The sequence below is a fragment of the Ambystoma mexicanum genome, chromosome 3q (genome assembly GCF_040938575.1).
Source record: "Ambystoma mexicanum isolate Mex_15411 chromosome 3q, UKY_AmexF1_1, whole genome shotgun sequence".
NCBI classification, from domain to species: Eukaryota; Metazoa; Chordata; class Amphibia; order Caudata; family Ambystomatidae; genus Ambystoma; species Ambystoma mexicanum.
In genome coordinates, this window is record NC_090926.1 from 296,802,468 (window position 1) to 297,955,900 (window position 1,153,433).

At 47.9% G+C, this 1,153,433-nt stretch overlaps 2 protein-coding genes and 1 non-coding gene across 4 annotated transcripts; 1 reads left to right on the top strand and 2 right to left on the bottom strand.

Moving 5' to 3' along the window:
- The first annotated feature begins 161,750 nt into the window (after positions 1-161,750).
- Positions 161,751-692,516, top strand: TROAP (trophinin associated protein). 2 transcript variants are annotated; one of them, XM_069653825.1, is made up of 19 exons: positions 161,751-161,875; positions 168,880-169,144; positions 217,510-217,768; positions 267,428-267,594; positions 267,837-267,927; positions 301,451-301,617; positions 308,268-308,358; positions 325,057-325,154; positions 366,155-366,306; positions 403,976-404,058; positions 404,232-404,410; positions 404,537-404,630; positions 405,038-405,162; positions 472,851-473,006; positions 474,224-474,319; positions 487,030-487,143; positions 584,037-584,871; positions 644,265-644,473; positions 692,210-692,516. In XM_069653825.1, the coding sequence occupies exons 2-19, from the start codon at positions 168,944-168,946 to the stop codon at positions 692,240-692,242; spliced, it is 3,150 nt and encodes a 1,049-aa protein (XP_069509926.1). In that variant the 5' UTR covers positions 161,751-161,875; positions 168,880-168,943; the 3' UTR covers positions 692,243-692,516. The 2 variants fall into 2 exon arrangements, with proteins under 2 accessions (XP_069509926.1, XP_069509927.1); XM_069653826.1 differs by having other exon boundaries at positions 584,037-584,745; positions 692,210-692,376.
- LOC138448159 (U1 spliceosomal RNA) lies at positions 513,212-513,373 on the bottom strand. The gene has a single exon (XR_011260012.1). It is a non-coding gene; the product is annotated as a U1 spliceosomal RNA (small nuclear RNA).
- Positions 692,517-806,734: 114,218 nt separating the features above from the next.
- Positions 806,735-891,553, bottom strand: LOC138582486 (peripherin-like). The gene is made up of 9 exons (XM_069653827.1): positions 890,789-891,553; positions 856,179-856,239; positions 855,186-855,281; positions 844,612-844,776; positions 840,927-841,052; positions 830,633-830,853; positions 829,824-829,873; positions 824,406-824,482; positions 806,735-808,499 (listed from the first exon to the last, which is right to left on the bottom strand). Exons 1-9 carry the CDS (start codon positions 891,310-891,312, stop codon positions 808,452-808,454), a joined length of 1,368 nt encoding a protein of 455 aa, XP_069509928.1. The 5' UTR covers positions 891,313-891,553; the 3' UTR covers positions 806,735-808,451.
- Between the last annotated feature and the right edge of the window lie 261,880 nt (positions 891,554-1,153,433).

Sequence of the window (1,153,433 nt, forward strand, 5' to 3'; positions counted from 1 at the left end):
GCTCGAGGTGAATTCTCTAACTCATAGTTGGGCGGTATGGTAATGCAGTGGTAACGGTATTACTGCCACATTTTTACAACTCCCAACTCCAAATGGTCTCCAAAGTTTTTGTGCAGTCATGTAAGGGTTACTCTGTATGTGGGTGTGTTGGTGCTTTTGTGAGCATCCACCTGACAGTGGCATTGTTTGTATATGGGGCGGTATCTCATGCATGGGTTTGCAGGTCAGTAACTGTGTGAACTCAGTTTGGGACCAGTGCTATACATGCCATCTATCCATATTAAAAGTATTCTTTTTTTTCACTTTTCATTTTACTTTCAGCCTCCTATTAAAAAAAACGGTTACAATGGGTTTTTAGAAGTAAACCTGTGGGAGTGCTCTGAGAGGCCCACCTAGTTACATTGTATTTGACACTTAGGACCTTGTTACAAGTGTGCCGGTCCGGAAAAAATGCTGGGGAAATAAATGCTGGTAATTCCAGCTCTGGCATTTTTTCCGGACCGGCACACTTCAAGTTTGCCGGCGGGGGGCCACGAATCTCCCGGCAGGCCTGACCTGCATGTAGATCTGGCCCCTACCGGCAAATCATTGCCAGAATTACCAGTACTACCAGTGCCGGTAACTTCAGCAATCCCATCCCAGGGAGTCCTGTAGGACTCCATGGGAATGGTAAGTTACCGTCACTCAGCGGCCTGTAATATCCCGTTAATACCGGGAGGCGGAGACGGTAAGGCAGGTTTGCCGGTTTCCCACCAGGATTACCAGCAGGATACCAGCAAACCTATAATGAGGGACTTAGTCTAACAAAACTCTTGCAAGTAAAGGTACAATGATCAGTAAAACAGACTGCAGGAGGTATGGGCAGTGGTTCACCTCACACAAACCAATCAAATATTGGAGTCCACGCACAAGTAGATATATAGACCAGTTTAATAGGACTTTAAAACACTAAGCATATACCCCAACACACACACATATACACATATATGTACACAGTTGGTAGTCTCAAATTGTGACTGCCTACACTTTACACGTAAGCACAGCAAATCAGTTCAAAGCCAATCAATTGGTAAAAGTTGTAGAATTACAGCAACTTTGAAAATAATAGCTAAGTAGGAATTTTAGGGGTACTCGCTCAATGCCACCACACTATGGACTACGGAGTGGACTTTAAGCCCATACAATCCAACCCACAAAGTTATTGGGGAGTTGGACTAAGGTAAGTGGTAGCCGAGGAACAGAACACTGAAGAAAGATGATCATGAAAACATGACCCTGATCCAGTCCAGGGTTGGTATTTGCTTTTACTTCACTATTACTGTGGTCCACTTTATTGAACTGAAGTCATCAAGACTACAACTCCCATATTGCAATTTGTGGAGAAATTTAAGGTGCAGGACAAAGGCATGGTTACTCTGGCTTTACAATGTGTCCCCCAGGAACCTTATTTCACTTTTGAAAGTTACACTAAAGCCGACTGTGCTTCTATACTGCTGGACCGGCCGAAGCTGAAGACCGGGGATTTCAGAAATACATCTGGGCAGCAGGACCCCGGCACATGCAGCAGTGTACATGATACTTAGCACTTAAAACAAGCTCCGTTTCCAAATCAAGACAGAACTCCAGGCCTGCCATGAGTTGGCTGTTCAGTGGGGAGATATCCTGCTGTATAGTGGTTGAATCTGGAATTCTCCTTCAAGGCTGAAAAGCAACAAGAAGATTTGCTCGTACTACCTGTAATCAGTTCCCATGTTATATGTACCAAAACTCTAAAAGGTTTCTTAACAGAGTGCGCTCTAAGTTTTATTATTCACATTCATAGATGTTTGAAGAACTCTTCAGCTGTGAAAACATTGGGTGTTTAGTGGCCCGTGACGATTTGCAAAACGACTTTCTTTTATCACAGTTACATTGAAACCACGCATATGTCAATCATACAGTCATCACATATATGGCAAGTCCCATTCACAGGGCTGTCAGAAGATGTGGTGAGGACCAGAGTAAAACATTTGGTGAGGCCCCTTTACAATTTTTTGCACTCAGCCAGCGGCAGCACCTCTGCAAACAGGAGACTCGAGAAATCTCCCTTTGAGTTTGTGTGCAGGATCCCAAATATGGTTTATTACTACAACTGCAAATCAACTACAGCAAAGTTATATTGCTCTACTGAAGAAAGGTTTATGCCAGACTAAATTTTGTATCATATGCATTAATATATATAGGATGGCATGAGCTCTCCACTTCGCCACCTCCAACTGTCTGAGGGTCAGTCACTTTTCCAAGCAAAGAGTTGAGGGCAGATCTCTTTCTTCAGCTGGGGCCTCCCTCTGAAAACAGCCTCTCTGAAACTTGAGCAGAACCATCTCCGGTTCCGGAAGCAACTCAAGACCTGTCTCTTTACTTCTGCCTTCTATCTTCCTACCTCTTGTTGATCACCTGCCTGATCCATGCACTGGTCACCTCGTCAAGCTCTGAATTCGGGCCCAGGTCCCTGCCTGTCTTGTTGCAATCCTGCACTGCCTCTTGGCTCCCCTGTACTTGTGGTCTGTATCTGTAACCCTACAGTCCCTCCCTTGCACTTATTCTCCACCCTTTGGCTGCACTGATGAGTACCCACACTTGCCACCCGTTGGCTGCACTCTTGTTTCTCCTTTGTTCCTGCACTTCTGCATCCTACCCCACCCTTGGCACTTCTCCCCTCCCCCTTCCCTGCTCTTGCGCGATTTGAATGACACAAGGCCAAGATCTGTGTTTTGTCCTACTCTTTTGTTTCCCCCTCCTTGCCTTGTCGTGCCTAGAAACACTTTTGTACAGGCACGTTATAAATGCCATATCATATCATTAAGGAGCATACTGGCCCTGTGTGTGCATTAAAACACACCTCATACACAGTGACAAATGATGTACAGTGGAGGCTGGTACATTTCTGAACTTAAGAGGCTTAAAGGTGTGTGCCAATTAGGCAGGATAAACAGAGCACAGTAAGGGAGCCCAAACCAAACCATACAGTTTGCAATTGGTTTTGTATGGAAGCACATGGAAAATCTCAATAGTTGCAAATCTCAAAAACGTGCGCAGGAACTTTTTTCAATGCATTTCAGGCCACCTTTCCACGCAAGATATGCTAGTATAAAAATATATTCATGCTGGTTGTTCTCATGTATGTCCAAGCAGGCTGCATCAATATATGCCATTGTCACCATGTACAGACTCACAGCCACTAAAAATGCCATGCCACAGAAAGCATATCCAGGCTCACTGTGTACCATAAGTGTAATTACTGGCTAGATTGGCCTATATTCAATGTAAGCCAATTTAGCCAAGTAGTATGTTTGCTTTAACCCTGGTGCATAGTCCGGTGCATCAAGGGTAAAGCAAAAAGAGCATTGGCAATTGGGCATTCGTGTAGGCATGGGAAAGGCACTTCTGTATTGGTATTAGCTGGCCATTGATAGTGCCAGTGCAAAATGGTTTGAGTACCTGAGCAGCTAATAGCAGTGCCTGGCAAATGCCTAATATTTATACACAAGCCAAAACTGTTGACTTTGCCAATGCTTGTTTTTAACAGGACTTCAGCGAAAGACACGCAGGGTGTTTTTAAATCTAGTGGCCAAAGGCAGACCTGATTAAGACATTTTTATTACACCAGTTCCGTGTTTACAACTCCAATGAAGTCATGAACTCTCAGAAGACTCCTTTGAGGAAACACTTGCAGGCACATTGAGAGCAAAGTTTGATGCCAAGGCGTGTTTAAAGCTAGCTCAAAGAGTCCCAGTGAGGAGGTGTTTTGGGTGGCGACGGCAGGAACTGGGTGAGAATTGCCATAGGGATTAGCATGGCCATGAGAAGTCAATGGGTGGGCAAATAACTAAACAACATCTACATGTTCCTCCTCATATTGCATTTATTCCTATCTGTACTCCATGCTATTATTGGGACGGATCTTCCCAAACTCAGGATCGGCATTCAGTTGGATCGGCATTCAGTTGGAAAGCGAAGGATCGCTTTATGTTGTACTGTGTGGAGCCCTTCAGCCTGTTCTAATCGGCACTGCGAGCCGCTGCTCTTGCCAATATTTTCGCCGCATACCTGCTTCCTGGAGGAGGCGGAGCTGCGTGTGGCACGTGACGGCACACGTGACTGCCTTCTGCTTCTAAAGCAGCTGCGAGCCGCCCGAGCGGCACATTCAGTTGGAAAGCGAAGGATCGCTTTATGTTGTACTGTGTGGAGCCCTTCAGCCTGTTCTAATCGGCACTGCGAGCCGCTGCTCTTGCCGATATTTTCGCCGCATAACCGCTTCCTGGAGGAGGCAGAGCTGCGTGTGGCACGTGACGGCACATGTGACTGCCTTCTGCTTCTAAAGCAGCTGCGAGCCGCGCGAGCGGCGCATTCAGTTGGAAAGCGAATGATCGCTTTATGTTGTACTGTGTGGAGCCCTTCAGCCTGTTCTAATCGGCACTGCGAGCCGCTGCTCTTGCCGATATTTTCGCCGCATACCCGCTTCCTGGAGGAGGCAGAGCTGCGTGTGGCACGTGACGGCACACGTGACTGCCTTCTGCTTCTAAATCAGCTGCGAGCCGCCCGAGCGGCGCATTCAGTTGGAAAGCGAAGGATCGCTTTATGTTGTACTGTGTGGAGCCCTTCAGCCTGTTCTAATCGGCACTGCGAGCCGCTGCTCTTGCCGATATTTTCGCCGCATACCCGCTTCCTGGAGGAGGCGGAGCTGCGTGTGGCACGTGACGGCACACGTGACTGCCTTCTGCTTCTAAAGCAGCTGCGAGCCACCCTTGCGGCGATAAGCCCTGTGGCGTCAAGCCCATTGCCTGTTATGCGGCTGTTTTGTGGATGGCTTGAAAAGTGAATCACCCATTTAAGGTACTGTACGTAACCAGTGTTATCATTCAGTCCACACCTTGGAGCCAAAACCTGTGATGAACTCAGGAACATTATTTTAGATATCAAAGCTAATAACAGCTAAGGTTGTTATTTTATAACTCTAAAGTTTACATAGTGTTGTTCTCAAGAAAGAAAGTGTATTTTATACCTTATGTTTACCTTACGAACAGGCATGCCATCCGAGATAACTAGAGACTCTATGACTACTACATCATCTATAATGCCTAATACACTGGATTTAGCGTTGCTTCCTCAAACCCCCATTAATCAAAATTTAGCCACTTCACATGAAAGGACCAAAAGTCGAATTCGTACATCAAAATAAAATATCATTTTGACACCTATTAATAAAAATTCAAATGATATACGCAATTTTTATGCAGCTAAACCACAAGTTTTAATGAGTTCTAATTTGACAGCGCTTACTCCCCCAGTATTGATTAGAGCAGAAACGGTTTTATCTAATGGTGATATGAATTATGTGATTCCTAAATCAATTCCCAACCCAGACAATGAGGTTTCTGTCCCCCCTTTGAGCTCTTCCGTATCTGATCTAACTCTACTAACTATACCCCATTCACCGATTAGAATTATTAAACCTATGCGAACTTGCACTACTGTTTTAGAAGAGACAACCTTAGACCCAAATGTGATGACAAATGAATGTCAAATTTCATTATTGGAGAATGTTACATTAGCTTCAATAATCATTGAGGACGTGGGACATACCTCTAATAATAAGCCTCCTTCTGCTCTTTCACAAAATTCTTCCGAATGTAGAGAGCTTGAAAGTTCAAGAGTTTTGATCACGACTGATTATGCACAGGCTTGTTCCATGAATTCAACAAGACAAGATGAGGAGATCTCTTTTTTGCAACCTACCCCTCGTCGTTGCCAAACTTCCGATAAGAAACGACAACCAACTGACTCCTTACTGAACCCTGTTTTATTGGAAGTTACTTTGGTAGCTATTAATACAACTATGGCTACTCTATTTAAGCTTTTTAATTCTTTGGATCAGAAGCTAGCTATCCAAACTGATAAATTAAATCAAATAAGTGATTGGATGAAAGACACTTCTCTTAAATGTTCCAAGGAGTTATCTTTGGTAAATTTGGAACAAAGGATTGGAAAGCTTGAATCCAATTGGTCATCTTATCAAGGCTTAAATGTACACTCAGGACTTTCTATTCTTCAGCGTATATCACACTTAGAGAGGCTGATGCAAGATCCCCTAATAACTACGCCATCTTTACCAATGTTTCCTAATATAATTCGAACTATTGAATGTGATGACGATGAAGACATAGCTAAACCTAATGAATCTTGGATTAGTATTGATTCCCCTGTGAGAACTGAGGGTCAACCAATACCGAGCCAGACATGTCGAGACTTTATCCTAAAACCACAGAAGCTGGGAGGTTCTTTGTTAAATAAGAAAAAAATTAAACAGTTGTCATCTAAGCTTATACAAAGAAATAAAAAAGCCCTTTCAGAGTTAAAAAAACATCGCAGATACCTCTTTTTCCAGATGTTACTACGTCTCTTCCTCATAAATCTGCTGCCCTGCCAGCGTTAAGCAATGAGATATCTAATAATGACTATGTCAATATACCCGATAATACGCGGGTTGATGGAGCTGTACAAGATATTCCTCCTCCCTCTCATATTGCTCCCGCTCACAGGATCCTAGCAGAAGTTCCTAAATCATTCCCCAACTATGATCCATTGAATGAGCTGGTCTCTCTTTTAACATCTAAATCTGATAACATACCGACAACACAGGCCTGCTCGAATGTACATACGAAACTAGTAATCCAAAATGAGGTTGATTCGACAGGTGCTACAAAAGTATCTCTTCCTAGCGCTCCGATAGAAAAAGTAGAAGATCGTTTACCTGCTCTGAGAAATGCAGTCGATTCCTATCTACTTAATAGAAGATCTGGAGCGCTATCTGATACTTTACATACCTTTGAACAGCCCCCTCATACACATAATGTTAATAAAAACCCACAAAATGACGTTAATGTTCTCAAAAAACCGATCTGATAATTGTATGAAAATCATGCCTCCTCCCTCTAATATGTAGCACCTTCGAAATCAATCTAAAGATAGAAATAGGTGTAACATGAATATACACAATGGTAGTAATAAACGTTATGTAAACGACGATAGTGCTGCCTTTTTAAAGAAACTTAACCAGTATCACACTCTGATCTTAAAATGCCGGGATGGTTCTTTTCCAAAATATGATTTATGTCGTGCAAGTGTCTTCAATATATTTGGAGACATAGAGGGCCTAGAAGCCATTTCCTCATCAGATGTGGATCAAGTGGAGTTTCTTTGTGATAAAAACCTTTCCATCGTTAGGCTATGGATAAAATCTGGTATTGTTCGCAATACACTATGGAATGCCAGAATGGAATTGTTTAATCTGGGTTTTTTGTTAGCCCAAGACCCAGCACGCCAGCAATTTAAAGAGACTGATGGAAATAAGTCTATTGGTGGTATAAATTCTGAACCTTCGTGTAACTGCAATTATTGTACTAATTACTCGTCATCTGATCCCAATGTAGGACCCAATGTCTACTCGTAACCACGAATAACCGTTTCCATCAATACTTTTTCACTTGCTAGTTGGAATACTAGAGGGTACTCTCATTTGCAGTGGAATTTAGATAATAATTTGAATAGTTATGATATTGTAGCCCTACAAGAAACATGGTTACTAAATCTCCCCATTTGGGACGATCATGAGATTAGTTTACTACCAGTAGCACATGGTGGTAAAGGTAGACCTACAGCCGGGTTGTTAGTAGCAGTGAAAGTGAGCAGGGGATTGAAAATCATCCCCTGGCAAACACCAAATAAATTCATTCAATTGGTTAAGATTCTTTTCAACTCACAGACATATGCACTTATTAATCTATATAGAAACCCGGTAGGCATCACTGATGATAGCTTTTATGATGCCCTCTCCTGTATGTTTGAGCTTATCTCAAATGAAACTAACACTGTTGGAATATTGCTAATTGTGCGATTTGAACTTCTCCTGTTTCTATTCTAATAAGAGGAATTGGAGTCGAGAAGGTGCAAGATGGAATTCCTTTATGGAAGATCATGGATTAAGGTTGATAAATGGTGCAATCACAGGTGATATTCCACCTATGAATACCTGGGAAAGAGGCTCCTCTAAATCTACCATCGATTACATCTTTGTTTCGAACTCCATATTTACAAACATTAGCAAATTTGAGATAATCAAACAAACATCTAGTGATCATCACCTTCTATCTTTACATTGGTTGGTAGATAGTGGTGACCACACGAAAATTGCAATGTACTATAAACATACTCTATCTGTTAAAAATTGGCAGAAATCGATTCAAATGGTCTACCAACAAACTACTGGCTTTGAATGATGCAATTCTAGAAAATCAAATCTTACCCAGGCCCAATTCTTATATAGAAATTCTTAGCACTTTCGCAAATCCTCTTCCTGTTCATAGTAAACCAGGTAAAAGACATGTTCATAGATTTGATCTGGCGCTGTATGAACGAAAGAAAGCCTATAGAAGAGAGATTAGAATTGCTCAGAAATTACCATTAATTGATCAAAATAAGGCTGTTAAAAATGCTTCTTCGAAATATCGCAACTGGGTACGAGCAAGGAGAGCAACCTTGTATCAAAAAGATAGTGAATGTTTTTTATCAGCTTGCCGGGGTAAAAATTCAGGCCTTATATGGGAACTCCTGAATAGATGTAACATCTCAGCCCAACCACATGTGCAGCTTAATGGCGTACCTGAATCGATGTGGGTTACACATTTTTCATCCTTGTATAGTGATCCTATGATGAACCATTATATTTACAATAGTATCGTTGTAAACAGTTGGTCTTTACATTTTACAAAAATGACCATTCAAACTTTCATTAAAGCTTCTTCGTCATCTAGAGCGGCAGGCTTAGATGGACTGACCAACGTAATGCTCAAACAAAATATAACAGAGTGGTCATTAATTTTGAATAATATGTTTCTGCAGATACTACAAACTAAAAATATTCCGCAATCATGGCGTTCTTTTGTAATCATTCCAGTCTATAAAAAAGGTGATCGGACTAACCCGAAAAATTATCGTCCAATAACGTTACTAGACGTACCGGGAACATTTTTTTGTAGACTGGTGTTAAGAGATTTTATTGATTGGACAAAGAAAGTAAATCAGCGTGACCCAGCACAGACTGGATTTGTAGCAGGGCTGGGCACGAGCATTAATTTAATAACTTTAAATGCTATAAAACAACAAGCAATATATAAAAAGCAAGCCAGATATTTTGCATTTGTAGATCTTCATTCCGCATTTGATTCGGTCTCAAGACCAAAACTTATAGATAAGTTAGTCAAAGCGAATTGCCCATCCACTCTTACTGACATTATTTTTGCCCTCCATTCACAAACCAGGGTTTATGTAAGGCTAAACTCTGAGGGGCTTCTATCAACCCCTATTCTAACATTTAGAGGGCTGAAACAGGGATGCATTTTGGCGGCTGCCTTATTTAACTTTTTTATTAATGATGTACAGGATATTTTTCACAAAGTAATCGCTGACGCTCCTAAATTGAACAATGTAAAAATCTGTGCATTGTGGTATGCAGATGATCTTGTGTTGGTATCAAAAACCCCAAGTGGTTTACACAATCTCTTGTTAGCTTTATGCTCCTATTTCAAAGAAAATGAACTTGTAGTAAACACGAGTAAAACACAAATAGTTACATATGTTCCTAAAGGCGCACGTAAACATCTAATGAACTGGCAGATTGATGGAATATCCTTAAGCGGTACCAAATTATGTTTATTTGGGCCTGATTTTTGAGGGCTCTCCAACGTTAGACTCACATCTGAATAAAATTAAGCAGAAGCTAATCACAGCAATTTGTCAGACACGAGTAATCATTTCTAAATATGGTAAATTTTCCATCAAAGCTGCCATTACTTATTGGGATCAGAATGTTGTAGCAACCATTCTTTATGGTATGGAAACACTAATTGTCCCTTTAGGGTTTTTGAATTTATTAGAAGCCAAGTTTTGGCGTACAATCTTAAATCTACCTCAATGTATTCCAGGAGTGTTAATAAGATATGAATTGGGATTAATTTCTCTAAGTGCACTATATGCTTATGTGCCCTATTTCGTAAATGTTTACTATCTACATATGGTGACTCTACATTATCCACTATTTCAAGTTACCTAATTAATTCTCTCACTAAAACTGCTTATTGCTCATCCAGAGCTGGCAAAGAAGAAGGTGTATATGATGGACTGGATCGACACCAGAACTTTGTGTCTAACTTATAAAGACTTTGATCCTACAATCTTTGGTCCAAAACGCTATAAAAACATTGCGTCCTATTTGCTTTTAGCACCATCTGCTGCTTTAAGATCTGCGATTCTTCGCTTAAGGTTTAACATCTGGCCTACCGGTGAGGTCAAAGCAAGAAGGAAACAAATTGCTTCTGACCATAACTGGTGCCGGTTCTGTAAAAATGTTATGATTGTGGAATCCCTGCACTTAGTACACTAAGAAAATTGCACTTTGTTAACCATTTTGCATACTTTGCACAACTCGACCCAAAAAATAGATGGGTCGCCTTGGCTGCTACTGATTGTATGAGTATAAGAATTGCAACAATCAATTTTTTACAGGCCTTGAACCTAGAATGATGATGATTGTATAATATAAATTGATATAGTTTTTGGCTGTTTTATTTGGATTTTTATGTTTAAGAATTTTCTAAATGTATAAATTGAAAAAGTTGATATAATTTCAACTATATTCAATAAAAAAAAAAAATAAATAAATAAAAAAAAAACTCAGGATCTGGCAAATAATTACTCACCAGTTTGGAAATACAGCTCCACAATCTGGGAAATCTGTGCAATATATGTTTATTTTGGAATGCTCTCGTGTGTTCGTGCTTTAAACTATATTGGGCAGGGATATGAACCGTGGTCGCTAGGTTCCAAAGTGAGACACTTCTCCACAAGACCACTTGAGGGTCTGAGCGGGAGCCCTGTGAAATCCCTTGTCAATGTTGCACTGTACTGGAAATATTGATGTGCATTTTTTAGGTTTAAAAGCAGTGCAGATTTTTGGAACTTTGTGTCATGAACCACCAGACGCGTCCCTTCTGGACTTCATGGTTACTTGACCCATAGGGGACTGAACTCAGCAGTACTCCCAACATGGCCACTGAACGTGAAATGCTGTTTGCCAGTCTCCGCATTGTACGCTCTGCGTTTTACAAACTAGACACGCCCCGCGGCCCTGCGCGTCTCAACGCTACCGCTTGCAGTAGTCAGACGTGTGCTGCCGTAGTCCGTACAGCGATTTCCACTGATTCCTGGTTCCCGATCCCCTAATTTTCCTCCTCCTTCATGCTCCCCTTTTTTGTCCTCACCGTGCATTCCTGGATTTCCTTCACACTCGCCCTCTGAGTGCGCTCCTCGCCATTTCCTGGACTTTTATCCCGGACATCTGAACGCTCCCTGGAGACGGGACACGAACCGCACGCTGGAAACCGAGGACCCACACACAGGGTTATACAAGACCCGAACAGTGCGAAAGAAGACTTCATCGAAGAACTTGAACAAACAACACAGACAGGTGAGAAGGCAGGAAACCTGTGACAGATTGAGACGCCAACAAACTGATACAGTTACGGACATGGAGGCTGCAGTTCAAGACCTCATGCGCGGCATGCAGGTGTTAACAACAGAAGTTCAGAATCTTAAGGCCGAGAATGCTGCATTGAAACAACTAGCTTTAAGCCCTACTACTTCTTCACCCCCAGGGCAAAGGTGGGCTTTATAATTTCACATCTTTCCAGGAATGCATTAACTTGGGCAACGCCCTTAGTTAATTTGGGTGATGCCCTCCTGGACTATGATGGTTTCGTACGGGCGCTAAAGACCATGTTTGACCGCCCAGAACAGGTTTACAGTGCCCAAGAATGCTTATTGGACTTCCAACAAGGATCCCAGGATATGCTTACCTATGTAACACGCTTTAAGCAACTGGCCAAGGAAACAGACTGGTCCTCTGAGGCCTGTTTTACCCTCTTTCGAAAGAGGGCTGAATGAAGAGATAAAAGACGAGCTAGCCAGGGTAGCTCGCCCAGGTTCCTTCCAGACTCTCATGGACCTCGCTTTACAAATAGACTTTCGTATCCAGGAAAGGAAGGTGGAAAAGAGGAAGACTAAAATGCCCTACCAAAAGACCTTTACAGAACCTTCCTCTAGACCTGAGCCCGCTCCTCCCCCAAACACAGACCCAGAACCCATGCAACTAGGAGCCTTCCGTGGACCCATAACTCTGCAAGAAAAGATGCGACGGATTCACACCGGGCTATGCATGTACTGTGCCTCTGATAAACATCTTGTGAGAGAATGTCCTTTAGCCCCTCTGCGGTGTTCGGGAAACGCCAGCTCCCGATCCTAGATGGAGCACAGCTTTGGGAGAGAGATGTTTGCTCCACATCTATTCCATCTTTGAACTCTCCTGGACAAAACAATCTTGTGATTCTGCAGGCCTTTCTATCGCCTTCCAAGAAAGAAGTTTATCCTATTCTGGCATTAGTGGATTGTGGGGCCATGGGGATATTCATAGATCATGATTGGGTCACTACCCACCACATTCCATATGAAACACGAGACATCGTGCAACCTGTAGAGGCTAATGATGGAAGACCTCTTTCTTCAGGACCCATAACCCTGCAAACCAAAGAGATCCTGCTTTCTATAAACCACCATCAAGAGAGGATCAAATTTGACATCATAAGATCTGCCCATTATCCAATGGTACTGGGTATGCCCTGGTTACAGAAGCACAACCCCTACATCAACTGGGCGGCAGGATCCTTGTTTCTTGGTTCAGAACACTGTATGTCCCACTGTCTATCCCTGGATTCCTCGTCAAGATCCTCTGAAAATACGCGAACAGACCAGCAAGGTCCATTCACAGTCTCAAATATCATCCAGGTTCCCAGGGCCTATCAGGATTACACTGATGTGTTCTCGACTGCCATAGTTCAGGCCCTACCCCCTCACAGACCTGAAGACTGCGCTATTGATACTGAACCCTCAGCAGTGATCCCCTTTGGAAGGATGTTCATTCTATCAGAACCAGAGAAATGACCCCTCCGAGAATACTTGGATACCAACCTGGAAAATGGCACTATACGACCATCCAAATCCCCGGCGGGAGCTTCGTTGTTTTTTGTTCCCAAGAAAGATACCAAGGAGCTTAGGCCTTGCCTTGATTATCGTGGTCTTAATCAATGCACCCTCAAGGACCGCTACCCATTGCCCTTGATCTCGGATATCCTGGAAGCGGTGAGAGGAGTTGTAGTGTTCAGGAAATTAGATCTCAGAGGTGCCTACCATCTGATCCGTATAAAGGAAGGTGACGAATGGAAAACAGCCTTTAGAACACCCTTTGGTCATTTTGAATACTTGGTTATGCCCTTCGGACTCGCCAATGCTCCAACGTTTTATGGACCGGGTGTTCTCCGATATGCTGTTCCTCTTCGTCATAGTTTACCTGGACGATATACTGATATACTCCAAGGACCATCTGAAGCATGAAGAACATGTTAAAGCAGTCTTACAGTGTCTACGTGAACATAAGCTCCTGGCTAAACCTGAGAAATGCCTTTTCCATGTGTCTACTGTTCACTATCTCGAATTTGTCCTTAGCCCAGAAGGAATTGGAATGCACCGCTCGAAAGTAGACTCCATTCTATCCTGGCTTGTTCCAACTACTGTGAAACAGATTCAATCCCTCCTGGGCCTTGCCAACTTCTACCGAAAATGCATACCTTCTTTTTCGGAGATAGTACAACCGATCATTACATTGTTGAAGAAGGATACTCCCTTTCACTGGACAGCAGTCCAAGATGAGGCGTTTCAACGATTGAAGTCGGAGTTTACACAAGCCCCCATCTTGGCTCACCCTGACATTGATCGACCCTTCCTAGTGGAAACGGATGCCTCTAACTACGCCATAGGGGCAGTCCTAAAACAGGAATTTGATGACAAATTAGAACACCCCATCGCCTATCTTTCATGCACCCTGACTCCTAGCAAAACCCACTATTCTGTTCTGGAAAAGGAACTATTAGCCATCCATCAAGCCTTCACAGATTGGCATCATCTACTCCTGGGAGCAAAACATCCTGTTCACGTCCGCAAAGACCATTGGAATCTTCAAGTCCTGCAATACCTGGAATGTAGGAACAGTCGTCAAGCCCATTGGGCCTTCTTCTTTGCCCAGTACCAGTTTCAAATCCATCATGTTCCTGGAACACACAATATAATTGCTGACGCCTTATCCCGACGTCCCGACTACGAAATCTTGAAGACCGATCCTTCCCAAAGATGTTTCCCCACACAATATTTGTTGCCCAAGCAATCGGTCTCCTGGAAGACATTCGGATTCAAACCCAGTCCTCTGGGATCTGGAAGGAGTTTACTGGGAGGAATCGATGGAATCTCAAAACAAAGGACGGATATTTGTTCAAGGATAATGGTCTGGTCATCCCCACGCAGAGAATGCGACAAAGGATCACAAGCCTATGTCATGACACCCTTCATTCAGAACACTGTGGCATCACCAACACTCTCTGTTTAATACAAAGATAGTTTTTGTGGCCAAAAATGAAAGATGAAGTCCAGCATTACATCCAAACCTGTGCAGTCTGCACTCAAAATAAGCATGATAACAAGAAACCGGCGGGTCTCCTGCTCCAACCAGCGCTGCCGACAAGACCTTGGAAATTCATTGCTACGGACTTTATTGTGGAACTACCACCTTCCAGGGGATACACAACTATCATGGTTACCATTGATTTATTCACTCACATGGCTCATTTCACACCCTTAGATAAACTACCATCCTCCTCTGAACTCACTGGAATCTTCCTGGAACACATATCCCGACTTCATGGACTACCCTCCAAGATCATATCTGACAGAGGACCGCAGTGCATATATCACTTCTGGAAACACTTATGTCGTGTACTAGGAATCCAACGTGCCCTCTCCTCAGGTTATCATCTAAAGACCAATGGAGCTACTGAACGCGTGAACCAAACCCTGGAGCAATATCTTCGCTGTTTTGCCACCAAGGTCCAGGACGTTTGGTCACTTCTAATACCTGTGGCTGAATTTGCATTCAATAATTGGGACCACTAGGCTGTCAAAACCAGCCCCTTTTTCTGTAGCCAAGGATTCCACCCTTCGGTTCTACCATCCATACTCCCACATCCTACCCCACTTCCTACAGTTGACTCCTGGATTGAAACCCTCATCAACGTACACAAAGAAGCCAAAGAACACCTCGAAAAGGCCTGAACAAACACCAAGCATTATGCGGATTCCAAAAGAAGACCAGGGCCTTCATAGGCAGTGGGTGATAAGGTCTGGCTATCCTCGACACTTACGACCAAATAAGTTGGCTCCCCGGTACTATGGCCCTTTTCCATGAAGGAAATCGTTAACCCAGTGGCCTTCCGACTCAAACTACCAGAATCCTGGAAGAGGATTCACCCAGTTTTTCACACTTCTCTGTTGAAACTATGCGTCCAGTCCTCCCGGACTGCTCCAAGATCTACCCCTGTGGTTGTCAATGATCAATTAGAATACGAAGTGTCCAGAATATGTGACTCCAGGTACAGACGTGGTCAGCTACAGTATCTGGTCGAGTGGAAAGGGTACCCTCCCAGTGAACGCACCTGGGAACCAGTCTCAAACATAAATGCCCGCAGACTACTCCGAAGGTACCACCTTATACACCCTGGTAAACCCGGAGTAACTGGGTTTCGGAGGAGGCATGTTGTCATGAACCACCGGACGCGTCCCTTCTGGACTTCGTGGTCCCTGACCCATAGGGGACTGAGCTCAGCAGTACTCCCAACATGGCCGCTGAACATGAAACGCTGTTTGACAGTCTCTGCGTTTTATGCTCTGCGTTGTACAAAGCAGTCACGCCCCCGCGACCCTTGGCGTGTCAACGCTACCGCTTGCAGTAGTCAGACGCTGCTGCCGTAGTTCGTACAACGATTTCCACTGATTCCTGGTTCCCGGTCCCCTAATTTTCCTCCTCCTTCATCCTCCCCTTTTTTGTTCTCACCTTGCATTCCTGGATTTCCTTCGCACTCGCCCTCCGAGTGCGCTCTTTGCCATTTCCTGGACTTTTATCCCGGACATCTGAATGCTCCCTGGAGACGGGACACTAACCATACGCTGGAAACCGACGACCCACGCACAGGGTTATACAAGACCCGAACGGTGCGAAAGAAGACTTCATCGAAGAACTCGAACAAACAACACAGACAGGTGAGAAGGGGGGAAACCTGAGACAATTTGCTGACGATAAATCCTCTGAGTGCAAGAGGCAAATGTTTATGGGGTGACTTAAATACCTGCCCCACACCCTCCTAATCATCCAGTCGCTGGACCCGGCCTCTTTCACTGCGGTAGGAGGGATGCCCCAGAAAAAAAGTCTATTTCCACCACTGTCTGTTGGCTAAAGCAATAGCTTTGGCTTATTGGTGGCACACCTAATAAGCCAAACAAAAAGAATGCCATGCAGTGGCGCAACACCATTGAGCAGATCTGGCTCTAGCCCCTTCCTGAAATGTTGGGCTTTGTTGACTCGACCTGGCACCCTGGGCGGCACCAGCCCCTGGCCACTCTGAGGCAGAAGGCCTCTTTCGATGTGTCGCCAGCCAGTAGCACTTGTTAAGGAAACGCATCAGCATCAAACATGCAGAGCACAAAAACCTATCCATGCAATATCAACAGACTCACCTTGATAGAGCCAAAGTCTTAACTTCTGGTCTCAGCTTTTAGATGGCCCACCTCTCCAGAGATCAGCATAGCACTATGAAAGTAAACAGCCTCTGAATTGGGGTGAAAGGTACGACTAGTGGCCAAAGGGAAGCTGAAATAGCTTTTCAGCTTGCTAGCTTGGCTCAGGGAATTCAGAGGGAAATGGGAGCGGGGATGGCTAAAGATGTGTCAGGGCTGGTGGGGTCCCATTTCTTTTTGATGTTTGGGGCACCCCTTAGTTATTGGAACAATGGTCCAAGGCACCTGTTGAGTGCTTAAATCAATAATGAAGTCAAAATAATGCAGCAAGGATGTTCAAAGCTGCAGATTATCAGTAGGTTTCTGTGTCATAAGACTGCCAACATCGGGGCAGCTACTTGGGGGCCCATTTCAACTGTAAAAGGTGAAGGGCCCAGATGCCGTCCCTCAGGGGGGAGACCGAAAGTACAATGGGTTTATTGGCCCCACTCACTATCCACTTTCAAAACTGTCATCCAGCCCCTGCCGGGTTGACCAACAGAGCAATGGTGAGACACAAACGTTAAATGGTGCCTTGGCTTCACTGTTAACAAAGGCCCTGCAATTACTAACATAAACATTTTACTGTTAGCACCTGCATTCATATGCATACATTTTTAGGTAATTGAAATCGTGATGTGGGGTTAGCACTTGCATGCTAGGGGGGTGATTAGAAGGGAAGTGGTGACATAAGACATCTCATTCTCACAACAGTCCTTAAGTGTGACGTTTCAGAAATGAAGGCGAGAAGTAGCTACTTGTAACATTGAAGCTTCACCAGAATAGTCTCATTCAAATGTGAAAAGATGGCCCCACACAAGGAAGTTTGCCCCTCCCTCAGAGCCTGTGATGTTAGCGCCTTTCCCAACATTTGAAGTGTTAGTACCCGGCCCCACCCCCCCTGACATTTTAGCCTAGGTGCACATCTGATGCCATGAACCCACCTCTTAATGAAGTGGCCCTCAGGGCAGCTAAATTTAGGGGTGGGGCTGAATACACATTCACATGAAAAACACTTTCACCATGCATTCATCCACCAGTTACACAACTCCATACATAAAACTAAACACGGCATTGACACAAACACCAACACGCACTCATCCATTGAAATATACATACTCATTTAATTTAAATACACATATATACACATTTAATTTAAAATAAAAAACACTTACCTTACCTCCATGCACCCTTTAAAAGCATCCATGCAGCCGACGCGTAGACATGCTGCTTGATAGGAGAGAAATCCTCTCCTATCAGTCAGCGTGTTCGCGCTGAGCAACGTGAACACACTAACTGACAGGAGAAGAGTCCTCTCTTGTCATTCAGCATGTCTACGTTGTCAGCTGAATAACAGGAGGCAGCAGAGCTCACTTCTGAGCCCTGCTGTCTCCCATTAATTTGCTGTTTGTTGCGGAGCCAAACGGCTGCGCAACAAATAGCAAAATCATTGCAGGGCCAGAGAGCAGGCAGCACAGTCCCCCGTGTGAATTAAGTACACGGGAGACTGTGCTGCTTTCTCCTTAGGAGAGGGGGCCGCGAGGACCCTCGGAAGCACAAGGCTCGGGGCAGTTTGTGCCCCCCCCCCCCCCCCCCCCGTGACGGCCCTGCTCATTAATCCTCTCTGTTAGAGACGGTGACAAATCAACCTCCAGGGCACCAGTGATCCAGGAATGAATATCAGGGCCACACCACTAGTGCACCAGAAGGGACCCAAACAGATTGGAAACAGAAGCAGATTATAAACCTCCTTGTCCAATTTTGGTAATGTGGACGGAACGGCAGGTTTATCTCCGAAAGGTCGTGGATTGTTGGTTAGCTGCAACGCAGTGAAAATAAAATTGCCCAATGATAAAAGGGTTGTATACAAATATCTATTTTATTATTATCACAACAGACAGTTCTAGCACACTGTGAAATACAACCCACGCCCTAAAGGAATGCAGGGGACAAACAGTTTCAAAGAAGGAAAAGGGATGCACTCTGGATGGTATCCACAGAAAAGATCATTAAAAAATGCATGCACAAAAATGCCAAATGTCGATCAAGGGGACCGGGGGTTCTAGGGGAGTCCCCCGCACCCATTGATCAACATTATGGGTATTCAGGGGTGGCGGGGTGTCCCCTGCTTCCATACAAAGGAAAGCAGGGTACAAAGGGTTTAAAAAAGTGGGGAAAAAGGACCCTGCGGTGGAAGTTCTGCCTCTCAATGGGGAGGAGGAACTCACATAGCAGACAGGAGTACAGGTAAGTCAGGTGCCGGAGGTAAGTATGGATGTTTTAAGGGTTAGAGAGGTGGAAGGAGCGGGTCTGGCGAGTGGTGGTAATGTGCGTGATTATTTTCTTGACAAACATTTCAAATTCGTCATTTTTGGATTCTAAATTTTTCGTAATTGAAGTAATCAAGTATATCAACTCTGGATATTGACAGGAGGGTAGTCAGTATAGTAAATAATCGCAGTAGTTCAAGGATACTTGGTTTTAACACAAAGGAAGGAATGGGTCAGAAAATGTGACAGAGTTCAAGACGGGAGACAGCTGCAGGTATCAGGCGGCAGGCAGTTAGACGAGCGAAGCTGGACAGATGGCTGCATGCTGGCCTACACGGTGGCTCAGGGTCAGGAATCATTGTCTCAGTTCTGGTCTGTGGTTCTGAAGCACTGGTTGAGGCTTCTCAGACAGCTATAGCGACCATGATGAAACAACAGTCAGCGGAGCAGTCAGTTGCCACTCGAGGAGCTCGACTGTCTCGAAAATATCCTATAAGATGGACGTCGGTCGATGCTTGTCAATGCACTCTTCCCTAGCTTCCTCACTGGGCTTGTGTCGTCTTTTAAGGCAGACGGGCCAAAGCTGAAGAGAGCGTTGCAGTCGCTTTTAGATCCTGACCCTGGGGGTTGAAAAGCGAGGGAGGAGCACCTGGGTGGAGTGTCTTTGGGGACAAGGCGTGGAATGCCCCTGGGAGAAACATGGTATCCCCTTTTCCTAATGATGACCAACCCAACTTTTCCCCCGCCTTCATGGGTTATTGTGAATACACTCCCCTGATTTCCTCATATATAATTACTAACAGTACTGAGATGGAGAAGGGGCAACCAGGAGTAATGTGGACTAGATGCTTTTTTCACTCTGGTACTGGGACAAGGAAGAGGCATGCTGAGAGGTTGTAGAGGTCAGGCATGTCCCCTTAAGGTGGGTCAGGCAGGGCTGATTGCACATTCGCAACTGCAGCCTGCTAAAGGGCCGCAGGTGTATAAAAGAAAGCCGACCCAAATTATCTCAGAAGGAGAGGCTTTGGCGGTGATGATGAAGCAGCAGCAGCAGAGAGGCCATGAAAAGCAGCAGGGAGCTGTATGTGTGCAACATGCCAACGGTTCATGGGAGTGAGGCCCTGCAGCTGGGGCACAATGGAACCAGACAAACACTAAAAGGGGAACTGTGCAGGAAGGCTGCACTTTTTTCTGGTGTTCAAAGTGCTTGTTCCCTTGGGATGAGAAGCTGATCCAGGAGCGCCTAAGGGGCAGGAGGTGGAGCACTGCGGCGGAGAACAGAAGGAAGGCAGAGAGACCTGCTCTGTGGGAACTTCCAAAGAAGCAATCAGTGAGTTTCTATGAGAGAGGAAACCCGGTATGCAAGTGTTTGAACTTGCGCAGAGGATTACTTTGTACCAGAATGGTCACGTGTATGATATAACGTGTTTTCGAAGGTCTCTGATCATAATCCTCATTAACCTTTGAACAATTTAGAATACTTTGTAACAGAGTTGTCGCGTGTACATGAAAGCACGTTTTCGAAAGTCTCTGAGTGCTGGGCACGTTATAAAGGCAGTCTACGAAGATATATAACAACAAAATGAACGTAATGAAACCTTTAACAATTATTGAATTCTGAACTGAATGAAAATCTTAACATACATATCTTCATACTTATTGAATACCGAACTGAAAGAAAACTCAATAAATAAAGTGAACTGTTACGTATGAAGAATACAAATGAATGTAGCTTTAAAATTCCATGTGTCAAGCGCAAAAATGAAATGCAACTTTAAATACAAGAAAAATGTATGTATGCTGAATCCACAAGTCCACAGACTTTGAACCAAAGAAACCAATGCACATTGAACTTTAAAGTGAATACAATTTTAACAATACAGGTGAACCCAATATATGTGGAATTCCAAGGTGAATGGAACCTTTGGAAATGTACTTTAGCCAGTGAACCAAAGAAAAGTTTATTAAACAACATAGCGGCAGAAATTGTAAATAATAAAATATACTTTGAAATCTAAATGAACTGCAACTTTCAGTCAAGAAATGTTTGTACACAGAACCACCATATACAGAAGGTGCAAGTGTGGCGCAGAACTTTAAGAAAACTGAAAAATATCATAACATTGAAAGTGAATCTTGGGGAAGGGAATCCTGAGGTTTAACCTGCTTATTGACTTGAGGACTAAGTCTCAAGATATTTTGTGTATGGAACTGTGTTTTTGAACTTGGGGAAGGGAACCACGAGTATTGGTGAACTCAAGATCATCCTGAATTTAAGGCAATCCTGACACTTTTAGTGGACCCGTTTTATCCTTGGGGAAGGGAGCTAAAAAAAAAAGCTGTGAGCCGGACAGAGCTCCGAACTTTGTGTTGAACACTATTGTGTTGGGTGCTGACATCCCTAGACATTGCATGCATTAGTTGTGAGGGCAAGTATAGGTTTTGGACACAGACAGATTCCTAGGTTGAACTCTTTCACTTTCCTTAGTTTTGTTTTGAGAGGGCAATCCCACCATAGTATAAGGCAAGATAGGCCTTTTTCCATTTTGACTTTTAAGTTAATAAAGTTCTAGTGTTAATTCAGAATCCGTTGTCTGTGTCATACTCCAAGATGCCATCTAAGCAAAGAGGACAAAATCCCAACTCCAGTTGGAACTGGGAAATCGTAATCATAAAGAAAGAGGTTGTTCCCACCGGGAATTATTTGGAGAAGCTATTACTTAAATGGCTTCATGTGATTATTTACTTTAGTTACCATTGATTTACTTTGCAATAACCCTATCAACATATAAAATGAAACTGAATTTGCAATTAATTAACACAGTTAGATGAGTCAAACCTGTCAAAATAATTAGATAAACGATCAAATCATTACAAAAAAGTGAAAAATGAAAATTATTTGACTACATTACACATTTATTCAACATAGTATATGAAAGAACTCCATATAATTCTGGTATGCACAAAGAGGACAATATTCACGAGATCTTAGCATTCACAAAATAAAAGCAAACTAGAGAAAAGCATAAACAAATCTTCAAAAGAAAAATACACATAAATCCAAAATTACACAATAAACAACAAATTAGTTCGTAGGATAAGAAGGCCCTGTAATAAATAACAGAGATCCTACTCCTAATCTGAAAAAACTATGATCACCAAAGTCTTGCTAACAAGGGATCAGGGTCTGCGCTGGATACACTGAAAGTTGCGCTAACAATAATGTACTATGACTCCATCTTGTAATTCATGTAGAGATAGACACATTACAAGTGTTTCGGTGGACTTATTATTCTTGCCACCTTCTTTAGGACGAAGCAAATTGATGACCCTATATTGAAAAAGTTGTAAGACAAAAGAGACAATAGAAACCAAATATAGTACAGATTTCTGAAAAGATGTATAGAGTTACCAAAGAAGTTACCAAAAGTTGTGGAATGGACCTCCACCTAACAGACACCGACCAGTGCAGATAGAAAGTGGATGTCGAGAGGAAGGTTCCAACAAACCAGGGGACTGAGATGCTAGTGTGCTAATGGTCCATGGAAACTGGAAAAAAGGGGACCAAATTAAAAACCCTATGAGGCCAAAAGTCGCATACCTCAGCGATATATAGAGCAAGGGACTAAGAACTTTACCCTAAGACAAATGGCAGTTGCCAACATGACTGAAGGCTTGTTGAACAGGAAGTCAGTATCAGCTAGTATGGCACCCAAAAGAGAAAATAATATTTATTTTAAAAGGACAAACAGCTATGTAAAACTGGAGCAACCTGAATAAACTCTTGCAGTACCTTTTGCGGCTTGAATAAACGTCTACGGTCCTCAAAAGCCGCGTTGTTCCTGCAACGTGAAGCAAAGTACATAAATTAGAATGGAGCTGTCAGGCGGCTGTCAGCTACAACTACACGTGGAGAACAACACACGCATGTTCAAAATGCTTAACTCACCTGAACAAGTGATTAATTAAACCGGCTTGGGCATTCAATGGTACAACTGCCAAAAAACGCTCATGCGAAGTGGCAACACAGAAATACTTAGGACGGAGGGACAGAAACCATGAGTGTGGCGTGTCAGGTGATCACGAAGACGCTTACTCTCTATGTAAACAAAGCCATAGCTGGCCGTCATAATGGAAAATAATCCAATGCTGTGGCTGTATATGAACTAATGAACAAATAGAAACAAAAGTGGAGCAAAATATCACCATTCGAAGATGTTACAACTTAGTCGATGTAGGTTACTCCACGATGCCTTCACAAAAGTTAAAATCTTTTTTTCAGATACCAAATAATCCTGCTCACTAGAAGAGAGCTTGTGAAGGGTAAGATTTGAGATATCCTTCCCCATCCCATTGTTCTTGTTTTCATACAGCTCCTACAGCTCTGTCAGATGCATATGACACCAAAATTAATCATTCCCTGGCATCGGAAAGGCGCTTCAATGAATAATCGTTTTAGTTGCTGAAAAGCGACTCCATTTTTACTAGACCATTGACACTGTGCATCTTCTTTGAGGAGATTGTCGGCAACATATTCCAAGAGTAGTAAACTAGGACATTTCTGTAGCTGTTAGCTAGTACTAAGAGGCACTGATTATCTTTTACTGTTTTATGAACAGCTGAGCTATCCCAGCACTGCCAGCATCTTCCGGGGATCCATAGTGATGTCTATTCCTCCCAAAAAATAACAGAGGAATGCTACAGTGTCTGCTCCCAATGCATATTTTTTCTGGTTTAACCAGTAGATGATTTTGTTGTAGTTGGCGTAGGACTTCCTAGATGGAACATGTGCTGCTGACAGTTTTTGGAGTAGATTAAGATGTCATCAAAATATGCAATTATGAATTTCTGTAGAATATTGGCCAAGATGTGGTCCATGAATCTCTGGAACACAGCAGGTGCATTAGACAATCTAAATGGCACAACCCAATATGTGTAGTGGTCGAGTCTATCTTCCACTCATCCTCTGCCCCACTACGAATAGGGTGATAGACACCCTATTCGTCCAGCATTGCAAATATCCGGGCTCCATGAATTGCTTCAATGATGTCAGCAATTAGTAGTCGCAGGTACCTATTTTTCTCGGTCACCTTGTTGAGTCCTCTACAGGCAATACAGGGTTTGAGCTGTATTGTGCCTTTCTTGGAGACAAAAAACAATGGCCCCTCACCAGGGGCCTTAGATTCTACAATTAGACAATTTTTAAGGATAGTATCCAAATTCCTCTTTAGCTTCTTCTTCCCAGGTTTCGATAATATGAACATTCTCCTAAAGGGCGCAGTGGAATTTTGCAACAACTCAATTGCTCAGTCTTCTTCCCAATGGGATGGTAGTATTCGTTCTGCCGACTCTTCAAAGACATCAAGATGTGCTTGATATTTAACTGGCACCAGCTCAACATTAGATACAAATGGTATTCAGAAAGACAATATATGTATAGCTTGTTCTCCAGACTTCTTCAGGGTCTTGTCCCCCAATGAAGTTCTGAATTCAATAGTCTGATCCCAAGAACAGGGTAGGCACATGTTCCCCAAATGATATATAGTTTGTATAACCATAGCCATGGAGGACCTTAAATCCCCTGAGAACAAGCAGTCTTGATTACTTCTATGTAGTCCTCATGACCAGCGATTTCCATAAGCTGCAGTCCTATTTGTTCTGCAATGGGACCCGAGTTCAGGAGTCTCCCATCTATTCCCTCAGCTGGTTGCACTTAAAGCTTGGTGGATCGACAGATAGAATAATCCGAGGCCCATTCGTCATCCATAAACAATCCAGCGGCCCCGGAATCAATAAGGGCCCATGTCTCCAGTACTTTTTCTTCATTCAAAGTAAAACTGACTGGAATAAAGGTCAATGGGTGTTCAGGACGACGACTGAGACTCTATGGCAGGACCGGGGATGCACCCCCGTTCCCTAGGTCTCGTAAGGAGTGGACGCCCAAATTTACCGACTTTGTACAGAGAAGCTAAACACTTTTAGAAAAATGACAGTTGATCATATTGTGTTCTGCACAAACATACAATGTTGCCATCCCCAATAATCCATGTGGGAAACACCAAGATGCCCATAGATTAGGGGAGCGATTTGATGTGACTAGAGAGATGGGGCGGATGGCAGAGCAATCCAAAATGGGACACACACCTTATTTATTTTATTTATTTATTTCATTTATGTAGCGCCCTGACCCGGAGGTATCACAGCTCGTGTACAGAGTAAGTGAGGAAAAACATAGCGAGACAGTGTACATATTACATATACATGTTATACATATTTGTTGAACAACCCGGTTTTTAAGAGTTTTTTTGAAGACGAGATATGATACTTCATTTATGATGTGCCCGGGGAGGGTGTGCCACAGGGTGGGCATGGTGACACAGAAGCTGGTACCCCCTGCTCGCTTGAGGTTGAATCTGGGCGTAAGCAGACCGAGGCTGGAGGAAGAATGGAGAGGTAAGAGGGGGCGTTCTGGTGCAGACATTGGTGAGCTTATGTAAGCTTGGTCCCACCCACAGAGTCCAAACTGAGAGCAGGTGAGAACATGGCAAATAGTCAATGTCCAGAACCTATTCGTTTAGGTTCCCAGGTGCCAAACCTTCCAAGGTAGCCAGCCAATATGCAGGAGAGTACAAAAACCATGAGTTTCAACTAGGCATTGCCCCATTCCAGGCGGTAAATTCAGGAGATCCTCTTGTGGGAGTGAAGGTAGGAGACACCCTTCAAGTATGAGGCAATGCAGAAGAGGCGGCTGGACTGTGATGTGCTTAGGAACAGGAACTGGAGCTGAAGCTGAAAGCCAGGCACTGCGAAAAAAGGTGCCAGGAGCATGAGTGGGAGCTGGCACCCAAGTACCACCCAAGGCTTGTGCTAATCAAGGCATTAAAAGAAATAAGGCCCATTAGTAACAGGAAATGAGACACAGAGCAGCAGAGAAACTGGGATAGACAGGCTGGCTGTTGCCGGACCCTGTGTGCATGCTATTAGTGCATTGCATTGCACAATATTTTTGCAAAAAATGGGTTGAGAGATTCCATCTGATTCAGATTCACCAATATGAGGATATTGTAAAAAAAATGGCTTTAAAATGAAGAGGCGTGTTCCAATTGTGACTGCATTGGTGTGATCCGGAATTATGCAGAAAGATGCCGACGTTTTGATAGGATTACCGTGAAATTATCGAAAATAAAATCCCTACTGAAAAAAGACCGATTTTTTTAGGTCGAATTATGTTTGTTAATATTGCAGGGAGAGACCCCCGCAATCCCTACCACCACTTCCTCCATTTTAACCTATACTCTTACCCCACCCCCATCCAATTACTTTTCACTAAAAATGTACAAAGCTCCCTAACAAATTCGACCAAAATAAATCGGTCATTTTGCAGTAGGTATTTTCGAATTCAATCATTTCTGCAGATACACTGTAAAAATAGTTCTTGGCTGGAATGCTAACCCAACATCTCTTCGTTTATTACGTTACTTTGTTCTCTCTCTCACTCTCTCTCTCTTTCCTTCAAACCTTTTCTCACCTCATTCATTCCCTCCATCTCTCTGTCTCTAAGCCTTGCTTCCTTGCATTTACCATCCTCCATGCAATCTTTCCCCCCTCTTTCCCTTTTAAATCAGTGCTTCTAGTATTTACATATTGATCTCAGGGCTCCCTAAGCAAATCTTACACAGGTAGACTGTTAGCAACAGTACTCATGACACCATGGGGGCAAGCTGGCTGGTCTTTGCATGATTCCTTAGAGTGGCATTATGGACAAATTGAATGTGAGTGTATCATTATTTGGAAATGCTGGCTTATATTGAGATAGCCACAAGCCAGCACAGCCATGTTTTCTACAGTGACATTTCTGGCCTTATGCACAAAGAAATCAGGGGTTTGTTTTTATGTGAGAATACTTGATTGGCGAAACCAGTCTGGACATGGCGTCTTACAACGGAAATACTGGCAATAAGTGGCAAAGCTAGCATGAACATATCTTCCTATCCTGGAGGAATATTGCCATGTATTGTGGGGAGACGCATCATGAGAATGAATTCCAATATGATGATGAGTTCTGTTAGTGACCTGGCAACTAGTGAATTTGTTTGTGTGTGACCTACTGTACAACAAGATTGTACAGTGCAGCCTTTTACCTAATTTTTCAGAAAAAGTGTGCTGTACAAGGCAAAGTCTAACCCAATATTTAAAACATGCCTTAGGGGTGGTTTATTGTAATATGAAATCAGAACGCTGATGAACTTGGCCCAGATGCCCCACATCCGTCTACCTGGATACGCCTGAGCCAAACGAGGCATCTTACCCTCTACAACTGATCTCCCATGAAATGATGGATGGACTTCAACTTTTTGAAAATAACCCAGCATAAAACAGAAATGTTGGTGATAAATGAAAATCCCAGTGCCTGGACATAACTCTACTGGCAGAACTCTTTCGGTCCCTTTACTGAGGCTAAACCTGAACTAAAGAACTTAGACTGCTTCTTTATGTTAAAGAAAATAAAGCACATTCTCACTTTCCTTTCATTCTCACATCAAGTCCTAGTAATAAACTCCCTTATTCTCTCACGTTTGGAGTTTGGTAACAGCTGTGACTTGGGACTTCAGAAATATTTAATAACATGCCTACAGAGAGTGCAGAGCACTTCTGAGAGAACCATTTAGACAGTTTAAAAACATGATCATGTTACCCCAGCACTACGCTCTTTGCATAGGCTCCCTGTAAGGAGGCAGATAATATTTAAAAGCATGTGCCTTGTATACAAAACTCTCCAATATCCTAATGCAACATTATTGGCTACAAAATGTACTCTTTACTTCTCCACCCACTTCTACAAATATAGTGCATGCAGTTTTAGGAGGGTGCTCTGCCACTTTCAAGGAAATGACAGTTTTGCCTTGCTTGTCACCGCAGCGGGCCCAACCTATCCACAATGATGGAGTGTGCCACAAGCTGCTCAAGTGCACCTGGCAAGTGCAGTGTAGGAGGGTCAACAGCTTCACAACTTTCCAGCTCCCTGCCACTGTGTGTATATATTACACGACCCGCGGTAGCTGCCGTGTAGTTATGGTTAAGTTGCTAAACCCATAGGAAGACCACTTTTTCAGCGGATTATAACTTTGCTCCCTCTGGAGGAATTGTCACCAAACTTAGCAAAGAAAGTATATGGCCGGCTCTGAATTTTTTCGCCAAGTTGGGTGAGGTCTCCTGCGAGGGGGCCAAAGTTATAGGGGGGTCCCCAATATTTTTTTTTTGCATTAGACTGAATGGCTGGATGGATTTTCTCCAAATATGCGGCAGGAGCGGGGGGTTCGGTCAGAAAGTGTGCTTTTGTGTGTTTGGTGGAAATCCGGCCAGTCATTTTTCTGCAAATTACTGAAATGTACGTCCCAAAAAATTAGTAATATCTGGGTCTGCTCAGCGGACCCATTTCCTTGTTCGCTCCGCGGACCGAAGTGTCATTAGCCTGCGGTAAGCCGTGATGTCCACGAACAGTGGACGCGGCCAGTGGTTGGCTGGAGGGAAGCATGCTGTGCGTCAAAGGTTTTGGGAAATGTCACCATGGTGTATCGGAGGATAGTGTTGCAGTGTGTGTGGCAAGGCTGTAAACCATTGTGTGCATGGCTGGGTCTCTTGTACGTAGCAGTGTGCATACTAAAATTAGTCATATCTGTCTCTGCTCAGGCGTCCCATTTCCCTGTTCGCAGCGCGGTCAAACCTATGATTGAACTGCAGTGTGCAGTGACGGGATGTGTGAAAAGTGTTCTATGACGGCAGTTTGTTGTACCGAAGGACAATGCGACGGCAAAAGGATCTGAAAAACATAGTGTACGGCATCTGGTGGTGGGAAGAAGGGATGGAAAGGGTGAGGGAGTGAGAAGAGCTTCACGTGATATATATCATTATACAAGAAGACGGAGGTCTGCCAGTGCTATCCATGCATGCTCCGCCAATGCGCAGATACCTCAACAGGCAACTATCTTGTGTGGTCATTTCAGGCAGCCTGCATTATGGCATGCGAGCTACAGCAGCAATGTCTTTCTGTCATGAGTGGTGGCAGGCACATTTGCAGAAGGGGAGTGCACTCCACGACATATGAGGATTTAAACATAGCGTGTACTATGGTGTGCTGTGTGACGTACGTCTGTAGGCCCTTGGATGCATGGCTGCAGCCCTAGCACAGATAATTATGTGCAGTAGTTGAAAAGGTATGTCCACTGGTTGAAAGTAGATGCCACATTGTTGCTTATTGTGTACGATTTGGCTGCAGTGCACACAATGGTAGTTGAAAATGTGTGGTGATTGGTAGAACAACCTACAGTTGTCTGTGTATGGGTGGAGAGGGTGCAGTGATCAGTCGTGCAGTGTGTCCAATGGGTGTATTAATGGAATAGTGTACATATGGAAGAGGTCCCAGTGCAAATGTTTGTTCTATGTGCTTGCGTAGTGTCCATTGCGCAGATTAGTAAGTGTTGCAGTGCAGTACGCACCATTGGTTCTATGCACGTACTAGAGTCGTGGGAGCAGGCTCAATGTTGTGAAGATTGTCTTGTTTGGTTGGCATGCTTATAATGCTTTGTGATTGGAACTGGGTAACGGTACCAAACAAAGCGAGATGTTTCTGCATTACGGTAAGTGGAACATGTGTTTGTGTGTCCCCGCTTTATGGTTTGGCGGTTGGGTGGAAGTGCTGGTGCGTATGTTGCCTTTGTGATTCATGGCACATGCGCACGTGGTCTCCTGCATGCTCTGTTATGTTGTGTTGAGTGTGGACTAGGCCTAGACTGTTGGGTGCATGGCCGAAGGCCATAGGCCGTAGGCCATGCACCCAACAGCCTAGGCCTTCATTATAGTCTCTGCAATATAATGCTGTGATACAGTTTTTAATGTGCATGCATTTGGATTTGGCGAGTAGCACACAATGGTTGCAGAGAACTTTGTGCACTTGGTAGAACAGCAGAAGTGAGCTCCTATGCGTTCATTACCATATGGTCCACATAAGTGCCCCTGTTGCACAATAGGGAGCCACATGTCACCATGTGCATTTGCTATGGTTTGACCCTCATAACACCCTTGTTTGAGGAAGTGCTTTACAACATTGCGTCATGAAAGGAAGTGCTTAGCATCAGAAAGTTGCAATATGGACAATGTACACAGCCACTCATATACCGCTCAGCACAGGCAACGCAACATCATTGAGCCTTGTATGCAAAGATGTGGCCAGGGTGAAAGTTGGCAGGCGCACTTGCAGATGGGGCCTGCATTACACATGACATGAGAAGTAAAACGTGGGTTGTACTAGGTGTACTGTGTGTGGTGAGGCCCGAGCGGCCAGTGATGGTAGAGCAATGGCAGAAGGGGAGTACAATGCAGAGTGTGGCCTACGTCGGCCATGCACCCAACAGCCTAGGCATTCATCACAGCCTCCACAATACAATGCAGCAATGTAGTTGTTACTGTGCATGCATTTGGAATTCGTGAGTAGCACACAATGGTTGCGGAGGACATTGTGCACTTGGTGGAACAGCAGAAGTGCGCTGCTATGTGTACATTACCATATGGTGTACATCATTGCCCCTGTTGTACAATAGGGAGCCACATGTCACCATGTGCGTTTGCGATGTGTAGGCCCTTATAAGACCCTTGCTTGAGGAAGTGTTTTACTACGTTGCCCCATGAAAGGAAGTCATCAGCATTAGAAAGTTGCAATATGGACAAAGTACACAGCCACTCAGATACCGTTCTGCACAGGCAACGCAATGTAATTGAGCCATGTATGTAAAGATGGGGCCAGGGTGAAAGTTGGCAGGCGCATTTGCAGATGGGGCCTGCATTACATATGACATGACAAGTAAAACATAGGTTGTACTAGGTGTGGGCTGAGGCCCAGCGGTCAGTGATGGTAGAGCAATGGCAGAAGGGGAGTACAATGGAGAACATATGAAACTTACAATGTACACTGCAGTATGCTGTGTTGCGTGTGCTGAAATGTTGCTTTTATGGTTGTGGGGATTGGTTGGAATTCTTACACTGTGTAGTATATGTCTGGACCTGATAGAGCGACAACTTCTCCAGTGTGTCCTGTGGGGGAAGTGGTGAAGTAGAGGCTACTTAGAAGTGGCTAGGGGTGACCTGCATGTACCTGGCTACTTGTTCACCTGCATTACTCTGTTATGTTGAGCTGGGTGTGGCCAAGGGCTACATTGTTGGGTGCATGGCAAAAGCCCGTAGTTCGAAGGCCAGTGATCGAAGAGGCTAGGCCTGCCGCATAGCACGCCACCATAACGCATACATGCACTTGTAAGTATGCATGTCTCCGATGGTGGTGACGTTGAAAAAATAGTTGTGCAGGACCTTGTCGACGTGGTTGACCAGCACAAGTGACCTAATTATGCCACCACCTTGCACATTAGGGAGCCAAATGGCGCTATTTGCGGTTGCCATGAGTTGCCCTTTGCACCACCCATCATAAGTTACATTTCTGGATTGTGGTATGTGGGAAATGTTCCCTTTCATGAGGCTATTATGTTGCGCTGGATGTAGGTAAGGCCTACAGTATTGGGTACATGGCCAAGGGTCGTAGGCCGTTGTTTATGCACCCAACAGCCTATCTTTAAACGACAGCCAGCACACCATACAGCAGCCATGTAGAGTTGCCTCTGTTTCTTTCCGAGGATGGTGACCTTTGAATAATGGTGCAGAGAGCATTTTACACTTTGTGGAACAACCAAAGTGAGGTGCTATGCGTTCACAAGCACATGGTGTAGGTAATTGCACGTGTTGCACATTAGGGTGTAATTTTCCCACAGCTAGAGGTCGGGAGGTATTTTATAAACAGAAGCATGTGTGCCTTTATGTGCAGCGCTGGGATGTTCAGCACTGACTATGACAGCATTAAGGAGCAGGATTTGCAGTTGGAATTTGTTTGACCTGCATTGGCAATGCTGTTTTGTTTGCCACTCTACAAGCAGCATTGAATTCACTCCTATGGAACTGTAAGAGAAGCGTTGATGTTTACTCCGTACAAATTTGAGGAGGAGAAGGGAACAGAAACACATCGTAAGACATAAAAAACAAAAATTGTAAGGAAGCATGTACATACCAAAAATAGGACAAAATAAACCCCCCAAAAAACTTTGCATTTCTGAGACAGTACTACAGACCCAACTCCTAATCCTGTTTTGCATTTACCCCCCCAAACCACCTCCCAACTCTACCCCCCTCCCTCCCTAACATGAAAACTCAGAGGTTTACGCTGTACTTTCACATTTCTACATGCCACATCCAGCAGTTTTCTGGATGGGAGCCATGGAAAAGAAACTGGAGTGAAAGACACTGTTCATAAGGTTGGTGGATCATGTGTGTACTCAAACAGAATGCCAGCAGGTCTATTTCCACAAAGAAGTGCAGAAGGCTATGCTGGAAGTGAGCAAAGTAAGGAGCGGGCACCCTGGTTGTATGCATCAACTGTATGTATTTCATTGCAGTTAGTAACATGCAAGGTATGCTGCGTGTGCCCATTATTTTTTGAAAAGTGTGCAGTAAGTAGGGTATAGCGGAAAATAAAAAACAACTTTGGAGTGTACATGGTAAGTGGCAGGCATCCTACTGTTGTGCATGCATTGTGTGCATGATATCATATGATGTGCGCTTGTATGCTACAGCATTCGCAATGCCCCTACACACATGTCTAGCAAAGCACAACAAGGCAAAGGGGGGCAAACAGAGGGGAGACAGAGACAAAGAACCTAGTAGGACATGTGTGACTTAGATCACCCAAGTGCGTGGGGGGAGGGAAGGGAAGTTACAGTACATGGGAAGAAGAAGAAATGACAATAAGTAAAAATACGGGCCAATTGTGCCAAGTGCACAGATAAGTGCAGGGTTTGCAAGAAATCCAGTGTAGCGGTTCGCCTGGCAGGGGGAGGTGACATGGGTCCACCATCACAGAGTCGTCAGGTAAATAGTGCAGATTAAGTGTACGTCATGCAGTTAGCCGGGGAGATGAGCAGATACAGCAGACGCGAAGAGAAAGACTTTGAGATGCTTCCAGAACCGGCAATGTTTCCCCTCAAGTGTCAGGGAGGCGGGGAGCCTTTTGCAGAGGGAGGTTGCAGGCAATAAAGCACATCTACCAACAACTGTTTTTTTGCAGAAGCGCGTGACCCTGAGGGAGTTGGAGACAGATGAGGGAAGAGCATGTACATGCAGATATATAGGGAGTTACATTTGAGGGTATTGTGGTCCCAGGCGCCAGAAGGCCTTCTGTATAATGCAGAGTCTTCTCACTTTATTCCTCGCAGCCACTGGGAGCTATTGGGAACATTTCAGTGCAGGAGAGATACCATCCCAAGCCGCGCAATCCTCTTGTGGATGCGTTGCAGAGGGCGGAGAGTAGAAGGGGGCAGATTTGAGAAGAGCGTGCTGTAACAGTGCAGCCTACAATGCTGATATTGATGCAATTTGTTTACCATTTATGTAGGCGGTGGGTTGGTGGGGAAAACATTTTGTAGCATTGTCGGAAGGAAAGCAGGGAGTACCTGTGTCGATATTACACTGTATAATATGGGGCAAAGAGAATGTTGCAAGCACATATCACTAACGTGCCACTTCATGGTAGGGGATGGGGAAAAAAACAGTATACATTTAAAGAACGTAATGGCCGCTCAGTGGCAGATACTGTGCGCAGAGGCACTTATAACACAGTAATACGCATAGTGCAGAAAAAGTTTTGGTACCTTACATTTGTGGTAGTGGGTGCGGAAAAGGATGAATGTGGATGCACAAATGTTTCAATGTATGACCGAAATTTGTAGTGGACATGCTGGCAAGTGACAGTACACTAGCAGGCTGATTTTCTAATGGGACCTATGAAGTGTTGTACAGCACAGACAGTGTTAGATGGTAACTTCTTGGATGGCATTGGTGGAATCGTGTGTGCCCATTTACTTGTACCCAATGAGGTGGTGCTGAACAAAAGGTAGTGGAAAGGGAAGAAGGACTACTCCTGCTTTACTGGGGTGTGGCCCTCGCGGTACTTTGGGCACTGCACGTGCCAAAATCTGTGCTTTTTACATTGTTGTCCAATGTCCATGGGACTTTCAGGATTATCCAATCAGGTACTGTGGGTGTGGTTTACAGGAAGGGACGTTCAAACTGCTGTACATTATATTTTGCATAGTGAGGCTGGCTGACATGCTGAAACCCATTGTGGTGCCTATAGGTGATGCCTTCCTACTCGATCTGCACAAGAATGTCCTCGAAAGAAACTTTGATGGCAATTTCAGGTTTGAAGGAGTAGTTGCATTGTGGAATGGTGTGTATGAGCGCAGTTTCACCAACATGGATGCACTTTGCAAAGACCTGGCCACTTTCGATAGAGTCGATGTTAGCGTTATCCACTATGGCGGTATGCATATGGGTTACATGTCTTGTTTAGGCTTGTTCCGTCGACTAAAGAGGTTGCTAAAGCTAGTGAAGAGGCTTTTTCCCACTGCAAAGGTGCTGTTCTCATCGATAACACCACAAAGAGTGTGGGTTACTGCTCATGGATGTTGTTCCGAGCCAGGCGCAGGAAGGTGTCTCATCAACAGAAGCATGAATACTTTTCTGTCCGCTGCTGGGTTGTTCTTCTGCAACAGTCACCTCATTAGTTGTGGAAATGCATATTTTTTCCAACCAGATGGCATTTCTTTGTCGCCCATTGGTAATGCTGTTTTGTTTGCCCGTCTACAAGATGCAGTGAAGAGTTTACTGTAACAATGTCCGCACAAGAAACATAAAAATAAAAAAAAAAATGAAAAAAGGAGTTCCTCTAGAAGCATCTACAAAAAAATACAAAAAAAAACCTGTTTATGAGCCGCCCCTGATAACAAACTTCCCCTACCCTGGTTGCACGTTGTGCCCCTATGCTCGCACGCAGCACGAAAGCCACATGCAGGGATTTTTAGGATGGTGGAGATAGATGGAAATGGGACTATGGAGCCACAGGGATTGCGCAATAACATTTCTTGGCGGGGTGTGTACGCAGAGGAGTGTTGCACAGAACTGATACTGTTACATGGAGAGCTGTTCAATGTCATTGGTGGAAGCGTGTGGAACTTTTTAACAGTATGCAATGATGCCGTGCTGCAAAGAAGAAACTGGAAACGGAACAAGGAATGTTTCTGCTTCATTGGGACACGGCCCTCGCCGTCCTTGGGGAAACGCAGGTGTGCTTACTCCCCTTTGCCGCTAGCTACCCATGCAATTGGGACAATGGGGAATATCGCAGCTGCGGTTGCATGTGGCACAGCAAGGTCAGTTCATAATTTTGTCCATTACTGTGCGTACTCAGCTATTAGTTGCAGACGCACTGTAGCACATCAGATTTGGTGCAGTATTACTTACAGGGCAAACCTATGTTGCCTGCTACTTTGTTCAGCAAAGTTGCAAACTGATTTTTCAGCACCTTTGGGGTGTACCCTTTTGTAGGGTTACTGTGGACAACCTTCACCCGGAAAGCAGGCCTACATTGTTCCAACCCATTCATACATGTGCAACGGCACATTGTGGTGTGTATATAAGCATGTACTTTCTGAAAAACAGTCCATAGTTTGCTCAACCCTGCACTTTCCTGCTGTTCGAGGGTCTGGCTCCTGTCCTGAAATAAGGGCTCACGCCCAGAGTGGGTGCGGTTGCATGGTGACGTCGCAACTGTTCTCCTTTGGGGCGGCTGTCCGCTGCATGCGTTTTGGGTGCAATACATTGTGCGCACGTGCATGGGTGTCCTTTGCACACCGTTGCCTTTTCTCTACTAGTTAAAACTGTGCCACACGTGCACCAACAATTTAGGGAGACGCTGTGTATTTATAAGGTACAGCAGGTGGGATGTTTATTTGCATAGCTACTTGTAGGACATGGGGGGACGCCCCAACCTAATTAACGTTCCTTTGCATATGCTGCACAGTGGCGATGTCCGCAGGACACAGAGGAACAGACACACATGCGTGTACTTGCACTATGCATAAACGTCCAGGCATATATGCATTGATTGGTGGTGGACAACATGCGGACGTGCGGAGCATGCTGGTAGCATACGGATACCTCCATTGTAATTGCGGATAGGCCGGACAGTTGCAGTGTACGTAGGACACCTACCTTTTTCTTACTTGTGGTCATTGCAACAAGGACTGTGTGCCGCTGAGTCATAACCCCATTTTCGGTACAAAAAGAATCACCACTGAAACAGTCTACAACATTCTCATTATTATTGTTTCCTTGTACACATGCATACAGCCCATATGGAAAAGAAGCGGTAGCGGGAGTACTTATTGTGGGGAAATGGGGATTTGCACAATTTGGCTGTGAGGGGAGGAAAAGATTGATGTATTACCATAACATCTCCCATGAAACGGTTTTTGAGGGAATGGGGGGCTCCAACATGGAGAAGGAGTACACATGCAGGAGTGCCCGTGTTGTGTTATTTTGTCCAAATGATATTCTGGTATGCAACCTTTAAAGCGGCACAATTGTTCACCAATTTCTCCACTTTGACTTCCACGCTGTCCATTTCCCTATGCACAGAATTTCTTTTGTTTCCTATTCCCACATGCTGTTGTGGAAGGGTTGCCGCTTGTACTGCCTTGCTTTCCTTTCCAATATGTTGGTCTACCAAAACGAAAATGTGTTTGATGTACATTCAGCAATATATATTACATGTTTTACGGTTCACAGCACTGTGCGTACCAATGGGGTTACTATAGAAAGTAATTTTGTCATGATGGACATTTTCTTCCTGCCACTGAAAGGCGCCTGCCGTTGATGCATTACACCAAGACACGTTATGCTTCCGTACAATTGCATACTGCAGCACCGGTGCAATTATTTTACAAAGTTTAGGGTCCTTACTACATTGTACTGACGTTCAGGTCTTTGCATTTTCCAGTAGTTACTCTGGCAGTTGGTTCTTTCTTACCCTTAAAGTAGCAGTGCGGTAAGATTGGTGAAGGCAGAAATCCCTTTTGTTATTGATGCATTCCATTATGGTGTACTCCCTATGCCTTTGTCCTGTTTGCTTCATAAGTGCACAATTTGCAAATCTACTCTATTTTCCCTGCCAATTCTTTCATATGGTGGTGTTTGTATATGTTCCTTGTGTTTGGTGATTGGTACCACTATGTAAGAGAGCACCTGCCTTACTCAGCCGTTTGGATGCCACATGATCTCTGCAAAGAGATGTATAGTCTGTGACTGCTCTCGGCATTAATATGGTGCCAGCAGTTGCACTATATTGCACAGTTCTTTTTTACACAGTAAGGGTATCCTGCTAAAAACCAATAAAATTCACTGACAAAAAACGTTGTTAAAGGGACGTTATGGTTAAGTTGCACAAGTAAAAACCTATAAAATTCAATGGAAAAACGTTGTTACAGGGACGTTATGGTTACAGGTAAAACCGAAAAACCTCAGAAATTCGCCAGTTATGTTAAGCTAAGCATCCATAAATCTCGCCACCACTGTCCACTGCTAAGACTAACACCTACAACATCAAAGATGACATCACAAATGTCATTGATGTTCATACATTGGGCCATTGTGGTGGGACGCTGGATAGGGAGAAGCCTAAGTGAAGGGTGGTCCCATGATAGAATTACCCAGTGGCTGTAATATCTGGGACTCGGCCAACATTCAGGTTGGGGAAGAAGGAATGTGTTCTTTAGGAGGCCTTGCAGAGCACGGGAGGGCTGAAGGGTGGAAAGCTATCCGCTATCTATCCTCTAGCAGTCTTCCTGCTTGGGGCCATTGTTGTATGGACTTGCACTGATCTTTGAACCCATGAGAGATGCAACTGATTGACACATACAGACACTTTTGGGACAACAACCATGTACTAATGGCCTTCCATTCCCACACCTCGTTTCTCAAAATTGCCCACCTATCCTAGCTCATTTCAGCCCACAAGCTCACATACATTCTAGCTCAGCTGCCTCACCAACATTCATCACCCTAGCTCAGTCTATCTTACCAAAGTCAATGGAACTTACCTCCACCCTCCCTCGCTTACCTCAATTTACCAACACCCACTCACCGTAGATCACTTCACCTTATCCTAGCCCACCCCAGTGACACTGCGGCTCACTCCACTCTCCCAAGCACACAGCAGCATATTAGTAACCGTCCCACACTATCTCACTGCAGCTTATACCCATCCACCCTCAACATAGCTTAAAGCACCCACAGACCATAGTTCACCTCAATTTACCACAGACACCCACCCCATCCGATCTTGCTTGTCTTACACAAGCTTATCTCACCAGCCCTAGCTCACCCCATATTACCAAGATGCACCCACCCTACTTCATTCCACGTACTCACACTAGCTACTCCAGACCTAACCTCAGCTTCACCCCCCTTACCGTAGCTTATCACCTCTGCTTATCCAACCCACAACCCAAGCTCGCAGTTCACTCTTCCAGCCACCCTAGCACACATCTGCTTAGTCCCATCAACACACCCTAACACACCCAGGTTTAACAATACCCACCCTCCCTATCTCATGCCTGCTTACAAGCTCACTCATCTTAGTACACTCCAGATTACCCCAACCACCCACCCTAGCTCACCAGATCTTACCATTGTCAACTCGGGTACATGCCAGCTTACCTCCACTAAAACATCCCTGCTCACCAGCACTTGTCCCTATCTACCGTAGCTGACCGCCACCTTACCCCCATCAAATGTAACTCACTTACAGCGCCCCGTATTTCAACGTCGCTTTGCACACCCATCCTACCTCACCAGATATCATTCCTGCCTTAGCTCTCTGTAGCTCACCCCAACCGTAGATCACTCTTGCTCACCCTGCATTTCCCAGTTGCAGTTAATTTCCACAAATTCCTAATAATATGGCCAGGTACTCACACATTTGGCAAGTATTGCCATCATTTTTATACATTATTTGTTAACGTCTACTGTTGAAATTACATACCTAATGATTAATCATATTAGCCCAGTTCTGACTAATTTCATCCTCTTTCTTATAGTGCTTTAAGGTTGAATTACAGGCAGGGTAATTATGATCAATCTCTCCGATTACATACAAGAGGAACTGGGCCAAGGAAATCTCCCGCACCAACAAATGGAAGATCCAGCCATAGGACAAAGCTTTACTGCGTTTATTCCAAATTCAACAACAGGAATTGAGATATGAACAATGCAGCATTCTCCACACTCGCTCATCAATCTTGAGTCTGTCATCCTGTTTTGATAATGTATGATGTCACAAAATAACGTTACACTCTAAAAACCTAACATGGATCAGGATTGATTAGTAAGGTGAACTATATACACATTGGGGGTCATTACGAGTGTGGCTGTAAGGGGTTAACAGCGCCGGTAAAGGTGCTGGAGCCATCAACCCCTTACCGCCTAATTACGAGTTCTGCTTGCGGGACCCGCTAAGGCCGCCTGGTAAAACCAGGCGTCCTTAGCGGGTCCCGCGAGCAGTCCAGGGTGCTAACAACGGGCCCGTTATTAATGGGCCCGTTGTTAGCACCCTCCCCATTCCCATTGAGCACTATGGGGGCTTGAATGGGAATGGGGATGTACCGGGTCCGGGTTCCTTGAATGGGAAATTACCGGGCCCTCCAAGGTCGGAAAGGCCCGGTAATTCCTCACTCAAGGTACCCGTTAATGGGGTAGCCATGCTGCTAACAGCAGCATGGCTACCTCTTAACTCGTAATGACCCCCTTTATATAGGGGGTTAGTGCGACAATGGGATAAAACGGTTTATAGTGATAATTCCGAATTACATTATGCCGAAAGCCATAATGTTGAAAACAAAAAGTAGAATTTCTTTTTTTAGAATGTCTATTTTTGTTTTTTTTTTGTTCGAAACCCCCCTTTTTTGTACATTTTTTTGTTTTACCCCTTTTTTTTTACTTGCGGAACCCAAAAAAAACATGTAAATAAAAAAATAAAACATTCAAAACCAAAAAAATTCTGAAATTTTTTTTCTCAACATTATGGGCCTCATTACATGGAATGCGGGAAGGGTTTACCGGTACCGGTAAGGGCACCGGTACCGGTAAACCCTTACCGCCTTACTACGAGGTCCCTTTGCGGGACCCGACCTCACGGAACAGGCATGCAAAGGGACCTTGGTGCTAATTACGGTACCGCAATTTGCGGTACCGTAATTAGCTCCTTCCCCATTCCCATTGAGCCCTATGGGGGCAAAAATGGGAATGGGGAAGTGCCTTGGTGAATGGGGAATTACCGCCCCCACTCACCTTGGAGTAGGGCGGTAATTCCGCCATCCACCAAGGCAGACACAGTAAAATACCGGCGGCAACCATGGCGCTAATAGCGCCATGGATACCGCATACCGTGTAATGAGGCCCTATGACTTTCGACATAATGTTTTCGACTTTTTCACTGCACACCGGATAAAACATATCTGGTGCCTCCTCTTGCTACCACCTCTAAATGCTGCAAATACAAACATTACAGGTTAGTATGCAGTGATTGGACAGTGCAACAAAGTGTGAGCTTAACGTGGGAGGTGGATAGGGTTTGGGCAAAGCGGGTCTTCTCAGCCTTGGAGCGTTGGAAAGTTACCAGGCCCACTGCAACTATTCCAGGTGGTGGGAACAGTGCTGCATGTTCTCAACAAGTTAGCATCTCAGATTTCCTAGGCCTTGAGACAGAACATTCGGCTTTGAACTTGGTACTGCCTTTGTATCATCCTGCCTTCAGTTGGATGGGAATGGCCACCTTATTCCGGCTCGAATGAATAGGCTCTATCTTGCCGGCTCAGATCACGTGTGTAGGGAGCACAAGATGGATATCTCCCGCTTGCAATTATGAGGATTTTCAGCTTGCATTCCCTGCAGGTGTCCTATCTCTTCTGTTAATTTGAAACTTTCCTTCTCTCTGTGTCCTTGGCAAGGCTGTGCAGAGAGGCTCCACTGGAAGCCCAGTCTGCGTGTTTCAGCAGGATCAGCCTGTCAACTTTTCTTTGTATTCTCGAGTCCTTTCTGCTCCTTCCATTCACTCCAATGTACTTGTGGCTTCCATCTTGATTTACATGGCCGCCCATGTTAGTTGCATTTGAGTATAAACAAGCAGTGCATATGTATTCTTGAGCAGCTTGCAGGTTTCCTCATTTTGACAGATATTCATCCAGCGTCAGCTGCTCCAATTATTATTTGACAGGGGGTGTATGCCAATCGACATACTCTCTCAACTCCCTCATATTCGGCTGTGCCACTCATCGACAACAGACGTGACATTGATTCCCATACTAAAGGCATGCACCATGCCCCATTGCCTCAGTTCCTCACTTTTTTCCACTGGGCTAAGCCTGGCAGAGGGCTGAAAGTCACACCAAGAAACTCTGGAGAACCGATCTACCAAAGCAAGCATTGGATTCCTGGGAAATGTCTAGGCTGCAATGTTTGGCAAATGTGTACAAAGAAGACCACGTTGCTGCACGACAAATGTCTCTAGCTGGCACTCCCCTCTGGAGGGATGAGGAGACAGTGACCCTTCTCGTAGAGTGGGCCCTAAGCCCTGGCGGCACCTCCTTACCTGAGTACTTGTAGCACTCCAAGATGAACAAAACTATCCAACGAGAGATAGTCTGTTTGGTAGCAGCTCGCCCTCACCTGGATTGCGAGAATGCAATGAACAGTTGGTCATCCTCCCTGAAAGAGCCTGTTCTGGCAAGGTATAAAATGAGTGCCCTCTTGGGATCAAAACTGTGGAGCCTCTCCTCATCCTTAGATGGATGGGGTGAGGGTAAAACGCTGGGCAATCTATACCCTGGCTCAAGTGAAATTCTGACACCTCCTTCAGTAAAAACCTAGGATGACCTTTGGGGATACCTTCTCCTTGAAAAACTTCAGGAAGGAGGCCTTATAAGAGAGCTTCTGCAATTCACTGATCCATCTGACAGATGTCATCACCACCCAAAAAGCGGTCTTTAAAGTAAGCAGTTTGATGGAAGAAGAATGCAAAGGCTTAAACAAAGCAACCATTAGAAAAGTGAAAACCATGTATAAATCCCAATCAGAGACCACAAAAGGCAAAGGAGGAAAAGATTTAACCAGGCCCTTCAGGAACTGGTCCCCACTGGCGCTATAAAAAATGAACCTTGTTCTGGCATCCTTTTAAACAAGGAAAGGGCCGCCAGGTACCCTTTTCCCCGTGCCCACTTGTAGGCCCTATTTGGTTAAGACCAACAAAATCTCCATCACTGAGGAGGTGGGACACGACATCAGGTCCACTGCCTTTGCATTGCACCAGGTCACAAACCTTCTCCATCTGCACATGTGCAGTGTGAAAAACGAGAGGGTGTCTCACCCGCTAGTGCCCGGGGATCTCTCTCTCAGGTGGCCAGGGCACGGCCATCACCTTTGGATCCAGACCCTGGGGTGGCCAGTGCGGGAGGATTACCTGGTACCTGGGTGAGGTGTCTTCAGGGTGTGAGAGTGAGATTGCCGATGGCGAGACGTGGTATTCACCCTTATTTTGTTTATCAAACCCATCCTATGTTTTAGGATGCGCCAAGATCCCAACCCCCCACCCCATTTTTACACAAACACTGGGCCGAAGAAGAGGATGACTGAGAATAACAACACTGACTTGCATACATCGTACTAGCCATGTCCCGCTAATAGGGTCACGCAAAGTCAGGCACTTAATCCTAAGTGCATACACCCGACACCAATTAGCTCTCCTCACATGAATAAAAGGCAGAAACCAAAGACACACTCTGAGCAAATGAGAACACGAGAACGAGCAGAACTTGGACCAGGGCGATGGCACACCTACTGGAGCAGAGCAACAGACCAAGGGACGAGAGCAGCAGGCCAAAATACCCAAGGCATCCCTATTGGAGGTCTTTGCCTCCGATAGGGCGCGAAAGACATGTGTAGAATGCCAGATCCCACAAGTGAAGGTTGAATTGTGTTTCAAGGACGCCAACGACTCTCCCGGGTGAATGGCAGAGTTGGGGAGGTGAGGTCAAGCCTGTGGTACTAACCTTGACTCGAAAATCATAAAACTCCAAACAAGAAAGAAACGCATACAGCCGGTGAGTTGGCAAGCGACCTCAGAGACTGGTGTGTGTTAAAGTGAATGAAGTAGCAACATCATATCACAAGAGAAGGCTGCACGTGTGTGGAGGAGACGCAAAGAAAGGCAGACCTGTGAAGGAACTTTAATGTAAAGAACATCTGGGAAATCAGCGATACTAAGTAACAGGTCCAGTGAAAGGAAGTAACCTACTCAAAAGTCTCAGTGGAAGGTACTTAGTTTAAAGCGAGAAAGAGAATGAACAGTAAAAGGAAGAAGATTGATTCCTAGAGAAGGGAAGAGTGAAAGTAACACAGTGAACTTTGAGTCGAAGTGGTCCTGCAGTGGTCTGACAAATATGCCACGCACATTCAAAGTCTTCAACATCCGAAAGGGGTCCGAGCCTGACAGAGGGAGACCCGGAGTTAAATAAGCATGCGGAAGGGTGCCCCCTCTTGCAACTTGTGTTGACTTTATCATAGGAGATCTGAGCCCGACAGAGGCAGATCTAAAAGAACTGTGTAGTGAAAGGTCTGAGCCCAGCAGAGGGGGATCTTTTGGGAACATTTTGGATACGACATTGTCATTGTCTTGAGCGTGGAAGGCCAGGCAGGCCTCGATCTATGGCTTTTTTAACTATATATATTGTATTGAAAACCAAGCCAGAGTATGTCATCCTGCCTACAAGGATTGCCTTACTCCGCACGGTCTAACGCAGGGAGGAGAGCTGGTTCAACCACATTATCATTTGAACACTGATTTTTCCTTTTGACACATTTTTCCTTTTCACACTTTTTGTACAAGAAATATGGCAGGCATTAGGTTTTTGTTAGCAAAGGCCATTTTGATTTGACAGACTCCACTAGGACTGCGTTATTTATTATTTGGTGGACGAGACTACTAGCATCTTAGTTATAGGGCAGAATAGGAGTTTTTCAATCCCAACCATTTAAATAAATGTTTTACAAATTGTACCCATTGTGTCAGTCTCTGCTTGTGATACCATACCTTCCCTACAGCAGGGACCTAGTGGATGGTCTACGTGCAGCCATCAACACCTCTAGCAGCTCCTAATCGAGATCCCAGTCCCTGTACCTCGGCTTATCAAGAGCATGCGGGTTGAAAGGGACCAGGTTTGGATGAAACACATTGCCTCCGAACTGCGACAAGAGGTCCGGTCTCCGAGGAAGCCGGAGAGGTGGGCATACAGCGAGTTCCAGAAGATTCGGTTAACACATCCTCATTGCCCAGTCTGTGGCAATCAGGATCTCTCTCTATGCACCCACTTTCGTTCTCTTCTCTCCTCTCCCTCTATCTACTCTCAATCCCCCATCTAAACCTCTGTGTCCTAACCTTATCACACACTCTCTGCCTATCTCTCTCAATAACCTTCCGTCAGCTTCACTCCACCCTTACCACTATTCCACTACCGCCTTGCACTCTCTCCCCCCTCTCCTACCATACACTCTGTCACTTAAACTGACTCTCATCCCCTCTACCAATCCCCTTATACTTCTCTCCCTCTCTCTCAATTTCTCTATCTTACCTTTGGCCCCCCACCCCCACACTCCACTCCACTGGCACCACCCCCTCACACACACACACACAACACCTTACCTGCTCTCTTTGGGAACAGTGCCACAGACTCCTGAGCACTCCACTGTCTACTCCCCACCTCACCTCTTGGTCCACCGCCACTCCATCTGACCTCACCTAAAAACCTGGAAATCTCCTCTGTGCTGACTGACCCCCCTCCAACACTCCTCACATCTCCCATTAGTCTCCCTTATCACATACTCCTCTTGAGCAATCTCTGGCTAAGCTCTCCCTCTGGGGTTATCATTTGTGTGTGGCATCCATGACCTCAGACTGCTCATTTTCCTGTGCTGGTGAGTTTTGTCTCCCCCTGGGTTTTGGGGAGAATTCCTGTGCCTTTCCTTTCTCCTGAAGTCCTTTCTCACTCTCACTTTGCTTTCTGTTGCTCCACTATTCCCCTGGTGTCCATCTGGGGTAGGTTGGTCAGGCGTTTGGTATTTCATCCCTTTTTTGCATGAAGAATCCCAGTCCTGTTCTCGATTCTATTCCCCTGGTCCAAGTGCAGGTTTTCTAGGTTGCACAAAGGTGCACTCTTCGAGTTGCAGTTCTGAAATAGACAAAAGAAAACTCTGTCCAAAGAGAGGCTGACAGGCATTATGGAACGGACAGTGGTACCAGCAGTCATATACAATGCACACTCCAGGAGGGAAGGAACTGGGACCCCCTAACTCCCTCAACCCGCCTCTGGGATACGAATAACCCAAGCATATACCTTGGTAGGTCGCCTAACTCAAGTCAAGAGGGGTCCCTGCTCCTCACCAACAGGGTCAAGCCCCTGACCCTGTCACACACACTACTGTAAAGACCTTGATAGTGTTACACAGCAAAACAACATTGTTATAAACACTGCAAATGATTTTAGAAATTCATCTATACATGTTGGAATGAAAACATAACTCACTGCACTTGTGTAAAGGATTGTGTTGCCCTAAGCTCATCCTGGGAGCACAGAACTGTGAAAAGCCTAAGGATGTTTTCCTACCTCCTACCGTAGGATCCTCTTTTCAGGTGACATGGGGAGGATCATTGCTTATAGGTCCATATCCTGGGGGTGGACTAGCGAGGAAGAATCACCTGGATAGAGGATCTTCAGGGATTGGGGAGGGAATACAAAAGGGCAAGACATGGTATATCCCACCTTTTCTAATCCCGATCTATCCTAACCCCCTCTATGTCATAAGATTTTGTCACTCATGTCCTGTACTACCCAATGACTTTCCATCAGACACTCAAAGGAGAGGATTTGACTGGTCATACATTTACCATCATGAACATCACTCCAACATTGAGGTGCGGAAGAGAAAACTAAAATATAATGCAACATCATAAATAGCCCTCAAGAACTGAGACATGCTCTCCCCCTTTTCTGATATTGACCTACCCAACCCACGTCAGCCTTCATGGGATATATTAAGGCACACCGTCTTCGTTTCCCAAAATACCACTCAAGTACTGTGACGAAGAAGAGGGAGTCAGGAGGAATGCATAGTTCCTATGTGAAATACCACTATGGTACTGGGACTAAGAAGATGCAAACAGAGGTACAACAGAATACTCAATGGACATGTCCCACTAACAAGTCCAGGCAAGGTCAGGAAACTGAAACTAAGTATAGCCACCTGCAACCCATTAACCAGTCACAGATGTATAAAATTAAGGGAGAAAGCAGCAACAGCAGTAGCAGTCCTGGGAGCGACAGAAGCAGATATGGTTGTGACGCCAGCAGAGAAGCTGAAAGGAGGCAAGACTTTAAGAGGAGGCGGTGTATCCTGTGCTGCAGCCTGGAAAGCACCCACATGCTGTGGACTAGGAAGACTGTTGGACCTGGCAGGTGTGGCTTATGAACTGGAGCTCATTGGGACAGAGGCAAGGCAGAGGAAGGAGGCCAGTGGAGGGGCCATTCTTCAACCCACCAAGAGGAGTGCTCACCCTCTGGGGCACTGTGATAGTGCTGGAGTGCCTTAGGGGTAGAGGAAGAACCCCTAGAGGCAGTTCACAAAGTTTGTGGCAAGGGCAATAGAAAGGAAAGTCTTCAAAGGGGAGCCAGTGAGTGTGAGAAGCTGAAAAACCCTGTGTGACTTTGAATCTCAGTGCTAGAGGAACTTCTATCCTATCCAGTTTTAAAGAATACATTGTATCAGAGTGGTTGCGTTCCTTCAAAGAAGAGAAGGCACGTTTTTCAAAAGTCTCCATGTGAAATGTACTTTTTATCTTTTTTTATTTTTATATCACACAGGCCTCTGTGTCACCGCTGCTCACTTTCTGCTCTGGGGGATGTTTTAAGGCTTTAAAGTAAACAGCCTCTGTGTTAAGAACGAAGACCTTTAGAAAAGGGGAGCTGTGTGAAGCCATGAAGTGTGAGCAAAAGGTGAGCTATGCGAATAGATGAGGTGTGAGCAAAATCTCAAATGAAAACTATAAATAGGTAAGCATCTGTGTGGCCCCAGAAGGGAGAGTGATCCCACTATAAAGAAATATATACTGGGATGATTTCCAGGCAGGGGAGTGTCCCAGTAGAACCACAGAAACCCAGTAAAGAAAATATGAAGAAACAATGATTTATAAAGAAAGTGAATGTTGAAAGAGAATCGTATGTTGGCTAATGTACTTTAACAAGAGGGCACAGCTAAAGCCCAGGGCACCTGGTTGCATGACCTGCAGTGGGTGGACCCTGCGGTCTGATGACTGCGCCGCGATCCAGGGGACCCCATTAAAGAAGTGAACTGCCTCACAAACTAAAGTGAAATAAGCAAAGAGGAGATATTGAGAATGGGGAAGTGTTATGCTTGATTTATGCTTGATTCAAAATGGCGCGGGCGTGCAATGCATTCTGGGATCGCTCAGCGCCATGTTGGATATTTACTTCATGCCGCAGTGAAAGGCTGCACACATTTTGCTGAAGTGTTAGATTCACAGTGCTGAGACAAACATGCTTTTCCAAACCTGGTATGCAGTCAAGGCCATTTCTGCTGGGAAAGCTAACGTTGTTATGGCGGTTGCCAGTCAATTCGTCGAAAAAAATTGGTCGACCAGACAAATGGTCGAAGCAAATTGGTCGAAAACCATTTCATCGAAAAAATTTTTTTCTATTTTAACCCTTTATTTATTTATTTTTTTGGGGGGGTCCCCCCAACCCCCCTTTTTTGCCTTAAAAAAACTTTTTTTGCCTAAACGAACACCCAAAAAAATATATATAATTTAAAAAAAAAATTCGACGAAATGGTTTTCGACGAAATTGCGTCGACCAAATGTCATTCAACCAATTTGAGGTCGACGAATTGACTGGACACCTGTTATGGCTTGCTACTGTTCTCCGTGAAGCGTGTTTTTAGAGCAGGGAGGCCCTGCGTTCCTTGGGGGGAGCTCTCGATTGACACAGCTGGCAACCGACGGCTGTTCCTCAACTGCGCAAGTGCAATTTCCAGAATGTTCGAGAATTAACTCCGGTGAGATGAGATCAGGTGTCAGGTTAGACTTCAGCCAGAGAAGGACGCTTACGTCTAGCCTTCCTGTGAGCTGTGGTACTCTCGGCATGGCTGTTCCCGGGGTCTTCCAGCCGCTTCTGGACGAGATGAGGAATTCTGTTACGCTCACGGTGATGTATTTCCTTTTGACTTCTTTACTTCTTCTGTGATCTATGACCTTACTATTTTTATGAGTTATGTCTATGTACTTGTAAGCTTTGAATAAATAGCAGTAAAGAGCTGATTTATCTTCTAAGAGTGTGTGGTTGTGAGTTATTGTGTCTGTCTGTTTTTTGGTTCAAAGTACTTGCTCTATAATTGCATTGATGCTTCATGGTTGTTTCGTGCACTTTTTGGGGGAGAGCAGTAAATTTTTGGCGTCACAAACAGGATGTACGTGATGAGTTGTTCCGTGCATCCAAGAGTCTGTTGAAACATAGATAGGATTTGGTTGTCGTGTAAGGGAAGTTTATTTGAAAAGTGAAGTTTTTTGTCTCTTTGGTAACTGTTTCAGTGCCTGTGGGAGTTATTGCAGTGTGGAGAAGAACATATATAGGTTCAACAAGGTTTTGCTTTGCTTGCGATAATGATTAGTTTGTTCAAGTAGAAGAACGTTACCGCTGGCGGTGACTGTTCTGATGTTGTTATTCCAGGTTGGACGAAGAGTCCGTATTATAAGTTGGCTCAAGCGTGGGCATGTGGTGCCGGTTTAAGTGAAACTTGGGATCAAGGATTGAGAGATGCCGATCCGACTGATGTAATTGCATGCTTGCAAGAAGTTCCAGTAGAACGTGGTAAAGAATGTGCAGCATTAGGTAGGCGAGGTTGGGTTCTTTTGCATGCTTATAGGAAAATACATCAGATGAAAGTGGACATGAAAAATGAGGTTGTGCGATTAGAGAGAGAGCTAGCTGCAGAACTGCAGACTGCGTTAATGCAGCAGATTCAAATTAAATTGTTTAAAGATAAGGCCGACACATATCAGGCAGTGGCCGAGAGGGCAGCAGTCAGAGTAGCTCGATATAAGTATAGGAAAAGACGGGGAGGGGTCAACAAAAGGAAGGTGGCAACTGTAATCGCTACCGCTGGCGTAGAGTGGGATCCGGACAAGTGGGATGGTGATATTTTTGATTCGACCAGTCTAGAAAGTAGTTCCGCAGAGGAGTCTGTCCCCAAACCAGAGGTGAAACAGAAAAAAGTGGCGGCGAAGCCTGTTAGAAGGCGGCGAGACGGACCACACCCGCAGAATCCTGGTGGTGGTATGGTGGATTTAAGCACTTTTGAAGATTACACACAACAGGAGGTTGGGGAAATTATTACCCGTTTGAGGCAAAAATCAGGGGAACCTTTATTGACATGGATGGTGAGATTACTAGATGGGGGTGCTGCAGGGTTGTTGGTAGATTCTACTGATTCACCGCGTTTTTTACCCCTGTCAATTGACACCAATGTACAAGAGGTCTTAAGAGCAGGATCGCCCCCTGACGCAAATGGTCAAGATACGCAGGTGTCTTTGTTGCACCTGATAGCCCAAGCATGTAACCGTAAATACCCTATTACCATTGATTGGCCCAGTGAAGAAACAAAGTGGTATACGTTGAGAGAAGCAATTCAAAAAGTCGTAGAGCATGCGATGAAAGAGGCGATTCACATAGATGCTCCTGATCACATGGGAGCCGTACCGCTCTCAGTTTCAACGCGAAACATGGTGATTAGAAATGCGCCACTCGCATACAAAAGTGTCATTATGACTTTGCTCGTAGGCATGACGGGCAAGGCTACGGATGAGGTAGCAGATGCCGTTCGGCAACTCGCAGATTTGGGAGAGTGGGATAGGAACGATAACAAGCCACGGGAGAGAGAGGGGCGTAGTGAGAGAAGAACTGAAGGCAGACGGCAAGATAGTAGAGACTCCCGAGGGTCCCGAAAATACATGTTTTTGGCTTTGTTAAAAGATGGTGTGCCACACGAAGAAATTGATGGCATTGAAACCAGAGTAATGTATGAATTATACAAAAAACGAGGACTTGCAGCCAAAGAGCACTACAAGCAAGTTAAGAAACAAGTAGTCACCATGCCACAGGGGGACGCCTCACCTTCTGCTCCCCCTGCAGAAGAACAAGATGAAGGGTCTATGGGGACACCTTCCCCGCACCAGCCAACATATGCTGATTTGAGAATGGTGGTGAGGGCGATGCTAGAGGCGGAGACGAGTCACACTCATTCGAAGTTTGACTAGGGCTCCGGCCAAGCTCCGGCAGCATCTGCCCACATAAAAGTGGATAGGTGGCCTCATGTTGATGTTAAAGTTTTTGGGGGGCCAGGAAATACACAAGGGGTGCGAGCATTGATAGACACTGGGGCGGAGGCCTCTTTGATTCATAGTAATCTGACACGATTTGAAGGCAAACAGTTTACAATCACAGGTTTAGGGGGAAAGGAGACCCCCGCAGTGCAAACGCGAGTGGAGATGAAAATAGGCAATTTAAAGAGGCAGAAATAACAAGTGTTGATTGTCCCGATACCTGAATATATAATTGGCTTTGACATTTTGGAAGGGCTAACCTTGGGACTTGGCGGTAAAACGCACCAGTTTGGGGTGAGTGCATTGATCTGTACACCCATTACTGTAAGTAAATTGAAGATGCCTGCAGTGCAAGTGCCAGTGGCGACTAAGCGGGTAGCTATGAAACAATACCGCATTCCTGGGGGGCACAAGGAAATTTCAGACACCATCAAAGAGTATGTAGAGGCGGGTGTATTACGCCCTATTACCACATCCTGGAACAATCCGCTCTAGCCCATTAAAAAGGGGGATGGGTCATGGAGGATGACGGTGGATTAGAGGGAGTTGAATAAACACACTCCCCCTTTAGTGCCCGCAGTCCCAGATCCTATTACTTTGATTGAAAATGTCCAAAAGTTTGAGGGGACTTGGTATGCAGTGATCGATTTAGCTAATGCATTTTTCTCTGTGCCAATTGCTGACGAGTGTCAAGAACAGTTTGCATTTTCGTGGCGTGGACGTCAGTACACTTTCACGAGACTACCCATGGGGTACATGCACAGTCTGACTATTTGACACCGGCTGGTGGCAGAGCACTTAGACAAGATACTGTGTAAACCTGACATACAAATCTCTCATTACATTGATGATATTTTGATACAGGGCAAGGATGAGCACAGTGTGCAAAGTCAGCTAGATGTCATTATACAAGGATTGAAAAAGGAAGGGTGGGAGATTAATCCGAGTAAAATTCAAGGTCCAGCTGAAACAGTGATATTCTTAAGGATTCAGTGGCATCATGGGCATCGAGAAATGGTGCCAAAAGCACGACAGAAAATACTTGAATTCACCATTCCAACGAGCAAAAAGCAAGCTCAGCAGTTTATAGGACTGTTTGGGTTTTGGAGACGGCACATTCCGCATTTAGGGCAGATATTGTCCCCCCTCTACAAGGTGACACGAAAGAAATATGAGTTTCAGTGGGGGGGAAGATCAGCAGAAAGCTTTTCAGATGGCGAAAGACACAGTGCAGCAGGTGCTTGATTTATGGCCCTTGAAGGAAGGTGAAGTGGAATTAAATGTGTCTGTGCAAGACAATTATGCTAACTGGAGTGTGTGGCAGAAACAAGACAGGAAACGTGTGCCATTAGGGTTTTGGAGTCGTAAGTTTCCCGACGCTGGTAACTCATATACTCAGTTTGAGAAGCAATTGCTGGCATGTTATTGGGCTCTTGTTGATACCGAGCAGATGACGTTGGGTCATGATGTATTCATGAGACCTGAAATACCAATCATGCAGTGGGTACTGAGCTCTCCTAAAACACATCGTATAGGACATGCTCAAGAAGCCAGCATAATTAAGTGGAAATGGTATATTCAAGACAGAGCCAAATCAGGAAAGGGTGGAGTGGCAAAATTACATGAGCAAATAGCCAACATACCGCCCTCAGATTACATACCACCGGAGGTGCCTGAAAAACGTGAGTCTCCCGTGAAATGGGGTGTACCTTACAGTGATTTGACCGTGAAGCAAACAGAGCATGCTTGGTTCACGTATGGTTCAGCTCGATACGTGGGAACTGAACGGTACTGGAAAGCAGTGTCGTACAATCCCAAAACAAAAAAGATGTTGACAACGACAGGGAAAGGAAAGAGCAGTCAGTTCGCCGAACTTTACGCAGTTTACCAAGCATTGAAACAAGAGACCCCTGGTCAATGTCATGTGTACACAGATTCATGGTTAGTGGCAAATGGATTGGCAGTGTGGTTGCCAACTTGGCAAAAGAATGGATGGAAGATTCATTCAAAAGAGTTGTGGGGAAAGGAACTGTGGCAAGATATTGCAGAAATGTTGTTACAAAGTGAAGTCACTGTATATCATGTGGACGTGCATTGTGCCACAGATTCATTAGAACATTGGTTTAATCTGTTGCAGACGAACACACCAAGATTGCGACAATGGATGCAGAGGCTCGGGAAGAGGATATGGAGGGTTTGGCCAAATGGGCCCATCAGAAAAGTGGGCACCTTGGAGAAAATGCTACTATCAGGTGGGCACAAGCTCGAGGCATCAGCCTCCTTTAGAAATAGTGAAAACAATAATTTTGCAGTGTCCCGTGTGCCAACACCAATTGCATAGACCTATACCTCAGATTGTTAGAGGCACATTGAGAAGAGGAAAATTACCAGGTCAAATTTGGCAGATTGATTATATCGGTCCTATGCCAAACAGCAGAGGTTGTCAATATGCATGCACTATTGTGGATACATACTTGGGATATTTGATGGTTTTGCCGTGCAAACGTGCAAACCAATTGAACACCATCATGTTGTTAGATCAGATCATATTACATTATGGAGTGCCTTTGCAGATTCAAAGTGACAATGGGTCACATTTCAAAGGCAAATTAGTCCAAGAATGTTGTCAGGAAAAGAGCATTGAGTGGGTCTACCACGTTCCCTACCATTCAGCTGCGGCAGGGCTAATTGAACGAATGAATGGGTTACTGAAAGAACATTTGCGCAAATCTGGAGACGGCAGTTTGGCAGGTCGGCGTGATCGTGTGTTTGATGTGGTGCAAGTGTTAAACAATAGGCCTGTGAATGAACATGAAACTCCTTTGATGCGATTAATGACTCCTAATTTACAGGTTCAACCCAATTCAGTCAGAGAAACATTGTTATACTGGAAAATTACCCCAGGTTCTTTAGCTCCCTATCGAGCAACTCCAGAGTCAGCAGGGATAGACTTGCATTCCAATGAAGAAATCAGATTAGATCCAAGAGGAATAGTTGTCATTGAAACAGGAATTGGAGAACAGATTCCGCCAGAGCATATGGGATGGATTGCCCCTAGATCTAGCCTAGCATTGAAGGTAGTTCAAGTGTTGGGAGGGGTAATTAATGCTGATTACCAAGGAGAGATCAAAGTCATCCTAATGAATAGTGGATATCAATTGTTATCAATCCACAAGGGTGATCGAGTGGCCCAATTGATAGTCATTCCCATTAAATTGTCCATGATTAAGAAAGGGGATCGCGCTTTTGGCTCTTCAGACAGTATGGTACCGGGTGCAAAGGTGTGGGTGGAAAAGCCAAGTGGCCCACCAGTGCCCGCAGATGTCATTGCATCAGGCAAAGATCAAGTGGTTTTAGTTATGGAGCCTGGTAGAAAGAAATGGCAATATGTACCCGCAGACAAATGTTACCCGAGAGAGTGATGTGCAACACTGATATCTCTTTTCTGGGTTTGCTTTGTAGATCCTGGGTCTGGTTGGTGTGACTGTGGCACTAAATGGACTCCATTTGGGCGAATTAAATGATCTACTGTTACCAGCGATAAATGTCACATCTGTTCCAGTGATCAAGGGGATAATGATAGTGATGAATAATGTTGTCCCCAAGCAGCCCTATGCCAGTGCCGAAAAGCCCGCCAGACCGAAGACAGGGATCCGTGAAATGCGACAAACACATAAGGAGCAAGTGAAAACAACCTTGATGCCAGCCGTGCCGGAATCATTTGTAGGAAGGAGGAAACACTCTCCTATGATTACACAAGAAGAGAATATGTGGATATATCTGGCACATCAAGTACTGAATATATCACACTTTTGTCTTACACATGTGCCCAATGCTGAAGCTTTATTGACTACATGTTTAGTAGTGGTGCCGATGCCTGTTCCGGTTTTAAAGCATATCTTCGGCATCACACATAATGATTCTTTAGTTCAAGACTCAGACATTAGACAATCTTTTTCAGCTTATGAATATTGTCGGTTCTGCCAAGAGACTGACAAGAAATGGAGACATTTGACACGGGTGATTACATACAATATAACCCAAGGTGATGTGTGCTACATTATGACGTGCAAAGCACAAGAAGTTGGTAAATGCAGACAAATAGAGTTGACTAATCGGTATAATCACACTATGTTCGAAAGGAGACTATGTTCGCGAATGTCACGCAAATGTACCAGTGTAAATAACACTATGTCTTGCAATCATACAGTGATAACTGCTAGTCATTTGAATCATGTGAAGCTTCCAACAGGATGGCTCTTTTCATGTGGTAACATTACATATACTTATATTCCAGCTAACATTTCTGGACGTCCATGTGCTTTGACTCGATTAGGACTAATGATGTTTCCTTTACACTCAGCAATAACTAGAGGTAAAAGGTCAACTTTTGAATCTGTAGGGCTATCTCCTGACTGTGATTCACATGTACATTTGCTATCAGAAGCTGAGGTTCTAGCATTAACCCTTTCATTAGTGGGTGTTTGAGGTTTAGCTGCTGGAGCTTGCAAATCTTTGATGAAATTAGCATGTTTAGTAGTTAAAAGTCTTAATCATACTTCGCAGGCTTTAGAAGAATTACTCCTTGATAGTCAAGTTATTAGAAAAGCAACTTTACAGAACAGAGCTGCTGTTGATTACCTATTGCTGAAACATAATTTAGGATGTAATACCTTTGAAGGTATGTGTTGTTTCAATTTAAGTGACCACTCACGATCTATTGAAAGTCATATTCGAGGTTTGAGGGATCTCATTTCTCAAGTGTCTCAAGATCGTAACAGAAATTGGTGGGATTGGTTATTTCCATGGATACCTGATATTGGGGGTACACTATGTTATATTTTTGCTTGCATTTTTATTATACTGTCTATTATAATTGCTTGTTGTTGTTGCATTCAATGTATTCCCAATTTAGTTTTAACATTTGGTAGGTTTCAGAGACCGGTTCCTGTGCCACCTAGCTACGGAAGATAAATATCCAAAGGGTGGAATTGTTATCCTTGATTTATGCTTGATTCAAAATGGCGCAGGCGCGCAATGCATTCTGGGAGCGCTCAGAGCCATGTTGGATATTTACTTCATACCGCAGTGAAAGGCTGCACACATTTTGCTGAAGTGTTAGATTCACAGTGCTGAGACAAATATGCTTTTCCAAACCTGGTATGCAGTCAAGGCCATTTCTGCTGGGAAAGCTAACGTTGTTATGGCTTGCTACTGTTCTCCGTGAAGCGTTTGACCCAGCTTGAAACCGACGGCTGTTCCTCAACTGCGCAAGTGCAATTTCCAGAATGTTCGTGAATTAACTCCCCTTTGTGGAGTGTGTATATATGCGGAAGCCCGGAGGGGGTCAGGTGAGACTTCAGCCAGAGAAGGACGCTGAAGTCTGGCCTTCCTGTGAGCTGTGGTACTCTCGGCCTGGCTGTTCCCGGGGTCTTCCAGTGCTTCTGGACGAGATGAGGAATTCTGTTACGCTCACGGTAATGTATTTCCTTTTGACTTCTTTACTTCTTCTGTGATCTATGACCTTACTATTTTTATGAGTTATTTCTATGTACTTGTAAGCTTTGAATAAATAGCCGTAAAGAGCTGATTTATCTTCTAAGAGTGCGTGGTTGTGAGTTATTGTGTCTGTCTGTTTTTTGGTTCAAAGTACTTGCTCTATAATTGCATTGATGATTTATGGTTGTTTCGTGCACTTTTCGGGGGAGAGCAGTACAGGAAGGGAACCCCAAAGGAAACCTGTTGAACTGTCATGGTTTTGCAAGTGGAACTTTTATGTTAAACAAGTTGAACTTTTGTGTTAAAGAAAGTGGAACTTAACCAGTTGAACATTGGTATTTTGAAAGCGAACTCTGTGGAATTGAAAGGGTCTAAGCTTGGGCAAGGGAAGCCTAGGAGACCCATTGAAGAGTGTAAACCAAAGGGCTTTTGGGTTTGGGGAGAGGGAACCCGGAGAAGCCAAACAAGGTACTGTGAACTTTTGACAAGTGAATCCAGTACAGTGAACTTTAGAGAAGAGAATCCTGAGAAGCCTTTGGAACCTTCTGATCCCAAGTGGCTTGAACTTGGGGGGAGGAGGTTATAGAAGAATTCCATTGCCAAACTATTTTTACTTTGAACACTATTGAGTTTACCAAGTCCCATACACATTGTTATTCTATAGAGGTGAGGGTGTACAGGGGAGTCCTCTTCCCATCCCATCAAGCATTCTGGTATCTATGAACAAATCTCTGAGACTGAGGCAGGAGAAAATCAGGCACACAGAAGTTTTTCTCAGCAGTCTTTATTGAATCTAGTTATAAGACACACTCTGGAAAGCACTCAGCACATTTCGCCTCCAACCAGCTTATATGGGCTTATTTGAATGACGCAGCATCCTCATGCAAATGACTACTTTGGTCAGAGTATACTCTGATAGGTCCTCTTAATCAGAGAAAAAAACATATTTCAACAAGATTGGGCGGCTTATCAGGTGTACACCAAACCCACATTAGCATAGCTGGCACCCACACTTTTCTTCTAAACTAATAAGCTTATTTTAGACCTGGCTCGACACATGTATGACATTTCTCAACTTCTGGCAAAACCAACTACATCAGATCACTGTCATATTTTGATCTACTTTTCGAGGTATGGCAAAGTTAGTTAATGTCTTATACCGTGGAAAAATGAATAAACTATATTATATGATGCCAAGTACTGCAGCTGGCCTGTCAAATGGGCCTGCATGAAGCACACTATGCCTTCTCATCAAGAACAACATAGATAAATATATCCACGTTTCCCTTGCTTTATCTAAACTTCATCATTAATCTTGTCTGCTTTTCCTGCAAAGTTCCATTTTTGGCTAACAAACCCAATTATCTCACTGTGAGATGCTGCCAAAGACTCTCTAATGTATCAGCCTGTATTGCTTTGTCTGCACGAGTCAGGTTTTTCCACACCTGCCTCAGAACTAGACCCCATTTTGTACCTGGGTCATCCATTTTGAAATATATCTCTGTCTGACACTGCGCCTCATTACGAGATAGGCGCTAAAAAGCAGCCATTAATGGCATGCTGTTAATAACATGTCCGCCTTGGCTGGAACCCGCAAACAGCGGGTGATTAAGAGTGCACGCGCACCCCTGCATGCCGGTAACGGGCGTACTGGCATGCCGGTAACGACCCTCAAACCCCCAGATAGCGGCATCAACAAATGCACACATAACGGCTCCGGCCTTGGCAACCCCCAAATAGCGGTACCGGTATTAACATAGTGCTATGAACGGGCCCGTTATTACCGGACCCGGGAGTAGCGTCATCGCCCCAGAACGGGAAATACTTAGGCGCCCATCTTCAAAAACACAATCCATTGCCATCCTCCACATACAGGACCTTCACCACCAGAACTCCTAGCACACCACGGGCAAAATGTCGAAGTCTACGCAGAAAGGCACTGCCCGCCTGCGTAAACCACAATTCAAGGATGAGGAGCTGAACATGTTAGCTGACACCCTAGTGGCGAAATCTGATGTGGTGTTCTGCAGCGACCTCAGGCGTCCAGCCCAGCTGAAGAAGAAGGCCATCTGAAAGGAAGTAGCCCGGAAAGTAAGTGCAGTCGGCACCACCGCACGCACAGTGCACGATTGCAAAAAACGATGGGATGACCTCAGGCTGAGAGTACAGAACATCTTGTCGGCCAATCGGAGCCAGGGGCTGGCAACAGGTGGAGGACCTCACTCACCAGTGAAATTGGCCAGATGGGAGGAGTCGTGCAGCTCAGTCATAGATGTGGAGTCAATTAAAGGAGTAGGTGGAGCTGCGTTTGGCGTGCCAACATCGGCAGATGAAGGTGAGTGTCCCTACAAACACACGACAACTAATCATCACCATTGACCTCCAAATGTGACAGCAACGCCAGCCAATTCATGGCCCATCATGCACACCTACACATATTCATATACACATGCTGGGCCCACCACTATCACATCCCAATGCATGCTGCATGCTGCGCCCATACGCAAATACACACCCGACACACAGATGGCATGCACGTGTCACACAGCACGTCACTCCCAACACACATCAAGGCCCAACAGCAGCCACCATGGTGTACATGTGAACACATGCACGATTCCAAACAGCACCCCCCAACCTTGCATGTACACAGTCCGCTGCAAAGCCAGGCATGCAACTGATCACATGGCGCAATCTGCACAAAGACTAACGCATGCATGATGCAAGCACCACCATCACTGATGCCCTGCCACTCTTTGTCCTCCACAGGTACGAATGCAGACAGCGAAGAAGCACAGGGAAGTGCACAATGCACAACACCAGCCAAAAGGGCAAGGAGGCAAGGTGATGGCACCGGACCATCTACTTCAAGTGGACCAAGGATGGGCCAAGCGGCACGCGGGACAACAACCAGTGCCCTACCAGCCACACTGCAACCCACACAGGACGAGCAGACACCTGCCCCTGCACCCCTGGACACACAATCGACACAGGCCGAGGACACATCTTCCATGGACGATGGCACACAGTCTGCTGCTGCAAGCACAATTGGGGAGATGGATGCATCGGCACAGCATAGTGTCGACGAGGAAGCTGACCCTGACGGCAATGCAGGACTCGTCCACTCAGAGCCTGTAGGTCGAACACCAAGCCCACAGGTCACCCCACAGGACACACCTCGCCGGGATTCATCCGAACAGGGCAGCCATGGGGAGTGGTCTCCGACATTGCACAGCCCCATATTGCATTCAGTACCACCACATAACCCACCAACCACCACCCACACTGCCATACGGGACCTTGAGGGATGTCTGTCCAGGATGGAGGGCCGGCAGGAGGAGATGCAAGGCTATGTCAAGCAGTACCTTGCTGAAGAGGAGACAACACGCTGTGTCATCCATGACAGCACTACGGCCGTAATCCAGGACATCAACTCAAGTGCACAGCAAGTGCGCAATGGCTTCAATGCCTTGGGACAGATCCTCACTAGGATTGCTGACAGCATGGAGCAGCGGCAAACTCTGGCTTTGGGGTCACAACCATCTGGCTCCTCCACATCGACCACGCCAGCCAGTTCCAGGCAGACCAGCCCCTTGCGCAGATCCATGCGAAGTGCACAGTGCTCAGATATCCAACCCCCACCTCCGAAGGGGGCTCCACAGTAGCAGGGCCACCCTGCAGATTCTCTTTAGGAATACATGCAGACACATGTTGTGCCATTGTTGACTTTGGGTGTTAGGGGGAGGGTGGAGGGTGGTGGTGGGTGTAGTACTGGGGGTGTTGGGGGCGTGGATTGTTAAATCATGTACAAAAAATCACTCTAATACACCTGTTGTGTACAAAACATCACATGAGTGGACATTGCTTATTTGTTGTTTGTCATTTTATTGCTTCATAGTGAACTGTGCCCATATACCCACACACCCAGTGCCCACAGTTCCCCATACATGGCACCCTCTACATCCAAGTACACCAGAATGATTGGTCTATGACCAATTGCCACACTGCGCGACCCTCAAGTGTATCGCGTCCTGGCCTATGTCCACCATCTACTCCTTCCTCTCCTTCTACTTCACCAGGTGGTGGCAGCTCCATGTCAGGTGGCAGGGGTACGTTTCGCCGGATGCACATGTTATGCAGCATTGCACATACAATGATGATCGTGCCCACCTTCTCAGGCTCGTGTATGAGTGCCCCTCCCGACCTGCTAAGGCAGCAAAAACGTGCCTTCAAAAGGCCAAATGTCTGCTCAATGACCACACGCGTGCATGTATGTGCATATTGTAGTCCTCCTCGTGCCTGTTCTGCGGATTCCTGACAGGGGTGAGTAGCCACGCCTTTAGAGGATATCCAGTATCACCTACATGGGGAGCAGAAGGAGGCATGTGTAAGGATAATGCTCAGTTACCATGTGTGCTCAGCCTGTACATCTTTCAAGTTCATATGCACAATCCCGTCAATGGCAGTCACATCCACATGACTATCAGCCCTGTACAGTGCATGCCAATCCATGGTGTGAGCCTTGGGTGACATACATGACCTAGGGTCCTAGGCATTTAAACCACCAGGCCCCCCGATGCATTTTGGCTAGGTCCATTATGTACGCACATGTGAGGGCTGTGTGGCTCGGGATAACTCAAGATACTTTCATCCCTCTCCTCCCATGGCCCATGGGGCATTCCCCTTGCATATGCATGTAGCCCCCCATCCCTCTCCTCCCATGGCTCGGGGGCATTCCCCTTGCATATGCATGTAGCCCCACCATCCCTCTCCTCCCATGGCCCAGGGGGCATTCCCCTTGCATATGCATGTAGCCCCCCCATCCCTCTCCTCCCATGGCCCAGGGGGCAGACTCACCCAACAGCCAGCCACTTCGTACAACGTCTCCTTCCATGTAGCAGGGTAGTGAGGAGTTCCGCAGCACCATGGCATCATGCATGGATCCTGGGTATCTGGCACAGTAATGTGTTATTATCTGGCTGGCATCACACACCATCTGCACATTGATGGAGTCGTATAGCTTCCGATTGTGGTACACCACCTCCACGGGATGTGGGACTACCAACTCTATGTGGGTGCAGTCGAGGGCACCAATTACATTGGGCATGCCTGCCAGTGCATGGAATGCTATTTTAGTGGCATTTGCCTCCTGTGGTGTCCGTGGTAGGGATATGTAGGCACGTGTGTGCTTCAGTAGTGCATCCAGCACTTGGTTTAACACAACAAAGAAGCATGGTTGCGACATTTGGCCCACTGTGTGTTGGTAAGTGCCTGTGGCCAGGAAGTGGAGCACAGATGACACCTTCAGCAGAGGGGGGATGGCTGTGTGGATGTTGATCAGGCTGACCAAGTCTTCCTGTATTAATTCCACTATGTTGGTGATGGTGTCCCTGTCCAGCCGGTACAGGGTGTGGATCTGTGCTGGGGTTAAGTCAAACGGATTGGCCCTTATACGTGGAATTGATGGAACAACTACCTGCACTGGTGGGATTTTGCTGGGCCAGTCTCAGCCTCCTTCCCCTCCTGCGTCTCCTCTGTGTTGCCTGTTGTACTGCCTGCTCAAGGAGTAGCAGTGCAGGCATGTCCTCCAGCCCCAGTATGGCAAGTGCAAGTGGTAGCATTTTGGTTTGGAAAGGGGTGTGGTGTGTGAGTGTGCTCCTTTTGTGCTGGCCCTGACTCCATTGCCTCCACCTGTGCTGATTGTGTGCACCAGTGGCACTTGGTTACACAGCAGTTTGCAGTTAACGGGTGGTCCGCGATGCCGGTATTGCCGGCATCATGGTGGCCCTTCTTACTGGCATCTCGATGCCAGTATGTACATGTCCGTGCGACTCGTGGTGTCCTCTTCATTACGGGATGCCGGTATTACGGGCACGTCAACTGCACGCACGTCCGCATGCAGGTACAGTGGTGCACGGCCACAGCGGGTCCTTGTCGATGCCGGTGGGACCAGCGTCTAGGGTCGTAATACTTCGGACCGGTATTGGAGGCCGATATTGCCTTACCGGCTCCGTTATTGCCGGACCGCCAACCTCGTAATGAGGCCCACTGTATTAATGAATCAGGGAGCTATTATTTAATTATTTAAGCATCACTCACGTTGTATCCCTCATTCATGATATGTCATGATATATCCTTATACACTTATGATATGTTTGTGATATGTAAAGCACCCTTTACTTCTTGGGTCATTCTAACCCAAATATGTGCAGCGCCATGTGTACTTTTTTTTACCTTAAATAAAGGCACTATAATCCTGATTTCTGCAATAATAGAACCATTGATCTGCCTTTCATGTTATCTGTACTCAGTTGAGGGAGTAGGGGTTGGCACCCCTATACAAGGGCAAGCATAGCTTTTGAAAAACAGTATTTTGTTTTGGACTGACAAACTTAAACTTCTATTTGTTTACTTTTCGATAGGGAACATTTCCACCTTGGAGCTAGGGCAAGATAGGCATTACACCATCCTGACCAGTAAAATTAAGGTTTTCGAACTGTGTCATCTCTTGATGCCATACCGGTCTCACAGAACATACAGTTCTTCATCCTGGTTCTAGAGGTACTCAGTCAACCCTGCATTTCATAAAATCTAGGCAACCTGCACACATTTACAGTGATTGTGCTACTACCATTATTTATCTTAGCTAGATGTTTAGGGGGCAGAGAGAAAGGAGACTCATCGGGTTGGGCTAAAGTTCATTTGAAATGTATAAGTATGGGACTTCACAGTTCGGCTTCCTTTGACCTGGTGCTTAAAACCAGTAGCTGGTATTTTATTGTTAGCAGAAATCTACCAATCCACCTAATAATTAGTCACAAAAAATTAGAAAAATCAAAGATGCTTGTCCACGGATTGCAGACAAACCATAAGCCAAATGACATTGAACATAACCAAAGCTGACCACGTATGACAATGAACACTTGTCCTTGCATGGACGTAATCAGAAACAGAACAAGGAGGACCATGTATACACATGGACAACTCTTTTATCTATTTTACCATTGACAAATAAAGAACAGAAATTGGGTCGACTGTGTTGGATCAAAATAAGCCATGTGGAAAGCTTTTTCCTTGGAGACATCCTATTACTAGGTTTCTGCCTGTGCCAGTTGCCTCAAAGGTCCACCCTAAGGCAGATGCGCACCTCAAGACAGACTCTTTGAGGGAGATTCTGACTTTGCCTGCAACTTTTCGTGGGTCAGCAGAAATGCACTAGCAGTTGAAAGTATAGCTAAAAATTCAAACGTATCCTTTTCAAATTCCATTTTTTTTCAACTTGGAGTCAGACCTTACTCTTGCAGAACCTATTGCAGGTAGCAGTGGTGTTCAATGATTGAGTGTGCAGAAATAAGGTTTTTAATACTGACATAGGCCCTCATTACGACCCTGGCGGAAAGTGACTGACCTGACCGCCATAGCGTAAATAGCGTTTCCGCCATTGCACGACGGAGCAAAGTGCGGCTAATTCCGACCCATCGGGCACGAGCACTATGCCATGGCGGAAGTGCAAAGTCCGCGATGGCGGAAATGTCCCCAAAACGCCCCTCACCGCCGTCGTACGGCGCCCTAGGTGCAATTCCGCCACCCATCTTAGCGGTCACCGTAATGAGCGGCAATCGGAAAGTACGGTGACCGTAAATATACGGAAACGGAAGTAAAAACATGGTCCCGGAACGGGAAACAGCAAGCCGTACACCTATAAAATCAGAATTCCCACACAACCATAAAAAATACTACCCTGAGACACATCCCAACCCGTCATCCACCCTAGTGAAAGCAATAAAAATGGGAAAAGTAGCGAAAAAAGCGTGCGACCGCAAGCGGCAGGTCCACTTCTCCCGTGAGGAACTCACCGTGCTCACAGAGACCCTCCAGGAGAATGCTGCCGTCGTCTTCTCGACGCAAATGACCAGGACGGCACTTGCGAACAAGAAGGCCATATGGGCCCTGGTGGCACAGCGGGTAAGTGCGGTGGGGACCGCACCCCGCAACCCACAGCAATGCAGAAAGCGATGGGACGACCTGCGGATACGCGTACGGAGCATACTATCCGCCAACCGTAACATTGCCACAGCTACCGGGGGAGGATCGGAATCACCCATCAAGTTGACCCCGTGGGAAGAAATCTGTGCCTCCACCATTGGAATGGAGAGTATAGAGGGAGTCGGAGGGATGGAGAAAGGAGTGCAGACATCCGAAGAATCAGGTAGGTGGCCCAAATAAAACAATGCTAAATCCACAATGTCCAATCATGTGAAGTACCATGTGTCCACATAGTGCAACAGTAACACATGTCCAGGAGAACGTCCACATACATTGGCCTGATAGCGCACTTTAAAACTCACATTAAATACATAAATAATTAAAAATCCTAAAAACACCCTCTACACGTGCAGCAGGCACACCCTAACTGCAGGCTGCAAAACAACTGCATCCTCAATCCACACAAAAATGAAACCACCTCCAAGGCCCCGACCCAAATCACCCTCAGGTACCACCCCAATGCATGTGATAGATTGCCATTCCAATTTCAACAGACCCATTAATAACGCTCGCCCTCCTTTACTCCACCACAGGGTCCGATTCAAACGACGAGCTCCAGGACACCCCTACCAGCACACCTGCAAAGAGGGCCAAGACCAACGGCCAAAGACCCTCCACCTCAGCTGCACGCATCAAGACACGGCAGCAGCACAAATCAAGTGGCAGCACACAGGAGGGAACTTCAACAGGCACCCCAGCAGCCAGCATGCCCACAACAGCACCACCACAGGTCCCCCCAATGGATGCCACAGAAGGCACTGCTTCTGGTGGCAGCAGCACCATAGGTGACACTGCATTAATGGCAGCATGCTCCGACACAGAAAACGGGGATGTCGAAGTAAGATCCATCCATGACCTGTCTCAATCCCCCTGTTTGTTTCATCCCGTACACCATGAGGATACCACGCAGGGGCACCCACAAGACGACGACTGGCCATCCCCCACAAGCCCTGTGGCAAGGCAACATGAGGTGACCAGCCCCTCTGTGACACCACCGCAAATGGCCATGGCACAGCAGAGGCAACAGTCCCTCGACCAGGTGATCGTGCAACAGCAGCAACTGGCCACGCTCCTCAAGGACCATGCTGATGAATGTGGGGGTACTAAGGCAGCCATAGAAACATCAACTGAGACACTTAGGGCAGAAATGGAGAGAAGCACCGAGAGCCTGAGAGTACAAATGGAGAGAAGCACCGAGAGCCTGAGAGTACAAATGGAGAGAAGCACCGCGAGCCTGAGGGGGGAACTGCATGCGACGTCCAAAGACGTATGTGCTGAACTTGCCGCTGTGCGCCGTGTGCTCACTGAGCTCTCACAAACCCTTAGGGACATGCATGGACGTGAGCAGGCAGAGACATCATCCGTTGCAAGTTCCGTCCAGGGCAGCCCCCAACGTAGATCTGGGAGGAACCTGCGCTCCACAGGCAGGGGTGCCCCTGATACCCGGAGAGGGGGCTTGCAATAGCGTCTGCCCACTGACAATGAGCATCTTCGGACACTGGTGTTCGGGGGGGAGGTAGGAGGGTGGAGGGGGTGTGTTGGGCTCACTTGGGTGGCGGGTCGATGGGGTGTGTAACATAATTTCACATATGCTATAAACAATGCACGATCATCCAATGAGATGTGTGGACATTGATCTTTGTGTACGAGGCCTTTATAGGCGTACAGTCCATATTGTGCATGTTCCAGACACACACAGTGCCACAAGTCCCGTGTCCATGTATCAGCCACCAGGCGTGAGTGCTAGAAGCATGAATCAATGAGAATCTGACGAATGTCACGGCCCTCCTGTGCCTCGCAGACTCCTTGAGGTGCTGCCACATCCCCACCCTCATCATGACCATCTTCAGGTGCTTGCAGTTCTGCGTCAGGGGGCATGGGCACATTTCTACGTACGCACATGTTGTGTAGCATGACACATGCCATGACCATCTTTGAAACCTTCTCATGGCGGTACAGGAGTGCCCCGCCAGACCTGCTGAGGCAGCGGAAACGAGTCTTCAGTAGGCCAAATGCCTGTTCTATGACTACACGGGTACGTGAGTGGGCATGGTTGTAGTCCTCCTCATGCTGGTTCTGTGGGTTCCGGAGTGGTGTAAGGAGCCATCTCTTCAGTGGATACCCGGCATCACCTGTATGTGGACAATAAAGGATGTTTGTGGAATGACATTGCTACGTACGCACCACCCCCTTCCTGCCAGGTCATTGCCGCATCACATACCCCACATTATCATGCATGAAATGAGACTCACCGAGTAGCCAGGATCTGTTCTCTGCGTGTCGCTCCATTTAGCGTGGTATTGTAGAGTTCCTCAAGACCATAGAATCATGGGTTGATCCAGGAAATCGTGCACAACAATGGGTAATGATCCTGTTGGAGTCACACACCATTTGTACATTAAGAGAATGAAATTGTTTTCGGTTGCGGTACTGGGCCTCCATGGCATGTGGGACGACCAATTCCACATGGGTGCAGTCGATGGCACCAATGCAACCCGGTATGCCGCCAAGTGCATGGAATCCCACTTTTGTGTTCGTAATTTCCTGCTCCGAGCGTGGTAGAGAGATGTAGTCGTCTGCGTGCTTCAGGAGGGCATCGAGCACTTGCAATAGTGTCCGTGAGAACACTGGCTGTGAAATGCCATGCAACTGTCCGACTGTGTGCTGGTAGGTGCCTGTGGCCAGGAAGTGGAGTACAGACACCACCTTCAGTAGGGGTGGGATGGCGGTTGGGCTATCTATCATGCTGACAAGGTCAGCCTGTGTCATGTCCACAATGGCGGTTATGGTGTCCCGGTCCAAACGGTAGAGGGTGTGGATCTGCTCATCCGTGAGGTTGAACGGATGTGCTCGGAGGCGTGGGATTGCGGGCTGCCTGCGTGGTGGTAGTGGCTGTGCTGGTGGGCCTTGCTGGCCCTGCCTTGCCCTCCTCCTCCTCCTGCGTCTCCTCTGTGCGGCCGGTTGTTGTAGTAGTTGGTGTTCGTCTTCTTCTTGAAGTTGGAGTACTTGCAGTGCTATCAGGTCCCCCAGGGCCAACATTGCTAGTCCTGCCGGTAGCATTTTGGAGTGGGTGTGGTTGTGGGAGGGGGTTGGGTGTGCAATTTATGTGTTTTCAGGCTGTATAGCCTCCACCTGTGGTGATTCATTCCACCTGTGCAAGCTGCAATCCCCTTTGGGCGAGCACGTCCCGCACACAACGCTGCAATTTGACGCATGGCATCTTGCTATTACAATCATGTATTTAATCCCGATGGCAGTGAGATATTGGTTCATATGTTCATTCTGCTATGGTCCCATTGTTTCACATACTATCTTTGCAGTCGCGAACAAACTTGTGAAGGGTCAGTGGAATGTAGTACTCGATTAACGGTGGACCCTCATGCAGCACTGTACCGCGGTTCACCGACGGGCGGGGCGTCCCATTTGTGAGTGAAGCCAGTTTGCATTTTCACACATTGCCGCACTACATGGATGGATTTGTGATTTCAAGCGGTCACAGGTGCCTTTTCGACGTGATGTTGCAAATGAGGAATTCGAAGGACGGCGCTTTCGGTCTGCAGCTAGCGGCGAGGAGACGCCCACAGGTCTGACTGCAAATATAACGTTCTATTGTTTAATGTCCTTGGGACAGGGGCCATGGCGAGAATGCAATGATTGATATGAATAGTATGGGATGCGCAATAGCGTAGTGGACGATAAGGCAGGACGTTCCCAAATAGATGTTACTTCACAACACTGGAATTCCGGCCTGAAGCACAGTGGATTTTGCAGACTGCATTACGCACAGACTCAATGGAAATTTCACATGTTATGTGAGTAAATAATCAGGCGTTTTCATACCGGGATGAGGGAATGATGTATGGATGCATGGACAGATGATTTGATGGAGAGTTTGCCATGTACAGGGCTTTTTGGAATCTATCCACCTCCCCTGCGCTATGTGATGCAGAGCTGCCATAGTGGGACCATCGTCTATCTGCCCTTGTTGAACCCTCCCTGTCTCGACGCGCCTTCAAACACTTGTGTCTATGCACGTTACTAATCCCATCGAATGGATTCTGTTTTGACAGACGCATGCACACAAACACTCGTTTGTAATAGTGTTTTCTCCTCGATTTTTATAGTTATGATTCGCAAGTGATTTTTGGGTATGAATAATCCTTTGGAGTGGGCTAGCATGCATATGGCTGTAGATTTAGTGTGATCATTGAAGTAAGTAATACAAATCAAGTTCTGATGGCCATACTATTCTTTTTCATTTCATTGGGGTGACAGGTATCTCCTCCCCTTTTGCCGCTGCCATCTGTATGCCACTCCTGCAGATGGCTTTTACTCCCGACACCTGCTGCTTCGAGTTAATCAGTGGAGCACCATTACGATCTTATGGGACGATCGCCAATGGGCCACATGCCCTTACGCAGTACTAGTGGCTAGGAGCAACATTTCGACCTTTCAGCTGGACTAGTGCCTACCTAATGGGACGGCCCTGCGGTTCTAGGCGCTTCCATGTTGCCTTTTTGAACGTGAATGTAGCCCCTGTGTACCATGAAAGAACAGGGCGTCACACAAGAAGAAGCTGGTCATTTATTGCGGATGCAGCCCACAATAATGAAATATATTTTGGAGTTCATGACCTAATGGCTGTATGGGCTTGGTGCATTAAATTTCTATTCTGATATTAACCGTGTAGCGTTCTTCTTTGCAAGTAATGTAGCATATTCCTATTTGTGGTGCGATGTATTGTGAGAAGATCTGCATTGGGTTCCGGCTTCTGAGTATAGTTGCGTGGTACTGTACTGGCCGCGTTTGCCTACGAAGCCCAGTGTGGTCAGGGATAGGGGCTACCATTATGACTGTTTTGATGATGTCATGCTCAGGGGCGGGGGATTAGCTTTTGTGTAACAGATGCCGGTCAGCCAGGTGGATTGGTGGAATGATGTGATTATCAGAATATGGCTGGTCACAGGTGCCTGTGTTTGCGTGCGTTTCTTGGAGGGAGACTGAGGTCATGTCCATTGGAATAGCTTCTGTATTCGTGCCATCTGTGCCCTGCAGCTCCCATTGGCCCCTCTTGAGATGAGCCTGGCTGCTCAGTCACTCTGCCAACTTGTGTGGTACATGCTTATGCTGATGGTTGGTTTGTTTACTGGCAGGAGTACAGGGCTGGTGCAGTCTCCCTCAGGATACTGCTTTGAATGTTGCCTTACACTGGTGTCAGTCGATGGGGGGGCCTGTTTTTGTTTGTCTCATTTTTCTGCTCATGTTGCTGTACTTGAACCTTCACATGCCTGTGCTGCATCAGTGCGGCAATGGTGCCATGGCAAATATGGATGGCCACTCACAAGGCACTTGGAGCCCCTAGATTCATTTGTTCGTTGGCATGCATGGGTGACTTGTACATTTCACTGGTTGCATTGTGTGACTTCATTGCACCTACAAGGAGTTGTGCAATGTGGCCAGGGAGTGGTGTACAGGCACTCAGTAGGGCCGTTTACGGTTGATTCGCGATGCCGTACTTCTCACCATGGCGGAATGGTACTTTCCGCCATGCTTGATGGCGTTAGGTACATGTCCGCTAGGGTCAGAATTCGCGTACCGTTGCGCCATGGTGGTAATTACGGTTTGGCATGGCGCGCGTGCGCGTACTTGGTGCAGTTAGCGTTGGCGTTCACTACGGTGTCGCTAATGGCATCGTACTTTACGGTGACGGGTCATAATCGCACCGAGCGCTATTCGATGGCGGTATTGCATTTCCGCCATCGTTTTTCGATTTCCGCGAGGGTCGTAATGAGGGCCATAGAGTATCCTGCAGCTACCTTCTAGGACACATCTTATTGTCTCTTGAAAAACCTCAGCCTCTAATGAGATCCTGAAGCTCAGTCTTTTATGCTGAAGAAGTCCCAGATGATAATAAATGGTTGTTTTGTACCGAGAGTAGAGATGCAGCAGAATCTGGTGATAACCAGAATAGGTGTTGACCTCCCTGTAGACCGGATAGATATCATCAATACACCATGTTAATAGGGATGCATATATCCACAAACATGCAGACCTCATCAGGTTGTTTTTTTCACTTTTAAGCTACAACATGCTACACCTACTGAGCAGGCTTTTAAAATTGCTAAACGATGTCAGCTTCCGTAGATCTTTTTCAAATTTAGTTTTGAGGTGAAATGGTTTTCTTTTGTGTTTGAAGTGCACTGGTTGCACAGTTTCAACCATATGTAGCTGGGCTTCTTGGCCTTTGTAACAACCGATACCCTGAAACGGCACCTTGTGTTCACGCAGAATCCTTTCCAGATAGTTCTCATACACCACATACCCAAAATGAACTCAGCCAAGTCATAACTGATCAGTATCATTATACTGGCTGTTGTAACATTGAACATGCAGATAATACATATTTTGTTATGGTGTACTTTAGTTCAGATCATCAACGCAGTGAGTGTTCCTTGTTGTTAGATGTGTTGTCTGTGCATTTGGGTAAATTGTCCCTCCCGCCTTAGCCCCCATTGGTTGTGCTTACCGCACCACGTGACCGGAACTGCAGGGGCTATTTGGGTGTGGTTTTCAGTGGATTCTGGGCCCAATTGCACTCCATTTCGGCAGCGCTTCGACCTGCATGGAGCCTAAGCCACCTGCTCTCTATGGAAAGGATTTCAAACGGGGTGAGTTTTCCGTGTTGCTGGATGCATTATCTGTCCATTTGGGTTAATTGTCCCGCCCTCCCTGGCCCCCATTGGTCAAGCTTACCGCACCAAGTGACCAGAACAGCTCTCTTAAGTGGCTTCACAGGGCAACCCCCACTCAGGCAGACCCTTCAGCTAAGGACCCCAAGGCAAAGGGCAGCTCCCAAAGAAGGAGCTCCAATCTGTATTTGCCCGCGTTTGACTTGGAACCCTGCTGCCGTCAACGAGCAGCGACTGAAAAGGTAAGTGTGGTCTGGGTGTGGAATACAGCAATTACTGTATTCCAGTAAAGCCCACCCACTCTTATTACCTTACATAACTTAGAACACCCATGTTAGCCAGATAGTAATTAGTTCTCATTCACTGCTGTGACTCAGGTCTAGTTGCTAGCCCATGTACTGTTGATTCTCAATCTTGGCATTTTCTCTCATCGCTCAGGTATACCAAGTGTAGGTGTTTCTCCATTTACAGTGGAATCTGAAATGTAGACGTTTTCTCTCACTGCTCAAGTATCCCAAGTGTAGGTGTTGCTCCATGTGCAGTTGAATCTCAAATGTGGGCATTTTCAGCCACTACTCAGGTATCCCAAATGTAGGTGTTTCTCCATGTACTGTTCATTCTCAAGTTTAGGCGTTTCTCCCACTGCTCAATTTTCACGCATTTAGGTGTTTATCCATTTACTGTTGAATCTCAAGTTTAGGCATTTCTCCCACTGCTCAGGAATCCCAAATGTAGGTGCTACTCTGGGTACAGTTGTTTCTCAGATTTGGTCATTCTCTCCCACTTCTCAGGTATCACAGGTGTAGGTGCTTCTACAGGTATTTATTTATTTGGATTTGTATCGTGCAACTTGCAGCCCGGAGGCATCGAGGCGCTGTTACAAGAATATGTAAGAGGTTTGTCATACAGGTTTGTCATACAGATAAAATCACTATCTTGTCTATCCCAACTCCTCCCATACCATCGCCTTGTGTGATGGAATTGGTGGTGGGAGTCTTCCTAACGGTCTTCAGCCAGACCACCTTTTCAGCCTCTATGTTCTTTCAGCTTGCCATGTGGCATCGAGGCGCTGTTACAAGAATATGTAAGAGGTTTGTCATACAGGTTTGTCATACAGATAAAATCACTATCATGCGCCGAAGGCTTCTTAGTTAGTTACACATTACATGAGATACATTACATGAAGTACAGAATGATCAACGTGCCGGGCAAAGGCAGAGTAACAGTATGGTAGTGGTACCTCAGAAGCGTGGTACTAGGTTTTATCTTTCAGTTGAAGAACTTAGTTTTGATGGCTTTGCGGAAAACTTGGTGGGATTTGATCTGTCTTAGGTGAGTGGGGAGTGCGTTCCAGTGAGTGGCGGCCAATGTAGGAAAGCTGGAGCCGCCTGCATGGGCTTTACGGATTCTCGGCGTGAGGATCGTGTTTGAGTAACCTTCTCTAAGAGGCCTCGTGGCAGTATGCCTCGTGATTCTATGGGAAAGGTATGGGGGTGCAAGCTCATGGAGGCATTTGTGGGTGATGGCAAGGGTTTTAAAGACAATTCTTTCCTTGACCGGGAGCCAGTGAACCTGTCTTCTCACTTCAGAGATGTGGTCTCTTCTGGATGTTCCTGTGGCTGCCCTGAGTGCGTTATTTTGCACCAGTTGAAGTTTGTTGAGGTTTTTTTGAGACGTTCCAATGAGGAGAGCTTTGCAATAATCAAGTCGTGAGCCGATTATAGCCCTAGCAATGGTGAGGCAGCTCTGACGTGATAGGAAGGGTCTGGCTGCGTTGAGCACTTTAGTGTAGTACGCAGATGATGAGGCAATGGCGTTGACATGTCTATCCATAGTCAGGTCGGCGTCTAGGTAGACTCCTAGGGTCTAACATAGTTGGAGACTTTGACAGGAATGTTATCAATGGAAAATGATGAGTACTGCTTATCGAGGTTGCCCAGTGTGGTGGGTGACCCTATGAGCTGGATTCTCAAAATGTAGGCATTTCTCCCACTGCTCAAGTATCCCAAATGTAGGTGTTTCACCATTTACTGTTGAATCTCTGAGAAGGTAAGTTTAATACACCACTTCACTGGCTGCAGGTATGGCTATCCACACAAATTAGTATACAAGGACTACGACAAAATGTAGTTGTGCTGTTAACATAAACTATGCATACTTACACTATGCATCAACACCTCTGACAGCAGAATGCAGCACAGTCCTACAATAAATTTGGGCCCGCTGAACACAGAATGAGCCTCTAGCACTGAGGCCAGCCCTACTACTCTCAGCACCCATCGACATGCCTGGCCGCATGGGCTGCTTCTCTACCGGAGCCTTGCCAGCCCTGCTAAGCCTTTTTTTGGCCAAATGCACACACGCATCCTAATCGTGCTCTATGACCCCCAACACTCTAGACTTCAGTGCACCTAGGGCGTTCCCACAAACAGCACATTGAGACTATAATTATGGTATAGGGTAGTGATGTCTGTGTGTTTCATGATATTCACAGATGCTCCAGTGTCTATGATGGCTGGGATGCTCATGTTGACTATTTGTATCTGATATTTTGGTTGATGACATCAAACTGCTGTGTGCTTGCCCATAGACGATAGTATGTCTATAACATGCCCATCATCTCAGTCACATGACTCTTCCCCATCCAGGGAAGCAGCTGAGTGCATGTGCCTCATTTTCTGAGGTTTGGGTCATGACAACATCTGGGGGTGATCACGTTCAGTGTTGGATATGCAAGCTTTAATCTAGTAATTAAAACAGCCACTCTTGGTGCACTCAACCCCTCTGGCAGAGCACTGGCCTCTGTGTGGTAAGGCCCCTTCACAAGAACCATATGTCTGTGCATGTCCTTGTGAGTTTGCAGGTGTCTCAACATAGTATTCAGCAAATGGGCATTTTAACTTCTCTAGGAGCGTTTTCTTAACACATTGCTCTTTGGGACCTCCTGTGGATTGGGGCCATACTATGGAGGGGTGTGTACAACTCACAAATCCAAATCTTCAACCAGCACTTGTCACAACTCTTCTCCCCCTTCTTATGTACTGCACTTCTCCTAACTGCACTTGCACGTCCGAATGCCACAAAAACTAGTAGGGCAATGACTGTATTTTACTGTTTTGTTATTTTTCTTTTGTCTCCTGTTCACTTCCCATTTAGCCTTGTGGCGCTTTGAAACACTATTCAGTTGTATAAGCACCTAACAAATACTCGTTAAAATAAAAATAAAATAAAGAGGGAACGGTGCCCGTAGGATTCACCTCTAGAATCAGTGATCAATCGAACTCAGATACCCCATTAATCCTAGCAGAGTCTGGAGCCCATGTTAGATGTCTTCTGCAAAAGGCACTGCCCACTGCATGCCTTTAGCAGATGTTTTGGGGCATTCAAGGGAGTCACCTGGTGCTCTGTCCTTACAGGATTAGCTTCTTTGCTCTGGTATAGCACTTTTCTGCTCAAGCTTAGTGTGAGGTCTATACATGGTTTGGTGGATTCTCCAAGTTAAGAAGTCCTGAGAAGAAAGAAGAATACACAGCTTAGACTTCCCTCCTAGTAAGAAGACCTGAAAAGGAAGAATGCTCATGTTAGACTTCGTTCTGATTATCATTGGGAGCTTGCATACTTTAAAGAATCTGGATATTTGCATGAACAGTGACCTTACCTGAAGGGGCTTTGACTTCGACATTAGAAGGACTTTTTTGGATCTTGGAACTGTGACAGGGTCAATGGTATGACCCTGTCAAGGGGGCTCAGGGACCTGTCATAGACTGTGAAAGGCTCCCTACCAGGACAATGCCAGAGCCTGACCTGCCCTAGAGATGATGTGAGGAAGCTGAGAGAGGCCTCCATCCCTGGTTCCTCAGAATGTGAAGAGTTGTATATGTGCAGTGGTAACATTTCCCCTGTCCTGATGCCTACCTGCCTTTGTCCTGGCTAGGTCTCCCTTTCTAATTTTTCAGATGGTTCCAGAGAGGCAGCACCTACCAAACAAACAAGGGCTACGAGCCCCACAATGTGCCTAGGTCCAACAGCCAATACCCAGCCTAGACAAGAAGGAAATAAGTGGTTGCTCTAATGAAGATAGACTATCCTCCCCCAGTCAGGAGCTGAGTGGGAGACCCAACACTTGCCACAGAGTACCCAGGCATACTACATGGGAACCGTGGAGCAGCAGCGTAGGAGCTGGAACCAGCAGGGACCTGCACAGCATTGGAAGAGACAGGGAACACTCCCTGAGCCCTTTGTGGACAGTGAATTACCAGATGCAGGAGAAGACCAGAGAACACAGCATGCCAGAGACCACATGGCAAGCTGAAAGAACATAGGGGCTGAAAAGGTGGTCTGGCTGAAGACCGTTAGGAAGACTCCCACCACCAATTCCAGCACACAAGGCGATGGTATGGGAGGAGTTGGGATAGACAAGATAATGATTTTCCCTGGGAAACATCTGACCAGAGTAACCGATGGAGGCTCAAAGAAGATTATATACAGGAAGGTGAGGGCTATAGAAACCCATGAGTCAGTTGGCAGTGAGAGGTGTTCGGGTGAGGTTGGAGGAGGTGAAGGAGGACCAAGAGACCAGAGAGAAGTGTGCAATACATGGAGGAGGACTTGGAGGAGAGCAATGCCTCATTTGGAGCGATGGTAAGGTGTTGGGATTGTGAGAGTGATACAAATTGTGTTGTATGTGGGGAGGTAAGTGGGAGAGAGACATAGGAAGGCTCCAAGAGTGATAAAGAGATAGGATTGCAGCCTGTAGGCCTCCCAATATTATGGCCAATATCGACAGTCAGGGTAGTCTGGCTATAGTGACAAAATCTTGCATCAAGCCTGTTAGGGAGAATTCTCAGTTCTGTGCTTATACCCCTCAACCTTAGAGACGCCCGGCTCTTTCGCTGGACTTTAGGGCTTTTTATTTTTATCCTGTAGAGAGTGAGCCCTTTTTCTCACTCTCTCCTGTATTTTGATCTGATTTGGACTCTGTGTTTCTGTTGTTTATTGGAGTCTGACAAACTACATAGGCATCTACTTTTTGTGTGGTGACACTCAGCACCTTCAGTGCAGTGTCACAGAGAAATCCTTTAGATTTCTCTTAAGGTTTAAATACCTTTTCTTGAGTGAACTACAGTTCCAAGGAATAGTAAATTGAAATGTACTTTACTTACTTTTTTCCTATGTAGGTCCAGCACACCCCATCTTATGTGGAGTAATGGGGGGTTACTTAGTGGCCCCTGTTCCTACATACTCATGAAACATTTTGTATGTTACCCTCACTACTTTAAATGCCAGGTGGCAGTGGTTTACTTTTCCTACCACTGTGCGTTTTTACGGCAGGCTGAATCCCCAGCTGCAGTATAGCACCCATGGGTGACCATTGTCCATTGTGTCCAAATTGCCCATTGTGTCAAAATTGCCCTGGTCTTCTTTTTTCTTAATTTCTTGTTTGTGAGGTGTTAAAATGGATTTCTGAACTCTGACTTGGTGGGGAAAGGCTCAGAAGGCCAGCTTAGTTTCTTGGAACAGAGTAATCTTCTGGACAAGCCAGACCAATCAATGTAGCATTGGCGGCGGTCAAGACTAGGTCTCAGGAAGGGTGAGGGTGATCGAAAGCCCACAATGAGCACACACAGCAAGGACACTACAAATTACTCTGTCAGGTGTATTTCAAAAATACATATACATTTATTAAAGGCCTTTTAAATCAAACACAAGCAAAGATCAGTAGCAATACTTAAACCCACACAACACTACTATAAAACATATACAGTTACAATTGGCCTAAAGGAATGGCACACAGTAAGGGTCCATAACCTGTAAGGGAAAGGGGCATACAGTGCGAATGTAATTTAGGCAGTCCTTCACTTATCAAATCCTAACTAAGAGGCAGTCCAGTCCCTAAGAAGAGTGGAGCATAGCACTCAAAAGTACTTTCAGTGTAGACACGCGCTATCGTGCGGTAGAGCGAAAAAACAGGGTCTCTTGCAGGGGCTGGAGCGACTCAGGACGATGGATGAGGCAGTGAAGAATAAGTTTACACTATTCGAGGAGAGTCTTCCCAAGAGGGCAGAACAGGTTACTTGGGTTGGGAATAGAACGGTAGCACAGGCTACCTCGATAAAGGCGAGTGGCCCTCAGGGGACACTCATGCGTAAAAATTGATAGATTAGCCAGGGGCCACAGGTAAGGGTTGCAAGTACTCACCGCCCCAAGGTGCAACCTGGACCAAACTTTGGCAGTCGAGTCCACTTCAGTTGCGGGTTCAAATGCTGCAATTGTGCGGCTCTGCGACTTTCAGCGGCTGAGTTCCAGGGATGATTCTGTGGCGAGACAGTGGCGATTTCTCCTCTCCTGGTGAAGGGATGAACTCGATTTCACTGCTGCACGTCTCAGGGAAAAGGGGGGCACAGCAGGAGTGCACCCTCGAAGTTCATCAGCACGGCTGGGCGACACGGTGACTGTGTGCACTCGGGTTCAGTTGTACTCTCCTAATTCCAGGCCTAGGTGTACGAAACTCGGGAGGAGGGTGCCTTGGACCCAGTGCTCACGATGTCCAAAGTATCAAGTGTGAACTCGAGACGGCAGCGGTTCCAGAGCAAAGATCCTGCGCAAGTTGGTCAGTTCATTGGTTGGCCCAGGAACACTTCAGAGAAGGCTTGCTTGCAGGTTAAGGTGGAAGTGCTGTGAATAGTTGGTCCCACTATTCAAATGGGTCAAAGGACCCTTGCAGACCTAAGTTCGATCAGAGGCAAAGGGGTCCTGTGGAACAACAGCAGGCTCAGGGTGCCAAACCTTCCAGCGGGTCACCATCGGTTCCTCGACTGGGCTTCTTGGTTTCAAGATGCTTGGATCCTATCCTAGGTTCAGTGAGAAATCAAGAGATCGACCTGGCATGGGTGTTTGGAGCCTTCTCTTATCCAGAATCTCCTTCGCACCAAAACGAAGTGGACCCAATGGGAGATCTGCTTGCATACAGGCACACCAGACATAGACCAATCACGGATCACAGTGGTCCCAGTCATTCCCAGCACACAAAACTCTCTGGCACCCAGGATGTGTATTGGAACTACACAGTCCAGCCCACGTCCTGGAGGCACACATACAAGGCATGCAGAAGCCCACGAAAGCTTGGCGTTTTGTGGGATAATGCATGACCAAATAAGGACTGCCTCGGGTCTGCTCGACCTGGGGAAGGCAAAGGGACAAGATGGCCAAAGGACAGAACAAAGGACCTTGTGGAATGGCCATTTTGTGGCCAAGCCACTGTTCAGGGCCAAATGCAGTAAATGCGAAATGGACCACAAGAAATGTTTAAAAATATATGTAAAATAACAGCTGCCACCACCTCTGTACAAGGCACATTTGTACTTCTACCAAAAAATCCTTTGAGGGTGTCTAGGGCCTTTGGAAACAAAAGGAAGACCCCAGAGCACTGTATTGTAAGGTACTTTGTGAACTGGTAACATGGTGAAAAGAAATTGCAACAAAGGAAAGCACTAAGGGAAACAAAATCGCCCAGTACTGACTGTCTTTAAGGGCATGTCAGTTTCTCTATAACAAAGTGTGCGAAAGCACAGTGGAGTGCAGCAGAAGGCTGTGCTCCACTGGCAAAAGTCAGGTTATGCTTGTCAGACAACAGCAAAAATGTGGGGGGTTCCCAACTGGAGGGAAAATGACACATAATTGGGAATCTTTCCTAACATGAGGTCTTTTGTGGGTTTTACTCTGCGAGCCAAACCAGGTGTGACCCTTTTGTTTGTTTTGCCTTTGGGGGGTTCAGTACTGAAACTCGCCTCTGGCTCCAGTGTGTCTGGTAGGGCAGGAAGCGAGGGAGGTGCCCGAAACTCCCTGTCCATAGTCTCCTTGGTAACCTGAATGCACCCAGTCCTGATTAGCTGGCTGGCTGTCCTTGTAGGACAGCCACCCTGATGTGTGAGTGACAGCTAGGCTGTGCATGAATGGGAGAAACCTGCATAAAAGGCGAGGCTGCTTGGACTGAAGACAGAGTCAACCACTGGAAGAAACATCCGACAAAGGAATCGTGAAGAGAAGCTTGCTGCATCTGCCTGGACCATTTAACTGCCTGGTGAAGCCCTGATGAAAATCCTTTTCCAAATCGACTAGAGAAGCTCCGGAAAGGACACCTTCTTCCCTTGGGTTGGTGGGGCCAACTAACCCAAGACAAACTTTGCTGGAAGACCTTCCCCAACTGGCTATACTTCTTTGCTGCTGCTGGAATCGAGTGCCAGAGGTTGAGAAATCCGTAGTCGAGTGCAACGTCCTTAAACTGGACCGAAGCTCCAGGAAGATCCTGACGACCCTCCTGAAGCAGGACGCCCCAAGCTCGAGTCACCTTACCAGAGTGCTGGACTCAAGGAGTGAAGGAAGCCCATCAAGTGTACAAGATCCGCAGTGGTGCTATTTGCCGGTAGCTGAATCCGCGAAGTGCTGCTGAACTGAAAAGAGCCCTTAGCTGCTGCTGACCTTCGAACTGCAGTGCAGGAGTCCTCCAGACGTCCTCCCTCTTGTCCCCATGAATGAGGCCCAGAAACACAGGCTCTGCAACAGTGCAACCAGGACAGAAGCCAGCTGGATCCTCTTCTTCTAACCTAAGGTACTGTTCTGACTAAGGGGTACTTACCTCTTTGTCTGTAGCGTGCTTGTCTCTGTTGAAATTTGCAGTAGCTGCCTTTCTAGAGTTATTCTAGCTCTAACTTGTCACAAGTGTAACAGTTTGTGGCCCAATAGTGAGTTACTACAACAAACTCTCTAACTATGTGCACGACTTTTGTGCTATCTAAGAAGTGCCTCAGCTCCATGGACATTGTTTAAATTGACTTTGGCTGTGCTGGCTCCCTGCAGACTCTTGCAAAAACCAATGGATCACCTAACTGTCCCTCATAGGTGATCCATTGGTTTTTAACTAATATTGCTGGGAACGGTTCTATCTAGACTTCATTGGGGAATTTAAAAGTGCTCACATGCTCTGAGAACCTATTAACCATTTACCTTCCTATAACCTTTCTTGTTTTACCATCCTCAAAATTTACCAAGTACAAAAAGTGATATATTAATGCCAATACTGTCCTAGTTAGTGAAGTCAGGTCAGGGTGTAGGAAGTGTGTATGAAGCATCTCTAAAGAGTATATACTTGCTTGACTTGATTCTGAGAAAGTATTTTGAAGTGTGTTTGTATTGTTGCACATTGCCCTTTTAAAGAATGCTTATTAAAAACTGACTCTTACATAAATAAATAATTATTTTACTAGAAAACCTTGTGTGCAAGTGTTATTTGGATACTTGTATTTGTGGCTTTCGATGCTACAGCTCTACAGCTCACATTTACCCCTCTTGGTCTGGCTGCTCAGTCACTCTACCAACTTGTGTAGTACAGGCCTATACCAATAGGTGGGTTACCTAATACCAAGTGGATAAGGGTTGTGAAGTCTCCCACAGGGTTACTACATCAAATCTTTCCTAACAGTGGGGGCAGCGGTGGGATTTGTGTAGAGTGGTTACATTGATTATTTGCTGTACTTGTGCCCAACTAAACCAGCCACAAGGCTAATCTCCATCAAAAAGTGTAGCAATTGTAACATGCCAAATATGGATAACTTCAAAGAAGAAGCCCTGATTGTTCTGGCAGTAGATCAACTGAAAGATATGTGCAAAATCAGGGTCTGACTGTGAAGGGAAAGACCAGTGAATTAATTGCAAGGTTGTTGAATCACTAAAGTTTGGATAGTAGGCCTGTAACACCTACTATCCGAAGTAATGTGGAAAATGATGAGGATGGCAGTTTAGAGTCTACCTCTAATCTGCAAGAAGAGTCAGAAGAGGTAGAAGAGTCTCAGGAAGAGAGCCCCTCTGTGCCACAGCCTGCCCTTTTGCCTCAGTCTATTTCCATTGAGACCCCACAAGGTCCAGCCTTAAGCCCAGAATATGTTTCTCTTAAAAATATGAGATTAGAGTTGGAATTCAAAAAGTTGAATGCTCAAGCTGAAGCCAAACATCAAGACATCAAACTCAGGGAGTTGGAAATGCAACACGAAATGGATATGAAAAGTTTGTCCCTGGATTCTGCTTCTCTTTCCATGGTACTCTAGGTCTGCTACTGCCAAGAAGCCTTGCCTGCCCAAAGAAGCAGTGAGTATGTATGAAGCAAAACTTGGTGTAATGGATGAGTACATTTGAGTACACCTATGGTCTTCAAGGAATCAGTGGGAATGATTTAATCCCTTGGCTCATGTCTAGGCTCCCCCTAAATGGCTGTGATGCTGTAATGGAGTTGGATGCCATTGAGAGAAAGGATTATGAATCTGTGAAGCTGGCATTAATAGCCAGCTTTGGGAAAACTTTCCCAGTACCTTAAGAGGTTTAGGACCCTCGAAAGGACTGATGGTACCCCTTGGGCTACAATTTATGTTATGTTATGTTATGTTATGTTAAGCTTTTGTAAAGCGCGACATTCACCAGCAAGGGCATTAATGTGCCACAAAATGCAGGAAGAAGAAAGGAAAAACATAGATGAATTAATACACTGGAATAAGTACAGTCTTCAGCTGGCATCGAAAGGCAAGATGGTCCTGAACCTGACGCAAAGAGAGGGGAAGGTGATTCCACAACTTAGCAGCACAGATCGAGGACAAGCCGCCACCAAAACAAGCACGTCGGATGTGGGGGACAGAAATACAGCAGGCAGCATAGGAGCAAAGAGAACGAGTGGGGGTGTAGTGTGGAAATTTGGCTTGAAGATCGAGAGGACCCTTCACATAGTACACACGGTGAACAATGCACAAAGACTTAAAACCCACCCTGGCAGCAATGGGTAACAAGTGCAGAGTATTCAGGGCAGCAGAGGCCGAGGAGAGCCACAGGGCCTTCAGAGCCAAACAAGCCGCAGAGTTCTGTAGAACCTGGAGACGATGGAATAGATATTTAGGTTGAGCCAGATACAAGGAATTGCAGTAATCCAAAGAGCCAGAAATAAGAGAAGACACAGCCATAGAATGAAGGGAGACCGGAAGAAAAAGACGAACTTTACGAAGAAAACAGAGTTTGAAATGAACAGCCTGGCAGACTGAACTCACCTGGGGAAGAAGTGAAAGGGTGGAAGAGAGTTTGACCCCCAGATTGTTCACGCCGCTCGAGGGAGTTGGTAAAGGACCCAGTTCAGGAGGCCAGAAAACTGCAGACCAGAGGGAGGCATCCGGCCGGAGACCAACCAGAAGCACCTTGGTCTTGTCCCCATTGAGACAGCGCCAGTTGCAGACCATCCAAGAGTGGATTGCCTACAGGTAGAACCGGCAGCGAGAAGCAGTATCAGCTGCGGCAAGATCCAGCCACATCAGGATCTGGGTATCATCTGCGTAGGAATAATAGCAGAAGCCAAAAGACTGAATAAGCAGAATAAGTGGGTGGATATAGACATTAAAGAGAAGAGTGGAAAGCCTTGAAGGACTCCGAAAAGAAGAGGGAGCACATAGGAGGTGAAAGGGGACAGAAACAGGGACTGAGAGCGATCCGTAAGAAAAGAGACAAAGCACTGCAAAACAGAACCAGTGATGCCTAATAGAGAAAGTCTCTGAACAAGTATGGCATGGTCAATGGTGTCCAACACCGCTGAGAGTTCCAGGAGGAGGAGAAGACAACCCCCCTAGGGGCCCCATTGGTCAGCAATCTCAGCGAGATGGTCCACCACCGACACTAGAACAGATTCAGTACCCAGGCTTGGCCAGAAGCCAGAATGAAAGGTGTCAAGGGCACCCGAATTTTCCAAAGAGGAGGAGAGCAGGGGCATAATAAGAGATTCGAGCAGTTTCATATGATAGGATAGAAGCGAGATAGGCTGAAAATTAGCTTGAAGGGCAGGATCAAGGCTGGGCTTTTTAAGAAGAGGAATAACCAGTGCATGCTTGAGAGAAGTAGGAACAACACCAGGACATAAAGAGAGATTAACCGAGGAGGAAACAGGTCCGGCACTGTGGAATAATTTCCTTAATGATTGTAAGTGGGATTGGGTCCGCCGGAGGGGCAAATTTAAGACATAGGGGGTCATTCCGAGTTTGGAGGCAGCCATGGTGCTAATTGCACCATGGCTGCCTCCAAACTCGTGTCCGGGTCCGGGTAGTCAGAATGGGGACTTACCGGGTCATTCCAACCTTGGAGGACCTGGTAAGTCCCCATTCTGAAAACCATTCCCCATTCCCATTCGAGCGCCCATAGGGCTCAATGGGAATGGGGAAGGAGCTAATAACGGGCCCGCAAATAGCGGGCCCATTATTAGCTCCCTGTTCCCTTAGCGGCTCTGACAGCAGAATGCAGCACAGTCCTACAATAAATTTGGGCACGCTGAACACAGAATGAGCCTCTAGCACTGAGGCCAGCCCTACTACTCTCAGCACCCATCAACATGCCTGACCGCATGGGCTGCTTCTCTACCGGAGCCTTGCCAGCCCTGCTAAGCCTTTTTTTGGCCAAATGCACACACGCATCCTAATCGTGCTCTATGACCCCCAACACTCTAGACTTCAGTGCACCTAGGGCGTTCCCACAAACAGCACATTGAGACTATAATTATGGTATAGGGTAGTGATGTCTGTGTGTTTCATGATATTCACAGATGCTCCAGTGTCTATGATGGCTGGGATGCTCATGTTGACTATTTGTATCTGATATTTTGGTTGATGACATCAAACTGCTGTGTGCTTGCCCATAGACGATAGTATGTCTATAACATGCCCATCATCTCAGTCACATGACTCTTCCCCATCCAGGGAAGCAGCTGAGTGCATGTGCCTCATTTTCTGAGGTTTGGGTCATGACAACATCTGAGGGTGATCACGTTCAGTGTTGGATATGCAAGCTTTAATCTAGTAATTAAAACAGCCACTCTTGGTGCACTCAACCCCTCTGGCAGAGCACTGGCCTCTGTGTGGTAAGGCCCCTTCACAAGAACCATATGTCTGTGCATGTCCTTGTGAGTTTGCAGGTGTCTTAACATAGTATTCAGCAAATGGGCATTTTAACTTCTCTAGGAGTGTTTTCTTAACACATTGCTCTTTGGGACCTCCTGCGGATTGGGGCCATCCTATGGAGGGTGTGTACAACTCACAAATCCAAATCTTCAACCAGCACTTGTCACAACTCTGCTCCCCCTTCCTCCCTATGTCCTGCACTTCTCCTAACTGCACTTGCACGTCCGAACGCCACAAAAACTAGTAGGGCAATGACTGTATTTTACTGTTTTGTTATTTTTCTTTTGTCTCCTGTTCCCTTCCCATTTAGCCTTGTGGCGCTTTGAAACACTATTCAGTTGTATAAGCACCTAACAAATACTCGTTAAAATAAAAATAAAATAAAGAGGGAACGGTGCCCGTAGGATTCACCTCTAGAATCAGTCATCAATCGAACTCAGATACCCCATTAATCCTAGCAGAGTCTGGAGCCCATGTTAGATGTCTTCTGCAAAAGGCACTGCCCACTGCATGCCTTTAGCAGATGTTTTGGGGCATTCAAGGGAGTCACCTGGTGCTCTGTCCTTACAGGATTAGCTTCCTTGCTCTGGTATAGCACTTTTCTGCTCAAGCTTAGTGTGAGGTCTATACATGGTTTGGTGGATTCTCCAAGTTAAGAAGTCCTGAGGAGAAAGAAGAATACACAGGTTAGACTTCCCTCCTAGTAAGAAGACCTGAAAAGGAAGAAGGCTCATGTTAGACTTCGTTCTGATTATCATTGGGAGCTTGCATACTTTAAAGAATCTGGATATTTGCATGAACAGTGACCTTACCTGAAGGGGCTTTGACTTCGACATTAGAAGGACTTTTTTGGATCTTGGAACTGTGACAGGGTCAATGGTATGACCCTGTCAAGGGGGCTCAGGGACCTGTCATAGACTGTGAAAGGCTCCCTACCAGGACAATGCCAGAGCCTGACCTGCCCTAGAGATGATGTGAGGAATCTGAGTGAGGCCTCCATCCCTGGTTCCTCAGAATGTGAAGAGTTGTATATGTGCAGTGGTAACATTTCCCCTGTCCTGATGCCTATCTGCCTTTGTCCTGGCTTTGTCTCCCTTTCTAATTTTTCAGATGGTTCCAGGGAGGCAGCACCTACCAAACAAACAAGGGCTACGAGCCCCACAATGTGCCTAGGTCCAACAGCCAATACCCAGCCTAGACAAGAAGGAAATAAGTGGTTGCTCTAATGAAGATAGACTATCCTCCCCCAGTCAGGAGCTGAGTGGGAGACCCAACACTTGCCACAGAGTACCCAGGCATACTACATGGGAACCGTGGAGCAGCAGCGTAGGAGCTGGAACCAGCAGGGACCTGCACAGCATTGGAAGAGACAGGGAACACTCCCTGAACCCTTTGTGGACAGTGAATTACCAGATGCAGGAGAAGACCAGAGAACACAGCATGCCAGAGACCACATGGCAAGCTGAAAGAACATAGAGGCTGAAAAGGTGGTCTGGCTGAAGACTGTTAGGAAGACTCCCACCACCAATTCCAGCACACAAGGCGATGGTATGGGAGGAGTTGGGATAGACAAGATAATGATTTTCCCTGGGAAACATCTGACCAGAGTAACCGATGGAGGCTCAAAGAAGATTATATACAGGAAGGTGAGGGCTATAGAAACCCATGAGTCAGTTGGCAGTGAGAGGTGTTCGGGTGAGGTTGGAGGAGGTGAAGGAGGACCAAGAGACCAGAGAGAAGTGTGCAATACATGGAGGAGGACTTGGAGGAGAGCAATGCCTCATTTGGAGCGATGGTAAGGTGTTGGGATTGTGAGAGTGATACAAATTGTGTTGTATGTGGGGAGGTAAGTGGGAGAGAGACATAGGAAGGCTCCAAGAGTGATAAAGAGATAGGATTGCAGCCTGTAGGCCTCCCAATATTATGGCCAATATCGACAGTCAGGGTAGTCTGGCTATAGTGACAAAATCTTGCATCAAGCCTGTTAGGGAGAATTCTCAGTTCTGTGCTTATACCCCTCAACCTTAGAGACGCCCGGCTCTTTCGCTGGACTTTAGGGCTTTTTATTTTTATCCTGTAGAGAGTGAGCCCTTTTTCTCACTCTCTCCTGTATTTTGATCTGATTTGGACTCTGTGTTTCTGTTGTTTATTGGAGTCTGACAAACTACATAGGCATCTACTTTTTGTGTGGTGACACTCAGCACCTTCAGTGCAGTGTCACAGAGAAATCCTTTAGATTTCTCTTAAGGTTTAAATACCTTTTCTTGAGTGAACTACAGTTCCAAGGAATAGTAAATTGAAATGTACTTTACTTACTTTTTTCCTATGTAGGTCCAGCACACCCCATCTTATGTGGAGTAATGGGGGGTTACTTAGTGGCCCCTGTTCCTACATACTCATGAAACATTTTGTATGTTACCCTCACTACTTTAAATGCCAGGTGGCAGTGGTTTACTTTTCCTACCACTCTGCGTTTTTACGGCAGGCTGAATCCCCAGCTGCAGTATAGCACCCATGGGTGACCATTGTCCATTGTGTCCAAATTGCCCATTGTGTCAAAATTGCCCTGGTCTTCTTTTTTCTTAATTTCTTGTTTGTGAGGTGTTAAAATGGATTTCTGAACTCTGACTTGGTGGGGAGAGGCTCAGAAGGCCAGCTTAGTTTCTTGGAACAGAGTAATCTTCTGGACAAGCCAGACCAATCAGTGTAGCATTGGCGGCGGTCAAGACTAGGTCTCAGGAAGGGTGAGGGTGATCGAAAGCACACAATGAGCACACACAGCAAGGACACTACAAATTACTCTGTCAGGTGTATTTCAAAAATACATATACATTTATTAAAGGCCTTTTAAATCAAACACAAGCAAAGATCAGTAGCAATACTTAAACCCACACAACACTACTATAAAACATATACAGTTACAATTGGCCTAAAGGAATGGCACACAGTAAGGGTCCATAACCTGTAAGGGAAAGGGGCATACAGTGCGAATGTAATTTAGGCAGTCCTTCACTTATCAAATCCTAACTAAGAGGCAGTCCAGTCCCTAAGAAGAGTGGAGCATAGCACTCAAAAGTACTTTCAGTGTAGACACGCGCTATCGTGCGGTAGAGCGAAAAAACAGGGTCTCTTGCAGGGGCTGGAGCGACTCAGGACGATGGATGAGGCAGTGAAGAATAAGTTTACACTATTCGAGGAGAGTCTTCCCAAGAGGGCAGAACAGGTTACTTGGGTTGGGAATAGAACGGTAGCACAGGCTACCTCGATAAAGGCGAGTGGCCCTCAGGGGACACTCATGCGTAAAAATTGATAGATTAGCCAGGGGCCACCGGTAAGGGTTGCAAGTACTCACCGACCCAAGGTGCAACCTGGACCAAACTTTGGCAGTCGAGTCCACTTCAGTTGCGGGTTCAAATGCTGCAATTGTGCGGCTCTGCGACTTTCAGCGGCTGAGTTCCAGGGATGATTCTGTGGCAAGACAGTGGCGATTTCTCCTCTCCTGGTGAAGGGATGAACTCGATTTCACTGCTGCACGTCTCAGGGAAAAGGGGGGCACAGCAGGAGTGCACCCTCGAAGTTCATCACCACGGCTGGGCGACACAGTGACTGCTTGCACTCGGGTTCAGTTGTACTCTCCTAATTCCAGGCCTAGGTGTACGAAACTCGGGAGGAGGGTGCCTTGGACCCAGTGCTCACGATGTCCAAAGTATCAAGTGTGAACTCGAGACGGCAGCGGTTCCAGAGCAAAGATCCTGCGCAAGTTGGTCAGTTCATTGGTTGGCCCAGGAACACTTCAGAGAAGGCTTGCTTGCAGGTTAAGGTGGAAGTGCTGTGAATAGTTGGTCCCACTATTCAAATGGGTCAAAGGACCCTTGCAGACCTAAGTTCGATCAGAGGCAAAGGGGTCCTGTGGAACAACAGCAGGCTCAGGGTGCCAAACCTTCCAGCGGGTCACCATCGGTTCCTCGACTGGGCTTCTTGGTTTCAAGATGCTTGGATCCTATCCTAGGTTCAGTGAGAAATCAAGAGATCGACCTGGCATGGGTGTTTGGAGCCTTCTCTTATCCAGAATCTCCTTCGCACCAAAACGAAGTGGACCCAATGGGAGATCTGCTTGCATACAGGCACACCAGACATAGACCAATCACGGATCACAGTGGTCCCAGTCATTCCCAGCACACAAAACTCTCTGGCACCCAGGATGTGTATTGTAACTACACAGTCCAGCCCACGTCCTGGAGGCACACATACAAGGCATGCAGAAGCCCACGAAAGCTTGGCGTTTTGTGGGATAATGCATGACCAAATAAGGACTGCCTCGGGTCTGCTCGACCTGGGGAAGGCAAAGGGACAAGATGGCCAAAGGACAGAACAAAGGACCTTGTGGAATGGCCATTTTGTGGCCAAGCCACTGTTCAGGGCCAAATGCAGTAAATGCGAAATGGACCACAAGAAATGTTTAAAAATATATGTAAAATAACAGCTGCCACCACCTCTGTACAAGGCACATTTGTACTTCTACCAAAAAATCCTTTCAGGGTGTCTAGGGCCTTTGGAAACAAAAGGAAGACCCCAGAGCACTGTATTGTAAGGTACTTTGTGAACTGGTAACATGGTGAAAAGAAATTGCAACAAAGGAAAGCACTAAGGGAAACAAAGTCTCCCAGTACTGACTGTCTTTAAGGGCACGTCAGTTTCTCTATAACAAAGTTTGCGAAAGCCCAGTGGAGTGCAGCAGAAGGCTGTGCTCCACTGGCAAAAGTCAGGCTATGCTTGTCAGACAACAGCAAAAATATGGGGGGTTCCCAACTGGAGGGAAAATGACACATAATTGGGAATCTTTCCTAACATGAGGTCTTTTGTGGGTTTTACTCTGCGTGCCAAACCAGGTGTGACCCTTTTGTTTGTTTTGCCTTTGTGGGGTTCAGTGCTGAAACTCGCCTCTGGCTCCAGTGTGTCTGGTAGGGCAGGAAGCGAGGGAGGTGCCCGAAACTCCCTGTCCATAGTCTCCTTGGTAACCTGAATGCACCCAGTCCTGATTAGCTGGCTGGCTGTCCTTGTAGGACAGCCACCCTGATGTGTGAGTGACAGCTAGGCTGTGCATGTATGGGAGAAACCTGCATAAAAGGCGAGGCTGCTTGGTCTGAAGACAGAGTCAACCACTGGACGAAACATCCGACAAAGGAATCGTGAAGAGAAGCTTGCTGCATCTGCCTGGACCATTTAACTGCCTGGTGAAGCCCTGATGAAAATCCTTTTCCAAATCGACTAGAGAAGCTCCGGAAAGGACACCTTCTTCCCTTGGGTTGGTGGGGCCAACTAACCCAAGACAAACTTTGCTGGAAGACCTTCCCCAACTGGCTATACTTCTTTGCTGCTGCTGGAATCGAGTGCCAGAGGTTGAGAAATCCGTAGTCGAGTGCAACGTCCTTAAACTGGACCGAAGCTCCAGGAAGATCCTGAGGACACTCCTGAAGCAGGATGCCCCAAGCTCAAGTCACCTTACCAGAGTGCTGGACTCAAGGAGTGAAGGAAGCCCATCAAGTGTACAAGATCCGCAGTGGTGCTATTTGCCGGTAGCTGAATCCGCGAAGTGCTGCTGAACTGAAAAGAGCCCTTAGCTGCTGCTGACCTTCGAACTGCAGTGCAGGAGTCCTCCAGACGTCCTCCCTCTTGTCCCCATGAATGAGGCCCAGAAACACAGGCTCTGCAACAGTGCAACCAGGACAGAAGCCAGCTGGATCCTCTTCTTCTAACCTAAGGTACTGTTCTGACTAAGGGGTACTTACCTCTTTGTCTGTAGCGTGCTTGTCTCTGTTGAAATTTGCAGTAGCTGCCTTTCTAGAGTTATTCTAGCTCTAACTTTTCACAAGTGTAACAGTTTGTGGCCCAATAGTGAGTTACTACAACAAACTCTCTAACTATGTGCACGACTTTTGTGCTATCTAAGAAGTGCCTCAGCTCCATGGACATTGTTTAAATTGACTTTGGCTGTGCTGGCTCCCTGCAGACTCTTCTAACCCATTGACTTTGATTCTAACTGTCCCTCATAGGTGATCCATTGGTTTTTAACTAATATTGCTGGGAACGGTTTTATCTAGACTTCATTGGGGAATTTAAAAGTGCTCACATGCTCTGAGAACCTATTAACCATTTACCTTCCTATAACCTTTCTTGTTTTACCATCCTCAAAATTTACCAAGTACAAAAAGTGATATATTAATGCCAATACTGTCCTAGTTAGTGAAGTTAGGTCAGGGTGTAGGAAGTGTGTATGAAGCATCTCTAAAGAGTATATACTTGCTTGACTTGATTCTGAGAAAGTATTTTGAAGTGTGTTTGTATTGTTGCACATTGCCCTTTTAAAGAATGCTTATTAAAAACTGACTGTTAAATAAATAAATAATTATTTTACTAGAAAACCTTGAGTGTAAGTGTTATTTGGATACTTGTATTTGTGGCTTTCGATGCTACAGCTCTACAGCTCACATTTACCCCTCTTGGTCTGGCTGCTCAGTCACTCTACCAACTTGTGTAGTACAGGCCTATACCAATAGGTGGGTTACCTAATACCAAGAGGATAAGGGTTGTGAAGTCTCCCACAGGGTTACTACATCAAATCTTTCCTAACAGTGGGGGCAGCGGTGGGATTTGTGTAGAGTGGTTACATTGATTATTTGCTGTACTTGTGCCCAACTAAACCAGCCACAAGGCTAATCTCCATCAAAAAGTGTAGCAATTGTAACATGCCAAATATGGATAACTTCAAAGAAGAAGCCCTGATTGTTCTGGCAGTAGATCAACTGAAAGATATGTGCAAAATCAGGGTCTGACTGTGAAGGGAAAGACCAGTGAATTAATTGCAAGGTTGTTGAATCACTAAAGTTTGGATAGTAGGCCTGTGACACCTACTATCCGAAGTAATGTGGAAAATGATGAGGATGGCAGTTTAGAGTCTACCACTAATCTGCAAGAAGAGTCAGAAGAGGTAGAAGAGTCTCAGGAAGAGAGCCCCTCTGTGCCACAGCCTGCCCTTTTGCCTCAGTCTATTTCCATTGAGACCCCACAAGGTCCAGCCTTAAGCCCAGAATATGTTTCTCTTAAAAATATGAGATTAGAGTTGGAATTCAAAAAGTTGAATGCTCAAGCTGAAGCCAAACATCAAGACATCAAACTCAGGGAGTTGGAAATGCAACACGAAATGGATATGAAAAGTTTGTCCCTGGATTCTGCTTCTCTTTCCATGGTACTCTAGGTCTGCTACTGCCAAGAAGCCTTGCCTGCCCAAAGAAGCAGTGAGTATGTATGAATCAAAACTTGGTGTAATGGATGAGTACATTTGAGTACACCTATGGTCTTCAAGGAATCAGTGGGAATGATTTAATCCCTTGGCTCATGTCTAGGCTCCCCCTAAATGGCTGTGATGCTGTAATGGAGTTGGATGCCATTGAGAGAAAGGATTATGAATCTGTGAAGCTGGCATTAATAGCCAGCTTTGGGAAAACTTTCCCAGTACCTCAAGAGGTTTAGGACCCTCGAAAGGACTGATGGTACCCCTTGGGCTACAATTTATGTTATGTTATGTTATGTTATGTTAAGCTTTTGTAAAGCGCGACATTCACCAGCAAGGGCATTAATGTGCCACAAAATGCAGGAAGAAGAAAGGAAAAACGTAGATGAATTAATACACTGGAATAAGTAGAGTCTTCAGCTGGCATCGAAAGGCAAGATGGTCCTGAACCTGACGCAAAGAGAGGGGAAGGTGATTCCACAACTTAGCAGCACAGATCGAGGACAAGCCGCCACCAAAACAAGCACGTCGGATGTGGGGGACAGAAATACAGCAGGCAGTATAGGAGCAAAGAGAACGAGTGGGGGTGTAGTGTGGAAATTTGGCTTGAAGATCGAGAGGACCCTTCACATAGTACACACGGTGAACAATGCACAAAGACTTAAAACCCACCCTGGCAGGAATGGGTAACCAGTGCAGAGTATTCAGGGCAGCAGAGGCCGAGGAGAGCCACAGGGCCTTCAGAGCCAAACAAGCCGCAGAGTTCTGTAGAACCTGGAGACGATGGAATAGATATTTAGGTTGAGCCAGATACAAGGAATTGCAGTAATCCAAAGAGCCAGAAATAAGAGAAGACGCAGCCATAGAATGAAGGGAGACCGGAAGAAAAAGACGAACTTTACGAAGAAAACAGAGTTTGAAATGAACAGCCTGGCAGACTGAACTCACCTGGGGAAGAAGTGAAAGGGTGGAAGAGAGTTTGACCCCCAGATTGTTCACGCCGCTCGAGGGAGTTGGTAAAGGACCCAGTTCAGGAGGCCAGAAAACTGCAGACCAGAGGGAGGCATCCGGCCGGAGACCAACCAGAAGCACCTTGGTCTTGTCCCCATTGAGGCAGCGCCAGTTGCAGACCATCCAAGAGTGGATTGCCTACAGGTAGGACCGGCAGCGAGAAGCAGTATCAGCTGCGGCAAGATCCAGCCGCGTCAGGATCTGGGTATCATCTGCGTAGGAATAATAACAGAAGCCAAAAGACTGAATAAGCAGAATAAGTGGGTGGATATAGACATTAAAGAGAAGAGTGGAAAGCCTTGAAGGACTCCGAAAAGAAGAGGGAGCACATAGGAGGTGAAAGGGGACAGAAACAGGGACTGAGAGCGATCCGTAAGAAAAGAGAGAAACCACTGCAAAACAGAACCAGTGATGCCTAATAGAGAAAGTCTCTGAACAAGTATGGCATGGTCAATGGTGTCCAACACCGCTGAGAGTTCCAGGAGGAGGAGAAGACAACCCCCCTAGGGGCCCCATTGGTCAGCAATCTCAGCGAGATGGTCCACCACCGACACTAGAACAGATTCAGTACCCAGGCTTGGCCAGAAGCCAGATTGAAAGGTGTCAAGGGCACCCGAATTTTCCAAAAAGGAGGAGAGCAGGGGCATAATAAGAGATTCGAGCAGTTTCATATGATAGGATAGAAGCGAGATAGGCTGAAAATTAGCTTGAAGGGCAGGATCAAGGCTGGGCTTTTTAAGAAGAGGAATAACCAGTGCATGCTTGGGAGAAGTAGGAACAACACCAGGACATAAAGAGAGATTAACCGAGGAGGAAACAGGTCCGGCACTGTGGAATAATTTCCTTAATGATTGTAAGTGGGATTGGGTTCGCCGGAGGGGCAAATTTAAGACATAGGGGGTCATTCCGAGTTTGGAGGCAGCCATGGTGCTAATTGCACCATGGCTGCCTCCAAACTCGTGTCCGGGTCCGGGTAGTCAGAATGGGGACTTACCGGGTCATTCCAACCTTGGAGGACCTGGTAAATCCCCATTCTGAAAACCATTCCCCATTCCCATTCGAGCGCCCATAGGGCTCAATGGGAATGGGGAAGGAGCTAATAACGGGCCTGCAAATAGCGGGCCCGTTATTAGCTCCCTGTTCCCTTAGCGGCTCTGACAGCAGAATGCAGCACAGTCCTACAATAAATTTGGGCACGCTGAACACAGAATGAGCCTCTAGCACTGAGGCCAGCCCTACTACTCTCAGCACCCATCGACATGCCTGACCGCATGGGCTGCTTCTCTACCGGAGCCTTGCCAGCCCTGCTAAGCCTTTTTTGGCCAAATGCACACACGCATCCTAATCGTGCTCTATGACCCCCAACACTCTAGACTTCAGTGCACCTAGGGCGTTCCCACAAACAGCACATTGAGACTATAATTATGGTATAGGGTAGTGATGTCTGTGTGTTTCATGATATTCACAGATGCTCCAGTGTCTATGATGGCTGGGATGCTCATGTTGACTATTTGTATCTGATATTTTGGTTGATGACATCAAACTGCTGTGTGCTTGCCCATAGACGATAGTATGTCTATAACATGCCCATCATCTCAGTCACATGACTCTTCCCCATCCAGGGAAGCAGCTGAGTGCATGTGCCTCATTTTCTGAGGTTTGGGTCATGACAACATCTGGGGGTGATCACGTTCAGTGTTGGATATGCAAGCTTTAATCTAGTAATTAAAACAGCCACTCTTGGTGCACTCAACCCCTCTGGCAGAGCACTGGCCTCTGTGTGGTAAGGCCCCTTCACAAGAACCATATGTCTGTGCATGTCCTTGTGAGTTTGCAGGTGTCTCAACATAGTATTCAGCAAATGGGCATTTTAACTTCTCTAGGAGCGTTTTCTTAACACATTGCTCTTTGGGACCTCCTGCGGATTGGGGCCATCCTATGGAGGGGTGTGTGCAACTCACAAATCCAAATCTTCAACCAGCACTTGTCACAACTCTGCTCCCCCTTCCTCCCTATGTCCTGCACTTCTCCTAACTGCACTTGCACGTCCGAACGCCACAAAAACTAGTAGGTCAATGACTGTATTTTACTGTTTTGTTATTTTTCTTTTGTCTCCTGTTCACTTCCCATTTAGCCTTGTGGCGCTTTGAAACACTATTCAGTTGTATAAGCACCTAACAAATACTCGTTAAAATAAAAATAAAATAAAGAGGGAACGGTGCCCGTAGGATTCACCTCTAGAATCAGTGATCAATCGAACTCAGATACCCCATTAATCCTAGCAGAGTCTGGAGCCCATGTTAGATGTCTTCTGCAAAAGGCACTGCCCACTGCATGCCTTTAGCAGATGTTTTGGGGCATTCAAGGGAGTCACCTGGTGCTCTGTCCTTACAGGATTAGCTTCCTTGCTCTGGTATAGCACTTTTCTGCTCAAGCTTAGTGTGAGGTCTATACATGGTTTGTGGATTCTCCAAGTTAAGAAGTCCTGAGGAGAAAGAAGAATACACAGGTTAGACTTCCCTCCTAGTAAGAAGACCTGAAAAGGAAGAAGGCTCATGTTAGACTTCGTTCTGATTATCATTGGGAGCTTGCATACTTTAAAGAATCTGGATATTTGCATGAACAGTGACCTTACCTGAAGGGGCTTTGACTTCGACATTAGAAGGACTTTTTTGGATCTTGGAACTGTGACAGGGTCAATGGTATGACCCTGTCAAGGGGGCTCAGGGACCTGTCATAGACTGTGAAAGGCTCCCTACCAGGACAATGCCAGAGCCTGACCTGCCCTAGAGATGATGTGAGGAATCTGAGAGAGGCCTCCATCCCTGGTTCCTCAGAATGTGAAGAGTTGCATATGTGTAGTGGTAACATTTCCCCTGTCCTGATGCCTACCTGCCTTTGTCCTGGCTAGGTCTCCCTTTCTAATTTTTCAGATGGTTCCAGGGAGGCAGCACCTACCAAACAAACAAGGGCTACGAGCCCCACAATGTGCCTAGGTCCAACAGCCAATACCCAGCCTAGACAAGAAGGAAATAAGTGGTTGCTCTAATGAAGATAGACTATCCTCCCCCAGTCAGGAGCTGAGTGGGAGACCCAACACTTGCCACAGAGTACCCAGGCATACTACATGGGAACCGTGGAGCAGCAGCGTAGGAGCTGGAACCAGCAGGGACCTGCACAGCATTGGAAGAGACAGGGAACACTCCCTGAACCCTTTGTGGACAGTGAATTACCAGATGCAGGAGAAGACCAGAGAACACAGCATGCCAGAGACCACATGGCAAGCTGAAAGAACATAGAGGCTGAAAAGGTGGTCTGGCTGAAGACCGTTAGGAAGACTCCCACCACCAATTCCAGCACACAAGGCGATGGTATGGGAGGAGTTGGGATAGACAAGATAGTGATTTTCCCTGGGAAACATCTGACCAGAGTAACCGATGGAGGCTCAAAGAAGATTATATACAGGAAGGTGAGGGCTATAGAAACACATGAGTCAGTTGGCAGTGAGAGGTGTTCGGGTGAGGTTGGAGGAGGTGAAGGAGGACCAAGAGACCAGAGAGAAGTGTGCAATACATGGAGGAGGACTTGGAGGAGAGCAATGCCTCGTTTGGAGCGATGGTAAGGTGTTGGGATTGTTAGAGTGATACAAATTGTGTTGTATGTGGGGAGGTAAGTGGGAGAGAGACATAGGAAGGCTCCAAGAGTGATAAAGAGATAGGATTGCAGCCTGTAGGCCTCCCAATATTATGGCCAATATCGACAGTTAGGGTAGTCTGGCTATATTGACAAAATCTTGCATCAAGCCTGTTAGGGAGAATTCTCAGTTCTGTGCTTATACCCTTCAACCTTAGAGACGCCCGGCTCTTTCGCTGGACTTTAGGGCTTTTTATTTTTATCCTGTAGAGAGTGAGCCCTTTTTCTCACTCTCTCCTGTATTTTGATCTGATTTGGACTCTGTGTTTCTGTTGTTTATTGGTGTCTGACAAACTACATAGGCATCTACTTTTTGTGTGGTGACACTCAGCACCTTCAGTGCAGTGTCACAGAGAAATCCTTTAGATTTCTCTTAAGGTTTAAATACCTTTTCTTGAGTGAACTACAGTTCCAAGGAATAGTAAATTGAAATGTACTTTACTTACTTTTTTCCTATGTAGGTCCAGCATACCCCATCTTATGTGGAGTAATGGGGGGTTACTTAGTGGCCCCTGTTCCTACATACTCATGAAACATTTTGTATGTTACCCTCACTACTTTAAATGCCAGGTGGCAGTGGTTTACTTTTCCTACCACTGTGCGTTTTTACGGCAGGCTGAATCCCCAGCTGCAGTATAGCACCCATGGGTGACCATTGTCCATTGTGTCCAAATTGCCCATTGTGTCAAAATTGCCCTGGTCTTCTTTTTTCTTAATTTCTTGTTTGTGAGGTGTTAAAATGGATTTCTGAACTCTGACTTGGTGGGGAGAGGCTCAGAAGGCCAGCTTAGTTTCTTGGAACAGAGTAATCTTCTGGACAAGCCAGACCAATCAATGTAGCATTGGCGGCGGTCAAGACTAGGTCTCAGGAAGGGTGAGGGTGATCGAAAGCCCACAATGAGCACACACAGCAAGGACACTACAAATTACTCTGTCAGGTGTATTTCAAAAATACATATACATTTATTAAAGGCCTTTTAAATCAAACACAAGCAAAGATCAGTAGCAATACTTAAACCCACACAACACTACTATAAAACATATACAGTTACAATTGGCCTAAAGGAATGGCACACAGTAAGGGTCCATAACCTGTAAGGGAAAGGGGCATACAGTGCGAATATAATTTAGGCAGTCCTTCACTTATCAAATCCTAACTAAGAGGCAGTCCAGTCCCTAAGAAGAGTGGAGCATAGCACTCAAAAGTACTTTCAGTGTAGACACGCGCTATCGTGCGGTAGAGTGAAAAAACAGGGTCTCTTGCAGGGGCTGGAGCGACTCAGGACGATGGATGAGGCAGTGAAAAATAAGTTTACACTATTCGAGGAGAGTCTTCCCAAGAGGGCAGAACAGGTTACTTGGGTTGGGAATAGAACGGTAGCACAGGCTACCTCGATAAAGGCGAGTGGCCCTCAGGGGACACTCATGCGTAAAAATTGATAGATTAGCCAGGGGCCACCGGTAAGGGTTGCAAGTACTCACCGACCCAAGGTGCAACCTGGACCAAACTTTGGCAGTCGAGTCCACTTCGGTTGCGGGTTCAAATGCTGCAATTGTGTGGCTCTGCGACTTTCAGCGGCTGAGTTCCAGGGATGATTCTGTGGCGAGACAGTGGCGATTTCTCCTCTCCTGGTGAAGGGATGAACTCGATTTCACTGCTGCACGTCTCAGGGAAAAGGGGGGCACAGCAGGAGTGCACCCTCGAAGTTCATCACCACGGCTGGGCGACACAGTGACTGCGTGCACTCGGGTTCAGTTGTACTCTCCTAATTCCAGGCCTAGGTGTACGAAACTCGGGAGGAGGGTGCCTTGGACCCAGTGCTCACGATGTCCAAAGTATCAAGTGTGAACTCGAGACGGCAGCGGTTCCAGAGCAAAGATCCTGCGCAAGTTGGTCAGTTCATTGGTTGGCCCAGGAACACTTCAGAGAAGGCTTGCTTGCAGGTTAAGGTGGAAGTGCTGTGAATAGTTGGTCCCACTATTCAAATGGGTCAAAGGACCCTTGCAGACCTAAGTTCGATCAGATGCAAAGGGGTCCTGTGGAACAACAGCAGGCTCAGGGTGCCAAACCTTCCAGCGGGTCACCATCGGTTCCTCGACTGGGCTTCTTGGTTTCAAGATGCTTGGATCCTATCCTAGGTTCAGTGAGAAATCAAGAGATAGACCTGGCATGGGTGTTTGGAGCCTTCTCTTATCCAGAATCTCCTTCGCACCAAAACGAAGTGGACCCAATGGGAGATCTGCTTGCATACAGGCACACCAGACATAGACCAATCACGGATCACAGTGGTCCCAGTCATTCCCAGCACACAAAACTCTCTGGCACCCAGGATGTGTATTGGAACTACACAGTCCAGCCCACATCCTGGAGGCACACACACAAGGCATGCAGAAGCCCACGAAAGCTTGGCGTTTTGTGGGATAATGCATGACCAAATAAGTACTGCCTCGGGTCTGCTCGACCTGGGGAAGGCAAAGAGACAAGATGGCCAAAGGACAGAACAAAGGACCTTGTGGAATGGCCATTTTGTGGCCAAGCCACTGTTCAGGGCCAAATGCAGTAAATGCGAAATGGACCACAAGAAATGTTTAAAAATATATGTAAAATAACAGCTGCCACCACCTCTGTACAAGGCACATTTGTACTTCTACCAAAAAATCCTTTGAGGGTGTCTAGGGCCTTTGGAAACAAAAGGAAGACCCCAGAGCACTGTATTGTAAGGTACTTTGTGAACTGGTAACATGGTGAAAAGAAATTGCAACAAAGGAAAGCACTAAGGGAAACAAAGTCTCCCAGTACTGACTGTCTTTAAGGGCATGTCAGTTTCTCTATAACAAAGTGTGCGAAAGCCCAGTGGAGTGCAGCAGAAGGCTGTGCTCCACTGGCAAAAGTCAGGCTATGCTTGTCAGACAACAGCAAAAATGTGGGGGGTTCCCAACTGGAGGGAAAATGACACATAATTGGGAATCTTTCCTAACATGAGGTCTTTTGTGGGTTTTACTCTGCGCGCCAAACCAGGTGTGACCCTTTTGTTTGTTTTGCCTTTGGGGGGTTCAGTACTGAAACTCGCCTCTGGCTCCAGTGTGTCTGGTAGGGCAGGAAGCGAGGGAGGTGCCCGAAACTCCCTGTCCATAGTCTCCTTGGTAACCTGAATGCACCCAGTCCTGATTAGCTGGCTGGCTGTCCTTGTAGGACAGCCACCCTGATGTGTGAGTGACAGCTAGGCTGTGCATGAATGGGAGAAACCTGCATAAAAGGCGAGGCTGCTTGGACTGAAGACAGAGTCAACCACTGGACGAAACATCCGACAAAGGAATCGTGAAGAGAAGCTTGCTGCATCTGCCTGGACCATTTAACTACCTGGTGAAGCCCTGATGAAAATCCTTTTCCAAATCGACTAGAGAAGCTCCGGAAAGGACACCTTCTTCCCTTGGGTTGGTGGGGCCAACTAACCCAAGACAAACTTTGCTGGAAGACCTTCCCCAACTGGCTATACTTCTTTGCTGCTGCTGGAATCGAGTGCCAGAGGTTGAGAAATCCGTAGTCGAGTGCAACGTCCTTAAACTGGACCGAAGCTCCAGGAAGATCCTGAGGACACTCCTGAAGCAGGACGCCCCAAGCTCGAGTCACCTTACCAGAGTGCTGGACTCAAGGAGTGAAGGAAGCCCATCAAGTGTACAAGATCCGCAGTGGTGCTATTTGCCGGTAGCTGAATCCGCGAAGTGCTGCTGAACTGAAAAGAGCCCTTAGCTGCTGCTGACCTTCGAACTGCAGTGCAGGAGTCCTCCAGACGTCCTCCCTCTTGTCCCCATGAATGAGGCCCAGAAACACAGGCTCTGCAACAGTGCAACCAGGACAGAAGCCAGCTGGATCCTCTTCTTCTAACCTAAGGTACTGTTCTGACTAAGGGGTACTTACCTCTTTGTCTGTAGCGTGCTTGTCTCTGTTGAAATTTGCAGTAGCTGCCTTTCTAGAGTTATTCTAGCTCTAACTTTTCACAAGTGTAACAGTTTGTGGCCCAATACTGAGTTACTACAACAAACTCTCTAACTATGTGCACGACTTTTGTGCTATCTAAGAAGTGCCTCAGCTCCATGGACATTGTTTAAATTGACTTTGGCTGTGCTGGCTCCCTGCAGACTCTTGCAAAAACCAATGGATCACCTAACTGTCCCTCATAGGTGATCCATTGGTTTTTAACTAATATTGCTGGGAACGGTTCTATCTAGACTTCATTGGGGAATTTAAAAGTGCTCACATGCTCTGAGAACCTATTAACCATTTACCTTCCTATAACCTTTCTTGTTTTACCATCCTCAAAATTTACCAAGTACAAAAAGTGATATATTAATGCCAATACTGTCCTAGTTAGTGAAGTCAGGTCAGGGTGTAGGAAGTGTGTATGAAGCATCTCTAAAGAGTATATACTTGCTTGACTTGATTCTGAGAAAGTATTTTGAAGTGTGTTTGTATTGTTGCACATTGCCCTTTTAAAGAATGCTTATTAAAAACTGACTGTTAAATAAATAAATAATTATTTTACTAGAAAACCTTGAGTGTAAGTGTTATTTGGATACTTGTATTTGTGGCTTTCGATGCTACAGCTCTACAGCTCACATTTACCCCTCTTGGTCTGGCTGCTCAGTCACTCTACCAACTTGTGTAGTACAGGCCTATACCAATAGGTGGGTTACCTAATACCAAGAGGATAAGGGTTGTGAAGTCTCCCACAGGGTTACTACATCAAATCTTTCCTAACAGTGGGGGCAGCGGTGGGATTTGTGTAGAGTGGTTACATTGATTATTTGCTGTACTTGTGCCCAACTAAACCAGCCACAAGGCTAATCTCCATCAAAAAGTGTAGCAATTGTAACATGCCAAATATGGATAACTTCAAAGAAGAAGCCCTGATTGTTCTGGCAGTAGATCAACTGAAAGATATGTGCAAAATCAGGGTCTGACTGCGAAAGGGAAAGACCAGTGAATTAATTGCAAGGTTGTTGAATCACTAAAGTTTGGATAGTAGGCCTGTAACACCTACTATCCGAAGTAATGTGGAAAATGATGAGGATGGCAGTTTAGAGTCTACCTCTAATCTGCAAGAAGAGTCAGAAGAGGTAGAAGAGTCTCAGGAAGAGAGCCCCTCTGTGCCACAGCCTGCCCTTTTGCCTCAGTCTATTTCCATTGAGACCCCACAAGGTCCAGCCTTAAGCCCAGAATATGTTTCTCTTAAAAATATGAGATTAGAGTTGGAATTCAAAAAGTTGAATGCTCAAGCTGAAGCCAAACATCAAGACATCAAACTCAGGGAGTTGGAAATGCAACACGAAATGGATATGAAAAGTTTGTCCCTGGATTCTGCTTCTCTTTCCATGGTACTCTAGGTCTGCTACTGCCAAGAAGCCTTGCCTGCCCAAAGAAGCAGTGAGTATGTATGAATCAAAACTTGGTGTAATGGATGAGTACATTTGAGTACACCTATGGTCTTCAAGGAATCAGTGGGAATGATTTAATCCCTTGGCTCATGTCTAGGCTCCCCCTAAATGGCTGTGATGCTGTAATGGAGTTGGATGCCATTGAGAGAAAGGATTATGAATCTGTGAAGCTGGCATTAATAGCCAGCTTTGGGAAAACTTTCCCAGTACCTTAAGAGGTTTAGGACCCTCGAAAGGACTGATGGTACCCCTTGGGCTACAATTTATGTTATGTTATGTTATGTTATGTTATGGTAAGCTTTTGTAAAGCGCGACATTCACCAGCAAGGGCATTAATGTGCCACAAAATGCAGGAAGAAGAAAGGAAAAACATAGATGAATTAATACACTGGAATAAGTAGAGTCTTCAGCTGGCATCGAAAGGCAAGATGGTCCTGAACCTGACGCAAAGAGAGGGGAAGGTGATTCCACAACTTAGCAGCACAGATCGAGGACAAGCCGCCACCAAAACAAGCACGTCGGATGTGGGGGACAGAAATACACCAGGCAGTATAGGAGCAAAGAGAACGAGTGGGGGTGTAGTGTGGAAATTTGGCTTGAAGATCGAGAGGACCCTTCACATAGTACACACGGTGAACAATGCACAAAGACTTAAAACCCACCCTGGCAGGAATGGGTAACCAGTGCAGAGTATTCAGGGCAGCAGAGGCCGAGGAGAGCCACAGGGCCTTCAGAGCCAATCAAGCCGCAGAGTTCTGTAGAACCTGGAGACGATGGAATAGATATTTAGGTTGAGCCAGATACAAGGAATTGCAGTAATCCAAAGAGCCAGAAATAAGAGAAGACACAGCCATAGAATGAAGGGAGACCGGAAGAAAAAGACGAACTTTACGAAGAAAACAGAGTTTGAAATGAACAGCCTGGCAGACTGAACTCACCTGGGGAAGAAGTGAAAGGGTGGAAGAGAGTTTGACCCCCAGATTGTTCACGCCGCTCGAGGGAGTTGGTAAAGGACCCAGTTCAGGAGGCCAGAAAACTGCAGACCAGAGGGAGGCATCCGGCCGGAGACCAACCAGAAGCACCTTGGTCTTGTCCCCATTGAGACAGCGCCAGTTGCAGACCATCCAAGAGTGGATTGCCTACAGGTAGGACCGGCAGCGAGAAGCAGTATCAGCTGCGGCAAGATCCAGCCGCATCAGGATCTGGGTATCATCTGCGTAGGAATAATAGCAGAAGCCAAAAGACTGAATAAGCAGAATAAGTGGGTGGATATAGACATTAAAGAGAAGAGTGGAAAGCCTTGAAGGACTCCGAAAAGAAGAGGGAGCACATAGGAGGTGAAAGGGGACAGAAACAGGGACTGAGAGCGATCCCTAAGAAAAGAGACAAACCACTGCAAAACAGAACCAGTGATGCCTAATAGAGAAAGTCTCTGAACAAGTATGGCATGGTCAATGGTGTCCAACACCGCTGAGAGTTCCAGGAGGAGGAGAGGACAACCCCCCTAGGGGCCCCATTGGTCAGCAATCTCAGCGAGATGGTCCACCACCGACACTAGAACAGATTCAGTACCCAGGCTTGGCCAGAAGCCAGATTGAAAGGTGTCAAGGGCACCCGAATTTTCCAAAAAGGAGGAGAGCAGGGGCATAATAAGAGATTCGAGCAGTTTCATATGATAGGATAGAAGCGAGATAGGCTCAAAATTAGCTTGAAGGGCAGGATCAAGGCTGGGCTTTTTAAGAAGAGGAATAACCAGTGCATGCTTGAGAGAAGTAGGAACAACACCAGGACATAAAGAGAGATTAACCGAGGAGGAAACAGGTCCGGCACTGTGGAATAATTTCCTTAATGATTGTAAGTGGGATTGGGTCCGCCGGAGGGGCAAATTTAAGAAATAGGGGGTCATTCCGAGTTTGGAGGCAGCCATGGTGCTAATTGCACCATGGCTGCCTCCAAACTCGTGTCCGGGTCCGGGTAGTCAGAATGGGGACTTACCGGGTCATTCCAACCTTGGAGGACCTGGTAAATCCCCATTCTGAAAACCATTCCCCATTCCCATTCGAGCGCCCATAGGGCTCAATGGGAATGGGGAAGGAGCTAATAACGGGCCCGCAAATAGCGGGCCCGTTATTAGCTCCCTGTTCCCTTAGCGGCTCCCGCTAAGGTCGGCTGGTAAAAACAGCCGGCCTTAGTGGGACCCGCTAGGGGACCTCAGAATGCAGCGCTAGGGGGTTAACGGCACCGGCATCCTTACCGGTGCCGTTAACCCCATACCGCCGTACTCGGAATGACCCCCATAGTGTAGCTGCAATAACGTCTGCCTCCGAGAACACAGGGAACTGTGACCAGAGGGTAGGGGGGGAGTAACATGGACAGTGCAAGGGGACAAAAGAGCTGAGCACTGAGCAGCACAGACCCTCTGACGGATGAGAGAGATTTTATCCTGAAAGGAAGAAGACAGAGAACAGCACGGAGCCAAGGCGCTAGGCAAAAACAGAGTCCACAAAATGCAGGAAGAAGAAAGGAAAAACACAGATGAATTAATACACTGGAAAAAGAAGAGTCTTCAGCTGGCGTCGAAAGGCAAGATGGTCCTGAACCTGACGCAAAGAGAGGGGAAGGTGATTCCACAACTTAGCAGCACAGATCGAGAACGAGTGGCCAGTGAAACAAGCATGTCAGATAGCGGGGACAGAAATACAGCAGGCAATGGAAGAGCAAAGAGAACGAGAGGGGGTGAAGTGTGGAAATTTGGCTTGAAGATAGAGAGGACCCTTCACATAGTATGCACGGTAAACAATGCACAAAGACTTAAAATCGACCCTGGCAGCAATGGGTAACCAGTGCAGAGTATTCAGGGCATCAGAGGCCGAGGAGAGCCGCGGGGCACCCAGAGCCAAACGAGCCGCAGAGTTCTGTAGAACCTGTACACAATCCAATAGATATTTAGGTTCAACCAGATACAAGAAATTGCAGTAATCCAAAGAGCCAGAAATGAGAGAAGACACAACCACAGAATGCAGGGAGACCGGAAGAAAAGGAAGAACTTTACGAAGAACACAGAGTTTGAAATGAACAGTCTGGCAGACTGCACTCACCTGGGGAAGAAGTGAAAGGGTTTAAGACATAGTGTGGCTGCAATAACGTCTGCCTACGGGAACACAGTGAACTGCGACCTGAGATTAGTGGGGAGTAATATGGACAGTGCAAGGGGACAAAGGAGCCGAGCAAAGAGCAGCATGGATACTCTGACGGATAAGAGAGATTTTATCCTGAAAGAAAGAAGAAAGAGAACAGCACAGAGCCAATGAAGGCCAAATGGAATTGTCCAAAGAAAGAGTGGACAAGGCCTGCACCGTTTTAAACAGAGTTGTTGGGCATTGGCAGAGGCCTCGATGGCGGAGGTAACGTAAGCACACTTAGCCTCAAAGATGGCAAGCTCATAGCTGGCCCTAGCACCACAGAAAGCAGACAAGGCAGAGGAGGAGTAGTCAGTTCTCCATTTGCGTTCAGCCCTGCATTTGAGAGAAGGCAGATCAACAAGGGAGGCTGAGAACCAAGGTTGGGAAGGGCGACCACAGGATTTGGACGGGCGCAAAGGTGCAAGAAAGTCAGCAGTAGCAGTAAATGCAGAAGAGAGGGAGGAGAAATCCAAGGGAGCGGACGAGGGCAAAAGATCATTAATATTACAAATGATGGCAGGCCGGGAGACAGTATTCCAGCCACAGGCAGGGGGGCGAAGCAAAGGCGACCCGGGAGAGCATTAATAGAGAAGAGAATGACTTGATGATCGGACCAGGTAACAGGGAGGCCTGTATGCACAGTAGCCAGGACCGAAGAAGCAAAAATCAAATCAAGCATATTCCCAGAGCAGTGAGTGGGAGCCACAACGCACTGACCTAGATCAAAGTCAGCAAGTGCGGACACAAAACGCAAGCTAAGATGATCAGAGGGGTCATTAGCTTGAAAATTAAAATCACCAAGAATGATAAGAGATTTAAAATGAAGCCTTAAATCTGAGAAATTTCGAAAAAGCCTGGAATAAAAGCAGCATCACGAGGGGGAAGAGGGTAAACCAACAAAAAATGCAGAGTACAGGTGGGGGAAATAATCGCACGGAAGAAATATGCTTCCATACGCAGCTTGTGAGAAAAAGGTAAAATAGAACACTGAAAGGCAGTATTAAAAACATGGCGATCCCACCACTTTGGCGGCCGGCAGGACGATCAAATATAAGGACAGCATAATTGGCGGGTAGTGCCTGACTAATAACAGGGTCAGAGGAATCTTGGAACCAGGTTTCCGTGAAGAAAGCAGAATCAGGCAACGTGTCCTGAAACAGGTCAAAATAGTCAGAGGCATGAGCCACAAGGGAATGCGCATTTAGAAGAATTGCATGAAGACCCGGCGAGGCAGGTACGGGTGTAGGCCAAGGGCATGAGCGCCAATTGGCAGGAAGAACGGTATCAACAGGAGAGAGATGCGCTAGCTCTGCACGGGACTACCTGAGAGCTGTAAACATAGTTTGCGGCACCCAGAGCCTGGCTGAGGCACGGATGGGCGCAGATGGGCAGGATTTATGCAGGACTTCGGCGGAGATGAGGCGCTCACCCTGCGCGCAACCGCTGCACGCTTGCGAAATGGAGTCTTTAAAAATGTTCATGTTTTGGCAGGAGCCAATCAGTAGCAGGTCCCAGTGGAAAGCGAGGATAGACTTGCGGGGTGCTTGCAGGCAAGGAAACAAAGACAGGCGAGCAACAGGACGAGCCCCGATGTCGAAGGTGAGTCTAAGCCTAAGACTAAGACCGCAAAGCGGTTACAAGGAAACCAATAAAATAAAATAAAATGTTGAAAGAACAAAGGTAGTAATTAAAATAAACAGAACGTAGGCTGAATGCAAAAAATAATAATGAGAAAGGTAGCGCCCCAGTACTGCGCTTTCAGGATCAACCTGTAAAAGGAAAATATAAGTAAAGTAGCATTAAAATAAAACTCAGCAGAAGTCAAGAAAGCTGGTCTGCAGGAGGTGAAAGCAACCTCGGCACTGTCGAAGCCAGCGAGCTGTTCGGGAGCTCTGAGGGATAAGGAAGTCAGCCCCAGAATCAGCCAATCAGCAGCAAGTCACAGTGGAAAGCGAGGACAGATTTGTGGGGTGCTTGCAGGCAAGAAAACAAAGACAAAGAGCAACAGCACAAGCCCCGATGTCGCATGTGAGTCCAGGCAGCTTCAGACCACAAAGCGGTTACAAGGAAACCAAAAAAATAAAATAAAATGTTCAAAGAACAAAAGTAGTAATTTAAATAAACAGAACGTAGGCTGAATGCAAAAAATAATAATGAGAAAGGTAGCGCCGCAGTACTGCGCTTTCAGGATCAACCTGTAAAAGGAAAACAATAAAAGTAAAATAGCATTAAAATAAAACTCATTAAAATAAAACTCAGCAAAAGTCAGAAAGCTGGTGTGCAGGAAGTGAAAGCAACCGCAGCACTGTGAGTGGTTAAAGAACTTAGATGATTGGGTTAAGGTGAAGAGGGAAAATCTGAATGCCCCTTCCCTCCCGACGGGCCTCCCAACCCGGAAGAAGCACCCCCGACAGAATAACCACCGACCTATGAGGTTGCACCAATCCCCACCGCTCCCACCATAGGCACGCACCGCGAGCGGTACCCGGCCACCTGACCATACAACCCTGTGATGGTGCGGACTCTACCCAGAGCAAGCCAGAATGACCAAGACCGAGCTGGAGATAACTATATGGACTGAATTGACTGACATCTCCTCAAGCTATGCTGCATGTCGTTAGAGACACCATGACGACATAGCTGCATTAGACAGGAAGCACACGTGCATTCTGCACATTCGGCACACTCACACACCAATCCACACGAAGAACCCACACGTACAGTTCAGTGACATATACATACTGTCTGCATGTTTATTATTTTGCCACGTAGGCTCGCTACAACACTGCAGAAATGCAAGATCCCAGAAGAGCTTGTGTACATGCTTGCCGATGCTATACGCTATTTACCCTATAGAAGGACAGGAGCACCCCCGGGACCTGACCAACCACGACACACATTAACCTATGGACAATTACGCTGAGCGCATAGTCAGAGCTACGGTAGGCCTTAGGAAAATCCAGCGAGCCAGAATCGTCTCGCAGAACTCTCAAGCCGCAAGATGCTACGAAAGCAGAATAGCCCTGGCAGGGACTGCAGACGCCAAGGCCACAATGTTGCAAGTGACATTCCTCACTCACCGTGCTACCATGAGACTGGCCCAAGGAGAGAATATGCCAAGCCAAAATACAAATTAAATTGAAATAATTCGGCCTCACCGACGGTCTCCTCACACGTGACTTGGCCGAACTGACACGATGCCCCGGCCTGGAAACTGGGAAGGCGCGGCTGTCTCACGACGAGGACCGAGCTTGCAACAAATTGTAAAAATCCACCTACAGCATGTGCTGCGAATGGATCGCTCTCATGGCATTAGCAGAAGCACCCTATTACACACTGCCACATAGTCACACCTTGTTGATACACACTGTACGGCAGCAGGTGTCTTGCGGGCTGGGAACAATGGTAGTCCCAGGCTTGGAGTCCCGCAACCTGACCAATGAGGACACTGGGGGCTGGTGGCAGGAATCCCCAGCCAATCATCGGGCTCTCTAATGTAACACTTTTCAGATAACAATTTTTAGGCTCGATCCAAGTATACCACCTGACACAGGGGCCACCAATAACAACGTGCACTATATGTTCCTATACTGGACCTACAACTCAGGGAGCCAACCCGGAGTGGCATTAAGTTCGGGGAAGGATTTTGGTAAGTGACTGTGGAAATCAGGACAGTAGCCGATCTGGAGTTTTTTGTAAACCTTTATTACACACTGGTTAAATGTAATGTCTTAACCATGGTAGTTGGACTCCAGGTTGACCCCACAGTTACTTCACTGTGAGTAAAAGGCACCAGGAGTTCCTCTTCCCTTGAAGTGTCTCCTATTCTCACGCACCCGGATAGGCCCACCAGTTGCTCTCACTCTCCTTCTCCCTGCAAAAAGCAACCAAAATGCCATTAGGCCAGTCCCTTTTATACCCGGTGCTTGGAGGGAAAAAGGACCAATCAGGGACAACTTCCCTCCCCCCTTTCCGATTGGTGGGGACTCTAGGCACCCACCCTGTATGAATAGAGCTGCCCCCTCCCCTCCTCCTCCTTTACCTTGGCTGCCTGGTTCCGGCTCCCCCTCCCTGTTGTCAGCCACGCCCTCTCCCTAGGCTCTGCCCCCCCAACGTGGTGTCTCCCTTGAGGTATGCTTCCTGGAGGCCCGTCCTGCTCGAGGCCCCATGCTGCTGCTAGGGGTCTGCCCTGCTCGAGGTAAGGAGGGGGTTCTGATATGTCCCCCCTGTCTGGTTCCTGACCATGTGTCTGGCGCGCCTCCGACGCCGAGTGGTCGGCATGAGCCGGGCTCTCTAATTCCCGAGCCCCGCCGCCGCTCGCCGACCGGAGGCCACCGAGGTACGCCGTGTTCGCGGGTCGCCCAGCCGCAGCGCTAGTGGCCCGGGTCCTCGTGGGCACACGCGGCGCTGCGGCTGTGGGCACCCACGGCGCTGCGGCTGCAACGCCGGCACTGTCGCGGGACGCCGACAAGGCTCTCCCTTTAACAGGGACGCCTCCCCGGCGCCCGCCCTCAACGCCGCACACGCCCGCGGCACAGCGGGCTCCTCTGGCCGGGCGTCCCGCTCTCCGGCGTCCACCCTCACATCCTCACAGTGACGCTGATTGTGATGTCACGAGTGCACAAAAGTGGCCTGCTAGCCCAAAATCAGCGAGATGTGCCTGGACTGGGGTTTGCTCCATGCCTGTGATCCCTGCTTGTTTGCTATAATAAAACAGCAGTAATCTTTGCTCCTTGTGTGGACCTCGGCTTTTTTGAGACACTGGAAGGTGTTAGGGCCTTCCGAGAGCTGGAGGTCCGTGGACCATTGGTACGGCTCTGTCGACTCCAGAAGCGAGATTGTTTGTGACATCAGCTCGGCAAGATGCTGCCCTCTCTGCCATAGGACCTCGTAGGACTGCAGGACCCTCGGGAATTGTGAGAAGAACCGGACAGCGCAACCAGAGATTGGGCGTCGGGATCCGACTTAAAAAATAATCCCGCCCGCGGTTGGCGAGTGTCCAGACGCAGTCCAGAAGAGGCGAGACGAGCCAAGTGGGAGGGGAGCCAGTGGCCGAGCGGCGCAGGCAGACGTGCAACTAAAGTAAGTGTGGTCCCCACAACCAGCAACAAACTATTGTGGGGGATGTGCAAATAAGATGGTGGGTAATGTAACATTATCATAACGTTCGGTACCGAGGCAGTGTCTGGCACGTGTACCATTGTAGGGAACGGAGCAGAGATAGTCCCTTTTTTGTGCTAATGAATGTGTTGAAGGCAGGTCAGAGGGTTCCCAGGTGAAATCAGGATTGTCAAGCCGATAGGTCTGGACAGTGAACACATGTGCAGGGATGTGGTTTTCCTATGAGTCAAAGGTTGTAGCTCAGTGAATAGATGTGGTTTTCCTTTGAATCAAATGTTCTAGTTCGGTGAATAGAAGTCGGATTCCCGTAAAGAGTTAGCTGGAGCTATCTTAGAACGCGGTAGGTGATTGACTGGCTAAGTTCCCATGGTGAGGAATGTATCGTATGCCAGGCGACGCGGCGGGTACAGTTTAATCACGAGAAGAATTAATGACGTAAACTCTACTCCAAGGGAGGTGGGAAGACAGCTGTGGGTATTGTGGATTGTAGATGTGGGATTGAAATAGTGGGATTGTTGTGTGTAATAGGTGCACAAATTGTTTGATTGTGAAGTATTAGGTTGGTGACGTCACCTATATGCCATTGCATAGGACACAGTGTTAGTGACGAGTGCGGGGTGAGCAGCTTGGTGCTCAAAACATAGGACAGGTGGACAGGCGGCCGTGCGCGGAGAGCGCTGGCGCGTGATCGAAGGGCTGTGCCGGCTGGCGGCCGCCCCAGTGAAGGCGGGGCGGTATGAGAGTACGCCGCACAAGGTGTTAGGCCCTCTGCGGCCTCACACGGCGAAAGGGTGTGCCGAGCAGCGGCAGCCCTAGTGAAGGCAGAGCGGCACAAAAAAAAAAAAGGATAGAATAGTGAAATACAGCGTAGAATGTACTAAGACAACAGTACCATGGCCACCTAACTGTAGTTTCTCCAAGGATGTGCTGCAGTCACTACTCACATACGTACACAACAAGTACAAGAGGAAGAAGCTAGCTAACCGTATGGAAATATTTGAGCTGTGGCGCATGATTCAGTGGTACTACCCGGGGATGATGAGTGTACAGGAGGTTAAGGAAGGCGGAGGGGATTCCAGTGTTCCGCCTCCTGCACCTCATAGCATTGTCTCAGATGATGCAGAGGAGGTGGAGGAGGAGGAGCTGGGATTTTACCCGATTAGAGAACTCAGAGAGGCTACGGAGCCCCGAGAAGGGATCACTACAGGGGAGGCAGAAGGGGCAACTAAGGCCATAGAGGAATTGGAGCTGGGACAGGGATGCAGAGGAAAGTCAGTGCACGACATGAGGGTAGGTCAAATGCGGGAAGAAGAGGAAGCGAAGTTAGAAGCAAAAATAGCAGAATTGAAAGAAAAAAGGAACGTGTTAGTGAAATAACTAGAGCAAAAGCAACGGGAAAGGAAAGACAGTTGGAGCTAGAAAGGAAGGAGAAGGTGGAGCGTGAAAGCAGGGAACGTGAGGCATTAATGGAAAGGGAGCAGAGAGATGTAATGGAGAGAAAAACGACGGGAGGGAGAAGCCAGGTGAGTACGGAGACGTGGGGAGGTGGAATACAAGAAGAGGAAAGAGATGAAGCCGAACGAGAAATGGCATTTTGGAGGCAGAAGATATTTTTAGAAAACACACGTAAGTACGAGGAAGGAAGATTGAAAGAGCTAAGGCTAGCAAGGGCAGGGGGAGCACGAAATCAGGGAGATTAAGATGAGAGAGCGCTACAAAAAGTAAGCGAAGAAATAATGGAAGAACTGGATAGGACCAGGGGGGACGAGAATGAACGGGAAGAGCAACAGAGCCGACGGTATCGAAGGAGTAAACGGGAGTAGCATGAGAACGTCAGAGGTGCACCCAAAGGGGGCTGGAGCATCGAGTACGGAGGGGGAGGGAGAAGAGAACGCAACTAACTTTACAAACATTGATCTTGAAAGTGTTACAGTGTGTTACCAACAACCACGCAAACTAACATTCTCAGATGGATTCTGTAGTGAGGAAGAGGAAGACAGTAATGATGTAGAAAAGGAAGGGCTTAACAAACTCTACATTACACGAACAGGCACGGCAATGTTATGGGAATGCAGGACACAATATGAAAAGAGAAGAGGACAGCACACTGGCAAAATGACCGAGGACACGGCAGCAGCAGTAGCCCCTCATATTCCCTACACAAATAGGCTCCGAGAACTCCCCAGGCGCAGAAGTAACACACAATAGGGGACACACCTGTCAGTGTGGCAGGCATACAGGAACCCAGGACGCCACATGCGTGTCACACATTATAGTCATAACAGACATTGGGGCAGACATGGAAGATGAGAGAGAACCTATCCAGATACAACAGTTTAGACGGTCACCTGAAGAAAGGGCTGAATATTCGCAGATGCCACTATTAGAGAGAGGGGGGATGAGGCCACAACATGTACCCTGGAAACACACAGACAAGGAAAACATTAGGTACAGGTTACCATCTTTAAGTGGAGGAGCAGGAAAATGGATATACGAAATAGAAAAATTGACAGCGGGGCACAGACTGGCAGTGGGAGATGTCAAGGGGTTGCCAGTATCCATATTGGGTGATGCAGCATATGACATCTGGAGGAGGGTGGGGTTCCCTAGGGGGACCACACAAAACACAACACATGACGGATCTCCATTTTCAAATTGCAGGCATGCGGTATGGCAGGCACTAAGGACACAATACCCTGACACATCAGACAAAGGGGCAACTACGTCACACAAGATTCATGACGATGAGGATCCCGTTAGCTACATTCAAGAGATTCAAGAGCTTTGGTGCCTTGAGACTCGAGAGCCATGGGACAAAACAATAGCCATCTTTTATCACATCTTAATACAATGGTTACCAGAGCCGGTGCAAAGACAACTGAAGAAATTGGTGGGGATGGAAGCAAAGGCATGGTTAGAAATGCAACTCACAATAGTGCACCATTGTAGACTGTGGCAGGAGAAGATGAAACAAAAGGAGGAGGTTAGAAAAGCAGATGAAGCTAAAATAGTGCAAAAGAAATTATCAAAATACGCTCTAGAGGGGGCAGTAATCATCAGCCCGGCACCACAAACTCAGACAGCAATATCCCAACCCCAACCTCAGCTCCAGCAGCAACTACCACAATATAACACAACCCAGCAATACCAACCATCCATGGAGGGGATACATAGGTATGGGTGGATACCAAACACATTTTAGAGGAAGGGGAGGGTTTACTTGGGGGTGTAAAACCATATATGGCACAATAACCATATACTAATGACATGCCAATCGTGAGGTTCATTTCCCAAACAGGTCTGGTTTTATTCAAAGTATCTCGATCGGCCGATCGGGTCTCAACACCTCACGACGTGTCCTCACAAACACTGAGAGAGGAGAGAGGGCGAGCAGTCGATAAAGCAGTAATATATATACATAATACATCATCATTGAGCAGCATTATTCGGTCCACCCATATACATGACGTGCAAGCAAGGGTCAGTAATTGACATGCACGTAACTTCATTCAGTCTAAACATTCAGTATTTCTAGTCGAGGTTTGCAGAGACAGCTTACTGTTTTGGGGAACGCAGGGCACTGGCACGGGGAAGGATACCATGTTCTAGCAGGGAGACATTCCAGCAATGTTATCTGATTGCTGCGCTCATCTGCTAAGGGTCAGACAGTTCTGAAGCAAAGAAACACCATCCTCCATGAAGGAGCACCGTTAGTTGCATATAATTCTCATTTAACTGCCTTTTACAACAGCATTTGCAAGACAGGCTGGCACCTGGGCTTCTGATTAGCCGTGGCTCTTGTACAGCTTCAAGGCTTTACCGAATAATAAAACAATGCATTTCTGCAGGGTTTCACATTCCTGTCTAAGTTAGTATTCAGAGTTCAAGCTATGGCCTTGCACCGTGTGTGGGTCTGAAGCACAGAATATGTTTTGCAAAGCGTTACAGAAAAAGAAAATGGCGGACAATTACAAAATGGATTCCCACTGGCCACATTCAGGCTTCATGGTTCGCAGTGTTGGTTACATGATGCAATTTGCTTACGGCCAACATACATAACGTGTCATTCGGGCTGTGCGATTACATTTCAGTTTAACAAACCCTTCTTTTGGCATTAAGCCAATAGCATCATCCGTACATCGCATCCTCGTTGGACCAAGTGTCACTTTCCGAACTACCCAGGTCACCATCATTATCAGTATCATAAACATTCATTGCAATGAATTCTTTGGTTTTTTTCATCCTCTTGTTCATGATCAACATTTTGCATAGACTGTTTGGGTTTTTGCATTTTGGTACTTAATATTTGTATGCATTCATGCGTGATTATGGAGCAAATGGCTGGCAGACATTGTATGCAACAACAACAAAGTATGAGGATACTAAGTATTGCAATCAGAATGGAGACCACCTTCCATCCCCAGGATTATAACAGTTCCCAGAACCATGTACTCAAATTTAAATGCCAGCCACCCGTGGGAACATGGATTTCAGAACTCAGAACATGTAACTTTTTAATTGCTTCAAATATCGTACGGGAGGAGTCGCTTAGAACAACACAGCACACTGATCCCACCAATTTGCATACACCTCCACGATCAGCCAAAATAATGTCAAGGACCAGTCTATTCTGAAGTGCAACTCGTCTGATTGCTTTCTGTTCGAGTGTCATGTTATACAGTATACCAGTGGTTTCATTAATTGTTTTCTCCAATACTCTGGACAGTCTTCTAATGTTCCATGAGTTTATGGTCTGTCCCCAGAAAGGTATAAAGGATTTTTCTATGTCGCCAAAAATGTGTAAGGTAGCATCATTTCTTCGAGGTCGGGATCTGGATATTTTAGATATTTCAGAAGTAGTAGTAAGGAATAGACCAGGTAAAAGTATCCCTAGGAAACAGGTACCTTCCCAATCTCTAGGTAACCATGGATAGGCTTGATCCCCACATACAAAATAAACAGGACCTCCTATATATAGTGGTTTATCTTCATGTTCAAGTACAGCAGTATTCATGCATTTGGCAAATACCCATCGGATGAGAGCCTTGTTACCGCAGACAAAATGGGACAGATTGTGGGGTATGATTAATAGTGTAAGAAGGAGGCATGGCATCCTTGTTACCTACAGGAGCCATTTTAAAAGTGGTTAGCGACTGGTACGGTCTAGAGAGTCTTTCATTGGGGCTAGTCGAAGCAATGTTAATTCTACTCTTGTTTGTAAATACAGAACATCCTAATGGTGTTAGCACTAATCTCTCAAATTCATTTATATTGGTTCCATCAAAGTTTCCAGTGGTACTATCATTCCATCTTCCAAACAAGAGGGCTCTTACAGTGCTCAGGGGTAAAGGATGTATGTACCAACCCATTCCTCTTTCTCCATGCTGGGGTAAATGCCAGCATACCCAGCAGTTAGATCTATTCATTATGGCATAGGTCATATTCATAATCAATAGAAGAGTATTGTTATCGTAACCTTTTTGATGCTTAACATCTCGTGCAGGAAGAGCGTAAGAAAGCACATTTGCAGGGGTAGTAGTGGGAACAGCAACAGTGGGCAATAGAGTATTCATTGGATACATTTGTTCTAAGTACCAGGTCATTGGAATCAGAGTAAATGAAATGCAGATGAGTACGATGAACAGTAGGATTTTCTTAGACAAACAGGGTAATTCATAGAATCCAGCACACAAGTGGCGCACAGTGTGCGCGTGCGACAATCTGCGGCAGCCGCGTGCGCTAAAATCCATTTCCGCGCACAGCGTATTCATGGATTTTAACATGCAAAACCAGCCGTGGCGCAGAGTGGGGCAGCGACCCTGCAGCAGCGCCAGTTACGCCCCCAACCCCTCCCCGTGCGCCATGCACAGCGCACAAATCCCGTACATGGCGCGCAGGCCCCCAACCATGAAAACGCCTGTAAAACTCCCCGCGCATCACTCTGAATACATGTACACCCGGGCGCGGGGTGTTGCACACGCGATTGGCCCTGTGCGAGCGGGTTACGTGTATTACTGGGGTTCGTGGGAAGTGTCACACGCAATTGGCCTTGTGCAAGCGGGGTACGTGTATTACTGGGGTTCGTGGGAAGTTTCACACGCGATTGGCCCTGTGCGAGCGGGGTATGTGTATTACTGGGGTTCGTGGGAAGTTTCATATGCGATTGGCACTGTGCGAGTGGGGTACGTGTATCACTGGGGTTCGCGGGAAGTTTCACACGCGATTGGCCCTGTGCGAGCGTGGTACGTGTATAACTGGGGTTCGCGGGAAGTTTCACACGCGATTGGCCCTGTGCGAACAGGGTACGTGTATTACTGGGGTTCGCGGGAAGTGTCACACGTGATTGGCCCTGTGCGAGCAGGGTACGTGTATTACTCAGGTTCGCGGGAGGTTTCACACGTGATTGGCCCTGTGTGAGAGGGATACGTGTATCACTGGGGTTCACGGGAAGTTTCACACGCGATTGGCCCTGTGCGAGCGGGGTACGTGTATCACTGGGGTTCGCGGGAAGTGTCACACGCGATTGGCCTTGTGCGAGCGCGGTACGTGTATTACTGGGGTTCGCGGGAAGTGTCACACGCGATTGGCCCTGTGCGAGCAGGGTACGTGTATTACTCAGGTTCGCGGGAGATTTCACACGCGATTGGCCCTGTGTGAGTGGGATACGTGTATCACTGGGTTCACGGGAAGTTTCACACGCGATTCGCCCTGTGCGAGCGGGGTACGTGTATTTCGGGGGTGCGCGTGAAGTTTCTCACGCGATTTCGCTGTCAGAGCGGGGTACGTGTATCCAGTGGGGTACGCAGGAAGTCCCACACGTGAATTGGCAGTGTGGGTCCTCCCAGGTCTCCCCTGTACCGCCTCCACGGCCCCTGCAGGCAGCCCACACCACAGGGGACTACCCTGCACCCCTGGTCATGTCACGCAGGCAGCCCATCCACCATGGGCATGCGCCCCAGCCAAGCCACATGTCACGTTGCAATATGATCACCAACTCATGTCCCCCAGAACCCCCACCCCCCAGCAGTGAGGGGCACCTACCAGCAGGCCCCCACTCATGTCCCCCAGCACCCCCACCCCCCAGCAGTGAGGGGCACCTGCCATCAGGACCCCACTCATGTCCCCCTGCACACCCACCCCCCAGCAGTGAGGGGCACCTGCCAGCAGGCCCCCACTCATGTCCCCCTGGGCCCCCACCCCCCAGCAGTGAGGGGCACCTGCCAGCAGGCCCCCACTCATGTCCCCTGCACCCCCACCCCCTAGCAGTGAGGGGCACCTGCCAGCAGGCCCCCACTCATGTCCCCCTGTACAGCCACCCCCCAGGAGTGGGGGGCACCTGCCAGCAGGCCCCCACTCATGTCCCCCTGCACACCCACCCCCCAGCAGTGAGGGGCACCTGCCAGCAGGCCCCCACTCATGTCCCCCTGGGCCCCCACCCCCCAGCAGTGAGGGGCACCTGCCAGCAGGCCCCCACTCATGTCCCCTGCACCCCCACCCCCCAGCAGTAAGGGGCACCTACCAGCAGGCCCCCACTCATGTCCCCTTGCACAGCCACCCCCAGCAGTGGGGGGCACCTGCCAGCAGGCCCCCACTCATGTCCCCCTGCACCCTCACCCCCCCAGCAGTGAGGGGCACCTGCCAGCAGGCCCCCACTCATGTCCCACTCATGTCCCCCAGCACCCCCACCCCCCAGCAGTGAGGGGCACCTGCCAGCAGGCCCCCACTCATGTCCCCCTGCACCCTCACCCCCCAGCAGTTAGGCGCACCTGCCAGCAGGCCCCCACTCATGTCCCACTCATGTCCCCCAGCACCCCCACCCCCCAGCAGTGAGGGGAACCTGCCAGCAGGCCCCCACTCATGTCCCCATGCACACCCATCCCCCAGCAGTTAGGAGCACCTGCCAGCAGGCCCCCACTCATGTCCCACTCATGTCCCAGGGCACCTCACCCCCAGCAGTGAGGGGCACCTGCCAGCAGGCCTCCACTCATGTCCCCCTGCACCCCCACCCCCCAGCAGTTTGGTGCACCTGCCAGCAGGCCCCCACTCATGTCCCACTCATGTCCAACAGCACCCCCACCCCCCAGCAGTGAGGGGCACCTGCCAGCAGGCCCCCACTCATGTCCCCATGCACACCCATCCCCCAGCAGTGAGGGGCACCTGCCAGCAGGCCCCCACGCATGTCCCCCTTCACCCCCACCCCCCAGCAGTGAGGGGCACCTGCCAGCAGGCCCCCACTCATGTCCCCTTGTACCTCCACCCCCCAGCAGTGAGGGGCACCTGCCAGCAGGGCCCACTCATGTCCCCCTGCACCCCCACCCCCCAGCAGTGAGGAGCACCTGCCAGCAGGGCCCACTCATGTCCCCCAGCACCCCCACCCCCCAGCAGTGAGGGGCACCTGCCAGCAGGGCCCACTCATGTCCCCCAGCACCCCCACTGCCCCAGCAGTGAGGGGCACCTGCCAGCAGGGCCCCACTCATGTCCCCCAGCACCCCCACTCCCCAGCAGTGAGGGGCACCTGCCAGCAGGCCCCCACTCATGTCCCACTCATGTCCCCCAGCACCCCCACCCCCAGCAGTGAAGGGCACCTGCCAGCAGGCCCCCACTCATGTCCCCCAGCACCCCCACCCCCCAGCAGTGAGGGGCACCTGCCAGCAGGCCCCCACTCATGTCCCACTCATGTCCCCCAGCACCCCCACCCCCCAGCAGTGAGGGGCACCTGCCAGCAGGCCCCCACTCATGTCCCCCCCCCCATCATGTCAACATGACCCACAATCATGGCCCTCATGGCCACCAAAATCCCACGGCACGCCACCCCTGCCCAAATAACCAACCAAGCATAACATACACCCCACATTGAAATGCCCATTACATGAAACAACGCAAATGGCATGTATGTACATCAACACATGTCCGTCACACACACACAATGGGTGCCAGTGAATGTGAAAACCCACATCGTGACATGCATGAAACCAATGAGAGAATACCACACATTGAAGTACGGGAACAAATGTATTGAACAAAAAATGTGGTGAAAGAAAATCAAATACCAAACAATGGACATAAGGAAAACAATGCAGAATGTCACATAATGATAAAATAAGGAAATCAGAATCCAAAATATATGAAATCAAAAATGTCTCCAAAGTTTCCTTCCAACAAAGCAAATCCAAACAGAAATGAAAAAGTAAAATCCATTGCTCCATGAAAAAATCAAAAAAGAAAATGCCGACAGATCCACACTCCAACTATTTACAAGGATGAAATCCTGGGTCCATGAGCCCAACTGTCCAAATGAAACCTACAAAAATACACTAACTAATGAAGAACTATATACAAAAATGTGGGGTATTGTCCAAGCGCCCCAAAAAAAAATGAAAACCAAAATGAAACCTAACACTAACTAACTATTTACAATGGCAACGGGCTAGTCTGACGGCTCACTTTTGGATGTCCCGGGCCAGGGCATCATCGAACTCCCGCTCAGTGTCCTGGAGGCGGTCCTCTTCCATGGCCCCGAGGGATCGCAGGGACGATGACATGTTGGCCTCCAACTCCCTGCGAATTGCCTCAAGGCACTCGGCCCGCCTCAGTGCCCTCCGCATGGAGTTCTCCGCCCTGACCATTGTGAGCCGTGCCTCTTCCGCACGCTGCCGCTCCGCATCTATGGCATGGCCCAACCGCTGCCACACGGAAGACATTTGCAATCCTGGGTGCTCCTGCCCTCTGGCCGATGCCTGCCCCTCCGATGTTAAAGGCCCGAGCCATCATTGCTCCCACCATGTTGCTGCTGCTGTGCCTGTGCCTGCGCCCTGGCTCTTGCTGCCTGCACGTCCTCCTCCAGCTGGGGTGCAGTTGTCCTGGTGGCCACCCCTGCTGGACGTCCGACTCCCGACTTCAAAGAGGCATCCGAGATGACGTGCAGTGTCTTCACGAAAACACTGCAGATCACCTTGCATGCCCCGTTGATGCAAATCTATCCCAGCCAGGACAGGCTCAACACGGTCCCGGATAGCCACGTCCGCAGGGAGAGGAAGGCCAGACGTTGTGCTCCCATCCCCTCCCTGAAAACGGGTCTGGACGTAGGCATCCCTGCTGGTGCCGGATGATGCAGTCACAGGATTAGGGACAGGATTACACACAGGCACCTGCGCGGCGGCCTGTGCTGCCTCCTGTCCCTGCCTCTGCACTGCACAACTGGCACCAGTGGAATCCCTACCTCCAGACCCCGTGTGTGTCCCTTCCACAGCCTCCTCCTCCTCCAAACCCCCCACCAACCTGGATGACTCCATGCCATCTTCCTCCGTCGGACCCTGTGGGGTCTCAGCTGCCCCTTCTGCTGCCGAGGAGTCCATCTCCAACCTCCGCCTCTTGGACCTACCCTCGGCAGCTGCGGCCTGGGATGCAGCACCAGACTCTCACTCCTTGAAGAGATGACAAACTGGGAGGGGAGCCGGCCTTGCATCTCCGGCTGGTGGTGCGATCCCTGCCGCTTTGCTCCACAGCACCCTCTCCGCCCTCTTCATCAGTTGACGCTGCAGACAGGGAGAGATAGAACACAGGCATCAGGGCACTGTACAATGGACTGATACACACATGACATTTGTACATGAGTGGCATTGTCAAACTTCAGACATGGCCTCACACTCCCTAACACACATGTCATTTCTACTCACACACATGAGCAATTCCACAGCAATATTGCACCAGGCAGCACCATCCATACACATACAACAGCATCAGCATCCAAAGGTGAGCCTGACGTCACATGAAACGCGGGGAGTACACAACACATGCACACACACCAACACACTTAGATGCATATGTGCATGTCCACCAACTGTCAGAGTGATTAGATCGCCATCCATGTCACATCTGGCATTCAGCCTTCTACATGTCAGTGCCACATGCATCCATGTTGCATCACAGTTGCACACTTGTCAAATACACACACATGCACATGTACACAGTGCAATACATGCAGCTGGAACCAACATCCATGTGTGACACCACAACCATGCCAACGTACATATACAGTAATTCAAACATGTGTGCTCCCACATCTGCATTTGGCCTGCATGCTTATAAACATATATACCATCCATGTGTCTCACACATGAGAGGACTCGCATGTGTCAGCCTCACGGCCCTGTACATACACATCCATACATGGCCCTACAGAAACACATGTGCAACCTGCACACTACTGGCACACCACGACACGCACAACGTCCAACCAGTATGCATGTACAGTTACAGCTCGACTCCAGACGGGTCTGCCTCTCAAGGACCTGGACGTGGAGCGCTGGGCTTATGCGTTCCAGGACCCTCATTTGGTAGTCAGACAGGTGGCCCCTGCGCCCCTTGGCATCCGCTGCCTTCAAGAGGCACCGGGCCTTGTCGAGAGTCCTAGACCTGAAGTCCTCCCAGCGCTTCTTGACATGTTTGATGTCGCGGACTGCCACCCCCTCCTCGTTGATGGCAGTCACCATGTCCATCCAGATCCTGGTCCGTCCTTCATAGTCGGCGCGCAAACTTCCAAAGAGGGCCTCATACTGCCCCAGGACTTGCTCCACCAGGACACCAACTTCCCTGGCACTGAAGCTGGTGGCCCTCTGCCTCTCTGGCTGGGGGTTGCCAGTGGTGCCAGATGGTGTTGTGTCCGACATGGCAACCCCAGAGGCAGTTGTAGGTGGGCAACTGGGTCCTGGGGCTGGGCTGTGGAACGATGGTATCCCTGTCGGGAGTCTTCAGTTCCAGCAGGGGTGGTCACAGCAACTTCACCCCTGGCTGACGTGCAGGCAGCAAATAGCAGGGCACGTGGGCAACAGGCAGGCAGCAGCAGCAGATGGCAGGTGGGAGCGTGCTCGGGGCTCTTGGGGGCAGTAATTCGGCTTTCTGGGCAGGAGCGTGGTCTTCCGTGTGTTGTCGCGTGGCCAGCTAGATACGGAGTGATTTGGCACGTGAAAAAATTGCACATCAGCGTGTAATTCGAGGAAAGGGCCTTAGCCTGTAAGCACGTCTGTGACGTTACGCGCACGGGTGTTTCTCTCGTGACGGGTGCATAGTGAATCAGCACCTGAATACACCGCACATACATGAATTCATTGGACCAAAGGCCCTTTAGCACGTAAGCGCGTCTGTGATGTGACGTGCAAGGGCGTTTCCCTCAACACGGGTGCATGTTCATCATACACGTGCAAAAACTGCACGTCCGAGTGTCAGCTCGTGTAATTGGAGGAAAGGGCCTTAGCGCATACACGCGTAAGTGATGTGGTACATGTGGGCCGGTTTAAAAGGTACGTGTAGGACGCCATTTACTTGTACGTGCTTTTCGTGGAGAGCGAGTGGGTGAATTTTGTACTTCTTGTCGGTTCACACGCGATTACTTCACAGCGTTTCAAGTTCGTACTCCCTGTTACCTCTGACAGCGTCAGCGTTCAATTTTTTGGTTGGCCCTGTTTCCTCAAACAGCGTTCACTTCTTCTTTTGTCCTGTTTCCTCAGACAGCGTACAATTCTTCTTTTGGCGGGGTTGTTGCCAACGCACACACGCGCGTCTTTTTTACGTTCTTTTTCCAGGCATACAGTGAGTCGCGCACGTATTTACCAACTGTGCTTGCCCCATGTGTTGCGTACCCCTTCAGAGGTCATTTTAGGCTGTGTGTATTACGCGTACACTTATTTTTGTGTTTCTGGGTGCCACAGCGTAGTGCTGGTTAATTTTTCCACACACGTGGTCTACGAGGGGTTGCGTGCACGTTCATTTTTATTTTCGGGGTGCCTGTGCGTTACGTGACCCGTCATCTTCCCCCAGGGGTCACAGACAGCCTTGCTAGAGCACTAGGGTATGAATTCCATCTAGTACCCTACCCCTTTCACCCCAATTGCCCAGGACAATAGTTTGCTGCTACTCCCATACGCACAACAACATCAGTGCCATTGTTGCGAGGCGACCAAGTGGTAAGGGAGGCAAAGGTAGCCGACCTTCAAAAGGTGGGCGTGGTGGGCACGGTAGGGGACGTGGCCAGGATTTGCAGGGTGCCGCTAGACCCCCATGTGTGGAGGACCAATCAGGGATACCCATGCCACACCCCCCCATGGTTGTGGGAAACGTAGCTGACACCATCCCAGCTCAGCCCTTGTTGGACCAGCTCATTGTGGCACCTGAACCGGCACAGGAAGACTCCCAGGCAGACTTCCAGGTCAGCAAGTCTAAGCCACGTGTGGCGGTGCAAGTTGTTGTCACCAGGCCACGTGGATCTGGGGCAGCAATGTCATCTGCTGCCCCAAGTAGGCAGGGTGGGGAGGCTGCAGGGGCAGCTGCAGCTCTATCCACCACAGTTCTGAGTCTCCCAGCTGGGACAGTGTCGGTCCAGGTCTATCAGACCGACGTTGCCCCTGCCAACATCACCCTTCAGCCAATGCCTGCACCAAGACCTATGGTCATTGTGCCATCGCACACTCCTATTACACAGTCCACTGGCGCTTCTGCCCCTACTTACCAGAACGGCGTAAGCCACTCAGGATCCGCACCACCTTTGAAAAAGAAGAAGAAGGGTGCTCTGGCACTACAGGCTGAGACCTCAGACACGGCTACACACTCCGGCACGTCAAGAAAGCCTAGCTTTAATGACGCTGAACTTGATGCACTTGTGGCCTATGTGTCGGAACATAGCCGCAAAATGGTGGTGACAGCAGGGCGCAAGACCACGCCTGGTCAACGTAGGGCACACTGGCAGACCATCGCGGACCACATTAGTTCTCTTGGATTTGTGAGGCGCACAGCTGATGATTGCTACAAGCGGTGGAATGACCTGAAACGCAGAGCAAAGAACAAGCTGCAGTGGAGTAACGTTTCTGAAAATGTTGGGGTGGACATGCAATCTGAAGGAAAGGTGCCCCAGCCAAATGAATGGGGACAAAATGGTGTGCCATGAAAGTTGGCGGGGACAAACACCCCCGTTACCACCTAAAATTATGCTCATGACAAGCTGGCCTCAAATCATGCCTCTACTCTGGTGACTGGCGGTGGGTCTCCACCAGAGGACAACCAACTCACTGAACATGAGTCTATTGCTGGAACCTTTGTCACAGAGGAACAGATCCAAGGCGTGGGAGACCTACCTGATTACGCCGCATTGTCCGGTGAGTGCCCATGCATGTGGGTGTAATCCATGTGTATGTTGTTTGGGTGACGGGTTCTGATTGAGTGCCAGGTGAGGGTGTGTACTCCAGAGTGGTATGGGTCACCCATGTGCTTCCTCCAATACATTCACGTGCCTTGGATTTGGGTATGACAGTATCCCTTCTGCCCACAGTAGCCAATTAGCGCCACATTACTGCAGTTGCCCTTGACCTGTCATCTTGCAACAACATTGTTCAGATTTTTTCAGTGTTCATTCTGGCTGATTGTTTCAATTCTCCCATTTTTGCTATGCATTTTTCAGCCCTAATGCCACATATGTGACATGCTTGTGGCCTGTTTGAATGTGGAACATGATAGTTGTTTGCTGTCATGTTAAAGTGACCAACCATTGATGTGTACATCTGCCTACAATCATTGTATTATTGTACACTGGATGTGTTGCAGTGTGTGGCACATGCGTCTTTCGCCACACTATTAAGCAGTTTTCATCTCATCATGTCCATATCACATGGATGGGTGACAGTACCCATTCACTGACATATCGCTGTAGTTGTCTAATGTACCATGCCTATGCTACATGCCATCCTTGTGCTGGCATGTGTCATGTATGTGTATTAAACATACCACTCACAGGGTAATGTGTAATGCCAGTTCTACCCATCATGCAGCAAGTGTGTTGCTTTTCCATCTTGGTGTCCTCAGTGTCTGCTTTTTGCCTCCCCTTCCAACTCATTGACAGTGCATGCATGCCAGGGTTATAGTCATGTGGGACATGTGTAAATCATGTACAGGATCTCTGTCTTGTCAGACCTATGTGTGTGCTATGGTGCTCATGCCTGTTTGCATTTGTTGTATTTCATGTTTTTGCAGGTGATGACGCACTTGATGCTGGTGAGGTTGAGGAGATGGTCCAGACCCAGGAGGGATCTCAGCCACGAGCGGGCACCAGTAGAGGACGTGGTGTGGTGGTGGGTGAAAACTCTTTCTTACTGCAGACCATACTGTCCAGGGGTGCCTCTGGGTGCACCTCCCCAGACCTCTATTCAGGTGGAATATGTGCTGTCGCAGGTAAGTGCTTCTGGCAGGGATTCTGTTCTGTCCAACCCACCTGCACCAGGGGTAGAACCCTCTGTGGGGATGTCAGTGTTGGTAGGTCTGCCTTTGGTGGTTACGGATGCAGGGTCACACTCCACAACATCTGATCCTGTTCCTGGGCCAGCGGATCAGAGGGGGAATGCAGTCCTGCAGCCTCAGGCAGTGCCAGCGCAGCAAGGTGCAAATCGCCTTTCCCCAAACAGGTGTGGTGCCCGCCGACGCGGTGGCCATGCGCCACCAGGCAATACTGTATGGGAAAACTCCATGTACGGTATGGCAACCCAACAGGCAGCATCAGTTGAAATAATGGCTCAGGCAATGGAGAGGGTGGCCACTTCCATTATCCCCCCTGAAAGGCAGATGGAGCAACAACAGCAGGCAACAGATTCCATTTGCCAATCACACAGGGAAGACATGTTGGCGTCCAACAGGGACCGACGGGCGGCACTGGAGACTCTGCGCGAAGCCATATCAATAGAGTCACAGGGCCACAGGGAAGCCCTGAGGGTAGAACTCCATAACATCAGGGAGACTCTGCTTGAACTTGAGGCTTCCTGAAATTTTAGGGCAGAACAGCAGCTGGAGCAGCTCACATGTTCGCTCTCAGCTGTGCTGCAGGCAACCCGTGAGGAGATCCGTGCATCACGCAAGGCCATGCGTGCAGAAATGCAGGCAACCCGTGAGGTGCTGCATGGGGATCTCCGCACTATCATCCTCCAGAATCAGACCTTCCAGACCTGCATGCTTGCTGCCATGGAGGACCATACCAGGGTTTTGCGTGGGCTGCCTCCCATTGCACCACCACCTCCTGATGCAGCAGCAGAGGGTGAAGAGACCGACAGCAGTTCTCCCATAATGGCATAGCTGTGGAGGCCATGAGCCCCTGGAGGTATTTTTTTTTCCCCAACATCCACGCAGGTGGGTGTTGGTGTGCACCCTGTCCTCGAACCTCCTGGGTGGCCTCCCCCCACCCCCTGGCACCTACATGGCCATTTTTTTTTTTTTTTTTTTTACAGTGTGTTGCCTTGTATGGCTCCCGTGGGCATCCACTGTGTATTCCGGCTGGGCACATGCAGGCTTTTCCTGAGTTTGGGTTTGATGCTTGGGTTTGTGACACACACACCCCTCTTGCTTCCCGTTTCCATGGGCTTGCAAAGGGTGTGACCAAGTGACAGTGATTTACACAGTGACATTGGGCTCCCATGAGCTGTGTGGGCAGTCTGTAGTCAATACTGTGTGGACATCCCTAGTGGGTATTGTTGTTGTATTGAGCACTGCATGATGTATTGATATGTGCTTGTGCATTCATGTCTTCCTCAGAATTTGCAGGTACCTTCTTCATTTCTTCACAAGGCCGTCTCCTTTGCAGATGCAGTTCATGTTGTATGCCGTACACTGACACATTTGCGTGGCAGCACCACTCTACAGTTGGAAGGGGTTGATGTGCTGGCTTCTTCAGGTTGTAAGATTACCGCTACTTTGACTTTGTACTGTCATGTTTTTGCAATGTTGCATGCTGTGTTGCTGTATTGTGTTGGTGGTAAGTATTTGGTCATGTGTGCTGTTTGTTATTGATTACTGGGAGCATATTGTCTGTGGGCTGTTTCCATTTGGGAGAATGCACTTTGTGACACTTGTGTCAGGTCTTGTGCATTGCTTTGTTTGCTTTCACATTGCATGACATGCCATGGTGTGTTGGGTGGCGGAGATGGGGAGGGGTTGGGTGACATGGCGCTATTTTCATGTTGTATTTTGCTAGGGGGTAGTCATTCATGCAGCATGAATGTATGTCTTTTAATGACACAGCATTGGTTGTCTTTGGGTAGGTAGGGATGCACACAATGTAACACTTCCAGGTGACCAATCTCAGGCTGGTATGGTTGTGACAGTTGACTGTCCCTTATGTCATCTTCATTGATTGTCAGCTGGTATGTGCCAGGGCTGTGTGCACTCCACAGGAGTGTGATTTTAGGTGAAGTAATTAGCCACCAGCTGCGTACGGGCTGCCTCACCACGTGCCCTTTCCCCTCCCATGCGCAGCGGCCGTGCATGTGGTTGGGGGTTTGGGGGCACCACCATGTCCACCGGCAGGCCCCGGCATGTTGCAACATTGTGCAGGACACATGCTGCCACTATGATCCTGCACACTACTGGGGGAGCATATAGCAGCTGCCCACCAGAACGGTCAAGGGAGCGAAAGCGTGACTTGAGCACTCCGAAAGTGCGCTCCACTATGCCCCGGGTTGCAATATGGGCTGTGTTGTATCTTACCTCGGGTGGTGTGGTGGGGTTCCGAATTGGCGTCATCATGTGGGTGCTCAGAGGGTAGGCACTGTCCCCTGGGGAGGTGATGATGGGTATCATTAGTGGGGTTGTGACATTACTCATTATCTGACATGCATGCATGTGCAATGGCATTTATACTCACCAAGCAGCCATGTATCGCCATGCCGCCCAGCTTCTAGGTAACGGTTTAGGGTTGGCATTCTGTATATGAAACTGTCATGGGTGGACCCTGGATAGTTGGCATATACTGATGTGATGATTCCCTTGGCATCACATACTACCTGCACGTTGATGGAATGCCAGTGCTTGCGGTTTCTATAGATGTGCTCTGATTCCCTGGGAGGAAGTAGAGCCACATGGGTGCAATCAATGGCACCTAGCACTTTGGGGAAGTGTGCCACCCTGTAAAAATCCTGGACAACAGCCTGCCTTTCTGCAGGTGTTCTGGGTAGGTATATGTGCCTGCGGACTGAGGGGTGTGCAGTCATGATGGGCCAGACCTGGTGTAGGCAGCGTGACTGCGTGGCCTGTGACACCACCCCCACTATGGCACTTGTCCACTGAAATGACCCAGTAGCCAAGAAGTGCAGTACATTGAGCACCTTTTCCAAGGGGCTCAGTGCTTGGGAGCACAGGGTGGGTGATGTGAGGTCATCCTCCCACTCACTCAACAGGTCGAGTATTATGTGAGGTGGAAACCTGTACCTCCTATACACCTGGTCATCAGGCATCCCAAAAAGGCTGGTCTTGGGTGTAAAACTTCTGGCCCTGTAGCGTCTGAGCTTGTTTGTTGTTTGAGCGCACTTTTATGCTGCGCGGGTCCACGTATGCCTTCTTCCTGCTGGCGTACATGTTTCCGTATTAGCGCGTCTTTTTTGGCGCACGCATCAGCCCTGTTCGATTCCATGAATACGTGTTGTAGGCGCGCGTGTGGGCGTTCCGCACATTTGCCTCCTGTACTTCCCCCGTAATGACCACATTTTCAAGTGTTGTTCCCCATTCCACGTGTTACGCCCCGTGTTCCGCCTACTTTTGTTGTGTGTGCTGCGCTATGCGCGCTTTTGCTGTGCAAGTAGCGCATGCTGTTTGATGACGTGTGCACCCGCGTGTGCCACGCAGGATTTTAGCGCACATCCATGGATTTATACGCGCACAGACTTCCATGAATCGATGTGCACGGGTTTCGCTGCGATTTTCGCACTTGCGCTGCGATTCGCACGCTTTCGCACACTTGTGCGGAAATTTTCAGCGCACATTAATTCCATGAATCGGCCTGCAAGTCTTTCTCGGAGCCTGCTCGATGTCAGTACTTCTAGTAATGTTTTCATCCGCCTTATCAGTACAAGAGGCAATAGGAGCAAAGGCAGACATTCCTTAGGGAAAGTGATTTCAAAATGTTTCTCAGCGTCCGTAGAGAAAAGCCTTGCTGTTAAGCTTTTTGTTCAGTATCTCAGCAAAGTGCAACACACATATTAGTCAGTAGGAGTTCAGGATGCAAACAGGTTCAATTATGCCTGCTTAAAATGGCAGCAAGCTGGTGTTTTACTTCAGAGGCTTCAAAATGCAGGAGCAAGCTTCAGTATCAGATTTCCATAGTGGCGGTACCTTTGCCCCCGCTTGTTCACGCTAGGTTGCAAAGCCCTTCACTTTTTCAAAGATAGCACCAGGAAATCGCATGTCAGAGCTTCATACAGTACTGTTGTACAGCTCATACGCTCCTTTTCCCTAGGCCTCCGTTTCCAGCCCCAATCTGTGGGCCAGAAAAAAAGGCTGTTGCAATCACTTTCGAACTTGTGGACGTAGATTGTACCTCATAGCACCAGGTACAGCGTGATCGATGAAGAGTGTGCTGTCGTTGTTTATAGCAGATGCAGAAACAGTGCCAATTGGCGAGGCAGAAAATGGTGATGATGAAGCAGCAGGCGAACACGGTTGAGGTAACACTGATGTCTCAGATTTTCTGGCAGTCTCCCCAGGCCCTTCCTTGGGCTCAGGAAGTTGCTTCAGCTGAGTTCCGATGATGTCTTTACAATCAATTAAAGCTTGCTTACTCTTGAAGTCAGAATCATCGGTCTCTTTTTCATGTGGCAGAGGATGCAGGATTCTTTTTGTGTGCATTGCATGAATCCAATGTTTACGATCGCTCACTCGAACAGCAGTCTGCGTGGCCAGAAGAATCTGATACGGCCCCTTCCAACATGGTGCCAGCAAAGATTTTCTCTCAAAGTTCTTGATTAAAATCCAGTCACCCGGCTGCAGCCGGTGACCTGGACCCGTGTATTTGGCGGGAAAAGCCTCTTGCACCTGCTGATGAATCAAACGCAAGTTTAGAGTGAACTGTTTACAATAATCAATCAGTAAAGGATATTCAATACTTCTAAGATTTTTTGGATGGGGCACATTCCATACATTGGCGGGTCTCCCCATTAAGTTTCATATGGCGAGATACCTGTCCTTGATTGGACAATCGTGCGCATTGACAACAGGGCTATAGGTAAAGCATCGGGCCATTTCAAGTTACTCTGGGCACACATTTTTGCCAATTTATTTTTTTAAATTCCGTTTTGGCATTCCACAAGACCGGCACTCATAGGATGTCTGGCTGAATGGAATCGCTTATTAATTTGGAGACCGGTACAAATTTGGAGTATTACAGCAGCTATAAAATGCGGTCCATTATCGGAGTATATAACACGTGGAAAACCGAACCTTGGGAAATATTCTTTTAACATTGCTTTTGCTGTGGACATAGCTGAACAGTCTTTGAGGGAATAGGCCTCAACCCATTTACTGAATGCACAGACCACTACAAGTACATACTTATAGTTCTGGCATCGTTCCATTTCAATGAACTCAAAGTGAATGACTTTGAATGGCATTGAAGGAGGACCAAAGCTCCCTATTGGTGTCACTGTTCCTTTCCCAATGTTATGTTGTAAACAAGTCATGCAATTTTGAACCAATCTCTCAGCAGTTTTTGTAATATTGTCATTGTACCATACAGAATCAAGGTGCTGACAAATTTTCTTTGCACAAATGTGTGTTGGACCGTGGGCCACAGTAACCATTGCCATGACATATGCATTTGGCAAAATCCATATATGGTTTTCTTTGTCCACCAAACAACCCTCAAGATCTAATTCTGCTGGACCCTCGGACCATTGTTTTATTTCCTCAGGAGTAGCCGCTGCTTGTATTTCTTTTACAGTCCCAATTCCATCCTCTATCATACAGGACACTCTTTTTGTTGATTCGACATACATTTTTGTGTGTAAAACGGTGGCAGTTTGTTTCGCAATTCTGTCCGCAAATGCGTTTCCTTTACCTACGTTACATGTTACTTTCTTATGGGCGTTAGATTTTATTATCGCTAATCGCTTAGGAAGCACAAGTGCTGACCACAGTCTTACTATTAAAATACCATGTTGAATTTTGGTTCCATGAGATGTCAGAAACCCTCTTTCAGCCCATAATCAGACAAAGTTGTGGACCACCCCAAAGGCATACTGACTGTCAGTATATATGTTTACACTAAGGTTTTCAGAAATTTTGCATGCTCTGGTTAAGGCTATTATTTCCGCCGCTTGTGGTGAGTTATGCGGGATTCGTTTGCTTTCTACAATGGTTCTCAATGTGGTAAAGGTGTAAGCAGCAGTTGATGTGCCATTAGGTAATTTAAAACAGGAGCCTTCACAAAATAATTCTCCAATTGGCTCTTTCAGGGGTGTGTCTGTTAAATCAATTCTTCCTTTTGTTTCTTGCTCTGTTATAATTAAGCAGTCATGTAACAATCTCTCCTTGCTTTTCCCTTCACTTGGGAGAGGCAATAATTCAGCCGGATTCAAAGAGCAACATTTCTTAATTTGGATATGCGGTGCAAATAGGGTCAGTTTGTATCTTGTTAATCGAGCAGAAGTGAGATGCTGCGTCTGTGTTCTATTTATTAGAACGTCTGCTGAATGGGGTACCATCATGGTTAAAGAGTGACCTAAAACCATCCCCTCGGTTTGTTTTACTGACGTGGCAGCAGCAGCAACAGCTCGCAAGCAGTGTGGCAAAGCACATGCAACAGGATCCAACATGGAAGAAAAATAACCGCACTGTCGATTCTTCCCCCATGTTGCTGAGTCAAAAGAGCCAAAGCACATCCATCCTTCTCATTTACGAACAACATAAAACACTTTTCATAATTTGGCGTGCCCAAAACTGGAGCTGAGCATTGTGCAGCTATGAGCAGATCAAAAGCCTCTTGACATTTCATGTTCCATGGGAAAGGTAAGGTAACATCCTTCCTTTGTACAATCATCGCGAAATTCAGAATCCACTGTCTACATTATGAAGCCATGCCGATTAAAGCTCTGACTTCCTTTTGCGTATTTGGACTAGGCATACCAGAGATGCTTTCTATACGTTCTGGTGTCAATCTCCTTCCCTCCTTCGATAGGAGGTAGCCCAAATAGGCCACCTCCACTTGACAATACTGGAATTTCTTCAGCGATGCCTTGTGTCCATGTGCTGCTAAATCTGTCAATAACAAGACAGTTCCCTCATTGGAAATTTCTTCCGAGTCTGCTGCTATAAGCAGATCGTCAATGTACTGCAACAAAATGCAACCTGTCAGTAATGCAAGCCTTTCGAGCTGTTCTTTCACTGCTCTACTGTAAATACTTGGGCTTTCAGTATAACCTTGCGGAATTCGTGTGAATGTGAATGAGCGTCCTCCTAACGTGAACTCAAATAAGTATCTACTGTCTATATGTACCGGAATTCTAAAAAATGCATTCTTCAAGTCAATTACCCTAGAATGTGATGCAGAGGCTGGAATCATGGTCAGAATTGTGGTGACATCGAGGACTAGTGGGAATTGTGGAGCAACAATTTTGTTTATTGCACGTAAATCAATTATAAAACGGTATGGGATTTCCTCTGTGCCCCGCTTGACTTCCACGCTCCCACCCCGCATCCTCTTCCTGATTCCCCTCCCTCCCGCCCACCCCGCTCTGATTGGTCCGGAGGACTGTGTGTGCCTGGCCTAATGGCCTTGAAGCAGCGCCGCGCTCCACTTCAACAAAGGAAGCCGGTGAGTTTGTGTTGTATTTTACTGGTGCCTGCTGCCAACCCGGGCCATCCTGCGACACATTACCAGGCCCCAGGCCCCTCTGTGCCCCGCTTGCCTTCCCTGCTCCCACCCTGCACCCTCTTCCTGATTCCCCTCCCTCCTGCCCACCCCGCTCTGATTGGTCCGGAGGACCGTGTGTGCCTGGCCCAACGGCCTTGAAGCAGCGTCGCGCTCCACTTCAACAAAGAAATCCAGTGAGTTTGTGTTGTATTTTACTGGTGCCTGCTGCCCATCCGGGCCATCCTGCGACACCTTACCAGGCCCCAGGCCCCTCTGTGCCCTGCTTGCCTTCCCGGCTCCCACCCCGCACCCTCTTCCTGATTCCCCTCCCTCCCGCCCACTCCGCTCTGATAGGTCCAGACGACCTGCTACCCGAACCATTACTGGACCCCCCAGGGCAGCCCTCTGCCCGTGCAGCCCGGCGATGAAGGGCCCAAGACAAAGGGTGGCTCCAACACAGCGACTCCAGATCGTATCTGCAGGTATCCGCAGGAAAAGCAGGAAGCCTGTACCCACCAAAAAGTAAGTGTGGCAAGGGTGGGGACTGAAGCAATTACTTCACGCCAGACAACCCTAGCACTCAAACCTACAAGCCCTACTGTTGTAAATTCTTGCATCTAGACCTGCATGCCTAATAGTGTAACTGTGGCTTAGTCGAATTTAGAAAGTGTGCCTAATAGCCTAACTGTGGCTTAGTTGAATTTAGAAAGTGTGCCTAATTGCGTAACTGTGGCTTAGTTGAATTTAGAAAGTGTGCCTATTAGTGTAACTGTGGCTTAGGTGAATTTAGAAAGTGTGCCTAATAACCTCACTGTGCCAAAGTTGAATTTAGAAAGAGTGCCTATTAGCGTAACTGGTTTTAGTTGTATTTAGAAAGAGTGCCTAATAGCATAACTGGTTTAGTTGTATTTAGACAGTGTGCCTAATAACCTCACTGTGCCAAAGGTGAATTTAGAAAGAGTGCCTATTAGCATAACTGGTTTTAGTTGTATTTAGAAAGTGTGCCTAATAGTATCACTGGTTTAGTTGTATTTAGAAAGTGTGTCTAATAGCATAACTGTGGCTTAGTTGAATTTAGAAAGTGTGCCTAATAGCGTAACTGGTTTAGTTGTGTTTAGAAAGTGTGCCTAATAACCGCACTGTGCCAAAGTTGAATTAAGAAAGTGTGCCTAATAGCGTTACTGGTTTAGTTGTATTTAGAAAGTGTGCCTAATAGTGAAACTGTGGCTTAACTGAATTTAGAAAGTGTGCCTAATAGCGTAACTGTGGTTTTGTTGTATTTAGAAAGCGTGCCTAATAGCGTAACTGTGGCTTAGTTGAATTTAGAAAGTGTGCCTAATAACCTCACTGTGCCAAAGTTTAGAAAGTGTGCCTTATAGTGTAACCGTGACTTAGCTGAATTTAGAAAGTGTACCTAATAACCTCACTGTGCCAAAGTTTAGATAGTGTGCTTAATAGTGGAACTGTGGCTTAGCTGAATTTAGAAAGTGTGCCTGATAACCGCGCTGTGTCAAAGATGAATGTAGAAAATGTGCCTAATAGCGCAACTGGTTTAGTTGTATTTAGAAAGTGTGCCTAATAGCGAAAGTGTGGCTTAGCTGAATTTAGAAAGTGTGCCTAATAACCTCCCTGTGCCAAAGTTGAATTTAGAAAGTGTGCCTAATAGCGTAACTGGTTTAGTTGTATTTAGAAAGTGTGCCTAATAGCGTAACTGTGGCTTAGTTGAATTTAGAAAGTGTGCCTAATAGTGGAACTGTGGTTAAGCTGTATTTAGAAAGTGTGCCTAATAGCGTAACTGTGGCGTAGTTGAATTTAGAAAGTGTGCCTAATAGTGGAACTGTGGTTTAGCTGAATTTAGAAAGTGTGCCTAATAGCGTAACTGGTTTAGTTGTATTTAGAAAGTGTGCTTAATAGCGTAACTGTGGCTTAGTTGAATATAGAAAGTGTGCCTAATAACCTCACTGTGCCAAAGTTGAATTTAGAAAGTATGCCTAATAGCGTAACTGGTTTAGTTGTATTTAGAAAGCGTGCCTAATTGCGTAACCGTGGCTTAGCTGAATTTAGAAAGTGTGCCTAATAACCTCACTGTGCCAAAGTTTAGAAAGTGTGCCTAATAGAGTAACCATGGCTTAGCTGAATTTAGAAAGTGTGCCTAATAACCTCACTGTGCCAAAGTTGAATTTAGAAAGTGTGCCTAATAGCGTAACTGGTTTAGCTATATTTAGAAAGTGTGCCTAATAGCGTAACTGTGGCTCAGTTGAATTTAGAAAGTGTGCCTAATAGCGTAACTGTGGCTTAGTTGAATTTAGAAAGTGTGCCTAATAACCTCACTGTTCCAAAGTTGAATTTAGAAAGTGTGCCTAATAGCGTAACTGTGCCTTAGTTGAATTTAGAAAGTGTGCCTAATAGCGGAACTGTGGCTTAGCTGAATTTAGAAAGTATGCCTAATAGCGGAACAGTGGCTTAGCTGAATTTAGAAAGTGTGCCTAATAGCGTCACTGGTTTAGTTGTATTTAGAAAGTGTGCCCAATAGCGTAACTGTTAATTGAATTTAGAAAGTGTGCCTAATAACCTCATTGTGCCAAAGTTGAATTTAAAAAGTGTGCCTAAAATAACCTCACTGTGGTTTAGTTGAATTTAGAAAGTGTCCCTAACTGTGGTATAACTGAACTTAGGAAGTGTGAATAATATCGTCCTGTGGTATAGTTGAACTTACAAGGTGTGAATAACCTTACCCTGTGGTATAGTTAGGTGGTGTGAATAATGTCATCCTGTAGTATAGCTGAATATAGAAAATGTGAATAATCTCACCCAGTGGTATAGTTTAACTTAGAAGATGTGAATAATATCATCCTGTGTTACAGTAGAACTTAGAAAGTGTTCCTAACTGTGATATAACTGAATTTAGAAAGTGTGAATAATATGATCCTGTGGTATAGTTGAACTTAGGACTTTGAAAGTGTGAATAGTATCTAACAAAGCTGTACTTTGAGAGTGTGAATAATATCTTCCTGTGGTATAATTGTACTTAGAAGGTGTGAATAATATGATCCTGTGCTACAGCTGAATTAGAAAGTGTCCCTAACTGTGGTATAACTGAACTTAGAAAGTGTGAATAATATGATCCTATGGTATAGTTGAACTTGGAAACTGTGAATAATCTCACCCTATGGTTTAGTCGAACTTAGAAGGTGTGAATAATATCGTCCTGTGGTATAGTTGAACTTAGAAGGTGTGAATAATATTGTCCTGTGGTATAGTTGAACTTAGAAAGTGTGAATAATATCATCCTGTGGTATAGTTGAATTTAGAAAGTGTGAATGACATCATCAGTGTGAGTAGATCACGTGGATGAAGGGTTGAATGGATGGAATGGATGGAAGGACTAGTAGATTAAATGGATGAAACAGAAGAAACGGATGAACAGACGAAGTGGAATGAACGGACAGAGTAAATAAAACGGATACAATAGATGGTACAGATGGAGTGCTCGATCTCAAGCACCTTACTGATAACCACCATATCACACTACCACGCTTACTCTCTCCTATACACCACCACTCAACTAGAACACAGTGTAACTATGACACATTCGGTATAGCTGTTCTCATACTAACATGCGCCTCATACTCCTCATCATCCTAATTAAACACAGCAAGCTGAGCACACACCTCTAGCTTAAGTGTCTCCTCAGGCCTAATGCAGCCAGAAATCAGTCTGGGTGTCAAACCTCCAGAATGAACACATATACCTGACCTCCCAACCACCACACCTACCGCTAAGAAGCAGCTACCATGCAACTGCCACACCGGCCGCACACATATCCGGTGCACCCATGCACCTTATGACTCTCTCTCTCTACTGACTTGAACTACGGTTCCGGAGGCGTTCAACCTACCAGCGCTTTGAGATCATATTAATGATACATAAGGCGCTATATAAATGCCAAGTAACATAACATAAGATAACATTACCCCCTTTCTTGTAAACTGGAACAATCAGGCTATTGCAAGCACTTCCTGATATTTCTTCAATTACATTTCTATTAATGAAATCTGATACAATGCTCTTCAGGGCCTGCTCACCTTCGGTCAAAATTTTGTGTTGTGGAATGCGTGATAATGTAATTACTTCTTTCAAAACAACTTTTACTGGTTCTATTTTTAGACTACCTACATCGTTGTCATTTACTGCCCATATGCTAGTTGGTACTTTACTAAATTCAGTTGGCAATGGGAAAGACATGAATTACGACACAGGGGTTTGTTGTGGTGAAATCGTCAAGTACACACCATCAGGGGAACAATAAATTACTGCATTCAGTTTCTTCAACAGATTCAATCCCAACAAATTCTCGCCGCAGGTTGTCGTTAAAAGAAATGAACAAGATTCAGTGAATGGGCCTAATGTGATTGGCACTGGTTGTGAGACTGGATTAATTACTGGTGTACCTGAGAACCCCACTGAAACATTGCTATGCCCTGACAGTGGTATATCTGGAACCAGCTGATGATCAATTGAACATTTCTGTGCACCTGTGTCCACTAGAAAAGTATGCTCCCTATTGCCAACTTTAATTTCTACGTAGGGCCCTTTTCTGATTAACGGGATTAGGCACTGGTTCCAAACCCTGCTTCGGGCTGTCCTAGGGGAACAATACATCGTCAGATGTAAAGTCTCCAGAATAATATGCATTAGAGGGATTATCAAAGACATTCACACTATTTGCTGAATTCTGTTGCTGGTTCTGATTAACCTGGTTATCTTGAAATCGTGCATGAGATTGGCTTCGGTTAGGACCCCCTATTCCTGGGTGACCTCTAAACGGTCTTCTCAAAATGGTCCCATTCGATTGCCGTAAATGTGGACATTGTGCTCGCCAATGGCCTTCTTGTCTGCAATAGGCACATTGATTTATACCTATCTGACCCCATGTATGTTGGATGCTAATGCAAATGGAACTCTTGAAAGAGCATTCCCACCTCCTCTATTTCCTCTGGCTACCTGTTGTAGCAATACTATAGTTTTCAAGTCTCCCTTTTTCCTTACTTCCTTATCTTATTCTGAATACACTCGATTTTTGTAATATTGGGCTATGTGTAATACTTCAGATTATGACTTAGCTTGCCATGCACTTTCAGATGTCATTATTAATGTCTGAATTTCCGTTACCAATCCTCGCACAAATTTATCAACAAACAATCTCTTCCCAGGTTCAGTACTTAGATCCTGACCACTAAAGTCTGCAAATACTTCCCCAAATTGGTTAAAGAATTCAGTTGATCCTTCCAATTTGCCTTGTAAACAAGCAGTTAATTTATCCCAAACAATTCTCTTTTCAGGTACTAAAGTTGTCAATTTTGATACTATCTGCGAGGGCAGAGTTACGATCACTTGCAAAGGTTTCTGTCCAGCCTTTCTCTCACTATCAATTCTAATCAAGTTCTCCCATGTATCGCCTAGCATTGGTGCATCATTTATACTTCTAATTTGTTTCCATATATCAGCAGGAAGAATCACAGGGAATAATGAATCCATATAACTCAATGTAAAAACAGATGAATTTAATACAGATTCAATTTCCTTATAGAAACCAGCAGGATTCTTTCTCATATCAGGGACTGTCTGCTTTATAGCATTCACTTCTTGTCTAGAAAATGGGACATGTACAAACTGTGCAATATAATGGGCTTCTATCGTACGTGCTGGAGTCTGTCCTTCAGCAGGAATTTCAACCTTCGGAACTAATGTAGGAGGCACCTCTCTCATGTGTAACTGCAAAGTAGGGGGCTCATTTCTTCGCTCATTCAATAACTTATTTATCAATTTGTCTGATGTATGAAAATCCTGTGAAGGGTATATTTTCTGTATATCTAATTGGAAGGCCCTATCCATGCTTCGAATGGCTTCTGTCTGCTTCTGTTGATCATGCTCTAGCGCTTTCTCTGAATTTGACAAGTGCCTACGTGCGTGTTTCTTTCTACTTTTCAAGCGTTGATTTGCTTCTTTCCTCCAGTCCCTAACAGTGTCGAACGCTGCAGGTCTGGCCTTCTTTCGCAGCAATACTGATTCTAAATGTTCTATTTGCGCTAACTCGAAGCTCCCATTATTCGTCCACTGAAGGTCTGATACACGTCTGGTCTGCCTATGCCAAACCACATTAAATACAATGGCCTCAATACCGTACTTAACATACATTTCATACGCCGGTGATCCTTCGGGTGGCCCGACCCTTCCATTGGCGCGACCTGGCCAGTTTCCAAAGATTGTCTACCACAGTGGAAAAATCTCACTAAGTAGGAAGACAATTTCCCAGGCATGGTTAACTCTTACCTCGCTTACCTGGGTGTTAATACTTGCAAGTGCAACACTCAACCAATATCAGGACATTTAAGAATCGGATCAGGGTACGACTCACCTGATCAATCAATTCGCCTCTCATGACGCAATTCGCCCGTAAACAGGCACAACCAAGAATCGTCTCGACCAGTGTGAATCTGCTTTGATTCCAGGACCCTCGCCTTGATGCTCTCTGGGTGCTGCTCGTCGATCAGGGATTGGATTTGTACAGATCTGCGGAGGAGTCTCTAATCACTTCTGCAATGGCGCCCCGAACATCTTCCGGTCCCGACCCGACAGTTTCGTCCCCAACTAGTCCGTGACTTCAACGCACATGATGGAGCATCACATGGAGGGTCCCTATTCGGGCCCCATATTTGTAAGACCATATATGGAATAAAGGCACAATAACCATATACTAATGACAAGCCAATCGTGAGGTTCGTTTCCCAAACAAGTCTGGTTTTATTCAGAGTATCTCGATCGGCCGAAAGCGGTCTCAACATTTCATGACGTGAGCTCACAAACACCGTGAGAGGAGAGAGAGCGAGCAGTAGATAAAGCAGTAATATGTATACAAAATACATCATCATTGAACAGCATTATTCAGTCCACCCATATACATGGCATGCAAGCTAGGGTTCAGTAATTGACTGTTAGGCATGTAACTTCATTCAGTATAAAAATTCAGTATTTCTAGCCGAGGTTTGCAGAGACAGCTTACTGTTTTGGGGAACACAGGGCACTGGCACGGGGAAGGATATCATGTTCTAGCAGGGAGACATTCCAGCAATGTTATCTAGTTGCTGCGCTCATGTGCTAAGGGTCAGACAGTTCTGAAGCAGAGAAATACCATCCTCCCTCAATGAGCACCGTTAGTTGCATATAATTCTCATTTAACTGCCTTTTACAACAGCGTTTGCAAGACAGGTTGGCACCTGGGCTACTAATTAGCCGCGGCTCTTGTACAGCTTCAAGGCTTGACCGAATAATAAAACAATGTATTTCTGCAGGGTTTCACATTCCTGTCTATGTTAGTATTCACAGTTCAAGCTATGGCTTGGCACCGTGTGTGGGTCTGAAGCACAGAATATGTTTTGCAAAGCGTTACAGAAAAAGAAAATGGTGGACAATTACAAAATGGATTCCCACTGGCCACATTCAGGCTTCATGGTTCGCGGTGTTCGTTACATGCTGCAATTTGCTTACGGCCAACATACATAACGTGTCATTCGGGCTGTGCGATCACATTACAGTTTAACAGGGGTGGGGCTTCGGGCCACAAGCACACCATCCTGGAGGTGGGTTCCGGGGCTACCCACAGCAGGGATTGCAAGGCCAAGGGGAGGGGGAGGAGGATTCCCATGGCTGGCACGAGGACCACCCCAATGCTGTACGTGCGGGCAGTTAGGTCACTTTCTCGCACGTGCAGATCCCGAGCCATACAACAAGGGTGGGGTGAGCAAGGGCAACAAAACTACCAAGGAGGCCAGAACGGGTACTACCCACAGGCAGGGCAGCAGCAAATGATAAAACAGCAAAGCATACCCCAGCCACAGACGCTTCACCAAACTGTGCAAACGACATAACAACCACGACAAACACAACAACCACCACCACAACACATACAAACAGCACAGCAACTGACGCAATTACAGGACGAATTACCGCAACCAATGGACACAACGGCGGTGGCGCCAGTGACGAAAATGGGAGGGGTTACAATAATGGAACACAACCCTTACACTGGGAATGGCACTCCCTATACCCACAATAAGACTGCTCACAACCCACAATAGGACAGCCCACAGACTAACTTGCTGTGTCCCATCCTATCGGTAACACCTAACCCTGCAGAGGAACCTCACATAAAGGTGGCGATAGGTGACAAAATGTTTTCCTTTCTAGTCGACACAGGGGCCACTAGGTCATGCGTACGGGAGGGGAAATACTAATTGTCAGGTGATGCCATGAACACTCAAGAATTTTCTGGGGCTCGAGAAGTGGTTCCATTTACTGATAATATCTCCTTATCTATAGGAGATCACAACTTAGCACTACCCTTACTTTAATCCAAGCATGCGCCTGTAAACATCTTGGGACATGACATAATGAGTAGACTGAACATGACTATCTCCTTTTCAGACAAAGGTATAGCGTGTTCCACACCAGGCATACACATGCTCACAGCTAGGCAAATACTTTAGGCTTACTGTGGTAAAAGCGTACAGAGGGGGGGAGCCAGTATACGCCGATGTATTTCAGTACGGGACAGACATGGCAGTGGCATGGCCACCCGGGATCACAGGGAAAGTGTGGAGAAGGCCAGGTGAGTACCTCTTTAGTCAAGCGACGCCAACAGACGAGAAGGAAGGAACGTTTATATCAATAGACATAGAAGGAATAGTGGCAAGGGAGGATTGAATTTCAGTACACGCTCTAGATGACAAAGGAAAGGCATGGAGGGCAGTAATAGCACTATCAGAAGGGTGTTGATTGACTCAAATGTCAGATGAGGAACTTTTCTCACAAGAAAGAGGAGAGAGTGAGATGATGCTAGGGATGAGTGTGTACTTTTGGCTACAATTTACATACAGAGAAGTCGCCCAGAAAATGGCAATGGCATTGGAAGCACCCCTCCCTGCACCACCTCCCTTCTGCGAGGAAGACTTAGCAAAGGTACCCAGTTCACTCTGGACAACAAGTCCCTATGATGTAGGGTGCATCAAAAGCATAGGAGGAGTGAAAATAAAACTGAAAAAAGGGGCAATTCTGCCCAGAGTTAGACAATACAAACTGTTAAAAGAAGCAGATGAGGGCATTTGTGAGACATTAAGGGCCCTCATAGAAAGAGGCATCCGGGTCCCATCAGAATCCCCTTGCAACACTGCTGTGTACCCCATCCGCAAGGTAAATGGAGGTTCATGGCGTTTCATACAAGATTTGAGACCTCTCAACCACATTGTGGAAGCAGAATACAGAGTAGCGGCTAACCGGGCCACAATACTCTGCAGCATTCCAGCTGAGGTTACACGGTTCACCGTGATTGACCTCAAAAACACCTTTTTCTCGATACCACTGCACCAAGACTCACAAGATCTAACAAGCTTCATGTACTGCAACACAAAGTGGAAACACACCAGACTGCCCCAGGAGTACTGCGAATCACCATCCATTTTTAACAGGGTGATCCAGATGGACCTAGGCAATATTGAGACAGAGAGTATGATTTTACAATATGTGGATGATATCCTCATCTGCAGCACCACAGAAGCAGAGTGCTGGAAGGACTCAGTTAAAATGCTCACTGTATTAGCAGAGAAAGGATACAAACTAGACAAGGCAAAGCTACAATACGGCCAGGAGGAGGTACTGTACATAGGTGAACTAATATCTCAAAAGGGCAGGCACATAGCACCACAGAGGGCACAGGCAATACTCGACACACCCCGACCAAAAACAGTACGAGAACTACAACAGTTCCTCGGTCTATGCAATTATTGTAGAGCATGGGTTTTGACTACATCACATAATACACAGGTCCTCTGCTTACAGCCCTCAAGGAAGCACAAAGGGGATGAAAGAAGCTGTGCTGGACTCGGGAAATGACGTACGTGTTCAATGAGTTAAAGGAAGCAATATCAACAGCACCAGTCCTGGGTACCCCCGATTATAAAAAAATATTCTTTATATTCTCACACTCTAATGATGTGGTAATGAAGACAGTACTCACACAAAAGACAAGCCTGGGCCACAAACCAATTGCATACTACAGCGGGCAACTAGACCCAGTAATGACAGGGCACTTCCCTTGTGGAAAACACTTGGCTGCTGCAGGTTTCGCTGTAGAAAAAGCATCACCATCAATAACTATGAGATGTACCACAACACTTTATGTGGAGCATGCCCTCTTTGCGATTCTGCACAAGCCAAAAAGCACACTGACAACACAGAGAGCAACAGGATATGAAATTATACTGTCACGACCCGAGATAGTCAACCCAGCAAACTTCCTGTCAGAAGAATTTGAAGAAGAAGAATATGTCCATCATTGTACAAAAGCTATTGAACACTACACAGATACACGCAAAGTAGAGGAAGATGCGCTTGAGGGCGGAGAGGTGCTCTATATTGACGGGTCTTCAACAATTGATCAAGGTGATGGGGTGAGATGACAGAGGCGGCAGTGGTAAGATTACGAGAGGATTAGACAAGCCAGGCAGTAAAATGTGTTAAATTATCCCCCCTCCCCCAATATTTGGAGCAAGCAGCAGAACTAGTGGACTTGATATTAGCCCTCAGAGAGAGCGAAGGGAAAAGGGTCACTGTCTATTCGGATAGTGCCTACGTAACCTCAACAGTACATTCTGGCCGAGCAAGATGGTTCAGCAGGGGGGTCAGAAGAGCAGATGGCACACCAGTTCAACACGCTCGCCTACTAGGGGAACTAATAGAGGTTATAACATACCCGGCAGAACTAATGGAGAAGACCCAATATCAAAAGGGAATGAAGCAGCAGACTTTTGTGCAAAACATGCCTCCTATTTTGGGGAAGTGTGGGACCTCAAAGAAAAACCAAAAGAGAGGGGAGGGGCGAGACAGATGCTAATGAAGGAAGGTTATAACCACCTACCGGAAACTCAAGTAATGGAATTGCAGGCAGCAGCACCAATGACAGAAAAGGAACTCTGGGTAAAAAGGGGGTCCTCAATGTCCCCCACAGATGCCATGTGGAGGCTGAACAACACTGGGAAAGTAGTCATGCCCCTTGCACTATTGAAAATAGCAGTAACACAACTACACCATCCTACACATAGAGAAAAGGAGGTGATCGCGGCACGTATTGAAGAATCATGGTTCTGCCCTGAGTTAAACGCCCATGTATCCAACTTCATCAGCAATTGCCTGACCTGCCAGCAATTTACTGCCGGCCACACACTAAGGGAGATCAAAGGAATAATACCCCGGCCCAAGGTCCCTTCTTACACCTCTATATTGACTATGTTGATATGATCAACGTGTGTCAAGGCTACCGCTACATGATTGTGGTGGTCTGCCCATTCTCAAGGTGGATAGAAGCAGGGCTGTGCTCTCATGCTTACGCATTGAGTTCAGCAAAAGTTCTGACGAGAGAGCTATTCCCACGGTGGGGTGTCTGCGAGGGCCTGAGGTGTGACAACGCCCCTCACTTTGCAAATAAATTGTTCCAACACATCACCACATTGCTGGGGATAAAACACAAGTTCTCCTGTGCATATCATCCACAAGCAAATGGTATTTGCGAACGCCTCAATGGGCTTCTGAAAGAAAGCAGAGCTAAAACACAGCAAAGCACGAAGAAAAACTGGGTCAGATCACCACCTCACCCCCCATGAGGTGGTGACCGGACACCAAATGCAACTCCCGTTAGCTCCACCCACAAGGGCTCTCAGGGATTTTGAAGGGGCGGCTGAAATATTTGCCACAGAAATGCATGAATATATCAATTCACTTGTTTGTAGCGCCTCTTTTATCTCTCAACAGATTTGACAGGCACAGGGGAGGTCGGAGAACGACAGTCAAGAAACAGACGAGACTCAGGAACCCACAACAGATATGCCTATTAAAAAGGGGGAAAGGGTCCTTCTTAAGAATTATGTGAGGAAGTGGAACTCACCCCGTGTAATAAATTACTACAAACAGTGTAAAGCGGTAATACACCTCAACAAAACCGCTCATCTTGACAATACGGAAATCCAATGTGGAAGAGTCAAATGCAGCAGTGAAAGCTCCCCTGAAACAATCCTGGCCCCTCCGACCCGGAAAGAAGTGAAAACCGGGGGAGAGGATAGGATCGCCAGGGAAACCCTCTAATGGGAAGAAAACCCTGGTCGAGTCTGGAAGCTTGTCGATCGGGAAGTAGTAGTAGCAGGAGAATCCTTGAGAGGTGGTTTCAAGCGGAAGTTGCACAGGATATCCTTTCTGAGTAAACGAGAGGAATAGATAGTATCAGTGAAAGGTAAAAAGGGAAGACAGCCAAAAGAGAAGGCGGAAGGGAAAAGTTCTCACCCTTGGAGGGAAGGATTGGGACTGAAACTTCGAAGCTGGGCATCGGAAGAACTACGGAAGAGAGGCAGGAGGTCTGCAAGAACAGACAGGTAAGTGATTCTAATCGGGGATAGAAGAGAAGACTCAGGGAATAAGAAGCTTACCCAAATGGGGCTCAAAGCAGACGATAATGCCGTGGAGGAGGTGTTATAGACGGCTAAGTTGAGCAGGGTTCGCCGAATTGGACTGAAGACGAAGGTAGCAGAGATTGGAAAGGTTGAATGGAGATAATCTGGAGCGTCTGTAACAGAAGCGACGCGATGAAACCTTGGCTTGGAGTCTGGATATAGTATCACGTGAGTGGTCCGTAGTCTCTGGGAGGGACGTGAAGAGACTAGACCGTAGCTGTCGGCTGGAGAAATCCGACAGGCATCCATCTTGGAACTGCTCTTCCGCACGATACCGCACAAGCGGGCACGGGACCACAGAGTCCATCTGCCGCAATGTGTAACAGTATACCCCCTCCTCCTGGGGGGCACCCCGGGTTTACCTGGATGGAGTCGGAAAAAACGCTGCACCAATCGGGGAGCATGAACCCCAGAGGCCGGTTCCCAGGTCCTTTCAGCAGGAGAATAACCCTTCCAGTCAATCAGAAACTGCAATCTACCTCTCCGAACTCGAGAGTCACACACACCGGCCACCTCAAATTCAGGACCCTCATCAGTAAGGACAGGAGAAGGAGGAACCCTTCCCGTCCGAAGAAAATGATCCGGTACCACCAATTTAATTTGAGACAGATGAAATACAGGGTGTATCCGAGACCAAGAGGCTGGTAAAACCAGTTTTACCGCAGCTTCACCCACCATGGCTAACACTTTGAAGGGTCCAAAGTATCTCGGCGATAGTTTAGACGGAACAAGATGACGAGGAAGAAAACGGGAAGCCAACCATAATGAGTCACCAATGGTAAGTTTCGGGACAATGCGGCGATGAAGATCGGCGTTCCGCTTAGCACGGTCTTGAGCCTCCACAAGAGACTGCTTAGCCAGTCTCTGACCATCCTGAATGTCCGCAATAAATTCATCCACTCCTGGGCAACAGGAAGAGGGAGACGACACCATAGGAACAAAGGAGGGATGGAAGCCATAAGAACAATGAAAGGGGCTGGTCCGGAGGGCAGAGTGACGGGAATTATTGTAGGCAAATTCAGCAAAAGGGAGTAAACCTGCCCAATCATCCTGGGCCACTGAAACGAAGCAACGTAGATATCCTTCAAGTGTTTGATTCAAACGCTCCGTTTGCCCATTGGTCTGGGGATGATATCCTGACGGGAGGGCTTGTTTTATCCCTAAGACGTGACACGTCTTTTGCCAGAAAAGTGATGTATACTGAGGACCTCGGTCTGATATGATGGTGTCTGGGAGGCCATGACGGGAGAAGATTTCAGATAAAAAGATTTTAGCCATCAATGTTGCCCCCGGTAGCTTCTCCAACGGGGTGAAATGTGCCAATTTGGTGAAATAGTCAATTGTCACCATAATGGCTGTCTTGTTCTCCGAAGGAGGTAGATCAGAAACAAAATCTGTAGAAATGATTTGCCAAGGCCGATCTGGAATTGGCATCCTCGTTAATAACCCCAAAGGAGGAGTACGAGGAGTCTTTGCGTGCGCACAGATACTACAAGCCGCAACATAATCCTGGACATCAGATCGCATATTTGGCCACCGAAAGTGTCGTTGTACGAGTTCTAATGTTGATAGAAACCCTCTATGACCTGCAGCCTTAGAATCATGACACATTTGTAACACTTGGAGTTGTAAAGAGGGAATGGGAATCAACAGCTGAGTGCCGTGAAAAAAATAATCCTTATCTTTAGAGAGATGGTGGGTGGATGCAATGTCTTCACAGAACGATTTATTTTGATCAGTGGCTGTTCGTACTTCTTGGAGAAAGTTAGTTAAGACAGCAATAAAACGAGCGTTGGGAAACATCTTCTCGGAACAGAATGTCGATGTAGGAGAGTCCTTACGAGACAGAGCATCAGCCTTCTGATTATATCTTCCCGGCAAAAAGGTAAACTCAATTCGAAAGGGAAGAAAAAAATAAGCCCAGCGGGCCTGCCTGCGCCTGCTGTTGGTTGTGTAGGCATTCTGAAGGGCTCGTAGATTCTGATGATCAGTGCGAACCTTGATAGGATGGGTAGATCCCAGGAGTAGGTGTCTCCATTCTTTGAAAGATTGTTTGATAGCCAGAAGCTCTTTCTCAAGTACTGAATAATTTTGTTCTGCCGCATTGAAAGTTTTGGACAGATAAGCCACAGGTCTTTCTTCTCCCTGTTCTGATAATTGTAATAGTACGGCACCCAACGCAAATTGCGAAGCGTCTGTCTCCACAATGAATTGTTTAGTTTGATCAGGGTTTATAAGAACTGAAGCAGAAGTGAATATCTCCTTTAGCGTTTGGAAGGCGTTCTGAGCCGTATCGTTCCAGACGAACGGGACCCCTTTCTTAAGAAGCCTGGTGATGGGTAAAATGATTTCCGAAAAACCCGGAATGAATTTCCGGTAGAAATTGGCAAAGCCAAGAAATCGTTGAATGTCTTTTATGCTAGAGGGAATTGGCCAATCCAACACAGCTGACACCTTCTTTGGATCCATGGAGATGCCCTGAGAAGATATCACAAATCCGAGGTAATTGACTTGCTCCTGATGGAACTCACATTTGGTGGACTTACAGTACAGATGATTGTTTTGAAGACGTTCCAACACTGTGTTGACATGTCGGATATGTTCCTCTGGGTTCTTGGAATAAACCAAGATATCATCTAAATAGATGATGACGAAATGAAACAGAATGTCGGCAAAGAGATGGTCCATGAACCGCTGAAATATTGCCGGTGCGTTGACCAGGCCAAATGGCATGACGTGGTACTCATAGTGCCCAAAAGGGGTGCGAAAGGCAGTTTTCTATTCATCTCCTGCAGCTATTCGTATGAGATGGTAAGCACCTCGGAGATCCAGCTTAGTGTAAACAGTAGCCCCTCGAACCGCTTCAAGGATGTCTGTGATGAGGGGCATAGGATACTTGTCAGCAATGGTTATCTTATTTAATCCTCGATAATCAATGCAAGGGCGAAGTTCATCCGAGTCTTTCTTAGGGATAAAGAAGAGAGAAGCTCCGGCTGGCGACACTGATTCGGTTATTAGCCCATTGCGTAAGTTGGTTTGAAGATAATCTTTCAAAACAGTCTTCTCTCGTTGTGAAAGCACATACATACGGCTGAAAGGAATGGGCTGTTCGGGGTGTATATCTATATGACAATCATCCCTTCTATGAGGCGGTAAGGTAGGAAATTCAGGATTTGCAAATATAAATCGGAATTCCCAATGACATTTAGGGATCATTTCCAAGTGGTTAACAGAGGAAACAGCAGGATGATGGTTTTCAATAGTGGGGAGACGTATGCCTGCTGACTCCTGAGAAAGGCAATGGTGAGTACAATATTCTGATCCCAAGAATAGAGTACCTGCTGACCAGTTGATATATGGGTTATGGAGTCTTAACCAGGGCAGGCCCAAAATGATAGGAAAATGGGCAGTTCTGATCAGATCAAAAGCCAGCGTTTCTTTATGGCCGGCGATCATGCAAGAGATAGGATCGGTCTGTTCTTTTACCGGTCCTGAACTTAAGGGACTACCGTCCACACCCTGAATAGGAGTAACCATGTTCTTGTATACGAGTGTAATTCCGTGTTTCTTAGCCCATTCATAATCCAAAAAATTTCCAGCCGCTCCGCAGTCAATCAAGGCGGGAATACCAGGTAGAATGTGTTCTGAAAGTATCATGGACAAGGGAACTACTACCATGGTCTGATTGGTTGAGGCATTGTCTACTGTCAGACTCGACTTACAGGGGGAAACAGAATTCTGTAACTCTACCGTTCTTCCCCTCTCGGTAGAGCTCTGGAGTTTCCCGACTTCGGAGTAGTAAAGCGACGAGGAGGCACAAGATGACAATCTTTCAGTACATGAGAAGAGGACCCACAGTACATGCATAGTCCAAGATTCTTTCTTCTTTCCTTTTCGGTTGCAGATAACGGTCCTCTAACGGTCCCTATCTGCATAGGCTCTTCAGTATGGGGAAGAGTCCTATTTCCAACATAGGAATGATCAATTGAAGGTCGATATCCTTTGATCTTCTTTCTTTCATGAGACCATTCTTGCATTCGATAATATATCTGCATAGTTAGAGTGATCATGTCAGCCAAATTAGCCGGACGAGGTACCTTAGAAACCTCATCTTTAAGGTCTTCCGTTAAGCCTCTACGAAAAAGGGTAAGAAGTCCTTCATCTGGCCACCCTACTTCTGAAGACAATTGTTTGAATTGTGTTATGTATCCTAGCAAATCCTTACTTCCCTGTTTCAAATCAAGAAGTCTTTCTTGTGTGGAAACTGATATTTCCTTTCTGCCAAACATAGACTTAAGGCTATTGGAGAAGGCAGGGTAAGAATCTAGGATCCCATTATTAGAAGTGACTAGAGGCATGGCCCAAGCCAATGCAGGGCCAGAAAGATGGGAAATAACGAACCCCACTTTGTCCTTGTCAGTAGGAAAAAACCGAGATTTGAAAGTAAATTGGACCGTACAACTATCTAGAAATTCTTTGAGTTTATATGGATCTCCGTCGTACATTAGGGTATGTAAGGAAGAAGGGGGAGTGTCTGAAAATGCCCTAGTGACTTGCTGTCGCAGCTGAGCATTATCTTGTTTTAAAGATTGCATCTCTAAGGACATGGCTTGCATAGCTGCCATTAATTGTTGCATTTGCTGCTCCATAAGGATTTCGAATGTCAATATATTTTTTAGGGCGTCGCTTACTGTAATAAATTACTACAAACAGTGTAAAGCGGTAATACACCTCAACAAAACCGCTCACCTTGACAATACGGAAATCCAATGTGGAAGAGTCAAATGCAGCAGTGAAAGCTCCCCTGAAACAATCCTGGCCCCTCCGACCCGGAAAGAAGTGAAAACCGGGGGAGAGGATAGGATCGCCAGGGAAACCCTCTAATGGGAAGAAAACCCTGGTCGAGTCTGGAAGCTTGTCGATCGGGAAGTAGTAGTAGCAGGAGAATCCTTGAGAGGTGGTTTCAAGCGGAAGTTGCACAGGATATCCTTTCTGAGTAAACGAGAGGAATAGATAGTATCAGTGAAAGGTAAAAAGGGTAGACAGCCAAAAGAGAAGGCGGAAGGGAAAAGTTCTCACCCTTGGAGGGAAGGATTGGGACTGAAACTTCGGTGCTGGGCATCGGAAGAACTACGGAAGAGAGGCAGGAGGTCTGCAAGAACAGACAGGTAAGTGATTCTAATCGGGGATAGAAGAGAAGACTCAGGGAATAAGAAGCTTACCCAAATGGGGCTCAAAGCAGACGATAATGCCATGGAGGAGGTGTTATAGACGGCTAAGTTGAGCAGTGTTTGCCGAATTGGACTGAAGACGAAGGTAGCAGAGATTGGAAAGGTTGAATGGAGATAATCTGGAGCGTCTGTAACAGAAGCGACGCGATGAAACCTTGGCTTGGAGTCTGGATATAGTATCACGTGAGTGGTCCGTAGTCTCTCGGAGGGACGTGAAGAGACTAGACCGTAGCTGTCGGCTGGAGAAATCCGACAGGCATCCATCTTGGAACTGCTCTTCCGCACGATACCGCACAAGCGGGCACGGGACCACAGAGTCCATCTGCCGCAATGTGTAACACCCCGATTTACAGGTCCATACAGTAGAGGCGGTCATGGATAGGGCAGTTAAGCTTGAAAATAGAACAGTTTGGCACCACCTCCACGATGTCAAGCCCTACAAGGAATCGGCCTCGCCCCAATGCGCCATCGACAGGGCCAACGCTACAGCGATGACAGACACACAAGAAGGTAGTAATAGTCTAACAGCAACAACTTCAAGCGTAGATACCTCCCTAAACACGAGTGAGCGAGAGTGCATCAATCACCCAATGATCTGGTGCTGACAAGCACCTGATGACCCAATGGCTACATTGCATAACTAAATAAATAAAACTGAACATCGTTGTTAAGAGTTATAGAATTGTACAGGAAATGTTCACAGAACTGTTGAAGAATGCCATGATGTAGATATGGCCATACAGCATGCACAATCTCATTAAGAATACACTGTGTTAACACTGTCTCAGCATTTTTCTCTCTTTTTATCCGCACATGCACGGTTCTGCGTTTGATAAATTTGTATGAATAAATGTTAGAGATAGATTGGGAATTTGATTTAGATGTTACCCCCCATTGAACACCCTGAAGCATTGTCTCACAATATATTCATGCTCTACGAAGGCCCACACATTCCAGACCAAGACCACCACGTGTATATTATAACACGTTCATAGAATACATAGCCCAAGCATAGCCACAACTCCACCACGTCCTACCCACAATTAGAAACAGAGCCATACCTATCATTTGTGAAGAATTATTTGAATGGGCGTTGAACGATTATCTAGTGCACCAGGCTTGAAGTACTTACAAATACTAAAACAATAACGCTTCTTATCGCTATTTTTAGGCAGGCAACTTTATCACCTCATCAATGGCTGGACGGCCGTGTAAGTAATAAGTAATGGCTGTAATAATAAAAGTTGTTCTTACCATTGTATGGTTAAAACTGTCCACTGGATTGCTAGCTACTGCATTTTGGCAGTTGTACACAGCTTTCCATGCTCTGCAACTCCCACTACTAACATCTCCCCCACCCAAGCTGCAAGGAGTACTGTGTCAGGTGGCACAGGCAAAGCTGCGGAAAAGGTAAGGAGAGGTAAGCGCTGTGTTGGGACTAATGTTAATGGAGTTGACACCTACCTCACTGGCACTGCACACATAACAAACAACATGTGGTTTAAACACATGTCTAAAATTGGGAAGGACACAACAAGGGACAGCTGCAATATCTGCACGCTGATCCCATATGTCAATAGCGCCTCCAGGACCTTTGTAGGCACAGAGGTACCAGCGACAACAGCGCAGTGCCTCCTGTATCTCACACTATTCCAGACGTGAGGAAGGCCGAGGACCGAGCTTACAACAAATAAGCAATCCACTTATAGCATGCGCTGGGAATGGACCGTTCTCATGACATTAGCAGAAGCACCCTATTGTTACACACTGTCAAATAGTCACACCTTGTCGATACATACTGTACGTGAGCAGGTGTCTTGCGGGCTGGGAACAACGGTAGTTCCAGGCTTGGGGGCCCGCGGCCTGACCAATGAGGACACTGGAGGCTAGGGTCTGGCGGCAGGAATCCCCAGCCAATCATCGGGCTCTCTAATGTAACACTTTTCAGGTAACAATTTTTAGGGACGATCCAAGCATACCACCTGACACAGGGGCCACCACTCAGGGAGCCAATCCGGGGTGGCGTTAGGTTCGGGGAAGGATTTTGGTGAGTGACGCTGATTGTGATGTCACAAGTGCACAAAAGTGGCCTGCGAGCCAAAAATCGGCGAGATGTGCCTGGACTGGATTTTGCTCCATGCGTGTGATCCCTGCTTGTTTGATATAATAAAACAGCAGTAACCTTTGCTCCATGTGTGGTCCTTGGCTTCTTTGGGACACTGGAAGGAGTTAGGGCCTTCCGAGAGCTGGAGGTCCGTGGACCCTTCGTACGGCTCTGCCGACCCCAGAATTTGCCCTAACAAAGGGTTACAGAGTAAAAACCTTTTAGGGTATGAATGATCTGTTTTTGTTAGAATCTGTTTTTGATGCCTGCTCTCCTGAGCTGAGACAGCACTTGGCTGACTCAAAAGAGATTGATCCCAAAACAATAGCACATGCTGCTGACTTGTGGGTAGCTAACAGAGTCACTCACAAGGACTCTGGGGCAACTCACAAAAAGGAAGATGGGAAGCAGCACAAGAAAGAGGGAAAAGAGAATTCTAATTCCAATCATCCAAAAGAGTGCCACAAACATAGTAAGGGTAAATTCCATGGGAAGCCTGGTAAGTCTAGTGAAGCCTCAGGTGCTAAATCAGAGGGAGGTCAGCAGAAACCTCCATTCCAAAGAACATTTGGAAAATGTTTTGTATGTGGGTCTACTGATCATTTGAAGGAGGATCCCAGATGCAAAGGTAAACCTTCAGGGGTCCACACTGCCTCCTTAGCCTTAATCCCTGAGGGAGAAGTTCATATGGCAAGTTGTAACTTTCCATTACTGTCTTAAGAGCCCATTGGAGTCCAAGACAGTGTTTCGTTAGTGTTCATGGGTCTGTGGGAACAACAGAATGTGGATGTGTACAACTCCATACCTGATAACACCAAAGAATATTATAAGGACAGTGTACTTGTAAATGGTCAGGAGAGCCCTGCCATTAGAGACACTGGGGCAAGCATTACAGTGATTGATGAAAGTTTATGAGGATATGGCAAAGGCACCCAAAGGTTGCAATAAACTTGCAGGAAGACCTATCCAAATGATTCCTATTCTGCCAGCTCTCATCCAGTGCAATAATATGACTGTTAGAATACCTGCCAGTGTACAAAATGAGGTGCCTGGGAGTGTCCTGTTGGGGAATGATTTGAAAACTCTTGGAGTTGTATTTAGTACCCCCTGGCCTCCCAGTAAAAGGAAGCAGGAGCAAACGAGATTAGCCAGAGAGGCAACCTTTGGAGACTCTCAATGGGAGGTTGAGGAGATTCCTCTTACCCCCAGTCCACGTGAAGGCCACCCTTCTATTCCCCAAAAAAAAGAAAGAGACAAAGGGAGAATCCAAGGTCAGAGGGAAAAAGAAAGCTTTGACACAAAAACCTGTTGACAGGACAAGGACATCATCGAGAGAACAGTCCCAGGTCACCCCAGTGACCCATTCCCCAGATGAGGCTGAATGAGAGAATCAACCAAACTCAGAAGAATCAGCTACTGGTGAAACAGAGCTGGTAGAAAACCTTCCCTATTTTGGAGATCTGTATCCTAAAGACCATCCAGAACTGCAAACTTTACTTGCAGAAGGTGGACCCTCTAGGGCAGATTTTAGCAGAGGTCAAAGAGAGTGTCCCTCTCTAGAAGGTCTTCGCCATTAGACAACTTCCCAGCTGGAAGTGCAAGAGCCAGGGAAGCATAGGCTTTACTGGGAGGATAGCCTCCTCTACAGTGAGCCTACTCAGTCTACCCCAGGACACTTGTAGTGCACCAGGAGGTTAGACAAACGTTCTTACAGTTAGCCCATGAGATTGCGCGGGCTGGCCACTTGAGTTTCAAGAGGACCAAAGAGAAGCTAGCTCTGTATTTCTACTGGCCCAAGATGGGGGCTGATGTAGAAAAGTTCTGTAAGAGCTACCACACTTGTCAGACTTTTGGCAAGAGTGGGTCCAAAAATGTGGTGCCTTTTGTGCCCCTCCCAGTGGTGGGAGTCCCTTTTGAGAGAGTGGGGATTGACATTGTTGGTCCCCTAGACCCTCCAACTTCTTCAGGCAACCGATTTATATTGGTTGTGGTAGACCATGCTACCAGGTATCCTGAAGCAATACCTATGAGAACTGTTACTTCTCAGGCAGTGGCTAAGGCCCTCCTTGGTATCTTTACCTGGGTAGGTTTTCCGAAGGAGGTCATCTCAGACAGGGGGTCACATTTTGTGTCCCAGTACATGCAGACCATGTGGAAAAACTGTGGAATGACCTACAAGTTCTCAGCAGCCTACCATCCCCAAACCAATGGATTGGTGGAGAGGTTTAATAGAAATATGAAGAGCATGATAGGTGCTGAAGAGGAACCCCTTAGAAGAAAATGGGACTTCCTACTGTCATGCCTTATTTATTTATTTATTTATTTTTAAGCTTATATAGCGCGCCAAGCCCGAAATAATCAGGGCGCTTTCTTACAGGGTATGAATGTTACATTTGTTACACAGGCAGGTACAAGACAGACATAAAGTAATGTTACATTTGTTACACAGGCAGGTAAAAGACAAAGGGCCTCTTTACGAGTAGTGCGGTAAAAACAGGGTCATTACCGGCATGGAGTTACAAGCGGGTCCGTGCTCGTATGACGCCGCCAATAGCGGGTGATTACGAGTGCGCGAGCACGCACAAACCCCCATGCTGGTAATGGCCATACCGGCATGCCGCTAAAGGCCCTCCAACCCCCCGATAGCGCCATCACGGGACCCTCCGATACCGCCTCCGCCTAGGAGGAACCCTTTAATACCGACCGGGTAATAACAGCATGCTAATACCGGGCTCATAATACCAGATCCGGAAGTAACGTCATCGCGTCGGAACGGGAAATGCACCGGCGGCATCTTTAAAAACACAATCCATTGCAATCCTCCCAAACCACCAGTTATTTACAGGAGAGACCAGTGGCAATACTTTCACCATGTCGAAGGCAACCCGGAAGACCACCCTCTGCCTGCGGAAAAAGCGCTTTTCTGATGCAGAATTGAACATGCTTGCAGACACCCTTGCTGCACATGCTGATGTCATAAATGAGCAGAACCTGAAGCGTGAGGTGCAGCAGCGCAAGAAGGAGGTCTGGCAGGAGGTAGCCCGCAAGGTCTCCACTGTTGGAACCACCCCACGGACAGTGAAGGATTGTAAGAAGAGGTGGGATGACCTCCGCCTCAGGGTTCGTAATATCCTGTCAAGCAACAGGATGGAGGCCATGGCTACAGGCGGGGGTCCCCACTCTCCTGCCAAACTGACCACCTGGGAGGAGACTGCAAGCACGTTCACTCTGGAGTCTATCGAGGGATTTGGGGAGATGGAGACGGGTGTGGCATCAACTGCAGATGGAGGTGAGTGACCCTGCAGATCCCTGTAGGGGAAACCATGACGTAGCACAAGTGATGTGGAAGAGAGTCTAGGCAAGGCAATGCATGTCCCAACACACACATCAACATATTCTTGTCCAGATGGAGGGCCAAACCTTGCCACACTGAAATGCATGCTGAGTGCCAATCCCATTACCAACACACAGCCAACACACACGGACCGTACCCATGTAATACATCACACAAACCCAAATGCAACGGCATGCCACCTGCAATGCGGCAAATGCCAAAATGCCCCCTTCATAATACCCTGTGTGACACACCTGTAAGATATGAATGCATGATAAATTAAATACTCCACAGGACCCTATAATGCATCTAGCATGTAACACCATCACTGATGCCCTGCATCTCTTCTACCTCCCCAGGCATCAATGGAGAAGATGCCAGCCAGGATCACACCACAAGGGCATCCACGTCCCGGCGAATGACAACGGCCAGTGACAACACCACCTCTGGGGCCGCCTCGCAACCCACTCCTACACCCAGTGCGCCAGACACCGTGCACACTGAGCTGCCTACACTCACACCAGTGGAAGGCGAGGCCGTAGAACAACAGACCAACACCGATGATGCAGTGGAGGAGCTTGTGAATCAGGAAGGACTGACGCATGTGGAGTGTCCGCACTCCCCAAGCCCCGTGACCCCCCCACCCCACATTCAGCCCTCACCCACCTGCAGCAGTGCGGATCCCTGCCTGCACGATTCCGACCTGATCCCCTTCCCCAAGGACAGCACTGCTAGAGCAGGCCCCGTGGCACCACCCTCGACCACTGCTGCTCCCACCATCAGCCTTGAGGCACAACTGGCGAGGGAGGAGACCAGACAGGAGTCTATGTTGGACCTGCTTCGGCAATACATCGCCGATGGGGAGGACATGAGGCGTGGGATAGCCCAGGCCATAGTGGGGACCACAGCCACCATAGTCGCCAACAAAGCCGCCATAGCTGCCAACACAGCCGCCGTGAACAGCTCGGCATTGTTGATGAGAGACTGTCTGGGGGCCATCACGCAGGTCCTGACATACATCCTGCTCCACATGCAGCAGCCACAACCTGCACCAGGCGTGCAAATGACCACAGCTTCCTCCCCATCCACCACACCCGCTTCCTCTGTCCCCCCTTCCTCGGGACCTTCTAGCCCTGTGCGTCAAACACGGCGGAGTGCGAGGCACACTGAAATGCCATCCCTGGACAGCAAGAAGCCCCGCAAATAGTGTGGGAGAACTATGGGAGTGGGTCAAATGGTGTTGGCGGTGATTGGGAGTATTAGGGGTAGTACATTGTGGTGTTTTGGGAGTAAATTGGGGGTTTTTTGGAGTTCACTGCGGGTTGGGGTAGTTCACTGGGGGTTTGGGAGTTTACTGGAGGCTTGGGGATTTCACTGGGGTGTTTTGGGAGTTCACTGGAGGGTTGGGGGTGAGGGGGTTGAACTCACTTCAGTTGATATCAATACACCCATTGTGTGAAAAAATTCAATGGCTGGACATTCATCTTTTCGTGCGTATCAATTTAATGTATGACGGTGTACAGTGGCCAACTCCCCACATTCCCAGTGTGCATGTCCACATGGACACAGTGTACAATGTGTCACTGACACACATCTATCATAGTCCCTGTGTGTCAGAGTTATTTGTGAATCAGTGATTGGTGTACTGCACGGCCATCCTGTGCATCACGTACTGGCAGGGGTGCTGCTTCTCCTCCATCTTCATCCTCATCATCCTCACCCGGTGCATGCATGTCAATGTCAGGTGGTAGTGGTACTTTTCTCCAGACGCACATGTTGTGCAGCATGACACAGGCCATGGTTATCTTTGTCACCTTCACAGGTGCATAAAGGAGTGCTCCACCAGACCTGCTTAGGCAGTGGAACTGCACCTTCAACAGGCCAAAGGTCTGCTCGATCACAACACGGGTACGGGTATGTACTCGATTGTACTCCTCTTCATGGCTGTTCCACGGGTTCCGCACAGGGGTAAGTAGCCACGGCTTCAAGGGTTATCCCCCATCACCTGCAAGAGAATACAGATAGGTCTATGTGAGTCACTTTGAGCAGCCACCTTCAGGATACACAGTCATGGGCACAGCTATTTGCTGTGGACCTGCACATGTCCCTGTACGTATGCACCAATATTGTTTAGATGCATTCGATACTGCAATATGGTGAGGTAGTCTGGATGGCGTTGAATAGATGATACAGGGTGAAATAATGCATGCTGGAGTGGATGTACTGTGGTAGTACGACAATGTTTTGCCACACATTTTTGCTGTGTATACTACACTGTGCATGGTCACACTAGCCACATTGGCACAGTTGTGATCCTGTTTAGACATGCATTACTTGACATACACATGGGGGCCAGGTTGTGCGTCTTACATGTGATCATTGATATACGCAAATAGTCAGATGTGTGCCAATGATGTGTCATGTTGGGGTTGGGAGGTTCAGGTCAGGAGTCATCAGCTCTGCGTGCATTCTCCATTCAGTGTCCATTCCCACCCAGGTGGAGCATGCATCCCCCCATTCTCACCCAAGTGGAGTATGCATCCCCCCATTCCCACCCAGGTGGAAAATGCACCCCCCCCATTCCCACCCAGGTGGAGTATGCATCCCCCCATTCCCACACAGGTGGAGTATGCACCCCCCCCCCATTCCCACACAGGTGGAGTATGCATCCCAACACATCACTACCCCAATGCACTGCCATGGCCAAGTCAAGCAACTCACCAAGCAGCCAGGCACATGGTCTAGCATGTCGCTCCATGTGACAGGGTAGCGTGGAGTTACGCAGCACCATGGCATCATGTGTTAATCCGGGAAATCGGGCGCAGCAATGTGTGATGATCTTGCTGGAGTCACATACCATCTGCACATTGATGTAGCTTGCGATTGCGGTACACCGCCTCTACGGCATGCGGGACTACCAATTCTACATGAGTGCAGTCCAGGGCACCAACACAATTGGGCATGCCTACCAGTGCATGGAAGCCTACTTTGGTGTTGGCTATCTCCTGGGCAGTCCGTGGTAGGGATATGTGGGTGCTAGCGTGCTGCAGGAGGGCATCCAGCACTTGGGTCAGCATGCGTGAAAATAGTGGTTGTGAAATGCCATGGAGCTGCCCCACTGTGTCCTGGTAGGTGCCTGTGACCAGGAAGTGGAGCACAGACACCACCTTTAGTAGCGGGGGGATGGCAGTGCGTATTTCTATGAGGCTGGCAATGTCATTGCCTATCATGTCCACTATGGTGGTGATGGTGTCCCGGTCCAACGGTACAGGGTGTGGATCTGGGCAGGGGTTAGATTGTATAGCCTGGGTCTGATGCGAGGTATTGGTGGCTGCCTACGAGGTACTACTGGCTGCACTAGTGGTAATTGCTGGGCCTATTTCACCGTCCTTCTCCTCATGCATCTCCTCTGTGCTGCCTGTTGTTGCTGCTGCAGTTGTTGTAGTTGCTGTTGTTGCTGTAGTTGTAGCAGTATAGGCATGTCCTCCAGCACCATGATTGCAACAGCTAGTGGTATCATTTTGGTGTAGGAAGGGGTGTGGTGTGTGGGTGTACTCCTTTTATACTGGGCCAGGCTCAATTGAGTCCACCTGTGGTGATTGTGTGCACCTGTGGCAGTTGGCCTGATTGCTGATTGCTGTTTGCGGGTGGTCCGTGATGCTTGTATGGCCGCCATCGTGCAGGCCCTGATTATCGCCTTCGGGATGCCGGTATTTGCATGCCTGCGTGGGTTGTGATGTCCTCCTGTTACCGGCATGCCGGTATTCACTCCCCAGAGGGGCGCGTGTATGTGCCCATGCCGGTATGAGGGAGCACGGTACGGGTGGTGCCGGTATTGGCGGGTTGTCGGGTCGTAATGCCCCAGACCCGTTAACGATGCCGGTATTGCCATTCTACCTTCCTTTTTTCATTACCTCCGTTCTCGTAATGAGGCCCAAAGTAATCAAATGGCTGTACATATAGATAGCATAGGGAGGATATGGATGTTACAATTGTTACACGAGTGGGTAAAAGACAGACATAAAGTAATAAACGACAGTACATATAAATAACGTGAGTATGTTAAGATACCGCAAGTGCAGAAGCAAGGGCAGGTCAGATGGGAGAAATGTGTTGCTAGTGCTTTGTCTTCTCTTTCTTTATTTAGAGAAGTCCCTCAAGCAGGGGTTGGGTTCAGCCCCTTTGAACTTCTCTATGCTCATCCGGTTAGAGGCCCTTTGGCCCTGTTCAAGGAAGAGTTGCAGAGTGTTCCTTCCCTCAAGCCACTGGGAGTCACAGACTATGATATGATTTGATGATAGGTTATTTATAACACGCTTAATACCCAAAGGTTTCTAAGTGCGGACCCGGGGATTGAACCTCTGTGGATCTTTGTCGTCTTGCTTCCAACGCGAGCACATTGCCGCTGAGCTATCCTCCCAAGACCTTGTCTCTGCTAGGCATCTGGAAGAGGATGGCACTCATGATGACAGAAGCTTCTGATAACCCGAAAGCAGGTCAGGCTCTGGTCAAGCATTGGCATGACCAAAAGGCCAACATGGTGGAGCTTACTCCAGACCAGTTCGTTTTGGTTATGGTGCCTACAAGGCAGAGGGCCTTACAGGACACATGGATTGGACCCTTCAAGGTTGTGGGTAAACTTGGAGACGTCAATTATTTAGTGAACTTGGCCAATCCCACACTAACCATCTGAAGGCTTATGTTTCCAGACCAGAACTAGGAGCAGAGTGAACCTCTCCCTGATCTCTTCAGGGGACAACCCTCAGATGAGACAGTTGAAAGATTTAAAACTCTCTTCAGATTTGACTCTGCAACAACAGGAGGAGTGCAAGGCTCTATTAAATCAGTTTGCCTCCCTGTTCTCACTGACACCAGGCTTGGCCCATGGGGCCAGCATAATATTCTCACTGGTGACAGACTCCCTGTTAAAAGCAGGGGTTACATAATGTCAGACCATGTAAGATCCCACATAAAGGAAGAGGTCAAGAAGATTCTTGATATTGGGGTTATAGAGCCATCTACAAGTCCATGGGCTAGTCCAGTTGTACTAGTGCCAAAAGCAGGAACCCAGGAATTGAGGTTATGTGTGGACTATAGAGCTCTTAATGCAATCACCAAGACTGATGCCCATCCTTTACCCAAGACAGATGAGCTGTAAGAAGAAAAAAATGTAAAAAGAGAAGTAGGGGAACTATGCACCCCTGCCCAGAGTCCTTCTACTCCCGCACCAGCCGCTCCCCAACCCCGAGTGACCCCATACTCAACCCCCCACAACAATGAGACCTGAAGTTAAATAACCCATTAGTTGGTCACTGCATGCCACTTTAAGCAGCCTCCCCCTTCCAATCACCCGCCATTCCCACCTCTTAAGTCGACAGCAATCCATGATTAATTGCAGAAGGCACATGTCAGTGCCAAAAACTGAGATGTGTAACTGCTTGACAATGAGCGTTATGTCCCAGGCAGTCCAAAGGAACAACAGCAACCCAGCACCTGCAAGATAGCTCAGCATGGTGTGCCACTGTACTTGTACCTGCACCCAGGTTCAAATCCTCAGGTTGTCCATACAAAATAACAGCACATGCAAGATAGCCCAGCATGGTGTTCCACTGGACTGGAACCCGCACACAGGTTCAAATACTCAGTACAGAAGAAGTTACTAAATACGTTTCAAAAAGGTGTCCATTCACTGCCGTGCTGGAATGGAGACCAGGGTTAAATAAAGTAAGGGAACGATCACTGATTTCCCCCAAAATTAAGTTAACGTCATACCCTTTAGTTCCTGCCCACTTTGACCTCTGGTGCGGACTGCTGCGAGACTTGCACACGCCAGATGCCACATAAATCTCAGGGTTTATGATTTTTAAATGTAGGCAGGTCTGGTTCTCATCTTTACGTTATTGTGCATGCAATTCATTCATCTGTAAATGTGTTTTCCTAAGAAATTTCTCTTCAAAATTGAAATCCCTGTTGCTCCAATAGATACAACACTCTGATTTCGTGCGCATTGAAGACCATTGAGGTTGAGAGATATGGAATTTCCTATCTAATGCCGATCGGCGACTTCATCTCTAATATTTAAAGGGACGGCGTGAAATAAAGATTAAAATACATATTGTTATCCTATGTTTGTCTCCGTTAAAATACCTTCGCCAGCCTTTCCCATAAAGGAAAAGCGTGATCACATTAATGCTTGTACTGCAGCATGATGTGATGTTGTCAACGGTAACAGATAAACTACAACATTCTCTCGCTCCGAAATCTCGCGACAGCCACCACAGCATTTCCGGACAAAGATATTGGTCGCATATTGGCGCTTTGTGTGCCAATCAGAGCGTTGTGCCGTACTCTGCACATTGGTTGGACCGTTCCCTTCGCCATTGGCCTGTGATTCGTTTAGATAGTCTGATAGACCGTGACGTGCCTTCGAGCTGGCGGCCAATTGGAGATGTCTGCTATTTTACGAATTTAGCGAGAGACTAGGAAAAGTGAGGTGAAAGCCGAAGCCTTGCAGGGAGAAAGGCGAGAGCCTAGGCTGAGAGAATCAAAGCTATAAGGTAAGAAGAGAGCCGGCACGGGGGGCTTTCAGATACTCAGCAAGCCTTTTTTTTTCTTTTTAAATCAGCGGAACATTTACAATTACCAACGTTTTGAGTCTTCAAGAATCCAGGCTTCAGGTGTTTATGGACAAGCAATCCAATTGGTGTTTCTGCTAGACATTTGGTTTATCGATCTGGTACACAATATAACCTGGGCATTTGTCCAATAGCTATGCCGTTTGTATCCAACATTACTCATTTTGTCAGCCCCTTTCGTTTCCCCTCCAGTAAGGTGCTGCATGAGACATTTCCTTTGGTTTGGCATAACAAGGCCGCAGATTTATTTTTACATATACATAACCACTGCAAACAGGTATTAAAAATTAGTTCCAAAAGGTGTGGCGACTGCTCCTCGTCCTGCTTCCCCCTTTACCTCCATATTGATTGCAGGCACAACTCCCCCAAGGCCTTCGAGTCTGAGAAATCGCCTGCCCCTGCAGGTCTTTGCTGACTGGGGGAGCGCCGTTTGTTGGGGGGAAGTTGAGCCCCAATTGCTACCGCCAGACACCCCCGCCGTTTAGGCTCCCAGGAGGCGCTGTCTAGAACGGGCGAAGCCCCTTCCGGTTTAGCAATGGCTCATTCGGAGTCTTTGTCTTATCATAGGTTGCCACAACCCGCCTGTCCATCCTGCGACAACGACGTCCAGGCTCTGTCATAACTGTAGGGTGGGAGGGTGGGAAAACGAAGTCCTCCACTTTTGGCGGGCGCCGAGCTGCTGGAAGGGCTGCAAGTGCCCCTGCGCCGGGCGCCCGCCGCTTTTATGTCCCAAGCCCCGCCTCCTTCCTTTGTTGCCCTTCGCGGGCTTTCCTGGGCTCTTGGCGCCCTTTCCTCTGGCTCCTTTGCCGCCCTCACCCTTGCCCCTGGGGGGGGGAGGGGTAAGAGAGCGTCAAGGAGGAAGGCCCCTGCCCCGGTTATCGGGGTGCCTCCTCCACTTGCTGCGCTCTCTGTTCGTCACCTTCACTAAGCGTGGGGGTATCTTGACAAGAGGTACATACTGAGCTTAATTTGGGCAATCCTGAGCTCTGTCAACTGGTCTTTCGCCCTGCAGCCCATATGAAATAGATTGGCAAAAGATGAGCGGCTCTATCCAGCTCTGTCAACTTGACATGTTCACTCTGTGCATGCATCCATGGATCAAAATCGGATTGGTTGCGGCTGCTAATGAATCCTTCCGTGTTAACGAGACCATCGCCACACCTTCTCAAAGAAGTGACAGTCCAGGCAGGTCCTTTTTGAGAAACGGGTTCACTCTCGCCCAAACCAGCTGGCTAGTAAACAAATAGGGGGTAATGTGAATGCGACTGCATGCACCTGATCTTTAAGTACTCTGTCTGCTCTCTAATGCGTATGGATTGGCTGCACAGGTAGACCTACCCTAAATCACAGCGAGCTTGTGCTGGAGATGGCAGACGAGCTCTGATTGTGGCTTCAGTCCCCACAGCCCCTCTCCGACCATTACTGTTAAGATCTGATGCTTGCCAAATGAAGTAAAGCACAAGCGAGATGGCTGAACGGTTTTGGATATACCCCCAGGCGCAGCTCTGGGCAACTCTCCAGACCATGTGTGTGTTTTTTATTATTATTTTTTTTATTAATGTTTTTATTTGACTGTTATGTCATTACACAAAGTGTAACTATGCATATCAGGCTTGGCCACACCCTCTTTTGCACGAGACCACAAGCAACTCCGGACATGTTTCATCCTCCTTGGGTATTGTCAGACCCCACAGCAATGTTGGAGCCTCGAGCTGGTGATTCCTTCAAACCCATCCATCAGCTGTCTGTTTCACTTTGTACACACCCTCATAAACTAACTCAACATTTGTCCTCATCTTCGTGATATTGTCCAGTCATCTTACGGGAATGCCTCCACCATTTGTACATGTTATTGTTAAGTCCTGCTTAACATTATCTTTCTAGTTCTTCAAACAATTACACTTCCAGAATGATGGCTAATGAGCCTGATGCTTGTCTCCGGTAGATTTGTAGCCTCAAGCAGAAAGGACAGACCCTGGAGGTTAGGCTGGATTGCCGTTTTCAGGACGGGTAGGCCTGATTTGTATATGATCTTTCCTGCAGCGTTGCCCAGAACAATATTCTGATTAATTCAAAACCTTGCAGCCATCACCTTTCAGTTTTACTTTTCAACTGACCACATTAAATTGTAATGACTTGCCTAACATTACATTATGAAACCATGTTCGTTCCAAGACCAAGCTCCATGAACTGTTGTCTCAAAGCCCACTGCATATCTTGGCACCAGTTTGTGAAATGTACGCATAGACGCTTTTGGTATCAAGGTACAGGAAAGTGCCTGTCCAGGCGGACCTTTTTTGTAATGTAGTTTGTCATTTGTATATCGCCTTTATCCCGTTGGTATGGCCTCCAAAACGCTGTAGGTGACGCCCTCAGTGGACTGAAGTTCAAGGTATGGGAAATTCGTCGGAGAAGTTTTAGAATGCGTGTGTGCGTTTTGGCCAATATGAAATTGGGTGGGGATTGCCAAACCCTTGTTAGCTACCCATGTCGAGCAGGCTTGTGGATGGGTGCTGTGGGGTTTGGGGCCAGGGGATTGTGAGTGAAGCACAATCGTTATATGTCCAGCTAGACCAAACTTGTCTTGGCACTTGGCTGCATTCGGATGGCAGGGGTGTTGTGTGTTGTCTTAGGGTGGTGTATGGTAGCAAATGCGTGCAGGTGGGTCGCCGTGCCTGCAGCTAAAATCCATCAACATGGAGTGAGGTACTTACCCTTGAGCCCCAGCTGGTTCCTTGTTCTCGTCGATGTGGTGCAGAATTATGTCGTGGGGTATATTCGCTACCTTGCTCTGGAAAGATGCTGAGGAGGAACACTTCGGCCCCAGCCTAGTTGCCATGTGGGTTGACCTGAAGTGGGGCAAGGGTTTGTCAGGTTGCAGGTGGGAAAAGCCAGGTCTTGAGAGCCTTCTGGAAGGCAAGGTGATCTCTAAGCCAGGGGTGCACAACTGATTTTGACAGAGGGCCGAAAGTACCTTACATGAGGGCTATAGTGGGCCGAAAAGTAAATGTGGGCGGGGCGGTAGGCGGGGCGTGGCAGGAGGCTTTTTAAACCCCCAGTTTGTACTAAACACATGGAAAAAGAATGTTTTTGAGGGGTAACGATTTTTATTTGCATTTCAAACTTACATTTTGTACTACACACTTTCCATTGTTATAATTTATTTCTATTTAGTTATTGTATCTCGCCTGTTTAACTTATATATATATATATATATATATATATATATATATATATATATATATATATATATATATATATTGACCCTAGATACACTATGCCCCCTCACCCCCAACCAAACACTATGCCCCATGGCCCCCTCACCCCCAACCAAACACTATGCCCCATGGCCCCCTCATCACCAAACCCCCCAACTCAGCACACACACAAACATGCACCCATACAGACCTGAACCCCCCCCACCCCCCAACTCAGCACACACACAAACATGCACCCATGCAGACCCGAACCCCCCACCCCAGCACACAAGCATGCACCCATGCAGATCCGAACCCCCCACCCCAGCACACAAGCATGCACCCATACAGACCCGAACACCCCACCCCTCAACTCAGCACACACACAAACATGCACCCATACAGACCCGAACCCCCACCCCCCAACTCAGCACACAAAAAACATTCAAATCAAAACATTCATACACATCCGACACCCCCGCATCTCAACATACACACAAAATACATTCAAATACAACCATTCACACACCCCCCACATTTCAACATACACACACAATACATTCATACACATCCGACACACCCCCCCACCCCCGCATCTCAACATACACACAAAATACATTCAAATACAAACATTCATACACATCCGACACACCCCCCACCCCCGCATCTCAACATACACACAAAATACATTCAAACACAAACATTCATACACATCCGACACACCCCCCCACCCCCGCATCTCAACATACACACAAAATACATTCAAATACAAACATTCATACACATCCGACACACCCCCCACCCCCGCATCTCAACATACACACAAAATACATTCAAACACAAACATTCATACACATCCGACACACCCCCCACCCCCGCATCTCAACATACACACAAAATACATTCAAATACAAACATTCATACACATCCGACACCCCCCACCCCCGCATCTCAACATACACACAAAAAACATTAAAATCCAAACATTCATACACATCCGACACCCCCCCACCCCCGCATCTCAACATACACACAAAATACATTCAAACACAAACATTCATACACATCCGACACCCCCCCCACCCCCGCATCTCAACATACATTCAAATACAAACATTCATACACATCCGACACACCCCCCCACCCCCGCATCTCAACATACATTCAAATACAAATATTCATACACATCCGACACACCCCCCCACCCCCGCATCTCAACATACACACAAAATACATTCAAATACAAACATTCATACACACCCCCCCACCCCCGCATCTCAACATACATTCAAACACAAACATTCATACACATCCGACACACCCCCCCCCCCCCCGCAACATACACACACAAACATAAAGCAAAACAAACCCGACACACAAACACAAACAGACCACTTACCGGAGACGTGCTGGAAGGCAGGTAAGTGGCAGGTAAGCTGGAACGCTGGAATCGCACTACGACTGGCATGGTCCAAGGCTGAAATGCCTTCCGGCATCAAGCCTTATGGACCACGCCAGCCGTAGTGCTGGCCCTCCATTGGTGCAGCACACACGCATTACGTGGCTCGTAGGAGCGACGTGATGCGTGTGTGTGCTGAGCCAATGAGGGCCAGTGTTTTCACGGCCCGGAAGACAACAAAGACTTTCCTAATGGAGGGCGGCCGTGGGCCGCCCTCCATTAGGAAAGTCTTTGTGCCTCGCAGGCCGGTCAAAAGGGCATGGCGGGCCGCAACTGGCTCGCGGGCCGTATGTTGTGCACCCATGCTCTAAGCAGAGGATGCTAAGTGGAATAAAGTTTCAGTATGTGGGAGCTTGCTCGGAGAAGGAGGATCCCTCTTCTAGTGGGTTTGAAGGGAGGGATCACGAGGAGTGCAGAGACTGATCTCAGATTTCTATTGGGTTGGTAGCAGGTATGTTTGTGTTGACGGAATTCAGGTACCTGTCTTGTGGCGGGCACGGTAGGTGATGAACATGGCTTTGAAAGTGGCCTGTCGGCTGATGGGCAACCAGTGGAGCACCTGGAGGGCAGGTGTGATGCGCTCTCTGGGGTATGGGCAAGGAGGAGCCTAGCTGCAGAGTTTTGGGCTTGTTTGAGGTTTCAGAGTTGCTAAGCAGTGGCACCCAGGTAAAGGGAATTGGCGTAATCTAGGCGGGAGAGGATGCTGGTGTAGGAAAGCCCCTAGACGCTCACACCAGGAAAAAATAGAACCCACTGGGGAAAAGGGCTAAATGCACCTCTTGCCAGGAGAACAAGTTTTATTTCCACACAAAAATGAAAAGCACCAACAAAGAACTCTACTGCCGCGGAACATTCTGGCAAAATCTACTCAAACAGCACTTTAAGGTACATATCGTCAGCATCTCGTGCAGTAGAAACCTGTGCGACTAGTTGGTGAGACCCTATACATAGGTCACCTGCTCCATAGGGGATGCCAGGCCATTGGTCCCATCCCCGTTCATCCATCTTCTTCCACGTGCGTGATGCTGCATTTGTCATCAGTCACGAGGCGGCTAATTGGCAATTATGTTCTAAGTAAACAATACATTTCTATCTATGTAGCAGTGCACCTGGTACAAGCAGACAGGGGCCCCAGGGAAAAGCAGAGTCATACTACACTTCACCCGTTCCTAGACAGGCCAGCGCCTCTCCAAGGTCTTCCACCCTCGTTCTGGGTTATAATTATATCCCTCCCTGCACCTTGCAGCACAAATCGACCCCCAAGTGAAAGCAAGAAAGCCCTGCTTTCTGATCTTTTTTGATCGATCAAGGGTCTATTTATGTTCAGTGGTGTGGGGCTGGCTGGTATCTTGGAATTGGACTGCCCGGGGTTGGAGGCCCGTGCCATCCTTCTCGTGGTATTGTATCATACAAAGGGGATAAGCCTGCTTCCCGTGGCCTTGCAGGGCACGTTCTTCCCAGAGCAGGAAGGTTGGCAACTTTTAAGACCATGAAGGGTTTATGGATCTCTGTTGCTCAGGCCTTTCTCATCAGTGCCCAGGATACAACCTGTTCCTTTTCTCTGGCGTCTGTGCTGCGTTTGAGCCTTATGTTCCAATATGGCTGTTAATATCTAAGATGGCGTTTGTTCCTGCATGCGTACTACATCTACAAAGCATGCAATAATGTGATCACGTAGAAGTCTTTAAAAGCACCCCACTCGCCCCATGTCTCTTATATTATATCCTGCAGTCTTTGCCTTATTCTGGACTGCCTGGGGGTGAGAGAAGATCGTCTCTTCTTTCCAACATTAGCCACGATTGCTGTGAAGGTAGGAGAGGTAGGGGAAGGGGATGTATCTTACGGTAGGTGACATGGAGATGTGCTTGAAATCATAAAACATCAGTGGCGCAACATGAAGTACAGCTCCTCACTGAAAACGGCATTCTCCACCCTGTTGAATCTTCGTCTTAAAATGTGTTGTCGTCGCTGTGTCAAAAAGTGAGTTGAGCAATCCATGAGAAATTGAGAAATGCCCAAAGTCACTCAAGGGGTTGGCACTGCCGTAGTAATTCTTAAACCTGAACTTTACAAGTAGGCTTTGTATCTATTTATAATCAAGATGCAAAATGTCAATTCAAAATTAAGACTGTAAGCATGCATGTTTCAGATGAGGCCTATTGTTGGTTAATGTGCAATTCACAAACGTGTATTGGTGTCTAAACTTTCTTTTTCCGTTGAACTGTCCATTTTTCATATTACATTTTTAAAAAAAAAACCTTTTTCTTTAGGCCTAGCCGTGCACAGCCGTGTGTGGGAGCAGCGTGTTGCAACCCTGTGGCCTTCTTGGCAGACATGAAGATGCTGCATCAGAGACCAGCAGCTCAGTCGTTGGAGGAAGCCAACCATAGGCCCGCCTGCCTGGGCAAGGAGAACAACCCCAACCTTAACTGTGAGCCAGACTTCAGCAGGAGCAAAATTCCCGTTAAGACAAAAAGCAGGCCTGTGCCGGACTTCAAGAAGCTTCATAACTCCTGGGAAGCAAAGTTCCACCAGGTACCTGTTCAATTGGTTTTGTTGGGTTGGTGGCGGCATTGCTGCATCTCTGGTACTTCTTAAATGGTGCACTCTGCAAGTGACGCACCAAGAAGGTGGTGTTTTACAATTCCTGCTGCTGTCATAGGCTGGCTGTGATTTAACACAAGTGCAGTTTGGTACTGAGCACTTAATTGGTGTGAAATAAGTTTGTTCTCCAGCACTGGATGTTCCATGCAACTGCTGATATGTGATGGCTTGCTCTGACTTGTAAGTGTTTGTATGCTTTTGCTGGAGAACCATTGTTGCACGACACTAATTTGAGCATTGGCGCAAAACTGTTTCACTGCAAACCACATACAGGCGAGAAGGGCACAAGAAGACCATGCCCACACGTGCATGGGCCCGCTGAGATACCACAATAAAGGCAGCTGGTACCCCTAGGTGCTTAAAGACTTGAGAGTTGTCCAAGCCGCAGTGCAGAAGGATGGCTTTAGTGAAGACCTAGCTTAGGACAGGGAACAAGTTCACCTGCCATGCACAAATGATCATCAATAAACCATACCCGGAGCACCCACTGTATGAGGGGAGCATTTCTTATCTGCTAATTACACCAATCTATGTATAGAATTTATATAGTGCAAACCTAGCTCTGCAGCAAAAGAGGGCTGTACAAAGGGGACACATCTAGGGGGTTTAGATTAGGGTGAATGGGTTGCAGAGGAACTGGGATGGGTAGGAGTAGGAGCTGGGGAGGGTCAACTCTAGAGGTGACGCATTAGTGATTGGCAAGGTGTTCTTTTCTTTGAAGAATGCTGTCTAAGGTCAATTCTTTGTATCCAACGTGGCCATTTTTGAGGTTTCTGGTGGTGGCTGATCTCCAGAGATGCTAAATTTCTCATCCACGTAGAGTGGTGTTTTGGTTGTGGCTGCTTTATAGGTGATGCCGGTTTTCTTGGGCATGATGCATACTTGAAGGGGTGGCCAATGCAACTCATTGTGGATGGGTGTGCCTTGGTCGAATTTTCTTAGTTATGTGATGGGACAATCTGGACAGCCCTCCGAGGAGGGGCAAGTTGGCATTTGGGACTCGTGCAAGTAGGGTTTTACCACTGTTCAGGTTGAAGATAAGCAGGGCTTTGGCACTGTTCTGAATCTCGGTAGAGATAAAAGGCTTGACTTTCTGGAAGACTGCAAACTGGTGCCATGCTCTTTCGATCTTGGTTATGTGTCTTTTGAAAGAGGTCAGTCGATGGTAAAACCGAGAGATTTTGGTCTTCATGTTCATGGCCATGCTTGGTGGAGTTTCCTACAGGAATGCATTTAGTCTTTGTATGACTGAGCTTCAGCTAGGCGGTTGACATCCAGACTTGGATGAGGGACATGCCATGTATGTTGATGTGCCTGTTATGCTATTTTGCCTAATTCCAGCATGGAATCTACACTCTGGGGCCACTAATACTTTACAACATACCATTACACAATCCTATTATTTACTGTGCAATGAAAAAACCAAATCTGCGTCAGAATGCACAATATGAAAATGTGTTCTCATATAAGCAGAGCACCTGTAAGTGAAACCAGTCCTCTTCCTCATCTTCATTCTTGACAAGAGGTCCAATCGCCATCACCATTCACATTCAGGGCATGAGCCTCCCTCCGCAGGATGGGTACTCCCATTCCTTCAGGTATCCTGCTGTGTTTCATAATGGGCATGTGATTTTCTCTTCTCGTGCTGCAGAATGTATGGTTCACACCTTGCAATCTGCAGCAGGAGAAGAGAAACGGGGAGACGGGGAAGCCTGATAACACTTAATTGAGACTGGAAGTTGAGGATAACCTGATAGTGACGAGATGGCCCTCAAGGGGATAAGCTCATTGTTGATGTTGGCCTCTATCTGTGGCTGTGCCTGGAGATCATACCCACCCCGAAATTGCATGACCATCGCGTGTTTGAACTGTGTATACAAGAAACGATCGTATGGTGATAGTGAAAACCGTTGTTGGAGCAGTTCAAAGGATATTAAGCGTTTCTCAAAAATACATCGTACAGCAAACCAATGCGTTCGAGTGTCCATTTCCTAGCGAAGCTCAGCATAAGAATTTCGGGGAGATCTTTATTTCCGCTTAGGGTGGGCACTCAGTTATCACTCCTTGCCATCACAGAACCACAGCCGCTGCTTGGGACATTGTCACTTTTAAGAGTGGAGGATAATATTATTGTTGCACTCTCTCTCCGTTAACCCCTTTGAACTTGCAGTGAACAGGGAAAAGAGGGTGGAGAAACCCCTGAGGGGGGAGAGAAATGCAGGCTGAGCTGTGATTTCATTGAGCAGGGTAATTTAAATACCAAGCTGTGCTACGCAAGTGTGTTTAATTAGCGAATCTACAGAAATGCATGGCAATTTGCTATGCAACACTGGTTATTTTATGCCTAGGAGGGAAATGCAAGTTTGCTGTAATCTTGTGTTGATGCCTGCAGACCGCGTGTTCTGGGAGCTCTGCATGCATGTGAGTTTCAGGTGACTTGTGTTCAAAACATTGAGAAGTTTGTCTCTTGAAAGGAGACCTCATGTGCCCATAATACTAGGATGCACTGGTCAGGGTGTCATGAATAATTCTGTTCTTGTGATAAATATTATGTGCTCACTAATCAATGCAATCATTATTAGTGATCTTACGAAAAGAGCCACGTTTTTAGACTTTTGCGGAACTTCCGGAGTGAAGCTTTGGCTCTTAGAGAGCGCGGTAATGCATTTCACTGCTTAGCTGCCACTACTGGGAAGCTGGAACCACCTGCTCTTTGTTATCTGAAACCTGGTATCGAGGGGAGGTGAGCATGAGTGCACTGTGCCGGTCTAATGGATTGTGTTCTAGAGAATTTTCGCGTGAGATTTCTTTGCTGTGTTGGTGAGGCATTTGAGTTATGGATGGTGTTTTGAATAGAATGCACTCTCGCATTGGAAGCCAGTGTAGGTTTCTTCTGGCTGGAGAAATGTGTTCTTTCTTCGGAATGATAAAGGCTGCTCTTGGAGGATTGTTATGTATAATCTGAAGCTTTTTCGCAGGAACTACTATCGAAGCTCTTGCTATTTTGACACACCTCTGTGGAGAGGAAAGGTCTGCTGGCAGTAATCGGTTTCAAGATATGCTGCGGGGGCAAAGGCATTAAACCGGTATTGTTGAGGATAGTGAAGCGTCCAGGTACGCCCCCAGGGTTTTCACAAATTTGGCGACTGGAATGGTGTTGCCGTGAATGACAAAGGACTTGTATGCTTTTGTCTAGTTTATTTAGTTGTTGCTGAGATCAGACCAAGAGCAGCTCAGTCTTGTCTTCGTTCAAGCACAATGAGTGCATGGCTATCCAGGCCTGAATAATTTGGTAAATACTGCCCAGTGTGTTGGAGTCTGTGTTTATAGGAGCCTGAGATAGGAATGAGGATTTGGGTATCGTCGGCATAGTTCATGTTGGAGATACCCAATGCGCCTAGGAGGCCGAAGAGTGGCTTAGTGAATATATTGTATAAAGTAGGGGACACAACAAGTCTTGGGGTACTCCTCAGGTGATGGGCTGGGGGAGCCGAAGCGATGGAGAACACTCTCATTGATCTGTTTGATAGGATGGGATCTACGCTGTGGCTTTAGGGGAGAAGTGGCCTGCTGACGAAAGATGTTAGCAGAGGATTTTATGATCTACCAAATCAAAAGCAGCTGAGGAAAAGGGCAAGTTTGCCTTTGTCTTTAAATTCGTATGTTTGTATTTTTAGGTCTGTAAGAGGTGATTCCGTACCGTGGCCCGGGTGAAACACGGATTGGCACAGCCCAGAGGTTGTTGGATTCAAGATGCTTTTGGATTTGTAAATGTGCTGCTCTAGAGTAGGAACGGTACGGTCATTATTGGGCGGTAGTTGGTCAGTGTGTCAGGGCCTAAGGTAGGCTTCTTGAGGAGTGGAAATACCTAAGCATCTTTTAGATTCGAAGGCACTGTGCTAGAGGCAAATGAGACCTTGATGACGGAGGCAAAGAAGGGCACCAATTCTTGCTCAGTCTTTGATGACTGACTTGTGCTGGGCACATGTCACCTTGACATCTTGATGGTTTTAGGCCTCGGATGAGGTTGTATTTCCAGTTAGAGACTGGGGCAACATCAAACTGATGGACTTGCGATGTGGTTGGAGTAGGTTTTGTTTACTTTATTTCGGGTAGGATTTCTGAGGCGACAAGTTTATTTTTGTTCTCTAATATTTTTTGCTGGAGTGCAAAGATTTTGGTAGGGCATTTTGGATGTTGGAGCACCAAGCAAGATCTTTGCAGCTGTGGGCATGGAGATTCAAGTTCTCGCAGTATAGCAAAGAGCTCTTGGGTGTCAGAGTTGGCATTAGCGTTTATTTTGTTGTGGGTGGAGCTTTTGGCTAGGAGTATGGCTTGTTTGTAGGTTTTGGCACGCGTGATCAAGTTAGCTTTGTTCAGTAGTGAGGGGTACTTTTTCCGGAAACTCTTTGCTGCTTGCTTGGATGACCAGAGTGATTTGAGGTAAACCAGTGTTTAGGTGAGCCAAAGTTTTTTGTTTTTGCTTCATGAATGGGGCAAGTTCATCAATCGCAAGTAAAAGAATTTGGTTATAAAAATCAACAGTGATGATGGGGTCATTTGTTGGGGTTTGGAATGCTAGAAGAGGTTTCAGAAGCGCGAGTATATGGTCAGCTTTCAACCATTTCTCGTGAGGGTTGCTGGTGCCTTTGTTAGTGAGGTAGTGTTTGTTAGTAGGGATGATAAATGAGATGACGTTGTCTGACCAAGGACAAGGCTCATTGGAGAGGATGTCGATATTGCAGTTGTGGTCTGCCACCCAATCTAGGATGCGCGCCTTGTCGTCGGTAGGGCTTGATACGTGTTTGGTGAAGTCGAGAGCTTCAATAGAGTTTGCAAGCGTACGTTTTAAGTCGCCTAGGAGCACGTTTGTGAAGATTGAAGTGAAAAGTGCAAAAGTCGTCCCGTTGATTGGCATGCATGGAAGCGCTATAGAAAAACTGCAACTTTGTAAAGTTGCATTGCCAAATTCGCAAACCTGATAAAAAATGTTAAACATCCGATAGCCCATGTAGCACAATTGGGTGATAAGAGTTAACAAGGCGGTTTTGAACCAAGCATTCAATGTGTTCATGATGAGATCAAACGAATAACAATAATGCAGATTAGCGATTTTTGTTTTAAATAAACATAGTATGAAGTGAATATGCTTAAAATCTAAACTAAATCACGATAAGAGATTAGAGAGATTGTTTTAATCCGGTAGTCAAAAGCATATCCACCCCAAAAAGATAGCATTCATGATACATAAATTACAGAGCATATCTGATAAAAAAAAAAGCAGAAGAAAAAAGATGCTGGATTCCATGAAGCGCAGGCAGAGTGAAGTGCATCAGAACAGCAGCAGGATGATGTAATAGAAGATTATAGCAGCTCCAGTGGAAACTTTGGTGGTCACGTCTACAAATTTGGTATGTCACATGAAGCCCAATAAGAAACATTTTAGCTTGTAATTTATGGTACAACTGTGAAAGACATAGCATATGATTCTGATTTGCTATCCTTTAAAATTAGGTCATTTATAAGTGGCAGAGGCTTAAAAAATAAAGTAACCATTTAAACTGATAAAGAGTAGTGAACTTTGAAAAGCAAAGTACGAAAATATTCTGGTTCCTTAAGTTTGATTCAGAAGAGCTCAATTTAATTTTGAGTAGTATTATCTTAGGTGAGCTGTGAGGCAACTAGCGTAAATACTTAACCATTTGATTAGTCCTATTAATAAACTGACCAGGGAATCTGGACTGAGTGCAACACATTTTGTGAATGCAATACAGGTTGAGAAATATTTTTCATTTTAGAAGCAACTATGGTTGGGGTTTGTGGCAGCTAGCAAGAATGTTTTACACAGAAAATAGAACATTCATGACCATAATTAATTCTATAAGATACAATGGTGGCTTTTCGTTTGAGGGTTTGATAAACTTTATAAAACCAGCTTGATCCCTATCTTATGCCATGGCCTAGAGATCTTTACAATGAAAGAAACATTGTGGATTAAGAAACTGGCGGGTAGGCTTTGGAGGAGAGTGTTGTGCCTCCCTAAATGTGCCCCAGTTGAAGGTATTAATTGTGAATTGGGCCTGATCTTATTAAGCAAACAAAAAAAGATGCCGATGGTAATATTCTACTTATGAATGTATTCTTCTGACTCGAATGTTTTCCAATTTCAAACGCATGCTTCTGGAAATGTATTGTCTGAATGGAAAAAAAATGTGGCTACCTTTTTCGATTATACAGGCTTTGAAATTGATAAAGAAATTACTATCACTAATGGAGAAAACTTAAAAAAAAAAATTGCAGACATCTGGGATTGAGATACCAATGTTACCACATTGGGTAAGCACAGGATGTACCAGCTATAAGTTAAACAAAGCTTTCAGGTTGATGCTCCCAGTAAATATCATCATTTTAATAGCAATGTGAGAAGATTTATGATGTAAGTCAGGTTGGACCTTCTCCAGAATTGGGGCTTGGAAGAAAATACCATATGACGTGCGCCTATGTCGACATGATAGAAACCTCTACCTCTTTACATAGTGTAGTAAGTTGAAAGATGTACATGTTCAAGGATTTTCTAAGATGCAAAACTGATATTTTTTTTTCTGATCAAACATGAGTCTATTATTCTCTGGGGAATGCACTATTCTGAATTTTACGTTATTCCATAGGTAGCTAAAATGTAAATCTATACCTAATAATATTTGTATGGTAAGGATTTTGCTTTCTATTCAGGTTTCTATATGATGTCATGTATCATTCAATACTATTGATTTTGGCATGATTTTATGTATGCACTCTAAGCACTGTACACTTATTCACTTTTGATGGCCATTATAGGTTTGTGCCTCTGCTCTATTTATAATGCAGTTGATGGATTTGTAGATTTTAATATAATTTTGGATATAATGTAATTATGAAGAAAAGTTGTTTTACATTGTGTTTATTTAACCATAATAACACTTAACAATTAAAGCTTAGTGTTTTATTGAGATGATTACACATTGCAACACCATTGTTTTAGAAATCAATGCCAGTATTCAGAGGAATATGGAGCTATGGTGGAAAGAACAACAAAGCATTGATTATTGAATTTAAATGGAAAATATCTGAATTGTGTTTTAGTGAAACCTTCATGGTATAATTGACTTGGTTATTTGTTAAGCAAATACCTACAAATAAAAATGTGCTAGTTTCTGACCTGATTAAATTCATTCAAGCAGGTTGGTGTGGGGACAAGCACATTGTGAAGCATGCTTTGGGGAAAGGGCTGAATAGAATTGATCCCATACTGAATTACACTTTATTTTTTTTACACTTGGATTAGCAGAATTTTGTATTTTAACCCCTGAAGACTTCTCAAACCTGAGTTTTCAGAATAGCCAGATATGTGGACATCGGAATGAGAAGCCCTTGGTAATTAAGAATTCTTTGTAATCTTCCAACTGGAGGGAGTCTTTCTTCAGTTTAAGGGGTCAAAGATCACCATGGTTAAAATACATGTATGTGTGTATGTTGGTTGAGGAGGTGGTGTTTGCTGTTTGTTGAGGCTGTTATTCATGCCGTGCCTGAGTAGCTTTGTGTGCTTTGGAGCATGTAAAATTGAGTGGTTGCTGGGAAGGGTTAGTAGAAGCAGAGGTGATGCATAAAAGGGTGCATTTAGTTTCTTTGCCGGTATTTTGATAGAGCCATGGTGTTGCTCTGGTTTTGGAAGGATATATGATGTGATATTTGAGTGGGTCTCTGGTGTGGGGTAGGGCAGACACTGGTTGACACCACTTGTGGAGTCGTTAAAGTCTGTTGTGCATTAAGCAGCCTAGCGCGAGGGTCCCACTGTTTAAGTTGGTGTTGGTTTGGGTGCACGTATAGCATCTGCAGAGGTAGTGCGCAATGGGGGGTGGGTGGCTTTCCGATGAACAAATTGGTTAAAGGTGGGTAGCTTTCTTGATCCTTGCTGTCAGTTGCCCCAGGATGCTAGCTGGCTTCCTTCTAACTGGGTGGTATCTTGGTTAATTACACATTGAAAAGCCAGTTCTTCTGCATTTTCCGTAAACTGAAGGTGAATCTGCATTGTCCAGATCTCCTCTGGCAGGCTGTTCGGAGTTGGGCCACAATTTTGGAGAATGCAGTGTCTATTTGTTTCTCTGAAGTGTGTTGCCCCAAGCAGTACATGGACAATGGACTTTTAGCTCCTCCTTAAGGGCAATATTTGGATGGATGAACTCTGTCCTAACCCCTGACAATGTTCTGTTGTGGGCGATTCAGAGTGCTTTGTATTGGAATCAAAACGTTTTTCTTCTTTTTTATACCTTGCCAGTGAAGACATTAAGTGTTGAGTTGTCCTCTCGCTTAAGCAGTATTCTTGCTGCTGTGTTCTGCATTGGCTGAAGTGGTGTGTTTGTTTCTGTGTTGTGTTTTTGTTTATGTATTTATTATTTTTTTTTTTTTGGTGAGGTAATCTAGCATGCTGAGGTGTACACGGCATAGTAGATGTTTTTTTCTTTTTCATAAGACATTGCATTTGTTTTATAACAATAACGAACAAAGGATCGGTCACAGTAAATCTGAAGCAAAATAGACAAGTTTTAGATAGCCCCACTCCAGCGCTCCCATTATCCATTAGTAGAGGCTCTGCCCATCTCCCAATTCCACCCCCTCCATGAAACCCTCACTCAGACACTCTCCGCCTATCGTCCCTAACTCATATCCGCCTTTTTAGGCCATCCTCGTGCAGCATATATGCGCCGCTCCACAGGCGCACACATACATGTTTACATCCGCCACCCATTGTCTAACTCGGGGGCGTTCCAGGGCCCCCATTTCTGGGCAATGTTCCGTTTTATCAACCCAATCGTTGTGGGCAAAAACAGCTTTGTATTGGTTGTATGAGTTTTCTCCCCAAATTCCCAAGATTAGTAGGCTGGGATCCTGTGATATTTCTGTGCATAGTGTGCTGGCTAGTTTAGACGGCACTCGGCCCAAAAGTGACGGATCTGCAGGTAGCCCCAGAGGGTGTGGATGAAGGTCCCCAATGCGCCCCCCCCCCTCCCATCGAACAGCAAGACCCTTGAGGGTAATATACCCTCTGAAGGATTTTAAAATGCACCAAGCAGAGTCTAGACGATATTACTACTTCCCTGGGGAGAACATCCGGGCTTCCACCCAGTCCTTGAGTTCAATGGGTCCCACCTCTGCTTCCCATTTATCCTTAAGATTGGGGAGTTCTGGAGTCGCAAAGGCGGTTATGGCTTGGTGTAAGGTGGAGGTAACCTTTAGTGGTTATGTGTTCTAGCAGAACGTTCCTCTTGGAGGGGGAGTATTGTGGTATTCCAGGCTGGTTTGCAAGCTGTGTTCGTAGTGCGTGTTATATTTTCAAGTAGTGGCATTGCTCAGTGTCTGGTAGCCTAAACCCCTGTTGCAAATCAGCGAAGAGGAGGTGGTACCCCCACCCATCGTATCGCCAATGGTTTTGATACCTGCAGCCACCCACCCTGCCCACACCAGCAATTTTCCCCAGAGGGGTTGGACCAGGGTTAATTCCTGACCCATCCGATGTATTTGTGAGTTGCTCTCCAGACCTGGATTATGTGCTGTCCTGTAGATTCGGGGGGGTCAGGGGGGGAGGCCCGGTGCACCCGTCGGTATAGGTAACAGAGTGGGATCTCGCTAGCCACCCCCTCCGCTCGAATGTGACATTGACTCCCATGTAGTATGTCATTGATAAGTCATTTGACTTGCCCAGTAGTAACATTGGATATAGAACAATCCCACCCTCCCAGACTGATCGTTGCAGTGTGGTCAGGGCTGTTCGTGGCTGTGTGCCTCCCCACAAAAGTTCCTGAAGGGCTGAATCTATCCTCTTGAACTCTGGGTCAGGAATCGGCAAAGTGGCATTCTACATGATGTGTAGTAAACGTGGCAGCGCCAACATTTAAAACAGGACATCTCTCCCCAACAAAGATAACGGAAGGGATTTCCAGTGCTGTACTTCCCTGATGAAGTGATCAATAATTGGATGCAGATTGCGGGAGAGGTAAAGTGTGTGTGTGTGTGTGGTCCACGTCGACATGAAAACCTCCGCACCTCAACGCATCGATGGTCATCATTTTCTACTCGGCATGGGCAGTTTTGTGGGGACTGCCAGATCTGAATATTTTGTCATTATGGGGCAGGAGTGGGGCCCGGGTACCTTTTTAGTATACCAGTAAGTCTGCGTATAGTGAGACCCCATTTGGCCAGCGTGCCACGATCCAACGAAAAGATGCTGGAGATTCTACCATTCACTCTACCCTCTGCTATCAGCGATTCGTACCGAAGACTGACCCGGGTCATAAAACTGTGTCCCCAAAGCCCATTCTATACATGGTTTTCCATAGATTTGATTTATGTTTTACATTTATAGAAACGCACAAAGCCTGAGGGCAGTTAGGTGCTAGTTACATTGGGAGGGGTCAAATCGGGTAGTTGCAGTTATAATAAATTACATGCAGCACAGGCCTGCCAGGTCACATTTGGTAGGTTACAGGCATAATAAAATGCCTGCAGCACAAGGTCATTGGGTAGGTTACGGTTATACAATATTTCATGCAGTACAAGGCCGCCAGGTTACATCAGGTAGGTTTCTGGCATAATAAAATGCATGCAGTACAAGGCTTCAAGGTCACATCAAGTGGGTTGCAGCCCAGGCTACAAGGTCAAGCTTAGGGGTGTTGCAGACAAAATAAGGTTACAAGTACAGTACAGGCTGAGGGTCTACTAGTGTAATGCAAGCAATTTACATAAACCTGCCGCAACAGTGTAGAAATGTGTATGTATGTCCATATAGATGTTGCTGTGACATAGAACTTGCAAGGTAATGCAGTGCATGTGTCGGGGTGATCACCGGGCATGTGAGAGTTGTAACTATTATCATGGTAGTGCGGTATCGCGTGACTAAAAAATTAAGCATTTTACATGCATAGCTCGCGGAAGGTTGATCTTGATACCTGGTGATGTAAAGTTGAGATCAGTAGGTGGCTTTAGGGCTGATACTTGAGAACGGATATAAGTCCCCGTCGGCACCTCTGCAGTAAAGCCTGGCTGTCCAGGCAGCCATTCCCAGACAGGATGTGCAGGTGGCCTTAAACAGCCTTGCACAAAGGCCGGCTCTGCCATCCGGTGAAGTCGCATTCCAGGATTTTCAGCCTGCTGGAGCCAATCATGCGGGGCTCATTCTACAGCCTGGTTGTGTCCTCGACATGCCAGCCCAGCATCAGAAGTATAACCGGCGCCCATTTTCAAGTGGCTTGTGGGTTCTATGCATACTGTCCCACACCACTGAATCAAATGCTTTTTTGAAGTCTCTTGCTAACCGCGCCAATGGTTCAAGTATCACGGGTGCCCGCTCCAGTGCTAGTTGCAACCTCGGAATGTTCATGCAGGTTGCTTTTGTCCAGCATAAACCCGCACATGTCTGGGTGAATAAGAGTCGAGCTGACCGGCAGCAGACGGTTTGCTCACACTTTAGCAAGTATCTTTGCCTCCCTGTTAATCCACGAGATTGGCCTTTAAGACTCATAGAGCTCCAGGGTTTTGGATTGTTTGTGGAGGATTACTATGCTGGCTTTCTGAAGGAGGGATGCCATGCTCCTTGCAGTATTGAAACATGTTATATAGGGGCTAAACCACTGCCTCTTCGATCTTCTCGCAAGTCTCAAGCGGGAATCCATTGGGGCCCGGAGTTTTCACTGAATGAAGTTTGGTAATGGCATTGGTGATTTCATCCTGAGTGATGTCGGCTTCCAGGTGCAGGCGCTGGGACTCCGACAAGTGTGGTCGGCTCAAGTTATCCAATATGGGCCCCTCCCCATGGCGTGCATGGGCTCCGCTAGAGCTCTGCGCAAAAGTCGGCAACTGCCTCTGCTATATCTTCATCCGTCCTCACCATTTTCCGCTGGCCATTCCCTAACTTCCAAACCTGCCCATGCCCCTCCTCCGTCCTTTCGAGCCATGGCAACATTGTGCCTGCTTTTTCGCTGGATTAATAAATGCGACTACGCGTTTCCCAGTGGGCCTGCCTGGCATTATCCAGGGAGATGTTGCAGAGGATTTCCGTAAGAAGCGATTGATGTGCTTCAGAAAAACCTAGGATTAGATCTGCCTCCCGCCTTGTCGCCTCGTCTTCAGCCTCCTGCACCCGTTGGAGCTGGCCCTTCCTTTGGGGCGCAACCTGTGAGATAATTTCCCCTCGGATGACCGTTTTGTATCCCTCCCACAACATTACTCGGCTATCCACCAAGACCCCATTTATGTCGAAGTATTCAGTAGTCCTGGACTGAATATGCTCCACAAAGTCAGGGAATCTGGGCCTTGTCACGTTACTTTGGACCTCTATCACCAGTGGCGAGTGGTCTGAGACCCTGCATGCTAAGTAGTACGCGGCCGTCACTTTGCCATGGGGGAAAAACATAGTCTAGCCGGGAGAGGGAAGTGCGGACCCCTGAGTGAAACGTGGATATCTGTGAGTAACTCCGCAGAGAGTGGTGGGGTGTAAACCGGCAGGATGCCTAAAGTCCTAGCGCACATTTCACCAGTTAACTGGACTAATCTACCCCGAGGGTCTTGCTGCACCACAAGCGTTGTAAGGGGGAGATGCTTATAACACCCCTGACCCCCATAGAGAGGCCAGAGTCTAGTGTTTTGTAGTTCGATCTGCGGAAAAGAGTACATGTTCACCCAGCGATATGTGTTTCGGTGAGTAGAGCAATATCTATTAAGGAGATGTAACACTAATCTCCTCTTTATGCCAGAGCCAAGGCTGTTGACATTCCATGTGAGGACCTTAAGGGATCTCACCCCTGCCATATGAGCTTAAATAAGCAGCCGGCCCTGTACGTAAACAACCCCCGCTGACCCCTGTAAACATTTCCAGTCTCCTCTCTAGGACTCCAAAAGGAACAGACAAAACAAAAGGATTAGGAGGGGGGGGGGGGGTTGCTTTCTCTGTTATTTGGGCCACTTCGTCACTGAGCCTGGGGGATAACTATACCAACCGGATGTGATACAGAACTTAAATAAGTTGTGATGTCAATGTTCTCATCCCTTTTCTGGATGAGGTTGGGGGGTGGGGGGGGGGGGTCTCCCTCTTCCACTGGCTCGTCATCTTGGTTGTCCATTGGTTGAGGGGGGGGGGGCGACCGTGAAGGTCTTGTCCGCGGAGTATTAACTGGTCCTGTGCTCCGTGGGATCTTGCCCACCCTCTGGGTGGTGTTGAACTCATGTACAGGCCTCACAGGGATCAGTCAAGTGGTGGACGTCCCCGCCGTGATATATTTTGAGCTAGGCTGGAAACATTAGGCCGTATTTTACCCCCAGAGTTTGCAGCTGCCTCTTCAGTGGGTCGAAGCACTGTCTAGATCTTTGCACCTCTCGGGTATTCGGGGAAGAATGCAATTTTAGATCCATTGTAGGTGATCGGACCTATTGCACAGGCCATTTGAAGCAGCGCATCCCGATCCTTGTAGTTAAGAAGCTTTGCGATCATTGTGCGTGGTGTCACCCCGGAATGGGCCTTCTAGTGGGCATCATATCAGCCCTCTCAATCGTAAAGAATTTCTTAGGCGCCACAAGGTCAAACAGCCATTGTTCAAGAAGAGTCCATTCTAGGCCCCTCTGATTTAGCGGCCCCCTCTCTCGTTCACTTGACCCACTGCCCGAAGTCGTTGCCCCACTTTAGTCAGTTGGTGTTCCATATTCTTCAGAGTGTCTTCACTGTTTGATATATGCTGTTCAGCTTCTCCCATGCGAGAGCATACCTTAAGGAGATCGTGCCGCAGGACGGATACCTCCGAGCGGAGATATCAATATTCCCCGTCCATAGAGGACTTGGAACATGCAATGGCGGCCATCCCATCCTGCAGGAAGAACGTCTCATCCCCTGTTATATTTTCCTTCAGTATGCTCTGGATGTTGGGGGCACTGGCAGTGCTAGTTGCATACTGGTCCTTTATTTTTTTTACTTTGAGTAGAGGTCTTTTTAAATTTTGTCTTTAGCCCTGGTGCCATTTGTCGATGGAGAGGGGATTGATGAGCCACCCCAGTAACTCTAGGTGTCGGAGGGTCAAGAGCCCAGCGTATGTGTAGGCCACCAGCCCGCTAAGTGCACGCCGCTGGCCCCTGTGGTCTTGTTGCTGTTGTCCCGTCTACTGCTGGTCCAGGGGCTGATGTCTGATTAATCCGTTGGTAGATCCGCAGTCAGTTGGTTGCCCTGTCCGCGCGCCTCACTGCCTGTTTTCTATCGCACCACGAGGGGGCGATCCAGGAAGGGGGGGGGCGCCGCCGCCCGCTCCTGGCCGTGAGCCTCTTACGGTCACCATCTTTGTGCAGGCCCAGGCCACCACCACTGACCCACCCCAGCAGTAAGCTTCAGCCCGAGTGCAGGGCCCAGCAGGTTCTGAAGGGCCCCAGATGTTCAAGGGTATAGGGGGGCAGCACTGGGCTTTCTCTCTTCAGGCTGCCCACCAAGCCTGCCAACCTTCCCATCTGTTGAACAGCGAGAGCGACCCACCTCATCTGTCTGCCACCTTCTTCGCCCCAGCTGGTAGGATGCACCGTACCGCTGTGTTTTGCAGGTCTGCTCTCGGCTGCACCTCAGCCCGTAACCCTTACTAGATTCCTTGGTTCCAGGAGCTCTACTCGCGCCTTCTAGTCTAGTTGGTCATACAGGTGGGTTCCACCCCATTGTACCCAGCCCCTGGGTCCCGTTGATTTGCAGAGTAGTTTCAGCAGCAGGAGGCTTCTCTATGGAGTGGGCCTGTGGTCCCGCTGCTCCATGCTGCTCATTCGGGGGGTGGGGGGGGTGGCGGTGGGTGGCCACCCTCACCACCGTCTGTTCTGTCTGGCACTTCGTTCCAGGCCTAACCTTCCGGCCCGTCCTCTGATCTTCTTGTTGGGACCCGAACCAACCACCCCCTCCCTCACTCCGCCTGGCCCTCACAGTGGGTGCCGCCAGTCGGGCTGTGGATGCCCTGCCCACCAACTGTTCATGTGATTTTCGCCGCTGATAATTACTTTCAGAAAATCTATTTGGTTTATATATTTTTATTTTGAGGGGATGCCCCCCCTATCCAAACCCCTCACACCCTTTTTTAACCCCTTAACCTCCTATATAATTCGGTATCCCTACAAAATATCCCCACCAAAAATATTGCAGTACATATGGCCGTTTGTCTCGCCATAGGCGATATGTTCGGGGGGAATAATTTGTGCGAGCGGGGGTTGCGGGGGTGTCCCCCCCCCCCCCCCCGCAGGGTCCATGGGTCAATATCGCCACAAATATGGTGATATTTTTGTATCGCAATATTTTTGCAGGGATATTAACACATGGAACTTATAATTAGTAGTGGATTTAGTAATTGCTGTCGGAAAAACCACTGGATACCTTAGCCAACCACTTTTCCTCATGGCTCATGCAAGTAAAGTGCTGTAATGAATAAAATCAGTGCCTCCTTCTGTGAGGTTCTTGTGGTTTCCTGATCTGGGCTTGGACATACATTGAGTGTTGGTTAGAGTTCAGTGTATCCTATTCTTTGGTTCTATTTGGGTGTGGGTTGCCATTGTGTTTATCCCTTCTTCCATGTTTTCCTTATCTTCTGTGTAACTAAATTGGATTGGCTGGGGTTCTGTATGGCTGCCTCTTTTGGGTGGGTTCCTCATTGAATAGTAGGTTGTGTGAGTTGCAGTTGTCATTTTTCGCTTGGTACTTTTGGCAAAGCCTGTCAGTCTTTGCTGATGAGTGTGTTTTGGGGTGAACATTTCTGTTAATGCGCTGCAGTAGTTCTGACTGGTATTTGGGGAGGGCATCCATACTCCTGGAGAAAGTTGGGCCTCAGAAGTTCTCACTTGCTTTTATGGATTACAATCTGGTTTGTGTGTGGGCCTTTTGGCTTTCGTCGTCGCTGCTGCTTGCATTGTTTTCCTGATCCATTTCTCCTGCCCTACTTTGGCTGTTATCAGTATGTTGCAAGGTAATGCAATATGGACAGTTTTAGTTTTCGATTGCAATTTCTACCCCCGCCCCCTTCCTGCAGATGCATTTATTGGGTGTTGTGTGGTTAGGGGTATGCGTTTTGCTGAAGTTTTATCTCTGAAATTGTAGCCTGTCATTTGCTAAATATCGCCTCACCCTGCTGTCTTTTCATGGGCGGGCCATTTTGAAAGTAAGCTCAGTTGGCCATGTTCGATGTGCTGACGTGCTTTGATAGAAGATTTAGCATAGGATTGTTGCGTCCTGTGTCTGCGTCAACTCCATGTGTTCTCACTGGCAGAAGCGAAGGGATTTAATTTATTGTACTAACCAACAAGTTAGGTAATTTAGCTATGCAATTAATTTTTTGACCTCATGGCAAAACTGTTAGGTGGATTTATTGAGACCCCTAGCCCTTTTTTGCTGGACTTGTCTTTTGTCTGTTGATGGATGAGTGGGCACCCTTTTCCCCACTCCCCCATTCTTTTACTCTGAATATTGGAGTTATTTGTGTGTCTCTCCATACTTTATTTTTTGAGTCATGCCTCCCTCCAACTTTCTAGGCATCTGTAACTGACATTTGCAGCACACAGCGCTTTCTGTGCAGTGTTGCTGGGGAGTTCCTTTTAGGCTCCTTTTTATTGTACTATCCTTGTGAGAAAATGTGTTCCCATTGGTAGGAAGATACTTTTTATCCTTTATACATATTCTAGTGTGAGATCATCCCACACCAATTTATGTGGATTGCTGAGGTGTTAGACTGTATTCCCTTTCTCACTGATCCTGTACCATTTATGTTAGTGACAAGCCTACCTAAATGGCTGCTGGCAGTGGATGTGTTCTACCGACTTGTGTCAATTTTACTTGCAGGCTGTGTTCACAGCTGCGGTAATGCACAGAAGAGTCACCATTTAATCAAAATAGTGATAGTTTTCTTTTTTTGCCATTTTCCTGGTTGCTTGTTCTTCTGCCTTGCAGGGTGGCGGAGGTCCTCCTCCTACTTTTGTCTTTCGCGGGAATCCTTTGAAAAGCGCAGCAGTCTTCTATAATATGAAGCGTTCTTTTAATGTGGTGCGTAATGTATTTAGTGACCACTCCATGTCAATTGCTGGCTTTGAATGTAAGCTTTCAAACTGTAATACATTTTATTATAATTTCCAGATTAAGATAAATAAGTCCTCGAGGGAATCGTCTCAGATGGAGCAATAAGATCTCCTCCTTCAATATGTCTAATTTGAATGATTTTGAGAGGTCGTCTTTAGAATTAAAGAGGTTTACATATACCTCATTCCCTTAACTAGTATATTTAACCAAAATTCAAACGGGTCAAAGCCGGAGGCTCCAGATTCCCTGCTGTTGCAGCCAATCAATGGAACCTTCTCCCACCCTACGAGCAGAAAAGTCATTGTGGGCATTCCATAGAGCTCTAAAAACATTGCTCTTCGTCTGACCTCATCAGACGGTCATCACCTCAAGAACTATCAATCCTAATACACTGTACGTTTATTATGCTACTAACTTGTAAGTAACTGGGCAAGTTAATAGCGCCTGGATGCCCGTGGGCTTTGTGCGCTAAATAAATGCATATTGAGAGGATGTTGCCTAAGATTGGTATATGGATGATGTCTGGGGCCCCTGGTAAAATCCATTGTCATGAATTCGAGCCCATCGTACAATTCATGAAAAGGAAGCCCAGGAAAGCGATTAGGCAAATTAAAGCTTCTGGGTTAGGAGATTCCGCCTCTTTAAAGAACAAGATAAAAGCAGAGCTCTGAGGAACTGGTCCAAAATGTTTAGGGCAAAGCTGCTTCAAACGAATAGTGAGGCCATGATGTCATCTCTAAAAGAGCAAGCTTGCGCACTTTCTGGGGATTGATCAATGACTTGGAAAGAACTCTGTCTAATCTGGGACTCTCATTTTAGGGAACTTTACAAAGCTGCAATACACTCCCACCAGTCTACAACATGCGGCTGGGAAGGACGATCTCTGTCGCCTCAATGGACCAGTCCAAGGCATTTGATAGTTGATCACCATAAATTATGGCAAACACTTGCGAATGCCTGAAGGACTGGTACATATTTTAATTTGTTTATATAGAGGAGCCTCTGTTAAGTTGAGACTCAACAATGAAGGCCTAATGTCTCTGCTAATTCCCACATCTAATGGGTTAAAACCGGGATGCCCATTTGCCCCAACATTATTTAATATCTGTGTATCTGATGTTGTTTGTCAATTAACCTAAGATTCACTAGTTCCGCCTATAACTGGTAATATTCAGATCTGCTGGGCCACCTACGCGGATGATTTTGTATTAATGGATGCAACTCTGATCTGAACAGACTTTTAACTTGTTTGAATGAATATATGCAATGGAATATTTTGGTAATTAATCCTTCAACAGTTCTACTCAAATTTGAGTAGAACTCGCAAGATCTGTTCATTCGCTTGGTATGTTAATAAGACCAAGATTCCAACTAAAGACCATATGGTGTATTTGGGCTACCCTATTGTCGCTCACCCTAAGAAAGCCCTCTATAGGGTTTACCCCTGAAGAACAAAGCCTTATTACTAGCAACATAAATGGTTGAAGTGGACAAAGTATGGTTATTTTTCGCTTCTTCTGGCAAATGTATATTGCCAGTTGTTCCTCAACTCTCATATGTATTGGAATTCTTTCCTGAGTGGCTCCATGAGGAGTTCGATCTTTGAGGCCCTAATTTGCAGGGAAGTTTTGCATCATCTTCCACATTGTGGGATCTTCTCCGCATTAAGATACATATTAGGTCGGCAATCACTTGTTAGTTTGGTGCAGTGGAAACCACTGTTGCTTGACTCCCAACACCCCCCCCGTGTCCTCATATTACTTAATCTCTCTTTTGCCTTTGACACAGTCAACCATGCCATCCTGCTCAACCATCTACGATAACTTGGGTATCACCGCTCAGGCCCTGGCATGGCTGACTCATTTCCTCTCTGATTGACCCTCCGAGGTCCAACTTGGGTCCTTTATCTCTATCTGTGGTCCCCCCCCAGCAGTCTAACCTCTCTCCCTGGCTGTTCAACCAATACCTGGCACTGCATTGCCGCTCTCTGCCCCAACTTTCAGTGCTAAGCGGATGACACGCAACTTATTTTCAGGCTACCTTTGGCCACCTCTTCTCCGTTTCTCATCTCTGACTGTCTGCTATCCAGTAGTTTTTGCCGCTAACGATCTCTGCCTCAATGCCAGTAAGACTGAGATTCTCCTCATCCGCACACCCGCTCCCTCCTTTCCTGTCACTTTCTAGCCGGCCGCTCTTGGCCCTCTTCCTGCTCCGACTTGCAAGGCTAAAAACCTTGGGCATCTTCAACTCCACACTCTCCTTCTCTCCTCGCGTCTGACGTCTCTAAGAAGTCGCACTACCAGCTGCACCTCCTCAGAGGTATTCTCCCTTTCTTCTCCTTCCCCTCCCAGAAGCTCACTGTCTCCATAGCTCTGGTTCTCTCTAGGCTGGACTACTGCAACAGCCTCTTTCTAGGTTTGCCTGCTTCTACTCTCCGCCCTCTGCAACTCATCCAGGACATGACTGCAAGACTTGTCCTTGGCATCAAGCCCAGGGATGGTACCTCTCCAGGACTGATATATCTTCACTGGCTGCCAGTGGCTGCAAGTATTAAGTTCAAAACCCTCTGCATTGTCCACAAGGCCTTGTGGGGCCTCAATACCTCCAACTCTCTCTTCCTAAATATCTCCCTTCTCGAGCTCTTCGCTCATCCGCCTCCAACTCCCTCAGGGTCAGTTGCTTCTCCATGCAACGAGTTGGTGGTAGATTTCTTTCTTCTGCTGGGGCCTCCCTCTGGTACAGCCTCCATCCCTCCCTGAAACTTGAGGAGAATTGTCTCCGGTTCCAGAAGCACCTCAAAACCTTTCTCTTTGCTTCTGCTTTTTCTCCTCCTCTCCCCGGCTGATCTCCTGGCTGAAACTGAATCTGCACTGGTTACCTGGTCTCTCTTTCTCTCTTTCTCTCCCCCCCTTGGGGACTGTTTTCTGTATCCCTACAGTACCCCTAAACGCACTTGACACCTGAAATCTGCACTTCCCCATGCACCTGCTGGCCTTACCTTTTTACTTATTATTTATTCTATTATCCCATGTACTGCACTATTCCCCACCCCAATGCCCCCGCACTTTCCCCCCTTCCTATGCACTTGCGCGGTCTGAATGACACCTGGTCTAGTAGGATCGTTGTCTGTCTCCCCTCTGTCCCCCCACACTCCTTCCCTTGTCACGCCTTGAAACACTTGCGTATAGGCACGTTATAAATGCCATATGAAATCGGGGGAGTGCCATCGCTCTTGGATCCCAACCCTGAGGGCGGAAGAGTGAGGGAGGATCACCTGTGCATGTGGTCCTTGGAGACTGCGAGAGGAGCTCCCTTTGGCGAGACGCGGTAGCCCACTTTTTTCTGAGGCACCTCTACCCGATATCCCAGCAGTCTTTATGGGATATTGCCACCAAAATTGCCCCTCCCTCCCACCCCCCTAGAACTTTTCCTTACGGAAAGGACAAGTCCTTGAGGCTTTCATAAATTGTACCAACTCGACCTCCCTTCCGCCCAATGAGTCTCCTTTACCAGAATTCAATCACCCCTACACCTCTGGTAAAGCTATTAAGAGCCCAAACCCCGTCACAGTAGGAACCAACCTCTCTCGCAATCCCATTGTTTCTGTTGCCTAACGGAATACTCCTGGTCATTCTTTTTCATATCCATCTGGTGGTTATTTCCCGAACTCCTGATCTGCGTCTACAAAATACTACTGTTCCCATCATCCACACCCCCTCCCCCCCTCCCACCCCCACCCCCCCGCCCTGCCCCTTTTCTGACACGGACACCTTCTTACACTATGAAGGACAACAGACTAATGCAAAATCTGTTTACCTGACATGTCCCAACCCAACTTTGCCTGACCCTTGGGCAACTGACCAGATTCACACCCACAACTCGCTCCCCCCCCCCCCAAAGGACACAAACAATAGCCAGCGTGTATTGCAACAGATGTCAACGGTACACGGGGCCCTCCTCCGCTGATAACCAAGCCAGGGAGAGACTCTTGCCACTGTGGTGCTGGCCTTGACTCCATAGTCCACAAAAGCCAAGCTGGTCATCACAGCCCGTGAGTCGAGAGGAGATCTGATAAGAAACCGAACTGTGGTGAACAAAAGTAGCAAACTGTTAAATGAAGAAAAGTACAAAGAACTATTAATATGGGAGGGGAAAACCAGTGGAAGAGGAGTCCTGCACCACATGGGTGCTCACTTGAGAGACACTGGGCAATTAACCTATTGTTGAAACTACCGTTACCAGAAGGCCTTGGGAACGGGGCGACAACTGGGTCGATGTGGTCCTACAGGGGTCTAGCAAAATCCTCTGTACAGTCGATCTTTGACCAGCTGAAATTGTAAAGCTAAGGGAAGTGAATCCCACATGGTATGAAACTGCATGATTGATCAAAGTTGGCAACAGTGAACCCGACGGAGGGATGCCGATGGAAAGGGGCAAACTCTAAAGTCCTGATAAACATTGTGTTGACACAAGTGAACCCGGCAGAGGGAGGTCCACAGTGAACTGTTTAAAAAGACATTAAGATTTACGAAAGGTGGAAATATCTTTGTATTCAAGCCATAGTGAACCCGACGGAGGGAGGCAGTCATTCGAGAGGGGTCTCAGCCGGCAGAGGGGGATCCAGGGGTGAAGAATCACCTCAAGTGCAATCCGGAAATAACTTTTTGTTTGTTATTTTTAACCTATCGGGCCATTGCTCGCAAGAAAGTTTTAACCACCGAAGGTCCTGATATTGCTAAGAACTGTTTGTGGATCTGAGCCCAGAAGAGGGCGACCCAGGGGTGGAGAAGCATCACCATAAGTATGATCGGAAAGTAACTTTTGTTGATTTTGGAAGTTGCCAGGGCCTCGGAGGCAAGAGATTTTTTGATGGAAAAGAGACGTGGCCATCGAGGCTGCTGAGAACGGAACTGTCATCTCAAGCTGGGAAACTTGAGAGTAAAGGCCCCACTTTGTCCCATGCTCAAAACGTGGGGAAGGGAGACCCCGGCTACTGCATCCTGACATATTATTTGTGAACACGTCTTTCTTATGGATTATATCCCACACCCCTTTTAGTATTTAGTTGTAAGGTTTGTAAATTATTATTTATTTTTTAATAGTATGGCCCATTTTGATTTGACACACCACAAGGACTGCCTTATTTTTCATTTGATAAGTCGAAGCTGGCTCCCATCTTAGATTTAGGTTTAGATTGGGTGTTTTTCCAACCTGCATATTCAGTTTAATAAACACCCTTGAACTGTGATCACGTGTCTGTCTTTACTGTTGCCATCATGAGTTCCTTACAATAGTCAACTGCCCCTCCAGTCCCTTCTTTGAACAAGTCCTCCTGCCCAACGACCCACAGGCAGTAAAATGCTAGCACAACCACCAGTCATGCTGCCACTGAAACACATCTAAACTGTGCACTCATCAACGGCCGATCCATTCCTGCTCGCGCAGCAGAAATGCATGATTTAATCACTACCTACAACCTAGACTTATGTGCTGTGACTGAGACATGGCTTCAGGAAGCATCTGGCCCAGCTCTGGCAATGGCTCTCCCCTTAGGCTACACCATACTCTGCCAGGACCGCCCTCTCACTAAAGGAGGCGGAGTGGCGGTCATAGCCAAAGTCTCCATTGCCATCCGTAAAAATTGACCACTCTCTCAATCCTGCAACTACGATCTCATATACCTAAAAATCGCAACCTCCCACAATTGCACCATCACATTTCACATTGTATTTTGTCCACCCAGCCCTCTAGCCTACTTCCACTCTTCCATCACGCACCTCATCTCAGATAACCTTAAAACATCCTCTAAGGTAATCCATCGGGCGATAAAACTGGAGCTTCATGACCCTAAAAACACCCCAGCCAAAAACCTGGCAAAAGCATTAGAAACACTAGGCTTCTCACACATCACCAACCCCACCCATGACTGGTTAGCCCACCACAACTGTGCACTGGATGTCACAGCCAACCTCCCTCTCCCATGGACAGACCACCACCTCATCCTCTTCACATTCTCCACACTTAAGGTCCAAAAAGCCACCACCTTACCTATCCCTTTGGCTTCAAGAAGTGCACGCCTCCTCACCAGGGAAAGGTTGGCACCCTATCTCAGGCACCGTCCTCCAAAGATCCTGAGGCTTTGGCTTTCTCCCTCAACACCATATCTGAAGCCATTGATGCTATTGCACCCTTAATGGCCCGCAAAGCCAAATGCACTAAACACGCTAACAATTGGTTTACTCCTGAACTCTCAGCTCTACGCATTTAAAAACATGTAGCCCTATCTACATGGCAAACCAGCCAACTTGCCTTGGACCAACTTGAGTTTAACAAACTGTCTAATGAATATTTTAAAAAAGCTGTTGTCCTCGCCAAAGCGAACTCATTCAGCAACAGAATAAATAATGCCAAGTCCAACTGTAAAGAAATGTTCTCCATCTTTAGAGTTAGAAAATCCTGCCCCCCGCTCCCTCCTCAAACCATTCGAAAGAATGAAGCATGGTGTGCAGACATAAAAGAAGCTATGCTCCACAAGCTTGACACTCTGCAGAACAAAATCGGAGTAAATCAACTTAACCCACTCCTCTCCAATACATCACACGCTCTCCCAACCAGCAGACTACAGACACGACTCTCTTCTCGTTCAGAGACGTCAATGAGACAGAATCATGAAGAATATTAAACCATCCATGTGCAAAAGGGACATCGGCCCTGCATCCCTCTTCAAGGAAAGCGCAGACCTTCTCACACCGTTCATCACAGCATTCATCAACGCCTCGTTTGCATCAGGATCAGTTCCTCCTAGCCTAAAAATAGAACTCCCTCTACCCTTCCAAACCCAATAACTACAGACCCATAACCACCATACCTTTCTTACTCAAGATTCTGGACAAAGCAGCATACCTGCAAGTCCAAGAATTCTACATTCTAGGCCTCCGGCTTCCATCCAAGTCACGGCACTGAGACAGCCTTAGTGGACCTTAAAAATCAAGTTGACGATATCCGACTCCGGCAAACCTGCCCTCCTTCTTCTCTTAGATCTATCGGCAGCATTTGACGTTGTGGACCACAATTTACTTTGCCAACATCTCTCATCCTCAGCCTTCTTCTCCCCGAACGCAATCGCCCGGATTGCCTCCTTCCTTGAAGGAAGAGCCATGTGTGTCTTCTCAGACCTTGCAGCTGCAAATCCAAACGCCTTCCTCTTCGGAGTACTGCAAGGTTCCTGCCTATCGCCCACATTGTACAACATTTTTAATATCTCCCTTTTCAACCTACTTGACTCGCTCGGCATCATGTACACGAATTATGCTGACGATACTAAGTCCTCATTCTTCTCTCTGGCAACTATGAGAATGACTCCCAACACCCTCAACTCCATATATGCCACCATCCACACACGGATGGAGGAAAACTGGCTATGGCTGAACGGGGACAAGACTGAACCCCTACTGACTCGCGCATCATCCTTGATGCTAAATACCTCATTCACCATCCCAGTCAGTCAAAACAGTCTACTTAGACACCAACCTAACCACGTCCAGACAAGTAAGTGCAATTGCTACCTCTGCAGCCTACTACTCCAAACTCATCAATGCCACCAGACAGTTCTTATCCACCACCAACTGCCTATCAATTGCGCGAGCCATCATAGACTCGAGGCTAGACAACTGTAATGTACTCTATGCAGGAACCTCGGCAGAAAACCTAGACAAATTACAAACCATTCAGAATAACACTCTGCACAGCAGTGGGCATCGCCAAAAGGGAACATATTTCTGCAGCCAGACAACAAGCACATTGGCTGCCGTTCCACCAGCGCATCATGTTCAAGACACTTCCCATCACGCATAAATGCATCCACCACACTGCACCTCCTTACTTATCCCACAGAGAAGACCCATCGGAACACCATATGCCAACCTACTGCCGATCCCAAGAGTTAAATGTGCAAGCGGCGGTGGCGCAAGCTTCTTATTCATTGCCTCTAAACACTGACACTTATTCCATCGGAAGTGAACCTTCTCATCTCGCCTTCCGCAAGGCCATCAAAACCAGACTGTTTGTCTAAAATTTGTATTCTGTATTATCGTAGATCAAATGTAACCCTGCTGCCTCCTACACGTGTTCAACAATGTAACCAAGCCCGCATACAGTAATGAGACCCTCTCACGCTGTTCTAACCATGAAGGGCGATTGTAACCAGGTCACTCTCCTAAACATCTGTTAACAAGATGTGTGTTTTGCGGGCTAATGTAACCTAATCCGCCCATCTATGTATTGCAACTAAGACGTATTCTTGTAACATCGCCTCAATGTCCCTGTGTGCTCTGAGCACTTTATGAATGCAAATAAATAAAAATGTAATCCAATCTGAGAATGTGGTAGCATGGACAGAGGAGCCAGGCTCATCTTAGGAGGGAGATAGGGTTGTAGCTTGGTACAAAGAAATTGTAGCATACATCTGATCCAAAGAAGCACTATTGTAAAAAGAAAGGGTTTATTTAAATACAAGTAGACCAATGTAGTTCTTGGGTAAATAAGTACTATATAATCATATAAACACAATCATAAAAACCAACTCACTACCTATGGTATGCAAACTAAGGTATAACCTTATTTAGAGGCGCTTGAAGCAAGTCAAGGTGAGTCAAATCTAAATTTATACGTTCAGGATACTAATATACTATTCTTTGAGTAGAAGACCAGGTTGGATATACTTTTAGAATACAATCCTTATTTCAAGGGTAGTTGACCCTGTCGGTCATGCAGTGACACTGTTATGAAATCGCATAATAAACCAACCCTGTTACAAGAATACTCCTTGCAACATTACTTTTTGGAACTCTGTTCAAAGTTAGTAAAATAACTACTATACTTTCCAAGGCATACATTAGTTTTCACAAATTGATTAGCAGAGTTTGCGAATCAAATTATAATTTTTTTTTACTAGCAAACTGATCACTTTGATTAGCTATTTTGTACTAATATTGTTAATGTCACCAGAAGTTATTTGTACCTAAGACATGAAATGAGAAACAATACAGCAGTTTTGCGTACCACTGAAATAAGGCATTAGTGAGAGGAGTCAGGCCTTGCAAATACTTAAAAATTCAGCTAGGCTTGCAGGTCGGGTAACTTAGTTTATCTATTCAACCTAAGAGAAATGCACTTGACCTATAGCAACGGACAACAACACATTTAAAATGCATTTCTGTAAAATGGTGAATGTCACTACAAACCTGCTTTGTTTGGCACACTGCTGCCACCCAGAAGCCAGCCATGCACAGTGAAACTTTGACATTTACTAAAAATGATTGTAAATAAGTTTCAAACATCATCTCTTGCAAATGCTGCTCGTCCTTCATAAAATCTACCCAACTATGGGAGTGGGCGAAAAGACTTTGCGAGCCATAGATGAGTGGCTGTAAAATGTAAACGGTTGGCTGCATGAATGTACGAGAATAAACAGATCTATTGATCACTACTTTGTGTAAAATGTGTATTCATTATGTAAGAGTAAAGCGAGTAAGAGACTAAAGAGTCGCTGGCATAGCAGGCCGAGAACTCAGCAAACTAGGTGGAACATTGTAGTTTGTTGCCATCCCAATTTCACACTAGCTGGTATCAAGCAACATGGTGATAGAATGTCAAGGAGTATGGGTTCACTCATGGGTTGAGCATCAGTTTCAAGATGTATGCAACCTGCCGGTTACACAACTAGGTTTGCCATCAAAAGCATTTGATCGTATACATTTTCAAAAGTGTTTACCTGTCAATATGATGCATCTTCACCAAGAAAATGAACTAAAGTTGACACTCTGAAATTTAGATACGCTAACCTAAAGCATGGAGATGAAGCGTTTTACGATATCAATACTGTAATTATGCATTATGTAACAACTTACATTTTAGGGATAGTAAAGCATGACTGTCTTTATAAAAAAAAATAAGCCAGACAGGATATAGAAAGCTTTACTACAAGAATAATCCCGATTACTTCTGGTTTGCAATAAAGAAATACATTCTTGCCTAGCACTCCCACACATACCTTTGGTACTTAGATGATTACTGCTGCACTCTCTCTATGAGCACTTGTAGTGAATAGAGAAAAGAGTGTGAAGGCAGCAGAGGGCAAGATGATTGCAGGGCGAGCTGGGCTTTCATTGAAGAGGGCAACTTAAATAGCTAGCTTTGCGACACAAGTGTCCATTTGATTAGCAAACCTACAGAATTGCATAGCAAATTGCAATGCAACACTGACTGCTTATTTTATGCCTTGCTTTCTGGAGGGGCCTTAAGCTACTCAATGTATGAACACAACTTTTTTTTTTAGAATGCACTGAGGCATATCGGGGCGGGGGGGAAAGCAAAACTTTAAGAAAGATACAATGGAGTTCATTACGAGGTTGGAGGTAATGGAACAACAATGCCGATAAAGGATTACTGGCATTGCATACCGCTCCGGGCTATTCCGACCTAAGAACCCGGTATTGGAGGCACCACTAATAACGGTGCCGCTAATAGCGGCAAGGACGCAGGCCTTCAGGCCGGCAATACCGGGATGCTGCTAACGGGAGGACATCACAAGTCAGGCGGACATGCAAATACCGGCATCATGAAGGCGCTAATAGGGGATACCGGCATGCCGGCAATACTGTCATCGCGAAGCACCCGTAAACTGCTATGTGCAGTGTTCCCAACTGCCACAGGTGGAGGCAATGGAGTCTGGACCAGCACAAAAGGAGCACACCCACACACCACACCCCTTCCCACACCAGAATGATTCCACTAGTAGTAGCAATACTGGGGCTGGAGAACATGCTTGCATTGCTACACCAGCAACAAAACCCACAGAGGAGACGCAGGAGGAGGAGGGTGAGACAGGCCCAGCATGCCCCACGCAGGCAGCCCCCAATCCCTCGCATCAGAGCTAGTCCATTCAACCTAACCCCTGAGCAGATCCACACCCTGTACCGTCTGGACCGGGACACCATCACCACCATCGTGGACATGATACACAACGACATTGTCAGCCTCATTGAAATACGCACCGCCATCCCCACCTCTATTGAAGGTAGTGTCGGTGCTCCACTTCCTTGCCACAGGCACCTACCAGCAAACAGTGGGGCACATGCATGGCATATCACAACCCTTATTTTCTCGCATGTTAAACCAAGTACTGGATGCCCTCCTGAAGCACACAAGGGACTACATATCCCTACCAAGGACTCCCCAGGAGATTTTTTGATAGAAAATTTGGCTTCCATGCACTGGCAGGCATGCCAAATTGCATAGGTGCCCTCGACTGCACCCACATGGAGTTGGTGGTCCCGCATGCCATGGAGGCAGTGTACAGCAACCAATGCCACTCCATCATTGTGCAGATGGTATGTGACGCCAGCAAGATCACACATTGTTGTGCCCGATATCACGGATCAACTCATGACTCAATGGTCCTGCGGAACTCCACGCTACATGAAGCGACATGCAGGATGACGTGCCTGGCTGCTTGGTAAGTTGCATGACAGGCACATTGCAGTGAAATGGGGGGGGGGATAGATGCACACACCACCATGGTGTCATTGTTGATTTGAGAGCACGATGTGCACATCCCAAAGCGCTGTGCCCCAAAGCATCCCAAACTGAACATGACCACCAAATACCGTAGCAATGAAGTAAGCTGGACACCTATCAAAACATGCCAAACTTAAAACCATCCCACAACACGTGCACCACCCATCCTCGTACCTCACCCTCCGTAACGCAATCCAGCAACATTCTGTGAATAATCACTATATAGCTGTCTGCAGCAAATCACCACACAGGACAAGCATCCATGGGAGTGCACTGAACAAAACCACCAACGGAATCCACTGCCTGTCACAGGGCTGCCACCACCAAAGGAGTGCAGCATGTCACCATGGGAATAATCAGCGCTGAATGGCAAATAATGCAGTGAGTACTGCCAACGCTGCCAGTTAGTAAATCATACAGAACACTACACATCACATATTCAACACAAACGCAGCGGTATGCGTCCACAATGCATGAGCAACATAAAGACCGTGTACACCGTGTATCAACTTCAAGATGCACCCACACCATGAGTCCATGGCACAGAACACATTGAGGGCATGAGGAATAATAATTTGGCATTTTATATAGCGCTACGAACCCTCGGGTATCTGAGCGCCGCTTATTACCCACGGTGTGTGGTGCTCATTTATCGACCTCGGAAGGACGAAAGGCTGAGTTTGGCCCCGCTGGGATTCAAACCTGCGTCAGCAGGCTCTGCACGGATGTCAAAGCGACCGCTCTACTTGCTGTACCACTTGACCGGCTATGTGTGCATACAACCAGGGACATGTGCATGTGACCATCAATTCTCTACAGGCATGTGTGACAAGTACAGCTGTCCATCATGAATCGACTAACATCAATTTCCTCTCATGCAGGTGATAGTGGCTATCACTTGAAGCCGTGGCTGCTCACCCCTGTCCGAAATGCGCAGAACAGGCACGAGGAGGACTACAATCGTTCCCATACCCGTACCCGTGTGGTCATCGAGCAGACCTTTGGCCTGTTGAAGGCATGGTTTTGCTACCTTAACCGGTCAGGTGGGGCACTCCTCTACAGACATGAGAAGGTGACCAAGATCATCATGGCATGTGTCATGCTGCACAACATGTGTATCCGACGGAACGTGCCCCTGCCCCCTGAGATTGAGCTGCAACCACCTAGTGGTGATGAAGATGCGGGTGCACATCATTGCGGTGCCGATGCACAAGAGGGACGTGCTGTCAGTCAGTGATTGCACAATATTTCTAACACACATGGGTGCAGAGGGTGACATGAAGGTGGGACAGAGGGCACTGGGTGTGGGATTACATGTACACTATGCACTGTATATCAATAAATGACACATATGCTATACTGAATGTCCACTCTTTTTTTTTTTTTTTTTTTTTTTTTTTACACAACGGGTGTATAATGTCAAAAAGTGCTCAAGCCCTCCACCTCACACCCTCTCCTCTCTCTTCCCCCGCCTCCCCCCACACATGGTGTCCAAGCAAATGCTTCATGTGTATGTGTATGTGTCTGTTGCCTTCATCAGGCTGCCCTGTCTACATCCTCCCACTTCCTGCACCTGGTGGCGGCATGAACGGTGAAAGGTGCGCGCTGGTTTGGGTGGAGCTTGATAAAGAAGGGGTGGCTGCTTGCTCCAGTCTGGGGGCCGGACGCTCGGCCTCTATGCAATCCGGGCGAGGACCTGCCTCAGTGCGGACACCTCCTCACAGATCCTTGTGGTGCTTGCCTCAGGGAAGCAGTGTTGCGCCCCTCCTGCCTTGCCTGGGCACTGTCTGCGACAAACTGCCTCGCTAGGGCTGTGAGCTCCTCCTGGCGCAGCGCTGCCTGTCCCATCTGCTGCACCCCCGCCTGTACACAAGTGGAGGAGGAGGGTGCATGTGTCATCACCAAATACATGTAGGTCCTCTGTGGGGACTCATGCTCCCTTGTACGGACTCCCCTCCAGATCGCTCCGGTGTGGTGTTGTGGTAGAAATTGACAGGTGTGACCTGGGGGGATGGGGCAGGACTTGGTGTGGCAGGAAGATCCGAGGAGTCGTCCTCGACAGGCACACACCTGGCCCTGCACATCATCTGTCTGGGGTGCCGTAGCTGCCACATCCCCCAACAGAGCTGTTCTCTGCAGATTGTGCTCCATCGCCCACTGTCTCCTGTGCAGGTGTCGCAGGTGTTGTGGGGACTGTGGTAATGGGCCTTGGCGGCACCAGTGCCCTGGCATCCTGAGCTGTTTTTGTCTTCAGTGCCTGTCGTGGCTTGTCTGGGCCTTTCAAAGTGGAAGGCCTGTTGCCTTAATCCCTGGCCCTCTTCCGGGGTGTAGTCGCCTGTGCGGGTGAGTCCCAGGCCTCGCTGTCAGGATCTGACCCTGTGGGGGACCAAGAGAGGGACGGCATGAGTGATGGTTTGACAAGCATCATGCATACATTTGTATTATTGCTCTTCTACACATTAGAGGGGATTAGGCAGTGGCGTTTCGTTGCTTGCTGTATGGGTGGAGCATGCAGGCATCCGTCGGTATCACTCATGTTGGGGTGGGCGTATGCTCTGTGACATGCTTTTCTGTTGTGGCCAGCGTGCAGTGTGACTTATGCCATTTTCATATTTGTGTGGCATTGCCATGCTGCATGCATGTGTCTGTGGTGCGGACGGCATCTAGGCAGGGATGTGTCAATGTGTATGTATTGGGCCGTGCATTGTCTCTTTGGACAGACAAATTGGTGAACTATCATCATACTTAGCATTAGTGTTTTCTTGGGACACTCGCCACCTTCCGCCGATGAGGTGGCGCCACGCTCAATCTCGCCCACACCTTCTATGGCCTCTATGCCAATCGTGCTAGCGCAGATCTCCTCCCACCGGCTTAGCTTTATGGGTGAGCTAGGTCCTCCACCAGTAGCCATGGCCTGGCTCCGGTTTGCAGAAAGAATGTTCCTCACTCTCCGGTCATCCCAGTGCTTGCGGACATCCTTTGTGGTGCGGGGGGTGTTGCCTAAGGTGCTGACTTTCCGGGCAACAAGTAATTGCCCTATTGGTACATAACTATCCGCTACCTAATGGCTAGTTATACCCAGTTTCTCCAGCATGGGGTCTGGCATGGATTCACATGCTCATGAATATTCCCCGTCGTCAGGCTGGGAATCCTCGGTAAAGAAAAAACCAGTATCAGTTTCGTTTCTGATCTGTCTTTCGTAGCAATAACCAATCACTGATCTCTGCGTCATACTGACCACAGCCAATGACTGCCCTCTACCTAAGCCCCGCCTATGGCAGCCATCTTCAGATTTTTACCGCACGTTCATGTGTTGGGATCCTCGTGCTATTGCTCTCGAGCGTTAGTGCTATTTTTTTCACGTTTTTTTCTCAAAAACTTCGTTTTTTCGGTCAAAAGAGCCTCAAGCTCCACCGACTCTCTATCCGATCAACGGGGACCCGTGTCGGATTCGTCTGCGCCCCTCAAGGGTGAAGATTCGTCGAGCCACGCTTTTGGAGGACTCCAGAAGTTTCTCAGGCCCGGTCATGGCCCAGGAGAAGGGAAGCTCGACGCCCGGAAAGCTGTTCAGGGTCTGCCCTGGATGCCAGCTTCAGAACGTCTTCAAGGAGGACGAACACTCTCTTTGTCTCTACTGCCTACATGAGGACAAGACGCACGTGGAGAAGGACTGTGCGTTTTGCGGCAACATGTCGGAGCGGACCATGAAGGACCGCCATCAACGTCTCGCCAACTGGCTAGAAGGGAAAAGCCCGTCCGGCGAGAAGAAGAAGAAGAAGAAATCCGAGCTGTCTTCTAAGACCTTTGAGGACGCCCCGGCGACGGGGGTCCAACATAAGGCCAAGCACCGCGAGTCCGCTGGCACCGGGAGCGGTCGGGCTCTACGGGCGCCAGGCAGGGCGCACCCTCCCCGGCACCATCAACCAGGAGCCAACGCTCTGGGTCGGGTAAGAGGAAGGGCGAGCACAAGGCAAAGCTCCTGGAGAGGCCCCGGTCGAGCTCGAGCTCGAAGGCGGAGGGGGAGCGAGGCGGTGCCCCCCCCCCCCCCTCAAGGATAAGGCGGTGAGCGCACCTAAGGTGGTGAAGGCCTTAATCCATCCGGCCAAGCCATCTATCGAAACTGTCGCGGCGGCCCTGGCTCAGCCTGTGCAGGCTACATCAGTGGTGGCGACCTCGGGGCTCAGAGTCTCCCTACCACCACGGAGGGAGTCCTCTTTTGTGCCCATCGATAGGACCCCCGTGAAATCCCCCGAGGGGAAGAGAAAGGGGGGGCAGGGCGTCGTCGTAGATTCGGCCTCAACCTCGGAGGAGGAACTGGTCGAGGTCTTAAGCCACGGCCTCTGCGTGGAAGAAGACCGACCCGTCGGGATGGATCCCGACGCAGGTGACGATGACATCGCCGAGGGTACCGACGGGGCCCCTGTTCGCTCGTCGGATTCCCCTCTGCCAGCGCCGCGAGACAACTCGGCGGCCATTTTGTTGGCTATACAGTCCTTATGCTCAGAGATAAGGACGAGACTACCGTTGCCGACGGAGGAACCTCTCCCGTCTGGGGACCCAGAACCGGGACCTTCTGGTGTTACCCCTACTAAGAAAAGAAGGATCCACCCTCCACCTCCTTTTCAGCTGTTGCGCCCCGTCCACCCCTCCTCCCCGTCCACCCGAGGGGATGATACGGGGACTGACACGGCAGCGACGGGTACGGACGACGAGGTATACGACGAGGATGTACCGTCGTCGCCTCCCACCAGGGCTTCTCCGCCCGACGAGATTGGATCGTTCCACTCCATGATCACCAGGGCATCCGAGCTTTTCCAACTCTGCCCTGAGGAGAAGAAGAAGGAAGGTTTCCTTTATCAGCGGCGCGAGGCCAAGAGGAAGACGGTCCTCTCAGTGCCTCTATTGGACGACATTTGGGATGAGGGCCTCACCCTCCTCAAGAACCCTTCCACGACGCCAGCTAGAAGAGACCGGTACGAGAAGAAGTACCGGGTCCCAGACACGGCCCCCCTGTGCCTCCGGGCGCAGCCTACCCCGGACTCCGTCGTCTCCGCGGCGGCCAGGAAGAAAGCGGGGGGGGGGGGGGGAATGCGGCCTCCACATCGACTTCCCCACCGGACGGTGAGGGAAAGAAATTGGACGCTATGGGACGCAGAGTCATCTCGTCGGCAGCGACGGCGATTAAAGCGGCCAACGCCTTGGCTATCGTGGCCCGCTACGACAGGGAGCTTTGGTACAAACTGGCTCCCCTGCTGGACTTCCTGCCGGACGACAAGAGGACAGAGGCCCTGGAGATCCTGCAGGTGGCTTCTGACCACGCCATTACCGTTGCGACGGACATCGCCGACACTGGGTTCCGCCAGTTGGGCAACGGCGTTTGCCTTAGGCGGCGTGGATGGCTCAAGGCTACGGACTTCCGTCAAGACGTTCAGACCAGAGTCCTGGACATGCCCTTCGATGGGAACAACCTGTTTGGGAAAACAGTGGACGATTCCCTTCAGGCCATTAAAGCGGACACTGAGACGGCCCGGGCCCTGGGAGTTTTGCAACAACGACGGACGCCCTTTCGGAGCAGCGGAGGCAAGGGCGCCTCCAAAGGTTCCGGCGGCGGTTTCTCCACCTACCGTCAAGCGGCCCGCTCGTCGTCTCAGGAGGCCTACAGAGGACGAGGCAAGTCTGGCGGACCCCGCCGTCGTCGCCAAGGAGGTCAAGGCGGCAAAGCCTCGTCGAAGCAGGATTGAACCGGCCGTGGGGTCGGGCCCCCACCGAAGCACCCAGGTGGGAGGCCGGCTGGCGAGCTTCGTCAGCGTGTGGGAGTCCATCTCCACCGACCGTTGGGTGCTGGACGCCTTGGTCCGGGGCCACGCGCTCGAGTTCCAGAGACGGTGTCCGCGCGTCCCCCCCGTGGCCAGGAAAGAACTTCACGTCCCTCAACTTCTCCTGGAGGTAAAAGCAATGCTCAGGAAGGGCGCCATCAAACTCGTCCCAAAGAGGCTTCGGGGCTCCGGAGTTTACTCGAGATACTTCCTCGTGAAGAAGAAGACTGGGGGATGGCGCCCCATACTGGACCTGCGACGTCTGAACAAGTTCATCAAGGCGCAGAAGTTCCGGATGGTCACCCTCCAGCACGTCCTGGGGCAGCTGGAGGAAGGAGACTTCCTGTCGTCGTTGGGTTTGGAGGATGCCTACTTCCATATTCCCATCCTAAAGGGGCACCGAAAATTCCTCAGGTTTGTGGTCCAAGGGCGTCATTAACAGTTCAAAGCCCTCCCCTTCGGACTACGGTCGACACCCAGGGTATTCACCAAGTGCCTCGCACCGGTGGCGGCGCAGCTGCGCCGCGAGGGGGTCCACGTCTACCCCTACCTGGACGACTGGCTCATCCGAGCCAAGACGAAGGAGCTCGCCGTGGTTCACACGGCAAGGACCGTCCAACTTCTCACGGACCTGGGATTCTCCGTGAACTACGCCAAATCCCACCTGGTACCCGCGCAAGACGCTCTGTTTCTGGGAGCGAGGCTCAACACAGTGTCCCTTCTGGCCTCCCCGTCGGATGAGAGGACCAGGACCATCCTGGGCAAGGTGCAGCGGATGTTGGTGGCCGACGCGGCCAAGGTGAGGTCCATCAAGTCCCTCCTCGGAATGATGTCTTCCTGCATCTACCTCATTCCCATGTGCAGGCTCCGGATGCGCCCGTTGCAGGAGTTCCTGGACGCGCGCTGGATCCAAACGACGGGCAGCTTCGAGGAAAGGATCACACTCGACGAGAGTTTCCGACGAGCGATCCGGTGGTGGGGCACCCGCGCGCATCTGACGGCGGGCATGGACTTCCAGACCCCAGCCCACCAGGAGACAGTGACCACGGATGCCTCCCTGGAAGGGTGGGGAGCGCACACCGAAAATCTGCACGCAAGAGGCCTTTGGCTCCCGACGGAGAAATCCCTACATATCAACGTCCTGGAGCTCCGTGCAGTGTTTTGGGCCCTCAGGTCCTTCCTTCCGTCCCTCAAGGGCAAGGTGGTGAGGATCTTCACCGACAACACCACCACCATGTTTTACATCAGGAAACAGGGCAGAACCAGGTCCCCAGCACTGTCCAAGGAGGCGCAGGACCTGTGGCATTGGGCCGTCGCCCAAAGGATATTTCTGGTGCCGTTTCATCTGGCAGGGATAAAAAAAACACCATCGCCGACTCACTCAGCAGGGAGCTGCGCTCGTGCCACGAGTGGGAGCTACGGCAGGATCTAGTGGATCGCCTCTTCCGACGGTGGGGCACACCCCAGATCGACCTGTTCGCGACGGCGACGAACTCCAAGTGCCGGAGGTTCGCCAGCAGGTTTCCCCAGGCGAGGAGCATGGGCGATGCTTTCTCGTTCCCCTGGGAGGGCCTGTTCCTCTACGCGTTCCCTCCCTTGCCACTGCTAATCCGGCTCGTCAACCAGCTCAAGAGGTCACGGTGCAGGATGATCCTCGTCGCACCTGCGTGGCCGAGGCAGATATGGTTCCCGGACCTTCTGGACTTGTCAGCGTCCCCGCCAATCAAGCTGCCGGTGGACGCGGATCTACTCTCCAGAGAAGGAGGCGCCATCCTCCACCACGACCCGAAATCGCTGAACTTGCAGGCCTGGCTCCTGCAGCGCTAGAGTTTGGAGGATATGACATACCGGCCGACTGCAGAGAGGTTCTTGCAAAGGCCAGGGCGTCCTCGACTCTTAAATGCTACGGACACAAATGGAAGAGGTTCTCTGTCTGGTGCCACGCACAGAAGATTAACCCTCTACGGATTACGGCCCCCCAAGTACTGCCGTACCTGCTGACGCTGGCCAAAGCTGGACTGGCACACGCGTCCATCAAGATTCATCTTGCTGCGATCTCCCGATACACCAGAACCACGGGGCGGACGTCCTTGTGGTCTCATCGTCTGGTGAAAGAGTTCATGAAGGGACTGTTCAGATCGTTCCCGCCGGTGAAGGCTCGGCCCCGGCGTGGGAGCTCAACGTGGTGCTGACCAAGCTCATGGGACCTCCGTTCGAGCCTCTGCACTCAGCTCCGTTGAAATTTCTGTCGTGGAAAACAGCGTTTCTTGTGGCCATCACCTCTGCACGACGAGTGGGAGAGATCCAGGCCCTTTCCTGCAAGGCCCCGTACTTGACCTTTCACGACACGAGGGTAGTGCTCAGGACGCACCCCTCCTTCATGCCCAAGGTACCGTCGGACTTCCATCTCAACGAACCCTTGGTGTTGCCTGTGTTCTTCCCGTCGCCTTCGTCGCCGGCTGAGAGGACTCTGCACTCGCTGGATGTGGCTAGAGCGCTGAAGTTCTACGTGGACCGCACAAAGTGTTTTCGGAAGACGTCACAACTCTTTGTGAACTTTGGACCTGTCAATCAGGGGAAGGCTCTCTCGAAGGCTTCCATTTCCAGATGGCTCTCCGGCTGTATCACGTACTGTCACCGGTTGGCAAACCGACCGCTGCCTGGCCGTCCGAGAGCCCATTCCACCAGAGCGATCGCAGCTACCACGGCGTTCCTATCTGGTGTGCCCCTGCTGGACATATGCAGGGCTGCTACGTGGAGGTCGACGCACACCTTCACGAAATTCTACTGCGTCGACCGGGATTCCAGGGAGGAGTCCAGGGTCGGCCAAGTAGTGCTGCACAACCTGTTCGCCTGAGGTGAGCCTGGTGAGGAGGTAAGATGCTTAATGTTGAGTTTGATGTGATGCTTAATGTTGAGCCTTTGCCACCTCCCGTGGTTGTGCATGTGTGTACTGCTATGTATTCTTTATTCATGAGCATGTGAATCCATGCCAGACCCCATGCTGGAGAAGGAACAAGTTACTTACCTGTAACTGTTGCTCTCCAGCATGGGTCTGGCATGGATTCACATGCGAACCCTCCCGCCTACCCCTCTGCGGCTCTTCACTTGGTCATACTGCCACTTCACGTGCTTCCAAATCTGAAGATGGCTGCCAGAGGCGGGGTTTAGGTAGAGGGCAGTCATTGGCTGTGGTCAGTATGACGCAGAGATCAGTGATTGGTTATTACTGCGAAAGACAGATCAGAAACGAAACTGATACTGGTTTTTTCTTTACCGAGGATTCCCAGCCTGACGACGGGGAATATTCATGAGCATGTGAATCCATGCCAGACCCATGCTGGAGAACAGTTACAGGTAAGTAACTTGTTCCATACTTTTTAAGAAGTGTATAATACAGTTTCTGCGGTAAGTAGGACCTTTATGAAACTATTTTAGAATAACACCAATGCAATTCAGGGAAGTGCAACCCAGGGTTACAAGTTTAGAAGAGAGGAAGCAATCGAGTAAGGCCTATTCCCTTTACAGAGGAGCTATCAGCAACACAAAGACCAGTATTAACTCTGACTGTTTTAGATCTGTATAAAGCACACTTATTATTTTCAGAAGGGGTGAGTGCGGGAGGGGGAGAAACACAATTCAAAATTAGCAACTTGCATACTTTTTAGAGGGCACAATGCAACTCCAAGGCAAGTTATAATTTAAGGACACTTATCTTCTTTCACAGAGCTACAGGTACCACACTAATTCTTTCAGCAAGTAAATACTTTTACACTTTTCAAGACTGAAGCCTTTTCTTATCCAGTCCTTCCTGGTCTATTGCAGGAGTTCTCTCAGAGGCAGAAGAGGGACCCTAGTGGTATAGGCGGCTGCTGTAGGCAGGTTGAGATAAGTTTCTATTGCAGTAAAGTCAAACTTTCAGAGGATATCTTCTTTTAACAAGTATTCACTTTCAGAGTTGGTGTTCAGGGACTTCTGAGAAGGCTTCTATGTGTGTTGCATCATTAGGCCTGGGCAAATGGTATGGGTAAACTCCCAACCACACATCACCCACTCGGCCTCATAGGATGCACGCAGGACTTATCCACCCCAAACAGTACATTAGGAGAAAAGAAGAGCTTCAGAGTCGATGCTTTCAGGATGCAGCAGCACAGGACCTGATCCCTGCATTCTTGGTCTGGAGACGAAAGAACTGGGTACGGATGGGAACTTGCAGCAGCAGTTGTCCGAGGAGGCTTCCAGCAAAGGTTTCTTCATGAATTCTGGCGGCTCTGTGGCTTTGGCGCCTTTTTATAGCAGCCAGATGAAGAATGAATATCACTGGTCTGGTTCTGTTCTGGAGTTCCAGGAGGAGTCTGCCAAAATATCAGGTGGATTCGTACTTCGGAAGACCGTGCAGCACATTCTGGCTCGAGGTCCAAGGGTATTGGCTGTTTTCAGCCCATAAAGGGCACAGCATGTCGTGGGATGCGCCAAAATGCAGGTGATTTTGAGACTAGTGGATCCTAACAGCCTCTGGTAGGAGTCTTCACATTCGTGACCCCAGCCTCTGCAGTAGCTGGAAGTCACTACAGACTCCGTCTTCTTGGGTTTCAGCTCCAGTGGTCGACTTGTCGGCAGCTTCTAGGTTCGGAGTGTTTATCAAGAACTACAGCACAAATGTTGCAATCTCTCCCTGCAGCTTACAGAAAGTGGTGGTCTGGCTGTCCAATCGGGACAGCCAGCCCCCAACTGGGAGTTGGTTCCTTTCAGGCAAGGTGAAAGACAAATGGCTGCATAGATTCTTCCTCACTTCCTGCTTTCTCAGACACTGGAGCCTAGGCGTGCAATACAAAGGATTCCTGCTGAAGACAAAACATTGTTCCACTGAGGTTGTTCCTGCATAGAATGATAGGGGAAGACCTCAGAAACAACAAGGATACTTGAAAATGGCAAAAAAGAAGAGAGTGGCCCTTCTGTGGATTACCGAGGCTGCTTTAACACCCTGCGAGTAATGAGACTAAAAAGTCACTAAGGTAAAACCACTGCCACCAGCCATTCAAGTACACTTGCAATTGTAACAAAAATGCTACAGGTAAGTAAACAAGGGGATACATTGTATGCTCCCAGCACTACACAAGGTGGGGGTGTGCTGGCTCACTATGTAAATGGGATGAAAATCCTTCTTTACCCCCTTGGGAACAGTAGTTCACCCAAGTACATTCAAGAGAAATTAACAGGGAAACCTAAGCCCAAATGTTATAGGAAACTATCAAACACTAAGGAGAGACCTAAAAAGAATAAAAACAACTAGGTGATTGCAGGGTTGGAGGGCGGGGGGGGGGAGGGAGATCCCCCCCTTCACCTTGGGACAAGGGAAAATAAGTTCAAGCAAAATAGTTGTGGGGTTGACACAGGTCAGGGAGATTTATCACAAATATGAAAATCTTACCTGACAGTGTGTGTGTAGTTTGTTTATTTGTATGAAATGCAAATCTAATGTGAAACACTGCTCAAAGTTGCTACACTGCAATTTCAATAATTTTGAAGTAATTTAACTACACAAATATAGTGCAGAGTAAATGATCAATAACTACTTACATTCACCATGTATGGTATTATTTTATATCCCTTGGTTACAATTCTACAAAAAACCTGAACTGACTGTCAGCCAACACATTTTTCAACCTAGTTAGGCCTATTTCCCATATAGTGCTTGCGCTTTTGGTTCTACTGTTGGGAAAGATTTTCTTTTTGCAGCTTTCATTCCATTGGCCTCAATGGATCGCAACCAGCTATTTGCAATCGTTTGATTCCTGACTTGTCGTTTTGAAGTGAAGGAAAGCCTTTTTTTGTTTTGCTTTCATTGTTTGGGGCACTGCCTAGTCCCTAAAGGTTACCATCAGAGGGGGACTCTGTCTCCCTTTTTGAGATTCCTTGTTTTTAATCTGCACACAACCCCTGAAGTGAAATGCGGGTTGGGGTACTTTGTATTAATTTTCTTTTTCCTTTTAGTAACATTTTTGTTACTTTCGTAATGTGCCTGAGACTGGCTATTGTAGGTATACCATGAATGCAATGGCGTGTCTGTTCCCTAATAATAATAATGATGTGTTTACAGCATTTTTTTTTAAATGTGATTTCTATTTTATCATGCTGTGAATAACTAGGATGACAAGTAATCTACCTTGGAAAGATGAATGACTGAGTGTTCTGTTGGGATTTGAGATTGTGATTTGCAGGGTGACCATATTACTCCTACGTCCCTTCCCCTTTCCTCCATACTTATGGGACAACTCTCCGTCCTGTGGGACGGGACCGGAGGACTTTGTAAAAAGCACCCACATTTTTTTCAAAAATGTGTCCCTCCTCTCTTCCTGCGCAGGGCCCGGCACGCGGGCGTAACCCCGCCCACCTTGGCTTCGCATCGCCCATCAGTGCTTTTCTCCGCACGATCGGGCCGGACGCACTTGCATCCTCGGAAGATTTTCTTCCCTTTTTTCCCCTCTCTGGCTCTCGCTAGCGTTAGTTTACTGGTCTATCTATGTCTTTTAAACTAGATTTTTCCAGACTGTTCATCGTGTCACCGTCGCTTCGCGAGGGGCGGATCCCCATCCTCTTTGGAGTGTTTGGGTCCGGAACACCGTTGGGACTCCTGTTTTTACTGTGACTCCCTTTCGGTCCGGGCACTTCAACGTCGGTTGGAGCGGTGGGAGGAGGTGTTCGGAAAGACCCCTCCTTCGCATTTTCAGGCGTCCTATCGATGAGAAGAAAAAACGCCCGGTGAGTTCTTTACTTTTCAGAGCACCCCGGCCGGGGGATACCTTTCCGGGTTCCTCTCGAGCCGGGAGGGGCGTTGATCGCTCTGTTACCGGGGTTCGCCCTGGGGTGCCTGTCGGGCCTAATAATTCTACCAGAGTTTTCTCCGAGGGTTTCTGTAAGAGGCCTGTGCCCACCGGAGTACGCTCCGAGGCCCCTCCTGTGGGGGCTGTTTGTAGACCCAGTTCTACTGAGTTGTGGGGTACCGGAGCTTGCTCTGAGGCCGCTCTTTCGGCTTCCCTCAAAAACAAAACCGGGGTGCGCCCCGAGGTCTTGGCTGGGCTTGAAGTTACCGAACAGATGTTCGAGGCCCGTGCCGAAAAGGCTTCTACCAGGCCTAGGTTCGAGGTCCCTCGTACATAGGTTAAGGATACCAACAGTTATGAGGGGCCGGGCAAGGCCCTGTCGGTGACAGTGCACCGTTCCCGCTCTTGTGGTGACACCAGATCTGTTGAGGGGGCAAAGAAGAAAGTTTCTTCTTTTACCGGCAGTGCCGAGGCCCTTCCTTCGAAGGCTCAGTTGGTGGTTGGTATGTCGCAGAAACATTCCAGGCCTCATAGTACCGGCTCTGCCGAGGTTCCTTACGTTAAGGCTAAAATTAAGACCGCTGATCCATCGACGGGGACCCCTGCCTCACTTCCTCACGTCCAGATGAGGACAAAATGGCGTCTGTTCCTGCCACAACCACGGCGGCCATTTTAGGTACTACCCCTACAACTACGCCAACGGCCCCTGGTGTAGGGTTCGGTCCTTCGGGTGAACCTAAGGTCACTTGTGCGCATCCTTACCGGCCGGTTTATGATTGTAACGCCCGGATGCCTCTTCCGCACAATGTTTCGTTGCCCGCGGGGGTGACTCCCTTGATTTATGTGGATTCGTCGGTGGAGGGGCCGGTGTGGCACCCTTCTCCGTTAAGTCCCTGGATTTGTCCACCTCATGAGAGGCCTCCTCAGGTTCCGAAAAAATCTCCCGAGGACGCTTTTTTTCAGTAAATTTCAAACGCTTATGTGCACTGACCCAATGAGGGAATATTTCAAAGGGCTTTTCAAGGAGATATGTCCACCTGCGCCTCCGGCTCCACCCGTTCCGACAGTGGTTCCGCCGGTGCCACCATTGTCCCCAGTGGACAAGGCAGTGTCTGACACAGCTCAGCAGCATCCTGACCTGTCAGATGACCCTCAAGGCGATCAGGACAACGAGGACCTTCCCCGCTCTATCGGAGCTTTCCATGACCGGGTGCTGGACATGATGAGTTTCTTAGATGTTCTGGTGCCTGAGGCACCTGCTCCGCAGGAGGGTGTACTTTCTGGGGCATTCCCCTTGTCTCCTTTGGAGCGTACCGGCCTGTTCTTACAGAAGGACGTTCTGGCCGAGGTCTGTGGAGTTTGGGAAAAGCCACACTCGGGACATTTTGTCAATAAAAAGATTGATGCGGGGTACAGGCTGCATTCTTCGGAAGAAGTGGCCTTGTCGTCTTGTCTGCCTCCCTCCTCCACAGTGGTGGCTGCGGCTACATTGCAATCCAGGCCTGCATCCTCCTCCTCAGCGAAGGCTAATCAGGCCTTGGGAAAGGAGGACAAGCTCCTGGACTCTCTAGGGAGGAAAATCTTTGCCAATTCGGCCTTACAGCTCAGGCAGGCCAATGAAGAATTGATTTTGGCGGGAGCTAACATGCAGATGTGGAGAGCTCTATCGGAGTTTGAGGAGCACATTCCGGTCGAGAAGTTGGAGGATTTCAGAGGAGGCCTTTCCGATGCCAGGGTCTTGGCCCAGGATCTCCTGGAGGCTGCGGCTCATCACATAGACACCTCGGCTCGGGGTCTGATGCTTGGGGGTTGATGCCTCGCGGCAAGCGTGGCTGCATGGCACTAAGTTCTCAAAGGAGGTGCAAGACAAGGTTCTGGACCTTCCCTTTGATGGTAAGGAGCTTTTTCACTCTTCTACAGATGTAGAGCTCACCAAAACCAATGACCGCACTCAGACGGCTAAATCATTGTCTGTTCTGGTTAAAGCTCCTTTCAAGGCTCAAAGGCCGTTGTCGCAAGGTCGACCTTCCTCTGGTTTTAGGGGCTTCCTCGACCGCAAATCTCGCAGAGTGGATACTCCTGCGGGGAAAAACCGCCGTAGACCATAGCGTACGCGGTATTTCTCCCTCTCCTCAGCCTCCTCATCAGGTTCAGGTGGCACTGCCACCGATAAACCTGCCAAATGAGGGTTTTCCACGCTCGCACGAGACCCTGGTGGGAGGAAGCATTGTGTCTCATTGGGAGGCGTGGCAGGCCATCACAGAAGACAGATGGGTCTTGTCAGTCGCTCGAGCGGGCTTCCGCTTACCTTTACCCCCTCCCCCACCCCTTAACCCTCCTTTTCAGCTGTCGGGCACACCCTCCCTCAAGGCCGAGGTTCAGAAACTTCTGCACCTTAGAGCTGTGGAACCCGTTTCCCTTGGGGAGCGAGGGGAGGGCTTCTACTACCGGCTGTTTACGGTGCCCAAACCCAACCAGGCTGGCCTGCGCACCATCCTAGACCTTTCCCAGTTCAATCTTTTCCTACCCCAAGAGAAATTCAAGATGATCACGCCCGGCCAGATTCGCTCCTCTTTGCAGACGGGCGATTGGCTCAGCGTGGTGGATCTTCAGGATGCGTGCATGCATATCCTGATTTGGAATCCACACAGGAGATACCTCTGCTTCTCTTTGGGAGAGGAGCACTTCCAGTTTCGGGTGCTTCCTTTTGGCCTCAGTTCGGCGCCGCGTGTCTTCACGAAGATGTCAGTGATTGCGGCCTATCTTCGTCTCCAGGGTATCCCATGTGTATCCCTATTTGGACGACGGCTCCTACGCAGCCCTTGTCCGTTGGCAGCAGCGGGCAACCTCCAGTCTCTCCTTCAGCTCCTGTTCCATCTTGGGCTGTCGGTGAACTGGCGGAAATCCTCCATGACGGTCTCACAGGACCTGACTTTCCTGGGTTTTCGTTGGAACACGATAGTGTGTATCTGACCGGGGACAGAATGGCGGATCTGTTGGCCACGTGTCAGACATTTGCGCAGTCAGAGAGCATGTCGGCCTGGTGGTTCCAGAGGCTTGTGGGCCTCATGGCCTCGTGTGTACTGGCTCTTCCTCTTGCTCATCTCAAAATGAGACGGACCCAGATGGCTCTTCGGAGTTCCTGGCGTCAGGCTGTGGACCCGGATTCCAAGCAGATAATGATTCCATGAGAGTGGACCTGGACTAGTGGTCATCTCTCAGCAACCTGTCAGTGGGCGCGGGGTTCCAGGACCCAGCCCCCATGTTAACGATCACGACAGACTCCTCCCTTTTCGGGGGGGGTGCGACGTTAGATCTTCTTCAGGTCTCGGACCTCTGGTCTCCTTAGGACAAGCTGCTGCACATAAATCATTTGGAGCTTCTGGCGTTTTTCTTTTTTTCTGGCGCTCAAGGCGTTCAGACCTCTCATTGTCAACAAGGTGGTCCGCATAAGAACAGACAATGCAGTGTCAATGTATTACATAAGCAAGGAGGAACGAAGTCTCCCCTTCTCGTGGACCTGTCCATCCAGATTTGGGAGTGGGCCGTCCTTCATGGGGTCTGGCTGCTTGCAGTGCACATCCCAGGCTGGCTGAATGTCACTGCGGATGCCCTCAGCCGGCGGAGAGTGGTCAGCTACGAGTGGGAGTTGAAAGCAGGGATCCTCTTGTGGATTTTCTCGCGTTGGGGCATACCGGAGGTGGACCTCTTCGCCACGGCGGTAAACAAGAAGCTTCCTCAGTACGCCTCCAGAGGGGGGCTGGGAGCCTCCTCTCTGGGGGGACGCACTCGAGATTCCATGGCACAACATGAGAGCTTACGCCTTCCCGCCTCTTCCCCTAGTTCATCGAGCAATTTGGAAGTTGAAGAGCTCTGTCAACTGTTCTCTTCTACTGATAGCTCCATGGTGGCCGGCCAGGTTTTGGTTCTCAAACACCTGTCAATGTGTCCGCCGATCAGGTTACCAGTAACTCCCGATCTTCTTCACCAAGGGGAACAGCAGATGTGGCACCCATCCCCACAATCGCTCAACTTGTCGGCATGGTGCCTGAGTTCACGTCCCTAGAGCATTCCGGTTTGTCTGCGGATAACATGCGCATTATCCAGGCAGCCAGGAAACCCTCGACCAGATCCCAATACAAGAGTAAATGGCTCAGGTTCTGTCATTGGTGTTTGGAGAAAGAATTGGACCCGAGGCTGGCAACGATTGACGCGGTGCTGTCCTTCGTATCCTCCCTAGCAGAGTCAGGGGTTCATGTTCTGTCTTGCAGGACTTATCTCTCAGCGATTTCCGCTTACCTCTCTACAGACCGGTGTTCTTATTCTCTAACCCGGTGGTGATGAGACATTTTCTGGCTTGACACGCATCTACCCTCCTGTTCATAGTCTGCACCAGTCTTGGGACCAAAATGTAGTCCTGACGGCGCTGTGCCATAAACCTTTTGAGCCAATGGCTACAGTTGACCTCAAGTACGTGTCCTGGAAAGTGTCCTTTCTGGTAGCCGTTACGTCAGCGAGGAGAGTGAGTGAGCTCCAGGCATTGTCAGTGGAACATCCTTTCTTGGTCTTTCACAAGGACAAGGTAGTCCTTCGGACGAACCCAGCTTTCCTACCAAAGGTAGTGACTGAATTCCATCTGAATCAGTCGATTTCCCTTCCGGTCTTTTTTCTGAACCCTGCCTCGGAGGCGGAAAGGGTTCTACAATGCCTGGATGTCCGAAGAGCTCTTAAGTTCTACCTGGACAGGGCTTCCGAGCTTCGGAGCTCTTCCCAACTGTTTGTGACCTTCGGTAAACCTCAGGGAAGGCTGGCGTCTAAGGCATCCATTTCCAGATGGATTGGTGCCTGTATCACAGAATCTTTCACCGTCCAAAGGCTGAAACCTCCTAAAGGTATCCATGCACACCAGGTGCGAGGCAAGGCAGCTGCGGTTGCTTTTCAGAAGTATGTGCCTTGGGAGTCCATCGCTAAAGCGGCTACTTGGGCCTCCCCATCTGCTTTCTATAAGCATTACTGCCTCGATATAAGCTCTAGAGCTGACGCTCAGTTCGGCCAGGCTGTGCTGAAGAACCTTTTTCAGTAAGGGGTATTTCCATCCACCCATAGTTCCTGTAAGGAGTGCTTGGGAATCTCCCATAAGTAGTGAGGAAAGGGGACGGGACATGGGAGTATTACCAGGTTACTCACCGTAGTGACCACCTTACTCATAGTCCCCTTTCCTCCATACGCCTTCCCGCCGTCCCCTCTAATAAGGTTCCTCTGTTATTGCTAATGGGTCTTGACCCTGTGATAGAAAAGGACTGATGGGCGGAGCCAAGGTGGGCGGGGTTACGGCCGCGTGCCAGGCCCCACGCAGGAAAGAGAGGAGGGACAAATTTAGGAAAAAAAATGTTGATGCTTTTTACAAAGTGCTCCGGTCCGTCCCACAGGACGGAGAGATGTCCCATAAGTATGGAGGAAAGGGGACTATGGACTAGGAGTAAGGTGGTCACTACGGTGAGTAACCTGGTAAATCTCAAGCATCGTGCCACAAACTCACTGAGCTATCTGACTGCTTTATTTGCAGACACTGCAGTGTTCTTATGGAACGGCCATATGCATCGAAGTTTGTTGTTGTGTAAATCTTGCTGATATGTTTTTGTGTGAAGGCCACATGCATTGTTGTGTGTTTTTGGGGGGAGAAAGCATACATTGCAGTGTGTTGATTAAGGGGGGGGGAATAAGCTGTACACATTGAAATTTGTTGTAAAATGCTGCATATGTTTCAATGTCATTTAGTTGTAAAATAGCCAAATATATTGGATCATGTTGGTGTGGAAAGACTGCATATGCTGCACTTTGTGTTGTGGAAACGCTGCATGCAATGTGTTTTGGTTTCGGTTCAACGGTTGACTTTGTCAAAGGGCGTTATACCATTATGAAATTTGCAAATTTTGTTATTTCCGGATCTCTTGCTCTATCAACACTCTGTGCTGAGCATATGATAATGGTGCTCAGTGTAAAGAAGTCTATAAAACCTCTGATCTGTGTTTTTCAATTTGTGTGTGAAAAAGTGGCATTTTGTCATGTTTTGGTACATGTTTGTAAAAATAACTATTCAGCTCTGGCTGAATACTTAGGCCAACTATTCGGTATTCGGCCAAAAAGTTATACTTGATTTGTGAATTATCACCTCTGCCTTAGTGTATATAATGCATTTTCTTTTTAAATGTCTTTTTACATATAACTCATACGTGTTAGTGTTACCTTGGACTAAGGGTATGTATGCTAGATTTCTTTGTACCTCACTACAGCCCTCCTTCCGTAGAATGAGCCTGGCGTTCGCCATTCTACCAAACCTTGGTGTGTTTCAGGCATAAACTAACTGTTCACCTAAGCTGGGCTTTCCCAAGTTCTGTCACAGACAACAACTTGTGTTAAACTCCCTAACGGAGTAAAGTAGAATTTTACAGTTACTAATTATTTTCAAAGCACCATCAATTGAGCATAATTCTTTTGCCACCTCACTCCTGTCAACCTCCAGTTTCATCGAATGGCTAAGAAATGCATTGGAATCTAACAGTTTCTACTTGCATACTTCCTGTTATGGTGAGTCCTTGACACACAGACACCCTTTACTGACTTGTAATAGCATCATCCTTTGCTCTCTGCCTGCTTTTCCCACATTTCCCTGGATCTATGATCCACACTCCGGTTCCTGCTGCTGTTTTTCAGTAGGCTTTCTTTTCCTATGCCTGTACCAATTTTTAATATAGAATCTATTTTGCCATCTTGTGCACACTGCTAATTTGAGCCTCTTACACAGAATTGTGCAGTCTCTCACCTGGCACTATATAGCACCACGACTTGGAGAAAGTTGCCACTCCCAAAGTTTTTCCGTGTATTGTAACGGGAAGCGGTGTCCAGGCTGTTGGAGCTCAGACACTGTAAACTTCAGGTTAGGATGTGATGGTGTGCCATTTATTTTTTCTGCAGGGAAAAGCTGTAAGTAAGAAGGCCTGCACGCGACCCTGTCCCTTCAGTCTGACCGAGAAGGGAGGGCGCATCCAAATCTTGCCTGCAGAAGATCTAGTGAACAATTATTCATGGGATGGTTGTACAGAGGACTTAACAACTAAACCACCCCCTACAGCAAGGCACCAGGCGTCTGGTGCAGAACCACTTGAGGAAATGCACCCTGGCCAGAGACATGCAAGCAACATAAATTCAGTCAAGGAGCTTGCATCTGCGAATGGTAAGTGGGAGGTCTTGTAGGATGGTATGGACTCACGGAGCCCTGACTGTTTAGTGCTGGTGTCTGTATCACTCCTAGTTTCCTAATCTTCATCACAATGTGCTTCGAGTTGGTATTTGATTACTTCGAATGCACATATTAATGCATGAACCAGTTTTTGTGTAACTTGTGGGGTGGGGGTGGGAATCTTACAAACTGTGATTGCATGTTTACTTAAGTATATCTGCGCTTTACCCCGTACGTTCTCTGGGATATCTTTGTGGGAATGAGTATTTGGGAGTGTAGCTCTGCACACAGTGTTTCTGTACTTTCGTTTCATCCCTAGCACAAGCTTTTGTTGGATGGTTTAAATTGTAACAATGTGTCATTTAAAGCTAAAAGCCACAAATGCATGGTACCACCTAGTGGCCATCACTGGAATTTCACCTCCCCATCGGAGCAATGCGGCATCACAGCAGGTATGCAAATTAGCTGGTAAGCTTGCCTTTTGCCCCATAGGCAGAAATTGCCTTTGTCTTATAGAGCAGTGCTGTTTTATACATACTTTTTTACCAACCCAATACTGACTTTGCTCAAGGTTGCAGCAAACAACCATGGAAGTTTCACACACTTTGCGATGTCTGTGCCCTGGGGGGGGGGGGCGGCTTTGGATATCCTTGATATTTCGAGCATTAGGGCAGGTTTACCATTCACCATGAATATTATCGTGGAGTTGAGAAAAGCAAGATGGAAAAACCCTTCTACCTGTAACATGTAGTGCATTGCATGTGAAAATCGTTTTTTTTTCATTAAAAAGCAGTGGAGCTGAATGGAGATGTGCTTGTTTAAATCTCCTTGCTGTGCTTCTATGGATGTGGCACTCTGACCTGCCCGTAAGGTGGGATGTAAGAATATTTCAGTGGACAAATTCCATGGGCGTGCACCAACTCTGGTCTTTGCCCTATTTTGGGAAGTGGGGCAGTAAATGTATACATCTGTCGGAACATCAAATGTAATATTATTTTAATTTTGGAAGAGTAGCCTCCTGGTCATTTGTCTTGATTAAAAAATGAAGTATTTTCATCTAATACATGGTACACAAGTTAAACTACTCTGCTCCCTCTTCTGCAGGTCTGTAGCTGCTTCTTATTAATGTTGGAAGTATGTAGAGTGGCAGGTGGACGCATTTTCCGTAACTCCTGACTGCCGTCATACTGCAACAGCAGGAGAATGGCCCTGTGTGAGACCTAATTTAGTGTATGAGAGACGGTATGCACTCAGACAACCGTATGGATTGTACTCTTGCACTGAGTGGAAGGGTGCCATATGGAACGAGTCGGCATGCACCATTGGACATCATGGAGCGCTGAGTGAAATGGAGACGATGTACAAAACCATGCTGAAACAAATACTTGGTGACTATGTAACTGAATCAAGGAAGTAATACTGAAGACAAAGTAACTTGCTGACCAATAACTGTAAACACACACTAACGTAAGGTAGAAAAGATGCAAAGAAGCTTGCTATAGAGGAATATATAAAGTTGCAAGGGTGACCATAGTTGGAAAATGGACGATGGTTTGTGTACATATACAGTTCAACTACCTCAGAAGCCGATCAGGGTAGACGCTGGAAGAACAGCTTTGTGTACAAAACACAGGGAGTCAATGTTGGCTTGGGATCAAGGATGCTATTTTTAAGGAATAGCTGCAAAGCACAAAGAGGGGCAGACGGATAAGCCATGATGGGACATTCTTATCTTAAATTAAAGGAGAAAAACTTTTGCAAGAGCCAAGTATTAGACGATTAAAAGTGTATACAGGGAAGAGTGAGCAAGTCTCTAGATGCGAAGAGGAGCAATGACACCTAGTATAATTAAATCAAGTAGCAGTAAATCAGAGGCTGACAGGGACACATTCGTCGTCTCTTCACATGTGACTCAAAAGTCGAAACCAGGGCTATTCATTAAGCCTCGGATGAAGATGGTGATGTGCTTTTACTTGCCTGTTCTAGAACAGGCTACAAGTCAACTACAGACGGGAAACATTGGCTCATGCCCTGTCTGATGAGAGATGATGGACTAATTGGAAAAGTAGAAAAGTAGGGAGTGATCTGATGTAATCCAATCACCTGGGTTTCTGTTTCCATACTTGCTGCTAGCTGAGCCGAAAGGCCAAGGTTGGGTAGGAATGCCAATGAATCAGTAGGTCTATGGGGCAACCTGCTATACAATGTTGCATAGACCAATCCATATAATCAGTATTGTACGTATTTACAGATAGTTCGAGGGTGGTTTTACAGATCAGAGACAGCCAATGAAGTATTAACCCATATATATTCTATAAGTAGATATGGTCCCCTAACCAATCCCTCCCGCTAATAAGTTTTATGGTTTGCCATGTAGTTTGTATGTGTATGTGTGTGTGTGTGTGTTTGTGCATGCGCACATGCATATCAGTCTGTTTGCCAGTTGACCCGGATTTATTAAACTGATACAGTAGTACGTTGCCCTGTTCCTTGAGTTTGTCCGGTTATTTGGTCAGATCTTTATTGGTAATTCCATCTAGCACAGGAGAAGCTTCAAGATGCTAGCGCACATGGTGGTAGTTGTGCGGATGGTTGAGTTCTAGTCGACCTAGACTCAGATCCCTAGACTTTAGGCTGCTCCCGCCATTATCCAGAAGACCGCAGAGCTTCCTATGGAAAACGGCACGTAACCATACACGTGTAAAAAATACGGTTGGCAGGTCCCCCCCTTTGACGAAATACCTGTCTGATCCCCGCAGGGGCCTCGTGGATGGAAGGGAAACTGGTCCGTTGAGGAAGAGTCGATGCTGGGGGACTCGGGCTAAGCTACAGATATAAGTAGAACATTGAAAATTGCAAAAATAGGGGGAGGGATTGTGTTTTAAATGATGTATAAAAGTAACAGTATTCTTTGGGGATTATAAAGAGAAGTAGATGCCTTGATTTCCGGTTCCAAGGGGACTGCAGGATATGCACTAAAAAGACTCCAAATAGGGGTGTTAAGAATTCCTGAGGCAAAGCCAACAAGAAGAGTGCGTAACGAGATCCAAAATGGGGCAAAAATGAGATACATTTACAAAAGAGAGTAAAGGAAGGCGTATGCAGGGGAAATTTTGTTAGTGCACATGTGTGGGGTTATAATTGTTAGTATAAAGCTTTTGTTGTGTTTAAACTAGTAGATATAAAACTATAGTAAAATAAAAGGAAGATCTTTTGATTTAGAGATTGATAACCATCAGATGGATAAAAATCAACAAATGAAGACTCTTAAAATATCAATGATAGATCTAGATAAAAATTGATAGAAAGTGTAAACGAAGGAACAAAAAACATTGTTGTCTAGAGTTTTAAAAGTGGATACAATATTTTGATTTTCGGATAATCGAGCAGCAATTGATGGTGCTTGCGCAAATGGTTCAGTGTGGTATATTTGATAACATAAAGAGAAGACTAAAACATCGGGTAAGTACAAACAGTTGATTGACTTGTCATCATGGGGAGATACTCCTCTTCTACACTTATGCAGGATATTGCCAAGATACACAGCTAAGATGAGGAAATCTCATTCATAATGGGTCTAAGGCACGATTTAAAAGACTCTTCATGCCGTGGCCTCAAGAGGGTTTGTTGTCAAACTGTACTGCGACATATAACCACGTACTTGCATGCTACATATAAGGGAAAGAAGTTGCAGAAAAGGTTGGCTGTTTTAGAGCTATGGAAGATGTGCCAGAGTGAGAAAGGAGATCCAGTGGAGGAGGAGTGGATTATTATTCAGCATAAAGGGGAGGATAAAACGCCTTTTGTCTCCTCTTCCCCCCTCCTGAAAACATGAGCGTAGATATAGAGAATGGTTTGCATCCTTTAAAGGAATTGAAAGCAGCGTCTGGGTACGTTAATCTGCCATATGATCCACCTGCTTATAACCGTAAGGACAATGCGGAAGAGTGCTGAAGTAGAGAACGCAAATATATCTCGACATGCAGTGAAAGTAATCTGCGTGATGGGAGGAAGGACAGTTGAGATAAACAGATGGAGATGGAGGAAGAAGCAGAAGGAAATAAAGGCCAAAGCTAAGGGAATAACAATAGTACAGAATAAATGGATAGGACAGATTACTCCAGCTGGATGATGAGGGCATTTATGGGTTTTGAGAAAGAGAAGAGCGGAGAAAAGGAAGGAGAGCATCTGAAGAAGAAAAAGGAGAATGCAAGGGAAGAACAAAGAAGGTACAAGGAAAGAAAAGGAGAGCCTAGAAGAGACGAGAGGAGGTAGGGCAAAGAATGCAAGAACGTAGGTTGAAAAGATGAAGGGAAGATGAATTAAGGGAGAAGAGGGGAAGAAATTAACAAAAGTACAGGGACTAAAAGATGACAAGATAGATTATCTGTCATAGAAGCCTAATGCTGATCGAAGCAGAATGACTTGAGAAAGAGGCAATATCAACAACCCCGCAGGGAGCTGCAAGGGGTACCAAGAATACCATCATGGGCTGATGTGTGAGACACGGAAGGCGTAGAGAAAACACTTGAGGTGGGGGGGAGATTTATATAGGCAAATGAGGGATAAAGAAGGGTATAAAACCCAAGAGAACATAGGATCTCTATCAAGGGAATCTGGAGGTAGGTCAGATAAATCTTAACAGATGAGCATAGAACGCTGTCTTTAAGCATACTAGATTATGATGGGGAAAAGTATAACGATGAAGAGGGAAGAAAACGAAAGAGTGTGAAGGGAGAGTGGATGCAGATTTTAAAAGAATGGAGTAGAAAAAGGGGTAAAATTGACATATTTAGAAGACCCCTCCACCCCCCCCAAAGAAAGAATACCAGAATCGACGCCATACACTGAGGGACCGCAAGCACACTCGCGCGGTGCACGGGATGTATCCCTGCCTTATGCAAGCATAGTAAGTGCACTACCAGGACGGAGACAAACTGGCGAGTCTAGCCCTGTCTGGAAAACAAGAAGCCTAGGCAGGTATGATTTAATGCACAAAGATTTTCACTATGCCCATTATTGGAGAAAGTGGGGAGGATGACCACAATATATACCATGGAAACAATTGGATGAAGACAATTTATGAGCTAGAGAGAAAGACATCAGGCATGATGTTAGCCATAGGTGATTTAAAAGGCTTGCTAGCAGCTATCATAGGGGAGAGAGATGACGACATTTGGAAACCAGCAGGATGCGCAGGTGTGTCTGCACAAAACACGATACACGATGGAACGCCATTTAATAATTGCAGACGTATGGTGGGCGCTCAGTGCAATACCTCCAATACATCAGACATGGGTGCGATTATGGCTAGGAAAATGGGGGTGGATGAAGACCCTGTTACTTGTATTCAGGGAAATGGTGCTTTGAGACGTGTGAACAGTGGGATGAAACGGTAGCATTATTTCCCCACATGTTGTGCAAGGGATTGCCTGAGCCAGTGCAATGGCAATTGAAGAAACTGGTGGGAATGGAAGCAAAGCCATGGCCAGAAATACAATTGATGATTGTGCTTCACTGCCGATTTATATGCAGGATAAGAATAGGAAGAAAGCCGAGAATAGGAAGCAAAGTTAGTCCAGGAGAAGTTGTCAAAAATAGCCGTCGAGGGAGCGGTATTGACAAGTAATGTAGGTGGGGGTGATGCAGGAGTTCAATCAGTGCACCAAAATAACATAGGTTATCGCACAGATCAGAGTGGGTAACATTTTTGGCCAAGAGGAAATGGGCAGAGAGGACGACGACAAGGTGGATTTCAAAATCCTCTGAGAAAAGGAGGATTTAGTGGCAGACAACCGCAACAGTGTTGGAATTGTGGAAGAGTAGGACACAGCTAGAACATGTAGAAACAGAGGAGGTATGCAGCAAAATCGGCAAGCTCGAAGAGGGAGGAATTGGCTATGCTCCGCAATATAATACAGACCTACAGGAATATTTTGCCCAAGATCACAAGCAGGTTCAGACTAATGCGGTGAACTGCAGCAAACGGAATTACAAATGCAATCACCACAAGGGCAATTGCAGCAAGTACCCATGCAAGCAGAATGGGTACAAACACATCAAGCACATACACAGCAGGCTATGTTACCACTATGGAATAGGACTACAGGAGTTCATCAAGCACCTGCACCCAAATTGGGGCGTGTGACTTGTAGGAGGAAATCCTTTCACAGGTGCAGGGAGGAATTTATATCCACAATAGGGCAACCCCACAGAGTGACCTGATGTGTTCAGTACGATCGTTGACACCAAACCCCCAAGAGGAGCCAAGTGTCAAGGTGATGATAGGAGGCAAGACATTTTTATTTCTTGTAGACACCAGAGCGACTTGTTCCGGAGTGAAGGAGGGAGGAAGGGAGGACTTGGGAAGAGTGTATGGCCAGTCCAGTGCCTGCTCTGAGATACCAAGTGCGTCATGGAGCCCTCGTATGAGGATGGAGTGGTTGACTGTGTGAAATGCAGAGGAGGGATCAAGAAGGATGAGGACGGTAGGGGAGTTGGAATCTAGGGATGTGAGCAGTTCTTCACGGGTATTCAGAAGAGCAGTTTCCGTGCCTCTGGATGCTCGAGATCCAGATTGATGGTCGTGGAGACTGCCAACAAGTTCAGTGTGAGTTGAATTGGGACAGGGCCAATTGCTCCAGCAGTTTCATGAAGAAAGGCAGATTATCCACCTGGAGTTAGAAGCAGCAGTGGTTAGAGAGGAAAGGGTGGTTCTTCATGGGACAGATGAGGGAAGATGATGGAAAACAGTGATAGCCTTCGGTGAAGGATAGAGTTTGATAGAAAAGGAGGAGTTTATGGATGAGCACTTCGATGATTTTGTATTTTTCATAAGTCTCAATTCTCCAGCATGGGGTCTGGCATGGATTCACATGCTCATGAATATTCCCCGTCGTCAGGCTGGGAATCCTCGGTAAAGAAAAAACCAGTATCAGTTTCGTTTCTGATCTGTCTTTCGTAGTAATAACCAATCACTGGTCTCTGCGTCATACTGACCACAGCCAATGACTGCCCTCTACCTAAGCACCGCCTCTGGCAGCCATCTTCAGATTTTTACCGCACGTTCATGTGTTGGGATCCTCGTGCTATTGCTCTCGAGCGTTAGTGCTATTTTTTCGCGCTTTTTCACAAAAACTTCGATTCCTTCGGTCAAAAGAGCCTCAAGCTCCACCGATCCTACATCCGATCAACGGGGACCCGTGTCGGATTCATCTGTGCCCCTCAAGGGTGAAGATTTCGTCGAGCTACACTTCGGAGGACTCCAGAAGCTTCTCAGGCCCGGTCTCGGAGATGGCCCAGGAGAAGGGAAGCTCGACGCCCGGAAAGCTGTTCAGGGCCTGCCCTGGATGCCAGCTGCAGAACGTCTTCAAGGAGGACGAACACTCTTTCTGCCTTTACTGCCTTCATGGGGACAAGACGCACGTGGAGAAGGACTGTGCGTTTTGCGGCAACATGTCGGAACGGACCATGAAGGACCGCCATCAACGTCTCGCCAGCTGGCTGGAGGGTAAGAGCCCGTCTGGCGAGAAGAAGAAGAAATCTGAGCGGTCTTCTAAGACCTTTGAGGGCGCCCCGGCGACGGGGGCCCAACATAAGGCCAAGCACCGCGAGTCCGCTGGCACCGGGAGCGCCGAACGGTCGGGCTCTACGGGCGCCAGGCAGGGCGCACCCTCCCCGGCACCATCAACCACGAGCCAACGCTCTGGGTCGGGTAAGAGGAAGGCCGAGCACCCGGCGAAGCTCCTGGAGAGACCCCGGTCGAGCTCTAAGGCAGAGGAGGAGCGTGGCAGTGCCCCCTCCCTCAAGGATAAGGCGGTGAGCGCACCTAAGGTGGTGAAGGCCTTGATCCATTCAACCAAGCCCTCTATCGAAACGGTCGCGGCGGCCCTGGCCCAGCCTGTGGAGGCTGCACCAGTGGTGGCGGCCTCAGGGCCCAGAATCTCCCTGCCTCCTCGGAGGGAGTCTTCTTTCGTGCCCATCGATAGGACCCCCGTGAAACCCTCCGTGGGGAAGAAGGGGGGGCAGGGCGTCGTCGTAGATTCGGCCTCAACCTCAGAAGAGGAACTGATCGAGGTCTTAAGCCACGGCCTAGGCGTGGAACAAGACCAGCCCGTCGGAATGGGCCCCGACGCAGGTGACGACGTCGAGGATACCGACGGGGCCCCTGCTCGCCCGTCGGATTCCCCTCTGCCAGCGCCGCAAGACAACTCAGTGGCCATTTTGTTGGCTATACAGTCCTTATGCTCCGAGATAAGGACGAGACTACCGTTACCGACGGAGGAACCTCTCCCGTCGGGGGATCCAGAACCGGGACCTTCTGGTGTTCCCCCTACCAAGAAAAGAAGGATTCATCCACCGCCTCCTTTTCAACCGTCGCGCCCCGTCCAGCCCTCCTCCCCGTCCACCCGAGGGGATGATACGGGGACTGACACGGCAGCGACTGGTACGGACGACGAGGCATACGACGAGGATTTTCCGTCGTCGCCTCCCACCAGGGCTTCTCCGCCCGACGAGATTGGATCGTTCCACTCAATGATCGCCAGGGCATCCGAGCTTTTCCAACTCTGCCCTGAGGAGAAGAAAAAGGAAGGCTTCCTTTACCAACGGCGCGAGACCAAGAGGAAGACGGTCCTCGCAGTGCCTCTGTTGGACGACATTTGGGATGAGGGCCTTTCCCTCCTCAAGAACCCTTCCACGACGCCAGCGAAAAGAGACCGGTACGAGAAAAAGTACCGGGTCCCGGACTCGGCCCCCCTATGCCTCCGGGCGCAGCCTACCCCGGACTCCGTCGTCTCCGCGGCAGCCAGGAAGAAAGCGGGGGGGGGTGCGGCCTCCACGTCGACTTCCCCGCCGGACGGCGAGGGAAAGAAATTGGATGCCATGGGACGCAGAGTCATCTCGTCGGCGGCGACGACGATTAAAGCGGCCAACGCCTTGGCTATCGTGGCCCGCTACGACAGGGAACTCTGGTACAAGATAGCTCCCCTGCTGGATTTTCTGCCGGACGACAAGAGGGCGGAGGCCCTTGAGATCCTGCAGGAAGGTGAGGTGGCCTCGGACCACGCCATCACCGTGGCGACGGACATCGCCGACACTGGGTTCCGCCAGATGGGCAACGGCGTTTGCCTTCGACGTCGCGGATGGCTCAAGGCTACGGACTTTCGGCAGGACGTCCAGACCAGGGTCCTGGACATGCCCTTCGACGGGAACAACCTGTTTGGGAAGACAGTGGACGATTCCCTTCAGGCCATCAAGGCGGATACTGAGACGGCCCGGGCCCTTGGAGTACTGCAGCAACGGCGGACGCCCTTTCGGAGCGGCGGAGGCAAGGGCGCCTCCAAAGGTTCCGGCGGCGGTTTCGCTTCCTACCGTCAAGCGGCCCGCTCGTCGTCGCAAGAGGCCTACAGAGGACGAGGCAAGTCTGGCGGACCCCGCCGTCGTCGCCAAGGAGGCCAAGGCGGCAAGGCCGCGTCCAAGCAGGATTGAACCGGCCGTGGGGTCGGGCCCCCACCGAAGCACCCCGGTGGGAGGCCGGCTGGCGGGCTTCGTCAGCGTGTGGGAGTCCATCTCCACCGACCGTTGGGTGCTGGACGCCCTGGCCCGGGGCCACGCGCTCGAGTTTCAAAGAAGGTGCCCGCGCGTCCCCCCCGTGGCCAGGAAAGAACTTCACGTCCCTCAACTTCTCCTGGAGGTAAAGGCGATGCTCAGAAAGGGCGCCATCGAACTCGTCCCAAAGAGGCTTCGGGGCTCCGGAGTCTACTCGCGTTACTTCCTCGTGAAGAAGAAGACGGGAGGATGGCGCCCCATCCTGGACCTGCGACGCCTGAACAAGTTCATCAAGGCGCAGAAGTTCCGGATGGTCACCCTCCAGCACGTCCTGGGTCAGCTGGAGGAAGGAGACTTCCTATCGTCGTTGGATTTGGAGGATGCCTACTTCCACATTCCCATCCTAAAGGGGCACCGAAAATTCCTCAGATTCGTGGTCCAAGGGCGTCATTACCAGTTCAAAGCCCTTCCCTTCGGACTGCGGTCGGCACCCAGGGTTTTCACCAAGTGCCTCGCACCGGTGGCGGCGCAGCTGCGCCGCGAGGGGATTCACGTCTACCCCTACCTGGACGACTGGCTCATCCGCGCCAAGACGAGGGAGCTCGCCGTGGTCCACACGGCAAGGACCGTCCAACTCCTCACGGACCTGGGATTCTCCGTGAACTACGCCAAATCCCACCTGGTGCCCGCGCAAGTCGCACTGTTTCTGGGAGCGAGGCTCGACACAGTGTCCCTTCTGGCCTCCCCGTCGGAGGAGAGGACCAGGACCATCCTGGGCAAGGTGCAACGGATGTTGGTGGCCGACGCGGCCAAGGTGAGGTCCGTCAAGTCCCTCCTCGGGATGATGTCTTCCTGCATCTACCTCATTCCCATGTGCAGGCTCCGGATGCGCCCGTTGCAAGAGTTCCTGGATGCGCGCTGGATCCAGACGACGGGCAGCTTCGAGGAAAGGATCAAGCTCGACGAGAGTTTCCGACGAGCGATACGGTGGTGGGGCACCCGCGCGCATCTGACGGCGGGCATGGACTTCCAGACCCCAGCCCACCAGGTGACTGTGACCACGGATGCCTCCCTAGAAGGGTGGGGAGCGCACACCGAAAATCTGCACGCAAGGGGACTCTGGCTCCCGACGGAGAAGTCCCTGCATATCAACGTCCTGGAGCTCCGTGCAGTGTTTTGGGCCCTCAGGTCCTTCCTTCCGTCCCTCAAGGGCAAGGTGGTGAGGATCTTCACCGACAACACCACCACCATGTTTTACATCAGGAAACAGGGCGGAACCAGGTCCCCAGCGCTGTCCAAGGAGGCGCAGGACCTGTGGCATTGGGCCGTCGCCCAAGGGATTCTTCTGGTGCCGTTTCATCTGGCAGGGATAAAGAACACCATCGCCGACTCACTCAGCAGGGAGCTGCGCTCGTGCCACGAGTGGGAACTACGGCAGGATCTGGTGGATCGCCTCTTCCGACGGTGGGGCACACCCCAGATCGACCTGTTCGCGACGGCGACGAACACCAAGTGCCGGAGGTTCGCCAGCAGGTTTCCCCAGACGAGGAGCATGGGCGATGCTTTCTCGTTCCCCTGGGAGGGCCTGTTCCTCTACGCGTTCCCTCCCTTGCCTCTGCTAATCCGGCTCGTCAACCAGCTCAAGAGGTCACGGTGCAGGATGATCCTCGTCGCACCTGCGTGGCCGAGGCAGATATGGTTCCCGGACCTTCTGGACTTGTCGGCGTCCCCGCCAATCAAGCTGCCGGCGGACGCGGATTTACTCTCCAGGGAAGGAGGCGCCATCCTCCACCACGACCCGAAGTCGCTGAACTGGCAGGCCTGGCTCCTGCAGCGCTAGAGTTTGGAGGATACGACATACCGGCCGATTGCAGAGAGGTTCTTGCAAAGGCCAGGGCGTCCTCGACTCTTAAATGCTACGGACACAAATGGAAGAGGTTTTCTGTCTGGTGCCACGCACAGAAGATTAACCCTCTACGGATTACGGCTCCCCAAGTGCTGCCGTACCTGCTGACGCTGGCCAAAGCTGGTCTGGCACACGCGTCCATCAAGATTCATCTTGCTGCGATCTCCCGATACACCAGAACCACGGGCCGGACGTCCTTGTGGTCTCATCGTCTGGTGAAAGAGTTCATGAAGGGACTGTTCAGATCGTTCCCGCCGGTGAAGGCTCCGGCCCCGGCGTGGGAGCTCAACGTGGTGCTGACCAAACTCATGGGACCTCCGTTCGAGCCTCTGCACTCGGCCCCGTTGAAGTTTCTATCGTGGAAAACAGCCTTTCTCGTGGCCATCACCTCCGCACGACGAGTGGGAGAGATCCAGGCCCTTTCCTGCAAGGCCCCGTACTTGACTTTCCACGACACGAGGGTAGTGCTCAGGACGCACCCCTCCTTCATGCCCAAGGTACCGTCGGACTTTCATCTCAACGAACCCTTGGTGTTACCTGTGTTCTTCCCGTCGCCTTCGTCGCCGGCTGAGAGGACTTTGCACTCGCTGGATGTAGCTAGAGCGCTGAAGTTCTACGTGGACCGCACGAAAGGTTTTCGGAAGACGTCACAACTCTTTGTGAACTTTGGACCTGTCAATCAGGGGAAGGCTCTCTCGAAGGCTTCCATCTCCAGATGGCTCTCCGGCTGTATCATGTACTGTCACCGGTTGGCAAACCGACCGCTGCCTGGCCGTCCGAGAGCCCATTCCACCAGAGCGATCGCAGCTACCACGGCGTTCCTATCTGGTGTGCCCCTGCTGGACATATGCAGGGCTGCTACGTGGAGGTCGACGCACACCTTCACGAAATTCTTCTGCGTCGACCGGGATTCCAGGGAGGAGTCCAGGGTCGGCCAAGCAGTGCTGCGCAACCTGTTCGCCTGAGGTGAGCCTGGTGAGGAGGTAAGATGCTTAATGTTGAGTTGATGTGATGCTTAATGTTGAGCCTTTGCCACCTCCCGTGGTTGTGCATGTGTGTACTGCTATGTATTCTTTATTCATGAGCATGTGAATCCATGCCAGACCCCATGCTGGAGAAGGAACAAGTTACTTACCTGTAACTGTTGTTCTCCAGCATGGGTCTGGCATGGATTCACATGCGAACCCTCCCGCCTACCCCTCTGCGGCTCTTCACTTGGTCATACTGCCACTTCACGTGCTTCCAAATCTGAAGATGGCTGCCAGAGGCGGTGCTTAGGTAGAGGGCAGTCATTGGCTGTGGTCAGTATGACGCAGAGACCAGTGATTGGTTATTACTACGAAAGACAGATCAGAAACGAAACTGATACTGGTTTTTCCTTTACCGAGGATTCCCAGCCTGACGACGGGGAATATTCATGAGCATGTGAATCCATGCCAGACCCATGCTGGAGAACAACAGTTACAGGTAAGTAACTTGTTCCTTATTGGATAAAAGTGAGAATAGAGAAATACCGCAGAGAATGGCGTTTGTAAAAAACATTTCCAGGAAGGTTTAGAGAAAGTGCCAAAGATTTTATGGACCACAAGTCCATATGACGTGGGTCTATTAAAAGGAGTAGGGCAAGTTAAAATCTAGCTTAAACCAGGAGCACTTTTGTCACGGCCAAAGCGCAATACCCCATGTCCCAAAAGGCGGATGAAGGTATTTTCAAGACTATTTTTGCTTTAATGAAGCAAGAAATATTGGTACCATCCGATACTCCATTTAACACGGCTGTGTACCCAGTCACGAAATCGACTGGGTGGGGGTGTTCCAGGGGGTTTTTGGAGCGGGGGCGGGGGGAAGCAGGGTTAGTGATTTGTGGAGCGGAGTTTCCTTTAGTTCCAACCAAATCCTGCGACAATATTGTGTAAGATCCCATGTAGGGCCAAATATCTTACAGTCCTAGATTTAAAGAATGCATTCTTTTTAATTCCCCTCCACGAAGATTCGCAGGATTTGACTTTTTTTTGTATAGCACGATGCGCTTGAAACATTCTCTAGTACCCCATGGGTACTGTGAGTCCCCTTCATTCTTCTATAGTCCTTTTAGATGGACTTGTGCAATGTTCAGCTTGAAGTGCAATAGTTCAATATGTGGATGATATTTTGGTGTGCAGTGAGACAGAAGAACGATGTAGCGAAGATTCAATTAAAGTCCTCACTATCCTCTGAGAGAAAGGAAATTAAAGAGGATAAAGAGTAGTTGCAATACTGTCAGGAAGAGGTCTTGTATATCGGACAGTTGATTTCTCATGGAGTAAAGTGATGCCTGAAAGAGCAGAAGCAATTATGAGGACCTCAGGACCTATACCATGATTGAAATGCAACAATTTTTAGGCCTTAACTATTGCAGGGCCTGTGTATTCGATTACAGTACTTGTATGACCATTTTGAAAAGGGCTTAAAGAAGCACAGATGGGCAAGAGTAAAATAATTTAGACAGATGAATTGACTGTAGGATTTGAAGAATTAAAAAAGCTGATCAGTACAGCATACTTTTTGGGAATTCCAGATTATCATGAAGTTTATTTATTTTCTCATTCAAATGGAGAAGTCATGACGGCAGTCCTTACACAAAAGAAAACATTAGGACATGGACACAAACCATTTGACTGTTAGTGTGATTTTAGATCCAGTTATGAAAGGGCATTCTCCTTGTGAGCAGTCTTTAGCTGCTGCATATGCAATTGGAAAAAAAGATAAGAATGCAGTGTTCGGTAACATTATTTGTTGAGCAGCATTATTTGCGATTTTTAGAGGAACCCAAAAGTACATTGACCACACAGAGCATCAGGATATAAGGTAATATTTTTTTAAAAAAAAAGTTTATGTAGTTTGTAACAAACTTTTAAAAAGAAAAAACACTATTACACACTATATTTAACTAGTTCCTTTCATTATCACTTTTGTTTTTACTCCTTTTCTTTTCCAATTAATTTTTCTTTTCCATTTTTTTTCTTTTTCCTTTTCATTTGTTATTGTGCTCTTCCAAGTGAGTTGCATCGAGTCAGAGAATCTTCTTGTTTAATTGTTCAAGATAGAGCAATAGCGCTATTGTTAGGTGTTGATGTTTGCTACTATGTAGGATAATCCACCATTCTTCACGACTATAGGTTATTTTCTCAAGCTCGAGCCCCAGATAGTTTGTTCTTAACTCTCTCAGTCCAGTGCAATCAAGTACTAAGTGCTTCAATGTCTCAACAGGTTCTTTGCAGAATCTGCATTTTTAGATCGTCTGCTCCAACTTCCTGTCTTAGCCTTTTGAATCTCTGTTGTTGAGAACAAGTTCAATCTAAATTTCAGGAAGAGTTTTCTTAGAAGCTTGCATGGGAATCTTTCGAGATATTTGAGGTAATGATATTGAATCCTGCGATTAAAATTGTCAGATGTAAACTAGTGAACCTAGCAACGTTCCTAGCTGAACCAGTAGGAGAGGATGATTATGTACATGATTGCACAACATATACTGAGAATAATGAAATTCCCCAAGCTAGAGAAAATGCCATCAGGTGAGGGCGTTGTTTTTATTGATGGTTCTTCAAAAAATTATCAAACTGGCCAAAGGCATACTGGATCAGCAGTAGTAAAGCTGAACCGATGGGGTGAATTTGAAGTAGTGACACGTGCAAGATTTCCTTTGCATTGCTGAGCACAAGCTGCAGAATAAGTGGTGCTTATTGCCACACTTCAGAGATTTGAAGATGAGGAAGTGATGGTGTACTCTGACTCCGCCTCTGTGATGTCGACCGTACACGTAGGTCTGTCAGGCTGGAAAAAGAGGGGCTTCCTGCGCAGACAGCACTCCAGAGCAGCATGCGGCCCTATTGGATAAACGTTTAGTACTAGCACTCCTATTGACCAGCAGTCGTAAAATTCACAGCACATTCTAAAAGGACAGATATAATTTCTCACTGAAACAAAGCCGCAGATTTAGAAGTAAAAAAGAGGCAGCCTATTTGCCAACCATTTCTCATTTTGAAATAGAAAGTGTTAAACAAATTGACAGGACTGTGCATGTTGGTAAAGGAAGTCTTTAACATGCTGTCTATTATCCAGTTGATTGTGATACAAGGGCCAGCAACACAAGAAGATAGTAATTATGGGAGAAGCAGGGGGTGTTATTTATCCCCCACTGAGACAATTTAGAGACTGGATAGTACTGAAAAGACAGTTATGCATCTAGCATTATTGAAAGTAGTGCTGTAGCAGCTTCACTACCATGCACATGTGACTCGAGAGTCTAGCTGCTACAATAGCAGAATAGTGGTTTTTGCCAAAACTGTTGGAGCATGTGGCACAGTTTATTGTAATTTGCATTGCGTGCCAGAAATGTGCTGCATGACATGATTGTGAGCGGAGGAATTCCTAGACCCAATGGCCCATTTCAGCATCTACATATAGATTCTGTAGATATGCTGCAGACCTGCAACAGTTAGATATATGGTGGTCATAGTATCTCCTTTTTCTAGATGGATTAAGGGAGGTCCATGCACACACCCTGTTGCCATGTGTGCTGCCAAGTTCCTTGTGCGTGAAGTGTTACTAAGATGGGGGAGGGGGGTGTGAGTTTTTGCAGTCTGACCATGAACTGCATTTTGTAAATGAGTTGTTTGAGCAAATACTTCTTCCATCAGTCATTAAGCATACGTTTTCCTCTGCTTATCACCCACAGGCGAATGGTGTTTTAGAACGATTAAACAGATTGTTAAAGGAAAGGATTGCAAAAATCAAGATGACTCTTAAAAAAAAAAAAAGGATGGCTACTGAAAGCAAACCCCAATTTACAGGGGCGCCCCTTCTTAAAAATATTTTTGGGGTACCCCTTTATCGCCCTCAAATCAAAGAAAAAGCACCCCTCTAGGGAATTAAAAGCCATGAGTCTCTCTTGCAGGTGATAACAAGACTTTAATCTTTACAGATCATGTGGATTGGGGAAATGACAGAGGACTCTGCCATTTCAGACCAGCATTCTGTTGTCCTTCGCTGGCTCCCAGGTCCTGAAGACTGATGCTAGATGATGAAAGATGCTGTGTGTTCCCTTATGCTTTGGGAGCCTCTGAAGTTTTCATAGCAACAGAAGTGTTGGTGAAGACGGCACATTGTCTGACACAATTTGCACTTTGCCTAACCCGAGGACAGGTCAAGGCAGAATGGCATCCATCATTTGGGTGAATAAAGTGGCATCTCCGAGAGAAGACCACTATGTACAAGATATAAAGTCAAGGGAAGCCAGAAACAATGCATCAAATAATACAATACGAACAGCCTGGAATAAATGGAGCAGGAATCGAGATTGAAGAAAGATGCTATAAAGCAAGGATAAGAATGGGAAGGAAATAAAAGAATGCTAGGAAAGAGGTCCATTACAAATGAAAGGAACCGTGATTACTCCTGAAGGATGGGTTGTGTGCAATAGTGTTGGACAATGGGGAAGTAGTTGTGGCAAATGCAGAAAAGGAATGCAAAAACCAATGGCCTAAGATTGTTGACATGGGAGGACGATTAAAGATACTATCCCTGAAGAATGATTCACTGTGCCATGCTTTAGAAATAATGGCACAGCGAAAGTTAGAGAACCCAAAGTGTGGCAGAGTTTTCCATGTACCAGGCATGAAGGAAGGAACAGCAGTCCTGATGGACCATTAATGGGCCTGTGCATCAAGAGCATATATAAAGTTGCACCAAAATAGGGAAGAGTTTACTCATTGGTGCTAATAAGCATTGCAGCCATAGTAGTATCACAAAAGTGACCTGAAGATTAGACTTCCCAAAAATGGACACGCACCTGAGGAAGAAAAGATTGTTTTATTGAAGCAGACAGAGGAGAGATCTTTACGTCTCGGCAAAATCAATAGAAGCCTATTATGACATTCCAGATGAGCATAAGTTGCTCGGCCGAACAGCAGTGATATTTACAGCTATATTTCTGCCAGGAATTCAGAGATATGGGTCCCAAAGAAACGAAAATATGAAGAGATGATTAAGGAGAATGAAGATGGGGAATGTGGTTGAGGACTCGACCAGAGGGGGGGGAATGTAGAGTAGCAGGTGGATGCATTTTCCCCCAACTCTCGTCATCTTACTGAAACAGCAGGAGTAGAGCCCTATGTGACACGCCATGTGTTATGCCTATACCTCACGAGTGTATGAGAGATGATATGCACCCAAACAACCATATCGAATGTACCCTGGCACTGAAAGTTTGGAAGGATGCTGTATGGAAGGATGTCAGTGAAGAGAGGGTCCCTGGAATGGCCCTTGTCTCCCATGCTAGACTGAGAAAAAAGAGATGCCATGCACTGTTTGGGCAGCCTCCAGGAGGGCCAGTACATTCTACATATGCAAGCAGATATTCTCTTAGACAACCATCCAACACAATCCAGCTGATGTCTTTGCGGATACAGGTGCCACATAATTGGACTGTGTTAATTAATGATAACCATCCAGCCTTGCTGGTGTCATTAGTGGCATCATGACATGGTAACGTTAATCACAAAGCAAACTCGCATCCCTGCACAAAGTCTCACACTCTCGCTCTCACCACCACCCACGCCCCTTGCAAACACAGTTCTGTAGATGGCAGAGGACAGATATATGTACATACTGAAGCCTTTTTTTTCATTCATTAGCCAAATGCAGAAATGCAAGAAAGCCAGGGTCGCACAGGGTAAGCTTGCAACCGCTTATTGCGACTAACCGTATGGAACTTCAGGGACGTATAAGGAACCTGGAAGAGCCAAATACTACTAAGCCCTCAGGAGAACACCACGATATATACGGTTAGGGAAACCAGAGAATGACTAGTGTAGTTGCATCAAGCCACAGGCCTCAGAATAAGGGGTGAAGAGAAGCAGATTCTGCAGCACGAAGCAAAGGGCCAGTGCTCGCAGACAAGGACAAGGGCAACATTCCCGACTCCAAGGACAAGGAGCCACCTGCAAAATAACAGAATAAATCCCCACTAATTATGTACCAAAAAGCTCAGTATTGCGGTCCTCACCCACGTGACTCGCGGCCGAACAATAGCCATTTACCCGTGGTGGGAAGAGGAGCTGTTCCCAGCGAAGCAGATCAGAAATGATCTATGTGTTGCACAACAAACATTGCAATCCGCAGACTCTCTCGGGCAAAGGTGCTATACCAGTGGCAATAATTGGGACAGTCTTTCTCGTTACCTTGAGAAGGTACACTGAGTGCTGTGCACAGAGCAGGGTCCTAAGCCTGGGGGGACTCGCTCCAGCCAATCGGAGAAGCCAAATCACGTGGTGGTGTTTAATGGTCAAGGGCCAATGAGAGTTCTTCGAGCCTGCAACAATGATATAGTTTTTGGGGACGTCTTGGGTGAGACCACCTGACATGGAAGGACCAGTTAGGCCGCTCATTTAGGCGACCTCTATAGGCAACACCATCCGAGCCACCCAATAGAATGGGCACTTTGGTTTTTGGGGGAAGGTTAGCTGTTGTGACGACATTGTGTAATAAAAACCTGTGTCACAGGCTCAGGAGCTGTGATTGCTGGAGAATTCGTTTTTCCTGTATGATCACTGTCTGTTATGGAAAATAAAGGACAGTTCTAACTTGGATCATGGTTGATGGTACCCCCATGTTTAGGGCTTAACAAATGGGGCTAGCTTGAACAGCGGAAGGTGTTCTTGTGGTTGTCTTGCAGAGGCATTTTATCTACAAGACCATGCTGTAGGTACAGATTGAGCAAGTGAAATATTGGTATCCCCTGTTAAGAGGCAGGACGGCTGTGGTTATGTTGTTCCTATTTGTCATTGGAAAAGTGTTTTGGCAAAGTTTGGTTGAGTGGGCAAGTACCAGCAAGAGTTTTCCTTCGCTTATGCATTATAGAGGTGATATCGCCAGCCAGGTTTTTGTATAGCACGAGAAGGTGCAACAGAGTTGTCCGAGGCGGAAGGCGCATGCGTGAGATTCGTGGGTGTGCTTGAAAAGACAGAGGGCTGCAAAGGGGAGGTGCGCAGAGCACCCCAGGACATTGATTGAGATCTAGAAAGGCTTAAGCAAAGTGTATTTGCATCCAGATTCACAGGACTTAACTTTTGTATCTATATAGAAATAAGAAGTGGAAACACACTAGACTTCCTCGAGGGTCCTACGAGTCCCCTACCTTTATTAAATGGGGTCCTCCAAATGGACTCAGGCAATGTACAGTTAGAAAGTGTTGTTATGCAATATGTAGACATCTTGATTGGCAATAAAACACAAAAGCAGTGTAGGGGTTACTCCGTGCACATGTTCTTAACTAGCAGACCAGGGGTACAAGGTGGATAAGGCCAAATTACAATATTGCCAGAAGGAAGGATTATATATTGGGCAGCTGATATCACAAGCACGAATAGTGACACCAGAAAGTGCAAAGGCAATATGCAGGACTGCAAAACCTATAACCATAAGATGAATGCAGCAGTTCCTAGGATTCTGTAATTACTGCAGAGAGTATTTTACTACAGCACTTGGACTAGGCCCTTGTTAACCACACTGAAAGAAGAACAAACGGGGGAGGGAACCTTACAGTGGACATAAGTGACTGAGGCGTTTGAAGAGCTGAAGGTAGCAATGTGCACAGCTCCTGTGTTGGGGATCCCTGACTATCGAGACCAATTCCTCTTATTCTCGGACTCCAATGGAGTAGTGTTGACTGCAGTACCGACACAGAAAACAACCATGGAGTACAAACCATTAGCATACTACGCTTGTGAGCAGGTCCTGGCTACAGTCGCATTCACAGTGGACAATTCAGCAAATATTACCATGGGATGCAGCACCACCGTTTTTGTGGAGTACAATCTCTTTGCAATACAGGAAACGCCCAAAAGTACATTTGACAATGCAGAGAGCTACGGGTTATGAGGTATTCTTGTCAAACTCGGCTCTCAAGATAGTGAGATGCTGACTTGTCAACCCGGCGACATTCGTTGCTGAACCCATAGAGCATGACGACCATGTGCATGACTGCCCAGCGAACATAGAAAACCATGATGACATCCTGAAAATGCAGGAGAACGCACTTGAGGGGGGGAGACATACTTTTATATTGACGGGTTGTCGACAATTGACCAGAAGACAGGAGAAAGACATACTGGGACATTGTTTGTGAGGTTAAAAGAAGACTGTGCTTGTTTGTTACTGCAATAATAATAAAAAGAGTTTAAAAAAAAAAAGACTGGACGAGCGAGGTAGTAGTGAGCACGCGTTTACCATCACATTTTTCAGCACAGGCTGTGGAGCTAGTAGCTCTAATTGTGGCACTGGAACATAGCAAAGACAGTTTATTCAGATTCAGCTACGTGACATTCACAGTGCATTGTGGGCTTTGACGTTGGCTGAGGGAGGGCCTTCTGACGTTCTGATGGGTCACCGGTGCAGCATGCACACCTATGGGGCAGACTAATAGAGGTGCTCCAGCTCCCATTGTGCCCGGCAGTGGCCAAGTGCCTGGCCCACATGAGGGGGGAGGATCCTGTCTATGGGGGTAATGAGGCAGCTGATGCCGAAGGAAATCGCGCCGCTTATTTCGGGTATATTTTAGAAATTGACACTGTGTCCCCAGCGCGTACCCATATACGGAAAATGGTGTTGAAAGAAGGACATTACCAGTGTCGCAGATTAAGGAATTTCTGGGAGCAGCACCAAAAGAGAAGAAGAAATTGTGGGTGAAATATGGATGCTCAGTAACTCTGTCTGACCGCCAGGGAAGGTAGTGAAGTGTGCAATAATGACAAATTACTAACAGTTACACCAACCTACCCATATGCGGAAGGATGTACTTGTTGATCATATTGGAGAAGACTGATTATGTCCTAATTTGGCTGAACATGTGGCAGAGTTTGACTAATTGCATTGTGTGTGAACAATTCACAGCAGGTCACATGCTAAGGGTAGGGAGAGGAGCCATACCGCGCCCAATGGGTCCATTTCAACACCTTCATGTCAACTTTGTAGACCTCCTCCAAGTATGCCAGGGCTACCGCTACATGATGGTGGTTGTGTGCCCATTTTCCTGATGGATCGAAGCCAGTCCCTGTTCACATCTTGATGCTATTCGAGCAGTAAAATTCCTTGTTCAGGAAAATATTCCCACGACTGGGCATGTGCGAGGTCCTGCGGCCTGACAGTGGTCCTCGCTTTGCCAATGAGATGTTTCATTATATCACAACCTTGCTAGAGATACAAACGCATTTTCTTGTGCCCATCACCTGCAAGCAAACTGGGTGTGTGAGCGCTTCAACAGGCTGCTCAAAAAAGGCATTGCTAAAGTAAAGAAAACGTTAACAAAAGCTGGTTGCATTGTCTGCCTTTGGCCTTATTCAGATCGCGCAACAAACCTGGGTCCAACCACTATTTAACCCTGCATGTGGTGGTAAATGGGCAGCGCATGAGACTTCCACTGGCTCCTCCCACTAGGGCACTGTTAGATGTGGAAAAAATACCTGATGTATTGGGACAGGAAATGTATGAGTACACTGCTTCCTTGATGGCTAGTGCCCCTTTTATTTCTCGTCAACTGCAGGGACAACGGGAGAGGCCGAAAGCAAAAGAAGAAAACTTTTGAAGGTGCCACAACTTTATCCAGGAGACCGTGTCCTTTTGCTAAATTTTACCCGCAAGTGGTACAAACAACGGTTTTCGGGACTGCATTTTGTAGAAAAAATAACAGATTTAGCTGTAAAATTGAAGGATAGGAGGGGCTGGAATTATCTTGGCAACATCAAGCCAAGTCGAGCAGCAATCACTCCTTAGCACCAGCAGCAAAAGGGCCAATGTGCCACAAGCAGAAGAACCAAGAGACATCCAGGAACATCACAGCCCAGCAGAGGCCAACCTATGATTACTCGCGCCAAAGCAAGAGAGCTTTGGAAAAGACTTCCTACACATCCAGAGTGAGGGCACACTGTTATGTTTTTCTTTCCAAACACTGACCGCATTCCGCGTGCAAGTTGCAACTGTTATTACTGCATTGTCTGATGCTTCCCTGTGACCTTCCAAGGTCAATTTGGCCACTTTGTTAGGAGATACAACAGTACAAGAAGACTCATCCTAGTATATTTTTCCCTGTTTTCCTGGCCTATTTGTCCCAAACATACCCACAACTGAGTAGAGGAAACCCTTTGGTGCTTGCAGTACTTCATGATCCTAGAATATGCACTGTCTGGGAACAATTATTTTTCCTTGCAATGACCCGCCATCACGTTCGTGGAAATTGAATTCATAAAATAGTAACAAAATAATGCATTTCTGGCGCATTGCAGGCGGTCAAACCTTTTCAAAGCTGCACAAGATTCCGACGCGGAGTAAGTAATGGGTACCATTATTAAAAGTGTGTTAATTGTGTCTGGTCTTCTTTTCGGTCAGTATTTGCTCTAACCCCTACTAACACAACCCCAATTTCGGTAGGGACTACCATGCCAGGTGAGCACTGCCAGATCAGTAGGGAGCGGTAGACGCAGTGCCAATATAGATGGGGTTCATTGTTATCTCACTGATACTGCTCCAGTATCCAATAACATGTGGTATAAACACAATAAAGTAGGCAAACAAACCACTGGGGAGAGCTGCTATGTTTGCTCTCGAATACACTATGCCTTCAGTGCCTCCAGAACGTTTGTGGCAACTGAAATACCAGCAGCAACAGCACTGTGCCTTATGTGCACTACCTGAGGACGATTCCAAGGGAGAACGGCAACCTTGAGATGGATGTCCAAAACAGCATTCTCCTATGAAGATGGCTTCATAGAAACACTTGACATGATGGACAATTATTGGGTGGGGGGGGGACCGGCTATACAGTTCATAACTGACGGCCCACAAAAAGGAGAGAGACAAAAACGATAACACTGAAAGAATGACCATGTCCTAAGAAGGGACCTAAGGAAATCTGAGAACCAGGATACTGGGAACAACCACAGATGCTTGTGTACGGCCAAATATACACAGCTGAAGGATGGAAAGAAGATGTGTAGTGGGAAGCAAAGCACACACGCTCTAGTTCCAGTCAACATAGTACAGGAAGAAAATGACGGGTGCCTAAAAGAATGGGTTGCAAGTACGAAATTACTGACCTGGTTGGAAAATGAAGCTGGACTGATGCCCATAATACCACTGAAGAAAGCAGCATTGTTTCCAGAATGATGGAGGTTGGAGTAAACCAAGAATGCAAGCGGACGGGAAAGGCTTCAGGCATGAAAGTTGGGACAGTGGTATTGATGGATCATTATTAACTGGGAAGGTGTATGCTCACTGGTGCAAATCAACACGCCAGCACTAGTAGTTCCACAGAAAGACATTGAAATGGCCAATGCCAGAAGAAAGAGGTCGCTAGAATTGACTATTGTGAAAAGGCAGAACTACAGATCGTCGGCATCAGAAGCTTGTCTGGACGACATACCACCTGAACACCCGTTTTTCAGCAGCACAGAGCTGTTCTCTGCATCAGTAGTTCCAGCAGTGCAGACATACACAAACGCAAAATGGCTCCAGATTACGAGATGGGAGCTGATGCAGACAAAATGAACTGTCAACGGCTTCAATGCCATAAAAGAAGAGCTCCGAGCAGTAAGATTGATGGCCCTCCAGAACAGATATGTTCTGGACCTTCTCACAACGATGGAAGGAGGAGTTTGCACCAAGATCGGTATTCTTGCTGTACATTCGGACAAGCAAACGGAACACTGGCTGATTCAGTCACCAGATTATCAAAAAATCATGCCAAAATGGAGGAAGAAGCGAAGGATGTAAGAAAAGATGAAAGCTGCCCGTCATATATTTCTCATGGATGGAGCATGAACTAAAAGTACTACTAGCGGCCCTAATACTAGTACTACTGACACTGTGTGTGGTCAGGATATGCATAACTCCATGCAGAAAGACGACAGAGAAAACGGGGATGAAAATATTAGTAGATAATAATGGTAAGGAGGACAATGGTGGTAACTTGAAATACGATGGGGACGCAGATAAAGGACTATCCACTGTTCCCAGCTGAAATGATAATAGTCGAAGATCCCAATGACTAAACAAAATATTGGGCAAAATGGGTATGGTGCAACCCAGAAGGAGAGTGCTGTTATATGACATGGAGTTTAGATGTCCATGCAAACTACTATGGACATATTGGAGGAGTAACAAAGATCTGGCTCCAGAGAGCTACAGTGAATAGGTTTGGAGTTGTGGTCGACAGGTTGACCAGAGGGGGGACTGAAGAGAGGATCCCTGGAATAGCCCTCGCATGACAGCCCAAAAACTGAGAAACGAGAGATGCCAGTCACTGGTCGGCCAGCCCCCAGGAGGGCCAGTACATTCAATGTATGCAATCAGATATTTTTGTGGACAGCCGTTCAATCCCTATCCAGCTGATGACAGGTGCCACATCATTGGACTAGGTTGACAAATGATGACCGTCCAGCCTTGCTGACTTCATTACTGACACCACGACATAGTAACGTTAATCACGAAGCAAACTCTCATCCCTACATGAAGTTACAGACCCGAAGAACATACATACAAAGTTTTGTCGACGGATGCATACTGTCGGAAGCCTTTTCTTTGGAACTTCAGGGACGTATAAGGAACCTGGAAGAGCCAAATACTTCTAACCCCTAAGGAGAACACCATCCTATATACATGTAGGAAAACCATAGGACTAACGTAATTGCATAAAGCCACATGCCTCAGAATAAGGGGCGAAGAGAAGCAGATTCTGCAGCACGAAGCAAAGGGCCAGTGCTTGCAGCCAAGGACCAGGGCGGCGGCGGTCAAGTAGCCACCTAAATGACAGAATAAATCCCCACTAATTGTGGACCAAAAATCTCCCCTTTTCCAGTCCTTGCTCAAGAGACTTGGCCGAGCCGTACAATAGCCATTTACCTGTTGTGGGAAGAGGAGCTGTTCCCATCGAAGCAGACATGAACCGGGAGAATTCTTATTCTATGGCTAATTTCCCTTACCTAGTGAGTCACCCAGCAGCTTTGCTGGATTTCTGGAGTTTCTTTTTTCCACTTGGTAAGAGTGTGAGCTTTGTGTTTTGCCATGTGTATTTCATCTGTTTTTGTGGTTGTGGACTCTGGAGTACACCACTTCAGTAGTCCCATTCTTTTGTGTTACACAGCACCTTCAGTGCAGTGACACAGGGTTTGCTCTTAGACTTCCCACCGACTCAATTTCTGGGGCTGACTACTGTCCCCCAGAAAAGGGTAAAGTTGCCATTAACTCATTTAACCACAGATCCTGTACACCCCATCTTACATGGAGTATTGGAAAGGGTTAATTCCTAGCCCTTTTTATCTGTATCTCCTGGAGCTTGTTTTGCTCCCTTAACATTAAGACTTGGCTGGTGGCAGTGGTATCTACCCTAATTTTCCTACCGTAATTATATTACATTAAGTGGTATTGTTTTAGACTATGTTAGTAGCTTCGAACTTTAAACCCGCTAGCCCAAATACCTTTTATTTCGGCTCTGGTTTGGTTTAACTGCCATTGTATTGTTAACCCCCTTCTTGGGTCTTTCTTTGTGCGGTAAACCAGGTTTGCCTCCTTTGTTTGCCGACCTTTGGCGGGCTTCTGACCAGAAGCCCTCCTTTGGCATCTGGGTGTCTAGGTTGGCTGAATGTGAGGGAGGGGTGTAGTCGCCCCCTGCACAGGGTCTACTTGGAGACCCCAGTCACACTTTGTGTTGATTGACATAGGTGGTTGTCTGGGCTGGACAAACCTCCTGCTGAGTGATTGACAGCCAGGCTGTGTGAATGGGGGATTTTGGCATAAAAGGCAGGACTCTTGGGCTAGAAGTCAGTCGCCACTGGAACTGCAAGGGACTGAAGAGAAGCGGAGAAGAGGACAGCTGCTGCAACCCAGAGTCCCGGTGAAGCCCTGCTGCAGTCCTGAGCGATCTCCCCTTCAACGACAAGAGAAGATCCAGTCCAGAGTCTTCTTCCCTTGAGCCTGGTGGGATCAACTAGCTCGTCCTTTCTTCAGTCAGAGAATCCTCTCCTGGGTCGAAATCACTACTGTGCTGTAGTGGTCCCGGATGGCCATCAGAAGAGCCCTCTCCTGATTTAAAGGAGCGCACCTTTTATTCATCGTTCTTCTGCTGGCCTCATCCCCGGGTAGTGCAGATCGCTCCAGACGTCGTCCTTCTTATCCCCACGACTGAAGCCGCAGGAACCGTGAGTCTGCAGGAACTACCAGGAACAACTGCTGTAGCACCAGCTTTTCTCCAACGGAATAAGGTACTGTGCACCCTTGGTCATTCTCTCCGTTTGACCAGAGAAAAAAGGGGATTGGACCTACAGGACAGGGAATAGCCACTTAGTACATTTATTTTTTCAGAAATACCAATAAATGTTCATTTTTAGTTTCTAAAACCTTTTTTATTTGCATAATAAATTCTACTAAAACATTTCAATAATCCAATATTTATAAATTCCACTCATACTTGTTTCACTCCTACCATTCATACATTTTTTTTGCTTTTTTATAGTAAATTAATGACATATATAGATTTATTAGCCTCATAAATAAAAGACCTCTAACCCTGTTAGAACAATTCTACAAAAAGTCCTCCATCTATTGTTCTGATGGTTCCGTCTGTGTGTTCTCATCACACCGACATTCGTCTACACGTGTTTCAGTTGTCTATTTTCGGGACGTCAATATTCGTCGACCCTTCGTTCATACAACCTTCTTCAGGACAAGTGAAATGGGAAATTCCTTTATTCCTACACACATCAATTAGGGTGAGTAACACTGCCTAAAACGCAATATAAAAGAAATCAAAACACACTAAACTTATAAAACACCTTACATACATAATAATTTCCTATCGGCTATTCCCTCTTGTTTTTTAGCACTTTTAATGTAAAAGCATGATTCTAAAGAGTAATCATTAATACAATGTTAATGAATGATACATTTTCACACCCACCTCCATTGTAATATGGAATGAATCCTATTGGCATATGGATCTAGTGGCCACCTTCATCTGCCCACTCCCCAAGATGCAAACAAACTAGTTCTATTGTATTTCTTAGATTTTGCTCCAAGTAAGTACGATGTTCTAATTGATTCTCTATATATATATATATATATTTTTACGCCCTGTTACTTCAAGAGGGGTTCTTCTCAAATCAGACCATTCATTGGATCCTACGAAAGAAAAGCGGGGGAAAAAGGGAAAGAAGGGGGTTTCTTTTTGGTTTTTGTTTCCCTTTTGTGAGAAGGTCAATACTAAAAAGCATCTCTAAACGAGTCTGCAACTATAAGTGAATAAATACTATTTAAACTTACAAGTCGCCCCAGTTAGATACTGTATCCGAAGGATTTTCGTTCACAGAAAGCCACCATCACTAGCGACCAGGATGTAAATTCTGCAAATAAATATATAGAATAGAATAAAAATAATCCTCTAAGCTCCAATCATTTCACATCGGGCTTTGGATAAAAATAAATTGGTTAGGGCAACCTATATTCCATCAATTGCCTCTACTCAATATGGTTGTTGTAAAAGATTCCATCAACATTGTACAGAAGGCCACTGGTTAACCTTCATTTCCCTTCACTAACTCCCATGTACTTTCAGGATCACTTTCCACATAAGCGCACCAATACACTGATTTCATTTGCTACGCAGTCAGCTATCTACTTCTCACGCTTATCTTATTGTTTGTTTCTGGGGTCCTACAGTCGTCCGCCTTACACTCCGTCTCCCAGCGCTCTAACTCGGTTTGCGGCGCATGTTTATTTATAGTCGCTTTTTGATTGCGATAGAAAGAGGACTTGCCAATATCTATCTTTCGTGGACACAACGAAGGGACTACTCGACCCGTATGTGGGCATAGTATAGTGAATCCTATTCTACTTCTCGCTTGTGTGTATTTACTTGCATAACGATCGCGATAAAAAAGGGGGAGGGGGAAGAGGACTCAAAAAGATCTCAAAGATAAATCCTTCGTGTACAACATAAAGTGAGCTACTTATTTAATGAATGTCACAAAGGAATTTCTACTTTCCTTTCCACATCTTCTAGGTAGTATACCTCAGATCCTAACACCCAATAAGGGACCTACTACATGGTATCTAACGAGCCTATTCATCTTGTTTCTTCTACACAAGAATATTAGTTGTAAAGACTATATACGTATATTTTGACACATTGGAAAATTACTGAATTGAAAATGCAATTGAATGTACCCCTATTTACCTCAATAGTCCAGTTTGTTATTTCATACATTATGAATGGGGAATTGATGTTTTCTTTCAAATCTTGTTAATGTGTAACGAGGGCTCCCCGTTCCACTGAAAAGTTAAGGCCATTCTTAACTGTATCAAGACGATATATCCAACGTTGCTCCAATTTGTGGAGCATTGTCGATATATCGCCTCCTCTCTTCGGTGATTTTATAGTCTGTAGCACAAACCATTTTATGTCCATTCATAATGTATGAAATAACAAACTGGGCTATTGCGGTAAATAGGGGTACATTCAATTGCATTTTCAATTAATTTTCAAATGTGTCAAAATATACGTGTGTAGTCTTTACAACTAATATTCTTGTGTAGAAGAAACAAGATGAATAGGCTCGTTAGATACCATGTAGTAGGTCCCTTATTGGGTGTTAGGATCTGAGGTATACTACCTAGAAGATGTGGAAAGGAAAGTAGAAATTCCTTTGTGACATTCGTTAAATAAGTAGCTCACTTTATGTTGTACACTAAGGATTTATCTTTTTGAGTCCTCTCCCCCCCCCCCCCATTTTTTATCATGATCGTTATGTAAGTAAATACACAAACGCGAGAAGTAGAATAGGATTCACTATAATATGCCCACATAAGGGTTGAGTAGTCCCTTAATGTCCATGAAAGATAGATATTGGCAAGTCCTCTTTCTATCGCAATCAAAAAGCGACTATAAATAAACATGCGCCGCGAACCTAGTTAGAGCGCTGGGAGACGGAGTGTAAGGCGGACGACTGTAGGACCCCAGAAACAAACAATAAGGTAAGTGTGAGAAGTGGATAGCTGACTGCGTAGCGAACAAAATCAGTGTATTGGTGTGCTTATGTGGAAAGTGATCCTGAAAGTACATGGGAGTTAGTGAAGGGAAATGAAGGTTAACCCGTGGCCTTCTATACAATGTTGATGGAATCTTTTACAACAACCATACAAGCATATTGAGTAGAGGCAATTGATGGAATATATAGGTTGCCCTAACCAATTTATTTTTATCCAAAGCCCGATGTGAAATGATTGGAGCTTAGAGGATTATTTTTATTCTATTCTATATATTTGCAGAATTTACATCCTGGTCGCTAGTGATGGTGGCTTTCTGTGAACGAAAATCCTTCGGATACAGTATCTAACTGGGGCGACTTGTAAGTTTAAATAGTATTTATTCACTTATAGTTGCAGACTTGTTTAGAGATGCTTTTTAGTATTGACCTTCTCACAAAAGGGAAACCAAAAACAAACCCCTTTTTCCCGCTTTTCTTTCGTAGGATCCAATGAATGGTCTTATTTGAGAAGAACCCCTCTTGAAGTAACAGGGCGTAAAATTGTATATATAGAGAGAATCAATTAGATTTTGCTCAAAGTAAGTACGATGTTCTAAGAAATACAATAAAACTAGTTTGTTTGCATCTTGGGGAGTGGGCAGATGAAGGTGGCCACTAGATCCATATGCCAATAGAATTCATTCCATATTACAATGGAGGTGGGTGTGAAAATGTATCATTCACTAACATTGTATTAATGATTTACTCTTTTAGAATCATGCTTTCACATTAAAAGTGCTAAAAAACAAGAGGGAATAGCCGATAGGAAATTATTATGTATGTAACGTGTTTTATAAGTTTAGTGTGTTTTGATTTATTTTATATTGCGTTTTAGGCGGTGTTACTCACCCTAATTGATGTGTGTGGGAATAAAGGAATTTCCCATTTAACTTGTCCTGAATAAGGTTGTATGAACGAAGGGTCAACGAATATTGACGTCCCGAAAATAGACAACTGAAACACGTGTAGACGAATGTCGGTGTGATGAGAACACAGACGGAACCATCTGAACAATAGATGGAGGACTTTTTGTAGAATTGTTCAAACAGAGTTAGAGGTCTTTTATTTATGAGGCCAATAAATCTATATATGTCATTAATTTACTATAAAAAAGCAAAAAAATATTATGAATGGTAGGAGAGAAACAAGTATAAGTGGAATTTATAAATATTGGATTATTGAAATGTTTTAGTAGAATTTATTATGCAAATAAAGGTTTTAGAAACTAAGAATGAACATTTATTGGTATTTCTGAAAAAATAAATGTACTATGTGGCTATTCCCTATCCTGTAGGTCCAATCCCCTTTTTTCTCAGTATATGACGCCTGAAGGACCTGGGACTCTAATCAGGTACCCCTTTTTTTGATAATATCTACGTCTGACCAGCCGGAATCGGGGTCAACCTTTTTCCTCCACAAAGATTTGTCCTTTCTTCCCTCCTTCTTATAACTGTTCCTTCCAATTGACAATCTTACGAACTCTTGGCATCTCGAACTGTTCAACGTGTGATCCTCCACAACTGAGCATATGCTCCATTGACACTGGCACAGGCCTATTGACTTTAATCTGTATCTTTGAACAAATCCTTGAGTCTCCTTGCCTTGAAAAAGTATTTCCCTTGTTTGAAATTCTTAGTACAAAGTGTGTTTTAACTTCGTGAGCATTTCTATCCGCGGGTACACGTTAGTATCGCAACACCAGTCTGTCAAATCCTAATGTACTTACCTTGACTTTACTGGCACAAGTGGAATTGGTTGTGTTTAGTGTATTTTACGTGTGGTTTCGAATTTATAGAAGGGAAGTGTTTTATAACCGATGGTTTAAAAATAAATGTACTTATATTTTTTACCTGAAACCTTGAGTCAGTGTTTGCTTGAGTCACAGTAATTGTGGTCCTTTGTGTAATATCTGCTACTGCTCATATACTCTTGAGATAAGCCTGGCTGCTCCGCTACTGCTACCACTTTAACATAGTAGTACAGGCTTGTATCAAAGGTGAACTTGTATTATCACTTGTAGTCTTAATTGTGTGTAGTGGTCCCTAAGGGCACTGCACAGGATTCTGCCTAACACATGTGTTGCCCAAAAAACCTTGCAATCTGCAGAAACTTTCTCAGGCTAGGCGGCTATACCAGCTAGCTGGCTATACCAGTGGCAACAATCTTTCTCGTTACCTTCAGAAGGTACACTGAGCGCTGTGAACAGAGCAGGGTCCCAGACCTGGGGGACTCGCTCCAGCCAATCAGGTAGGCCAAGTCCTGGGGTGATGTGTAATGGGCAAGGGCCAATGGTTGTCCTACGACCCTGCAACAATTTAATAATATTTTTTTGGGAAGACTTGGGCAAGACCACCTGACCTGGAATGACCAGTTAGGCCACACAAATGGGTGACCTCTATAGGTAACACCACCCGAACCACTCAATAGAATTGGCTCTTACAGGCTCAGGAGCTGTGATTGCTGGAGAATTTATTTTTCCTGTATGATCCCTGTCTGTAATGGAAAAGAAAGGACAGTTCCAACTTGCCCTTGGCTGAGTCCTCTGTTATTACAAGGGGAGGGTTCGTTGGGCCTGGGAGAACTCTTCTGAACAGTGACTTTGTAGCACGAACCTCGGTCCTCTGGCATACCTTTACATCGGCACGCACCTTTGGGCATCATGGAGCGCTGAGTGAAATCTGACGAGGGAAGAGTGATGTCATGGAGAAGATCTACAAAGCCATGCTGAAACAATATGAAAATATTTAAGAGTGACGATGTAACTGAAGCAATGAGAGAAACATGTACGAAATTATATAGTATCATGAAAGCAAAAGCAGACAAAGTAACTTGCTGACCAATAAGTGTAAATAGGCAGTAACGCAAGATAGAAAAGATGCATAGAAGCTTGCCATGGAGGAATATCTTAATGTGGTAAGGACGGCCATAGTTGGAAAATGGATGCCTGCTTGTATAAATATTCAATTCAACTACCTCTGTAAGTCGTTCAGGGTTGCATAGTCGGGAGACTCTGGAAGAACAGATTTGTGTGTAAAACAAAGAGGAGTCCATGTTTGCTTCGGATCACGGATGCTATTTTTAAGGAATGACTGCAAAGTACGAAGGGAGACCTGGTTGGGACATGTTTCTCTTGGATTAAAGAAGAAAAACCTTTGTAAGAACCAAGTATTGGACAATTAAAAGTGTATAAAGTTTATACAACGTAGAGTGAGAAAGTCTCTAGAGGCCAAGAGGAGCAATGACACCCAGTATAATTAAATCAAATAGCAATAAATAAGCAGCTGAAATGGACACATTTATTGTCTCTGCCCATGTGACTCAGAAGTTGAAAACCACGGCTAGTCGTTAAGCCTCTGATGAAGATATGCTTTCACTCCCTTGAATGTCCTAGAACAGAGAACAGGCTACAAGGTAACTACAGATGGGGAAACTTTGGTGTATGGCCGGTCTGATGGACTAATTGGGAAAGTAGGGAGTTACCTGCCATGATCCAAGCACCTGGGTTTCTGTTTCCTTTTGTGCTACTAGCTGAGCCGAAAGTCCATGGTTGGGTAAGAATGCCAACCAATCAGTGGGTCTATGGGGCAACCTTCTATACAATGTTTCATAGACCAACCTGCTGTCATTTTGTTAGCTAAAATCAGTATTATATGTATTTCGAGGTAGTTTGAGGGTTGTCTTACAGATGAGACAGCCAATGAAGTATTAACCCAAATATATTCTATTAGATATGTTCCCCTAACCGATCCCTCCCGCTAATATGTTTTGCCACGTAGGATGACGTCCTAGATGACGCATGTTGCTGTATAAGACCCCTGTGTAATCAAGTTTGTGTGCGAGTGTGCAAGCATCTGTCTGATGTTTGCCAGTTGACCCTGCTTTATTAAACTGAGAATAAAGTAGTGCTCTGCCATATACCTTGAGTCTGGTTATTTGGTCAGATCTTTATTGCTATTTCCATCTAGCTCAAGAGACGCTTCAAGATGCTAGAGCACAGTAGCAAATGTTATTGACGTTACACTTTTCAGTATTTCAATATGTGTGTTCACTACCAGCTGCTTATGTGTAACGTGTTTGTGACACTTTGGGACCTCTGGCTTTTGGTGCCTGAATTTATGTAGTCCTGTGCAGAAACTTTTATTGGATCAGTCTGTAATTCATATTAATTGAGCTTTTATTGTGTACAACAATCCTATCCCCTTTCTGCCTGTATTCAGGCCCTTATGCATCACTCGCACGCTTCTTTATTTCGTTTATGGGTAGCATTGCAGGGACTGTTCCACTGGTTTTTCATCTTTTATTTTGATAGTGAAGCACAAGCCACCTTCAGCATAGTGCTGCGTGGATTCTTTGTCCCTTTTAGGTAACATTGCAGTTTCTTTTGTGATGTGTACTGAACAGGCTGGTGGCAGCGAACCGGGTTAGTTTTTCACTGTTCACTTAAAAATAAAAAAAATGTAAAGCTCTGATAACTGTCGGGGGAGGAGGGGGCTTAGGGTGGGGGAATGCAATCCACAATTCAGTCACGGTATGGCATATTACTGGGCAGAGTAAGGCATGGCAGGCTGTACCTGTTGCAGGTCTCTCCCAGAGGCAGGCTATGGCAGCCCCAGTCTGCAATCATTTGGGATAGTTGACCACAAGAACAAAACATTTGAGGCCGATAGTGCTCAGAGACCTGGCAGAAGATGCCTGCCTTCAAATCTACTGGTAAGACCAGAACTGGGTGCTTACCTCCCCTGGAATGATGGGACCAGCCAGTTTGAAACCCTTTTCTGCCTCCATCATTGTCTCAAGGTCTGAGTCATCGTTGTGTCTCCATTGGGACGGCTTCTGACTGGAATTAACTGCAGCTTTGCTCGTACCGCTTCTACTCTTGTTGGAAACTTGCTTGCATCCTCTGAATTGTGCTGGGACCTAGCCAACCTGCTGCTGCCGCCTCCTTATCAACATGAAGTGCCTGCTAGAACTCTGAATCTGACCGATTCTTCTGAGGGCCTGCTGACCCTCTTTTTGGGTTATATAAACCTCCACTTCCATCTCCTGCGGGGTTGGAGGGGTCCTTCTGTGTTGCCGGTCCTCTGGTCTCTGCCTGAGCAGTATCTAACCGGAACTGTAAACCTCGAGCCAGCACCCTGTGAGCCTCCCACAGCAAAGCCTACGGTGTGCCTCCTTGTCCCCACTGATTACCTATTCCATGGAGTCCGAGGGTCGAGAGATTTTATCTTTAAGCACCCCTACCCAAATGGCTGAAATTTGGCTTAAACCCCTTGGCTTAAAAGTTGCTGCCTTATTGGGACAAAGGTGGTGGCGCCTGGGCCAGGAGTCTGCCCTTTGGTCTTCTAGAGCCTGTGGGCTGGTAGTTTACCGCCTCCATAGCCAATGGACGCTTTTCTACAGTGACATTACATGAACATGTGTGATAACACCTGTTTGATAGACTGAACTGTAACTCGAGCAAGGGTTGTATTTCTAAAAGGTTGCTATTGCTGCTAGGGTAGTTCTATCCTACCAAATGCTTTTGGAACTGTTTTTTTCTTGCCCCTCACTTGCAAAGTTTTACAGTGTAAATTGCTTTACCCTCTGTCCATCCGATGCTGGGGGCCCGTGTTGCATGTGGAGATTTGGTCAGATTCAGTATTCCAGCCTTGGTTGCATCTTTGAGCCCGCCGTCTGTTCCCCCTTCTTACTGGAGTGTCCTTTCTTCTGACTGCTCTTTAGACGATGCTGGCGAAGATCATGTTGCAGAGGCCTTCTCTCAGAATTCCAAGTTGCAAGTTACGTGTTTGGTCCCAATACAGAGCTTGGGCATCTGTTTGGGGGAGCTTTAGCTTGACTGCACTACCAGGGAGCCTGCCGCATTTGGATGTGATTTCAGAGGCATCATCATACTGCTTCTTTTTTATAGCCACAGCAGGTCATGGCAGCCATATGTCTGAACAACAAGAGGCTTCTTTGGGCCAGCTAACTAGGTGAGACATGCAGAGCTACAGTTTTCCGTGAGATATCTTAGTGGGGGCAAGGTTGGAGTCCGTTACAGAGATGTGGCAAGCCTAGCTTCAGGGGTTTGTTAGGAAGACGAGAGGGTAGGAGTTTATTTTTTCTCGCTTCTTTCTCATCCCTTCGACCCAGAACACTCCTGCTCCAAAATAGGGAAAGACTTCAAGATTGGGCTTGTTGCCTAGAAAAGAGAACAAGTGTTTAAAAGTGTACTTACTTGTGAAAGACTTGGTTGGTAACTGTCACTCTGAGAGTGAGCAATTATAAAAGTTCTTGCTTACCTTGAATGTGTTCTGCCATTCTGAAAATTATATATGAGGCTATTTTACTCACCTGTGAATCGGTTGTGCCACTTCCCAGAAGTAATACAGTTGGCTTCACTTTAGTATTTATTTAAGGATTAATGTAAAGGTATTCCAACTTGGTCTTGCTTCCCCAGACCTGCTTTATAGCCTGTCTAGGATGTCTGCCTTGGGTTTTACTTAACTGAAATAGCTGTGTGCAATTCTTAATAAGTGTTTTGTGGGTTTTATTAAACTTGATCTGCCTTGTGCCATCCTAAAATAAGTTAGTTATTGCTTCCCTTGGTCTGTGTCCCACTGATGTCAAAAGCAACAGTAATTCTATATTACACCAGAAGGACTTACTGTGTGTTATCCTGAATATAATTATAGGTTTATACTGTTCCATGAATTTGTGTTCCACTATTCAGAAAGGTATCCTGGTAACATGGTTGGTTTAATAGGTGCATCCTTAACTGAGTCATTGCATAACTGACAGGGTCTACTACCTTTGACTTACCGTCTAAATCTAAAAGTAACTGATGATTTTACTCCCCATGAATAGGTGTGTGTTTGATAAGGTCTGACTTCCCTAGAAAGACTGTTAGTTTTTTTTTTTAACCGGGTCTATGCTTTGATCTGTGTACTTTAAAGCATTGTGTTTTTCTAATGTGTTTATGAATCTGGCAAAGAACTTACCCCAAGACTTAACTTGGCCTACTTGCATTTATAATAAACCTTTATTTTTTATAATACTTATGGTTGTGTTTCTGTTGAACACTTGGTACTATACTACACATTCTTTGTACCTTCTTACAGCCCTCTCTCCCTCCTAAGATTAGCCTTGCTGCTCTGTCTACGCCCACCAAATACTCTGGTGGTACAGCCTTATACTAAGAGTGGAGTTTTGTACTATCTCAGTTGTATGGTTTTACTAAGCCCTTAGGAGTTCAGAAAAACTGTCCTAACATGTTTGGCCAAATTGGGCACAAACTGTTCTTCCGATATCCGGGCTGCCAGACTCTCGTGTAATGTGTGCTGGGTAGTGAAGCTGGTCTAATGCTAATTTAAGTAACGCCAGGGGCATAACTGGTTTACTGGTGCTATTCCTCAGCCACATTGCTTTTGTGGGCGGTTGCCACAAATCCTGTTTTTCTGGTGGAGTGCTGTCAGGGACATGAGAAGGTTGGGGACAAGGTCTAGGCCAGGTACTAGGATACTTAGGCGGGCGAGAGTACAAACGGTGACTGGGTGTTTGGAAAAAGTTTAATGCTTTTTACTTTCCTTTATGATCTCCTTCAGAGATTTGCACATTTCTGTGCTCAAAATCGAGGTTTGGGCTTGAACCCAGGCCAAGATGGAGGGTTTACCCAGCAGTGATCCAATTTGGAATGTTGAGAACAGATTGGAAGTCCTGACTGTTTCCCAACTGCCTTTGGTTAAAGACCCTTGAAGAGTCAGGAGGTGTATTAAGGATTACTACACTGAGGCCTAATTTGACGAAGAAACTAGAAAACTGTGAAGCTGGAAAAAAAATTGTGGTGGAAGTGTACAAGCAGGATTTAACTGGTGGGAGCACAGCGTGTTTGAGAGCACAGCTCTTGTGTATTTGGACAATAGGTTTCAGTGCTACTAATTTAATTTTCAGCTCTCCAGCTTATGAAATTGGAAATAATAGTCTGTCGAAGTAAAACTGTTATTTAGAACTCTTAACTCACCGGCAAGTAAGGCTGTGTGTTCCCCTAGAGGAGCGCAAGAGCCTTAGGGGGAGGGGGGCTCCGTTTAGGGCTGGCAAGCAGTGACACAACCGAAATGATTGCAAGCTTATGGCATAGAAGTTACTTGTTTCGGTCAGCAATTGCATCTCCGATTCAGAGGCGCAAAGAACTCTTGTTGAACAGTACGTGTCTCTAGGGGGAGTGCTGAAGCACAAAGCTGCTTGGGGAGACGAGCGGCACTAAGCGCAGCATTACATTTCTCCTGTAACTTCACGTTAACCTCTGTGCAGCGTTCAGTTTGGCTATTTAGCTTTTTAAACCAATTACAAAAGTATACTCGTATGCATGAGGAAAGGTCTGACAAAGGAGAAATTCTTACGTCTGTAGCCGGCAACACTGAGGAAAGAACTCTGCTTTGGAGTGTTGCCGACCTCCTGAAACTGAGTTGTTTTTAGGTGCGCACCTTTTAGGTAAACTAGTAAAAGTGAATTAACTTTGACTATTTTCAGCAACTTGGGAGGAGATTCAGGAAGAGTTCTCATCTAGGCTCAAATATAAATGTCACGCAATTTAATTAAACTAAGACTGAACAGCAAGCAGCATTTTCCAAACTAAAGAGTTAATTTAATTCAGCTTAGAAGAGAACATGTAAAAGGCTCCTCCTAGACCAGGATTCGAAATTAAGATTGAATAAACGGGAGCTACAAGCAGCTCCTGGGTATCCAGCAGTAACTGGTGACTAGGTGCTACCACTGGGGAACGAGGAGCTAGTACATAGCATTACGCATAAAATGCAAACATCTAATTGTATCCATTATCTATGACCCCTTATGCTTCAAATGCCATATTGAAGTGTCCAAAAATGTATTATAGATTGTCCCAAATGCACAGAGTTAAACTCACACAGTTGTTGGTTCGGCATAAATTGGCCTGGGGAGCCAAAAGTAGCTCCTGGTAACTGTTGGGTTTTAGGCTAACCAGGCTCTTCTATGCGATAAGCATGAGCTAAATAGCTCCCAGCTCCCCTCAATTTCGAGCCCTGTACACTGAAGCAACTCAGATGAGGGAGGAGCAGGAAAATATGAGTTGAGCCTTTGGAAAATTCTAGTTCAAGAGGATAATTGTAAGCAAATTATTGCAAGTGGCTCAGCAAAGACACACCTGGAGTTTCCTTTTCTCTCTGGGAAGGTTGCAGAGAGATCACAGGTATAAGCCATGGAATTCAGATTGATGATGTGATTGTATGAAATGAAAAGCACTAATCCAAATTTAATTCCTGTGCAGGGTGCTTGGAAAGAAATAAGAAGAGCTCCTGTGTTTGTTTTCTCCACTTCCTCTCAGGCTGATGACTTGCAACACACCGTGAATATAGTCTGTGGGTGCAAAGCAGTCGGAGAGGAACTGTGGGGTTCAGCAGCTCCCACTGAAGACAAATGCGCTCCCAGACAAGTGCATCCCTGTAATTCAGAAATCTGTGCTAGGGACAAGGTATTAAAGCCTTCTTGCATTACCATGCTGCACGCTCGTGTGTTCTTATTAGGCCGATATTTCCGGAAAATGCGCATCTTTTTTTGGCCTCTGTCAGTGGCTTCTTTGCCACAGGAAATTAAATCCGTGCCCTTCATATGGGCGACACACTTCACCACAGCGATGGTAGTTGTGCGTCTACGAGCCTGTCTAATAATGACGCATGTTGCAGTGCTGTGCTTCTGCACGTCGGAATCTCCTCATTTTCCAACGTGACAGTCCTGCATGTACTGTTGACATCACATATGCAGAGTCTGAATACACTGCTACTTCCTTGTCTTCATATGTTTCAAGCACCAGAATAAGGGCCACTAGTTCTGCCACTTGCACTGCAAAATGTAAAGGCAATCTTGCACTTGCCACTGGCTCAAAGCTGCCATTCAGTTTCAATTTTACCACTGCAGTCCCAGTGTGTCTTTCACCTGTGCTGTGGTCCATCGAAGAACCGTTCATGAAGAGCATCTCCCCTCCCTCTGAGGCATTTCCTCTGATATATGGCAAATCCTTGTACTGTTAAATGTTTAGTGCAATCATGCACATTGTCTCCTTCCACTGCTGGTTCTGCTATGAATGGTGCTGGGTTCACTACTCTGCACCTAACAATTTTGATTGCTGGGTTTGAGAGCATCACCTCGTACCCCAATGCTCTCTGTTTAATGTGAGCGGTCAGAAATGTGAGGTGGACAACTTGGTAAAGGTTTGTCACCTCCTAGAGGTTAGATATGACTTCAAGTTTAACAGAAACAATAATTCTAATCAACATGAAACAGACACCAATATATCCTTGTATCTTTGGGTTGGATTCCATTCCCCCAACTTCAAAGTAGGATTTTCAACAAATGTTTCTACGAATAAAGTTTCTTTTAGATAGCCAAGTTCTATTCACAAAGTCCTTCTTATTCCATAACGTCATTCACCTGGCATTTAATCAACATGAAAGAAAAGTCTTTATCTTAAAGTTGTAATATTTGATTGTCCCTTCTTGATTTATAATGATTAGTCAGAATGGCTTTCGTCTTAGACACAGAACACCTTCACAATTCATCTGAGTTCACATTTGTATCCAAATGTTTTTTTACCACAGTTCATCTAACACCACAGTGGTTTTGCCACTTTCTTTCCTTTGTCGCCTTTAACCACAATGCAGTATTTTAATATCTTCATGGTCCACTTACCTGCCAGGACTACCAATAACAAACACTGTCCTGTCAGGACTCAAAACTCCTAATACTACTGTCAGTACTTTGTAGTAAAGTTTTCTTCAACACTCCAAAAGTCCTTAACTTTAAACAACATTAAGATTCACAGTTTCCTCCTGTAAGGACACAATTCACACTGGTGCGGTTTATTCCACTGATTAATTTGACACGGGCAATGCAGGGCAAGGATGGTTTCTTTCCTGCGAGTTAATTCTTAACTCCACATCAAGCAACTAATGTCTCTCTGCCACATTTGCCATTCCTTGGCTTAAGCAATGCTTGTTGGAGTAAGGATTAAATATTGCCTCTTCCTTACTCTGGGGAAAAAGTTAGTGTCCCTGTAATATTGTTTTCTGGTTACCTTGCCAATGGGGGCTCTTGGTCTTCCAAGTATTGCCCCCTCTTTACTTTGGCAATGGTTATTTCTTTCCTTTGCAGTTGTCCCCTCTTTACTTTGGGAATGCAAGTCTTTAAACACTTTCACCATTGCCCCTTCTTTGTCTAGGAAATGGAAATTGTAAAAGTGTCTTTTCTGGCTTTTCTTTTCAATTGAGTATATTGTCCAGGTAACTTTCTTACATTACTTCGGTATTCAAAATGGTATTCAGTGGGCAGCGTTCGACTACAGAGCATTCTGGGGTTTCCTATCTTTGGCAAACTCACTGGCTTTTCTACACACGTCCGCTCGAGTTGCTGCCGATGCCTCTTCTGTGCTCTTGTGAACGTCGGACTGCTTCGGTCGCATTCCCACAGCACTTGCTACTTGTGAACGGAGCCTCCTTCGCTGCTTCTGCTCTCCGGTGCACGCCGGCTACTGGGATCAGGTACCACAAAGCGCTTCGGTCACTCACGTGACGGTTTCCCCACTTATTGCTTCCCGCTGCGCTACCTTTGCAATTGTGTTTCTATGCACTGAAGACCCTCTCAGGACTGGACTCTGTAGTAACAATAGTGGCCGTTCTGGCATCTGTCTTCTGTCCTGTGCTTCTGTAACTGCAACTTCGAACTGACAACTTCTCCACCCTTCTGTTCTAATGACCTGCACCCGAGGAGGCTTTATATAGTCAAAGGTCCCGCTCCGGTATGGGTTATTCGAACCACTATACTGCGCTTTGCAGTTTTTAGCCTCTGAGCTCCTCTTCCTCGTCCCAGTACTTGAGGGAGGGGGGGGCGGGTATTGTGGGGACTTGAAGTTTGCAGTGCTTATATCACAAATACAGCCTTCAGCTTTACTTAATTCACATTGTATATGAAATACACCTTTAGGGAAGGATTTTAATTTGGTCAATGATTGGTTTTAATTCATGGAAGAATTACCTTTATCAGAAATCAAGATGTTAATACTCTGATTTCCATGTTGATCACTATAGTTTTAATTACCAACAATTTGGTTATTTTTGGTAAAAGAACTTACTTGAACAGCAAGCCATTAAATATTCTGGCATCATGGAAAGCTTATCTTCTGAAGAAGATACTTTCTGTTTCTCTACTAGCGGAACCTCTCAATCCCCTGAGGCCCTTCGCCTCCCAGGCGATCCTCCCGGTTAATGCCACCCCCAGGGTTAGGCTCGGGTAGCGGCTGCCTGCCCCTGGCCACCTGGTATGATACTTTAGGCAGGGATTCTGTGAGGATTCTGCCGGGTTCCTCAGTCCATGTGCTTTCGTGTTTCTTAAGAATGGCAAATTGGGCATGCTCCACATATAATGTGAGGGAGCAGCCCATCGTGTTACTGGCAGACTTCTCAATTGCAAAAACTGCTGCGACCAATGATTGGTCAAATGTTTAATGGCCTCTCTTAACTGCATCAAAGATCCTGCTGTAATAATAGTGGTGTGTGGCCCAAGGTAGTCTTTTGTGTGAGCACTGCTGTCATTACCACTCCATATCGAGTGCTAGTATAGGAAGAATTCTGCACTGTAATCGGGGATCTCTAGAATGGGGCCTGTGCATAATGCCTCTTTTAATTCATCGAAAGCTTTTCGACAGGTGATTTCACCTGTCCAGGCTATATTGATGTCCTCTTTCTGGGTTCCTTGAGTCCCTTTTTAAGAGGGGTCTATTTACTGTAGTCAAAGACCCACGCCCTGCAGTAATTGCTAAGGCCCAGAAATTGTTGCATTTCCCTCACTGGCTTTGGTTTAGCTGTTTTCATGATTGCTTCTGCTCTCTCAGGGGTCACTTTTTTGCCTTCTTGGGTTATTAGCTGCCCTATGTACAAGACCTCTTCCTGACAGTATTGTAATTTCTCCTTGTCTGCTTTGTACCCCTTATCTGCCAAGACTGTTAGCAGTTGTATTGAGTCTTTTCTGCAATGTTCCTCTGTATCACTGCACACTGGAATGTCATATACGTACTGAATTACTACTGTCAACATGTAACATTCCATTTGAAGGACACTATTGATGGGGACTCGCAGAACCCCTGGGGTAAACCAGTGTTTTTCCACTTCTGGATTCTATACGAAAACAAAGTTAAATCTTGTGACTTCGTCATTTGGGATTGAAAAGAATGCAATCTTTAAATTGAACACTGAAAAATATGTGGCTCTATGTGGGAGTTTGCACAATATCGTATCTGGATTTTGGAACAATGGGAATTTTGCTTCAACAATATTGTATATAGGGCGTAAATCCTTCATGAATCTACACCACTCAACTCCCACTGTTACAAAAATACATATATTTTTTTTTTTTTAATTTTCTTTCTCACTCTAATGGCACTAGTGTTTCCTGTTGCACTAACAAAGAGATTGTGTCATTAATGCCCTCCTCTGCTTCTTTTGATATTGGGTACTGCCTCACTCGTGGTAGAATTGCTCCTGGTTTCAGCTTTATGTTGACTGCACGCACTCCTTTCAGTAGGCCAACGTCATATGGACTGTTGGTCCACAGTATACTTGGAACATGTGCCGAGACTTCCCGAAATAAATGTATCAATGGCATTCTCCACGGTACTTCGCTGCTCTGTTTTCATCCAACAAGTAAGGCTATGTCATCTGAATCATCCTCTCTGGAATAGTTCATCTGTTAGAGGTCAGATAACCTGTGGCCTTCATTGAGAGCAATCACCGCCCGCCATGCGTTTCCCTCATCGGTCCCATGAAGAATCGCCCACTCTCCCCTCACTATGACTTCATCTATTTCTATGGGAATCGCTCGTTCTGCTGGTATTCGCAGTGTTTTACTCCTTATCCAGGTAGCCAGACTAGCAAAAAGTGTACTCAGTAATTAAACACTTCTGCGTCTAATGGTATGCCTCGCTTTACTTTCTGGCTGAAAAATGCTGATTTGACTCTTATGCATTCATGTAAGGAATCCCTGGAGTGGGGCACACTATTCCTTGGTCACTGAAAGAGATGGTCTTGTTGAGTTTACTCAGCATGTCCCGTAATGGCGTGGAACGGTCATATTCTCCTATAGTGATGGGTAAGTTGTCCATAAATGGCACAAAGCTTGTGGCCCCAGAGAAACCCTGTGCATTCATGGCAATGCCTGGCATTGGGTACTTACCCCCCCCCCTCCCTAACACAGGACCTGGTCGCCTCTTTATCTACAAGGAAGGAACATTTTCTGTCCCCATGTTCACTCCAACCCGTGGTTCCTCTTGTGGGCCGGTGTAATGGATTGGGTTGAACACATCAAGTCACTCTGTGGGCTCTCCTTTTGTGGGTATAAAGTAATTCCTGTCCCAGTCAAAGGGTTTTCTCCCACCGCGGTCAATTCCCTATTCTGGGTGTAGGTGTCTGTGTTCCATGTTGCCACGGTGTTCTGTTGCATCAGCGCTTGCGTTTGCATCTGTCTTTGTTGTGCCTGCATAGGAACTTGTTGAGTTTGCATTGGTGCTTTCAATGGTGCTTGTTGCGCTTGCTGTATTTGCGGCGCATATGTCTAATGCTGTGTGTGATCTTGGGCATAATAATCCGGTGGTTCTACACTGTATGGTGGAGGATATGTCGCCCCCTCTGCCCCCTTTTGGATATGGCCAGTTTTGTTGCATCCTCCCCTGCTTCTATGCTCGGGAGTTGTCCCATTTTCTCCCATGTCCAACACTGCTGAGGCGGTTCTACAGGTCTGGGCTGTCCTCGGTTTAATCCTCCTCTTGGCCAATAATTGTCTCCCCAGTTCCCTCCCCATTGGCTGTGCCTGCTGTGCGTTTGGTCTAACCAGGCCATCCCAACTTGTCAACATGGCTCCTTCCACTGAACACTTTGTTCGTTTTTTCTAAACTAAATTTCCCCAGCTTTTTTTTCCCCTTGCGTTTCTTCCTGGCATTCATTAATCTACAGTGATTAACTATATTTAATTGAATCTCTTGCCATGGTTTTGATTCTATTCCCACCAGCTTTTTCAGTCGCCTTTGCACTGCCTCGGGTATCCCCGGACATAATATGATTGACTGTCTCTATGTTCCGCCTTTTATCCGTATGAGGAGAGCTAATTGGTATCAGATGTATGCACTTAGAGACAAGCGCCTGACTGCCTGACCCAATTAGCAGGACATGTCCAATGCGATGCAAGAGTGGGCATTATTACTCTGTCGCCCTCTTCCTCGGCCCAGTGTTGGGGGGAGTAGGGTCACCGGAGAATCCTATGTAATGGGAGGGATCATGGGTACGGGAAAGGGAGGAATACCACTGGCTGCCTTACCTCCACTCCCCAAAGACCCCCCCAGATCTCTGATGGTGGAAGCGGGATATGGAGAGGCAATTTGTCTGGGCACTTCTGAGGGGTCTGTTGGTAGTGTGGATAGTTAATCTACTGGCCAGACAGCTAGGCGCTTGCTTGGCGAGCCATTTATGAGTTAGTGCGAGAGCTTTTAGAGAGACTCTTTGTGTTACTGAAAGCCAACGGAGGCTCTGTCTGTGGTCAGAGATGTGATGGTTCCTGGGGACATTTAGTACAGCTCTAATAGCATTGTTTTGGATGATCTGTAACTTATTCAGGTTGCATTGGTTAGTGCCAAGATAGAGGGCGTTGCAGTAGTCCATTTTAGACATTACCAGGGTCTTGGCTAATTTAGTACAATTGGCTGGTGATGGGAAAGGACGACGGGCTGTAATGAGCTTACACGTATACGCTGCGGCGCAGGATACTGCGTTAGTTTGGAGAGAGAGAGGGTGGAGTCAATATAAATGCCTAGAGTTTTAGTGTCCTTTGTAACTTTAATGATGTTACCATCAATGACGAAGAATTTAAACACGGGGTCAAGTTTGTTGAGTCTTTAATGTGTGCCTAGGATGAGAAGCTATGTCTTTTCGTCATTCAGACAGAGTTCATGTTGCGCCATCCAGGCTTGGATGAATTGGTAAATGGAATTAACGGCAAGTGTGTCAGCTATATGATCACCAGTAATGGGAATGAGTATCTGGGTGTCATCCGCATAATTGGTGTAGCTGACACCCAGATAATCCAGGATATCGAATAGTGGCTTTGTAAACACGTTTGTAAAGTGTGGGGGAAACGCACAATCCTTGTGGTACCCCACATGTGACTGGTGAGGGTTCGTCGCCTGCAGAAGGGGAGAAAACCCCTCATAAACCTGTTATCCTGGAATGAGCTGATCCAGGCTGTTACTTTGTCAGAGAAGTGGGCAGCTAGTTTGAGGTGTCGACAGAGGCTTTGGTGATTTACTAGGTCGAACGCTGCTGATAGTTCTACTAGGTGTAGAAGGGCAAGTTTACCCTTCTCTTTAATGTCTTCAATCTGTGTTTTAAGATTAATCGGGCGGTTTCAGTTCCGTGCCGCGGGCAGAACCCCGATTGTCTAAGTCCCAGGAGTTTGTTAGTTTGCAAGTATTCTTGGATCTGCAAATAAACGGCTCGATCAAGAATTTTTAGCAGGAACGGCACTGTAGTGATGGGCCTGTTATTGGTTGATATGTTTGCATCCAATTAAGGTTTTTCAAGAAGCGGGATGACCCAGGCGTCCTTCAGGTTGTCGGGGACAATCCCAGAGCTAAATGAGGAATTTATGAACGTGGTAATGAAGGTAGCTAGATTATGAAAGGTCTCCTTGATAATAGGCGCAGGACATAAGTCGCCCTGGCAATTAGAAGGTTTGAGATTGTTAATATTATTTTCTACTTCAGTGATAGAGAGGGGCGAAATGCTGAATGTTTTCTGGGAGTAGAGATTGGTATTAGTTCTGGCCTGATGGGTTTTATGTTGCGTGTCGATCTGCAGGGAGTTTTTATCATTAGTTTTAGTTTGGAGGGTAGCTATTTTACCACGGAGCGCCTTTTGAATATTGGCGCACCAGGTGCTATCTTTAGTACACGTGTCAGGTGGGGTGACGGGGGATTCCAATTCTTTTAGTATTTTGAGTAACTCTTTAGTGTTTGATTTAGCTTGTTCGATGCGTTTGTTGTAGGGTCTTTTTTTTCGCCTCAAGTATTGCCTCTTTGTAGTTCAGAGTGGCTAGAGCCAAGCTCGCTTTGTTCATTTCACTGGGATTACTTTTCCAACGCGCTTAGAGGTTCAGTTTTTCTTTGCCTAGGACTCTCAGCTGAGGTGTGAACCATGAGTTGAGGTGAGCCTGTGGTTTGGGTTTTCTCAATTTAATAGGTGCAATATGATTGAGAGCTTTCAGCATAGTCTACCAGGAGAGTTGGACCAGTACACGAAGCGTGTTCATTAAGAACTGGGAGGATTAGCGGGAGTAGTTTTTCACATGTTATGTCTCTTATTTCTTGTGGAAATTGCAGGTGCCATGTCAGGAGTGGTACGTAGATTTGTGGCAGGGATGCTGAAGTTGATTAAATGGTGGTCTGTCCAAGCACACGGTTGGTTGGATTCAACATTGATTTTGCAATTTAGACCAGATATCCAGTCAAGGATTCTGCCTTTAGAATGTGTTGGCTCATTGATATGTTGCCTACAACCTAGATTGGATAGCAGATTGTTGATATCGAGGGCTGAGGCATCATTAGGGTCTTGGAAACCCAGATTGAAATCGCCTAGCACTATGATTTGAGATTTTGTTTTAGTATGAACGTCAAGAATGTGAGAGAGGTCTTCGGCAAATGTGGATATAGAACCAGGGGGCCTATAGAGTAGGTGGAGTGTGATGGTCTGACTAGGGCCTAAAGCTAATTTGACTGTATTTCCGCTGACGTGATTTGTTGGGCAGGGGAGATGCAGAGATTAATTGAATTTTTATGTATGAAGGCAATGCTGCCTCATTTAGTCTGGCTAGTATTGCGATCACTTCTGATGATAGTATAACCTGTAGGGATAGCTAATGAAAGGAGCGGTCCAATGGGAGCGTGAAGCCAATTTTCTGTAATTGCATTGAAGGCAAGGTCATGTGTTAGGATCAGATCGGCTATATCAAGTGCGAGACCCGGCATTGATCAAAGCCCCCTTAAACAAGTTGAACAAGGTTTTAGGAGCGGGTAAGGTGCTTGTATCTAGATTGGTGTTTGTGGTTAGTGAAGGTGGAGAGGTGGCGTAGGCTGTTACAGCTGGTGGTGATGGGTTGGTGTGGCGGATAGTGTTTGTATGGTGGTGGGAGGCATGCGGGAATCTGGAGCCAAATCTGAGGTTCCTTAAGGCTACAGTACAAGGTTGGTTAGGTGTAGGTTTGCTGGCAAAGTGTTCAAGCCAGAGGGCTGGTGCGTTAAGGTATGGGTTGGTGGAGTGTGCAAAGGAGGCCATAGCTGAGATCTGGTGGTGCTGCATGTTGTTGAGCAAAGTAGCGCAAGGGTTATGTATATATAAAGTGGGAGGCGTGCTGACCCTTAATTGAGGAGCGTCTGGGGGGGCAATGGATGTGTGCGAATCCTGGTGTGATGGGGCTGCTGGTAAAGTGTTGCAATAAAATAAGGATGCCCCTGTCAATGCTACTAACTCGAGGAAAAGGCACGGTGCGAGGTGGTTGGCAGCAAAGGGTGTGCATTGACAGTGCAGAATGACTGTTCCAGCAAATGTGTCCAAAGGCTGGGGTAGGTCGAAGAACAGTGTGCAATGGTTTATGATAGTTGATAGTAAACAAGGGCCAGCAGAGTGTCAGAAAAATACAGTGTGGCGGGCATTGGGGAGAAGTACATGGTACAAGAGGCAAGTAAGCGGGCCACAGCCTTAGCAGTGGGTGTGGAGCATCAGAGGATGGGACGTTTTAAATAAGCAGTAGAATACTTTGTTTAAATAAACGGTAGAGAGCACTTTGGGAGCACGTAATGGGCAATTGGTCTAGGCATCCAGCAGTATGGCGCAGTGATCAGCTTGCAAACAATGCATAGTACGATACCGTATCGTAGATGGTGAGGGGAAGCGCAGTGCAGATAGTACAAGTCGTGAAGTTCTCACAAGCGCCAAGGATAAGACCAAATAAAATGGGGCAGGGCGGAGGTAGCGGAGCAAAAAGAGCTTGGTATAATGCTGTAGTAGGCTACGCTGTATCACAGATTGAGTCCCTGCTAATGGGGGAAGGCACAGAGGCCGACGTAATGATAGTCGCAAGTAGCGTGCCTAGTGCAGGCAATGGATATGGCAGATGGCTGTAGGCACGTTGGTGTAACGGTGGTGGTGCCGACAGTCAATGTCTCGGACGCAGAGCTGAGGTTAGTGGCGAGGTGCTCGCTTTGACCGTTTCGGGCAGAGTTTCTGGCAATCGGTAAGGAAGGCTGCGGACAGGAGTCGGCCTTTGTGTTCTGGGCCGGCTGATCGCCTGCCGGCGCTGGTTTGGCTCTCAAGAGGAGGGTGCCAGCCAATGGCAGAGCAGCCAGATGGGGTTAAACAAGGATGGTAGCAGCAAAGTGTAGGTCGGCCATCAATTGCTGTGCAAATACCTTGTGGTTAGCAATTGAGAAAACAAGGGGCTGGTGTAGGCATCCAGCCAATTTAACAATCATGCTCCGTTATTGGGGCTTCAGGATGCGATCCAAATTAAATGGAGCATAAAATGCACGTTATCGGCGCTGATGCAATGTAACACAGGCAATTCAACAGCAAGGTCGGAATAAGCCCACTGTACTTTGCTACCAGCCTCCCTCCCTCCCGAGTGAAGCCTGACTGCTATATACCAGCTATTATAAGAATTTCGATCTGTCCCAGTTTTGCCATAGTATAGATGGTTTCACATCCCTCACCAGAAGGAATAAAATGTCCCTAACAACTTATCTTTACTGTGTGGTGTTGTGTGAATAATTGTATGTTCGTACCCCACGTCTCTGCCCTTCTAAGCATGAAGCGAGAAAGCTCAGTGACCCTACCATTGTGAGATTCTGGACTTGCGTGTAAATCCTTTACAAACACACATGTTGGTCTTTGTGCCCTCACCAGAGACGCCTCCTAACAGATCTCATTCGGTTGTTGGCCCTTTTAAAAATAAATTCCTAACCATCTCCTTTTTGCTTTTCCTCAGGGCCTTCTGGGCGGGACTTTAAGGCTGATCCCAAATCCCTGGCCTCAATTGTGGCTAATGTTGGGCTATCTGATGTCTTGGACCCTGGCGGAAAGTGCAGCCTGCCACTAAGGGTACCTGTGCACGGAACCGGAGTGTCTGCGCTGCATGCGGGAACTCGTGTCCCGGTGAGTTATTTCTGTGTGGACCAGGCTGAATTTGGGAATGGACGCTGGAACATTACCAGGGCTCTTGCTTTCAGCTGTTGCTCGAATAATGCTTCTATCATCACTCATTATCACATGTTCTGATAATACAAAATACGTTCTACATACTCTCACCAGCTGGTGTCGTCTGACCGCTCGTGTCTTTAAGCTATGGCTTTCGTTTGAGATCCAGGTTTGTCACATGTACTTCAACTTTTTTTCAGGTTGGTAGAATGTCTGCTTATGCCGCCCCGACACAGCGCCATCATGCAGCTGCCGGTCCCATGCCACGACCCTCCATTCTCGCAGAGCAAGGTACTGTGCAAATTCCCCTCCATCCACCTATAATCGCCTGATGTTGGACACACATGGTCTATTTTAAAAATGTGTCTGCGGGGAGTGTCCGACAGGATCTTTCTCGATCTATATCGTCTCCTTCGGGATGGGGGAGCAAAACTTCTGCCTCCTGCTTGTGCTCTGTGTGGCTATTCTAGTGCCCTATCTGAAAGGATTCGTGCTTGCTGTCCCCTTTCAAAGAAAAGGCATATTTTAACTCTTCTACGTTTTCTTGGAACGCAAATTCTCTAGCATTTAATCTTTCATATATTGACATGCTTTCAGTATTACCTGTTGGACATTTGCCCTGCAGCCCTAGGGGCCATTCTTTGTTGCAGGTTGTATGAAGAGTCTTCTGGACATTGTCATGCTTCATTTGACGTTTTAAAATTTTGTTTCAGCAATCTTTAATAATAGCAGATGCACCCTGGCGTGGTTTGTTCTCAGGGGGGTAGGAGAAGCCACTTTCTTCTTGGGGTAACCCTGTAGATATTGATTCAATGAGAAGCTTCTCTGTTCCCCAATATATCTGAAGTTGTGGACCAAGGAAATAACATTTTTTTAATGTCCTGTTACACATGAGGTCCGAAGAACATTTTGCCTGAAGGACAAGCTTCTTCAGTGCATTTACAACCCCCATCACGTTGTGTAGCACTGTGAGATTTGTGGCATGTGTCATGTGACACCCTGAGGGATGGGCATAGGTGCCTAATTTGTTGCCTAATGAGGCATAACCAGGGTGGTTCAGCTTTCACTAGAAAGGGGCTACTTGATCGAACACATGGAAATAAGAGGGCAAGACCAGAGTAAAGAATCCTTCTCCCCCTTTTTTTTTTTTTTTGTTTTGTCCAGTGAAGGAGTATCCAGAGGATTTATCATACCTCTGCTGAGGGATGTAATGCCATCTTGCCTAAAGACCATGCAGGGTTTTCAACCAAAAGGCAGAGCAAATTCGCCAGGGAGGTAGCTCTAGCAGAGCAGTGAGACTTATCTCAAGGGAGTAGGTAGGCTGTTTATTACATTCAGTTAACCCCAGACAATACACCAGTGGTATAATACCAAAAATACACTTTATTATAAAACTGGACATACATTAAAAATCACTACAATGGGTTACACGTCACACTATGCAACAGTAAATGTATGACAGTGAAGGCCGATCCAGTCCTAAACTAAATGTTTGCCCACTAACTGACGGTAGACATAATAAATGTAGGGTTAAGGGGTGGATGAAAAAGGGAACCCTAATCAACAGCAATAATGTATTCAGAGTCCTAAGGGCAATCTCATTTTGGTGGCCAAAGACTTCTTCTGAAGCCCCCCTGCCCATTGTGTCCCATTTTACTTTATATAAGGTGTATGATAAGTGGTCACCCTTAGGCAAAGTACCGCGGGGGGGGGGGAGAGCTATCATGGAACCCATTTTTGCCCTAGGGTTATCACTGGTTTTAGGGAGTAGGTTGGTGGCAGCTATACTTGAGTTTTGGCTGCACCAGGGTTGCAAGCATTGGTAGCCCATGTATCTTTATTTTCCTGATTTTGATTTTGTGTTTGTGTTCTTTTGTTCGGATGACTATTCTGGCCATGTGGGCTCTTTATGAGCCAATCAGTGTAGCCTCCATATTGTTACTGGCTGGTTTAGGCCAGTATAGGCCCCTGTACTATCCCTCACCTTCCTGTGGGTTTGACTAGTCTGAGTAGCAGTCTTACCGACTGATAAGCATGGTTCATACTGGATAGATACAGTGGTTTGCGCCTATCCCAGTTTGTTTTTCACCTTGGAGGTCCAGTCGGGGCTCCTGCAGTCTCCTCACATCTGCTGCATCGAGCCCTCCATGCCAGAACCGTTTCTGGGCCATTTTACTGCCGCCACCTGCCAGAATCTTCTTATTGGCTGTGGGTTGCTGCATGTTGGCGTAGATTTCCTTTTTGAGTGAAATTCTCTCCACCAGCGAGTCCCCCAGCACCTTTTGCTGGACTCTTGGTTTTTATCTGATTCTCCTGAGTGGGAACCTTTTTCCACACTCAACCCATTCTTTTACTCTGTACTTGGGAACCCTTTTTACCTCTTTGTGGTACTTTCTAATGGAGTTATGATTTCCTCCATGTTTTCTGACATCTATGTTTTATTATTTTAGCACATAGCACTCTCTGTGCAGTATTGCTGCAAGCTCGTTGAGACTCCCTTTTTATTTTACCTTTGTTAACCTATGTTGCGGGGGGGAGGACCGGACACCCTTCTGTCCCTCCTGTATTTTATTTTGTGAGATTAGCACACCCACCTTATGTGGAGTGCTGAGGGAAAGCCTGGTCTGCCTTTTCTCACTGTTTCAGTAACTTTTATTTACATTTTACAAGTTCACAGGCTAGTGGCGGTGTTCCTTTTTACACAATATTTTGTGGGCTTCTACTGCAGGCTGTCTTCACAGCTGTGGTAGGGGATGCTGGGGTCACAATTTGCCGAATATGGTGACTGTCCTTTTTTAAGCCCTGTTCATGATGACTTGTTCTTAGTTGATCCTTCGCCTACCTGCCTGGGTGGGGGAGGTCTTGATGGATCTCTTGTCTTTGATGTTTTTCCCTTGGAAAGCCCGCCAAGGCTCTCAGTGCCTGAAAGGACAGGAAGTGGGAGAGGTGACCAACCTGGTCTTTATCCTGCAGTATGGCTGCCGGAACCAGTTTGAACTTGTAGGTTCCCTGTCCACTCCCCATAGTTGCATGAAAGTCTTGTCTGGTGATTGGTGGGCTCATCAATTTTTTCTTGCATAAAAGGCGAGGATCCTGGAGCTGAACGTCAAAGTCGACCATTGGACTGAAGATGCAAAAAAGAATTTGTAGAAGGACGTTGCAGCAACTTCCGAGTGACGCTGCAGACCTGACCCCGAATTCCGAGTGACAGAGCAGATCTCTTGAAGCCTACTTCCTCCCCTGGACTGGTGGACCTAACCTGCTCACCTGCATTTCTGTGCCATGCCACGAAGAGCTGCAACTCTCCCAGGCTGCACTCCCAATACCCTGGTACCTGTGACATTTTGCGGTGCAACGTCTTGTGAAGCATGGTTTCGGCTGAAACCTTGTGGGCATCCTCCGGGGCTTGCAGTGACTTTTGCCACTCCAAGACGTCCCCTCAGCTGAGTCGTGGACCGAGAACCAAAGAGAAAGCTACTGGAAGATAACTGTCGCTGACCCGAAGTCTGTGAAGGGCTGCAACGCACCAGTGCTGCGAAGATCTACTGCTGGGGGCGTCCCACTGCTTGATTGCATCCATCTGTTCCCTCAAGTATCTTCATCAGCCGCCCAGGCCAAGAAATCCAAACCGGGGGACCCTCCTGCTGCACCAAGTTCTTCACTGAAAAGGTACTGCCCCGAGCCTAGGTACTTACCTTGGTCTTGCTGCATTGTTTTTGGAGGGCTGCAGTTAAGCTGATATTTGTACCCACCTCCAGGGCACCCAGAGACCCGAATACTGTAAACCTTACCCGTGGGGAAAGAGCCTTTTAATCACTGGGTTGTTTCTTTTTTTTTGGCCAAAACTACTGACGTGTGTACCAACCTGTGGGTACTGGGGTAGTCGATTATTCAAGATACTCGACCTCTCCCCTCCTTCTTCTGGGGCCTGGGTCTATCGTCTGACTTTCTGGAACAGTTCTTTGCTGTCTCCTGTGGCCTTTCCTCTAGTTGCCCTTTGCAGAATCTGCACCTGTGCGGTCATGCTGACTTGCCTCTACTAAGAGTTGGCCCTTTAGCTTGGTCCCATTCATTCCAGTGGAACTGTACTTCCCAGGAACTCTCTAAAATGCACGATGAGGTACTTAACTGCCCATTGGACATTTATCCTGTATGCCCTAGAGGTTCAGTGAGCCTGGACCAAGTTTGTTTGGTACTTACCTTTTTGATTTTGAAAGTGTTCATATGAATTTCTTAAAGGGGACTCAAAGGGTTAACATTGTGACTATTTATATAACTCTTACTATTTTTTTCCCTTCAAATATATGCATCCCGTAACTGTTGCAAAAATGTTTTGCTAGTTCTCGACAGACTTTTGCTAGGGTTTGCTTTTGTCTATAATATGTGCCTGGGCATTAATACTTGAATCACTTGTGCTGTCTAGCCCCAATCCACAAACTCTGGTGCCTGAAAGTCTCTTGCTTTGTATCGGGAAAGATTTCTTTTTTGACAACTTTCCCCCTCATAGTTTCTATGGACCCCCAATCTTTTTGCTTTTCCCATTTTTTTTTAAAATTTTTTTTTTTTTGTAGTAACTTAACATTGGCCCACAGCATTGCAGTGCAATGGGGGTATTTTTGTATCACCCTAGCTTTTTACACTGAGTTTTTGGTTACTTTTATATGTGCCTAGGTGGCAGCAGATATATTTGTGCAATTTTGTGTTCTTTCTATGTGCACATGGCTACTAAACGCAGCTAGCTCCCTAAAATGGCAGTGCCACGAGATGTTTGCTTCTTCTCCAGCATGGGGTCTGGCATGGATTCACATGCTCATGAATATTCCCTGTCGTCAGGCTGGGAATCATCGGTAAAGAAAAAATCAGTTTCATTTCTGAACTGTCTTTCTAGTAGTAACCAATCACTGGTCTCTGGGTCATACTGCCCACAGCCAATGACTGCCCTCTCCCTAAACCCCTCCTCTGGCAGCCATCCTCAGATTTTCACCGCACGTTACAAGTATAAGGAGTCCTCGTGCTATAGCTCTCGAGCTTTTACTGCGTTTTGTGATTTTTCAAAGACTTTAATCTCATATTTTCATCAGTCGAGCCTAAAACTTCACCTTTACTACTTCCGTTCAACGGGGACCCGTTTTGGAATTTTCTACGCCCCTCAAGGGAGGAATTATCGTAGAGTTTTCACTTCTTGGAGGATTCCAGAAGATCTTTGAGGCCTACCCCGCGTGGACATGGCCCAGGACAAAGGAAACGCGACATCCAGATCCAAGCTGTTCAGGAACTGCCCTGCATGCAGACTACAGAATGTCTTCAAGGAGGAGGAGCATTCCCGATGTCTCTACTGCCTTCACGAAGACAAAACGCACGTGGAGAAGGACTGCATTTTGCAAGAAGATGTCGGAACGGACTATGAAGGATCGCGTATTCGCCTCACCAACTGGCTGGAAGGAAAGAGCCCGGTAGGTGCGAAGTAGTCTGAGCGGTCTTCTAAAGCCTTTTGATGGCGCTTCGGCGACGGGGGCCCAACAGAAGGCAAAGCACCGCGAGTCCACGGGCACCAGGTGTGCCGATCGGTCGGGCTCCTCGGCTGCCAGGCAGGGCACACTTTCACTGACGCCATCCACCACAAGCAAACGCTCTGGCTCGGGGAAGAGAAAATCAGAGAACCCGGGTAAGCTTCGGGAGAAGTCCCGGTCGATCCCGACGGAGACAGCCGAGGGGGAGCGAAGCGGTGACCCCCCCCACCCTAGGTGAAGGCCTCAGGCGCGCCTTAAATCGTTTAGGCCCTGATTCACCTGGCTAAGGCATCTATTGAGGGAGTCGTGGCCGCCTTAGTGAAGCCTGTGGAGGCTACCACAGTGGAGGCGACCTCGGGGGCCTAGAGTTTCCCTGCCACCGCGGAGGGAATCCTCTTTTCAGCCCATCGATAAGACCCCCCTGTGAAAACCCGGTGGGAAAAGAGGTGGGGGGGGGGCCCAGGCGCCATCACGGACACTGATACAGCCTCTGAAGAGGAGCTGGCTGGAGTCGCGAAGATCCTGAACAGAAAGTTCGAGGAGGTCCGGACCCACAGGAGGGATCCTAACGAGGTGGACTAAGAAAGCAACAGTGGCGCAGACGAGGGGCTCGTGGAGGAGGAGGATTGCACTCCCCAACCGTCACGCCCATCGCAGCCGACACCAGGGCCACAGGACAACTCGGGAACAATCTTGGTGGCGATCCAGGACTTGTGTACGGAGATGAGGACTAGGTTGCCCTTACCTCCAACGGACGATCCAGCAGAGCCTGGACCATCGGGAAGTCCTCCAAGCAAGCGGAGAACTAATTCCCCCCTCACCCCCTGCCTTTCCAGCCTTCACGGCCTTCATCTCCTTCCCCTGACCCGAGGGATGACATGGGAACAGAGACGGCCACGACTGGGACGGATGACGACGACGGGATGGCCTTCCATCACCACCTCCTCGGGCCTCCCTGCCCGACGAAATTGGCTCATTCCACGCCATGATCGCCAGGGCACCCAAGCTCTTCCAGCTTTGCACCGAAGAACAGAAGGAAGGTTTCCTCCATCAACGGCGTGAGGCCAAAAGGAAAACGGTCCTCTCGGTCCCATTGCTTTACGACATCTGGGACGAGGGGCTTTCGCTCCTGAAGAACCTGTCTAAGACTCCTCCCAAGAGAGACCGGTACGAGAAGAAGTACCGAGTCCCGTATTCCGCACCCATGTGCCTTAGGGCGCAGCCGACCCCAATTCGGTCATCTCGGCTGCAGCCAAGAAGAAAGTGGCAGGGGCGACAGCTTTGACCTCCCCGCCGGAACTGCCCAAGTCAACTCCAGGTAGGGTCCTGCGGCTCTTGTGATGAGAGAAAACGCACAGCAGCAGCAGCTTCTTCCCCTGGACCAGTTGGGAGCAACTTGTCCTGTGTCTTGCACCAGAAGCCTGCCATCAGTGGGTTATAGGTATTTAAATCACTGGAGAAATATATTTTTAATAAAATGGCAATTACTAAATTTCAGTGCTAAAATAACAAGCGTTTATAATCCTTTATCACCGACCTAATGTCGCTTGAGTTATCCCCAACATGCCCCTGTCGTGAGGATCCGTTTGAAGCCCTCATCCAAGTGCAACTCTTGATATGACTCCGACCCTCGCCACCCTTAAACGCAAGTGTAGGGTGGCTGAGGGAAGTGGAGGGCATCTGGCTCATCCTCTGACAAACTGGCTTGCTACAAAGGCAATACAGACTCTGTGCTGTCCAAGAAGAGCTTACATCCAAGCTTGTCTCTGCGGCCTCTAACAACATGGCCAAACTAGGAGCTGGCCGATCCTGCTGCAGCCTCCATCTATCATGTTCCCTCCCAGGCCCTTTGCACGCCACTGGCTTCTCACTTCACCACTAAAACTCAGGATATCCTGTTCTTTCTCTCCTCTTCTTCTCCCTCTTCCTTTCTCGGCCCCTCTCCGGCCACCTCTCCTCCTACTTTATCAGCTTTCCCTGTGTTCTCTCCTGACTGTTTCTAGACAAGTCAGATCTATGAAAGTCTCGCCCAAGCAGGCGCTCTCCTGGTCCTCCAGAGCCAGCAAGGACCACATCGACACCCTCACTCCAGCCTTGGCCGATTTCTGCAATCACTCTTTTGCCACTGAAACTTCCCCTCCCCCTGAAGCACTCCCGTGTGCACCCCCCCTCCTTAAGAAGCCTTCTGCCAATCTTCCTCCGGCAAACTACCACCCGATCTCTATCACCCTTTCCTGGGCAAACTCCTGGAAAAGCTGGCCATCTCACAGCTTACTCTCCATACTGGGGCGCAGCAGTAAGAAAATACAAAGCTTACAGCGTTACAACAATATACAGGTACCAGTATATTTACACTGAATCGCACAAGTAGAATAAATTACACATAGTGTTATAAGCAGTGGCACAAAGTTCAAATGGGAATATTGGGCGAGTAGGAGTATACTGCGCAAGATGCTAAAGCAGCCTAGAGGGTAGGAGACTAGGGGTCCGTAGAGATGAGATGTTTGATCGCTTTCTTTCTGAAATGTAGGTAGGGTTGGTCTGCTCTCAGGTGCTGTGGCAGTAGGTTCCAGAGTTTAGCAGCCTTCGCTGGGAAACTATTACCACCAATTGTGGTGATCCTGTATTTAGGTACTGCCAGGCAATTGGCATTGCCAGCTCTAGTAGGTCTGTGAGAGATTCTTCTATCAAGTTTATCTGTAAGGTAGCTGGGGGCAGCGTTATTTAAGGCTTTGTGGGTCAGTGATATTGTTTTTAGCTGTATTTTGTTATCGGTAGAAAGCCATTTATGTTGGCGTCTGATGGAGGAGATGAGTTCTTTTGTTTATGCCAAGTGCTGCTCTCGGGGCATTATTTTGTAATGTTTGCAGCCTGCGGATGGTGATTTTATTTGCACCACTGTATAAGGCATTACAGTAGTCGATTCTGGAGAGTATTAAGGCTCTGGCAAGGATCCTGCAGCTGTCGTTGGAGAGGAATGGCTTGCCAGCTCTTATCAGCTTGCAAATGTAGGCCGTGGTGGAAGCCAAGGTGTTTACCTGTTTGTCAAAGGACATGGTGGAATCAAGGTAGAAACCAAGGGTTTTTACTTCCTTGGAAACTTTGATGATATTCCCATCAATATTGAAGGAAAATTCCTGGCCTAGTTTTTAATGTTGGCCTGTGTGCCGATGATTATCAGCTCAGTCTTATCATTCAGGCAGAGGCCATGAGCTGCCATCCATGCCTGGATGATAAGATATGCCCTGTTCACCATCTCTGTGTCCTTACTATGATCCCCAGAAAACGGGAGGAGAATCTGTGTATCATCGGCATAGTTAGTGTAGGTGATACCCAGACGGTCCAGATCATCAAACAAGGGCTTGGTGAAGATGTTGTATAGAGTTGGCGAGCCTTGGCGAGACACAAGAGCCTTGGGGAACACCGCACAGGATAGGGGTAGGGTCTGCAGCTGCCGATGGAGAGAATACTCATGGTTATCTCGCTCAGGAATGACTCGATCCATCTGATAGCCTCAGAGGAGAAGTGAGCGCCAGAGTCCAGGTGTCTGCAGATCACCTTATGGTCCCCTAGATCAACGGCAGCTGAGGGATCAAGTAGGAGCAGGAGTGCTGTCTTCCCTTTGTGTCTCAGCTCGTCAATTTGGGATTTTAAATCAATTAAGACAGTTTCTGTCCCGTGTAGTAGACGGAAGCCAGATTGTCTATCTCCTAGGAGTTTATGCACTTCTAAGTGTTTTTGAATCTGGATATATGCAGCTTTATCCAGATTTTTAAGTAAGCATGTTACTGAGGTAATAGGACGGTAGTTGGTAGGGATGAGAGTATCTAATGTCTGTTTATTGAGGAGTGGGAGCAACCAAGAATGTTTTAGGTTTTGGGGTGGGGGGTGGAGGATGGTGCCTGAGGCAAAGGAGGCACTAATCAATTTGGAGATGAATGGAGATAAGTCTTTGCAGCATCTTTTATTAGTTGAGCTGGCCAGATGTCGCCTTTGCATTTGGAAGGTTGAAGTGGAAGGGTGATTTATTTATTTTTTTCTACTTCCAGGGTAGACATTTTAGTAAAATGAAATATAATGTTGTGTGCCGTAGGTGGATCACTGGGTGGAGGGATATTGGGCGAGTGCTGTAGCTTCAGCGTTTCTTTTTTTTGCTGTATTTTGTTTTGGAGCATGTTAATTTTATTTGCTAGTGCCTGTTGGATGTCTGCGCACCAGGACTTATCCTTAGTACAAATATCGTTTATGGCTATTGGAGACTCTAGTTCTTTTAGTATGGAAAAGAGTCCCTTCATGCTGGAGTTGGATTTGGCAATGCATTCGTCATAAGAATTTAAGTTTTGCCAAGCAGACTTCATTCTCATAATGCAAGGAGAGCGAGGTTAGTTTGGCTTTATTGTCAATGGAGGGGCCTAGTCTCCAATTGGTTTCACTTTTTCTTTTCAGGAGGCATAGGTCTCTGTGGCGTAAACCATTTATTTAAATGGGTTTTGGGTTTGCTTGATCTAAGTTTAAGAGGGGCACGTTTGTCCAATGTAGTGAGCATGATATTGTTGAATTCATGGACTAGAATAATGGGATCTAGATTTGCTGGCAGTGCATTTAGAGTAGGTAGGATAGCAGGGATTACTTTATCTACTGTGATGCTTTTTGTTTCTGGTAAAGCATGGTGGCGCTAGTAAAGGGCCATAGGAGTAGGTCTGGTGGGGGATAAGTTAAAGGACACCAGTGAGTGGTCTGTCCAGGGTAGCAGCATGATGGATGAGGTAGTAGCTGTGCAATTATAATCCGCTATCCAATCTAATGTTCTACCCTTCAAGTGGGTGGGTGGGTTTGTTATATAAGCCTAGTGCATTGATGGTGTTAGCTATATCTGTAGCGTTTTTGTCCATCGGGTCTGTAGCGTTTTTGTCCATCGGGTCATTAAAGGAAGTCCCCTAGTAGGAGTAGTTGGGAGGATGGTTTGAGGTTGTTGGTGAGGATATTATGTAGATCCTCGAAGGTAGCAAGAGATCCAGGAGGTCTGTATATTAGATGAATGGTGAGTGTTGTTTATCTGGAGTTTAGCAGATAAAATTTCACAAGATTGTGACAATTGGGTGGGGGCTAGTCTGAGGGAGAGGCACATTTTAGATATAATGGCGATACCACCTCCTCGTGCACCCTCTAGGTCTTGTCTAGATATTGTATAGCCACCTGGGATGGCTAACATAAGCGATGGTCCTGCCGCTTTATGTAGCCATGTCTCAGTGATAGCAAGGAAATCCAGATTACCTCCTGTGATTAGGTCCGCTATGTTGAGGGGGTGGGCGACGAGCGATCTCACATTGAGCAAGTGCTCCTTTAAGGAAGAGGGCCTCAGTTACAGCTTTGACCTGCATGTGCTTAGCTGTGTTAGTATCAGTTAGCTTGAATTTGTGATTGTTAGTTTGGAAGGCATTTATATTAGAAATAGAATGTGGCGATGGCGAGTTAGTGTGACTAGGTTTCATGATATGCTGAAAGTTTGTTTTCAGGTTGGTGGGTGGTAAAGATCTTCTCAGCGGTTCATATAGTTTGGCAAGTCTGGCACAGAGTCTATGGTTTCCATCAGACCTGACACATGGTAGAGGCATAGGTAACTGTCCCTAGGACACTATGGTGTTTAGATTGGAGGGTGGTGGCATTATTCATAGCTGTTTTGGTCAAGGTGGGAGTTCAGTAAGGCATGCTTGGCTTCTAGTACCAAAATGTAAGATGGCAGCCATTATGCAGAGCAAAGTTATTAGACTTAACAGCTTCACAATTAAACAGCAAGAGTAGGGCGATTGCCCGTAAGGCACCTAGGCCAGATCACAATTAACAATGAGAATAAGGCAATGAATGTGGGGCACCAGAGCCAGATCACAATTAGCAGTGAAAATAAGGCAACGAATGTGGGGCACCTGGGCCAGATCACCATTAGTAGCAAAAATAAGTCAATGAATGTAGCACAATCAGGCATAGGCGACCAGTGGGCACATTAAGGTAACGACATCTAGAATTGATATTGGCGCAAGATATGATATACAGTTATGTCAATGCAATACTGGGGGTGTAGGCAGAAAAGGCCAGGGTTGATGCAGTAGGCAGTTAGCATTAATAGTGTGGCTTTTTAGAACTGCAACACAGCTATGCAAAAATGTGTTGTAGGCTGAAAGGCCTGGCTAGTAGCTATATGCAACGCTAATAGTGCTCGCATGGACAATTAGTGTTAAGTTGCATAATGTACGGTCAAGGCAATACACTAACAGGGCCGTGGGCCAAAGGTTGATGCAGTAAGCAATTGGCATTGATAGCGTAGGTTAATAGAAATGCGCACACAGCTATGCATAATTATAGCGTGCAAACTGAGTAGCCCTGCTAGGGCGTTGTACAGAGCTAACAAATGGCGTAGGTAATTAGAGGCAGGATGCAGATCGTGGAAGTATAGGCACGGCAATGCAGCAAGGAGAGATGTCTAATTTGAAGCAATGTGCAGTTAATATTGAACACGTGTACAGTGGATCAGCAAAGTACATAAGCATAACGCTGTTAGGGAAGGTATAACGTGAAACTGGGTACAATATTCCATGAATAGTGAGAGTGTAGTGAGGGTTGACATCAATTGTAATTGTAAAATGAGTAGACGGTAGCATGGGATTTGGTTAATGGCTTGCAAGTGTTAGGATGCGAAAGCAAGGACGTTACAGAGCACTTTTGGAACAGTCAAGTAACGTGATGATCACAAGTAGGTGCTGGCCTGCAGAGTAGGCACGGGCAAGTTCGGTAGTGGCATACGTAATAATGGAACAGTGAGGATGAATACAGAGAATAACGTGAGTAGTGCAGTGCACGAGTTGCATAAATGAGACCAAGATCAGCAGTGTTTCAGAGTCAGGAAGCCGATGTGGGTGGGCGCGGATGAGTGAATTAGATCATGCCAATTGTAATGAATGAGCAAATGGTCATTGGTACCGAAAGGCGGAAGGCTTACCAGGCAATAGGTACCATGTCCGGTGTCGGGTATTGGCAAAGGCAGCACAATTCCGACAAGCAGCGTTCCTAGCCCTGGCCTCTGTCGACTCGGGACAGGAAGCTGCCTTGTTGGGTGAGCCTTTGTGGGTGGGCCGGCGCTCGCCTGCCGGCGAGGGATTGGCTCTGAGAGAGCTTACAGCCAATCACTGCGAAGTGTAGAATATCGGGACCAAGCTGCATTTGGAATGTGGCATGCGGCCATCTTTGACTGGCATGGCCTCGTGGTCAGTAATGGTGGTTCAGGGGTACACAATGGAGTTGACCCATGCAATATGCAAGCGAAATACAGATTCAAGGCGATCCAACACATAAGGGTGTATTATGTGGATGAATCTGCGATCATGACTCTAGCCTTTCTTCAGTACTCGTCCTCCTTGATCTATCCTCTGCTTTCGACATGGTCAACCACGGCATCCTGATCAATCGTCTCTGTGACAAACTGGGCATCACGTATCGGGCCCTTGCCTGTTTGACCTCCTTCATCTCCGATCGACCCTGCCCGTTCCAATTGGGGTCCTTTCTATCCACCACCTCTCTCTCATGGGGTGTTCCCTAGGGTTCTAACCTCTCACCGTGGCTCTTCAAACTTTACTTGGCACCTCTGGCCCACCTCATCTCTACCTTCTCTCCTAACTTTCCGTTTTATGAGGATGACACTCTTCTCTCCTTCAGCCTCCCCTCAGTCTCCTCTCCTCTCTCATTCCTGACTGTTTGTTTTTATTATTTATAATGCGCACATAACCCAAAGGGTAACAAGGCGCGAAAATATTAAGAGGGTTGTATAGCTTGGTTACATATAGCATATTAGATAACGTCCCATGGAGTTACAATAGGGACACAGTGACAGCATAAGTAGCAGATACCAATGACACTTTATCTAGGGCAGTTTACATAGTAGCAAAGAAAATAACAGGAGTACACTGAACATTAAGCCTACTGGAAATCGCACTGGCCAATTTAAATAATGGTAGGCTGACCAAGCATGGAGGGAACCAGGGAGTATTGGTTGTCCAGGTCCTTCATCGGATAATATTCGTCCTGAACTGAAGATAGGGGAGGTCTTTCCTTAGAGGTGGCGGTAGTGAGTTCCAGTGTATTGCTGCTTTGACAGGGAAGCTGCTCCCGCCTGTCCGTGTCCGTTTGAATCTTGGGACTAGTAGTAAATTGGCATTGGAACTCCTGGAGGGTCGGTGGGAGGCCTGTCTAGAGAATCTCGTTGTAAGATATTTAGGGGCCGAGTCGTGAAGGCATTTGTGTGTCAGGCAGACAGATTTAAGGAAGATCTTGTCTTTCGTGGAGACAGATGTGGGCTTTCTTGGGGATACTCAGTGCTGCTCTTAGGGCGTTATTTTGTAGGATTTGGATCTTATTTATGATGTATTTGTTACTGCCTACATAAATGGCATTACAGTAATCCAGCTTAGATAAGATCAATGCTCTAGCCAGGGTAATGCAGTTATTGGGAGTTAGGAATGGTTTGGCTGCTTGGATGAGTTTACAGGTATAGGCAGTGGCAGAGCCCATTGCGTTTACCTGTTTTTTTAATGATAATGAGGAGCCTAGGTAAAAACCCAGGGTTTTTACCTCCTTAGCTACAGTGATGATGTTGTGGTCAATTACAAATGATGAGTAGTTTTGTCCAAGTTTAATATTGGTGAAGTACCAAGAATGAGGAGTTCTGTTTTGTCATCATTCAGGCATAGTCCATGAGAGGCCATCCATGCTTGGATGATGAGGTACACTCTGTTTACAAAGGCCAAATCCTTATCATAATCCCCCGTCAACGGGATGAGGATCTGGGTATCATCAGCATAGTTCGTGTAGGTGATACCCAGACCATCGAGATCATCGAAAAGGGGCTTTGTAAAGATGTTGTACAAGGTAGGTGAAACGCAGGAGCCCTGAGGCACGCCGCAGGCAATGGGCGTAGGGTCAGCAGCCGCCAATGGTGAGAAGACACGCATTGTTCTGTTACTGAGGAAGGACTGAATCCAGCCTATTGCCTCTTGGGAGAAGTGTGCGGCCGACTTGAGGTGTTTGCACAGAATCTCATGGTCGACTAAATCGAAGGCTACTGAGAGGTCAAGGAGCAGCAGAAGTGCTGTTTTGCCCTGGTCTCAACTCGTCAAGTTGAATCTTAAGGTCAACCAATGCGGTTTCTGTTCCATGTTGGGGTCTGAAACCAGATTGTCGGATTCCTAAGAGATGGTTATGTTCTAGATATTGTTGGATTTGTAGATATGCCATTTTGTCGAGGATTTTAAGTATGAATGTTACTGTAGTAATAGGGTGGTAGTTCGTAGGCATAGAGGGGTCTAGGTTTTGTTTTTTAAGGAGTGGGAGGACCCAGGACTGTTTCAGATTTGTGCCTGAATCGAAGGATGCATTTATTAATTTAGTAATGAAGGGTGAGAGTTTGCGAGCTGCATCTTTTGAGTTGTGCTGGGCATAGATCCCCGTGGCAGTTCGAAGGTTTAAGGGTGAGGATGACTTTCTCAACCTCTTTGATAGATACTTTACGGAAATTGAAGTAAGTAGTGTCAAGTGGGGGGGTCGAGATAGGAGGCGTCACTGTCACATTATTATTATTATTAGGTTTAGTGATAGTGAGAAGGGTGTCCTTTTTATGGTGGATCTTAGTTTGCAAGGTGATGATTTTATTAGACGGGGCATTTTGAATGTTTGCATCAATTTTTGTCCTTGATGCAGGAGTCTGGGGTTTGGATAGGAGATTCTATCTCCTTCAAAATTGTAAAGAGCTCTTTGGTATTAGACTTGGCTTGCGTGATTCGGAGGTTGTATGAGGTTTGTTTGGCGGAAATTATTTCTTTTTTTGTAAAGGGCCGATTGCTTACCTAGGTTGCACTTATTGGTCTCCATATTTTCTCACATCGACCTTTCTCAAGTCTGAGTATTTTTAGTTGTGCAGAGCACCAGGTGTTCATGTGTTTGCGTGGTTTGCTTTTTCTAATCTTTAAGGGTGCTATAGCATCAAGGGATGATAGCATCACTTTGTTGTACACGTCTACCATGGTGAATGGGTCAGTGTGATCTGGGATAGAGTTGAGAGTAGGTATAATCAGAGGGATGATGTTTTCCGGAGTGATATTTCATTTGTTTCTAGTAGGGACTGCTGGGGCTACACTATCAGTGAGTAGCGAGGGTGGGGCCTCTAAGGAGAACGTAATCAAGTGGTGGTCAGACCAATGCTGGGGTAGTGTGGATAGTACCGAGATAGGGCAATTGTGCACACTTCACAAGAGTCTGTACTATGGGGTGGAGCAAGTTTCAGTGTGAGGTTCGTTTTATGTATAATGGCAAGACCTCTGCCTCGAGAGGTGGTACGATCTAGTCTGAGGAGGGTATAGTCATCTGGAATGGCTAACATAATTGCTGGGCCGGCTGCAGGGTGGAGCCATGATTCTGTAATGGCTAGGAAATCTGTTTTCATTTTGTAATGGGTCTGCAATCTCCGTTGCGTGGGCGACCATCGAGGGTGCATTTATGAGAGCCCCTTTTATCGTCGGCTGCACTGGTAGGGGCCATGGCAATAGGGGTCGTAACGGTCTCTCTAAAGAGCCTACTGTTGAGTTGAAGGTGATGTCGAGTAGTTTTACTAAGGCCAGGAATGGTGTTAGGCACTATTTTAGGTAGATAGTCATGCAGTCTTGGGAGTCTTGCACGTAGTTTAAGGTTCCTTTGTGTTAGAGTGCAAGGCCTGGTGGTCTGTTTGGCCGAGTTGTGTGCAGGTGACAATGGTGGGATATATTGGGGCATGGTAAGGTCTTGTAACGTGATTATATAAAGGAGGGCTCTTAGTAGTGTTGTATAGATTGGTGGTAGGTACATGGTGTATATGTGATGGACCTGAGGAGCACAGTTCTCATTTTCAGGACTGGGATGGGGAGCACAGCGTAGAGTAAACTAAGTGAAAGGAGCATAGGCTTCAATGTAGCAGATGGCGAGGTGAGGTGCAGTAGAGGCTAGTGGCTGATAAATCATAAGGCTAAGGTAATAACGGGTAGCATACTATGCCAACAATCTGTAGAACACATGTAGTAAGCTAAAGAACTTCAGTCTGGTAGAACACATTAGTTAAGATAGGGTAGATTGCAAAGCAGCAGAGGCTGGTAACTAAATGTTCACGTGGGCTAAATTATAGCAGGGTCACATACTATGGCATCATTATCTATAAACACATACATTGTGAGCTCACATACTTCAGTTTGGTTGATCACAATTGTTAAAATAGGGCAGACTGCAAGCAGCAGAGGCTGGTGGCTAGGCGTTTAACAAGTTAGGTGGTTTCAATAGGCTAGTTCGCATACAACAGGAGTCTGCAGATAGGTAGATTACTCCAATTAAAGGGTCGAGGTGCCCAGCGGCGAGTCTGATGGCAGGAAGTTCACGCAAGTTGTGACAACCGCATACAGTACCGCAATTCAGGAATGGTGTGCCTCCAACGATCTCTGCCTTAATGCCAGTAAGATTGAGATCCTTCTCAGTGCGACCCCTGTTCCTGCTATCCCTCTCTCTCTGGCCGCCCCCCTTGGGCCCTCTACCTACGCATTCCTGCGAGGCAATAAAACCTTGGCGTCTTCTTCGACTCCACCCTCTCCTTCTCTCCTCACATCACAGACATCTCTAAAAAGTCCCACTACCAGCTGCACCTCCTCGGAGGTATTCTTCCTTTTCTCACTTTCCCCCAGAAGCTAGCTGTCTCCAGAGCTCTGGTCCTCTCCAGGCTGGACTACTGCAACAGCCTCTTTCTAAATCTGTCTGCCTCTACTCTTCACCCTTTGCAACGAATCCAGAACAGGACTTTGAGATGTGTCCTTGGCCTCGGGCCCAGGGATCGTATCTCTCCAGCCCTGAAATCTCTCCACTGGCTCTCGGTGGATGCAAGGATCAAATTCAACACCCTCTGCATTGTCCACAAGGCTTTCTGGGACCAGTGACCACACTACATCCAACTCTCTTCCTAAGCATTTTCCTTCTCAAGCCCTCGGCTCGTCCACCTCCAACTTTGAGAGTTAGACGCTTCTCCAACCGGAGAGTCGGGGGGGGGTAGATCTCTCTCCTCGGCTTGCACCTCCCTCTGGAACAGCCTCCCTGCCTCTATCAAACTTAAGCAGGACCACCTAAGGTTCGGGAAGCAACTCAAGACCTTCCTTTTCGCTTCTGCTTTCTCTCTCCCCTGATGATCTACCTGTCTGCTGCGCTAAATGGTTACCTGGCCACCCTTTTAACCTTAATGGGCACCAGGTTCCTTCACGACTAGTAGTCCCTTGCACTGTCTCTGGGCTTAACACGCACTTAGGGACTGTATCTGCAACCTTACAGTCCCCTGCTTCCTCGCACTTACTTGAGCCAACCACCCAGGTGGTACTTACTTGAGCTCTGCCAATGGCACTGTCCATCCCCACCCCCAACCGCCTCGCACGATCTCAATGACACAAAGCCTAGTGAGATCGTTTTTGTCCTTCCTTTGCCTGCCCTTCCTTGTCGTGTGGCGCATAGAAACCCTTGTGTACTGGTGCGTTATAAATGACCGATCAATTTCTGCATTTCCTTTCCTTCTCGAATGGAATGCAAAGTATGGTTTCTTTTGTCCTGCATTGCCATCTAAGGGACATTTCTGGCATAACAAGACCGAGAAACAAGTGCTCTTTATGCTGGCTAAAGATTAATCGTGCCCCCCCCCCCCTCCGCCCCCACATTCAACCACTTACCTGCATACTAAAGTTATTGTCCCTTCTCAACCTTCCACACAACATTTATTCCCTAACGAAATCGAATAAAATTGGTATATTTTGGTATTTTGTTTTTTACGTCGGTATTAAATACACCGATAATATGACTGGATACCCCATCAGTGGCTGTCCGAAGTGTCCTGGGACCATTCTTCTGACTGCCCATCCACTGCTAAGGCCTCACTGCTGCTATCCCCACCCCGAGCCGGAGCTTGGGACTCCTTGGGTTGGAGCCAAGGTGCATATGTGCTACTGCTGCTCTCCACTGTGATTAGAGGCCTTCCTGGAGCCTGTTGCCTGCCTCCGCCCCAAGCCAGGCCTTCTGTGCCTGACTGGGGTTTCTTTGCTGCCCTTATTCGTTTGCTGAGTCCGCGTGGCCCATCCTGGTCCTGAATGGCTGTAGCTGTTGTCCTGAAGTGTCTGGATGATCCAGCTGAAAGTCTGTTGAAGCTGTCCCAGAGCCAGAGATTGGAACCGGTGCATAGCCAGACCAATTCAGACACCATCTTCAGCCCCTGCACCGTCAGCCCCCACCGACGGAACCAAAGAATGGGTGCCCGAAGTGCTCACCTAGAAAACTCGAATAATGGGTCTAACTTTGTTCGCCCTTTTCAGAGCGCCCTCCCACCCCCCCCCCCCCCCTATCCCATAGGGATTGTATAGGTACAAGTTTCACTCCCTGACACTACCCGTTCGGGATCTGGAAAGTGCTTGCAAATTGTCCGACCCCTTGCCCTTCCCCTTGGTCAGTGTGGCTTAATAGGCAGTGTATCCCTACATTATATTACCGGTTTCTAGAGGAGTTTCTTTTATGAGCTTTATTTTACTTACCTTCTGGCTTTGGCAACACTTGTGCAAGGAAACTTTGGCCTTCCAGCCTCCCTCACCAGGTACTTACTTGAACACTGACTCCTGAAACATGACTAGTTTACTTACCTGCTATGGAAGGACTTCATAAATGAGGTTCCTGCTTAATAGTTCGAAGTCAGGTTGTAATGTGTTTTTACTCTGTTCTCTTGCACCTTTACAATTGCTTTGTGCATTACAAGGAGGGTAAAGTGGTATCTAGACTAATTTTGGTATTCCTAACAGTCTATATGTAGATGGGAGAGTTTGGTAGTGTGTAGTATACTTACGTTTTACCTGCATCTGTTTGTAAGGCTGAATAACTAATATATGTTCAAACTAATGTGTGCTGCATCATTACTTTGCTGTCTGTATGTGGTGTTCACGGTACTTGCGTACCAGTCCCTGAAACCTGCCTTGCTGCTGTGACTACGTTCCATGTATAGTTTGGCTAGACAACGTGTTTCTAACCTTATTCATCAATTTGGTGGGCCTCAGAACCATCCCAAATGGCGCTTTCTGAAAATCCCCCTTAACAGTAACTTTCACGTCAATGGAACTCTTCCCCCTGCCCGCCATCTTTTTGCTATGACTTGTAAAGCTCATTTCGTTTGAGGTGCACCGGTCAGCACTAAATGCTCCTTGTGCAGGGGGACCGTGGCCCCACTTTAAGAGATTCCTTTTTGTTTTTATGCAGCACTCCTCACTTTAGAGTGGGGTGTTGCAGGGATACATTGTATCCCATTTCCTTATTTGAATACACTCCTTATCCTTTCATGACGTAGCCAAGGCTGGCTGTTGGCAGCAGATGTTTTTCAACTGCACTTTTAATTTTCCCGAATGCACTTTTCCATTTTACAGGATGATGCCCTGTGAGTACCATATACTCTCAAAGGCGTTGTCACGTGCTTTTCACCCGGTCCTTTGGCCATCTTGCCATTTTGGTGGACTTCCCGTCATCTTGGGTCAGGAAATTCCATAGAATGTAAGCTAATTCGCGACCAAAACTTTGTATATCCCTGGCAAAGCGGTGGTGAGAGCATTTGGTCGAATGTAGGACCTGAAATGTCTAGTTCCAGTGTAAGCTTCGGCCAGGGGTGTCTGTTTTGCCATGCTGGAGTCATTTTCACTGAAACGTCCTTCGTGAATACTTACCACTGGGTCCTGGGGGTAGGCGATTATTCAAGATACTCCCCTTAGGGGTCCCTCTGGTCCACAGACTAGGTTCTTTGGCGGGAAACCTCAACCGTGTTTCCTACTGATTAACATACTGATTAGCATTGGGGGTTCTCCTCTTCTAATGTAACTTCTTGGGGTGCTTCTGGTTCTTAAACCAAGCTCTGGATCTTCTTTAGGGTCTCCTCTGGTCCTCCTTGTGGTAAATGTGCTCCATACAAGCAGGTGGCCCATTGACTTTCTCCCATTTAACTTTTATGGCATTTCTATCTGCCCGGAAACTCACCTAAAGCGACATTGGGGGTACTTGCCTGACCCTGGAAATCTTTCCTTTAACCACAAAGGACTCGGGGAGCTCTAGGCCAAGAACTGGAATGTTAGTAATTATCATAGAATTGTTTGCTGCCCGCTTGCGATAGTTACTAAAATCTAAAAACACGAGCGTTGCAATGGAACAGACTGTTTATCCTGGGAGTGAATTTCATTCGTATTACTGAAATGTTTTTGGACGCATTGTGTTGGGAGTAGAAATTGCTTTCCACCCTCTAACCGAGGAGGTCTGCAACATGTTGCCTTCAAGATGTTTTGGACTACGACTCCAAAAATACCTTATAACTGACTTTGCTGGCTAGGGCTGATGCGAGTTGTAGTCAAAAACATCTGAAGAGCCAAAGGTTTCAGATTTCTGCGCTAGCCTGATGCATATCTTGTGTGGATTTGTATTTTAATACCATGGCCTAGTCCAGATGCATAAAGTTAATTTCGCCACATAGAGCACTGCTGAGGTTTCTGAATCAGTTTAGGACCCACACTTCTGTGCTTGGTCCGGTCGAGGAAAGTTTGGGGGTCACGTGCAGAGGGCACTTTAGCAATAAAGCCCTGAGACGGCGGGCCAATACCGCCCCAGGTAATGCCCCCGGGCCCATAGTTACACGCAAGGGCCTTAACGAGGCCCCGGGGGGCATCACCGCGGGCGGTATTGGTCCACCGTCAAGGGGCTTATTGCCATTAGTACCCCGGCCTGTTAGACCGGGGTAGAAAAAGGTCAAATAAAATGGCCGCTGGGAAAGGGAAAACGTAGTCTGGGAGCGAATGCGCTGGGAACAGAAGTGCTTCTGTTCCCAGCGCGTTCGCTCCAGAGAAAAGAAGAAATAAAGAAGGTAAGTGGGGTTGTGATGGCGGGGAGGGGATAGTTTGTAGGGGAGGAGGGTGGAGGAAAAAAAAACATACCGGAGTCCCCGCCGGGGGACAAAGGCAGCCTCCAGCCATGTGAAGGCCCGTGCAGGGATTGCCCTGTTTCGAGCCTCCTCATTGGCTATGGGGCCACCTTGCCCCCACCGGGAACAAACAAAGGCGCGTACGTGTGTGCAAGGGATTCCCGGCCTGGTAATTCCCTGGCGAGGGCCAATCCGAATGCTTGTTACATTCTGGTTGACCCTCACTGGATACTAATTTTCAATAAAGCATTTAATTTGTTGGCCGCGGTGCTTGAACCTCTCCACCTTCCAGCTGAACACCCAAACAGAGAAAAGATGTTTGTGGAGCTGGCGACTTAGAGACACCTCTGGGATGTGAAGATGGATTTCAACAAGAGTCGCTACGATAGGACAATCCTTTCAGCGATTAACAAAGGAGCAGGTCCTGCACTGCTTCTGTTGATGCAAGTAGACTGAAAATGCAGGACCAGACGTATTATTGTACTCGTTGAAGATCCTCCAAGTCCAAGGATTCACTCTGAACAGCGACTGCTGCAATGAGGTGGCACAGGAGAGAGCTGGTTAGTCCACTGGTTGGTCCAGGGACACTTCCGAAGGCTCAGAGGGCACCAGTAGGGGTCGAGAGTGGTTGATCCCACCAGTCATGGGGTCGACGCACCAGCAATAGTTTTCTGGAAATCGGGCAGAGAAACGGGCCTTCACCTGGACTTCACTGGTGTTGGCGCTGGTCAGCTGCAGGAGTTGAAGGCAAGCGTCCCCAAACAGCACAATCCTCCCCGCAATGAGAGACAATGAAGGACTCTCCCAAAATGGGAATAAGGCCAAGACAGAGCGCGGGTGAGCGTAAATGGGAGTTTATCAATCAGAATAGGGCATGCAAAGAACTCTGCAAACTCCGAGAGCGCTCTGTCTGACAATAGCAAAGACAGGCGTATATATTTACAGAAAACGTCATCAGAACCTACATACTATAGGGGGCACAAGTTCATTGGGATTGGGTGGCGACTACTAACTATAGGTGCTGCTGCGGCGTGGTTGGTCTTGGCTGGAAGACGTCACTGGTCAGCCTCGTGGGTTGGGCTGGGCCTGGCAGGTCGGCTTGAGTTCATCCGGGCGGTGTTGGTGTGCCAATGCGGCCTGTGGCAGAGACGAATGCCTTTCCTGACTTATTTGCCCTCGGCCATGCACACCGCAGTCATTCAGTCATTACAGTGTTATTCTCTTTAGTAAATCTTTCAATAGGTTATTTTACGGGTTAATGCAACACAGGAGGAATGCACCTTGTGAGGGGTCTGGTGGCCGTTTGTCAGAGCATGATTACCTGTGTCCTGTTGACCGGTATCATAGGTTGAGGGGCTAAGCTTCAGGGCCTGGGACGGGCGGTACAGGTCTTTCTGCTTTGTTAGAAGTTGTTATAGATGTTCCGCTGTGTGTTGTCAAAGTGTTGGGTGTCCTGATTGCACGGAGTCATAAGTCTTAAGATGATCTGTGGGGTTTACGGGGGGGGGCGCTGGAGGATCTGTGTATTCAAACAGAGGTTTACTGCCGTGTTGTAAATAACGCAGGTGGCAGGCCGTGGCCTTGGATGCTGTAGCGGGACCTACAAATCTTTGAAGCGGCTCCAGCCTAGTTGGGGGAGGTGGGGCAGCGCGGCACAGGCCTCAGCTCTCTTGTCTGGTAGACTTCGCAGGGTGGGAGGGAGAATGGCCTTGCACGTATTTACAAAGGTATTTTTCCCGTGTGTTGCCGACTTTTAGGTAAAGGACATTTAATAACATCTGAACACTCTTATAATATTCACTTAGATCACTCGAATACATAAATTTCAACTTCATTAAACGTTTCTTGGATACAGTCAATCTGAGCACCTTGTAACTGTATTGCATTCTATCAACTACAGCATTTAATTATTTATATATACATTTGCATTACGTGAGGTAGTGACCTGGTTGGTGGGACACAGAGAATGACGCCCGCCACCATGCGTGACGGGAATGACACATACGGATTGAGATGTCTACACAAGACTAGAGTGTTTGCACGTCTTTCTCATAAGCCTCATGTATAGTTGCATGCATCCTCCTCTGTAGTCTAGCAGCATTAGTTCAGTTATGGCGAAGGGCCGCGGTGTGTGGGTCCTTCATCGCTGGTGTCATATAAGCATGCGCTTCTACAATCATTACACAATTTTGCAGGTTAAGTAGTTTTTAACATTCATACTTGGGTTTTTTCTGCTTTTATCGGAAGGCCATGCTACAGTTCTCCCCATCACCCCGGCCTGGCTGACCGGGTCATGCTGGGAGCAGTAATGCATTGTGGAAGGCGAAATGTTACAGTGTTAGTATTTCGTGCAAGCTCATGTCCTTCTTGTTCGTGGGAACGCGCTCACAACGGATCTGCCAGGGTGCTGCGGAAACTCTCCGGGTGGGGGCCGCGCCACGGTGCGCTGAGCTCACACCATCTTTACCAGACAAAATGGTTTCTGGGCCTAGCTAGATTTTAATGCATGTGGGCAATCGATACGTGTTGGCAATCAATACGTGTGGGCAATGTCTCCAGCGGGTGAACCCTCCATCACCTGGGCCCGGGTGGCATGAGGGGACGCCCAATGAGCCATAGCCCTCACCTGGGGAGAAAACGCAGGCGAGGGGGTGTCTCCTGGACCAGTCCTCCCCTACAGAGTCAATGGGCTGCTTGTCTCATTGGCTCCAGCGATGATCTGAAGAATGGCTGCAGAAGTCCTCCTTTTATCCAAGATCTGGACTGAAAGCTCACCTAGGTCCACCGATGGTAAGGATCTGTACCATTTGAAACCGCCATTGGCTATCCAACGATTGATAGCCACTGGCCACCCCCATCTACCCAGCAAAAAGACTTTCAGGCACCAGGATGTGTACTGGGACCAGACTGTCCCAGCCCCTCACACAAACCACCTCTTTGCAGCTTTCACCAGGAAAGTGCTTCCCATGTATAGCACTTCTTGATGCGATAGGGCAGGAAGAAGGCTAAAGAACAATATGGCCAAATGACATTCAAAAACCTAAGGGGGGGGGTTGATGGGCAAATGTCATATGTTGTGTCGACAAATCTTCTTTGGTTTTATTTTGAGAAACCGTCTCTAGTAACTATCCCCAGATATTGTGCCTGTCCAATAGCAAATATATAACTTAGTCAGTTTGGGGTCATGTTTCTGCTCTCAGTTTGTCTTGGAGGATGAGTATATAGTTCAAATGATGCTCAACAAAGATTCAATTGTCTATTTACTGTTTGACTTTGCTCTCAAAATTCCAAGTAATATATTTGTCATATGTTACTCCTCATATTCCTTGGATTCCCTTCTCCCTTCTATCATCTCCTCCCCTTACTTTCTTCTATGCACTTACTCTATCAGAATTGTCCCTGGACCTAGTTTGATAGCAACCTTGTCTGTCTCCTCCCCCGGCCCCTTACTGGTTTTTTCCTCCTCACCCCCCCTCCAGCACTATCTGAAATGTCGTCAGGCCTAGTATGATAGTCGCTTGTTTTGTTCCTCCCCTACCTTTCTGCACCCCTCTCCCTCACCTCTTGTTTTTCTCCGGCTCTAACAGAAATGCCATCAGGCCTAGTACGGTAGTCGCATGTCTGTTTTGTCTGTTTCCATTTCCTTCCCACTCTCCCCCCCTTCCTTATCTATGTCTTAGCTCTTGCACTATCTGAAATGTCGTCAGGCCGAGTACGATAGTTAATTTCACATCCTTACTGTTCATGGCCTGTAAGAATGTCATTGTATTTTCCCTTGTTCCCTCCCTTGCCTTGAAGCGCTTTGAAACGCATTGTGTATAGGCGCTACATAAATACACAATCATATCATATCCTTGTGATACAATGTGTTCTGTGCATGTATGGTCATCTGACTTCTATTTTTTCTTTTTGAATCACTATTCAAGTCATTTTAGTATTCAAGATATCAATGTGTGGCCATTTGTTCCTTGTGCTTGTTTGCAGTTTTCACTATTGTGATCCTCCCTACTGTATTCCTCAACACGTGTTTCACCACAATCTTAAATATGGATCTTCGGGTGCATCTTTTAGTTTCAATGTTAAACCTATGCAAAAAGGATGGGTGTAATCGGGAACACTGATTTATGGTCATCCATGTAATGCATACATATCCAATAGGGCATCCTATTTCAAGAGCATTATAGTGTTACTCACCCTGGTTAGTTACATTGTGTGCTTCTATTCAAAATGTTGCCATTATCTGAAATGAACGATACATCTTTCCCCCTTTCGTCTTGTTAATCAAGGTTACTGCAATCGCAGATGCATTCTGTGTTTTTAAATGCCGATTCTTTTTTTTTTTGTACTGAACTTGTTCTTCTGTGCAGCGCTTTGGTGTAAGGCGCTATATAAAATCAAATTAAAATACAAATACATTGTATTACCCCTTAATGTCGCTATCTGGAATAAATGTAACTGGGTCAATGATTTATTTTGTTTTTTTAAAAGAATTTCCAATATGAATTTTTAGGAATCAAGAAAAAAAAATTAACCAAGATAACAGTAAAAAATTACATAAACAGATATAAATCACTTAAAACTACTCGATAGAAAAAAAACAAACATGTATAATCAAATATTCAATTACTTATACATCAAAATATAAACATTTGTATAAAAAGCACAAATCGTTATTTCATACTATAGTACTTGCTCAATCATTGCATTATTGGATGCTGTAGTTTAGCATAGTTTAGCAATGGGAAGTTTTTTTTTAATTTTTTTTATTTATTTTTTTTTTATTATATGTGGTCGCCTTACCTAGAATCGCCAGGAGTAGGGTGGTGGAGAGAGCCGTGTGGCATGGCCATCTTAGGGTGCTAGCAACCTTTTAGTAGCCATTTGCGGTAAACACAAAGGTGCACGAGTATCCGTATAATACCTGTTAGGAAAATATTCGCTGCCACCACCCCATCCTAGGCACATTGTAAATGTAACCAAAAAGCCACTACAGAAAGTTATAAGGATACAGTATCTGAACAGCACTTCACTATAGGGTGATGTGTGCAATTATAAAAATGCACGAAATGCACTGTTCTTGTTGTACCACGGATTGAGATCCACGATCGGGGACCAGGCATTCTGTCGCTGGCCCCCTACTCTGGAACTCTCTTCCTCTGGCCCTGAGGCTTATAGATGATGTGCTTTAAAAACATACCTTTTTTATTTTCCCTAACCTGCCAACTGCGTTACTGTGTTTTTTCCTTCCTCCTTTTTTGTCCCTTTGGGTTTTCCTTGCTACAGCGCCAAGATACCTTCGGGTGATATCTGCGCTATATCAAGTTCTGCTATCCTAACATAACTGAGAGACAGTATCCCAGTACTGATATTCTTAAGTGCTGATCAGTTTCCCATTAGAGCAAAAAGACAAGGGAAGTAAAAGACCTCAAAAAAGACAGGTCAGGAGGCCAAACGAAGCAAAACGTAAGATTGTCCCATGGAAGTCTATGGGAGGAAAGCAGCAAAAAGAAACTTTTACTGGTTTTGTAATACAATTTAAATTAATACTGTGTATTGTGTGCCAAGTCCTTTTGACCTGCTGGAGATCTATGTGTGTCTTAATTAATATATATATTTTTCAGTATGTCCGTCTGGTTGTATTTTCTAACAATAAGTGTGTAGACGAGTTGTGCCTTTGTCAGTTTGCTAACCCTACCTGAGAGTTGGCTTCCTTTTCTCATCAGATGTATTTTCCCCCCCACCCCCCAATCAAGGTCAGTGGTTTGTATACAATTGCTGTGGTGTTAGGCATTTTAGATCTGTGTATTGCGCTCTGTTCTAACGATATACAATGTTTCTCTGTGGTGCTACTGTTTCCCTCCTTGGTGTGTGATCTGCTCTTCTAGGCCCAGGTGCTGTGCAAATAAAATACATCCTGGATGTTGGTAGGCCTCCTAGCTGTGTTGGACATGTCTAACTGTGGCCGAGAAGTCCTACTTTAATGTAAGGAGCGTGGAAGGCTTGCAAGGAGTTGCACTTTTTTCTCCATTCGTTGTGAGCAAGCTTTGCAGCGGATGAAGACCTTTCTTTGCCATTACAGATGCGGTCGGCTACATGAAGACCGGAGCACCGTCAGACACAAGAACTTATCAACTCGACCGCGACTATGACGAGGCATACAGTAGGGAGAGTGTGGGGCACAGATTAATGTTACTCTTTCAGAGCTACAAGCCTCAAGATGTCTGTGTCCCTTCACACAATTTACTGTTTTCACAAGGTCCGCGTCGATACCAACGGGCCCAAAGGAAAATACTCAACTTAAATTCTGTTGCCGATGTAATTCCACATTTGCCTAGAGAAAAACAAAAGGTGTGTAGTCATTGCCTCCCGCTGGACCCTGCTGAGTATCGCTGCCAGGCGTGCATAAAACTAAAACCGAAGACTTTTCAGGAGCACTGAAGAAGAGCCTCTTCAAGGCCTGTTACAAATGCGCTCAGAAGAATGTCTTCATCGAAGACCACCACAAAGAGTGTATTTACTGCATGTGTACGGACCTGGACGTGGAGGGATGCCCCACCTGCTCATCTTTCTCCACTAAGACGAGGAAGGATTGCCATCGGGGGCTGTCATGGCTGATTGAAGGAAAGGCCTCTAACTCTGCGTCTGTGCGCTGTCATGCCTCTGCCAGGGCTAGCGGCCCAAGCAGCATACTCCCTCTGGCAAGAGGTCGACCTCTTTTGAGGACTCTTTCATGGGGAAGGTACCTAAAAAGGCAAAGTCGTTGCATGCACCGATGTCTGTCGTCTGGATCGGCGACGGGCACGAAGGGGAAACCCAGTCTTCGGTGGGCCAACGTTCTTCCACTCCATCACCGCAAACCCTGTCTATCGAGTATCGTTCATAGTCTGCAGCGTCCTCGTTGACCCCAAGACTTGTCTAAATCATTGACAAAGACTCCATCGATGATGACATCGATACCATCCTCTATGCTGGTGGTACTGTTTATTTTCACGTCTACAAGCTTGTCGACTGCAGGCACCATCTCTACGGTCACAATGGCTATCTCAAAGGTAGCATTGCCTCCAAGGTCTCTGTCAATACAGTCTGGGTCTGTTCCTTCCACACTACGTTCTCCAGGTGCGCCTGTGCTAGACACCTTCCCGAGAGGTTCCATCAGAGAGAGATGCACCACCAGATCTTTATGCCAAAGCCCACAAGGCCCCCTCGGCTGCCGGCCACATCCTCAGTGAGGCCTCAAAGATTCGTACCTGAATCCTCTGTCTCCACACCTTCCAGAAAGTTTTTGAAGACATTGGCCCACACCATATTGAGGGTGGTGTTGGCCTGCTTCCACAACCGGCTCCACAGCCTGCACAGCTGCTTCAACCTACAAGCCCTTGATCTCATGCACCAATCTTGATGCCTCCAGCTCAGAGATTCATTGCCAAGAGATGTTTCTTTGGACATTTTGTCAACTCTCAACACTCTGGTTTCAGAGATTCAGCAGCGACTACCGCCTGTAGCTCCTGGTCCTCCTGTTTTCGGGCCCAGCTCCTGTGGCTAGTCCACCAAGACCGTCTCGGCTCACCTGGTGACAAAACATCCAGTGGCTGCGATCCCAGAGCCGCCTCCTTTTCCACGGCCTTCTATTGTATAGGAGTTGGTCCTGACAGGAACAGACACCCAAAGCGGATACAGATGGGACCCAGGTTAAGGTTGAGTTTTATGACTACATCCCTGGAGACAGTGAGCTGCTAGATGTAGAGCTACCATCTAGGGACTCTTTCCCCTGGATGAAGTGGGATCTATCCAGGCGATGATTTCCCAGGTAGCCAAACTTTTCAACCTGGTTCTGGAGGAAAAGTACTGATTCCTTTTCCAGTGCAGTGAATCCTCTAGAAAGACTGGATGACCTCTGGGAAGTCGGCTGGTGTTGATGCAAAGCCCCTTTTCCACACCCACCCAAAAGAGGCTGGAGAAGAAATATAGGGTCCCAGATAATGGAAAATGTGTCTGAGGCCATCCAACGCCAGACTTGGTAGTCTCGGCTGCTGCTGCGAGGAAGAGGTAGTCTAATCCATCATCCTCTTGCTCAGTACTGCCTGACCTGGAGGCAAGTAAGCTGGATGCAGCTCGAAAGCACATTGTCACCACCACCACTGCAGCATCTACAGTCGAGGCTGCCAACGACATAGCCATCCTTGCATGATACGACAAAGAACTCTGGTACAAGTTGGGACCCATCATCGATTTCATGCCAGAGGACAAAAAAGCGGAGGCCATGGCTATCTTTTAAGAGGGGGGGGAGTGGCATCTGACCATGCAATCACGGCCGTCCTTGACATTGCCGACTCCAGTTTCTGGCAGGGCATCTGTGATTATTGCGACCCAGTTTACAGTGCCGGCCAAAAATGCTGACTTTTTTTCGACCTACCCCCCCCCCCCTTTTCACAGAATATATATGCGCAACCCCCCTCCTCCCTCCCCCGCAACATTAATTTACTTTACCCCATCCCCCACATACATATTCTGAGAAATCGGGTAAAAATAGTCAGCATTTCCGGGGCTCTTCTTCGTAATCTTCTCCTTGGAAGAGGATATGTGCTTCGGAGGGGCCAGGGACTTCTTTGCGACAGGTACCCCAGCAACCGGTAGACTCACTGTGGACAGAGATGGAGACCGGGAACGGGTCCTTCCCAAATTGGTTCCTGCCACTGCGGCAATTTTAGCGGGGTCAGCATAGTGGTGCTTAGCCTTATTATCCTCAAAGGACCTCTCCCTCTTCTCAGAGAGAGAGAGCTCATGGGACCGGGTGGTCCGGGACAAGACATGATTGTGCCGAGAGGCATAGTCCGAGGCCTTCCACTCATTCAGCCACGCCACCAACCTGCGATAATGGTCCTGCTTTGTCTTCGCTGGGAATCCGCAGCAGATCTCACATCTGTCCTTGTGGAGTCGGGGCAGACAGTACAGGCACTTGAGGTGGCGATCTTTGACATTCTTCAGGCCACACTTCTCGCAAACTTTAGGGCTTCTCTTGTCTGACCCGGACATGGTCGAAGCGCGAAGTAGGCCCAAACCTGGCCTTCCGGCAGGAGTGACGATCTGATGGAGCTTGATCTTCAACCGACAACCGGTCTCCGCTGCTGGTAGTCAATCGTGCCAGTTGACTATGGAAGGAAAACTATCAAAAGTTATCAAAAAAATTCACAATTCTCCTGGAGAAACTTAGGAGGACTCCCACCACCATGGGTGAAGCTTAGGGAGAAGACTGCCATTGGATGGGGGCAGTATGAACCAAAGGAAAGTGATTGGTTACAGAAGAGACGAGCGGTTTTCAGGTTAAAGGAAACTGCTTTTCTTTTTTACATAAGATTCCCAGCCTGACTGGGAATATTCATGAGCATGTGAATCCATGCCGGACCCATTTATTTATTGCATTTATTGACGGCACCCAAACCCGTAAGTATCACGGCGCTGATAAACTTGGAGAACAAAACCCGCATGATAAACAAACTTGACAATAAGTGATGCAGAGAGTCAAGAAGGGGTACCGCGATTAGTCGTATTTGTCCAACAGCCACCTTTTTAGCAGTTTTCTGAAGGTGAGGTAGGATGCCTGCTCTTGGATGTGAGGAGATGGGGCATTCCACAGGGTGGGGGCGATTACCATGAAGTAAGTGCCCCCTGCTTTTTTTTTTTTTTTTCTTGAGAATCCGGGAATGGTTAAAGTCAAGGTGGATGAGGAATGTAGGCAGGGGAGTTTTACTCTTTTAGAGATGGGTTGGGTGAGGAAGGAGGGTGCAGGATTGTGGCTGCATCTGTGTGCTAGGGAGAGAATCTTGAAATATGCATGCTTTGATAGGCAACCAGCGGCCGTCCTGTCTAGTATGGGAGATGTGGTCTGAGCGTTTGAGACCCCAGACAGACCGGAGGGCATTGTTTTGGATAAGCTGAAGTTTAACCAGATTTTTTGAGGAGGTCCCTGCAAGGATGGCGTTGCAGTAGTCCAGTTTACTGCCTATAATGACTCTGGCGAGGTTGAGGCAGTTGTCAGTGAAAAGGAATTTTCTGCTTAGGTTGATGAGAGGCGAGGGCCTTGACTTGTTTGTGCATACATAATTCTGCATAATTCACATGTATTGATACAGTGATAGGATTTCCATCAATGCAGAATGATGCGAAAGCGGGGTCTAGCCATTTAAGCCGGTACGGGGAGCCTCCTGTGAGGAGCTCGGTTTTGTCATTATTCAGACAGAGGGTGTTCCGCCATCCAACCCTTAGTGATGCTGTAGACTTGATTGTGGTATCAGTGGCATGGTTACCAGTTAAAGTTAGCAGGATTTCAGTGTTGTCTGTGAAGTTTGTATGGAGGATCCCAAGGTTGTCAAAGTGGCTGAACAGGCATTTAGTGTACAGGTTGTCCAAGGTAGGTGAAATGCAGGATCCCTTAGAGACACCGTAGAGCACAGGTAGAGGGTCGGCAGCTTCCGAACCTGCGAAGACCCTTGAGGATCTTCTCTCCCTTTGATCAAGCTGGTGGTGAGTTGTTGGCAGAGAATGTCGTCAACAAGATCCAAGGCTGCATAGAGGTTGAGGAGGAGGATGGCTAGTTCGCCAGCATCACTGATGCCATTGAGATGGATTTTAAGGTAGAGGGAGGGCAGCCTGTGCTGTGCCTGGGTCCGAAGCTGGATTGGCGGGAGCCCAGCAGGTTGTTTGATTCTAGGAAAGCTTGGAGTTGGACGTAAGCAGAGTGGTCTAAAATTTTGAGTAGGTAAGGCACAGTAGTGATGCGGCAGTAGTTGGTAGGCAGAGCGGGACCGAGGGAGTGTTTTTTGATTTTTTTGTTGTTGTTGTTGTTGAGGGGGGGTGACCCAGGCTTCCTTGATAATAGTTGGAACAGAGCTCGTTTGAAAGGAGGCATTAATGCATTTTCAGATACAGGGAGCCAGGTGCACAGCACACCTTTTGATGATGTTGGCGGGACGGAGGTCACCATTTCGGTTGCAGGTGTTGGATGATGATGATGATGATGATGAGGAGGGCATCCGAAGGGGGAACGAGGGAGAACTGGATTGGGGGAGAGGTAGGGGGTGGAGTTTCTTGTGGGATGGGAGATGGAGGTGTCTCTGGCAGTAAGCAAGGATGTCTTGAATAGTTTTGCTTCTTAATTTGGTAGTTTTGTCAGATAGTGCTGCTTGAACTGCAGTGCAACAGGCTTTGTCCTTGCCAAAATTGGTGATAGGAAGTGCTAGGGCTTAAAGTTCTTTGAAGATTTTAAATAGCTCCTTAGTGTTAGAGCTGGCCTCGCTAATTCTAGAGTCGTAGATCGATGTGGAGATGACGGCAACTTTGTATGCTTTGGCTGCAGTGAGAAAGGTTTCTTTATGGTCAATAGAGGGGCTTTTTCTCCAGAGGTGTTCTAGGACCCGTTTGTGTTTATGTAGGGAGATGGTTCTTCAGAGAACCAATTGTGGATGCAGGTTTATTTTTTATTGTAGTTTTGAGAGGTGCGTCGGAGTCAATTGTGTGGAGTATCAGTGCGTTGTAGGCAGGGAGGATGGAGTCTGGGTCATTGATGTCTGGTGAAGTGGCTAGGAAAGGGGAGATGGTAGGTTTGAGCAGCTCAGCAGTGAGTTTGCGTGTCTGCAGGTTGTGGGGATGCACATGGGGTTATTATAGGCATTGGGGTGCTCCAGGGGTAGGATGAAGAGGATCAGCGAGTGGTTGGTCCAGGGGACAGGGACAATGGCTGTGACCTGAGATGGGTAGGTGTGTGACCCAGTCCAGGGTGCGGCTTTTAATGAGAGTGGGAGAACTAATGGCTTATAGAGAGGTTGCGAGGTCAGTGGAGAACCCATGCTGGAGAACAGGAGTTTCAGGTAAGTTGCTTGTTCCTTGCTTCGGGTTTTGCATTATAGAATGCTGTGTTGAGGCTTACTCCCCCTGACAATATCTCTGCTCATTCTTTGAAGGTAATTTCTGCAGATTTTCAGAGTTATGGATGTCTTTGCTACAGCAGCCAACTAGGCCACTACTTGCCTTCAGATGAGTGGCTCGGCAAAGCCCCTTTTACTTATTCTGACAAAGGATAAAGTCTGTGTTCGTGCAACTATTTTAACCAATCTATTTTTCTTTAGATGGGTTGCCTAGCAGAATAATATAGCTGGCTTTTTTTAGCCCATGTCTGCATCATTGAGTGTAAGGTTTCCAGATTCTGTCTAATATCCTGCTTGGTATTGTGATCTTACTTGCGCCAGTTGCATTTAAATATCTACTTTTTGACTATTTTCAGGGCCTGCTGGGTGGGGTTTCAAGGCTGATCACAAGGCTCTGGCCACAATTGTCGATAACGTTGGACTGTCTGATGCTTTGGGATCTGGTGGAAAGTGCAGCCTGCATATGAGAGTACCTGTGCAAGAAAACAGAGCGTCTGCAATTCCTTCTGGAGCCCATGTCCCGGTAAGTAGTGCTTCGAGGGGATTGGGTCCTCTGATGTATTCCATATCTATGACAGTAATCACCACAGCTGTGCTGCTTCGGAAAATCTCTCTGCGTCCTGCATCGATGACGTTGATATGCCGTATTCGAGGAACTCCTCCGACGGCCGACGTCACTGGATGTTATAAGTAGGACGCACGACGTCCGTAGCCTCGGTTCCGTTTTTTCCACAAACGTGTTCGCTTCGGAGATCTCGGCGCCCCTCGACTCTTTAGAGTTTCTGTTCTTTCGGTTCTTCGAACCTGTTTGTTTGTGAAGTTTATCGGGATGTCTTCCTCTTCTTCCACCCTGCGTCCGTGCTTCAAGAAGTGTGGGGAATGCGGGTCCAAGATGTCGGTGACGGACTCGCACGACGCCTGCCTCTGGTGCCTCGGGAGGCCCACGACACGGATGATTGTGTCGACTGCCAGTCGATTACGTCCAAGGCCTTGCAGGAGCGTAAGAAGAAGCTGTCGGTCGGTAAGGTGTCCAGCCCCGGAAGTCGAGGTCCACTGGGCTTTCGACGGACGATTCGAGGAGTGACTCTCCGCATCGTTGTCGTAAATCTAGGGGGGGTCTTGGTCCCGGAGTGGATCCCGTCACTCCTCTGCCTCTTCGAGGCACTCACGGAAGTGCCGTCATCGGTCGCCTTCCCCGTCCTCGTCCGAGGACTCCGCCCGTCGGCGGGTTGCTTATCCCACCAAGCATGCGATTCCGGAGGAATGGGCTTCCTTCGGTAAGAAAATGTTGGCAATTCTTGAATCGCAGGGCACCGGTCCGTCTGTGCCTCCGAGTGGGGTCGGGCGTGACCGTACTAGAGACACCGCTCATACGCCTTCGGGCTCGGGTGGTCGGCACGATTCGCGGGAAAGGTCCCGCTTGGACAAGGGGAATCGTTCTAGTCATGCCTTTTCCAGGTCCCGGTCCTCGACGCGCTTGAGACCGTGTGCACCTTTGAAGTCTTCGCAGAAGACGTCGACACTTGTGGCCCGAGGTCGTTGAGGGACTCTCTCGAGGCTTCGCCTCCGAAGAAGTCGTCGACGCCATCGGCGCCCAGGCTGTCGAAGGACCCGCTCGGGGCTGAGCCCTTGAGGCCTGTGTCGAAGCAGTCAGCGCCGCGCTTGACGTCGACGCCGATTCCCTTGACGCCTTTCGAGGCTGTCTTGTCGGAGGTACCCCATGGCACGGTGGAACCCCCCTAGAAAGGCTCTGGCCAAGGCCAAACATGTCTTTGTCCCCCATTCTGTGCCCACTTTCCACCATCTGGATTATATTTCTGAGGTGGATGAGGGTTCTGAGGATGGGATGGTTCCTGATCTCGGTACATAGCCAGATTGAGGATCTGCGTCAGTCGCTGCACGACGCCAGTGGTCTGGACACCTCTCCGGAGGTGGAGTTCTGTAGGCCTGAGCCTGGCACCCATGCCGAGTCCTTGTAACGGTGCCTTATGTCGAGGGTCACCGAGTACTTGGGGTGGTCTGCTCCACCAGTGGATTTTCTGCAGGATGACCTGACGGATATCCTCGACCAATGTCCACCAACTGACCCGGTACTACTGTTCCATATGGCTCTACAAAGGAGGGTGGCGGTGGCTTGGACTGCTCCGGAGAGTCTCCTGGCAGTGGGCAAGTCTTTGCCGCGAAAATACCACCCAGCCAGTAGCGACCCCTGCTACTTGACCACGCACCCCACTCTGGAGAGTTTGGTGGTGCAGGCGGCTATTGCCCCAGCAAAGCAGGCGTCGTATCCTACCATCCCTCCCGATAAGGACGACAAGCGTTTTGATGGTTGGGTGAAGAAAGGGTTTTCTTCAGGGGGTATGGCTCTTCAGGCAGCCAACTCCGTATGTGCCTTGTCACGTTTCACGCACACTCTTTGGAACTGTTTCCTTAGCGGCTGAACATATTCCCAAAGGGGACGAACGGGATGGTTTTCTTGCTTTGATACAGGATTGCAAGGATGCCATGTGTGAGGCCGTTCAGTCGGGTCTGGACATGGCAGATTGCGTCCGCCGGTCCATGGCGGCGAGCACCGTAATACGCAGGTTTGCGTGGTTGCGGAAGTCAGGGTTTGCTCCTGATGTGCAAACCCGGCTCCTCAAAATGTCCTTTGATGGTGTACATCTTTTTGGCAGCAAGGCTGACGAGAGCCTTGAGAGGTTGCAGACCTCAAAATCTGCAGTGAAGTCGTTGAGCGCTGCAGTTCGCCAACCTCCGCTTTTTCGTCCTAGGGGACAGCAATGGAGGGGAGGTTCCTTTTCGTTTTTACTCATCCTTTAGTAAAACGAGAGGAGCTTCTAGTCAAAGGGGCCACCGTAGGAGTACCGGAGGTGGAAAACAAGGTACTCTATTTGCCAAGGCCACTCGGGCAGTTGCCTCTTTGCCCTCAGGCAACGCCGCAGCCGCTTCTGCTCAGTCATCAGGCCATGTCCCATGGTTCGCCGGTTGGGGGAAGGCTGGCACAGCATCTGGTAGAATGGCAGGCCATTACTTCAGATGTGTGGGTTCTGGAGATCCTAGCCCACGGCTACTGTCTTCCTTTCCGGCAGAGGCCTCACGACAATCCACCAGGGAACCTCTCTTTGAAGAGTCCGGATCTGCTCCTTGCGCAGGAAATTCAATCCCTGCTGGAGAAAGGTGCCATAGAACTGGTGCCTGTAGCAGAGAGGAACAACGGATGGTATTCCCCTTATGTTTTGATTTCAAATAAAGACTGGGGATTGAGACCCATCGTGGACTTGCGCAGTTTGAACAAGCTTCTTCGGAAGGACAAGTTCAAGATCGTTACTCTTTCTCAAGTCCTCCAGGCCCTTCAACTTCAGGACTGGTAGGTGTCTCTCGAACTCAAGGATGCTTATTTTCATGTGCCGATCTATCCAAAGCACAAGACGTACCTGAGGTTCGCGGTTGGCGACTCGCACTTTCAGTTTCGGGTCCCTGCCGTTCCGATTGACCTCTGCCCCGAGGGTCTTCACCAAGCTAATGGTAGTGGTGGCAGCGCATCTCAGGAAAGGGGGAATTCACGTCTACCCCTACCTGGACGATTGGTTGATCAGGGCGCGCTCTCCCGAGCAAGTCCTGGATCATCTGTCAGTCACCTGCCACTCCCTTCACAGGCTGGACTTCTCCCTCAATTTAAAGAAGTCACATTTGGCGCCATCACAGCAGCTCCAGTACATCGGAGCAGTGCTCGACACGTCCCTGGGGCAGTGTTTTCCTCCCCAGGTGAGGGCTCATCACATTCAGCAGATGGTGCACAAGTTTCAACATGCCCAGAGTCTCCCAGCGTTGGAGTTCTTGAGGTTGCTCAGCCTCATGGCATCCTGCATTCTTCTGGTGCCAGCGGCCAGGTTGTGCATGAGATCTTTGCAATGGGCTCTCAAACTTCAGTGGTCACAGTCCTCCGGCAGGATGTCGGACCCCGTTCAGGTGCCACCCTCGGTCGCCCGGGACCTTCTTTGGTGGGCCGTCGAAGGCAATCTGATGAAGGGGGCTCCATTTTGGCTACCCTGGGCAGAGGTGACGATTGTGACGGACGCATCCCTCGCGGGTTAGAGAGCTCATACCAACGCGTTGACAGTCAGCGGTCGTTCGTCTCTGTCGGAGTCCAGACTCCATATCAATCTGTTGGAGCTGAGGGCCGTCAGGCTTACCCTGAAGGCTTTTGTGCCGACTGTGCGAGGAAAGAATGTCCTGATCCTGACAGACAACGCAGTGTCCATGCACTACCTCAACAAAAAAGGGGGTTCGGGGGCAGGGCCACTTCCTCTGTGCAGGGAGGTGATGCAGCTCTGGTTCTGGGCAATCCAACACAAGATTTCGGTCTCGGCAGTTCATCTGACCGGAGACGAAAAATGAGACGGCGGACGCTCGGAGCTGGCAGAGCCTGATCTCTCACGAGTGGGAGTTTGCTCAGGAGATTCTCCTGGAGATCTTTGCCCTTTGGGGGACCCCTCATGTGGATCTCTTCGCGTCCAGTGTCAAACCGGAAGTGCGAAAGGTTCTGCTCACTGGAATTTCCTCCAAGTGGAGCCTTAGGAGACGCGTTTGTGGTGGAGTGGTCATTCCCACTGCTGTACGCGTTTCCTCCAGTCCCCGTCATCCTGCAAGTGCTGCGGAGGTTCGGTTCCCGGATGATCCTCATTGCTCCGGCATGGGCCAGGAGGACGTGGTACCCGGACCTTCTCTACTTGTCCATCTGCCCTCCACGTCGTCTTCCCTACCGAGATGATCTGCTCTCACGGGAGGGGATGTAAGGTTCTCCATCCAGACGTCAGATCCCTCAACCTTCACGCTTGGCTTCCGAAAGGTTGAGGTATAAGGATTGGGACCTCCCTGAAGACGTGATGGAGGTGTTGCGTTCAGCCAGACGGCCGGCAACAAAGTCCCTGTACCGTTGGCGGAAGTTCTGCAACTGGTGCAGGGTTAAGAATGTGGATCCTTTTTCATGTGACACTCCTGTGGTTCTGCCTTTTTTGATTTCTTTGGCCCACAAGGGCCTGCAAGTGGGTACCGTTAAAGGTTATCTGGCGGCGCTGTCTATATTGAAGCACTCGTCTGAGGAGTGTTCTCATTTTAAAATCCTTTTAATTTCTCAGTTTCTGAAAGTGCTCACTAATGTATTCCCTCCGTCACCGTTCCAGGTGCCCGGGTTGGGATCTGAACCTTGTTCTCAAGTTTCTAATAGGTGCTCCCTTTGAGCCTTTGCAGTCTTGTCCTTTGAGACTGTTAACCCTTAAAACTGTATTTTTAGTTGCGGTCACTTCCGCTCGCAGAGTGAATTACAGGCACTTTCAGTTAAGCTACCCTTCACTGTGTTTCATAAGGACAGGGTTGTCCTTGGAGTTCGTCCTTCCTTTCTTCCGAAGGTGGTGTCGGAATTTCATTTAGGCCAGAAGGTTGTTCTTCCGGCATTTTATCCTCCTCCGCATCCTGGTAAGGAAGAGGAGAGGCTCCATAGGCTGGATCCTAGGAGAGCTTTAAGCTTTTATATTTCACGCATGTCCCGGGTCAGAGTGGACGATCACCTCTTTATTGGTTACGCTGGAAGGCGTTTGGGACAAGCTGTTACTAAGCAGCCTGTGTCTCCATGGATTATTCTGGCAATTTCTTATTGTTACCGCTTGGCGGGTAAGGACCCTCCGGTAGGCTTTCGGGCCCATTCTACCAGGGGGATGGCTGCCTCTACTGCCCTGCAGAGGGGTGTTCCTATTGGTAACATCTGTGATGCAGCCACCTGGGCTTTGGTCCATACTTTGTACGTCACTACTCCCTCGATTCTATCCGTGGGCAGGATCTGGCCTTTGGCAAGGCGGTCCTTTACTCTGCAATTTGATTGGGCATTCTAAATTTCTATGTTCTAAATTCTTTTCCCACCTCCTTACTTTGGTACTGCTTTGGGAGTCTGTCATATATATGGAATACGTCGGAGGACCCAATCCCCTCGAAGAACAAGTTACTCTCTTACCTGGTAACGTTCTTTCGATGGGATGGTCCGACGTATTCCATATCGCTCCCTCCCTGCCTTCCCGCTACAGAATTTCTTATGCGATTGCAGCTTAGATTTCCGCAAGGCTTTCTGTGGTCAAACTGGCAGTAGTTTCGTGCTACACGTTCTGGGAAAAAACTACCACTGAGGCTATGGGCGTCGTGCGTCCTATTTATAACATCCGGTGGCGTCGGCCGTCGGAGGAGGTCCTCGAAGACGGCGTATCAACATCATCGACGCAGACGCCGAAAGATTTTCCGAAGCAGCACAGCTGTGGTGATTACTGTCATAGATTTGGAATATGTCGTCGGACCATCCCATCGAAAGAACGTTACCAGGTAAGAGTAACTTGTTCCTCTGCGTGGGACTGAACTAGGGGAGGGATGCTGATACATTACTGCACCCGTTGCTCACATTTTTCCATCTCATTACATTCTTCGCCACATGTCCTAATAATGCAAAATCCATTCCAGCCAGACATAGCAGTGGTGTAGTGTGACTGCTGTTGTTCTGTTTTTTAACACATCATACCATCAGTAGTTACCAAATGGATAGCATTATACAACAATTATCAAATACATAGACAAAACCTCCTACCCACATATAAAAACCATTTAAATCCATCACTGGAAAAAAAATAGTATCCAGTAAATTTGCATTTTCCCTGAGTGAATTAATACCCAAGAAATTCTGAAATACATACAATAGACAAGACAGTTTAACAAACCTCTTTAAAAAGCGCATTTGAAAACGTTATCGCTGCTGTCGCTAAAGCAGTCAAAGGTTCGCACAGTAAACAATGCCATATCCTTTCCCAAGCTGCTTCACCTTGTTGTAGCAGGAATTTCTCCAACAATCCCAACCAACTATAGAAAGATGCATGCATTTGCCAATTGGTGTAGAGGTTCAATTCCCACATTATAGAAATGGCATAATCTTTCCATCCTCGGGACTAGCAGTCTAGCTCCTAATTAATCTATTGCGGGATATGAGTTGAATTTTAGATGCAGCATTGCAATCCTACATTTCCTTGATGGATGTTTTGCATTCGAGCCAACATAGTATTAAAATATTTCACATTGTGCTTGTGCTATAGCTTATGTTTAAGGTTCAGCTTTTTCACACACATTTAACTTGCTTTTCAGGTTGGTCGGATGTCTGCTTATGCCGTCCCAACACAGCGCCAGCGCACGGCTGCTGGCCCCATGCCACGACCCTCCATTCTAGCAGAGCAAGGTACTGTACCGGTACATTTCCGCCATCTATAAACAGCGGGCTTACACACGTGGCTTATTTAAAACGTATGATCGCAATGACTTGTGTTTTACCTCCCTATCGGCAGTGCCTGACAGGATAGATTCATTTGCATCCACTCCTCTGGGGCTTTGAAGCTGTCTTTCCGCCTTCTCCTTAGTCCGTTCGTGTGTGCTGGTACGCTATACAAGTATGCCTGATGTCCGGCCTGCATGTCTGCTTTCTGACTCGTAGCGAGGTTATTCTCCAAGAGTTCTTGTGAAGACCATCCTGAAGAGAAAACAAGCATGCCTTTAACAATGGTAGCTTTGACTGTGCTGTTTGGTTCCCCTCTAATGAGAAGAAATGGTCTCTAATAAGGTACAGCAAGTCCCACACATCAAAGGAAAGTCTACATAGCATACTAACTGAAAAAATGTGCTCTATTTAAAGTACAGCATTTATAAATCTGTGTTCAGTGAAGTAGTTTACAATATAGGCAGAGTATGTATTAGACAGTAAGCGTTTATAGGAGAAGAAACCCCTTTAAGATGAGTAGTACACCATTTTACAGAGAAGTGAAGTGTGCAGGTTTTTTTTTTTCCAAAAATAGTTTGAGTGTGACAAAAATAACAGGAATAAGAACAAGTGGTACTTCCAATAATAATCAGGAAAATAACATACACAAATTTTACAAGAAAAGTTAATATCTAGCCTCTGTCAAAATATACATGGAGCACCGTATTCACAAAAAGAATAAGAGGGAGAGAAAGAAAAAAAGGGGATAGACAAAACAATGGGTGAGAGAGAAACAGATAATAGGACAGAAAGAGAAAAGGAAAAAGGGGGGAGAAATGTTAAAGGACTTGAGGATGTCAAACATATTCGTTAAAGGCATTCCAAATCACATACCTTCAAGTGTTAAGCAAGGAAATACTTTAAATCTGAGATTAGGACAGCATTTCTTATTGGGGGGGGTTCAGTTGTCCCATTTTATGGGATCCCTACATTTTTTTTTTTCTGTTGGTTTTCTTAGCTCTGACCTTTATTTTAGTTGCCATCGGAAGGGTTTCGACTTAAGTGCTCCTGCTATTACTACCCTTGGTGATGTGCAGTCCTATGGTAGCCCAAGTAGTCTCTAGGATAAGGTGCTTTTTAAGCACCCAATAGTGGCCTCGTGTGCTTTTATCAACCCTCAATGGCTAGTGTCAGCTGTCCTCTAGTTTTGGCTTCACCAGGGGTGTAACCTTTTTTTACCCGTTCTAGGTCAAATGACGTTTTCCTTTTTCGAATTGAAAAATAATCTATTTAGAAAGACAGCTTCCTGACCACATGCAGCAGTCTTTCTAAATTAAATTGTTATGCACCTACCGCACACGAGTGCGCGCAGGGGCTGACTGGCCCAGCAGGATGTTGGGTAACAATTGGTGCAGTGTCACTGTGTGAGACTACACTACTCAACACTTAGCTGCCTGGTATTAGGTAACCCACCTTTTGGTATAGGTCTGTACTACACGAGTTGGTAGTGTAACTAAGCAGCCAGTCCTATCTCTAGAGGGGTAAATGTGAGCTGTAGAGCTGTACAATTGACATTTGTAAATCCATGTAGCCAACTAACTTTGACTCAAGGTTTCAGTTATAAATGGTTATTTAAAACTGATTTTCAATAAAATAAATAAGCATTCTTTAAAAAGGCAATTTGTTGTAACAATTCAAATGCACTTTAAAATTAAGTGTGAGTCAAATGAAGCCATTGGATAATCTTTGGATATGCTTCATACACTACTCCTACGCCCCAGTGGTCGACTGCCTGTAGTCCCAAAACCCTCGCCTTTTAACGTTGCTTCCATTCATGCACAGCATAGGCGGTCACTCACACAGCAAATCAAGACTAGTTGCATTCCTAGAGACAAAGGACAGGGGAGTTTCGTGACCCCCACCCCCTCACATCCTGTCCTTCCAGACACATTGGGGCCAGCCAAAGGCAAGAAAAAGGGCTCAGACTGGCCTCAACGCAGTAGAACCCAATAAAGCACTGACAAAGAGAAAATGGTGAAACGAGAAGACGAAGGCCATTTTGACAAAATTGTTACCCATGTACTGCAGCCGAGGGCTCAGCCTGCGGTAGAAAAGCACAATGGTAGGAAAAAGTAAACCACTGCCACCAGCCATTTAAAGTAGTGAGGGTAACCTACAAATGTAAAATGAGAATGTAGGATAAGGGGATACTAAGGACCCCAACCCCCCCCCCCCCCCCCCCCGAACACTCCACATAAGATGGTGTGTGTTGGACCCACAAAGAGAAGGTAAGTTAAGTCAATTTAACTTTACCCTTCTTGGGAACTGTATCTAAAGGATTTCTCAGTGACACTGCATTGAAGGTGCTGTGTCACCATGTAAAAAGCAGAGGCCTATGGAATTTGTCAGACTCCAAAATCAGTGAAAACACAAAATCCAAATCGAGTAAGAAAAAGGTTATACTCACTCCGGGGTTAAAATTGAAAATCAGAGGTCCAGCAAAAGAGCTAGGGGTCTCTAAGGTTGAAGGAAATTAGCACAGAAATACAAATTATCCCTAACACAGAACCTAGAAGCGCAGTGTGTTGGTTTGTGTTTTGTGTCTCTGGCTGGGTTTCGGTTTGGGGGGGTGGGGGGGGGGGGGGGGGGGGAGTGTTGGGTGTGACTAATCGACTTCCGGTCCACCAGTGGTCCAGGGATGAATATCGGTTTCTATCAGCCCCACACCCCTAGTACACTAGAAGGGATCCAAACAGATTGGAAACACAGGTCAATTATAAACCTCATTTCTCCAGCATTGGATCTTTCATGGATTCGCATGCTGTGAATATTTCCCGTCAGGCTGGGAAACCTCAGTAACTTCAATATAGCTGTTTTCCTGTGGAAAACTCGGACACTGTGTCCTATCAAAGTCTTTATTGGTGCCTTTGGCTGCACCAATAGGACATCCAGTATAAATTGCCCGGCCTCTGCGGCTTCCCTTCAGATTTCAACCGTCTCCAAGCTGTTGGGATCACCTAATGTTCTTTTGTGTTTTTTGCTCTTTGTATTTGCAACACAGCTTTGCTGCTTCGTTGTTGTTGGGCCATCATGTTATCTGTCGGCCCGAAGAAGTCGTTGTTCCGGCCTTGCCAGGCGGGCAGCCTCAAGAGCGTTTACGAGGGGGACAGTCATGGGGACTGTTGGTATTGTGTGTACTGCAACCATTTGGTTGAGAACTGTGAGATTTGCCAGGGGTTCTCCCACAAGACTTCAAGGACTGTAACCAGAGGCTGATTTGCTGGTTGAATGAGGGGGGGGCTATCCGGGCTCGGAGGTTGGTTCGGCCCCCGTGGGTGTCTCTGGTGTAGAAGTCTCCTTTGCCTAAAAAACGCATATTGGGTCTGGCCTGGCTGCAGATTTTCGAAAAAGCGGGGAGTCTGCCCTGAAGAGGCTGGTAAAGTCAGGCTTGGGGTCTGAAGGCCTCGCTCCAGACACGACTGCACCAAGGGCTGAGAAGTCGAAGGCTTCACATGACGGCTAGAAGGACCCACGGATCCCTCGCGCAGGCCTTTGTCTTCAGACAAGGAGAAGTCGCGGTCACATTCATCCTCTTCGAAGAAGTCTTCTTCGAGGGACTGGCGTCATTCGCCGTCTAGCAAGGAGTTGACCAGACGCCATTCCAGTTGGGCATTAAATAGGCCATCTTCACCGATTAAACCCAGGCCACCGGAGGAGCCCTTGGGCCAGACTACGACGATGTAGTCATCGACTGTGCTCCCGTCGACTATTGCCGACGATTCCTTCCTTCGTCCGCCCTGTCCACGTCGCACCCGACTGGGGCCCAGCTGATGTCTACTGCATACACAACTGCCTCGACGACTGCGGTTTCGGTGGCCATTACACCGCTGAGTTCTGCATGTCTGCTGGGGACCGATGGAGGCCCGTGGCTTTCAGGGGATGGGGTGGGTGTCCGTGGCAGTCTGGACCTGACTTTGCTCTGTTGCTCCTGTTGGAGATTCTCCAGCAAGATCCCTCGACCTTGGACTTGGCCTTGAGTCCGGAGGAGGACTCTCACCTGTTCCTGGACCCCTCTGTGTTGGGGCCTGAGTCCTGTGGTTGCCTCCACGTCGTGTGGCCTGGGAGCTGTCCCGCCTCCGTATCCGTTGGTCAACCCTCACCCCCTGCTCTCCATGCAGGTGCTGAATTCGCTGCAGTCTCTCCTTTGGCAGTTGGATGCCCGGCTCCCGGTGCCTCAAGCCCCGGTGGTGCCCGTAGGACAGAATTTGCCAGCGGTTCCCAGGCCACAAAGGTCTCCCCCGCTTCGACTGCCTGTTCCATCGCCTAGGGGATGCACCCCTCCTCGGAGGGAACCGGAAGAAGGGAAGGTGGTGGAGTGTGAACACGATAGCATTCCGCAAGATATGGTTTCCTCATCGCCCAGGGGGGCCGATACCTGGGATACAGAGCCAGAGGTGGACCCTCCAAGCAGCCTGGCACAGCCCTCTCCGCTGGACGATGTGGGCGCTTTTCATGCCATGATGGCCAAGGCTTGCCAGTAGTTTGTCCTCGCCCGGGAGGAGGAACAAAAAGACTGTTTTCGTTAGATCATATGGGAAAAAGGTGGAAGGTGGTCTTCTCTATCCCCATCTTGGACCATGTCTGGCAGGAAGGCCTGCGCACAATGCGCCATCCTTTCACGGAGCCTGCAGTCAAGGGGCGCCTGGAGAAAAAGTATAAGAAGCTGGAGTCCATGCCGAAGTACCTTACTTCGGAGTCGGTGTCGACGACTTCCAGTCGGAAAGCGCGTAGCCAGCATAATTGCGTGACTTCACCGGACAATGAGGACCGTAAACTGGATGCTCTCGGCAAGAAGGTGTTGACGGTGGGGGTGACGACAGTGAAGGCGTCTAATGCATTGGCCCTCATGGCGCGCTACGACAGGGAATTGTGGCACAGGTTGGCACCGCTGCTGGGCCATCTCCCTGAGCAGCAGCGAAAGGAGGAAATGCTGCTGGTTCGTGAAGGCGAGGACGCCTCCAATCATTCCATTAATATTGCGGTGGACCTGGCTGAATCTGGCTTTAAGCAGATAAATGATGGAGTTGTCTTCCGGCGGCAGGCATGGCTGCGGTTTACCTATTTCCGACCTGAGGTACAGCATAAAGTGGTGGACATGCGAGGGGGAGCAGCTGTTTGGGGAGAAGATTGATGAGTCCCTCAAGAATATGAAGGAGTATTCAGATACAGCGAGGTCCCTGGCGATGCTTCAGGGGGAGGTGTTCGTTTCGTCCCTTTCGGGGGGCCTCAGGGAACGCCAGATTTGCGGGATCTTACAACAACGGCTACGGTAGCTCCAGCTATTCCTCCCAGGGATTTCGTCGATCATACCAGTCGGCTCAGCTAGCCAAGGACTTTCAAGGCCAGCGGAAGAGGGGTTTGTCATCCGCCGCTACGAGAGGCCGGCAGTCCAAGCCTCAACATTGACTGCCACAATGGCAGTCGGCTGGGTGGGTGAGTGGGGCAATATTTCGATGAGTGTGGTTTGATTACGATGGACCGATGGATGCTGGATGCAGTTAAGTACGCCCACACGTAGGAGTTCCGGTGTCCACGGCTCCCTATTCCGCCGGTGTCGCTGCCGCATCTCCCAATCCTGCGGCAGGTGGTTCACCTGATGCTACAGGAAGGGGCTATAGAAAAGGTCCTGGAGTTGGAAAAGGGTCAGGGGACCTACTCCTGTTTTTTCGTCATCAAAAAACCGAACAGAAAATGGCGCTCCATCCTGGACCTATGGCCAGTGAAAAAGTCTGTGAAACACCAAAAGTTCAGGATGCTAACGTTGCAGGACGTTAATTGGGCACTGCAGCCAGGGGAGTTTCTGGCGTTGTTGGATCTAGAAGGTGCTTATTTCCACATCCCGATGCACCCCAAACATCGCAGGTTCATGCGGCTTGTTGTTGGCAACAAGCATTTCCAGTTTTTGGTTCTCCCCTTGTGGCCTCAAGTCGGCCCCAAGGAGGTTCACGGAGTGCCTTGCTCCGGTGGCGGCTGCCCTCCGCAGGGAAGGACACCATGTTTACCCGTACCTGGACGACTGGTTGGTGAGGGGGGCAACGCTTCAGCTGGCGTCAGAATCTCTCCATGCGGTTATGCTCCTGTTACAGCGTCTGGGATTTGCAGTCAACTTCGCCAAATCTTGTCTGACGCCCTCCAGGGACTAGGTTAGAGGCTAATTTTCATTCACAGGTCAATATGGTTAAGCCTTTCGGTGGGAAGTATAGGAAAGCTGTTATCCATGGCAGGATCCTTTTGTGCTGGGCTCGTTGCTCATGGTTAGGGTTTACATGTTCCTTCTGGGCACCCTGGCATCCTGCATCCCACTCATCCCGACTTGCCGGCTTTTCATGAGGCCGGTGCAGGAGTTTCTCGCTTCAAGTGTTCGACATCGCGGATCATGCTACCTTGCTTGCCTGCCTGGGCCAGAATGGTGTTTCGGGTCGGGTACTGGCTTGGTTCGACTCCTTCCTGGAAGACCGATCCCAAACTCCTTCACTCTCTGCCTCCCTCCGCCCCTCCACTCCCCCAATCCCCTTCTCTCTAAATCCTCCATGTTTGCTGTGGTGTACCTTAGGGGACAAAGCAGAACCCTGTTCTTTTTGACATCTAAATATTTCTGCTGATCTGCCTCATCCACTCCTACATGATCAGGTGCTACTCTTGCGGACGACACCCAGTTACTGATCCACCTAGATCTGGATCAGGCTGAGGTGTCGGCACGCCTGCATAAGTGCCTGACTGCCGTGGGACAATGGATGGGGCAAAATTGGCTGAAACTGAATGGGGACAAAACTGAGGTGTTGGGTCCCCCACCAATCCCTCACTATGGAGCTCTTCTTTTTGGCCTTCTTCTTTGGGCCCACTCCCGGCTCCTTCCACAAAGGTAATAAAATCTTGGCGTTATGTCTGCCAATCTGTCCCTGGGCCTTCAAGTCTCCTTGGTATGCCAGCAGGGGCATTTCCAGCAGAAAATTCATATGAAAGTGCTCCACTTGATTCCTCCCCTGCTGCGTCCACCTGTAGTAGCAGCAATGTTTCTTAGCCGGTTGGACTACTATAATTCTTTGTACCTTGCACAGCCTAAAGGACTGATTGGCAGACTACAGCGCCTCCAAAATCTGGCAGCCAGGCTGGCAACAGGCACTCCTAATGGGTCCCACATATCCCATGTACTCCGTTCTCTCCATTGGCTTCTGGTTGCACAGCGAGTTCAATTCAAGGCGCTGTGCATTGTTCACCGGGCCCTGCATGGCCATGGGGCAGAGTACCTTTGTGTTAAATTTGAACGGTACTTTCCTAACTGCCCACTGTGTTCAGCTGTTCCACTCTTGGTGCCCCCCTTTTGCCGTGCGCGACTGGGCGGACGGGCTTTCTCTGTTGCAGCGACTCAACTGTGGAACAGTCTCCCACTGACTCTGAAGTCGCTGTCCAATCACTGAAGCCTTTCGGAAGGCTTTTAAGACCTATCTTTTTTAACTTTGTTTCCCCAAGCTTTTCTGTGCCCTAATGCTTGTAGCTCTTTCCTCTCCCACCGCCAAGATGCATCTGGTGAACGTGCGCTCTATAAATAACCCTAACATAACATAAGGTGGTCTCAGGTCCTGGATTCCTGGTCCGACAAGATCTGCATCTCCCGGGCACTAGCAGCTGCTCTGCAGTGGTGGACTCGCTCGGACAACCTGATGCAAGGTATGCCGCTGTTGGAGCCAGAGTATCTGTATACGATTGTGACAGATGCTTCCCAAGTGGGTTGGGGAGCTCACCTCAACAAGTTTCAGGCGCAAGGCCTATGGAAGAGGCGTTGTTGCACATCGTTTTGAGTTGAGGGTGGTGCACTGAGCACTGAAGTCTTTTCGGCCCCTCATTCAGGGCTTGGTGGTTCGAGTTCTGACGGACAACACCACAACTATGTATTATCTCCGCAAACGGGGGTGCACACATTTCCAGCCTCTGTCCAGGGAGGCTCAGGTGGTTTGGCACTGGGCCATAGCATACAAGATTCAGCTGGTGGCTTACTATTTGCCAGGGGTGCAAAACGAACCGGCAGATGGTCTCAGCATAGACGTGATTCAGATGCACGAATGGCGACTGCGGGAAGACCAGGTAGTAAGGATATTCCAGAAATGGGGGAATCCCTCGCCGGACCTATTAGCTAGCCTGGAGAACAGGCAGTGCGCTCTCTTCACCAGCAAGATGGCTCATCCTGACTTGAGAGAGTACACGTTTCCTCTGATCTGGAGAATGATCCAGATGGTGCGCAAGGTTCCGTTCAGAGTGATTCTGGTGGCCCCGTTCTGGCCCAGGAAGACCTGGTTCTCTGACCTTCTTCATCTGGCGTTGGAGCCAGATCTTCTCTCACAGAACGAAGGACTAGTGTGGCATCACGACCCACGCTCCTTCAGCCTGGCAGCATGGCTCCTGACCACGTCGAGTTTGGACACCTAAAGATTCCACAGGACTGTCGGCGCATCTTGGCGGCCGCAAGGGCGCCGGCTACCAATATGTCTTACAGCCAAAAGTGGAGGAGGTTCTGTGCCTGGTGCTCGCAGCAGCCTAACTTGCAGCCCTGGTTTCTCTACTTCTACCTTATCTCCTGCTGGCAAAGGAGCGGCTGGCGTTGTCTTCGATCAGGGTCCACTTAGCGGCCATCTCCAGGTTCACGAGGTAGCGCAACTCTACTCCTCTGTTTAGCAACAGATTGATTAAGCATTTTCTTAAGGGCCTTTTCAGGACGGTTCAACCCGAGGAAGAAGTTTACTCCAGTCTGGAGTCTCAACCTGGTACTTTCGGCCCTCATGAAACTGCTGTTTGAACCTATGTCCATGACAGCTGTGAAGTTTCTCACGTGGAAGGTTGCTTTTTTTGGTGGCCATTACATCGACCAGGCGGGTCCCCGAACTGCAGGCTCTGGTGATCGATCCACAGTATCTGCGATTCATGAGGGACGGTTCTCCTGTCTACTAATGCCAAAGATTCCGTTGTAGTTTCAGAAGAATGCTACGTTAGCCTTGTACAACTTTTTTCCAGAAGGCTTCCACTCGAGCGAGAAAGCGCTGCATTCCTTGGATGTCATGAGGGCTTTGAAGTTCTATTTGGACGGGATGCGGTCCTTCCGGACATCGAGACAACTGTTCGTGGCCTTTGGCCCGTCCAACATGGAGAAGGCGATTTCGAAGCAGGGCCTTTCCCGTTGGGTGTCTTCCACGATTTCCTTCTGTCGCAACAAGAGTGACAGGCCGTTGCTGTCGATGCCCAAGGCCCATTCCACGAGGTCCACAGCATTGTCGGCGGTGCTGTGGGCAGGCATTCCGCTCAATGACATTTGCCAGGCAGCAACATGGGCCGTGTTGCACACCTTCACCAGACACTGTCTGGGTCAGCAGCATGTAGCGGACGTGCAGGTCGGGTGTGCGGTTCTCCAACGCCTGTTCCAATAAGGTAAACCCTGCAGCTTCCGGGGTTGTTTTTTCTGATGCTTTTGTTCCTGCTCACTACAAATGCTTGGTTGTATATGGTGGTTTGTGATTGCCTAGGGCATTCATATTATTTTCCTGTTCTGCACCACCGAGTTCTATTACTGCTGTGTAGTCTATTCACAGCATGTGAATCCATGAAATATCCAATGCTTAAAGGTTAGGCTCGTACCATTTCATTGTTTCTGCTTGTAAATGCTTAGCTTTGCAACCTTGCATGTTTGGCTCTCATGGTCTTGTTTTCATCTCTGACTTTGACCTGTGTTTTAACCGCAGGGTAAACAATTGTGTAACTTCCATATACATTAGAATTTGAGCACGCCCCTATTTTTGGTTACTGTTCCATTTCTCACCCAAAATGTCCCCTGTTTGAAAAAATGTTGTGGAAAGGATCGTGGAAGCCTTCGGTCACCGCATCAGCCACCTACTATCTGTTGAAAGGAGGAGAGTAGAAGAATACCCCCTCCATTAAAAGGTTATATATGTGCTTCTGATACAAAATAACATAACAAGAGCTTGTTTGGTGCAAACAAGGCATTATTTCCTGCTTGATTCCGTGAGAAATATTAAATTGCGATTAGTTTGTCCCGCTGATATGTTTTGTTTGTCCTTGTGTGCCTCTGGATGGTTTGCAAAGCTACCGTGAGTTTTATAACTGCAAAACGGAATGAGCAAGGACTTTCACAAATCCTGCTTACATTTGAAAAGCATTGCTTGTGTGGGTGTGGAGTAGTGTGAGGTTTCCAAATGAAAAAGGGTAAATGCGTTTTTTGAGGTCAGTGTTTCATTTGGCGCAGTTTTGTGCACATAACTAATGGATCTAGTTTAAGGAAGAATGAATTTAGTGCAACATAGACAAATAACTTTCTTTAGGGGCGACATCTGTGTGTGCATCGATAATAATAGAAATAGGTTTTCTAATACTGCAAATGTGTTTCTATGGCAGCTACGGCAACTGAGTTTATCCTTTTGACATGTGGGTAGGGCATGTGGGCGGAGCTTTGTGCGATTGGGCGGAGTCGTGTGTGGCTATGGGCGGGGCATACATCGAAGGGTTTTTGATTTTCAAATGTAGGCAGGTATGGCATCTTCCTCTGTTCTCTGGGAGAGGTTTAGTGGAGGAATCTTGCTTCCCTCTAGGAAATCCTGGCCTTCCTTCACTGGTGGAAGCTGTAAGGCTGACTGTACCTTCAGCCAGGGTACAAAGGAGTCCTCCTGGCTCCTTTCGAAGTCGTTGGATGATCTGCTGAGGGGCTCAGCCCTCTTTTAAAGCCAAATGGGCCCCAGTGATTGGTGCAGGCTAAGCCTACCTCAATGAACCAATCCTGGGTCCCAACAACAATCTTCAATTATGTGTGAGGTCATAATCAGAATGCTGTGCTACAGGAAAGGCAAAGGGGTGAAAACATGTACTACTAAGTCCCACCTATCTTGTTTGTTGTGGAGCAAAGGGTCTCTGGTTAATTGAGCTATCTGTGGTCCCTGATCAAAGTTTAGGTCCCCCTTGGAGTTATGGTCAGAACAGACTTTGTCTCCATCAAATCACATACTTCTTCCCTCTGAAGGGGGGTGGAGGGGTTGGGGGGCCTGCAGGCGTTGGCTACTGTAGACAGTTGTCCTAGACATGACATTCACTGCCCTTCATATTAAGGGGCGGGAGCTGATTTGAAGTCGTCATTGATGCATATCAAATGAGTGTTGGGTTTCCTGTCCCCTTTGTCAGTCCTGGGACCAAGCCTCCTGCAGGCCTGCTTCAATTAACTAATCAGTATGTGCTGCCACCAGAAGGCAAACAAAGGATCGTGCGGAACCATGGCGACGTTGATATTAAATTAGCCTGGCCATGGCAGGAAGAAGGGGTTGCCCTCCTCCTCCTCCTCCTCCTGCTTTTATGTACTCCTAGCTGTCACAACATTCCAACTGAACATGACAGGAGGACTGCGCCTGTAGGCTGTGTCCACTCAGAGCATACGTGAATATGTGTTTGTTGTGCGGTGAGCATAGGAAAATGTGTGCAGATTAGCCCCACATTTTTCTGAGGTTGATCTCCCATCATTCAATTTCTTTAAAAAAATCAAAAAAGCCCAGGCGAGTGCACACCCGCTGTGCGGATGGACTTAATTCCTCTCAGTGGGGGCTAAGAGAATTGGGGGGGGGGTGGGCAGAGGAGTCGGGCAGCTTTAAAATGAGTTTTTTTTCACATAGAACCGTTTTACCTCATTAGTATCCCACTGTACAAGTATGTAGTCCATTTTTGGTTGCTCTACTGTCCCGTTTTCCAGGGCCCCTGAACATTTTGACCCCCCCCCCCCCACCAGCGGTTCTTATATATTCTGACTTATTTATGGGGTCAGAAGGATGTCTGCTGAAATCCTCTTGCCACTGCAACCCTTTTACAGTGTGTACTCAAATGCTAGCCCATAAGGTTCCTATTAAGGAGGTGCGTTTTGGCCCTAGGGTGTGTTTGACCCTACATTGCTTTTAGAAAGTAAGCTGATGGCTGCTGTAATGTTTAGTTTTGGCTTCACCAGGAATGAAGCCCGATTTTAAATCATTAGTAGCCCAATGCGCTTTATTGGTAGCCTTTAAGTTACTAGTATTGTTTTTGAGCCCTTCTTTCAGCTGTTTTTGTTTTTGTGCCTTTTCTTTGTTTGTGGAAACTGAGACAACCCTTAAATGGCTTCTGCAAAAAAAAACATTGGCTCCCTTTACGCTATTGTGATTTGGGCTTGTTTAGACTGGTTCCTGCCCCAGACAGCCCAATGCACATACTTTCCAGGTGTTCTGGATGTTTGATGGTTTTTAGGGACAGCCTGATTGGTTTACCGCTGCAACCTTTCTGCAAGTGCTCCTGTGTGTGATTGCTGTGGATCTATAGGACACCGTAATGCTGCCTGAATTCTACTGGCATTTTAGTAAATGTACTTAGCTGTTGCAGTTTAAGAACCAGTCCTGGCTCTGCGTCAGTTGTCTTTACCCTTGACTCTGGTTTTCGTTTTTGGCTCCTGTACCTCTTTCCTGGACTGTCCTCATCCTCCCCTTGGTCCATTACTCTGGATGGACTGCTGGGACTGCAGTTCTGGGACCACTTCTGGGCTGTTTTACAGCAATCATCACAAATTGCTGCCTTAGTCATGTGCCTTTGTGGTAGAAAGCTACCTTGCTACTTCTGTTGTTCATTTCGGCTGTCCTGGGTCCCCTACACTGCTCTCGTCAGGGGGAACATTTTTTGCTGGTTGGCTACTCTGTCTTGCCCCTGGAGCCTTCTGGATCCTCTGGGAGGTTTCCTACGTCTTCCTGTAGTCATATTCTTGGGTTGTCTCATCTTTAGTCTGCATTCTAATCCCCTGGTGACTGAATCCTGTAACTGGGCCTGAAAGCGGCCTGGCAGCTCAAGTTATCACCCAGAGTGAAGCGAAGGCCGATAATGAGGGATGAAGGCCATTAGCACCCTGGGTTGCCAAAGCTGTAACCCGGGGTGCTTGAAAATAGTGATTTCCTTCATAAAACAAGAATCTTGCAGCGTCCCGTTGTAGGAAGGAGAATCCTTTTCCAAGATGGCTGCCATGTAAAGGGAAGAGGGGCTCCATACAGAGCCCCTCTTCCAAAGGGAAATCCATGGCAGCCAGTGGGAGGCGAGGATGATGCGTTGGTGGCACAGCTGAAAAAAATGTAAGTATGGGGGAGAAAAAAAATGATTGGGGAGAGGTGAGGGAGAAATGGTGGCCGGGGGAGCCGTCCATCAGGCAGCTTGGAACGTAGGCTTGTATGGCGGTTCAAACATGCGTTCCTAGCCATCTGATTGGCTGGCTCCCCCCCACCTGGGTGCTAATGGTGAATAAAGAACCTGCCTAATCTTAACAGAAATCCCAAGCCCAATACAGTGTGGTAGGTGCTACATATTCAAAAAGGGAAGGAAAAAAACAAGCCATTAGGATCCAAAATACCAGACCGTATCCCCTAACCATCCAATAGTAACACAAGCATTGTATTACCTTCAGGGGAGAAGGAAGAGTTAATACATATGCACCCAAACTCATAGGGTCACCAAAATGTAAGATACAATACAGACCCATATGGTCATGTTGCACCAAGAAATAAACAAAAAGTATCCAATAATGAAACGCAGTAATTTAACATGTCGATAGGCAGGCAAGTTATACAAGGATTAAAAATGCACAATAAATCAGGAGTAGTATTTTAAAATTCAAGGCTTTATAGAAAACCCCAGTGAGGCAAGGGGGACCCAGGAAAAATAGCAATATCCAGGGGAGTACCTTTGAAAAATAACTTAGTTGGCAGAGCAGTGGTTACGGTGAAATCAGGGAAGCCTGGGGTTCTCCCGCACAGGTGCAGACAAGGCAGCATCATTCCACAGGGGATTTCATAGGAGGTCCTCTCAAAAGAGTGCCAGTGCCAGGTTTGGGGCCGAGCAGCCCAGAGGAAAGTACTAATGGTTTTAGTTATGAAAACACGTCTCAGAAGTGGGGGTAGGGGGGTGAGGTGGAGACAGCCAATCGGATGGCTAGGAACGCAGGGTTGAACAGTGTTAGGGAGAATTCTCATTTCTGTGCTAATTCCCTTCAACCTTAGACCCCCAGCTCTTTTGCTGGATTTAGGATTTATTAATTTTAACCCTGGAGTGAACAAGACCTTTTTCGCACTTGTGTTTTGACCTTACATGGATTTCGTTTTTACTGTTTTGGGAGTCTGACAAACTCCATAGGCATCTGATTTTTGTACGGTGATGCACAGCACCTTCAGTGCAGTGCCACTGAGAAATCCTTTAGGTTTCTCAAAAGGTTTAAATTACTTTTCTTGGGTGAACTACAGTTCCCAACAACTGTAAATTGACTTTACTCGCCTTTTCTCTTTGTAGGTCCAGCACTCCCCTTCTTATGTGGAGTGCTGGGGGTGAGGGGGTTACCTAGTAGACCCTTATCCTACATTCTAATGTAACATTTTTATGTTGGCCTCACTACTTTAAATGGCTGGTGGCAGTGGTTTCCTTTTTGCTATGATTGTGCTTTTCTACCGCAGGCTGAATCCTCAGCTGCAGTACAGCACCCATGGGTGACTATATTTTTTCAAAATGTCTCCTGTCTTCTTTTTTGCCATTTTCTGTTCGTGTTGTCTTTCTTGGGTTTTACTGGTGTGATCAACCAGTCTCGAGACTATCTGTGTTTTGAGCCGTCCCGGGAAGAGCTGCGACCGTCCTGGGCTGCAATTTACACAATACCATGGGACCTAGACCAATCTGCTGTGCATCATCTCCTGAAGCGCGGTTTTGGCTAGATCTTTCTGGGCATCCTGCTGGACCGCCAGTGACACTTTCCGCTCTGAGACTGCTCCCTTTCCAAGTCTGGGACCGTGAAACAGAAGTCTGCCGTATGACAACCGTCACTGAACCGAAACCTGTGTCTAGTCCCAATGAGCCAGTATTGTGAATTTAGTCTGCTGGGCATCCCATCGCAAAAAGCTGACTGTTACTGCCAAAAGTTGTTTTCAGTCTACAGGCCAAGAATCTGATCAGGAGCTGCTGTCACCTCACCTGGGGGATACACTGGTGACTTTGTTTTCTTTCTTTATGACAAGGTAATGTCCTGCTCCTAGGTACTTAACTGGATGCTTGCTGTGTTGGATCAGAATTTTTTGAGCTCTCTGAGACACATTGGCGTAGACAACCCAACTGTGTTCGCCCAGGCCGAAGGACACGAGTCCTGTGGTCTACAATACTTCAGGAGGTCTACCTGACATCCCTGAACCATCTTTTAACAAAACATTTAACTTGCAACGTTGAAGATTCCTGCTATTTTGACCACTTTGACAGAGTTTGCCTTTCTTTTTTCTTTCGCCAAGTCACTGGCCGCACTGACTTCGAGACTCTCATTCCCAGAAAGGGATGGTCTTTCTAAAGTATAGGTTAACTAACAGTACTTAATAGTATCTGTGTTGCTTACCTGAATATTGGTTAAATAATTGATTTGCTCCTCTGACTACTTATCTGTATTCATCTAAAGTCTACTATTGCCTTGAGAAATACTTAAATGTCTTATTGTATAAATATGGATACATTTACTTACCTGTGACTCTAATATTGTTTGTTTCCTTAGTATTTATAATAACTATTTAAAAAAAATAATTAAAAAAAAGAATCTGTGTAGAAGTGAGTTCTTTGTAATTAACTACACTTCTCCCTCCTAGGCTAACCCTGGCTACTCGGCCATTGCTACCAACATACTTGTGTAGTTCTGACCTATAAGAGTTGAAGCCCTGTGCCCCATGTGGGAGTCTTTTTTTTAGTCTTACCATAGGCAGACATTACTAAAACCGGCACTTTGTTCATTGTTGCCTGGAACTGAACGGTGACCTGTGGAAAACAAGGACTCTTCCCCCCCCCCCCCACCCCAATGCACCCTCATACCCAGGATCTTTTATTGAACTCCAAGATCCTTGCCCATACTTTGGGGGCCTTTGAACACACACTCCATTGTTTGTGCTTTTCTTCAGGGAGTTTGGGGCGGATGGGGGGTGCCAGGGCTTTGCTTGCCAAACCTCTTCCCTGGTTCCCAGACCCGTAACTGTCTGCAGTCAACCCAGGGGGTCCCCACTGCAGTCTTCCATCAATTGCCTCTCTTTCATAGATGTCTGGCCTGGATTTCCTGTGAATCAATCACTCAGTCAACAGCTAAGAGTTTTATTTTTGTGCAGCTCCCCCTTGAACTTGTAATAAATGACTAGTTATTACCCTACAACAGGTCGCTTCCGATTTGCACTGTCACATTGTTGCCTACGAAAAAAACCTAACTAATGTAAACACTAATCAGAATTACAGAATTATTACATACTTTGTTTGGATTATGTTTTTCACTTTACTGTTGATATTTTATCTTCTTTTGTTTACCTGCCTGTATTGTCGATATCTCTTATGCACAACTGTTTTTATAGTACGTGGTGTGCCTTTTCTTTGTGTGGGGTGGGATGAATAGCTGTGTAAGCTTTACCTTACCACCAGCTCAGTCACACTGCCATTGTCAGTAAAAACCTGGGGTCCCTTCCTAAGCTCTGACCTGAGGACTTTTAGAAAATCTACCTAAGTCAGTCACTCTGACAAGGATGACGATCAACACTTATTGCTCCTTCACTTTGCCCTTTTCTACTTTTCTTATAGGTGCTGGTAAAAGATCCCTACTGGGAGATGTACAGCGAAGCCATTTGCCCTCCTCGCTGCTGGAGTCAGAGATATCCCAGAAGGTCCAGTCCAATTTGGTAAGTGGGACCTTTTTGCCTTTTTGCACATGATCGTTTATAGCTGCTGCCCTCTTATAGTGTTGAGCAGTTGTACATAGGCACACCTTTGTATCAAGGCCTCTTTTTGCTGAAACAGCGTGGCTGGCTCGTCTCTACCCACCTGTTTCTGTGCATCTCTGATGTGGGAGAGGACAGGCATTGATTCCATGGAGACATCTAGTGATCAGTTCAGAGAATGGCACAGTCTGTAGTTCTGTATTAATTGGATACGCTGCTAGATCTGGAAGGTGATGCAGGCAGAGGTAAGGTGCAGAAGGCAATGTTCCATTTGCCATTGTGAATTTGGTTGAAGTTCTGCAGTTTGCCATTTGTGTACAATAAAGGTCTAGAATGCCTATATCATGGAATTGGATGTGTATAGAGAAAGGCTTTCTGCTGGTTGTCATACCACAACTAGTGGTCTATCGCTGAGAGACCTTAAAATATTGGCCAAGCCAGGTACCTAACTGGGGGACGGCTTAATCTAAAACCTTTCAAAGAGTTAACGGTTAAGACGGAATTTCCATTGTGCCACCCTTTATTGAGGGCATCACAACCACTGACCTTAACTGGGGGCCAACACACCTTGCAAGAAAGGAAACCCAAATCTCTTAAGGTGAATAACATGGACAGAGCGACAAGGTTAAACTCTGGTAGGGTTTTGCAGGTCGATACCAAGGTGCAAATGGTACACAAATCTCTAGAAAATACACTGCACAGATACTGAAATATATGCATTTTAAGTCTCTGGGCCAAATCAAAATATTAAACTAAGGTAATTTATGGATGAAAAATGTTTTATATGACATCCTATTTAGATTTATTTGGGTCAGATCTTAGGGTAAATTAATCTAGTGTGAAAGTAGGATGTTTTAGGTTTACATCTCACACTGTTGAACTGCAAGGCTGAGGGATGTGTGTGAGGCTACGTAATACATCCATATGTGGTTATAGGCAAAAAGTTGCTAGCCCTTCAATATTCTTTCCTAAGTAGAGTACATAGGAATATAATGGGAATCACAAGTGGTATGTGAAGGCAGAACGGCACACAGGTTTTGTGCTGTTAATATTCTGGATTAAATGAGGTTGAATATGGAGGTGATTTCCATATGTGTTCCTGTTAATATCATTATTGTGGCTTAGATAATCTATGCAACAATGCCATTAGAAGGGAAGTGCTATTTTGAATAAGCTTTTGATTGTCTTGTTAATATTTTATATAATTGTAAGCCTTTGCAAAGATGGAGGTGGTCCATGTTTGTGTTTCAGTTGGGCCTCTCCTAGAGTGGGTGTTTTTAATTGTAAAACTAGTGGTCTAATCTGAATATATGAATATTTTAAAATGGTTCTTGATTATGAAACGTGAACTACATTTGCTTAGATACGCATGATGCCTTGTTATATTTAGGTGCAGGCGTAAGAATGTAGGTAAGGGTATGGTTATGAGAATACTTGTGTATTGTAAGCACGTGTGGAGTTATATGCATAGATGTGTGTGTTTTGACATAGCTTCTGTTTTGTTTCTTGTTTTGTAAAACATAGACTTATTTACCTTTTCAAATCTGATCATTTTGTCTGGTTTTGACATTCATATTTGGCTATTGGGCATTTGTGGCTGTTTCACTGCTGTATGCGTAATGTTAGTTCTAGATTTAAAATGTACAGAGCAAATTCACAAGTCTGGTTTTGACTACTACTTTGTTGTATATCCTGGTGTTTATGCTCATTCCCACACTCCTTAATATTTTCTCCTTCTCATTAAATCTGTTTATTATTTAATTTTAAAATGATTATAACTTGTCTATTCTTGAATGTGTTTATACGGGAGGGGGGGGGGAGTAAAGCGGGACTAGAGGGAGGGTAGGGAGAGGGGGAGGAGTAAAGGGATGAAGACATGCTTAATGTTAAAGGGAAAGTGTCAATGGGTGTAGGTTATTTGACACTAATATCTAGTTATGTTTTGAAAAATGCCAGCAGGCCTAACATCTATAAGCTGAAATGTTAAGGGCGTTAATAACCAAATTAGGAAGGAAATATTATCACTGCTTAGCATACAAAAACCAGTTGTAGTATTCCTCCAGGAAACCCATTTGAAAGGGGATCAAGTAGGGTATATTTTAAATGGTTTGTATGTAAAAGAATTCTCGAGTTATTTTGAAAGCAATTCCCTTGGTGTGTCTATTCTTTTCAGGAAAGGCTTGAGATATAGAACTGAATGTGTGTGCGTTGATCCTGAGGGGAGACATGTTGTTTTAAATGTATAGGTTGAAAATAGATGCATCACAATTCTGAATATGTATGCACTTAATGTTGACCAAGCTGCTTTCTTTGAAATGCTAGAAAATTATTTTTGGGGGAGATTTTAATGCTGCAATTGATATGAAAATGGACAAGACTACTCGGGCTAATTCTTCTGCTGAGGCTAAAGCAAGAAAAGGCCTTATAAGATATATGGATAAATGGGATTTACATGACATCTGGCGGGATCTTTATGAGAAGCGTAGAAAATATACTTTTCATTCAATGGTTCACCTTTAGGTATTGACTTCTTCCTTGTTGGTAGAGGTGTGTGTGGATATATGTAATTCTGAGATCGGTGATGTAGTAATTTCAGACCATGCTCCTATTATGTTGGCGCTCAAGTGGTTCAAAATCTAGGAAACAATGGCGTTTGAATGTTCAACTACTCTCTGATCTAGAATTTGTCAAAGATAGAAACAGAGATATCACTGTTAAAGTAGGACAACTTGAATTCGGTTGGCTCTGTCTGTAATTTGGGATGTGTTAAGGCAACATTGCGTGGCAAAATTATTAGTTTTGCCTCATACAATAAGCACCAGCGGGAGAAGGTCTTGGTCAAGTTAGAGGACGAACATAAAGGCAAGTGAATTAGGCTACTGCGATCGCCCAAATAGAGAGAATATGTTGGCTTTGTCATAGGCAAAACAAGACTTGGATTGTGAACTCAATCATAGGGCAGAGATGCATCTATTTTATTCCAACAGACTTTTTGGGAACGGGGTGTGAAGTCGGGAGCCTTGTTGGTGAACCGTATACAACGAAGAGAGGATAATAGACCAATACTTTTCATTGTGGGTAAGGGAAGAATAATAAACGGGAAGCATGAGGAAATTTGAAGAATTTGGACAATATTTTTCCAACTTATACAAGGACCATGAAACTGCTTCCGAGTTGGAAATTAACAATTATCTTTGCTCTCTTGATATGCCCAGTCTAAATGAGCACGAAAGATTAGAGCTTGATGCACCAATATCAGTGGAGAAAATTTCATTTTCAATACATACATTGTCAAAAGACAAATGTCCTGGTCTTGATGTATTTCCGTTGTAATTTTATAAAACTTATATATTGCAAAATGGGGGAAGTAGGTCTTGCCAGAATCCCGAAAGAGGTCCTTCTGAGTCCGGTGCATATAGGTGGTTTTGGTTATCCAGACATAAGATATCACACAGCATTTACACTGCGTACTCTGCATCATTTTGTTGTTGGCTGACCTAATTATTAGTGCAGGCTGGATGAAAATGGAGAAGGACTATGTTTCGCCCATACCTCTAGTTGTTATTCTGTTTGCAGACCAAAGATTGCCGGTTGGTATGACTCCACCTTTTATAAAGCACGTTGTGAAGGAATGGCGCAGGAGTATTGAGATTCGAGATGAGAAATATCTTCTATGTGCAGACTACAATCTGTGGAAAAAGCCGGCTGTGAAGCAGGGTAACTGCGTGCTATCGTGGATTTCATGGCAAAAAGAAAATATTTGGAGAAATGGTCAAAATATGGTGACCGAGTTTTTGCTTTTTAAATACAAGCTGAAAGCAAATGAAATTGGTTGTTCTAATGTTATGAAAGACATCTTTGCTGTACCTTTCTCACCACTGAATGCTGCACTACACAATCTGCCTATAATTTTGCGCCTTTCAAGGAACATGCCTCTCTCTGCATCTACTTTATACAAATTAGTTTCTCCTCCGACATCACAATTAACAGCACAATGTGGTAGAAGAAACTAGGAATCGGATTTGAGTTACGTATTATCGGATTGTGAATGGAACCGTGTATGCATGGGTCTGATTACATATAAAGTGGACTTAGATCTAAGGTATGTGCAACAGAGAATTAATCATTACCTGTATTGGTCCCCCTGGAAGATGCATTCGTGTAAACTCTAATGAAGAGGTTTGTTGGAATTGTAAGAGAGGTGGGTACCACATTCCATATGTTGTGGTTGTGTAGAAAGATTCAATTATTCTGGGATGCTGTGTTTCACAGAATAGATTTGATTTTGGGTCAATCTCTCCCAAGAGACCCTCTTCTTGGTGTGTTGGGCCTATTCCCCTCAAGTATTGTGTTGTCTAACGGTAAATTGTCTTGGATATTTAGAGCCCTTTTTCTTTCTAAGAAACATTCTTACATTTTGGAAAAGCGACACATCCCCCTGTGTTGATGATGGGTTGCAAAGTTTACTGCTCTTGTCTGAGAGAAGGTATCCTTGAACGCTAAAGATCAACTATATAAATATGAGATGATCTGGGGAGGATTTAATAATCTATATGCTTAGTTATTTCTCATAATCTAGGTTTTTCTCCTTTTTCTCTTTTCTTCTTTCATCTCTTTTTGTTAGCATTTCTCATTCTTTTATTTTCTCCACCTTTTTATCTTTCCCTCACACCCTTTGGAGAATTTAACTGATATTATGTACTTTTAAGTGTTTTCTTAAATAATGTTACTATATTCATTTTATTCATGTTTATTTGAATAAATATAACTTGGAAGAAGAAAAAAATAAGTCTCACATGGAAATCGATCTGCCCTAACAAGTATTTATGGTATACATTGACAGTATTTAAAAGATACCATTATATAATCTAAAAAAACAGTTATGGTTTTAAAGTGCTCCCCTTACCCTACTGCCTATATGCAGGTCAACTGTCGAAGGCAGGCAACCAACATAAATTGACAGAGTGAGGAGAACAAGGGAACCACAAAAACCTAACGAGCGGGTAAAGCACCCTAAGGGCCTGCACAATTCAGTACAGTGTTGGTCAGGTGACTAACAGCCTCCTGAATTACGTGCAAGAGGAACTGGGCCCTGCAAATCCCCTGTGCCAAGAACAGAAGACCCGGCCATAAGACAAAGTTCAACTGTCTTTATTACAAATTCGAAATAACTGGGATTGCAGCGTGACCAATGACATTCTCAGGCCTCCCGATAAGGTGCATACTAGGCCTTTTTAAGCATGAAAATCTTGTAAAATACGACAGCTTTACTATTTTCCTGTGTACATTTACACTCAAGTTTAGAACAGCTGGCAGTGCAAAGGTCAGGTTACTTGACAGAAACCAGAAGGCTCTTTTGATTTTTTTTTTTTTATCTACTTTTTTTTTTTTTTATCTACATGGATGTAATTGCAAGCCATGGATAAAGACTCTGAAACAGAATGTATTTCTCGGAAGCCTTTCAAAAAAAAGAAACTGCATAGTGTGATAAAAGGAATGGTTTATTTCCCTTCAGCTTCGGCTTTGTTGCTGCTCATGGAGCTAACAGAAGCACTGTGCATATTTATTTTCCTAGCATTTTAGGATTGTAAAATTGTCTAAGATGGAAAACTAAGTTGCAATTGAGAATTGATATTTTGTAACAAATTATGCTTTGTTTCTAGTGAAAGCAAACCAGTATTGCACAATTGTTTGTTTTAGAGTTCCTGTGCAGATTATTTTTACACTTACATTTTAATGTACATTCTAATTATAAAAACAGTGTGTAAAATGATGACTATGCACAATCTAGTTTACCTCCATTCAACCTTGCAGTCAATGGGGTACGTTACTATAAATGGTCAGGGGCAGCAGAGTCTTGCTCAAGGGTGAGTGATTGTCATTACATCAATCACAGGTGTTCTAGCCTCTCCGGTCCTCAAGACTACAATTAAAACATCAAAGACCTGACTCTGCAGGAATTGCAAGTGCTGTTCAAAAACAAACCAAAGAGCTACATTTGTAATTGAAATAGAAACTCAGCAAAACCTGTCCCTGTGATAATCCTAGTGGGTGTTTTTACTTGCGCTCGATACATGGTTCGTCCAACTTATAGGCACTGTGATTTATTATACCTCAGTCGATACTCAGTTAACTGACCTCTGAAGGATGCTAGCCAATAGGATAGCTCAGCTGGTTGTGCACTCGTTGCTGCAAAATGTGCGGGATCTGTAGGTTGCAGGTTTGAATCCCGGCAAGGCCAACTCAGCTTTCATCTTTTCAAGGTCGATAAGAGTACCGACTTTGGTTTGTTGATAATTGTGATAAATATGTTCTATGTACAGCGCTTTGCCAAAAGCGCTATATAAATTACCATTTGACCATGAGATTAGGTATAGAATTTAGCATGGAGTCCTTGCCTTTCTGCCTCTCTGCACTGTTGTATCATAACATCAGCATACCATTAGGTAATAATAGCTCCGGGAAGTGAGGACTTTCATTAAACATCAAAAGACAATTTTGCTATCAATTTCCAAAACACACATTAAAATTCATGCTTACTTTACTATGTAATTGGCCAGGTTTATGTGTTTTCAACCTTTAAATATATACAGGACAGATCAAACGGCCAGACCTTACAGGAATAATGAAAGGTGTAGTCTGTCACAATGCAGAAAGCTGATAATGATTTCTATACAGTTTTTGCACATGTCGGCTGGATGTCGCATACATTTTACGCTCTTGCAAAGGAGAAAAGTCATTTGTTTTACTCTTTTTAAAATCATGTTTTCTCTCGAAGTTTATAAATGGGGAGCAAAATACTCCCACCTCAAAATCTTATCTGGGGCACTGGACATTCTTATGACTCCTTTCTAGGCAGATGTCGGCTGGCTTTGTTTACAAATGACGTTACAAAAATGTGGTTACATCCCACAAACCTAACCAGGCAAGTGATTGGTTAATGAGGCAAACTACATATAGATCATATAATGGTTTAGTACATTGATTGTACTAATAATCTCCTGACATTTGCCACCTCCTGGAAGAACTTGACCTCAATGTCCTCGGTCTTACCGAGACATGGTTCACAACTAGCTCTGTCACAAGCTTTGACACTCCCTGATGGCTACAATATCCTCTCTGCACCCAGATCCAACCAGTCCGTAGGGGGTGTAGCCCTGATCTTTCCTGAGTGGATTCCTGCCTCTATCATTCCCACGCAGACATTCTCCTCTTTTGAATGCCTTGTCTGCAGGTTTTCTATCTTTCCTAGCCACTCTTACCGTGGCCACTTTCTACTGGCCCCCTGGTCAGATCACCTAATTTCTCTGAGAGGGCGGACCTCTCCTCCTCCCTCCTGGCCTCTACCACTCCACTCCTCCTCCTTGGTGATCTCAATATCCATTTGGACTCTCCTTGTTCCTCCTCCGTACTCTTCTGTGATCTCTGTGATTCCCTCTCCATCCTCTCCTCTAGCCCGACTCACTCTGCAGGGCATACTTTTGATGTCTTGATCTCCTCTAACCTCCCCCTCTCCATCCCTCTTACCACTCCTCTCTCCTGGAGTGATCACTCGCCTCTCCTCCCATCTCTCCCTTTCTTCCCCCCAGGCCGACAACTTCAACATTGCCACCTACCTTCTCAGACATCCGGCCCACGAAACGTATGTCAGTTGAGGCTTTCGCCGCCACCTTCTCTGCCCCCCCCCCACACCACCCCATCGCCACTGGCTGATTCACATCCTGACGCAGCCCTGTCTATGCACTACTCTTCCATTTCTGATACTCTTGATGCTCTTGCCCCTGTCATGAGGATCTGTTTGAAGCCCAAGCCCAAGTGCAATTCTTGGTATGACTCTGACCTAGCTACACTTAAACGTGAGTGTAGGGTGGCTGAGAGGAAATGGAGGGCTTCTTGTTCATCCTCCGACAAACTGGCCTGTTGCCTGCTCCAAAGGCAATATGGACTCTGTCAACACCAAGAAGAGAGCCCACATGCAAGCCTGTGTCTCTGCGGCATCTAACAACTTGACCGAACTCTTCAAAATCTGCATGGAGCTGGCCAACCCTGCTGCAGTCTCTACCTCTCTGGTCGCCTCCAAGGCCCTTTGCACGGCCCTTGCTTCTCACTTCGTCGAAAACCCAGGACATCCTGTTCACTCTCTTGTCCCCTCTCCCTCTGTTCACTCCGGTCCTCCTACAGCCACCCCTCTTCCACGTTCTCGTCCTTTGCTCTTTTCTCCCCCGACGAGGTTGCTACACCAGTCCGATCTATGAAAGTCTTGTCAAAACAGGTTCCTCCCTGTTCTTCCAAAACCATCACGGACCACAGTGACACCCTTGCTCCTGCCTTGGCTGATTTCTGCAACCACTCCTTCCCCTCAGGAGCCTTCCCCTCCCCTCTGAAGCACTCTTGTGCACCCTCTTTGCAAAAAACCCACAGCTGACCCTTCTTGTCTTGCTAACTATCGCCCAATCTCCATCACTTCTTTTCTAGGCAAACTTCTGGAAAAGCTGTCCATATCTCAGTTTATCCTTCTCTGATTTTGTTGGTTGTCTCCATGATCATCAAGCTGGCTTTAGAGCATCCAGAAGCACGGAAACTACTCTCCTGAACATCCGCAAAGATCTGCTCTCCAACCTTGACTCTAACATCCCCTCTGTCCTCATCCCACTCAATCTCTCCTCTGCCTTTGACACGGGCAACCATACCATCCCGCTCAATCGTCTGTGACAACCTGGTTATCACTGATCATGTTCTGACCTGGTTGACATCTATCCTCTCTGATCGACCCTCCCAGGTCCAACTCGGTTCCTTTCATCTATCTCCCTTTCTACATGTGGTGTTCCTCAGGGGGTCTAACCTCTCACCCTGGCTTTTCAACCAATACCTGGCAACTCTCGCCCAGCGCATTGCCATTTTCTGTTCTAATTTTCAGTGCTATGCGGATGACACTCAACTTATTGTCATGCTTCCCTCGTCTCCTTCTCTCATTTTTGATTGCCTAGCTGCCATTCATGATTGGTGTGCCGCCAATGAACTCTTCTTGAATGCCAGCAAAATGAGATTCTCCTCATCGGCAGACCATTACCCACCTTTCCTGTAACTCTCTGCACACATCTGTCTCTAAAAAGTCAAACCTCCTACTGCACCTCCTCAGAGGTATTCTGCCTTTTCTCTCCTTCCCCCAGAAGCTCACTGTCTCCAGAGCCCTGGTTCTCTCTAGGTTGGACTATTGCAACAGCCTTTTTCTAATTCTACCTGCTTCTACTCTCCGCCCATTGCAACTAATCCAGAACAGGACTGCGAGACTTGTCCTTGGCCTCGAGCCCTGGGATCGTATTTCTCCAGCCCTGAAATCTCTCCTTTGGTTCCCTTTGGCTGCAAGTATTAATTTAAAGGCCCTTTGCATTGTCCACAAAGCTTTCAGGGGCTGGAGTCCAAAATACCTTCAGCTCTCCCTCCGTAAATACCTTCCCTCACAAGCTCTTCGTTCCTCCACCTCGAACTCCATCAGGGTCAGACGTTTTTCAAAGAAACTTGCTGGGGGTAGATCTGTCTTCGGCTGGGGCTGCCCTCTGGAACAGCCTTCCAGCCACCCTGAAACCTGAGGCGAACCAGCTCCGGAAGCACCTGAAGACCTTCCTCTTTTTTGCTTCTGCCTTCTCTCCTCCTCTCCCCTGCTGATCTGTTCCGTCTCGGCATTGTGCACCTGGTCACCCTCTGACTTAAGGGCTCAGGTACCTGCTCACCCTGCCTCCCACCTGTACTGTAGCCTGGCAACCCTTGCACTGGGGTCTGTATCTGTAACCCTACAGTCCCTCCGACCCCCTGTTTTCTGCACTTGTCTGGTACACCGTGTCTGTTGCCTTATACCTAGCACTTGCCACCTGCTGCTGCACTACCACTGTTTATTGCTCTTCTTATTTATTTATGCTAATTTATTTTGTATTCCCCTACTCCGCACTATTCTACCTCTCCCCCACATTCCTATGCACTTCTCCCCTTTTCCTCTCCCATGCACTTGCACATTCTCAATGTCACTGGGCCTAGTAAGATGGATGTTTTTTGTTCTCCCTTGCCGCTCTCTGAAACACTTGTGTACGAGCGTGATACAAATAAAATATCTATCAATTGGACATAATATATCTGGTGGCGCCTCCTGAGACTACCTCCAAAAGTATCAAGTGTAGTGTTACAAGTTAGTGAAAGGTGGTTGGCTCCTGAAACATAGTTTAAGCTCAACGAGGTAGGTGACTAGGGATTGAACAGACATGGTCTTCTTAGCCTGGGACAGACACCAGGTTGAGTGCAACAAATCAAGGTAATGGGAACAACTTCGAAGGTACTGCATGTTCCCATTAAGTTACTTTTTTTTTAATCTTAAAGGCCGTGAGACAGAACATTTGCCATTGAAACAGTGTTTTGTTTGTATCCCACTGCCTTCAGCTCTATGCTAATATCTCTATCTAGCCGAATGAATAGGCACTGTCTGGCAGGTGCAAGTCACGTGTGTAGGGGCCATGAAATGGAGCCATACTGTCTGTAGCTATGAGTATTTGAACTTGGGTTTCTTGCAGGTGCTCTGTCCCTCTGCTAATCTGGAAACGTCCCTTTTCTGTGTCCTTGGATTACTGTGCACAGCTATTGCACTGGAAGCGTATCCCGTCGGCCTCAACAGTATTGGCCCGTCAGCTCTCTGCATCTTAAACTCAAAGCTTCTCTTCATTCCAATGTAACTGTGCCTTCCATGTTGATGTGCATGGCAGTCCACTTTAAATGCATTAAGAGTCAGCAAGCTGTTTACATGTATTGTCGTGTGTCTTGCATTTTCATGCTCACCAGAAGAGTGTGTGTGCCTGCGTGCCAGTCCCCTAGCTATGCGAGTCATAAGCATATCCTTAGTTTCTAACTGCAATAAACTAAAATGTGTGCGTACCTTCATGCATGGATGCATATGTACATAATGACCTACAGATCCGTCATGAGGTTAGTCATGGCGTCATCTGCTTCTTGTAGATGTGGTCAGTCGACTTGCCTCATTGATTGCAGGCTAGCCTCTAACATCATCTGTGTATGGTCTGAATGGCTGTCTGAGTGAATGTCCCACACCTGTGATACATCAACAATGGAGAGGAGGGGGCTATGAGCAATATACATCTCTCGTTTCTCAGTCGACGTACTGAGAATGGGATGGGTGTAACGAAGGTGATGTTTAGGTCCCTCTTCAGTGTCCTGAAAATGCACCCCACCCCTGGTAGTTGTTGAATGCCCTAGAACTGGTGGTCAACACTTCATGGTAGGGAATGGGACAAAAAGGGAAGAAGAGATTTTAGCGAGCCAGAAAAGTTTCCCAAAAATACAAAAGGCCTACACCTACACTCTAATTTGTTTTTGACTCCCTAGGGATCACTATTAAAAGTAACACACATTCGCCCAATTTTTAGGAGATATATATATATATATATTGTTTTCCTCCCATAAACTTCTATGAAGCCCCATTCTTTTCTTTTGGCTTTGTTTTTCATCCTGTGTCTGCTTCATCTTCACCTCCCTTTGCTCATTTGTTATGGAGAAACTGGCTAGTCCTGGGGGGTGAGTGGGCACCGCTTTGTTTCTTTCCTTTTTAATCAATCAATAATTTGATTGTGTTATTTGGTCCTGTCGCCAGAAGCCCCTCCTCGTTTGCATAATGGGGTGGTATGAAATAATAAGTGTGTGACTGGGTTAGTTAATTCAGTCGACTGGAAGGACCCACGTGGTATTCCACTGTTAATTATTCCTTGTTTCTTGTTATGAGGTATGTATTCTTGTTTGTAAGAAAGTACTTCCAGACTTTGTGCTAGTTGAATTATAATTGTTTTTATTATTTGAGATTATTTTGCGGTAGGCCTGTTGCAATAATTGCCTTTTATCCAATGCATTTCAGTCATTTATTTGACCACCTTCAGGGACTGTTACAAAAAAAACAAATTAATAAAAGTAACTGCATAGTAAAGTAAGCTGAGACAAATATTCCAATAATTTGTTACTGTTTTGGAACAATTCTAATTTATCACATGAAGCACCATTGTTGATAGTACCTGTATATGTAATTTTCCTTATGTTATCTTGTTGGTGTTGCTCTCATATTCTGTGTTTTTGAAAGGTAAATACAAAGTGTTTTATCCACTCAGGGGGAACTACCCTTCTGAATCTGTATAAAAGTTGAACAAACATGCATTCTAATTTCATTCTGCAATGTTATCATATTTGCTGTGTTTCTCAATCTGCTGGTTGACATTTAATTGGGTTCCTACCTTCTTGCTAGATATATATATATATATATATATATATATATATATAATATATTTTTTCTTTTTTTTCTCCCTTGTTTGGCAACTCGTGCATCAAAAAAATATTCAGAACTCTAAGTTCTCGCATATTATGTAATTACATGCTTAAATATCAGAGGGATAGAGTTTCTTCTCCCTAAAAGGGGAGTCTTACCTATTTCTGGCCAATTTCAAGACAGCAGGGCACCTCGCAGACGCGCGTTGCTGGTTGCCCTGTCTGTTTATTTACTATTCAAAATGGTGCTGGCACGCAACGTGATGATGTCATCAGCGTGATGACGTTGTCACGCCCCGGGGGCCATTTTGAATTAGTTTTGTCAATATAACTGACTGTGTTATTTTCCATGATACAGATTCACTCAAGGATGTAACTAATTGCCAATTGTTACTGGTTTCACTTGTGACACTGATGCTTTTCTTATGTTGGAGCTAATTCTATCGGAGCAAACATTCATACATGAAATAATGATAAACTGAAAAATAAAAAAATATATAAATAAAAAAATCGATATTAAATTAATTGTGAAAACATGTGCTTTAGGTAACGTTTTAACCTCCTTTACCTTTTTGTCATTGGTCACATTTAATAGTCGAGCATATATTAGTAAATAGATTTTATACTTGCAATATAACATATATTAAATTCTTGTTATGTTGCAAATGAGTCAAAGATAAAAGATGGAAAAGCATACTATATTACATTGGGTTAGCTAAGTTCCTTTTTGGTAGCTAACATATCATTAGTGTCCGACTCCTTTATGCTTGTGGTGATATTTCTTCAATGCCCAGTTCTTCTTTCTTTGATCTTATTACAAAGTTCAAAAGAATTAAAGACAACATGAGTAGTTGCATTCTTCGTTGAGTCCTCCTGGGTACAACTAATTGAGTCTCTCAATCCAATAAGTTTCTTTTTGATTGAGAAGTCTTTTGATGTCTGCATTCGTTCCTTTCCTTGTTTCAATCACATCCAGTATTTGGAATCTCATTTGTGCTATCTGGTGTCTTGCTTCTTTAAAATGTCTAGACACCGCAGATTTAATATTTCCTGTCTGTATGTTTGACCGATGTTCGTTCCACCGCAGCTTGGCCTTTCTTGCAATTTGTCCTACGTAATATTTGCCACATGGGCATTTAACGCTGTATATTACGTTTGTTGTATCACATGTCGCATAATTCCTCCGGTGAATTTTCTGTCCCGAATTTGGGTGGATTATACGATCTCCTTTTTGGACTATGTTGCAGTTAGAGCAATTCAAACAAGGATATGTACCCTTTCTTTTAGGTTTCTTCTTCTGAGCTTGTGCATCAATCCGTGTTAACATGTCTTTAATATTCTTGCTCCTAGTGTATGCAAACATGGGTGGGGATGTGTACAGATTTCCCAAAATTCTATCTTGTGACAAATAGTGACAATGTTTTTCAACGATTTTCCTTATTTTGTTGCTTTCAGTGGAGTACTTCGTTACATATATTAAGGGTGTTTCTTTAACTGTCTTTTCTTTTTCAAGTATTGTCTTTCTGTCAATTGCCTCCACCTTGGCTATTGAGTTGTTGATCTCTTGCGTTTGATATCCTCTTTTTTGGAATCTCATGGCGCTCTCCTTCATTTGTTTGGTACATTCTATTTCATCTTGTACTATTTTCTTTCTTCGTAAGAATTTGCTGTAGGGAAGGCTTTGTAGAGTTTTTGGAGGATGAAAACTCAATTGGTGCAATAAATTGTTGCGGTCACTTGGTTTGCGGTAAAAAGTCGTGCTGAGATTGGAGTTTTTGTACATCACGGTAACATATAAGTAGTTGACCTCATGTTGACTGTGGGTTGTGCTGAATTGTATGCGTTCATCTTTTGTGTTGAGAAATTCCGCAAATTGTTTTAACTGGCCTTCTCATCCTTTCAAAATTCCAATAACATCATCAATATACCTGCCCCAGTATTGGAGGTTTTGTTTCCAAGTTGTGTGGTTAAGGATGTTTTCGATTTCAAACTTATACATAAAAGTATTGGCATAACTCGGAGCCATGGTTGCTCCCATTGAAGTACCGCTGGTCTGTAGATAGTACTGTTCTTTGTACCTGAATTATGACTTTTGAGAGATGAATTCCATTAAAATCATTAAGAATTCTTTGGATGCTCCTAATTCTCTGGCCTGTAGAAGAAGCCATTCTACTGATTCCTGTCCTTGATTGTGGGGTATTGAAGTGTACAGACTCCGTACATCAGCTGTGAAAAGTATAATCTTCTCTTCTGTTTTCAAAGTTGTTTAAATGTTGAGAAAATGGGTGGTATCTTTATGTAGGTCTTAGTGTATTGTATGATTGTATGGAGAAAGAAGTCAAGGTATGTTCCTAGTGGTTGAAGAATACCGTTTGTTGCGGACACAGTGGGTCTGCTCAGGGGTTTGATCATTGTTTCATGTATATTCGGAATGGTGTAAAAAAACAGGTTTTCTCTGTTATCCAGTCGTTCTCCTCTGCTATATTCAGTATGTGCTCTAGGTTTTTTTTTTGTATCTCGTTGGTAGGGTCTGTTTATTGGACTGTATACTGTTTTGTCCATTAATTGTTGTAAACATTCTCCAGCATGGGGTCTGGCATGGATTCACATGCTCATGAATATTCCCCGTCAGGCTGGGAATCCTCGGTAAAGAAAAAATCAGTATCAGTTTCGTTTCTGATCTGTCTTTCTTAGTAGTAACCAATGACTGATCTCTAGGTCATAGTGCCCCCAGCCAATGACTGCCCTCTCCCTAAGCCCCGCCTCCGGCAGCCATCCTCAGATTTTTACCACACGCTCAAGTGTGGGAGTCCTTGTGTTTAGCTCTCGAGTTTTTTCACTGCGTTTTCACGTTTTTTCAGCTTTTCTAATTTTTTCGGTTTAATTGAGCCTCAAGCTCCACCGTTTCTACTTCCGACAATGGGGACCCGTTTCGCAATTCTTCTACGCCCCTCAAGGGTGAAGTTTTCATCGAGTTTAGACTTCTTGGAGGATTCCGGAAGATCTGCGGCCTACCTCAACGGACATGGCCCAGGAGAAAGGGTGCTCGACGCCCGGATCCAAGCTGTTCAGGAACTGCCCTGGATGCGGATTATATAACGTTTTCAAGGAGGGCGAGCATTCGCAATGTCTCTACTGCCTCCATGGGGACAAGACTCACGTGGAGAAGGACTGTGCGTTCTGCAAGAACCTTTCGGAACGGACCAAACAAGATCGTTGTTCCCGCCTCGCCACCTGGCTGGAGAAGGGCACAGCAAGTGAGAAGGCAAAGAAGAAGTCTGAGCGGGCTTCTAAGTCCTTTGAGGGCGCCCCGGCGACAGGGGCCCAACAGAAGGCCAAGCACCGCGAGTCTACGGGCTACGGGAGCCCCGAAAGGTCGGGCTCTTTGGTTGCCAAGCAGGGTGCTTCTGCCCCGGCACGTTGGACCATGAGCCAGCGCTCTGGTTCGGGGAAGAGGAAGACCGAGAACCCGGGTAGGCCGCTGGAGCGGACCAGGTCTATCTCGAAGGGGGAGCGAGGCGTTGACCCTCCCCCCAAGGCGAAGGCCCGGGACGCACCTAAGGTGGTGAGGGCCTTGATCCACCCGGCTAAGGCCTCTACCGAAGTGGTCTCTGGGACCCTGGCGGAGCTGGCTGAGACTACGCCAATGGAAATGGCCTCTGGGCCCAGAGTATCCCTGCCGCCGTGGAGGGAATCCTCTTTCCAGCCCATCACGAAGACCCCCGTGAAGCCCTCGGCTGAAAAAGAGGGGGGGGGCGGTGGCTGTTACAGACTCGGAATCAGCCTCGGAGGAACTGGTGGAGGCCGAGAGGGGCTTCAAAGAAAGGTCCATAGGCCTCAACGAGAAGTTCATAAACCTCAACGAGAGGTTCGAGAAGGTTCGATCCCAGGGGACGGTCCCTGCTGATCGAAGATGGCGACGAGGACGACGAACAGGGCCCAGTGGAGCGGCCATCCCGTCCGTCGCAGCCATTGCCCGAGCCCCAGGATAGCTCGGCGGCCATATTGTTGGCAATCCAATCCTTATGTACCGAGATAAGGACGAGATTACCACGGACCGGGACGGAGGATCCAGAACCTCCGTACAAAAAGGAGGTTTCTGTACCAACGACGAAAGGCTAAGAGGAAGATGGTCCTCGCGGTGCCTTTACTCGGCGACATCTGGGACGAGGGGCTTGCTGTCCTCAAGAACCCCGTCACAACACCTGCCAAGAGGGACAGGTACGAGGAAGAAGTACAGAGTCCCCGATGCCGCCCCCTTGTGCCTCAGGGCCCAGCCCATGCCAGACTCTGTCGTCTCGGCAGCGGCTAAGAAGGCGGCAGCAGGCGCGGCGGCTTCAACTTCCACTTCCCCGGCGGACAGCAAGGGTAAGAAGTTGGACTCTATGGGATGACTAAGGCGGCCAATGCCTTAGCAATCGTGGCCCACTACGACGGGGAGCTCTGGTTCAAGATAGTTCCCCTGCTAGATTTCCTGCCTGATGACAAAAGGGCGGAGGCCCTAGAAATTCTGCAGGAGGGCGAGGTGGCGTCGGATCACGCCATTACGGTGGCAACGGACATTGCCGATACCGGATTTCGCCAACTGGGCAACAGAGTTTGCCTCCGACGACGAGGATGGCTCAAGGCGACAGACTTTCGCCAGGACGTCCAGGCCAGAGTGTTGGGCATGCCGTTCAACGGCAACAACCTCTTTGGTAAGGCGGTGGATGAGTCTCTACAGGCCATCAAAACCGACCCGGAGATGGCCCGGGCCCTTGGGGTGCTTCAGCAGCGACAGCCCTTTCGGAGCTCTGGAGGCAGACAGGGTGCCTCCAAAGGATCCAGCGGTGGCTCCTCCACCTACCGCCAGGCGGCCCGCTCCTCTTCCCAGGAGGCCTACAGAGGTTGCGGCAAGCAAGGGGGTTCCCGCCGTCGTCCAGGAGGCAAGGCCGCTTCCAAGCAAGACTGACCCGGCTGGGTGGTCTGGCCCCCACCGAAGCACCCAAGTAGGAGGCCAACTGACGAAGTTCGTCAGGGTGTGGGAGTCCATCTCCACCGTTCGTTGGGTGTTGGACACCCTGGCCAATGGGGACTCGCTGGAATTCCTAAAGAAGTGCCCTCGCATTCCTCCCGTGGTCAGGAACGAGAATCCCGTCCCTCAACTTCTGTTGAAGGTAAAGGCAATGCTCAAGAAAGGTGCCATCGCGCTCGTCCCCAGGAGGCTCCGGGGCTCCGAGTGTACTCAAGGTACTTCCTCGTCAGGAGGAAGACTGGCGGTTGGTGCCCCATCCTAGACCTGCATCGGTTAAACAAATACATCAAGGCGCAGAAATTCAGGATGGTCACCCTCCAGCACGTACTGGGACAGCTGGAGGAAGGCGACTTCCTATCGTTGCTGGACCTGGAGGATGCTTACTTCCACATCCCCATTCTAAAAAGGCACAGGAAGTTCCTCAGGTTCGTGGTTCAAGGACGCCACTACCAATTCAGAGCCCTACCGTTCGGATTAAAGTCGGCACCCAGAAGTGCCTGGCACCAGTGGCGGCGCGGCAGCACCTGCAGGGGATCCACGTCTACCCCTACCTGGACGACTGGCTAATCCGGGCAAGGTCAAGGGAACTCGCCGTCGATCATACGGAGAGGACCGTCCGGTTGCTCACAGAGCTGGGGTTCTCCATCAACTACCCCAAATCCCACCTGGTTCCGTCGCAAGTAGCACTGTTTTTGGGGGCGAAGCTCGATACAGTGGAGCAATTGGCCTCCCCTTCAGTGGAGAGGACCAAAACCATCCTGGGCAAGGTATGGCGACTGTTAGCCACGGACGTGGCCAGGATGAGGTCCATCAAGTCCCTTCTCGGGATGATGTCCTCATGCATCTACCTTGTACCCCTTTGCAGACTTCGGATGCGTCTGCTACAGGAGTTCCTCGACGCCCGCTGGTTTCAGGCGGGGGTTTGGTTCGAGGACAGGATCCCCCTCGACGAGGAGTTCTGTCGGGCGATCCTATGGTGGGGCACCAGGGCTCACCTCACGACAGGCACGGACTTTCAAACCCCGGCGTTTCAGGAGACGGTGACTACGGACGCCTCTGTGGAGGGTTGGGGGGGCCCACACTGGAGACCTCCACGCAAGAGGCCTTTGGCTCCCAGGGGAGAGTTCTCTTCACATCAACATCTTGGAACTCCGTGCAGTGTTCTGGGCGCTCAAGTCGTTCCTCCCGTCCCTCAAGGACAAGGTGGTGAGGATCTTCACCGACAACACCACCACGATGTTCTACATACAGAAGCAGGGAGGCACCAGATCCCCAGCCCTATCCAAGGAGGCCCAGGATCTGTGGCACTCGGCCGTCGCCCAGGGGATGTTTCTGGTTCCCTTCCACCTGGCAGAAATAAACTCACTCTGCAGGGAGCTGCGCTCGTGCCACGAGTGGGAACTGCGCCAGGATCAAGTGGATCGACTCTTCCAACAATGGGGCAAACCCCAGATCGACCTGTTCACGACGGTGGCAAACTCCCAAGTGCCAGAGGTTCGCCAGCAGGTTCCCACAGCCGAGGAGCATGGGCGATGCTTTCTCGTTCCCTTGGGACGGCCTGTTTCTATACGCGTTCCCTCCATTGCCGTTGCTGCTCCGCCTCATCAGCCAGCTCAAGACGTCCAGGTGCAGGATGATCCTCGTCGCACCGGCGTGGCTGAGGCGGGTCTGGTTCCCGGACTTTCTGGACTTGTCAACGTCCCCGCCGGCCAGGCTGCCGGCGGACACGGATCTTCTCTCCAGAGAAGGAGGCGCCATTCTACACCACGACCCACAGTCGCTGAACTTGCAGGCCTTGCTCCTGCAGCGCTAGAGTTTGGAGGGTACGATATCCAGGCTGATTGTAGAGAGGTTCTTGCAAAGGCCAGCGCGTCCTCGACTCTCAAGTGCTACGGTCATAAATGGAAGAGGTTCGCTGTCTGGTGCCGTGCACAGAAGATTAACCCTCTGCGGATTACGGCCCCTCAAGTGCTGCCGTACTTACTGTCGCTGGCCAAAGCTGGACTGGCCCACGCCTCCATAAAAATACATCTGGCTGCCATCTCCCGATATACCAGGACTACGGGACAGGCGTCCTTGTGGTCTCATCGCCTGGTAAAGGAATTTATGAAGGGACTATTATGTTCATTCCCGCCGGTGAAGGCTCCTGCCCCGGCGTGGGAACTTAATGTGGTGCTGACCAGGCTCATGGGAGCCCCATTCGAGCCTATGCATTCGGCACTCTTGAAGTTCCTGTCATGGAAGACAGCTTTCCTCGTGGCCATCACCTCTGCACGACGAGTGGGAGAGATTCAGGCCCTATCTTGCAATCCTCCATACTTGACTTTTCATGACACAAGGGTAGTGCTTAGGAAGCACCCATCCTTCGTGCCCAAGGTGCCGTCTGACTTCCACCTCAACGAGCCCTTGGTGTTACCAGTTTTCTTCCCGTCGCCTTTGACGCCGGCCGAGAGGACTTTGCACTCGCTGGATGTAGCTAGAGCGCTGAAGTTCTACGTGGACCGCACAAAGAGTTTTCTGAAGACTGGAAGGCTCTCTCGAAGACTTCCATTTCCAGATGGCTCTCCGGCTGCATCATGCATTGTCACCGGTTGGCAAACCGACCGTTGCCCGGCCGTCCGAGCCCATTCGGCCAGAGCGATCGCTTCTACCACTGCGTTCCTGTCTGGTGTGCCCCTGCTGGACATCTGCAGGGCTGCTACGTGGAGGTCGATGCACACCTTCACAAGATTCTACTGCGTCGATCGGGACTCCAGGGAGGAGTCTAAGGTCGGCCAAGCAGTGCTGCGCAACCTGTTCGCTTAAGGTGAGCCTGGTGAGTAGGTAAGAGATGCTTAATGTTGAGTTGTATTGCTTAATGTTGAGCCTGTTGCCACCTCCCGTGGTTGTGCATGTGTATACTGCTATGTATTCTTTTATTCATGAGCATGTGAATGCATGCCAGACCCCATGCTGGAGAAGGAACAAGTTACTTACCTGTAACTGTTGTTCTCCAGCATGGGTCTGGCATGGATTCACATGCGAACCCTCCCACCTACCCCTCTGCGGCTCTTCACTTGGTCATACTGCCACTTGGCGTGCTACCAAATCTGAGGATGGCTGCCGGTGGCGGGTCTTAGGGAGAGGGCAGTCATTGGCTGGGGGCAGTATGACCCAGAGATCAGTGATTGGTTACTACTAAGAAAGACAGATCAGAAAAGATGCTGATTTTTTTTCGTTACCGAGGATTCCCAGCCTGACGACGGGGAATATTCATGAGCATGTGAATCCATGCCAGACCCATGCTGGAGAACAACAGTTACAGGTAAGTAACCTGTTCCTTCTGCATTGTAGTCCTTCAGACTTTCCATACAGAGAAACTTTTCCCTTTTGAATTCTTGCTTTTTTTACATTGCACGCAACACCTTGCAGTGCAATGGGGATACCTTGTATCTCCCCTGATTTTTACACTGGGGATTTTGGTTGCTGTTGTATGTGCCTAGAGGCAAACTCGTGGCAACAGTTACTTTTTGAAGTTTTTGCTTTCATATTATTTGTTTTATTTAATTTTTTTGCACATTCGTGTTTACCGCGTATGGCTACTAAACATGACTAGTGCCCTAAAATGGCTGTGCATGAGATTTTCGCTCGTTGTTTTATCATATTATAGTTTATCCACCTTACTGCCTTCTCAAGATAGGAAATACCATATAAGGTAATGTACTTGCCTGCAAAATCTTTGCATGTCTTTGTCACAGGAAGTTGCCTCGGACTGTCTGGTCCAAGTAAGCCTGCTGCTGGAGCCAATGTGAAACCACTAGTTGTCCCGGATTGGACAACTACTGTCTGTTTGAATGGTGCAGATCCTTTCCATTGGTTGGCTTGGACTTTTTCAGCTCCAGTTTTGGACGGAAGTCCTCGGTCCGCACAGAACTTGCACAAGCCACATTTTTGGCAGTGATCTTGGAAGGACAGGTAGGACCCCTTCTGAAGGGGGTTCCTTTTGGCACTGACCGTGCACTCTTCTTTGCCCTTCTAGGTCTCAGTTGGCCACCTGTATTCCCTGAGTCTGCCCCGGCCATCCCTGCTCCACTCACTCTGATTGGAGGCCGCAGCTGGGTCAGCTAACACACACTAGATATCAGACCCTCGCAGGGCAGCCTGCTAAGGGCTCAAGCAAAGTGCACCTTGCTCCCTGTTTGCCTACTCAGCCCAGCTCGGCCAAATTTAGATTGCAGCAACTGCATCTACAATCAGGTAGGAGACCCAACATTGGTAATCCACTTCATTAAATCATGCTATTGATTTTGGCCACATTGAATTTTCTTCCTTCAGGGCTTCAGGGTTGGGTGCGCAATTATTTTATCTCTCTGTTGATTTGGGCAACGTTGAATTGGCTGTCCTTGTGTTCTGCCACAGTTCGTTTTTCCCTTCCACAAGGCTTGCTGTATTGGGTCTGTTTTCATATTTGAATTTTGCTGTCCTTGTGTTCTGTCACGTTGTGCTTTTCCTCCCAGGGGGGCTTGCAAGATTGGGCCTGCTGTCATATTGGAATCTTGCTATCCTTGGGCTCTGCCACATGGCGTCCCCCCCCTCCCACAGGGTTTGCTTGTATGTTTCTGTTCTCCTATTCGAGTTTTTCTGTCCTTAAACTCTGCCACATTGCTAGACACAGCCTTTTCGTTCTCATTTTGCTAGAGTCTGGCCCTGAAACACAACGAATGGGGGACTGGGGGGGGAGGGGTTATTTGGAGGGGGGACTTGGTGGTTGTCCAACCACTTAATCTCTGCTTAAATTGGGCCGGCTTAATACTTGATTCCACCACACGGCGGGTCATTGGAGTGCTGCCCTGAAAACTCCCACTGGGTGTGGGTCTCAAAATGAAATTGTCCTTGCTCTGCCATACAGGAAATCTCCCCTCCATTAGGACTGGCTCATCCCAGCCAAGTCGAAGAACGTCGCCGTTTATCACACAGAGGACCGTCTGGCTGCTGACGGATCTAGGGTTCTCGGTGAACTATGCAAAATCCTGCTTGACTCTATTGCAGAACACTCTGTTCCTGGGGTCCAGGCTCCTGCATAGCGGCTCCGTCGGAGGGGAGGATAGCAGCCATTTGAGGCAAGGTGCAACGGCTTTTAGCACTGAACAGTGCCACGGTAAGGGCCATCAAGTTGCTGCTTGGCAGGATGTCGTCATGTATCTACTTCGTCCGACTCTGCAGGCTGCGTATGGCGACTGCTCCAGGAATTCCTTTACTCCTGTTGGGTCCAGGTGTTCGGAAGCTTCAAGAATAGGATTGCGCTCGACTAGGAGTTCCGTCGAGCGATTTAAGCATTTTAAAGTGGTGGGGCGTGCGCTCCAACATTGCCAGAGGCACAGACTTCTGGAGCTCCCCAATTACCAGGAGACTGTCATGACGTTGCCGGATGCTTCCCTGGAAAGCTGGGGAGCACACACTGGACGTCTCCATGCTAGAGGCCTGTGGCTGCCAGGGTAGAAGGCGTTGCCCATCAACGGCCTGGAACTACTGGCAGTGTTATGTGCCCTCAAGTATTTTCAGCCGTCCCTTGAGGGCAAGGTCATGAGGGTCTTCACGGACAATACCACTACAATGTTTTCCATCCGGAAGCGGGGGGGCCAAAAGATCCCCAGCGCTCTGAGGCGCAGGAGTTGTGGCACTGTGCCGTTGCCCAGGGGATTTTCCTCCTTCCTTTTCTCCTGGTGTGAGTCAAAAACAGTCGCCGACTCCCTCCGCAGGGAGCTGCGCTCTTGCCAGAAATGGGAGCTTCGGCAGGATCAAGTGGACAACCTTTTCCTCAGGTGGGGCAGTCCCCAGATCGATCTGTTTGCGACGGCAATGAACACCAAGTACTGGAGGTTCGCCAGCAGGTTCGCCAGCAGGTTCCCCCAGCTGGGAAGCCTGGGGGACACATTCTCCTTCCTTTGGGAAGCCTGTTCCTGTACGCGTTCCCTCCATTGCCACTGCTACTACGAGTCATCAGTCAAGGTGCAGGATGATCCACGTCGCGCCTGCGTGGCTGAGGTAAATCTGTTACCCAGACCTTCTCAGCCTGTCGGTGTCCCCTTCAGTCAAGCTGTCAGTGGTCGTGGATCTTCTCGCCACGGAAGGAGGCGTAATTCTGCACCATGACCCAGGATCTCTGAACCTGAAGGCCTGGCTCCCACAGCTTTAGTTTGGTAGGTGCGAGTTGCCTGCGGACTGCAGGAAGGTCCTTTCCAGGGTGTCATCAACTCTGAAGTGTTATGTACACAAATGGAAGTGTTTTGAAACTTGGTGCCAGTCGCAGAAGATAAACCCTCTGAGGGTCACAGCCCCCCCCCCCCACACCCAAGTCCTTCTGTACTTGTCTGGGTTGGCGCATGCTTCAATCATGTCTTGGGAGGATAGCTTGGGGGCAACGTGCTCGCCTTGGAAACAAGACGGCACGAAGCAGCACAGGTTTGATCCCGGGTCCGCGCTTAGAAACCTCTGGGTATTAAGCGCGTTATAAATAGACTATCATATCATCTAGCGGCTATCTCCCGCTACACCAGGTCTCCGGGACGGTCTTCTCTTTGGTCGCACCATCTAGTGAAGGAGTTCATCAAAGGACTGTTCAGTTCGTTCCCGCTGGTGAAGGCGCGTGCCCCGGCGTGGGAACTCAATGTGGTACTGACTAGGCTCATGGGTTCCCCATTTGAGCCGATGCAGCAAGCTCCCCTTAAGTTCCTGTCTTGAAAGACAGCTTTCCTCGTGGCCAGGAGAGTAGGTGAGATCCAGGCGCTGTCGTGCAAGCAGCCTTACTTGACTTACCACCAGACGAGAGTAGTGCTGCCGACGCACCCCTCTTTCATGCCCAAGGTTCCGTCGGAATTTCATCTCGATGAGCCCTTGGTGTTACCTGTGTTTTTACCAACGTCTACGTCGCCCTGGCTGAAAGGACTTTGCACTCGCTGGATGTTGCTCGAGCACTGAAGTTTTATGTGGCCTGCACGAAGAGTTTCAAGAAGACTTCTCAGCTTATGTAAACTTTGGTCCTGTTGTCCATGGGAAGGCCTTTTCCAAGGCTTCCATCTCCAGGTGGCTCTCCTGCTGCATCACTCATTGTCACCTGTTAGCAAACAGACCGCTTCCTGGCCACTGCAACGGCGGCGTTCCTGTCTGATGTGCCTCGGCTGGACTTCGGCAGAGCTGCTACGTGGAGGTCTATGCACCCATTCATGAAATTCTCCTGTGTCAACAGTGATTCCAGGGAGGAGTCCAGAGTCGGCCAAGCACCTGGTCACTTGAAGGTGAGCCTAGTGAGTTTGTGTATGTATGTACTGCTGTGGATTCTTTATTCAGGAGTATGTGAATCCATGCCAGACCTCATGCTGTAGAAGGAACTAGTTACTTACCTGTAACTGTTGTTCTCCAGCATGGGACTGGCATGGATTCACAGGCGAACCCACCCTCCTGCCCCTCTGCGGCACTTCTTTGGCATACTGCTACTTTGTGCTACCAAATCTGAAGATAGCTGTCGGAGGAGGGGCTTGGTGACGGGGCAGTCATGGGCTTCGTGCAGTATGACCCAGATCTCATTGGTTTAGAGAAAGAGCGTTTATAAACGAAAGTGAAACTGTTTTTCATTTACCGAGGATTCCCAGTCTGACGACTTGGAATATTCATGAGCATCTGAATCCATGCTAGATCTATACTGGACAACAATTACAGCCAAGTAGCTTGTTCCTTCCTTCCTTCCCCAGAGTTCTCCAATCCCTCCTTGTAATAATTTGAGACCAAGCCACCACAGTGTTAAGGAACAGTGAAGTCTTCTCCACTCCACTCCAGTTCAGCCAGAAGTAGATCCTGAACCCATCTCGGCCCCAAAGAAACAACGGCATTCCCTCCCAAAGAAACAACAATCCAGAAACGAGCTGGAACTTCCCTTTTTACCTGGGCATCAGATGACTCTCAGCTGGTGAAGGCGCATACCCCAGACACGAAAACAGTACAATGACGCACCATCCTGCTGAGAGCCAGATGTGTTTGGGCCTGTGAAATTTGATGCTGCCCTTCGGATGAAAGAGTGCCCAACAATCCATACAGCCCTCATCCTTTCTAGGAAATGCAAAAAAGAAAAACTAACCTGAATAGGGCCAGACGTAAAGTCCATCCATTGGCACAGCAAGTGCATTCGCCCATTTTCATAATTCACCAATACAGGTATTCCAAAAAACATATAATACATCCACGATATTACTCAGCTGTCTCCATTGTGAACACTTGTATGTTCCAAATACTGCCGGAAGTTGCCCCAAATGTCTTGGACGACTCACAGGGGCCTGTAAGCTGACATATGTCTCTTTCATGCCGTTAGCCCATAGCATGTCATGAAGCCAGTTATCGTACGTGGGGGCCTCCTTCCATGTCCAGCGTATTAGGTTAACCCTTTTTGCCAATATGAGTCCAAGATTGACAAATGTACGCATCAGCGGATTCAGCTTTTTAACATACCCTAATAAACACATCAAGGGTTCCCATGATATAATCTGGCCTGCATTCTCGTCTAACACATATATTGCATCCCAATACACCGACGGTGCCTGACAAGACTACAGCATATGTAATATATCGGCGCGGAGACGAATGCAGAGTGTTTTGGTCACTGACCAGGAAGGTTGCTGCTTACCTGCTCTGGATCCTACTGAGACACTTTGCTCACTTTATCCTTTTGCCATTATCAAAGCACTCAAATACCCAGCAACCCGCGGAGCGGTCCGCGGATTTGCACGCAGAGTCTTTTGGTCTTTGGGCTCTGCGGGCTCTGCTGCCCCGCTTTCTGCCCAAGACGCTCCCAAAGAAACCTTTTTCATGTGGACGCTATCTAGAACTTGACTGCAGTGTTTCTTGGACCAAGAAGCCTTATTTACTTTAACCCCAGAGGTAAGCTTGCATTCCACCTCGCATGCTCTCTAGCTCGCAACATTACTACTCGTCCCCTGCTGCTCGATTCCCACGTCACCCCTGTTCTCCCTCCTCGCTTCCCCTCCCCCCTCCATTGGGATAGCTGCAGAGCCAGTGCGAGCTGCCTCCCCCCCCCCCCCCCCCTGCTTTCCACGAGTGCCGACACAAGCCTGAAAAGAAAGCGAAGCAACCTCTAGTTCAACCGGCAGCTATTATTACCACGGAAGCCCTCACAAACTGTCTAGAACATTAAGCGATCAAAGCTTCCACACGTCACTAACATTTTACCCACGACATCACCGTCTTTGCGCACCAGCGTCCCTGATCCCGACGTTTGTGCTACCACATACCGTCATACGGACACAAGTTTACACCAACGCACCAAACTGTGCCACAGGAGTCCCCCATAACCCCAGGAATCAACAGCCTCAAAATCACGAGCTCGGACCCACAGGGCAGGAGAAACTTCAAGATCCCAGGGATCGCAGGCGGATGAGACAACGAATGTGCTTCCCCTCGAATCCCGCCTGCTCAACTACAATCTGCACAGCTTCCCTGAAAGCGGACGGGAGACCGAAAGGGCTTGACCCTTGGATCCAGTCGGCATGATCACAAACCGAACCGTCTAGTGACAGGCTGACTGGAGACGGAAAAGGGCGGCACCTTGGATCCCGCCCTTTACATCCCAAATACTTGACGACGACGTAGGGGTCGTCTCTAACCAAAGGAAACCACAGCCACAAGACCAGGAGCCTGAGCCCAGAGAATAGGAGAAATCTGAAGATGGCATTGACTGCCCACCCTACCACAACTCGCCCATCCTGACTGCAGGCGCCCGGGTGACCGAAAAGGGTCTGTCCCTTGGAGCCCGCTCGCCCCATCAAAACACTGCAGTTTCGCCACAAGTGGACGGGAGGCCAAAAGGGCTCACCCCTTGGATCCCGCTCAACCCTGAAGCGTGACATCTGCTGCCAAACAAAGCAGAATCAGAAAATAGCATGCACCCAGCTTGACTGAAGATACTCTTGTCCTCAACCTACCAACATGTCTGCGAGTCACCAGAATAGACAATCCAATCCTGGTGGGCCCAAGACTAGACTTCGAGGAAAACTGGGCGCGCTTCCCACAACCTCTATCGAACATTCTACAGCTAACATTGGAACAGTCCCTGCTGAGGCCTAAGACAAAGCAAATTGCCCTAGAATCGTCCAAGCTGAAGACTGACCTTAACTTGAATAAACCACAACAGTGCACAAGTTCAATACAGCCGCCCGTCCCCCCCCCCTCGAGTCACAGCAAAAACCAACTTGATACGATTCAAGCAGCCTCTCCTGCTCACAGCCCGCTCCCCACCGACGTGAAAGGAACTCGCATCAACCAAGCGGACATCCAGAATCGCATTCCTTTGGATCCAACTTGGGACACCGGTTGTGCCACCCTCCACTGATCGACATTCAGATCAGGATATCCTCCCCCCTCGCCCCTCCCCTGCCCCACGCTTCAAGAGCCTAACCAACCGGAGCCCCAGCAGTTGACTAATGCAGCCCTAGAAAATGTAGCACAGCCCCAAGTCTGCACTTCCACTCCGGAGCATCGCTCAGAAAAACTAAACAAACCAACCATTCGATCACCGGAAGATCAAACAACCCATACCTTCAGAAAACCCACAAGAATCAACGACCTCCAAGAGCAACTGCCCTCATCCGTCAAACCCCCATTTTCTTTAACAAAAAAAGAAAAAGCAAGACTTGCAAAACTAGCTTGGTTACAAACCCACACAACCCAAAAAACTGTATACCAATCTACACCACAACAACCAACTGGAGAAGCAGCCAAAGACGCTTGACTTTCCATGGACATTACAGAAATAGAATCCATTATGACCAACGCAGAAAGAAGGAAAGTATTTGGTGCCTCTACTCATATGGACCAACCAAACTCCACCTCCACCCCCTTGCAAACCCAACCAACCCACACAAATCTTCAAAATCACATGTTCAAATAGAGCAACAGAAATCAAGTCATCCTCTACGACCACCACACAACTATTTTACCTATGAATCAGATGAATCCTTCCATACACCATCTCTCATCTGACAAGCACCAACCACCACCGGCTTTGCAGCCCCCATATGACAAACATCAGCCCAACACCGGAACACCACTGCCTTGATGACCATAACAATCCCAGGATACCTACCATCATGTAGGATCTACAAAATATGTTGATCTCAATAATCTCACAATCTATGATACCATTCCTAAAACTTCAAGAAAACATGAAAGAACATCCGCGACCAAGCGACCCTGCTTGCCATGATTCATTCAAAGCAAATTCGCACAGAAAATGTCATCAATACCATAGAAACTCGCCTGAACGCAGAAGCGGAACAATCCAACCTCTAGCAATTTCGAACAATCTTGTCTGCCAGAAGTGATCGGAACGAAAAATACCAACTAACATTTGAAGTAATGTCTCTGCTAAAATCTCACCACCAACACCAGGCGTCGACGCCCTCGCCTCGAACAACCCAACTCAGTCCCCCTGATCCCACATCTAGCCCAGGAAGGCGTAATTCCAGAATTACCCATCCCACACCGGTCCTTAAAAGAATCCATTGTCAATTTCTCTATCGTGCAGCCGACAACCACAAATCCATCAAACAAGATCTTCTCTCACGCGAAAAAAGCACCAGAAGTCAAAAGAGGAACAACAAAAAAAGTACAAAAACGGAAAGGATCAAGAGCTTTTTTACAAAACGTCAGGAACACAGAAGATCCCACACCACCAATGCAAAAAAGGCACCTGATGAGCAACCTAGAGAACCCCCCCCCCCCCCCACGGGCACTGCGACTGACCACAGCAAACAAGACGGTCACTGTCTTACCAGAAGATATTACACCCACCATTGAAGCCCTGCTCAACCTAACCATCCTCACAGAACAAACTTTATGTACATCTACATCGTGTCATCAAAAGAAATCAGTCTTATAATTGACGAATACTGTATTAGCATTCCATCTTCGCAGTCATACAGCTACGAAGAAATCTCAGATGATTCCATGCGAGGTGAAAACCCAACCTCAAACTGCTCCATAACATACGAGCAAATCTCAAACAATTTTTGATTATTCAACCGGCAGCCTCATTAACGCCAGCATTACCCTACCTTTGTTCATCAACCCCCTAACCCAAAGAGAAACCCATGCATTACGGATAGAAAACGCCTTCAGCAGATCAGTCCCAATAATCTTAAACAGGACCAATGTCCTACGCCTCTTTCACGTGATCCCGCAGCTATCCTCGCTTTACACCAGAGATATAAATCTTGTGATGTTCGAAGACTATCTTCAGCTGGACAGAATCTGCATAGAGCTCTGAGATGCAACCAATTTAGAACTCGTTCTATCAATGCAAAATTCACTTTCCAGACTTGGCTTCAACTGTTGGCGCACAAGAGAACACTATCCCTCACACACAAAACCATCCACTATCTAGACCTGAAGTACCATAAAAAGAAAACTTTCTGACACCGAATCGAAAAATCATCATCATCAACTCAGTACACCAATTCTTCGGCTCGCTTAAACCAATCTCCCAATCAGAGCCGTGCACAACCTCCAGAAAGTACCACCTGACATCAGCGACCAATCAGAAGAGACTATGGCGCCCAACTATCATACACAACAAGCTCTTCAATCACCAATTCATAACCACCAACCGAAACAGATATCTGGTCGCTCTGCTCATGGAACACAAGAGGCAACTCCCACCTATTTTCCCAGTCTTCACCAGAACTAGATACCTACCATATCATCTGTTTACAAGAAACATGTCTCAGTGCAAGTCCCTGCTTCGATGGATTTCTCACCTATCTAAACCTGGCAATTGTCAAAAACCAGGGAAGACCTGCCTCTGGACTCCTGACCCTGATCAAAAACAATCCATAATGGAGCGTAATAAACACAGAAAACATCAACGCTTGGACCCAAATCACGATACTAAAAACCAAAACAACTCTGACCACTGAGCAAGCCTAGATGCTACTTCCTGAAATCAGAAGATTAATTGCAATCTTCAACCTTTACTGGAATCCAGCAGCCATATCCAATGAAACATTAATCGACAGTTTTCCTATCGATCGACAAACTAATCGCTAAACATCAGGAAATCGAATTCATACTCTGTGGAGATCTAAACATCCACCTCTACACCACAGAAGGTACACTCATAAACCGTAACAAACTTTCCATCCAGGCCCGAAAGTGGATGAAAGAAATAACCATCCGCAACCTCATCTTAATTGATCATGCCACTGATGAGACAAAACAACCTATTCCTACCTGGTCTAGAGGAAACTCAGTGCCATAATCGACTTCATTTTTCTATCACCCCACCTACATACATCAATATCGAAAGTACAAACGCTGCTTTCTGACAAGTGACCACAGCCGATTAGCCATACACGGTTGTGGCCTGAACCCAACACCCCAGAAACAACCTAATCTCCTTCTTGAACTGACCAGCACAACAACTAGACGAAAAATACCACAGCAAGCAATGTCTGCCCTGCCGAACGCCTTTCAAAATTCAACCTTGAAAGGCCCGGATTAGCTCGACTACCAATGGATGCTGATCCCCTTCCAAACGAGCTGTCCACCTGTCCTGAAACAACACCTACACACACAAAACGAAGAAACAGCGGAAAAAAAAAAACACACGAAAAACGCTTTGCCAACTAAGAAAGACAAAAAAACCTAGAAAATGCTACAAAAGCAAAGCAAAGAAAATAAAACAAAACTATTCGAATTGGATAAAATCCCAACAATGAATACTTCAACAGCTCGACGCCGAAGACGACGTGAAAACATACAAATCTCACAACACAAGAGAGCTGTGGAACCTATTGGACAATAATTCCCAAAATCAACACAAACTTACTGCTAATGTAATGCAGGAAAGATGGATCCTCCACTTTTCTGAAGTTCGCTTTTCCGATCCACCCGCCTCCAACCCTGTGAAAATTAAAAAAATGGCAAGTAAAAGCAGACTATGAAGATATAATGCTGATGATTCAAAAGCTAAATGGCTCAAGGGCTCCTGGCCTCGACAGAACCTCTAATGCGATCATCAAGCAAGATCCCCCCCAACCTGGGCAATGATTATGTGTAACCGTCTTCACCTTAAATCAGATCCCAAACTCATGGCGGTCTGCCACAATAGTTGCCATACACAAACAGGGCCCCCGTGATGACCCAGAAAACTTCTGTCCCATCTTCGCTCTCTTGGATCCCCTTGGAAAACTATTCGCAACGATTCCATTAAAAAAAAGAAAAGCATCTAACCCTCATGCTTGATGGAACACCACTAGAAACAGTTACCACCTTCAAATACCTTGGAATTCCAATAAACCAGTCTAAGGCAGAGATGCAATGGCTCGAAAAAATCTAACAGAAATCCCAAACTTTGTCCAGGCAAGGCTGCGTACTCCATCACAAATATGGAACATTTTCTTTCAAGCCTTTCATCGCCTATTATAGACACAAATTCATACCTACCATTACCTATGGAACAGAGTGTCATGACCACTAGTCAAGGGGCCAGTCCTTCCTCATCCCCAGGGTCCCATTGGACCCAGTCCTAACGCCTCTGGTACCAGGCTCATTTTAAAATGTGCTCTGCACACTCTAGACCAAGGGCGTGTGCAGCTGGGCCGGGCGTGGCCATGGAACAGACCTGGAAGGCACGTGCTAGAGTCCCAAAGAAGGGCAAGGTGGAATTTGTAGGCAGAGCTAAAGGGAGGGGCCTGAACCAGCCTATATAAGGCCAGCCCATCCACGTGCCCTCGCTTCGCGTTCTTCTGCTTCCAAGCAGCGTAACGCTCTCCGCTGTGCTTACCTGCACAACACTGGATTTAAACAGCCTCATTCTGAAGATATTCCTAAGAATGCTTCTTACCTGCACTCTACCGCTACATCGCCGCAAGCGTCTTCACCCCAACTACTCCATCGCTGCGGACACTTCTTACCTGCTGTCAGCCACTACATTGCTGGGTGCGCGTCTTACCTGCTACCAGCCACCACATCGCTGAGTGTGCATCTTAACTGCAACTCGTCGCGGCCTGTGCCGGACTCTTCTTCTCACCGGCATCCCGTCACGGTCGGAGTCGTCCTCCTGCAACCGCGAATCATCATCATCATCATCGAGAATTCGGACGCCATTCTTCATAGTCTGCCTGCACCTAGGAGGAAATAAGAACACAACAGGTTAGAACTCATTATCGATCGCACGGCCGCATTATACAAGAGACTGGAGTCCCCTTATAAAGACCAACTTACCTGTCACTGTTAAAACTCCAGCCTCTAAGGTCTTCCGAACTCTCTTCGATCCAGATTTACTTCTGCGTACCTATGGAAATGGAATGAGACATTGCAAGGATTACTATTAGACGGAATACAGACAGTCTCTAATCGAACTATATCATAACAAAGACTTACCTTATATGTGGATTGGTCGCAACTGGTCTGGATCAACACTCCCACAGGCCAGTGAAGTAACTTGGTCCGTTCTACGCGCCCCTGCTAGGAAAAGCAGTACGGATAGTTCAATATCACAAAACTACAGAGGCAGCGCTCATCTCCCGAGCCGCAGGTCCAACCACTATCTGAAGGTGATTTCGAAGAGCCAAGTCAAGGGAGGGCTCCAACCATGCCCCAACGCCCCCGCGGAGACCATGTGAGTGGAACACTGAGGCAATAATCGATGCAACATCCGTAAACTGGACAAAGTTTGAGGCAATATTTTGGTGCGAAATCTTGCATCTTCCTCCATAGTACCCTATGCCAAGAATCAGACACGAGATGGCAACACAATCGCTGGATTCCATTGTACTCTGGAAGTGACGGGACATATTTCGCTAGATTCTAACTGATCACAAAACCCCAGCCATACAAATTCTGAGGCTCCACCCAAACACATTCAACAATGCTGTTCTACAAGATTGGAAACTCAAACTTCAACAAGAAATGGCTAACGAAGACATCTCTGAGGAACTTCTAACTCTCCGTCTACAACATGCTAAAATCAAAGTCATGCGCAACGATTGGCTAAAGACGATCCAGCAAAAAAAAAAAAAATTACCAACAGAACCTCCATTGTACTAGATATCCGATTTAATTCATGAACTACCTAAATACCTGACAATCTTCCCCGACACCAACATCAGAACAACGTTCATGAAAGTACGACTAAACACAATACCAACAAGATCCAATCTGGCCATCGCAAGATTCATACCATTTATTGAACAGCACTGCCTTTTTTGCAAAGACCAAGGCTCACCTGAAACCTTATATCATCCTGTGATGAAATGCATGCTACTCAAGTCAAAGAACGATTTGGCACTTTCTTCAACCTCTCATCACAACAAATGGAACCCAAAGAAAGATGGACTGCGTTATTGAACGGGCAAAATGACCAATACATCTATACAGTTGCCCAGTTCCTCCAAAACATTCTTGGACTTGGATAACCGACTCATTGAGAATCCCAAAACCTTTCCACTTTTCCAGTTCTGTCTTCTCATAAATGAAAAAGTTTATAAATAAACTACTCCCATTTTTAAAAAAAAGAAAAAAAAAAGATATATATCCGCTTCCAGAACATTGCATCTGGGACATCTCCCTTCTGAGGAGGGAAACATTTCCATGAGGCCAGCTGGGTGAAATGTGTTCTGTTCAGGATCTTGAAGTGAATAAGTCTATACCTAGAGTTCAATGTCGCCTGCCTCGCTAGCCTACATATTTTCAACCAGTGTCTCTGCAAGGGTGACAGAGATCCCTTTCCCATGTACCCCTTATATCCACAGTTTGCACGCTACAAGACACCTGTGCCAGTATATATATGATGCAGACCCAGGTTTTTCCATCCCAACTGACGACAGTAGGAAGCAGAGGCATGGTTGTGATGTAGGTTCTAGTGGAAACCCAGGCCACATTGAAGCCGTGGATGAGCGAATCCGGCAATACTGGAGCCTATGGGTCGGCGTATCACCTACATGTATCTTGATCAAGTCCCATGTGACGAAAATCCCCTCATAAAACAGGTTGCCCACATTTTGAATGAGAGCCTCCCGCCAGTGCATTACTAGTGATTTATCCCACGTTGGACTCAGGGACAGTATGCCCCAGATCGGTATAGCCCAAGCTACCTGCGTGGCTTTCACAGATCCATCGGGTGGATATGGCGATGTGCTTTCCCTATAATTACATTTATCAGTGATTTCGAGGAACCCCCCCGTCCCTCAATCCTCATATGGGACAATTTCGGGCCACTGTATACCCAGTATGTCGCATAGTACGCCTGCTCTGTTAAGTAATATAGTTTGAAATCGGGGTCTGACAGTCTCCTCCTCCCACCACCCCTCCCAAGCTCGTACACCAGTTTGAGACGTTGCCATTTTACTTGAATTTGTCCTTGCCGGACAAATGAGGAACATATCTGAGCTAGACTATTGAAGAACAATCTGCCAGGCCATATAGGGATATTGCAAAACCAGTAGAGAAGCTTAGGTAGAATAGTAATCTTTATTAATGCGACTCACCCCATGAACGAAATAGGAAGAGGTTTCCATTTTTCCAGCTTGCTGCCAATTTTAATCACTAGGGAGTTATAGTTGAGCAATTTTAGTAAGAGCTGGTGAGCACGCAATGTCAATTCCAAGGTATCTAATGCTCGATGGCGACCACTGCAGCCCATACATATTACATGGTTCCTGTGTTATGTCGGTTAACGGAAAGACCTCAGACTTGCTGTCGTTTAAACGCAAGCCAGAATAGTTCCTGAACTTGCGTGCCTCAGTTAATATTCTCTGCAGATGCTTCCCTGCGTCTCATATATACATCATTATATTGTCTGCATGTACCGTGATGAGTTCCACCTGTCCTGCAATGTGTATCCCGGTGCGCGCATAACAAGCACGCATAAGATCTGCCATTGGTTCTTTTATTAGGGCAAACCGGGGTGAGAATGGGCACCCCTGCCTGGTGCCGCCCTTCAGTGCTCCTACTGGCGAGAGCACACCATTCACATAGACTTTGTCATATGACTGTATATATAAAACTATTTAATAAAGTTTGGTCCAACCCATAATTATGCAGCGTCCTGAATAAAAAGGACCAGAACACTGTGCCAAACGCCTTCTGCATGTCCAACGCAACATCGACCCCATGACTGTCCTATGGTATCTGCGCAATTATATTATTTATTCACTGTATGTTAGACGCTGTTTATTTCCCCAACTGCTCCTCACGTACCATATATGGCATTAGTGGGTTCAGTCGTGATGCCAACATTTTTGCAAAAATCTTTGCATCAGTATTTATTAAAGATAACTGCCAATACGACCCACAATCATCGGAGACTTGCCAGGTTTAAGGAATAAAATAATTATTGCTTCAGGCATAGATTCGGGCAGTATCCCCACTTCTGAGGCTTCAGACCAGACCAAAAGCAATCGCGGAGACAGCTCATCCAAGAGCTCCTTATAAAATTCTGCCTGTACCCCGTCTGATCCTGGGAGATCTCAAATGGCTTTCTTGATTTCGGCCACTTTTATTGGCTCATCCAACATATCCCGTGTCTCAGCAGATAGTGTTGTGGGGATTTTTGCAAGATGTACATCTATCTCCGATGTTGTGACTGCACTTTTTAGAGTATACAATTCCTTATAAAAATCATAAAATACTGCATTTGCCTCTTCAGCCGTGTTGGTTAATACACCGTCTGGTTGAATTGTACATGAAACATTAGAGCTGCCCATGTGGGTACGAAATGTTTGCACCAGCAACTTCCCTGGTCTATCCAGTTCCCTATAGTGGTACGCGGCGGCAGGCCTATTGAAATAGAGCAACTCACTATTGGCTATGTCACGATATTTGTCTGTTTGCCTTAATGTAATTTCTAATTTGGGGCGATTGAGCCGTAACACATCTCTGTTGCAATTGCGCGAGTATATCCTCGCTCCTCTTCAACTCCCCTCTGATGTCCCGCAACACTCCAAATTCTATAGACCTAGCAATACCCCTGAAGTACACTTTGAACACTTGCCAAAGAATGGCATGTGTGCTCACTGACCCTTCATTAATGTCAAAATAACTGGCAATATGCTCCGCCATGTTTGCCTGGAAAACTGGGTCCTCTAAGGCTGTAGGTTTAAAATGCCATTGCAGTCTCAGTGCAGTATTCCCAGGAATGTCTAACGAGAGTAGCACCAGGGAATGATCCGACAATGTTCTAGGGAGAATCTGGCACTCAACTACCTAACTCTGCATTTTGTGAGACACCAGCCATAAATCGATACGCGGGTGCATGTCCTGCAACGACGAAATAGTAAGTGTATGCGCGCTGAGTAGTGTTGAGCGCTCGCCACACATCCCTAAGCCCTAAATCCTCAGCAAGCGGGAGCATAGTACGTGCTGCATTAGTTAATGACCTAGCTGCTGATGAGGTGCGATCTAAATGTGTGTCGAGTATGGTGTTGAAATCTCTGCCGCAGACAACTGATGCAGTGGGGTATTTGGCAAATTCTTGAAACCACTTGCTGTCGAAGTTTGAGTCATCAACATAAGGACCATATACATTGATCAGGAGAACCTCAAGATTTTCCAAAACAAACCGCCCACAGTCATCACCTACAGTTTTAAAAAGCACAAACGGCAAAGACCAGTACACCAAAACATAACCCTGCGTGCCCTGGTGGAGTAAGAATTGTATTATCTTGGGTCGTCCCACCCCGGGGCTACCCTACGTGCTTGATATTGTGACATGTGGGTTTCTTGAAGAAATAAAAGTTTAACCCCGAGCCTGTTAGCATATGAGACAACCATGCGCACCTTCATTGGGGACCCTAACCCCTGTACATTCCAGCTCGGCGGCTTCACATTACAGGAGTCGTTCCCGGCCATGGTCTCAAACATGTTACAGTAAACATCCTTGGGCAACCCGTTGTGACTAACACGTTTGGTACTGTATTTACCCTGTGAATTTTATAACTCTTATAACTCTTATAACTCAACATCCACCCTGATTTCCCCCCCACCCCCACCTACATAGTACCCCAATCTTTGACTATACATGTCCCAACCCTGCCCCTCTCACCCCTAACCTTCCCACCCTAACTAGCATATGCACTCACATTCTGGGGCGACCGTTAACGCTACAAGTGGAGATTCGACGCAAGCAGCAATATTTTCTCTGCAACTCATGAAAAACAAACTACCATCAGCACACCATTACCACATAATGGGTGAGTGATTCAACTGTGACGCAATATCAAGACGCTCATGGCCCTCGGCCCGCCGGGAGCAGGATATGATCTCCACGAACGATGCAGCCTCCTCAGGAAATGTAAAAAAGTACATCTTATTATTAAATTGCAGACGCAGTCGGGCAGGTTAAAGCATGGCATAAGGTATTTCACGCTCCCTGAGGAGCTTTTTAACACCAACAAATGAGCGCATTTCATGCTGCACCGTTAAGGTGTAGTCTGGGAAGATGCAGACCATGCCGGATCCCATCTTTAACTCTTCTTTCTCATGTGCAGCCTTCAGCACGAAGTCTGTCTCTGTAATTCATCAGCCGAGCAATTATAGGCCTGGGATACCCACCCGGTCTTGGCCTCGCCATTAATGCCCTATCTGCACATTCCACCGCGAACAGCAGGTACCACCAGGGATTGCCCAGCAGCTATCAACAATTCCTCCACTGCGGTCTCCATTGCACCATTCAGACCGTCATCGGGCACACTTATAATACGTATGTTATTCTGCCTCGACCTTGCCTCCAAATCCTTGCATCTAACCTTGACAGTGCCCATATCCTTAGCAAGAGACGTCCCGTTTCCCTGCGATGCTGTTATGGCATGCTCTGCAGTGCTGATCCATTTTTCTGCTCCTGTTAATCGTCTAGTTGGGGTGTGTGCGTATAGTAGTAACATTGACTGTTATTCCATCCAGTTTGTCGTTGAGGGAAGCAAACCCTTGCTGCATTAGAGCCATGATCCCCCCCCCCTCCCCTGAAGATCAGTGGGTGGGGAGGCGAGGGTCCCTCTGCAGGCGCCTCATCACTTGTATCCTCGCCCGCCATCACCACCAGCTTCAAGGTGGGTTTCGTAAACCTATCAATAGAACCACACTTCTTGTGGCCAGCCCCCTTAGTCATGCTGTATCACAGTGCAGCTATAGCCCCTTAATCAGTAATGTACAATGCTACTTGCCCCCAAACTGAGCACAGGGTGCAAGAGGGGGGTCCTCTCCACCACTTTCTTCCTACTAGTTAAACAGCTAAAGAGCGCCCATCAAGAGGATGGGGCAGTAGTGTATCATCAATTTTATCACCACATTATCTGCTCCACAAGCCCAAGGTGTGCGACGCACTGGCCACTTAGAAATTTGCAAGCTCAAGACTGTGGATGAGCCGTGTGTGGCAGTGGATAGACTCACATCCAACACCACGCAGCTCAGCGCACACAAGAAATGTCACTAAAGAGAGGGGACCAAAGTATAGGCTCTGCTAACCGGCAGCTCCACCACAACTCTCTCGTACCACAGCTAACCAGCTGCTCCGGAAACATTGTGCCGTGATCTGTGCAACTGTTCCCACTGCGGTCGGCCGGCACCCCCGCAGAATCGAAGCCGAATGCCCATATTGCAGATCAATCCGTGAACTTCAGTCCGCCACAGAAGCTGCTCCGAAGCCGCTCTCCGAAGTGTCATCCCTCACCGCGCCTCAGCCTTACGACAGAGAAAGCGGGGAAAGGCAAAAACAAAAGAGAGCACTCGTGCTGACCCAGCAGAGACTGGTCCAAGCACCGCTTCAGGTCTTCGGCATTCAGCCCTCGCTTCGGGACCGCAACCCGCCGTATTTCAGCCAGGCCGGCCACCAGTAGCACATATGCTTTGCCCCAGAGCCACCCGGAGTACGCCACTCAGAAGCTCAGCGCCAGTGACCGCTCCGCTCCCAATGACACGCGCCGAGCGGGCATAGGCTGAGTAGTGTGGGCTCCCTTTGCTCTTGTTACCTGACCCCTACCTATGGAATAACATTGTAGACCAGTTTTGTTGTGGAAAAATTATAGGCCGTAGGCTTTTTATTTTCTTACAGAAAATACACAAAAACATATATAACAATCTGCTTTTGGGCACATCGTGTCCAGCTTTGTGGATGCCCAAAACTTCTCCTCCCCAGGTCTTTGTTACCCTTAGGCATCCGTTCCTGGACACGTGCCGCCTACGACTTTCTTGTACCGAAGAAAGTACTCGGCGTTCCGGCTCCTGCCCGTTTCCTTCTTCTTTGGTTATCTTTGTAGGGTGGATTCCGTTCCTGGACATGTGCCGCGTGCCGCCTACGACTTTCTTGTACCGAAGAAAGTACTCGGCGTTCCGGCTCCTGCCCGTTTCTTTCTTCTTTCGTTATCTTTGTAGGGTGGGTTGGGTGGTAAACCGTTTTTCTTCCCCCTTTTCCAGGCCCTAGGAGCTTACCCGAATGAGGTGAGCTCCTTACCTGGTTTGTGCTCCTTCCTTCTTTCTGGGGACTACTTATACCCCCAGGGCCCTTTGTTCTTCCCTTGGGGGGGCCGGACTTGCCCCCCTGTTTCCCCTCACACCTTTCCTTGGCGTCTTTGTGCCATTTCCTGGCAACACTGGGGTGAGGGCGCCATCTGGCCGCCCCTCCCCTTAGCTTTCTCACCGCTTCTCCCCCACCCTGCGCCTAACCCCCCAGGCCCTTCATCGTGTCGTACTTCGTACGGCCCGGGGCCTGGGGCAATCGCCCTTCAGCAATGTTTCACAAATTTGCGGCCAGAGATGCAACACTTCCAGCCCTGTATCGTCCGGGAAATCCCCACCCAGGACGCAGCTGAAGCGCAATCCGCATTCTTGGGAAACGCGCAACAGCGCCCCCCAGTATTTCTTATTAAAATGTATGTTGTCTTTCTGTATCCTCTGGCTAGGTTTAGAATTGCTTCCAGCCCTCTCTAGAATCATTATAGACTGTGTTGTGCGTCCTTGCTCAGCCACTGGCCATGTAGTTCCGGCAGAGAGAGGGCCAGAGCAAGGCAAAGGATGGGAAACTGGAAGAGGAAGGCCGGAGTGATAGAGAGAAGTCGTCCTGTGACCAAGTGAGGAAAAAGAAATTGTAATGGAAAAAGGTTATTACCTTTTTCTTGGCTGCAGTCGTGTTCTTACCAAATGTGATGTCTGGGACAGAGCAGTGTGGGTGTTTGTATTTTCCTAAATATTTCCTAGAAGTCTATAAATACTGTGATATAGTTACCTTTTGGCATTGGAGACCTGTAGGAGCATTTTAACTGTTTTCTAATATTTGGTTACCTTTCTTTCGCTCCCTCTCGTGTCTAGATGTATTGTGCCTACCACCAGATACTGAACCTGCAATAACATAACAATAGTAGTGTGTGGCATTAAGTGTTTTTGTTTTTAAACACACTAGAGGGTTTTATACTTTATTGCTAAATTACTTCTCTGAAAGAGGTCTCTGTAACATCATACATGTGTATTTTTCAGTATTTCAGTGTGGTGTTTTCTATGGATGGGTGCTCTACTCCACTTTAATATTAGTTGTTGTACAGCCCTAATCGGATAAGCATGTGGAAAAATAACCTTAACATTAACTTCAAAATCATTTGTGTTACAGGTGAAACCACAGTGCCAAATGAACACCGTTTTGCAAGCCAGAGAGGATTGTTTAATTGGTGACCAGCCTAAAAAAGCAACGGATTCAGCCAAACTACCATCCCCTGCAAAGCCCGTAGGCATGCCAATTGGGGCATTGAGTGCTGCTGATGGGTGAGTCTGTGATGCTTGGTTTGATTGCCTCAAACACGATAGGTTTCCGGAAGCCCAGAAATGGCTGAGCTGGATTCATAATATTGGCCTCTTGCGGTCTAATATTCAAGGATATCTTGGATACCCTATTGTCGCCTGGGTTGAACTGCATTGCTAGGGAGAGGGAGCTGGTTATCGCTGTTTTCCGTCCCTGAATAAACGTTTGTACACCCATTCTTCTGCATGTGGGGAACATATCTGCCTGGCACAGTAAGCATGGCAGAGGCTGGCCCACCCCACTCCCCTGCTCGGAAGTACCTATTTTGTTGTTGCAACCTGGAAACCCATCATTGGTTACCATATGCTAAAGTCTGGCCGCTGAAGGAGAAACTTGTATCTCTTGGGGGTTATGTAACTACTTTGTGGGTTATGTGGGCGTGTTGGTTACCTGCTCCATGGTTACTAGAACGTTTAGGAAAGATGGGGTTCCAGAATGTTTGGGATAGAGAGCAGTTGGAAGGCAACCTGAAGCAGGGGCTTAAGGAATATTAATAAAGACACTTGAAGTTGACCCACCTGACTCCTGCGGACATATTGGCGACAAGATGTTCCTGCTAAAGCCCCTGCTGGTGAGATCGGGCATCCTGTAAGTGCAGAACCACCTTCTTAGTTGCCAGTTGTTAGGGAGAATTCTCATTTCTGTGCTAATTCCCTTTAACCTTCGAGACCCCCAGCTCTTTTTGGATGGTGACGCACAGTACCTTCAGTGCAGTGTCAAAGAGAAATCCTTTAGATTTCTCTTAAGATTTAAATACCTTTTTGTGCGTGAACTACAGTTCCCAACAATAGTAAAGTGAAATTGACTTTACTTACCTTTTTCCTATGTAGATCCAGCACACCCCATCTTATGTGGAGTGCTCGGGGTTACTTAGTAGCCCCTTTTCCTACTTACTCATGTAACATGTTTTATGTTCACCTCACCTCTTTAAATGGCTGGTGGCAGTGGTTTAATTTTCCTACCGTTTGCGTTTTTTTTTTTACCGCAGGCTGAACCCTCAGCTGCAGTATACCACCCATGGGTGATAATTGTGTCAAAATGGCCCGGTCTTGTTTTTTCGCCATTTCTTGTTTGTGAGGTCTTTCTTGGGTTTTACTCTGTGCGGCAAACCAGGTTTAACCCCTTTGTTCATACTGAAACCTGCCTCTGGCTCCAGTGTGTCTGGCAGGGCAGGAAGCGAGGGAGGTGCCTAAAACTCCCTGTCCTTCGTTTCCTTGATTACCTGAATGCACCCAGTGCTGATTGGCTGTCTTTGCAGGACAGCCATCCTGCTGTGAGTGACAGCTAGGCTGTGCACAAATGGGAGAATCCTGCATAAAAGGTGAGGCTTCTTGAACAGAAGACCGAGTCGATCACTGGGCAAAACATCAGACGAAGGAATCGTGAAGAGAAACTTGCTGCATCCTCCTGGACCGTTGAACTGCCTGGTGAAGCCATGCTGCTGTGTTGAAACTGCTTTTCCAAATCGACTACAGACACTCCAGAAAGGACAACTTTTTCTCTTGCGTTGGTGGGACCAACTAACCCCAACACTAACTTTGCTGGAGAACCTTCCCCTACTGGCTGTACTTCTTTGCTGTTGCTGGAACCGAGTACCAGGGGTCGAGTGCCTCGTCTTTAATCCAGACTGAAGCTCCAGGAAGATCCGGAGGACCCTTCCGAAGCAGGACGACTCGAGCTCGAGTCACCTCACCAGAGTGCTGGCCTCAAGGAGTGAAGGAAGCCCATCAAGTGTCCAAGATCCGCGGTGGTGCTATTTGTCGATGGCTGAAACTGCGAAGTGCAGCTTAAGTGAAAAGAGCCGTAGCTGTCACCGACATTCGCATTGCAGTGCAGGAGTCCTCCAGACGTCCTCCCTCTTGTCCCCATGACTGAGGCACAGGAACAAAAGATCTGCAACTCTACAACCAGGACAGAAGCAGGCTGGAGCCTCTTCTTCTAACCTAAGGTACTGTTCTGACTAAGGGGTACTTACCTCTTGGTCTGTAGCTCGCTTGTCTCAGTTGAGATATGCAGTAGCTGCCTTTCTAACTTTTCACAAGTGTAACAGCTTGTGGCCCAACAGTGAATTTCTACATCAAACTCTCTAACTTTGTGCAGGACTTGTTTTCTAAGAAGTGCCTCAGCTCCATAGACTCTGCTCAAATTGACTTTGGCTGTCCTGGCTGCCTGCAGACTCTTCTGACCTATTGACTTTGATTCTAACTGTCCCTCATAGGTGTTACATTGGTTTTTAACTAGTATTGCTGGGAAAAGTTTATCTAGACTTCATTGGGGGATTAAAAAGTGCTCGCATGCTTTGTGAACCTGTTAACCTTTTTTCCTTCCATTAACCTTCCCTTTTTACCAACTTCAGAATTTACCAAGTACAAAAAGTGATATATAAATGCCAGTACTGTCCTAGTTGGTGAAGTCACCTCAGGGTGTAGGAAGTGTGCATGAAGCATCTCTAAAGAGTATCGACTTGCTTGACCTGATCCTGAGAAAGTATTTTGAAGTGTATTTATATTGTTGCACATTACCCTTTTTAAAGAATGCTAATTTAAAACGGACTGTTAAATAAATAATTATTTTTCTAGATAACCTTGAGTCTAAGTGTTATTTGGATACTTGTATTCGTGGATTTTGATGCTACAGCTCTACAGCTCACATTTACCCCATTTGAGATGTCTGGCTGCTCAGTGACTCTTCCAAATTGTGTAGTACAGACCTATATCAATATCTGGGTTACTTAATACCAAGAGGACCGGGTTGGTGTAGTCTCCCCGAGAGTTACTACATCAGATTTTGCTTAACACCGGTGTTTGCTGCCACCCCTTATCCTGGTGTGGTTGTTTCCCCTCTACACAGTGCTACGCTCCTTCTGGTTAACTCGTTCCTACACCTCAGGTAAGGAGTTGGGTGCCAGTCAAGTCTTGCTGCTCGCCGAGCGAGCGAACGATTTGGCTGTAGTTGAGGGTGGCTTGTGATCTGGGCACAGAGTAGGCAAGCATACGGCCCAGGAGCGTTGCTCGGTGGGTGCTGGCAAGCCGCTCTTGGCACATGGGCCTCTAGTTACCTGCAAGGAGTCTGCAAGCATGCGTCAAACATCGAGATTGAGATTCAGCCCTTGTGGAGGTGCGCCATGGGTGTCTGGCAGCACAGCTGCATGCTGAGCGCTCTAAGCCTGAGAAAATGCAGATGCATTGTGCTCCGTGTGGAGCTACGTTAGAGGAAGGGAAATTCCTTTGTGCGAGAACGTGAGCCAAATGAAAAGTCGTTCATCTCTGTATACCGGCATCAGAGGAGAACGGTGCATTTTCTCGTTCCTGTGATTGTCCTGTGTTTGATGGAACAGTAGTCTGCAGAGCCACCTGCGGTTTACACGCCATCTGAAGGTGTGAAATGAGGAAGTGTTACTTGCCTCAAATAAGGGCTTCTGCTTTCTTTAAAGGATACCAGAATGTAGAATCTGCCTGGCCCCACGGTATTCATGGTACACTTGGGAACTCCCAAGATAAAATCAGGCACTTGGAAGACTGGTTTTCTGCATTATTTAAAGACCACATGTGGTGTCCATGTATGGATGGAACAGAAAGTGTCCTTACTCAGCCCTTTTCTCGGATATGTGGGGCTGAGGGGGGCAAAGAATGAGATGCCCTACTGGATCTTGACGACCGCGGTGTAAGTGAAGGGGCTACCAAGTAAGAGTATGCGCTGAAAGTTGGACAAGCCTTTCAATCCACAAGTTGCACTATTAGGGAACGTTAGAATTTTGCTATGAGGGAGCAGATACCTGGAGAGCCTGTGGAATGTGTGACTGCACTTGGGAGAACTAGTGGCCACATGCAACCTAGGGGGGTACGTTTGATCACATAAGGGATCAATTTATGGCAACGTGCAATCAAGAGAAAATAAGAGGAACTGTGTCTAAAGGATGATCCTTAATAGGGCAAAGTATTGGGAATAGCCAAGAGTTGAACACTCCCTAAATTTCTTAGTTAAGCTTGCTAGGGCGAAGGTGTCAGAGAAAGAGGGTGCATAAGAGGTAATGAAAGTTGAACTGGGTGCTTGAACAAAGTAAAAGTATGTGCGAAGAAAAGTGGAGACTGCAATTAATAGAATCATTTTCAGGGGATTGAAGGAAGTCTTCGAAAATGTGCTACAGGTGTGGGAGTGTGGTGCATCTGTCCGGTGCACTAAATTGCCCAGGGAGGAAAGTGATGTGCAAGAAATGCAACCGATGGGGACACTTGATGAACCATTGCTAAAACTTTAAAAAGGAGAAGAAAGGTGTTAATGTTGTGCACAATGGTGGGCAAACTGAAGATGACTCGGATAGTGATGTTGTTGCAGGGCCAGAAGTTTTGTCCCTTGGAGTAGTTGGGGAGGGATGTGGCAATGAGTCGGACTGCACAGGTGCATGTTAATGGGATACCCATTGTTAAGGAGGAGTGGAAACGCCGGTTAAGCAGACAGGCGGGGGGAATTCCCACACCCTAGAACAGTCCAAAAATGTGAGAGAGTTTTAGTAACGCTCAACATAAAACGTGGGCAGCAATTAACATCAAAAGTCTCCAAGCTCGCGCTTGTCTTAGGCTTGACAAAGGGTTATAGACAGAAAGCACGTCCTAACGGATGTCCCGTTATTCGTCTGCATCAGAAATGCTACAGTGTGAAGGGATGGTTGGGAGAATCAACTAAGTAAAGATTCCATAGGGCTTAGTTTTTCATTGGTTGCACTCGATGTGGAGGCTCTGCCTGAGACCACATACTAAATTGATAGAGGTGAATTCATGTCATCTCTTCTCAATTGGCGGGTGCAACATATAATGACGTTGTTGGTGGTGGTGGTTAGGGATTGGCTTTCTCAGCCTTGGCAATTTTTAAGGCTATCAGCACATGAGCAATACTAGTAGCCCTGTGGAGCGGCACCAAGGTGCTGCTTCTCACATTTGGATTACCATCTCCGATTCCCTAGGCCTCAAGCCAGAACTTGGCATATCTTTTATCTTTGTCTCAAGCACTTGATGGGACCAAAGGCCTCAGACTGCCTGTCCCTAGGTGATCTTGTCCAACTGCAGGTCACGTGTGTGGAGACCACATTTTGAATTATTCTCCTCTGCATTTGCTAGGATTTCAGCCCTTAGGTGTCCTACCTTCCTTGGCCTTGGGAGACTTGTTTGAGCTATTATCTCCCGAATACTAAGCCTTAGTGAATGGGAATCTGACCTTCCAGTATTTGTTTGTTGGCAAAGATGGCAAGCCGCTCCACATTGCCATGCTCAACACTCGCTCCACCGCCAAACACTCGTCTGACATCTGCAACCTCCCCAAACTCGTGGATCTCGATGTGCTTGCAATCAGAGACCTGGTTCAAGGATGGCTCTGTCACAAGCTTTTACACACTCCTCCCTGAAGGCTAGAAAATCCTCTCTGCACCCAGGCCAGAGATGACAGGTGGGGGAGTGGCGCTTACTTCCCAGAATGGATACCTGTGCCCATCGTCCCTCCTCGGGTCTACTCCTCAGAGTGCCTAGTTTGCAGACTCTCACTCTCTCCTTACTCTTCTCTCCTTATGGCCACCTTCTATCGACCAGCAGGACAGTCCACTCTCTTCCTCTCGGAATGGGCTGACGTGGCCTCCTCTCTACTTTCCTCCTCCTCTCAACTACTCCTGATGGGTGATCTTAACATCCACCTGGACTCTCCTGACTCCTCGGGTCCTTTCCGCAACCTTTGCGACTCTCTCCCCCTCTCTATCCTACCCTCTGGCTCCATGCACACCGCGGGCCACACTTTGGATGCTGTCATCTCTACTGAAATCCCCCTCTCTATCCGTCTCACTACCTCTCTTGGATTGACCACTCTCTTCTCTCAACACACCTGGAGCTCTCCTCTCCTCTTGCAACAGCACACCCGGCACGGCCACTCGGCTTGAAAGTTACCAGACCCATGAAAAAAGTGACCGTGGCTGCCTTTGCCTCCACCACTCTCCTCCGCCCATTCCTGCGGCTGACTCCCACCCTGACACAGCCCTCGCTAACTTCAATCTCTCTATCGCCAACACTCTTGATACTCTTGCCCCTGTCATGAGGGTCCGACTGAAGCCTTCCAAAAAGTGCAACTTTTGGTACAACTTCGATCTGGCTGCCCTTAAACGCAAATGCAGGGCAGCTGAGCGGAAATGGAATTCGTCGGGCAAACCAACTGAAACTGGCCTGCCGCCTCCTTCTAAGGCAATATCGACTCTGCATCCGCTCCAAAAAGAGTCTTTATTGAAGCCGGTATCTCCGCGGCATCAAACACAGCCAAACCTTTCAGTCTGTAAGGAACTGGCCAATCTTACAGCATCCTCTTCTGTCACACCCACCCAGGACCTTTGCTCATCCCTGGCTGCACACTTTATCACAAAAACCCAAGACATCCTTCCCTCCCTCTCAGCACAAACCAACACCGGAGCCTCCCTTGCTCTCCCTGATCCCCCTCCACTCCCCCTCTTCTCTCTCACCCGTCACACCCAATGAGGTCTCCAGACAAGTCCGGTCTATGAAGGCTTCATCCAAACAGGTGGACCCCTTCCCCTCCCAAACCATAAAGGACAATATTGACTTCCTCGCCCCAGCCTTGGCTGATCTCTGCAATCTCTCCTTTTCCACTGGCATTTGCCCAACTGCTCTTAAACACTCCTGCGTGCACCTTCTGCTCAAGAAACCCTCTGCCGACCACTCCATTCCGACAAACTACCGCCCTATCTCCATTACTCTTTCCCTGGGCAAAATCCTAGAGAAGTTGGCTATCTCTCAGCTGTCCCTCCACACTGAATCTATTGGTTGCTTCCACAACCATCAGTCTGGTTTTAGAGCATCCAGCGCACGAAATTGCTCTTCTGAACACCCGTGAAGACCTGCTCTCAAATCTCGACACTAACACTCCCTCTGTCCTCATTCTCCTCGACCTCTCCTCTGCCTTCAACACTTAACCACAACATCCTGATTGCATGTCTGTGACACCCTGGGAATCACAGGTCCGGCACGGACGTGGTTAACCTTTTTTCTCTCCGACCACCCATTTCAGGTGGAACTCTGAGACTTTCACTCGGCTAGCGTTCTTTAAACCTGTGGCGTTCCCCAGGGATCTAAGCTATCCCCCCTGGTTCTTCAAAGTCTAAATGGCTGCTTTGGCACATACGATTGCCACTTTGTACTCTAACTTGCAGTATTATGCGGATGACATGCAACTCTCCTTCAGGCTACCCTCAGCCACCTCCTTTACCTCGCTCATATCGGATTGTCTGCAATTCAGTCATGGTGTGCTGCAAACAACCGCTGCCTCAACGCCAGTAAGACTGAGATCACTCGCTTTGGAACTACTTCTCCCGCTTTCCCACTCTCATTGGCCGGCCTCCCTTAGCCCTGCGCCTGCACCTACCTGCAAGGCAAAAAACCTTGGGGTCGTCTTCGACTCCACTCTCCTTCTCTCACATTTCGGACATCTGTAAAAAGTCTATCAGCTACACCTTCTCTGAGGTACTCTGCCGTTTCTTACTTTCTCTCAACGGCTCACTCTCTACCTGTGAGACCTCATCACTTTTTGCTGGACTCCTGGATCTTTCTGTCAGTGCTCCTGAATGAGGGGAACCTTCTTCCCCTAATTCTTTTGCTCAGGCTATGGGAACCTTTGTTCATTATGTTTCTACTTTATTTTATGCAGTCATGCTTTCCTTCATATTTTGTATGGCATCTGTGATTCACTTCTGCAGCACACAGCACCTTTTGTGCAGGGTTTGCTGGGAGTCCTTTGGGCTTTCCCTTTTATTTTATTTTCCTTGTGAGAACTACTGTTCCCAAGGATAGGGCCATACTTTTTATCCTTGTTACCTTTTTTCTTTTGTGAGATCAGCGCACACACCACCTTTATGTGGAGTGTTTGAGTTGCATAGTATCCTTTCTCCCTGTTCCAGTAACATTTGTTAGTGACCAGCATACTTGAGTGGTTGGTGGCAGTGGACATGTTCTACCAACTTGTGTCATTTTTACCAGCATGCTGTTTTCACAGCTGCGGTAATGCATACAAGGGTCCCCAAAGACCCAAAATGGTGGCTGTATTCTGTATTTGCCATTTCTTGTATGCTTGTCTTTTCTTGGTCCTTCTGCCATCCTGGGTGGGGGGAGGTCCTGGTCTCTTTTTGTCTTTGAAGGGAATCCTTTGTGAAGCCTGCCACGTCACCAGTTTGTCTGTGAGGACAGGAAACCGGGTAGGAGTCCGAAACTTTGCCGGTCTTGGTCTTCTGGAATTCCTGCCTGGAACCAGTTCCAACTGGGAGGTTGTTTGTCCTGAAAGGACAGCCACCCCCCCAAACTTTGGATGTAGCAGGAGTATTGATTGGCTGGGTGCCTAGATAAAAGGCGAGGATACTGAGGCTGATGACAAGCCGACCACTGGAACACAAGAACCAAAGAAGGCTACGACCAGATGCCTGCAGCACCTTCCAGCGACTGGAGACGCCTGCTGAAGTGCTGCTGCTGTCCTGACCCGGTTTTCAATAAGGAAGCTCTGAAGAGGATGACTTCCTCCCTTGGACTGGTGGGCATAATCGGTCCTATGACGACCTTCAATTCAAGCCATCCCACAACAAGTTGCAACTTTCCTGAGCTGCAAACAGCCAATATTCTGGGACCTCGAGCTTGAGTGCAGTGCATAGTCTTGCCAAGAACAAATCCTTTCGAAACCTTGGAGTCCTTCCAGACCTCGAGAGGCAAGCCCACCCCCTCCAACGCCCTCCTTAAAGCTCAAAGTCCCCGCACTAGAATTTAGGACCGAGCAAGTGATGTGATTAGTTTGGACGAGAACCATTCTTCATTGGAGTCTGCAAAAAGTTGCCAAAACCACAGAGCTGCGTTGGAGCACAAAGAATCATTTACTGGGAGTCATTTTCTCTCGACTGCTGCTGCAACATCTCTCAAGTGTCCCTCCTTTCGTCACCACGACCAAGGAACAAGCGTCCGGGTCTACAGCTGTTGTATCGGGAAGGCATCCAGCTTCATTCTCTTCATCCTGCCTCAGGTACTATGGAACTTGTGGTTATACCTACTATTAAGTAAGATGTTCTTTTTAGTGATCTTTCTGGCCTGTCAACCATAGGACTTTTAGCTGGACTTTGTGATTATTTATTCCCTTATGAGTGGCCCCTCTCAACTAATAGTCTACTCTTTTTTTTATTTGTTTTAATTTTCTTTTTTTGTATGACCTTTTTGTCTCTTCATAGTGTGTGGTTGGAGTTATAGTTTCCTATACCTTTGAACTGACTGTAAAGTACTATGGCAGCATACCATTTTAAATGTTGTGGCTTCCTTTTAATTTCTCTTATTAATTCTTGAGTGAACTTCTGTTCCCAAGAAGTAACATGGGATTCCCATCCCCTTTAACTTTTAGTGAGCCAGCACACCCCACCTTAATGTGGAGTGCTGGGAGGGGGTGAGGGGGGCTTACCTGGTCTAACATTTTTGTTACAATGGCAGGTTTACTTGAATGACTGGTGGCAGTGAAATGACTTTTATGGCTGTCATTATTACTCGCAGGCTGGCAATTCGGCTGCAGTAATGCACAGGAGGGTCACCATTCTGCTAGAATGATGGGTTCCTTATTTTTCAATAAATTCTAGTTTGCTTGTTTCAGAAGTCCTCTTTCTGCCATTTTAGGCAGGAACGACCTTGGTTGAAGTTTTGTCTTCGTGGGGAAATCCAGTGTATTCCCTGATGAGGCTCCAGAGTGTCTGAGAAGGCAGGAAGCGAGGGAGGAGTCGAGAACGCAGCATCCCTTTTTGTCTTTTACCTTGCCTGAAAGGAACCAGTTCTCACTGGGGGGATGGCTGTCCTGGATGGACAGCCAGACTGCCCCTTTCTGTAAACTGCTGGAAGAGTTGTGCTGTATTTCCTGATAAAGATTCTGGAAGATGCTGATAAGTTGATCACTGGAGCTGAATCCGAAGATGAGAATTAACAAAAGACGTCTGAAGTGATATCCAGCGACCGAAGAGCCTGCTGTGTAACCAGAGCCTGATGCAACCCTTCCTTCCATCCGACCTCGGGGTCCCAAAAATGACTCATGCCCAGAGGCTGGTGAGACCCACTAGCCTCGGTAAGACCTGCAAAAAGAGCCTTCCCTGGAAGCCTTCCCTGGAGGTGCTGTGACCTTCCTGGGCTGCAAAACGCTAATACCAGGGCTTTGTGCCTGAGTTCAGTGCGTGGTCTTCTGAAGTCCGAATCGATTGAGTCCCTGAAGTCCCCTCATCAGAGTACAGGGCCGGCGATATTCGTCCTTCATCTGGTTCCTGGAAAAAGGTGCCAAATCCACAGCTGCGAGAAGCCAGGAAGAATCCTTTGCTGGAACCTCCTCCTTGCAACTGCTGAAAGTTCCCATCCAGTGTCCATTTCTTCAGTTTCCAGACCAAGAAACAAGGGACCAGGTCCTGTGTTGCTGCATCCTGAAGGCATCCACCCAGAAGCTCTTCTTTTCTTCTAAGGTACTGTGTTGGCTTGGGTAATGCTTACATTAAGCCTTGTGTGAATCATGTGAGGTTGAGTGGGGGATTTGTGTGGTTGGGAGTTTTCCCATTACATTCCCCTAGGCCTTATGCTGGAACACATATAGGGAGTCTTCTGTGAAGCCCCTGAACACTCTAAAGCTAATACTTGTTGAAGATCTCCACTGGAACGCTGACTTTCCTGCATCTGACCCGATCCTGACCTGCCTGTAGCTAGCTCCTAGACCACTAGGGTCCCTCTTCTGCCTCTGAGAAAACTCATGCTATAGACTAGGGGAGGACTATAAAAGATTAGGCTTCTGTCTTGAAAACTATAACAAGTGTAAAGTTAGTGTTGTAACTGTATCTCTGAAATAGAATAAGTTGCAAAATGTTAAAGTTATTACTTAATTAAATTACTGGTTGTTCCTTTAAAAAGTATATACGTTGCCTTACTTTGAATAGTGTTCCATTCTTCTTAAAATTAATTTTGTTGGTACTGTTTTATTCTTCTTAACCAAATGAGTGTAAAAGCTTACCAATATATTTTACCTATCTTGAATAACTGTGTTCTTCTTAAATTGTACTATTGGGTTTTGCGTTCCCTGATCTGCCTAGTGCATTTCTAAAACCGTCTTGTATTTAATACGTACCTATGAATTGTTGAATGCTCTACTTAGTTACTTACCTTGAAATACCTTTTTGTCTCTCAAAGTGTCTAACTGGGTTATGCTTTCCCTGAAGTGCTCTAGAGCACTTCTGTAATAGTCAGTTCTTACTTTCCTTAGACTTGTATAATACGCTTCTGAAAAGTATCATTGGTGAAACTGTCTATTCCTATGCTTAAAAATAGTGTAATAGTTTAAATACCAATAGGCTATACTGACCTTGAATAGCTGCTGCTCTTCTAAAACTGTAATACTGGGTTGTGCTTTCCCTGAACTGCTCTAGGGAACTTTTAAAACAGTTCACTGTATTCATACTTATCCTTGAGTAGCTTTTGGCCTCTAGGTAGTATACAGGTTCTCCAGCATGGGGTCTGGCATGGATTCACATGCTCATGAATATTCCCCGTCGTCAGGCTGGGAATCCTCGGTACAAGAAAAATCAGTTTCAGTTTTGTTAACTGTCTTTCTCCTATAAACCAATCACTGAGCTCTGGATCATACTGCCCCAAGCCAATGAATGCCCTCTGGCTGCCACCTTCAGATTTTTACCGCACGTTCAAGTGTTGGGAGTCCTCGTGCTTTGCTCTTCGAGCTTTTGCTGCGTATTTCACTTTTAGAGTTGAACTCTATTTTTCGGTCAATCATGCTCCATCGATCATCCTTCCAACTAACGGGACCAGTTTTTCGGATTTTTCAACGCCCTTTACGGGCTGTTTTTGTCGTTCCTTCTTGGAGGCTTCCAGCAGAAGATTCTTCAGGCCTACACCGCGTGGATCATGTCGGACGAGAAGGACAGCACTTCAGAGGATTCTGACAAGGCCCCTAAAGAGAAGGCCAAGCAGGACAAGGGATCCAGGCTTTCCATGAAGGCCCAAGTGCACCAGGCAAGATCGTCAGCCTCCCTCGAGGTGGTGGTGGTGTCTCTTTCGAAGACCGTAGGGGCAGACCTGCAGGGTGCCCTGACGACATCCAGGTTGTCTCTTCCTCCCAGGAGGAGGGGCTTCCAGCATACCTGTTGAGAAGAACGCGAAGAGGATGTTGGACATAAGCCCGAGACCGACCACTCTGGACCCGAAGAAAGGGGATAGGGGTTGGGGAGCAGCGTGGAAGGCCTGCAAGGAACTGACATTTCTTCAGCTGATGAGATTGTTTCCGTCCACACCGTCCAGGAGGGCGATAAAGGCGGCAAGGGCGATTACGACCGTTTCCTTCAAGGGAGGCGACAACGACTGGCCCCAGGGACGACTGTGTCCATGCCCCTGGTGTTCCTACACCCCAGATGCCGCCTAGAGACTTTTCGATGGACATCCTCCCTACCCTTCACACACTGCTGTTTGAGATACAGAGGAGGATGCCGGCTACCCCAGCACCTGCTCTTCCCGTGACGCCAGTGCCGGCCACCCCATTGACACCAGGGCAACCACCGGCCAAGAAGAGGAGACGCCCTACGCTTCCATACAACCCATCGCCCCCCCCCCCCTCTCCTCGGCCCCGCTCCCCACCGATGGATACGGACATGGCGACGACGGGTACGGGCAACGATGGCGGGATGGGGAACCTACCGTCGGTTCACCCCAGGGCCTCTCCGCCGGACGAGGTGTGCTCTTTCCATGCCATGATTGCCTGGGCGTCGGAGATGTTCCAGCTCACGCCTGAAGTAATGGAGGGCTTCTTGTACCAACACCGGGAGGCAAAGAGAATGGCCATCCTTTCGGTCCTGCTCCTGGACGATGTTTGAGATGATGGGCTAGCCCTGCTGAGTAATCCCGCTACAGCCCCAGCGAAGGACCAGTTGGAGAAAAAATACAGGGTGCCGGACTCTGCATCCAAGTGCTTGTGGTCTCAGCTGTCGCCGGACTCGGCGGCCGCCAGGAAGTAGTAGTCTGGCTTGGCATCCTCTTCCTCCTCCACCCCGCCAGACAATGAGGGAAAGAAGTTGGATTCTATGGGCAAGAGAGTGATCTACTCAGCGGCGACAACTGTCAAGGCTGCCAACGCCCTCGCGATCGAGGCCAGATACGACCGAGAGCTGTGGTTCAAGTTGGCTCCTCTACTGGACTTCCTCCCCAACGACAAGCGGGTTGAGGATCTGGAGATCCTTCAAGAAGGCGAGGTGGCATCGGACCGCGCCATCATGGTGGCCCTGGACATCGCGGACACGGGGTTCCGCCAGATGGGAAATGGCGTCTCAAGGCCACCAACTTTAGAGAGGAGGTCCAGACAAGGGTTTTGGACATGCCCTTTGACTGGGACAACCTGTTCGGGAAGACTGTGGATGAGTCCCTAGAGGCTATCAAGGCTGACGCGAAGACGGCACGGGCCCTAGGCACCCTGCAGCAACGTCTAGTCCTTTCGTTCCTCGGGAGGGAAGTCTTTCAGATCTTCGAAGGGTTTCGGCAGGAGCTCTTCCTCTTACCGCCAACACTACCACTCCCGCTCCTCGACACAGGAAGCCAACATGGGTCAATCCAAGGCCTTTGGGGGTGGACGTCGTCGTACGGGCCCGCAGGGCAGCCAGTCGACCTCCAAACAGGACTGAACCGGCCGGGACGTCGGGCTCCCATCCATGCACCCTGGTGGATGGCTGGCTGGTGAACTTCGTCGGCGTGTGGGAGACCATCTCCATCGACAGATGGTGCTGGATGCTCTCACCGACACACCCTAGAGTTTCATTGAAAGTGCCTGAGAATACCACCAGTGGCCCAACCGGGAAACAACATCCCTCAGTTGCTGCGGGAGGTGCGGGCAATGTTACAAAAAGGGGCGCTGGAGCTTGTTCATCGACGACTCTGGGGTTCCGGTGTATATTCAAGGTACTTCCTCGTAAGAAAGAAAGACCGGGGGCTGGAGGCCTATTCTCGACCTACAACGGCTCAAAAAATACAGAACATCCCAGAAGTTCAGGATGGTCACGCTACAGCACGTGCTCGGCCAGCTGGAGGAGGGGGACTTTGTCGTCGTTGGATCTGGAGTATGCGTACTTCCACGTCCCCCCCCCCTTCCCAAAGGACACTGCAAGTTTCTACGCTTTGGCGTTCAGGGTAAGAATTATCTGTCCAATGCTCTAACCTTCGGACTGAAGTCGGCGCCCAGAGTCTTCAAGAGCTTGGCGCAGTTGGCAGCCCATCTGCAACTGCAAGAGATTCACGTTTATCCCTATCTGGACGACTGGCTCATCCGGGCCAGGTCAAGGGACAGTGCCGTCGAAAACAAACGACGCACACCACCAGATGGTGGGGCGTATGCTCCCATCTCCCTGAAGGCACGAATTTCCAGAATTCACCCCCCCCCCCCACGTACTATGAGACGGTCACGACAGATGCGTCTCTGGAAGGTTAGGGGGCCCACACCAGACGTCTTCATGCCAGAGGCCTCTGGCTGCCGGAAGAGAAGGATCTGCACTAAATGTACTAATGTACTGGAACTACAGGCAGTACCACACAAGGGAAAGGTAGTGTGAGGGTTTTCACTGACAATACCACCACAATGTTTTACATCTGGAAGCAGGGGGGGGGCACCAGATGCCCCAGCGCTCTCAAGGGAGGCGAAGGAGTTGTCACTGGGCCGTCACCCAGAAGATGTTACTCATTCAGTTCCACCTAGCTCCATTCCACCTGGCAGGTATACAGAACACTGTTGCCGATTCCCTCAGCAGAGAACTCCACTCTTGCCACGAGTGGGCACTTGGGCAGGAACAAGTGGACAACTTGTTCAGCAGATGCGGCAATCCCCAGATGGATCTATTTGCGACGAACACCAAGTGCCAGAGGTTCGCCAGCAGGTTTCCCCAGCCAGGGAAGCCAGGGAGAATGGGGGATGCATTCTCATTCCCCTGGGATGGCCTTTTTCTTTGAATTCCCTCTGTTGCTTCTTTGAGTCCTAAATCAACTCGGATGGTACCGGTGCAGTACAGGATGATCCTCGTCGCACCAGCGTGGCCGAGGCTGATCTGGTACCCGGACCTTTGCAGCGTGTCATTGCACCCCCTTCCCCCCCCGCAGTCAAGGTCCCGTTGGACGCAGATTCTCACCAGGGATGAAGGCGCAATACTGCTCCATGAACCAGGATTGCTGAAGTTCTGGTTCCTGCAGCATTAGAGTTTGAAGGCTGCGATCTTCCAGCGGACTACAAGGAGGTGCTCGCCAGGTTGTTGTCTACTTTAAAATGCTACAGACACAAATGGAAGAGATTTGCAATCTGGTGAAGTTCGCAAAAGATCGACCCTCTGGGGGTCACGGCCCTCGGGAACTGCCATATTTGTTATCATTGGCTAAAGCAGGGCTGGCTCATGCTTCAATCAAGGTTCATCATAACCTGGGTATCACTGGTCAGGCTCTGGCTTGGCTGACCTCTTTCCTCTCAAATCGACCCTCCCCAGGTCCAACTGGGATCTTTCCTGTCTGACATCTTTTTCTCTACCTGTGGTGTCCCCCAGGGTTCTAACCTCTCTCCCTGGCTGTTCAACCAGTATCTGGCACTTCTCGCCCACCGCATCGCCTCTCTCTGCCCCAACTTTCAGTGCTATGCGGATGATACCCAGCCCATTTTCAGGCTACACTCAGCCTCCTCTTCTCCTTCCCTCAACTCTCACTGTCTTTCTGCTATCCAGGAATGGTGTGCCGCCACCGACCTCTGCCTTAATGCCAGTAAAACCGAGATTCTACTCATCGGCACACCCACTCCCTCCTTCCCTGCAGCTCTCTGGCCGGCCTCTCTTGGCCCTCTTCCTGCTCCTACCTGCAAGGCAAAAATCCTCGGGGTCATCTTCGACTCCACACGCTCCTTTTCTCCTCACATTTCTGACGTTTCTAAAAAGTCACACTACCAGCTGCACCTCCTCAGAGGTATCCTTCCTTTCCTCTCCTTCCCCCAGAAGCTCACTGTCTCAAGAGCCCTGGTTCTCTCGAAGCTGGACTACTGTAACAGCCTCTATCTAAATCTGCCTGCCTCTACTCTCCGCCCTCTGCAACTCATCCAGAACAGGACTGCGACACTTGTCCTTGGCCTCAAGCCCAGGGACCGTATCTCTCCAGGACTGAAATCGCTTCACTGGCTCCCTGTGGCTGCGAGGTTTAAGTTCAAAACCCTCTGCATTGTCCACAAGACCTTCTGGGGCCTGGGGCCAAATTACCTTCAACTCTCCCTTCCTAAATATCTTGCTTCTCGAGCACTTCGCTCTCCCGCCTCCAACTCCCTCAGGGTCAGCCGCTTCTCCAAGCAACGAGTTGGGGGGAGAACTCTCTCCGCAGCAGGGGCCTCCCTCTGGAACAGCCTTCCTGCCCCCCTGAAACTTGGAGAACCATCTCCGGTTCCGGAAGCACCTCAAAACCTTTCTCTTTGCTTCTGCTTTCTCTCTCCCTCTCCCCTGCTAAATCACTGAAACTGTACTGAATCAGCAACTGGGCCACTCGCCAATCTCGGTCCTTGGCCCAGCCACTCTCCCCTGCACTGCCTTCCTGGCAACCCCTGCACTGCGGGACTGTCTCTGTATCCCTACAGCCCCCCTTCCCAGCACTTGTCTGCACTTATCTTGCACTTGCCACCAGCTGGCCCTTATTATTTATCTTGTTAATTACTAACCCTGTACTGCACTTCCCCTCTCCCTTTCCCCCTTGCACTTTTCCCGTCCCCCTTACCCATGCACTTGCGCGATCTGAATGACACCTGGCCTAGTAGGATCGTTGTCTGTCTCCCCTTGTTCCCCCCCTCCCTGCCTCGTTGCGCCTTGAAACACTTGTGTAGAGGCGGGTTACAAATGCCTTATCATATATCATATCATCTGGCAGCTATTTCCTGCTACACCTAATCTCCGGGACGGTCCTCTTTGTGGTCGCACCGTCTGGTTAAGGAATTCATCAAGGGACTATTCGTTCGTTCCCGCCGGTGAAGGCTCCGGCCCCGGCATGGGAACTAAATGTGGTACTTTTTAGGTTCATGGGAGCTCTGTTTGAGCCGGTGCAGTTTGTTCCGCTGAAGTTCCTGTCGTGGAAGTCAGCTTTTCTTGTGGCCATTACCTCTGCACGACGAATGGGCGAGATCCAGGCCCTGTCCTGTAAGCCACCTTACTTCTCTTTCCACGAGACGAGGGTGGTGCTGCGGACACAACCCTCCTTCATGCCCAAGGTGCGGTCGTACTTTCATCTAAACAAGCCCTTGGTGTTACCTGTATTTTTTCTGACGCTTTTGTCGTCAGCTGAAATGATTCTGCACTTGCTGGATTGGGCTAGAGCGCTGAAGTTCTATGTGGACCGCACAAAGGTTTTCTGGAAAACTTCCCAGCTCTTTGTGAACTTTGGTCCTGTTAACCATGGGAAGGCCCTGTCCGAGGCTTCCATTTCCAGGTGGCTCTCCGGCTGCATCACACATTGTCGCATATATAGGGCTGAAGTTACTATAACTCAACTGGATTGGCCCCATAATGCCCCCATGGAGGCTTTGCTGTTCAGATGTGCGATTTCACCCACCAGTACTTGTCATTTTCTGCTTATAGATCGTCCACCGGGTTCTTCCCAAAGCAGCTTTCTTGAGCATTTTCCAGATCTAATAGCAAATCTTCAGGTCTGATATACCCATCTGGTAGTTCTGGGGGACTTTAACTTAAAATACAATCTGCCCAGACCCCCAGCTCTTGACCTGTTTGATAGTCTGGCTGACCTCCAACTCTATCAACCTATCAATAGTCCCACTCACAAACTGGGCAACATTTTGGATCTGATTTTCTTAACAAATAAAACTCCTAACTATGCAGTCAGTTGACCCCATTTTGTGGTCCTACCATTTCCCAGTCTCTTGTAGACTGGAAATATGGGCAAACCCACAGAAATCCCAGTAGATAAAATCTGGCAGCGTTCTTGGCGCACTGTTGACACCCAAAGCTTGGCTACCTCGATTCGAGCAAAGTGTTGTACTGAAACAGTGACGTCATTATCTCTTACGTTTCAGTAATTTTTAGAGCCTGCTAATACTGCTGCTCCCCTATGATAGATTCAACCTTGTAGGCTGCCATCAGAGCCTTGGTTTACAGATCTTGTGAAAGAGGACCGTCTTAAACTGCATCAGTCCGAACGCAAATGGCGCAGAACATATGACCCCGTCCTCAAAGTGTCGTGCCTATGGGAGTGTCTGACAGCCGTTGGAGATTGGATGAACTGCAATTGGAACTGCAATTGGCTCTACTTAAATGGAGATAAAAACTGAGGTGATGGTGTTGGGCTGTCCTCCTGACCCCACGCTCTGGGTGTCCTCCTTTTGGCCTTCAACCGTAGGCTCTCTTCCAATCCCAGTAAGGAAAGTGAAAAATCTGGGTGTTCTCTCAGCATCACTTTTTATGGACCAACGAGTCACAGCGGTGTGCCAGGCTGTTCATTTTCAGCTGAAAATTCGGAGGAAGGTATTACCCCCGATTCCTGCCCCGCTGTGTCCCCCTGTAGTAGCGGCCATGGTTATTTTGCGGCTAGATTGTTGCAACTCCCTGTACCTGGCTCAACCTAAGGCTCGATTCAACGGTTGCAACGTTTGCAGAATCTTGCCGCTCGGGTGGCTACTGGCACGCCTTTTGGAGAACAGATCTCCCTTGTGCTTCGAACTCTCCACTGGCTCCTTGTGGCCCACTGGGTTGAGTTTAAGGCACTATGTATAGTTTGTCGCGACCTTCACAATTAGAGTGCTGAATATCTATCTTCAAGCCAAATTCACCTACTATCCTACTCGCAGCCTTCCCTCTGCCACGGCTGAACAACTTGTAGTGCCAAGATACAAACGGTCTCGGGTTGGTGGCCGGGCTTTTTCCGTTGCCGCAGCAGCTTCATGGAATGACCTTCCGCTCTTCATCAGGAAAACATCAAAATATTTAGCTTTTCGAAGGTCGGCAAAAACGTACTTATTCTAGATCTGCCCCGAAGTTTTCAGCTTTCACTCTCTCTCAAAGCGCCAAGATACTCTTGGGTGATCGTGGGCTCCAGAAGAATATGTAACATAACATAACATTGTCACCGGTTGGCGAACCGACCATTGCCTGGCCGTCCGAGAGCCCTTTCTAGCGAGCGATCGCGGCAACGACTGCGTTCCTGTATGTGCCCCTGCAAGACATCTGCAGAGCTGCTACATGGAGGTCCATGCACACCTACTCTACTCTTCTACGAAATTCTACTGCGTCGACAGGGATTCCAGGGAGGAGTCCAGAGTCTGCCGAGCAGTGCTACGCAACCTGTTTGCTTGAGGTGAGTCTGTTCCAGGGGTAAGTGTAATTGCTTCTGTTGATCCTTGCCACCTCCTGTGGTTGTGTAATGTTGTACTGCTATGTATTCGTTATTCATGCACTTGTGAATCCATGCCAGACCCCATGCTGGAGAAGGTTTAAGTTACTTACCTGTGACTATTCTCCAACATGTCTGGCATGGATTCACATACGAACCCTCCCGTTGACCCCTCTGCTGCTCTTCTTGATCATACTGCCACTTTACGCTTTGGTAGAGGGCTTTCATTGGATGGGGTAGTATGACCCAGAGGACAGGGATTGGTTTAAAGGAGAAATGCAGTTTGTAAGTGAAAGGGAAACTGTTTTCCTTTTACTCAGGATTCCCAGCCTGATGACTGGGAATATTCGTGAGCATGTGATCGATGCCAGACCCATGCTGGAGAACAATAGTTACTGGTAAGTAACTTAAACCTTATTTATTGTTCGCTTGTTAGGCGCTTATACAGGAAGTAAATACTGTTTTAAGCACCAGTACATGCTGTTTCAAGCAGGTTGTAGGGGTGCAAGGTCCTCCACGTACCTCTACCTTGCCCTGCTTTTGGTGATTTCTGGCCATGTATGCCCCTCCCCATACAAGCTCCCCCTGAGCTTCCCCTATATTGGTGGGATTTGGAGAGGACCACTAATCATTCACACTTTCCTTTGTTAGTTCATCACTGGTACATTTTACTCACCTGTTGACGTTACCACTACTTGTTACTTCACTTTAAATACTCCTGACAAATGTTTTCTTCTTGAGAGTTTTAATGGCACTGGGCCTACACACCTTAGCAGGAAATGGCTTTTAAAGTGTTAAGGGCCTTTTTTAAAGGGCATGTTAAAACTGTTTACTTTCCTTTTGCATTACTTACCTTACTATTCAATTGCATTTGCATTACTTGCCTGTTTTTACTTGCTTTACTAAAGAGCTGTTCTTGTTTCAGAATGTAATCACTTCCAACTTTCTTCCCTAGGAGATCACCCATTGTGAATGTATATAGATTAGTTTTGGTAGAATCGCTTACCTGTTATTTGTATTGCTTTCTGTTAGGACTAGTTTTCTATACTCTGGCATGGTGGACAGATGTATGATGCCAACCTACTTTAGTGACTAGGACAACTCTGGGAGCTGTAGCCAAACCAGTTCAAGGTAGAAAGGCGAGTGGTCAAGGCTAAGTCTCAGGAAAGGTGAGCCTGGTAAGGGGCCCTCAATGAGTACACGCACTGAAAAGTCAAAAAACACACTTGAACAGTTATAACCTGCCTTATTTAATGCCCACATAACAGTATTAAATGCTAGTAGTCATTTTTCATACTATCACACAATACTAAATGTCACATATATACAATCACTGGAGTAGGGCAAATACATAACAAAACCCCTGCAAAGGAAGATATGTATTAATATGCAGCACTACAGGCCCACAGAGATAAAACACTAAAAGTGCATCCCTAATGTATGGGGCCTTGTGCCCAAAAGTTCACCACATTTCCACAAAGTTTTATGAGACTGTAAAAAATAGTGGAGGGCATCTGGGGTCCAATGAAGAGTTCCAAGCGGTAGAAGAGGACAAGTTGTTCTTGTGAATAAGTGTCCCCCACTTTCGGAATGCTTGTGCGAGCAAGCAATGGCAAAGCTAAACTGTTAGAAAATGTTTAAAAAGTTACCAAACTTTTAAAGGGGAGATATGGGGCTCAGCTAAGTACGGTTACAACTCACCCCCGACCCCTGTACTCCTATTCTTCTTAGGACTTGGCAGGTCTACAGCCGAGGGTCCAAGGTTGCTTTTCCTGCTGACGACTCTGGTTCTTGGTGCCCAGGGGTTGCAAGTTTGAGCACTTCTCCGGTCAGCACAAAGGCTTGTGCAAGGTCTTCAGGATGGAGATGCAGGGGCCCACTTAGCACAGGACTGAATATGTTTTGGATGACTTTCACTGATGTATGGCGACGCAACTGCCGCAGTCGGACTTTGCCTCTTATCTCGGGTCACCTTGATGCTGGAACCACAAAATTTGGCAGGTACTACAGTGGCTGTGGATCTCCATGTTCCGGGCCTCAACGCAGAACGGTGACGGCTGCAGCATGGTAGCCTAAACTCTGAGCTGGTCAGCCCCAGATTGGCTCAGGGACCCTTCCGAAGGCTCTCCTTAGGATATGGGTAGATGTCTGGAATGGATGGTACCTCCACTCAAAGGGTCCCTTCCTCACAGGACTTCTGGAGATCACCTACAAGACCGGGCTCTAACAGGAAAGCAGCAGCAGCAGTAGTTGTTTGACCAGACCTTCTTGAAATGGGCCCGCGGTCTCCTTACACGTCTTGTAGCTGGACAGGATACTTGACTCCTTCAGCTTCCAGGATCTCTCTGGAACAGGTCCAGGGGTCCTCTTATCCAAAAGGCAGGTAAGAGCCGAATCTCCCACTAGCCAATCAAAGATCTGACCCACACATCCCCCACACCCCCAGCAGCAGTCTAAGCAGGACCACTGGTGGCACAGCTCATGCATACCATTCAGACACAACAAAAGCAGTTTGTGGATTGAGACCAGACAGTCCCAACTCACTTCCTGGCAGCAAACATACGTGGCCCTGCAGTGGCCTGCAAAACGCTTTTGCTTTCCTTGGCACTGGAAGTCCATATAAGGATTTTCCTTTATTCGTCAGGAACCAGGGTTAGTGACAAGATGGCCATGGGACAAACTAAAAGCCTTGTGGTACGGCCATGTATGGACACTAACCACAGTAGGTAGCCAAAAGCCGTAAACGCAGTATGGCTTAATAAAAATACATAAACAAAATTGCAAAAAGTAACTGCTGCCAACAGCTTGTCCCTTTGACACACCAGTAACTAAAAATCCTCTTGAGTGTTAGTCTAGAGCAAAACAAAGTGTACCCCATTGTGCTGCGTTGTAAGATGCATTGTACAATAAGTTACCAAAAGTGGCAACAATGTAACCAGACTAAAACACATCCGTTTCCACATGACAAATTAGCAAAATTCATTGTAGTTTCAGGTCCGATTAAAGTATAAAAAGCAACATGTTTTGGGATCCATAAATATGGAAGGGAAGGTGCTATAAGTCTTTCCTAACAGTGTTTTTGAGGCCCAATTAAATTAGTTTATTTTTATATTTTCTGCCTCATTTGGATTTGAGTGCTGTGTATCTCTTTGCACCACTCCACTAGACGTGTAAGCCTTACTCAGTTACCAACTAGTTTGGCTGACCTGAAGTGTTCGCTATGGGGTAGCCTCTTGCAACCCTCTCTCTGGCTGGTTCTGAAAATCCATCTCAACAAGGGCTCATTAAGGAAAAATCGGGTAAACCATTTGGAGAAAATCAAAAATTCTTGTGACCTCATGCCAGAGAACTAGAATGGTACTTTTGTCTTGGATCTTTATTGTGGCTACAGTTTTAAAAGCAGCCAAGCCATATGTCGGTGTACTGCTCCCCAAAAAGGTTACCTCAAATGAGCTCATCAGTTTTTGGAAATGCTTTGGTCATATTTGTGTCTGGTGAGCATGTGCATCCCCACACCCTCTGTTTTTCCTGTTGCAGACATCCTTTCTAAAGGAACGTGGGAGGCTGTGTGATGTGATAATCTACAGAATTGTATTTAAATCATCTTTTTCTGATTGTTCTAGTCAATGTATTTTTATGCACAAGAATGTCTTTGGAGAATTTTTCTTAATGTTTTTATTTGCAGATGGTTTATACCAAACCTTTACAAAAAGAAATGTAACAGATTTAATTTAGGTTAAAAACAAGAATTATACATTTACATACCTTTCCTTAAAAACAGATATTGATCTTAAAACCAACATGAGAACAAGGACGTTATGATGCCTTGATGCCTTGAAAGCTCTCTTGACTGAAAGGACAGGGATGTTGGACGGGGTCATGAAAGAGAGATCTTCATTGTGTGAAATTCTCCGCTCTACCTCGTGTGGGGTTTCCACGTATTTCAGGAGCATGATAGTTGTGAGGTAATGCTCAAGAAATACACCACACTTATACAAGAGCTGGTAGAGGAAATCGCACCACTCTAAACCAAGCTAGCTAGGAAAATTAGCAATCATAAGAAATGGTATAATACGGAAATAGATACTATCAAAACTGAAAAAAGAGCCCTTGAGAGGAAGTGGCATATAGATAAGACTACTGAAAATAAAGAGAGTTGGAAGATATCTAACAAGAAGTATAAAGATAAGATCAGATTAGCCAAGGCCAACTTCTCCAATGTGGAAATTGAAGCAGCAGATAACAAGACCAGAAAACTTTTTGAAATACTTAAGAGCGTAGAGAAACCGCAGAACCTTACTCCGCCCTTATCACCATCTAAAGGAGGCTGTGACATCGTGCAAACTGCGTTCTCCGCCAAAATAGCTAAAGCTAGGCAAAACATAATTCCAGAAATAAACTAAAACAGGACTCCTGCACTAAGGATACCAATAATAATATGGGACAGGAGACCTTCAAATTCACCTCCATAACTGAAATGGAGTTATTGGAAGTGCTTGGTCTTATGAAGCCGACGTCCTGCGCGGAAAATGTATTGCCACCCAAAATTATTCTTCAAAATAAAGAGCAATTTGCTCCTATTTTGTTAAGAATTATTAACACCTCCTTTTAAGGAGGGCATAGTTCCCGAGGAAATGAAGGTTACCATTGCACCTCTAGTGAAGAACGTTGGATTGGATACTAAGGACCTAGGGAACCTTCGGCCGTTTACCAACTCCAACTTCATACTTAAAATCTTAGACAAAATAGCCACCCAGCAATTGCAGGATCATGTGGAAACCCACTCGTCCCTACACCACCAGCAGTCTGGTTTCAGAGCTTCACACAGCATAGCAACGGCCATGTTGGACCTCCAGAACCACATGCTATGCCTTATGGACAAAGGTAAGATTGGGATTCTAATGCTGTTGGATCTCAGTGCGGCATTTGACCCGGTCGATCACAAACTGTTGGTCAAAGCTTTGAGAGACAATGTGGGCTGCTCTGATATGGCACTGAAGTGGTTGGTTTGCTTTCTTAAAGATCGCCGAGCCAGAGTACATTGGAGAGACAATTTACAAATCATTCCAGGTTAGGGAGGCCATAATCTCAGTATCCAACCAGGTCAAAGCCCTAGGTATGATGATGAACTCTTCTGTTAACTCAGAAGCACGGACCAACCTCTTGCGAAAGAATACAGCCTATAACCTGCGGCTTATGAGGGCCATTAGACCCTTAATAAGTGAAAACAATATGTCCACCATCGCTAGGGCTGTTGTGTTATCCAGGCTTGACTATGGCAACACCCTCCTCATAGGTGTTCTCGCCAAAGACTTGCATACTTGTCAAGTCATTCAGAATGATATTGTAAGGCTAGTAAAACATCTAATGAGAAGAAACCATACTACTATGGCCAGAAGATTGCTCCACTGGCTTAGAGTTGAAGAGAGGATTAAGTTCAAATCTCTAAACTCTTGTGCACAAGTGCCTCTTCGGAAAAGCACCCAATTACCTGAAGAGGAGCCTGGTACCTTATACCCCGAAGAGACAGCTGCGCTCGGCTGGGAAAAACCTGCTAGTAGTCCAAAAATATAAACTCAAATCAGCCATGGGAAGATCCTTTGTAGTACAGGCTGCTCAGCTATGGAATTCTCTTCCTTTGGCTTTGAGAATACAGGAGAATGCATCTCTTCAAGTAATCCCAAAATAGCTAGCTCTTCAGCTCTCCTAGTAGGACCTGAGAGGTCCCCTATATAGTTCATCTGTATTGTTAATGCACCCTGATGCCTGCGGGCTACCGGCGCTATAGAAGTCTACTTTACATTTACTTTACATTTATGAGGTTCATGCCGATGGAAGGAACGGATGTAGAGGCTTGGGATAAACTTCGCCAGGCTTGGATGATTGACCTTGGTACGGATATCCCTATTAAGGAATGGGTCTATTTACTTCATGTAGGGGTGCAAGCAAAGATGGATTTACAGCTGCGATATATTAGACAAAGGGTCCTGTACAGATTATATTGGACACCGTCCAAGATGGCTAGGTTGGGGCTTTCGGATTCTGATTCTTGTTGAGGTTGTGGATGTGGCGGGGGTTCTGTGATGCATATGTTATGGATGTGCTCAAGAGTGTCTGATTTTTGGTCTGGTGTATTGGATAGGTTAGACCTTGTGGTGGAGGAGAAACTTCCATGCACTTTCCATTCGACAATAATATTATCCAACAGGGGAAGAGGGGACAGGGCTAGGGCTAGTGCAGATTGGATTAATAGGGTTTTGGTTTTAGCGATGGAGCAGATATTACGAGTTTGGAAGTCTAGAAAGAAACCAGATGTGGAGGAATGGCTATTGGATATACAAATCTTGTCGAACTATGAAAATGTTATGCTATTTGGACAAGGAAGGGGAGGGACATTATTCTCGGCTTTGGGGACCTTTTAATGATCTATACGGTTGAGAGTACAGGTTCTGGTGTTTGGTGGTCTGTCCCTTGGGTGGGGGGTGTTTTTATGGTGGTGGGGGGCTGTTAGTTGTGCGTTTTACCGTTTTGTCTTTTTTTGTTGTCATAAATATTTTATAAGTTTTGCAATTTGAACATAATGTGATATGGAGCTTGTTGTACTGATTTTGTTTGTTCAAAATGTTAAAATGATTTTTAAAAAACATGTTGACTGCAGTTTTCCCTGATGCAATGTGCAAAACATTGCATGTGCAAAACGATAAAGAGCAAGTGCTTGTGCCCACAACACAAGCACTTGCTACAGCAGTGCCATGTAATTAGAAACACGAGAACATGTGATTAAACATAATCAATCCTAGTAAATCACATTTGACCTCAGTTACTTGTTGATTACAGTTAAAAAGCAAGTGAGCGCAATAATCAAAGGTTTTTCCCCCCAAATACATCTCATCCAGAGAAAGTTTCTTGAATAGTTGGTAACACCAACATTGTCTTTACCAAGCAACTTAATTCTATCTGATTCAAAGAAAGAACATGTAATGGCAAGGAGATGTTCTATTTGATTTGCATCAGAGCAAAATTGACACATAATATTGGATCCCTCTGTCCCCATTGTGTCCCAGTGTTTCATCTGCTCTCTGGTGCGAAAATGGTTACATTTGAATCTCATATATAGATCACGTGCTTAATCACACGGAAAGCACTGAAAATATGCACTGTGATCTTTTCCTTATAGAACAAGTATATTCCTGATGCAAACTATATCAATAGTTCAAGACCAATCGAAACGAAGCTTCTTTTTAACAGATTCTGGTCGTGCAATCAATTCTTGTTCCTCAGCACCAATCCTTCACAGTAATGTTTGGATTCTTTCACGAAATTGAATATAGGATGGCGGAGAAGAATCCCTTACCATGTGACCAAGGTCTTCATATAACGAATGACTCGGAGGATTGATAATTTTAGAATAGTTGTTTAGTGATCTGATGTTTAGAAGATGGTGAACAAATACCGAATCCCATTGTTGGGCACAAATTGGGTAATGGTTTGGCAAGCCCCAAAGTCTCTTTCCAAAATGTCCCTGTATTTGATCGAGAAACTCGCTCATGTCTACATGTCCAGTCCATATAGTAAGATTTTAGAGTGTAAAATTTGATGGCTGGCATGAAAGAATTTGCAATATTATTTTGTATAGTACTTTCATTTGAGAAAGAAGTGGCCTGAGTTTATGCGTAAGCGAGTTTCTCCACATAGTTGCAGAGGATATGTCGCACAAATTGTATCCAAGGTAATGAAGTTTAAATACATGTTCAATTACATTACCTTCCATCGTCCACATCATGGTTCTCATTTTTTTTTTCCCTACCTGCAAAAACAATATTTGATTTTTCTGCATTGGGATGTAAATTAAATTTGTGGGCATATACCATAAAAATGTGACGTTTACTTTGAAGCGCAAATGGAGTTTTGTCAAAAAAGATTAAATCCTCGGCAAACACCATCCAATGAATGCATAGTTTGCCCAGTCTAACGGGGAAGGAAGTGTTCTTGCCATATGTCATCAAGATCGCCCAAATAGAGATTAAACCGGGTTGATGCCAAGTTACATCCCTGTTTGACTCCAATGCACCTTGAAACTTCTTCAGTTAATGCACCTTCCTGGTTAATCCGTACATGATAGCTAATGTTTTGATGTAACATCGAAGTTAACTGAATTAGAGTGGCAGAGGTACCATATGTTGCCATTTCTTGCCATAAGAGCTCAAATGGCGCAATCAAATGCTGAGGTCATATCGAGTGGTGCCATGTAAATGGGCCCACTTGCTGATTTCTTTTTTTTTAAACTGATTTCTGGGTACATTTAGCGAGTTTAAGTACGCTTCTAACAGTATTATTGATGCAATTCTCAGCTTGCTGAAGACCTGTCTCTCAAATATAAATTCCATCCATAATCAGACGATGTCTCCGAAGTATAGTGAGAAAATGATGACCTTTGTTGTTCCACTGAAGAGACAACCCAGACCGCTCAAATTCTACTAAAGAGACAATGGGCACGGTTTCGTGTGTCAAAGATCTGTATTTAACATTGAGTTTATTGATCAAATGATCACCTAAACACATATTAAGTGTTGTCACCTTTTCACATCTGTTTATTATGTGTCAAACATAAACCTAATCTATGAGATTTTTGATTCCCTCTTTGCCAAGTAAAAATGTCATCCTCTCCATCAAATTCCACCAAGTTTATATCCCATTCAGAGAGAAAAGTGTCCCAACTTTAACCTTTAACAGCAGAAGCTGAATAACATTTTAAAAGTGCTAGGGAGTTGGTTAGAGGTGGCCCCCCTTGCACAATTACAATTGAAGTCGCCAGCAATGACAACCATGTAATTGGGATTACAGTGGATGGCATCCTCAAGTGTATTAGCAAGTTTTTTAATAATCGCAGATTAAACTGTCTTCATAGGATTCCAAAAAAACGAATAATGAGAACGTGATGTTCCCCAGCATCCTGTAGGGTTAATCAACTGACTATTCGCTTTTTAAATTGTCAACTGCAATCGCAAACCCCCCAAAGGGTCTACCAAACGGGCCTATTTTAGATAAAGAGATGTAAGTTGTATAGCCTTTTAAATAGAAGTGTTGAAGCTTCATAGTTTCCTATATTAAAATAACCGTGGATTTGACTGCTTCGAGAGAGTTGAACCAAGTTCTTGAAGCCGCAGGAATTCCATGATCTAAACCTCAGTACTTCAATGCTACGGCTGGGAATTCCCCTTTGTGATTGATAAGACGGTCTCCATCAATGGTTCAACCCCTGACCAGTCCTGAACTGTCCAAGGATGACAGTTGGTTGAACTTATTTTTATTTGATGATGTTGAGGTGATATTATTTGACTGGTTTGCGTTTACTTCCACAATTTCTTCATCATGAGTCTCAAACGCATGAGCTTCATCCTTGGAGTTTAATAAAGTAAGCTGAAGCCCCAGTAGCAGAAGGTCTGTGCGTTGTTTCCAAATAAGTTTAGTAATGATGAGTGAATGGAGTTGACTTATCATACAATTATTGTACTTCAGAGACGGTCACCAGTCATTGCCATCAGAATTCAGTAGCCTCAAAGATGGAATTTGATTGAATGTTTTTAGAATAAAGGGTTGATTAATTCTTTCTGTTACGTTAATTTTAATGTCACTCTCCCACCCGAGAATATTCAAGATGGGAGAATTCGAAGAACTATGTTTTGGCACATCCGAGGGAACAGTTACTGGTTGACTTGATATATCTCTTATGGAATCTACTTTCTTTTTCAGTGACTTTTGTGTTAGTATTTAAATGAGGAATCCATTCGACTGCGATGTTTGTATTAGTGTTTCAATGTGAAATCGATTTCTCTTTGCTGTTTGATTTTGGATTAATGGAAACAGACATGCCTATGGAAACAGGAATACCACATGCTTTTTTCTATCCTGTGCGAGGGAAGAAATTGGACAACTTATTTTGTTTCATGCCATTACCCCCACTAAGAAGTCAAAGGGGTAAATACATTGAGTCTACTAGCTGCGTGCACAATTGTGCATTAGAATCAGTCTCTGCTGCGTTGCGTGAATTGCCAGTTGCAGCTTTCTTTTGTGTCCGTTTAGTGGTGAGATCAAGCTTGGACTCTTTAGTAGTCGCATCTGAGTTTTCTTGTAAATGATTCTTGGTTTCTTCATTTATCTGATTTAGATCTATGATCTCATCCAAGTTAAATAAGTTCTTAACAGAGGAATTGTGGCCTGTTATTTTACACATGGGCTGATTTTTAAGATATTTAGAGACAAATCGGTTTGATTGTTTCTATTTGCTCTTCTTTTCTTGGCGCTAAGCACTTTACCCTTAATTCTTCGAGAAAAGAAGGCCTCTGGTGTCCTAGAACTTTGGATGACTGGTGCGAGTGAAGATTTATTTGACAAATTACTGTCAGTTATTTTGTCCATTTGTTCCATCAAATCAGAGGAGGAGGACTATTGGGACCATTAGGATCATATCCTATAACCTTCATCAGTTTGTGATACCTGAATTCTGCACCTATGATCATTCCCCGCTAAATCCTGCAATGCTTTTATATTTGATTCAAGTTCAACAATTGTAGCCATATTAATATTTACGGTTTCCCAGATAACCTTGCTATTGAGTTGAAGAGCGTCATCAGAGATGTGATTGGAGCCCCTGATGTTCTCTCTCAGCGGTTTGGAGTATACTTGCGAGAAGTGAGAAACAGTTGTTTGGGAAGATTGAGTGGATATGTATCTATCATCAGTTTGACATGTTCTAGAGATGTAACGTACCTGGTGAGTCTCGGGTCTCATTTCAAGTGTTGCATTTAATCTGGTCTCTTCTGCAAAGATAAAGCCCTCTAGTTAATACCTTTTGGCAAGTATCTCTGACAAAGTTGCATTCATTTCCCAAACCTCATAGTGAGTTACATCATGACCCTTATCTAACCGATTTAAAATTCTTGTCGGAACTGGGATTGAATACATTTCGGGAGTATTTGGATCTTGTGATAAATTAATACTTGATGAAGGTGAATCTGGAGGAGAGACTCTTTGGACGTTGGATTGTATAGACTATTTTTTGGAGGGATATACACCCTCATCATTTATTATTTATTTATTAGCATTTTTAAAGCGTGCAGCAGCCCTTTCAATCAACTTCATGATTTCAAATATAAAATTCATGATGCAAGTTATTAAACTGTTGGATAGGAGAACTGGCTATAGGTAAATCTGAGACGTGATTGTTGACCAAGGCAATGAACGAGGGATCAACCGTGGCTGAAGACAAAATGTTTGTTATTGTAAAGACAGATTTCATCTATTTAGCGAAGTAGCAGAGCTCTCGGTGTAGGAGGGCCTAATGGAAGTCTAACTTGTCTGCCAAGCTCTGCCATAACAACTGGGGCCAACATAGAAACATCAGACACTACATCATTCCCAACATTATCAAGTGGATCATCCTCGGCCAATACAGTAGGTGTGCCAATTTCATTAGACTGGCTTTTTCTCTAATTCATCTAAGTCATTTACTTCATGTAGTGAGTAGGAAAGTGGATCAGTCTTGATAGAGGAAAGATAGTGAATCTGTGCTTGAACATCTATACGTATCTGCTCCTGAGAAGTTGATTGAGGAGCTATTATGACTGCGCGTTCATCAGAATTAGGGGGATTGATGGGTGATAGCAGAGCTTTCTTTGAGCAATGTCCTTGATCCCACATATTTTTTTGGATACGCTCAATAATTTGGGTAGTTTGTTTATATTTGCAGTTCTAGATGCTGCTGTCTCAGTGAGGCACCTACCACTTTTGAGACCAACAACCATCAATGTGAGCAGATCACACCCTCAGGGGCATAGACGTTATTAACACACGCACAAGTATTTTTTTTTCCAAATAAAAAGATGAGGTAGACAGGATTGTAGAGTCTGTCACTAAGGATGACGTGATTTACTAAATAAGTAGTTTTACTTGTACTCCAAATGTCTGTGCTGTGGGGAACAATAACTACCTTAACACAATGAATCCCCTTGTAAAGGTTAGCTAGAGTCTCAAGTTGCACTTCAGTGAGTAAGCATAGGAACCTTTTTGTCAACCACACTTTTGCCAGCATTCGGTAGCAGGTTTCAGAAGGTCAGTGCATGAGTACATAATGATGTCCTCTTACCACCCCTAAATTGACCAACCAATAGCGGATTGAGCGAAAATAATTGCTCAGATAAATTGACCCCTCAAATGTGTGCAGACTTCTTACTGCAATAGTTTGCTAATCTAATTGGCAGCAGAAACGTTTGTTCAGGTCAGCAGTCTAAGTATGTCGGAAACAAAGAAAAGATCATTGAATGTAATTCCAAGATCACAAACGAAGCACACACCGCTGAGGCGTTCCACGTTGGGTAAATGGGTAGCAGAGAATTAAGCTGACAAGCACTTGAGTCAGATGGTAAACGGAGCTGAAAGATATCATACAATCAGTGGATGATAATATAACATAGATCCTACAGGCTATGAACAAAACATTTTTGGATTGTTCACGCTCCTGTTTAACTTTAAAGAAAATCGAAAACAAAAAACCAATCCTAGCTGATTATTACCCAGCAACAAATGAACAAGGAAATCCTACAGGTTATAGCAGATTATGAACATAGCTTGGTAAATTCCCACTCTTGCCACACTCCTGTGTCTACTAAAAGACGAGGAAGATTGTGGATTCCACTGTAAATGATTGCTCACGTGGTAGCAAATCTACTTAAAGCCAGGGTGTGAGAACCAGGCTGGGGAAACCTTTAGCTACTACAGTCCTATGGGCTCTTCCCATACAAACAAGTCCACTAGTGAGAGCCAAGCTGCGGTAGGAGGATTTATGCTTCTATAATCTGTGCTACAGTAAATGCTAAATATACACCTGTTACGTTGTTAGCCTAAGAGGCATTCACATTCCATTGAGTGGGGAAAAAAGAGTTGAAAGATGACTTTATAGGAATAACAGCATTCCACACAACAGACAGAGCAGCAGTGCTCAAGTATAAACCAAGCAAATAGACATGTGTGATAGAAACACTGTGGATGCTACAGTCAAAATTGCGGTAGCATATTCTCCTGTGTAAATCGTGCTAGCAGATTACCATCAGCCCTCCTTACCCTACCGTAAAGGAAATATTCACAAGTCGACTGGACCCCCAACTAGCTCCCTCAGTGGAACCACTTTCCAAAACAACTTGAAAGATGGGAGAAAAGGTAAGGCACAGTGCACCATGCACAGGCAGCTGCATAGCAAACAGCCAAACAGCACACTTAGAAAGGGCACTATGAATGGATTGTGTCCTCCCATGTATTGCTTATCTTTGATATTTCCAATATCAGCTATGCTGCTTCGGAAAACATTTTTTCAGCAGGGGGCGCTGTGCGTCGATGCCTTCGTCTCGATGACAACGTCACTGAAGGTATAAGTAGTGTGCGCAGAGCCCGTTGGCTTCAGTTCCTTTTTTCCACGCTTCGGATTCGGTACGCTTTGTTCCTTCACAGGAATATCTCGATACTACTTTGATAAATTCTTAATTCTTCGAGAATACCTGAAGAATGACTTTGTCTTCGTCGTCCACTCCCAGATCGGGCTTCAAGAAATGCTGTGACTGTGGTTGTGACGGTTCATGACAGGATCTGCCTGTGGTGTCTGGGGTCGATTTATCCATCGTCTTAGTGTGAGGACTGCCTATTCATGATAGCCAAAGCCCTGAGTGAGCATAGAGTTAAGCTTGCAGCAGCTAGGACCCAAAAATCCCCTTAAACTCCGTCAAAAAAGCAAGAGACTTCGGAATAGTCGTGAACAGTTTCTCCTCACAAAAAGAATCCCCGGTCACAAAGTGGTTCACACCACTTGTCCTCTAGACACTGAACGAAACGGTGCCATAGATCGCCATCTTCCTCGTCTCCAGGTTCCTCACAAGAACGGGTTGTTTGCCCCACTAAGTCTAGTTCACCGGCCCAGTGGGAAGAGTTTAGATTACGAATGTTAAAGGTGTTCGAGAATGCAGCCTTGCCCCCCTCGACTACACCCAAAACCCATGCTCCGGTCGAAAAACCCCATAAGCACAAAAGCTGTGCGTCTTCGGACCCGGCAGGTAAGTCTCCTCGCGAGCGATCGAAAAATCTCTCGAGTCGAGAGAAAGTCCCCTCAAGGACTGAGCCATCGACGTCATTGACGCTGAAAGATTCGACACCATCAGGGTCGAAAGTTGCGCCATCGACACAGATATCTTTGGAGAAGCCATCTACACTTCGAGCGTCTACCTCCTCGACGCCACATATATGAAAACTGTCGAAGATGTCGACTGTCTCGACAATTTCGCCTCCCTTGTCCACAAATATGACAACTACATTGGAAAAGACATATACTCCTTTGCCCCGCTCTGATTATTTCAAGTCCTTCTCTATTTTTGAGGATGCAGAGGAATCTTCTGATGAATCCAGACCTTTTGGTTTGCAGTATGGAACACCATCAGTGCCTGAGACGTTAATTTCAGAGGATTCAAGAAGGAAAAACTTACAAGAATGCCTACATGAAGCTAGTGGATTAGATGGAACAACACCAGTCTTTGAGCAAGACGATTTAACTGTTATCTTGGACAGAGGACCACAAGAGGACCCAATTGAGCCTTTCCATCAAGCCTTACAAAGGCATGTGGCTACCAATTGGGCTGCACCAGAGGCTGTTCCAGCTGTCAACAAAAGGTTGACGGCAAAGTAGAGTTTCAAGCTCAAGTTGGTAACCCTTTCTCAGATGCTTCAGGCCCTCCAGCTTCAGGATTGGATGGGATCACTGGACCTCCAGGATGCTTACTTTCATGTGCTGATCCATCACAAGCACAGACAGTACCTGAGGTTCGCCATTGGCAGTTCTCATTATCAGTTTAGAATTCTGCCATTTGGGCTGACCTCCGCCTGGGGGTTTTCACCAAACTTATGGCATTTGTGGCAGCGATTCTCAGGAGAGGGGGGCGAATTCACGTTTACCCTTACGTAGACGATTGGCTGATCATGGCCAGTTCCCCAGAATGGGCCTTGGAACATCTCAGCTATACCTGCCACTCCGTTCATAGACTGGGCTTCTCCCTCAACTTAAAGTCCCACATGATGCCATCACAGAGACTCCAATTCATTGGGGCAGTCCTGGATGCATCCCTGGGGAAAAGCCTCCGTACCAGCGGTGAGGGCTTAAGACATTCTGCAGATGCTGACCAAATTCCAGAATGCCCAACGTCTACTAGCCTTCGATTTTCTGAGGTTGCTCGGCCTCATGGCATCCTGCATCTTCCTGGTGCCAGAGGCTCGCCTGAGAATGAGGTCACTCCAATGGGCTCTCAGAACTCAATTGTCACAATTCTCCGGAACGATGTCAGACCTCCTACAAATCTCAGGCAGAGTCTCACTGGATCTTCAGTGGTGGGCCTGTCGGGAGAACATCTTCAAAGGAGAACCATTTTGGCAACCATGGCTGGAGATAACAGTAGTGACAGACACCTCACTCACGGGGTGGGGAGCCCATACCAACGATCTGACAATCAGCGGTCGTTGGTCTCCATCAGAGTTCAAACTACATATCAACCTGTTAGAGCTGAGAGCAATCAGACCAGCGGTGAAGGCTTTTCTGCCATCTGCTCGGGGAAAGAATGTCCTGATAATGATCAACACAGTGGCCATGTACTACCTCAACAAGAGAGGTGGTGTAGGGTCACTACCACTGTGCAGAGAGGCAATGCAACTTTGGTTCTGGGCAATACAAGAAGGAATCTCTGTCGGCAGTTCATCTAGCCAGAGAGAATAACACACCAGAGGACGCTCCGACCAGGCAGAGGACAGTCTAGCTCAGGAAGTCCATCAAGAGATCTTCACGCTTTGGGGAACCTCTCAAGTGGATCTGTTCGCGACCGGTGCCAACCGGAAGTGCGCGCTGTACTGCTCAAGGGAATTTCCCCCAAGAGGAGCTCTACGAGACTAGTTCGTGGTGGACTGGGAATTTCTACTCCTATACGCATTTCCTCGAGTCCCGGTCATTCCTCAAATAATCAGGAGGTTGAGAAAGTTCAGGTAATCCATGATCCTAGTTGCCCTGGATTGGGCCAGGAGAATGTGGTGCCCACACCTTCTGGACATGTTAATCTGCCCTCTTATACGTCTTCCACAAAGAGGACCTTCTCTTGCAAGAGGATCAGGTTCTCCATCCGGATATCAGGACGCTCAGCCTTCTCTTGCTTTGAGACCTCTATTAGTACAATTTTTTTTTTTAAAGGGACTGATGAATGTTTTCCCTCCAATCCCTTTTCAAGTGCCACTTTGGGATCTTAACTTAGTGTTAAACTTTTTGATGGGCGCTCCTTTTGAGCAATTGCACTCCTGTCCTTTTGAGACTACTAACTCTAAAAACTTTATTTTTTTAGTAGCAATTGCATCTGCCCGAAAGGTGAGTGAGCTACAGGCTTTATCCTGCAAACCTCATTATGCTATCTTTTATAAAGACAGTGGTACTGAAAGTGAAGACCTCTTTTCTCCCTAAAATTGTCTGAGTTTCATCTCACTCCGAGGATAATGTTACCATCTTTTTATCCTCCGCCACATCCTGGGAAGGAAGAGGAAAGGCTTCACAGGCTTGATCCTAGACGTGCACTGAGCTTTTACAAAATCAGAAAGACAAGGTTAAGGGAGGATGACCAGTTATTTGTGGGCTACTCGGGTCACAAATTGGGTTTGACTATTACCAAACAAACTCTATAAAGATGGATTACATTGGCAATATTGGAATGCTACAAACTGGCGGGGAAAGATCCTCGAACACCTGAGAGCTCATTCGACCAGGGCCATGGCAACTTCTTCTGCTTTACAGAGAGGGGTTCTAATAAGAGATATATGTACAGCTGCCACATGGTCGTCTGTACGCACATTCACTAAACATTATAGTTTAGACTTTTCTTCGGGTCAGGAATCTGTATTTGTCTAATCAGTGTTGCATTCAGTGCATACACGCCCGTGAAATTTTAGGTCTCTAAATTCTACTCCCTCCTCAAAATTATTTTGACTGCTTAGGGAGTTTATCAAAGATAAGGAATACGTGGGAGGACACAATGCATTTGAGGAACAAGTTACTTACCCCTGGTAATGTTCTTTCAACTGGATGTTCCTCCCATGTATTCCTTATCGCCCCTCCCAACCTATCCCCGCAGTCGAGTTTTCCTTGCGGTTACAGTTTATGCTCTTAGGTGGAGTAACCGTCGGACACAAGAAAAATCCTGCAATCGTAAAAACGGAACTGAAGCCAACAGGCGCTGCGTGTGCTACGTATAGCTTCGGTGACGTAGACATTGAGACGGAGGCCTCCGAGGGATACAGAGTTGATAGGCATCGACGCCCAGCACCTCCTTTAAAAAATTTTTTTAAAAAAAGTCTGAAGCAGCAGAGCTGGATATTGGAAATATCAAAGATAAGGAATAGATGGCGGGAACATTGTCGAAAGAACGTTACCGGGGTAAGTAACATGTTCTTCTGAATGCGCCCGCGCGCCCCAGTTTAAGAATGTCCAGGTCCAGGGGAAGGGGCTTCAGAAAAAACAAGCTGCAAAATGAGGAAGTAATGCTATATTAAGGTGAAACAGCACTCGGATACCAGCAAATGTTAAGGAGCCGCTTGGAGTCCAATTACTGCCAAACAGACCTTGTCAAACAAGGCAGCAGTTAAATAGTCCAATGATGGAGCTTTCGATAGGTAAGGCAGCCAAACGGCACACTTGGAAAGCGCACTTCCGAATGTCTGTTCTGCCAATCTTAGAGTTTTACACCAAGCGTGAAATGTAATCGTTAAACACACTTGTAAGTTTATCTTTGAATGAGACCATTAGAGTGACCAGCCTGAACCTTTTGAGAATTTACTTGGAATTAAACTTAATGATGTGTTTCCCATGGGGGCGTTTGCTTAAAAAAATAATTAGCTTGTGCCTTTTGGTCTATGGTTAAATCACTTACAGATGGCTGTGTCCTGTAGATTGATTTCAAGTTCTCAAGGGAGCTTGAATTGTAACTGGATAAGTTACTGATGCTTCAGTTGCAATCTACTGGACCGCTGCATTTGTATGCTTCCTTTTGGTGTGAAAATCCAGGTTCTGTGTGGTACCAAGGTTAGATGCCCTGCTTTCTATTGCATTACCCTGCAGTAAAATATGTTCCTTTTTAACATGCAGGGCTCCTCCTGAGAAACCTGTTGCTGTTCTTGACCCCATCATGCCTGGACCAGACTGCAAGCCCTTTCGAGATGCGGACAAAGGTCAGACTTTTACATTTGGTAGTTATGTAAGAGGCCTAATGCAGGCTAGCTCGGAGTGTGGTCTGCTTTGGTTTGCGGTTGAACTCGTGGGCTAATGGTGTTTTAGGCATATGACACTGGTATTATGAAACTGTGATGGTCTTTCTTCCTATGGTGTCTTTTTTTTTTTCCAGACGCCAACAATGGTTCACCTGATTTTGTCACTGACCCTTTGGCTTTAGCCAGCATCCTCTCCAACACCGGGCTGATCACCACCACTTTTGGCAATGGTGGAAAGTTGAGCATGGCCAAGCGAGTGCCAGTGAGGGGAAAGGGTGTAGCTTCCATGTACGCAGTGGCGAACAGCGGCGTGGTGAGTGTCCTCATTAGTTGTATGACATGGGTCACAATAGGATGCTTTTTTCCTTTTTGTCCCGGATAATTATAGCTCGTTTCTTGCCTTTCAGTAGTAACCTTTAATTTTATTTTCTTCTTGTAGGTTGGCACAGGGTCAGTTTACGGTCCGCGTGCCAGCTTTGCCCCGAGGGTTGATTCTGGCCGCGCATCCTGTATTCCTAGCCTTGGAATTCTGGGTAATGGACTTCTCTTTAAATCACCCCTTTTGTCACACCATCAGAAATAAGTGATCTTAAAAGACATGCAAGATCTCTGCTTTTGCACATGGGATTCCGGGTAATGGTTGGCAGATAAGTGGATTTGGGAATTGTGGAGCTCTCCTCATAAACCAATTAGACGCTAATGTAGACTATGTGGCTACTTTTGAGAATTTTATAAAAGCAAACAGACTGACTTTAACACAAAGCCTGCCAGAGTCACATGCTCCTTGTTGTGGGTGGCAGTTGTTCAGCTATGGTTGGTTTGTGGCCCACTCGTGTTTTGATCAGTTCCCACTATAGCCCTCACTGTGAATGTTATAGTCCTCTGTTGTGATTTTATACAGTTTGAACAAGCTCTACATGCATCCTTTGTTCTTTCACAGATACTGAGATGGGCCGCACACCAAATCAGACCCCCCACCATGGTGCAGTTCTGCTCCCTGATGCTGTCGTTCCCTCTCCTTTTGGATCTGCCAGGAGGGTACCAGATAGGAACCCTTTAGCCTCGGTTTGTATTTCACATGAGATGTCAATATAAGCCTCCCATCATTTGAGCTCAGAACCTTCATCCAGCCGAGTTCAGAGTCTATCCCTTAATTTAATTTGGGTAAACCAATGGATGCAGTTCAGAAAAGGTTAGGGGGTTGGTGCTGAAGGATGTGAGTTTGCAGAGGACATGATGGTTTCAAAGACAGACATTTTTCTATTTTTATTTATTCAGAGCCCCAATCATCCAGAGGCTAGCGTATTACTACTATAAAAAGGTGGTAAGCCGTATTGGGATGGGCGATCTGTCCTGGATGATTGTCTGGATTTCACAATCCCAGGTAGACTAGGGATGTTGACCCCCTGGAAATGTTTGCTTGCTCATTTGTTTTAATGTCTTGCTGTCCAATAACTGATCATGTCTGCTTGTTTGAGGCATATAGCAGTTAGACTAGTGAAGTTTTGCTGCTCTCTGGAGATGTGTGCTGGCTCGCGTTTGCAGTGAAGAGCTTCCATGTATTCTGTAGGCGCACAAGGCTCATTCTTGGTGGCACCGTTATTATTTTCTCGACCCTAGGTTTACGGGTCCGGAAGACTTCAAACCCCTTTGGTTAAAGGACTTGCTTCTGCGTTGTTGGGTAAGAATTGGTGCGGTCACACTGTGTGAAACTACACAACACTTATCTGCTTGGTATTAGGTAACCCGCCTTTTGGTATAGATCTGTACTACACAAGTTGGTAGTGTGACTGAGCAGTCGGGTCTATATCAAGAGGGGTAAATGTGAGCTGTAGAGCTGTACAAATGAAATCCGCACATACAAGTAGCCAAGTAACATTTACACTCAAGGTTTCAGGTATAAATAGTTATTTAACGTCCGTTTTGAATAAGCATTCTTTAAAAAGGCAATTTGTTGTAACACTTCAAATACACTTTTCAGAGTCTAATAAAGCCAGTGGATAATCTTTGGATAGGCTTCATACACTACTCTTGCACCCTGAGGTGACTTCAATCACAAGAAAAGTTTTTGCATCTATATATCACACTGATATACTCTTGTAGACTTGAAGTTGCAGAAAGGAAAGGGTTAGGGAAGTAAAAAGGTTCGAACAATTTCTCAGCAATTGTGAGGACAGCTGAATTCTCCAATGAAGTCTAGATAAGCCTTTCCCAGCAGTACCAGTATACAGCAAGCTGCCACCTGTGAGGGACAAACAGTATAAACGTCAATGGATTTAGAAGAGTGCCTTTAGGAGCCAGGACAGCCAAAGTAATTTGGTCACAGCCTACAGATCTGATGTACTTGGACAAAAATCTTGCTCAAAGTTTAGAGAGTTCAGAAAAATCACTTGTAGGGTCACAAGCTGTTAAGCCTGTAAGAAGAGAGTTGAAATGAACTCCAAAAAGGTAAGCCAATGCAATTGCCCAGTGAGAAAAGCGTGGCTAAAGGCAATAAGGGAAGTTCCCAAGCCTAAAAAGTACCTCTGGTTAGAAGAAGAGTGGTTCAGCTGGATTCCGTCTTGCTACAGCGGTGCAGACCCTGGTTCTTGAGCCTCAGTCATGGGGACAAGAGGGAGGACGTCTGGAGGGTACTTCAGACGTCGTCGGCAGCTACAGGCTCTTTTAGATTCAGCAGCACTTTATGGTTTCAGCGCTTAGCAAACTGCACTGATTCGGATCTCCGACACTGGTCAGGCTTTCCTTACTACTTCGGTCCTGCACGCTGGTGAGGGGACTCTGGATCTGGAGGGTCCTTAGGAGGCTCCTGGAGCTTCTAGCCAGATTCGTTCCACAGCAGATGTTGCACTCTACTTCGAACACTTGACACCTGGCATTGGGCTCCCACAGCAACGGAGAAGCACAGCAAGTCTGGATGTTGGTTCAGTGGCGTTCGTCTGAGGGTTAGTCGGCCCCACTAACCCAAAGTCGTTCCGTCCGTAGCTCCTCTGTCAAGGTGAAAAAGTAGGTCAGCAGAGCCTCAGGGCTTCACCAGGCAATTCAAAGCTTCGTTCACGGTTTCTTTGTCGGTCGTTTCTCCCAGTGGATGACTTTGCCTGCAGTTCCAAAACCCTTGCCTTTTAAGCAGGTTTGTCCCATTCATGCACAGTCTAGACTGTCAACCGCACAGTCTAGGCTGTCCTGAAAGCACAGCCAGCCATTCGGAGCTAGTTTCATTCAGGCATTCCTAGAGACAATGGACAGGGGAGTTTCGGGACCCTCCCTCACATCCTGTCCTTCCAAACACACTGGAGCCAGGGGAGGGCTTCAGGTCTGAAGCCCGCCCAAGGCAAGACAAAGGGCTCAAACCTGTCTCAACGCACAGAGTAAACCCCAAGAAAGACCTCACAAACAGAAAATGGTGAAATAAAGAAGACCGGGGGCCATTTTGATAAAATAGTCACCAATGGGTGCTGTACTGCAGCTTCAGGGTTCAGCCTGCGATAGAAAAGCACAATGGTAGGGAAAAAGTAAACCACTGCCACTAGCCATTTAAAGTAGTGAGGGTAACATAAAATGTTACATGATAATGTAGGATAAGGGGCTACTAAATAACCCCCCTGCACTCCACATAGGATGGTGTGTGCTGGACCCACAAAGAGAAAAGTTAAGTGAAGTTAATTTCACTTTACTCTTCTTGGAAACTGTAGTTCACCAAGAAAAGGTATTTAAACCTTAGGAGAAATCTAAAGGATTTCTCAGTGACACTGCACTGTATGGTGCTGTGTGTCACCATACAAAAAGCAGATGTCTCTGGAGTTTGTCAGACCCCAAAAACAGTGAAAACACAAAATCCAAATCGGATAAAAACACATGAGTGAGAAAAAGGTGTCACTCACTCCAGGGTTAAAATTAAAAAGTCCTAAGCCCAGCAAAAGAGCTGGGGGTCTCTAAGGTGGGAGGATTTTAGCACAAAAATGAAAATTCTCCCAAACATACATTGCCTGACTCTCCAAGGGGTAAGCAAATCTGTGAATTCAAGGTTTTACTCCCAAGAGGGGGGCTGGGCGAAAAGTACGAGGGTAGCTGTTGGGGTAATTTCCCGGAGGTCGACGGGGCCGTCTGCGGACCTCTGGAGGTGGGGAGGCCCCAACTCCTCCCGTGTCCCAGATGGAATATGAGGCACTCGAGCAAAGAGTTACTGCTGTTTATTGCATAGAAAAAGACAGGTTCTTGGAGCTAGGTACCCAGGAACGTCTCATTGGAACTGGGCTTGCAGGCCCTTTTTCTATCCGGGTGACGCCATAATGTGCGTCACTTGGGAAAACTTACCCCCAAACCTAACGCTACCACGGGTTGATTCCCCGAGTGATAGGGTCAGTATAGATCAGATAGAAGGAAATATTATTGGTATAGAAGGGGTCAGGTGGTATGCTTGGATCGTCCCTAAGAATTGTTACATGAAAATAGTTACATGAAGAGAGTTAGTGATTGGTTGTGTTATGGTGTCGCCAGTGGTTAGCCCCTCGTGGTTTAATTGGTTCATCCGAGAGCCCCCAAGCCTGGGACCATCGTCGTTCCCAGCTCGCGATTTACCTGGTGCTGGCAACAATGTGCGACTGTGTCGGTGGCGGACAGGTCTTACTACTGGCTGTTGGTGCGCTCCTTTCCCATCGCCGCCGGTGTCCAACTTGTTACTTCGTTGTTGCAGCCTGGGTCCCAGACGTTAGACCCCAGAGCTTCTCTAGTCCTTGGAGCTTGGCATCGTATCAGGTCGGCCTGGTCACATGTTGAGAGACCGTGGCTGAGGCAGAATTACCGGGATTTGATTTGTATTTCTGCTCCGAGAACTCTTAAGCAGTGGCAGGTGTAACCTTGGCGCCAAGAGCGCGGTATGTTGATTGCAACTTCGCAGCCTTGGCTGTAGGGCTCCCGTCAGGGTTGTTCTGCATGATCAGCACCTTGTAGCTCTGTCTGAGCTGCTGCAGGCTTGGGGACTTTGGTTTGCAGCCTACCTTGTCCTAGCTATGGGTGGCGGCATACAGTCCATAAGGTGAGGGTCACGAGGTGCAAACTGGGTTCTTCTACATTAGTCCATCTAGAGGGTGTCATCTTCAGGGTTTTTGTAGCATGAAGCGTCTGCAAGCATGTACACGAGCTCTTCTGGCGTCTTGCGTTTCAGCGGTGCGGTAGTTGGCCTATGTGGAAAATAACGATGCATGTCTGTGTGTGCACAGTCCTCTAAGTCATAGCACTGAGTAATTTCTTTGTGTGGGTTGGTGTGTGTCTGATCCAGTTGCTTGGCAGCACGTGTGTTCTTGTCTGGCGTGGCTGTCGTCCTGTCATCTATAATGATGGAGGTATTGGTTGGTGACATTTAGTCGAGTTGGTCCATATGATCGGCCTCAGCTCCACCTGGTGTCCCACCACATACTTTGTGTGGGGTGTGGCTGGCTTGTGGAGGCGGGGCGTGGCCACGGTGGATCTTGACGTCTGTGGCAGCAGTCAGAGGGTCGAACCCGAATTAAAAAAAGAAAAAAAAACCCATGGGCCTGTCCTTTTTCTGCTTTTTGAGGACGGCACAAAATCGACTGAAAGACAGATTTTTTTTTTCTTCTATGTCTGACCTTCATAAAGCGGGAAAAGGACAGAACGGAATGGTTATGCTGTATGCTAGAAGTAGCCTTATAAGATGGAGTCTTTAGGGGTAGAGACTTTCAGAATGCACAAAGGGTTCATAAAAGTACTGTAGGGTTCGGTTTGCAGCCTCATCATGGCAGGGATTTAGAGCATGTCAAATTCAAATGTTGACTAGTGTGCTAAACCTAAAAAAGAAAGCCTGCTGATATGGTGAAAGGGGGCTGTCAAACTGAAGGCAGTTGGCCACAAGTTGTGGTTATGCCCAAGTGGCACCCAGTGATTTCCTATGGGCCCAATGTTATGTGCTACAAAGTTCACCTACAATGCTCATGTTATGGTAATGGGGAGCTGTCCATGCTGGTCTAGCCTAGGGTTGACCATGTCTGCTGGAAACCTGCTTATTCTTTTTAGCTAAGTCTGTCAACTCTCTTGTCCTAGCCTCTCGTAACCATTTGATTGTCTGGCTTTCCTTCACCTTCTTGATGTTCTTAGTCTCACCCCAGATGTTCCATGTTGCTGTACGTTTTGGATGTTGCCACCTTCTTCTCCTGGGGTCTCACCACCTCTTGCGACCTTGCTGTCGCCTCTTTTTGACTTCTACTCTGTTCTGGTATTATGCTCTTCTCCTGCCACCATTCATTTTTCCCCTCCCCTCCTCGCTTCTCACCACCTCCAGCCCATCTTTCTCTCCTTTGTTCTCCAGTTAATTTTCCTCTTCAGTCTCTGCTTCTTTCAACGCTCTCCAGTTTCTAGCCTTCTCCAAGCACAAGCTTCCTGCAACCCACACGGACTGTGTGCGTTTATACTGTGTTCCCTCCTCATGTTTGGTATTCCTATTAAGTGCTTGTACCTGTGACGGGTAATTGGCAGAAGGTTTGCATTAGCTGTTCTCTTTGAGGACACCTGGGGCTGTTTTGGGCACAAAGGTGTGGGCCATGGTTATAAAAGGCCTGTATGCCATTTTGGATAGTTCTCATCTGCCCTCCTGCTCCCCTCTGTCTCTAGAGCTGGACATTGTTGTTGTACATTGCTTTATTCAACACATTTGCCTTCAGCACATACAACAAATACACATCAATTTCCATTATAAAAAGATTAATAAGCATTAATACTAAGATAATAAAAGAAATTAAACATTAAAAAATATTGAGAAACATTAAAAATAAGTTCATTGCAATTTTCCCACAAAGCCATGCACGATAAAGAACTTAACAAAGTAAATATCATTAACAAATTGCACTTACATAGTTTCACAGCTTCAGTTACATTACTAACATGAGCCTTCTTGAACAATGGAATAAAGTACAGGTTTCTCAAGTCAAGGAGGCGGGGAGAGAACCACAAAAAGTGGTCCACTGTCTTGACATCTGTACCACACATGGGACAGATTTCAGAACAATCGGTTTTCCTTCTGTAAGAGAAGGATGAAACCTTTAGTACAGTGCATCTAAATTCCAAAAATAAGCAACCTGCATAGGTGGTGTAATTTATATCCAGATATCTCTCGAGGCCTTGCCCAGTTTTCACACAGAAGTAGGCCAGCCCAGACTTCAGACAAGCAGGAACCAATAAGTTGTTCTTGGATGTTAGCCAGCATTTTTATTTTGTTTTTTATTTAAACTTTCTGACATCTGCAGATTTCGCCACATATCTCCAAAACCCACCATATCTAATTGTTGCCTAACATGGGCCACCCAATGAAGGGAGCACCCTGCAGGATAATTGACTAGATCGATATAAGCTTCCCGATATTTCCCAAGCTCTGGAGCCACCCAGCGTCTGGCCCAGTACTGTACTAGTTTCCAGGCAGATGTGGCCACAATTTGTCCCAGGCCACACTATATTGACAAACCAGCTTTAGGGAAACCTCTTGGCAGTCTGGGCAGCATCTTTAGAAATGTAGTCTCAGCTACCCCCAAGCTCTCGCAGTGTGTGTGTGTGTGTGAGCCCAAATTCCAGCTCCATACAGGACAGCAGATGTGGTCTGGATCGTATAGATATTAATGGCAGGCAATCCAGCCCTTACTCTTACGTCCTGTCTCCTTTCCTCCATACTCTATGGATGTCCCTTCCAAGGGACGGGAGACAGAACCTTTTTCACCAGAAAAAAACACCTTCCCCTTTAAATTTGGAGGCGTGCTGTGGTGCGGACCAGGGAGCATGCGCTGCCCTGACTCCGACCTCCGGCGCCACACCTCAGTCCCCTTTTCCGCGTCGACGGGAACGGGCCGAATTCACCAACGCTCCTGGGTTTGGCTTCGGCCATGTAATTCCACGCGCGGATACATCGTCTGTCGTCTTTTTTTGTCTTTTTGTCATTCAGGTACTCGGTCCTCGGACATCACGCTCCTCCCCGACGCATGTCGACTTCTACAGGGTTCAACAAGTGTCCAGCCTGCAACAGGCTCTTCCCAATTTCAGATCCCCATGCGCTCTGCCTATGTTGCCTTGGCCCAGACCACGGTTGGCAAACTTGTTCAGCGTGTTGTTCGCTGTCCTCGAAAGCGCCGAAGAACAGACTAGCCAGGTGGAGGGAGCTCTTCCAGAAGTCGCTTCCAGAGGACCTCAAGAACTTCGTGAAACATCGAACCAAGCCCATGCTAGGGCTGATATTCTCCATCACACCCCGCAAGGGAGACTCCTTCCCAGGGACTCTCCCATGTGGGAGGGACCTGTCAGGTCCGTCTACCAGCATGTGCACCGAGGCTGCTGCACCTACCGGCCTCTGGGCCGAGGGATCCTCGGTTCCTCCCAGTGACAGTGTTGAGGGACCGGAAGGTTCTTTCACTGGGTCTTCACCCAAGGGGCTCTGCCCTTGTACCGGCACCATGGTCGAGGCGCTACGCCCTAATACTTGCAATGTGTCCGAGGGGGGTGCCTAAACGCTGCTCTGCCGACCCCCAGATCGAGGGTGCCACACCTACCGCGCCTAGGCCAGAGGAGCAAGGTTGGCCTCGTGATCCACACGCAAGTGTCTTGGACGAGGCCGGGTCCAGCGGGCTGAGCAACACGTCGCAGGCAAATAGCAGGCAGCTCGACAAAATGGCCGCCGCGCCAGACGGAGGCACCCGTCCAACGCCATTCCAGGAATTCAGCGAAGACAGAGTGTCAAGGCGGGACTGGCCTCAACCAGGTATGTGGCCTACAGCCTACCCCTCTTTTGCACAGGGCAGCTTTCCTTTGCATCCATATGGGCAGAGTACGCAGCGGCTCCAGCAGCTCCCCGCTACCCTGTCGGCACCCCCCTGTGATGACCTCGGCCAGTGAAGGTCTTCTTCGAGAGGTTCCTCTGCCTCATGAAGTCACCCCGGATGGGGGTTATCCTCAAAGACGCTGTCTGGGAAGTCTTTGCCGCAATTCTAGCGGCACCACAGACGCCTCCGTCGGCACCACAAACCCCAGCGCAGCCGCCTCCTCCGGCTCCCGTGCCGACTCCTCAGGCGGCTCATTACCAGCCTCCGCCACCTCCTCAGCCTCCGGCCGCGGTCCCTGTACCCCAGCCTTTGGCGCCAACAACTCCTCCTCCACAGGATTCCCCAGATCCACAGGATACGGATGAGGAGGAGGATCCGGGCGCGCCATCCTCAGCCAGGGCCTTCCACAAACGTCTTGCTGGGCTGGCTGTGTATCTGGGCTTACCCCAACCCGAGGTCGAGCAGCCAGCAGAGGGGCTTCTGGCGGAAGTCCTCACACAACACCCCTTTGCCAAATCGGGGATTCCCCTGCAGACGGATGTAGTCTCCCTGGCCAAGAAGGGCTGGCTCAAACCCCACTCGGCTCAGCCAGTCAATCGACGCCTGGACGCCAAGTACAGGCAGATGGAGGGGGATACACTCTTGCTCTCGGGCCGACCTCAGCCACACTCCTCGGTGATCGCTGCAGCATCACTATACTCCAAGCCTCGGTCGTCCTCGGCCGCCTCCTCTCCGGCACTGCTAGGCAAGGAAAGAAAGATCTTGGAGGCGTACAGCAAGCAACTCTATTCCAGCGCGTCCTTTCATCTTCATCAGGCCACCGCAGATGCCATGCTGGCTGCCGCCAACAAAAGATCATGGCGGGAAAATTGCAGACTTCCTTCCGAAACGCCCCACCCAGAGCCACTCATGGCGGGGCTAGCCGAGGCCAAGCTTGTGACTCATGATCTCATGGAATCCACTGTGGCCCATATTGACACCTCTGGCCATGCCATCTGTATGAGAAGGACAGCCTTGAGACACACAGACATGAGAAGGACAGCCTGGCTCCGGACAACAAAGTTCAACCCGGATGTCCAGGAATACAAATTACATCTACCGTTCGAGGGCGGGGGGGGGACCTTTTCCACTCCTCCATGGACGAAGAGCTGGACAAAAAGTAAAACAGCTCACATATGGCTAAGTCTTTATCCATCTTGACAAAGACCACGCCCAAATTGTTCACCTAATATCAGCAGTGCTCAGATAGGGGTCGTACGTACGGAGGGTTCCAAGGCTTCCAGGAGCCTAGATCCAGGCAGCTGGACCGCTTGCCGTCTCGGAGCCGGCGCAAGAAACAAAAAGGGGGGGAGTAAGTGCTTTTTCCAGTCCCCCTCTGCGACCGCCTCAGAGGGAAAGAAGGCATGACACGCCCCTTCGGGTCCACGTGTCTCCGGTGGGGGGCAGGCTTGCCCTCCATGCACATTTCTGGCGCCAGAATTTCACGGATCATTGGCTCCTATTCGTAGTATCCACGTGGTACCGCCTACCCATCCCAGCCTCGCCCCCTCCACTCCCACAGTTTGGGACAACAACTCTTTTGGCGGAGATCCGGTCGCTCGTAGAGGGCAAGGCAGTGGAGGAAGTCCCAGCCTCCCAGCGAGGCTTTGGCTTTTACTCCAGGATTTGCGCCATTCTGAAGAACCAGGCGGGCCTGAGAGTTGTGCTGGACCTTTCCACCCTCAACCTCTCCTTACTCCTGCAAAAATTCAAGATGGTTACGCCAGCTTTTATAGCGGAGACCTTGGACAAGGGAGACTGGATGTGCTCCCTGGACCTGAAGGACGCGTACCTACACGTCCCGATTTGGCAGCCCCATCGTTCTTTCCTTCGGTTCAGGATCATGGACTACCATTTTCAGTACAAGCTCCTTCCGTTTGGCCTCAACTCGGCCCCCAGGGTCTTCACCAGGCTCACGAATGCAGTGGCGGCCCTCAGAGTACAGGGCCTCCCCATCTACCTATACCTGGACGACTGGCTCGTCAGGGCTTCATCTCCGGAAGCGGCTCACCACTCTTCCCATGCCCTTATGAACACTCTGCATGATCTGGGCTTTTCGCTCAATCTCAAGAAGTCGCAGCCGCAACCCACGCAGACAAACATTTTTGGGCCTCATCTGGGACACATGCTTCCAGAAGATATTTCCTTCTGAGGGCAAAATCTTCGCTATCAAGAAGGCCACCACCCACTTCCTCAACAGAGAGGTGATCTCGGCATGGTGGTACCAACATTTCCTGGGTCTAATGGCAGCGATCCTATTAGCCGTCCCGCACACGAGACTAAGGATGAGGAGGATTCAGCTGCACTTTGCGGCCTCATGGACCAGGAGCATGGCTCTCAATCTGAGATGATCAACGTTCCTCCATCTCTCCAACCGGACCTAACTTGGTGGTCCCGAGACTGCAACCTACGGGTGGGCAAGCCCTTTCGAACACCCACTCCGCAGCCACCGTCGCCACAGATTCCTCTTGCAAGGGCTGGGGAGCCACCCTGGACAATCTCTCTGTCCATGGCACCTGGACTCGTCTGGAGCAGGAATACCACATCAATTGGCTGTACATCTGGCTGGTGCTCAAGGCATTCCTACCACTTCTCAGCGGCAAGGTTGTCCTCATCCAGAGGTGCAACTCGACCAGCATGTACTACGTCAACAAGCAGTGAGGCACCAGATCCCCTCCTCTGTGCAGACTGGCGATCAACATGAGGGAGTGGGCCCTGGAAAACGACATTTACCTCTCGGCAGTCCACCTCCCAGAGGAATCCAACCTGGAAGCGGAAAGGCTCAGCAGGCTGGGAGCAGGCAATTATGAGTGGCAGCTAATCAACCTAGTTATTCAGGAGATCTTCAACAGGTGGGATCACCCCCAGGTGGATCTCTTTGCCACCTGCACAACAAGGAGTGTCCCCAGTTCGCATCCTGGCAAGGTCAGGGCCCCGGCTCTCTGGGCGCCTCATTTCACCTCCACTGGACCGGCATGAAGGCCTACACCTTTCCACCCATGCCCCTGATTCACAGGGTAATTTGCAAAATCAAGGAGTCTCGCCAACTCATCATTCTAATGGCTCCATGGTGGCCGGCCAGGCAATGGTTTTCGGAGCTGCTCAGTCTCTCGGGAGTGCCCCCGATTCACCTCCCGACGGGCCCAGCACATCTTCTGGTGCTGCAGGGGGGGCAGTCATCCACCCTGCGCCAGGGAGACTAGTCCTCACTGCTTGGTACCTGAGCAGGTAACGCTGCGTCACCTCAGCCTCTCACAGGCCAATCTGGAGATCCTACAGGAGCAAGGCTACCAGGGCCCAGTACAAAAGCAAATGGACCAGATTCTGCCACTGGGCAGACTCCAAGGGTTCGCCCCCCTTCCCCGGCGTGCACCATGGATGATGTGCTCTCCTTCTCAGTGCACCTCGCCCACTCAGGTGTGCAGATGGACACCTGCCGCACATACCTCGCAGTCATTGGGCCACTCTGACGATGGGATTGGAGAAGATGCCTTCCTCCAACACCTGACTGAACTCGCAAGGCTCTACCCGCCCGTCAAGAGACTGCACCCTGTGTGGGACCTTAACGTAGTCTTGGGCGATCTGGCACACAAACCGTTCGAGCCTATGGCGTCGGTGGACATCAGGCTGGTCACCTTCAAGATGGCCTTAGTAGTCGGCCTCACGGTGCTGGTCGCCTCTGAACCAAATACTACTTTTCACAAGGACAAAGTACTCCTGCGGACATACCCGGCATTTCTGCCCAAGGTCCCGTCTGCTTTCCACTTGAACGAGGAAATGGTACTTCCTATGTTTTTTCCCAAGGACAAAGCAGAGTGCTGCACTGCCTGAATGTCCGGCGTGCCCTGAAATTCTACTTGGACAGGACCAAGGGCTTTCTGCAAATCGGATGCCCGGTTTGTCAATTTCGGAGGCTCAAAACCAGGCTTTCAGGCCTCTAAGGCTTCCATATCCCGCTGGATGGTCTTTGCCATCAAGGAAGCGTATGAGGGCCAGCACAAGCCGCTTCCAGCTAACATGCGTGCCCACGCAGTCGAGGCCAAGGCAACGGCCATCGCATTCCAGCGCCATGTCCCTTAGCAAGTCATAAGCAGGGCTGCCACTTGGGCCTCTCCCTCGGCTTTCTGCAAACATTACTGTTTGGATGCCGGCTCTAGATCTGATGCGGCTTTCGGACAGGCAGTTCTCAGGAGCCTATTTGCTTAAGGAGGGTCTCCTCTCCAGCCTGGGGCTACAATCAGTTGTAATCGCCCATACAGTATGGAGGAAAGGGGACGGGACGTAAGAGTGATTATAAATTACTACGGTAGTGACTAATGTACTCTTAGTCCATAGTCCCCTTTCCTCCATACGTCCCACCAACCTCCCCCCTAATAATACTGGTGTCATTAGGCAATGTTAAATCTATTGTCGACGCGTCCATGGGGACAGAGGTATGCCCCCCGGAGGGCAGAGTCAGGGCAGCCCATGCTCCATGGGCCACACCCCCCACGTGCCTCTAAATTTAAAGGGGAAGAAGGTTTTTTCTGGTGAAAAAGGTTCTGTCTCCCGTCTCTTGGAAGGGACACCCATACAGTATGGAGGAAGGGGGTCGAGTATGTTAGTCACTACAGTGAGGAACTTATAATTTCTCCATGTGCCACAAAACATTTCCTAAGACCTCCTGTGTTTCTCCACAGGATCAGCTGTGATTTTACTACCTGGGATGCCCATAATTCTGTCTCGGAACTGAACGTATAAATAGTCATAATGACTGACTTGTTTGAGGGTGGTTCCAATGACCTTCAGGGAACAAACGGACGACTTCTGAGCCTAAACGCCATTGTCTTAGTTTTGATCATATTGAGTAGGAGACCCAATTCAGCACATTTAGATAGATTTAAATAATCTAAGCAAAGGCTGATTCCTGCTGGAGTTATGGCTAATAGAAATGTGTCGTCAGCAAAAAATAACATTGGGAAGAAGTCCATGCCAAGCTTCAGAGGATTGTCTTCCCTCAGGGCAAGTCAAGAATGACTTTGTTGATATACAAACGGGACAGGAGCGTGCCAAGGACGTGCCTTGCTGCATGCCCCTGTTCACCCCAAACTGTTCTGTGGTTTCACCAATCGAACCCCACCTTACCACTGCACTATTTTTTTTTAATACTGAGCTCTTGGTACGCCATCATAAGCAGTCTGGAGATCCACGAAAACCGCATAAACCTGCATTTTCCTTAAAATCGTGTATTTCTGAATAATCGTTAAAGACTAAAACATTGGCCAACTGTACTCAACCGTTGCTGAAATCCTGGCTGGAAGTGGGAAGTAAGATTGGCATCCATTTCTGGAGCTGGGATACCAATAACTTGGGAAACATTTTTCCTGTGGCGTTAAGCAGAGAAATAGGTTTATAATTGGCAGGATTTTCTCTCCCAACTTTCTTGTATATTGGTCCGATTTCTGCGCCGCGCCACGACTCTGAGATTTTATTTTACTTAATCACAACCGGAAATAATCTCAGCCGTAGGAGCCCAGACTTCTGGTTCCTCCTGCATCAAGTCTGCAGGTACTCTATCAGGACATTGTGCTTTCCTACTCTTTGCATTCGCTATCACATTCTTGACTGCGACCATTGAAACAATAATAGGGAAACTACTATTAACCTGATTTCCCCCATATCTAGGGTACCCAGTCCCTTACTGTCGGGATCATCACAAATCACAGTCTCGTCATACGGCTAAAGTGTGAGTACCAACCATGTGGTGGAACGTGATGAAGGATTTGATTCTCTAAGCTCTTTTTGGCTCAAAACTATTGACCAAAAAGTCTTAGAATCTGTATTTGTCATTGCAAGTGTAAGCTCATCCCATTTGGTTTTATGAAATTGCTCTCTTTGCTCTATCTTTATAGGTGCACCTTTTGTATGTTGGCACCGCCTTATCAGCCTTGCCATTCCTTGCAAGATAATTCAATAGAGCTGGAAATTAGTTATGATTCCTGAACAGTTTGTTTCATACATTCCCTTTTGTGTGTGCCGGGGAATTATAAAATGGTATCCCTCACCGGCATTGTTTGTACCTGTTACAACTAACCCTAAAACACCTGACAAGAAAGGGAAGCCAAATCTCTTAAATTTGGGCAGCATGGGCCGAGCGACGCAGCGTAACTCCCAGTTGGGGGTGGGGGGGCGTGTTAGGTTTACCCAGAGATGCAATTAGTCCACACACACATCTAGAAAACCTACCACACATCTGTTAGGAAGAATTTTCATTTGTGTGAATTCCCTTCAACCTTGGAGACCCCCAGCCGTTTTGCTGGACTTTGGGCTTGTGACTTTCTTTACTCCTGAGTGAGTGGAGCCTTTATCTCACTCCCTCATGTATTTTTCCTGACTCTGACAAACTCCATAGGCATCTGCTTTTTGCATAGTGACGCACAGTACCTTAGCTGGAGTGCCACTAAGAATGTTTAATAACATTTTCTTGGGTGATCTACAGTTCTTAAAAATAGTGAGATCATCCCTGTCTTACTTACCGTTTTCTTCTTTGTGGGACCAGCACACACCACTCTATGTGGACTGCCGGGGGGTTTACTTAGTAATTTCCTATCCCGCTTCTCATGTAACATTTATTTGTCACTCTAACCTACTTTAAATGGCTGGTGGCAGTGGTTTAATTTTTACTACCAGTGTGCATTTTTACCACAGACTGAACCCTCGGCTGCAGTACAGCACCCATGGGTGACCATTTTGCCAAAATGTCCCAGGTCTACTTTTTTTGCCATTTACTGTTTTAGTTCTTTCTTGGCTTTTACTCTGTTAGTTGCAACAGGTTTGAGTCCTTTGTGTGTTTTGCCTTTAGCGGGCTTCTGCCCTGAAGCCCTCCCAGGCTCCAGTGTGTCTGGAAAGGCATGGAGGGTCCCGAAACTTCCCTGTCCTTTTGTCTCTAGGTATGCCTAAGTGAAACCAGTTCAGATTGGCCTGCTGGATGTCCTGAAAGGACAGCCACCCTGCTGTGATTGACAGCCTAGGCTGTGTATTAATGGGAACTTGCATAAAAGGCAAAGTTTTTGGGACTAGAAGCAAGAGTCGACAACTGGAGAGGAACATCAGAAGCAGAAGATGTGAAGCGACACCAGCAGCACCCTCCTGGACCTCGAAGTGCCTGGTGAAACCCTGCAGCTGTGCTGACCCAGTTTTCGAATAGACTGGCAAGACCCGAATGAGGCGACTTCCTCCCTTCGGCTGGTGAGACCACCTACCCTCAAGACAAGCTTCCATTTGGTGCGACCCCCGACTTGCTGTGCCTCACCAGAACTGCAGAAGCCCAATGCCAGGGGTCCTGTGACCATTGACGAGTGCATCGTCTTGCGAAGTTCGAATCCGTATTAATCTTTGTGGGCATCGAGAGAACCCTACAGAAGCAGAAAATTGATCCAGAGTCCCCGCATCCGAGTCCAGGACTGAGGGAGCAAGCCACTTCCAACTGCAGCTTTTCATTCTTCATTGGTCCTGAGAAAAAGGCGCCAAAAACACTCAAGTGCCGCTGAAACAAAAGAAATGCATTGCTGGGAAGTCCCTCTCCAGAGTACTGCCACAGGAGCATGCCAGACGTCCTCCCTTTTGTCACCATGACCAAGGTCCAAGAACAAGGGTCTGCCAAGCTGTACCAAGGCGGAATCCAGCTGGAACTTTTTTCTTCAAATCACAGGTACTGTGGGGTTTGGGGTATTCACCTTTTAGCCAGGAGTTGTGCTTCCTGCCTTGGGAAGTGCTTTTGTTACGAGTTAATCCCAACTCGCCTGCACTGGCCTAACGGCGTGTGCTCTCTACAAAGTAGCTCACTTGAGTTAGTGATTTTGTCTAAACTTACTAAGTTTGTCAAGACTTTATCTAAGAAGTGCATCAGATCTATTGACTTTGTCCATTGACTTTGGCTGTCCTGGCTCCCTAAATGCACCCTTCTGAACCTTATTGGCTTTGGCAGTACTTGTTCCCCTCCTAGGTTTAATTGTTAACACTATTATTGCTGGGATAAGCTACCTGCCTCCCTTTGGGAGAGGAGATTGTAATTGTTTTACAAACCGTTGAAAGTATGTTAGAAATCTTATTCTAACCTTTCCTTCCTTAACAGCTCAATAACTAAATTGGTAACCAAAATAAGTGCAATACTGACCTTTACTGAAGTCACTCTGTGTGCTGGAACATAAGAAAAGTCTTTAGCAACTTTTATTGTCTTTGAAAAACTGAATCCTAACTTTGAACGTTACTAGCACTTAACGCTTTTTAAAGAATGCTTATTTAAACCCTGTGTGTATTATAAATACGTATTTATAACTTTAAGTGTGTGAGTGTTACTTGGATACTTGTACTTACTGATTTCAATTGTACAGCTCTACGGCTCACGTTACCCCTCTTAAGATGAGCCTGGCTGCTCAGTCACACTACCAACTTGTGTAGTACAGGCCTATAGTAAAAGTTGGGTTACCTATGTCTTCTGTATTCCCACACCAGTTGGACTGCACTCATTCTTACCTAACGCTATCCTGAAAAGATATACTTAAAAAATGTCACACCTATAAAACGATCATTTCAAATAAATACTTCAGTCATATTACATAGCATTAAAAAGATATCAAGTGCGTTTAAAAACAGTAATGCCTAGACAAGGGGTGACCTAATCCCAATTCTCCAGCACAGGGTCTTACATGGATTCACATGCCATGAATATTCCCAGTCAGGCTTTGAATCCTTGGTTAAAATAAACTTGTTTCTAACTTCAAGCCAAAAACTGCATTTTCATTTGTGTAGCCTATTGCTGTCACTTTGGATCATACTGCCCCAACCAATGACTCATCCTCCTTAGCTCCACCCCTGGTGGCCATCTTCAGATTTTTACCACACGTTTTCGTGTTGGGAGTCTTCGAGTTTTGCTCCTTGGCTTTTGCAAGTATTTTGCCTATTTTTAATGTTTTTTTCTTCACATTTCTTCACTCCCTCACTGTTGTGACTTGTCGGCAGGAGGGATCCGTTGCCAGTCCCGATCCCACTTTCCGTCAGATGTCTGACGTGTGTAGCCACAAACCGAGTTTTGGGCCTAGTACATGTGCCATGTCAGAGGCCAAGAAAGAGTCTCTTCAAGGCCTGTCCCAGATGCGGTCAGAAGAATGTCTTCATCGAAGAACGCCATACGGACCATGATGTGGAGGGATGTCCCTTCTGCCGGTCTTTCTCCACTAGATCAGAAAGGATCGCCATCAGAGGCTGCTGTCGTGGCTGGACGAAGGTAAGGCCTCTGACTCCATGTCTGCGCCGTGAAGCCTCTACCAGGACTAGCAGGCCCAAGGAGCGTACTGTGAGAAACCTGAAGGTGTATCCCTAACTAGTGCCTGGGAGTCTGTCATCCAGGTGGCCAGGACACGGCCATCACTACTGGAGCGTGTTCCTGGGGGTGGACCAGTGAAGGAGGAGGATCACCTGGATGGGGGTCCTTGGGCGAGTGGAAGTGGGACAATGATGGGACAGATGCGGTATCCCCCTTCTTTCAACACCTTTTCGCCCTCCTACCATGTAGGATATTCCGAAACACTACCCCCCCCTTTTCCGACACTCACTTTCACGCACCACAGACCACGTACTAGCATCCGAGCCGTTTACCTAACATGTCCCAATACAAGTCAGGCATGGTCAGGCAATTGACCAGTATCGCACACTTGACGTCCCTTTCCCTTCCCCACAGTGATAAAAGTTTGAGCACGAGAGCACACTACAAGCAAGGCAGACTAAACGACGAGTCCGCTATCCAGGCACGGCAGTTCAAGAGGAGGACAAAGACGGCGCAAACCGAGAGGGTGACGAGGAAAGAAGCAATCTTGCCCTTTCTGACCAAGGCCCATGAAACCTCTGTGGAAGGAATTGTAAGACTGCGAACAATAGCCGTCTTACAATAGCCGTCTTACAATTGTAAGAGTGCAACAGATGTCGGTGGTACACTGAGCGCGTCTACGCTGATGAGCAGGACAGAGGGAGACGCTTTGACTCCAATACGAAGAAAGCCAAGCGGTTCATCACAGCCGGTGAGTGGAGTGGAGGGGAGGACCAATAAAGAAACCGAACTGTGTTGAACAAAAGTAGCAAATGGCTGATTGCACAAGAACTGTAAATGTAAAAGGGGAAAGCCAGCTGCAGATGAGCCAGGCACCATGTGGGTGCTCACTCGAGAAACTCTTGGCGATTTTCCAGATTGGTGAAACTACTATTACCAGAAGGCCATGGGAAAGGCGAACAAAGGGTCCAAGTGGTCGTACGGGGGTCTAGTAAAATCCTCTGTACAGTCGAAAGTGTCTCACCGAGAGATTATCGTGAAGAAGGGAAGAGAATGCCACATAATGAGAAAGTAGAAGGAATTGTGAGATTGGCAAGAATGCACCTGAAGGAGGGATCCTGATGGAAAGGGGCGAAGTCTGATGCCTCGAACAGTTTGTTTACTACAGGGAACCTGGGAGAGGATTGTCCATCTTGAACTGTTTAACATTAATATTTGTCAATGCCACAGAAGGAAAGTGTGTTGAGAGCCGTAGTGAACCCGACCGAAGGGAGGCTGTGAATCAAGAGGGGTGTGTGCCCGGAAGAGGGGTGCCGAGGGGCAAGCCAATATCACCCTAACTATCGTATGAAAGGAACTTTTTTTGGTTTGTTTTCCGACCCTCGAAGGCAAGAGACTTCAGTAAAGACTTGGCCATCGAGGCTCCTGATAAGCTAAGAACGGAACTGTCGTTTCGTTCTGGGGAAAGCTCGAGGTGTGCTGTGTTCTCCAGCATGGGGTCTGGCATGGATTCACATGCTCATGAATATTCCCCGTCGTCAGGCTGGGAATCCTCGGTAAAGAAAAAACCAGTATCAGTTTCGTTTCTGATCTGTCTTTCGTAGTAGTAACCAATCACTGATCTCTGCGTCATACTGACCACAGCCAATGACTGCCCCCTACCTAAACCCCGCCTCTGGCAGCCATCTTCAGATTTTTAACGCACGTTCAAGTGTTGGGATCCTCGTGCAATTGCTCTTGAGCGTTAGTGCTATTTTTTCACGTTTTTTTCTCAAAAACTTCGATTTTTCGGTCAAAAGAGCCTCAAGCTCCACCGTTTCTTCATCCGATCAACGGGGACCCATGTCGGATTCGTCTAAGCCCCTCAAGGGTGAAGATTTCGTCGAGCCACGCTTTTGGAGGACTCCAGAAATTTCTCAGGCCCATCTCAGACATGGCCCAGGAGAAGGGAAGCTCGACGCCCGGAAAGCTGTTCAGGGTCTGCCCTGGATGCCAGCTTCAGAATGTCTTTGAGGACGAACACTCCTTTTGTCTGTACTGCCTACATGAGGACAAGACGCACGTGGAGAAGGACTGTGCGTTTTGCGGCAATATGTCAGAGCGGACCATGAAGGACCGCCATCAACGTCTCGCCAACTGGCCGGAAGGGAAGAGCCCGTCAGGCGAGAAGAAGAAATCCGAGCGGTCTTCTAAGACCTTTGAGGACGCGACAGGGGTCCAACACAAGGCCAAGCACCGCGAGTCCGCTGGCACCGGGAGCGTCGAACGGTCGGGCTCTACGGGTTCCAGGCAGGGCGCATCCTCCCCGGCACCATCAACCACGAGCCAACGCTCTGGTTCGGGTAAGAGGAAGGCCGAGCACCCGGCGAAGCTCCTGGAGAGGCCCCGGTCGAGCTGGAAGGCCCCATCGGAGGGAGAGCGAGGCAGTGACCCTCCCCCCAAGGAGAAGGCGGTGAGCGCACCTAAGGTGGTGAAAGCCTTAATCCATCCGGCCAAGGCCTCTATCGAGACAGTCGCGGCGGCCCTGGCTCAGCCTGTGGAGGCTACACCAGTGGTGGCGACCTCGGGGGCTCAGTCTCCCTGCCACCGCGGAGGGAGTCCTCTTTTATGCCCATCGACAGGACCCCTGTGAAACCTCCGACGGAGAAGAAAAAGGGGGGGGCAGGAGGTCGTCGTGGATTCGGCTTCAACCTCTGAGGAAGAGCTGATTGAAGTCTTAAGCCACGGCGTTGGCGTGGAAGAAGACCAGCCCGTCGGGAGGGACCCCGACGTGGGAGACGACGATAACGTCGAGGGTGCCGACGGGGCCCTCTACCGCCCGTCGGAATCCCCTCAACCAGTGCCGCAAGACAACTAGGCGGCCATTTTGTTGGCTATACAGTCCTTATGCTCGGAGATAAGGACAAGACTGCCGTTACCACCAGCGGAGGAACCGCTCCCGACGGGGGACCCGGAGCCAGGCCCTTTTGGGAGCTCTCCCCCTAAGAGAAGAAGGATTCATCCTCCACCTCCTTTTCAGCCATCGCGCCCTGTTCAGCCCTCCTCCCCGTCCACGACTCGTGGGGATGATACAGGGACTGACACGGCCGCAACGGGTACGGACGACGAGGTTTACGACGAGGATCTGCCGTCGTCACCTCCCACCCGGGCTTCCCCGCCCGACGAGATTGGATCGTTTCACTCCATGATCGCCAGGGTATCCAAGCTTTTCCAGCTCTGCCCGGAAGAGAAGAAGGAAGGTTTCCTTATCAACGGCGCGAGGCCAAGAGGAAGACAGTCCTCTCCGTACCTCTACTGGACGATATTTGGGATGAGGGCCTCGCCCTCCTCAAGAACCCATCCACGACGCCGGCTAGAAAGGATCGGTACGAGAAGAAGTACTGGGTCCCGGACGCGGCCCCCTTGTGCCTTCGGGCATAGCCGACCCCGGACTCGGTCGTCTCCGCGGCGGCCAGGAAGAAAGCGGGGGGGGCGCGGCCTCTACGTCAACCTCCCCGCCGGACAGCGAGGGAAAGAAATTGGATACGATGGGACGCAGGGTCATCTCTTCTGCAGCAACGACGATTAAGGCGGCCAACGCCTTGGCTATCGTAGCCCGCTACGACAGGGAGTTGTGGTACAAACTGGCCCCCCTGCTGGACTTCCTACCGGACGACAAGAGGGCGGATGCCCTAGAGATCTTGCAGGAAGGAGAGGTGGCGTCGGACCACGCCATTACGATTGCGACGGACATCGCTGACACTGGATTTCGCCAGTTGGGCAACGGCGTGTGCCTTAGGCGGCGTGGATGGCTCAAGGCTACTGACTTCCGTCAGGATGTGCAGACCAGAGTCTTGGACATGCCGTTCGACGGAAACTGTTTGGGAAAACAGTGGACGATTCCCTTCAAGCCATCAAGGCAGACACGGAGATGGCCCGGGCTCTTGGGGTTCTCCAGCAACGGCGGCCGCCCTTTCGGAGCGGCGGAGGCAAACAGGGTGCCTCCAAAGGTTCCGGCGGCGGATTTTCCACCTACCGTCAAGCGGCCCGTTCGTCGTCGCAGGAAGCTTACAGGGGACGAGGCAAGTCAGGCGGACCCCGCCGTCGTCGCCAAGGAGGTCAAGGCGGCAAAGCCTTGTCGAAGCAGGACTGAACCGGCCGTGGGGTCGGGCCCCCACCGAAGCACCCCGGTGGGAGGCCGGCTGGCGAGCTTCGTCAGCGTGTGGGAGTCCATCTCCACCGACCGTTGGGTGCTGGACGCCCTAGCCCAGGGTCACGCGCTCGAGTTTCAAAAAAGGTGCCCGCGCGTCCCCCCTGTGGCCAGGAAAGAACTTCACGTCCCTCAACTTCTCTTGGAGGTAAAGGCGATGCTCAGGAAGGGCGCCATCGAGCTCGTCCCAAAGAGGCTTCGGGGCTCCGGAGTTTACTCAAGATACTTCCTCGTGAAGAAGAAGACGGGAGGATGGCATCCCATCCTGGACCTACGACGACTGAACAAATTCATCAAGGCACAGAAGTTCCGGATGGTCACCCTCCAACACGTCCTGGGTCAGCTGGAGGAAGGCGATTTCCTGTCGTCGTTGGATTTGGAGGATGCCTACTTCCATATTCCCATCCTAAAGGGACACCGAAAGTTTCTCAGGTTCGTGGTCCAAGGGCGTCACTATCAGTTCAGAGCCCTTCCCTTCGGACTGAGGTCGGCACCCAGGGTGTTCACCAAGTGCCTCGCACCGGTGGCGGCGCAGCTGCGCCGAGAGGGGATCCACGTCTACCCCTACCTGGACGACTGGCTCATCCGAGCGAAGACGAAGGAGCTCGCCGTGGAGCACACGGCAAGGACCGTCCAACTTCTCACAGACCTGGGATTCTCCATAAACTACGCCAAGTCCCACCTGGTGCCCGCGCAAGACGCACTGTTTCTGGGAGCGAAGCTCGACACAGTGTTGCTTCTGGCCTATCCGTCGGAGGAAAGGACGAGGGCCATTTTGGGCAAGGTGCAGCGGATGCTGCTTGCGGACGCGGCCAGAGTGAGGTCCATCAAGTCCCTCCTCGGAATGATGTCTTCTTGCATTTACCTCATCCCCCTGTGCAGGCTCCGGATGCGCCCGTTGCAGGAGTTCCTGGACGCGCGCTGGATCCAGACGACGGGCAGCTTCGAGGAGAGGATCACACTCGACGAGAGTTTCCAACGAGCAATCCGGTGGTGGGGCACCCGCGCGCGTCTGACGGCGGGCATGGACTTCCAGACCCCCGGCCACCAGGAGACAGTGACCACGGATGCCTCCCTGGAAGGGTGGGGAGCGCACACCGAAAATCTGCACGCGAGAGGCCTTTGGCTCCCAACAGAGAAGTCCCTCCATATCAACGTCCTGGAGCTCCGTGCAGTGTTTTGGGTCCTCAGGTCCTTCCTTCCGTCCCTCAAGGGCAAGGTGGTGAGGATCTTCACCGACAACACCACCACCATGTTCTACATCAGGAAACAGGGCGGAACCAGGTCCCCAGCCCTGTCCAGGGAGGCGCAGGATCTGTGGCATTGGGCCGTCGCCCAAGGGATGTTTCTGGTGCCGTTTCATCTGGCAGCGATAAAAAACACCATCGCCGACTCACTCAGCAGGGAGCTGCGCTCGTGCCAGGAGTGGGAACTACGACAGGATCCAGTGGACCGCCTCTTCCGAAGGTGGGGGCACACCCCAGATCGATCTGTTCGCGACGGCGACGAACTCCAAGTGCCGGAGGTTCGCCAGCAGGTTTCCCCAGCCGAGGAGCATGGGCGATGCTTTCTCGTTCCCCTGGGAGGGCCTGTTTCTACATGCGTTCCCTCCATTGCCATTGCTGATCTGGCTCATCAACCAGCTCAAGAGGTCACGGTGCAGGGTGATCCTCGTCGCACCTGCGTGGCCGAGGCAGATATGGTTCCCGGACCTTCTGGACTTGTCAGCGTCCCCGTCAATCAAGCTGCCAGTGGACGCGGATCTTCTCTCCAGGGAAGGAGGCGCCATCCTCCATCACGACCCGAAGTCGCTGAACTTGCAGGCCTGGCTCCTGCAGCGTTAGAGTTTGGAGGATACGACATACCGGCCGACTGCAGAGAGGTTCTTGCAAAGGCCAGGGCGTCCTCAACTCTTAAATGCTACGGACACAAATGGAAGAGGTTCTCTGTCTGGTGCCACGCACAGAAGATTGACCCTCTACGGATTACGGCTCCCCAAGTACTGCCGTACCTACTGACGCTGGCCAAGGCTGGACTGGCGCACGCGTCCATCAAGATTCATCTTGCTGCGATCTCCCGATACACCAGAACCACGGGGCGGACGTCTTTGTGGTCTCATCGTCTGGTGAAAGAGTTCATGAAGGGACCGTTCAGATCGTTCCCGCCGGTGAAGGCTCTGGCCCCGGCGTGGGAGCTCAACGTGGTGCTGACCAAGCTCATGGGACCTCCGTTCGAGCCTCTGCACTCGGCTCCGTTGAAGTTCTTGTCGTGGAAAACAGCGTTTCTTGTGGCCATCACCTCCGCACGACGGGTGGGAGAGATCCAGGCCCTTTCCTGCAAGGCCCCGTACTTGACTTTTCACGACACGAGGGTAATGCTCAGGACGCACCCCTCCTTCATGCCCAAGGTGCCGTCGGACTTCCACCTCAACGAACCCTTGGTGTTGCCTGTTTTCTTCCCGTCGCCTTCGTCGTCGGCTGAAAGGACTTTGCACTCGCTGGATGTGGCTAGAGCGCTGAAGTTCTACGTGGACCGCACAAAGTGTTTTCGGAAGACGTCACAACTCTTTGTGAACTTTGGACCTGTCAATCAGGGGAAGGCTCTCTCGAAGGCTTCCATTTCCAGATGGCTCTCCGGCTGTATCATGTACTGTCATTGGTTGCCAAACCGACCGCTGCCTGGCCGTCCGAGAGCCCATTCCACCAGAGCGATCGCAGCTACCACGGCGTTCCTATCTGGTGTGCCCTTGCTGGACATCTGCAGGGCTGCTACGTGGAGGTCGACTCACACCTTCACGAAATTCTACTGCGTCGATCGGGATACCAGGGAGGAGTCCAGGGTCGGCCAAGCAGTGCTGCGCAACCTGTTCGCCTATGGTGAGTCTGGTGAGGAGGTAAGATTTGCTTAATGTTGAGTTTGATGTAATGCTTAATGTTGAGCCTTTGCCACCTCCCGTGGTTGTGCATGTGTGTACTGCTATGTATTCTTTATTCATGAGCATGTGAATCCATGCCAGACCCCATGCTGGAGAAGGAACAAGTTACTTACCTGTAACTGTTGTTCTCCAGCATGGGTCTGGAATGGATTCACATGCGAACCCTCCCGCCTACCCCTCTGCGGCTCTTCACTTGGTCATACTTCCACTTCACGTGCTACCAAATCTGAAGATGGCTGCCAGAGGCGGGGTTTAGGTAGAGGGCAGTCATTGGCTGTGGTCAGTATGACGCAGAGATCAGTGATTGGTTACTACTACGAAAGATAGATCAGAAACGAAACTGATACTGGTTTTTTTCTTTACCGAGGATTCCCAGCCTGACGGGGAATATTCATGAGCATGTGAATCCATGCCAGACCCATGCTGGAGAACAACAGTTACAGGTAAGTAACTTGTTCCTTCAAGGGTCCCACCTTGTTCCGTGCTCAAAACATGGGGAAGGGAGACCCCACAAATAATATGTCAGGATTTGGTAGTCGAACACTTCTTTCTTATGAATCCTATCCCACACTCTTGTTCTTCGTTGTAAGGTTTGACAATCGTTCTTTTTAGTATAGGCCCTTTTTGATTTGACAAGATGCCATAATGACTGCCTTATTTTCATTTGATGGTCGAAGCTTGCACCCATCTTAGATTTAGGTTTAGATTAGGTGTTTATCTCACCCACTTTTGCGGTTTAATAAACACCCTTGAACTATGATCACTTGTCTGTTTTTACTGTTGCCACCATGAGTACCTTACAGTACTCCTCTGGCAAGAGGTTGAGGTCCATGGGGACGCTTCCAAGGGAAAGGTACCCATAAAGGTGGAGTAATTGCATGCTCAGACTTCCTCGTTGACGAGCAACGCGAGGTATGCTGTATGGATTGGTGACTGGCACAAAGAGAACCCAGTCTTTGTACAATCTCAAAAGTCCTTGTCGACTATCCCAAGACCGTTGTACAAACCATTGTCAACGAAGACTCTAGACGACACTGTCCGCCAGGCTGGTGGTACCGGTTTTTATCATGCTCTGGACTCATCCGGGACTGCAGGCTCCATCTCAACGGTCATCTCAAGGGTAGCCATACCTCCAAGGCCTCAGTCAGTCCCATCCTCAGTACCTTCTCCAGGTGCACCTGTGCTTGGCACCTTCCCGAGAGGTTCCAGCAGAAAGAGGGAGGCCCCATCAGCAGCCTGCCCCATCACCTCTGAGGCCTCCCGGGGTCATGTCTACAGCCTCTTTCTTTGCTCCTTCCTTTCAGAGGAGGAGGAAGATGTCTTTGAAGATAGCGACCCACACTCTATGGAGGGTGGTGTTGGCCAGCTTCCACAGCCAGCTCCGTGGCTTGCGCAACCACTTCAGCCTACTTGCCCTTGGCCTTGTGCACCAATCTTGACGCCTTAGGCTCCGAGATCCATTGCCAAGTGATGTTTCTTTGGACATTTTGTTGACGCTCTCCACACTCTGGTCCCGGATATTCAGCCGCCAATGATGCCTGTGGCTCCCGGTCCTCCTTTGGTTCTGGGCCCATCCCATGTGGCCAGTCCACAAAGACTGTCTTGGACCCACCTGTGCTCGCGATCCCGCAGCCACCGCCTGTTCAATGGCCCTCTATTGTAGAGGAGTTTGTCCTGACCAGAACGGACATTAATACGCCCGGATAAAGGTGGTACCCAGTATACAGATGAGTTTGAGGACAAAGTCCCTGCAGACTGTGAGCCACCAGATGTAGACCTACGATCTAGGGACTCTACCCTGGATGAAGAGGGGTCTTTTCAGGCAATTGCCCTAGCTTAAGCTAAGCTTTTCAACCTGACATTGCAGACTCCGGTTTCTGGCAGAAATGCAACGGGGTTTCCCTACGCCGTTAAGGTTGGCTGAGGGTCACAAATTTCAGGCAGGACGTCCAGGCCAAAGTGGTTGACATTCCTTTTCAGCAAGGCGGTGGACGAGTCTCTTTTCGCCATCAAGACAACTGAGACAGCACGCTCTCAGGGCACATCGCATCAGAGGAGGCCGACCTTTCACTCCCAGAAGGTGAATTCTTCTTGCACTTTCAAGGTGTTCAGCCCTTCCTACCATCAGCCATCTCGCTCTACTGCTCAGGAGGCATATAGAGGCTGTTCCCATGCCTATAGGGGAGCTACCCAGCCTAGCCTGGAAGCTGCCAGGATGCAGATGCCGAAGGAAGCCCGACCTGGCCCAGCCCCCGAACCCACACTTCAGCACCCGAGTGGCAGCACCCGAGTAGGACGACCGTGATCTCATTTTGTCGAAACGTGGTGCAACATCTCAAAGGAAAAATTGGTGCTCGATGTTATCGAGCAGGGACATTCCCTCGGGTTTTAAGACCAGTGCTTCTGCATTCCTCCCGTGATAAGACCAGAACAGCAAAGAGCTCAACTCGTCAAGGAAGCTCAGGCCATGCTGCTGAAGGGGGCGATGGAGCCTGTCCATGATTGGACCACTGCTGTTCTGCAGTAGTGGGGCAGATCATCTCATTGACTGGCTAGGTGCGCGCTCTCGCCGGACTTGTGGATATGAGGGGTCCTTAATGCAGACCCGCACATCGGCAAACGGTCTGAATTGACCTGTAGATGGAGCCACGTATCCTGAAGAGCCGAGCAGACCCATGGACTATCCGGAACGAACAGAAGCGGGTTAGCACCCTGTGCCCGCTGTTGCACAAGTAGAGCCCTACTTTGCGCTCTATCTCCGAAGACCTGTGAAGGTGCTTCCACCCTTGAAGAGGTGGGACCAATCCCTCTCAACCTCTCCTGGTTGCCCATGCAGAAGAGCCTGTTTGGAAGTGTCTCTGGGCCATCCAGTGGACTGTCCAGCTTGCGTTAGATCGCAAGAGTTTGGTGTGCCTGCGTCACTGTACAACAGTGATGGTCGCTGAAGGGCGGCTTTCCCGTTTTCCTTCTGGTGCCCTGAGACCAGCTACATTGGGGTTTTCTCATTTCTTCAGACGAGAGATCCAGCTCCTGGTGTAAACCGGACTCGCACATACATCACTTGTGACTTTTTACATGATCAAGCCCTTTTACACGCGCATCGAACATTGAGCACAAGGCTCCATACATTGTAGGGTTGGACTTATAGTTAGGTTATTCATCTCTGAAGTCTGCCAATGCTATAAAGTTTGCCTGCCTTTTTCACTTACAGGTTTTGGTGGGATTCTGCACTTTTCCGCATTGGCCAAAGTGACTATATATTTTACAAAGTGTGTTTGAGTGGTGATTTTACTGTGCTTTTCTTTATTAACTTGTATTTATTCTTGGGCCTAATATGTATATTCTCCAGCATGGGGTCTGGCATGGATTCACATGCTCATGAATATTCCCCATCGTCGGGCTGGGAATCCTCTGTAAAAGAAAAAGGTTTAATTTTCGCTTTAAAACTGTCTTATCTCCTCTAAATCAATCATTGTCCTTTGGGTCATACTGCCCCAGTTGAATGATAGCCCTCTGCCTAAGCTCCACCCCTGGTGGCCATCTTCAGATTTTTTTACTGCACTCTTCACTGTTGGGAGTTTCTTGGTGCTCTCCAAGCTTTTTTTCCTCCCCATTCCAAGCTTTTTTTCCTCCTCATTTGGATTTTTCGGTAAAAATGTGAACGTTTTGACAGTTATTTTTATTTATTGTTCTTCTGTCGGTGAAGCTCAAACTTCGTCGGAAAGCCCTGGTTTGGGCCTGCTTCATGCCTTTTCACCATGAACGAGGCGAAGAGATGCCTCTTCAAACTCTGTGCAAGATGTGAACTAAGGAACGTTTTTGTGGAGGATCGACTCGACAAATGTGTCTACTGCTTGCATCCGGACCAAGATGAGGAGGGATGTGCGGTCTGCTGTGGGTTTTCAAAAAAGACCAAGCAGGACCACTACAGCAGGCTGGCGTTGTGGTTAAAATAGAGTAAGGCCTCTGACTCTGCCTCATGATCATGCTTCCCCCGGGACTGGCCTGTCCCACGACCAAACTCTCTCAGATAAGAGGTAAAGGTCCTTTGAGCACACCACGGATCCCATTGGGTTTGCAGCAGTTGCGGGTCCCGGCTCGGGAAGGACCAGGTTGCCATCACCAACCACATCCATGGTGAGCCTACCGGCAATGGTCGCACACTCAAGAGTCCTTGCCTCCTTCTAAACTCTGCTTGCCATTGGCAGAGAAGGCGCCGAAGGAGAGATCCAAGGTGGGGCCCTTCCTTGCCTCCATGGACATTTCAACCAGCTAAGACAACGCCACCATCCACTGCGTCGTCAAAGGCAACATCGACGGCTGCTGTTGCCACCCCATCGACAACCCCATCGTCTGCCTTATCGATGACCAGTACTTTTTCAAAAGGAGAGCAAACCAGGAAGGTGGTGCCCAGTCACAGCAGCAGCTACTCGGCTGGTGTCCTTACCGGCACGGCGTTAAGTAACTGCCACGGCTTCAGCGAAGACTCACGGAAGGGGGACAGCAGCCACTTCCACCCAGAAGTCTCAGGAGAGGGGAGGTAGTTGGATGAGGTTGGCTCCTTCCATTCAATGATGTCCAGAGACTCTGAACTTTTTCAATTTGTGCCTGAGGAGATGGAAAAGAAAGGGTTATTTTATCAACGTTGCGAGTCAGGGCGGAGGACCATCATGCCTGTTTCTTTGTTGGATGATATCTGGGATGAAGGCCTAGCGCTGTTCAAGAATCGGAGCACCACCCCTCCCAAGCGGGATGGGCTCAAGAAGAAATAGACCCGGATTTGGCCCCCACTGACTGTGGTCTCAGCTGCAGCCAGATGACGCTCTGTGAACCAGTCGTCCTCGTCCATAGTAATGCCGGAGCAGGAGGGGAAGAAGCTGGACGTTATGGCTAAGTAGATTATCTATACGGCTGCCAGCACCATTAAGGCCGCTAATGCCCTGGCCATTTTGTCCCACTACGCCCAGGAGCTCTGGTATAAGCTGGGCCCCAATTCTGGACTTTCTGGACTTCCTAATGGACGACGAGAAGGCAGGGGCTCTTGAGGTGTTCCAGGAGGGGGGAAGTGGCCTCAGACTATGACATCACAGTGGCGGTGGACAGGATTCTGGCAGATGAGAAACGGTATCTCTTCGTCGGGGATGGCTGAAAGCCACCAACTTCAGGCCGGATGTTCAGTCTAAAGGTGTTGGACATTCCATTTGAAGGGGAGAACCTGTCTGGCAAGACTGTCAATGAGTCTCTTCAAATCATCAAGACTGACAGACGGCACGTTCGCTGGGTACCCTGCAGCAACGTCGGTAGTCGTCCTTTCGTTCCTCCAGGGGAAAACCTGGCTGGTCCTCTAAGGGTTACACCACCCCTTATAGTCGGCCTTCCCGCTCCCCGACGCAAGAGGCGTACAGAGGTTTCTTGCGGGCATACAGCAGCGGAGGACAGCGCAAGCTGCCTGCAGGGCAGCACCCTGGCACCAAAACAGGCCTGAACTGGCTGTGGACTTGGGCCCCCACTTGTGCACCACAGTGGGAGGCCAGCTGGAGAGATTCGTCAGTGCATGGAAGACCATCACCGCTGCTGGGTGCTGGACACTCTAGGACAGGGGCACACCTTCAGTTCCAACACAGGTGTCCTCGCATTCCCCCTGTACCTCGACAAGAACTGCACATGGCGCAGCTACTGCAGGAGGTCCACTCAATGTAAAAGAAAAAGGGGGGGCGACGGAACCAGTTTGCCAGCACCTCTGGGGTGTACTCCAGGTACTTTCTGGTTCGATAGAAGACAGGAGGGTGGAGGCCGATCCTGGACCTGCGACGCCTCAAGTACTTGATGTCCTTGAAGTTCAGCATGGTCACGTTGCTACAGAGTCTGGAGCCGCGAAAGACCGCTGAGCGCAGCAGCAACCCAGAAGCTTCACTCTCCAGAGGGGACTGCCCGAGACTTCCCAAAGTTGGGGAAAGGGTTGGACATGTTTTTGGGGGCGATGAGGGAGTTGAAGCATCCCGAAGAGCTAACGGGTATGTTACGTTTTTCTCAAGTCCAACTGGTGTTAGACTTCATAAAACTTATCTTTTAATATTAGGGACCCAACATTTAATATAGGCCTATACTACATAAGTCGGTAGAGTGGCTGAGCATCTAAGCTTATCTTAGGAGGGAGTAATGTGAGCTGAAGATCCGTACAAAGAAATCGGTACATCCATAGACCCAAGAAAACACTTACTCACTTAAGGTTATACTAAAATATATTTATTTGTATACACACAAGGCACACATGCAAATCTAAAATGCAGCAACTAACAATAACATTGAATTAGAAATTGAATCAATTTATAGAAGGAACATTGATGCCGGTGAGTAACTTTTCCTATGCTTTAGATATCCAGCACACAGAGTGACGTTAGTAAAGGTCAGTAACCACACTCCTATGTATCACCTTTGCAATATTGAGTTTGGAGTGAAAGTAAAGGTTAGACAGAACAGCTAGCAACTGTTGAATTAAAAAGTACACTTTCCCAGAGGGATGTAGGCATTCTGTTTCCTAACTAGAAGTGTTAACAATTAAAGTTTGTGGAGGAACCAGCATTGCCAAAGCCAGTAGGATCAAGAAGATGGACCTTTGGGGAAACAGCAAAGCCAAAGTTGAATGGACAGCACCAGTTCTGAACTGCAGAGGAACGTTAAGTAACCAGTCCGTTGTTATTGTTGAAAATTCAGGAGCTCAAGGGGAGCCTTCCTGATAGCACACAGGCTGTAAGGCCTGCACAGTGTAGTTGAGGTCAACTCCCAATTGAAGGAAACGGCACTGCTGATGCAAAGGAGCACCAACAATTGCCGAAGGTAAGTACAACCCAAGCCCCACAGTACTTTAAGAATGAAGATGAAAATGTAGCTGGTCCTCTTCTAGGTGCAACAATGCAGAACCCGCTTCCTGCTCCTTGATCATGGCGACGAAAGGGGGGACCTGTGACTGGCTTCTGCAGCAACACTCTGGAGAAGGGGTCGACAACAAAGGATTCCGCTCACTACAGCGACTTTGTGGTTTTGTTCCCTTTTTTTAATAGCACCAAGAAGAAACAAATATTGCTGGTTGGATTATCTCCGATTACTCGGTCCTGAGCTCTTGTGAGCGGAGTTTTGGTGAAGAATTTCTGCCTCTGGAGGTCCACACGGATGCCTGCAAAGTTTCTGCTGGATTTGATCTTCGGAAGACAATGCACTCAATAATGGTCCATGTACGCTGGGTATTGGTGTTCTGCAGCCCAGCAAAGTTGCAAGACGTCATTGGGATGGCTCAAAAAGGTCTTGAGGCTAGTTGGTCCCACCAGCCTAGGTGAGGAAGGTATCCTTGGTGGGCCTTCCCAGTCGAGATGGAAACGGGGTCAGCACAGCAGCAGGGCTTCACTGGTCCTTTAACGGTTCTTGAAGGTTCTGCTGGCGTGTCTACTTGTCTTATGCTTCAGATTCTTTGTTCCAGTGGTCTACTCTGCCTGTAGTCCGATAATACTCGCCTTTATATGCTGAAACCCATTTATTCACTCCTATAGAGCTGTCAATCACCTGGAGGTTGGCTGTCCTACAGGACAGCGAGCCATCCAGTTGGAACTGGCTTCAGTCAGGCACACCTACATACAAAAGGAAAGCAAGGTTTTGGGCTCCTCCTTCACTTTCTGCCTTCCCAGATGCACTGGAGCCTGGGCGGGCTTAAGGGCGGACACCCACCAAAGACAAAACTCACAAAGGCCTCAAAGCTACTGAAAACGATAGAAGACCCCAGAAGGAACTGACAAACTAAATTTGGGAAATAGAAGGTGGGGGGGGGGGGACATTTTGAGAAAATGGTGACCCGTGGGTGCCGTACTGCAGCTGAGAAATCAGTCTGCTAGTAACCTGCACACATGGTAGAACTGCCATCCGCCATTTAAGTTTAGTTAGTTTAACAAAAAGTGGGAGAAGGAATCGCAATAACCCCCCCAGCACCCCACATAAGGTGGTGTGCTGGACACACAAAAGTAAGATAACTTTTATCTTAAGACCCTTGGGAACTGTAGTTCTCACAAGAAAATGTAATTAAACATTAAAGAGAAGCACAAGGGACTCCTCAGTGACACTGAACAGAGGGTGCTGGGTTTTGCAAAGTAAAAAGTTGATACCTGTATTAAACATAAGGAATTCACCAGACTCCATAAAACAGTAAGAATAAAAATCCCAGTCGGAGAAAAAGAATGAATGAGTGAGTGGTAAAAAGTTACTCACTTAGGAGATTAAAATCAAGAAAAGTCCAGAGTCCAGCAAAAGTGCTGGGGGTCTCGAAGGTTAAAGGGAATTAGCACATAAACTGAAAATTCTTCCCAACGGATAAACAGAGAAATTCTACAATTTGATACAAACTTTGTAAACCACGCAAACACTTGCCGAACAGCAAAATGGATAGCAATGGAAGTATACAAGTTGTTACGAACTTTCAGAGTAAACCTATGTGGGATAGTACCTGGCAGGAGAGCAGTGGGTTGGAGCTCAGAGGAAGTCTGGGAGACCCTGAGAAGGTACAAAAGGAGGCAAAGTGAGGTAATCAAGTCTGGCAGGTCAGTGAATCTCCGTCCTGTGGTACGGGACTGGAGCACTTTGTAAAAAGCATCCACATTTTTCCCAAAATGTGTCCCTCTTTCTGTTACACCATTTAGGCGATGGTCATTGTTTTACAAGAAAAGGTTCTGTGGTTCAATACAACGCTCCACCTCACTGAAGTCAGACAATTCTGCCTGTACTAGTATTAGCGGTCTAGTCTTTCCACGTCCTCAACGAACGTCGGATGCAAGTCATGTGATCCCTTTAAAGCAGAAGCTGGGCTCTCTTCGTAGCATCGCTACTGTTTTCAGAGACGCTCCGTAAGTTCGCATCTAGGGAGAATCAGTTTCCTCTAACCTTCTTTCTCCTTTTTTTCTTTCCTTCTTATACTAACCACTCTATTTTGTACCGTAGAGCATCTTTTCAGTGCCATTTCCCCGCGATTTGCCTAAGTTCGCCCGTACTTCCGGGTCTGCCGAATCCAGCCTCCTGTCCTTCTTTCAGTCCGCGATCGGGCGAACTCTTGATACTCCTCCCGCCTAACACAGTGAGTGGTCTCTTCCCCTTTCTCTGTTCCTACCTTATTCCATTTCCTGCACTCACTTACCTCCCGTTACAGGATCCCCCGGATCAATTGGGAGCTTCCTTCCAGACGGGTTCCCTTTCCAGGAGTTTTCTTCGCTCCATGTAGAGTCTTTCCCGGTACTAGAATTCCCGTAAGACCTTCCTCCTTTCTTTCCATCTCGAACACTCCATCTCTTATCAATCACACACTCGCCTATCATTCTTCTTACCCTTTAGAGTCCCGGCTTCCCGCACTACTGAGAATTCACAACAGAAGACATCCATCCTCCCGAGAGGCACTCGTCTAGATCGTCCAGGGTTTTCTTCCCCAGAGGGTTTCCCTGGGGCTCGTGCTCCTTTCACTGTGGGCTGTTCCATTGTGGTGTGGGGGCAGGGTGCTCAGGGGGGGGGTCTTACTTCTGCCGTTGCTGCTTCAGGATCACCAACCCAACCAGGTTAGTGCATGAATTGCAATATTCAGTTGAGCCGGTCTTTGCTCATTACGTAATAGATAGCGACGCCCTTGGCGCCTGGTTGGTACGTGGGCATGGAGCAGCAAATGCAGCAGCTCATGGCCGCCATGCAATCCATGTCCTTGGAAATGGAGAACCTCAAACAAGATAATGCTCAATTAAGGCAACAAGTTGCCAGAGCCTTCTCTGAATCCCCTCCTATAACCCTTCCCACAGGGAAATACGATGGAGACCCACATAAGCTAAAGGAGTTTTTGGACAGTTGCACAGTCCAATTCACCTTTAGATCCCGATTTTTTCCTACCGATAAGGATAAGGTAGGCTTTATGATCTCTCATTTGACGGGTCCCGCCCTTGCATGGGCTACCCCGTTAGTTACTTCAGGTAATGCCATATTAGAGTCTTACCAGGCATTTACCAACAGTCTTAGATCGATGTTTAGTCGGCAAGAGATTGTCACCACACAGGAAAGACTCCTGGATCCCCGACAAGGCAATAAGGACCTAATAACTTACATTATTCAGTTCAAGCAATTGTCTTCGGAAACAGGTTGGCCTGATGATAGTTTACTGACTCTCTTCAGACGGGGACTTGCTGAGGATCTGAAGGATGAGGTGTCTAAAGTCCCACAACCAGGAAACTTGGCCGAGATGATAACCTTAACAATGCAAATAGACTATCGCCTTCAAGAGCGATCTCAAGAAAAGAGGGAAGGGATTTCGTTTGAACCCCAATCCTATAACTTCTCCCAGCAAACCCGTTTCCTCAGAAGAACCCATGCAGATCGGATCTGTAAGAGGACCTCTCCCGGCTTCTGAAAGAGAAAGGCGAAAGACTCTAGGTCTTTGCATGTATTGTGGTTCGGCGTCTCATATCTTATGAGAGTGTCCGATTGTTCCTCCCCGCAGAATCAAACCTGTACAATCGGGAAATGCCAAGACCCTACCGTAGGGGGAACCACGGTAGGAGTTCAACATCAGGGTTCCCCTGTAAGGATCGAATCTTCACTAGACCCGTTGAATAATGAGCATTCAATGGTAGTCCTATCGTTGACGATCATCCTACCAGACCAAACTTTAGCAGGGATTCCTGCGCTACTGGATTGCAGAGCTGCGGGGAACTTCTTGGATGATCAATGGGCAACCAAGAATGGGTTGGCTAGGGTTTCTAAGGCTTTTACTACCCCCATTCAAGGGGTAGATGGTAGCCCGTTGAGTTCCGGACCCATTAGGGAACAAACTACTTCCTTGACCTGCCTGATTGCCTCCCACAAGGAAGTGTTGGTCTTTGATATCATCCGAACCGCCCACTTTCCGATCATCCTAGGTTTACCTTGGTTACGCCTTCACAATCCGTATATTAATTGGAAGGCTGGTACTCTATTCTTAGGCTCAGAATATTGCGTCTCCCACTGTCTTTCACAACACTCCGTAGGCCTACATCTGCCATCCGAAGTAGCAAGTATTCCCAAAGTTCCCTACATAGGTCAGATAGAATTGATTTCTTCCTGTCACCAACAATACATTGGAGTTTTTGATACACCACAATTTCCTTCTCTTCCTCCACATCGACGAGACGATTGTCACATCGACCTCCTCCCGGATCAACCGGTACCATTTGGACGCATGTATGTTCTATCCCAAAGAGAGAAAGATGCCCTCAAAGAATATCTACGGGCCAATCTTCAGAATGGTTTAATTACGGAATCTAAATCCCCTGCTGGTGCATCGTTGTTCTTTATACCTAAGAAAGACACAGAAGAACTTAGACCATGCATAGATTAGAGGTCTCAACAAGATCACTATACCCGACAAGTACCCCATGCCTTTGATAAAGGACATTCTGGAAGCTGTTCGTGGAGCTACTCTTTACACGAAACTAGATCTTAGAGGGGCATACCACCTAATTCGAATCGCACCAAATGACGAATGGAAGACTGCCTTCCGTACCCCCTTCGGTCACTTCCAGTACCAAGTTTGGCCTTGTAAACGCGCCTGCTGTGTTCCAGCGGTTTATGGACCATCTGTTTTCAGATATTCTTCTACATTTTGTTATCTATCTAGATGACAGCCTGATTTTTTTCTACTAACAAGGAGCACATCCAGCATGTCGACACTGTTCTACACCATTTACAAGCCAATCAGCTATATTGCAAGGCGGAGAAGTGTGAATTCCATAAGACTCAGATCACTTACCTCAGATTCGTACTTTCTGCTAGGGGTATTTCCATGGATCCCAAAAAGGTTTCAGCTGTTTTAGATTGGCCTTCCCCATCAACAGTCAAAGAGGTTCAAAGGTTTCTGGGATTTGCGAACTTTTACCGTAAATTCATTCCTGGTTACTCTGAAACCATTTTGCCTATTACCCGTTTACTGAAGAAAGGAACAGCATTTTCTTGGGACCCATTAGCACAACAAGCCTTCGAAACACTAAAGAAATTGTTCACCACTGCTTCCATATTGATTCATCCAGCCCAGTCTCGACAATTCATTGTCGAGACCGACGCCTCCATCATGCTTTAGGAGCCATCCTTCTACAAAAGAACGACCATGGGGAAGAAAGGCCCGTAGCCTATTTGTCAAAGACTTTCACCCCTTCGGAACAACATTATTCTGTGCTAGAAAAGGAGCTCTTGGCCATTAAGAAGGCCTTTGAAGAATGGAGACATCTATTGTTAGGGTCACCTTGGACCGTAGTAGTTCGGACTGACCATCAAAACCGCAAAGTTTTACAACAAGCCCATACCACGAATAGCAGACAGGCGCGATGGGCACACTTCTTCTTACCATATAGGATTGAGTTCACGTTTTTGCCGGGGAACCAAAATCTGAGAGCTGATGCTTTATCCCGGAAAAGACCTGTAACAACCTGTTTTTGTGCAGAGAGAATGTTCCCTAAAGCAAGATGTATTGCTATTCTTACGGATTTTCTGCAAAGTCTTAAACAAGAAACCTCCAAGCAGAGTCTGTTATGTGAGAAGCTTGCGTCATCTCATCACCTAGTCAAGAACCAGGATCTTTACTTCCATGCAGATCAGGTCTTAGTTCCTTCTCGTTCTCTCCAAGAAGAAGTCCTTAGGATGTGTCATGATTCTAAGGCCGCCGGACATCGAGGCATTCAGACCACCCTGGATTTGATTAGACGGCATTTTTGGTGGCCTACGGTTCTATCTGATGTACGGGATTATGTCAATGCGTGTTCCACTTGCCTTCAGTCCAAGTCCTCACGAACCTCCCCATTTGGCCTCCTCGCTCGTATGCCTATTCCCGAAAAGCCTTGGCAGATTATATCCACAGACTTCATTGTGGATCTTCCACCCTCGTCACTTTGCACCACTATTATGGTTACCATAGACTATTTCACAAAGCTAGCACACTTCACTCCTCTAGCCAAAGTCCCAGGAGCCGCTCAGATGGCCAAGATTTTCATCGCAGAAGTGTTTTCTCGTCATGGTCTTCCTGAGACAATTGTGTCGGACAGAGGGCCCCAATACACTTCACAATTTTGGAAAAGCTTATGTAACATTTTGGGTGTCAAGAGAGCTCTGAGTTCTGGATACCATCCCCAAACCAACTCTCAGATTCTGTAGGTTTATCACTCACACTTTCCTTACCACTAGCCCACTCCTCACCTGATGATTCTGTGTGGGTCTTTACGGATTCTTCTGATGAGCTTTCCGGCTTTTCCCTCAAGACTGTCTTTGTCTTTGTCCTGACAATCTTATTCTTCTGTTTGACGAAATAGGAGCGAGCTCCCCCGGAGGCCACTTTGCCTATAAGCAATTAGCCCGGCAGCGGGGACTCCGGGGAGCCCACCCCAAACCAGGGAAAAGCCTTGCCGAAAAACCCTGGAAGATTGTGTAGCTGTAGTTGGCAGGAAGTTGTCGGCGTGTATCCGTACTTCAATAACCAGCATGCACAGGTAAGAGTTCTTAGCGGATAAGGAAATAACGGTCCAGTGCGGAACAGCACAAACAGTACAGTACTCCAAAGAACTTGGACAACGAAGAGTTTCCAGCAGAGAGCATCCGATGGCAGATGAGACGCGGAAGCAGGAGTGAGTACAAGAAGGCAGCGCAGAGCGCGGGTAAACAGCGGAAGCAGAAAACAAATAGGTAAGCGGAATTAAACGGGAGGAGGAAACCGCGAACAGCGGTAACGGGAAGACACGGGCAGACGAACAGGGAGGGAAGGCACGGGGAAACAGAGAAACAATTGGAGGCCGAGTACAAACGTGGTGTACTCTCGAAGGCAGCAAGAAAGTTGCAACGCACAGGTGTTCTCCATTTTCAGGTACTTGTAGGCAGTACAACAGAAAGACTAGACTGCACCTTGCAGTGACTCAGATTCTAGTCCTTCGTCCATAGCGCCCATCTGCTCCATACTTTCCATGGGCGGTATATGACCATATGACCCCTTCTCAGCGGTCCTCCTCCCGGTTTACCCGGGTGTAGCCGATGAAACCTTCGGATAAGTTGGGCTGCAGAGATGTGACGGACCGGTTCCCATGAACTCTCTGACCTTGGGTATCCTTTCCATAAGACCAGATATTGTAGGGTGCCTTTCTTGTACCTTGAATCCAATAATCTGGATACTTCATACTCCTTCGATGTTTCAATGGGTAGATTACCGGTTCCTCTCTTCCTTCTTTTACGAGGATCTTCCAAATATTCCTTTAGTAAAGAGGTGTGAAACACTGGATGTATCCTTTGGAGCTTTGCAGGAAGAGCCAATCGAAAGGCAACTGGATTGATTTTGGCAGTAATCTTGAAAGGTCCGATAAAACGGGGAGAAAACTTTCCTTGATGTACCCATCTGGGCAAAAACTTGGTGGATAACCATACCTTGGTACCAATGTCCCATTGTGGATTGGGTCTTCGCTTGAGATCAGCCCACTTCTTGTTCTCTAGACGGGAGGTTTCAAGATTAGACCTGGTTCTTTTGTGAAGGGTGTCTAAAAGATGGTCCACGGAGGGAATGTTAGTAGACACCGGACCAAACAGAGGAATGTGTCTAGGATGAAAACCGTAGGTACAGAAAAAAGGACTCGTGCCTGTCGAGGAATGTCTCGTATTATTATAAGAGAATTCTGCCATGGGAAGTAGGTGAAACCAATCGTTTTGCTCCTGATTACAGAAGCACCTAATGTATTGTTCCAATGTTGCATTAAGACGTTCAGTTTGCCCATTGCTCTCAGGGTGGAATCCTGATGACAGTGATCTTTTTATACCCAAGACCTTGCACAAGGCAGTCCAAAACTTCGAGGTGAATTGTGAGCCTCTATCCGACACTATGGATTGCGGAAGACCATGTAACCTAACCACGTCTTTCAGAAACACCTCCGTAGTGATACTTGCTGTCGGTAAACCTTTCAATGGTAAAAAATGCGCTAGTTTACTGAATGAATCCACAGTGACCATTATGGCCGTATGTCCATTGGAAACAGGTAGGTCTACAATAAAGTCTGTGGAAATGTGTTGCCACGGCCCATCTGGTAGAACGTCCTGTTGAAGTAAGCCTAATGGCTTACAGTAAGCATATTTATTCTGAGCACATACGGGACACGTAGCCACATATTCTTTGATGTCTTTTTTCATGGTAGGCCACCAAAACTGTCTAGACACCAGTTCCATGGTGGCAAGTTGACCTTTGTGTCCTGCTGATGGTATATCGTGGCACCAAGCCATGGCCTGTTCTTGTAGATCCTGAGTGGGTAAGAATAAAGCCTCTTTCATAAACGTCAGATTTCCTCTTTGGGTCATTCCATAGTCGTCTATCTTCCTGTCATTCTTTTGGGCTTTCTGTACTTGTTGAAGAAACGTATTAACCATATTGATTAACCTTTTCCCTGCTAGAAGAATTTCTGGACCTTGATATCCTCCACAGTCATTCCCTTGACTGCGGGAAAGGGCATCTGCTAATGAGTTATCCTTTCCTGGTAAATAGGTGATTACAAAATCAAATTGAGAAAAAAATAAGCCCATCTGGCATGTCTGGAATTTCGGCATTCCATTTTCTGTAACACCTTTAAATTCTGGTGATCTGTACGAACTTGGAAAGGACAAACAGCTCCTTGTAATAAGTGCCTCCACTCCTCACAGGCCTGTTTTATGGCCAGAAGTTCTCTTTCCAGTACTGAGTAATTTCGTTCACTGGGACTAAGGGTTCTGGAATAATAAGCTATAGGGTGTTCCAACCCATCCTCCTTCTTTTGTAACAAAGCAGCTCCAATCGCTCCTCCTGAAGCATCAGTCTCCACAATAAATGGTAAGGATTGATCCGGTTGTCTCAGGATAGGAGCTGTCACAAATGCTTCCTTAAGCCTTTGGAATGCCTGATCCGTCTTCTGGTCCCAGAGAAACTTGACTCCTTCTTTTTTAAGGAGATTTGTAATAGGAAGGATGATGTCCGAAAAGTTTGGTATAAACTTAGGATAAAAGTTTGCAAGTCCCAAAAACCTTTGTATATCCTTAACTGAATTGGGTGTGGACCACTGTGTTATAGCCTGAGTTTTGGCTGGATCCATTTGTACCCGATCTTCGGAGAGGATGAATCCTAAGTAGGGTACCGTAGTAACTTCAAAAACACATTTTTCAGGTTTGGCCAATAGACTATTGTGTCTTAACCTGTGGAGAACTTCTTTGACGTGTTGACGATGTTCAGTCAGAGTGTTTGAGAATATGAGAATGTCGTCCAAATAAACCACAACTGAGGAATACAACATATCTGCGAATATTTTGTCCATGAAACGTTGAAACTGGGACGGTGCATTTACCAAACCAAAGGGCATAACCCTGTACTCGTAGTGACCCAGGGGAGTCCTGAAAGCTGTCTTCCATTCGTCCCCTTCACGAATACGAAGTAGGTGATAGGCCCCTCGAAGATCCAATTTGGTAAAGAGATGGACAGCCTCAATAATGTCTTTCATTAAGGGCATAGAATACCTGTCTCGTATAGTCCGACTGTTCAAACCCCGGTAATCTATTCAGAGTCTTAGTTCTGTGGTTCCTTTTTTCGAAATAAAAAAAAGAGATGCCCCTGCTGACGATGAGGATTCCCGTATAAGGCCATTTTGTAGGTTGGTTGACAAGTATTCCCTCAATGCCTCCTTTTCAGGTAGAGTTAAAGGGAACATCCTTCCAAAGGGTACTTCAGCCTCCGGAATTAGTTCGATTTTGCAGTCTTCTTTCCGATGAGGAGGAAGATTCCTCGGTTGGGTGTCTAAGAACACGTCCTCATATTCCAGGTACTGGATGGGAATTGTATTAACACTGAGGACGGTATTTTGTATTGTTGGAAGCACACAGGACAAAGCGGGTTCATTAGTCAAACACTGTTGAGAGCAATATGTGGATCTGAATTCTACTGTGTTAAGTTGCCAGTCAATTGCCGGGTTGTGTTTTCTGAGCCATGGTATGCCTAATATGACTGGAAAATGAGCCGCTCGAATGAGATCGAAAGATAGGTACTCAGAATGATTTGACACTCTGACCCGTAATTCCTGTGTTTCCTGACAAATGGGTCCGGATGTCAAAGGTGTGCCATCCACGCCTTCTACCGGAATCGGTTTGATCTTAGGGCGTCGAGGCAGGTGGTGTTCATTAGCCCACTTATCTACAAAGTTGCCCGCAGCTCAACAGTCTAGCATAGCTAAACATTCAATGGGTTTGGTAGAGTGCCAGTCTAACTTAATCTTAACTACCATCAGTGTGTTATTGCTGATCAAAGCTGGCTGAGCATTAGCACAGGGATGCATAGATGTCGCCCCTTCCTTATCCCTGTTCAAGGTTGGGGTCTTTTGTTTCCCTGCTTTCTGGGAGGGACTTCTGGGCAATCTCGCAGCAAATGTGTGTTGGACCCACAATACATGCAAAGTCCAAGATCCTTGCGTCTCTTCCGTTCGTTGGCTGTAAGTGGTCCTCTAGCAGTTCCTATCTGCATTGGTTCTTCGTGTTGTACCGTTTCAGGGACTGAGGGTAGGCTAGTGAAAGGTACTAAAGACCGGGGCTTCTTCTTCTCAGCTTTCCTTTCCGACATGCAGAATTCTATCTGTAATACCAATGACACAAGTTCCTGAAATGAAGCAGGTCTGGCTACTCTGGCCAGTTCGTCCTTTATGTCTTCATGCAGACCCTGACGGAAAATAGCCTGCTGCGCCGTTTCCCGCCAACCTGCTTCACTTGCCACCTTCTGAAAACAGGTAACCTATGTCTGTATGTCGGAGTTTCCTTGGCGTATGTCTAACAGGTTTTCAAAGGTGGAGAATAAGACTTCAGGTCTCTCATCTTTCTTTGAAACAAGTTAAAGGCACCATAGTTATTTAAAGTTGGGTCTGAGTTTGTCACTAGTGGGGTGGCCCAGGCTAGGGCATTACCAGCTAAGTTCGAAATTAGAAAACCCACTTTTGTTCGATCCAACTCGTATGTCTTGGGCCGAAAAGTATAGTGTATTGTGCAGGCATCCAGAAACTCCTTTAATTTCCTGGGGTTTCCCTCAAATTTACCGCAAGGTAGGGATAAAGGAGGTAGTTCTCCTCTGGAATCTTCTCTGTTGCCTCAATGCGGCATTATCAGTTTTTAGGGTTTGTACTTCAACCCTCGGAGCTTGTATGGCGTTAACCATCTCCTGGTACTGTTCAAGACTAGCCATCTTCTCTTGGCGTTGCAATCTCTCAGATTCTGTAGGTTTATCACTCACACTTTCCTTACCACTAGCCCACTCCTCACCTGATGATTCTGTGTGGGTCTTTACGGATTCTTCTGATGAGCTTTCGGGCTTTTCCCTCCAGGCTGTCTTTGTCTTTGTCCTAACGATCTTATTCTTCTGTTTGACGAAATAGGAGCGAGCTCCCCCAGAGGCCACTTTGCCTATAAGCAATTAGCCCGGCAGCGGGGACTCCGGGGAGCCCACCCCAAACCAGGGAAAAGCCTTGCCGAAAAACCCTGGAAGATTGTGTAGCTGTAGTTGGCAGGAAGTTGTCGGCGTGTATCCGTACTTCAATAACCAGCATGCACTGGTAAGTGTTCTTAGCGGATAAGGAAATAACGGTCCAGTGCGGAACAGCACAAACAGTACAGTACTCCAAAGAACTTGGACAACGAAGAGTTTCCAGCAGAGAGCGTCCGATGGCAGATGAGACGCAGAAGCAGGAGTGAGTACAAGAAGGCAGCGCAGAGCGCGGGTAAACAGCGGAAGCAGAAAACAAATAGGTAAGCGGAATTAAACGGGAGGAGGAAACCGCGAACAGCGGTAACGGGAAGATACGGGCAGACGAACAGGGAGGGAAGGCACGGGGAAACACAGAGAAACAACTGGAGGCCGAGTACAAACGTGGTGTACTCTCGAAGGCAGCAAGAAAGTTGCAACGCACAGGTGTTCTCCATTTTCAGGTACTTGTAGGCAGTACAACAGAAAGACTAGACCGCACCTTGCAGTGACTCAGATTCTAGTCCTTCTTCCATAGCGCCCATCTGCTCCATACTTTCCATGGGCGGTATATGACACCAACGGACAAACAGAACGCCTTAATCAGACACTTGAAGGATACCTACGCTGTTTTGTGTCTGCAGCTCAGGACGATTGGGTAGATCTATTACCACTGGCAGAATTTGCTTATAATAACGCCAAACACTCGGCTCTCAAAACAAGTCCCTTCTATTGCTCTTATGGGTTTCATCCTTCCTTTGTTCCCAAGGCATCTCCGTCCTCATCGAAATTACCCGGAATAGACTGTCTCATAGCTGACATTCAGTCAGCTCAACGACTGGCCCGTGTGGCCCTTCAAGCAGCCCAGGACCGAGCCAAATGTTATGCTGATGAACATGGCCGTGAGATGCCCGTCTTTACAGTTGGGAGCAGTGTGTGGTTGGCTTCTCGCTTTCTCCCTAAACATTTGGTTCCTTCCAAGTTGTCACCTAAATTCTTTGGGCCTTTCAAGATAATTTCCCAAGTAGGAACTACAGCAGTTCGATTAGCCTTACCACCTTCTTGGTATCGGATACACCCAGTTTTTCACCTGTCTCAGTTGAAACCTTCAGTTCAGGACCGTTTTCAACGATCCATGAGACACAGACCTCCCCCCAATTGTCACCAGTTTGGGAACTGAATATAAGGTGGCCAAAATATGCGACTCGCTATCATAGGGGTCGCCTCCAATTCCTCAGACTGGAAAGGATACTCTCCAGTGGAAAGAACTTGGGAACCAGCCTCTGGTGTCCACTCCACTCTCCTCTCCTGGTGCGACGTTTCTTTCGATTACATCCGGGGAAACCAGGGTCTCCACCCATGAGGAGGGGGCATACTGTTACACCATTTAGGCGATGGTCATTGTTTTACAAGAAAAGGTTCTGTGGTTCAATACAACGCTCCGCCTCACTGAAGTCAGCCAATTCTGCCTGTACTAGTATTAGCGGTCTAGTCTTTCCACGTCCTCAACGAACGTCGGATGCAAGTCATGTGATCCCTTTAAAGCAGAAGCGGGGCTCTCTTCGTAGCGTCGCTACTGTTTTCAGAGACGCTCTGTAAGTTCGCATCTAGGGAGAATCAGTTTCCTCTAATCTTCTTTCTCCTTTTTTCTTTCCTTCTTATCCTAACCACTCTATTTTGTGTAGAGCATCTTTTCAGTGCCATTTCCCCGCGATTCGCCTAAGTTCGCCCGTACTTCCGGGTCTGCCGAATCCAGCCTCCTGTCCTTCTTTCAGTCCGCGATCGGGCGAACTCTTGATACTCCTCCCGCCTAACACAGTGAGTGGTCTCTTCCCCTTTCTCTGTTCCTACCTTATTCCATTTCCTGCACTTACTTACCTCCCGTTACAGGATCCCCCGGATCAATTGGGAGCTTCCTTCCAGACGGGTTCCCTTTCCAGGAGTTTTCTTCGCTCCATGTAGAGTCTTTCCCGGTACTAGAATTCCCGTAAGACCTTCCTCCTTTCTTTCCATCTCGAACACTCCATCTCTTATCAATCACACACTCGCCTATCATTCTTCTTACCCTTTAGGGTCTCGGCTTCCTGCACTACCGAGAATTCACAACAGAAGACATCCATCCACCCGAGAGGCACTCGTCTAGATCGTCCAGGGTTTTCTTCCCCAGAGGGTTTCCCTGGGGCTCGTGCTCCTTTCACCGTGGGCTGTTCCATTGCAGTGTGGGGGCAGGGTCCTCAGGGGGTCTCTTACTTCTGCCGTTGCTGCATCAGGATCACCAACCCAACAAGGTTAGTGCATGAATTGCAATATTCAGTTGAGCCGGTCTTTGCTCATTACGTAATACTTTCCTGCGCGGGGCCGAGCACGCGGCCGTAACACCGCCCACCTTGGCTCCGCCCCGTGCATCGCCCATCAGTCCTTTTCTCCGCACGATCCGGCCGGACGCACTTGCATCCTCGGAAGATTTTCTTCCCTGTTTTCCTCTCTGTCTCTCGCTAGCATTCGTTTACTAGTCTGTCTTTTAAATTATATTTTCCAGACTGTTCGTGTCACCATCGCTTCGCGAGGGCGGATCCCCATCCTCTTTGTTTCGAGTGTTTGGGTCCGGATCACCGTTGGGACTCCTGTTTTTACTGTGACTCCCTTTCGGTCCGGGCACTTCGTCGGTTGGAGCGGTGGGAGGAGGTGTTCCGACGAACTCCTCCTTCTCATTTTCAGGCGTTCATGGACGGGAAGAAGAAACGCCCGGTAAGTTCTTTATTTTTCTTAGCACCCCGACCGGGGGATACCTTCCCAGGTTCCTCTCAGGCCGAGAGGGGCGTTGATCGCTCTGTTACCAGGGTTCGCCCTGAGGTGCCTGTCGGGCCTAATAATTCTACCGGAGTTTTCTCCGAGGGTCTCCGTAAGGGGCCTGTGTACACCGGAGTACGCTCCGAGGTCCCTCCTGTGGGGGCTGTTTGTAGGCCCAGTTCTACTGAGTCGTGGGGTACCAGAGCTTGCTCTGAGGCCTCTTTCGGCTTTCCTCAAAAACAAAACCGGGGTGCGCCCCGAGGCCTTGGCTGGGCATGTGGTTACCGAACGGATGTTCGAGGCCCGTACCGATAAGTCTATTACCAGGCCTAGGTCCGAGATCCCTCATACAGAGGCTAAAGCTACCAACAGTTCTGAGGGGCCGAGCAAGGCCCTATTGGTGAAAGCGGTTGCTCACCGTTCCCCCTCTTGTGGCGACACCAGATCTGTTGAGGGGGCAAAGAAGCAAGGTGGTTCTTTTACCGGCCATGCCGAGGCCCTTCCTTCGAAGGCTCAGTTGGCGGTTGGTATGTCGCAGGAACATTCCAGGCCTCATAGTACCAGCTCTGCCGAGGTTCCTTACGTTAAGTCTAAAATTAAGACCCCTGACCCATTGACGGGGACCCCTGCCTCACATCCTCACGTGCCGCAGTTCCCCTCAGATGAGGACAAAATGGCGTCCGTTCCGGCCACGACCAGGGCGGCCATTTTAGGTACTACCCCTACAACTACACCATCAGCCCCTGGTGTAGGGTTCGGTCCTTTGGGTGAACCTAAGGTCCTTTGTGCGCATCCTTATCGGCCGGTTTATGATTGGAACGCCCGGATGCCTCTTCCGCACAATGTTTCGTTGCCTGCGGGGGCGGCTCCTTTGATTTATGTGGATACGTCGGTGGAGGGGCCGGCGTGGCACCCTTCTCCGTTACGTCCCTGGATTTGTCCACCTCATGAGAGGCCTCCTCAGGTTCCGAAACAATTTCCTGAGGACGCCTTTTTCGGTAAATTTCAAGCGCTTATGCGCACCGACCCCATGAGGGAATATTTCAAAGGGCTTTTCAAGGGGATATGTCCACCTGCGCCTCCGGCTCCACCTGTTCCTCCAGTGGTTCCGCCGGCGCCTCCCTTGCCTGTGGTGCCTCCCCCTGCTCTTCCGCTTTTGCCACCATTGTCCCCAGTGGACAAGGCAGAGCCTGACACGGCTCAGCAGGATCCTGACCTGTCAGATCACCCTCAAGGCGATCAGGACACGAGGACCTTCCCCGCTCTATCACAGCCTTTCATGACCGGGTACTGGACAGGATGAGTTTCTTAGATGTCCGGTGCCCGAGGCACCCGCTCCGCAGGAGGGCATGCTTTCTGGGGTGTTCACCTTGTCTCGCTTGGAGCGTACCGGCCTGTTCCTGCAAAAGGACGTGCTGGCCGAGGTCCGAAGAGTTAGGGAAAAGCCACACTCGGGACTTTTTGTCAATAAAAAGATTGACGCGAGGTACAGGCTGCATTCTTCGGAAGAAGTGGCCTTGTCATATTGTCCGCCTCCCTCCTCCACAGTGGTGGCTGCGGCTACATTGCAATCCAGACCTGCAGCATCCTCTTCCGCGACGGATACTCAGGTCTTGGGAAAGGAGGACAAGCTCCTGGACTCCCTAGGGAGGAAAATCTTTGCCAATTCGGCCTTGCAGCTCAGGCAGGCCAATGCAGAATTGATTTTGGCGGGAGCTAACATGCGGATGTGGAAAGGTCTGTCCGAGTTTGAGGAGCACATTCCGGTCGAGAAGTTGGAAGACTTCAGAGGTGGCCTTTCCGATGCCAGGGTCTTGGCCCAGGATCTCCTGGAGGCTGCGGCTCATCACGTAGACCCCTCGGCTGGGGGCCTGATTCTTGGGGTTGATACCTCGCGGCAAGCAACTTGAGGAGAACCATCTCTGGTTCCGGAAGCACCTCAAAACCTTCCTCTTTGCTTCTGCTTTCTCTCTCCCTATCCCCTGCTAATTCTTCGCTGAATTTGCACTGAATCTGCAACTGGGCCACTCTCGCCGACCTCGGTCCTGGGCCCAGCCACTCTCCACTTGCACTGCCTCCCTGGCAACCCCTGCACTGCGGGACTGTCTCTGTATCCCTACAGCCCCCGTTCCCAGCACTTGTCTGCACTTACCTTGCACTTGCCACCAGCTGGCCCTTATTTATTTTATTCTACCTTATACTGCACTTCCCCCCCCCTCCCCTTGCACTTTCTCCCTTCTCCCTTCTCCCTTCCCCCTACCCCTGCACTTGCGCGATCTGAATGACACCTGGCCTAGTATGATCGTTGTCTGTCTTCCCCTTGTTCCCCCCCCCCCGCCTCGTCGCGCCTTGAAACACTTGAAACACTTGTGTATAGGCGCGTTACAAATGCCATAACAGATCATATCATATGCCACTAAGTTTTCGAAGGAAGTGCAAGACAAGGTACTGGACCTTCCATTAGATGGTAAGGAGCTTTTTCACTCTTCTACTGATGTAGAGCTCACCAAAACCAAGGATAGCACTCAGACGGCTAAATCATTATCTGTTCTGGTTAAATCTCCTTTCAAATCCCAGAGACCGTTGTTGCTAAGTCGACCTCCCTCTGGTTTTAGGGGCTTCCTCGACCGCAAATCTAGCAGAGTGGATACTCCTGCGGGGAATAACCGCCGTAGACAACAGCGTACGCGGTTTTTCTCCTGCTCCTCAGCCTCCTCATCAGGTTCAGGTGGCACTGCCACCGATAAGCCTGCCAAATGAGGGTTTTCCACGCTCGCACGAGACCCCGGTGGGAGGACGCATTGCGTCTCATTGGGAGGAGTGGCAGACCATCACAGAAGACAGATAGGTCTTGTCAGTCGCTCGACCGGGCTTCTGCTTACCTTTACCCCCCTGCCCCACCTCTCAACCCTCCTTTTCAGCTGTCGGGCTCACTCTCCTTCAAGGCCGAGGTTCAGAAACTTCTGGACCTCAGAGCTGTGGAACCCATTTCCCTTGGGGAGCGAGGGGAGGGCTTCTACTCCCGGCTCATTACGGTGCCCAAACCCAACCAGGCTGGCCTGCGCACCATCCTAGACCTTTCCCAGTTCAATCTCTTCCTACCCCAAGAGAAATTCAAGATGATCACGCCCGGCCAGATTCGCTCCTCTTTGCAGATGGGCGATTGGCTCAGCGTGGTGGATCTTCAGGATGCGTACATGCATATCCTGATTTGGAATCCACACGGGAGATACCTCCGCTTCTCTTTGGGAGAGGAGCACTTCCAGTTTTGCGTGCTTCCTTTTGGCCTCAGCTCAGTGCCGCGTGTCTTCACGAAGATGTCGCTGATTGCGGCCTATCTTCGTCTCCAGGGTATCCATGTGTATCCTTATTTGGACGACTGGCTCTTACGCAGCCCTTGTCCGTTGGCAGCAGCGGGCAACCTCCAGTCTCTCCTTCAGCTCCTGTTTCATCTTGGGCTGTCGGTGAACTGCCGGAAATCCTCCATGACGGTCTCCCAGGACCTGATCTTCCTGGGTTTTCGTTGGAACACGATCGACTGCCGAGTGTATCTGACCAGGGACAGAATGGCAGATCTGTTGGCCACGTGTCAGATGTTTGCGCAGTCGGAGAGCATGTCGGCCTGGTGGTTCCAGAGGCTTCTGGGCCTCATGGCCTCGTGTGTACTGGCTCTTCCTCTTGCCCGTCTCAAAATGAGACGGACCCAGATGGCGCTTCGGAGTTCCTGGCGTCAGGCTGCGGATCCGGATTCCAAGCGGATAATGATTCCGGATTCCATGAGAGTGGACCTGGACTGGTGGTCATCTCTCAGCAACCTGTCGGTGGGCGCGGGGTTTCGGGACCCAGCCCCCATGGTGACGATCACGACAGACTCCTCCCTTTTGGGGTGGGGTGTGACGTTAGATCTTCTTCAGGTCTCGGACCTCTGGTCGCCTCAGGACAAGCTCCTGCACATTAATCATTTGGAGCTTCTGGCGATCTTTCTGGCGCTCAAGGAGTTCAGACCGTTCATTATCAACAAGGTGGTCGGCAGAAGAACGGACAATGTGGTATCAATGTATTACATAAACAAGCAAGGGGGAACAAAGTCTGGCTGCTTGCAGTGCACATCCCGGGCCAGCTGAATGTTACAGCGGATGCCCTCAGCCGGCGGACAGTGGTCAGCTATGAGTGGGAGTTGAAGGCGGAGGTCCTCTCATGGATTTTCTCGTGTTGGGGCACACCGAAGGTGGACCTCTTCTCCACGGCAGTAAACAAGAAGCTTCCTCAGTACGCCTCCAGAGGGGGGCTGGGAGCCTCCTCTCTGGGGGATGCTCTTGAGATTCCATGGCACAACATGAGAGCTTACGCCTTCCCGCCTCTGCCTCTAGTTCATCAAGCAATTTGGAAGTTGAAGAACTCTGTGAACAGTTTTCGTCTACTTTTGGCTCTCAGAACTTCAACACCTGTCGGTGTATCCGCATATCAGGTTACCAGTAACTCCCGATCTTCTTCACCAAGGGGAACAACAGATGTGGCACCCCTCCCCACAATCACTCAGCTTGGCTGCATGGTGCCTGGGTTCAAGTCTTTAGAGCATTTGAGTTTGTCTGCGGATAACATACGCATTATCCAGGCAGCCAGGAAACCCTCGACCAGATCTCAATACAAGAGTAAATGGCTCAGGTTCTGTCATTGGTGTTTGGAGAAAGAGTTGGATCCAAGGATGGCCACGATTGACACGGTGCTGTTCTTCATATCCTCCCTAGCAGAGTGAGGAGTTCATGTTCTGTCTTGCATCTCTCAGCGGTTTCCGCTTACCTTTCTACAGACCGGTGTTCTTATTCTCTAACTAACCCGGTGGTGAAGAGACATTTTGCTGGCTTGACACGCCTCTACCCTCCGGTTCGTAGTCCGCACCTGCCTTGGGATCTAAATGTAGTCCTGACGGCGCTGCGCCATAAACCCTTTGAGCCAATGGCTACGGTTGACCTCAAGTATGTTTCCTGGAAAGTGTCCTTTCTGGTCGCCGTTACGTCAGCAAGGAGAGTGAGTGAGCTCCAGGCATTGTCGGTGGAGCATCCTTTCTTGGTCTTTCACAAGGACAAGGTAGTCCTTCGGACAAACCTGGCTTTCCTCCCGAAGTTAGTGACCGAATTCCATCTGAATCAGTCGATCTCCCTTCTGGTCTTTTTTCCGAACCCTGCCTCAGAGGCTGAAAGGGTTTTTCACTGTCTTGACGTCTGAAGAGCTCTTAAGTTCTACCTGGACAGGACTTCCGAGCTTCGGAGTTCTTAACTTTCTGTGACCTTCGGTAACCCTCAGGGCAGGCCGGCGTCTAAGGCAACTATTTCCAGATGGATTGCCGCCTGCATCAGAGTCTTTCACCGTCCAAAAGCTGAAACCTCCAAAAGGTATCCATGCACACCTGGTGCGGGGCAAGGCAGCCGCGGTTGCTTTTCAGAAATATGTTCCCTGGGAGTCCATCGCTAAGGCTGCTACTTGGGCCTCCCCATCTGCTTTCTGTAAGCATTACTGACTCGATATGAGATCTAGAGCTGACGCTCAGTTTGGTCAGGCTGTGCTAAAGAACCTGTTGCAGTAAGGGGTATGTCCATCCACCCATAGTTCCTGTAAGGAGTGCTTGGGAATCTCCCACAAGTATGGAGGAAAGGGGAACGGGACGTAGGAGTATTACCAGGTTACTCACCGTAGTGACCACCTTACTCCTAGTCCATGGTCCCCTTTCCTCCATACACAGAGAGATGTTATCAGTGCGAAGATAACTATAACCAGTGGGTTGGAGCTCAGAGGAAGTCTGGGAGGCCCTGAGAAGGTACAAAAGGAGGCAAAGTGAGATAATCAAGTCTGGCAGGTCAGTGAATCGGGCTTAATGCGCCAATGAGGATCACAGTATTGAACCATTTATGAAATTCTATGGTCAGGCCTGGCAGGTTAATGAACCAGGCCTGATAATAGACTGGAGAAATTCATTTTTTTTTCACATACAGTAGAGGAGGTTTCTGACAGGAGATTGGGGAACAATTTTTTTTTTTATGAATCGGAGATCCAGAAAGAGGAAAGGTTCCCCCCCAGAAGAGGGGGACACTGTCAATTTTGTTGCACGGACAGAGCAAGAGTTTACTCCAGAAGAGGGAGAACTGCTTTGTTGGAGTTGAAGCAAGAAACAAGAAAGAGGTTCCCTCCAGGTAATTGGGGATCTGTTTTCTTTAAGTTGGTCTGAACATTTAAGCAGTGGACATTGGAACTACATATTCTTTTATAAGAACTGTGCTCTGGAGTCTAGATCCAGAATAAGGGGCCTTGTTCTGGATTAATGAGACATTAAGTTTTCCTTAGTTTGAAAGTGTAAGGGATGGAAATAGGTTGACACAGGTTGGTGGACCCTTTACTTTACGGACATCCTGAACTGGCCCTTAGTATTTTTGTTGAGGTAGGGCAACCACTCGTAGTAAATAGGGCAAGATAGGCTTTTCTTTTACTTTTTTGGTTCTAAATAAGTCAATGCCAACCAATTTATCACAACTGTGTCCAGACTTGTACTTCTGACCGTTACAGACCGCATGCTGGAGAAGGAACAAGTTACTTACATGTAACTCTTGTTCTCCAGCATGGGTCTTGCATGGATTCCCATGTGAACCCTCCCTATTTCCCCTCTACTGCTCTTCTTGGGTCCTACTTCCCCTTTACATGGGAGACCAAATCTGAAGAGGACCACCAGGGGGGTTGGAGCTAAGGAGGACAAGTCATTGGTTGGGGCAGTATGACCCAAAGTGCCAGCAATAGGCTATACAAGCGATCAATGCAGTTTTTACCTTAAAGCTTTTTTACTGAGGATTCCCAGCTTAACGACAGGGAATATTCATAGCATGTGACTTCATGTCAGACACATGCTGGATAACAAGAGTAATAGGTAAGTAATCGTATGTCCTTTGCCACGGGCCAGCACCCAACATAAAATCACAGGGGGTGGGGAGAACCAGGATACCAAACCCTAAAGACACATCCCAACCCTAGTAGGTGTGAAGTGCCCTAGACCTGGTGGTCAGCACCTAACCAAGTTGGCTGGGTGTGGGATTGAAAAAGGGAAACAAAATGTTATCCTGAGGAAATATAAATGTACAGCCCTAAGGCCTAAATCACAATCCCCAATCCATTTAGACCTCTTAAGGCCTTTAAGCAGTATTAAAAGCCATTTGCCGAGAACAATACATTAAGGCACCAGAGCGGATTGAACCACAGTGAAGTTCAGCCAAAGTTTTCAAGACTCCAACATCTCAGCAAGAACACTTTCTAGTTACCTTTTGAGGTTTAAATATACACATTGTTACTAAATGCAGTAAGTGTTTCCAATGCATTTACCAGTGCGGAAATTAAAGGGATGAAGTTAAGAGTATAAAATCATAGGTAGGTATTGAAATGGTGAATCTTGGTCCAGATTTCACAGAACCCTTAGCAATCCAGCAAAAATATCCATGGATAGGGAGCACCCCAGAGTCACTTTCAGGAGAGTTTGTGCTGGGTCAAAATTCCATTTGATATATTCTCAAACATTCAAGCCCCATCCACACTGAAGAAGTAAAGTACCATTGTAATGGATTCTTTCCTCTCACAGATTTCTCATGTATGATGACCCATTCCCAGTGCAGCTTTACTTTGTAAATGTTCCTGCTGTAAGAATATGCCCTATTCCCCACGAAAGCCTTCAAATATAAGATGTATGACATCTGACCATGAGGTCGACCAGGTTCCTTTTGGACTAGAACCTTTGGGTTCTAGGGAGGTGAAGGATTTCCCTGAGGAATTCTTCGGGAAAAGGGAGGATGTGCTGTGACTGGCAGAGGGCTTGCAGGTTGACAGTGTTGGGCAGAATTGCATGCAGTACCCTCTGGGACCACCTCATACAATTGGGACTACAGGTGTAAGCAAAAACAACCTTTGGTATAAGTCTAAACTACAGTTTTTGGTAATCCGCTGAGCAGCCAGTCTCAAGAGGGAATGTGAGCGGTAAAATGTTGTTACAGAGAGGTCTTACAACCACAGTAGTTCAAGTAGACACTTACACTCAAGGTTTCACTTATTAATATATTACACAGTCATTTAGGAAACATTCACTCGAAGGAGGCAACTTAATATTATACACAAACGCACTACAATACCAAACCAGTAAGTTTCTGAGTAAATTGGGCTCCCCTGAAATAGAAGCAAAATGGCATTTCAGTTACTTTAAATGGGAGTAAAAAGGCACAAGTTAATAGAATAGATCACACATACTTGCTTAGGCAGTGCAAGTAGTTTGTTCACCAGAGGACTCGATTCAGTTCAATAGGCCTAGGCCAAGGTCAATGGGCTAGTGTCTTGGATAGGAAAGAGCGGTTCTTGTAGTAAACAGTAAAGTCTGGGTCACAAGCTGATTAGGCCAGCAAGTTGGGAAAGTTTCACGAACTTTCACTGTGAGAAGTTCTCTCAATCGGGTTGGCACAGTAACCTAATATGAAGGAAAGATGTAGTTGAAGATGTTGGTTCCTGCAGATCTCACTGTTCCTGAGCCTTAGTCGTGGGGACAAGAGGGGGGACGTCAGGACTCCTACACTGCATGGGGACTGGTCAAACAAGCTGGCAAAATGGAAGATCTTCGGTTCGAGTAGCTGTCGTCATGCACACAAGCTTGTGCCCCCCACCCCTCCCTGGTTAAACCTAACCAGCTCCGAGAATGGTATCCAGGTGGCTTATGCATTGATTGGTCCCACCAACTCCAAGGAAAAAGTTGTCCTTGAAGGGAAGGGGCTTCTCTGTCGAGATGAACATGGCAATTCGAACCTGCAGCAGGTCTTCACCGGGCAAACCAACGGTCCAGGAGTTGCAGCAGCCGTCCTCCTCCAGCTAGTCTTCGTTCTTTCGTTCCAGTGTTCGACTCTAAGGCACCATTTTGAAAAACAAGGCTCCTGCGATTTTTAGCTACCGGTGTTGGCGGTCAGTGAAAATCATGGTAGTTTGTTGTAAAACCACTGCCACCAGCCATTTCGATAGGAAATGGTAGCATTTGACTACTAAATGAGTTTCTAGACACAGGGATACTAGGTAACCCATCCAGCACTCTATAGGAAGATAGTGTGGACTGGATCGAGGAATTTAAAGACTATTAAAGACAATTTAACCTTACATTCTCTGGGAAAAAGGTAGTTTATCCCAGAGAAGGTATTTAAACATTTTGGAAGTCTAAAAGACATCCCTGTGTCACTGCACTGAGGGTGCTGTGTAACGCACATGAAAAGATGATGCCTCTGGAGTTTAGTGTTCTTTGATTATGGAGTTTTAGATGGAGTAAAACACACATCAAAATACATGAGTAGGGGAAAAAAGGCTCACACTCTTTCCAGGTAAAAATATCAAGTCCTCAAAATCCAGTAAAGTTGCTGGGGGTCTCTAAGGTGAAGGGAATTAGCACATTTATGAGAATTCTCCTAACACAGTGGCCTTGATACCTCCTCAGAGATGGACATTTTGCCAGCTCCCACCCCTGGAAGCCTCAGCTGCATTCTAGCGATTTATGGCTAAGGTTGTCAGTACTCTGTGGCTTTCAGCCCCGTCCAGGTCAAAGGCCCAGTACGAGCTATGCCACATCTTGGATGATGCTCCCAAGGAGGAGACGCTCCTTCCATTCAATGTACCGGGGGTACCCGGGTTCTGGAGATTTCTGGAGATTTGGGAGAAACCTACCAAAGTTTGGTAGTTCAGGCTGCGACAGCTAGCCTGTAAACATCGACCTTCCTGTCTCTACCGTTGGACAGGGAAAGTAAGGGGTTTGATGCGGTTTATAGTCATAATGTCGAAAAAAAAATGTCGAAAATAATAATGTCGAAAATAATAATGTCGACATCCTATACTTATAATGTAAAAAGTCATTTTTTCGAAAAAAAAATGTCGACATTTTTTTTTTGACATTATGACTATAAACCCTTAAAACTATCAACACCTCACCCAACACTCCCCTGCCACCCCCCCCCCCACACCCCCCAACCACCCTTTCACCCCTCACACTCAACACATACCATTCATTTATTTATTTATTTATTAAATAAATAAACTAAAAAAGGATCATTTACTATGGGGGGGGGTCCCCCCCCAACCCCCCCTCACCCAACACCCCCCTGCCACCCCCCCCACACCCCCCAACCACCCTTTCACCCCTCATACTCAACACATACCAATTATTTATTTATTTATTTATTTATCCAATAATTAAATAAATAAAAATTGTATTTGCTATGGGGGGTCCCCCCCCAACCCCCCCTTCACCCAACACCCCCCTGCCACCCCCCCACACCCCCCCAACCACCCCTCATACTCACCACATCATATATATATTTATTTATTTATTTATGCATGCACTAAGTTAAATTTCGAAAAAATATCGAATAATGTCGACATTTTTGTTTGTCGACATTATTGTTTTTCGACATTAATTTGTCGACATTTTGACTGTCGACATTATTGATGTCGACATTATGACTGCACACCGTTTGATGCATGGGGTAAGGTTTTTACGCTAGGCAGTTTTGCACTGTGTGCCGTGCCGTGAATAGATCTTGCACCAAGGTGAAATTCTCCTATGTCCTTTGCACAGTCTGCGCCTTGAGCTGGGGATTTTGTCCCTCCACCTCCTATGCCCCAAGAGGCAGTTGTCAGTCTGCCTTAGAAAGAATGCAGGGTGCATACGCTTCCCACTAGGTCAAGGTAGAGGTGGTGCAGCTGCAACTGTCATCCCGCTGCATCCCAGGGCACAAACTCTGTGACTGGAGAGTCTCTCCCTTTTCAGCCCGGAATGGTCAAGGACCACGTCCGACACTTGGGTCCTACGGGTCATCCAGCAGGGTTATTGACTCTCATGCCTCAAGTTCCCTCTAGGCCACAGCCCTCAGGTCCCCCCTTGTCTCCTGACACCATCCTCCTGGAGAAGGTCCATTGGCTACTGTCCAAGAGCGCAATCAAACTGGCACGGCGCTCAGAAGGAGGAAGGGGGTGGTACGCCACCTATTTTCTGATGCTGAAAGGAGGATCTAGGTTTGTGTTCCATTCAGGATCTGCAGCTGTTTAACTTGTTTCTGCGCAAGGACAGGTTCAAGATGGTTACATTGGCTCAGATCCTGCATAAGTTGGGTCTGCAGTACTTGTTGGTATCGCTGGATCTGCAGGATTCCTACTTCCTGTGTTTTCTATGAATCAGCAAATGGAAGTACCCAAGGTTCCTGGTGGGCCAACATCACTACCAATTCAAAGTCCTGCTTTTCGGTCTTTCTTTGCCTCCCAGGGTTTTCACTAAGCTGCTAGCAGTGGTGGTGAGACTCCTCAGGAGGAATGGCATTAGTCTTTCTCTACCTAGACGACTGGCTCATCCGAGCTTGCTCTCGAGAGGTATTGTGGAGCATCTACTTCGCACTTGTACGCTATTGCACATCCTGGGCTTTTCCCTGAACTCCCATCCCAGTCCCTCTGATTAATTCAAGCAGTTTTGTATATTTGGCAGCTCTGTCCCGCTCAAGGACCAAGTGGCAGACATCTTTCGGATGGTCAAAGTCCTCCAGTCCCAAGAACAAGTCCCAGCCTCGCCTTTCCTTTGCCTTATGGCCTCCAGAGGCAAGGCTGCGCATGAGAACGTTGATTATCTTGCATGGTGGGCCATAGAGCACAACTTGCTGAGAGGCACTTTGTTTCATCAACCTTGGTCCCAGGTGACAGTGGTCACGGACGCTTCTGACTGGTTCGGGTGCTCACCTGCTAGATCAGACTGTGAGCTCACTTTGGTCTCCCGGTAGTCTTGGGAACCCATCAACCTGCTGTAGCTGAGGACAATTAGGCTGGCCATTTTCTTTCCTCCCCTCTGTGAAAAGCAAGACTGTGCTGGCCCTGTTGGACAACATTGTGACCATGCACTACCTCAACAAACAAGGTGGTGTGGGGTCCTTGCCTCTGTGAAGAAAAGCAATGAGACTGTGGTTCTGGGTTGTGGAAAAGGGTCTCTCCAATGCTGGCTCATATGGCCGCATGAGAGGATGTCGGAGCGGATGCCTTCAGCACAGACTTCGGCCTCCCATGAGTGGGAGCTCTGTCAGGAAGTTCTGGGGGGAGATCTCCTTTTGGGGGAACCTTTAAACAGACCTTTTGCTTCCAGTATCAACGGGAAGTGCAGTTGTCCTGTTCGTGGGAATTGCCTTGTCCAGGTTCTCTGGGGGATGAACCGACAGTGAAGTGAACTTTCAACCTTCTTTATACGTCCTTGCCGATCCCTGTCATTGCACTGGTTCGCAGGAGTTTGCGCCTGTTCGGGACCACGTTGATCCTGTTTGCTCTGGACTGGGCACGGGGTAGCATGGTATCTGAAATTGCTGGACATGGCCATATGCCCTCCCTGGTGCCTCCCTAGGAGAGTCGACTTAGTTTCCCAATTGGGGGTGTGGGGTACTCGCCCGAACTTCAACAGCCTGAACCTTCTATGCTTGGCTACTGAGAGGAGGAGTGTGGCACTTGTTCGGCGATATCCTCAATGTGCTACTTTCAGCTAGGAGGCCCACTATCCATTCATGACTGCAGGTGGTGTACATTTTCGATTTGGTGCCAAGAGCATCTGAATCCCTTATCCTGTCCACTATATACTTTTAGATTTTCTCCTATCCTTGTCCCAAGTGAAACTGCAAATTGGCACTGTAAAGAGTTACCTCGCCGCTATTTTGGTTTTCAAAAGGTCCCGGATCAGTGCTCGTTCTTCATAATCCCCACTGTTATGTAGTTTTCGTGGGATTTGTGTAACCAGTTTCCTGCCGGCCAGTTTATGGTTCCGGCGTGGGATTCAAATTTTGGTTTGACATTCTTTATGGGGGCTCAGTTTGAGCCCCTCCATTCCTGTCCTATTATGTTGCTCACTCTTGAGGTGATTTTCCTGTATGCCATCACTCCCGCGAGGCATGCGAGTAAGCTCCAGGCGTTGCCCGTTTTACCTCCCCATTTGTTTTTATCCACAGAGAAGGTGACTTTGAGAGTGAGGTTCCCCTTTCTTCTGAAAGCTGTCACGGATTCCCATCTCTCTCAGATGATCCATCTTCCTTAGTTTTTTCCACCATCACCCTTCCAAGGCAGAGGAATGACTCCATCGACTGGACCCAGTGCGAGCCCTTACGTGTAGCATACTAGCGAGGCTAGGAAAGAACAGCTTTTCATTGCTTATGTTGTTGCTCATGCTGGCTGGGCTGTGACCAAACGGACCCTGTAATGGTAAATCATTCTCTGCATTTCAGAATGCTACGATCTGTCTAGGAAGGATGTGCCTGAGGGTATCCGAGCTCCATCTACAAGTGGAGTTCCTGTCCTGAACATTTGCCAGGCGGCAATGTGGGTGTCTTTCCACACGTTTGCTAAGCATTACTGCTTGGTTCTTCTTGCAGGCCAGAATTCCTGTTTTTGTGGGGCAGCCCTCCAGAGTTCGTGTTTAGGTGGTATCCTTGCTTCCTACAGCCTCCAGATTTCTGGTGTCTGTCATAGATGAGGAATCTGTGGGAGAAGAATCCATTAGAAGATGAAATTACTTGCCTCTCAGTAATGTTCTTTCTTATGGATGTTCCTCTCAGATTCCTCATCGCCCTCCCAACCTGTCCCTCTTGGCAGAAAGCTTGTACACCATTGGTTCTATATTCCCTCAGCGTCGGAGTGCTAGGGAAACAGGTGGAACTATTCAGCGCCTCAATATATTCTGGCCTCAACGTCCATTGAGTAGCAGTGTTGGGCAGATAACGCGCTACGCCACCTGGCACCTGTAACTTTTTTACAACAGTTTTAGGAATATCCTACATTAGGAATCCATGGGATGAACAGCGCTCAGAAAAAACATTACTGAGAGCCAAGTCATTTGTTATTATACCCCACAGGTGCAGCTGCTGCAATAATCAACCCCAAGGAAGACCACAGAACACCCCATGGAAAGATTAGAGATTGGTAGAGGGACCCGGGTAAATTGTTGCAGGACAGGAGGCCCCATAATGCTAGTCTATGGGGAATCTCGGTTAGGACTCAACTAACCGGAATCGCTACCATTTGACCTGGGGAACATCGGTTACATGTCTAACGACCCCTTTTATGTAGAATGATTTTATACAAAACTTTTATAACGAAAACATTGTTTTGTGGGGTGTGTCATGTCCAGCTTGAGAATACCTGCAGGAGTGACGCTAGCCCACCAGATCTCCCCCCTCAAGTCTGCCGGCATAAAAATCTCTGTGTAAAGTCTTCCTTGAGTTTTCTGATTGCTAACTTTCTTTTTTCTGCTAAAGCCACTAATGTTTCCAACTGTTACTTTTTAATAATGTAGTTTTATTTAATTGAGTCTTTTTTCTTTTTTTTTGCCACACAACTTCCAAATACTTGGTACTGTCTTTCCTTAAGTTTTCATGAAGAATATGCTTGTTTCGTGCTGCTTAACCCTTGTTTTCTTCTATTATGAGAGTTATGTGCACATTAACTCATGAAACCGCTTCTTGCCTTGGTTTCAGTTAATTTTGTACATAAGCGCGACTTTGCGCCGTTTAAACTTGCATTCAAGGATTGATCTCTAACTTTGCGCAAGTCTGTGCTGTCTTTTAACTTAACTTCCTAACGTCTTAATTAACAATTCTAAAAACAAAGAATCACCATAAACGTTGCTGCCGCGAAGACAGCTGTTCACCCTCCGATTCAAATCTCCTCAGAAATATGCACGGCGTGTACGCTTATGTCTGAGGGTCCTTTCCTCGAAAGCGAAGACCGACGACCTACGCGTATTAAAACACAAACGAAAGGTAACTTGAAGTTAGTTGATTGCTAAACAGTTTTTAAAGGATTAGTGTTACACGACCGCTTCCTGGAAGAGGTACAAGTAATCCTGCAGCTTTCTGATGATCAGACTTGGCACAAATACAAATTTCACAAGTTCTCAAATAATTTTCTCTGTCTTCACGCATTTCCTTCCACCAAAATTCTCTGCGTAATAATTCAAGAGTCTTCTTAATCCTGGATGCCAAGCCAACGGTGAATGATGACAATCCTTCAATGCTTCTTCCCGTAACTCTTCAGAAGTTAAATACAATTTGCATCCTCGTAAGGTAGCCCTTCTTTTATCTGACGTACCGGATCCTCTGCTTTCCATTCCAAAAGCTGCTCAACGGACATCTGTTGTTGGATCCGCTCGAATCCTTCACCTTCCGTATCTCTCCTACAATTAAATTATTTTCCGCAAGCAAAGGCATTGGTGCACTAAGGTTATACCTAGCACTTCTTGGAATACACAGAGACAACGCATCTGCCTTCCCATTCTGACGCCCTGGTTTACACATGATGCCAAAATCATATTCAGTGAAAAATAAGAACCAACGCAATTCTCTAGGAGTCAAAGTTCTTGGCGAACGAAGAAAAATCTAATTCCTGTGATTAGTTAAGATCCGTGACTCGATGTCTCCCAGGAGATAATGCCTCCATTCCACAAAAGCTGCCTTGGTGGCCAATGGTTCCCTGTCTGAAATCGTATAGTTCCTTTCAGCCGGAGAAAGTCTTTTGGAAAAGAACGCCATGGGATGAAGTTGCCCAGTTGTCTGACGTTGAGACAGCACAGCTCCCATAGCACACAGAAAAAAGGCTGTTCAACATCCGGATGCAACAAAATAGGTCCCTTTACAAATGTTCCCTTCAAAAATGGAAAAGCCCTTTCTGCTTTCTCACTCCATTTTAAATGTAATTCCTTTCTTCAGCATCCTGGTTATTGGAGTAACTACCTGCGAAATATTTGAATGAATCTGCGATAAAAATGTGCAAAACCGATGAAACTTTGTATGTCTTTCACTGTCGTGGGTTGTGGCCAGTCCTTCATGGCCATAATCTTGGCTGAGTCCTTTATAAGTCCTTCAGGGGAAAGCACAAACCCCAAAAATTCTACATGATCAGTATGAAACTGGCTCTTTTCGAGTTTCTTAAATAGATGATTTTCCCTCAACTTGATTAATACCTTCTTGACATGTTCTAAATGCTGATCATGTTCTTTAGAAAAAATCAAAGCGTCGTTTTTATAAACCACCAGGAAGAAATCTAAAAATTCTCAAAGTACTTGATTGATGAAAAATTGAAAAGCTGCTGGAGCGTTAGAGGCCAAATGGCATGACTTGATATTCGAAAAATCCGTAGCGAGTTCTAAATGCAGTCTTCCACTAGTCACCTTGTCGAATTCTCACCAGATGGTAGGCCCCTCTAAATTCTAACTTAGTAAATATCTTGGCTCCCTGGATCCCATCAAGCATGACTGAAATCAGTGGTAGGGGATATCGATTCTTGATGGTAATTCTATTCTTTTTAGGCACAAAAAATAAGGGCGATGCTGCAGGTGACTGTGAATCTCGAATAAAATGCTTTGCGAGATTTTCCTCCAAGTACTCCTTCAAATGCTTTTTCTTTCTCTGTTAGAGCATACATTCAGCCACAAGGAATTGACGCCCCATCTTACAGATCTATCTTGCAGTCATACGGGGGATGAGGATGTAATTCACAAGCTTCCTGCTTACTGAACACATCCTGGAATTCCTGATAATTTTCTGGCAAGACTGGTATTAGCCACCATCTGTCCTCGTCCAGCGAATGGCGGGAATCTGTTTGGAGTGTGTGGACATCTTGCCACGAAGTGAGTTCCGCCTCCGCAGTACAAACACAAATTCTCCTTGCGCCTTCTATGTTTTTCTTCTTTGGTCAATGGTGCCCTGATTTGACTTTCACGCACAGGACCCCTTACTTCCTTCCCAACCTGATCTACCTTGGGTCATTCACTCCTACTCCAAACTCTGCCTTCAGGAAATGTCTCCTCTTTTCAGACCTCTCAGTTAATCTAACATCTAATTGAATGACTAAAGTTATTAAATCTTCACTCGAGGTTGGTATCTCTACTATTGTTGCCAATGCATCCTTTAATTCCTCTTATAATCTGTGAAAAAGTGAAGCTCTTCTCTTCAGGCCACCCTCTTGCCTGTGCTATGGCCTGCAGCTGAGTGATGTAAGCTACCAGCTCTCTACTTCCGTGACGTAACTCCAATAACTCCATCTACACTCAGAGATGACGTTCTCCTGTCAAACATTTTACTAAACTCACACTTAAACTCTGTGTAACTCTGCCGCTCCCTTTTCCACCAAAGGAACCGACCAAGCAGCCGCCTCCCCCGTTAGATAAGATATCGGGAACACCACTTTTGAGGTTCCCGTGGGAAAAGGCTCTGGTCTGCACAAAAAGTATAATTCACATTGCATTGAAAAGGATTTGTATTTCTTCAAATCTCCACCAAATCTTTCTGGGGGTGCTAAAGGTGTGGAATCTAAAGATATTCCGGGAGTTACATTTATTTTTTTAGTTTCTCCAGACGCACGTGTCTACCACTCTAAGCCTCCCTCCTGATTCAAAACTGGTGGCTCCCTGTCCATTTCCTTACTCAATTTTGATGGACCTGGGGCCTCAGACTTGTGATCGAAACTGCTTCATTCCTCCATCTTTACTCATAGAGATAAGATTTCATTTCTAGCCCCCTATAAATCCTCCTTGATCTCCATCAACGTCTTTCCTAAAACACTCAAACTCAACTGACTCTGGGTCCATCTTTACTCAGGCAGGATTAGTTACGTGGGATTTTCATTCTGTCAGGTCCAGCTATAGAATTCTTGCAGGATTGATGATAGCCCACCAGACAACAACCCCCCACCCCTCCAAGTCTGCAGGCCTAACCATCTCTGTAAAGAAATAACCATCAAGCTGGCAAACCCAAGGGGAAAGGGGAAGTTGAAAAAATAACAAATGCCGATCTTCTCTTGCACCCTCTTCTTCTGCTTCCTTCTTGGACTGGATAGTTCAGTAAGACCTAGAAGGTAATCGCAACAAGTTACAACCTGCACTGCCTTCTTATCCTCCTGAATGCCTTAGATTTTCTATTACCACCCACTTCCCTTTAATACCTGCAGCCTATGCTTTCGGTGCTGATGGGCTCTTGCTTATTTGAAATGTTGCTGCTGTATTCTTTGAAAGTCTTGCTTGAGGTTTCTGATTGCTAATTTTCTTTTTTCTGCTAAGTTTAGAACTGGTACCTTTTCAATAATGTAGATTTATTTAATTGTCTTTTTGTTTTTTCTTTTGCCACACAATTTCCAAATACTTGGTACTGTCTTTCCTTGAGTTTTCATGAAGAATATGCATGTTTCGTGCTGCTTAACCCTTGTTTTATTCTATTATGAGGGTTATGTGCACATTAGCTCATGAAATTGCTTCTTGCCTTGGTTTCAGTTAATTTTGTACATAAGCGCGAGTTTGCGCCGTTTAAACTTGCGCAAAGCTAGAGATCAATCCTCTAATGCAAGTCTGTGCTGTCTATTAACTTACCATCTTAATTAACAATTCGAAAAACAAAGAATCACCATAAACGTTGCTGCCGGCTTGCCACGAAGACAGCTGTTCACCCTCCGATTCAAATCTCCTCACAGAGAGAGATGCATGTACGCTTACGTCTGAGGGTCCTTTCCTTGAAAGCGAAGGCTGACGAGGTACGCGTATTAAAACACAAACTAAAGGTAACTTGATGTTAGTTGATTTGCTATACAATTTTTAAAGGATTAGTGTTACACGGCAGCCTCCGACCGCATGCCCAAGTTAATACGTTACACCACAGAACTGGAACGCTGAAACAAGTTGCTTTTCACTACACGCGTGATGCTGGCTGATGACTGTTTTCTTAAAACATTTAGCACTTCCTTATTTACAATAAATTACATGCAACCCATACAGTTCAGCGCTTGAAAGAGTTCATATAAACCTTTACTTTTTCCTTCAAATAAGTTTATGAAAACATTCTAAACAAACTGGGATTGTTTTGCACTTAGCTTTCTTCATCTGTAGCTGCTTTTTGTATTTTTGACACTTGCTTCTCTGAGGTTATCTTAAGTTTCACTCTGGTACTTCTTCGGGAACTAAGAAAACTGCAACCTGCTCCATTGATAATAAGAAAGAAAGGCAGTTTAGAATTCTGAAAAGAATTCCAAACTACCTCACCTCTAGCCCCAGCCTTTCAATGCTGCTGAGCTGTGCCTCCACCTTGCCACTCTTCCACTTCCAAATAGAATGTTTTAAACATGAGCTGTAGTGTGGAACCTTGACAGTGTATAAGTAGTGTTGGACCCTGACTGACGGGGGGGGAGGGAGGATAACCCCCCTCTCAACCCCCCGTTTCCCACCCCTAAAAACCCACCCCAACCGTTTCCCACATATATGTTCTCCTTATGAGTTTTCATTTTAAAAGTTTCGGTTTAAAAGCATGTCTTCATAAAAGATTAGTTATAAAGACTGCATACCGGGAACATCCAGTGGTGAATATCGTGAATAATCTCCCTTCCTTGGGACCCAAGGTAAGTACGCATGCTGGTGGATTTGCCGGAAACTGCTCCTGTGACCCACAACAACCTGGCAAGTAAATAGCTCTTCTCCAGAGGTGTGGTTTTCAGTATCTGATTCGCAGGACCATGGCACCCTTAACCGATGATGAATTCAGAGATACGTGAGATGAACAGAGGCTCTTTCTATGACGTCTACCTTCAATCCTAGAGCAAAAGATTGCATTAAGAAGAATCCAGAAAGAAGGGAGAACAGTCTGCTCCCAGCAGCAGGACGTACAAAAGGCAGCCGAATGGGAGCAATAGGCCCCAGGACGGAGACAACAGCTCGAGGCAGCATCGAATGGCTTAACCCCAGTGTCTCTGGGTCTCCAAGAAATATATGTACTTGACTTCTGGCATAAAATAAAAACTGAATAATGCCAAGCCACTGCTGCTTCCCGAAGCTAGGCTAGCACTCCAAAAATATTCTAATATTAAGAATAGTATTGCCAGATGAGGCCCGTTTAACCAACCAAAACAGCAGGAATCAGCGAGTAACTATGCAGCAGGACGGCGGATCTGCCACCTCCATGTTCTGGGACAAAGCAGCAAGAGAGCGGTTAGGGGCAGAGCAGTACCTAAATGCCCCTGTGAAGGGGGTTTGGCCAAAAGCCAGCCAATCACAAAAGGTGCTGTGTGCAGAAGCTGATGGCCAATCCTACTGGTTCGCCATTGGGACTGCCACTCAGCCAAGGCCACCCCCACAGGAAGTGAGAGGGCTAGTCTAGCTACTTCTACTAGCCTAAAACATTTAGGACCAGTATGGAGGCTGCCATGATGGGCTCACAAAGAGCCCACGTGATCAGACAGGCCATTTTTGAGGCCACCTTGATAAAGGGAAGTCCTAGAAAACAAAATGAGTGGGAGCAGGATTAAAATTAAAAAGAGAAAATGTGTACACCAATGGCTACCACAACGGTGCATTGGGCTACCAATGTGTGAAATTGGCTTGCACCCATGGTGAAGCTAAAGTTAAAACGCAGCCACCACCGACCTATTCCCTAAAACGAACATACAATGACACAATCACTCTAAGGCAGAAATACCATATACCTTTTTAATAGGTAAAAAGGGACACAATGGGCCTCATTACAAGTTTGCTAGTCCGGTACCAACGGTGCCGGTAAGCTACCGGCACCGTTGTTAGCGGACTGGCAAACTACGAGTTCTGCTAGCTGGTGCTTGACCTGGCGGACGGAACGGCACCCACTTGCAGAGCTTGACGGATGCACCGGCACCATTCATAAATGGTGCCGGTGCATCAGTCCTCCCCATTCCCATAGTCGAATGGAATGGGGAGTAATTTGTTCCGGCACCCGGCAATGGGGAATTACCGGGACTGCCAGGGCTGTAATGCCCTAGTAATTCACCACAGCTACCGCCAGGGTCATAATAAGGCCCAATGGCAGGGGGACTTCAGGGGGGGGGAATCCTTCTGTCCAACAAAATATGAAGGAATTTTAAGAAACGGGGAGGTGGCAGCAAAAGGTTAAAGATACCCAAAAAGGCACCCTAGAATCTCCAAATTCGGAATTCTGGCTTATGTAGTACCATGGATCCTAAGGTTTTGTAACAGTGTTTCAAACCCTTTTATTATCAACATATCAATTTCCTAACTGTACTTACTCTCTTGACTTGGTTCACTCCTACAATGTACTGAAACTAATCTAAAAATGTATTCTAAATGTTAGTGCAGAGCACACCAAACTGATTGTCTATATAGAAGCAGTGCATTTTTGGTTGTTACATGTGGTTTTTCATTGCTAGGTTTAAATAAATCTGCTGAATTAAGAGTGCACTGTGTACTTACCTTGACCCTTCACCACTCCCACACTAGCTGCTCAGTCATACTACCCAGATAGTTTGACTACACTTTAGCATCTTTCTCTGTTCACCAGAATGGGATGGCTTCTGAGAATCTCCACAGGGATGATTCTGGAAATCTATCAACAGCATCTGCATGCACTGCAAGATTATTATTTTGAATCCTTCGCCAGATGGTTTTATAAAAAACTCATCACCCACACTTTACATGCATCCTCCAATCGCTGACCTGTACATGTATTGATCTTAATGGCAGCTCACCACCACCACCACCACCATAATGCTGGGGAGAAATGGCCAGTTAGGACGTGGCCCTGCATCCTTACTCACTCTGACTGTAGACCCTGCCAATAATACAAAGCAGAGGTGTGAAGAGCATGCACCAGCAGGACCTCCTCTTTCCACCGACATACACTTAAGGGCCCTAAAGAAAGAGGCAGTTGGGGGAGGGAGGACGGGGGGGTGTAAGGCAGAAGGATTTATAAAATATCATACAGCTTTGTCTGATAGTTCAGCGGTCTATCTGGAGTAGCCACGATTTGACACTTCACACTAGCACAAAGGACTTTTAAATGGCCCTGGCTGGTACCCCTATAGTAACATTTGACCCACTAGTCGCTGCTGTCAGATGCTTTTGCTGTACCATCTACCAAAGGGTGCTATTGCCATTTGGCACATTTCACTTGGCTAATAGTGCCACAGGTAATCATCAGCTTTATAGCATGTGAGTGCTGGACATGTAGATCAATTGCTTTATCATTTTGTTTTAATTTTACCCTGAGGCCTTTGATTGCAACCTGAAGTTTTTGCTCATGCATTGACCCGTGGAAGTCCTTGACTTTTGAATTTGCATTTCCCTCAAGTACTTGAGATCCCTTCCGAAGAGAAGCCGTCCAGTTTTTCCCAAAACACCTCAAGCGCGGGCAATGGAAGCAGCAAGAAAGCAACTGAATACTGAGGCGATGCTTGCTGGTCACCTGCAAGCAGTCACTGAAGCATCAAATGTAGAGCCCCCTAAGGTACGTTCCAAAGAGAAGGTCTAATAAACTTCTCTTTGTGGGAGTGTGAAGGTCTTTATTCTGAGATGTCTGCTAGAGCTCCTTCTTTTTGTTTGTTGTTCCTAAACAAATGTCCTTTGTGATGTCTGTGCATGTTGTCACAGTCTAACGACTGACTTTTCCGGGCACTTACTATGTGATATGCACCCATTCACTCTCATAGTCCCATCCCTAAAAATTGTTCATATGTAAAGTTTGTCACAACTCTATACATCCATTGTAGGGATTAGTCTACTATAACAGACAGCAGAGGCTGCAATTTCAGCGAGGTCTTTCTCCCTTCTGTGTTTTTCAACATATTTTATTTGGTAAAATGGGTTTGCGAAAACCAGCACACACCATTCACTGCTTCTAGTACTGTTGGAATAATGGGTGTGTAAGACTGGGTGGGAAACATCCTTGCACCAGAAACGTACAGCTGCCATGAAGCTAATGGTCAGTTGGCTTGCTGTTGGGTATCTGGTCTCACTGTGCAATTTCCAGAAGTTGCCCATGGCTTGCAAATAAAAACACCCTTGAAAGTGCATTTCTACCTCCACAAAGTTGTTTGAGTGCCCTGTAACTAGTTACTAGTTAGTCTCTTGTCCGGCCAAATGTGAGACCTATGTTGATGCTGAAGACGTTGGGAGAATGTCATGCAAGAGCTGCTTGTAAGCTAGAATTTAAATTTCTGCTGGTGCAGAAAATGAATAGCGTCACTTAAAAATATGAAGGAATCTGATTTAAAATATAATTTTAATGCATTTCTACCTCTACCATCAGCAAAGGTTTTGCTTTTAAAAAAAAAATAAAAATGTTATTCTATACTGAAGTTGTGATGTTCATAGTTTTTGTGAACCTCCATTCCATTTAAATTACCCCTACTTATTTTGGGCAGATAGCTCACTGAGCTAAGCATTCGCCCTGGAGATGGCTCCAGCCTGCCCTGCACAAGTTTGAATCTCGACAAAGCTGACCCAGCCCTTTATCGGTCTGAGATAAATAAAATGAGTACTATTAAATTGGGTAGTATTACCAACCATTACAGTGCTTACCATTGGGAGGGTTCTAGCTTTAAGTGCTATATAAAAATGATTGGGGTATTAATATTCTACTAGCCCTCATTGTTTCTTCTCTGCACAAATGGTGCCTCCCTTTCTGTGAGTAAACAGCTTCAGACTTTTGTCTTCCTATTTCAGTCCTCAAGTCGTGTCACATGGTCCAATGGCTTGTCCCCTCAGTCCGCATCGCAAGACCTCCTTGGGACCCCAGATGATGAAGCAGCTGTCCCACTTGTGAGTAATTACACAGTAGAGTTCTTGCCAGAGGAAACACCCAAAGTGTGTTTTTAGATGGGCCAGAACCAAAGTTTGTTTTGCACCGCAGGTGGGAGGGTACATGGCTGTGTGTACCTTGACAGGTATTCACTTTGGTGTTTGTACCTCACTGTGATGTGCTTGTGTGTAAACTACAGGAAACACACAATGCTTGGAGTGCTATATTATGTAGATTTTCTCGATTGTCATTTCCTGCTAAGTGATGATAGGATCTGCAGGGGATTAGAGGTGACTTGTTTATATTAAATGGTGAAAATAAATACTTTGAATGGATATTCAATGCCCCTCAAAGGCGGAATCGTCAAGTGTTCCTTCTTTGAAGTTCCCAGAAGGCCATCATGCCTACACCGCATGCCGGACCATTGCACAGGAGGACGGGGTTCCCTATTCAAGATCTGCATCAGCTGCAGTTTGAGGAATGTTTTCTTGAAGTACAAGCATTCCATGTGCCTTTATTGTCTTTACCCAACGCAAAAGGAGGAGGATTGCGAGATATTGTTGTGGCTTTACCAAGCGCACTATGAAGGATCGGCACATCAAACTGGCGGTGTGGCTCAAAGCCAGGGCCTCTACCCAGTGTGGTTTATGGGGGCATGCCTCATCGGGATCCAGCCACCCAGAGCGGGCTTCTAAGTCCTTTGAGGGCGCTCCATTTGTGGGGGCCTAAGACGAGGCCAAGCACAGAGAGTCTGTTTCCGTCAGGGCCGCTGCGCAAGCGTGTCCCGCGACGGCCAAGGTGCGTTCATCATCTCCATCGTCCTCAATCTCCAGCTATCACTCCAGTTCGTCGAAGAGAAAGTCAGCTACCCTAGGGAAGTTGCGAGAGAAACCGGAGAAGGCCAAACAGGACAAGGTGTCTGACCTTCCCGTGAAGGCCCAGATGATCCAGGCTAAATCATCCTGATCTATCGAGCTGGTGGTGGCCGCCACTTCAAAGGTGAAATGCGCTGACCCGTTCCAGGGTACCCCTATGACGGCCAGGGTAGCTCTACATCCCAAGCCAGAGGCTTTGGCCAAACAGTGGAAAAGACCCCAGAAAAGAGGATGCTTTTCTTTAGCCCGAGGCTGACCCCTTGGGGCACAAAAAAGGGGAGGAGCATGGAGGAGCTCCAGGACACAGATTTTTCTTCCAGCGAGGAGGACATGCGTTCCGTCCACACCATCCTGGAAGATGTTGGGGATGACGACAAACATTGAGAAGGTAGTCGCCACTGGAGGGGGGCGGCGATGACTACATCGGTGGGGTCGACGACATAGGTGCTGGGCCAAGTGACCCTTCTGCCCGGCATCTCCCCGAGACCTGTTGCAGGACATTCTCTCGACCCTGCAAACGCTGGTGTCGGAGATGCAGAAGAGGAAGCCAACGGCACTGATCCCGTTGACACCGGTGCCACATCTGCCGAAGTAAAGGAAGCAGCACCCTACACCTCCGCTCCAGCCGCCATTGCCCTCCCCGTAGGGATACAGGGACGGACACGACAGACGCCAACGACATCTCTCCGCCTCCAAGGGCTTTTACCCAGGATGAAGTTGGCTGATTTCACTCCATGGTCGCCCACGCCTCAACTCTTCCAGTTCACGCCGGAGGAGACGAAGGAGAGATTCCTTTATCAAAGCCGGGAGGCGAAAAGGCAGATTATTCGGGCGGTGCCCTGTTACGCTCACCTGGTATCCACGGGGACGCCACCCAGCCCTGGTTGGATGATTTGCACTCTCGAACCCTCTCCCGGTCCCTTGTTAAGGCCTCTGGTTAAAGATGGGTCTGCAATATAGGAGAGCTGGAGTCAATACCAGATTGTCTTTGTTTTCCCACCTCCCTTGGCCTCAACTCCTTCCTCCCCCTTGGGCCCTCTCCTTACTTTAATATTGTAAAAGGTGGATTCTCCGTCTTGCTCCTCGTGGCAGGGGCGCGTATATGTGGGGGGCAAGCAGCGACCAAGTTACTTCACTGGTGCAAGCCCCCCCTCCTGTGGGAATCCAGGCCTGCTGCGACTCCATAGGTTTGCTGCTTTATAGTCTTTATATGCAGTTCTTATGTTCCTCTTAGTTCGAATAATAATGTCTTGCTTCTTTCCTTTTAGGTATGGAAAGGTATTTTGGTGGTGTTATGCAGTTTGAAGATGAGCATGGGCCGGTAGACGAAAGCGCGGTGTGCACAATGCTGTCCGGTGATTAATGCGCAGTGCGCGGCACTGTTTCGCCTTTTATTTTGCTAACCTGTGTCTTTTCTCTCCTTGCAGGTTGCAATGTTCCTCGCCGAGCACCGTAATGTTCCAGCAAAGATACTGACCAGGAGATGACTACCCAGGTAAGCATTGTGTGGCTTTCTTCATTCGGGAGGAAACGTGCGTAAAATCTTACTAATGCTGTCTTTCTTTCTCTTCTTTCCAGGTTATGGTATTCCAGGATGCATGCAGTGCCGGATGATGGAGTTTGTACCTTCAGGTGAGTGGAACTGAAGTCGGCGATGGGTTGAAGACAGGATACTGTTCCAGGTACATTTCGTAGTGTTCTCTCTCTGCAGGTCCTTGGTTTCAGGTAAGCTGGCATCAAAGAACTGGACACGGTGAGCGTTACGCTGCCCACAGCAGAATAACGCAAAACATGTTCTGCTGTTTGGGTGTGGTTTAAATAGTTTCGGGTAAAGTAGTCCAGGTAAAATAGTCCCAGGCCTGCCACACCTAAACAACTAGACTGCATAGCTCAGTTCCTTGTAACTGAGCTATGTGTGTGCCTCCATGTTGGCTGAACCCTTCCCACCCCCCAATTTAAATAGTCCCAAGTAAATAGTCCCATTCTAATGTTGGTCTTCATGATGGTTGAGCATGGCGCCAAAGGCGCCAGTACTGATTCCAAGAGAGTCTTGGATGAGGTTTTAAGGCCTTTGTCCTGGCCCTAACTGGAAGGCTGACTTGCCAGTGAGGGCAAGGGTCATGACAGCCCCTCCTGTACGACATCTGGGACGAGGGCCTAGCACTGATGAAGAATTCAGCATCAGCCCCCGTGAAAAGAAACCGGCTGGAGAAGAAATACCAGGTGCCGGAGTCTGCACCCAAATGTCCTCGACTGCAGCCATCACCAGACTGAGTGGTCTCGGCGGCTGCTTGAAATAAGTTGTCCAACCCGTCGTCCTCGGCCTCTGTTCCCCCGGACAGCAAGGGGAAGAAGTTGGACGCTCTGGGTAGAAAGGTCATCTACTCGGCGGCTATGACGGTCAAGGAGGCTAATGCTTTAGCAATCCTGGCCAGGTACGACCGGGAGTTATGGATTTCCTCTCCGAGGACAAACTGGTTGAGGCGATGGAGATCCTCTGAGAGGCTGAGGTGGGGTCGGACCACGCCAATACCTTGGCCCTGGACATTGTGGACACTGGATTCCGCCAGATGGGGGACATGGTTTTCCTCCGTCGTCATGGCTGGCTGAAGGCCACCAACTTCAGACCGGAAGTTCAGATGAGGGTCCTGGACATGCCATTAAACAGACAATCTTTTTGTAAAGGCCGTCGATGAATCTCTTCAAGGTATCAAGACCGACGCAGAGACGGCCCGTGCCCTGCGCACGCTGCAACAGCACTGTCCGTCCTTTCGTTCCTCAGGAGGGAAGTCTGGCAGATCATCTAAGGGTTTCAGCAGAGGTTTGTCGTCATACCGCCAACCCTCCCGTTCTTTCACCCAGGAAGCATACAGAGGTTGTTCAAAGGCCTTTGGAGGTGGCCTCCATCGTCGTCAAGATGCTAGCCTCCAAGCAGGATTGTACTGGCCAGGACGTTGGGCCCCTACCACTGCACCCCGGTGGGATGCTGCCTGGCGAACTTAGTCAGCGCATGGGAAAACATCGATGGGTGCTGGACGCTCTCGCCCACGGACACACTTTGGAGTTTCAGTGAGTGTCCGTGGATACCACCAGTGGCCCGGCAGGAACAACAACACATCCCTCGGCTGCGTCTGGAGGGGTCAGGCCATGTTACAAAAAGGGGTGATCTAGCTGATTCCCAAGCTGCTCCGAGGCCGCAGAGTTTACGCCAAATACTTCTTAGTAAGAAAGAAAACTGGGGGCTGGAGGCCCATTCTTGATCTATGACGACTCAATAAGCATATCGAGTCCCAAAAATTCAGGATGATCATGTTGCAGCACGTGCTCGGCCAACTGGAGGAGGGAGGGACTTCCTGTCGTCGCTGGTTCTAGAGGACCGTTAGGCAGAATCCTGTGCAGTTCCCTTGGGGAACACTGCAAAAAGATTAAGACTGCAGGAGTAAGCATTAAACCCAATTGGTAGCAGTCTGTACCACCCAGATTTACCTGGTAGCTGTGGCTGAGCAGTCAGACTTCTCGCAAGAAGAGTAGGGTAGTATGTAGAGCGTACACAATAGGGCCAACACACAGTAGAGCAAACAAACACTGACCAGAGCTTTGTATAAAAAGTATATGATTTATTTAAAACACACTTTATGGCATATACTAGCACTCTCAATCAAAAGCAAGTTAAAACGCAGTCAGGTAAAGTATACACACCTCCCTTAATGGTTATCAGACAAGTCAGGGTTTAAACACTACTAGTTGTTAGAACAGATGTGAGCGCTTAACCAAGATGGCACTCTGATTATGTAGTTAAAGGGAGAGAAAAAGGCAGAGCATAAGAATAAAACAGTTCCCAACACTTAAGAGTTCAGAGCAAGGGGAGAAAGGCTGGTTATACTGTAAAGCCAAAGTTCATAGGCCAGGCCCACTTTAAATGGAGCAAAGCGAAATGTGCCCAGGATCACACGGTTTAAAGTGCACTGAAAGTCTTTGCCGAGTGTTCAAAAGAGGTTGGGGTGATTCCAAAAGATATAGTTAGAAGGCCTGGAGCCAACCCAGTTTAGAAGCCAAGGATTTAAGGGTCACCTTTAGCAATCTGTAGAAAGGGAGGCCAGGTAGGACACAGTACCTTAAAGAGAAAGGAAGCTCCAGCGTGGGCAGTTGTTCCTGGCAGTGGTTGAAGTTCATGGTTCCGACTGGGGGGGAAGAGAAGATCTCGTCGAGGAGGAAATGTGGAGTCGTTGCACTGCACAGGGATGAAACCAGCCGCGGAGTTCCCGATTTTAAAAGGTGCAGTCCTTTTATTTGCGGTTAAAAGTGGTGAGCTTGGCTATCCTGCCGCCGGGCGATTCGACCAAGAGACGTCTTTGGAAGGCGAAGGGCGAACTGGTTGATCCCACCAGCTCAGGGGAAGAAGACTCGTCACGCAGAAGATCTTCTCTTGTCGTCGGGAAAGTGGTGAGGTAGTTACAGCAGGGCTTCACCGGTGGTGTCGTTGCAGATGGCTCAGCTTCTTCCCTCTACGGATTCTTAGGTCCTGTGGCGACTTCTGAAGTTCCAGTCCCAAAGGCCCTTTTTTTATGCAGAAAAACCCCCATTCATCAGCCTAGCTGTCAATCACACATGCTTAGTGGTGAGCCGGGCGACTCACCACTGGGCCAATCAGAGTAGAGTGCGACTTGGGTTGCTAAGGCAACACAGTCTAGGGTGCCAATTCCCCCCTCCACCCTTTCTGTGGAACCCAGACAGAGTGGCACCATTTGGAGGGCTTCTGTGGAGAAGCCCGACAAAATAGTGGAACAAAGGGCTCGACCTTGGTCATAGTTACAGAGACGGACACAAACGCCATTTTAGAATCGAGTTCTAGCAAAAAGACCCAACCGGTGATTTAATATTAAATAAACCATCAGTATCTTTAACATTGCACCAAAAAGTGGTGCGTTTAAAATCAATGGGAAAATCCCATAGAGAATATTCTGGTGGAATATTTCGCGTGGTAACCACTGCCACCAGCCAGAACTCGACGAGGGGGGGACGGGACAGTGACATTGAATTACCCCTTACCAGTACTTCCACAATGTGATGGTTTGTACTGTTTCTGTTCACAATTTTGGACTAGTAAAGCCAATGGTGACTTTACATGCCCTGGGAGACAGTAGTCAGTCCCAGGGTATGGAGTCTGTTTGGGGGTCACTGACACCCCTGTGGTACTGCACTGAGGATGCTGTGTACCACCCATACAGAAAAAAAGATGATACCCTATGGAGTAAAAAGAAACCCCATAGCCCATAAGCACATAACAAGTCAAAGACATACCTCAAATCATGCCTAAGAGTGGGAGTAAAAGAGTCTCACTCTTAGCAGGAGAAAAAAACAAACCCCAAAAAATCCAGCAAAGCTGCTGGGGGACTCACTAGGTTTGGGAAATTAGCCTTATAAGAGAATTCTCCCTAACAAGGACGCCTACTTCCACGTCCCCATTCACGAAAAACATTGCAAGTTCCTGCGCTTTGTCGTACAAGGGAAGCACTACCAGTTCAAGGCTCTTTCCTTCGGACTGAAGTCGGTGCCCAGAGTCTTTACCAAGTGCCTGGCTATGGTGGTGGCCCATCTGCACCTACATGGAATGTATACCCATACCTCGACAACTGGCTCATCCGTGCCAAGTCAAGTGACAGCGCCGTTTATCACACGGAGTGTCATGATTCCAGCCAATGAGCCCGGTGTACATTCAGGCATCCCAGTTAAGCCAGGAACATTACCTCAGTCAGTGGGCCAAAAGTGGGTGTTAGTCTGGCATACATGGCATTTGCACCAATCCCAGCATCAGTTTCCATAGACTTTCATAGAGTTAACATTGGCCTTATATTCCTAACATGGCTGCTGAAAAATCCGTTCAGATCTGACCGCGCGTTCCATTGATATTGCAGAGGGAGATACTTGAGCCCCGCCTCAACTGAAGCGCTCACTTCGAGTCTTCTCTACTGACAGCGGGTAACGCTACTGACGCTTTCTCCTCACAGAACCTGTCAAAGGAGAGAAATATAAGACATTAGCTTTACAGAAAAAAGACAAAAGTATTTCATAGCTCATAGAAAAACGTACTGAACTGTAGTTTTCTTCGAAGCAGTTTCGGTCAGCAATGGTAGTTTATTACCGCAGCAGTTCCTGTCAGTTTCTCACAGCCGCAGCATCGTCCAAAGCAGTTTTTGTCCAAAGCCACGGTATCTTCAGCCCGAAGTTTCTTCTGCCGCCTCCGCACCATTCCGAAAGGATTTTCCTCAGCTTTCTGAAAATCTGCAGATAAAACGGAGGCGTTTAATTAACTAACGAACTGAATAGAAACATATAGAAGAAAGTTGAATAAGCTTACGTACCTGAAGTACTGCAAGTTTCTCTCAGCACAGTTTCGGCGCTTTTCCTGAAGACTGCAGTTATTCCAAATAGTTGAACTTACGTTTAGTGTTTCCTCAGCTTAAGTAACCTCGTATCCGCAGCCATAAACCTTTCTGAATTCTGAGAACCTGCAAAAGAAAGTTTATTAGAGAGATCTCTCCAACGTAGGAATAATCACATGGTATAAAGAATGCAGCGTTTTCTCCCAAGATACTTTACCCAAAGACATTTCCTGGAAAACTATAGGCATTTTCAAGGCAAACAACTATCGAGCCCTCCGCATTCCAAGACTCCATTGTATTCCATTTTCAACGCGCCCATGTAGAAACCAGGATGGAGAGACCACACATAATAAACACAGGTGAGAGTGGTCAATACCAAAGTATATATATATATTAAGGCAGCACCTTCTCAGTAATTGGATGCAATAGCCATTCTATTGTTATCGTTTTTACAGAAAAGGAATCCAAAGAGTGCCCAAGTACAGGTTCACAGGCTGGAAGGCATTACGCTCCCGAGGAGTCCAGGTAAGCGTTACACGGAGAGGACCGTCCAGCTGCTGACGGATCTAGGGTTCTCAGTGAACTATCCAAAATCCAGCTTGATTCCATTGCAGGATGCGCTGTTCGTGGGGTCCAGGCTCAACTGGGAATCCTGCCTGGCGGCCCCCTCAGAAAAGAGGTTGGAGGACATTTTGGGCAACGTGCAACGGCTGTTAGCACTGAAGATCGTCGCGGTGGGGACCATCAAGTCCCTGCTCGGCATGATGTAATTATGTATCTACCTGATCAGGCTCTGTAGGTTGCGGATGCAACCCCTCCAAGAATTCCTGGATGCCCGCTGGATCCAGGTGTCTGGAAGCTTCAAAGACAGGATTGTGCTCAACAAGGAGCTGCGTCGAGTGGCAAGTTGGTGGGATGTCTGCGCCAACATCGCCGGGGGCACAGACTTCCAGAGCCTCCTGTACCAGTAGACTGTCACCACGGACACTTCCCTGGACGGCTGAGGAGCCCACACCGGTTGTCTCCACGCCAGAGGCCTCTAGCTGCCGGAGAAGGAGCTCCACATCAACGTCCTGGAACTGCAGGCAGTATTTTGGGCCCTCGAGTCATTTCTTCCATCTCTCAAGGGCAAAGTGGTGAGGGTCTTCACAGACAATACCACCACCATGTTTTACATCATGAAGCAGGGGGGCACCAGATCACCAGCGCTCTCCAGCGAGGTGCAGGACTTGTGGCACTGGGCCGTCGCCCAGGGGGGATGTTTCTCCAATTCTTTTCACCTGGCGGGAGTAAAGAACAGTCGCCGACTCTCAGCAGGGAGCTGCGCTCTTGCCACGAGTGGGAGTTTTGGCAGGATCTAGTGGACAACCTATTCCTCAGGTGGGGCAGACCCCAGATCGATTTGTTTGCGATGGCGACGAACACCCAGTGCCAGAGGTACGCCAGCAGGTTCCCCCAGCCGGGGAGCATGGGGGGATGCATTCTCCTTCTCTTGGGAAGGCGTGTTTCTGTACGCGTTCCCTCCGTTGCCTCTACTACTATAAGTCATCAGTCAACTCAGACAGTGCCGGTGCAGAATGCTCCATGTCGCACCAGTGTGGCCAAGGCAAATTTGGTACCCGGACCAGCTCAGCATGTAGGCGTCCCCTCCAGTCAAGCTACCAGTGGTCGCGGACACGCTCGCCAGGGAAGGAGGCGCCATCCTGCATCACGACCCAGAATCTCTGAACCTGAAGGCCTGGCTCCTGCAGCATTAGAGTTCAGTGGGTACGAGCTGCCGGCGGACTGCAGGGAGGTCCTTGCCAGGGCGTCTTCGTCGACTCTTCGTCGTGCACAATTGGAAGTAGTTCGCGACTTGGTGCTGATCACAGAAGATAAACCCTCTGAGGGCCACGGCCCCTCGGATCTTTCCGGATTTGTTGTCCTTGGCTATGGCGGGGACTGGCGCACGCCTCCATCAAAGTGCATCTGGCAGCTCTCCCACTATACCAGGTTTCCGGGACGGTCTTTTCTTTGGTCACACCGTCTAGTCAAAGAGTTCCTTAAATGACTATTTTGATCGTTCCTGCCGGTGGAGGCACGCCCCACGTGGGAACTCGACGTGCTTCTGGCGAAGGCTCATGAGGGCCCTCTTCGAGCCTATGCATCAAACCTCTCTCAAGTACCTTTCGTGGAAGACTGTTTTTCTTGTGGCTACGTGGCTATCACCTCTGCCAGGAGGGAAAGGTGAGATCCAGGCCCTGTCTTGCAAGCAGCCTTATCTGACTTTCCACAATACAAGGGTGGTGCTGCGGATGCACCCCTCCTTCATGCCGAAGGTTACGTCAGAATTTCATCTTAACAAACCTTTGGTGTTGCCTGTGTTTTTTCGATGGCTTCCATCGCTGGCTGAAGGGTCTCTGACTCTGGGTGTTTTGGGTGCTCTGAAGTTCTTTGTGGCCTGCACGAAGAGTTTCCGGAAGACATCCCAACTTTGAACTTTGGTCCTGTGAACCATGGGAAGGCCTTGTCCAAGGCTTCCATCTCCAGTTGGCTCTGCGGCTGCATCACTAATGGTCATCAGTTGGCAAACAGAACGTTGCTTGGCCGTCAAAGAGCACATTCTACCAGAGCGATCCCTGCAACGACGGTGTTCCTTTCTGGTGTGCCCCTGCTGGACATCTGCAGGGCTGCTACGTGGAGGTCTATGCACACCTTCACAAGATTCTATTGCGTCGACAGGGATTCCAGAGAGGTGTCCAGGGTTGGCCAAGCAGAACTACGCAACCTGTTCACTTGAAGGTGAGCCTGGTGAGGAGGTAAGAGTAATTGCTTCTGTTGAGCCTTGCCACCTCCCCTAGTTGTGTATTTATCTACTGCTGTGTATTCTTTATTCATGAGCATGTGAATCCATGCCAGACCCCATGCTGGAGAAGGAACAAGTTGCTTACCTGTAACTGTTGTTCTCCAGCATGGGTCTGGCATGGATTCACATGCGAACCCTCCCTCCTAGTCTCTTCTTGGTCATACTGCCACTTTATGTGCTACCAAATCTGAAGATGGCTGCCTGGGGAGGGGTTTAGGGAGAGGGCAGTCATTGGCTGGGGGCAGTTTGACCCAGAGCTCAGTGATTGATTTATAGGAGAAAGATTGTGTATAAGTGAAAGTGAAACTATTTCTTTTCTTTTACCGAGGATTCATGAGCATGTGAATCCATGCCAGACCTGTGCTGGAGAACAACAGTTACAGGTAAGTAACTTGTTCCTTCTTGTACAGAATAAGTACAAAGTGTCCTTGAAGTTGATACTTTTGTGGCTCCTTTTTAGAAGTATACAAGTTATTTGACTAGCTTTAAATTGTGGTTCACTCTTCTAAAAAGTAATATTGTTGGTATAGTTTTGTCATTTGTAAAGTGAATGAGTATAAAAGCGGACCAATAGGATTTACCCACCTTGAAATACATTGCGTCTTTCTAAATGAGTTATTGGGTTTGCTTTCCTTGATCTGCTTTACTGCATTTCTAAAATGATCTTGGAGTGAATACCTGTCTAGGAATTGCTGAATGCCATTCTTAAAAGAATAAAAGCTTACTTGCATTGAATAACTTTGCAATTCTAAAAGTGTAGAATTGGGTCATGCGTTCCCTGGACTGCTTTAGAGCACTTCCAAAATAGTCCTAAAGTTCCTAATTACCGTAGAACTGTATATTACACTTCTGTGTTTGTATGTTGGGGTTTGGCTTCAGCCCCAGAGGGGGGTGTATGGATGATGGTGAAATTTAACCTACCCCACCCATTTGCCCTGCACAGATTGCCGATTTGGCGATTTATTTTATTTTTTCAAAATGGGAATTTAGGCCACAATATAACACACAAGGCTAGATCAGACCCCCACGTGCATGTCCGCTACAGACCCGGGCAACGCCTTGAGGTATGGCTAGTAAGTTTATATACCAGTAGATTATACTGACCTTGAATAGATGTTGCTCTTTTTAAACTGTAATTGGATTTTGCTTTCCCTGAATTGCTTGGTGCACTTCTAAAATAGTTTACTGTGTTCATACTTGCCCTTGAGTAGCTTAAGCCCCCTCCTGAAAGTAGGAGTTACTTTACTCGCTCTAAACTGTCTTAAAAGTAATACTGGTTGTGTAACAGTATCCATTCATTATAGAAGAAAGATGCATATGTTGCAAAATAAACTTGTAAGTGTTGGTCTAATTAAGTGAGTCTGTAACTGAATAACAGTATATTCTGACCAATAGGGTCTAGTGTTCCTGAATTACTTATTGTAATCTGAAAGTAACTAACCTGGTCTTATTCCCCAAGAATAGCATATTGCCTTTCTGAATGTATAACTTTAGGTTTGACTCACCTTGAACTGCTGAATGCTATTCTTAATAGGGTTATACTTTGGTTTGTATACCTTAAGTATTACTTTGGTTTTTATAATTGTTTTATATGATGTGTATAGTACTTATTTCCCCAACATTCATATTGGCCTACTGTATTTAAAATAAACCATTCATTTTACAATAGTGTATCAATGTTTCTTTGATTCTTTGTGCTGACCTACAGTCCTCGCTCCCTCCTAAAATAAGCCTGGATCTGTCTACGCTACCAAATGTTCTCAGGTGATTGAGCCTTATACTAAGAGTGAGGTTTATGTACTGCCTCAGATATGGTTTTATGAAGCCCTTAGTTGGACTTCGGAAAAACTGTCCTATCCAAAGAGTTCCAAGACCCGACCCCCCTGCCTCTCTGTCCCCCGTTTCCCAAGCACTGTAACACCCTTTTTAACCATTACATCAACATAGCCATTGCAATGAACCCGCTTTGAACACTAAACTATCACCCTCTTCCGCCTGTCACTGACCACCATGCCCTGACACGCACAATCTTCAGTTACTTCTCTGCAATCTCCCATCCTGAGTTCTCAAGGCTTCTCTAAAATAGCCAACCGTCGGGATCCCCAGGAGACCCTTGCCCCACCCCCCCACGCCCCAGTTTAGTTGGACCCGAGTCCCATTTCCCCTGTTCATGTATGGTGTCCACTCTGATGCCTCCCACAGGGCTCGTTCTATAAATCCATCTCCACATCAGCCTTTGGAAATGGCAATTGTGTGGTCAGCGGCACCTTTTTCTTTTATCAGGGAAGGCCACTTTAGGGCATCATCTGTGTCTTTTCTTTGCCTCTTCTGTCCCCTGGTGCCCACTTTTCCTCCCATATTTTCCTTTTTTGGTGGTATTATTTTGGGGGGCAGATGTTTGAATTATTGTGGCATTATGTTCTGTTGTACTGTGATATTATGCTAAAATGTACCAGCACATGATGTAAAAAAATGTAAGGCACACTTACCTGTCATTTTTCAATTTGGTTTAAGGTGCCCATTCAGATTTAAGAACCAGCAACCTATACACTGTGTGCTTACACTTTAGTAAAATGTCCTTTCTTTTCCTGCCCAAATTTCCCCGTTGCCCTTTTTCTTCCCATTAGAAAGTTGCTGTCCGCCTGTTCCCGGAAACTGACAGCTCCAGCACCTGCCATGATGCTGATGAGAATTATGGGACAAACAAGACGCTCATTCTTAAAGACATGGCTCAACTTAGGGTGAGGACCCTTCATATTATGTACTTCATATTATGTATCCTTGACCCCCAAAACATGAGCTAGAAGGAATGCTTGAGTTTGCTTCTTTGTTTAAAAGCCTGTAATGACTGATCAATGCTTTTAACCAGCCATTGGGAGGTTAATGCATTTTTCTGCTGTGCCCATCTATGGAGTCAGAGATGTTTTAGCAGTTTGTTTTTGCTTCATCTTTGCTTTGCCTGCCTTCGTTTCTTACACACATGTACCTGCTCTATTGATTTATTAATCGACGTTGGGGGGGGGGGGGGGGAGGGGGAGACCATTTTGCCAAACAAACTGTATCATGTGCAGCTATGGAGGCTACCTATGCTGGAGAACCATGCTTATGTTACTGATCTCTCTCTGCCCCCCTCTTTCTCTCACCTGCCTCAAACCACTATGACGATTCACAGGATCTTGTCACTGGTCACCAGACCGAGTCCCTTCCCTGTGAGGCTAGGAAGGTGAGTCCGCTATGATCTATTCCCCCAAGGGGTGGCAGAAAGCAGGATCTCACAGGGAGAGATTCCCCTGTTGGTGACAGGGACTCCGGTTCAGTCAAGCAATTCCCTAGACCCCTTTATGAGGAGTCAACAAGAATATCTGATGACCACTCAAGTCATTCCAAACCAGTTACTATCTGTTATTGCACTATCCCCAAGAATTCTCATCAGGCCAGTTGTATTGTGAAGAAGAATGTGCGAACCAAACAAGTACTCAGTGTTTGGCAGCCAACCACACTGCAATGAAGAAAATGGACCAAGGAGCCACAAGTCATGCGAAAGATACAAAGGACTATGCAGCTATGCTAGGAAGGACCCACTGGTGTCTAATAAAAACAGAAGGACTAGTGAAGTTGTCACTGGAGCCCAGGAAGTTCAAACCAGGGCAGAGGAAGAAGCCAGGAGACTCTGATACGTCCTGAGCAGAAGATGCCGGGAAGCTGACGAAGGAGGCACAGAGAAGGCAGGGGGCTGATAGGTGTGCCTGGGAACAACCTGGAGGTGGTGGCGCGGCCTGGACCAGGTGATCCTCGAACTGCGCTGAGACACTAACAGGAATGACTCTGAAGAGCCATGTAAAGATGAAAGAAGAAGCCACCGACAGAAGTGGTTGTCCCAAAAGGAGGAACATGAACCCACGGGAAGAACCAGTGACACCTACCTGATTTAACAGGCAACAGCGGGAGATCTGGGTGGGGGCCAGTCGGAAACAGTGAAGATTACCAAGGTACCAATCCTACCCGTCCCAAAGTATGTGAATATTGGAAAGGGTAGACTGTCAAGGGACCTGTGGCTCATCCCAGTAAAGAGGAACACATTAAACTAAGCAAGGAACACCATCCGACCTACTTCTAGAAAAGTAGATTTTTGATGCTTGTTAATCTGTTTAGAATCACATGCTCTGCATATGGTCTGACATCCAGTGGTAACCACAGAGTATTGCATCTTGTCTTTCGGGGACCGAAAAGGGACGTCGGCATAGGCGTGACCGTAACACTATCCATATCGTGACGTGTAGTGTCCCCAAAATCCCTCACGCGCCGAGGTCCCTCAGATTGTTTTTTCCCATAGCAGAGCTCTTACTACAGACATTGTTCATCTTTACAGAATTGTCGGTTATTCCCCGTTAAGTCACAAGAACATCTTCAACGAAGACTACGGGGGATTCATCTACAGCTGTGGATTTCGGCGCCTAAGATCCGGCGGCCAGATTTTTCCACGTGGTCAGGCCTTCTGGCCGGCCTATACAGTAGGGAGAGTGGGTCGGGGTGGCCATATTGTCGGTATGTCTTTCCTCCTTTCCCCTCTTCATTTTTGGTCTGGTCATCCTTCCCTTTAGCTAGGGAAAGGACTCCTTTTAGATTCTGCCCTAAGTGTAGGGTTAGATATCCTTGGAAGGACAAACACAGGACGTGTAACGCCTGTCTCCCCCTAGAGCACGATGAGAAGCGGTGTGTGGCCTGCAAACTCCTTCGGCCTAAAACCCTTAAGGACCGTTGTGTTAAGCAGTGGGCCGCGTACGGTATGTCGTGGGTGGAACCCCTTTCCCCCCCACCGCCACACCCGCTGAAAGTGACGGGGGTACTTCGGATGACCAAACAAGGCAGACGCTTCTAGGTCCGCCACGCCCATACCTGACCCTTTAAGGCTTGACTCTGGTCTCCCTACAGGGACAACACCCGGCGACAGGGGCGTACAAGCGCATTGACTAAGCACACAACCCCTATACCGGTTTCAACATCTTCGTCGAAAAAGGTGAAAGCGCCAACAGGACCGCCGAAAACTTTGCCGGTTTCCTCGGATTGTTCTGATCCAGAGACTTCCCCTCATCCGCAGCAGCGTCTTGCGACTGGGCAGTCCAAATCAAACAAGGGTGCTACTTCAAAAACTACACACGAAGTGCGGAAATCCGACGGTTTCAAAGGCAGCGGTAGGCCTGAAAACTACGACTAGGCCTCTACCCGAAAAACAGACCTCTAGGCCCTCTAGCACCGCGGAAGGTAGTTTACCTGCCATTAAACCATCGGAGCCACTGTCTCACGCCGATTCGGCGACTATCGAAAGCAGCATCGAGAATTACAGCGGCGGTGGGTCTTACCCCGGTTCCGCCTAAAGTTATGGGACAAGCCGCAGAAAAAGTTTCAGATGCAGATTGGGATCCCGATTCTTACGACGATTACGAAGATAGCCAAGAGCCTCTCTCCGACACCCTAAGGGACTCTTTTCGACGCCGTAGGGCAGAAAACGTCGTTTCTACACCCGCAGGCCCGTTTGGGTCCTCTAAATGGACTACAGAGAAGTTCGAAGGGTGTTTGGATCGGCTGGGGAGGATTATCTGGTTTTCTGACCACCCTCCCCCGAATATGGCTCGAATGGACCCTAATTCCCCAAATTGAAGATCAGTCTCATGCCTTCCAGCAGGAAGACGTTGCCCATTTCCCTGGCATAAGGTGAGTCGCCCTGCAAGCCCGGCACCCAGCATCCCAATTTGGGCCACAAACGTGTTCATAGAACACGTGGCGCACGGCCTTCCAGAGCACCACAGCTGGACTTGGGCTCCTGCCTTATCCCGCCTCCTGGACGGTCCCTGCCTGTGATTGGTGCTCGCAGTCACCCACAACAGTGGGCCTATGGCGCCAATCCCCCTTGCACTCTGCTTCATTCCCACCATTTCCCTGGCATAAGGTGAGTCGCCCTGCAAACCCCAGCACTCCAGGTGAGTGACCCCGCACAAGACCCTCCAGGGCTCCTTTACTTAAGAATCAGAGGCCCGGTGTGCCTCCTGGTACCGGCGCCTACGTGGCCCCATCTCCCTGTTCCCATCCGCTTCCCCATTCCTCCCCTCCGTCCTCCCGCCTCCCAGACTGCCCCTCACCCTGATTGGCTCATTCTACACTATTAAATCCATCTCCCAGGGCAGCCCTTTGACCGGCAGCCCCGCGGCTAAGGACCCCGAGGCAAAGGTCGGCTCCTACATTGGCGGCTCCAAGATGTGTCTGCAGGTGTCAGCAGGGAAGCAAAGGAAGCCAGACACCAACAAAACTGTGAGTGTGGCATGGGTGGGGTGTAGAGCAATTACTCTACTCCAGAAAGCCCCGTCACTCTACCTTACCTTCCATAGCGTAGACTGCCATAGACGTAAACAATACATACTTATGAAGACTTGTGATCACTCTAAATGGATTGTAATGTTGCCTTGTGATGGATATGCTACTGCCACACATGTAGGGAAATGAACTTTAGCTCGCGTCGCATCTAGATAGAAATGTGATTGTTAGCATATGCCACACTCGTATAGAATTCTGAACCCTAGCTCGAGTCGCATCTAGATAGAAACGGATTGTTAGCATATGCCACACTCGTATAGAATTCTGAACCCTAGCTCGAGTCGCATCTAGATAGAAATGTGATTCTTAACATGCACCACACTTAGAATTCTGAACCCTAGCTCGAGTCGCATCTAGATAGAAATGTGATTGTTAGCATGTACCACACTCGTATAGAATTCTGAACTTTAGCTTGCGTCACATCTAGATAGAAATGTGATTGTTAGCATGTACCACACTCGTATAGAATTCTGAACTTTCGCTTGCGCCGCATCTAGATAGAAATGTGAATGTCTGCATGTACCGCACCTAAATGGAATCCCTTAATTGCAAGACAGCAATGCCAACTAACCAACCAACTAACAATTCCAGCCCTCTACATAAACCTCTCAAACTCTAACCAAACACAACCACCACAAGCCTAAAACGTAGCAATCCGCACAAACTTCACAACAACAAAACAAACCACACATAGACTTGCACAACAGCACACGGCAACTACGGACCGTAAAACACCCCAAGCCCAGCCAACGGAACCACCGGGCTGAGGCTGCCAACAGCACATCACTGCTCTCTTGCACTTTTCCAGTTGATTCCCACTAACCCACCCCCTCTCCTCCCCTTTTTCAGAGCCGCCAGGGGACCACTTCAGTGGTGATAGTGCGCGGTACAAATGTCCTTTAACATTAACATGGACACATATAGGGACATTTATAATGAAGAAGAGGAAGCTTCATTTCTTCAAAGTTATGAGGAAGAACAGGATACTACGGACAACTAGGAGGAAACCCAGCAAGAAGGTCAGGACCCATGGACACAGCAAGATCAGGACTCTGATGTTTTGTGCCTGGATTCTCCTCTGTCCACCCCAGCTCGCCAGGCCTCTCCTGTAGATCAAATGGCATTCAACTCCATGTTGAAAAAAGCAGCTGAATACTTTAAAATTTCCATTCAAGAGGCGGTGCCTGAGCAGGATTTTGTGGAGGATATCCTTAAGGAGAAACCTCCATCTAGCCATGCCATACCCCTCTTCAACTCTGTGAAGAGAAGGGTGGCTCCCTCATTGGTATCATCTGCTCAAACCCGGGCAGTGAACCCAAGAGTCAAAAAATTATTTCGGCCTTCCCCTTCCGACCCTCTATACATCAGAGGGAACACCATCCCAGATTCATTGGTAGTGACTACCACTCTGAAAAGGGCAGGGGTACCCCTTGTCACAGGGGAATCGCCACCGGACAAGGAATCTAAGCGACTGTATGCCCTTGGCAAACGTGTCATGTCAGCAGCCGCATACACTACGCGGATTGCTAATACTACACTATTGGCAAGCTATGCTGACGCCCAATGAACTTGGTCCAGGAAGGCCTCCAAAAGGTTCCTGAACCCCCAAAATCAAAGCTTCTCTCCATTGTAATGGAAGGAAGACAAGTTAACCAGCATGTGATCAAGAACACCCTCGACACTGTGGAAACTGCAGGCAGGTCTCTGGCCCAAGGGACCCTGCTGAAAAGACACGCTTGGCTGCGTACGTCTGGTTTTAAACCGGAAACTCCAGCCTCCCTCATCAACAAGCCCATTGAGGACTCTAACCTCTTCGGGAAGGCGCTGGCCAAGAAAGAGCATGAGACTCTGAAGTCTCTGCAACAGATCACACAGACAGAAGCCTTCCACCCAGAGGGGTAATAACTCTCTGCGGTCCTTTCGAGGGCAAGCCCGTGCTGGTCAAAACTATGGCACAGGAAACTTCAACTCAGGGCACACTTCTGGAAACACCACATACTACCCAGCAAGGGGTCAGAAATGTGGTAGAGGTAGAGGCCCCAATCCCAGAGGAGCCACAGCCTCTGGTCAGAAATGACCACCAAATCCAGGTCCCCTGCCATGTCACCCCGGTCGGGGGGCGATTAACATCTTTCCTCATGGCATGGGAGGGGATAACTTCAGACAAGTGGGTCATAAAGACGGTCGCCCATGGTTACTGCGTAGAATTCGCCCAACCTCTGCAATTCAGACCGCCGCGCTCATGGCGCCTTTCACCAGACCATCTGGAGATCCTGAATCAAGAGGTGGAAGCGCTGCTGGGAAAGGACGCCATAAAAGCGGTCCCTATTCTTCAGGTAAACGGGGGTATTTATTCAGTGTACTTCCTTGTACCCAAAAAGGATCTCACCATGCGCCCTGTTCTAGATCTGCGCCCAGCAAACAAAATTTATAAAACCCCAGAAGTTTTGCATGGTAACACTGCAGGAGGTGATTCCATTGCTGAAGCAAGGGGACTACATGGCAACATTGGATATGAACGATGCATACTTTCATATTTCAATGTGGCCGGCACACAGGAAATACCTAAGGTTCATGATCCAGGACAGCATTACCAATTCAAGGTACTCCCCTTCGGCGGCGCCAAGGGTGTTTACGAAAGTCCTGGCAGTAGCAGCAGCACACTTGCGCAGACTATCAGTCCCAGTTTACCCTTCCCTCGACGACTGGCGCATTACAGGGGACTCGTTCGACGCTTGTTTTTCGAACACCTAAAAAACAGTAGATCTCATGTTCAGTCTGGGTTTCTCAATCAACGAAAAGAAATCCAGCTTAGTCCCCAGTCAAATGAAACAATTTCTGGGAGCTCTAATTCGGATGAAGGACGGTCTCATCTTCCCCTCCAACGAGAGGGTTCAGAACATGCTTTTTCAGATCCCTGAATATGTAGCCAGTCGGGAGGTGACGGTGCGCAAAGCCATGCGCTTGCTAGGAATGATGGCGTCCTGCATATACTTGGTTCCCCACGCGCGTCTGCGCATGCGTCCCATGCAAGAGTGGCTCAACAGCCAGTGGTGTCAGGCCAGCGGACAATGGGAAGATCTGGTAGTTGTCTCGCCAGCTCTCGTTCTCTCTCTGCAGTGGTGGTCAAGAGAAAACCTCTTGAAGGGGAAGACCTTCACCACCCCTGCAGTGGAAGCCACTCTCACGACAGACTCCTCTCTCACGGGGTGGGGGCTCATCTGCTTCAGCAGACGGCGCACAGAGTGTGGTCCCCTCAAGTAGCATCCAACCATATGAACTTACTGGAGCTATTAGCGGTGTTCAAAGCATTGAAGGCCTTTCAGATGCAACTGCAAGGGAAGACGGTGCTGATCCTAATGGACAGCACTACAGCAATGTATTACCTGAACAAACGGGGCACTCGCTCTCCAGGGCTATCCAAGCTGTCCCAAAACATTTGGATATGGGCTCTCAAACACAAGATGTTTTTGTTGTCCCAACATGTTCCAGGGGAACTCAATCTTCTGGCAGACGTACTCAACAGAGATTTTCCTCTGCCAGAAGAATACGAATGGCGTCTACACAAAGACATTGTATCCAACGTCTTCGCAGAATGGGGCTTCCCAGAGATCGACTTGTTCGCAACTCGGGAGAACACCCAATGCCAAGACTACGCCTCCAGGTACCCCCAGAACCGATCCAAGGGGAAAGATCTCTGGATAACATGGTCGGGGAAATTTGTCTACGCTTTTTCCCCCCCCAACTTCCCTTCTCAACAAGATGGTGCACAAGATGCACCAGGAACCAGTTACCATGATGCTGTTTGCCCCCATGTGGGCCCGCCATCGCCAACCCTGGTTCGCTCATCTGATGGAAATGTCCCTCTCCCCACCAGTGAGACTACCCTGCCCGTACAACATGTACAGTACAGGGGGAGACCCTACACCCATGCCCACAAACTCTGAATTTAGCAGCTTGGCTCCTGAGGTCATAGTTTGGACAACTGCAACTCCCTCTGAGGTGCATGGACATACTCAGGGAAGCGAGAAAACCGAATACACGTTCTTGCTATGCCAGCAAATGGAAACATTTTGTCATCTGGTGCATTTCCAAGGGCGTCAATCCCTTCGATTGCTCACCCACACACATTCTGCTGCATCTAACCCATCTGTTGGACACTGGGTTAGTCTTCAATTCCCTAAAGGGTCATTTGGCTGCTCTGTCAGCCTACACCACATCACAACAAAAGGTGTCGTGGTGTAAAATACCGATGATTAAAGCCTTTATGGAAGGGGTTAAGAGGATTTATCCTCCCATTTCTCACCCAGCCCCTGGATGGGATCTGAATGTGGTCTTGACCAGGCTCATGGGAGCTCCCTTTGAGCCTATGCATAAAGCAAGTCTGAAAGGCCTGACTTATAAAACAGCATTCCTAGTGGCTATCACTTCTATCAGAAGGGTTAGCGAACTATAGGCTCTTTCTATTCTAGACCCCTGTGTTACAGTCCACAAAGATAAGGTAGTTCTGCGCACACATCCCAGATTTGAGCCTAAATTCATCTCAAAGTTCCATGTGAACCAATCGATCGAACTACCCACTTTCTTCCAGAACCCTACTAGCATGGCCGAAAGAAGCCTACACACACTAGATGTGCGCAGGGCAGTCATGTTCTACCTGGAAAGAACTAAACCACTGAGGAAGACAAAACAATTCTTCGTTTCAGTGGCAGCTGGTAGAGAAGGGGATCCCGTCTCTAGATCGGCTATCTGAAGGTGGATTGCCAAATGCATCACACTATGTTACACTCTTGCTAAGAGAGACCTGCCCTTCAAGCCTAGAGCACATTCTACTCTGGGCACTGGGGCATCCATAGCATTCATTGCAAATGTTCCCCTTGAATCCATTTGCAAAGCGGCATCCTGGAGTTCTGTACACACCTTTATAAAACACTATTGCCTAGACACTCATTCTAGGTCTGATTCTCAGGTGGGATAAGCAGTACTAAAATCTTTTCTCTACTGTAACTTCTCACAACCCACCTCCGGGTACTGCTCGCTAGTCTATACACAGGATGTGATTCCAAGCAGTTTAACAAGCATCGGAAGACATACATTACTTACCGTAACAGCATTTCTGATGATTGGATCTGCTTAGATTCACATGCGCCCTCCCTACCTCCCCACTCGGGGTGGAAGGAACATAGACCTCTTACTACTTTCTCTCTTTATGTACTCACTCACTATAGCCTTGGGCGCCCTCATGGCAGAAAAAATACAATCGGAGGGACCTCAGCGCGTGAGGGATTTGGGTACACTACACATCATGATAGGGCTAGTGTTACGGACACGCCTATGCCGACGTCCCCTTTCGGTCCCCGAAAGACGTGATGCAATACTCCGCGGTTACCACTGGCTGTCGGACCATATGCACAACATGTGAATCTAAGCAGATACAATCAGAAATGCTATTACGGTAAGTAATGCATGTCCTATCTACCATTACAGTTGCTAAGGGTGTTTGTGGCGATATCAGGTCCACCAGTACCATGGTTTTGCAGGTCACCCGCCATATCTGTATTTTTTAACTTCACTAAATAGGTGTGGCAATAGCGGTGGCTAAACTGTTCCCTCTGGGAAGTCCAGATTACATCTCTGAGAAGTAATAATTTTAATGCTGGTTGTAGGAGAACTGTTTCTCCAGTAGGGCCAGCCGCCATCCCTTACACCACATACTGCAGCTGGAACGCCAGAAAGTATAATTCAAAATTCGGAATCTTCAATGCTCCCTGCGCATGGGGTCTCTGTAATACGTAAAGTGCAACTCGATGCCTACCCCCTTGCCAAAGGAAACCCCTACGTGTTTTGTCTATTTCTAGAAATATTTTTTTAGGGATGTTGTATGGGACATTTCCAAAGCAGTGCAGAAGTCTGCAATGCCACCATTTTTAATAGTGCTGCTCTTCCTGCCATCGACGGGGGTAGCCTGCTCCAAAGCTGCATCGATTTAACCAAGCCCTCCTTAGCTTGAACTGTGTTAGATTTATGTTCTAACTTAGGATCATGGTATATGTTCAGCCCAGGATATCTAAATGAGTTCTTTCGCCATGGTGAAGGGTAGAACCGGTAAATGTACTTCTCTAAGAGTCACTGTCCTTCCTAATGGGAATAGACCTGATTTGCCCTTATTTATTTGGATGCCCGTCAGTGTACCGAAGTTGTCCAACACCTCCAACACATATGGCAAATTCACCTCCAGGTTACTCGGGTATAGCAGCATATTGTCTGTGTACATTGACACTATGTGCCTCACCCTATCTATTTCTATGCCAGCATCGCTATATTCCTGTCTCAGAAAAGCTGCAATGGGTTCTGCTGCAATTATTAGCATGGAGGACTGCGGGCACCTTTGTCTCGTCCCTTTATGCAGTTCCCATTTGTCAGAAAACATGGTGCCGGTCCTGACTCTAGCCATCGGTTGAGTATATATTAATTTCACCCATTTCATGTAGTTCGTACCTATTCCCATCTTAACCATGTTGGCATATAACCAGTCCCAGTGGACAGAATCAAACGCTTTGGTAGCATCCAGTAAAGCAACTGCACTTTGCTCAGCTCTGTCTCTCGTGCAGTGGATGACATGGTGAAGTTGTCTCAGATTCCCAGCAATACTCCTCCCTGGAACATATCCAGTCTGATCATGATTGACTAAGGTTGGTTTTACTTTCCTAAGTCTGTTTGCCAGGCTTAAGGCTGTGTGCCGTAAGGGTCTTGCTATCCTGGTTTAATGAAGACAACAGTCTATAGGAACTACAGTCCATGTCTACCTTGTTTGGTTTAAGGAGCGGGATTATCACAGCCTCTCGCATACTTCCTGGGAGAATTCCCAATTCATATGCTTTGTTGTATACTCTGGCTAGTAGTGGCGCCAACGTATCTACATAAGCCTTGTAGAACTCCCCCGGCAGCCCGTCCGTACCTGGGACTTTTGAAGGCAGTGTTCTTATAGTGGCTATCACTTCTTCTGGTTTAATGGGCTCCTCAAGTATATTCCTTTTGTTGTTCCTCTAATCTTGGTAGGGTAATAAGATCTAAGGAGTCCTGTAGCTCTTCCTTCTGCTCTATATGTGGGTCAGTGTATACCTCCTTATAATATTCTGAAAATACTTTATTAATACCGGCTTGCATATTTACCTCCACCCGATCTGAATTTAGGATGGAATGTATTGGTGATCTTATATTCCTGGTTTTATATAGCCAGGCTAGCATTAGCCCTGGTTTATCCCCTTGTGTATGACTTCTTTCTAGATATCTTGCGTAGCTAAACTTACCCAGCCTCTCCCAGTGTGTTGTACACGCCTGCCTCAATCGGATTTCTTCCTCCAAATGTTCCTCTCACATTTCCCCCGCCTTTCCATTTCCAATAATTTACTTTCCGTATCATTCAAGTCTTTAGTGATGGCTTTCTGCACTACCCTGCTGTATCCATCATCTCTCCTCGGATCACCACTTTTTATGTTTCCCAGATCGTGCTCACTTGTTCTGCACTGCCCTCATTGACCTCTATGAAATCAACCGTGCTTTTTAGTATATGTTCATTAAACATTTTATCCTGCAACGATTTGCTTCTCAATCTCCAAGTAGGTATGGGCGGTCTCGGGGCCGACACCTTCCATACTGTTAAGAGGGAAACCGCCCAGGATCGCTTTAGCAACACTCCAGCATTCAGTATGGGAGGGGGGCATCGGGTTGCCATGTGTCCGCACCTACTACCTAGCAGCACACATGGGGGTGGTAAACGAATGGCTACATGGCAATGCCACATTTCCACACATCTGCATAGAGATATCAGCTATGCACCCCATCTCACCCCTCCAGGACTTATACGCTGACACAGCGAGAGTGTCTGATATACCAAGAATGTCACTCTACGTTCGGCATACGTGGAAGGAGGCACACAAACTCATTGGCTGGGGGGAAAAAGGCAACACTAGTCCAACCCTTATGGCATAACGCACACCTCCCAGAAATGTAAAAATGGGTTGTTTTAGGAATTGGGGGGGGGGGGAACGAGGAATATGCACACTGGCACACATTTAAGAGGGGGGCTTACTAGAATTTGAAATCCTGAATGAAAAATTTGGGTTGCAGCCCATCGACCGATTTAAACATGCACAGCTTGCTCACGCCTTGCAAGCTCATTTCCCAAACATAACTGCTGTACCTCTCCTGTTCCCCCCTCGAAACCAATGTTCTCCCAGACCGAATCCCCTCCAAGGTCATCTCCACGCTTTACCAAGCTCTTAACTCCTTCGGAAACAAGGAACTCCCCAGGTTGAAAGAAAAATGGCAAAGGGACCTTGGCAGGCTGGAATCGGAGGACCGGGTGGATGTAATGATGTTTCCCAGGGACATAGGTATTGACGCTAAGCTGAGGCTGATGCAACTCAAAATACTGCATCGCTCCTACTACCCCCCGCCAGCTCTCGACAAATAGGGGGGAAACTGGGGATGAGACCTGTCTCCGATGTAAATGCAAAAAGGGCACCCACCTTGTTCCACATGATTTGGGACTGTGATGTGTTGCAACTCTTCTGGGAGGAATGCACTAATAAGATCTCTAACGTAATGGGATCCCCAGTCCCACAGGACCCTAAAATTATACTGGGGATTTGGGGCGAGGTGGACTTCAACAAATTCAAAAAACATTCTAGCGGTTGCACTGGGTGGCAGGGAAAAGACTGGTGGCTGCAACATGGGGCTCGGCTGATACTATATGCCTGAACCGATGGATCTACGAAGTGAGTAGATGCGCATCAATCGAACGCCGCATCTACAATGTGAGAGGCTGCACTTGAAAATGTCAGAAAATATGGGGGAAATGGCTCGATGTGTACTGAGGTCAGACTCCTTCCCCCTTGCTCCCCCCCACCCCCCCTTGCCCTTCCCTTTCTCCCCCCAGCCCCTGGTGTCTGAGACCTCGACCCGCCAAAACGCCTCCGATTCTCTGATATGTTTGACATTCCTTCTGACCCTGCTGCCTCTTGTTTTCTTGGTAATATTATCGTTTCTTCTCCAGCATGGGGTCTGGCATGGATTCACATGCTCATGAATATTCCCCGTCATCAGGCTGGGAATCCTTGGTAAAGAAAAAATCAGTATCAGTTTTGTTTCAGATCTGTCTTTCTTAGTAGTAACCAATCACTGATCTCTGGGTCATACTGCCCCCAGCCAATGACTGCCCTCTCCCTAAACCCTGCCTCCAGCAGCCATCCTCAGATTTTTACCGCACGCTCAAGTGTTGGGAGTCCTCGTGTTTAGCTCTCGAGTTTTTTTTTTACTGCGTTTTCACACTTTTTCAGGAGATTTTCTCATTTTTTAGGTTTAATCGAGCATCCAGCTTCACCGTTTCTACTTCTGATAACGGGGACCCGTTTCGTAATTCTTCTACGCCCCTCAAGGGTGAAGTTTTCGTCGAGTTTACACTTCTTGGAGGATTCCGGAAGATCTGCGGCCTTCCTCAACGGACATGGCTCAGGACAAAGGAAGCTAGACGCCCGGATCCAAGCTGTTCAGGAACTGCCCTGGATGCAGATTATGTTTTCAAGGAGGACGAGCATTCGCGATGTCTCTACCGCCTCCATGGGGGCAAGACGCACGTGGAGAAGGACTGTGCGTTCTGCAAGAACCTTTCGGAACGGACCAAGCAAGATCGTCGTTCCCGCTCGCCTCCTGGCTGGAGAAGGGCACAGCAAGTGAGAAGGCGAAGAAGGTTGAGCGGGCTTCTAAGTCCTTTGAAGGTGCCCCGGCGACGGGGGCCGAACAGCAGGCCAAGCGCCACGAGTCCGCGGGCTCCGGGAGCGCCGATGGGTCGGGCAGTTCGGTTGCCAAGCAGGGCGCTACTTCCCCGGCACGTTCGACCACGAGCCAGCGCTCTGGTTCGGGGAAGAAGTCCGAGAACCCGGGTAGGCCGCTGGAGCGGACCCGCTCGATCTTGAAGGGGGAGCGAGGCGTTGACCCTCCCCTCAAGGCGAAGGCCCAGGACGCACCTAAGGTGGTGAGGGCTTTGATCCACCCGGCTAAGGCCTCTACCGGAGTGGTCTCTGCGACCCTGGCGGAGCCGGCTGAGACTACGCCAATGGAAATGGCCTCTGGGCCCAGAGTATCCCTGCCGCTGCGGAGGGAATCCTCTTTCCAGCCCACCGCTAAGACCCCCGTGAATCCCCCAGCTGAAAAAGAGGGTGGGGGGGGGGGCAGGTGGCCGCTACAGACTCGGAATCAGCCTCTGAGGAGGAACTGGTGGAGACCGAGAGGGGCCTCAACGAAAGGTCCATAGGCCTCAACGAGAGGTTCATAAACCTCAACGAGACGTTCGAGAAGGTTCGATCCCAGGGGACGGTCCCTGCTGACGTGATCGAAGATGGCGACGAGGACGACGAACGGGGCCCAGTGGAACGGCCTTCCCGTCCGTCGCAGCCATTGCCCGAGCCCCAGGATAGCTTGGCGGCCATTTTGTTGCCAATCCAATCCTTATGTACCGAGATAAGGACGAGATTACCACGGACCCCGACGGACGATCCAGAACCAGGCCCATCAGGAAACCCTCCGAACAAGCGGAGAAGAGTCCACCCCTGTCCGCCCTTTGTGCCCGCGAGGCCGGTAGACCCCTCCTCCCCCTCGCCGGGATAGGATACGGCGACAGATACGGCGACGGACGACGATGGCGGCGATGACACAGCAGACATCCCGTCGCCTCCCCCTGCGGGCATCCCCAGCCGACGTGGTTGGCTCTTTGCATGCCATGATAACCAGGTCATCCGAGCTCTTCCAGCTCTGCCCTGAAGAACAGAAAAAGGAGGGGTTTCTGTACCAACGACGAGAGGCTAAGAGGAAGACAGTCCTCACGGTGCCTTTACTCGACAACATCTGGGACGAGGGGCTTGCCGTCCTCCAGAACCCTGCCACGACACCCGCCATGAGGGACAGGTACGAGAAGTAGTACTGAGTCCCCGATGCCGCCCCCTTGTGCCTCAGGACCCAGCCCACGCCGGACTCAGTCGCCTCGGCAGCGGCTAAGAAGAAGGCAGCGGGCGCGGCGTCTTCAACTTCCACTTCCCCGCCGGACAGCGAGGGCAAGAAGTTGGACTCTATGGGACGACGGGTCATCTCGTCGGCGGCAACGACGATTAAGGCGGCCAATGCCTTAGCGATCGTGGCCCGCTACGACAGGGAGCTCTGGTTCAAGCTAGCTCCCCTGCTGGATTTCCTGCCTGATGGAAAAAGGGCAGAGGCCCTAGAAATTCTGCAGGAGGGCAAGGTGGCGTCAGATCACGCCATTACGGTGGCAACGGACATTGCCGATACCGGATTTTGCCAACTGGGCAACAGAGTTTGCCTCCGACAACGAAGATGGCTCAAGGCAACAGACTTTCGCCAGGACGTCCAGACCAGAGTGTTGGACATGCCGCTGGACGGCAACCACTGCTTTGGTAAGGTGGTGGATGAGTCTTTACAGGCCATCAAGACCGACTCGGAGATGGCCCGGGCCCTTGAAGTGTTTCAGCAGCGACGGCCCTTTCGGAGTGCTGGAGGCAGACGGGGGTGCCTCCAAAGGATCCAGCGGTGGCTCCTCCTCCTACCGCCAGGCGGCCCGCTCTGCTTCCCAGGAGGCCTACAGAGGTCGCGGCAAGCAAAGGGGTTCCCGCGTCGTCGCCAAGGAGGCCAAGGCGGCCAGGCCGCGTCCAAGTAAGACTGACCCGGCCGGGTGGTCGGGCCCCCACCGAAGCACCCCAGTGGGAGGCCGACTGACTAAGTTTGTCAGGGTGTGGGAGTCCATCTCCGCCGATCGTTGGGTGTTGGACACCCTGGCCAACGGGCACTCACTAGAATTCCTAAAGAAGTGCCGTTGCATTCCTCCCGTGGCCAGGAAGGAAAATCATGTCCCTCAACTGCTGTTGGAGGTAAAGGCGATGCTCAAGAAAGGTGCCATCGAACTCGTCCCCAGGAGGCTCCGGGGCTCCGAGTGTACTCCAGTTACTTCCTCGTCAGGAAGAAGACAGGCGGTTGGCGCCCCATCCTAGACCTGCGTCGGTTAAACAAATACATCAAGGCGCAGAAATTCAGGATGGTCACCCTCCAGCACGTACTGGGACAGCTGGAGGAAGGCGACTTCATATCGTCGTTGGACCTGGAGGATGCCTACTTCCACATCCCCATTCTAGAAAGGCACAGGAAGTTCCTCAGATTCGTGGTTTAAGGACGCCACTACCAATTCAGAGCCCTACCGTTCGGATTAAAGTCGGCACCCAGGGTTTTCACCAAGTGCCTGGCACCAGTGGCGGCGCGGCTGCGCCTGCAGTGGATCCACGTCTACCCCTACCTGGACGACTGGCTAATCTGGGCAAGGTCAAGGGAACTTGACGTCGATCATACGGCGAGGACCGTCCGGTTGCTCACGGAGCTGGGGTTCTACATCTACCCCAAATCCCACCTGGTTCCGTCACAAGTAGCACTGTTTTTGGGGGCGAAGCTCGATACAGTGGAGCAATTGGCCTCCCCTTCAGAGGAGAGAACCAAAACCATCCTGGGCAAGGTACGCGATTGTTAGCCACGGACGTGGCTAGGGTGAGGTCCATCAAGTCCCTTCTCGGGATGATGTCCTCATGCATCTACCTTGTGCCCCTTTGCAGACTTCGGATGCGTCTGCTACAGGAGTTCCTCGATGCCCGCTGGGTTCAGGCGGGGGGCTGCTTCGAGGACAGCATCCCCCTCGACGAGGAGTTCCGTCGGGCGAACCTATGGTGGGGCACCCGGGCTCACCTCACGACGGGCACGGACTTTCAAACCCCGGCGTTTCAGGAGACAGTGACTACGGACGCCTCTCTGGAGGGTTGGGGGGCCCACACCGGAGATCTCCACGCAAGAGGCCTTTGGCTCCTGGAGGAGATGTCTCTTCACATCAACATCTTGGAGCTCCGTGCAGTGTTCTGGGCGCTCAAGTCGTTCCTGCTGTCCCTCAAGGACATTGTGGTGAGGATCTTCACCGACAACACCACCACGATGTTCTACATACGGAAGCAGGGGGGCACCAGATCCCCAGCCCTATCCAAGGAGGCCCAGGATCTGTGGCACTGGGCTGTCGCCCAGGGGATGTTTCTGGTTCCCTTCCACCTGGCAGGAATAAAAAAAAAAACACCATCGCCGACTCACTCAGCAGGGAGCTGCGCTCGTGCCACGAGTGGGAACTGCACCAGGATCAAGTGATCGACTCTTCCAACGATGGGGTAAACCCCAGATCGACCTGCTCGCGACGGCGACAAACTCCAAGTGCCAGAGGTTCGCCAGCAGGTTCCCACAGCCGAGGAGCATGGGCGATGCTTTCTCGTTCCCTTGGGACGGCCTGTTTCTATACGCGTTCCCTCCGTTGCCGTTGCTGCTCCGCCTCATCAGCCAGCTCAAGATGTCCAGGTGCAGGATGATCCTTGTCGCACCGGCGTGGCCGAGGCAGATCTGGTTCCCAGACCTTCTGGACTTGTCAACGTCCCCGCCAGTCAGGCTGCCGGCAGACGCGGATCTTCTCTCCAGAGAAGGAGGCGCCATTCTACACCATGATCCACAGTCGCTGAACTTGCAGGCCTGGCTCCTGCAGCGCTAGAGTTTGGGGGTTATGATAGCCAGCTGATTGCAGAGAGGTTCTTGCAAAGGCCAGGGCGTCCTCAACTCTCAAGTGTTAATGGAAGAGGTTCTCTGTCTGGTACCGGGCACGGAAGATTAACCCTCTGCGGATTACGGCCCCTCAAGTGCTTCCGTACTTACTGTCGCTGGCCAAAGCTGGACTGGCTCACGCCTCCATAAAAAATACATCTGGCTGCCATCTCCCGATATATCAGGACTACGGGACGGGCGTCCTTGTGGTCTCATCGCCTGGTAAAGGAATTTATGAAGGGACTATTCCGTTCATTCCCGCCGGTGAAGGCTCCTGCCCCGACGTGGGAACTTAATGCGGTGCTGACCAGGCTCATGGGAGCCCCATTCGAGCCTATGCACTTGGCGCCCTTGAAGTTCCTGTCATGGAAGACCGTGTTCCTCGTGGCTATCACCGCTGCACGACAAGTGGGAGAGATTCAGGCCCTCTCTTGCAAGCCTCCATACTTGACTTTTCATGACACAAGGGTAGTGCTTAGGACGCACCCCTCGTTCATGCCCAAGGTGCCGTCGGACTTCCACCTCAACGAGCCCTTGGTGTTACCAGTTTTCTTCCCGTCTCCTTCGACGCCGGCCGAGAGGACTTTGCACTCGCTGGATGTAGCCAGAGCGCTGAAGTTCTACGTGGACCGCACGAAGAGTTTTCGGAAGACGTCACAGCTATTCGTGAACTTTGGGTCTGCGAATCAAGGGAAGGCTCTCTCGAAGACTTCCATTTCCAGATGGCTCTCCGGCTGCATCATGCATTGTCACCGGTTGGCAAACCGACCGCTGCCCGGCCGTCTGAGAGCCCATTCGACCAGAGCGATCGCTGCTACCACGGCGTTCCTGTCTGGTGTACCCCCGCTCGACATCTGCAGGGCTGCTACGTTGAGGTCGACGCACACCTTCACAAGATTCTACTGCGTCGATCGGGACTCCAGGGAGGAGTCCAGGGTCGGCCAAGCAGTGCTGCGCAACCTGTTCGCTTAAGGTGAGCCTGGTGAGGAGGTAAGAGATGCTTAATGTTGAGTTGTATTGCTTAATGTTGAGCCTGTTGCCACCTCCCGTGGTTGTGCATGTGTATACTGCTATGTATTCTTTTATTCATGAGCATGTGAATCCATGCCAGACCCCATGCTGGAGAACGAACAAGTTACTTACCTGTAACTGTTGTTCTCCAGCATGGGTCTGGCATGGATTCACATGCGAACCCTCCCACCTACCCCTCTGCGGCTCTTCACTTGGTCATACTGCCACTTGGCGTGCTACCAAATCTGAGGATGGCTGTCGGCGGCAGGGCTTAGGGAGAGGGCAGTCATTGGCTGGTGGCAGTATGACCCAGAGATCAGTGATTGGTTACTACAAAGAAAGACAGATCAGAAACGAAACTGGTACTGATTCTTTCTTTACCGAGGATTCCCAGCCTGACGACTGGGAATATTCATGAGCATGTGAATCCATGCCAGACCCATGCTGGAGAACAACAGTTACATGTAAGTAACTTGTTCCTTTTTCTGCACTCCAATATTAGTGCTCATATGGTTTGTACTGTTATGTAAAATTAATAAATGGTGTTTAAAAAAAAATAGTGTGCTGAAGACCTTGTGTCAGGATTAGTCAGGCGAGTACAAAGGCAGCAAATATGGCAAGGGAAATGTGCACCCAGGAACAACGACTCAGGTATGCTAGAACCCAGGAGTGCAAATAGAGTGTGACATCAAAACCAATATATGAAAAGGGATGTGGGGTAAGCACCTGACCGCGAGGAAAGTCGGCAAGCACCTTACCCCCAATTGCTGTTACAGGTACTGACAGCGCTAAACCCACGTGGAGGGCCAGCAATGACAGGATCTGTGTACTAACACTCTTGATGGTATTACATAAGGGAACTTAAGAACTGTACTCACGAGGACGAGATACACCTCTTGAATGTCAGCTAGCCCACGAATCCTGTTGATGAATCTGGGACCCAGAAAAGGCTATAACAGCAATGGGAGAAGTAGGGAGGTCCAGAGGACAAGGACTGAAGGCAGCCGGGATGAGGCAGGCTGCCGGGCAGGGAGCCCAGAGGACAAGGGCTGAGGCTGGGAATCAGCAGAGCGAGATCCGCTGCAATGTAGAGAGCCCGGCAGGGCAAGGGCGGAGACTGGAAGGCAGCAGAGCGTGATCCGCTGCTATGTGGAGAGCCCGCAGGGCAAGGGCGGAGGCAGGAAGGCAGCAGAGTGAGATCCGCTGCAAGGTGGAGAGCCCGGCAGGGCAAGGGCGGAGACTGGAAGGCAGCAGAGCGTGATCCGCTGCAGAAAACTAAATACCTAAGTTGGAATAGGGATTACAAATTAGTGGGGAAAACATAAGCATTCACACAGGAGCTAGCTACCACCGCACACCACACCTAATGATCAAATGGGAAATGGATGCAGAAGTGAAATGGAAAACATGGAATGGATCCTCTAGAAAGTAAGGATCAGGAGCAGGGAAAAACGAAATAACCTATGCAAACTTCTCCCTACCCCTCCAAGGAAAAGACAGGAAACTAAACTAAGAGGAAGGCTAAGGCAAATGGGTAACAGCAGCAAAGGACAGAGTCAAAGAAATATAGAACACAGACAAACTGGGCTGCATCTAAAAGGGGAAAGCACTGAGAATTGCTGCCTGCAAACAGGGGAAGACAAAAAGGGAAATCAAGGGAGCAGAAATCAATTAGCGCATGAATCCGAAATTCAGGGTGGAGGAAACAAGAGAACAGGAACAAGGAAGTAGGTACAAAGGCAAGGGACCAGGGACTAGTCAAAAACAGGAACACTGCAAACGATGACCAGCGCTGGACTGAAGTGAGACTGAGGCTTTTAAAGCTGTTTAACGAGCACACGCCTCAGGTGTGCTGACTGCTGCACCTGCAGCCACAGGTGTTGCCTATCCTCCACCCAACCTTGTCCTGCAAGGGTGGAGGTGGAGCAGTGGGCCAGGCATTCTGGGAAGCACAGTCATTTGGTTAAAGAAGCATGCTGGCTGCCAAAAACCTGGAATGGATCCGGAAGGGAAGTAGTTTGGAAAATAGGGATTTAGCGCTCCCAATTCATTACAGCACTGTGGCATTAGGTTCGGAGGAAATGTCCAGCAAGGAATAAGCCCCAAAACATGCCCCCAAGTGGCGGGAACGGGAGCGAAGGGAGCGAGTCGTGACAGTATACCCCCTCCTACGGCCCTCTTCGGGTGCCCGCCACCCGTACGAGACTTCTTCTTTCCATGATGGGAGTGCTTTTTCTTTGGAGGTGGCACTGATGGAAATGGTGGCATGTGGGCAAAGGCAGATGGGCTTCCATGATAGGAGTGTGTTGTCTTTGGAGGTGATACTGATGGAAACGGTGACTTCTGGTGAGGAAGAGACTCATGGTTCGAAGAAAGGCATAAAGAACTTGCAGGACCTGGAGCAGAGTTGGAAGGTCCAGGAAGCTCAGTCACTGGGATTGGACCCTTGTAAGTCTTTGAGGAGGGAGGCAGGCTGGTGCAACTTGCCTTAGACGATGGTAGAAGTTCTGTTAGCCTTTCCGCCGAGAGCGGACATGCGGGAGGTGAGGAAGTTGCTGGCTTCAGGAAATGTTCATGTTCAGCCATTAGAGAAGGTGGCGGCTGAGGTAGAGGTTCAGATCTTTTTCTGTCATCCATCTGGGAAAAGGCTTGTGGTTGAAAATGATTAAGGTTTGACTGCACATATTCTACGCCTTGGATGCCTGGAAGTCCCATGGGTTGTACGAGGCTGGTACTCCTGGTGACAGTCGTGTAGCCACCTTGTTTCACGTGGGATACCACAGCAGGGATGTTTGGCATCCTGATAGGAGTGATAGACGCAGTACTTGGTATTTCAGGCAGACTCGCAGAAGGAGTAATAACAGACGCATCTTGAACTGCAGCAGTCATTCCCTTCCTTTGGCTACTAGCACCCGACTGGTGCTTCTTGGCGGAATTCTGTTGCACAAGTCCTGTAGGTAATACGCCGGTCTGCACCACCCCTTGTGCACACCCAAGTGAGTGGTTCTGACTCACCACTTGGTCCAGCTTGATGACTCTGAAGCGGGAGCTGGCAAAAGTCTCAAACTCTGATGCTGCATCTTTAGGAGGCACTGATGCTAAAATGAAGCAGTTGGAAGAATCGTCTTGTGGAAAAGGCAGGCATTCTGGTGCTCCTCCTGAAGCAAAAGAAAGGCAGGCTAGACGTTCATCGACTGTAAATGGTAGGGATTCAGGAGGAATCGCTGGCGCAGAAGAAAACACAGCCGAATCTTTTGATGTAGACAGGTATGCCTCTGATATTGGCAGCGAGGCTATGCAGGATACAGGTGTCTCATGAACTGAAGGCAAATACTCAGTATACTCCGGGACTGAAGACATGCTCTTTTGATGGACTACCGGAGGCTCTAAAGCTGAAGGATGATCTGCAGGATGAGTCACTGTAGCTGAAGACAGGCAGGTCAGGGGAAACCTTGAGGCTGAAGGCATGCAAGCTGGAGCAATCTCGGTTGCTGGATACAAACATGTCCAGGTCTTTGGGACTGGCTCTTGAGTAAATGGCAGACATGGCTGCGGTTCATTGGTTGAAGACAGGTGTGCCAAAGATGACGGCAGGGCTGTGGATTGAATTATAGAAGAGTCAATGGTTGTAGGAGGACACACAGAAGTCTCAGAAGTTGATAGACACATCAGTGGCTCAGGAATGGAGGGCACCTTTAGGGCATTAGACTCCTTGGCTCCAGTAACCAAGGACTGAACCGTACCCTTGCAGTCCTTTTCTTTAGTGGGTGACACAGAGTCTCTTTCTTTGTGGAAGTCAAATTCAACCAGTGGAATCACCATAGTAAAGTCTCTGTTAATCAGGATTTCGTCAATTGTCCATTCCTCTGTCTTAGCTTCTGAAAGAGGCAGATTAACAATCAACAGTTCAGGAATCGCCTGCTGGTCTTTTGGTTCTGTATCCTGTGGAATGAGTTCATCAGAACATGAAATCTGTACTGTCTCTGACTGTTCGTATTGATCAGAATTGGCAGAAGGAAGAGTGAACCCAGAGGTAACGTTGTTTTCCACATCAGCTTTAACATCTACTTCAGTCTCAGCAGCTGTATCAAGAGCAAGGCCTAAGCCTAGGGTAGTGACTGAATCTGTGTATGCCACCATTGTGGATTGTGTTTGGGAATCAGAGGCTTGTATGTGTGCTAGCTCAGAATTATGAAAAACTGCTACACAGGGTATTTTTGGTAAAGGAGTGGCTTGTAACTCTTCGGCTAACTGCAATCCCTGATAAACAGCAGAACAATTGTTAGAACCCGTGCCTAGATTAAGCGCTGTGCTAGACGAAAGACCTTCACTCCCAATAGATCTAACATATCGACAAATATCATGGTTTACCAAAGTCTCTACACTCAGGGGCTGAACAGTGTTCACTTCCTCCACATCAACAGATAAAGTCTGAGGTGTATTCAGTAAAGAGTGTAAGGTTTTATTTTCCTCTTGTGCAGAAATGAGTTTTTGTCTTAACTCCTCAAGTTTAGCTCTTAGCATGCCCTGCATTAACTGTACATCACTATCAGTAGGCACAGGGGGAAGCATAGTGGCATCAGGACTGGATCCTGCACTAGCAATCTGAATATGCATCGATTGTACATTGTCCTCTACTGCTTGCAGGTTCTGTGATTTATAGTTTGTCTTTCCAACTTGGTCTGTGTTTCCCTTAAACAAACTATTGACTTTAGACCTCTTGGCATTAGGGACTACAGTCTGTACCTGTGCAACAGAGTATGCGTTAGACTGAGGGTAGAAAACAGAAGTTATGCAAGAAATCCCTCCGTTCTTTATGTTGGTATCATGAAACTGTTCTATCTGAGGTGAAGCACAACTGGAATCATGGGGTTCAACAACAGAGGTACTCTCGTATAATAAGTCTAACAGTGTGTTGTTTTCTGCGGCTAAGGCTTGTGCTGACATAGAATCGGGATCAAAACCAAAGATAGAACTAGGAGCAGGCCATGTAGGATGTGCCATCCTATGGGAAAAATACTTTGCACGTAAATGCCCATTCGTGACAAGGAGTTCATTGGAGTCAGGACTAGTGATTTGATTGTCACAGGTAAATGTAGGGGAAGCTTTCTGTACAAACTTGTTAGAGGCCTTGCTGCCTTTCTTTCTTAAACTTGCCATATTCAATGGGAATTTTGGGCTGGTCATACTGTCAGGATTAGTCAGGCGAGTACAAAGGCAGCAAATATGGCAAGGGAAATGTGCACCCAGGAACAACGACTCAGGTATGCTAGAACCCAGGAGTGCAAATAGAGTGTGACATCAAAACCAATATATGAAAAGGGATGTGGGGTAAGCACCTGACCGCGAGGAAAGTCGGCAAGCACCTTACCCCCAATTGCTGTTACAGGTACTGACAGCGCTAAACCCACGTGGAGGGCCAGCAATGACAGGATCTGTGTACTAACACTCTTGATGGTATTACATAAGGGAACTTAAGAACTGTACTCACGAGGACGAGATACACCTCTTGAATGTCAGCTAGCCCACGAATCCTGTTGATGAATCTGGGACCCAGAAAAGGCTATAACAGCAATGGGAGAAGTAGGGAGGTCCAGAGGACAAGGACTGAAGGCAGCCGGGATGAGGCAGGCTGCCGGGCAGGGAGCCCAGAGGACAAGGGCTGAGGCTGGGAATCAGCAGAGCGAGATCCGCTGCAATGTAGAGAGCCCGGCAGGGCAAGGGCGGAGACTGGAAGGCAGCAGAGCGTGATCCGCTGCTATGTGGAGAGCCCGCAGGGCAAGGGCGGAGGCAGGAAGGCAGCAGAGTGAGATCCGCTGCAAGGTGGAGAGCCCGGCAGGGCAAGGGCGGAGACTGGAAGGCAGCAGAGCGTGATCCGCTGCAGAAAACTAAATACCTAAGTTGGAATAGGGATTACAAATTAGTGGGGAAAACATAAGCATTCACACAGGAGCTAGCTACCACCGCACACCACACCTAATGATCAAATGGGAAATGGATGCAGAAGTGAAATGGAAAACATGGAATGGATCCTCTAGAAAGTAAGGATCAGGAGCAGGGAAAAACGAAATAACCTATGCAAACTTCTCCCTACCCCTCCAAGGAAAAGACAGGAAACTAAACTAAGAGGAAGGCTAAGGCAAATGGGTAACAGCAGCAAAGGACAGAGTCAAAGAAATATAGAACACAGACAAACTGGGCTGCATCTAAAAGGGGAAAGCACTGAGAATTGCTGCCTGCAAACAGGGGAAGACAAAAAGGGAAATCAAGGGAGCAGAAATCAATTAGCGCATGAATCCGAAATTCAGGGTGGAGGAAACAAGAGAACAGGAACAAGGAAGTAGGTACAAAGGCAAGGGACCAGGGACTAGTCAAAAACAGGAACACTGCAAACGATGACCAGCGCTGGACTGAAGTGAGACTGAGGCTTTTAAAGCTGTTTAACGAGCACACGCCTCAGGTGTGCTGACTGCTGCACCTGCAGCCACAGGTGTTGCCTATCCTCCACCCAACCTTGTCCTGCAAGGGTGGAGGTGGAGCAGTGGGCCAGGCATTCTGGGAAGCACAGTCATTTGGTTAAAGAAGCATGCTGGCTGCCAAAAACCTGGAATGGATCCGGAAGGGAAGTAGTTTGGAAAATAGGGATTTAGCGCTCCCAATTCATTACAGCACTGTGGCATTAGGTTCGGAGGAAATGTCCAGCAAGGAATAAGCCCCAAAACATGCCCCCAAGTGGCGGGAACGGGAGCGAAGGGAGCGAGTCGTGACACCTTGGCCGGAGGGGCTGGTATTTTGTGCTTTGCGTCAGACCTATCCATTGTGGGATTTAGGGTGCAATTGAAGTCTCCGCCCCATATCATGACTCCAACTCTGTAAGAGCCTAGCCCAGGCTTGTCCAACCTTTTTGAATGTGGGGCCGAAGCATAAACTTTTTGTCACCCAGTGGGCCGGCGAGCCAAAAGTCCACCTCATCCCAAAGCAGTATATTAAAAAGCGATATTGTGTGACCTTTGACACAATAGCATCACAGGCAGTGATAGCCATGCAGTCCCAAAGATAGCTTTTGGTGTCATGGGCAGTGATCAAAGGTCAGTTGCTTTTGATTTCTTTCAGTGTCTAAGTTAATATTTTTCTGAAATAGTGGGGGCGACCGAGCGCTGCGAGGGAGCTACAAGGTTTTAGGGAGCGTTTGGGAGGGGGGGGGATCCCACACCAAGAATCTTTTTTCAAATATGTGGTTGAAATGGTGCATTTTACAGCAGAAAAGGTGACCAAAAAGCCATAGGTTTACAATCGGTTCTAAAGGAGAACATGAAAATTCCATTTCACCAACAGCAAAAAAGAACATTTTACAACACAACACATTTTAATGATCAATGTGTCCACAGTGTAAAACAGCACTGTCACTGATGTAACACATTGTCATGCTGGTTGTACCCAAAATATGCCCCTGTAGCAACATGCTATGCTGGCTGTTCCCAATTTAGGCCAGCATTGTCCTGTACAAAGCATGATTGATGCTGCCTGAGCATGTACAGTGTGCCCAATACATATGGCAGCTTATCTCTGTAATACACATTACTTCTGTGGTGATGAAAGAAGCATAATTCAATTCAACAGATAAAATGTAGAAAAGCGATCACCCAAAGGTGAACCTAATTGAAGAAACGCAATGTGAGCACAATCTTAAAGTATGCAACCTAGCAGGCCTAGTGCACACTTTACCTTTTCTTTCACCAATAAATCAGGGGGAGAGCGCGAACGCAGTCCCCCACTACCAGAAATAATGCAGTTGTGTACCCCGCATTTGGGAAAATAGCAGGGGTCAGCAAATCCGATGTGCAATGGGTAAGCCTCACCCTGGGAGATCTGCCCTTAAGATCAGATTCTCCCCTGCCAGCTAAGTATGAGTTGCATGCAAGAGGGCAGGGATTGGGTCAGTTCTGGGAAGCCCCGCTAAGCGAGGGTGAGAAGGCAGGCCCTGACCCAGCCCCAATCCCCCACACCCCCGGAAGCTCTGAACAACTGCAGAGCTGCCTGTCCCGCGTGTTGGGGGAAGCTCCAGCAGGCAGAGCCTAGCAGAAGTTCAGATTGTAGCGCAGTTCCCTTCTCCCATCAGGCCCTGCTCGGCCCAAGATTTGTATAAATAGCAGGATGGCTCGAGCAGGCCTGTTGCAGTCTGCCCACTGGCTTGTCGGCCCCACACGGGCCCATGGCCCTCCTGAGCGGAGCTGCTCAGCGCTGGCCCCATTGACACCATCATAATCCTCCTGGACCTCGACGCTCCACCACCCCTGAATCTCAGAGTTCTGCTCAATGACAACGCTGAAGCTCTGACATCTTTGCCGTAACCATATGCCGTGTTGTCAGCCGAGCCTGCACAGCGCCAAAGGCAAGTATTCCCTTGTCCGGGCCCAGAGGTCACGGAGTCTTCCAATGCCATCCACTTAGCACGGCCTATTGTTCCCAGTGTTTTCTACCCGCAAATCAGCACCAGTGCCAAACAAAACTGCATCATTGGGGCCCATCGCTGCTGCTCTCCGACTTGACCCCAGCCCAGCGCAAAGGCCCCCATGCTTCTGGTCTGATGCTGAAAAGCCTGGCTCTGCTGAGATCCGAAAGACGAGAACTAAAGTATTTTGGAAACATAGTACTATTGTTTTTTGTGTTGCAACTGTATCAGCTCACACCTCTCCTGAAGGGTATAGGCTGCCCTCAGACTGCGCTACCAAAAGAGTGAAAATTAGTTATACCTGTTGGGCTTGCCGGTTTCACTTTTTTTAAAAAAAATGTATTTATTTTTTTATTGTATTTGGTTAGAAACCTTTACAAAAACATGTTTGATATAAGCAAAATCTAAAACATTTACTTTACACAAATCTTAGTCTAAAAAATGCAAATCATAAATTAAGTAAAAACATTTGAATTGAACAATACATTCATGATTTTCTTAGACATCTTAATACATAAGCCTCCTCATAATTCATTCATTTCCTTCAACTTGGAGTCAATATTCGCTAAAATCAAGATTAATCTTAAGGTGAGCTTAGTACTTTCGCCCCACATACATCTCTGCCATAACGCTTCTCGGGACAAGATAGAATAAGAAAACATATATTTCCCAAACCTAGACTGTCGCAGATCCTCATAGTATTCACAATATATAACTAAATGTTTAAGGGTCTCGAGAATTGTCACATCTTTACAAAAACGGCAGGAGCCGTTTGTAGATTCTTTATACCGTATACCCCATTGGACCAACTGTTCATTTGTGTGTGTATAAGATTCAGTTTATATCGTAGGTAGAAGTTACGACCAGATGCGGATGGAAATTGCATGATATATCTTGATCTATCACCCCATTTTCTTCTAAACTGGGCAAACTCATAATAGGATCGATATCCAATTCTATCTGCCTGGCAACTCCAATAATATAAATGTAATTTTAATTTACATCTAGGTAGGCATAATATTAGATCATCCTTCAAAATTCCTTTTTCCAGCATATTTTGTTAGAGATCTCATACAGCCTATATTGAGATGTTTGCTCAAGTCTTCGTAGAGAGTTACAGGGAGGATCCAGTATTTTTGCATAATTATTCAGTAGCCGCCAGTTAACTTTAGCAGATAAAGGTAGAATACCTAGTTCATGACGAAGTATGTCATTTGGAACGGATGCAGGAAGCCCTAATACTCTTTTCCAAATTCCTCCTTGTAAGATATCTAAGATGTCATCTATTTCGTATATACACATATCTAATATATAGAGAATCGATGGTTCAACTTTTAGGAGGTAAAATTGAAGGACAGGCAAGAGAGAGAATCCACAGTATTTAGCCGTGATTAGTCTCATTTGAGAGACTAATGGTTTGATTTTCTCTTCAATTTTACCTTTCCACCAAGCCTTTGACAAAGAATCCGATTGAGGATACCCCAAATATTTGATTTCTTGGGTTATAGCGACCCGTGTGCCTTCCATAATCCATTTGTATGAGCAACTCTTTTTTTTGGCCATCCTTTAGTATGATTAATTCTCAGATTATGAGCATTAGCATAACAGATGAAAGCATTGAGTTTATGCTGCAGACCAAATGGTGTTTTATCAAAGATGAGAATGTCATCTGCAAATCCAATATAGTTCAATTTAGTCCGGCCAATTGTAATAGGATGGATAATTTCATTCACCCAACATTCCTCTGTCACATATATACAAATTGAACAGCACAGCTCCCAGTATACAACCCTGTTTCAGCCCAACTTTGGATGGAATTTTATCAGTTAACATGCCTTCCTTGTTTAGGCGCACTCTGTATGTAGTGCCAGTGTGAAGTAGGCTGATTAGCGCTATCAGATGTTTCAGGAAGCCCATCTCCTTCATCTTCGCCCACAAATATTCCCTTAGCACAGTATCAAAAGCTGAGCTCAACCATACGGGAGCTGTCTATATGGCAGCTCTTGATTTATGTTTAGAGTTCCATTGTATATGTGCAATCAGTGTAGCATTGAGAGAACATCCCATTTGGCGACGAAAACCTGTCTGGAATTTGAAAAGAATGGCATTTTTTTTCATAAAATCTTGAAGTTCTTCAAGAATTAATTGGCAGAAGACCTTGCAAGATGCATCAGTTAAAGCAATTGTTCTAAAATTCCCAGGGTCATCAATGGGACCTTTTTTATATATTGGGATTACAATTGCGGAGCACCATGATCTCGGGACGGCTCGAGAGTAATACTGCATCAAATTTATTTTTCAAGATTACTGCCCACAATTGAATATCCGATCTATAGAGGCAAGCAGGAATACCATCAGGTCCCATAGCACTAGGAGGATTTAATTTCATTATTGCCCGCGATATGTCTTCTAGGCTCCAAGGGGAGCGGGTCGGTATTATATTTTGGAAAACAATTTTGGGATTGTTTTGGAAATGATCCGGTAGATCATATTTCAACATAAAGTAATTGACCCACTGATTAGCTGATATACCATTTTCTTTCAACCCTTCTTTAGTGCCATTTATAAATATTAATATGGACCATATTTTCCGTGTGTCACTTTTCAAAATATGGTACATCATATTCTGGTTATCTTTCAAATAAAGTTGTGTTTTTAGATTGTTACCAGATGTTTTATATGTCGCAAGGATGATCTTTTTTAGAAAATAATATTGTAGCGGTTCAAGAGATAACCTAGAAGGTTGTCGTACCTTATAGTTATTGATCTTCTTTAGTTTGAAAATTTCAATATTAAATGTGTGTAAATGTCGTTTTATATCCAGTGCAGGTTTTCTGTGCTTTGACATTTCTAGAAGATGATATTCGATCTTCTTAGAGATGATTTGATCTACACATACAGGATCATGAAAAGAATCAGACAGTATTAAGTTGATTCCAGAGTCGAATTTAAGTTGATGAGTTAGCTGATGACATATGGATGGGTTCCATCTAACCGATAGACCCATTCGATCATTTTGTACCAGTTTTAGAGACTGGATTGGAATGAAGTCCCAACCATCTAATTTTAATTTGATAGAGATAGCATTATGGTCACCAAATCCCAAGTTCTTGATGTTAACAAAGTCGGAAAAGAGACAGAGTTGAGGATTTGAAGAAGTGGTCAATGTGTGAATGCAGACCTCCCCTTGACCATGTATGTGAGGCATCCATCTATCCAGTGGGGATTACCTGAATATCCCAGTTGAGGAAGAACTCCACCCATTTTTTCCCATTCTTGACCGAACTGGAAGCTATAGGGGTTTGTTGTCCAGGGCCTTTTTTGTGAGATAGACAAGAGGAGTTAAAATCACCCCCACCACCACTCCAACCTCATCATGTCGTGTGTATACACCTTCTAATATTGAATCCAAAATGTCAGTAATATCGTTAAACATGACTGTAGATCTGTTCCAGTAAATACACATGATTAGGGGTTTATCACATGGTGATACAGGTGTTAATTCTATAGCTATTACGCTTGCATCCTTGTAGACAAGCTTCGTTAAAAATTTACAGGCATTATTTACAAGAATAGCTAGCCCACCCGAGGGTCTACCCTTTACCCCTTTGTTTGCAGGTTGCGAATAACATTCATATCCTTCCACAGACAGAGGGGAAACATGCATGGTTTCTTGGAGTAGAATTATAGCAGGGAATTCACATACATCAATGGATCCCCACCACCTGTTAAAATTTGTGAGCCCACAGCTGTTCCATGACAGACATTCAAATAATTTTTTGTTGTCTAGGGCTAGGGTGGCACAGTCGACGTGGTCACAGGCATTGCTAGTGGTAGGGTATTTAAACCAGATAGAGCGGCAGCCATCGCTATTATCTGCTTGACCAAATCTTCAGTGATTTGTGGTGGCTGTGTGTGCAACCTGTTCTGGTCCACCTTTACTGTAGGAGCAGTAGGCTTGTCAAGAAAGATTCTTGCCTCAGAATCAGAATGGATCAGGAATGGGGTCAATCCAATATACACAAAATTCTTTCTGTTCCCAAACTAGTTTCATAATTAATCTGGAATAGAAGCCACATGTCATCCTATTGTTGTATCTATTGGCTAGTCTTACCCAATCAATGTCATCTGAACCTATTGTTCTTAAACAAGGTATTGTATGGAAAGCTTTTAACAGGGAGGAGCGATTTAAGTTTAGTTTTACATTAGTACTTGGATCACTTTCCCATCCCAGTATATAGGGCTGATCTTGGATAGATTCAAACCCGTTATTGACCATATTCTGGCTGATATTAGAACTACCTTAGGTACCAGTCACAATGGGTGCAGCCATTCCCATAGATGTCATGTTATTATTTCCTTTAGGGATCTCAGCTTTTGGCAACAGTGTCCTAATCCCAGTATCGGCATGTGGGTCCTTCACATATTCCTTAGACCGTAGCGGGTCCCTACCCAAGACTCCCAACATCCATGGCTCATCAGAAGTTATTTTATGTACTCCTTTATCTCCAGGCTCTGAATTAGTAGCCATTAGTTCAGTATCTTTTCTTTTCCCTTTGATCGAAGTAGTTAGTTTGTGACTCATGGGATAGAACTGAGAGAGACACATTTGCATTCCCCCCATCATGATAGCAGGGCGGTCAAGACTTGGTGGCCGATTATTTTGGCAATCATTCTTGCCCCCATTCCTTTTTTCATTGGCATTTACATTCATACTCTTTTTCTCTACGGGTTAAGACCACAATCAAATCCGTCAATTGAGAGGGACTATCCGGACTATGTAATTTATCTGTAGCTTCAACCAAAGTTAGTGGAGAGAATCTCCAAAGTTTGGACCAGCGATATATCTTTTTGCATTTTGTCCAAGTGATGCTCGATTTTTTTGAACAGTGGTCAATACTTTGCACATGACGTCCATCATGACGTCCGTCTGTGTGTGTATCGAATTGTATGTTCTGGGGTTCAATACACCCGCAAAGGAGCGCTTTTTCTGCATAGGTATGTTGAAAATGCCATCAAATTGTATGGCACTAACCACCATATCCTTCCTTTTTAGATTGCCTTTCAGAAAGAGCAGCCACAGCATCACATGTGAACAACAGGCCTTGAATTCTATTAGTTTTGTTTGATAGTTCAGTGATTGCTTCCCTCATGATTCCAATTTCATAATGTGAACGCCCATGGCCCTTATCCAGTAAATTGAGAATTCTCGCAAGAACTGGAAAATCGGGGCTTAGTGATGGTACATCGAGAGAAATGCTCTCAGAGCGTGCTTCGTTATTAGAAGCTTCCTTGTCTTTTTCATTCAAACTAGACTGAAATTCTTGAATGTCCAGATTCATTCTATCATTAAGTGCGGTTTGATCGCTTTTGGTGAACTCACCATGGGTTTACTGAGGGAATCATTAGACTCGAGATCCATTTCCCATGTCAATTTAACCTTTTCTCCAGCATGGGGTCTGGCATGGATTCACATGCTCATGAATATTCCCAGTCGTCAGGCCGGGAATCCTCGGTATAGAAAAAAAGCAGTATCCGTTTCGTTTCTGATCTGTCTTTCTTAGTAGTAACCAATCACTGGTCTCTGGGTCATACTGCCCCCAGCCAATGACTGCCCTCTCCCTAAGCCCCGCCTCCGGCAGCCATCCTCAGATTTTTACTGCACGTTCAAGTGTTGGGAGTCCTCGTGCTGTAGCTCTCGAGCTTTTGCTGCGTTTTCGTGCTTTTTTCAGGAGATTTTTCTCATTTTTCGGTTAAATAGAGCCTCAAGCTCCACCGTTTCTACATCCGATCAACGGGGATCCGTTTCGGAGTTTTCTTGGCCCCTCAAGGGTGAAGATTTCGTCGAGTTACGCTTTTGGAGGATTCCAGAAGTTCCGAGGCCTACCCCTGACATGGCCCAGGAGAAAGGAAGCTCCACGCCCGGGAAGCTGTTCAGGACCCGCCCTGGATGCCGGCTTCAGAATGTTTTCAAGGAGGGCGAGCATTCGTTATGCCTCTACTGTCTCCATGAGGACAAGACGCACAAGGAGAAGGACTGCGCGTTTTGTGGGAACATGTCGGAGCAGACCATGAAGGATCGCCACCTCCGTCTCGCCAACTGGCTGGAAGGGAATAGCCCGTCAGGCAAGAAGAAGAAAAAGAAGTCCGAGCGGTCTTCTAAGTCCTGTGAGGGTGCCCCGGCGGGGGCCCAACAAAAGGCTAAGCACTGCGAGTCCGCGGGCACCGGGAGTGCCGAACGGTCGGGCTCCTTGGCTGCCAGGCAGGGCGCATCCTCCCCGGCGCCATCAACCACGAGCCAACGCTCTGGCTCGGGTAAGAGGAAGTCCGAGAACCCGGCGAAGCTTCTGGAGAGGCCCCGGTCGATCTCGAAGATTCCGGCAGAGGGGGAGCGAGGCTCGGACCCTCCCCCAAGGTGAAGGCCCCAGGCGTCCAGAAGGTGACGATGGCCTTAATTCACCCTGCTAAGACCTCGATTGAGGATGTCGCCGCGGCCCTGGCTCAGCCTGTGGAGGCTACACCAGTGGAGGCGCCATCAGGACCCAGAGTCTCCCAGCCACCGCTGATAGAGTAGTCTTTCAGGCTCATTGAGAAGACCCCCACGAAGTCCTTGTTGGAAAAGGTGGGGGAGGGGCTGGTGGCCATCGTGGATACGGACACGACCTCTAAAGAAGAGCTCATCGAAGTCGTGGAAGAGGCCCAGCCCATCGGGAGGGACCCCGACGAGGGCGACGACGAGAGCGACGGTGTCGCCGACACGGCTCCTCAAGAGCCCTCGCGCCCGTCGTTTCCGGCGCCGCAGGACACCTCGGCGGCCATTTTGTCAGCGATTCAGTCCTTATGCTCGGATAAGGACAAGGTTGCCCCTTCCCCCGACAGAGCTACCTGAGCCAGACCCGACGGGGGGAACCGGAGCCAGGACCTTCGGTGAGTCCACCGCATAAGAGGAGGACGACGCATCCTACGCCACCTCTCGCACCTCTGCGGCCTGCTCTGCCTTCCCCCCGGTGTACTACCCACGGGGATGATACAGGCACGGACACGGCTACGACAGGTACAGATGACGACGGAGGTGACGACGGGTTGTGTCCCCCGTCACCCCCTGCTCGGGCGTCCCCGCCTGACGAGATTGGATCCTTTCATGCCATGATTTCCAGGGCATCGGAGCTTTTCCAACTCTGCCCAGAAGAAAGAAGGGTTCCTATACCAACGGCGCGAGGCTAAAAGGAAGACTGTCCTCGCCGTACCGCTTCTTGATGACATCTGGGATGAGGGGCTCGCCCTCCTCAAGAACCCTGCCACAGCGCCGGCAAAGAGGGACCGGTACGAGAAGACGTACCGGGTCCCCGACGCTGCCCCCTTGTGCCTTCTGGCACAACCTACCCCGGATTCGGTCGTCTCGGCGGTGGCAAAGAAGAAAGCTGGGGATGGCATCGGCCTCGACATCAATTTCCCCGCCAGACGGTGAGGGCAGGAAGTTGGACACGGTGGGACGGATCATCTCATCCGCAGCGACGACTATCAAGGCGGCCAACGCCTTGGCTATCGTAGCCCGCTACGACAGGGAGTTGTGGTTCAAAATCGCCCCTCTGTTAGACTTCCTTCCGGACGCTAAAAGGGCTGAGGCCCTTGAAATCCTACAGGAGGGTGAGATTGCTTCGGACCACGCCATCACGGTGGCAACGGACATCGCCGACACCGGTTTCCGTCAGTTGGGCAACAGCGTTTGCTTGAGACGACGAGGATGGCTCAAGGCCACGGATTTCCACCAGGACGTACAAACCAAGGTTTTGGACATGCCCTTCGACGGGAACAACCTGTTTGGGAAGGCGGTTGATGAGTCCCTTCAGGCCATCAAGACAGACACAGAGACTGCCCGGGCACTGGGAGTGCTCCAACAACGACGGCTGTCCTTTCGGATCTCCGGAGGCAGACAAGGTGCCTCCAAGGGATCCGGCAGTGGCTCCTCCACTTACCGCCAAGCGGCAAGATCTTCGTCCCAGGAAGCCTACAGGGGACGCAGCAAGTCAGGTGGTGCCCGTCGTCGTAGTCGACAAGGTCAAGGAGGCAAGGCGGCCTCCAAACAAGATTGAACCGACCGTGGGGTCGGGCCCCTGCCGAAGCACCCCGGTGGGAGGCCGGCAGGCGAGGTTCGTCAGCGTGTGGGAGTCCATCTCCACCGACCGTTGGGTGCTGGACGCCCTGGCCCAAGGGCACGCCCTCGAGTTTCAGAAGAAGTGCCCTCGCGTTCCACCCGTGGCCAGGAAGGAAAATCACGTCCCTCAACTACTGTTGGAAGTAAGTGCGATGCTCAAGAAGGGTGCCATTGAGCTCGTCCCAAAGAGGCTTCGGGGCTCCGGAGTTTACTCAAGGTACTTCCTCGTAAAAAAGACAGGAGGATGGCGCCGCATCCTGGACCTACGACGACTGAACAAGTACATCAAGGCACAGAAGTTCCGTATGGTCACCCTCCAGCATCTGCTGGGACAGCTGGATAAGGGCGATTTCCTGTCGTCGTCGTACTTGGAGGATGCGTACTTCCACATCCCCATTCTAAAAAGACACAGAAAGTTCCTCAGGTTCGTGGTCCAAGGGCAGCACTACCAGTTCAAGGCCCTCCCGTTGGGATTGAAGTCGGCACCCAGGGTGTTCACCAAGTGCCTCGCACCTGTGGCGGCGCGGCTGCACCTACAGGGGATCCATGTCTACCCCTACCTGGACGACTGGCTCATCCGGGCAAGGACAAGGGAGCTCGCCGTGGAGCACACTGCGAAGACCGTCCAGCTGCTCACAGACCTGGGATTCTCCATCAACTTTCCAAAATCCCACCTGGTTTTGTCGCAAGTCGCCCTGTTTCTGGGAGCCAAGCTCGACACAGTGGCGCGGCTGGCCTCGCCGTCTGAGGAAAGGACCAGGACCATTCTGGGCAAGGTGCAGCGTTGCTGGCCACGGACATGGCCAGGGAAAGATCTATCAAGTCCCTCCTCGGGATGATGTACTCCTGCGTTTAACTGGTGGGCATTTGCAGGCTTCGGATAAGACCCTTACAGGAGTTCCTCGACGCCCGCTGGATCCAGTCGACGGGCAGCTTCGAGGACAGGATCCCTCAATGAGACTTTCCGTCAGGCGATCCGGTGGTGGAGTACCCGCGCCCATCTGTCGGCGGGCACGGACTTTCAGACCACAGCTCACCAGGTGACTGTGACGACGGACGCCTCGCTGGAAGGTTGGGGAGCACACTCCGGAGATCTTCACGCGAGAGGCCTTTGGCTCCCGGAGGAGAAGTCTCTCCACATCAACATCTTGGAGCTCGGCGCGGTGTTCTGGGCCCTCAGGTCCTTTCTTCCGTCCCTCAAGGGCAAGGTGGTGAAGATCTTCACCGTCACCACCACGATGTTCGACATCCGGAAGCAGGGCGGAACCAGGTCCCTGGCCCTATCCAAGGAAGCCCGGGATCTGTGGCATTGGGCCGTCGTCCAAGGGATGTTTCTAGTGCCTCTTCATCTGGCGGGAATAAAAAACACGATCGCCGACTCACTCAGCAGGGAGCTGCGCTCGTGCCACGAGTGGGAACTACGCCAGGATCAAGTGGATCGACTCTTCCGACGATGGGGCGAACCCCAAATCGATCTCTTCGCGACGGCGACGAATTCCAAGTGCCAGAGGTTCGCCAGCAGGTTCCCCCAGCCGAGGAGCATGGGCGATGCTTTCTCGTTCCCCTGGGACGGCCTATTTCTTTATGCGTTCCCTCCACTGCCATTGCTGCTCCGGCTCATCAACCAGCTCAAGAGGTCCCGGTGCAGGAGGATCCTTGTCGCACTGGCGTGGCCGAGGCAGATCTGGTTCCCAGACCTTCTGGACTTGTCAACGTCCCCACCAGTCAAGCTGCCGACGGACGCAGACCTTCTCTCCAGAGAAGGAGGCACCATTCTTCACCACAACCCGGAGTCGCTGAACTTGCAGGCCTGGCTCCTGCAGCACTAGAGTTTGGAGGGTACGACATCCCGGCCGACTGCAGAGAGGTTCTTGCAAAGGCCAGGGTGTCCTCAAGTGCTACGGACATAAATGGAAGAGGTTCTCTGTCTGGTGCCGTGCACAGAAGATTAACCCTCTGTGGATTACGGCCACTCAAGTACTGCCGTACCTACTGTCGCTGGCCAAAGCTGGACTGGCTCACGCCTCCATCAAAATACATCTGGCTGCAATCTCCCGATATACCAGGACGATGGGACGGGCGTCCTTGTGGTCTCATCGCCTGGTGAAAGAATTCATGAAGGGACTATTCCGATCATTCCCGCCGGTGAAGGCTCCTGCCCCGGCGTGGGAGCTTAATGTGGTGCTGACCAAGCTCATGGGGGGGCCCCATTTGAGCCTATGCATTCAGCGCCTTTGAAGTTCCTGTCGTGGAAGACCGCTTTCCTCGTGGCCATCACCTCCGCACGACGAGTGGGAGAGATCCAGGCCCTATCTTGCAAGCCTCCATACTTGACTTTTCATGACACTAGGGTGGTGTGAGGACACACCCATCCTTTATGCCCAGGATGCCGTCGGACTTCCACCTCAACGAGCCCTTGGTGTTGCCAGTTTTCTTCCGGTCGCCTTCGTCGCCGGCTGATAGGACTTTGCACTCGCTGGATGTAGCTAGAGCGCTGAAGTTCTATGTGGACCGCACGAAGAGTTTTCGGAAGACGTCACAACTGTTTGTGAACTTTGGGACTGTGAATCAAGGGAAGGCTCTCTCGAAGACTTCCATTTCCAGATGGCTCTCCGGCTGCATCATGTACTGTCACCGGTTGGCAAACCGACCAGCTGCCCGGCCGTTCGAGAGCCCATTCGACCAGAGCGATCGCTGCTACCACAGCGTTCCTGTCTGGTGTGCCCCTGTGGACATCTGCAGGGCTGCGACGTGGAGGTCGACGCACACCTTCACAAGATTCTACTGCGTCGATCGGGACCCCAGGGAGGAGTCCAGGGTCGGCCAAGCAGTGCTGCGCAACCTGTTCGCCTAAGGTGAGCCTGGTGAGGAGGTAAGAGTTGCTTAATGTTGAGTTGTTGTATTGCTTAATGTTGAGCCTGTTGCCACCTCCCGTGGTTGTGCATGTGTGTACTGCTATGTATTCTCTTATTCATGAGCATGTGAATCCATGCCAGACCCCATGCCGGAGAAGGAACAAGTTACTTACCTGTAACTGTTGTTCTCCAGCATGGGTCTGGCATGGATTCACATGCGAACCCTCCCGCCTACCCCTCTGCGGCTCTTCACTTGGTCATACTGCCACTTTACGTGCTACCAAATCTGAGGATGGCTGCCGGAGGCGGGGCTTAGGGAGAGGGCAGTCATTGGCTTGGGGCAGTATGACCCAGAGACCAGTGATTGGTTACTACTAAGAAAGACAGATCAGAAAAGATACTGATTTTTTTTTTTCTATACCGAGGATTCCCAGCCTGACGACGGGGAATATTCATGAGCATTTGAATCCATGCCAGACCCATGCTGGAGAACAATAGTTACAGGTAAGTAACTTGTTCCTTCACCGTTTGAGGGTCCAAGATTACTTTTAGGAGCATTATTAACCTTTTTTGAAACATGGTTACTCATCATAAAGACATCTTCTCTCCCAACCAATTTCTGATTAACTGGGGTAGATGGTCCTAGGGAGAGACGTGTACGCTTGCTTAACTCGGCTTCAATTGTGGGGCCCATCATTGAGCAGTCAACAGTTTCCTCTTAATGAGAAATATTAGTAGCACTGTACATACCAATATCATTCACCTGAGATGAGTCAGATTTAGGGATATCGATTGGAACACTATTGTTCAAATCCTTTGGCTTATATTTAATGTTCACTGCTGAAATATCAACCTCCTTCTCAGCACAGTGAATCATGGCAGTAACATATTTGGGAACGATACCCATTTCCTTTTAATACCATTATTTTCTGATCCGTGGGAGTACTACCTCTTACCCCCTCTTCATCAGTTAGCATGGTTACAGATGGAGCCGGTAAATCCTCAATGTATACTGAAGTATCCTGACTAGCAGGGTAGGGAGGTATTTTGGTTTGCGGCTCTATTAGTTTCCGTCCGCTACGCAATCCATTTAGCATACTGAAACTGGCGTTGAAGGAGAGGTTACTAAAGGGTTACGAAAGTGAGCGGAAACTACTACTTATGACTGAAAAAACACCTTGACCATTACATGTGGTACAATCAACTCACTTACACAACTCGGTGTTCAGATATTTCATCAGTTAATGTGCGCATTAAATTGACAAAAGACACAGCATCAATCACAAAAGATCTCGAAATTGTCACCCCCTGCCCTCGCCGCGCAGCCTAACAGCCAAACAGCACTTGCAGTGCACTTCCGGGGGGTGTTGTATGCAATGCTGAGAAGACGGCGAGTACGGCGACGGGAGGCAGGGGGCGTGCCACGCACGCGGTGGTTCTGCGTGAGGGAAGGAGAAGACAAACGTAAGTAAACCCACAAGTAATCACTTACGTATTCCTGATGCTTTTAGTTTGGGATACAAACAACAGTATGTATTGTCCTTAAGTCATAGAGAAGAATCCATAGAAATGAGTCCACAAAGTTAAATGAGTCGTAACAAAAAGACGTAAATATTTACTCTCGTAGAAGCAGTCCGTTTCACCGCTACAAAGTATGTGCTGCTTCCTCTTGAGCATAGGCTCCTTCACAGGTCCAAGATTCAAAACGGCGCAGGTAGCAGCAGCAAGTAGCTCGCCAGCACGACTTCCAGACAAACAGCACTTGCAGTGCACTTCCGGGGTTCCACCTCACTTTTATGATTGGGATCACTGCTGCATGGGTATTAAGCGCGTTATAAATAACCTATCATATCAGATCATATCATAGATCACAGATCAAGATCATAAGCAACTTCCAGAAATCTTGGCAGGTGGTCCACTGAGGTCCATTTGCAGGTTGCAGTGTGATATTGGGGCACTACTAGGGTAACATATTGTGCTGTACATGTGGTATTCGCCATGCTTTGATACCCCACTGGCCACATCTATAATGTCCAATGTACTTGGTATAATGCTTAGACATTTTCATCAATCCGCACTGTGCTTAGAGGTAACCGTAACTGATCTCCCGCTGTTCTTCTTTGTCTCGAGACGAGGAAAAAAAAGCACTGCAAATGTTAAGTTTCTCAGCTGATAAAGGTTCATCTTTGGTGACATTCGCAATTCAAAAGAATGATTTTTGGGGCGGACAGGCTGTGTCGCCGCAACCCCTGCTAAACATATGTCCAAAGATGACAAACCTTGAAAGTAACTCTGCCCAATGGCCCTCTGAGCAGCGGCCCACGGCTAATCAGGGGTTCAGGAATCCAATGTGCTGCCCATGCCGAGAGGAACTCCTGCACAGCACCTGTCCGCATAATCCTTCTCTCGGGCCAGCACTCTCTTCTCCTCACCTCACCACCTCCTCCCTTCATCTTGGCTCGCCTTTTGCCCCTCGGACCCACCATGCAAGAGAGGAACGGGCATGTCTGGGCTGGAGCCCGTTCCTCTCTTGCATGGTGGGTCCGACTTGCCTGAAATGGAATATTTAAATGCAAAGTAATTGCTACTATATTAATCCCATTGTTCATAGTTTGTGGGAGTACTGGGCAATTGTATGGACCCGCGCTCACTGAAAATGAATGGTATTCCGAAGGTAAGCCTCACTATGCCGTGATACAAATTAGTCTCCTTCCTCCAGCAAGTCCTAAGATGTTCTTGACAAATGTATTTATTTATGCAATGTTTGTCTGATATCCGACAAACATTGCATAAATAAACACTTCATGGCTGACTGTAACTACCTCTGTTGACCCCATGGGGTCACCAGAGGAAGTTAGTTTTGCGCACAGGCACATTTAAAAAAAAAAAATGTTTAATTTTTTTTTTTACTCAAGAGTTGTCCAACATACAGCCTCGCGGGCCACATAAAATGGCTTGGCGGGGCGCATGTTCGACAACCTTGGCCTAGCCTCTCACACAATGACCTAAAAAAAACAGTGGCATCATGATTGGGCACGTAAGTGTTTAATATGCATTATTCCCGGTTCTCTAACATGCCATGCAGTATAGCCATCCTACCTTAATCGGGGATTTTAGGGTTTAGTACTTTAAATGGGATAGCAGGGTTTACCCATATTAGGACTATGTGTAACCCCCACCTTATGCACCAGCAAGTTTTTTATGTTTATGTGCATTCAAGTGCGTTTTCTGTAGTAGCTCAATCCCAACTCAATGCCTTCTTAAATACGTAAACATCCTATGACGTTTGACATAGTTATTGAGACCCCGGACATTCCAGGTCATAATTCTCACCCCTTCAGCCATTGTGCGCCAATTCCCAGAGTTCTGTTGGGACCTTTGGACTGCCCTCATATCCAACCGGGATTGTGTGTAGATTGTTACCTATTTTGACAGGCTTCCCCTTTCTTCCAACCCCCCGTACCCCAACAACCCCCCACCACCAACAAATACCAAAACTTTACCAAACTGGAACTGTCAAGCAATGCCGTGCATGCTTAGATTTATCCCGCTTCAGCTCCTCGAACTCCGTCGAAATTCGGGGCTCCTGGTGTCCAACGTGAGGGTACAATAGCATACCCTGTAAAACAGTTTGTGAGGTAGTAGGCAGGCTCCTTTCTTGTGTCTGGTTCATGTTGCTCCCGCAATAAGCCACACCTTCTGGCTACAGAATTATCGCTTTTATGAGTTTTATTCCACATCGGTCCGCCTTGGCAAATCCTCTAGCGTTTAAGTGTTCGTCGTTCAAGACTTCCCGTAGCAGCAGCCGGGCTTTCTGGTCATCGCTCCCTCCTGTGATCACTCAGCGAGTGGCGAGATCTTTGCATTATCCATCCAGTCTTGTGCTTCAGATGGCGTCTCAAAGAACAAAACCTTTGCATTATGGAGGATCTTTAACTTGGCAGGGTAAATTCACATATATTGAAGACCAGCTTTTTTCAGTCTCACTTTCGTAGCAATAAATTGTGCACAGCTTTTTTTTGTACCTGAAAGGTGTAGTCCAGGTATATAGCCAGCTTTGCAGAGGCCCTCTGTATGTCGCCCCCATTCCTGGAGAATGCTAGGATCTTCTGTCTATCCTTATAATTGAGGGCCTTCGCTATTATAGGCCTTGGTGGAGCTCCAGGTGGCGGCTTCCTTTCCAGGGAGCGGTGTGCGTGCTCTATAGTGAACCCCTGAGTCGGGTTTCCAGCACCCAGATCTTGCAGCAGTAGGTTCTCTATGTAATTGGTGGGGTCGGACCCATCCATTCGCTCCGGTAGGCCCACAATCCTAATGTTACGCCGCGCCCATCACTCGGCATCTTCCGCTCTCTCCTCCAGTAGCCTCATCTTTTGCCGTAGAATGTCGACCTCTTTGGACATTTGCTTACTCTCCGTAGTATTCTCTTACACCCGTTTCCCGCTTGCCTGTGTATTCCGCCAGCCCACAGACATCTTGCCGTAATAGGCCTACATCTATCCTGACTTCATCAATCTTGGATTGTATGGTGGCCTGTGATGCAGCAATGACGTTTAGGATCTGCTGGTTACTATGATCTGCAGCTTCGTTCTGGACCTTAGTCTGTCCCTTTTCGTTATTTTTGTTTGTATCAATCGCAGGGCTCTCTGGGCCCTTTGCGAAGGCTTCCATAATAGTCTGTTTGCCTTTCGCCTTGTTGCTTTTTCCTGCCATCAGTTCTGACCCCCACCCACCCTTATGTGGCGCCTTTATCTTAAGATTATGGCCCTACGGTACCAGCACTTCTGGTTTCCGTTCTAGAGACTTTGACGGCTTAACTTGTTATCGGTTTCCCCCTTAGCCAGCTGTATCACTGCAGGCCAATAATAGTGTTATTGTTCTTGGGGCTTCAGGCAACGGATATTGCTACGGGTGGACATTTTATGGTCATTTAACTGCTAGACTCCTGCTAGCCACCATGTCCCAGACCGCAGGCTGCTAAGTTCATTGTCGTTGCACCTCGCCTGTGTCCACAAATCCCACTTTGCTGGCCCAGACACGCAGCCGTACTGACACACTGCAGTATCCACTGTATTGCCCAAGCATGTGCACTTAAGTACTTGTCTTCTCTGATCAGTGCTACCTATGCCCGCAAGCTTTAAAGAGGGCATCTTTCAGCCACTGAAATGCTTTTTCACAGGCCACATTCCACTTTGCTTTCTTAGGGTACTTGGGAGAGGATGCAGTATTCAGAGGAGATGCTATGATCCCATAGTTCTAGGATATTACAGGAAATTCACTGAGGTCCTAAAAATGCTCTTACTTGAATTTGAGTAGGGGTTGTCCAATTCCGTACTGCTTTTACCTTGTTGGGGAAGGGCTTGATTTCACCTCCTCCTACCTCATGTCCAAGGTAGACTACTTTAGTCTGACCAACTTGGTATTTGCTTGCCTTGATAGTCAGATTGCCATATTGAAGGGCCTGTAACACTTGTTCCAGGTGGATAATATGCTCATCCCAGATTCGGGCTGAACACTGCAAATGGCATCCAAGTATGCCATGCAGAAGTTCTCTATCCCATTCAGTCCATGATTTACCATTCTCTTAAAAGCAGCAGTTGAATTTTTCAATCCAAAGGGCATGACCTTAAACTGATACAGGCCTTCTGGGGTAGAACATGCTGTTTTCTCCTTGCCATGGTCAGTCATGGCAATTTGCCAATAATCACTCGTCAGGTCAAAGGTACTGAGGAATTCTGCTGGGCCCAGCTTATCCACCAGTTAATCTGTCCTTGGCAAAGGATGGGCATCGATTTTGGTAACTGAATTCAAGGCCCTATAGTCAACCCTGAACAGAAGTTCTTTGGTAGCTGTTTTTGGCACTAAAGCAACTGGGCTAGCTCATGGACTTGTGGAATTTTCAATCACTCCAAGGTCAAGCATCTTGTTGACCTCCTCTTTAATGTGGTTCATCGCATTATCTGACATCCTGTAGCCCCTCCTTTTCACAGTTACACCATCACCACAGTCAATGTCATGCTGGCCCCAAGCCTGGTGTAAGTGAGAACAGAGGGGCAAACTGAGTTAACAAGGATGTGCACTCCTCCTGTTGCTGCAGTGTCAAATTAGAAGAGAGTTTAACTCTTTCTATAGACCCATCTGAAGGGTGTCCGTTTAGAAGATCTGGGAGAGGCTCACTCTCCTCTGACTCTCCTTTCTCTTGATCATAAGCTAAGAGCAAAGCTCCTATTTCTTGTCTAGAGACCGAAGCCTTCAGCCGGTTGGCATGAAGGACCGTAGGGGGCTGCTTGGCGTTTCCCAAGTCTACCAAATAATTGACCTCTCCAAGCTTGCCTACAACCTTGAAGGGCCCTGTCCATTTGTCCTGTAAGACCCTCTGTCTTACCGGAACCATTATAAGAATTTGTTGGTCTGGAGTAAACTCCACCATGTTAGCTTTCTGGCCATGCCATTGTTTGACCAGAGCTTGACCAGCTTTCAAGTTCTCAGAAGCTTCTGTCCTCATTTGTGCCATCCTCTGTCTGCGGCCTAGCACAAAGTCCGTAATTCATACTGGCTTAAGGGTTGGAGCACTCTCCAGACCCTCCTTAATCGGGGGCCAATGGGCCTCTGACTGCATGACCGTGAAGGAGCTGAAGGGGGCTAAAGCCCACTCCAGCTTGAGGCACCTCTCTATAGTCAAAAAGGCACTGCAGTAGAAGGTCCCACTTTCTTCTAAGGGGTTCCTCTAAAGGACCAATTATGCTCTTCATAGTCCTGTTAAACCTCTCTACCAATCCATTTGTTTGAGGATGATAGAATGTGGAGAACGTGTAGGCGAACCCACATGTTTTCCACATGGTCTTCATGTAGTGGATCATAAAACATGATCCCCTGTCGGATGCCAACCTCCTTAGGAAATCCTACTCTGGTAAAAAATACCAAGTAGGGCCTTAGCCACTGCCTGAGCAGTAACAGTTCTCATTGGTATAGCTTAAGAGTATCGAGTGGCATGGTCCACTACAACCAATATAGATTTGTTGCGTGAAGAAGAGGGTCTATGGGACCGAATAGGTCAGTCCCCACCCTCTCAAAAGGAACTCCCACCACTGGGAGAAGCACTAAAGGTTGCCACGTTCTGGGAACCACGTTTGCCAGACAATTGGCAAGTGTGGCAGTTGGCGCAATGTTTCTCTACCCCTGGGCCCCTCTTGGGCTAGTAGATGTACAATGAGATCATCTCCTTGGTCCTTTTTGAATTGAAATGACCGGCCAGTTACCTCATGGGCTAATTGCAGACATTTGGATCTTAATTCTTGGGGTACCACCAGTCTTCTGAAGTCCATAGGTTCACTTTAGAAGAAGGGTCTGGAGAGTTCTGTCCTGTCCCGGGGCAGAAGGGCAGAAGTCTTACCTGTGTATGTTTGGTTCTTTTTATTATTATTTATCCTGACCTTGGTTTAGGCATTGACTCTTGTGCTCGGAGTAGGGAAGCTTCCCCAATCCAAGATGGAGGAAGATAATCAACATGCTGATTGGCTACTCTGATAGCACAGACCCTTTGACCAACATTCTAAACTGCCTTTCATTAGCTTTAGCCAAGTGGCAGTTCATGTTTTCTGAGCTCCCTTTAATTTAGGCCGTAGAAACCCCAGCAGAAGGTTTTGGCTGTTTGTAATGGTAGGAGTGAATCAGTAGTCAGGAAAGCAGCTTCAGCAACAGAAGGCAGCAGCTAAATTCTTATTTGATCTTGCTATCTTATTTGAGACATTTACATGATTGAAATCAGCAGGAGTTAAATTTTACCACTGCTGTGTACCCTTCTGTCTAAGAGAAGTCGATATTTAAAATATAACTGTTTCCAGGCAGCGTGAGAGCAAATGTTGTGACATTGATTAGTGCGACGACAGTGCCATCTAGGGGGCGTCCTTGGTTACTGCAAGTTAGCAGTAAAAAAAAGTAACTTTGTTTTCTAACTTTTGACAACATTTTTCTGTATGCGAGGTTAGCGCGGTTTTAGGAATGCAACCAGAACATATTTGTAAATAGTTACTCTTATTAATTCTTGAAAACAAAAGCAGAGATTCAGGAATTGAAGAAGCAAAGTTATGCAGAAGCATATGTGAGCACAAAGACCTAAACTACTCTTGAAGGCTGATGGAAGCAAAGCAACCACTTTGGAAAGCTTAACTTTTAGGAGTGCTTTAGACAACTGTTAAACATTTTTAACAAGAAGTTATGACTGCAAAATTCCTCTGGATATAGTATAGGGAAATTCAGGGAAAGTTAGTAAGCCACCAGGGAATGAAGTAAGGGGGAAAAGGTATTTAGGATGTATAAGCTAACCAGTAATTCTTTCTCGTCCCATGCAGGATATCCTCCTGAGTCAAGGTCTGGAATCGGAACTGTTTATTTTATCCACTCCCCCTTTCCCTTGGGGGTGTTCCGGGCTCAGCTGTTTATAACGGAGTTGAGAGTGTAACATCTTGGATAGACTGTGGGATTCAGCAGCTCCAGAGGACATTTTGTGAAAACAGACCTGACAAATTGCCCAGAGCAATGCCAGAGGTTTTATTTTATTCTAAACCTTCCAGCCATCACATCTTTTGTTTTGCATAGTCACTCTGGGTGGGACGCTTATGCCCAGACGTGGGTACCGTGCCTGATGAGGTCCAACAAGGCCAAAACATGTTTGGGGATGTGTGTGGTCTCATGCAGAAGGGAATTGACCAAGCAGTTCGGGCTGGACTGCCCATTTTGGGGTGGGACCAATCCTGATTTGCATATGGTCTTTCCCCTTTTGTAATGGCTTGGCAGGTGAAAAACGATTGTCGGGAGGGTTGCCCAGAGCAATGCCAGAGGTTAAAATTTGTTTTAAACCTCCCACCTATCGCCTCTTGTTTTGCTTAGACTGTAGAAGAGGCCGTCCTCCCAGTAGAGCCTATGCGTCCCTTGTTGGTGCCCTTCACTCTGGCATGCTGCCTGCAGATGCTGACCTTCTATAGAGGGATCCTCTGTTACCTACTAAAGTCTGTCCTAGAGGGTCCACCTTCTGCAAGCAAAATCTGCAGCTCAGGATGGTCTCTAGGATCTAGATCATCTAGACAAGGCTGAATCTCCTCCACCTCTGATTCAGAAGATGTTTTTTAGGGGATTGCAGCCTCAGCTGATGGTGGGATCACAGATGTGACCTGGAGTTTCTCTTTTACATGAACTCTTATTTGAGGAAGGTTTGGGTTTGAGGCCAGTCTTTCCTTTGGAGACTCTTGATTTCTCCTTGGTCTCAGTGGGAAAGTCCTTCAATGTTGCCTCCCTTGCTTTTCTTGTCAGCCCCCTTCTCTTCTTAGAAGAATGCTTTAGTGTGCTGGAAACTGCACCCAGAGCCTTCAAGTCATTGCCTAACCGTACCCTACCAGACACTTCAGACTGATCACTCAGTGATATTTATAGTCCTGTCATTACATTTAATGATAGCTGGCAGTTTGGGACACATTTGGACTGGACCTCCTTACTTGGTAAGCCTTTAGGGAGCCTTAGCAACGTCCTTGGGCTGAACTTTCATCTACCACAGTAATGCTGGCCCCAGTGTCTTTAATGGCAGGGGTGTCGTTACCATTTACAAGCACACTGGGCCTCATTACGAGGTTGGAGGTAGCCTTGCCGGTTTTACCGGCAAGTCTACCTCCATACCAGCAAGAAAATCCGGCACCCACGAATGGGCACGTGCCGGACCAAGAAATTGCCCTTTCGCGGGTGCCGGTATATCCCCATTTCCATTGAGCCCGATAGGGAATGGGGATGCCTTTAGCACGGGCACCATTCATAATGGTACCGGTGCTACAGGCTTGCTGTGTTCGCGGGTGCCTTTCATTCCGCCAGGGCACTTTGCTGGTGCGGATACAACGGTACCGGTAAGCTTACCAGTACTGTTGTATCCGGACCAGCACACTGTCTTTATAATACTCTTTTTAGTATAATCTGGAATGGAATTATAGACCTCTGTTCTTTCTCACACAGTTCCAGAGACACTAAACTCTAGCTTGAACACCAAGGGGTTCTTCAGCTGGAGTGTGAAAGCTAGCACCTGTCATTGGTACATCCACATCATGTGTGAAGGCTAAGGAGACGGATGGGATCTCTACAAGTGTACCCTTACATCTGGGAATCTCATTTCACATGGTAACCAGACCGACAAACCACACATTTCCCAAAAGTCTTTTGGAATGGAGGGGTGGGGGGTTCTGGTAACCACCCTCTGGTTTGGGTCCAGAGGTTTCACTAGCCCTTTAAAGTTTTTTGGGGGGGTAATTTACCCTTGTTATGCTTGGGGGCCCTCTTTTGGTGGGGGATTTTTAGAATGATCCTTAGCTTCCTTATGCTTCTTCCCCTCTTCTTTATTATGATGCTCCCCAGAATCATTGTGAGTAGCCCTGTTGGCCACCCACAAGTCAGCAGCTAATGCTAACATCTTGGGGTCCAGTTCCAAGTCAGCCAGGTGCTGCCTCTGCTCTGGGGAACATGCATCAAAAATGCTTTCTAGCATGACGAGATATCTCATACCATCAGAAGTTCTCACCTTGTTGCCCTTAAACCACCCATTTAAGTTTTCCAGGATTTCACACACCCAAGTGGCCCACAAGCTTTCATCTTTCTTCTTGTGGTCCCTAAACCTTTTCAGGTATTGGAAAGCAGACTTCCCAAACCTAGCTATGAGAGCAGTCTTTACCATCTGGTAATTCTCTCTATCCGCACCATTCAACTCCAACACAGCCTCCCTGGTGGAGCCTAGAGATAACCCATGGAACAAGCTCACTCACATTTTCCTTGCACTTTACAAGTAAACTCAAATGTACCCAGCCAATCCAGAATATCACTTTTAACTTCAGAAACCCAAGCCAAATCTTTTGGGAGACAAGGCTTCCTGAACCTGGAGGTGTCTGGCAATGAATTATCTGAATCCGAAGGGGAGTAGTGACCACTTTTTCATATCCTATACGAGGGTAAAGAGTGGGCTCTAGAACTGAACACTCCTGTGCTGAGCTCTCTGTATTTCTTGGGTATTTTCAAATGTTTTGCAAGGTCACAGGGTGGAAGAAACAAACCCAATGCTTCTTATAGAAAATTTAGCAGAAAGTTCCTGGTTACCTTGCAGTTAGAAAAAGTATTTGACTCTTGTAGGTAAAAATGATCTCACGCAGATTGCTGTGTTTCATTGTGTGGTTTTATTATCCATGTTATAGACACATGGTCTAGAGAGGATGGTCAGCCGACACGTGCTTCAACACCGAAGGGACTTTATCAAGGCAGGTAGGTTTGATCTATGGGAGGATTCCCAAGTGGTTCAAGAGTGCTGCGTCGTAATTTCTAAGCTCCTTGGTGGAGGTCGTAGGGCTGTTGTCTGTTCTGTGGGTTCGCTGTATATGAGCCAAGTGTATAACATGGATAATAAAACCACACAATGAAACACCGCAATCTGCGTGAAATCCTTTTTATCTACAAGGGTCAAATACTTTTTCTAACTGCAAGGTAACCGGGACCTTTCTGCTAAAATTTCATATCATATACTCATGCTGCATCTCTTTCTCTCAGAGTTGCAGTTCCTTCCTTAGTTCCTTTTCTTGCATTTCAAATTGTATCTCGAGTTTTCTGAACTTGATCTGCATTTTCATTTTCTCTATTTCTAGAACCGTTTCTGCTGACTTGTTAGTGATAGGTCGTTTTGAGACAAGGTGATTTGGAGGTGGATCAACAATCCTATTGGCACCCGCATCTTCCTCTACCTCACTTCTTGGAAGATGAGGACTAAGAGTTAAACTTTTCCTTTGATCATCTTCATGCATATCAATTCTGGGAGTAGGGTTTACAGGCCTACTCAGTAACTTGGTGATCCAACACATTTTTGATCAGTTCACTTTTCTTTCCTTTTGCACCGAGGCATCTTTCTTTACACATCTTTTAGTTTATCTACTGTCAGATTGACTGTTCACTGAACCCAGTAAGTACAATCGCCCAAAGAAACTCGTACACAGTAAATGTTATATTAAAAATATTCCTTTATCCTTATTTACACAAGGAAGGTATATAAATACTTATTTCACTAACCAACACACATAGAAATCCCCCCCTGGTAGAAGAAAGGTTAACAAAAGACAACCACACGGGAAATGACGAAAAAAGAAAGGAGACATCATGTTAGAGAATAAGTGACCCCATTCTGCACAACTGAGACTGTGAATACAGTCTGTGCTAATGAATAGCACAATACTTGGTAGAACACGCGCACTGGCACAAGACATAACTGTAGGGTTGTCACTGTGACTAAAGTCACAGGAACAGAGGGAAGGGCGATACTAGGGCTCCCCTTAGCATTCCACATAAGATGGTCTGTGCTAATCTCTCATCGTATAACGTTTTAGGAAGCATACAAAGTATCCCTCTATCCTTAAGAACAGTAGATAAGGATGAGGAAAGAATCTCAAAGCAAAACGCAAGGGGTCCCCAGCAACACTGCACATAGGGTGCTGTGTGCTGCAAAGGTTACACAGATGCCTTTAAATAGATATGGAGGAAGGCAGATTCAATAGTTAAGGTAAAACACAGAGAACAGAGTTCCAAATGTCAGAGCAAATAAGAATGAATGAGGGGAAAAGGCTCCCCTCATTCTGGATAGAAAGAAAAAGGTTCAGAAGTCCAGCAAACTGTGGTGGGGGTCTCGCTAGGAGAGGGGATGAAGCATGAAAATGATAAATCTCACTAACACCAACCAAGGGTAGACGCTTACCCATAGAGCTCTTCGACTCCTGGCTAAATTACTTGCTCAGTCCCCTAACACCTTCCAAGTCCGCTGCCTCCCACAAAGGAGATGCCCCCAAGTGGTTCACCCCCATCCTAAAGACTCAAAAAACCATAGATTCTCGCTTGAGGGCAAATGGCTAGCCTCCACAGCCCTGCAAAGCAAATCAGTATTCGCTCACCAACACCGAAATTACAAATCTGAGCTCCAAATGGCCAAAAAAGCCTATTATAACAAAAGGATCCGTAACGGCCATAGCGGCGGCAAAGAGCTCCTCAGGGTCATCTCAGCATTCCTGAACCTGTCCTGCACTGCAGCCCCGACTGACTCCTCACAAACGCTCTGCAACTCCCTCTTTGAACATTTCCACAAACAGCCCTAGACAGGACGGCCACCCTCACCGCTAAACTCTCCAACCTGCCCGCCCGCCCAACATCCGCTCTACAACAATCAACCCCCACCCCCAGGAGCCCTTAATTCTGCTCATTCAACCATTAGGCTGATTCAGGGAATTTTTGCGGCGAAAAACGGGGATTTGTGTGCCATTCTGGCCGCAAATACCCATTTGTTAAACAAGAATTTGCAGGCAGAATGGCACACACATCTCAGTTTTTCGGCGCAAATAATTCCATCAATCAGCCCACATATCTTGAGTGAGGAGTTTGTTATACTAATATCAGTCAGCCAACCATCCAGCTGCCCCCTCGGCCCTTGTCCCGCCTCTTGTGCAGAAGAACTGGCGAGGTCCATTCTTAATAACTGCTTCACCGCCGCAACTTCCACAAACCCTTCAATACCGCACATGTAAAATCTCTTCTCAAAAAAGTATCCCTCGATCCTCCTACCAATAATCTACAGGCCCATTTCCAACACCCGATTCTTGGCGAAGCACAATGACCGCACTGCGTACTCCAAACTCTATGGTTTTGTGGAATCAAACGTTCTCCTAGACCCCACGCAATCAGGTTTCTGTCTGCGCCACAGAACAGAAACTACACTGATCTCGATCTAGGATGACCTCAATCACAGCAGACTCCGAAGGATGCGCAGCACTTGTTCTTCTTGACCTCAGCAGCGTTTGTCAAGGAGGGATCATGAGGTTAATCATGTCGGACTACTCTCTCTAGGAATGAGATTCAGCGCTTACCTGGATCGGCTCATTCCTCACTAACGGACAGCAAAACACTCTTCTCCCTCCTTTCCATTCCACTGCAAGCCCAGTGAACATTTAAGTAAACTAAGATGCCTGCCTCTCACCCCTTCTCTTCAACCTTTACATGATCCCTCTGCCCAGGATCAACTGCTCACACAACCTCACATGCTATAACTATGCGGATGATGCACATAAATCGACCTCTGACCCGCTCCCTGACCTAGCAGCATGTCTCACTGACATTGACTGCTGATGACGTCTAACCATCTCCTTCTAAACCCAGGGATAACTGAGATGGTCTGCAGCCAAACTGCTCTATTCCCCCAACTGACTCCCTGGCCGCCCTCACTCGGTCTCCTACCCCCTGTCCCTCATCCCCTCTCGAACACCACCACTGTCAGAAACCTCAGCTGCCCAATGGACTCGGACCCAACTCTGTCTCACCACATCAAAAATGTGTCCATATCCTGTCATTTCCACCTTAGGCTTCTGAAACGCATCTTCCCTTACCTCACCTACCCAAATAGGCTAGCTGCAATTATGTCCAATGTCATGTCCACTAAATTCTACAATGGGAGATCCCAGTGTTATTTTTGATATAGCAGCAAGAAGGTTATCCCTGGCAATCCAAGCTTCTGTCAACACAAAACAAACCTGAACTGCTAGCATAGGTATAGTTAAACCCTCCTATTCTTTTCAGAGTTTCATTTCTTTTGAAACTCCTAGTATATCCCTTATGTATCTGCCTTGTGCAACCTACTGCACATTTTTGCTGTACTTCCTTTGTATATTTTATGACGCCCTTCTGTAACTATCTCATTGTGTAACCTAAGCTTTAAGTATTCTTGTTTTCTCTGCGTCCATTTACCTACGGGGACGGTGTGCCCGACAAATCAATAAACAAACAAAACTTTAATTTGAAAATGTAATAATCAAATAAAACTGTTCTCACCCCTCAGTTCATTATTGTGCCACATTGCAGGACTTACTATAAAAGCCTTTTCAGTCAAGCCACTAACGAGATTATGCTGATTATCTATTAAATAATGGAAAGCGATATTTTTCCCCCCATTGTGTATAGGAAAGAGTCTACCCACACCCTGGAAACTCCCCTCGAGGCCCTGCCCTCCGATGCCTCGCCTAAGTCACTTTTTCCGCAAGGACCGTGTCGGACCTGGCAGCTGGGCGCAGAGATTTTCTGTAATTTTCTGCTTGCTCCCTGTTCTTGTCTTTTGAATCTTCTTCACCTCCCTTCGGTGCCTCGCCTTCCCCAGCACATGTCCGCTGCAGACGCCTTCTTGAGATGCACATCCTGCAATCAATCGCTCTTTCCTGGCTGCGGAACGCCATGCGCTCGGTCTTTAGTAACTCAGGCCCGAGCACCGCTGGGAAACTTGCGTGGCCTGCAGCGTGCTCGGTCACAAGGCATTGAAAAATCGTCTTTCATGCTGGAGGGAGATCTTCCACGCTTCTCCCTCGGTTCATCTTAAAATGTTCTTCTCCAGGACCCTACTTCAAGACAAAGTGGGCCTTTTGTTTAGTACGGCTCCTCAGCGCAGAGATTTCTTCCCGGCGGTTTGCCTCGGAAAGTGTATGTTTGTTACTCACCGACCAGTGAGTGTTGGATCCCTGGGCATTCCGATTTGATTGAAGAGCCTGGGTTTTTCCTTAACCCAAGCCTTCTCATTTGAGGGGAACTCTTTTCCATGATACACCCCTCTGATGTGAAAACAGAACAGCCAGAGGAGCAGATCAAACAAAAGAGCGAGCGGGTAGAAAACACCGCCACGAGACCAGGCTGAAAGGGCAAAAACACAGTGGTCAATGGCGTATAAAAACGAGAACTCCTGACTGTTCTGTGTTATTATTAATCACATGTTGCCGTTCTGTAAGGCGCTGCGAACCAGGCCGGAAAGTGATGTCAGAATCTGGTGCCTGGAGATATTTAAGGTATGTATCACCTAATTCTATGGTTTCAATACAGTGATTTGTAGAAGAATTAACCATTGGCATCTGTGAAGGCCTTTCATGATTTCCTTCAGGGCCTTGCAGAGTTCTTGGGAGAAGGGGCTCCCTCAGCCTGAAGAAGCCCCCCAGGAGGTGGGAGTGCTTTCAAACATTTTGACCAGGCGCACCACAAGCCACTCTCATTCTGCTGCAGAAGTATGTCCTACAGGTGGCGAGAAAGGTCTCGGGGAAGCCATGGGCCAAGGCCAGATGAACACGCAATCTGATGGCTGGTTCGGACTCCTGGATCTGGAGCCAGTTCTCCTGGCCCCACACCCACGCTAATCGGTGGTGGCAGCAGCCTCTTTGTATTCTAAACCATAGTCTGTCTCCCTCTGCAGGAGCCATGTCCAGTTGTCTGTCCAAAGAGGACAAATCCCTTGAGTCTTTCGGTAAACACCGCTTGTCATCATTTACAGCCGGCTAATACCGATACCCTCCTAGCTGTGGCGAAAGCTTTGGCAGTTCCTGCCGGATCTCCCTCTGGAGAGGCCGGCCTCCCTTAAGGATAGCCTGGCAGACGCCCGGGCTGTTGCTCAGGACCTCCATGGAGTCTTCAGTCTCCCACATCGACACAGCCAGCAGAGGGCTGTGCCTGGAGGTTGAGATGAGACAGACTGTGTGGATGCATGCCACTAATTCTCATCTGATGTGCAAAAGAGAATACTGGACATTTCTCTTGAGGGCCCCAAACTTTTTCATTCATCCACCGATATTATGTTAACTGAATTAATTGAAGCGCACATACGCCCTGGAGGCATCATGGCGCTGGAGGCATGAGGAAAAGGTTTGATAGAACTGTTTCTAGAATAGCATAGTTTTCAGCTGCCGACGAAAGGCGAAGTGGTCAGCGGTTCCCTGCAGAGCAAGAGGAAGGTAATTCCCGGCTTTGGCGGCTGCCACCGAAAAAGCTTCCCCTCCCCCTTTTTCGAGATAACCTGAACCGGAGAACTGCTACCCGAAGAGCCACCTGGGATCGGAGAGAACAGGTAGGCATGTAGTGGACGAATTTGGCTTGCAAATATTCAGTTCCCATGCCGTAGAAAGCCCTATGTACCATGCACATGGACTTAAACCTGATCCGGTCGACAACAGGGAGCCAGTGCAATTGCCTCAGCAGAGGAGTCCTATGGACTCCGAAAGGGAGGCGCAGAATAGATCTGGCCGCAGCATTCTGGATTAACTAACTGCCTGATCAAATAGCCAGGCTGCGCCAGATAAATTATAAGTTACTCACCGTAGTGACTAACATACTCTTAGTCCATAGTCCCCTTTCCTCCATACTGTATGGGCGTCCCTTCCAAGGACGGGAGACAGAACCCTTTTCACCAGAAAAAAAATTCTTCCCCTTTAAATTTAGAAGTTCGCGGGGGCGAGGCCCAGGGAGCATGCGCTGCCCTGACTCCGCCCTGCGGCGCCACACCTCAGTCCCCATTGACACGTCGACAATAGATTTAGCATAGCCTAATGACACCAGTATTAGGGGGGAGGTTGGTGGGACGTATGGAGGAAAGGGGACTAAGGACTAAGTTAGTCACTACGGTAGTAACTTATAATTACTCATACGTCCCATCCCCTTTCCTCCATACTGTATGGGCGATTACAACTGATTGTAGCCCCAGGTTGGAGAGGAGACCCTAATTAAGCAAATAGGTTCCTGAGAACCGCCTGTCCGAAAGCTGCATCAGATCTAGACCCGGCGTCTAAACAGTAATGCTTGCGGAAAGCCGAGGGACAGACCCAAGTGGCCGCCTTGCTAATGACTTGCCAAGGGACATGGCGATGGAATGCGATGGCTGTTGCCTTGTCCCCGACTGCGTGGGCATTGATGTTGGCCGGAAGTGGCTTGTGCTAGTTCTCATACGCTTCTTTGATGGCAGAGACCATCCAGCGGGATATGGAGGCCTTAGAGCCTGGTCTGGAGGCTCCAAAAGTGACAGAGCGTCCGACTTGCAGAAGCCTTTGGTCATGTCCAATTTCAGAGCACACCTGACATCCTGGCAGTGCAGCACTTTGCTTCGTCTTTGGGATCGGGAAAAAACGTAGGAAGGACTATTTCCTCGTTAAGGTGGAAAGCAGACGGAACCTTGGGCAGAAAAGCCGGGTGCGTCCACATGACTACCTTCTCCATTTGAAAAGTGGTATATGGCTCAGAGGCGACCAGCGCCTGGATCACGCTGGCTCTACGAGCCAAGGTAAGGCCGACTTGTAAGGCTGTCTTGATGGTGACTATCCTGAAGTCCACGGACTAGATTGGTTCGAATGGTATGTGTGCCAGTGCGCCCAAGACTATGTTGAGGTCCCACACCGGTGCGGTCTCTTGACAGGCGGGTAGAGCCTAGCGAGACCTGTCAGATGTTTTTTGACGATGGAGTTGGAGGAGGAAAAAAATGCCCCTCTGAGTTCCTGTAAGCCCTAATGGCTGCAAGGTATGTGTTGCAGGTATCCACCTATGCGCCTGAGTGAGCGAGGTGCACCGGAAAGGAGAGCACGTTCCCCAAAGTGCAAGCCAAGGGGTCAATTCCCTTGGAGTCTGCACAGTGACAGAATCTGGTACATTTGCTTTTGTAGTGGGCCCTGGTAGCTTTGCTCCTGGCACCCTTTATGATCTCCAGATTGGCCTGTGCGAGGTTAAGGTGCCGAAGCATTACCTGCTCAGGAACCACATTGGGAGGGCTAATTTCCCTGGCACAGGGTAGATGATTCTGCCCCACCCCGCTGCACCAGAAGATGTACTGGGCCCGTCGAAGGTGTATTCGAAGCAGCTCCGAGAGGCTGAATAGCTCATAAAACCATGGCCTGGCCGGCCACCATGGAGCTATCGGAATGATGAGTCGGCGAGACTCCTTGATCTTGCAAATTACCCTGTGGATCATAGGAGTGGGCAAAAAGGCGTAGGCTTTCATGCCGATCCACTGGAGGTGAAATGCGTCGCCCAGAGAGCTGGGGCCCTGACCTTGCCAGGAGGCGAACTTGGGACACTTCTTGTTGTGCCAGGTGGCAAAGCGATCCATGTGGGGATGCCCCCACCTGTGGAAGATCTCCTGAATAACAAGGTTGTTTAGCTGCCACTCATAATTGTCCGCTCCCAGCCGGCTGAGCCTGTCCGCTTCCAGGTTAGATTTGCACCGGAGGTGAACTGCCCTGAGGTAAATGTCATTTTCCAGGGCCCACTCCCACATGTTAATTGCCAGTCTGCAGAGGAGGGGGGATCTGGTGCCTCCCTGCTTGTTGACATAGTACATGTTGGTCGAGTTGTCTGTCTGGATGAGGACAACCTTGCCCTTGAGAAGTGGTAGGAATGCTCCGAGCGCTAGCCAGATGGCGTTCAGCTCCAGCCAATTGATGTAGTATTCCTGCTCCTGTCGAGTCCAGGTGCCGTGGACCGAGATATCCTCCAGGGTGCCTCCCCAGCCCTCGTGTGAGGAGTCTGTGGTGATGGTGGCCCGCGGAGAGGGTGGCCAAAGGGGCTTTCCTGTCTGTAGGTTGCAGTCCATGGACCACCAAGTTAGGTCCGGGTGGAGCGATGGAGGAACGTTTATCATCTGAGAGCCCCGCTCCTGATTCCATGAGGCCGCAAAGTGCAGCTGAATCCTTCTCATCCTTCTCGTGTGCGGCACGGCTAACAGAACTGCTGCTAGTAGACCCAGGAGATGTTGGTACCACCATGCCGAGGTCACCTCTCTGCTGAGGAAGTGGGCAGTGGCCCTCTTGATGACCGAGATCTTGTCCTCCGACGGGAAAACCCTCTCGGAGCACGTGTCCCAAATGAGTCCCAGGAATGTCAGTCTGCGTAGGGAGCAGCTGTGACTTCTTGAGGTTGAGCAAAAAGCCCAGGTTGTGCAGTGTGTTCATAAGGGCATGGGAAGAGTGGCGAACCGCTTCTGGAGATGTAGTCGAGGTATGGGTAGATATGGAGGCCCTGCGCTCAGAGGAGGGCTGCTACAGCGTTCATGAGTCTGGTAAAGCCCTGGGGGCCAAGTTGAGGCCAAACAGGACTTTGTATTGGAAATGGTGGCCCATGACCCTGAACCATAGGAAAGAACAATGGGGCTACCAAATCGGGACGTGTAGGTATGCGTCCTTCAGGTCCAGGGAGCAAACCCAGTCTCCCTTGTCCAATGTCTTCGCTATAAAAGCTGCCGTAACCATCTTTAATTTCTGCAGGGCTAAGGAGAGGTTGAGGATGGGAAGCTCCAGCACAACTCTCAGGCCAGCCTGCTTCTGAATGGCGAAAATCCTGGAGTAGAAGCCAAAGCCTTGCTGGGAGGCTGGAACTTCCTCCACTGTCTGGCTCTCTACTAGTGGCAGGATCTCCGCCAAAAGAGTGTGGAGTGGAGTGGAGTGGAGTGGAGTGGAGTGGAGTGGAGTGGAGTGGAGTGGAGTGGAGTGGAGTGGAGTGGAGTGGAGTGGAGTGGAGTGGAGTGGAGTGGAGTGAGTACCCCATGGATACTACAGAAGATCCAGGGGTCCGTGAAATTCTGGCGCCAGAAATGTGCATGGAGAGCAAGCCTGCCCCTCACCGGAGACGTGTGGACCCGAAGGAGCGTGTCATGCCTTCTTTCCCTCAGATGCTGAGGCTGAGGAGGGGGACTGGAAAAAGCCCTTACTACCCCTGCACTCCCCTTTTGTCGCTTGCGCCGGTTCTGAGACGACGAGCGGTCAGGCTGCCTGGAGCTCCGTTCCTGGAAGCCACGGAACCCTCCGTACGTATGCCCCCCTGTAGGAGCACTGCTGTGACTGGGTGTGCAACTTGGGTGTGGTTTTTGTCCAGATGGATAAAGACTTGGCTGTTTATGAGCTGTTTTTCTTCTTGTCCAGCTCTTCATTCTTGGAGTGGAAGAGATTGCCCCCTCGAATGGCAGATCTAATCTGCATTCCTGGACATCCGGGTTGAATTTCATTGCCCGGAGCCAGTCTGTCCATCTCATGTCCATGGCGATGCAGATGGCACGGCCAGAGGTGTCAATATGGGCCACAGTGGATTCCATGAGGACACCCAGCGTACGTACGGAGGGTTCTGTGGCTTCCAGGAACGGAGATCCAGGCAGCCTGACCGCTCGTCGTCTCAGAACCGGCGCAAGCAACAAAAGGGGGAGGGGGTAGTAAGGGCTTTTTAAAGTCCCCCTCCACAGCAACAGACTCCGAGGTAATGAAGACATGACACGTCCCTTCGGGTCCACGTGTCTCCAGTGGGGGGCAGGGGGTTTGTTCTCCATGCACATTTCTAGGCCCAAGAATTTCGCTGACCCCTGGATCCTCTTCGTAGTATCCACGGGGTACCACTTACCCATCCCAGCTTCTCCTCCCCTCCACTCCCTCATGTTGGGACAGCAACTCTTCTGGCAGAGATCCGGTCGCTCGTTCAGAGCCAGGGAGTGGAGGAAGTCCCAGCCACCCAGCAAGGCTTGGGCTTCTTTTTCGCCATTCAGAAAAACCAGGCGGGCCTGAGTTGTGCTGGAGCTTTCCACCCTCAACCTCTTCTTACCCCTGCAGAAATTCAAGATGGTTACGCCAGCTTTTATCACAGAGACATTGTGCAAGGGAGACTGGATGTTCTCCCTGGATCTGAAGTCAAAAAATAATGTCCCCACAGGGTATAAAGTAAAGGTGATGCGGTATATCCATTACCGGTGCTCACCTTATTTTCTCTAACCTCGGTTTTTGTACAAGACTGTTGTGAACAAGGATTACCACAGACTGGATATGTTGCTCCTTAATTCCAGATGGTATATTAACAAGTCTAGCACAAAACAATTTCCAAAAGGAAAAAAGAAAAAGAAAAGATCACTCTTGACTGGATACACTACTCCCTAATTCCAGACGGTGTGCTAATTTTCTCTATCTATGTGTGTTTAACCTCTTATTTGCATATGATCGTGTCATTAATGTTATCAGAGGATCATTGCTTTAATATTTACATTTGGCTCGATACAGAATCTTGATCATGGACAAAACAATATTTTTCGTTATTTTAATGGAAACATAACAGTCTTTTGTGCATGAGCCTCAATACCATTTTACAAAATGTTATCTAGAAACGGGCTCAATTTTGAATACATAACATATTTCAGTCATATTATCAGCATCTGAATAGATCATGCACCATAAAAGACAATAATAATTGAACAAATAAAGTAAAGAAAATATACAAAAATGTAAACCATTCAAAAAAACAAACCAATGAAAAAAAGACTTTCCATTGAAACAGAAGTTCTGAGTATCACAGGACATAAATTCTATCCTTATGACAGAAAGATATAAGATTACTCAGTTTTCACCCTATTTTAGTTATGGAAGTCCACATGTGTACATTCCAAGGGTACCCAGGAAAAGAAAAAAACAATTATTGTTCCTTGTAGGGTTTGAAAATATATGGCTAGTGTAAACTTGGTTTGTACATTCACACTTGCAAACCGCTTCTTACAGTGCTGCTGAGGTCTGCGTATATAAGGACTGGCCTAACAAATGTAGGCACAGTGGCCACCGCTGTCAGCCAAAGAAGGTCAGTCAGGTGTGGTCAAATACGTTTTGGGGTGGAGATCTAAACAGAAAACGCCTTCCTCAGGACCAAAGGTCAGATGTGTAAGGTTTTTAACCCCTCAGATGGGATAATAGGAGGAGTGCCTGGAACCAAATCACAGCTTTGCTGGATTGGAATCCTGTGGGATCGGCTAGCTTGGGGGCACTGGGGTGCAGTGGGCCCAATATGGTGTATACGCACACCACTTGTCTGAAGCTGTGGTCTAGGCTGGTCATAGAAAATAGCGTGTGTTCATGTATGCACGTAGCTATTAGATCGCTAATTGCTCATCTTGAATATATGCATCCGGCTCCCATGAGAGAAGGAAACTCAGGTCTACACTGCAGGGCTGTCATGTGAGTATTCCGGAATAGAAAACAGTGTGTGCCGTCGTCGTGCAGTTCCAACAGTCTCACCAGTAGAGCTGCGCGTGGCTGTAAGTCCTCACAGCTATGGTGTCAAAGGTTAAGTAATGCAACCCTGGTTCTGAAGGACACGTCCCGATTTGGCAGCCCCATCGTTCTTTCCTTCGGTTCAGGATCATGGGCTACCATTTTCAATACAAGGTCCTTCCTTTTGGCCTCAACTCGGCCCCCAGAGTCTTTACCAGGCTCATTAATACAGTGGCTGCCCTCCTCACAGCACATGGCCTCCACATCTACCCATACCTCGAAGACTGGCTCTTCCCATGCCCTTATGAACACGCTGCACGATCTGGGCTTCTCGCTCAATCTCAAGAAGTCGCAGCTGCAGCCCATGCAGACTGACATTCTTGGGTCTCATCTGGGACACGTGCCCTGAGAAGGTATTTCTGTCAGAGGACAAGATCTTGGCCATCAAAGGGGCCACCGCCCACTTCCTCAGCAGAGAGGTGATCTCGGCTTGGTGGTACCAGCATCTCCTGGGTCTCTTGGCGGTGGTCCTATTAGCCGTCCCACAAACAAGACTGAGGAGGATTCAGCTGCACTTTGCGGCCGCATGTAACCAGGAGCGGGGCTCTCAATCCGAGAGGATCAACGTTCCTCCATCTCGCCACCCGGACCTAACATGGTGGTCCGGGACTGCAACCTACGGACGGGCAAGCCCATTTGGTCACAGACCCCGCAGGCCACCTTCACCACAGATCCCTCGCTCGAGGGCTGGGGAGCCACCCTGGACGATCACTCGGTCCACGCCACCTGGACTCGGGAGCAGGAATAACACATCAATAGGTTAGAGCTGAACGCCATCTGGCTAGCGCTCGGAGCCTTCCTACCACTTCTCAGGGGCAAGGTTGTCCTCATCCAGAAAGACAACTCGACCAGCATGTACTACGTTAACAAGCAGGGAGGCACCAGATTCCCTTCTCTGTGCAGGCTGGCAATCCGCATGTGGGAGTGGGCCCTGGAAAACGACATCTACCTCACCACAGTCCACCTCCCAGGCAAATCCAACCTGGAGGCGGACAGGCGCAGCAGGTTGGGAGTTGACAATTGTCATTCAGGAGATTTTCAACAGGTGGGGTCATCCCCAGGTGGATCTCTTTGCCACCTGGCACAACAAGAAGTGACCTCAGTTCGCCTCCTGGCAGGGACAGGGCCAACCACGCATTTCGGCTTCAGTGGAACGGCTTGAAGGCTTATGCCTTCTCACCCACTCTGCTGATTCACAGTGATTTGCAAGATCAAGGAGTCTCGCCAACTCAACATCATTCTAATGACTCCATGGTGGCCGGCCAGGCCATGGTTTTCGGAGCTGCTCAGCCTCTATGATGTGCCTCCGATTCACCATCCGAGGGGCCCAGCACATCTTCTGGCGCAACCGGGGGGGCAGGGTCAACCACCACGCCCCACAGAAACTAGCCCTCAGTGTGGTACCTGAGCAGGTAACGCTCTGGCACCTCGGCCTCTCACAGGCTAATCTGGAAATCATAAAGGGCGCAAGGAGCAAGGCTACCAGGCCCCAGTATAAAAGTAAATGGACCAGATTCTGCCACTGGGCAGACTCCAAGGAAATCGACCCCCTCTGCCCCCCTCTCCCCCCTCCGGCATGTTCTTTGGACAACGTGCTCTCCTTCTCGGCGCGCCTCACCTACTCTGGTGTTCAGGTGGACACCTGCCGTACATACCTCGCAGCCATAGGGGCTTACAGTAACTCGAAGGAGGGGGAATCTTCTCCTCCAATCCTATCGTCAAGAAGCATTGATGGGGCTCGCAAGAATCTACCTGCCCGTCAGGAGGCCCCACCCTGTGTGGGACCTCAACATAGTCTTGGGAGCTCTGGCGCACAAACCGTTTGAGCTAATGGCGTCTGCCGACATCAGGCTGGTTACCATCAATACGGCCTTGCTAGTCAGCCTCACCTCGGCTCTTAGTCAACGAAATACAGGCGCTTGTCACCTCGGAACCATATACTACCTTTCACAGGGACAAAGTAGTCCTGCAGACACACCTGGCATTTCTGCCCAAGGTGCCGTCTGCTTTCCACTTGAACAAGGAAATAGTCCTTCCTACGTTCTTTCCTGATCCCAAGGACGAAGCACAGGTGGCAGGCGTGCCCTGAAATTTTACTTGGACAGGACCAAGGGCTTCCGCAAATCAGACGCACTATTTGTCACTTTCAGAGGCTCAAGACCAGGCTATCAGGACTCCATTTCTCGCTGGATGTTCTCGGCCATCAAGGAAGCGTACGCGGGCCAGCACAAGCTGCTTCCGGCCAACATTCACGCCCATGCAGTCGGGGCCAAGGCAACGCCCATCTCATTCCAGCGCCATGTCCCCTGGCAGGTCATAAGCAGGGAGGCCTCTTGGGCCGCTCCCTTGGCTTTCTGCAAGCATTACTGTTTGGAAGCCGGCTCTAGGTCTGATGCGGCTTTCGGACAGGCGTTTATCAGGAACCTATTTGCTTAAGGAGGATCTCCTCACCACCCTCGGTCTGCATTCAGTTGTAATCGCACATGCTGCATGGTGGAAAGGGGACGGGACGTAAGAGCAATTATAGTTACTCACCGTAGTGACTAACAAACTCTTAGTCCATAGTCCCCTTTCCTACATACGTCCCACCAACCTCCCCCTAATAATACTGGTGTCATTAGGCAATGTTAAATCTATTGTCGATGCGTCAATGGGGGCTGAGGTGTGGCGCCAGAGGGCAGAGTCAGGGCAGCGCATGCTCCCTGGGCCACACCCCCGTGCGCTTCTAAATTTAAAGGGGAAGAAGATTTTTTCTGGTTTAAAAGGTTCCGTCTCCCATCCCTTGGAAAGGACGTGCATGCAGTATAGAGGAAAGGGGACCAAGGACTAAGAGTACGTTGGTCACTACGGTGAGTAACTTATAATTTCCTGACCGACAGGACAGGCATGGGGAGAGGACCCAGAGATGTGTGCCAAAAATCCACCTTTTGAAAATAGGTGGGGAGATGTAGTACCTACAACCAAGACCTCGGTTTTACTGCTGTTTAGCTTTAGCCAATTCGATGTCCCACCAATGGCGAGTTGACTAAAAAGAACTCTACACAGAACTCCAAGCAGCCCTATAGCTAAGGGGTGTATCGGCCACTTTTACTCACTAGAAAATAGGCAAATACTCTCAAATTAAAAAGGGGCAGTAAAAATGGTAAACGGACATATATGACCTGGTGCCCCTGCTTTCACTCACACAGCTCCATGGATATGTTTGGACCAGCAGTGCACATAGTAGCACAGGAAGAATCTGCTAACACAGCTGCGTGACTGGAAGAAGTAAACATTTATCTTTAGATCTATATGCATAACTAGGTGCAAAGAAAGGATTACAAAAACATTTCAGTTTCCCAGTTAAAACTTATTTTTGCTCGTTTATAAAATACTCTCATTGGACTTGCATTTTTACTCCCATAAAAATCATTTTACTCCCAACTTTAAAAAAATGGAGTGAAATATTCCCACTTCAAAATCTTATCTGGAGCACTGCCGCCAAGTCTTTGGCCACCTTCACCATGCCAAGGGAGAAGTCCTACCCTCTGTCATAGCAGGACCGACTTGAGAACCTGCGCTTTGACTGGCTTCAAGGGGTTTCGGGATTGTGGTGCACGAAGGCCTGACCGGTTGCCTAGTGACCACAGGGGAAAGCAGCAAAGGACTTTACGTGTTATTTTCCATTCCCCTTCCTCCACTCCCACCTCAGATACAAAAAAGCAGTGGTGTAACGGTCGGGGAACACAGCTTGCTCTTTTTCAGGACAGCTGGAGGTGTTGTTTGTACTTGGATAATTTCTATAGTTTCCACAGTCTTCCTCTTCCTTTTCCTCTTCCACCTTCTCCTCCTCTGCTTCAGATCAGGTGCCCGGCCCTCTTACAGGAGGTCCTTTCTCTTTTGGAGTTCCAGCCGGTGGTGCCGGTTCTTCAGTCGGACAGGGGCTCCGGCTTCTACTCCAGGATTTTTGCCGTACGCAAGAACAACCAGGCTGGCCGGATGGTAGTCCTAGACCTGTCATTTCTCAACGTGTCTTTACCACTCTAAAGCTTCAAGGTGATTACTCCTGTGCACATTAGTATGTGTGCAGGGGACTGGATGTGTTCACTGGACCTCAAGGATGGCTACCTACACATCCCCATCTACTAACCGCATTGGAAATTCAGCGGTTCACGATTGTTGTACCACTTCCAGTACAAGGTGCTGCCTTTCGGCCTCAACTCTGCTCCTCGTGTGTTCATGAAGCTGATGAATGTGGTGGCTGGTCTTCTCCTGGACGGCCATCACTTGTACCCTTATCTGGATGACTGGCTGGTCAGGGCCAGCTCTCCTGCCAACGGCTGGCAGACGTTCTTCATCAGCTGGACTTTTCCCTCAACCGGCGGAAGTCGCAGCTGACTACCACCCAGGATCTGGTGTTCCTTTGAGTGCGCTGGGATGCGGCAGTGCAGCGAGTGTTCCTCACGCCTGAGAGGCTCCTCTCCCTCCGCAAAGCGATAGTGCACTTTCTGGCGAATACGACCACCTCGGCATGGTAGTTCCAGCACCTTCTGGGACTGATGGCAACGTGCATGCTCACGGTTCATCACGCCCGCCTCCAGATGAGTCTCCTCCAGCTTCACCTGGTGGCCAGTTGGGACCAGGAGATGGGGTCTCAGTCGAACAGGATCCCAATCCCCCCACTCCGCCTCCCGGTCTTCACTGGTGACTGATACACTAATGTGGCAGTGGGAGCCCCCTTTACCGGACTGGAGCCCTCTCTGGTGGCAACGACTGATTCCTCGCTTTTGGACTGTGGGTGACTCTGGAGGGCTACTCAATTCATAGCGCATGGTCCAGGGCGGTGGCCCTTCTGCATATCAATCTGCTCGAACTCTGGGCGTTGGGCCTGGCGCACAATGCTTTTCTGCCTCCTCAGGGGCATATCGATTCTGGTCAGGTCCGACGGCTCCACCACTATGTTTTACCTGAACAAGCAGGGTGGCACCCGTTCCCACCTCCTATGCATGGAGACGGTGGTTATTTGGGAATGGGCCCTTATGGAAGTAATTTGGATTTCCTTGATTCATCGTCCAGGGTGCGGCAATGGGGTTCAAGACCTACGAGTGGGAGTTACACAACTTTGTGTTGCCCCTGTTCCAGAGATGGGCGTTTCCAGATCTGGATTTAATTGCATAGCCTCTGAATTCCAGGTGCTCCCAGTTTGCCTCTTCGGTGGTCAGGGGTCTCTGGTCGATGCATTCCAGCTCTGCTGACATGGCCGCAGGTTTTGAGTTTCCTCCTCCATTGTTGCTCCAGCGGACTCTGCAAGTTACGGCCGCCAGTGGGCTGCAGCCTCATCCTGATCGCCCTCCACTGGCCCTCAAGGCCATGGTTATCAGATCCGCTGCAGTTGTGTTCCCAGGGGACCAGTTCATATTCCGATCCCCAGCACGGACTTCCTGAAGAAGCAGGTTGGGGTGGTGGAGCACCCAGATCTGGCAAGGCTGGCCCTAGCGGACTGGTTCCTGACCAATTGAGACTTCACCATGCTCAGTTCTCTGAAGATAACTGGATATCATTCAGGAGGCCTACTAGGTGGGCTCAGGAGTAAGTGGACATGGTTTTACCAATGGTCTTGCGGCAAGGGGCTTGACCCTCTCACCTGCTTCCTGGACGACATGGTGACATTTTCTGCACATCTGGCTCGTTCTGACGTTCAGGTCAATACCTCCCGCACCTATCTGGCGGCCATTGGGGCCTACAAGTATTCCCCAGAGCATGTTTTTTTCAGCATCCAACCCGGTGGTAAAGGCCCAGCATCAGGGGTTGTCCATGCTCTTTTCTCTGGTACACTGGCCTCATCCTGTCTGTGACCTTAATGCTGTTCTTGCAGCGCAATTCTGGGCCGATGGCCTCAATGGACATCAGGCTGGTTACTCTGAAGACTGTATTGCTGGTGGCGCTTTCTTTTACGTGCAGGGTCAGCGAGCTGCAGGCTTGGTCATCGTTTTACACTGGCTTCGTATGTGGTTGAATCCTATGGCAACTGTTAGGACTCATTTTCTATACTCTGGCTTGGTGTACAGATGTATAGAAGGCCAACCTATATGGTGACGGGGGGACACCTCAGGGAGCTGTATCCAAACCAGTTCAATGTAGCAGTGACAAGAGGTCTAGGCTAACTCTCAAGAGCTGTTGAGCTTGTAAGGGGTCCACAAGGAGTACACACAATGGGAATCACAAATTACACTTGGTATGTATAAACCTAGTTACTCTTATGTCCCGCCCCTTTCCTTCATACTGCATGGGTGTCCCTTCGAAAGCCACCTTCCCCTTTAAATGTAGAGGCGCACGGGGTGCGGCCCTGGGAGCATGCGCTGCCCTGACTCCGCCCTCTGGCGCCACACCTCGGTCCCCTTGTCCGCCTCGACGGGAACGGGCCGAATTCACCAGCACTCCTGGGTTTGGCTTCGGCCATGTAATTCCCAGCGCGGATACTTCTGTTTTTTGTCTTTTTATCATACAGGTACTTGGTCCTCAGGCGTCCACAGGGTTCAGCAGGTGTCCATCCTACGACAGGCTCTTCCCAACTTCAGACCCCCACGCACTCTGCCTTTGTTGCCTTGGCCCAGACCCTGGTTGGCAAGCTTGTACAGCGTGCAACGCCCTGTCATCGAGGTCTCTGAAGAACAGACTAGTCGGGTGGAGGGAGCTCTTCCAGAAGTCGCCTCCAGAGGCCCTCAAGGACTTAGTGAAACATTGATCCAGGCCCAAGTTAGGGGCTTTATTTTCCATCGCACCCCGCAATGGAGACTCCTTCCCAAGGACTCACCCGCGCGGGAGGGACTACTCAGGTCCTCGTACCAGCATGTGCACTGAGGCTGCTTCAGCTACAGGCCGAGGGATCCTCCCGGTGACAGTGTTGAGGGGCCGGAATGTTCTTGTACCGGGGCTCCGCCTTTTACCGGCATTATGTCCGAGTGGACACGCCCTAGTACCGGCAGTATTTCCGAGGAGGTGCCTAAACGCAGGTCTTCCGGCCCCGGGCCGAGCGTGTCACACCTACCAATTCTAGACCAGAGGAGCAGGGTATGCCTTGCAATCCACACTCAGAGGAGGCCGGGCCCAGCGAGCCGAGCAACACAATGCAGGCACGTGACAGGCAGCTCGACCAATTGGCACCGTGCCAGTCATCAGCACCCGTCTGGCGCCATTCCAGGCGATAAGCGAGGACCGAGTGTCAAGCTGGGACTGGCCTCAACCAGGTACGTGGCCTACAGCCTATCCTTCATTTGCGCAGGGCAGGTTCCCGCTGTGTCCATATGGGCAGGGTATGCAGCGGCTCCAGCAGCCTCCCGCTACCCCGTCTATCCCCTACTACTCCTCAGGCCTGTGAAGACCGGTTCTTTGAGAGGTTCCTCTGGCTAATGAAGTCCCAGCGGATGGGGTTTATCATCGGGGATGTAATCAGGGACTTGCTCCCTCCAATGCTTCCAGCACCTCAGGCTCCTCTGCCAGCACCCCGGGCGCAGCCTCTGCCTCCGGCCCCCCAGCCGATTCCTCAGGCGGTTCCGTACCAGCCTCTGGCTCCGGTCCTGGTACCGAAGCCGCCGGCTCCCGCTACTCCCCCCACCGACGTAGGACCCTCCTGATCCTCAGGGCACGGATGAGGACGAGGACCCTGACACGCCCTAGTCAGCCAGGGCCTTCCACGAATGTCTGGCAGGGCTGGCGGAGTACCTGGGCCTGTCTCAACCTGAGGTCGAGCAACCGGCAGAGGGGGTCCTTGCTGAAGTCCTCACGCGGCACTCCTCTGCAAAAACACGAATTCCACTACAGACCGATTTAGTCTCCCTGGCCAAAAAAAATTGGCTCAAGCCCCACTCTGTCCTGCCGGTCAATCGACGCCTGGACGCCATGCACAGGCAAATGGAGGCTTATACACTCTTGCTATCAGCCCACCCTCAGCCACACTCCTCTGTGATTGCTACAGCATCACTATACTGCAAGCCTTAGAAGTCCTCCGCTTCCTCCTCTGCGACGCTGCTAGGCAAGGAGGAAAAGATCTTGGAGGCTTGCGGGAAGAAACTGTATTCCAACGCGTCCTTGCATCTTCGTCAGGCCAACGCCGAATCCATGCTGACTGCCGCCAACCAGAGTTTATGGCGGGAAATTGCGGACTTCCTCCCAGAACTTCCTACGCAGAGCCAATCCTGTTTCAAGGCGGGACTGGCTGAGGCCAAGCTGGTGGTGCAGGACTTCATGGAGTCCACCGTAGCCCATATTGACACCTGTGGCCATGCCATTTGTATCTCCACGGACATGAGAAGGACAGCCTGGTTCTGTGCACTGAAATTCAACCCCTTGACGCCCAGGAACTCCTCTTAGATCTTCCTTTCGAAGGGGGTGACCTCTTCCACTCCACAACGGACGAGGAGCTGGCCAAAAAGACAAATGGCTCACAAACGGCCAGGTTTTTATCCATCTTGACAAAGACCACGCCCAAATCATACACCCAGGCATACCAGTGCTCCGACAAGGGGCGTACGTACGGAGGGTTCCACGGCTTCCAGGAACAGAGGTCCAGGAAGCCGGACCACTCGCCGACTCTAAATCGGTGCAAGCTACAAAAAGGGGTGGGGGGTAAGGATTTTTTCCAGTCCCCCTCCTCCGCAACAGCCTCTGAGGGAAAGAAGGCATGACACGCCCCTTCGGTCCACGTGTCTCCAGTGGGGGGCAGGCTTGCTCTCCATATACATTTCTGGCACCAGAATTATGTGGACCCCTGGTTCCTCTCCGTAGTATCCACGGGGTAATGCCTACCCATCCCAGCCTCCCCCTCCCCCCCACCCCCCACCCCCTGCCCCCCTCCCCTCAAGTTGCGATAGCAACTCTTCTGGCGGTGATCCGCTCGCTCAGCTTTCTGCAAGCATTACTGTTTGGATGCCGGCTCTAGATCGGATGCGGCTTTCGGTCAGGCGGTGCTCAGGAACCTATTTGCTTAAGGAGGGTCTCTTCTCCACCCTGGGGCTACATACCCTGGGGCTACATTCAGTTGTAATCGCCCATGCAGTATGGAGGAAAGGGGACGGGACGTAAGAGTAATTATAAGTTACTCACTGTGGTGACTAACGTACTTAGTCCTTGGTCCCCTTTCCTCCATATGTCCCACCATCCTCCCCCCTAATAATACTGGTGTGATTAGGCAATGTTAAATCTATTGTCGACGCGTCAATGGGGAATGAGGTGTGGCACCGGAGGGCGGAGTGAGGGCAGCCCATGCTCCCAGGGCTGCACCACTGCGTGTCTCTAAATGTAAAGGTTTTTTTTCTGGTGAAAAAGGTTCTGTCTCCTGTTCTCCCGTCCCTTGGAAGGGACACCCATGCAGTATGGAGGGTTAGTCACTTCGGTGAGTAACTTATAATTATTTATTCATGGCCCCATATCACTATGAAAAATGACTACCAAGGTAGATCTATCACACAACACTGACAATAGATTAAATATATACAGCCACTAGAGTAGGGCACAATACAAATCAAACTCCTGCAAAAGAAAGTGCAGATTATTTGTATGTACTACAGAGTTGTCACCCTAACTTTCCTAAGTTGCCTGGTGCCTTATGCCCAAAGGTTTAAGAAAGTTCCGACAGTTTGTGATGCAGGAACAAAATGAAGGTAGTGTCTTTGGGGTTCAGCGAATAGTTCCAAGGGTTAGAGGACAGTTTATTCTAACCAATAGAAGTGTCCCCCACCTTCAGAAGGCAAAGCCAAAGTATAGCAAAAGTTTTATAAAAGTTAAGAAAACTTTTAAAGGGAGTTTAGGGGCAGGTAAGAACCACTGTAACTTACCCCCACATACTCTGATTCTTCCCAGGACTTGACAGGTCAATGGAAGAAGGTCTGAGGTTGCTTTTCCCACCGTCGGCATAAGTGCTTGATTCGGAGGGGTTGCAGGTTCGAGCTGATCTCCGGTCAGTGTCTTTCGCTGGTGCATGGACTCTCGGATGAAGAATGCAGAAAAACACGATTTAGGACCCCTTTCAGGACTGGACTCTACGCAGGTAAGCTGTTTCAGACGGTGGTCACCGCATCACGGCGACGTAAAGGGCCTCACTTTTCGCTGTCAGTTTCCCTCGTATCTTGGGTCCCCTTAACGCTAGGACTCAAGTCTTGTAGGACAAGCTGGGGATCCCCCAAGTTCCAGGCCTCAACTCGGAACGTCGGCAGCATAGTAGCCCAAACTCAGAGCTGATCAGCCACAGGACGGTCCCGGGACACTCCCAAAAACTGTTCTTCGCAGGGTGCTGAGCAGACGTCTGGCATGGATGTTCCCTCCATTCCAAGATTGCAGCTCCCTTGTAGGACTGCTGAAGATCAGTAGCAAGACAGGGCTCCACCTGGACAGCAGCAGAAGTTGGTTGCCAGGCCCCCTTCAGTCTGGTATCCGGTCTCTTCACGGGTCTCACAGCTGGACAGGAGTCTTGACTCCTTCAGGTTACTCCAGGATCTCTGAAGAATGGGTTCAGGGTTCCTCTTCTTATCCTAACAGCCATGTAAGAGCCGAAACTCCCAATAGCAGGCCCACACACACCCACACACCCACCCACACACACACCATACACACACCTCCATAAGTCCTCCAAAAGCCTTTGCTTTCATGGGCACTGGAAGTTCATATAAGGATTTTCCTGGCATCACTGGCCAGGAAAAAGGCTAAAGCAGAAAATGGCCAAAGGACAAGCGAAAAACCATGTTACACGGCTATGTTTGGACACTAGCCACAGTTGGTAGCCAAACGCGGTAACACTAAAACGACAAGCACCAAAAAAATGGTAAAAGGTCACTTCTACCACCAGCTTGTCCATTTAGCACATCTAGAGTAAATTAGTCTAAGGCAAAACAGTCTACCGCACTGTACAATGATCAAAGTTACTACAAGTGATAAGTTACTAAATTCGAAAGATTAAGAGAAACTGTTTACCAGCACTGTCAGCCTGACGGACATGTCAGTTTCCCCAAAACAGATCATCAAAAGACAGTGCAGTGAAGCTTAAGGCTTAAGCTTAAGGCTTCACTGCACTGTAAAAACTAAAAGTCCGGATCAAATATAAAAGCAAAAAGTTTGGGGGGGGGGCCAAAATGGAAGGACCGGTGCAGTAAAGAGAAATCTTTCCTAACGGCAACTCTAACCCAGTTTATTATTAAAGGGATTTTAACAAGCTCCAATACATTCGAAAATCTTTATTAAGAATGAATACACAGCCACTTCTGACATTCTTCTGCATCCTGGACAAGATGAAGTATAACGATCTAAAAGCACCTTAAATTTTTTTTGTTCAAGATATTGGAGTCCAGAGAGCTCTTAACCCCTTTTTATCGCAGGCATATCATTATTTGCACTCCTAATACAATCCAGGACTGCCTTGTGTGAAGTGGTCAGATGTATGATAGATTCTTAATTGCTAGAGCCGTTTTTAACTGCATACCAGTAAAAGCTATAACTGCAGTATGGCTAGAGCAGCGTAACAATACTGGCTGCCCATTGTGGTCTGAGGCTAATAAGGATCTGTTGCATTGCAATTATTTGTGTCCAGCCTATGTCAGAAAAAACACAATTTTATTGGTTTTAAGACAAGCTGGCTTTCTACAGTGCCTCCTAGCCCTATACTATTTGCTATCCGCTAATGCATCTTTTGTTGCATGCACATTACTATCATATCTTAGCCAGGCTTTCAAAACAAGAAGTTATCTTCATGTAGTATGTTGTGTTAAAGGTACTTGTATAGCGCACTGTCACCAACGGAATTGGTCCCCAGGTGCTCTGGCGGATCTGTAAACAAGGAGGGCGGGTAGGGTTAATCTGGTGGGGGGGGGGTAGAAGGAGAGTGGGAGAAGTGGTGTGCTGTTGGCGGCTTCAGTCTGATATGCACTGTGTGCTGAGATTTGACGCAAGTATCGGACCGGGCGAGACCTTTTGTGCTGTAGGTGCTATTTATGTGTTTGTATGTTGTTGATGCAGTGTGGTAAAGTGCATGCAGATTGCTGGGTGAGAGATGGTTGTTTGAGTTTTGGGTGGGTTGGGTATGCAGAGATTTGAAAGTAGGGTTGGGGGGGGTCTGTATCTTGGTTCTAATACTTGTTCCATTTGAGTTGTATTCCTTTGGGTGGGGTTGTTGCTGATTTCTTATTGGCCGTCTGACTGTAGTGTGCGATGATGCGACGCGGTCCCAGCTGTATCTTAATGAGCATTGTATAATGTGATTGGCTATGTCTAATTTCTATCCCTCTCGTGTGGGAGCTGAGGTTGTGTGCTCCCTAATCCCTTGCTATCTATATCGAGATAGGTCTGTTGGTGCTTGCTATGGGTTAGGGCCAGGGTACTATTGCTGAATCGTCCTAGTACTTCCGTCTTGGTCAGCCTATGTATTCAGTCTTTGGTGTCCTCATCACATGGCTATCTATCAGTTAGTCGTTGGGTATTTCGTGGAGTGTCTTCCTTAAAATCTATTGTTTGGTTGTTGCTTGTGTGTGATGGCGCAGCGTGCTCCCAGCTCTATCCTAATGAGCTTTGTACAATGTGCTTGGGTAGGTCTGTTCCTCACCCTCTGGCTTCAGATCTGAGGGATGGGTGTTCCCCATTCCCTTGCTATCTATCGTGACATGGGTCTGTTGGAGGTTGGGAGTGGTTTGGGGCCAGGGTGCTATTGATGATTTGTCCTAGTACTTCCGTCTTGGTCTAGCTATGTATTCGGTCATTAGTGTCCTAATATGGATATCTCTCGGTTAGTCGTTCAGTATGTCGTAGAGTGTCTTCCAAAGAATTTTTCCCAGTCGATTGCTTAGTGTGAATCGGAGTCTGTCTCTTCATTCATCGTTGTTTTAGTGGTGTGTCCCCCTGTGGGTGGTCTTCTAGTTATGAAGTGACGAGCCCGGTTTTGAATAGTTTCCTGAATAGTAGGTGGTTTTTGGTGTTGTGTATGTTCTTTGGTAGGCTATTCCAAGTTTTTGGGGGCCTGGTGAGAGAAAGAGATCCTCTGAGTTTCTTTTATTGAGGGATTCGGTTCCCTCATTCGGTTGCTTGATCGGAGCGTTTGTGTTGGTTGATGTAGGCGTAGTTTGTCTCTCAGCAACTCAGCGCCTTGTTTGTGTACTGCTCTGTGCGCGATGCCATTGTTTTGAATTTTATTTGTTTTATTGGTAGCCAATGTAGTGTTTTTAGCACAGGTGTGATGTGTTCTCAGGGGTAGTTTGAGAAGCAATCTGGCTGCCACATTTTGTATGCGTTGTAGTTTTTTTTTTAGAAGTCGTTCAGGCATACCCAAGTGTAGGCTATTGACGTAGTCTACTCTGGGCATGACGAGAGCGATGGTGGTGGTTTTGTTGGAAAATGATAGGAACGATCAAATCCTTTTTACCGCTCGCAGAAGAAGGGAGCATTTCTTGAGTAGAGCGTATACTTGTGGCTGTAGGGTGAGATTATTGTCCATCAGGACCCCCAAGTATTTTACAGTCGGCGAAGGTGCTGGGGTTGTTCCGCGTTCACTTGGCTAAGGGATGAAGTGGTTTACTCCTCCATTTTTTGTGACTCTCATTTCTGGTTTGCCTTGGTTGATTTTGAGGTAGAGTTCATCCAGTTGAATAGATCATGAAGGCAGTTTTCTAGCTTTGAGTTTATTTCCCGAGCATCTTGAATTGTGAAGATTTGTGTCGTTGCATAGTTGTAGCAGGTGAAGGCGTGACGTTTGATGATTTTGATTAGTAGAGCTAGGTAAATGTTGAATAATAGCGGAGAGAAGGATTATCCTTGTGGTACTCCACATGTGGAGTCTCTCGGGTTAGATTAGATTTGAGAGGTTTCATCCATATGGTTTCCGTTCTGTCTGTTAGGAAGGATTTGACCCACAGTAGGCGATGTCTGTTATTCCGAGTCATTCTAATCTCGTTATGAGGATGTCGTGATTAACTGTGTTGAATGCTGCGGATAGGTCTAGAAGTAGCAAGGCAGTACTGTTGTCCGAGTCTGCGTTTATTTTTAGGTTGTCCCATATTGAGAAGAGAGCCAATTCCGTTCCTCTCATTGGTCTGAAACCAACTTGTGCCTGGTCAAGTAGGCAGTGCTCTTCTATGTATTCTTGGGTTGTTTTGTATATTTACTTTTCGAGCAGCTTGGCTGTGTACGGGATGTTGGAGATGGGTCTGTAGTTGGAGAGGTCCTCTGCGGTTCCCGCTGTATCTTTTGGTAGTGGCCTGATGTACGCTGATTTGAAGGCTTGTGCCACTTTCCCTGTCACGATTGAAAGGTTGAGGACGTTCCTGTGATATTCCATGGGAGTTCCTTGTTTAAGAATTGATTTGTGTATGTCTTGGGGGGGGTGGGGGGGGTCCTCAGGAGACCCGGAGTTGTTGCTTTAATTTACCAGTTTGACGAAAGTCTCCACTGATATTTCGGGAAAGCTTCGTAGTTTGTTCGGATGTTCCTCCTGGGGATAGGTGGGGATCGTAGTATGATCGGGTGGTCTGCTTTGTATGGTTCGTTGGATGCTGATTTTGTTTTTGAACTGGTATGCTAGGCCATTGCATAGTTTTGTCCAAGGAATTGGTGTATTGTTGCAGCCTGGTGGATTTTTTATTTCATTTATGATTTTGAAGAGTTCTTTTTGGGTGTTTGGTTGTCATGATCTCTGCTTCCAAAAGGTCAGGACTCACCCAACTCCCTTGGAAGCAGACCCATAACTCGGGTTCCGAGTGCCAACCAGTCCCAATTGGGACCTTTTGGACCCTGTCCTGGCGCCAGTGGCACCAGGCTCATAAATATACCCAGTCCCAGGGCTGGAAGCGCCGGGCTCATAATGCTTGGGTGGACTTACCTGCAGCAGACCATGCTGCTTACTTACCTGCCAGTTGAGCCTCTGATCCTCTTCTGTTTGGGACTACTTTTCCTGTTGGGTGGGGCAGGAGCCACTCCCTAGGTTCAGAACACTGGAACTCTTTTCTTACCTAGGCGAGGCTGTGGAAGGAGACACCTAAGCACTACAGGAGGCTATTTAAACCACACCCGATGGATGAATCTTGCTTTGCGTTATTCTGCATCCTCTGCAGCAGAACGCTCATCGTGTCTTCTGCATCTGATCCTGGGCCTAAGGGAAAAAGGCTTACCATCCTGAATCCAGTCTTCAGCAACACCTATAAAGACAAGAAAGAACAGGTTAGCACTACGGTCTTCAATGACAGCGCATCTCTTACCTGGTCCATCGGCTGTCACCAACGCCTCGCGCTGCATTCCGGCATCTGAAAGACAAAAGCTTACCAACTCTTCGCACGCTCCGGAGGCCTTCGGCGCTGCATCCCGCATCTGAAAGACAAAAAAAGGTGCGTTAAAAGACATTGGGTAACTTTATTACTCACGTGCCATTACTCCTTTCCACGCCGAACCCAGTGGGTATTCCGGCACCCTTCAACAGCTCCGAACTTGTACCTACAAGATAAAAGGACAGTTAGTGCGCATCGTGAAGCAAGCAACAAGCGCTTACTTACGTGCTTCCAGGCGCTTCTATTCCTCACACAGGTTCCATCCTCAACTCATTTCAGCCCGTCATCCGCCATCGCCGGAACCCTGCAAAACAAGAGACATCATTACAAAAGACTTTTAAAGACATTTGAAATACTCGGAACTTACCTTCGTGCAGTAAACGACGGACAGCAGTCCTCTGAGGTCAAGAGGCCTGCACCCTTATCCAGTGAAGAAACTGGTTACGGCACCCTGCCCCGAGGCAGATGGAGAGCTCGGCGTTCACTTACCTAAGGTGAGAGCGTTAACCTTTGGGGTTCTACAGGAGAAGAGAAAGGGAAGAAGAGAGAGACACCCAATAACCCCAGTTCATTAATCCCATATTTTTTATCTGCAGGCATCTTACTCTTCGAGTCAGACATACAGTGGACAGAGGTCCAGCCCAAAGAGCCAACCGTGTGTTACACATCACCTTTGAAGATACGGTATTCGCCCAGTCAAGACCGGCGCCTCTGCAGGAATCAGGTGAGCGTTACAGAACGCAAAGCCTACCGCAAAACTCCCGCCCAGGCGCTATGGAAACCTCGGATACCGACCAGCTAGCCCAGTTACTTGGGGAACTAAGAGCAGAAGTGCATGCAGCCCGTTAGGAAACGAACGCTCTAAGAAGGGAACTGATTATTTCCAAGGAGCGAACAGACGATCTCGCTAGACAATTGCTACAGTCACAAGCCGGACAGACCCCATTACCCGCATCAGGGGCAAATCTTCCTTCAACATCCTCTATGAATCCAGTGCAGATCAACCTACCTGGGAATGTACCTCTGGCTCCGCCCGAACGATTTTCTGGTGACCCAAAGAGGTTTGCAGTATTTATTAATCAGTGCCGGTTGCATTTCTTATGCCGGCCAGCAGCATTTCCAACTGATCAAGCTAAAGTAGCTTTCGTGCTTTCGTACCTTAGTGGCAATGCGGCAGACTGGTCGATCCCTCTAGTTAATCAAGATGATCCGGTTCTCCATGACTTTCAAGCTTTTCAGCTCAGTATGGAAAAACTGTTCGCAAGACATTCACAGGGACAGGACAATGAGCTTCTTTCGTTGCGACAAGGTAATCAAGACCTTTTGGCTTATATTGCGTCTTTCAACAGACTGATAGTGGAAACTCAATGGCCTGAGGACAAAAGGATTACGCTGTTTTATAGAGGTCTACGTGGAGAGCTCAAAGATGTGTTAGCCCAAGTAGTGAATCCCCCGCAAGACTGTTCGGACTATATAGACTTAGTCGTTCAAATAGATCACAGACTGCAGAACAGGAAGGCCGATCGTTCCAAGTTTGATGCTCGAGTATTTTCCAAACCACCAACTCCTTCCAAAGGAGTAGACTCGGGGAACCCATGAAAATAGGGGGCCTGAAAGGACCACTAACACAAAAGGAGCAGGAAATGAGAAAACAGTTACAATTCTGCCTCTATTGCGGAAACTCAGGGCACTTTCTTCGAGACTGTCCGGTGAAACCAGCCAAGAAGGCAGTAGGAGCTGCAGTTACCAAGGTCACAAACTCTGAGCAGGGAAACGACCTCGCCCGACAAGAATAGAGGTCCTCTTGCCGAGCGTTAAAACCAGTTCCGGGACCTCGCATTTCGTGATACCTATGGTCCTCATTAACCCTGATCATCCGGATCGATTACATGCGATTGAAGCTTACGTCGACAGCGGTGCCATCGGCAATTATGTGGATCATGAAATGGTTTTGAGGATGAATCTAACTCTTTGTCCCAAGGCTGTAAAGGACGTCATTACTACGGTGGATGGTACGGAGATCGCCTCCGGACCAGTAACGCATACCACTCAAGAAGTGATGCTAGTAAAGCCAAGATGGACACCATGAGAAGATCGTGTTCGATGTGATCAAGGCCCCTCAGTTCCAGATTATTCTAGGAATACCTTGGTTAGAGAAACACAATCCTCAGATCGATTGGCGAACAAGAACGGTTCAGTTTCCAGAATGTGTCTCTACTTGTCACCCTCCACCTGGTGTTGCACTGACAGCAATTTCTTCGGAGACTCCCCAGTTACCTCCCGAATACCTAGGATTCCAAGATGTTTTCCGGAAGGATCAGGCTAACTCTCTACCTCCTCATAGGTCTTATGACTGCCAGATAGACCTGATACCTGGATCTACTCCTCCTTGTAGTAGAATTTATGCCCTCACCAAGCCTGAGAACCTTCACCTCCGACAATACCTGGATCAATACCTAGCGAATGGGTTTATTCGTCCTTCCAAGTCCCCTGCTTCTTCAGCTTTGTTCTTCGTTCCAAAAAAGGAAGGGGACCTTAGAACTTGTATAGATTATCGCGCCCTGAACCAGATCACCGTTAAGAATAGATATCCGTTACCTTTGATCCCTGAACTCCTGGACCAAGTCAGAAAAGCATGCATATATACAAAGCTGGATCTTAGAGGAGCCTACCACTTGGTACGAGTAAAAGAGGGCGATGAATGGAAGACGGCCTTCCGTACCAAGTATGGGCTATTTGAATATCAGGTCATGCCCTTCGGACTTTGCAATGCCCCGGCCGCCTTTCAATATTTTATGAACGATGTCCTCAGAGAGCTCATAGATGTGTGTGTTGTTGTTTACATTGAAGACATCCTCGTTTATTCTTCATCGGAATCTGAACATCGGAAACACGTGAAAATGGTCCTCGAAAGGTTGCGTCAACACAAACTTTTCGCTAAGTTGGAAAAATGTGTTTTCAACGTGACTGAAGTTGAATTCTTGGGATTCATATTATCACCTAGCGGAGTGCGTATGGATTCAAAGAAGGTCGAAGCAATTCTCAAATGGCCATCACCATCCTCCGTAAAAGCTGTTCAAAGCATGTTAGGCTTCGCTAACTTTTACCGCAGGTTTATCCCCGAATTCTCTCGAATAGTCCAGCCCATCACCGCCTTGTTAAAGAAAAACAAACGTTTTGAATGGTCTACCGAGGCGGCACAAGCTTTCCAGAATTTGAAGACTAAATTTATCTCTGCACCAATTTTAAAACATCCTCGCCCCGAACTCCCCTACATCGTTGAAACTGATGCCTCGAGCCTTGCCATGGGGGCAGTTCTATCACAAAAGGACCCAGTAACCAATCAGTTGCATCCCGTGGCATTTTGGTCCAGCAAATTCTCGCCTCCTGAGATCAATTACACTATTACTGATAAGGAACTTCTGGCTATCAAGTCTGCCTTTAAGGCTTGGCGGCATTATCTTCTGGGGGCCCGACACACCGTTACTGTGATTACAGATCACCGAAACCTGCAATATTTGAAAACCGCAAAAGCCCAATCCTCTAGACAATTCCGTTGGGCACTATTCTTTGCCGAGTTTGACTTCATAATTACCTATCGACCTGGTACAAAAAACGGTAAAGCTGATGCCCTTTCTCGGATGGGAGTGGAAGAACACTTGATCAACCCTAAACCTGTACCTATCATTCCCGAACAAAGAATTCTGGGTGTAATAGCCACACAATCCATAGAGGAAGTTAAGGATGAAGCCAGGCAACTTGTAACTCCAGCAGACCTACAGAATTGGCATCTGCAGGGAAAGGACTTTGCAGTGAAGGACAACTTATTGTATTTCCAAGAACGATTATACCTGCCCAGCACAGATTTACAGAAAAAGGTAATCTCTTGTTATCACGATTCTTTAATGGAAGGACATCCCGGTATGGCCAAAACCTCAGAAAAGATCAAGCGCTACTTCTGGTGGCCGTCTTGGAAAAAAGATATCAGAGACTTTATAATGTCCTGTGGAGTATGCGCCCAAAACAAGAGTCAAAAGGAAAAACCAGCCGGCCTCTTACGCCCTATTGACATCCCACCTCGCCCTTGGCATACGCTTTCTATGGACTTCATCACCGATCTACCTCCATGCTCCGGATACAATACGATCCTAGTAATCGTGGACTTATTCTCCAAGATGGCGCATTTCATTCCACTCAAAGGCTTGCCAACAGCAACAACTCTGGCCCGAGAATTTCTCGAAAACATCGTCCGACTGCACGGTTTTCCTTCAGTTCTAATTTCGGATCGAGGTAGTCAATTTATTTCTCATTTTTGGCAAAGTTGCTGTCGGTCGGCTCAAATTGATGTGAGACTATCGACCAGTTACCACCCTCAAACCGACGGACAAACCGAGAGGACCAATCAAACTCTGGAACAGTATTTACGCTGCATGCTGCAACAAACTGAAAAAACTTGGAAAGATATCCTTTGGATAGCCGAATATGCCGACAATAACTCTGTCCACTCGGGAACTGGGAAAACCCCGTTTTTTCTTTTATACGGCAGTCACCCTCGAACCTCGGAGTTGGATCCACTCCAAGATCTTGGAACACCAGCAGTAGACTACCTGCATTCTACAATCACCCAAGCCTTTAAGGAAGCCGTTTCTCAACTTCAAAGGGCTAAGGAACAATACAAGAAAGGAGCAGTTCAACATCGGAAGGAAGCCCCCCAATATCAAGGAGATCAAGTCTGGTTATCCACCAAATATCTACCTCTAAAAGGACCACGCACATTCAACCCAAGATACCTTGGTCCCTATTCCATCACTACCATAGTAAACCCAGTACCGGTCAAGATACATCCGGTCTTCCACGTCTCTCTATTAAAACCCGTGCAACCTCAAACCCGACTAACTAAATCTCCAAAACCTATCCTAGTTGATGGAGAACTCGAGTTTGAAGTCAAGAGCATCCTGGATTCCAAGATCTCCAAATCTAAACTATTTTACCTAATTGACTGGAAAGGCTACGGCCCCCAAGAAAGATCCTGGGAACCTGCAGAATATGTCCACGCTCCTCGTCTAATCAAAAGATTTCATCGAACATTTCCTGACAAGCCCAAACCCCCGGAGAAGCCTGGTTTGGGAGGGGCCTTGAGGGGGGGGTGCTGTCATGATCTCTGCTTCCAAAAGGTCAGGACTCACCCAACTCCCTTGGAAGCAGACCCATAACTCAGGTTCCGAGTGCCAACCAGTCCCAATTGGAACCTTTTGGACCCTGTCCTGGCGCCAGTGGCACCAGGCTCATAAATATGCCCAGTCCCAGCGCTGGAAGCGCCGGGCTCATAATGCTTGGGTGGACTTACCTGCAGCAGGCCATGCTGCTTACTTACCTGCCAGTTGAGCCTCTGATCCTCTTCTGTTTGGGACTACTTTTCCTGTTGGGTGGGGCAGGAGCCACTCCCTAGGTTCAGGACACTGGAACTCTTCTGGAAAGCAGGAACTCTTTTCTTACCTAGGCGAGGCTGTGGAAGGAGACACCTAAGCACTACAGGAGGCTATTTAAACCACACCCGATGGATGAATCTTGCTTTGCGTTATTCTGCATCCTCTGCAGCAGAACGCTCATCGTGTCTTCTGCATCTGATCCTGGGCCTAAGGGAAAAAGGCTTACCATCCTGAATCCAGTCTTCAGCAACACCTAAAAAGACAAGAAAGAACAGGTTAGCACTACGGTCTTCAGTGACAGCGCATCTCTTACCTGGTCCATCGGCTGTCACCAACGCCTCGCGCTGCATTCCGGCATCTGAAAGACAAAAGCTTACCAACTCTTCGCACGCTCCGGAGGCCTTCGGCGCTGCATCCCGCATCTGAAAGACAAAAGAAGGTGCGTTAAAAGACATTGGGTAACTTTATTACTCACGTGCCATTACTCCTTCCCACGCCGAACCCAGTGGGTATTCTGGCACCCTTCAACAGCTCCAAACTTGTACCTGCAAGATAAAAGGACAGTTAGTGCGCATCGTGAAGCAAGCAACAAGCGCTTACTTACATGCATCCAGGCGCTTCTATTCCTCACACGGGTTCCATCCTCAACTCACTTCAGCCCGTCATCCGCCATCGCCGGAACCCTGCAAAACAAGAGACATCATTACAAAAGACTTTTAAAGACATTTGAAATACTCAGAACTTACCGTTCGTGCAGTAAACAACGGACAGCAGTCCTCTGAGGTCAAGAGGCCTGCACCCTTATCCAGTGAAGAAACTGGTTACGGCACCCTGCCCTGAGGCAGATGGAGAGCTCGGCCTTCACTTACCTAAGGTGAGGGCGTTAACCTTTGGGGTTCTACAGGAGAAGAGAAAGGGAAGAAGAGAGAGGCACCCAATAACCCCAGTTCATTAATCCCATATTTTTATCTGCAGACATCTTACTCTTCGAGTCAGACATACAGTGCACAGAGGTCCAGCCCAAAGAGCCAACCGCGTGTTACACATCACCTTTGAAGATACGGTATTCACCCAGTCAAGACCGGCGCCTCTGCGGGAGTCAGGTGAGCGTTACATTGGTGCTTCGAAGATTCGGTTGTCGTAGTGTTTCCTCTTCACTTTTTGTATTTTTTGTATGCGTGGTTATGTTGCAGGAATTTCAGCTTCTTCGCAGTGTCTTTTTTTTATTCACCAATCTAGTTTTAGTCTTCGTTTTCTTTCTTTTCATGGTGCTTAGTAGTGGGATGAACCATTTTGCCATTGCTCTTTTATGAGAAGGAGTGAAAGGGTTTTCTTTGGCGATATTGTCGATAGTTGTTACAATGGTGTGGAGCATGGCTACATTTTTGTGAGCTACATGCTGGTCTCCAGTCATTTATCACATTTTTTTAAATCTTTGTTTTATTGTAATTGGTTTAACGGGATGGACCCTTTTTATGCTAGCTTTTTGTTGGGTTTTCTGATTTATGCTGGTGGTCAATTTAGCTCTGCCCCGCACACTTTTTTAATGTATGGTAGTCCATACAGCACTGAAGACAGTTACTTTTAAGACCCCCTCTTTTGCCCTAGAGTGTTGTTGTCACCCTACATCGGTTTTAGGGGGGTATGATGGCTGGAGCCGTTTCGTTTTTGCTTCACCGGGGATGCAAGCAGCTATACCACATTAGTAACCAATGTACATTTATGGCAGCCGTAAGGGTACAAATGGTGTTTTTGTCTTGCTGTCGGCCGTGTATTCGGGGCTTCTCATTGTTCTTTGAAACTACGAGCCTGGCATAAATTGGCCATTGTGCACAAATGGTGTCTTTGTGAGTTCTTGTAATGCCCCCAGTAGAGGTTTGAACGGGTGTATACAGATTCCTTGCCCTGTGCAGTCCCCCTCGCTTCCTGTAAGGAGGTGGGGGGCTGGTCCTGGATCTTTGGCAGTTTTTGGGACCAACCTGATTGGCTGGCTGACCATGTTTTAACCTCCCTAGTCCGATTGCTGGGCTTGTTTAGTCCAGTGCCATGAGTGTGGCTCCATATAAAAAAAAACTGTTACTCATTTCTGTCAGACATTTGAAAGATAAGCAGGTTTGCTTGTCAGCTGGATGATTCTTTGACATTTGGGCAGCTGCTGCTTTTTCTGGACTAGGCCTGGAAATTCTGGCTGAACCTGGTTCTGATGCTAAGATCTAGTCTGGGTGTTGGGCTGCTGGGCATCCATTCAGGCCCCCCAATCTCCCTGCCCTCCACAGTCGTCCTTGCCTTGTTGGGCCAAGCCTTCTAGCATGGAACTATTGTCTAGTCTGCTTCCTGCAATTTACTGCCATGTACATATGGTTTGGTGCTGGATGTTGCTGTTGCCTAAAGGGTGTTGGGACCCAAACACCCTGACAGATCTGCTTTTCTCTACTGTCCTGAGTCGTCACCACCATTCTCCTGCTGCAAGGGTGTGTTTCAATGGATTGCTTTCTCCCACAGATTCCTCATCTTGATAGATATCATTCATCCAGCTCTGCTGTTCGGAAACCTTTCAACAGGAGGCGTAGTGGACCTCGACTCAATCGTTGATCGTTCTTGGTGCTCGATCATCGGCCCTGGAAGTGACGTCAGGTCTCGTGTGTGTGTGTGTATGTATGTATATATATATATATATATATATATATATATATATATATATATATATATATATATATATATATATATATATATAATCACGTCTCTACGCCTTGAGTTCCTTTTTTCCGTGTGCTTGCACGTTGCATCTGGAACAAGAATTGAGTTTACTCTACATTTTTTCTTCACAACATTTTTCAAGTTTTTGGTAAATCTTGATACAATGCCAAATTGTTGGTAACCGACCCCCCACAACGTCTGTCTGGCGTGTTTGGCACACGTCAGAGGCCTGTACGTATGCAGCTGAAGTCCCTGCGTGAGAGAGCCTGTAAACTGGCTCTGGCCCGACCGCCCTCTAAATCTCCGGCGCAGTCTCGTTCAGTCTTCTGAGGCAGAGACTGAGGAGCACATCCCCCTAAGAAGGGTGAAGACCGACATCAAAAGAAAAAGAAGAAACGGTCCCACTCTAGGAGCAGTTCCTCTTCATCTTCTGGCAGGCATCGAGCTAATCTTCGGAACGAGGTAAGCCCTCAAAGGCACCCACCACTCGTGAAGAGTGGGAACAATTTAAACAAGAAATGCTTTCCATGTTTAAACAGGCGGCTGTCTGCACAGTACCCTTGTCCCTCAAGCCCCCGCCCCGACCAGCAGGCCTTGGTAGCGAAAGCAGCTCTCGGCATCCACGGCCATCACAACCCTCGCCCAAAACCCCCTCTGGCAAACCCATTGGCTAGGTGGAGTCAGGACTCGGGCCTCTAGAGCCTGGCATCCTCTTCAAAAGCCCTCATGGGGCCAGTCATGTGGCCTATGGTGCCAGGCTCATACACCATGAAAAACAATGTGCTTGGGAACTACTTTATTGTATTGTCCGCCAACATGGAGGCATCCAAATAGCTTGGTCCCTAAGAACCAAGCTATGCGGTCTAGTGTTTTGGGTGTGGTAGCCTAGGGACTACTTTACCTGGACTATTTTGTTGGGGCTATTTAAACCACACCCGAGCAAGATGACGCGCTTCGCGTTACTTTGCAGCTTTCAACTTGACCCTCACCGTGTCCAGCTATTCCCTCGAACCTCGGAAAAGCAGAACCTGCAAGGAGACAAAAGGAACATCATTAGCAGCAGCATCTTAGCTGCGGTCTTCATCTTTAAACACTTGCAGCTACTGAGAATCTGCGCGCCTCTCAGACAGAACGACCTGAAAGAGGAAGATAGAGGCAACATTAAAGAAAGTAGTAGAGACATTTACAAATTACGAACTGCTCAAAAGGCATACCTGGCTGGTTGCCTCTCGGCTGTCACCACTCCAGACATTCCACTCGCGCTGAACACTGCGACCTACAAGGAAGGAAAACACAGGTTAGCAAAGGCAAGACTTTGCAGCGCTGCGTATAGCATCATAGCGCTCTTAATGCGCCTTCATTTACCAGCGAGGCTCAACCAAGCCAGTTTGCTGCGCTGAAGCTCTGCATACCTATGGGAGAAAAAGACATTTTAAACAAAGGCATGCAGGATAGCAACAAAACCAAAGAACAGCAATAAGACCTACCTGAACAATATCAAACGGGCCGGCGTCAGTGAAGTAACTGGACCACACTCGCCCATGAAAGACAATGCGCCCCTGCAAAGAAGGCAGGATGGAGAGCACGCCTAATTCTACCACAAGGTGAGCAGAGGGCGCCAGCGGGACTGAAATCATAAAGGGGTGGAGGGAGGATACTTACTCCAGTCGGTCAGTCTTGAACACAGTCCTCCTGTATTTTCAGGCAGAACCTTCCCTGCAGACCACATCGGGGCAAGCTGAGAAGCATACCAGCGAGTTACCCGGCTGGGTGGCGTCCCTGTGGATACCAGGTGAGCCTAACAACAACCCCACGCTAGCCATTGAATCAAAACCATTGACTAAGCCTTCGGGCTCGATCAAAAAGGCAGGAAAAACGCCCTCGGAAAGCCAGGCAAAGGCTGCCTCCCACGGCGACCATCGTCCGGAGCAGTTGGCGTCGTAAACTGCCTTCGATGGCGCAGTCCGTTTTGCGAGCATTAAAGCCCACACAACCAACGTCCAAAGCCATGGCATCGAGGGATAAACCCTCGATGTAGACTACTGACTACATTCTTTTCTGCCGCTATCGAGGTCAGGGTTCTTAGATTCTATGAGGTCAATCTTCAGCGTCGACCAACCCGATGACCACAATGACGTCGACCCGATTTACACAGGAGCCGGCGATGTCGATTTGTTTCGACAATCAAGTTGATCTAATGGCACTGGCAGAGGGGCTGCAAGATGCCGGTGGTCTAGACATGTCCCCCGACCTTGTTATGCAACAAAACCAACCCTGCACTCATGCTAATGTTAAGTATAGGCCATTGGTAGAGAGGGTTGTAGACACACTTGGGCTAAAGTCATCCACCACACCCCTTCAGGGGTACAACCTGACGGACATCCTGTATGAAGGTCCGGCAGTTGACCATAGCCTGCTTTCAATCAGGCCATAGCAGACCCCTTAGCCTCCTTATGGCAATGTAGACCCTCGAAGCCGCTTTGATTTCCCCCTCCCACGACTTACTGGTTGGTGGACTGTTGACCTCCGACGCCTGGGGCCTGCAAACAATTTGGTGGGGTTATCTGCCCTTCTTAAATAGGCCACTGAACAGATCCCAGAAACAACGGAGACTCTCACTGTGAAAATGTTCTCGCGTTTTGATACGCCGTGCAGCTCTGTCCCGCACGAGTGCGGATGCTCCCTGGTGCAAGTTTGGTCACGCATGGACAGCCATTTTTAACAATCTTGGAGCACAGTGAGAGTCTCCATTGTTTCAACCATAGAAGACACTATTCGTTCCTAGTGGTTATCTCCACTTCTACCACTTAAGAAGACACACGTCTTACCGCTCGAGGTACACTCTTGTCCCCTGCATTGGCACACTTTGGTGCCACCCATATATCTACACTTAGGATGGATATTACTGCTCATCCAAGCACTGGATAAGCTACTGATAGAAACCCCGGGACCACCACATCACACGTCCTGAAGAAGGCCTGCCCACATAGCTGCAACTTGCAGCTTTTTCTAGGCCAAAACACTGTTGTGTCGACGATTATACCAGCTGAACAATGCACAGTTTAAACATTGTTGGTTTGTTATTCTCAATGTCCATGAAACTATGTTTATGTTCATTCCACTACTGCACAATTGACACAATTATGGCAGTGCTACTGTTTATGTTGGTTACATTGAAATCCAGCTCTTTTGTTTTTACTGGATTGTACATATTTGTATTGTATTTCAAACACCCCTGGGGGCTCTATCCTCTATTATTTGATAGATGTCATTAAATACATTCATTTAAAAAAAAAATCATTACTTAAGACTATGATATATTATGTAGTATTGGTGTGACCTCTCACCCTGACATTTCGTTTTGGTTTTCTTCAATTTCTTATGGCCTTCTCAATACATTTGCACCTACTCCTTTTGTTCCAGATTGGGACGTTAATCTGGTTTTGACCTTTTTCGATGGCAGCTCAGTTTGAGCCAATGCATTCCCGTTCTTTGAAGCTGTTGTCCCCTAAAACAGCCTTCTTGGTTGCAGTCACATCAGCCAGGCGAGTTGGTGAGCTGCAGGCATTTTGCTGCAGACCACCATTTTTGCATTCGGGCCTGGCTTCCTTCTAAAAGTTGTTTCGGAATTCCATCTTTCCCGATCAATTGATTTACCTGTGTTTTACCCCCCTCCACACACCTCATAAGAGGAGGAGCTTTTTCACTGTCTTAACCCTAAAAGAGCCTTGAGCTTTTACGTTGCCTGTACATCTGAGTTCCGGAAGACGGACCAGTTGTTTATAGCCCATTCTTTATCTAGCCATAACAAAACAAACAATTTGACGTTCAGATATTTTATGTATATCTGAATGTTACCAGTCGTCGGACAAAGAACATCTGCCAAGGATCATAGCACATTCAACCAGAGGGGTTTCAGCTTCCAAAGCCCTACAGAGCGGTATTCCCGTTGGGGACATTTGCCGCGCGGCCACATGGTTTTCTTTGCAAACGTTCACCAAGCATTATGCTTTGGAAGTTGCCCGCGGGCGCATCGTGCACGCTTTGGTGGGGGTAGTTCTGCCGAACCTACTTCTTACATACTTTCTGCCCTCCTTTATCCTAACTGCTTGTGGAGTCTTATCAAGATGAGGAATCTACAGGAGAAGAATCCATAGAAAGATCATTACAGTAATTTCTCCTTTGTAGCTGTGCCATTCATGTTTGACAGCTAAGCAGCTGGGATATGGCTTGTATGGGTTGCATTGTTCTTCAGGAGCCACCTAAGCTGCTTCTTCCTTTTCTGGATGGTGGGGGTATTACTTCTGTGGCCCTGGGTGATCACATCCTCCACTGCACCATGTTCCTCCACTGCACCATGTACAAGAAGATTCCTACTCATTGGGTTGTTCTGCCTCACTGGAAAAGTCTTTAGTGAAACACCGTGACAACCAATCTACACAAGGCCCACAGGTAGGTAATTAAAAATACCCTTGTGTGACCCTATTGCCCCCAGGATCTTCAGGTCCCTGCCAACCGTCTTTCTCCATTGTCTTGCATTGCAGCTGAATCTTGTTCTGCTTCTAGTCTCCTCGGGCAAGGGGCGCATCAAACCCAACAATGGATCTCTTCTTTAGGGTATCCACTGGTGCTCTCTGGGGTTCGCTTTCTTCTTCTTGGTACATGTGGGGAGTAACCTTTTGCAATAACTGCAGGTTAGCCTTCAGATTTTGTCCTGTTTCCTATGGAACACTTTATACAACACAGGTCCCCCAAGTGACACTGCAACATACTTGGTTTAACTGTCATTTTTTTCAATGGTCCCTGGAGTTCACCAAGCCCTGGTTTTTAAGTGGCTACGCCTGATTTATTGGGAATTCGTACATCTTTGTATTACTCCTGCCTCACGGTTTACTAAGTATTACTGTATTTTATATATGGTCCCTCCTTGGAGTGTAAAATGCTCCACTGGCCATAGGAATTATACATCAAAAATATACCCTGGACTTTGGTAGCCCTCCTCGCTTTGTTGGACATTTATCCCGGTTTTCTGCCTCCAAGTCTTATCACTGTGCACAGTGCTCCAGATAGGATTTGGGGGTGAGAGTATTTTACTCAGTTTTTAGAATTAGAGAGTAAATCCATTTTCAAAAGAGTAAAAATGTGTTTCCTCCTTCGCAAGAGAGTACAAAAAGTCTCTCTCTGACAACTATCCAATTTGTGCTTAAAATTAAAACTGTTTGAAAACATTAGTGACAAAGAACTTGTTGCTGCATACTAGCCAGTTTCATCTTCATTATACTTGGACACTGGAATTCTGAGTACTACTAGAGATGCACGCTAGTTGCATCATAAATCAAGTCCCTCACTCTACCAGCATCGCCTCTCTGCCTCTCGGGCCTACTGTTGCTGCCTGACACTCCCTGCTTGACAGCCTTTTCCATGTTTTGCCTCATCTCTCCTTCCCTTTGCTACTGGTTTTCCTCCATCTCTCACTTTCTGATGTTCTGCCTCTCACCCTTAAGTGTTGCTATACCACATTTTGCAGTCTGTTGCTCTGTCACTCTGCCTCTCTCATCTCTGCATTGTATTATTGCTATTTCCCTCCTAGTTTGTGCTGTATTGGTTGATATATCTCCTCTTCTTGTCCTGTCATTATTCTGGATATATCTGTTTCCATTTTCTGTTGTTATTGCTACTCCTTTTGATTATCTATTTGCACTGCCTCTTATGTTATTGGCCTGCCTTTCTCTAATCTGGATTTTCTATTTCCCGCTCTCTCCGTCTGCTGTTGATCTGTTTTCTTATTTTACTGCCTCTATAGGACTCTTTTGCTCTGCTTCTATCCCAAACTCCTATTGTGCGTCTGTGTCTCCTATTATTTTCCTCTGTTTCCTTTCTCACTTTCTTTGATGCTCTTATGTAGCTCATTGGCCTCTCTTCCTGTTGCTCGAATTCCTGTTTTGTATTGTCCAATACGTTCTCTGTTCTCCCAGCCTTTCGCCCTCAACCCCCCACTTTGTTCTCTTGTATTGCTTAGGTTCAGAGTTGCTCTTCCTCCCATTTCTGTCTTTTGACATAGCACCAATACATTTTCAAAAAGCTGAAAATGCCTTTTCCATTTACAAATAGAGTGTAGCTTTATCATTGGGTGCTCTTCTTCTGATGGGATGTGTTTTCTCTGAATCGCTGAACATTTAGTAGTTCTTTTGATAAGTCGAAAGCTAAGTTAGCTCTTTTACGATTGAATGGTACCTGCACCTTAAACACATACCTCTGATGCAGATGCATTAACTCACCTATGAACAGGATTTGAACAAACAGTTCAGTGGGTCAAAAACCCTGCTGCAGAGATCATTGCGAGACCTACCTTTCCCAACAGGCTGTTGAAAGGCACATAGGGTTAGGGCACTGGAAGTTCCATGTGAGGCTTGCCTGACAGAACTGGCTTGTCAAAAGCTCTCTGCTTGTTTGGACTAGGGGTGTACCGAAATTCGGCTTCGAGTAAACGTTCGGCCGAATTCCGGCTTAAAATTAGGTTTTCGGCTTCAGCAAAATACATAATGGAATGCTTGCTCGAAGCCGAAGCTACACCCCTAATTTCAATACATAGTGTTTCACATGCAGGTAGTTGCACAATACGTTCAAGAGCTAGCGTTTTAATTTCACAGTGAACATAAATGACTTCTGCCTGGCCCCCTCTGCCACACCTCTTTCAGTTCAGTTTAATCTCACTGTGAAGATAAATGACCTCTGGTGCCTGGCCCTGGGATGCCCCGCTCTGCTGTGCTGTACTCTGCTACAGACGGGCAGACTTGGCGGCGGTGTTTTTAACAAACACGCTGTTTTGAAAAGCTGTGTTTTTCCTCTGGAAGCTCTCGAGGAAAGCCAGATAGCAAGGACTCGAGCGAGATAAAGGGAGCCAGTGAGAAACTTGTGTCCATCATGCGCTCAGGACAAGGGGCTGGGCGGATGGGAAGAAATGGGTGCTTTCCGACAGCAACAGCGCATAGCGCCGTGAAGACCGTCCACGCACTTCACACGATGTGGCGTGTGCATTTATCGAGGAATGCTGCACGCCAATTCCATCATTTCCCCTCAATGTGCACACAGTTAAGCTAAGTCTGAAATCCAGTACTATCCATTCAGTATGTGACGGTGCCCTCACTTCACTGTCCACAGACGTGTTCACCTCAGTGCCTGCTGCTAGTTGCTCCTAGTGGTGGTGGGGCGGTAGGTGCCTTGGTGCCCTCACTTCAGTGCTGTTAGTTACTCTTACTGGGGGACCTGCGCCTTGTGCCCTCACCTCACTGTCCACGAACACGTTCCCCTCGGTGTCTGCTGTCAGTTACTGTTATTAGAGGATCTGCAGCTGTTTTGGAAGAGCTGCTGACTATTGCTTCGCTGTGTCTGAGCGCTTTCATTTTCCTCTAGGTTGATGTTTCACTCTCACACCTCTCTCAGTTCAGTGTCTCCTGGCACTTTCACTTCAGTGTACTGTATGTACAGCGACAATTTGCCATCAGTGTATAATGTGGCACTTTCTCTTCAGTGTATGTACATTGTACACCGACAATTTACCACCACCGGTGTATAATGCTGGCACTTTCACTTCAGTGTATGCACACACTGGTGACACTAAAGTTTCACATCAGTGTATTCTACTGCATTCCCCACGCTCATATAATCATTCCAGTGAATGCTGGCGACAGTGTTTAAGTGTCTGCTACCTCACCCACACGCATAATGCACGCAGTTATGTTGAGCCATATCTAACATACTGTTGCCTTCTGCTTATTGTGGAGAGGGGCGTGGGTTAATTACACTTGTTGGACCATTTACTGCTTAATTTATAATTGCGCAACAGTAAAAAAAAAAAAACCATTTAACACTGTGTGAAAACAGCATCACTTGGTTAAGATGATTATCCTGACCATTATGACATTAAATAATACACTGATGTGGTGTTTGCTGTTGTTCTGTTATTGCTTAGGTATAATAGGGATGATATGTCCTTTTAGTAGTGTGGCCATAACTCAGCAGACCTCAGCGTGTGCGAGATGTGATTATACGCTATACTTCTGAGGGACAGTGAGTGTTGTGACACTAAGCACATACACCACTGTGTGTTGTAGTACGAGCTCAACCCGGGGTACAGGTACAGTGTAAAGCATGTGCCGACCAGCCTCCCGCAAGCCTCACTGTTCTGCCAATCCCCAGAAACCCATGAATAGGCCTATTTATGTGCAGGGTGCACCCACCTTGGTCACTTCTCGAGAAAGCAGGCATCTGTACGCAGGTACCTTTATTTCCCGCCTTTCACAGCTTCGCAGTTGGACAAGAAGCTACTTAATATTGATTAGGGTGGTTTGCAGAGAAAGAACATCTGTCTGCAGATCAAAGGGAAGGAAGGCTGTATGCAGTAGTGGGTGTCCCTGGGAGGGTGCAGACGTGTTGGGTGTTAACTGTCGCTTCCCGACTGCCTATGGGGAAAGTCATGGGGGAGGAGGTGTGTTATCCTCCCAGCCTTGGAACATTCAGGTCAACTAAGTGCAAGGAGGAGTGAAAGAGGGGTAAATGCAAGGGGCAAGTTTGTGGCAAAACAAGTACAAAACCTACAAGAGAACCGTGTCGGGGCATCAAGGCGAGGAGGGAGTGTTCAACCAAGGTAGGCGTTCTGACGCTGCTGGAAAGATCCACCACTGTCCACGAAGACTGGTGGATTCCCACTCAGCAAAGGCTTTGCAGAGGAGGAGAGATGTTAAGCCTTTCCTGAAATGAGCATGCCTGAAAGAAGGCGCGTGCTAATTCCAAAACTTGGCCCCAACAGATGCCAAGATTCTTGGACTGCCAGACAGTTAGCGACCTAGAAGAAGAGCTCGCAGGACACGTGCAGGGCAGTCTCTGGTCATGGAGACTGGAGGTAGAGGACCAAGGACCCTAGAGCTCCAAACAGCCCAATGGGCCTTGAAGGAGAGCAGGCATCATATACAAGGCAAACCAAAATCCTAGGCAGCATGGAGTGAGGCATACATTATGCAAAACAAGGAAAATTAATTCTGGACCAGTTCCCACCTTTGCATTTCAAGTGAGCGACATCAGCAAGAGCAGCTTCTGCGTTATGTGAAAAGCAGTCCAATTCACTGCCTGCAAAGAATTAACGGGTTTACATATGAACAGGTAGATGGGGCTGGCAGAGCACTGAAAGCAGCACTCTCTCCCTCGTCCCCTCTCCACCACCAGCAGTGCCCATAATGTCTCGCTCAGGGCCCTCCCCTTCTAAAGCTTAGTTACAGCTATGATCTATTTATAATCATGTCCTTCACTGAAGTCCTGTTAAAACCAGCATTGGCAAAGTCAACAGTGATGGCTTGTTTTGCATATCTTCACACTTTTCCAGTAGTAATCTACTATTCGGTAACTATTTGTTAATCGGCCGAATAGTAAATTTACTATTCGGTACACCCCTAGTTTGGAATACCCTACATGAGTCTGGAGATTCATAATGAGGCTTTGAAATGTGCTAGATTTTGGGCAGCGAGACTCGGTAATCGGACATGTGAGGAGCAGAGTTTTTGAAAAGCTCAAGACCGAGTTGGAGAGATCGAAGTATATGACAGCTTTGCCATCTTCTCACACTGACTGCCAATGTACATAACTCCAACTCAGAAGGATGGTGGGAAGGATCTGCGTGAAAATACCAAATTGGTTACTGCGAGGTCGATAATCTTGCATGTAAAAAATCACATTTTTGGTATTTTTAATACAGGGGAGATCCCCTGCACCTCCACATGGTTTGGCAGGCAAAGAACGTTGGTTGGGGGGGTTGCCCAGAGCAATGACGGAGGTTAAGATTAATTCTAAACCTTCCAGCCATCACTGCTTGCATTTTGCTGCAGCGTAATTTCATCAGAACATCAAGGCCGTATCGATCTCCACACGTTTATGGTCCCACAGTTGGTTAAAATTGAGTGCGAGTGGTTCCAAAAGGGCCTTTGCAGTATTCTTTGTGTAGCTCCATTTATCGTTTCTCCAAAGTGTTGAATTTCCAAAACATTTTGAAGCTTTCAGCTTACCTGGCTTTAAGGGCTATCGCTGGGAATGCTCTAGGCCTGGCCAAGGTTTACTGTGGACCAGGCATTCGGGATCTTGAGATGGGTTTCTAGAATCTGGCATGGTGGACATCTTTTAGGCCACCCTAGTTATAGTGAACAGGGGGGAACTCTGAAAGGTTAGTCAAACCAGAAATCAAGGTAGCAAGGGAGAGCAGTCAAGGCTATTCGCAGGAATGTGAGTGGAGTCAGGGGTCAACAGTGAGTCCACACAGTGAAGCACACAATAATTCAACTTAGACAGGAATGCACACACATAATATTTATTCTAGTCTTAAACCTAGACTACAAATTGAATCAAACATGTGATATATATATATATCTCAAAGAGTATTTGTCATTGACAGTGCACACTAATGGTTCAGGGTACGTAACTGCTTGACACTTAATAGGTAATGTGTTTTTGAAGCTTGAGGTGCAGGGGAGAAAAAGTGGTCTTGGCACAAAACCAGAATTGCTGAAAGAAGAGGAAATGTGTGTGTGTGTGTGTGTGTATATATATATATATATATATATATATATATATATATATATATATATATATATAATATCTCGCATCGCCATGGGTTCTTAAAATGCATTCAATGACTTAAATCAATAAAAGAAGGTAAGTGATGCAGTAAGATGGCACCAAGTCACAAGAAATTTGCCCTAGCTTCAGAAGTCCAATCCCTATGAAGTGTGGGTCCTTTTTACCAAAACTCACAATGCTTCCCCCCAGAATGTATCTGATGCAGGTAAAGTACTTGTGTTGGTGAATGTTCAAAAGAAAAGATCCAACAAAGTTACTAGTAAGTAAAAATGTGTTTTTTATCCTGCAGGTTTCACTGCTCTGTGCAACGACCAAAAAGCAGTGGAATGGAAGGATACAAAGAGACTTGTTCTCAATGTTATCCTATGGATGACAGGGGGAGACAAATGCTTTGTGTTTACTTACACCCCAGACTCTGATTTTCCCAGAGGATTGGATGGGTCGACTGGGGGGGTTACTGGAGGTTGGATTGCCACCGTTGGTTTCTGTGGGAGGTGCCCAAGAGCTGCAGGTGCAAGGATTCTTCTGGTCGGGTCCAGGAGCAGAGTGGAACCCTTGGCGATGTAGAAATGCAGAAAGCACTGATGCATACCTTCAGGACACTACACGGGACGGTGAGTTCCAGTGATGGCAACTGCAGGTGTCCTTCCAGTCATGGTTGAAGACCTTTTTAGACCAGAAACCCTTGAAACTGGGAGCCTGAAAATCGGCATAATGAATTACCACACAAGGTGGCGACAACCGAAGTTCTGACGGAAAACGCTGAATGGTGATGGTTCTAGCGAGGTAACCCATTGGATAGCTGTTTAGCCCACTGATCCACTGTGTGTTCCATGGACACTGCAGAAGGCTCAGGACAACTGGATCCTTGGAATATGTCGAGACTGGTTGGTACCACCAGTCCAGGTGTTGAAGCACTGCTATAGGTCTTCGCAGATCAGGTAGCCCAACATTGCTACAAAGGGGACAGATGCAGGAAGGGATGCTGGCCTCATTAGGGGTCTTTGAATCTTCAGTCAGCTGTTCTTCTACACAGGATTCTTGTCCAACGTTGAACTGAAGAAATGACTGCAGGAGTCCTTATCTAAAATCCAGCATGGAAGCTAGCCCACCAATGGTAAGTATCATCACCATTCAAACAGTCAGCATTTGTCCAATCGTGCACCACTGTTGCTTTCACTAATGCCAACACCAAGACTTTAAGGCTTGTGGAATGAGACCAGATAGTCCATCGCCTTCCTGAGCGACACACAAAGGCATCACTAGCTTGCGAATGCTGGGCCTTTCCTGGGCAAGTGCACAACCTTCTATGGGATTTCCTGACTGGGAAGGCAGGAGGAAGCCCAAACAGCGATGTCGCCAAAGGACAAGCAAAACATTTTGTGGCATGGTCATTTTAGGACACTAGCAACGTTTAGTAGCTGTATGTGGTAAACATGAATGTGCACACTAGAAATAACACAAATGGTAAAAATATAATTGCTGCCACCAGCTTGTCTTTAGGCACATTTAAAAGTGACCAAAAATCCCAAGTGTAAAGACTATCGTGATACAAAAGTATTCCCCTTGCAATTCATTGTAAGATGCTTTGTGCAGTGTTAAAAAGTTACAAAAGTGTAAAAGTCAATAGGGCAGACCTAGTTTCCAGTACTGATGGTCTGGAGGACTGATCAGTTTCCCCGTGTCAAAATGAGCAAAAGACCAGGTGCAGTGAAGATGAAGGATTCACATCCCTGTTAAAAGTCAGGACCGGTTAAAAAACGAACAGTTTGGGGTCCATCGAACTATGGAAGGAAAGTTGCAAAAAGAAATCTTTCCGACCAAGGGGCACTGCATTGCTGGATAGGGAATGATTGGTGGCATTGGAAAAATCATTGCGTGAATGTGACTGAACTTTTATGTGAAGCTTATTGTTTAAGAGCAAAATGGTAAAGAGTAGTTTGTGTTGTAAATGACCCCTCTGTCACATTAAGATGTGTATTGTACCTCTGGAGAGGGAGTACTGCATTAATGTTGAGTAAGTGCAGGCATGCTTTTCCTATTCATCTATTTTGGCTCTTTCTACTTCGTCAAATGTGTGTGTAGTCTCCAGGGTTGTCACTGACCTGCTCTCCTTTAAAATTTTGTATGTGTGCTTTTGATTTTAAAATGTTACTTTTATTGTTTTACTTTTATCACTAGCATATTGAACAACTTTCGAAACAACTGCAGCAGGAGATGGCAGACTGTGCATTGCGGTTGTTTCCAGACCTGCCCATTTCGAAGTATCAGAGTGTGATGACAAACCCTACTGCTCACTTGCAGGATCTCCCAGCAGTGACATACAAGGTCTCAAAGAATGAGAATTTCTCTGGCATGGAGGACCAACCACCTCTCTCTGGCGTACATGGTGCCTCCAGTTCTGAACCCAAGCTTCCTTTCACTGGCCGCGTATTTGATCACACACTATGGACTGGTATGTTCTCCCCTAAACCTGTGGCTTTTCCAGATGTCTCCTCTGTCCAGCAACAAACTATGCATCCTGGGGCAGCCATGTTTGAACAGCAGACTTTCTCTGACGTTTCTGGCATGCGTAATCTTGAAAATCATCCCTTGTTAGGGATTTCTGGCATCCCTAATGCTGAGCATGAACATACTCCTGGCTCCCTCACTTCTGAACGCTGGCCCATCCTTGTTCCAATCAATGCTGAAAAACAGCTCCTTCCTGTGTCATCCAGTGCTGAGCATGAGCCCCTTCTGACCTCTTCCAGTAATGAACTTCAGCATCGCTCTGGCTCCTCCAGTGCTGAACACCGACCGCTCCCTGAGCCCTCTACTGCTAAAGAACTGCAACCTCTGAATTCCTCTTTTGGTGAACAAATATCCTATACAAGTGGAGTTTCATTGCAAGGTATGCCTGTATCTGAGAATCCTCAGAGTATGAAAACAATCACAACATTCTCGTTGCAGAACCCAGTGTGTTCGAACATCCTCATAAAAGCTTTGAAGGTCCCTTTGTGCAATGCGGTCACTGTAGGTAAGTGCCTTTTTGATTAATGTCCTTTCCACCCTGTGAACATTCCTGTGGTGTGGTTAATCATTGTTCTAGTTATTTTGATGATGTTCAAATTGCTGGTAGAGATTACATGTCATCTGAATGCTGCTGCTAGGCCATAAAGACCGCATATGGAAACTAAGGAACAATAACCATATACTTTAGTGACACGTCAGACACGAGGTTCGATTTTCAAACGAGTCTGTTTTATTTCAAAGTATTCTCAGTCGGCAGACTGGGTCTCAACGCCTCACGACGCGTGTTCCCAGACCTCGTGAGATGCGAAAGAGCGAGCAACGCTCAAGCAGCAATATATATACATTAGACATAATCTTTACGAAGGCAATTCGATCCGCCCACAAATACAGGCTAGGGTTCAGTGATTTACAATTATGACACGTCATGACCAGTCTTCATTCAGTCTAAACATAGTTATTCTAACAATGGCAGCAGAGACAGCTTTCTGTTATGGGGAACATGGAGCTCTTGGCTCTGCAAAGAGATCATGTTTTTAGCAGAGAAACATTCCTTTCTCCAGCATGGGGTCTGGCATGGATTCACATGCTCATGAATATTCCCCGTCGTCAGGCTGGGAATCCTCGGTAAAGACAAAACCAGTATCAGTTTCGTTTCTGATCTGTCTTTCGTAGTAGCAACCAATCACTGATCTCTGCGTCATACTGACCACAGCCAATGATTGCCCTCTACCTAAGCCCCGCCTCTGGTAGCCATCTTCAGATTTTTACCGCACGTTCAAGTGTTGGGATCCTCGTGCTATTGCTCTCGAGCGTTGGTGCTATTTTTTTCACGTTTTTACTCAAAAACTTCGATTTGCCGGTCAAAAAGAGCCTCAAGCTCCACCGTTTCTTCATCCGATCAACGGGGACCCGTGTTGGATTTGTCTCCGCCCCTCAAGGGTGAAGATTTCGTCGAGCCACGCTTTTGGGCCAGACGTTTCTCAGGCCCATCTCGGACATGGCCCAGGAGAAGGGCAGCTCGACGCCCGGAAAGCTGTTCAGGGTCTGCCCTGGATGCCAGCTTCAGAATGTCTTTAAGGAGGACGAACACTCCTTTTGTCTTTACTGCCTACATGAGGACAAGACGCACGTGGAGAAGGACTGTGCGTTTTGCGGCAACATGTCGGAGCGGACCATGAAGGACCGCCACCAACGTCTCGCTAACTGGCTGGAAGGGAAGAGCCCGTCAGGCGAGAAGAAATCCAAGCCGTCTTCTAAGACCTTTGAGGACGCCCCGGCGACGGGGGTCCAACACAAGGCCAAGCACCGCAAATCCGCTGGCACCGGGAGCGCCGAACGGTCGGGCTCTACGGGCGCCAGGCAGGGCGCATCCTCCCCGGCACCATCAACCACGAGCCAACGCTCTGGTTCGGGTAAGAGGAAGGCCGAGCACCCGGCAAAGCTCCTGGAGAGGCCCCGGTCGAGCTCGAAGGCCCCATCAGAGGAAGAGCGAGGCAGTGTCCCTCCCCCCCAAGGAGAAGGCGGTGAGCGCACCTAAGGTGGTGAAAGCCTTAATCCATCCGGCCATGGCCTCTATCGAGATTGTCGCGGCGGCCCTGGCTCAGCCTGTGGAGGCTACACCAGTGGTGGCAACCTCTGGGCTCAGAGTCTCCATGCCACCGTGGAGGGAGTCCTCTCTTATGCCCATCGACAGGACCCCCGTGAAACCTCCGACGGAGAAGAAAAAGGGGGGGGCAGGAGGTCGTCATGGATTCGGCCTCAACCTCTGAGGAAGAGCTGATCGAAGTCTTAAGCCACGGCGTTGGCGTGGAAGAAGACCAGCCTGTCGGGAGGGATCCCGACGTAGGAGACGACGATAACGTCGAGGGTGCCGACGGGGCCCCTGACCGCCCGTCGGACTCCCCTCAACCAGCGCCGCAAGACAACTTGGCGGCCATTTTGTTGGCTATACAGTCCTTATGCTCGGAGATGAGGACGAGACTGCCGTTACCACCAGCGGAGGAACCGCTCCCGACGGGGGACCCGGAGCCAAGCCCTTCTGGGAGCCCTCCCCCTAAGAGAAGGATTCATCCTCGACCTCCTTTTCAGCAATCGCGCCCTGTTCAGCCCTCCTCCCCGTCCACGACTCGTGGGGATGATACGGTCAGTCCCCGTGACGGGTACGGACGACGAGGTTTACGACGAGGATCTGCCGTCGTCACCTCCCACCCGGGCTTCCCCGCCCGACGAGATTGGATCGTTTCACTCCATGATCGCCAGGGCATCCGAGCTCTTCCAGCTCTGCCCGGAAGAGAAGAAGGAAGGTTTCCTTTATCAACGGCGCGAGGCCAAGAGGAAGACGGTCCTCTCGGTGCCTCTACTGGACGATATTTGGGATGAGGGCCTCGCCCTCCTCAAGAACCCATCCACGACGCCGGCTAGAAGGGATCGGTACAGGAAGAAGTACCGGGTCCCGGACGCGGCCCCCTTGTGCCTCCGGGCACAGCCGACCCCGGACTCCGTCGTCTCCGCGGCGGCCAGGAAGAAAGCGGGGGGGGGTGCGGCCTCTACGTCGACTTCCCCGCCGGACGGCGAGGGAAAGAAATTGGATACAATGGGACGCAGGGTCATCTCGTCTGCAGCGACGACGATTAAGGCGGCCAACGCCTTGGCTATTGTAGCCCGCTACGACAGGGAGCTGTGGTACAAACTGGCTCCGCTGCTGGACTTCCTACCGGACGACAAGAGGGCGGATGCCCTAGAGATCTTGCAGGAAGGAGAGGTGGCGTCGGACCAGGCCATTACGATTGCGACGGACATCGCTGACACAGGATTTCGCCAGTTGGGCAACGGCGTGTGCCTTAGGCGGCGTGGATGGCTGAAGGCTACTGACTTCCGTCAAGACGTGCAGACCAGAGTCTTGGACATGCCGTTCGATGGAAACAACCTGTTTGGGAAAACAGTGGACGATTCCCTTCAAGCCATCAAAGCAGACACGGAGACGGCCCGGGCTCTTGGGGTTCTCCAGCAACGGCGGCCGCCCTTTCGGAGCGGCGGAGGCAAACAGGGTGCCTCCAAAGGTTCCGGCGGCGGATTTTCCACCTACCGTCAAGCGGCCCGTTCGTCGTCGCAGGAAGCTTACAGGGGACGAGGCAAGTCAGGCGGACCCCGCCGTCGTCGCCAAGGAGGTCAAGGCGGCAAAGCCTCGTCGAAGCAGGACTGAACCGGCCGTGGGGTCGGGCCCCCACCGAAGCACCCCGGTGGGAGGCCGGCTGGCGAGCTTCGTCAGCGTGTGGGAGTCCATCTCCACCGACCGTTGGGTTCTGGACGCCCTAGCCCAGGGTCACGCGCTCGAATTTCAAAAAAGGTGCCTGCGCGTCCCCCCTGTGGCCAGGAAAGAACTTCACGTCCCACAACTTCTCTTGGAGGTAAAGGCGATGCTCAGGAAGGGCGCCATCGAGCTTGTCCCAAAGAGGCTTCGGGGCTCCGGAGTTTACTCAAGATACTTCCTCGTGTTCCTGTTTGGTGTGCCCCTGCTGGACATCTGCAGGGCTTCTACATGGAGGTCGACGCACACCTTCACAAGATTGTACTGCGTCGATCGGGACTCCAGGGAGGAGTCCAGGGTCGGCCAAGCAGTACTGCTCAACCTGTTCTCTTAAGGTGAGCCTGGTGAGGAGGTAAGAAATGCTTAATGTTGAGTTGTTGTATTGCTTAATGTTGAGCCTGTTGCCACCCCCCGTGGTTGTGCATGTGTATACTGCTATGTATTCTTTTATTCATGAGCATGTGAATCCATGCCAGACCCCATGCTGGAGAAGGAACAAGTTACTTACCTGTAACTGTTGTTCTCCAGCATGGGTCTGGCATGGATTCACATGCGAACCCTCCCGCCTACCCCTCTGCGGCTCTTCACTTGGTCATACTGCCACTTGGCGTGCTACCAAATCTGAGGATTACTGCCAGAGGCGGGGCTTAGGGAGAGGGCAGTCATTGGCTGGGGCAGTATGACCCAGAGATCAGTGATTGGTTACTACTAAGAAAGACAGATCAGAGACGAAACTGATACTGATTCTTTACCGAGGATTCCCAGCCTGACGACTGGGAATATTCACGAGCATGTGAATCCATGCCAGACCCATGCTGGAGAACAACAGTTACAGGTAAGTAACTTGTTCCTTACTACGTTATCTGGGTCTCGGTTTATGAGCTAAGGGTCAGACAGTTCTGAAGCAGAAAATACCACTCTCCGCGAAGGAGCACCGCTAGAAGAATATAATTCATGGTTTAACTGCCTTTACTACAGCGTTTGCAGGACAAGCCGGCACCTGGACTACTGATTAGATGCGGCTTCTGCTCGACTTCAAGGACTTGGTGAGAGAGAAACAATGTATTTCTGCAGTTTGACATTCCTGTCTGTTAGTATTTCAGCATTCAGGCCATGGCCTCGCACTGTGTGAGTTTGAAGCATAGAATACATTTGCAAAGCGTTTTGACAGAAAAGAAAAAAGCAAATGGCCAACATTTTACAAAATGGACGCCCTCTCGTTACATTGACGATTCTAGGATTGCGATGTTTGTCACATGATGCAATTGGTTTCTGGCCAACATACTATACATACTGTGAGGTTGTTTCTGGTCTTAACACCGCGGACCACAGAGTCCCCGTTTTAGAGTGTTTTTAGATGTTCTGTCCATAAAGGTTCTTAAAACACTTGTCGACCAAGGGTAGAAGTCTGTGCTCAAACTCCAGCTAGTCCTACACCTCAGACCTTGTTTAATAGCACTTGGGTGCATGATGAAACAGCCATAAAGGATGCTAAATATTTCCATCTTGCACAGTCCGCAAAATTCCTGGTCGTGATTTGCGTTGTCTGTATTTGGGTTTTGGAAAGCACTAACCTAGTTGGATAAACACCAGAGAGCACTAGTCATTGATGCAGCAGAGACAGGAGGAAGAGATCAGTGTGCAGTGGCGTACGGGGAGGGATCGTTTTAGCTGGGGGTTCTGGATCCATGCTCTGCGGTAGCATCCAAGATGTTTCTCGAAGGATGGGCCCATACCTTTTTTCCCAATTGCATTTGGATACCAGACTGGCATTGTAAGGCAAGGGTCCTTCATGGTATTCAAGGAAATATGTATTCACATAAACAGTATTAAATGCTTGGCATATTGTCCAGCAGAAATGCATTGTATTTTTAACTAGTAGAGGATTGTAGGCAAATGGTTGTGTAGAGATCAGCGAATACTAGTCCACTCTGAGGTTCTGACCCTTCACGAGCAGAGTTGTGCCTTTTATCTAAAAGTAAAAATGATACGAAAAGAGCGGCAAACAATTGCAGACCAGTTCTACAATCGCTAGTTTTTGCCCTTGATGCATGTTGGGAAATAATGTTCTTTTTGCAACTTTCCTTCCAATAACATCAGTGGAACCTCTTGCTTTGAACACTGCCTGACGTTTGGAGGCAAGTACAGACTTATTCCTTCACTTCCCTTACTCGACTCACATATTTGGGCTCCGCTGGTCAAACCCTAAGGTTACCAGAACAGGGGTACACTACCCCTTCCCTTAATCGTTGAATATAGCACACCTGTCCTTACGGTGAGGTGCAGCTGGGTTGCCTTGTACTCAAAATGGCTGTGTAATGCGTCTCACATATCTTGTTTCGCTTTCTTCCTGCCCTCTTCGTCGGGAAATGCCATGTAAGGCATACACGTTTGCAGGATCCAACTTGGACACCAAAGCAAAGTTGAGGGTGTTTGTGGCCTGCCCGAAATTTGGGTTCGGACGTTCTGGTCTCACTCCACACACTACCCAGGGGGTGTCTGTTTCTGGGTATTAGGAACAACTTTCTTTTTCCTGCTTTCTCCCATAGACCTCTATTGGACACCCTTTATTTCTGCTTTGTTTTGGCTGCTCATGTGACTCTTTGAAGATATGTAAAGCCTTCTGCTTTACTTCCCTGGCTTTGTGCTGATTTTTATGGTGAAACTGATCATTCTCTAAAACCATCAGTAGTGGAAACTGTCTTCCTTTTGTGTGCAGTTTTAAAAAAACAAGAAATTCACTAAGTGAAGTGTGGTTATTATAAATGATATCCTTAACATTTTTTCCTTTGTAACTTTGTGGTTACAAAGGCAATGTGTCCAGGAGGGGCTGGTTGGTAGCAGTGGATATTTATCTACCATGTTTTGACTTTTCTTTCTCATGCACTTTTGCATTTTACCGCATTATGCCATAAAGAGTACCATATGCTATAAAATGACCCTGGCATGAGATTTTTGCCTGTCCTTTTTCCTGCCCCCTCTGTCGGGAGTCGACATGTATGGAAACCTCTTTCCTGGGCTCCTCCTCCTCCTCCTCCGAGAGAGAGAGAGAGAGATCTATCTCTCTATCTCTCTATCTCTCTATCAGTTTGGTGCAGATCCTTACCATTGTTGGTCCTGTTGGAGATTCTGGATAAAAAGAAGACTTCTGCAGCCATTTGACAGGTCATCGTTGGAGCCATTGCCCCTTTGAAGAAGTTCAGCCTGCGGAAGACCCAAAGATGACCTTTGCAGCTGACGATCGCCTCTAGCCAAGACCTGGTCAAGCCCTGCTCCTCTGTCCTGATCTCTAGAAGGCCCGGGTCAGTGCTTCGATCACTGGGCCGGTGGGAACAATCAGCTTCGAACCCTGCTTGAGGATCTGTCTGCTGAGCCTTCCTAAGTGTCGCTTGACCATCCAGTGGACTAACCAGCTCTCTGCTCTTTGCCCCTGGAGCTCTCCTGCGGTCGCCAGAAGTATTCTTTAATTTGTGGCAAGGATGAACAGCAGAACAGTCCCTGTAACCTTAACACAGGTACAGCGTGTGACCAAAACGAAATCCCACGTCCATAAACTACCTCTGCACCCGCTAACCCTGGGCCTCCCTCTACCGGACCAAGCACAGAATTGTGTGTCCCTAATGGATTCTGGAATCTTAAAATCGTCTCCAGGGAAAATCTGAGTAAGAGGCGTAAGTTACCATTCTGGTTTCTCCTCCCCTCTTCCACCCCTCCCTCCACTCCCCCACCCATCCTCTATAGGGTTACATGGCCGTAATGTCCTGCCTCTATCTCTTTTCGATCATAGATTGGTGTTGGTCATGTCGAGGATCCTCCACTGGGCCTTCCCTAGTGAGCTTGGATTAAGTGAGGATACTTTAAAGAACTTTACTGTACTGTTCTAAACTTTTGGAAACTTCATCACTAACAATGGAATTGCTAAATCTAATAGTAAACCTACCTGAATAGTTTATCTTTTGTGCACTAGGCCCTGTTCCATCTCGGGGCTGAACGTACTAAGTCAGGGATCTAATGCTAAGTTTGCTCATAAGTGTTTTTTATCTTTGTTTTGTTAATATGAAAACTTAATGTTTTTACTTGTTTTGAATAAACTGTTTCAATGGATTGCTTTTCTTCTGCAGATCATCCGATATCCATTACAGCGTCAACTGCTCTGAAAATCTTTCAACGGGGGACTTAGTGTACCTCGACTCGGCTGTTGATCCATCTTGCCTTGATACATCAGTCGTCTCTTCCAGACGTGACATCAGTCGTCGTACATATGCTGCATCAATACGCCCCTGTACCCCAGTTCCTTTTTTCTCCACGCTCCGCACATTGCTCAGGGAACCTTCTCATCGCTTTTACTGTCGACAAATTAGTCTCTCTTTTTTTTTTTTTTTTTTTGACTGTTTCGAATCATGTCAACTACCAAGGTATCTGGGCTCAACCGATGCAGGGACTGCAGTTCCGAGATGTCCATTACAGACCTGCACAACGTTTGTGTGGTGCCTCGGTGACCGTCACAGCACTGAGTACTGCGGTTCCTGTAGAAAAATGAATCCGAATTCTCTGGGAAAGGGCAGAAGGGCAGTCAACTCGTAGTGGGCCAACCTCCTTCGAAAACTCTGCCACCAAATCCAACTGGAAGTGCAGACAGTTTTGCTCGACGGAATTACCAGCAAAGGACGCACTGGGGGATGCGTTTCTGATGAAGTGGATCTTCGGTCGCCACTACACCTTCCCCTCTGATTCCCGTCGTTCTGTCAGTTCTCAGGAGCTTGAGGAGGTTTCGAGCAACCCTGATCTTGATCACCCCGGATTGTGCGAGTAGAACGCGGTACTCTGATCTTCTGGACTTGGCCACATGCCCACCTCTGTTTGCCTCGGCGCATCTCCTATCTCAATCGGAAGGTTGGGTGCTCGACCCAAACTTGCAATCCCTCAACTGACATGCGTGGCTCCTCAGAGGATGAGGTATGAAGACTGGGACCTCTCTGAGGTACTTGAGGTGCTACTGGCTGCACATAGACAGTTAACAAGATCACTGTATGCGTGTAGGTGGAGAAGATTTGAGGTGTGGTACAAGGAATGCAAGATTGACATATCTTTTGCCACACCACTACAGTAATGGAATTTCTTCGGTCACTGGCCTTGTCAGGCCTTCAGGTCACTACATTGTCTGTGTTCAAAAGGTCTCTGAATCAAGGGGCTTTCCTTACGATCCTGGTTATTCCCCAATTCTCGAAGGGCCTTATGAATACGTTTGTGTGTCTACTTTGTTGTTCCAGACTGGGACCTTAATTTGGTTCTCGCCTTTTTTTAGGGTGGCTCCCTTCGAGCCTTTGAAGACTGCGTGCTTAGTGGACATCATATGAGCCAGACGAGTCAGTGAGCTGAAAGCCACCTTTTCTTCGTTTTTCTTAAGGAGAAAGTTCCCCTGAAAGTACAACTAGGGTTTTTTACCAAAGTGGTGGTGGAATTTCACCTTGCCCAGGCCATTGACCTTCCTCAAAGGCAGAGGAGCGGTACCAAAGGCTAGACTCAGAAAGGGCTCTTCATTTCTACGTTACCAGGACGGCGGAATTTAGGAAGATGGACCAGCTGTAGCCTTCTCCATGGTTAGAAAAGGTTTGGCTGTTTCAAAGCAGACCATCTTGCGGTGGATCATGCGTTTGCATTTCCGAATGCTACCACAATCCAGGGGAAGTAACTACCTCTGTTCATTGGAGCCCACTCCACTAGGGGGGTGGCTGCCTCTTCAGCCTTGCAAACGGGAGCACCAGTGAGGGACATATGCCTGGCGGCAAACTGGTCCTCGCTGCTCATATTTACCAAACACTGCTGCCTGGATGTAGCCTGTGGAGCTGACGCTCGATTTGGGAGAGCGGTTGTGCAAAATGTCCTCCTTTTTAAGAAACATTCATCCTGCCTCCATCACGGATACTGCTTGGAGTCTATCTGAGGAATCTGCAGGAGAAAAGCAATCCATTGAAGGAGAAATTACTTTCCGTAATGTTTGTATGGATTCTTCTCCCACAGATTCCATTTCCAGATACGGCAAGATAGTAGTATTCTGATAACTTTGGGATCATACTGAGGAAGTTGGAGTTCCAACACACAGCTTTTGTTTTTTTAACGTTGCTCTTCTTGTGAGGTGTCGTAAGTGAGCACACAACATTATGACTTTATTTAAGATTGTGAAAAAGGGAGGTGTGTAGCATCCACGCCTATGAGATGTTGAGAGTTAGATTTTATTTTGGATAGAAGGCAGGTTCATTCAGAAAGGACAACTTGTTCATCACCAGACAACTCCTACAAGTGAGGACTGTGGGAAAATCTTCATTCAGAACAGAGGTCTGGTTTACCACCGCAGAACCCATACATGTGAGAAACCTCATCTGGACTTGCCATTTTAAAAAGAAATCTTAGCACAAGAGTTTATAAAAAAAAAAAAAAAGAAAAAAAAAGTCAAGGAAATCTTGATTCATGACTATTGACCAAAATAATGGAGGCCATATCGCCTCAGCTTTTCAGATTTCATGTGCCCAATGCAAAAACTCCAGTCCGGGCCCTTTCACAACCCGAATTATTTGATTCTGCCACTACTGTTATACATCCCCCGATCTCCACGAGGAACAGCCTCCTCGGACTGTGCACCAGACTCATTACATACGCACCACTCCTCACATCGAAGACAATCGGCCCACCGCAAATCCAAAGACCAGGCCCCACGCTACCCGAAACCCGTAATACGACTTATCGCCTTGCACCCTTCGACTTTCATGAGGAACAATTTCCTCAGATTTCGCACCCAATTCATCCCACACTTCCCATCCATTGCGAAATCCGCAAACGTGCAAGCCTGCCAGTCCCAACCGCAAAGCCATCAACTGCGCGCTCATTAACGCAAGATCAGTCCCTGCCCACGCAGCAGATGTCCTTGACCGCATGACATCCAACGACTTTGACCTGCTTTTTATCGCAGAAACGTGGCTCCATCCCGCTGTTGGCTCAGCACTCTCCATTGCCACCCCTTCTGGTTTCACCACCTTAAGATGTGATGGGTCTGCAAAAATAGGAGGTAGCATCACTCTCAAGTTAAAAACACCCTCACCATCCGAGTCACGCAAACTAATGTCATCCCCAATTATGAATCCCTGCTCACCAATAACTCAATGTCACTTACCGACTCAGTCACACTCCTCACCCCACCTTCCAAGACAACCTAATGCAGAGTATCTTCACTTCCAACAAACCAAAGTCCAAAATCATAATCCTTGGGGACCTCAACCTAGGCCTCAAAGACCCAGCTGACACTATGGCCACCACCGTTGCCTTGGCACTTAACCATGCCGGCTTCGAATAACACGCTCTCGAGCCCACCCTCAACCAAGGCTGCACCTTAGACTGGTTAAGCGACCTCAACTGCAACATCCCCACCCCTGTCACCTGCCCGTGGTCGGACCACTGCATCATAGCGTTCGAAATCCCCCACTCGGAACGCCCCAGACCAGCTCACCCTGCCAAACTTGAATGCATGGCCAGGTGCACCAATAACCTCAACCCAGCTAATCTTGCACCGCTACTTGCCACCCTGGCGCACCCACCACCATCAGTAAGAAACCCTGCAGCCCTAGTTGACCTCTACATATTATCTGTTGCACAAGCAGACACCACGCTTGTCCCCTCAAACTCAGAAAAGCCAAACCCTCTCTAAATAAAAACCCAAACACCTGGTTCACTCCTGAGCTCATTGAAATCTACACCAATAAGTGCGCCGCAGAGGCAGCCTGAACAAAAGATCCCTCTCGTGGCTCCAAAGCCCTTTGCTCCTCCCTTGCCAAAAACTACAAAAAGGAATCCCAAAGCCAATAGCTACAATTCTAGATTTGGCAATGCTTAATCCAACTCCTGGGAACTGTTCCCCATCCTCCGCGAACTTGAATCTCCCCCTGCCCCCAGTCAGACCAAACATTAGACAGCACCTCGTGCGAAAAAGTCCAATACGCCATAACTGCAAAGCTCAACTCCCTTCAAGAAAAAATCGCCGCCAAACAACTTACCATGCTCACCAAACCACCAACGCCCACAGTAGCGACCCCATCACGGTGCCACTCCAGCACCCTGTTCAGCTTCCACCCCGTCTCAGACATGGACGTGTTCAGGATACTTAAGAGCCACAAGCCATCAGGCTGTAAAAGCGACTCCTGTCGATTGCCTATCATCAAAGACTGTGCCAAGACACTCGTACCCCTCTTCACAGCCATTATCAATGCATCCTTCTACACCAACTCGGTGCAAACTTCCCTGAAGGTCCTACCGCTACTCCAAAAACCTTCCCTAGACCTATTCATCCCAACAAACTACTGACCCATTACCATAGTTCCCTACCTCCTGAAGATCCTCTATCGTGTTGCCTTAACCCATGCACAACAACATCTAAAAGAAAACCATATTGTGGGCACTTGCCAATCAGGATTCCGCCCCAAGCATGGTACTGTAACTGCCCTACTAAATCTGAAATTACAAATCGATGCCATCAAAGACACTGTCAAACGGGCATTCCTGATGATGCTAGACCTCTTTGCAGCATTCGATTTGGTAGACCACCAAATCCTGTTCTAAACTCACTTCAACAGCTAACTTCTCACCATCAGCCTCGGACTTGGTGAGATCCTTCTTAGCCGACAGATCCTACCATGTCTTCATGAACGACTTATCCGCTGAACCCACTCCTGTCACTTGTGGAGTCCCCTAAGGTTCCTGTCTCTCCCCCACTCTATACAACATTTACACTAAACCCCCTCTTCGACCACCTTGACCTTCTAGGCATCTCATACACAAACTATGCTAATGATATGCAGCTCCTTATCCCACTCTCTGGCTACTACGCCCAGGATTCGACAACCATAAATGCAGTCTGAGGTCTTTCAGAACTTGATGGCCTCCCACCAACTTTGTCTCAACTATGAAAAAATGGAAATCCTCATTGTCGGCTCAATCCCAACACTGCATAACATTGATCCAGCCTACAAAGAATTTACCATCAATGGTAACTGCATCACCACCTCCACCACTCCCAAAACCCTGGGGGTTTACCTGGATGCCAACATCAACTTCTCACGGCACGTGAACTCCATCGTATCAGCGACGGCCTGCAAAGCCAAACTGCTTCATTCCAGTGACCATCCTGGATTTTAAGTATTTGTTCAGGCGGTGTAGGTCCAGGATGTACTTCAAGCCCCCCTGTCTTCCTGGAATAGACTCCGCAGCTGTTGGGGAACAAGCTTGATTGCCCCTTGTTGTAACATGACTCGTACCTCTTCCAGGAACTGAGGGATGTGTTGCTCCTGCTGGGGAACTGGCTGAATATGAGGACACCTGTGTTGGAACTCCAAGGTGTGCCTATGGGCGAGAGCATCCAGCACCTATCTGTCGGTGGTGATCTTCCACTCTCTGACGAACCTAGCGAGCCAGCCTCCCACCGGGGTGCACGAGTGGGGGCCCGACGTCTTGGCCGGTTCAGACTTGCTTGGGCGCCGGTGTCCTGCCCCGGCGGGCGACGCTGTCCTCCACTACCGTAAGCCTGGGAACAGCGCCTGTAGGCTTCTTGCGTTGAGGAGCGGGAAGGCTGCCTGTATGACGTGGAGAAACCATTTGATGGCCTGCTAGATTTTCCCTGGGAGGAGCGAAAAGAAGAGGAATGGTGCTGCTGAAGGGTGCCAAGGTAACGTGCAGTCTCCATATCTGTTTTGATGACCTGAAGGGACTAGTCAACCACCTTCACAAACAGATTCTCGCCGTCGAAGGGCATGTCCTGCACCTTCGCTTGGACCTCCTGACGGAAGTTAGTGGCCTTCATCCATCCCTGCTGACTAAGGCAGACACTGTTCCCCATTTGCCGGAGACCTGTGCCAGTGACGTCCACTGCCACTGTTATGGCACGTTCCGATGCTGCTCTTACCATCGGTGAGCAACTCCAGGATCGGTCCTAGCTTGTACCACAATTCCCTGTCGTGCCTGGCTAGGATCCCCAAGGCGTTAGCCGCCTTGATTGTGGACACTGCTGTGTAGATCATTTCCTTCCCCATGGCTTTCATCCTCTTAGCCTCGCTGTCCCGAGGGACTGATTAGGAGGCCGGGTTAGCCGACTGTTTCCTCGCGGCCGCCGACACCACTGAGTCTGCTGATGGTTCTCACCACAGGCACTAGGGTGCGGAGTCCGGCACCCTATACTTCTCCAGCCTATCCTGCTTGGCTGGAGTCGTTCAAGGGTTCTTCATGAGGGCCAGGCCCTCCTCCCAAATATCGTCCAGAAAAGGCACCACCATGATAGTCGTCCTCTTGGCCTCTTGCCTTTGGTACAAGAAGCCCTCCTTCTTGGTTTCCTCGGGCACCAGCTGGAATAGTTTGGAGGCCCTTGAGATCATGGAGTGGAACGATCCCACCTCGTCCGGTGGGGAAACTGAGGAGCATCCAAATGTGGCGATTAATTGCCCGCTGGGACGAAGACTTTGTCAGTACTCGTGGCCGTATCCGTCCCAGTACCCGTCTCGGGGTCTGCTGGGGGAGTGGGGCCAGACGTGGTGGAGGAGGTTGATACGGGGTCATCAGGTGATGCTTCCTCTTTTTAGGCGGAGGCTGATCAGGAGCCTGAGGTACTCCAGGTGCTGGTGCCGGGGACAGCCTCAGATGGATCTGACACCAAGGTGTGGAGATTCGATGGAATGTCCAATGAAATGTCCCTCGGCTGAGAAGGTAAGGAAAAAGCTAGGCCCAGCGCCTTCCTCGTGGACCGTATGCACGAACTCTTGGCCGTCGTCGGTCGACGAGACTTCTCCCAGGTCGCTGTTCAACCTGTGGGACTATTTCGGGGCCGGGTTCTGAACCGGGACCTGGGCCGGTACCTTTACCCCCTCTGGAGTGCCTGCAGCTTTTGTCAAAGCCTTTGCAGTAGTGTTGCGCTGTAGGGCCAGGGACACTTTCTGTGCTGCAAGAGCCACCCTCATAAGATCAGCGCCCATAGATGCCGTAGTAGTAGATGTCGACGAAGTCGCTGATGAGGACCTTGTGTCGGTTGAGCAGGCCTGTTTGGGCTGCGTGGCCTTATTCTCCTCTACTGTCCTTGGCTTATCAGATTCCTCCCGTAGCTTAGCCTGGGTGGATGACTTCCTCTTTGAAGAGAACGATGGTAGGCTGGCAATGAAGGCGAAAGGCGATGCTGATCACGCCTTATCCAACTTTGGACCCGCATCTGTGGCGAACCCGGTGGACTCAGACTTGCAGATCTTAGCCTTACCTTGGAAGGACTTTGGAGACCACTCTTTGGACCGGCCTGTCCTGGACGAGGCATGGCTGTGCTCTGAGCACAGGCCAGAGGCCTTGTTCCAGTTGAGCAATGCCGCCAGCCTACTATGCCTGTCTTTCGTCATTTTCTTAGAAGAACCGAGGCATATTTCGCACTCTACCTCCTTAATGGTCCGGGTGCAGGCAGTAGAGGCATTGTAGGTGCTTGTCTACCACAAACACTTTCCGTAGCCTGCATTTGGTGCAGGGTCTGAGGAGGAACCTTCCCTTCTTCTCCTGTCATCGTCAGAGGGTGCAAAGTAGGCCCAACATGGCTTTCTAGAAACTTTGATGAATCTTCGCCCTTGAGGGGCACGTAGCTTCACCGACAACTGGTCCCCGTTGCTGGTAGATGAGGAAAAGAGCACAACTGCTCTTTGGAACAAAAATGTCGAAAAACATACACATAGCTCAGAGCAACTCGAGGACTCCCAACACTGAAGCTTGCAGTAAAATCTGAAGATGGCTGCCAGAGGTGGGGCTTAGGGAGAGGACTGTCATTGAATGGGGGCAGCAGAACCCAGAGGACAGTGACTATTTTAGAGGAGAAACACCGTTTTTAAGTGAAAGTGGAACTGTTTTCTCTTTTACCGAGGATTCCCAGCCTGACAACTTGAGAATATAGTTCATGAGCATGTAAATCCCTGCTAGGCGTCATACTGGAGAAACTTAAATGTGCGCACTCTTGCTGCGACACTACCAACGAGACACTAGTGTCAAACTCGTGCGCATCATTGGAACAATGTATAGACACAGTAGTGTTTCAGGTACGCTCAGCAGTGATGTCAAGTGCATCTGAGGCTTGGAACACAGTTTCACCGCCTCATAAATCAAAGACGTTAGTTCATAATGTTTTAAGTCTTGCCTAATCCAAGGGAGTCGAGAAGTTATCAGAAATCTGATTTAATACGGATAGTGGACTAAGGAAGTTTGCTCAATTTTGGGAAATTGCTAGTTTTCAATCTTTAGGTAGTTTATGGACAGTTCAGTTTATGTTGGGATTTCCTCTTCAGCTAGTATGGATGGTTACATTGAACTGACATTTTGCTGAAGTTTCCTGTAAATGTGTTTGAGACAACTGAAAGTAAGACATTTCAATTGCTAGGCAATCCCTCCCAGCCTAAGTAGAGGGAAAACGGGTAATGTGAGTGTGGTAGAATTTGAGAAAATTAAGTTTAGTGAGTAAACTAAACATAAAATTAATGTGTAATAATGCATTCTTTATTTTGCTGCAGATTTCACGTTAAGGTTTAGAAGCAAGAATTCTGATTTTTCTTTTTATATTTTTTTAATCCATTTTCCCCTTCCACCCAGGGTGTTGCAAGTTCAGCAGTTTAATTAACCAGATGTTCACGGGACAACTTCGATGGTCTGCCGAAGGCCTATTCCTCTTAGGGTTGAACTGCTTAAGTTAGGAAATTAACTTGTTTCCTGGTTCCATCTTTTATTGTATTTTACTCACTTACCTGCTCTGCTGAACAAGTTATTTTAATGCATATCTGAACTGTGGTGAATGCATGTATTTGTACTGTATGATAATACAACCCGTTCGATTCGTTTTTCAGTGTGCCCAAAGGCCTATAAATATGTTTTATACTGTCTAAATTTAATTATTGTGTGCCATACTGCATGGACTCATTGAAGGCCCCTGAACCCACGCATACTCTTCCGAGAATAATCCTCGAGTGCTCTCCATTGCTACCTTGACTGGATTTTGGCTAACCTCTGAGTCCCTGTTCACTAAGTAGGGTGGCCTCCTAAAATCTGTCCACCAGGCCAGATTCTAGAAATCCATGTTAACATTCTTCGGCCAACGACTCTGAGCCAAGTCCTTGGCCGTGCAGTCGTGATCCTTTATGGGGTCCCTGCCGGTTTTGTCGGGTGACATTGGGCCCCGATGGTAGCGCTGGGGCCAAGGCGAACGGTGCCTTGGCAAGTCGCGCATCTTTAGTCTAAAGGCCTTCCATTTCATCAGTGTGGTGAATTGGGTGGGAAACAGTACCTGTGTAACCGCTTCTGGGGAGGTATTGGAGCGAAGGTTCGTCTTCTTCCAAGGGGACGAAGAATAGTGTTGAGAATTGCTTGGTGAGTGGGTCCTCCTTTTCCTTACAAACCAGGGACTGGTCTTCTGACTTCGGCTTCTTATTCTTCGACCTCAACTGAGATAATATCTTTCTTCTTCCGCTTCCTGAGTCTTCAGGATGCATGGATTTACATGACTCGCTGTTATGGGAGAGAGACATTTGACGGCCACAATCCACGCATGGTTTAAAAAAGAGGACTTTGTGGAACTTGGCATTGTTGCACAAAAGGCAAAGCAGCTGTGTTCCCCAAGCAACAGAGGGAACTGAGGTAATGGAGCCTCGATACATACTGGCACCCAACATGTCCGGCGCAGAGCCGATGCAGAAATGCGCTGTACCCTTTGGTGGCAGAAAAGTTTCAGAAAGTTTTAGCTGTGCGCAGATAGAATGTCATACATAAGTAATCTGTGGGGAAAAAAGGAAATCATTAGAATATAGGTTTTTGATCATGGGTGTTTTTTCATGTGGGTGTTTTGGGGAAATGAGGATTTGGTAACATACGAGCCCTGGGTGATGAGCCTGCAAAGCATGGTACAAATGTAGCGATTCATAAATGTCTAAACCAATTGCCACAGTATTAAGTCATAGGGGAATCTGCAACTGCCACCTGCACCACTGGGTCATCCAGATAAAAGGTGCAAATGTGAGATGCGGCCAAACCTTGTTTGTTTTAGCTGCGCAGGGTTGACCAACTCTGGGCCTCGAGGGCCGGAATCCTGACTAGTTTTCAGGACTGCCCTCATTAATATTCATGATTAAAATAATTGCATACATTTAAAATCATTGTATGCAAATCTCATGAATATTAATGAGGGGTATCCTGAAAACCCAGCATGGATCCATCCATCCTAGCTTGGAGTTCGACAACCCTGTGAGTGTCCTTACAATGCAACTTTAGGTTATGAAGTATTTTATTACGGCAGGATGGGGAGCAGCCACAACAATAAAAAACTAAAGGTGTCCCTACTACAAGGTCTTTAAAAAGTAATATAATTTCAACGCAGTGCGGGGTTGGAGGGGTGTACTCCTCACCAATATAACAGGTGTTAAAGTGAATTTTCAGAACCCGCCTTGTGGGAGGGCTCTAAGGAGCTACACTAATTAGTTAATGGGGTATGTTGGAAAAGGATTTTCTTTATGCACCTTCCACTCTAGATTTCTATGGGACCCCCAGTCTTTATGCCTTTTTTTTAACCTGCTCAGAATTTGAAGTCAGTAAAACCTTCTATTTTACTTCTCTTGCCTTTTTTGCTCATTCATATGGGGAATCTGGAGACTTTTTTGGAATTCTACAGTGAAGTGCAGTTAGGATACTTTGTATCCTTATAATGTTTTACCCAATGGCTTTTTGGTTACTTTGGCACTACCTAAGACGAACTGGTGGCAGCTGTGTAATCTTTACAGTTTATTTTTTCTTGTGTACTTTTGCCTTTAACACAAATGGCTACTAAAGGTGGCTATAAACCTAAAACGGCCTTGCCACGATATTTTCTCTTGTTCTTTAGCCATCTTGTCCTTTTGGCCTTCTTCCTGCCTTTTGCAGGTCAGGAAATTCCAAATATGGTGGTGCCTGACCACATCTTCTGGCACCATGAAAGTCTGCTACTGAACTGATGTGATGAGCAGTCCTGGACTGAGGTTGTCCAGGATTGGAAAACCCTGGGCTGTTTGAATGTTGCAGATCTTTACCATTGGTGGGCTTGCTCCCAGCCTGAATGTTGGATAAAAGGAGTGCTCCTGCAGCTAAATCGACAGATAATCGTTGGACCCAAGACTAATGGGACGAGCAGCCCGAAGACGACCCCTGCAGTTACGAGCATCGACTACAGTGATTGCCTAGCTGAAGCCCTGCTCCTCAGCCTAATCTCAAGACCATTGCTGGTGCTTTAACCCTTGGACCGGTGGGGACAACCATTCTCGACCCCTGCTTGTTGATCCGCGCCTTGTAAGCCTTTGGAAGTGTCCCCGGACCACCCCGTGGACTGACCAGCTGCCTTCTAGACTACTTTGCAGCAGCAGTCATTCCGAGCAGAGCCTTGGGATTTTCAAGATTATCAGCTTCTGCCATAAATCGCCTGTCCTTGCAATTTCAGCCATCTCGCTACAAGGAAAGCAGTGCTGGGGCTGGTTCTGTGTTTACCCCGGGATGATTGCTTATCTCCGCCTGCCTGTGGTGCCCTTCGCTGCAATAATCTTTCTGCACTTCTGTGAGGTGTCCTGAAGTGGCTACACTGCAGAAGTCTGCATGTTTCTACATTTGGGAGGCTTTTTTTAATTATGTTAGTTTGATTTGTACAGTGCACCGCTACCACCCACAGGTAGTCTCCAGGCGCTTGTATGGCTCTGCAACAAAGGGGGCAAGGGGCATTAGTGGGGAGAAGGGTGAGAGGATAGATTCAGAACCAGGAGAAACTGGCATCTGGATGTTTTGCATGGGGTAGTTTGTGCAAGGTCTCGTCTGTGCTCGTAGTGTTTATGTTGGTGTTAGTGTGTCGTGTGCAATGGTTAGTGTCCCTAAGGGATCCAGAGTAACAGATTGTCGTAGCTGCAAGATAGTGCGCCATCTTTGTGTATAGTTGCAATGTTGATGGTTTCTGGGGGTGATTCACTCTAGGTGGACCTAGTAGTGGTTTCTCCTTGTTTGTGTGCTGTGTCTAGTCTTGGATCTGGTGTAGTGGCGTCAGTTATGTAGAAGGAGCAGGAAGGGGAAGTCAGTCATTTTGTTGGGGGCTCTTGCACGGCCCTTTGGATGCCGCTTGACGGTATCTATCCAGGTTCTTTTTTGTGGGTTTTTTGGCTCATCTCGTCCCCTCTCCATTTGTGTCTGTGGTGGTGTTTTTGCCTGTATCCCTTCTAGGTTGTCCTTGTCTGTTGAATAGCCATGTTTTGAGCTGTTTCCTGGAGGTGTTGTGCTCTTCTGTGGTTCTAATTACTTTGGGCATGTTGTTCCATATGTTAGCAATTGGACGTGAGAACACTGTTCCACTGAATTTCCTTTTTTTTTTTTTTTGTTTGCAATGTTTTGCCTCCATTTGTAGGTCGTTGCTGATTCCTAGTTCCCTTCCTGGGCGATATTGGTTAATCTTGTACTTGAGGAATTCTATTCCTGTCTGTACAAGGCTTTGTGGGCGATACCGAGTGCTTTGAATTTGATGTGATTTATTATTTTCTTTTTTTCTTTTCAGTGCCGGAGTGATGTGGTCTCTTCTGTTTAGTCTTAATAGGATCTTGGGTGCTGTATTTTGTACCCTTTGGAGTTGCTTGGTAAGTCTTTCTGGCATTCCTAGATAGAGGCGGTTTGCATGTCGATTCTTGTGAATATCAGGAATTATGATGGGAACAATCTGAGAACCGCAACCATCTCCCTGACACAAAAAGGGACCTCTGCACACACAACCACTGGGCTTCCCTCTGAAATGTGATGCTGGAAATGCCTTTTGGTGGAGCAGGGCCCTCTAGTTCTTGTGCTACTACTTCTGTGTGTTTTCTGTATGCCTTCTGCCTCTGAGGTCCAGTCTGGACCTCTGGCAGTGTAGATCTCCATTTGTCCTTTTGGTGACCACCACCCATGGGATACCCTTATGGCACCCATGGGTGGGTTTACACCCTTGTACCACTTGTGTGTTTTGAGGCACATGTGTTTCCCGCAGGGTGTGGGCTGGTGGTAGCTACATGCTGAATTGACAGTGGCTCTGAGTGTCCTCAATTTTTGGGACAACCGGGCCCTGCCATAGCAATCCGTGGATTGCTGAACAAAGGCAAGATGGCCACTGTAGCCTCTTGTTTTCTATTGCCGTTATACCTCGTTTCCCAAAGTCCTGGGAAGCCCTGCGTCTCATTTCCCCCTGACTGACTGTTGGGTGGAAGAACCATATATGGCTCTGGGGCTGCCTCCTGTCAGACTGACTGGAGCCTTCCCATGGACTGTGTGTTGTGGGTACACCTTTGGGGTGGGACCTGTATGAATGGAGTCTGGAGTCCACTCACATTCTGTGTTTTGGGTGTGAGACCATGCCTGGGACAGCCCCGACTGAAACTGGAGTGAATGCAGTGTAGTGTTCAGAAAGGCCTGGTGCTTACTCCAATCCACATTCTGTGTTATGGGTGTCTGGGTGGAGTGAACGGCCTGAATGCCTGTGATCCTGATTGGCTGGCTGGCTGGCTGGCTGTCTGTCTGCATGAATACACTCATGAATGATTGGCTGGCTGTGCCTGACTCAGCCTGAGTGAATGGGAAATAGTATAACTAGGGACCTCTCACCAATTTGTTCTGGAGCTCAATCTGAAACCTGAAGCTTGAATCCTGGGTCCAGTCGGAGGGAGGAGTCTGCCGCTGCATTGCTTCAAGGAATCCAAAGACTGCTACGCTGACCCAAGGACAAATCCAGAGTGTACTTGGATAGGGGAACCTCTTCCTGAGCTACGGGGGATCATGGTGAAAACTGCTGCTCTTCATCGGAACTACCCTGGAAGCCAGTCCTGTGTGCCTGCCGTCCGGAGAAGGGACTCGGCATCCCAGTGACACTCCTGCAAAGGGGGTCCATCCTCGACGGGTCCCTTCGGGTAAAGCCAAGAAACTCTGCTGCTTAGCCTGCCAAAGACGCCCAAGGTACTGAGATGAGGAAGAGTCTTCCAGCCTTAGGGGTCACCCATCGGTTGTCCAGGGGTCCCAGATTTGTGAAGGATCCCGTCCTCCTCTGGCATCTCAGCTACTTTGAGACAATCGAGCCTGTGGGAGAAAGAGCATTGAGCATTAGTGAACATCTTTGGACTGGGCTGTAAAAGACGAGATAAGGTACTCCCTAACTTTTCCCTTACAGGTTGCACAGGTGAGGGCATCGTCAAACACAACTATCTATCCTAAAAGGATTCTGCTACTATTCATAATTAACCTGACTTTCCTTACCTGATCTATGCCGTTACACCCTACTTAAGAATTCACATGCCGATTTAAAACTGCCAGCAGTTGATGCATTTTTACTGCGTTTAAGTATTGCGTGGTACCACCGTAAGTGTACATACCGTCTCTACCCCCTCCCCCCTCTACTCCATATGATAACATTGGGTGTAGAGCTCTTGTCTTTAACTCCCTCCTGCCTGGCCTCTGGTTGTCGAAACTGGGCTAAGGATCCTTTCTTCATTACTTACCTGTACTTTTTATATGCTTAGTGTGTTTTTAAAGGCCTAATACATAATTGTATTTTATATGCTTGCTGACTAACTCAAGTTATTGGTGGTGTTCTCATTGTAGCACTGCACCATTCACACTTTTCCTGAGACCAAGCATTGACTACTTGCTCACCTACCTTAATTGGGTTTTGGCTAACTTTGGTGTCTTCCTTGTTTACCATAAATGGGATGGCCTCCTAAAATCCTCCCCCTTCTCCCCAAAGGTTGAATTTAGAGACCCATCATAACCGGGTAATTGATGTAGGCAATAGGGTGATTGACACTCCAGTCTAGACAAACAATCAAGATAACGTAGACTGAGCAATAAGTCAGATTTCAAGCGATAGGGAGGTTGTGCAATAGTACAGTTAAACACAAAGCATTCAAATAATATAGGCAACAAAGTATACTAATTTAGTGTGCCTTTAACCATAAGAAGGTAAAAATAGATGCAATGGATTTCTTTGCAGGGAAAGCTGCAAACATTTTGCTATTTTGAACAGGTCCTGTAGCCTTTTTACTTCACTTGCCTTACTAGGCTCATCTGGTTTGGGGCATTGATCAGAACCTATGGCTATCAGTGCAGCAGGACTCTAAATTCCACAAATGAGGACAACATGCGCATATCAACTGACAGTGATAGGCGTTATAGATATTTTGTGCCCCGTTTGCAACTTCATGGTTACTTGAATGGTGTATCCGAGAAGGGCTGGTGACGGCAGATATTTGTATACAGTCTTTTTTTGTACACTCGGATGCACTTTTTGCATTTTAGCGCAAAATGCTCGTTAGAGTACCAAATACTCTAAAATATCAGTGGAACAAGATTTCACCCTGTCTTTTGCCGTCTTGCATTTTAAAGATCTTCCTACCCTCTCAGGGATGAATTTTCCATACATGGACAAAGACTCCGCTTGCCTATGCAACCTGATGGTATGAGTTTATAGCTGGATATGGGAATGCAAAACAACCTGCAGATTCCATCTTTTACAGAAGAATGCGTGTCTATTCTTCCACATCCTTTGAGGGTGGAAAGCTTCCATCAATGTGACAATCGGAGGGCTCTCAGTTTTTTAAGTGGCTAGGCTAGAGAATTCAGAAAACATGAACAACTTTGTTGGGTATGTGAAGGCGAGGCTTGGTACTCCTGGTTCAAAACCAACCGTCCTGATTGATCTCTGCATCAGGGTGCTTTTTCCTGGCAGGGAAGTAAGTGCCTGAAGGAATCGGTGCCCTGCTTCTGCTTTGCAAAGAGGGTGGTTCAAGTCCCAGTTGTTTGTCGGGTGGCGCTATGGGCAATATTCCACACTTTGTGTTAAGCTTTACTGCCTATATTCCCAATTTGGTATGGATGTCCACTTTGGCTTGGCAGTCTGTGACAAGTGTGGACTTCTCTCCCTCTATTCACACCTCCATACCAATTGATACTGCTATGCAAATGTGAGCGCATGTGTCTTGCAGAGTTGCAATATGCCCTTTGAGAAACGTTTCAGAAAGCCAGCTGGTGCTTCCGAGTATATCCAAGATGAGAATCTGTGGGAACGTTACAAAACACATTATATATGAACGCTGTTAACCAGCACTGGCTCGCTGCCACCCAGATCACTAACATTTGGTTCAATGGATTGCATTCTCCCACAGTTTTCTCATCTGATATCCCTTCCAGCCTCATCTGCCCCCACACTTTTTCGACCTGCGCGGGGCATAGTGCGGCTCGGCTGCATCAGTCTACTCCATCCTGCCTCGATGTGCCACTCTTCGACTCCGGGCGTAAAATCGGCAGTACATGTATCACATCATTATGGCCCCATACTACAGTCCTTTTTTCTGCATGCTTAGCACGCTGTTCAGTACGTGATATTCTCTTCAGTGAGGTTTCTTTTTCTTAATTGACGCTGGTACGTTGGGCCCTAAAACCTTGGGTTTCAAGCCCTGTAAAGACTGGCTCGCAGATGTCCCTCATGGATCTGCACAGTCTTTGCGTGTGATGTCTTGGGTTGCAACACATCACCAAGCTGTGAGGCTCCTGTCAGCATTTGAACCCGAGAATTACCAGTCACAATCAACTGTCAAGTTGTCCTCCCCCAACACTGATGGCCCTACACCAGAGGAGGACAGACACCGTAAGAAAACAAATAAGCGCTCCCACCCACACAAAGGGAGTTGCACCATTCACCTTCCTCTTCCTTGCACAAGAAGAAACACTGGTGTTGACAGGATTTTGGTCTGTTGGAGGAGTGAGTTAAGTTCTTCCCGGCTACGGGTGCCCCGAGAGGAGTGGGAGGCATTTAAAACTCTGATGCTCCAACTCTGTGAAAAAGTCGCGGCGGGTAGAGCTCTGGCCTCTGCTGCAGGCAGTCCAGGCTCCAGTTGCGCCCGCAGGTTCTGGCTCCAAGTTGCCTAGTCGGGTCTTGCGCCCTCAATTTCGATGCTTATGAAGCAGACCGCTGTACCGATGGCCCTCGAGTCTTCGGATTGAGAGGCTTCGTTGGGACAGTGCTGTCAGGTGGTAGGCCAGCCATTTCCCCCACAGTCGATCAGAATTCTTCCACTCCGAGGTCTATCTTGATGAAGGAGGAGATCCTGTCCCTTTTGAAATGGAGCAGATGAGTGGGGGAGTTACGGAAGCAACTTTATTCACTGACTGGCTTTTGCTGCAAGTCTGCATGAGGCAAGTGGGCTTAAAACCTCACCTGACCGCCTCCTGCAGCATGCATCCCCTTATGGACACCCCAATGCCCAGTACAGGACCGTGCAGAGGGTGCGTCGGGCTGGGTGCCCCAGCTAAGACACTCCTTGCCTTCCAGCTCTCTGACATCCTGGACAAAGGCCCTGAGTCAGGGCATTGCACTTCAATGCCGCCATTTCCAACCCCATAGGCACTCTGTGGCAGAAACCATGTTACACAACAGCTGTGGATGCAGAGCTGACCAAAAAGTATAAACCAGCCATGGGGGAGGTGCGGAGAGTGTGTGGTTGCCCTTCCTTTAGACTCACCCTTCTGACTCAAAGGGTTGGTGGTCCACGCAGCCAGCTACATCCACCACCAACTTGCCTGCAGGCAGCGAGTCCAAGAAGACCGATGTTTTAGCGAAGAACACTTTTGCATCAGAGAGAAGGGTTCCAAAGGCAATTAACACTTGTGCCTTTGTTATATATTATGTTCTATGGAGAATAGCTTAGGCGGCAGATCTCCCAGCAGGGGAGGTGAGAGACTGATTATTGGGCACGATTAACAAAGGAAAGGTGGTGGCTTGTCAGGCCCTTCAGGCAGGGTCTTAACACCAATGATTGTGTGGGTCATGCCATTGGAACTTCCACAGTGCTGAGGGCGGCAGCACACCTCCACAGCTCTGGGTTTTCACCGAATGTTCAAGCCACGCCATTAGACATGGCATTTGATGCTGATCACCTGTTTGGACTAAAGGCAGACAAATCTTTGAAATACATTATAAAATTACAACCTGGATGCAAAGTCCTTCAGGCTTGCGGTGCAATGGCCTGTCAAGCAGTCCTTCAACCGCTCCTAGAGACGGGGGCTACAGGCATTGTTTCCTTTTGAAGTAAGGCACAACTGCCTCAAGCCAAGCAGGACCAGGGATGTTTCTTGCGTCCTGGACGAGGCCTCTAAGGGCCAACAGATTTCTGCAGTGGCGCCAGTGTATCTGCTTTGAGCTTTACAAACACATTTCACTGGTTGGAGGGAAGGTGTCCCAGCACTGGACAGGTTGAAAGAAATAACCTCAGATGCCTGGGATTTGCAACTCATCAGAAGCGGTTTTATCTGCCCTCTTGAAAAGATGTCCAGACGGACCACACTCCCCAGCTGCAGGAGCTCCGGGAAGAACTGAGAGTCTCTACTTATAAAGGGCGCAGTGGTAGAGGTACCACCCAAGAAAGAGGCCTGGGCTGGTAGTCTTGTTATTGTCTGATACCCAAGAAAGAATGAGGACCCCTTCCCAACCAGGATCTCGGTGCCTTGAATAAGTTCTTGAGGAAAGACCAGAAGTTCAGGATGGTGAAATTTGAAAATAATTCTCCAGGCTCTCCAATGCCAGGACTGGTTGGTGACGCTGGATCTTCAGAATGCTTATTTCGAGGGGATTGTGTCCTTCGACGTATTCCATATCTGACAGTAATCACCACAGCTGTGCTACTTCGGAAAATCTTTCGGCGTCTCCGTCCTGCATCGATGACGCAGATACGCCGCCCTCGAGGACCTCCTCCAACGGCCGACGTCACTGGATGTTATAAGTAGGACGCACGACGCCCGTAGCCTCCGTTCCGTTTTTTCTGCGAATGTGTTCGCTTCGGGAATCTCGGTGCGCCTTGACTCTCTGGAGTTTCTGTTGTTTCTCGGTTCTTCGAACCTGTTTGTTTTGTGAAGTTTCTTCTTCGCGAAGGATGTCTACCTCATCTTCCACCCCGCGTCCGGGATTTAAGAAGTGTGGGGACTGTGGGTCCAAGATGTCGGTTACCGACTCGCACGACGCCTGCCTCTTGTGCCTCGGGGAGGCCCATGACACGAATGACTGTCGACTGCCAGTCGCTCACGTCTAAAGCCTTGCGGGAGCGCAAGAAGAAGTTACCGGTAGGTAAGGTGTCTAAGCCACAGAAGTCGAGGTCTGCGGGGCTTTCGACGGACGATTCAAGGGGCGACTCTCCGAGTCGTTGTCGGAAGTCCAGTGGGTCTCGGTCCCAGAGTCGGTCCCGCCACTCCTTTGCCTCTTTGAGGCACTCCTGGAAGCGCCGTCATCGGTCGCCTTCCCCGTCCTCTTCCGAGGACTCCGCCCGTCGGCGGGTCGCTTATCCTACCAAGCAGGCGACGCCGGAGGAATGGGCTTCCTTCGGGATGAAAATGTTAGCGATTCTCGAATCGCTCGCAGGGCACCGGTCCATCCGCGCCTCCGAGTGGGGTCCGTCGTGATCGGTCGAGAGAAACCACTCGCACGCCTTCGGGCTCAGCTGGTCGGCATTATTCACGGGAGAGGTCCCGCTCGGACAAGGGGAATCGTTCTCGTCATACCCGGTCCAGGTCCCGGTCCTCGACGCGCTCGAGACTGTGTGAACCTGTGGTGTCTTCAAGGAAGACGTCGACGCTGGTGGCGCTGAGGTCGTCGACGGACTCTTTCGAGGCCCTGCCTCCAAAGAACTCGTCGGCGCCCAGCCTGTCGAAGGACACGTTCGGGGCTCCGGCCTCGAGGCCTGTTTCAACGCCATTGATGCTGTCGGCGATGCGTTCGGCATCGACGCCGATTCACTCGATGCCTTCGACGCCTTTCGAGGCTGTGTCGATGGGGGTACCCCGAGGCTCTGTGGAACCCCCTAGAAAGGCTCTGGCCAAGGTCAAACATGGCTTTGGTTCACATTCTGTGCCTTCTTACCGCCATCTGGAGTTTATTTCAGAGGTGGATGAGGGCTCTGATGATGGCATGGTTCCTAATACGGTGCCTGACGAGATTCTCTCGGGCCATAGCCAATTTGAGGACCTGAGGCAGTCCCTGCACGATGCTAGTGGGCTGGACACCTCTCCAGAGGTGGCGTTTTGTAGGCCTGAGCCTGGCACTCATGCCGACTCCTCGTACCGGCGCCTTATGTCGATGGTCTGCTCCCCCGGGGGAGTTTCTTCAGATGACCTTACGGATATCCTCGACCTTGGTCCACCAACTGACCCGGTACTGCTGTTTCATATGGCTCTACAGAGGAGGGTGGCGGCGGCTTGGACTGCTCCGGAGAGTCTCCCGGCAGTGGGCAAGTCTTTGCTGCAAAAATACCGCCCAGCCAGTAGCGACCCCTGCTACTTGTCCAAGCACCCCACTCCGGAGAGTTTGGTGGTGCAGGCGGCTACGGCCTCGGCAGAGCAGGCGTCGTATCTTACTATCCCTCCTGATAGGGACGACAAGCCTTTTGACGGCTGGGCGAAGAAAGTGTTTTCTTGAGGGGGTATGGCGCTTCAGGCAGCCAACTCTGTATGTGCCTTCTCACATTTCACGCACTCTCTGTTGAACTGTTTCCTTAGCGGCTGAACATATTCCCGAAGGGGACAAACGGGATGGTTTCCTTGCCATGGTTCAGGATGGCAAGGATGCCATGTGCGAGACCATTCAGTCTGGTTTGGACATGGCAGATTGCGTCAGCCGATCCATGGCGGTGAGCACCGTGATACGCAGGTTTGCGTGGTTGTGGCCCGGCTCCTCCACATGCCCTTTGATGGTGTACATCTTTTTGGCAGCAAGGCTGACGAGAGCCTTGTGAGGTTGCAGACCTCAAAAGCTGCAGCAAAGTCGTTGGGCACTGCAGTTCGACAACCTCTGCCTTTTCGTCCTAAGGGACAACAATGGAGGGGAGGTTACTTTCATTATTACTCATCCTTTGGTAAAGCGAGAGGAGCTGCCAGTCAAAGGGGCCACCGTAGGAGTGCCAGAGGTGGAAAACAAGGTGCTCGAGGTACCAAGGCCGCTCGGGCTGTTGCCCTCAGGCAACATCGCAGCCGCTTCAGCTCAGTCATGAGGCCATGTCCCATGGTTCGCCGGTTGTGGGAAGGCTGGCGCAGCATCTTGCAGAGTGGCGCGCCATTACTTCAGATGTGTGGGTTCTGGAGATCATAACCCACGGCTACTGTCTTCTTTTCCGGCAGAGGCCTCAAGACAATCCACCGGGGAATCTTTGAAGAGTCCAGATCCGCTCCTTGCGCAGGAAATTCAATCCCTGCTGGAGAAAGGCGTCATAGAACTGGTGCCTGTAGCAGAGGGGAACAAGGGATGGTATTCCCCTTATTTTTTGATTTCCAAGAAAGACTGGGGATTGAGACCCATCATGGACTTGCGTGGTTTGAACAAACTGCTCAGGAAGGACAAGTTCAAGATGGTTACTCTCTCTCAAGTCCTCCAGGCCCTTCAACTTCAGGACTGGTTGGTGTCTCTCGACCTCAAGGACGCTTATTTTCATGTGCTGATACAATCCAAAGCACAAGAAGTACCTGAGGTTCGCAGTTGGTGACTCCCACTTTCAGTTTCGGGTCCTGCCGTTCGGATTGACCTCCTCCCCGAGGGTTTTCACCAAGCTCATGGTAGTGGTGGCAGCGCACCTCAGGAAAGGGGGGATTCACGTCTACCCGTACCTGGGCGATTGGTTGATCAGGGCGCGCTCTCCCGAGCAAGTCCTGGATCATCTGTCAGTCACCTGCCACTCCCTCCACAAGCTGGGCTTCTCCCTCAACTTAAAGAAGTCCCATTTGACACCAACTCAGAGGCTCCAGTACATCGCAGCAGTGCTCGACACGTCCCTGGGGCAGTGTTTTCCTCCCCAGGTGAGGGCTCACCACATTCAGCAGATGGTGCACAGGTTTCAGCTTGCCCAGAGTCTCCCAGCGTTCGAGTTCTTGAGATTGCTTGGCTTCATGGCATCCTGCATTCTTCTGGTGCCGGAGGCCAGGTTGCGGATGGGATCTTTGCAATGGGCACTCAAGCTCCAGTGGTCTCAGTCCTCCGGCAGGATGTCGGAACCTGTTCAGGTGCCATCCTCGGTCACCCAGGACCTTCTGTGGTGGGCCGTCAAAGACAATCTGATGAAGGGGGCTCCATTTTGGCTACCATGGCCGGAGGTGACGATCGTGGCGGACGCATCCCTCACGGGATGGGGAGCTCATGCCAACGAGTTGACAGTCAGCGGTCGTTGGTCTCTGTCGGAGTCCAGACTCCATATCAAGCTGTTGGAGCTGAAGGCCGTCGGGCTAGCCCTGAAGGCTTTTCTGCCGCCTGTGCGAGGGAAGAATGTCCTGATCCTGACGAACAACACAGTGGCCATACACTACCTCAACAAAAAAGGGGGGGGCAGGGTCACTTCCTCTGTGCAGGGAGGCGATGCAGCTCTGGTTCTGGGCAGTCCAGTGGGAAGTTTCGATCTCGGCAGTTCATCTGGCCGGAGACGTAAAAGACGGCGGTCGCTCTGAGCAGGCAGAGCGCGATCTCTCACGAGTGGGAGTTGGCTCAGGAGATTCTCCTAGAGATCTTCGCCCTTTGGGGGGACCCCTCAAGTGGATCTCTTCGCCTCCAGTGTCAACCGGAATTGTGAGAGGTTCTGCTTGCGGGAATTTCCTCCGAAAGGAGCCTTAGGAGATGCGTTCGTGGTGGAGTGGTCATTCCCACTGCTGTACGCGTTTCCTCCAGTCCCTGTCATTCCGCAAGTGCTGCTGAGGTTGGAGGTTCGGTTCCCGGATATCCTCATTGCTCCGGCGTGGGCCCGGAGGACGTGGTACCCGGACCTTCTCGACTTGTTCATCTGCCCTCCACGTCGTCTTCCCTACCGAGACGATCTGCTCTCACGGGAAGGGGGTCAGGTTCTCCATCCAGAGGTCAGATCCCTCAACCTTCACGCTTGCTTTCTGAAAGGTTGAGGTATAAGGATTGGGACCTCCCTGAAGACGTGCTGGAGGTGTTGCTCTCGACCAGACGGCCAGCAACAAAGTCCCTTTACCGTTGACGTAAATTCTGCGACTGGTGCAGGGTTAAGAATGTGGATCCTTTTTCATGTGACATTCCTGTAGTTCTGTCTTTTTTGCTTTCTTTGGCCCACAGGGGCCTGCAAGTGGGTACCGTTAAAGGTTACCTGGTGGCGCTGTCCATATTTAAGTGCTCGTCTGAAGAGTGTTCCTATTTTAAAATTCCTTTAATTTCTCAGTTTCTAAAAGGGCTCACTAATGTGTTCCCTCTGTCACCTTTCCAGGTGCCCGGTTGGGATTTGAACCTTGTCCTCAAGTTTCTGATGGGTGCTCCGTTTGAGCCTTTGCATTCGTGCCCTTTGAGACTGTTAACTCTTAAAACTGTATTTTTGGTTGCGGTCACTTCCGCTCGCAGAGTGAGTGAGTTACAGGGACTTTCAGTTAAGCCACCCTTCACTGTGTTTCATAAAGACAGGGTTGTCCTTAGAGTTCGTCCTTCCTTTCTTCCGAAGGTGGTGTCGGACTTTCATTTATGCAGAAGGTTGTTCTTCTGGGGTTTTATCCTCCGCCACATCCTGGTAAGGAAGAGGAGAGACTCCATAGGCTTGGTCCTAGGAGAGCGTTAAGCTTTTATATTTCACGCATGTCCCGGATCAGAGTGGATGATCAACTCTTCATTGGTTACGCTGGAAAGCGTTTGGGACAAGCTGTGACGAAACAGACTGTCTCGCTGGATTATTTTGGCTATCTCTGAGTGTTACCGCTTGGCGGGGTAAGGACCCACCGGTTGGCTTACGGGCCGATTCTACCAGGGGTATGGCTGCCTCTACTGCCCTACAGAGGGGTGTTCCTATTCGTAACATCTGTGATGCAGCCACCTGGGCTTCGGTACATACTTTTGTACGTCACTACTCCCTCGATTCCATCCGGGGGCAGGATCTGGCCTTTGGCAAGGCGGTCCTTTACTCCGCAATTTGATTGGGCATTCTAAATTTCTGTTTTCTAAATTCTTTTCCCACCTCCTTGCATTGGTACTGCTTTGGGAGTCTGTCATAGATATGGAATACGTCAGAGGACCCAATCCCCTCGAAGAACAAGTTACTCTTACCTGGTAACGTTCTTTCGATGGGATGGTCCAACGTATTCCATATCGCTCCCTCCCTGCCTTCCCCGCTACAGAATTTCTTATGCGATTGCAGCTTACTTTTCCGCAAGGCTTTGTGTGGTCAGACTGGCAGAAGACTGGTGCCACACGTTCTGGGAAAAAACTACAACTGAGGCTACGGGCGTCGTGCGTCCTACTTATAACCTCCAGTGACGTTGGCCGTCGGAGGAGGTCCTCGAGGGCGGCGTATCGATGTCATCGACGCAGGACGCAGAAAGATTTTCCGAAGCAGCACAGCTGTGGTGATTACTGTCATAGATATGGAATACGTCGTCGGACCACCCCATCGAAAGAGCGTTACCAGGTAAGAGAGTAACTTGTTCTTCGATGTGCCGATACATTGGAAGCACAGGCTGTTCCTGAGATTAGTCATTGGGGACACTCCTTATCGGTTCAGAGTGCTCCCTTTTGGATTAACCGCCACCCCCAAGGTTTTCACAAAGCTAATGGCAGTGGTGGGGGCGCACCTCCAGGGATCCGGTGTCTATGTATTCCCTTACATGGACGACTGGTTGATCCGAGGAAGGTCTCCAGGAGAGGTATTGATGTGGCTCGAGGAAACCTGCTTCCCAATTTGGGCTTTTCCCTAAACCTCTAGTAGTCCTATGTCACACCAACACAAACTCAATTCATTGGAGCAGTCCAGGACACCCGAAAGGGGAAGGCTGCACCTGTTTCTCAAAAGGTTCAAAAGATTCGGGGCTACTATGATCTGGATCACCGCAGATTGGACGAGAACATGGTACTCGGAGCTCCTGGAAAGGCCCATCTGCCCACTTAATCTACTTCCTCCGATGCTGGATGACCTATCCCAGTCGAAAGGTCTGGTGCTACACCCGAATCCAGAGTCTCTCAATCTGCATGCGTGGTGCTTGAGGAATGATAACTGGGACCACTTTGAAGAGGTACTTGAGGTGTTTCTCGCTGCATGCAGACCCTGCACTAGGTCTCGGTTCACGTGCAGGTGGAAATAATTTGAGGTGTGGTGTAGGGATCGCTGGTTGGTCCCCATCTCATGCCCCACCACACTGGCCTAATCAGGCATTCAGATAGGAACGGTGAAATGTTATCTGGTGGCTTAGTCTGTGTTCAGGAGGGCACCGGATCAAGGATACTTTTTTACTATTCCGGTAATTACCCAATTTCCTATGGCCTTGGAAAAAAGGTTTCCGCCAGCACCATTTGTGGTTTTGGATTGGGACCTCAATTTAGTGCATGCTTGCTTTTTTTTTTTTTGTTTAATAATTTTTATTAGATATGTTGATTTACAGATAAAATAAGTATAAGGTATGAACATTTTTATACTTTTGCTGAACATTTAGCATAATACAAGTTATTTTGAGAATTACAGGGCAGACAAGACGGAATACAATAAGAAAGGTGAAGAAAAGGGCTCATGATAAATTAAGTATAGTGATATCGGTGCTGTATAATTATTATTACTCAGTATTAAGGTATTGAATACAAACATTCCATGTTGTGTTAAATTTGTGCAAACGGTTAATTGAAAAAAGCCTTGGCATTTTTCGTTACGATGTATAGAGCAAATAGTTCTACCAAGTAATAAGATAAATTGGAAGTATACTTCCAGTTATAAGTAATTTATTTATTAGTATTGCTTTCCACAACATTAAATAGTGCAGGTGATGTAATCTGTTGTATGTATATAGAGATTAAAATAAAGCCAATCCTAAGATTATGGAGTGACAATGGTTCTTTAAAACAGAAGGTCTTTTGTAAGCATAACCACATTTTTTGTCCAGAACGCATACACAAATTTACAATAAAAAATTAAATGAGAGAAATCAGCATTTGGTAATTTACAAGACCAGCAATTATTGGAAGTTATTGGCTGCTTTAGCAATCCTTAAGGGAGTAAGGAATTCACGGTGTAAAATAAAGAAATTGAGTTAAATTGGCAGCTACAGATGTTGAATAATATAGTTTCCATATTTCGGACCATATTTCTGGGGTGGGTTGGAAGTTGCAGTGCATACCTTTTTGGCGGTGGCTCTGTTTGAGCGTATACATTTTTCGATGACCGCTTTACTGATGGCCAACACATCGGCAAGGCGTGTAAGTGAGCTCCAAGCCATTTCCTGCAGGGGCCCCTTCAAGCGTTTCTTGAAGGAGAAGGCCTTGCTTAGTCAGTTAAGCAAGAAACAGAAATTAGTCAAGGCTACGCCTCCCTTAAATACACAGGTAGTGCTGGCAACCCACTGGAGGCTAGGGTATATGTACCTCAACCATTCGTGATCAAGCGGACACGTTAGAGTACTGTTAAAACAAAGTTTATTCTAAATTAATAATGTATCCACATTAAAAGCAATATAAGACTATTATCAAAATATTTAACTGAAATTGTCATTCACAACACAAGAACATGTAACAATTCTGACTCTAAAAGAGTGAGGTTAGTAACTAGAGGTGATTGTATCTGCTGCAGACATTGACAGCACATTTCATCTGTCAACACGTTTGTGTGTTTACAGTTCGCGGGTAACTCAGAAAAATTCTGGGGATAGATGGTTCCTCTCTTAAAAACAGATAAAATTGTGTCAGAAAGGTGTGTGTATAATAAGAATTGGATCAACGAAAAAGCTGTAGTATTGGGCTCTAGTAGCTGAGGGTTGCTACCTACCTAATATTTGTTCTGTGTGTTGGACTGAAATTAGGAAGGACTGTCGTCTGTACAGTGGCGTGTTTCAAATTGGCTCTGGTGGCTGCTGCAGAGGTGTGAAACAAGGGCTTAATGTACCTCGTTCATCACAAGACTAATCAGTTATTATCTGTATGTTGGGCCAGTCAGTTGTTGTGGTTGTTAAATCACCTGTTAAGTAGCTCTTGTCAGGTGAAGTCCTGAAAAGGCAGTGTTGAGTCTGGGTCAGCAGAACTGGATCAGCTTGTCGCTAAAAGTTGTTCTGAAGTTGTATGCAAGGATTGCAGAAGACACTCGGCTCATAGTGAACATCATTGTATATTACTGGTAGTGGTTAACAGAGCCGTGCCGCGTTCCTTGTCCGTCTAGTGGTTTGCATAGATCGTTCGGCATCAACAATTTAGTGGATGTTTAGGAGCAGATGGGTCTCAGCTTGTAGTAGAGGCTTAGTAATGTCTCTCAAGTGATAGTAACGCGAGTGAGAATTTACATTAGAAAGAATTCGGAACAATGAATAAAATGTGCCATGTTAGTTGGCAGTCTAGTGAAGTACAAGGGCCAGGAAAGTGGTGCTCTCTTGTAGGGAAACTTCATCTGAAAGTCTAATTGACTTTGGGTCTTAGCTGAAGACAGAATGCGGTCTCAGGCGTAGGTTGCTCAACAACCTGCTAGCGTGATTTGGCAGTGGAAGAGGGGCTCAATGTGAATGAACATATGGATAACACTGAGGATGTACCAATTGCTAAACCGTAACGCAGTGAATGACAACATTATTCAGAGGATGCAGGAAAAACTCTACTTATCAGCTGCTGCGGTGTCTGTTCTATGGGTCTAACAGAGAGCAGGCTACTATCTGACATTGGTTGCTAAGCAACCTGCTAACGCGGCATGATTGCAGCGCGGTAGTGTGATCTGTACGATTGTGTGCACACCACTGGAAAAAAAGCTGCTATGTGCCAAATGGTACTGAGTCAGCGGTATCATGATTCAGCAAAGGCAGCATTTTTCAGAAAATGGACGTGGGGAACCAAACTTATTTATCGTCCGCTCCAGTGTCTGAACCAGATAGTGGCTGGGGCACGCGCATGCATTTGGGCAGTCTAGGTAGTCTGGATACATTCAAATAGCTTTATTGACAACAAGGTCGGCTGAGCTGTTGCTTGGCAACGTATTTTGTTGTGTCGCCAAGTTCAAGAAAGGGAACAATTTGAGATGGTGCATGAGTACAGAGTCCTGAGCTGATTTAACGACTGCATTTGACGGTCGAGTGCAGGACGTACCTGCTGTCTCAAAGGACACATGGTTGTATACTAGTGCAGTTTAAGATGCAGAGGATTGAGTGGATGTGTAAACGCTGTGGCTCAGCAACAAAATGGTATGGGAATAGCAAAAGTAACTCTCAGGGAGACTCTGGGCAGGCTACTGTGAGTGGCAAGGTCAGTTGTCCGGCATTAATCGATGGACAAATCAATGTAAAATCATCTCTTGTTGACAGGAAAACAAAGTAGAGGAGACATGGAGCTATCAAATGAATAGGAGTCTATTTAAAGAGAGCAACCATGCTTATGAGTGTGTGCAGATTGAGATGAGGAGTTGCAAAGAGTTCATAAAAAGTTAAATGGCTTTCTCCATGGCAATTTAGGGCAGGCTAGCAAGAGTGTCACTATCATTAATCATACATTAGTCTATGAACCCGAAGGTGGTGATGGAATGATCCGCTAAAATGGCCCTCGGCAGACCGCTGTCTAAGTCCCCTGCGAAAACGCACCCAAGGATTTAGGAGCATGAAACTGGGCCGACTCCTGAGAAACATTGTGAGGATTGCCGCCATCAAAAATAAAAGCTTGCACTCTATGAGCGAATACCATCAATCATTTTCATTGCACAAAAAACACAGGCTTCATTCCCAATTAAAGGGCTAAATCATGCCCATGTAGGACACCTATAAAGAGTAGTGGGAGGATTTTAAATCCCAGATGCTTAAGGTCTTTGAAAGGCCACGGCTGGTACGGCTTTTGCCTTGACACCAAAGGTCAATGCAGCTCCATCCGCGCACCCAGGCCATACGACTTGAGTGAAACCCCTAAAGAAAGACCTCCCTGTGCCAAAACCCTCGGCAGCTCCCTCGGATCAAGAAGCCACTCGACCGATTGTCCCAAGAGCAAAGGTTTCTAATAAAATCTGTATATATTTCGGCTAGATTCAGTCGATCTTCGATGAGGAGGGCGACCCAATAGCATTTGGTCTCGAGCCAATGGGGTTGCAGGCCTGGATCCGATACCAGACTTAATGAAGGACCAGGCTGGGTTGCTACAACTCAAACAAAAACCTGAGGAACTCTGTTAACTTAATTTATTAGGCAAGGAGTACGTGGAGATCCAAATGGTACAAACGAAGGCAATCGCCCACATTAATGCTTCTTTGCACATTTGTCTATTTTGATACTTTTCGTGTTTGTGGTGATTTCACCAGGTTGAATGGATGAATGGGAATGTGTGAGTAATGATTGAGTATGAGATGATTATCTTATGAAATGTGGGTTATAGGTGTTTTGTCAAATGATGTATGAAAGAGTATTGCAAAAATAAAATAATATATTTTTCGAATACATTCATTGTGACCTACATTTCAAATGACCTACATTTCAAATTATTCAGTGTTACACTAATATCGAAGTTGGACAGGATATAGTGGGCTGGAAGATCAAGGTGTGTGTACATTGGGTGTCCTGTCCTCTCTAATTCCATACTGCAGTCACTTTTGAGCAGTTTGTGAATTAAACCTTCCCGAGGGACCCATGCATTAGTGACAAATCCTAATCATGAGGTGAAGAAACAACCATTGACTATGACTGGTTTTATGGTAGCCTCTTTATTATTTTAGTGGCTAGTCTTGTGAGTTTTTGTTCTTTAAAAAAGGATCAAGTGTTCAGATAAAACGAGACAACACTGAGAAACACCTTGATTTTAACTTGACATAGCTAGGTCAAAAACAGGTCAACAACTGTGTGTATGTAAGCAAAGATAAAGATGAACAATGCAGAAAAAGTGCAATTCTTTTCGGGTCTGTACAAACAATATGCAAGGATTCCTTGTAATTGTTATAATTGAACCAGAGGTGTACACAATATTACTTTAGAGGTCACAATCTCATAGTTTCAATGCTGTGAAGTATTGTCTTCAGTTCCTGTTTTTTTCAATACATTCAAACAGACCGGTAAGGTTTAAGAAACACAAAGTCCTTTTTGATGTGAGGCATATGTCAAGTTAAGATCATGGTGTTTCTCTGTGTTGTCTCGTTTTATCTGAACACTTGATCCTTTTTTTAAGAAAAAAACTCACAAGACTAGCCACTAAAATGATAAAGAGGCTACCATACAACCAGTCAAAGTCAATGGTTGTTTCTTCACCTCATGATTAGGATTTGTCGCTAATGCATGGGTCCCTTGCGAAGGTTTAAATCACAAACTGCTCAAAAGTGACTGCAGTATGGAATTGGAGAGGACAGGAACACCCAATGTACACACACACTAATATCGAAGGGCTCCATGACACCAGTGCACTGGGCACATCCCCCAATGTGGAATTCCACTCACCCAAATGCGCAGTTACTGGTTGTCATAGCCTTGGGCCTCGGTGCTCCAGCGAAACCAGTATCGCAATACGACCTCACCGACATCCTCGACCGTGGCCCGCAGATGGAACGTGCTTTGTCGTTCAACGCAGCAATTGCCAACCATTTCATCGCCTTGTGGTAGCGGCCGTGTTGGACGTCAACGATGAGGTAACAACAAAAAAATACAAACCGGCAAGGGCCGATCTCCCATTTCTAGTGTCCCACCCAAAGCCAGAAGGATTGGTGGTAGAGGCCACAATGATTACTTCCAGGCCTTCAACATTAAAGCTTCCAACCGACAGTCGAAAAAGGTCAAAGCCTTCGAGAAGAAAGTCTTTGCTTACGGGAGTATGGCCCTCAAAGCCACAAATGCCTCTTGCGCCTTCTCAAAGTTCACACATATCCTCTGGAGTACAATATCAGAGGCAGCTGACCACCTTCCTGATGGTGAGGTAAAAAGCTGGATTCCTGGATATTGTGGCAGATGGTAAATGGATGGCTTGCCAGGCTCTTCAGGCAGGCTTTGATGCTGCTGACTGCATGGGTCGTGCTATGGACACATAAACTGTGTTATGCATATCTGTATATTTGAGGCACTTGTTCAAGCATAATTGCTCGACCTGGCTTTCGATGGTGAGAATCTTTTCAGGCCCAAGGTGGATATGTCCCTGGAAATGCTATAGGACTCGAAGATTAACTCTTAAGTCGCTAGGACTGGTGGTGCAGCAGCAGACCCCGCACAAAACTTGGATTTTCGTTAGAGGAAGGGGATATAGGAGGTATTCTACCTTCCGAGGAGCATTCAAGTGCCTCAGGCCACTTAAAGGCAACATATGTTTTCAGAACCCGGTAGGGGTAGGAGAAAGTCAAAACGGCTGGTGACTGCAGCAGTATTCGCTTCTACGTATTTATATTTCTGAGGCTTGTGGAATCTGCTTAGATCACATGCTGTGCATAGGCCGACATCTAGTGGAAGCTGCGGAGTATTACAGTTTGTTTTTCGAAAGTCGAAAATGGGCGTCGACACAGGCGTGCCAGTAATACTATCCCTAGTGTGACGTCCACTGTACCCAAGATCCCTCACGCGTGTAGGATCCTCAGATTGTTTTTTTCCGCCATACTGGTCGGAAGCATCTTGCGGAGTTCCCTGGCCTTAGCCATACTTTTGCTGTTATTATAATTTTAATTCTTATTCATTCCCTTCCCCACCCCAACGTCGACCCTCAACCTCGACGACGGCTGGAGAAGTCATCGACCGTCGACTGCTGCACGACGGATCTGGGCCTCGGTAGGCCGCTGGCCTCGGCCCGGGCCTAGTAGGCCGCTGGCCTCGGCCCTTACAAGTAGGGAGAGTGGGGGGTGGTACATACTCTTCACTCTTGATATATAGTTACATTTATATATATTCCTACACTTAGCAGCCCGCTGCCTTAAGGTGCGTATGGAGGGTACCCCTTTTCAATTCTGCCCCAAGTGCAATCGCAAATACCCTTGGGTCGACAGGCACGCCACGTGCAATCTCTGCTTGCCGAGGGATCACCCCGAAGCGTACTGCAGAGCGTGTAGTAGGTTTAAACCTAAGACACTTAAGGACCGTTCGACAAAGCGTTGGGCCCACCACGCCAGGCAGGAGGCCATGGCAGCGGAGGGCGCCTTCAGCGATGGCAGCGACGCCGTACTTTCGGACGGCGAGGGCATTACGGCGTCGAAAGACAGCCGACGAGCGCAGGTCCCCGACCTCGGAAGGTCGTCCGGCAAGGCGGCTATGGGGAAGACCCCCGGCGACGCAAGCGCTACACACCTAACACACACTAAACACACTAAGACCAACCGGACCTCGACGACGTCGACTTCCCGGAAAGAGGCACAAAAAGAACGGTCCGACTCGGTGTCCTCTGGGCGCTCTCGATCGAGATCGCCTCACGACGCAAGGCAATCATCCACTCTTGCCAAGAGTGCCTCGCTACACACACTAACGGAAGTTCGATCGTCGGGAGACGAAGACGACTTCCACCCCCAGGCCGCGCTCCAAGATACCGAGACCGCGGTTAACATCAGTGAGGCCCCACGCCCGAAGCACACAGATACCTCTCCAGACCCTCGACGCCAGGCGTCGAAAGTCTCTGGGGCCCCCAAGGGACAGGGAAAACTTTTTTCCACGCACGGAGAAGGGGGGAAACAGCGGAAAGCACAGCCTTCCACCCCTGTAAAGCCTAAGCAGACAAGCAAACACAAGTCTACCCTTGAAAATAAATCACCTGCTAAAGTAATACCCTGTTCCAGGGAATGGTCCAGTGAAGACATAGACAGGGTTATGTCTAGGATGTCTTCCTTGGCTGATTTTTATGATAAGAACCCAGAACACTTTCTTTCATATAACCCTCAAGGGGCCACACCCTCAGGCTCCTCCGATCCTATCCCGCTAAGTAAAGAGCCCCGGGTCGAAAGACCTGAACCCTTCAAGGTTCAGCCTTACTCCACTCCATATTCTACTCCACTCCCCAGTTATCAGGGACAAGTTTTCCCTGAAGAGGACCAGGAGTTTGCATTTATGGAAGAACAAACCGGGACAGATTACTATGCAGAGGATGAGGACCTGGAGGAGGGAGAAGATGAGCAGGAAATTTACAGAGTAGATTCCCCAGTACAAAGCGAAGCCCCAGTTACTGACTCTCCAGTTGATAACCAGCCCCTCCTTAACGAGGTTCTCGCTCGAGCAGCGGAACACTTCCACATCGACACCCACGGTGTACAGGAGGAAAGGGACTTCGCGGAGGAGTTTGTAGGAGAGAGAAGACCGGTCGCTCAGACCATCCCTATCCTCAAATCCATCCAACGAAGAATAGATCCTTCCCTGGTGAATCCTAACCTCACCAGAGCTGTCAACCCCAGAATTGAAAAGATTTTCCGGGCAGCCCAGTCTGACCCTCTGTATATAAAGGGACATCTTAAACCAGATTCCCTAGTGGTGACCAACACTAGAAAGAGGGCTGGCACGCCCTTATCTTCATCAGAAGCTCCTCCCGACAAGGAGAGCAAAAAACTTTACGGGTTTGGCAGAAAGGTAGCCTCAACGTCCGCCTACCAAGCAAGGATTGCGAATTCCACCACCCTGTTGGCTAGTTACAATTGCCATCAATGGGAAGAAGTCGCGGCGCTCATTGCCTCTGCTCCAGAACCGTTAAAGGGCCAGCTGGCTCGGATCTCGGCAGAGGGGAGAGCCGTGTCTGGTTGCATTTTAAAAGCAACTTTCGACGCCGCTGACAACGCAGGGAGATTGATAGCAGAAGGTACTGTTATCAAGAGACATGCGTGGTTACGGCAGTCGGGATTCAAGACAGAAACCCAGGCTTCTTTAATAGACAAGCCAGTGGAACCCGACCTATTGTTTGGGAAAGCGGTCGAAGACGCACTTAAAAATGCCAAAGATGAATATGAGACTCTCAAATCCCTTGGCCAGCTTACCAACAAACCCCCTAACCAGAGGGGGAACAATAATTTTCGTCGCCCACGCGGCCAAAATTCACAAAGAGGCAACTATGCCCAGGGACAAGGTACACAATGGAATAACAACCAGCAGTCTACCCAGAGTTACGGCAGGGGTAACAAGAGAGGTCGTGGAAGAGGCAGAGGCAGCCCCAACAAGGGCGGGGGCACGCCTCCACCAAAACAGTGACGCTCAGTTCAGGGTCCCTTGCCACGCAACCCCAGTAGGGGGACGCATTTCCACCTTCACCCAGGCTTGGGAAGGGATCACCTCAGACAGATGGGTGCTGTCAACAGTATCCGCAGGATATTGTATAGAACTACTGCAGCGTCCCCGGAATCATCCTCCACGACAAAGAGTGCACTCCCTAGAGCATCAAAGGATCCTTCTCGAGGAGATCGCCATTCTGCTAGAAAAGGACGCGATAGAACTCGTCCCAGGACACCAGGTAAACAAGGGTATCTATTCAACTTACTTCCTTGTGCCAAAGAAAGATTTGACAATGCGCCCAGTATTGGACTTACGGCCTGCCAACAAATATGTCAAGCCCCAAAAATTCCGTATGACCACGCTACAAGAGGTAATCCCCCTCCTAAAAAAGGGGGATTACATGGCAACCTTGGATATGAAAGATGCTTATTTTCATATTTCCATGCTCCCAGCGCACAAAAAGTACTTGCGCTTCAAGGTGGACAGTCGCCACTACCAATTCAAGGTACTGCCCTTCGGGATAGCTTCAGCACCAAGGGTATTCACCAAGGTACTGGCGGTGGCGGCTGCACACCTACGCAGGGAAGCAATCCCGGTGTACCCTTATCTGGACGACTGGCTCATAACGGGGGAAACCCCAGGAATTTGCAGGTCAAACATTCAGAGGACTATCGACCTCCTCCACGAATTAGGCTTCTCCATCAACGAGAAAAAGTCAAGTCTGGTGCCAAGCACCTCAAAACAGTTTCTAGGAGCTATCCTAGATACTCAGAAAGGATTGACCTTCCCTTCGGAAGAGAGAATTCGGAATATACTTCTGCAAATTCCGCATTATCAGTCAGGTCAACAGATAACAGTACGCAAAGCTATGCGGTTACTGGGCATGATGGCGTCATGCATTTACCTGGTCCCCCACGCGCGTCTGCGCATGCGTCCCATGCAGGAATGGTTGGCGAAACAGTGGTCTCAGGCAAGTGGTCATTGGGACGATCTAGTGGTCGTTTCGCCAACACTCGTACAGAGCCTACACTGGTGGACAAGAGAGAATCTCGCAAAGGGGAAACCCTTTTACGATCCCGAAGTACAAGCCGTGGTGACTACAGATGCATGCCTGACTGGGTGGGGAGCTCACCATCTCCACCACACAGCTCAGGGTCTCTGGTCTCACTCAGTAGCCAAGAACCACATCAATCTGCTAGAGCTTCTGGCAGTATTCCGAGCGCTAAGGGCGTTCGAGCCCCATCTACTGAACTTGTCGGTGCAGATCAGGACGGACAGCACGACAGCCATGTTCTATCTGAACAAGCAAGGGGGGACTCGTTCGCCAAATCTGTCCAAGCTTGCCCAGAAAATATGGATATGGGCACTCAGACGGAACATCTTCCTGTCATCGCAACATGTTCCAGGGGAGCTCAATTCCCTAGCGGATGCTCTAAGCAGAAACTCCCTCCCAGAAGAACACGAATGGGTCCTTCACAGAGACGTAGTAGAAGATCTCTTCTCTCAGTGGGGTTTCCCCACTATAGACCTATTCGCCACAAGCGAAAACAAACAATGCCCAGGATTTGCATCCAGGTTCCCCCAGCCGGACTCCCAAGGGAATGCCCTGTGGATGAACTGGTCAGGGATGTTTGCGTACGCTTTTCCACCAACTCCTCTCATCAGGAAGGTGGTGTACAAGATGAACAAGGAATCTATGACGCTCATCCTAGTTGCTCCCATGTGGGCGAGACAACCATGGTTTCCACACCTACGCAGGATGGCGGTGTGCGAACCCATCAGACTCCCAGCCTGGTACAACCTACTGTCCCAGCAACAGGGTCAAACAGTGCATCAGGAACCCAACTCTATGAACCTAGCAGCATGGCTCCTGAAGTCATAGAGTTTGGACATCTCAAATTACCACAGAGGTGTATGGACATTCTAAAGGAGTCCAGGAAACCAAATACAAGGCACTGTTACTTTGATAAGTGGAAAAGATTCGTTATCTGGTGCCAGAATAAACAAATCAACCCGGTTGATTGCACTCCTTCCAACGTTGTGACATACATGCTCCACCTGCTGGATGCAGGGTTGGTTTTTAACTCGCTGAAAGTACACCTGGCAGCCCTCTCGGCTTACACCACATCCCATAACAAGGTCTCGTGGTGGAAAGTACCAGTGGTTAAAGCCTTCATGGAAGGAGTAAAGAGACTTCACCCTCCTATTTCGAACCCACCGCCAGGATGGGACCTCAACGTGGTGCTAGCTAAGCTCATGGGACCCCCATTCGAACCCATGCATAAAAGTAGTCTCAAACACCTGACTTATAAAACGGCCTTCTTAGTAGCCATTACCTCCATAAGAAGGGTCAGTGAAATTCAGGCTCTGTCAGTGCAGGATCCTTTCTTTACTATCCACAAGGACAAACTGGTTTTACGCACACACCCTAGGTTCTCACCTAAATTCATATCCAAGTTCCATGTAAACCAGTCCATCGAGCTTCCGGCTTTCTTCCAGAACCCGCAAAGCTCGGCTGAGGTGAAACTACACACCCTAGATGTGCGTAGGGCGGTCCTATACTATGTAAATAAAACCAGACCGCTAAGGAAAACAGATCAACTGTTTGTCTCCGTAGCTACAGGCAGAGAGGGGGATCGCGTCTCTAAGGGCGCTATCTCGAAGTGGATTATCAACTGTATACAGCTGTGTTACTCTCTTTCTGACAAGACTCTGCCTTTTACGCCAAGGGCCCACTCTACTAGAGGCATTGGTGCCACTCTGGCTTTCATTGCAAATGTTCCCCTCGACACCATTTGCAAAGCGGCTACTTGGAGCTCTATTCACACTTTTACTCAGCATTACTGCATTGACACTCATTCCAAGACAGATACACAAGTGGGACAAGCGGTTCTAAGACACCTGTTTGCTCATGACCCTTCTCACATCCCACCTCCTTCTTCTGGTACTGCTCGCTAATCTATGCACAGCATGTGATCTAAGCAGATTCCACAAGCCTCAGAAGGGATACATTACTCACCGTAATCGTATTTCTGATGCTTGTATCTGCTTAGATTCACATGCGACCCACCCTTCCTCCCCTCCGAGAGAAGGCGCATGATTGCTTGTAGTCTTACCTTTTCTGTCTATCTGCTTGGATTATCTGTACTCACGCTACTCCTCATGCTTCCTCATGTCAGAAAAAATACAATCTGAGGATCCTACACGCGTGAGGGATCTTGGGTACAGTGGACGTCACACTAGGGATAGTATTACTGGCACGCCTGTGTCGACGCCCATTTTCGACTTTCGAAAAACAAACTGTAATACTCCGCAGCTTCCACTAGATGTCGGCCTATGCACAGCATGTGAATCTAAGCAGATACAAGCATCAGAAATACGATTACGGTGAGTAATGTATCCCATATATATATATATTGCCTCAAAAACCTCTTGAGGTCTTTATGCATACTTCACCAGTTGGGTGGAGAATCTCTGGATACTGGGCCATACGGCATCCTGCATTTTCCTGTTGCCGCAGGCGAGACTCGGGATGAGGTATTTTCTGTGGCTTCCTGGAAGCAGTGGTCACAGTACTACGGACAGATGTTGGATATCCTCCCAGTGTCGATGCCAGTGGCGAATGACTTGGCTTGGTGGAGTGACAAAAAACATGTTGGTGGGATAACCTTTCTGGGGTCCATGGCTGTAGGAGCAGGTGATCATGGGTGCCTCGCTGAAGGGCAGGGTGCACATTGCAGCACTCTGCAGATCAATGGCCATTCGTCTCAGGAGGAAAAATGCTGCTGCATCAATCTGCTTAAGCTGTGAGCGGTCAGACTACCGCTGATGGCGTTTGCGCCTTCTCTGCAGGGGAATCATGTCCTCTTAACGGACAACATGGTGACCATGCACTACCTCTACAAGCACGGAGGTGTGGGATCACAGCCCCTGTGCAGGGAGGCCATGCAGCTATGGTTCTTTATGCTAGAGAACAACTCTGCCTCTGCAGCTCATCTGGCAAGGGTGGACAATGGGTTGGCAGATGCTCTGAGCAGGCAGAGCTCTGTTTCCCATTAGTGGGAGCTATACCCGGAGGTCACCTCAAAGATCTTCTCCTGGTGGGGGAACCCAGAGGTGGGAACACCACAAAGTGCAAGCGGCTCTGTTTGAGGGAATTCTCTCTCCAGAGGAGCGTCAGGGATGCTTTTCTAGTGGAGTGGACCTTCAACCTCCACTATGCATTCCCACGGTTCTCCAGCATGGGGTCTTTAATGTATTCACATGTTCATGAATATTCCACGCCCGTTGCCAGTCTGGGAATCCTAAGTAATATAAAGAATTTATTTTTTAAGCTTAAAGCTGCAGGTCGCTTACAGCCTATTGCTGTCACTTTGGGTCATACTGACCCAGCCATTGACCTCCAGCCTCCTTCACTCCACCACTGGTGGCCATCGTCAGATTTTTACCACGTGTTTTTGTGTCAGTAGTCCTCAAGTTTCGTTCTTCAAGATCTTGACTCAGTTTGCCTATTTTTGTTAAAAAATCATTTCAGAATTTTTCCTTCGATCACAATGTGACCTGCGCCAATGAGGATCTGTTGCTGGTAGTGTTTACGGGTGTCATCTGAGTCGTGTGGAGCAGTTGTCCCAGGCTTGTGCCTAATACACGAGGTATGGCAGGCGCATCGAAAAAGAGCCTCTTCAGGGCCTGTTCGAAATGTGGCCTAAAGACTATCTTTGTGGAAGATCGCCATCAGAAGTGTTATGTTGATTGCATCTACTGCCTTCGTCCGGACCATGATACAGAGGGATGTTCGATCTACAAGTCCTTTTCCTCCAAGACGCGGAGAGATAAAGTTTGGAGGCATGGATCGACGCATGTAGGGCCTCTGACTCGCGTCTATGTGCAGTCATACCTTTGCCAGAACAAGCCGACCCAAAGATCATACTCCCCCTGGCAAAAGGTTGAGATCCATTGTGGACACTTCCAAGGGGAAGAGACAGAAAAAGGCAAAGTCGTCCCACACTTAGACTTCTCCAACAAGCGCCACGACTGTGGCGTCTCAGTCAACAGGTTTGTGCAGTAGCACCTGGAGCGTTCCAAGTGCCAGATGGGATTACCAATAAATCATCTCGGGCCCAAATAACCGGACAGACTCAAAGAATATGGCAAAATACTACTTTATTATCAGATCAATAAAGTAGGGAACAAACTGATTGTAGCTAACGCTCTCTAAAATAAATTTCCATTACACAAAAGGTTTTATACCTCAATGTATGTCAGCTATGACGTCATCCTACGTGGCAAACAGTAAAAACCTATCAAACGGAGGGATTACAACAGGGAGCTTTGATACAAGCTCGGCTCCATACGCGACTTCCTCCCGCATGACAAGAAGGCAGAGGCTTTGGCCGTCTTGCGCGAAGGCGAGGTGGCCTCCGACCATGCGATCAGTCGACCTTGATAACGCAGACTCTGGGTTCCGGCAAATGGGGATCTGTAATATGCAAGGTGAGCATCCTGGGACTTCCGCAACACTCAGGATGCCGGTAAGTATAAAAAGAACATACTTTGTTAAGTTGCAGAGTCAAGTATAGCAGTTAGGCAGGAGGGTATCAATGGTACATCTGTATAGTTCAAGCTGCCACCCCCAAGTCCTGAGCAAATGGTCTTCTCTCCGGAATCTGGAGCAACCCAGATTCTATATTCCAATGTACATTCTGATGTAATCGTATGCAGTAGGATACTACACAAACGTAGTGGCTTTATGTCAACGAGGCTGGCTCAAAACCACTAGCTTCCGCCCAGCAGTACAAGCTAAAGTGGTCGACATGCCGTTTGGCAGGGATAACCTTTTCGGCAAGACAGTGAACAAGAGACTTCTAGCGATCAAGCCGAACACGCAGACTGCCTGTTCTTTCGACACCCTTTAGCTCAGGAAACAGTCTTTTTGCTAGTCTAATGGAAGGGTCTCCAGAACAGTTTAGTCATTGCATCGAATGTAATAGCATTGAATGTCATACCAGGGGAAAATAAAAGCATCGCAAAAAAAAGCATCAAATGCATTTTTTTAACATTTTTTTCAATTATTTTTTTTAAATTTTTTTTTTATGGGGCGTCTCCCCCAAACCTCCTTTGTTTAACCTTTAAAACCCATTTTAATAAAACTAAACCCTTTGCCTTTAAAAAAACAAAAAAAAGCATTTGATGCTTTTATTTCGATGCTTTTTTTTCTCTGGTATGTCATCCGATGCTATTTCTAACTATCCAGGCAGCAGGTGAGGCTCGGATTCCCCACGGCATAGCCCCAGGCCCTCTGAATGGAAAAAAAACAAAGCCCAACTTGCGCCGTGCGCGCTCCTCATGGTCTCCCTTCTCCCCTTCCTGCTTCCCTCTGGTGTCTCCCACATAGCCACCCCAAGGGCCATTATTGGCTGCTTCACGGTGTAGTCTGCTTTACAGACCTGGCAGCGTCATCCAATAACCCGCCCCTGCCTCCCACCAGCATCGGCATTGGCCAACAGGACGCTTAAAATTCTTAGCCATAGGGCAGCCCCACTGGCCGGCAGCCCCTGCGGCTAAGGGACCCGAGGCAAAGGGCGTCTCCTACATTGGCGGCTCCGAGATGTGTCTGCAGGGGAAGCAAAGGAAGCCAGCAGCCAACAGACCCCAACAAAACTTTGTATGGCATGGGTGGGGTGTAGAGCAATTGCTCTACTCCAGAAAGCCCTCACCACTCTACCTTACCTCTCTATAACATAGACTGCCATAGTCTTACAACATGCACACTTAGAGAAATTAGTAACCACCAGCCCAAATCCACTCTTGGCTGGGCTGTAAATGTTGCATTGCATCACACACTAACATACTAGCCAATGGTAACTGGTGCTACACCTATAGAGAACGGTCAAGATTAGACTGCGTCACCTTTAGACGGGTGTAATAATGTTAGCATGTGCCACAATTGGATGGAATTCTTAGCCTTAGGTTGCGTCACATCTAGATATAAATGCGATTGTTAGCATGTGCCACACTTAAATGGAATTCTTAACCTTATCCTGCGTCGCATCTAGACAAAAATGTGAATGTTAGAACACTTAAATGAAACTGTGAATTATAAGTGCAACACTAGAATGGAATCGTGATCACTAGCCTGCCTTCCATCTAGATATTGAAAATTAGCAAGCACCACACTCCGATGTAATAGTGAATGATAGCAGGCATCACACCTAGATATAATTGCAAGGACAGCAATGCCAACTAACCAATCCACTAACCATTTCATGCCTCTCCATACACCTCTCAAACTCTAACCAAACACAACCACAAGCCTAAAACGCAGCAAACCGCACAAACTTCACTACACTGCAACAACAAAACAAACCACACACAGACTTGCACAACAGCACACGACGACTTTCGACCGTATAACACTTCAGGCTCAGCCAACGGACCCACCGGGCTGAGGCTGCCAACAGCACATCACTGCTATCTTGCACTTTTCCAGCTCTTTCCCACTAACTCACCCCCACCCCCTCCCTCTTTCAGAGCCGCCAGAGTGACAGGGGACCACTCCGGTGGTGATAGTGCACGGTACAAATATCCTTTAACATTAACATATTTCATTCAATGCAATGACCAGATACCATCCAGAACCTGTAAGGTTCCCAGTTCGGCCTACCGTCAACCCTGTCGATCCTCCACGCAGGAGGCATATAGAGGACGTTCGTAGGCAGATGCCCAATGCCGTTGTGCCCCAACAGCCAGGGCGCCAGCAGCCAAAGAAGCATTGCATGGGGCTGTGCCATCACTTTCGTGCCCCTTTGGTAGTCTGGCTGTCTCAATTTGTCCAGCAGTGGCAAACTCTTCTCCACAGACCAATGGGTGTTCAATATCATTCAACATGGTCACACCCTGGAGTTGGAAAGCAAATGCCCTTGCATCCCTCCCATCTCAAGGCAGGAGCAGCATCTGGGCCCAACTCCTCAAGGAAGTCGTCCATGTTGCAGAAAGGAGCAATAGAATGTGTCCCTCTGGGACTCTGGAGTGTACTCTCGATAATTTGTTTCAGAAGATGTCTGAAGGGTGGAGACCTATCCTGCATCTCAACAAGTTCCTTAAATCCCAGAAGTTCAGGATGATCCGGGTGAAGCATGTGCTCAAGCAGCTGGAAAGAGGGGATTTCCTGGTGTCTCTGGATTTGGTTGAAGTGTACTTTCACATCCCCATACAAAGTACCTCTGGTTCAACGTTCAAAGGAAGACATTACCAATTCAAGGCACTGCCCTTCGGCCTCTAAAATCGGCTCCAGGTGTCTGCCCCAAGTGCTTAGCTGCGGTGGCAGCTTTTCTTCGCCACAAGGGGATCTACCTCTATCCGTACCTGGTCGACTGGCTAATCCGGTTCTGCTCTCACAACCTGCCAGTACGGCATGCAGCGGAAACTATCCAGACACTAACCTCTCGGGCATTCTCCTTAAATTAACCCAAATCCTGCATGGTCCCTTCTCAGAACACACTTTTTCTGGGTTCCGGCCTCAACAGTTACATGTCTGGTGACATCGTCGGAAGACAGCCTAAAGGTCATCCTGGGTGTGAGAAACCTGAAGGTGTCTCACCCGCTAGGACACGGCCATCGCTTTTGGATCCAGTTCCTGGCGGTGGACCAGTGCAGGAGGATCACCTGGATGAGGGGTCTTTGGGTAGTGGAAGTGGGGCACCGGATGTTGAGACGCGGTAGTTCCTTCCCTGTAACACCTTTTTCCCCTCCTACCAGGTCGGATACCTAGGAACTAAATCCCCACCCCCTTTCCCGACACAAACACTTTCTCTGACAGTTCACTGTGAGCGACAACGGACTAACACCAGAGCCATATACCTGACATGTCCCAATACGATGGTCAGGCAATTACTGATCATTACACACACCTGACTTCATCACATTTCCCCACACGGCTAAAAGATGGAGCACGAAAGCACACTCTGAGCAAGGAAAAGCACACAAGGAAAATCTGTTCCAAGATGGCAGTTTAATACAAGGAGAAAGATAGCAAGACCAGAGAGGGTTGCAAGGAGGGAAGTGCCCCTGACCTTTAAAGGCCTTGGAAAGTAAGAAGCCTTAGACTGGGAACTAAAGCTGAACAAACCTACACTGTGCATCGAAGGTACCCGAGACTCGGAGCGATTTCCGCAATGTTACTGTCCTTGGCTCCTACAACGAAGCAGCGCCATTAAAGACCGCACAGCTGGTGAGTCGAAGAGACTGATGCCAAACCAGCTTGTGCTTAAACGAAGGTTGCAAGCGGCAACATTGTATGAAGGAATCCAAAGAGGGACAGTGTGTGAAACGCATGTGATGAGCGGCGCAAATATAATTGGAAACCAAAGGAGTGAATGAACTTTGGTAGGTCAATTAAGATACTGTATACAGTGTGGTCCGGCGCCACATTGGTGATCATTCAAAGGTCTGTTAGGTATCCAACTGAATGCCAACTGTATTGTAAAACAGAAGTTTGTATCGAAGTGGTCCGGTAACAAGTCAAGCTAAGTCCTGTGCACATTCGAAAATCTTCGATTAACCAAGGTGACCTACAATTGGTCCAAGCCTGGCTGAGGGAGACTAATTTGAAAAGAGGAAGGATCTGAGCTCGGCTGAGGGGGATTCATGGTGAGCCGTGAGTCACCTGAGAAAACAAATATTCTCTGAACTTTGTAAAAAGGGGGATCCGCAGTAACGATCGTACAATAACAGAGATATGAGCCTGGGGTGTAAGTGGGGGTCCAGGTTGAAGCACCCGAGTTGAATACTTGTTAGAAGAAAAGAACTGTGGATCTTATTTTTTGTACATTAGGCCCTCTGAATCAAGACACTTTGAGAAAAGAGACCTGGGCAAAGAAGGCCCTGATGCTGGAAATAGAACTGTATCCTCGTGTCGAAGAAGCCAGAGTGTGCTTTGCTCGAGTGAACCGCCTTGCCCATGCTGAAAACATGGGGAAGGGAGGCCAACGGCCCGAATATCCTGACATCATTTTGCAACATTATTCCCACACTATTTGTAAATTAGCGGTAAGGATTGGCAATCATTTGTTTTTAGTATAGGCCCTTTTATTTTGCCAAGACTCCACTAGGACTGCATTAACATTATTTGATGGTCGTAACTTGCTCCCATCTGTAGGTTTAGGTTTATTTGGATAGGCGTTTATCACACCCTTGTGAAAGTTCAATAAATACCCTTGAACTGTGGTCATTTGTGTCTGTCTTACTGTTGATACCATGTCTTCCTGACATGGGGAAGGTTCAGTGGCTGTCATCGGCCAAGATTGCAACATTCCAATCCATGAAGTCCCTCTTGGGGATGATGTCCTCTTGCATTCATCTGGTTCCTTGTGGCAGGCTGCAGATGAGACCACTTTAGGAATCCCAGATGTAATAGGTTACAGGCTCATGGACAGACATGATCACTCTCAATAAGTAATTTCGTCAGGCCCTGCACTGATTGTTCTTTCGCCCCCTCATCTCTCGCATGGTGCTCCTTTTCAGATCCCTGCGTATCGAAAGAGTGTTAAGACCGACGCCTCTCTGGAAGGTTGGGGCGCCCCATACAGGCATTTTTCTGGACTCAAGTCTTTTTGGCCTCTGCCGCAGGGGAAGGTGGTACGAGTCTTCACAGACACCACCACCACCATGTTTTACAACCGGAAGCAGGGCAAGGCGTGCTCCACCATTCTCTCTGGAGGTGGAAAAGCTGTGGCATTTGGCCATTGCTCAACTGAGGTTTCTCATCCCATTTCACCTTGCAGGCGTTCAAAACACAAATGTGGACTCTCAGCAGGCAGCTGCGGTCTTGCCATGAGTGAGCGCTCCAGCAAGTGTCTGGTCTCTTCAGCGAATGGGGTCACCGTCAAGTGGACCTCTTTTCAACAGTGGCCAACACCAAGGTCCAAAGTTTTGCCGGCAGGTATCCTCGGGCCAGAAGTCTGGGGACGCCTTCTAATTACATTGGTAGAGCCTCTTAGTGTACGCAATCCTGCTGATTCCTCTGTTGCTAACAGTGATCAACACACTCAGGCGATATCTTTGCAAGATGGTCCTCATTGCACAAGCATGGCCCAGGCAGATCTGGTACTCTGACCTCCATCTGTTGGTGGCTCCAGACATCATGCTACCTCCTCTTCTGGATCTACTCCAGAGAGTGAGGGGTCGGTCCTGCACCACGGTCCAGCATCTGAGCTTGACTCCTTGGCTCCTGCAGCCCTAGAATTCAGACACTACTTGCTGCCTGCGGAATGCAAGGATATTCTAGCCAAGGCCTGGGCTCGGTCTACTCTTACCTGCTAAAAGCACAAGTGGTAGCGCTTTACAGTGTGGTGCCAGTCATATAAGATTTCTCTGCTGCGCATAACAACGCTGCACCTTTTTCCTTACTTGCTCTTGCTTGCCAAGTCTGGCCTTGCCCATGCATCAATCAAGGTACACCTGGCTGCCATTTCCCAGTACACCCGTGCTCTGGGCAAGCTCACTGTGGTCACACAGGCTGGTTCAGGAGTTCCCCAAGGGCATCTTTGCCCTCTAAATGGAGGCGGAACATGTACTGTTGAAACTGATGGGAGGGGGCGGGGGCCTGTTTTAACCTATGTTTCGTGCTACCTTGAAGTTTGTCTTGTAAGACCGCCTATCACCTCTGTCAGGTGGGTTGGGGAAATACAGGCTTTCTTGTAAGCCTACTTACTTAATTGTCGTCCACTCACCTAAGGTGGTTCTATGAACTCCTTTATGCCAAAGGTCCTGTCGGATTTTCACTTGAAAGGGCCTGTGTACCAGTTTTCTTTGCAAACCTTTCACCTGCTGAAAGATCTTTGCATTCACTGGACGTTACATATGCTTTGAAGTTCTAGGTTGCACGCACAAAGGATTTTCAAAAGACTTCTCAACTTTTCGTCAATTTTGTCAACAGGGGTACCTGGGAGGAGTCTTGTTTCAGTGAAGCAGTGTTTCACAACTTGTTTGCATGAGGTGAGTCTGTTTCAGGGATAAGTGCACTGCTTCTGTTGAACCTTCTGTGGTTGTGTGACTGTACTGCTATGTAATCTTATTCATGAGCAGGTGAATCCATGTAAGAGCCCATGCTGGAGAAGGAACAAGTTACTAATCTTTAACTTTGTTCTCCAGCATCGGTCTTAAATGGATTCACATGCGAACCCTCTCTCCTTCCCCTCTTGGCTCTCCTTGGTTCCTGCTGCCACTTTACGTGCATGACCAAATCTGAAGATTGCCACAAGGGGTGGAGCTAAGGAGGACGAATGTCATTGACTGGGGAAATATGACCCAAAGTGAGAGCAATAGGCTATATAAACGATATGCAGTTTTTAGCTTAAAGCTTAACTGCTTTATATGGAATTACCCAATTTGCTAGTTTACATTTGATCGTTATCGCCTTTTGACATAGTTGATGTCCTTTTTTACCTTCTTCACATTTGACCTTCTTAATTGAACATGAGTAGCGGAGGTTGCTGGGGTGTCCCCTTCTACTCCTGTTCAGGTAAGTAGGTCCAAAGGGAGTTGCGGGGGTGTCCCCCGCTTCCTTAACAATGGAGGCGGCAGACAAAAATTGCTTGGGCTCCTGTTTTCAATGAACGGTCAAAACGGGGGCCCGAGCAGTTTTAATGCCGGCATATTGTATACATCCCTTTTATATTACCCTGATGGGCAATATTCATGAGCATGTCAATCCATGTAAGACCCATGCTGGAGAAAAGTTACAGGTAAGTAACTTGTTCCATCACCTGTCATCCCTTGGGTTCTCAGGAGTTTGGGGAGATGAATGGCTCACCTGATCCTGATTTCCCCAGACTGGGCGATGAGGACGTGGTACCCCGATCTCCCGGAACTGGCCATATGCCCACCTCGCTGGCTTCCTCCAGAAGCCAGACATCTTGTTTCAATCGGGACGCAATGTCACCCCATAATTCTGCAGCAAAAAATACTCAACATTACTCTGCATTTCTATGCAATTGTATGTGGGGTGGGCGGGGCTAGGGTAATAAATGTAAGGGATGATCGTGCGAGGGGGTCCCCCCCGCCCCACATAGAATTGCTTGGAAAGAAAGTTATTTTCGGCTTTGATATATATTCTTTCCGAGATAATCACATAGATACATGTACTTTGTCCAAACCCAGACCCCCTCAACCTCCATTCATCGCTTGTGAGAGGCTGAGGTATAGGGACTGGGACCTCGAAGAGGTACTTGATGTACTGTTGGCTACTTGCAGACTATCCACTCGGTCTCTGTATGCATGCAGATGGAGAAGCTTCATGACTTTGTACAAGGGGAAAGGAGTCAATCCCCTGGTCTGCCCCACTTCATTGGTTATAGAGTTTTTATTGACCTTAACCATATCAGGGTTTACAAGTGGGAACGGTGAAAGGGTATCTGCTGACTGTCCATTTTTATGTGGATGCCAGAACAGGGCTCCTACTTTACTGTCCCGGTTATGGCACAGCTCCTGAAGGGCTTTGCCAATTATTCCCTCTTCACCTTTCATAGTCCCAAGCATGGGATTTGAACCAAGTACATATTCTGATGGCGGCTCTATTTGAGACTCTGCATTCAACTCTCATCAGACTAGTCACATTAAAGATAGCTTTTATGATGGCTGTAACATCCGCTAGGAGGGTCGGCGAACTGCAAGCACCCTCTAGCAAAAGCACCTTCCTGAAGTTTTTTTTAAAGGGGTCTCCCTGAAGGTGTGTCCCAAGTTTATATCAAAGATGGTTTCTGAGTTCTATCTGGGCCATAGCATAGACCTCCAAGTGTTCTACCCTCCGCCGCATCCATCCATCCAAGATGAGAGGCGCCACAGGCTGAAACCCAAGAGGGCGCTGAGTTTTTACCTGGCCAGGACGGGCTCCTTCAGGAAGGATGACCAGTTTATAGACTTCACAATCGAGGTTGGGTCAAGCAGACTATATTGCTCTGGCTATTTCTATGTATTTCTAAATGCTATCGGTCTGCAGGCAAGTTGTTCCTGCCGGGGCTTGGAGCCCACTCTACCAGAGGGGGTGGCGGCGGCTTCCTCAGCTCTTCAGATGGGAGTGCCAGTCGGGGACATCTGTCGCGCAGCAACGTGGTCCTCTCTACACATGTTTGCAAAGCATTACAGCTTGGACTTTGGCCGTGGGGAAGATGCGCCCTTTGGATGGCAGTCGTCCTTGCTTCTTGGTTTTACTTCCAACCATTCTCCAGCGTGGCCCTGCTTTGGGATTCTATCAAGGTGAGGAATATGTGGGAGAATGCAATTCATTGAAGAAGAAATTACTTACCAGTAATGTTCTTTCTATGGATTTTTCTCCCACTGATTCCTTGTAGCCCACCCAACCTACCCCACTTGGAATTCAACGGACCATAGTCCCATCGCATTATGATGTCGCGTTTGTGCGCGTTGACTTGAGGAGAAGAGTGCAGAGCTTACGGCAGCAGCGGGTGGCGGTTTACACTGACAGGTTTCGTCTCCAAGGTGGAGAGTTAAGCAACCATTTGTGGTTTGCAATTGTTGTTTCAATGCCTTTTCCCTTGCTGCATGCTCCCTCTCATAGGCTGATCCCACGGGGGTGAAGCGGGGGAGAGGAGGGGGGAATGTGGTGAACTGGGGCATGGTGCATCCTTTTATTCGACGCCCGTCCCGTCTGATCAAGGAATGGCACAGCCGTATATGAGGGAGTCGACTATGTCGAGCGGCACTACGCCCCCAGTTGAAACAATTTTTTTAAGAAGCTGACGATGGATGGGTATCTATCAAGATAGGAATCTGTGAGAAAAGAATCCAAAGAAAGAATATTACTGGGAAGTAATTTCTCCTTCTATGAATACTACTCCCACAGATTAATCATCGCCCTCCCAGCCTGCCGTACTATCAATGTGTTCTAGTTGCCGCTCTTAGTTTCTCCTCATTGGTGGGACAGCAAAGTAGGGTTGTGAGGTTTTAAAGTTTCACTTGACTGTCGGCCTGTTGCCTACAGTATTGTGACTTTTCCTCGCAAACATTTTTTTTGGCTTCTCTTAGCCAGTTCCATATCTATTCCTCCTGCAGCTGCAGGGTTAGGGGGAGGGAAGCACGGGGACGGTGAGGTGAAGTAACTGAAGTATGGGGGTTGTAAGGGAGGCATGGTATCACAAGTATGGCACTGACACAAGAGCTACAAGTTTGAAAACCTTTGTTAAATTCTTGGTTTGGAAAAACTCTTTGTTTGCCATATAGCTATGATGGGAGCCATGTAATATCGAATAATAAAACACAGTCCTAGTCAATCTTTGTCAAATGGCCTATACTAACAAAACCTAATGCCTGCCCCATCTCTTATACAAAAAGTGTATGCAAGGGAAAATCAGTGACATAACAAAGTATCAAGGTGGCTGAGTCAGCTCTCCTCCGCACGTTGGACAGCAGAGAGTAAATCGACCCCCGTAAAAAGGATATGACACTCTGGGTCAAGTTATCAAAAAAGAAGGCAGTTCAAAAGGTCGGTCGAGGCCCACTTGGTCTTCCACTTTAAAGTCACTTATTCCAGTTTTCCAAAAGTTAATTCACAGTTCAACTAAAGTTCGTGTAGGTCTCCCTCAGTCGCGCTCGGACCTCGCAATCGCAGCTTTTGCAAGTGGTCACTTCCCCAAGCTTTATTCACATTCTTTAGGGGTGATCTTCCCCGAACTTATTTCATATTCCATGTCTCACTCGGTCGGTGTCTGACCTTTCCCTGATGTGGAAGACTTTAAAATGTGCAAGGCTTTTTCCATAGACCTCCGCAGGACCACTTCGACTTTCACTTTATCTCTCACTTATGGTATTTGCCCCATGTCTCTTGGTCTTGGTAGTTCCATAACACAATCGGCAAAGTTCAAAGAGATATTTCTCTTAAAGCAATCACCTTTTAATTTCCCCTTTCAACAGGATTAATCTTGACCATTGCGCATTTCAGAGTTTGTTCACTTCGTCACTGTTAACAAGACATCAAACATTTCGTTGAGACTTTCGAGTGGGCTACTTCTTGCCTGACCACTCTGCAACTCTTTACCACTGGCTTCACAGTTATATCGGAATCTATAAAGTTCATTACTGATTTGCTTTCTTTCGCATTTCATCAGCACGCGCTCAACCTTCAATTGTAAGATACACTGTTGCGGCTTCAATCTTTCCTTGATACAAACCGGCGTTTCATGTCTTTTCATTGTCGGTTGTGTGCATTCCTTTGTTTTCTCTGCAGCTTTGATTCACAAATCAAGGTTAATACCAGAGGCTTGGCCTTGCGTCCCAAACTCTGCCGTTCACCTGGGAGGGTCGCTGGCATCCTTGAAACACAAGGCAGGCTTCTTCTCGTCTGGTATTTGGCCTTCTCCGCGTATTTTTCCCAGTTTCCCGGAGGCAATGACCTCCTGCTGGGATCTTCAGGGTTCTCTAGTTCCTCGATCAGCCGTCCTGCTCCAGTGAATTCGCCTTCAGCCCGAAATCTGCTTCTTCTCGTGTCTCGCCTTGTACAGAGTGTGTCTCCATGTTCCGCCTTACATCCGTGTGGGGGGAGCTAATGGGTATCAGATATGTGATTAAGGTCAAGAGCCGGACTTCGCCTGAGCTGATTAACGGGACATGTCCAATGAGATATGTAAGTGTTAGCCTCTTTACTTTCAAGTCGTCCTCTTCCTCGTCCCATTGTTTGTGTACAAAGGGGGCGGGAGGGTTGGTACATTGGAGAATCCTATAAAATGGGCATGGGAAAGGGGGAAATACTGCGTCTCACCATTGGTTGCCTCACCCCCACTCCCTCAAGATCCCTCATCCAGGTGATCCTCCTGCATTTATCCATGCCCAGCGTCTGGATCCAAAGGCCATGGCTGTGCTCTGGCCACCTGAGAAAGAGAGATCCCAGGGGACTAGCAAGTGAGACACCCTTTGATTTCTCATAGTGTAGAGACCAGATATATGTACTGCTGGCATCCCATCTGGAGTATAGGAGTGGCACGGTCGAGACATGATTGAGTCGATGGACAACAATGAACCACACTACAATCCCAGTCAAATGTTTCTGAGCAGTTTACGCTGGAAGGTATCTGCAGCAGAACAATCCAGAGAACGAACATTACCGGTAAGTAATTTCTCACTATCCAGCATATTTGCATATTCCCCATGATTGGCTATCCTTTTGATTTCAGATAACAAAAGCTTTTACTGAACTTCACTTTGGTTATTTTCTTCTCAATGTTTACAATCTTTCTCCCATGTATTGTTCATCATCCTCCCAACCTCTCGTATTTGGAGTACTGTTTACTTGCAACATGTATAGTGCTAGTTTTGTAAGCGTTCTAGTGTTACTTTAGGTCTTTGTGGAGAGTGGGCCATTGGCTTGAACTGGGGTATGCAAGGCACTTGTAGTTATAAATACCATTTCAGCTTTGCTGCAACCAACACTGCGCAAGTGGCACCCATGATCTCTTTACTGAGCCAGCCGGGGTCAGCATCTACAATGGCAGTTGTTTAAAGATGTCTTTGTCTTGTATCATGTCCACAATCTGTGCTATTAAAATGAAACCAGGAATCTGTGGGAAGAAGAGTCTAATTACTAGAAAAAACACTAATGAAGAGTCATTTGTTCTTTTGGAAAGCACTTTCTCCAGAGGCATGGTGTGGTGCTGTTCATTTTCCTTTACCTTCTCCTTTTTATTTTCTTCGATTTCCTCAACACAGCTTTACACACTTCACAAAAGGTAAACAAGAAAGGCAAAGGGAAACCATCTCAAAGCCACCAGCAATGGTCTCCTGCTTATGTCAGATGGACACTTCCTGCTCATAGACATGCCACTCCATGAACGTGGTATACAGTTGTCCTGTGAAATGCCTCCATCTCTTTGTAGAAGTTGCACCACAATTCCGCACTCGCATCTAAGCTCTGTTTCTCTTTGTAGGAGCCCCCGCTGCCCAGCCCACTGCTCCTCGGTCTACCCTGAAGCAGATGTTTCAGCGCATGTTGACTACCTTTGAAGAAGCCTGCTTGGATGACGAGTGTCGCTTCTACACTTCCAAGCCCAGTGGTCCCTGCCCAGATGCGGCGCTGCGCTCTGAAACAAGCTGCAGGAATCCCTTGGCAACCATGCTTGAACAGAAAGAAGCTATGGTGAGAATCCAATAAATGCAAGGGTGATTCAGTCCAGGAAGGGTCATGAGATTTGTTTTCTCGAAAGATGTTTATTTTGGGCCTGCAGTATTGTTATTGGAATGAGTGAAATGCAAGTCCTGCTATGTCTTGTTGAATGCTTTTTTTGCTCTTTGCTTCTATATGAAATTCCTTTGAAAGTTATACCCATTAGCCCATTATTTTACATGTTTCTGATGCCCTTTAAGACTAATGTGCCTGATAATAGGTTGCTCTTTCCCCCGGACGTATTATGTGCACCATCTTCCGATATTGACTGACCTGCAATTTCCAATGATTGTGGCACCTCGGCCTCTAAAGATAGTGTTCTGGCTTTTCCCAAGCCAAGTATGTTTGAGGGATTCCGATACAAAATGAGGAGTAGGAGTTCTTTCACATTAATAAGGCACATACTATACTTAAGAAGTGTTAATCAATTGGCCTATTAGATCCAATCTCCTTCCCTCCATTCTAAACCCAGGTGTTTTTGTGGCATGTTTACTTCTAATGGATTCTTTCTTTGCACTGATTCTTCATCTTTGATATCTATCTCCCAGTGCATCTGCTCTTCGGAAACATTTCTGCCTCAAATGGGCGCAGCTTGACTCCACACAGGCTCCGTCTGACGCCTCTACAAGTCTCATGCCAAAAATGACATTGGAACCAGTATATTTTGTGGTGCAACGCCCTGTGACCTTGAATACCCCCCTCCCCCCAACACACTCTGCTCGCTTCAGAAACACCTCATCTAATTTCATACCATGCAGAACACATCGAGGTCCTCCAGTTTTTAAACCCTGCGTCAACTCCCGGCTTCAGATGTCCGTCTCCTATCCTCCCAGGATCTGTCCCGACACAGGACAGCGCGTCCTGCCAGTCTGTGTTCCCCAAGGCACTTCATGAGCAGGTGATGAAACTTAACGTTTCTCCAAAGAGAGAGGTGACAAATGAACATGTTCGAGTACGACCAATGCAAAACGTCGAACTGAAGAACAGTGCCCAGACCACAATGGCAAAAAGAAAAAAGCTCTGCAAGAGGTCTCGTCCCCCAAACAGGTGTTCTTAAAATCATTCTATTTCCTCCTCGAGGAAAAGGTGTCACCGCTTCAGGGACTGCTTCAACACCCAATCCTAGACCCCTGGGAGGGCTTTTGGCTGAAGATGCTCCACATCTTGGCCAAGGCCCTTGCATCCTTGGCACCTCTGGCACCATTTGAGTACACTGCGCTCAGCTGACCTGGCAGAGAATTTGCTAAAGCTCAAGACCATACACCCTTTGGCTCTGCACAGTGAAAATGAACAAGGATCTGTCTTGCGGTCTTCTGACCGCAAACCACCTCTCCGTGGCACCCTGGGGGCCGAAGTTCCTCTGGTGTAAGTTCAGTTCTGCGTTTATTTCTTGCATGGAAGACATTTATGAAGAGGAGGGTAATCCATCCCCTTTGGCTTTGAACCCTTGTCCCTCAGGGAAGTTGGGGATTTCCCAGAGGAATTTTATGGTGAAGGAGGCTTGGTGGATCTTGCTGCTGATTTGCAAGAGGCAAGTGGTCTGGCCACCTCACTAGAATCCGACATGCCAGCTCCTCCTACCCCGGGGCAATCCTCAATCCACTTCAATGTCTGGTAGCTAATGTGGTTGGTTCCTTAGGGTTTCTGCCCCTTCTGAACTCAAGAACCACCAGCTGACTGCTATTCTGGATGAGGACCCACAGAGTGGCAGTTGAAGCACCAGTTTTGGAATTGTGGTCGAAACCAGTCTCCACTGTATTCCGGGATTTGGCCAAGAAGCACAAGGCAACCCCTTTTTGATCCTCTCTTCTCATGCTACCCCAGAGAGTTTAGTTCTTCAGGCGGCCGCCGGAAACCTGAAAACAATGGCTTTCCCCTCTTTACCCCCAGACCAGGTGTTCAAAAGGCTGGGATGCATGGGGATGAAAGGTTTTTTGGTCCAGGCAACCTAGGCCTGTGATCCATCAAAGCCTACTGTGCCTTGGTCAAATGTTCTTTTGATCTTTGATTTCAGGGGTGGTCAAGCACATCCTAGCAGGTGACTTGATGGGTGCCTTTTATTTCCTGGTAAATGATGGCAAGAAGGCTTCATGTCAGATCCTCCAGTCCGGTCTAGATTCTGCTGACTGTGGCTTGGTCGGCGGTCACTGGAACAGTGTTGAGGAGATACTCGTGGCAGAGGACCTTGGATTTCACAAAAATACTAATAATAATAATGGAGGGACGAACAGGTTCAAAAATGTCACCTGTTCAATAACATGTAAATAGAACTTCGGGTGCAACTGTGTACTTCTCCAGCATGGGGTCTGGCATGGATTCACATGCTCATGAATGTTCCCCGTCGTCAGGCTGGGAATCTTCGGTAAAGAAAAAATCTGTTTCATTGTCACTTCTGAACTGTCTTTCTCCTAACAACCAATCACTGGTCTGTGGGTCATACTTCCCCCAGCCAATGACTGCCCTCTACCTAAGCCCCTCCTCTGGCAGCCATCTTCAGATTTTTACCGCACGTTCAAGTGTTCGGAGTCCTCGTGCTATAGATCTGTAGCTTAGAGAACAAGATCACACTCAACAAGAATTTCCGTTGAGCGACAGTGGTGGGGAGTGCATGCACATTTGGCCACAGGCGTGGATTTCCAGACCCCACCTCATCAGGAGACTGGCATTACGGGCGTCTCCCTGGAAGGATGGGGGAGCGCACACCGGACGTCTTCATGCAAGAGGCCTGTGGTTACCGATTGCACATCGTGTTGAAGCTGCAGGCAGTGTTTTGGGTCCTCAAATCCTTCCTTCCGTCCCTCAAGGGCAAGGTGGTACGGGTCCTCACAGAGAACACTACCACAATGTTCTACATCAGGAAGCCGGGGGTAACCAGATCCCCGGCGCTCTCCAAAGAGACGCAGGACCTTTGGCACTGGGCCGTAACCCAGGGGATGTTCCTCATACTGTTTCATCTGGCAGGAGTGAAGAACACTGTTGCAGACTCTCTCAGCAGGGAGCTGTGTTCTTGCCACAAGTGGGAACTTAGGCAGGACCAAGTGGATCACCTGTTCCGCAGATGGGACACTCCCCTGAACGATCTGTTTGCGACGGTGACGAACACCAAGTGCCAGAGGTTCGCAGGCAGGGGAGCATGGGGGACGCATTCTTTCCTCTGGGACGGCCTGTTATTCTATGCGTTCCCTCTGTTGCTTCTTCGATTAGTCTATCAATTCAGACGGCCCCAGTGTAGGATGATCCTCGTCGCACCGGCGTGGCCGAGGCAGATATGGTACCCGTACCTTCTGGACATGTCGGTGTCCCCTCCAGTCAAGCTTCCGGCAGTCACAAATCTTCTTGCCACAGATGTTCTCGCCAGGGAACGAGGTGTGATTCTGCACCACGACCCAGGATCGCTGAACCCGAAGGCCTGGCTCCTGCAGCACTAGAGTTTGGGGGCTATGATCTCCCAGCGGATTGTAAGGAGGTGCTCGCCAAGGCCAGACCTTCGTCTACTCTCAAATGCTACCGGCACAAGTGGAAGAGGTTTGCTGTTTGGTGCCATACTCAGAAGGTTGACACTCTACTACTCAGTGCTCTGCAGGTGCTTCCGCATTTGTTGTCGTTGGGCAGGACTGGCCCATGCTTCCATCAAAGTTCATCTGGTGGCTATCTCCTGCTACACCAGGTCTCTTGAACGTTCATCCTTATGGTCGCATCGATTGCTCAAGGAGTTCGTCAAAGGACTATTTCGCCCGTGCCTGCCGGTGAAGGCTGTGGCCCCAGTGTGGGAGCTCAATGTGGTGATTACTAGGCTCATGGGTCCTCTGTTCGAGCCTATTCATTGGGCACCACTGAAACTTTTGTCGTGGAAAACAGCTTTTCCTGGGCCATCACCTCCGCATGAGTGGGAGAGATTCATGCCCTCTCTTGCAAACCACCTTATTTGACATTCCACAAAACAATGGTAGTGCTATGGATGCACCCCTCCTTCATGCCGAAGGTGCCGTCAGACTTTCATCTAAACAAGCCCTTGATATTACCTGTATTCTTCCCAAAGCCTTTGTCGCCGGCTGAGAGGACTTTGCACTTGCTGGATGTGGCTAGAGCGCTGAAGTTCTATGATTTCCGGAAGACAGCGCAACTTTTTGTGAACCTTGGTCCTGTGAACCATGGGAAGGCCCTCTCCAAGGCTTCCATTTCCATGTAGCTCTCCGGCTGCATCACCCATTGTCCCAGGTTGGCAAACCGACCGCTGCCTGCCCGTCTGAGAGCCCACTCGACTAGAGAGAGCGCTGCAACTACAGCGTTCCTGTCTGGTGTGTCCCTGCTTGACATCTGCAGGGCTGCTCTATGGAGGTTGATGCACACCGTCGCAAAGTTCTACTGCGTCGACGGGGATTCCAGGGAGGAGTCCAGAGTCGGCCAAGCAGTGCTGCGCAACCTGTTAGCTTGAAGGTGAGCCTGGTGAGGAGGTAAGAGATGCTTGATGATGAGATGCTTAATGCTGAGCCTTGCCACTTCCCATTGTTGTGCTTGTGTGTACTGCTATGTATTCTTTATTCATGAGCATGTGAATCCATGCCAGACCCCATGCTGGAGAAGGAACAAATTACTTACCTGTAACTGTTGTTCTCCAGCATGGGTCTGGCATGGATTCAAGTGCAAACCCTCCCCCTCTGTGGCTCTTCTCTTGGTCCTTCTGTCTTTTTACCAAATCTGAAGGTGGCTGCCAGAGGAGGGGCTTAGATAGAGGGCAGTCATTGGCTGGGGGCAGTATGACCCAGAGATCAGTGATTGGTTGTTGGGAGAAAGACAGTTCAGAAGTGAAACTGAAACTGATTTTTCTTTAGTGAGGATTCCCAGCCTGACGGGGAATATTCATGAGCATGTGCATCCATGCCAGACCCATGCTGGAGAACAACAGTTACAGGTAAGTAACTTGTTCCATATCCTTGGCTAAAAGGATATGCAAGGTAGAGATTCCAGAACATATTCCTTGAAATTGATTAAGGAAATCCCAGTGTATTCTAAAGAGTAAACTCTACAAATCAGTTACTGACATGCTAACACTTAATATGTTATTTTGCATTTATATAGCTCCTTATAATAATACATTTATTGTGAAGTAGTTCAAATTTGAACTTTACACAAAAGATACAAGTACATAAAGTGACTTAATACAAACATATTACAATAAATACATTAAATATGAGAATTATATAAAAATTATATTAAAAATTATATTAAAAAGAAATAAAATTATACATAGATGCATAATCAGACACAATACAGTACAAGGATAATACAGAACAGAGGTAGAATACAGAAGTAAAGTGTGGCACACTCCATACATATCATATGCAACTCTACACACAGAATACCTAACACTGATGGACACATACAATTGAATACCAGGTATCAATCTTAATGAGAGAGAGAGAGAGAGAGAGAGAGAGAGAGAGAGAGAGAGAGAGAGAGAGAATTAAAAATCACACAGCGCAGGGGTGGCATTCGTGTAATAACTGCTTTTTAGTGGTAGGTGTGGTGGCTGGGAGATCAAGAGTATGTGTTCGTTTTGGCAGGTTTTTATCAAAAGCGATTGTGGCTGTGTTAGGCCTGAGGAGAACGCCTAGGCTGGAGGGTGCGTAACCAGCAGTGTTTAGTTAGGATGATGGGCAGTTTCAGGCAATTGATGGTATGAGAACAGCTATACCAAATGCTGTCATAGTATCGCTTTGTTGTAGTTAAGTGGTGGTGTAAAGAAGAAAGTAAGCGTGGAGCTGTGATATGGTGGTTTACCTTAGGTTCTTGAGATCGAGCACACACCAATAGTTTCATGCACTCCAAGGTGTTCCAATCATTCTATGCACTCTGATCGTTTTGCGCTCCCTCCATCCCGTGCACTCCATCTGTTCCGTGCACTTCCCCCGTCCTGTACACTCCATCTGTGCCATGCACCACATCCATCTTGTGCATTCCATCCGTCATATGCGCTCCATCCATGTCATGCACCTGCTTCATCTATTCCAAACGTTCAGTTCATTCCATGCACTCTGTAATTCATTCTATCTGTTCCCTCAATCATTTCCATCTTCTCAATCAACTTATTCCTCTTGTGCACTTCGTTCCTCTTGTCCACTTTATTCTTCTTGTGCACTTCGTTCGTCTCGTCCAGTTCATTGCTTTCATCTATTTCGTTAATTTCATCCACTTCATTGCTTTCACTTAGTGTATTATTTTAATCCACTTTCTACTTTCATCCACGTCACTCTTTCCATTTCTCCAGCATGGGGTCTGGCATGGATTCACATGCTCATGAATATTCCCCGTCGTCAGGCTGGGAATCCTCGGTAAAGAAAAAACCAGTATCAGTTTCGTTTCTGATCTGTCTTTCGTAGTAATAACCAATCACTGGTCTCTGCGTCATACTGACCACAGCCAATGACTGCCCTCTACCTAAGCACCGCCTCTGGCAGCCATCTTCAGATTTTTACCGCACGTTCATGTGTTGGGATCCTCGTGCTATTGCTCTCGAGCGTTAGTGCTATTTTTCGCGCTTTTTTCACAAAAAACTTCGATTCTTTCGGTCAAAGAGCCTCAAGCTCCACCGATCCTACATCCGATCAACGGGGACCCGTGTCGGATTCATCTGTGCCCCTCAAGGGTGAAGATTTCGTCGAGCTACACTTCGGAGGAATCCAGAAGCTTCTCAGGCCCGGTCTCGGAGATGGCCCAGGAGAAGGGAAGCTCGACGCCCGGAAAGCTGTTCAGGGTCTGCCCTGGATGCCAGCTGCAGAACGTCTTCAAGGAGGACGAACACTCTTTCTGCCTTTACTGCCTTCATGAGGACAAGACGCACGTGGAGAAGGACTGTGCGTTTTGCGGCAACATGTCGGAACGGACCATGAAGGACCGCCATCAACGTCTCGCCAACTGGCTGGAGGGTAAGAGCCCGTCTGGCGAGAAGAAGAAGAAATCCGAGCGGTCTTCTAAGACCTTTGAGGGCGCCCCGGCGACGGGGGCCCAACATAAGGCCAAGCACCGCGAGTCCGCTGGCACCGGGAGCGCCGAACGGTCGGGCTCTACGGGCGCCAGGCAGGGCGCACCCTCCCCGGCACCATCAACCACGAGCCAACGCTCTGGGTCGGGTAAGAGGAAGGCCGAGCACCCGGCGAAGCTCCTGGAGAGGCCCCGGTCGAGCTCTAAGGCAGAGGAGGAGCGTGGCAGTGCCCCCTCCCTCAAGGATAAGGCGGTGAGCGCACCTAAGGTGGTGAAGGCCTTGATCCATCCGACCAAGCCCTCTATCGAAACGGTCGCGGCGGCCCTGGCTCAGCCTGTGGTGGCTGCACCAGTGGTGGCGACCTCAGGGCCCAGAATCTCCCTGCCTCCTCGGAGGGAGTCTTCCTTTGTGCCCATCGATAGGACCCCCGTGAAACCCTCCGTGGGGAAGAAGGGGGGGCAGGGCGTCGTCGGAGATTCGGCCTCAACCTCAGAAGAGGAGCTGATCGAGGTCTTAAGCCACGGCCTAGGCGTGGAAGAAGGCCAGCCCGTCGGAATGGACCCCGACGCAGGTGACGACGACATCGTCGAGGATACCGACGGGGCCCCTGCTCGCCCGTCGGATTCCCCTCTGCCAGCGCCGCAAGACAACTCGGCGGCCATTTTGTTGGCCATACAGTCCTTATGCTCCGAGATAAGGACGAGGCTACCGTTACCGACGGAGGAACCTCTCCCGTCGGGGGATCCAGAACCGGGACCTTCTGGTGTTCCCCCTACCAAGAAAAGAAGGATCCATCCACCACCTCCTTTTCAACCGTCGCGCCCCTTCCAGCCCTCCTCCCCGTCCACCCGAGGGGATGATACGGGGACTGACACGGCAGCGACGGGTACGGACGACGAGGCATACGACGAGGATTTTCCGTCGTCGCCTCCCACCAGGGCTTCTCCGCCCGACGAGATCGGATCTTTCCACTCCATGATCTCCAGGGCTTCCGAGCTTTTCCAACTCTGCCCTGAGGAGAAGAAAAAGGAAGGCTTCCTTTATCAGCGGCGCGAGGCCAAGAGGAAGACGGTCCTCTCAGTGCCTCTGTTGGACGACATTTGGGATGAGGGCCTTTCCCTCCTCAAGAACCCTTCCACGACGCCAGCTAGAAGAGACCGGTACGAGAAAAAGTACCGGGTCCCGGACACGGCCCCCCTGTGCCTCCGGGCGCAGCCTACCCCGGACTCCGTCGTCTCCGCGGCAGCCAGGAAGAAAGCGGGGGGGGGGGGGTGCGGCCTCCACATCGACTTCCCCGCCGGATGGCGAGGGAAAGAAATTGGATGCTATGGGACGTAGAGTCATCTCGTCGGCAGCGACGACAATTAAAGCGGCCAACGCCTTGGCTATCGTGGCCCGCTATGACAGGGAGCTCTGGTACAAGATAGCTCCCCTGCTGGATTTTCTGCCGGACGACAAGAGGGCGGAGGCCCTTGAGATCCTGCAGGAAGGTGAGGTGGCCTCGGACCACGCCATCACCGTGGCGACGGACATCGCCGACACCGGGTTCCGCCAGCTGGGCAACGGCGTTTGCCTTCGACGTCGTGGATGGCTCAAAGCTACGGATTTCCGGCAGGACGTCCAGACCAGAGTCCTGGACATGCCCTTCGACGGGAACAACCTGTTTGGGAAGACAGTGGACGATTCCCTTCAGGCCATCAAGGCGGATACTGAGACGGCCCGGGCCCTTGGAGTCCTGCAACGACGGACGCCCTTTCGGAGCGGCGGAGGCAAGGGCGCCTCCAAAGGTTCCGGCGGCGGTTTCGCTTCCTACCGTCAAGCGGCCCGCTCGTCGTCGCAAGAGGCCTACAGAGGACGAGGCAAGTCTAGCGGACCCCGCCGTCGTCGCCAAGGAGGTCAAGGCGGCAAGGCCGCGTCCAAGCAGGATTGAACCGGCCGTGGGGTCGGGCCCCCACCGAAGCACCCCGGTGGGAGGCCGGCTGGCGGGCTTCGTCAGAGTGTGGGAGTCCATCCCCACCGACCGTTGGGTGCTGGACGCCCTGGCCCGGGGCCACGCGCTCGAGTTTCAAAGAAGGTGCCCGCGCGTCCCCCCCGTGGCCAGGAAAGAACTTCACGTCCCTCAACTTCTCCTGGAGGTAAAGGCGATGCTCAGAAAGGGCGCCATCGAACTCGTCCCAAAGAGGCTTCGGGGCTCCGGAGTCTACTCGAGATACTTCCTCGTGAAGAAGAAGACGGGAGGATGGCGCCCCATCCTAGACCTGCGACGTCTGAACAAGTTCATCAAGGCGCAGAAGTTCCGGATGGTCACCCTCCAGCACGTCCTGGGTCAGCTGGAGGAAGGAGACTTCCTATCGTCGTTGGATTTGGAGGATGCCTACTTCCACATTCCCATCCTAAAGGGGCACCGAAAATTCCTCAGATTCGTGGTCCAAGGGCGTCATTACCAGTTCAAAGCCCTTCCCTTCGGACTACGGTCGGCACCCAGGGTATTCACCAAGTGCCTCGCACCGGTGGCGGCGCAGCTGCGCCGCGAGGGGATTCACGTCTACCCCTACCTGGACGACTGGCTCATCCGCGCCAAGACGAGGGAGCTCGCCGTGGTCCACACGGCAAGGACCGTCCAACTCCTCACGGACCTGGGATTCTCCGTGAACTACGCCAAATCCCACCTGGTGCCCTCGCAAGTCGCACTGTTTCTGGGAGCGAGGCTCGACACAGTGTCCCTTCTGGCCTCCCCGTCGGAGGAGAGGACCAGGACCATCTTGGGCAAGGTGCAACGGATGTTGGTGGCCGACGCGGCCAAAGTGAGGTCCATCAAGTCCCTCCTCGGGATGATGTCTTCCTGCATCTACCTCATTCCCATGTGCAGGCTCCGGATGTGCCCGTTGCAAGAATTCCTGGATGCGCGCTGGATCCAGACGACGGGCAGCTTCGAGGAAAGGATCAAGCTCGACGAGAGTTTCCGACGAGCGATACGGTGGTGGGGCACCCGCGCGCATCTGACGGCGGGCATGGACTTCCAGACCCCAGCCCACCAGGAGACTGTGACCACGGATGCCTCCCTGGAAGGGTGGGGAGCGCACACCGAAAATCTGCACGCAAGGGGACTCTGGCTCCCGACCGAGAAGTCCCTGCATATCAACGTCCTGGAGCTCCGTGCAGTGTTTTGGGCCCTCAGGTCCTTCCTTCCGTCCCTCAAGGGCAAGGTGGTGAGGATCTTCACCGACAACACCACCACCATGTTTTACATCAGGAAACAGGGCGGAACCAGGTCCCCAGCGCTGTCCAAGGAGGCGCAGGACCTGTGGCATTGGGCCGTCGCCCAAGGGATTTTTCTGGTGCCGTTTCATCTGGCAGGGATAAAAAACACCATCGCCGACTCACTCAGCAGGGAGCTGCGCTCGTGCCACGAGTGGGAACTACGGCAGGATCTGGTGGATCGCCTCTTCCGACGGTGGGGCACACCCCAGATCGACCTGTTCGCGACGGCGACGAACACCAAGTGCCGGAGGTTCGCCAGCAGGTTTCCCCAGACGAGGAGCATGGGCGATGCTTTCTCGTTCCCCTGGGAGGGCCTGTTCCTCTACGCGTTCCCTCCCTTGCCTCTGCTAATCCGGCTCGTCAACCAGCTCAAGAGGTCACGGTGCAGGATGATCCTCGTCGCACCTGCGTGGCCGAGGCAGATATGGTTCCCGGACCTTCTGGACTTGTCAGCGTCCCCGCCGATCAAGCTGCCGGCGGACGCGGATCTACTCTCCAGGGAAGGAGGCGCCATCCTCCACCACGACCCGAAGTCGCTGAACTTGCAGGCCTGGCTCCTGCAGCGCTAGAGTTTGGAGGATACGACATACCGGCCGATTGCAGAGAGGTTCTTGCAAAGGCCAGGGCGTCCTCGACTCTTAAATGCTACGGACACAAATGGAAGAGGTTCTCTGTCTGGTGCCACGCACAGAAGATTAACCCTCTACGGATTACGGCTCCCCAAGTACTGCCGTACCTGCTGACGCTGGCCAAAGCTGGTCTGGCACACGCGTCCATCAAGATTCATCTTGCTGCGATCTCCCGATACACCAGAACCACGGGGCGGGCGTCCTTGTGGTCTCATCGTCTGGTGAAAGAGTTCATGAAGGGACTGTTCAGATCGTTCCCGCCGGTGAAGGCTCCGGCCCCGGCGTGGGAGCTCAACGTGGTGCTGACCAAGCTCATGGGACCTCCGTTCGAGCCTCTGCACTCGGCCCCGTTGAAGTTTCTATCGTGGAAAACAGCTTTTCTTGTGGCCATCACCTCCGCACGACGAGTGGGAGAGATCCAGGCCCTTTCCTGCAAGGCCCCGTACTTGATTTTCCACGACACGAGGGTAGTGCTCAGGACGCACCCCTCCTTCATGCCCAAGGTATCGTCGGACTTCCATCTCAACGAACCCTTGGTGTTACCTGTGTTCTTCCCGTCGCCTTCGTCGCCGGCTGAGAGGACTTTGCACTCGCTGGATGTAGCTAGAGCGCTGAAGTTCTACGTGGACCGCACGAAGGGTTTTCGGAAGACGTCACAACTCTTTGTGAACTTTGGACCTGTCAATCAGGGGAAGGCTCTCTCGAAGGCTTCCATCTCCAGATGGCTCTCCGGCTGTATCATGTGCTGTCACCGGTTGGCAAACCGACCGCTGCCTGGCCGTCCGAGAGCCCATTCCACCAGAGCGATCGCAGCTACCACGGCGTTCCTATCTGGTGTGCCCCTGCTGGACATATGCAGGGCTGCTACGTGGAGGTCGACGCACACCTTCACGAAATTCTACTGCATCGACCGGGATTCCAGGGAGGAGTCCAGGGTCGGCCAAGCAGTGCTGCGCAACCTGTTCGCCTGAGGTGAGCCTGGTGAGGAGGTAAGATGCTTAATGTTGAGTTGATGTGATGCTTAATGTTGAGCCTTTGCCACCTCCCGTGGTTGTGCATGTGTGTACTGCTATGTATTCTTTATTCATGAGCATGTGAATCCATGCCAGACCCCATGCTGGAGAAGGAACAAGTTACTTACCTCTAACTGTTGTTCTCCAGCATGGGTCTGGCATGGATTCACAGGCGAACCCTCCCGCCTACCCCTCTGCGGCTCTTCACTTGGTCATACTGCCACTTCACGTGCTTCCAAATCTGAAGATGGCTGCCAGAGGCGGTGCTTAGGTAGAGGGCAGTCATTGGCTGTGGTCAGTATGACGCAGAGACCAGTGATTGGTTATTACTACGAAAGACAGATCAGAAACGAAACTGATACTGTTTTTTTCTTTACCGAGGATTCCCAGCCTGACGACGGGGAATATTCATGAGCATGTGAATCCATGCCAGACCCATGCTGGAGAACAACAGTTACAGGTAAGTAGCTTGTTCCTTAGTTTATCCTTTTTAATTTACATTAGTGGTTATTGGTTTTCGATTTCTTGGTCGGATCATGATGCTGGGTTGTTTATGAGAAGGCGGCTTTGGGCTAAGGTCATTGATTGCTGTTATCCAGAATGACTTACGAGTCGATTTCAGGGGAAGAGCCATGTTTTCAGTAGTTTGCGGAAAGACATGAGGTATTCGGTGAGTCGGATGTGGGGTGGAAGTGCGTTCCACAGTGTCGGGGCCAGGGCTGAGAATGATGATCCACCTAACCTGACAGTTGGGTTTTGGTATGACTAGGAGGCCGGCCGAGCTTGATCTTAGAGTGCGTGGAGGTTGGTAGGGTTTTAGCTTGTCTTGAAGATATTGAGGTGCGGTTTTATATATTGCTCGGTGAGAGATGCATAAGGTTTTGAAGGTCACCGTTCGGGCAATCGGAAGCCAGTGCAGAGTTTTGAGGGCTGGGGAGATGTGATCTCGTGGGCCAAGTCCTAGTAGCAGTTTGGCAGCGGCGTTTTGTGCTCTTTGTAGTTCAGTTAGTTGGTACGCATGGACTCCGAGGTAGAGGGAGTTGCTATAGTCCAGTCTTGACAATAGACTGGACCGCGGAGAGTCTGTTGGGAAAAGAGAGGTATGGAAAAATGCGCCTAAGAGTTTTAAGATGATAGTGGCAGGACTTGGAGACATTGTTGACTTGGAGTGAGAGGGTTAGATCTGAGTCTAGGGTGCATCCAAGGTTTTTTACTGAATTTGAGGGTGCGAGGGAGTTGCCCATGGCAGATGGCCAGGGTAGCGGGTGCGGAAGGAGTTTGGTATTGCCACATACCATGATTTCAGTTTTGGAGGGGTTTAGCAAGAGGTGGTTTTTGGTCATCCAGTGATCTACGTTCAGGAGGCAGGAAGCAAGGTCAGGTTGGCAGCTGGGTTCTGAATTCAGGAGTTTAAGGATTAGTTGTGTGTCATCTGCGTAGTTGTAGCACAGGATATCGTGGGAGCGGATTATTCGTGGGAGGGTGGACCTATAGAGGTTAAACAGGAGGGCTGATAGGCATGCTCCTTGTGGCACTCCAGTGTTGACCTGTCAGGCGAGCAAAGCATAGGTCGAGAGTAGGGTTATTTGGTTCCTATTGTCGGGGAAGGATGCTATCCATTTGAGAGCGTTTCCACGGATTCCTAGGGAATGGAGGCGATCGAGGAGGATCGAGTGGTTCTTGCGTGTTCTCCTGCGCATGTAGAAGCGAACATTTCTTTGAGGGTTGTGGCTGGGCAGGGGTCGAGCGGGGAACCGGATGGTTTGCGTGCAGAGAGAAGTTTGAGAAATTGGTCAGTTGATATTGGAGTGAATGAGTCGAAAGTTGGTATGCTAGTGGTCGCGGGTGGTGAGATGGCAGGAAGGGTGGGTGGATTGTGTGGTGGGTGTAATGGAGCTAGTTTGTTGGTTAGCAGGTTTGTTCTTTCGAGAGCTGTGGTGTAAAAGTGAAGAGTGTGAGTCGCATAGTGATTGTGAGGGGGTGGGAAGGATGGTGGTACATGAAGGTTTGGTGAATTCAGCGATGATTTTGTGAAGTTCTTTGCTGGGGTTTTTACAGTTTAGTATTCGGGAATTGTAGTAGGCTTTGTTAGCTTTCCGGATTTCAGCCTTGTAGTGGCAGTGGTGCCGGGCCAAGGTGGATCGGCTCAGGGTTGTATTGTCTTTCCGCCATTTGCGTTCTAGACATTTCAATAGCTGTTTGGTGGTCTTCAGTTCTGGTGTGAACCATCTAGGAAAATGGCCCTGGCGAGCTGATGGTTTACAAGAGGGGGTGAGCGGGATTAGGGAGGAGTAGAGTCAAAGGCGTCGGAGGTTAGTTGTTTATTGGGTAGGAGGGTCGGGGGAGGAGACTGAAGGAGTGCATTGGCTAAATGGGGAAGGATCTTTAGTTTTTTCCAGCATTTGCGTAGGTTCAGAGGTTCTGGTTCGGTTAAGGGGAGTGGGATGGGTGAGCGAATGGTGAAAGAAATAATGAAGTGATTGGACCAGATGATAGGTGTGGGGGGGTAGATGAAATAGGTTGTGTGAGCAGAAGATGGCATCAAGGGCGTGTCCTTTATAGTGCGTCGGTCCGTTAATGTGTGTATGTGGGTTATTCGCGTCTAGGCCGTCAACCAGAGTGGGTCATGGGGTTGGTGGGGATGTCAAGGCATATGTTGAAGTCTCCTAGAATGGTGAAGGGTGGGATGGTTTAGTTGGAGGGTGGCGATAGTCGCAGAGGTTGTTTGAGAATTGCCTGTCGTTGCCTGGGGGTCTGTAGATGATTAGGAAGCTGTGGGAGAATGAAGAGGGGAGGGATAGTTTTACGAGGAGTGATTCACAGGAAGGAATGGATGGCTGGCGGTCGATGACTGAGGCGTGAAAGTGAGACTTGAAGGCGATTGCAATTCCTCCTCCTCTAGAGGGACGGTTTAGTGGGATGAGGGAGTAGTCTGGGGGAAAGGCTTCGTTGGCGATGGGGGCAAAGTCGTCGGAGAACCAGGTTTTGGTGATAAAGACCAGGTCCGAATTGTCAGAGGTGAGGAGAGGAGCTCAAAGATGCTGTCTGTTTTTTGCTTCAGATCGGGCAATGAAGAGGTTGCAATTTACTTCGGTACAGGAGGATTGTGAGGTATTTGCAGCGGTGGGGTGTGGGAGGGGAGAGCGTGGAAAAAGGGGAGTGAAAAGGGGTGGTGGTTGGTGGTCGGTGGGAAGAGTAGGCGGGCATTTGAGTTGGTGGGATTGAGGGGGGGTTGGACTGCTGTGACATGGTGATTGTCGGAGGATTTGAAGGTGGGTTAGGAGTTTCAGTTGTGGTCGGTGAGAATTCCAGGGAGAGGGGTTTCAGGAAGGGCGAGGCAGGGGGGTGAGGGAGGTGAAGGTTGAGATTGGGAGGGTAGAGAGGTGGGTCGAGACAGGAATGGCGACGAGTACTGAGAGATTGAGGGAGACCAGGTATGTTTTCTCTTCAGTGTTTTTCTTGCGGGTGGTGTGTGAGAGGGTGGGGGGGTTTGGAGGAGGAAAGGGATGCGGCTACTGTTCTTGCCAGGGTGAGGAATGCAGTTTTTAGGGAGGGGAAGGAGTGGGGTCGGAGGGGGGATGATGGTCGGAGTTAAGGGCATTGGGGGGTGGGTGGTAGTGGAGATGTGTGTGCTTGGGAGGCTAGGCGGGCCGTTGGTCAGGGGGGCGGGTATAAAGACAATAGGCAGGAGGGTCGAGGTGATGGGAGGAGCAGGGCTCTTGGGATGGTTGGCTTGCCATTGTGTCCCTCTGGCTTGGTATTTGGATAGGGCATGGGTAGGGGTTGTGGTGGAGGGGGAGGATGGTTAGGGGAAGGGGGGTTGGGAGGAAGGGCGGGCATGAAGGGAGGGGGGCGCAAGGGGGTCATTTTCTGCGGGTCTTGGTGGATGGTGTGGACTCATGGTTGTGCAAACTTTCTAAATGCAATTATACCACAGATAGGCTATTGGGCACACTTTCTAAGTGCAAGATACCACAGACGCTTTAAAGGTCACATTCTAAATGTAGGTATATCAGAGATACGCTCTTAAGGACACTTTCTAAATGCAACTATACCACAGTATGAAGATTTTACAATAGTTGAGCTTCTAGGGTTGAGTGGTAGGGTAGTATGGCGTGAAGTAATTGCTTCTGTCCCCGCCCTTGCCACACTTATTGTTGGCTTCTTGCTTCTCCTGCGGATACCTGCAGATACGACCTGGAACCGTCTCTGTAGGAGCCGTCCTTTGCCTCGGGTCCTTAGCCGGAGGGGCTGCACGGGCAGAGGGCTGCCCTGGGGGAGGCGGTAATGGCCCGTGTAACACGGAACAATACACCAATCAGGGCACAGTGGGCGGGTCGGGAGGCGGGAGGGGAGACGCGACCAGGAAGAGGGATCGGGTGCAATGGGTGGACAAAAGGGGGCTGGGGGCTCAAATTATTCAACAAATTCGGACTGTGGCCAGGCCCACACAGGTTTATGAGATGGATGCACTCACCTCCACGGCTTCACGGAAAGAAGGGAAACGGGAGGCAGTGCGGGTCGCTAGGCACATGGCACACGGGCAATACACCAATCGGGGCACGGTGGGCGGGTCGCGAGGGAAGACGTGACCAGGAAGAGGGATCGGATGCAATGTGCGGTAAAAGGGGGTTCAAATTATTCAACAAATTCGGACTGTGGCCAGGCCCGCATGGGTCTGAGATGGATGCACTCACTTCCACGGCTTCACAGAAAGAACTATAGATAAGAGTTGTAGTTCATGAGCAACAAATCGAATATATTATCACTTTTAAGTAAATTCATTGAAATAATACAACATTTTTTTTAAGGAAATACAACCTAACACGACATAATTTGTGTAACAAAATTATTTTATTAAATAGTCATTCTACTGTAAGCAAAAAACTATTATTCCTATCCATTGTAATTCACGTTCTAACATTTAGCATACTCTAGTGCACCCTTAACAAAGGGTAATTATTCAAACAAAGAATTTTTGAACATGAAGCAATGTTCCAGGAGTATCAATAATGCATTTTTAAAGTAACTTTCCACAGGACTAATCTCATCTGTAAAGCATGATGGTGATGTTGTGTTCAGTTTGAGATTCCTGTTCTTGCTATGTGTTTCGGGATCAACTCCCTTCTTCAGACAATGGAAACTCCATCACTTTCTAAAAATTAAATATTGTATAAATTTAATTAAAGGAGTAACTAACTTCATGGAGTAAAGTCCATCACTAAGAAAATTATTAACCTGATACATAATCGGACATATGTTCACCTTGTGTAAATATTATCCTTACTTTATGTTTATATGTATGTACATACTTGTAATTATTTGTAATGCTTTGTCTGCCCATACCATGTTGTAACCTAAGAGATGCACCCGGATGCCCTTGGGCCTGGTGCGCTTTATAAATAAAATAAATACAAATACTGTTTAAAAATGGTAAACTACTTGGTCTCAGTGGGCCAAAGACTATTCTGAAGAGAGAAAAGCAGAACGTACGCATAGTTTTGATTGAAAGATCATGGTAACTTAATAATAATCTCTGGAATAGAAGAAAAATAAAAAGGAAAATCACTCGCTGTTCTTTTTCAATGATACGAGGTAATCTCCAAGTAGCAGCCTTCTGGTCCTATCCTAGGGATATGTATGCTCATCACCTTTACTAATGTTTGCTATCCTTAAAGGGAAATGGAAAGGTACTATCAATGGGGACATAATCTGAAAGAGCTCCTTTAGCGTATCCAGAAAGATATAGTGCCTCAAATAAACCAAAGTTACATCTTTCAATTTTCACTGATACTAATAACCACCCAACGTTTCAACCCACCTTGGAGACAGAAGAGACTAAGTTTAAAAGAAACACTTTAATTACTGACATACAGGAACAACTCTCTGACATAAATAAACAGTTTGAACAATTCAATTCTATTACACTCACCACGAAGACGAACAAGCTGAACAAAGACATTAAAGACTTCAGAACAGAAGTTATCTATCCATATACTGCTGAGGGTTACATTGTCTCTCTCAAGAAACAAGGAGGTGGATCTCAATCCTCACCAGGAGGCAGACAAAGAAGAGTCACCTTTTCAGGATCAAGTAGCTCAGGCTCCTCCTGGAGTCAGCTCAAACTATAACTTTCAACCTTACCAGCCATATCAATTTGGCCAACCACAATTCCAGCCCCACACCCCCTCCACCATTCCCTTTTTTTAGGCAGAGGAGGACAAGGAGGAGGATGGGGTCCTCCATTTTGGAACATACCATACCAGAGGCAACAGACGCCCCAGACGACAGACGCTAGAATGTACACCTGAAAGTAATCAATTACCGATTTTCAATCTGGCCAACTTCAATCTCTCACCATGTCAAATCTCTCTTTTGGCTAAAGGTCTCTCCTTTGTGCCAACCAGTGACACAGATTGGTATGAGACGGAGATGCGTCGATTTTTTTCGTAATGTAAGACTCTGAACATTTTTTCAAGATCACATTGAACAAGAAACTGATCCAGATACGGGTTTACATCCACAGTCATCTTTTACACCCACGGACAACCAGGTACCTGATGACCTACTCACTTTCGAGAGATGTGTGCTCAGAGACATCAGACAGATGAAGAAAAACAAAAACAAACTAAACTGGAATCTAACTAAAGGCGAGAGGCAAGCCCTAAAAGATTTATCCAACAATCGGGACCTGGTGATAAAACCGGCCGATAAAGGGGGCGGCATCGTCCTCATGGCGAAGGATCAATATACCCATATGATCATGGCTCTAATCAATGATGATGTCAGCTATCGGGCCCTCAGGAAGGACCCTACCAAAGAAATGTAAACGGACATTTCGGAAATGGTTGCCTATGCTCAGGAAAGAAATTGGATATCTGACAAGGAAGCTGCCTTCCTGACGACATCTTCCAATGTACACCCTGCTTATATGCTCTCCCCGAGATCCATAAAAATATACAGGACCCACCAGGAAGACCGATCGTCTCTGGATGTGGTTCAGTCTTCGAAACTATCGGTCGCTTCATTGATTATTTCCTTAAACCTTTAAGCATTAAAACCAAATCGTACCTTCGGGATACAATGCATACCATTCAGATATTTGAAAATCTGCCTTTTGACTGCAAACAGCAACTTTTAGTAACGATAGACATTAAGGCATTATATACATCAATCCCACAGGATTCAGCAATAGACTATATATACGAACACCTGATTCGGGAATATGCCGGATCATACCAGGTACCACCAGAATTCATTATTGAATTGGCTACTTTTGCTCTATGCAAAAACTTTTTCACCTTTTGATAACCAGTTTGATCAAGGAAACAGCAATGGGTGTGACATTCGCACGCAGTCTAGCTATCCTGTTTATGGCCTCATTTCAGGATCAGTTTATATACAATCAAATTAAAGGATGGAGCTCCCAAATCATTCACTGGCATAGTTATATTGACGATATTATTGTTATCTAGGCAGGTGATGAGATATCCCTGAAACAGTTCTTAGTGAATACATGCAACAACATTCAATTTACAATGCACTGCAGTAATGTAAAGATACACTTCTTGGATATGAAAATCTTGTGTTGGGAAAACAGACTTGTATGTAATCTTTTTAGGAAAACTACGGATAGGAACACACTCCTGCATTTTCAAAGTGACGACCACCAACATATTAAACCGAATCTGCCGTATGGCCAACTTCTGAGGATCAGAAGAAATTGCACATCCTTGGAAGACTTTTACGAAAATGCAAATGCACTGGGCATACGGCTACGCACACGTGGATATCCCCAAAAGCTAGTGACTAATGCAACTAAGAGGGCCAGATTTACTAATAGGGATTCACTTCTGACACCTAGGTTGGAATCTGATCAACACAAAGAAGAAAGACTGACCTGTGTGATCACACATGGCCCTAATATCTTTGACCTCAAAAAAGTGATTCATAAATACTGGCCCATAGTCAGATTACAGCTTGCAGATGTACCCATACCTCGGTTCGCCTTCAAGAGCGAGAAACATTAAGGAACATTTGGTTCATTCCTCTTTTGCCCGAGACCCACCGCGCACACGACTCTGGAACCTACGGAAAGTTACTGGCCACTACCCATGTGGCTCGTGCTCGGTATGCAAATTCACTAGGAAAATGCAATCATTTGCCATTGGCGATGGACCATGGGTCCTCAATCAGTCCAACTGCAAAAGCAGCCAAGTAATATACTGCATTGAATGCCCATGTGGCCTCCGCTACGTGGGCCAAACAATGCGCAATGTAGGCACACGGATTTCAGAACATTGGTCCAGGATCCGATGCAAAAACACTACCTCACCTTTGGTCACACATTATTTGATTAGTCTTCACACACCCGACGACATTCTCTGGTGGGTCCTGGAAAAAATTCAGACGGGCCAGAATATACAAAACAGGCTCCTTGAACTGGAAAAGAGGTGGATTTACAGACTTGACTCTCTGGAGAATGGTCTGAATGAGCAGTCTCCCTTTTAATAAGATTCCAAATCCTCCTTTCAGAATATTGAACCTTTTTCCATCCATGTCCTACTTCTGGGAACTGATGGATTAGACTTGCATACCTGGGGAATGCCCACACCATCAGTACCATTCCTCTCGTAGTGTGCAAATACACACCTTTGTCAAATGCTTTCTTGAGGCCCACCCCCCCTTCAAACAATTTTCCCAAATATAGGGAATACAAACCATCCCTCCCTCTTCCCCCCGCCCCCCACTTTCCCCCACCCCTGCCACGCACTCTCTAGCATGGGGCGTTTGTGCGTGAGCATACATTATACACTGCACCCATTCACTTTGGTTTCCAGATACCAATGTCCCCCACAACTTTTGGGTTCCAGATACCAACGTCCCCAACAACTTATTTTGTCAAGACAAGAAATCCCTTTCCCTTTAAGACAACATATAGCCCTTTTCCACTTCATTTTACCTTTCTACTTGCTACCAACAAGGGCTCCTTGGCACGGATTGGAACCGCGCGGATCATATACAGAGATCCACATACCTAAGGAATCATTACCTTTTGTAGCGGAGTTAGATATCTTCCACTCAATCTTTATAGCAAGAGGACATTCTATACAAGCATACGGCACGGTGCCACATCAGCCGTCTCGCGCCTCGGATCTCTACACCCTCCCTCTCCTCTGGAGACACCTCTCCAGGTCATTTTTCTGTTCTGGCACCTCCCATTGGTTTGCCTTACACCAATCGGGCACCACGACATGCACCCGGCCCCCACGCATGACGTCACCATGGTAACTGGCCGAAACTCTTCCGCATTATCGGATTCTTGAGTAGCTTCCCTCGATACCCGGCTCTGCAGAGATTCGGCCAGCAACACTTTCTCCCACATCATACGGAGCTCTATCCTGTGGTATACCAGGCAAGTGGTGTTTTCATTCATGGTGTACGGTTCACAGCCTGCACTACCTGCACGCATAGGTGTCTGCATGAGAAGACTTACTTATTTCCCTTTGCTTTCTCTTCCTTCTTTGCGGTCATACAGAGCAGACTGTGAGAGCTACACTGGGGGACGACCCGTGTGCTCGTTCACCTCCAGCTTTTACCTAAATTATGGTACAGGATACCAGTCTTTGTCGAGTTTACTCACAGTACCAGTTAACCCTCAACTGACGAAGCACAGGTATTTCCCAGTTTCCTTTCTTGTTCGTTTAATTGCCCCTTGCACACAGTTGTGAACAGACATGACACAGGACATTTGTCTATACATTGTCTTTAGACGCAGCCAAATTGGATGTCGATTTGTATGACGCTCAGCCAGTGCACCTTTCTTTTCCCTCCCCGCACGGGAACATTGAATCCAGCCCGTGCACCAGGAACTCCACGTGTACACAGGGTTTTCTCCACTGTTACAGGTCAGTGGGCAATACGACACGTTGGACTACCACCTCTCTCTTGATTACTCTTTCCCTCACTCCCTCCCATTTCCCTCATGTTCTCACGCCGGCTGGGGAGGGTGGGCGCGTGTCTCATGACCTGGGATTCATGTTGACTTTGTAGAAGGGGACCCTAGGCCATGATTACTATTTCCTCGGGAGTCTCATCTGTACTTATGTAGATCATTCCCGTACTTCGGATTCCATACATGGTCCAGAGTTTCTTTACAGGCATGACCATGTTCATGATCTGTAACCATGCTATCATGTTTTTCTACATTTCAAACTTTATATCAGAACCGACACCATGAGAGATATATTTTCCCTCTCTATATTGCTGTTTCCTTTTCAGCACCCTTTGATTTACAATTTTTCTTCTCCTTCTTACAACACAGGGTCCTGCTACACACTGCCCTGATGAAGGCGTAGCATTTTCTTCTATTGTGAAGAGAAAATCTTTATATGTCTACTACCGCCGAAACGCATTATGGCCAAAGAGGGGATTGGAGGTCCCTTACAGACTATCTCCTAATTTGGACCTTGGACTATTCTTAGTCCACCCCCTGGAGGAAGACAATTTGAGGTTCCTCCTGGTTTGTTCGTCCCCCTTGTGCGTTGGCAGACCCAATCCCAATTTAGAACATTTCTTACTTTGGGACTCTACCTTAACTCAACATAAGGATTTATTTTTTGTTTAAACAAAATTGTTTTGTTCCTTTTTTGCCTCTTACTTTGTTATGAGGTAACAACCTAGTTAGAAATACTACTTTAACCTTAAGAAGAATCTGTTGTTCTTGACCTAATGGAGAAACTGAACATGTAAATGACAAATATTTTCTCTCATGTTTAGTTCTGTTTCTTATTTTCTCCTTCTCAAAAAACTTTTTTTTAAAATTCCTTATTTTTTTTTCACTATGTGTAAACTTTTTGCTCTTTTCCACAATATATGTATATACCTTTTTGTAATTATAACATGTGAGATGTGATTCATTGATCTTTTTGTGCCCTCGATGGATGTATTCTTAATAATAATATTTTTTTCTGTTTTTAAAATTTGGGACTCATAAGATGTCTTTTTGTTATATATTATTGGATGTAGAAGTAATAACCTATTTGGTTGAATAGGATTGGACCAGGTATTTGCTTTAAATAATTCAAACCTAACAGTACCCGCCTTTCTGTTAACATTAGATATTCTTGCCCCAAACTGTTGCGTCCCCCAAGGGGCAGACCATTGCCACTGACTAGTGGCCCTTTCTGTTTACATATCAACCCACCACACAGCAGCACCACCAGTAAAGAAATACACCAACCAATCACATCATCACACTCTCTAGGAAATCCATCGCCAGCACAGAATGTTTAAAAACCTATCATATTGTGAAACCTAGGCCTCTCTCCCACTTTACAGGGCTCCCAAATCTAGTTGTATCCCCCATAACTGCCTATTATGTTGCAACACCTAGGCCTCTCTCCCACTGTCTAGGAGTCTCAATCTAGGTGTGTTAGATCTGCCATTTTGTGAAACATAAGCCCACCTCCCACTATCTAGAAGTTCCAAATGGGAATGTGTTTTATATTTGCCATTCTATGAAACATAGGTCTATCCCACTCATTAGGAATCACTAATTTATTTGTACTGTTCCCACATCAGCCATGTTATGAATCCTAGGACCTCTCCAACTGCCTTGAAATCTCAAATCTAGGTAAGGTCTGCTTACTCCTACCATCCTGTGAGGCTTAGACCTCTAGACCCACTATCTGAGATCCCATAACTCCTTAGCCATTATCCCCCTCTAAACAGCTCTGTAAAACCTGAGCCTTCCTGTGAACCCTGCCCAACTGCACTGACCAAGTGCAGTATACTGGGTACTTATGCAGATCTTGTTCAGGCTACCACTCCAGAGAGACCACGAATCAAGAGACCAGGCCGCCCACACAGGACAAAGGACGCTGCAACCGCACTACATTAAAGCATACGGTACATATACCTTACACCACGTCTGTGAACACAGGCTGCAGGCATGGCCAAACGTCAATGCACCGTAGAATACAGCTATGGCTATGCTGATCCGGTCTAGCAGCGCACATAACCGTCCTCACTGAAACACCTGAGGTACCTCAACACCTCTGCCACTAGCATACAGCTACTACCAATGAAAGGAAATTCGGTATAGCTGGGCAAACAACGAATCTCCAACAATAGCACTCTATCCCAACCCACCAACAGCACCCACCCACGTGCCTGACCTTGGGCTGCTTAGTGGAGCCTAACCAGCCACCTAAGTCTTATGCCGGCGGAATTGCAGACAAGCATCTCTTAAAACGAAACTCCACCACATTGACTGCGGTCACCGAGGGCATTCCAATGACAAAGCACATTTAGGCCATAGAAATGGGGAAAGAGCGCTACATAAATAACCAAATAAAATACAATACCTAGTCTGTCATGGGAAGGTGAACGCGGGAAACGGAAGCAGCATAACAGCAGCCTCTCATCTCACGTTCGTCTTAAAGTCACGGTATAACGATCACATGAAAGCAGTGCGGAACGCGCAAGTGCGTAAACACGTGACTCACTCTTATGCTTTAAAATCGTCGATTTGTGCATTACCCTTGTGACAAGCAATGTTTTTAAGTTTTGGTGTTTCTGTTAGTGTTTAAAAGTGACATCAATACTTTCTTGACCGCTGCGTGCAACTTGCAAAATCGCCATCTCGTGTCTAACTCTTGTAACCAGTCACAAGTGCAGTTCACTAGGGGCAGCCATATTTGAGCATGTTTTTGATCTTAGTTTTCCCCTTGATGCTTGATTGTAACATCAGTACTCACTAAATCAGGTAGTGATGTATGAAATATTGTAGGCTTACTTATCTTTCGACTTAAGATAGCAATAATAAGCAAACATTAAAGTAATTCTAGAAATTAATCTTAAACTGTAAAAATTACTTGTATAGCATCCATCTTTGTTACATTAACAATTCAATGCATACATGCTAAATTACTACACACATTAAAGTCAAGGGAGAACATTAAAAATAAGTAAAAGCAATTTATAAACATCAAATAGAATTAAATTTAAAGAAAAAGGGTGAAAAGCAGAATAAAAACAAGGAAAATGAGACCGTTAATTTTATGGAAAACTCTATAGCCTGATGTGCATGGTTATAATTGTTCCTACTGGAGTAACTTGGTTACCCAGATGATTCAAGAAAGCAGCACAAATCATATACTATGTATATTACCCTTGGTTGTAAACTTTCTAGAATATCGATCCATTTGGTTAAAATGCTACTTCAAAAAGAAATCGAGTCTCCCCCTCCTGTGGGTGTCTTCAATGCTTCTAAAATTACTACCTGCATTTGTGCTACAGAATGATTCAATCTAGAGAAGTGTTGAGATACTGGCGATTTGTCGGATCTTGTTCCAATATTAGATTTGTGCGCCGTCCAATGTGTTTGGCTTTGCGTGTTGTGATGCCCACATAGTAGATCCCACATGCACACCGTATGCCATATACTACTGTGAGAAACCTGAAGGTGTCTCACTTGCTAGACCCCGGGATCTGTCATCCCGATGGCCAGGACATGGCCATCCCTATTGTATCCAGTTCCTGGGGGTGAACTAGTGCGGGAGGATCACCTGGATGGGGGATCTTCGGGGAGTGGAAGTGGGACGCCGACGGGTGAGACGCAGTACCCCCTTTCTTATGACATCTTTTCCCCATCTCACCCCATAGAATATTTGGAAAATCTACCCCATCCTTTTCCTACATGAACGCTTTCTCACACTGCAAAAAACAGACTAACACCAGAGCCGTTTACCCAACATGTCCCGACACAAGGGTCGGGCAGAGTCAGGCAATTGCCGATAACTATACACACACCTGACGGCCTTTTCCCGTCCCCAGAGGGATAAAAGGTGGGACACGAGAGCACACTTTGAGCAAGGCCGAACCCACGAAGAAGCAGCTATTCCGAGGTGGCAATTCAAACAGAGGAGAAAGGCCGTGGAAACCGAAAGGACAGGGAGGGGATTGCGCTTTTTAACCCAGAGCCGCGAACCCTATGAGAAAAGAACAGTGGGACGAGGAATTGTAGCTTGCGATTGGTGTGACAGATCTCAAAGGTACACAAGGCCCTCCCACACTGATAGCCAGGGTGGGGAAAAGAGCTTGCTGCCGTGGTACCGTCCTTGACTCCAGCAGAAGAAAAACCAATGAGTTCAGCACAGCCGGTGAGTCGGAGGAAACTGATAGAGGACCAGACTGTATTAAGCTCAAAGTTGCAGTGGAAACATTTGCGTAGACGAAGAGAAGATAATGTTATGTTATTTGCCATTTATATAGCGCTCTTTATATCGCCTTCCGGGACCGTGGTCCAGGTCAGTTGAGAGAGTAAAGTGGCATAGGGTGCATGGGTGCACTGATTATGTTTGCAGCTGAAGCGACTGCGCTTTGGTAGCTGCATCCTAGCATTTAAGTGTGGTGGTATTTGATATCGGTAGAATGTGTGCAGTCAGGGCGATGGTCACCAGGGCTGGGTTTGGCTGCCTTAGGCCTGTTTAGGACGCTTATGTGTGCAGCTAGGCCGAATTCGAGGGGTATAGATGCGTTTTATCAGTGTTGAGGAGTTCATGAGGCTGTGTTCGTATGTGAGCAGCTAGGCCGAATTGATATAGTGGTGTAGCTGCATTCTAAATGTGTGTTGGTTTAGAGAAGAGAGTGAGCGTAGCGATAGGAGAGGAGTGTATGGGAGGAGGGTTTGATCTTGTGGGCTCGCAGTTCTGGAATTAAAGTTTGCATTTGAGATTGTCGCATTTGGGGTGAACTTATTAGTAATTTATTAGCCGTCATCAGTGGCGTTATTGCTCAGGATTTCTGAATGTCATCAGGTAACAAGGTTTCAGTAGTCTTAGATGGTCAAATTGGGCTTTACTGAAAGTTTTTAGAACTTTGTGAAAGGCCATGTAGTTGTGGGTGTGTCGGACATGAGTGGGGAGAGGGTTCCACAGAGTTGGGGCTAAGGTTGAAAAAGCGGATCCTCTGATCCTGGCATAGTTGGAGGCTGCAATTGCTAGAAAGAAGGTAGTTCTTGATCTGAGGGTGCGTGATGGAAGGTAGGGTTTTATCTTTTCTTCTAGGTATGTTGGGCCGGTCCTATGCACTGCTCGGTGGGTAATGCATAGGGTCTTAAAGGTGGCCCTTCAGCTGACTGGGAGCCAGTGGAAGGTTCGAAGAGCAGGAGAGATGTGGTCTCGGTGTCCCAGGGCGAGGAGGAGTCTGGCGGCAGCATTTTGGGCTATTTGTAGTTTTTTGAGTTGGTATGCCAGTGCTCCCAGGTATAAGGAGTTGGCATAGACTAGTTTCAACATAACAATGGCCATAACAGTGGCAAGTCTGTTTGGGTAGGAGAGGTAGGGAAAAATGGGTCTTAGAAGTTTGAGGTGATAGTGGGAGCATTTGAAACATTATTGATCTGATGGGAAGAGGGTTAGGCCTGAGTCCATAGTGCAGCAGAGGTTTTTTACTATATCGGAGGGAGGGAGAGGGGGGCCGAGGAGGGGGGGGCCATGGGAGCAGATGTGGGAAAAGGGCAGTATTGCTGCACACAATGATTTCGGTTTTATCGGGGTTCAGAAGGAGGTGGTTACAAGTCATCCATCGGTCAATATCACAGAGACCAGCTTCTAGGTCAGGGCGAGGGTTGGTGTCAGTCTTGGGGATTCTTAGGATAATTTGGGTATCATCGGCATAGTTGTAGCAAGAGAGGTTGCTTGCGCAGATGATTCCTGGTAGAATGGTGGGATAGAGGTTAAAGAGGAGAACATAGAGGTATGCCCCTTGGGGTACTCCAGTGTTGACGGGGCGAGCAGTTGAGACAAAGGGGGGGGGGGGATGACCGTTTGTTTCCTGTTGCTGAGGAAAGAAGCAATCTATTTGAGTGCCGAGCCACAGATTCCTAGAGAGTGGAGGCGGTTAAGGAGGATAGAATGGTTAATGGTGTCAAAGGCTGCAGAGAGATCGAGGAGTATCAGTGCTGCACATCCCTCAGAATCTGCAGTGACCTTGAGATCATCCCAGATCGAGATCAGAGTGGTTTCAGTTCCATGTCGTAGTCTGAAGCCTGATTGTGCGGGGTCAAGGAGATTGTTTGATTCTACAAAGCTGTTGAGCTGGGAGTATGCAGTCTGGTCAATGAGTTTCACTAGAAATCTGGTGTTGGAGATCGGTCTGTAATTCTTGAGTTCAAGTGGGTCAAGAGATGCCTTTTTTTAGAAGTGGCTTGATACGTGATTTTATATGCTTCTGGGAAGAGGCCAGAGGCGAGGGAGTCGTTAAGTATAGCTCTTGCATGTTCACCTGCGTATGTAGAGAAGATTTCCTTCAGAACAGAGGCGGGGCAAGGATCGACGGGTGATCCGGAGGGTCTGCTGGCTGTTAATAGGTCAAGGAACTTGACTCTGGAGATGCGTTTGAAAGAGTCGAATGTTGGTCGAGTGGGCGTCGGGGCAATGGGATCAGGAGGGGTCGGTGTAGGGTAGGGTTTCATGTGGAGATAATCTTGTGGAGTTCTTTGCTGCTGCTACCGCAGTTCAGAATTTGTTTATTAAAAAAGGCTTTTTTGGCCTTATGGATGTCAGATTTATAGTTGTAGTGGTGGAGGGAAAACGAGAATCTGGCACGGTTGGTTTTAGAAGTTTGCCATTTGCATTCAAGAGTTATTTTGTTGTTTGAGTGTCCTCGGGACGGGAGTGAACCATTTGGGCGATGGTCCTTTGCGTGAGGTTGCAGGGGGTGAGTGGAATTAGAGATTCTTGAAGCCAGGAGTCGAACGATTCAATGGTTAAGGGTTTACCAGAGGACAGCATTGCAGGGGGATGGAGTAGCAGGGCTTCAGCTAAATCGGGGAGTACTTTGACTCTGTTCCAGCATCTGCTGTTATGTGGGGGGTGGAAGGGTGGCCACAGGAGATGGGGTTGGTGTATGGATTGAGAAAGGGATGGCAAAGTGGTCTGTCCAGATAAGAGGTTTGGGACTGGATATAGAGACGCAGTCATAGGAGCTGAAGATCGCGTCATGGGTCTGCCCACCTGAGTGAAGTGGATTGGACCAGTTGTATGTAGGGAGAGGATAAGTGAGTCGAGACAGTAGGGGTGTTGGGCATATCAAACAAGATATTGAAGTCACCCAGGAGTGTAAGGGATGGGTGCATTAGCGGAATAGTGGCAATAGATTTGCAGAGATTATTGGCGAAACGTCTGTCATATCCAGGGGGTCTGTAGATGAGTAGGAAGCTGTGGGTGAATGTCTGGGTTTCGACGACTGGAACTGATAAATGGGATTTGTAGAGGATTGCCACTGTGCCACCTCTGGAAATTATCATCCGAGAACCAGGTTTCAGTAATAAAAATGAAGTTGGGATTGTCAGAGGAAATTAGGTCAAAGATGCTGTGTCTGTTACGTGCTACGGAGCGGGCATTAAAAAGGATGCATGTGCCTTCGTGAGGGGAGGTGGATTTCAAGGTGTTCATCACGGGGTGTTTGGGGAACATGGGTGCAGGGCAAAGGAATTGTGGGAGAGTGGTAAAGACTGGGGAAGAGGGTTTGGAAGGGGTACTGGATGCATGTGCACATTGGGTGATGTGAGGGGTTTAGGTGGGGAGAGTAGGTGGGCGGTGGTAGGTATGTGAGAGACGAGATGAGACGAGGAGGGGAGGGTCGGGGGAAGTGGAAGGGAGGTGAATGGAGCACATGAGGTGGGGGATTCTGGCGGAATGCTTGTGGTTCGAGTCTCGTGGGCGCTAGGGGTATAGGAGAGCTGGATGAGAAGTCAATGGTGAGGAGGTGGAGAGTGGGAGAGGTGGGGGTGGAGAGTGGGAGAGGTGGGCGGGAAGGGACTGGAGATAGGGGTGCGAAAGTTTGGTTGGTCCGATGGAGAAGGGGTGAGATGTGGAGGGTCGAGGGAGAGGACCAGTCATTCTTTTGTCCTTTTTTGGCTTTTGGTGCCATGGGAGTGTGTGAGGGGCTAGGGGGGGGGGGGGGGAGGATGAAGCGAGTTCTGGAGAGGGCAAGGCAAGCTACTTTCAGGGAAGTGATATGAAGCAGGGGGTATGTTGGTGGGGGAAGAATAAGGGTTGAGGGGGAGGGAGGCATTGAAGGTAGGGTGAGAGGGTGGGGAGTTTCTTGATGGGCATAATGGTGTCGTGTTAATGGGGCAGGGGCATTGGGGACACGCAGAAAGGATGGGAGTTAGCATGAGAGGGCGAGGCGTTTCAGTATGGGGAGTGGGATGGCGTGCTAGTGGAGTGGGACTCGTGATGTTTGGAGCGCCAGAAAGCTCCTTTGGCTTGTGAGTTTGACATTGCGCAGGGTGTATGGACGGGAGGAGAGTGGATGTTCTCAATAGATGTTAGAGGGAGGTTGGAGGTTGAAGTGTTCTGAAGGGCTGGGGAGAGAGGGGGATGAGTGTTTGATGTGGCGGGAGCATTGCGTGCCAGAGGGGCCTTCTGATCTCAAAATTGGTGGTGGGGGTGGGGAAGTGAGTTCTTTGTGGAGTGCAGGGGATGGGTTGTGGGCCGATAGGGGGTACAGGGATGGTTCAAGAAGCTGGATGCAAAGGCGTGGGCAGTACGCAGGGGGGGTAAATAACGGGCAGTGGTCAAGGTCTTGAGGCTGGGATTGGGGGGGTAGGTGAGGAGGGTTTTCTTGTTGTGGGGTCGCCTTTCTGGGGGTTTTTAGGGGAAGCACCTAGAGTCCGAGGTACCTGTGCAAGCGAAAGCACTGGCCGTGAATGTGATACCAACGTCTAGAGATGGGTTCAGGACAGAGATGAGGCTAATGTGCAACAGATGTTGTTGGAATTCTGGGTGCACTAGCAGTGCCTAGATTTGGGATGTTAGGATAGAGGGGGATCGACTTGGTTCGGCGCGGGGAGAACCTTAGAAGTTACATTTGTGCTTAGGATAGGAACACTTGGATAGTTTGGGAAGGCTTAACTCGGGGACATCAGTAAATGGGAAGCGGGTGATCTAGGTTATCCCAAGATGAAACAGCAGCACTTAGATTTAGGATACCAGGGTGGAGGGAGGGAGGCCAAACACAGGGACAACAGAAATTGCTAAGTGTGAGTTATTGCAATGCTACACATTTTCAAAGTGTGAGTCAATATATTGCTAACAAATTTTCTAAGTGTGCGATAGAGGTTAGTAAATTCACAGTACTACCATAGTGGGCACTTTCAAGGTTTGAGTCAAAGCATTGTATTAACTCACACTTAGAAACTCGTTTGCAGTGCTAACAATTTACTAATTGTGAAACGCATGCTGGTAAATTCACAGTACTGTCCCACTAATCGCCTTCTACGTTTGAGTCAATGCAATACTAACAATTGACTAAGTGTAAGTCAAAGACAAAGGTCTTTTGTGAACAACCGAGGTATTAGGATTAGAGTGGTCCGGCGCTGTGTGGGTGCTCATTCGAAAGACTCTAACAAATGCCCTGCTCCCGAACAAGGAGGATATGTTTAAGTGAGAGGAACTACAAAAACCAAGAGGCCCTAGGGGAGGCCGGCGTGAGAAGTCATGTTGGTCATACAAGGGTCAAACCAAAACCCTTGTATAGTCGAATGTCTAACACCTTGTGAAAAGGAAGTGAACTGTGGACTTCTGAAGTAAGAGACTTTGCATTAAAGAGACTTGGAAACAGAAGGCCCTGATATTGTAAGAAGGAACTGTAAACTCTGGTCAGAGAAGCCCAGAAGTGTGCTATGCTCGAGAGTCCCGCCTTGTCCCGTGCTTCAAACGTGGGGAAGGGAGGCTCTGGCCATAACGTCCTGACTTATCATTTGAGAACACTTCTTTCTTTATTTGTGAATATTATTCCACACTATTTTGTAGTATAGCGTAAGGATTGGCAATAGGATTTTCTTGGTATAGGCCCTTTATATTTAACTAGACCCCACTAGGACTGTATTATTATTTGATGGTAGTAGCTTGCTCCCATCTTAGATTTCGGTTTAGATTAGGCTTTTATCTCACCCATTTCATTTTTACAGTTTAATAAACACCCTTGAACTGTGATCACTTGCGTCTGTCTTACTTTACCATGCCATTCTTAAATACGTTAGCAGAAGCACAAGTTGAAGTATGTTTTAAGGAAATTGACTTGCCTGTATATGGATGGTTGATGGTATTTCCCAGAATAATGTTATTACAGTGCTGGCAATTCATACAAGGAACTGTTCCTTTGAACTCCATAGTCATGTTATTGCGTGCATTTATGTTGTCTCTTATGACAAAGTCTCTTATCGTTTGACTCTATCTATAAGCGAAAATAGGTAATGATAGAAAGAAATTGGTCAAAATTGGATCCAGTTGTAATATACTCCAATTAGATTTTAGTACACATTTCATTTGTGGGCTTTGATGTGAATATGTGGTCCCATCTACTAAATCAGATGGTAGCTCTTTCTTCTTGATAAGACTAGACTCTGGTAATTTCATTGGCCTTCTGCGACACTTGTTTACTATTACATTTTGAGTATCCCCTTTGCAAAAATCTATTGGCAAGTTCACATGATTTTTGGGTGCATTGTTGACTGTCGGAGATAAAACGTTTATATCTAAGAAATTGGCTAAAAGGGGGGAGGCTTTCTATTGTGTTCTTCGGGTGGAAACTTGTAGCTGTAAGATACTGTTATCGATGTGTTTGGCATACATTGTTGTATTCCGGATACCGTCATGAATATATACTTCCACATTTAAAAATTCCAGCTTGGTTGTACTGAACTTGTTAGTAAATTTGATCCTCGGCGTGATCGAATTCAGGAAGTCAATGAATTCTTCTTCAACTGGGCCGCTCCATCCCAAAGATGTCATCTATGTAGCGATAATAGCATTTCAAATTCTTAATCTGACATATTTATGTGCTCTTCGTCAAGATATGCCATATAGGCATTTGCATAACTGGGAACCATAACAGCTCCCTTTAATGTCCCTGCTATCTGAATGAAATAGCGGTCCTCAAACCTGAAGCAATTGTTACTTAACAAAATCTTTAAGAGGCTAAATACAAAATCTTGTCTGAGCATTTTGGTGCCGTCAGCAGTAGCCATTCAACTGCTTCTATACCAGCTTGGTGTGTTATGTTAGTTTAAAGACTCGTGACATCCAAAGTAAATAGGTTCTTTCATACTGTCAACGTTAAGAATCTGAATTTTCACTAGAACATCATTAGTGTGTCTCAGGTAGGTCCTTGTGTTCAGACTATTAGTAGCTGCAATTATTGGACGTCCCGGTGGTGTCAAATTTTTGTGAATTCTGGCTAGACTGTACATGGCGGGCATCAGTGGATGTTCATTGGTCAGAAAAGCCTTTGTGTGGTGATTGATGTATTCATTTGATTCTGCTTCGTCGAATACTGATTGAATTATCTTCCTCACTTAAATCTGTTGGATCAATTTCAACCTCCATATAGGTCCCAACATCTGCGAGTTGTAATTCTATTTCTTGTTTGTAATATGCAAGGTCCATAATGGCTAGTGGCCCACCTTTCTTTGCTGGTGTGAGTATATCTGACTTCGACCATAGCCGGTTTAATGCTTGTTGTTCAATATGAGTAAAGTTATCTGCTTGTCTCGGGCTGAAGTTCAGTTTCTTTAGGTCATTTAGTACATACTTAAAAGTATCAAGTGTTGGGTTTTGTACCTGGGTACATAAATGTACTCTTCGGTCGTAGTTCAAGGTAATGGTTTTCGTTTTCGGGTTCTGGCAGTTATAACGAGTCAAAGAACAGTTTAAGCTTAAAGTCGGAAGAAGTCAATGTTTTCTTTAAGCAGTGAACTGCTATAATGTGACACAAATGAGCTCACTTTGTATAAGGTCTTTTTTTCAAATTTCAATAGATATGATGAAATATTGACTACTAAGTGAAGTCTGATGTACAAGCCAAACTCCTAGACCTGCCGTTTGATGGCAACAATCTGTTCGGGACAAAGAAGCCTGGAATTTCTGGAGGGACATATCGGCCTAAGGTGACTGCAAAGTCAATGTGCCTATTAGTCCAGCAGCAACAACTTTAGACCCCCACGGGCATAGGTAGGGGTTTTTCAGCCTTCCCCTCCTTTGCCAACTGGGACAGAGACCAAGCTCCCTCTGCCCTGCCAAACAAGTGCAGCACCATCAGAATAAGTGTCAGGGCAGAGGTGCTCCTAGAGGTAGATTATCAGTTATCCTCTGTAACTAGCAGATTTCTCTAACAGCGCCACAATGCCCAAGGGCTGCTGCGCACTTTGAAAATGCTAATAAATAAATAATAAATACATCCTCTGCTGTGCCCTCAGAAGCTCTCGTGCAAAGCCCCTGTGAATCAGACTTTCACCACTCCTCTCCTGGGGTAGGAGAATTTCTTGGTCCAGCAAGGAAAGGATTGATACCACTTTAAGCCTTGTAGGTCATTCACCAGGGATACTGTCTTCCTTTTGCTCAACACCCACCAGACAATGCTTTGGCCAACCAGTGCTTGCTTATGGATCCCCTCCTGCTGGAGGAGGTTCATCAGCTTTCTAGTGAAGGGAGCCATTGATACAGTGCCCCGCTCAGTACGTGGCAAAGGATGGTACACTATTATTTTCTGGTGCCAAAGAAGTACCGGAGCTTAGATCCCATCTTGGATTTCGGTTTTTAAACCTGTACTGTTGGAAGGACAAGTTCAAGATGGGTTACTCTGAATCGGGTCATTCATGCTGTTAACCTGCAGGATTGGCTGGTCTCCAGGATGCATACTTTGATGTGCCCATCCACAAAAGGCACAGGAAGTACCTGAGATTAACAGTGGGGCACTGCCACTTTCAATTAAAGATCCTGCTCTTCGTTCTTTCTTCAGAACCCACAGTCTTCAGAAAGTTTCTGGCAGTTGTAGCGGCTCACCTTACAAAAGTAGAGATGCATAGCTATCTGAACTGGCTTGTCTGAACTCGCTCCCTAGACCAAGCGTCGGCACACTTGTACTGGGCGTGAGGTTTTGTTTCTCTCTGAACTTCAGGAAGTCTGAGGTTTCACCTGATGGAAAAAGTTCCAACCTCAGCCTTCCTGCACTTGCTGGGTCTTATGGCCTCCTGCATTCTTGTTACACTGGAGCCCCAGAGAACGTGTCCGACAGCTCATGTGGCCGGCAGGGAGAAAGTCTTTGAGGGTGCCTTGAGCAGATCGACTTCGGCCTCCCACCAATAGGAGCGTTTTCAGGAAGTGCTGGAGGTGGTGTTCTCACAATGGGAACTCGGCCGGTAGACCCCTTAGCTTGGAGTATGAACAGGAAGTGCAGGTGGTTCTGCTTCAGGGAGTTTCGGCGACCAGGAGGTCTGGTGGACACTTTGAAGGCCCGAGTGGAACTTGGACATACTGTATGCGTTTCCACCAATCCAAGTTTTATAGCTGTTGTTTTTTAGGAGACTACTGCACCTGTTCCGTCATTGATAATGTTGATCATTCCTGACTGGGCCCGGAGAACGTGGTGCCCGGAATTGAAGGACATGTTCATTTGCCCTCCCGACGCCTTACAGAGAGCGGACCTCCTCTTCCAATTGGAAGGACGAATACTCCATGAAAACCACACTAACCTGAACCTTCATGGGATGCCTGAAGTGGGATTTATCAGATAACATCCTGGACCTGCTACTCTCTGCTAGAACTGCCACCAAATCCATTTCTTCCTACATGTTCATCTTGGTGCCGGGAGAAGACCCTTCACCTGTTCCACAGCCTCAGTTCAGGAATTTCTGCTTACTTTGACTGACACAGACCTGCATATTGGCATTGTGAAGGGTTATCTTGCTGCTATGTTGGTTTTCAAGAGCACCCCAGAGCAGTGCTAGTTTTTCACAGTGCGCACCGTGCTGCAATTTTGGTGGGGATTGTGCAATCTGTTTCCCCCATGCCATTTTGTTCCTGCTTAGGACTTGAATTTGGTGTTAACATGGGCATTCCTTTTGAAACCCTCCATTCTTGTTCATGAAGATTACTCGCCCATAAGGATTTCCATGGTCGCCATTACTTCTGCTAGATTGGTGAGTGAGCTCCAGGCTTTGTCCGATAAAGCTCCCTATTTGGTTTCAAATGGAAGACATTTATGAGGAGGGAGGCCCGATTTGTTTTGGATTGGAATCACTACTTTGCAGGGAAAGTGGGGACTTCACTGAGGAATTGTATGGAGAGGAAGGAGACTTGCTCGATCTTGCTCTTGATTTACAAGATACAAGTGGTCTGGACACTTTGCCAGACCTCTACATGCTCCCTGCTCCTCCATCGGGTAAGCTTCAGGCAGCATTTCAGCATCTGATGGCCAAGGTGATTAATACCCTGAGTTTTCTGCCACCTCTCATCCAGAATATCCGTCAGCTCATATTAAACCTTGGGCTGAGGGCGTGAGGAAATTGAATTTACTGCTGTTCAACCACGCGTGAAAGCACCAGTCCTTGAAATAAGATCCAAGCCGGCCTCCGTCCTGACTGTAGATTGGGAACTGGCCAAAAAGTACAAGCCAGCACCTTCAGACCCACTGTTCCAGTCCACTCCCATCCACTGAAAGCCTAGTTGTCCAGGCTGCCATATTGAACCAGAAGTCCACGTCTTATCCCACCTCACCACCGTGTAGGAAGAGCAAGAGACTAGATTCATGGGGAAGAAATGTTTTTGGCTCAGCAAACCTTGACCTGAGATGTCTCAGTGCCTCCTATGCCGTGGGCACATTTTCATTTGGACTTTGGTCCTTTATTTAGGGCGCGGCAGAAACAATCCCTGCAGATGACATGAGGGATGGCTTTAATGCCCTGGTGAAGGTTGGCAGGAAAGCTTCACTCCAGATCCTCCAATCGGGCCTGGACACTGCTGACTGCGCGGCCAGAACTATGGCCACTGGAAAAGTACTGAGGACATGCTCTTGACTGAGTGTCTGTTTTTGCACCGGATGTCCAGGCAAAACTCCTAGACATGACATTTGAAGGCAACAATCTTCTCAGCACGAAGGCTGATCCCTCCACAATGTCCAGGCTTTTAAGGTGACTGCAAAATATATGGTCCTGACTGATGGCGACTGGCATGGGGGATTCACCCCTTTACCACTTAGGACCACAGAAGAAAGAGGTCAATCTCCCGAGTGCAGCACTGCCCCAACAGGGAGGAGAACCCGTAGATGAGGTTTGTCTACATCCGCTGTACCGTCAGCAGTCCCTGTTGCTAAACCCCTATGAATCGGACTTCCACCATCCCTGGGAGGCAGAATCTCCCGGGTTTGGAGTGGATATCTACCATTTCTGGTGTCTGGGTCTTGCAGGCCATTGAATATTGTTTCCCTTTTGCTCATCGCCCTCCAGACCATCTTCCAGATGGTATTCGCCTCCAGAGCCCCTCCTGCTAGCTGAGGTTTGTCAGCTTCTGGTAAAGAGGACCATAGATCCAGTACCCTGCTCTGAACGAGGAAAGGCCCTATATTCCACTTTTTTTTTTTGGGCCCGAAGAAAGACTGAGATCTACAGGATTGGTTAGTGTCCTTGGAACTTCAGGATGACTATTTCCACATAACCGGTTCATTTAATATTTGTGGTGGGCCAGCCTCAATACCAGTTCAAAGTCCTGCCATTCAGTCATTCTTCGGCACCCTGGCTTTCACCAAGCTGCCGTTGTTGCTAGGGACTCACCTCCTGGGGCAGGGCATTCATGTCTTGCCCTACCTGAATGACTGGCTTGTCAGAGCTCGCTCCCCAGACCAAGGGTCTGCACATTTTTTCTTCTGCATGTACAGCCTGTTGCTTAGTTTGGGCTTTTCCCTGAACTTCAAAAAGGCCCTTGTTCCGCCGTCCGAGTCCCTTCATTCATCTGTGCAGTCTTTGACACTCACATGTGCAAAGCCATTCTGCCGAGGGGCAAACATTTCTCTGATGGTACATTTTCTCCAAACCCAGTGACAAGTTCCTGCCTAAGCCTTTCTACGTCTGCTGGGTCTCATGGTCTCTTGCATTCTATTGGTTCCGGAGGCCTGACTATCATGAAATTGCTTCAGTGGCTATTCCATTGCCAATGTCTGCAGATTCAGAGACACATATCGGATCTTCTGCAGGTATTGAGTCGAGTTGCTCGAGAACCTTGCATGTGGTGGTCCTCGAGTGACAACCCACTGAAAGGCGCTTTGACCCGCAAAACCTGGCCTCAGCTGATGGTCATGGATGTGTATGGCAAGTTGGGGCGCTCACCTGTCGTACTTGACTGAGCAGACCGTGGAAGACAACAGAGTCCCAGGGGCATGCCAGTTTAATGGAGTTGAGAGGGGATCAGGGTTGCCCTAGTAGTCTTCCTCCCCTCTGTGAAAGAGATGTCTGCTGATCCTTGCCTACAATACAGTAGCCAAGCACTTCCTCAACAAGCAGGGTGGTCTAGTGTCCTTGCCTCTTTGCAGAGAAACGATTACTGTGGTTCTGGGCTCTGTAGAACAGTCTTTTAACGCCTGCTCATCTTGCCAAGAGAATCTCATGGCTTGCAGATTGGCACTGTGGAGTGATAAATATGCACGGTTTTTAAAAGGTCCCCTTAGCGAGGCTCCTTTAATGGATTACCTTTGTCCCGCAGATTCCACCTCAGATGGATATCCCTTCCAGCGTAAGCTGCTCAGACATTTTTCGACAGGGGTGGGGGCATAGTACACCTCAACTCGGCTGTTGATCCCTCTTGACTCGATGCAGTGGTAGTCTACTTTGCATCAAGTCAAGAGGGATCGACGGCCCAGTCAAGGTGCACCCACTGTCGAAAGTTTTCTGAGCAGCTGACGCTGGAAGGGATATCTATCCAATTAGGAATCTGAGGCAGAAGAATTCATAGAACGTTACCGGTAAGTAATTTCTCCTTCTTCACGATCCTCATAGCTCTGCAGTTTTTACGTGGATTGTGCCATCAGTTTTCCCTGCTCCAATTTGTGGTTCCGGTGTGGGACTTAAATGTAGTGTTACTGTTTCTTATGGGTGCTCAGTTTAGGCACCTACAGTTTTGTTCTTTTAAACTAATCCCCCTTGAGGTGATCTTCCTGTTGACTATCACTTCCGCTAGACGCGCGGGCGATCACGAGGTGTCTTGAGAAAATCAAATGGGGAGATTTAACAAATGGGTGACGTTGAGCGATACCTTCCTTCCTTTTGAAGGTGGTCTGCGTTTCATCTCTCTCAAAAGATCCATCTTCCTGTTTTTTTCCTGTGCACCATATTTCTAAGGCAGATGAATGATTGCATATGCTAGACCCAGTGCAGGCCCTCACATCAGGAAAGATTCCCAGCTTTGTGTGGGTTATGCTGGTGCTTGTGCTGGCAGGGCTGTGACCAAACAGACCCTGTCCAGATGGCTCATTCTCTGCATATGCTATGATCTGGCGGGTAAGGATGTGAGAAGAATTCATAGAACATTCTACCAGAGGACTGGCTGCCACCTCTACACTGCGGGGGAGGGAAGGGGCCTGTTTTGAACATTTTTCCGGGCAGCTACGTGGGCCTTGCTGTAAGCGTTCACCAAACATTCCTGCCTGGACTGGATTCCCAGTCTGGTTAGTAGGCCTGTTTTGGTAGGCCAGTCCTATACAGCTCTCCTCCCTTTCTGGATCATTTTACTGCTTTGGGAGTCTATTAAAGACGAGGAACCAATGTGAGGAAGGAATCCATTAGAAGAATAAATTGCTTGCCTCTCGGTAATGTTCTTTCTGATGGATGTTCCTGCCACAGATTCCTCATTGCCCTCCTTTCCTGCCCCACTTAGCGGTTGACTAGTAATTCTTTGGTTTCACGTCCCTCAGTGTGAAAATGCAAGTGAAAAAGGGTGGAACTGAGGTCACATGGCGCAGCGCCACAGATATAGACTAGCCCCGACATCCTGTCAGGTAGGCAGAGTTGATGCAGAGCCACACTGTGCCCCTGCTGGCTGAAAAGTGCCTGAACAACTGCGCCACAGATGGGATTATCAAAGATGTGGAACCCATGGGCGGAACATCCATTAGAAAGAACATAACCAAGATGGTAAATAATTTGTTCTGTTTCATTGGGTTGGAGGGGGCTTACCAGGCTAGTAATGGCTAGCTCACCTGAGGAGAAAGATCTTACCGGAGCAAAGAGCATCACTGAGAGCTTGGGGCCAATGCTGGCATGTGATTAACACCATTGGCACTCTAAGCAAAAAACAGGCTACTAATGCCATTTAGGTGGGAAAGGGAGTGTTCAACAGCTTTATTTGTCTTGCGTGACAATTTACCATAAATAAAAAGCAAAAACGACAAACCGAAATATCAGCAATTAGAAATGGAAAGGGAGCTCATCTTACCTCCTATTACCATGGCAACCGCATGATGGGACGGTGAAGTCATCAAGGAGGGAGTGAACTATGTGAGGGCAAGGAAGTGATGCTGTGGGGCTGGAATCCGAGCGGATTGTGGATGCCTGTGGGATTAGGTGCCAAAACAGTGATAGTGGACCTGTGGCAAAGGTTGCCAGCACCCAGAATGGAATGTAGGCTTTTGTCTAATTTTGCCTGCGTTCTTGGACACCTGTTGTATGCCGCGCCTCCAAGTGTGTTCTTATTTGATTCCCTGGAACATTATCTACTGTGATCATCCTATTCCCCACAAGGGCTTATACGAATTTACACCTAGAATGTGCCACTGTGGTCATTTGAAAGGTTTTCAAAGTGTTTCAAGCCCTTAATTAGTATGGTCTGTCTAAATGTGAAATATATGTTCAACTGTTTGTTCTGGACAACTGACCCAAGTCTTTTTCCGAAAGAAACCAGTTTCCCCGTCAGCCTACCTGCCTTTCCTCCCTCCTCCTAACCCTCCATTCTGCCTATGTTTCGTGGCCTCTGAGCTTTAAGGTGTTTGCAATCCATGTAGTGTTTTACAAACTCCAATGAAGAAAAATAATGCTTGGGAATACTTGAAAACATAGAAATGTATAGATATTTCTGAGGCTTGTGGAATCTGCTTAGATCACATGCTGTGCATAGGCCGACATCTAGTGGAAGCTGCGGAGTATTACAGTTTGTTTTTCGAAACTCGAAAATGGGCGTCGACACAGGGTGTGCCAGTAATACTATCCCTAGTGTGACGTCCACTGTACCCAAGATCCCTCACACGTCTAGGACCCTCAGATTGTTTTTTTCCGCCATACTGGTCAGAAGCATTTTGCGGAGTCCCCTGGCCTTAGCCATACTTTTGCTAAAATATTGATTTATTGACATCCTTCCCCATCCCAACGTCTAACTTCGACACTCGACGCCGGCTGGAGAAGAAATCGACCGTCGGCTGCTGCACGACGGATTTGGGCCTCAGAAGGCCTCTGGCCTCGGCCCTGCAAGTAGGGAGAGTGGGGGGTTGGACATACTCTACACTCTTGGTATATAGGTACACCTTATACATTTCCTACACTGAACAGCCCGCTGCCTCAAGGTGCGTATGGAGGGTACCCCTTTTCAATTCTGCCCCAAGTGCAATCGCAAATACCCTTGGGTCGACAGGCACGCCACATGCAATCTCTGCTTGCCGAGGGACCACCCCGAAGCGAACTGCAGAGCGTGTAGTAGGTTTAAACCTAAGACACTTAAGGACCGTTCGACGAAGCGTTGGGCCCACCACGCCAGGCAGGCGGCCATGGCAGCGGAGGGTGCCTTCAGCGATGGCAGCGACGCCGTGCTTTCGGACGGCGAGGGCATTACGACGTCGAAAGACAGCCGAGCGCAGGTCCCCGACCTCGGAAGGTCGTCCGACATGGCGGTTATGGGGAAGACCCCCGACGACACAGGCGCTTCACACACCACCCACACTAAACAGACGAAGTCCAACCGAGACTCGACGACGTCGAGTGCTCGGAAAGAGGCACAAATAGAACGGTCCAAATCAGTGTCCTCTGGGCGTTCGAGATACATCGCCGCATGACTCCAGGCAATCATCCACTCTTGCCAAGAGTGCCTCGCTCCCTAGGCTAACGGAAGTTCGATTGTCGGAAGACAAAGACGACTTCCATCCCCAGGCCGCACTCCAGGAGTCGGAGCCCGCAGATGAGATCAGCACGGCCCCACGTTCGAAGGACAGGGACTCGACCCCCGATCCTCGACGCCAGGCGTCGAAAACCTCCGGAGCCACAAAGGGACAGGGAAAACACTTTTCCACTCACGAGGAGGGGGGAAAACAGCAGAAGCAGCCTCTGCACTCTTCCACACCTGTAAAACACTCCACTCCTCCTAAACAGGCAGACAAGACTAGGTCTGCTGATATTTCAAAGAGCAAATCTACTCAAGAGAAATCTCCAAAACTTTCTGAGAGTCATTCCCAGTTCCAAAAAATGGTCCAGTGATGACATAGATAGGGTCATGTCAAGGATGTCTTCCTTGGCAGATTTTTACGATAAAAATCCAGACCATTTCCTTTCATATGATCCACAAGGGGCTACACCCTCAGGCTCTAATGATCCTATCCCCCCCGAGTAAGAAGCCCCTTCGAGGTACATCCATACTCACGACCATACTCACTATATCAAGGAGAGACTTCCTTTGGTGAGGACCAGGATTTGGGCATGGTAGAAGAGCAAACCGGGACGGGCTACTATGGGGACGATGAGGACCAAGAAGAGGAGGAGGAGGAAGACCCTGAAACCTACAGAGTAGATTCCCCGGTAGAAAAGGAAGCCCCGGTTACCGACTCCCCTGTCGATAACCAACCCCTCCTGAATGAGGTTCTCGCACGAGTAGCAGAACATTTCCATATTGACACCCACGGTGTCCAGGAGGAAAGGGACTTTGCCGAGGAGTTAGTAGGAGAAAGGAGGCCTGTTGCTCAGACCATCCCTATCCTCAAGTCTATTCAGCGAAGAATAGACCCGTCCCTGGTGAACCCGAACCTCACCAGAGCAGTCAATCCCAGAGTTGAAAAACTTTTCAGGGCAGCCCAGTCTGACCCTCTATATAAGAGGACATCTGAAGCCAGACTCCCTAGTTGTCACTAATACTCGTAAGAGGGCTGGAACACCCTTGTCATCGTCCGAAGCTCCTCCAGACAAGGAGAGCAAAAAACTATATGGTTTCGGCAGGAAAGTAGCCTCAACGTCCGCCTATCAGGCAGGGATTGCAAACTCCACCACCCTGTTGGCCAGCTACAACTGCCATCAGTGGGAAGAAGTCGCGGCACTCATAGCCTCTGCACCGGAACCCTTAAAGGGCCAGTTAGCTCGGATTTCCGCAGAGGGTAGAGCCGTGTCTGGTTGCATTTTAAAAGCAACCTTTGACGCCGCGGACAACGCAGGCAGATTGATAGCAGAAGGCACTGTTATCAAGAGACATGCGTGGTTACGGCAGTCTGGTTTTAAGGCAGAAACCCAGGCATCATTGTTGGACAAACCGGTGGAAGCCGATCTGTTGTTTGGTAAGGTGGTCGAGGACGCACTGAAGAATGCCAAGGACGAATACGAGACACTCAAGTCCCTTGGCCAGTTAACCAATAAACCCCCTAACCAGAGAGGGAATAGTAATTTTCGTCGCCTACGCGGCCAAAATTGCCAGAGAGGATCTAACTATTCCCAGGGGCAGGGTACACAGTGGAACAGCCAACAGTCTACCCCGGGTTACGGCAGGGGAAATAGGAGAGGACTTCGTAAAGGCAGAGGCAGCCCCAGCAAAGGAGGCGGCACGCCTCCACCAAAGCAGTGACGCTCAGTTCAGGGTCCCTTCTCACGCAACCCCAGTAGGGGGACGCATTTCCAACTTCACCCAGGCTTGGGAAGGGATCACATCAGACAGATGGGTGCTGTCAACAGTATCCACAGGGTATTGTATAGAACTACTGCAGCATCCCCGGAACCATCCTCCACGACAAAGAGTACACTCTTTAGAACATCAGAAGATTCTCCTCGAGAAGATCGCCGTTCTGCTAGCAAAGGACGCGATAGAACTCGTCCCGGGACACCAGGTAAACAAGGCTATTTATTCAACTTACTTCCTTGTGCCAAAAAAAGATTTGACAATGCGCCCAGTATTGGACTTACAGCCTGCCAACAAGTATGTCAAGCCCCAAACGTTTCGTATGACTATGCTACAAGAGGTAATCCCCCTCCTAAAAAAGGGGGATTACATGGCAACTTTGGATATGAAAGATGCCTATTTTCATATTTCCATGTTCCCAGCGCACAGAAGGTACTTGCGCTTCAAGGTGGACAGTCGGCACTACCAATTCAAGGTACTGCCCTTCGGGATAGCTTCAGGACCAAGGGTATTCACCAAGGTACTGGCGGTGGCGGTTGCACACCTACGCAGGGAGGCAATCCCGGTGTACCCTTATCTGGACGACTGGCTCATAACGGGGGAAACCCCAGTAATTTGCAGGACAAACATTCAAAGGACTATCAACCTCCTCCACGAATTAGGCTTCTCAATCAACGAGAAAAAGTCAAGCCTGGTGCCAATCACCTCCAAACTGTTCCTAGGAGCAATCCTAGATACTGAAGAGGGGTTGACCTTTCCTTCAGAGGAAAGAATTTGGAATATACTACTGCAAATTCCGCAATATCAGTCCGGACACCAAATAACGGTATGCAAAGCAATGCGTTTACTGGGCATGATGGCGTCATGTATTTACCTGGTCCCCCACGCGCGCCTGCGCATGCGTCCCATGGAGGAATGGTTGGCGAAACAGTGGTCTCGGGCAAGTGGTCAGTGGGACGATCTAGTGGTCGTTTTCGCCAACACTAGTACAAAGCCTTCACTGGTGGACAAGAGAGAATCTTGCACAGGGAAAACCCTTTTACGATCCCGAAGTACAGGCAGTAGTCACTACCGATGCATGTCTGACTGGGTGGGGAGCTCACCATCTCCACCACACAGCTCAGGGTCTCTGGTCTCCCTCAGTGGCCAAGAACCACATCAACCTGCTAGAGCTTCTGGCAGTATTCAGAGCGCTTCAAGCGTTCGAGCCCCACCTACTAAACCTGTCAGTGCAAAACCGGACGGACAGCACAACAGCCATGTTCTACCTGAACAAGCAAGGAGGGACTCGTTCGCCAAATCTGTCCAAGCTTGGCCAGAAAATCTGGATATGGGCACTCAGACGGAACATCTTCCTGTCATCACAACATGTTCCAGGGGAGCTCAATTCCCTAGCGGATGCTCTGAGCAGAGACTCCCTCCCAGAGGAACACGAATGGGTTCTACACAGAGAGGTCGTAGAAAATATCTTCTCTCAGTGGGGTTTCCCCACTATAGACTTATTCGCCACAAGCGAAAACAGACAATGCCCAGGATTTGCATCCCGGTTCCCCCAACCAGACTCCCAGGGGAACGCCCTGTGGATGAACTGGTCAGGGATGTTTGCGTACGCTTTTCCACCAACTCCTCATCAGGAAGGTGGTGAACAAGATGAACAGAGTCGATGACGCTCGTCCTAGTTGCTCCCATGTGGGCAAGACAACCGTGGTTCCCACACCTACGCAGGATGGCGGTGTGCGAGCCCATCAAACTTCCAGCCTGGTACAACCTGCTGTCCCAGCACCAAGGTCAAACAGTGCATCAGCAACCCAACTCAATGAACCTGGCAGCATGGCTCCTGCGGTCATAGAGTTTGGACATCTCAATTTACCACAGAGTTGTATGGACATCCTAAAGGAATCTAGGAAACCAAACACAAGGCACTGTTACTTTGACAAGTGGAAGAGATTCGTTATCTGGTGCCAGAGTAGACAAATCAACCCAGTTGATTGCACTCCTTCCACTATTGTTACATACATGCTCCACCTGCTAGATGCAGGATTGGTTTTTAACTCACTGAAAGTACACCTGGCAGCCCTGTCGGCATACACCACTTACCATAACAAGGTCTTGTGGTAAGTACCAGTAGTTAAAGCCTTCATGGAAGGAGTAAAGGGACTTCACCCTCCTATTTCAAACCCACCACCAGGGTGGGACCTTAATGTGGTGCTATCTAAGCTCATGGGGCCCTCTTTCGAGCCCATGCATAAAAGCAGTCTCAAACACCTGACTTATAAAACGGCCTTCTTAGTAGCTATTACTTCTATAAGAAGGGTCAGTGAAATTCAGGCTCTGTCAGTGCAGGATCCCTTCTTTACTGTCCATAAAGACAATCTGGTTTTACGCACACACCCTAGGTTCTCACCTAAGTTTATAACTAAATTCCACGTAAACCAGTCCATTGAGCTTCCGGGTTTCTTCCAGGACCCTCAAAGCTCGGCTGAGGTGAAACTACACACCCTAGATGTGCGTAGGGCGGTCCTCTACTATGTAAATAAAACCAGACCGCTAAGAAAAACAGATCAACTGTTTGTCTCCGTAGCTACAGGCAGAGAGGGCGATCGCGTCTCTAAAGGTGCCATCTCGAAGTGGATTATTAACTTTATCCAGCTGTGTTAATCACTCTGAAAGAACTCTGCCTTTCACGCCAAGAGCCCACTCTACTAGAGGCATTGGGGCCACTCTGGCTTTCATTGCAAATGTACCCCTTGGCACCATTTGCAAAGCAGCTACTTGGAGCTCTATTCACACTTTTACTGAGCATTACTGCATTGACACCCATTCCAAGGCAGACACACAAGTGGGACAAGCGGTTCTAAGACACTTATTTGCTCATGACCCTTCTCACATCCCACCTCCTTCTTCAGGTACTGCTCGCTAATCTATGCACAGCATGTGATCTAAGCAGATTCCACAAGCCTCAGAAGGGATACATTACTCACCGTAATCGTATTTCTGATGCTTGTATCTGCTTAGATTCACATGTGACCCACCCTTCCTCCCCTCTGAGAGAAGGTGCATGGTTGCTTGTAGTCTTACCTTTCTATCTGCTTGGATTATCTGTACTCGCGCTACTCCTCATGCTACCTCATGTCAGAAAAAATACAATCTGAGGATCCTAGACGCGTGAGGGATCTTGGGTACAGTGGACGTCACACTAGGGATAGTATTACTGGCACGCCCTGTCGACGCCCTTTTTTCGAGTTTCGAAAAACAAACTGTAATACTCCGCAGCTTCCACTAGATGTCGGTCTATGCACAGCATGTGAATCTAAGCAGATACAAGCATCAGAAATATGGTTACGGTGAGCAATGTATCCCATTGGTTAATGATAAAAAGCCATGAACTCACTAGTCCTTCAGACCCTTCATTCATGCATCCCATCCTCTAATCCGTATACTGCCATGCTGTAATATAGTTCAACTTTAAAGGTAAATGACACACTGGCAACAACACATTTTGAGTGAATGTGCAAACCTAGGTGCATTTAGACTTTTAGCTTATGTCGTAAACCTTAAAGTTCTACGATACTAACTCCACACTCAATCCATTGAAGGGCCATTTCAAATGTATGGCTTAATGTGCCAAAGTACTAAAAATACAGAGGTTCTAGGGCAAGTACTTTCTTCTTTTTTAGTGTTCGTTAATTTGACCAAAACTCCATTGTCCTTAGAGCTACACCCCCCTCCATTAATTCACTGAATGCTTGTTTGTAGAGGGAGTAGTGGGTGTTAATGTATGCTGTTCTCACTTGGCTTGCTTTTCCTTCTTGCACTTTTCACTCTTAATGTGGCACTTCTCTTACCAGAAAGAATAAAGTTTCTCTGGCTGCGAGATGTTGGATTGCTTGCCTTTTTGGAGACCTCAACTAGTGTCAAAATGACTTGCTGCTAGATTCCACTTTTGCATTGTTTTTTGTTCTCTATGGCTGCAGCCATTTAATATTGTCTGTGCTGTAGCTGCTGGGCTATCCTTGTTGGCTTGTTTCTAGGCCAGGCCAGGGGGCGTTCATTTGTTCGGTGCAGCGAGGTGTGGGAGTAGTCACTTAATACAATAGTCATGCTTAATGTTTGTTTTTTCTTTTCAGCACTTTAGTCCCATCAAATCACCCAAGACTTGAGATGCATACTTGCATCACAACTGCGCCTTTGCACAAGAGATCTAATCGCCAATTTGCACAGGAAGGAACGAAGATAAATTAACAACTTTGTGTTGAGCATGGGCAACTGGACATGTCCTGCAGTAGACTAGAGATCCAGTACAAACTGACGAATCCTGACGGACGATGGAAGCTGTAGCACGCAAACTGATGGTGCCGGACAATGCCCAACCCAACACTTTGTTTTCATTTTTTTAAAAACATTTTTGCAAAGCTAATAAAAGATTTATATTTATCTTTGTCTGGGGTTCCATTCTTTAAAGAGAATATGAGCAATCTGAGTTCTAGAGAAACGATGGTGCAAAAACCATAACTCTGGAGACCACACCAACCTCGAGTCTCTGCGCAAACTGTAGGATTTTGATTACTGAGTTCAAAGCTGCTTACTACTCTCCATTGCGGCAGCCTCCAACTGGAGCAAAGCCCTTGTTAGGGCAGTTTTTCTGAAGTCCAGTTAAGGGCCTAGCAAAAGCATTCTACTGAGGCAGTACAAGACTCCACTCTTAATATAAGGCTGTATCACCTGAGTTCGGGGTAGCGTAGACTGAGCAGCCAGGCTTATCTTAGAAGGGAGAGAGGGCAGTAGATGCAGTACAAATGAAATTGTCATACAAATGATCTAAAGAAACACTGAAACACTATGTATTGTAAAAATAAAGGATTTATTTAAATACAGGTAGGCCCAGATATCCGATAAATCTAGGGGTTAAGTAAGTACTAACACATTATATGAAATCACAATATAAAACACAACACTATACTTGAAAGTACACAGACCCAAGTATAAACCTTATTTGGAACACCTAACAGTAGTTCTAGGGAAGTCAAAACCTATTTATACACATTTAGTATAGGTCAAGCCTATTCTTTGGGAGTAAAAGACCAATGGTTACTTTTAGATTACTTTTGGTAATACCGGGACAGTAGGCCCTTCCAGTTGTACAGTGACTCTTGGAACAAATCAGATAAACAGTCAACTGGACAATATACTTTTGGTGACTAGTGAAACACTTATTCTAGGTGCAGTAAAACCTTTGACTACTTTTGTCATAACACACAGTTATACCAGGTGAGTAAAACCTAAGGATGTAATGTACAATTACAGATGCTTTGGAAATCGGGGAACCCTAGATTGAGGGGAGCAATAACTCTGGTAACTTGTTTTGAATGGCACACAGCTAACACAAGGTAAGTAAAACCCACATACTTGAACTTCACAGTGAAGGGGAAAGTAAAACCCAATGTCACACTTTACTGAATAGTTATTCTAGGTAGGCAACAACTTAATGTAGACTTATTAAGGACAGGCTAGCAGCATGTCAGGGGAAGCAAGACCCAGTTGGGGGACACTCGTACAGTTATCCTAACAGGACTAACCTGGTGATACCAACAGTTGTAGGACACTCATACAATTACCCTTCAGGAATAATCTGGTGAAACCAACACATTACTTTTGTAAAGAGGCACAACCTAATCACAGGAGAGTAAACTACCTTGGCATTTACTTTCTTTTAGACTGGTAAAACAGTGGCTAAGGAAGAAAAGATGTTAACCATACTTTTAAGAACAGTGCATCACACATTCAAGATCAGTAAGAACTTTTGTAACTGTACACTCTGAGAATTAGTTACCCACCAACTCTTTACAAGTAAGTAAACACTTCATTTCTTTTCTAGACAGACGTCCCAATCCCTTCAAAGGCTTTCCCTTAGAGCATGAGTGTTCTCAGTGGCAGAAGGGGGGTCACTAGGACTAGTGACCAACAGGCAGAGTTAGAATAAGTTCTTTAGTAGCAAAAGTCAGAGTTCCTTAGGAAAACTGGGCAAACAGGTGAGTACTTTACTTCTAGGGTTAGAAGAGGGTTCAGGGGCTTCACAGAAGACACCCCAGCAGGATTCTAGCAGTGGGACTGGGTGTACTCGACGAGGGACTTCCCAATCACAGAAAACACCCCAGGACTACACAGAAATCCCAACAGGCTTAAGGTACGTATATACCCAAGCCAACACAGTACCTCAGCAATGAAGAAGAGATTGCAGCAGGAGAACTTCAGGGACTGCAGCCAAATACCCGGTCAGTGGATTCCTTGTCCTGGAGACTGAACACAAGACCTCAGAAGGGACTTTGCAGCAGGGATCGATGAAGGCTCTAGGCAAGATTTCTCTCGCCGCTGAATGCGGTTCTGCGGGTTTGGCGCCTTTTCACGGAGCACAGAAGAAGACAGAAAATCGCGGTTGAATTCTCGTTGGTTAAAAGCACTCTTCTGAGGGGACTTTTTGGACTCGATTCGTGTCACTGGAGATACACCAGGATGCCCACGAAGTTTCAGCGAGATTCGGAAGACCGTGCACCGCGTAGTGGCTGGAGGTCCCAGGGTATTGGGGTGTTGCAAGAACGCAAGGTCGCAGCAACCCTATGGGATGGCTCAAAATGCAGGTCGTCTTGAGTCTAGTAGGTCTCAACAGGCTCTGGGTTCGGGTCTTCGTTTTCGGAGACCCCAGGTCGATCGGAAGGAAGGGCTGCAGCAGGCTCCGGTTACACAGCAGGCTCTCCGGCCACTGGAAATCATTCCTGCCGCTTTTCCTTAGTCATCCTCTTCGGTTTTCTGTTCCAGTGGTCGACATGACTTCAGCTTCCAGGTTTCCAGTATTTATCAGGAACTGCAACACAACCTCTGCATTCTCTCCCCGCATTTTACAAGAAAGGGGCGTTTGGCTGTCCAATCAGGACAGCCAATTCCCCCACTGGGATTTGGTCCAGTTGAAGGAAGGCATGAGACAAAGGAGGGTGAAGTTTTGGACTCCTCCCCTACTTAATGTGCTTACAGACTGACTGGAGCCTGGGCGGGGGTCCAGAGGACTCCCGCCAAAGACAAAACTCAAACAAAGGAATTTCCCACCCTGGATGTCAGGGGAAGGAACAAGAAACGACAAACACTAAAATGGCAGAAAAAGAAGACTGGGGCCATTTTGGTAAAATGAGCACCCTTTGGGTGCCTTTACTGCAGCTGTGATTACAGCCTGCGGTAAAGGTGCACCAAATTAGTAAAAGGTATCACTGCCACCAGCCATTAAAGGTAAGCTTGTCACTGTAACAGAATAGTTAGTTTAAATGTGAAAGGGGATACATTGTATCTCCCCAGCGCTCCACATAAGGTGGAGTGTGCTGGTTTCACAGAATCAAATGTAAAAGGGATCCAAAGTTCCTTTCTACCCTTGGGAACTGTAGTTCACTCTCACTCAAGGTTAGCACAAGAAAGTTAAATGGGGAGCCCCTAGGGCAACCCAGCAACAACAGGCACTTATTGCCAATAAGTTGTTAAACATGATAACTTTAAAAAGACACTATGGAGAGTCTTAAAAAAATGACACCCATAAAAAGAGTTAAAGACAGGCGAGTGGAAAAAGGTTCCCACTCACTGAGGTATAAATGAAACGTATCCCACTAGAAAAGCAAAAAGTTCTGGAGTTGAACCAGGAAAGGAACATTTACCAGCTCTGTGGAAATCTTACCCAACAGCCCTCTTTTGTAGTGAAGCATTCTACCAAACCCTCACTCGACCCAGAGGTAACAGCAACTCGGGATAAATGCGATGAAATAAACACATTTTTAATAGAAAAATAGACAAAATCCGAGAGACCATCGAATCAACCTCTCACGCAGACTGCCCCTCTGGACCAAATTCACTCCTCTTTCCCCAGATCTCCTAAAAATGATACTTCCATAATTCCGTCCTCCATCATTAATCAATTTACTGGCCCGGCACTCAATGTGCTCCACCGCCTCATCAATGCCTCATTTGCAGAAGGATCCTTCCCGGACCCCCTAAAAACTGGTCTCATATGACCTCTTTTGAAAAACAACCATAGATCCAGATGACCTAGCCAACTACCAGGCCCATTATGAACCTCCCTTCAATTGGCAAAATATTGGAAGAATTAGTTGCTACACAAATACTCACCGGAATCTAACAACTCCACCTCATAAATGATCAGTCAGGGTTTCACTCAAAGTATAGCATCGAGACAACCACCATCCAGGTGTTGATGCCCTCCAAATCACAGATGAGGGCTTAAATGGATTGCCTTTCTCCCGAAGATTCCTCATCTGAAAGATACCCTTCTCCAGCTGCTTGGAAAAAACGTTGACATGGACGTAGTGGTACTCTGCAGTCGATCTGTCTTGGCTCTGTGCTCGATGGTTGGCTCCTGATGGGACATCAGCGTCGTATATATACTACGTCACTACGCCCCATACCCAATTTCCTTTTTTCCACGCGCTCAGCACGCTGCTCCGAGGAACGCTAATGACTTTCTTTTTGACTCTTCACATTAATTCAACGCTTTTTCATCAGACGTTTGCCTTTCGTGATTTGCGTGTCTGCACCTGCCATTTTGGGGTTCAAGTGCTGCACCGATAGTGACTCCAAGAAGTCGGTGATGAAACCACACACTTGTGTGTGGTGCCTCGGCACAGGTCACGACACTGAGGGGTGCGCATTGTTGCAATATTAACCCAAAGTCTCTTTGGGAGCAAGCAGCCAAGCACGCGTTGGGTTGACCGCCGACAAAGTCACTGGCGCAGTCGACCGTTCGGGCTTCGGCGGCCAAGACACCTGCACCTGAAAGGGAGTAGGCACTGGTGCAAGGCGAAGAAAAGATCCCACTCGCGGAGCCACTCAACTTGGTTGTCCTCCCACAAAAAGAGTCGTCGTCACTGACATGACTCTGTGTCATCTTTGGAACGGGATAAGTCGTCAGCAGGGCCAACGTCTAGGCAGGAGTGGGAGGACTTTAAGTCACAAATGTTGGCTATGTTCGAGAAGGCAGCTGTCTGTGTGGGCGAAACCCTGAAACAGGCCCATAAGCTTCAGCGGAGCCCGGTGCTTTTGGCCCCAAGATGGCACCATTACCGATATCATCAGTGCCGAGGAGGCCGGCCAGGTCCTCGATGCCGGGACCATCCCGCGATCTTCAGGGGCCGATTTATTCTCGCTGCGCCATCGCCGCACAAATTTCCGCTCATGCAGCAGTTATTCCCTCGGTGTCAAAGGACTAGCACTCGATGCCAACCATCAGTGATCAATCCTTTGTTCCACTTTCTCGATCAGATGTTTTTGTCCTCTCCCCAACCCTCATGTCGATGGCGCAGATTTTCGGCACTGATGCCGGGGACGTCAACCCCATGTATTCGGGGACTGGTGGAGTGGACTACTTCGATGATCAGGCAAAAACCTACTGACCTTGGCAGAGAGACTGCATGACGCCAGTGGGCTGGATACATCTCTGGATGTTGAATTGCAGCAATCTCCACCATATGCCCATGCCAAATTCTGATCCCTTGTGGGCCGAGTGGTTGACACCCTGCAGCTGAATACTTCTGCCGTATCTGTCCGGGGCTACAAGCTCAGATATTTTGGACGAGGGTCCCACCACAGAGAAACATGCCACTTACTCTGGCCATAGCCAACCCAGTCGCCTCCTTGTGGCAATACCCCAGCTCTATTCCCCTGGTCATTTCCAACCTCACCAGCAAGTGCAGGCCGGCTAGAGGCGATCCGTCGTTCCTTTCCTCTCAGCCTAATCTGAGGGATTGGTTGTTCAGGCGGCCAGTGTCCACCAGGGAAGCTTCATCCACTTGACAGGGAAGGTAAAAAGGTGGATGCTATTGCGAAAAAGGATCTTCCCCTGCGGTAGCAGGGCTCATGCAGCTTCGCAAAATATTCCTTTGGCCTATGAAAGGCTGTAGAGCATGCAGCCCAATACGTTCCTGCAGGGGCATTACGTGACTGGTTCAGGCAGCTGGTGAATGATAGAAAGCAGGTGACCAGACAGTCCTTGCAGACGGGCCTGGGCATGGCAGACTGCGCCGGTCAACCATGGTTATTAGGAAGGAGGCCTACCTGCACTCCTCACGTTTTACCCCTAATGTCCAGAGTCGATTGCTGGGCATGCCCTTTGATGGAGAATACCTCTTCGGCCCGAAGGCCTAGGACTACTTGAAGTGCAAGGAGTCCAAGCTTTCCGCAAAATTGCTGGACCTAGCTGAGCAACAGCTGGCCAAACCTGCTTTCAACTTAGCTTCTAGGAGCCGAGGTTACAGCCACTATGTCCCCTACGGCAGGAAGGTGCAGCTCCCACAGACCAGGCTGAGGCATTTCTCTCACTCTGGAAGGGGGAGGGGGGCCTCTAGATGCCAGCAGGCACTGGCTGCGGCGACTGTCCTCAAAGCTGCTTTGATTGTTTTTTTTGTTCCCCCCCCCACCCCCCCCCTCCCACAACTCACCGTTGGAGGACGATGTCTGAGCATTGGACCCAGTGGCAGTAGATTACCTCTGATGTCTTGGCCCTGGAGCTCGTGTGGTGGGGTTGTCTGCCCTTGTTAAGACCACCTCTGGGCAGGCCCCCCCCACCACCTCCTTGCCAATTGGAACAGGAGCTCCAGGACGAACTGCGAGCCCTGGTGTTGAAGGGTGCCATGGAAGAGGTACCACCCGAGCAGAGTGGGTCGGTCTGGTATTTCCTGGTAACCAAGAAGGGAGGAGGTTTCCGTCCCATCCTGCACCTCAGAGACTTGATCAAGTTCTTGAGGAATGACAAATTCAGGATGGTGACATTGAGAGAGATTCTCCACGCTATTGAATTGCAGGACTGGCCATAGGCCTTCAAGACGCTTATTTCCATGTACTGATACATCAGAAGCACAGGACGTTCCGGAGGTTCCTCATAGGGGACAGGCACTACCAATTCAAAGTGCTTCCCGTTGGGTTGACCTCCGCTCCAAGGGTCTTCACCAAACTCATGGTGGTAGTTGTGGCTGTAACGCTCACCTGATTCCCACGGAGGCGCTGATCTTGGCAGGAAGGTGTCTGTGACTCGAAAGGTGATGTGCAGAACCCGATGGGCTTCTGGGGTCGAACCTCTTCGCACTGTGTGTCGAACTCGTAGGGTGAGGTTTCTGCAGGTGAAAGAATATGGGGGTTAATGGTCTGGGTTGTTCAATGTCCCTCTTCCTCTCTCTCCCTCTCCGTAGAGCCCCCAGGTCAACGTGATCACCTTAGATAGGTGAATGCTGGGCTCTCCATCCGCGTCTGGTGCAGGGCGCTGTTGCCAGTTCCTTCACTGGTGAAACATAGGCCTCTTGGACTCAGAAGACCGTTACCGACGTTAACTGCACGAGCGGTGAGTTTCCAGACACCTTTTTAGTCTTTATAGTCTTTAGATGCAAGGCACGTTAACATTGAACAGGACTTCATATAATGCTTTTCTCCCTTTTGTCTTGCAGGACTCTTGAGGAAGATGGAGTGAAGTGCCTGGAAATGCGTGAGTAAATGCAAGCGCTCTAACTGTCTTTCCCTTCCAGCGTAGTTCGTGCTGAAGAGCAGGCGTTCTATTGCGAAGAGCGCGTTGGGCGTAAGTAAATACCTGTCTAATGTCTCTTCTTTTGTCTTTCAGAAGTTGGTTTGCAGCGCCGGAGTCCGCGGAATGTCCGTAAGTAGATACAATGCTTTTATCTCCACAGGCGGCGATGCAGTGTGAAGAAATCCTGAATTCACGGAGTGCCGGTAAGTAGTGACAATGCTTTTGTCTTCGCAGGCGGAGGTGCAGCGTGCCGAAAATGACCGCAGCCGATGGATCAGGTGAGTAGCACTGCGAGATAAGGCTGCCTTGCTAACCTGCTGTTTCTTGTCTCTGCAGGTGCTGCTGTCGACTGGATGCAGGAATGGTGAGTATGCTTCTCCAGCATGGGGTCTGGCATGGATTCACATGCTCATGAATATTCCCCGTCGTCAGGCTGGGAATCCTCGGTAAAGAAAAAACCAGTATCAGTTTAGTTTCTGATCTGTCTTTCGTAGTTATAACCAATCACTGGTCTCTGCGTCATACTGACCACAGCCAATGACTGCCCTCTACCTAAGCCCCGCCTCTGGCAGCCATCTTCAGATTTTTACCGCACGTTCATGTGTTGGGATCCTCGTGCTATTGCTCTCGAGCGTTGGTGCTATTTTTTCACGTTTTTCTCAAAAACTTCATTTCTTTCGGTCAAAAGAGCCTCAAGCTCCACCGACTCTCCATCCGATCAGCGGGGACCCGTGTCGGATTCGTCTGCGCCCCTCAAGGGTGAAGATTTCGTCGAGCTACGCTTTTGGAGGACTCCAGAAGTTTTCTCAGGCCCGTCCCGGACATGGCCCAGGAGAAGGGAAGCTCGACGCCCGGAAAGCTGTTCAGGGTCTGCCCTGGATGCCAGCTGCAGAACATCTTTAAGGAGGACGAACACTCCTTTTGTCTCTACTGCTTACATGAGGACAAGACGCACGTGGAGAAGGACTGTGCGTTTTGCGGCAACATGTCGGAGCGGACCATGAAGGACCGCCATCAACGTCTCGCCAACTGGCTGGAAGGGAAGAGCCCGTCCGGCGAGAAGAAGAGGAAGAAATCCGAGCGATCTTCTAAGACCTTTGAGGACGCCCCGGCGACGGGGGTCCAACACAAGGCCAAGCACCGCGAGTCCGCTGGCACCGGGAGCGCCGAACGGTCGGGCTCTACGGGCGCCAGGCAGGGCGCACCCTCCCCGGTACCATCAACCACGAGCCAACGCTCTGGGTCGGGTAAGAGGAAGGCCGAGCACCCGGCGAAGCTCCTGGAGAGGCCCCGGTCGAGCTCGAAGGCCCCATCGGAGGGGGAGCGAGGCAGTGTCCCCCCCCTCAAGGATAAGGCGGTGAGCGCACCTAAGGTGGTGAAGGCCTTAATCCATCCGGCCAAGGCCTGTATCGAGACTGTCGCGGCGGCCCTCGCTCAGACTGTGGAGGCTACGCCAGTGGTGGCGACCTCGGGGCTCAGTCTCCCTGCCACCTCGGAGGGAGTCCTCTTTTATGCCCATCGATAGGACCCCCGTGAAATCTCCGGCGGAGAAGAAAAAGGGGGGGCAGGGTGTCGTCGTAGACTCGGCTTCAACCTCGGAGGAAGAGCTGATCGAGGTCTTAAGCCACGGCCTCGGCGTGGAAGAAGACCGGCCCGTCGGGATGGATCCCGACACGGGTGACGACATCGTCGAGGGCGCCGACGGGGCCCCTGATCACCTGTCGGATTCCCCTCTGCCAGCGCCGCAAGACAACTCAGCGGCCATTTTGTTGGCTATACAGTCCTTATGCTCGGAGATAAGGACGAGACTACCGTTGCCAGCGGAGGAACCACTCCCGTCGGGGGACCCAGAACCGGGACCTTCTGGTGTTCCTCCTCCCAAGAAAAGAAGGATTCACCCTCCACCTCCTTTTCAGCCGTCGCGCCCCGTCCAGCCCTCCTCCCCGTCCACGACTCGAGGGGATGATACGCGGACTGACACGGCCGCGACGGGTACAGACGACGAGGTCTACGACTAGGATCTTCCGTCGTCACCTCCCACCAGGGCTTCTCCGCCCGACGAGATTGGATCGTTCCATTCCATGATCGCCAGGGCATCCGAACTTTTCCAACTCTGCCCTGAGGAGAAGAAAAAGGAAGGATTCCTTTATCAACGGCGCAAGGCCAAGAGGAAGACGGTCCTCGCGGTGCCTCTACTGGACGACATTTGGGATGAGGGCCTCGCCCTCCTCAAGAACCCTTCCACGACGCCAGCTAGAAGAGACCGGTACGAAAAGAAGTACCGGGTCCCGGACGCGGCCCCCCTGTGCCTCCGGGCGCAGCCTACCCGGACTCCGTCGTCTCCGCGGCGGCCAGGAAGAAAGCGGGGGGGGGGTGCGGCCTCCACATCGACTTCCCCGCCGGACGGCGAGGGAAAGAAATTGGACTCTATGGGACGCAGGGTCATCTCGTCTGCAGCGACGACGATTAAGGCGGCCAACGCATTGGCTATCGTGGCCCGCTACGACAGGGAGCTATGGTACAAACTGGCTCCCCTGCTGGACTTCCTACCGGACGACAAGAGGGCGGATGCCCTGGAGATCCTACAGGAAGGTGAGGTGGCGTCGGACCACGCCATCACTATTGCGACGGACATCGCCGATAAGGGATTTCGCCAGTTGGGCAACGGCGTGTGCCTTAGGCGGCGTGGATGGCTCAAGGCTACGGACTTCCGTCAAGACGTACAGACCAGAGTCCTGGACATGCCGTTCGATGGGAACAACCTGTTTGGGAAAACAGTGGACGATTCCCTTCAGGCCATTAAAGCGGAGACGGCCCGGGCCCTTGGGGTTCTGCAATGACGACGGCCGCCCTTTTGGAGCAGCGGAGGCAAGGGCGCCTCCAAAGGCTCCGGCGGCGGTTTCTCCACCTACCGTCAAGCGGCCCGCTCGTCGTCTCAGGAGGCCTATAGGGGTCGAGGCAAGTCGGGCAGACCCCGCCGTCGTCGCCAAGGAGGTCAAGGCGGCAAAGCCTCGTCGAAACAGGATTGAACCGACCGGTGGGAGGCCGGCTGGCGAGCTTCGTCAGCGTGTGGGAGTCCATCTCCACCGACCGTTGGGTGTTGGACGCCTTAGCCCGGGGCCACGCGCTCGAGTTTCAAAGAAGGTGCCCGCGCATTCCCCCCCCCCCCCCCCCCCCCCGTGGCCAGGAAAGAGCTTCACGTCCCGCAGCTTCTCCGGGAGGTAAAGGCGATGCTCAGGAAGGGCGCCATCGAACTCGTTCCAAAGAGGCTTCGGGGCTCCGGAGTTTACTCGAGATACTTCCTCGTGAAGAAGAAGACGGGAGGATGGCGCCCCATCCTAGACCTGTGACGTCTGAACAAGTTCATCAAGGCTCAGAAGTTCCGGATGGTCACCCTCCAGCACGTCCTGGGTCAGCTGGAGGAAGGAGACTTCCTGTCGTCGTTGGATTTGGAGGATGCCTACTTCCATATTCCCATCCTAAGGGGGCACCGAAAATTTCTCAGGTTTGTGGTCCAAGGGCGTCACTACCAGTTCAAAGCCCTCCCCTTCGGACTACGGTCGGCACCCAGGGTTTTCACCAAGTGCCTTGCACCGGTGGCGGCGCAGCTGCGCCGAGGGGGGATCCACGTCTACCCCTACCTGGACGACTGGCTCATCCGAGCCAAGACGAGGGAGCCGCCGTGGACCACACGGCAAGGACCGTCCAGCTTCTCACGGACCTGGGATTCTCCGTGAACTACGCCAAATCCCACCTGGTACCCGCGCAAGACGCACTGTTTCTGGGAGCAAGGCTCGACACAGTGTCCCTTCTGGCCTCCCCGTCGGAGGAGAGGACCAGGGCCATCCTGGGCAAGGTACAACGGATGTTGGTGGCCGACGCGGCCAAGGTGAGGTCCATCAAGTCCCTCCTCGGAATGATGTCTTCCTGCATCTACCTCATTCCCCTGTGCAGGCTCCGGATGCGCCCGTTGCAGGAGTTCCTGGACGCGCGCTGGATCCAAACGACGGGCAGCTTCGAGGAAAGGATCACACTCGACGAGAGTTTCCGACGAGCGATCCGGTGGTGGGGCACCCGCGCGCATCTGACGGCGGGCATGGACTTCCAGACCCCAGCCCACCAGGAGACAGTGACCACGGATGCCTCCCTGGAAGGGTGGGGAGCGCACACCGAAAATCTGCACGCAAGAGGCCTTTGGCTCCCGACGGAGAAATCACTACATATCAACGTCCTAGAGCTCCGTGCAGTGTTTTGGTCCCTCAGGTCCTTCCTTCCGTCCCTCAAGGGCAAGGGGGTGAGGATCTTCACCGACAACACCACCACCATGTTTTACATCAGGAAACAGGGCGGAACCAGGTCCCCAGCACTGTCCAAGGAGGCGCAGGACCTGTGGCATTGGGCCGTCGCCCAAAGGATGTTTCTGGTGCCGTTTCATCTGGCAGGGATAAAAAACACCATCGCCGACTCACTCAGCAGGGAGCTGCGCTCGTGCCACGAGTGGGAGCTACGGCAGGATCTAGTGGATTGCCTCTTCCGACGGTGGGCCACACCCCAGATCGACCTGTTCGCGACGGCGACGAACTCCAAGTGCCGGAGGTTCGCCAGCAGGTTTCCCCAGGCGAGGAGCATGGGCGATGCTTTCTCGTTCCCCTGGGAGGGCCTGTTCCTTTACGCGTTCCCTCCATTGCCACTGCTAATCCGGCTCATCAGCCAGCTCAAGAGGTCACGGTGCAGGATGATCCTCGTCGCACCTGCGTGGCCGAGGCAGATATGGTTCCCGGACCTTCTGGACTTGTCAGCGTCCCCGTCAATCAAACTGCCGGTGAACGCGGATCTACTCTCCAGGGAAGGAGGCGCCATCCTCCACCACGACCCGAAATCGCTGAACTTGCAGGCCTGGCTCCTGCAGCGCTAGAGTTTGGAGGATACGACATACCAGCCGACTGCAGAGAGGTTCTTGCAAAGGCCAGGGCGTCCTCGACTCTTAAATGCTACGCAAATGGAAGAGGTTCTCTGTCTGGTGCCACGCACAGAAGATTAACCCTCTACGGATTGCGGCTCCCCAAGTACTGCCGTACCTGCTGACGCTGGCCAAAGCTGGACTGGCACATGCGTCCATCAAGATTCATCTTGCTGCGATCTCCCGATACACCAAAACCACGGGGCGGACGTCCTTGTGGTCTCATCGTCTGGTGAAAGAGTTCATGAAGGGACTGTTCAGATCGTTCCCGCCGGTGAAGGCTCCGGCCCCCGCGTGGGAGCTCAACGTGGTGCTGACCAAGCTCATGGGACCTCCGTTCGAGCCTCTGCACTCGGCCCCGTTGAAGTTTCTGTCATGGAAAACAGCGTTTCTTGTGGCCATCACCTCCGCACGACGAGTGGGAGAGATCCAGGCCCTTTCCTGCAAGGCCCCGTACTTGACTTTTCACGACACAAGGGTAGTGCTCAGGACGCACCCCTCCTTCATGCCCAAGGTGCCGTCGGACTTCCACCTCAACGAACCCTTGGTGTTGCCTGTGTTCTTCCCGTCGCCTTCGTCGCCAGCTGAGAGGACTTTGCACTCGCTGGATGTGGCTAGAGCGCTGAAGTTCTACGTGGACCGCACGAAGTGTTTTCGGAAGACGTCACAACTCTTTGTGAATTTTGGACCTGTCAATCAGGGGAAGGCACTTTCGAAGGCTTCCATTTCCAGATGGCTCTCCGGCTGTATCATGTACTGTCATCGGTTGGCAAACCGACCGCTGCCTGGCGGTCCGAGAGCCCATTCCACCAGAGCGATCGCAGCTACCACAGCGTTCCTTTCTGGTGTGCCCCTGCTGGACATATGCAGGGCTGCTACGTGGAGGTCGACGCACACCTTCACGAAATTCTACTGCGTCGATCGGGATTCCAGGGAGGAGTCCAGGGTCGGCCAAGCAGTGCTGCGCAACCTGTTCGCCTGAGGTGAGCCTGGTGAGGAGGTAAGATGCTTAATGTTGAGTTTGATGTAATGCTTAATGTTGAGCCTTTGCCACCTCCCGTGGTTGTGCATGTGTGTACTGCTATGTATTCTTTATTCATGAGCATGTGAATCCATGCCAGACCCCATGCTGGAGAAGGAACAAGTTACTTACCTGTAACTGTTGTTCTCCAGCATGGGTCTGGCATGGATTCACATGCGAACCCTCCCGCCTACCCCTCTGCGGCTCTTCACTTGGTCATACTGCCACTTCACGTGCTTCCAAATCTGAAGATGGCTGCCAGAGGCGGGGCTTAGGTAGAGGGCAGTCATTGGCTGTGGTCAGTATGAGGCAGAGACCAGTGATTGGTTAGTACTACGAAAGACAGATCAGAAACGAAACTGATACTGGTTTTTTCTTTACCGAGGATTCCCAGCCTGACGATGGGGAATATTCATGAGCATGTGAATCCATGCCAGACCCATGCTGGAGAACAACAGTTACAGGTAAGTAACTTGTTCCTTCTTGCAGATTCAGGATGCAGGAATGGTGAGTATGACTCTTGCAGATTCGGGATCGTAAGAAGAAAGGCTGGAACAGACTCGGTGAGCGTTCTGATGCAGAATAACGCGAAGCACGTTTCGTCTATCGGGTGTGGTTTAAATAGCCTTGGAGTGATGAGGCATCTTCCTCCACGGCCCGCCTAGGTAAGAAAAGAGTTCCAGAAGCTTTCCAGTGCTGAATCCAGGGAGTGGAGCTTGCCCCACCCAGGTAAGAAAGTAGTCCCTGTTCACAGAGGACTTCTAAGAGGCTGGTAAGTAAGCAGCATGGTCTGCTGCAGGTAAGTCCACCCAAGCATCTGCACACATATTATGAGCCCGGCGCTTCCAATGCCGGGACCGATGAGCCTGGTGCCACCGGCACCAGGACATGGTCCAAAAGGTCCCCGTGGGGACCGGCTGGTGCCTAGGGTTAGGGGCCTGCTTCCAAGGACGTTGGGCTGGTCCTGGCTCCTTGGAAGCAGTGATCATGACAGTACCCCTCCTCAAGGCCCCTCCTAAGCGTGTCTTCTCCGGGGGTTTTGGCTTGTCGGGGTGATTCAGATGGAATCTCTTGACCAGACGAGGTGCGTGGAGGGTTCCCAAGACCTTTCCTGGGGGCCGTATCCTTTCCAATCAACCAGATAATATAACTTAGATTTGGAGATCTTGGAGTCTAGAATGTTCTTTACTTCGAATTAGAGTTCTCCGTCTACCAAAACAGGTTCTGGGACTTCAGCCAATCGGGTTTCTGGTTGTACTGGTTTTAATAAGGAGACATGGAATACTGGATGTATTTTCATATGCGCAGGTAATTCCAATTTGACCGCCACTGGATTAACTATGGTAGAGATGGGGTAAGGTCCAAGATATCTCGGGTTGAAGGTGCAGGGTCCTTTTAGAGGCAGGTGCTTAGTGGATAACCAGACCTGATCTCCTACTGCGTAGTGAGGGTCCTCTTTACGGTGTCGATCTGCTCCCTTTTTGACTTGAGCTTTAGCTCTTTGCAGATGGGCAGTGGCTTCTTTAAAAGCACGGGTAATCTCAGAGTGCAAATGATCCACAGCAGGTGTTTCGAATTCTTGGGGAGGATCCAGATTAGAGGTTCTAGGATGATGTCTGTATAATAGGAAGAAGGGAGTCTTCCCGGTTCCAGAATGAGTCGAATTGTTGTAAGCGTATTCAGCGATCCAAAGAATATCCTTCCAAGGGTTTTCAGTTTGTTGGAGCATGCAACGCAGATATTGCTCTAGAGTCTGATTTGTCCTCTCGGTTTGTCCGTCAGTTTGGGGATGGTGACTGGTTGAAAGTCTTACTTCAATTTGGGCTAGACGACAGCAACTTCGCCAAAAGTGGGAGATGAATTGACTTCCCCTATCGGAGATTAAAACCGTGTAACCGAACGATGTTTTCTAAGAATTCTCGAGCCAATACCGAAGCCGAAGGTAGGCCCTTCAGGGGAATGAAGTGAGCCATCCTGGAGAATAGATCCACGATTACTAAAATGGTATTATACCCTGAGCATGGAGGTAAGTCCGTGATGAAATCCATGGACAGGGTATGCCATGGACAGTGAGGAATATCCAGAGGGTGTAACAGGCCGGCTGGTTTCTCCTTCTGACTTTTATTCTGGGCACACACACCGCAGGAGATTACAAAGTCTCTAATATCCTTCTTCCATGATGGCCACCAGAAATGTCTCTTGATCTTTTCCATGGTTTTGTTAATGCCAGGATAACCCTCCATTAGAGAGTCGTGATAACAGGAAATTACTTGTTTTTGTATTTTCTCACAGGGCAAGTACAATCGCCCTTGGAAATATGGTAGGTCTTGATCCACTAAGAATTCTTTTCCCTTTAATTGCCAGTCCTGCAAATCGGCCGGAGTTAGGAGTGACTTGACTGTAGTCTTGATGTCTTCAAAGGATTGAGCGTTGACCAACCCCAAAAGCCTTTGTTCTGGGATTATGGGGATTGGTTCTGGATTGGTCAAATGCTCATCAACTCCCATCCGAGAGAGGGCATCTGCTTTTCCGTTTTTACTGCCGGGTCGATAAGTAATTATAAAGTCAAACTCAGCCAGAAACAGAGCCCAACGAAGCTGTCTGGAAGACTGAGCTTTGGCCGTCTTCAGATATTGTAGATTGCGGTGATCAGTCATTACGGTGACTGTGTGTCTGGATCCCAAAAGATAATGCCGCCAGGCTTTAAAGGCCGATCTGATAGCTAAAAGTTCCTTGTCTGTAATTGAATAGTTGATCTCGGAAGCCGAAAATTTGCGGGACCAAAAGGCTACTGGATGTAATTGGTGTGTGACCGGATCTCTTTGTGATAACACTGCCCCCATGACAAGACTAGAAGCATCCATTTCCACGATGTAGGGGAGTTCTGGGCGAGGATGTTTTAGAACAGGAGCAGAAATGAATTTAGCTTTTAAGTCCTGAAAAGCTTGTTCTGCTTCTGTAGACCATTCAAAACCTTTGTTCTTCTTTAACAGAGCGGTGATGGGCTGGACTATCCGAGAGAATTCAGGAATGAATCTGCGGTAAAAGTTAGCAAAGCCTAACTTCTCCAGCATGGGGTCTGGCATGGATTCACATGCTCATGAATATTCCCCGTCGTCAGGCTGGGAATCCTCGGTAAAGAAAAAACCAGTATCAGTTTCGTTTCTGATCTGTCTTTCGTAGTAATAACCAATCACTGGTCTCTGCGTCATACTGACCACAGCCAATGACTGCCCTCTACCTAAGCACCGCCTCTGGCAGCCATCTTCAGATTTTTACCGCACAAGTGCCTTGCACCGGTGGCGGCGCAGCTGCGCCGCGAGGGGATCCACTGGATCCAGACGACGGGCAGCTTCGAGGAAAGGATCAAGCTCGACGGGAGTTTCCGACGAGCGAAACGGTGGTGGGGCACCCGCGCGCATCTGACGGCGGGCATGGACTTCCAGACCCCAGCCCACCAGGAGACTGTGACCACGGATGCCTCCCTGGAAGGGTGGGGAGCGCACACCGAAAATCTGCACGCAAGGGGACTCTGGCTCCCGACGGAGAAGTCCCTACATATCAACGTCCTGGAGCTCCGTGCAGTGTTTTGGGCCCTCAGGTCCTTCCTTCCGTCCCTCAAGGGCAAGGTGGTGAGGATCTTCATCCGGCCCCGGCGTGGGAGCTCAACGTGGTGCTGACCAAGCTCATGGGACCTCCGTTCGAGCCTCTGCGCCGGCGAAGCTCCTGGAGAGGCCCCGGTCGAGCTCTAAGGCAGAGGAGGAGCGTGGCAGTGCCCCCTCCCTCAAGGATAAGGCGGTGAGCGTAGTGCTCAGGACGCACCCCTCCTTCATGCCCAAGGTACCGTCGGACTTCCATCTCAACGAACCCTTGGTGTTACCTGTGTTCTTCCCGTCGCCTTCGTCGCCGGCTGAGAGGACTTTGCACTCGCTGGATGTAGCTAGAGCGCTGAAGTTCTACGTGGACCGCACGAAGGGTTTTCGGAAGACGTCACAACTCTTTGTGAACTTTGGACCTGTCAATCAGGGGAAGGCTCTCTCGAAGGCTTCCATCTCCAGATGGCTCTCCGGCTGTATCATGTGCTGTCACCGGTTGGCAAACCGACCGCTGCCTGGCCGTCCGAGAGCCCATTCCACCAGAGCGATCGCAGCTACCACGGCGTTCCTATCTGGTGTGCCCCTGCTGGACATATGCAGGGCTGCTACGTGGAGGTCGACGCACACCTTCACGAAATTCTACTGCGTCGACCGGGATTCCAGGGAGGAGTCCAGGGTCGGCCAAGCAGTGCTGCGCAACCTGTTCGCCTGAGGTGAGCCTGGTGAGGAGGTAAGATGCTTAATGTTGAGTTGATGTGATGCTTAATGTTGAGCCTTTGCCACCTCCCGTGGTTGTGCATGTGTGTACTGCTATGTATTCTTTATTCATGAGCATGTGAATCCATGCCAGACCCCATGCTGGAGAAGGAACAAGTTACTTACCTGTAACTGTTGTTCTCCAGCATGGGTCTGGCATGGATTCACATGCAAACCCTCCCGCCTACCCCTCTGCGGCTCTTCACTTGGTCATACTGCCACTTTACGTGCTACCAAATCTGAAGATGGCTGCCAGAGGCGGTGCTTAGGTAGAGGGCAGTCATTGGCTGTGGTCAGTATGACGCAGAGACCAGTGATTGGTTATTACTACGAAAGACAGATCAGAAACGAAACTGATACTGGTTTTTTCTTTACCGAGGATTCCCAGCCTGACGACGGGGAATATTCATGAGCATGTGAATCCATGCCAGACCCATGCTGGAGAACAACAGTTACAGGTAAGTAACTTGTTCCATGCTTTCAACTCCTTTTACTGAGGTTGGTGATGGCCACTTGTTGATTGCATCGACCTTCTTTGAATCTATATGAACCCCATTAGGTGACAATATGAATCCCAAGAACTCAACTTCAGTTACGTTGAAAACGCATTTTTCAAGCTTGGCAAAAAGATTATGTTGACGCAGTCTCTCGAGAACCTTTTTAACGTGTTTCTGATGTTCCTCTTCAGATGATGAATAGACAAGGATGTCATCAATGTAGACAACAACACACACATCTATGAGTTCTCTAAGGACATCGTTAATAAAATACTGGAAAGCGGCAGGAGTGTTACAAAGTCCAAAGGGCATCACTTGATATTCGAATAGCCCATACTTGGTGCGAAAGGCTGTCTTCCACTCATCGCCTTCTTTTATTCGTACCAAGTGGTAGGCTCCTCTGAGATCTAACTTTGTATATATGCATGCTTCTTTGACTTGGTCCAGGAGTTCAGGGATCAAAGGTAACGGGTATCTGTTTTTAACGGTGATTTGATTCAAGGCGCAGTAATCTATACAAGTTCTAAGGTCTCCTTCCTTTTTCGGAACGAAGAACAAAGCCGAGGAAGCTGGAGATTTAGAAGGACGGATAAACCCGTTAGCTAGGTATTGGTCCAGGTATTGCCTGAGGTGAAGATTCTCTGGCTCGGTGAGGGCATAAATCCTACTGCAAGGAGGAGTTGTTCCGGGTATCAGGTCTATTTGACAGTCGTAAGACCTATGAGGAGGCAGGGTGTTAGCTTTATCCTTCCGAAAGACATCTTGGAATTCTTGGTAGTCGGGAGGCAATGTGGGAACCTCTGAAGAGATCGCCGCCACTGAAACTTCAGGCCGAGGATAACAAGTGGTAAAACATTCTGGAAACTGAACCGTCTTTGCTCGCCAGTTGATCTGAGGATTGTGCTTCTCTAACCAAGGGATTCCCAGAATGATCTGGAACTGAGGGGCCTTGATCACATCGAACACGATTTTTCTCCCGGTGTCCATCTTGGCTCACTAGCGTCACTTCTTGGGTGGCGTGCGTTACTGGTCCGGAGGCTATCTCCGTGCCATCCACTGTAGTAATGACGTCTTTTACTGCCTTAGGGACAAGGGGTAGATTCATCCTTGATGCCATTTCACGGTCCACATAATTGCCGATTGCTCCGCTGTCGATGTAAGCTTCAATTGCATGCAAACGATCCGGACGTGCAGGATTAATGAGGACCATGGGCACCACGAAATGCGAGGTCACGGGACAGATCTTAACGCTCGGCAAGAGGACCTCTACACTTGCCGGGCTAGGTCGTTTCCCTGCTCGGAACTTGAGGTACTGGAATCTGCGGCTCCTACAGCCTTCTTAGCTGGTTTCACTGGACAGTCTCGAAGAAAGTGCCCCGAGTTCCCGCAATAGAGGCATAATTGCAGCTGTCTTCTTTCCCGCTCCTTTTGGGTTAAAGGACCTTTCATCCCCCCTATTTGCATGGGTTCCACAGTGTCAGCTCCCTTAGTAGAAGTCTGTGGTTTAGAAAACACTCGGGTATCAAATTTAGAACGATCAGCCTTCCTGTTCTGTAATCTGTGGTCCAATTGGACGACTAAGTCAATATAGTCCGAACATTCTTGTGGAGGGTTCACAACTTGAGCTAACACATCCTTGAGCTCTCCACGCAGGCCTCTGTAGAAAAGCGTTATTCTCTTATCCTCCGGCCATTGAGTTTCCACTATGAGTCTGTTGAATGAGGCTATATAGGTCAAGAGGTCTTGATTACCCTGTCGTAATGAAAGAAGTTCATTGTCCAAGGCCTGCCCTTGTGCATGTCTTGCAAACAGTTTCTCCATGCTGGACTGGAAGGCCTGGAAATCATGTAAAACCGGATCATCCTGGGTGACTAAAGGGATCGACCAATCTGCGGCGCTGCCACTGAGATAAGAAAGCACGAAAGCCACTTTGGTCTGGTCTGTTGGGAATGCAGCTGGTCGACATAAGAAATGTAAGCGGCACTGGTTGAGGAACACTGCAAATTTCTTTGGGTCACCAGAAAAACGTTCGGGCGGAGCCAAGGGCACATTACCAGGCAGATTGATTTGCACTGGATTTACAGATGATGCAGAAGGATAGCTTCCTCCTGGAGCGGGCAGGGGTGCCTGTCCTGCCTGCGTTTGTAGCAATTGCCTAGCAAGGTCCTCTGTTCGCTCCTTGGAAATTATCAGTTCTCTTCTTAGAGAGCTTGTTTCCTGACGAGCTGCATGTACTTCTGCTCTTAATTCCCCGAGCAACTGGGATAAGTGATCAGTGTCTGAGGTTTCCATTGCGCCTGGGTTTTGCGGTGGGCTTCGCGTTCTGTAACGCTCACCTGATTCCCACGGAGGCGCTGATCTTGGCAGGAAGGTGTCTGTGACTCGAAAGGTGAAGTGCAGAACGCGATGGGCTTCTGGGGTCGAACCTCTTCGCACTGTGTGTCGAACTCGTAGGGTGAGGTTTCTGCAGGTGAAAGAATATGGGGGGTTAATGGTCTGGGTTGTTCAATGTCCCTATTCCTCTCTCTCCCTCTCCGTAGAACCCCCAGGTCAACGTGCTCACCTTAGATAGGTGAATGCTGGGCTCTCCATCTGCGTCTGGTGCAGGGCGCTGTTGCCAGTTCCTTCACTGGTGAAACATAGGCCTCTTGGACTCAGAAGACCGTTACCATCGTTAACTGCACGAGCGGTGAGTTTCCAGACACCTTTTTAGTGTTTATAGTCTTTAGGTGCAAGGCACGTTAACATTGAACAGGACTTCGTATAATGCTTTTCTCCCTTTTGTCTTGCAGGACTCTTGAGGAAGATGGAGTGAAGCGCCTGGAAATGCGTGAGTAAATGCAAGCGCTCTAACTGTCTTTCCCTTCCAGCGTAGTTCGTTCTGAAGAGCAGGCGTTCTATTGCGAAGAGCGCGATGGGCGTAAGTAAATACCTGTCTAATGTCTCTTCTTTTGTCTTTCAGAAGTTGGTTTGCAGCGCCGGAGTCCGCGGAATGTCCGTAAGTAGATACAATGCTTTTATCTCCGCAGGCGGCGATGCAGTGTGAAGAAATCCTGAATTCACGGAGTGCCGGTTAGTAGTGACAATGCTTTTGTCTTCGCAGGCGGAGGTGCAGCGTGCCGAAAATGACCGCAGCCGATGGATCAGGTGAGTAGCACTGCGAGATAAGGCTGCCTTGCTAACCTGCTGTTTCTTGTCTCTGCAGGTGCTGCTGTCCACTGGATGCAGGAATGGTGAGTATGCTTCTTGCAGATTCAGGATGCAGGAATGGTGAGTATGACTCTTGCAGATTCGGGATCGTAAGAAGAAAGGCTGGAACAGACTCGGTGAGCGTTCTGCTGCAGATGCAGAATAACGCGAAGCACGTTTCGTCTATCGGGTGTGGTTTAAATAGCCTTGGAGTGATGAGGCGTCTTCCTCCACGGCCCCGCCTAGGTAAGAACAGAGTTCCAGTTCCAGAAGCTTTCCAGTGCTGAATCCAGGGAGTGGAGCTTGCCCCACCCAAGTAAGAAAGTAGTCCCTGTTCACAGAGGACTTCTAAGAGGCTGGTAAGTAAGCAGCATGGTCTGCTGCAGGTAAGTCCACCCAAGCATCTGCACACATATTATGAGCCCGGCGCTTCCAGTGCCGGGACCGATGATTGTGATGAGCCTGGTGCCACTGGCGCCAGGACATGGTCCAAAAGGTCCCCGTGGGGACCGGCTGGTGCCTAGGATTAGGGGCCTGCTTCCAAGGACGTTGGGCTGGTCCTGGCTCCTTGGAAGCAGTGATCATGACAGTGGCTCACCTCAAGAGATCCGGTGTCTGCATATTTCCATACCTGGACGACTGGGTGATCCAGGGAAGGTTGACAGAGCTGGTCTTGTCCCATCTCGTGGACACATGCTCACTACTCCACATGGAGAGGCGAGCCAGCATTGCATAGATGGTAGATCTATTCCAGATCCTCTTAGGCCTCATGGCCTCCTGTATTTGTCTAGTCCCAGAGTGCGATCATTGCAATGGCTCCTTTGGGGTCAGTGTTCCCAGTACCTCAGAATTCTGAAGGACGTCCTCAGTGTCCAGATCCATGACCATTGACCTTTCTTGGGGGTGGGAGGGCCAGCAGCAACTTGCTAGCGGGGGAACCCTTCTGTCCTCAAGTGGTCACGGATGCTTCCCTTAAGGGTTGGGGTGCTTACTGCGAGGTCTTGCAGGGTAGTGACCTTTGGTCATCAATGTAAGCCTGGTGGCACATCAACAGGCTGGATCTACGAGCCATCCAGTTGGCCCTGAAGGCGTTTGCACCATCTCTGAAGGGATACATGTCCTGATATTGACGCACAATACCGTGGCCATGCATTAGCTGAACAAGCAAAGTTGCGTGTGATCAATCACCCCTCTGCAGAGAGCCGATGCAGCTGTGGTTCTGGTTGCTGGAGAACCAGATCTCGGTCGCAGCAATTCATGTGACGGGGACAGAGAACATGTTGGCGGATGCTCTGGGGAGGCAGAGCACAGTCTCACACGAGTGGGAAGTGTGCCAGGAAGTCCTGGAGGAGGTCTTCTCTCCGTGGTACCTCAGCGGTAGATCTGTTTGCCACAGAGTCCAACCGGACGTGCTGACAGTTTTGCTCGAGGGAATTCCCAGCGAACGGCGCGCTAGGGTATGCGTTTCTAGTTGACTGGACCCTCCCTCTCCACTACACTTTCCCTCCAATTCGCACCATTCTTTGGGTTCTCAGGAGGTTGAAGAGGTTTTGAGCAACCATGATTCTCATCGCCCCGGATTGTGCAAGAACATGGTACTCTGACCTTCTGGACTTGACGTCTGCCCACCTCTCCAGTTGCTTTGCCGCCTGGATCGCCTAACAGTCAGGTCGGGTGCTCCACCTGAACCAAGAGTCCCTCAACCAACATGCGTGGTTCTTGAGGATGGGATATGATGACTGGGACCTCTCAGAGGAGGTATTAGAGGTGCTATTGGCTGCACACAGGCCATCAACAAGATCTCTGTACGCCTACAGGTGGAGAAGATTTCAGGCGTGGTGCAGAGAACATGAGATTGACCCCATCTATTGCCCCACCACTACAGTGATTAGTTCCTTCTGTCGCTGACCTCTTCAGGCCACTACAGTCAAAGGATATGTGGTGGTTTTGTCTGTTCAAAAGGTCTCTGGAACACAGTTCTTTCTTCATGATCCCAGTTATGGCTCAATTCTTAAAGGGCCTTGTGAATACTTTTCCGCCTATCCTTTTCATTGTCCCGGATTGGAATTTAAACTGGGTTCTCACCTTCCTTATGGTGGCTATTTGAGCCCTTGCACTCTTGTTCCTTGCGGCTGCTTACGTTAAAGACAGACTTTTTAGTTACCATCACTTCGTCCAGACAGGTCAGCGAGTTGCAGACCCTCTCTTGCAAACCACCATTTCTGCTTCTTCTGCAAGAAAGTATCGCTTACGATATGGCTAGGATTCTTGCCTAAGGTGGTATCAATTTTCTTCTTTCTCAGGCCATAAATCTGCCAGTGTTCATCCATCCCTCCAAGGACAAGCGTTTTCACCGTTTGGACCCGGAGGGCGTTGCGTTTCTGTGTGGCAAGGACGGTAGAGTATAGGAAAACTGATCCGTTTTTGTAGCCTACCATGTCAAGAAAAGGCCTAGCGATAACCAAACAGACAATTCTGCGGTGGATCATGCTATGTATCGCAGAATGCTTCCACTCTGCAGGCAAAGAATTGCCCTTTGGGGCACCAGGGTCCACTCTTGTCCGAGGGATCTCTGCCTCCACAGCTCTGTAAAAAGGGGGTGTCCTAGTTAGCGACATCTGGCGAGCAGCAACCTGGTCTTTCTCCAGAGTTTTGCAAAGCACTATATATTTTTTTTAAATAATTTATTAATTTCCAAACAAAATAACATACAGACTTTGTAGTATTTCCAATGGTACATCATATCATTCGCCTGTTGAAATAACTCCCCCGCCTCCCCCTTTCCCGCCCTCCTCTCAGCCTATTCCACTCACTCTTTCTACTTATGGTATGTATTATACTACTTCTCTCCGTAACACTATCGCACAGATTGTGATATGTGTTTCTGTGTTTGGGTATCAACACATGTCGGGGGAGTCAGGTCCTGTATTAACTGTTTCCAGGCCATTAAACCTATATTTTGCTCCCCTTGACCAGATGCTTCCTGCCACACAGCAGTTTCTGCTAGTGCCCATTTCTGGAGCTCTCCCAGCCACATGCTTATCACTGGGCCATGACGGTCTTTCCATCCCATTGCTATCCTACCTTTCGGTAGGATGTATGCTAGATCTCCGTTTACTCGCATGTCTGGCCTGTTTTGGTCTCAGAGAAATTCCTAGCAAGCACGCCTTGGTGGGAGACAGAGTCCGAGGACAAGCCAACCTTAGGGCATGGCTACTTCCTCCAAATATTGGTGTATTTCCACGCAGTCCCAGAACCTATGTATCAGGTCTGCATTGATCAAGCCACATTTCGGACAAGCTTGCTCTGTTGCGTTACCAAATTTTGCAATCTTCTTCGGAGTCGGGTATGCCCAATGTGTGACATGTAACTGGATCAGCTGTAGTTTAGCATTTTTTGACTCTTTTCGTATGGTACCCCATAGTCTTACTCCATGCAGCGTCTGACTGCTGCTGTTGCAAATCTATTTCCCAACATTGCTGAGTCTGTGTTAGATTGCTATCCGGACTCGCCGACATTCTCATATAATCTTGATACTGCATGTCCCCTTTCAGAGATGATATAGAGCGTTTCGATACTTTCATCTTCTACCCCTATTCCTTCCATATGTGGCCATTTTAATTTTATACTATGGAGAAGTGAGGCATAGGTTATGTGCTGCCATTCCCGCACTCCTGACTTCGAAACAACCTTGCCAAAGGTTTTCGGTCGTTCCTCTTTCAGTATATCTCCTAGCATCGCTACCACTCTGGTCTCCCAGTATTTTCAGATGTTCAACCTAAGTTGCTTAGCTTCTATTTTTAGTGTCACCAGTGAGATCTGCGGTGAGTAGGGTGTTGCGTTACCTAAAGAATGGCAGGCTCTTTGCCATATCATCATGCCTAGCTTCAGTAACCAGTAACTGGGGGGGGGAGGGAAGGGGAGGCTGGGGTCGCGCGGTACTGTGGTCCACACCATCTCTTTTAAAAAGTATGGGGTACATGCCTGTTGTAGTAACCCCGTGTCTTGGGTCTGTTCATCTGACAGCCAGTACGTGACGAACTGTAGTTGGCACACCATAAAATATCTTTCAAAGTCTGTTACTTTTATCCCTCCCTGTTCGTATGGTCTCTGTAATTTCTCCAACGACATCGTACACTTACAGTTGTGCCACAAGAAGCTCCGGCAGATAGGTTTCAGTGTCTTAAAGAAGGCTTTGGGAATATTAAATGGGACATTCATAAAGTAGTGAAGCAACCTTGAAAGCACTACAATTTTCAACAATGCAGCCCTTCCCATTATTGAAAGCGGCAGCTTGGCCAAGAATTTCATGGAGTTCTCCATTGTATTCACAGCCTTTAACATGTTCTGCACATGTTCTATCTTGGGCTCGTGAAAAATGTCTACTCTGAGGTATCTAAATGTATCAGTTTCCGATTTAATCGGTAACTTCGGCAACTCGCACAGTCTTCCCTCTATACCCTGCGAGAGGGAATAAGCTTGACTTCTGTGCAGTAATTGTAATCCCTGAAAGCTCCGGATAGCGCTCGAACGCGTCTAATATGTATTCCAAATTAGTCTCTGGTTGTTGTAGGTAAAGGGGCATATAGTCTGCATACAGTGGGATCAGGTCAGAGCTGCCCACTATTCTGATGCCAGCCTCCTGGTATTCTTTCCATAGATACACCGCCAACGGCTCAAAGGCCAATATAAATGGCATAGGAGACCAGGGGCAGCCTTGCCTCGTGCCTTTTCTTAACCGCCACTGCTCTGATACAGTGGAGCCAGCCTTAACTCTCGCAATTGGGTCACTGTATAGTAATTGAACCCATTTGATAATGTAGGGCCTATGCCAAAACCTTTCAATACCGCTAGTAGCCAGGGCCATCTGACCAAGTCGAATGCCTTGATGGCATCTAGCGAGGCCACTGCCATAAACTGGGCGCTGTCCTGGGTTTGGTCTGACATGGTGCAGGCGTCTTAAATTACAAGTGATATTCCTATTTGGGACATAACCTAATTGGTCTGGATGTATACCTTTATGAATAACTGATTTCAACCTGTTAGCCATCAGGGCCGTCAGAATCTTGCCATTTTGGTTAAGCAGTGAGAGGGGTCTATATGACCCGAAATTGGTATCTTGTTTGTTGGCTTCAGCAATGGAACTATAATTGATTTTCTCAATGACATCGGCAAAACGCCTTTACCTAGTGCTTCATTCAGCATTGCTAACAGTGAGGGCGTGATCTTTGCCCATGAGTTCCTTGTAGAACTCACTTGACAACCCGTCTGCCCCGGGGGCCTTCCCTGACAGTAACTCTCTTATGGTGTGTTCCTACTCTTCTTTGGTTATGGGGACATCCAGCTGGCCTGCCTCTTCTGCATCCAACTGTGTAAGATCCATCAACGCCAAAGCTTCTTCTATTCCGACTCCTGGGTTTCTGATGTCTCTTCTTATGTTTTATAGAAATCATAGAAACATTTAATAACCTGCTGCGTCTCGCAGATCTCCCCTTTCTTAGCTCCGACAGCTAGAATCACGCTCATCTGTTTCATTTTTGTACAACCAGGCTAACAGGCGGCCTGATTTGTCGTCTCCTGCGTGTTGTCTTTATACATATTTCCTATAACTTAATTTACCTAGTCTGTCCCAGTGTACTAAGCATTCTTGTTGGAGGGCAACCATTTCTAGGGCGCTCCCACTGGGTAAATCTCACTGACCATTCAAGGCTTCTTATTTTTCCTCCGCCTTGCGTAAGTCCTTCTGTATTGCGGCTTGGACCCCGTTCACTTTAGCGATTGCAGTCCCCCTGATCACCACATTGAAGGCCTCCCATAGCGTGCCCGCTGATTCAACACTGCCGGTGTTATGCGTAAAATACTGCTTCCCTTAAATGTTTGTGGAATGCTTTGTCTCTCAGAGCTTCGCTCTTAAATTTTTCTCGGGCGTGCAGAGGGGGGGTAAACCTGCCATGTAATCAACGGGGCGTGATCTGACAGCACTCGTGCTTTATATTCCGCCTCCTTGAATTCACTCCGTGGGATCTCCCGTAAAAATATAATCCAGCCTAGTGTGCAAGTTCTGGGGCGCGGAGTAATGTGAGTAACTCCAGGCTTGCGGGTGGAGAGTCTGCCATACATCAGTGAGTTTAAATGCTTGTAACAGTGTGAACAGGGTTTTGGCAGAGGGGGCGCGGTGCATAAGTTTATCATCTAATCTATCCAGTATAGGGTTGAGGGTACAATTGAAGTCTCCACCCCATATCAATGTACCATCTATGTGTGGACTTATTGTGGAAATAAGCCACCGTATATTGGTTTGGTGCATAGGTATTGATGATGCAAAATTCTCTGTTCAGCCCGACCTCGCAATACAAACACCCTGCCCTCTTTATCTCGGAAGGTCTCAAGCACCCTCAAGGGTACTGACCGTGCCACCCATACAATTAATCCCCTAGCATAAGCAGAGTATGTCGATCCTAGCGTTGTACCTTTCAACTTTTTAGCAAGAGTGCTTTGTTTCTCCTGTGTAAGATGAGTTTCTTGCAGGAACGCAATATAAATTTTCTGGCATCTTAAATAAGTCAATTCTATTACGCTTAATATAACTGAGGCCCCTGACATTACAGGATACTAGTCTAAGTTCCCCCATCGTACTGACAGATTCTACTATGCTTCAACGGTTCAACTTTCAAATACAGCATATACAGTGTGGATTTATAGGTTAACTCCTAACTACCTACCCCAACTCTCCTGCCCCCAACCCCCAACAATTGCCCAGCTCAATTCCTTGTGCTCTGGCATTCCTACTTCTCGCCCTCGCTCCAGTTTTTTGTCCTGGTGCGTGGGCGCAGTAGGAGGATACTAAACTGTCAGTATCCGAACAAACAAATCCACTCTTAGGTTTAGGACGCTCCTGCATGGAGCGATCATAAATGGGCACCATGTTGTTGCCTCCTGCATTCCGCCAGCTCTCGTTTCCTGTGACTTCATCTAATGGGTTGAACTGCCGCTGTATCAATCCGTCTAGACTTTTGCTGCCTTATAGTGGACCTGGTCTCCGGAGTGCATCTACTCGCCTCTACTCAAACCAGCTTCTGTTGCAGTCGGCAAATTCTGCGTGTCCATACATTCACCTGCGTCTTCCGGATTATCAAAGAAAATTGCATGTCCCTTGTGGAGCACTTTCAGTCTAGCTGGATTAAACAACATGCACTTCAGATTGGCCACCCGTAGCCTTCTTTTCACCGATATGTAGTTCTTCCGCTGCTTCTGTGATTGTAGGGTATATTCCTGGTATCCAGATATTATGGCAGATGCACGTTGAATCGTCCCTCCTTTGCGTATTCAAGAATCTTTTCCCTATCTCGCAATTCAATATCCAGGCTATTATCGTCTTGGCGGGGCTCCTGGCGGTGGTTTCCTCATCAGTGACCTGTGCGCCCTTTCGACCATGAAGCCTTGAGTGAGGGTGCCTGGACCGATTTATTGCTGCAACAGGGTCTGTCATTCGTCGGGTCCATAACCTTTTCTTTCCGTAGCCATTCTCTCCGCAATCTTTAAATTAGCACCAGTCTGTGCACTGCGGCTTCATGCCTTCAATGGTATCTCTGCTGGCATCTGCACTCGGTAAAGCCACCATAATCCCCAGGATCAATGTCTGACCTGCAGGAGCAACTCGGATGCAACCTACTGCATGGCTGTCTAGCCGTGCCCCATAACAAAGCACTATAGCCTGGATGTCGCCTGTGGGCTGACTCTCGCTTTGGAAGGACAGTGTTGCAAAATTTCTTTCTGTGAGCTTTCATCCTGCCTGGTTTCCACTGCTTTGGGATTCTATCTGATGAGAAAGGCAATCCATTAAAGGAGAAGTTACTTACAGTAATGTTCTTTCTGTGGATTCTTCTCCTGCAGATTCCTCATCACCCCTCCCATCCGTCCCTGCTCAGAAAGTGTTAGTAGCTGGTGTATGCCTGTTATCAGTAGTCTCAGTGATGGTTCTGGGGCCGGTTGCTTTTCTGGCTGGCAAGCCGTATGCCTCTTTATCCAAAAAAACACATGCACAAAAATATAGGATGAGTTTTTTATTTTTTTTATTTTTATCTATGGGGATCCTTAGTTTTTCTATAACTCTCTCTTGCCTGGTTAGCCTTTCTTTTCTTGCTGGTTTTTCCTCTGCAGCTGCTGAGCTTGGTGGTGGGGGTGCAGGGAAGAAGGCGGGAACTGAGATACGGGGCATAGTGACGTAGTGTGTGTATGTATGTATGTATGTATGTGTGTGTGTATATGTATGTGTGTATGTATATATATATATATATATATATATATATATATATATATATATATATATATATATATATACATTTCATATTCTCCAACATCACATCCAAAGCCAACGATTGAGCACAGAGTCAAGACTTATAGGCCGAGTCGAGGTCCACTATGCCCCCTGTCGAAAATGTTTCTGAGCAGCTGGAGGAGGATAGCTATCTGAGTCGTCGTCTGCGGGAAAATAAACCATAGAAAGAACATTATGGTAAGTAATTTCGGACTAGTGCATCCTTGTCATCCTTGGGAGAAGATATGGCTACGATTGTAAGCAGGGTCCTGACTAGGCGCCGGGATGTTGCCATCCCACTTCCCTACCCCCACTCTTGCTCACTAGTGGGGGGACCCAGATGTGTGACACTAAGAGTGGATGACACGGTTAGCATAGGCTAGTAGGGCTGCAAGCATGCTTTTAAATTCCTGGAGCTCATGTGGGAAGAAAATGCTGAGTTAAAGTGTGATATCCGCAGGCTGACTAAATTTGTGGAAGGTTTGATGCTACAGACTCCTAATTCTCTGGGGGTGCTCGAGGTTAGGGGGGCGGGCGAAGGGGGGGGTGTAGGGCAGAGCAGGAAGGGTGGTGCGGGTCGAGACCTGACTGTTGGGAAAGATTTCCATTTCATGTGTTTTCCGTCCAGTTGTGTACCCCGCAACTTATTGCTTTGTTTAAACACCATAGTCTGACTTTACCAGAGGAGCACAGCCTTCTGCTGTACTCCCCTGGGCTTTTCGCTCACTTCTTATGGGGAAACTGACATGCCCTTAAAGACAGTTAGTACAGGGAGACTTTGTTTCCCTTAGTCCTTGTCAATATTGCAACTTTTATGCAACATGTTGCAAGTGCACACTGTACCTTACAGTACAGTGCACTTGGGTCTTCCTGTCATTTCTAAAGGCCCTAGTTACTCTTGAAGGATTTTTTAGAAGTGCAGATGTGCCTTGAACAGGGCTGGTGGCAGCTTATCTTTTCCAGTATTTTTAACCCTTTCTTGCCAGGTAAACCGCGATTACCGTGTTTGGCACGGTTAGGTAGCCTGGCTCCAAAATGCCACGAGGTTCTTTGTCCTGTCCTTTGGCCATCTTGCCCCTTCACCTTCCCCAGGTCGAGCCGACCCGGGTCAGTCCTTATTTGGGCATGCATTTTCCCACGAAGCGCCAAACTTTCTTGGGCTTCTGCATGCCTTGAGGGTGCGCCCCCAGGATGTGGTCTGGACTGTCTAGTTCCAATACACATCCTGGGTGCCAGAGAGTCTGGTATGCTGTGAATGCCTGGGACCAACGTGGTCCATGATTGGTCCACGTATGGTATGCCTGTATGTGAGCAGATCTCCCATTGGGTCCTCTTTGTTTTGCCGCGAAGGATATTTTGTATAAGAAAAGGCTCCAAACACCCATACCATGTCGATTTCTGGAATTCTCACTGAACAAAGGATAGGATCCAAGAATCCTGAAACTAAGAAGCCGAGTCGAGGAAGCGCTGGTGACCCGCTGGAAGGTTTGGAATCCTGAGCCCGCTGTCGTCCCGTGGGATCCCTCTGTATCTGGTCGTCCTAGAATGTCTGCGAAGGTGATTTGACCCATTGGAATAGTGGGACCAACTATTCTTGGCACCTTCATCATATCCTGCAAGTAAGCCTTTTCGGAAGCGTCCCTGGGCCATCCAGTGGGCTGACCAGCTTGCACAGGAGTTTTGCCCTGATACCACCGCCGTTTCGAGGAGGCCCTTGAAACTTGGTACATCACAAGTTCCGTGTTCACGCACTCACACCGAATTTCGTCCACTTGGTGTTCCCAGGTCTAGAGTAAAGTGATTGTGCCCGAACCGGAGTACATGTGGTTACTGTGTCGCCCAGCCTTGGTGACTAACTTTGCAAGTTTATTGCCGCTGTGGTCCTCGGTGCCCTGAAGCTTGCTACAGCGGAACTGTCCTGATTCATACACCAGGAGCGGAGAAATCGCCACTGTCCCGTAGGGGAATCCACGCTGTATCTTCGTTGCTGAAAGCCTCAGAGCCGCAAGATTGCTGCATTTGAACCTGCAACTGAAGTGTACTTGACTGCTGAAGTTTGGTCCGGAGTGCGCTGGGGGCCGGTGAGTAATTGCAACTCTAACCGGTGGCCCCTAGTGCATCCATCCTTTTTTACGCACGAGTGGCCACCGAGGGCCCCTCTCCTTTCCACTGCTAGTGCAAACTAGCGAACTACTCCCAACTCTTGGAATCGACTCTGCCGTCAAGTGGAGGCCCTCCTGGAATAATGGGAACCTATTCTGCATCAGCTCACCTACCTTCCTGAGCATCTACAGCCCCTACAAAAGACCCTGTTTTGCCCATTTGAACTACCGCGTGCGCCAGCTTCGCAACTACACTTGAGCATTAGGCTCCCCGCATTTTAGGGATTGGACTGCCTTTCATTTAGGACTGTTTGATGCAGAAGGGCCTAAAGACTATTTGCACTGCCTGCTTCTTTCCCTGTTTCGGTTGTGGACCCATTTGGTGCATTCATCCTTTAGACCCCATTGGTCTCCTATATATGCGTATAAATAGGATTGTATTGGTTTAATAGTATTGCTGTGATTTTCTTACTGTGTTGAATTGCAAAGGCCTTGGAATAAATGTATTTGTATTTTTGGTATATATACACACACCTGACTGGGAGTGAAAGTGTCCTTTACTTTGTGTGCTCATTGAGGTCTTTCAGTCACCCTCACCCCTCCTGAGACCTAGTCTTGCCTGCCGCCAGGCTACCTTGATTGGTCTGGCTTGTCCAGAAGGTTACCCTGTTCCAAGAAACTAGGCTGGCCTTCTGAACCTCTGCCGACCAGGTCGGAGTTCAGAAATCCGTTTTAACACTGACCAACCCTTTCTTCAATGAACCGTGTATTGCCAGTAGTTACAGCTGCTATCTTCTACCCCAGTCTGGCCCTAGCCCAGGGTTTGGGTGGCAGGGGGTATAGAGTGGGGGGGGGGGGGGGGATTGGACCTGTTATACGCTGCGCACCTCACGCCAGGATCCTGGTACAGCTAGACTGTTTTTATCTTGTAAATGGCCCAAAGAGCCAGGATCACAGGAGCAAGGCAATAGCTTGATGAATAAAGTTAGCCACTTGCTGAGGCATAGGATGGTGTGCCTGTCAGGGATCCACAGTGACCTGGTCTCATGTGAGAGTCTGTTGGGCCCACAGGGGACGGACAAAATCGAAGTCAGGGTGAAGGATCCTCTTCTCGCCAAGGGCCTCCTCGAAATGGAGCAGCGGGCCCTAACCCCCTTCCCCCGCGACTCACCTAGAGATTTCCATTAAAATGTCTCCACCTGAGAGGCATCAGTCTCCCCCTGTGAGGGGGGTCCTAGGTGTCGTAACCCAGGACTACAGCAACACTGATCCTGTCACCCAGTATCTGGCCCCATACTCGGAGTATTTCTAGAGGCATGGAAAGATGTAGAAGGTGCCCTAGGAGGCCTTGTCCCAATGTCGCCGGGATTCAAGAACGCCTAGTTCAGAAAATCAGGGATTGGGCTACAGTACCTTAAGTACCTGAAGTTCTGGGCACCCTGTGCAGGGTTGGAGTTCTATTCTTTCTGCTCCCACGCGTGAAGATGACAGGGTGTTGCGAGAAAATCCATCCCATTGCGTGCCAGACAGTTTGACATCATTATTGCCCGGGGTGCGGGTCTTGTCATGGAACATAGCCGGGGCCGACAAGTACTTCATTGACGAAGACTGGTGTATATTTATCAGGGAGTCTGAGGTGATTTCGCTCCAGGAAACCTGGGCCCTGGAACCTACACATTTGCAGGGGTATGCAATATTTTCTCTCCCAACATCAAAGGGAGCAAGGGGATGTCCGTGTGTGGGGGCCTGCTGACTTGGGTCAATGCGACCTTATTTAAAACAGTAACGGTGCTAGATATGCATTGGCTTGATTTCTTGGTGCGGGACATAAAATTGCTGGACGGTACATCTGTGCTCCTTGTTAATTTGTATAGCGGGGGTGTCCCTGGCAGGAGGGTGGCACTGGTAGAAAGGATTGCAAACAAAATCATGGCCTGGAGGGTGTCTTACTGGATTCCCAAAATCCTTAGTTTTGACAGAGGAGGATAGCCTCTGGGGTCTGCCCACCCCCGATTACCACTCCCCCCTAGGAGGCAGCACAAATCGGCGGAAGAAATTGCAATTCTGTTAGCCTCGGTCAACCTTAGGGCGTGTAATGGTCGATATCCTGGGAACTGGCCTGCTGCCCCTACCTTTTGATAACGACCGGTCTGCTAGTAAAAATTGATTAACAATCTCGAGGCCTGGGGATTTATCAGGGCATTTGAAGTTGTAGAGAGGGTGGAGAGTGATCACCCCCATGTATGGTAGTGACTAAGGACTTTTGGTGGGTGTTAGTAGGGTGGTAACCAGATGGGTGAACAGCACTCACCCTTGAATCCCACTGCGAGGCCAGAAAGAATTTGAGGTGGGGTGTCTTGGAGCTGGAAGGAGTACTCCCACAGGTGTATGCCGACATCTGTACCCTCCTTGAGGCCTTTGGATCCGAGTGACGCCGCATCCTTGATCAAACTCTGAGGAAATCATAGCGCAGGTGGGAGCTTACTGCTGTAAACCAGCTAAAGCGGCCCATACTTTTACAGAGAAAGCAACCCCCTGGTATGATAGGGAGTGCCGGGAGGCCAAGAGGCAGCTCATAGTGGCCACTAAGATTCAAGGGCCCCAGAGGTGCGCTGTGGTATGACGGGAAAGAGGCTAATATCACAAGTTGTTGAATGACAAGAAAAGGGGGTGGCATGATGACTTATGGAAGGCACCCCTGGAAGCAATTGGTCTTGGACTCGAAGGGCTTCTGGTCAAAGATGGGGGCCGCTTACTGCGGAATCCATAGTCGGCAGCATGGCTCGATCCGTGAAGCAGCAAGGGCAGAATACTATGGTAACCTGTATAGTGAGGATTGTGGGACTCTGATGGGAGTCGTGTACCATCAGGGAGTGTGCTTCCCCAGTCGGGCCCCATTTCACTGATCCTCACTGATGCATCAAAAGTTAGGTCAGGTGCCTGATCTGGACAGAGTACCGATAGACTTTTTCAGAAACCAGTCTAAGGTCTGGGTACCATATTTGACTAAACTATTAAACGTAGTGCTGGCTAGCATGCAGGTCCCAGAGTCTTGGACTTCAACAGAAATTGTCCCAATACTTCAAAAGGGGGCACATGATGATCCTGCTGATTTCAGACCCATTTCCCTGTTAGATGCTGGGGGGGGAGACGTTTGCCTGAGCACTCTTATTCCACCTGGACGACTGGGCCCTGAGTAACGGAGTAATAGACCACTGCCAGGTGGGGTTTTGAGAGGGCTTGGCACCAACGATCAAAGCCTCTGAGTCTGACTGGTTTGTGAGAAATACATTGTACTTAGAAAGACAAATGTTTATGCAGTGTTCGTTGATTTACGAACTGCCTTCGACGCTGTACCCAGAGTATGTCTCTGGAAGATGCTAGAGGAGCTTGGCATTCCTGCCGCTTTGCTCTCCGCGATCCAGAGCCTTAATACAGGCAACTCTGCGGTAGTCCATTGGGGTGCTGATGGAAGTACCTCCCGCAGCATTGACATCCAGAAGAGTCCGTCAGGGATGTGTGTTGGCACCCAAGCTGTTCATTATCTTTATTAATGAAGTCTTTATGAGGCTATTGGCTGCCCAGACTGATGCCCCTTTGCTAGCGGGCGATAAGTTCCCAGCTCTGTTTGTTTGCAGATGATGCAGTACTCCTCTGCCAAACACCTGCTGGTGCCCGCAAACAACTGGAGATCTTTGTGGCTTTTACTTAGAGGAACAGGCTCTCCCAGAAGATTAGTAAAAATCAATGCCATGATTTTGAATGCCAACGCCAGGAAGAAGCAGACGCCTCGAGCTCTCTTTGGAGGATGGTGCGATTGAGCAAGTCCAGTCGTATGATTATCTAGGTCTGAGAGTCTTGGCATTGTGTGGCTGGTAAAATGCAGGTTGAGAAGGCCAAGTTAACGCTGGTTAGGTATAGTGGAGCCCTCGCTATATTCAATAATGAGCATGTGAATGGGGTGGTATGGGTCTCGCTGGAGGCTTATAAAGCACAAGCACGCCAGGCAGCACTGTATGGCTGAACTATGGGTACAAGCAGAGATTCAGCCCCTTGTACTGGCGGAGAGCAAATAAAAAATATTCTTGGCCTGCCCGCCACTGCCCCGAACATTCCAGTGTTATTGGAAACTGGTCTAGAAGGGTTTGAGAAGATCTGCAAATTGCGCCTGGTGCTCGACTGGGCAAGTCTATGGTCAAATAACCATCTGCGTGAATATAAAGAGGCCGTCGTGGATGTTTTGTCAGAGAAAGGGAGCAGCTCTTTGAAGTGGGTGGTCCACGTGAAAAGTTATTTGGGTCAGCTATGCTTGGGAGTATTGGTCTAACTTCTCTGTAATAACATTTCTCCAGCATGGGGTCTGGCATGGATTCACATGCTCATGAATATTCCCCGTCGTCAGGCTGGGAATCCTCGGTAAAGAAAAAACCAGTATCAGTTTCGTTTCTGATCTGTCTTTCGTAGTAATAACCAATCACTGGTCTCTGCGTCATACTGACCACAGCCAATGACTGCCCTCTACCTAAGCACCGCCTCTGGCAGCCATCTTCAGATTTTTACCGCACGTTCATGTGTTGGGATCCTCGTGCTATTGCTCTCGAGCGTTAGTGCTATTTTTCGCGCTTTTTTCACAAAAAACTTCGATTCTTTCGGTCAAAGAGCCTCAAGCTCCACCGATCCTACATCCGATCAACGGGGACCCGTGTCGGATTCATCTGTGCCCCTCAAGGGTGAAGATTTCGTCGAGCTACGCTTCGGAGGAATCCAGAAGCTTCTCAGGCCCGGTCTCGGAGATGGCCCAGGAGAAGGGAAGCTCGACGCCCGGAAAGCTGTTCAGGGTCTGCCCTGGATGCCAGCTGCAGAACGTCTTCAAGGAGGACAACACTCTTTCTGCCTTTACTGCCTTCATGAGGACAAGACGCACGTGGAGAAGGACTGTGCGTTTTGCGGCAACATGTCGGAACGGACCATGAAGGACCGCCATCAACGTCTCGCCAACTGGCTGGAGGGTAAGAGCCCGTCTGACGAGAAGAAGAAGAGATCCGAGCGGTCTTCTAAGACCTTTGAGGGCGCCCCGGCGACGGGGGCCCAACATAAGGCCAAGCACCGCGAGTCCGCTGGCACCGGGAGCGCCGAACGGTCGGGCTCTACGGGCGCCAGGCAGGGCGCACCCTCCCCGGCACCATCAACCACGAGCCAACGCTCTGGGTCGGGTAAGAGGAAGGCCGAGCACCCGGCGAAGCTCCTGGAGAGGCCCCGGTCGAGCTCTAAGGCAGAGGAGGAGCGTGGCAGTGCCCCCTCCCTCAAGGATAAGGCGGTGAGCGCACCTAAGGTGGTGAAGGCCTTGATCCATCCGACCAAGCCCTCTATCGAAACGGTCGCGGCGGCCCTGGCTCAGCCTGTGGTGGCTGCACCAGTGGTGGCGACCTCAGGGCCCAGAATCTCCCTGCCTCCTCGGAGGGAGTCTTCCTTTGTGCCCATCGATAGGACCCCCGTGAAACCCTCCGTGGGGAAGAAGAAGGGGGGGCAGGGCGTCGTCGGAGACTCGGCCTCAATCTCAGAAGAGGAGCTGATCGAGGTCTTAAGCCACGGCCTAGGCGTGGAAGAAGGCCAGCCCGTCGGAATGGACCCCGACGCAGGTGACGACGACGACATCGTCGAGGATACCGACGGGGCCCCTACTCGCCCGTCGGATTCCCCTCTGCCAGCGCCGCAAGACAACTCGGCGGCCATTTTGTTGGCCATACAGTCCTTATGCTCCGAGATAAGGACGAGGCTACCGTTACCGACGGAGGAACCTCTCCCGTCGGGGGATCCAGAACCGGGACCTTCTGGTGTTCCCCCTACCAAGAAAAGAAGGATCCATCCACCACCTCCTTTTCAACCGTCGCGCCCCTTCCAGCCCTCCTCCCCGTCCTCCCGAGGGGATGATACGGGGACTGACACGGCAGCGACGGGTACGGACGACGAGGCATACGACGAGGATTTTCCGTCGTCGCCTCCCACCAGGGCTTCTCCGCCCGACGAGATCGGATCTTTCCACTCCATGATCTCCAGGGCTTCCGAGCTTTTCCAACTCTGCCCGGAGGAGAAGAAAAAGGAAGGCTTCCTTTATCAGCGGCGCGAGGCCAAGAGGAAGACGGTCCTCTCAGTGCCTCTGTTGGACGACATTTGGGATGAGGGCCTTTCCCTCCTCAAGAACCCTTCCACGACGCCAGCTAGAAGAGACCGGTACGAGAAGAAGTACCGGGTCCCGGACACGGCCCCCCTGTGCCTCCGGGCGGGCGCAGCCTACCCCGGACTCTGTCGTCTCCGCGGCAGCCAGGAAGAAAGCGGGGGGGGGTGCGGCCTCCACATCGACTTCCCCGCCGGACGGCGAGGGAAAGAAATTGGATGCTATGGGACGTAGAGTCATCTCGTCGGCAGTGACGACGATTAAAGCGGCCAACGCCTTGGCTATCGTGGCCCGCTATGACAGGGAGCTCTGGTACAAGATAGCTCCCCTGCTGGATTTTCTGCCGGACGACAAGAGGGCGGAGGCCCTTGAGATCCTGCAGGAAGGTGAGGTGGCCTCGGACCACGCCATCACCGTGGCGACGGACATCGCCGACACCGGGTTCCGCCAGCTGGGCAACGGCGTTTGCCTTCGACGTCGTGGATGGCTCAAAGCTACGGATTTCCGGCAGGACGTCCAGACCAGAGTCCTGGACATGCCCTTCGACGGGAACAACCTGTTTGGGAAGACAGTGGACGATTCCCTTCAGGCCATCAAGGCGGATACTGAGACGGCCCGGGCCCTTGGAGTCCTGCAACGACGGACGCCCTTTCGGAGCGGCGGAGGCAAGGGCGCCTCCAAAGGTTCCGGCGGCGGTTTCGCTTCCTACGTCAAGCGGCCCGCTCGTCGTCGCAAGAGGCCTACAGAGGACGAGGCAAGTCTAGCGGACCCCGCCGTCGTCGCCAAGGAGGTCAAGGCGGCAAGGCCGCGTCCAAGCAGGATTGAACCGGCCGTGGGGTCGGGCCCCCACCGAAGCACCCCGGTGGGAGGCCGGCTGGCGGGCTTCGTCAGCGTGTGGGAGTCCATCTCCACCGACCGTTGGGTGCTGGACGCCCTGGCCCGGGGCCACGTGCTCGAGTTTCAAAGAAGGTGCCCGCGCGTCCCCCCCGTGGCCAGGAAAGAACTTCACGTCCCTCAACTTCTCCTGGAGGTAAAGGCGATGCTCAGAAAGGGCGCCATCGAACTCGTCCCAAAGAGGCTTCGGGGCTCCGGAGTCTACTCGAGATACTTCCTCGTGAAGAAGAAGACGGGAGGATGGCGCCCCATCCTAGACCTGCGACGTCTGAACAAGTTCATCAAGGCGCAGAAGTTCCGGATGGTCACCCTCCAGCACGTCCTGGGTCAGCTGGAGGAAGGAGACTTCCTATCGTCGCTGGATTTGGAGGATGCCTACTTCCACATTCCCATCCTAAAGGGGCACCGCAAATTCCTCAGATTCGTGGTCCAAGGGCGTCATTACCAGTTCAAAGCCCTTCCCTTCGGACTACGGTCGGCACCCAGGGTATTCACCAAGTGCCTCGCACCGGTGGCGGCGCAGCTGCGCCGCGAGGGGATTCACGTCTACCCCTACCTGGACGACTGGCTCATCCGCGCCAAGACGAGGGAGCTCGCAGTGGTCCACACGGCAAGGACCGTCCAACTCCTCACAGACCTGGGATTCTCCGTGAACTACGCCAAATCCCACCTGGTGCCCGCGCAAGTCGCACTGTTTCTGGGAGCCAGGCTCGACACAGTGTCCCTTCTGGCCTCCCCGTCGGAGGAGAGGACCAGGACCATCTTGGGCAAGGTGCAACGGATGTTGGTGGCCGACGCGGCCAAAGTGAGGTCCATCAAGTCCCTCCTCGGGATGATGTCTTCCTGCATCTACCTCATTCCCATGTGCAGGCTCCGGATGCGCCCGTTGCAAGAATTCCTGGATGCGCGCTGGATCCAGACGACGGGCAGCTTCGAGGAAAGGATCAAGCTCGACGAGAGTTTCCGACGAGCGATACGGTGGTGGGGCACCCGCGCGCATCTGACGGCGGGCATGGACTTCCAGACCCCAGCCCACCAGGAGACTGTGACCACGGATGCCTCCCTGGAAGGGTGGGGAGCGCACACCGAAAATCTGCACGCAAGGGGACTCTGGCTCCCGACGGAGAAGTCCCTGCATATCAACGTCCTGGAGCTCCGTGCAGTGTTTTGGGCCCTCGGGTCCTTCCTTCCGTCCCTCAAGGGCAAGGTGGTGAGGATCTTCACCGACAACACCACCACCATGTTTTACATCAGGAAACAGGGCGGAACCAGGTCCCCAGCGCTGTCCAAGGAGGCGCAGGACCTGTGGCATTGGGCCGTTGCCCAAGGGATTTTTCTGGTGCCGTTTCATCTGGCAGGGATAAAAAACACCATCGCCGACTCACTCAGCAGGGAGCTGCGCTCGTGCCACGAGTGGGAACTACGGCAGGATCTGGTGGATCGCCTCTTCCGACGGTGGGGCACACCCCAGATCGACATGTTTGCGACGGCGACGAACACCAAGTGCCGGAGGTTCGCCAGCAGGTTTCCCCAGACGAGGAGCATGGGCGATGCTTTCTCGTTCCCCTGGGAGGGCCTGTTCCTCTACGCGTTCCCTCCCTTGCCTCTGCTAATCCGGCTCGTCAACCAGCTCAAGAGGTCACGGTGCAGGATGATCCTCGTCGCACCTGCGTGGCCGAGGCAGATATGGTTCCCGGACCTTCTGGACTTGTCAGCGTCCCCGCCGATCAAGCTGCCGGCGGACGCGGATCTACTCTCCAGGGAAGGAGGCGCCATCCTCCACCACGACCCGAAGTCGCTGAACTTGCAGGCCTGGCTCCTGCAGCGCTAGAGTTTGGAGGATACGACATACCGGCCGATTGCAGAGAGGTTCTTGCAAAGGCCAGGGCGTCCTCGACTCTTAAATGCTACGGACACAAATGGAAGAGGTTCTCTGTCTGGTGCCACGCACAGAAGATTAACCCTCTACGGATTACGGCCCCCCAAGTACTGCCGTACCTGCTGACGCTGGCCAAAGCTGGTCTGGCACACGCGTCCATCAAGATTCATCTTGCTGCGATCTCCCGATACACCAGAACCACGGGGCGGACGTCCTTGTGGTCTCATCGTCTGGTGAAAGAGTTCATGAAGGGACTGTTCAGATCGTTCCCGCCGGTGAAGGCTCCGGCCCCGGCGTGGGAGCTCAACGTGGGCTGACCAAGCTCATGGGACCTCCGTTCGAGCCTCTGCACTCGGCCCCGTTGAAGTTTCTATCGTGGAAAACAGCTTTTCTTGTGGCCATCACCTCCGCACGACGAGTGGGAGAGATCCAGGCCCTTTCCTGCAAGGCCCCGTACTTGACTTTCCACGACACGAGGGTAGTGCTCAGGACGCACCCCTCCTTCATGCCCAAGGTACCGTCGGACTTCCATCTCAACGAACCCTTGGTGTTACCTGTGTTCTTCCCGTCGCCTTCGTCGCCGGCTGAGAGGACTTTGCACTCGCTGGATGTAGCTAGAGCGCTGAAGTTCTACGTGGACCGCACGAAGGGTTTTCGGAAGACGTCACAACTCTTTGTGAACTTTGGACCTGTCAATCAGGGGAAGGCTCTCTCGAAGGCTTCCATTTCCAGATGGCTCTCCGGCTGTATCATGTACTGTCATCGGTTGGCAAACCGACCGCTGCCTGGCCGTCCGAGAGCCCATTCCACCAGAGCGATCGCAGGTACCACAGCGTTCCTTTCTGGTGTGCCCCTGCTGGACATATGCAGGGCTGCTATGTGGAGGTCGACGCACACCTTCACAAAGTTCTACTGCGTCGATCGGGATTCCAGGGAGGAGTCCAGGGTCGGCCAAGCAGTGCTGCGCAACCTGTTCGCCTGAGGTGAGCCTGGTGAGGAGGTAAGATGCTTAATGTTGAGTTTGATGTAATGCTTAATGTTGAGCCTTTGCCACCTCCCGTGGTTGTGCATGTGTGTACTGCTATGTATTCTTTATTCATGAGCATGTGAATCCATGCCAGACCCCATGCTGGAGAAGGAACAAGTTACTTACCTGTAACTGTTGTTCTCCAGCATGGGTCTGGCATGGATTCACATGCGAACCCTCCCGCCTACCCCTCTGCGGCTCTTCACTTGGTCATACTGCCACTTCACGTGCTTCCAAATCTGAAGATGGCTGCCAGAGGCGGTGCTTAGGTAGAGGGCAGTCATTGGCTGTGGTCAGTATGACGCAGAGACCAGTGATTGGTTATTACTACGAAAGACAGATCAGAAACGAAACTGATACTGGTTTTTTCTTTACCGAGGATTCCCAGCCTGACGACGGGGAATATTCATGAGCATGTGAATCCATGCCAGACCCATGCTGGAGAACAACAGTTACAGGTAAGTAACTTGTTCCATGCGTCGAAGGAAGTGATTAAGAGCGCAGCGGGGGCTAAGGCCCAGCGTGATATTCTGGTGAAATCCAGAGTCTCTGAGCAACTGGCCCGATACCTTGCTATTACGAAACGGGTTGGTGGTGAAGCATACATGTATTACGTCACCTCCCTGTGGGAAAGGGCTGTGTATTTAAAGTTCAGCATTGGAGTTCTGCCCAAAGCCGCTGTCTGGCACCGATGGAACAATGCTGTTCCCACAACATGTATTCTCTGCGGTGAGGCGGATGACACTGTGCAACATTACTTATTACTTTGCCTGGTGACTAAGCCATTGAAGCGTTTTTTGAAGCCCTCGTTTTTAAATCGCAGCTGCAGGACACTAAGCGAAGCAATGGCTAAGTGTTTGGATACTGCAGATGTACTGGCTGACTCTGCTGCCAGCAACTATCTGTGCTGGTCTGGAAAAATTCATATGAGAAAGGCCAAGGTATTATCTCTATGTTCTGTTGAAGAGGAACCAACTTGTTTTTAAGCTGCTTTTAATGGGTAAAACAAGGCATTTGTTCTTGATTGTAAGTTACTTATCTGCCAAGTGATTATGATATTGATGTATTTACTTTTTGTGTACTGTTTTTATGACTTTCTTGTCGAAATAAAGCTGTTGATGAGATCTCAAAACCTGGTTCTTTCAACAACACCTGACCAAGGACTAATTCCAATGGACGCACATACCGGCGCACATACCTCCCAGTACTACGCTACTGTTAAACTATAGCAGCCCAAATGCTGGCTACCCGCACTCTGTACAGAGCTCTGCTGCTCTTGAGCTAGTTCTCTATTTAAAAAAACAAGAAAAAAAAGCTGTGTGAGTGCTCAAGAGTCTGGCCTCCAACCTAACAAAATATCAAATTCCTCTGCACCGGAACCTCCAAACAGGAGTACATGGATGTAAACGGATGTGTATAGCTTAAGTTAAATACAATAACGTGGGATTGGCATAACTGATGAGTGCAGTGACTAGGATTCACTGGGATAGCTTCAAAGATGTTGCAGCTGTTGAGTGCCTCCTACATCTTCGGATCTATGCATTCCATTGGAAACATCAGGGATGCCGATCCCATTTGAATGTATTTAACTTAAGCTATGCACAAGTTTACCCCCATGCACTCATTAGGATTATTATCTACCAGGCAGAGTGATTTGTGGATGTCGTTCATACTACATTTCGCAATGGGTTCCATAGAAATTTCCCTGTGAATATTGGAACAGGTAAATTAAATGAATATCTCACTTACTTCATGATTGAATATATATTTGTAAATATGGATGTTAATATCCTCTTCATCTTTGAATACTCTACAGATTAATGAAATGTATGCTCCTGAAGAAGTGGTTTTCCCAAAACGTGTTGAGCTCTACATTGATTGACCTTTGCTGGACTCCATATTAGTTTATGCAATTAAAAAGTCCCCTTTTACTCTCATCCTAGTCCACTTCACTCTTGATGTCTAGAATGGTTTGCTGAAACTGGAATTCCAAATGTTTTTACCTGCTTCTGAGCTAGTTGCCATGCAAATGCATTTCACACAGCTGTGGGTTGCAAACAGGCCCACGACTCCATTCCCTAATCACCAACCCCTTTGACCAACCCATCCAGCCCCAAAATGACCCTTTTTTCCACCCATTACAGTACTACTCCCTCCACGGTTTTTCTTCTTTTTAAGCTTTTAGCTATTGTCTCAGACCCCACCTCTCGTTTCCCCGTGACCCTCTGCTCCCCCTGTGCTTTCTCTTCACTCCCAGCACAGTTGCACTCCTCTACAGCTCTTATAACTAATATATGTATATATATATATATGAGTTGCGTGCCACAGGTGAAATTCAAACCCAGAGCTGCAGTGGTTGCAACCCAAGCACTTAACCACTGCGCCATTGCAGTCCCTGGTGGGAAGTAGACTGACTTCCAGCCAGTTTCCACTCTAGCTTGCCAACGTGGACCAGTTGTATTTGTAGCCTATTCTTGCTATGTTCTGTTTAGATGCTTAACCACGCAAATGAAATGCTATTTTTGAAATGAAATGCACGTGCACATATGGGCAGGCTACACACAGTGATACCCTCATGCACAACAAGCACATTGGCAGGGACAGCGGTGGCACTAGAGTGCAGTGCTGTGCCTTTGGCACAGAGCGATGAAGGTTCTAAACACACCTTCGATGCATTACTGAAATCTTAGGATTTTCGCATTCTGTGTTTTTTCACATTTTAAATTGAAAATGCAATGAAAAATACTGCTCTCCTTTCTCATTAGGCCAGTTTCCCTTTTTTCCAATGTTTTTCTCTGGTTCCTTCGCAAAGGGTGATACCCTGTTGAAATTCTGGCCTTACCCAGAAGCAATCGTAACACAAAGATGAAGTGCTGTGCCTTTGTGGCTGGTGATCTGGGTTCATGTCCCGCCCATCCCACGTGATCAACTAATGCCCGAAATGGTAGACTGCTTTAAAGTGTACCGTCTCCAACCGAACAAAAGGCACACCTCTGGGGTTCTCTAAGTCCACTGTAATGCCTAAAGGGAGATGGATGCCGGCCCGGGGGGGATTGCCACTGATAGAAAGAAGACAGCAGGTGGAGGGAAGGAATCTCAGGGTGCCAGAAGGATCCCCCACTCCTGTACTGAAGATCTGGTGGGCTAGGCCTGCCCTCACTGTGGGAGATGCAGCCACAATAGTGGCAGGGGCACAGGAGGGACTAGCTGGTGGTAGAGACGATCTGCGCTCAAGGAAAGACCGCTCTGGAGCCTCTTGAGGTAATGTTCAGGTAACCCTTCAGAAGTATCTTGTATGGCTGTGCACATTGCATCCGGACACCTGAGGTGTTCCCAGACTCCCGACATTCACCCGTGTCATCTTCCAAGCACACGTGAGAACCGCGCAGCTCATCCACTCGCCTAGGAACAGAGTACCGTGGCGGTCCCTTTCTCACTCTACTTGATGGCTTTTTCCACGTTGTCGTTGGCACCCCTCCTATGATCTACGTTCTCCTTCGTTGCCACTTGTTTGTTATGCACACAGTTCTGTGGTGTGGGATCTCATACCTCCGACCCTTTTCGCGTAGCCATCCCAGGACCTTATAAGCTGGTAGACTTCCATGGAGCAGCTCAAATGGTGTGCACACAGTAACTGCGTGCAGTATAACCAGCTATGACACCAAAACCTCTTGCAACTCTCATGCCCAACTCCATCTACTTGAAAAAGCTACATTGACGTTTTCTTTAACGGGGTGGAAGCCTCCACACAGCCCATGCATTGGGGAATGATACTGTGAAGTGGGTGCATGTTGTGTGCGTCTTTATTCCAGAAACCATACGAGTGCGTCTCACCAGAGGGAGATCCTACAGCATTATCGGTCACACTTGCTATTGGAAGGGCCATCAAGCTCCGATCAAGATTCCACCGTCTGAATCACATTACTTGATATTTATTTCTGACGCTCCAGACACGTATGACCACTGTGAGTGCAAGCATATAGCAAAAGCTGTGTTCCAGGTTCTCAGGCAGACTTGTGATGTCCATGGCAATTTGGGACCACCGGCGCTCGGGGAATTCCACATTGTGTCAAAGGGGGTTCAACTATAAACACAGGCAACTTAATTTCTGACATGCACCTCATGATACTTAATTGGCCACCAAAAGCGTTTGAAAGTTTCTTATCACATCTATGAAATGTGGGACTGTGCAACAATTGCTGTCCTCAAACTATTGGGAAGTATGAATGTTTCTTGTCATAAAACATTCCCATTGCAAGCATAGATCCTTGCTTATTTTCCAAAAGCTTTGCAATTCTGCAGATGGCCACTTCTCTGCTGGCCATCCATTCACACAAAGGTTGCATACTCTTATGACCTTCCTCTTCTCCCTCCTTTACCTACAACTTCTCATTGATTGGACATCCCTTCCACCATACAATGTTATCCACTGCCAGCACCCATTCGCCCATCCAGGCAACTTCGCGTTCTTCGTCTCCAGGTTCATTGTCCTTCTGCGCCAAACAGGCAGCCAGCAGAACACCTAGGCAGAGGAAACCCTGGCCTCCAAACTCTCCAATCTACCAATGTATTGACCCTAAAATGGCACATACTGTCGTGCATGGGGACCAGCCCATCATTTAAGCTCACTGAGGGCTACTTAATATACAGTCACAATTGCACCTGGGAACCAGCCCTCCTCGTTAAGCATTCCTTTCATATTGGCTACTTCTGCTTGCAACTACCTGAATCCCGCTAGGATTTCATCATCTTCACAGCGTTTGTGTTAGTTGCCTTGGAAAAAGCCTGGTCTTTCTTAAAGTAGCTTGTAATTCTAAGCATTTATTTCAGAAGTTGGTGCGTAGATTTCAGGGTGTCACTTACTAACTACTTCACAAATGGATACCATGTTAGAGGACGTTCTCGATTAGTTTATGAATTCGATAAAATAACCAAAACCTTATTCAGTGCAATCACTTTTTGAACTTGGAGAGCCTGTATAGTGGGTGACTTTATTTTTTGCATTTGACCATTAACTATCACCAGGCAGAGCGATTATTGGACGTCATTCATACAACTTTTCGCACTGGGTTCCATAGAAATGTCCTTGTGAATATTGGAACAGGTAAACTAAATTAATATCTCACCTACTTCATGAATGAATATTTACTATTCTGTTTGTAGTATTTTGGTTGTACGTTACTCACCTGGAAACACTAATTGTCATGCACAGGTCCAGCTTATTGGGCCAACAACCACTGTAAGTTCACTTAGGCAATGGGTGGCGTGTCAGGAAAGCCACTCGACCATTGATACTGCACCCCACACTGGTATGATTGCAATTTGGTAGCTAACCTTTTTGACCTGTGGGAACATGATTCCTTACACTGCTTGACCCAAAGACATGTACCAAGGGTGTGTGGTCTGTATACCAAAGGGTTTCCCCCAGATGAGCATATGAAAGTGATTGGCTGCCCAACATCATGCTAATACCTCACTCTCAATGACCGAATAATACATGCGTTCTGTTAAGTGAGCGTGAGGCAAAAGCAACAGCAAACCATTTTGCACCAAAACGAGACCGAGGCTTTACCCACTGGCATCTACGTTAATTTCACATTTCCTTTGCACATCGAAGTGTTTCAGGGAAGGAGCATTTTATCTCCCCCAAAACATTCTTCTGTGTCCCTTTACAAAATATGTTTGGGCCTTTCTTGGCAGTATTTACGTTTGTTCAGTTTTCCCAGCAAAGTTTGAGACACATTTTGGGTAAAACTCAACTAACACGAGAAATTACATCAACTGTTGTTTGTTTTTTAAGTGTGTGGTGCATTCAAAATTGCATCCATCAGATTTCTTTGGTTTCACTCCTTCTCCAGACAATGTATTCAATAGGTTCAATTTCATTATTTGCAAAACTACACTTCTCCTTTTGTAATGTGGGCCAACATGTCTACAACCATGGTTAACTGCTCACAATGCTCTTCCAATGATGGGAATATATCAGTCCACAGTCTTGGAATCCACACCTTTAATCCCCTTGAGTATGTTCTTCACCCATTTTGGAAAAACTGAGGACACACTTGCTAAGCCAAAGGGCAGCAGCTTGAATTGAAATGACCCATTGAGTTAAAAATGCAGTTAAACTGTGCGACTCTGGGTGGAGCGGCACCTGATAATGGGCACTTGTCTAGACTGGAGTAGTATTTAGCATTTCTCAGTGACACTAACTCATGCATATTCGGGAGGGGGAATATCATTCCACTACAATACAATTGTTAAGGCCGTGAAGATCAGCACACAACCTTAAGCGCCTTTTGGCCTTATTGGACAACACTATTGGGGACACCCCCTTTGCACTGCCAATGGTTCAATAAACAATGCCACTGCACAGGTCACCCAAAATTCGACCTAATTACTCTCTGTAGTTTAATGGCACCTTAAGTAGTTTGCGTGCAAAAGGCACAGCATTGTTCTTTAGCACAGTTTTGTGCTGGTAGCCATTTGCATATCCCAAGCAGTCATCGAACACTTTTGAATACAACTTGTTTTAGCTCCATATGCTGCACATTTCCCACCGATAACACTTGCTCCACCTCTCCTGGATGTAGTTTCATATTTAATGCGCCCTGGAGGGGCAGCCTAATAATGGGTACACACCTCTTTCAAAGCAATATACCTTTGTGGTTGCTGTTCTGCCATGGTATGCACATTCAGTTTTCACATATCCTTGTATATTTATTTGTACACGCTCACACCTATTCGGACTGATGTCCGGGTCATGTAAGTGTGCGTGGGGCCATAACCTCTTGAAGAACCTTTCAGGGACAATGGTGTGCTGTGAACCAGAGTCCACCATAACATCAATGGGCTTACTTTCAAACAAAACAATACACCGAGGCTGAGGGTATTGTGCCCTAATTTCCTGTTTAACCACCACTTCATTGTCAGCCCTTTTTCCGTCTGACCTGCCTCCCCAAGTACCACAATTAGCTTGTTCGAGTCCCTACACTTTGCAAGAGGACTCTTGCAAATGGGACACATTTTGTGAGCTGCACAGCCACATGTCACTGTCAATGTGCTCTCCTTGACCACAGCTGAAGCATATACATTTTCATGTACTCATCACTGGCTCATTTCTTGGAGGATTCCGCTGAGCTTATTTTCCCCTGGTGTCTTGACCTTGTCCTTACTTCACACACGCTGCTTCCACGGGTTTTTTGTTCAGTTTAAACTGGATTCCGACATCTCGATGCTGCTTGTAATTTCGATGGTCTAGGCTAGGCCAGGGTTCCATCCTATACAAAGTGGCTCTTTGATTTAATTTTTTTATTTATTATGAGCATACTCTGAGGACTTGTTCAGCAGATATGGTTTCAAATGAACATACAGCAGCCAGGCACCTGAAGTCTGCCAATGATTCTTCAATATCCTCACGAGAGCCTTGCTTTCTAGAATAAAATTTGAACCTCTCAAACTGTATTTGTTTTGAAGCGGTTCCCTAATTGGGACATTTAAATTTCAAACTTATTGATTTCTTGTTCAGACCCTCCAGGGTTTCTTTTCGTCCTCCCTTTTTCCTTTATTATTTCACATTGTAATGTTTGTTAGCAGGTCACCTTGATATATTCCAAATTTTTCCAGTACAGTAAACATGCGTTGGGTGGGCTGTTGGTTCAATAACATCAATGGAACCTAGTAGCTCTAACAGCAATCCTTGCTGTGCACCCCTCCTCACTGAGCTGTTAGGACCCCTTATAACAACTTGTTTCACCATGAGTGCAGGATTGGCATCCCTTTCCTCATCGCCACTTTTTTTGAGATCAGAGAAGGCCACTGCGCAAGGACAAGACTGCTCCGGAGCCTCTTCAGGTTGCACTTTTATAACGCCACAAAAAAGCATCCACCTTTCATCTATCCCTGAACCAGAATGCCTGTTAACCTCCCAACGGTCTCTTGCCCGGACCTTTGAACCTGAATGTTCTATTACACATGCAGGTGCATTGCATTGTAAAACTAGCAGATGCGTGGAAAATTAGTACCTGAGGGTGCCCCACCGCCCCAAACTCAGTGTAGAAACAGCCCAAGCCGTGTAGCTCTCCCCCACCCTGCCCCAGTCCCTCCCCTCTTCCCCCTCTAACAAGAGGCCTTTATCACCTTCAAGGACTCCAAGGTCTTGATGCCATAACAGTGGGGGGACATGGAGGGGTTAGGGGGGTTTGCCCCAGTGTTCTCAAAGATCTGGTGCCAGTATGACAGAACCCTGTATCAACAGGCTGTATCCGATGGAGATACCAGATCAGATCAGCTCAGTACTGATTCCTCCAGGGATCCTCTGTGCCGCTGTACCCAGGGGTCAGGACAAAAGGGGGCCAATGTTACAGGCCTTTCAGGAACTTCTCCAGAAGAAGGCAATCCAATAAGTTCCCCCAAACAGGAGAATGGGACGGGGTTCTGTTCCATTACATTGCTGCTACCACAACACATGGGGAAATTCAGATATATTTTGGATTTGAATAGGCCGAATTAGTTTGTGACAACCAAACATTTCAAGATGGAGTGTTTGCAGAGGGTTATTCTCTCGATCCAGGATGGAAAACCTCTACCGTCCTTAGACCCGCAGGATGCCTATTTTCACATCCCAATTTGAAACTGTCACAAGCAGTTTCTACGTTTTGCCATCGGCAAAAGCCATTTCCTATTCAGGGCCCTTCCGTTTGGACAGCCCTGTGGATCTTCACGAAAGTCATGGGACTGCTGGTAGCTTTTCTTGGTATTAGCATACTTGATAAAAAAAAAACATTTTTTTATTTGTTTTTTGGGGGGAATTTTGGTCAAATTTAATTAAATATATATGAGGTGGGCTAAGGGAATAAGTTAGGGTGGTGGGGTTTGGGGGGTCCCCGGTCTCCCCCTGCATTTTAGAACAAAAAAACGAGCAAAAGAATTCAGGCAAATTTGAAAAGGTCAAACTTTTTCGATCAAGTAGTCCTAAACCGCTTTTCTGAACCGGAAGCGGTTCCAGGTTTTCCGCTTTCTGGACGACTTGCTGTTCAAAGCAACCTCAAAGAAACTGTTAAGTTCAGCATGCAGTACTCTAGAATCTGTGGCATTGCTGATATACTTGGAGAAATCGCACCGACTTCCCTCTTAGGAACGCCAGTTTAAGGGAGCAAATTTCTGTATGGCAGAAGGGTAAGTAATTCTCCCAGAAAGGGCAGTGAACCTGCAAGAAATCCTCCCCATTCTGCTGTCCAAAGCTCAAGGGACAGCCAGAGAATTTCTACAAGCATATGGGCACGTGCGTGTCTTGTTTTGTGGGTACCTCTGCACGCGAGACTGCTCATATCCCACCTGCACAGGAATTGTCATTAAGATTTTGAGACCCTCATTCCAGTCCGCAAAGTTCAGCCTGCAGTAGTGGTTCCAGAAGAACAACTCGTTTAGGGGGTTTTCCCTGAGGCTGCCTTTACTAACTAACCTCACAATGATACCAGCGAGATGAGATGGAAAGCAGTGGTCAAAGGACATTGGAAAAGAGGGTTGGCTCACGAGGCGGCCCCTTGATCCAATTGGAGGAAGTTTGCAGTATCTCTACCTACCCTGAAGTTCTCCTTCCCAGCTGTGTAGGGAATAGTGTTGACTCTTGAAATGTGCAGCACTATGGTCATGATGTATATCAATAGGCAAGGGGCAACGTGTTTGAACGCCCCTGGAAAAGCTGGGAAGTGAACTGGTGGGATTGGCATAGATGAACCTGTTGACTGTCACGTCAATACATATCGGAGGCAAGGGCATTCTGGAGGCTGAAAAATGAGCAGGGTATTCCCATTGACTCAGGGGAGCTGCAGTAGGAGTCAATTCCCAACATATACAGAACATTTGGGACGCCAACGTTCGATCTCTTCACCTCAAATGAGTTTGCAAAAACATCCAGGTCCTGCTCAAGATTCCTGCGCCTTGGGGCGAGAGGAGTGTATGCAATGGCCATTCAGTTGTAGGAGGGTCTGTTGGACGCCTTCCCTCATCTTCCACTGCTCCTGAAAGTAGTAACAAAGATTTAGTATTTTGTGGCAGAGGTCATCCTGTTAGCCCCCTTTTGGCCCCGCAGTTCCTGATTTCCGCTGATCCTGGACCTGGCAGTTCCCCCATGGTATTGAAGAGTTTCTGGGATTCAGAGGTCTAAAAAGGCCAGCCTGGGGTGTGGGGGGATAGTCTGAGGTGGCAGCTATTGGAATGTTCAGAGATTCTTGGTTAGGGTCTGGTAATTTAAAATGTGTGAACTGGCTCCTGAAAACGTTTTCTCTATCCAGGCCGGTTTGTGTCTGGTGTGCAATTTGGGAACTCCCGTTGGTAGTGAGTGTTGCAGAAAACCCGATTTGATCCAATAAGAGCGATCGAATTGAAATTGCGATCCCTTAATTCTCCAGCATGGGGTCTGGCATGGATTAACATGCTCATGAATATTCTCCGTCATTGGGCTGGGTATCCACGGTAAAAGGAAAAACGTTTAACTTAAAAACTATATTTCTCCTCTAAACCAATCACTGCCCCCATTCAATGACAGTCCTTTCCCTAAGTTCCACCCCTGGTGGCCATCTTCAGAATTTTACTGCACACTTCAGTGTTGGGAGTCGCCAAGTTGGTCTCCGAGCTATTTTTGTGCTATTTCGGATATTTTCCCCAAAAGGTTTAAGAATTTTTGATCTTTATTTTTTGCTTGATCAAGTTCGACGAAGGACAGAGACTTGCAGCAGGGATCCGCTACCGGCGAAGATCTTCATCCACCGGCGGATCGTCATCAAAGTTTTGAGAAGGCCCGGCCTTGGGCCTCCTTTGCACCTTTCAGCCATGACTGAGGAGAAGGAAAGTCAAAACCTTTGCGAAGTGTGGATTAAGGAATGTTTTCGTGAAAAATCAGCATCATAAATGCTTATATTGCCTGCATCTGGACCACGATGAGGAGGGATGCGAGGTGTGCCGTGGTTTCTTGAAGAAAACCAAAAAAGACAGCTACAGCAGAATGTCCACGTGGCTCAAGTTGAGCAAGGCCACTGACTCAGCCTTAGGGCAGGGTCAAACCTCATCTAGGACCTGGCGGTCCAAGGAGCGAACTCCCCCCGGGAGCAGGTCGAGATCCTATGAGGATGCCCCGCTCGTGATGGTCCAAGAGAAGGCCAAGCTCTGCGAAGCTGGGTTTGCCGCTGATGTGGGCCCCGAGTCGCGCAAAAGGTGATCACCATCAGCCTCCACTGTGAGCCTACCAACGAAAGGGACCTCTTCAAAGAAAAAGTCCCTAACCCCGTCCAAACTGTGTGTCTGCGGATAAACCAAAGAGGGACAGGTCCAGAGAGGACTCAGCAAAGCTGGCTAAGACCTTGCATCCTGCCAGGTCAACTGAGTCAACGAGGGTGCCGTCAACTAAGGCCTCGACCTTGCATATACTACTGGGCCGCACAAGCGTGTGTGGCAAATGACTGGCTACATCCAACGCTCCCACACATCCGGATCGAAACAATAGACACCGGCCTTCCACCTCCTCTACAAATACTATACGACAACAAAGAAAACCTGAAGGGAGTCCCCAGGAGATCACTGCACACCCGTCGAATCTGGAAAGAGATACACAGACACATTGGCTGGGAGGGCAAACAAACCCTGATCCAGCCCCTATGGCACAATGCACACCTTCCCGAAATCCTGTGAATGGGCCACTTTGACACCTGGGAGAGGAAAGGGATATCTACACTGGCAGACATAATTCACGAGGGCCAACTGAAAGACTTTGACACACTGAATGCAATACATGGACTAAGGCCTATGGACCACTTCAGATATCTCCAACTCACACACGCCATCAACGCCCAATTCCAGGACCTCACCGACATACCCTCATGCTCCCCTCCTAGAGATAAACACCCTTCCACACCGAATCTCCTCCAAGGTCACGCCCAGCCTCTACCAGGTGATCAACTCCTTCGGCTCTGGGGAACTCGCACTCCTCCGATGGAAATGGGAGCAAGACCTGGGGGCATTGGAAACAGAAGAATGGGTGGAGGCACTGATGTCCCCACGCGAGATTGGAATAGACGCAAAAATCAGACTGATACAACTCAGGATCCTGCACAGATCGTACTACGCTAGAACACAAACATCCAGATGGGGGGGAGACGACGATGAAACCTGCCTCTGCTGCAAGAGGGCAGAGGGCACCTTTTACCATATGATCTGGGAATGTGGGGTATTGCAGGAATTTTGGACAGCGTGCCTGTCGCGCCTCTCCAGAGTGCTGGGAGCCCCAATCCCGCACAACCCCAAACTCATCCTATTGGGAATAGGGGTAGAAACGGACCTCGCCAAATACGAAAGGACATTTCTAAGTGTTGCACTAGAGCTTGGGAAGAGACTAATGGCAAGCACCTGGGGCTCTGTGGACAGGATAGGTATTGACCGATGGTCCAATGAAATGGACAGGTGCGCCTCCCTAGAAAGACTCATCTACACGGCAAGGCGGTGCCCCTGGAAGTTCCTCAAGATATGGGGGAAGTGGGAGGAACAGGTATAAAATCAGGAACAGAGGAGAGCCTGGACATGCCCTATACCGCCACACGACACAGCAGGCCTACCCTCCTCCCCCTTCGAAGGACTTACCGTCAACTGTAATGTCAAATGTTATGCTCTCGCTGTTAAGTCACTTTACTGTGATTATAATCTGTATATGTGCTGTTTTCTCTTGTTGAAAATAATAAAAATATTTTTTTTTTAAATTAAGGCCTCGACAGGTCCATCATCGACTAAGTACACTACGTCAGTGCTGAAGGAGAGTAGAACCGCAAAGGAAGTGACGACCACCCCATGGGTGTCCTTACCCCAGAGGCAAGATACGGCTGCGGAGGCAGCGATGAAGGCAGTAGCCATTCCGGGGTCATGGAAAGACCTGGCAACCGCATCCACCCAGCAGCCTCCTGAGAGGGGGCGAGTGAGACAGTCCCCTCAGTGGAACTTCCCCGGTACATGGACCTGCGGGCTGCTCCAGATATGCCGTAGCATATTTACTCAAGTTCCAACGAGGGTGATGATCTGCACAAAGATTACTACACAGATTATGAAGGAGGAGGGTCTGGGGGCGGTGGACCAGAGTCCCCTGCCTGCTAGAGAGACTTTTCAGCCCAGACCCTACACCACTGGCTCCTTTCCTTCTAGACCTAGGGACGTGTCGCTGGATATTCTTACGACTCTGCAGAAATCAAGCAGAGGATGCCACCACCGGAACCTGCGCCTCCACAGGACACGCAAGAGCCTCCGACTTTGAGCTTGCCCCTGCAGAAGAGTCGAAAGGGGGCCCTGGTCCTCGGCATCATCCAACTCTTCCACCACTCCCACCTCATCGTGAGACGACCCCACCCGGAGCCCCGGCTCCACAGATGGGCACAGACACGAATACGGGCACCGATGATGACTTCATTGCGGCTGACGAAGAAACAACACACATGGACGAGCCCATAGGGCCTCCCCACCAGACAAAGTTGGATCCTTTCATTCTATCATGTGAAGGGCCTCTGAACTGTTTCAGTTGGTTCCAGAGGAGACTAAGAAAGAAGGGTCCTGTACCAGGGTCGAGAAGAAAGACCATATCCATTCCCTTCCTGGATAACATCTTGGAGGAAGGCCTAGTGCTAATGGAAAACCAGAGTACGGCCCCAACCAAGCGTGACCAATTGGAGAAAAAGTGCAGGGTTCCAGATTCAGCTCCTAGGTGATTTTGGTCTCAGCCCTCGCCTAATTCAGTGGTCTCGGCCGCAGCCAGGAAGCACTTGGCGAACCCATCGTCGGCAGCTATGTTACCTCTGGACTAGGAGGGGAAGAAGCTGGATGCAATGGGCAAGAGGATAATTTATACAGCAGCCTCTACCATCAAGGCAGCAAACGCCGTAGCCATTTTGTCCCAATATGACTGGGAACTATGGTTCAATCTGGGTCCTATTCTAGACTTCCTGCCCGAAGACAAAGCCGAGGCACTAGAACTTTTTCAAGAAGGGGAAGTGGCCTCGGACCAAACCATCACAGTGGCAGTGGACATCGCGGACACGGGTTTCCGCCAGCTGGAGAACTGGTTATCCTTGCGTCGGCAAGGTTGGTTGAAGGCAAAAAACTTCTGCCAGGATTTTCAGACTTAGCTACTGGATATGCCGTTTCAACGGGGAGAACCTCTTTGGCAAGGCAGTCGACAAGTCTTTGCAGGCAATTAAAACCGACACGGAGACGGCATACTCCCTGAGAACGTTACAGCAGTGACGGCTGTCATCCTTTCGCTCATCCAGAGGAAAACCAGGAAGATCTTCCAAGGGTTATAATACTGTGTACCGGCAGCCTTCATGCTCCTCCAAGCAAGAAGCATACAGGGGTTGCTCTCATGGCAGCGGTGGACCGTGACTGTGTCGCCCGCATGGCAGAACTACAAACCCCAAGCAGGCCTGAACCGGCCATGTCCTCGAGCCCCCACTTATACACCCCAGTGAGAGGCCGGCTGGCGAAGGTCATCAGCATGTGGAAAAAGATCACCACGGACAGATGGTGCTGGATGCTCTCGGACAGGGACACACTTTGGAGTTCCAACGCAGGTGTCCTCATATTCCGCGGATTCAGCGACAAGAACAACACGGACCAGAGCTTCTGCAGGAGGTGTGGGCCAAGTTATAGAAAGGGGCAATAGAACCCGCCCCCAGCATCTCCTGGGCTCTAGAGTATATTCCAGATACTTTCTGGTTTGGAAGAAAACAGGGGGATGTTGGACGCCGATCCTGGATCTACGTCATCTCAACAAGTACTTAAAGTCCCAAACATCCTGGATGGCCACGTTGCAACACGTGCTTGGTCAACTGGAGCAAGAAGATTTTCTGACGTTGTTGGATCTGGCGGACGCCTACTTCCACATCCCCATTCAAAAGAAACACCGCAAGTTCCTACGATTCATAGTTCAAGGTCAGCACTAGCAGTTAAAGGCTGTGCCCTTTGGCCTGAAGTCGGCCCAAGGGTTTTTACGAAGGGCATGGCCCCGTTGGCGGCACATCTTTGTCTACAAGGCATCCAGGTATATGCTGGTGTGTTCTGACACATACTCTCTGGCAAGCAAACACACATCGAGAACCGTATGTCTGCTGACAGAGTTGGAGTTCTCCATCCAAAGTCCTGCTTGACGCCATCTCGGGACGGGCTGTTCTTAGGTGCCCGACTCAACACAGTGATGTGTTTAGCATTTCGATTGGAAGAGAGGGTGAGAGCCATACAAGGCAAAGTACAGTGCTTGTCATCGGCTCAGATGGCGACGGTGTGGTCCATCAAGTCGCTGATGGGCATGATGTCGATGTCCTCCTGCATCAGCCTCGTCCGCCTCTGCAGACTTCACATGAGACCGCTCCAGGAGTTCAATGATGCAAGTATCTGGGAACTTTGCGGACAAGATCTCCCTCAACAAGGAGTTCCGTTGGGCGATACAGTGGTGGGTGTATGGCTGCATCTCGTCCAGTGGACTCAGTTTCAGGGTCCTCCTTTCCAGGAGATGGTCACCACAGACACCTCTGAAGAGGGATGACCATCCCACACTGGACAGTTGCAACTGGAAGAGAAGGACCTCCACATCAGAGTCCTAAAACTTCGGCTGTATTCTGGGCTCTCAAGTCTTTTCTGCCGTTGTTGAAGGGCACGGTGGTGAGGATCTTCAGACAACACCACCACCATGTTCTACATCCGGAAACAAGGGGGGGGGCCCGCTCACTGGCACTTTCCAAGGAGACCTGTGGCCCTGGGCCATTCGTCAAGACCTGTTCCTTGTCCCGTTTCACCTAGCGGGTGTCAAGAACACCATTGTGGACCTGCTCAGCAGGGAACTGCATTCTTGCCATGAGTGGGAACTTCGCCAGGACCAGGTGGATCTTCTATTTGGCAAATGGGGCCAGCTCAAAATCGATCTCTTAGTGACAGGGGCCGAAAGCCAAGTGCCAGAGGTTTGCCAGCAGGTTCCCTCGACCGACGAGCATGGGGGACGAATTCTCGTTACGGCGGGAAGGATGGTTCCTGTACGCTTTTCCTCCTTTTTCAATCCTCTTATGTGTCATCAGCATACTCATTAAGTGCCACTGCAGAATAATACTCGTCTTCCCCAACGTGCCCGAGACAAATATGGTATCCGGTCCTCCTGCTGCGTCAGTCAGTGGCCCCATCCATCAGACTGCCATTGTCTCTGAACCTTCTCACCAGAGAAGGTGGTTTGAGGGGCGCAATCGAGCATCACGACCCAGAGTGTCTGAATCTAAGGGCATGGCTCCTACAGCCCTAGATTTTGGAGGTTATGCTTTACCTGCAGAATGTAAGGATCTCCTAGCCACGGACAGAGCCTCGTCAACGTTGAAGTGCTACGGACATAAATGGAAACGCTTCTCTGTGTGGTGCAGGACTCTACCATACTTGCTTTCCTTGGCCAAAGCAGGACTGTCTCACGCCTCTATTAAGGTGCATCTCGCAGCCATATCCAGGTACACCTTCGCTGTGGTCTCAGACTTGTCATGGAGTTCTTCAATGGGCTCTTCAGGACTTTCCCGCCAGTGAAGGCTCCTGCCCCAGCTTGGCAGCTCAATGTGATGCTAACTAAGCTCATGGGAGCTCCCTTTTAACCTATGCATCAGGTTCCGCTCAGGTTTCTCTCGTGGAAGGTGGCTTTCCTCATGGCTATTACCTTGGACACAGGTGGAGCAACAGAAGACCCTCTACAGCTGACTCCATGGGAGGAGATGGTCAGCACATCGTGTCCGTGGGTTCGGCTGAGGTCGGAGCCAGCACTGAGGGAAAACCTAGTACATGAATGAATGATGGGCCTATTGCAGAAACCCCAAATAGCATATAGTGGCATGGCCACAGGCCCCAGAACACAAAAACCACACCATCTAGTGATGGGGGCAATGGGTCACTTGACTCACTTATGTCCCTTTGGGACCCATAAATACAGGAGCCCTGTCTGCACTCAGTCCTGGTGCCTATGGCGCCATGCTCATATAGAGATGTGAGCAGGAACGCTTTATTTCAGTGCAGGAGTGCTTTTACATCATTTCAGTGCAGGAGTGCTTTTATTTTACAAGAAGAGCTGATACATCCTCATGTGCCGACTCATCGGGAAAGAAAGCAAAAGAGCAAACATCAAAAGTGGAACGGACAGCAATACAAGAAAACAAACTCTACAATACAACAAAAACAGACGAAAAAAGACAAAGGCAAACCGGAACACTTTCCGGAAGTATAGTGGCTTAGTTGCAGCAGGACTGGACTACAACGTGCAAGGAACCAGTGAAGGAACTCGGTCCAGATCATACAAGCGCCCCTGCCAGAAGCAGCAGGACGGAGTGCTCGCCAAAACGAATCAACAGGTGAGCTTTCCAGGGACAGCGCATCCCACGGGTACCGTGGTTTGGGAGAAGGGGTCTGGAAGGGGATCAGGCGCACATGCTGGCATACTCATGCCCCCTATTCTCCACGCAGGAGCAGTCCCGAGCAGCATCACCTATTACCACCAGTCACCACATAAGCGCAGAGGGCGAAGTCGGACCCGGGCGACCTCACCCCCGGGAGGGCTGCAACCGTGCCCCAACGCCTCCGCAGAGACCAGGTGAGCGTAACATATAGACTGTGATGTATCACAGTCATCACCCCTTAGCGTTGGCAAACTAACAGGATGCCAATGTTGGTAAAACACATCCAGAAGATTTTGCCCACTTCACCTTCTCCAAAACCTGATGGAACACATCAATCAATGTATCCCAGTAAAGAAACGCCAGCGCTAGTTATTCCTACTGAGATGAGGAGGCCTTTCACAGAGGCAGGAAAGAAGTACCAGCAACGTTCTGAAAATGTTCCTCCAATAAAAAGGGAAAACGGAGAAGACAAAAACAGTAACAGTGGTAGTTGTAGAAGAGGCAGCAGAAGCAGTAATAGAAACAGGAGATGTGAAAGAAGAAACCGTAGCCGGAGCAGAGGGCGGTGGACATGCAGGCTGACATGAGAAAGACTAAAGAAGCAAGAAACTGGTAAGCAGCAGTCAGAACACTGGTTGAGTGAAGCGTGGTTACAACCTAAGCAGGGAAACCAGAGCGGCATGCCCAACAGGACACCTTGCAGTGTAGTCCAAGTTAAGACACAGAGACTCGGGCAGAGCCGAGAATGAGTCAGGGAGACTCTGGTGAGCCCGGCGTCAGTGTGGGAGGGAGAGCACCAGAGTTTGAATGCAAGTAGCGTTTGCAAGAAGAGCAGACAGCAACTTAGTTGGCAAACGAACGCGGGGGTGGGGGGGCGTGGGCGTTTGGTATCAGATACACTGCTTATAATATCAAGAATATTGCGAGCAGAAAGCGATTAATTGGCAGTGTGAGAGAAGAAGCACCAAGGACTTTGTCAGCTGGTGTTGGCTGCACCCAGAGAATTTCCCGGGTGATGCCCTCAGAGACAAACTGCTGAGAAACGAGTTGCAGAACGAGGCAAGTTAAGCAGGTACCGCTTCGGGCAAAGTGGGTACAGAACATCAGGGTGGGCCAGCACTGATTAGAAAGGGGTGGATCTGAAACCCCAGAGGAACAACTCAAGGGGAAGGAAAAGTAATCTCTAGGAGTTGAGTAGGAAAGTATACCCAATCTACTTGGGAGGCTTACTTATGGATGTACAGACAATTAAAACAAAACCTAGACAACCTCCCTACTATGATTCCTCGTCGCAGTACTTCCAGAAAGCCTGCGAAACATACTACTCTTCCTTGTCCCAGTAGTTCGGAGAAATCATATTGGCAGTACTTTGCAGAAGAAAAAAACCTGATCTGCCAAAGATAAGAGTAATTGTTCTTTATTAGAAAACCTGAGGAAAGACCAGGGGATGTGGATTGTCCCCACCTGCATTATAAGATCCACCACCAGGTGGGTGGCCACATCGATTGACCGGCTGTGCCAGAGTACAGTGCACACACATGCAAGTAACCCCCTCATCAGTCAGAGGGTGAGGGAGCGTGCTGAACAAATCTCAGCCTCACATGAGTGCATGGCCAGAGGAGTCGATGTAACCTTGCAACACCTCTGGGGGCAGTGAGCCAGTCAGGGATGTGTCAGCCACCCCCTACTGAGGGGGTCAGTGGCCAGCACGCCGCCCAGGCGCTCCCAGCTCATGCTCCCATGCCTGCACAAAAAGGGGACAAAAGGAAGGGCTAGTGGTTCGGCACATGGGACAGACACAGGGTGTGGGGTGCGGGTGATGGAGTTGGGTATCAGAGTTTGTTTTATTTGAAAAGAAAATCGCTGTTGAGTCTAGACACTGTGTACATTCAGTGAATCAACAGTGATGTCACAGGTGCATTTTTCATAAGTAAACATGAATTGTCCATGAGGTCCTAGTGGACCGTTTCTCCTTCCCTCACATCATATGTCCTGAGGTGGCCTGTATTCACCTGCAACGTCTTCCTCATCAGAGCCAGGGGGGAGGGGGGGGAATGGTCCTCATCCGGAGACATTTGTATGTGCCTTCGTATTCACATGATGTGCAGCATTGCGCATATGACTACGATTGTGCCCACTTTCTCGGGATTTTACGTGAGCGCCCCACCTGTGTGGTGGAGGCACCGGAATCTAGCCTACAGCAGTCCAGAGGTGCCCTCAATGCATGTCCTGGTCCTCCTCATAGGCAGCCTCCTGTGGTGTACCACGGTTCCTCACGTGTCATCAGCCAGGGTAACTGCAGAAAACCTGAGTCACCTACAATAATGTACAGTGTTAGTTTCTGTCGGGGATTACTGTAACAGCCTCTTTCTAAATCTACCTGCCTCCACTCTCTGCCCTCTATATCTAATCCAGAATAGGACTGCGAGACGTGTCCTTGGCCTCAAGCCCTGGGATCGTATCTCTCCAGCCCTGACATCCCTTCATTGGCTGTCAGTAGATGCAAGGATTAAATTTAAAACCCTCTGCATTGTCCACAAGGCTTGCTTTCTGGGGCCTGGGTCCAAAATACCTTCAACTATCCCTCTGTAAATACCTCCCCTGTTGAGCCATTTGCTCCTCTACATCTAACTCCATCAGGGTTGGTCGTTTTGCAAAGAAACAAGCTGGGGGTAGATCTGTCTTCGGCTGGGGCTCCCTTTGGAACAGCCTCCCGGGTACCTTGAAACTTAAGAAAAACCATCTCCGGTTCCGAAAGCATCTCAAGACCTGCCTCTGCCCCATTCTCCCCTGTTGATCTGTTTCTTCCCTTGGCATTGTGCACCTGGCCACCCTCTGTTCATTCGGGCCCAGGTACCTGCTCACCCTGCTGCACTGCCTCCAGGCCACCATCTACTCTAGGGCTCTGTATCTGTACCCATAAAGTCCCCCTCCCACTTTTCTTCTGCACTTATCAGATTTACCTTTTCCGACTAACTTTCACCTGCCACTTGCTGGCTGCACTACCATGGTTCATTGCCCTTATTTATTTTATTTAATATTTATTTGTTTTTTCTCCTCTGCTCGGCACTTTCCACTCCCCCCCGCATCCCCCATGCACTTCCCCCTTTTCCATGAACTTGTGCTTTCTTAAATGTCAGTGGGCCTAGTAAGATCTCGGTTTTCTTTTTTGTTCTCCCTTGTTCCTCTCCCTTTTTGCCTCGTTGCACTCTGAAACACTTGTGTACGAGCGCGATATAAATAAAATATTTCATTTGAAATGTATGTGGGCCTATTGTGACCGCTGGCCTATGTGTATTCATCTGTGCATGTGGATGACTCACTTTGCATCAATTGTGGTGGAGGGGCCTTGGTCTACAGAGTGCACTTTCACTCATTCACAGTGTATGCAACATCATAATGTTTTTGTCTATGCGCTGATGTCATCCATGCAGTTGACACTATGGAGATGGCGGTAGGCCACGTACAGCCACATGGCAATGCATTGGCAGGGAATGGCTTTGACAGGTGCCTTGCTTGGTGTCACTGATTTTGTTCTGCTACCTTGCATGCCAGAATGTCCTGTGTTACCTGGGGTCAATATGTGTACTGGGGCAAGTCAGTCATGGCTCATTGCGTATTCATTGGTGTTTTGGTGATGCATTATGGAACTTGTAGTTTGCTTACATTACTTCTCATTCCGTTCTCCATGTGTGTCACAGTGCTATGTCTTAGTTAGATTGATTACTAATTCTTACCCACAAGCCAGGTACGCTGTCCTGTGTGTGTGTTGTATGCTGGTAGTAGGGTGCTCGGTATCATGGCATCATGCGTGGCACCAGGGTATTGGGCACAGCAGTGGCTGATTGTGGGGTTGGCATCATATGTCCTTTGGGCATTCATGAAATTGAAATGTTTCCTGTTCCGGTGTGCCTTCTGCATTGCTTGGGTGGTAGGGGGACACTAATGCCACGTGTGTGCAATCCACTGCCGTTATGGTGTTGGGCAACTGGGCAATGGCGTAGAAACGTGCCTTTGCTGCGTCCGCCTGGGTGATGGACATGGAGATGTGCTGATGGGAATGCCTCGTGAGCGCATCCATGACTTGTTCCAGTACCTTTGAGAAAGTTGTCTGGGCCATCCAGCAGTGTGCTGTAATCCGGGCGTGGCACATAAGTGTAGGACGGGCACAAGCTTTATCTGGGCGGGGAGGGTGGCAGTTCTGATTGAGATGGCGCTCTGGAGATCAGCTGCGATGAGGGTGACCAGGTCTGTAATGATGGTATGGCCCACGTGATAGTGTCACTAATTGCTTCTCTGTCGGTGTCCAAGAGGATGGGAGGACGGACACGTGCTATGGGTGCCCTCCACAGCACATGTCTCCTGGGCCTTTCCGGTGCCTTTCTCCTTCCCTGCTGGGGTCTTGCATGCTGCTGTAGCTGGATGAATAGTAGCAGGTTGTGGAAAATCCATCTCTGCTTGTGGCTGCATGTTGCTATGTGTGTTTGGGTAAGGTGTGGCCCTGCTATACTCCTCCTGAGTGAATTGGGGGTCCCCTGTGACTTCATTCCCATCACCTGTGTGCATTTACCTCCACCTTTGCGGTGGAGGTAACTGTACTATGTTTTTGGTGGAATTACTGCTGTTTTCCAATGGCAATTCAGCATTTTTTCAACGGTGGAATTACCATTTGTGGTTCTCACAGTAATTCCACCGCTGGAACTAGCACCAGCGCTAATTCTGCCAGATCTTGGTGGTGATTCCAGCAGTGATAATTCTGTAAGTGGAATTAGCGATGCATCCTTAATTCGGCATTGTGGTAAAAGTGGCGATAATTCCGTTACCGCCACTTACTGACGAACTTGTAATAAGCCCACCCATCCCATGTTTGTGATGAAACGTTGGAATGTGTCTTTAATGGATCTATCCTATTTCAGACCGCGCAAGCGCCTGGGGGCTGTGCTTCCATTGCTTGAGCGCTTGCTCGGGATGGTGTTTTATTCCCTTTTTGATGCTTGCAGTGTTTTTTTTCACGTGCTGGTACGTGGCGATAGCACATATTCAAACTACTGGCGCCTCGCAGTTATTTCTGTTTTTCTTACATTGGTCCACCTGATCATAACTTACAATTACATTTATCTATTGGGGCAGTCCACAAGATCCCATGAAAATATTGGCATCCAAACTTTTTTATGTTGAGCCCCGCTTGAATAAAAATATTGTTACCCTCCAATATGCCCCAATAATATATATATATATATCTGCTGAAGGATCTTGTCGGTAAATGTTTCGATTGTTTATATTTTCTATTCAGAGCCAGTCAGCGCATCCCCACCAGTTGGTGGACGCTCCTTTGGAAAGTTATGCCTTCTAAAGCAACCGGGTCACAAATCCCCCAGAGAGAGTGGCGCATCTCCTCTCCAACCAGAGAAAACGAGCATTGGCAATGCCAACTGTTTGGGCTTTTGTGGAGGCATGGGAAAGGCGCTTGCCAGGCCCACCTGTAGTGGTATTAACTGCCCATAGATTGCAGCAGTTGAAAACCTGTGCTAGTATCTCGACATCTAATAGCAGTGCCTGGCATATGCCTAATACTTACTTATACACAAGCCAAAAACTTTTGCAATTGCTTGTTTTTAACAGGACTTCAGTGATGGACATGCATAGTGCTTACAAATCAAGTGGCCGAAGGCAGACCTGGTTGAGACATTTTTATTACACCAGTAGCAGGTTTACAACTCTCAGAAAACTCCTTTGAGAAAACCCTGGCAGGGACTTCTAGCGCAGAGTTTGATGGCAAGGCTTGAGTAAAGCGAGCTCAAAGATTTCCCATGAGGAGGTGTTTTGTGTGGCAGAGGCAGGAACTGGGTGGGAATGAACATAAAGATTAGCATGGCCATGGGTGGGCAAATAACCAAACATCACCTACAAAGCTGTGTGTCCCTGCTCGTATGACATTTCTCCCTATCTGTACTCTAGTGCAATAGTTTCTGCTTCTGGGTGGTGCAAGTGACACCTAAAAGTCCAAACTAAAAAGGACTGTAGTGAGAGGAGCTGATTGTGTGTGCTGTGCAGAGCCGGGGTCTGTACGTGGCATCAAATTACCAGATTTCTTTTTTTTTTCTTATAAAGTGCTGTACAACGTATGTGTTGTACGCCTTCTCTGGGGCCACCCCTTGTCATGAGATGTTTGATACAAAAAACTGAATGTCATAGTCACTATAGTGCAACAGATAAAACGCCATTTAAAATAAACTTGGCCATTGTATTGGAAGCGTTTCTTTACCAAGTTTGTTAATGCTCACCCAAAAATAGCCCTTTAGTGTAGAGGCTGCTTCTCAGTATGACACACCTGTTTAACTTCATCGGTATAGGACGAAATTACTGAGTTAAAATTACCGACCCCACCAAAAGACCTAAAAAGCACACCACCAAAAGTTCTAACTACTAACAGTTCGAACCTTTGGTTGTATATGTTTTGGTGGGGTCGGTAAAACATTTTTTTTTAAAAAGGCTGCAGGGGTGTAGTGAGTGGGAGTTGCGGGGGACACCCCCGCATCTGACCTGAAGAAAACAACCGTAACTTTTAAATGCGGACATTTCCGTTGCGGGAAATTCTGCCGCGAATAAATCCCACAGATCCACTTCATCTACTGACCTATAGTCTCAATCGCTCAGCAGCCTGCTCAACATGAGGGAGGCTTTCAAGGGCTCCACTGAGCTGGCGTGGTGGGCGAAGATGTGGTAGGCACCCTATTGTGATGAAACACGCCCTGCTCTCCCGCGGGCACTGAGTGCGCCAGTAGGAGAGCGGGGTGCTTTTTATCATAATAGGGAGCCGATGATAAACCAGCATGGGGCAGGCAGCCTTTGAAAGGCAGCCCCATGCTGGTTTAACAGCTGCACTCTATTGAAGTGATTAACTCCCTGCTCCTGGATGGGAGCAGGAAGTGCTGCTGCTGGTTTTGTGGTGGTGCTCTATTTCGCAGAGCAAAAAAAAAATGTGGTGCCTCCTCCAGCGATCCGGGGGTGCTGCCCACATTTTGTTGACTCATCCGGGGTGCTGCGAAAGCTAAGCCCGATCCTGATTTGGGAGGACGGGGGCCGTAATAGAATGGTTCTCATCTTTGTGCCCCATATGCATGAAGTTGCAGTTCCTCCAGACTGGAGGCCCCTCCTCTTGTCTGCTTGGCCTGCACAATATGTTGCTAATTTAGTGGCCTCTGTCAACCACCCTGTCCACCGCCTCTCGGTTATTGCTGCTTTAAGTGCATCAGGCTACATGCGTCGTCATGCTTGGAGAATAAAAGGGGTCTAAGGGCATGCCCCTGGAAGTCCTTTTGACTGCTACGTGCACCCCATCACGGCAAATACCCCGTGAAACCAGCCCTACTGTGACAGGTCCACACAGACCAAGAAGAATCCTAACCCACGACTATACACTCAACCTGACAAGATGGAGTAATGAAGCTCAAGCCTCGAAAAATCACTGCTAATGGATACAATATATCAGCAAGAAGAAGACCGACGGAGCCCCTGATAGTCTGTGTACAGCCCGCTGTACCAAACGTATTGCGGTTCGCCTATTAGCCATAAACCCCCGGCGCATCAGCCGGTGATCCGAGCGCCTCGACCTCGCACTCCCTCCCTGTGAGCCGGAGTGGGGGAGTCACATTTGTTCCCTGAGGAGTGGGGAACCCTCCAACCTGCTTCAGAAGGAGAACAGTGAGCCCTGCTGGCATAGGAGGGTGCTGCTCTGTCATATTTGTTGATTCCGGTGAGTGAAGTGACTCACACAGTTATAATGCATATTGAGGCCCCGGCTCTAGTTTTGAGTGCTTGTCCGCCTTGCTTTCCACAGGCTGCATATCGGCATTCAAAAAGGAATAAGAAGGGGCCTGATACTGGGAAGTGGCTCAGCATACATTGAGCAGACCGGTTTCCCCAGACAATTCAAGCTACTTTGTCCCACTTCGGTAGGACCCAATCAGTGAAAGTCCAGCCTATATGCAGAGTGACACTATGGTGGCTGGTGCAGGGGCCTGCTATGCCACCCAGGCAGCATGGCACCCTAATCCCCTTATCAGAATATGGTGCTCTAGTGGCCCCGCCCAGCCAAGGTCTGAGGGGGGCACTCTGGGTTGAAAGACTGGAGATGTACTTCGATGCCACTAGAGAAGACAGTGCCATTGCTAAGAGATCCACTCTACTTCATATGGCAGGCCCAGAGGTATATTTTATGTTCAAAACTCTGATACCCATAGATGGATCGCATCAGGTTGCCAAAACCTCTCTTGGAAAACTACTTCAGCCCCCATGGTGAATGCTGACTGGGTGATTTTATTATTACACGAGGCCAAGCAAAGGGAAGATGAGACACTGGACATGTTTTCATGCACGTCTGAAACATTTGGCTTTCAATTGTACTCCGATAGATGAAGAGGGTGAAATAAGACCCCAAATTATTCAAGGGGTGTTTTTCAAAAAACAAATACTGAGCGATCCAGGCACCCCGTTAACAAGAAGTCTTGAATTAGGAAGATCCCATGAGCTAGCGGGGAAAAATAGCCATCCAAATGGATTCAGCCCTAAAATCGACCAGAGGCCTGTGCCATCACAAAAACGTGTCCTAAAACAGGCACAGAAGCAAGTGCCACAAACTCTGACTGTTCAAATGCAGGAGATAGAAACTGTACGCACTGTGGAAATGCACTTCCTCATACGGGAGTGTGGCCAGCCAAAGGTCATGGGCGTGCTCTGGCCAAATTAACCATTTCACCAGGGTATGTCGTGACAATATCTGCAGTCGAAGAACAGACCACACCAATCATTTGCCAAGCAATACCCAAAAGTGGCTGAGGGTGCCATATCACAGGATGCCACCGAAGCAAAGGAATCTGAAGATGAGGGTGACCGGTTCTTCCTTTTAAGCCTTCTAGGGTCTGGAAGAAAGCAGAGCAGACAGCCACTGTGCAGTAACGATCCAAGGCACTAATGGACCAGTCCTAATTGACACAAGAACATCTGTGAATGCAGTGGCCCTCTCTCACTGCCCGTTGAACACCAGCGTCAGAATTTACACCTTCATGAGATGGACTCAAATTCCCCTAAAAGGCGCTTTCATTGCAGATGTCCAGTATAGATCATAAAAAAAGAAGACACATTTCTTCCTCACAGCTGTAAGCAAGTTACGCTCTGGTTGTGAGGTAGTGGAAGCCATTCACATTGTCCATTTCGCCTATAGGGTATTTGTGGAGGATGCGAGCAGCTTATTATAAAAGAGTTGGGCGGCTGAAAGGAGATCCGATAAGACTCCACACGGAGACCGTACAACCAGTGGTTTTCAAACACTGAAGGGTATCGTCCCACCTACGAAGTGAGGTGGAGAAAGAATTGGGCAAACTAGATTCGGAAGACATTATTGAGAAGGTAGAGGTCCCCACTTTGTGGGTCTCCCCAATTGTCCTGGCAGTGAAACCCAAACAATGGGGGTCTGTGAGTATGTGTGTTAGCATCAGGCTGTTAATTAAGGTAATCAAGAGAGACGTACATCACGCCTATCATAAATGATGTGATAGCTAATTTCCAAGGTGCAGCATTGTTCTCAAAACTTGACCTGAAAGCAGGCTACCATCAGGTCATGTTGCATCCGTACTTGAGGTACATTACAAACTTTATCACCCATTGACGCTTGTACAGATACAAAAGGCTTAAAGGCTTAGTTTTGGTATCTCCTCAGTGACAGAATTGTTCCAACGCGTCATCTAAGGTGCTTATGCGGGCCTCTTGGCATGCTCAACATTAGTGATAACATACTAAGGCGATATGCCCCGAGGTGGCGGCCCGACCCTGTAGGTAATGGCCTGCCACCCAAGTTAAGGGCCCGAATGCAGCAAGGGTCCCTTAACGAGGGTGGTGGGACACTACCTACAGCATAAGCATAGCACCATAGGCACCCATGTAGATCCCTACACAGGTGCAAATGATTTTTTAAATAGAAAGAAAATGTACCTTTATTCCGCGGCCTGATGCCGCAAAGTTGTCAGCCAGAAAATATGTTTACAATGTTGATGACATTATCAACATTGAAGAGGGACTGCCTGGCTGGCAGCACTGTGTGGCGGGATAAAGATTAATTACATTTTTTTCATTTCCCCAATACAAAGAAAATATCATTAGTACCCATGTAGGGAGCTACACGGGGGCTAAGGTGAAGGGGGAGTGGGGAAGTGCCAGACACCAAAGACACTGCTAGGAACACTGGATTTCCTTAGTGAATGCAGCCCGCATTCTGAGCATTCACATTGGTGGTCGGCTTATGGTGCATGCAGCTTCTGAAGCAAAGCATTTGAAAAGCCTAGAACAATTGCGAGATAAACTGCAGATGCTTGGTATTACCTTCCATCAAGAGAAATGGGAGTTTTTTGATAGAACAAACATGACATTTCTGGCTACATATTTCAAGCCAAAGGTATCTCAGCGGATCCCAAGAAGGTCCAAAAGCCACAAAGACTGCATCAGAGGTGGGGCGCTTCCTCTGTATGGTGTCTTACTGCGGAAGGTTCATCAAGGACTTGCCAAGCTTATCTGAACCTCAGAGACAACTCACAAAGAGGGAGAATCCCTGACATATGTGAGACAACAGACTCAGGGAGATAGAGTAGAGTGATAAATTAGCCAGCGTGAGAAGGCCCAAGAATCCAAGATGTGTGAATATAAGAGCATAACCGAAGAGAGGAACTCGCAAACAGGAGAGATGTGAAAGAGACGATTGAGACAGAGTGTGGGCCTGTGAATCAGAGATGTGAGTGAGACTGCAGAACCAGAGGCAGAGCTTGTGGGCTAGCAAGGGCCAAATGACAGGAATGCAACAATCAAGAGAACAAACCCTGAACCACTGTGCTGTAGTAAAAAAGAGAGTCCACTGTTTGAAGGAAAAGACTGAAGATGCTTTATTCTGAAAAACTGAGGCAAAGGGGTAGCAGCCACTACAGCTGTTTACTAAACTTCTCGGCCTTTGCGCGTATGTCACCTAACCATCTGACATAACGTACTCTGTCTCTGCGCTACCCTAGGCTCTCCCCTCCAGCGGTTAGCTATACATTTGTGTTGTGTGTCCTCAATTTGCGGTTTACTATTGTACTGTGAATGTGTCCCTTCAGGCCCTCTCCCACTCACTAGGTTTCCCCCCACACCTCTCAACTGTGGTTACTGTTGTTCTGTGTCCCACCAGGCTCTCTCTAGGTTCCCATTCATATTGGTTACTGTTGTTCTGTGAACTGTCCCCAGTAGGTTCTCTCCCAATCTCTCGGTCCCCGCCCCACTGGTGGTACCGTTTGTACTGTTGTGTGTACCTGTCTGCTCCTTCTGTGTTGGGCTGTGCATCTCCTCTCTTTCGCTCCCCCCTCCTCTGCACACCCTCTATGGTGCTTTCCGTTTCCCCTTTCTTCTCTAACTGCTACTCTATCTCCTATTCTATCCCTCTCACTAAGACGGGAAGAAAGAAGTTCAAGAGGGACATCCTGGACCCCAACTCAGGCCTACCTATCGATGATGCCTACATCCGTGCTTCCTCCAGACAGACTCATCGACATGCTCTTTGTCATTACCGCTCCAGACCTATGGACCTCTCATATGGTCTCTGTTCTCTCTCCTTTCTTCTGCTCTCCCATTAATGGTGGTGCTCGGTGGCAGATTCTCTTGGCCTCCTTCCACTCCTCCAAGACAATCATTAATGTCTCTTCTGAATGGCACTATCTTGGTCCAGGGCCCTCAGCCCAATCTCCTGCTTTTCGATAGACATCTCATGTATCTTATCAACTTCCTTCCTTCTGCTACTCCTACCAGCACCTCTCTGGCTCCTCCATCACCTGCTTCTTCTGCTGCCTCTCCGGCACTCTCCTCCTCCTCCTCTCTGGTTACTATGCCACCTCCTTCTGCTACTTCTGCCCACTCTAAGGCTCCTCTACCATTTCCGCAGGGTGTGCCTCAAGCCTGCACCCCACCACAGAAGTCTTTCAAATGTGGCATCCTGCTCCACGTTGCTACTCTCAACTCTTGCTCTTCTGTCTGACATCTGCCACCTCCACAAAGAACTGGACCTCGATGTCCTCACTCTCACCGAGCATGGTTAACGGCCAGTTCTGTCACAAGTTTTGACACTCTCATCCCTGATGGATACAAGATCCTCTCCGAAACCCAGAACCAACCGTCCAGGAGGTGCAGTAGCTCTGATCTTTCTGGAGTGGGTCCCTGCTTCGGTCATTCCCATTCAGGCCTTCTCCTCCTTTGAATGCCTGGCCTGCAGGCTCTCTATCTCTCCTGACCACGATCATGAACAAGAAAGTGTCCCTAATTGGTGGACACTCGCGTCCCCTGCACACCCTGTGTACAAACAGTGTAGTCAGTCAAATTTTATTGAAGTTTCAAGAACGGTTGGCCTCTGTAGTAAGTAATCTGGTAGTGTATATTCAGATTCATGAAATCAACATGTATCAATTTCACAATATTTAATCATCACATTTCCATATTGAAGAAATTAAAAGGAGTGTGAATAAACAATGTATCAAATCCGTGTCATTTAAAAAAAAAGAGCTCTACGTGTTTAGTGATAAATTATCCCTTCATCAGGAGCAAATATTTCAAGAGGATTAATGTTTTCAAACTTCAACTCAAATCTACAAAAAAAACAAAGACATTTTAGTGAGTTTGTCAGTTGTGCAATGTGGGATGTCCTAACCCACTAGTCTATGCCCTGCAACATTACTGTGCGCTGCTTGCATCAGAAACATCAGAATGGCCGCCGAAAAGCCTTGTGTGCTAGAAATCTGAGAAGTGCGCAGGGAAACCTGAAAAATAGGCCGCCAATCCATTTTGCCTATGTCAGTGATAACACAGGAGACCACTGCCAAAACCTATCATTGGGCTGCCCACAGAGTAAAATGAAACTACTTGAAAAAGCAGTGCTGCATTGCAATGGAAACCCAGAACTGCTTTAAAAATCAATTTTTCCTTGGCTGTGGAAAGTGCAAAAATCATGGTTCCCAAACATCACAAAAGATCCAACATCCTTGTTGGGTGTTAAACATCACTTTATTTAAAGAATCTACCTAAGCACAATGTCATGAGAAGCACATTTCATCATAAGAAAATCCACATTCAAAGGTGCTTGTTTGGATAAATATCTTAGATATGGGCGCAGTACCGCCGCTCGCCTGTGTCAGAAGCTGGCATTTACTTATACTGTAATTTAAAACTTGTACATTGAAATCAAAGTATGGAAAAGAAGAGACTTCCTATCAAAAGCAATATATGTTGTACAATTCAATCTCTATGTTTTAGAAAGGCTGGAATTAAGAGAGTTGTGGATATATTTGTTAAAAATCTTAATTGTATTTTAGAAAAAGACTATTTTAAACATTGTTTTAAAAGTGAGTTAAAGCCAGCCACACTGAGCTTCAAAGACATTCCATAGCTTCTCCCAAACAAAGGAGTCTTTTCCCCCTGCTCTCTGCTGAGGAACTGGCATGGAGGTGTTAATGGATGTGGGAGGAGGACTTTGGCCTGTTGCTCTGACAAGAGACAAAAGACTCCCTTGACTGAAAGGAAATGCAAATTCGGGCGTCAACAGAAAACAGCTGCTGGTAGGAAGAGGATCAGGTTGCTCTGGCCCAGCCAAAACCTTGGGGGCGGGACTAGACTGAAATGTGTATCTGGATGTCAAATGAGTATAAAGGCAGTGAATATGGCAAGGGAAATGTGCACAAAATCACACAGTGAATAGCCTTGAATCAAACAATGTGCACACAGGAACAAAGACTCATGTATAATAAAACCCAGGAATGCAAATAGAGTGTGACAACAATACAAATATATGAAAAGGGATGTGGGGTAAGCACTTAGAAGCTCCTTATGATTACAAGGAAAGTCGGCAAGCGCCTTACCCCCCAATTGCTGTTACAAGTACTGACAGCGCTAAACCCACGTAGAGGGCAAGCAACAACAGGAATTGTGAACTAACACTCTTGATGGTATTAAATAAGGGAATTTAAAAACAGTACTCACGAGGACAAGAAATACCTCTTGAATATCAGCAAGCCCACGAACCCTGTTGATCAAACAGGGACCCAAAAAAGGCTATAACAGCAATGGGAGGATAACTAAATACATAAGACTCAAGACAAGGGGCAAGTAGGAATAGTGGTTACAGAATAGTGAGGAAAACATAGGCATTCACACAGGTGCTAGCTACACCAGCACACCACACCTAATAATCAATGGGAAATAAATGCAGAAGTGCAATTGAAAACATGGAATGGATTCCAAGAGAAAGTAAGGAACAGGAGCAGGGAAAACGAAATTACCAAGGCAAACTTCCCCCACCCATCCAAGGAAAAAGACAGGAAGCTAATCTAAAGAGGAGGGCTAAGGCACCAAGGTTTACAGCAGCAAAGGACAAAGTCAAAGAAATATAGAACACAGACAAACAGGGCTGCATCAAAAAGGGAAAGCACTGAGAAATGCTGCCTGCAAACAGAGGAAGACAGAAAGGGAATCTAGGAAGCAGAAATCAATTAAGCACAATACATTCGAAATTCAGGGTTAAGGAACAAGAAAATAGAAACTTGGAACTAGGCAAAAAACTGAGCACCAGGAACAAGGGACCAGTCACAAACAGGGGCACTGCATCAATGACCAGCGCTGGACTGAAGCAAACTGAGGCTTTTAAAGCTGCTTAACGAGCACAAGCCTCAGGTGTGCTGATTGCTGCACCTGCAGCCACAGGTGTTGCCTATCCTCCACCCAACCTTGTCCTGCAAGGGTGGAGGTGAAGCAGTGGGCCAGGCATTCTGGGAAGCATGGTCATTTGATTAAAGAAGCATGCTGGCTGCCAAAAACCTGGAATGGATCCGGAAGGGAAGTAGCTTGGAAAATAGGGATTTAGCGTTCCCAATTCATCACAGCACTGTAGCATAAGGTTCGGGGTAAAGATCCAGTAGGGAATAAACCCCAATTCATTCACTCAAGTGGTGGGAACGAGAGCGAAGGGAGTGAGTCGTGACACTGGAGCAGTAGAAAATATGTTTTTGAGAAAAAGACTCATAGAAAATTGTGACAAACTGGTAAAAATATTAAATGTATAGGTTGTTAAAATGAAAATGTTGCTCAAAAGTAGAAACTACTCTGGAATTTGTGCGATGTTCAGAGACTGAACCACAAAAATGTTGATATTGTGGCAATTGTGATAATGCTAGGAATATGAAAATTTACAGGATTGTGCCCATGTGTTATGCGCATGTATGTGGAAAAATGTGTACAGATCTGACACTCAGTAACCAACCAAAAGTGCGAAAAACGGTCATTTGTGAACCAAAACTCTTAAAAAGATGGGACTTTGATGGATACATGCCTTATTTAATTTGGGGTGTAAATATGTATTATTAGCAAGTTGGTGATATTGGAAATATGTTTTATATGAAAAATAGATTTTCTGTGTAGAAACAAAGGGGAGGTTTTTTTCCCTGGACCATAAACACAGCGTCATCGTGACACACTGTTTCCTTCTCAAATCAGGAGAGAGGGAATACCTTGACCAATCAGTTTCCTAGAGGGTGGGCATAGCATAATTAGCCTATCCACCCCCTTGAGAAATACATAAATAGGGACTGTTGAGGACCTAGAGACGCACACATTCACCCATCAACTGATTTACTGGTGAAGCGCTCTGCAGGAAGAACCCAGATCCAGACTCCAGAACTCTGAAAGCAGAAGGCCCAAATCCAAAGCTGAACCCTTCTCAGCTGGCCTTTAAAATCTTGCAACCTGATTTTAACCCCAAACTTCCAAAGGGCACAACCAATTAAACAGCCTGTCTGTGCTGTGTTTCTGCTTCCTGCCAAGAACCTTTGCTAGAACCCAGAGATCCAAACCAGTAGAGCAGAGCTGTAACCCAGAACCAACCCGTCAGATCCAGTCCAGGAGGCTGTGCAGAGTCAGAGTGCCGTGCTGAGAGCAGAACTAGGTGCCCTGAATCCTGTCCGGTGGCAAACAGATTCCAGTCCAAAACCCTTGACCAGATCCTGATGGGCCTATTCCAAAACCATAGTTGAGCATTTAGCATAGAATTGTCCATAGCCAATCTCTTATCCTTAACTAATCATATCCAACCCATTCCAACATATCCAGACTGCATTGTAGAATCTCTTTTGTCTGTCCTGAATCCTTCTCTCCTCCATGTCATCCTGTGATAATTGTAGTGATAAATCATCTTTGCGCTAATATATATTTGCTGAAGAAAGGCAAGTGTCGCAAAGATCAGACAGAGGCGACTGTGGACTGGTGGCTGTACCGTTGGTATCTCGCAGCTTCATAGCCCCTTAGTGTAAAGCCAATCCTTGTTTGTCATCTTCAAAAGCGCATCTTTCATTTGAAATCTTGGCTCTTTTTGAGGAAAAATTGACCTTTACTAAAACCTCTAACTTTTGAACCGTACATGCTAGAAACGACTTTCAAGTGTCAGATTGAAGCTACCAGCCTCAGCTTTCAAACGAATCCAGAACCACATTCCAACTCCTTGCCGCGATTCTGCATTTGGCTCAATTTCACCACATGTAAAATAGCTATTTCTTTGCATTCAACCTCTGAATTCAGTTTCCAACCTGCTAGTTATCCAATCATCAGTGCTAGTGTTTGCCTGAACCTATCCAAAGCTGCTCACACTAGTTTTGAATCAATTTACAAAATTAAATCAATTTTTCTCCAGCATGGGGTCTGGCATGGATTCACATGCTCATGAATATTCCCCGTCGTCAGGCTGGGAATCCTCGGTAAAGAAAAAACCAGTATCAGTTTCGTTTCTGATCTGTCTTTCGTAGTAATAACCAATCACTGGTCTCTGCGTCATACTGACCACAGCCAATGACTGCCCTCTACCTAAGCACCGCCTCTGGCAGCCATCTTCAGATTTTTACCGCACGTTCATGTGTTGGGATCCTCGTGCTATTGCTCTCTAGCGTTAGTGCTATTTTTCGCGCTTTTTCACAAAAAACTTCGATTCTTTCGGTCAAAAGAGCCTCAAGCTCCACCGATCCTACATCCGATCAACGGGGACCCGTGTCGGATTCGTCTGTGCCCCTCAAGGGTGAAGATTTCGTCGCGCTACACTTCGGAGGACTCCAGAAGCTTCTCAGGCCCGGTCTCGGAGATGGCCCAGGAGAAGGGAAGCTCGACGCCCGGAAAGCTGTTCAGGGTCTGCCCTGGATGCCAGCTGCAGAACGTCTTTAAGGAGGACGAACACTCTTTCTGCCTTTACTGCCTTCATGAGGACAAGACGCACGTGGAGAAGGACTGTGCGTTTTGCGGCAACATGTCGGAACGGACCATGAAGGACCGCCATCAACGTCTCGCCAACTGGCTGGAGGGTAAGAGCCCGTCTGGCGAGAAGAAGAAGAAATCCGAACGGTCTTCTAAGACCTTTGAGGGCGCCCCGGCGACGGGGGCCCAACATAAGGCCAAGCACCGCGAGTCCGCTGGCACCGGGAGCGCCGAACGGTCGGGCTCTACGGGCGCCAGGCAGGGCGCACCCTGCCCCGCCACCATCAACCACGAGCCAACGCTCTGGGTCGGGTAAGAGGAAGGCCGAGCACCCGGCGAAGCTCCTGGAGAGGCCCCGGTCGAGCTCTAAGGCAGAGGAGGAGCGTGGCAGTGCCCCCTCCCTCAAGGATAAGGCGGTGAGCGCACCTAAGGTGGTGAAGGCCTTGATCCATCCGACCAAGCCCTCTATCGAAACGTTCGCGGCGGCCCTGTCTCAGCCTGTGGAGGCTGCACCAGTGGTGGCGACCTCAGGGCCCAGAATCTCCCTGCCTCCTCGGAGGGAGTCTTCTTTTGTGCCCATCGATAGGACCCCCGTGAAACCCTCCGTGGGGAAGAAGAAGGGGGGGCAGGGCGTCGTCGTAGATTCGGCCTCAACCTCAGAAGAGGAGCTGATCGAGGTCTTAAGCCACGGCCTAGGCGTGGAAGAAGGCCAGCCCGTCGGAATGGACCCCGACGCAGGTGACGACGACGACATCGTCGAGGATACCGACGGGGCCCCTGCTCGCCCGTCGGATTCCCCTCTGCCAGCGCCGCAAGACAACTCGGCGGCCATTTTGTTGGCCATACAGTCCTTATGCTCCGAGATAAGGACGAGGCTACCGTTACCGACGGAGGAACCTCTCCCGTCGGGGGATCCAGAACCGGGACCTTCTGGTGTTCCCCCTACCAAGAAAAGAAGGATCCATCCACCACCTCCTTTTCAACCGTCGCGCCCCGTCCAGCCCTCCTCCCCGTCCACCCGAGGGGATGATACGGGGACTGACACGGCAGCGACGGGTACGGACGACGAGGCATACGACGAGGATATTCCGTCGTCGCCTCCCACCAGGGCTTCTCCGCCCGACGAGATCGGATCTTTCCACTCCATGATCTCCAGGGCTTCCGAGCTTTTCCAACTCTGCCCTGAGGAGAAGAAAAAGGAAGGCTTCCTTTATCAGCGGCGCGAGGCCAAGAGGAAGACGGTCCTCGCAGTGCCTCTGTTGGACGACATTTGGGATGAGGGCCTTTCCCTCCTCAAGAACCCTTCCATGACGCCAGCTAGAAGAGACCGGTACGAGAAAAAGTACCGGGTCCCGGACACGGCCCCCCTATGCCTCCGGGCGCAGCCTACCCCGGATTCCGTCGTCTCAGCGGCAGCCAGGAAGAAAGCGGGGGGGGGGTGCGGCCTCCACATCGACTTCCCCGCCGGACGGCGAGGGTAAGAAATTGGATGCTATGGGACGTAGAGTCATCTCGTCGGCAGCGACGACGATTAAAGCGGCCAACGCCTTGGCTATCGTGGCTCGCTACGACAGGGAGCTCTGGTACAAGATAGCTCCCCTGCTGGATTTTCTGCCGGACGACAAGAGGGCGGAGGCCCTGGAGATCCTGCAGGAAGGTGAGGTGGCCTCGGACCACGCCATCACCGTGGCGACGGACATCGCCGACACTGGGTTCCGCCAGCTGGGCAACGGCGTTTGCCTTCGACGTCGTGGATGGCTCAAAGCTACGGACTTCCGGCAGGACGTCCAGACCAGAGTCCTAGACATGCCCTTCGACGGGAACAACCTGTTTGGGAAGACAGTGGACGATTCCCTTCAGGCCATCAAGGCGGATACTGAGACGGCCCGGGCCCTTGGAGTTCTGCAGCAACGACGGACGCCCTTTCGGAGCGGCGGAGGCAAGGGCGCCTCCAGAGGTTCCGGCGGCGGTTTCGCTTCCTACCGTCAAGCGGCCCGCTCGTCGTCGCAAGAGGCCTACAGAGGACGAGGCAAGTCTAGCGGACCCCGCCGTCGTCGCCAAGGAGGTCAAGGCGGCAAGGCCGCGTCCAAGCAGGATTGAACCGGCCGTGGGGTCGGGCCCCCACCGAAGCACCCCGGTGGGAGGCCGGCTGGCGGGCTTCGTCAGCGTGTGGGAGTCCATCTCCACCGACCGTTGGGTGCTGGACGCCCTGGCCCGGGGCCACGCGCTCGAGTTTCAAAGAAGGTGCCCGCGCGTCCCCCCCGTGGCCAGGAAAGAACTTCACGTCCCTCAACTTCTCCTGGAGGTAAAGGCGATGCTCAGAAAGGGCGCCATCGAACTCGTCCCAAAGAGGCTTTGGGGCTCCGGAGTCTACTCGAGATACTTCCTCGTGAAGAAGAAGACGGGAGGATGGCGCCCCATCCTAGACCTGCGACGTCTGAACAAGTTCATCAAGGCGCAGAAGTTCCGGATGGTCACCCTCCAGCACGTCCTGGGTCAGCTGGAGGAAGGAGACTTCCTATCATCGTTGGATTTGGAGGATGCCTACTTCCACATTCCCATCCTAAAGGGGCACCGAAAATTCCTCAGGTTCGTGGTCCAGGGGCGTCATTACCAGTTCAAAGCCCTTCCCTTCGGACTACGGTCGGCACCCAGGGTATTCACCAAGTGCCTCGCACCGGTGGCGGCGCAGCTGCGCCGCGAGGGGATTCACGTCTACCCCTACCTGGACGACTGGCTCATCCGCGCCAAGACGAGGGAGCTCGCCGTGGTCCACACGGCAAGGACCGTCCAACTCCTCACGGACCTGGGATTCTCCGTGAACTACGCCAAATCCCACCTGGTGCCCGCGCAAGTCGCACTGTTTCTGGGAGCGAGGCTCGACACAGTGTCCCTTCTGGCCTCCCCGTCGGAGGAGAGGACCAGGACCATCTTGGGCAAGGTGCAACGGATGTTGGTGGCCGACGCGGCCAAAGTGAGGTCCATCAAGTCCCTCCTCGGGATGATGTCTTCCTGCATCTACCTCATTCCCATGTGCAGGCTCCGGATGCGCCCGTTGCAAGAATTCCTGGATGCGCGCTGGATCCAGACGACGGGCAGCTTCGAGGAAAGGATCAAGCTCGACGAGAGTTTCCGACGAGCGATACGGTGGTGGGGCACCCGCGCGCATCTGACGGCGGGCATGGACTTCCAGACCCCAGCCCACCAGGAGACTGTGACCATGGATGCCTCCCTGGAAGGGTGGGGAGCGCACACCGAAAATCTGCACGCAAGGGGACTCTGGCTCCCGACGGAGAAGTCCCTGCATATCAACGTCCTGGAGCTCCGTGCAGTGTTTTGGGCCCTCAGGTCCTTCCTTCCGTCCCTCAAGGGCAAGGTGGTGAGGATCTTCACCGACAACACCACCACCATGTTTTACATCAGGAAACAGGGCGGAACCAGGTCCCCAGCGCTGTCCAAGGAGGCGCAGGACCTGTGGCATTGGGCCGTCGCCCAAGGGATTTTTCTGGTGCCGTTTCATCTGGCAGGGATAAAAAACACCATCGCCGACTCACTCAGCAGGGAGCTGCGCTCGTGCCACGAGTGGGAACTACGGCAGGATCTGGTGGATCGCCTCTTCCGACGGTGGGGCACACCCCAGATCGACCTGTTCGCGACGGCGACGAACACCAAGTGCCAGAGGTTCGCCAGCAGGTTTCCCCAGACGAGGAGCATGGGCGATGCTTTCTCGTTCCCCTGGGAGGGCCTGTTCCTCTACGCGTTCCCTCCCTTGCCTCTGCTAATCCGGCTCGTCAACCAGCTCAAGAGGTCACGGTGCAGGATGATCCTCGTCGCACCTGCGTGGCCGAGGCAGATATGGTTCCCGGACTTGCTGGACTTGTCAGCGTCCCCGCCGATCAAGCTGCCGGCGGACGCGGATCTACTCTCCAGGGAAGGAGGCGCCATCCTTCACCACGACCCGAAGTCGCTGAACTTGCAGGCCTGGCTCCTGCAGCGCTAGAGTTTGGAGGATACGACATACCGGCCGATTGCAGAGAGGTTCTTGCAAAGGCCAGGGCGTCCTCGACTCTTAAATGCTACGGACACAAATGGAAGAGGTTCTCTGTCTGGTGCCACGCACAGAAGATTAACCCTCTACGGATTACGGCTCCCCAAGTACTGCCGTACCTGCTGACGCTGGCCAAAGCTGGTCTGGCACACGCGTCCATCAAGATTCATCTTGCTGCGATCTCCCGATACACCAGAACCACGGGGCGGACGTCCTTGTGGTCTCATCGTCTGGTGAAAGAGTTCATGAAGGGACTGTTCAGATCGTTCCCGCCGGTGAAGGCTCCGGCCCCGGCGTGGGAGCTCAACGTGGTGCTGACCAAGCTCATGGGACCTCCGTTCGAGCCTCTGCACTCGGCCCCGTTGAAGTTTCTATCGTGGAAAACAGCTTTTCTTGTGGCCATCACCTCCGCACGACGAGTGGGAGAGATCCAGGCCCTTTCCTGCAAGGCCCCGTACTTGACTTTCCACGACACGAGGGTAGTGCTCAGGACGCACCCCTCCTTCATGCCCAAGGTACCGTCGGACTTCCATCTCAACGAACCCTTGGTGTTACCTGTGTTCTTCCCATCGCCTTCGTCGCCGGCTGAGAGGACTTTGCACTCACTGGATGTAGCTAGAGCGCTGAAGTTCTACGTGGACCGCACGAAGGGTTTTCGGAAGACGTCACAACTCTTTGTGAACTTTGGACCTGTCAATCAGGGGAAGGCTCTCTCGAAGGCTTCCATCTCCAGATGGCTCTCCGGCTGTATCATGTGCTGTCACCGGTTGGCAAACCGACCGCTGCCTGGCCGTCCGAGAGCCCATTCCACCAGAGCGATCGCAGCTACCACGGCGTTCCTATCTGGTGTGCCCCTGCTGGACATATGTAGGGCTGCTACGTGGAGGTCGACGCACACCTTCACGAAATTCTACTGCGTCGACCGGGATTCCAGGGAGGAGTCCAGGGTCGGCCAAGCAGTGCTGCGCAACCTGTTCGCCTGAGGTGAGCCTGGTGAGGAGGTAAGATGCTTAATGTTGAGTTGATGTGATGCTTAATGTTGAGCCTTTGCCACCTCCCGTGGTTGTGCATGTGTGTACTGCTATGTATTCTTTATTCATGAGCATGTGAATCCATGCCAGACCCCATGCTGGAGAAGGAACAAGTTACTTACCTGTAACTGTTGTTCTCCAGCATGGGTCTGGCATGGATTCACATGCGAACCCTCCCGCCTACCCCTCTGCGGCTCTTCACTTGGTCATACTGCCACTTCACGTGCTTCCAAATCTGAAGATGGCTGCCAGAGGCGGTGCTTAGGTAGAGGGCAGTCATTGGCTGTGGTCAGTATGACGCAGAGACCAGTGATTGGTTATTACTACGAAAGACAGATCAGAAACGAAACTGATACTGGTTTTTTCTTTACCGAGTATTCCCAGCCTGACGACGGGGAATATTCATGAGCATGTGAATCCATGCCAGACCCATGCTGGAGAACAACAGTTACAGGTAAGTAACTTGTTCCTTAGCATTTTTCCCATTCATTCAAAAGCATTTGACCTGTTTAAAATCATACCTGTTTCTCTCTGCTTGCTGGGGGGAACCGGGATTGAAAATGCCTTTGTAGAGTGTTTATTCCTGAAACCTGTTTTCTCTCCTTCCATTTCTATATTGCATATTAGGGGGGATTGAGAAGTATCAGGGGTAAAGAGTGATTACATTGCATTTGATTGAACACCTAAACGTATTATTTCTGTGTTGCATTAATTCCGATCATTGCATTTCATTGAACCAACACAAATTTTTATTCTATGCTACATTATTCTTCTCATCCATACTCCTATTGATTAAAGAGATTGTAGATTGTTGTGATATCACCCAACACTGATCATTGTATAAATATTAATAAGTGTGATATCTAGATATTGTTCATATTAATAAAAGTGTGATACACATATATTGTTCAATCCATCAAATAAATCTTTTAACTTTGTAAAACAACCTACTTCTTGGTTCAGTGAGACCGGGGGGGATTCAAAGAGAGGGGCGTGATATAAGGGTACATCGTTCAGAGATAAAAGAACTTTAGACATAAAAATATATAATTAAGGGTTCCAGCTGGGCATCTCACGCTAGGCATTGACTTGAGATGGAGTGCTGGATTGAAACCACTTGCAGATTGGGGGCTCGTAGGGGGATTTCTAGATTAGATATACCACTTGTGACAGCTTAATACAATGTGCTAACTGACAGGGTACATAAATCCTGTTGGGCTACCACGCTGTGTTACACTGTGAAAAGCAGCCCTCAAAAGGGAACGCTCTAAGGAAACAGTCTGTTTTGCAAAAATAAAATAAAACTTCTGTAAGTCAGGAAGGAAATCAATATTTCCAGAATGGCGACATTGGTAGAGATCAGTATGACTAGAGAACACCTTTTGCATAAGTTATTTGTGAGAGGTGAATGGACAGAGCAGGATCAGAATGTGTGGTTGCAGGCAATCACAGAACAGATCACTGCAACAGGCTTAGATATATGACAAGATCAGGGTCCGTTACACATTGCCCTGAGTGAACTATATATGGCCCCTAAGGCAAAGGAGGAACAAAATAAGATTGTCAAAATAGTAGCATATCTATACTTGTATATGGGAGCCATACAGGGTAAATGTGCTGAAGGCCAAGATCTGGCAAGTAAGCAACTGCAGGCATTAGGAAAGGTCCAAACTGATCTGGACTCTACTGAGCAGAGGCTACAGAGCCAGGAGTCCGAAAATGAAAGTAGGCAGTATAAAATCAAAATGAAAGAGGACATGGGTATCCTGCAGCAGGAAAAGGCAGACCAGGATACCAGAATGCTGGCCCTACAGAAGGAGTACCAAGAAAGTTTGGACTCTCTACTGCAGAGCCGGAAAAAGCTGGAGCAACAAATAAACTTTAACAGGGTATGCACAGAGCAGGTAGCCACCCTGCAAAGCCAACTAGACAGAGAGAAAGAGGAGAGCAATACATTAATCCTGAAAGACCTGGGCACCCAGGCAGAATTTGATGAAGAGCACCAGAAAGCTGGTGCACTTCAAAGACAAAGGGACGACCTGGTGGCACAGAGGCAGGCTCTTACTCAGGAAAGGGACACCTTAGGCCAGGAAGTCTGTCACTTAAAAGAGAAAGTAGAAGAAAATCACCTGGCCCTTCAGGGACTGGGAGACCTCCAAAAAGAGCATGACAGATTGTTAGAGCACACCAGGAGGGTGGAAGAGGCTCTAGCAAGGAAGGACCAGACCAGTATGGACTGGACTCGGGAGGTAACCCTCCTGCAGCAAAGACTGGCCCAGTTCTCAAAAACAACCCAGGATGCACAGAGAGAAAATGAGGCTCTCTGTGAGAACAATGACAGGCTCCACAGACAGGTAGCCATGCAAGGGAGATTGATAGAGACTAGTAAGGCCTTGATTGAGGAACAGACCATTCAGATTCTTGCATGGCAACAGGGAGCAGGGGCTGATAGAGATGAGGTTCGCTGGGAAAGGGAAACACCTGAGCATAACCTCAGGAACCCTAGTACCAGAGGCCTTCATCTCTCCCAATCCCTGGACTCTGCCACCCCCATGTCCACTGGCGCATATGAGCCCAGGGCCACGGGGATGGCAGATTTCAATCCAATCAGAAATATGGGGCTCATAGACCAACACCTCCCAGGAATGGATGGGCGGGCTCTTTGGTATGGGTACCCAAGTACTGTGAAATTTAGTGGGGAACACCATGAGAGTAGGCCCACTAAGGGCATCCTGAAAACCTCTGCCCAGCTAGGACAGTGGGGAGGGGGGTACCCATCAAATCCTGGGAGCAAGGAGGAATCAGAAGACTCCTCTGAGCGGCCCAGGAGACTAGGTCCTCACATTCTGCCAGCCATTCCCAGGCTTGCAGAATCCGCGAGAACCTAGAAGAGCAGACGGGCACCTCTAGGAGCAGTGCCTCTGAGTCAGAGGAGGAGTGGACCAAGGTTACCCGAACTAAGAAGGCCAATAAGGGCCTTGCTTAAGGACCCCTTAAAGCAAATCAAAGCGATAAGGAGCATCATCACGCCTTATCATAAGAATGCGAAGTATTCTGTTTGGGAGCACTTAGAGCTCTTTGAGCAGATGATGTAAACTTTCCATTTGAAGGACAGCAGTAGCTGTATTCAATATGTGAAATGGACCTTCTCACCAGAATACTCCAGCTTCTTTGCGGAGCTGGAGGACCAAAATCATTCTAGATGGTCCACCTATAGGGCGGCCATCTTGAAGCATTTTTCTGTACATAGAAATCCTCAGGAGGCTTGCAAGGCAGCCTACAACTTGCAATGTGGGGAGGATCAGGCCCCACAAGAATTTGTGCAGGAATTAAAGCGTGCCTTTGCGCAGACCACCAGAAGGGTGCGCACGGACAGCAAAGAATTTGTCAATACTTTTTTCCACGCTCTACCAAAGTACATCATGACCGAGCTAGTGAGAGATGTTCATGAGAAAAGATCACTAGACTGGTTCATTGAACAGGCCACCCGAATTTATGAGGTGCAAAAGCCCATAGAAAACAAGAATAATCCAAAAAGCCCCAAACCAACCAACACCCCTGCTGCTGCTAAGGTGGCAGAGGTGTAGGTTGCCCCCATTTTAGATTTGGAGATGGGGGGGCTTAAAAACCTGCCTGCACAAAATCAGAGCAATCCCAAGCCCAGAAGGCCCTCGGGCCAGTCACAGTCAGGGAGCCAAGGAGGTAGTCCCACAAATGGGATCCCTCACCCCCCTGACTACATAAGTCCCCGCTACAAGGGGAACAGACCCATCCTGGGTTATGTGTGGACTCCTCCAGCCCAAGGGGGGGGATCCAACCAAACAGCACCTAACCCAGGGAACTTCCCTCCTCACTTCCCCCAGGAGGGCAAAAATTCCCCAAATCCTGGACAGAATCTTTTCCCCAGGTACCCGCAAAATTTGCAACCCCAAAATCATCCATCCTTCTTTCCACACTTTTCTGAGCCCAGACAACCCAATCCGGGAGAGGGGAGGCAAAGGGTGGAGGGGTACCCACATTTTCCAAATCCTGGGTATTTTCAGAGAAGGGATAGCTACCCTTCCCGGGATCAGCCCAGGGGAGAAATGAGAACCCTGTATCAGCCTGAGCTGGTGTCACAGCTAGAGCGCCAGGTCCATAACATGGCACAGGATCTGGGTCACATGCTGAGGGCTCAACAGAACACTCAGATGAGCATGCCGACACAGAATGCCTCAAACTCTGGACCTTTTGCTCCAGAGCAATGACGGGGGCAGAACCCCGACAACCCACTGGTTTCCAGGGAGGAGGCACAAGGGGAGGGGGGGTGTAAAGCCTTGGAGGAAGCTTCCTTCCCCACTTGTAGACAGCCCCTGGAAACCCAGGAACCGGAACCGAAATCTCCTGCCCCTGAAAGTCTGCCACCCAAGGAGCAGAGGGGGGGCAGGAGAAACAAAGAACCCAAAAAGACCCATTTTGTGGAGGAGGTACAAGTCTTCCAATTTGAAGGAGAGGAATCTTCAGAGGATCCTGGTAAAAGGGTCTTCTCCTTCAGAGATGGGGGAACTTCTCCCAAAAAGAAATGGGTCCCAAAAGATCAGAATCCAGACTGGGGAGATGTGGGGACTGAGCTAGAGCCGCCCATCATCCAACACAACAGCATGAAAATCCCCTGGTTCAAACCCATCCTGGTGACTGCCTCCAAAAAGGTGGGGGTGGCCCAAAATCAGAACCAGGAGAACCCAAAACTTCACCCATATCTAGTTGTCACCTTTTCTTTGCAGATTCCCTAGACTCCAAACAGAATTCTGCCCAAATCACATCCCTCTGTGTCCAAAACTAGCAAACTAACCAACCAGTTGTCCAAAAATGTACATTATTTGTGCCCCCTTGCGGAGAAGAAGGGAAGATTCTATGCCCCAGTCCAAATACAGGGGCAGGGTATGATTTTGGCACTGGTGGACACTGGATCCCAAGCTACCCTTCTGTCCAAAAAGGCCTTCGATAAACTGAATGCAGGAAGGGGGAGAATTGCCAAATTCCTCTCACCCTTCTTCCTGGACAACTTCAGAACTTTGACAGGAAGGAAATTCCCATCGAGGGGACTGCGGATTTGGATATTAAAATTGGGTGACACAAGGTGAAGCACCCGGTCATAGTTGTGACTCCAGAGGGCACCCCTTGTTTACTGGGGAATGACCTCCTGCGAAGGCTGTCACCCCTAATAGACTGTGTAAACAAGGTCCTCTGGACCCAGACTAGCCGACTGAAAAAATTAAAACAGAGTGTCAACCATGTTAGTTTAAACGGTACCTGCCACATGGTTGAACAAAAATCTGACCAAGTAGAATTTCACTTCCAGAACAACCAAATCCCAGACGTGACAGTAACAGCAGTAGGACAACAAACTGGTGATGGGGGGGTCCTCTCTATTTCTGAAAATAAACCTTCCTTCCAGTTTAAGGTGGCATTCCACACTGGAAGGAAACACTCTGAAATTCGTTACCAATCCACAATCGGACAGTTCCACGCCTATAGTCCAGAAAGATGAGAAATCAGCTCAGAGCCTGGCTAATATTCAGCAAATTGGAGAGCAGTTGTTCATCCCAATTCAGTTAAATGAAGGGAAGGACTCAGCGAAGCCATGTTCCGCCAACTCCCAAAAGATCCAGCCATTCCCACATTTAAACTGATAGACAAATGGGAAATGGATCTGGATCTGGAAACACCCAATTCCAAACATCTCCTGCCAAGCAGGTGTATGCTCAAAATATCCATAGGCAACAAGAGCATAGTCCATAATTTTTGGGTCGTGCGAGACGTCACTGCCGCCTTTTACTTAGGCATTGACATTCTTAATCGCTTTGCCATTAGTTTGGACCTAATAAACTTCAAAGCTTGGTCCCGATTAGCGGATAATCCCATGGGCTTTGATGACCCAGAGAAAGCATTTAGGTCAGCTCAACTGCTGCCTTATGCAGTTGAAATTCAGATTGGAGAGGAAGTCACCATCCCACAAAGGACCCGACAATTCTCCCTGGAAGTGAAAGTTAAGAGGACAGAAACTGAAAAACCCTGATGCCTATCTTCATCTAAATGCCTCTCTCCAACAGAAAGGGTTGGGGGTAAACCCAATACCACTAGTTAACATAGAACATGACACCATTCCAATAGAGGTGGATAACAGTGACTTAAAGAGTATCACTCTAGCTGCAGGCACTATTATTGGAATGGCAGTTGATGACCGACATTTTTCCATAGATTTAGGCAATGAACTGTTAGGACCAATCCCCAAGGACTGTTTTGACAGTGATAGTGATGACAACACAACACCAGACAAGATCTTTACCCGGCATGGGGGGAACTTCCTGGTGTACACTTCCTGCCCTTATAGTAAGGAAGATGTGACTTGTGACTTCAGGAGGGATGAGGTGATTTTCCAGGTCTGTGAGGACTGCCTTGCCCACCTGAAGCCACCAGTCCAAATCAGCACTTTGACCAGGGACTTCTCCACCCAGTTGGAGGAGGCCGCTGAGATAGCAAAACCAGAAGTCTTTCCAGGCTTCAGGCAGATGGTTGAAGAGAGAGTCAACCTAGCTGATTCCTGTGAGACTCTGGAGCAAAGGCAAAAATTGAAACAAGTTTTCTTGGATTTTCAAGATCTCTTTGTGGTGGACTCATGACTGTGGTCACACTGACATCCACACAACAACAATTCCCACGGACCCTGGCATGTCTCCAGTGTTTGTGAAGCAATATTGCTTGCCTCTCGCATCAATGGAGTCCCTTACTGAAATAATTAAGAACCTTGAGTCCCGTAGGATAATCCGTCCAGTCCACAGCACCTTCAATAATCCGGTGCTGGGGATATTGAAGCCAAACAGCCAGTGGAGACTCTGCGCCGACCTTAGGGAGCTCAACAAATGGGTCCATACTTCCCGATGGCCTCTTCCCTACATTGACCAAGGGCTGGCCCAGATCCAGGGGTCACAGGTATTCACTGCAATAGACCTGATCAATGGATACTGGATTGTGCCTATCAGTAGGGAGGACCAATACAAGCTGGCCTTCACCTTTGGGGGGCAGCAGTACACATGGACCCGGGTTCCCTTCGGATGCATCAACTCCGGCAATTAGTTCAACATTTTTCTACATAAGGCCATGCCCGACCTGGGTGAGAGGGGCAACCTGGCTTATGTGGATGATGTTCTCATCAAAAGCTCGACTGTGGAGGGACACATCACAGAGATCCATTATGTTCTGACACAGTTGAGGGTAGCCGGAGCAAAACTTTCCTTTCAAAAAGCACAGTGGTGTAGAACTCATGCACATTTCTTGGGGCATGAGATTACTCCTCAGGGTCTCTGTCCCCAGGAAAAGAAAGTGGAAGCACTCCAGAAATTGAAAGACCCCACAACTCTGCGGGAACTAAGGAGCCTCCTTTGACTGACTAATTACAGTAGAAAGTTAATTGAGGACTACGCAGAGATCACAAGTCCCCTGATTCATCTTTTGAAGGGGGGGGTCAAGTGGGAATGGGGTCCAGAACAAGCCGAGGCAGTAAGACAACGCAAAAGAAGCCTCTCACAAGCGCTTTGCCTAGCTTACCCTGTCAAAAACAAGGAGTTCTTCTTGGAGACAGGGTTCTCTATACATGCTTGAATGCAGTATTATATCAAAAGCATGACAAGGTCAATAAAGGAATCTCCTATGCAAGTAAAACTTTATCCTCTGTGGAGGAAAAATTGAATGTGAGAAGGCACTCCTGGCAACGGTGTGGGCATTGAAGAATTACGCCTGTTTATCAAGCGGGGGGGACATCATAGTGGAGACTCCACACCAGCCTCTGCAATATCTCCAAAGTGACAGAATCCGGGCCGAAAATGTGAGTAATTCCCGAATTACTTCCTGGATTCTGTCAATGCAAGGCTTTCCTGTGGAGGTCAGATATGGCCAAAACAAAAGAGTCCCCTCGTGCAAGGTCTGGCTGACTTGCATGATTGTGCCAGAGAAAACTGTCTCGAGGACGAGAGTCTAAAAATCAAGGACAACATGGAGGCATACCTCAATTCCCCACACAAAGTCTTTGAAGAAGACAAGTGTGAGGGAATGCCCGCTGTCTATGTCGATGGATGCTCTTACCATGTTGACGACAACGGGGAAAAAGAACTTGTGGCCGGCGTAGGGAATGCATGGGTGAATGAGACCCCAGGACCCTCCGCTGGGTACAAGATTGGTCCCCAAAGTAGTCAAGTGGCAGAGTTGATGGCTGTGCATCAAGCCATCCTCACTGCTGTCCAACATCAACTCCACAAACGGGTCATAATCACAGATTCGGATTATGTACGAACGGGTTTTTTGGAGCACCTGGTTAACTGGAAAATCAGAGGCATGTTATGTGCTAATAACAAACCATTGAAACATGGGAAATTAATTCAAAATATTGATGATCTGGTCACCTCGAATGGGATGACCATCTACTGGAAAAAGATCAAGGTTCATTCTAAAGTAGAGGGACCAGACAAAACTGGAAATGACTTAGCTCATCAGCTGGCCAAAACGGGAGCCATCCAAGGGGATCTACTTGAGATCGAGTCCCTGTTGGGGAGATCCAGGTCACTGCTATCACTAGGTCCCAGACAAACGTTTCCAATGAACTCTCAACTGCACAATGGAGTAAGGAGACCCCAGATGCTGATTTGATTACGGCTCAAAAAGGGGATCCAATAATTGGTAAGTTTTATCAACACATTGAGGACCCTGAGAACTTTCCCCTGACGGATACCGATTACATTGGGAAAGAGGACCTCAGAATGTTGATGAAATGTCCAAAAATGTTCTGAATCCAAGTCGGTTTGTTGGTAAGGAGATCCCTAGCTGGCCATGATCAGTGGGTGGTCCCTACCTCATTTCTAAGCCTGATGTCACGCCCATGATGCGGCCACAGCCGGTCATAGGGGGTTTCATACAACACTTGAAATCTTAAGAGAGGTTGCATATTGGCCACACATGGGGCAGGACCTCCACCAATATTTGAAGGAGTGTCTTGTGTGTGCACAATTTCAGCCAACATCCCTCACACCGTTCTCCTCTCCAAAAGAGAGGGATGACACTGCCATGGTCAGATTTACAAGTCGACTATATCCGGCCCGTGTTTCGCTCCTCTAGGGGGAACAAGTACATGTTGACCGTGACATGTTTGTTTACCTAATGGGTGGAATGTCTCCCGGCCCCAAACTGCAAGGCAGAAACAGCAGCTGCCCTGATGATCAACCACATCTTTTCGCATTTTGGACTACCCCAAAGGATCGAGTCAGATCGAGGTAGCCATTTCACCAGCAAAGTAATGACAAAGATGTGGGAGATACTTGGGGTCAAAATGAAGCTACACATTGCTTACCGGTCAGCCTCTAGTGGTGCAGTAGAGAGATACAACAAGACAATTGTGAGCATATTAAAAATGTTTGTGGCAGATTCTGGGCCAAGTTGGGATATTCGATTACCTCTTGTCCTAATGGCCATCAGATCTACCCCTTCATCTGCAACTAAAATGTCACTGTTTCAGCTGATGACTGGACGCAAGATGGTGCTTCCCCAGCATCTGCTCTACAGAACCCAAGAGCAGATATTGATCAATGCTTCCACAACTCATGAGTATGTTGAAAATCTAAGAAAACACCTTCAACATGCTTTTGCCTATGCTCAAAAGATTTGCAGACATCATGAAGACCCACTATGACTTAAAGACTACCAGAAAAGAATACAATGTAGGAGACAGGGTCTACTTATACAATTTCCATAGGAATCAGGCCAAACAGCGCAAATGTTTGCCTAGCTGGAGGGGACCTTTTGAATTGTAGACACAATCTCACCAGTTGCCTACAAAATCTGCATCCCCAAAGGCAGTTTGGCAGAGGTAGAAGATAAGTGGGTCCATATTGCCATCCTAGGCACACTCTGCAGCAACTGGAGGAGTCTTCTGGAACCCCAGAGGGGGTCACTCCAGCTCCCTAGAATCCAGCTACAAAATATTCCATATAAAGTCCATAAATTACGATCGAAAAATGTGTCCTGATTAATAGTGGTGGGGAAATGTCTACAAATATGCTTTTGCTTTGTCACCCTAGGATTGGAAACCATGGAGACGAAGACCAAGGAGGACTACCCAGGGACCGGGAGCAAAGATCCAAGGGGCCCGGAGTATCGCTCCATACTCACATCAGGACTGGGCGAGGAGAACTGGTCGATCCACCCGAGATGGAAGAAAAGATGATGAACCATCCCAGTCTTGCGACTTATCATTGATGGACAATCAATGCTAAATCGCAAGAGGGGGGCTTGTGGGATCTCCTAGCCCACTAGTCTATGCCCTACAACATTACTGTGCGCTGCTTGCATCAGAAACATCAGAATGGCCGCCGAAAAGCCTTGTGTGCGCTAGAAATCTGAGAAGTGCGCAGGGAAACCTGAAAAATAGGCCGCCAATTCATTTTGCCTATGTCAGTGATAACACAGGAGACCACTGCCAAAACCTATCATTGGGCTGCCCACAGAGTAAAATGAAACTACTTGAAGAAGCAGCTCTGCATTGCAAGGGAAACCAAGAACTGCTTTAAAAATCCATTTTTTCTTGGCTGTGGAAAGTGCAAAAATCATGGTTCCCAAACATCACAAAAGATCCAACATCCTTGTTGGGTGTTAAACATCATTTTAATTTAAAGAATCTACCTAAGCACAATGTCATGAGAAGCACATTTTATCATAAAAAATACACATTCAAAGGTGCTTGTCAGATGTGTCAGATATGGGCGCAGTACCGCCGCTCGCCTGTGTCAAAAGCTGGCATTTACTTATACTGTCATTTAAAACTTGTACATTAAAATCAAAGTATGGAAAAGAGAGACTTCCTATCAAAAAGCAATATAGGTTGTACAATTCAATCTCTATGTTTTAGAAAGGCTGGAATTAAGAGAGTTGTGAATATATTTGTTAAAAATGTTAATTGTATTTTAGAAAAAGACTATTTGAAACATAAACTTGGTTTTATTGGTAATTTTTCAGAAAAAGAAACAATGACAACACCAGGAGCAGTATCAATATGACATTAACATCATCATCAAACCCCCATGGTCTCCTTCCCCCCTCCCCCTTCACCCCACTCCCCAACTCCACCCCTCCCCCCAGATCAGTGTCCCATCGTAAAACCAATCGTAGGAGTCGTCATCAGTACTCGAAGTTCAGTGCTTTGGAGCCATGCTGTGCGTTCCCTTAAATGCTGGCTTAGACGAATCCGCTGTCTCCCGGGCCGTGGGCTACCCCATTGTGCTTGAGTGGTTCTCTCCGGGCTCCATCGCCCCCCCACCCCATGTTGTCCACATAATGTCAGTGAGCCTCCCACCCCCATGCCTGGTAAACCCCATACCAATTTGCCTGGAAGGTGCTCGATTTGTTGTTTACCATGGCTGTCAGTTTGTCCATGAGGAACATGTTCTTCAGTTTTTTTAGCCAGTCTTCCTTAGAGGGGGTCTCCAGACTTTTCCACCTTTGCGCTAGGGCCACCCTTCCTGCTTGCAACATGGTCTCCCACATTCCTGGGTACCTATGTATTTCCGCCTCCTCTGGTGGGAGGCCCGACAACATCGTCAGTGGATTGAGTGGGAGAAGTTCTTCGGTGACCTGCGCCATCCATCCCCGTACCTTCTCCCAGAACCCCTGTACTTTAGGGCAGGACCACCACATGTGACCCCTTGTCCCCACTTGGCCACATCCTCCTGGGCATCTGGGGGACATCCCCGGGAACATCTTGGATACCTTAGATGGGTCCCTATGCCATCCCTGTAAAATCTTAAAGTTGTGCTCCATGTCCAACGTGAACAGGTTCCCATGGAAAGCTATTTTAAACACCCTGGACCATGCGTCTTCCGAGAGAGGCTCTCCTGCCAGGTCATTCCAGAACCCACGAAACCCTCTCCTCCCTTCCAAGTTACCAGTGTTCAATATTTGGTACATTTTGGATACTACCCCCTTCCTCGTTGTGGCCGTGTCTAATAACTTTTCAAAGGGGGTCAGCTGTCTCTGCAGATTCAGGCCCCATGTCTGGTCACAGAGGATGCCCTTCAGGCGCAGATATTCAAAGACTGAAAGAGACCCCCGCCCAAGCACATCTCGCAGCTCCTCGTATTCGAGGAACTCGCCCTCCTTGAACAGCTGCCACGCCCATTCCAGCCCCCCATCCGACCAGGACTGGGCATTCCTAAATGCCCTGCTACCTAGTTTGAGCGGGTGGCCCCAGAGCGAAGACATCGGGGAGGGCCAGGAAGTGAGGTGTGCAGTTGTGGGTCCCTCGTTCCAAATCGACCAGAGTATTCCCAGGGTTGGGTGGGTCTGCAATTTATTTGGGATGTGTCTACGCGGCAGCCACAAAAGGTCGCGTACTTTCAGAGGGTGGGCATCCATGTCCTCCAGATAAGACCAATAGGTGCCCATCCCCTCCCTCATGTGTTCCAACAGGACCCTTAGCTGGGCAGCCCGGTGGTAGAGAAAGAAGTCCGGCAGCCCAAAACCACCCTCCTGCCAAGGTAACGTTAGAATGGCCTTCCCTATCCTCAGGTTCCTCCCTTGCCAAACAAACTCTCGGACTGCCCTCTGTAGGTCTCGAAACATTTGGTCGGGGACCCCCGTTGGGAGTGCCGTGAAAAGATACAGCAGTCTTGGGAGGATGTTTATTTTCACTGCTGTCATGCACCCGTACCAAGACAGGATCATACCTCCCCACCTCCTCAGGTCTGACTTTATCTCTGCCATAATGGGCCCATAATTCGCCGAAGCCAGTTTAGAGAGATCCCTTGTGAGGAGTACACCCAAGTATCTGATGGATTCCTTCCCCACCACAATCCCCGCACACCCATCCCGGTGGTCCAGCCCCGGGTCCAGCCCCGGGTCCCGAGCCCTCATAGAGAGTAACACTGATTTTGATGCATTTATTTTTAGCCCCGAGAATTGCCCAAAGGTTGTCATCAGGGCCAGGAGGGGGGGGGCGAGGTGCCGGGCTCCACCAGGTATGCAAGAATATCATCAGCAAAAAGGGAGAGCTTGAACTCCACCTCTCCTCTTTTAATCCCTTTAATGTTGGGGTGAGCTCGGACCGCTATGGCCAGGGGCTCCATCATCAGGACATATATTAAAGGGGAGAGTGGGCATCCCTGTCGCGTCCCCCGTGTGAGGGAGAATGAGTCAGAAAGTTATCCGTTCACCTGCACTCTCGCCGTTGGGGCCCCGTATAGGGCGGAAACCCAGTTCCTGATGTGAGCCCCGAAGCCCATTCGACGGGGGAGGAGGTGCATGTACCTCCACTCCGCCCTGTCAAAAGCTTTCTCGGAGTCCAGGGAAAGCAGACTTGCATCTAGATCTGATTCTTGGACATGGTGGATTAGGTCTATCGTCTTCCTGATGTTATCAGAGCCTTGCCTGCCCCCTATGCATCCCACTTGATCCCCGTGAACCGGCTTGGGCATTATCCCCTCCATCCGTTTGCCCATTACCTTGGCCAGGATCTTTACATCTATGTTGAGGAGGGAGATTGGGCGATATGAGGAGCATTCAGTGGGGTCTTTGCCCTCTTTGGGCAGGCCCACAATTATGGCCCTCATCATGGTCTCCGGCAGAGAGCCCCCCTCTAACACCCTGTTAAACACCCTCACCAGGTGAGGGGCTAGGATAGCCCGGAACCTCTTATAGAAGTATACGGAGAAGCCGTCTTCCCCCGGGGACGTTCCCACCTTCATCCCACTGATCGCATGCTCTACCTCCTCTTCCGTCACCCGGCCCTCTAGACCCTCTGCCATTTCACCTTTCAAGGACGGGATCTGGATGGAGTCCAGGAAACCCTCTATCTGAGTATCATCCCCGTCATATTCTGACGAGTATAACTTTTCATAGTAACAGCGAAAGGCTGCTCCAATGTTAGGGGTGTCGTGATCTAATGATCCCCGATCATTCTTCACTGCCTTCACCGTTCTGTTCCTTTGAATCTCTCTGAGTTTCCAGGCCAGGATTTTGTCAGCTCTGTCCCCCTTCTCATAATATTTCTGTTTCACTAGCTGGAGGCTCTGCTCGGTCTTATGTAACAGGAGGTCTTTCAACTGGAGTTTGTAGTTTTCCAGGGTAGCAATCTGCTCTCTTTCCAGGGGAGCCTGCGGGAGGTTACCCGGTTGGAGTTGGGCTATCTTTTCCCTCAGGGATTTTTCCTGGGCCTCCCTCTCCCTCTTTTTCTGGGCTCCCATTCTAATGAGGACGCCGCACAAGGTCGCCTTAAAGGCGTCCCACAGCACGTGTGTGCCCACCTCTCCGTTGTCGTTCAACTCTAAATACTCCGAGATGGCGTCCTGCACCTCCTGTACTAGAACTTCATCCTTCAGCAGGGAGTCATTACACTTCCATCGCCCTCTACTGCCACTCCGCCATCCCCCTACTATAGTGGTCCGGACCAAGTCGTGATCGGACCAACAAACCGGGTCAACCCTGTGGCCAGAGACATGGGGGAGAAGGGGTTCATCTACCAGGATATAATCTATACGGGAGTATGATGTGTGGATTGCTGAGTAGTAGGTGAAGGAGGGGAGGCCTGTCCTGGGAGTTGGGATGGTGTCCACCAGGCCTAGCTCTGCGTTGACCCTCTGGAATGTACGGGCCATGGTTTCATCTGCGGCCCTAGTGAGCTGAGGCCCCAAGCGTTTTCTATCCGCGGTTGGGTCTAGGACCATATTGAAATCCCCCCCACCACCAACATCCCGTGAACAAACAATTTCAATTTGTCCTTCACTCCCTCCCAGAATTGCGCCTGGCCCTCATTAGGGCTGTACACAACTGCCAGAGTCAGAGGGGAACCCCGCAAAGAGCCCTTTGCCAGCAGATATCGGCCCTCTGGGTCCTTCACCGTGGCTTCCACTTCAAAGCCAACGTCCCTTGCTGGTAGTATGGCTACCCCCCTTTTCTTGGTTCTGTGGGATGCATTGAGGACCTCCCCGATCCCGCCCCCTCGCATTTTTGGTTCCTTCCCCGTGGCCCAGTGTGTTTCCTGAAGAAAGAGCAGGTCAAGCTTTGCCCTCCTAAATTCCCTGCAGACCAAGGATCTCTTGGTTGGGGTGTTCAACCCCCGCACATTAAGGGAACCCACGCCCAGGGCGGGCAGATCCTCAGCCATTGTCTATGATCAACATCTTACTGGGTAGCTGGCTCGTGGCACTTTTCCTTTCCTGCTCCTTTTGTGTTACAACCTGATCTCCCTTACCCCCTCCCCCCGGCCCCCAGGTGGGCCTTAAACCTGTCCCCAACTGCTCCCTGGTCCCCCCCCGAACTGAACAACCCCAACTGTTCTTTCACCCCCACCCCGGCGTCCAGCCAAATAGTTCCACCATTGCTGGTAATTGGCCGGACCACCAGCCTACCGCCTCCGGCTGGGCTAATGTCGGAAATTACTCCTCCTTGAGCCCCCTTTGTCCCCCCCACCCCTCCAGCAAGCCCCCTCCCCCAGGTAACCGACATACTTGCTGTTCTGGGAGGCCCCTTACGTCCTTAGGCCCCGTAGTCCTGGAAGTCTACTCGTCCTTGTGCCAGGCCGGACGTTTGTGATCGTGAGTTGAGTTCTTTGCCCGGTTTCCCCGTACCCTTTTGTACTTCCAGGCTACCCCGGGCTCGACCGGCCCGCTCCTCCCTGGCCGGGGTCGGTGTCTTCCCTGTCCTTCGCCGGGGACGGTGGGGTCAGTTTCTTAAATTTCCGTGGACCCGTCTTCTTTCTCCTCTCTCCTTGTAACCTGCGTTCCCTGGCTCCTTCCGCTGCGAATCCTGTGGGTTCTCTCCGAGGGGCCGGGTCCGACACATACCCTTGAATGGCTTCCCTTATGTCCTCCTCTGTAATCAGGGTCGACCGTTGGCCCTCGTACTCGAACGAGAGGGAGAAGGGATACCCCCATCTATAGCGCACCCCCTTCTCTTTTAGCATTTGTGTCAGGGGCAGCACATCCTGCATTTGGCCAGCATGTATGAAGAGAGGTCCTGGCAAATGGACACTAGTGCGTTGTTATAGGTTATTTCCCGTGCCTTTCTGGCCTCCTCCAGAACCTTCGCTTTCTCGGTGTACTAATGAAAGCGGACCAGGATAGACCGGGGCCCCCCCGCTCTGCCCCCCGCTCTGTGGACCCGGTCGAACGTTGGTTCAGTCGTCATCTCGTCCGAGAAAAGGAGGGTGATGATGTCCCTCACCGTCCGGTTCAGTTCCCTTTCCGTTTCTCCCTCCGACTCCGTGACCCCAAAAATTCTGAGGTTGTTCCTCTGTTCCCTATTTTCGAAGTCCATTTGCCTGGCCCTCTCCTCGTCTCTTTTTTCTAGCGCAGCTATTCTCATGGACATGTCCATCTCTTGGGTCGTTGCGGAGGACTGGTTGGTCTCCAGCTGCAACAGTCTGTCCTCGACCTTGTCCACCCTGCGGTCCATGTTCTCCATTTTCTGGGCAATGTCCGCCCGCATTTCTCTGATCTCCTGCAGGACCGAGGCAAAGCCCTTTTCCATTGTAAGGGTGGGTGGGGGCGAGGTCTCGGGCTGGGACATTCTAGTCGTCCGATCCAGGCCGCTAATCTCCCTTCTGGCGTCCTGGTAGCGATACTCCTGGAGGGTTTGGCACCAGCTCATCCGATCTCCCTATCTCTCCCTCCGGTCGGTGGTCTTCGGGGCCCAAGAGTGATGATCCTGCTGGGAGACCGCTCGTGTGGGGCTATCTTTCAGCGGGCACACGCCCCACCAGTCTCCGGCGGGGGCCTCACACTCTTTACACGCTCTTTTTCCCGCTGCTTGTGGTCGTCTGTCCCTGTGACGGTGATGAGTATCAAATTTGTGATCGGATGAGGGTCCAGGCCTGGCCCGCGGGGGCGGAGCGCCCGCAGCATGCTGGTTAGGCCATGTTTTCTTCTGAGTTCGTCTCCAGGCGGGCACTCGCCCTGGGAAAGAGCCCAGGGGCCACCACCTGTATAAGTCTCACACCTTCTTCACCGGCCGTGCCCCGCTGTTGTCCGCAGTACACTGCTCCGATGGCCCTCACCAGGGTCCGTTGGTCGGAGTCCCGGCGCCCCTGTTGTTCGACTCCGTGATCGGGAGCTCGGGTCAAGCGGGCAACCTCACCTCTGGCAGGATTGGTTGGTTACTTCCCCCCGTGCCGCGGGGCCCCGACGGTGGAGTCCCCGCTGAGGCGCCGGCATGCTCTGTGACCGGAGTAGGGTGGAGGGGTCAGGCGCGCTTGCAGGCCTCAATGGCTACTGCGTACCACGACTCCCCGCGCAGCTCTGGAGATGGGCGGGGCCTCCCGTGGATTCTCTCGTTGGGCCGCGGGGCTGCGTTCTTAGGCGTCCAAGGGTCTTTCGGCATCGCTCTTTCGCCCGGGGGGGTCTCCCGGGATTCACTGCCACTGAGAACTGCAGCTGTTTCGTGGGGGGATTGTGGCGGGGGGGCTCAATCCCTCAACACGGCCCAGTTTCGGCGGGAGCGGCTTCTTCAGGCAGCCATCGCCTGTGCACCCCCTGGTGGCCTAAACATTGTTTTTTAAAGTGAGTTAAAGCCAGTCACACTGAGCTTCAAAGACAAACCACAGCTTCTCCTAAACAAAGGAATCTTCCCCCTGCTCTCTGCTGAGGAACTGGCAGGGAGGTGTTAATGGATGTGGGAGAAGGACTTTGGCCTGTTGCTCTGACAAGAGACAAAAGACTCTCTTGACTGAAAGGAAATGCAAATTTGGGCGTCAACAGAGACCAGCTGCTATCAGGAAGAGGCTCAGGTTGCTCTGGCCCAGCCAAAACCTTGGGGGCGGGACTAGACTGAAATGTCTATCTGGAGCAGTAGAAAATATATTTTTGAGAAAAAGACTCATGTGACAAACTGGTAAAAATCTGAAATGTATAGGTTGTTAAAAAGAAAATGTTGCTCGCAAATAGAAACTACTCTGGAATTTGTGCGATGTTCAGAGACTGAACCACGAAAATGTTGATATTGTAGCAATTGTGATAATGCTAGGAATATGAAAATTTACAGGATTGTGCCCAGGTGTTATGCGCATGTATGTGGAAAAATGTGTACAGATCTGACACTGGGTAACCAACCAAAAGAGCGAAAAACTTTCATTTGTGAACCAAAACTCTTAAAAAGATGGGACTTTGATGGATATGTGCCTTATTTAATTTGGGATGTAAATATGTATTATTAGCAAGTTGGTGATATTGGAAATATGTTTTATATAAAAATAGATTTTCTGTGTAGAAACAAAGGGGAGGTTTTTTCCCTGGACCATAAACACAGCGTCACCATGACACATCATGACACACTGTTTCCTTCTCAAATCAGGAGAGAGAGAAAACTTTGACCAATCAGTTTCCTAGAGGGTGGGCATAGTATAATCAGCCTATCTACCCCCTTGAGAAATACATAAATAGGGACTGTTGAGGACCTAGAGGCACACACATTCACCCATCAACTGATTTACTGGTGAAGCGCTCTGCAGGAAGAACCCAGATCCAGACTCCAGAACTCTGAAAGCAGAAGGCCCAAATCCAAAGCTGAACCCTTCTCAGCTGGCCTTTAAAATCTTGCAACCTGATTTTAACCCCAAACTTCCAAGGGGCACAACCAATTAAACAGCCTGGCTGTGCTGTGTTTCTGCTTCTTGCCAAGAACCTTTGCTAGAACCCAGAGATCCAAACCAGTAGAGCAGAGCTGTAACCCAGAACCAACCCATCAGATCCAGTCCAGGAGTCAGAGTGCAGAGACAGAGTGCCGTGCTGAGAGCAGAACTAGGTGCCCTGAATCCTGTCCGGTGGCGAGCAGATTCCAGTCCAAAACCCTTGACCAGATCCTGACGGGCCTATTCCAAACCATAGTTGTGAGTATTTAGCATAGAATTGTCCATAGCCAATCTCTTATCCTTAAGTGATCCTATCCAACCCATTCCAGCATATCCAGACTGCATTGTAGAATCTCTGTTGTCTGTCCTGAATCCTTCTCTCATCCATATCATCCTGTGATAATTGTAGTGATAAATCATCTTTGCGCTAATATATATATTTGCTGAAGAAAGGCAAGTGTTGCAGCGGGCAAAGATCAGACAGAGGCGCCTCTGGACTGGTGGCTGTACCGTTGGTATCTCGCATCTTCATAGCCTCTTAGTGTAAAGCCAATCCTTGTTTGTCATCTTCAAAAGCGCATCTTTCATTTGAAATCTTGGCTCTTTTTGAGAAAAATTGACCTTTACTAAAACCTCTTTAACTTTTGAACCATACATACTAGAAACGGTATTCAGGTGTCAGATTGAAGCTACCATCCTCAGCTGTCAAACGGACCCAGAACCGCAATCCAACTCCTTAGAGTTTTGCCGCAATCGCATTTCCCGCGTGCTGAAAGGTTTGCAGCTATTCTGCATTTGGCTCAATTTCACCACATGTAAGATAGCTATTTATTTGCATTCAACCTCTGAATTCAGTTTCCAACCTGCTAGTTATCCAATCATCAGTGCTAGTGTTTACCTGAACCTATCCAAAGCGGCTCCCACTAGTTTTGAATCAATTTAGAGAATTAAATCCATTTTTAGCATTTTTTCAATTCATTCAAAACCACATTCAAAAGCATTTGACCTGTTTAAAGTCATTCCTGTTTCTCTCTGCTTGCTAGGGGGAACCAGGATTGAAACTGCATTTGTAGAGTGTTTATTCCTGAAACCTGTTTTCTCTCCTTCCATCTCTATATTGCATATTAGGGGGGATTGAGTAGTATCAGGGGGGAAGAGTGATTACATTGCATTTGATTGAACACCTAAAAGTATTATTTCTGTGCTGCATTAATTCCTATCATTGCATTTCATTGAACCCACACAAAGTGTTATTCTATGCTACATTATTCTTCTCATCCATACTCCTATTGATTAACGAGATTGTAGATTGTTGTGATATCACCCAACGCTGATCGTTGTATAAATATTAATAAGTGTGATATCTCGATATTGTTCATATTCATAAAAGTGTGATATATATATTGTTCAATCCATCATATAAATCTTTTAACTTTGTAAAACAACCTACTTCTTGGTTCAGTGAGACCGGGGGGATTCAAAGAGAGGGCGTGATATAAGGGTACATCGTGCAGAAATAAAAGAACTTTAGGCATAAAAATATATAATTAAGGGTTCCAGCTGGGCATCTCATGCTAGACATTAACTTAGGTGGAGTGCTGGATTTAAACCACCTACAGCATAATCATACATAAGTCATTTAAGAGAAATGTCATCCAATTCAATAGGTAAAAAAGAGTCACCTTGTTGAAAAGTCACAAGATGCGTCTCAGGTAGGCAACATGTGGATTTGAACATGTATCACGTCTGGAGGATGGCTTCCCAGTTTTTAATTCTATAGGAGAAACAGTGTATCAGGCTAAATATTGCTAATGAATACGATTTAATGGTGAGTTCACATTGGGAACATACATTTACAGGTGAGCAAAGGTTCAATCCTGCAAGTAAGGGTTACTTCTCATGACGAGGGCCAGCACTCAATGCCTAATGTAAAAATTGTCCAATAGAATTCTAAGGATGGGACAATCGAACCAACGTTACTAATAGTAATCAGTTGCACATCAAAGTCTTACCTCTAAATGGTATATGTTGGTACTCAGTACGGTGAGCGTGTGACTGAAAAGTAAAAAGATGCATCCACTAAGTGACTGTATACTAAGCAATGGCTATGATGGGGTAACAAACTCATGTCATCAAGGAAGAATAATACCAAATTACCGGCGCGCTGAGGCCATAAATGTAGTCCTCTGAATAAGAGTCGCAAGGACTCTGGTCTTTAAAATGGGCGTTTAAGTATTACGTTAGCCGTGCACAGGAACGTGCCAATGTTACATGTAAACAAACATCAAATCTTGTTTGAAAGGCTGGCATTTTATGGAAGGGTGCTGCAGGGGTTCCAATGTGTAAGAAAGTCCATTTGTCTATGACGTTGGGTACGCACAGAGACGTCATATGTAAACAAAGATCGAATCATGTATAGATGTCCATTACGATGCCTGTCAAAAAGGCAGAAAAGCCTGATGCTGTATAATACAATGAGTGCAATGCACTATAAGGAATTAAATTGAAGGACATTTGTCCCAAGTTCAAAAGACTGTTTTTGAATGTATAGGTTGAACATCCTATATGGTAATTCAATGTGCAATATAAATGATTCATATTTGTGTATGTTTCCCATTATTCAAGTATCTTGGATAAATGCATATCGGGTAGGATTATTCAAGTAAGGCTACAATAATAGGATCTATATTTTAGTTAGCCCTTAGTCATCGATACTCTGTCATTACATTGTAGAACATATCCTGTTGTACATACATTATTCATAAGACATAATAGATTCAAAAAGACGTAGTTGTAACCCATATCCACACATATTGACTTATCATCAATGTGTGTCTAGTTAGTTAAAGAAAAGGAGTGAGTGGGTGTTCCTCATTGAGTCCAGTTGGAGTCATTGGGCCTGATTCTCCAAAGCATTTTATAATAGTGCAATCCCATAGGAAAATGCCCTGTGAATCAGGCCCTTGGAATCTAGTCTGTGAATCCAGAACATCTCTCTTTTGGAAAGCAGTGTCTGTATATTTCCACCTCTGGGGGTGGAGGTTTTACCAATTCAAGTACTACAAATTTAAGCTGGGCAATTGACTGTCTTTTCTCACTGAAGTGTTTTGCCGCTGGTGATTTTTAATTGTTCAATCTACTGTTGGATTTATGTTCAGTGATTGTCTCTTTAATTTTTTGGATGGTCTGTCCCACATAGTAAAGTCCGCATGGGCAGATCATACTATATATAAAGAATGTAGAGTTACATGTAGCAAAATTGAGAAATTTTAATTTCTTACCGCTATAAGGATGTCTCACATGGCCACCTCTTTGTATGTTGTTATAGTGTCCACGGGGTAGACATGGGAAGGTGTGTACTTTGGTTTGGATAGTGATGTTTGTTTGGTCTGAATATTTTTTTCCGCTTTAACAAGGTTATCTCTCAAGTTTCTTCCTCTTGTGTATGCTATCATTGGAGGTTTAGGGAATAATCTAGTAAACTGTGAATTCAATCTTGAGATTCTCCAATTTTTCTTAATTAGTCAATTTATTTGTCCACTTCGTCTGGTGAATTTTATCAAGTGAACAAACAGTGGATCCTCTGTTCATGTCTTGGGTGTTAATAGATTGCTCCTGGTTCTTGTATTAGTCTGCCTTACGGCCTCTTGTAAAATTGTTGTTGGATAGCCTCTTTTCTGGAATCTGTTAGTGATCTCTTCTGTAGCCTCTCGGTAATTGGATTCTTCTGAAATTATTCTGCGTATTCTCATGTATTGGCTCAGTGGGAGGATGTTCTTGAGATGGGGTGGGTGGTAGCTTGCAATAGTATAAGGTGTTGGCATCCGTCGGTTTACAGTAGATGGTGATATCTAGTTTATTGCCACTGGGTGTGATCAACACATCTAGGAAATTAACACTTGGGGTACCCATTTCCAGTGTGAATTTGATTCTTGGTTGCAAGTCATTAAAATATGTAAGGAATGTTAATAATTCATCTTTTTTCCTTTCCAAATCCTCAAAATATCATCAATATACCTCTTCCACTCATATAACTTGTATTTCCAAGTGGGATGCTTCAAACTATGTTTAGTCTCAAAAGCATACATGAATAAGTTGGCATACGCCGAGGCCATTGAAGACCCCATTGATGTCCCTGAGACTTGCAAATAATAGTCCTTTTGGAATCGGAAGTAATTGTTCTATAGGATGATTTTTAGCAACTCAATTGTAAAGACTTTATTGGATTGGAAATGATCTTCTTGCAAGATTGCCCATTCCAGGGCGTCAAGTCGTTACCTTTGGGGGATCGATGTATCGAGGCTTTGTACATCCAACGTGAATAAAGTCCAGTTTGGATCAAATTCGTTAAGTTGTTCTAATGTCAGTAGGAAATGTGTGGTATTGGTTAAGTAAGTACTAATTTTTTGTACTATTGGTTGTAGTAGTTTATCCATGTAGCTGGTAAGCAGATCAAAGATACTGTCCGCTGCAGCCACTATTGGTCTTAGTGTTTGTGCCAAAAGACTTTAATGAATTTTAGGTTACCCATACAATATTGCTACGATGGGAAATGTATTTGTTAGATATTCTTTTGTATGTTCAGTTATCCACTCTTCGGCCAGGGCCTTGATTAGAACTTTCTCAATGATGGGTTTAACTGTGGACGTGGGATCATTGTCCAAAAGCAGGTATGTATCTCTGTCGCTAAGTAGTTCATTGCAACTTTGATTGTAGAAGTTGCTATCCACGATTACAGTTGCTCTTCCTTTATCTGCTGGTTTTATGATGGTTTGGTCTTCTGCTAATTGTTTCAGTAATTTGTGCTGATGTTTTCGGACATTATGGTTTCTGATATCAAAGTATTTAATGGATTCAAGATTTCATCGTGGAATTTCCGAATAGATCTATGGCTGAGGACAAAAAGTACTTTTAGATTTGATTTCGAGGTAATCAAAAGTTTTAGATCTTTGTTCCATCTGTGGCAGGGAGTGAAAAAAAATCTTCAACCTCATTTTCCTAGTCAGTTTGGGTATGTAGATGTGGTCATCAAATAACGTGGTATTGTTAGTAGGAACAAATGATAAGCCTAAGTTGAGAAGTTCCAATTCCTGTTTAGATATGGGGCATTTTGAGATGTTAACTACTAGATCACTTATCTTTTCTTTCCCCTTAGTTTTCGTGTGTCCACTCCTTGTTTTTCTGCCCCTAAAAAAGGGTGTGTATTGATATGTTGCTGCCACACCTTGTGTTGGCAAGGTGGGTATAGGGTGAACCTCCAGCGGAATTCTACTAGTTGTTATGGTTGCAGTGATAGTGGTGTGGCATTCCTTCCCACTACCCGAGGTATCACTTGATGGATCTGTTTCCTAGTTGGTGTTTTTTGGTTGTCTGGGTGGGTTGCGATGTTTGTCGGTTGGTTCGGTTGATTCTGCTGGTAATATTCCTGCCACGTAAAAACAATATCACGTGAATAATCAAAAGTATCTCTCCTAAATGTCCTTATCTTTCTTTGTTCAATATCTTGTTTGTATGATTCTAATTGTCTATTAGTATCATCTCGAATTTTTGTCAATTCTTCCTGGGATACTAGAGTTTTCAGTTGTTTTTTGAGTTCTGTAATGTCAGTGTCTATTTTAGAAAGAGATTTGGCCAATTTATCAATAGTCAGAAGGATGAGATCTAGAGAGCATTTATTAAAGGTCTGCTACCATTTTGTCATGAAGTCATAATTTTCCTTACACAAGGTGGGTCGTAAGTATATCCTGAGTCCACGTGATATCTTTTTGGCTTTTAGTATTGAGCTAAGGTGGATGCATGCAGCTTCTTGGAGATTTATCTTCTAATTAGTCTCTCTAAATTGTTCATCAACATTTCTCCTCACATCACATACGTTGCCACAAAGGCCCACTACCAGCTGCGGTATTCTTCCTTTTCTCACTTTCCCTCAGAAGCTCACTGTCTCCAGAGCCCTGGTTCTCTCAAGGCAGGACTACTGCAACAGCCTCTTTCTCAATCTGCCTTCCTCTACTCTCCACACTCTGGAACTAATCCAGAACAGGACTGCGTGACTTGCCTTTGGCCTCAAGCCAAGGAACCGTACCTCGCCAGCCCTGAAATCTCTCCACTGGCTCCCGGTGGCTGCAAGGATCAAGTTCAAGACCCTCTGCATCATCCATAAGGCTTTTTGGGGTCAGGGCCCTCACTACACTTCACAAACATCTTCCTTCTCGAGCCCTTCACTCTGCATCATCCAGAAGGGTTTGAGGGGCTAGGGCCCGCACTACATCCAACTTGCTCCATCCAAACCCCTTTCTTCTTGAGCCCTTCGCTCAGCCACCTCAAACTCTCTGAGGGTCTCCAGGCACAGAGTGGGGGCAGATCTATCTCCTCTGCAGCTGCCTCCCTGCCCCTCTCAAACTTGAGCCAGACCACCTGAAGTTCCGAAAGCAGCTCAAGGCCTTCCGTTTTCACCTCTCTCTCCCCTACTGACCTTCTTGTCTGCTGTGCTGACTGGCTACCCTCAGAGTCTCACTGGGTCCCAGGCTCCTCCATGACCAGTCACACCTGTACTGCCTCCGGGCCTACTGTGCACTTAGAGGCTGAAACTGTAACCCTACAGTCCCCTGCCTCCTTGCACTTAACCAGAGCTGCGCTGCCTGCACGTAATCGGAGAAATGCTGCCCTGATTACACTTCCTTGGCACTGCCCTGTTTCCCCTTCCCATGCACTTTGCGTTGTCGCACTTGCACAATCTGAATGACACAAGGCCTAGTAAGATCGTTTGTTTTGTCCCCCCTTTGTCTTGCCTAGAAACACTTGTGTACAGGTGCTTTATAGAAGACTTGTATCAAAAGGCAGAGGGAGAGCCCAGTACAAGAATGTAAGTAGTTGAGAAACTATATTCGGGGAAATGGTCTAGTCCAAAAGCCTCACTGAAATGACAGAGAGAGCATTGAAACACTGCTCCCTTAGAGTGAGAAGGACATTGGTGGAGACACTGCATTCTAGGAGACCGTTTTAACCCAAAGCATCAGATAAATAAGAGCAAGAACAGTGACAGACTAGACTCTGGGAGAGGGAGAGAATTTCGCACCAGAAAGTAATTATTTTGAAGGGTTGAATTCTGGGAAAGAGAGTTCAGCTTTGGAAATTGAACTGTGTCAAAGACAGAAGAATATAACAAGCCGTGAACCCAGAGAGAGTAAGCAAAGAGATGGAGAACCCAATAGTCCAATCGTATTGTGGTAGGCAAAGTGGAGTCTCTACGCCTGACCACGGCAGAGACTGGGGAAAGTATCAGAGGGTGAGTTGAGAAACGGGGGAGTGTCCCAGAGCTGGATAAAGTCTTTCAGGAACACTGGCCCCATCCTGGCTACTTCATTCGACTTAAAGACATTTTCAACCAATAATAATTGGAGCTTTTATCTATTGCTTGGGACGCTCCATCACAGAGCATTCTAGCAATATGGGGCCTGGCTGAACATCCTTTCCAGACCAGAAAGTCCTTGGCTTTCTTAATACCTTGCCCACTTCCAGATATGTTGAAGGTCTTCTATTCTTGGAACAGATCATTTCTTTGTATTGAAGAAACATTCACCTAATGGAGACACAGAGTACTTCTGAGGTTACTTAAAGCAATCACTAGACACAATGCGCTGGCTAATAAGTATATGTAGTGTACAGATAGTAACAAAGGTTTATAAATTATACTCATTTCAAAACGGAACACATCCTAGGTATTAATAATACACATCTCTCAGAGGGGAACACAGCCCTGAAGAGACGCTTTATTTCAAAACAACCATGCAGGCTGTTTCCTAACATAATTGTTATATGCATTTTGAGTTGCTGCCTTATTTTATTCAGGGCATAGATGTTTGCTGCCTTTGTGCTTTTGGGGAATTGCTTTGCCCAGAAAATGACCCAGTGGGTAGAAACAGGTGCCGTTTGTTCCCTTCTGAGAGATGTGCACCATTTATCCGTTCTACTTATTAGCCAGCGCAGTGTGTCCAGTGATTCTGGTTGGGCCCTGGATTTGCCTTCATCACTGATCACTGCAGGCCCCTGAGCACTGGGCTTATGAGCGCACCTGGTTTATTTTACTTCTATTAGCCATCTTATTATGGAAACAATAGTGATCTCATCACAGAGTCAAATTGGGGTAGAGTTAGGGTTGGCCGATGAGCTAATCTCATTAAACTATGCATGAGCAGGTGGTACATAGCACTTTGGCGGGATTTGAAGCTCGGGGAGACATTTGATGTGCAAAGCGTTTTTGGACTTTATCATCTTACGTTTTCTTAGTTTATGCTTCTGTGTCATTCGGGGTTTTTCCCTGTAACCTCTACACCATTTCAGCCCCGCATTTTTGAGCTGTAGTTTAGCTTCTCGGAGGGTGGTCAATAACCGACCAATAATATTCTTTTCTTCCCGCCACCGCCTCAATGCGAGGCAACTGCACCCTATACAATTATTAGTTGTTGATTGTTGGCAGACCATGCCTCATTGGAGTTGACTAACAAGTGACAGTCCACGTTTCATGCTAGTTTAGCCCAAAGAAAATCATTGAGGCCGGTCTCAACAATACACACCAACATTTCCACTGCAAAACACATTTTCAGACTACATTTGAATCAAGAAAATAATGAGGCCTGTCAAAATGTGTGCCAGCCCTGCCCCCTTTTCATGTTGGTTGCGGCAAAGGCAGATCACAAGGCTTTCTTCAACAATATATCCCAGCATTGCCACTGTAAAACTCGCTTTCATGTGACTTGTGCCCAAAGAAAATCGGAAGGTTGTATTCAACAATATAACCACCCATTGGTACTGTAAAACGTCCATGCTGCTTGTTGCCCCATGTTGTTTTCCCTGCCCTAGTTCTACCCAGTGTGGCTCTCACTGCCATAGTTCTGCCCCAATGTCCCCCTTAGTGACCAGGTTCTCTTACAGTGTGCCTCTCAGTGCTCCAGTTCTGCTCCTGTGACTCTGGATGTCCAGTTCTGCACCCGTTTTGCTGTCTGTACCCATATTTGAACACATTAACATGCTCTCAGTGCTCACATTTTGTCCTGTGTGGTTCTCAGTGTCCAATTCTACCTCACTTTCGCTATGAATGTCCAGTTCTGCCCCAATGTTTATAATTTCCCCTAAAACTGCGCCCTTTTATCACCCTTATTTACACACGTGCATTCATACAAGCGCGCACACACTTGTGGTTCAGGTCCAAGGTCACGCACTCTGTCTTGAGTGTTTGGGGCCCGACCACCGCTGGGATGCATGTTCGGCTTGCAGCGCTCTCGGTCACAGGGCATTGAAGAATCTTTAGTCGCGCTGGAGGGAGATCTTCCTCCCTTCTCCTCGGCCCCACCTTAAGAACTTCGTCTCCAGGACTGCTCGTCGAAGCAAGGTAGGCCCTCTGTTCAGCACAGCTCAACAGCGCAGCAACTACTTTCCCGGGGTTCCTCACATTCAGGTTCTGGGAGGCATGAGCCCTCTAAGGCTACTGGCTACCAAGCCGAGGGCCCCAGGGCCCCTTCAGGGCATTCCGGGGGCAGACCTGAAGCCATCCAGACTAGCGCCTCCCTAGCTGAGGGGCTCAGGGGTGCTACCAAGCTGTCTTCGGAAGGGCGATCAAGTTCATCCTCTTTTTCGACCCCAGGGGGAAGGGATCGTCGAGTGTCACCTCCAAGAGTCTGTCCTCGGCATGATGCAGCACGGCTACTGGCACAGGTGCCGAGGGCGGCCAACCTACCTGAGCTCGCTCCGAGGTTGTGAGTCATGGCATTACAACTATGGGCCGGCTGGCTGAGGGCTCACCGCCTACCAGAGTGATATCTAGGGTCGATGCTACTGCACCGGGTGCAAGACCCAAGCTGTATCTTCCATTTATGAGGACTCTCGTGGCTCGGGGCCTCTGCGCCTTACCTCCCAGGGCGTGGTGCAAGGCTTCAAAATTGCAGAGAAGCATTTGGCAGAGCCTGCCAGGTAGGTGGCCATCTTGGATCCAGCTCAGGGCCCACCCGTGCTTTTGCCCATTCCCTCTGGAAGCGGCAGCGGATTGAACGGTACAAGCATTTTATCTCCTCGGGGGTACATTTACCCAACACAACCGTACGGCTACACGCCCCAGGTGCCTCTGCGCTTTGACCAGGAGCGGTGGCCCAGCGCCTTGGAGAGCCGGGCCACTAGGGGCCCGGCAGCAGGCGAGGACCGCTTCTTCAAGAGCTTCCTCTTCCTCATGCGTTCCCCTCAGGTAAAGGGGCTCCTGAAGGATATAGTGAAGGAAGTCATCCCGCAGGTGGTGCTGCCCAACAGCCATTGGACCTGAAAACAGTGTCTACCATTATCACCCTATGGTTAATGGTAGACACTGTTTTCCTATAGGCGATACCTGGGGATCAGGAAGAGTTTGAGCAGACTGAGAAGTCCAGCGCTCTCGAACATTTGGAATCTAGTTCCGCGTGACCAGTGCTACCATCATCATTTGGCTAGTGGAGGTTAGTACAGATTTTATACAATCAGTAAGGGTTGTTGATGAGCATAATTTAAAGAAATGAGGCTGGATTACGAGCAAATGGTTTATGTATTGTAGGTAGCGAGAAACCATAAGAAGGGCGAATATACCTTCCATTGAAACATGAGACAGGAGTGAAGATACAATCACCCCTGACGTTTGTCCTGAAGAAGGTCGATTGAATATCAGGCCACATTTGATGGCCCATAAGTGACCAAAACACATGTAGACGAGAGGAGTCTATATGAATTATCATTGGACTTATGTATAGATTGAGAAGTCATTTTGAAGTATGACTAATTGTTAAATTGGGTGTATTGAGTGACAGGGAAGACTATATGAGTTATGATCTTCCCCTTCACTAACTAGTGAGAGTATGTAAGTGGACGTTTTCTGGTGTGAATGTGGATGAAAGGTGGAAGAGTTTTTTGCGATAAAAGTTATGATAGCCTGTATGGTATTTTGTATTTTTTATATTGTTTAAATAGCGATTGCACTAAATAAATATTTTTGATAAAAATATGAGTAATGTGGTAATCCAGCCTCACCATCATGGTTCATCTGTTTAAATTTACATATGCTATTGGCCTGGAGAACCGCCCGATGTACAGGCACCCTTGTTAACAATAATATTGAAGGTACCGTCTGCCTTAGACCAGTGAATGAAAGCCAGGATTTACAAGAGGGAAGCAAGATCCGTCCCCTAAACGTCTCCCAGGGAACAGAGGGAGACATGGAATCCAGAGGACCTTCTCGCAGCTCCAGGACCTGTACCCAGCCAGCACACAGCATGCCCTGCGAGCAAGTTTCCTAGGTGGGAAGTGCCAGAGAGTCTCCGAACCACAAGAAAGACAAGGTCGTTGCCTGCAACACTCTACTCAGCTTTGGGTTAACCACCATAAGGGATAACACAAGCCCAGCGAAGACGCTAGGAGGAGTTCACCAACAAGCATCAAACGGCATCGACTTTTATGGACATTTTCGAGACAATCGAGCCCCTCGAGCTGCAACCAGTTGTCACACCACAGTCGCTCATGCCGTTTGAGACGCCTCGACCAGTGCTTCAGACAAGTCAACCAGCACTTAGAACGATTCCTGACCCTGACCCGCCATGTAGGCCAGCCTACAGTTGTCCATCCATCCATCCATCCATCCTTGCTCGCTGAACTGCCTGCCGCCTGATACCAGCAGCTGTCTCCCATCTTGAACTCTGTTGCAGAAGCTGCAAATCACCCTGAAACTAACTCTACGCTGTTGAGCAACAAGAACTTCTACAAGCACAAGGTATATTGTAGTTCTGTCCCCCTGGTCCTTCTATGAATATGAAAACCCCTAGGGACATTTTACGACCCATTGCTCAATTTGTGCTGAGACCAAGTATCCTTGAACATTGTGATTAATTACTTTACCGATTACCCTGCTGTCAGTATCCAGCATGCATCCCCGTTCCTTCTTGAAATTGTCTGTCCTCTATTCCTATACTGGGTGGGTTGTATTTTGTAGTGTGCTAGAACTGTCTGTTATAATATTGAAGTAGATCTTTTTATACAACCTTGACTGGACAGTCCCTTTTATCATTGGGTAATAATATTTTCGCTGGGTTGCAACTAACCAACGATCCACAATCTTGCGGAGATGAGACTGCAGTTCCGTCCACGTTACCAAAATTGGACAAGGAGGTTTATAATTGACTTGTGGTTCCAATCTGTTCGGATCCCTTCTGGTGTACTAGAGGCATGGGGCTGACTGATGGTTTAGAAACTGATATTCATCCCTGGACCACTGGTGCTTCGGAAGTTGATTTGTCACAATCCTTCATCAGCTAGGGTTCTCCCTCAACCAGAGGAAGTCACAGTTGTGCCCATCTCAGGATTTGGTCTTTCTAGGGGTGCATTGGGATACTATGGTTCAGCAGGCGTTCCCTACGCATGAGTGGCTCCTGTCCCTCTGCAAGGTGGTGGGGCACTTTCTGGCAAACTCAACCACCTCATCATGGTGGTTCCAGCATATTCTGGGCCTGATGGCCTTGTGCATGCTCACTGTACAGCACGCTCGCCTCAAGATGAGGCACCTCCAGCTCCTCCTGGCAGCCAATTGGGATCAGGAGACGGGGTCTCAGTTGGACAGGATCCCAATACCACCGCTCCTACTCCCTGATCTTCACTGGTGGCTGATGGATGGCAATGTTTAAGTGGGAGCCCCCTTCACCTGACCGGAGCCTAGCCTGGTCGTGACAACGGACCTCTCTCTTTCGGGCTGAAGGGCTATGTGATTCATGGTGCATGGTCCAGGACGGAAGCCCTCCTGCATATCAATTTGCTCGAGCTACGGGCAGTGGGCCTGGCCTTCAAGGTGTTTTTGCCCCTCATCAGGGAAAGGTCTGTTCTAGTCAGGATGGACAATTCTACAGCAATGTTTTACCTTCCTCCTCTGCATGGAGGTGGTATCGGTCTGGGAATGAGCCCTGACAGAGGGAGTTTGGATTTCAGCAGTCCACCACCTGGGGGACAGCAATGCCGAAGTGGACCAACTGAGCAACTTGGAGGTTCAACACCTACAAGTAGCAGTTGCACACCGGCTCCTTGTTGCCCTGTTCCAACTTTGGGGGTACGCAGACATGGATTTATTTGCATCCCCTCTGAATTCCAAGTGCCCCCAATTTGCTTCATGGGCAGGATGGAGTCAGGGGGGGGGCTCTAGTAGATGCCATCCAGATCCGTTGGCATGGCGGCAGGTGTTATGCGTTCCCGCCCAGCCCTCTGCTCCAACGGACCCTCTGCAGGTTTTGGGCTTTGGTGGGTTGCAGCCTCATGCTGATTGCCCCCCCCCCACTGGCCTTGGAGACCCTTTTTTTTGGATCTGCTGCAGTTGTGCTCCGAGGTCAAGCGGGTGCTGGCAGCCTGGTTCCTGATAAGCTGAGGCTTCAACACGCTCAATTTTTGCATGCTATGCTAAATTTAAAGGGGAAGCTTAATTGTTCACTGCCAAAGGTTCCGGTACTGTCTCCATGTTAGGAGACGCCCGCAAGGATGGAGGGAAAGGGATTATGGACTATGAGTACTCTAGTCACTACGGTGAGTAACTTTAATTACTGGCCTTCTATGGGGTGAACCATATTAGCTCCATCACGTGCTTGCAGTGACTCGGGCCCAACAGGCACTCATGCGGGATGTTGTGTTGCTTGCATAGGGAACAGCAGGTTCCCTGCATGAACAAGGTTGCGGCATCATGCATTCTGCTCCCTATCCACTTTTGTTGTTGGGCACTCTCTGCAAGAGACCTGAAATGGCGTGATCCTCCTTATGGGAGAGCATCACCCGATTCCCCCATTTTTGATGAGCCACCACTGGCGAATAGGATTCAGCTGCCAATACAACTTGGGGCTCACAGTTTAAAATCTCAGCCACACTTTACGTGCACAAGGCAAGAGCTTAATCCGAGATCCCTGCTTGAATGGCCTCCCCGAGAAACAATATGTACAGGTGTTCCCACAGACACTCATCTGTGCCCGTGGGGAAAGAGACATTACATCAAGCATGTGGAAACACAGTGACTTTGATCACACAGACAAACCAAACACACACATACTGTTTTGAGCTTGTGCACTCACAGATCACACCCACAGATACCGCAACACACAGACACACCTCTAGACAAACCCATGCACACACAGTTGCCATCACACATGTACCCTCAGACATTGCCCGTGCTGACACATTACTGGTCCCAGAATGTTTCGGTATGGTCTTTATTTGCTGGTTAAAGCAGACACATGGCACAATAATATTGCAGCAGGTTTTCCAGGGGAAAAGGCTCACTAACCCCTGCAGCTGGGGGCATTTGTAAGCACCATAGTGACTGGCAGAGCACTGAACTCCACATACTCAGCGAGAAGAAAAGGAAGTGCTGGAGGGCGCACAGAGCGATGTGAAGACTTGATTGGCTGAGATTCCAGCATTGACAATAGAAAGTAGGTTACTAGGCTGAATTTACATTGGAATGAGACTTGGTGCTTCCAAGATGAACTTCCATTGGGTGGTGGAGAGGGTGGATTCCCGGGCTGAGCATCTTGTGACGTCCCTTGCCGAGGGTCTGCTGAGTGAATGTGATTAGGGACCCCTAGGCAGAGTTTGCGCAAGTGACAGGAAGCCTTCCCGGCCTGACTTTACATTGGTTGAATGGGAGTAAGGGCTCAAGCCGCAGCACCCATGGGTTGTGTGAGTGGGGTTCCAGCTGAGTAGCTTCCATTTGGTGAAAGGGTAAAGGAGTCCCCACACCTCCTGTGTGAACAAGGAAGGGACAGAGACTCCACTGAGAGAGTGGGAGGAAAGTGCCAAAGAGAGCACCAATTTACTGATTGGGAATAGGTGGTCCCAGGGTGACCTTCCATTGGGGAGTGGTAGTCGGGGGTCCCACCACGGTGAGACACCTTTGGGTTGGGTGAGTATAGAAGGACCAGGGTCTGACTCCTTTTGGATGACGGTAAAGGATCTTCAATCATGCATCCTTTGAGTGAGTGGGCCTAGGGCTCCAAGGCTGGCCTCCCCTTGTCTTAACCCTTTTTCTGCTCTTTGGGTGTATATATATCTTAATTACTGACTGCAAAAGAACTAATGGGTGGTGGGATCCAAAAATGAGCTTCAGTTGCAGGAATGGCAAATTGGGTTCCAGGTGCAAAACCTTATTTGGTGAATGGAATGTGGGCTTCCGGCAGATCTTATAACTTATTTATAATAATAACTTATTTATATAGCGCTTTTATCCAAAGCGCTTTACACAGAACATATTTACATACATTATTAGCCATTCGAAATTGGCACTCCCTTTATCGACCTCGGAAGGATAAATGGCTAAGTCGACCCTTGTCGGGATTTGAACCTGCAGATCAAACACAGATCACAGCAATGAGTGCTTAACTGGTTGAGCTATCTTGCCAGCTCAAGTGCGTGGAAGCAGGGGATTCCAGCAGAATTTCTATTGGGCAAGTTGGAGCAGGGGTGGAAATTGAGCAACCATTTTGATGAGTGGGAGCGGGAAGGGGCAGCCTACATTTTAATCCGGTGATCGGAAGCCCATGTGCCAGACTGGACTTCCATTGAATAAGTAGGAGCATCGGTTTCAGGTGGATATTGCAGAGGCTGAGTAGAAGAAGGTGACCTGATTATGAGTATCCAGCTGGGAGCCCCCAACATTGAAAATAGACAGGAGGAGGAGGACGGGTATCTCCCGAAAGTCCTCAGCGGCTCTTTCCTTGACCTCTCTGAAGAGTGTTATTTAAAGTGCCAGGCAAGGTCCTTAATGAGAGTGGAGGTGAGTGCTCAGTGTTGGTCGGGGGTGGGTTGGGGGGCTCTGCATTGAATATGTCACTTTGCCAATCTTGGCTGTAGGCGGTTGTCGTCTTGCGTATTTCCAATCACCGCGGTTCACTTTCCTGTACTTGGGCCACAGGTCACTTGTCCACCTCTGTGGTCTTCTCCTTCTTGGACTCGGTCACCACCTGTGGATAGACGGAGAAGCAGCGTGAGTGCAGTTCCAGAGATAGCATGCCTTTAACTCTACCCGCGCAGTAATATGTATGTTGTAGATTCACATGCTCTGCATTCGCCTGACATGTAGTTGCTGAATCCAAAACAGGTTGTAAAAGTTTGAAAAACAGCACTATTCCTGTTGGCTTGATAGTTCCTCTTTAACGCGACCCCTTCTGGCATCGGCCAGAACCCCACAATACCCTATAATTCAACAGCATCTTCTTACTCAGGCTGTTCCATGATCATATCACCCCAGCCTTACCTTTTTGTATGCATTTGGGTTGTAGCAGGTACCTGGCTAGGAAGCCCTGAAGAGCTGCACATGCCATTCAGGGTTAACAGAGGTGGGTGGAAGGGCAGATTACATATTGGGTATTCCCATACTAAGGGGCGATCTGCACCTAGGAGTAGCAGGTCCTAAGTGACTCCTAGGTTCTCTCCCAAGAGCAGGGTTTCGAGTTCCTCTTTGAAATGCAGGAGCATTGGATTGGTCCATGTATATCTAACTCCGCAATACACCAGTAAAATGTGTGCTGGCGGAAACTAACTTTTCCTTTGCAGAATGAATCTATTCTACATTCACATTCTTTGTGCAGAGTAGTGAGCAGTACCTGTTTATAAGGGATAGATTTGAAGTGGAAGTCGTTTTAGTAGCATTCCTCGACAGCTCGAGTGTCTTTAATAGGAGTATAAATGTCTTAAAAAGTGCTTCTGCCATACAGCCTTTCTTTGGGTCAATGGGCAGAGCAAACTCTGAGCCCCCTTCGTCCTCCCACAAAGTGCTGGGAACACCCCAGTCTAACTTTCCTTTCAGCTCTGGCACTCTGGGACCCCAGGAGGGCAGACTATTAAAGGGTTACTGTGGTGTTGCTCATCTGAGCATCTTGACTTGCATCTGAGTCAATATGTACTGAACTCCATGTGGCAGACTTACATGTCTCAAGAAATGATTTATTACCTATGAATTCTGCCGTAGCTGCTTTCCCAAAGTTCCACAGGCATACTTGCTAGCTGTTATTCAGCCAACCAATGACAGAAACAAACACATACCACACAACCTATCTTTCGGAGCTTGGAAGTGCCTTTCCTCTAAACACAGTGCTTCTAATGCCTATCGTTCTGGCCTTACAATATCACAATGGCCTTCTCGCTTTCAATGTCATAAACATCTCTCAGAGGATGTGTGTGAACTACGGAAGAACATTGGGGCACATTATGAGTTGGGTGGTATTTTGCCAGTAAATCTGACAGAATACTGCCCAACTGAATTACCGTTACTGCCACTTGGTCTGGCGGAATTAACCCCCATGGTTTGAGTGTCCATTGGACTCTATGGTGCCTTGTTGCCAGAATTACTGCAGGTACAATTACTGCAGTAGTAATCCTGCCTATTTCAGCAGAAAGTGGGAGGATTTACCTCCAGCAGATTGCTGGAGGTAAATCCCCCACTCAAGGACCATACTCTTAACATGGCAGAGTGGGAAAAGTGGCAGTAATTCTGTTGCCGACAATCTTTTACTGCACTGCCATACTCGTAATTAACCCCAATCTGTGTATTCTTTGGGGAATGATGATAATGAGGAGAGCTCATCGGGGGTGTTAGTAGAGGAATTGGATAAAGATGTTAGAGAAAAGACATGAGGGTTTTGAGAATGACTGTGTGCCCTTCTTCCCCAGAGATTGCAGAGAATCCTTCAACAATGATTTTCCCCTGAGTTTAAGAAGCTAGAAGAAAAACGAAAATCGGAGGATGTGAAGTTTTAATCGGAAAGAGGGGAAACCCCAGGCTATCATCACCAATGAGAGACATATGAGTAATAATGGCCTAGGGGGTGGGGAGTAGTGGGGCAGGGGGGTTGCCTGTAGTGATAAATCGGAATTCGAGATATGTCTGTGGTGGGAAAGATTGGGGACAGTGGATGATAGTTTAATATTGAATCAGAGGAATGTGCTAAATGTTTTTCATTTGACACCAAAGCTAAGATCAATAGGGTCTAGGGATTTAAAACTAGTGGAATTTGTAAGTGAAACAAGATTGGATATGGTCCGACTGCACCTGGAATCCCAAATGGTAAAACAAGCACTATTGGAAGCGGCAGAATGCTTATTACCTCTGGGTTTTGATTTGATGGTAATGTTCAGAAGATGTTAATACGCAGGGCTAGCAATGAAATGGACACGAGAAAGGTAATACCTCAAGAGAATGAGAAGTGTGGTAAAGAGATGGAGAATGTAGATATTGATGGTATAGATTAAAGACATTAGGAGCAATGCTTAGGAAATTACCAGAAGGACAGAAATCGCCCGCTTAGATTAACATGCTGGGGACTCAACTATTATGGAAAGAAAGGTAGCTTAAGTCAAACCCTAGAGGTGAAGATTCATGGTCCTAGTTGGCTGATGCTTTAACATCGAAAATGTCAAATTAGCTGGACTCTATTGAGGCCATACAATGCACAGCCTTAGGGTCATGAAACACACACGGCTTTGCCCACCTGTTCAGAGGAGGAAACTTTAGGTTTAAGGAGTTTGACATTCTTTGTCTACAAGAGACGTGGCTCTTCCCCTCCCACTCCCCCCCCCCCCGGGCTTAGATGGTTATAGGATTGTACTGAACTCAGCAAATCGAGGAATAGAAGGGGCGCCCCGTTTCTGGTTTATTGATGGCAATAAAAAATGAAATTGGAATAAAGATAGAGTAGATAAGAAATCCAAATGTTAAGGTTTGGCTGGGATCCGATAAGATATTTAGGCTGTTTTTGCGCTATAGTGTAACATTTATATTGGAACCCAGGGGCAATAGAAGATTGTCTTTGTAGCAGAGGTTACAAAGTTAATTGATGAATATTACACAGAAAATATTCCCCCTGGGGTCCTTATTTGGGGGGGATCTCAACGTCATGTGCATATATAGAAAGAGGGAGGATTGTTTGCTATAATGTTACAAGCAAAGTTTAAAAGGCGCACACCGTTTTTCAAAAAGAAATGGCGTACTTAAATATTTCCCGATTTCCTGCAGAGTAAAATCTTAACACACAAGTTGACAGAGCTCCTGATCAGCACCTGCCTCAACCTAATTATCTCAGTTCGAATCCTGGCTTCGATAGAGCGGCACCTTTAAAAGCGGTTCTAAGTTAAAATGTAGTTTTCAATTGCGCAAAACTAAAAAAGATTGATTTAGAAAGAATGATTAAAATCGATAAATTGGTCTTTCTAAATCGATCCTAAAACCCCATTCACCTCAAATGCCCTCTCCACTCAACCCCCCCCCTACACTTACCTAGTGCCATACGACGCTGTCCTCCTCTCAGTGCGCAGCCATCTTGGGCATGACCGCTTCTCCCTGTGACACACACAAGTGTGCGCAGGGGCTGACAGGCGAGGGACGTCATGGAACTAAGGTAAGAGTTTGATTTGGTGTGTGCACATGTATGTGAGGGAGAGGTGTGTGAATGTTTGTAGTGGGAATGGGAGGGGGCGGCGGTGCTATCTAAAATGTAATGAATGTTGTTATTGTATGATGGGAAAGTGTGGTGTGGGGTGGGAGGGGGGAGGGGCAAGAAAAGGGAGATCAGGGGGGTGGCCCTCCCACCCCGATTAACAAACAAAACGAGGGCAAAGCGAGGGTCAGGCCAAATACGTGATATTTCTGCATTTTGCAGGCACACCAAAATAAATCTATCTTCTCCAGCATGGGGTCTGACATGGATTCACATGCTCATGAATATTCCCCATCGTCAGGCTGGGAATCCTCGGTAAAAGAAAAAAACAGTTTCACTTTCACTTCAAAACTGTATTTCTCCTCTAAACCAATCACTGTCCTCTGGGTCATACTGCCCCCATCCAATGACAGTCCTCTCCCTAAGCCCTGCCTCTGGCAGCCGTCTTAATATTTTTACTGCACGCCTCAGTGTTGGGTGTCCTCGAGTTGCTCTCTGAGCTATTTGTATGTTTTTTCACAGAAAAGTTCGATTTTTTTTCCACCAAAATCTGTGGGCTCTTTCCTCATCGGCCAGCAAAGGGGGCCCGTTGCCAGTGGTGGTTTGAGCACCTGGAAGGCCATCTTGGGCCTGCTTCACGCCCTCTGACCATGACAGAGGAGATAAAGGAGGGAAGGACCCACTTCAGGCCCTGCACCAAATGCAGACTACAGACATCTACAATGTCTTTACTGCCTGCACTCGGACCACATAGAGGCGGAGTGTGAGATATGCCTGGGCTTTACAAAGAAGACAATGAAAGACGGGCATAGCAGGCTGGCACCGGGCTCAATTCGAACAAGGCCTCTGCCTGTGATCTTAGCAGGCTCATGCCTTGCCCAAGACCGGCCGGTCTGAAGAGTGGTCTCCCTCTGGGAAGAGATGAAAGTCCTTTGAGGTCACCCCATGCGTGGGGGTCCAAAATAAGAAAAAGCACTGCAAGTCTGATTCCATCGGGTTCGCTGCTGATGAAAGTCCCAGACTGAATAGGCTGTGATAACTATCGATGTCCGTCCGTAGCCAGCCTGCCATCGAGCTCCTCCTCTGACCCCCCATTACACTGACTAAGGGGGGGCAGGGGACACCTTCACAATCCCTGCTGACCTAAGTCGGTGTAATGGAAGTTGGGATTTTTGTACTGCGCTCAGGGGCAGTATTAGTAATGTTGCCACAATCCCCTTAGACCACAATCATGGAAACATTTTGGTATGATTCCACGGTAGGTGCCGATCCAACGAGGGTGGCTCCTACGGCCCAAAGGTTATCCCTGCCTCCAAGGCGTGACACAGCTGCTGAGGCAGCACCGAAGGCTGTAAGCACCCCAAGGGGGGGAAAAGGCACCCGACCAGATCCCGGTTCAAATCCCTCAGGGAGGAAACGGGGGGGGGGGCGAGGAGGCCCCAAAGCAGCCCTCGGAGGTTGGCATGGAACAGATTGGAATCTCATCCACAGACGACGACCAAGAGTCTGTCCATATGGTCCACGAGGACAATGGACAATGGTGGCAGTGGTGCATAGCCTACCGCTCCATTGGTCCCTTCGCAGCCAAGGGACATATCCATGGACATCTTGTTGACTCCATACCCTGGTGATGGAGATCCAGCAGAGGTTGCCCCCAGCACCACATCTGGTGGTGCTGCAGGCCCCTAACCAGCCTCCACATAAGACAAGAAAGCGTTGCTCAACGCCTCCACATCAGCCTCCTGCACCTCGTCGGACCCCAGCGCACCCAGATATGCACTCAGACACTGCTATGGACATGGCGATGACCAAGGGAACCGACAAAGATGAGGATTTTGTCACAGCAGATGATGTATCGTAGCACCTGGACGCTCCTTATAGTCTCTCCACCTGACGAGGAAGGATCATTTCACTCAATGATCTCCAGGGCCACCAAGCTGTTCCAGCTGGTGCCTTAGGAAACCAGGAAAGAGGGCTTCTTGTATCAGTGATTCGAGTGCAAGAGGAAGACGATCATGGTGGTGCCCTTTGTGGATGACATTTGGGAGGAAGGCCTAGCCCTCATGCAAAACCCGTGCATGGCTCCAACCCAGAGAGACAGGTTGGAGAAGAAATATAGGGTGCCAGACTCTGCGTCCAAGTGCTTGAGGTCACAACCATCATCGGACACTGTAGTGTCGGCTGCTGCAAGAATACGTTTGGCTAACCCGGCTTCAACATCATCAGTTCCCCCGGACAACGAGGGGAAGAAGATGGACGCCGTGGGGTAGAGAGTCATTTACACAGTGGCATCCACTATCACGGCAGCTAATGCCCTGACTATCTTGGCCCGATATGACCGGGAGCTTTGGTACAAGCTAAGCCCAACCCTGGAATTCATCCCTGACAACAAGAAGATGGAAGCTCTTGCCCTCTTTCAGGAAGGCAGGTGGCATCAGACCATGCTATTACAGTGGCAGTGAACAACGCTGACACATGTTTCCGGCAGATGGGGAAACTGGGTCTGCCTTCATCGACAGGGATGGTTGAAGTCCACAAACTTTCTTTGGGACGTTCATGCAAATGTGCTGGACATGCTCTTCGACTGAGAAAATCTGTTCGGCAAGGCGGTCGACAAATTCCTTCAAGCCATAAAGACAGATAAAGAGACGGCACTTTCCCTTGGCATTCTTCAGCAGCATCGTTTGTTTTCTTTGCGCTCCTTCAGGGGTAAATCGAGCAGATCATCCAAGGGATTCTCCACATCATACAAACAACCTCCCTGATCCTCAACGCAGGATCCCTACAGAGGTCGCTCCCTGACCTACGGTAGCTGAGGTCAGCATCACCCGCAGGGCAGGGCACTGGCGCCCTTGCAAGCCTGAACCGGCCAAGACGTCAGGCCCCCAATCGTGCTCTGCAGTGGAAGGCCGGCTGACGAGTTTTGTCGGCAATTCGCCAAAGATCACCACTGACAAATGGGTGCTGGATGCTCTTGCCCAGGAACACCTTAGAGTTGCAACGCAGGTGCCCACGTGTTCCACTGGTTCCCCATCAGGAGCTTCACATCCCTCAGCCCCTGGAAGAAGTGCGAGCCACGTTATGGAAAGGGTCGATAGAGATCTCAGGGCGTCCAGATTCTATTTCAGATACTTTCTGGTAAGAAAGAAGACCAGGGGTTGGAGACCCATCCTGGACCTGCGCTATCTGAATAAGTACCTGAAGTCCCAAAAATTCAGGATGGTTACATTACAGCACGTGCTTGGCTAATGCGAGGAAGGGGATTTCTTGACATTGTTGGGCCTAGAAGACCCGTACTTCCATGTCCCCATCCAAAGAAAACATTGAAAGTCTGTGTGCAAGGCCAGCACTACCATTTCAAGGCCCTACCATTCGGCTTGAAATCGGCGCCAAGAGTGTTTACAAAATGCCTGGCCCCGGTGGCAGACCATCTGCATCTGCAGTGCATACATGTATACCTGTACCTGGATGATTGGCTGATACGTGCCCACTCTTGGGAACTGGCCGGCGAGCACATAAAGAAGACCGTCAGACTACTAACAGAGCTGGGATTCTCCAAAAACAATCCGAAGTCCTGCTTGATGGCATTGCAGAATGCGCTGTTCCTCAGTGCCAGACTCAACGCAGTGGCTTGCCTGGCATCACCCTCAGAGGGGAGACTAGCAGCCATTCAAGGGAAGGTGCAGCGACTGTCATCGGCAGAGACAGCCACGATGCGGGCCATCAAGTAATTCCTGGGCATTATGTCGTCCTGCATCTACTTCATCCACCTCTGTAGGTTGCAGATGCGACCCCTACAGGAACTCTTGGAAGCATGTTGGATACAAGTGTCCGGGAGTTTTGCGGATAAGATCCCTCTCAACGAGGAGTTCTGGCAGGAGCCAGAGTGGTGGGGAGTGTGCTCCCACATCGCCCAGGGGACAGGATTTCAAACCCTGCCATATCAGGAGACTGTCACCACGGACGCCTCTCTGGAAGGTTGGGGGGCTCAGACCAGACAACTACTCGCCAGAGGTCTGTGGCTTCCAGAGGAGAAGGATCTGCACATCAACATCCTGGAGTTAGGGGTAGTGTTCTGGGCCCTCAAGTTTTTCCTACCATCTCTAAAGGGCAAGGTGGTGAGGCTCTTCAAAGACAACACCACCACCACCATGTTCTACATCAGGAAGCAAGGGGGCACTCGATCCCCAGTGCTGTCCAAGGAATCTCAGGACTTGTGGAACTGGGCCATCAGACAGGGGAGGTTCCTCATAAAGCTCCGCCAGGCAGGCGTCAAGAACACATCACAGACTCCCTGAAGCAGGGAGCTGCGATCCTGTCATGAGTGGGAACTTCGTCAGGATCAGGTGGACCACCTGTTCATCAAATGGGGCAGACCTCTGATCAATCTTTTTGCCACGGCAGTGAACTCCAAATGCCAGAGGTTTGCCAGCAGATTCCACCAACCAATGAGCTTTGGCGACGTGTTCTCCTTCCCATGGGAAGGTCTGTTTTTGTACGCTTTCCCTGAGTTTCCTGTTCTGCTAAATGTCATCAACACACTCAGACAGTGTCGATGCAAGATGATACTTGTCGCCCCAGCGTGGCCAAGGCAGATTTGGTATCCGGACCTGTTCAGCCTGTCAACGTCGCCTCCAGTCAAGTTGCTACTATTTCTGGATCGGCTCACCAGAGAGGGAGACAATTCTTCATCATGACCCAGGATCGCTGAGCCTGATGGCATGGCTCCTGCAGTCTTAGAGTTTGGAGGTTATGAGTTGCCAGCTGACTGCAGGGAAGTCCTCGCCAGGGCATTGTTTTACGGCTATAGGTGGAAGTGTTTTGCTACGTAGTGCCGGTCTCAGAAGATTACCCCTCACAAAGTTCTATTGCGTCGACAGGGATTCCAGGGAGGAGTCCAGAGTTGGCATGGCAGTCCTACGCAACCTGTTTGCTTGATATATGTTATTTATAACGCGCTTAATACCCACAGGTTTCTAAGCGCGGAACCGGGGATCGAACCCATGTTGCTCTGTGTCATCTTGCTTACAAGGCGAGTACGTTGCCGCTGATCTATCCTCACAGAACTTGAGGTGAGTCAGTCTGTTCCAGGGGTAAGTGTTAAACGCTTATGTTGAGCCTTGCCACCTCCAGTGGTTGTGTAATGTGATACTGGTGTGTATTTGTTATTTATGAGCATGTGAATCCATGCCAGACCAGGTTTAACTTACTTACCTGTAACTATTGTTCGCCAGCATGGGTCTGGCATGGATTCACATGTAAACACTCCCTCCAGCCCCTCTGCGGCTCTTCTTGGTCATACTACCACTTAGGTGCTTACCAAATCTGAAGATGGCTGCCAAAGGTGGGGCTTTGGGAGAGGGCTGTCATTGAATGGGGGCAGTATTGCCCACAGGACAGTGATTGGTTTAGAGAAGAAATAGGTTTTGAAGTGAAAGTGAAACTGTGTGTTTCTTTTACCGAGAATTCCCAGCCTGATGACGGGGAATATTCATGAGCATGTGAATCCATGCCAGACCCATGCTGCAGAACAATAGTTTCAAGTAAGTAACTTAAACCTTTTTGGTGATCGACCTTCAAAATGTGGAAATATCACATAGAACCATAAAAGCAGTGCGAAGGCACTAAAATAAATACAGTTTGCAAATGGATTTCCTGGAGCCAAGATCCGGAGAGACATTTTTTACTGGATCCTGGAAAATCTGTCCCAATAGCTGGCAATGCTTACAGGTAAATATTCATCCCAATTAGCAATTTTGTCCAAGGTGTGAGAAATCCCATTTTCTGTCAGAGAGCAAAGGAAATTGGTACTAAGAACCATCCGTGAACTCCAGTTTTTCAACTGTGAGCAGAGAAACCAACGAGGAAGTAGATCTTGGGTCTCCAGCCAACTAGCACCTGGCTCAAGAGCGTCCTGCGCTACCCCGGCGACGGCACCAATTGGTATGGCCTCAAAGCGCTGCAGGTGAACGCCCTCGGCAGACCGAAGTCCAAGGTATGGGAAATTAGTCAAAGGAGTTTAGAATGTGTGTGTGTGCATTGTAGCCAACACGAAGGTAGGTAGGGGTGTCCAAGGCCCTGTTAGCTACCCATGTCGAGCTGGCATGTGGATGGGTGCGGAGCGGTAGCCTGGAGAGCGTACGAGTGAAATGATAAACTGCCTTGTATAATGGGAGGACCTTTCCATGGAGCCATCTAGAACCAACTCTCTGAATGGCAGTTAACATGAAAGCATGCAGTGGCAATTAGCCTGCTTCCCTCAAAACACGAGAAAAAAAAAAATCTCGCACAATAACAGCAGCCCGGGGTCCAGGGACATTAATTCACCAAAATGCAAGGGGATGTCAAAGTGGCATTGCACGCCTGATGACATGATAAGGAAAGTATACAGCTGATCTTTGACCCTGATGGCATTACCGAATGTGACGTCACTGGTAGATTAATGTAAGCAAACTCCTTTGCTTGAGTGAGGCGCTTGGTTGTGGGATAAGGGGGGGGTGGCTTGAAAGCGGGTCTGCCACACCCCGCCCTCCTCGAAACCAGGTGCAAAGCTGTGAGTGCAGCAAAAGAGGATTGTCTTCTGCACCCACTAGACGACGTTTAAGATGTCAAAACTGGTTCTAGCGCAGTTTGATCTCTGGTGGACTTGCAGTCTGGTCTCGAAACCACTATCGCCATCTTCGGCATTGTTATAGGGTATGGCCATTTTGGGGAGATGGCTTGGGTACCCACATCGACAGTGTCCCGGTGGCGACCGTCTTTTATGACATGGAGCACTAGTCCGATCTTAAAACTGCGGAAGCAATATGGCTGCTTTGCGCATTGTCTGGAGCTCGGAATGCAACTCTGCGAATACGGGAGTCCAAGCAGAAGACTCTGGGGGGAGGACTGGTGGTCATCTTCCTGCTGCCACACGAGGCCATCTAGGATAACCTCCAGGATTTGGATGGCTGATGGCTGTGGTGGTGCCTGTTCGCCTTCATATTGTCACATCGTTTGACAGCTTCACTGTGTGGTGTGCTCATCCTGCCAATCATGTTCTCTCGTCCAGTCACACCTATTTTCTTGCTCCCCTAGGCGACTGAGGTTCAGGGCAAGAGTGTTCTCTGAAATGCTTTCTGCATGCCTTGTTCTGCGTGACACGCCAATGTTAATCGGTTTGTTGGTCCCCTTCCTAGTAGGAGGGTCCATTCCCAGTTAACCCAACTACTCCTTGTTTTGTTTGCAGGCTGTTCATTTCTTGCTATGCTGCGTTGTATTTTTCTCTTTTTTTTAAAAAATAAAATACGTTTAAAAAATAAAATAACAAATCATTGCTTAAGCAGACAAACATCTAATTTAGGTGCCAACCACATCTTACCTACGGTGCTGCCTAGATATATTATGAGAGGGTTTATGATCTGAGAAGAGGAGTGCACCCGGCTGAACCAACATAGGCCAGGTGCACTGCCTTTCTATCTCAGTAAAGTCCAACATGGCCGGATACGGCCATTTATGCCAGTCATAGCCCTGCACACCTGGAATAAGCACTATATGCTCAACACATCTCACCCTTCCAGCTGCTGCCTTAATGTGCCATGTGTGGTCACCCATGTGCAGAGGCTGCCACCTTATCCTGCTCTAGCCCTGCGTGCCGGATATCATCAAACTATTGAAGGTACAGCCTGGGCCTGGCATATCTGCCATCATATGCCAACTGAAGCATGACAGTGCCAGGCACATGCGCTGGTGGCGTCATATGCTTCAAAAAGTCACAGTATGCAAGCTGTGCCCATCTTTGTCTGTTTGCTGCATTCATGTACTAGGTACGGCTGCAAATGCCAAACAAGTGCCACACAGTGCCAACTAATGCATCCTGTGCCCGTTATTAGCACCATGTGGAAGGTGCAGCCTTACATTTCAAGTATCTCCCATACTAAGGGAAGTGCCCCCTTTCTTTTTTATATCTTCAAGCAGTGCCCTTTCACAAATTACAGGAAAGCACTTTATTTTCTATGGGGCCATCAACCACTTTTATGTGCTCCCAACCCCCAAGGTGAAGGCTTTCCCTTTATGATACTGCTGTATCGCTAAATGCAACATTGCCTTGGTTGCAATAATTAATTGTAAGATGAGAGCCCCCCCCCACTATTCCCACAAATTCGGGGGTATGCAAGTATACTTGGTAATGGAAAAATGAAGCCCTTTTTCTTGGGCGTATACCTATGTCCTAAGGCCAGTTATCAGGTTAAAATGCTTCCCTCGCCTCTAACCTGCCTCTATCACTTCCTCTGCCTCCACCAGCACCTCATCCATCAGGGTCACATCCCTAAAGCAGCCAGCCATACCCCCTAACTGTGCTTAAAAATGTCTAATGTTGGTTGTCCTTAATCTATGTATGTCCACTCATGTATCGTCCCCGATGACTTTACCATTTACTCCCCTCCACAACTTGGTCAGAATGTCACTCCAACTCACCCCATTGGTAGAAGCTCACTGCTTCCCCTCAAATCTGATTTCTCATCTATTGTACGTTCGTTCTCTTGTGATCAAAAAAACGGTGTTCCTACCTGCATATAAATACAATACGGATGCTTTGTTCAGGCCGATGGCGCAGATTTCAGTTCAAGGAAGGTATTTTTTACGTGCCAATGAGATTTATTTCACAACTCCCTCTCAGGTTCTTCCAGTAAAAGACCTTCCCAAAACACAGTACGTACAAAACACGTTCAGGGAGAACTGTTTTCTGAACTTGCACGAGAATAGTCTTGACTGCAAGCATGGTCTTGCTCCATAATGCCCCTGGCCCTGATTTTGAATCACACATTGTGCCTCGCCCGCTGTGGGAGAAGAATCTGACTCCTACTCCACATCCCGATTGTAAAAGTACACATAAGCAGCCCTCCCCGCCTCAGAAATCCTTTTAGTTGAGCACCATTGATCAGAATGAACAATATGGCAACTATGTATGGTCACAGCCTTTGCAGAACTAGTGTGCTGTCAATACTTAAGCCCAGCAGTGCTGGGCTGGCCTAAAGCACCAAGGGCCTCTTTTGAGTGGGATGAAGTCAAGAAGGTGTTACAAAGCTTCCAATATATGTTACTATGGCGCCACTTTGAATATTTTCAGGGCCGCTTTTGGTTCCCTGACCAGCCCTGAAGCCCGGTTACCAACCTCACAAATAAACACAATTCACAAAAGTTGAGAACTACACACCCTGGCCCTCATTACAACACCGGCGCTAAACCATGGCGGTATTAGCACCATGATTGGTGCCGGTATTGTAACGAGTCCGCCATGGTGAAATGGGGAAGTACCACCCCATTCCAAGGTTGGCGGGGCGGTACTTCCCCATTTCACCATGGCCCTTCCCCATTCCCATTTTTGCCCCATAGGGCATAATGGGAATGGGGAAAGGCGATAATTACGGTAACGCAAATTGCGGTACCGTAATTATCGCATGGGTCCCTTTGCGGGTCCCTGCAATAACGGCTGGTTCCAGCCGCCGTTATGGGAATTGGGCACTACGGGATTACCGGTAACCTTACCGGTACCGGTAATCCCTTAGCGCCAGGGTCGTAATGACCCCCCCTGTCTCTGACTTCAAATCAATCCTCAGAGCGACCGCTTTTGCTGACATTACCACCTTGGGCAAGGGATGCAGCCAACTGGGAAGGCAGGCTGTATCCAACACAAGCCAGCATTCTGAGCAGCCTGAGTGCCGTGTCCCTACTCCTCTGAGTCGTTCCGCGTCTTTGCCCGCCACGCCGCCGACCTCATCCTTGCAGTCTGTACTAGCCACAAGAATACCTGCGATCATAACACACTGATGCTTCAGCCCCTCATCCAATTAAAAAAGGACTTGGCCATAACAGAGCAGCCTCCCAGATACCACGGGTACGCTTAATGATGCATTTTAGTTTGAGCTATTGGGTGGCGCTTGCGTTAGTACAGATGTGGAAAAATGGCATATGAAGAGGGACACACAGGGCCCGATTCATGGAATTATCTGCGTGGAAAATAGGGTACTTGTGTGCGCAACTGCATGCAAATCCACCTTTGACAATTTGTGAAATTAAATGTGCAGTACTTTTCCCGAACTTGCGTGGAGTTCACGCTGGCTCGGCACGTCAGTGCAAGCCGTCGAGGGCCTTGCGCGAGACTCCAAGCAGAGCATTGGCGTAGCTTGTGCAGAGGGCTGGGAAGGGGACAGAACACCAAAAATGGGGAAGAACTTGCAAAAAAGTAGACGTCCTTCGCATGCCCACAATTGAGCGGCATGAGACGTATTCATGTATTTGATTGTGCAACGTCTCGGCTGGGTAATGGCCATGCAAGTCCTTCATACAATCCGCCACCCTAAGGCAGACCTAAGTACACTTGCGCGTAGGATTTGCAGCGTGCTGGTGGGGTTGCATGCTGGATTTTGGAGTGTGTGTACTCAATCAGGGTTCTGATGTCACTTAGGGGTGCGCATAAGCAGTGTAGCTGGGTGCAGGAATGCTTCACGGGGGTTCACACGCAGATTTCCTGAGTTTTCTTTTTTATGCGCATGTTGTCTGGGTGCTGGATAGGGTTACGGGGTATCCCGCGCAGGGTCCCAGAGTTGGCGGCATGCTTAGAGGGGACCCCATGCACTGTTTGAAGGGTGCATGTATTTGCGCCCAGGGAGTGCGAAAAGGTAGCTGTTCTGGCTGTTTATGCTTTGCATGTGGGTGTGTCTGAGACTTTCTGGGCGCGACTTGTGAATATGGTTACTTTGCGCTGTAAATTCCATGAGTATGCGGGGCGTGCATTTTTCTTTCCACGCGCAGACCTCCAGTGTCCTTCTCTGCATGCGCCTTTTCAGGATTTCTTCACACATTTCCATGAATCAGGCCCACAGTTTGGAGGTGTTGTTTGGTTATGTGCCCATTGACTGCCCAGGGCCATACTACTCCATATGGCCATTCCTACCCAGTTTGTGCCTCTCCCCGCCCAAAACACCTCCTCGTGGGCACTCTTTGAGATTGCTTTAATGAAGCCTTACCCTCAAACTTTGCACTCAAAGTGCCTGCTGAGAGTGAATGACTTAATTGATGCTCTAAACCCCCCACGAGTGTAATAAAAATGTCTTAACCCGCTCTGCTTTCAGCCACTCTTTATAAGCACTATGTAAGTCCTTCACTGATGTCCTGTTAAAAACAAGCATTGGTACAGCCAACATTTTTGGCTTGTGTATAAGTATTAGGCATTTGCCAGGTGCTGCTACTAGATGCCCAGGTACTCGCACCATTTTGCACCTGCTACCATCAATGGGCATTTAATGCCACTAAAGATGTGCCTGACTTTCCTATGCCTACACAAAAGACCCAAACTTTTGGCATTGCCAATGCTGGTCGAGAGGCTTAAGCACCCACATCTAAGAACTGTGGATGCGAATGGCTACAATACCCACAGAGAGACAGAACATGGCGGAAAATAGTGGCAAACAGGCTCTCGGGTTCAATGAATCTTTAACTCAGCTGGCACCCCGTTACTGCCAGGGGCAATCCTGTCAAGTAATATCCCCCGCCCTCCACCACGCCTCCCTCCCTCTCCCCTCCCCCCTCACTGACTCTAAAAGAAACAATGCCTCGAGGCTGCTGGCGCCATGTGCAATGGCAGACGGATCAATATTGAAACTGTGCTGAATTTCAGGGCATTCTGGGAATTCAGTCGATGTCAAATTGACTTTGGATATAAACAGACCCATGTTACCACCAGCTGCATACAGAAATGTAAAAAAAACTGCTGTATTCTCTGAGGAAAGAGGCCAGGATGCAGAGGCCCGACAGGAAATCGCCAGTCTTCCCTGTAGGCCACGTCACCACTTGTGTGTTTTAAACCGATTGTGGACTCAACCACTAATTTGCAGTAGTGAACATGTACCACGTGTATGCACTAAACACACGATCTTCTGGATCTCCGTGCTGGAGTCACAGACCAAACCTTTCCCTCTAAGTGGAACATCAGGTTTCAGGAAAGACTGAGCCCGTATGCACAGACACGCGGGGCATCTCGCTCCATCTGTGCATCTGCTGGCCCTTGTTTCTGGCCTCCAGTGTAATCCTCATCCATCCATGCACTGAGGTCGAAGTGAGCAGGGACGAATGGGAACTGAGGGCCACTGCCTTTTTTATTGTCACTAGTTTCACTACTTTTTGCAACCATGCTCACAGTTCCACGGCTCTTCATTTTGGCCTTTTTGAAGACTAACTCTTCATTTTACTCTTTTTAAAGCTAATCACTTCCTTTGGGCTCCTGCTAAGCAATGACGTGCTGGAAAAGGGCCAAAGCTCACGGCGAATGAACATGTTTTGACTGAAGAGAACACAAAATCCAAGAAAAACAAACTTTGGCCATTGTTCCAGCAGCTGTCAAATGTAAGCTACACACCGTCAAGACTTAAAGCACTCCCATGACCCCAGCCTCACCTCTCCATCGCGGGTCTCAATGGTTTTAATAAGGACCGTCTTCCGGCTGTGGGTCTCGCTGTGATCGGCGTCTGGAGCTGAGGCACGTGCAAAGAACAAGGGGGCAACGGGGGGGGGGGGTGGGGTGGAGAGGGGCAATGGAGGATGATAATGGAAGGAGCAGTGAAGGGGGCGTAGCAGAGGGAGAGCCAAGAGAGCATTGATGGGGGATGAGGGAGGAGAATGGGGGCAAGGATGGGTGTAGCAGTGTGAGAGCCAAGAGGAAGAAAGCAGAGGGGGAGGGTGGGGGGAGACAGAGGTAATGAGAGATGATACGGGAGGTAGAAGGGAAGGTTGGGGATAGCGGAGGGGGAGTCAGGAGCAGAAGGAGAGGGGAGGTTAGCGGTAATGAGGGATGATGAGAGAGGGAGAGGGGTAAGGGAGCGCAGACGGGGGAGAGGAACAGAACAGAAAACATAGAGAGTGGAGAAGAAAGGAGACAGTTAGTATTATCGTAGCGCCAACCCTCCTTTTTCTTTTCTTTCAATTATCGGAGGCGTGGGCGGACCCACGCAGGCGCTTTCTCGCCACCCCCAGATCACCCCAGCTGTGTTAGGGAGAGAAACACCACCATGGGTAGGCTTACCTATAATACAATCTCATACGCCGACAGAGGAGTGGGAAGGCCTCTGCAGGGGGTGCGGGGGCATGGCAGGGAAATCCACCAGCAGACACCTTTCTGACTGCCCCAGTGCTTTCAGTCTTTCAGTGGCACCGGTATTCTGGGAAATATGCAGATTTTCCTATCGACCAGGCCATCTTTAAAGGCCTCTTATGGATTGGTGCAATGTTCAGGCGGGAACACGAAGTCCTTGCCCACTAGCCGGGACCCTGCATCCCACAGACATTCCTTTGGCGCATGCGCATTGTGCTCTGCAGGGCCATATGCGCTACCAGGACTCCCCAGTGACCCAAAGCTGACTCTTTCCTGGCAGCAGACTGACTCGCCACTCCGTTGTGAGCCGATAGCCACCACTTTTAAAGCAGAGAAATATTTTATGTGGATAAAAACACGTATTTTTTATGAACCCTGCATGCTTACAAGAGCCCGGGTTGGGAATGCTGGGTTAGATCCCGAAACATGTGCGGTTGCAAGGGTCCCACATGCACTCTGATCATTTGCAAGGTCAGTTGCGCAATGCACTCTTGTCAGGTGCAAGCAGTGCTTTAAATGGAAACATAGAAGTGCAGGCACTCACTTTCCGGCGCAGCGCTATTGGCGCTGGCCGTTTTGGCGCGGCACCTTGGGCACAGGAACCTTTTAGGCGCACTCTGTTGTTTTCAAGCAATACCCAGTGAGATTAAATTATGTGCCACGGATCACACACTTTGGGAAAGCAGTGTATCTGGGATCCGTTCACACAAACTTCCAGTTTGTTGTTATGCGCAATGTGTTAAGAGACTAGCCATATTAAATGAGACTTCCTTTTTTGCGTATCAAACTAGCAGATATCACAGCTGTAAACTAAGCTTTAGGAGGCGAGTTATGTTACTGCTGGCTTTCATTGCCTAATAAGAAATTTGGTAGGTAGCTGGAGCTGTGTGTGAGTTTTCAGTCGAAAACTTTCCACCACAACTGCAATTGCTTAAACCTTTAAGTATTAGCATAGGCACTGCTAATAACAAAGAAACATCTTAAAAAAGTAATTTCCCGGGCTTCCCAAAGCAATCCCTGCTCGGCTGCTACATCAAAGGACACCAATGTTAACAGGTAGAAGCCCACTTAGTGAAACAGTGTTTCCGCACCTGGTGTGCTGAGAGCACAGTAGATGCAAGTTTGCAGGTGGGCCCTGGTGGAGACATTATGGGCACTGCGGGTGGTGGAGCGTGGAAGAGGGCGCTGCTTTCTCCAGCGAAGGCTGCAGAAGCCTAGTCCTTTCTGTTGCCATAAAGTGAAATGAAAAGCTTTCGTGTTCACCTCGGCCCAGAGTTGAGTACCGGTACTCACTCTCAGGCTTTGGGACGTGGAGGTACTGGAATGCTCAAAAATAAGAAGTGCAGCTACTGAGGGCCCATTTAAAGCACTGAGTGCAAGATCCCATTGCCCCCCAAATGCACTCTGATCAGAGGCACAGTCCTGTTGGCTTCCACATGCATCCTGACCCATTGCACGGTCCCATTGCCCTTCCCATGCACTCTGATCAGATGCAAAGTCTTATTGGCTCGTGCAAGCACCCTGAGCAGATGCAAGATCCCACTGGTCTCCACACACACACGGTGATCCGATGCGAAGTCTTATTGGCTGCCGCAAGCACCCTGAGCAGATGCACAGTCCCATTGCCCTCTACTTGCATCCTGACTAGTTGCATGGTCCCATTGCCCTCCACACGCACTCTGATCAGATGCAAAGTCTTATTGGCTCGTGCAAGCACCCTGAGCAGATGCAAGATCCCACTGGTCTCCACACACACACGGTGATCCGATGCGAAGTCTTATTGGCTGCCGCAAGCACCCTGAGCAGATGCACAGTCCCATTGCCCTCTACTTGCATCCTGACTAGTTGCATGGTCCCATTGCCCTCCACACGCACTCTGATCAGATGCAAAGTCTTATTGGCTCGTGCAAGCACCCTGAGCAGATGCAAGATCCCACTGGTCTCCACACACACACGGTGATCCGATGCGAAGTCTTATTGGCTGCCGCAAGCACCCTGAGCAGATGCACAGTCCCATTGCCCTCTACGTGCATCCTGACTAGTTGCATGGTCCCATTGCCCTCCACACGCACTCTGATCAGATGCAAAGTCTTATTGGCTCGTGCAAGCACCCTGAGCAGATGCAAGATCCCACTGGTCTCCACACACATACACGGTGATCCGATGCAAAGTCTTATTGGCTGCCGCAAGCACCTGGAGCAGATGCACAGTCCCATTGCCCTCTACGTGCATCCTGACTAGTTGCACGGTCCCATTGCCCTCCACACGCACTCTGATCAGATGCAAAGTCTTCTTGGCTGCTGCAAGCACCCTGGGCAGATGCAAGGTCCCGTTGGCTGACACGTGCACTCTGATCAGGAGCACAGTCCCATTGGTCCTTTTGGGGAGTTTGAAACCACTCACAGCCGAACAATGTATAGTTGTGAAGGGGCTTCCTTGGTGTAGATGAGTCATAAATGTTGGCACTGTACATCATTTGTGGCCCTATGTCACACTCCCTCTTAATCCTTTTCTCTAACAACTATGGGGAAGCCTCAAGGTCAACTTTGCATGACTAAAGTAGGACCTTGCCATATGCAAGGGGATTCTGGGAGCAGGAAAGTAGGACCGTACCATATGCAAGGGGATTCTGGGAGCAGGAAAGTAGGACTGTGCCATATGCAAGGGCATTCTGGGAGCAGGAAAGTAGGACCTTGATATATGCTAGGGGATTATGGGAGCAGGAAAGTAGGACCTTGCCATATGCAAGGGGATTCTGGGAGCAGGAAAGTAGGACCTTGCCATATGCAAGGGGATTCTGGGAGCAGGAAAGTAGGACCGTGCCATATGCAAGGGCATTCTGGGAGCAGGAAAGTAGGACCTTGTCATATGCAAGGGGGTTCTGGAAGCAGGAAAGTAGGACCTTGCCATATGCTAGGGGATTCTGGGAGCAGGAAAGTAGGACCGTGCCATATGCAAGGGCATTCTGGGAGCAGGAAAGTAGGACCTTGTCATATGCAACGGGGTTCTGGAAGCAGGAAAGTATGACCTTGCCATATGCAAGGGGACTCAGGGAGCAGGAAAGTAGGACCTTGCCATATGCTAGGGGATTCTGGGAGCAGGAAAGTAGGACCTTGCCATATGCAAGGGGATTCTGGGAGCAGGAAAGTAGGACCTTGCCATATTCAAGGGGATTCAGGGAGCAGGAAAGTAGGACCTTGCCATATGCTAGGGGATTCTGGGAGCAGGAAAGTAGGACCGTGCCATATGCAAGGGCATTCTGGGAGCAGGAAAGTAGGACCTTGTCATATGCAAGGGGGTTCTGGAAGCAGGAAAGTATGACCTTGCCATATGCAAGGGGATTCAGGGAGCAGGAAAGTAGGACCGTGCCATATGCTAGGGGATTCTGGGAGCAGGAAAGTAGGACCTTGCCATGTGCAAGGGCATTCTGGGAGCAGGAAAGTAGGACCTTGCCATATGCTAGGGGATTCTGGGAGCAGGAAAGTAGGACCTTGCCATATGCTAGAGGATTCTGGGAGCAGAGCAGAATTAGCAAAGATTGAAATGTTGAATGTGGCTGAGTATCAATGCTCTGACATGCCTCATCGCCTGTGTGTAAAACTCTTGCTCACTGCACTTTTTCACTCCTTTCAAATCACTTTTTTTCATTTTAATTCAGCGTCAATAACTTACTAAGACCAGCCTGGAGTTTACCCATTTACATTTGGTGCCAGCAAGCGACAGTCTTTTTGACTCCCACCGCTGGGTCGATGCGCTCTGCTTAGAATTCACGAGCCCATGGTCCTGGCCAACCATCACTTGCATCAGGCCTAGAGTACAGAACTCGCTCCCCCCAGAAATCTGTATCCCACCAAATGCTCCTCAGCGAACACAGTTAACTCAATTCTCTCCTTCCGTCAGTAGGGCTGGAACTAGAGTTACGGGGGTGCTGCATCACCGCCTGTAGTCTTAACATAACCGTATTTGGTAATGTTTTGTATAGTAAATGTGAGGTGTATCTGGCTTCCCATTTTCCAAAGAACTATCGTCCCTTCCTGAACCGGGGGGGGATGTTTTACCACGAGAATAGGTCACTTGACACTGAATATCATGGTCCTTCTGCTGTCTCGGACCCAAGGGATCATTTTTGAAACGCTATAATCCCAAGGACACACATTGATGCGATCCAAAACCATGAACTTTTTTGGGACATGCAGAGTACTAGGAGTGTTCCAGGCCTTGACCATCTACCACGAGGACCCCGCTGGGGTACTGAATCCACACTGTATTGTCTTTTGTAGGATCGGAAGACTCCCGTGGCATTCCCAAGATGTTCCTATAGTGTACGGAATCCTAAAGAAATGGGGGCCGAGTGGCCATGTAAGGGGCGGCAAGGTCTTAGGGATGCTCACAAGACTTGCAACATCATGATGACATGCTCGCCTGTTTGTCCCATTAACCACAAGACCCACAAAGTATGAGACTGTCTCTGGGGTCCCTGAGAGAGCTTGCAGGGGGTGCAGAGCATGCAATTTTGTGGGTCACAGTCTGCATGCCATTCATGGGTGCTGGGGTTCCAAGAGCACGCTTATAGCATCTGGGGCCCAAGTGATGCGCAGGACCCTCCGTAGGTTTGGAGGCCACTTGGGCTGCTTGTGGGGACCGGGGCACAGGCGGCTGGGTTATAGATCATGCAGAGGTTCAAAGAGTAAAAACCTTGTGTATTTACCAAAGTGATGACTCACCAGGACTCTTGATGTTGAGGGAGGCAAAGGAGCGCATGGGCATAACAATCCTATGGGGAAGAAGCAACAGGCATTAGGTGACGGCGCAGGAAGATGCACACTCTTCCTTCACTACAACCCCACTGCATACTCTTTCACTGCCACACGTCCACCACCAGCTTTCCACTGAACCACACCGATAGCCCCACTAACCTTACCCAGTTTCTTGAACATGCCCCGAAACCATGCTTTTCATCAGTGGCGTCATTCCATTGGGCTAGTGCCCGCATTGCAATTCACCAGTGCTCACACACCGCTACCTCAGGGCATGGATTTCACTGTTTGTTCTTCCTCTGCATCAATGCCGGGCTGGCATTTCCCTGCACCATTGCATGTCTTGCACTGCATCCGCATGTGGAGTTCATTGCACCACTGCCAGCACTCCACTGAAATCTTCCATTTGCAGTGATGACCTTCACCCTCACTGACCCTAGTCATCCCACCATGAATTTTGCAGGAAAGCATGAGTGTATGTTCAGAGTGATGACATGCTGTACCCTACTGCTGATATTACTGTCTGCATTCAGGCATTGAAAGACAGCACTAGTAAAAGAGACACACACACACACACACACACACACACACACACACACACACCACACCACACCACACCACACCACACCACACCACACCACACCACACCACACCTCTCTCTCTCTCTCTCTCTCTCTCTCTCTCTCTCTCTCTCTCTCTCTCTCTCACAAAACACTGCTATTGGCATTCAGTAACCCACCACAAATCCTCTTTTGCTGTCTACGCATACAACAAACCTGCTCTCCTCGCCCTCTAGAAGTTTGCGATAGGTCGCAATTTCGATGTCCAGGGCCATCTTGACATTGAGTAGGTCTTGGTACTCCCGGAGGTGCCTGGACATCTCTTCTTTCATGTGTTGGACCTCTTGCTCCTGTCGCCCAATGGTGTCCTGGTAGTTGCTGGCCTCAGCATAAAACTGCTCTTCCATCTGCTTCATCTGTCGCAGGAGCGCTTCATTCTAGAGGAAAGCACCCAGAATAATTTGAGATGAGAGGAGTGTAAGTGGAGGAATGTTTCTGTCGGTCTTGCTGCCTCTTTCCTGAATCTCCAACACGAGTATTGCATATACCGTCCCCTGTCAGAAGTAACTTTTTTCTTTCTATGACTCCAGCAAGGTGCTTCATCTCTGTTTATTACTCCCACAGTAGCTATCTTAGGAGCCATGTCTACCTTCCCTTCCCATGCATTTTATGCAAGTAGCCTGCCATCTTAGGTCTTAGAATGTGGAAGAAGTGCACAAAGCTTCTGGGCGTTGTCGCGCACCTACACCAATTAATTTAACAAGGTTTTTGTCAATTGGTGGTGTACCAGATCTCACCACTTGAGCAATAGAAAGTAAGGTCCCATAATACACATACACCCTTCCCACTTTTTACGTTGTGCCACAGGCTGTAGGGCGTTGATGATTTAAATTGGGGACCTCACATGCCCAATGATTTCACATGAGAACAGGCAACACACATAAGTAGTTCAATGGATACATATAGATTTGGAAATAAATAGACCCATAGGTGAAAGTAAGTCCATGCGTTTCTGGGTGACAAAATGACGGGACGTAAACATGTGAATAAACTTGAGTAAAAGTGGGCAAATACATTAAAACAAGTATTAAACATGTTGAATAGTAAGCACAATAAATAACATTTGCAAGGATGGACTTTAGTCTTTCTTAATTTTAATTATTGATCATGTTTGCACAATAAGGATTACGACAACATATGGGCTTGGTTTTGTTTCTTTTCTTTGTTCTTTTATTTACTAATAAAAGTGTGATAATTGATAGAAGTAGAAGCTGTTAATGCAGACTGGCATATGTTTGGTCTTTCATATCTTTCTATGCATCATTGTTAGGTATGGAGAACCACAGCAAATTGTGTTGACTGCCGGTGTCGTATGTCCTTTATCAACCATTTTGTTTTAGCGGTAAATGTAGTTGGGATTCATATATTCCAACATAATTTGCTCCGACTGAAGAACAGTTGTTAATTGAATGGGGATATCAATACTTAGCAATATTTGTAATTCATGCTCCAAATTGAATCCTTTAGATTTCGTTTTTAGTTTATGTTATGGAGTACTGATTCCTTCTCTTTCACTAGGTACACATACTTCTCAATTTACATACAAAACATGTGCAATACCAAACGTTAAACATTTAAAGAAATAATTATTGCCGCAAAATCCATTTCCAAAGAATTGTTTATTCTACGTGAATTAGAAGGAAAATCGCTTTGCAACCTCAATGTTGAAATGGATTACAAGTGGTGTCAGTCAATATAAGACACATTTGTTAAGAAACCCTGCAGTCATCAGGACACTATCAGACATCACTGCTTGCAATTAGAGAGTTCTCCTGTAGCAATAGCGGTGTCACTGCCAGTCCAAGACATGTCTGACTTGGATCAACCTTTGTTTCCATTGAAACGAATGACAGAGTGAGGTTGCTGATATAATTAAAAATATGAAACGTACTACTGGTCAGGGAGATATTTGCCCTGCTCATCTTGAAAAGTCTGGAGAATCCTTAGTACCCTGGATTACAAAAATGATCAATACCTTTGTGGAGGCTCAAGTACCGGATCTTCTAAAAGAAGCTTGGATTACACCTCTTCTTAAAAAAAGATAATTTGGATCCTGCTATCCCAGCAAACTATAGGTTCATTGCAAATGTGGCTTCCTTTAAAAAAAAAAACTTGGATAGGGTTGCCTACTGCCAATTGTATAAATGTATTGAAGGCCATAATCTGCTAGGAACCAGACAATCTGGGCTCTGCACCAATCACGGCACAGAAACAGCCTTATTGGACTTAAAATCCTATAAGGCCCAATAGGCCTATCCACCGCCTTTGATCTGGTGGACCATGCCCTGCTGGTGGATAGGTTGAGAAAAATAGGTAGGTGTTCTGTTGAAGCTGCTTTCTGGATAGAGTTCTTTTTAGGTCCTCAGTGTTCAAGAGTAGCAAAGGAAAATGGCTATGCTACACCTATTGCTCTTACTTGTGGGGTCCCCCAGGGCTCCTGCATATTTCCCCTGCTATTTAAGATTCATACAAATACTCTATGTGATCTGCTGGATGACTTAGGTGTGTCACACACTAAATACGCAGATGACATGCAGATATTGCTCCAACATCTGTCGATTACGTGCAGGATTAATAGGATTTATGCATTCATCCAGTCTTGGATGGCCTTAAATTCCTACGTGCAAAATGATGGGAAAAATGAGCTGCTTATTGTTGGTTCAGCCCCTAGATTGAAGAAGTTGGACTCTCTTTACAGTTATTTTTCTATTTCTGGCTGTTCAGTTCAAATGGCTCAGCATATTAAGACTCTTTCAAGAAACATGTAGCCAGTCTTCGATCTTCCTGTTCATATATGACTAAACTGCTCTGGCAGATCCGTCCCAATCTATAGGAAAAGAATAGGGCACTTATAGCTTCTGTGACTATAAACGCAAAGTTAGACTACTGTAATAGTCTTTTGATGGGCTCATCCCAAGCAACTGTCAAGAAACTCCAAGTCACTCAGAATAGTGCTGTATGTGCAGTATATGGCTTAATTATAATTATTCTTTTATAAGGCGCTTAATACCAGAGACCAGTCTCTAAGCAAGAGCCGGTATTCAAATCTGTGTTGCAATGCCTTGTCTTGCTTCCAAGACAAACGTGTTGCCCCCTGAGCTATCCTCCCAGCCGTAAGAAAACAATATCATGTTACTGAAGCCTGTCGCAACCTTCATTGGCTCCTGCTTCAACATAGAATACTGCACAAGGCCCTTACACTTGTGTACAAATGCTGAACTGGAGACGCTCCTCATTATGTAGCTGATCGTCTTAAGGATGCCCATCATAGGAGAGTCTTGCATTCTAATAAAAGCCTCCTATTTGTGCAACCACGCTTTGCCTTGAAAAAGTATGGTAGATCTTGCTTTGATGTGTGGGCGCCATCACTGTGGAATTCTCTTCCGACCCATTTGAAGGCCAGACCGTGTTTGCTGCACTTCAAAAAGGGCCTTATGACTCATTTATAGAGGAATTGGCTAATGTTTCTCTTTTTTATCTTCCTTGATTTCATGTTAAATTCCTTTTCTATTGCTGTATATATATTCTGTGCCAACTTCCCTAATTTATACAATTCCCAGGTATTGCATATGCTGAATATTTTCCATTTTGCATTCAATATTCCTTTGAAAAGAAAGTGTGATGCTCCTTGTTTATTGTTCCAGGTGTGTTAGATCCTCCTCAACACAGGGACTCCATTTCAGCACACATTTAAGCACATGGTTTATTTTCCTGCATTTTGCCACCCAGAACTCACTGGCTTAATGATGATGAAAACTCTTCAATATATAGTAAGATGGTGGCTGTTTCAGAAAGAAGCGCTCATCACTAAAAACCGGAAATGCAGCTCAGGAACTGCAAACCTCTTGTTACTATGGAGTTCCATTCCATTAACCTCATAGATGGATACCTTAGCTAATATCTGATGGTTGCTACTCACAGATTCTTCCACCATATTGCATCATTTGGATTTCACCACCAGTAGTATTCTTTAACAGGGAGTAATGCAGGAAAATATCACCACTATTTGTTGGTTTTCTATGACTTGTGCATTTGTTTCTCGAGTCTGGGGTCTGGCAGGGATTCACATGCTCATGAATAGTCCCCGTCGTCAGACCGGCAAACCTCAACAAAAAGAAAGCAGTCATGCTTTAAAGCTTGAACACTTCCTTTCTCCCATTAACCAATCACTGAAGTTTGGGTCATACTGCACCAAACCAATGACGACTGTCTCCCTAAGCTCCACCCCCGGTGGCCATCTTCAGATTTTTACTGCACGCTTCAGTGCTGGGAGTCTTCTCGTGGTGCTCTTTGAGCTATTTATTTCCTATTTGCAAGTTTTTCACAGATAAATTGTTCGATTTTTTTTCCAAACCTCTCTTGTTCATTGATTGTTGGTCAGTGCCAGCAGTGGGGACCCGTTGCCGGTGAAGATCGATCGCTACATCTTCAGATCTTTGTTTTTCCAGTTCGCAAGGCCTAGTTGAGGCCTACTTCGTGCCTCCCCATGTCAGAAGAAGACAAGAGGAGCCTGTTCAAGCTGTGCACCAGATGTGGCTTTAGGAACATCTATGGCAAAGACCGGCACACCGGGTGCCTCTATTGTCTGCATCCTGACCACAACGAGGAAAGATGCGAGATCTGCTGAGGTTTCCCTAGCAAAACGAAGCAGGACTATTATCGCAGTTTGGTGGCATGGCAGAAGGAAGATAGGGCTCCAGGAGTGACCTCTAGGCGGGCACAGGCCCCCTCCAGGTCCAGACGACCTTTGGCGCATTCTCCCTTAGAGAAGAGGTTCAGATCCGCCGAGGATGCTCCTTCACAGGATGGCCACAGGAAGTCTAAGCGCCATGCGGCTGATCTGGCATGGGCCGCTGCTTCTGTGGGTCCCAGTTCAGAGCATGTGCGCTCCCCTTCGCCTTCCTCGTCCACAGTAAGCCTGCTGGTGGGTGGTGACTCATCAGAGAGACCGATCTTCTTGTCCAAACATGGCCCTTTCGTCGAAGGATAGACCAAGGAAAGACACTCACAAAGAGGGCACTCCAAGTTCCTTGTCAAAGCCTACATCCAGCCTACATCCATGGCCTTGCCAGCAGCAATGCCATCAGCATCTCATAAGCAAGACCACCATCTACCACAACCACGTCCAATGCCGGGATCCCATCGACGACTGTTGCTACAGCTCCGTCAACTACCCTGAAATCTACACAGAGGTTTACACTGCCTCCCCGGCCCACGACTACTACCGCTGCAGCCAGGACTGCGACCGCCTCAACCACAATGTCGACCGCCTTGACCACAATGACACAGTCTGTGAAAGCCCCAGTCATTTATTCTTTCTCGAAGGAGACAGGTAGATCAAAGGAACTGTTGCCACTGAGAGATTGTCTTCCCAGACCTATTGTGGGTATAAAGGAGGTAGCAAGGGATCCTGTCATGGTGATCTACACAAGTTTGGACAAAGATTCCTTTCAAGGAAGCTGCTTCTCGGACCAGGGAGGGGACAGCCTAATGGGTGAAGAGACCCCCCTAGTGGAACAGAACCGGCCATCGATGCCAGCAAGGCACAGTAGTCTTCCATCTGTGGCAGCAAGGCATGCTGGCACTCTATCTGTGTCAGCCCCGGTGGTCCTTCAACAAGGCCCTAAAGACCTGTCTCTGGATATTCTAACTACACTGCACACTTTGGTGTCAGAGATACAAGAGTGTCTCCCTCCCCCGTGGCTCCGGTGGGGAGCCCCCCCAGGCACAGTACACCAAGACCACGGCACAGACCCCAGCCCATGGGTCCAAAGCATCCTCCAACATTGAGGCGGCCAACGCTACCCTCTACCCCGGCTGTACCAGTGGTGGATCTACTCCATACAGCCATTGATACAGGCACTATGGCGACAGATGCGTTTTATGCCTTTGTACCACCGGATGGAGAACCACTGGGTGCCGACGATCCCAACAGGACATCGCCTCATGATGAGTTGGGTTCCTTCAACTCCATGCTCTCAAGGGCATCTACTCTCTTCAACCTAGTGCCTGAGGAAAAGACAAAGGAGGGATTTCTTTACCAGAGACGTGCATTATCCAAGAAGACCGTAACGTCCATTCCTTTGCTGGACAATGTTTGGGAAGAAGGCCTAGCTCTCAGGAAGACACCAAGCTCTACACCAGCAAAGAGGGACAGACTTGAGAAAATGGGCAGAGTGCCTGACTCGGCCCCTAAATGCCTCAGATCGGAGCCGTACCCAGACTATGTGGTTTCAGCCACCACGAGTAGGTGGTCAGCAAACCCTTTCCCCAAATCCATGGTTCCCCATGACCAGGAGGGGAAAAAGGTGGACACGATGGGCAAGCACATCATCTATACCGCCTTAATGGTGAAGGCCACCAATGCCCAGGCCATCCAGGCAGGTTTTGACAGGGAGTTGTGATTGAAGCTGGGCCTGATCCTTGATTTCTTGCCTGATGAAAAAAGGATTGAGGCATTAGCCCTATTTCAGGAGGGTGAGGTGGCCTCTGACCACACCATCACAGTGGTGTTGGATGTCGTGGACTTAGGTGTTTGTCAAATGGGAAACAAGGTGGCACTCAGATGCCAAGGCTGGCTGAAGGCCACAAATTTAAGACCGGATGTCCAATCCAAGGTGGTGGGTATGCCTTTCGATGGGGATAACCTCTTTGGCAAGCTGGTGGACATAACGCTGCAAGCTATAAAAACAGACACTGAAACAGCTAGATCGCTGGGGACCTTGCAACAGTGACGGTCTTCGTCCTTTCAATCCTCTAAGAGGGAAGTTTGGCAGATCCTCTAAGGGCTATGCATCCACCTCATACCGTCAACCATCCCGCTCCACCTCCCATGAGACATACAGGGGCTGGTCGCAAGTCTTCGGTGGAGGGGCACAGCGTGGATGTCATCCGCAAGCCAGGACACAAATGCCTAAGTAAGCCTGACTCAGGCCAGGCCCCGGACCCTCACCTTCGTACCCCAGTGAGAGGCCGTCTGACGCACTTCGTCAACGAGTGGAAGAACATCACCATACTTGATCAAGGGCACACCCTGGAATTCGAACACAGGTGCCCTTACATTCCCCCTTACATTCCCCCTAAAACATGAAAGGAGCTGCACATGGCCCAGCTGCTATGAGAGGTGCAGGCCATGTTAAGAAAAGGGGCAATAGAACCCATCCTGCTGTGATTCCGGGGCTCCGGAGTGTACTCCAGATACGTTTGGGTCCGGAACAAGTCAGGGGGGTGGCGTCCGATCCTAGACTTGCGACGCCTCAACAAGTACCAAAAATTCAGGATGGTCACGTTGCAGTAAGTGCTCGGCCAGCTAGAACAAGTGGATTTCCTAGCGACGTTGGACCTAGAGAATGCCTACTTCCACTTCCCCGTGCATTCTAAGCATCATAAGTTCCTACGCTTTGTGATTCAGGGAAGTCACTATCAGTTCAAGGCTCTTCCCTTTGGCCTGAAATCGGCGCCATGGGTATTCACAAAGTGCCTACCTCCGGCGCCAGCTCATCTGTGCCTCAAGGGCATACACATCTATCGGTACCTGGATGACCAGCTCAGCCGGGCCCTGGTAGTGCAACACACCAGGGAGACCCCACGCCTTGTGACGGGGCTCGGATTCTCCATGAACTATCCGAAAACTTGCATGTGTCATCGCAGAACACTCGGTTTCTGGGTTCCCGCCACAACACAGTGGAATCTCTGACATTTCCCTCGGAGGAGAGGGTGGCAGCTATTTTGAGGAAGATACATCGCCTAGCTACAGCTCAATCCACAGCAGTGTGCACCATCAAGGCTAAGTGGTCAGACAGTATTGCCCTCAGCCAAGACTTCAGACAAGCTGTTCAGTGATGGGGAGTACGCAAGCAAGTTACACAAGGAGACCCGTTTCAGGTCCCTCCATTCCAGGCTATGGTCATTATGGATGCCTCTCATCGGACGGATGGGGGCTCACACCAGACAGTCCCACGTCAGAGGCCTCTGGTTTTCAGAGGAGCTGGCTCTGCACATCAATGTTCTGAGGCTGCGGGCCGTCAAGTCTTTCCTACCTCTTCTGCGAGGGCGGGTGGTGAGGATCTTCACAGAAAACACCACCACTATGTTTTACATCCGGAAGCAGGGCGGGGTATGCTCCCCTGCTCTTACCCTGGAGGCGCAGGCCCTGTGGCACTGGGCCATTCTTCAGGACATGTTTCTGATCCCATTTCATCTAACGGGCATCAAGAACACCAATGTGAACTCCCTCAGCAGGCACAGCCATCGTGTCTCTTCAGCATGTGGTGCCAACCCCAGATCGATCTCTTTGCGACGGCAGTGAACTCAAAGTGCCAGGCATTCACCAGCAGGTTTCCCTAGCCGAGGAGCCTGGGAGATGCAATCTCGTTTACATGGGAGGGCCTCTTCCTGTATGCTTTCCCTCCAATCCCGCTGCTGCTACGTGTGATCAACACACTCAAATGCTGTCACAGCAAGATTATACTCATCGCTCCGGCTTGGCCGCGCCAGATCTGATACCAGGAACTGCTCTGCATGGCAGTAGCGCCGCCAATTCGGCTGCCTCCTCTTCACAACCTCCTCTCCATAGGAGACGAACGATAATGCACCACAACCCTGCATCCCTCAACCTCATGGCTTGGCTCCTGCAGCCCTAGAGTTTGGCCATTATGACATTCCTCTAGAATGAGGAAAAGTCCATACTGCTATCGTGTTACTGCCACAAATTGAAACACTTCACTGTGTGGTGCAGGGCTCAGGGCTCAAAGGATTACTCCTCCATGCATCACAGCCCACAGCTCCTGTCATAACTGTTGTCTTTAGCCAAGGCTGGATTGGCCCATGCCTCCATCAAGGAGCATCTGGCGGCCGTTTCGAAGTACACGCGGTCACCGGGCAGGCCCTCGCTCTAGTCGCACAGGCTCGTCAAAGAATTTCTGAAAGGCCTCTTCAGGACTTTGTCTGCCAGTGACAGCCCCTACCCCGGCTTGGGAACTCAATGTTGTTTTTACTAAACTCATGGGGCCTCCATTTGAACCATTGCATCAGGCTCCTCTGAAGTTTCTCTCATGGAAGACGGCTTTCCTAGTGGCCATAACCTCGGCCAGGTGGGACGGGGTAAATTTAGGCTTTTTCCTGCAAGCGCCTATACTTGTCTTTGCATGCTACGAGAGTGGTGCTACGGACCCACCCCACCTTTATGCCGAAGGTTCCTTCTGAATTCCATCTCAACTAACCCTTGGTGCTCCCAGTCTTCTTCACTAATCCTTCTTCGTCTGCTGCATATGCTGGATGTTGCTTGTGCCTTGAAGTTCTATGTGGTATGCACGAAGGATTTTCAGAAGACATCTCAGCTCTTTGTAAATTTTGGACCTGTGAGTCACAGGAAGGCCCTGTAGAAGGCTTCCATATCCAGGTGGCTCTCCGGCTGCATCATGCCCTGTCATCATCTGTCCAACAGACCTCTTCCAGACCGACTGAGAGGCCATTCCACAAGATCCATCGCAGCAACAACGGCGTTTCTCGCTGGTGTTCCGCTGCTGGACATTTGCAGGGCTGCTACGTGGAGGTGTACGCACACCTTCCCGAAATTCTACGGCATCAACAGGGATTCCAGGGAGGAGTCCAGAGTCGGCCAGGCGGTGCTACACAACCTGTTTGTTTGAGGTGAATATGTTCCAGGGGTAAGTGGTTGTACTTTTGTTGAGTCTTGCCACCTCCCGTGGTTGTATTATGTACTGCTGTGTGTTCGTATTCATGAGCATTGGAATCCATGCCAGACCCTATGCTGGAGAACAACAGCTACAGGTAAGTAACTTGTTTCTTCTGCACATATGTGATTATTCTCGCCATTGTTTTCTCTGTTGTCGATTTTCAACAAGAAGTCCTAATCAAGCGGCAGAGGCGCGAGACATCAGTCGACTCAGATTACGTAAATTCCCCTGAGGGGTGCAAATTATGATAAATAGCATTTCTGTGTTATTTTTCTCAAGTGATGCTAAACTCTACTGAGAAAGATCACTGTGGTGAAAAATTACACGGAATGGCATGTTTCTCCTGTCAACTGAGATACTTTTTTTTGTTTTATGTGTTGTAACACACCCCCAATACACAAAAAATATAATAGAAACGCGTAACAATTGGCACATGTCACACAATGCAATTTCCAACCATCTTGTGCAACGTTCCCCGGTGTGCTTTAGCCCTACTTGAGAAAAACATGATGCTATTGTAAATTAACAAAACAATCTTAGTATGCAGACCTTTGTACAGTTCATGTAAAATGGCACCTTTTGTTACTTGCATTCCCTATGAACTGTATCTTTAGGCTATACAGTCAAGGCACTGGAACTCTAGTTCACCAGCATGGATCCATCCACCCTATTGGCCAATTGCCAGACCGTATAAAATCCTTGTCTATTGTGTTTTGTTAAATGATCTAGTCACCCTAGTCTTAGCTACTCACAGTGCCCTTTAGCCCTTCAATCTCGGAGTGCAAGCTCTGGATCTGGCGCCGGGAATCGTTCATCTCCTGCTTGGCCTGCCGGAGAGCTTCTGTGTTCCGGTTAGCAGCATCAGAGAGATCAGCAAACTGAAATTAAAGAAGAAATGAGACTGTAAAAAATACAAGACTGGTGGGGGTACTTATTCTAATGAGCAGCCACACTTTCCAGGTTGAGCTTGTGTGATAACCACCTGTTAGCCCTGGCCTATATAGGCCTGAGCAAAGCAGGGGCCCCGCGAGGGCTTATGGCTGTTACCTCCCAGGAAAGTGGCACTTAACGTTATTAGTTGCTGATTCATTGCACTGGGCGCCAAAAGATTTGTTTCATTTAAAAAAAATAGAGTGTTCCTTTTGATGAATACACCCATTCATCAAAGTGAAAACTAGCCCATTTGAAGATGGCTGCCATGAATAAGAGGGAGGGGCTCAGAAGCAAGTTCCTTCTTGCTTTCCATGGCGGTGGCGTGATGCAAGCTGAGGATGACGCCAAAGATATCAAGGACAGACAGCACATAAGTAGAAAAAGCAGTGGGTGAGAGGTGGGTTGGGCGAAGGGGCGAGTGGGCTTCGCGCCGGGTTCTAATACACGTTGATGCACATAAAGAGATGGGGAAGCAAACAGTGATAGGGTAAAGAGGTCAAGATCAGGGGTAGTATAGCTTTGAACATATCGATGAAGCAAGGTAAATCTGTTTCACACATGTGCACAGAAACACACAAACTCATCACATGGCTGAAGATTAATATGGAGGAAACAGAAAAAAGTATTTATTGATTTACTGGGTATTTATAATGTGTTTATACAGCACATGGTGTTTCGTGGAGCCACAAGATGAAAGAGGGGGGTGGGGACAGGGATGAAGAATAACAAAAAACACTACTACTAGGCTTTGTGTCATTCAGATCATGCAAGTGCAGTAACAAGAAGTGCAGGGGTCTGGGGGAATTGCCGGTTAGAGCAGAATGCGAAGGAAGCTGGGAAGGGAAGAGTGGAGAGCACGCAAGTGCTGGGGGATGGGGGCGGGGGTGGAAGTGGGCCACTGGGCTAGGCGAGTGCTTAGGTGAGGCTAGGTGGACAAAGTGCCAGGGGAAAGCAGGGAGTGCAGGGAATGAGGGTCCACATTCTAAGTGTGAGGATGGGGTTGGATTGGTCTCAGTAGGGATGTAGGCCCCGCCTGGTTAGTACAGGGGGAGGGAGCACGGTGTGGCAAGTGCAGGTTGGAGGTGGGGGTGGGGGAGTCATGGGAAGGCAAAGTGCTGGGGTAGACTGGGAGAGGAGGACCTAGTGCCCTGTATGACTCTGAAGGAGCCAGGCAACCAGTCACTGTGGCAGAGGGGGCTTTAGCAGGGAAGTAGAGGAAAGGAGGGTCTTGAGAAACGTACAGAACTAAAGGAGATCAGGCTCAAGCCTGAAAGGGGCAGGGGGGCCACAGAGGGAGGCTCCTGCAGAAGAGTGAGAGTTACCCCGCACTCTCTGCTTGGAAAAGCATCTGATCTGCCAAGAGTTGTAGCTAGAAGACCGGAGGGCTCTAGCTGGGAGGTATTTAGGGAGAGAAAGATGGAGGTAGCAGGGTCCAAGGCCCAAGAAAGCCTTGTGGATGATGCAGATGGTCTTGAACTTGATCTTCGCAACAACTGGGAGCCAGTGGAGAGATGTTAGGGCTGGAGAGATGTGGTCCCTAGGCTTGGCCAAGGATAAGTCTTGCTGTCCAATTCTGGATAAGGTGAAGGGGGTGAAGGGAATATTTAGGCATATTGAGGAAGAGGCTTTTGTAGTAGTCCAGCCTAGAGAGAACCAGAGCTCTGGAGACCATAGTTTCTAGGGGAAGGTGAGGAAAGGGAGAATGCCTCTGGAGAGGTGCAGCTGAAAGTTGGCCTTCTTGGCAAAGTCCGCGATGTGAGGAGAGAAGAAGAGAGAGAAGTTAAAGATCTGACACCCAGGTTTTTTTCCTCACAAGATGAGGCTAGAGAGCCCATTGAGGGCAGCCAGGAAGTATGAGGGAAGGAGGGAGCAGGGGTCCCAATGGGAATGATCTCAGTCTTACTGGCATTAAGGCAGAGATCGTTAGCAACACATCATACCTGAATAGCAGTCTGAGAGAGAAAGACGTGGAGGAAGTGGAGGGAAGCTAGAAGGAGAGCTGTGTGTTGTCTGCATAACACTGGAAGTGAGGAGAGAAGGTGGAGATCAAATGGGCTAGAGGGGCAAGGTAGATGCTGAGGAGCCACAGCAAGGGGATAGAGCCCTGGGAGATGCCACAGGTGGAGGGTGTGATAGGGGGGGGAGAAAAGGGCCCAGTTGAACCTGGGAAGGTCGTTCAGAAAGGAAGGTCCAGTGCCAGGTCCGTGATGCCAAGGGTATCATGGAGCCGATTAATAAGGGAGGCATGATGAACGTATTAAAAGGCAGAGGAAAGTTCAAGAAGGATGAGAATGGAAGGAGAGTTGGAATCGAGATTTGAGAGCAAGTCTTCACGGGTGTCCAGAAGTGCAGTTTCCGTGCCTCTGCATGAAGCCAGACTGGTGATCGTGGAGACAGCCAACAGATTCAGTGTGGTGGATCAGCTGGGAGATGAACAACTTCTGCAAGAGTTTGTCCACAAAGGAGGTAATGGAGATAGGGGAGTAGTTAGCTAGACAGGAGGGGTCGGCAGAAGGCTTTTTGAGGAGAGGGTGCACAAGGGAGTGCTTGAAGGAGCAGCCAAAGAAAAAGATATAAGGAAACAAGTATAAAGAAAGGAGACAGGAATGAAATAAAGGTGACAGACACTTGAAGGCTGGAGCTGGAAAAGAGAAAAGACACAAAGTTGAAAAAAGGTGAACAGACAAAAAGATAGGGAAGGGAGAGGAACGACTAAAGAAAGCCAGAAGACACAGTCAACTAGAACAGAGATTATGAAAATAAACAGGGAATCAAGATAAAAACAATGAGCACCAGTTAAATATAAACTGCAAAAGACACAATAAAAAAGGAGGCAAACGATTCAGAAAGTGAATGGAACAAAGATAATCAGAGTTAAAAGAGAGACATTAGACTACAGCAAGATCAACACAGAGGAAAGAAATATAAAACAGGAGATAGAAACATAAAAAAGAAAAAGACAGAGAGGCCAATAAAGACAGAGACTTAGCCAGAGAACTTTTGCCAGAAAGGTAACACAAAGTGAAGAAGCTGGAAACAGGGACAAGAACCAGGAAAAGAGAAGCAATGGTAAGATACAGACAAGAAGGAGACAAACATGTAAATAAAGAAGAAGAGCCTGGATGTTAAAGAAAGAGACAAAAGGGCAAAACAAGGAGGAATAAGGAAAGCAGAGAAAGAAAGGTAAAGAAAGATATATATTTTGAGAGTCATGCTAAGCACAGAGGAAAAGATTATTTTAAAACAATACAAATAGACAAATTGCGGAAGAGCTGGAGCTAGAGAGAGGGGCTGGCCTGTAGGCACTTGCTACCCTCCTCCTTGCCCTCCAGGTTTGTCCTAACACCCTTACTGCCATCTAAGATCTTCTCCGTGCAACTCCTTCCTAAGCCCCCAACCCGCCATGCAGGTCTTTCCTACCCCCACACGCCACCCATAGGACCTTCAGTACCCCCTCCCTCAGATGATCCTTGCTCTCGAGCCCATGCGCTGGCCCTCGGGTACCTTGGATTTGTACCACTCCTCAGACTCCTGCTGGTTCTTCACCGCAATGTTCTCGTACTGGCTGCGGATGTCACGGAGGGCGGCGGTCAGATCTGGCTGCTTCGTAGCCTCAATCTCTATCTGTAGGGGCTGGCTGTGCACGGTCACCTGCACATCATTCAACTCCTGGAGACAGAGGGGAACATGTCAGACATCACAAATAAAGACCACTGCAGAGGTGAAGATGGGGCACGTCATCAGTATAGAGGCTTGGAGATAAACACACTCATGCGACCCCTGCGCCACTGGGTAGATAGATGTTCAACCGGTCCACCATCACCGGTGCGTGCGCCCTCAAGTGTGGAGCACAAACAGGTCCCTAGGCAGGACCACCCACGGCTGACAGAAGATATGCAGGAACCCATTTCAAAAAATATGTTAGGGCCATCTGGCCTAGAGTGGGAAAACTGGCCAGCATATCCAACAACGCATTGAAATGGTGGTGTTTAGGTTTCAAATGCAAAGGGGCAGTGGAAATTTGGTAAACAGATTTTTGGGGTACAAGCAGTGTCAGTTTGTGCAGTTTTGTATTCTAGTAGCACTTATCTTAACATACAATCATTATATAAGGTGTGCAATGGGAAGAAGGACTTCAGCGCAACACATGTAAAGGACTATGTTGGTGAATTAGCGGTTTGGTGCATAGATTATATTGGCGAATATGCTTCGTAACAGTGACAGGGTCGGGTATCTGGCTCTGTCAAGAGAGGATGGTGACCCCTCTCCACGTGGGGAAGGAGGCCTACCGGGTACTTGCCAGAGCCAGTACTGCTCCAGAGGCAGGGTGTGGGAGTTGTGAGGTTGCGGCCCCTGTCTGTTGGACGGTATTCAGTGATTCCTTCGAATATAAAAGCATCGAATGAAAAAGCCTCGAAAAAAATACATCGAAAAAAATATTTTTTTTGTAGGTAAAGGTTTTTAAGGGGTAAAAAACATGGGTTGGGGGGACCCCCATTAAAAAAATGGAGAAAAAAAATGCATTTTTTTCAATGCATTTTTTTTCGAGGCTTTTGCATTCAATGCTTTGGATGTCGAGGCTATCACTAGGCACCCTGTTGAACATGTGCCTCAATACATGATCAAAGTACCACATCTGCTTGCCTCATGCTTGTTGTGCACAATGCTGCCAACAGTTCTTTCACTTTCTCCAATGGACCAGACATATAAGGGTTCCTAGCAGTGGAACGCCAAACCGGCAATTCAGGCGCTCCGCTTCAGGTGGAAACGAACGTTGAAAAGCAAGCAAACCTGCATAGGAAAACAGGGCGGGGGCTTAAAGCCCGTTATATGTCTTCCGATATCTGTAACCCCGCCTTTGGGGAAGTGGTTGGCCCGGTGAACCAACTACGGTGGACAACCAATTGAGGTAAAATGGGGAGGATAAAAAGGGGTAGAAGGTTCAAGACAGTGTGGGTTGTTTGGGGGAGGTCAAGGTGGACGAAGAGACCAGGAGGACGGATAGTGAAGAGGAGCATGGAGGAAGATTCCAGAGAGTGTGTGCAAGGTGAGGTATTGGTTGGTGAGAGAATGTGGTGCTTGGGTGTGAGAGTGCGCGCAAGGGGAGTGAGTGCAATTAGGGGAGAGTATAGGGCTGTGAGTGATAGTGAGTGGAAAGGTGACTTGGAGAGTGGAAAGAGGGTTATTGTGAGAGGAAGTACAGTGGAGGGGGGAAGTAGTAGAGGTGGAGGTAGTAGAGCAGAGGGTAGAAATAAGGAGTAGGGAGAGAACATTGCAGGGAGAGAGAGAGATGGTGGGAGGAGGAACAGGCAGGAAAGTAAGAGGAAGGGACCAAGCCAGGGAGAACATCAGGGCAAGGAGTACGAGGGTGTGAGACGAACAAGAGGAGCCTGGGTAATTAGAAGACCCCTACTTCACTTGTGAAGACCATTGTTATACTTGTGGGACCCCTGGATAGGGTCCGCCTAAGAAGGAGAGCGCTAGATAAGGTGTTTACCCATGGGCCCTCACACCCAGGGAGTCTGCTGCTTGATTGTAGGGGGTTCCCGATCTCTAGTGACCATCTTGGGGTTTAGGGACGTCTCGTCTAGGGAGGGGAAAGCTTGCGGGGCACGAGAGAGAGGAGCCTGGCCCTTAGTTAAGCCCTTCGCCAAATGGTCAATAAAAACCCTTGAACTGTCATGGAGAATCGGTGTCTTTTTGAAGCCATCTGTGACACACTGCTGATTCGGTGTTTATCCTGAAAGTTGGATAACGCAGGCCCCACCTTGGACTTCAGTAATCTTGAACCTCTGACCCTAGAGCTGAATGCAGGGTAAAGCAGGTCTGCGATTACTGAGCACCCTTTGTCTTTGGCGAACACACGCGTTCTTATAGTGGCCTGGCCTGTAGTTTGTGAAAGCGGATGCCTCGGTAGGGAATATGGGCATACCACCAGCCCCACCTTGCAGCTTCCCTATGCGGCAACATCCAAGCTAAAGCAATGGAGGCCGACGAGGGGGCGCTGACAGCTGCAGATTATCCCAGACCAGGGTTATTGGCCTCGGAACAGCAGATAAAAGAAAGGCAGGGAGCTGAAACGCTAAAAGGTCACTTAAAAAAATCTATTAAGCTTACTGTTTCTGAGACGCCACAGGGCTTAAAGTGCAGGGCGGGGGGGGGGGGGGGGGCATTTCAATTGCACATGTTGAAAGGCCCTGATGCCATACACGCAGACACAAACACGCACACGTGTGTGAGTACAGCCACCTGTACACATCATAGGCGCGGTTACTAAGGATGATTTTGCATCTGGGAGAAAGGAGATGCATCACAAATGTGTAGGTCTTGTTGTGAAATACCTGTGTGGCCTTTGACTCAAGGGAATTGTGAAATACCTGTGTGGTCTTTGACTCAAGGGAATGAGTGAGTTGTGTGCATAGTGCACACAGAGTGGTTCGTCCCCAAATGAGTGGAGTGCCATTTCCGCTCAGGTGAAATCCAGCTGCTGGAATAACCTGGAGGGGTGGGGCACTGGAGGGCGAGTTCTGAAAGTAAACTTTTAAGCCAACGTGTGTTTATATACCGTGTTGCTGCACATTCGTGGCCATGTATTAACACACACAGCGTCATTTTCAAAAATATGTAAATTGCATGCAGGGGGGCGCAGCATTGCCCTGGGGTCCCCCGAATGCCATCACGAAGCCTAGGGGTGAAGGAAAGAGTGTGACTCGAGCAGAGGGGTGAACTGCCTTCTGCTCTTTCCTTTTCCTTTCTTTCAAGTCAGCACCGCCTGCACATGCTTTCCGGGGAGCATTTACCAATGAGCGCCTTGCAATGTTCCATAATGCTTTCACTGGCAGAATGTTCTGCATGAAACCACTCCCAATGGGGAGCGGGTGCCAAATCCTGGCCTCTCTTTGGCTGCATTACAGACAGTCAAGTACTGCAGGCTTGGCAGCTCCCTAGAGGGGATGAGGGGTACCAAAGGGTGACCCCGTGGTGCTGTGCCCTCATTCCTGCGAGTCAGTGTGTGGTGGGGACGGGGAGTGTGCACAGCTTGCAGTGCCTACTCCACTGTATCCGCATGCAGAATGTGGGGAAGAACCCGACTCAGCTAAGGTGCCCAACATCCAGTTGCATTTCTCTGCACATGCAAACATACACCAGGAACATCTTGTGGGGGGGTATATGATCAGGTTCTGGCCCCATCGGGCATGTATGTCCTGATAGTGGGACCTACATGTGCTGGCTTGTGCACACAGGCACCAGATGTTCCCCCAAAGCGTCTGCACTGGCCAGCGGAGCTAATCGCCTTTTCTGGGAGTTATTCCTACTTTCTCAAAGGTTTGATAGCAAAGTGTAGGATAACACGAAGGAAGCTTCAAGTGCCAAGCAATGTTTCACACCGCCCGTGCCTCCTGAAGGATAAGGTACCCATCGGACATGCCGACACACATCCACATCCATTGCCACAATGCTTCCGAACTGTTTGTATCACTCCCACAAAGATGTCCTTGCTTCCGCCACTGCAATGCTTAATATGTGTAAATCCAGAATCGTGCATCGGGGCTTGTTTTCTCTCTGACCTTACTACGCGGCCTAAGCGCGTTTTATTTTGCTCCCATGCGTCTCGCTACCTTTTTACCGGGATACGATTGGGTTCTTCTAATTTTGCCCAGCTGTGATTTTGCTCACAGCTTCCCCGCTGCCATTCTGCTCCTTGATGTCACTAGAGGGATTTCCACCTTGAGTTACTTCACTCCACTGCTGCGTTGGCACCCACTACCGCCTTCTCCTGTATGTATCTGCATCTTTTTCCAGTATGGTGGAGTGGGCCAAGCCCTGAAAGCTGCACACTGCTTGGAAGACCAGTCCATTCCAGAGTGCCTCAGGACTCCACTTCAGAATTTGTAGGGCATCGCCTCTTGATGAGGTGGGTTCCTTCCAATCCATGCTCTCGAGGGCATCTACCCTCTCCAACTTAATGCGCGAGGAAAAGAAAAAAGACGGATTTCTTAACCAGAGACCTGCGTCATCCAGGAAGACCATAACGTCCATTTCTTTGCTGGCCGATGTTTGGGAAGAAGGCCTAGCTCTCATGTAGACCCCAGGCTCTCCACAAGCAAAGCTGGACAGGCAAGAGAAAAAAATACAGGGTGCCTGACTCGGCCCCTAAATGCCTGATTGCAGTCGTCTCAGGACTCTGTCGTTTCAGCCGCCGCCAGTAAGCAGTCAGCAAAGCCATCCTCCAAATCCATGTTCCCCCCTGACTAGCATGGGGAAAAAGCTGGACGCAATGGGCAAGCGTATCATTTATAACGCTGCCTCAATGGTGAAGGCCAATGCCCTGGCTATCCTGGTCCACCATGACAGGGAGTTATGGTTGAAGTTGGGCCTGATCCTGGATTTCTTCCCTGATGACAAAAAGACCAATGGGCCTCATTACAGGTTCGGCTGTAGCCTTGCGGGTAAAACCGGCTGCCGCCCAACGTGCACATTTTTCCGGCACCCGGCAATGGAGAAATACAGGGCCATTACAGCCCTGGTGGACCCTGTATTTCCCCATTGCCAGGCGCCGGAATGCATTACTCCCCATTCCCATTTGGTGCATCCGACATGGTTTGCTCCGTCGTCCTGCATTCACCTGATTCCGTTTTGCAGACTACAGATGAGACGTCTACAGGAGTTTCTGGGCGCCAGGTGGTTCCAGGTCACAGGCAAGTGGACATACAAGATTGCCCTCAACCAAGACTTCAGACAAGCCATTCAGTGGTGGCGAGTGTGCAAACACCTTACACAGGGAGCCTCGTTTCAGGTTCCCCCGTTCCATGGACGGCCACCAAGGACGCCTTTCTGGATGGATGGGGGTTCACACAGGGCAGTCCCACGTAAAAGGCCTCTGGCTTCCGGAGGAACAGGCTCTGCACATCAATGTTCTGGAGCTGCGGGCCATGTTCTGGGCCCTCAAGTCTTTCCATCCTCTTCTGCGGGGACAGGTGGTGAAAATCTTCACAGGCAACAGCACCACAAGGTTTTAAAACCGGAAGCAAGGCGGGACCCATCCCCCGCTCTTTCCCTAGAGGCGCAGGCCCTGTTGCACTGGGCCATTCTTCAGGATGTTTCTCGTCCCATTTCATCTGGAGGGTATCAAGAACACCATTGCGGACTCCCTCAGCAGGGAGATGCAGTCCTGCAATGAATGGGAGCTCCAGCAGGCACAGACGTCATGTCTCTTTAGCATGTGGGGCCGACCCCAGATCGACTTCTTTGCAATTGCAGCAAACTCAAAGTACCAAGCTTTCACCAGCAGGTTTCCCCAGCCGGGGCGCATGGGGGAATGCATTTGCGTTCGCATGGGAGGGCCTCTTCCTGTATAAGTTCCCTCTAATACCTCTGCTGTTCAGTGTGATCAACACACTCAAACGCTGTCGCAGCAAGATGACACTGATCCCCCTGCCGTGACCCCGCTAGATCTGGTACCCAGAGCTGCTCCAGATGGCGATAGTGCCAGCCATCCGACTGCCTTCTCTTCCCGACCTCCTCTCCAGAGAAGACGGAATGATACTGCACAACGACTCAGCATCACTAAACTTCACGACTTGGCTCCTGCAGCCCTAGAGTTTGGGCATTGTGACATCCCCCTGGAATACAGGAAGGTCCTGGTCAAGGCTAGAGTGTCCTCTACACTATCGTGTTACGGCCATAAATGAAAACTCTTCACTGTGTGATGCAGGGTGCAAACGATTACACCTCTGCCCATTACAGCCCCTCAGCTCCTGCTGTACCTGTTGTCTTTAGCCAAGGCAGGATTGGCTCAAGCCTCCATCAAGGTGCATCTGGCAGCCATTCCTGGTACACGCGGTCACCGGGAAGGCCATCGCTGTAGTCTCACATGCTCATCAAGGAGTTTCTGAAGGACCTCTTCATGACCTTTCTGCCGGTGAAGGCTCATGCCCCGGCATGGGAGCTCAATGTCATGCTTACTAAACTCATGTGGCCTCCAGTCAAACCTTTGCATCAGGCTACTCTGAAGTTTCTCTCTAGGAAGACAGGTTTTCTAGTGGCCATCACCTCGGCCAGGCGGGTCAATGAGATTCAGGCTCTTTCCTGCAAATGCCCATACTTGTCTTTACATGCTACAAGGGTAGTGCTGCGGACCCACCTCACCTTTATGCCGAAGGTTCCTTCTGAATTCCATCTCAACCAACCCTTGGTGCTTCCAGTCTTCTTCTCAAATCCTTCATCAGCCGCTGAAAGGACACTGCATACACTGGACATTGCTCGTGCCTAGATGTTCTAGGTGGCACACACAAAAGATTTTCAGAAGACATCACAACTCTGTGGATTTAGGTCCTGTGAATCGCGAGAAGGCCCTGTCAAAGGCTTCCATATCCAGGTGGCTCTCTAACTGCATCTGCCCAACAGACCTCCTCCAGGCTGGCTGAGAGCCCATTCCACCACAGCCATCGGAGCAACGATGGCATTTCTCACTGGTGTTCCCCTGCTGGACATTTGCAGGGCTGCTATGTGGAGGTCTACGCACACCTTCATGAAATTCTACTGTGTTGACAGAGATTGCAGGGAGGAGTCCAGAGTTGTCCAAGCGGTGCTACGCAACCTGTTTGAGGTGAGTCTGTTCCAAGGGTAAGTGATTATACTTCTATTGAGCCTTGCCACCGATCCGTGGTTGTGTTATGTACTGCTGTATATTTGTATTCATGAGCATGTGAATCCATGCCAGATCCCATGCTGGAGAAGGAATAAGTTACTTACCTATGGTTACATGTCTTTTCACCGAAAAGATGTTTCAACGAAAATGTTTAATTGAAAACGTTTTCACCTAATGTAGATTTATGACATCAAAAACCTGTATGCTGAAATTACCGAAATTTAGTTTTTTAAATTGCCCCGAAACCCCTGTTTTCTGCCCTATAAAAACACCCCAAACATTCCCAAATATTTTTTTTTATTGGGGCCCCCCTCCCCAATCCCCATTTTAAAAATGTAACCCTTTACCCCACCCAAACATATATACATATATTTTCGATAAAAACATTCAGTGAATGATTTTTTCTATGAAAAAATCTTTCAATGAACATTTTTAGGTGAAACATCTTTCGATGAAAAATGTTTCAGTGAAAAGACTGTATACCCTTGCCTGTAACTGTTGTTCTCCAGCATGGTTCTGGTAGGGATTCACATGCTAACCCTCCCTCCTTCCCTGCTGTGGCTCTTCTTGGTTCATACTGTCACTTCACATGCTTTCAAATCTGAAGATGGCCATTGGGGGTGGGGCTTAAGGAGATGGACGTCATTGGATGGGTGCAGTATGACCCAGACTTCAGTGATTGGTTAATAGGAGAAAGGCAGTTTTCAAGCTTTTAAAGCAAGACTGCTTTGTTTTTTGCAGAGGATTCCCGGCCCGACGACGGGGAATATTCATGTGCATATGAATCCATGCCAGACCCATGTTGGAGAACAACAGTTTCAGGCAAGTCACTTGTTCCTTGTTCCACACTTAGATAGAATTGTGAATATTAGCCTGCGCCGCATCTAATTAGGACTTTGAATGTTAGCATGCCCACACTTAGGTGAAACCTGAATGTTAGCATGCCCGCGCTTAGATAAAATTGTGAATATTAGCATGTCCACACTTAGATAGAATTGTGAATATTAGCCTGCGTCGCACCTAGATAGGACTTTGAATGTTAGCATGCCCGCACTTAGGTGAAACCTGAATGTTAGCATGCCCGCGCTTAGATAAAATTGTGAATATTAGCATGTCCACACTTAGATAGAATTCTGAATATTAGCCTGCGTCGCATCTAGATAGGACTTTGAATGTAAGCATGCCCGCACTTAGGTGAAACCTGAATGTTAGCATGCCCACACTTAGATAGAATTGTGAATATTAGCCTGCGCCGCATCTAGATAGGACTTTGAATGTAAGCATGCCCGCACCTAGATGAAACCTGAAGACTAGCATATGCCACACTTAGAATTGTGAACATTAGCCTGCGTCGCATCTATATAGGATTTTGATTGAAGGATAGCATGGCCGCATTTTTATGAAACTTGAATGTTAGCATGTGCCACACTTAGAATTGTGAACCTGCGTCGCATCTAGATAGGATTTTGATTGAAGGATAGCATGGCCGCGTTTTTATGAAACTTGAATGTTAGCATGTGCCACACTTAGAATTGTGAACATTAGCCTGCGTAGCATCTAGATAAGATTGTGAATGTTAGCATTTCCACACCTAGACAGATTTCTAAACACTAGCCTGCACCGCATCTAGATAGGATTGTGAAGGTCAACAAGTGACACACTTAGACAACCGTGAATGTTAGCTTGCTAAAGGTCAGGTAACCCACTAACCAATATAAGCTCAAACTCTGCATACTTATCTCACTAAAAAAACTCACACAACCATTTCCCGCACAACAAGCCGCACGCACTTCACAACACTGCAACACACATAAGCCGGAGCAACAGCACACTCTGACTGACACCGATCCAGTACCCACACCAAAGCTCAGCACCCGGTCTATACGGAGTTGAAGCTGCCAACAGCACACCACTCCTCTCACTATCCTACTCCCTCTTCACCTTACTAACCCATCCCACCTTATCATTTACAGATCCGCCAGAGCGCCTGGGGACTAATTCCGTTGGTGACAGTGCGCGGTACAAATATCTTTAACATTTAACATTTTTATAACATGCTTAATACCGGGGGCTGGTTTCTAAGCACAAGCCCAGGACTCAAACCCGTGTTGCTATGCTTCGTCTTGCGTCCAAGACAAACAGGTTGCCCCTGAGCTGTCCTGTTTACTGGTAGCCGCTTGCTGTCATACCGGCATACCTATGCAGGAGGATGGCATCAAATAAAGAATGATGTATGCAGAAGGAGGATCTGCACAGACTGGCAGGGTATGCGATCTTCGGACTTCTGCTCCAAATGGTGTGTCTAGGTGGCAGATCGCCTAACCACAGTACTGCTGCCCGAGTGCCGTGCCAACCTTAACGCAGACACCACGGCCTGCTTAAATGTGGTGAATGACATCCCTGTAGTTTGTTGATGGGTAGTTTGGGCAAAGCTATCCTTTTGGGCAGTCTTTGAAGGATCTATGTGATCACTGCGAAATTAAAATCACAAAATGTCGAATTTGTTTTTACTAAATGCTTTTCACTGCATATAAATGTGGGGGAGACTCCCTGCAGCCCCGCATTAAACCCCATATTTCGTATTACCCCATCGCGCACACACACACACACACACACACACACACACACACACACACACACACACACACCCCCCTCTGCTGCCTGAGTTGCATTTTTTCTGGCACCCGTGAATGGGCAAGAACCGGGTCATGTGGAGCTCGGCGGACCCGGTAGTTGCCCATTTGCGGGTGCCGGATAGGACGTCGGATGCACCGGCACATTCAGAGTTGTGCCGGTGCATCCGACTTGCTCTGCTCCCGGGTGCCGTTACACCCGCCAGGAAAAACCTGGCGGGTGAGACGGAATCCGCGAGCAGAGCTCGTAGTATGGCGGTCTGGGAACTACGGTGCCTGCATGCTTACCGGTATCATAGATCCCGGACCGCCATGCTCGTAATGAGGCCCAGAGTTTTCGTCCTCGGGATTTTCTGATTTGGTATTTTAGTATGATACCGTCTTCGAATGGACAAAGCCTTTGCCTCTTGGGAGTGTTCCTTTCTGTAATGCCCTCCCTTTGACGTTCACCTCGGTGTTCATGTGGCCCTATTCTCCCTCTGGGGGGGCTACCTTATCGAGAAGGTAAAAACTTGCAGTGCAGCCTGTGTCCAGCCAGAGGTGGCCAAAGGTTCCTAGCACAGTTTAGCATAAAGGCCGTGGGGGGGGGCACTAATTCCATTGGTAATGCCCTGGCCAGTGGGGGATTTGCCTCCCCTATTCCTGAGACTGCTGTGACACAAGTGTGGTTGACCACCCAGGCTGTGACAAAGAATTAAGCCCACACCATCCCCGGGGCGTGGGGAAAGGAGGGCCCCAGGCCGCTGGATCCCTCCGAGAGAACACAAACTGAAGCTGACCAATCAGAGCACTACCTCTTCATGGAGCTTCTTCAGGAACTCGATCTCATCCATCAGAGACTCGATTTTGCGCTCCAGGTCCAGGCGAGACAGCGTGGCGTCGTCCACATCCTGAAAGAGAGACATGAAGGAAGTCAGTGACAAGTGGAAAAACAACCGATTAAGCAGAGCGAGGAGAGAAGGCGCAAGAGTGGGAGAAACCGGAGGAAATGGGGAAAGGAGAGGAGAGGTCAGCCATAACAGTTCTCACGAAACACGGCCAAACACCTTCTCTGGATCAGCCAATAATCCATGACCATAGACGCTGAAAGGTGGATCCATAACCCAATGCCACTAGGACACCCTGAGTGTGGAGAGTTGGCTGTGCTTGGGGGTTGAGGCCTTGCTGATGTTTAGTGAGGACACACTCTATTGTGGGTACCTGAGGACAGAACACTGTAGGCAGGTCCTGCCGCAGCGTCCCTAGGCGCACACATTTTCCAATAGGTGCTGATCCTCTCCCTACTGTTCTTAAATGCGCTCCGCTCCCGACAGCGCAGGACATTTAATTTCATTCAGTAGGGCGCCTGCCATGCCATCTCCCACCATACCAGCTCGGGGGAGAGCTTGAAAGACTCCCCTGAGCTGGCGTGGTGGGGGGCTAATGGCAGGGCGCCCCCTAAGTCCGGCTCCGACTATAGGGGGGCTTGCAGCATAGGCTGGGCTTGGGTGCTGATGGCAAAGCGTAAGAGTGTGGAGACAAACTATGAGAACAGAGCGGGGGGGGGGGGGGGTGGAAGGAGAGAGTGTGAGAGAGCACAAGAAGAGCTGAACCGGAAGCGGAACTGTTAGGATTCAACAGTGAAAGTGGAAGTTTCAGGGCAAAGGTGGGCGTGAGGGCGGCGGGGGGGGGGGGGGGGGGGGGGGTTACAGGCAGCGGAGTGGAGAGCATGCATGAGAACGAGAATAAAAGAGGCAACAAGACAGATTTGTAGAAAGAGGGCGCTAAACACAGAGAGACAGTCTCACCTTGCGGAACATGATTAAATTGTTTTCAGCTTCTTCCCGCTTGTGGGCCTCCTCATCCAGCCTTAGAGGGTGACAAGAAGAGCAAGCACACGTCAGTGGGGGTGTACCAAAGTTAAGGGGTGTTGCTTCGTGAACAATCTACATAAAGCGCTGATGAAGCACATCACATCCCAAGAAAACAAAGTGGACCATGAGGAGCACAAGTGCAGCCATGTTAGCACTGCTGAACTCAGAACAAGGACACCTCTGAGCCTTCAGAGCAAGTCTGTAACCAAACGGGCTTTTTATACTGGAATGGCCCTTCTGTGACTTACTTTTAGAGTGAATAATAAATCACAATGTTTAATAAGCCATCGGGAGCGTGTCATGATTTTCTGCTTTTCCCTGAGGACTTTGCGCTCCTCCCCGTGCGCCGCCACACTTTGCAACAGCTGCGTTACGCCATTAACCGCTCGCTGACGTACCACACCCTCCTTCTGGGTAACGTTTCACTCCGTCCTTTTTCTGCAATGGCACCCCTCTCATCACACTGCCCAGCACTCTCACAGCACCTTCAGCTCGGCCTCAGAGACGTTGCACACTCTGGCCCAAGTGTACAAAGATTTAAACTGAGACCAAAAGGCCTAAGATGCGATAAAGCTCATAGCCCATCCCCCACCCCTATACCCCCCTTTAACCTTGCCCTTTGAACTGCTGAATTCTCCTGATATGCAACTTTGCAACTTTTGAGATCTGACCCCCAGAGCCCAACAGTGAGGCAGTCCATGTAGCGTGCCACCAAGAGGCCTGGGCTTCTGAGGGTTGGGCTTACACCGGGCACCACGTACCCGAGGTGAGCACCTTCACCCGGCTGGCTGCGAGGGGAATATTGACAGGGTCACCACTATTCATGTTATTGGGTAGAGCCATGGCTGTGCATTGGGTATCCACCTGTTGCAGACAGAGGGTCTCCTGGCAGAGGCCTCAGACACTATGAACTGCAGCAGGGGGGGTGATCAGTCTTTCTTGCGTGTGATAATCATGGTACGTAGTATTTTGTGGCACCCGGCACAGCCTTCCTAAGACTAGACCGTGAGCGCCCAAGCACGTCTACCATAGGTGGTTCAAGCAAGATGCTGAGTCCTACTTGGTCAGTTGCAGACAGCGTTTCAACTGCTGGATGGTGATGTGCCCCAGCAGTATTTCCTAAAACTGGCTGTGTTCTCCTGCCTACCTTAGGGCCTGGAGAAACATGTGGGCTTTTACCCTGGTGGGGAGTTGCACCAATGCAAAAAGACTCCCCTGCATGCATGCTGCCTGGATACACACCTTGGTCATTAGCAAGAGGTTGCTGTGGTGCAGAAACCATCCCAACATCAAAGTCCTCAGAGGCAGAAGACCAGTTCCTCCTCTGGCTGCCCCCTCCCCCTTTCCATCATGTTCCCGGAGTCCATTACCCATAATGTAGGGCAGGCTGATGGTGGAGGATAAGAGTACCGCTGAAGAGGCCCGGTATGAAAATAGCATTGCAAGTTTGTCTCGGGAGGATAGCTCGGGGACAAGGCACTCGCCTTGGAAACGAGGCAGAGCAGCACAGGTTCGATCCCCGGGTCTGCGCTTAGAAACCTCTGGGTATTAAGCGCGTTATAAATAACCAATCACAATTACAATAAGCTTGCAAGCACTAACGAGCAGGCCCTATCTAGCAGATGTTATTATTGGTCTGGAGGGCGATTTCCCGCTGTTGGGAAATGGGAGACAGAACCGGGGAAGCTGGGAAGAGAGAGGAAAACACTTTTAGGGCTCAATAGCGTCTCCTTTTCAGTCGCATTTCCACAGTGCGCTCAGCTACTGATATCCAGATTCCTGGAGCACCCCAATTTCAGGAGAAAAGCTGCAGAGTTGCATTTCCTTTGCCACGGCCCTCTGGGCGGTAGGTATTCAAATATATTTCAACACCACTGGACCCTCACAATGCAGCCATCCCCAAGGGGTGACCTCCACTGCCTGACAGGTCCATCTCCAAGAGAAATCCACGATGGTCTAGCGCGCAGATCAGAAGAAGGCCGGGATTGCCCACTAAACCCACTTCAAAGGGATCTGCAGCCTCGTTTGACACACACATCTCTAGAAAACGCTCATGATCGCCTGGCACACACATCGCCGAGAGATGCCCTCGATCGTCCTATACACCCCTCGCTACCAGATGCCCACCATTGCCTAAAATCCTCAAATCCGAAATAGGACGGTGAAACCGAACCTTCCCTAGATTGTGTAACACACTCATGGCCAACCTGTGTCCACCGTCAGCCATCCCTCCGGTGTACAGTGATGTAAACGAATCCAAAATAAGGAATGAATTCATAACGAATACAAAACAACAAACTGAATTATTTGATAAAAATATATATAGGTTGTGGGGATTAAGGGGTTCAAACAGATGGGGAGGGGTTTAGGGCGGGCGTTCAAGCATAGGGAAATGGCAGGGGGTTGCCCCCCAACATTAAAAATAAATAAATACATTTTTAAAAGTCAATATTTTTCGTTCTTATAGGTTTGTTATTAATTCATTCTCTGTTATTTGATTCCTTTAAATCACATGGAACCATTACTCCTATCCCAAGAGGTGCTCTTGCTTATCCGGCCCATCTCAAAGAGAGTCCTTTGATCGTTTAAACATCTACATGCAACAGATGGCCAGGATTGGCAGCACACCCATGCCAACCGATCTCAAGAAACGCTGAGAGTGAAAGGAATAGACCAAACCTCTCCAAGTGGCGACATGATCACAAATCCATCCAAAAGACAAATAATGGCGACCTAACGCACCCATGCCAAGCGATATCCACAAATGCCCACAGCCCGCTCATGCAACATAATCTTAAACCGGCCTAGCGCCTGTATCCTATCTCCAGTAGATATGCGAGGTTTTGTTATTGGGATTTATACCGGGCACTGCTGCCATCCATTATCGTCAGGCCGCCCATCTTCAGGAGGTGCCAGGCATCCTCTTACTCGCCTCACCAAGAGATGTCCATGATCGTCCAGCACCCAGCTCCAAGATACTTCCATGATAGCTTGTCTAGTGCTCCCATCCCGAAGAAATGTGCATGATCACATAACACACCCACCACAAGATGCCATACAACACACACATCACCAGGAGATGCCATATAACACACCCATCAACAGGAGATGCCATATAACACACCCATCACCAGGAGATGCCATATAACACACCCATCAACAGGAGATGCCATATAACACACCCATCACTAGGAGATGCCATATAACACACCCATCACCAGGAGATGTCATATAACACACCCACCACCAGGAGATGCCATATAACACACCCACCACAAGATGCCATACAACACACACATCACCAGGAGATGCTATATAACACACCCATCAACAGGAGATGCCATATAACACACCCATCACCAGGAGATGCCATATAACACACCCATCACCAGGAGATGTCATATAACACACCCATCACCAGGAGATGCCATATAACACACCCACCACAAGATGCCATACAACACACACATCACCAGGAGATGCCATATAACACACCCATCAACAGGAGATGCCATATAGGAGATGCCATATAACACACCCATCACCAGGAGATGTCATATAACACACCCATCACCAGGAGATGCCATATAACACACCCACCACAGGATGCCATACAACACACACATCACCAGGAGATGCCATATAACACACCCGTCAACAGGAGATGCCATATAACACACCCATCACCAGGAGATGCCATATAACACACCCATCACCAGGAGATGTCATATAACACACCCATCACCAGATGCCATATAACACACCCACCACCAGGAGATGCCATATAACACACCCACCACCAGATGCCATATAACACACCCATCACCAGGAGATGCCATATAACACACCCACCACCGAGAGATGCCATATAACACACCCACCACCAGGAGGTGCCATATAACACACCCACCACCAGATGCCATACAACACACACATCACCAGGAGATGCCATATAACACACCCATCACCAGGAGATGCCATATAACACACCCATCACCAGGAGATGCCATATAACACACCCATCACCAGATGCCATATAACACACCCACCACCAGATGCCATATAACACACCCACCACCAGATGCCATACAACACACACATCACCAGGAGATGCCATATAACACACCCATCACCAGGAGATGTCATAACACACCCACCACCAGGAGATGCCATATAACACACCCACCACCAGGAGATGCCATATAACACACCCACCACCAGATGCCATACAACACACCCATCACCAGGAGATGCCATATAACATACCCATCACCAGGAGATGTCATATAACACACCCATCACCAGGAGATGCCATATAACACACCCATCACCAGGAGATGCCATATAACACACCCACCACCAGGAGATGCCATATAACACACCCATCACCAGATGCCATATAACACACCCACCACCAGATGCCATAAAACACACCCATCACCAGGAGATGCCATATAACACACCCATCACCAGGAGATGTCATATAACACACCCACCACCAGGAGATGCCATATAACACACCCACCACCAGATGCCATATAACACACCCATCACCAGGAGATGCCATATAACACACCCACCACCAGGAGATGCCATATAACACACACACCACCAGGAGATCCCATATAACACACCCACCACCAGATGCCATATAACACACCCACCACCAGGAGATGCCATATAACACACCCACCACCAGATGCCATATAACACACCCACCAGAAGATGCCATATAACACCCCCATCACCAGGAGATGCCATATAACACACCCACCACCAGATGCCATATAACACACCCACCACCAGATGCCATATAACACACCCATCACCTGGAGATGCCATATAACACACCCACCACCAGATGCCATATAACACACCCATCACCAGGAGATGCCATGTAACACACTCATCACCAGGAGATGCCATATAACACACCCATCACCAGATGCCATATAAAACACCCATCACCAGGAGATGCCATATAACACGCCCACCACCAGGAGATGCCATATAACACACCCATCACCAGATGCCATATAACACACCCATCACCAGGAGATGTCGTATAACACACCCATCACCAGATGTCATGTAACACACCCATCACCAGGAGATGCCATATAACACACTCATCACCAGGAGATGCCATATAACACACCCATCCCCAAGAGATGCCATATAACACACCCATCACCAGGAGATGCCATATAACACACCCACCACCAGATGTCATATAACACACCCATCACCAGGAGATGCCATATAACACACCCACCACCAGGAGATGCCATATAACACACCCATCACCAGATGCCATATAACACACCCATCACCAGGAGATGTCGTATAACACACCCATCACCAGATGTCATGTAACACACCCATCACCAGGAGATGCCATATAACACACTCATCACCAGGAGATGCCATATAACACACCCATCACCAGATGCCATATAACACACCCATCACCAGATGCCATATAACACACCCATCACCAGATGCCATATAAAACACCCATCACCAGGAGATGCCATATAACACACCCATCCCCAGGAGATGCCATATAACATACCCATCACCAGGAGATGCCATATAACACACCCACCACCAGATGTCATATAACACACGCATCACCAGGAGATGCCATATAACACACCCATCACCAGGAGATGCCATATAACACACCCATCACCAGGAGATGCCATATAACACACCCATCACCAGGAGATGCCATATAACACACCCATCACCAGGAGATGCCATACAACACCAGGAGATGCCATATAACACACCCATCACCAGATGCCATATAACACACCCACCACCAGGAGATGCCATATAACACACCCACCACCAGATGCCATATATCACACCCATCACCAGGAGATGCCATATAACACACCCACCACCGAGAGATGCCATATAACACACCCACCACCAGGAGGTGCCATATAACACACCCACCACCAGATGCCATACAACACACACATCACCAGGAGATGCCATATAACACACCCATCACCAGGAGATGCCATATAACACACCCATCACCAGGAGATGCCATATAACACACCCATCACCAGATGCCATATAACACACCCACCACCAGATGCCATATAACACACCCATCACCAGGAGATGCCATATAACACACCCATCACCAGGAGATGTCATATAACACACCCATCACCAGGAGATGCCATATAACACACCCATCACGAGGAGATGCCATATAACACACCCATCACGAGGAGATGTCATATAACACACCCATCACCAGATGCCATATAACACACCCACCACCAGGAGATGCCATATAACACACCCACCACCAGATGCCATATAACACACCCATCACCAGGAGATGCCATATAACACACCCACCACCGAGAGATGCCATATAACACACCCACCACCAGGAGATGCCATATAACACACCCACCACCAGGAGATGCCATATAACACACCCACCACCAGATGCCATACAACACACACATCACCAGGAGATGCCATATAACACACCCATCACCAGGAGATGCCATATAACACACCCATCACCAGGAGATGCCATATAACACACCCATCACCAGATGCCATATAACACACCCACCACCAGATGCCATATAACACACCCATCACCAGGAGATGCCATATAACACACCCATCACCAGATGCCATATAACACACCCATCACCAGGAGATGTCGTATAACACACCCATCACCAGATGTCATGTAACACACCCATCACCAGGAGATGCCATATAACACACTCATCACCAGGAGATGCCATATAACACACCCATCCCCAAGAGATGCCATATAACACACCCATCACCAGGAGATGCCATATAACACACCCACCACCAGATGTCATATAACACACCCATCACCAGGAGATGCCATATAACACACCCACCACCAGGAGATGCCATATAACACACCCATCACCAGATGCCATATAACACACCCATCACCAGGAGATGTCATATAACACACCCATCACCAGATGTCATGTAACACACCCATCACCAGGAGATGCCATATAACACACTCATCACCAGGAGATGCCATATAACACACCCATCACCAGATGCCATATAACACACCCATCACCAGATGTCATATAAAACACCCATCACCAGGAGATGCCATATAACACACCCATCCCCAGGAGATGCCATATAACATACCCATCACCAGGAGATGCCATATAACACACCCATCACCAGATGTCATATAACACACGCATCACCAGGAGATGCCATATAACACACCCATCACCAGGAGATGCCATATAACACACCCATCACCAGGAGATGCCATACAACACACCCATCACCAGGAGATGCCATACAACACACACATCACCAGGAGATGCCATATAAAACACCCATCACCAGATGCCATATAACACACCCACCACCAGGAGATGCCATATAACACACCCACCACCAGATGCCATATAACACACCCATCACCAGGAGATGCCATATAACACACCCACCACCGAGAGATGCCATATGACACACCCACCACCAGGAGATGCCATATAACACACCCATCACCAGGAGATGTCATATAACACACCCATCACCAGGAGATGCCATATAACACACCCATCACGAGGAGATGTCATATAACACACCCATCACCAGATGCCATATAACACACCCACCACCAGGAGATGCCATATAACACACCCACCACCAGATGCCATATAACACACCCATCACCAGGAGATGCCATATAACACACCCACCACCGAGAGATGCCATATAACACACCCACCACCAGGAGATGCCATATAACACACCCACCACCAGGAGATGCCATATAACACACCCACCACCAGATGCCATACAACACACACATCACCAGGAGATGCCATATAACACACCCATCACCAGGAGATGCCATATAACACACCCATCACCAGATGCCATATAACACACCCACCACCAGATGCCATATAACACACCCATCACCAGGAGATGCCATATAACACACCCATCACCAGGAGATGTCATATAACACACCCATCACCAGGAGATGCCATATAACACACCCATCACCAGGAGATGCCATATAACACACCCACCACCAGGAGATGCCATATAACACACCCATCACCAGATGCCATATAACACACCCACCACCAGATGCCATAAAACACACCCATCACCAGGAGATGCCATATAACACACCCATCACCAGGAGATGTCATATAACACACCCACCACCAGGAGATGCCATATAACACACCCACCACCAGGAGATGCCATATAACACACCCACCACCAGATGCCATATAACACACCCATCACCAGGAGATGCCATATAACACACCCACCACCAGGAGATGCCATATAACACACACACCACCAGGAGATCCCATATAACACACCCACCACCAGATGCCATATAACACACCCACCACCAGGAGATGCCATATAACACACCCACCACCAGATGCCATATAACACACCCACCAGAAGATGCCATATAACACCCCCATCACCAGGAGATGCCATATAACACACCCACCACCAGATGCCATATAACACACCCACCACCAGATGCCATAAAACACACCCATCACCAGGAGATGCCATATAACACACCCATCACCAGGAGATGTCATATAACACACCCACCACCAGGAGATGCCATATAACACACCCACCACCAGGAGATGCCATATAACACACCCACCACCAGATGCCATATAACACACCCATCACCAGGAGATGCCATATAACACACCCACCACCAGGAGATGCCATATAACACACACACCACCAGGAGATCCCATATAACACACCCACCACCAGATGCCATATAACACACCCACCACCAGGAGATGCCATATAACACACCCACCACCAGATGCCATATAACACACCCACCAGAAGATGCCATATAACACCCCCATCACCAGGAGATGCCATATAACACACCCACCACCAGATGCCATATAACACACCCACCACCAGATGCCATATAACACACCCATCACCAGGAGATGCCATATAACACACCCACCACCAGATGCCATATAACACACCCATCACCAGGAGATGCCATGTAACACACTCATCACCAGGAGATGCCATATAACACACCCATCACCAGATGCCATATAAAACACCCATCACCAGGAGATGCCATATAACACGCCCACCACCAGGAGATGCCATATAACACACCCATCACCAGATGCCATATAACACACCCATCACCAGGAGATGTCGTATAACACACACATCACCAGATGTCATGTAACACACCCATCACCAGGAGATGCCATATAACACACTCATCACCAGGAGATGCCATATAACACACCCATCCCCAAGAGATGCCATATAACACACCCATCACCAGGAGATGCCATATAACACACCCACCACCAGATGTCATATAACACACCCATCACCAGGAGATGCCATATAACACACCCACCACCAGGAGATGCCATATAACACACCCATCACCAGATGCCATATAACACACCCATCACCAGGAGATGTCGTATAACACACCCATCACCAGATGTCATGTAACACACCCATCACCAGGAGATGCCATATAACACACTCATCACCAGGAGATGCCATATAACACACCCATCACCAGATGCCATATAACACACCCATCACCAGATGCCATATAACACACCCATCACCAGATGCCATATAAAACACCCATCACCAGGAGATGCCATATAACACACCCATCCCCAGGAGATGCCATATAACATACCCATCACCATGAGATGCCATATAACACACCCACCACCAGATGTCATATAACACACGCATCACCAGGAGATGCCATATAACACACCCATCACCAGATGCCATATAACACACCCATCACCAGATGTCATATAACACAACCACCACCAGGTGATGTCATATAACACACCCTTCACCAGATGTCATATAACACACCCTTCACCAGATGTCATATAACACACCCACCACCAGATGTCATATAACACACCCACCACCAGATGTCATATAACACACCCATCACCAGATGTCATATAACACACCCATCGCCAGATGTCATATAACACACCCATCACCAGATGCCATATAACACACCCACCACCAGATGTCATATAACACACCCATCACCAGATGTCATATAACACACCCATCGCCAGATGTCATATAACACACCCATCACCAGATGCCATATAACACACCCATCACCAGGAGATGTCATATAACACACCCACCACCAGGAGATGCCATATAACACACCCATCACCAGATGCCATATAACACACCCATCACCAGATGCCATATAACACACCCATCACCAGGAGATGCCATATAACACACCCACCACCAGATGTCATATCACATACCCACCACCAGATGTCATATAACACACCCATCACCAGGAGATGCCATATAACACCCATCACCAGGAGATGCCATATAACACACCCATCTCCAGATGCCATATAACACACCCATCACCAGATGCCATATAACACACCCATCACCAGATGCCATATAACACACCCATCACGAGGAGATGCCATATAACACACCCATTACCAGGAGATGCCATATAACACACCCACCACCAGATGCCATATAACACACCCACCACCAGATGTCATATCACACACCCATCACCAGGAGATGCCATATAACACACCCATCACCAGGAGATGCCATATAACACACCCACCACCAGATGCCATATAACACACCCATCACCAGATGCCATATAACACACCCATCACCAGGAGATGCCATATAACACACCCACCACCAGATGCCATATAACACACCCACCACCAGATGCCATATAACACACCCATCACCAGGAGATGCCATATAACACACCCACCACCAGGAGATGCCATATAACACACCCACCACCAGATGCCATATAACACACCCATCACCAGGAGATGCCATATAACACACCCATCACCAGAAGATGCCATATAACACACCCATCACCAGGAGATGTCGTATAACACACCCATCACCAGATGTCATGTAACACACCCATCACCAGGAGATGCCATATAACACACCTATCACCAGATGCCATATAACACACCCATCACCAGATGCCATATAACACACCCATCCCCAGATGCCATATAAAACACCCATCACCAGGAGATGCCATATAACACACCCATCACCAGGAGATGCCATATAACACACCCACCACCAGATGTGATATAACTCACCCATCACCAGGAGATGCCATATAACACACCCACCACCAGATGCCATAAAACGCACCCACCACCAGATGCCATATAACACACCCATAACCAGGAGATGCCATATAACACACCCACCACCAGGAGATGCCATATAACACACCCATCACCACCAGATGCCATATAACACGCCCATCACCACTAGATGCCATATAACACACCCATCACCAGGAGATGCCATATAACACACCCATCACCAGAAGATGCCATATAACACACCCATCACCAGATGCCATATAAAACACCCATCACCAGGAGATGCCATATAACACACCCATCCCCAGGAGACGCCATATAACACACTCATCACCAGGAGATGCCATATAACACACCCATCACCAGGAGATGCCATATAACACACCCATCACCAGATGCTATATAACACACCCATCACCAGGAGATGCCAAAATACACACCCACCACCAGATGCCATATAACGCACCCACCACCAGATGCCATATAACACACCCATAACCAGGAGATGCCATATAACACACCCACCACCAGGAGATCCCATATAACACACCCACCACCAGGAGATGCCATATAACACACCCATCACCAGAAAATGCCATATAACACACCCAACACCAGGAGATGTCGTATAACACACCCATCACCAGATGCCATATAACACACCCATCACCAGGAGATGCCATATAACACACCCATCACCAGGAGATGTCATATAACACACCCATCACCAGGAGATGTCATATAACACACCCATCACCAGATGCCATATAACACACCCATCACCAGATGTCATATAACACACCCACCACCAGATGTCATATAACACACCCATCGCCAGATGTCATAACACACCCATCACCAGATGCCATATAACACACCCATCACCACGAGATGTCATATAACACACCCACCACCAGGAGATGCCATATAACACACCCATCACCACCAGATGCCATATAACACGCCCATCACCACTAGATGCCATATAACACACCCATCACCAGGAGATGCCATATAACACACCCATCACCAGAAGATGCCATATAACACACCCATCACCAGATGCCATATAAAACACCCATCACCAGGAGATGCCATATAACACACCCATCCCCAGGAGACGCCATATAACACACTCATCACCAGGAGATGCCATATAACACACCCATCACCAGGAGATGCCATATAACACACCCATCACCAGATGCCATATAACACACCCATCACCAGGAGATGCCAAAATACACACCCACCACCAGATGCCATATAACGCACCCACCACCAGATGCCATATAACACACCCATCACCAGGAGATGCCATATAACACACCCATCACCAGGAGATGCCATATAACACACCCATCACCAGGAGATGCCATATAACACACCCATCACCAGAAAATGCCATATAACACACCCAACACCAGGAGATGTCGTATAACACACCCATCACCAGATGCCATATAACACACCCATCACCAGGAGATGCCATATAACACACCCATCACCAGGAGATGTCATATAACACACCCATCACCAGGAGATGTCATATAACACACCCATCACCAGATGCCATATAACACACCCATCACCAGATGTCATATAACACACCCACCACCAGATGTCATATAACACACCCATCGCCAGATGTCATAACACACCCATCACCAGATGCCATATAACACACCCATCACCACGAGATGTCATATAACACACCCACCACCAGGAGATGCCATATAACACACCCATCACTAGATGCCATATAACACACCCATTACCAGGTGATGCCATATAACACACCCACCACCAGATGTCATATCACATACCCACCACCAGATGTCATATTACACACCCATCACCAGATGCCATATAACACACCCATCACCAGGAGATGCCATATAACACACCCATCACCAGGAGATGCCATATAACACACCCACCACCAGATGCCATATAACACACCCATCACCAGATGCCATATAACACACCCATCACCAGGAGATGCCATATAACACACCCACCACCAGATGCCATATAACACACCCACCACCAGATGCCATATAACACACCCATCACCAGGAGATGCCATATAACACACCCAACACCAGATGTCATATAACACACCCATCACCAGGAGATGCCATATAACACACCCAACACCAGATGCCATATAACACACCCATCACCAGGAGATGCCATATAACACACCCACCACCGGATGCCATATAACACACCCACCACCAGGAGATGCCATATAACACACCCAACACCAGATGCCATATAACACACCCATCACCAGATGCCATATAACACACCCATCACCAGGAGATGCCATATAACACACCCACCACCAGATGCCATATAACACACCCACCACCAGATGCCATATAACACACCCATCACCAGGAGATGCCATATAACACACCCAACACCAGATGTCATATAACACACCCATCACCAGGAGATGCCATATAACACACCCAACACCAGATGCCATATAACACACCCATCACCAGGAGATGCCATATAACACACCCACCACCGGATGCCATATAACACACCCACCACCAGGAGATGCCATATAACACACCCAACACCAGATGCCATATAACACACCCATCACCAGATGCCATATAACACACCCATCACCAGGAGATGCCATATAACACACCCACCACCAGATGCCATATAACACACCCACCACCAGATGCCATATAACACACCCACCACCAGGAGATGCCATATAACACACCCATCACTAGATGCCATATAACACACCCATTACCAGGTGATGCCATATAACACACCCACCACCAGATGTCATATCACATACCCACCACCAGATGTCATATTACACACCCATCACCAGATGCCATATAACACACCCATCACCAGGAGATGCCATATAACACACCCATCACCAGGAGATGCCATATAACACACCCACCACCAGATGCCATATAACACACCCATCACCAGATGCCATATAACACACCCATCACCAGGAGATGCCATATAACACACCCACCACCAGATGCCATATAACACACCCACCACCAGATGCCATATAACACACCCATCACCAGGAGATGCCATATAACACACCCATCACCAGGAGATGCCATATAACACACCCAACACCAGATGTCATATAACACACCCATCACCAGGAGATGCCATATAACACACCCAACACCAGATGCCATATAACACACCCATCACCAGGAGATGCCATATAACACACCCACCACCGGATGCCATATAACACACCCACCACCAGGAGATGCCATATAACACACCCAACACCAGATGCCATATAACACACCCATCACCAGATGCCATATAACACACCCATCACCAGGAGATGCCATATAACACACCCACCACCAGATGCCATATAACACACCCACCACCAGATGCCATATAACACACCCATCACCAGGAGATGCCATATAACACACCCAACACCAGATGTCATATAACACACCCATCACCAGATGTCATATAACACACCCACCACCAGATGCCATAACACACCCATCACCAGGAGATGCCATATAACACACCCACCACCGAGAGATGCCATATAACACACCCACCACCAGGAGATGCCATATAACACACCCACCACCAGGAGATGCCATATAACACACCCACCACCAGATGCCATATAACACACCCATCACCAGATGCCATATAACACACCCATCACCAGGAGATGCCATATAACACACCCAACACCAGATGTCATATAACACACCCATCACCAGGAGATGCCATATAACACACCCAACACCAGATGCCATATAACACACCCATCACCAGGAGATGCCATATAACACACCCACCACCGGATGCCATATAACACACCCACCACCAGGAGATGCCATATAACACACCCAACACCAGATGCCATATAACACACCCATCACCAGATGCCATATAACACACCCATCACCAGGAGATGCCATATAACACACCCACCACCAGATGCCATATAACACACCCACCACCAGATGCCATATAACACACCCATCACCAGGAGATGCCATATAACACACCCAACACCAGATGTCATATAACACACCCATCACCAGGAGATGCCATATAACACACCCAACACCAGATGCCATATAACACACCCATCACCAGGAGATGCCATATAACACACCCACCACCGGATGCCATATAACACACCCACCACCAGGAGATGCCATATAACACACCCAACACCAGATGCCATATAACACACCCATCACCAGATGCCATATAACACACCCATCACCAGGAGATGCCATATAACACACCCACCACCAGATGCCATATAACACACCCACCACCAGATGCCATATAACACACCCACCACCAGGAGATGCCATATAACACACCCATCACTAGATGCCATATAACACACCCATTACCAGGTGATGCCATATAACACACCCACCACCAGATGTCATATCACATACCCACCACCAGATGTCATATTACACACCCATCACCAGATGCCATATAACACACCCATCACCAGGAGATGCCATATAACACACCCATCACCAGGAGATGCCATATAACACACCCACCACCAGATGCCATATAACACACCCATCACCAGATGCCATATAACACACCCATCACCAGGAGATGCCATATAACACACCCACCACCAGATGCCATATAACACACCCACCACCAGATGCCATATAACACACCCATCACCAGGAGATGCCATATAACACACCCAACACCAGATGTCATATAACACACCCATCACCAGGAGATGCCATATAACACACCCAACACCAGATGCCATATAACACACCCATCACCAGGAGATGCCATATAACACACCCACCACCGGATGCCATATAACACACCCACCACCAGGAGATGCCATATAACACACCCAACACCAGATGCCATATAACACACCCATCACCAGATGCCATATAACACACCCATCACCAGGAGATGCCATATAACACACCCACCACCAGATGCCATATAACACACCCACCACCAGATGCCATATAACACACCCATCACCAGGAGATGCCATATAACACACCCAACACCAGATGTCATATAACACACCCATCACCAGATGTCATATAACACACCCACCACCAGATGCCATAACACACCCATCACCAGGAGATGCCATATAACACACCCACCACCGAGAGATGCCATATAACACACCCACCACCAGGAGATGCCATATAACACACCCACCACCAGGAGATGCCATATAACACACCCACCACCAGATGCCATATAACACACCCATCACCAGATGCCATATAACACACCCATCACCAGGAGATGCCATATAACACACCCAACACCAGATGTCATATAACACACCCATCACCAGATGTCATATAACACACCCACCACCAGATGCCATAACACACCCATCACCAGGAGATGCCATATAACACACCCACCACCGAGAGATGCCATATAACACACCCACCACCAGGAGATGCCATATAACACACCCACCACCAGGAGATGCCATATAACACACCCACCACCAGATGCCATATAACACACCCATCACCAGATGCCATATAACACACCCATCACCAGGAGATGCCATATAACACACCCTCCACCAGATGTCATATCACACACCCATCACCAGGAGATGCCATTTAACACACCCAACACCAGATGTCATATAACACACCCATCACCAGGAGATGCCATTTAACACACCCAACACCAGATGTCATATAACACACCCATCACCAGGAGATGCTGAATGCTATCTAATGCACCCATCTCCAAAAGATGTTCTTGGCCGTGTAATACACAATCATGTGACACACCCATATCCAATGGTTACTCATGATTAGCTATCACACATTTCCATAAGAGATACCAAGCCTCTTCTAAGCCACCCATCTGTGAAACATGTTCTTCCTTCGCTAACACACCTCCTATAGAATGTCACTTGCAGAACAGACTCCTATCCAAGCATGCCACCTATCACACCCAGTTCTAAGTGATGCCACCTGCGTACAAAGGATTCCTTTTCCCACTGCTATTGCTATGTTGCGCCCAATCTTATTTCTTACCAACATCTGATGGGGCCAGTTTCTTTCATTCACTGCTGTTTCTATTAATGACTCTATGCTAGTTTTACTTTAACCAGATATTGTTTCTACTTTTGTATTGTCCTGCTCAGGTGACAGAGAAACTCTCAACCTAATATGATTTTTGCCGCCCCCCGAACCCCTAAATTTATCTGAGGTTTTAAATCCCTGAGAACTGTCAAACTCGAACAGAGCCAATGCATTGGGACAACCTAAAGCTCAGTTGCTTGTTAACACTTTATCAGACTTCAGCTTCAGCCAATGGGTCAAAGGCCAGACACTTTATACTACTAACCACATGTTCGACTCTATCGGAACCCCGCAATTCTATCCGTCGGCTGATCATGCTGGAATCCCCTTTACCAAGTCAATCCTCCTTAAATGAGGCACCTCACCAGCTTTACAATTACAAAATGGACGCCTTGGTACCCGACCGGCGGAGCTAAAAGAAATGCAATGATCTCTCCGTCAGATTGAATGTAGTTGGAGGAGGAACTATGCAGAGACAATGTATGCATTTTTGCCTCTGCCATGAGACAATTCAATGGATGGCTCTGGCCCTCTGTTTCCAAGCTTGCATGATGAGGTTACTGGAAAGCAACTCTGCGAGTTGGTGCTATCCCGGCGCCCCCAGGTTCTACCCACCATGACCCTTCCCTACAGACATCTTAAACGAGGCGCGCTGCTTGGACGCGGCCGCTCTCTGGGCTATGAATTCATCTTTAGCACTGAAGTTGCCCTTCATACGTTCAAGTCAGCTGCAGTCACTTCACTCTTAAAAATACCTCATTAGATGGGAACAATGTGGCCAACTTGCACCCCATTTCCCGGCGTCCACATCCAGCCAAGTTGATGGCGTCTCTTGTTACATCTCAGCTCGAGACTTTTTGGGAGACTTTTCTCCTCCTCAATGATTTCCAGATTGGGCGTGGTGTCTGTAATGGGTGACCTAAGAACAGTGTTCCAAGTGTACGAAACGAAGTAGTGAAACTATATTCCCTGCTGGCCTACCTCCGCTGCCCACCTACCTCATCTAAACCCCCAAACAAACACACCTGCTGTTTAGGGGAACGTTCAGTGCAGCGCACTCAAGTGCCAGTTTCAACTTCTTCCTACACTTATTTTGAAACAAAGCCATTCGGGAATGGTTTCTTTTTAAATTAAAAGAATAGGAACAGTCAAACTTAATTAAAAAAAGTAGAGGGGCACGGCTCCCAACGGTTCCTGCCCACTTCAACCACGGCCTACCTTAGAAGGTTTGTGGGTGCCAGGACAGGATCCTCTTACCCTTGGATTGACCACCCCATACTTTTGGGGAATTATTCAGACTTGGCATCAGGGACACAGCATTGGCATAGCTTCAGTACGCTCTATCTGATCGAGTTCAAAATGCGGCCATTTTGCCTTTGACTGCGTGTCCATAAATTGTGGGGTGCCTCAGGGATCCTATCTCATCCCTTATGGTTTTTAAACCTTATTTGAGATCTTTGCGTGACCGGATTCATTCACATGGCCTCAAATTCTACATGTATGTTGAAGATCGCCAGACTGCACTCTGACTGGATGGCCACGTGGCACCACACTTGGCCGTTATAGGGGCTGCACGAAGAAGGTGGAACACACAATGAAGCAGAATGGCTTGAAGTTCAATGCACTATTCAAGGACTATTGTGTGGTACTTCCAGTTCGACCCTCTTTAGATTAATACTTGTAATGCCGGTATGCTTAACCATGGCCCACCCTCTTTTCGTGTCCTCCCACCTGTGGTTGCACAGGCGTGTAATGTAGGGGTGTTGTTTAACTCTGGATTGACGCTTGAACAACAAATGATCCAGGTCTCTCACTCCTGCTTTTCCATCTAGGAAATATTGATCGTCTTTGCAATCCTGCCGCTATCCTGATGGTAAATCGACCAGGATACTGGCAAATGCTATTACCGTTTCTGGCACTCGGTCTGGCGGCATTACCGCCGAATTATGAGGGCCAGAGTGACAGTGTAAATCCCCATTCATGGACTCCCATAGAACTCTATGGGGGTTGTTGCTGTGATTACTGACACCGGCAATACCGGTGGCAGTAATAACAGCGTTTTTTGCCAGTCAGGCACCTCAGCTGCTCCACCGGCAAACCTATAGTCGGCCGGTCTGGTAAAGTGCGGGTATATGTTAATACAGGCACTTTAATAACAGACCGGCCGACTTATAATGAGGCCCATTGTGCCTATAGCTGGATTTTGTGAATGCTTTTATTTCCAGCTACTTGTATTTTTGCAATTCTGTTTACCTAAGTCTAGCAGCATCTAACATGCATAAAATGCATGCTTTTCAAAATGCAGCCACTGAACTTATGTTAAGGGTGGGAGGCAGAGATAAATTCTTTTCCCGATTTTGCATTCCTTTTGCGGCCTGCCCTGCCTGTAAAGCAAAGAATGACGTTTCAGGGACTTTGGGCCCGATTCAGAGCTCTGGAAATGTGTTGTTCCGAGCAGGAACACCACTTTTCTTAAACACACCATATTCTGACAAAGAAAGACTGTGGTGTAGGGACAGGAAAGCCTCTACTTTTGCATGTGCTTGATTTACGCCAGGCAGCAGCCCCGGTGACTATCAGGAATGCAAGGCAGGGACTGGGGGTATACTCCTAGCAGAGCCCTGCTTTTGCACCTCCACACCAGGATTTCAAATATGGCTCCTGTGTGGCGCAGTTACATCTACTGCACACTTCCCCCTTCATAATTGCAGCATTTCCCAGACTGCAGCATCACTTTTCTAATTTACTCAAAGCTCAAGGAAACTAAAAAAGTGGCCGTCTTTGAAGAAGTGCTTGCACGGGAACTGCTGCACACGCTGGCACCACAAAGACAGATGTGATCAGCTTTTACAGCTGGAAAGCACATCTCCCCGCCAGTATACCCACCCACCTCAGGATGGTGGTGCTGGAAACTGGAGGGCAGAATATCGGCCTTCTACACTGCTCTTATCCCCGAGCTCAGAATCAGGCCCTGTGTCTGGGGAACCAGGCTTTGCACACGCTTGCACCGAATCATCCCCAGAATCAGTTTGCATCCTATGCCCCTAGGAGGCCTTTCAGAACTCTTTCTAGAAGCCAGATTTCAGTGTCTACATTTCGATATGCGTCACGGGGATTCATGTCAGTTTCAGCAACAACCTCCAAAACTCTGGAATTCTTTAGCCATGTGGCTTTCTCTCATCTTTGATCATGTATCTTTTTGGAGGGAACCGAAAACTGTCCAATACCCACCTTAGTACATGCGCCAATCAGCACACTTGTCCACGGGGGCTCGGGTCAATGGCTCACACACATTGGGGGGGCGGGGAGGGGTAGGCTCAACGACTCCAACACCAAGATACCCCACTTGGTGGACGTTGCACTCTTGAAATGTCATTCCATTCCATACCAAACTTGTGACTCCATCCCTGGACAAAGGTCATGATGTGACGTCTGCACCTGAGCCCGCCCTCAGTCTCCAATTGGCACTTCTTACTCGTGGGTTTGGCCCCTTCCAGTCTCATAGCGTCACCTCGCTCCAGAGCCATCGCCAGGCTCATATCATGGCCCCTTCTTCCTGGTCTCCCACCTAGTCTCATACTGGGACCGCTTACTTGTACCACCCTCTAGCCTTACACCTGAGCCCCATTCCAGTCTTATGTTCACACCTGTGATCCCTCCAAACACATGCTGCATCCTCTGCTGTTTTTTAAACATATTTACAGTATCATTCTGATGTCCGCAGAGAAATCACAGGAGAGAGTGTGAGCGATGGTCTGTCCATGCGGCCAGGCCGGTTCCACCGATTCTGATACATCTCCGTACACAACGCGAGATGGAGAGCCTAAGGGCTTCATTGTGAGTATGCTGGTCTGGGAAAAGGTACAGGTAACAATGTGTACCGGCACCTTTTCCGGACTAGCATACTCCGAGTCTGCCAGTAGGGGCAGTGAACTACTGGCAGGACTGACCTGCCGCTAGTTCAGGCCCCTACTGGCAGATAAATCACTGAAGCACCGGCACCGTTAAGAAGGGTGCTGGTGCTTCAGTGGTTCCCATCCCATGGAGTCATCTGGGACGAAGTTACGGTTACTCCGCCGCCCATAATATCCCAGTAATCCCGGGATATCGGACGGTGAAAGCGGTAAGCCAAAGTTGCCGGTGACTTACCAGCAACCTCGTGATTACACCCTTAGTCTCTAAAGGGGACCAGTGTCTGGTGTTAGTACATGCAGCTAATAAGTACAGAAAATAGACAATTTATTGCCCATGCATGCTTGCATTGTGGACTTTCAATCCCCAATTGATTCTGTAAAGCATAATATACTGTGGCATAAGCTGGCACTCCTCATGTCATTGAGGGCCCTTCCTAAGAACATCTTGACCAAAGTACGAAATCCGAAAGAAGGGTGACGTATGCATGGGTCCGCAGCAGATAGAGCAGTAGAACTGCGGGTTCATTTTAGCGCCTCTTTGGTTCAACCTCTTTGTTATCAACTTAACGAAGGTTTATGCTCTGGCAAATCCTTTTCCCTACAATGATTCCACACTTCAGTCCAGGCGTTGATGCTGGACAACCATTTGGCATGGCTTGATTTGATACATAGGTCTGGAAAGGACCCTAAATTAGGTAATGTCCCCACATGGAAACCAAATACTTAGAAATGAATATGAAAAAGACCGCGATTCGGATCTTTGGCACACACGGTAGCAACGTTCCACGGCTGCGGGGTATTATTTCCCCAATATCTAACTGCCAACACAACTCTACAATCCCCCTTCCCTCCTTTCCTCCTCATCCTCTGCTCGAACCCTCAGCGTTCTTTTCAAATCTTCACTTTCCTTCTTCTCCCACAACTCCTACTTGTCACTTTCACCTATATAACATTTGTCGGAATCGTCCTTTTCTATCCTTCCATGCCACAACCATTCTGATCACATGTACTCTTCTTTACCGCCTCGACTACTGTTCTGCACTTCCCATGGGTCATCCTTCGTCGCATCTCACCCCCCTTTGTTCGGTCTATAACGCTGCTATTCATTTTCTATTCTCTCTAATCCGACGTTCTTCTATCACCCCATCCCTCATGAGCATCTCCCGTCTTCCCTTTAATTTTCCGCCTTTGCTTCCATTTTCATTCAATTGTTTTCAAGTGATGGTCTAGCCCCTCTCTATCCTGCTGCTCTTGTTTTGACCTATACTCCCTACCGGTCTCTTTGGTCCCAACATCTCTATCTTCTAAAACCCCCAACCCCCAAAGACTTCTTGTGGCTCTTCTCCTTTCTGTTCATTGCCTCTCCTTACCCCCAAACAGTGGAACTCCCTTCCACCTTACATATGCTCTTCCAATTCTCTACATATCTTTCACTCCCGGCTGAAAGCTCTCATCCTAACCTTTATCCGAGTTCAGTTATTGCTTTTGTAACCCTTACGACTTTGTATGTACCATATTATCTAACCTGATTGTGCAGTGCTTTGGTGAAAGCCCTTTAAAAATCTTAATAAAACAAAAAATGTCAAGTAAGTGAAGTTCAAGCCAAGCTTTGAAAAGATTCATGTTGGGCTGGCTTTGGTAGTTATAGACAGTGGGGTCCAGTGGAGTGGGGCAAGTATGAAGAACGAGCCGGAGGGAGAGCAAGCACAGGGACGGTATTGGACAGTGAAGGCAATGGTGAGTAAACGTAGATGCAATCACACAGCTACTGAGGAGCAGGACCATTCATAGCTTTGTAGACTAGGAGAAGGAACTTGGAAAAGGGAATGGTTGTGCATGTAAAGCCAACCAGCATGTGGTTGGTAGGTAGAAGTGGGGCAGGATCTGGGTAGGTTGTAGAGAGTGCGGGTAGAGAAGTTGAGGACTTTACCTAGAGGGAGGAAGGAGTAGATAGGCCAAGGAGTAGACTTGAATGGTAGTCACGTTTGCTGAGCACGAGAGTGGATATTGGAGTTTTTGAAGAGTGGTTAGTAAGAAAAAAAAAAACACATTTTCTGAATATTGAGGCGGTTAATACCAGCAGCAGAGGCGTGGTAGTGATGAATTGTTGCAGACGTAGGATGCTATCAAAGAGGACCCCAAAATTTCGAGGCTGGGGTGACAGAGCAAGAAGCTAGACTGTAAACAATACTTCTCCTACTGCTATAGGATTGGCATCCCAGGTGGCCATTTCTGAACCAAATTCCTCTACCAATAACTCGCATGTCTTATGGGAAAACTGGGATCGCTGTACTTAGACCACGTTATAGAATCATGGACTTAGCAAACTGATCTCAAGAATGGCTGTCTTTGACTGACATGTATTAAAGAGCCACTGAGCCTTCACACACTTTTCGATTTGAAATACTCATTGCCTCAACATTAAAGATATGAAGTCTTTAGTATTTATCACACCTATATTGACGAAAGTGAAGAAGTGAGTTATATTCAAAACACCCTTTCTTAGCCTGAAATGGAAAAAAAGAGAATATTTCAATGATTAAGTGTTCCTTGGGTGATAAGGTGAGAACACATCAGTGGTGAACTGATATTTCATCATTCAAGCTAAATCTTTTTGCGGAATTGCCCCGGTCCCACCGGCCCCTCACGCGTCGCTGCAGAGAGCGGCTTTCTGCTGCATGTTGCTTAACGGCTTTCTGCATCCCTCCCACAGCCCCCGCTGGCCTCCCTTCCCGCCAGAAGCGGGTTGCTGGCTCCGCCGCTGCTGCCGGCGCAGGAAGACGACGCACTCCTCGTGCAATCCCAAAGAGTGGATGATGCACCAATGAGAAGGAAAGGGTTGGGGGCGATCAAGGTTGCACTGGGATGTAATTCCAGGCCGCGGCACCAATGAAAATGGGTCTCACAAACAGAAACGGCAAGCTGTTACTTTTTGTGACCGTGCTTGCGGACTACCAAGGGGAAGTTATGAGGAACATGTGCTGCAAATAGTGCACTTTAAAGCCTATTTGATTGTTAAACTGGTCAAAACTACCAGTTGCAAAGTGCAGTAACTCGTGATACTGCCCGCTTTAGCCCCCTATAACTCTGCCCATCCTGGCTGTTGGGTTGGCTGTTCGGACATTGTCCTATCAGCCAATCCAAACCCGGTGGGGCTATCAGAATCCCCCCTGTGAGCCCTCCGGGTGGGGGTCCCATGCAGACTTCTGTTGACTGGTCAGTATGTGGGCATGCGGAGGGAAGCCTAGATTGGAAAGGGCGGGAGCAGGGAAAAGGCACGCAAGTAACTAGAGCACCACTCGCACCCATCAGGATGTGGGCACTAGTCCCGGTTCTTCTCCTCGTCCAGCCTCCAGTCTCCAATCGTCCCTGGCTGGCAGTGTCTTTCGATGCCTGGATTCCCCTGCGTTTGTTTCCTTCAAAAACAGATTCCATTGTTTAGCCACTTACATACCGCCACAAAAAAAGTATGCTCCTGAATAGCTGCGAATTTAAAAACACAAACATCTTTCTATCTGCTCTCTTAAATCTGACATGACCCCCATGCACTTTGACCTGCACTGTTCTGTCTTCATAGCAAGACAAACACCGAACACTGCCAGCAGGAGCCGAGGTCTCCACATAGCGCCGAGGCCAGGCCGCGAGGCCATTGGCAGGGTTCTGCCTCACCCCGCCACACAGGCCACAGAGAGGCGAGTCTGGGCAGTGGGCTCCCTCAGGAGTTGGTGGGAGGAGGTTGTGGCAGCAGCACGTGCCCCGGATGTTCTGGACTCTGCCAGAGGATGACTCAGCTCCGTGGCTCCCAAGAGGTGAGGGGCGGGCGCCATCTTTAATTCATAGCCCATCTGAGAGCGAGTCCATTTAAAGAACCCAGGGAGTGAGCGAGAGACAAAGCGGCAATATGCGCGGATTTCCTTTCAGCCACAAAACCCCAGAAAAAACAATGCCGCTCATTACTAGTCTACCAGTATTCCGCTTGGTCGAGCGGTAATACCACCTAATTACGAGTGGCGGTATAATCCCCATTGGGGATTTTTGCCAGAATTGCCTCTGTTGGTATTACCGAATGGTAATATCAGCGATTTTTTTTCTCCTCCACCGTACCTCCAAAGATCGCTGCTATTACCATCCGGTAATACCACCGGCGGAAATACCGGAAAACATGTAGTTTGGCGCTGCTGGAAAAATTGATGTAAACAGTACTGCCTCAACTTTTTTCACTGCACCACCAAACTCGTAATGAGCCCCAATGTCTGTGCAGCACTGGCCAGGGGGAGGGCTGGGGGAGAGTTTAGGCAGAGGCTAGCAATTCTGACAGGTCGCTAAGGTGTTAGCCACAGGCTATACAATCCTGTGAAATGCCGATGGCCTCTGGTCTGTATCCTGGACCCTGGCTCAGCACAGTATGTAGTCATCAGCCCCTCAGCAATTTACGTAGGGTGATCCCCTGTCCTCCCAGTCCCTTAAGCGTGAATCTTGGCCCCGTTGACTGCATTCATAAGCGCCTCTCCCCATCACTTGATATGGGGAGCAGTCCCACACTGAGGTTACGCCAGCCCCTACTTCCCAACACCAAGTGAAGAGGATCCCCTGCCTCCACGCCATAGAAGCCCTACCCTAGACATGCCACCATCCAGCGCTCCCGGCCCCTGGCTTCAGAGCTTCCAAAGGTCTAGGTTGGGCGTGGTCTGCTCCACTGTGAATGCTTTGTTGTAATGCATTGGTGACTAGTCGTATGGTCACAGCAGTACAATGGTCTTTGGAGAAATTTAATGGAATAAAATGAGTGCTAGAGCAGACCCACGAGGGTGTCCTTGACATAATCCCACAACGCCCTTAAATGATGTGTCTGCACTAAAAAGGCATGGATCGTCCACAACGATCTTGGATTACAAAAGGGATCATAGTAGTGAAAAAGATCCTTCTGAGATTTTGGAGGAAAAGGATGCACCCTGAGACAGTTCTACGGTTCGGAGAAAGGTCTGGGCGCGGCACTCGTGGCTACGAGACACAGAACTCCTATTTCAAAGCATCCTGGATTGTTTTCTGAGCTCCTTCAATTAACTCAGAAGCATTATTTTTAGCTGACCTTTGCTATGATGATAGTGATTACTAAAGTTCATTTTATAGGCCTGTGTTGCTGGCTTGTGGAGGGGAGGCTGGCTTTGTGGTCCCTCTCCGACCCTCATCCCTCCGCCGCGGGTTATAGGCTACACTGATTCTTTCCCTTTCTAGTTTATTCACTGCCCGTGGGTTGTTAACGGGTACTCGACTGATCTTGATTTCTCTGTTTGTTACTCAGATTTGATCAGGCCATACGAACATTGAATAAATATGTGGATACATTGCCACACTACTGCACCCATCACCCTCTGTGCCATGCGCCCAGGAATCAGGGTCCTCTCACATTGAAATGCTGGTCCAACTTCAGATCTCCATTGAAATGCATTGGCCTGGATGGTCACTCGTGGGTCGTCACAGGACACCGACCACTATTTTTACTACATTTGAGAGTGAAATATCGGTTTGTACCTAAACATGAAGGCCTCCAGAGACCTAAGCATGTATTAAGACCCACCCTGGGACAGCATGTACCTACCCACGCATCCAAAGAGCCAACGCATGATCTCAGCCCCTGCCGATGGACCACAAATCATATTATTAAAGTGCTCTACAACTGAACCAACCATCTCACATCGAGGTCCCACTCAAAACAGCACCAATTGAGGACACCGCCAACCCTACCAATCAACACAAAGCCACCTTGAGGATCAACCATTTGACAAAAAGGTTTGAAAGCCTGCCCCCCCAGACACACAAGGCAGCCACCAGAGAAGCAGCACGGCCTTAGCACAAGCAAGGCCCTCACACGGGCCTAGCCTTTTGGTCCTCAATCCCTTGGCTGATGCCGAAATGTACATGATATGCCCCTGTGTTGGCTCTGGCACACCTATTACCCAACACAAACATCTTTCCCTCATCCTCCTACCTTGCAGAGGTGCCCCATCTTTAGCACCCACCATCATCCTCGCAATACACTTTCCTTGAAGTTTAGCATGCACCCACTTACACCTAACACCTTCACACTCTCCTTGACCACCGCACCACGCTCTAACCTACACACCGAGCGCCTCGCCGCGATTACTCTCATGCAGGCTGGGATAACGCCTCCATGCGCCTTCTAGCATGGAGCCACTCAACGGCCGTGAGTAGGAGAGTAGAGTTCCTTGGATCTGCCAGGCGCCAATGTGGTAGCAACAGCAACCTTGCTGTCCTTCAGCTACCCCACAAACCTCTCCAACCCTTCTCCTACAATACAACACCCAAGACTGAGTTCTTAAGAAATAATGAGAATTCTATTGGTCCATGGGATACTTTAGGAAGGAAGAAGGGAGTAGAATGAATATATATATAGTAGAATAAGCCATTTGAACCAAGTCACAAAACACAGCGCCACCCAGTAGCCATCACTGGAAGTTCACCTCCAGTGCAGAGCAACATGAGCAGATGGGCATGGCGTGTGCCCAAATGCAACCCACCAGCTGTTGAAATGGTCTACGTCCTACCTGGCAGTGCTATTTTATACATGGCTTCTTCAACCCAAGCTAGGCACATGTCAAGGCAGCAGACAGTTGCATGCCAGTTTCACCCTTATTAGGGATCATCAGCGCAGTATAGTCTGACAGCCTTGTGGTTGGATGGTTGGAGCCAGAGGTCGAAGTGGGCAAGAACTAAAGGTCACAGCGTTCCCTTACTTTTCGAGGCAACCGGTCATTGTTCCCTTACTTTATGCAACCCACAATACCGTTCTAGGGTGGCAACTTTTTTAAATAAGACTTTTTTTATTTCATCCCCATTGGGGAATCAAACCTGTGCCCTGCTGATATTGCAACATTACACTGCGCTGTCTCTCAGGTGCTGGAAGAGGATTATTTATTGGAATGGGCTGCTTGGGGAAAAAAAAACATTCCCAAGCAGCCAAAACGCCCAGGTTGATGGCGATCTGCACACGAATGGCTGTAGGCTTAGACTTGTTTGCAGGCAATGGGAGGGGTGTGTCTGGCCATGTTCGGTAAGAGATGGAAATGGTGGCTGGTGAAGGACAGGCTGCATGAAGGTGCATGCTGAGTGGGACAATGACAGACTAATGGTGGTCATTTAAATCCATTTTCTTTCATTATGTTTGCGTCAGTCTTACTAGAACTGTTGTAAAACACAATGTTGCAGGGTGGGGTGGAGGAAAGGAAGGACCTGGGTATGGGGTTTTACTAGGGGTAGGGGGTGACCGTCAGAATGGGGCAGTGGGAACATAGTTCCCCTGTTTATTTGTTCACACTTGACCACTGGTTGGAGCATAGGAGAGGTGCTCTGCATGACAGCACACTCTGCAGGGGGCCTAGCCCTCGGTCTGCACAGCCAATGCTCCACCATGGACTGCCAGCACCTGCTCCTCCAGAGTCCTTTGCAGGATGCCTCATTCTGGGAGGGCACCTGCTCCTGTGCGGTTCTAGGTCAAATGTTCGAATCAAAATGATCGAATGACAAAAGGGTCGAGTCAAAATGACTGAAAACCAAATGGTCTAATTTGTTTTTATTTTTTTGGGGGGGGTCCCGCCCCCAAACCACCGTTTTTGGTGCAAAAATCACTTTTTTTACTATCCAAAAACCAAAAAAAAATTATTTTTTTTTAAAAAAAATTCGACCATTTGATTTTCGGTCATTTTGACTCGACCCTTTGGTCATTTGACAATTTTGGTGTCGAACCTTTGACCGGACACCCTCCTGTGCCACACTCCTCTTCCCTAGTGCCTGGTCAGTGTAGCCTCCAGCTCCACGTCCAAGCCACCATGAGGCATGCCCCACCCTAGAACTAAGCCTACTCCCCTCAGCACTCAGTGAGGGGTCCACCCACACCCGAACTGGGCTTTTCCCTTTTCGCGCCTTGAAACACTTGTGTATAGGCTTGTTATAAATGCCATATCATATCAATAGCACCCTGAAAAGGGAGCACGGCTCTCGAAGTGCACAGTTTCTCTCTGTACACTACGTAGGGAGCCTTGCCCTAGGGCTGAACACGTGCCGCTCAGTACCCTGCATAGGGGGCCCCGCCCTAGGGCTGAACACGTGCCGCTCAGTACCCTGTGATAGGATCCCCTCAGCACCCTGCATAGGGGGCCCCGCCCTAGGGCTGAAGACGTGCCGCTCAGTACCCTGTGATAGGATACCCTCAGCACCCTGCATAGGGGGCCCCGCCCTAGGGCTGAAGACGTGCCGCTCAGTACCCTGTGATAGGATACCCTCAGCACCCTGCATAGGGAGCCCCGCCCTAGGGCTGAAGACGTGCCGCTCAGTACCCTGTGATAGGATCCCCTCAGCACCCTGCATAGGGGGCCCCGCCCTAGGGCTGAAGACGTGCCGCTCAGTACCCTGTGATAGGATCCCCTCAGCACCCTGCATAGGGGGCCCCGCCCTAGGGCTGAAGACGTGCCGCTCAGTACCCTGTGATAGGATCCCCTCAGCACCCTGCATAGGGGGCCCCGCCCTAGGGCTGAAGACGTGCCGCTCAGTACCCTGTGATAGGATACCCTCAGCACCCTGCATAGGGGGCCCCGCCCTAGGGCTGAAGACGTGCCGCTCAGTACCCTGTGATAGGATACCCTCAGCACCCTGCATAGGGGGCCCCGCCCTAGGGCTGAAGACGTGCCGCTCAGTACCCTGTGATAGGATCCCCTCAGCACCCTGCATAGGGGGCCCCGCCCTAGGGCTGAAGACGTGCCGCTCAGTACCCTGTGATAGGATACCCTCAGCACCCTGCATAGGGGGCCCCGCCCTAGGGCTGAAGACGTGCCGCTCAGTACCCTGTGATAGGATCCCCTCAGCATCCTGCATAGGGGGCCCCATCCTAGGACTCGGGGCAGAGCCAACCCCTGGCCTTGAAGAGCATGCAGACAAAAGGCAGCACTCTGCTGTGATGGCAGAGGGCAGTGCTTAAAGTGGGCCGGGGCCTGCCGGGGCCGGGCCCCGGCAGTCTCCAAAAAGTGGGACTGAGCCGGGGCCCTGCCGGGGCACCCCATCCCACACAACATTGGCGACGGGAGATGCGCCCGCCAGTTTCATTTCAGGCGAGCTGACAGAAGTGCCAGCCAGGCACAGTCACTGAGGCTGGCTGGCACTTCTGTCAGTCACTGTAACTTCCCTGATGACCCCTCATTTGAGGGGTCATCAGGGAAGTTACAGTTCCTTTGTTTGCCCTTGCCAGGTCACTGACCCTGAGGGAACCTGCAGGCTCCATGATCTAATATGCAGATTAGATCACGGAGCCCAGGGGTTCCTAGAGGGTGAAAGGCGCCTCGGGCTCAGTGATCTATCTGCTCTGAGCAGAGATCAAAGAGCCCGAGGCGCCTTTCTCCATCGGCAAAGCTTTGTAAAAGATGCCTTGAATTGTATACGTTTCAAGCCATCTTTTTATAAACGTAGAAATATTTCTATGTTTATAAAAGACCGCTTGAAACATGCACAATTCAAGGCATCTTTTATAAATCTTTGTTGATGGACAAAGCCACCTCGGGTTTTGTCCGTCCTCAACGCTTTATAAAAGATGCCTTGAATTGTTTACGTTTCAAGCCGTCTTTTATAAACATAGAAATATGTTATAAATCTCTATGGTTATAAAAGGTGGCTTGAAAAGTGCACAAACCATAGTAAGGTAAGCACACAAGTGTGCGTAAATTACTATGGTTTGTGCACTTTTCAAGCCACCTTTTTATAAACATAGAAATACGTAACATTGGTATGTTTATAAGGCTTAAAAGGTACACAAACCATAGTAGTACGCATACAAATATATAAATGCTCACATACATTTATATATTTGTTTGCACACCTTACAATGATTTGTGCACGTTTTGGGCCACGCCCACAATGGAAGCCACGCCCCCAAACGAGCCCCCCCCCCTCAATTTCTTACCCCACTTAAAGCACTGGCAGAGGGGCACAACAATGAAAACACAAGCAAACACACAGAGGACACCAGGCTCTGTGCAACTTAAGATCCTCTGAATTGGGCCAAAGGGTGCGATTGTGGGACAAAAGGGGGGCATAACAGATATTCTGACTCCTAGGCTCAGAGGAAGAGGGTGCAGGGCGTCAATGCCCAATGGGTTAATGGCCCCACTCACGACCAACTTTCAAAACTGTCACCCAGCCCCCACAAAATGAGGCTGGCTCCACCCCTGCTATAGCTGCACTTGCTCCCCACAGCACCCAGTGAAAGGAGCTCTGCCCTAGGACTGTGTGCCCCTCTCCACCCCCAGTTGCCTGCAAAGGGAGCCCGACCCTGGGGCCGGACCTGCTGTGCACCACCAGCACCCTAAAATAAAGCAGAGTGCTCAACTGTTCAACCTATGGCAGCTGTGCAAGCAGGGTCCTCTGATATTGAAATACTGGGGCAACCTGTGGCAGCTGTGCAAGCAGGGTCCTCTGATATTGAAATACTGGGGCAACCTGTGGCAGCTGTGCAAGCAGGGTCCTCCGATATTGAAATACTGGGGCAACCTGTGGCAGCTGTGCAAGCAGGGTCCTCCGATATTGAAATACTGGGGCAACCTGTGGCAGCTGTGCAAGCAGGGTCCTCCGATATTGAATTACTGGGTCAACCAGTGGCTGCTGTGCAAGCAGGGTCCTCCGATATTGAATTACTGGGTCAACCAGTGGCTGCTGTGCAAGCAGGGTCCTCCGATATTGAATTACTGGGTCAACCAGTGGCTGCTGTGCAAGCAGGGTCCTCTGATATTTAAATGCTGGGGCATATTCCTCCACTTACGAGCCCGAAATAAGGGGACACTTTTTCAAGAACACTGCAAGAAAGTTCGCGTTTTTGGATTAAATTTGGGATGTAAAAGGTGGGATTCAGGGTCGCTTAACTGTTGTGCTTTGCACCCCAGCACCTAGGGTCCTGATGTGGGTATGCTGCACCCGACTCCCTTCGCTGTGTGTAGGGAGGCACAAGCTGGCACCGCCTGCCGCACCTCTTGGGCGCCCACAGCACGGTTGCCAACGCTGCGACTGCAGACGCCCCTCCCACTCACCAGCATCCGCTCCAATGATATAACACAATCACAGGACTGCGCATGTGCAGAGAGCCACGCCCTGGAAGTATACCTGCGCCAGCTTCAAACCCTGGCCCCGCAACAAGTCTATCTGCAGAAACCCCACCCAGAGTCGGCACTTGCCGCCCCCCCCCCCCCAAGCCTCCCAACCCAGACTGCAGGTGCAGGATGATACATAGCTTGAACGTGAAACTGCAGTCTTTACCGAGCAATCTGTGCACAGAGATCCCAAATGTTCCCCGTTTATATGCACGTGACTTAGCTATTCTTTTGTCTTGTGCATTCTGGGATTTGTAGTCTTGCATTTCTCTTTGAAATAACCCGTGCAGTGAGCTGGGTCGAGAGCACGCACCCCTTCCTCAGCCCAGGCATGGACATGATTGTGAAGTAAGGAGCGCAGTTCCCCTCTCTGCTACCACTATTTCAGTGCCTGGCAATAGTGCCCTTGCCAGGCTCGTGGAGGGAATTATACCACTTGGGCTGGATTGATCACTGCCCCATCCTCTCACCCTTCTGCACCGTTCGCGGAGGCAAGCGCATGGGTCAGACGTGGGAGGCATTCAATCACAGGCATTGCCTCCGTGTAAGTTGAGGCATTGAATAAAAGCGCCCTCAGTCTTCTGAAGCGCAGCGAGCAAGTGCGCAATTCTGGAGTTGCGAATCGAGCGTATCCCACGTCCTCGTAGGATTGAAATACCGACCGGCGCAGCAGCTGCTTGTCTTTGCTAGCACGAGGCGCTAGGATCGCCTCTCGCTTATTTACTTTCTGAAAGAGGTTGCAGGAAGTGGAGGGGCTTGCGAGTGTTCCTTCGTGGCAGGCTCTTCTGCACAAATGCATTCTGAATTCTGAAAGGGAGCGCTTAACATTCCCCTCTTTGGGCTTTGAGTCGGTCGCTATTGCGAGACCTGGAGCCCCTTTCTTTGTCCTTTGTAAACTCCCCAATCCGTCTCCGTGGGACGGGTAACTAAGCCGAATTGGCCCTCTGGCCGAAAATACGCCCGTCGCAACGTTCTAATGGCCCAAGATACACAGAAGGAGTATGTATTCGTCTGATTAGGCAACTATGTTACGGAATACGATTTTCGTTAATCTTTTAATATTGGTTTTGGCCCAATACAGTTTTCTTCTGCTAAATAACCTTTTAGTGTCCATGTAGTTAAAACTTTAGGGAACACAATGCTATGCACGTAGTACTACTTCACGTTAACACACTCTTTCACCCCTCAGGCACAGCTCTCAATATTCCCAGCCCCATATAACAGACATGTAACCCCTTTCTTAGTTTTAAAATAAAGTGTGGGATGGGACCCCCAAACCCTTAATAGCACTAACATCTCTACCCTCCACCGCCCCTTAAACGTCACACCACGTGTACCCCATTCCCAAACCCCACTCCCTACCCACCTGTTGGCAGTACCTCCACCTCACCACCCGGAACCTCTGAGCCCTCCATCATCGAGGTCTCCCCGCCCCCAAACTCTGCCTTGGTTTAGAAGACCCAGACCTCGGACCACCACCTCCGCTTGCAAATGCCCTCAGGCAGGTTGTGCGCCACCTTTCTTTGAGCTCCCTTGTCACAGAGTCTCGCCTCCGCTTGGGATGGTCCTTGCCCTCCAACAGTGTCCCTTCTTGGCCGTTGTAACTCCACCGCCCCTGGTATCTATGCTTAGAAAGGCGTAGGTGGTCACCATGCGGGGTGTCTCTTTTCCTACCCCCCTATGGTCCTCCTCGCCCATTAACTCTTCTCACCTCTCATGACAAGGATAAAGGGCTTTGGAAGGTTCTCCCAAATCTTGTTGGATGTTCCTTGGTCCTAGAGTTTTACGTCTAATTGAGATGGCACAGCTCTATCGGCCGCTTACCCACATAGATTTCCAACCCAGGGCCCTCAACTCTGCTTCAGAAGGTGTGTGTCCTCCATCTTGTTACGCAAGCACCCTCTGCTCTCGAGGAGGGCCCAGAGAACCAGCAGATTCAACCCAATCGGCCTCTTGTACGCCTCACCCTTGGGTTCCCCATGCCCGGAAACACCCTGACTTCTACTTGTGGATGCCAAATCCTCTAGCCAGTGGATCACCAACACCTGGTACTCCATCAACCCCATCCCCCAATTACCTATCACCCCATGCATCAACGATCATCACCTTTGTTTGAGAAGACCTAGATCCTCCAACAGGTTGTCCCTTTCCACCTGCACACGATCGCGGTCCTTGCCCAGCAGGTCCAGTTGGCTGCGCAGTTCCTTGAGCTCCTGCTGGAAGAGGTCAGTGGCCCGCCGGGGCTCCTTGGACTTCACTTGGCCAAGCTCGACCACAAGCTGCGCGTTCTGTTGTTCCAGGTAGCGCACCTTCTCGATGAAGCTGGCGAAGCGGTCATTCAGCTCCTGGAGCTCAGCCTTCTCGTTGGAGCGCGTGGTCAAGAAGTCTTGGTTGACTGCCTCGGCCAGGGCGAAGTCCACTCGGTCGTAGGATGCTCGTACCAGCGGGGCGCTGGACCGGGACCGGTAGGCGGTAGAGCGGGACACATGGCTGGGAGAAGGGGTGGCTTGCAGCCGGCCAGAGGTTGAGTAGCGAGAGGACGAAGAGTAAGAGGCTGGGGAGAGCAGAGGGGCTCCAAAGACACGACGGTAGGAAGTGGGCGCGGTCCTGTGGCCCCCAAAGTGGCTCATGATGTCTCTGGAAGGAAGGGCGGACTGGTGGGGACCGGGGCACTGGGACAGAGTGGTGAGAAGGTAGCAGCCCTTCACTGGCAGCAGGAAGGCAGAAGTAGTTCTTGAGCAGCACTCTGACGGGGATGGAGGGGCTGGGGAGCAGACAGGGACGCAGCAGTGCACCGAGAGGCTGAGATAGGAAGGGTGCACTGGCGAGAGGGCAGGGGTGGGGCTGGCGAGCGATGCAGGGTGAGACCGGAAGGATGCCCCACTCACAGGTTGCCTTTATAAGTCAGTGGAAACCTGGAACCAGTGGGCAGAGCCCGACTCCTCCCAACTGGGGAGACTTTCGCGGCCTGGACCAGACTGGCGAGAGGCGAGAGCCCTGCCCAAGCAGGGGAGGGGCACGCGACGCGGAGGACTCTGTCCAGTGGTGGGGTGGGGCCAGAGCCGAGAGAAACCCAGTCCAAAGGATGGGAAAGAGAATCCCTGCTGGAAACCGCGCCCCTGGGTGGGGGTGGGGGGGGGGGGAAGGGGGCAGAGCCGATAGCGGTGTCCGAGGATGAGAGGAGGGGGCACCGCGGAGATTGGAGGAGCGGGTGAGCTACGAATGAGAGGAAGGCGGCTGCACGGCTCAGAGCAGTAGCCGTCGGTGGCTAGGACAGGGGGTGTCTTCTCAGCAGCGGGGTCCGGGAGGGGATGGCTATGGTCCTAGAAGTGGCGCCCCCGGGTGCATAAGGCACGCGCCGATGTGCTGCCAGTAATAGCCAGGGCGTAGGAACATGCTGAGCTGGGCTGGGGCAGTCGCGGGGTGGCAGAAATGCAAAAGGCGCCATGGTAATGCTTACAGTGGCCCCTTCCTAAGCAGGAACGTTGGTGGATAGCCCAGGAGACGCGGAGGTTAAAGGGTACCGTTATTTATAAATCACAGCACGCGTTTCCTTATGCCACTGTTTCTTAGTCATAAACACGTGCTTCTTTTCTTCACCATAGGTTAAAAGAACGTTTGGTGATGGGGGCCCTAAAAGCGAGAGATTGGGGTTTTATTGACTGGGCCACAGGCCAGCTTTAGAGGGAGAAGCTCGCACTGTGGACTGGAGCGAGGCCGGGCCAGCAGAGAGCGTGGGGGGCATGCATGCACCCAGAAGCACGCCACCATTCCTCGGGTAATACAGACGTGAGCCTCAGACAGCAGAGACATCGGCCACCTCACAGGCTCAAGCCCAAGTCTGCAGAGCTATCGCTCAGGTTACAAAGGTCCTACAGGCTGAGGCCTCGGACCCCTATCCCCTATGTTCAGGCCCCGCATCCATTCCTGTTCGGGGGTCTCTTTACCCGAGCTGGCGTGGTGGGTAAAGGCGCCCTAATGATAGGAAATGCACCCTGCTCTTGCCAGCACAAGAGCGGGGCGCATTTCCTTTTAATAGGGCGCTGATGCTAAACTAGCACCTGCGCCCTATTGAAGTGATTACCACCCCGCTCATGCACGGGAGCGGGACGATGCTAAACAAGCATGGCGCAGACTTTGAAAGACTGCCTCATGCTCCTTTAGCATCGGCGCCCTATTGAAGTGATTAACTGCGCGCTCCAGCACGGAGCAGAGCGCAGGATTATCCATTAGACCAAGGAGGCACCAGCCTATGGGCTCCACTCCTTTATAGGAGCCCGCGTCAAAATAAAGTGGTGCAGAAAATTGAAAACGTATTAGGCGCCTGCGTGGGTCCGTCCACGCCTACTCTAATTTAAAGAAAGAAAGAAAGAAGAAAACGTATTAGGGGATCATTTGCAAGGGGGGGGGGGGGCATTTCGACTGCCTAGGGGCCTCCACAGGCTTCAATGGGGAGCGACAGAGCAGGGAGTTTAGCACTTAAATAGAGCGCCGCTGCTAAATCCATGCAGTGCTATGTTTCGGGTCCTCCTTCTCGCCTGACTCGGTGCGCAGAGGCCAGTCCTGGGTGGTTCGACACCAGCACCACCAGCAGGAAAGTCGCAGTAACAGATTCTTGGCAGGGTGTGTGGGGGGCTTAATTAGGAGGGCTAGAGGGGGAAGTGCAATGGGAAGATGTGAGAGGGGCGAGGCAGTGAGGTGGGCTGGGCAAGCCGAAGAACAGATAGAACATGGATGGCGGGGCGAGATATGGGGACGCTGATGAAAGCGGCCAACGACGCCATCATTAATAGGCGTGGCGGTGTGTGAGGCAGCCGGCTCGGGACAGAGTGCAGGGAGAGCAGCAAGCAGCTGAGGACATTCTCAGAGAACCCATCGCAAAACCCTGGGGAGTGCATTGCGCCCATTAGCTAATGCGGAATGCCTCTTCCCCACCTGTCACCCCTATCCCTCAGGGGGCGGACCCCAACCTCCGCTCCTAGAGGTGTTGCTTGGAAAATTAAGAAAGCATCCGTCTTTGCTCACGTTCACCTGCGCCTTTCCCTGCAGCGCCTGGCATCAGGGTGTGTGTGTGTGTGTGTCTGTGTGCGCGCCTTTCTCGGGACGAGTGCACCTCACTTAGTGCGCGCGTCCGTCTGCTAACACAGCATCTGGTCTTTGGAAATTGAATTCGGTTGTCATTATGTAATAAGGCCTGGCTTCGGGGAACAATTGTCTAGTGCCTTCTCTTCCACTGACGTACATTTGCTGAATGCATTTATTAACAATGATGTTAAAGAAGCGGGGTGCATGGTCCGATCTGCACACGGAGAGCTGCTGGAATCCGACTGCACCCAACTGGCGCCCAGGGCGCTTATCATGGCCGAACAGGGTGGGCGTTTGGGCCCTTAGATAGCTCTGCACCAAGTGCCCACTGCCATGACAATGAAAAGTTATTTAAAAAGCGCTTAATACCCAGAGGTTTCAAAGCGCGGACCAGGGGATCGAACCTGTGTTGCTCCATGTCTTCTTGCTTCCAAGGCGAACACGTTGCCCCTGAGCTATCGTTCCGAGACGAATGCACATTCGCAACCAGGGTCGCACTGGGCTATAGGTCAATTTGGCAATGCCCCAAATAAAAATGCAAAATGCTAGTGTGGGTCAGTTGTTTTGGTCTAAGTGCACCAATTTAAAACGTTTTTTCGCCATGTAGTTGGTAGTTTTGGCCTAAACATTTTATTAAAAACCTCCCCTGGGGTATTACTCAAACCGTCTTCCACAAAAGTAATGAATTGCCATTTGCACCTGTGTGCCACTTTTTCATTGGTGCCCAGACAATTTTATGCCCCAGACCAAATCGCAACTTGCGCTCAGTGGTGAATGAACCATGGACGTGCAGGGCCAGAGAGGAACGTAGACAGCCACACATGCATCACCGCAAGGCACACAGAGGGCACAGAAACCAACATAGCCCACACAGATTGTCTGGTGCTCTGCGCCCAACCCATGAAGCCACAGTGTGATGCCGACAGGCCCCTCGCCACTAATAGCCCATCAACCTTCTACGCCAGTGCTTTAAATGGGAAAAAAGAAGTGCAGGTACTCACCACGATATGATGCCGGACATTCTGGCGCAGTGCTTTCGGCGCCAGTCGTTTCGGCGTGGCACCTTGGGCACAGTTCCCCTTTAGGCACACCCTCCGAGTGAGATTAAATGATGTGCCAAGGAGCACACACTCTGGTAAAGCAGTGTATCTGAGATCCTTTCACACACGCTTGCAGTTCGTTGTTATGCATTGTGTTAAGAAAGTTTATGATATGATATTTTATTTGTATCGCACTCGTACACAAGTGTTTCAGAGCGCGACCAGGCAAAGGAAGGGGAACAAGGGAGAACAAAAAACAACGATCTTACTAGGCCAAGTGACTTTGAGAATGCGCAAGTGCACGGGAGAGGGAAAAAGGGGGAAAGTGCATGGAGGTGGGGAGAGGTGGAAAGTGTGGAACAGAGGAGAGAACAGAATACATAATAATAAGTAAAATAAATAAATAAGGCGATAAACAGTGGTAGTGCAGCCAGCAAGTGGCAAGTGCTAGGTTGAATATCTATATGCGACTTTATTTAGGGGAGTTTTATTGCTCACTTTCATTGCCTGATAAGAAATTTGGCAGGTAACTAGAGCTGTGTGCGAGTTTTCAGTCGACAACGTTGCATCACAACTCCAATTGCTTAAACATTTACATATTAGAATAGGCACTGCTAATAGCAAAGGAACAACTTAAAAAGTAATTTACCAGGCTTTCCAAATCTGCTGTCTCGGGAGGATAGCTCAGGGGCAACGCGCTCGCCTGGGTCCGCACTTAGAAACCTCTGGTGTAATAAGTGCGTTATAAATAACCTACCATATCATATCAATCCCTGCTCAGCTGCTCCCTCAAAGGTCAGCATTAGTAACATGCAGTGCTCCAGATACGATTTTGAAGTGGGAGTATTTTACTCCCTATTTTTTAAAGTTAGGAGTAAACTGATTTTTTAGCGAGTAAAAATATGTTTTTAACTAGGAAAAGGAAATGATTTTGTACTCTTTTTTTGCACCTAGTTATTCATACACATTAAAAGATGCATGTTTACATCTTCCGGTCAGGCAGTAATAATTGCAATTTCTTCCTGTGGTAATACATGTACTACTCGTCCAAACATATCCCTGGAGCACAAGGTCATAGGTGTCTGTTTCCCTTTTTTTGTTGGGAGTATTTTTACTGCCTATTTTTTATTTTTTGGGAGAATTTGCATATTTTTAGGGAGTAAAAGTGGCTGATAAAACCCTTATCGGTAGTAGGTGAAGCCCACTTAGTGAAGCAGTGTTGTGTGCCTGGTGTGCTGAGAGCACAGTTGCGGCATGTTTGTCCCTCCTTTTGTTCTGCAGGGTGGACCCTGAAGGAAACCTTATGGGCACTGCGGGAGGCGGAGAGACGAGGAGGGAGGGGGCGCTGCTTTCCCCAGCAAAGGCTGCAGACGCTTAGTCCTTTTAAATTGCGATAAAGTGAAATGAAAGCATTCATTTTCACTTCTCAACATAGTTAGTTGGGTACCGGTACTCTCTTTCAGGCGTTGAGAAGTGCAGGTACTCAAATGCTCAAAAATAAGAAGTACAGGTGCTGAGGGCCGGGCCATTTAAAGCACTTTTCTACACACAGAATTGTTTGCAGGACGTAGCAAAGGTTGCATAACCCCTTTCTTTAGACAGCACGAAAATAAAGCCTGCGTGGTTGGACTACAAGGACCCCAAATTTAAGGTCATGACTAACTGCAACAGTGAGGCATGTTTAATTGGCCTTTTCTAACCTAATCATGCACCATGTTGTTCATTGTCTCTTTCCCCCAGTGCCTGATGCCAAGCAAGAGTGTCACTCTTTGAACCCCCCCAACGGAAGATTGTGTCAGGATGCTATTGGTCCATGCCAGCGCTGTCTTGCTTGAGGTTTCCATGCTGGGATGTAGATTTGTGTTCGGGGCTGCCAGAACCACCCTCCTGGCTGCCTAGTGGGGCACCCTGAATACCTTTCTTAGGACCAAAGTCTACCTTCTGTTGTGCCCAAGCGCCTGCACATCTCTTGAAGTTAATCTTCCAAATGTTAACAGGAAGATTTAGAGCGTTCAATCACAGAATCTCGAAGGGAGCCCGGCGGGAAAGTTCCCTGCAGCCGACAGTGGTGGAAGGCCTTGTGGCCAGAGTCCCCGTGTTCACCGAGTCAGCAATTCCAACCCAAAGCTTCAGGGCCTCATCAACAGCTTTCACACTTGGGATGGACATTAAGCTGGATGACCCCGGCACAGCCATTGAAGCCTCAATCCATGTCGTCGCGCTACACAAGAATCCCGGACAAAGCAAGCCTCGCCCCACATGAATGGAGATAGCGAACTCGCGACAAGCCCGCAAAAAGGCCTTCAAACACTTGAAATAGCAGCTTGCCACTAGCTGGACCACTGATGACTGCACCAACCTCAAGAACGAGAAGAGAAGGATGGAGGAAATGTAGGAAACAAATAAGATGGACAGAGTTTGCTTAGTGCTGACCACTCTAGATCTTCAGGGCAGAGATGGTAAAGTCAAAAAAGCCTAGAACCCATCAACTTGCAACATCACACTGACCCCATCACAACATTTCTGCAATTTAATCTGCACCCGGCAAAATGACAATCATGCAAATGAAAGGCCATCTGGACGAAATGGACAACGCACCGGCGCCCAATTTCAAACGGGTGCCCCACTTCATAAAGCCCCCTCAAAGACTCTGTGAGCTTTCCACCCGTTCTCCATGCAGACGCTGTGGGAATGCCAAAAACATCACACAACCACCGACGGTGCCAATCTTCCAGCTTGTTTTGAAAAAACCATTGGATATCCCAACAACCCTTATGGTACTTCCGTATCTGAATCGCTCCCTCAACAGCAGAAATCCGACATAAATTACCAGCAACTTTGGAATCACACAGAGATGAATAACACCAGGAACGAGCCACCACATGTTTTCAGACCAATGAGGGGAGCGGATTCTATGCTCTCATCCACGGGGGACACTGTAAAGAACAACACTGATGCTGACGCGCCAAGTGCACACACCCTCCTAGAGATCGCGGGGGCTTCCTTCAACATGAGCCATGAAGTCATTGAAAAATACACGTGAATATCAGACACGAGAAATCTGTGCTATGCTGGATAATGTAGTTCCTGTCAAACAGGATGCAGCCCATCTACATGTTCCCCTTCAAATTACCCTTGCAATATCCCCCATTGGGTACAGCAAGAGTCTGGCCTGTCAATGCTGCTCTTGCACAGTGACATGACCCAACTCTTAGAAATCACCAGCAACACAGGTCTGACCGACTACAACTGTGCAGACGACACCCACATTCTTTAAAAACGTATCCAAAATCAACCAGCTCTTGGCAATTGACTCGCTAGGATAGATCCACTGTTGATGAGAAATCAATTTAAGAAGCCAATTAAATCAAACTCACGACCTACTGCTACAATGCAATCCAGACCTCAAATATTCCTTAACCAGAGAATATGGGAACCTTCGTCAATCGACCTCCACAGTCAAAAATATTTGCTTTCTCATGGACTCCTCTCACCTTTAAGCCCAAAGTGACCTCTCTGTTGAGAGGCGGCTTCTTTTGACTTATGTCCATCTCTTGCATTATGCCTTACCTGCTGTTCATCCACAGGACCATGGCAGTCCTTGTTCTCGTACTCTCAAGACTGGATTTTGCCAAAAGCCTTTAGCTAAGCATTCTGGACTACCAGCTAAACCATCCACACCGAGTGCACAGCTCTGAAGCAAAGCTCCTCCTAGAACTGGAAACATGGAAACACATCGCCATCGCACTCCGGACACTCCACTAGATCCCAGTGAAACGCAGAATCCAATTAAACACTCTATGCATCGCACACTGAGGCTTACACAGCAGGGGACAGATCTACCACAGCAGAGTGAATGTGATACGCAAATGTCAGAATGCTTTGATCCAGCAGCGCCACAGATCGCTGGTAGCAATCCTATGCTTCAAGGGCAGTCTCTAAGGAGGAGCCACCTTCTCATTCTTGGCGACCATTCTAAAACACACGTTCTCCTCACCTTGAAAGGCTACATGACCTTCAAAAAGTCACATGAAATCACAGTATTTGCCAGACCACCATAAACAAATTGGCACAGATAATCATGCTCTCAATGACCGGACCCATCTGATTATTCTAACTCACATTGGCCGCTACGGGCTCGAGATTCCAAGCTCTGCCCCCTGGGCACAACAGTGCAGCCATGAGTGCTCCCGAGGCCGGACTTAATCAGGTCCGCCTCGACCACACTTCCCTGATAATGGACATGAGACATCAACTTTGCGCTCAGGCCCAGTACGTTCCTAAAGTAGCACAGAGACCATCGCAGTCAACTTGGTCTCTTCAATCGCCCTTAATGTAATAGCATCACCGTTTTGCCACAGACATGAGACCTCAAGATTGCTCCACAAGCACTCACCAGTCAGGGAAGGAAGCTGGAACACAACCAAAGTACCTATTCCCTCAACAATCACCATAAGAACAAGACCCTGACAGACGGGAACACTAGTTCTGATAAACACAGTCAGTGCTGGAAACCTTCCCCCCGCTTCTCCTCCTCACCCTTTCTTCTACGCCTCTTCCACTACATACATGGGTCCCCAAAAACACTGTAGCAGCCTAGTGCCTACTAGTACCCTCACCGCCTCACTTAATGCAGAAACGCCTTGGACAGCTGACTCTCTGTGGTTATCCAATACTTCTTTTAACCCCTTCCGCACATGCGCCCTCATCCTCCAGACCTACAGCTCCCCCAGTGAACCTGCGCAGATTGCAAATTGAACTTGGAATCTCATTGCTGGATACATAGATACCCCAGGTGTCACGAATCTATGTGATCACTGCGCCGCTCATAGCTGCGCTGATGAGAATGTCGACTCCAATTACGGTGCATCGATCAGATAGATCACTTTCGCCTGCATGCCCCGGGCCGCACCCACCCAACTTACCTTTACAGCAGCAAACTTCTGTGAGCACCCCCAAGTGCCTTGTACCCATGCAGCGTCAGTTCCTCCCACTTACGTGGGTCGATTCTGATGCCACAGGGTCCTTCTTTTTGTTTTTCAACCACCCCAACAACCCCTGACTCCCTTTACTGCACCCAAGAGGAGCGGGGGACATCCCCACAACCCCTGATCCACTTGGGCCCAGTAATAGGAGTCGGAATTTTGTGCAAACGAATAGACGCAGTAACGTGATGGTCGCAGTAATGGAGGCGAGATTTGGGTATTATTCCTGTGTCACCACCAGAATCCACGTAGAGACATATGGGTGCACACGAATCGGGTACTTCCAGCCTACATCCATCAACAGTTAAGCATTTGCAGAGGTCTCTCCCTCCTTCCTACTAATCCTCCCTTCCCCTTTCTTCTTCCAATCATTTGCCAATGGACCACCATAAAGGTAGGAGTTGCTATAGAAGACCAATTTACATTACATTACGTTGCAGTGCAAAGTGGACATTTTCTCACCAGGTTGGTCACAGGTAGGAGTTGCACCAGAACGTGGTCATTTGGCAGCAGACTGTGCAGCAATTCTAAGTGCCATGTTTTCTTCACTTAGTTACAATAAATATGGGAATCAAACTCTGCACAAGCATGATGCAGAGGTAAGGAGCATCCATTTTCATCATCTTAAAATCTGAAGTGCATTTTGATCTTCATCGCTGAAAGATCTGAAAGAGAGAACACCCTTCCCCAAGAGCTAAGTGTAAAGCCCAACAGACTCAGACATGACAGTTCGCTGCCATTGATACTGAGAGGCGGGAGCTGGCTTCAGGTTGACACAATTGCAAATTAAACAGTGTTGGATTTTCTGCCTCCTTTGTTATCCTCTCCAGCCCGGCCCCCTGTGGGCCTGTTTGAAGTATGCCCTATCAGTATGACAATCGCTGCCACCAGCTACAGGGCCTTACAAAAGAGCAGGGCGGTTCCATGGAGCCTTTGTCACTTAATCAGGCTGACCATGGCAGGGGGAACGTTGGTCTTCCCCCTTTCTGGAGATGACATTGTGAACTCCTAAGCTGTCAAATTCCAACTAAATATGACAAGGGCAGACAGTGCCTTTAGGCATGTTCAGCCTAGAGTCCATTTAATTAAACATTTCAAAAAGTCCAGGCGAGCGCATGCCCACCATACGGATGGCCGAATTCCTCAGATGCCCACAGCCTCAACATGTGAAGCACCACCCTACTGAGGGTTTGCTTAATCATCTAGGCAAAAGTACCAGCTTAGGCCATCTGCATTTCCATGCTGGGAGACTGGATTGTGCTGGATGCCCATATCTAATCTCTGTAGGAATATGTCCCAACACAAAAGCTTAGGGTTATCCCCTTGCATGGTCATTCAGCATCTTAGAGGCCGGTGGTCTATTTGGATGGTGAAGTGCGACCCCAAGAGGTAGTATTTCAACGTATTCACCACCCACACAACCGAGTAAGCCTCTTTTTCAATGATGGCCCAGTTCCTTTCCTGCTAATGTAGGCGATAAGTTACTCTACCCTGTAAGGAACTCATGGAGGCAACAAGGAAGACAGACACAAGTGATCACAGTTCAAGGGGGCTTATTTAACAATGAATTATGTATGCAGGTTGGAAAAACACCTATTCTAAACCTAAAACTAAGATGGTAGCAAGCGTCGACCATCAAATGAAAAATAAGGCAGTCCTAGTGGCATTGTGTCAAATAAAAGGGACTATACTAAGAAACTTATTGACAAACCTTACAATTAAACAAAAAAGAATGTGGGATAATTCTCAAGAAAAGAAAGTAGTGTTCTCAAATAATATGTCAGGATGCGGTAGCCTGGGTCTCCCTTCCCCATGTTTTGAGCACAGGGTAAGGTGGGATCTTAGAGAACAGTATAGTCTTGGGCTTTTCCTGCACGAGACAACAGTTCTAATGGCAGCTTTCAGGACCGTCGATGGCCAAGTCTCTTTTCACTTGAAAGTCTCTTGCCTTCGAGGACCTGATGTCTTCAACTACCAAAAACAAAAGTTCCTTCAACAAATTAAATTTCTTTTCCAATGTTCGCTGGGTGACGAGTTAATCCATGGGCCCCCCTCTTCTGGACACTGACACTTCTCAATTGTTTACCACAGTTTCAAGTAGGGTGATGGCTTCACCCGTGGGTCCCCCTCTTCTGGGCGCAACTCTTCATGTATCCCATTCCTACAAATTATATTTCTATTCTTTTTCTCTTTGAACTTTGGATGATAACTTCACTCCTGGATCTCCCTTGGTCGAGCTAGGACCTGTCTTGACTGCCAGTACTTGGGTGATGACTTCACTCCGGATTTGTGTGATCCGACTGCGGCTTATTTTACTGCGACAGAAAAGTTCACATGGGAAATGCACGAACACAAAATGTTCGTACATTTCCCATGCAAACATATTATTAAAAACGCTACAAAACCCACCTCCCACCCGCACCCACAACACACCCCAGCACACCCCCACCCACGCGCCCAGCACACCCCCACGCACACCCTACTTACCTTCACCAGTTACCTTTCACTTTTGTGAATGGGAACCGGCGCAGCTGGGTCCTTTTCTTTACATTTTTTTTGCGGGCAGCTGCAGGGTTTTCCCCCTGCAACCTCTGCTCACTATACTATATAGTATAGTGAGCAGGGTGTTGCGGGGACATCCCCGCAGCCCCTGTTTCTTTTTTGTTGTTTTTTTTGTTTTTTTTCGGGTGTGTTGCGGGGGTGTCCCGCAACACCCCTCTCACTATACTGTACACCCCTGCAGCATTTCTTTTGTTAAATGCATGGCACCAAAGTTTCGAACTTTTGGTGTTCGAACCTTTGGTGTCATGCAATTACAACCTTTTGTATTGGTCGAACTTTTTTTTCTCTGTAATTTCTACCGATGCTCTTCACCCGTGGATCTTCCTCGTTCAGGCTCAGAACCCTCTTGACTGTCAAAACGTGGGTGACGTCTGATCTCCCTCAGATGGGCTCGGACCCTTCTTGAATCTCAGCCGGATCTCCCTCAGTCAGGCTAGGACCCTTCTCTTCTCTTTAGCAGAATTCACCTCCCTTTGTTTCACACCGTTTATAGATCAAAGTCTTTCGATTGAAAATGGATTTTGCTTGACCCTCAGTATGACCATTTTGACATATTCCGCTGGCCCTCCTATGGCCTGCTGGTATCTGTAGTTTCTCTCAAATGGGGATCGACCAGAGTCTCTTGAGTTAGCACCGACATGGTGCCAGTTTCCCTCTGCCCCTTAACACTGTTGCAGTTCTTTCTCGAACTTGGTTCAAACTTGTCACTTTGCCATTATCAATTAACCCAGCCTGGTTCTTATCAGCTCTCCCCTCGACTCACCGGCTGTGATGAACTGCTTGGCTTTCCTCTTCATTGGAGTCAAGGCCGGTTCCACAGTTGCAGGAGAGCTTCCCTCTTTCCTGCTTATCGGCGTAGGCTTGCCCAGTCTACCATTGACTTCTGCTGCAAGACACTTGTGCTATTGTCCGCGGTCTTAGGCTTTTTTCCTCAAGTGTTTGACAGGTCTGGGATGAAAAGGGAAAGGCCACTTCTCTCCTCGCTACCCTCTCGATTTCTGCCATCTTTCTCCTTCGCTTGAACTGCTGCACCTGATTAGCCATCTCGCTGTGCTGTCTGCATTGCCCACCTTGCTCATACTGTGCTCCCTTACTCCACCTTTTATCCCTGTGGGGAAAAGGAAGGGCCGTGAGGTGTGTAATTTAAATCAAATGCCTGGCTTTGCCTGGCCCTTATGTCAGGATATGTCAGGTAAACAGTTGCATTACAAGTCTGTTGTAAACCAGTATCTATGTCGAAGAGGGGAGGGATTGGAGTGTCGGAATGTCCTAGGTGATAGGATGGAAAAAAGGTATTCTAAGAAAGGGGTTGGTTGGTAGACTGAGAAAGACGAGATGGGTACCTACCCGAGCTCTTCGCTCATCCACCTCCAACTCCCTCAGGGTCAGTCTTTTCTCCAAGCAACGAGTTGGTGGTAGATCGCTTTCTTCGGCTGGTGCCTCCCTCTGGAATAGCCTCCTTGCCACTCTAAAACTTGAGGAGAACCATCTTCAGTTCTGGAAGCACCTCAAGACCATCCTCTTTGCTTCTGCCTTCTCTCTTCCTCTCCCTGCTGATCTGTCTGTCTCAGCAACGGGCAAATGGCTACCCTCTGATTTCGTGCCCAGATCCCTGCCCACCCAGCCGCATACCCCTACTGCATCCTGGCAACCCCTGCACTTGGGTCTGTATCTACAACCCTACAGTCCCTTCCTGCACTTATTGACACCGGTTGTCTATTCCTTATTCTCGCCATTTGCTGGCTGCACTACCTACTGTTGGTGATCACATTTACAGCACTTTTCCACTCCTCCCCTGACCTTTGCAATTTCCCCCCTCCGTCTTCCCTGCACTAGCACGTTCTCAATGTCACTGGGCCTGGGCCTAGTAAGATCGTTGTTTTTTTCCTCCCTTGTGCCCCTCCCTTACGTCGCACCCTGAAACACTTCTGTGTGGGCACAATATAAATAAAATATCATATCATATCATAGTGGATTGGGTGTTCGGAAAATGATAATCAGAGGGATGAGATGTTTAGGGTTTGTGGGGCAACCGGGAATAGCTGGGACCGTGAATTAAACCAGGTGAACGGGATGGAAAATGACTGGGAGTATACGGGTAAGAATGTTCATAGGGACGTGGAGAAGGATGTCCGGGAATGTTCGGGCCAAACGCCAGGAAACCATGGTTTTTGGAAAATATGGTTTCTGAATGTGACAGGGTTATTGGGTTTGGGTAAGAGAGATTCAATGGGAGGAAGGGGGACAGATGTGGCACAGCCTATAAAGGACTCAAGGATCTCACTCTCCTTGTCTTCTTCTCCGGTAGCATACTCTGTCTCCCTTTGGGCATTCTTCTGAGTATAACCCGGACTCCCCTACCCAGGTGATCTTTCTCTCCTCGTCTGCCTTCCGGGTCGGGATAAGAGTGGGTCCGCCCTTTCTTGGTCACCTGAATAAGGGACTCTCAATGTTTGCTGGAGAGAATACCCTCAGGTTTCTCACAACCCCTTGAGAGTTCAACTGCGCTAGCCCTGCTCCAATCCCCAAATCACAGGTGTCTGTCTGGATGATGAACTTCGGACCATAGTCTGTCAATTTCAGAACTGGGGCCCTGCACAATCCATCCTTCAAATCCTGAAAGGAGGGTTGACAGGCGGGGTTCCAAGTTACAAAAAGAGAATTTGATCCAGACGTACTGTGCGCTTTCACATGAAGAAAAAAAGAGAAAACTCAAAAAGGAAATCTAAGCAAATTCAGTTTAATCCAAATTTCACATTTTGAGATCACAAACGGGTTACCTTCATTGAATTAATTTCATTCAATTATTGTTCTTATGTTTGTGCTCTTATTATGGTCAGATGGTATGCAAATTCATTTATGCAGCGACTAGCCTGATCCCATTTATACAGCGACTAGCCTGATCCCCGTGATTGTTTCAAAATAGTCATAGATGTTTGTGGGATAGAAAGATAGGCCTTTGTTTAATGCCTGGATGAGATCTTTAGGTATTTCTTGATGAGTTACATTAATTACTAGGTTGTTCTCTTCCGTTGTTGATTCATTGATCTTGTTTTCACTCCATCGTTTTTGTCTCCTTCTTCTTTGTTGGTGTCCTTTGCCTCGGTTTCCCCTCTTTGTTTTTGTATGAATTGTCTCATAGTATTTTGTCTTGAATTGGATCGGGTTTCTTTGAAGTGTCTGTATTCTTCTAAAAAAGATGAGGACGAGGATGGTGCGAGGTTTACATTTTCCTGACATTCATCTTGGGTTGGTTCTGTTGTTGTCTGTTCTGTTTCACTTTGTGATTCTGATTCGGTGGAAGATAGAGTTGCACTCTGAGGACGATTATATTTGGCCATTGGGGTTCCAAGTTACCTTCATTGGCATGTTCTTCCAAGTTACATAATTTAGGGGTATGGCGATGGTCCCATGCCCCTTGATGAACAACCGGTAATACCCAGTGTGCCCTGGGAAGGCTCTCACCTGTGTCTGTGTGGTGGGGATGTCCCAATCTTTCACAGCCTGCACTTAGCTTCCAGAGGTTGTTTCTTACCTCCCCTGACCAGGTGGCCTAGGTAAGTCACTGTGCCCTACGCTGTCTGATACTTTGTGGCCTTGATAGGCCTGCGCTCTGCAGAGCCCGAGGCACTTGTTTCAGGTGGGATAAGTGATCCTCCCAGGTGTGGCTGAACACAGCAATGTCGTCTAAATAGGTGACACTGATGTTTTCCAGTCCAGACAAAACCTGGTAAACCATCCTCTGAAAAGTGGCAAGGGCATGCTTCAATCTGAAGGGAATCACATTGAAATTATAATGTCTTTCTGGGGTTGAAAATGCTGACACTCTCTTGCTCTTTCTGTCTAGGCGACCTGTCAGTACCCTGCCGTGAGGTCAAAGGTACTCATGTACTTTGCTGCGCCAGATTGTCAATGAGCTTGTCTGCCCGAGGAATGGGGTGAGCGTCTGTCTTCGTGACAGAGTTGAGCCCCCTGTAGTTCACACCAAAGCAGACTTCAGTCTTCCCATCACTGCTCCTTTTAGGGACCAGTACCACTGGGCTAGCCGAGGGGCTGTGGGATGGCTCTATCACTCCCAGTGCCAACATCTTGGAAACTTCCTCCTTGATGGTGTCCCTTACCTTATCGAACATCCAGTGAATTCTGCTCTTCACCGGCATACTGTCTCCAGTGTCCACATCATGGGGGCACCAATCTGCGTGACCTGCAGTCAGCGAAAACAGACTGGCAAACTGTCCCAGTAAACGGTGACAATCTGTCAGTTTCTTTTCTGACAGGTCAATTGCAAGGTTGACACCTTCAACGGACCCATCTGTGGCTTCAGTCGGCAGGAGATATGGGAGGGCATCAGTCTCCTCCTTAGTCTCTCCATCTGTCACTAATGCCATGACCAAATCATCCCAGCTATAATGGGGTTTTAGCCGGATGACATGAAAAACCCTGCACATCTGTTTAGGCCCTTTCACGTCAATGAAATAATTTACCTCAATGACCTTTTCCAGCACACAGTAAAGCCCAGTCCACTTGTCCTGAAGGGCACTGAGTTTGACATGTTTCATAATCCACACCCACTGGCCTGGAGAATAAACTGTCACTGTGGCCTTCTGGTCATGTCAGTGCTTCATCAGCTCTTGACTGGCCTTTAGATTCTTTGTCGACTGTTCCATGTACCTTTTCTTTCTAGACCAAAGGCCAAGTACATAGTCCACCACATCTCATGTGGGGGATGACAGGTTGCCCTCCCATCTCTCTCTCACTAGACTGAGGGTACCTCATACAGGGTGTCCAAACAGAAGCTCAAAGGGTCTAAACCCTACTCCGTTCTGTGGCACCTCCTTGTAGGCGAACAGTAGGCATGGCAGGAGAATATCCAATGTTCTCCTAAGGTGCTCTTCCAAGCCTCCTATCATGCCTTTCAGGGTCTCGTTGAACCAATCAGCATGCCTGCTCGTTTCGAATGGAAGGATGTGGAGAACTTGTCGGTGACTCCACACTCTTCCCACATAGCCATCATATATGCTTATATGAAGTTTGATCCCTGCCAGAAATTACTTCCTTGGGGAAACCAACACAGGAGAATATCCCAATCAGAGCCTTTGCAACCACAGGGGCTTTGATGCTCCTCAGGGACAGCCACAGGGTACCTAGTGGTGTGGTCTTCCACCACCAGAATGTGCTGGTTTGGGGAGCCAAAGGACCCACAGTGTCCATGCCTATTCCCTTGAAAGGCTGCCCAACCATGGATGGGTAGTGGAATTAAGGCAGCCTTCGAGGTACCGCCTGATTTGCCAAAAGCTTCAGAAGTTGGGCATTACTGGACAAATTCCTTCATTTTTACGTGAAACTGGGGGCAGTAAAAGTGTGCAGACAACCAGTCCGATGTCTTGGTCACTCCCAAGTGACCCGCTAAAGGAATCTGGTGAGCCATATCCAAGAGGAACTTTCTGTGGCATTGAGTCTTTTGGCTTTGAGTCCATCCTCTCAGTACAAATTGAACAGTCCAGGGGCCTCACCCTTAGCCTGCACCTCCGTCTGCAGGCCCGCCAGAGTGGGACACTCTTTCTGAGCTTTAAATAAGCCAGTCTGATCTGGACCCCCAGCTGATGTAAACTTGGGCAGGCCGTTCAGGTCTGAACTTACCTGGTCCTCCACCTCAGGATCCTGTGCCAGGCCATGCTGAGTCCCCTGCTACCAAAGTACAGTTCTCAGTGGCTACTTACCCCCACTCCCGCAGAAGTAAATGACTCAGCAGTCCATGGAACTGGACCAGGGGCTAACGGTCACACCGGTGCCTCCAACAAGCCCTCTGGAAGTACTCCTGTCCCCTGGCACTGAGAGCCTTCAGTTTGGCAGCCTCTTTGGCCTTCGATCTGACAGGTGCCATGACTAGCTCAGGGTCAGGAAGATCATTACCTAACAGACATGGGACAGGGATTGAGTCTTTCACCGCTAAATGGTGCTGGGTAGTACCACCTTACCAGCTGAACTCTACTATCACCAAGTGGCACTTACTCTTTCCATCAAACCCACTGACGCTACTATCAGTCCCATCAATATACTGTTCTGGTGGTACCCATTGCCATGTGATAGCAGTGATGTTAGCCGTGGTGTCTCTGACCACAAGAGTTTTGTGTCCATTGATATACACCTGTTCTAAGCACAGTTGAGTATTGTGAGGAACTGGGACCTCTTCTGGAGATCCAGTACTTTTCCCATTCAGTATAACCAGTCCACATTCAGCTACTCCTAGTGGCAAGTCCTCATCTAGGTGGCTGACACTAATTATGGCCTCCTCCATGAGTCCAACATTTACTATGGCTTGTTTGGGTAAGCCCTTGCAAGCAGGATCCCCTTTCCTATGGCCTGGATCCTTACACACGAAACAGTATTTGGGTTCTGAGACCGCAGGTGTCCTAGTGTTAGGGGTGCCTCCGCTCTGCTTTCCTGAGTGCACGGCTGAACTAGAGTTGTGGGATTTCACTTCATGCTTTTGGGGACTTGACTTAAAAGAGGAGTGGGTTGGACCTTTGTCCTTCCCATTCTTGTTACTTTTCTTGTCTGATGATTTCTCGTCTGGTCTGGGTATGCTCGACTGAGCCTTTTTCTGAACTTGAGTACTTACAGACCTGTCGGCAGCCTTTGAAAGCTCCCTAGGGTATGTAATAGTATTGTCCACAAGATGCCGTTTTAGGTTGACCTCACAATTCTTCAAGACATGCTCCCAAGCAATCAAATCCAAGCATCCCTTTAAATGTGTCAGCTTTGTTACCAGACGCCCACCCACTCAGATATTTCAACTGCAAGTGTGTGAGTGCTTCAAATGGCTGCCCATTCTTCTTTCTGAGCTCTCTGAAGCTCTTGAGATACTGTTTTGGGGTCTTACAGAACTTCCTGAAAGGTGCCGCCTTCATGCTCTCATAAATGGGCATTTCCTCAGGAGTTAACTCGTGGATTGCATCAGTCCCCTGGGTTGGTAAGCAACTTATCAGGGCTGCACCACACAGTACTTCCTGCACCTCCTCTTGCTGAAAAGCCAGCTTGATCGCTTCAAACCTATCAAAAATATCCTTCCCACTTCATACGCCAGTACTAAATCTTTGGGAATCTGGTGCCGGGGCTTATCCCGGGCACCATAGTTTGAGCCACTACTGCTGCTTTCATTACAGGCGGATCTGTTGGCCTCCTTCTTCTCTTCATGTGCCAGGTTGCACAGCTCTATGGTGACCCTGTTCCGCTCTTTTTGTTCCTCCAGCGCTAGACTCCTCTCCTCCAACAGGAGCTTTCCAGTCACTTTACCACTGGAACAATTACTGGGCCACTTAGAGGCTGTGCTGGGGCCTGGGACCTGCTGCACTAGCCCCTGACCTCCCTGACACTCTGGAGTGTTAAGAAACCACACCTGCCCCCTGAGGGATGGTTGGCGAGAAACCCTACTCATGCTATCTTTCTCGCCATCTTCCACCACCTTTTTTGGAAGCCATTCTTCATTCGGGTACACATGGCCTAGCCCGTCCACTGGGGTCTCTTTCCCAGCCATCCTCACTTCTACCTAAGCTTGGAGGCTGGTCAGCAACTCGATGTCGAGATCTATGATTATTGACACCTTGCAGTGTTCTAAACATTGCCTGCAACCATATTTTTATTGTTGGGTGACTATGTTGTGCACAAGGCTCCAATTGAATCCGACCTTCTGCCACTAATGAGACAAAGCAAATTCAGTGGTTCAGGAGTGAATATCGGTTTCTAAACCATCAATCAGCCCCACACCTCTAGCACACCAGAAGCGATCCGAACGTTTTGAAATAACAGCACATTATAAACCTCCTCGTTCAATTTTGGTAACAGGGATGGAATGGCAGGTTTATCTCCTAAAGGTTGTGGATCGTTGGTTAGTTGCAACACCGCGAGAATACAATTATAAAAGGAGAGTCCAGTCAATGTTGTATTACAAATCTCTACTTCATTAATCACAACAGACAATCTAACAACCCCACAAAATGCAACCCACCCTGTAAAGAAATACAGAGTACAGACAGTTTCAAAGAAGGAAGGGATGCACTCTGGATACTTACAGGAGGGTAGTTGGTATGATTAATAACCACCACAGTTTGCTAAATTTTCTTGGCTTTGGCGCAAAGGTGGCAAAGCGTCTTAAAATGACTCTAGGGGCCTTCTGGTAAGAACCAGGGGAACAGAACCACAATGTACCTTGTGCTGTAGGTGTTCTTGGTGATCAACAGGGTGGAGTTGGCTTCAGGGCGCATTGGAGGCTTCTGTGACAGAGTTCCAGACGGGAGTCAGCTGCAGGTATCAGGCGGCAAGATGGTTCGGTGAGCAAAGCTGGAGGAACAGCTGCATGCTGGCCTACATGGCGGCTCGGGGTCAGGAATCATTCTCTCAGTGCTGTTCTGAGGCAGTGGTCAAGACGTCTCAGATGTCTTTGACCAACAGCGTCTTGACAATGGTCAGCGTTGCTGTTGGTTGCGGATTGAGGAACTCGACTTGCTTGAATATGTCCTTTAATGTGGATGGTGGTAGATGTTCATCGAGGCACTTCTCCAAGCTTCTTCAATGGGCTTGTTTCGTCCTTTAAGGTGGTCGGCCTTCAGCTGTGGAGTGTGTTGCAGCCAGCTGCCTTATCTTTGGTTGTAGGTTCAGAGACCTTCTGGCAGTCCCTATCCAGGAAGCTTGCTGCAGAGCCTAACAAGGCACTCTGTGTGCTAGCTGGGTAGCAGTTCTGGAGCGGCTGGAGCGTCCTCTAAGTTCTGTTTCTCACTCCGTTCGCTGGGAGAAGTTTAGGGGAGGGATCCTGCTTCCCTCTTTGGATATCCTAGCCTTCCTTCACTGGCAGAAGATGTAAGGCAGACTGTACCTTCAGTCAGGGTCCAAAGTTGAGTTCTTCTTTTTTATCTATTGTGAAGTATTCAGATGATCTGCCAAAAGAGGGGCTGAGCCCTGTTTTAAAGCCAAATGGGCCACTGTGATTGATGTAGGCTAAACCTACCTTATTGAACCAATGCTGGAGTCCCTACCAACAATCTCCAGTATGCGTGAGGTCATAACCAGAGCGCTTTGCACCCGGAAAGGTAAAGGGGTGAAAACAGGAGCAAGGTGTACCCCAGAACTAAAATGGCTGAACCCTTCTCTCAAACGAAAGAGCTATGAGCTTACTCTCTTGTGCAACTAAGTCCCACCCATCTTCCTGTTTGTTGTGTGCAAAGAGTCCCTCTGGTTAATGGTCCTCCCTGTGTGGTTTCCGTTAAAGTGGCAGGTCTCCCTTGAAGCTGCTGAGAGACCAGACTCTCTGGCTTCTGCAAACCACATTCTTATTGTATCTTATGAATGGAATGGGTACCCCTAGCGGGGTGGGCTACTCTAAACAACAGGCTCAGACATGACAGTTCACTGCCATTGATACTGAGTGGCGGGAGCTGGCTTCAGGTTGACACAGTTGCATATGAAAGGCTGTTGGGTTTCTGCTTCCTTTGTTATCCTGTTTGAAGTACACCCTGGTGGCGTGGTAATCGTTGCCATCAGCTGCAGGGCCTAACAAAAGAGCAAGGCGGTTCCATGGTGCCTTTGTCAGTTAATCAAGCTGGCCAAGGCAGGGGAAGGTTGGTCCACCCCCTTCCTAGAGATGACATTTTGCACTCCTCGACTGTCACATTTCAACTAAATATGACAGGGGCGGGCAGTGCCCGTGAGCGTTGTCCAGCCTGGAGTACAAGGCTCTATGCTTTTGTCGTAGTGTGAGCATAGGAAAATGTCTGTGGATTACCTCCACACATTTTCCGCAGGTTGGTCTACCATTATTACACTTAATTAAAAATTTCAAAAAGCACAGGCAAACGCATGCCCACCATGTGGATGGTCGAATTCTTCACAACTGTATTGCATTGTTTTTTCCATGTGTTGCTTCACGTTCCCAGGCTCTCCTGCCTCTTTTCTCTGTGTTCTTCCTCTTGTTCTCACTACGGAACCCCTTCCCCACTCCCGTCCCGTGTGCAGTCGCCCTGTTTTTAGGCCTTCCTTCTTCAAGGTATGGTACTCTCTTTTCAAGCTCCCCTAACCCCTGTGCTCTCCGAGTATGTTTGCTCTTCTTACCTCCATGCATACCCCTCCTCATCCCTCGTGCTTAGAATCATGATCAGCCTGCCAGCATGGAACATCCAAGGTTCTCAATCTGCCACCCCTGACACATCACCTAACCAGCTAAACCAGCTGTGGCTGATCCCTGGCTATCTGCCGCGGCGGCTGTCCATGTCATCTCTGCACCTGTATCCCTTCACTGGTCCACTTTGCGCAAAATGGTGGATCTATCCCAGTATCCTCTGGCCACCCGTGCCTGAAGGACCCTGTGTAAAATCAGTGCTTCCCCCATCCATCACTCTGCTGTGAGAGTGGCCGTCATCTTGAACTGTAGCCACCGATAATTAAATACAGAGAAGCATGCAGAAGACAGTATTGGATTATGTTGCAACCATTTGTGTTCCATTTTGGCATAATGCACTAAAATTCAATTCAGTCATTTCTCTGGTAAAACATATTAAAATTATAGGTTAATTCTATTGTTGGAATATGTACACATTGAGCTGCAAGGAAAGGAAAACCCCAGTGCTTGAAAACAGTGTATTTTATTTTACTCGTGATATAGAACGTGTACTAAATTCAGCAGGGAAAACCCAACACTTAGTAGAGGCCACTTGAATTGTGTGTATTTGTAATCGGGTTAATTGATCATCTGGGTAGTCTGGTCCTTTTATTCTTGTGGAAGACACTTTCACACAGGGACCTGCTGGTGACACACCCAATGCAAATCAATATGCCCGTATTTCTCCCCTTTTTTGCTGAACTATCTCCATCTAAGTGCTGCTATCTGTTCATGCTGCACGGTGGAGTGTGCATTGAATGTGACTCTAAGCTGGTACATGCTCCTGGAAGACTCTTACTAGATAAGTAAGAGGCCAAGAGATGGGATGGCGAACTCAGCCTCATGGGCACTTCAAAGAATCCACTCTCCGCCTTTTATCTTTCCTGCTTCTCAACTCATCAACTCCCCTGTGAAGAGCTGCCAGGAGAAGCGGTCGTCAAGAATTCATTTTTGGCCTGTAGCAGTGTGCATTCTGTGAGGGAGTGGATGGAGGCTCATTGGAAAAGACGTGGGTAGATTTCCCGGATAGACAACCAGGGGTTCTAGAAAAACCACATTGCTGGCAGTTTGCTGTTGACCAGCATTGCCCTGATGGGCAACAGTCCTTGCAGGCCCAATGAGAACAGCACGTCGGCAAGTTAGAGTCAGATTTGAGATGGCTCTCTACTTGACAAGGAAGGTGAAATTAGTGTATGGCGTTTCATAGTTCAGACAGCTCTTTCTCTAAACCAATAGTTCATGCTTGTACTCGCCTTATGGTAATAAGCGGAGTCTGCAGTCTGCCCCTCCCCTCCTCTGCCATTTCACAGAACATTGTTGCATACAGTTATGTTATTGTGCATTTGTATAGTGCCTTACATACCATGGGTATGATCTCAAAGCGCTGTCGGTTGAATGCCCTCAGGGACAGTAGTCCCGGTCAGTGGAGAGAGTAAGGTAGTAAACAGTGCTTGGGTGCACTCAGTATGTGTGCAGCCAGTGTAGTGTGTAGCTGCATTCTAATGCTAGGCATAGTGCAGTGGTTTTGTGAGATCAGTAGAATGTGTGCAGCAAGGTCATTGACCTCGGGTCTGCATTATGGTGGTGGTGGAGCTTATGTATGAGGTTATGTGTGCAACTAGGCTGATTTCTTGTGTGGGGTATAGCTGTGTTCTAAAGACTGCAGCAGAAAAACCTGGGGGTCGTAAGGTAGCAGTGCACTAGTGAATACCACTAATTAATATAAGTGTGTGGATCAGCTGCGATGGAAACCTTTTTCTGGGCCCCCTGGAAGCACCAGGAAACGTAATACAGAAACAATGTGATAAAAGGTATATCCAATGCGCAGTTCCAGAAAATACGCAATCACATCAGAAAATGGAACCAAAGGTCATCTGCCTGTATGCAGGGTTTATTGGTCATAAACAGCCGACACGTGTTTCGACCAATCTGGTCGTTATCAAGGCTGTACTTTTGAAAACAACGAATATCAACATAGCAATACATGCAAAAACAAAGGTTGGCGCCATTGGTTCAAAAAAGATCGTACATTCACAATGTTGCAACAGTGACATCATGTACAAAGAAAAGGAAAAAGAAGAACAGGAACATACCAGAATGCAAGAGTTGTTTGTTGCATGTGGAGGAACCAGTAGTATTCCATAAGCAAGGGAAAATACAGAATTCAAATTAGTAAGAGAACCCAATTGGTTGGCCATAAAGAGGGGTCAGAAAAATCATCAAGTTACATGAATGTGCACGTGGGATGGTTAAACATACCGTGAATCCAGTAGTAAAATGAGCAATTGCTCTAAATGATTAGAAAGTAGTAAAGCAGGATAAATACCTGAAAAGAACAGTAAATACAATTCTAAGTCAAGCTTATACAGTTAGTAATGCTTAGACAAATTGTAAAAAAGAATGCCCCAAGTGAAGGCACTTACCAACAATTGGTAAAATCTTAGAAAAAGTCAAATGGTAAGGAAATCTAGATGAAAAAAGTAAAAATGGAAGGGTAAGACACTGTTCCCTTTCAGGTAGAACATTGCCAAAGCTTATATGTCGACCAAGTGTCTGAGCATGTGCATACCTGAAATAGCATAGATGCTAATAGCAGTCAAAGGGTCCAATCCCCATATTAACATTAATGTTTATACCCGAATAGTGAGGGGAGATTGTTGTGCAAGCCAAGCATTAAATGGGTGCTATCTTCTTCACGGAGCATGTGTGACGTCACACGCATGTTTTGCGTGTGATGTCATGCACATGCATGACGCGAATGACGTCAGTCGCGTCATTACGACCGAAAATGTAAAAAAAAAAAAGTACAAAAAATATATATATTTTTTTCCCCTCTCTTTTTTCCCTTTTCTTTCCCTTTTTTTAATTCATTTATTTTTTTCCTTTTTTTCTCTCCCTTTTTTCTTTTTTTGGAACGTGCACAGTAAGTGTCAGAAACCATCCTGTGTAAGTATACCAGTTAAGCCAAGATAGTAGTAACTGAGAGGAACTTCATACAAATCGGAGCGCCCACAGCACATCATGTAACTTGTGAGAAATATTTTGAATATATTTTTATATACGTTATGATATGACTAAACAGAATAATATATTGTCATACATTGGGGCAGAATGGGAGTCAGACATTATTGAAAGAGCATAGTATAAGGAAGATGGTGGTGTGGTTCTTAGTTCAGTATAAATAAAGCATCATTAGCAGAGTTTGCATAGGGTAAGTTATAGTCAGGTTCTTAGTTCAATATAAATAAAACATCATTAGCAAAGTTTGCATAGAGTAAGTTATAATCAGACATTAGGGTGACATGAGAATTTAAGCATTGTTAAAAGAACATAGTGTAGTTCTTCAGTATATGAGCACTATGTTTATAACATTGAAGAAATATTCATACATCAGTAACAATGTTGGCGTGAAATCAGTATTGCAAAATCAAAATAATGTATATCAAAGGCAAATAACCTGAAAAGCATTCCATAGCATCAGATTTGAAATAAGCAAATATTGGCAAGGTACTTTGAATATCATAGGAATATTCAAATAAATATGATTAAGTTACAGGAAAACATGCATTTCATGATCCGAATTCAAACCAGCAGTAGTGCATCTAAAGTGACAAATGAGCTTGTATTCTAATTGCCTCAGCTTCATACACAAATTACCACCGCGTTTGCTGGCTGTGACTTTAGCCAAGCCTAAGAATCGTATGTCAGATTTATTGGCTAATTGGTGCTGGGTTTGCCAATGTAAAGCCAATGGCAGGTTAACATCGGTTTTATTGAGGCTAGAAAGATGCTCTCGAATGCAAACCCTTAACTGTCTGATTGTGCTTCCTATATAAATTTAGCTGCAAACGCAAATGATTGCATAAACTACAAATTTGGTTTTGCAATTAATAAATTCTTTGATTGCAATCTTAGTCCCTTTTAGGTCTGAAAAATGCTGACAGTTCGGATAAGCATATTGACATTGGTTACAGTTACCACATTTGAAAAAACCCACAGGCTGTTGCAACCAAGTTGTGGGCCTCCCAGTGTTTGAATGGTCAAAAAATGAGGGGCTCAATCTATTGCGAAGTGTGTTCACTTTTGGAAATGTGAATTTAGGCTTAAGAGAAATTAAAGGTGTTAGGTCTGAATCTAAATGTAAGAGATGCCAGTGCTTAGATGCCAATTTGAACAGGGTGGAAAAGTCTCTTATGTATTGTGTGATAATTGAGATAGGCCTGAAATTCGTATCAGTTGGAGCCTTTGAACCCAATAAGTCAGACTGGCTTGTAAGAAGATATTTGCGAGATGCTTTGTGTAGGACAGGGGCGTCATAGCCGCGTTGCTTAAAGCGATTGGTCACTAATTTACATTCAGCTGTAAAGTCCGTATCTTTTGAACAATTTCTCCTTGCTCTATAAAATTCACCATTTGGGATGTTCATTTTTGTGGCTCGTTGATGACAGCTTTTGGCATGTAGTATAGCATTAGCAGCTGTCGGCTTATGGAAAGTTCTGGTTTGTAATCCATTGCCTTCAACAAAAATTTCAAGATCTAAGGCTTTGAACCCAGTAAGTCAGACTGGCTTGTAAGAAGATATTTGCGAGATGCTTTGTGTAGGACAGGGGCGTCATAGCCCCGTTGCTTAAAGCGATTGGTCACTAATTTACATTCAGCTGTAAAGTCTGTATCTTTTGAACAATTTCTCCTTGCTCTATAAAATTCACCTTTTGGGATGTTCATTTTTGTGGCTCGTTGATGACAGCTTTTGGCATGTAGTATAGCATAAGCAGCTGTCGGCTTATGGAAAGTTCTGGTTTGTAATCCATTGCCTTCAACAAAAATGTCAAGATCTAAAAAGGTGGCTTGGGTGGAGCTGGACTGTCCTGATAAAGTAATTCCAAAATGATTATGATTAGCATGGGTGACAAAATCATCAAAGGAGATACTAGTGCCTTGCCAAATGATAAAAATATCATCTATGTATCTTTTCCAACACACCAGTTTGTCATGAAATTGGGGTTTGTCTAATATATGAGTTTCCTCAAAATGAGACATAAAAAGATTTGCCAAGGATGGTGCAAATTTAGCGCCCATGGCAACGCCTTTGGACTCTAGATAATATACATTGTTGAAAAGACAAACATAATTAGTGAGAGCAAACTTAAGAAATGATTTAATCATTTGAATATGACAATGGTATGAGACAGATGAATTCCAAAATATATAGGGGTCGATTCATGGAATTAATGTGCGCCGAAAATTCCCGCGCAGAGGTGCCAAAACGTGCGAATCGCAGGAAAAGTGCGAAAATCGCAGTGCAAGTGCGAAAATCGCAGGAAAACCAGCGCACAGCGATTCATGGAAGTCCGTGCACGAGAAAAACATTGGATGTGCGCTAAAAATGTGCGCCACGCACGCTGGCGCACAGGTCATCCAACAGCGTGCGCCACGGCCACTGCGAAATCGCACATAGCGCGGCGCACATCACAAAAGTAGGCGGAACACGGGGCGTAACACTCGGAATGGGGAACAACGCGTGAAAATATGGGCGTCACGGGGGAAGTACAGGAGGCAAGTGCGCGGAACGCCCACACGCTCGCCTACAACCCGTATTCATGGAATCGAATAGAGCAAACCAGCGCACGGTCAAAGACGCGCACAGGGCCAAACAAGTACGCCACAAGAAAGCAGGCGGTAGCGCCCCTGCGACTGAAAAAAATGTGCGCCAAAATGTGCGCTAACAAAAAGCACCCATATACAGCCATGATGAATGGCCCATACAGTGGCCCTCTAGGACAAATGAGGTGCAAAGGGGCACCGACAAACACGGACACCCGCTGTGTGAAAAATAGCATGTGCGCGTGTTCCTGGGTGCGCGGGAAGTTCCACATGCGATTAGCCTGGGTACGTGTACTACGGGGTGCGCGGGAAGTTCCACACGCGATTGGCCTGGGTAGGTGGGGGTGCGTGGGAAGTTCCACATGCGATTGGCCTGGGTACGTGTACTACGGGGTGCGCGGGAAGTTCCACACGCGATTGGCCTGGGTACGTGTATTCCGAGGTGCGCGGAAGATTCACATGCGATTTCTGCAAGGTACGTGTATTTCGGTGGTGCCGGGGAATGCTACACGTGATTTGGCCATGTGGGTCCCCCCAGGTGTTCCCTGATGAGCAGGCAGCCCACACCACAGGGTACTACCCTGCACCCCTGCTCATGTCCCACAGGCAACCCATCGACCATGGCCATGCCCACCAGCCAACCCACATGTCACCTTGCACTACTGATCACCAACACATGTCTCCCACCACCCCCACCCCCCAGCCACCAGGGGCAGCCTCCACTAGGCCCCCACTCATGTCTCCCACCACCCCCACCCCCCAGCAGTGCAGGGGCAGCCTCCACCAGGCCCCCACCCATGTCTACCACCACCCCCACCCCCCAGCAGTGCAGGGGCAGCCTCCACCAGGCCCACACTCATGTCTCCCATCACCCCCACCCGCCAGCCACCAGGGGCGGCCCCCACCCATGTCTACCACCACCCCCACCCCCCAGCCACCAGGGGCAGCCTCCACCAGGCCCCCACTCATGTCCCCATGCACCCCCACCCCCCAGCAGCGCAGGGGCAGCCTCCACCAGGCCCCCACTCATGTCTCCCACCACCCCCACCACCCAGCCACCAGGGCCAGCCTCCACCAGGCCCCCACTCATGTCTCCCACCACCCCCACCCCCCAGCAGTGCAGGGGCAGCCTCCACCAGGCCCCCACTCATGTCCAACTCATGTCTCCCACCACCCCCAGCCACCAGGGGCAGCCTCCACTAGGCCCCCACTCATGTCTCCCACCACCCCCACCCCCCAGCAGTGCAGGGGCAGCCTCCACCAGGCCCCCACCCATGTCTACCACCACCCCCACCCCCCAGCAGTGCAGGGGCAGCCTCCACCAGGCCCACACTCATGTCTCCCATCACCCCCACCCGCCAGCCACCAGGGGCAGCCTCCACCAGGCCCCCACCCATGTCTACCACCACCCCCACCCCCAGCCACCAGGGGCAGCCTCCACCAGGCCCCCACTCATGTCCCCATGCACCCCCACCCCCCAGCAGTGCAGAGGCAGCCTCCACCACCCCACCCCCCAGCAGTGCAGGGGCAGCCTCCACCAGGCCCCCACTCATGTCCCCCTGCACCCCCACCCCCAGCCGTGTCGATTTGCCTGAGTATGTGTACTTCGGGGTGCGCAGGAAGTTCCACACGCGATTGGCCTGGGTATGTGTACCTCGGGGTGCGCGGGAAGTTCCACACGCGATTAGCCTGGGTACGTGTACTTTGGGGTGCGTGGGAAGTCCCACACGCGATTGGCCTGGGTACGTGTACTTCAGGGTGCGCGTGAACTTCCACACGCGATTAGCCTGGGTACGTGTACATCGGGGTGCGCGGGAAGTCCCACACGCGATTGGCCTGGGTACGTGTACTTCGGGGTGCGCGTGAACTTCCACACGCGATTGGGCCTGTGAGATTGGGGTACATGTATTCCAGGGGTGGGAGGGAATATTCACACGTTCGCCTACGACGTGCCGAAAAATAAATGGTCCAATCCTGAGACACGTACGCCAGCATGAAGCAGGCGTACGTCGACCCGCGCAGCATAAAAGTGCGCGCAAACAACAAACAAGCTCATACGCCAGGATGAATATACCGTTCCTAGCAGCAGTGGCCGTGGGTTACCAAAGGAGGAGGATAGTGAGGGCCTGAATTTTCACTCCCAGAACCAGCCTTTTTGGGATGCCTGATGACCAGGTGTATGGGAGGTACAGGTTTCCCCCACACATAATACTGGACCTGGTCAGTGAGTGGGAGGATGACCTCACATCACCCACCCTGTGCTCCCAAGCACTCAGCCCCCTGGAGAAGGTCCTCAATGTACTGCACTTCTTGGCCACAGGATCATTTCAGCGGACACGTGCCATAGTGGGTGGGGTGTCACAGGCCACGCAGTCACGCTGCCTACACCAGGTCTTGAACATCATCACTGCACGCCCATCAGTCCGTAGGCACATATACCTGCCCAGGACACCTGCAGAAAGGCAGGCTGCCACCCTCGATTTCTACGGTGTGGCACAATTCCCAAAAGTGCTAGGTGCCATTGACTGCACCCATGTGGCACTACGTCCCCCCAGGGCATCTGAGCACATCTATAGGAACCGCAAGCACTGGCATTCCATCAACGTGCAGGTAGTATGTAATGCTAAGGGAATCATCACCTCAGTATATGCCAACTATCCAGGGTCCACCCACGACAGCTTCATTTACCGAATGTCTACCCTAAGTCGGGACCTAGAAGCTGAATACAGAATGGCGATACATGGCTGCTTGGTGAGTATGAATGCCACTACACATGCATGCACGTCAGATACAGAGTTATGTCACTACCCCATTAATGATACCCATCACCTCCTCACCAGGGGACAGTGCCTACCCTCTGAGCACCCACATGATGACGCCAATTCGGAACCCCATCACGCCTCCAGAGGTAAAATACAACACAGCCCATATTGCAACCCGGGGCATAGTGGAGCGCACCTTCGGAGTGCTCAAGTCACGCTTTCGCTCCCTTGACCGTTCTGGCGGGCAGCTGTTATATGCGCCCCCAGTAGTGTGCAGGATCATAGTGGCAGCATGTGTCTTGCACAATGTTGCAACACGCTGGGGCCTGGCTGGGGACATGGTGGTGCCCCCACATCCCCAACCACATGCACGGCCGCTGCGCATGGGAGGGGAGAGGGCACGGGGTGAGGCAGCCCGTACGTAGCTGGTGGCTAATTACTTCAAATAGAAATCACACCCCAGTGGAGTGCACACAGGCCTGGCACATACCATCTGATAAGCAATGATGACTCGACCTGACAATTAAGACGAACAAAGGGACTGTCAACTGTCAGAACCATAGCAGCCTGAGATTGTTCATGTGGAAGTGTCACAATGTGTGCATCCCTACCTACACAAACACCACCAATGCAGTGTCATGAAAATACACTTCCATGCTGCAGAAATGAATACCCACTTGCAAAATACTACATGAAAACAGTGCCATGTCACCCACCCCCTACCCGGCATGGCCACACAACACACCATGGCATGTCATGCAATGTGAGAGGAAAGAAATTAATCCCCACAACATGCCCCAAGTGTCAGCAGCTACAGTGTCCCTAATGGAAACATGTCCACACATGAAATGCTCACAGTAATGCAGGACCTACAACCCACATTACCAAATACTTACCAAGAATACCAATCACCTGCACAACCTCCAACCTACCTTAAACATGACATTACAGACTTAAAAATTAGATAGCCTCACCACCTGATGATGACAGCCCTCCGAACTCCGAAGTATACAGTGTTAGCGCCACGCACGAGTGTAGGTGCACTGCTTACAACATGGACTCCAGTTCCAAGGTGGACCGCATTGTGAAGACATGAGGAATGGACCTGCAAATATGGAGGATGAGATGGATGCAGAGGCACATATCAATACACCACGCAGTGTACAATACAACAACAATATGCACTATGAATGTATACACAGTATTGACTACAGACTGCCCACACAGCTCATGGGAGTCCAATGTCACCATGTACGTCAATGTCACTTGGGCACACCCTTTGCAAGCCCAATGGAAACGGGAAGCAGGAGGGGTGTGTGTGACAAAAACCCAAGCATCTGAACCAAATCCATGACAAGCCTGCATGTGCCCAGCCACAATGCAGCGTATGCCCATGGGAGCCACACAAGGCAACACACTGTCCAAAAGAAAAATAAAAAATAAAAAAATGGCCATTAATGGGCCCGGGGGGAGGGGTTGGGGGAGGCCACCCAGGAGGTCCGAGGACAGGGTGCACACCAAAACCCACCTGTGTGGATCTCCATGGGCTCATGGCCTACACGGCTACCCTATTGTGGGAGTATCACTGCTGTCCCTATCCTCACCCTCTGCAGCTGCATCAGGAGGTGGTGGCACTATGGGAGGCAGCCCACGCAAAGCCCTAGTCTGTTCCTCCATGGCTGCAAGCATGCGGGTGTGGTAGGTCTCGTTCTGGAGGATAAGTGTGAGGAGGTCCCCATGCAACAACTCACGGGATGCCCGGAACTCCGCCCTAGTTGCCTGCATCTCAGCTGAGAGCGTACGGGTGAGACGCTCCAGCTGCTGTTCTGTCCTTCGGTTTGTTGAAGCCTCAAGCTCAACAAGAGTCGTCCTGAGGTGAAGGAGTTCCAGCCTCAGGGCTTCCCTATGGCCCTGGGACTCTATGGAGATGGCTTCCTGCAGAGTCGCCAGTGCCGCCCGCCTGTCTCTGTCGGACGCCAACATGTCCTCCCTGTGTGACTGGCAGATGGAGTCGGTTGCCTGCTGTAGTCGCTCCATCAGCCTTTCGGGTGGGACAATGGAAGTGGCCACCCTATCCATGGCCTGAGCCATCATCTCTGATGATGATGCCTGTTGGGTTGCCATACCGTAAATGGATTGCTCCCATGCGGTATTGCCAGGTGGCGTACGGCCACCATGTCGGCGGGCACCACACCTGTCTGGGGCAAGGCGAATTGCGCCTTCCTGTGCCGGCACTGCCTGAGGCTGCAGGACTGCATTCCCCCTCTGATCTACTGGCCCAGGAACAGGATCAGATGTCGCGGAGTGTGACCCTGCATCCGTAACCACCAAAGGCGTACCTGCCAACACTGACATACCCATTGAGGGTTCTAGCCCTGGTGCAGGTGGGTCGGACAGAACAGAATCCCTCCCAGGAACACTCACCTGCGATGGCACGTAGGTCTCATCATCCGAATCGACACCTGAGTACAGCTCGGGCGAGGTGCAGCTAGAGACACCCCTTGAGAGCACAACCTGCAGCAGTAGTGGGTTCTCACCCACCACCACACCACGTCCCTCACTGGTGGTCGGTCAGCCCTCAGACCCCTCCTCGGTCTGCACCATCTCCACAACCACAGCAATATCAAGTGCGTCTTCCCCTGCAAAGACATAAAAGAAAACAAATGGAAACAGGCATTAGCACTATGGCACACAATAAGGGCTGAGAGGCTACAGAAACAGTACTTGATTGACACATGTCCCACATGACTAAAACACTCCCATGCATGCACCGTCACTGCGTGTGATGCGGTGGCAGATGGCACACATTGATGACACCAAGATGGAAGATGAACACATTTGCTGCATGCTGCCTAGCAGTGGCATCACACATTGGCCAGTGATTGGCAGGTCAAATACACATGCCATCACACAGATGGCATGTACCCTAGCCATGAAGTGAAGAGGGAGAGGAGGTCACCAATTGTTCATTCAGTCCAGTTTGTTCATATAATTGATTATTTTCATTGTAATGGTTCAAATGTTTAACCTGCAGCTGCCAGTCAAAAATGGTCCTATAGCACAGGGACATGTCCAAACTAATCATGTCCACGAAACTGAGCCAGTCCACTGTACCATAGCCATGTCAGACATGTGACAATAGGACTGAGAAATCCCGAGTAAAAGTGGTGGTATGCAAACAATCTGCCTGAATAAACAGAGGTAAATAAACAACAGTGTTGTGGCAAGATGACACTCCAAGGGCAACTGGCGTGGTGTTGGGCTGGATGTCTAATGTTGGCCGAAGGGATGCTGCTATACCCAAATGCTGTTGCCAAGAATGTATAGGAAGAGGCACATGGGTGAGCTGAACCACTCAGGCACACACACTCTCCCCTGGCACCCAAACAGAAGCCCTCCCACACACACCATGCACATGGATGACACACACATGCATTTGCACTCACCGGACAATGCCTCGTAATCTGCCAGTTCTCCCACGCCTTGGATCTGTTCCTCCGTGACGTAGGTCCCAGCAACCTGCTCATGTGGAGTGAGTTCTATGTCGTCTGCTGGAGACCCACCTCCAGTCACTAGAGTTGCGGCAAGACTTGAGGCCAGCTTATTCTTTGCCCTGCGCTTCAGGTAATTCCAGCGCTTGTAGCATTCATTAGCTGTGCGCCTCACGATTCCAAGGGCACTTATGATGTCCGCAATGGTCTGCCAGTGTGCCTGACGTTGTGCAGGTGTGGTCTTGGATCCTGCAACAATCACCATTTCGCGGTCATGTGCGGACACATACTCTACAAGTGCATTCAGTTCGGCCTCATTGAAGCTGGGCTTCCTTGACGGGCCAGACTGTGTAGCTGTGTCTGGGGCATCAGCCTCTACTGGACAAGCACTCTTCCTCTTCCGCTTGGAAGGTGGTGGGGATCCTGAGTGTCCTACGCCGCTCTGGACACTAGGGGCAGGAGCGTGGGATTGCACACTCAGCATGGGAGTTGGTGCAGGCATTATCTCAAGTGTGATGGTGTCAGGGGGAATGTCAGCATGATGGACTTGGACCGACACTGTCCTGGATGGGTGTGTGAGAGGTGGGGTGGATGGAGCCGCAGCTGCCCCTGCAGCCTCCCCAGCCTGCCTACGTGGGGCAGCAGATGACCTAGCTGCCCCTGATCCACGTGGCCTGATGACACCAACGTTCACCGGTGCACGTGGCCTAGACCTGCTGACCTGGAAGTCAGCCATGGAGTCACCCTGTGCCAGGTCTGTTTCCACAGTGGGCTGGTCCAACAAGGGCTGAGCATGGATGGTGTCAGCCACGGTAACCTCAACCAGGGGGGGGGGCATGGGTGTCCCTGACTGCTCCTCCACACATGGAGGGCTAGGGACACCCTGCAAGTCACAGCCACGTTCCCTACTGGATCCACCACAGCCACCACTTGGGGCTCGGCCACCTTTGCCACCCTTACGGCTTGGTCGCCTCCCAGCCATGGCACTGATGTTATTGTGCATATGGGAGTCGATGTGAACTATTGTCCTGGGCAGTTGGGGGTCAAAGGGGTTGGGTACCAGATGGTAATCGTACCCTAGTGCTCTAGCAAGGCTGTATGTCACCCCTGGGGAAAGATGACGGGTCACGCAACGCACAGGCTCCCCAAAAAAGCGAAGTAAGGTGCACACAACCCCTCCTAGACCACGTGCGTGGAAAAATAAACCTGCACTACGCTGTGGCACCCAGGAACACAAGAATGAACGTATGCGTGTCACACGCAGCCTAGAATGACCTCTGAAGGGGTACGCGACACACGAGGCAAGCACAGATGTTAAATACGTGCGCGACTCACCGTCTGCCAGGAACAAAAGCGTGAAAAATATGCGCGTGTGCGCGTTGGCAACACCCACGCCAAAAGAAGAATTGTACGCTGTCTGAGGAGACAGGACAACAGTAGTAGGCAACGCTGTTTGAGGAAACAGGCCCAGGAAAAAGAGGAAAAGAGAAAAAGCTGTCAGAGGTAACAGTGAGTACGAACTGGAAATGCTGTGAAGTAAATCGCGTGTGAACCGACAAGAAGTACAGATTTCACCCACTCGCTCTCCACGAAAAGCATGTACAAGGAAATGGCGTTCTACACGTACCTTTTATACACACGTCACAGACGCACATACGCGATGAGGCCATTTCCACCAATTACGCGCTTTGACACTCGGACGTGTATCTCTTCATTTTTACACGCGCCATTCCCTACGGCCATGCGCGTGACGTCACAGCTGCGCATGGTGGCCTTTGGGCCAATGAAATCGCATATGCAAGCACACGTGGTAAAACTGCACGTCCGAGTGTCATCGCGTGTAATCGGAGGGAAGTGAGCGTACACGCGATTGGCCTGTGTACGTGTATTTCTGGGGTGCGCAGGAAGTTCCACACGCGATTGGAGGAAATCCACGTGTGCTCTGTCATCACGTGTAATGAGGGAAACACCCACGCGCCTCACGTCACAGACGCGCTCACGCGCTAAGGGCCTTTGGTCCAATGAAATCGCATATGCGTGCTGACGTGCATACGTGCTAAGGGCCTTTCCTCGATTTTACACGCAGACGTGCAGGATTTTCACGTGCCAAATCACTCCGTATCAAGCTGGCCACGCGTAAGCACACGGAAGACCACGCTCCTGCCCAAAAGGCTGAATTACTGCCCCCCAAAACCCCGAGCAGCCTCCCACGAGCCATCTGCTGCTGCCTGCCTGCCTGCCTGCCTGCTGCCACCGTGCCCTGCCATTTGGTGCCTGCACATCAGCCATCTGCAGGGGTCCATTTGCTGTGTCCACCCCTGCTGGAAAAGAAGACTCCCGACTGGGATACCATCGCTCCACAGCCCAGCCCCAGGACCCAGTTGCCCACCCACTCCTGCCTCTGGGGTTGCCATGTCGGGCACTGCAACATCTGGCACCACTGGCAACCCCCAGCCAGAGAGGCAGAGGGGCACCAGCTTCACTGCCACCGAAGTTGGTGTCCTGGTGGAGCAAGTCCTGGGGCAGTATGATGCCCTCTTCGGAAGTAAGCGCGCCAACAAGGAAGGACGGACTCGGATCTGGACGGACATCGTGACTGCCATCAACGCGGAGGGGGTGGCAGTCTGCGACTACCAACATGACAAGAAGCGCTGGGATGACTGCAGGTCCAGGACCCTCTTGAAGGCCCGGCGCCTCGTGGAGGGGGCCCGGGGCCGCATGAGTACCATCCATATGAGGGTCCTGGAACGCATAGGCCCAGCGCTCCACGCCCAGATCCTTGAGAGGCAGACCCGTCTGGAGTTGAGCGGTAAGTGGCCAAGCATTGCTGTGTGAGACAGGGCATGTCGCAGTGTGCTGGTTGTCTGATACTTGCCTGTATGTGTGACATAGGCCATGTATGCATGTGTGTGTGCAGGGACGTCATGCATGTGAGACCAGTAATGTGTGAACCACACGGTTGGTGCATGTGTTCAAATGCAACATGGGTTGCTCTATGCGGAATGGCCACATGAAAGCATGCCAGTCTCTGTTCCTGGACATGGGTGAGGGATGGGTGCTGATGCCATGTACATGTATGCTGTCCATGTCTGTGTGTCTGACCTGCGTGTCTGTGACTTGTGAATGCCAGGGATGCATGACACATGTCTGTCGCAATGTTCAGGTTCACTGATGCAGCCTAGTCATCCTTATATCCACTGTGTCTGTGGTGTACGAGGCCAGATGGATGAAACTAGGGTGAAGTGTATGCATGTGATAGGCATGGCCCATGATGCATGTGAGTTCCAAAGCAACAGTGTATGTTTCAAGAATCACTTGGACATGTACGCTAATGTCCATAGCATGCGCCATGCCTGTTACCGCATGTGTTTTACCTGCACTGAGCCATGTGTTGTGGAGGGACATGATGGAAGTGATCTTTGACAGTGCCACTCATCTGCTATTGCTTCCTGTCTAGGGGACCATTGTACAGTACCCTGATGCTTGTGTTCTATGTCTCCCTCTACACAGCGCCACGTGAAGAAGAGGGTGGAGACGGCTCTGTGGAGCAAAGCGGCGGGGATGCCCCCACGGCTGCAGCGGAAGGGGTGGGTGAGCCGCCACAGGGGCTTGCAATGGCGGAAGACGGGGTGGAGCCATCCAGGTTGGTGGTTTCCACAGAGGAGGAGGAGGCCGCTACTGAGGCTCACATGGGGCCTGTTGGGGGCATCCCTGCTGGTGCAAGTGTTGCAGTCCAGGGGCAGGGGCAGGAGGCAGCACAGGTCGCCGTGGAGGGGCCTGTGCATGTCACTGTCCCTGACACTGTGACTGCACCACCATGCACCAGCAGGGATGCCCCATCCCAGGCCCGTCCGCAGGTAGAGGGGATGTCCATGTCATCTGACTCCCCTCCACCTGCGGACGAGGGGACCCCTGGCCATATGGAGAAGGTCCTGATTGGTGTCGCGTTGCGCACAGGTGCAATTCGTGATGAGGTGCGTGCTTCCCGCGAGGAGCATGCACGTCATCACGGAGAGCACCGTGCCGACGTGGCCCAGTTGGGATCGGCCATGGTCGGGGGTTTCCTACATGTGTCGGCCAATCTGGCGACCCTCTCCTTCTCTGTGGAGACTATGCACCAGTCGTTCTCCATGCCGTCTTCCGGCCCAGATGCCACCAGGGCCCCCTGTGGACCTGCCCTGACCAATGCAGCCGGCTCGGTGGGGATCCCATCCCTGCCACAGTCGGGAGTCGGAGGTCCAGCAGGGGTGGACACACCAGCAACTGGACCCCAGCAGATGGAGGATGTGACGGCATCATCGGGCAGGGCACATGCATGACGGCGTCGGTGGATTCCATCAGCCTGGATGCCATCGTGCTGGCACAGGCAGTTGCGTCGGAGGCAGCGGCAGGCTCGACGTGGGAGGCATCATAGCTCGGGGCCATCAACATCAGGGCTGAAGGCATCGGGCGGAGGGCAGGAGAACCCTGGAATGGGAGTGGCTTCCGTGTGGGAGCGGTTGGGCCAGCAGATAGGTGCGGAGCGGCAGCGGGCCGAGGAGGAACGGCTCACAATGGTCAGGGCGGAGAACTCCATGCGGAGGGCGCTGAGGCAGGCTGAGTGCCTCGAGGGTCTTCGCAGGGAGTTGGAGCTGGACATTGCTTTATCCCTGCGAGACCTCGGGGCCAGGGAACATGCCCGCCTCCAAGCCATTGAACAGGAGTTCTATGATGCCCTGGCCCATGACAACATCCAGTGAGCCGTTGGACTAGCCCGCTGCCCAGGTAAATAGTTATGTATTTAGTGTTAGGTTTCCTTTGTTTTTGCATTTCCTTTGGACCTTTTGGACAATGGGCCACATTTTTGTATATAGTTATTTTTTATTAGGTAGTGTTGTTAGATAGGTTTCATTTCTTTTGTTGGGATCATGGACCCTGGCTTGTTCACCTGTACATAGTTCACTGTTGGATTTTCTTTTATTTTTACAATTTACCCATGGAGCAATGGCTTTCAATTATGATTTCCCATTGGATTTTCTTTTGTGGACTGTGACTTTGGACATCATTCCTTTGGATTCTGATTTTTGGTTTTGCATTTTTTCACGGACATGCTTCTTTTAATTTTTGTACATTCCCATTTCAGTTTATTTATTTTTTAATCTATTTATGTTTCCTTTAATATATATTTTTTTATCGAACTTCAATGTGTAGTATCATCTCATTGGTTTCATGCATATCATGATATGGGTTTTGAGATTCACTGACACCCATTGGGTGTATGTGAGGGACATGTGTTTGTTTCGAAACTTGCAATTGGTGTTCTGTCATGTAATTGCCATTTCTGAGTGGGTGGATGAAATACTCGGGTGGGTGTTTTGCATTTGGAGGCTGACCATAGGGACCAGGGATCTAGATTGTGATGACATGTTGGCTGGGGAACATGAGTTGGACATGGGTGGGGGCCTGCTGGCAGGTGCCCCATAGTGCTGGGGGGTGGGGGTGGTGGGGACATGAGTGGGACATGAGTGGGGGCCTGCTGGCAGGTGCCCCACAGTGCTGGGGGGTGGGGGTGGTGGGGACATGAGTGGGACATGAGTGGGGGCCTGCTGGCAGGTGCCCCACAGTGCTGGGGGGTGGGGGTGGTGGGGACATGAGTGGGACATGAGTGGGGGCCTGCTGGCAGGTGCCCCACGGTGCTGGGTTGTGGAGGTGGTGGGGACATGAGTGGGACATGAGTGGGGGCCTGCTGGCAGGTGCCCCGCAATTCTGGGGGTGGGGGTGCAAGGGGACATGAGTGGGACATGAGTGGGGGCCTGCTGGCAGGTGCCCCGCAATGCTGGGGGTGGGGGTGCAAGGGGATATGAGTGGGACATGAGTGGGGGCCTGCTGGCAGGTGCCCCGCAATGCTGGGGGTGGGGGTGCAAGGGGACATGAGTGGGACATGAGTGGGGGCCTGCTGGCAGGTGCCCCACAGTGCTGGGGGGTGGGGGTGCAGGGGAACATGAGTTGGACATGAGTGGGGGCCTGCTGGCAGGTGCCCCACAGTGCTGGGGGGTGGGGGTGCAGGGGAACATGAGTTGGACATGAGTGGGGGCCTGCTGGCAGGTGCCCCACAGTGCTGGGGGGTGGGGGTGCAGGGGAACATGAGTTGGACATGAGTGGGGGCCTGCTGGCAGGTGCCCCACAGTGCTGGGGGGTGGGGGCGCATGGGGACATGGGTGGGGGCCTGGTGGAGGCTGCCCCTGCACTGCTGGGGGGTGGGGGTGGTGGGAGACATGGGTGGGGGCCTGGTGGAGGCTGCCCCTGCACTGCTGGGGGGTGGGGGTGCAGGGAGACAGGAGTGGGGGCCTGGTGGAGGGTGCCCCTGCACTGCTGGGGGGTGGGGGTGCATGGGGACATGAGTGGGGGCCTGGTGGAGGCTGCCCCTGCACTGCTGGGGGGTGGGGGTAATAGGGGACATGAGTGGGGGCCTGGTGGAGGCTGTCCCTGCACTGCTGGGGGGTGGGGGTAGTGGGTGGGAGACATGAGTGGGGGCCTGGTGGAGGCTGCCCCTGGTGGCTGGGGGGTGGGGGTGGTGGGAGACATGAGTTGGACATGAGTGGGGGCCTGGTGGAGGCTGCCCCTGCACTGCTGGGGGGTGGGGGTGCATGGGGACATGAGTGGGGGCCTGGTGGAGGCTGCCCCTGCACTGCTGGGCGGTGGGGTGGTGGGAGACATGAGTGGGGCCTGGTGGAGGCTGCCCCTGCACTGCTGGGGGGTGGGGTGGTGGGAGACATGAGTGGGGGCCTGGTGGAGGCTGCCCCTGGTGGCTGGGGGTGGGGGTGCTGGGAGACAGGAGTGGGAGCCTGGTGGAGGGTGCCCCTGACTGCTGGGGGGTGGGGGTAATAGGGGACATGAGGGAGGCCTGGTGGAGGCTGCCCCTGGTGGCTGGGGGGGTGGGGGTGCTGGTAGACATGAGTGGGGGCCTGGTGGAGGCTGCCCCTGGTGGCTGGGGGGTGGGGGTGCTGGTAGACAGGAGTGGGAGCCTGGTGGAGGGTGCCCCTGACTGCTGGGGGGTAGGGAGTGCAGGGAGACAGGAGTGGGGGCCTGGTGGAGGCTGCCCCTGGTGGCTGGGGGTGGGGGTGGTAGTAGACATGAGTGGGGGCCTGGTGGGGGCTGCCCCTGGTGGCTGGGGGGTGGGTGCGCTGGGAGACAGGATTGGGAGCCTGGTGGAGGGTGCCCCTGACTGCTGGGGGCTAGGGGGTGTAGGGAGACAGGAGTGGGGGCCTGGTGGAGGCTGCCCCTGGTGGCTGGGGGGTGGGGGTGGTGGGAGACATGGATGGGGGCCTGGTGGAGGGTGCCCCTGCACTGTTGGGGGGTGGGGGTGCAGGGAGACAGGAGTGGGGGCCTGGTGGAGGCTGCCCCTGCACTGCTGGGGGGTGGGGTGGTGGTAGACAGGAGTGGGGGCCTGGTGGAGGCTGCCCCTGGTGGCTGGGGGGTGGGGGTGGTGGTAGACATGAGTGGGGGCCTGGTGGAGGCTGCCCCTGGTGGCTGGGGGCTGGGGGTGCTAGGAGACAGGAGTGGGAGCCTGGTGGAGGGTGCCCCTGACTGCTGGGGGGTAGGGGGTGCAGGGAGACAGGAGTGGGGGCCTGGTGGAGGCTGCCCCTGGTGGCTGGGGGGTGGGGGTGGTGGGAGACATGGGTGGGGGCCTGGTGGAGGGTGCCCCTGCACTGCTGGGGGGTGGGGGTGCAGGGAGACAGGAGTGGGGGCCTGGTGGAGGCTGCCCCTGGTGGCTGGGGGGTGGGGGTGGTGGGAGACATGGGTGGGGGCCTGGTGGAGGGTGCCCCTGCACTGCTCGGGGTGGGGGTGCAGGGAGACAGGAGTGGGGGCCTGGTGGAGGCTGCCCCTGGTGGCTGGGGGGTGGGGGTGGTGGGAGACATGGGTGGGGGCCTGGTGGAGGGTGCCCCTGCACTGCTCGGGGGTGGGGGTGCAGGGAGACAGGAGTGGGAGCCTGGTGGAGGCTGCCCCTGACTGCTGGGGTGTAGGGGGTGCAGGGAGACAGGAGTGGGGGCCTGGTGGAGGCTGCCCCTGACGGCTGGGGGGTGGGGGTGCTGGGAGACATGCATTGTTGATCAGTAGTGCAAGGTGACATGTGGGTTGGCTGGGGGGCATGCCCATGGTGGATGGGCTGCCTGCGGGACATGAGCAGGGGTGCAGGGTAGTCCCCCGTGGTGTGGGCTGCCTGCAGGGGCCGTGGAGTTTGTAGAGCGAACACCTGGGAGGATCCACACGGCCAATTCACGTGTAGTACTCCCCAGAACCCCTGAAATACACGTACCCTGCTGAAATCGCGTGTGGAACTTCCCGCGCACCCCTGAAATACACGTACCCTGCTGAAATCGCGTGTGGAACTTCCCGCGCACCCCTGGAATACACGTACCCTGCTCGCACGGGGCCAATCGCGTGTGGAACTTCCCGCGCACCCCTGAAATACACGTACCCTGCTCGCAGGGGGCCAATCGCGTGTGGACCTTCCCGCGCACCTCTGAAATACACGTACCCTGCTGAAATCGCGTGTGGAACTTCCCGCGCACCCCTGAAATACACGTACCCTGCTGAAATCGCGTGTGGAACTTCCCACGCACCCCTGGAATACACGTACCTTGCTCGCACGGGGCCAATCGCGTGTGGAACTTCCTGCGCACTCCTGAAATACACGTACCCTGATGGAATCGCGTGTGGAACTTCCCGCGCACCCCTGAAATACACGTACCCTGCTGAAATCGCGTTTGGAACTTCCTGCGCACCCCTGAAATACACATACCCTGCTCGCACGGGGCCAATCGCGTGTGGAACTTCCCGCGCACCCCTGAAATACACGTACCCTGCTCGCACGGGGCCAATCGCGTGTGGAACTTCCTGCGCACCCCTGAAATACACGTACCCTGCTGAAATCGCGTGTGGAACTTCACGCGCACCCCTGAAATACACGTACCCTGCTGAAATCGCGTGTGGAACTTCCCGCGCACCCCTGAAATACACATACCCTGCTCGCATGGGGCCAATCGCGTGTGGAACTTCCCGCGCACCCCTGAAATACACGTACCCTGCTCGCACGGGGCCAATCGCGTGTGGAACTTCCCGCGCACCCCTGAAATACACGTACCCTGCTGAAATCGCGTGTGGAACTTCACGCGCACCCCTGTAATACACGTACCCTGCTGGAATCGCGTGTGATACTTCCCGCGCACCCCTGAAATACATGCACCCTGCTGATTTTGCGTGTGATACTTCCCGCGCACCCCTAATGCACACGTACACAGGACAATCGCGTGTGGAACTTCCCGCGAACCACTGAAATACACGTTCCCCGCTTGGCGTTTGCTGTTTGCCAGCCCTGTGAACTGGTCCAGGGTTAGAGCAGCCCTTCGCGATTATTTGGGGATTTTGAAGGCTTTTCCTTGCACAAGGGCTTTCTTGGGGGCGTAACTGGCGCTGCTGCAGGGTCGCTGTGCCACGCTGCGCCACGGCTGGTTTTGGATGCGAAAATCCATGAATACGCTGTGCGCGGAAATCGATTTTAGCGCACGCGGCTGGCGCAGACATTCGCACGGGCACGCTGTGCGCCAGTCGCGTGCGCCACTTTTGTGCGAATTTCTATGAATTACCCTGAAAGTCTATTGCCTGCATGGCTAAATCATGCTTAATATTGGAATAGAGTGCTGTGACATCTAAAGTAGCCAAACGAAAGGTGGGTTGCCATACTATAGTTTGTAAAAATTGTAAAACTTGAGTGCTATCCCTAATGTAAGTACTCATTTTCATAACAAATGGTTGAAACACTTGGTCAAGATATTGCGATATGACTTCTGTAACCCATCCGATGCCACTCATTATGGGCCTGACTTCCGGAAGATCAGTAAAATGTTTATGGATTTTTGGCAAAAAATAAAGAGTGGGCATCGATGGTTCAGTGATGGACAGGAATTCTTTTTCATTGTAAGATAGATATCCAGAGGCATGCCATTTGTCCAAAAGGGATTGAAGTTCCAATACAATTTGTTTAGTTGGATTGCAACTGAGTTTGATGTAACAGTCTGGAGTTTCTAAGTGTCTCATTGCCATTGTAATGTAATCATCTGTATTGAGTATGACAATATTGCCACCTTTGTCAGCCTCTTTGATTGTAATAGTTGGATCTTGCTCTAGTTGTTTCAAAGCTAGTAATTCTTGTTGATCCAAATTGGGGCGATATGATGTTCTGTGTGGTCTGTCCAACAATTTGTGTATGTCTTTAGTCATAGCCATATGAAAAGTATCAATGATATTATCAGTACCAAAAACCGGTGTGAATTTGGATTTTGGTTTGAGTTCAGTAATGTCCAAGTGTCTGGTTTGTACATCTAATTCTGACATAACTTGCTCCCTGTCAGGTAGTGAGTCTGTTGTAAGAGATAACAATGTCTCAATGTGGTCAAAATATTGCATGGTGTGTTCACTTAGGGGAGGAACTGGTGCTTTGGAAACATGAGTTTTAACTTGGGTAGCAAAAAACTTCTTAAGTTTCAGCTTCCTAGTAAATTTAAAAAGATCTATTTGAAATTGCACATAGTCAGTACGACTAGAGGGAGCATAAGAAAGTCCTTTATTAAGCACCCTGATCTGATCTTTGGTCAAAATATGATGTGATAAATTGACAACTAGATTCAGAACATTCATTTGGTCAGTTGTTTCCTGGCGTTGGCCCTTGTCAAAACTCCTGTCTGGCAGGATTCTAGGTTTGGGTTTCCCTCCCCTGCTGCCCCTGGTGTGGAAATGGGTGTTTGCATATTTGTTTGTAGAGGGTCTCGCAATCTGACTTGCTTGATATTGCCAGTTGGTTGGCTGCCCTTTTTGTAACGTCTGATTTGCTCTAAAAAACCCTTTCCACTAACAGTAGTTGTATCAGATTTAGAAGGCTCAACATTAGATTTGGAGATTTCAGTAATGGGAGATTGTGTGTCACCATCTGAATCAGGATCTGAACTAGTCGGACTAGTGTTAGCTGTGCTACCTCGTGATCTAGATGGGGCAGAGTCATATTTGGTTTGAAATGTGTAAACTCTATCTTGCCTGTAATCCTGGACATCTCAGAAATATTTGCGGAATTTTCTGAGCTTGATCTCATCCTGATATTCTTGAAGTATTTTGTTCATTATTTCAAAGTTCTTAGTTTTTTGTAGTTTCAGGATTCGGCATAGCCTTAATCTCTTCTTTAAGGGAATCAATTTGTGAAAGCACTCTGGTATGTTCCCTTTCAGCATGCATGATTAATAATTCCAACATAGTTTGCGAACTTTGGGTAAGATTGGTGTTATGTCTTACCTTTCCTGGTTCATTAGCTGTTTCCTAAGTATATGTGAGCCTGTACCTGGAATGTTTGTATTATAGTGTTCCATCTAGAATGTTTTGGTGTGAGTGCCAAGGTTCTCCCTGTGCAGTTGGAAAATGAGCTGAACAGAGGGGGGACCGGTGGATGCTTCCCTCTCTTATGTACTTATTCTGCCTGTAACGTATTACCTGTGACTTATGTACCACAAACCCACTAAAGTCTCTTAACCCAACCTGGTCTCCTGGCTCATCATTTCAATCCCTCAACTTGCGTTGTAACACTGGCGACGAGGATTTTGGTGATTGAGGTGTACCTGGGGCTGAAAAGCAGCAAGAAAGGACAGAAAAGAAGCAAACTTGTGCCAGAAGGAATATGGTGCACAGGAAGTTGCCCACCAAAAAGGAGTGAGGAACCAGAAGCATCCACCGCCCCCCCCCACACTCCCCGGACCCAAGGTGAGCGCACCCCATGTCCTGCATGACTGATTAGTGAGGGACATTTATAGTGATTTTGGGGGGCAGCGCTGCTCACTTTCATTTGTTCTGCAACTGCCACAGCAATGGCTTCTTAATATATGAAGGCATAGGTGCATTTTTAGTTTGGCGCTTCACAAGAAGTCAATGGCGTGTTATTGGCAGAGCAAGGGGTCGGGGGAGCAAAAGAGAGACTCTGCTTATCAGCAGTGCAAATGGCTCCAGCGAGAGAGCGCATAGAAGTAGCCGGGCATTTGACAGCACGCCCACGTTCATAAGACTTTTACAAGCTGCGCTTGAACATGCTGTAAAAAGGAGCGGCTGCAAGTCATATTAACACTGAGTAGGAGTTAAAGGCGCAGGCTGCACAGCTGGATTTGACTGTTCATTACCTTCGGCATTACTGGAACGTTACATGTACTGCAATGACTGGAGGATGCATTTCAAGGCTATCAAAATGAAAGCGGCAGGCATTTATTTTCTATTAGCATTTCCATTTTGTCTGATCGGATCTTCAGGAAAGTGTTTCTGCCTTTCGATTTTCTTGAAAGTGTAATGTGCGAACTCAAAATGTTTTGCCTTATGTACATTGCAATTTTTTTTTTGTTTTTGTTACATTGCCATTTTATTGAGCTGATATTTAAGAGTTAAAAAGCAACATGCAATGTACCCATGCAACGTTTCTTTATATTGTAAATGCAAAGGCCATCACATGCTAAAATGTTGTTTGGAAAATGAAAATGAAGGCAACGCATCACTTTGGGAATGTGATATATGAAAACATGGGTCACATTTTGCAGGCATTGTGGTGTAGTTTTTATGGTTTGTTATATGGCATTCTATAACATGTTTCTGGGAAAGGAGTTTCCTGTTTTTTGTGCCAATAGTGTTGGCAGGAGTGTTGATTTACAGTGGCCATGTGCTGCGGGTCTCTTTATTGGTGTGAATATAGTTATTGGTGTGTGCCAAACTGTAAGCATGAGTGTTACCCAAGGGTGGGCAATTGAATTATTTTTTGGAGCCACATGGTGGCTATGTGCCAATAAGCAGTGTTTTATTATGGTGCCAATGTGTTTTGTTTGGCAAGTGTTTTAGTAATTGCATTGGACCTGAAGTTATGGTGCCAATGTTGGTTATTGGCAAGTTTTAATTTGAAATGGCTATGGCACCAATGTTTTTAGCAGGTTTTAAGTGGTAATGGAATGGAATTAATGCAACCAAAAGAAATGGCAGGTAATAAAATGTATAGTGTAGTTTGCAGTAACTAACCCACAGCTACATATCAACAAAGACTCAGCAGGCATAACATTTTGAATTTTTATTGCGGCGCACCTAATTTTCGGATTATCAAAATTTGTTATGCTGAATTCGTCTTGTTGTTTTTGTGTGGATATTGTGAGTGCCCTAGAACTACTGCATTTCTCTGATATGTTCACCTTGACAATGTTTTTATTAACCTAACAATTTTTCCACAGGTATGTGTCAAAACTGAACTTTGCAAGCATGATTTTTGGGACTCGCTATGGTGGTGTAACTTAAAACGTTTTATATTCCCAAATTTATCAAGCTGAATTCGTTCATTAGTTTATTTAACAAACTGTGTAGGTTATTAACAAGTCAGCTGTGTGATTGTGGTTGTGTGAACGTCTGTTTGCCAGTATGAGAGCATGGTTTGCTCATTGTCTAGTAATAGGTTAGTTCCTTGACCTTTAAGCATGCCTATGTTTAATATGCTTAGTTGTGGCGAGTATTCTCTTGTTCAGGTAGTGAACTTACATAGGTTCAAATGTTAATGTGCTCAGTGGTGAGCATTGGTGTTTCAAGGTTAGTAGCTAGGTTACAGACCTGGTTTTATGTTGGCACATTTTTGTGTCAATGTGTTAGTTAGTTAATGATTGATCATTTGGTTGGGTATCAACATTGGTGCTATTTGTCACCGTTAATGTGGTTGGTGCTCAGCAGGATGTTATGTGGAGGCAATTTGTGTCTCTAAATGATATGCATTAGGCAGATAGAGGGTATTAACCCTGTAGTTTCTTTCAAGAAGCTTTTGATGTTGGAGAATGTTGTAACAGGGTTAATGATATGATGTAGGTGGTCAGGTTTGTTTATTAGATTGTGGGCTGGTTCCCTGTAGCTGAGTTCCATAAATGGCCATTATGGCTCTGGCGAGTGTCTTGTAGTGGATTAGCTATTTTTAGCTATATCATGGAATTGGAAGGGAATAGCATATGACTATTAGTGGTTTGCTGGATGGGATATGGAAGGATAGTTTTTTTTAGATATATTGTCCATTTATGACTTTTCCTTCTGTTTCCTTCCTTCATTGTATTGTCATGTAAGGGGGGAGATGTGTTATGTCTTACCTATCCTGGTTCATTAGCTGTTTCCTAAGTATATGTGAGCCTGTGCCTGGAATGTTTGTATTATAGTGTTCCATCTAGAATGTTTTGGTGTGAGTGCCAAGGTTCTCCCTGTGCAGTTGGAAAATGAGCTGAACAGACGGGGGACCGGTGGATGCTTCCCTCCCTTAGGTACTTATCCTGCCTGTAACTTATTACCTGTGACTTATGTACCACGAACCCACTAAAGTCTCTTAACCCAACCTGGTCTCCTGGCTCATCATTGCAACCCCTCAACTTGCATTGCAACAATTGGCTTCCCATTTATCAGCTAGATCAGCATCCTCATCATTACTAAAGTTAGGAAAAATAAGTATACGTAAACCTCTAGGTATTTTATCATTTTCTAAATAGTTAGGGATGCTTGTTCCCAGTACTTATTAATTTCTTTTTTGGAAAGACGCTCCAGTTTAACACATTTTTGTCTGAGCGTTTCTATAGAGCTGAGATTGCTTCTAAAGGCATTGGCTGTACTGCCTCGTGGCGCAAAGAGTGCAGCGCGGTCGTGTTCCCTATTAAGTAAGTAGTCTGCCATTTTCGAGATAAAATTAAAGTGGTTGTCAGCAGCACTATCAAAAACGAATGGTAAAGCAGCAGAAAAACCTGGGGGTCGTAAGGTAGCAGTGCGCTAGTGAATACCACTAATTAATATAAGTGTGTGGATCAGCTGCGATGGAAACCTTTTTCTGGCGCCCCCTAGGAAGCACCAGGAAACGTAATACAGAAACAATGAGATAAAAGGTATATCCAATGCGCAGTTCCAGAAAATACACAATCACATCAGAATATGGAACCAAAGGTCATCTGCCTGTATGCAGGGTTTATTGGTCATAAACAGCCGACACGTGTTTCGACCAATCTGGTCGTTATCAAGGCTGTACTTTTGAAAACAACAAATATCAACATAGCAATACATGCAAAAACAAAGGTTGGCGCCATTGGTTCAAAAAAGATCGTACATTCACAAGTGTCACTATTCGGGTATACACATTAATGTTACTATGGGGATTGGACCCTTTGACTGCTATTAGCATCTATGCTATTTCAGGTATGCACATGCTTAGACACTTGGTCGACATATAAGCTTTGGCAATGTTCTATCTGAAAGGGAACAGTGTCTTACCCTTCCATTTTTACTTTTTTCATCTAGATTTCCTTACCATTTGACTTTTTCTAAGATTTAACCAATTGTTGGTAAGTGCCTTCACTTGGGCCGTTCTTTTTTACAATTTGTCTAAGCATTACTAACTGTATAAGCTTGACTTAGAATTGTATTTACTGTTCTTTTCAGGTATTTATCCTGCTTTACTACTTTCTAATCATTTAGAGCAATTGCTCATTTTACTACTGGATCCACGGTATGTTTAACCATCCCACGTGCACATTCATGTAACTTGATGATTTTTCTGACCCCTCTTTATGGCCAACCAATTGGGTTCTCTTACTAATTTGAATTCTGTATTTTCCCTTGCTTATGGAATACTACTGGTTCCCCCACATGCAACAAACAACTCTTGCATTCTGGTATGTTCCTGTTCTTCTTTTTCCTTTTCTTTGTACATGATGTCACTGTTGCAACACTGTGAATGTACGATCTTTTTTGAACCAATGGCGCCAACCTTTGTTTTTGCATGTATTGCTATGTTGATATTCGTTGTTTTCAAAAGTACAGCCTTGATAACGACCAGATTGGTCGAAACACGTGTCGGCTGTTTATGACCAATAAACCCTGCATACAGGCAGATGACCTTTGGTTCCATATTCTGATTTGATTGCGTATTTTCTGGAACTGCGCATTGGATATACCCTTTATCTCATTGTTCTGTGTTCTAAAGACTGTTGAGGTTTTCATGGTGGTGTGTAGGTATGTGTGCAGCTAGGCCTGAAATTGATTGTGGGGCATAGCTGCATTTGTTTGTTTGTTGTTGTAGAGGAGGGAGTGAGCATATTGGTATGTATGAGTGTCTGTGCAAATTGGTGGGGGACCCCTATTCCTGATTACTTTCCAGTGCCTGCAGAGCTGACTGTATCTATTTTGGGGCTTCGGAGAATTGGTTATCTGCAAGAAATTCTCTGTCTAGTGTGGATTTTGTTCTAATAAACAGGCTTGAGGATGTGTTTCCCTGCTTGGCAGTCTCATTGGGGTTGAGTTGCCAGTACAACGTCCTTTCATCGCGGGATGTTTTTTTTTTTTTTTACCATGAATTTTTTTATGGAAACACCCATCAAATTTTTTAGGGGGTTAGAAAATTATATATATGTGGTGTGGGTGTTTAGGAATACATAAAACATTAAAGGGAATAGGGGTTTTTGGGGGGAACCAACCCCAAAAATAATTAAAAAAAATTCTATGGGTTTTTGCGTTAAAAACATTGCGGTAAAACACCCCGCGAAAAAACATCCTGCGATGAAATGACATGGAACCGAGTTGCCCTATTTTTTATATTTATTGGGTTAAGCGAATTGCAGGTCTATGGTCAACCCTGTGTCTTGTTGATTCTGCCATTGTTTATTAGATGATACCTTCTCTTTGTTTAGTTACATCTAGTTCTGTTCTATCGGACTCATAAGGTCCAGCATTGGCGGCAATGGTCATCCCTGTGTCTCATTGACACTGCAGTTGCTTACAGGATGACACCTTCTCAGTGTGCATTTACTTCAGTTCTGTTCTATCAGAGATAGTGAGTACATCCTAGGTATGAAGATTGGTATTCAGTGAACCCGAGGTCCAGACACAGATCAGGCCATTATGTAAGTGATGTGTCTGACTGGCATTGTTACATGCATCATGGTTGGAGTGTTCCTGATCTGGTGTGCGGTGGAGTATTGATGACAGACGGCAGCACCTCGATGTCGCTTGCAGGAACTTGCTTTTCCAGATTCCTCGACTGATTCAGAGCGTATTCCCTTGAGATGGAAAAGGGTCAATCTGTTTGTGAGGGCAGGTTATAAGTGCTTGTGGGCCCATTTTGCAGGTCCTGGATAATTGTTTATAGCGTAGGGTATTCTATTGTAGTTTATGGTTTGAATGGTGGTAATTATACTGTTTCCTTGTCCCTTGCAAGAGCGAGGAGTGCTAGAGAGCTCATCTGATTGGACAGTATAGTGTATATCCGCAATAGGCAAAGACCAAGTCCAAACGAAGCATAGTTGATACTGCGCCCCCGGTGAAGAAGTTCATGGATTGATCAGAGCCCACTGTGTATACCCGTGTATACTGTGCACAACGTATCTACGAGAGACAGAAAGTGGAAAAATTAGAAAGTAAATGCAGAGCCGTTAATGTAGGCCAACAGTAGAGTTGCAGGGAGAAGACTGGGTTGTTTGCCCTTTTAGGCCTTTTCAATGCTTTAGTATGAATTCCAATTCTTTGTTATGTCTTTCATGCCTTGTCATGACTTTTTCACGCACTATCATGCTCCAATTGTACATTCTAACCCACATTGCACATGCCGACTAGGCCATCAGCACATGGTAATTAAAGACCCCTCCCATTGCACATCAAACAACATGACACTGCATCTCTACAAACAACTTGCATCCAACAGCCTGGGGCCATTTCATCCTGGTATGACAGGCACACAAGGCTCCCCTCCTAACACAAATGCCTCTATGCTCTGAACACAGGCCACCTAGAAACAGACCTGCATGCAGAGCTCAGGTTACTTCTAGACTGCACACATAAACACAACAGCAAAGCTATTTTGAATTTTCCCTCTCTCCCCACTAACTGAATGCACCAGCTTGTGTTTCAGATTTGCCAGAGCGCCTGGAGACCATGTAAATGGCAGCAGAACACAACATCAATCCCAGTGATGTAACTTAACTGACCCTTTTACTGCAGCTTGATCTGTGATCCTGTTGGAGTAAGCACCTGGCAATGGCAACGTTTTCATTAAAGACCTATGCATAGTTTATTGTAAACTGGATTTTCAGCTGCATTTCAAAGTTTAATTGCCAAAAATCGATTTTCGGTGTTGGCGCCTTGCAGAGGCCCTCCTACTGTGTGAGCCTCCTCTCTGCCCACACCCTATGCATAACCCCCCATGCTCTCTATCGTATTGCCCTTCGTGCCGGCCCAGGGCCAGGGCCTGTAGCCGTGCCTGTAATACAGGTATGGCGGCCGCCGGTATTCATTTTTTTTTCGGCGCCCAGAAATGGGCAATTACCGGGTCATTACGGCCTTGCCGGACCCGGTATTTGCCCATTCCTGGGCGCTGGAAAAATTCTTCCCCATTCCCATTGAGCCCCATAGGGCTCTATGGGAATGGGGGGGTCGGATGCACCGGCACCGTTTATAACGGCATGCTGTGCTCGTGGGTGCCTTTCATTCCGCCAGATCAAACAACTCAGAGTTTGCCAGTCCAGATACAACAGTACCGGCATGCTTACCGGTACCGTTGTATAGGGACCGGCAAGCTCCTAATGAGGCCCATTGAGAACAGACATTTAGTTCAGATTATGACTCTAGTGGTAGGGACAAGGACAGCACCAAAGAGATCTCCAGAGATAAAGGATGAAGTAATATGATCATTTTTTAGAACAGACCAAGAGATACAAAAAAGGGAAAACACATAAGTAAATATTGTGGAAATAAAGAAATGTGTAGTGACATCATTACAAGAGCAATGAACAGAAACAGATGGAACAAGGAGAGGAAAACAATCAAATAGTGATTAATCACAGGGACCAAAAATTCAGTAACAGTGAAATGCAATTACTAGAGAAAGGTTTGAGTTTTGTTCCATTACAAGAACGCAAGACATCAGAGGTTTTTGCATATCTATTCAAATTCACACATACGTGCAATATTAATATGGCTTTCCTTAAATCTATTGTTAGAAGATACTGTAAGGACTGCTAGGACACTTTTTGAGTAATATGGATCCAGATTACTTTAAGGTAACTGATAGTGGTTTAAAAAAGAAATCTAAGTTCACATCACAACTATCGAATGGTAATTCAGCAATTAACTAGCCAGCCATTGTCTGAGAAACGGGGACGATTTAAAACAGGTGAAAAAGGTTTCTAGAACAAAACCTTTCAAGGAAAGAATTACTTGCTTTGAAAGCAATCCAAGACAATACAAATATAATTCTTAAAAAGACTGATAAAGGTGGCAACATAGTTGTTATGCATAAAGAGGATTATATCAGAGCAGCAAGAACCCACTTATCTGATACGGTTCCATGTGTTAATATCCCTGCAAAAATATTGCCATACAAAAATATTGCCATATTTGTTCGGCGATATTAAGGCATGGAACCGGTGGGGGACACCCCTGCAACCCCCATATTACTTTTAAATGAGCGGGGGACACACCTGCTCCCAAAAATTATTCCCCCAAAAAATATTGCCTATGGCATTCCAGACGACCATATATACGGCGATATTTTTAGTGGGGATAATATTACCTGATATCTCTGATAATAGTTACAATAAATTATCTAAATAATTCGGATCATATTTTGAATAAAGAACTAAAGGTAACGGTATTGAGATGGATTATTGACAAAAGATGATACAGAATATTTATACTTGACACATCCAAGACCTCTGTGCCTATACTTTTTACCTAAGATGCATGCATACGGAAGGTTACACAGTCCCATCTTTGAGACTCATTGTTAGTGGAATAGGAGGGATAGCCGAACATTTATCAGAATTTATAGATGCCATTTTGATCCAAATAATAACATACAAACATTACTATCTGAAAGCTTGTATGGCCCGATTGAGGATACTTTGAGAAATCCAATGGAAATCAATTTCCTGTAACAATAGACACTGTAACTTTATAAACACTGATTAAACAGAACATTGGAAAACAAGCAGTGCAGTATTACTTAGGAAAACATTCATCAAGCTTATGTGTAAGAAATAAGATGATTTGAGGAATGTTGGAGAATGTTTGCATGACTTGATTTTGATGTAACACAGTGACTGTGGGTGCTTAATGTGCTCCTCGGTTGCTAACATGGTTATGTCATATTTCAAGAAGATACACGTAACACCATTATTAGAAACCAAATGCAAAGATCAAGTTATACTATGGAGACGATACATCAATGATATACTATTGTTTTGGAAAGCACAGGGAAGAAGTCATACATTTTAATCAGGAACTCAATAACGTTATGATTGTATTATGTATTACATATATTCTTCAAACCATTAGATATCTTGATTTGGAAATAGTCATACAAGATGAGACTTTACACGCTAAAATGTATTGCTGAAAATGTGAACACAATTGAAAGAAAATTGAAGAAAAGTATGTTAAAGCTAACCATTCAACATGATACTTTAACAACACTTTTCAAAGTTCAGGTACCATTGATTTTGAAAAGGAATGACATTAACTTTAATAATACAAACATAAACCATTTCGGAAATGGAAGAGTAAAATCCTTTTCATCAGTGTATTTTTCTAGGGCTCAAAGCAATCGAAAAAGAAACAAAAAACATACACATTTAAAATGTGATCTTAGAAAAATAAAGCTATCGCCACTAGGAAAGGCAAACCAAACACCTACACTATTGTTAATGTGAATTCATAAATCAGGTTGCATAAAAATAATGTCAATCGCTCCCGACTTTATTGCATTTTCTGATGACCAGATGTAGATAAATGTACTGGTCCTGATGGGAGAATTATTTAATTGGTTATTTTATTTATGATTAAGTGTAATCTATGAAAAGCTCATTTCAATTGTTGAAGTTATCATATTTGGTTTCAGTTGCCAATACTGCGTGCACAGATAAATATAGAAATATAGAAATACACGAATAACGTGTTATAGTAGTAAATGAGTCATAGATACCGATGCATTGAGATACCAAATAGAAATTGGTGTTACACTGTTTCTTAAATACCAATAACTTTGCCCTGAAAAAGATCTGTGAAGGACCAAAACAGTTGATGGTCCTCAAAGTACTCAAGAAAAAGTGAAGCATTGGTACTGCGGACAATAAATAACTCAACAAAGTACTAAGGCTATTGCCTTCAACTATTGGTTATGCATGAATTCAAAGGGGATTATTTGAGCAATAAATATATTCATTAATATAAAAGGTGGGATTGTGTATGTTCACTGATGTCCTTATTTCCCTATGAATTACTGTGAAATTGAAAATATTTTCTGATATGTAAGCACCCTGACAAATAGAGATGCAGATGGGCACTCATTATTGATGTTCGCTTTGCACCAAACATGGATCATAAGAAGTTGTTCCATACATAGGGTGCTGACATTTATTGCACAGAGTGAGAGTACGGTTTAATGAGAAAAGCCAAGTTTTCTTTGGCTGCACCAAATTAAAAGAACGTGTTTTGATTCTTACTATATTCTCCTCTAAATCCCATATTGCCAACCTCAAGAGTGCCATACGTGCAACTGTTTAATGCACACGTAAAAATGGGTCCTATGAAAAGAAAACCTTTCATGGCTAATCCATCACTTATGACACCATTGGCTGAATGAGAGGTTAGAACAGTTGTTTTGCATTGACTGTTGAAAAGGATACATAGTTTATGAGACATGCTTAAGGTGTGAGTACAGGAGTATGTTAAAGACCTGACAAGGATGTGGTTAAGTGTTATTTGTTTGACAAAGAACACGAAGAGGATGTTCCATTGATTCAGAATAAGTTTGAATAATGATGTTTCAACTAAAGTGATTGAGTGCATTCAAGTTGTGTATAATTGATGTATCTATGCTACACCGTACACCATGTGCGAATTACTTTTTATTAGTTTACATCCTCTAATGGAGTCCTGATATTACAGTCTTAAGAGGTCTAATAAGACCAAAGAATCCAAATGTACTTTTACTATACTTTGTCTTATTCACAACTTTCCTATTACTGGGTTACAGTAACAATCATAGCTTCACTTCAATTATTTCGCAGTGTCCAACATATCATCATAAACTTAATCCTAAAAAACGCTTTGTTTTTCCACGCAAAGTTCCCATTACAGTCTTACACAGTTTCAAATATTAGACAGTGTCCATCATAACAAAATATGTTCAAACCTAAATGATACTTTGTTGACCCCACAAAGTTCACTTTTAACTGTTACTCTTTCAATAACAATAGTTTCAAATATTACACAATGTCCATCAATACAATGTTAATCACAAGATCAAGTATTGGATCTTAAATTGCACTTAGTTTGCCTCACCTGTTTGGCACTTCTCGGTTATGAGCACAACATCAATCACAAGCTCATATGCTTCACAATATTCATCTCAAGTTCATATAGCCTCGTTTTTCATACATAACACAAGGTGTTCCTAATTGTTATATTCTAGCATTAACCTCGCGCAGACACATGTTTCGACCTTTTTGGTCTTGATCAAGGCTGTGCTAAAAGTTGCGAAATTAGAAAGAGCAGGTTTGCCTGCAGATAGGAAACAAAGAGTCGTAATTAAGGACACATGAGGATTAAGGCTAAGAGGATAGCATTTCCATTATAGACTATTGATATTCCATCACCATCAATGTTTTTAAGTCCTGGAAATCACCCATATAAGTGAATTTAGCTCATGTATCTATATTATCTATGTCACAGTTCATCACCATAGCTTAATGTTAATTCTTGTCACACCATGGTAAGTGTCAATGACTTATCATGCAAGGCATGCAATGTGGTGTGAATCTACCCCATATTGTGAAACCTGCCAAACTATTCCTTATTGTCCTTAAGTCATGCATACTAGATGCTTAGTTCACTAAATATCAATTGATATCGGTCTAAGAATTGCCACACTTAGTAAGAATGTATAGAATCCATGCTAATGCTAATACTATGATAGGAAAGACAAGAATAAAACACACAGAATGTTCTTGTCACACATGATGATGTTATGTAGTGTAATTTGTAGAGCGCAACGTTCACCCAAAGGTATCTTGGTGCTAGAGAAGGAGGACAGCAGTCATTTGACAAAGCATCTAAAACAAATATGTTTTAAGCGCTCTCCTGAACAGCAGGTGGTTTGACATGTTTTTAACTGACAGAGGCAGGTCGTTGCACATTTGAGCGGCAACAACCGAAAATGCGTGGCCTCTGATATGTGACCTACAAAATGTCAGGACCAGCAGCAAGCCAGCAGAGGCTGAGCGAAGATGACGAGTGGGGGTATACCGGATGAATTTCACCTGAAGGTACTCTGCCCCCTGACCATGCAGAGCCCGATGTACAATACACAGGGCATAAAACTTAATCCATTGCATGACTGGAAGTTAATGAAGAGTGCGTAATACGGGGCCCATAGGGGGACACAGTGGCCACCAGGGCAGCAAGATTCTGTAGGTGTTGAAGCCGTTGGATCATGCCCTTAGGCTGAGCAAGATATAGAGAATTACAATAATCAAGTATGCTCAGCACCAAGGCTGCAACCACCGGAGGATGAATAGTAGCCGGTAGCAGCGGGAGCACCTTCTTTGAAATGTTAAGGTGGAAGTGACCTGCCTTGCATACAGAAGACTCTTGGTCTTTCATAGAAAGAGAAGTTGAAAAAATTACTCCCAAATTCCTCACCTTAGACACAGGGAAAGGAAGAGGATCAAGAGACAGGGGCCAAAAAGAAGACAGCCCAAGAGTGGGGTCGGGGGGGGGGCCTGCCACCATCATCTGCATCTTGTCCCCATTCAGTTTCAACCAATTGTGACTCATCCACTCACCTATAGCAGTCAGGCACAGATGGATGCATGAGGACACCTCAGTCCGATCTAGATCTAATCGTATCAGTATCTGGGAGTCGTTGGTGTAAGAGTAGCACCTGAGGCCGAGGGAGTGGATGAGACAGATCATAGGGCAGATATAAATGTTGAAAAGAATGGGTGACAAGGCATAGCCCTGTGGAACACCGCAGGAAAGGCGGCAGGACCCCGAGAGAAAGGAAGCAAGAGATAACACCTGAGTGCGATCAGCCAAGAAAGAAGAAAACCAGGCCAGCACCTGGCCCGAGATACCAATCTGAGACAGGCGAGACAGCAGGATGGGGTGGTCAACGGTGTCAAAAGCAGCTGACAGATCTAAAGGAATCATGGCACCCACCCCACCTGCATCAACCAGTCTAGTCATGTCGTCAAACACCTAAACCAATACACTTTTGGTGCCCCGACCAGGCCTGAAACCTGATTGGGAAGGATGAAGACGTTTGGAAGATTCCAAAAAGGAAGAGAGAAGAGGAGACACTAAAGATTCCAACAGCTTCATAGAGAATGGGAAGAAAGATATAGGTCGAAAGTTAGAAAGCAGGGATGGATCCAAGGAGGGTTTTTTCAGGAGAGGAATGACCGTAGCAATCAATTCCGACGGAATCACCTCCCACGGACATGACAAATGTATGGCCGACTTGAGTTCAGTAAGAAAATCCCCAGAGATGACTTTCATAATAGCTAAAGGTACCATGTCAAGGGGAGAGCCTGATCTAATACGTTGCATGGCAGTGGAAACCATCTCCTTAGAGAAAAGCGAGAAAGAAGACAATTTTTCCAATCCAGCCAAATTACCCCGGCCTATCTGTTGCCTATCATGAGCCAATACTGACGCAGAATATTATTGCGAATGGCCTCTATTTTAGATACAAAGAAATGAGACAAAGAGTCACAGCGGGCCTGAGAAGGACTTAACATAGGAGAGAGTCTACTGAGAGTGACAGTAATTTGAATGCGGCAAAGAGAGCCTTGGGCTGGCATAAGGCTACCTCGATTTACTGGGCCAAGTACAATTTCTTAGCCACAGTTATCGCCAGAAAATAGGCTACTGAAGATGCTTTGTACTCAGCTCTGAGATTGCAGTCATATGACTTCCGCCATTTGTGCTCTGATTGTTTTAGTTTAAGACGGGCTGCTCTAAGATGCTCAGTGAACCACGGTTCCGTAGGGAGTCGAGGGGGTTGGACCAACAGTCGAGGAACAATATCCTTAGTGACCTCAAGGAGCAGACCAGACAGAGTAGCGAGAGATATATAAGGGGTCGCTAGGCACTTAGCTTTCACAAGTAAAGCCAGACCTGACAAATCAGCAGATCGCCAGCCTCGAGACCAAACCCGTGGAGGAAGAATCTTGACAAGTGCCTGACCAGCTTTAAATTTACAGATCACCAGAAAATGGTCAGACCACAAGACTGGCTCGACTGCTTGAACGGATAACAACACTCCACTAGCCAGTACTAAATCCAGGGTGTTACCCAGAGAGTGGGTGGGTCTAAATATTAGTTGGGACAGATCAAGGTCCAACAGACTCGTGCAGAATAAGTCGAGGGCCGGGACCCTAGGTTCATTACATTTTAAATTGTGTTCCCCAAGAACCACTAGATGAGTGTGTTTCAAATGAAGATCGGCCACCAGGTCAACCAGACGTTCAAGAAACCCAATGTGAGGCCCAGGAGGGCGGTAAATCAACATGAAAATAACAGGTGAGAGCAGGGGACATCACACACCTCAGTAGAAGAGCTTCCATTGCCAGGCAGTGAGAACAACAAAGTTGAGTGACCACCAAGGCAGATTTGAATATTACAGCCACCCCCCCAGCCACACGTGGAGAAGGGCAGTCAAGATTGATCATTCTGAAATCTTCCGGGCTGGCCTGAACCAAAGAGGGGGCTTAGCCCTCTTGGAGACATGTCTCTGTAAGAAAAAAGCAAGTCAGGACTGCGGCGTGTTAGCAGATTTGGTATTAAGAAGCATCAGCATTAAATCCATGGTTACCTGATCCTGTGGACATTGCTGCTGATAACATGTCGACACAGCAGGTTTAGTTAAACTCTGCCATCCAGCAGGAAGAACGACATTGGGGGGTTTGTGGGCCAAAAGCTTCTCACGAGAATATAATTTCCTGTAGTCCTGAACGTCCGTTACACGGACGAGCACAGACGGGCTTGCCTTAAGTGCGCCTTTGTCACGCCCGCTATGCCCATCCGCTGCACGGGCAACTGTAATGGCACATAAATGCCAAAGCGGCGAGGGAGGCGAATCAGAGCCCGCCCACTCAGCGCGAAAGAGATAGGACTGACCGCAGCTGCGGTGTCCAAGCTCCTGGAATCCTACGTTCTTCGTGAGTTAACTCATACAACCACATTAGTAGAAAATACACATTAAAACAATTATATGATGAGAGGGGCACTATGAATATATTAAGTTTCTGTAGCAAGGCTTTGATGAAGACAGGACATTGACTTTATTGTCAACTTATGATTACCTTGTTTAGAAGTGTGTTTTAAAAATAAGATGTACTATCCACATTACTGACCAGAGGGAACCTAATACTGTACAACTGACTATGTCTCATATCTGTATACACAAGTACAATACTCAGCATCTACACGACTGAGTAGATGATAGCGGATCCTTGTATGATCAATGAGCAGGTTTGCAGAGAGACCATCGCGCAATTAACTATTGCATGATAAATAGGTTTAGCACAGTGCCGAATTGTGCCCTGATCCAGAGTGATGTTTTAAGCAGTTTGATAAATCTGATATCTAAAGGGGCTTTAGGGTCTAATTGTTGTTTGTTAAAAATGTACACTACAGTACTGAATTATGTTCCGAGAGAGAGATGTTTCTATTAACTCGAAGAATCTGAGACGGTGGGCCTTCAGATAGTCTGTTCTAATGTAAATATTGACGTTTTGCTTAGCACGCACAGTGCGTGACATCATATATGGCGGCCTATGTTTACACAATGACGAGACACGCAGCACTTTTGCGCTGATGTCATTTCCTTGAGAAATATGCAAAACAAAATGGCAGCCACGGCAAAAGCACGCGGACCGCAGTTCTGAGGAGAGGCCTGGAATAACGTGGGCATCATAACAGACCCTTTCAGGATCAGGTGAGTCTGTGTGCACCGACCAACCAATTAAGTAGTTAGACCATTATAGTTGCTAAAAGAATGATAATTATCGTTCACAACCCAAAGAATTAATTTTAAAGTGTAGACAACCAATTAGATGAATCATCAAAACACTTCCTATGAATGTATAAACAGATTCATTATTGAATGGCAAGAAATCTCACAACCATAATTATTCATAAACTAACCATATTAAGTGAAAATATTATAATAACTAAGGGAACACTTTCCGTTATAGGCTACAGCCTGTTATCTTGAAATTATCTGTAGACTCAAATCAGTGCAAGTGCACTTATGAGGTGACAATCTATTCCCATCCATTTTTATCAGAGTCTTGCTAATGGACACTCTGCACTAACCAGTTCATATTTACCAATCCAAGTAGAAATATCTTATTTAATCATGTCCTACTATATTTTCTAGTGGCAAATCCATAGAAAGTGGCCACTAAGCTTGATATGGGGATAGGGCATTCACCCTAACCAGGTGAGTGTGTGAATTCGAGATGACGGCTAATGAATACATATTGACCATTGATATTTAGTGAACTAAGCATCTGGTATGCATGACTTAAGGACAGTAAGGAATAGTTTGGCAGGTTTCACAATATGAGGTAGATTCACACCACATCGCCTGCCTTGCATGATAAGTCATTGACTATTACCATGGTGTGACAAGAATGATACAATACGATATGATATTTTATTTGTATTGCGCTCATACACAGGTGTATCAGAGCGCGAATAGGCAAGGGAGGGGAACAGGGGAGAAACAACACAACAAAGCAACAATCTCACTTGGCCCAGTGACATTGAGAACGTGCAAGTGCATGGGAAAGGGAAAAGGGAAAAAGGGCATGGAAGGGGGAGAGTGGAAAGTAAGGAGCAGAGGAGAGCAGATAAATAATAATACATAAAATAAATAGAAAATAGAGGCAATAACCAGTGGTAGTGCAGCCAGCAAGTGGCAAGTGCTGTTTTTAAGGCAGCAGACTGGGTAAGAATGATAAGTGCAGAAAAAGAAGGAACAAAAGGGGGGGGCTGTATGGGTAAAAATACAATCCCCAATGCAAGGGGTGGCCAGGAGCCAGTGCGGGAGTGTGGCAGGGTGAGCAGGTACCTGGGCCCAAGGGACAGAGGGTGGCCAGGTGCACAGTGCCAAGAGAGAGCGGATCAGCAGAGGACAGGGGGAGCGAAGGCAGAAGCAAAGAGGAAAATCTTGAGGTGCTACTGGAACCGGCGATGGTTCTCCTCAAGTTTTACAGTGGCAGGGAGGCTGTTCCACAGGGAAGCCCCAGCTGAAGACAGAGATCTACACCCAGCTCATTTCTTTGAAAAACGATTGACTTGGAGGGAGTTAGAGGTAGAGTAGTGAAGAGCTCGAGAGGGGAGGTATTTGCAGAGGGATACCTGAAGGTATTTTGGACCTAGGCCCTCGAAAGCCTTGTGGACAATGCAGAGGGTTTTGAATTTAATCCTTGCATTCACTGGGAGCCAATGGAGAGTTTTCAGAGCTGGAGAGACACGATCCCAGGGCTTGAGGCCAAGGACAAGTCTCACAGTCCTGTTCTGGATAAGTTGCAGAGGACAGAGAGTAGAGGCAGGTAGATTTAGAAAGAGGCTGTTACAATAGTCCAACTTCAACCTAGAGAGAACCAGAGCTTGGGAGACAGTGAGCTTCTGAGGGAAGGAGAGGCAGAGTACCTCTGAGGAGGTGCAGTAGGAAGTTGGACTTTTTAGAGACCTCAGAGTTATGGGCGGAGAAGGAAAGTGTGGAGTTGAAGATGACCCCGAGGTTCTTAGCCTCGCAGGTAGGGGGTAGGCGGTAGGCGGAGGCCAGAGAGTGAGGGAAAAGGATGGAGACGGTGTGCCGATGAGGAGGATCTCAGTCTTGCTGGCATTCAGACAAAGATCATTGGCGGCACACCAATCCTGAATGGCAGTTAGGCAGTCAGAGATGAGAGAGGGTGAGGAAGTGGCCGAGGGCAGCCGGAAAATGAGTTGAGTGTCATCAGCGTAGCACTGGAAATTTGAGCAGAGAATGGCAATGCAGTGGGCGAGAGTTGCCAGGTATGGTTAAAAGTGAACTTTGTGGGGTTAACAAAGTATCATTTAGGTTTGAACAGATTGTGTTATGATGGACACTGTAAAATACTTGAAACTGTGTTACTAAAACTGTAATGGGAACTCTTGGTGGAAAAACAAAGTGCTTTTTGGGATTGAATATACGATGCCATGTTGGACACTGTGAAATAATAGAATTATTAACTATTGTGGCCCAGTAGTAGGAACTAAGTAGAATAATAGTACCGGCGGATTCTTTGGTCTTATCACACCCCTTCGGACTGTAGTATCAGGCCCCCTATAGAGTATGTAAACTAATCCCGAGTGATGTACGGTGACGCATAGATGCACATGTGTGCCCTGCGGGCCTAGGCAGCCATAGGACACCGTCCCCAGCAGCACTCACATCGACTAGTGGCAAACCCATGAGCAGCATAGGCCGAATTTAACCTAAACCCGGTCTTACTTGTGTATAACCTATGTCTCATTTCTGTCTGTAAGAGGCAGGATTATGCATTTTAAACTTAGGCTATTTGCCAATATTGTGTTTAAAATACTTGGTCTGCCCACGTAATAAAAGTCTGCAATCGCATAGGATGCACGCGTCTTCCTGGTCCTTGTACGTTGCAATTCAGGACAATAAACTTATCTCGAAACAAACATCTCCAACTTTTTGCCATCTCTGCCAGCGATTGAATACTGTGTTCTTAAAATAAATTCACACGCCTAATGTATTTTCGTTTTTCCAACTACACATTAATTGTTCCAACTGCACATTGATTTTTCCAACTGCACATTTTGTGCCCATCTGCACACTAACACACGTTATTTAGGGAGCTGTGGGGAGTGCACGAGGCAGGTGTCAGCATTTCTCGTTGACTTGCATTGACACTGGAATGTGGGAGATCACACTGATACAGGAATGTGGGAGATCCCACTATTTCTTGCAGGCATGCACTGGATCTGATCTATTAGACTGTCAGTAAAATCCACACTGGGGTCTTGCCGCCACTTGTGAGTTCATAAAAAGTCTCATGCTTTTTTTATTTTGGCTATTAGGTGGCGCTAAATCACCACCTTTAAGCCAAAACGACTGCATTAGCATACAGCTAGGGAGAGATGGCATATGAGGAGGGACACCAAGCTTGTATGTGTTGTTTGGTTATTTATCCACCCATTGACTGCCCTGGCCATGCTAATCCCTATGCCCAGTCACACCTACTTCATGACCCTCCCACCCAAAACACCTCATCCTGGGATCTCTTTCAGCTAACTGTATCAAGCCATACCATCAAACTTTGTCTTCGTAGTGCCTGCCAGTGTTTTCTCAAAGCAGTCTTCTGAGAGTTAATTATGTTATTGGAGCTGACAACTACTACTGGTGTAGTGAAAAGGTCTTAACCAGGTCTGCCTTCAGCCACTCGATTTATAAGCTCTAGGCGTGTCCTTCACTGAAGTCCTGTTAAAATTAAACATTTGCAAAGCCAACAGTTTAAACTTGTTTATAAGTATTATGCATTTGCCAGGCACTGCTATTATATGCCCAAGTACTTCACACAATTTTGCAGTTGCTACCAATGGTGGCCAGTAGTTCTGGCCCATTCATTTCTCACACCTGCACAAAAACCAAACTGTTGGCATTGGCAGTGCTTGTTTCAGTTTGTTTTGGATGAAAACAGAGTACGTTAACAGCAGTGCTTCAAATGGGCTGGACCTACCTGGCCCTTAGTACCTGCACTTCTTATTTTTGAGCATTTGAGTACCTGCACTTCTCAACAACTGAAAGAGAGTACTGTGTGAGCTGAAAAGGAAAGTGTTTCATTTCCCTTTATCGCAACTTAAAGGACTACGTTTCTGCAGCCTTTGCTGGGGAAAGCAGCGCCCCCTGCCTCCTCCTCTCTTCGCCACCCGCAGAGCCCATAAGGTTTCCTTCAGGGCCCACCTTGTAGAACTATAGGAGAGACAAATATGCCACTACTGTGCTCTCAGCACAACAGGCGCACAACACTGTTTCACTAAGTGGGATTCACCTGTTAATATTGGTGTCCTTTAATGGAGCAGGGATTGATTTGGAAAGCCTGGGATTTCTTTTTTTTTTTAAAAAAGAAGTTTTATTTGTTATTAGCAGTGCCTATTCTAATATGCAAATGTTCAAGTAATTGGAGTCGCGATGGATCGTTTTCGACTGAAAAGTCACACGCAGCTCCAGTTACCTACCAAATTTCTTATTAGGCAATGAAAGCCAGCAATAACATAACTCGCCTCCTAAAGCCTAGCGTACTACTATATCTGCTAGTTTGAATCGCAAAAAAGAAAGTGTTATTTAGTGTAGATATTCACATTTTCTTAACACAATGCATAACCACAAACTGGAGGTTTGTGTGAAAGGATCTCACATACACTGCTTTCCCAAAGCGTATGTTCCTCGGCACATCGTTTAATCTCACTGGGCAAAGTGCTGCGCCGGAAGGTCCGGCTTATTAGCTTGGTGGGTACCTGCCCTCTTTTTTTCTATTTGAAGCACCGGTTAGCAGTGTTCTGAAGTCCCCCTGTGCCACGCGTGGTGTGTGTCAACGAGGCCCGATTTTATTCTTTGCATCTGGAACTTGTAGCTTTACTTTCCCCGCTATAAATCCAGAACTTCAAGATCCAGAATTATATATTTTTTAAACTTTCTTCTGGATGGAATGGGGAATTTTAAGATGTCTGCATTCAACAGCCCCAGTAGCACATTGCACTTGTATTGAAAGATTACAGAATTACTATTGTATATTTTTTTAAAGCATTTCCTCATGGTCTCGCGGCATGTCCACTGCATGCCCCAGCCTGTGAGCCACTTCTGCTTTCCTTAGGTTTAACCATGCCAGATGGAAGTAGTGCTTCAGTCATTGCACTCGGCTACCCGTAGCTTTGCAGGCATCATTTAAACTCGAAACGTCTCCCATCATTCTATCTATCCGCCTTCTGTCCTACCACCTCCTTCTGTCGCTCTTTCTCTCTTCTCTTCCTCACCGCTTATCTCCACCACTGCTTCCTCTCACTCTTTCTCTCTTCTATCTCCACCACTGCTTTCTCTCACTCTTTCTCTCTTCTATCTCCACTACTGCCTCCTCTCGCACTTTCTCTTTTCTATCTCCACTGCCTCCTCTCTGTCTTTCTCTACTCTTCGTCACCTCTCCTATATCCACCACTGCCTCCTCTCGCTCTTTCTCTCTTCTATCTCCACTGCTTCCTCTCAGTCTTTCTCTACTCTTCGTCACCTCTCCTATATCCACCACCGCCTCCTCTCGATCTTTCTCTCTTCTATCTGCACTGCCTCCTCTCGGTCTTTCTCTACTCTTCGTCACCTCTCCTATCTCCACCACCGCCTCCTCTCGCTCTTTCTCCCTTCTCTTTGTCACCACTTCTATCTCCACCACATCCCCCTCTCTCTCTCTCTCTTCTAGCTCAACTGCCTCCTCTCGCTCTTTCTCTACTCTTCGTCACCTCTCCTATCTCCACCACCGTCTCCTCTAGCTCTTCTCTTTGTCACCTCTTCTATCTCCACCTCCACCTCTCCCTCTTTCTCTCCTCTCTTCCGCATCTCTCATGTCTCACCACCTCCCCCTCTCGCTCTCTTCTATCTTCTCTTCTTCATGACTTCTATCTCTCCACCTCCTTCTCTAGCTCTTTCTATCTTCTCTTCTTCATGTTTTCTATCTCTCCATCACCTCCTCTTGATCTTTCTATCTTGTCTTCCTCACCTTTTCTATCTCTACCACCACCTCTTTTCGCTCCATTGCTCTTCTCCTCGCCTCTGCTATCTCACCACTTCTTCCTGTTGCTCCTTCTATCTTGTCTTCCTCACCTCTTCTATCTCTACCACCTCTCGTGCTCTTCCTCTCTTCTCTTCCTCGCCACTTCTATCCGTGCCACCTCACTATCCGGCCCTGCTTCTCTCCCACCTCCTTTCCTCCTTTATGCCCCATGTTGCCTTTCCCTCTTATGCTCTACCTCCCGGCCCTCTCTCTTCCGCCTCCTCCCATTTTCTCTCTTTAGGCATATCTGCCACACTACGCACCTCTCCCCTTGCGCTCTTGCTCCCCACTTGCAGAGCACAGATGCAACACTTTACACATGTCTTCAACACTCTGCACATCCACACCACCCACATTCCATAGGAGGCTGGCGTTTAGCCACCCACCCACCCACTCCCTCGCCCGTCCCTTTATGTTGGATGTGTCTCGCATGGAGGTTAAGGTCCACACTCACATGCCGTGGTCAGGAATTGAAGTAGCCTAAGTGACGATGGAAGCCACAGTGTGTTTCTGGGGTGCATCGGCACACTCTGCTTTAGGCCCCAAGGTCGTGTATGTTGCTCATCTATGCGAACATTTAAATTGGTCAATCGCTGCAGGATTTTCTGACTGGTGGCAACATCCGACTGTTAATACGGAATGGATGACTTGGGAGTCGATCAGAGGCGTTGCTGGGGGAGTAGGGGGCTGAGGGGGCTATAGCCCCGGGTCTTTTGGTTGTAGCCCCGGATAGAAGCTCAGAAAAGGCTAGCTAGCCCTGAGTCCCGACAGTCCCGACATTAGCTAGTCCTGGATCTTTCTCAGACCTAGCAACCTGTGGCGTCGCCAGGAATCAAATATAGGAGGGGCACAGAGAGGGCCAAAGACAAAAGTAGGAGGGGCACAGGCAAAAGTGGGGGGGGGGTGCTTATGAAAGTTAATGTGTGACGTTACAAGCACTCCTGCAGACAGGCTTTTGTGCACACCAACTACCCACACCCCACTGCACCTCCCCTCCCCTCAGAATGCAGGCAGGAAACCATTCAGTGACTAATGGCCCATCATTAGCAGTTTCGTACTCTACATTCTGATGGGAGGGGCTGCTGTGCACACTATGGAGGTCGCAGTGCAGAAGCCGGGCAGGAACACCTGAGAAGTGGCTTGTGCTCATGTTCATACCAAGGCCAGAATGCATACTAAGATCACTGCACGCTTCCAGACAAAACGGAATGTATTTGCAGTGTAAAATGCAGACATTTGCCTTAGTGAGTGTCACAAATAACACCACAAACACAGAACATGTTCAGTGCTCGCCTTAGGTGGGGGGGGGGGCAAAACGGGGGCCCATGATTTCAGAGGGGGTATGTTGCCCCCAGTCCTTTCCCCTAGCGATGCCACTGCTAGAAACACCCCTGAAGTCGGCTCTTCCTGGCAGGGCCTCGTAATGTCCTATTAAACAGATTCAAAGTGCAGTAGCTATCATCGCCATTAGCTCAAATTGCGTTTTTATATCAGTCAAAATAGCCCCCTTATGGATACACGCCAGTGTTTTTGAGGCTGCAAAATGCCGGCCTTCTGGGACTTTGTATCCTGTATCATGCTTCATATTTTCTTCTAGTATTTTCCCACTATGTACTGTAAGAGGAGCGCTCTGCAATGACATTGGGGAAAACATACACCTCCTAATAAGTGCTTAGAAGCAGAAAAAAACTAGCATGAAGCGCTGTATAACATTTTTATATTATCATTATCTGTTTAATCATAGCACCATTGCTAAAAGTTGCATCCCGAGTAAAAAGCAAACGCCTTGTAAATTTCACAGGGGTAATTATGACTAATATGGAAAGCCTTGTTGTCCTTCAGAAAGTCTCTGACCAGACGCTCTTATTGTTACGATACAATATTTATGCACAATGTCACCTAGCGCCAATCCCTGGGAGTTCCCCTCCAGATCAGGGCAATGCATTGTGGGTATGTAAATTAGCTCAAAATCATACTTTTTGCTCTAGAAAATTGTCTTTGCCCTATAGGGCTGATAAAGCTATGTATAAAATAGCGCTTCCCTATAAGAGAAAGGCAATTTTCTTGAGCAAACCCCAATCTTTATCTTTAACTAACTACCGGTCCTACCATTGTTGGGAGAACCATTGAGGGAATTCTGACGTGCTGAGTGAGACCAGAGCCACTGGGATGCAGGGTCGGACTCGGGCGTCAAATTGTCTCAGGCCCTCAGTTGCAAATGGCAACTCATGTCTTTTGTGGCAGACTGTTTCAGCAGTACCCAAGGAGGCGGTTTATGATCAAATGTGATGCAAATTGTCCATTTTAAAGAACATGTATTCAGTGACAGTGGTCAAAACTACTAGCTGCATTTTGAAGTAACTTATCAAACTGGTATACAGTGGTTTAAACGAATCCAAAATAATGAATGAATTCATTACAAATCCAAAACAAGGAAAAATAATGACAAGTTTGGTAAAAATATATATGGAGTCAGGGTTAAGGGGTTAAAACGGGTGGCGAGGGGGTTGGGGTGAGCTTTCAAATGTAAGGAAATGGGGGAAGGGGTGGACTCTCCAAAAAAAATTGGAAAAATAAATCGATAATATTTTTTGTTATAGGTTTGTTATTAATTCATTCTCTGTTATTTGATTCGTTTAAATCACATTGAACCATCAAAGTGGCCCACATGGGCCAAAAAAGTGCCCCACTTTGACCCCAAAAACTGGCCCACACTAGCATTTTGTGTTTTTGGTTCAGGCATTGCCCTATTGCCCTATAGGCCAGTCGCCTGCGGGGACATTGATGGCGCACTGCAAACCCAGAGCCATTGGGGAGTCTGTGAGCCACTATACACCTCAAGGTGAGGGAAAGTAGGCCTCAGAATGCGGGCAGGCAATACGATGGGGAAAATATTGCACCGAGAAGTAAGAAACTGCATTCTTTCTATCAGAGTCACACCTAAAAGGGTTCCCTGTATGACAGAGAAACGAAGTAAACAAAGACACCACGGCATTATGGAGGAGGAGCTCAATCGCAAAGGGTTACATATGTGAGACACACGCGCCCTCTGCGAAATACAGCAGACTCCAAAACAGAGGGAACCCGGAGAGAAGCAGCCAGGACCAGAGATGCAGAGCGAAAGGGTGATGAGATGTGGATCCAGAGGGGCGAGGACGCCCAGTGGGAACCTGCTGGATAAGAGAAACGATGAGATGTTAATGTTAATGTTAAAGGACATTTGTACCGCACACTATCACCACCGGAGTGGTCCCCCAGCGCTCTGGCGGCTCTGAAACAAAGAGGGGAAAGGGAGGGTGAGTTAATGGGAGGAGACTGGACAAGTGCAAGAGAGCAGTGATGTGCTGTTGGCAGCCTCAGCCTGGTGGGTCCGTTGGCAGGGCCTGGGTTTTTGCAGCCGGTATTCGTTGTGTGCTGTTGTGTGCGTCTATGTGTGTTTTTATTTTGTTGTTGCAGTGTAGTGAAGTTTGTGTGGTTTGTGGTGCTGTAGGTTTGTGTTTGTGTTTGGTTTGTAGTTTGAGAGGTGTATGCAGAGGGGAAGCTGTTAGCGGATTGGTTAGTTGGCATTTCTGTCTTGAAATGAGGCATTGGGTTAGCGTGATCTTCCCAGAAGGGGTGTGGGGTCATTTCAGCGCCTCTCTCCTGATCTGGGCCTGTCGGTATTCACAGTCCCTTTCCCATCTGTCCTCCACCTCCATCAACTATCTTCATAACCCTACCTGCCTTTCTTTCCACTCATACGTCCAGGGTACCTGCTAAGGTCCACTGCTCAGTTCGAGTGTGGTGATTGCTAACATATAGAACGCGTTAATGGTGCTGTACCTGCTGGCACTTATGAGGCGAGTGAGGATGTTGGCTGGAATTGGCTGGGGTTGTTGATTCTGTCTAATGGGTGTCGCTTGTGTTCTGTTTGACTTGGTGTTACTTGTCTAGTAGTGGTGGGATTTTTTTTTATCAGTTCTGGTTGTTGTCAGCATCCTCTTAAGTCTAGTCATTCTTTTCTTTCTGTTCATTCGGTTTTCAGTTTGAGTCTGTGGTGTTGAAGAGCCAGGTTTTTAGTCATTTCCTGAATTTTAGGTGATCTTTTGTGTTTCTTTTTTCTTTTGGGATGTTGTTCCAGGTTTTTGCAGCTAGATGGTAGAAGGAGGTGGCTTCAAGTTTTTTCTTAAGGTATGGTTTTAGCTCCAGACGAGTTTCGTTTCTTGACCTGAGGAGTCTCGTTGGCTTGTAGATTGTTATTTTATTTTGTAGGAATTCAGCTCCTTGTCCACTGATTGTCCTGTGCGTTATGCACATGGTCTTGAAGGTGATGCAATGTTATACTGGGAGCCAGTGTAATGTTTTTAGGGCAGGAGAGATGTGGTCTCTTCTGGATAATTTGAGGAGTAGTCTGGCTGCTGTATTTTGGATCCGTTGGAGTTTCTTCAGGAGGTATTCTGGTATTCTGAGGTAGAGGCTGTTTGCATAATCGATTCTTGACATGATGAGGGTGACGATTGCGAGTGTTTTATGCGTAAAGGAGAGGAAAGGTAAGATTCTTCTTGCCGTGTGGAGGAGGAAAAAGCATTTCTTGACTGTTGCATTTATTTGTGGTTCTAAGGTTAGGGTGTTGTCCATCAGTACTCCCAGATTTCTTACTACCTTAGATGGTGACGGTGCGGTTCTCATTTCTGTTGGCCACGGGATGGCGGTTTTGTTCTCTTGGTCTTTGGATATGATCATGATTTCAGTCTTTCGTGGGTTGATTTTCAGGTTGCTGGCATTCATCCAGTTGAAGACTTCTTTTAGACACTCGATCAGCATTGAATGATCGGCTTGGGTGTCTTCAATTGTGTAGATGATTTGAGTATCATCTGCGCAGTTGTAACATGTAATGTTGTATTTTTTGAAGATTCTGATAGCTGGAGTCTGCTAGATGTTGAAGTACAGTGGTGATAGTGAGGATCCTTGTGGCACTCCGCAGTCGTTAACTTGTGTGGTGGATTTGAAGGGTTTAATCCATACGGTTTCTGTTCTGCCTGCTAGGAATGATTTGGTCCATAGTAGTGCTTGTTAAGACGGATTTCTGAACTCTGTCCTGGTGACGCAGAAGTTCAGAAGGCCAACCTAATTACTTGGAACAGGGTAACCTCTGGACAAGCCAGACCAATCAAGGTAGCGATCGCGGCGGTCAAGACTAGGTCTCAAGAGGGGTGAGGGTGACTGAAAGCCCGCAATGAGCACACAAAGCAAGAGCGCTTACAAACTACTCCAAACAGTTGTTATATCAAAAATAGATACACATTTATTTTAAGGCCTTTAAAATAATGACCGTAGCGAGAAAATCACAATATCACAATATTAAACCAACACATACCATATCAACACAATATATATACAAATACACAGTCGCAAGCGTTTAAAGCACGAAATATGTAGTCCACCTGAAAGGAAAGGAAAACAAGCAGTGCGATAACGCTTTAGACTCAGTTCGCCTTCAGAGGCACCTAACTAGATGGAAGTCCGAGCCCTGCGAAGAGTGGAACCTTGTGCTCAAAGTACCTGCCACGCCGGTGCCAACGGGCAAAAGGGGAAGCTCTTCGGAGGAAGTCAAGCAGTTCGGGTTAGTGCACAGCAGAAGGAGAACAGGTTCCGCAACTCAAGCGCAGCCTCCACAGCGGGCAGAAGCAGAGGGCGAGTACGGCCAAAAGGGTGCTGTTTTTACACAGCAGGGAAAAGCAATGGGATACTGCAGGAGGGCGACCAGATCCTAGCTAAACTACTCACCGGTCCCCGAAGCAAGCAGACCCAGGCTTCTCCACGTTAGTTTCAGCAGCTGGCAGGTTCAGAAGAGCAGGGAACGCCTCGTAGTCGTGTAGAGCAAAAAGACGTCCCAATCGACGAAACCAGCACAGTTTGTTGCCGCAGCAGGACAACGGAGCAGCCGTGTGTATTCAAGCCAAATGTACACTCCTCCCTTCAGACTTGGGAACGCCAAGTGTACGGAGCGTGGGAGAGTGACAAGGACTCGAAATACAACACAACCTGGCGGCGGTTACAGAGCAGGACTCCCTTGTAAGCTGGTCAGTCAACTGGATGGCCCTTAGACACTTCCGAAGGCTTACTTGGCAGGAGATGATGAAGTCGCCGGGAATAGCTGTTCCTGCTATTCCAAAGGTCGAAGCACCAGTACAGGCCTTCTGGTTCGATCCAAGGAGGAAAGGGTTTCACAGGACGACAGCAGTGCAAAGGAGGATTCCTTCAGCGGGTCACCAGCGATTCCTCGGTCCAGCCTCTTGGTTGCAGGATACTTGGCTCCTGTATTCCTTCGTTCGTGAGAACTCAGGAGATCGACATGGTAGTGGTGTTTCCAGCTCCCTCTTATCCACGGTTCCCTTCGCGCCAAAACGGAGGGGAGCCAATGGGAGATCCGCTCATCAACACACATACCATACGTGGACCAATCACGGACCACGGTGGTCCCAGGCATTCACACCACCCTAGACTCTCTGGCACCCAGGATGTGTATTGGGACCAGACATCCCAGCCCACACCCTGGAGGCACACAAACGACATGTAGAAGCCCGCGAAAGCAACCACGTTTCGCGGGAAAGTACATGCCCAAATAAGGAAGGCCCCGGGTCGCCCGACCTGGGGAAGGTGAAGGGAGCAAGACGGTCAGTGGACAGGACAAAGGAGCCTCGTGGTCTGGCCATTTTGGGAGCCAGGCCACCATTTTGGCTTCAGTGCGAAAAACGTGCTCAGAACGCCAAAAGGAGCTCAAAATAAACAAAACGATCGCTGCCACCATTCCAGTCCCTGAATGACTTGCACCGATCAAATACCATCCTAAAAGAGTATCTAGGGCCTGTAGAAGGCTAGAGACCCAAGAGAGCTGTAACTTAGCTTACAGTGCCCTCTTGTGTCATGTTGCACTAAAGCCGCAACATGATAAAAGAAGCTACGGGAAACAGCGTTCCCCGGTACTGACTGTCTTAAGGGCATGTCAGTTTCCCCATGAGAAAAGGAGCGAAAGCCCAGAGGAGTGCGGCAGAAGGCTGCACTTCTCTGGCAAAGTCAAGAACAAGGTGAAAAACAACAGCAAAAAGTTTAGGGGTTGCCACATGGAAGGAAAATTACCTACAATTATGAAATCTTTCCTAACAGTGCTGTGTCTGTTATGCCTATGTCTTCTAGTCTTTTGGTTTGGGTGTCATGGCTAACTGTGTCAAAGGCTGCGGAGAGGTCGAGCAGGATGAGGGCTGAGGTTGTATTTGAGTCTGCGTTAGTCTTTAGGTCGTCCCAGATGGACAGTAGTGCTGTTTCTGTTCCTCTTGCGGGTCTGAAGCCGATTTGAGTTTGGTCTACCAGGTGTGTTTTTCTACGTGTTCTTGGGTTAGTTTGTATATGTATATTTCTAGGAGTTTTGCTGGGTAGGGAATGTTTGAGATTGCCCTGTAGTTGGAGAGGCCTTCTACGTCGCCACTTGTGTTTTTTTTTAAAGTGGTTTGATATATGCTGATTTGAAGGACTTGGTACAGTTCCTGTTGCTAGTAATAGATTTAGAAGGTTTCTGTAATATTCTGCTGGCGTTCCTTGTGCGAAGATTGTTTTTTAGATGTTTGGGGGACAGGGATCCATGGGTGATCCTGCTTTCTTGCTGTGTTTTACCAACAAGGCGAATGCCTCTGCTGATATTTCGGGAACATTTTGGAGTTTGTGCTGTGGTTTTTTGTTGGGTTCGTTTGGTTGTGTGTTCTGGTTGGTTGGACTGTTTTGTATGGTTTGTCGGATGTCAGTGATTTTATTCTTGAAGTGGTCTGCCAGGTCGTTGCATAGTTTCTCTGAGGGAGTTGGTGTGTTATTGCAGCCTGGTGGGTTTGGCATCTCTTTAATAATGTTGAACATTTATTTTTGTGTGTTGGTGGCATTGGTGATTCTGTCATCATAATGCCTTCTCTTTGCCTTTAGAATTTCCTTCTTGTATGCGCGGATTTGTTTCTGGAAGAGTGTATTTTTTTGGGTTGTATTCTTTCCTCCATTCCAGTTTCATCTTTTTGTTTTCTTTTTTTCATGGAGCTTAATAGTGGGGTGAACCATTTTTCCATTGCTCTATTTTTTGATGGGGTGAACGTTTTTTCCAGGGCGATCTTGCCAATTGTATCTGCAAACCATTTGTGCAATAGCTCTGCTTTCCCATCTAGGTCAGCTAGCTCTAGTTCTGTAGTTGAGGTTTTGGTGATCTCCAGTTGTTCAAATAGGTTGCTTTCTTTGACGTGTTTCCAGTTTCTTTTTGTGATGGTTGTGAGTTTGGGGCGTTGGATGTAGACTTGAGTTGGTGGGGTGATCACGAATGGGATGATGAGATGGTCGCTCCACAGTATTTGTATTGTCGGCGCCGTGGTGATGAGTTTTCCCTTGGCAAAGATTGCATCGAGGCTGTGTCCTGCAGAGTGTGTTGCCCCTTTGACTAGTTGTTGAAGTCCCCGAGGATGATTAGGTGCTCGTGGTTGATGGCTATGTTGGTGATGGCTTCTATGAAGTTGTCGACGAAGGTTGCATCGTATGTATGGAGGTCTGTATACCAGGATGAATGTGATGTTGGTTTTTGGGCTTGGTGTTAGGTGTATGACCATTGTTTCACAGTGGATGATGTTGAGCGGTTCGTCTGTTTTTATTTTCAGGTGTTCTTTGAATACTATTGAAATGCCTCCTCCTTTTTTGTTTTTCCTGTTTATTTCGAGGCATTTGAAGTTGGTTGGAAGGCAGTTTTGGAGTGTGACTTTGTAGTTGTCGTCTAGCCATGTTTCTGGGTTGAATAGGATGCCGATGCCATTGTCATCGAATAGTTCAAAGATCTCTGTTGAGGGTTTTGACATGGATTTTGCGTTTATTAGATTGCAGTGGAGTTTGGAGGTGTAGTTTGGTTTGGACTTTCTTGTTGGGGTCGTCTTCTGGTCAGTTTTGAGGTGGCCCTAACAGTTTGAGGAAGCTTGAAGCTAAGTGAAACCGGGACACTTATGAGACACAGTCTTCAGAGGTTTGGACGAAGGCAAAACCTCTGGAGTTTTGCGAGGTGGTAAGATTGACACATGTATGGAAGATAATAGTCATGCATGTGTATTGGACATGCCACTCACAGGCCAATGTGTGATGGCAGTGCTACCCAGCATGCTGCAAATGTGTTGCTCTTCCATGTTGGTGTCATCAGTGACTGCCTTTTGCCTCCCCTTCAAACTCAGTGACAGTGCATGCATGGGAGGGTTATAGTCGTGTGGGACATGTGTAAATCATGTACTGGTTCTGTAGCTTGTCAGGCCTATTTGTGTGCTATGGTGCTAATGCCTGTTTCCATTTTCTGTCTTTCATGTTTTTGCAGGGGATGACGCACTTCATGCTGTTGAGGTTGAGGAGATGGTGCAGACCCAGGAGGAATCTCGGGCACGACCGGGCACCAGTGGGGGATGTGGTGTGGTGGTGGGTGAGAACTCAATCTTGCTGCAGAGCATTCTGTCGAGGGGTGCCTCTGGGTGCACCTCCCCAGACCTCTATTCAGGTGCTGATTCGGATGATGAGACCTATGTGGCGTCGCAGGTAAGTGTTCTTGGCAGGCATTCTGTTCTGTCCAACCCACCTGTACCAGGGGTATAACCCTCTATGGGGATGTCAGTGTTGGTAATTCCGCCTTTGGCGGTTACGGATGCAGGGTCACATTCCACAACATCTGATCCTGTTCCTGGGCCAGCAGATCAGAGGGGAAATGCAGTCCTGCAGTCTCAGGCAGTGCCGGCACAGCAAGGCGCAGATCGCCTTGCCCCAAACAGGTGTGGTGCCCGCCGACGCGGTGGCCGTATGCCACCAGGCAATACCGCATGGGAACAATCCATTTATGGTATGGCAACCCAACAGGCAGCATCAGTTGAGATGATGGCTCAAGCAATGGAGAGGGTGGCCACTTCCATTGGCCCCCTGAAAGGCAGATGGAGCTACTACAGCAGGCAACAGACTCCATTTGCCAATCACACAGGGAGGATATTGTTAGCGTCCAACAGATACAGACGGGCGGCACTGGAGACTCTACGCCAATCGATATCAATAGAGTCCCAGGGCCACAGGGAAGCCCTGAGGGTAGGACTCCATCACCTCAGGGAGACTCTTGTTGACCTTGAGGCTTCCACTAACTTGAGGACAGAACAGCAGCTGGAGCGGCTCACACGTTTGCTCTCAGCTGAGATACAGGCAACGCGGGAGGAGATCCGGGCATCATGTCAGGTGCTGCATACATGGGGATCTCCGCACTATAATCCTCCAGAATGAGACCTTCCACACCTGCATGCTTGCTGCCATACCAGGGCTTTGCGTGGGCTGCCTCCCATAGCACCACCACCTCCTGTGGCAGCAGCAGAGGGTGATGAGAGCGACAGCAGCAGTTCTCCCACATTGGCATAGCCGTGCAGGCCATGAGCCCATGGAGGTGTTTTTTTTCCCAACATCCACACAGGTGGGTGTTGGTGCGCACCCTGTCCTCGGACCTCCTGGGTGGCCTCCCCCTCCAGCCCCCACATGGCCATTTTTGATTTTTGATTTTTGATTTTTTTTTTTATTGCAGTGTGTTGCCTTGTGTGGCTCCCGTGGGCATCCACTGTATTCCGGCTGGGCACATGCAGGCTTGTGCTGAGTTTGGGTTAGATGCTTGGGTTTGTGAGACACACACCCCTCCTGCTTCCCGTTTCCATGGGCCTGCAAAGGGTGTGCCCAAGTGACATTGACTTACACGGTGACGTAGGACTCCCATGAGCTGTGTGGGCAGTCTGTAGTCAATACTGTGTATACATTCCTAGTGGATATTGCTGTTGAATTGTACACTGCATGGTGTATTGCTATGTGCTTGTGCATCCATGTCTTTCGCCTAATTTGCAGGTTAATTCCTCATGTCTTCACAAGGCCGTCTACTTTGGAGATGGAGTTCATGTTGTAAGCAGTGCACTTGGACATTTGCGTGGTAGCAGCACTGTACTGTTGGAAGTGGCCGATGTGCTGGCATGATCAGGTTGTAAGACTACCACTACTTTAACTTAGTACTGTCATGTTTATGCTATGTTTGAGGTTGTGTAGCTGCATTGTATTGTTGGTAAGTATTTGGTCATGTGTGTTAGTTCTACATTACTGGGAACATATTGTGTGTGGGTAGTTTCCATTAAGGACACTGTACTTTGACACTTGTGTCATGTTTTGGGGATTGCTTTGTTTGCTCTCACATATTATGACATGCCATGGTGTGTTGGGTGGCAGTGCTGGGGAGGGGTTGGGTGACATGGCACTGTTGTCATGTTGTATTTTGCAAGGGGGTAATGATGTTTGCAGCATAGAAGTGTGTCTTTTGATGACACAGCATTGGTGGTGTTTGTGTAGGTAGGGATGCACACAATGTAACACTTCCAGGTGACCAATCTCAGGCTGGTATGGTTGTGACAGTTGACTGTCCCTTATGTCATCATCATTGATTGTCAGCTGGTATGTGCCAGGGCTGTGTGCACTCCACAGAGGTGTGATTTTAGGTGAAGTATTTAGCCACCAGCTGCGTACGGGCTGCCTCACCCCGTGCCCTTCCCCTCCCATGCGCAGCGGGCGTGCATGTGGTTAGGGATGTGGGGGCACCACCATGTCCATGGGCAGGCCCCGGCGTGTTGCAACGTTGTGCAGTACACATGCTGCCACTATGATCCTGCACACTACTGGGGGAACGTATAACAGCTGCCCACCAAAACGGTCAAGGGAGCGAAAGCGTGACTTGAGCACTCTGAATGCGCGCTCCACTATGCCCCGGGTTGCAATGTGGGCTGTGTTATATCTTACCTCGGGTGGCGTGGTGGGGTTACGAATTGGCGTCATCATGAGGGTGCTCAGAGGGTAGGCACTGTCCCCTGGGGAGGTGGTGATGGGTATCATTAGTGGGGTTGTGACATTGCTCAGTATCTGACATGCATGCATGTGCTGTGGCATTTATACTCACCGAGCAGCCATGTATCGCCATGCCGCCCAGCTTCTAGGTCCCGGTTTAGGGTTGACATTCTGTAAATAAAACTGTCGTGGGTGGACCCTGGATAGTTGGCATATACTGAAGTAATGATTCCCTTGGCATCACATACTACCTGGACGTTGATGGAATGCCAGTGCTTGCGGTTTCTACAGATGTGCTCTGATGCCCTGGGGGGAAGTAGAGCCATATAGGTGCAGTCAATGGTACCTAGCACTTTGGGGAAGTGTGCCACCCCGTAAAAATCCTGGACGACAGCCTGCCTTTCTGCAGGTGTTCTGGGCAGGTTTATGTGCCTGCGGACTGATGGGCGTGCAGTCATGATGGCCAAGACCTGATGTAGGCAGCGTGACTGCGTGGCCTGTGACACCCCCCCACTATAGCAGTTGTCCGTTGAAATGATCCAGTGGCCAAGAAGTGCAGTACATTGAGGACCTTATGCAGGGGGCTGAGTGCTTGGGAGCACAGGGTGGGTGATGTGAGGTCATCCTCCCACTCACTGACCAGGTTGAGTATTATGTGAGGTGGAAACCTGTACCTCCCATACACCTGGTCATCAGGCATCCCAAAAAGGCTAGTTCTGGGTGTAAAAATTCTGGGCCTGACTATTGTCATGATCTCTGCTTCCAAAAGGTCAGGGTTTTCCCAACTCCCTTGGAAGCAGATCCATAACCCAGGTTCCGAGTGCCAACCAGTCCCAATTGGGACCTTTTGGACCCAGTCCTGGCGCCAGTGGCACCAGGCTCATAAATATGCCCAGTCCCAGCGCTGGAAGCGCCGGGCTCATAATGCTTGGGTGGACTTACCTGCAGCAGACCATGCTGCTAACTTGCCTGCCAGTTGAGCCTCTGATCCTCTTCTGTTTGGAACTACTTTTCCTGTTGGGTGGGGCAGGAGCCACTCCCTAGATTCAGAACACTGGAACTCTTCTGGAAAGCAGGAACTCTTTTCTTACCTAGGCGTGGCTGTGGAAGGAGACACCTAAGCACTACAGGAGGCTATTTAAACCACACCCGATGGATGAATCTTGCTTTGCGTTATTCTGCATCCTCTGCAGCAGAACGCTCATTGTGTCTTCTGCATCTGATCCTGGGCCTAAGGAAAAAGGCTTACCATCCTGAATCCAGTCTTCAGCAACACCTATAAAGACAAGAAAGAACAGGTTAGCATTACGGTCTTCAGTGACAGCTCTTCACTTACCTGGTCCATCGGCTGTCACCAACGCCTCGCGCTGCATTCCGGCATCTGAAAGACAAAGGCTTACCTACTCTTCGTGCGCTCCGGAGGTCTTCACACTGCATTCCGGCATCTGAAAGACAAAAGCTTACCAACTCTTCGCACGCTCCGGAGGCCTTCGGCGCTGCATCCCGCATCTGAAAGACAAAACAAGGTGCGTTTAAAGACATTGGGGAACTTTAATACTCACGTGCCATTACTCCTTTCCACATCTAACCCAGTGGGTATTCCGGCACCCTGCAGCCGCTCCGAACTTGTACCTGCAAAATAAAAAGACAGTTAGAGCGCATCCTGAAGCAGGCAACAAGCGCTTACTTACGTGCTTCCAGGCGCTTCTATTCATCACACGGGCTCCATCTTCAACTCACTTCAGCCCGTCATCCGCCATCGCCGGAACCCTGCAAAACAAGAGACATCATTACTAAAGACTTTAAAGACATTAGAATTACTCGAAACTTACCGTTCGTGCAGTAAACGACGGACAGCAGTCCTCTGAAGTCAAGAGGCCTGCTCCCCTTATCCAGTGAAGAAACTGGTTACAGCACCCTGCCCCGAGGCAGATGGAGAGCACGGCGTTCACTTACCTAAGGTGAGAGCGTTAACCTTTGGGGTTCTACAGGAGAAGAGAAAGGGAAGAAGAGAGAGACATTCAATAACCCAGTTCCTTAATCCCATATTTTCTATCTGCAGACATCTTACCCTTCGAGTCAGACATACAGTGAACAGAGGTCCAGCCCAAAGAGCCAGCCGTGTGTTACACATCACCTTTGAAGATACGGTATACGCCCAGTCAAGACCGGCGCCTCTACGGGAATCAGGTGAGCGTTACAGAACGCAAAGCCTACCACAAAACTCCTGTCCAGGTGCTATGGAAACCTCGGATACCAACCAGCTAGCCCAGTTATTTGGGGAACTAAGGGCAGAAGTGCATGCAGCCCGTCAGGAAACGAACGCTCTAAGAAGGGAACTGATTATTTCCAAGGAGCGAACAGATGATCTCGCTAGACAATTGCTACAGTCACAAGCCGGACAGACCCCGTTACCCGCATCTGGGGGAAATCTTCCTTCTACATCCTCTATGAATCCAGTGCAGATCAACCTACCTGGGAATGTACCTCTGGCTCCGCCCGAACGATTTTCTGGTGACCCAAAGAGGTTTGCAGTATTTATCAATCAGTGCCGGTTGCATTTCTTATGCCGGCCAGCAGCCTTTCCAACTGATCAAGCTAAAGTAGCTTTTGTGCTTTCGTACCTTAGTGGCAATGCGGCAGACTGGTCGATCCCTCTAGTAAATCAAGACCTTTTGGCTTATATTGCGTCTTTCAACAGACTGATAGTGGAAACTCAATGGCCTGAGGACAAAAGGATTACGCTGTTTTATAGAGGTCTACGTGGAGAGCTCAAAGATGTGTTAGCCCAAGTAGTGAATCCCCCACAAGATTGTTCGGACTATATAGACTTAGTCGTTCAAATAGATCACAGACTGCAGAACAGGAAGGTCGATCGTTCCAAGTTTGATGCTCGAGTATTTTCCAAACCGCCAACTCCTTCCAAAGGAGTAGACTCCGGGGAACCCATGCAAATAGGGGGTCTGAAAGGTCCTCTAACACAAAAGGAGCGGGAAAGGAGAAAACAGTTGCAATTATGCCTCTATTGCGGAAACTCAGGGCACTTTCTTCGAGACTGTCCGGTGAAACCTGCCAAGAAGGCAGTAGGAGCTGCAGTTACCAAAGTTACAAACTCTGAGCAGGGAAACGACCTCGCCCGACAAGAATAGAGGTCCTCTTGCCGAGCGTGAAAACCAGTTCCGTGACCTCGCATTTCGTGATACCTATGGTCCTCATTAGCCCTGATAATCCGGATCGATTACATGCAATTGAAGATTACGTCGACAGCGGTGCCATCGGCAATTATGTGGATCATGAAATGGTTTTGAGGATGAATCTAACTCTTTGTCCCAAGGCTGTAAAGGACGTCATTACTACGGTGGATGGTACGGAGATAGCCTCCGGGCCAGTAACGCATACCACTCAAGAGGTGACGCTAGTAAGTCAAGATGGACACCATGAGAAGATCGTGTTCGATGTGATCAAGGCCCCTCAGTTTCAGATTATTCTAGGAATACCTTGGTTAGAAAAACACAATCCTCTGATCGATTGGCGAGCAAGAACGGTCCAGTTTCCAGAATGTGTCTCTACTTGTCACCCTCCACCTGGTGTTGCACTGGCAGCAATTTCTTCAGAGACTCCCCAGTTACCTCCCGAATACCTAGAATGCCAAGATGTTTTCCGGAAGGATCAGGCTAACTCTCTACCTCCTCATAGGTCTTATGACTGCCAGATAGACCTGATACCTGGATCTACTCCTCCTTGTAGTAGAATTTATGCCCTCACCGAGCCTGAGAACCTTCACCTTCGACAATACCTGGATCAATACCTGGCAAATGGGTTTATTCGTCCTTCCAAGTCCCCTGCTTCTTCAGCTTTGTTCTTCGTTCCAAAAAAGGAAGGAGACCTTAGAACTTGTATAGATTATCGCTCCCTGAACCAGATCACCGTTAAGAATAGATATCCGTTACCTTTGATCCCTGAACTCCTGGACCAAGTCAGAAAAGCATGCATATATACAAAGCTGGATCTTAGAGGAGCTTACCACTTGGTACGAGTAAAAGAGGGCGATGAATGGAAGACGGCCTTCCACACCAAGTATGGGCTATTTGAATATCAGGTCATGCCCTTCGGACTTTGCAATGCCCCGGCCGCCTTTCAATATTTTATGAACGATGTCCTCAGAGAACTCATAGATGTGTGTGTTGTTGTTTACATTGACGACATCCTCGTTTATTCTTCATCGGAATCTGAACATCGGAAACACGTGAAAATGGTCCTCGAAAGATTGCGTCAACACAAACTTTTCGCTAAGTTGGAAAAATGTGTTTTCAACGTGACTGAAGTTGAATTCTTGGGATTCATATTATCACCTGGCGGAGTGCGTATGGATTCAAAGAAGGTCGATGCAGTTCTCAAATGGCCATCACCATCCTCCGTAAAAGGTGTGCAAAGCATGTTAGGCTTCGCTAACTTTTACCGCAGGTTTATCCCCGAATTCTCTCGAATAGTCCAGCCCATCACTGCCTTGTTAAAGAAAAACAAATGTTTTGAATGGTCTACCGAGGCGGAACAAGCTTTCCAGGATTTGAAGACTAAATTTATCTCTGCACCAATCTTAAAACACCCTTGCCCCGAACTCCCCTACATCGTGGAAACTGATGCTTCAAGCCTTGCCATGGGGGCAGTTCTATCACAAAAGGACCCGGTAACCAATCAGTTGCATCCCGTGGCATTTTGGTCCCGCAAATTCCCGCCTCCTGAAATCAATTACATGATTACTGACAAGGAACTTCTGGCTATCAAGTCTGCCTTTAAGGCTTGGCAGCATTATCTGCTGGGGGCCCGACACACCGTTACTGTGATTACGGATCACCGAAACCTGCAATATTTGAAAACCGCAAAAGCCCAATCCTCTAGACAACTCCGTTGGGCATTATTCTTTGCCGAGTTTAACTTCATAATTACCTATCGACCTGGTACAAAGAACGGTAAAGCTGATGCCCTTTCTCGGATGGGAGTGGAAGAACACTTGATCAACCCTAAACCTGTACCAATCATTCCCGAACAAAGAATTCTGGGTGTAATCGCCACAGAATCCATAGAGGAAGTTAAGGATAAAGCCAGGCAACTTGTAACTCCAGCAGACATACAGAATTGGCATCTGCAGGGAAAGGACTTTGCAGTAAAGGACAACTTATTGTATTTCCAAGAACGATTATACCTACCCAGCACAGATTTACAGAAAAAAGTAATCTCTTGTTATCACGATTCTTTAATGGAAGGACATCCCGGTATGGCCAAGACCTCAGAAAAGATCAAGCGCTACTTCTGGTGGCCGTCTTGGAAAAAAGATATCAGAGACTTTATAATGTCCTGTGGAGTATGCGCCCAAAACAAGAGTCAAAAGGAAAGACCAGCAGGCCTCTTACGCCCTATTGACATCCCACCTCGCCCTTGGCATACGCTTTCTATGGACTTCGTCACCGATCTACCTCCATGCTCCGGATACAATACGATTCTAGTAATCGTGGACTTATTCTCCAAGATGGCGCATTGCATTCCGCTCAAAGGCTTGCCAACAGCAGCAACTCTGGCCTGAGAATTTCTCGAAAACATCGTCCGACTGCACGGTTTTCCTTCGGTTCTAATTTCGGATCGAGGTAGTCAATTTATTTCTCATTTTTGGCGAAGTTGCTGTCGGTCGGCTCAAATTGATGTGAGACTATCAACCAGTCACCACCCTCAGACCGACAGACAAACCGAGAGGACCAATCAAACTCTGGAACAGTATTTACGCTGCATGCTGCAACAAACTGAAAAAACTTGGAAAGACATCCTTTGGATAGCCGAATATGCCTACAACAACTCTGTCCATTCAGGAACTGGGAAAACCCTGTTTTTTCTTTTGTACGGCAGTCACCCTCGAACCTCGGAGTTGGATCCCCTCCAAGATCTTGAAACACCAGCAGTAGACTACCTGCATTCTACAATCACCCAAGCCTTTAAGGAAGCTGTTTCTCACCTTCAAAGGGCTAAAGAACAATACAAGAAAGGAGCAGATCAACATCGGAAGGAAGCCCCTCAATATCAAGTAGGGGATCAAGTCTGGTTATCCACCAAATACCTCTAAAAGGGCCACGCACATTCAACCCAAGATACCTTGGTCCCTATTCCATCACTACCATAGTAAACCCAGTAGCGGTCAAGTTGGACTTGCCCCCGCACATGAAGATACATCCGGTCTTCCACGTCTCTCTATTAAAACCCATGCAACCTCAAACCCGACTAACTAAATCTCCAAAACCTATCCTAGTTGATGGAGAACTCGAGTTTGAAGTCAAAAGCATTCTGGACTCCAAGATCTCCAAATCTAAACTATTTTACCTAATTGACTGGAAAGGCTACGGCCCACAAGAGAGATCCTGGGAACCTGCTGAATATTTCCAGGCTCCTCGCCTAATCAAAAGATTTCACCGAACATTTCCTGACAAGCCAAAACCCCCGGAGAAGCCCGGTTTGGGAGGGGCCTTGAGGGGGGTACTGTCATGATCTCTGCTTCCAAAAGGTCAGGGTTTTCCCAACTCCCTTGGAAGCAGATCCATAACCCAGGTTCCGAGTGCCAACCAGTCCCAATTGGGACCTTTTAGACCCAGTCCTGGCGCCAGTGGCACCAGGCTCATAAATATGCCCAGTCCCAGCGCTGGAAGCGCCGGGCTCATAATGCTTGGGTGGACTTACCTGCAGCAGACCATGCTGCTTACTTGCCTGCCAGTTGAGCCTCTGATCCTCTTCTGTTTGGAACTACTTTTCCTGTTGGGTGGGGCAGGAGCCACTCCCTAGATTCAGAACACTGGAACTCTTCTGGAAAGCAGGAACTCTTTTCTTACCTAGGCGTGGCTGTGGAAGGAGAGACCTAAGCACTACAGGAGGCTATTTAAACCACACCCGATGGATGAATGTTGCTTTGCGTTATTCTGCATCCTCTGCAGCAGAACGCTCATCGTGTCTTCTGCATCTGATCCTGGGCCTAAGGAAAAAGGCTTACCATCCTGAATCCAGTCTTCAGCAACACCTATAAAGACAAGAAAGAACAGGTTAGCATTACGGTCTTCAGTGACAGCTCTTCACTTACCTGGTCCATCGGCTGTCACCAACGCCTCGCGCTGCATTCCGGCATCTGAAAGACAAAGGCTTACCTACTCTTTGTGCGCTCCGGAGGTCTTCACATTGCATTCCGGCATCTGAAAGACAAAAGCTTACCAACTCTTTGCACGCTCCGGAGGCCTTCGGCGCTGCATCCCGCATCTGAAAGACAAAACAAGGTGCGTTTAAAGACATTGGGGAACTTTAATACTCACGTGCCATTACTCCTTTCCACATCTAACCCAGTGGGTATTCCGGCACCCTGCAGCCGCTCCGAACTTGTACCTGCAAAATAAAAAGACAGTTAGAGCGCATCGTGAAGCAGGCAACAAGCGCTTACTTACGTGCTTCCAGGCGCTTCTATTCATCACACGGGCTCCATCTTCAACTCACTTCAGCCCGTCATCCGCCATCGCCGGAACCCTGCAAAACAAGAGACATCATTACTAAAGACTTTAAAGACATTAGAATTACTCGAAACTTACCGTTCGTGCAGTAAACGACGGACAGCAGTCCTCTGAAGTCAAGAGGCCTGCTCCCCTTATCCAGTGAAGAAACTGGTTACAGCACCCTGCCCTGAGGCAGATGGAGAGCACGGCGTTCACTTACCTAAGGTGAGAGCGTTAACCTTTGGGGTTCTACAGGAGAAGAGAAAGGGAAGAAGAGAGAGACATTCAATAACCCAGTTCCTTAATCCCATATTTTCTATCTGCAGACATCTTACCCTTCGAGTCATACATACAGTGCACAGAGGTCCAGCCCAAAGAGCCAGCCGTGTGTTACACATCACCTTTGAAGATACGGTATACGCCCAGTCAAGACCGGCGCCTCTACGGGAATCAGGTGAGCGTTACACTATCCTCCTCCTCCTCCTGCGGTATCCCACGACCACTGCTGCTAGGAACGGTATATTCATCCTGGCTCAGTGCTTGTTTGTTGTTTGCGCGCACTTTTATGCTGCGCGGGTCCACGTACGCCTGCTTCCTGCTGGCGTACGTGTTTCCTGATTAGCGCGTCTTTTTTGGTGCATGCCTTAGCCCCGTTCGATTCTATGAATACGTGTTTTGAACGTGCGTGTGGGCGTTCCGCGCACTTGCCTCCTGTACTTCCCCCGTGACGCCCACATTTTCACAAGTTGTTCCCCATTCCGCGTCTCACGCCCCCTGTTCCTCCTACTTTTGTTGTGTGCGCCGCGCTATGTGCGATTTCGCTGTGCGCTTAGCGCATGCTGTTTGGAGACGTGTGCGCCACGCAGAATTTTGGCGCACATCCTGGAATTTCCGCACGCACGGACTTCCATGAATCGCTGTGCGCAGGTTTCGCTGCGATTTTGGCACTGGCACTGCGATTCGCACGCTTTCGCACGCTTGCGCTGAAAATTTCAGCACACATTAATTCCATGAATCGGCCTCTTAGTGTTTTTCTTTAGCGACCAGTCTGGGGACAGAATGCGGCCCCCACTACCACTTTGCAGATTTATCATACTGTCTGGAGGGGAGTAGAAACCGCAGGGAGGCAAACACAGTGCACGACACTTGTATTCAAACCTTTTCAGACCGAGAGATCCCGTGGAGTAAAAATATTGTTGCTGGGCTCCCCCCACCTAGGGGTTGACCCCCCAGGTGGCCCAAACGATTTCCAGGGGGACCCCAGCTCTTTAAAATATAAGCACATTGTCTACAAATTATATATTCGATTAAAAGCAGTCATCTTAATCCTTTTTTATACTAAAAACCGTGATCTCTTTTTAAATAGTCGGGACCCCCGTAGACATCCTTCGAGCCACCCAGGGGGGCAGCCCCCCCCTCAGTTTGAACACCACTGGTGTAAGGGGAGGGGTGTGAAGGCGTCCTCGTCACTTCTCCGTCGGACTCACCCCCATTTTACTGAGCCCCGTCCTGTTTCATCTCCCCTTCCCTTGCAGGTCGCAATGTAAGGAGGGCCCTCGGCATCTTTTCATCTCTCTCTCACCCCCCCCCCCCCCCCCACCTCTCCAATCCATGCCTTTGTCTCTCCTGGCCCCCATACGCCCTCCAGCGTGTACATTCCCCCTCCCTCCCTCCTCCTTCACTGTACAAACCTGATTTGAGTGCTGCGATGACTTTCGCATGATCTATCTGGGGACGGGGCTCTCCGGTAATGGGATCGTCTGGCGCCAGCTGGCTGCGCCCCTCTCTGCCCCCAATCCATCAGCCCCGCAATCAATAGCAATGGGATCGTGAATTATCCCAAGCCTGCTTCCTCGGAAGCTAGCAGACGCGCGCGCTCTCTCTCTCTCTGTTAACCATGCCATGCCTCTGCCAGCCATGTTGCTCCTTCGTGGACCCTGCCATTTCCTGGCAGTGTGCGCTGGCACCTGAGTCATAGCCGGGAAGGTATTGAGCAGAGCAGGCCGCCCTTGCGGCAGGGGGTGTTGTCATTGTGCTCATATTTTTGTTCCCCATTCAATGTACTTTCCTTCCTATAGACCCCTCTTCAACTATTAAAGTCTCCAGCTTTACCCTGTACCACCACTTCAGTTGCCCGTCGTCATTCGAAAGCAGGACCCCTAAACTGGACTCAGGGAAGGGTCCAAACCCCCCTTCCCGCCCCCCCCAGAGCAGAGGAGAGTACAGGTACTCAAGTATTTGGTGAGGAGAAAAGGTGCCTGTTTCTCTAATCTGTACCACAATGGAGGAGTTAGGCTTCACAGTCTTTGGTATGGAAAGCTGTGCCAGCTCCCTCCTCTTCTCTGCCACACCATCAGTGTCCAGCCATGGATCCTTCTACCCACAACCTACAGGAGAAAAGAGAAATGGACACACAGCCTGGCAGGACTTTTTGTAGTACATGCATTTGTAATCAGCAGTGCCTTTTCTAATGTGTGAACGTTTGGGCGATTGGAACTGTGGAGGGCATTTCGACCTGAAAGCCCAGAGCCTGCTCCGGTCACTTACCATATGTGTGCCTTCTACCAAGACAAAGTGGTGTCACAAAATAAAACTTGCTTTTTAAAGCCTAGTTTATATCAATGATGTGTGCTGCTTTGGCAGGGGAAAAAAAGAAAAGGGCTGCTCTTATATGGATGTTCAAATATTCTAAACACCAGGGATAACGACCAGCTGGAAGTTTATGCCAAACAACTACTTTAGGCAGGAGAATTTATCATACAATTTCTTGTATGGAGCGTCCTGCAGTGTGGGAAGTATGGCAGTGTAAAACACTATACTTCAAAGTAGTAACACTAATATACAATACTAGTAGTGTAATAGAAAACAGAAAAGCCCTGTATTCCGTGACTTGGCATTCTGGGACTTGAATTTTTAATTCAGAAAATGACTCTTTTTGCTAAACATGTTTCGGCAAAGATTAATGTCTTTGGGGTTGGTTTACTATGTGATTTTCTTACTTAGCAAGTCGACTGTACAAGATTGTAATTCTTGAAAGCCATAACCTAAATATTTGAACTAACTAGAGCTTGGAAGGTATATGGTCGAGAGCTTTCATTTCACAGTGGGTTACATTTCTGGCTTCGTTGTTTAATCAAGGTGTGTATTATTGGGCAAATAAGAACATTCTCAACTTTGCCATATTTTGAAAAATTGGGAGTGATTCAATTCACACTATTCGAGAAAAAAAAATCACATCGGATGGGGGGTTTTGGGGTCTATTTCCAGTTCACCTGTGCATTAAATGCGGTTTAAAAACATGCAAAAAAGTGTACCCATGATTTTACACCCCATTCTCCACTATGGGGGATTTTCAAGTTTTGACAGGCAGAGCAGAGATGACCCTGTCAAAAGCAACTCCATTTCCATCAGCACCTGATTTTGATGATGATGACAATGCATTGGATTCACATGGAATCAGTCAGATTTTAACACCCGTTAAAAGGTGGCGTATTCCACAGGAATCCAAGTAAATGCTTCCACCATGCACGTACATGGCAGGAGGAATTTATGATTGTTTGCGCTCTGAAGTGCAAACCGTGCATAGAACCCTCAAGTCCACCTGAATTTCAGGGCGTTGTTTGGACATCCTTTTGTAAACTATAAACATGGCATATAGATTACTGCTAACACGCACGTGTTAGTGCCAGTGGTCCTAGTTAGGAAATGGCCCCTCAATGGTAATGTTTTTAGGGACAAAATGGCGTCCCCGCATGCTGTCACCCGCCACAGTCCCAGATCGCTTGACTTGGCCAGCTAGTCAGGACAGCAGAGGTTCTTTACAGTTGACCGACTGCAGCCAAGCCCACATTCACTTCCTCCCCTGCTGCTGCCAGCAGTAACCAAAGTTGCTTGCGCGGACAGAACTCTGCCCCACTGGCGAATGAGTTCAACTCTTTACTAGACCGATGTGCTCTTTAAATTCGTATTTTATTTTACCCTTACATCATGTGTGTAGTGCCACTGTCTTACATTTGCGTAGTGTTCGGCATTCTGGCATCATCACCGCTTTCCTCTACGAAAGAGTTTGAATTTCCCATGTTACCTCTCTGCAATATGTAGCCCTCGATATAATCCCCAGACCAAATCGCAAGGATGAGCGAAAAAAGAAGAGAGACTCCCGCTTGATCCTGGAAATTACTCTGGGAACAGCTTCTCCTGCCTCAGCAAAGCAACGGAACTCAGCGGATGGTCCAGCCCATGCAGGGGGCACTAGAGAGACAGCCGGCATATCGGACCAGCCCTCTGGCCCCTTTCGTTTGGCTCGCTGCCCCTGCCCAGAGGTAGGAGGAAGGGGCGTGCCCCCAGGGTCTGGCTGGAACCAGCTGGCCTTGGGAAGGCACTTAAATATTCCAGGCTGCTGGAGGTCAGCCGGAAGTGACAGCCACCCTCCCTCCCTGCTGAGTGTTGAAGCAAGGGGGCTAGGCAGGTGGATGAGGTAGCGCAGGTTTTCGGCCCGGAAGTACTGTGGGTGTGGACTTTTTAAAGGAGAATATTGTTGAGCAGGAGTGTTGCATGAACCAACAAACTTTTATTTCAAATAGGAAATGTTTGCTTTGTTTCTAATATTTTGTTCTTTCTGTCACATGTAGAGTTTTGTGGCGGTCCTAGCTGAGTAGGAATCACGCTACGGATGCTGCCGTGAGCATGACCGGGTGGTTGCATGAGCCAGGATGGGGTTCGACGGGCACTGATACCCTCATGGACAGTTGGGACTCCTCAACAACTGATTGTAGTGTCCCAGAGTCATTAATTTCATACAAGTATGTGGGAGTCTACTGACCTGGCAGTATAACAATCAGAGGCGGGCGTACCCGCTAAGGACTGGCCTGGCAGTATAACAACCAGAGGCGGGCGTACTCGCTAAGAACTGAGACCGGAAGTTACAGGGTCAACCAGAAGGATGTTAATACCGAAGTGAAGGATCACTCGTTAATTGAACCCTGGGAATGTCGAGGGTCACCCAGGAAGGTGTTTTTATGCCAGGTACACTTGTGTCCTGAGTAAGGCTAGGAACGCCCATTAGGTTGACTCCAATGAAGTGATCATGTTTCTTCCAATGCAAGAATTGTGTCTGTGCAATTATTGGTGTGCAAAGCATGTGATGATTGATGGCAAGAAATGTCCCTGCACACAGCATTTTCATTGCAACCTGTCGGTCTGCACAGCTCTTTGTGACTGACGCCCCGACTGTCACCACAGCTAAGTGTCAGGCCAGCTCCCTGTCCCTCTGGTCTGTCAGCACAGTTCTCTTCTCTGTGAAGGAGGGGACCTAGGCTAGCAGTCCTGCTGAATGTGATTGGATTTTGTCAGCACAGCTCTGTGTTGGGAGCTCGTAGGCACACATGTGAGTTTGGAGGTGGTCAGCACAACTGTCTGCAAACCTGTGTGTGTCAGTCTGCACAGCTCTGTTTGTATGAATGTAACTCGGCAGCACAGCTCTGTATAAATGCAACCTGTCTGCACAGCTCTTTGTAACTGACGCCTGGACTGTCACCACAGCTAAGTATTAGCCCAGCTCCCGATCACTCTGGTCTGTCAGCACAGTGAAGGGAACCTGGCAGCACAGCTCGGTGTGAATGGAACCTGGCAGAACAGCTCTTTATGAATGCAACCTGGCAGCACAGCTCTTTGTGAATGCAACCCGGCAGAACAGCTCTGAATGACTGGAACCTGGTGGCACAGCTCTGTATGAATGCAGCCTGTCTGCACAGCTCTTTGTAACTGACACCTGGACTGTCACCACAGCTAAGTATTAGCCCAGCTCCTGATCACTCTGGTCTGTCGGCACAGTGAAGGGAACCTAGCAGCGCAGCTCTATGTGAATGGAATTTGTCAGCACAGCTCTGTGTTTGAAGCTTGTCAGCACACACACATGTGAGTTTGGAACCGGTCAGCGCAGTTGTGTGCGCAAGGAACTTTGTCCCAGAGCTGTGTGTGTTTCCAACCAGTGAGCACAGCTCTGTATGGTAGGAACCCGGCAGTACAGCTCTGCATGAATGGAACCCAGTAGCACATCTCTGAATGACTGGAACTCGGCAGCACAGCTCTTTATGAATGCAACCTGGCAGCACAGCTCTGAATGACTAGAACCCGGTAGCACAGCTCAGCGTGAATCGAACCCGGCAGAACAGCTCTTTATGAATGCAACCTGGCAGCACAGCTCTTTGTGAATGCAACCCGGCAGAACAGCTCTGAATGACTGGAACCTGGTGGCACAGCTCTGTATGAATGCAGCCTGTCTGCACAGCTCTTTGTAACTGACACCTGGACTGTCACCACAGCTAAGTATTAGCTCAGCTCCGGGCGCGTGGCTAGGACGGCCATGTAAAGGGACGTGCTCCGGAGGAGCTCCTTCGATCCTGTATTGATCCTGGGGAAAATGTGCGTGCACGGATGCCTGGCAGCACTGTGAATTAACATCCGTGACCATGAAGGTGGGGGCCGACTCGCTGAACTTTTGGTGCATATGGGATGCACGGACACAAAGTTATACCCATTTGTATAACTGCGGGCCCCGACTCGAAAAATGGAAACAAAATGGGCGCGGGAACAAAGGGATTATCGAGGGTCATGGGCGCGCTCCAGCGATAACTGACGGAAGGATCAGACGGCACCTGTAATGGATTTCAGGATCCTGTTTTAAGCAATAGACTGGAGGGGCCGTGGTGTGGAGAAGCGGAGGAAAGAAGGCAGACTGCCCTGGCCATACTTATGCTTTGCGAGGCCGAGGGACAAGATCGAGACAGGAAGACGCCCGAAGAGGCGTGAGCCCGGAGCCCAAATGCGCATAGATGGTAACTGCGGAGACCCGCCGATTGAACTCGCGGCTGATGCTGGGCCCGCAGTGAAGTCAGACAGAACTTGGAAGGTGCCCATGGAGTAAGGCGGAGACCGAAGTCACGACACCGAGAGTGCGCAAGTACGTGGGTGGACACAGCCCACTCTAAGGGTGAGGTGAGCGACCAAGACACACATGGGCATAGCCGCTGCGGCCCTATACTGCCAAGAGTGGCCTGGTGCCACGCAGACCTTTGTGCGCGGGGAGGTGCAGCTGGCTTACGCCCGGAAAACACGGCAGGATGTCTAATAAAGTTGTTAGACCCAGGACCAAACAGCCCACGCTGGAGGCCTACACCAAGACACCCCCAGGTGTGGAGGGAGGCAAAAGCAAGGAGACCCCCACGACAGAGGCGGAGGCACCGGGCACGATCCAGGAGGTGCTAGCAGCAATTGCAGACTTGAAAGTGGCCTGGGAGACTAAACTGGGACTGGCAATGAACGATCTGAAAGTGGGCCTGGACCTCAAGATTGGTGCGGTCCAAGAGGAAGTGAACCTGCTGAGACAGGACGTGCGGACGATTGCGGAGCGCACGGGGAACTTGGAGAAGGCGATGGCCCCGAATACTGCGGCGTGCGCCGCACATGGATCGGAGCTACATGCCCTTGTGCAGTGGGTGGGCAATTTGGAGGACAGAGCGGAGGAGGCGGAAGGGCGGGCCAGACGAAACAACATACGAATTGTTGGCTTGCCGGAAGGAATGGAGGGGCCCAACCCAACAGAATATGTGGAAACCATGCTCCTGCAGGAGATAACTGGCGGGGCGCTGACCCAGGGGTTTGCAGTTGAAAGGGCGCACAGGGCCTTGACAAGGAGACCGCCCCCAGGAACTCCCCCGTGACCGCTGATCGCAAAAATTCTGAACTATCGAGACCGGGAGAAGATACTCAAATTTTTTCGGAAGGGAGGAACGATCAAAATGGGGTCAACAAAAATCACAGCATATCCGGACTATACGCTGCACGTACAGCGTAGCAGGATGAACTTTGGGTTGGTGAAAAGAAGATTAAAAGAAGCAGGCCATCGTTATATGTTGCTTTACCCAGCCAAGTTGAAAGTGTTCTACAAGAACAAATCCCTGTTCTTTGAGACGCCGAAGGATGCATTGGAATGGCTGGATATGCAGGGCCGCCTTCAGGAACCGGATACCCAGATGGGGGCTGCAGGAGATAAGTAGCACGCAGCCATGTCCTCCTCGGGGACATGGCCAGGACATTGGGACTTGAATATAGAGTTAAATTAAGCTTGTGGGGAGTGCGCTGCAAGATAGGCTGGCGGGATCCGCTGGACGCAACAACCCTAAATAGAAAAGTGGGAGCACCTAGGAGGCATCCCTTGAACCCATTTGTAGTACACCTAGTTAGGTCACCGTTAGATCGGTGATGCCCTGCGGGGTCCTAGTCCTCGGACGCTAGATAGGACCAGACGCGGGTGGGCCTGAGATCCAGGGATGGAGCTGGGCATTTGTTGGGGTAGGGTAGGGTGGGGGGAGGGGTTGGGTTGTGTGCAGTGGGGTGGAGTTGGGGTACAGGAGGGGGGGGAATTGTTGAGGCTGGGAAGAGTAAGAGTCGGTAAATGGGCCATCACGGGAAGCATCGGAGGGAGGAGTAGATTGGGAGCACATCGATTAGATGGCATCGGTTAATCTTAGAGTGGTGACCTGGAATGTGCGGGGCCTAAACAGTTACTTAAAATGCAACAAAGTGATGCTGTGTCTAAAAAGGAAGTGTATTGCTATAGCCTTGCTACAAGAGACCCACCTCACGAAGGAAAAGCTGGAGGTGGTCAGGAGAAAATGGAGGGGTAGCGTCATGGGGGCCACGTATTCGACATTTGCAAGAGGGGTGGTCCCATGGGTGGCACCGCACGTGCCGTTCCAGGTGCTCAGTTCGACAATAGACCCAGAGGGCAGAATGGTGGTGGTAACGGGACTCCTGGAGAACAGAGAGGTGCACATCATCAATTTGTACGCCCCTAACCATGATACGGCGGCTTACTTTAGGTCCCTATACAGTAAGATTAGCCCCCTGGTGGGTGGCGCGATAGTGTGGGGAGGAGACTTTAATTGTACCTTAAATCCTAGAATAGACAGGTCAGATGACAAATCAGGGAAGCCAGCGGCTAAAGCGCTGAGGACACTGTTGGAAGACCTAGGCCTAGTGGATGTTTGGAGGAAGCTGCATCCATTGGATAGACAATACTCGCACTATGCAGCACCACATGACTTGCACACGAGGCTAGACTATGTGTTTGCAGCTGCCGAGATATTGGGAGAAATGATGGGAGCGGAATATAAGGCTCGGGTATTATCCGATCACCCGTCTTTGGTCGTAGAGTGGCGATACCAACCCAGGACGCGACATGGAGACTCAGAACTGAGGCGTTACAAGATGCGGGGTTTCGAGAGGACCTGAGGGAGGCCATCGAGGAATATTTCGAAACTAACACGGGCAGTGTACGCTCTGTGGGTACAGTATGGGAGGCGTTTAAGGTGGTGGTGCGGGGGGTCGCTATATCAAAATCTAAAGGCCTCCAAGGGGGCAATGAACGGGAACTTCAAGAATCAGAAAGAGAGCTGGAGGGTCTAATGTAAAATGAGGAGACTACCCGGGAGAACAATGCCAAGATAAAAGACTTACAGTTAACCTGCAGTGGACTCTGGGATAGATTATGCAAATTAAATTACAAAAAATGCACGGAGAGGCTACATGCAGGCAGGGATAAGCCGGGTAGATTGCTGGCCTGGCTGTACAAGAGCGAGACACCCCGCTCAGTGATTAGAGAGATCAGGGATGCAGAAGGCCGAACCGGTAACACCCAGGAGGGGGTAAATGAGGAGTTCTTCAAGTATTATAGACAACTATATGAGGACACAGGGGAGGATACGAACCAAGATATACTGGGAACAATAGAGGATATAGGGCTGCCCACTCTGGATGACCTAGAACGTGCGGATCTGGATGCCCCTGTTACCTCGGACGAACTGGAAGCGGTGATTCAACATCTGCCCACATGTAAAGCACCTGGGTCAGATGGGTTGCCTAGCGAGTTTTACAAGACATATAAGCAGGAGCTACTCCAGCCGTTGCTTGACATGTTTAATGAAGCCTACGAGATGGGGGAATTGCCACCGTCCCTCCGCGAGGCAGTGATCATCCCACTTCTGAAACCAGGCAAGCCGGCCATGGAGTGCGGGTCCTATAGACCCTTGTCCATGCTCAATCAGGACAGTAAAATACTCACGGCAGTGCTAGCCAATAGGCTAAAGAGGGTGATTGGTAATTTGATACACCCAGATCAGATGGGCTATGTCCCTGGTAGGACTATCACAGACAACCATAGGAGGCTGCACCATATCATTGATTACACCGGGGAGGACACGGGCGAGTTGGCTATCGTGTGCTAGACGCGGTTAAAGCCTTTGATTCGGTGCGGTGGCCATGGTTGAAAGTGACCCTGAAAGGATATGGAATGGGACCTGGATACATCAGGTGGGTTCAGATGTTATATAGCACCCTGGCAGCGAGAGTTAAAACGGGAACCACAATTTCAGACAAATGGCAACTCAGCAGGGGGACCAGACAGGGATGCCCCAGGTCACCCATGTTATACATACTGGCGCTAGAGCCGCTGGCAAAATGCCTGCGACAACAATACGGGGAGGTGGGGATTCGTACAAGTGGCATGCACCTGATATCGCTGTATGCAGATGACATGCTCCTCTATTTGCGCTACCCGGAGGAAAACCTGAAATATGTATTGGAGGTGATGGATCGTTATGCCACCCTCTCGGGCATATCGGTGAACCCCGGGAAGTCGAGTTTGTTCCCCATGGGAAGGTATAAGAGTGTCCCGTTGGAGAGGCTGCCTATCCTGCAAATACCCTGGCAACCTGAGACTTTTAGGTATCTGGGAGTAAATATTTATCATAAGATAGAAACAGAGCACGAACATAACACAGAGAAAGCGATCGAGGGAGTTAAGAATAGTATGGTGTTCTGGTCTAGATTACCCGTATCTATGATGGGGAGAGCAGCTCTGCTCAAAATGGTGGTTTCACCCAGACTCTTACATTTTTTTGTAAATGTCCCGTATTTGATTCCCAGAAGCTTTTTCATGAGACTTCACGGTATGTGCAGGAGCTTCATATGGGGCACCTCCAGGAACAAAGTAGCCCTGTGGAAACTACAGAACTCATGTGACAGGGGGGGGGGCATAAACTTGCCGAACTTTGAGCATTATTATCTGGTGGGGCAGCTGTTGTTTGTGGCCAGGTGGTTGTCAGAGGACTTGACAGAAGCTAGACTTTTGCAGGGCGACTTGGCTCCATACTTTCTGAGAGAGACCGTGTGGCTACAAAAGAGTAAACTGGTGGGAAGAGGGAGACTATTGGAGCTGGGTTGGGAGGTCTGGCGCAGGACGTGGAGAACGGTGGGTGAGTCCGGATCCGCTCTCCCAGCAGGTTCCACTGGTGGCGCTGTGTGGAAACAACTCCCAATTGCTTGAGGTAGTCCGTAGATACTGGGAACCGATGGGCTTGGCCACCCTCTGGGATATATGGCAGGAAGGGGAGGTATTGGAATTCCGGAGTTTGCAGGAGGAGACAGGGGTGCATAGAGGCCAATATATAACTTATACCAGACTCATGAAACGGGTGAGGGAGAGGTGGCCTGAGACGGTGTTGGCAGAAGAACCTGATGCCGCCCTGGAAACGATGTACGATGTCTTAGAGGGCGGGCACGAAATATCCAAGGTATACGAGCTCCTGAGAGCAAAGGCTGGGAAGGAGCTGCTTCAATTGAGGCAGGACTGGGTGGAGGAGGTAGGAGGACCCATGACAGAGGGGCAATGGGAGAGGGCTCAAAGGTACCATAAAAAGGTGTCCCGAAATGCGAGACTCCAACAGATCCAGTTGTATGTCACCCATAGGGCTTATCTGACCCCCGGGAAAATTGCCAGGTTTGGAGGCTCGGCCACACAGAAATGCCCCAGGTGCGGGGTGGTGGAAGCAGGGTTGCTACACATGTTCTTGGCCTGACCCGAGGTGCACAGATTCTGGGACGAAATAAAGACTAAGATGGCCGCAGGGGGAGTGGTGCTGGATGTGGGGTCGACTTCGGCATGCATGCGCGGGATTTTTCCCAGGCCACGCAATTTAAAGCACATAAGCAAGATGAAGGACCTGGCTTACATCCTGGCCAAGCGTAGGATCGCAATGGGCTGGAAGGCAGCCCACAGACCCAGGATGGAGACATGGTGGGCGGACCTCCTAAGATGGGCAGAAGCAGAATCAGTAGTATGGCTTAAAGCCGTTACCAGGGGGGGTGAGGAGGAAGTGGGCCCCCTGATAACCTGGCGACAATTTGTGACCTCTATGGTAAACCCCCACCAGGTTAACTACGAAAGAGAAGACTCAGACGAGTCCACAAGCACTGCGATTCCCGAAAACGCGCCTTTAGATGACACGGATGAGCCGGCTCAAGTTTATGGGGGGGTGGGGAGAGGACGGAGAATAACACTGCATAATGTGATGGTTTGATATTGATTATGTACGTCCCGAAAAGCTGTATTGTTTGTTGGTTTTGTTTGTTTAAAATAATAAAAATAAATAATAATAAAAAAGTATTAGCCCAGCTCCCGATCACTCTGGTCTGTCAGCACAGTGAAGGGAACCTAGCAGTGTAGCTCTATTTGAATGGAATTTGTCAGCACAGCTCTATGTTTGAAGCTTGTCAGCACATACACATGTGAGTTTGGAACGGGTCAGCACAGTTGTGTGAGCAAGGAACTTTGTCCCAGAGCTGTGTATGTTTCCAACCAGTGAGCGCAGCTCTGTATGGTAGGAACCCGGCAGCAGAGCTCTGCATGAATGGAACCCGGCAGTACAGCTCTGCATGAATAGAACACTGCAGCACATTTCTGCATGACTGGTATTCGACAGCAGAGCACTGCATGAATGGAACCCGGCATGAATGGAACCCAGTAGCACAGCTCTGAATGACTAGAACCTGGCAGCACAGCTCTTTATGAATGCAACCTGGCAGCACAGTTCTGAATGACTAGAACCCGGCAGCACAGCTCAGTGTGAATGGAACCCGGCAGAACAGCTCTTTATGAATGCAACCTGGCAGCACAGCTCTGAATGACTGGAACCCGGCAGTACAGCTCAGTGTGAATGGAACCCGGCAGAACAGCTCTTTATGAATGCAACCTGGCAGTACAGCTCTGCATGAATGGAACCCAGTAGCACAGCTCTGAATGACTGGAACCCGGCAGCACAGCTCTTTATGAATGTAACCTAGCAGCACAGCTCTGAATGACTAGAAACCGGCAGCACAGCTCTGCACGAATGCAACCTGTCAGCACAGCTCTTTGTGAATGCAACCCGGCAGAACAGCTCTGAATGACTGGAACCTGGCGGCACAGCTCTTTATGAATGCAACCTGGCAGCACAGCTTTGAATGACTGGAACCCAGCAGCACAGCTCAGTGTGAATGGAACCCACAGAACAGCTCTTTATGAATGCAACCTGGCAGCACAGCTCTTTGTGAATGCAACCCGGCAGAACAGCTCTGAATGACTGGAAACTGACAGCACAGCTCAGTTTGAATGGAACCCGGCAGAACAGCTCTTTATGAATGCAACCTGGCAGCACAGCTCAGTGTGAATGGAACATGGCAGCACAGCTCTGAATGACTGGAATCCGCCAGCACAGCTCAGTGTTAAGGGCACCCGGCAGCACAGCTCTTTATGAATGCAACCTGGCAGCACAGCTCTGAATGACTGGAACCCAGCAGCACAGCTCAGTGTTAAGGGCACCCAACAGAACAGCTCTTTATGAATGCAACCTGGCAGCACAGCTCTGTGTGAATGCAACCCGGCAGAACACCTCTGAATGACTGGAAACTGACAGCAAGGCTCAGTGTGAATGGAACCCGGCAGAACAGCTCTTTATGAATGCAACCTGGCAGCACAGCTCAGTATGAATGGAACACAGCAGCACAGCTCTGAATGACTGGAACCCGCCAGCACAGCTCAGTGTTAAGGACACCCGGCAGCACAGCTCTTTATGAATGCAACGTGGCAGCACAGCTCTGAGTGACTAGAACCCGGCAGCACAGCTCAGTGTGAATGGAACCTGGTAGCACAGTTGTGTGTGAATGGAACCCGGCTGTACAGCTCAGTATGAATGCAACTCCTCTGCACAGCACAGCTCTGTTTGAATGGAACTTCTCAGCGCAGCACAGCAGTGTTATTATTGCAAGACCGAAGGCTTCCTATTCTGCACTGGATATCTTCACTTAGAGAACGGAACATTAAGTCAAGTAAATAAAAATGTGAAATTAATTCACCTTAAATGATTTCCACTTAACAACCTAGTCAACACTTTGTCATAACCAAGCAGAGCACATTCACAATTACAATTCTTGATAGGCAACTTCCTTTCTCCTAACTGCTTGCAGAAATAAATGGATCAATGCTTCCCTCTCTAATTGTGTATTCATTGATCAAAAAGGTGAGCCCTTCAATCAGAAATGCAGTATTTGAGGACGATGACAACGACGGAGCCAATCCCCGTGCAGCTACTTTAGAAAAGCTCAGTGATCATTGGCCAGATCATGCTTCCGGTGGCAGAGGGACATGGTGAGACCAGAGGCCGGAAACAGCGCAGTCGGACAATATTCAATTTGTACAACATGTGCAGATACTTTGATATTAATGTACAGCCCTACAGTTAATTATAAAGTATGTATGTGCAGCAGGCGAGTGGAGGCTGTCAAGGGGGAGGGGCGATGGGCTCGGTTAGGGCATTACAAAGCCTTCCAGGGAGAGGAGAGGACGTTTGAGGGCATGTTTGAATGCAGGGTAGTGGTGATATTGTTCCTGTCGTGGGCAGAAGGTGGGGTTTCAGCGAAGAGAAGTAGAGGAAATGAATGGAAATGCGAGGCAGTGACAGAGGGCGGGGGACATAGTGCATGAGCAGGCTGCTGGATCAAGGGGTAAGATGAAAGGGAGTAGTAGATGGTGGAGTTATCCAGATAGCAGGGGATACGTCATGGATTGATTCTTGGAAGTGGAGAGCAGAGGTGGGAGTGAGATGAGGAGGCTGTGGAGGGTGTGAGTTGCAAAGTTTAGAATGTTGTTAAGGGTTCAAAGGAGCAGAGAGAAGAGAAGACTAGAGTAATACTCAAGTCAACCAAGAACCAGGATGGAGAGGAGAGTTATGGTGGAGTGGTAGGCCAGGATGTGTGTCAGGTTCAGCCTTGCAGTGGTCACAGGGGTAGGGATAGATTGATGGAGGCTGAAGATGCTCTGGAAGGGTACCTCAAGATTGCAGGCCTTGAAAGAGGGCGTCAAAACATTCGGGGGAGGGGAGGAAAGGACAAGGGGCAGGGAAGGGAAGATGGAAGATGGTGGTCAAGGAGGTAGATGACTACAGTTTGCAGGAGATGCGCATAAAACAGGGAAGTGCCATTCAGTGGCAGATAGCCAAGCCACCATTGGAGAGTTGGGAGGAGAGGTCAGGGATAAAGGTGGGAACGAAGAAAAGGATCTAAGCACCATCGTTGAATAGGTGGAAAGAGAACCCAGTGAAGGAGATGAGCTTCCCAAGATATGAGGTGTAAAGAGTAGTGGGCCAAGGATGGAAACCTGGAGAACACCCACTGGGAAAGGCGTCGTCCCTGAGAAGATCAGGTTCCAGGAGACGAAGAACGAATGGTCTGAAAGCTAAGAAGCTATCATGGAAAGTGCAGCGTCATGGATGCTGAGGTAAGTGAGGGTTAGGAGGAGAGAGGGTTGGTCGACAAAGCCAAAGGCTATAGAAAGGACAAGAAGAATGAGGGTAGATGAGATTTTGGAGTGATGGGCAGAGTTGAGAAAGTCTAAACCCAGACTAGAGACGGTCACAGAGATTATTGACTTTAAGGTGGGTGGTGATCGGGTTAAGGACCTGCCATTCAAGGGCTTTGGAGTAAGGGCGACAGGATGAATGCTGACTGGGTTGTTAGTGTTGGTAAAGGGATCTTTGAGGATGTGTACACTGTGGCTATTTTTAAGCAGGTAGTGTACCATTTGAGAGGGAAGGGTAAAACACAAAGGAGAGGTGGGAGGAGATGAGGGGGTCCAGTGCTTTGATTGTTTGAGCAAACGGGCACACAGTGGCACAGAATGGGATGACTGTCAGGCAAATGGGTATTAGTGTAGCACATGAGGCAGGGGAGAAGGAGCCAAAACAGGTGAGAGTGAAGGCGAGGGGGGCAGAGAACGAGGTAGGAGATGAAAGAGTGGAAGGAAGGTGGTTACAATATATCACTATTTGGAGGTCTTGGGTAATAGATAGAGGGCGAAATCATTATCAGACAGGGATGAGATAGAGCGAAAATGGGGAGTGGCTGGAAATGGCTTAAAGGATCATCGAGAGTTTACAGGGTGGGGCCAGAGTGAAGACATCAGGTTGGCGAAGTAGCTGGGCTTAGCTTCATCCCAGGAGTTACGCAGAACAGAGAGGATTTCCTTGTAGACGGTTGGGTGTGAACGGGAGTGGTCTTTGAACTAACATCATACATGAACTACATGTTGGTCGGGACGGCAAGTCTCCAGGGAGACCCAAGGATGTGGACAACGGCTGGCAGAGGTAAAGGTGCAAATCGGGCAATGGTGTTAAAGGGAGAGCTGGAGGATGAGTTGCCGTTGAGGAAGGCCTGCTCAGTGCAGGGTGGCCATGAGGCCTATAGACAAGGAAGATAGTGAGGGAGGTCTGAGCATGCAGATGAGTAGCAGTGAACCTGGATGACAGAGATGACCGGAAGCCAGAGGAAGGGGGCAGAATAGGTAGAGTTGAAGAACATGTGTTCAGCCCCCACCCCCACTGCACCTCTGAGGCTGCAAAGAGTGGTAGAAGGTAACCCCATCACTATGGAGGGTTGCAAATGGGGTTGAGTCTTAAGGGGACATCCATATTTCGGTGATGGGCATAACAGCAAGCTGAGTAGGGGTTATGTGAGGTGAAACGGTCAGTGAAGTAGGAAGTCTTTTTGCACATAGATCTGGGGATTCCAGGACCAAGAGTCAGAGTAATAGCTGGGGAAGGCGGGAAGGGAGGGGAGAGAGAGTTTCAGCAGCGGAGGCCAGAGTGGTAGATTAGGTTGAAGCGAGAGAGAAAGCAACATTGTCATTTGGGGATGGTGCATAGTAAACGTATGGGATAGGAAGAAGATGGGATGGTGGATATGATTGGCATCATGTTGCTATGGGAATGGAACCCCCATGTGAAGGGTTTGTAGAGGGCTGTGAGTGGGAGAGTGAGAGGGTGTAAGTGTCTGAGAAGGATCAGGAATAGCTAGTTTGCAAATCTCAAGTCTACAATTAGTATCAGCAAGTAATACCTCCAAGAGGGCAATAAGTGTGCAAGTGCCCAGTGATAGGTTGCGCGGGGTAAGGGTTAGGGCACCCGTGGCAGATTCACAGAGTGAATCTAGAAACATGGTCTTATGCGTATCTAAAACATTTTATGAGATCAGTAAGTGACCAAAGCATGTAATTGAAGTCACTAGGCAACAAAAGATTGAACAGGGTTAGCTGACAACCATAAATCCAGTGGGGTTGTTAGGCAACCATTTTCTCAGTAAGGGGCAGTAGATTCAATGGGGTCAGTAGGCTACAAGAAGTTCATTGAGGTTGGTAGGGGAACAAAACATTCAGTGGGGTCAGAGGGCAACAATACACTCAATGCGGCCAGTAGGTGGCCAGATTAGCCAGTAGTCAACCATATATTCAACTGAGTCAACACCCAACCATACATTCAGTGGTGTCTGTGGGTGACCAAATTATCTCATGGGTTCAGTAGAGGTGATTTATGAGAGCCAATGTGTGACATGTGGGTGTTGCAGCAGCAACAAATTAAAGCACTAGGAGCCAGCACTGTAGCAGTGGAGCGGGAGTAGTGAACGTCTTTTGGAGCTGATAGGTATCATAGACAGTTCAACAGGATGCTACATGAGGAGCAGGATAAGATGGCTGACAATTAGCAAGCAGGACAACCTCCTCTCTGTGTTCATGCTGTCTGACTCCAAAACGGCCATTTGCTGTGGCACGAGGCACAGAAGACACAAGACGAACATGTTTAAAGCTCACTGGAATGGGCAAAGAATGGGCCTATTGCACACGTGTCCCCACAATATTGTCAGGCACCCTCCACAAGGTGCTTCAATTGCTTGCTTGGTTTACTAATGGTTATTCACTAGTGCCATCAGAGGGAGGTGCAGAATGCTATGCCACTACCTCCAAGTCCCTCTTCCTTGTCCCAGCATTTACTTTTTAGGTGACTGCCTCCAAGTCATGAACCAGTTACAAATCTTTTATAATCCCTAGGCTGCCCCTCTTTCCTCATTGATGGAGTATACATTCCTGTCCACTTCTGAGCCCATTCATGGAAATGTTTCCTGCCTCTAGACAGGGACCGCAAAGTAGAAAACGTACCCTCAGGAGTGGGATTATTGGGGCAACCTAGCCAAAATACCCTTCTCGGTGGGTTCTTACAGGTATTTGACCAGATTCAGAGGGGAAATCAGCCTCGCTGAAAACCTGCAGGGTGAGGTGGGTAGGGGGAGCACAGAGAGCATGATGCTTCCCTGCCAGACAGCAGAGCTTGGGGAAGATGGTGAAGGAGGTCAAAGTAAGGATCTACACTGATGGGTGGGTCCTGGGTGGGTGTGGACTAATGCAGAAGCAAGTACTTTCTCCAGCCCACCAAAGAGAATAATGTGGCGATTCTTGTGAAATTCGGCCCTGGTGGTTCTTTCAGCACGGTAACAAAACCCAGCAGGATAGCTCCACTCCCGCAGGGTTACAGAGAAGGGGGCACAGCAGTGAAATGGAAGCTGGAGCGCAGCACCCAAAACAGTACCGTATCGGCAGCCATCTTGAATTTGGGAGCAGAAAGAAAGTTCTGCCAGGTGAAAATGGGGCTCCCTAAAGCAACGCTCCGACATCCAATGCGTAGAGTTATCTGAGCGGTTGACATGGGTGCTAAGCATAAGTGCCAGCATATGTGGGTGAAAACAGTATACTCCTCTCATCCTAGAAAGAAAAGGAAAATAGAAACAATGGGAAGATGTGAACAAGCAGCAGCTCAGGTAAAGAAGCGTTTTAATCGAACCATGAGTGAAGAGAATGGAAAAAGAAAGAGAAAATCCTGATACTATTCCTCCTCATCCGCTGAAGAGTCCTCCTCCTCCTGAACCTCCTCATTGAAAGGGGAAGGTGAACAAGCCAGAGCCAGGACCAGCCCTACAAATAAGGGGTGTATCGGCCACTTTTACTCTCTAAAAACAGGCAGATACCCCCAAGAAATACTTCCAACAATAAATAGGAAACACGCATAAGGTGCTTTCCCCCCTGCTTTCAGCCACACAGCTCTGTGGATATGTTTGGACCACTAGCACAAGCAGTGCCACAGGAAGTAACCATTACTGCCTGATCTGAAGAGGGAAACATGTACCTTTTAATGTGCATGAATAACTATGGACAAAGAAATATGCATTACAAAAACATTTGCTTTAAACATGTTTACTTGCTTGTAAAATACTCCCATTTGGAATGGGACATACAGTTTTACTCGCTAAAAAAAAACATGTTACTCCTAACTTAAAAAATAGAGAGCAAAATACTCACACTTACAGATGTTATCTGGAGTACTTGGCAGGACCATTTGGGCAACTAGTTCAAGATGACCCCATATTCATCTACCAAACTGGCATCCAGAGGGCTCACAGACATCCTATGCTATGAAGATGCTGTTTGAATTTTGGGGCACGCTGGAAGAGAAAGTATGTTGAGTTTTTCAGAATAAAAAACATGCAGGTAAGGTGCAGCAATCTCACAAACAGTCAAAAAGACTTAGCACCCGAAAGGTTAGCACAGAGAGATACAAGAGGCCCTTCAGGCCACTTGGCTCATACAAAATAAATCTCCATCAGAGATCAGGACGGCGCTCACCACTCTAAGGGACAAGAACCTCTCCCAGTAAGCAGTAAAATCACTGACAACAATAGCAGGCTGCTGGTCGGCACTCGACTATTGTCTTTTGCAGAGAAGTGGAGCCAAGTGACACAGGATGAATAGGTCTTTTGTGATGTCAGATAGGGCTACAAATGAGAGTTTCAGGCCATTCCACCCCCATCTGAGTCATACGTGCCCCCAGACCCAGCAACAGGGAAACGAGGTAAGCAACTATGAGTTGCATCCAAGAATAACTCAACAATTAAGTCATCGGGTAAGTGCCACTGGCAGAGAGATCAAAGGGGGTCTACTCCATAGTGTTCTGTAGGAGAAATCCTGATAGGTCCCTTTCTGCCACAGTTTTTATACCACAGGATCTTAGCTAGGCATCTACAGACCTGGTACTGTGTATTTAATTCTAGATGTCCATTTATCTCTGGATGCAACGCAAACGGAACTAGACACAATAAAGACCACTGCCACTTTTCCAGTTAAGCACTTTTATATAGATAGTCATGTTCATCATCCAGAAAAACACACTCTGCATCAAAAAGCATTTTACATTGGGCTCATGTGAGAAAACAAGAAAATACACTCTGCATCAATAATAATTTTACATTGGGTCAGTATAGCAATTCAAATGTATGTGTTTTCCATCTAACCTGAGACATCCTAACTGGCACTCTTTGGCTAGGGAAGCAATACACTACGAATAGCGTTTTAACTCTCAGTTACTGCACTACCCTTGCCTAACGTTCCTATCCCTGCCTAACATTGGGTTAGCAGCAAGATTATGAGATTGGAGATTCTGACCCCCTTCTTTGTGAATGAAGAAACCCTATCTGGTACTTTGGATTCTGGCTACTTTGCTAATCCTTTGGTACCAGAAGCATTACAAATGTTCTGCCTTCTGTATTCACTTGGACACCTTGACAATTACAATACCCTACAGAATGTGGTCCTAATTGATTCTTGGTCTATTTATACGCACACTGAGTGCTCTGCTTTACGGAATGATCATCACGCCCTTGACTCACCAGGCCCTTCTTGCGGCCAAGTACGATTTAGCCTGTTTCTGCCAGGACACAGCTCCAGATTTGACATACAGACTTTAAGACACACCCTCTGCAACTACATCGCTCTCCATCCCAGTCAAGACACCTCCAGAGACAGCTATGCAAGACAACCCTGTCCTTTCAGCCAGCCAACAGCCTCTCTCAACAGGAAGCTCCCAGAGAAAAGACCCCCTCCTTCCTCCTGTATCCCTCCTTTAAACCTCTCAGTGAAAACCACCTCTTATCCTATATCTATATCTCTGTACATTTTTCTTTACAATTTTCCCAGCCTCTTCCATGGTGTCATCTGTCACACCACATGTCAGAACCTTCCAGTACCCATCCTTCCCCTTCTGATTCTGCTTGTATAATTTTTCAGCCTCCTGGCTTAAATGAAATTGGACAGTGTTATGCAAAGTGTTTAATGTCAAGGCCCATCGCGCTGTTACACTGCACGCTATGACTTGTGAAGCACTGCTGTTCAGCTTTCAATTTTGCATTACTTTCGGGAACTGGTGATAATCAGTGAAAGTGTTTGTGTGCCTGCTGCAATATTAGTACAATCAGAGCCTGTGGCCTAACAAATCTAGCACACTCAATTCACCCCTAAGTGTTAGTGACCAATGTCAACCCCCGCTTTCTCCCCAATACAAATGTTAGCAGCCCATGCACTACACTACACTCAGAATATGCTGCAAACATTGTTTAGCTCATAGCCTCTCCTGCCGTTACTTGTGATGAACCTGCCTGAGGATTACAGGATAGTGATCAGCCTAAACACCCTCAACCACTTCATCAGCACATGATACGTCAAGATGGACAGACAGGCTTCAGTCAATCATTCCTGTGATCTCACAAGGGGGCTTCTTGGCCTCTTTAGACCTGCAAGAGACATATTTTTATGGTATGTCGTTCATTCATCACCTGTTTTTTTTCGCTGCATTTTTCCCGAAAATGTTTTGCCATAAAATCATTGGAAAATATGGAGGGGGTACATAAGGGGTAGGGTGGGGTGGTGTATAGGGAAAAAATATTAGGGGAGGGGCGAATTGGGTGGACCAGCCCCCCCAAATAAATAAAATGCAAAAAGAAATTTCGGCAAAACATTTTCTGAAAAAAGAGCAGCGAAAAAAAAACTGGGGATGAATGAACATAGAACTACTTTTATATTCCTGTAAGGGGATCATACTGGAAATACTTCAAGTTTGCAGAAGGGGCAGGTCACTTTCAGTACAAAGCTATCCCTCCCATTCGGTCTCAAAACCTCACCAACAGTCTTCAATCCCTGCAGCCCTTCACCAATAAGGGATACAGGCCATCCCTTGCTTGTACAGCTAGCTGGTGAGGGCCCCATTCAGAACACTCCAGATGGGACACATGAAAAGAACATGCCCTGAAGTGCGGTCCCTCTGCTTCTTGAGCAAGTAAAATAAATCCCAGATGGAGCCTCGTCTGCAGTTGCTCTATATAGGAGCTCACTTTACAATAATGAGAAACCTGGTATTTCCTCCACAAACCACAGCAGACAAACCCAGGCAACTGCTTGGTGACATCCTCCCGGAGGGCTCAGCAACAGCAAGATAGTTTCTGCGGGTCCAGCGAGACATGACAGACTGTGTTCTGATTGTCCCATGAGTAAGACTACACCTTCACACATGGATGTCTCACATCCACAAATACTGTGGCCCTCATTACGACCCTGGCGGAAATCAAAAAACGATGCCGGAAATGTAATACCGCCATCGAATACCGCTCGGTGCGATTATGACCCGTCACCGTAAAGTACGATGCCATCAGCGACACCGTAGTGAACGCCAACGCTAACTGCACCAAGTACGCGCACGCGCGCCATGCAAAACCGTAATTACCACCATGGCGCAACGGTACGCGAATGCTGACCCTAGCGGACATTTACTTAACGCCATCAAGCATGGCGGAAAGTACCATTCCGCCATGGTGAGAATTACGGCATCGTGAACCAACCGTAAATGGCCCTACTGAGTGCCTGTACACCACTCCCTGCCCACATTGCACAACACCTCGTAGGTGCAATGAAGTTACACAATGCAACCAGTGAAATGTACAAGTCACCCATGCATGCCAACGAACAAATGAATGTAGGGGCTCCAAGTGCCTTGTGAGTGGCCATCCATATTTGGCATGTCACCATTGCCGTACTGATGCAGCACAGGCACGTGAAGGTTCAAGTACAGCAATATGAACTGAAACATGAGACAAAACAACAACAGGCCCCCATCGCTTGACACCAGTGTAAGGCAACATTCAAAGCAGTATCCTGAGGGAGACTGCACCAGCCCTGTACCCTTGCCAGTAAACAAACCAACCATCAGCATAAGCATGTACCACACAAGTTGGCAGAGTGACTGAGCAGCCAGGCTCATCTCAAGAGGGGCCAATGGGAGCTGCAGGGCACAGATGGCACGAATACAGAAGCTATTCCAATGGACATGACCTCAGTCTCCCTCCAAGAAACGCACGCAAACACAGGCACCTGTGACCAGCCATTTTCTGATAATCACATCATTCCACCAATCCACCTGGCTGACCGGCATCTGTTACACAAAAGCTAATCCCCCGCCCCTGAGCATGACATCATTAAAACAGTCATAATGGCAGGCCCCATCCCTGACCTTACTGGGCTTCGTAGGCAAACGCGGCCAGTACAGTACCACGCAACTATACTCAGAAGCCGGAACCCAATGCAGATCTCCTCACAATACACCGCTCCACAAATAGGAATATGCTACATTACTTGCAAAGAATAACGCTACACGGTTGAAATCAGAATCAAATTTTAATGCACATCAAATTCACCAAGCCCATACAGCTATTAGGTCATAAACTCCAAAATATTTTTCATTACTGTGGGCTGCATCCGCAATAAGACCAGCTTCTTCTTGTGTGACGCCCTGTTCCTTCATGGTACACAGGGGCTACATTCACGTTCAAAAAGGCAACATGGAAGCGCCGAGAACCGCAGGGCCGTCCCATTAGGTAGGCACTAGTCCAGCTGAAAGGTTGATATGTAGCTCCTAGCCACTAGTACTGCGTAAGGGCATGTGGCCCATTGGCGATCGTCCCATAAGATCGTAATGGTGCTCCACTGATTAACTCGAAGCAGCAGGTGTCGGGAGTAAAAGCCATCTGCAGGAGTGGCATACAGATGGCAGCGGCAAAAGGGGAGGAGATACCTGTCACCCAAATGAAATGAAAAAGAATAGCATGGGCATCAGAACTTCATTTGTATTACTCACTTCAATGATCACACTAAATCTACAGCCATATGCATGCTAGCCCACTCAAAAGGATTATTTCCACCCAAAAATCACTTTCGAATCATAACTATATAAATCGAGGTGAAAACACTATTACAAACGAGTGTTTGTTTGCATGCGTCTGTTAAGACAGAATCCATTAGATGGGATTAGTAACGTGCATAGACACAAGTGTTTGAAGGCGCGTCGAGACAGGGAGGGTTCAACAAGGGCAGATAGACGATGGTCCCACTATGGCAGCTCTGCATCACATAGCGCAGGGGAAGGGGATAGATTCCGAAAAGCCATGTACATGGCAAACTCTCAATTAAATCATCTGTCCATGCATCCATACATCATTCCCTCATCCCGGTATGAAAACGCCTGATTATTTACTCACATCACATTTGAAATTTCCATTGAGTCTGTGCGTAATGCAGTCTGCAAAATCCACTGTGCTCCAGCCCGGAATTCTAGTGTTGTGAAGTAACATGTATTTGGGAACGTCCTGCCTTATCGTCCACTACGCTATTGCGCATCCCATACTATTCATATCAATCATTGCATTCTCGCCATGGCCCCTGTCCCAAGGACATTAAACAATAGAACGTTATATTTGCAGTCAGACCTGTGGGCGTCTCCTCGCCGCTAGCTGAAAACCGAAAGCGCTGTCCTTCGAATTCCTCATTTGCAACATCACGTCGATAAGGCATCTGTGACCGCTTGAAATCACAAATTCATCCATCTAGTGCGGCAGTGTGTGAAAATGGCAACTGGCTTCACTCACAAATGGGACGCCCCGCCCGTCGGTGAACCTCGGTACAGTGCTGCATGAGGGTCCACCGTTAATCGAGTACTACATTCCACTGACCCTTCACAAATTTGTTCGCGACTGCAAAGATAGTATGTGAAACAATGGGACCATAGCAGAATGAACATATAAACCAATATTTCACTGCCATCGGGATTAAATACATGATTGTAATAGCAAGATGCCATGCGTCACATTGCAGCGTTGTGTGCGGGACGTGCTCGCCCAAAGGGGATTGCAGCTGGCACAGGTGGAATGAATCACCACAGGTGGAGGCTATACAGCCTGAAAACACATAAATTGCACACCCAACCCCCTCCCACAACCACACCCACTCCAAAATGCTACCGGCAGGACTAGCGATGTTGGCCCTGGGGGACCTGATAGCACTGCAAGTACTACAACTTCAAGAAGAAGACGAACACCAACTACTACAACAACCGGCCGCACAGAGGAGACGCAGGAGGAGGAGGAGGGCAAGGCAGGGCCAGCAAGGGCCACCAGCACAGCCACTACCACCACGCAGGCAGCCCGCAATCCCACGCCTCCGAGCTCATCCGTTCAACCTCACTGCTGAGCAGATCCACACCCTCTACCGTTTGGACGGGGACACCATAACCGCCATTGTGAACATGACACACGCTGACCTTGTCAGCATGATAGATAGCCCAACCGCCATCCCACCCCTACTGAAGGTGGTGTCTGTACTCCACTTCCTGGCCACAGGCACCTACCAGCACACAGTCGGACAGTTGCATGGCATTTCACAGCCACTGTTGTCACGGACACTATCGCAAGTGCTCGATGCCCTCCTGAAGCACGCAGACGACTACATCTCTTTACCACGCTCGGAGCAGGAGATTACAAACACAAAAGTGGGATTCCATGCACTGGCCGGCATACCGGGTTGCATTGGTGCCATCGACTGCACCCATGTGGAATTGGTTGTCCCACATGCCATGGAGGCCCAGTACCGCAACCGGAAACAATATCATTCTCTTAATGTACAGATGGTGTGTGACTCCAACAGGATCTTTACACATTGTTGTGCCCGATTTCCTGGATCAACCCATGATTCTATGGTCTTGAGGAACTCTACAATACCACGCTACATGGAGCGACACGCAGGGAACAGATCCTGGCTACTCGGTGAGTCTCATTTCATGCATGATAATGTGGGGTATGTGATGCGGCAATGACCTGGCAGGAAGGGGGGGGATGCGTACGTAGCAATGTCATTCCACAAACATCCTTTATTGTCCACATACAGGTGATGCCGGGTATCCACTGAAGAGATGGCTCCTTACACCACTCCGGAACCCACAGAACCAGCATGAGGAGGACTACAACCATGCCCACTCACGTACCCGTGTAGTCATTGAACAGGCATTCGGCCTACTGAAGGCTCGTTTCCGCTGCCTCAGCAGGTCTGGCGGGGCACTCCTGTACCGCCATGAGAAGGTTGCAAAGATGGTCATGGCATGTGTCATGCTACACAACATGTGCGTACGTAGAAATGTGCCCATGCCCCCTGACGCAGAACTGCAAGCACCTGAAGATGGTCATGATGAGGGTGGGGATGTGGCAGCACCTCAAGGAGTCCGCAAGGCACAGGAGGCCCGTGAAATTCGTCAGAATATCATAGATTCATGCTTCTAGCACTCACGCCTGGTGGCTGATACATGGACACGGGACTTGTGGCACTGTGTGTGTCTGGAACATGCACAATGTGGACTGTACGCCAATAAAGGCCTCATACACAAAGATCAATGTCCACACATCTCATTGGATGATTATGTAATGTTTATAGCATATGTGAAATTATATTACACACCCCATCGACCCGCCACCCAAGAAAGCCCAACACCCTCCTACCTCCCCCCCGAACACCAGTGTCCAAAGATGCTCATTGTCAGTGGGCAGACGCTATTGCAAGCCCCCTCTCCGGGTATCAGGGGCACCCCTGCCTGTGGAGCGCAGGTTCCTCCCAGATCTACGTTGGGGGCTGCCCTGGACGGAACTTGCAACGGATGATGTCTCTGCCTGCTCACGTCCATGCATGTCCATAAGGGTTTGTGAGAGCTCAGTGAGCACACGGCGCACAGCGGCAAGTTCACCACATACGTCTTTGGACGTCGCATGCAGTTCCCCCCTCAGGCTCTCTGTGCTTCTCTCCATTTGTACCCTTAGTGTCTCTGTACTTCTCTCCATTTGTACCCTTAGTGTCTCTGTACTTCTCTCCATTTGTGCCCTAAGTGTCTCAGTAGATGTTTCTATGACTGCCTTAGAACCCCCACATTCATCAGCATGCTCCTTGAGGAGCGTGGCCAGTTGCTGCTGTTGCACGATCACCTGGTCGAGGGACTGTTGCCTCTGCTGGGCCATGGCCATTTGCGGTGGTGTCACAGAGGGGCTGATCACCTCATGTTGCCTTGCCACAGGGCTTGTGGGGGATGGCCAGTAGTCGTCTTGTGGGTGCCCCTGCGTGGTATCCTCATGGTGTACGGGATGAAACAAACAGGGGGATTGAGACAGGTCATGGATGGGTCCTACATCGACAGCACCGTTTTCTGTGTCGGAGCATGCTGCCATTAATGCAGTGTCACCTATGGTGCTGCTGCCACCAGAAGCAGTGCCTTCTGTGGCATCCATTGGGGGGACCTGTGGTGCTGCTGTTGTGGGCATGCTGGCTGCTGGGGTGCCTGTTGAAGTCCCCTCCTGTGTGCTGCCACTTGATTTGTGCTGCTGCCGTGTCTTGATCCGTGCAGCTGAGGTGGAGGGTCTTTGGCCGTTGGTCTTGGCCCTCTTTGCAGGTGTGCTGGTAGGGGTGTCCTGGAGCTCGTTGTTTGAATCGGACCCTGTGGTGGAGTAAAGGAGGGCGAGCGTTATTGATGGGTCTGTGGAAATTGGAATGGCAATGTATCACATGCATTGGGGTGGTACCTGAGGGTGATTTGGGTCAGGGCCTTGGAGGTGGTTTCATTTTTGTGTGGATTGAGGATGCAGTTGTTTTGCAGCCTGCAGTTAGGGTGTGCATGCTGCACGTGTAGAGGGTGTTTTTAGGATTTTTAATTATTTATGTATTTAATGTGACTTTTAAAGTGCGCTATCAGGCCAATGTATGTGGACGTTCTCCTGGACATGTGTTTCTGTTGCACTATGTGGACACATGGTACTTCACATGATTGGACATTGTGGATTTAGCATTGTTTTATTTGGCCCACCTACCTGATTCTTCGGATGTCTGCACTCCTTTCTCCATCCCTCCGACTCCCTCTATACTCTCCATTCCAATGGTGGAGGCACAGATTTCTTCCCAGGGGGTCAACTTGATGGGTGATTCCGATCCTCCCCCGGTAGCTGTGGCAATGTTACGGTTGGCTGATAGTATGCTCCGTACGCGTATCCGCAAGTCGTCCCATCGCTTTCTGCATTGCTGTGGGTTGCGGGGTGCGGTCCCCACCGCACTTACCCGCTGTGCCACCAGGGCCCATATGGCCTTCTTGTTCGCAAGTGCCGTCCTGGTCATTTGCGTTGAGAAGACGACGGCAGCATTCTCCTGGAGGGTCTCTGTGAGCACGGTGAGTTCCTCATGGGAGAAGTGGACCTGCCGCTTGCGGTCGCACGCTTTTTTAGCAACTTTTCCCATTTTGATTGTTTTAACTAGGGTGGCTTACGGGTTGGGATGTGTCTCAGGGTCGGATTTGTAATGGTTGTGTTGGGATTCTGATTTTGTAGTTGTACGGCGTGCTGTTTCCCGTTCCGGCCCCATGTTTTTACTTCCGTTTCCGTATATTTACGGTCACCGTATTTTGCGATTACCGCTCATTACGGTGACCGCTATGATGGGTGGCGGAATTGCACCTAGGGCGCCGTACGACGGCGGTGAGGGGCGTTTTGGGGACATTTCCGCCATCGCGGACTTTGCACTTCCGCCATGGCGTAATGCTCGTGCCCGATGGGTCGGAATTAGCCGCACTTTACTCCATCGTGCAATGGCGGAAACGCTATTTACGCTATGGCGGTCAGGTCAGTTACTTTCCGCCAGGGTCGTAATGAGGGCCTGTGTCCCCTAACTTAAGGAATTTTAACCTATCATTCCAATGACCCCAGAACTAAGACCAACAATGCAGTGGTGGATGAGAGAGGTCAATTTTCTGAGGGGTGCTCCTCTGAGTGGTGCTTGCCCTACCACACTTGCCCCAGAGTCAGTGGCAGGAGCCGTGGTGCAACCCTGAATCATCCGACTCACAAGGAGAAATGGAAACCACAGGCTCTTCTCCAGGTCTCCAACTGGGAGGGACTCGGGGAAGCATTCAGAGCACTAACATGGTTCAGAAGCCAACTTCAAGGGAAGGACATGATTCTGCAGACTGACAGTATCACCACTATGTCCTGTAGTAAAAATGTAAGGTACTTCCAGATCTGGGGGGCTGGGGCGAGGGGTAGTCTGAGAAATGTGTCCAAGATTCAGGACCCTCATCCTGGATCTCTTTGCCTCATGTTAGAATGCAGTACTGTTACTCTTCAGTTGTAGGTTTCAAGGCAAGTGTGGTCTAGGGTAGACACGGTTACACTAGAAGGGCCTGCCCTATGCTTGTCCTCCATGCCCAGGCTTCTCCTCAAGATCAGTTGGTCAAGGGCAACAGTGATACTAGTTGCATCCTTTCGCCTGAAGAGGTCCGGTATTACTGTCTCTATCATTAGGGCAGGTGTGGAAGATTCTCCTTGGCAGAATCCGGCTTTACGTTGATTTATGGATCACTTCAGCAGGAGAGTTTGGGGGGGCTGCAAGTTGAGAGACCGAAACCTCTGAGAAATGGTCTCTCAAGGCAAGTGGCAGGTTCAGACCAGAGGTCTAAGTAACATTAAAATTTAACAGCAGACACCAGAGAAATATTATTAATTGGGGTAGTAGGAGGAACAATCACCTCTTCTCTGTGTTTTCCCGGGAGTCATGCAATTTCTACAAGATGGGTTATTGAAGGGTTTAGCAGTGTCTGCCATGTGGGCCCTATTGTCTGTCATTAGGAATTATCTGGATCCCTGGGCGAGTCTTGCCGAAGAAAAGGCACAGGTTAACAGTCTTCTTAAAAGCTTCCTTATATATAGGATGGTGGCTCCAGGAGGGGTTCCTCCTTGGAATCTGTGTCTGGTCCTTAAGCCACTACAGTTCCCTCCATTTGAGTCCCTCTAAGAATTTAATCTAAAATTCCCCAAACTCAAGAAAGTCTAAGAAACCTCATCAGCTAGAAGACCGGGGAGATCAGGACTCTGTTGGCTGGTCCTCCTTTTCTAACAGTGTATCCAGAGGATATCATTCTAAAATGTGACCCCTCTTCCCTTTCTAAGATGGTGTCAAAATCTCATCTCTCTCAGGATGGGGTGCGTCAAGCCTTTCACCCAGAACCTTCCCAGAACCTTCCACCCCAAAGGAGGAACTGTGGCCTCCATCTGAGCGTTTGTCAGCTGGTCCTTGCATCCCTGGAAAAGATGGCCCCAATAAGGAGCTTGGGTGGTCTCCTTGTAACATTAGGGGCAGCTGGGGTGTTGAAGAAGGCCTGCATCACATCTCCCAGTACATGGATCCATACGATGATCAGCACAGCCTATGAAGATTCAGGGCGTACCCGTGAGGGTCATGGCAACATCCTGAGCAGATGCCTATGGAGGCCCTCTGGCAGACATTGGTTGGGTGGCTTCCTGAACTGACACAAACACCTTCATCAGGCACTATAAACTGAACATAAAGTGTCATCCGTCTTGCTTTTTTGGCACAAGCCTACTGGGCTCAGGCACTCGGTGATGCTCAGTCCTCAGCCAGGTGAAATAATTATGACAGGTGCTGTGGAGCATTTAGAGTGATCTGTGTTCTTTTTCTTATCACAGGCCTCTCAGGCCTATAGCTTGGGAAGTCCTGAAAAGTAAGTATTGGGACGAGGGAGATTAGTGTGGAGATAGTGAGTGGATAACTTGCCAGTAACCTTCATTATTTCCAGTCCTACTCTTACTGTTCTTTCACACATACAACGGAAATACCCAAAAAGAGGCAGGGGATGCCTGGGCATATAATGGCAATGTCTAGCATGCAATGTTAGTGCCAAGGCACTTTGCAGTAGTAGCTGATATATAATGTGAGTTCCTGGGCATATGATAGTAAAACCCAACACATGATTGCATAACCTGCCACATTATGGCCATGCTAGTCAAACAATGGCAAGACTCGGGCATTGAATGACAAAAACATTCATATAGTGTGAATATTAACCCTTTAAGTGCCAAAGACGAGTATGCGTGTCCTTTTTGCATAGACTTGCATAATAGCCTGGCACTTAAACACCTGGCATATGATGTGAGTACCTTGCCATATAATGGCAAAACCGGACAATATGTTGCTAATATGTAAGAGTTTGTGGTGTGAGGCAAGTATAAAGACTCAACTGTGTTTCTTTGATTTGCTCCTCTTTGGATGGAATGCTAAGGACAAGTGCTGGGTTTTCATTAATGTTTATAAACAGGAGGAGAAGCAGCAGTTCAGGGAGTCTTGACTGGGAGGTGCTTCAAGGGGTTTGTGTCAGAGAATTGACCGTTGTGTTCTGTAGAAGGAACAGAATATACCCCATAACTGATGTGCTGTATTAAACTGTCTCCTGTTAACAAACCAGGAAACCCCATAGTTTGACAATTAGTTTGATGTATGAATTGGACTGTCCCCTTCCAAGCTAGAGACATTTCACACTGAGATCCGAACTGAATGGGGGTATCCTCACACATCCTAAAAAGAGGACAGCACCCTTAGAGGAGCCCTCCCTGCCTATCACAGGCTAGTATTGCTGATGCCATCGGCAAGGACACAGGCAAAGTCAGCAAAATGGTACCTGCCATTTTGGATATTTCAGAACTGTATGAATGGGCTTTAATCAGATAAGTGTGCAGATTCTGCAGAGTCCCTCAGGCCTCTGCTCTCTCTCCCTCTCTCTTGCAATTCATTCCTAGCCGCAGACCATGGTATAGATCTTTGGATTGCAAATGTATGCCGATGGCAAGTTTACCTGGTCAGTTGGTTTTTGAAACAGCGTGTCCATGGGTTTAGCCCAACATTTTATTTATTAGACTGCAGATGGTGCAACATAGAGTGGTTAGACTTGCTTGGGGTCTTAAGAAACAGAATCATGTCACCTCCTCCAGAAAGAAGTTGGGCTCGCTGTCTCTTGAACCACAAATCAAGCTCCCAGCAGTGTTTCAGTGCATAATATCTATGCTGTGGAAAGCATGTGAAGGTTTCCGTGCATAATATCTATGCTGTGGAAAGCATGTGAAGGTTTCCGTGCATAATATCTATGCTGTGGAAAGCATGTGAAGGTTTCCGTGCGTGAAGGTTTCGGTGCATAATATCTATGCTGTGGAAAGCATGTGAAGGTTTCCGTGCATAATATCTATGCTGTGGAAAGCATGTGAAGGTTTCCGTGCGTGAAGGTTTCGGTGCATAATATCTATGCTGTGGAAAGCATGTGAAGGTTTTGGTGCATAATATCTATGCTGTGGAAAGCATGTGAAGGTTTCAGTGCATAATATCTATGCTGTGGAAAGCATGTAAAGGTTTCCGTGCATAATATCTATGCTGTGGAAAGCATGTGAAGGTTTCGGTGCATAATATCTATGCTGTGGAAAGCATGTGAAGGTTTTTGTGCGTGAAGGTTTCGGTGCATAATATCTATGCTGTGGAAAGCATGTGAAGGTTTCGGTGCATAATATCTATGCTGTGGAAAGCATGTGAAGGTTTCAGTGCATAATATCTATGCTGTGGAAAGCATGTTAAGGTTTTCGTGCGTGAAGGTTTTGGTGCATAATATCTATGGTGTGGAAAGCATGTGAAGGTTTCCGTGCATAATATCTATGCTTTGGAAAGCATGTGAAGGTTTCCGTGTATAATATCTATGCTGTGGAAAGCATGTGAAGGTCTCGGTGCATAATATCTATGCTGTGGAAAGCATGTGAAGGTTTCCCTGCATAATATCTATGCTGTGGAAAGCATGTGAAGGTCTCGGTGCATAATATCTATGCTGTGGAAAGCATGTGAAGGTTTTGGTGTATCTATGCTGTGGAAAGCATGTGAAGGTTTCGGTGCATAATATCTATGCTTTGGAAAGCATGTGAAGGTTTTGGTGTATCTATGCTGTGGAAAGCATGTGAAGGTTTCGGTGCATAATATCTATGCTTTGGAAAGCATGTGAAGGTTTTGGTGTATCTATGCTGTGGAAAGCATGTGAAGGTTTCGGTGCATAATATCTGATAGTGAGATCATTTCCTTATTGGCCATATATGACATTCTCATGAAAACGGGCTGGCACTGGCAAGAGTCTGCAAAAAGAAAAGGGGAAGTGTAATGTCTCCAGGGTTGGGGGAGTCACTGTGTGGAACTCTCTGCCATCAATCCTTCATCTTGTGACTTATTATTATTATGGGATATTTATGCACCAGGCAACGGCACACCAGTGTGTTTTTAGTTGTACTTTAATGTCTCGATTGTGTTATTTCTTACATGTCATTTCATTATCTGTGAGCACCAGAAAGCTACGTTATTTGCTATGTGTGCATTTAAGAAATATAATAAATGAAATCAGTAAATTAAATTCTGATGAATCTCCTACCTGGAAAATTCCTTAGTCTGATGTAATGTTTCCTATCGAGAGAAGTGTGCGATGGCCTGGTTTGTTTGTGAGTTTCTTCCTTTCCTATTATTAACAGAACCATCTAAACTTGGAATGTACAAGAACTGAACTGGCCTGCTGTATAGAGCCTAGGCTGCCCAGAGTCATCAAAGGAAGCTATTCACAGCCACTATTGCTTGGGCGTATTTGGGAAGTAATATACTGGATATTGTCTTTACAGAATTTTACTTTTTTTGTCTCTTGTTTATCCGCAGTCTTGTTAAAGTACATCGTGTAAAATGTGTTAGTCACTACATGGTAGTATCGAGGTTTATAGTAACCTGTGAAGATGGTCTGCATTTATTAGGAAGGCATACATGTTTATGCTGTAATCTGAGAGAGTCCGCCAGCCATCTTTATAGTACAGCCTGAGCGTTCATCCTCGGTACCAAAAGTTTAAACAGGTGTTCTTGTGAGCCTGTTATTTGGCATTTGATTAGATTAAAGGTTATGTATGTTGGTGCATCAGGGAGATTAGGAAGGAGCTCATTTGGTCCTCCCTTAATCTCTCAAGAGTTTACAGACGAATTTATTATCTCAAAGATGCCAATACCTGGATAATGATGCCAATGAGCAATGTGTGTGTGTGTGCATGTAGAGCTGTATTTATGTTGTGCGCGCGCGCGCGCGTGCGTGCGTGCGTGCGTGCGTGCGTGCGTGTGTGTGAGAGAGAGAGAGAGAGAGAGAGAGAGAGAGAGAGAGAGAGAGAGAGAAGTGCTTGTTTGTGTTGTCTAAAATCCTCTGCTCCTGGTTCTTTGCTGGCAGCCTGCTGCCCACCTCCTAGTTTAAAGGGGGCCATAACTTTATTTGTTCTGTTCGCTCATTTTGTTCAGTTTCCCCGCAGTCCTGCAGCTGGTTGAGGTGAGGTAAGAGGCGAGCTTGGTGGCACAGACCAGGCCGCTGGGATACTTCCGTCTACACTCACATAGGCACTGAGACACAAAAAAGAAGGCTGTGCGTGCTCATTCTAACTGTGTGGAAATAATTTGTGTGAGATTCCCTAAAGGGGGGCGAAGGGGAGGATCCGGATTGAGGGTATCCCAGGTGCTCACACTCAGATGCCCCTTTCTGTCTCTTTGTGCAAAAGTGCAAATCTGGGTGGCGGCAGAAACGAGCAAGTGGGACATGCTAATAAATGCATGTGGGGCCAGGATTTCCCCTGTGCCTCTTCCAGAACAGGTGCAGGGAATTGTGCAATGCGCAGATTAGGGCAGAAGAGTGTCTCATAAATGCTGTTTCCCATTTGTCAGGCTTAAAACCAATGTATCCTTTTTTGCAACTCAGAATGCTTAATTGTGCGCCCGGAAGCAGGTGGATGCATTTGTGTTGGTCGTGCCGCCCTTCTCTAATGTCTTCTGAGCGCCCAAGTGCATAGTGCCAGCACTGCTGCAAGCATTCCCTAACCGTGCAGGTCATGTCTTATCGATAAAGTGAGCTGTGTTCCAAAGGATCATGCAATTCAATGAAGTGCATCGCCTGCGCCTTTCAGAGAGGCCAGATTCTTTGAGATGGTGCTTATTTGAGATGCCGCTTATTTGGGATGGCGCTTATTTAGGATGCCGCTTCTTTGAGATGGCGCTTCTTTGTGATGGCGCTTCTTTGAGATGGCGCTTCTTTGGGATGCCGCTTCTTTGAGATGCCGCTTCTTTGAGATGCCGCTTCTTTGAGATGGCACTTCTTTGAGATGGCGCCTCTTTGGGATGCTGCTTCTTTGGGATGGCACTTCTTTGACATGGCGCTTATTTGAGATGGCGCGTCTTTGGGATGGCACTTCTTTGAGATGGCGCTTATTTGAGATGGCGCTTCTTTGGGATGGCACTTCTTTGGGATGCCGCTTCTTTGAGATGGCACTTATTTGAGATGGCACTTCTTTCTTTAAGATGGCGCTTATTTGCGATGGCGCTTCTTTGAGATGGCGCTTATTTGAAACGGCGCTTCTTTGAGATGGCACTTCTTTGAGATGGCGCTTATTTGAGATGGCGCTTCTTTGGGATGGCTCTTCTTTGGGATGCCGCTTCTTTGAGATGACGCTTATTTGAGATGGCACTTCTTTGAGATGGCGCTTATCTGCGATGGCGCTTATTTGCGATGGCGCTTCTTTGAGATGGGGCCTCTTTGAGATGCCGCTTCTTTGGGATCGCACTTCTTTGGGATGGCACTTCTTTGAGATGCCGCTTCTTTGAGATGGCGCTTATTTGAGATGGCACTTCTTTCTTTAAGATTGCACTTATTTGAGATGGCACTTCTTTGAGATGGCGCTTATTTGCGATGGCGCTTATTTGCGATGGCGCTTCTTTGCGATGGCGCTTCTTTGAGATGCTGCTTCTTTGTGAATCGGGTGAATCATAGAAGAAAAGAGGATCTACTTTTTTGGAGTTGCCCACCTCTGAGTAAGGAGCAGGTCACCCAGCTCACAAGTGGCCTGTGCATTTCCCACGGGGAGTTTCACCAGCACAAAGATTGCCTTACCAGCAACCCTGGTGCACGCTCGCGTTCTGTTCACACAAGAGGCATTATGCATGATAGGCTCCCAGCTCCCACGGGAGTGCTCTGAGTGCATTTCACCTTGTCAAGCCTTAACGAGCCTACTATAGCGAAATAAAAATAAAAGTGAAAATGGCACTTATGTTTTTCTCAAAGGGTAGAAATGCTTGAGAGCTCGGATCAGTCCACCCTGCTGCAGTGCTGTGCAATAGCACTTGGAGCGTTCCTAGTGCCGAATAGGATTACCGCAATACATGATCTCAGGCGCAAATAACTGGACAGACTCAAAGAATATGGCAAAGTCCTACTTAATTATCAGTTCAATAAAGTAGGGAAACCTAGTGAACAGATTGCAGCTCACACCCTCTCAATGCATTTCGGTTACACAAAAGGTTTTATACCTTGACATAAATCGGCTATGACAGCATCCTACGTGGCTATCAGTAAAAACCTACTGGGTGGGGGGATGGGTTAAGGGAAATGTATACATATACTTTGTGTAAGTGTTATTATCATCATTGGATACCTCTTATCTGGTAGGCACGCTTTGAACCAACTCTATGTAAGATACAGATAATAAAGTATTACCCGCAGCAGATAGGCCCGTGCAACAACGTATGGTCCACCATTACATAGACCCTCATGATTGGTTGGCACTCCCTTACCAACTTTGAACATTTGGCTCGTTAGCAGCAAGTAAGCAACGAAACCCAAGTGCAAGGGAACAACGTCGGACAACTGTCTTTCTTAGCCAATTAGCGTACCATCTCTCATCAGTTAGGCCCTAAGCCAAGGCTTCTTCTTTGTAGTTGACCTTGCTGACTTTTCTCTTCCTCTGAACTTTAAAGGAAGTGAAGGTACATTGCTATCTTCGTCTGCAGCCTTATGAATAGGCCTTGTTTTCCAGTCCTGAATCATGTGTGAGGAGATCATGATTTTGCCCATTTTGCCTTTCTATTTATTGCTATTAGATTCAATCTTACTGGGCGCTATTACTCTCCTTGGCCTCTGGAGACTTGGGTGTTCCATTCTGCATGTGCTTTCTGCATCTTTAATTGAACAATACTTGGCACTCACAATTGTTCACTCCTTTACTTAATCTAAGAGAAATATGTCCTGTGTATGCAACCTATTCTCTTCGACTCATTTCGAGCCATGTAGTTGCTCTTGCTGCAGCATCCTTGATTCTGAGCCAAGCAAATACCGCTTTCTTGCACAGATTTGTATTCCAGTGCCTGTCAGCATTGTAGCCTTGGTTTCCCTTCTCGAGGCTTCTTGTTTACTCTTAAATGATGCCGATGTCCATTTTCTTAGCATGGCTTCTTTACCCGCGTTCTATTTCCTAAGTTAGAAAGCTTCTATGTGTCTCATATACCCCTTGTTTCTGCGTATATACATCGATTACATATCTTATCACTTATCTTCTTAGTGTGTATGGTTTTCTTCATATTTGCATATATGTTTACTTTGTCAATTTGATCACATCTTCGTTCTTTAGATACCCATGCATCAAGTTCAGTGCGTCCACGTATCTTCTGTCTTTATTGCCATCACTTTACATCTGGCAGACTTTGCTTATAGTTCTTCTATGTCCCGTGGTGTCTGCAGGCTCATGTCTACCGCATCAGTTTGAGGTTACATTCGACACGGCTGTCTGAGCGCATAATGTCTCTCATAACTTCGATGTTGTATTGGGATGATACCATGTGTCAAGCACAGTGCTTTCTTGTTCTTCCAGTATGGCGCAGGTGAGGGGATGGGCTCAAAAATGACTTGTACATCTGCCTCTCTACAGTGCCAAGTGGGAACACATTCAGAGAGGGTCAGGAATATCCCTTCAGTGCTCTGTGAGTGTCCCAAACATGCACTGCAGAATACTTTGCTCTTGCATTCTTTTGAGTAGGCGTCCCATGTACTACTTGCAGAATGCAGATTTCAAAGCAAGGCAGTGTGGTCTGGTGTGCACATGCTCGTGCCCTTAGTGAATCACACACTGCTTTAACACAAGCGTAAGGGATATGCCAGCCCAGAGCGCCAGGAAATGCGCCTGCAGCTTTCCATCCTGGGAGCTACATTGTGGCAAATCCTGTCTGTGGTCTCAGAAGCAAAGGGGAACCCTTATTTCAGTCACACTTGACTTTCACAGATTTCCTTTCACCGCACACCATGCAACCTTTCACAGATAGTATACTGATCATTTTGATGGTGGCAGCACTTGTGCATGGTGCATGAAAACCAGGTGTGAAATATTTTCATGCTTCTTCAATCTCAAAAAAAGGAAGGGTATACATATAATAACACAACTCTCATATATACCAACAGAAAAAAGTCAGTACCTGGACAAAAACGCCTTTGAAAAAAATACAAGGTGTATGTCCCACCCTATCTCACATATCAAACTATTTTATTATCATTAATTCAAAGCAACAAATTCATGACACAATTGTAAAAAACATAAAAAAACATATGCACATGTTACAATACAATATACACAACACATAAAAATATTTTTGGTAAAAAACCCAGAAACAATAATTAGAACAGGAAGGACACAGAGCCAAATAAATTGTTGTTGTTCAACGCTGTTCCCATCATAGCCCGACTTATATAAGTTTCTGTCCTAGATGTTATGTAATAACAGGACATTCCTCAGGGGCAGTCATGAATCTTGTGCTTATACGTGGCTTGTTCTTTCCACTTCTGAGTCTAATTCTTAGTTCTGACTTCAAAATGGTACTCCAAATCTGTAGGTACATAAATATATACACATCACTATGTAGGCGTCAAAGGTTTGCTCAACTTCACCTCGCCCTAACCCTCAATACCAAAAAGGGTAAACCAAGTAGAAAAAGCAAATTATCTCTACCTGTATCGAAAAGCCAAGGGTGTGAATCTCTTAGGCCATTGATCGATTATAATTATCAGTTGAAAGATCACTGGTCATCATCTCACACTCATTCCATTAGGTCACTCTGTATAAAAAGAAACACACAAACACGTAGAGATAGAACGGGTTAAATTCTTAATCTCACATGTTGAGGGTCAACAGTACCCCTATACCAAGTAAGCACAAACAAAAATAATTCCACTCCATAGGGGATCTTACCTCAATGAACCTGTATCATTATCTGTGTGTCAATATTAGACCGGCTCAACAAGGTCTTCCAATTTTCATTAGGTTACGCAGCCGTACCCAAGAACGCATTAGTTCATCTCACACTTTTGGGACTCGCAGTTCAGTTGTTGGAGAAATCTGTCAAAACATATTAACAGCTATTTAGAGTCAATCAACATAAATACAATCGACCCTCTCAGATAGCCTATAATTCCGCTACAACGAGACAGATTCTCACCTTCATTAGATTAGCGTACAGGTACGTTCAACAAACCCGACGTAGCTCGGTATCAATCCGACAAACACTGTGGACTCGGCAAAACGTAGCCGTCAAGAAACACGTGATCATGTACGTGAATACGTACGTGAACTTTGGTTAACGTCACAACTCCAAAAACATCACGTGGTCCCGGCTCCTCAGTTGCTAGCCGACTTCTCACGCCTCCTCGTTTTCTAAAAGAACGTATATACTGCATGTAGCTCTACAAGCCCCGATGGAAGGCTCAAAGCTACAAAACAGTATCCACACAACCATCGAGTAAGTGGATCCATTAAGGCTGTCAATAACGGAAATTAGTATTGAACCACAACCCTAACCGACAGATATAAATACTGTCTCGCCCTCAACAACAAATGGTGAGGGATTAAAAAATCAGTATGACTGACCCCATCATCGGAAGACATTGCTGATGGTTGACATTGATTACATCGAAAGCGGACATATCAGATCTTAGTTTCACAAAAAAAGAAGGTAGTGCTTAAATCCTTCTGTAGCAATTGTGCATATATAGCAATTAACAGCAGGAATACTCTCCCATTACATACATTGAGTAGATTGTTGATTATTTCACATTGTGCCACTCAATATTCTCGTTAAGACCTATAAGGTGACAATATTCTATGAATCAGTTCTTGGCATTTTCCTTTCACCCTTTTTAAAATGCACCATTCAAAATCATTATCTGAGTGACCCAGATCTTTAAAGTGTGATACCAAAGGGGCTTTTTCAGTCTTGTTTCTAAGGCAGCTCCTATGCTCGATCATACGAGTCTTACACTTCCTACTGGTTTTGCTAATATATATTAAGGAACACGGACATTTAATCGTATAAATTACATTAGTCGTGTTACAGTTTGTGTGTTCTTGCAAGATCCAATCATGGTTCAAACCTAGATTCACCGCTGTAACTTTTTGTGTTAAGGGACACATGACACAATTCCCGCATGGATGATGGCCCACAACCTGAGGTAAACCCCACAGAGTGCTCTGTATACAGGGTTGTATTTCTCTACGTTGGACATCATTTTTCATCACCAAATTCCTGATATTAGTACTCTTCTTAAATGACATAACCGGTGGCGGAGTACGCATAATCTTTCTCCAATTTTTGCAAATTATACCCTTCACTTTGTAGGATAAATTGCTGAATGTATTCACCATCACTACCGGAGGGTTTTGTGCATATTTACTTTTTTTCTCAAACAAAGACTCTCGATTATTGTTAAAAGCTCACTTTGCGGCTTGTTTAACAACCCTCACAGGGTATCCTCGATGTTTCAATGTTTTGATCAAGACATTAGCTCCTTCCTCATAGCTCTCATTCGTACTGCTATTGCGTTTGATCCACAGAAATTGCCCAAACGGTAAATTATCGCGGACATGTTTTGCGTGATGACTTCGATAATGGAGGAGAGCATTTTTATCAGTTTCCTATATGGCTTGACACATCATTTGTGGTTATCATGGTAGATGGTAAGATCCAAATAGTTCACTTCTATTGAGCTAAAAGTAGCTGTGAATTTAAGATATCTGTTCAGTATGTTCAACCATGTCAGGAAATGTTTTGCCTCTTCTACAGACCCATGCCACAATAGGAAGACATCGTCGATGTACCTCAACCATTTTCATGCTCCATTTCATTTCGATTGATTTGTTTCAAGAATAGGGGCACTACTAAAAGCCGAAGCCGGCACCCCATCCATGCGGAAAAGGCATCAGCATCTCCGGCCGCACCTGATTTCGGTGCAGACGCAGGCGCTTTGGTTTCCTGGAGAATCAGCATGTTTTTTCCACCTGGATTCTGAAAGAATCCACCTGCTACTGGCCTCTGGTCGGACATGGTCCTAGCAGGCAGCATGTTTGCCTCTTCTGCAGATATGCACTGGAGCTACCAGGTTTTCCTGCATCATTTGTACCTACACATGCAAACAATGAGTGGTCCTCTGCGGCCAGTGTAGGGGCCAATCCTTCAATGGGAACGTAACTTGGCTGCTCCCTGGGATTTAGGAAAAGTCAAGAACGTAGTCATCATGTCAGCCTGAAGATGAAGCGAGTAGACTTGCAAGCCTAAGAATGTGACTCATGAGCCCCTTCGCAAGAGGGAGAGGGATTGTTCAGGTCAGTCTGGCCAATAAGGACAGTTCTCACTCCCTGAGAGCAAAGTGGGTGATAAAACATTGGGCAATGATTTGGACAAATTGATAAATAAAATAACTGAGCACCACCCATCAGCTACATCTCTAGAACCATTTGATTCTGGAGAGGATTTCGATAAGCGATGCTGGTCCTCCTTCAGGAAACTCCCACATAAGTGCAAGCTTTTAGTGTTTCAGGTCACAGCGCTGCTTCCTCTGGTGAAAGGTCCACGACCAAACCCAAGGGGAGGAGTGGTTAAGAATGGGAACACAAGACTGACAAAAGAAAGAAAGCGTTAGAGCCCCAGACGCTCTACCAACATGTCCATATCTGCGGACTGCCCCTTCTTTCAGGCCCATCACAGGACCGGGTTCCCAGCACTAGAAACAGAAGAGGATCCAAGCGCACTGCGGTGGCATGTTGCATGAACCATAAGCCTTGTCTTCAATCCTAAGGGTATTCAGCGCCCTGTGTCTTCAGAGCGGTGTCACTCTAATACGGTCAGTCAGGTAAGACCACTATAAATGATATCCACTGATATCTACTGTACATGACATCCCTCAAACACTGGATGCAGAGATGAGGATGACTGAAGTAAACCAAGAGTGAGATGTCCTAGACCCACAATCCCAGGGAAGGCGACTATGCTACCTTATGATAGAAAGGGTATTACTGGGGCGTTTGCTCAAAGCCTGGCAAGGCAGGGCCAGGTGCACTGAGACCTTGGAGTCAAAATTTGAAACTTATAGAGGAATCCACGAGAAATAAGATGGTACTGATTTGTAATTGCCTAGCGAATGGGTGCCGAAATGTGCCTCCCTTCTGGGCAACGCTAACAGTGTTGCTTGAATAGAAAGGAGGGAAGGAAGGCGCCCTCAACATGCATTGATCCGAAATGAGCGTTTTTACATGAGTGTGAGGCCCGCTTCTTTCGGAATGGAAGGATGTTCATGTTATGTTATGTTATTTCAACTTATAAAGCGCACGGTCGCCCAGGGGCATCATGCCGCTAGAGAGGAAGACTGCTCGGTGAAGGAAAAACTAGTGGAGAGGCCAGAGACTAGAATAGGTTAGTTTTCAAGGCTCTTCTAAAGCATAAGTGGTTGAAAGTGGCCTTAAGTGGCGGAGGGAGACTGTTCCACAGTTTGCCCGCAGCAATAGAGAAAGCTCTGCTGCCGAGCCTTTCCCGATTGAATCTAGGAACGATGAGTAGATTAGAAGAAGCAGAACGAAGATCCCGATTCGGGGAGTATCGAGAGAATTTAGACTGCAGGAATTCAGCTCCATGGCCGTGGATTGCCCGATGGACGATACACAGTGATTTAAAGTGAATTCGCTGAGATACCGGGAGCCAGTGAAGATGGCGCAGCACAGGTGTAATGTGAGCTCCATAGGGAGAGCCAGTGGCTAGCCTAGCTGCAAGGTTCTGCATACGCTGGAGTCGATGGATAAGACCGATGGGTTGCGACAGATACAGTGAATTACAATAATCCAGCCGTGTAAGGATTAGCGCAGCCACCACGGGAGGGCTGAGGGCTTCCGGGATCATAGGCATGACCCTCTTCAGGACCCGAATCTGGAGGTTGGCGGACTGGCAGACGGCCGTAACCTGGTTGGACATAGACAAAGAGGCAGAGAGAGTGACCCCTAGGTTCTTCACTTTGCTGACTGGGACAGGGAAAGGGCCCAGAGAAGAGGGCCAGAAGGCAGGGGTCCACGGTAAGGGGTTGTGGGGACATCCCGCCAACAGTACCTCCGTTTTATCACCATTTAGCTTTAGACAATTCTGATCCATCCAGACCCCGACTGCCAAAAAGCAGTCTTGAAGGCAGGCTGCGACCTCAGATTGCTCCTGATCCAGATGGATCAGGATTTGTGTGTCATCATGGATGCATGAGGTCTGTAGACTATAGAATGTTGCAAAATAGAAGTCTAGTCCTCTTAAAAACAACAGCCACCCTCCCCCCTTTTCTTCTGTACTTGCATCCGGGAAAGCTGATTTGCAGACCCCAATATAGGCAGTATAGAGGTGAAGGGTGCAGTAGTGACAGTAACCATACGTGAGGTTAGTCATGCTAAAAAAGGCCACTTGGGTGAGCAAATCAAACTGCAAAACATGACACTAAATGCCTCTTTCATTTAGTAGGTGAGAACCCTCGAACCACATCAGGTTGTGCATCGCAGAAGCTGGCTGCTCTCCTCACCCATTTATTCGAGTGAAACTAAGTTTAAGAAATGAGGATCTCGGATTGACGAGCGGGAAGCCCTATCTGGTGCTACATCGGCAGTTCTCCAGCAGGGCCGGGCTCTCTCTGCCCTGGCCTTCCTTCCTTCGGTTTCCACCCAGTAGGCCGGCCACAGATGCCCGCCTTGCATTGGGGCTTGAAACCTCCCACCTCCGCACCGCGTGCCAGGATTGGACTGTAATACCTTTCTATGCACCTTTGGTCCGATCATGCAAGAGCGCATTAATAAATCGCTCTTGGGAGACTTGTTCTCCCATCTCTCATGACTGGTCTTGTGATCCGCCTTTACCCTTCACCCTTCTAAATACGGGGATGGTGAGGCAATGTCTGTAGGCGGATCATAGGGGCCTTGCTGGGGAATGTCTTGAGAGTATTTTTTTGCAAGATAGAAGGGAGCGTTGTTTGAGAGACCAAGATGTGTGATGGACAAGATCTTGAAATTGATTCTGTCCTTTACCCGGAGCCAATGAGCAGTTTTTCTGGCTTCTGTTATGTGGCCACACTTTCCAATGTCTAGTGCTGCTCGCAGTGCATGGTTCTGTATTGTTTGTAATTTGCCGACGTTTGGTAGTCGTTTTCTGTGGCACATTGCAGTCAGTAATTGACAAGGAACTGTTCATGGTAGAATGTTTAATTTATGCACTGCTGGAGTTTAACTGGTGAAAGCAAGAATCTGCATTTTATTACACATTTTATTTTAAAGCACAAAATGAACTTTTTTTCAATACATTTTATCAAACTGCTTTAACTATTTTTCTTATATTGATGATATGGATCAGCAAATGGAAGATCTCTCATTATATTAAGCAATAGACGGGTTATTAAAGGTAATGAAAGTGTGTGGCCATGTATTACAAGGAATAAACTATCCCCTAACATACATTAAAAAGGATATTGCAAGTCGCCTTAGAGTTCTGCGACCTTGTAAAGGAACTCAGCCTTCGGCCCCGTCCCTCTATTTGGTCACTTAACTCCTTGGTGATTTGCAATATTCTTATAATGTACAGTAGGGGGTAAATTATCCCATATATTACATGAAATCAGCTTTGAGCAGTCCGTGACATAGTCAACTCGCCTACACAAACACAAGGCCGTCAGTGTTACAGAAGGGACAAAGTCCAGGTCAAAGCTCCAGCGAATCCCTGTACACAAAGCTGGCTCTGCAGTCATCTCTCTGCATGCCTGGACCTGGCCCTGAGTCACGCCACAGGCCAGATGGGACCTTAAAAGATCATAATCCGGGCTCACTTTCCCTCTTCTTGCACCATTCTTAACTCTTGACCAGCATCTAAGATTTCCAGCAACGTTTGACAACCTTAGGTTAAGAAAAAACAAAAACAATTCTAAATAGTCAAGAACAGGTCGTTACGAAATAGAACGAATTTTCAAAATAGTTTTACAGAAGAAAATTTAATTAAATGACAACTTCACTCAATCCAAAATAATTTGACTTGTGTGCAATTTGTTTTAAGTACCATCCTTTTTCAAATATTAAAAATTTAACACAAACATTGGATTATTGTGCTGGTTTTGTGAAATAAATACATATTTTTTTAGCGCAAATAGAATAATTGAAAATCTGTAAAAAGAAAATTGTGAATCACTCCCCAAACTTAATTATAGTCAATATAATCGCTATTAGAGCAGGAATCACTCTTTTTTGTTTACGGGGGGGCTTATGAGTGAGGGGTGCGGTACAGTATATAGACAAAGTCCCACAAGCTACCCCACCTTTAGACACAAAGAGGGGGTCAGGCTAAGTGTGTTCATTCTGGACCTACTGTGTCGATAACCGCCGAGCCGGCGGGCTATTACCGCCTATGGTAATGCCCCCGGGTCCTCAAGTTACAGGCCCGAGCGTAGCGTAGCAGTGACCCCGGGGGCATTACCATGAAGTGGTAATGGCCCGCCAGCTCGGTGGTTATTGCCATTAGTATTCCGGGGTCTGCAGGCTCGGTATACTGGTTTTCCCGAGTTTGCAGCCCCAGACAACTAATGGCTTACAAAACCTTTTCAAGCGGCATGGCTTTGCCGTTTGAAAAGGTTTCGTTGCAGTACACGCTGGTTCTAGGAACACTAGACCGCGCATACTGCTTCATTGGTATGGAGCAACAGGGCGCCATTTTGGGCGAAGTTGTTCCGTACTAATGAATGGGACAAAAATAAAAATAAAAAAGGCCACGTGTGGTCCCTTCTCCCTTTCCAAGGTTGCCTTGAAAAAAGAGTGTACCCGGCACGCGAACGATATTCGTGCGTCCATGGGATTACACTGAGGTAGGGCTCGGAAATGAGCCAATCACCTTTCAGTGTAATCCCGTGGATTGTAGTGCCAGGTACTAATGTATGTTAATCAGCAGATACATAAATCAGTATCACTTAAAACACATTTTATTCAAAAGCAGGCATGCTTAAAACCTGCACCAGGCGGAATATACTGTGTGATACACAAAGACTAATATTTATAACATACAAATCAGACCAGTAACAAAAAGGATGTTCCAATATCACATGCATCCGTTCATGATATGTAATTTCATTTCTGGATTAAAGGGGGAAAATATTAACATATCAATTCCTTGTAGAGTTTAAGCCCTTTAAGCCATCTTCAGGACACAAAACAGATGGTAAGTAATGGATAGTGAAGGGCTCTTCTCACATCACGCGCTATTCGGCACGAAGAAAGCTACATGGACAAAATGACAAAACGAAATTGAAAATTAAAAACGGACCACTATCAGAGCATCCTCATACGGAACTAGAACTACACTTTCCGTCATCATGGAGGATGGCTTTGTTAATACCGATTTATAAACAGGGACTGAGAGAGGACCCAACCAACTATTGGCCTATTGCTCTTTTGACATCATACTAGTAGATAAAACAATATCGGGTCTGAAAATCAGTTTGAGAAAAATGGGACAAAACATGGAGGCGAATGAATTGCATATCAATGTAAAAAAGACCAAATACATGTCCTTTACGAAACAACTTCCGAACAAGAGAAGATTGAACGGTCTAATAGTAAATGGCAAACCAGTGGCAGAAGTTTCCACGTTCAAATACCTTGTAATTAACCAATCTAGGATGGAAATAGAATAGACAGATAACCTGGAAGAAAAAATGCACTGCTTAGCAAGACAAGGCTGTCTTCTGCACAGGAAATATGGAACATTTTCCTTGAAGCCGATTATGACTTTTTATTGGCAAAAAGTGATTCCCATTATTACATATGAAATGTAAAGTGGCATACCATGGAGGCTTTGTTTTGGCGGAAAATATTGAGATTGCCAAAGAACTAACCAATTCCTAGGATAAGATATTAAATTGCTACACAGTCTCTAAGCTCCATTGTCCTTTGGAAACAGCTAGACATTCTTCGCAAAGTTCTCTCTGACGAAACAATGCCAGCAATACAAATATTACAAAGTACCCACAACACAATGAATAACAAAGCACTGAAAAACTGGATACACAAGCTGGAAATGAAATTAGTGTAAGAAGACATCTTGATAGAAACACTGGTACTTCGACCCCAACACGCTAAAATTAAGATCCAGCTAAACGATTGGCTGAAAACTATTGAACAGACAGAAAAGTATGCGATGAACATCCACTGCGACGCTGACCTGCGTGCTCTAAACAAACTACCCAAATACTTGATACTATTTCCAGATCCAAAAATGTGGGAACTATTCATGAAAATACGCCTGAACATCTTGTCAACTAGAAAAAGACTTAAGGAAATACGGTAAATACCAAGGGCAGAGCAAAACTGCAGTTTCTGCATGAATGAGACAGACCCGGAAACATTATATAATTTGATGATGACCTGCCCGGCACTTGCCCACAAAAGAAACCTATTTGGAAGCCTCTTCAAGATCTCGACCCAACAACTAGAACCGAATGAGAGATGGGCGCGGATGCTGATCGGTCAGGAAACAAAACCAATATTTACGATCACGCAATATCTCGCTAATATTCTCGACTTGGAAAAATGAAGCAGAGAGTATGTCGACTGCTGAAGACGTACCATAGACACAGTGATAAAAAGCTGAAAATTGACTTTTTAACAAAACATAATTAGGAAAGAACTCAAATTTGCGAAATGAAAAAGTTTATGTATAAACTATAACATTTAAATAATAAATAAAAAGAACTACACTACTGATCACCCACCTTTCATTTCTCTGCTTCTTACCTGGGACCTTGCACGGGCATTGTGTTGCCCTGAGGCCCCCCCCTTTTGAGCCCTAGAGTAAGATCTCCCTCAAACTTTTCTCTCCTAGGGGTGTTGGTTCTGGTCGCCATCACCTAGGCCCAGAGTCTAGGGAAACAGGGTGCCCTCCTTTGGGACTCCTCCTCACGATTTCTCCCTGAGGAGCTGGTCCTGCTTCCCTCTCTTAACTTAACCCCAGGGTCCAATCGGCTTTCCAATGTCCCCCAGAGCTGAACATGTAATATAAATCATTGGTACACTCTACTACTTGTCGATTCGTTTTTTTGATTGCATACATTTAGTTCAAAAGCTCACGAAAAACGTCTTGGAGGAATTTTCTTTCCCCTGAGCCAAATATAGAATCCGCTCGTTTCAGACAATCAAGCACAGCGCATTTCCCAAGGCACGGCCAGGCGGACGCACACACACACCACCTCTGTGGCTCCACAGCCAGCACCTTGATGACCTGCTAAAGAAATGTTTATCAGCACCTGTCTTATGTGCGATGGGACATCCCCAACTGAAAGACCTGACATCGCAATAGCTCCAGAGCAAATCTCCCATAATTACAGCAGCACAATAAAGCTCCTTTTTAAAGATAGTTTGTGTCTGTGCCAAGGCTTTAATTTTGTTTTTTGGCCGTGTGTTGGAGCCCAGTCCCTTCGTGCTCGATCCCTCTCCCCACTTCCTTGTTCCCTCCCTCCCGCCTCCCAGCCCGCCCACCTCCCCTGATTGGTAGCCTGCTCCGTGTGCTTTGGGCCTAACAGCCGTGGTCTCTCCGTGCACGCATCCTCATTTGTGTCGGTGCAAGGTGAGTGGACCTGAAATCTAGCCCCTCTTGGTCCGTACCAAGGCTTTAATTTTGTTTTTTGGCCGTGTGTTGGAGCCCAGTCCCTTCGTGCTCGATCCCTCTCCCCACATCCTTGTTCCCTCCCTCCCGCCTCCCAGCCCGCCCACCTCCCCTGATTGGTAGCCTGCTCCGTGTGCTTTGGGCCTAACAGCCTTGGTCTCTCCGTGCACGCATCCTCATTTGTGTCGGTGCAAGGTGAGTGGACCTGAAATCTAGCCCCTCTTGGTCCGTGCCAAGGCTTTAATTTTGTTTTTTGGCCGTGTGTTGGAGCCCAGTCCCTTCGTGCTCGATCCCTCTCCCCACTTCCTTTTTCCCGCCCTCCCGCCTCCCAGCCCGCCTACCTCCCCTGATTGGTAACCTGCTCCGTGTGCTTTGGGCCTAACAGCCGTGGTCTCTCCATGCACGCATCCTCATTTGTGTCGGTGCAAGGTGAGTGGACCTGAAATCTAGCCCCTCTTGGTCCGTGCCAAGGCTTTAATTTTGTATTTTGGCCGTGTGTTGGAACCCAGTCCCTTCGTGCTCGATCCCTCTCCCCACTTCCTTGTTCCCTCCCTCCCGCCTCCCAGCCCGCCCACCTCCCCTGATTTGTAGCCTGCTCCGTGTGCTTTGGGCCTAACAGCCGTGGTCTCTCCGTGCACGCATCCTCATTTGTGTCGGTGCAAGGTGAGTGGACCTGAAATCTAGCCCCTCTTGGTCCGTGCCAAGGCTTTAATTTTGTTTTTTGGCCGTGTGTTGGAGCCCAGTCCCTTCGTGCTCGATCCCTCTCCCAACTTCCTTGTTCCCTCCCTCCCGCCTCCTACCCCGCCCACCTCCCCTGATTGGTAGCCTGCTCCGTGTGCTTTGGGCCTAACAGCCGTGGTCTCTCCATGCACGCATCCTCATTTGTGTCGGTGCAAGGTGAGTGGACCTGAAATCTAGCCCCTCTTGGTCCGTGCCAAGGGTTTAATTTTGTTTTTTGGCCGTGTGTTGGAGCCCAGTCCCTTTGTGCTCGATCCCTCTCCCCACTTCCTTGTTCCCTCCCTCCCGCCTCCCAGCCCGCCCACCTCCCCTGATTGGTAGCCTGCTCTGTGTGCTTTGGGCCTAACAGCCGTGGTCTCTCCGTGCACGCATCCTCATTTGTGTCGGTGCAAGGTGAGTGGACCTGAAATCTAGCCCCTCTTGGTCCGTGCCAAGGCTTTAATTTTGTATTTTGGCCGTGTGTTGGAGCCTAGTCCCTTCGTGCTCGATCCCTCTCCCCACTTCCTTGTTCCCTCCCTCCCGCCTCCCAGCTCGCCCACCTCCCCTGATTTGTAGCCTGCTCTGTGTGCTTTGGGCCTAACAGCCGTGGTCTCTCCGTGCACGCATCCTCATTTGTGTCGGTGCAAGGTGAGTGGACCTGAAATCTAGCCCCTCTTGGTCCGTGCCAAGGCTTTAATTTTGTTTTTTGGCCGTGTGTTGGAGCCCAGTCTCTTTGTGCTCGATCCCTCTCCCAGCTTCCTTGTTCCCTCCCTCCCGCCTCCTAGCCCGCCCACCTCCCCTGATTGGTAGCCTGCTCCGTGTGCTTTGGGCCTAACAGCCATGGTCTCTCCATGCACGCATCCTCATTTGTGTCGGTGCAAGGTGAGTGGAGCTGAAATCTAGCCCCTCTTGGTCCGTGCCAAGGCTTTAATTTTGTTTTTTGGCCGTGTGTTGGAGCCCAGTCCCTTCGTGCTCGATCCCTCTCCCCACTTCCTTGTTCCCTCCCTCCCGCCTCCCAGCCCGCCCACCTCCCCTGATTGGTAGCCTGCTCTGTGTGCTTTGGGCCTAACAGCCGTGGTCTCTCCGTGCACGCATCCTCATTTGTGTCGGTGCAAGGTGAGTGGACCTGAAATCTAGCCCCTCTTGGTCCGTGCCAAGGCTTTAATTTTGTTTTTTGGCCGTGTGTTGGAGCCCAGTCCCTTCATGCTCGATCCCTCTCCCCACTTCCTTGTTCCTTCCCTCCCGCCTCCCAGCCCACCCACCTCCCCTGATTGGTAGCCTGCTCCGTGTGCTTTGGGCCTAACAGCCGTGGTCTCTCCGTGCACGCATCCTCATTTGTGTCGGTGCAAGGTGAGTGGACCTGAAATCTAGCCCCTCTTGGTCCGTGCTAAGGCTTTAATTTTGTTTTTTGGCCGTGTGTTGGAGCCCAGTCCCTTCGTGCTCGATCCCTCTCCCCACTTCCTTGTTCCCTCCCTCCCGCCTCCCAGCCCGCCCACCTCCCCTGATTGGTAGCCTGCTCCGTGTGCTTTGAGCCTAACAGCCGTGGTCTCTCCGTGCACGCATCCTCATTTGTGTCGGTGCAAGGTGAGTGGACCTGAAATCTAGCCCCTCTTGGTCCGTGCCAAGGCTTTAATTTTGTTTTTTGGCCGTGTGTTGGAGCCCAGTCCCTTCGTGCTCGATCCCTCTCCCCACTTCCTTGTTCCCTCCCTCCCGCCTCCCAGCCCGCCCACCTCCCCTGATTGGTAGCCTGCTCTGTGTGCTTTGGGCCTAACAGCCGTGGTCTCTCCGTGCACGCATCCTCATTTGTGTCGGTGCAAGGTGAGTGGACCTGAAATCTAGCCCCTCTTGGTCCGTGCCAAGGCTTTAATTTTGTTTTTTGGCCGTGTGTTGGAGCCCAGTCCCTTCATGCTCGATCCCTCTCCCCACTTCCTTGTTCCTTCCCTCCCGCCTCCCAGCCCACCCACCTCCCCTGATTGGTAGCCTGCTCCGTGTGCTTTGGGCCTAACAGCCGTGGTCTCTCCGTGCACGCATCCTCATTTGTGTCGGTGCAAGGTGAGTGGACCTGAAATCTAGCCCCTCTTGGTCCGTGCCAAGGCTTTAATTTTGTTTTTTGGCCGTGTGTTGGAGCCCAGTCCCTTCGTGCTCGATCCCTCTCCCCACTTCCTTGTTCCCTCCCTCCCGCCTCCCAGCCCGCCCACCTCCCCTGATTGGTAGACTGCTCCGTGTGCTTTGAGCCTAACAGCCGTGGTCTCTCCGTGCACGCATCCTCATTTGTGTCGGTGCAAGGTGAGTGGACCTGAAATCTATCCCCTCTTGGTCCGTGCCAAGGCTTTAATTTTGTTTTTTGGCCGTGTGTTGGAGCCCAGTCCCTTCGTGCTCGATCCCTCTCCCCACTTCCTTGTTCCCTCCCTCCCGCCTCCCAGCCCGCCCACCTCCCCTGATTGGTAGCCTGCTCCGTGTGCTTTGGGCCTAACAGCCGTGGTCTCTCCGTGCACGCATCCTCATTTGTGTCGGTGCAAGGTGAGTGGACCTGAAATCTAGCCCCTCTTGGTCCGTGCCAAGGCTTTAATTTTGTTTTTTGGCCATGTGTTGGAGCCCAGTCCCTTCGTGCTCGATCCCTCTCCCCACTTCCTTGTTCCCTCCCTCCCGCCTCCCAGCCCGCCCACCTCCCCTGATTGGTTGAGTCGCCAGCGCTCTCCAGGCCGTGCCTTGATTGGCTAGCAGGCCCTGAGTCACCAGCCATTACAGACCCTCCCAGGGCAGCCCCCTGCGACTAAGGACCCTGGGACAAAGGACAGCTCATACAGAGACAGCTCCCAACCGTATCTGCAGGTATCCGCAGGAGAAGCAAGAAGCCAACAATAAGTAAGTGTGGGAAGGGCAGGGCCGAGGCAATCACTTCACGCCATACTACCCAACTATGCATCTAACAAAGCATTAACTCTGTTTTACAATCATTGCTGTAGCATACTTACACTTGGAAACTCGAATCTATACATGTATGAGTAGATTTAAATGTGCGCCCAATAGCCTCCCTTAAAAATTACATCTTGAAGTGCGCACAATAACCTGTCTGTGGAAAGCTACATTTAGAAGGGTGCTCAATAGCCACCATTGAAACTGCACCATTTGCTATAGAAGTGTACCCTATTGCATTTAGAAGCTGTGACCATTAACATTTAGAAATTGCGCCCAATAGCCTCTCTGAGAAAGTGGAATTTAGAAGTGTACCCAATTGCATTTAAAAGTGTGTACCCAATTGCATTTAGAAGCTGTGACCATTTACATTAGAAGTGTACCCGATTGCATTTAGAAATTGCGCCCAATAGCCTCGCTGAGAAAGTGGAATTTAGAAGTGTACCCAATTGCATTTGAAGCTGTGACCATTTGCATTAGAAATATACCCAATTGCATTTAGAAGCTGTGACCATTTGGATTAAAAGTGTACCCAATTGCATTTAGAAATTTCGCCCAATAGCCTCTCTGAGAAAGTGGAATTTAGAAGTGTACCCAATTACACTTAGAAGCTGCACCCAATAGCCTCTCTGAGAAAGTGGAATTTAGAAGCGTACCCAATTGCATTTAGAAGCTGTGACCATTTGCATTAGAAGTGTACCCAATTGCATTTAGAAGCTGTGACCATTTGCATTAGAAGTGTACCCAACTGGATTTAGAAGCTGTGACCATTTACATTTAGAAATTGCACCCAATAGCCTCTCTGAGAAAGTTGAATTTAGAAGTGTACCCAATTGCATTTAGAAGTTGTGACCATTTGCATTATAAGTGTACCCAATTGCATTTAGAAGCTGTGACCATTTGCATTTAGAAATTGCGCCCAATAGCCTCTCTGAGAAAGTGGAATTTAGAAGTGTACCCAATTGCATTTAAAAGTGGGTACCCAATTGCATTTAGAAGCTGTGACCATTTACATTAGAAGTGTACCCAATTGCATTTAGAAATTGCGCCCAATAGCCTCGCTGAGAAAGTGGAATTTAGAAGTGTACCCAATTGCATTTAGAAGCTGTGACCATCTGCATTAGAAGTGTACCCAATTGCATTTAGAAATTGCATCCAATAGCCTCTCTGAGTAAGTGGAATTTAGAAGTGTACCCAATTGCATTTAGAAATTGCGCCCAATAGCCTCTATGAGAAAGTGGAATTTAGAACTGTACCCAATTGCATTTAAAAGCTGTGACCATTTGCATTAGAAGTATACCCAATTGCATTTAGAAGCTGTGACCATTTGCATTAGAAGTGTACCCAATTGCATTTAGAAATTGCACCCAATAGCCTCTCTGAGTAAGTTCAATTTAGAAGTGTACCCAATTGCATTTAGAAGCTGTGACCATTTGCATTAGAAGTGTACCCAATTGCATTTAGAAGCTGTGACCATTTGCATTTAGAAATTGCGCCCAATAGCCTCTCTGAGAAAGGGGAATTTAGAAGTGTACCCAATTGCATTTAAAGTGGGTACCCAATTGCATTTAGAAGCTGTGACCATTTACATTAGAAGTGTACCCAATTGCATTTAGAAATTGCACCCAATAGCCTCGCTGAGAAAGTGGAATTTAGAAGTGTACCCAATTGCATTTAGAAGCTGTGACCATCTGCATTAGAAGTGTGCCCAATTGCATTTAGAAATTGCGCCCAATAGCCTCAATGAGAAAGCGGAATTTAGAACTGTACCCAATTGCATTTAAAAGCTGTGACCATTTGCATTAGAAGTATACCCAATTGCATTTAGAAGCTGTGACCATTTGCATTAGAAGTGTACCCAATTGCATTTAGAAATTGCACCCAATAGCCTCTCTGAGTAAGTGGAATTTAGAAGTGTACCCAATTGCATTTAGAAGCTGTGACCATTTGCATTAGAAGTGTACCCAATTGCATTTAGAAGCTGTGACCATTTGCATTTAGAAATTGCGCCCAATAGCCTCTCTGAGAAAGTGAAATTTAGAAGTGTACCCAATTGCATTTAGAAGCTGTGACCATTTGCATTAGAAGTGTACCCAATTGCATTTAGAAGCTGTGACCATTTGCATTTAGAAATTGCGCCCAATAGCCTCTCTGAGAAAGTGAAATTTAGAAGTGTACCCAATTGCATTTAAAGTGGGTACTCAATTGCATTTAGAAGCTGTGACCATTTGCATTAGAAGTGTACCCAATTGCATTTAGAAATTGCGCCCAATAGCCTCGCTGAGAAAGTGGAATTTAGAACTGTACCCAATTGCATTTAAAAGCTGTGACCATTTGCATTAGAAGTATACCCAATTGCATTTAGAAGCTGTGAACATTTGCATTAGAAGTGTACCCAATTGCATTTAGAAATTGCACCCAATAGCCTCTCTGAGTAAGTGGAATTTAGAAGTGTACCCAATTGCATTTAGAAGCTGCGCCCAATTGTCTCTCTGAGAAAGTGGAATTTAGAAGTGTACCCAAGTGCCTCTCTGAGAAAGTGGAATTTAGAAGTGTACCCAATTGCATTTAGAAGCTGCACCCAATAGCCTCTCTGAGAAAGTGGAATTTAGAAGCGTACCCAATTGCATTTAAAAGCTGTGACCATTTGCATTAGAAGTGTACCCAATTGTATTTAGAAATTGCACCCAATAGCCTCTCTGAGTAAGTGGAATTTAGAAGTGTACCCAATTGCATTTAGAAGGTGTGACCATTTGCATTTAGAAATTGCACCCAATAGCCTCTCTGAGAAAGTGGAATTTAGAAGTGTACCCAATTGCATTTAAAGTGGGTACCCAATTGCATTAAGAAGCTGTGACCATCTACATTAGAAGTGTACCCAATTGCATTTAGAAATTGCACCCAATAGCCTCGCTGAGAAAGTGGAATTTAGAAGTGTACCCAATTGCATTTAGAAATTGCGCCCAATAGCCTCAATGAGAAAGTGGAATTTAGAACTGTACCCAATTGCATTTAAAAGCTGTGACCATTTGCATTAGAAGTATACCCAATTGCATTTAGAAGCTGTGACCATTTGCATTTAGAAATTGCACCCAATAGCCTCTCTGAGAAAGTGAAATTTAGAAGTGTACCCAATTGCATTTAAAGTGGGTACCCAATTGCATTTAGAAGCTGTGACCATTTACATTAGAAGTGTACCCAATTGCATTTAGAAATTGCGCCCAATAGCCTCGCTGAGAAAGTGGAATTTAGAAGTGTACCCAATTGCATTTAGAAGCTGTGACCATCTGCATTAGAAGTGTACCCAATTGCATTTAGAAATTGCACCCAATAGCCTCTCTGAGTAAGTGGAATTTAGAAGTGTACCCAATTGCATTTAGAAATTGCGCCCAATAGCCTCAATGAGAAAGTGGAATTTAGAACTGTATCCAATTGCATTTAAAAGCTGTGACCATTTGCATTAGAAGTATACCCAATTGCATTTAGAAGCTGTGACCATTTGCATTAGAAGTGTACCCAATTGCATTTAGAAATTGCACCCAATAGCCTCTCTGAGTAAGTGGAATTTAGAAGTGTACCCAATTGCATTTAGAAGCTGCGCCCAATTGCCTCTCTGAGAAAGTGGAATTTAGAAGTGTACCCAAGTGCCTCTCTGAGAAAGTGGAATTTAGAAGTGTACCCAATTGCATTTAGAAGCTGCACCCAATAGCCTCTCTGAGAAAGTGGAATTTAGAAGTATACCCAATTGCATTTAGAAGGTGTGACCATTTACCTTAGAAGTGTACCCAACTGCATTTAGAAGCTGTGACCATTTGCATTAGAGGTATACCCAATTGCATTTAGAAGCTATGACCATCTGCGTTAGAAGTGTACCCAATTGCATTTAGAAGCTGTGACCATTTGCATTAGAAGTGTACCCAATTGCATTTAGAAATTGTGCCCAATAGCCTCTCTGAGAAAGTAGAATTTAGAAGTGTACCCAATTGCATTTAGAAGCTGTGACCATTTGCATTAGAAGTGTAACCAATTGCATTTAGAAGTTGCGCCCAATAGCCTCTCTGAGAAAGTAGAATTTAGAAGCGTACCCAATTGCACTTAGAAGCTGTGACCATTTGCAATAGAAGTGTACCCAATTGCATTTAGAAGGTGTGACCATTTACCTTAGAAGTGTACCCAACTGCATTTAGAAGCTGTGACCATTTGCATTAGAGGTATAACCAATTGCATTTAGAAGCTATGAACATTTGCATTAGAGGTATACCCAATTGCACTTAGAAGCTGTGACCATTTGCAATAGAAGTGTACCCAACTGCATTTAGAAGCAGTGACCATTTACATTAGAAGTGTACGAGTGCGAAGTACTGATGAGTGCGAAATGCAGATGAGTGTGAAGAGCGGATGAGTGTGAAGAGCGGATGAGTGTGAAGAGCGGATGAGTATGAAGAGCGGATGAGTGTGAAGAGCGGATGAGTGTGGAGAGCGGATGAGTGTGGAGAGTGAATGTGTAGGGAGAGCGGATGAGTGTGAAATGCGGATGAGTGCGAAATGCAGATGAGTGTGAAGAGCGGATGAGTATGAAGAGCGGAGGAGTGTGTAGAGCGGAGGAGTATGGAGAGCTGATGAGTGTGGAGAGCGGACGAATTGCAGAATTGTAAGACGTCCATATTATGCCTTGGAATGCATGGATCCTTTAAAAGAGCATACCTCATATTACACCCCACGCTTACTCTCTCCTTACACCACCACTAAACTAGAACACAGAGATACTATGACACCATTCGGTATAACTGTTCTCATAACAACATCTGCCGCTCACTCCCCATCACTCTAAGTAATCATTGCTAATCTCGCACCCCCAGCCAGGCGTTCTCCTCAGGCCTAACGCTGCCACTCTCAGTCTGGATAATTACGGCCAGATCGAACACATACTCCTGACCGATCAGCCACCACACCTACCGCTAGGAAGCAGCTACCACAGGAATTTCGCATCAGCTGCACACATACCAGATGCGCACACACACCTTTGGACTCTCTCTTCTCCCTCTACTGACCAGAACTTCGGTTCCCAAGGGCGTTCAACCTACCAGCGCCTTCAGACCATACCAATGGTATATAAGGCGCTATATAAGTGCAAAATAACATAACATAACATTTCTACTAGCTTGACATACAGAAAAAGAAAAAAGGTTTGCTTTTATGCGGTCCGTCAAATATTCTTGACACCATGCATAACGAGCTGGAGTGTGTAACTAAGAATCTCCATACCGAACTCAGCTTACTACACAAGTTCTTTTATTGCAGGTCTTATGTGTTTAAAGTATACACCAGTGTTAAATAGGAAACATTTTAGGCTTGCATCATTTTGCATTCTGGGACTTCTTGTTTTTCATTTACGATGTAGAAAATAAAGCTACTATAATATTCTTAAGACTTGACATGTTGCTATAAGAATGTACATGTTGTCATGTATCTTTACTATGCAATCTCTGTATTTTGCGAGTAAACGTTATCAGACAGTATTTATGTCGGCCTTGAAATCCAAAACTTTAGTATTTCTACCAAGTAAAGACTGGAAAGTATGTGGTCAAGTACGTGCATTGCAGATCAGTTTAAAATCCCTGCTTCCCTTTTTTAGCCAAAGTGTGTGATCCTGGCCAAATCATCTGACCTCACTCTGACTTAAATGAAAGCAATGAAGTGCTTAATAAGTAATTATGTTCACACAATATGAAAAATGGCATCCTTACAATAGGGCAATTGCAATGGTTTCAGGGACCCCAAAAACAGTTGCCTAGAATTGCATTATTGTTGAATTTGCCCTCCTTCAGTCCCACATAGAGGGGGGGGGACTGAAGAATTCATGGGCATAGCCAAGCCAGAGTCGAGCTGTGGCACCTGGCTTAGCTCGAAGTTCCAGGCACCATCAGAAAATGCATATCTTGTTGTCTGCCTCCCCAGCCACAAACACAAACCCCATACCTGTCATCCTGCCTTCTCAAACCTCAAAATAAAAACCCGATACCTGGCATTGTCCTCCCTGCACACACAACACAAAACCACATTGGATGTCTTGCCTCCCTGCCCGCATAACAGGAAACCTGTAAGAATTACAATTACAATTACAACTGGCATCCCAATTTTGGAAGATACAGCACAGTGACATTAAATGATGTGTCCAGGAGCACACACTTTCTTTAAAATGGTATTTGATCCCAGTCTGTACTTTAGACACTTGACCACATATTCTCTCATATCTAGATGATAGAAATGTGTGTTATTGTACAGTTTTAAGGCGCTAGATTAATAATCTCTATTTCATACAGATGATTTAAAAGTACACAAATTACAATATACACCTACCTGGCACATATATAAACCCTTATGTTAAGCAGAAACAGTGATTATAGCATTATTTTCATCCTCCTGAATGTCACACTACATATACCCGCGTGCAAAGTAATGTCGGCCCAAACAATCTCCTATATTTTGCAGCTGTACTTTAAAGACTTACACAACGAAAAACCTGCATGAAAATATCACCTATTTGTAGTCATTGTTTCACACAGACTTGGAGCTGGTAATTGTGCACTGCTTCTAGTGGGCTTAAACTCTACATGATCTATCCTCAGTCTTTCAGCTGGCACAATGGTAGAGACAGGCAGCACCTACATGCGTTGGCTGGAGGGAGATTGAGGACAAAAACTAAAGGGCTATGTGGATGGTGGAACGCTTGAAGTCAGGAAGTATCCCTCATGCCCAAGACCAGTGTGACCTCTCAATACCTTATCCACGAACTGGGTAGTATGTGAATACCACATTGTCACTACCCATAGCCCAGGGGTGAGGGAGGTCCACGACCAAACCCAAGGGGAGGAGTGGTTAAGAATGGGCACACGAGACTGTCAAATGAAAGAAAGCGTTAGAGTCCCAGACGCTCTACCAACATGCCCATATCCGCGGACTACCCATTCTTTCGGGCCCATCACAGCAATAGAAAGAGAAGAGGGTCTGAGCGTACTGCGGTGGCATGTTGCATGAACCGTAACCCTCTTCTTCAATCCTACCTTTTCAGAGTTTGGGGATCTGCAAGAGGCATGTGAGGGGCTAATGCTGTAGCCCTGGGAACAGAGCAAGGTTGCTTTGATACGATGTTGATGTGTGTAGATCTGAAAAATATTGGCCTGGCAGTCTCCTTATATAGTAAAGGAAAATGCCTCATGCAAACACTCTGGCACACCAAACAGAGTAGTACCTCATCTATTTCACTTTTCCATTTAGAGAGAAACATGGCTCAACGTGACAGAGAAAAGAGCACATTGCGGGGTACTTCAGCCTGTGGTCTGCACATTATAAAGGATCAATGTTAGTATTATCTTTGGGGCAAAAACTGTAGTTGAATACACTACGTCTAAGTGGTGATTTATTTTGTAGTGCACATTAACAGGATACCTTCTAGGTGATCACAATTGTGGCAGCCAAAGGAAATGTGGGCCATTCAAACAGTGATTTGCCCAGGATTGCATAGATTGTTCAAGTGTTTTCTGGTTGCATAGTTTGCAGTGTTTCATGTTTCAGACTACACATGTTCCCATTGCATTTTTAGTTTTGCACCACATGGAATTCCTGTCAAGAGATGAAAACGCACTCTCTGGACGTAGACAATTGTATGCAATTCTGTTAATTGGCACTGGATGGCAGTGTCACTTTTAAGTACACTGTGAATGTAACAAAGGATGAGGTGATGCTTGGCTGAACTCCAGCTGGACTGTTAGTTCCCAAATGCACTGCAGCACAGCCAAGGGCAGACATTTGTCTCTAACCAGGCTCAAGCCAGCTCTGCCCCTCCCCCTCACCTCTAGACCCGTGTCTGATATATAGTCTCACCAGCCGGTTAGTGCAGTAGATAATCTAGTATAGCGGACTAACTGCGGTGGAACCAACATTATCCCCCGCCCCCCATTTTTGATGCCAGACACTGAAGTAGCTTGGGCCATCCATGGCATTTCCCACAGGAGGATGAGTGACGCGATTTACTATGCCCTGTTATGATACGTTATTGTGTCTTCTATAGCATACATTCTGACATTTGTACAGGTTATTCAGAGTTGGGGATCTGCAAGAGGCAAGTGAGGGGCTAATGCAGTATCCCTGGGAGCAGGGCAAGGTTGCTTTGATACGATGCTGATGTGTGTAGATCTGAATCCATAGGGCTGCCTTTGTGGTGTACGTTTTAGATATTTTGCGATCTGTCTGGAGCAGTGGGAAATGTGCACTCCAGGATGTAAAGGTAGTTGTGCGGTTATCTGGTGGCCTGTCCGAGTGGTGCTTAAGGAGTGTGGCGAGTTGTGTTGGTGCATTTGTGGTGGGTTATTTTGGTGTTTAGGGAACTTTAGTGCAGACACATACTAAATACATACACATACTTGGTGTACGGGTTGTGTGTCGCAATGTATTCTCAGTTACGGTGGGAGGTAGAATGAATTTGAAGTGGTTATTGCTACCATATCTTACTCCAATCAGTGCTGTTTGTGACTGCATGGACTCTCCATCCAAGCATGGGAATATGGGGCTTTCAAAGCAGACTTTAGGAAGCAGCAGCACACAGAGAAAGGAACCATTTTGCTTCTGTTTATTTTTGCCAGCGACTCACCAGGAAGCCAAGGACCAGAACAGCAATGGGCCAGAGGAGCAACTCACAAGTGGCCTTGGACCAGAGGAAAGTGACTCACTAGAGCAGCCAGGGACCAGCAGGGCAAATGACCAGAGGGCTTAGCTTTTACCTGAGTTTGGGCTGTACATCTATAGGTCAACACGTTTGCACTTTAGTACAGCCAAGACGCAGATAACATGTTATGTCCTGTTAAGTTATCTTATACTGCACACGGTTGTCATTGGCATAGTCTCCAGGCGTTCACGTGGCTCTGTAAGAAAGAGGGTGGGTGGGTTTGTGATGGAAGATGGATAAGATAGAGGTTCTGCTCTTCTGTTGATGTTCGAGGAACGAGGAGGAACCGGCGTCCTGTGGGAGTCGGTTTTCTAAGTGAGTTTTGATTGTGTACACTGGCTTGTTGTATCCAGAAGGCTGAGGCCCTGTGTCAGGGATTGTTTGTTGTTTGCAAATGTTCGTTATGTTGGATGTTTGTTTTGGGTGTTTTGCATGTTTTGCGTGTAATTTGGCTGGCCCATGGGACGTGTGTGGTACTTGGGAGGTATGCAAGAGAGGAGCAAGAGCATGGGTGGCTAGTACATTGGCTACTCCCAATGTTTCTAAAGTTCGATACCTTGGTTACCTTCACCAAACTTCTGACTTGTTATACCTAGGCTAACCATCACGATTCTTCTAATTGCAATACCTTGGTTATCCGTGCGCGTTCTCTTAGGTTCAATACATGCATCTTAAAGTAAACTCTTAGAATATTCACATCCATGGACTTCGGTCCCTGAGGGCGTTCCTACCACAAAGCGTGTTGAGGCCATACAAATCGGGAACTGGCACTATAGTAATGAAGACTACAATACAATAGAATACATAGGCTATTTTCACAGCTTTTCTAGCGGCTACACATTGGCTACCCTCAAGAAATCTTCTGAGTGAAGTACGTTGGTTGTCCTCATATTTCATCTAAGTGCAGTGAATATGCTATCCTAATAAATCTACTGTGTGTGACGCATGCGCTGTTCTTTACCATTCTTCTAGGTGCAACACATTGGCTACTTCAATAACTTCTAAGTGCAATACATTTGCTATCTTCATATTTTCATCTGAGTTTGTTGTATGTGCTATCATCTAAATATATTGGCCCTCATTACGACCCTTGCGGAAATCGGAAAACGATGGCGGAAATGCAATACCGCCATCGAATAGCGCTCGGTGCGACTATGACCCGTCACCGCAAAGTACGAAGCCATTAGCGACACCGTAGTGAACGCCAACGCTAACTGCACCAAGCACGCGCGCGCGCGCCATGCGAAACCGCAAACACCACCATGGCGCAACGGTACGCCAATTCCGACCCTAGCGGACATGTACCTAACGCCATCAGGCATGGCGTAATGTACCATTCCGCCATGGTGAGAAGTACGGCATCGCGAATCAACCGTAAACGGCCCCACTGAGTGCCTGTACACCGCTCCCTGCCCCCAAAGTACAACTCCCCGTAGGTGCAATGAAGCCACAATGCAACCATTGAAATGTACAAGTCACCCATGCATGTCAACGAACAAAAGAAACACAAGAGGGGCCAATGGGAGCTGCAGGGCACAGATGGCACGAATACAGAAGCCATCCCAATGGACATGACCACAGTCCCCCACCAAGAAACGCACGCAAACACAGGCACCTGTGACCAGCCATATTCCGAGAATCACATCATTCCACCAGTCCACCTAGCTGACCGGCATCTGTTACACAAAACCCAATCCCCCGCCCCTGAGCATGACAACATTCAAACTGTCATATTGGCAGCCCCCATCCCTGACCTCACGGGCTTAGTAGGCAAACGCGCCCAGTACAGTACCACGCAACTAAACTCCGAAGCTGGAACCCAATGCAGATCTCCTCACAATACATCGCCCCCCAAATAGGCATATGCCACATCACTTGCAAAGAAAAACGCTACACGGGCCAAATCAGAATAGAAATTTAATGCACATCAAAGTCACCAAGCCCATACAGCCATCAGGCCATGAACTCCTAAACACCAATCACCATTGTGGGCTGCATCCGCAAGAAATGACCAGCCACTACTTGTGTGTCGTCCTGTTCCCTCATGGTACACAGAGCCACATTCACGTACGAAAAGGCAACATGGAAGCGCACAGAACCGCAGGGCCGTCCCAATGGGGAGGCACTAGTCCAGCTGAAAGGCCGAAATGTTGCTCCGAGCCACCAGTACTGCGTAAGGGCATGTGGGCCATTGGCGATCGTCCCATAAGATCGTAATGCTGCTCCACTGATTAACACGAAGCAGCAGGTGTCGGGAGTAAAACCCATCTGCAGGAGTGGCATACAGATGGCAGTGGCAAAAGGGGAGGAGATACCTGTCAACCAAAAGAAAAGAAAAAGAACAGAATGGCCATCAGAACTACATTCCAACAACTCACTTCAATGATCACACGAAATCCACAGCCATATGCATGCTAGCCCACTCCAAAGGATCATCACCACCCCAAAACCACTTGCGACTCCTAACCATCTATATCGAGGTGCAAACACCATCACAAACGAGTGTACCTGTGCATGCGTCTGTCAAAACAGAATCCATCAGATGGGAATGTTAATGTGCATGGACACAAGTGTCTGAGGGCGTGTCGAGACAGGGAGGGCTCAACAAGGCCAGATAGACGATGGTCCCACCATGGCAGCCCTGCATCACATAGCGTAGGGGAGGCGGATAGATCCCAAGAAGCCCTGTACATGGCAAACTCTGTATCAAATCACCTGCCCATGCATCCATTCATCATTCCCTCATCCCGGAATCAAAACGCCTGAATAATTACTCACATAACATTAGAAACATCCATTGAGTCTGTGCGTTATGCAGCCTGCAAAATCCACAGTGCCCCAGCCCGTAATTCCAGTGTTGTGAAGTAACATGTATTTTGGAACGGCCGGCCTCATCGCCCACGTAGCAATTGCGCATCCCAAACTATTCATATCAATCATTGCTTCCTCGCCATGGGCCCTGTCTCAAGGACATTGAACAACAGAACGTTATATTTGCAGTCAGACCTGTGGGCATCTCCTCGCCGCTAGCTGGAAACCGAAAGCGCCGCCCTTCGAATTCCACATTTGCAACATCACGCCGAAAAGGCATCTGTGGCCGTTTGAAATCACTAATTATTCCATCGAGTGCGGCTGTGTGTGAAAATGGCAACTGCCTTCACCCACAAATGGGACGCCCCGCCCGTCATTGCAACTCGGTACAGTGATGCATGAGGGCCCACCGTTACTCGAGTACTACGTTCCACTGACCCTTCACAAGTCTGTTCGCGACTGCACAGATAGTATGTGCAACAATGGGACCACAGCAGAATGAACATGTCAACCAATGTTACACGGCCATCGGGTACAAATACATGATTGCAATAGCAAGATGCCATTCCCAGATTTGCAGCGTTGTGCGCGGGACGTGCTCGGCCAAAGGGGAGAGCAGTTTGCACAGGTGGAATTAATCACCACAGGTGGAGGCCATACAGCCTGAAAACACATAAATTGCACAGCCAGTCTCCTCCCACAACCACACCGAAATGCTACCGGCAGGACTCGCGATGTTGGCCCTGGGGGACCTGATAGCACTGCAACTACTCCAACTCCAAGAAGAAGACGAACACCAACTGCTACCGGCCGCACGAAGGAGACGCAGGAGGAGGAGGAGGCCAAGGCAGGGCCAGCAAGGGCCGCCAGCACAGCCACTACCACCACGCAGGCAGCCCGCAATCCCACGCCTCCGAGCACATCCGTTCAACCTCACTGATGAGCAGATCCACACCCTCTACCGTCTGGACCGGGACACCATAGCCGCCATTGTGGACATGACACAGGCTGACCTTGTCAGCATGATAGATAGCCCAACCGCCATCCCACCCCTACTGAAGGTGGTGTCTGTACTCCACTTCCTGGCCACAGGCACCTACCAGCACACAGTCGGACAGTTGCATGGCATTTCTCAGCCACTGTTCTCACGGACACTATTGCAAGTGCTCGATGCCCTCCTGCAGCACGCAGACGACTACATCTCTCTACCACGCTCGGAGCAGGAAATTACCAACACAAAAGTGGGATTCCATGCACTTGCCGGCATACCGGGTTGCATTGGTGCCATCGACTGCACCCATGTGGAATTGGTCGTCCCACATGCCATGGAGGCCCAGTACCGCAACAGAAAACAATTTCATTCCCTGAATGTACAAATGGTGTGTGACTCCAACAGGATCATTACACATTGTTGTGCCAGATTCCCTGGATCAACCCATGATTCTATGGTCTTGAGGAACTCTACAATACCACGCTACATGGAGCGACACGCAGGGAACAGATCCTGGCTACTCGGTGAGTCTCATTACATGCATGATTATGTGGGGAATGTGATTTGGCAATGACCTGGCAGGAAGGGGGGGGGTGTGCGTACGTAGCAATGGCATTCCACATCATACGTTTCTCGTCCACATACAGGTGATGCTGGATATCCACTGAAGAGATGGCTCCTCACACCAGTCCGGAACCCACGGGACCAGCATGAGGAGGACTACAACCATGCCCACTCACGTACCCGTGTAGTCATTGAACAGGCATTCGGCCTACTGAAGACTCGTTTCCGCTGCCTCAGCAGGTCTGGCGGGGCACTCCTGTACCGCCATGAGAAGGTTGCAAAGATGGTCATGGCATGTGTCATGCTCCACAACATGTGCGTACGTAGAAATGTGCCCATGCCCCCTGACGCAGAACTGCAAGCACATGATGATGGTCATGATGAGGGTGGGGATGTGGCAGCACCTCATGGAGTCTGCGAGGCACCGGAGGCCCGTGACATTTGTCAGCATCTCATTGATGTATGCTTCTAGCACTCACGCCTGGTGGCTGATACATGGACACGGGACTCGTGGCACTGTGCGTGTCTGGGACATGCACAATATGGACTGTACGCCTATGATGGCCTAGTACACAAAAATCACTGTCCACACATCTCATTGGTTGATCGTGCACTTTTTATGGCATATGTGATGTCATGTTGAACACCCTATCGACCCGCCACCCAAGTGTGCCCAACACACCCCCTCCACCCTCCTACCTCCCCCCCGAACCCCAGTGTCCAAAGATGCTCATTGTCAGTGGGCTGTCGCTATTGCAAGCCCCCTCTGCGGGTATCAGGGGCACCCCTGCCTGTGGAGCGCAGGTTCCTTCCAGATCTACGTTGGGGGCTGCCCTGGACGGAACTTGCAACGGATGATGTGTCTGCCTGCTCACGTCCATGCATGTCCCTAAGGATTTGCGAGAGCTCAGTGAGCACACGGCGCACTGCGGCAAGTTCGGCACATACGTCTTTGGACGTCGCATGCAGTTCCCCCCTCAGGCTCTCGGTGCTTCTCTCCATTTGGACTCTCAGGCTCTCGGTGCTACTCTCCATTTGTGCCCTCAGCGTCTCTGTGCCTCTCTCCATTTCTGCCCTAAGTGTCTCAGTTGATGTTTCTATGTCTGCCTTAGTGCCCCCACATTCATCGGCATGGTCCTTGAGGAGCGTGGCCATTTGCTGCTGTTGCACGATTAACTGGTCGAGGGACTGTTGCCTCTGCTGGGCCATGCCCATTTGCGGGGGTGTCACAGAGGGGCTGTTGTCCTCATGTTGCCTTGCCACAGGGCTTGTGGGGGATGGCCAGTCGTTGTCTTGTGGGTGCCCCTGCGTGGTATCCTCATGTTGTACGGGATGGGACAGACAGGGGGATTGGGACAGGTCATGGATGGATCTGACTTCGACATCCCCGTTTTCAGTGTGGGAGCATGCTGCCATCAATGGGGTGTCACCTATGGTGCTGCTGCCACCAGAGGCAGTGCCTTCTGTGGCATCCATTGGGGGGACCTGTGGTGGTGGTGTTGTGGGCATGCTGGCTGCTGGGGTGCCTGTTGATGTTCCCTCCTCTGTGCTGCCACCTGATTTGTGCTGCTGCCGTGTCTTGATGCGTGCAGCTGAGGTGGAGGGTCTCTGGCCGTTGGTCTTGGCCCTCTTTGCAGGTGTGCTGGTAGGGGTGTCCTGTAGCTCGTCGTTTGGATCGGACCCTGTGGTGGAGTAAAGGAGGGCGAGGGTTAATGATGGGTCTGTGGGAATTGGAATGGCATTGTATCACATGCTCTGGGGTGGTACCTGAGGGTGATTTGGGTCGGGTCCTTGGAGGTGCTGTGATTTGTGTGTGGAGTGAGGGTGCAGTTGTTTGGCAGCCTGCAGTTAGGGTGTGCCTGCTGCACGTGTAGTGCGTGTATTAGGGGTTTTTAATTATTTATGTATTTATTGTGGGTTTTAACGTGCGCTATCAGGCCGATGTGTGTGGCCGTTCTCCTGGACATGTGTTTCTGTTGCACTATGTGGACGCATGGTACTTCACATGGATGGACTGTGTGGATTTGGCATTGTTTTATCTGGTACACCTACCTGAATCTTCGGATGTCTGCACTCCTTTCTCCATCCCTCCGACTCCCTCTATGCTCTCCATTCCGATGGTGGAGGCACAGATTTCTTCCCAGGGGGTCAACTTGATGGGTGATTCAGGACCTCCCCCGGTGGCTGTGGCAATGTTGCGGTTGGCAGAGAGTATGCTGCGGACGCGTATCCGCAGGTCGTCCCATCGCTTGCGGCATTGCTGTGGGGTGCGGGGTGCGGTCCCCACCGCACTTACCCGCTGTGCCACCAGAGCCCATATGGTCTTCTTGTTTGCAAGTGCCGTTCTGGTCATTTGCTTGGAGAAGACGACGGCAGCATTCTCCTGGAGGGTCTCTGTTAGCACGGTGAGTTCCTCGCGGGAGAAGTGGACCTGCCGCTTGCGGTCGCACGCTTTCTTCGCTACTTTTCCCATTTGTCTTGGTTTCGCTAGGGTGGGTGACGGGTTGGGGTGTGTTTCAGGGTAGTGATTTTAGTGGTTGTGTGGTTTTAGTGGTTTTATAGGTGTACGCCGGGATGTTTCCCGTTCCGGGCCCATGTTTTTACTTCCGTTTCCGTATATTTCCGGTCACCGTACTTTCCGGTAGGCGCACACTGCGGTGACCGCTAAGAGGGGTGGCGGTATTGCACCTAGGGCGCCGTACGGCGGCGGTGTGGGCCGTTTTGGGGTCATTTCCGCCATCGCGGACTTTGCACTTCCGCCGTGGCGTGGTGCTCGTGCCCGATGGGTCGGAATGGGCCGCACTTTGCTCCTTCGTGCAATGGCGGAAACGCTATTTACGCTGTGGCGCTCCGGTCAGTCGCTTTCCGCCAGGGTCGTAATGAGGGCCATTGTGTGCGATACAAAGGCTAGCCTTAACATTTCTTCTAAATGCAATACATAGGCTAACGTTCACATTTATTCCAGTGCAGTAAAAAGGCTAACCTTCTTCTTAGTGCAATAGATAGGCTCACCTTCACATTTCATGCAGGCAAATCCAAGAGCACAGTGTAGGACAACATAATGTTAAGAGTAGGTGGTAGTAATGTAGGGGTTGTAAGGTTTTACCAGAGCACAGTAATGGCTACACTCCCCACCCATACCACCTTACCAGGGTGTAGCTTTAGGGTGACACGTTAGGTGTCCATGGGCGTACAGGGGATGAGAGCTGCCCTTTGCCTCTGGCCCTTCGCTTGCTGCCTGGGCAAGGCTGCCCTGGGGTTCACTTCTAAGAGTACGTTCTGAAGATGGATGGCCCAATCAGGGATGGGGTGGGCAGGAATGGGGTTGGGTGAAGGGCAGGGGAAAGGAAATGGAGGGTGGAGGAGGCAGAGGGGGCCTGAGCCAATTGCTATGAAGATGGGAGGAGAGGGCAAAAGGGACAGAGACAATCAAAGGACTACACCACAAAGGCAGTGCCTCCTAGAAGCAATCCAGCACACAATAAATAGATTGGAAATCACACTAAAACACAGGTAAAACGCTTTCAAAAGAACCCCAAACAGGCTGTAAACACCTTACAAGGTGCGTGCTGCACAGGATGGCTATGGATTACTAACAGAAGGCAGGGCAAGCCAGTAATAAAAGACTCCAGAAACAGAGGACAGGCACATATGACTGCCTCAGCCAATTGCTATGAAGATGGGAGCAAATATATGTAACATGTAGGGAAGGACACATAGTTTGAGGGTGTTGTTTGGTTATTTACACAACCATTGACTGCCCATGGCCATGTTAATCCCTATGTCATTCCCTCCTATTAGCTGCCCCTCTCTGCTGCTCAAAACACATCCTCCGAGTATCTCTTTGAGCTGGCTCTATCAAGCAGCAACAGCAATGTTTGGCCTGTAACTGTTATTTCTAAGTAGTCTACTGAGAGAAATTGGCTTAATTGCAGGTGCAAATGTTTTTGTCACGCGCCTGCCTTCCTGGTGCCTATGGAAAGCATGGAGGCTTTGCCGCCATTAGAATGCCCCGCTACGTCTTTCACTCTGCTGTTACAGCGTTCTAGTCTTTTGGTTCTCCTGTTTGTCACTTTCCTACTTAGCCCCGCCTGTCATTACTACCCTCGCGTTGCAACCCTTCCAGTGCCTTTGCTTTGGATCAAATGCTAGTTTTCCACTTTCAGCCTTCTGGCTGATCTGTTTCTGCCTTTCTTTCGCTCTCTTTCTTTTCCCAACTAAGGTTTGTGCTTTCGCTTAATCCAGCCTCTCTGTCACAGATCTCGCTCGGTTTTCCGAGGCTGGGTTGTTTCGTTTCATTTTCGTTAGCGGTCTCTCCGCATTTTTCCTTTCGCTGTATTGCCCCCTTTGTTTCTTACAACCCTGTCTTCTGTGTTCTTCTTGTACTCTCTCAGTATTCTCTTACCGCTTCCATTTTGCCTTTTCTTCGGCTTTGTTTTCTCCGATCGGATCTTTACTGTTTACTTTCCGTTCGCCACCTGTCTTCCCGCTTCTGCTACACGAGATGCCGCTGCTGCCTCCCTCCTGGCTGGCACTTTTGCTTCTTTTCCTACCGCCAGTGCATGGGTACATTATCCTGCCCTTTCCTGCTCAATACCATTAACAGAATGCTTACCTGGACTGCTGAATCTGATTACCTGTTTTCTACGCAAGCCCAACCTGTTCCGCAGGATTCTCCCGATCTTCCACCTTCCAAATAAGACTGCCCTTCCTACAGACATCCTTACATGGCCGGTACAACAAGAGGTTTTTTAGCCACTGGCTTTTTCCTCTTTCAGGCATTCTCGGGCGGGGGTCCTTTGTCTGCCATATGCTATACGGCGACATAGTGGCTTCCATCCGAGGAAGGCTAAATCTCTTCCAAAAGAAGAAGTCGGACCGGAGAAAGAAGGGCAAGAAACAACTTTCCTCAACAGAAGAATCAGGTGAGGAGGAGGGGGACTCAACAGTGTTAAGTGACTCAGAAGCAGAGAATCGTGACAGTTTTACTGGTGTAATACAAATATCTTAACCAAGTGTGCCTTCAACCGCTTGATTTTATCAGCACCTTGCATGATGGTTCTGTATAAACAAGCATTGATAAGGTCAACAGTTATAGCTTGTGTATATCAATGGTAGATAGACATATGCCAGGCACTCCTATCGTATGCCTAGGTAGTCAAACCATGTTCCAGCTCTTGCCATCTTATTACCGGGTTGCACCATTTTGGCAGTATCTGGCACATTTCTATCCGACTCATACACAAAAGACAAAGCGGTTTTCTTTGCCAGTGCTTGTATTCGACTGCAGACAGATGATTACTGTAAAATACAAAGTGTATTGAGTTTAAGGTACAGGCATGAGGCTGCCCAAAGTATTGAATTTCTATTTTGCTCAATTACTGTTATTTATCAATTAAACTACTTTTTAAGAGAAAATAATAGTAAGAATTTAAAATTAGCATTAAAGCGTCACCTGCTACAGCTGGATTGACGTCCTGTACTATTCATGTAGGAAAAGGACATCTTTGCCCACTGACACTGTTTAGAGCTCTATATTTAGTTTTAATTTACTGCCAATCAAAATAATGTATGTTTTGTAATTGTGTGTTTTAGTCCAAATGATCGTTCACAGACAACACTTAAAAACATGCCCTAAAGAGATATCTGTGCCAAGTAGTGTCTTGTTAATGTGCATGCACAGCTGGATCAAAGATGTTTAATCATTAATATATTGTTTCGAGATTTCAGTCGGGGCACAAATCTACTGGATCTTTTTTTTTGTTCCAGGCAATGTCTCATCTAGCCTTGTCCTGCCCCGCTTTGCCCCTCACCTTCCCCCGGCCATCCCACATCCTCCTTTTTTGATAAGCCAGAGTACCCCTAGTTTCTTTTCTTCTCCACTTGCACCACTGCTGTCACCAAGACACTGGGCAACCTACATTGCTTAATCCCAGTTACTCTGACAGTGAGGAAGGTTGCCACCCTTTGCATTTTTGGAGATTGGTGACCTTGAAAGGTCTGCTTCCTGCAGGCATGAATTTGAATTTTGTTTGTTATGGTATGGTATGATATTGTTTATTTATATAGCGCTTATACACAGGCAAGTGTTTCAAAGCGCTCAAGGAGGGTGGGAGCATGAGGAAAAACATACAGTCGCTCAGAGCCCTTGCAATTAAGAGACAATAATAGTTTGCACAGGCAGAGTAAGTGCGTAAAAATACATTTAACAATTTGGGAGACAGCAAATAGGCCTGACAGCGATTCTGCAAATTTAACAGTGCAATTAAGGGGTGAAGACAGGGGAGACAGAGAGACGATCTTCAGGCGCAGTGCGTACAGATCGAGCAAGTGCACAGAGGGTCACAGGACGGGGGAGGATCAAGTGCACCTGGTCGGTTGAGACTGGGGTAAGTGCATAGAGAGCCACTTTCTTGGTTTAAATTATCAGTGCATTGAGTGAGGGTGGTGAGTAGGGCCCTAAGGCTAGTGCGAGAGAGGGCTGGCAACGGGGGTGCCGGGGACCAGTGAGACTCTGAGGTGCACACTGCGGCCAGACAGCATGCTGTAAGGAAGAGGAGGGAGGGAGGGGAAAACAGAACTAGGTTAGCAGAGTAGAGGGAGAGAGAAGGAGGAGGAGAAGAGGCAAAATCTTTAGATGTTTCCGGAATTTAAGGAGATCTGGCTCAAGACGGAGGGCGGCAGACAGGTTATTCCAGAGGGAGGCACCTGCTGAGGATAAGGATCTCCTTCCAAAATTCTGCTTGGAGAACCGGCTCACTCGCAGAAGGTTGGAGGTAGATGAGCGGAGGGCTTGTACAGGACAGTATTTAGGTAGGCAGCGTTGCAGGTAGGTAGGTCCCAGACCCCACAAAGCCTTGTGGACAATGCAAAGGATCTTGAATTTGATCCTTGCAGCCATGGGAGCCAGTGAAGGGATTTCAGCCCCGGAGAGATGCGGTCCCTGGGCTTGAGGCAAAGGATAAGTCTTGCGGTTCTGTTCTGGATGAGTTGCAGAGGGCGCAGGGAAGAAGCAGGGGGGTTGGGGAAGAGGCTGTTGCAATAGTCCAGCCTGGAGAGAACCAGTGCTCTGGAGAAAGTGAGCCTCTGGGGGAAAGTGAGGAAAGGTAGAGTTCCTCTGAGGAGGTGAAGCTGATAGTTAGAATTTTTAGAGATGTCTGCAATGTGGTAGAAGGAGAAGGTGGAGTCAAAGATGCCCCCAAGGTTTGTTGCTTTGCAGGAGGGTGTGGGCACAGGGCCAAGGGAGGCCGGCCAGAGCAAAAGTGGGAAAGCGTGAGTAAGGGTCCCAATGCGAACAATCTCAGTTTTGGTGGCATTAAGGCAGAGGTTGTTTGCAGCACACCAAGACTGAATAGCGGACAGACAATACGGTATGAGCGAGGAGGAGGAGGCAGCTGAGGGTAGCCTGAAAGATAGTTGCATGTCGTTCGTATAGCACTGGAAGTAAGAGGTGAAAGTGGCAATCGCAAGTGCCAGGGAAGCCATATAGACGTTGAAGAACCAGGGGATAGGTTAGATCCCTAAGGAACGCCACAGGTTGAGAAAGTGATAGTCGAGTGAAAGGCTCCGAGTTCCACCTGGAAGGGGCAATCGGATAGGAAGGAGATTAGCCATGCCAGAGCCCGATCTGTGATTCCCAGGGTGTCACGGAGACGTGCGATCAGGATGTTGTGGTTAACCGTGTCGAAGGCAGAGGAGAGGTCAAGGAGAATGAGGATAGAGGGGGTGTCAGTGTCAAGATTTGAGAGCAGGTCCTCACAGGTGTTCAGAAGAGCATATTATTATATTCCGTGCCTCTGGATGTTCTTAAGCCAGATTGATGGTCGTGGAAGGAACCAATAGATTCACTGTGGATATTGAGAGTTAGCCCGTTTCTCTAGGAGTTTGCCCAGGAAAGGAGTGATGGAGTTAGGGTGTAGTTTGCCAGAATGGAGATGTTGGCAGAGGGTTATTTGATCATGGGGTGCACAAGGGAGTGCTTCGGGCAGTTGGGAAAACTCCAGCGGAAAAGGAGAGATAGCAAAGATCAGCCAAGGCTGGGGCGAGGGAGTCGATATTGTCTTTAATGGTTTTGGAGGGGCAGGGGTCCACCTGTTTGGATGAAGCCTTCATAGATCAGACTTGCTTGGTCACCTCATCCAGTGTGATGGGCGAAAGAGAAGAGAGGGTAAGAGGAGGGGGGCCAAGGGAGGCTCTGGTGTTGGTGTATGCTGTGGTGTGGAAGATAGGGTGGAAAGGATGTCTTGGGTTTTTGTGGTGAAGTGTGCAGCCAGGGTCTAGCAAAGGTCCTGGCTGGGTGTGACAGGAAGAGGCTGCTGCAGGATTGGTCAGTTCCTTGTAGACTTTGAAAAGTTCAGCTGTGTTGTTTGATGCCGCAGAGATGCGGTCTTGAATAAAGACTGTTTTCTTGGTGCGGATGCAGGGCCGATAATGCCTTTGAAGGAGACGGCAGGCCAGTTTGTCAGATGGTTCATGCAACGCATTCCATTTCTGCTCAGCTGCCCTAGACTTGCGTTTAAGGGCAGCCAGGTCGGAGTTGTACCAAGAGTAGCACTTTTTGGAAGGCTTCAGTTTGACCCTCATAACAGGGGCAAGAATGTCAAGAGTGTTGGCGATAGAGAGATTGAGGTTAGCGAGGGCTGTATCATGGTGGGAGTAAGCCGAGGGAGTGGGAGGAGGAGAGTAGGAGGAGGCAAACGCAGCCACTGTCACTTTTTCATGGGTCTCGGGACTTTGAAGCCGAGTGGCTGTGCCAGATGAATTGCTGCAAGAGGAGAGGAGAGCTTCAGGTGTGTTGAGAGAAGAGAGTGGTCAGTCCAGGAGAGGGAGGAAGTTAAAGGGATAATGAGAGGGATGTCAATAGAGATGAGGGTATCCAGGGTGTGGCCCGTGGTGTGTGTGGGGTCAGAGGGAAGGATACAAGGGGCTAGAGAGTCTCAGAGGTTGCGTAAAGGATCTGAGGAGTCAGGGGAGTCCAGATAATCACCCAACAGGCTGATTTGAGAAGAGGAAGGGAGTAGGGAGGAAGCCAGGTCAGCCCACTCAGAAAACAAGAGATTGCTCTGACCTGGTGGCCAATAGAGGGTGGCCATAATGAGAAAAGATTTTGGGGATAGTGAGAGTCTGCAGACTATGCACTCGAAAGAGGAGTAGGCCTGAATAGGGATGATGGACACAGATATCCATTCTGGGAAGATAAGCGCCACTGCCCCACAGGGGCGTCATTTCACCAAAATGCCAGGGGTATCAGAAGTGACATCACACGACCCGTGATCCCCTGATGACATCACAGGAAGTTATGTCATTTCACCCCAACCCAAAGTGATATCGCGAGAAGCGATGGAACACAACTTTTCACACGTTGACAAAACAGGAAGTGGCATCACATAGCATTGTACACTCTGAGAAATATGATATCACTATAATGTGATGTACATTTCATACAACAATGAATCACCATATGTATTGTTAAGATCAGTGTGTATAGGCCCATATTACCAAATTACTGTGAATGCAAGCAGACGTCCATGACCAAATGGTAATGATGTGTTATTATATAGCACTTGCGCTTAAGCGCTTTATATAGAAAAAAAATATACACCCAATATCACCGAACCTGTGTTGGTACTCATTTATCGACCTCAGAAGGATGAAAGGCTGAGTTGATGCGTTTAAGAACAGACTAAATCAGTGACTCGCCCCCTGAGGTGTGCCTGAAATAAACCTTTAATGAGTCTAACAATTATTGTATAGAATTCCAGAAAAAAACATTATTTGGTATTCCTATTCTTTCTTATTTAGGGTCAGTGCTGAAAGAGTTAGACCTGTGACACTCCTGTTCTTATTGTTGTACTTTTTTTAAGGGGCCTGAACAAGAAAGCCAGCCAGTCCAGAAGTAAAGAGCCACACATGGTGCTGGCCACAGCCCAGGAGCTTGATTTAAAAAATAAAAAGTTTTTTGTACATTTTTTTAGAGGTCGCAAGAGAGACTACAGAGGTCGGAAGGGAGACCTCAGAGGTCGCAGTTGCGACCTCTGGCGACCTCTAAATGACATCCCTGCTGCCCCACCTGTCATCTTTGGCCTGGATGCAGAGAGGATTTTGTAGCCTTCAGGGAGGAGTGTGTCAAAGCTCGAGATAGAGCTATCCTTGAACCAGGTCTCAGTGATGGCGAGCACATCAAGATTCAAGAGTTCGAGGAGGTTGCAGATGTCAGACGAGTGTTTGACGGCGAGCAGGTGTTGAGAGTGGCAATGTGGAGCATCTTGCCCTCTTTGAGGGTCTTCCTCTGGGGGGCACAGGGGACAGTGGTACCCCCAGAGGGTGGCGAGAGGGCCATGGGGGTAGTGGAGGATGCAGAGGAGCTGAGGCCGACAAGGGAGTCGGGACAGTAAGGCAGGGCAGGGGAAATTGAACAGAGGAGGAGGAAGGCACAGAGGGCAGGTGAGCCTGGCCGGAGGGAGAGGTGAGGTTAGAGAGGCGAGGGAGGAGCCTGTCGAAGAGAGGAAGGTTGGGTTGAGGACCCTGAACCATGATGGTGCCATTGAGATAAACATTAATGATGACTCTGGAAATGGTGAAGAGGTCAAGGAGAGCCTCCCAGCGAGTGCCACCATTAATGGGAGAAGAGGCGAAAGGAGAGAGAAAGCCGACCATGTAGCGAGTCCATAGGCCTGGGTTGGAGCCCTGTATGTCCTTCTTAAGTTTCTGCCGGACAGTTTTGGTGATAGAAGAAGGATAGGACATAGTGAAGCAGTTGGAGGGATAGGGGAGATAGATAGCAACATGGTTGGCTGAAGTTGAGGGGGGGAGACACTTACTAGGCTGAGAACAACTGATGCACCTGGAGGTAGGGTGTGGGGAGAGGTGGGCGGCACAAAGGAGTGGGGTAGACAGAGGGAAGTACACCAGCTAGTGAAAAACACAAGCAACCACAAGGTGCAACTAAATGTGGTATTCAGCAGGGCAGGTAAAATACATGCAGCACAGGGCCAAAGCTAAAAACCTTTTTTTTGCAGGGCAGGTGACCATATTCAGTTACTGGGTGAAGCGAGTTAGTTGGAGTCCAGAAAGGTAAAAATGAGAGGTCGGACAGTCCGGTGTGGAGTAAAGGATCGATGGGGTAAGTTAAAGGAACTAACCTTCAGGGAGGTTGTGGATGGTTATTGCTTACTGCGTTTCAGGCGAACATAGAGTCTTCGTCAGCCTTCATATGCATGTGAAGGGGTGCAGAAGAGGGCCCACAGACCCGGCCAAGCAACGGACAGGGCCTTTGATGGGGTGGGCCGGCTGAAAGCCTATTGTACCACCATAGGCCAAGAAATATAGCAGGTGGCCAATGGCAGGCAAGGAGGCAGATGCTGGTGAATGTGGGGAGCCTTTCACAGATAGGAAAACATGGCGGCCATCATTAAAGTGCCACGAGGCAACAGACAAGGCCTCCTGATGTGGCACTGGCCTTGGTAGTGAGCTTGGTGAGCAGCAGCCAGTATGTTGGTAACAAAGGAAAGCTTGCTAGATAAAAAAGAAACGAACCGGGTTTGCTTTTTCTGTTCTTTTTTTTTCTCGAATTTTGCAAAAAGCCTCAAATTTCAGCAAGCAACTTTTCTTTATCCATTTATTCCAGCCTGTGTTCCTCCTACCTCATTTGCAGGTAGGGTGCACGGTCAAACAGGGGCCCATCTGTGGTAATAGTAGGGCTGCAGTCAGGAGTCACCCAACGCGGACTCTGAGAAGAAGGAAAAGCCTTCTTTTATATCGTTTGTATAGTGAATTCATCAGACCATTTCTGTCTGACACCCTCTGGTGTGGCAGAGAGGTCCACACACTGGGTTGGGGCTTCCTGGTTTCTCGGCAGGGGCTGGTCACATCTGCTATACATCAAGCCATACTTGGGCTACCCCATACATTTGTTACTCGCTCCAGAATATGCCTGGATGGTTCCTTGCCCACATTTGCCACGGCGTGACTGCCTGCGGATGATAATTAATAAAAGGGCAGATGGGTATTTCATATCATTACAATGCTGTGTGTCTTTTGTTATTATCATTACTGCGCCTCATGTTGATGTTTTTTCTCTCATATTTTTGGTCATTTTATTAAATATCACTGAGTATAACTTCAGGCTACCATATACTTTATTAGTACGCGGATACTTTATTAGTACTCGGTGCAGGTGTTTCTAAGTGTCACAAACGCACTGATTGGTGCGTTTGCGAGCCTTACCAGATGGTAAGGCCGCACATGCTATTGCGCGTCTCTCGCGCTGTTGTTCGCTCAGGCCGCCATGGAAAGGGAGAAGGGTCTGCGTGTAGTCCCTCTCGCCTTCCATGGTGGCCATTTTCGTTGTTGACTATGGCCGCCACGGTAACAGAAAACAGACCATGTTTTCCTGACCGAGGCGGCCATTTTTGAAACTTTTTTTTCCGGTTTCGCAGCCGGAAAAAAAAACACCCCGTCTAACTGCCCAGGGTACTAATGGCAATGAGCCATATTTTGCAGACTGCCATGCATTGTTTAGGCAATAAGACTCGAACCTGAGGGCCATTACTGCATAAGGTAATGCCCCTGGGGCCTTCGTTAAGTAAGTATGGGCCCCAGGGGCATTACCTTATGCGGTAGTGGCCCACACGTTCGGGTCTTATTGCCTAAACAATGCATGGCAGTCTGCAAAATCTGTATTAAAGCCTGGAAATTATGCTCCTAATATAGGCTACTTGTGACATCACAACTGACCTGTAATAAGAAATGACAGCACAACCGCTCTGTGATCAGTTATTACGCTCCTATTGTGACGTCACATTGCCTGCTGCTCGAGCCAGCAGAGAGCAGAATTCCAGCTGTCTCTGCAGTACCCAACTAAAGCTGTGACAAGCTTTCCAAATAACTTAATCGAACAATCATTTTCTGTGGCACTCTGCAGCCATGAGTTGAGACTTGACTGTTTATGTTACAATGTTTCATGGGTGCACTGCTCCAGTTTAACACGTGTGAGAAGAATCTGCGCGTTAGAGCTTATTTTAAAGTACACAACGGAAACGTTTTTTCAATGCATTTGCTTAAATTGCTTTCGGTATTTGTCCGCAAAACAGGAGCATATTAGCTGTCTTTGAATCCACACATATTCCACAAAGATCATACGGATCAGCAAATGGAAGATCGCTTACATTAGATTAAGAGGCGAGGCATTAAGGGGCAAGACCGTGTGTGGCCATGTAATAACAGGAAGCAAACCCCCCTGCGCACGTAAAAAGGCTATCGCAAGTCCCCCCGGAGTTCTGTGGCCTTCTTCGGCCTCCTTCCTCTATTTGGTCACGGAACTCCTCAGTGCCTTGCAATAGCCTTATAACATATGGTACGAGGTACGGCATCCCATATATTATAGTGTACAAGTGGAGATGATGGCAAGTTTGCTTGTTTGCTTAAATTGCGACAACACCATGCACGTGTTACAGTTTCCTGTCAATGTTTCAGTGTCAACTCTCAGAAGCTTGCCCATGTAAGCAGGGTTCTTGGGGCGTGGGGGGTCTTAAAAAGACTCTGTCTAAAGGTCCCTAAAACCAGACCTTCAGATAAGTGGGGTCTCCTTCTCCTGAACTAGTCTATCATGACCTTCTGCAGATGTAAAGTGCAGGGCCCGGGCCCGGTCAGACCACTAAAATGGGGGTTCGGCAGAGGTGAATACAGGCAGGAGGCCCGGGCGGGCGCAGGCTGTGGCAGATGCTGACTGCCCCCTTCCCCTGGGGGGACTGACTCATCCTTGGAGCAGGTGTCTCTTTTCAGAGAGGTCAGTCTAATGCACTTTGTGATATTGCATCTTGGCTGGGTCTGGCGGGAGGGGGGAGGGTGGGCGGCTGAGGGGAGGCATCCCGAGAGACAATTAGAAGGCAGTTCGATACGACTGGCTCGGCTTACAGTAAGAAGGGGGGTAACAGCGCGAATCGGATACCACTTCAGGGAACAGCCCAGCTCGTGTGGAACTGCAAACTCGCCAGGCTGCCCCAGGAAGGACACTGCAGAAAATGTGACAACAAAACCGTACGGGGAGGATTTGCTCCGACCCTTGCCCAGGCCCGCCACATCTGATGGTAGCTCTCCTACCCACAGCTCAGGAACACGGCCACTAGTTCCGGCGCTTCTCCCCAACCCATGACCCTGGGCCAGATACCCGTGGGAGAAGAGGCCCTCAGTCTGACGCCCCAATTCCCCGAGTAGCACCCCAAGAGCAAACTCGAATGGCCTGGCTGCTAGTGGACGGCGCAGCACACGCACAGAGACTGGGTGCAGACACGCCTGTTAAATAACACATCAACGCTGCAGGTGTCAGGTGACGAGCAGCAGCACCAGAGGAAGTCAGAAACCAGACCTCTCTGGTGTTAAATAGGGTATCGAGGCCTCGGGTGGTGGCTGGCGAAAAGCAGGTGCTGCACCTCACAGAGGGAGAATGCAGGCCTTCCTGGCGTATACTACACTATAAACACAGACAGGGAAAGGACTGACTGCGCCATTACAGGCGCGGGTGCTCCATATATGCAAGTCAGTCGTGGTGCTGCCCCAATGGCAAAAGTGTAGCCCGGGCGGCGGGTGGGGGTGCAGAGCTGGCTGCCGGCAGGAAGTGTCTGTCGTTACTATAATATGGGTGACTCTTTGACCCGACCCTGGCATCAGTTGGTTAACAGGAGTGCGGCATCCTGCGCAGAGCTTTAGGGCAGGCCAACGTGAGGAATAACGCCAACTCCTGCCATGAGCTGGAGAACAGCAGGCAGTGCTGTCTAAAGGCGAACGTTCTCCCAGAGAAAATCCTAAAATATGCCCCTCTCTCCCAAGCTTCTGGGCGCTCCTTCTTTCCTCAATAAACTCTTCAATTTCTTATCCTATTTCCCCGCCACTCTACTGGCTGTTCATTAACCAGCGATAGCCTTCTTTGTGGTAAGCGATCTCTCCAGAGACAACGCTCACATCCCCTCTACCGTTCAAACCTCCCCTGCTCCCAGCTTCCATCCCTCATCTGTCCCTCATCGCCATCTTCTGTCTCCCCCATCCCCCGCTCTCCATCTCTTCCGTGTGCTTCACTGCTTTACCTCGGGCCTCTCACTTCTTTCTCTCTCTCTCTCTTTCTCTCTCTCTCTCTGTTTTTCTCTTTGTCCTCCAACTCTGTGCTACCCTCCCCTCCCCTCTTTTTACCGCTCCCTATATTCTTGTATTTCTTTTCCCCTTCTCTCATTCTTTCTTCTTCCCGTCTCATTTTCTTGAACGTATTCGTCTTGCTTTTGTCCCTTCTCGCTCGCAATGCCTCCTCCTTTTTATTCGCTGGTGCATTCATTCGTTATGTCATGTTTTGGGCAGGTTCTTCTGTCAGTATGCTCCGGCTGTCGGGACTGCCACCACCCTTACCCATCGCAGGGTGGTGGGTTTAAAAATCAGCACCTGTACATAAAGTGCCCTCTTGCCGTTCACCGTCAAGTGTTATTGCCCGCACTTATTAAAAGCGGCCATGACGGGGCGGTAACTTACACACAAAGGCCCCATGTGAGCAGCAAACACACCATGGCGCCGGTGTCCTTCAGTCGTAGACAATGGATATTGATTTCTCAATGTTAAATATTCCCCGTTGCGACAGCACGGGCGGAATATTTTGTAAAACAGTTAACCTTTAAACATTTTTGTGGCAGAAGCCAATTAGTCATGCTAATTCAATCGTTTGAATGCAGCTCACTCACGCAATGAATTTAAAATAGAATTAGCGGCGGGGCATTATTCCGTGCTCTGCATGGTGATCTCTGGCATCCATAATTCACTGCATCTTTTAGGGGTGGCCTCGGTGGCACCCCGCGCCCTGCTAAAGTCTACAAATAACCATCTTCGTCTGTGAGAGCAGGATGGGTTGGTATTTGTATGCACAGCATGTGCCATGCCTGCCCTGAGGAGCAGCAGACACTGGGACAGCAGTGACACCCAGTGGCAAGCCACAGTATGGCATGAGCTGAGGCTCCAGGGGAGTAGGAACGCACGGACAGCAGAGACTGAAATGTACAGCCAGGGGACGGCGTCGACTGACGTGCTGACGCAAGCCTGTGACCTAAAGCATGGCTACCAGAGCACGCCGTTGTCGATTGGCGTGCGGGAAAGCTGAGGGGAGAGGAAGTAGCTGGAAAGCCTGGTCACTATGGCGACCTGAGCAGGCGGGGCTTTCTCTGGTCACACTTTGGACCTCGATACAACAACAGAATCAGGTCACTCTGTAAAAGGGACATTCAATGCGTTGCCTATGCCCAGTGACTGGCCACAAAATCACTGGAACGCACTATCCCCCACCCCATTTTCTCTGGAATAGTGAAATCGTTAAGCAGACAGCTGATTGATTGCTTTATTCATTCAATTTGATGGTCACTGTTGCGATTTGGCCTGAGGCACGCGCAGTATTACATAAATAAAGAGTCAGCCACATAACTTATTAGTATGTCTTTTTTATGCGGATACATATCTCCCTTCAACTGAACTTGGCTCCTCCTTTTCCCTTAACTTCATTACCTTTTCCAGTCCTAATCATGCATAAAGACATATATTACATCTCCCCTTTACTTAAATCGTACATTAACCCATCTTTTAAATCCAGCATATTTTTATTTACAGTTCTTTTGAGGTGGTTTCCTTCGTGCATACAATGCACTTCCTCATCAAACCTGCTCTCCGCAGGATAAATGTCATCACCCATATAGTCTGCATCTGGCGAGTCCATGTTGTTCAGCAGAAACCATGGACCCATTTACATCAGTCTCGCCCAGGGCAATGGGACTGAATGCAGGCGTCTCCTTGTAGATCTGTCTTAGATGTGCAATGATACAATCACCAGAGTGTACTTTAGACTCCTTGGCAGCTCGCCTTTTGCCTGCAAGTTCTTTCATTTTGAGTTTGTTACTCTCATCCGTCCATTAAATTAATCTTGTCAGAATGTGATCCGATTTGCTACGAGACACGTGGGGTATTGTGGTACGAATATCTCGATTAAACACTAAACCTGATGGGCAGACCCCTGTGGTGCTGTGAGGGGTATTCCTGTAGTCTCTGAGCAGTTGGCAGATTGCCTGTATGAATGATCCTTTTGCGACATGACAAGTGCCCTCTTGATGTTCGCTATAAACCTCTCCACTCTGCCATTCACTTGTGGCCACAGTGGCGCAATCTGTCCAGGGTGAAATCATAGGGGTAGTACGAACCCTTTACTGCAAACCTGAAAATTGAGAATTTGATGAATTTTTCCACTTGTTCGCACAAGTATAGATAGTAAGTGGGGTAGAGGTATTAATTGGGAATGGCGGTTGTAGAGAAATGGCTGTCGTAAGCAGCCAACCTTTTTTCCAATGCCGGTACTACTGCTTTTTATCGTGAAATAATATCCATGGGCACAAGAATATATTTGCCATTTGGAAGGGACCGAAAAACAAATCAATGGCTACTTCTTCCCACACTGTTGTAGGCAGTGCAGTCATTTCCAGGGGTTCAGGGAATGTGCTTGTGGCTACTGATTCAGAAATAGTGCATTTTTCTAATTATGCTTCGATTCGAGAATCCATTTTGCAGGACCATACCGCCTGCCGCTGTAATGGCTTTACCGATACTATCTCTTGATGACCTTAACACGCTATCTTAATGATCATGTCATGCAAAGACGACGGAATAACTATTTTGTTTTCTTTTGGAAGTACACCCTGCTGAGAGATGCACAATTCATCTTTTATGACAGCAAAAGTATGAAGCATTTTGAACACTTCCGATGAAAGATCTTCAGCCCCAGATGTGAAGCGCCACTTATTGGACACAATTCATTGCTTTACTGTTGTGAGCAGCTTGTCCAGTAGTGTTTCTGCGACAATGATGTCATGGAAAGCCCTTTGGGGAGTTCATGCTTTACGTATTGGTCAGCTCTAGATGTCCTCACACATTTTGTGTCAGGAAGGGGACATCTGGATAAGTAATCAGCCGGATTATTCTCTTTGCCAGGTTTATGGACAATGTCAAACTGATATTCTTGAAGGTGCATAACCCATCTAGCCATCCGCGGGGGCATTTTAGGGTTATGCTTGCCATATATTGTCATGAGTGCTTGGTGATCATTGATGATAGTTAATCTTTTAACATACAGGAGCAAATGGTAGTGTTTGGAGGCCTACACCACTGCTAAGCTCTCCTTTTTGGTGTGTGACTAAGCCCTTTCAGCTGAGGCTGCAACTTGCATAAGACTCTATTCAGCATGGCGATGAAGAGTGAGGTTTGTGTTGCTCCAAAATGGCACCTAAACCTACAGGACCAGTTTCCACTTTGAGCTCAGTGTGCAATTCTGGATCATAATAGGTCGATACAGTTTTCAGAGGAGAAGCGTTCCTTTATTGAGCAGAAAGCTTGTTCGCATTCCAGAGACCATATGAACTCATGTCCAGCTGTGGTGGGTTTATAGTCATAAAGTCGAATTAAATAATGTCGAAAGTCATAAAGTCGAAAAAATAATTTCGAAAAAAAAAATTTGAATGTGTTTTTTACTACGTTTTTTATTCGAAATGGGGGGGTTCCCCCCAAACCCTCTTTTTTATTTTTGTTTTTTGTTTTGACCTTTTTTTTTTACATGCGGAACCCAAAAAAACATATAAATAAAAAAAGAAAGCATTCAATTTTTTTTTTTCGACATTAAGTTTTCGACTTTTTTGTAAGTCGACATTATTTTTTCGACATTATGACTGCACACTGCTGTGGTGAGCAGCTGTAACGACATGCTAATTAATGCGAAATCCTTGATGTACCTGGTACAATAATATCCTGCTAATATATGTATTGTAATAACCATCTGTTGTAACTAAGCTCTAAACATTCTTGTAACTGCTGCGCCCTGCTACCTGAGGGTTTGGTGCGCATGATCAAATAAAACAAACAAACAAACAAAGAAATGACCATTCTTAAAAAGGACCCTACTGCAGACACATCTGTTGGGTTTGGCCTAGAAAGAAAAGCTTGCACATTCTCTGGGGAGGGAGGGAAGTTGGAGACCATTGTCGGAGAATATGTGACCAAAGAACCTTAGCATTGACTTACTCCATTCACATTTGTCAACATTCAGTGTGGTGGGCGTCCTCTAAGGCCTTGCAGGCTTGGCCGTGTATCACCATGAGCTTCTTGGCTTGTCCCAAATACCAGAATGTCATCGCTATAAATTAGAAATTGAGGAATGTGCCACATTATTTTGTGAATTTCATTCAAAAAGATCTCAGCTGCAGTCAAAATGTCAAAACAGAGGCATTTGTATCTGAATACTCCAAGATGAGTTGCAAAAGTCGTGATATGGCATGAGGCTGGATGTAGTTCTAGTTAGTGGTATCTTTTGTTTAAATCTAATCCGGGGCATACAGTCACTCCATGTAACAGGCGCATCATGTCGGTCATCCTTGGTGACAGATGTATTTCTCTTTCAATGGCTTGATTAGGCGTATGCATGTCTACACCCAGGCGCATGCATCCACTGGACTCTTTCTTGGGTAACAGCACAATTGGGGATACCCAAGGTGTTGGACCTCTTAACTCTATAATGCCCTCAACTTGCAACTGTATATTCAGAGGAATTCCGCTATATTGTTGCGCTATGGGTTTCACATTTTCATTTAAGTGAAGCTTTAATTGACAATTTTTTAGATGACTTCAACCCTTGGAATAACAACGGGATTAGATTCATCAACATGCCTTTCACCCTTGAATGTAGGCAGTCATTAAACAATGCAGAATGCGGATTAGCCCCATTTATATTAACGACTTGAAGCTGAGGATGCATCCTCCAGGTACATCTACTTTGATGACATAAACATGCATTTTGGCTGTTTTATGTTTGTAAAAACATGTTGGCTTGAATACCCCTCGAGTCTAGGAGTGTGACGTAATAATCCTTATGCAGCCTCACTGACCATAGCTTCCATGTCAATTAGAAATTCGAGAGCTGCCATTCAGTTGAAATAATAGGGTTGGATTGTGCTCAATTGCTATCGGGTTTCCTATCACAAACACATAGCCACGTTCATTGGTGTAATTTTAGGGGGGAAAAGGGTGCTTGTCCCCCCCACCCAACTTTTGTGGCACACCATTTTGTCCCACTCATTTGGCAGGGGCCCCTTTCATTTAGATGTCATGTTCCACCCAACATTTTTAGTAAAGTTACTCCACTGGCCATGTTTACGGTCATCATTTGACGAGAACTCTGATTCATCTTGATGGCAGGCTGTCGGTTCAAGAAACTGAACTTTGTGACGAGATTGGCGTCTTCCAAGTTTCTTTATTTGCTTGTTTATAGCATGGAAGGAATCGTCAGTGACAATCTGCTGTTCTCCCAAATCTTTGTGGCGAGGAATTTTGGTAGTCCTGTGATCTCCTTCTTGGTGGACAAAATGAAGTTGCGACGCCCAGTGGTAAAGGTGTGTTGGTAGCTCGGCCGCCATATTAGTAAGAATTGCAGACTGATTGAAAATGATTCACAAGACCACAGGAATTGCACGTGTTTCCTATCACTGGGCATGCCCCTTCATATGGAAAATCATATTCACATCTGTAGCATGTGTGTTTTTGAGCAACATCTAGTTTATGAGTCATGTTAGCTTGGCATATAGGTGCCAGAATTGTCTGTGAAATTTTGATTTTATCCATTGCACCAGCTTGTAGATCTCTGGCTATTGCGGTGCGAGCCAGCATTAATATTTCTTCAAGTGTTTTTTTTGTTTTAGTAACTTCTTCCAGAATGCGGAGGATTCACATCCAGCAATTATTTGAGAGCAGAGTGCTTTTTCATTGGAATAATTTTCGAAATAACAATGTTTTAGTCTTGTTTTGAGTGTTATCACAAAATTGTCTAAAATCTCACTTTTAGATTTAGTGGTAGAGTGGACAAGGTGCCTCTCATAAGCTATATTTTTGTGTGAGGCAAAATATGTGTTCACACATTCTTTCAATCCTAGAAGCATGTTTGTGACCGCCTCAGGCATCTCATATGTCATGTCGTGGATCGTGTGCCCAGCGGCATGCATTAGAATGCCCCTCATGCATCTATCATCCCGTAGACCCATTGCATCCAGGTAAATGTCGAACTCTTTCAGCCATCTGCACCATTGGCCCCAGAATCAGTGAAGTCAAATTGAGGTAGGGCTTGTAAATACAGGATGTCAGTTGAGCTTTCATTTTGTAAGATGCATGATGAAGAAGGTGTGTCATGCGTAGACAAAGAAACATCATCATCGGACATGATGTAAGGTTGGTGAGGTATGACACATTTGGAATTGGATGACAATGTTCAGGATGCAACCATTAGCATCAGGTTGCTGAGGTCGTGAATTTTAAGAATGACTTGGCAGAAAAACGCGAGAATTCTTACGCGGGCTGAAAATGGTAGAAGCAAGGCATAGCAGGCATATGCTGGAGGATTTTGTTTTAAAGCAGTAGAAGAGCAGGAAAAAGTTCTGGTGCGTAGGCTGAATGTGACACTCAGCGGCCGCGTGCCATCAGGGTAAGCTAAGAAGAGCCTGTTATATCTCCATTGATGGAGATTTTAAGATCAGGCCACCACATCTGCATGCACCAAACCGGGTCTTAGGGTGATTAATCATATTTATACTTCAACCCCTCTCCTAGTGAGACTCCCAGCACTTTTTGCTGGACTTCTGGACCTTTTCCCTTCTATCCTGAACGAGCGGAGCCTTTTTCCACGCATTCATTCTTATGGGCTCTGTCTTTTGGAACTCTGTCCTCTATGTTTTACCTTTACTATGGACTCTACTTTCCTCCATATATCTTTTAAGGCATCTGTGTTTAACTTTTGCAGCACACAGCTCGTTATGAGATTATTTCTTTATCCTTACTTTCTACTGTTCTTAAGGATAGAGAGATCATTTGTATCTCTCTTAAAACGTTATATTCTGAGAGATTGGCACACACGACCTTAGGTGGAGCGCCAAGGGGATACTTAGTATCCCCCTCTCACTGCTCCTGTGACTTTTTAGTCACATATACAACCTTCTAGTAATGGCTGGTGGCAGTGGATGCGTTCTATCAATTATTGTGCTATTTTTTTACCGCAGGCTGTATTCACAGTCTCAGTTAGGCACAATAGGGTTTCCTAAGTACTAACTTGGTGGCTCCTTTATTTTTTCACCATTTCTAGCGTGATTGTTCTTTGTTAGCCCTTCTTATGCTGTTCTGGGAGGGGGAGGTCCGTATGTGTTTTTTGCCTTTGGCGAGAACCCTTGGGTGTCCCGCCTTGGCTCCAGTGTGTCTGGGTAGACAGGAAGTGGGGGTGTAGTTTTTCACTCCTCTGCTCTTTGACTGCCTGAGTGCCTGAATTGAACCAGCTCCCATTGAGGGTCTGGCTGTCCTGATTGGACAGCCGCCCACCACTTTCTGTAAACTGCCGAGAGACATTGCAGAGGAGTGCCTGCTTAAACTGAATAAAAGGTAAGGATCCTGAGGTGAAAGGCAAGCAAGCCACTGGAAACTGAAGTAACTAAAGAAGAAGAGGACCAGAAATGCCTGCGGACTATTTGCAACATTGTGAAGCAACCACTGCTGTCCTGACCCTGCTTTCTATGTGACTGAGGAACTCCTAACACAACAACTCCTTACCTTTGTCTGATAGGAACAGCCAGTACTGAGACAAACTACAATCTGAGCCATCTCCCGAGGTGCTGAGCCTCTCCAGAGCTTTGGATCGCGATTACCAGGCGACAGCTGACCCAATTGAAGTGCATCATTTTAGAAAGGCTGAATCCATCCAAGTGTTTGCTGAGCTCCAGCTGAACCTCCAGAAACACAATCTGACTCATTCATGTCCCCTCACCAGAGTTCTGCACTCCAGGAATCGAAGAAGATTTACCGGGTGAATCGTGTCCTTTGTTGGTGCTGCAGAAAAGTCACCAAAACCACAGACTGACCAGGGAAGTTGAAGAAATTCATGCCAGAGGTCCTCCCTCGAGACTGCTGCTGAGTGATCCCATCCATTATCCTGCCTTTTGTCATCAGACCAAGGTCTCCAGAAGTCGGGTCCAGCGCTGGAGAATCCAGCCACAAACATTTTTTCAAATCTATGGTACTGTGGGGAGAAAAGGTATTGCTTACCTTGATCCAAGAAGTTGCTCCAGAGCGTTAGAGTGCACGTAGATGTGCCCAGGGTGTCCACTCTTACCTCTGACCCAAGCTGTTGCTTGTGTCCCTTTTTGAAACCCTTCAAACAGGGTCTCCACCGCTTAAGTATCCTTACATAGAGACTGAAAGTGTCCACAGGAGCTTTTGCTGTTCTGCTGCCAAACAAGACTTTGAACTGCCTTTTAGCTAGGGTTGCGAATTGGACTTTAAAAGCCTTAGTGTGCAAAGAAACTGCCTCAGGAAACCTTAAGCTCTGCTACTGTTTGACTAACCAACTGTTTTCCTTCCTAAAAGACTTTGTCTTACACGGTTTTGCTATCTAAATACAATTACTTTATATATTTGCCTATGCGCGAGTGTGTGGTATAACCAATAGTATGGTAGAATTATCATTAGTGTCAAATGCTGTAACAATTATAACCGCGAACAACTGCAAACTAAGCAGTGGCCTTTGAAACGTATTTAAAAGTATTCCTATGTATATTGGTTTAATGAAATAAGTATTCTAAGACATTCCTTGTGTAAATATAATACATCTACATTTTATATACATTTATTTGTGTGTTTCTTGGAATTGCATTACTAACTGGGTTCAGTGTACTTACCTACAGCTCACATCTTCCTCTAATGATAAGCCTGACTGCTCTGCCACTCTACCAAGGTTCCTTGAGTAGTACCGACTGATACTAAAAGTTGGGGATCTATATACTATTGGGATCGTTTTTTGAAGTCTTATCTCAAGTGGACTTTAGGAAAAGTCCCCTAACACCGGGCAGTGGGCAAGAAGAGGGCGCAGTCGGATCAATCCATGCACACTTAAGAATACGCAGCCCATCAATGTGTCAATCGGCAGGTTTTTCTATCTTCGTTGCCAATGTTGCAATCTGGCATGAGGCGCATGAAGTATTATATAAATAAAGAGTTAGACATATAACTCTTATTAGTACATCTTCTTTATTTGGCTATTTCCCTACAACTGAACTTGGCTCTTCCTCTTCCCTTAACCTCATTTCCTTTTCCTATCCTAGTCATGGCTAAAGTCATAGGATAGGACATTACAGTCACTAGGATTTCCAGCTCTTCAGAAATAACATATAATTTATGAAAAAACAGTCACCAAGCAAGCTAAGCCTTTTGAGAGGGCTAAGGGGCACGGAGGGGCGGTGCGTTTGAAGGTTCTCCCTCAAATAATGATTTTGACAGAATCAGGGCAAATTATGCATTTACCATCTTCCATAAATTAGTGGGAGTGGCTAAACATAGAAAGAGAACCCCAAGTAATGTAGGGGAGCTCAGGGTCGAGGAGCACACCCACCCAAGAACATTTTTAAAACAATGGTTTGAAATGGTGCATTTTACGGCACAATGTTTAAGGAAAAATGGGGTAAAAGGGCATATACTTTGCAATTGGCTCTCTAGGTGAATACATGCAAATATCCAATAGATGTCATCTCACCAACAGTACACAGGATCCTTTTACAACATTTTCATGAGGCTGCACCCAACACATTCCCACGTTGTCACTGTAAATCACTTTCATGAACCTACACATCAATATGTAAAGGAGCGGCAGGGGCACTCTTAGCAGTTACCCCGATTACCAGCAAGAGGGTACGTATGCCCCAACAAAATCCCTGCCGCAAGAACGGAAGACTCGACCATAGGGCAAAGTTTACTATCTTTATAATCAATCAAAATAAATGACAGGGATCAGACTAGAACAGCATCTCGTTCCGGAAGTTCTCATCTTCGTTTAAAGGCTAGTGACTTCATAAAACACGCTACGTTCCCAGATACCTATAGGGCATGGAATTGGTCAGTTTAGGCAAACTATGTATGTAATACATAGGGGTTAGTCTGGTTATTGGATCACCATATCTAGTGGCTCCTCCGAGGATCACCTCTAAATGTTACAATTATAGAGTTGCAGGTTAACAGGGAAATTATTGCCCCCTGCAACATAGTGTGCCTAACGTGAAAGGTAGAAAAGGATTAGGCAGAGCGGGTCTTCTCAGCCTTGGGACCTTGGACAGCTACCAGGCTGAGTGAAACTGTTCAAGGCAATGAGAACAATCACAAAGGTGCTGTTTGTTCCAAATAAGTTGCCATCTCTGATCGTTTAAGCTCTGAGAGCATACATCCAGCTTTGAACCTGTGTAGTAATTGTATCTTTCCACCTCTGGTTCTATGGGAACAACTTTCCTCCATCTGCCTCGACTGAATAGGCACTGTCCTATTCTATCAGGTCACGTGTGTGTGGACCTGAAATGGAGCTCTCCTACTTGTAATTATGAGGATTTTAGGTTATATTCCTTGCAGGTGTGTTATAGCCTTGCTAAACTGGACACATTCCGTCTCTGCCTGTTCTTGGCTAGGATGTGCACCGTGTCTGCGCAGGAAGCTCTGTCTGTCTGCCTTTAGCTGGAGCAGGCTGTCAACCTCTCCCTGTATTCGAAGCTGGTCTTGCTTCCCCATTCACTTCAGTGCACCTATGTCATCCATATTTGTTCGTTTGGCTGTCCATTTTATTCGCAATTAAGCATGTGCAAGCTAATTGTACGTATTCTTGGCATCTTGCTGTTTCTGCTTTAGCTAAAGATATATATGTAGGTGTGTGTGTGTCAGTCCTCTATCTGCGCGAGTTATAAGCATTTGTTTCATGTCTAGCAGCAATAAACTATCGTGTTCGTGTAGCTTCATTCATGGATGCCTATATGCTTCATGTCTAATGCATCTATGTCATGATGTCAGTAGTGTATACCATTGGTGAGCCAAAATCAATGCGTTTGTCAATACGTTATCTTCCCCAACAAATTGTTAATTCAGGTTGAGTGCCAAATGTTCCATTTATTCCTCGTAAATAGCAATCACATTATTGATACAGTTCAATCCTCTTGCCCTTGCCAACACGTGTTTTGACCATTGTGGTCTTTTTCAAGGCAATGTCACAGGGTAAACTTCTAGATTTCCCAAAACAATAAATCATTACATATCCATTCGGTCCCGAAAAAACCCATATTTGTAATACCGTGCCAAAACCGTTTGGGGCATAACCACATCGAAAAATCCATGTCACAAAAGAAATTTCAAACACAATCATCCACAAATAAAAGATAATTGGAAAATAGGGTTTTCACCTTTACTAAGACGTTCTTTGGTTTAAATTCGGTATTACTTCATTTCATTTCATACATTGAGATAGGTAGTAACAAGTTAATTCAAATCTAGTGTTTGTTGCACAAACTTCGAAATTACTTAATGACTTTACAATAGTTTGTACTTCCTAACTAGCATAATTCATCTCCAAGCCTTACCTCATTCATCATCGGCAGTGTGCCTAACAAACCAACCCGCACCAGCCAGGTCCTATAACCAGATATCAAAAACAGTACCATAATGAATGCTTGCGTGTTACTCACCCCGTAGGGAACTGAATGCTGGTTAGCAATAAAATATTTGTTGCCCTCTCAAATGTGGCCACCTATTTTGTCTTCCTATTATTCATACTGCAACAAGCGGAAAAGCTGAGCATAAGCATTGGGATTGCCATCAACAATGCGAATATCACTGCAGTTGATGTGTGTCTGGAGAAAAGCCACCCAATGCAGTGCGGTCCGGGTGCCAATGATCTGAGTGCTTAGTCATGCAAATCCACTAGTCCTGTATGGTTATTAGTCCAGGGTCCTTCAAATAATGTTTGGATTCCCTTAAGTGCAAGAAATTAACATGGGCAAAGATATATATATATATATATATATATATATATATATATATATATATATATATATATATATATATATATAAAACAGGTCCTATCTGTTTAGCTTACTAGTTTTAAGGCATGTTCCCCGTCGTGTCGGGTTCCTACTAATGTGGGACCCTGCCTCCGTCTGGCACCCGTGTGTGTTTAATCGTGGGCGCCATCTTTGTTTACATTATAATGGTGATGTAAGGCGCACGCGCCGTGCATCAAGGCTCTGGTCTTCCAATACCCCCAGACCACCATCTGGTTAGAGATTGTTGAGTGACTAATGTTTATGAATATCAGAATTGACCCGTTGCATGCCCTGAGGTGACATCGAGCATCGCAAATTATCTCGCAAATAACCCATGTGCTATTGTGTGACACATGAGTATCTGCGACGGTGATATAATTGAGTTGTGCTAGTCACTCCTTGTGGGTATGGGAATATTAGGAAAATAGTGTGAATGCCTTGTAGGTTCTTTCACTACAAGTGGTTATGCAGAGCCCCCTAGGGCTCATGCTCACTGTTGCGCATGTTCCGCCGCTATTGACATGTATAACAATAATCTTCATAAATGCTAGCTAACAAAAGTGGTGGCCAAGTTGCCCTAGTCGGCATGTCAAGAAGAATTGTTTAGTGATACCATTTTCAAGCATGGTGCAGGCGAACTCCGTATATTGTAGGTATGTGTACTCCTACAATTCTGTGGTTAGCAAATTAATCCTGGTTTCACGTACCGGTTAGGTCAGGCTGGTCTGCACCTAGATTGAGACTATACGTACAATAGCATCTCAATTTGAGTAAAATAACTCATACATTAATGGGTTACTAACAACATGAGAGACATTACAGAATAGTCCTAGACCTAAAGCTAAAATCGGCGTAACAATTCATCATGTATAACAATGATATTAAATAAGCCAAGAATGCGAAATTGGTACACTAACATGCAGTTCAAATGGAGACCTAGAAACCAAAACACTTGCCAAAGTCATAGGGCCTCATTACGAGGAGGGCGTTAAGGGGTTAACGGTGCCGCTAAAGGTGCTGGAGCCGTTAAACCTTACCGACCCAGACGTCCTTAGCCGGTCCCGCGAGCGGCCCAACATGCTAACAACACGCCCATCATTAACAGACCCGTTGTTAGCATGCTCCCCATTCGCATTGAGCCCTATGGGGGCTCAAATGGGAATGGGGATGGACTGGGTCCGGGTTGCCTGAATGGGGAAATACCGGGCCCTCCAAGGTCGGAATGGCCCGGTATTTCCCCATTCAGGAAACCTGGACCCAGGTTTGGGGATAGCCATGCCCTTATTAAGGGCATGGCTACCTCCAAACTCGCAATGAGGCCCATAATTTCCTTAATATTACTGTTGTTAAAGAAATACGTTCATTTCGTGTTCCTTGTTGAGCCCTTGTGTTGTGGATCAGAGTCTGCAAATCATGCACGATTCTATTTGTCTCAGGAGGTGCCGTTGATCACCCCTCTTCTGTGGTGATGTGCTTTCTGGATGCCAATAAATAGAATGACCGCCTTATTTCCCATATGGGGGTGTTCTTGCCAATGGAGTGCTGGTTGCCCAGGCTGGACAGGTGCTCTCTAATCCGAACCCGTAATTCTCGAATGATGCTCCCGATGTAAACCTTATCACAGATGTAAATAATAGTGTATACAATGTGCTTGGACCTACAATGATTAAAATCTTTAATTTCCGTTTGAATTCCTCCATGACATGAAAATGTGGTAGTCAGTGGGTGAGCAAATTTACAAACACTGCATGATCCACATTTGTGGAAACCAGCATGTGTGAGCTTGAGCCAGTTGCTCCTGGTCATTAAATCAATGTCTGGTTTGAGGAACAAGGGACAACATTTGATATTAATTGTAGGTGCCTGGGTAAAAATTAATTTTGGTTTAGCTTCAAGGTATATATGAAGGTCAGGGTCTAATGATAGAAGATGCCAATGCTTCATAAGCATGCCATACATCCGATTGCTGTCATGGGAGTATTTCATAATGAAGCTGATTCCCCTTGTTTCAGCACTGGAGCCCTTCCTTTTTGGTTGCAAGATATCCTCCCTCCATATAGGATTGATCTTATTGCGAGTACCCTTGTTCCTGAAACCTGCGACTGAGGAAATCACATTCCTGTTCATAGATCTCTTTAGAACTGCAATTCCTTTTAACCCTGTAAAACTCCCCAACTGGGATATTATCGATAGTGGATTTCCTATGACAACTGGTTGCAAACAGTGTTGAATTCACTTCAGTAGCGTTTCTGAAAGTTTTAGTTTGGAGTTTCCCATTCTCAATATATATTTTGATATCTAAAACATTGATAGTGCTAGTGTCAACACTCCCCGTGAATTCCAACCCAAAAGTATTGTTATTGAAATAACCCACAAATTTATCAAAATTGTCCCTATGGACATTCCAAATTAGCAGAACGTCATCGATGTACCTTTTCCAAAGCTTAATCTCTGCATGGTGTTCATTGTTATTGTAAACATTGTTGGTTTCAAAATAGCCCATGAATAGATTGGCTAGTGATGGGGCGTACCTTTCTCCCATCGCCACCCCTTTGTTCTGTACTTAATGGTCCTCATTGAATAGAAATTGGTTGTGATCTAGAGTGAATTGTAAAAAGGTTTTGATCAAACCTACATGTTTACTATGGGATGCCAAGAAGTTACGATATACAAAGTCTAGTGTTTGAATCACCAAGCTGTACTCGATGGAAGTATATAATGCTTTTTTGTCTAGTATTGCTAATAGTTATTGAGGTTCCCATTGCAAAATTTGTAAAACAGCAAGGTTTGTGTTGAATCTATCATATAGGTTGTAAGAGAAGGAACAAGTCCTTTAATGGCTTTATCAATGTACTCAGAGAGGCCCTCAGTCACCCATCCTAACCCGCCCATTATTGGGCGTACCTCTGGAAGTTGATCAAATTGCTTGTGCACCTATGGGAGAGAATACATGGTAGGTATTACTGAATTGGCCTTTGAGAGATATAATTTTTCGTCATCAGTGAGAAGACCCTTCCTATGCCATTCTTGTATTAGATCCAATAATTCCTTAACTGTCTGTGCTGTGGGATTGCCCTTCACTTTAGTATAGCATCCCAGAGTTCCTAAATGCAAATTGGCCATTTCAATGTAGTCACTTCTGTTCAGAATAACAATGTTCCCTCCTTAGTCTGCCTCTTTTATGACAATCTTATTGTTGTTTGCAAGATTTCTGAGGGATTGTCTTTCAAAATAAATCAAATTTTGTTTCTTACTCCCGTATTGTCAAGGTTAAGGGCTGGGGCAGACAAGGACGTTTGTATCCAGTGAAATGCTGAGGAGATTGTGGGAACTTAAGAAAAACTACCTTTCCCAGTAGCACTGGGGAAAGCTTGTAGTTCTTTGACTTTGCACGTGGTGGCAGATGAAAGTAATTGAAGTCTGTGTAAAAAAGCCTGCCGGCTGCCCGTGCCCAATGCATATTATTGTGTTTCAGCACAGGCGATTAGGACATGAGGGAAGAATCCTTGCGCATTGAGGGAATGGCCCGGGCGGTGTGGCAGTGTGGCGGTGAGGCAGTGAATGGAGGCGGGTCTGCTGTTACTGCTGAACTTCTTCGTGTCCGGGTAGTCCCATGGGGCTCCCAGACAAAAGCTAAGTGCCCTGCATTCTCTGTTTGTTTGTTCCATATTACCATGTGTTCCGGTATTTCGACAGTGTGATTTTGAAAGGCTAAAAACACACACGCGGAATGAGGGAAGTGTTGAGTTCAACTCAAAATGCTTTGTGCTGGGATAAGAGGATAAAGGGGACAGTGGTTGTGCTGCATGAGCAGATTACTTTTTTGTGTTAGTGAGACAGGTGTGTTAGGAAAACACGTGTCAGTTACACCGGACAGGATTACGGGGTTGCTGTATGAAGTAGGTTACTTCTTTGAGTTGATAAGACGTGTGTGCTGAGAAAACACATCAGTCACATCAAACTACATTGCAATCATTCATGTTACAACTTGTTAAACTGCTTTATGTTTATGTCATGTTTGCCTTGCCTGCCCCCCTTGTGGCCATGTGTTTGTATATTCACCTGGGAAAGATTCCCTGTATGTTCCATCATGCTAGCTAAAATGTTGTTTATGTTCATGCTCCTCTTGTTTCACGTTACATGTCTGGCTGTCAAAGCTATGTGTTCTTGAGAGTGAGGAGCAGGTACAGGAGCATTGCTGAGTGTCTTAGGTGCAGGAGGTTAGGAGTTTAGTAGGGTTCAGGTAGAAGTAGGGTTTTCAGGACAGTCTCAGATTATTCATGTATTTGTATTCTTCCCTACACTCCCCCGTACCTATCCAAACAAGTTTTCCCTTCACCTCTTTCTGGTTTTCTTAATTCCCCCCACCCTATCCACAACAGCTCCCTAATCCCTCTTCCCCCCATTGGCTGCCACGTGGCTACCTGTGTTTTCGACATTCACGAGCCTGTGCCAACCAGGGTGGGAGGGTCAAATCCATTTGGCTCTGTGGTTCGGGGGGAGAGTGTTGATACTCTCTTTCTTGTGTGTGCTTGACACGTATCCCCACTTTGCTTGATCCATATAATTGTGAATATCCAGCGTCACTGCTTTGTAGAAGGTTTCAATGACACTTTCCCTAGATTATGGCAGAGTGAATCTAGACTTGTTTTTCAATTCCTCCAACTCTAAATTTCTGGGATGAACTCCCAGTTCTTGACATATTATTTTCTTGGTTTTACAGGTGTCAGTGGTGAGTGAGAGTAATACATGGGTCTATGTCACATATTGTGAGTGTACTTACTGGCTCAATACATTCTTTTGATTCGATTTTTTTTCCTTGTGGTGAAAATATTTTTTCAATTTAAGTTTCCTCACACATTTGTATAGGTCTATTTGGAATTTGATCATATCAGTCTCTGTCGTGGGTGCAAGAGATAACCCCCTATTCAGTAATGTCTTCTCATCAGTAGATAGAACCCAGTCCGATATATTGATAACTAGGTCCTCAGTAGTGTCTTGCCCAATTGTGTCCTTGTGTTTGACCGAGTCAGTCTTTTGGTGAGATTGTGTCCTTCGCTTACCCCTCGTTCCGCCTCCTCGTCTTCCTCTGAAGAAGTTCTCTGAGTTGGCGAATTTGACCCCGAAGGGGCTTGAAATCTTACATGTTTAGATGTTGTCTGTGAATTCCGTTGATTAGCTTTTTTTTATATCTTTTGATTTCTGCTAGAAACCCTCTTCTGGCATTGTTACTTCCATGAGGTGAAGTAGCATCTCCAGAATCTGTTGTCAGCACCCTCTCACCTTCTGATTCGGCATCCGAGGTGCCCGGTGTGGTCAGTGGTGTGTTATTGAGAGAATATGATTTCCTATTCTCATTATATCTGGCTTGGAACGTGTATACCCTATCATTTTCAAAGTCCGTATCATCCCTAAATTATTTTCGGAACTTTGTGAGTTTCACCTCATCCTGATTTTCCTTGAGGATTGCATACATTTTATTACAATTCTTGTCCTTGGTACTTTGTGGATTGCTCATATCCTTAATTTCCTGTTTGGCCTTGTCATTCTGGGTTAACACTGTGGCGTGTTACCTGTCTGCATGTTCAATTAGGAGATGTATAATTATCCCTGAGCTTAAAGTTAGGTTATCCTCCCATAACATTGTTGTGCCAAATCCTTATCTTCAACCTTAGTGAAGTCTGGAAATATGAGAATTCTAAGGCCCCTTGGAATTTTATTGTTCTCTCTAGATAATTGGTCAGGGATGCCTTTTCCCAATATTTATTTATCTCTTTCTTGGAAAGTCTCATGATGTCAGTAGTGACGTTGTCAGCTTTTCGAGGTTATAGTCCGTCAACTTGTTCAATCAATGACAACTCTATCTCTTCCATATTGTCAGGTTTGAATGGCTGTCTGAGCGATTACGTTTCTCACATCTGCAATACATCACTGATTGCGATGAAGGGACCAGGAGTGATGTACATTCTCTCTTTTCCCTGCCTTCAGGCTACAGGTCAAGTGGGGGTCACAACAGCCACATTTGAAACTTCTACTTCAAATACATGCCAGGCCAGCATTGTCAATGTAAGTGACTTTCATGAAGCTGTGCTCACAATATATGCCAGCATTCCCACAACTCACTTAGGTGATGTAACACACATAACAATTGTATTAATTGTGCCACTGTTAATAACGTTGATCATGATGCAGCTCCCTCCCCATTAAATAAAAACAAACATGAGTCTTTACATTTTTCTCACACACACACACACACACACACACACACACACACACACACACACACACACACACACACACACACACACACACACACACACACACACACACACACACACACACACACACACACACACACACACACACACACACACACACACACACACACACACACACACACACACACACACACACACACACACACACACACACACACACACACACACACACACACACACACACACACACACACACACACACACACACACACACACACACACACACACACACACACACACACACACACACACACACACACACACACACACACACACACACACACTCTCTTCAGGTTCCAATATACATTATATGGCATATTATTGTAGCACCTGACCAATCTTATATAGCACACCACAAAGCTAATTGTCTCTTGCCTCACTCATGGCAGCTTCTTGTAATGGACCTTCCCATGATTCACTGGAGTATTAAAGACTGTAATGTCAGTTCCTTTGATATTACTTCCCATGATGTCAATACATATGCAAATAAGGGGGCATGCATGCCTTTTTCTGCACTGGACCTATGAAATCTTAGGACTGACCTGGGAGAGAAATCTAGTGCCCTGCATGCATAACAGTCGTACAATTCTGTTAGGTTTTGTGCTGTGTATCATCTGTGAAAAGCTGGAAATGTTTGTTGTGAAATCACAAACGAAATCCCTTGTGAACACTGACGATTGTTTGTGTATATTCAAGTGATTTGCCTTTTTTGCTGCTGATATTAAGCAAACAGGCAAGATTCTGCACCGGGGAGGAAGATGTTTTGGGGGGACGGTCTTTGGGAAGGTGGAAGTGGCCAAGGAAGGGAGAATATATGCGGTAGGAGTGCACTGCCATTCATTTGTGGTCTTGCAGCAGGTGACTAGGTTTTTGGGTTTGCCATTTTAGGGTATTTAGATACGTGTCATCGGGCCACCACTTCTCGAAACATGTGGCTTTCTTTTGGAAAATCATTGTTTTCTGGTACTTAAGTTAAACTAAATCCAGTCAAGACTGCAACTTCCACACTACAACTCCCACAATGCTTCAATGAGCTAAATGAAAGCGGAGGATTGGATAAAAAGTGTTCTTGAGACTTGGAGTTATCTTGCCACCCTAGGCTATGTACAGGAACATGGGGGAAAGCATATATTTTTTTATTGATACAGCTGATAATATCAACTTTTCAATATGTTTACATACAATTATAATATTAAAATAATTATTTGCGCAAGGTGGGAAAAATGTATATCTGTCCCATTTTGTTTGTTGCTGCTCTTAAATTGTTATGCAAAGGAGACAGAAGTTGGAAAATCGAGAGGTTAACACACTAGAGCAGGGTAAGGTTAGAAGACGGATAAGGACGTATTGTCAGTGTGTTTGGTCTTGGTGATGTCAGGGCGGGATTTCCTGCCTGTTTGCTATTTACTGGGAAAACATGAATAAGCACAGATAGAAAACGAAACCCAACAATTATGGCCTGTGGAAAGTGCGGCAACATATTCTCCGAACAAAGAAACGTGTCCGTTTCGGTCATCGCCCTCAGGATCTTTGGTACATTTCCAGTCACTGTTGCTAATTGTGAAAGGAGTTTCAGCAATTTCAAACTGATAAAAACATATTTACAGTCTTTAGTGGCTAAATAAAAGTTATTGGCCCTCATTACGACCCTGGCGGAAAGTGACTGACCGGACCGCCACAGCGTAAATAGCGTTTCCGCCATTGCACGAAGGAGCAAATTGCGGCCCATTCCGACCCATCGGGCACGAGCACCACGGCATGGCGGAAGTGCAAAGTCTGCGATGGCGGAAATGACCCCAAAACGGCCCACACCGCCGCCGTACGGCGCCCTAGGTGCAATACCGCCACCCATCACAGCGGGCACCGCAGAGTGCGCCTACCGGAAAGTAGGGTGACCGGAAATATACGGAAACGGAAGTTAAAACATGGGCCCGGAACGGGAAACATCCCGCCGTGCACCCATAAAACCACTAAAACCACACAACCACTAAAATCACTACCCTGAGACACACCCCAACCCGTCATCCACCCTAGCGAAACCAAGAAAAATGGGAAAAGTAGCGAAGAAAGCGTGCGACCGCAAGCGGCAGGTCCACTTCTCCCGTGAGGAACTCACCGTGCTAACAGAGACCCTCCAGGAGAATGCCGCCGCCGTCTTCTCCACGCGAATGACCAGGACGGCACTTGCCAACAAGAAGGCCATATGGGCTCTGGTGGCACAGCGGGTAAGCGCGGTGGGGACCGCACCCCGCAACCCACAGCAATGCAGAAAGCGGTGGGACGACCTGCGGATACGCGTCCGCAGCATACTCTCTGCCAACCGCAACATTGCCACAGCCACCGGGGGAGGTCCTGAATCACCCATCAAGTTGACCCCCTGGGAAGAAATCTGTGCCTCCACCATCGGAATGGAGAGCATAGAGGGAGTCGGAGGGATGGAGAAAGGAGTGCAGACATCAGAAGAATCAGGTAGGTGGCCCAGATAAAACAATGCTAAATCCACAATGTCCAATCATGTGAAGTACCATGTGTCCACATAGTGCAACAGAAACACATGTCCAGGAGAACGTCCACACACATCGCCCTGATAGTGCACCTTAAAACCACAATAAATACATAAATAATTAAAAACCCCTAAAACACCCACCACACGTCCAGCAGGCACACCCTAACTGCAGGCTGCCAAACAACTGCACCCTCACCCCACACACAAATAAAAGCACCTCCAAGGCACCGACCCAAATCACCCTCATGTACCACCCCAATGCATGTGATACAATGCCATTCCAATACCCACAGACCCATTAATAACCCTCGCCCTCCTTTACTCCACCACAGGCTCCGATCCAAACGACGAGCATCAGGACACCCCTACCAGCACACCTGCAAAGAGGGCCAAGACCAACGGCCAAAGACCCTCCACCTCAGCTGCACGCATCAAGACACGGCAGCAGCACAAATCAGGTGGCAGCACAGAGGGGGGAACATCAACAGGCACCCCAGCAGCCAGCATGCCCACAACACCACCACCACAGGTCCCCCCAACGGATGCCACAGAAGGCACTGCCTCTGGTGGCAGCAGCACCATAGGTGACACCCCATTGATGGCAGCATGCTCCGACACAGAAGACGGGGATGTCGAAGTCAGATCCATCCATGACCTGTCCCATTCCCCCTGTCTGTCCCATCCCGTACAACATGAGGATACCACGCAGGGGCACCCACAAGACGACGACTGGCCATCCCCCCCAAGCCCTGTGGCAAGGCAACATGAGGTCAACAGCCCCTCTGTGACACCCCCGCAAATGGCCATGGCCCAGCAGAGGCAACAGTCCCTCGACCAGTTAATCGTGCAACAGCAGCAACTGGCCACGCTCCTCAAGGACCATGCCGATGAATGTGGGGGCACTAAGGCAGACATAGAAACATCAACTGAGACACTCAGGGCACAAATGGAGAGTAGCACCGAGAGCCTGAGAGTCCAAATGGAGAGTAGCACCGAGAGCCTGAGAGTCCAAATGGAGAGAAGCACCGAGAGCCTGAGAGTCCAAATGGAGAGAAGCACCGAGAGCCTGAGGGGGGAACTGCATGCGACGTCCAAAGACGTATGTGCCGAACTTGCCGCAGTGCGCCGTGTGCTCACTGAGCTCTCACAAACCCTTAGGGACATGCATGGACGTGAGCAGGCAGAGACGTCATCCGTTGCAAGTTCCGTCCAGGGCAGCCCCCAACGTAGATCTGGGAGGAACCTGCGCTCCACAGGCAGGGGTGCCCCTGATACCCGCAGAGGGGGCTTGCAATAGCGACAGCCCACTGACAATGAGCTTCTTTGGACACTGGTGTTCGGGGGGGAGGTAGGAGGGTGGAGGGGGTGTGTTGGGCTCACTTGGGTGGCGGGTCGATAGGGTGTTCTACATGATATCACATATGCCATAAACAGTGCACGATCAACCAATGAGATGTGTGGACAATGATCTTTGTGTACTAGGCCATCATAGGCGTACAGTCCATATTGTGCATGTACCAGACACACACAGTGCCACGAGTCCCGTGTCCATGTATCAGCCACCAGGCGTGAGTGCTAGAAGCATGAATCAATGAGATGCTGACGAATGTCACGGCCCTCCGGTGCCTCGCAGACTTCTTGAGGTGCTGCCACATCCCCACCCTCATCATGACCATCATCAGGTGCTTGCAGTTCAGCGTCAGGGGGCATGGGCACATTTCTACGTACGCACATGTTGTGGAGCATGACACATGCCATGACCATCTTTGCAACCTTCTCATGGCGGTACAGGAGTGCCCCGCCAGACCTGCTGAGGCAGCGGAAACGAGTCTTCAGTAGGCCGAATGCCTGTTCAATGACTACACGGGTACGTGAGTGGGCATGGTTGTAGTCCTCCTCATGCTGGTCCCGTGGGTTCCGGACTGGTGTGAGGAGCCATCTCTTCAGTGGATACCCAGCATCACCTGTATGTGGACGAGAAACATATGATGTGGAATGCCATTGCTACGTACGCACCCCCCCCCCTTCCTGGCAGTTCATTGCCGCATCACATACCCCACATCATCATGCATGAAATGAGACTCACCGAGTAGCCAGGATCTGTTCCCTGCGTGTCGCTCCATGTAGCGTGGTATAGTAGAGTTCCTCAAGACCATAGAATCATGGGTTGATCCAGGGAATCTGGCACAACAATGTGTAATGATCCTGTTGGAGTCACACACCATTTGTACATTCAGGGAATGAAATTGTTTTCGGTTGCGGTACTGGGCCTCCATGGCATGTGGAACGACCAATTCCACATGGGTGCAGTCGATGGCACCAATGCAACCCGGTATGCCGGCAAGTGCATGGAATCCCACTTTTGTGTTGGTAATTTCCTGCTCCGAGCGTGGTAGAGAGATGTAGTCGTCTGCGTGCTTCAGGAGGGCATCGAGCACTTGCAATAGTGTCCGTGAGAACAGTGGCTGTGAAATGCCATGCAACTGTCCGACTGTGTGCTGGTAGGTGCCTGTGGCCAGGAAGTGTAGTACAGACACCACCTTCAGTAGGGGTGGGATGGCGGTTGGGCTATCTATCATGCTGACAAGGTCAGCCTGTGTCATGTCCACAATGGCGGCTATGGTGTCCCGGTCCAAACGGTAGAGGGTGTGGATCTGCTCATCAGTGAGGTTGAACGGATGTGCTCGGAGGCGTGGGATTGCGGGCTGCCTGCGTGGTGGTAGTGGCTGTGCTGGCGGCCCTTGCTGGCCCTGCCTTGCCCTCCTCCTCCTCCTGCGTCTCCTCCGTGCGGCCGGTTGTAGTTGGTGTTCGTCTTCTTCTTGGAGTTGGAGCACTTGCAGTGCTATCAGGTCCCCCAGGGCCAACATCGCGAGTCCTGCCGGTAGCATTTCGGAGTGGGTGTGGTTGTGGGAGGAGACTGGGTGTGCAATTTATGTGTTTTCAGGCTGTATGGCCTCCACCTGTGGTGATTCATTCCACCTGTGCAAGCTGCTCTCCCCTTTGGCCGAGCACGTCCCGCACACAACGCTGCAATTCGTGGAATGGCATCTTGCTATTGCAATCATGTATTTGTACCCGATGGCCGTGTAACATTGGTTGATATGTACATTCGGCTATGGTCCCATTGTTTCACATACAATCTTTGCAGTCGCGAACAGACTTGTGATGGGTCAGTGGGACGTAGTACTCGAGTAACGGTGGGCCCTCATGCATTACTGTACCGAGTTGCAACGACGGGCGGGGCGTCCCATTCGTGGGTGAAGGCAGTTGCCATTTTCACACACAGCCGCACTCGATGGATTAATTAGTGATTTCAAACGGCCACAGATGCCTCTTCGACGTGATGTTGCAAATGAGGAATTCGAAGGCCGGCGCTTTCGGTTTTCAGCTAGCGCCGGGGAGATGCCCACAGGTCTGACTGCAAATATAACGTTCTTTTGTTCGATGTCCTTGAGACAGGGGCCATGGCGAGGAAGCAATGATTGATATGAATAGTTTTGGATGCGCAATAGTGACGTGGGCGATGAGGCCGGACGTTCCCAAATACATGTAACTTCACAACACTGGAATTACGGGCTGGGGCACTGTGGATTTTGCAGGCTGCATAACGCACAGACTCAATGGAAAGTTCGAATGTTTTGTGAGTAAATATTCAGGCGTTTTTATAACAGGATGAGGGAATGATGAATGGATGCATGGACAGATGATTTGATACAGAGTTTGCCATGTACAGGGCTTCTTGGAATCTATCCGCCTCCCCTGCGCTATGTGATGCAGGGCTGCCATAGTGGGACCATCGTCTATCTGGCCTTGTTGAGCCCTCCCTGTCTCGACGCGCCTTCAGACACTTGTGTCCATGCACGTTAACATTCCCATCTGATGGAATCTGTTCTGACAGACGCATGCACAGGTACACTCGTTTGTGATGGTGTTTACACCTCGATATAGATAGTTATGAGTCGCTGGTGGTTTCGGGGTGGTGATGATCCTTTGGAGTGGGCTAGCATGCATATGACTGTGGATTTAGTGTGATCATTGAAGTGAGTTGTTCGAATGTAGTTCTGATGGCCATTCTGTTCTTTTTCTTTTCTTTTGGTTGACAGGTATCTCCTCCCCTTTTGCCACTGCCATCTGTATGCCACTCCTGCAGATGGCGTTTACTCCCGACACCTGCTGCTTCGTGTTAATCAGTGGAGCAGCATTACGATCTTATGGGACGATCGCCAATGGGCCACATGCCCTTACGCAGTACTAGTGGCTCGGAGCAACATTTCGGCCTTTCAGCTGGACTAGTGCCTCCCCATTGGGACGGCCCTGCGGGTCTGTGCGCTTCCATGTTGCCTTTTCGTACGTGAATGTGGCTCTGTGTACCATGATGGAACAGGGCGTCACACAAGTAGTAGCTGGTCATTCCTTGCGGATGCAGCCCACAATGGTGATATGTGTTTTGGAGTTCATGGACTAATGGCTGTATGGGCTTGGTGATTTAGTTGTGCATTAAATTTCTATTCTGATATGGGCCGTGTAGCGTTCTTCTTTGCGAGTGATGTGGCATATTCCTATTTGGGGAGCGATGTATTGTGAGGAGATCTGCATTGGGTTCCAGCTTCGGAGTTTAGTCGCGTGGTACTGTGCTGGGCGCGTTTGCCTACGGAGCCCAGTGAGGTCAGGGATGGGGGCTGCCAATGTGACTGTTTGCATGTTGTCATGCTCAGGGGCGGGGGAATGGGTTTTGTGTAACAGATGCCGGTCAGCCAGGTGGACTGGTGGCATGTTGTGATTTTCGGAATATTGCTGGTCACAGGTGCCTGTGTTTGCGTGCGTTTCGGGGGGGGGGACTGTGGTCATGTCCATTGGAATGGCTTCTGTATTCGTGCCATCTGTGCCCTGCAGCTCCCATTGGCCCCTGTTGTGTTTCTTTTGTTCGTTGGCATGCATGGGTGACTTGTACATTTCACTGGTTGCATTGTGACTTCATTGCACCTACGGGGAGTTGTACTTTGTGGGCAGGGAGCGGTGTACAGGCACTCAGTGGGGCCGTTTACGGTTGATTCGCGATGCCGTACTTCTCACCATGGCGGATTGGTGCTTTCCGCCATGCTTGATGGCGTTAGGTACATGTCCGCTAGGGTCGGAATTCGCGTACCCTTGCGCCATGGTGGTATTTACGGTTTGGCATGGCGCGCGCGCGCGTACTTGGTGCAGTTAGCGTTGGCGTTCACTACGGTGTCGCTAATGGCTTCGTACTTTGCGGTGACGGGTCATAGTCGCACCGAGCGGTATTCGATGGCGGTATTGCATTTCCGCCATCGTTTTTCGGATTCCGCCAGGGTCGTAATGAGGGCCATTGTCTCTTGTTAAACTTTCAATTGACAGTAAAATGAGAGAAAACTTAGATTAGGCAGCAGCAACAAAGGGGATTGAAGAAGAAAACTCCAGGAGGGAAGCATACCCTTCTGGGATCTCTTTGGGTTAGCTCTCTCAAGCAGCAACATCCCATTGTGTGCTGCGTAGGGCCTGCCAATGTTCTTTCTAAGCAGCCCTCTGAGAGTTAATGGCTTAATTGGCAGTATAAATGAGCACCTGGTCTGACAAAAGGGTCTTAATCAAATGTGCCCCCAGCCACTTGATTGATGAGCAATATGTGTGTCGCTGCATCTGTTCCTTGCACTGGTGTCCTGTTAAAAACAAGCTTCTGCAAAGCCAACAGTTTTGGCTTGTGTATAGGTATTAGATTAGGTAGGAAATTGTATGCCGAGATATCTTCCTTTTGAAATCTGAAGGCCAGGCAGTATAATTGTGATAGTGCCTGGCAAATGCCTTTCCCATGCCTACACAAAAGCCAAAATGGTTGGCTTTACCAGTGATTGCTTTTGATAGTGACAGGTGTGATAGCATCTTTAGTGCGTCCTGATAACTAGGATAATTTTGTGTTGTGTATTACATATGTCTACTGTACCATCCCAGCCTAACAAAGAAGTCAGAGGAGACTGGCAATTTTAGCGAAGTTATAAAATGACATTAGGCCATTCAATAACTTACTACAGACCATCAAGTTCCCTTTGGAGAAGGGGCGAACTCATAAATCAACCACCAATCAAATGCCACTTCTGAGAGAGACCTACCCTCTACCAAAGAGGGGTTTGCTCTAAGGGAAGGGCAGGCCTGGGTTAAGGCTCTCTGCAAAATCTCAGCATCAGACGAAGTATGAACAGCGGTGCAGGAGGAGAGAGGCACTGGAGGTCACAGGTTGCTTGAACCTGAGAGATTCTGAAGCCCTGCAGATCTTCTGATATCTTGGAGCACCAGAACGTAAGGTGCTGAAACTCTGAGAGCACTTGAAACTGAGAGGTTCTAACACCTTGATAGCAGTTAACCCGAAGTGCCGATACAGTGAGAGCACTTGAACCTGCAAGCACATGAACCTGAGAGGTGCTGACACCAGGGCTCTCAGGTTTCCCCATTCCATGCTTGGGAAAGCCACCCATTCATTATTGCAGGGGTAGCAGAAGTGGAAATGGCATCACATGCTCTTTGACCATGAGGTCACCCGAGGAAGATATCCTACATGACCTCTAACTCTGGTTATTCACACAAAGTGATGTTGCAGATGTAGAAACAATTTAAATAAGCTTAAGATTAAATAAATAAAAAGTTGATAAAACAATCAAATTGCGGTTTTATTTGCCAACCAAAATTAACTAGGATGCTACCTTGATATGCTTTGTGTTGGTTCATGATATAATAGGGCTATGCACTAAACCAGCATAAGCCAGGGGAATTGCCTTCATATGCCAAAGCAGGTACTTTGGCCAGTTACTGCCATCTTAAAGAGTTGTATCCTAACATGAAAGGTATATTCATTAGACGTTACATGCAGCCACCTATTCCTACCTATTTGTGGCCATAGTATGCAATGTGCAGTCTCCTATACCTTGATACTTTCAGTGTATGACTCTTGAAGGCTCACACGCCAGGTATAGTCATTATATGTAAGGTCCAGCCTGACATACCAAAGTGCTGACATCATAACACAGTTCCTTAGAAATCCCAGATAAAAGCTATTGGTGTCCCATATTCCTGGTACAGACACCATGTGTAACGTACAACCTTGCAAAACAGTTACTCTCATCATGCTCCAAATGCAGCTCCAAATCCCCCAGCAATGGTGTCCAATGCACCATGTGCATTGTGTAGTTGCCATTTAGGATGCATGGCCTCAAATGTCCAGTTCCTGCCATCATATGGCAAGTGTATACTCAAATACCTCATCCATGCGCTCTGGCTCTCCTTAACCTATCAGCAGCATTCAACAAAGTAGGCCACCAGACACTCACCGACAATCTACCTCGCCACATGGGGAATAGCGAGATAGTCCTCAACTGGTTCTAATCCCACATTGCTAATCGCCACTAGTGCATACAAATGGATTCCTCCAGATCAGCAACTCTACTCATCACCTGTGAATTCCGGCAAGGATCCGTCCTCTCCCCTGTGATCTTCAGTCTTTACATGGAACCACTCAGAAGCCTCATGGATCCACACAACATCCAAATTCACCAGTACACAGATGAAATGCAGCTGTACCTCAAGATATCCTCCATCTAAGACATCCACAGACTCAAGGCCTCACATTGATCCGGTCCTGGATGTTCAGTTATTACCTGAAACTCAACCCCTCCAAGACTGAATTCCTCCATACCTGGCTCTCTATTATGAACCGGAAGGCTTCACATGCCAGATGACCACCTGCAGCAAGCCCCTTGGGTTTGACATCGGCAGACACCTCTCCTTCAAACTGCACATATCAAGGAAGACACAAATGGCTTGGTACCAACTTTCTCTCCTGCAGAAAATCAAGCCATTCTTCACAGAAAACAACTTCAGATCTGCTGTTCAAGCCTAGAGCCTCTCCCACCTGGATGGTGGTAATATCTTTTTGGAAGGCATTCTGGTGAATACCCTGGCACCCCTGAAATGTGTCCTGTATGCTCCAGCATGACTCATCAAAGGACTCTGCAAATTCAACCACATTAATCCGACCCTCATCGAACTGCAATGGCTCCTGCTTCAAGATTGTATCATCTTCAAATCCTGCTGCATCGCAGGTCTGTCACCCTGACGTCCCCAAGCTATCTCACTGAGAAACTCAGCATCTCTGGAGGCCTATAATCCACCAGAAGTAAGGACATGTGCAGACCTGAATTCCACCAGTCCAGGAAGGAAAGAATTACAAGACAGGCCTTCTATGTCTACACACCAAGACTCTGGAACCATCATTTTAATGAAATGTTACAGGGTCAATGTGAGACTTAACATTAGGTTTACCATTTTCACCTAAAATGTAATCCTGGTTATTAAAGGACATCACATTCATTTTAGGAACTCCCAAGGGTATAACTTATTTGGTTTAAAGGATTTTTCACAGAAAGCTTTTTTGGGTTTCTTTATGAGAGGGACTTGTACAATAACAACATCCAGAGATTATTGAGCATTCATCCTCACAAGAAGGCGAATACTGTGTCCCTCCCAAATGAGTCACCACTTCCGCCTGGTAGCCATCTCCCCTCCCATGTGATCCTCTTGCATGTTACCACCCGTAGGGTTAGGATCAGGTAGCGGGTGCCTTCCCCCTGGCCACATGGGAGGGGATCTTAGGCTGGGTTTTAGTGATGTCTCTACAGGATTCATCACATTTTCCAGAAATGTACAGAAGGGCACACTCTGTGTGTAGTGAGAGGAGCAATACCCCTTCCTCATGGACCTTTCCAGCATTTGCTTATCGATCATGTGGATATGCTCTAAAGTTTTATCAGCTACAGATACATGTTGGTAGTCGTATGCCCTTGCTCCCGATGGATCGAAGTAGGTCTGTGCACAAATCCCAATGCCACATGTGCTGCAAAATTCCTTGTACGTAAGGTTTTCCCGAGATGGGGAGTGTGCGAAGTCCTTCAGTCTGACAATGGACCGCATTTTGTAAATTAATTATTTGAGCACATCACAATCCTACTGGGTATAAAGCATACCTTCTCCTATGCTTATCACCCGAAGGCTAACAGGGTTTGTGAGGGCCTCAATGGCCTTCTGAAAGCAAGAATAGCCAAATAAAAAATTACCCTACAAAAGGATGGCTCCATTTCTTACCCTTAGCCCTACTTGCATTACCCCTGGCTCAGACCATCACCTGACTCCTCGGTAGAAAATGTAAAGCAAAACTTTACTGAATGCCGAATAGCTAAAGAAAATGAATTTAAGTGGCAAAGAAGAAAGTTCCTTTATAAAGGACTACAAGAGGGGAAAATTAATAACCAGCATTACCCACATCCAAGAGGCTGTCAAAAGACTTTGGGCAAAGTGCCAGTGGGGAAAATCCTCTAACCAATACTACCCACAGCCAAGAGATTATGGCATACCATATCAAGACAACCACTGGGGAAAGCTCCTAACCAGCATTACCATCAGCCAAGAAGTTGTGAGAAACCTTTAACAATGCAATCAAAGCATAAACACCCTTTTCAGAGATATACATTGGGAAAGCTTGTATCTCACATTGCCAACAGCGACAAGGGATCAACTATTAATGACGGGACGCCCTATGCGTATACCTATTGCTCCTCAAACTAGAGCGCAAACTGATGCCCATAGTGCCGCTTTTGTTCTTTGATCTCATATGCATAACTACCTGGCTGCTGTGATGGCAAGTGTCAATTTTATGTCTCAACAGCTTCAAGGCTGGCAGGAGGGGTCAAAGAAGAATGATGAAGTCAACCAACAAGTCGATTTACAAACTTGCTTGAGCCCCCACCCTATATCTTTGTAATCAAGTTTATATAAAGGATTTCACTAGGAGTTGGCACAAACCTAGGTTTGAAGGCCCCTATGTGGTGGAGTAAGTCACTCCCACTTCTGTCAAAGTTCAAGGAAGACGGTCATGTCTCCATCTGAGCAACGTTAAACCCTGCAAAGGCAAGATCCCCCTGCCACCAGTCCCACATGTTGAAGCCGACGAAGAGGTGGCGAGGGACGAGACACAATTAGTCACAAGAAGCAGACAGCAACCCGCAAATGAAGAAAAATGTCCCTTCTTACACAAATAAATAACCGGCTTGAGTAAACTTTTTCCTCCAAGAACTTTTACCTTCATAATGAAACAGAACGTGTACATTTGAAGCGAAAGATACAAATGCTCAATGTTGCCTTTAAGAGTACTACTGTATGTAATTCTTTCTTTTATAGTAGAAAGCTATCATGCCTTCAAAACAAATAAACTACTGCTTATTGCTCTTTTAGTAGGTCCCAAGATGAGGTTTATTTTCTAAACAATCCTCAAAGCTATAATTGTGCAATTTTTCTTGTAGTGTACCAACAGTTTGGAAATCAATGTGAAAGTATTAAAAAATGTATCCTTTAGCTTGTATTTTATACAGAAATATAAGCTTCTGGCACGCAGAATGGGTGTGCCCCCCTACAGCATGTGGGCACACTAGCAGTAATGATTGTAGCTGCAATTTTCACTTTCTGCTGTCTCTATTTCTTTATTCTTCTGGCATTACAAGAATTGGTCCTTTATAATGTAAGAAGAGTAATGAAGAGTAAGAAGAAATGCTGGCAATAATTTCCAACATAAAAATTTCTACATGGGTGACTCTGAATTACCAATAATATGTGGTATCAGCGCATGACCCGGGTGGGGAGAGGGACATCTGATGAGAGCTGCTATGTGTGTTCTCTTATTCCCTACTCTGTGAGCGCTTCCAGGACATTTGTAGCCCCACAAGTGCCTGCACATGATGCCCATTGCCTAACCCATTTAAGCACTCTTCACGACTAGGGGACAGGTTGAGGAAAGATGGGCCACTTTACGGTGGATGTCAAAAAGCACATTCCCCTACGAAGATAGTTACATAAAATGAAGGATATGATAGATGAGCCAAAGATGAAAAATAAAGTAGACTCTGCAACAGTCGATCAAAAGTTATTGTAATGCCCAAATGTTGTAGGGAAAGAGATAGGAGGGCTACCAGGATGCTGGGAGAAACCCCAGTTACTTATATATGGACAGTTCTAAACTTCAGCTGAATGGGTTTAGGGTATAATGGGGTGTAAAGCACCAGCGATTCAGTCAGTGACAAGCGAGGTAGTCCAAAATGCAAATGATAAATGCCTCAATGAATGGACCAAATATTCCAAACGTCTCATGTGTGTAGAGGGTGAAGCAGGCCAGTTACCCATAGTTCCCATGGAGAATACCACATTATGCTTCAGAAATACTACATTTTTTCTGTGCATGGCATGAAAATAGGAACCGCTGCATTAATGGACCACTATTGGGATTTAGGGTCTAGAGCATATATGAAGCAGCCCTCGAATTGGGAAGGGCTGTATTCCATAGTGCTGATAAGCACATCCACGTTGGTAGTGCCCCAAAGCGATGTACACATTGCATAGTTCCCTAAAAGAGATAGGCACATGAGAAAGAATGTCTTAAAACATTGAATGAGCAAACAGGAGTCGCAATAATATCTCAGAAAAAATGGAAGAGGCACTTGATAAAATATCATATGAGCATAATTGTTCAACAGGAAAGAAATATTTGTGGCCTCTGTTTTTGCCAGGGTGCAAACACATACAAATGCCAAGTGGTTGCAGATAACCCTTTGGGAGCTGCTACAAACAATTAACACACAAGTGAAAGGCTTTAATGCTATAAAGGAAGAGCTGGGAGCAATAAGTCAAAATGGTAGAGGAGAAGGACAGGGTAGACATGATGATGACTGGCTCTCTTATCTATTCTCCTGGATTCCTTATTGGCTGGCTAATGCATTCAAAGTACTAATAGCCATATTGGTGTTAGGCGTTAGGAATACAAATAGAAAATGTGGACACCAGGATGCATGAAAGTACACAAACTTATGATCTACCTTGTTTGGACTTAAGACAAAGTCCTATCGTCCCTCCAGGATCAAACTTTTGTTTGCCTGAGATCCTCGTAATTACGTGGGACGTTGGGCATTATGCAAACCAGATGGGGAGTGCTGCTATATGACCTGGAGTGTGGATGAACAGATAAAAGAATTCGGGTGACCTGAGGGGACCTTAGGGGGTGATAAAGTTATAGGGCCTCATTCCGAGTAGGGCGGTAAGGGATACCGGGCACCGGTAAGGAGACCGGTGCCGGTAATCCCTTACCGCCCTAATACAAGGTCACTTAGCTGGTCCCTTCCTTAAGCCTAGTCTGACCAGGTGTGAATGGTGCAGGGCGACCGTGAGTTAAGGGACCTGGGCGCAAATAACGAGCTTGGCACACGCCGGCCCGTTATTTGCGCCCTCCCCATTCCCATTGAGCCCTATGGGGGCTCAATGGGAATTTGGAATAGTTTGGTGAATGGGGACTTACCAGTCCCGCCAAGGTCTGACTAGACCGGTAAGTCCCCATTGAACCAAACTGGACACGGTACCGTTATTGGTGGCAATCATGGCACAAATACCGCCATGACTACCACCAACCTCGGAATGAGGCCCATAGACTCCCAAGGTACCCCTTTAGGGAGAGGGACCTCTGAGAAATGTGGTTGAAATCTCAACCAGAGGAAGGAATGTCGAGAGAGGCAGATTAATGCATCATTCATAGTGCCAGCCCCTCCCCCACTTCTATACCATAGGAATGAAAGTAGTGCATCATTTATGGCATCTGTCCCCTTTCCACCGCCATACCACAAGTATGAAAGATGGTACTGTGATGAATCGTGCTGAGTCATCACCAAACCCCAGCCTAAAGTCTCTTCCAATGTGGCCTGGGGAAGGCATCCACTACCCGATCCTAACACTGGGGGTGGTATCGGAGGAAGGATCACATGGGAGGAGAAAGCTATCATGGGAGTTGTTGACTCCACTAGGAGAGACACATTGTTCATATTCTTCCGAGGATGAAGATTAAATCATTCCTAGATACTTAATAGCATGCTATCAATGTACCAATCCATCTAATATCAATGACCAAAAAGCCTGTTATAAAAAGCTGTTTAAACATGACGAAGTTGATGCCTCAAAGGCTGAGGAATTAAAGGTCAGAGCCTTGAATTGTTATAGGTCTGCCTTAATGAGAAATCCTTACTCTAATGTGGAATTACAGACCTTTCCCACAATCTCCCCTTTCTCTAATAACTCTCAGTGCAGAGAACAACCTGACTTAGCTAAAAGTAAAAAGAAAAATCTTGATGTTATACATTCTTCTATGGACTTCAGTTCCCATAGTGCTAAAAGTACTGGGACGAGGAAGAGGAGCTCAGTGGTAATGAAGACTCAGAATGGTGAATATCCAAAGGTGCGGTCTAGTTGTTGTCATTCAAAGCCCCTGAGTGGGATATTTAAAACCCAAGATGAGGCCCAGCTGTAGAATGGAGCGAATGAAGGCAACGAAAGAAACGAAGATGAAGTAGATGAAGAAGCTCTGAATGGTTGTGCAGGAGATACTGAAGCCATTTGAGGTGCAGGAGCAGCCTCGGAAAGAAGCCTGCTTGCAGGAGACACCCCGAAGTTTGAAAGTAAGCAGAACTGCAGAGTACGCACAGCGGAGAGCGACGTACTGAGAAGAAGCCCAGCTGAGGAGAAGAAGTGCCCCCGGAGCAGGGTGAAGCAGACAGACGAAGCCACAGAAGATCAACAGAGCTGCCAATTCTCCCAAAGACTGCCGCAAAACTTGCCAGAGGCTCGCAGGAGCAGAAGAAACAGCCGACTGAATGGTGCAGGGCGACCGTGAAGTTTAACAGCCAGGGGTAGCCGCCACAGAGAACCGGTGAGTTGGCAGAGAGTGAATGCTGATCCGGCGCGAACCGTAAACAAACGCTGTCACCCGGTGATAATTTTGAATACCGAACAATTGAAAATGTAAAGCAAAACTTTACTGAATGCCGAATAGCTAAAGAAAATGAATTTAAGTGGCAAAGAAGAAAGTTCCTTTATAAAGGACTACAAGAGGGGAAAATTAATAACCAGCATTACCCACATCCAAGAGGCTGTCAAAAGACTTTGGGCAAAGTGCCAGTGGGGAAAATCCTCTAACCAATACTACACACAGCCAAGAGACTATGGCATACCATATCAAGACAACCACTGTGGAAAGCTCCTAACCAGCATTACCATCAGCCAAGAAGTTGTGAGAAACTGTTAACAATGCAATCAAAGCATAAACACCCTTTTCAGAGATATACATTGGGAAAGCTTGTATCTCACATTGCCAACAGCGACAAGGGATCAACTCTTAATTTTGGGGATTTCAACTGGAGGAAGCTTGTAACCCAAACTGCCATAAGTCAAAAGGTTGTCTAAGAATCAAGGAGAGATCCTTTGAAAATTGTTCTTGTACATTTCATTGGAAAACTGCAACAGAAAAAAACTGTCATTGGTCAAACCTCCTTCCACAAGAGATTGGTGTGGATAATCTTTCGATCAATACTACCACCAGATTTGAAGTTAGCTGGAGGAGCTTTGTCTTCTTGGCAGGAAAGAAGATAGTGGTTTGATATATTTGTGGCATAATGATATGTGGAAAGAACCTTTGTTGAATTGAGAGAATGCATGTACTGCATCATCTGTTTTACAAGCAGTGACATCACTGAAACAAGTTGCTTTTTGCTAGCCTGATAAAAGTGTTTTATTTCAAGAAGAAGTGTTGGGAAAGATTGAAGTGCTATCTTGACAAGAAGATGTTTCTTTGAAGAATGTCTCAAAGGTATGCATAACATTTATATATGAATTTGAACCTGTAATTTGGAGTAGCAATTCAATCATCCTTTCAAGAGGGATTATGTGAAAGACATTGGGGGTCATTACAAGTCTGCCGGTCTGGAAATGAGGGTGCCATTAGCAATGTGCTGGCACCCCTTCCAGACCAGCAGACTACAGCTGTGCCTGCCGGTGCTGTTGCGTGCAGCAGGTCTGACCTGCCGGGCACAACAGCCCTGGTAGGCACAGTTGCCATAGAAGTGCTGGTGCTTCCGAGTCCCCATTCCCATGGCCTCCATGGGAATGGGGACTAACATTTTCCACCACCTGATATCCCAGGCCGTCAGAACTTGCAATGTTCTAGTTGCAAAGGGATCTCAGGCCGCGGAAAGGGTGTTACAGCACGGCTGCAACCCGCTGCATTGACTGGTTTTGATTTATCAACCAACTGCGATTAAAAGGACATTTTTTGTATCTCTGGAAAAGAGACAGTAGTTGAAAAGGACGTTTCTATTTCATTGAACCGAACTTTGTTGAATCAGAACTATTATTTAAGTATTCTTGAATTGATCCAGGGGCAGGGAATATGACACTGGATGCAATGAGTGATTTCAAGAACATTTGAGTTTGAATTACAAAACTATTTGTTGAACCAAAAGTCAGACACATTTTTCTTGTATAATTTCTTTTTGTTTTATTAATTTTTATATTTATTGAGCTATTGGTTATAAGCAAACCCTTTACACATGTTTTAAGTACAAAAGATGAATATACAAAAATACAAATGACCACTGGTGTGTTAGAAAAAAATTTAAATCACATATCACATCGCATTAATACAGATAAGAAAATGAATAAAAGTATTGATAGTAAATCAATATATGTTCAACATCTAAAATAGCATAGCACATTATTAAAGGAGAAGAATAAAATGTATCTAAACATTAAAAGGCATAATTAATCAATCTAATATTGAGTTAAAATATCCATATAAGGGCATAGCAGCAAAAGTAGGTGTATAAAAATCGCCCTTATTTGAGACTTAGGACATGGAGATCAAAGAAAGAGCTTCACTCTAGACATGAAATGCAGCAGCAGTGATTACGATCGACTCTGCACTATAGAGAGCATTCCAAAATTGGTCACCTTCAATATGGCCAATATAGGTGACAAACGTGGAATAGCTTTTAAAATATTTGGCTTGCAGATTCACACATTGCATAAGAAGATGGCGGGCAGACTCTACGTCTAACTTATATAATTGACATACCCACTCATTTCTAGGCAACTTTGCGAATTGCCCCATGTGCTCAAATGTAGGCAAAATGTTCAGTCTAAGATATATAATGAATCTTTTGATTGAGTAGAATTTCGTTAGGTAAGAACAGGGAACTTTCTGGTGAAAACCCTGCTTACTATATTCATGATATAATTTCAGCTTAGCCAATCTATTGATATGAGAGCACATATCAGAATATGTCGTTTTGTTTTTTCAAATAATAGCCCTATTCGGATTTGAAATCAGATCTTCAAGAGATAAGTTAAATTGGGTTAAATGCATTAATACCGTTTTATGAAGTTGCGCCGTAAACTCATTTTTACAATCATGTGTATATTGCTCAACCAAATAACTATTCAAGGTATTTGATGTTATGGAAGACAAAATAAAATTAAAATAAAGATTGCATCGTTGCACCAGCCATAATGAGCATAAAGAACTGACTCTGCAGGCAACATTCGTGTTGCGACCTGGTTGGATGGCAATAATTTGAGCTTCAATTTTCCTATCACAGTCAGCATTTTTTCCGGGAGGGCAGCAAGGCCACATAGTATTCCTGGGAGTATACTTTAACGGTATATGGAGATAAGACTCTCAATATTATTCCCACCCATTTTGCATATGAAACATTTTAGGAAATGCCTGTTCTTTAATTTTTTCAATGGTATGTGTTTGCCAAAGAAGTCTTGAGGGGGTTCGGCAGTGTTGCAGATCGTGAATCCAAGATAAATGCATCTGTCCACCACTTCTAGGGACATGTTATCAACAAACCATGAAAAGGTAGTTTTCTTAGTAATACCGCCAATAATATGGACTTTTGTTTTGGAGGCATTTACTTTAAGATTGTTTTCCTGAGCGTAGGTAGACAGTGCCATTAACTAACGCTGCAGGCCTATGGGGGTGTGATCCATCAATACTGTATTGTCCCCATATCCTACCCATGGGACAGGCATGTTTCCAACACAAGGGGGAACATTACCGCTGATTTTATAGCCAGATCCATGTAACTGATGTGTGGATTGTACAGCGTTGGGGCTGATAGACAGCCCTGCTTGACTCCAACATTAGTAGATATTTCAGAAGTGATCCCATCCTCCTGACTCCTGCATACAACCACAGTCATTTCAGTGTATATGGCAATGATGAAGTGCAATAGGGAAGGATCAATACCCCAATTTCTCAATTTGCACCAAAACAAAGATCTTGAGACTGTGTCAAATGCTTTGGTAAAATCTATAAAACATAAATATAGTCTATCATATGCCCTATCTTTACATTCCGATATATAAGAAACTGGAGAGTACTTATGTTATTGAGAGTCTTATGACCTTTACAAAAAAGGTTTGAAATGGAGATATCAGTCCTCCATTCAATGCCCACTTATTTAATTTCTTTAACAGTGTAGTGGCAAAAATGTTTTAACTTTGCTCGAACATCGCCAGCAACTGATAATTTCGGGGATTTGTTCATTCACCCTTTTTAGAAATTGCAATTAAGATAGATCTATGCCAACTAGAAGGAATTAAGTCTTCTTTCAGTATTTTACTAAATAGTTGTTCCAATACAAATGCCAAGAACAGAGGGTTCTCTTTTAAAACAGCATTAGCTAATGTCTCATGCCCCGCAGCACGGGAGTTGTTAAGAGTCTTAATGAGCATAATAATATCTTCTTGGTCAAAACCCTACAAGAGGTTAGAAGAAGACAAATAGAAATTGTCTATGAATTGTTAATCCCATAGAACAAAGTATAGATCTCTAATCGCCCTAATCCAATCAAATTCACCAGTGGGGTTTATTTAGTTCAATGTTAAATCTTGCATTTACAAAATTCTAGTAATGGCCCAGAACCTCTTATCAGCATTTGTTTTGAGCAGTTCAAATAAGGGCATCCAATTGGCATTTGCAATAGAAAATGTGTGCGCTTTAGGCCAGTTTTTATATTTTGTGGTAGCATGCGCCTTTAGCCCTGACTTCTCAGTCCAAGTATGATCAGGATCTCTAATGATCTGGCTGAATGTTTGCCAAAAAGTCTTCTTGGCATGATAAATTAATGTATCAGGGCAATTGTTATTCTTTTTTATAGGATTCTGACATCTAGACTGTAGGTTAAGCAATTTACTCAATACTAACATCAAGCTAGCAATGTACCATTGATACGTTATGAAGCACTTATAAATAGTGATACTATTAGTATTGATAAAATTGCCAATCTTGGTGATTTTCTTGCTTCTCCAAATAAGACGGTTGCCCTGACTGTTCACAGTGACGTGTTTGTTTAAATGGTTAATATCATGAACAGATGGCAACTAATAGGTCCAGTCTAAAATGGCATGTCACTGAGTGTGGGAAATGTGTCCGTAAGTGCCCCACAGTGGTCCCAAAGTATACTGTCCAAATATACATAGTCAAGACTTGAAAAACTGGACCCATTAGTCCAAGTATATAGCAGAGACATTATACAGCCACATTTAGGTTCACTGTGATATTAATGAATCAAAAAATAATGAAAACATTTTTAACAAAACATTTTTACTGAACAAATACAGATTTTGTTTTCTTTTTATTTGGGGGGTCCCCGCTCCAAGGCCCTGTTTCTCTTTATTTATAACGCCACTCCAATCTCATCCCCACCAGTTTTAACCCCTTACCCCACCTCCATATATTTTTTTTAATTCAATATTTTCTCAGTAAAAATGATTTGTTATAAATGTTGTTCGTTATGTTGTTTTCGCTATTAACACTGGATACCCCAGGCTTGCTATTAAGACAAGCAAGGTTGTATATATTAAATGCCCTAGTCCAACTTGTATCATCCCCGCATTCACGATCATGGGGCAAAGTAGTGACTCTTCATGTGAATTTTCTAAAGTAGTCCAAATAATGTTTGGTCAAACTAGGCGCGTTTAAGTTGCACGCAACAATAACATTACCCCCTGGTCCTGGTGTGCGGTCCAGTTACCTATGATTTTATCAATAATATGTAATATTGTGTTTACCCAATACCATCCAGGAGGAGATTAAATGTTAATTATCAATATTCCAACATCTGAAAATTGCACATTAAGGATTGCATGAAAAACATAGGGATAGTTAATTTCCACACAATAGGACTCGAGAGAAAAAAGGGGCTGAGCGGCAATAGTTAAGCCACCAGATGGTCATCCATGAGTAGCACGTACTGCGTGTGCCTGTATAACATATTGTATCCATCTATGTGGAAGTCCTTTTTCACTCAAGTTTCTAGTAAGATAAATATATTGATTGAAATTATACTAGCATTGCCCACTGGATTTATTTAAAAAGGAACTGAATCCTTGGGTATTGCAACAAATCTAAAGAATTTGTCATATTCATTTGCATATCAAATCACCTATCAGTACGGACCTTTAAAGTCTGCTTTACAGTGTTCAAAGTGGGACATAACTGTGCAGTAATCTGAGCATTGTGAGTAATTGGATGGTTATAGCATGCAATCAGTTTGAATCTCAATTTGTCCAGTGCTTCTACACAAGCTCACATCAAGGATACAATAGCCGGAGAGGCCAGTTCAATAAGCTCCCAGTTAGTAGGGCTATTCCATTTAGGAAGTTCCACATTTAATATGTCTCTGCTATTAATCAAAGAGAGCCACAGAATATTTGTCCATAGTGCTAGCAAGTACAATCAATTAAGAAAATGACGTTCGGCCTTTGGTGATACTTCTTCCAATTTAGCGAGATTTCCTGATAATGGCAATATCAAGAATGGGTCAGTACAATTATTTGAACAAACAGCTCGATCTCTATCATTCATATAGTTATAAACTGCCGAGCAGGGTAAAGCATTAATAGGTGTTCTTGTTATTGAGTAAGGAATAGACATGTAATCGACACAAGCATCCTTTTCTGCACATTTGTTATTGGTGACTACTTTAGACTGCTCAGAAGCAGAGACACCAGTGTTATTATGCATCCATTTGTCCAAAGGCCCCCAAGTTCAACTTGTCTTGTGATCCCGTTACCCAATTCTTTGATGATCATAGTTGTTTGTGACGAAGATTCAGCGTGTTCTATACGTCTAGGGTTGGTACCTGTAGAAGTCCCATTAGCAAATTCCATGCGGTTGCAACAACTGTAAGGGAGGCATGGTATCACAAGTAGGACACTGACACAAAAGGTAAAATTTGTAAAACTTTTATTAAAGTTTCTGGGTTTGGAAAAACTCCTATGTTGCCCTATAGCTAGGATGGGAGTAGTCTCGACCATCAAATAATAAATAAAACAGTCTTAGTTGAGTCTGTCAAATCAAAATGGCCAATACCAACAAAACCTAATGCCTGCAAGTCTCTTGTACAAAAATTTTGTAAAGGAGTATATGTATGCAAAGAAAAGTCAGTGTTCAAATATAAAGAATAAATGTGGTTGAGCCAGCTCTCCTCCACATGTTAGACAGCACAGAGTAAGGCGTTCCCTGTAGGCAGGATGACACACTCTGACTCAGGTTCTTAACACAAAGGCAGTTCAAAACGTGGATGGAGGCCCGACTGGCCTTCCATGTTAAAGTCTCTCTTTCCAGCTTTGAAAAACACAGTTTTCCAAAATGTTCACGCCGCTCCCCCTCGGTTGGGCTCAGACCTGTCAAAGCAAAAGTTCGCATTGGTTTCCCTCAGACAGAGTGAGACCTGTCAACACAAAAAAAGTTCAAAACACTTGCAGGGGTTCCCTTCCCCAAGCTTAACTCACATCCTTTAGGGGTTCCCTTCCTCTAACTTATGACACTTTCGATCTCCCTCAGTCGGGCTCGGAACATTTCCTGATGTCGAAGACCTCTGCAGGATCACTTCGACTTACCCTTCAGCTCACAATCTTGTGTTATTTTCCCCTGTGCTTCTTGGTCTGGGTAGTTCAATGTCATAAGCACCAAAGTTCAATGTTCCCCTTTTTACTCTCCCCTTTACTCTGGGTTAATTTTTGATAACTTTGATTTTACAGTTCATTCACTTCATCGCTATAAACATTTTACCTTTCACATAGACTTTCGAGTGGGCTACTTCCTTTTGACAGACCACTCAGTTACTCAGTATCGCTGGCTTCACAGCTATCATTACTTCAAAGTCAATTCTCAGGTTTGCTATTCTTCCCGTCTCATTCCACACGCATACAGCCTTCAATTGTGCGATATAATGTTGCAGCTTCAATCTTTCCTTAACACACACTGGTCTTTCATGTCACTTGCCAAGTTATCAGCTGTGTGCGTTTCTTTCTTGTCTTTATAGTTTTTCAGTTCATGTGTCAAGGTTAGTACCACAGGCTTGGCCTCGCCTCCCCAACTCTGCTGTTCACCCGGGAGGGTCGCTGGCATCCTTGAAACACGATGCAGCCTTCTTGTTTGTGATTGGGCCTCTTTCACATGGCTTCCGCTGCCTTTTGGAGGCAACAACTTCCTGCAGGGAACGCCAGGGGTTCTCCACCCTCTGCTCTCGTACCTTGGTCCTTTGCTCTGCTCCAGTAGGTTAGCTTTCACCCCGGAAGTTCTGCTCTTGCTCGTGTTCCACCTTCCTCAGAGTGTGTCTCTATGTTACGCCTTTTATCCATGTGAGGCAAACTCATTGGTATCAGATGTATGCACTTAAAGTCAAGTGCCTGACTTTGCCTCACCCAATTAGTGGGACATGTCCTACGCAATATGTAAGCGTTAGCCTCTTTAGTCTCAGTCGCCCTCCTACTCGGCCAAGTGTTTGTGTGAAAAGGGGGGGTGGGACATCAGAGAATCCTATAAAATAGGATCGGTTCGATGTACGGGAAAGGGGGGAATACCGCGTCTCACCATTGGCGTCTCACCCTCACTCCCTGAAGACCCCTCATCCAGGTGATCCTCCCGATGGCCATGCCCTGGCCACATGATATGATATGATATGATTGTTTATTTATATAGCGCCTAATCACAACGTGTTTCAAAGCGCTTCAAGGCAAGGGAGGGAACAAGGGAAAATACAACCACATTATTACAGGCCATGAACAGTAAGGGTGTGAAATTAACTATCTTACTCGGCCTGACGACATTTCAGATAGTGCAAGAGCTAAGACATAGATAAGGAAGGGAGGGGGATAGTGGGAAGGAAATGGAAGCAGACAGGCGACTACCGTACTAGGCCTGACAACATTTCTGGTAGAGCCGGAGAAAAACAAAAGGTGAGGGAGAGGGGTGCAGAAAGGGAGGGGAGGAACAAAACAAGCGACTATCATACTAGGCCTGACGACATTTCAGATAGTGCTAGAGGGGTGCTGGGGAGGAAAAAAACAGTACTGGGAGGGTGGACGAAACAGACGAGGTTGCTATCATATTAGGTCCAGGGACAATCTGATAGAGTAAGTGCATAGAAGAAAGTAAGGGGAGGAGATAGGAAAAGGGAGAAGGGAAAGCAGGAGAGAAAAGAGAGTAAGCTGTCAAAAAGAGTGGAGAAGCAAGAGTGGAGAGCAAATACAATTGCAGAAGTCAGTAGTAACACATAATGTTGCAAGCCAGGATACAAGATGAAGATGGGAACAGCATGATTCAGGGCCACCATGAGTACAAGATGCAAAGGAAGTCCAGCATGAGAGTAGAGAAAGAGTGACGCACCATGAATGAATGAAGTGCATAAAATTCAAATCCAGCATTGGCCACAAGACAGTGATGGTGAAGGAAGGCACCAGGTGGGTGGGGCTTGCTAAGTGGTGAAAAAGAGCAGCAGGCAGGAAGGTACCAGGTGAGTGGGGCTTAGGCCAGGTGGCCTAGATCCACTTGCACCTGCTCCCCATCTGCAAAGGAAAAGAAGCTGGAGGGCTCCTTAAGTAGGGAAACAGAGCGGCAAGCTGGAAGGCACCAAGTGGGCGGAGCTTGCTAAGTGTTGAAAAAGAGCGGCAAGCAGGAAGGCACCAGTTGGGCGGAGCTTGTTAAGTGTTGAAAAAGAGCGGCAGGCAGGAAGGCACCAGGTGGGTGGGGCTTAGGCCAGGTGACCTAGATCCACTTGCACCTGCTCCCCATGAGAGAGCGATCCCCGGGGACTAGTGGGTGAGACACCCTTTGGTTTCTCACATGACAGACAGATTTCTTAATGATTTGAGGTTTCCCACGCCCTTTATGTTACCGAGGTGGACTTTTGTGCATGGAGATCTTGTTACATAATGGGGTCATTCCGAGTTTGGAGGCAGCCATGGTGCTACTAGCACCAGGGCTGCCTCCAAACTCGGGTCCGGGTCGGGGTAGGCGGAATGAGGACTTACCGGGACGTTCCGACCTATGCGGACCCGGTAGTCCCCATGCCAAATACCATTCCCCATTCCCATTCGAGCCCCCGTAGGGCTCAATGGGAATGGGGAAGGCGCTAATAACAATTTGCGGGCCCATTATTAGCTCCAAGGTCCCTTAACGGGTCCCGCTAAGAACGGCTGGTCAGACCAGACGTTCCTGGTGGGACCCGCTAAGGGACCTCAGAATAGGGCAGTAGGGGGTTACCGGCATCCATACCGGTGCCAGTAACCTCTTACCACCCAACTCGGAATGACCCCCAATGTCTCAATAGCATCCTGTTCGGTTTCTGCAATGACAGTTAAAGAGTCACTCTGTGACATTAAGGAGCGGGTAGGAATATCATTTCACTGAAACTGAAGAATTAGTGCCCATGCTTATCCCGGGTGGATAGCTCAGTGGCAGCGTGCGCGTCTTGGAAGCAAGACGACACGAAGCAACAACAGGTTCGATCCCCGGGTCCGCGCTTAAAAACCTCTGGGTGTTTAAGCGCGTTATAAATACCTAACTAAAACAAAAACAAAAAAAACACAATTACACAACTAAAAAAAAAAAAAAACAATTCCTGTAACAGCGCCTCGATGCCTGCGGGCTGTGTGAGCGCTTTATAAATGTAAAATAACAATAACAATCACTGAAATCACATTGCCATAGGTCTGAGATGGTTCACAAGTAGTAAAAGGGGCCGGGGTTGTATTAGCATTCTTTCCCCGGAGGGCATCACTGTGAGTATTTAGTTCCAAGTTATTATCTAGTATGACATCTACCACTTTGGCTAAGATGCACTTCAACTCGTGCTGTTCTGCTGCCAGATTAGTACAGAGTGTAAAAAGCGCCTCAGTTGTAGACAAAATAGCATTGATCTAGGAACACAAACTTGCCATTTCTAGCAAAGAGTCATTCTTAGTTATGGCCGCAATTTCTTCAACCATAGAGCTTCATAGAGCTTTCTGCACCTGAAAATTCTGAGCTTGATACTAGATCTTCCAAATTAGGGCTCGCAGATGAATTAGAACCAATTATATTATTATAATTAATTGAACATTGGCCCAATGACATTCGCTTGAAATCTAAACATAGGTTCAATAACAAACCATCATTATCAATGTTGAACAAATGTGTTGTTCATTTTCAGATTTATCGGAGATTCAGCTAGATGAAATGAAGCCTGCTCATTATTAATATCCACGGAAATAGGCGCTGCAGCTGTGAAGAATCCAGTGATTTAAGGTTGAATAGCATTGTTCAGACAAGTCTTTTTTACCTTTCTTTGACTTCGGTTTATCTTTAGAGGCCTTAGTACATCTACCTGGGTTCCGAGGTCACTTGCACAAATTAGCTGTCCCGCTACTGAGTCCATATATACACTGTCTCGATGTTTTCATAATCTCAGCAAGAGAGACTATATGGATGTTTAAATATTTGAGCAGAATCGGCTTACCTATTCCAGGAAGGCAGTTATTGCTTGCGGTGCTTACTGGCAGGGGAGCGAGTGGAGGCAGAGGTAGCAGTGAGGAATTAATCCTCCGACCCCCTAGCCGGTCCTAGAAAGCTAACTCAACTGCAGGGGGGGGCTTCCTGCTACTGCACCCCTGCACACCCGAACACTCGGTACACAAGAGAGATTCCACTAACTACCACTGGAGGGCTCAGTTAATCTCGCGTATAGAGGAACTCTCCCCCTGCCCGCTCCAGCCTTATGATTACGGGTGCCAATTGTACTTGACGTTCTCATACAAGACAAATAAGCAATAGAGGCAAAGGAGACACTTCTCTATCAAATCACACCAACACAGTACAGCTCCCAGAGCAACATCCCATTCGGCTCCTAACCAGCACAGCTTACCACCATCAAGGATGGATCCGGAAGTCTGCATGTATGAAGCAGCCGCGGAAGATGTAATAACCTCTCCTGCATTCTTCTTCTTCAACGGCCAGCATGGGCCGGCTTAGGCCAGCTTGCGGATACGGCATGTATGGCAGGATGGGAAGTCTGGAACACAGGAGAAAATAGGAGCGACCAGGACCGGGACGCCACACAGCACAACACAGCTTAAAGGAAAGCACCTAGTACAGTATCACGCGTCACCTCAAACTGACTCTGTCTGCACAGCCGCTTCCGACGTTACCGCTATTCCAACCAAGTAGAGAGCAACTCTTGTGTAATTTTGTTGTATGTACAAGTTTGAGGGCCATATATTTTGGACAGTAGGTCATTTTTGTTTAGTTTTAGTTTACTAGGCAGGGATAGTTAGGCGTTTATAAAATACCATATTTATTTTAAATAAATGGTAAACTTTGAGAAAACATTACCTTTGTGCCTGTCTCGCATTTCTGACCCCTCACAGTACTCACTAAGACAACTCTACTGACTTTACCCTGGAGCGATCGAGGAATAGATGAATCTGCAAGCTTTAGCAGACATGAACATGCTGTAACCAAAGTTGATGAAATAAAGTGACGTCACTGCCGAAACTGTCACACGTAGAAGCATTAGACACAAAACAAATATGCACTCACCGTGAAGTTACATGGACACTAGGTCAAACTGCATTTAGATATGAAGAATGTTTCCTGCATTCAGTAGACACTAGAAAACCTATCTATGTATATGCTGAAACGAAAAAGATGCATAAGAATACATATAAAGCTTGCTTAACGCAGAGATGTAACAGTAACGAGTCGCCATTTTGGATAAAATGGATGGCACAGCCATGCTCAGGTGAATGGGAAGCATGGAAGAAGCCTCAAACCTGCAGGGAGAATAGAGTCACTAAATCAGCTAAAGACACAGATCCGAGCAAACCAGACAACAGCTGCACAACTCGTGCCAGGGTTATGGTAGAAAAGGGAGGTTTCGACTAGCACCGATGCGAACAATTCCCAAGCAGAAGGCACATTCCTCTTAGATTAAGTAAAGAAATAAACAGCCCTTGAAGACCCGGTGCTAATTAATTACGGCTTAATATCAGAAGAAGTGTTGCTCAAACAAGTATCCAGTAGACAGGAAGGGTAAAGGCATCTGCATTAAAATAGGTAAAAATTCTAGTAAAATTCTAGCAGAATAATTCAAAATGTGGTCTCCTCACATGTGACTTGAAGTTGGAGAACAGGGGCTATTCATTAACTCAGACACAGATAGACCAACGCCTTCAGCCCCCTCAAATTCTCAGAACAATGATACAAGACAAAGCAAAGTTCAAAGCCTGGGAGGATGGTTCTCTGGCAACGTGCGTGCCTCGGAAGCAAGACCACACGAAGCAACACAGGTTCGATCCCCGGGTCACGCTTAGAAACCTCTGGGTGTTTAAGCACGTTATAAATACACAACTAAGACAAAAACAATTACGCAACCAAAAATCAAACAATTCCTTTGGCAGCACCTTGATGCCCGCGGGCTGTTTGAGCGCTTTAAAAATGTAAAATAAAAATAAAAAAAGCTAAAAGTCCTGGCTCGTAGCCTAGGAAATCAGAGATGGTGTGTTACAATTAGGAAAAGTAGCTCCTTAATGCTGCTCCCCCTGCCACTATTGTTGTTCATTTGCTGATGACATGCCAAGTAGTCAAGGGTGGCGCAGCCAATGCCGACCAATCCCATTTCTCGAATAACGCTGTCTTGCAATTGTTGCATGAACAAATCAAGTAGTGTAGAGAAAACATGTTGTGCACTGGGACCCCAGCCGGCCCATAGAACTGGGGGTGTCCCAACAGCACTTTAAGATGAGCAGCAGCACCCTGGAGATGGATGGGGATGCAGATTAAATACTCTCACATCAAATCAATAATGACAAGTCGATAGTTTGGCAAAGGGAGTCAGTTTAAAGAAAAGTACAAAAAACAGGGAGTTCATGAATATCAGCAATCGCTCGATCTTTAATTTCAGAAAAAACACATAATTTATACTAAAAACTTGTCATCACTGACGTGTAACTCTTAAAATCTGGCATGCAATTCTATTGGTTCTAGGAAGGTAACTTTAATATAGGTACATATCTGTATATGGTAACGGGGAGTGGGGATTGTATAAACACTGTCAGGTGGGGCATCTAAGCCCTTCCTTCAAAATGGCTACCATAAACGTCACTAAAAGTATGACGTCTCATTGGTTCTACTAACTATAGAACCCTAAATTACTTGGTCCACTATGATTGGGTTGGTAACAACCCCACTCATACTTTTCCACTTGCCTAGCAGCATGCAGAATAGCCGGCCAGGTGCAAGGAGTTCATCTGCAACCCCAGCTTCCCCCCTATTATTGCTACAATCAATCATCACCTCAGTGGTCATGTGTCAATTATTTCTTTGTGGTTGTCCTCGAGACTGCATCTTGGTCTGGAAAAGTTAAGACATCTGTGCATGGCACAAGTCCATGCGTAGGTGTGAAAGTTTCATCCCTTCTCGCTCGACCATGTGATTCTGACACTGTGAAATCGTCTTCTTCTTCATGCAATTTGTGTATTTGATTTAATTTTGCCAGCCACCTGCCTTCTGTGGCTTATCGTGACCTTTCTGAACAGGATACTCTGTTCTTCTTTCATAAATTGTATCCACTGTTGGTCTATTTCAGCCGATAAGACCTTGGCTTCTTGGCACGATTTTCTTTTGTCTGAGTTTCTCTCTGTCTTTAATTCTTGATTTGTTTGCTGCAGACCTCTCCTCTTGAGACCTTTAGTAACCTTTGGTTGATTCTGCTCTTGTGCATAGTGGAAGTATACTCATATAAAATGCTCCTTTTGAGGTAGATATGTTTAGGTGGCGCTTGCCGCAATCTATTTTTCTACTAAGCATAAGCAAGGCTCACAAATTCTTGCTTCTTGTGGTTCCTTGCATATGTACACGTTTAAACTAACTGAATATCTTCATCGCGCTTGCGGCATAATTTCTGACATTTTGACATTGATTATTTCACTTTAGGCTCAGGATGTCACTTGTCCATGGTGTTTGATCTCTTTCCATCATTCTCAGGCCGTCATATCTTCTATATGTGAGTCAGTCCGTGTTCATGTGACATCACCATTTGTCTTCCTTTAGTATCTTTTTAGCTTCTTCAGGGATTGCATTCTGACAATCTTCATTCTGTCTCATTTGTCGATAGGGTTTTCTCAATGGGTACCTTACTGTCCAGGTTTTCTTAGGTGTCGGTACTTCAACAGGTGCTGTTCTTCTGATAGGTACTGGACAGAGCCCCACTGCCGCTCTCTGCTGGTTTATTTGCTCATCATACGTCACATATTTCGGCATGAACGTTCCTGATACTTCAAAATGGACGGTTGGAGTGCGAATCGTGCTTGAGACCTCCTCTACAATGTATTCACCATTATCAATTTAGAGGTGGTTTCAGGTGGAGCCATCATATACAGAATTACCATTGAGAATACTAACCCATATACATTATATGCAGAGATGATTTCCTTCACCAATCCCACGCTCCTGTAGGTTTCGGTAACTGAGATTGTAAATGTAATGTGAAGAAAGTTGTGACGTATTTTGTGTTTTTAATCTGTTGTCGAGCTGGAAGACGATGAGAGCGTGGAGATTGTTTATGTTCATTGCTGTCCCTATTTTATATGTAGTGTTAATAAAACAGGCCTCTGTCCATTGCCTTCACTCTTCTGTTTTTGGCTGCAGGATTTCCTGGCCTGTCTGTTCTGCTAAGGGCTGGGGATTCCCCCCAACCCTCACCATTACACTGTGTCATTTCGCTCGCCATGCATTCAGCCACTGATCAGCACTACCCTTCTCAATAGATCTACCAACCCTGCTGCATCTGAAATTATCTCGACCGTGCAAAGAAACAACTCTGCTGGGATCCACATCAACACCTCATTGGAGTAGCCCAAGAACTTTTGAAAACACCTAGGTCCTCCCACATGTGTAGCCACCCTAATCCTGCAATATGGTTCGCCTCCCCCACCCTTCCGGGATCACCAGCATCATCTACCTACAGAACACTTTCCGAAGGGCCACCTCCCTGCCCACGAAGTTAAGGTGCCCCAAGAGCTGTTGAACTTTCCGACCTTCCCGCTTCTTTTTGCCTGTCACTTCATCCAACAGGCCCTTGAGTCTCCCAAAGTCGTCCATGTAAGCCATATATCCATCGCCACAGTATTCAGCTCAATCTCCAGGCAAGCCTACACCACTGTCTGGCCCTTCGTCTTGTCAGGAGCCAGCGGCATTCCCAAATCACCTACCAGCCCATGAAAACCCTCTAGCAGCCTCTCCCATTTCCCTTGCTCAGCACTCCTGCTCACCATTAGGACATCATCAGATCATCTCTGTCAATCTTGCCCGTTTCGTAAATGCCTCCTCCATAAACCTGCTAAAGTGCGCATGCCATTGAGGCCCCCAGATGCAACATTGTGTCCACATAGAAATGTCCTTCAAATTGTATACCCAACACTGGGAAGATATCCAGGTGCACACGGGGAGACAACTCTTCATTGTATCTCAACCATGCAACATCCCCAAACTTCTCCCCTGATTTTCTTATGACCTTCATGCATATTAATAACATGGCTCTTTGCTCTGGGAACTTCTTTGCAATATATCATGGCGTATTTGTACAGATGGCAGACATCTAATTCTCAATTGTCACCTGGACCATAAATCTTCTCGTCACTTCCTCGCTTCCTCAGGCACTTCATTGCAAATCACCTCTCTGTGCCACAATTAGAATTTCTTGACCAACTCCCCATCCCACATCGTTTCTTTGGTGGCCTCTGCTAACTATACTCTTTGCCATACTCATCTATGGCTATTTGATATTAAATGGTGGCACCATATCCCCCTGCCACCCTTTTCTTCCTCCAGCGCCACGCCAGGTGAGCCTGAAACCATAACTACAATATCTTCATCCCTTGGCTCAGTCTCTGACAATACTTTTTGCTTGTCGGAGTTTTTACTGTGTGACTTGTCACATCCCACTCATTGTATACCTCTTCAGTCCCCTTTTACTCTCTTCCTGCCCCGTCCCTACTACCCTCTTTCTCATCCAAGGTTTGCCTCATCCCACTTTCCATCCCCTCTCACCTCTGCAACCCATGACTTCCAACAATGCGTGTGCCCGTCCCATCCGTCCCCCTCACATGACTCTGCTGCCACTCTTTGCCGCGGGGGGGGGCTTTTTCTCTGCTTTTGCCCTTCTGGGACCCACACGCATTCATTGCGGTCTGTCCCCTAGCTGAGCTGACGTTTATTTGCCTTGCCCGCTTTCTTCATACCTCGCTCTTGACTCTCAGCCAGCACCGCCCTATCCTCAGTTCTTAGCCACTGGATGGCATGCCACCACCAACTGAGGTGCCCTTGGTAAAAAGAGCCTGCCCCTTCAGGTTAGACTCCATCCTCTGCCGACCAATCACTGGAGCCGGCGCCTCTGCGTCACTCCCAAAAGTCCTGCTGGAGGTAGTGGCGCAACCTCCTCCCACAGGGCCCCTTTTCTGGATCAAATCAGTTTAAAAGGTTTTTGCTTGAATGGCAGGTGATATAATATTTTGTCAGTGTTATTGAAAATCTAGACAAGGAATTTACAAGTATGCATGGCTCTAGTTCTTTAAAAAAATAAGTGTTGGGGCCACACATTGCGAAGTGACGTCACATGCAGTGAATGGACCCTAAATGGTATGTACAAATGTCATTCAGCTTGTCTTTCACAATTGATGAAAGTGTACAGACCGCAAAAGTACTTGCCAAGAGAATATATTTTTTATTACACTGCTGGCTAATTACAGAAGGTACACGACTTTTAAAGCTAAGCATTTTTGACAAAACATGTCCCGCTGAAAAATGGCGGGAACTGAATGAGAGAATCCGCTGAGGAACCGCCGGCCCTGCCTGGCCTCTTCTGCGCATTGTTCAGAAAAAATGCGCGGGCGGGATCGTAACCGTAATATTAATGAGGAAGAGCAGTAGTGTCTGGAGACTAGGCTGTGCAAAGGAAGAAGCTGCAAATACCTCCAGATCCTGTTACATGCGAGCACAAGATGCTGCTTGTATCTTCTGAGGTGTCGCCGAATCGGCGTGGCATTCTGGTGGCTTGTTATGTTTCTCTGATGCATTACCCGGCTCTCCATGACGGTTCCTGGCAGCATTGTCTAATTCCGCCTCCAAAGCAGACAATGCTGAAGTTGAACACGTGGTAGAACTGCTTAATGCCTCGCATGACAGCACAAGCATAAATAAAGACAGCAATCCTGTCCTGAGTTTTAAATAGACTTCCTTTGTTCACACAGGTAGGCATGGAGATTACTTCTGGAGAAAAATCGTGGCGGGCACAGGCAGGTTGGCCATTAGAGTGGGATAATGGATGCCTGGCTGGCCTGCAGCATCTGGGCCTCTGCAGGGTGGGTGGCCTGCTGGTTTTGAGCCTGCGCAAAACATGTCATCACTACCCTGCTGCCTTCCCTATCTATCAAGCCAAGGGATGGTTCAACAGAGAACGAAACCACACACGAGTGATCATGTACCAACAGTGACACTCTCTGCAGCATCTCCCTCCTAGTGTTATCATGGTGGGACACTAGCAAGCTACACATCCCACGTTCTGGTAACTCAGTGAGTTATGTGCTTGCTGCTAAGATGTGTGTTCACAATGCACAATGCACACCGTTAATTATAATAATATTAACGGAAGTCTGTGTCCCTGGTCTGACCATTCTTTTGTGCATTTTACGTTGGACATACCTTTTCCCATGAAGTTGCCAATCATGCCACTTCAATTGGAAACAAGGAATTTAAAAAAGATCACGTTGGCTAACATTGAGCCGTTGTTAAAGGACAGTCTGGCAAACTTTCACACTGTGATGTCTCCGCAAGATATGGCTATAGTATTGATAGATAATCTGGCATGTATCTCCGATAAACTAGCACCACTGAAATTGAAAAGAATCAAGGTTAATGAGCATAAAAGTAAGGCCTGGTTCATGGATGACCTTAGAACCAAGAAAGCTGAAGTCAGTAAAGTTTACTTCGCTTGGAAAATGGAGCATCACTCAGAGTTACTGGTTAAGTATAAGAACACCGGGGGGGGCGTGGCTAACCGCCATGTGAAGAGGACGTTCGCTCCTTGCGCTCCGCTTGATGCGACCATCATAAGCTGCTTTTAACTACTTTTTTCGGGGGCTCCGAACCCCACGAACCGCCTCATCGAGGGCCGACATCCTGCTGCACCTGCGGGTCGATTCCTGTGGCCCTGGAGGACCGGTCTCGCCCTATAGACCGTGCGACACGATCCCGCGGACCAGGGCCAAGATGGCGGCTCCCGAGCCCTGCAAGATGCGGCGGCCCGCACTCTAAAGCCGCTCGCGCCGTAACACTCAGCTGAGGGCCGAGGACACACGAACGCCCAGCTGGACTGACGAGGGGGGCCTGTGGGGCACCCGTGAAGCTTGGAGCGCGAACGACGGTGCCAACGGGACGACCAGCCTGGAACGTCCCGGACGAGGGCGCTGCCAGCCACAGAACCGGGAGCCAGGGTCTCGGAGGCCCTTCGAGGTGAGCGGGGGGGACTAACGCAACCGACACATACAGGCGTGCCCGGCCTGGTAACCCGAAGAAGCGGCCCCGGCGCACACTATCCGTCCCCCCTGTGCCTACGGAGCCGCCCACAGCATACAGCGATCCGCCATCGCGGCCCACCCGATACGGCTTCCTCGGCCACTCCATCGCGGCTCACCCCGGCCACCTCGGTAACAGCGAAGCCCGGAGGCTCAGTCGACATGTCTACCAAAGGAGCAAGGGCTAAGCAACGTCAGACCACCATCGACACGTTCACGGCGGCGGGGCCCACAGCGCCAGATAACATGAGCGAGACTCTTGCTGCAGACCTACCCGACCCCTTGGGGCCTTCAGCGGAACCTAGTAACACACAGATCCTTGAAGCTATCAAACTTTCCCAGGCAGCCGTGGAGCATAAAATAGACGCTGTCGCCATAGACTTGAACCTCCTGCGCCAAGACGTCCGATCCCTGGCCGGCAGAACAGAGGTGCTGGAGGCCCAGGTCCGCGAGAACACGGAAGCTAAGACAGTGCTCCTCAAAGATGTCGATGCACTTCAACAAAAAGTTAAAAACCTAGAAGACAGGGTCGAGGAGGCAGAGGGGCGCGCACGCCGCAACAACATTCGCCTCCTGGGGCTCCCGGAGGGCATCGAGGGATCGGACCCCACGAACTTCGTAGAGAATCTCCTGATACAGGAGATTGGAGCAGAAAAACTCTCTCAGGGCTTTGTAATCGAAAGGGCTCACCGATCCCTCACATCGAAACCCCCTCCTGGCAGCCCACCCAGACCCGTGATCGCAAAAGTACTTAACTACAGAGACCGGGAAACCATCCTCACCTTCTCGCGGTCAGGCGGCCAGATCTGCAGGGGTTCAGCCAAGATATCCATCTACCCTGACTATACATTTCAGGTTCAAATGAAGAGGGCACAGTTCATACACACCAAAGCAAGACTGAAGGCTGCAGGCCTACGCTACATGCTCCTCTACCCCTCCAGATTGAAGGTGATACGAAACAACAGAACTCACCTCTTCGATACTCCGGCAGAGGCCCGAGACTGGATGGACAGGGAGCAGATCCCAGAGGTCGAAGTCAGGAAACGACAACCCCGCTGAGCCCCGTCTCTCAGGGCCCCGGTGCCTTTCGGAGGCCCCACCATGGAACGGCCACTTACGCCGCAGCTGACCGGATTTCATAACACGAGGCGCCCGGACGAACACTCTCCTACCCCTGGAAGTTCTTTCTTGTTAAGGGTACTCATTACCCGCCCGTAGGGCACCATGCGACCGTCCTTCGGTCTAAAGGAGCGGAAACGGGTCTGTCATAGTGAGGAGCTCCTCACTCGACCTGGTTTATGTTGGGGAAGTTCACAGTTACGGGGGGGAGGGATAGGGGAAGTTGGCACAGTTGTTAAGTGCCCGAATCAGGGACAACCAAGACCACCAACATCCATTTCAGTCAGCACGGACGAGGCACCTACCCTCCGCTGGATAGGCTGGCAGTCACTGAAGCAGAAGTTCAGGGGTGCAAGTAACCCGGCTGAGACCCGCATGCACGAATCTCCAGGAAACCACAAGACCCCCACGATCCTCCGGCCACTGGTGGTGCTCCCGGGGGCGTTGGACATAGCCACCAGAATCCCAAATCTCACATGGCCGATTCGTTGAAAATCCTGACGTGGAACGTCAGAGGCATGAACAGCTTCGTGAAACAACGGCGCATACTCTCCTATATTAAAAGAAGCAAAACCAAAATAGCCCTGCTACAAGAAACACACCTTACATCGGACAAACTGAAAGCATTGGCAAAGGCCTGGCGTGGTACCCTGGTAGGTTCCTCCTACTCCTCCTACGCCAGGGGTGTCCTGATCTGGGTGGACCCCTCTGTCCCCTTCCGGTTGGTCGGCTCCAAAGCAGACAATGAGGGCAGGATGGCAATTGCATGTGGCACCATTGAAGGGAGAGAGGTTTGTCTAGTCAGCACTTATGCACCCAACCATGATGCAACCACCTTCTTCCACTCCCTGTATCCACGCCTCGGCCCTTACAGGGACCAAACCATGATATGGGGGGGCGACCATAACTGCACCTTAGACCCCCTGAGAGACAGGTCGGACGATAAACATACACGCCCTTCCCCGCCTGCCAAAATTCTGTCAAGGTTGATACAGCAGTTACAACTCCGAGACTTGTGGAGAGAACAGCACCCAGATGCACGTGTGTTCTCCTTTTACTCCCCTCCTCACGCAGTCCACACTAGGATAGACTACCTTTTCGTGAGCCTAGAACAACAGGCAACGTTCGGCGGTGCTCAGTACCAGCCCAGAGTACTGTCCGATCATTCCCCACTAGTAGCCACCTGGGAGATCTACCCGCCTAGACCCCCGGTCCCCACCTGGAAACTTAGGGCTGAAGCTCTCCTAGACATAGCCCTTCGCGAACACATTGCTGATAGGACTGAAGACTACTGGGAAAGGAACCTCAACAGTGTTAAACACATAGGCACCGCCTGGGAGGCATACAAGGTGGTCCTGAGAGGGGAGATGATTGCAACCATGGGCGGAGCACTGAGGTCGATTACTTCCTCCTTAGAACATGCAGAGAATGAGTTGGGGGAGCTCGAAGGCAGACTAGACCCATCCCCAGAACATTTACAGAAGGTGATTGACCTCAAACAAACCTGTCTCACGCACTGGGAGTCCCTGGGTAGGCTGAGCTATGCCAAACACACTGAACGTACCCACGCTCTAGGTGATAAACCTGGTAAACTCCTAGCTTGGCTGTACAAGAGAGAAGCCCCCAGAACACCCATTTGCCAAGTACTCAAACCAGATGGCTCCCTAGTGCACACCCAGACTGAAATTAATTCGGTGTTCTCTGACTTTTACAGCAATTTATACGCCGAACCCCCACCCGTGGACGTCTCCGACATAGAGGACATCCTGGACGACATAGATCTCCCCAAGCTAGAGCCCCATATGACGGACGCCTTGGACGAACCCATCACCCCAGATGAGGTCAAGGCAATCATTAGGTCACTCCCAACCGGTAAGTCCCCAGGCACTGATGGCCTCCCTGGGGAATTTTATAAATTGTACGAGGAGACCTTGGCCCCACTGTTGGCACAGGTGTTCAACGAAGCCTACGAGCGGGGTGCCCTCCCCGACTCCATGAGGGAGGCGGTGATTGTCCCTCTCCTGAAACCCGGGAAAGACGGATCGCACTGCGGCTCATATAGACCCCTCTCCATGTTAAATGTCGATTGCAAGATCCTAACCTCCCTGCTAGCTAGTAGACTGCGAAGGGTAATTCCCCACCTGATCCACCAGGACCAAACGGGTTATGTGCCCGGTCGCTCCATAACAGAGAACCTGCGTAGGTTGCACCATATTATGTACAGCACGGAGCAGAGGCCTCAGAAATACGCGGTGGCGTCACTAGACGCCACCAAGGCCTTTGATTCAGTGCGTTGGGAATGGCTTTATGCCACTATGGCTAAAATGGGGATAGGACCTGCCTTCCTGAAATGGACCCGGCTAGTCTACACCAACCCCACCGCTAGGGTGCGCACGAACAGGACCTTCTCAAACAAATGGGCGTTACATAGAGGCACTCGCCAGGGCTGCCCACTCTCCCCGATGCTATACATCATCGCCACCGAACCCGTAGCCACGTACCTTAGGCAGGAATACGGAGATGGGGGTATTGTAATCGACGGAGTGACCCACCTCGTCTCTATGTATGCGGATGATACGCTATTGTTCTTACATAACCCCGAACACCTCCTGCCCTACATCCTAGAAACACTGGACGGATTCAGTAGATACACGGGTATCCGTATTAACAAAGATAAGTCCTGCCTCTACCCGCTTGCCGCCCTACATAAAGATGGCCCTGGATCCCTCCCCTCCCTTGATCTAGAATGGCAAGCGACCTCCTTTAGATACCTGGGAATCACCATACACCGGGACCCATTCACGGAACATACACTTAATACGGTGAGAGCCAAAGACGCTCTAGAAAAATCTATGGAATTCTGGGGTAAGCTTCCGCTCTCGATGGCCGGTAGGGCCGGTCTACTCAAAATGGTTGCTCTCCCCCGCCTACTATATAACTTTACAAACGTTCCCTACAATATCCCCCCCTCCTTCTTTAAAAACATAAACAAACTATGCAGACGGTTCCTTTGGCAGGAGGGCAGACACAGGGTGGCGCTGGACACACTCCAAAGACCTTACGAGAGGGGAGGAGTTAAGGTCCCTAATTTCGAATTGTACTACCTGGCGAGCCAGCTAAGGCAAGTGATGCGATGGATGGCCGATGAGACCTCCTCGGACACTCGGCTCCTCCAACCTGCATTACCCTACCTCCTCCTGAGGGACCTACTGTGGGCACAGGGCAGATTCACACAGCCCCTTCCATACTTAATTAGACTTGGTATAAAGCTCTGGAACAGAGCGTGCAAAACTGTGGGGCCAGCTGATCCTTTCTCACCTCAAATCCCTATAGCAGCAATTATGGCTCATCAGCCATGGGGCTTTCACGAATCACGCACCCAATGGGAACCTTACGGAGTGGCCACCCTGGGAGACTTAATGCGGGATGAAGAGATCATGCCCTTTCCTGATCTCGCTGAAACTACGGGATTACCCGCTGGCCAATTTTTGCTCCATGGGGCAGTGATACACGCCATTAGGGTCAGATGGCCGGAGGCTACCACCCCCATGACGGAAAATACGGTCATAGAAACACTATTGAACACAGCCGAGGGCGGCCATGAAACCTCGCGATTGTACGAAACCCTGCTCCAGGGCACGACTAACACCGAGCTTAAATGTAGAGCAAAATGGGAAATCGAATTTGGCTTAGACTTCACGGATGCCGAATGGGAGAAAATAACCCATTACCATAAAAAAGTCTCCAGGAATGCCCGATTGCAACTCATTCAACTGTACATCACTAACAGAGCTTACCTAACACCAGAGGCTATATCTAATTTCAGGGGAGCCGAGGTCCAGCTATGCCCCAAATGTAGGGAGCCGAAGGCGGGTATGACGCATATGTTCTGGGGCTGCCCGGAGATACGCCACTTCTGGACACAGGTTCAGGGGAGGGTGGCGGACGCAGACATCGAGCTAGAGGTGAACTGCCCCGCAGTATGCATCCTGGGCAGATGCAAACGCAACCACAAAAACAAACCTCTGAACAAGCTCAAAGACTTGATCTACATAACTGCGAAGAGGCGCATAGCCATGGGATGGAAGAGCCCTAGGGCCCCGCATGAGGCATTGTGGTGGGGGGACCTGACTAAATGGATAACGGCGGAGACTGGCGCGTGGGAAACGGCAATCCTTGAACAAAGGCTAGACTCCAGCGGAGAACTACAACGCTGGGTGGCCTTGACTGAGCCACTTCTGCATCCTAATAACTCTGACGATGCCTCGGATGGATCGGACTTCCCTAGCCATCAATCTGGCCTATCGTAATGGGACAATAATGTTTACTTGGTCTTGAGTTGGGGGGGTGGGGGAGGGAGGGTTACGTTACTTTCTGATTATTCGTCTGATACTCAAGCGATGTATACTTGTTTTTGTTAATCTGTTAAAACCAATAAATACATTTAAAAAAAAAAAAAGTATAAGAACACCGTTCGTGGATATAAAAAGTCGATTCTGGAAGCAAAAAAAGACTTCCATAACGGCCAGATAAGTAAAGCTAAATCGAATACAAGGGAAATCTTTAAGATATTAAAGGAACAGGAAACTACTCCGGTCCCTCCTGATTCACTAGTTAAAACGGACAAGGAATGGTGCCAACAGATACAAAAAGGTTTATAAAATAAACTTCTTAAAATTAGGGCAACCATGCTTGAAAAAAGGGAATTAACCATTGACATTGGTAGGGCTGTAACTGAAGGGTTCACGCCTGACCCGTCAGTCCCCCAGTTTAACTTCCACTCAATCACGGAAAGTGAGCTGTTAAAAATTACAGAGCACATGAAACCATCACAATGTAGAGGTGATGCCTGCTCCTCTATGATTATAAAAACATGTCCACCGCAGCTCATTAAAGCAATTTGTAATTTTATAAATGCCTCTCTCAAGGCAAGTAGTGTTCCAAACGAATTAAAAGCAACCATGGTCACTCCTATCTTAAAAAAAACAGGACTGCCAATGGATAACCCGTTCAATTTCCGACCCATTTCTAACACACCCTTCTTACTTAAGATTTTGGATAGAGTGGCCTACAGTCAAGTTGCAGAGCATCTGGATCTTCATTACATTCTTCATCCAAATCAGTCCGGTTTTAGGAAGAAATACGGGACGGAAACTTCTCTACTGGAACTGAAATCCAAATTAAGGGGGGAAATGGATAGAAGTGGTCTCTCCTTGATAATCTCTTTAGATCAATCAGCGGCTTTTGATTTGGTTGAGCACTCAATCCTTATTCCAAGGTTACAGGAGGTGGCTAATCTCTCAGAATCAGCAGCCTTGTGGATTGCCTCTTTCTTGGAGAACAGAACAAGTAGGGTCTGCTCAGCTACTGCTGAAGCCAGTCCACTTTCCGTTCTGTATGGGGTCCCACAAGGGGCAAGCTTGTCCCCATGTCTGTATAATTTGTTCATGGCCCCATTCTTCTTTATGTTACAGGAGGAGGGGGTCGTGTTCTCTAATTATGCAGACGACACCCAATGTGTCATTAATTTATCAGGACATCACAAAAAGGACGAGGCGGAGGTGAATAGAGTATTTGCCCTTATTGAAAAATGGATGCTGGATAACTTCTTAGCTCTTAATCGCAGCAAGACAGAGGTGCTGATAGTCGGCAGCTCCGAGGCGATTAGTAAGTTAAGTCAAGACTATAGCACCTTTAAACTGGGTGAGGACACCATCACTCCCTTATCAAAAACCAAAATATTAGGAGTCATTCTGGACTCGACATTAAGCATGAAAGCTCATGTCACATAAGTGGTGGCAGGGATAGTCTATTACATCAGACTTCTGGCCCATCTGAGGCCCATGAGTTCGCAGGAAAGTGCAGAGACTATAGCCAGGGCAATCATAGGTCCCAAATTGGACTATTGTTGCAGCCTCCTGCTTGGCATTAATCAAAGTGAGCTGCACAGACTGCAGGTAGCCCAGAATTGGGCGGTTAGAGTAGTGATCAGACTTCCAAGGCATAGTCATGTAACTGCAGCCAGACGCTCATTACACTGGCTACCTATTGAAGCCAGGATTAATTTTAGAGTATTAGTTATAGTCTTTAAATGCCGACTCCAAGTAATACCGGAATACCTACAACAGTACATAATTGCAAAGAGTAACTCAAGATCTTTGAGATCTGATTTCTCAAACCAACTCATACAGCCAAGATGCAAAACATCGAAGGCGGAAAAGGGAGCATTCAAGGTGAAGGCCCCTTCACTGTGGAATAACCTTCCTACAAGTTTGAGGAGTCACTCTTCCCTCTTATCTTTTAAGAAGGAATTGAAGACTTTTCTGTTTGTTTGACCTATTGAAAATTCTGGATCTCTCCACTAGGGCTGTATTATCTTACGGGGTATAGCGAATAACCTCAGTTGAGCCTTATGACCCTTCATCTTTAAGGACGTTCCGCAATTGTTGCTGTATGTCTTTCTGTTGTCTGCGCCTTTATACCTAAGGGTCAATAGTGCGCATAACAAATGAAATGTAATGTAAGGTCAAATAGTCTAGCCCTCCAGGTCCCACTTATAACTTTGCTGGTGTTGACAATATTAGCCATTTGCATGGTATGCAATTTAACATAGTGAAGCAGGGCAGCAAATCACTGTAAACATATACACTGTTATCACTTCATCAGTTATGTTTCATTTGTAACCTGGCCCATAACGTGCATTTATTCATAGAAAAGCGGAGAGAGAACGCAAATCCATTACCTGGCTGCGGAGGGAGCACCCTGCAGCTAAAAAGCAGGGGCCAGTAACCTGTGGGGCAAGGAGGACAGAAAGGGAGAGGGGCAAAACACTGGCTGGCAGGTCACCAGCCATTGGCAGGAAGCATAACACGTCTCCCTCTCACCTCCCTCAGACTCCTAGAGCCAGGCAGGATGAGGGGCACTACAGGGTGCTACAACAAAATAGGAAGGTGCAAAGCACCGGGGTCAGGAAAGCAGGAAACACCCAGGTAGGAAACAAAGAGCACCACAAGGTGCGAAATGCTTTCGGTGCCAGCCGGCAGGGGGCGGATCAAGCCCACACACAAGCCGACATAGCCTAGGGCTAGTCCACATGCAATATAAGGAGCTGCTCAAGCAGCTGAGAAGTACAATCAGTTTGGTACTCTGCACGGAACACCAAACAAGTAGTCTGCATACGCAGGATAATTTTTCTTTCCCAGGAATCCTCCCACCCAAGAAAAAAGGGAGAGGAGAGAAGAGAGGGGATTCCGGGCAACGAACGGGGCCACATCGTTGTGGGAAGAGGAAGGCAGCACAGTCCAGCGGGCGCAACCGTGGACCTCGTGCCCAAAAGTGTACATTATGTATTATTATGATGGTTATGATGATTGTGTATTATTACGTGATGTGCAATAAAAAACACTGCCTTTTATTGCCAACACTTACACAATGTCTTTGTGGCATCTGGGGGATGGGGGACAGTCACCAACCTCTTGGGTCCACAGGTTATTAGCAATGGGTGCAGAAGTGTTCTTTTTCTGCGGCATTGCTTCTGAGCGCAGGTGGTCCAGTGGTATCTTTGGGGGGCATTAGTTTGAGTGTCAAAGCTGGGCTGCCGTTTCCTTCTGTAAAGGTGGGATTGGGAGGGTTCTAGCCCGGAAGCACGGGGTAAATACTGGTAGAATGCACAGAAGTGGCATGTGTGCAGGAGAAGGGGTCACTGAAGCCAGGGGCAGACAAAGGAGCACGCGGGTGCAGTAGAAAATGGAAACTGCACCCACTGGCACACCCCCCTCTGAAGACAGTGGACACAGTTTGCCACTCATCCACAGCAGCCCCTCTGGCCCCCTGCTTGTAAATCTAAGCAGCAGGCGCTCCCTGGTGCATGGTGCACATAATAGAAGCACAGACCATCTAAGGAAGGATAAGCAGGGAGCGGAGTGGGGGACAAAAGTCAGACATCAAACTAGGACTCCATGGAACCCATCAGCCGTCTGCCTGTGCCACGCCCAGAGGACACCATGCCCAGGGCATGACCTTCCGTAATGGCCCAGTAGCATTGACAATGCCTGTAAAGAATGCCTTGCAGCCATGGCCCCAGGCACAGGGGAAATAGAATCATCAGACAGGCCCAGTGGGGATTTTTCAGTGCCATGACCATCAGTCATATCTCGGGCACAGGACACATACCAACAATGCCGAAAGGGTATGGTAAGCAGCCATAACCATTGGGCACTCACCAGGGTACAGATGTGCCAAGAAGACAGTGCCCCAGTGATGGCCTTCAGCCATGCTCATGGCACACTGAACCTACGTGGCAAATTATCTTCCAAGTTATAAATCATTTGAGCCGTTTTGTACTACATTTCTGTAGAAATTCCTTATGGGAAATGTTTTATTTGACCCCTTCATATATGTAATCACCCTCAGACCCCAGATAGAACGTCATTAAAGGTTACAAAAGGCACCGCTCTCCGTGTTTGTAAACCACATGTTCCAATGTTGCATGTTTTTCTTAAAGGGCACATCTCACCACTTTGGGGAATGCCTTCGGCGAGGGAACTTGCCACCTGGCCGTCACCAAGGCGATCTCTTGAGGGCTCCATACACATTCACGTGCCTCCATTCTTCGCCCCCCTACCCCACATTCTCTCCAGTCCTCCCATTGTCTCCGATAGGCGCTGGACGTGGCCAAATTACCCAGTTACACATCCTGAACCTGTGCCACTTAGGGCAGGCTGCCCGGATGACTGGTAAATGGCAATGGGTAACCCTACTTTGCCTGTTCATCATCTGCTCCAGCCCTGCTCCTGCCATTAATACCTAGCCCAGAGCGCCAGACTATTCAATAACACGTTAAGAGGCTCCACCCCACTTGCTTTTCCCCTTGTAAAACATTTATTACTGATTATCCATCTACTACATTCATTGTTTCCCTAGGTTATTGTTGCCCCATTGCACTTCTTTCTAGGGTGTTAGATAGTTTGCCCTAAATTAACTGTTGCCTCCTATGCAGTTGCCTCCGGGGCTTCCAATCTTAAATATTTAAGCGAGATAGTCTGTCACATAGCCAGATTCGTTGTTGCATTACCCGGCTATTTGTGTAACTAATTTGTTAACAGTTTGTGCAGTTACACTCATTTGTTGCAGAGCTAGAGTATTGCAGAAACAGGTTGATTCGGGTTTGCATATCTAATGATTGTCGCATACCTTATTAACCGAATAGGTGCATGAATTTCTGAATAATCTATTTACTTGAGGCACAGACAGATTACTGCTGCATAACTACATTAATTGCACCCCTAATTATTGCCTGAATACCAAATCTAATTGGTGTCCACATGTGTCTCCCTCTCCAGCCTAAACAAATTGCTTCACCTCTACAATGACTGCTACATAATCAGATAAATTACTGCCCAACTGCTCTCTGCCCTTTAATTACCTATAGTAAATGTTTTAACCTCTAGATACATTTTAATAGCTATTCATTTGTGACATAGCTATATTAATTGTTGCATACCATTAATTTTGTAAACCCAGATTATTTTTGTAGAGAGGCAGTTGTACACGTCATCTCTAGTGCCAGCCCCCTCACCTACGTCATACTGGAAGAACAGCAAGAAAGCACTGTGCATGACACCAGGTATTATCCCAATACTGCATCTAAGATATGAGAGAAGCTATGCACTCAGACAACCGTATCAAATATGCCCTCACACTGACCTGGTGGAAGGATGTATACATACACCATTGGACATAGAAGCGCTGTACATGAAATCAGACCAGAGTAAAGTATCATCATAAAGAGAAGATACGAGGGCGCACTAAAATGATATGCAAATACTTAAAGAATGAAGATGTAACCGAAGTAACAAAGTAAACATTGATGCGAATATGAAGTAAATCATGTACACTCAGAAGATAAGTGAGAAGAGATGCAGTAGATGTATATAGGCAGAAACACAAGGTAGATAAGAAATATGGAAGCTTGCTGCAATAGAAAATAGAATGTGGGTAAAGCAGCCATGATGAAAAGATGGATGTAGGTTTCATATTTATTTATTTATTTTAATTTTTGTAACGCGCCAACATGCCTGCAGGTCTCAGGGCGTACAGTAATAGTAAGCTAAGAAGCCTAAAGGAAAGAGGCCGTGGCTGCTGAGCTGACAGGTGCTGCAAAGCAGCTTCGTGTGACAAAGAATATCTGTTTGGTTTGGGATCAAGTATGCCACATCAAGAGGCAACTGCAAGGCAGAAGGGGAGTCAAGGAAGATAAGCTACATACGCACAACATATTCCTCTGAGATTAAGTAAAAGAGAGAACATTTGCAAGTGCCAAGTATTGAACAAAGATAGAGAAGGCATATGCCAGACGGAGCAAGCAAATCTCCAAAGGCGAAGAGGAGTAATAGCACCCATCATAATAGAATAAAATAGCACTAAATAAAAGGTTAAAATGAACAAAATTGTGGCCTGATCACTTGGTGCAGGACTGGAAAACGAGACCTATTCATTAAGCTCTAACTGAAGATAGCAATGTACCATAACTCCCTTAAAAGTCCCAAGGAAGAGAACAGTCAGCAAGGTCAACTACAGAGAAGAAGCCTTGGCTTAGGGCCTAACTGATGAGAGATGGTAGGCTAATTGGCCAAGTGGGCAGTGGTCTGACGTTATTCCCTGCACCTGGGTATCATTTTGCTTATGTGCTGCTAACATGCCGAATGCCCAAGGTTGGGACAACCAGTCGCGAGGGCCTATGTAGCAGTGTGCTATACAATGTTGCAGAAGCCAATCCGCTGCTGCTATTCTGCTATTAATCTGTATTGTACTTAGTTGGAGGTAGTTCAAGGCGTGCCTACCAGATAAGGGGCAGACAATTATGTTACTAACACCTATATGAAGTATAGGTATACACGTTCACTTAACCAATCCCACCTTTCAATAGGTTTGTACTGTTTGCCATATAGGATGAAGTCACAGCTGACATACATCGAGGTATAAAACCTTTGTATAATTGAAATGCAGATGAGAGTGAGTGAGCTGCAATCTGTTAGTTCACCAGGTTTCCCTACTTTATTTGCACTGTTAATAAAGTCGTATTTTGTCATATTCTTTGAGTATATCTGATTATTTGGGTCTGAGATTGTTTATTGGTAATGCTATCTGGCACTTGGAACGCTCCAGGTGCGACTGCACATTTTGGTAGCAGTGCAGATGGTGCTGATCCAGTGTCCCAAGCCCAAATCCAGACTCTCAGATATTTTGATGTCTTCCACCATTAGCCAGAAGATCACATAGTTTCCTGTAGAGAACGGAGAAAAGATACACATGTGAAAAAGAGTCGGCCGGCAGGTGCCCCTTTGACGAAATTCCTGTCCAGTCCCCGCAGACAGAAGGCAAAGTGGTCAATTGAGGAAGAGTCGATATCGAGGGACTTGAGCTGAGCAAGAGATGTAAGTAGAGCACTGAAAGTAACAAATAAAGGAGAGGGATTGTATTGTAAGTGTAAATATATATATATATAGTAATAAGAGCTGGGTTAAGAAAGAGAGAGATATATCTCGATTCCTGGTTCCAAGGGGACTGAAGAACACGCATTAAACTCCAAGTGGGGTATTTGCAGGGATTCTTTAGGCAAAGCCGAAATGAAGAACGTGTGCCAAACTCCAAAATGGGGGTAAACTTGAGATGAGATACATTTACTAGAGAAAGTAAAGGAAGGCGAGCACAGAAAGTAAAAAGTGTACATTTGTTTGGGGTTATGAATATGTTAGCGTAAAACATTTATCGTATTTAAACTAGGAGACATAAAAAATAGAATCTAGCTGGTTACCAAACTCTATAAATCAAGCGATTGATGTGAATCATAGGAGGATAATGGTTGAGAAAAAATTATAAAGGTTCTTAGAGTGTTAATAATATAAGAGCAGGACAGCAAGAATCAATAGAATTGTAAATGAAAGGAATAAAGAGAACATCATTGTATAGGCTTTAAAATTGGTTAAAGAATTGTGTTTTGGTAGTGGGCGGCAATTGATGGTGCTTGCCCGAATTGATTATTGTGGTACAACTGAAAAATGTAAGAAAGAAATGAGAGGACTGGTAAGTATTGTCAGTTAGAAATGACTTGTCATTATGGGAGACACATCCTGTTACATGTGCGTGAGACATTACAGAGATAAACACATAAGATTAGGAAGTACAACGCTGAGTGGGTAAAATGCATGGCTGCCAAAATGTTTATGCAGTTGCCTCAAGAAGGTTCGTTATCGAGAACCGCATTACAACACATGACAACATACTTAGACACTGCATATACAGGGAAGAAGTTACAGAAAAGTTTAGCCATTTTAGAGCCATGGAAAATGTATCAGAGTGAGAAGGAAAACCTTCCCAAAAAGGAGTGGATGCTTAATCAGCATAAAGAGCAGGATGCAACACCCTCGGCTCCTCTTTCTCTTTCTGAAAACAGGAGTACAGACCCTAAGAAACAGGGATTTTATCCTTTAAATGAGTTAAAAGCAGCAGTGGGGGTATGTTAATCCAAAATATGAGCCCCTTGCTTTTTACAGTGAGGACAACATGGAAGAAAGTAAGATTAAAGAACGCAAATATTTGTCAATATGCAATGAATATAAAGAGCGTGATGAAAGAAGGGCCAGACAGATAAAGATAGAGGAAGAAACAAAGTGACAAAAAGAAGGGAACGATAGAGCTAAGCAAGTGACAATAGTGCAGAATGAATGGTCCAAGTTTGCTAAAATGTGTTGTGGAACATCCAGATTCTATACATTCCTATACATATACATTGGCGCATCACCTGCAATCTATTTACTACATAGCCAGCCTCATGATTACTTTATCTACTTGCGTTGCTACGTCTGTACAATTGTAAAATGGATTTGCATTTTCTTCAGTGCTTCTCCGCACTTGCAATCTTCATTTCGCTCCCAAAATTTTGCTTAAGTCCCTACTTCGCCATCAAATTCCATATGGTCTATATTCTTTCTTCATTGGCATCTCTTCTGGGTGCATAATTTCTGCTTCATGTGACATCCCCAGTCTTCTCTTTCATTCATTTTCACACTTCTTCCGGAACTTCCTTCAGAAAACCGTCATTTCTAACGTGCATACATATAGGGTTTTCTCAATGGATACCTTGTTTCAAGGACTCTTTGCAGTATCAGCAGCATTACTGGCCTTGTGCATGTTGCGATTTCCGGCTGCCAGCATATAGGCAGAATGGGGGCGGGACTTCCGGTAGAGGTACTTGGCTTCTCCTCTACACTCACCCATCTGGTTGCTTTATCGACCACTCTCCCATCAGTATTCACATGTAGACATCCTCTTCTGCAGAAGTGCTTTTTTGGAGTCCATATCTTTATCACTCCTTTCAGACATCCTGCTGATTTCACACGTTCATCAACACTCCAGGTCATAAAACTGCATTGCCCATTCAGGTTGTAGTAGATCCACTTCTTGTGGTTCTTCGGATACAGGAACTCTGTTCCCTCAGGTGTATGAATACTGGCTTTTACATAGTCTCTGATTTCTTCATCTGTCAGCTCTTTGGGTCAAAACTCAGACTCAACATCAATCATGATCTTCATTCCTGTTGCCTTCTTTGCTTTCTTCTTGCAATGTGTGATTATTATTATGATCATTACCAATAGGGGTCCAAGAAACTTGAAGATATTCAACATCCACTGTGGAACCCATGAGAAGATTGACACAAACCAGCTGTCATCAGCAATGTCTTCTAATTCATCTTTCATCTTAACATGTAAATTTCATCAGCATCATTATGGTCTCTGTCAATGTCCCATTCTCTTCATTGTGAGAAGGTATAAATGTGCAACATGATTCTCCGATTTTGGCACAAACACCTACATCCATAGCTGTAATCATATCCAAGACATAGCTGTTCTGAATAGTCAACAGTCTTATGGCTCTCAGCTCTTATTTGATAGCATTGAATCCCTTTATTGTAGTGTTGATAGTCTGCAGGAGCTCCCATCTGGATATCTGTAACCATCTGGCATTTACCATTGTCTGTTTCCCTGGCATAAAGATTGTCGAGAATATTGTTGAAGTCTGGCTGAACAATCTGTGTTCATACAGAATGACATTGAAAACATCTATTGATTTAGCTGAGAAGTAGTTCTCTCTCTTTATTCAATTGAGAAATCCAACTGACCTATTCTTTCTCAGGTGAGCATCTGCTTTTGGAAATTCTCCAATGTTCAGTTAACTCCTTGGTATCACCAATGCTGGAACATGGACAATCACTATGGAACACAGTCCTCCCCAGTCTCTGGGCAGCTTTATGTATGCTCTGGATCCACAGGCCCAGTAGTGATCCATTATCACCACTGTCCCATCCTTCATTCCTGGTACATCGAAGATTCCACCGCACTGCTGATTTTCTCCAACTTTTCTTGTGCCATTGTTTCTAAAGCATAGCTCTGCACTGGCCAGAGGTCCTTTCTTCAGCAGGCCTCCTTTGTCTTCGACCAATGTCAGCAATTCTGCAAGTTTTAGCTACAGTGGTTTGCATCCTTTTTCCACATGATCTATAATTGGTTTGCGGTGTCCTGTTACTGCCACAGCCCTGCATCTGACTATGCCTTCTTCCCAGCCATCTGGAGAAAGTACTCTTGCCCATATATGCATCTGTCCTCTCTTCTTGCATCTTTGTGTCTCTTCATCAGTTTTTCCCTGGCAATTGAGCTTCTTGTTTATCTCTCATCTGATTCCTCCTCCTTTCATTTGAGGCTGTTTGTATCTTATCACATGATCTGTGGTGTGCTCTTGCTCTTGTCTTCAAATCTTGAACATGATCATCTTCTTCTGGGGCCGACCATTCTGTCACCCATACCAAGGATGCTTTTTGACCCTGCAACTGACCTCTTGTATGGCAGAGTGCAAGGTGAGCCAAGCAATGAGCTGTCTGGACATCTACTTCTATAGCTACATAACAGTCCTCCTCAGAGGTTCTCTTTTCTACCTCCTTCATATGTTGATACCACATGTTGTTCCCCAAATGTGCTGTACTACCTAGATAAATATTTAACTCATAATCACCTTCCCTTACTTTTCTCTTGGGTCTCTTTCTTGTATAGTGAGTGTGTACATAATGATCATGGAGCATATCAAAAACAGACCTTCCTACAGGGAAAATCATAGGAACACTTGTCAAAGAAATAAGTGACCCTGCCTGTGTCATTGGTGTAGGGATAATCACATATGGCCTTGGTTTTCTCGCAATATCTAATTCTGCATAGGTCACTGGTGTGGAAAGAATCAAAGGGGCTCCTACCTTTCTGGAACCAGCAAAATAAGTAGTGTGCATTAGCAAAAACAGGAAAACAATAATAGATGCTGTGCACACATATATTATGCACCAGTTCATGGGAACCCACCACTGGTGTCTCTCCACTCGTCGTTGAGTCTGCTCATTTTCTGAAACTGCATTATTTTCAATACTCCACATTGTGTCTGTGTACTATTCTTAAGGAAGGAAAACACCTTCTTAATCAGTCAGCCTTGTTAGATGCTCAGGCAGCTGCTGAATTTGCTCAATTATTGCTGCCAGCAAGCTTCTAATTGCAGGACAATTCTTAGGATTTGGCACAAAAGTACAAATGTCAGTGCTACGCCCAACAAGAGCAGGGTAAGCTTGGAGTATAAAAATGAAGGCAGCTTGCAGGAGTCTATGTCTATCGACATCAGATAGGACCATGAATCCTAGCTAAAGAGAAACTCAGTGAAAAGAAAATCGGGGAGCTGCTCCCTCTTCCATTCATCAAAAATGAAATCAAGATCTGGCCTTTTTTTATGCACACCAGCACTTTTTAAAGTCCCATAAAAGAGATTCCTGTGACTTAAGAATGTTGGTTATCACACTCCAGCTAAAATATCTATAAAGAGTGTCCGGGGTAAGCCACAGTCTAAATGCACACTTGCATTTATTTATTCAGCAATCTTAGCGTCCTTCTTCCTTATCATCGATTGAGTCTGTACGTGCTGAACTGCTTCTTCGTGACTTGCTTCCGAATCAGGTGGGGGTGTTCCGGTTACCAGCATATGGCTTCACGTCGCCGAGGTGTATCCAGGGGCACCTTTCGGTGTAGCGGATTAAAATGGGATCTCCAGCAAACAATTTAGGTACAGGTAGTTGTTTAGGTCCAGTTGCTGAATGTTCTTCATCTGTGTCCTCAGACAGACACCCCTTACGCTTGAGTTGATCTGAAATGACAGAGATACTAGCGGTCATACATGTTAAATACGCACGTAGCTAATTTCCTAACAATTCTGCTGTTTTCTGGGCATCACTTCTAATCCTTGATGGAGGAGTCAGAGGCATTCTCATCCACCTCTGTGTTACTAACTCATGGGGTATGAGGTGGTGGGCTGACCCAGGTTGATTTCTTAATGCATACAATGCAAGGGGCAGGCAGTACAGCCATGCCTTTTTCAGTGACAATTTAAGTTTAGAAATTCTCTCTTTGAGAAGACTGTTGAGTCTCTCATATATCGCGTTCAATTGTGGGTGATAAACTGAAGAAAATGTATGTTTTATGTTAAGCAATAGGCTAATCTGTTTGAATACTTCATTAACAAAATGGGGGCCATTGTCAGATCTCAGCGCCTCACATACTCCCCATCTAGGAAAGACTTCTCGAACTAAAAACTTTGCGGCACAAGTGGCATCAGGATGTGTACATGGACCAGCTAGCTTCAATCCATCTTGAAAAGGAACACACCACCACTATCATATACCTACATCCACTACATACTTGCAGCATATCGACAAAGTCAATATGCAAGTGCTGAAAAGGACCATTCGGTCGAGGAATTACTCCTCGGATTGATCACAAACTTTTGACATACAATGCAATTTACTACATAAAATGCAACGTGTTCTAACAAATTTGGTACGAACCAGTCCTCCGCAATAGTTGCTGCAAGGTTTCCCCTGGTTATGTGCGCAGGGTAGTACAGCAGCTCAAGTGCTGTCCTGATGCCACAATGCTTCAGAAGAGAATAGAGAACAACCCCTTCCTTTCCACAGTTCTTTGTCTTCTTGAGGAGCACTGCCTTGAATTTCCATTAACTGTGTTTTCGGTAAATGATTAAACTCTTCTTCTATTATTACAGCCATAGTCAAGCCCTCTCTTATATTAGGAGTATCAAAACTCGAGATATCTGAAGATGTTGCAATCCTTTTGGCTTCTTCGTCTGTGGCTTCGTTCCCGCGTGAGATAAAATCAGTTCTCTTAGTATGTGCTGCGCATTTAACTATTGCAATGGCTGCTGGGAGCTGTAGTGCCTTAATAAGCCTGTCCAATAATGCAGAGTCTTGCACTGGAATGCCATTCGCTCGGAGGTAGCCCCTCCTTTTCCAACATGCTAGCTCGGCGTGTACAGTTGACGTCACATAGGCAGAGTGACTGTACACCTTCCCCTTTGTATTTTTCAAGCGTGATAATAAGCACCGCCAACTCTGCAGCCTGTGCCCAAAAATTAGATGGTGCCTTATGCTTGCCACAATTTCAAATTCCCCAATCTCTCTGTGCCTTACCACAGCTGAACTTGAACGCCTGTCCCCATCAGTTTGATCAATTTTTGATGACCCGTCAATCAAGAGAACCTCCCCCTGCTAGAGAATTCACCTTTACCCTTGGGATCTCGTCATAAATCTCCTCGTAAATAGAGCAATCATGCACCTGCTCATCCACTGTCACAGGTTCAGCTACAAACGTGGCAGGGTTCACTATTCTGCACCTGACTATTTTAATCACTGGAGTCAATATAATTACCTAATATGCAAAAGCCCTGTGAGATGTCAGTGTACCTTTAGGTTTCTCCAAAACAGCCCACAATGCACGCTCAACAAATAAAGTCATGGAACACCTCATTACAATGCTTGTAGACTTATCAATAGCGAACGCGGCTGCTGTCAGCGAGTGTTCGCAAGGAAAGTGTCCTCTCATAACTGGTTCCAGAATTCCATTATAGTATGCCAGAGATATGTACTCTAATGTTGTCCTCTGAGTAAGCACTGCTGTCATGACCGTCCCATTTGTATGCAAAAACAGGAAGAACTAATTGGGAATTCCTAAAACTGCAGCTGTATAAATTGCTTTTTTCCAATTCCTCAAACCCTCCCTCCATTTCCTCACTCCATTCTGTTTTCTCCTTGTTTACTTGTGCTTTTTTTTAAAGCATGCAAAAGGGGACCTCTGTATTTTTTCTATCCTTTTTTTAAAACATTTTTTAATGTGCCCACACAGCCTGTGGGCATCGGGGATCTGTTATAGGAATTGTTTGTTTTTTAGTTGTGTAATTTTTTCTTTTTTTGGCTCAGTTGCACATTTGTAACACGCTTAAATACCCAGAGGTTTCTAAGTGCGGACCGAACCTGTGTTGCTTCGCTTCGTCTTGCTTCCAAGGTGAACACGTTGCCGCTGAGCTATCCTCCCGGGAATAACCCTGTCCAGTAAGGCAGCGTGTTGCACTGGAATGCCATTCGCTCAGAGTTAGCCCCTCCTTTTCCTGCGTGCTAGCCCTGCGTGTACAGTTGACGTCACATAGGCGGAGTGTGTGAACTATAATCAAATACACATGCTCTAACATAGTTGCACAGTCCCAGAAACTGCTGCATTTGCTTTATCGTGTGCGGTTTTGGTGTTTTCATAATCGCCTCAGCTCTTTCATGTGTAACTTTCTTTCCTTCATGCAAAACTAACTGTCCTATGTACAACACCTCCTCCTGACAATATTGCAATTTATCCTTGTCTACTTTATATCCCTTTCCTGCTAGGATACTCATTAAATGAATCAAATCTTGTCTGCACTCATCTTCTGTCATGCTACAAACTAAAATGTCATCTACGTATTGCAGCAGAACACTTGGCAAATCAATATTCCTTAGGTCTATCTGCAGGACTTTGTTAAAAATCGATGGGGATTCACAATACCCTGGGGGCAGATGAGTACTCTTCAGCTTAATCTGATGAAACCTAAATGACGTTTGGTCTTGGGAGTCCTTATGCAACGGGATTGCGAAAAACGCATTTTCCAAGTCAATCACTGTGAAATATCGTGCCTCTGTGGGGATACAACATAAAACCGTTGCAGGATTTGGAACTAAAGGAAACTCTGCCTCTACAATCTGGTTAATTGGTCTCATATCCTGAATTAATTTCCACGATCCCCCTTTTGATTTTTTCACAGGGTACACAGCAGTATTAGACGTTGACTCTTGACATCACTAAGATACCCTGTTCCATCATAGCTGATATAGGGCCTCATTACACGGTAGGCGGTAAGGGTTTACCAGTACCGGTATTTTACCGGTACCGGTAAATCCTTATCGCCTTACTACGAGGTCCCTTTGCGAGTTGGGGAATTTAACGCCTGCTTTTTGCAGGCGTTAAAAATCCAACCCGCAAAGGGACCAGGGTGCTAATTACGGTACCGCAATTTGCGTTACCGTAATTAGCGCCTTCCCCATTCCCATTATGCCCTATGGGGCAAAAATGGGAATGGGGAAGGGCAATGGAGGAAGGAGGAATTACTGCCCCGCCAACCTTGGAATAGGGCGGTAATTCCCCTTTCCTCCAAGGCGGTACCAGTAAATTACCGGCATGAACCATGGCGCTAAGCCATGGTTTACCGCCTACCGTATAATGAGGCCCATAGTCTTAAAAATACCCTCATCCGCCTCTCGAGACTTTGGATACTGCCTTATTCATGGTACAATTGCTCCTGTTTTCAATTTAATCTTAACTTCTCCCACCTCCCTCAATAGGCCTACATCATAGGGGCCTGTAGTCCATAAAGAGGTTGGCACTTTTTCTATGTCCTCATCAAAAAATGCTGGACACCGCCGTACTATCACCATTCGCTGTGGGACCTCTCTATTCTCTATCTTGATCCAATATGTAATACACATCTCGAATATCACTTCACCATCTGAGGGATCATCTCTAAACATATCTTCGTCTGTGATGTCAGTCAATCGATACCCTTCCCCAATGGCAATCACTGTTCTCCATGGCCAATTCCCCTTGCACTATGGCTGCCTGCAGCTGTAGGGGAATAACCTGTCTCCCCTCTTCGTCCATAGGTATCTGTGGCCTGAACAAAGACTCATCAGGTATCCTCATAGTCTTTCCCACTAAGCCGGGTAGCCATGTCAACAAAATGCAGACCCCATAAAGAAAGACTTCTGGCTCTAATGGCATTCCTCGCACAGCTATTTGCCCTGTAAACGCCATGATAAATTTGCCAATGTTTAAATAATGTATCCCTACAGTGGAACACACTATGCTTCATCAGTTTAAGAAATTGTAATGTTTAAGCTTCGTCATTAAATCTCAGCCCAGAATATTAACCAGTGTCTGTTTTGAATACAATAACGGTACACACATATCACACTCTTCTATTGAGACTGGTAATTCATCAGTAAAAGGAACTCTACTTGTAGTTCCAGAGAAACCCTGAGCATTCATGGCATTTCCCGATAATGGATATTTCCCTTCTCGTATACATGAGCGTGTTGCCCCAGTATCTACTAAAAAAGAAAAAGATTTGCCTCCTATGGTAACATCAACCCTTGGTTCCTATTGAGGATTTGGTGTCACCGATAGTACTGAACACATCAAGTCACCCTGTGAGCTTTCCTGTTGTGGATACATGCTTATTCCCGTGCCTGCAAAAGGACTTCCTCCCACGACAGTGAAACCCCCTATTCTAGGTGTCAATAACTGTCCCGTATTTGCATTCTGCTGTATCTGCATGGTTGCGTGCTGTGACTTCCCTTGCAGCAGATTCAATGGTGCTTGCTGTGGTTGTAAAGTCTGTTGCATTTGCGGCAACTTGTGCTTGATACACTGAGGGGTCATTCCAAGGTTGCAGGTAAGTAACTGTCCTTACCGGCATGGTGCAGATAGAATGTCCAGTAAGGGCATTACCGCCATGCCGTAAAAGGCCCGAAAAAGGCCCTTAGCGGCATCATGTATAGCGCAGATTACACTACCGGCATGAACCAATGCGGCATTAGCGGCCACCCCTATTAGCGGTGACCGCTAATAACAGTCACCGTAAATAAGCGGAACCGGAAGAAGCGTCATCGCACAGGAACGGGAAGGAGCACGACGGCCATCTTTAAAAACACAATCCATTGCTATCCTCAGCACCCAGGACCTGTTGGATACTGCTGTTCGTGTAAACTCCTCCTCTAACACACCACAATGCCTAAGGCTGATAAGAAGGGCACCTCCCGCCAACGCAAGGAGCGCTTCAACGAAGATGAGCTGACCATGCTAGCTGACACCCTGCAAGAACATGCACAGAGCATGAAGAGGGAAGCCATAATACGGAAAAAGGATATCTGGGCACTTGTGGCACAGAAAGTAAGCACGGTCGGCAAAAACCCCCGCATTATCAAGGACTGCAGGAAGCGGTGGGACGACTTGCGGCTGCAAGTACGCAACATACTCTCTGCCAACAGGAGCCAGGCAATGGCAACGGGCGGAGGAGCAAGCTCCCATATAAAGTTGTCCCGAGAGGAGGACATCTGTGCTAGCCTAATTGGCATGGAGGGCATAGAAGGTGTTGGAAGACATGGAGTGTGGCGCCGCAACATCGGCGGATGGAGGTGAGTGTCCTAAGAAAACACTGTAATGCAGAGTCTGATGAAAGTCCACCAATATGTCTGTCCAAAGATGCAAGCTATGGCCCAACACACACACACATTCCCAGCAAAGTTGTCGGAAGCAGCACAGACACAAGCAGTTGCCTGCAGCAAGACAATGCCGTACATGACACATACCACACAAAGATGTAAATGGCATAAGTCACACTGCATGCAGGCCCCAACAAATATGCATGTCACATACAATACGTCTGCCCAACATGAGTGACCCCGACGTATGCCTGCATCACCCACCCATGTAGCAAGCAACATGATCAGCCAAACTCAAATGCCTATTACCCTTGATTGTGTAGTTGATCAATTGTACAAACCATCACTCGTGCTGTCCCTCTCTTCGACCCCCACAGGCTCAGACCATGACAGCGATGCGCAGGACTCACCCCCACTGCAAGCCACACCCCGGAAGAGGGCCTGGGATGAGGCCAACAGGCCTTCCACCTCAAAGGGCCAACCCAAGGCCCGCCGTGCACCACCAACGAAACCACCTCAAGTTGCCAGGGCACCGGTGCTGCCAAGGGCCGTTGAGACGGAAGCGCCAACACCTATCGCACTGCCACACGACACAGCTAAGGCTCCACACTCGGCAGAGTCCAGTTCGGTTGGGGAGGTGGCAGCCACAGCACCCCTGGCTGAGGAGGAGGCACAGGAAGAGGTGTGGGTTCCTGTGGAAGACGAATCCTCAGAACAGCCCTGCACACCAAGTCCTGCACCATCCCCCAGATCACATCTTTGGAGTCAGACCACGCCACCACCCTGGAGCAGTCTGTGGGGGAGTTTATCCAAGAGGCCATGAGCCCCATAGTGGCGTCCATCCAAGTCCACCATGACACCCAAGCACCCTCCACCTCCACAGGTAATCCTTTACCGGCATCGTTTTTCCATTACCTCCAACCTCGGAATGACCCCCACTGTGTGATCTTGGGCAAACCCATCCTTATTTTTTGGGCTATATGCTGGAGGATAAGATGTCCCCCCTCTTGAGAATTGCCCATTTTGTACATACCCTTAGCTTGCACATGTTCGCGCAATGTGCCCTGTCATGCTACATGTCCAACATACAGGAGGAAGTATTCTAATCTGCCCTCCTTGCATATTTTGATTATCATTCTGCATATTCTGAAACCCACCTTGGTTATTTTGAAAGCTACCCTGATTATTCTGGAAACTACCTCTTCCTCTGAAACCCATTCCTCTGCCTCACAGTGAAAACCCTTTCCCTCCTTGATCTTTTTGGTGTTGATTATTTGCCTGTGAGATACCCACTGTTTGCTGTGTTCCCAACCCTTCTCCGCTTGTCAATACCGCCCCTTCTATGGCATATTTTGACAATTGCTTCTGTACTAACTTAGCCTCCTCAAGTTTCCTAGCATCCTCCTTCTTCCTATTTTTCTCCTGCAGCAGCCTGCAATGATGCGCGATAGTCAACTGTATCTCTGCCCAGGGCTTTGATTCCATTCCCACTAGTTTCTTGAGCTGTCTCTGTACTCGTTCTGGCAATCCCTGACACAGAATGTGGTAAAATACTGGCACTGATTTCCTCCATGGCTCTCGAGTTTCCAAGGTCCACTGTTCCTGAATGCTTTGAATGTAAGCAAGCAGATCTCTGTCATCTTACATGACATAATTGCACCCATATCTGACGTATCAGGATACTGTACCCTGAGCGCTTTCCAAACAGCCACCCTACAATTATTAAATGATGCTCCATCATGCTCTGTGGTCTGTGCCGTGACACTTGAATAACCTGCTCTCGTCCAAATGTCATCATCCCTTTCCCCAAGAACAGCTACTAGGAGACCTTTAATGTCCCCTATGGCTAGAGTATTTCCTCCTGTCATCTTTTCTAGATCATAAATCAATTTTCCTGCACTCGCCATTAAACTAAGACGTTTACATCTTAAATGATACTTGTCCATCTGGGGCGAAAAGATCTACTGCGGTCTGGCCCCGCCTTTCTCTAATAGGGGGAACTGCGTGAACCCAAATCCTCAATCGGCTCTCATCGTCTGCCTATCCATAGTGGAGACAATGCTTCCTGACGGGCTTCTACTGGGCAAGGACCTCAACCTGTTCACATATGGTAGCGTTTCCATCCCTCTCACTATGCGATCGTCCGTTAGGTCTCTCTGGGTACGCCATGGGGTCTGGCGTCCTATCTTTAGGTTGGTCTAAATCTGACCATCTCACTTCATTGTCTGTCAGCAAACATCCCTCAGGACCACACACACTCTCTCCCTCCTCCCCACGGAAGGTGTTTCGCTGTCTTCGTCTGACATATCTAGTCCCCAAGTAGTATGGCTTTCATCCTTTTCATCCTTATTTAAAGTCAGACTGTCTAAAGACAAGTCCCTATGCGCGAGACTAAACAGGCTTCCTTCTTTGTCTTGTGATCGGGCAACTATAGATTGATCTCCTTTTCCTCTGCATCCCCATTCACCCATTGTCCCCATCCCCTGATAAGCTTTATTGATCCTATCTCCAATGCTTCCTATCTCAAGATCCCCATCAAGGTTTACCCTAGATGGTCCTGGCATTACACCATGCGATGGGAGAACCTCCTCTATGTTGCCCCATGATATCACTGGACTCGGTTCCATAAGCTCTTTCTCTCAATGCGATCAATGTAACGTACCCTCTGTCTCCTTTTTCACTACATTTCTTTGTCTAATTCCCTTCATTTCTTCTCTTCCCATCTAACTCTTTCCTCTTCCTGTCTTTTCTCTTCCCTTTTTTCATTTGCTCTACGCACTTCGTCTTCTCTTTGTCTTTGCATTCTTTTATCCCATAATCTCTGAGTCTCTACCTCTTCTCTCTTCTTTTATAGCCTATCTTGTTCTGTGATTGCTCTCTGCCTGTTGTCATACTTCCTTTGCTCCTCTGCCCTTTCTTCCTTTCTTAGCAGCTCCTCCTGATATATTTGTTTTCACCTTTGTCTATCTTTCCTTTCATGTTCCTCCTCCTTCAATCATTTCCCTCATTCCCTATCTTTTCTGTCTTGTTCGTCTTGATCTTCCCCTTGCCTTACTTCCTCGATACTCTTCCAATCGAGCTTGAGCATTATCTGTCCACTCATCCATTCCTTCTGTACGAGCATAACCTCGTCAGATTTCTCCTTTTCTCCTTTCCATCTCTTAATCTCCCGTTCCATATCTAAGGATACGTTCAGTCATTCGCTTTTCTCCTCTTTGTCTTGAAAGACCTTAAAGACTCCTCCTTTCCTTTAATCCTTTCTGGGCTCTCATCACTGCTATAAGCAGGCGGTTCATGTATTGGATTACTATATCCTGCCACTGCTTTTAGTTCCCTTAATGGACAACATTTTTTATATTTTGTACTATTGCCATTTACTTCGGGCGTGGTAGGGGGAGCAGAAGGCTCAACTCCCAAGTGCAAGTCATATTCCCTGTTAGACTAATACACAATGTTCTATTGGTTTCTCAAACTATAGGACTCTTTTCTATGTGGCCCTCTATAATTGGCTGGCATGCGTGTACCCTTCTGGAATATTCCACTCGCTAGCAGCACGCAAGCTGGTACCCCAGGTGCTGCAGAGGTCGGCCTGGTCATGCCTCCCCACCCAATTAGCCCAACATCCATAATCACTCCTGCGGTCTACCATTCAATTAAATGTGTTTGAACTTGGCCTTGTAAAGGATCTCTGTGCCTGAGAATAAAAGTGAGTGAAGGCATGGCTTTATCTTCTGGTATCGGTGTAGCTCGCCCCAAAGTCTATTTTCATCTGACCATGTGACTAGAGACCACGTTTGAGCTCCTTCATTGCATTTTATAATATTAAATGAAGAAAACCTGATGCTTTTAGTGTTTTTTCCATTACACCTCAAACAGGAGCTCAGCTCACTTCTCACATTATTGTATCCTCTTGAGTAGATAACCAGGCTCTCGGCGGCCCCGACTCTTAATACTGGGCCAGGCAAGTATTCTCAAATCTTCCTTGGCCTTTAGCTTGTTTTATTCTGCTGTGCCACACTTCCAGCCCTTTCATTCAGGGGTTCCAAGTTTGCTAAAATGCATCGTGGAACATCCCGATTCTATACATTCCTATACATATACATTGGGGCATCGCCTGAAATCTATTTACTACGTAGCCAGCCTCATAATTACTTTGTCTACTTGCGTTACTGCGTCTGTACAATTGTAAAATGGTTTTGCATTTTCTTCAGTGCTTCTCTGCACGTGCAATCTTAATTGTGCTCCCAAAATGTTGCTTAATTCACTACTTCACCATCAGATTCCATATGGTCAATATTCTTTCTTCATTGGCATCTCTTCTGGGTGCTTCATTTCTGCTTCATGTGACATCACCAGTCTTCTTTTTCATTCATTTTCACACTTCTTCCAGAACTTCCTTCAGAAGACTGTAATTTCTCCACAGATACATATAGGCTTTTCGCTATTGAATACCTTGTTTCAAGAACTCTTTGCGGTATAGGTACCATTACTGGCCTTGCACATGTCACAATTTCCAGCTGCCAGCATATAGGCAAAATGGGGGCGGGACTTCCTGTAGAGGTACTTGGCTTCTCCTCTACAGGTTTATGGTCGAAGGTCACCTTGTGCCATGGAATACAGGGACCTTGGGACTTAGCCAATTATATGGGCTATAACTCGTAATCTCATGGGGGTGGGCTGGGTCAGGCTTTGGCCAGTGAGAGATAACATGCGCACCAAGCGTCGGTCTATGATTGCAGCCTTGTAGGGCACATTCCTTCTGGGTAGAAAAACATAATTGCAACACTGTTAGAACAATGAATGAGCTTTATGGCGGTTGGGGGTGTGGGTTGTCCTCATGGGAGCTGGGGCATGGCTGGAAGTTTCCCTCATCTTGCAATTAGGGCCTAGTACATGAATTGCTGTATTTGCTGCTCGGGCCTTGTCTCCTAACTATGATTACTAACATCTATGCAAAATGGCAGTCTTGCTTGCGCCCTGTGATACACTATATAGGTTGATTATAGTGGGTGGGATCCCACCACCATCCCCTGGCCCATCATAGTGCTTTGAATGCAGCTTGCCTTACTCTAATGTGCTTAGGAGGGTGGGACGGGGTCACCCCCTTCCCAACATTCCCCCCTTTTGTTGCTTCTACAGTAACAAATTCCTTAATACCCCATTGCTCCTGCTGTCTCCTCTCTGCTTCCACATATGGCATGGCTGTGTTCCCTTTATTGGCAACCAAGCCCTGCATACTGGCCACAAACTCTCCCCCCTACGTGCATATTTCTCAGGTGAGCAAGTCATATAGATGCATCCCCTGCCAGTTCCACCCAAACCCCTGTGTAGTTTTCTAAATCCAGTGGTCGAAGTGAGGGAAAAATAGTAGTGGAGCTATGGATTCTGTAGATAAATGGTTGTTGTTTCCAGTGATGTCTGGTGAATTTTATAAATGTGTCGGACTGGTAATAAACATTTGACATGAATACGTAGAAGTTGCTGAGTGTAGTGAGGGAGCCGTAACTAAATGAAGTCCGTGCTGGAAGAACAAATTACAAATGCCCATTCCCCAAGTTCACACATCACAGCCTTTTTTACTCACCCAGAGTGAATATTCACTCGCCCATGGTGAACGGGGTCTCCATGTTTTGTGGCTTATTACATGAATATGTTTTTTTCCAATAAATGAATCATCCAGTGGTGTAAAATACATTAATGTTGCATTGGATAATAGAGAAAGTTGCATTTCACAATGTATTATTGTCTGTTTAATGAATCCATTGTATGAGTGTGTTTGGGTTTTCACCTGTCGGGGATTCACATGTACAATGTAGGTATGAGTTGAACTATTCAGGAAAGAAATATCCCCACCTCTTGGGGTTATATGTCAGATTTAGATATTGAAAAACCTATTCTTTGGTAAGGGTGAGATATGCAGACCAATTCTGATTCCCCAGATGTATGTGGGAGACTTAAAAGACTCTTGCGCTAATTGGGGATGGCTACAGCCATCTCTGGCCATGCTAATGAAAAAGTCCTGCTTTTTCTCCAGATCTGTGTCAAATGTTGCCTTATTAAGAGGCCATATGTGCACCCTGTTCAGACAAATTGATTGTAGAATCACAGCCTACAGGCCACAACCCACATAAACATGGCAGGTTAATGGGTACACATGATATGAGAGGCAGGAGCCATGTGGGACAGACTAGTAGCTCTGTAAACAGACGGAATTATGTCTTCCACCAAGTGCTTTCACAATAATAACATATGGAAGATATTTGTTTATCTTTCAGATGACACTCAGCTCTCCTTCAGGCTCCCCACAGGCCTCCTCTCCTCTCTTGCTCATTCCTGATTGCCTATCCGCGATTCAGGAATGGTTTGCCTCTAATGATCTGTGCCTGAATTCCAGTAAGACTGAGTTCCTCCTCATTGGGACCCCTGCTCCCACTTTCCCTCTTTCACTCTGTCTGCCCTCCTTGGGCCCTCTACCTGCGCTTTCCTGCGAGGCAAAAAAGATTGCTGTCATCTTCGGCTCGACCCTCTCCTTCTCTCCTGAAATGACGGACATCTCTAAAAAGTCCCACTACCAGCTGCACCTCCTCAGAGGTATTCTTCCTTTTCTCACTTTCACCCAGATGCTCACTGTCTCAAGCCCTGGTTATCTCTAGGCTGGACTACTGCAACAGCCTCTTTCTAAATCTGCCTGCTTCTACTCTTCGCCCTCTGCAACTAATCCAGAACAGGACTGGAAAACGTGTCCTTGACCTCAAGCCCAGGGATCTTACCTCTCCAGCCTTGAAATCTCCCCACTGGCTTCTGGTGGCCGCAAGGATCAAGTTGAAGGCTGTCTGCATTGTCCACAACGCTTTTGGGGGCCGGGGACCACCCAACATCCAACTCTCTCTTCCTAAACACTTTCCTTCTTGAGCCCCATGCTCATCCACCTCCAACTCTCTGAGGGTCAGATGCTTTTCCAAGCTGAGAGTGGGGGGTTGATCTCTCTCCTTGGCTGTTGACTCCCTCTGGAACAGCCTCCCTGCCTCTCTCAAACTTGAGCTGGACCACCTACGGTTCCAGAAGCAACTCAAGACCTTCCTTTTCGCTTCTGCTTTCGCGCTCTCTCTCTCTCCCTTGCTGATGTTCTTGTCTGCTGCACTAACTGGTTACCTGACCTCCCTCTGAACCTTATGGGGACCAGGATCCTTCATGACCAGTAGCCCCTTACACTGCCTCCAGGCATACTGCACACTCGGGACTGTATCTGCAACCCTACAGCCCCCTGCTTCCTAGCACTTACTTAGAACCGGCCATGCCGGCGGCACTTACTTGAGCTTTGCTTATGGCAATCTCCCTTGCCCCTCCCCCTGGGACTTCCCCTCCCTCTTTCCCCTGCACTTGCACAATCTAAATGACATAAAGTCCTAAAAAGATTGTTGTTTTGTTCCTCTTGTCTTCCCGTTCCTTGTCTTGTCGCGCCTAGAAACACTGTGTACAGGCGCGTTATAAATTACTTATATCATATCATATATCATATCATTCTCGCCTGTCTGGGCCCTCTTTATCTTTCTGCATCATGAGCGAGCAGTGCAGGCAGACCCCTTTCCTTCCATGCTGCACTGCCCACAATTCATCTAAATACAGTGGAGAAACTTTACTGAAAATGTTGGGGGGGACATGACAACTGAAGGAAAGGGGTGGGGTGGAGTAAGGGTGGATGGTGGCTCTGAGGGATAACGCTAAACTACGACACCACAAGAGTCCCTTGCTGACGCTCTGTTATAACTTGCATAAGACTGGTGCTGTGTCTTTAAAATTTAATTCTAAAGACAAGCCAGTCTTCTGAAAGTTATAACACCACAGTTTGTCTTTAAAATCCACTGCATTGACAACAGTAAAAAAAAATGCCAGTCTAGCCAATTAATAACACATACCATGCTTGTTTTATCAAGATGCCCAGAATAAAGTCATGTCACAGTAAAAAAGGGCTAGACTTGCTGCCCCAAAATCCCAGTCTGTCTAGCCATGTAATATTTCATATTTGCCTTCTCGATGCCCATAAACAAGTGCTGCACCTGCCAAGCACCTCTCGCGCACACATATACATACATACATACATATACACACACTAAATATTCATACCCATTCACCAAGGACGGCATCAGGGCATTTTAACCTTTTCAAATAAAAGAGGCCTCCAGCCTTAAGGCTTGCCCCCCAGCACCTGACCCCATGTTGCCAGTCAGCACTCAGCGGTCTTGTAACACAGCATTATATTCATTTCTCTGTATTTTAGTTGTGGGGCTTAAAATGTGCACTTTGCCACCTACCTAGAGACACAACAAAATAACATTCACAAAATTAATTTCACCGAGAACAAACAAACCATGCATTATTTATCATTAATTCAGACACAAAAGTCAACACACATATGCTTGTACACACTCACCTACTCACACACACATGCACCCAGCATCTCCATTGCAATGCAGTGTGTGCCCACAACATTCATAAGTACATTACATACACAATAACACATGTAAACAGTGGCACACAGCCATTGCGCAGATCATGCTTTATCCCCCTCTGGCCCTGACAACCGAAATGTAGGGCTACATTGACTTGACCTGGCTGAACTGCAATGCCATAGCAGGACAGGACCTGACAATCAGTGCTTGGGGGAGGGGAGCACTTTTAACAAAGGCCAGGCAATTAGTTATTATTTAGCACATTTCATTCATTGTTAGCACCTGAATTTGTATGCATACATTTTTAGTCAATGGAAATCGTGATGAGTGACTTGGTACTTACATGTCAGGGGAGTGAGCAGGACATGGGAGACAGCAGGCAGCTCATTCTCAAAGTTCTTAAGTAATTGTGTGTTTCTGACACAGAGAGCCAACAGCGTTTAACATTTCAGCTGACTAGAATAGTCTCATTAGAATATGCAGATGCACCCACAAAGTTTGCCCCTCTCCCGGTGACTCCTGCAGTCTCTAATTGTTAGCCCCTCACTACAGGGTTAGCCCGCAGTCAGAGCTAACCCTAGATGCGAGGCCCTTGGCGGCAAATGATGTGTGTGTCCCCTCGTAGAAAATGATGTAAACATATTGTCATTAATATCTGTAGGGATCAGATAAACTGACTCTCAATATCTGAATTTTAACTGTTAATATTACGGTTGTAGCAATATCAGGAGTGAGACTTCTTTTGGAGTAGCCGACCGAGTGAGCTAAATCATTTGTAGAGATGGGGACCTCATAAGAAAATACTCTGACAAGGAAGAGCAGGGTAGAGCGTAATAAAGAATACTGGTAAGTAATCCAAACATACCTAAGGTGACTGCACGTTCCAAGGATGTAAGGATTGGTCCTAGGCCAGACAGGGCAAAGTGCTTTTGCTGCAGGATAGTGCAATCGTAACAAAGCCTATTTGCCCGAAAGGTACTAAGGCAGTCAGAGTAAACAATTCCGCAGGTCTTCAAATGTCATCATCAATAGGTGTCAAGGCCAGAAAAAAAGTGTGGGTGTTCATTAACATACGCATAGTGACTGAACATATCCTACAGTGAAATATGCAAATTTAATTCAACTGGCCTTTCCTAATGGAAGAAAATTCAAAACAGAAATGAACATTGTATTTACTATTTGGTGCCAATAACGAGGCAAGGGCCTGTCTTCCGCACTAAAATACTAAAAGTATTAGTGCGGAAGACATGCCCTCATTATTGGCACCAAATGGGAAGATGATGGCTCTGCCTCTGCATAGCAATGAGGCAGGTTGAAGGTGAGGGTCCCGTCCCACCCAAAATAAAATTACAGTTGGGGTTGGGAGAGAGGGACGATTCAGTGGACTTTACTGACAGTGTTTAGTGAAGTCCACTGAACCGTCCCTATCTCCCTACCTAGTAGTACACTGGCCTCTGCCTCCTCCACCATTACCTACCTGCAACTCTGACCTCAATGTAAAAAAGTGTATGCTCAGCTGGTGATCCAGTGCAATATTGCCAGCAAGGGTGTTTAGGCTTGGCTGCTGCCGCTTTGCCCACGCCTGCGCATAGTGAGGGCACGTGCATAAATTACAGAATGTCACTGATCAATGTGCAGGCGTGGGCCAAAGCTGTGCGATCCAGTCTGCTGCAGCCTGTATCTCAGTCAGAGAGGGCAGTACTGCTGATTGACTTCTCTTCCTAAACCCTATACTCTTATTTTAAAAAGAAGCAACACTCAGAGCAGTTTCATTTTAAAATAAAAGTATAGGAATGGTAAGGGTGAAAATAAAAGTAGAGGAGCACCGCTCCCAGCCTCTCCCCCACACTCCGATCACTGTCTAAATCTGGGGCTTGAGTAATGATAGTGTGGTATAGGTGGTCAACCTCATTTCCATATGGGATGGAGAGTATTTCGTACTTAGGGCCACTCTGTGGGATATCAGTACTTCACTATCTTTTGTCTCGCAAGGTGCTTTTGAAACCCCAATTGATACCATCATTCTTGCGCTATTGGGTGCCTCATTGGCACAACATAGGAGGTCCAGTTGGCAGGTGTAGAAGAAAACTAGGGTGAACACGATAATTGGCAACAAAATCTTCATTATCACTTAAAGCCAAGATGGGGCCCAGTTAAATGCTAAGGTGAACCAGTCACTCTCCTGTACTCCTCCTTCCTTCTTCATGCAAACATCTAGTTCATGGACGGCTGCAATGATGTGGGATAACAAGGTGTTCTCTACATTTTCTGAAGGGTTGAATGTACAGCAGGAATCGCCAAACATTTTGCAAACCCTGCCTTTGATTGCTGATAACATGTTCAGCACATAGAGGTTTTGCATTGTCATAGGTCTCAAAGCACGCAACTCCACCTTGATCAAGTTGAACCAGTTCTCTGTGTCATTTGCGAGCTGGACCAGCTCCCAGCGCACGAACTGCAGCCATTTGGCATTTGCCGTGGCCTGCACTCCCATTAACAGTAGAGATGCAAAAAGGGATTCTGCTGAGCAGAAGAGTCAGTACTCCTTTGGTATTATAGCAAATAATGTGGAGTAGTCTTTGGATATGTAATTCGATCTTTTCTAGATCTTTAGTGGTTGGAACTGTCCTTTCCCTGGCAGGATGCGGAGCTCTTGTGTGAGCAACAGGTTCTTTTCTTCTTTTCTGAATATGGGGGGGCTAGTTAGCTCCTCAGCAGGCAGTGCTCCCCCTTCAGGTGTTTTTTCTGGGATTACTAGTAGTGCTGAGTGCAGCGTGGCTTGCAAGCAATAGCCCTCCATGATGGTGGGAGGTGCAAGTAAGCTTGTTGGCCACAGACCCAGTAGTAATCCATCACAGCTGCAATTCCCTTCTTCATGTCTGGAATCAGGAGAGTTTAATTGCAACGTTCATTCCAGCCAACAAATACTGTGCCCTTGCCGCAGAAACAAAGTCCATATACTTCTTCCCTGTGCACTTGCACCAGCTTTTCCATTATTGCAATCCATGTCAGCTTTGTGATATGATCTGTCCATATCTGTGCACAGAAATTGTCCCCCGCGCTATCACTTCCTTGTCATATGTTACCAGTCCTTCTGCCAGGCAAGGTAGTGTGGTGTCCTGCCATTTGTTATTGACATGCGTATGCCCTTTCTCCATCAAATAGGGTAGCTCCACAAACGTAATGTTTTTTGGATCGTCGCTGCACTTCACAAGATCTGGACCCCCCGTTTGCAGTTGCACACTGTGTGCCAGGAACGTTCTTTTTATTCTGCATAGCACAAGTTGAACTAGGCATTGTGCCTCTATAATTGGGACTGCTTGCAGTACTAACACCTTGGGAGCCCCTGACACATGTGGAATGAGTGAACACACATAACAGCTTCCATTCGCAATGTTTCTTCTCAGGCTACTCATGTCAGTATACCAACTGTTGGTAAACTCGGGATGCTGTATATCCTCAATCGCATTCAAACGCAGCCCTTGATAAGTATCATACTTCTTTCATACTTCCCTTTTCATTATTCTATACACACTCTCATCTCAAGGGTGCCGGCCTTAACATTGATATTGAAAATGTCATCATATTGTTTTGAATGATCAAAGAGTCCTCAAATTGCTGGAAACAAACTCTTTACTATTACCCTCATTGCCAATTGTGCACGCACGCTTGCTATCGTGTTGTTCCTGCTATAATCATCGCTAATACTTGTATCAACAGCATTTCTACTCATATACGTATTTCCATAATGATTGTTAACATTTGTGTTGCTACTAATATATGTAAATCCACTATTATTAACATTTATATGTACTGTCCCATTTAAGTACACAGTCCCATTCCCCCCCTTTATATTACCTTCCCCTAAAACACAGTCTCCCCAATAAAGCCCCAACAATACCATCAATATCATACATAGACCTGCAATAACGGTCATTCCTCAATAAAAGGCATATACCCATTTATTATCGTTTGTGCATCTACCCTTCGGATCTATACTTAATGAACAGTTATTTACATTGGTGAGGTTCATCATCTCCTCTCCTGAGATGGAAGCAGAATGCACAGAACTACAAAATAAAGGAGAGATGTACAAGACGTACCTTGCCACAGACAGACAGAGAGAGAGAGAGAGAGAGAGAGAGAAAAAGAGAGAGAGAGAAAGAGAGACAAAAGAGTGCCAGACAAAAGAGAAATACAGAGCTAGCAGCTGAGTTTTGGCCCGTTTAAAGGAGTGTGACACTGCACACTTGCTGTGCCTGCACAGGCCGGTGAGGTAGATAGGGCGCAGGTGCTACTGCTACTAGTTTAAGATAACTGAAGTGCCGATGTGCTGTCTGGAGGTGCCCTGCGGATGTCAGAGAGGTGGACCCAATATTGCAAGCCCTTTACCTTCACAGCGAGGGGAATGCAAAATACCACCCCGTAGGGTCCGTCAAACCGAGGGTTGTTCCACCTACACATGAAATTGCAAATGTACACAAAGTCACCAGGCAGCAGTGGTTGTGTGGTCAGTCACTGTCATGGTTGCTACATCCAGTGTGTCTGCTGTCTCAGTTCTAGAAAGTGCAATCTGTCGGGAGACACATTTAATTGCCTGCGTTAGTGTGGTCAAATAATCTTTGAGCTTGTCACGTTACACCACTGCTGCCGTATGTACACTTGAAGCTCTTCTTACAGGAGATATGGGGTTCTACATACTCTGACCAGTGACCACCGTGTGAGGTGAAAAATGGTGGTCTTTGCTGGGCTTTGTGCGTAAACTAAAGAGGGCCAGGGGCAAAAAATCTACCCAGTAGATTTCAATTCAACGTGGTACACAGTTTGGACAATTTGATTTTGAGGAGCCCATTGATCCTCTCCACAATGCTGTTGTCCTGTAGGTGATAAATTGAACACATCCAGTGTTTAATGCCAAGTAGTGTTGTGGCGTGCTGAAACAGTGCATTGAAAAAATGTGTGCCATTGTCTGACCTTAAAACCTTGCACACACCCCATTGAGGGAAAACCTCATCTACCAAATATCGAGCAGCACATTTGGCATCCGGATGTCTGCAAGGCCCTGTTTCCACCCACCTTGAGAAAGGGCAAACCACTACTATGATATGAACCATTGCAACGCTCACCCATGTTGGCATAAATTATGTGTAATTCACGGAACGGCCCACTAGGGTGGGGCAATGTGCCCCATAACGTCCGTAGTGTCGTCCCTGTATTGAAACTTTTACATGTAGTGCAATGCACGACAATTTCTGTGATGCTCTCCTGAATGTTTGGTATGAAACAGTCCTCCTGTATATCTGCTGTGATGTGCTTCTTCAAACTGTGTGATGGGTAGTGTAACTGTTCAAATGCTACTGCTAGCAGCTCCTGGGGCATTACTGTCTTCCCGGAGCTCTCTTGTCTTCACAATAGAACTGTTGGGGAATTGCTTGCATCCCCTTCCTAGCTACAATTCCTTCTCCCTTTCTGGTGCCCTTCCCTATAACTTGATTATCTTGGAGATAGGCAATGCTGTGTAAGGTGTTGGATGTTCGCATGCTGGTGGAATGGTCATGATGTACTCATCAGGCATTTTATTTGGCAGATACGTCACGATTTTGGCTACCGCATTGGCGTCTCTGTTGCCCATTGATATTACGTCTATCCCGTTAGTGTGGGCAGCGCATTTGACGACCCTCACAACAGATGGCTGAGATAATGCTTCTATCAGTGTTTCTAGCGGTGCCTCATGCTGCACACGTTACCCATCCGCCCTCCAAAACCCCCTCGTCTTCCAGCAGGATAGACCGGAATGCACAGTTGTTGTGACGTATGCTGAATCTGAATATATTGTGACATGGCATCCTTGGGAGGCTCTCAATGCTTCGGTGAGTGCTATGAGTTCTGCCGCCTGTGCAGAATAATGCATGGGCAATCTTGTCATAACCACTGTCTCGTACTCCACTGCCTCAAGTCATACCACTGCTGCATCTGTCTCTGTCCACTCTCCTGGTCAATTGTGGATGACCCATCAATGAACAGTACCTCATCCTCCATCAATGCACAATCTTTCATTATGGGGATGTCATCCTCTTACCCTTCGTATGTGGCGCAGTCGTGCACCATTAGATCTTCGGCAGTGGGCATATCTGTTTGGCAGGAGTCACTGTTTTTCATCTACCCACATGAATGTGGGGCTTTGAAATAATAGTCTCGTACGCCGAAGATCTCTGTGTAGTCAGAGTGGATTTTGACCTTTCCAGGATGGCAAATAGAAAGTGTTCCACATATAACATAACTGAGCACCCCATTACAATAGTAGAACTTTTTTCTATTGCAAATGCATCAGCTGCTAATGCTTGTTCGCATACACACTGCCCTTGCATCACTGAATCCAGTGTGCCACTGTAATAGGCCAATGGTTTATGGCCCATAGTGCTCTTCTGTGTCAACACTGCGGTCATGAGCTGGCCATCTGAATCTGAGAGCAAGTAAAATTTCTGTGTGTAGTGTGGGGTGGCCAGTTAGGGTGCTGAACTAATAACTTCTTTTAGAACCTCGAACTGTTTGATCATATCTGCAGTCCACTGTAGCTTATGATCCCTTGTTTTTTGTGCTTCCTTAAGGGCCTGCAGAAGTCCTCTCGTGTATACCACGTAATCTAAGATCCATGCCGTACAGTAGTTATACATCCCCAAAAACCTCTGCATTTCTTTAACTGAGGTGGGTCTGGGGGTGGCGCGTACTGATGCTGCCCTATTTGGTAGCATTGTTTTACCATTCGCTGATATGTACTGCCCCCGATTGAGTGCATCCTGTAGGCAGTATTGCAACTTAGCCTTGTCGACCTTGTACGCCTTATGGGCCACCAATTGTAGAAGTATAATGGAATCCCTTCGGCAGTGCTGGTCACTGTCATTGCACACTAGCAGATCATCCACGTATAGGATAATCGTACTGGATACCTAAATGTTCCCTAAATCAGTGTGCAGTATTCTGTTAAAGATGTTCAGGCTCTGACAGTACCCCTGAGGTGACCTAGTATGTACAAAACACATTTGGCCTTGTGTAAATGCTGTGAGATACCTTGACTCATGATGGCGTGGAATCGGGAAGAATGCATTCTCCACTACAGTAAAGTATGTGGCTTCTTTGGGGCTACTGCATAGAATTGTCGCAGGATTAGAAATGACCAGAAATTCTTTCTGTATCACATCATTGAAGGGCCGTGAGTCCTGAATCCTTCTCCAATAAGCCCCCTGTTGATTTCTTGACTGGGTATATCGCTGTTACACAGAGACGTGGATGGCACGATGATCCCCTGGTACAATAGGACATGTAGTGCATTTCTGATACCCTCCTCCACCTCCCCTGATACCGGATATTGTTTTACCTGGCTTCAGATTTATATGCACAGGGGTCTCGTCTTTCAGTAGTCCCACATCGTAGACCCACATCACAAAGGCACATGTAGTAAGTCTTTGTCAAGAAATAGAGGTGGAGTTAGTACTGCCATCAGGGGCTCTGCACCCTTCGGTACTGTACTATTATGTCACAGGGGATACAAATCTCTAATATTATCTCCCCATTTTTGTCATTCTTCTCAAACAGCTCATCATCCATCACTTCCTTTAACCATACTGTTGGATTTATACAGAGCACTGTGCGCCACACACACCCGTCCCTGTGTATTCCTAGCATGACAACTCTCTTGTCAGAGACCAACAATCCCTGTAAATCCAGCGACAATATTGTTCCCGCCACCAACTCAGGTGATACAACTGGACAAAAGATGAGACCATGAACCACCACCTCCCTTGTCATTGTGTGTATTATCAACATTGCCCTTTATTTTAAAGTGTTTTTATTGAGATTTTCAAACGAGAATTACACACTGAATAGACATATTGTAAATAGCATTTATCATTGGAAAAAGGGGAAGGGGGAAAGGTGAGGGGAGAAAAGGGGGAAACTTATAACAAAGAACATAACTTAAACCAACAACAAAGGTCATCACAGTCCCATGTCTGCTTCTGGAGCTAGTCTGGTGGGGAGCGGCGCGGGTGCACAGTCCACTGCGGAGAGGTGTTGGGTTTTCTGGGTGGGGCAAATCGGAATATAATGATGTTTAGTGCAAAACATGTGTCCGGGGCTTGTAGGTAGATTGGCTTTTGGTCACGGGGGTTTGTCATCAGATGGATGAAACATGACCCTTATCAAAGATTTCCAGGCTTCATAGGTCATGACCGGGCCTTCCCCAGTCTTAATTATTCCTTTCCCCCATAGTATAGTTTCCGCTTATGGCCAGTGTGCTAGGTCCTTAAGCCAGTCAGAGTTTTCCATGTCATAGCGATTGCTCTTTTGGGCAGTATACAGGCCATGTCCATGAATTTGACGATGTGCCTGATCTTGCTTATCCGTGGGTAGGATCCCAGCAAACATTCCTTCAGTATCCACTCGTAGCGGGTCAAGCCTGCACTCCTGCACTCTTGTTCGATTTTGGCCCAAAAATGCAGTATCTTTGGGCAGCTCCAGAACATATGTGCCATTCCTGCATCCTCTGAGTTGCATCTGGTGCATAGTGGGAGCGGGGGTCTGCTGAATTTGGTGATTCTACTGGCCTTAAGCCATTCAGAGTTTTCCATATCATAGCGATTGCTCTTTTGGCCAGTATACAGGCCATGTCCATGAATTTGATGATGTGCCTCTTGCTTATCCGTGGGTAGGATCCCAGCAAACATTCCTTCGGTATCCACTTGTAGTGGGGCAAGCCTGCACTCCTGCACGCTTGTTCGATTTTGGCCCAAAAGTGCTGTATCTTTGGGCAGCTCCAGAACATATGTGCCATTCCTGCATCTTCTGAGTTGCATCTGGGGCATAGCGGGAGCGAGGGTCTGCTGAATTTCACGAGTCTACTGGGGGTCATGTATGTTCTGTGGAGAACGTTTAGTTGTATTAATCTGAATCTTGCGTTTCTTGATACTTCTCTGGGAAACTGCAGGATTCTCTCCCATTCCTGTTCTGTAAGGCTTATCCCCAAGTCTGTTTCCCATGTGTTCTTTAGGGTGTCGCTCTTGGGATTAGATCTGTCTGTGAGCTGGGCGTATATCCTGGAAGTTGGCTTGCAGCTGTCTCCAAGGTTGTGCAATAGGGCCAGGGTCGGGTTCGCTTCAGGTTCCTCCGGCCATCCGCTCCATTTATTTTTTGCCACTTCTCTGATTTTACGGTAACAAAGGTATTGGCCTTTGGGGAGTCCTTCGTTGATTTCTAGGGAGTCTAACTCTCTGAAGAAGTTTTCGTCGTACATATCTCCCCAGGTATAGATGCCGTGCCTTTCCCATAGCCTTATGAGCGCCAGTTCATCTTTGTTAGTGCAGACGTCAGCGCTCATTGGTGTTTCTGGGGAGCATGGATTCTCTATCCTCTGCAACATCAGTGCTCTGTCCCATATTTCACGGCCCAGCTGAACAAACAGGGGAACTTTCACTGAGTGTTTCCATCGGACCCAGAGGATCTCTTTCAGTCGCACCGGTGCTATTAGCTGGGTTAGGAGATTGGTCTCCGAGATGGAGTCATCTGCGAGCCATTTGGCCACAAAAGCAAATTGGGCAGCCAGGAAGTATCTCTCCAAATCCGGGAGCTGAACACCACCTACTTTGTATGGTAGCATTAATGTATCTAGGGCAAGCTTGTGTCTGGAGCTTCCCCACACCAGATCTTTCAGCAATGAGCCCAGCAGCTGGAAGAGAGCGGCCGGGATGTAGTAGTGAATGTTTTGGAAGAAGTACAGGAAGCGTGGTAGCACTATCATTTTAAAGATGGCCACTTGGCCCATCATTGACAGTGGGAGCTTGGTCCAGAACTTCATGGATTTTTTTAGCCTTTGTACTGCCACCAGGGTGTTGCCCCCGTGTGTCTGTTCGGGGGGGTGCCAGATGTTGATGCCCAAGTATCGAAATGTGTGTGGTTCGCAAGTTATCCCGACTTCTGGGAGTGCTGATTTAATGGTCCCGACCAGTCCTGCCAGTGGGAATATGCAAGACTTCTCCGGATTGAATGATATCCCTGATACTCTTGCAAATTTCCTTAGTACCTCCAGGATTGTGGGTATGTTGAGTTGTGAGTCCCTTAGGTAAAGTAAGACGTCATGCGCGTATAGCGAGATCACGTTGTATAGGCCTCCAATTTATATGCCTGCGTCGAAAAAATTGTTTCCTTATGTATATTGCTAGTAGTTCCAGCCCAAGGATGTATAGCATTGGAGAAAGGGGACATCCCTGCCTGGTGCTCCTCTGTATGTCCCATGGTGCCGACACCATCCTCCTGGTTTTAACTCTGGCCACCGGTGCCTTGTAGAGGATCTCATTCCAGCGGATAAAATATCTGCCCAGGCCGGAAAAATCTTTCAGGGTAGCCAGAAGCCACTCCCAGTAAATGGAGTTGAACGCTTTAATGGCGTCCAGGGAGACTACTGCGTAGGGTTCCTGCAAGCCTATGGTTTGTGCTATGATATGCTGCAGTCTGTGTAAGTTCGCTGGTGTGCTGCGGCCCGGGGCAAACCCATTCTGATCTCTGTGTACTAGGGTCCCAATGACTTTTGATAATCTGTTAGCAAGTATGGTCGTAAGAATTTTTATATCATAATTAAGGATGGCTATAGGCCCGTAGGAGCCACACCCGGCTGTTAGTTTCCCGGGTTTGGGTATGGGAATCACTAGTGTCTCATTCATGCTGCTTGGTAGTATCCCAGCCTCAAAGGCTTCCTTGTAGACCACATGTAGAGTCGGAGTTAGCTCGGCTTTGAATGATTTGTAGAACTCTGGGGGTAGCCCGTCGCTCCCAGGGGTTTTACAGGTGGACAGTGCTTTCATCGCCTCCCGAATGTCCTTGATTGTTAGCTCTTGGTTTAGTGTGTCTCACTGGGCTTCTATTGTGGGGAGGCCTATTTCCTCTAGCGTGTCAGAGATATCGTCCTGGGGTACGATGGAGTTATGGCTGTATAGATGGGAGTAAAAGCTTCTGAATGACTCATTAATCCCTGTTTGCGTTGTGTGTGTGGTGCCTGTCTGGTCTTTGATTTCGAGGATCAGGAGTTTCGGGTTCTCTTTTTTACGAAAGTAGCCTGCCTGGTTTATCCCCTTCCGAGTGAGCCCTGGTGGTTTCTGCGATATAGTCAAATTTAGCCAATCTG

Excerpts from the sequence above, each read along its gene's own strand:
- TROAP (XM_069653825.1), top strand. The coding sequence starts at position 168,944 with ATGAAGATGCTGCATCAGAGACCAGCAGCTCAGTCGTTGGAGGAAGCC. Across the intron at positions 217,769-267,427 it reads GGAGCTTGCATCTGCGAATG|GGCCTTCTGGGCGGGACTTT; the intron begins GTAAGTGGGAGG and ends GCTTTTCCTCAG. Across the intron at positions 487,144-584,036 it reads AAGACATGGCTCAACTTAGG|CATATTGAACAACTTTCGAA; the intron begins GTGAGGACCCTT and ends TTTTATCACTAG.
- LOC138582486 (XM_069653827.1), bottom strand. The coding sequence starts at position 891,312 with ATGAGCCACTTTGGGGGCCACAGGACCGCGCCCACTTCCTACCGTCGT. Across the intron at positions 855,282-856,178 it reads ATTTAATCATGTTCCGCAAG|GATGTGGACGACGCCACGCT; the intron begins GTGAGACTGTCT and ends TCTCTCTTTCAG. Across the intron at positions 844,777-855,185 it reads TGAAGAAGCTCCATGAAGAG|GAGTTGAATGATGTGCAGGT; the intron begins GTAGTGCTCTGA and ends CTCTGTCTCCAG.